Source organism: Topomyia yanbarensis, chromosome 2 (genome assembly GCF_030247195.1).
Source record: "Topomyia yanbarensis strain Yona2022 chromosome 2, ASM3024719v1, whole genome shotgun sequence".
Lineage (NCBI taxonomy): Eukaryota > Metazoa > Arthropoda > Insecta > Diptera > Culicidae > Topomyia > Topomyia yanbarensis.
In genome coordinates, this window is record NC_080671.1 from 119028618 (window position 1) to 120182050 (window position 1153433).

Here is a 1153433-nt window from a genome sequence, read left to right on the forward strand (position 1 = left end):
AAAGTGGCGCAATCAGTGTTCGACGACTGTCTGGCAAATAAAATATCACACGCGCTCATGAATAAATTACAATTTAAACACCGCGAACGCATTGTTAATACCAGAGACATTGCGTATACTGTAAAATTACCCATTTCTTGCGCACCCGCACTCCGCGCCAATTCATTTATTTGCCTACCGTTTCCAGAATATATAACCGAACGGATCAGGTGAATTCAGTGCACGAGTGAGTGAAAAGTAAACGAGCAAACAGTAACCAAATCAGAAATTCATCGACAAAATTTATACATTTCAGCAAGCAAGTGGAACAAATTCCATTATAAATTTCAATCCGCCTAACAAATACCTAGTTGAGATTTTTTTATCATTACACCTCGAGAAGTTTGTTAATATTTGTTCGCTGACCATAGCTTGTTACCCTTCAACGGCATACCGTACTATGACCGAAGCCAAATTATCAAATGAACCCACCGTTAAATCAGATAAAAAAGTGAACAAATATGAAAACCTCCTGCGTCCAGTTAACACTTTTCTTAACGATTTTTTCTCACGCGGACCTTTGCACGGCATTTCTAACTTGGGGAAATCGCTACTTCATCTGGGAGAAAAGTTTGTTCAATACCGAATAGTTCGATCGGAACATCTATTAAATAATGTAAATCCCAACACAAAATTTTAGATTGATGTGGATAAGCCTGATCACCGTCTCGTTATACTTTTGCGCCACGTTGAGTCTTGAGTCGTGGGAGCGTTTTCAAACCAAGAGTACGGTGGTAACAATCGAAAAAGACCACTACTATTGGAACATTTCGATGCCCAGCCTAACAATATGTCCGATGAATAGAATAGAACAGGATGCGTTCGACCATTTTTGTCTGTAAGTATTTTTTGGTTGGCTGTCGGCTAGTTATTATCAGATAATTTCTTCATTATTTTATTGACTATCTATCAATGTGGACTGAATCGAGCACACACAGTTTTATGTATTTGTTTTTACGAAAGTTCCTTTCAAATGTCTGTCACAAGTAGACGTAATGCGTTACAGAATACAGAATGCCTAATACAATACCAACCAAGTAGTGAAGGATTATCTAAAAATCACACGTAGTTCATATTGTAATTATTATAAAAATCAATTTGAAATTGGGTTATCTCGCAGCTCGCCGTCTTCAGGATTTATATCTACTTTGGTTTCAAAAAATAGGGTAATTCGTGATTTTTTTTAACATCATTGTTATATTTTTTTGATACTATTTTACATGTATTTGTAGTAATTTTAATGTTGCAAAAGCTTGCAAACTGACAGCTGTTGCCACGGATCAACTTATTTTGAACCTCATCCAGAATGGCTTATCTGCAATGGGAAAACTAATATGTTTTCGCTAGTACATCCCTGGATGCCCTTGCTGAACGAAACATTTTACAAAATACAGTTAAGACTCTCTCGAGGAATGATAGAGGATCATATGGTCGGTGTTAAGTGACAAAATATTGATTTCGAGAAAAACGAGTTTAAAGTTTGAATCGCAGCATCATTCACATTATGATTGGAAAATAATTTTTGCAACAACTCTTGTCTATTGTTACATATTTTAATTCTGGTAAAAGTCGAATATAGCTGACGAAATTCTTTAAGCAGAGCTATCATTATCTCATTTTTTGATATTTTGCGACTTAGTCCGATCTGACTTAACACCAACCATATTTGGGGGAAAATTCGTTTTACACGACCAATCAAATCTCTACCGTTACAGAGTTAATACACGTTTTCAGCAATAGACTTGTTTGTCTTTAAATACTTCTAACTTAAAACATATTCTTTGTCTCAAACTCTATTAGTTTCAATGGAAAGCTGAGAAAATGTCACATTAAATGGCGTGCTAATATCTAACTGTTAATGAGTTTATGTAACATTGTAGAAGTAAAGTATCTAAGTGTTGGCGTTTTTATCGAGTTTTTGTCCATTTCTCGAATACTCCAATATCAACTTTTCAATGCTTCGAATTGTTCGTCTGAAGAACTGCATAATTTGTCCTTTCGCGTCATACATTTATCTCTTCTTGTTTCAATGTGTTAAAGTTATTGAAATTGAATATTTTTATCTTATTTTCCCTTATACTAGCTTTAAATAAAAAGATACGAACTTATCATATTTTTTGTTTCCACTGGAAAGCTACGAAAATTTTGCATAGAAAAATATACTAATATCCTTCAATTAAGTAAATTTAGTATACTTTGTGGCAATAGTAAATAACAAACATCACCATTAATATTATCGAAATGCTGCATCTCAGCCAGTTCTACAATTCTTTCTTAGTGACCATATCACTGTTTTTTTCGTTTCGATGCAATCAATTTTTGTTAATTAGTAATTAAACAAATTACAAAAAACGCTCATTTTGAAATACTGTATTGGTAAAACGTCACTTAGCACACTTAACTGAATGATAATTGCGATTAATTTTCTAAGAATTTTTTTCAGCTTTCCAATTAAACCTTGGCAATAAGAATGTAATGCATAGGTTTTAGGTTAGTGTCTTTTAAGCCGACTACAGAAAAAGTTTCTTAATGGAATTTCAACGAAATGCGAAAAGATACATATATCATGTTGCAGAGCAAATTGCAGTCGTCTTGAAACTCAATGAGAAATCAGTAGTTACTGGCTCAAATGGCACGTTCCCCATGTTGATCGGAGATTTGTGCCTTGCCATGGTTTGTCTTTTCGTCATTTTTTTGTTTCGATTAAAAAAATATTCTAAATGTTTTGTACTGACACTCCTTGAGCGAATCAAATATATGAATCAAAAATTCATTACAATAGATGAAATCTGCCAAGATAATTGGTGAAAGAAAGACAAAATTTAGCTTAAATATTACACTAAAACATCAAAAAATTGTTCGTTCCAAAAACTAGAGAATGGTTCAAGGTGTTGTCTTTTAATTTGTGGCTGCGCTTGTTTATGAACTCTGATCACAAGCATTGATTTCTTATTTCGAAAATTAATCAAAACTTGTCGATTTCCTACACAGCAGAAACAGCATTAACCACAAGGATGAACAAAAGGAAATATATAATTTCATCGAGTCATTGGCGAACTCTACCTACATAAATTTTGAAGACATCAAAGGTTCTCCGAATATTGATGTAAGTAGCTTTGATGTAAGTAGCTCGGTGAGATGATAGACAGAAATCTGTTAAGTTGTTTGAAAAGCATCTCCACAATATTGTACGTCATCCTACGATATCATACCATTCTTCATCATATGCTACTAACCGTTCACACCCATTTCTTCCCCAGCGAATACTATCAATGTTACGAATCGAACCTAAAGATTACATGCGACTGATAGCCAATCTAACGAAAGATCTAACCAGGCGGGATCATCCGGAATTTCGCGTGCGCAGTCAGAACAATATGGAGTACATCCGTACGTTGCAAACGCTAACCGAGTTCGGTATTTGCTATACAACCAACAGCTTTATATCTCCCAATTTAACAACAAGGTACTGTGTTGAATCTAATCTCGATCCCTTACGGCATGACTATATTATAGGATAGAAAGGGGTGAGGCAGCCAGCGGGGTGAGGTAGAAAATTGCTTATCATTTGTGCAACCTTTGATCAAATCACACGCCCTTTTTAATCTAAGGCGATTAGTTTGGTTTGCCATAAATGTCAAAAATTGAGAGTAAATAACGGCATTATTAGGTTAAAAAAGCGAACTCTATGTTGGAATATTTTCATGATCCATTTCGGTTTCGCTGGCATAATTCCTAGCTTGCAAATTAATGGCTCTCTTTGTGGGAAAACAAGATAGGACAAAATCTACACTAACTTTGTATTCTGTATATTTTATAGAACCACACCAATAGATGAGGGTGAAAGGTGCTGCTTCCTATTTAAGCCCATTTATTCAGCTGTCTGCGAAATGATTGGGTTATGAGCCTATTTCAACCTTTTCAAACTATCACCCTACTCAAGCCGATGGTTAGAGAAGTGGCTGACATCAAATGCTTGAATAGGTTAGCTTGAGAGGCTTGATTCGAGTTTCTGATATGCTAAAACACGACTATTTCACCACTTTCAAGCCATGTTGAACATTAGGTACTGGTTTTTAGGAATGAAACAAATATATTAATAGCAATTTAGATAGGCATCCCTCCGATTGAAGGCCGATTTATTAACGAAATAGTGCGACATAGGAACAATATAGGCTCATTACCCTAACAATACTAAACAATCACTTTAATCGAAACGGAGTGGTTTTCATTTTTTATTTGCTCAAAGTAATCACAATGTAGTGTCATTTGAAAAAATTGAAAATGCTTTTTTTTTAGTTTTTTGGCTATTAATAATGAAAGGTGAATATTCAGGCCCCCTTTTGGACGGCAGTGAATTGATACACTTGGAAGCAGCTTACGCAACAGAAACAATCGAACTACAATTTTTAAAAACTAAATTTTACATAATATATTAAAATTTCTTTTCTATCTCAATGCATTTCTGATATTCATCTAAATCTTTTGGAAAACGTACGAATTAGTTTGTACACAAGTTGAGTATACAATGTATTCTAACGCTTAACTAATGTCAAATCCAGAGCAAGATCTAGTAAAGAAAAAAAAAATTGCCTGCTTGAATGGATTTTTCAGTGAGTTAAGGTTTTTTTTTTCTTATTTGAATTTAAGGGCTAATATTAATATAATAACAATTCCCCTAATTGTAAACCACTAAAGCACTCTTCTGTAATACACACAATATAAAACTTTATCATTTTTGCGATACACTTTGGATGGCTGCAGAGTGCAAAGTAAAGTATAACATATTGTAACCCGCCAGGGTAACAATTTAGCACTGGGTGGAAATATACCCTTTCGTGCGTACTATCTCCGTAGAGTGTATTGTTTACGAAAATTTATGCTCACCACTGTTTCGATAGCGTTCACTTTTTCTTGTAAATTTTTATATATTTTCGCGTTTGTGAACGGTTATGTGCGTACAGATAGGTGTAGAAAATTTTGTTTAACATTTATGTATAAGTAACATAGGGTTAGATAGGCTCCAATTCTCCGATTGCTACAAGAAAGAGGTGTATGGATTATGCTGCCGACTGACAGCTTCGAGCGGTAGTGCGGTTTCGTGTTTTGTTTTGGTCGTACAGAAGGCGTCCATCGTAAAAAGTTAGAAAGCGACGGACCACAGCCAGGAACAGACGTTCCAGATTTATTCCTTTTTTTCGGGACAGTGTCACGCCACCGTAACAAAAGTTCAGTGCGCGCGTGTGACGGCAAGTGAAATCCGTCAGTGTATCGGTGTGTCCGGGCATACGAAAAAATCCTGGTGTAGGGTCGCCGAGAGGGGAAGCTAATCGCTAAAGAGCTACTCGCTTCCCCGGCTAAATAAAAAGCACCCAAGTGACACCAGTGCCGTTCTCACTGTGGAGGATCAGTCGAACGAGCCAAGCTATCCTCCACAGTTAATTGCCAAGGAGAACGAAGCAGGGCGGACAAAGGTTCCCCCTGGGAAGTTTACTGCGGTAACTTCCGGAATCGTTTACGGCAAGTAGACGATCCGGCGATTCGTCGCCAACGTCGCTAGGGAGGTTCCAACAAAGGAGCTAAACGCACCTCTAGGGCTGGGAAAACCGAGGCATTTTGAGAAACCGGTATTTTCGGTAATGAAAATGAAAAAACCGGTAAAAACCGGAAATCAAAAAAAAATTAAAATTTAATTTAATTTACAAAGCAGTCGCATTTAACTTGGTTCGATGCCAATTCATACTTTATTAACAAAGTAATCGCTCAACAGACGTTACTTGAGAACCCCTGATGTGATTCGGTAGCTTGTTTCTGCATCGCAGCATAAAAAGTGTGCATGTCATGTTGTCTAACTCGCTTATTTTACCAAAAAGCATAGCAGGTTAGCTAAATGCAGTAGACGTTCAGAGATTTGACAAACCATTACTTCGAAAACAGACCTAAAATTGCTGTTTTCTCCTTATACAAATGCTTCAACATATACTGAAAATAGTGTTCAAAAAATGTTTGAGCCAAGCTCCAGCGCATCAAAAACGTTTTAGATTTGTTATAGGTCAGGTTAATCTCTGTCTGTTTGTCGCCAGTATTCAAAATACTCATTATAACAGTACTACTTCGTATATGAAACCGCTTAAGCATCAATTCCACCTCGTCTTGAAAACCAGCGTTTATTTGCTTCCTTTTCCAATTGAGCATGAGCAGGATGACCGTACAACTCGTAATTGCTAATTCTTAATTGAACAAAACAAGCGAAATTGCTAATGGAACCTTGGAGTAGCTATGCATCCTCAATCGACAGTTCTGTACGTTATAATGCCAATGGCGATGTCTGCCGCATCCTTACAGCCATCTGGGAGGAACGAAATGTTAGCGTAACAAATGTTGTTATGGAGACCTTGTGTACCTCTGCATCTCCACGTTTGCCACGGGTAGGAATTTTGTCAGTGGGGTGGGGTAAATAATTGTACAAGTCTAATGGCGTTTTCGTTTTTTCTTGGTGCTACACCGGTGTAGTGCAAAGAAAGAGATAGACTGATTACACCCAAGTTTGAATGAGTGTAGCACCGACTACACCGGTGTAGTGCACTGTCAAAAACGAATATGCCATAAGCAACTTGGAGAAGTGTTATCATGTGTTTATCGCTCTGGGCAGCAAGCTACCGAGAATTTATAACAGATTCTCAGATTGTTAAAAATGCAACTTCAAGTCCGGACAACTGATTGTCGAGAGTGTTGTTTAGTTGATTCAAGCGACATGTGACTGCTTAATATGCTAATATCTGTGTAATTGAAGATTTCGAAATTTAAATAATTTTCATCGTATTATTATAACTATGAGTTGATTTCTCTCTCCACAAACGATTGAATATGACGCAGATTGTTATGCAATTAACATTCGCGCGCGTAATAGCATTATTACTATTAGCAAGAATGATCGAACAAAGGAAACTGATTCACTAATTTAATACAGCCATGTGCTGAAGTTCGATCGAGCTGCATTCCACTGCTTATACAAAAACAATGAAGTATCCCAAAGCAGGCGATCTCACTTCTAACACTAGTAGGTGAAAATATTTTTAAAGTATTTCGAAAGCTCTATTATAAAAAACAATGAAAAATTATTTAAATAGTTTTTGCTTACAAAAATACCGAAAATACCTGTTTTTCATTGTTGCAAAACCGTAGAGTGTATTGTTTACGAAAATTTATTTGTAAACTTTTTTTTTTCTTGTGAAACGAAAATCCGAAATTCTGTAGAAGAACCTAGGCCGCCCTGAAAAGAAGGGTTCGCCGGGCAAACAAGAACCCGAGTAGTGGGCAAACCCTTACTTACAATATGTAATATTGGATATAGAATCAGACTTTTTTCCTTCTGCTTTGGTCTTGCTCATGTTGCATATCAATTAGCAACTACTAACCTCAACTATGGAAAAGCGGTTTTCGTTGCCCTGACGGAAGGACTTTGGTTGGAGACATAATTCAAACATCCTAAGGTTAATATGTCTATAATCAAACAAATGATCCCAAGGTTAATATGTCTATAATCAAACTATAAAAAATATATTAAAAAAAAACAAATTAATCACTATGCTATATTTCTCCTTGTGGAGAACAATTTTGGTAACTTTTTTTTCTCCATTAAGAAGAAAATTGTTTAAACCCATCTTTTCGCGTGAAGGGCACAAAACCTAACTGTTAGTTATGAAATTTACATTTCGACTTCGTCTCATCAGAATCCGACACTAACTGAGTGACAGGACTAAGCTAATGCAGGATGGACGCTAGCTCCAAATAATGGAAACACTATTTCTAGAGAAAATTTTCAATAGCACGTAAGTAACATTGTGAGCCTCTCTTTGTATACTTTCTCTTTCGTTTATTACGACGTCATTGCAACACTTTGCACTAATTTTCCAGTACATATCGAAAGCCGACGGCTTTTACTAGAATATTAGGCAAAGAGTAGAGTAGTAAATGTTGAAATGGCCTAGTAATAAACAGAAGAGAAAGACCCCAAAGAGAATCTCTCATTGTTACTTACGTCCTATTCGAAATTTTCGCTAGATTTGTGTTTCTGAGCAAACCGTTAGTCCTGCGTGATGTTCCGCAGATGTCCCTGTCACTAAGTTAGTGTTGGATTCTGATGAGACGAATTCGAGAAACACAAATTCTGTAACTAATTTAGGTATAGGTTTTGTGCTTTTCACGCGCAAAGATGGTTTTCTCCTTAATGGAGTTTAGCTTATTTTAGAACTAGAAGTAGAGCGGAAACAATCACATCCCCAGCAGATGGTTTTGATTTATTATTACGAACAGTTTCGTTTCGTGCTTTGAAACTGCTGTACGCTGCCGCTCTCTTTGTTGCTTCTTTCAAAACCCGATTAGAACTGTGTTTTGAATACCAACACATAAATTAGACTCGATAGATTGGTGAAGATATTTTCAGATAACGACCTAAGGACACGTTCGTTTGTAGTTCAGTTTTAGATTTATAATTTTGACAGTTCTGTAACATAAAACTTAAATTTTTAAAACTTTTCTATCCCAACATACTCTCCCCAGCTTGAGCGGGTTTTCTTTTTTGTTAAAAATTCATGCCACGTTATGTCTTAAGCGTTACAGGACTCAAAATTATTTTATCTAGTCTGAGTATCATTGCTGATAGGTTGTTTTTCACAAAGTTGCTGATTGTAATCGATTAATGCCAAAAGATGGTTGATTAATTTCAATAATAGATTAGTTTAGAAGTAAACGCAAAGATCACGGTGTTGTACTTGGTTTTAGAGTTTTGTTAAATATTGTATTTTTTTTATTTTGGGAGCAGGAGAGTTGGCTATAGCGTATTTTACTGAAGATTAGTCTCCAGCCCGTCCAGTTGATATTTTTGACAGATTGAGATTCATTCAAAGATTTGTGTTGCACGCTCTCGAAAGGGGAATTTGAATTTTTTACTATTTTCTAATCCAAAAGTTCTATGATTTCACAACGAGATTACGAATCAACAATCTTCAATATCGCAGAAATTCAAAAGAGTCAAGAAAGTGTACATGGACCTTGAAGAGTTAATTGTCTTTCATTTGAGAGAAATAATTTCTATTTTATCATTAAAGTTACAAATAAATTAGGGTATATTACCATCAAACTTCCGATATTTGCGAAAAAGAATAAAAAATAGGATTAACTTGCGCTTTGTGCTCATTTTTATTCTAAATATTAGGAATTAGGAACACTACTTGCAAATATCGTCCTGGAGAAAATGTTCATAGTTTTAAAGTGCTAGCATATTTCATCGATAAAAGACGTTACGATTTTCAAATGCAGTTTTATTTCTAAGTACAAGAAAAAAAGTACTATCGAGGAATTTTAGTGGTTTTGGTATGGACAACACCAATCTAACTGAAAAATTCCATTTTCCTAGCATTAAATATCACATTTTTCAAATTTAAATGAATCATCTTGCTTTACAATTTTTGAGTTAGAGTAAAAAATTTTGCGCTCAATCAATCAATTTAAACAATGGCAAACCAACGCAGTCACTTCAGGCCATTCAGTACATTGGCATAAATTGAACACCAGCTCCATACCCGCTAGCCAGAGAACCCGTGCCGATATATAGTTTTCCCAAATTGCTTACCTAACCACAACTCGTTCAATTTTCATTATCCACATTTTCGATGGCGACCCGAACAAACTCCTACCGACCCACCTTTTGATTGAACCGGCCAACGTTATTATCATATCATCATCATCATACTCAACGTGACCGCTCATGGCACAATCAATCGCAAAATTGCTACCCGGACGAAATCCACTGTTATCGATACATTGATACCCGGGAAAATCGGCAATGGTCATCCGCAAACCGATACTGAAACAAACCGCATCACCAAAATATCGTCGTTGCGTTGGCCAAAACCGAACAAACCCGCAGTCAACTGCTGAAAGGACAGCCACCGGACGAGAACTACTTCTACCGGAATCATAAAATACACGATGTTCGTTTCGGGAACCTATTCGACGGTGACATCACGTACAGTTTTATTGGTTTCGATGGACCGGTTTCGGTAATTACAAATACATATCAAATAACAACGCATTTCCTACGCCTACCGCACTGTATGCGTATTTTATTTGGTACATTAAAGTTATTTTATGCACAATCGCACGCAAAATGCAATGTCTCTTTTAAGGACCACAAATCATGTTCAATTAGCTCTCTCTCTCCTGCACAGTAATGATGACTACTCCAATTATGATCAAACTTTTTATCAGAACCTTAGAAAATAATTAGTGAATGTGAACCGAAACAAGTAAACTTACCAAGTGAACCATCAAGTGGATAAAGTCCATTCCATAAAACATTTCAATTTCCTTATTTTTCCCATATATTGCTTCCGGCGATAAGTGCTTCAATACACAATATATGAAACATTTCATGCAATGCACCATAATTTAAAAATACACCAATTTTCATCTATGCCATTTTTCTTTCACTACATCGTCCCTAACTGCTGTCACCGGAGCACTTCTGGTCAGGTGTTTTATCACAGTCCGTACGACACGATGAACATTGCCCGGATCCTGCCAGCCAGCGTAGAAGCGTACGAGTTTGAAGCGTACTCCATCGAAATCGTTACAACGGAAGACTTTCGGGAGTGAGTAAACACATTTCATTCCAGCATTGACCTGACGCAGCTAAAGGTACCATGATGAATGTTCTGCCCACTCGAGTTGGTTCTAATGGCGCTAATTGGAGTGTCATTTCGATTCATTCAACTATGTGTCAGTGCCCGGCGTTTATGTTGCTATTGCTGATGTACCTACTTACACCTCGAAAATGCTGCTGATGTGGCACTTATGATGCAGCAAATACTAAAGTACTACAACATTTCCACTTCTCTGCTCTGTACATTCTGTTATATACGAAGAAGGCAGATTTTTTATTATTACTGTTGAACATGTTTCTTATTCAATGGGAATGATTGCATGCGCCATTGAAAACGGCTATCATCATCAAACGATACTAATGATCGTGATATTTAAGCACGAAATCGTCCTTCTAGAGCAACGTAACAGAGCAAAATTGATATATTGTAGTTATTCTTGTATTTTTTCTATATATTGGATATCATCGGCAAGGATTAGGTATCATCCTTAAATACATAGTATTTTTTTAATTAGATTTTAACACTGTTCAACAAAAAACAACTCGATTGTGCTGTGATCGCATATTCTCATAAAAATCGACACTGACGTAGAGTAGACGGGTCTCAGTGGCGGATCCAGGGGGAGGGACCCTGGGGGTCCGGCCCCCCTCCAAAATTTTTTAACTTGTTGAGAAATTTTGAATAAGTTTCAATTTTATATTAGTTTCCAACTTAAAATCATTTCAAACAAAATTTGACCACCTAAACTGATTTTTCTTAAATGATGTTTTTAAGCATAACACAGAAAAAAATATTTTGTAATTTTAAATTTATTTTCATGCACATATTTGGAGCATGAATATAAATGTAAAATTAAGTTCAACCACAAATTCACACGACTTGTCGTGCTTTCTTCAATGAATGTTATTGTAATTTTACACGTTGATTGAAAATTACAGTTTCATTAAACGGAATACCAATGCACTTTAATGTATTTTTAATACAATAGTGCTGTAAAATAAATGACATGCAATATTACACGAATAAATGTGTAAAATCATATGCTTTTTGATGCTCAAATTGAGTGCATTGATTTTAACTTAATTTTAAATCAAATTTTTGATTCAATCTTCGTATGTTTACATTCGTAGTGATCTACATGTCGTTTAAATTTCATTATTTTTTGGTGTGAACGTATTATACAATGTTCATTCCAAAATCAAAATCTCGAAATTTTTTTCTGGATCCGCTCCTCCCTAAAACAAAAATAGCTACATTTCTACGTTAGGCCCTATGATCTGCGCAGTAAGTCCAATTTATTGCTATATTAATTAAAATATAGTTCCCACTTAATATTTTGTTGAAAGCATGGAAATAAAAATGATATTACACATTTTTCAATGATGCTCGAATTCTGGCTTCTTCGCTCACCCAGGGCAGAATGCCTCCAGTTTCAGTGTAATATGCCCACAACAAATGGATAGTATGCCTCACACAGAGGGGAAACAACTTGACAGCTCCTATACAAATCGTTGAAACCACTTTTTTGGTTTGTGGGTCTAAAATGGCTTATGAATCTTTTTTCTAAAATTTCTAAAAAAAGCCTAAACTTGTTAACAGTAAAAATTTTCTCGTCAGATTTTTTTTACATTCGATAATTCATTTTTGAAGTCTTTTTGGGGGTGTGGTATTGTGTTGTTATAAAAATAATGCATCCGTGCTCCGATCAATTTTTTGGAATCATCGGTATACAAACCAGTAGCGCGCATACTAATTAGTGTATACCTTCATTTTGTTTTAAGATATTATGGTAGTAATATTTGTATTGCAATGTAAATATAGCACACAATGATACTTAACTGTTTTACTTCCTCTCCGATAAAAAACGAGCTGTCATAGCTTCCGCCTCTTTTTTATTGGTTGCAATGCTTATAGAAAAATACTGGGAACTTACATCGAAATGGTTCTTTTGAAACATTTGCGTATATTGTTGTTTGTCGAAATATTAAAAAATATCAATCTAACATATTACGTTGATTACACGAAATTATACTGTTATCAGTCTTTTTGAAGTAGAATACTTCTAACGTTTCGATATGGGGGGTCCCTTTTAAAAAAATTCTGCTGAAATATTTTTCCAGTTTTCAAATGCGAATAACTTCAACGGAAGTTATCGAAATCGCTATATTTTTGCACCACCTGATCGGAAATATGTGCACTATATTGTATTTGATCCTGTAAAATGCACGTCTATTATAGATAACGAAAATAATGTATTTTGTAAAGGTGGTAATAATCTGCGCTGATTGGTCCGTACAATTCAACCAAGCAGTGAGCGTTGCTAGAACCAGCGATGCCAACCTTCCAGTTTAAACTGGATTCTTTCAGTTTTTTTACAACATCCAGTTAAACAGATAATCTGCAAAATCTTCCAGTTTTTTGAAATTTGAGCCAGTTTTATCCAGTTTTTTTAAATATATTTTTTTTTCTCGCAAATTGTAACTTGATTCATTTTCATAGAATTTTCAAGCAAGCGATGGGATGATGCCGAGTTACCCAGAATAAGAATTTAATCCATCGTTATCAGAACTCTTTTTATACCACTTTTGAGTGAAACGGTCCGGGAATGTACATTTTGGTTCGATTTCAAATGAATTTTACTCAAACGTTAAGGTGGCAGTACATTCCCCATAAAATCCCCCCCCCCCCCCATTTTCCCACCGACTAAATCGGCTGGAGTCGGTACAATCGGCCGACTATGCAATCGATTAATAGCTCGATTGTTACACCGACTCTTATGGGACTTTAACATGAGCGTCTGCCGACGCAACAAACGATTAAATATGACCGACGAAATCTGTTCAAATCGGTCTATTTCAACTAATTAAATCGGCCGATTAGGTACCCCAAAGAAAATCCTCCTGATTTTCACACCGACTAAATCGGTTCGCGTCGGTACAATCGGCCGACTATGCCACCAATTAATCGGTCGACTGTTGCACCGACTCTTATGAGGGTTTAACATGGACGTCTGCTGACGCGACACCCAATTAAGTACGACCGACGAAATCTGCTGAAATCTGTCTACATAAACCAATCAAATCGATCGATTAGTTGGTAGTTTAAAACTGGAACCAGATTTACACAGATTAAATCTGGCGATTTATATGGTGACGAAAATTGTTCACAGACGAAATCCAACTTAGTCGGTCGACCCCGAAACACCCGATTTCGTCGGTCGACTGGGAAATTTATGAACTGTCAATTTTTCTATGGGGTAGTAGTTTAAAACAGGAACAAGTGTTATACCGATTAAATCTGGCGATTAATATGTGGACGAATATTGTTTACCGACTAAACCCAATTTAGTCGGGTAATTTATCGGTCGACCCCGAAACACCCGATTTCGTCGGTCGACTGGGAAATTTCACAACTGTCAAATTTTCTATGGGGTTGTGCCAAATACTTTGATGAACATCCCCAAAGTTGAAATAAACCGATTTAAACAGATTTCGTCGGTCATACTTAATCGTTTGTCGCGTCGGCAGCCGCCCACGTTAAAGTCCCATAAGAGTCGGTGCAACAATCGAGCGATTAATCGATTGCATAGTCGTCCGATTCTACCGACTCCAGCCGATTTAGTCGGTGGGAAAATCGGGAGGATTTTTTATGGGGATTTGTTGAATTCTCAGCTAGTTGGTATAGTGGTATCGTACGAAAATTTTAAGCGCATCCTCATGTTTGGCAAATGGTTTTAAATTTAGGATTTTGTGGATGTGTAGATTGAACCCTCAAGACAGTAAAATTTGATTGTAACTATTACAATTACAATCAAATTCGAATGTTTAAATATTTTTTTTTAATTTGGACAACAATGTCAAAAAACCGACTCAAATTTTCAGTAAAAGGTATGGAACATACGTGTTTACTTAACAATCGTTCGTTGAATCGTTGACTTAAACATTACAAGGTTAAAGTAGGATTTTTTCGAGCATCCAGTTTTTTCCAGTTTTTTTAAAGAAAGGTTCGTTTTTTTGAAAAAAAAAATGTTGGGAACGCTGGCTAGAACCGCCTCTTTGTTATCCAATGAACTTCGCCAGGTATAAAAACGGCACATAAGAGAAAATTTCTAGAGAAAATTTTAAATAGGACGTAAGTACAGTGGCGTAGCCAGAAATTTGGTTTGGAGGGGGTTTTGATGAAAATCGCAAATTTTTTGAAAAAATGCTAAAATTTAATATGAGTTTGATAAATTATTGGAAACTCAAAAACATAAGTAGTCTAACAGATGTCATTCCAGTCTACAAACAAGAAGGATCAACATGGAACAGTTTTCAAACCTCTATAGATTATTTTCTTGTATAATATGTCAATGAAGTCAAAAATTGCGATCTTTTAAAGTGGGATAAATGATCTAAAAATTTTCAACGTTCAAGATCACCTAATATAATAATCCTTGATTTTGAAGGTTTGACAACTTCAGGAAGTTATCAACATAAAACAGCGCCTGCTTTGATATAGAAATTTTAGTGATTAACTCTCATAGAGGTAATTATGGTGAATTAATTTTTCAAAAATATTAAGAGACATGGTGCCTTCAGCAAAGTTTTTGATAATGTCATTTCAAACAATTTTGTTGAAAATATGAAGGCTACATGAATTCAACATATAGGGATTTAAATGGACTGGGCCTGCTATATTTCTTCTAAGCGAAGAAAAATTTAGGTGAAAACTATTTTTTTCTGCGCTACGGATAAAATTGTTTGAAACAATCATTGCGAGTTGAGAACACAAAACCTATAACTAAATTATGGATGGATGGATCTGAAATTTGCGTTTCGACTTCATCTCATCAGAATCCGACACTAACTTGGTGGGCGGACTAAGCTTGCGCCGAATTGATGCTAGCTCCTGAAAATGGAATCACTGTTTGTGTTTTTAAATCCTTTTAATATCTGGGAATTATTTGTTTTATATCCAATTCCCTTATTTTTTTGTAAGCTTCAAAGACACCTTGAACGCAATGTGAATTTATTATTTAATTACCGCAGAAGAGATTTATCAAATACAGTAATTTCAGAATAGCTTGTTGTAAAGGTTTTCTACTACTATATTTCGGTACTCTGAATATGTGGGATATATATGTCTTTGACAAAGTTGTTTGAAATAGCACTTTCGAAAACTTTGCTGGAGACATTAAGTCTCGACCCAAATTTGGTTGAAGAGTAATTCTTGTCTATAATTACTTCTAGGAGGATTAACAGTAAAAATTATTCTATCAGCAGATGAACAGTTTTACGTTTTGAAATTCTTCAATGTTACTTAACATCGAAATTTGGCAGTTTCGAATGAATGTGATCGTGACCGTTAAAAATTTATCGAGCATTAATTTTACTTTTCTTTATTAGTCAACCTCACAACTTGCAGTACTAGAACGTAGTACACAAAATTTTAGTACGCCATTCATTGCATCCTGCTAAGAGGCTATTCATATAGTTGATAATACAACAAAAATCCAATGCTCATAAAACCGATCCTGACCTGCTAGAGACAAAATTACATCAGCTTTCAACTAGTTTCTGAAATGTTATTCTTGTAGTTAACCATATTGAATTGTTGTCTAAACTCTACACAATCTAAAAAAGTACATTTTCAGCAAATGTTGAAATGTATGTAAGTTTTCGGTAAACAACCTATTCAAATTTAGATTCCCATTCGAAAAATTGTCTCTAATCCATATTTTGAAGCATCTTTCCAAAAATTCCAGTCATCTCATAATAATTCAGACAGTTATTTTATTTTACATTGAAGTAATTTGACAACTATGGGATTTTGGCTAAGAGATAAGTTACAAGATCCCCTTCCCATATTTTTCCAAAAGTTCTCATGACGCTTTAAACACAGTTCTCAATGTAATGATCAGAGAATATTTTTCCAAAAATATTTTGTGGAATATTAAATTAAATTCGTCAGCATCAATTTTTTTTCAATCCAATTAATTTTGGTTTGGGGGGGGGGGGGGGGTTTTAACCCCCAAACCCCCCCCCCTGGCTACGCCACTGCGTAAGTAACATTGAGAGCCTCTCTTTGTTTACTTTCTCTTTCGTTTATTACGACGCCATTACAACACTTTGTACTAATTTTCCAGTACATATCGAAAGCCGACGGTTTTTACTACAATATTATGCAACGAGTAGAGTAGTAAATGTTGAAATGGCCGAGTAATGAACAGAAGAGAAAGACCCCAAAGAGAATCTCATATTGTTACTTACGTCCTATTTTAAATTTTCTCTAGATTTGTCAATTTGCTTTCTGACCTCGTAATAGCTGCTACGTTTTGTGTCAGCTCAAACTCTTCGGTTGGAATATATCAGCACACATCGCAGAAAAAGTAGAACGTTCTTTTTTCGGAGTTCAATACGAGGATTGCAAGTGCGCGCGTGCGAAGGGGTGATTGAGTGCGAGAGACCCCGCTCTCTTGCTCTTTAAATTATGCGTGGCGGGCTCAGATAAATTCATCATTTGCTTAATTTTCTTTTGCCAAACGGTAGTACGATTGACGATGACGATTTTAATAGCATTGGTTGTTGTGTTGTGTGAAGAAGATGATGTTGGCTTATTGGATACTGATATAATATGTTTCTGCCGTTTATTTCATGCTCGGGGCAAACTGGGACAACTTTTTACATATCATCTATGTACATGCTGCTATAAACACAGTTGTATTGTGTAACTGCTGCATGTATGACGGGATTTGTACATCCACATAAGGACCGGTTTATTTTATGTTCAGCTGAATGATTTTACTCATTTCGCAGTTCAACTAGTGAAATGCTCCATTAAAGTAATGTCCTGGCACCAGGGATACCAGATTCACAGACATGTCGGAATTTTACAGACTTTTGATAGCCTCCTACAGACGTAGTTAGAAATATACAGACTTTTAAAAGAGTAATAGTGTTTAGCAAAATTGTACTAGAATATCTGTATTCGACTACGAGTGATTCCTTCATTAATAGTATTCTAATTCCAATCAATTTTTAAATTAATATTCTAGTGTAACTAGAATTTACACAACCATCTGGAGACATTCACAGACATTTTAATTATTCTTCTACAGACATTTCATAAAAACTTGTGGCATCGCTGCCTGGCACTACGTTCGTTGTTGATTATTATCATACGTGGCAATTGCAGGGTTATTGCGAAAACTTCACGCTAAGAAACCTGCTTGGTGAAGGTTTGAACGTATTATGTATAGGGCATTCGCCTTAACTCTCTAATGCTGACATTCCACGCGCAAATGCCCTTCTGCTGGATCTTAACTGTAGAGTAAGTACAATTTACAATGAGTCCAAAAACTATTTGTTATCCGATTTAGCTCTTAATTTACTTTAATTTACATGCCATACTTTAAAGTTGTCTATTTCTAAAAATATTCAGCAAGACGAATGCATTTTGATCCCACTATGCATATGTGTAATGAAATATTCAATAATCAGGGCCGGTGGGTAATGTGGGTAGTAAAGGTAGTACCATCCACTTTAAAATAATCGAGTTGGTAATTACCCACTCGAAACTTTGAAACAAACCTAACATTTGAATTTTGCCACGCATGTGTCTCGGGTGCACGTTTAAAATTTTCGAGGTATGACCAAGATTCCATTTGCACAAACGCGTCTCAAGTGATTTATGTGAATGTAATGCAAGCGTATGTAGTGGTAGATGAGGTAAAATACACCCCTAAGAAAATATAATCATAACTCAGCTATAGACCAATCAATTGGGAGAATTTAATTAATGATATCATTTAGCCAACATTTTGCTCTGAAATCACAATCGCTTTGCAAAATATTCAGAAACATGAAAAATATTCAATTTTTCAAAATTATTATAAATAGCACTTTGAAAAATGGGCAGGGCAAAACGCACCTGTGCTGAGGTAAAATGCACAACAACAACGGGGTACAATACATCATAACAAGTATCGAAATAGCTGGTTTTTAATGCAGAAGATAGCAAAAATTGCAGCATTCGAATTAACAGCCTAAGTGTATTCTACTTCACTTCGGTTATGTCTCTGACATTACCTACCCATCTTTTTACTTTTTGATTTCTTGTTTGACTGTTTCAGCTAAAAATTGCTAATTCAACTAACTGTTCTGTTGAATTTGAAGCTGACAACACGTCATTCTCGCACTGAGAAGGGATAATCATTCATTTTTAGTCCAAAAACATTCATATGCACGGATATCAGTGTCGAAACAAGAGTTGGGAGGTTTATCAGGATGAAGGAGCACTTAGACTCGTAGATCCACATGTGGTGACTTGGTGCCATTCGACACAAGACTACCGGGCCTGAGCTGCTACACTGAACTGAAAGGGGAACCGAACGAAATTGACAAGCACGTTTCGTCTAATGGCTGTTCATGTCTTTAGCGGTGCATTAAAACGATGTCATCGGAAGCGCATCTGCATCATTCAAGCCGGGGACATGGAATGCTACCAGCGGACGAATACACGAAATGCAAGGAGACTGGGCATTCGACGCAGTTTTTGTTTGACACGAATGCTTCCAGAAGCACCTGCATCGGTTTGGACATGCTTCCTCATCGTTTAGCTCGGAGGGCATGAACATGCAAAAGACACTGGAGCACGTGGTCGTCGAATACCCTAGGTTCGAAGAAGGCTGTCAACAAAGTGGTTACGTGTTACTCTCCGAGCTGCAGAGGAAGTGATTAAGGAATCAACAAAGCAGTGCCGTTGGCTAGAAAGCCGCCGTGAAACCACAAATCGGGTTTCAGGAGAAATACCGCTGCCGGGAAACTCTCCGTCGCATTGGTGTAGCCTGGGTCCACCGTGGGGACCAGTTAAGTAGTACGCGACGTAACACCTGGTTCGGGTCATCGGGGTACTGGTGAATCGGACGTCAGGCTTCACTGGAATCGACACCCTATCGGGTATCTTGTAAGTAGGCTGTATTGTGGAAGGGGGTTAGATTTACCGCCGTGGTCTATCCGACTATATCGTTACAAAAGTGGAAGCTAATTGGCTCAAGAAACAAACAACAATACCGAGAGAAACCCCTGTGCGAGGGAACTTTTAATCGGAGTAAGGTGGTTAACTGCAGGATTATATCCGAGTAGATCTAGAAAAAACTGGGAGCTGAATGGCTCAAGGAAGCGGGTATTGATGTCAGGAGAAATTCCTCCGTAGGGAAACTCTCAGTCGGAGTAAGGTGAGTTCACCTCCGAAACAAGAGCTAAACGAGAGCTAAAATGGGGACGTAATGGATGGAGACAAGAAGCAGTAGATGAGTCAAGTGTTAAATCAAAGCTCAAAGGTAGCGCCATTTCATGGATCCAGTGAGGCTCCGAGATAGAGCAGAATAAAAATGTGCAACGAAAGTAGCGACGATGTAGCTCCGTGGGGAAGAAGGGCGAAAAAAGAGTAAGGAGTGCAACGTAAGGCGACATGGCATTCTCATGGAACATAGAAAAACTTTCACGGTTTTGATAAGAGACCACTCATACTTTTCGTAATCGAACAAACTCCAACATCCAAGAGTCAAACCAATTTTAAAAACTGCTTTTCATTGGGCAATTTACAGTTAAAAATCATAAAAAATTGCTGAAATAGATTTTTTATGTACCTAATTGCATGAAAAACTAAAAAAAATAAATTTGTTATGGAATTTGCGTTTCCTATACTAATTTAGTTAACGGACTAGACTAGCGCCGGAATGACACTAGCTCCAAAAACTGAGACACAACTTGTGTTCCTGTACAAACCCTTAATCAAACGTGTGTTCCGCAAGAAAAGAAGCCCATTTTAAGCTGATGAGAACTAATGAAATTGGAAACATTTGGTTTTGCTTAGCGCGCCAATGCAAGATGCACTATCCTTAGTGGAGATCAATTTTGGTAAAAACTATTTTTTTCTTTATTCAGGAGAGAAAATTGTTTAAAACCATCTATGCGCGGAAAGAGCACAAAACCTAAACAAATGGTGCAAATAATCAGAGCGTTGCACAAAAAAAATTAACAAAACTATTTTAAACTTTATAGCGAACATTACGGTTATTGCACCAACTTCTAAAATCTGTTTGTTGTTGCCTAAACTGCATGATGAAAATACTTTAACCCTCTAGTTCCCAACACCGCCTCTTTTTTTTTTTTTTTTTTTCATAAAACGTTTATTTGACACGGCGTTTGCAAAAGCTTTTTTACGCCGGGGTTTTTTTACATAACATGTTACAAAGGTTCTTAAGACTATCACGTTATAAAAAAAAATCACTTTCTAATGCTAACACTGAGGATAATCATCATTTTGAATGTTTTTAATTATACTCTATTTTCTTGAATTTCATTGTAAACCTATTGATAGTTTTTCTGTAATCTTTGTTTATTTTTTTCTTTATTTATATCGTTTTATCTAACTTAACTAACTGCGAAGAAATCTAAATTGTTTGTGGGTAGCAAGGGAAAAAAAACTAGAAACATTGTGGAGATAATTATATTTGAATATTTATTGTTTTCAGGAAATGATAAATATGGCTCATGTATGTAAGATCTCGTAAAGCGAGGATATCACGAACAGGTACATAGGGTGGTTTTCTTCTGGCTCGTAAGGAGTCTATTAATTGGGATCTGGCTTCACGATATTCAGTGCAAGACCAAACAACATGTTCAATGTCTTCGTAACCCTCTCCGCAAGTACATTGATTATCTCCTGCGATCCCAATACGGCGGAGATGCGCATTCAACGTATAATGGTTGGACATGAGTCTAGACATCACACGAATGAAGTTTCGACTTACATCCAACCCTTTGAACCATGCCTTCGTTGATACTTTAGGGATAATTGAGTGCAACCACCGTCCCAGATCTCCATTGTCCCATGATGTTTGCCAACTAGTAAGCGTCCTCTGACGAGAAGTGCTATAAAATTCATTGAAGGCAATAGGTCTTTCATAGATGTCACCGTCCAGCGCCCCTATTTTGGCTAAATTATCCGCTCTCTCATTACCCGGTATGGAGCAATGAGCGGGAATCCACACTAAGGTAATTTTATAAGATTTATTTGTTAATTTGGTTAAGTATTCTCGTATCTTCTTCAAAAAGAACGGAGCGTGATTATCAAGCTTTAATGAGCGTAGTGCCTTAATTGTGCTGAGGCTATCTGTGAGGATGAAATAATGGCTCGGAAGTAAAGTATCAATGATTTCCAGACTATAGTGAACTGCTGCTAGTTCGGCTGTATAAACGGAGGCAGGTTCTGCAAGCTTGAAAGAGATCGAGGTGTTATTGTTGAAAATACCGAAGCCAGTGGCCTCATTGATTCGTGACCCATCAGTGTAGAACATTTTATGGCAGTCAATGTGTTGGTATTTACTTATGAATATTTTAGGGATCTCCAGAGAGCGCTGGTGATCCGGGATTCCACGAATTTCCTCTTGCATGGACGTGTCGAAAAATAAAGTGGAATCGGGAGTATCTAGTATATTAACACATGTCAGAACATAACTAGAAGGCGTTATTTCTTGTGACATGTGATTGAAGTACACTGTCATGAATCTGGTTTGGGATTGAAGCTCGACAAGTCTTTCGAAATTTTCAATTACAAGTGGATTCATAACCTCACATCGTATAAGTAAACGAGAGGAGAGATCCCAGAATCGATCTTTTAAGGGAAGAACTCCCGCTAGAACTTCAAGACTCATCGTATGTGTCGATTGCATGGAACCTAAGGCGATTCGTATACAACGATACTGTATTCGTTCCAATTTAATAATGTGAGTGTTTGCAGCTGAACGGAAACAGAAGCACCCATATTCCATTACTGAAAGTATCGTTGTTTGATACAATCTTATCACGTCACTTGGATGAGCACCCCACCAAGATCCGGTTATTGTTCGGAGAAAATTTATCCTTTGTTGGCACTTCTTTATCAGATACCTAATGTGGCCTCCCCATGTACCTTTAGAATCGAACCAAATTCCGAGATATTTAAAGGTCATGACTTGGGCTATCGTTCTACCAACCAACTGAAGCTGAAGCTGAGCTGGATCACGCTTCCTTGAAAAAACAACCAACTCTGTTTTCTCCGTAGAGAAATCGATGCCTAACTTCAAAGCCCAACTTGATAAATTATCCAAACTATCTTGCAGTGGTTGTTGTAAATTTATGGCTTTTGGTCCTGTAACAGAAACCACACCATCATCTGCAAGTTGCCTTAGAGTGCATGGGCTGACAATACAATTATCAATGTCATTCACGTAAAAATTGTAGAGAAGGGGGCTTAAACAAGAACCTTGTGGGAGACCCATGTAACTTATTCTGAATGTTGCCAAATCGCCATATGAAAAATGCATGTGCTTTTCTGACAATAAGTTGTATAAATAATTATTTAATATTGGTGAAAGACCACATTGATGTAGTTTCTCTGAGAGAACATCAATGGAAACAGAGTCGAATGCTCCTTTTATGTCTAAGAACACAGACGCCATTTGTTCTTTGTTTGCGTAAGCTAGTTGGATTTCTGACGAAAGTAGCGCCAGACAATCATTCGTTCCCTTTCCCCTCCGAAAACCAAACTGGGTATCTGATAGCAAGCCGTTTGCCTCAACCCAATTGTCGAGACGTCGCAGGATAATTTTTTCCAACAATTTCCTGATGCAGGATAGCATTGCAATCGGTCGATACGAGTTATGATCGGAGGCTGGTTTTCCCGGTTTTGGAATGGCGATAACTCTCACTTGTCTCCAGTCGTGCGGGACTATGTTCTGCTCAAGAAGCTTATTGAATAAATTCAACAAGCGTCTTTTTGCTAGGTCAGGCAGATTCTTCACCAAGTTGAATTTAATTCTGTCTGGACCCGGAGCATTATTGTTGCATGAGAGGAGTGCAATTGAAAATTCCATCATTGTCAAAGGCGAATCTATGGAATCGTTACTTGTGGGAGCATCGCGAATGATTTTCTGCGCAGGAGCAGAATCTGGACAAACTTTCTTGGCAAAATTAAATATCCAGCGATTCGAAAAATCTTCGCTTTCATTAGTTACGTTTCGATTCCTCATTCTTCTGGCTGTGTTCCAAAGAGTACTCATTGATGTTTCTCTTGACAAGCCATCAACGAAACGTCTCCAATAACTAGACTTTTTGGCACGACGGAGACTGTCAAATTTGTTTTGTAAAATCGAATAATTTTCAAAGTTTGCACGTGTACACCCTTTCCGTTTCATAATTTCTTTGTAAGCAACTTGTTTAGCTTCATATGCATCCGAGCACTCTTTGTCCCACCAGGGATTAGGAGGCCGGCTGTTCATTATCATGCCAGGATTGCATTTCGTTTGGGTTTGTTCTGCTGCTTCAATAATCAAACCCGCTAGAAATTCATATTCTTCGGTAGGTGGTAGCTCTTCCGTCGAAACAAGAGAAGTGGAAATTAAAGATTGGTATTTTTTCCAATCAATATTTCGTGTCAAGTCATAAGGTATATTGATTGAATTCGTGAGGCCTAATTCACTGTTAATTGAAATAACGACTGGCAAATGATCGCTACCGTGAGGATCAGGTACAACCTTCCACGTGCAATCTAACCGAAGTGATGTCGAGCATAGAGATAGATCTAATGCACTTGGTCGTGCGGGTGGTCTGGGAATGCGTGTTGCTTCGCCTGTATTTAAAACTGTCATATTGAGCTCGTCACAAACATTGTATATCAAAGAGGATCGATTATCATTGAAGAGGGAACCCCACAATACTCCGTGCGAGTTGAAGTCTCCCAGTATCAGCCGCGGAGCAGCCATGGATTCCACTACCTCAAAAATCTGACGTTGTCCAATTTGAGCTTTGGGAGGTATATATATAGAAGCGATAGACATGTCTTTGCCTTTAATATTCGTTTGGACAGCTACAGCCTCAATGCCCGCAAACAAGGGGATGTTAGTTCTCTAGAAAGGATAGCACTTTTTAATTCCTAGAAGCACTCCTCCATATGGGGTGTCTCGGTCTAGGCGAATAATGTTGAAATCATTCAAGTTGAAATTAATGTTTGAGGTAAGCCATGTTTCACATAAAGCAAAAGCATCGCATTTCAAATTATGCAGCAAAATTTTTAAGGAGTCAATTTTAGGTATGATACTTCTGCAATTCCACTGTAAAACAGTGATGGAATCTTTCATTGGAGGAGGTGAATTATCCATTGAAAGATACAATCGTTGCAAGGATGGGCCATTGAGCAATCAGCTGCTCTAAAAATGTTCTAATTGTTGGGAGGAACGCTGAAAGTATACTTTTTAGTGGTTCAGAAATATTGAATGCTTTGAAAATCCAATCAACAATTTCAGAAAATTTCAATAAACCTATCCCCGGTTGAGGCTCGGAGGAAGTTGAAGTTTTATTATTTCCAGTAATGGTGTTCTGTTTGGATTGTACATTACCAAAACCGGGAGGGACTGGCTTCGGTATTGCATCGGAATTCTTTAGCTTTGGCCGCAATTTATTTGTTGGAGGAGAAATTTTAAGGCCCTTGCTTGGCAGTTTGGGGAAAGAGGATTGTTTTCTTTTCCTGGATCCTCTAGGTAAAACAAATGATGTACCTTCGGACGCTTCGTCAGAGTCAGACTCTTTCGGCAATAGAATAGCGTATCTGTTTTCTGGGACCGTGGGTTCAGGAGTAGCATTTTTCAGTATTTCTGCATAAGAGCACTTAGATCTCTCCTTCAAGGATCGTTTAATTTTCTCCTCCCGCATTTTATATATGGGACATGCAAGGAGCTCGTGTGAAGTTTCTCCGCAATGTAAACATTTTTCTAAGTTTTTATTGCATGTATCCTCTTGATGAGGCCCCCCACATTTGCCACACCGTACCTTATTGGAACAGTAAGTGGCTGTGTGGCCAAGCTGTTTACAATTGAGGCAATTCATCACACGAGGGATGAAAAGGCGAACGGGGAGACGAATTTTATTAATGAGAACATGGCTAGGCAAAGCAGACCCAGCGAAAGTTACACGAAATGAATAGGATGGTCGGTAAACTTTTTTCTCTTCTTCAATTGATACTGAGTACAATTGCTTAACATCGAGTATTTTTACTTTATTAAGCAGGGTGTTCTTGAAACAACCAACACCATGCTTAAGTATATCCTCTGCAGTGAGGCTGGGTTCGGAGATGACTCCATCGCATTCTATATCGCGCGAAAGTATATAAACTTTATATTCACGCGTGAAGAGTTCGCAGGCTACTATCTCGTTAGCTTGTCTAATGTTATCAATGCTAACTCGAAGTTTATCTTTATTTACTTTCACGATCTCTGTTACAGCAGAAAATCGTGAAGTCAGATCCCGTGCAATTTGCACAAGGTTTAATGGCTTTCCTTTCCGCCTGAAGAAAACCTGCCAAGGTCCAGAAGACCCTTGGGGGTATAATTTTATTCTAGGGGGAGTTGAGGGAGGGGGATCAGAAGAATTTTGCTCTTGTGAAATGGAGGATTCCATCTCACTATCCTCCATCTCGCCTACCATACACAGTAAGTAAATTAAATACTAACACTAGCAAAATTATATTAAAATCTACCTGTCCTTCGAAGAGTTGCAGATTCTCGCTGTCTCCCTCTGTCACGCTCGGGTTGAACACAGCGCAACCACCACTACCAAGATGGAGCCGCTATTTACCTGTGGGTCCAGGGGTATTTCCTTACTATGCAGCGTGGCTAGGTACACAAATACACAAAAGCCCGTTTCTGCACTAGCACAGATGAATAAGTGATGATGAAGCGAGACGCTTCACCAACAAGATGCAGCTCTGTCTCACTTAGCGCCGACTGTATGCAGCGTAACCACTACCACCACCAAGGTGGGGCCGCCGCTTACCTGTGGGTCCAGAGGTATTCCCCTGCTACGCAGCGTGGCTAGGTACACAAATACTCAAAATCCCGTATCTGCACTAATACGGATGAATGAATGATGATGAAGCGAGCCGCTTCACCAACCAGATACAGCTCTGTCTCACTCCGTCGCAAGCGCCGGTTGTATGCAGCGCAACCACTACTACCACCAAGGTGGGGCGCCGCTTACCCGAGACTTCGTTGCCTTCGCACCAACACTCGCTTATCGCGTGGTACCACCACCAAACGACCGCTCTCGCAGCCAACAATCCTGCCTGTCTCCGCACCAACACGGCATCAAATACTGACACGGTACACAAACTTCTAGCCTATTCACGGCTTGTACAGCCTTGGTTGCTACAACCAATCAGCAAACACAACCTTTCAAGGCGAAGGCTAAAACTGTTATGACAACACCGCCTCTAGGCGGTCTCTATAAAAATCTAAATAAAACTACTAAAACATGATTGTATGTTGTCATCCGCACTAGCATTTCTTCCCAACGCTCACACCCTTCATACACACACTTTATTTTAATATTCGTAGCTTTCTGTCAAAGGCATTTGAAGCTCAAAGTTGAATATTCAAGGAAAACGTGGAAAAAAAACTATTTTGTGTTTAGTGGTAATCTTCATTAAACAAATTTTAACTGTTTTTGGAAATTTCAATAACTAAAAAAAATATTTTTGAGTAGCCTGTTACTAGCATTTCACTGTAGATGTAGATGGTTTAGTGGAATAATTCGGAAGTTTACGTTTTTTGGTAAAATACTTTGCCCGCCTAGAGGCGGTGTTGGGCACCTGAGCGAAATTTTTTTTTCAGTCTTTAGTGATTACTTATCGTACAGAAACTAGTATTATGTGCAATTTTAGTTGAAAAAACTTATGTTTTAAAAACTTTGGCTGAATGTTGGAGTTAGAATATGGATATTCTTATCATTTAATAATATTTAGGGGAGTCTGGGGCTAGGTGGCAGAATCTTTTTTCTCCTTTTGTTTTAGACATATGGCGCTGTCTCTAGTTCTGCACTTCAAGTACTGTTTAATCCATTCTCCAATGTGTTTATGTTGCATTAAATTCTGTTTCTGTGTGATATTGAGTTTTCGAGCGTATTAGAGTGAAGAGCCTACTTGAGTCGTATTAGTAAGGCTTTCATTAATTACTCGGAATACAATTGATGCAATACGTATGAATTGGCACCAATATCTTTGCTTTCTTCTTATGAACCATTATGATATCAAAAATCGCCATTTGAACCAATACGTTGAACAAAGATGGCTAACGCCGCTCTAACCAACGGTTTTACATGGTTATGACAAAAATATGCTCATTATCCTAGGTAACGTTTTTAAATTGTAGCATTTTTGTTATTTAGGGCGAGTTCAAAGCTATTCCACGAATAACTAGATTTTTCGATAGCGCGCGAAAAGAACTTTTTTGACCGTATATGTATATATACGAAACCACAAGTTAAATTTGTTTTTTTGTTTGTTTACTTCAGAATTTCACCTGAAAAATTTCGAAAATTTAGCTTTTGAATACAAATTGTGCGTCGAAATTAAAATGCAGGAGCATTGAGGCTGAAAAATAGTAACAAGTATCATTGATTTGCAGTTTTATTCAAAAAACATCTCACGCGATCCATACTTTATCATCAAAAGTGGCCAGGTGGCATCATTGTGCGTATAGTCGAAAATTGGCGAGATTTCCGCGTCACATATTTAAAATGCTGTAATGTAGACAACAGCCTGCTCTTTCATGCAACGCATTTACTTTTACACGATCTTCTTAAATTAAAAACCTGTTTTAATCCACCTAGAGGTGCAATTATGCCTTTCTCATATCTCCAAACTATGATTTAATAGCTGGTTCGTACAATATAACATTATGGAAATGTCTTTCATTCTTATTACACTTGGTAAGTATATATAAGAGCACCTTTTTGCATTCATCGCGGTATCGGTTTGAATCGGAGTTTTCTGTGTGATCGCACTCCACAACCCGTAACTCCGGAGCCGGAAGTCGGATAGAGATGGAATTAAATATCAGTTTCCAGGGACGCAACACCTTTCATTTGAGACTAAGTTGACCAAATCGGTCTAGCCATTTTCGAGAAACGAATATAACCGTTATTCTGAATTTGGATGCTTCCGGATCCGTCGATGATGGCCAGTGTGGCCAAAGAGACTTTGAATGACTGTTGGTGATCTAGATCTACAAATTCAACAGTTGTGTTTACATTTTGGAAAAAAATTCACCTTCTTACATTCATCGCAGAATTCGTTAGAATCGGGATTTGCTGCATGATCGTACATATCACCCTGTAATTCAGGAACCAGAACTCGGATCCACACAAAATTCAACAGCAGCTGATGGACCTTTCATTTAAAATCATGTTTGTCAAAATCGGTTCAGAAAATTCCGAGAAACCGATGTGGACAAATCAACAAATTTTGTTTTGTAAACTCGTAATCCGGAACAAGATGTCGGTTGAAAATGAAATTCAATAGCAACCTATGGGAACATTATACCTTTCATTTGAATCTTAGTTTGTAAAAATCGGTTCAGCCATCTCCGAGTAACCGATGTGGACATTTTGTTAACAAATCCGCACATACACACACATACATACATACATACATACATACATACATACATACATACATACATATATACATACATACATACATACATACATACATACATACATACATACATACATACATACATACATACATACATACATACATACATACATACATACATACATACATACATACATACATACATACATACATACATACATACATACATACATACATACATACATACATACATACATACATACATACATACATACATACATACATACATACATACATACATACATACATACATACATACATACATACATACATACATACATACATACATACATACATACATACATACATACATACATACATACATACATACATACATACATACATACATACATACATACATACATACATACATACATACATACATACATACATACATACATACATACATACATACATACATACATACATACATACATACATACATACATACATACATACATCCATACATCCATACATACATACATACATACATACATACATACATACATACATACATACATACATACATACATACATACATACATACATACATACATACATACATACATACATACATACATACATACATACATACATACATACATACATACATACATACATACATACATACATACATACATACATACATACATACATACATACATACACACATATATACACACAGATATTTTGCGATCTCGGCGAACTGAGTCGAATGTTATATGAGACTCGGCCCTCCGGGCCTCGGTTAGAAAGTCGGTTTTTGGAGCAATTGCATAACCTTTCTATATGAGAAAGGCAAAAGAATAGTATTTAATTAGCTTAATCAGCATGAGTCAATGTTATCTTCATGTGATTATATTTTGAAATGTTGGTGGAATGGGTTTAAAAGTGGAGGGAATGGGGGGTTAGTAGAGTGGGAGTGGAGGATGCGTCAGAAATCCTTCATCTTATTTTGGTATACGAGGTGGATGAAGGAAATGCGGGCGTGAGGGTGGTCCAAGGGGACGGTAGTGATGAAGGAGGGAGATGTAAGGGCAAGGCGGGGGGGGGGGGGCGGAGGGGCTCTGATGCAATACTCAGCTGCATATTTTGCCTACCATTTGAGACTTGGTTTGAGAAAATCGGTTCAGTCATCACCGAAGAACCGATGTGACTTTATTTGTGGAATATGCCCGGAATTCCGGACTTCCGGAATCGTCGATAGTGGACAATATATTCAAAGAATGTTTGATTGGCAATCAGTGATCTAGATCTGCGATTAGAGGTAATTTGGTAACCATTTCAATAGTTTTTAGCCTCTGAGGTATTACGATTGTACCGATTTATATGGGAAATTCCAGTGTATCCTTACTAACACCCCTGTAACTCCGGAAGCAAGAGTCAGAACCGAATGAAATTTAGCAGCAGTCAGTGGTACTACTGTATCTTTCATTTGAAATCAAGTTTGTTAAAATCGGTAGAGAATTCGTTGGGGAATGGGTATGACATTAGCTTAGGAACTTGGAGGGTTCCCCGGGGGCGTCATGAACCGTCATAGGTGGCCAATGTGGTCAAAGCTGCTTTGATTGATCATTAGTGATCCAGACCCGCAAACTAGAGTAATGTTACATCAATTTTAATATGTTTACATCATTTGAACATCATGGTGGTATCAGTTTATATGGGAATTTGCTGTGTGACCGCACTCTTCAACCCGTAACTCCGGAACCGGAAGTCGGAGCAACTAAAAATTCAATAGCAGCTTATGGGAGCGTTATACCTTTCAGATGAAACTAAGTTTGCGAAAATCGGTTCAGCCATCTCTGAGAAAATTGTGTGAGTTTAAATGACACACACACATACACACACACACATACATACACACACAGACATTTGCCGATCTCGACGAACTGAATCGAATGGTGTATGACCCTCGGCCCTCCGGGCCTCGGTTAAAAAGTCGATTTTTACAGTGATTGCATAGCCTTTCTTTATATGAGAAAGGCAAAACATAAAACATGATAAGTGAAACCATCGCCAGCAGACCCTGGACTCCCCTACTATAAATTAGATGTCAATAATTAAACAACCAAAGCACTAGATAAATACTCCTTACAGTTTAGGTATTTTGCGTTCTGATGGAGTCCAAAATATAAGAAACCATCTGTATTCGCTTATGTTGAAGTAACTAGAAGAAAAAAAAGTTTTTGTTTTTTATTCGCCCAGGTGCCCAACTTATTTTAAGGCCTTAATGAAAAACCCATTACTTACAAGAATTTCCAACATTATTTTCGTTTTTCTCATCACGAGGCCCACCTCCAAAAGTTTTTTCAAGCCAAAAAAAAATTTGGGCATTAGAGGGTTAAGCGCGTCAATGCACTTCGTAGCTGTAGGAAACGCTTTAGCGCAGAAGAGTGCAATGAAGAAGTATGCGCTGTGATCGCGACAGATCGTTATACATCGTTTTCTTCGTGCGTATGGCTTCCGGCGAAACAGGGTCTGATCTCACTGCACTACACTACACTACACGAACTATTTGACGGGATTAACACTAATTACACGATACACGGATGGAAATGGTTTTGGAGTCGTGATGTTTCGAAACGTATGAACAAACACGATTTTAACCCTTTCATACCCAACTTTTTCCTAATGCATGTAGGGTTTCAAAACTATTTTTTCTTGAAAACGGGTGGCTGAAGAAACTCGAAAAAAACTTTTTTCATAAAGGTAGGTGTTTCTCTTGCAGTGCTAGAAGCTGCGAAATTTTTACCTTCCAATGCTCACTCCAATTCTCCTAGAATATTCACAATAGTCCAATGACTTGGAAAACGCAGCTAAAAATAGTCTTAATGGGTAAGTTTTATCCGTTTTCACTAATATTGCATCATAACGAAGTTATATAAAAAATTCATTTTCCGTCGTCAACGTAAACTGTCCCTGGCAGCACTGTTCCATCGGAATTCAATCAGACTAATTGCAATAACTTCAGTTCTAGAGCTGATCCTTGTAACTGTTAATACTTAAATGAAAGCCAATAGTCACATTTATTAGCCTTACTTGTTTTTGTGAGCAAATCTTGCCTCAACCAAAAGTTATCGCTGTTTAAAAACGTTGTTGTCTACAAACAACATGGGCATGAATGGGTTAAGATTCTTAAAAAAATCGCAGTTGCTGTCTTTGCCTTTATTCACTACTTTTTGATGGTACTAATCAATCCATCTAGACTCTCGCCATCAATATGTATGTTTTCTATTATTATTTGAAGTACATTGGATAAATACTTTATTTCTAATGGTTTGGCTCATAAATTAAAAAAAAGTGATATAAGCGTTGCAATTGGGTGCCAACATGAGAATCAATGCACACAGTCTTCCTTTTTTATCCATCACCACTCTACAAACCCATTGCATTATGGTAGAAAACGAAAAACAAAGAGTGACTACTGGCAGTATTAGTTCATGAATTTCCAAGTTAAAACAAATGACGCTAAGAGCAATGTTCAAAGGATACTCTAATGCATTTTTACATCGTTTTCAAGCCACTCTAGACATAGCACTCATTACTGAAATGCATTTTAGTTTGCCATAACCGCCGAACTCGAATAGCAGCATCGTAATCAACTAGATTGAATGAATCTTTTTGAGCGCCATTTGAAAAGCTCATCCAATTTGGGCGCGATTTTGCACGCGTAGCTAACGCAAAAAACCACATTCATGCTATGCTCACGAACCAAATAGTTTTGAACAAACATTTATCTTGATCTATCTATTTTAATCATTTTCACGAAAAGTAGGTTGCCATCACTACGAAAATTATTCGTTTTCATGACTCAGCTTACATTGAAAGATTTTGTTGTTTTGATCCAATTTAAAAAAAATGAGAACAAAAACTTTGAGAGTAACTTCTAATATTTTTTGTTGTATTCATCTAGTGATACTACCGTTTTCCAACGTGGGTGCCGCTTTCCATTCGAGTCCAACCTGACTCACTACAAAATCTACACGAAAGGAACTTGCCGGCAGGAGTGTCGCTTAAAGCTGGCCTACGAACAATGCGGATGTATCCCGCACTTCTATCCCAACAACAGTAAATATTCCGAGAAATCAAATTGCAGGGAAGCGCATGGTTCTTTGCTCACGCATCAGGCACCATGCGACTCCATCGGTCCCTTTATCATTTTAACTCAAAAAATAATACCTCACCCTAGTCAAACATCCGAAGCCGGTGTGCGATTACAAGACGCTGCAGAGCTGCTTTGTTCCACGGAAGAAACTTTTTCTAGAGTTCCGCGCCCAGCACAGTACCGGCGAATCAGTTGAATGTTTCTGCGAGCAAAACTGCGTCGATTCGAAAGTCATCATCGAAAAGACCCAGGTTAGTGAACGTAATTCCGGCCGGAACGTATAGAACAGATAGGATCATTTTGCTGCTGGTTTTTTATGCAATCTGTTATCGCAATTAGTTTTGATAGGGATTTATTCTATACTGTTGCTTGCGGGCGATACGGGGACCGGAAATGCTTGTTAGTCTTTTATTTTGTAAGAACAAGCCTCATTATTATATTTTGCTACTCACCGCTTATGTTTGTTTGATAGGATTTTGAAATTTGTTAGAATTATAACTTATAAGAAGAATGTCCTTGAAGTTTCTGCATTATTCATCAATTGAGACGGGTTTTCGTTTTAAATTCGAGAAATGTTGAATACTCAAAATTTCAAACATGGACAAATAGAAAAAAATACTTTATAAGTTTCAAAACACATGTTAATGGTCTGTTAATAAATCCATTAACAATTAAATTACTTCATTCAATTACTAATCATATAAATCCGAGATGCAATAATTCCAATGTACTAATAAATGACTCAATATTAGCTCCCGTATTATTCTCTTTCCGCTTCGCTCTACAGGTACTCAAAGGTACGCGGAAACTGCTTGGAAGCAACGGAGGACTAGTCATTATGAAGCGATATCCGCTTATCCGATTCAGCCGACAGGTTTTGTTTACCTTTACCGATTTGTTGGGTATGTATTCACTACAAGTGGCATGGCAAACTGGTGCAAAAATCCATATACAATCTCCTACATTCCGGTCCCTAACCACAAGCCCCTGCATTCTACTTGCAAAGTATTTTCACCGTCAAAGTTCACCATTTACTAGTGCGTCGTTAGCATTTCTGCACCCTCATTATGCGTTTAATAGTTACCACAAACAAATAAACGACGGCAGGAACTAATGACCGTTTACCATTCGTTCCTCATTACATGCGCTAACCTTGAACCCAGTCCTTGCCATCGGCAACCCATTTACCGTTTGCTGGAACTGTTTTCTTGGTTTGAACACAGTGCATGTTATCGTACTTTCTTTGCAGTTTCCATCGGTGGCACGGCTGGATTTTTCCTAGGTTTCAGCGTGTTAGGGATGGTGGAAATTATCTACTTTTTCACACTACGGCTGCTCTGGTACATACTAGGCCATCGTTAGTAGAGCCACAGCCCAAGGCAAAATGTGGCATATGGTTATCTGATGTCCTTCGGTACCGCCTACGCTGTCAACGATTGTTCGCACCAGCAGATTCCATTTCGAATAAAGACCCAGTTATAACAATCTATTCTTTTACACATTAGTAAGGAATGTGCTACATTTGCACTATATAGATTTGGAGCTATTTTCGAAGGTAGGTTAGATTGTAGTGACTGAATTATTGTAAATTGTAACGAAAATAAAAAAAACCTGTTTTAATTCAACTAGTGGTGCAATTGTGTCTTTCTCATTCCTCCAAACTATGACTATTAATCAATATAATTATTTTTTAATTTAATTTATTATACATATCTTCGGCTGACTCCCGTTCAGACGTTAAAAAAACCTTAGTGCTATATGTTCATTATACCTAACTTAAAACTCTTTTTAGATACATTAAAATCAAAAATACCAATTGTTTCGTTAAACTTAACACAACACATGTCGATCGGGTTACTCTGTCCATATGCAGTTCTATGCCGGGGGATGCAAAGAAGAGGCGGGTTCCGGAATCGGCGCTGCGGAGCATAAAAGTTTACTTTCTGGAGTAGATGAGGGCAATCGATGTTTCCAGTGATAACGTCAAATACTAAAAGCCTCTGTAGTAAAACCCGTCGCTGTTCAAGAGTCTGCATGTTCAACAGCTTGCACCGGTCGGAGTAAAGAGGCAAACGTACTGGGTCGCGCCATTGCAGATTTCTAAGAGCAAATCGTATAGGAAACGTTTTTACACTCGCTCGATTCGATCACGTTGTGTTGCGTTGTGTGGCACCCAAACTTGGACAGCATATTCCAGGGTACTGCGTATCAGCGAGCAGTACAACGTTTTGAGCACATACGGATCACTGAAATCTGAAACGTTTCTTCGTAAGAAACCTAGAGTCGCAAAAGCTTTGGCAGCTATTGTGGAAATATGGTCGCTGAATTTCAGTTTGCAGTCAAATAAAACGCCTAGGTCTTTAATTGACAACACTTTTTCTAGGTTACAGCCATCTACTTTATAGTCGAAACGAGAAATTAAGCGGCATCGACTAAAGCTAATCACTTTGCACTTGTTTATGTTCAAATCCATTCCGTTGAGTTTACACCAATCTTGAACTAAGTCGATGTCAGCTTGAAGAACTACGTAGTCTAAAGGAGATTTTATTTTTCGGAAAATCTTCAGGTCGTCGGCATAAAACAGCTTTTCAGACTGTATCCGCTCGCAGAGGTCGTTTATGAATAAGATGAATATAAGAGGCCCGAGATGGCTGCCTTGCGGGACCGCAGACGGTAATTCGAAAACAGTCGAGGTAAGGTTTGCAAATTTCACATAAGCTGATCTATTGTCTAGGTAGAACTTCAGCCAATTAGTTAGCCAGATGGGAAAGCCAAGCCTATCCAGCTTATCAATGGCAATATTATGCGGAACTTTATCGAAAGCTTTTGGAAAGTCCAAATATACCGCGTCTACTTGGTGTCGTTCTTCCACAGCAGGGTACAAGACACTGGTATAAACCAATAGGTTTGAAAGAGTCGAGCGTTTCTTGACAAAGCCATGCTGGAAATCAGAGATGACAGGTTTAGCGGCAGCATAAATTTTTTTCATGTACAAGTTTCTCCAAAACTTTCGCTACGCAGCAGAGAATAGAAATAGGTCTGTAGTTTTCCACACGCTGTGCGCTTCCCGTTTTGTGAATCGGGGTTATCGCTGCAGTTTTCCATGCGCGAGGAAACCGACCTTCGGTAAGAGACTGTTTGAAGATAATGGGGAGGGGAGCCACAAGAGAATCTGCACATCTTTTAATTAGTTTCGGAGGTCAACGATCGGGGCCGGCGCCCTTAGCGGGATCAACGTTACTCAGTGCTGTACGTATATCGCGCTCAAGTAGAGGTGAATTCGATATTGTAATCAATGTAGAAATCAGCAAAAAGATTTGCTGAATCAAGCGGCTGTCGAGCTGTGACACCTTTGTACGTGACGTTCACGGGCTCTCTGTCAGGTAGTCCTTAATAAAGGTCGAAAAAGACGAAGGATCGCACTGAAGGTTATGCGGGATGCAGTTGATGTATTCCTGGAAGGTATTCGCCAAGGCTGTCTCGTACCGATGCTCCGCTTGATGAAGTAGCGCTTTGTTGTAGTGCGATTTCGCCGCTGTTGTGCTATCTTATGACAAACGCCATTTTGGGGTGAACTGAGTTAGATATGCCATGTTACTAAATTTTAAAATCTCCATAAAGTCGCGTTTTCAGAATTTTGAAATTCTGCTGGGTTACTGAGATATAGCGAAACACGATTATGACAAGCGCCAATTTCTCGAGTGATCGAGTTGTGCTATCTTATGACAAAGAAAAAAGAGACAACATTCTTAGTTGTTGGCTTGCTATAAGCCGAAAAGCTTATAGCAAGCCAACAGATGTCTCTGATGACATAGGTAATTCCTATGCAGATCAACCATAAGCATTAGCTAGTTCTTGTCACTGGAGCAAAACTTTTCCTACCATAGTTTTTTTCTGGAAATGGTTGGCTTATATATTCAAGATTATTGAACAAATTTCCTTTTGAGATTTCCACTTGTTTTGGAAAGTATACCGAAATGTAGTGATGGATTATGCAAGAAGAATATTTGTTACGTCTAGTCACCTGTCAACAATAACATTGTTTGATAGACATTGTCTCTAAATTGTCAATAAAACCAACTTTTGTTTATTGTTTTTCCTGAATAAAGGAGGAAAATTCGGAAAACTTTGTGTTCCAACACTATCATTTTGCAACCTGATATTGCTGCTATCGCATGGAAAAGTATAATATTGGACATAGTGATCTATAACGCATAATTTTACGAATCAGTTATAATTCATTTTTATATGAAATCTTCTGTGCATATTTGTGACACGTCATACATATTTTATCATGAATACACACTTATGACACGTATGCGAGCGACTTTGGTTTACATTTTAAGCAAAAACTGTAAGTGTAGTCAACCGATCTTCACACAAATCGAGAGATTACTTCAGAAAAGATAGAAGTATCGAATGTCTTCTCCGAAAAGCTTTAAACATTAAAAATAGTTTTTCTCGAAAAGTGCTAAATGGCGCTTGTCATAAGATAGCACAACAGCGACGATTTGTTGCGAAAATACCGCTGTCGTTTTTTACGGAGAATGTTTCGAAGATGGCGAATCTCGAAATATGGAAATGTCTCTTACATTCTTAGTACACTCACATAATGGCTCGCCAGCTACGAACCTGATGAGCACACTTGGTGACACACTTGAAACAAAAAAAATCTTAGTTAGCCTAATCTGCATTAGTTCAATATTGTTTTCCTGCTAAATAATTTTGACATGCGGGGGTGGGTGTGTGAAGAGGGTGAAAAACCCACGAACGAAGTACTGCCCAGCTTAATTTGATATGCCTTGTAATATAGTGGTGGTATAAAGATGATGTGGTTGAGTGGGTTGGGGGGGGGGGGTGTAATGTGTAATGTAATGTGTAATGTAATGTGTAATGTAATGTGTAATGTAATGGGGATGGATGGTGTGGTGGTCTGAGTGGGATGTAATCGACACAAAATTCAATAGCAGCCGATGCGAAGGTTGAACCTTACATTTGAGACTAAGTTAGGGCGAATCAGTCACGCCATCTCTGAAAAAATGAGTGACATTTTTGCCACATACACACATACATACGCACACACATAAACAAACACATACAGACTTTTTCCAACCGAACGAACTGAGTTGAGTAGGATATGACACGCGGCCATCATGGCCAGGATTAGGTAACCCATTTTCAGTGTGATTGCATAACCTTTCTATATTAGAAAGGAAAAAACCTGTTTTTTTATCCACCTAGTGGTGCAATTGGGCCTTTCGCATTCCTCCAAACTATGGCTCCATGGCTGGTTATGTTCAATATAATTGTGGAAATGTTAATTACATTCTTAGTACACTTTGCATCTATACACAATGGCTTGCTAGCCACAAACTTGATGAGCCTCATGTCGGCGTTGAAACACTGTAATCTTTAGTTAGCTTAATCAACATTAGTTCAATGTTGTCTTCCTGCCAATTAGTTTTGACATCGGGGTGTGTATGCGAGGGGGGTGAATAACCCACAACCGAACCACCCCCGGAGTATTTTAGTATGTCTAGCGATATCGGTGGTATAAAGATGGGGGTTGAGAGAAGGAGGGGTATGATATATGGGGAGGTTGTCTAAAGGGAGTGTAACGAGAGGTGATTTGAGGGGGTGATCATGGGGGGTTAACCCCTCTTCGTACACCGCTAGCTACGTCTCTGTTAAAACCCAGAAACCCTACCATAGTCGAAAAAAAGTTAGGCTGACGATTTACAGAGTGATTGCATAACCCTTCTATAAGAAAAAGGAAAAACTTTGCCAAAATCCACAAAAAATCAATATTCGTCAAAAAAAATTTCGAGATAACATCAAATCTCGACGTTTCGTGTATTGTAAACTCATTTGTCTTCAAAATACCAATTAGATATTAAAATTTAACTTTTCTTTACATTATTCAGTTCCTGCTTCTATGGACTCAGGAAGCGTCTTAGGTAGCAAAGGGGCTTTGGTTTGTCATTAGTGACCTAGACTGGCAAATTCAAGTAATTTTGTCCCCATTTTAATAAATATCATCTTGAAATCATATTGGTACCAGTTTATATGGAAAATTGCTGTGTGATCGCACTCTTCAACTCGTAACTGCGGACCACCAATGTCTCACAGCCAATGATATCGTTAGCAATAGCCTCTTCACGGTGGAGTATCGCGTCTACATTCCTTCTCGCGATGTGGAGATTGACGGTGTGGTAAGTGATGCGGGTCTAACTGTCGATGATCTGATGAATGATGGCCGCTTTAAGAACCCTAACCTTCAATCAGTTAGGATTTTTGAGTGCAAGCAATTGCACTCAAAGTCCATCGAAGTGATCTACTATCCACCAGACTCGTTTCGCGTGACCTTCGCCGGATCTGCACTTCCGAGCTACACTGAAGTAGGAAAAGCTCATCTACCTGTGCATCTGTTTGTACCGCGAGTCATGAATTGTTCCAATTGCAAGCAGCTAGGTCATACAGCCACCTAATGTAGCAACAAGCAACGGTGCGGCAAATGTGGGGAACGCCATACGGATGATACTTGCAGTAGGCCCGCTGAGAAGTGTGTTTACTGTGGGGAGAATCCGCATGCCAACGTACAAACTTCGCGCGGATAAACTGAAGCGATTTTCCGAAGATCGCTCTAGACGCTCTTACGCAGAAATGCTTAAAAGAGCTGTTCTACTTACCTCCGAAAACCCATACGCTCTCTTGCCAACTGATGATAACACCTCCAACGACCTTTGCGAGGAGCATTCTTTGGCTCCACTTGGAAACACCAGGAAAAGACCTAATCCAAACTCACCCGAACTTCCACGTAAGGGTCTTAGGATGTCCCAAACAAGGGTACAGAATAAAAATAATTCATCAACTGGAATACCTTCTGGTTTTGGGAAATTGAGATACAACCAGGATTTCCCAGAACTCCCCGGGGCACCAAAAATCCCAAGTGCTCCCATTTTACAGTCAGAAACTCAACCTAAAACGGGATTCCTTATATTTTCTGACATTGTGGACTGGATATTCACAGCTTTCAACATTACCGATCCTCTGAAAAGCTTGCTGATTGCTATTCTACCAACAGTAAGAGCATTTTTAAAACAGTTGACTGAACAATGGCCCCTCCTTGTAGCGATGGTATCCTTCGATAGCTAACTTATTAAACGGAATCACGGATCTGATCACTGTTTTACAGTGGAACTGCAGAAGTACCCTAGTAACAATTGTGGTTTTATGATAGTTTTATAGCCACTGATAAAACTTAGATTGCACTTGTAGCGTACTATAAAATTTCAATTGTTACTTGGGTATTATCCCCAAAATTGATTCATTAAAACACCTGCTAAATTACAATCATTGTGATCCATTTTCCCTATATGAAACATATCATACTTCTAATATAAACCTCAACTCCCATGATTTTAACATCTTCCGATCGAGAAGACGCATATGGAGGGGTACTTTTAGGGATCAAAAAGTGCTACTCCTTCAATCGAATCAACCTCCCTTCGACGCTAGGCATTGAAGTTGTCGTTTGTCAAACAACGATCAAAGGCAAAGATCTTTGCATTGCTTCTATTTACTTTCCTCCTAGGGCCATGATGGGATACCGTGACTGAACACCTTACCTCGCCCCGCCTGCTTCTTGGAGACTTTAACTTTCACGGTACAGGGTGGGGCTGTCTGTACGACGTTAATCGATCCTCGACAATTCAAGACCTTTGTGAACACTTAAATATGGCAATTCCAATACAGGGGAAATGTCACGGATTCCTAGACCACGTATTACGTTTACTCCCTTTCATACACCTAACGAGCAGCGAGATATTTGTTTCACACAGAACACGGACTCTCGCGCTTGTCCGTGCCTTTTAGTATTTATTCGCTTCTGTCAAAGTATAGCAATTTTATGTGTTAGTACGTCGATCAGTTTTCATTCCCTTTTTGTAATTATACACACTGAAACTTTCGTTATTACTTTATCTACTACAGTGTGGACTGGCGATCGGAAGTGGAAAATAAAAGGCTTCGACAAGGACCTTTTTTTGGAGAACCTCGCGCTGACAGCGTCACTCTAAATCCGAGTGCCGATGAGCTGTCGGAAACAGTAGCGAGGGCATGTGATGTAACAATGCCGAGGAAAATGGAGCCGAGGAACTAGCGGTGTCCGGCACTTTGGTGAAACGAAAGACTCAGTATCCTCCGTCCTCCCAGAAGACGTGTTAAGAGAACAAAATCTGAGGCAGTCAGATAAGAGTGTAAGATGACATTCCTGACGGCCAGTGCGCGAAATAGTGAAAACTGAAAATTATCGTGAAGGGTCTTTTCCCGCAGAACAACCTAACCGCATGGCTGCCTACACCCTACGTTGATGCACACGGTGGAAACACTGGTGACGATCGAGCTTCCAACGACGAGCTCCTGATAGAGGCAATAGGGCTGAAAGCGAATAAAGCTCCCGGACCGGATATATCCCCAATGTGGCACTGAAGACAGCGATCCCAGTGATTCCGGACATGTTCAGGATAGTCCTACAGGAATGCTTGGACGATGGCTACATACCGGATAGATGGAAGACCCAAAAGCTGGTGTTGCTACCAAAACCAGGGAAACCACCAGTTTCTGGAAAGGGTCTTCCTCAACAGGCTGACGACCTACGCTGAAAGTGGACTATCGCAGAAGCAGTTCGGGTCCCGGAAAGCGACATCGACGGTGGACGCCATCCACACAATCATCGCGTGAGAAGGGGTAATCACTACTGCGCCGTGGTAACGAACGTTAGACGTGAAGAACGCGTTAAACAGTGCTAGCTGGGAAGCTATCGCCGTAGCGCGGAGTGTTAACACTAGAACTGCCCAGGGAAGTTAAGGTTGTCGGCTTTACAGATGATCTAGTCCTGACGATAACCGGCGAGACCCTTGAGGAGGTGGAGATATTGACGGCAGAGACAATAGGCATCGTAGAAATCTGGATGGCTGACGTCAAGTTGCAGCTGGCGCACCACAGGACTGAGGTAATCCTGCTCAGCAACTGTAAAAAAATCCGGTGTGTCGATATCAGCGTCGGGGGACAATCCAGCCCATCGATGTGTGCGCCGAAGCACCTGGGTATGATGGTTGTCGATCGGTTAAATTACAACAGCCATGTATGTGAGAAGGCTGTGAGGACAACTAACGCATTGGCAAGGATCATGCCGAATCACGGAGAAGCAAGAGGCGTCTACTGGCGGGTGTCTCATCCTCAATACTGAATGTCGCGAGTGCGTACAGAACGATATCGCCGGAGACGGTATGCGTAATTGCCTGGATGATTCCCATCTGCATCACTCTGGCTGAGGACGTGGAATGCCAATGAGGTATATATAGGTCTGACAGAACACACAGTTTGCTAGTGTTGGCAACCAAAAATATGTAAACAATCCAGAAGTACAACGGGTCGACGTCATAGCGTTCACACGATTCAATGGGAGCGTAACGAATGGTTTGACGAAAGCAAGTCGATTTATTCTGTGAACACTCACACCACTCATGTAATATTCATCTTACAAATACCAAAGTGCCATTTTCGCCATACCTGTATACAGTGAAGCCAATTTTCATCAAAATTAGCACTCATCACCAAATCAAAACTGATAGTAATCCATGGTTTCGATGCACGAATATGTATACAGACGGAAACCTTCCATGGTAACCTATTTTCAAGTTGCAAACAAATCAGCATCGTTGAAATGCGTAACCAAGTTCGCTTGTTTGCATTCCCTCCATTCATTCATTCCGCGTGATCATTTTTCAATCTGAGTATGCATCACTATGTTCGATTCTTATCCATTCAGAAGTGAGGCACGAGATGCATAATATTTTTCGAATTCAATCGAAGTGATTGAGACAGTTTTGGCGCTCTAATGCATAAGAAGGGCATTTGAAACCTATAGTTACGGGCCTTTATGGTACTAGAGCCTCGGATAGTACTATTGATGCCAAAACATCTTCGTTTGCATGCCCAAAAATATTGCAACGAATGCTATTTGAATGATTCATCAAGCATCGAAAGTTATCGATTGCGATGAGAAAGTATCCATATTGGCCCGATCTTCACTCAATGCTGAGTTGCCTCTGACAACACGCAGTACAGCTTTTATTGATGAATGAAAAGTTCTATTTGGCGCGTTATGTATTTGGATTTGATCGCCTACTACAAATAGTATGGCCTGATAAGCAAGGACAATTGGTTCAGTATACAACATTCAACGTTGATATGCATCATTTTAGATCAACAATATTTTCATCAATCACCATCACTGCCTGTATATATCACATTGGTGGAATGCTACCAGCGGAGACATGCACGTAATGCAAAGAGACGTGTCCGAGCGGACTCGTTGGCTAAGTGGCAGCAAGAGTGGGACAGCGTGGAGAAAGGAAGGGGGACCCCTTCCCCCACGACTCGTCCTGGGCGGTGTGACTATGTAGGAATAATGGCGAGGTGCACTTCCATTTGACTTAGTTTTTGTCCGGGTACGGATGCTTCCGGAAGTACCTGAATCGGTTTGGGCAAGCTTCGCCCGGAGTGCGTAAACGTGCAAGAGATACGTGGTCTTCGAATACACTAGGCTCGAAGAAGTTTGGGGGGTATGTCTGGTGTGACAGCAGACAATATAATATATGCCACAACGAGCATATCTACGATGTTGTCAACGGAGTGGTTACGAATATACTCTTCGAGCTGCAAAGATTGTGGCGCAGGGACCAGCAATGTAGCGCCGTCAGCTAGAACCAAAAATCTGGTTTTGCGAGAGGTTCCGCCGCCGGAGAACTCCGTCGGTGTAGACTAGGTTTACCGCCGGAGACCAGTTGAGTATTACGCGGCGTAGCCCCGGGTTTGGGTCGCCAGAACGCCAGTGAACCGGACGTCAGGCTTCACTGGAATCGCCGGACTGACATCGACACCCTACCGAGTAGCTCGTGAGTAGACTGAACCGCCAGAGATTAGAGCGAGTAGATCGCGTCGAATAGCTAGCAGTGGGTCGTTGGGGCGCCAGTGAACGGGAAGCTACGTTCTACCCGGAATCGGTACACAGAGCTCAGCACCAACTGGCTGGCCCGTTCAGTAGGCTAGGTCCACCGCCGCGGACTAGAAAGAAAAGATCGGGACGAAGCGGGGAGCTAAATGACTCACGGAAACGGACATCGGTATCAGGAGGAATCTACCGCCGGGGTATTATCGGTAGGGTAGATTAGTCGCCGTGATGGTGGAGGAACGCTATGTGGGAAGCTGAGCTGCAAGCAACCGGGCGGGTCATAGGTGGTGGATAATGCTTAGTCGCGATAGCAACTATAATTGTGATTTGCTACCCGAACTAGTAGCGGGGGCTGACTGCGGGTGTGGTAGGACGAGGTAGTGGGCCCTACACGTTCTAGGCCTAAATACCACATGTCCTAAAGCAGTCCTGACAAGGCGAGCCAGCGCCGCCTTTAAATAAGCGCTTAGTCCAAATCTCTCTCCTCCTGCGATCCTTCCGCGTTACTGCAAGGTTGGCGCAGGCCTAGCTAGCCACCCATCAAAATAGCATGCTCAGGAAGTTCAACAAGAAATATCGGATGGATAAAATTGACACAGACGTACGCAACGGAAACGGACAAGAGACTGGAAACTTGGGACATGGAACTGCAGGTCGCTTAACTTTATCGGGAGCACTCGCATAGTTGCCGATATAGTGAAAGACCGCAAGTTCGACATTGTGGCGCTGCAAGAGGTGTGTTGGAAGGGGTCTACGGTGCGGGTTTTCGCGGGAACCACACCATCTACCAGAGCTGCGGCAATACACACGAGCCGGGAACAGCTTTTATGGTGGTGGGGAGATGCAAAAGTGTGTGATCGGTGGCCGGTCAACGACAGAATATGCAGGTTGAGGATCAAGGGCCGTTTCTTCAACATCAGCATAATTAACGTGCACGTGCACCCACCTCGGAAGTAGCGATGACGACAAGAACGAATTCTACGCGCAGCTGGAGCATTAATACGATCGCTGCCCAAGACATGATGTCGAGATTGTCATCGGCGACCTTAATGCTCAGGTTGGCCAGGAGGTGAAATCCAGACCGGTAATTGGAAGGTTCAGCGCCCACCAGCAGACGAACGAGAACGGCCTAAGACTAATCGATTTCACCACCTCCAAGAACATGGCCATAAGGAGCACCTTCTTCCAGCACCGCCTCCTGCACCGACACACTTGGAGATCACCGCAGCAAACAGAGACGCAAATTGATCATGTTCTGATTGATGGACGGCACTTCTCGGACATTATCGACGTAAGGACCTTTCGGTACGCTAACATCGACTCGGACCACTATCTGGTGATGGTTAAACTGCGTCCAAAACTATCCGTAGTGAACAGTGTAAGATACCAGCGCCCGCCGCGGTATAACCTGGACCGACTGAGGGAAACCAACGTCGCGACAACGTACGCGCAGCATCTTGAAGCAGCGCTGCCACCGGAGGAGGAGCTCATCGATGCTCCGCTTGAGGACTGCTGGACCAGAACTAAAACAGCCATAAGCAGCACTGCGGAGAGCGTCCTGGGATACGTACAGAGGAGTCGACGGAACGATAGGTTCGAAGGCGAGTGCCAAGAGATATTGGACGAGAAGAATGCAGCACGCGCAGCGATGTTGCTTCAAGCCACTCGTCAGAACGTGGAGTCACATTGACGGAAGCGAAAACAGCAGACTCGTTTTCTTCAGGACAAAAGGCGCCTCCTGGAAGAGTCTGAGAGAGAGGAGATGGAGCTGCTGTATCGCTCTCAGGAAACGCGGGCGTTCTTCAAGAAGCTGAATGACTCTCGCAACGGTTTTGTGCCACGGGCCGAAATGTGTAGAAACAAGGAAGGTGGCATCTTGACGGACGAACGTGAGGTGGTCGAAAGGTGGAGGCAGTACTAAAATGAACATCTGAATGGTGCGCACGCGGACAATCGGGCGTTCGAGGAGGACGATTATGTCAGTGTCGCAGCCGACGGGGATGTACCGGCGCCCACTATGAATGAGGTTAACGAAGCTATTCAACAGCTCAAGAACAACAAGGCAGCTGGTAAGGATGGTATAGGAGCGGAACTCTTCAAAGTGAGTCCGGAGAAACTGACGGAAAGCATGCACCGAATAATCGAAAGAATCTGGGACAGAGAACAGCTACCGGAGGAGTAGAAGGAAGGGGTCATCACCCTGATATACAAGAAAGGCGACAAATTGGACTGTGAAAACTACAGAGCGATCACAGTGACAAATGCCGCTTGCAAAGTGCTATCCCAGATTCTGTTCCGGCGCCTATCACCGTTGGTAAATGGATTTGTAGGGAGTTATCAGTCCGGTTTCATCAACGGCAGATCAACAAACGACCAAATCTTTACTATATGGCAAATCCTCCAAAAATGCCGTGAATACCAGGTCCCGACACATCACCTGTTCATCGACTTTAAAGCCGCATATGACACGGTGGACCGTGTAGAGCTATGGAAAATGATGGACGAGAACGGCTTCCCTGGGAAGCCGACAAGACTGATTAAGGCTACGATGGATGATGTAAGGAGTTGTGTCAAAATTTCGGGCGGCCTCTCGGGTCCGCTTGAAACACGCAGGGGACGAAGACAAGGCGATGGGTTGTCCTGCCTGCTGTTCAATGTAGCGCTGAAAGGTGTAATGCGAAACAAGGAGACGGTAGCAGATCTGTATACCCGACTGAAGTGCGAAGCAGCACGAGTAGGACTGAAGATAAATGTGTCTAAGACGAAGTACATGCTGGCTGGCCGAACCGATCGCGATAGGGAACGCTTGGGCAGTAGTATTACGATCGACGGCGACGAGTTCGAGGTGGTTGACGAGTTCATCTATCTAGGCTCATTGGTGACTGCAGACAATAACACCAGCCGGGAGATCAGAAGGCGTATTATCTCTGGAAGTCGTGCTCACTATGGGCTCCACAAAACTTTGAGATCCAGGAAGCTTCACCACCGCACGAAATGCGCCATGTACAACACACTGATTAGACCGGTGGTTCTCTACGGGCAAGAAAGGTGGACAATGCTCGAGGAGGATCTGCAAGCACTCGAAGTCTTCGAAAGAAGGGTGCTGAGAACGATCTTCGGTGGTGTGCAGGAGGATGGCGTGTGGAGGAGAAGGATGAACTAGAACTTGTGCGACTCTATGGTGAGCCAAGTATCCGGAAAGTAGCTCAAGCTGGAAGGGTACGGTGAGTGGGGCATGTTGTGAGGATGCCGGACAACAACCCCACCAAGTTGGTTTTCACCACCAACCCGGCAGGAACAAGACGGAGAGGGGCGCAGCGTTCCCGATGGCTGGACCAAGTGGAGCAGAACCTGGCGAGTATCGGGCACCTGAGAGGTTGGAGAAAAGCAGCAACTAGACCGAGTGACGTGGCGGAATATTGTGGAACAGATTAAATCATGTTAATATGATGTATAATCAGAAAATATAATAATATAGATTAGTAGGGAGGTTCACCGCCGGATAATATCCAATTAGATCTCGATTATGCTGGCTCCTGGAATTGGGTAGCGGTGTCGGGAGATATTCCTCCGTCGGAGAACTCTCAGTTGGAGTAGCTGAGTTTACCGCCAGGGACTATCCGAGTAGATTGTGATAAGCATATGAGCTGAATGACTTACGGAACCAGGAGATACACGGCTCATGGAATCAGCATCTAAACGCCTCTTCGGGACGAGAGCTAAATGGCGACGTAATATATGGAGACAAGAAGCAAGAGAAGAGTCGAGTGTTAAATCAAAGCTCAAAGGTCGAGCCATTTCATGGACCATGTGAGGCTCCGAGATAGAGTCGAAGAAAGAGTTGTGACGAAAGCGCAATGGTTTATATGGTGCACCGTGCACCGCTAGTTTACCCGTGTTTGGATTTTGAAAAGCGTACCCAGCGAAATACCAAGCTGTAAAGTAGTCTATTATTTCAGATGTTTCTTACCGTATCTTAGCATTCTGAAAACTTAATGATTGTTAACCAGTGTTCAAAAATCTTTTTAAAAACTTCTTGTCGGGGAACAGCATTTTAAAAGCTCAACAGCAGTAAAAATGCACTTTCATGGCAGTGCAGTAATGCCACCGCATATTTGGCCAAAAGTGGTTTTTAAAACTATTTAAATGATTATTACGTATTCGTTAAGATTATCCATTCCTGTTACCTCGGCGCTGGGTTTAGTACTGAATTAGCAGAAAGAAACTTACTTGGGATTTCCTAGCAAATAAAGCTATAAAAGTTACATTAATAAGGAATTTTGGGGTGAGACCAACTTATCAAGTCAAAGATTTCTTATGAGGGTATACGTGGAAAGTGAAAAAAATATTCCAAATTGCTAATGGTATGAAAAGCGCTCGTTGGATTTAGTTCAGTTCAAAAACCCTCTATCCTACTCCAAAGTACCTCACATGAGCTTGAATGGAGTACATGGAAACCACGCTCATTAATTTTCATTTACTCTGAAACTATTCCCTTTTAACAAGATCCACAGTTGGCAGTTACAGTAATGAACTGTTCTGGATACTGTCGCATTCGAGATGCAGATGTGGAATTAATGAGTGAAATGTGCACCTTTTTTTATAAGTCGTGAGCTAGAAAATTCTCATGCATGAAAATCTCCGAAATTTAGTTAGTGTTTCTCAAGAATGGTGTGATAACATAACGCGGAACGTAATTACGACGTATTCGAAAAGAAAGTTTCTTCTTTTTCGACTTGTAGCAGCCATTCCAATTTATTCTGCTTTTTCAATATTTTTCAGGCCGTCTCTATAGAATGTGATAAATCACACCGCGTAGGTAGCCAAACTCAACTTAACTATAATATGTATATCAATAGTTAACCTCTAGATTTTGTATTTGTTATATTCCCATTGAAACATTTTTATACTAAATCAGAGCACAATGCGTTCACAACATGGAGAAATATTTTGTTCTGCCGCCAAGCAAATATTTTAGGGCAACTAGTTCTTTCCATCGTCCTTGAAATGTGTCTGGAATAAATCCCGTTGCGATGCTGACTAAAACCTGCCCTTCGATAGCACACGTTATCCAGTGTCTTAAAAAAACGTTTGCACTATTGACTTCCATACATTGAGCTTCAATTGCAATAAGTTTATCAGTTCATAAAATGTTACACAAACGTGAAATTGTCATTTAATTAGCATTTTGTTCTCCTCTTCAATGCCGTAAACTTGATGATAATCATTTTTGGGAGTTTTTTGTTGGGTTTTGTAAATAAAAACATCTTTTTTGTGTTAACGTATGGATTTTTCTAACAAATGAAGCATTCTACCCCTTGGTTAAGTTCTGCTACTAGAATCAGGCTGCACTCACTCACTGTTAGCGGATTTCTCTAATCAGATCTCATCACGGCCTGCTGCTATGCACTAAATATAATGCGCCGTTTTATCACGTGCAAGAGTGGACTGTGCTGTATTCGTCTCAATTACAAAATAGCTAAACTAGCTTCTATATTTTTCTGTTTCCAATTTGTTGGAACTAACAAAAACAACTACTATCAAATTATAAATAAAGTTAGACCACCATAACTATAATGTCCATAATAAGTTGTAGTTATACGTGGATGCTTCACCTAATGTGCATTTCAATGTAAATGTCTGTTTTACTTCTTTTTATTTTCTGCGTTACTTTTTGTTGTATCTCCATTTCCTCATGTTTTACGAGTTGTCCACGTCGTCCGGATCGACCATTTCAAAGTCTTTGCCAGTGGATGATCGTTGAGAACCTTCAGACTCACTTTCAGAGCTACAAAGATATGAATTCAATAATTATTTTGTTTCATTTTTCTTAAAGACTTGTGTAAGAACTGATGAAATTGGTGTTTTATACAATATGACATCATCTACAGGTTTATATCTCAGAGACATTTCCTTTATTCATGCCATTTTGGCTTGACACTGAAACTGGGTCAAGTTTCTCCGTGGTAAAACCTGACTGTTTCACCTCAAGCAAAAAAGGCTCCTAAAACGATTTTGTTAATGATACAACAGATCTCCCAACGCTGAGATTCATGCGAATTAATAATTTAGTCCGAATATGCGTAATGCGATATTTACAAAATAAGCTAGCAAGAAATCTGTCTAGATAGAACATTCGATAAAATATTTCTTCTCCCACTTCCACCAACATGGCCGAGTAAAATGTTGATATCCAGACTAGGTTAACTACAAACTAGTTTAACTGCTTTGACGTTACATCAAGCCGAACAGAGAGCAAATCACAGACGTGTTGTTCCTGCTTGTTTCGTGATAAATTATGTCATACAGCAGTTTTTGAAATTTGTCTGCTAGAAGACCTTTGGAACAAAATTATATTATTATTAGTGAACTATATCTTTTGAATTTCGATTGTTTAACAAATACACTGTATATCCAAAACCAACATAATGGCCACTTACTTTTTCTCCTCTTCTCCGTGATCCTCGTCCTGTGCATCACTAACATTTGCCGTTTCATCCACCTCTTTCGTCGATTCTTTCTTCTCTTTTCCTCGGTACCGCAGCTGGCTTTCCTCCGACGACTGCTTCTTTTCAACATCATGTTCCCCAATTTCATCAATTTTTGGCGGAACGTTGGCTCCAACACCTACATCGTCTTCCGCATCACTATCCTTGTCGCGCTTCCGTTTTTTATTTTTCTTATTCTTGTCTTTGTCCACAATACTCTCCCTGTATTCATGCTAAAACAGAAAAATATCGGTTTGAAATGAAGGATTCAACCGGCTTTGGTAAATGCAGAACTCACATCATACAGTGGCCAGAAAGACGCGAAAAATCCCACATCCTCGGTCAAGTTCGGTAGCAACCAGAAATGATGCTTGCCCCCAGTTACAATCCATACGAGACAGAAGATTACAAATCGCAACACAGCCAGACCAAGAATAAACACCAGGAATCCGGCGGCCGCTATACTGAGATAGTAAACGCCCTTTCGCAGAAGCGGGGGCCATAGCGGGAATAAACATATTACAATTGCTCCGACAACCAAAAGAGCGCCAAAGATCCAGTAGTGCATCGGAATGGGATCGTACAGCCAGACGTATGCTTCATGGCCGTCAACAAAAAGTTGCTCCGGGTGCATCTCCAACCGGATTTTGCGTTTGCGTTTCTCTTTTTCTGCCGCTGCTTTATCCGCTTTTGCGCCACCCTCCGCATGACTGCTTTCACCACCATCGGTTGCTTTTTCATCCTTGCTTTTTTCTTTATCCTTTTCCGAGGGTTTTTTGATTTTTCCTCTTAGTTCCTGCTCACTGACCGCTACTTTTTTGGCGCGATGGAAAAACTTGTGATGTAACATTCCATCCATAAAATCAATCACCGCCTGTCGGTGGGGAAACAGGCAGTTATCGCCCTGGGCAAATTTGGATGCTAACAAAGCATCTACCGCTCGACCCGAGGAAAAATATTCCACGTTGTGGTTTAGAAATTTGGTTTTTTTCGTGGGTACGTTCGATTTGAGCCATTTTGCCACTTTGTACTCCTCCTTCGTGGCTTTCTCTTGCTCTTGGTCGGCACCGTTGGGACCAGTGTATTCCTAAAATAAAAGGATAATCATTTAATAAAGTTTAAAAGAAAACCCGGATCCTAATCTTGATAAAACCTACTACGTGTTCCTAATTTGAACCACGTCGCTAAATTTTAATCATGTGATAAGCTATTTAAAAAAAACTGCAATCTGGCAACCATGCGTTTCAGCAACCCTCCCTTCTATCGCTTCTATCAGACGAAGCCTTTCCTGATAGACCGAACGATATCCCGTCGCGTTACGTCAAAAGCAAAATAACATATTGGTAAGAGCGGAAAACTCCACCCGATGTTGTAACAGAAAGCACCAAACAAAATAATGGCTAAAATGCTTTTTGGGACTTGATTAACAAAACCCGAAGAAACGAGAAATCAACAAAACATAAATCTAGAGCTAAAACATCTGTGCAAACACCACACACATATTACAACTGCAACTTTCTCCGTATCCATGACCAAGGCAGGCTGATTTTTTCGCATCGACGTGGTAGCGAAAGGTAAGCTGAATGTTATGGTCAAATTTACATTCCATAATGCGAAATGGTTATAATGACACAGTTTGTTCAATTACTTACATCTTTACGTTTCTTGGATCGCCGCTTTTCAGCCATCAGGGGAGTTTTTTACTTAATTTCCAGCTATATTTCTTGTTATGTGCTCGTCGCAAAAATACTACGCGTAAACGGTTGGAAAGTAATGACAGTGGGATGGAAAATGATTATCTGCTCTCGAAAGCTTTCTCATCAAATCAACACTCAACAATTTGACAACTCCTCATTAACGAAGATCACAAAAAGAAACGTCGAAATAAAAACGATGAACAATTCGACATCTAAAAAATACACACGAAAAATGTCTGATGCGGGTTAAATACTTTTCATTTCGAACCGGTTGGTAAATACGACCGTCCGTCCGAAAAGAAATATATATTACAGAACCACCCCGATTTTTTGACATTACAAATGTCTTACTCCACTATCTGGGACTGGGTGTCATTCTAAATTTTGAAAAATCTCGTATGTAACGAAACTATGTAAAGTTTGCACGGTTGTAACTTCGCAAATAGTTTTCGATTTCCACCAATCGATTCGGAAACACCTGACTTGAATAATATTCCTAATAAGTTTGAAGTGCTATATAAGTATACTATAAGGTGAATTGTAAAAATTCACGAGAACGGAAGAATTGTGCATACATGAAGCAGTTATTCTGAGCAGAGCCCATCAATACAGAGCATTTAAGAGGTCAATCAAGCAAGGAAAAGATATGTGTGCGGATTTTTTTGCCCTATCATTCAGTGTTCATGGTTAACGGGTAGTGTACGGACTATATTGCGAATTTTATTCCCAAATAGACTCACAGCAAAATAATTATTATTTTGGGGGGTAGTGTGGCTATACCAAATTCGCGAAGAAGTGCAACAAGGGGAGGGTACCCGGATAGAATTTTACAATAGCATTTACCCTACAAACAATCATAAAACAATAAATATTATAGTTATTACTGTTTCAACATTGATCGATGCCAAGTGCTCACAGTAGATTTAGAATAAAATTTCATGTAACAATAAATTTCATTGTTCAGGAATAAAACTGATACAGTGCATTCACATTAAATTTTACTGTTTTCGAGAAAAAAATGTTTGGAGAAAAATTGATTTTTAATGTTAAGATACATAACCACCTCCCTTTTTCATTGTGAAAGTCTATTTTACATTAAAATATAGTGTAAAAACGTTAAAGTTTATTGTTTTTGTATTGTAACATAACATTAAAACTTACTGTAAATTATTGTAAAATTACTGTCCTGTCACAGTAAAAATCATGGTTTGGTTACTGTACATTTCTATTCGGGTAGGGTCAGAAGTTGTGCGACGTAACATTAAGTTTAATTTTTTTTTGACGAGCATCATCCAATTGATTAGATGAAACGATTTAATGTTCCTCCATTCCTAAGAGAAATAAATTAAACTTCGATGCGCTAGCAAAAAAATGAAACGATTTTGTATGCGGATTTAATTTGCTACATAAGTTAGCTAATCTTGCTAACTAGTATACTTAAATTAGTAGCTGAATTAAATTGTCTCTTCGAATTCAATCAAAAAAATTGGTAATTTAGTCGAACGCAAGCTTCTTAGAATTATTGGTAGATGGAGGATTGTGAACTGAGAGAACTTCTCTTCGAGCTCTATGACATATAAAATTCAAAACAAAACTATCAACACTATATTTGTCATGAAATGGGCTTATTTTGTACGCAATTTGCTGTTATAATGAAAATGTTTATAAGAACCGTCAAACATTTGGTATGAAATTTAACATCGTTTTCAAGTGCACTTTTCATGTTAAAAAGTAAATCAAATGTTTTCCATTCGAATTTCACATGAAAATCTATTAAAACGCAGTTCACGTGATATTTCAAATTATATACATACTTCTTTCGCATGAATACGATATGTTTACCATAGAATTTTGGTTGCAATGCTGTTGAGTCGCATAGTATGAACTTTCCACATAACATTCATGTGAAAAACATGTAGTGCATATCCATACGTAAAACAATTGATTTTGCCGATTCTTCTACCACAAAGAACAGACATCCATGATCGAACAAAAATATTTAAAAAAACGTGTGCAAACATATGAATTATGATGCCACAGGTACAGATTCATCTAGAATGGTACAGATTTTTTAGGTATTTTTGGTATAGATTCTGTACGGTAGAGATTACAGATTTTTGTAAAAAAGTACAGATTGGTACAGAATTTTTTTAACGTGATAACTGCGTAAAATAATTAAACACTGCAGCTGGCAAATATTACGATAGGCCGCTGACAAAATTACGGCGAGAAGGTGAGCTGGAGCTGTCGACATTAGAATGCGATATATGAGGAATTCGTTTGCAGCAAATCAAATGGTCCTTGCCGTAGTAAAAGCAGACAGTCCGCGCAGATCTGCTCGGCTTTCATTCAGACAGCATTCCTTTGATTTGCTACAAGCAGGTTTCTCGCATATCGCATCTTAATGTCAATTTCAGCTTGTCAGTCCGTATTGAAATATGTACATCAAAAGATATTTTTTTCAAATAACCTTGTTATTGTTTTGGTATAGATTTTTCAATATGAAAGTACAAATTGAAAAGATTTTTCAACTCTTGGTACACGGATATGAAAAACTACCAAAAGTTGAGCTCTTTTGACTCAATCTCGAGGTATCGTGGAATAAGGTAAAATTAGGTAAACCGTGTTGAAGTTAGTTTCCCTTTAACCACGGCAAAAACCACAACTCATTGACAGGTTTTTTATACTCAACCTTGAGTTAAATATGCCTAAATTTAAGCTAAATCTACCTAATTTTGAGTATACCTCAAACAACTCAAAAGCACCTTATTACATGGAAGGCCTCGACTGAGTCTAATCTCTCTCTCTTGGTTTTTGACAACACTAATAAATGCGAAAGCGACGCAAGACTCAAAACTACCTAAATGTAAATTAAAAGAACTTATTCTGCGGGTTGTTTTTTTCCGTGTACAGATTTAATTCCCACTGAGACGTCCAAAAAATTGTTTCAAAATCGTTCAACACGGGTCCAATGATGGACGTTTGTTGAACGGTTATTTGGACGATGTCAAAATTGGTCCAACGAATGTCCTTCATTGGACGATTTTGAAACCAACCGTTCTTAGAGGGTTGTGACAATACTGGCCCAGTAAAGTTCAGCCGATTCTAGTTAGAATCGGTTGTGTCACTGGAGCCGGAATACGAACTGGAACCAGCCAGAATTCCAGCTCATTTCCGGCTGAGCTTAACTGGGGGGGTTCATCTCCCTCTGCTAAAGTGAATCGGTTACAGTTGTATCCTACCCCTCTGTGTCATAGTTTCTCGTCATTTTCCCACTTTCAAAGAGAATAGGGAAAGAGACGAATAGTGTGAAGCCAAAAATACCTTATTGAGCAGACCAATCGTGCAATGTAAATAAACATTACTCATGCCTGAGTTGGAGGAGATAAGTATTGTAAATCTATCAAAAAAGAAATTTGAATTTTCGTCAGAATTTAGTGCAATCGTGATTGTAAGGTGCATTCTAGAGTCTATGTATGAGTAAAAACAAGCTTTAGAATTATTTCATCTCTTTGTTTCAAAATGCACATCGTTTGATAAATAAATCCAACGATCGACAAAAGGTTTGTTTTCAAAATATAATAGGAGTCATTTAAAGTGCTGCCTTTGGAAACGGTTGCCAAATTCTAGTGTTGAAATCATCGTAAAGGGAGTGTTGCCGTTTTGACTGATTTTCACTCTGCGTCTCTTTCACTATTCTCTTTGCCCACTTTATCTTATTGACAGTTGACCTGTTCGCTGTCTCTTGTTCTTCCAGTAACGTCAACATTCTCACTCAAAAGGAAACTGTTTTACGCACACCGCGTTTTGCATGTCTGATTAAATTTGCTGGTGTTATTCAACGTTGCATTTTCTGCACACAGGTTTATTTAATAACCCAGGATGCCTCCGAAAAAGCCTGCGGCTGGACCGTCAAAAAAGGCGGAAACCAAGAAGAAGGAAAAAATCATTGAGGTAAAAAGTTTGCAGAGAAACTATCTTTGCTATCCCGCACCATGTTGCAATTTTGAAGCTGCTCTAAAAAATTGGTATGTTCATAAAAATCGTTTGTTTCCACAGGATAAAACTTTCGGTTTGAAGAACAAAAAGGGAGCTAAACAGCAGAAGTTTATATCGCAAGTAGAGAAACAGGTCAAAAGCGGTGGACAGCATAATTTAACTCAGAATCCAAATGCAAAGAAGGAGGAGAAGGAGAAAAAGTTAAAGGAACAGAAGGAGTTGGCTGCACTTTTCAAGCCGGTCCCATCGCAGAAAATCGAGAAAGGCGTTGATCCTAAGTCGATTCTTTGTGCATTCTTTAAACAGGGTACTTGTACCAAAGGCGACAAATGTAAATTTTCCCATGATTTGTCCATAGAGCGGAAGGCGGAGAAACGATCAATCCACGTAGATATGCGCGATTCCGAGAACGATACGATCGAAAACTGGACCGAGGAAAAACTGGCCGAAGTGGTGGCCAAGAAACACGCAAAGGAAAAGAACATGCCAACGACTACTATTGTAAGTGCGAAAAGATTGTACCGTTGGTACAAATTGATACCTATTAATTGAATGTTTCAGATCTGCAAGTATTTTTTGGATGCGGTTGAACGTACGCTGTACGGCTGGTTCTGGGAATGTCCCAACGGCGAGAAGTGCATATATCGCCATGCATTGCCTCCTGGTTATGTGTTGAAAAAGGACAAGAAGAAAATGGAAGCAGATAAGGAGGAAATTTCACTGGTTGATTTGATCGAAACGGAACGTGCTGCTCTTGGAGCGAACCAAACTCGGGTCACGCTTGAAACATTCCTTGCCTGGAAGAAGCGTAAACTACAGGAGAAGAAGCAACGCGAGATTGATGATGAGGAACGTAAAAGAAAGGACTTTAAGGCTGGTCGCCAGAACGGACTCTCCGGCCGGGAAATGTTTAGCTTCAATCCCGAGTTAGTTGATTTTGGAATGGACGAGGGTGAAGATGCGATCGAATGTTACGGTAGAAATGAAGAGGATGACGATGCTACCGAATATAAGGAGCTAGATTTAAATATGCTTTCATTGTCGATTAAGGAGGTAAAAATAACGCGTATTGTCTGTTTGCTATTTTGATTTACGAAAAAATCATTTATAGGTGGATAATACTGGTACCGTGGCTGATACGGATCGTTGGGAAAAGATGAACAAGAGCAAATCTGCGGCTACAAACGGCGAGGTAGAGGATGGTGCAGCGGCAGCAATTGGTGGATCAGCAGATGCGGCTCCTATAAATGAGAATCTATTCCTCGAAGAGGATCTCGAAGGAATCGATGACGAGCTAAGCGACGATGACGAAGACGACGACGATAACGACGATAGCCGGCAAAGTGGAAAATCGTGATACAAATTTTTGGAGAAAAATCAATGAAACATTAGTCGATCGTTACATTGTAAGGCGATGCTATAAACAATGGATGCCCTTGAGTTGTGTAAAGGCTAATATTCTAGTATGAGTGTTCGGAATGCATCCCACAATTAAACGTAAACAGTTAAATGGTGGTTTTCTCTGTCTTTGAAAGTTCCAAGCAGATTTGTTTTGTGCATTTCACTTTTAGTTGTTCGATCAGTCCAGAGTTTACATTTATTTTTATGCTGGTTTTGGTACACTATCTTTTATCTACTTTTACAGCGATTGAATACAGAACAATGAGTCTAGCTATGTACGGTATGCAAGCTAGGCTCGATGGCGGATCCTAGACATGTTATAAATCATTTACATTTGGAACTCAGATCAGATGTTGCTTCAAATTGTTCTCAACTCCTATTCGATAGTTTTCACGACGACACCCGCGTTACAGTTTGGTAAGGCCAAACTGGTGTCGAAGGGGGTCAATTTTGGTTGTCTGACCTATTCTTGATAGTCACATTGTTAGCGGCTAAAAATCCGGTAGACAATCTCGAATGATTATTAAAATAGAATCTTCATATGCGATGGTGGAACTAAATTCATTATCGTTTCAGATTGTAGTATACTGCAAAATACCCTGCCCTTTGGTTCAGTGTGGGGGCATTGACCGGATTGGGCGAGGTATTGATATGACATAATGGACGTTTGGCATAATTCTTATAGAGTTCTAGGCAAACCATTTCACACACACACACACACCACTTGAGTGGTTTGTTTTCCTATGTAAAACTGTCAGCCAATTTAATAATTTGAAATAGCTCGCATAAAGTATTTATAATGGTGCTGAAATGCTCTTTGTCGCTGTAAAAGTACAATGCCGGTTGGTCAGGTTCCATCATGAAACTAATCCGACTGAAAAGTTATTTTCGATTTGTTTTTCTCCACCTATGATAGGTGGAGGGAAACAAATCGTCGAACACACTAATACAGTTACAGATTGTCAAGTAGTCTATTGAGAGGTAGGGACATTTGGCATAATACCTATTGGGTGTTAAGGCATAATGGACGTTAGGCATAATGGGCATTTGGCATAATTCTTATTGGGGAGTGAATTCAAAATTATAATCAACTTTTGTCATATATACGATGTTTTATTCCGTAATTTGAAATCAATAAAAAAAAAATATTTTTCATGTGTGAATCACGCAATCTATAAGTATTTAGATAGATCACCACAAAAAAACGACTAAAGATGAAAATGGATGAAAAGGGTCCTGTGAACTACGTGGTGTAAATACAGCAAGTAAGACTTCCGTTATTCGATAATTCGAATAAAGAGTGGGTGTTATTCCGAACAGTCACATTAGGTGAGGTGACACTCTTTCTCGCGCGATCACCGAAGTCACCTAAGGTGAGACGAGTCACTCACATGACTTTCTGTCACGCTATTCTGGTGTGTCACCGCATTCTGTTAGTCGTTTTAGGTGACAGCAAAGTGAAGAAAAAAAATGAGGGATGACGATGGTAAAAATAAACATTAAATACGGAATCGTTGTCCGATTAATTTTTGATTAACTGGTATTCGTCGTATTTGTTAGTTTTTCAAGCAATTGCATAATATATTACAACTAGTGTTAATGTAAAAAATTAATACGGAAAAACTGACTAATAAGTTTGGATTTATAAAAACCATTGGTATCATTATCAAAAGGCGGCATGAATTTTTAAAAAGTTAAACAAGCTTATTGTGTATTACGACGGATTGATTTTTAAAACGAATGCGGTTCGATCGAATCCGACTCGTGTCGTATTGAGAATGCAAATCACATTCGTTCGAAAAGTAATGCAGAATAAGCTTAATAATAATGTTATGACTAATCTACTTTACCATGAAGTTCTTTAAAATGCATGAAACGTTGAGATTTGATGCAATCTCGAAAATCTTTTTTTTTTTCGAAAATCGACTTTTTTGACTTTGGCACATTTTTGCCTTTCTCAAATAGAAAGGTTATGCAATCGCTCTAAAAAATTGTCAACCTAAATTTTTTTGGCTTGTATGCTGCCGTTCTACGCCCAATTGTCCCATATTGCAAAACTGGCAATTGAGAAAAACGCGATTGAAGATGAAAATTGTATTAGCCATCTGGAGGGACACGGTGTAACAAATAAAGCTTTATTGTCCAAAATTACGTTCATGGCAATCGTTTACATTATAATCAGTCCAGTTTTTTATTATAGAGATTCAATTAACGTTAGTTTTTAAGAAAAATGTTAAGTGGGACTGTTATGCCGAGAAATCGAGCGGAAACCGGAAAGTTCTACGCATATCAGTCCCATAACGATCTATGTAAATGATGCTCATAACTCATTTTTTTACAAAAGTGTATGTCGTGAGTTTTTCTGTTACTCGGGAGATTTGTTGCTTTATCAAAATTGGACATAGGGTAAAGTACCTATTTTTACACTATTTAGAAGGGTACCTCACAAGATCATTAATTACTCTGCCTACACTCGATGGAGTGCATTAATTTGGCATTCACAACCTTGCTTCGTTCTTAAGAACCAATCTAATAACACAAATGGCCTAAAAACGATGAAATGCTAGTGTTTGATCGCAACTAAAGTTCCAGTCGAGTGCTCCAATTGTCGCCCTACCATTTGATCCAGTTTGTTGAACAAAGATAGCAAACGCTGCACTAACCAATGGCTTCAAATGGGTAGCGTAATAATAGAAACATTGCGAAAATAGGCTCATTATCCTAGATGCGTTCGCCATGTTATGCAAGCGACGATAGTAATGAAGAGCTTTACAGGATTGTTCTCACTGCTGTGATTAATATTGCCACTGCCATTTTTAATGATCCTGTATTTTTCCATCAATTTTTTCAGTGCCCGACATCTAGCGTAATGTACTTCTTAACTAAACGCTACTTAATTATTTTTTTATTGCGCACTTTTTTGGGATTTTTGTTAGTGGGACAATTATGCGTAGAATATCAACAATGGGACAAACAGACTTGGTATTTTTTCACGAAGTCTTCGAACAAACTTTATGATTTGGATGTGTTTTCTGAAAATATACATCAAAAAGGACTGTTTGGTTAAAAAAAGTGAAAATGACCAAAAAGCAACATGGGACAATTATGTGTAGAACGGCAGTATGGGTCTAGGTAGGAGTATGCAGTAAGGGATTGCTACTTTAAAATTATAACTAGTTTAAAATTTCTTAACGGATCTTCCTCCTTGATTCGCCGCTGGTTTCAAGCGATGTTTCAGTGTCGACACATAGTGTCTCAAATTCGTGGCTGTCAATTCTTTGTATGTACTATGTGCAAATCGTACTGAATATGTAATATACATTTCCACCATTGTATTAAACATAATGAGCCATGGAATCGTAGTTTGGACAAATAAGAAGGCACAATTGCACCACTAGGTGGATTAAAACAGGTTTTTTTTATGAGACCGAAAACAGTTCATGTAGAACCGTATAATAATGCCCTATTTTCATCAATTGTGAATAAAGAACCGCTCTAATCTAGGTCTTGATCTGTGATTGTGGGCGATTGCTAATTTAAAGCAATTAGTTTTGAATTAGATCATACATTAAAATTTAGATCAACATTTGGGGTCATTATTTTAGCCATTTATTATACGTTGGCGCATAGTTTGGTTTAACTTTTTCATAGCAATTATTTTTATTAGATAAGGTAAATGTTCCTAAGTTGATGTTTTTGTGACTAGGTGTCTTCAACTGAGTTACATGTCATGGGCCAAGTGACATATACCATTCGTTTCAGTTCGTCGAGTTCGGCAAATGTCTGTGCGTGTGTATGTATGTATGTATGTGTGTATGTGCTTCTGTGTGTGTATGTGACCAAAAATGTCACTCATTTTTCTCAGAGATGGCTTAACCGATTTTGATAAACTTAGTCTCAAATGAAAGGTACAACGTTCCCATAGGCTGCTATTTCTAATAGATCCGACTTCTGGTTCCGGAATTACATGGTGATGAGTACGATCACGCTGAAAATGTCGATTTGAATAAATTCTGCAATGAATGTATAAAGGTGAAAATTTTTCCAAAATGTGACCACAACTGCTTCGATTTGTAGTATTAGATCACTAACAACCATTCAAAGTCTCTTTGGCCACCATCATCGATTCTGGAAGCCCCGGCGGAAGTTTCTAAATTTAGAATAACAGTCACGTCGGTTTCTCGGAGATGGCTAGACCGATTCAACCAAACTTAGTCTCAAATGAAAAATGTTGCGCCCCTGTAAATGGCTATGTAATTTCATCCCGATCCGACTTCCCGTTCCGGAGTTACAGGTTATGGCGTGCGATCACATAGCAAATTCCGATTCAAACCGATACTCCGATTAAAGCAAAAAAGGTAAAAATTGCGCTAAAATGTCTCACAAACAACTTAAATTTACAGTTCTAGGTCACCGACGGCCAACCAAACTTTCGTTGACTACATTGACCACCATAGACGGTTCCGGAAGTGCCCGGAAAAAGCGGCCATCTTCCAAAATTTACGAACTCACATCAGTTTTCTGGAAATGGTTAAGCCGATTTTCACAAACTTAGTCCCAAATGATAGCTATAATATACCCACAGATGTTTATGAAATTTCGTACGGATCGCTTATATGGTTCCGGAAATATAGACTAAACCGTCCGGTCACATATGAAATTCCAATATAAGCAGAAACTCAAAAAAAATCAATGGGACCCCATGGAATTTCAGAAATCGAATTCGTATTTTTGATGCCAAACATCTTTAAAATGCATGAGTCGTCGAGTTATCTCGAAAATTTTTTTTGAAAAGAATCGACTTTTTGACTTTGCCGATTTCGCACCTTCTTGCCTTTCTCGTATAAGGAAAGGCTATGCAATCACTCCAAAAATCGATTTTCAAACCGAGGCCCGGAGGGCCGAGTGTCATTTCCTATTCGATTCAGTTCGTTGAGATCGCAAAATGTCTGTGTGCGTATGTATGTGTGTGTCAAATAATGTCACTCAATTCTCTCAAAGATGGCTGAGCCGATTTGCACAAACTCAGTTTCAAATGAACGGTATAACGCTCCCATAAGACGTTATTGAATTTTTAGTAGATCGGACTTCCGGTTCCGGAGTTACGGGTTGAAGAGTGTGGTCACACAGCAAATTCCCATATAAACTATAACCCTATGATGTCCGAATAATGTAATACATATTCAAATACGTTCAACATTACTTGGATTTGCGGGTCTAGATCACTAATGACCAATTGAAGTAGTTTGGACCACATTGGTCACCTATGACGGATCTTGATGCCCCCTGGGAACTCGCCAAGTTCCCGAGCTAATGTCACACCTATTTCCCAGCAAACTCTTAACCAATGTTTATAAATTTGATTTAAAATATGTAATACTCCCATTGACTGCTATTAAGTTTCATTCAGTTCTGACTTTTGGTTCCGGGGTTACAGGTTGGTAATTGGGATCACATAGGAATTTCTCATATAAACCGGTACAATTGTAATACGACGGCGCCGGTGGTTGAATGGTAAGCGTGACCGCCACTCATTCCAGTTGGCCTGGGTTCAATTCCAGCCGTGGTCGTTGAGATTTTTCTGAAGTGAAAAAATCTGTGGTCACGTCTTCCTTCGGAAGGGAAGTAAAGCCGTTGGTCCCCGTTCCATGGAATTGGTGGATCGATATCTAGTCCAGGTAGTGGAATCACCTCGCTGGCGTCGGTATTCAACTTCTATACTCTACTAACAAAAATATACTCCTCCCGTGATACTTGTGGAGTGCGCAGTAGTATATACGGCCTCTAGCAAAAGCAAGTATCGGACTAACCCTTTCTTCCCTTGTCTTCCGCGATCTACGTTCGGGCCTGGCCGGCGCCGGTATTGATCAATAAACACTTTAGGATTACCAGGAGTTGCACAGTTGCGCTACTCCCAAGCATAATTATCTACTGATTCCCTGTGCAACTTCAGCTAGTCCAGATCGATAACGGAGTAGCAGGATGGTCGCACAAGCTCAAGCTCAAACCAGTACAATTGTAATACATCATAGGTTTAAAATTAATAGAAATAAACATCAATTTACTTCGATTCGTAGGCCTAGATCACTGATGGTGAATCAAAAATTATTGGAATGTATTGTCCACTATCGATAATTCCGGAAGTCCCGGGGTTCCAGGCAAATTCCAGATCTAAAGCCACTTCGGTGATGACAACCAAATTTCACTAACCTAGTCTCAAATGGAAGGTATAATATGAAGTTCGGTTTTGAACCCTCCACCTCCTATCTCTCAACCCTCTCTCACTCCCCACCCTCTCAGACCAACCTCCCACATACATTCCCTTCATCCACCCCGTATACTACAATAAGATAGATGATTCCCGATGCATCCTCCCTCTCCCACTAATTATATCCCTTCCCTTCTCCACCATGAAGACAACATTGAACTCACGCTGATTAAATAAATATTAGATTTTTGTTTGTTTCAAGTCTGTCAGTATCGATATGTTGCTTATCAGGTTCGTGACATTAAATAATAGTTTGGATAAATGAGAAAGGCACAATTGCACCACTCCACAGTGGCTCAAAATAGCGTTTTGAGGTACTTAATTCATTGGAGTCAAAACTGTTCATATTAGCGATTTCACATATTCTACAAAGTTTGTGGGTGTAAAAAGCGCCATCTTTTGGCAATTTTACTTTTGAAAAAAGTTGATCATAGTAGGCTATAAAAAATTTAACTTTTGAGCCAAAAGAGATAGCGCTTAGCAGTCTTCGACAAAGTTGTAAAGGAGAGTATTTTAATAAATTTTGCAGAAGACATGTTGTCTCTGTCACTCATAGTAATTGAGTTATGAGATGTTTTCTATGATGAGCTCCTGCAATTCTTATTTTTGCTTATAACTTTTTACATTTCTTACAAAAGAAATGTATAGGATTCGCTCAAACTTTGAAAACTTTTTCCGAGGCCCGGAGGGCCGAGTTTCATATACCAATCGACTCAGCTCGACAAATTGAGACAATGTCTGTATGTGTGTGTGTGTGTATGTGTGTATGTATGTATGTACAAAATGTCATGTAATTATCTCAGCAATGGATGAACCGATCTTAATGAAACTAGTTTCAAATGAAAGGCCTAACGCTCCCATTTGACACTATTATTTTTGTTTTTTGATATGTTGCTTACTTTCTGAGATATGGGTAATTTTGTCAAAACAGGGCTGGTTTGAAGCGAATAACTTTCGAACAAAGCAATTATATCGCACAAACTAAACAGAAACGAAAAGCTTATGAAAATACCTTTCCAACAAGCTATAGATTGTCAAAATCCGTTCACAAGCGGCGGAGATATTAAACATTTTGTGTTTTTATTCCTCGCTTATCAATTTTCACCAACTAAAAACGAGGTCGTTACGTACAGAGTATTTCTTTACTGGTGTTTTAGGGGTAAAACTAAACCGATTTTGAATATCAGGGTATGAAAACACATCTACGTGAGTCAAGGAATTCCGAAAATATTTTGTGAATTTACTCAACGATAAATTAACTGTTTCTGGAAAATTAATATGTAAGTTTACTACAACGATAAAGAGCGAATTTTTTCCAAAGTTAAGGTGTTTTTCCTTTGCACTACGCATTTCGATGAATCGCGAGTTTGAATTTTGATGGTATATGAATACGCAGATCATCATATAACTCTCCTAGAAATTTATAATAACTTTTTCATATAATTCATATTTATATTACACTCATTACAGTGGTCGCAACGGTACCAAAACGTGCGTTCAATTAATGGTGCTCTAGGAGTTGATTTTAGCGATTTGGTGTGTTAGGAACATTTTTTCAGAATGTAAGCCCTCTTCTTTTGATGTATATTGAATTGTGAATAATCCACCTAAAAGTGAGATAGACAATTTATTTCCACTAACTTTCGATATAGAGTCATAATGTCAATGACAAACATATAGAAAATTCTACTACGAGAAAACTTGCTAAACATGCAAACTCTCTAAAATGTAATGGTGTTGGGATAAAGCGCGTTGTTTGTGGGAGGCACACAAAAATCATTTTTTCATTATAACTTTTTACTTTTCTTACAAAAGCAAAGTATAGGATTCGCTCAAACTTTGAAAACTTTTTCCGAGGCCCGGAGGCCCATGTTTCATATACCAATCGACTCAGCTCGACAAATTGAGACAATGTCTGTATGTGTGTGTATGTGTGTATGTATGTATGTACAAAATGTCATGTAATTATCTCAGCAATGGCTGAACCGATCTTAATGAAACTAGTTTCAAATGAAGGGCCTAACGTTGCCATTTGACACTATTACTTTTGATTTTCGATATGTTGTTTATTTTCTGAGATATAGGTCATTTTGTCAAAACATTGCAGGTTTTTAGTAAATAACTTTCAAACAAAGCAACGCTGTCCCACTGCACATAATTAGAGACCTTGTAAAAATACGTTTCTATCAAGCTTTATATTGTCAAAATCCGTTCACGAGCGACTGGTGTTTTAGGGGCAAAACTAAACCGATTTAGAACATCGGGGTATGAAAACACATCTACGTGATTCAAGGAACTCGATTATGAAAGCATTTTGTGAATTACCTATATAATAATTGAACTATTTCTCAAAAATCAATATGTAAGTTTACTTCAAAAACAAAATAATGCATTCATAGTGATTTTTTTCTAGAGTTCATGTATTTATCCCTTGGATTAGGCGTTGCGTTCAATCGTGAAGTAAATATTGGATGGTATATAATTATACAGTTCATCAAGTAATTCACCTAGTAGTGAGATAAGACTTCTCATACAATTATACTCGTTGCATCACCGAAAGAAACTGTATTTTTGAATCCCAAAACTCTAGCAAAAATTTAACTCTTTGCAAAATTTAGATTATTTTGGTTATGGCGCAAAAATTACTACTTAGATTATTTATAATAAGGATGTAAGGAATCAATATATCGCATAATATACCTATAAAAATAAGGTCTGGCATGGCCTCACATGCCCTCCCCATCTCTATCTCACTCTCTCTTTCTCTCCCTCTCTCTCTTTCTTCATGTTGGTGGCAACTTTCACGACTCACATCTATCTTGCTATTTCTCTATCCATTTCTAAGTTGTGTGATTAGATTCTCTGCTAATCTTTATTAATATTCAAGCTGATTTCATGTGTGTGATGTAATTGTGAAGGTTTGAGAAAACCAAACTATGTTTTGTCTGTTACCCTATTATTTTCTTTGCATTTTAGTGTAAAAGAGACTCGCGGAAACAATACAATAATAATACATCCTACATGTCAAATAAAATATTTGTAGTCCGAGAAAATTTGCAAAATATTTGCCTTATGGGAAAACTATAACTATTTTCAAGGTGAAATTGGTATTTCAAAACGTTGCACTATGGGTAGACAGGTGACCATCGAAAACTACATCAACTCAAATTTAATACAGTTCTATTCAAAGCTTGTATAAACACTATAATAAAAGAAATTCATGGCTACCTCAGAAAAATATATGACTTAACTGGGAGGTGGGACATTCCACGTGCGATATTTCAACTCTTCGTATCGCTATTGAATTTTTAATAAAACATATGCTAAAATATGTCATGTGAAAACTAAGAACACCTTTTTGTGATTTTATTATTGAAAATGTACATACATTATATTGGTATGAACTTTCATGAAAAATAACGGATCAAAGCCCAAAAATATCCACGAATTAGATCCGGGAAAAGAAGTCTCCCAAAGTCCCCACTCTCAATGGGGGATGCAAGTACAAGGTGTCTTCTAACTTATCGTCGTCCATATCTGCTCTATACTGAGTACACTTCAATTGAAGTTTCAATGGAAGTCACAATTATTAGTGAGGCATTGGATAATTCAGCACACGTTTCGTTCGAGTTTTCCATATTGTACAAGTAAATTAACGAGGATTACAATCAGAGTTTATGCATTGGACAGATAGTTGATCTGACTACATTTTTGCCATCCTGACAGTTTTAACCATTTCTTTTTCACAGTAATGGATTGTCCAGGGCTTATTTATCCATATTTCCTGAACGAGAATTCAGAACGAAACAATATGCCAACTATAAGGATGACTGGAAAGAGACTGTATTCTAATCAACTGAATGCTCGCCTTTTATGCTATCGACATAGCCTAGACACTTCACACTATTTATTTTAATTCAAATGAAAACTTTGAAATATCTACTTGCCTCTTTTACGAATCGCATTCTCCGTCTTTTACTCTCTGTTCAAAGGGCTTTCGTGAGATTTTGTCTACTTTCCGAATCTGTAATAAGTTTTGATGTAGGCGTTCATTTGATAAAGTTATGACATATTTGTCGAATGAAGATTCGTCAAATCGTTGTAAACGTCACGAAAGAATGTGTCATGTGACCTTGTCTTACTTTACTATATTCAATTGCGCGTTAAATTACTGGACCAGCAAATTCTATTCTGCACAATATTTTTTCGGGAATATATGACCAAAAAGTAAACTTTGAATTCCAAAGCAAATTGAACGTTCCAGGTTCCTGATAACTAATTAAGATCTATCAATAATGTTGAAACACTAAATAATCTTAAAACGACGCCGTCAAGTCAAGGAGTGTGAAAACGAAAAGACTAAAACAAAAAAAGGATAGAAGTCCTAGAAATTTTGTTCATTAGCGTTCATTTAATCTACTTTATTCGTTTCATCATTTGGATTCACTCTGATCAGTTTATTCATTTCGTGCATTTTAGTCATATCATTCATTTCACTTATTTTATTCAATGTTTTCATTCAATGCATTCTATTCATTTTCCCAGTTCATACATTTTGTTTAAAATGAAGAACATTTTATTAACCTGACTATTTTTTTCAGTTTTATTCATTTCATCCAAATAATTCTTTTGACACAATTTATTTTTTCTATTAATGTATACAACAACTTACAACATCGATTAATTCATCATTTCAATCAATGCATTTTGTCAATTCACTTCATCTTGTTTATTTGGTTCGTTTGTTTCATTTATTCATTTAATTTATTTTTTATTCATTTTATTTTCTTTGTTCATTCCATTCATTTTATTATTTTGAACCCTTAAATTAAATTGATTCATTTAATTCATTTGATTCATTTGCTTCACTTGATTCATTTGATTAATTTGATTAATTTTATTCGTTTGATTCATTTGATTCATTTGATTTATTCGATTCATTTGATTCATTTAATTCATTTTGTTCATATCTTTAATTTTATTCATTTCAGGTTCAGTCGATCCATTTATTTATTTCATTCAATTTGTTAGTTTGAGTCAATTCATTCTATTAATCTTATACTTATTTCTAAATATAGTATAAATTTTCATTAATTAAGCTAATATAATTTGATTCGTGTATTTTATAATTTTGATTTACTACTTCGCATGAGTTCTGTAAACTAATGAATGATCCAACAGTGATATGTGTAAGAAATGTCTCATCTCACTGCTAGGTGGATTAAATCGGTTTTTGTTTATGATTTTTCGCGTTAACAATGTTCGCAGGTATTTTTTATCATTACAAAACACACAACTTTTTCGAAGATACTAAATAGCTGTGAATGCTGTGTAAAGACTTATGGCTGATTTTGATTTTATTTTAGCCTGTTTGTGAACCCGTGTAACTTTACTATCGGCAAAAATTGTAATTATACTATCAATTATTCTAAAAGGACTGAGTTTCACCTACAAAACGAAGTTAAAATCGTTTGTCCATAGTCACCCGTTCAGAAGTTATACCCTGTCGAAAGTTTTATGTCTGGCCGTTTTGAATTCTCACGTATGGCTCATTGAACGAGTAGGCGCTGGTGTTCAAAGACGCTTTCGCTTGTTTTTCTGAGTGGTACGCACTCTGTGTACTAGCGCGTTGCCGGAAGGTTCACACCGATTTTCTACCGGGTGATGTAAAATTTCATATCCGTCCGAATTATCGTGTGAATGTTAGCTTCAGGATAAAGAAGAAGATGCATAAAATTCCTGCATTCACCACGATATGAAATATTCGAAAATAATCAGCCGGTTAATGCAGAAATTATATGGAAAATGTATATATTTTACTTATTCTTCCATATCCTGAAACTAAAATTCATCCGATTAATCGAACCGAGATAAAATTGTACATCACCCATTAGAAAATCATTCAATATCGGTGTGAACCTTCTGGCAAACGCGCTAGTACACAGAGTGAGCGCCACTCAGAAAAACAAGCGAAAGCGTCTTTGAACACCAGCGCCTACTCGTTCAATGAGCCATACGTGAGAATTCAAAACGGCCAGACATAAAACTTTCGACAGGGTATAACTTCTGAACGGGTGACTATGGACAAACGATTTTAACCTTGTTTTGTAGGTGAAACTCAGTCCTATTAGAATAATTGATAGTATAATTACAGTTTTTGCCGATAGTAAAGTTACATGGGTTCAAAAACAGGCTAAAATAAAATCAAAATCAGCCATAAGTTTTTACACAGCATTCACAGCTATTTAGTATCTTCGAAAAAGTTGTGTTTTGTAATGATAAAAAATACCTGCAAACATTGTTAACGCGAAAAATCATAAACAAAAAAGTTATAAGCAAAAATAAGAATTGAAGGAGCTCATCATAGAAAACATCTCATAACTCAATTACTATGAGTGACAGAGACAACATGTCTTCTGCAAAATTTATTAAAATACTCTCCTTTACAACTTTGTCGAAGACTGCTAAGCGCTATCTCTTTTGGCTCAAAAGTTAAATTTTTTATAGCCTACTATGATCAACTTTTTTCAAAAGTAAAATTGCCAAAAGATGGCGCTTTTTACACCCACAAACTTTGTAGAATATGTGAAATCGCTAATATGAACAGTTTTGACTCCAATGAATTAAGTACCTCAAAACGCTGTGTTGACCCACTGTGCACTCGGTGGAGTAAAACAGGTTTTCTTAAGGGGGTACTACCATTTCTTGAAGCATTTTTTTATTCAACATTTTAAAAATATTTTTCTTTTGCAACCTTGTGTAATGGTTAAGTTGGACTAACTTATTTAAGGGTACTATTTATTTATATGTTTGACGAGCGATATATCTATGAGGTGGTAGGGGTTCCTTAAAAGCAGTTTTTGGTTGTTTCTCTCAACAATGAATTTATATAATTTAGTTTTGTCCTTGAAAGATTCATTTTAAAAAGCATTAATTCGTTGAAATATTCGTTTTGATCCAAATATTGGGATCACTACAAATAACTGCATTCACGGAAATTAGTGCCTGAAACTTTAAAGAATAGACCGAAGCAACTAATACTTAGATACATATCGCCCGTTTAAATATATAGATAAATAGACTCATAATGCTATATGTCACTGTGTTAGGTTCGTTAGTTTGTGGATATACCTTATTAAGAAACTATACCTGACCCAAATAATCATTTAATGACATTCCGAGGTGAAAAAAATACATATTAGCTACGTATCCTCCGCCGTCGGATGCGGCATCTCACCCGCAGTTTTGATGCGGCATCTCTCCAAATTGTATGGGAGAGATGCCGTACGACATTTTTCTCTGCAATTATGGATGAAAGTGCTCATAATCAGAACGCCTTCTAAAAGGTCCCAGCTATTCAACCGATACATGATTTACCAAATAAATCGAACAATTAAAAAAAAACAAATTTTAATGCAGCATGGAAAAATTTTCGGCCTTCCATGATGCAACTGGACGCACATAATCATTAATAAAAGTTTCGTGAATTTATAATAAGAATTATTTTACATATCCAGTGTTGTAATTCTCCGAAAGACAAACTCACAATATCATGTTACCGTATAAAAGTGATCTTATATACGAGATGTAGAAAGTAGGGCATCGCAAATTTTTTTTTTTAATCTCGAAAGCCCCCTCTCTCATATTGTTACAAATGTCAAAGTAAGCTCAGATGCCAAATTTCACATCATTTGGACAATTCTAGACTCCCGCCCACTTCGCTTGATTTTTTTTTGAAATTGGTGCTATGGGAAAATATGAGAGAAAAATACATTAAAAGCTATAACTTTTAAAGTAGTAATCAGAAAGTTACAATTTATACCTCTTTTTAAAGGAAATAACTTTTGTATTTGAATGGATGTACCTTTGTTTCTAGAAAAATACGGGAAAGTGGGGTACTGGATCATTTTGTCCCCAAAATCCCCTATTTTGAATAATTTTTCTGCTCCGTGATGCAAACTATACATATTTCGCAGTTTTTCTAAAAAAAATCTCAGAAATCGAACGGAACCTTTTTGGCCTTTGTCCGAATACGAGAAGTTGGGGTTATATGGCCTTTTGTCATTCATATTAAGTTGTATCATTTTCTCGTGCATATATTTCTATTATTCTTCAATCAATTTTCATAAAATGTAACTTGTTGAACGTGGAAAATTCTTAGGAATACATTAAAAATAGATTCGTTAGTGGTAAAATTCAGAAACATCGAATTTTTTGACATTAACTCTACAAATCACATTTTTTCTATTAAATGTCCTAATACCTCAACTTCCCCTATTTTCCCAGGAATGAAACGTTTCTCATGTGATCCCTAAGCGTATGTTACACTAGAAGTAGTAAATTAAATAAGATTTGTTTTTGTTAAATAGAGTTAATATGTGCGATTTTATGATAAAAATGTGAAATCAAGACTATATGTCAGGGACCATCCATAAATGACGTAGCATTATAAGGGGGAGGGGGGAGTTTTGTATTTTGTGATGATGTGAGACGACAGGGAGGGTAGGGGGTCATGTCATGCTACGTAGCTTTTTTAAGGGGAATAGGGGTTGACCTGATGTCACGACAATCTTACCCGTTTCATCTAACATCGTTTTTGATTTTTTTTTAATTTTTTACGGGGACAACGAGGGGGGTGAGGGTTACCGTTAAGCTACGTAATTATCAGGGGGGGTATATAGAATTTTGTGACGAAATGCTACTATGGGGGAGGGGGGTGTTAAAAATCACTCAAAAAATGCTACGTCATTTATGGATCATCCCTCAGATAATTTGATATTTCTGAATTTCACCACTAACGAATCTATTTTTATTTTGTTCCTAAGGGTTTTCACGTTCAACAAGATACAATTTATTAAAATTGAGTGAAGAATAATAGAGATATATGCACGAGAAAATGATAAAATTTATTATGAATGACAAAAGGCCATATAACCCGAACTTCTCGTATTCGGACAAAGATCAAAAAATGTTACGTTCGATTTTTGAGATTTTTTCACATTAGAAAAACTGCAAAATAGGTATAGTTTGCATCACGGAGCAGAACTTTTTTTTAAAAGATAGGGGATTTTATGGCCAAAATGACCCAGTACCCCACTTTCCCGTATTTTTCTAGAAACAAACGTATATGCATTCAAATACAAAGGTTATTTCTTTGAAAAAGAGGTATAAATTGTAACTTTCTGATTGCTACTTCAAAAGTTATAGCTTTTAATGTATTTTTCTCTCATATTTTCCCTTAGTACCAATTTCCAAAACATTTCAAGCGAAGTGGGCGGGAGTCTAGAATTGTCCAAATGATGTGAAATTTGGTATCTGAGCTTACTTTGACATTTGTCACAATATGAGAGTAGGGTGGGGGGATCTTTCGAGATTTAAAAAAAAAATTGCAATGCCCTAATAGAAAGTGCGGCATCTCTCCCGAAATTACCCTATATCACTAATTCGGGAAATACGCATATTTTTAAGGTTTACTATCCAAAACACAAAGCCGAATGAAGCCAATACAAAATTAACGTTTAATAACATGCTGTGAACGTTAAAATGAAATAGAAGTAACAAAATAGTTAACCCTATTCGGTTTGTTTGAGTATGTTTCGAATAACGTGATGGTGTACGGATAACTTTTTGCATTGCTTTAGAAGTTTATACAATTTTTATTGTATTGTGAGTACAACGTTCATTGCCTGGCGCATTGTTATAAAAAATAGTTTGCCGTACTATAACATATATTGTTCTGAATTTTTAAATTTTTATTCAACTAGCGTCCGCACCTCGGCAGCGATGCGCTGGGCATGTCATTGAAATACCATGAACAAAAATCGTTGATTGTACATAATTTATGGAACATTCGGATACATTTAAATACACATACCCCAGTAGCAATATATTTTCACAGTTTTTTTTCATATTTTATTTCCATATACTATAGTCTTCTCGCAATAGCTAAAGTTACATATAAATTGGTACGATACTCTTCTATATTCCACAATCTTGTTTTCGGTCTTCAATTCGTCATCACAAAACTACAAGTTACCTTTTTGCTCGTCCGAAATATTTGTTCGAATACTCGCCATTTTCGTTATCTTTCATCTTGGATCAATTTTCAGCACATTAAATGGAAATTACACGACTGTTATGGGCTTACTTGACTATCGTCCTACTGCTACTGATTAGAGTTCATGCTTCTAGTGGTTTAGGATTGATTTTTTTTAGAAAAAAAAATAGAAAAAAATAATAGAAAGAAGCAGTAAAGTTTGCGTTCCAGTTTCTGCTAATCTGAAGGGGAAGTCTGACTTAAGCCTTGCTACTGTTATCATTCGTGAACTTAGGATACTTTTCATGACATTCTAGATGGACTTTTCTAACTTGCTTTATACATGCTGTGCCTTCGCCTCTGGAATTCTATTTAATATTCATCTTAATCTACGTGTTCTATTCACTACGCTTCAATGAGTAGTTCTATTGTAATCAAATTTTTGTTACTGCGTTATCTTGCTATTTTTTCAAAACGGGTCTAGAATTACTTGACGACGGCATTATAATTACTTTCGGGTTTCCGTTGCTTTAGCTAAAGCTTTCGATTCAAAATCTGCGTTTATGCATACCATTTCTTAGTTTTTATTTTTGTTTTGTGTGTATGTGGTTTGCTTATTTAATTACCTATGCGATTCGACTTCTAGTTCGATTAACCTTAATTTTGCGCGCGAATGGAAGGATGGAAGTGAATGCTATTAGCACTGGTTCAAAGTAAAGACATTATGGCTGATGCGTTTTCCATGACCTGTACAAAATAATACCAATTCGGTGAATCAGACCGAAACATAGTCGAATATTTAAAACCGATGGGCCGGGTGTTTTGGGGAATTACTGTGTTTCTCGGTAGTTGTTCTGTAGATATTTGCTAGATAGACTAGACAGTTATGGGAGCGAGTACGGAATTGACTTCCATAGAAATTGAAGCTGACGTACGTTCTGTTAGTTCTGTTTTCATTTATAAAACTGTCAAGTGTAATTTATCGAGGCTTATTTTTTGTCATGTTTCAGGAACTGTACCACAACGACCACATCTCGAGCTATCGATTCAGTAGATGTTCCTGCTTGTGGCATATGCATCGGATTTACTGTATAGTATTTCACCTAAGATAGGAATTGACACAATATTTTATACAGATTCTCAATACATTTGTAACCGCTGCAATGATTAACTTGATGAAAGCCAGCCATGTTAACGAATGAAGCTAGTGAGAGATTTTTTTTGCAATTATTTTCAAATAAATATTTGGGCCGATGTTTGTCTTGCAATAAAACTATTGTCGGATTGATTTAATTTCGTAAACTGTATAGTCTGCATTTTATAAACTGTGAGAAGACTTGCAATCGAAATATTGATACAGGGGAAGATGGGGTAAAACGCACCCCCTAAGGAAATATGATCATAACTTAGTTATACAACAGTATCAGGAATCAGTAGCGTCTGGCTCAAATGGCACGTTCCCCATATTGATCGGAGATTTGTGCCTTGCCAAGAATCGTCTTTTCATCATTTTCCTGATGGGAAGGATTGGGGAAGTGGTAAGGTTAGGGGTAAGGAAAACAACGACACAGAACAATTAAAACAGAGCATTCTGCACCCCCGGAGTGATGCTGAACGATCTGCAGGTGTTACAACAGCAGGAATAAAACTTCCAACCCCCGGAGGGATTTAGAACCTCTACCCAAACAGTGAGCGGATATATCAACACCCCCGAGGGGATATTGAGATAACAGAACGACAACACCCCCGAAGAGATATTGTCATTCAAATACGGCTAAAAAAACTATAGCTCTTTACCACACTGGGTTAGGAACAAAAGCATATCCTTAAATTTCAGCTCTCTGTACATAGGTTCATCTATGTATGGAGAACCAAAAAACCGGATGCGCAATTGCATTAATACAGGGCAATTGCATATCAAATGATATGATGTTCCGTAATCGGATTCACAAAGATCACATGAATAATACTCAGCGCGCTGAATAGTAGCCATGTGATAATTGAGTTCGCAATGTCCAGTCAGTGCCCTGACCAGAATACTGCAGTTGTGCTTGGAAAAATGCAACACATTTTTTGACATTTTCGGACTCACATCCGGCAGAAAAGACTTTGTTTGAACGCAAGTTTGCAAGCTACGCCAATGTTTGGCATGTTCGAATGCAGCCCAAGAGCGAATCTTGTGCTTTATCCAACTTATTGACGGTGGTAGAACTGGTTCTGGACCAACGAAATCAGTCGCAGCACCAGCTCTAGCCAATTCGTCCGCCCATTCATTTCCAGTAATACCGGAATGACCGGGTACCCATAGAAGGTAGATAGCATTTGAAATGCTAAGTTCTTCGATTTGAGTTCGACATGCGATTATTAATTTCGATCTCGAATCTGCCGAACTAAGTGCTTTCAGGGCAGCCTGACTGTCAGAGCAAAAATAGATTCTTTTACCGCAAATTCCCTGTTGAAGTGCGGATTGTACGCCACACAGAATCGCAAAGATTTCTGCTTGGAATACGGTACAGTATCTACCAAGCGAATGAGATTGGTTTAATCTCATCCCATGACAATAGACACCAGCATCGGCTCGGCTCTCCAACAAAGAACCGTCCGTATAACAAACTACGTATTATTCAAGTTGTCGCTCCATCCAGCCAGACAGCCATTCCTCACGAAGAGGAATTCTCACATTGAAAGTTTTAGAAGGAAAACTACATGTGAGTATAAGGTCACTGGGAGCAAGTGTATATTCATCCCAAGTAACCATTTGGGGCCACAGTCTTGTGTGGCTAGTTACACCACCTTGAGGACATCCGCAGACACTCAGTTTCCTCATCTCTACTTGTCTTAACGATGAGCACAGATGTCGGTTGCTAAGCGTTGCGTGTATCCAGTTCGTGATATATGAAGGTACTCCATGATCTCGTGCTGTTTCCAAAATGGATTCGAAAGACACGTTGTCAAAAGCACCTTCAATATCGAGAAAAACTCCTAAACTTGATTGCTTATGTGAAAAAGCTTTATCAACGTTGTAGACAACATTGTGTAACAAGGTGGTAATAGACTTCCCCCGCTGATATGCATGTTGCATTGCATGCAGCGGGTGCTCGCCCAAGCTACCATGACGAATGTAGTGGTCGATTAAACGTTCCACTGATTTGAGAAGGAAGGAGGTCAGACTGATCGGTCTAAAGCTCTTTGCCTCCTCATAAGTGACGCGGCCACCTTTGCGAATGAATTTGACTGTTATTTCCATAACTGACATACTTCAAACCCACCGGATGCCACGCGGCCTCTAGGCTGGTTTTGTCCGGAGAAAGATAATAGAGTTATCAACCTCCTGGTGGACCACCCCCTAAGGAAATATGATCATAACTTAGTTATACAACAGTAATTATGATAATTTAATTAATGATAATGTTTAACCAACATTTTCCTCTGTAATTACAACCATAACACTTTGCGGAATATTCAAAAACATGAAAAATATTCAATATTTCAAGATCATTAAAAATTACTCTTTGAAAAATAAGCGAGGCAAAACGCAACTGTGCGGGGTAAAATCACCACAAGCACAACAACGGGGCAGAACGCATGGTGAACAAGTTTTGTTTTCTGTCCAGATTTCACTAAAGCGTGGCATTAAATTGCCTTGGATTGTGGAATTATTAGGTTTTCAGAAAGATTTTTCCGTTTTTGATTAAAAAATCAGCAAGATCAAAGAAGAGAGGATTTAGTACCCGATGGAGCAAAGATGTAATTTTAGCAAAATGTGAATTTTTTAGTAGATTTTTCATATATAATGAAACAGAATAACGAACAATGGTAAAAATAGTACTAGAATGCACTGATATAATAGTAAAACAGCTTTCATATCAGCCGGAAATCCTTATTATACGAGCACGTTATTATTATTTGTTTATAAGAAATATTGATATACGGTTATCAAACTTTGACAGCGTATATTTACTATGGCGGACTTCCGGCTGGTGTTACCCATTTCTAGAACTTTTAAGCAATTTTCGATATAAGCAAGGGGTACATTTTGGCCAGGGGGTGCGTTTTACCCCATCTTCCCCTAGTTAGGATTTGTATTTCGATAGTCGATTGAGTCACATGTTAATTTCAATTATCCAATTCCATTGTTCCTTTTACATGGAAAAACTCAAATATGCAGTGTTGCGTATTTTCCATCACTGGCTCGTTTATTCTGCTTAGATTTCTTAGAATTTTCTGGCATATACTCATAGGCGGCTCCAGCCCGATGGCAATGGCTTAATATAATAAAAGTTCTCCGTTGAATTTATTTAACGATCCTGCTCTAGGAAACCTATTTTTTGCAAACAACTAATGGCATTTTCAGTTTTGACATTGTACGATGTTACACTAAGTTAAACTAGCGTGTAAACTTGAATTAATCACTTATTTGCCCTTTCAGAATTTCCGCGGGCTCCCAGCTATTTACTCTACACCTGTGTATCACCACGTGAAAACTAGAATTATACCTCAATCAAAGCAGTTCTTGGAACAAAGTAAGCGAATGTTTTCAGTGGTACTTCAGAGTCTTACAGTATCGGAACGTGGTGTAAACTGGTATACACATAATTATCCCATGTATATAGAGACTGCCATAGAATAGAGGTTTGCAACCTTTTTCGTTCAATATACTCCTTTCCGAATATTGATCTCCATATTGTTCCTCTTTTTGAAAATTGCTTACCACCATTACCCAGTCAGAAAACACCAAATGATTTTCAATAGGATGAACGCTATATTATTTCATTCAGAAACCTGCCCCTGAACACTCTCAACCAGCATCTTAATTCTTGACACCAGTCTTCCCATGAACATCGACAAGTTTGCACCCGTGTACAAAATTTCGTGCACGCGCTCAACCTCAAACATACTTTGCCTTTGTGTACAGGTTCGCATCGAACACCGAACCCAAGCGAACGATGTGCAAACTTAGGTTTAAACACCGTGTACGTACACCGTGTGCGTACATAAGAAAGGCACACACAAAACAGAATGAGTCAATGCTAGTGATGATGGGTGAGAGAAAGAGAAAACTAGTATCAAGAACGTGTGTACGAACACCGCGTACGTACTGGGGTTCGGTTGTGCAGACGAACATGTGCTCGTGTTTTGGTACGCATTAGCGCGTTCGAGTTTGCACACGAAATGATGGCGTAGGAGGAGACAGAACTAGATCGAGCATGGTGTTCGATGTTCATTTGGGAAGACTGCTTGACACACTGAAATAATATATAAAGACAAGATACTGACGGGAATACTATGATAACATGCTCGATAACCCTTCTATTGAATACTTTACGGTGACGTCACAAATGAACTGAATGTTCATTTTTGAAAGTTCGCTTGTACTGTTTATATGAACTTAGAAAAATTCTTTACGATTTGCTTCGAGCGAATATAGTCGTCCACACATTTTTCTAAGTCCATGTAAACAGTACAATCGAACTGTCAAGAAAAGTGAGGTTAGTTGTTTCAGTAAAGAACCTAATAGTATAATTCACCCCTAAAGGTGAATTCACTCCCATAGTTGAAAACCTTTCAGCCTTAAGGTTCAAAGAACTTTCGGTGAGTGTCTACGAGAATTGAACGCTTGATAGTATATGCTGGAAAAATGTGTTCAGCTTTGCCACTGGATTATCCATATAAAACCTTTTCAAACCATCACGATTCAAATCATGCAAAATAGCTGCTGGAAAATCTATCGGCTTAGTTGAATGGTGCTTTTGAAAAAGTGGCTGTGATTTTTTGCCACACTACCACAACGTGCTGGGGTACGCAACACAACTGCGCAATGAAAAAAATACAGCCACTTTTTCAAAAGCACCATTCAGCCAAGCCGATAGTTTTTCCAGCAGCTATTTAGCATGATATGATGATGATGCATGCATGATGATCTAATAAATCGACTGATTTTCTTCTTTTAGAGTTTTGAAAAGGTTTTATATGGATAATCCGGTGGCAAAGCTGAACACATTTTTTCCTACGCATACTACCAAACGCTCAATTCTAACACATGCTCAAAAAAGGTAACTTGAGCCTTAAGCACTATTTACACCTATCCGATTCGTTTCCGTGCTGGTTCAGTACCGTGCACGGACACCAATATTCTTTCATATACATCAAATGCGAGCATTCACACTGGTCCGGTACGATGCCGTCGACTGGAAGAGGAAAGGTGGCTGAGATTTTCAACCACATTAAGCTGCCGAAACTCTCAACGAAATATCACGTGTGGCAGGCCATCTGTTACTGTGGCTTCAAGAGCGACATTTACGTCTTAAGCGAGACCATCAACAATGTACAATGTGCCTGGAAAAATGTCTGTTGTCTTTTCTCAAACATCGCAATTGTTCCGTTCGTTTTTGGTCGGATTTGGCATCGAACCATTACGGAAAAAAGGCTATGGAATGATACGTCGCGAACAACATCCAGGTTACGCTCAGGACATGAACCCTCCCTTCGTGATAAAAAGACTGATATCGATCGGACTGCCACAGAAAAAGAAAAGAATTTTAACAGCCGATTACTGGATCTCAATTTCACGGAGGAGCAAGAGATTTTCGACTTGCTTGAAGTCTCTGATGAAAGTCGGTCAACACAATAAACCTCTTCTGTTTCATTTGCAAACAACAGCAGCTTGCGTATCAGATACAAACTCCTGCCGATTTTTCAGGCTTGAATTGATTAATTTCTGATGCTGAGTAGAATGAAAATACAGACAAACACCGAAAACTTGTTCTCGTCACTCTTTCGAAAGGTCCGAAGTAATAACTCACCACCCTTGTCGGAATCGTACCTGAACGGATTACGTCTCTTTAGCCTCGCCATTCCACGTATAGTTTCCATCCTACAAGAAGTCATCAAAAAACTCACAACCATCGCTTCAAAAGGTGCTGGACGCTGGTCCGGACAGATAACCTCCTCTCTTCTTCGAAAATTGCGCTGCGTCCATTGCCTCTCCCATTGCTAGCTTTAACCGATCATTCAACGACTGTGTCTTTCCGAGTGCATTAAGGGGTTAGGGATCATTCATAAATTACGTAACGCAAAAATTGCCCAAGATGGACCCCCCTCCACCCATGTAAAAAATTGTCACAAATTTCTCCATCCACCTATCCCCTATTACGTAACAAATTCCTAGAGATTTTTTTTTCTTCGGTGAAAACATGTTACGTAACGATCTAGCTGACTCCACCTCTCCCTATGTCACAACTTGTCAACCCCCCCCCCCTTCCCCCCTAAAAGCGTTTCGTAATTTATCAATGGACCCTTATATACAAAGTTGTGGCGAAAAATTCAGCTAAGTTAGTGCTTTTTTTAAAAGTGTTTTATGTAAATTTTATTTGAAAAAGCGAAAGACTGTTCGTTGGTAGGACTATCGAAGATATAAAAAAACAAATTTTATATAAAAAAATATTCCAGGTTATCGGAATTATGGCCAATCCCCTGAATCATGTTTTGGGCAGAGGTTTGCGGTGAACGCTCTCCCAGCCGAACAGCTCAACTGAAATCCAAAAACATGTTGACCAAAAATTGAGTTTTGTTGTGTTCAAAATTTTAAACAAAAATTCACTGCAAAGAATCGAAAATCTTTTGATGAAAAATGATCCGTTCAAGCACACGATGTAAATACAAACAATTCAAAAATTTGGTGTCCACTTCATTCATAGAAGAACCAGTGCGCTGCAAACAGCTGTAATTTAAAATCTAGTGCTCCGATCTGAATGAAATTTCGCACAGATATTTTCAAAAGTATATACTTTCAGAATATTCAATAATTTTTTTTTGATTTTCTGAGTTCCAACTTTGTATATAACCCCTTAAAAATCGCTGCAATAAGTCGGCACTAACTACCGCCAAGGTTTTTTCGATGCTGGGATTTATTCGTAGGAACACCCAATCCTTCGTAGACGTGCACTGATTTAAAACGCTTTACCGCTTAATCGTTCGTAGCACCTCGGATTACGCTGCTCAAGTATGCACAGTACCAGAGCGTTCATATTAACCAAAAGTGTGTAAAAGTGCTACGCTCTTCGTCTGCACCTTGGTCAGATCTACAGACACTTTCTACACAGACACAGAAGTGTCAAAAATTGCAGCCAAACGAGCATGAGGGTTTTGAAAGGGGAAGTACAAGAGGAAGCCTATGCAAAGCTTATGGGAGCTTCCGTGATGCCAGTTTACATTCATGGTTGCTAGTTTTACTGTTTTTCTCAGCCCCCTGTCAAGGACGACGTCTCTGTACAGCCAGCATCACTGCCATGAAAGGCAAAACATTGATTTTGAACCGAATGATTAGAAGCTGTATTTAGTTACAAAATGTCGATTTTCTGAATGATATGATATTAAATCATCCCACAAGATGCAAAACGTCGTGTGGAATGCTTGAATATCGAGCATAGTGCCGAACATAATTCTTTGTTTGGGGCTTTATAGCTATAACGCCCCATATATGTCGGTCGCTGTCAAACTCCATATGATGGTATAGGGTTGCCAGGAGGCTGCTTTATATCACAGACGTGCGGAGAGAAAAACCAGCCCCCTGGCAACCCTATACCATCATATGGAGTTTGACAGCGACCGACATATATGGGGCGTTATAGCTATAAAGCCCCAAACAAAGAATTATGTTCGGCACTATGCTCGATATTCAAGCATTCCACACGACGTTTTGCATCTTGTGGGATGATTTAATATCATATCATTCAGAAAATCGACATTTTGTAACTAAATACAGCTTCTAATCATTCGGTTCAAAATCAATGTTTTGCCTTTCATGGCAGTGATGCTGGCTGTACAGAGACGTCGTCCTTGACAGGGGGCTGATATAAAGCGTCTGTAGTCAGATCCTGTTCATCTTCCCCTCCTACAACAATCGATACAGGCTTATTCATTTGCCAACACTGGAGATCAGGAGAGTTGTCTCAGCGTTTTGCTATCGACTGTGCTGAACTGATTAAAAAACTTCGATTGTACTCCCTGCTGAGACAGACCCGACATGCGTAACTTTTTCGACTATACCAACCCATCGTATTCAATATGGACGAAACAACCCACTGGATGCATGTTGCCGATTATTTAACGAAGTTTACGATAAATTCGATTTTAATGTGCCTTAAAGTGTCTAGATTTAGAATTAGTATATGAGTGTACGGTGTAAACTATCGAAGACTAAGAAATAAATAAACAAACCCGAGCTTAACTCAATAGAAAAATATTGGACAATCGTCAAGCGAAGCCTCACGAAGACGCAAAAAACAGTTCTCAGCGAGCTGCACTTTAAAGCAAATTGGCGTTCTACGGCGAGGAAAGTGACCAGACTGTGCAAAACTTGATGGAGGGATTCAATCCACAGACCTGACAATTCGCATTCGCTAAAAAGAAGGCTTGAGTGAATATTTTTTTTTGTTATTTTGCATTGAATTGAATTTCAAAATTGAAATTTCAAAAGAAACAACTTGATTTTTAATAAAAAGTTTGACCGATTTAGACACATTCTTGTTTGACCAATTTTTGATCGAAACACCGCTGTTCATGTGTGCATTATGTATTTTAGCTCGAAAAACCTAGTCAGTGCCCCAATGGAGAAATATTCACATCGCCAATGGAGTTGAAAATTAATAGAAAATGATTGAGCTCCAACCGCCGTAAGTTCATATATTTTGACAGCGGTTGGGATTGGATCCTGATTCAGTTTCGTTTCGAGCGGTCGTGATATTAGCGAAGTGCAACTAGGGCAGTCTGCGTAAGCTAAGCTAAGCTAAGTGTCACCACAGAGAACAGACATATAAGCTAGAACAAAATTTCCTGACAAACCTTTGTAAACATTTAAATTAAAATACGTTGAAAATCACCATCACACAAACTTTGCATGCAATAATCAACATTGTATCCAAGTTTGCACGCAACGCCCTTATAGAGTTTGCTGATCGATCTTAGCGCCGGCTAGTGGCAAGTTGTTACTTGCTGGTATAATTTCAAAACCAGTTTTATTTCTTATACATATTGAAAATTTCACTTGTATGTCAGTTGCCAGTTGTATCGCTGCTCGTATTGATGTGCTCCTTTTTCATTGAAACGTTGTACTTTAACGGACAGTGCGGTAAAACGGAGACTGAGCATTGGCATGAATAAATATTGTGCTTTTCACCGAAGATTAGCATGCGACGGAATCAATTCAAAATAGCAAAAAAATTGAAAATATACCCTGTTAGATCCATGCGCCCATTTTAGAACAATCATCAAGCAATATATAGGCCCTGTTGGTCAGGAATTGGACGGTCATGAATTAACAGTTCATGGATTTATTCACCGCTTCACCACCACCGAAAATTGGAAATTATTTGTTACTATTTTTTGGTACCCATTTAATTTATTGTTTAGTGTGCCTTTTTGATTCCTAACTCGATTCCTTTGCATCCTACTAAGTTTTGCCTTGGTTCAAGACCAATAGTCGCTCAAACACTTCATATAAAAATCAATTCAAATTATATTTTTGTAGCATTGCGGAATTGAAGAGGTTAAATCTTAAAAATGGCGGTTTCACAATCTTGTCGCTATGTTGTTTTTTCGCTATTTTTGCTAATTGCCAGTGATAACCACAATAGAGTGCTGATAATCAACTCTATTTGGCATTTCTGAACGGTTTCCGGAGGGGTTAAGGTTCAACAGAGAAAGCTTAAAAATCGGCCATCTTTGGAACTGAAAAAAGCAGTTTTTATTGCTAACCTTTGCACAATCTTCATGAAAATTCTGGATGAACATTGACAATTGATTCACGCTAAACTTCCTGAATTCGCGGTTGCGGCAGCGGGCGATTCAAATTGGGGTATAATTCGGATAAAATTGCTGAGAAAGTGACGTCATGACAGTAGACACATTTAACAGTAGTAAGCACATTTTTATCATTTATAGCTTAGCGGTGTTCACAACTCCCCTACATTGAAAAATATTCACATTTTATCTAAAAAATATGATGGTTTTAAAAACGTTATAGTTTTTTTGCAAACAACCTAACTGAATCCTTTTCTTTAATTTTAGGATGAATCTAGGACCGCAAACCAATTTTATTAACTATTTGGAGTCAATTGAAATGTATTACATTTTTCCGCCCATTGCTCGGTTTAAATTTGTCATATTTGGGATTGGCTCGAAAATTGTACCCCAATTTAATGCATTTTAGTCGCGTATTTCGTCGAAAAATCAGAGTATTATCACGATCGAAAGGCTTCCCCTTTATCGCAAATGATAGCTCTATGTGTGCCACAGAAGGCAAGTGCAACGTCAAAAACAAAAACACCACCAGTGTGCGTATGATCAGCATTACTTATATCTACACCCAATGAGATGATCATAACAAAATGTAATCAAAATCCTATCTTTCGTTTTTTATTTGTGTAGAATGTAGACGTTTTAACTTAAAGGTCCTTCGTCTATCTTTCGATGATGTTCTGCTATATATTTCGTTAACTACTAAAAGTACCTATATCATAACACAAAAATATCATTTACGTTTTACTTGGTATTCGAGTCTTCAACCTGATAGTACTCAACAGTATCTATCACTCTTCAGATTCTCCATTAACACAATTGAAAGATGCAACACAGCGCCGAAAAAATAGGTCTCCTCGCAGATTATAATACTCATTCAGCGGTCATAAATACATGCGATAAACTGTAAAAATTTTATTCATGTGTTCACAAAGGATCTAGTATAAAATAGTTTGCGTTGGTTTTTTGTTTGCTTTGATTTTGGATTACTTTGTCTTTCATAAAAATACATATAAAATACATGTAAAATTGCATCTAGCTTTCCGATTCTTCGCCACACATAGACTAACTTTATTCGACTGGTTCTACTGTTTCCTCTATCTCTCTCTCTCTCTCTGCTTTTCGATGCACATCACGAAAATTGGCCTCACAAGACGGCGGAACCGTACCAGCTGTTGCTGTTGCTGCTGCTTACTTAACATGACACTATCGCCAGCATTGGCATAGGATGAACAGTACACAAAACACGCAAACACCAAACGTCCACGGTCCAGGGGAATCACGACAGAATGGCAACACTCCGCCGCACGTTGCCTTGCTGGTGAATGTTATCGATGGAGGACCACTTTTTCATACCGTTTTTCAGCGCTTCCGCGGTCGCTTTGTCCTGCATAACCCGGGACATGGCCTCCAGCTTTTGGGCCCGTTCTTTCGACAGGGGCTCCGTGGGGAATGAAAGTTCGTTAGCCTCAGCCAGCGTTCGCAGATCGAAGTAGTACTTAGCATATACTGAAGACGGTACGTTGATGTTGAATTGGAGCAGCTCGAGAAATTGCCGTTCCAGTTCGTTCATATCTTCGACCGTGATGTCTTTCAGGATCTGGCAATAGTCCACGTTCCATACAGCCTGATCGTCCCACACCTTTGACGCGAGCAGGATGGCTCCAAGAACTATTCGTTTCCAGTTGCATGGTGCAATGTCAAGCTCGGCGTACGTCAGTAGTCTTTCCAGGTATATCAGGGTGATGATGGCACATTCTGCTGTCAGTTGGGCGGCGTTGAACAGCGTTCGGACAAATTTGTAGATTTGCCGATGCTCCGGGTTGTGCAGGTCGTAGTCGTCCGGCACCGGATCTCGAGTCAGCGGGTGAAGTTTCTCGTCAAAGATATCTATCCTTCGCTCACTGTTGCGAGTTTTGATGTGATAGTAAATTGCCAGTGAAACACATTTCACTGTATTTTTGAGGTTCGGTTGTGATACGGTTGAATCATCCAAGTAAATGGTCGAGCACGAACTACTTTTCTTCAGTACGGTTCCACCCTGAGGAGCTATCTGGTGCTGAGACCTTTTCCTGGTCATTCCATTCTCTAAACTCTGCTTGGATCGTTCCAGGAACATTGTCCCCGCGGAGGGGTCAACCGACGGATCGTGCTCCCCATCGTCACCTTCTCGCTCCGAGATGTGCTGCAAGTTGTTTGTCGAAAGTTCCCCTTCGGGTAAATGCTCCTCGAACACAGGCGCTTCCTTAGTTTTCCGCGTTGGTGGAGGACTCGAATACGAGCAGCAAGAATTTTTGTTACCCATTCCCGTGTAGTCTATAGCGCACAACACATCAAACCGAACTAGCCTACAGCATGCTAAAGAGATAATCTTCGCAAAAGTTTATTCGCTTCTATCTCGCTTTACTGCCTTATCAACGTTTCTTGTAAACAGCTTATCTCCGATTACTTATCTTGGCATTCTTTCGTTCCCGTGCTAAATCTGATAAAATCTCGTTGTGCCTACTGGTGACTAATATCCCAATACCTATATTTCGTTCGTAACCAAATCTCTTGTTTTATTTTGTAAAATATATGACTAGTAGTTTTGTCTGGGTATTATGTCTAAAATTCATATCCTATCTTTGCCTTTATTTTTGCTGCCTTCTAACCTTAACCGGTAAAATTTGGCACTGGATTCGTATGACCTAGATGTGTTAAACAGTTGTTACCAAATAGCACCCTGGGCACAAACATTAACTTTGACTTAACTGGGATAAGAAACGTTCTTGCGTTTAAGTGGCACCAAAATCCCTAATACAATTCACGGTTGTGCGTTCTGTGATTTGAATTCTACGACTGGGTCTGGTTCTGAAGCAATTTGCAGCGTAGGGATATTCCTATGCGTTTGTCGTTTGTGTAGCTTCCTTTTATGATACAATTGTACTGGGTAAGGCTCTACGAACAATGGAGAATCCACGCAAGAACTCTGTAAGTAGAAAAAAAAAATAAAATCAGTTCATATGTATGTTCCTGGCAAGAAATAGGTATTGACTATGATAAAGTTGAATAAGTTCAATTTGTAATTGCGATGGAATAAAATTTTGAAAATATTTTACATATTGATATAACACAAAAATAAATTGGTGGGACTGGTATAGCGTAGTTGGTAAATCGATTTGATTGTACGCGGCTCACCTGGGTTCGATTCCCAATCTTGTACATTGAGGTTTTTCCAAAAGAGATTTCTCAAACCCGAATAGAAGCGAGCGACCCTAAGGTTAAAACCTCTATAATTAAAAAACAATAAATAAATCGCATTTTGCGGTTGATCAAGAAATTTCTCCTGTTTGTTATACACTCAAGTCGCTTGTTACGCGATATTCTTCCCGTAGTTTTTCGAATCTTGAATTTTGAAGTTATAGACATTTTTATGGCCAGAAAAACAAATCAACGCGAAGCCTCTGTGTGGAAATAGGGGAAAGTGAGGCAATATGAGCACCCTAAGGTAGAAGGCAAATATATCTGCAGCAAAACATACAAATAATGCCAAATTTCCCTCTATTGGTAGAATAGAACATATTCTTCACATGCAGTAATTAAACGTACCGAAGAAAATTTAAAATCTTTGAAAATAATCGTTGTTTGTAATGATCGATTTTTGGCTTGGTAAAAACTTTGTGGGGCAATATGAGCAATCTTAAAGGGCAATATGATCATGTCGCAAAAGATTATATTTTATGACAAAATTTAAAATTGATTTCATTTATAAATAATAAGAATCTTATTTTCTATTGATTTACTGACATTTAGTTGCCAATGAAATTCATCTTATAGTTTTTTAACAGGAATTCGGAACTATTAGATACAAATTTTTGTTTTAATATTATCTTTGTGAGTAATTTTTTTCGAGCAAATATTATTATTCATCGTTCGCAGTAACTTCTGGTATAAAACGTTTACATAGGAATAGCTTTTCGGGATTTAATGCATAAGCTCTATTATTTGTTGTAGACCAGTAAGAAGCGTAGCACCGATTTTTGAATGCCGTATATTTATTAGCTTCAAAACTAGAAAAGTATAGGTATAAGTTTTCATATTAGTAGTAATTAAATTAAATTTTACATACTTTTCAGTGGCCTCACTGTTCCTACGGTCTAGTAAATGAGGTGTTTAAAATTTTAACTAAGAAAATTATCTGTGATAAAAAAACCAAATTAGTTTAAGTTTAGATATTTTAAAGTTATGTAGAAAAGAGGGTAAGGAGTGGTTGAGAATATCAGAAATTAACTTTATTCAAATTTAATAATACAGAAACGCGTAGATGCGTGCGCATCATCGGGTAGTCACTTGAAAACTGATTTTTTATTCGCTTTCTCCGGGGGGGTGCACCAATCGCCCCACAGTTATGTTTTACAGAATATAATGGTTTTAGCAGCAAAATGGTTAGCACGTTTCTGTCGTTTCACTAGCTCCCTTTGACGTTTGCTCAAGTTCCTAACCTATAGATTGGCGAGCTGATTGTTATCGGTGATCAGGGTTGCCGGATCCTCAGATGCGTTTACATCCTCCCCCGGGTGCATCTTGCTATTAGCCGAGACTGCACTCTCCATGCCCACGTCCAACACCGCCAACTTTGATGCTGATCGTCGTAGAATACCTCTCGGAGTTCGAAGGACAGCCTGGCGAACCTTCCCTTCATTGTCGCCCATTACCTCAATCACGCGTCCGCGCAGCCACCCGTTGCGTTTTCCCTCGTCGACAATCAAGACCAGGTCGCCAATTTTAACAGCTCGCGTTTCGCTAAACCACTTAGGTTGCCTCCGAATAACTGGCAAGTATTCTTTAATCCAGCGTTTCCAAAACACATTCAGCTGCTCTTGAATTCGCTCCCAGGACGCGCGTAGGGATTTTGGCTGGCAGTTTGTAGCAACTAGCGGCTGCTTAACTCCACTGGAACAGCCTATCAGGAAATGATTTGGTGTAAGCGCTTCCGATTCCTCTGAGTCAAGCGGCAAGTATGTCAGGGGTCTCGTATTCACCAAACACTCTACCTCCGTTACCAAAGTAAGCAGTCCTTCGTCGTCAAGCTTGCCGTCCGCAGACGCATCTCCCATAGCAGCTTTAACAGAGCGTACTAAACGCTCCCACGCTCCACCCATGTGCGGGGCTCCAGGTGGAATAAAGGTCCATTTGGTCGATGTGTTTGTAAATGTGGCCGACAGTCCTTGGTTAATCTGCTCTCGAAGAATTCTATCGGCTCCTTGAAAATTGGTCCCATTGTCTGTGAAAAACTCAATCGGTGATCCACGACGAAAAACGAATCTTCTGATGCACGATATACATGATGCGGTAGACATGCTATAAGCGATCTTCAAGTGGATAGCGCGGACAGTTAGGCAAGTGAATAAAGCAATCCATCGTTTGACACTTGACCTTCCAATCTTCACCAGAAGTGGACCAAAATAGTCTATTCATACATAGGTGAACGGGCGAACGTGATTAGCTAAACGCGCCGAGGGTAACGGAGCCATATGGGGGATTCTCGGTTGTGCTTTAAGAATTTTACAATATTGGCACGCCTGTGACACCTTCCGTACTAAAGTTCGAAGTCTTGGGATTATATAACACTGTCGCATTTCGTTGAAAACCGTTTCCATGTTAGCGTGGCGATAATAACAGTGATACCAATCAGTTAAGAGTGTCGTCACCTTATGTTCCCTCGGCAGTAAAATAGGAAAACGCGTATCGAACGGTAAATATGTCGCCTTTCGTTCCCGGCTACTGTGTCTCAACAAGCCCTTGTCGTCTAGCATCGGCATGAATTGGTACAGTACGTTCTCCTTCTCTAGCGACTTTCTTTGATCTATAGGTAGACTTCTGTTATTCCGCAACGTTATTACCTCATCTTTATACGTTTCGAACTGTATTTGTTTCAGGATGGCTTCTCGCGCGGCTTGAAGGCCCGGACAGTTTTCGGTGATTCTGCCGAATATTATTTAGAAATCGAAGCACGTAGGCCATCGTGCGATGCATCCTTACCCATCGGGAGAAACGTTGGTAGGACATGAGAGGTTCAGTTACTACGTGATGGAACACCGACGGGCGCATCTCTTCACTTGTGGCGACCGTAAGTTTTATTGTACAAGGCCACTCGTCCTCCTGGAGATGTAACAAGTTCGATCTTCCAAGCCACTTGCTCTCTTCGTTAAAGTACGGGCCACTTGGTTGCTTCATCAGCCGGGTTTGACTTAGAAGGGACCCACCTCCACTCATCAACGCTCGTCGATTCAAGGATCTCTCCTACCCGGTGTGCCACAATCGGTCGATAGTTACGTGGATCCGCTTGTATCCACGATAGTGTGGTGATTGAATCCGTCCACAACGTTCGTTTGACTATAGGAACACTGAGAGAATCTTGCACAAACTTCATCAACCGCACTCCTAGCACACAGCCTAGCAATTCTAGTCGCGGGACCGACATGGGTTTAATGGGGGCAACCTAGTGCGCATTGCGGATTTCCATTGTTGTCCATCGTCCACAGGTATACAGCACAAGCGTATGCGGTTTCACTAGCATCAGCGAACATATGTAGTTGTGCATTGGTATATGTTTCCACAGATGCTTCGTGAAAATAATATCTTGGGATTCGCACGGTAGAAATAAATTCGATCATTTTAACCCACCTGCTCCAGAATTCAAAGGCATCATCATCCACTTTGTCATCCCAATCTGCTCCAGAACGCCACAGACTTTGCATAAGCACCTTGCCGTGGATCAAGAATGGTGCCAACAGTCCCAGCGGATCGAACATCGTCATAACGCAACGCAATATCTGTCGCTTCGTCGGTCGATTATTGCTGTGTATTAACATCTGTACTTCTTCACTCATTTGTGTAGAAAAATGGAGCTCGTCCGGCAGTGGAGTCCACAACATCCCAAGGACTCTTTCGGTTCGTTCGTTGTCTCGTATATTGAGGGTTTTGTAACTCCCCGAATTTGCCTCTCCTAGATAGTCGAGTACTTGATCGCTGTTTGAACGCCACCCACGAAGTGTGAATCCGCCATTGCGGTGGACAAGCCGAATCTCCTCAGCTACCTGTTTAGCTTCTTCATCACTCCCAAAGCTATCCAGGTAATAATCGATGTAGTGGCTGTCGATGATTCCTCGCTCTGCTCTTGGGTACAGTTTGGAGTGTTCTTCCACGTTCAAGTTTTTAATGAAATGAGCAGATGCCGGAGAACAGGTGGCACCGAATGTTGCTACGTCCATCATATAAACATCAGGCTTCAGAAAGGGATCATCACGCCAGAGGAATCGCTGCGAGTGTTTGTCGGCCTGCCGATTGCATACCTGATGGAACATCTCTTGAATGTCCGCGCTCACAGCTACTTTATACTGCCGAAAACGAAGGAGTATACCTGGGAGAGATGCCAGTTGATCCGGGCCCTTCAGCAAAACGCTATTCAATGACACGCCATCGACTTTGACGGCAGCGTCCCAAATAACTCGTAATTTTCCTGTTTTTTTTGGCGTTGAAAACCACCCCCAAAGGTAAATACCAGATTCTTTCCGGATCATCCTGCGCCAACTCTTCCGTTGTTACGAGATGCGCATATCCCTTATCCTTGTAGTCTCGAATTTGGCGGTGCAGATTTTCTTTCAGATCCGGGTTTCGATACATTCGACGTTCGAGGCATTTCAAACGAGAAAAGGCCATAGGATAGCTATCTGGAAGCGTAATGTTGTCTTGTTTCCACAACATACCGGTTTCGAACCGGTTTCCTACACGTAGATTCTAAAAGTTGTTGGACTCGTTGATCTTTCACCGACATTACAATGGTAGCCGGAGTTATGGTCTCTTGCTCTGCCGCGAAGAATTGCTTCATTACATCGTGTAGTTCGCTGTTAGTCGTACAGTTACAGGCGTGTAAATTATACGCTTTTGAAAACACGTCACTCTGTCGACCGTACACACACCAACCAAGTCTAGTCTTAACTGCGGTTGGGCCCGATCCGTCGCCTTCTCTCACCTTCAACGGCAAGGCTAGTCGTAAATTGTCGATCCCGATCAGCAGCTTGGGTGAAACGTTCTCATAACTCTGGAGCGGAATCTGCTTCAGATGTTCAAACCGCTTCGCGGCTTCCTCCTTGTGAAAATTCTGATTTGGTAGGTTAAGATTGTTTACGGTCCGAGCGTCCTCTATTTTATAACGTCTACCTTGTGCTACACCTGAAATTTCGAAAGATACACTTTGCGAATTTTTTTCCTGTCTTGATGTATTTCCTGTCCAATGTAGGCAGAGAGGTTGAACGCTGCCGTGGATACCAAGCTTGGCGGCCACATCTTCATCTAAAAGTGTAAGCGATGACCCCTCATCCAAAAAGGCAAATATATCGAGCGTACCGGATTTCCCGTAGATGGTCATTGGTATAATTCTAAACAGGAGGCTGGATTCGAGATATCGATGGGTGTGGTTCTCTACTATCCCCGTTGTTGATATGGTCTCGACTTTCCTAACAGAGTGTAGGAGAGGATGGTGACGGTATTGGCATCCGTCAATGTTACACCAACTACTGCTACGACAAGATCGTCGTCCATGTCCGAACAGGCAATTTTGACAAAGGCCTAGTTCCCGAACTTTATACCATCTTTCGTTCATGTCGAGATCCTTGAAGTCGTTGCAGTCGCGTAGACGATGACCAGGTTTGCTGCACATGAGGCAATCATGTTGTTCCATGTTTTCCGGAACGAACAGGCTTTCATTGGTACTAGGCAAGTGGGCATTAGACCACCCTCTGAGATTCAGTCGTTCCTTGACAATTGCCCTTTTGTCCGGTTCAAAAAGCACAACGCTCGATGCGTCTTGAACGACGCCGTTCATGTAGTCACAAAATGTTTTTAGATTAACGTTCGACATCCCTCGTTTGTACCCAGCCCACATTAATTTCTGATCTGCCGGGAGTTTGCCGATTAATTCTTGAAGTAACATGGGATTCGAGAGATGTGCATGTTCATCGGCTGCTTCGATATGATCGCATAGTGCTTGTATCGCCATACCGTACTCTATTAGGCTCTCTAGCCGGTCCGCCCTCGGAGCTGAAAATGATCGTACTTTCAATAACAGCGAGTTGATCAGTACCTCTGGTCGCCCAAAACGTATACGTAAGGTTTCGATGATGTGTGGGACCGCCCCTGGTAGCACTAGTCGGCTACGGACAGTATCAAGAGCGTGGCCTTAGACATCGTTGTAGTCGAATCAGGTTCTCGCCATGCGTATACCCGCAAGCTTCTGTCGTATAGTTATAATTAGAGATGAAAATCGGCCATTCCGACGGGTCTCCCGAGAAGCTGGGTAAGTCTCGGGCCAAAGATTGTCGAGCCGGCATTTACTGCTGAGTAGGTCCAACGTTCGTTGGAGGAAATTGGTTTGAAGTACAGTTCGATTGTGATGAATGGTCCGTATGATTCGTCCCGGAAAGGGATCGACACTGTTCCGGTATATCTTCCACAACGCGCGCATGACCTTTGCGCTGCTGCTGGAAAGCATTACTGTTATTCGCGTTCGTACGCGCTTTAGGAACGGCCCCCAATGATTTCATCTGTGACTGAGGGTTCAGTTTGTTCACTGCTTCCGTGTGATGTTCTTTGGCGGGCGTGAATTCAGTCAATTGCATCCCGGACAGAAAAAGCATACATTCGTTCAAGCGCTGCGCGACATCAATCAACATATCTTGGGTTGGAGCCGGGTTTTTTTGCCCGTGATTCATCGACGAATCATGATGAACAATCCCGGTAATGGGCCTTTTAGACTGAGGAGCTACTGATATTTTCGGCACTCCTCCAACTGCCCCTTCTTCTGAATTCGCGCCTTCTACCCATGCCCTAACTCGCTCCAGGCTAGCGCGATAACTTACGCGGCTTTGCTGGTTTCGTGACTCTTCCACTATCATCGAATCTAACAACTGTTTTTTCTCATTTAGGAATTTTTGTTGGAGGTCCAGTTCCAGTTTCTTTTTTTCCAATTCTTGCCGTTCTTGCAGTCGATTCATTGCGTTGGTAAGCTGGGACACACGAGAAGAGACACAGCTCTTTTGGTAGTTAGCTGTGACACATTTTGAACATGTCCACGCTCGTTCGCTTATTGAATCGTTTACAAGCTCATACAAGATTTGCGTGGTGCTCATTTTGCCCCATGCTGTAGAGCTATTTTCGCAGATTTTTTGTGGAAACTATAAAGTCTTGTAAAATTATTTTTATGCTTGGAATAGTTAGAAAGTCGTTAACTATTACAGAGATGTATGAATGTTTCAATTACCGCACACATACGTCATGCGAATGTTTATTTCATTTAGCTCGAATCTTATAACATTTTCAGTTCTTTGACATCCCGTCAGATTTTTGTATTTTTTGTGATTTAAGATTTGTTTTGTGTTTCAATTGAAGTATTAATCATCTAATGGTGATTGGCGGAGCATTCGTGCAAACAAAAAAATCGAAAATTTTTCATAGATTCTTGGAAAACAGGTGTGCTCAACTCACCCCACATGGCGATATTGCCTCACTTTCCCCTATACTAAGCCAAACAAATACAGTTAACTTTCTCTATGTCGATATTGAAGGGACCATCGTCATAGGGAGAGATTGACATATAGAACACAACGATTTTCTTTGAGACAACTTTTCCTTCAGGACATCCTAATGCATACCGGGAAATTAATATAGATGCTCGTATTGGGTGGAGTAGGGTAGTAGACGACGAGGTAACGTGCACGCGCAGTGCAAAATATCAGGTTTGCTGTTTGAGGAGGAATCCCTTATTTGCGGTTTATCATTCTGCCCCACATCTAATTGAAATTGTTTTGACCACGAAAGTATGATTTCCGTGCTACAGATGGTTGGATTTTGAATATTTTTATAGCAGTCAAAATTTTGAATCCAACAATGCATAATTTCTAGAAAACCTCGATATATGCAGATTAAGATGAATCTATTTTACAAAGTCTCGTAGGAAAACATATTGATTATCCACTTTACCCCAAATCTTGTTTTTACTGACCCTACATGCAGAATATTGATATAGGACTTAGCGCCCTGATCGCCAATTTTTATTTCATTATGTATATGGTTTGTGATGACCTGAGAGCAAAAAACCCATCGACATACAGAAAGAATAATGCAGGCAAATATAAAGTTTGGTACATCGAGATAGGGAGATATCAAGATAGAGAATATCGAAATAGAGAGAGTTAACTGTACTATGCATATAGTGACACCTGGCGGCGAAAATGCGAGCTAGTGGGTTTTCTCCGTGTAAATTGTCGAAAAATCCCATACAAACTTCAGGCTCGTTGGTCCGGTAGCTAGACTTGTCCGATTTGCTTCAAATTTGGTACAAATACTCCTGGTGGGACTAACAATCGACTTAGGGGTGGGCCGATAGGGGTCATTTTTTCTTGTCACTCTAATGCCCATACAAACTTTGGTTTCAAGCTGTAAATCCCCCTTCTAATTTTCTTTAAATAGCTTCACCATAGGTTTTCAGAGTTTCTATTTTTCTCCGGCTCTATTTTGCTTTCGTCCTAGCTGATTACTTTGATCAACTCACAACACTAACCTATCACATAGAATATCCAACGAATATTTTTCTAAATTAGTTAAAAAATTGCGTTTCGACTTCGTTTCATCATAATCCGCCACCAACTTACTGACAGAACTAAGCTAGCGCTGAATTGACACTAGTTCCAGAAATAGACAATGACTATTTGTCTATCTGAACAAAGCCCTAGTCCTACGCTATGTACGACGCTAGCTTAGTTTTGTCATTAAGTTAGTGTCAGATTCTGATGAGTCAAAACGCAGATTTTATAAATAATTTAGTTATAGTTTTCTGCTCTTCAGTGTTTATCTAAATTTTTCTACATCAAGGAGAAATATAGCACAGAAAATTGTTGTATTAGTAAATTCCCTCTCGGAATGAGTCCTGCACACTGGGTATCAGGCTATAATGCGACACGTGGTGTCATTTTTGTAATGGAGGAATTCCACGAAAATCCGTCCGAAAATCTTTAAAATCATGACCGACCATCTTAGATTCCAATAAAACTTTACACGTTTCACCGTCATGCAAGACTAAATATTTTCCACAGGTAATAAGATTATTTTGACTCAAGAACAACTTTTCAAAAGGGCGCAAACGTTTCTACGTGTATGAATTTCAATTTTTTTTTGTTCGATTACTGTATTTTATACAGCAAAACTATCTGAGAACGAGTTACAGGGAATGAATACTTCTGTCTGAAAAAAATATACACTAAAAAAAAATGTGTCATTTTTCAAAAAAACAAAAATTTATGATAAAAATTTAAATTGCGAAAAAAACCATTTTTTTAATTTTTTTATATTTTGTTACCAAAAACCTAAAGAGAAAAGAAACATTTTGAATGTGATTGCATGATGGAGAAAAAATCGGTAAAAAAGTTTTCCTAACAATAACTTCGTACATGTTTTTAAATTTCATACTAATAGACATACAAAATTGTAATTCTATTACAGAATATAATTCTAAGCACCATTTAAAATCAAAATGCATTTAACAAAAATATTCCAAAATGCGATAGTTTTCGAGATATTTGAAATTTTGCTCCTTCAAAAACAATTAATTCCTGTAATTATGCTCTTTTTAAAAGTTGCCCTATCAAAAAATGTCAAAAATTTAATGTTTATCGTTTTAAAGACGTAAAAGCAACTTTTTAGTGTATTTGGATCCTGGAGAAGCTTTCAATAAAAAAAGTTTTCCTAACAACAACTTTTGACATTTTTTTATAATTCTTACTATTTGCAGTCAAAAATACAATTTTCTTTTTGAATATGATTCTAAACGCCATTTTAAATCGAAATGCTCTTAACAAAAATTTTCTAAAATGTGGTAGTTCTCGAGATATTTTAACTTTTGTTTTAACAACACAATTATTTTGTTTTATTACGACCTTTTCATAAGTTAGTCTCGCGTTTCTCCACCAACAATAATAGGTTTTTCAAAAGGCCCGTAAACTTTCCTGCAACTTTCTCTTTGACATCAAGGCGATATTGTGAAACATTTTAAAGTTACATGAAAACAACCAACATATGATTCAGCTATATAGTTTAATCAACAGACCGTATGGTTGAAATATATTTTGGTTGCTTTAATGTAACTTTCAAATGGTTTACAATATCGCCTTGATGTCAAAGAGAAAGTTGCACGAAAGTTTACAGGCCTTTTGAAAAACCTATTATTGTTGATGGAGAAACGCGACTAACTTATGAAAAGGTCGTAATAAAACAAAATAATTGCGTTGTTAAAACAAAAGTTAAAATATCTCGAGAACTACTACATTTTAGAAATTTTTGTTAAGAGCATTTCGATTTAAAATGGCGTTTAGAATCATATTCAAAAAGAAAATTGTATTTTTGACTGCAAACAGCAAGAATTATAAAAAAATGTCAAAAGTTGTAGTTAGGAAAACTTTTTTATTGAAAGCTTCTCCATGATCCAAATACACTAAAAAGGTTGCTATAAAAAATATAAAAAATTTAAAAAAATGGTTTTTTTCGCAATTTAAATTTTTATTATAAATTTTTGTTTTTTTTTGAAAAATGACGCAACATTTTTTTTAGTGTATATTTTTTTCAGACAGAAGTATTCATTCCCTGTAACTCGTTCTCAGATAGTTTTGCTGTATAAAATACAGTAATCGAACAAAAAAATTTCGAAATTCATACACGTAGAAACGTTTACGCCCTTTTGAAAAATTACACTTGTATCAAAATATTCCAATTGCCAGAGAATATCATGGAGATTCATACAGCGAACACACCTGCAAAGTTTCGTTCGAATCGACGATGGTCATATTTTGCGGTCGGCCGGTTTCTCATGGAATCCTTCAATGGTGAACCGAAATAATTCATATAATTCCAACTGTGCGGTGTGTACCTACGGGGTTATAACTTCTTAATCTTTCTGCACGTGTCGTAGGGTTGTGTCGCGAATTGTGTAACCATGCCAAATGGGTCGAGCCAGGAACACATTCCACGCGTATCTATTCGTGGTGGAAAATAATGTCAGGAACAGGCAAACACACTGCGCCGTTGGTTTCGCTAGGTCCGGGAAGCAATGGTAAAGATATCGCCCATTCCCGAATTACTCCAACTAATCACACACAGACTGATCGAGTGACGGTGCGTTCGTGCAGCGAATAAGAGACGTGAGAGGTGCTCTCTCCACTGGCAGTTTTGGTTCGGTGCATCACGATGGAAGTAAAAATACGGTTGGCTTTTACGTGCATTGTTGACTGTGCTATACATACTATGTGGCGTGGCTGGCGCCACCTACCATAACGAAGCCATTGAGAGATTGAACAGCGCTGATAGAACGAGACATATAAACGTGATTATAGGCACCGAGAAGTAAGTACTTGTGGGAAAATATTAAGAACCATGAATCCAATTCAATATGAGATTCAAAGAAAATTTCTGCGCTATAGTAGGTCTGTTCGGTGTTCCGTTTGATACTAATGTAATGGTATTAATAACTTACATTGGGTTCATGATATTAAAAAAATTGCAAAATATGGAGCCTGGCGGCTTATTCTGTTCGGTTTCAAATTTGTATTTTAATTCTGGTGTGAAACATTTCTTTCTTGTCGAAACTAACTTGCATTCACGCAAATATCACTTAAGTTCGTGACCGAGTTGGTGCCTGTATCAAGTAGATGCGACATAAGAAAATACAAATCTGTGGATAAAAACCACTGATCGACGTAACATGAATGACGTCAACGAGTATCTGCCTGTTTAATGTGTATGCAGAGGCGTGCAAACGAGCGGGTGATGAAAGAAACTTTCAAAAGGTTATACTGCAAGCAGAATCGGCAAGACGTTCGGATGTAGGTTAATTAAATAATACAATTTATAAATCGCGACACCTTTTAGAAAACGTGCACCGCTTACCAAGGTGTAGAAAGCAATTAACGGCCTTGTGCACTGCAGCTCGAAGATAAAACCGCCACAGTCAATATTAATTTTCAATGGTTCAAAAGAAAGCCTACCTATCTGCTCCAAACGGGAAAAGTTTTCTTGCAGTCGCACAGTGGTCCCAAATTGAAAAAAGACGGTCATAACTATTTTCTGGCTCCCAGTTACGTTTTTGTGCTTCGGTGTCTTCAGAAAAGTTTCATAAAATTTGTTTGCGTATATTTTGAGATAGGCACCTTAATTCTCATTAAGGTGGTATAACAAGTTTTGAGTATCTTTTTTTTATTAAATAATCAAAAAAAATTTTTTCTTCTTTTAACTTATACAGTAATTCATTTGGAGTAACTTTGCTGAAGAAATTGTTTATCGATATATTTTTCAATGCAAGATATAACTGTGTGATTAAAATTGTACTCTAAAATCAAGTTTTTTAAGTTTTCTTCACAGGATCAGATTTAATCACTTAGGTATGTTCTAGAAAGTTTTAGATATCATCAAAACACACAACTTTTGTGAACACACCAATGGTCTTTGGCGTAAAATTTAGGATATAAAAACATATTTCAGTTAAAAAATAGGGTTTTTCTGCATCATTTTGTGTTTGAACCGGCAACTTCCGGCAGCCAATTTTTGGATATGTTTTACAATATAGTACAACCTTGCATTTGAAAAAAAAACTGGAATCCTATCTTGAAAGATTTGTATCTGAGCTCAATCAACATTCACACGAAAAACGCATTGTCTTCTATCTCGCCATCTTAGATTAATCCCTGAAACAGAGAAAACGCGTACACTAAGTCGATAGCATGCAAATCAATGCATACCCCCAGCACCATGTCGACAAATAGCTTAAATTTCAATGGTTTTTTCTTTTGATTATGTATTCCTGTTAAAAATTGGTAAAAAATACACGAATGTTTGAAAGTTTCATAAGGAACATTATATTATTAGTACCGCAAATTATTCTACACAGCAGAAATAATAAGTCAATTACTCTCATAATCGTCACTGCACTCCACTTCATCTATCGATAAATCTGGTTCGTTACTGATCTCCAACGCAGTTTCTTTCAATAACTCCTTTGCTTCAGCAGGTAACGCTTTTATTTTTTTTTGAAGACGCTTTACGCATGCTAGAAATAAGGGGGTCGGACGAAACTAGCAATCTAAAAAAAACGTCTTCCATTGTTTTGGACCTGCTACATTTTCGGCTAAAATCTCGACGGAACTTCTTGATATATTTGTTGCAAGCCTCCTGGGCCTCTTCAGACATTTGTCCTATCGGCAACAAGGAAGACTCTATGATTTGGGCTCCATGTATCAAGATTTTGTGTACACTAGTGGGCATGTAGTACCATGGATAAAGTTCGACAAATCTTCGTGCAGTTTCCAGAGCATACGCCTCAAACTTCACAATGTGTATATCCAAACCACATGCAATTACCCGCAGAATCACATAAAACCTGTCGATTAAATTCCGGTCTATTCCCGTGATGGATGCAGAAACTTGAGCGTTTTCGAAAAATCGGCGCGCTGTGTTACCGTCATTTGTGCTTCCATACCCCTGCTTTGGTATATCTACTAGAAGTCCCAATTGCTGCTTAAAATGAAATTGAATTTCCTTTTTGCGTTTCTCCATTCTAGCTTTTTCGTCCTTGCAGCGACATTGCCATTTCTTGACATCTAGTCTATAAGAAATATGCAATAAGCACTCAAAGAACCGAATCCAGGCATGTAACGACGAAATTCCAAATTCTAAGTTTTCGGAGACTACTGGCTTTTTCAACATTTGATCAATTCGATTAAACTGACTAGAAGTTGAACCGCAGAGAAAACAACGTTGAGAAGAATTTGTGTTAGTCAATGAATTACAAACCTTGCCGTCTATCATTGTTAATGAAATTTTAAATGAAACGTTTATTCGTTTGCCATTTACAATCGTTTGAAAAGGCATCAATTTTTTCTCTTGATCTTTTATATCATCGACTTCTGTTCTTGTTGCTTCAGCTGTTTCATGCAAAAATTGTAATCTTATCGGCCTGCAGAATCGAGGAGATGAAGGGCTAGGATTTTTCCACAGTACTGTGTTCTTGCTAACAGATTTATCTGCGTAAATGAGCTGCAAAGGCACCAAGCTAGTGACAAACATGTTGGCATCAGTTTTAGATCCGTCATCGTCAGAAAATTTTTGTTTAAATGTACTTTGTCCAGAAGTACCATCACAACCCCATTTGCAGAGTAATTCAAGATTATTTACGCTATCTGATTGGAGACATTCGATAAAATTTACTCGCACTAACAACAAGCGTTCGACTGTATGATCCAGTAATGGTTGTAATTTAACTTCGGCGCTCGACTCATTGACAATAATTCCCGAAGGTGAAGGATAACATTTTTTTTAGCTTCTAGGACTTGTTTATAAGGTGGATACAAAACACAATTTTTTCCAAGACTGACAGATCGTATGCTATTGTACTGGTTACCAGAAAGAGTTGATTCAGGCTTCTGTTTGAGGTATTCTTTGTACTTAAGGACTTTTGATGGGCTCCCGGTTGCAATATCTTTTATCAAATTGGCTGCATCCACCTTATTTTCGGCTCTTAGACTCATTTGCGCGGCATAACATAACTCTTCAGAATCGTAATGTTTCCGAAGACTTTCAGTCCGTCTCCGCTTAGTTCGATCACTCAATTCTTGGAAAGAAGATCCTGATAAGGGACGACCAGTACTCCCTGCCGAAGACATTGCGCAGGAGTCGTTAGTGCGCAAGTCGTCGTCGTTGGCGACACTGTCACTAGTAAAAACAACTTCTGATTTGAGCCATTCAGCATTTTGATTAAAGAAATCGCGTTCCGTTCTGTGACTATCATTCCACTTCTTTTTAAGATCAGAAATTAAAATTCGTAGATTTTTTTACACTCTGCGGATAATGTGTATGGAATGCCGTCGAGCTGTTCGGAAAGCGAACGCTCGATAACCACAAAACAGCTATCAGTACCTTTACCGATACATTTTTTAATGAGCTGGAAAAATTCTTTCCGAGTGAAAAGATCTCGTTGTCTGCTACCATGCTTAGCATCTGAAAATAAAGTTACCGGTATCTATCTTGTCGAGAAAAACTGATGTATGTTAAACAAAGCAAAAAAATTCACAACATTATCCTTATAATAACAATCACTGTACCATGAGCATTTTTGAATGTGTTTACACATTACAAACAAAAATATCTCTCATTTTCCAATTGGTGGCTAGTTTTCAGATATGTTTTACATATTATAATTTTGTATGAGAAACCGAAAACCGGGCTAATGCATCAATTCATGTCAAACTTAATATGATTCGACAATTAAAAAAAAACTGTTAATTGTCAATCAATATGATATACGTTTCGTATTTCATTCATACAATATATGAAAGTACTCACATTCGCTGGAATAATCCATATTAATTCCGGTAGAAAAAAACAAAATCCTTTCGGTAAACTTTTTCTATTTTTTCGCAACGCGCTCACGTTTCGACCTGTTCGACGTTTGTGACTCTGGCAGGGTTGCGGGATGGCATGCACATATGTCATATTTATATTACACTGAGAAATAAATATATGCAGAGTTAGCGTTCCTTTTATTGACGTCTCTTTTATTCTGCTGTGATTTTTATGCATCTTCTAGAATATACTTTTAGTAAGCATTCAATAAGAGGATAGACCGAATATGCACAATGCTTAAAATTTACAGCATAAGAAACGAAAAGCAGATAGAAAAGTATGCTATCGTTGAATGAAAAAGTTCTGCGTGTAAGTTAGCATGCTGGTGCCAGTATTCCACATGCTAGCAGCACCGTGTAAACCCTTTCCTAATACTAAAAAAATATGGAGTAGCAGAATTTTATATTGACAATAAGTGGTGGCTGATAAATCCAAGATGACGAGATAGAAGACAATGCGTTTTTCGTGTGACTGTTGATTGAGCTCAGATACAAATCTTTCAAGATAGGACTCCAGTTTTTTTTTCAAATGCAAGGTTGTACTATATTGTAAAACATATCCAAAAATTGGCTACCGGAAGTTGCCGGTTCAAACACAAAATGATGCAGAAAAACCCTATTTTTTAACTGAAATATGTTTTTATATCCTAAATTTTACGCCAAAGACCATTGGTGTGTTCACAAAAGTTGTGTGTTTTGATGATATCTAAAACTTTCTAGAACATACCTAAGTGATTAAATCTGATCCTGTGAAGAAAACTTAAAAAACTTGATTTTAGAGTACAATTTTAATCACACAGTTATATCTTGCATTGAAAAATATATCGATAAACAATTTCTTCAGCAAAGTTACTCCAAATGAATTACTATATAAGTTAAAAGAAGAAAATTTTTTTTTTGATTATTTAATAAAAAAAAGATACTCAAAACTTGTTATACCACCTTAATGAGAATTAAGGTGCCTATCTCAAAATATGCGCAAACAAATTTTATGAAACTTTTCTGAAGACACCGAAGCACAAAAACGTAACTGGGAGCCAGAAAATAGTTATGACCGTCTTTTTTCAATTTGGGACCACTGTGAGTCGCCCAGATGAATCCGTGCACAAAAAAAACAAAATGAAATTGGCGCAAATCGTCGACACGCTTCGACAAACTGTTCCCCTTTGCTTTCTATTATAACGCTATCAGTTATCCGTCGAATTGAATTGCCATGGTATATCATCTTGCCTTATATACCGGCTTATACTCATGCATAGTTAATGTTCTGTTACTGGTCTGCTTTGTAGGAGATCTGATGAACGATTATCCACGCTGCGTAACATCAAAGCCGGTAATCGAGTGGCTTTATTTGCAGCAAAACTGCTCTCACTGTACCTATACTATCGGAGATCGGAGCTAAAGGCCAGCTGCATTTTACTGTCAGGTGAAATGGGGTTAAGGTTGATAATGAATGAAATTGCTTGCAAATTAACTCAGTGAGTCGAATTTCTTCAATTCTCACGAAATGTGTTCACATTTGTAAACATTTTTTCGATTGGTAGCGTTTCCATTGTACTTTAATTGAAAAAAACCTGTTTTAATTCACCTAGTACAATTCGTAGTTGCTACCTTGTGATTGATCAAATCAAGCGAAATTGCACAGAGAATCAACGAATGGGGCCTGGGAGTAGCTATCCATTCTCAATGTGCATACTATACTTTGAAATGCCAATAACGGCGATGGCCACGTCCTTACAGTCATCGGGGAAGGAAAGGAATGTTAGTGTAACCAACGTTGTTATGGATGAGGTGGAGTTATACAAATCTGGATGAGTCATTCTACGCGAAGTTATCAAAAAAACGCTGCAAACTTGAAATCGACCGTCACGGATTTGAACCAAACTTGGAGGAATCGTTCATCTAGGGCCAATACATAAAAACGCAAATTTTTGTGTCAATTGAACCACCCCTCGGGTCGTGGGACCACCACCCGTTTTGATAAATAGCCAAAACCCTTGATTTTTGTTTGACCATATCTCCGGTTCTATTTACTCTAGAAGTAAACCGCAAGATGGCTTTAGAAGAAAATTATTCAAGAATTCGAGGGAAAATATTAATTTTTGACAGCAGTGCTGCCAACTATGCGATTTTTTCAGCTAAATATCAAAAGCTAATTTTTCTCTCAATACATATATTTTAATTTTGAAAATTCTAATGCCATCGCACAGTGGCTGGAGGCTGGCCAAAAACCTCAAAAATTTATTTTTGAATTATTGATATTTTATATTTTTCCATGATTTCATGTGTTGAATGATGTAATTTAAAAATTTTATGATTATTGGATAAGAACACGATTTTTAACATGAGTTTAAACGTAGAAAAGTCCGGACTTTTTAATGATTTTCATTTCCGAAACCACCATTGCTCTGTTCACTTCAAATGCATGTTGCTCTTTTGATTTTGGTCCGATTTTAGCACAACTAGTTTCATTGTGTAGAAGAACGAAAGAGCTTGGTTAGTGAATAAAATACGTCTGGTAAATTTGTTTGGAACTATGACTATTTAGTTTGAATATGTTTGAGGTGGTCAGATCAAAAATACTTTTTTCACTAATGTATTCTGTACAAATTTCGGAATTATTTCGGAACGGTCACATGGCCTCGTTCTGCGCCTAGGTGCGCAAAAAGATTTAAGGAGATTTTGAAGCTTTGTTGCTGATATGAAGGCGCATGGTGTTTTGTGTAAAATAGTTGGACAATCTACAGCAAACCATCACGTTATACAATGGATTGAAAGTAGTGTTCTTCATTTTTTTGATATTGCTGACATTGGTGAACAGTAACGGAAAATGTATCATAAAAACGGGATCATAATTATAAGAAAAGTTCAATGACATTGTATGGAAAAATGCATTTTATATTTTACGACTTTTGACATCAAAAATGAGCTCAGCACCTCAAATTAGGTAACATTTGAGGTTTGGCCGACTTTTGTTAGAAGACCCGCCACTGTGCATCGTGTTCCTCAGACATTCTTACATAACAAACACTTATAATCTCTATGTAATTTGCGCGCATCCTGAGATACACCGTTTTGAAGGGAAAGACTCTCATTTTCTCATATAAAAATCGATTTTTATTGGTCAAAATTGAGAAAATCTTCAAACGGTCATAAAAATCGACCCTGATCTGCTAGAAGCATACCAGAAACGTGTATGTCAGGATCCGCTTAAATTATATTGAGATTAATAGGTGTTTTTTATGTAAGAATGTCTGAGGAACACGATGGCATTAGAATTTTCAAAATTAAAATATATGTAGCGAGAAATATTCTTTTTTTTAATATTTAACTGAAAAAATTGCATAGTTGGCAGCACTGCCGCCAAAAATTAATATTTTTTCTTGACTCTTTGAATAATTTTCTTCAAAAGCCATCTTACAGTTTGATTCTAGAGTAAATAGAACCGAAAATATGATAAAAAGAAAATCAAGGGTTTTGGCAATTTGTCAAAACGGGGGGGGGGGTGCTCTCATGACCCGAGGGTGGTTCAAGTGACACAACAATTTGGGTTTTTATATATTAGCCCTAGATGAACAATTCCTCCAAATTTGGTTCAAATCCGTGAAGGTCGATTACACGTGCCTTGATCACGCGTGGAATGACCCGGATTCATCTTGATAAGTATGCAACTCTCAGATCTATGCAGCTCTCAGAAGTTGGTATTGCTCTGGGCAGCCGACTACCGAGAATTCATGATAGATTTACCGTTTATTGAATTAATCTGGACAGGCTCGATTTGTAAAAAAGCAACTTCAGCTCCGGACTGTTGAGAGTCGGGAGTGTTGCTTATGTTTAACTTAATCAAATGGTATGTGAACGATTTTATTATTACTTGTTTCCGGCGGAATACGACATTCCAAAAACAATACAATATAATGAAAGGTCTCCAGACATTTGTCAAAATAGATATGCTAATATCCATGTTATTGAATATTTGATATTTATATAGCAAATAGAATGGAAATTATATATTGGTTTCGTTCACCGCGAACAATTGAAAAAGGTGCCGATTGTTATGTTATAGAGAGCGTTGTAAAGCTAATTCAAGCGCATTTTAAACGGCATAAAATAAACACTCCCGAAATACTTGAAGCAAACGGAATACCTGACATGATGGGATGGGAAAGGAAGGTGCAAAAAGATAGGGAAATGGAAAATGACAACACAAAATAATAGACAGCCTGGATTCCTCACTTCCGATAGAACATTGAAACCCTTCTAATAAAGCCTATAGCTCTGTATCACACTGGGTTAGGAGCAATAGCATATCCTTGAGTTTTAACACCCTGTACATAGGTTCATCCATGTATGGAGGACCAGTTTATTAAGATAATGAAGTATTATTTAATGAGCGAATTTACAATTTATACACTTCCTTAACCCTCCGGAAGTCGCGCAAATGGCCCACTGAACAAGCAGCCGCTGGTGCGCTAAGACGATTTCGCTAGATTTTCAGAGCAGCGTGCACTCAGTGCACTAGCGAAACTTCCGGAAGGTTAATAAAGCTTTAGCTCACTGGAAAGTGTCACAGTTAAAAGAGATGCACTGTTACTTAAAATGTATTGAACTCTAATTTGAAAAGAAGAGGAGGTTTTATGCCTTCTGGAGATTGAGCTCAAAATGGCCACTCCAGTGGGCTGTTCCCTGCTCCGCATAAAAAAAACTAAATAATAATCACAAGTATTTGACGGCTTTCTTAGTCTTAATAATCTAGGTAAACGATTTAGTTTAAGGTTGCCCGACGTTTCGGCCGTTTTTTGTAGCCTTTTTCAAGGGAAACTCTAACCTTGTCCCTTGAAAAAGGCCACCAAAAACGGCCGAAACGTCGGGCAATCTAAAACTAAATCGTTTGCCTAGATTATTAAGACTGAGAAAGCCGTCAAATACTTGTGAATATTCCGTAACCAGTCGACAAACACCCAATCATAACCTAAATAATAATAATAATAAATCCGAATACGCAATTGCATTACATAGTTACATAGCAAATGATAAGAAGTTCTGTAATTGGATATTGTCAATAATACTCAGTACGCTGAATACTAGCCGTGTAATAATTAAGATTGCAATGTCCAGTCAGTGCCCTGACCAGAATACTGCAATTTTGCATGGAAAATACAACAAATTGTTTGGCATTTTCGGACTCACATCAAGTAGAAAAGTTTTTGTTTGAACAAAAGTTTGCAAGCTACGCCAATGGTTGGCACGTTTGGATGCAACCCAAGAGCAAATCTTGTGTTTTATCCAACTTATCGACAGTGGTAAAAATGGATCTGGACCAATTCCTCTACCAATTCCTTTCCAGTAATACCGGAATGACCGTGTACCCATAAAAAATAGGTTGCATTTGAAATGCTAAATTCTTCGATTGAATTGCGATTACTAATTTCGATCTCGAATCTGCCGAACCAAAGGCTTTTAGGGCAGACAGTCAGAGCAAAAATAAATTATTTCATCGCAAATCCTTTGTTGAAGTACCGATTCTTCGCCACACAGAATCGCGAAGGGTTCTGCTTAAAACACGGTACAGTATGTACCAAGCGAATGGGACTGGTCTAATCTTATTTCACGGCACCAGCACCGGCTCGGCCTTCTTACAAAAAAACTGTTAGTGTAACAAATGACGTACTCTTCAAGTTGTCGGTCCATGCTCGCGAGGAGAAATTCTCACATTAAAAGTTTTAAAAGGAAAACTACATGTGAGTGTAACCCATGCAACCATTTGGGGCCACAGTCTTGAGTGGCTAGTTGCACGATCTATTCGGTTACTGTTCCAGATCTCAATAACCTTAAAACGGCATACATAAGAAAATGCTCTTTGTCTCAGAATGCGTCTAGAGCAGCAATAGGAATTGTCGTGAACGCACCAGTTACAATTCTACGAGTAAATGTCCAAGACTCAGAACTACCTGAAAAGAACTCAGGGGCAGCCGTCAGTGATGGTTCCATACAGCCTGAAAAGTGTGTGTGTTGAGCATTACATATTCGTCAGACAAGTATTTATCATTAGCATATATAATTGAAGTGGTACGAGTCTTTCGATTTCAAAAAATAACTCATTTAATCTACTAGTTTCGTTGAGACTTGAAAGATTTGTGCAGAGGCTTTTCCAACCACTTCGCTCAGAAGATCGGATGGGCTTTTCTGTATACTACAAGAGCTAACTTAAATGCCTCTGACACATCCCTGCGCCTGTGATTTCAAGCTCTTCTACATAACTTTTGTCCACGACCTCATCTAAGTCACTTGGAGATTCAACCCATGAAACCTAGTCGTTAAACTCTCTTTGTAGTCCCAGTTCGTAGTATTTGACGATATCTAGAAAGACGTTTAAATGATCAAAGACGATATACGTATGGTTAGATAACTACCGTTCGAGCTCGTTTGGTACGAGCCAGTTTGCCAACTCATGCGTAATACCGTCAGAGCATAGTTATATCTAACACCTCTTCTCTCTGAGGTCGTGAAAATGTCAGGGGATTTCCTACATTTGTACTCTTCAAGTATTCCGGCTTTTGCATCATTGCCGATTATGGAAACACGACATTGATGGCAACTCGTCATTGTGCTATCTTAAGTCAAACGTCATTTTGAGGTGATCCAAGTTAGGTATGGCATGTTACTTGATTTAGAAATCATTAGAAAGTGGTAATTTCAGAATTTTGAAAATCTAGGTTATAGTGAAATACGGTTGCGACAAGTGCCGAATCCCCGATTGAACGGATTGTGCCATGAATCTTGTCACATGAAAGTTATAAATCTTTCTCCGAGAGTCAAGTTTTGTTCTCGGAAGGGCACCCCGTCAGAATTAGTAACTACAATTGCAGAAGTGACGATAAATGTTACTCACTAGAACACTTCTTAAGTGTCAACAGCAACGTGCCATGATTCTAATTGTGATATTGAGTCTACGGTTTAGATGTGCAGGCGTAGGGACTACAAAATCACGTGGGAATTAGCGTTTATATTATTCGCGTGTGTTCTTGAATGATCGCGCAAATCGTGAGTATTTAATCTTAAATTTTAGTATGCGGTTCAAATGTTAGAAAGAGAATTTCCTCATATCACTAGCGCTCCCGGTCATAACACCATGGAACGTGTTACTTAGTGGATACGAGCTGTCATTTCCTTTGATTGGTCCAACTGAAGGCATGGACCTAGGTTGCTAGGACCGAGGGTAGGCACTTCCGCACGGACCGATTCATTGATGGTTAAAACTACGTTTATAAGATTATAAGTGCAGAAACGTTCACTTAATCAAATTCATTGAATGAAAATTGATCATCTTCAGTCGCAATTATTTTCAATATTCAGTGACGTAACTGAAAACATCAAACGAACAAACTGCCCATTCACCCAAGCAGGTTTTCATTCGTCCCCGATTATTACATGAAGCGAACGTGCGACAACGAATCAAACGCATCAAAGTACGTCCTGACACAATGAAAGCGATGATAATTATTATTTTATATGCTTTTCTAGCATTTGAGAACATTTATTGTACGATATTCAACTGAAAGGATAACATGGATTTTTGAATGAATATTTTTTCTATTCACCACGAGTTTAGGTTCATTTTCAGCCGTCAACAGAGAGCTTCGACTATTTTTAACTCTACATAGGAGTATTATCATGTTTAGGAGATCGCGGGCGTGGATGATCGCGAACAGCTCAAGCGTTTGTATGTTAACGTGTTGGTCGCGTGTGCTAGCGTTACGCCTGATTTTTGACAAACTGGTCCGCGAGGATTGGGCAATTCTTCAGATCTTTGATGATTTGATGATTCAGAGGCGACGCGTGGTTCCACCGTTAACCTGTTCAATATATCACGAGGGCCCTCAAAATGTCATGAAATAAGCAACTGATCAGAAACGTCACTAATTCAATTCCATGAGACGTTTCTGATCATATGATGCTTAATTTACCGTAGAACAAGAGCAAAAAATATATTACATCTTTCAAATGGGATAGCAATTGGAATTTTCCAAATGCAATTAATTAAATCCAGAGAACTTTTTTTCCTCGCAAAGTATCATAGGAAAACTGCATTCAATATCTAGCACTCATGATTAGAACATCTCCTGATTTGAGTTTGTCTATTTTACACTTTCAGTAGACATATTTTCAGCATGTAAATGCAAACAACAAACAGTTTCTTTCAAGCAAAAGTAGATGGTTCATTATTATCGTTGAGCCAACCAAATACATACGCGCTTACAAGTATGTCCTTCCCAAGGGGAGAAATATTTTGTTAGGCTACCCAAGAAAACAAGCGTGTGAACGTATGACGCAATGTGTTTGAAAATTATAGAGTACTTGACAATCTGTAACTGTATTAGTGTGTTTAACGATTTGTTTTCCTCCACCTGTCATAATTTCTGATAGCTGGAGGAAAACAAATCGAAAAAAAGCTTTTCGGTCAGATTATTTGCATGGTGGATCGAACCCAACCAGTATTGAAGTCTCCGGAATAAGTTTCACAGTGACACAGAGCATTTAAACACCATTATAAATACTTTAGGCAAGTGATTTCAAACGTTTAAATTGACCGACAGGTTTACATATGCTGGAGGAAAACAAACTCCAAAGTAGTGTGAGTGAAATCATTTGTATAAAACTCTATAAAGCGCTCTAGTTTTGCACATAGCTCCAACGCCCAACAATGCACGCTGGTTCAATATTTAATTTGAACCGGTGCAAAAGGGAATAGAAAAAGCAGTCGTCCTTGACCTGTCACCCTGTTATTCCAGCCATCGCTCATCAAGCTGGTTCCATCCAGAGCATGCGGTGTGAGTAAAAGATGCGTGCAAGTTTTTGGTTGAACCGGTCATGGGAAAGCAGAAAATTTCTGAATTCTACTCGCTGGAGACGTCGAGTTGGCTTATCGTTCGGATCAAATTGTCAAACTTCGAGGTTCGGAGATTATTACTTTAATTTAAAATAGTTATCGTGCTACTGTCATAATGGATTTCGGGCCATCCGATTTTGGAAACCTGTTCAACCTGTACCGACGCGTCGCCTCTGTATGATTTTATGGCATTGTTATAATTACCACTAAAAGTTTAAGTGTGGGTTAGTAGAAGAATTTTCGTCCATAGTAGATTTGTTCAATCCGATAGACCTTATGAGTTTGATTGTTTTTGTTATAGATAATGGACGTTTTGTTTTTCCCACAGCAAGCCACCGCATCATCAGTCCAATGTTCTCACTGTAGTTCAAACCAGTAAGACTGATCAACCTTATGACTCACCGCCAAATAGGCAGCAGGAGCGCATTTTGCTACCAAAAACACGGGTTCCCAACCATTCTTCAAACAGAAGCATGCAATGACACGCTGTATGGTCAGCACTAACACTCATCTTTCTTAGCTTCTATTCGCCACCCGGAGCACGCGCCTTGAGAACTGCAACGATTATCTGGTATTTTGTCATCTTAGGGAGTACTGGCATGGGGCACTCCAAGTTGTTAAGAGTACCAAACCAGAACTCATCGCCAAACCCAGGAAATTTCGAATTGAAACTCTTTTAGTATACATTTATTTTAAACAAGTTGAGCATCTTTGGGGTACGTCATGAGTTAGTAAATATATTCGTCTCAAGATTTCACGCTCGGGTGATGTTAATTGTTGGGGCCTAATTAAATCATCATTTGTTTGTGAAAAAGATCGCAAAACTGACATCAGTGAGAGCACGAGAAATGTGATCTACGTAATTAAAGTAATAAAACGCACTCTGTCAGTCTGAGACAACAAAAGCCGACTAGTGCTTAGTTGTTTGTTTTTGCTTCTATGGAACGTCGTGGAGCGAACACTTCGCACTGCATTAAGAACATCGAAGGTAGATCACAGGTAGACATTGTATACACTGATCTTAAAGATACTTTCGATCGTGTAAACCACTTTCTTCTGGGAAAGATGGAGTGGCTGAGTGCTTCATCAAATTTTATAGGGGAGCTTAAATCATATATCAAAGATCGTTTTCTATCTGCGAAATTGCGAAGAAACCAGTCATAAACTTTTCAAGTTGTAACCCGTCAGGGTAACAATTTAGCACTGGGTGGAAATATACCTATTTGTGCGTACTCTCTCCGTAGAGTGTATTGTTATTGCAACAAACCTCACCGCTGGTTATTATGCTCGTTCATGTTTTTGATGTAAATTTCGTTTAAATAATAGTCCATGAACGTTGTTATTAGTCCAGATAGGTGTAGTAATTTTTGTTGTGTATTTGTAAATAAATAGCATAGGGTTTAGTTAGGTTACCGCTCTCCTTTCGCTGCAAAAGTGGTCTGACTATGCTGTGCTATAGCGATGACAGCTATGCGGTGGTACGTTTTTTTGGTGCTGGTTTTGGTGTTTGTTTTGGGTCGAATGAGGAAGGCGGCCATCGAGTTTTTTTAGAAAGTGACGAACCACGGCGATATACAGACGTCTGCCAGATTACGTTTTTTTGTTTTCGGGACAGTTTCCCGCCACGATAGCAAGTGTAGCGAAGTGCGCGAGTGCGACGGTAAAATCACCCGTCGAGATTGCCGGCCTGTGGTTCGGGCACAGTGAAAACTACGGTGTCGGTTCGCCAACAGGGGTAAGCTAACAGCAAAGGAGTTCTTTCGCTACCCCGGCTAATTCACAAGGAACCGAACATCGACCGTTCTCGCTATAGAGGATAAGTCGAACGAGCCAAGCTCTCCTCTATAGCTAATAGCCAAGGAGAACGAAGCAGGGCGGACAAAGGTTCCCCCTGGGAAGTTTACTGCGGTAACTTCCGGGATCGTTTACGGCGAGTAGACGATCCGGCGATTCGTCGCCAACGTCGCTAGGGAGGTTCCAACAAAGGAGCCAAGCTCACCTCCCTAGCTAAACGCCAAGGACCGCTGCCGGAGCAGCCATCTGGGAACCCTCTTTTATATGTATAAGTTAGCTGTAGTTTTTTTTTTTTTAGTTTCATTATATAAAACAAAATAATATTGAAATGTGTAACCCCCTAGTTTTAAGAAATTCAAAATGTAAAACAATGAAAAAATGGCACCTTTAAGCTAACGCATACGTGCCTTATCAAATAAACAAATTGAAAAAAAAAAAAAAAGCCATCTGGGATACCAGTAGACAGACCAGGCCGTTGTTGTCCCGGCCGTACGGAGAAACCCGCCCGCCAGTCCGCCAGCAGTTTCAAACGAAGCAGCGTAGTATGCAGTGAAGGGGATCGGTGGAATAAAAATTGGTAAATTTAGTTTATTTGTTTGTTTACTTTTTTTCTTGTGAAACGAAAATCCGAAATTCTGTAGAAGCACCTAGGCCGCCCTGAAAAGAAGGGTTCGCCGGGCAAACAAGAACCCGAGTAGTGGGCAAACCCCTACTTACATTTGGCGCACAGCGCAAAACACACTGAAAAAAATATTTTCCTATTTTGGAAAATATTTTTTTCTTCGGGAGTGTGGGGTGCTTCTACTAAATCTAGGATTTTCGTAGAACAGTGGTGAGGTTTCTTCCGCAATATTGTTCCGCGGTCGTATTATTTATTTATTTACATTTGTTGGCGTATTTTTTCGATTTTTTGTTTTTTCCTTTTTATTTTTGTCCGAATTTGTGGATTGCGTTGTTTGTGTTTGGTCTGCCGGACGAGTAGTTTGAAGGTTGTTGTCATTTATTCGGTTGCGGTGGCCAATTGCCTTGAATTCTCAATCCGATTTAAGACATTTTTGGAGCAGCTTGATTTCCTGAAATTTTAAGGGAATCGTTAGTGGGCGAAAAATTGAAATTAATACTGTGTCAGTACTTACATGCTTTGTGTCTTGGTGATTTCTTCCAATATAGCGCAAGTTATGATGGCGTTGGAGAAATTCAACCAAGCGTGTGTGTTCATGCGCGTCGATCATTTACATTTCGATGAGCTGGATTTTGAGTTGCTATCTCGAAGCATTTTTATCTCTCCTGATTCGGATCTTTCGGGTGTCCAGCGGCAGCGGCGTCTTCGGGGAATTTTGTCGCATGAGCGGTCGTCTCGGAGGGAATTAGTTCGCAATTTCCGGGGTGACGTGGGTGAAGAAAAGGAGATCTGCCTTGGTAAATTACTAACAATCAAGGAAGATCTCCAGTACCGGTGCCCAAACAAGGAGATTTACCGAACACGGTTGCTTCATTTGGGGTCTAGGCTCCAGGTTATCCGAAATTATGCGGCAGGGGAGGTCAACCAAGAAATTTCGGGGTTGCTGGAGGAAGTTCTAGCAGTTTATTCCAGTCATTTCAGTGACGAACAGGCAGCACTTCCTTCCGACAACCAAGAAGGGGAGGATGGAGAAATTTTGGGAGATTTGCTGAGTACAGACGTACCCGCAATTCCACAGGGATCCAATCCTTCCGATAACGATGGATCTCTTTCCAAACAGCTCGTAGGAGACGATCTGTTGCGTGTCTTGTGCGAGATGAGGGACGAGATTCGACAATTGCGACAGCAATCCGACGATAATAGAGCCCTAGCGTCTCAGGGGTCTGATGCTTTTTCAAAAGCTACTGAAACGCTAATGGGTGGGATTGCTTCACTGACAACCATTTCGTCAGTTTTAAGAAAGACGGTTCAAGAAGTTGTCTCACTTCGTGAATCCGTCAGTGAACTTCGGGCACTAGTACATCAGAAGGAAAGTGCTCCTGAGATGGATCTGCAGACCGATCTGGAAGATTTGCGTTTGATGGACGTACACGATTCATTTGATGAACCAGAGATTCCTCGCCCAACACTGGCGCCCAGTCCCGACCAATTTGTGTTGAAGCGAGGATTCTCGGGTCAACAAAATATATGTCCATCACTTCCAATCGAGAAACCGAAACAGAATACCGGATTCACACCCCCTTACCAAACTCAGAACCAGCCTTACGTTCCTGAATTGACCGAACAGCTGGCGGGACCATCATATCCGAACTTTTCGATATCCACCAATGCGGGAAACGGATCGATGGTGGCCCCCAGGAATTACTCGCGAAACCCGCAACGCGTCGCTGATTGGAAGATTCGGAAGTATGCTGGAACTGATGAAGGAACTGGACTTAATGAGTTTTTGGACACCGTAGCAAATTACGCTGCGTGTGAACAAATGTGCGAAGATGAACTTTTCAATTCTGCGATGCATTTGTTCACTGGCAATGCTTTGACCTGGTATCAGGCTATGCGTGCGCAAAACCGGTTGTTTAACTGGAACCATCTTGTTTGCGAGCTCAAGGTAAATTTCGTACATCCTGAACTTGATGCTACGCTCAAAATGAAGGCTCTCCAGCGCCGGCAGATGCGTAACGAATCTTTCCAGGAATACTTCCTGGAAATGGAAAAAATATTTCGTGCTATGACGGTTCCAATGGCACCGAGCGAAAAACTCGACGTGCTCAAGCGGAACCTGAAAGCCGATTATAAACAAATGCTGATTCTCAGGCCAGTGAACACGCTTTCAGAATTGATGAGTCTTGGTAAATCGATCGACGCCTCCAAGACGCCGATTTATCAGAAAGTTTTCGGTTCTTCTCGGGAAGTTGCTGCTTATTCTGATAATCCACCACAAAACAAACAAAATAATCAAAACCAAAAGGGAGGTGGACAGAATAACGGCAACGCAAAATCCAAAACGTTTTGGAGCAAGAATGCCAAACCGGCAGGTCTTGATTCAAACAAGCCTCCTGACAACCAGAAAAAGAAACAGCAAGGGAATCAGGATGGCAAGAATCTCGAGGGAAACAATCAAAAACCAATCGAACCACCGCAGAAACCTATAATGTGTCTGGAGTATTTGGTGGAAAAGCATCGTCCTCCCGTGCTCGGCGTCTGCTACAATTGTGGAGACAAAGGACACGAACATGAGGGATGTCGGAAACCAAAGCGGGTCTTCTGCATCGTGTGTGCGTTTAAAGGTTTTGATGTTTCTCGTTGCCCTTACTGCCTAAAAAACGGGATCAGAACCAACTGAAGTCGCAGTTGGCAGTAAAGCAGCGCTCCAAAGAACAACTAACCATCCATCCCCAGATTTACGACAGTTTTCGACCGGCTTGTGATGAGGACTATGATAATTCGTTGTCTGTCGAAACCATCGTCCTTGACGACCCGTTCGACAACCGTCCATTTGCAATTGTCGCAGTGTACGGCAAATCCTTCAAAGCCTTGCTCGACAGTGGTAGTAACGCCACGATTATGACTAAAAAGCTATACCGAAAGTTTTCGAAAAGTCCCTTGAAAAGGTTGGAACGACCATTCGAACTACGTTCTGCCAATGGTCAATCCTTACCAATCATTGGACAAGCGTATCTCCCGTATACTTTTCAAAATTTGACAAAGGTCCTATGCACTCTTGTAGTAGAGCATCTGACCGTCAACTCCATTCTAGGTATGGACTTTTGGCGCGCCTTTGGGATTTCTCCTGAGATACAAAACTGTGCTCTGTTGAACTCAGGTCAGGAATCGGAAGACGACGAAGAAGATGAAGTACCGCGTGAGTCGATACTCACTTCGGAACAGTTAGCGCGCGTAGAAGAAGTAAAGAAGTGTTTCCAGGCAGTAGAGCACGGAAAGCTAAGCCCAACCTCATTCACAGAGCACAGGATTGTCATCAAAGATGAATTCCAAGGTGCGGCACCCGTTTGCCGATATCCTTATCACATGAGCCCAAAGAAACTGTCTAAGGTCTGGGAAGAAGTTGACCGATGGCGGTCTATGGGAATTATCGAGGAGTCTGATTCGGATTGGTCGCTTAATATTGTGGCGGTCACGAAACCAGACGACTCAATTCGCCTTTGTCTAGACGCTAGGCCTCTCAATGAGCGTACTGTACGAGATGCATACCCTCTGCCCCACCCTGGGCGAATATTGGGCGGCTTACCCAAGGCGAAGTACCTGTCTACCATAGACTTGAAGGAGGCCTTTCTCCAGGTACCCCTGGCTAAGGATAGTCGCAAATATACCGCTTTCAGTGTTCCCGGCAGGGGTATGTTCCAATTTACCCGTCTACCATTTGGTCTCGTCAACAGCCCCGCTACTCTGGCGCGACTGATGGACCAGGTTCTAGGACGAGGTAAATGGGAACCTTACGTTTTCGTCTACCTAGATGACATCATCGTGGTAAGCGAAACGTTCGAGCATCACATACAGTTGCTCAAAGCAGTGGCCGATTGTCTAGCAAGAGCCAATCTAACCATCAATTTGGAAAAATCCCGTTTTGGAGTCCCCGAACTAAAGTTTCTTGGTTATTTGTTGAATCGGGACGGACTCAAGGTCAATCCTGACAAAATTCAGCCGATTCTCGACTACGAGAGACCGGTTACCGTGACGAAACTTCGTCGTTTCCTCGGGATGTGCGGTTATTACCGCCGTTTCATTGATCGGTTCAGTGAGGTCACTGCTCCCTTGACCGATCTGCTCAAAACGAAAACCAAGAGCTTAGTTTGGAACTCCGAGGCAGAACTCGCGTTCCTTAAAATTAAGGAACTTCTAGTCACTCCTCCAGTTTTAGTCCCACCAGACTTCTCCAAAGAATTCATTCTTCAGACAGACGCTAGTGACGTAGCAGTCGCTGCTGTTCTGGTGCAGGAGTATCCCGAGGGTGAGAAAGTAGTTGCTTACTTTTCGCACAAACTGACCACTCCCCAAAGGAACTATCATGCAACTGAAAAGGAAGGTCTGGCGGTGATAATGGCGGTTGAACACTTTCGAGGTTACTTGGAAGGTTATCATTTTCGACTGGTCACTGATTCGTCAGCGATTACATGGATACTGAAGACTAAATGGAAAACCAGTTCACGTTTGAGTCGTTGGAGTTTAGAATTGCAACTCTACGACATGTCTATTGAGCACCGGAAAGGCAAGGACAATGTCGTTCCAGATGCGTTATCCCGGGCCGTAGCAGCCGTTTCCGCTTTGTCCACCTCAGACTGGTACTGTTCCATGAAGTCCAAAGTTATCCAAAATCCTGACGACTATGCCGACTTCAAAGTAGAAAATGATCAACTTTTGAAGTATGTCAACTCAAAAGTTGTTCCGTGCGACTCGCGGTTCAGTTGGAAACTCGTCCCAGCACCCGAGTTCCGTCAAGATTTGATCCAACGTACCCACGAAAATTTGCTTCACGTGGGATACGATAAAACGATCCACGAAGTGCAGTTGCGATATTACTGGCCTCGTATGGGATCGGAAGTACGAAAGTTTATTCGAGAATGCGGGACGTGCAAGGAAATCAAAGCTCCTTTCGTCCCAGTCCAGCCCGAAATGGGTCAGTCGCGTGCGACTAATGCACCATGGCGAATGGTTTCTGTGGACTATATTGGTCCTCTTCCAAAAAGCAAACGTGGCAATCAACACTTGCTTGTCGTCCTCGACGTCTTCAGCAAGTACGTCATGTTAACCCCCGTTCGCAAAATCGCTAGTACATCACTCTGTACGATACTACGCGAACAGTGGTGCAATCGCCATGGTAGCCCGGAAATTCTGCTAAGCGACAATGCCTCCACTTTCACCTCGAAGGAGTTCAGTCAATTCATAAAAGAAACCAACGTCAAACATTGGCTGAACTCCCGCTATCATTCGCAGGCTAACCCAGTGGAGCGAACAAATCGCTCGATAAACACCGCAATCCGGGCATATGCTCGAACCGAGCAGCGCAACTGGGATGTACACATCACCGATGTGGAGCGCATCCTAAATACTACCGTTCATTCCTCCACTGGGTTTAGTCCTCATTTCATTATACACGGGTGTGAAATGGCATCTGCCGATGACTTCAGCAGGATTTCCGGTGAGGGTGACCTAGAAACAAGACACCAACAGATTGACAAAATCCGGGAGATTGTGGTCAAAAATTTGGAAAAGGCAAGCGAGGGCATTCGACATCAGTACAACTTGCGTCATCGAAAGTTCTCCAAACCTTTTGAAACGGGACAAATGGTGTACCGTCGAAACATGAAGTTGTCGAATGCACTCGAGTCTTACAATGCTAAACTTGGACCACAATACTTACCGGCAAAAATTGTCTCAAAAAAGGGTGTATCCTCCTACGAGCTGGAGGATTTAGCAGGTAAAAATCTCGGAGTTTGGCCAGCAAATCTCCTTAAACCAGCATGAAAACTTTTCCGTGCCGTCTGTGGACTGACGGTATGCTTTTATATGGATTACTCACTTGGGAGTTTTCCAAAAGCAGCCGCCAGTTCCCGACGGCAACAAAACGGGCTTTGGTCCGAATAAAAAAACAATAAACATTTCTCCGTCTTCTCTATTTTTATTGTGGAAGACCAACTCTGCCGCGAGAAGGTTCTTCAACACCTTCTTGCAATTTTTCAGAGCTACACTCACGCAGTGTGGTAAACAAACACTCGCACGAAATATATGCTCCGGCCCCGGTGACGACTACGGTAGGGTGGAATACTCCACTAAAAACACTAATCTTATACCGTGCCGCTCTCCCGGGCACCGGGCGCATCTACATACACTACCCGCCGTGTTCGGCAAATAAAAACAAAAAAATTCTTTTGCGCCCCACTCGCGCAGTGAGGTAACCAAATTATCCACTAATTTGCTTTGCTCCGGCGGTCGAGACGGTTACGGTAAAGAAAACTTTCTCACCAAACCAGTACCAGTGTTTGGCAGAAACAAAACGAACCTATTGTACCGTCTTTTCACCGCCGGATGCATACATATCATTCTTCTGCCGTGTTCGGCAACATAAAATTTTTCAAAAACCCCTTTCTGTGGGGAACACTCGCACCTACGGGTGCACTAAATCATATAAAATCTCCTTGTTTGGAGCACAATCTCACAAGAAAATCACTACTCCCTTTTCCAACAGGGACACAACACTCGCGGAAATGGGTTTCCTGCGCGACTGCTACTCCGGAGCCGACCGTAAACGAAAAAAAAACCGCGAATAAAAACAGTTTGCTAACCGATTTCGCGAACTGTTTTGTTTTTATTTACGATTTTGATGATTCATTCATCATATCGAATGGATCATCGATTTGACACTTTCCCCGATGTTCGCATCAATGCTCTGCATCATGCAGGTGTAGCCCGATTTGGATCAGAGTAGTGTGAGTGGAAGAGCGAATGGGGTAAAAAGCGCCTCGCGTCTTCGATTTCGAATCGAATAAAATTTTATTTCGCATAATTTTGGGTTTGTGGTTAAACCTGGGGTGGTTCGTTTGATTCCAGCGGGAATCTTTTTGATCTGTTTAAATTATGCGAAAGACATTCTTTGGTCCCTCTCAAACGTTTCTTTTTTTTTTTTTTCTTTGTTTTGAGGCGAAAAGGGACGAATATACAAACTTTTTGTCCGGAATGTCTGTGAGTGGGAGAAATGATGACGTGTTAAGCGGTATTGTATGAGTGAATTTATGAGTGCGGAATCGAACAGAGTGAATGAATGCATGTGTGAATGATAAGATAAAATTGTTTTGGGGTTAATTCGAAGTGCTTATCGGAATGTGAATGATCGAGTAGGCCAGTGATTGAGGATGAATGAATGGGATAATTGTATGAATGTATTTGGATAGAAACCCCAACACAAGCGTGTAGTACTGGTACCGTAAGAACACGAGGCATTTCTGAACAGTCGATGATAAAACGAACAATGTAATGCCGACAACCGTTCCCCTGCAAGTTGGAACATTGAAAATTGTCAATGCCACTTGCAGAATTTTGGGAATTTCGAGTTGTTACCAGTCTTGTTTTCAGATTGGATTTAGGGTTCAACCCATAGCCGAGTAATGACGATGGCTGATAGCCTCTCGCTTCGCGTATGCTGTCAGTATTATCAGACCAAACACAGGCAAACTTTTCACCAATGAGGACCGCCGGTCGATTAGTTTTTTTTGACATGAATTATTGATAAATTGCGGAAGAAATAATTAGGTGTAGTTAGTTTTTCTTTGTTTATTTATTTATTTATTCATTGCGTATTATTATTGTATCGGTGTTAGGTGTTAGGTTAGAAAAAAAATTGTTGCCAATTTTTTTCCACCCGGTGTGGGCGAGATTGTAACCCGTCAGGGTAACAATTTAGCACTGGGTGGAAATATACCTATTTGTGCGTACTCTCTCCGTAGAGTGTATTGTTATTGCAACATAACTCACCGCTGGTTATTATGCTCGTTCATGTTTTTGATGTAAATTTCGTTTAAATAATAGTCCATGAACGTTGTTATTAGTCCAGATAGGTGTAGTAATTTTTGTTGTGTATTTGTAAATAAATAGCATAGGGTTTAGTTAGGTTACCGCTCTCCTTTCGCTGCAAAAGTGGTCTGACTATGCTGTGCTATAGCGATGACAGCTATGCGGTGGTACGTTTTTTTGGTGCTGGTTTTGGTGTTTGTTTTGGGTCGAATGAGGAAGGCGGCCATCGAGTTTTTTTAGAAAGTGACGAACCACGGCGATATACAGACGTCTGCCAGATTACGTTTTTTTGTTTTCGGGACAGTTTCCCGCCACGATAGCAAGTGTAGCGAAGTGCGCGAGTGCGACGGTAAAATCACCCGTCGAGATTGCCGGCCTGTGGTTCGGGCACAGTGAAAACTACGGTGTCGGTTCGCCAACAGGGGTAAGCTAACAGCAAAGGAGTTCTTTCGCTACCCCGGCTAATTCACAAGGAACCGAACATCGACCGTTCTCGCTATAGAGGATAAGTCGAACGAGCCAAGCTCTCCTCTATAGCTAATAGCCAAGGAGAACGAAGCAGGGCGGACAAAGGTTCCCCCTGGGAAGTTTACTGCGGTAACTTCCGGGATCGTTTACGGCGAGTAGACGATCCGGCGATTCGTCGCCAACGTCGCTAGGGAGGTTCCAACAAAGGAGCCAAGCTCACCTCCCTAGCTAAACGCCAAGGACCGCTGCCGGAGCAGCCATCTGGGATACCAGTAGACAGACCAGGCCGTTGTTGTCCCGGCCGTACGGAGAAACCCGCCCGCCAGTCCGCCAGCAGTTTCAAACGAAGCAGCGTAGTATGCAGTGAAGGGGATCGGTGGAATAAAAATTGGTAAATTTAGTTTATTTGTTTGTTTACTTTTTTTTCTTGTGAAACGAAAATCCGAAATTCTGTAGAAGCACCTAGGCCGCCCTGAAAAGAAGGGTTCGCCGGGCAAACAAGAACCCGAGTAGTGGGCAAACCCCTACTTACAAAGTGTATCTCAAGGAAACAATCGCAGACTGCTGCTTTTTTCTTTATTCTTCAATGGCGTTTGCTATGTTATATTCGCAGTGCGCAAATTTAAATACGCTGATGATCTCAAACTATTTGTCATTGTGCGGTCAATAGATGACTGTATTGAACTTCAGCGACATCTAGATGCTTTCTGTAATTGGTGTAATCGCAACTTTCTGGCACTCAGCGTGTCCAAATGCTCTCTAATATCCTTCACACCCAACAAAAATCCAATACTCTGTAACCATAACATCGCCAGGGAATCGATAGAGAGAGTGTCATTCGTCAGAGAGTTTTGTTCACTTCTGGATGCGCAATTGACATCCAGCAACTATTACTCTCATCTTACAGCACAGGCAAATAAAAAGCTCGGTTTTATTATTACAATCGCCAAAGGAATTTACTAATCCATGGTGTTTGCGGCGCTGTGGTCTGTCCTGGAAACAGCATCATTAATTTGGTATCCCTATACGAGCTTTTTGAGTAGCAGAATTGAATTGCTCTTAGAATTTTGCTGTCTCGTAACCTAGCAGAGCTTACATTAAGCTTAGCCACCTTACATCGATCGCTGTCGTCTGCTCGATGTAGAAACTCTGGCAAAAGGCGGAATGCATTCAAAGCGCTATGTGTTGGGAAAATATTGACTGGCCAAATCGATACCCCAGATATTCTCTCACAAATCAATACCAAAATGCCCCCCCCCAGAAACTATAACGAGTATGGTCAGAACGAACCCATAAGGGCGATAATAATGTGTATGTCCATTTTAATTTTTCTGTTTCTAGTTACGTTTTCATACGTACACTTAGGAGATTGACGTAGTTTATAAGATTAAGTTAAAATATTTTTGGGGAATATTTTTGTTATGCCCCTTCCCGTAGTGGGAAGGATGTGGAGATGCAGAGGATTCCTCGGTCTCTAGCAGCGACATGTATCGGACTAACATTCCTTCCTTCCCCAGAAGATCTGCATTCGAAGGTGGCCGGCGTCGGTATTGATCAACATGCAGGGATCAATATAGATTGCACAATGTGGCTCACCGTGTTATTCCCAACCATGTTGTTCCAATGAACATTTTGCAATCCCAATTGGTTCTGGTCAATAATGGAGTAACAACCACGGGCGATCTCTTAAGCTTATGCTTATACTTATTAAGTTCAAATATTTTTGTAATTTTCTTTATATGCTATATACAACGTAATTTTGTTAAACGTTAATGTGAGATCATTGTAATTGAGCGAAAAAGTGTAGACCAACACGGGTCAGATGCAAAATAAAAATAAGATATAATTAAATTAAGTAAAGTAATTAATATCGCAATTTGTGCAATTGGCCTTTTTTTCTGTTAAAACTTCGAATTTTGTGCTTGAGTCATAAGTCAAAATGTGCCGATCGTCAACGATTGAGTCAATCTCACCAGTACTGTTAAACTTGAACAATTAAAAACCTGAAGCTTCTATTATCTACAGTGCATGAGAGAGAAAACACTATTTTAAGTGCGGTATCCCTAATTGCTTTGCCTTCACCCGTTTGCATTTAATTGATCTAGATGGCTGAAAATGACGACAAACCGCGTCGATGATTAGCACATGACCGCATGGCATTTTAGACAATGGTTTATTGGCTGCTGTTATCCAAACTTTATTTCAGTTTCCTGTCCGCTATCATAACCGGTGAAATATTGTACAACTTAGGATACGGTCGTTGACCTACCGGAAATAATTTTAGAAACTATTGCTCATCAAATATTGGAAACAATGAAAAATCGTGAAATTGCATCATGCCAAATGGGTTCACGTCGCTTTGGACAACCGAGCAAGGCTAGTAAAATCGCAATAATATGTCACCAATAAAGTTTATTTCCCCATTCGGCTCCAACTCATTGCTTTATCGCATACCGAAACAGTCAACTCGGTATCTTGTAGCAGCAGTTGTAATAATGTGCGAAATTGGTTTTTGTATGTGACGTGGACAAGGTTGATTGTTCGAAAGTTGGTTTTAGCGTCATCGGTTGGACGATTGATAACGGTAAAATTGGCGAACTGTGGCAAAAATGATCAATGGCATTTTGGGCGCCATTCAACGTTACACGATATATTTATATGGCAAATATAAATAATAAGCATGAAAAGTGATTGTACTAATAGTAATTTGATTTGTAATAACTTTTTCTGGACTTTGTGAATAATAACAACAAATAAAGAAAACCGACTTATGCCTTGAATATTTAATTAAGTCTTTGTTTTGAAGATTTTCAAGAGTACGCCAACTTGAAGGCAAACATAGATCTATCGAATTTGAATTTAAAGTAAAGTAGAGTAGCATTCTACCGAAAGTTCCAATCTCTAGAAATAATTAATCCGTACAACAGAAGTTATTGCTACTAGTTTGATAGGATTCCACTGAAGCAGTGCTGCCACGACTAGTTTCAATAAGCGGCGAAAAATGAAATTTTGATACTTCAATATTTTGCAATAATATTGAAAACAGATTATATTTATTAATTTAGACTGTTTTTACTATTTTTCCATGCATTTTGACTGTTGTACATACATTAGGAAGGTAAAAGATGAGCAGCTTCTATGACTGTGAGGGAAGCATCGATGTTGATCAAAACAGGTTTTTCATGTTTGTAGACCATAACAGTGCCAAAGAAAAATAATTATAGAACCTTATATACTTTTTTTGAGGTCGCTTGCCGTGCATTGAAGAATGCCTAAAACTCTGAACTAGGCCCCGTCGATTCCAGTCCGTCATCTGTCCATCTCGTCCTGTCGTATCTGGGGCTTCCAGGTTACATGCATTCACCAGACGAGACTAGCTTATGTCAGCTTAATTGTGCACTGGTTTCGTAGAATCGAGACGATCATCGAAATGATAGATCCTACGAGTGAATGCACTTGGCCCAGTCCCCTGTCGAGCATTTCTATATTTGCGTGTGTGAATGTTTACGTGTGTATGGGAAGTGTTGGGTGTTACCTGTAAATAATATGTTAATACAAATAATATATAATATGTTAAAATTAGACATGTGTAATATGCTACTTGCGGTTTGTTGTTGCCCTTTTTTGTTGAATGAACTCGGAGAAGTCATCAGAGGAATGTGGTGCATGAGACCGAAAATAAATAAAATGAAATGAAATAAAAAATGAAATAAAAAGAAGAGTTAGTATTGTGATTGAGTATTAATTGAACAACACACATGTAGCATGCAATAAAACTACTTGGAATCGTCCAAATGCCAGAATATGATATACATTTTCCATTAATGACAATTGCACTCCGCCAGAAGTTTCTCATGCTATACTGACCAGTAATGGATGATTGACGTGCGTCGGTAAATTAATCGTACCTTCATTTATCCAATTTGATTGAATCGAATCGAATGTACCAATTGAACACCAGTAAAAAGTGACCAACGAATCCCAAGAAGGATTACCCAATATTCTATGATATAAGTCAGTTTTGCATCCATTCCCTGACCCGTATGTCACAAATACTCAGACGAACACATACACAGATAGACATACGACTATCACATAACAATTGTAAACTAGTACTAAAAATTTTCATCGCCCACAGAAAAACCGGTCGATTTGAATTATGAAAAATGCGCCACCTCACCGAGCGTGGCGCTTGTGAAGCGATTTTGACACATAACCCTAATGCATCACTTCGTTACCGCAAGCACCCGAAAACCAAGATGAAGGGAAAGAAAGGCGAGAGCATTCGTCACTTTTGAATGTATTAGTTTTATACACGTCAAATTGAACATGGCGTCCGCGACCCATAAAATTAATAAACATAATGATCCGAACAAGCATCCTGATTCTTTTGTGCACGATGAAAAGAGAGAAAAGGCTGAACTTCACTACAGATCTTCCAATTCGAACACTTCGTGATACTTTTTTATCTCGAAACTACCGATAAAAATAATTGACTAAACCGAATGAAAACATTTGGCCACAGAAAAGCCCACCACGTTATTTGTTTATGTTTTTCTTCTTCATATTCGTTTGTTGTATCGAAGAAAATGACAGAAATGTTAAATGTACTTCTGTCGAAGTGTCCAAGGCAAGAATTGTTCAAAATCATCTCGTAGTGTCCTGCACGATGTCGGTCGGTGAGCAGATACATTTTAAGATATTGCCAATTTAACTGGTTCGGTGTAACGAAACTACCCGGATGTATGCGATAAATTCGAATTTGTCGGTCCCCGGAAATTACGGAGAATTTCAACGTTGGCGGGGTGCAGGAGCTATGAAACTAAAGATACGATGAGACCATATTCAATCTAGATATATTTAATGATCAGTCGCAACCCAACAAGCAATAAAACAGCAAGTCGTGGGATTATTATGAATGATAATAACTACATATTTAGGTTGCGTCAGGATGCAGTACCGTAGAAGACCAACACATCGAGCATAGTTTGCACATCAAAGATTGTACAACATGTACTCGTATGCAGAATCATCGTGGCGAACCATCAGTTTAGAATTTTATAAAATTAAATTCTCCCATAGCCTACATAGTGACTTTTCATTTACGGAAAACTAAAAATGAAATCGTTGATGCGAATTGATTTTGATATTGGCAAGGAAATTTTAGGGGTTGTGTTTTTGCGATCTTGATCCAATGACCTCGATAGCACCCAACTTTAAAAATAGCCTACATAGTCTTGTTTTTATAGTGAAAGTAAACGCCTGTTTGAAAAGTAAAATAAAGAGTTCCTGATGTCTCCGGGATTCCAAAAGAGCGACGGCAAAGAAGAGTAAATAGAGACAAAAATCAATCATACGACCAATTAACGATAAAAATTGATTTCTTCACACGAAAAGAAAAACAATGGTTGAGTTGGGTTTTAAAAATGTAGACGTAGCCCTGCATTCTTTAAATTTGTCAATTGTAATTACTGTGCTATGGAAATTGAAATACGTGACATAGACGATTTTTCTATTTCGCTCTTCAAATTTAACAACTGCAACAATGCTCCTACCTTTCATCTACTATCTTGCAGTTGACAAGCGGTATGGGCATTGTTGTCAGGACTTCGGTCGAAAAAAAATTATTTCCCGTGGTTGACAGAATCACCTTTTGTACAATGTGTTCAACAGAAGTCCCTAGTATAATGTGGGCGATGATTTTTTTTAGAATTTTCTTCGAGCTGTTACGTCTGTTTGTCTGTGGTTAAACTGTTATTTTTTTTTTTAATGCGCCTGTGCACGTTGACGAGGTCGACCGATAAATCGGCGCACAATGACTCCCACTGCGAGCCGTGCTCGCAAAAGCTGCCGTTAAGCTGTTGAGCAATGTCTGCCAACACAGCCCACAGAACAAGTCAATCCACGGCGAGTATGAAAGAACACAAAACATAAAAAAGGCCCATAAGCCCTCTCGGTCTCCTCGATGCACCACTACCGAGGCGTAATGCAATAACCATCTTAAAGCAGTTGTCTGCCACCCGTCAACCTAGGAGAGGGAATAATTATAACTAGAAATCATGATGGTGTAAAGAGACCGAGTCGAGACCCTAAAAATAAAAATAAACAAAATAAAAAATAAAAATGTAAAAAATAATGTAAAAAAAATAAAAACTTATCTTAGATATGTGAAAAATAAAATAACTAAGAAAGATTTTTTTTTACTTTGATGTGGTCCAACTGGAGTTGTAGAGCTTAATTGTCGAAAGGGCAATCTGTTAGAATCACTCACTACAATTGCAGACAAAACGGGAAATGTCACTCACTAAAACACTGCATGAGGACGATAGCAGCATGCCTTGATTCTGCTTGTGATATTGAGTATACGATTCAGATGCGAAGGGCTAGCGCTGGAACATTCACTTAAGGGATTACATCGCAGTAGAATTTTCAAAAAAATCGAATTTATAAATATTCAAATTTTCAATTCTGCCGCAACGCCTCTTATGTATATTCCGAGCGTACTAAAAGTTTTAACCGCGTTTTTCTCGAAACCACATTTTTTGAGCTGGCCGTAAATGCAACTCGCACAAATGATTTTTGATCGGTTTGAAATTTTTACAGTATATTCAGAATAGATTTCTCCGTTGGCGTACGTTTTATTTTTTATCATTTAATTTTTTTTAATCAGAAATTTTGCGACGATTTTTACAACATTTTCAGCGTTTTTGCACTGAAAAGAGTAGGATTTCGCGAAAATCAAAATATCGAAAAAAAATCCACGTATGTCGATTGCTATTATTATAAGGAATCAGAAAAATTTTAGTTTTAAGCTCTAGAGCAAAAATTACGGGGTACAGGTTTCCGGCTGTGGACCCTTTCCAAAAAGACGTGTTCACGGGAACACAAGCGAACGATGTTCAAACATCCGTGTACGTACACCGAGTGCGTACACGATAACAATTAACGCAAAACAAAAAGAGTCAACGCTAGTGATGATGAGAGTGAGAAAGAGAAAACTGCTGCCACGACCTATGTGTACGCACACCGTGTACGTACATGGGGTTTGGTTGTGCAGGCGAACATGTGCAAGTGTTTTGGTACGGAATAGTGTTTAATATTAATAACCGGTTTCTCCTTCCGATTCTTGCCCGAATGCTCGGTATTCTCGGCCGAAGCAGCAGCCATCGCCCTGCCCCTGGCCCAAAAACCCGAGGACTCAGTAATCACCATATTCACCGACTCCCTCTCGGTGCTTTGCGCACTCGAGGGCACTGGCGGGCTTCCCGGGGCTTCCTCCACAATATAAAGGAACTCCCCGCCAAATGGGAAGACCGCCAGAACTGGAGTGAACAGAAAACCTTCTCCAGGTTGCATACTGGGCACACCAAAATATCCCATGCGCACGAGATGTCCAACGTCCCCCGCCAACCTACTCTGCATGTGGAACTAGGAAACCCGTTGAGCATATACTGCTCAATTGTATTGAATACAGACCAGACTTGATCTCCCGCTGTCCATCCGAGATGCTCTCTCTCTCTCTAACGACCCGGTCAGAGAGGAATTCATCTTATGTTTTGTCAAGAACGCCGGCCTCCTTGACAGCATCTAATGCAAAACTAGTCAGCGAACACGCAACACCGTCAACCATCAACGTTGGCACCTATAATCGCGGGCCCCTCGCCACACTCGGATCAGGTGATTGGAGGGTTCTCTGCGGCCCCCAAGACTCCCACAACAAGGTAACACTCAAACAAGAACCACGGAACATCCAGTCACCTAACCATCCTCCACCGCAGGCCCCTCACCACACCCAGACCGCGTGGTGGGAGGGTTCACCGCGCCCACCCCCTTAAAAAGGACCCAATCCACTTAACCCAAAAAACGGGTGAGACACAGAAAAAGAAGCTATTATATAACAAGAAATGAAATGTAATCTAACTAGCTTCTAAGTATCTACTGTAATTAACACCATGCGGGCGAATGACCACCCGGTTAAAACCCTCAATAAACGAATTACAATTACAGGAACAGGACTTGCTCGGCAAGAAACCAACTCTTGACCAAATTCGCCCACTGGTCATCGTTTATCGCTTGGGCTTTTATACTACGAAGAACAGCGATAAGCACACCACCACCCAAGATCTTATTTCTGTTCAGGGCATTGTGCGCGGTCACAACGAAAGACGCCGGATTCCGAATCAATATCTGACGCTGATTTTGAAGGTAAATAGCGAAATAATTTTAATATTTCCGCTGCAGTTTAGGCTTTTGGCCTTTTATCGACAGCATACTCGCTAAAATTGCACAGTGGTCTATAATGCAAATTTGCTGGGTATTTCAAACTTTTTACAATTGCACTGAAAACAGTATTCGCGAGTAAAGTTCAATACTGTTGGCATCTTTTATCTTATTTATTAATAGTTGATTGATCCGATTCAGACCTAGGAGACGAATAGGAAAAAGGCAGAAAAGGTTTCAATTTGTTCAAAATTTGTTTAGTATAGTTAACGACGATTCAAGCGCATTGACGGAAGAATATTTTATAGTAAACAAACTACGCGACATCACATTTCTTGAGACAAACATTCGCAAAATTTTGTCCTCTCGAGATCCACTAAGACATAGGCTGCAGTTCTATCAACCCACTAAAACTGTTTTGAGAATTCTCGATTGGTAGCTTTGGTCTACACGCTCATAAAACACAGTCTCCACACTATCTAGTATGTTGGTGTTTAGCATTTGAGCAGGTTAGTTTCAAAATGTACCACACCTAAAACATTGTTACCACCCCGACTATTCCCTCATCGTCGATAATAGTCACACCTTTATTTATTACATACCTCTCATAAATACCAAAATTTTTTATTGTTTCTTCGGTAAACACATCTGTCACGTTCCAAATTCCCTTTCATAACGTCATACAAGTTTATACATTTTTATACCCTTCCACCGTAACCACGTTACATTCTTTATGAATGGTCCCTTATTTACAATTTCATTTTTCATCTCGCATACCCATAGCTATGCGTTGTTTTGTTTGAATTCCCGGTGCCGTTTTCAGCACGTCAACATAGCGTACTTCTATCGCTTTGACCGCGTCCCCGGGGCCACGAGGTCTAGATTATAATTGTATCTGCTCGCGATTATTGTGATTGATTGGCGTCATCCTCATCGCACCGGCTAAGGAAAACAGACACTCGGATGGCTTTGGAAGAGTGCTGATTTTGTGCATACCGTGCAACCCGACCTTTTCTAGGTATTCTATAGATGCAAAAAGTTTCTTTACTGGATGGCTAGTAGCGCTTTACGATACTGAGTGCCGTCGGAAGCTAAAACAAAATAAGTAGCCGGTAAAAATAATTATGTCAGAATAGTTACTCTGATTTGGGGTCACCGAGCTAAAACGTAGATGTCATAAGTCATCGAATGAACATTGATGAGGAACAGATAATAGTAGATGACTGTATTAGTTATGAAATCGTCGTCTACGCCAAGAATACCAAAACCGATATAAGTATCTTGCCAGTTGCTTTCGCAAAGAACCGTTTGCATTAATTTAGTTGATTTTTGATGCCAGCTCGACGACGAAAAAGTGTGCGTCACACAATAACCGCCATGGAACGAAGGACAATTTATCAGTAAATGTGGTCTTAGCACTCTTTTAGCATATTGGAATAGATCATAATCACTGGCGTTAATGATGGAGATTACAGTTAGCAAATTTTATAAAGAAGCAGAAACAGAAACTGGCAAAGAAATAATAACCGGTGGAATATGCAGATTTTCGCACTCCAATTTCGATTCCAGAGCCAATTATCAAGTATAGTTACGTATTATGTTACGTACATTTATGATTTTGCATCAACATTACTGCCCATAATCGCAAGTAGTTCCATGTTCTATGAGATTTCCTATCTACAAGATACTGACTTGCGATTATATGTAGATTACTGCTCAAGTGCTCATTAATAACAATAATTATGTTATCGGTTGAGTCTAACTTAATTGTCTTAAATTTTCGGGAATCAAATATAAACGAAATAAACTTGACTACTAACCATAATTCTTGTTATATTATATAGTCCCCGGCAAACACTAATTTGGCACGGTTGAGTAATAAAACGGCTTACACAGACATAGTGTACACCTGTAGTGTTATTGTGTCGCCCGATCAAAATCGATACCATACGCAATAATTTGGCTTCGTGCTTTGGAAACCGGAATAGTGACCGATTAAATTGCCTGTCATGTGATGGAGTTCTCAATAATTTGATGGCTTTCGTCGGAAAATAGACCTTAACATTTGTCTAAACCTAATGAATATAAGAAATTTAACTCACCGTTCTACGATAACTTCAATACGTGCCACACACCAATCAGAAAATAGCCGCTCACTTACACCCTATCCGTAAGTTTGATTAGTAATGTTTGCTTTCTGACTTATTCAGCTGCACCGCGAGAGACCTTCGCGGAAACCAACTTTTTTCATCACCTAATTCGTCGCTCTTGCAAAGGCAATTTTAACTTCCATAATCAGCATCATAATAATCATTAAGGCTTCATCACACTGAATGCTGTTGCACGCTTCTACACTTTCCTTCGCTTAATCTAGGCTAATTCCACGAGATCCTCCACCATTTAATCGAAAATTGATTTTGCAACACAAACCACTTCTGCCTGCGCGGCTGCCCTATGGAGAATCTGTTGCACAAAACGAGTAGGAGGTTAGATATTAATGAATTTTACGGTTGTCTCGGGGTAGACGTTGGTCGCGTGATAATGTGAAAGATAGCAAATTGAATGTAGCTTATGATGTTGACCATGAATATTCATTTACTACATTTTTTCCATGACCGAAACGCTTACCAACACGGATATTCTTATCACTACTAACTTTTGACTACACAATGTATAATTTTAACTATTAATCCCGAAACAAACAATACCGCAGATTAAAACGTCATTCAATCCGAAAAAATGCAATTTAAAAACACAACAGAAACCCCAGCATTCTTCCAGCTAAATGAAGAGCCGCTTTTTGCACATAATATTGGCCACCTCCATAAAACTAGCCTGTGGGCCACCAGCGAAAGAAATCTCCCCAATTTCCAGCTTCTTATTTTCTTTCGCTATTTCTTCCGGGCTGACACACGGCATTTATTCGAATTTTTCACCTTTCCCAGCTCAGTATAAAACACCAGTTTGCAAAGCTTCGTCCCTCTTTCTTCAATAAATGTAATTACACTCCTTTTTCCAAATTGCACAAAACGATTGAGGATTTTTCTTTAACACTAGCAGTATTCGACCGCTGATGAAGCTTTGTTGTTCCAAAAATCAAGACATTTTGCTCAACTTGAGTGCTGTTCCAAAAAAACCTATCCAGTCGCCAGTACTTTTACCCGTGAACTGAAAGCTGAACATTCGATGCATGTGTGCAGGGTTGTGTGCGGAAACGTTTTGACGTGAGTCTATAGAGGGGTGCACTGATATGGTGTAGAGGTTACCTGAGAAGGTTACATTTCAAAGCAATTTCTTGCATACTTATCAATACAGCGAAACTGATAGTTCGGTTTCTCATTTCGTTCAGTTCAGACACTAGAAATCGCTCCGCTGCTATTTGCAAAGGCAAAAATTGATTCCTTCTACCTAGTGTGTAAAACGTGAACAAACAATGAGTGACAATACAAAGCAAGAGTATGTCCCGTTGTGGACAAACTGTGTTGCTGTAGACTTCTCGAAATGTCCGGTAACGCCACCAATTCGTGAAGTGGAGCAATTGTTGAATTGAAAGTGAACATGAAGCTCAACGTAGCAGAAGTTGCTGCGCTGCAATTCCATCATTTACGTCATGTGGTACTGATTATGTTCAAAAACATTAGTCAAGCAGAATCATTCGCTTCCCAGAACAACATGAAACACGTCGTCGAATGTAATGACATTTTATGCAGTATCACAACGTATATAGATGTTGACAGTATTGAAATAAAGATACATGACCTGGCACCACGTACTCATTCCTCCGTTATCAAAAAAAAACGGAGGGTGCATAGTGTTACGGAAGATACTTGGAGAAACTTTTTCCCAGGACTACACAACGGTGTTCGTGTGGTGAGAATGCGTCCCACAAAAACTATTCCCTCTTATTTGACTTTCACATGCACATTACCTCAAGGTGTTGAATATTCTCAACGAACACTAATCACGTACCCAGGGCAGATTCTTACATGTCAATATTGTGATCAGCCGCTACACCACGGGATACTTTGCGCGGAGACTGCTAAGGAAATTCCACGCGATACGACCAAAACCGGTATACAGATGTTGTATGTTAAACCAAACCGGTTGGTAAACCAACGACTACGGACCGGGCATTCACTAACCCCAACTCGACAACGATCGAACCCAGTACCACTAAACCAACTGCCATTACCAACATCGAAGTAACAACGATTACAGCAAATGTTTCCAAACCAACACCACCAATAAGGAATCAAATACCGATGATGAAGGATTTACAATAGCGACCCATAAGCACAAACAACAAATAAGAACATCCGACCCTGAGCAACATTAATGCAGTGCCGATGACGACATGGACATAAACGAAAACACGAGAGAAGACGGATCGAATGACGCCCAAGGTACGGCAGACGGCGCACCTTATGTTTCACCACCAAAGAAGAGGATCTCAACACGCAGCAGCAAGATGCGGCAACAAAACCCGACGAACAGACTGTACCGATATTTTTTTTTCTGTTTTTACATATTGTAAAAACACGGAAGATCCACGGCTCAGTTGTGCTAGATCATTGAGCCGCGTCAAATATAATTAAAAAAAACAGCGAAACTGACATGTGAGCAAGGCGATAATCACTTGCGATCTAGGGGCAGATCACTCTAGAAATGTATAACAAATTTGCCTGAAATTAGAAAAAAATGCATTTAATTTCCATTTTTGCATCAACTTTGCACTTCCTCGCAGAAAAGTTTGTTTAACAAACGTCCTACGCTGATTCACTTTGTTCGACATTTTGTTGAATGCAGGGCTAGTTTTTTTGTAGGGTTTTGACGTCTTACACGCAACGCAAAATATATTGCACGCATGCATTACAAGCTAGGGGCAGATCACTTGTGATGCATTTTTAAAAATTAGCGAAATTAAATGAATTTATTTCCATCAAAATAGAAATTCATAATGTATTTTGCGTTGCGTGCAATGTTTTTGCGTTGCGTGCAATGTTGTTTGCGTTGCGTGTAAGACGTCAAAACCATACAGAAAAACTAACCCTACGTTTAACAAATCGTCGAATAAAGTGGATCAGCGTAGGACGTTTGTTAAACAAACTTTTCTGCGGGGCAGTGCAAAGCTGATGCAAAAATGGAAATTAAATGCATTTTTTTTAATTTGATGCAAAATTTGTTATACATTCTTAAAGTGGTCTGCCCCTAGATTACAAGTGGCCCCTAGCTTGCGATCCATAAAAAAATATTATGCATTTTTTCTAATTTTATTCAAATTTGTTATACATTCCAAGAGTGCCCAAGGATCTGCCTCTAGGATACAACTAGTTTGATGCAATGGTTGGAATATGGTACACATTTATAAGCAGATGTATATTAAAAAATCAAACATTTCTTTAGAACGAATTTAAGTTGCGTGTAGCAAGAAACTAGCTCTACCTCCAACAAAACATTGAACGAAGTGGATCAGTGTAAGGCGTTTGTTGAACAGACTTGTCTGAGAGGGAGTGTAAAGTTGATGCAATGTTAAGCGAGTAAAAACCAGGACAGTCCAAAGGGGACTACCTCCCTCCATCACTTCTTAATTGATTGTGCCTTCTCCCCAAGTTTTCGGCAGCTATAAAGTTCTAGGTTTTCGCAGACACTGATTCGGCAGCAATACAGCTCTGGGGTCTAACATGCATAGCTCAGCCAAAAAATCTTTCATGAGAATTCGATAACCGAGCTCTTTTTCGGATTTAAACACACGCAGTTTTTGCTTCATAGTCATCATCGGAGGTTGCATGATGTTGCTGGGAAAATCGGCAATTATGAATTTAACGGATGATACGAAATATTTTGAAAACATCTGTGCAGGACAGGCGGGGAGTTATCAGTACACAACACACGCCATTGAAGTAAAGCAGATACATAAACGGCCCCAAGTAGCTTTCCTACGCTATTCCTGATTTAAAAATTAGTACCTGCCAATCTCCAATGGCAATCATTATATCTCGATCTGAGAGCTAGGATCGCTGCAAAAATTACCGTTGATCACAAATTTCTCCATTTTATCGATTGATATATGAAAAACTCCGAATAGTTTGGTGTAAATAGTATCAGTTTGAGCACGACCTTCCATGCTCGCTGTTATGTAAGATGCTAAACTCAGCAGGATGTCGCTGTTCAGCGTCCAGACAAGAAACCATGTTAATCGTGGATTAGGTACTGTTTGCATTGACCCTGAAGTTGTTCCATAATCACGGGCTAGAGAGAGAACTTAATGAAGTTATTCCACGATAGTTGTTGATGTTTCGTCATTTCCCTTCTCATGGAATAAAAAAAGTTCGCAGATTTCCAGTAAGACGAGAAAATGCTACTAGAAAGAGAATTCCAGCAGAAGCAAACTCACCAAATCCTCGATTTGTCTTATCAGAGGCCCCAAAAGGAATTCTTTGGGTCCCGGGTTAAAAGAAGCTCTGGTAATCATTGTTTCATCGCTATTGATAGCAGCCAGAGTTTGGTTCACAACTGGCATCATTTCGATTTGTTCGGCTGCCAAATTTCCTTGCAAAAGGACTACAGGTCATTTATATGCTATGTACATACGAACGCCTCGTGTTATTTCCACGAGAGAGAAGAAAGAGAAGAAAGTTGAGACATTAAAAAAGACATCGAATGGTACAACTAAGGGATTCGAGTGTGTATAACTTTGTCGTATTCCTTGCAGTTATGGTTGCGATCGGTCGTAACTGCGGTCCGAATCAGAGGAAATAAAGCGAAAATTCAATAAAGAATATGCTAGGCTTACAGAAGAAAAACCAGGACAAATCAAGCACTCTGACGTTTATCAATTTTTTTGGTTTTTTTTCAAGCATTTTTCATTGGCAAAATATCCTGTGTTTGCAGACGTGAATTTTAGTTAAGTGCCCTGCAGTAACTACTTGTGCGAGGTTATACCGACGGTTTAACTAAATACATATATGCATTCGGTTTGACGGAAAGGCCGTTATACACAAGCTTAGTCCAGGTAAAGGAAAGATAAAAGTGGGATTTAACCTGAACCCGATTGGTAATGGACTACTAGAATAACCTCCTCATTGCCATTCATCAGATTCAATATGATGGCATTTTTGTATTTAAAATACCGTTATAACAGATTTCTAATGTTACAAATACCGAATTGAAACATGTTCAGTTGATGTTTGATTTATTTTTGTTAACGTGGCTTCAAAATTTTCTTTCGTCAAGCAAAAATGTTCAGTTTGAAATCAGTTTTTGTGTCAATAAAAGACAAGCGAAAAACTAGTTAACGCACAGAAATCCACTCGATATACGGACAGAGCTTCACAGTAAGTCCAGTCGGAAAATAAGTCGGAATTTTAGCTGGTTCTAGTCAGTGACACAGTCGTTTTTAACAAGCCGGATACTAACTAGAACCAGCAAGAATTTCGGCTGAACTTACTAGGTACATGCAGTTCATCAAAATATTGGTAGCATTGGATCTCATCGCGTTATAATAAAAAATTCTTTTTCGTGCTACAAACTCATATATTTAAAAAAAACTAACAACTTCTCCCTTCGCGTCTTTTTTATGCACATCGGAAATTCCATCAGTAGAAATGAGCGTTAATAGAAAACGTTGTTGTTGTAGTACGTGCTTCTTGAGAGAAAATAATGCAGGAACGAGTCCTTCCAATTCCTCCTGATACTTGCAGTCCATGCTCACTTTGAACAAGAGATCAGTTTCGATATTGGTATCGTTGATAAATATTCGCTTTCCTCATATGATAAGACATTTGTTGATCGTATTGGAGCAAATATTTTGATAGCTTATGTAAATAAATTCTTTTGTTTCAGTTTGCACACATATTGTAATATATTTATTTCGTTATTTGAATTAAAGCAGCAACATTTATTTAACCACATTCGAACCGTTCGAGTCCAGCGTTTTGCCACAGACCAACAGACATAACACTTAAAAACAAAGATTCGCCCGTTTTAGCGGTCATTTTAAATATATTTGTAGTTGGGACTGTGGCCACATTTGAAATTATGGCGCCACTGTCATATAAACCAGCATACGGGGGATAGACCACTAGTGAAAAATTGCTCCCAAACCTGAGGGGTAACCTACCAGTAAATGAGTGTTTGGGACCGTGAATAAAAGGTGGAGCTAGTGTTCTGGGAAAATTGTCGGACCGATGTTTTTTGAGGGAATTCCCTCATAGTGTTATGTCTGTTAGTCTGCGGTTTAGCTTCATGATTGATCTGCTGTTGGTTGTAAGAGTGAGTTGATTTCTTATTTTGTAAATAGAAGCTGTTTTTTCTCTAATAAACGAATAAACCAGTTCTGGGAGCTAAATTGGGTCATTAAGCTACATATAGATTTCCATTCCATGCGATAAATTTGAGGTCCAATATACATAACATTATTTCAAAAAAAAATTCGCTGTAATAAGTAAAAACGTTTTTTTTGTTTTTTAATAAATCTTATGTAAACATAGACAATTATTCGTAGGAAAACTGCCATTGTTTACATCTGGCCTATCAAGACAACACCCAAAATGAAAAAAAAAACTATATGCATTGGATGGTGTTTATGTCAAATGAAAATAACCCTGCGAAAAAACCGGGAAAACATGTATTCATTTATTCTGACGGGGCATCATTTGTTGTGAAATTCGATATGTCAAATGCTTCTGATAGTGTCAAATCAAGACTGTCAACATATTTTTTTATTTTAAATTTAAATTTTATTTTCACGTTTCCTGAGTTGGAAAAAAACATTGTTGGGATCACGAAAATGAGCTTTTTCGATGTGACGTAGGATTGCATACGTAGGATTGCATAAGTAGGATTTTATTTTTTAAGCGCGTAATTTTTTGAATAAACAATTTTATGTCGATTTTTAACACATTCTTAGCGTTTCTCAACTGGGAAGTATGCTATTTCGCAAAAAAAAACAATATTTCGAAAAAAACATTCCGCGCGTCGCTTGCTATCGTTCTAAGGAATCGAAAATAACTTTGGTTTTTGGCTCTAGATCCAAAATTACTGGAGATAGATTTCCGGCCGTGGCTTCCTTTCAAAAAAACTACACAGAAACTTTCTTGTGCTGGAAGGACTTGAAAACATTATTTTTATCCATTATAATTAGTATCATAAATCCCATTTTCAATGATTTCGATTGATCTCTTCATTGCGTCAAATTTCTCAATGTTGACGTTTGACAGATAGGCCCTTTTCAAATGATTGGCTAGAATTCGTCTTGTTGCAGTGAGTAACCTACAGCAAATTCGAAAACCCCTCTGATAACGTCAAATGACAATTGCCTATTTACGTCATTCCCTAAGAGTCGATCTCCTTCCATGTTTACATTGGAATGTGAATTTTAGCAGATTATTGTAAAATTTCAATATTTTTTTAAAAATATGTAAGAAATGGACATCTTCCTTCTATTACTTTCTCTTTGATTGTTCTTAAGGTGAATCTTTCCAGCGAGCCGTAGTCCATGCTGTGGTTACTGTATCGGACATTGCACTTTTCTTCATGAACGGTGTGTACGTGAGTTTTGTTTTCCAAAGGCTCAGCTTGAGCAAAGTATTTTGAGAGCATCTGCAAAATATATTCTAGACGCTGCTGCATTTGCCGGTGAAGCAAAACTTGATACATTTCACTTGTAAGTCAAAGATCATATTGCGAGCTAAATTTTTAAATTCAAAATATCGATGCCATTGTAGGAGGCCGGAAGTGATATTGATTTTGTTCATTTGGATGTTTGACCGAGATACGCTAGTTTATACGTAAGGTAGGTGCTTGATTTTCTTGACCAGAACTATGCCCTGGTTTGTTAGATTTGGTAGAGTCTTTATTGCAGATCAAATATATGAATCGTTCCGGTCAGACAATCCCATTCAATAGACATTATCAAGATTGTAATTCTAGGAGAACTCTTGAGAAACTGTTATTTATTCAGGTCATTAGAAGGATTGTCAGTTCTGGATTGAAGTTCATTTGTTCCATCGTTCTTGCAAAGAAGTTGTACTCCATACTATTGAAGACATGATCGAAATTAAATGCTGCTAACATTGCGTTTCCGCGCTTGTTCAAGCTCGCAAAAGCGGTCCAATATAGGGCGATAGCTTCAAAAATGATTCGCTTTCCATTACAGCATTTTTAATTTATAGATAGCACCAGTGCACAGCGCTCCGATATATGAATTTAGCAGGCATTGCTTTTTGCTAAAACGGAATAACTTACTTTTTTACAATATGTTGAGGAAAGTTGTAGTTGTCAATGTCTTTTCGTTTTAAAGCTAGGGTGGTTCTAGTTTTAGCGAGAAAGAAATTTTTTAACAGATCTGAATTTGGAATTCCAATTTCCGATACGACAGAGACATAAATTCATTAAAAAAGTTAGTCTTAGACCCAAGCGGGGATTGCACAACAGATGGCGAGATGCTGAATTGCTGGTTTATACTGCGCGTATGAGCCGTTCCGGGAAAGTTCAAATCGTTTCATAGGTTTCTCGGCCTGAATGTCGCATTATTGCCGCTTTTATTTAACTGATTTTGGCTGCAACCCCAATCTCTGTCAGTTCATAAATTTTGAGGTTAGAACCTACTCAGATTCGTTTCAAGAAAAAAACGGCATTACACATTGGGACATGATATCTCTAATGTATATTTTTGTTAATGTTGTTTGACTCTTTACTTTAATAAGATTTCTCTGGTAGATTTGATTATTTTTTATGAGCGCTATGTTCTACCTGACCCGCAGCCAAACTGCACGGATGGACGAGTCAAAGTTGTTTTTGGGGATTCTCATTTTCCACATAATTATACTTAGATAAAAACTCTCTATATCTTTAAAACTAAGGATTTATTTATTTTTTCATCATTGTATTTACAGATTGTGTATGCTAATAGAAGAATATAAATAGGTAGATTGAAACGTACACATGTTTGTGCCTAGAATTTGATAAAGAGCGAAATGTAGATTATAACAAAATTTTATTGTACTTGTTTTACGAAATCATGTTTTGTTACCTGTTTAGTCTTTGAAGTGAAAAGATTTATATATTATTTTCCTGCTTAGCAACATTTCTTCGAGTTATCTACAAAATGATTCTGCTTTCTTTGTTTCAGCACGCAGGAATGGCAGTAGTGCCATCGTGAAGAGGATCCAGACTCGTTACTGTTATAGCAAGGTTAGTCTCTTATTTTTTTCTCGCTACGATTTGTTGGTTGTATAAACATGCTTATTTCACACCAAACATTATTTATAACTCTACTGCCGCTAGATAGATTCTAGTTATGCGATAAATACCTTGTGCTGTAAACTGTTCTAACTCGATCCGTGGTTGGTGTACTATGATTCTCTTTACACTCATTTCTTTGATCTCGGGCGTTCTAGCGTTATATGTGTATATAATAATAGATGATCCTGTTTTTCAGTTTACCAGAGGGTGCATACACATTCACAATAGCTTTTCTTTATGTCAAAGCTATTTACAAGGATCACAAACAATAGCGGATACATACATACATTCATTCTGCAGCCAACGTGTTGCAATGTGTGTTCTTGCTTAAGAGATTTTTTTTTCTCCAGGGCTTCCTACGCTACGAGACAAACAGATAAATTATTCATGACATGTGCTCAAGTAACTTTCTTTAATTGTTTATTCCTATCACTGCGTTTTCATTATAGCTTTGAGTAGTTTTGCTCCAAGTATATATACTAGCTCTAGAATAAGTCAATAAACGTCCCTAATCATGTTACTTAGAAACTACGTTGATAAAGCTATGATCCCAAATTCTGCTGAAAACGGTACCTTACTATTAAATCGAACCACCATTGTCCTTCTGTTGGCTGTTTTTCTAGCCAGAATTGAACGCAATCTGATTCGTCAACAGCCAAAAAGCATTTTAATCAAGATTTCGCAATTCTTGGCATAGCCTAGGTTGAGCGCAATGGGGAAACTTAAAAGAGTGGTCCCTGAATCAGACATGTTTGAAGAATGGTGATAAAGAAGTTCTAAACACATGTTAGGAAAACAGAAGCATTTGAAATCATATTCGTACACGGCTGACATTGACATTGACGTCGTTTGAGTGTGCCATATCATCCGAAAGGGAATGCGTTATTACGTCCGGGACAATATGATGCACAAGGAGTGCGAATTCAGATCTTCTGACGCATTTTTTGTCTAATTATAATCGCCCAGCCGTTGTGATGTACCTCTTAATGAATATTATGATACGCTGCCGGTTTTAGCACAGAGGATAGACATATAAGCTAGAACAAACTTTCCCGAAAAACCTGTGTAAACATTTAAATGAAAATGCGTTGAAAATCACCCTCGCATACAGGTTCGCATGCGTATGTCACCATTGTATCCAAGTTTGCACACAAGCCCCGTATATCGGTTACTGACCGATCGAAGCGCCGGCCAGTGGCAAGTTGCTACTTGCTGTTTTCATTTCAAAGCGACAGTTTTATTTCTTAAAGATGAAAATTTTACTGGTATGTCAGTTCTCAGTGGTTTTAGTGCGAATTTTGTTACAACGTCAGCAAAACCCGGTGCAGTGATTTATATTCTTCGTCTTGGAATTAAGAATTAATGCACCACTGAGTTTCTAGAGCCTCTTATTAATATCGTCGATAGCACAAAAGATGTATCACGAACACTTATGAGTTTGAGAAAAAGATAAGCATGTCGTACAACGTTGGAACGTACGTTACGTCATTGTTGTTTATCGGATTGCTTCTTAAATCCTTCGGAAAATTTTCTGATTATATGTTGTCAGTATATGCCTGAGTATGGAGGAATAGGTATTCTTCAGATATACTGGTCCAATCAATCAAACATAAAGATGCACGATAGGGTTTCAAAAACGCCATGTTTTGGCAGGATGATTGGAAACAGTCATCTTTCCATTCAAACATTTTTCAACGTCACAAAATGCTTAGTGTGGAAGCTTTCCGTGACTTCACTTTTTGTCGGTTTCGACAGCACTAGGTGCTAAGTCACTTTTCGCTTATCCGGGTTTGCCGCTTTCTCTGATTCTCAAATGCCAAAACAACCTAACTCCTGAGGTAGCAAAGATTTAATTCGTCGGAAAATTTTAAATCTGCTCATAATATTCGAATCTACGCTTTCTAAACTTTCTTTCTTTATCGTCTCGCTCTTGCTTGAGTACTATGGCTCTTAATATTAAAAATACTTCATATTTCCAGTCCCTTGTTAATGGAATGTCGTGGAATGTCGATAAAACAGAAAAAGACGAAAAGAAGTTTAATTTAGTTGGACCTGAAGGCTGCCAGATGTATTTTTGACATTCTTGACACTTTCAGGTTGGCTCTATGATGATTTCGAACGCATTTAACATAGTATGTCTCTGAGCTTCAGTCATCCAAACACGGAATCGTCTATGTAACGCCGGCCGAAAACTCGAAATTGCGCTGCTGCTTGGCGGTTGGAAATCCAAGCTCATAGAGTTTCTCCAATAAGCCGTCGGCAACCCAAATCCATAACAAAGGTGACAGAACGCCACCCTGAGGACAACCGCAAATACTCAACTTCCGTGACGAGCAAAGAATGCGAATACTAATCATTGCGTTTATCCAACCCGAGATACATGTGGATACCGATGCATCACCGCGTGTCGCATCCAGAATAGACTGGAAGGACAAATTGTCAAAAGCACCCTCAATATCTAGGAATACACCCAAGCTAGATTACTTGAGCGAGAAGGCCTTTTCAATGTTGTAAACAACACTGTGTAGCAGAGTGATCATGGATTTTCCACATTAATATGCATGTTGCATTTTGTGCAGCGAATATTCAACTAAACGAACGTTCCTGATGTGATGATCGATTATCCGTTCCAAAACTAAGTACTTAAGCTTTTTTATTTATTAACAGATTAAGGCCGAAGTGGCCTGTGCCGTATACAAAAGATTCCTCCATTCCACTCGGTCCATGGCCGCGCGTCGCCAGCCACGCAGTCTGCGAAGGGTCCGCAAATCGTCTTCCACCTGGTCGATCCATCGTGCTCGCTGCGCGCCACGTCTTCTTGTACCGGTCGGATTGCAATTGAGAACCGTTTTCACCGGGCTATTGTCCGACATTCTGGCTACGTGCCCGGCCCACCGTAGTCGTCCGATTTTCGCGGTATGACAGATGGGCGGCTTCCCCAACAGCTGATGCAACTCGTGGTTCATTCGCCGTCTCCAGGTGCCGTCTTCCATCTGCACTCCACCGTAGATGGTACGCAGCACTTTCCGTTCGAAGACACCAAGTGCGCGTTGGTCCTCCACGAGCATGGTCCAAGGTCTCGTGCCCGTAGAGAACTACCGGTCTAATCAGCGTCTTGTAGATGGTCAACTTCGTACGACGGCGAATTCTGTTCGACCGAAGTGTCTTGCGGAGGCCAAAGTAAGCACGATTTCCTGCCACGATGCGTCTACGAATCTCTCTGCTGGTATCATTGTCGGCAGTCACCAGTGAGCCCAAGTACACGAACTCTTCAACCACCTCGATTTCGTCGCCACCGATGCAAACTCGAAGCGGGCGGTTCTCATTCTCTTCTCGTGAACCTCTTCCTATCATGTACTTTGTCTTCGACGTGTTGATGGCAAGTCCGACGCGCTTGGCTTCTCTTTTCAGTCTGATGTAGGCTTCCTCCATCTTCTCAAAGTTTCGTGCAATAATATCAACGTCATCGGCGAAGCCAAGTAGCTGAACGGACTTTGTGAAAATCGTACCACTCGTGTCGATCCCTGCTCTTCTTATTACACCTTCCAGCGCGATGTTGAATAACAGACACGAGAGACCATCACCTTGCCGTAACCCTCTGCGTGATTCGAAGGGACTCGAGAGCGTCCCTGAGACACGTACTACGCACATCACCCGATCCATCGTCGCCTTCACTAATCGCGTCAGTTTGTCCGGGAATCCGTACTCGTGCATAATCTGCCATAGCTGAGCTCGATCGATAGTGTCGTATGCGGCTTTGAAGTCGATGAACAAATGATGTGTGGGCACATTGTACTCGCGGCATTTCTGCAGTACTTGACGAAGAGCGAACACCTGGTCCGTGGTAGATCGTTCGCTCATGAAACCCGCCTGGTACTGCCCCACGAATTCTCTTGCAATTGGTGATAGTCGACGGCATAGTATTTGGGAGAGTACCTTGTAGGCGGCGTTCAGCAGGGTGATTGCTCGGTAATTACAGCAATCCAGCTTGTCGCCCTTTTTGTAGATAGGACACACGACACCTTCCATCCACTCCTCCGGTAAAATCTCCTCCTCCCAAATCTTGGTAATCACCCAGTGCAGTGCTTTAGCCAGTGGCTCGCCACCGTGTTTTAGTAGCTCGCTTGGTATTTGGTCAACCCCAGCGGCTTTATTGTTGTTGAGCCGGCTAATCTCCTCCTGGATTTCTTGGAGATCCGGAGCCGGTAGTGTAATGTCTTCCGCGCGTGCTCCCAGGTGCGTTACCGTGCCATCCTCGTCGTCTGCTGCATCGCCGTTCAGGTGTTCTTCGTAGTGCTGCCGCCACCTCTGGATCACCTCACACTGGTCCGTGAGAAGATTCCCGTTTGTATCTCATGTCGGCCTGTGGTACGTGGCCCCTGCGCGAGCGGTTCTACTTCTCGTAGAATTTCCGTGTGTCTTTAGCGCGGTACAGCTGCTCCATCGCTTCGCGATCTCGGTCTTCCTGCTGGCGCTTTTTGGTCCGGAAAACCGAGTTCTGCCTGTTCCGTGCCTGTTTATATCGCGCCTCGTTCGCCCTCGTGCGGTGTTGCGGTGTTTTGAGCGCAAGCATACTGCAACCAGGTGGTGGTCCGAATCTATATTCGCACTGCGATAAGTGCGGACGTTTGTGATGTCCGAGAAGAATCTACCGTCGATTAGAACGTGGTCGATTTGATTTTTTGTTACTTAGTCCGGTGATCTCCAGGTGACTTTGTGGATATCTTTGCGAGGGAAAAAGGTGCTTCGGATTACCATTCCACGGGAGGCTGCGAAGTTCGCACATCGTTGGCCGTTGTCATTTGATACGGAATGCAGGCTGTTAGGCCCGATCACCGGTCTGTACATTGCCTCCCTTCCTACCTGTGCGTTCATGTCGCCGATGACAATTTTCACGTCTCGCAGAGGGCAACCGTCGTATGTCTGCTCCAGCTGCATGTAGAACGCTTCTTTCTCGTCGTCGGGTCTCCCTTCGTGTGGGCAGTGCACGTTGATGATGCTGTAGTTGAAGAAACGGCCTTTGATCCTCAACTTGCACATCCTTGCGTTGATCGGCTGCCACCCGATCACACGTTGGCGCATCTTGCCCAGCACTATGAAGCCGGTTCCCAGCTCGTTGGTTGTACCACAGCTCTGGTAGAAGGTAGCCGCTCGATGCCCGCTTTTCCACACCTTCTGTCCCGTCCAGCAAAGTTCCTGCAGCGCCACGATATCGAAGTTGCGGGGGTGTAGCTCGTCGTAGATTATCCTGTCACATCCTGCGAAGCCGAGCGATCTGCAGTTCCATGTTCCGAGTTTCCAATCGTGCTGTTCTTAAGCTGTTAGGTCTAAAACTCTTGGCTTCTTCATAGCTTGAGCGCCTCCCTTTGAGAAAAAAATTTCTAGTTATTTCTAGCCATGCCTTCGGGATATACCCGGTAACAAGACTGGAAAACATAATCTTTTTAAAGAAATATTTGAGATTATCGAATCTCTTTTGCAGCAGATCGGGAAAGATTCCATTTTTTCCAAGCGATTTGTATGGAGCTCATGAGAAACTCTTTCAAAGTAAAGCGTTATGTCTAACACCTCCTCTCTTTACTTAGCTTAGCTTAGGTAGACTGATCGTAGTGATTGACCGAATGAGTGAAAACGATCTTCGCAATAGTAATCGCCTACCCAGACATATGTCACTGAATGACATTCAACCGTCTAACTCGCTCGATTTTTGCAATCTATTTCGCTAGCATTTCAGCAGTGTTTTTTCCAACAAGATTTTCACTACCCGGCAGATCTCTGAGGCTGCCAGTAATGTTCCTCTACGTTCTGTAATGGCTTTCATCCAATTATTACGACTGCTACAATTAGCTCAGCATGCTCCAACTAAAGCCTTCATCAATTGCTGGACCAGATGGAATCCCATTTGTTGTGTTGAATAACTGTGCAAATATTTTGCTGGTTCGTTTGCCAATGCTGTTCAATGTATCTTTTCAGTCAGGAACTATTGCGGATTTATGGAAGAAATCATATATCTTCCCAGGTTTCAAAAAGGAGATAAAAGCGTTGTTTCGAACTATCGCGGGATAGCTTCATTATGTGTAGTATCGAAGCTGTTCGAAAAGATAGTGCTTGATTTTATCGCCCATAACTGCTCCGATTATATAGCGGAGTCTTAACACGGCTTCATGCTTAAAAGATCAACTTCTACTAACTTATTATTCTACACATCTTTCATAATCAATTGCATTTTTGAAACTTAACAGGCTTGGATTTAGTAGCTCTTTACTGAATTGGTTTCACTCATACCTTTCTGGACGTGAAATAGCTGTGAGAATTGGAGACTGCACGACCTCTCCATTCCCTGCTAACTCTGAAGTACTTCAGGGCAGCCATCTTGGTCCGCTTTTATTTTTACTCTACCTGAATTACTTAAATTTTTCGATAAAGTGTATGAAGCTATCATTTGCAGACGACTTTAAACTTTTCCACCTCATCAAAACTCTTACCGATGTTGAATTTCTGCAATCCCAATTGGACATCTTCATAAACTGGTGTAGAGTCAACAGGATGGAGTTGAATATCTCTAAATGCTCAATTATCTCTTTCTCCCGCAAACAATCCACAGTCAAATTTGATTATAATATTTCGCGGACTGTTCTACAACGTGTATCCTCCATCAAGGACTTATGTATACGCTCGAGTATGTAGTTGTTTTTCTACGCTCGAGTATGCAGTTGTTGTTTGGTCACCCTACTACCAAAATGATATTCAACGCATCGAAGCTGCCCAACGTAAATTTGTCCGCTTCGCGCATCGTCGCCTTCCATGGCGAGATCCGCTAAATCTTCCAAGCTACCAAGATCGCTGTAAACTCATCGATCTTGAACTTCTGTCTGTTCGTCGGGATGTTTCCAAAGCAACTTTTATTGCCGGACTACTACAATCACGAATCGATTGTTCTGACCCCCTACAGAAGCTGAATTTCGACATTTATCGTCGTAGCCTTCGATCCCATCTATTCTTTCGTCTCCCCTATGCCAGAACAAATTACGGCTATAATGAGCCATTCGCTAGTATGTGTCGTCTATTCAAAAGATGTTATGATGTCTTTGACTTTCAACTTTCCCGCGACTTTACCAAGCGATTGTTTGTTTTTTCCTTGTCTAGCTAGCTTTTGTCGTAGTGTTAGTTATTAGTTACGAAAATTTTAATGTTAGTGTTAGTCGTAGAAATAAGTTGTTAAATGTACAATTTAGATGTTTCTAATCTGTTGGTACAAAAGATGAGGAGGTTTTATGCCTTCTGGAGAATGTGTTTGAATAAAACCTAATTCCAGCGAGCTCTTCCCTGCTCCAAATAAAATAAAATAAGAATAAAAAATTAAATAAAAAATAAAATAAAAAATAATATTTATCGAAGGTAAAAAAATGAAATAGTCGCGAAAAAATTAATCGAGGGTAGTAAACAAACCGAAGATAAAACAGAAAACCGAAGCTTTACTTTGTATGGCGGATACATTAACAGTTCCATGCGCGCATCGTTTGTTCCCCTTCCCTGTCAGCATACAATCCACAGATTAAAGCAACACCTACCCGAATCGAAGCTGGGCCAGATTCCAACCCAAACCGCTGTCAAAATGTATGAATTGACTATGATTGGGGCTAGAGCTCGGCCCTGCCCTGGGTTCAATCCAAAACGGTATAAGGTGGTTCGTACGTCTGTTAGCACAGTGGGGAGGTAAGGGATAGGGGTTTTGTAGCAGAGGTGAATGGCGACATAGTTCGGCATCATGTTGCACAATAATACAGCTTTGCCTACCAGGTTCGCCAAATTGTAGAAGAAGTCGTTAAATTAATCCTTTAAAAACTACTAAACTTTGGTGTAGTTCAATACAATATAAAAAATATTCCCAAAAAATGAGGTGTACCTATTAATGGGGGACAGATTGAATAATAATTATTACAATAATAAATAAAATTTCTTGTAGACATGGTACAACGACTTTGTTTCTACTTACTTGGAGTAAGTGGTGTAGCCAGAAATTCGGTTTTGTGGGGGATTGACAATCAATGATTTTTCGAAAATATTAGAATTTCATGTATCTTTGTTAAAATATTAAGACTACAAACAAGAAGAATCAATTTAGGACAGCTGTCAAATCTCCTAAGTCTTACAAAAATATGAAAATGTTTCAAATTAAGGCTCTAGACAAAATTTTTGAAAAAATGATGAGATCAAATCCATCATATAAAGTTAACAAATATGAAAACTTTGGGTGATACAAAAGTACTTCCTATTCTGTTGCCAAATAAAAAGTCAGTAGAAGCATCTAGTTATCGACTAGTTACTTTCCTCTCTTCTCTTAGTAAATTATTTGAAAAACTAGTCCTAATTAGAATGATGTCACGAATTAATGAGAATTCTATTTTTCTGCATGAGTAGGTTGGATTTCGTATTTGACATTCAACTACTCATCAGCTTGTTAGAGTAACTAACATTGTAAAGGCAAATAACTCAAAATGCTATTACATTGGAGTTGCTCTTCTAGGTATTTAATAGGTTTTCAACCGTGTTTGGCGCTATCTGATATGCTACCCGTTAGAGCAGGCGTCCCGCAAGATCCAGATCAATGTAAATAATTCGGTACGATTTACGATAAGAATCTTATTTTCAAGGATCACCTTGACCAAATACAAATAAAATACATAAAATATTTATACCCTCTTTCGTCTTAAGTCCTAGTACACTTTTCGTCTTAAGTCCTAGTACACACATTTTAGCACGTTAAAAATTATATCGAAACACAGAAGGTTGTCTAATTTCACCAGCGAAGCGGCTGGACGGTACGCCACTTTGGAAGAGCTCTTTTCGGCGATAAATACACGAATGCATGCGGCAATCGGTTTATTGTATCCAAATACGGTTCTATGGAATCTGTGTTGAAGCAGGGTTCCAATTCGCAGTGATCGGTTTGGTGTACAGAAATTTACTTTCGAACGTATCCCTGGAGTATCAAGCTTCCCGTTGATTAGATTTGCGATAATCACTGCCTGTTGCATTTTTCGGCGACTTTGTAACGTGTCAAGTCCCAGGAATTGACACTTATCAGGATAACTGGGTCTCGCCATGGCATGCTTCTTAGTGTCATGCGAACGAGATGTTTCTGCACGTTCAATTCTAATGCATCACGAAACTTGATGTGGAAACCAGATCACTGAGGTGTTTAAAAAATTGAGCGGACGAGTGAACAATCCAGTGGCTTCGTTCAATGCGGATCCTTGAAGTCTTTAGCAATTTTTAAAATAAAACCCAATTGATATGAATCTTTTGAGATGATCACCGAGCGTTGCGAATCGAACGTCAGCTTCGCATTCAACTCCCATTCAACGCAATTCAACTTCAATTGTCAAAACGATGCCGCTAATGCTGTAATCGAACTTAACAGGCCATGGAATTCGATGAAACGTTATCACTTGGAATTTTGCATCGTTAATGACAGGTTCAACCAGTTTCGAAAAGCAATGCGATATCTTTAAAAAATATTGCTAACAGCAAGGGTCCTAAGTTACTGCCTTGCGGAACACCTGATTTATTTAACCCTCCGAAAGTCGCGCAAATGGCTCACTGAACGAACACCCGCAGCTGCTCTAAAACGATTTCGCTAGATTTTCAGAGCAGCGTGCACTCAGTGCACTAGCGCGACTGCCGGAAGGTTAAGAACTGCGATGATTTGCTGTCATCCAACATTGTAAAATAATCTACCTACAACAATATTATTAATACTTATGTGCGTCCAGTTGCACCGCGGATTCGTTTTCAGTACCACGTTTAAATTTCATTTTTGGGGAGTGCGATTTTTTTGGGAAATCTGTTAAATAGTTGGGACTTTTTAGAAGCCATTCTGATCACAATTACGGTCATCTATAATTGCAGAGGAAAGTGTCGTGTGGCATTTCTCCTCGACAAATAGGATACATGCCGTATCAAAACAGCGAGGGTGCGATTGAGGGTGCGAAGCTAATTTTTTTTGACGTCAGAATATCATTAAACGATCCTATGCGTCAGGTATAAGTTCTTAATATCAGAAACCATGACATAGGGTTTATGCGTCTATTTCCCTATATACTTAAACTGGTGATATGTATTTAAGTATTGGTTACTTCGGGCTATTCTTTCAGACCCTTACTTTCTTGAACGCATTAATTTGTATAGATGTCAATTTTAGAATGAAAACAAAAACTTCAGGGAATAAATGATTTTTTCTTCAAAATTTCAACTTTCGAAAATAAACCTAAGTGAATGGAGAAAACTTAAAGACCCCTACAAACACATACAGGTCGGACTCGATTATCCGGGGATTTCAAAAAAATCTCACCCCGGATAATCGAATCAAACTTTTTTTGCGTTATTTTATGAATTTAAGCTTCATTCGTGAAGAAATTGGAAATAAAATGGTCAGGATAAATATTATGGTAAATGTAAATGTACCTATGTTGGCCCTAGTCGATTTATCAGACTTTCAGGGTGTGACTTGTATTTTCAGTTGGTTTTCATTTATTATTCATATTGGTAACGAGTTAACGGTATGTATCAGTTGTAAGAATTCTAAGATAAACTTTTTAATAAGGTGTGTCTTTTGCAATACAGGTCAAACTCGATTACACGGGGCTTTGATTTTGCAAGGTAATTGATTCGATTACTCGAATACCAGAAAAATAAAGTTAGTAATTAAACTGGGGGTCGTCTGTTTCTTGGCTCCAGTTTAATTTACGTGGTGGTGTTACATATCATAGCTAACATGTCTTTTAACCCTCATTCTAGTTAGAAGAGTGCGTGTTGCGCCCCCACAAAAAGATCCTTGTCATTGTAACAATATTTAGTTGATCAATGTTGTACGGGAATGTCAGGTAAAAACTACGCGTGTAGTTTTTCCAAACTCTCCCACTCATACTTATCACTAGCGAAGGACTACAGGGTACGTCGAGGGGAACGTCACTTCAGAATGATTGTTTTATTCCGTTCAGTTTTACACGAATTCGTACTTTTTCCGGTAATTTTAGAAAATTTTGACAATTTTCTAACAAATCGAGCATTGTTAAGAAAAATCGAAGAATTTACAAAAAATCTATCCAATCTCAAGCAAATTTTGCTCGAATTTCGACGATTTTGATGGAACTGGTAACTGTATACTCAATGTTTGAATCTTTCAATAATTCTGGCAACAACATTTATTTTTTTGTTTTGATTTGGTCATGCAGTTATGCTGCTGGAAATGTTTTGCTTTGGTTTCATCGAGCACTGAAGCTGTCAAAACGTGAATTTCGAGCATTTCATTTTGTTTTTCATGACACATTTCAAACCATCTTCAGTCATTTGAAACTATTTTTTGGCAATGTTGAAAATGCGAATCTATTTCGAACTAACTAATGTAAATCTTTATCAATCCGTTCAGAAATATAAATTTTATGTTCATTTCATCAACAAATCAAGGAGTGTTGTTCCCCTCGGGGTACGTAGATGATGGGTTCCCGGCCACCTCAGCGAGAAGTACTACTGGCGCCCTCTCTACATAGCCTATCATCCATCTTTGCTTGAGCTACCCAAGAATTGAAATCACCTCCAGTGACGGCCGGGTCTCTTGTCAGAATCTCGTTAACCATTTCTAGACCAACGTTTTTCTACCGCGTATGGGGTCCCTTAGAACTGTTGGTGTCAAGAAACACGAAAAACCTGGTTTAATAAAGCGAGGTGCTTCTTTTGCAGTGCTAGAAGCTGCTCAATATTTACCTTCCGATCTAGTCCTATTGCATGAAAAAGGTAATTGAGGGAAATCTAAATTAGAAAGTTTTAGCAGTTTTCAGCAATATTGCCAGGCTAAGAAAATATTCCAAAATTTCATTTTAACCATTAACAGAAACTGTCCCTGGCAGCACTGCTTCAGCGGAACCTAATCAGATTAATTGTAATAACTTCTGTTCTACTGATAATATTTATAGCTTTTAATGCTCTTTATTAGCCTTACTTGTCGTTGTGTAAACCAAAAGTTATAGTCATTTAGAAACGTGGTTGCTTACCAACAAGAGGGCACGAGGGGGTTAAAGATGCCATTGGAATTCCGAGTAGGAATCAATTGTTGAAGGGGATAATAGGAGAAGAGCAATATTGTGTCAAAGTCCACTGGAACTCAGAGCTGGATATTTACACCGGATTTCAATGAAAATAGGACCATGATTCTATCAGTGTCTGGAATAAATCATAATCTTCAGCGGAATTCTATCTTGAGAAGGATTCCATCAGACATTTAAGAAGCTTTTCTCTAGAATCCTGCATCAAAATCCAGAGATAAAACCGTAGAAATACGGATAAAAATTCAATCGAAAATCTGAAATAGATTCCATTGGGATGCTAAGAAAACTTGGATCAGAATCCTGGAAAGTATCCAAACAGAATCCTGAGAAGCATGTCATCATTATCCCAAGAGATAGCCAGAAACCAACTAAGCAATGACATTTTATGTGGCCTGCAGTAACTGATATGTGTATCACGAGAAAAATGTACTTTTAGCGTAAAATTAAAAAGTTGCATATTTGGCAATACTGGCGTTAAAAACTTTTATTTTTTTTTGGATTCCTTAAACAAATCTTTCAAAAAATTATCTCGCTGATTGATTATAATGCAAACAGTACCAGAGATATAATCCAAAGTAAAACAATTTTTTAAACAATTTGTTAAAATTAAGAGTGTTTCCATGGACTGAGGGGCTGTTCAAACGAAACAACAAATTAGGTTATGATATATTGGCTCTAAATGAACATTATCTTCAAAAATGGTTCCAATCCATGAAGGTCGATTCCAAGTTTTGGTTTGTTTAGGTTAATTTGCGCGGAATAACTCTTATATAAGCTATTTTTGAGGTAGGTTAAAATTTGAGAGGAGGTTAATTCTAGACCTCCCAATTGCCCGAAAAAATGTTCTATTGACTGCAATAATCGAATTAGCACTATAATAAGACATCATAGTTGAAATCGAGTCCCCGGATAATCGAATCCCCGGATAATCGAGTCCGACCTGTAGATATATATCGCATGTACAAATATATAGAAAATAGTACTCTCTGTAAAGTTACTCCACATTAAACATCACACAAGATTGCGAAAGAACAATATTTCTGTTTCTAAAAATGCGAGTACCTCCTTAAGAAAAGTGGAAGTGTTAACCGATATATAAGCGTTTTCTGATTTCATGAAACTATGCTGAAGACAACTAATCACGGAAACATCAAGTAGAGTCAGAAAATACTTGTTTTCGCCATTTTTGGGTTTGGGATCGCAGTGCGGCATCTCACCAAAATGGACCTTTTCTTAAAATATTCGTGGAAATTTGATGAATTATTTTTTCATTATAAAAACAATTTGAGTGTATTTGCACTGCCGCAATTGATGAACATGATTAAATCATGTATTGTTTGGTTTACTTTGATGCAGGATGCATGATTTTTGGATCTTGCCCCACACTCAACTTTCTTCACATGTTTCATACCCATCCATCTCCGCAAATTTTCATCGTAGTATATGGTCATTTATCATCTTCTGTGCGGAATCATGTATTTGACATCGAAGACAGATGCGGATAGAGAGTGGGGGAGAGGCAGGGAATCCTGTGGTTCCGGACACCCTTCGAAGTATTCAACTGGTTGACAAATTTAAAATTAGTTTTAAATTTATGTTCTTGTATTGTTTGGCGCCATTTGTCAGAAAGCCTTAACTGTGTTCTTCGTCATCTTTTTTAAAGTGCACATTTCGTGCCAACTTTAAGGCAACAAAAAACTTTCCCCTGGAGGAGATCGTACCGCAGCATTGGTTCAACTTCTACATCACAACATAGGCCTCGTTGTTCATTCGTTCATTTTCCCTTGCTACGCTGACTGCGCTCTTGAACAAGTGAATTTTTAAAATAGAAGTTTTCTCCTTCACAATGAAAATACTGTGAGGACTGTTGTATTCAAACCCATACCTATGGTTTTGAAGATATCGAGAATGTTATAATAATTCAAGAAAATATCCATCTTCAAGACTTCTATCAACATCTGTTTGTAGTTTTTGAATCGAGGTACTGCTGTGATTGAAAGATAGTAATCATGGGTGCTAAAATAATAACGCAAACTAGTTTGGATACACCATTTAGCATTAAACTTTATTCTCCTATATTTGTATTCTTTTTCTTAATCCGTCAATAAATTATAAAAACAACCTAAAACAAAAACTCAACTAGATGTTTTATCACGACTACTATTACTTGCCTTGCTAACACTTTGTGCAGATTTTCGTTACCACTTTCGGAAAGTTGATAGTTGTTAAGAATTAATGATTTTGCTCGGGTAGTTTTAGTTTTGATCCCGAGGAAAAGCTTTTACAATAACTATGTTAGTTCGGATTGGATTGCTATAGAGATAAATAACGTGCACTGACTGGATCAAGCTAATTTGGTTACGAAAATGAGAAAATAACGGTAACAGGACTTCTTAACAAGATAGAAGAGTAACTACGATTAATGAAGGCTGATTTTTGTATAAAAAGTTGAGATAGAATTTTATGAAAATAGATAACTGGAGGGGATTGAATAGTATAAAGGTGTACCTTCTGCTCCATTCTAGTAACCCGCGCAGCAGCACGCATTAATTTCTTATCTTACAAAGCACATATTTGTCGTCCTTTCTGTCATATGAATAGAATCTATTTATCAACGATTAATAGGGCGGATCTGGATATAGTTAATTTTTTCTTACTTCTTTCGTTTAGGTGTATGTGTATATAAAGAGGCTTCTTCTTCCTTAGTTCAACTCGAGTATAGGAGGTTTGTTGAGAAATCGGACTGCTCCGTATAATGATCGCTTTGCTTTGTGTCATTTCATCGTTACAATTCTCATAATCGGATCAAGCTTGCATTGAGGATTTGGTCGGCAGCGTTGAACTTAGTAAAATGTGGGTTACGCCCAGTTGAATTTGAAGTAAAGCTAAGTTAAATTGTTTGAAATATTCGCTTATTTGGGTTGATTTGAAGAAGGTACGGTAGATTTTCGTCTTTTTGGGGCTAAGAGCAATGAGTGACCTATTCTGTTTTTTACTAATTGGGTGTATTCATATACATAACCCGCATCGCGAATAGTGGTTCGTCGTGGAAGATAATTTTGTTTTATTCACGTCGTGTAACCCTCCGTTAATCGCGTGAATGGGTCCTCAAATGAGTAACCGCTGATGCTCAAAGAAGTTTTCACTAGTGTTTCTACAGATGTTGTACTAAATACAATGTCATGAGAGTTGGAAGGTTAATACATATGTTTTCGTTGTTCAAGTCTTTTATTCATAAAAGTTCAGCAAATTAAACCATTGGACGAGAAGAAAGGGCCTGGTTGAAACATTTTTCCATATCGGGACTGTTTTGTGGCTAATATTGGTGGAAGATTATTTTATCGTAAAACGGGGTATCTTTAATTATATGAGACTTGTTTAGAAAATGTTCGATAAGACGGTTAACTTCTACCAGTCGCGATTGTATTATCATTCAATATATTTTTAAAACAAAAAATCAATTCCGCACAACTTATTTCCATCTTTTCGAGCAGTTCAAGCAGTTCAGTTTTCCTGTTTCATTTAGGAGTGTAAGAAGCTCTGAATAGGATACTTATTTTCAAAATTTCAGATTTATTAACGTAAATGAATGTTCTGCTACTTTATGAATATCGTGAACATATAAGTTATAAGTTTAAAGTGGTGTGAGTCAAATTAAGATAGAGTTTATTTCTATTTCTATAAATTTTTGTTTTTTCAGATTCTGATACGTACCGAATCTGATCTTTGTTGTGCATGAAGTCTGGGCACAAATTTTGGAAAAATACTAAATTTTAGCTAACTCGAGTTTCGTATAAATTAAACGTAGTCTTCAAATATCTAAAATTTGTTTTGAAGACCTGGATTACTCTCAGCACGGAGTAATCTGGGTGATACAAAATTTAGCCAGCTTCTTTCTTTTGCTCGTCCTATTCAAATTAGGTCAAATTATTCTTGGGCAGGTTTGACGAAAAAGATACCTATAAATAATCTCTACGCACTTAGAAAAACTGAAAATTAAAAATAAATAAATAATATTGCGACGTATTTGTCTATTTCTGAATAAAATTTTACATGTTTTGACATGTAAAAAAATATTTTGTTTCTTTTGATGTAAAACTCTGCTGAAGAACCTGGAAAATTGCGAGCGACACATTTTTTTACTTGCTCTTGAATGTAAACTCAAGTGAATTGTTCTTTTATGTTACATGCGAGATGTAAATATTTTAAGTGTAAAGCATTGGACCAGGGCATTTTACTAATGGATTATGCTTGGTTGTTAACAAATGTAACTCGGCTAACCGAAAATTCGGTAATTGAGTCCATTCAAATGCTTAATTTCTAGCATAGAGAATCCGTCAAATTTATTAAATTTGATTCTCTGAGCTTTCAACATGTTAAATTCCAGAAAATTACAGGTGATGAAAATTCGGTAAATTTGGTCGTCCGTCAGCGAAAAAACTTTGATATATTGTGTTGCCAGCTATTCTCAAACAGTGGTTTAAGAATCAGCGAAACTTTCTTGTAACTTCCTTTGTAATTTTTCATATTGTCTGCTTAAATCTGGACAAATTCCCGGAAAACTGGAGCAGACAAAAATTACTTTGTATATCTGGAAGACGCTTAAAAATCTGGAAGAATTCAGATTAATCTGCAAGGTTGGCCCACATATGTTATATATGTCATATATGTCTGTTATCGTGAAATAAAATAAGTTGACAGGTTTTTATGCGTTCACAGAACTTATTGATTCTCGATTCTGCATAGCGCGATTTTTTGGTCGAAAATCCAGTACCTACAATAAAGTACGAGTAATTTCTCCACAACAAGTGCACTATCTCCCGAATGAAAAAAGATGTGAGAACTTAACGATCCAAAGAATGGTAGAGAAATTATACTGAGTTAGCAGGGGAAATATAGCATAGTTAAAAAATCAGGTAATTTCTCATAAATTTCGACTTCGGACAGCAGCCAGCTCTTATAAATGCGCATATTTCTTCTACAATAACCATCTCATTGAATTTTATATAATCATGGATATTGACAATTGTATGCATAAAATTCGACATTTTCTAACGTAAATAACTTTGAAGGTAAAAGTGGTAATGAATTTCATACATATTTGATAGTACTTGAAAAACAAATCAAAAATGAGTAAAGGGTTTCTGTCCTAACAACTATTCATGTAAAGTTGAAATTTATGAAAAATTTACTTTAAAGAGGCACCCTAAGACAAACCAGGAAACTCGCTGTAAAATCAAATTTGTTAAGTAAATTTGACATATTCAACAAAGCCACTTATTGGACCGGGCACAATTTTGACTTTTTCTGAACATTGTAACAAAAAATCCCATACATATTTAGCATACTTCAAAACACAAGGCTGCGTACCTTATTTTTTATGAACAGTTTTTTTGATAATAAAAAACATTTTTGTGCCGGTCTACTACTCATTAGAGCATTGCAAAAAAACAAACTTTTTAATTCTAAAACTTCCCTCCCCCTTTATATTATGAAAAATATCTAAGTCTACCCCCGCCCACTTCGATTGAAGTTTCTACCATATTTTTATAATCCGTCTATTTGACACGGCTCATAGTGATAGGAGACCTTCTTTCACGGGGGTGAAACATTTGTCTGCTGGTGTACTGCGTCAGAGGGGTTATATAACTCTCTCTTGTTTCTCACGTCCAGGTCATCATCGTTGAAGCTGTATTGGTGCCCGCGATCAGAAGTTCTTCCCTGCTGCTTGCACTAACGGTTGACTAGTAGGGTGGGACAAAAAATAGATTCCAGCTCCGTGCAACTTTTTGGGTATCATTTGGGTCCTAGAACATCTGTGCAAATTCTTAGCTTGATCTCTGACACTACATTTTTGCGCCCACTGTTTAAAGTTTACATGGGATTTTGTATGGGAAAATTAACTTTCACAAAATAATTCCTCCAGGAGTCGTCCATTGCTTCCTAAAAATAAACCGTTATGTGGCTTTTGTAGGTAATTTAACAAAGAAACAAAGTCTCGAAAACTACGAAACGATCTGACGCTTGAGAAAAAAGTTATTTAGCTGAAACCAATTACTCTGACGATTGATAAAATATTCATTTTTCTAGCACCACTGTTGTTGGTTGTCCAATTATATGCAATTTTCTCTTAATGTGTCTAAATCATTTATCTATACTTTTTGGCCACTTCGCAAGAGTTTTAAGGGATTCTTTTGTACATAATAAGAGAAAATTAAAGATTTTGTATATAATTCGACCGTCAGCAGCAGTGATGCTATGAAAAGTAAAATTTTCATTAATCTTCAGGGCAGCAATCGGTTTTTTCTTAATAACTTTTTCCACAAGCATCAGATCGTTTCGTGGTCTTCTAGACTTTATTTCCTTGACAAATTTACCCATACGAAATCCCATATAAACTTAAAACCGTTGGCGCAAAAATATAGTTTCACCGATCGAACTAAAAATTTGCAGAGTTGTTCTGGGAGCTAAATGGGACCCAAAAAGTTACTCGGAACGAAATTTAATTTTTTTCATATAACCATGTCCCACTGCAAAAAATGTGTGATTTGCAGCGTAGGGCAGAAATGTCACTAAATATAGCGGATTTTTGAGAAAGAAAAATCTCCAAACCCCAACTTTCGGTATTTTCCAAGGAAAGAGTATATCTTTTTTCAAATACTAAGACTGTTTGGTGGCGTGTGTCCTGTCGCCTTGTATGCCAACAGCTTAAGAGTATCCTCGAGGTAGAAGTTATAAGTTAAAAGAGGTGTGGATTGAAATAAGTAAGAGTTTGTTTTTTCCATCCAAGTAACAGGCTCGCATCGAAAAATTTTTGTTCGTAAGATTTTGGATGAAATTTGGGCTCAAATCTGGGAAAAAATACGAAATTACTTTCAGGTAACTTGAGTTTCGTATGAATTATGCTCAATCTTCAAATATATAAAATGTGTTTTCAAGACCTGGATAACATTCAGAGTTAAGTAATCTGCAAAATAAAACATTTCCTAGGAAAACTATTCTCTTAGAACCCTGAAATACTAAGACTGTTTCCTTTAAAAAATGGATAAACCTGAGTTTTTCGAGTGCTGCTTCAAAAGTTATAGCATGTATTTCCCCTCATGTTTTTCCATGGTGCCAATGTCAAAAAATTTAATCGAAGTGGGCGGGGTACTAAAATTGACCAAATGATGTGGAATTTGGCATCTGAGCTTACTATGATATATGTCACAATATAAAGGGGGGCCGGGGACTTTTAAAATTGAAAAGTGTTTTTTTTTGCAATGCCCTGCTACAAGGTTTCTCGAAAATTCTTTGAAAGAATATGCTATCTTAAATCGTTCTGGAATTATTTTTGTATTTCAGAAAACCCTAGAGACGATAGAGGATCACCCTAATTTTGTTTACACGAAAATGAAGTACACGTATTGTAGAGAAATTATTCCGAAGTCCCTTGCGCTTTACAAGTGGTGGATTTTCAAACGAGATAATCGATTTGTGGCCCATAATGTAGTGGGATAGAATCGCCAATTTCTAGCGTTTTATCATGGAAGTTTGGTACCGTAAAATGGGGGAACATTGATCATTTTTTCAAAAGTTTTTCGAATAACTATCTTCAATTCAAGTAGATATAACTATATGCATTTTTAAAACAAGTACCGGTACCCATAGATTGAATATGTTCAAATCGTTGGGTATTTTATTTCGTTTTACTATAAAAATAAAATTAATTTGTTGTAAATTTTCATTCGTTCGGGGTAACATTGATCAGCAAAATATGTGTATCGAAATGAATAATGTATAAGCGCGAAAGTTTACTCAGATTTCTGGACACAATTTCAAAAAATGTTGAATTTATTTAAGTATTTGAAAATACATAATAGAGTATCATCTAAAGTGAAAATATGACAACGAAATTCCAGAGATGCTTCTATTTCGTAAGAATTTTATTGCAAAAGTTCTGCTCCAGCTCAATATATGTGAAATATTAAACCATCGTGTTTGGGTCGGGTTTCGGATTTTCAATTTTAGAGTTCCCGGGTTCGAGTATTTAAAATTTGTAACTTTCGGGTTCGGGTCGGGTCTTTAAAATTTGAAACTCCAGGGTTCGAGTTAGTGCTAATCAAACCCAACTATTTCTTTATTTGGTTTGATTTTAAACATAAGAAAATTGGCATGACATTTTCGGTGTCGCAATAATTTCGTGTTCGCCCTTTAGAAACAATAAATTCAGTACAAAATGCCAGTATCATCTTGTGCATTCTGAAATCTGCAGATATATAGCTTAAGATGTAAGGATCAACATTGCCGAAGACTGCAAATTGATCCGATTTCGCAGTAAAAAGATATTTTCATGTGTTGCCTCTCTTTCTCGCACATGCTTAGAATAGAAAATTTCAAAAAAAAAAATTACTGGTCTTCAAAGTTAAATAACTTTTTAGGGGAATCTCTAATCAATATGCGATCTTCAACAAAGCTGTTCGTTATAAAATAGCTACGCGACCGTAAGTTTTGAGGTATGCAGAGTTACAGTGAAATTTTTTATTGGAATGTAAGTTTTTATTTCCGAGTGTCCATATATATTATTATAGAAATTTGAAACTTCTTGTTGGTGAACTAGAGCTATCGGAAAAAGCTCATATTTTGCATATGATTACCATTACCATTGTTCCGAAAAAAGTTAAAATTGTCGCCGGTCTAATATCCATACTAGTAAAGTTTCTGATCGCTGAACGCAGCTTTTTAACCCACTGTATGCTACCAGAAAGGTGCTTGTTTCGTGGCGTAAAGTTACAGTTACGAACGTTCTAAATTGTCGTCATATCATTTCACACATCGAACACAGTAACATCAATATAATCGATGAAACCTATTTTTCGGTTCACTGCCGTCAAAAGTAAGTAAAGCAAACAGCAAAAGAATAATAACATCCTTTTCAAGCTCATTGTTTCAAAACACCAACCTAAAAAAATGTTAAAATTTCGAAATGACAAATTGGCAAGCAATTTGTGGCTGTGGTGAAATGAGCGCACTTTTCGTCATATTGTGTCGTATCGTTGACAATATACAAACTAAAGTGTCTTCGAAAGTGAATTTTCTTTTTTTTTTTTTTAAATTTTCATTAAAGCTAGTGTATTTTTTTCTCTTAACTTTGCTATCATGGCCTCTACGAAAATTATGAAGACTATAAACATCCATTTTTAAATAGTACCTTTTTCTGAATCCTTTTTTTCTAAGAGCTTAAAAGGTCTGGAAAGGTAAGTATTTCTACGCAGCACAATTGAGGCGAATGAAATTGCTCTTGGAATATTTTAACTGCGTTGACGATTTCATCACACAGAGCATAATTGGCAACATGAAAGTTGCAAAGCCGATTATACATCCAATTTCTTCAATTTGAAAATGATTTTTTTGTAACTATGCTAGCACAATATTACAATAGAACTCGAACCTTTCATACTCGACGGGGCTTCCCTTTCTAATATTAGTTGATCCGGGTGACAACCTGTTCGCCAATTTTAGATGCCTTGAAACCCGTTGTTCGGATGCGGATACCGTTCCCTTCCGGCAACCCACCCGCAAATAATAATTTTTCCTCCTTTGAAGCACCACATAATCTTCTTACAACGCCTTCGTGAAGGTGCCTGGTAACAACGAGAAGAATTATAAAGAATTCAAACGATGCAACTTGGGCGTAGTTCTGAATAAAAAAGGTACAGCTTCGCTCGGGTTTGTCAATCCAATTAAATAGCGATCCCACGGTTGGGGTTGGGCGTGGAAAGAAATAACCGCCGATTCGTTCGGAAGCTTACTAGCACGGAACGGTGGTGTGAAGGTGTAATTCAGTTGCGACAGATAGCTCACTCATTTACCCGTATCGAGAGGAAACACTATGCAAGGCGCATCCGATATTGTAGAATACTGTTTCGTTCATCTGAGAAATTAAAACGCATCTGTTAGCTGCTAGATCATTCAGATTTAATCCGTTGTGTGTTTCAGTATATGTCAATATTTTTTTTTTCGATTATACTACTTAGCTTGGTTCTTTGCTTTTTATGCATTTTACTTATTCTCGAAAAAGATTGGAAAGCAAAAGTTTTTTTTTTCTATTTTCATATAAATATATGATTGTATATAGAGAGACTTGTTCAGTTTTGTCTGTACATCAGTATCTTTTCATTCGTGAATCGTGGAAGAAATTGATCCCGACCGAAATCAAGTCGCTAATGTTGTGTACAAATTAGCTACAGTTTCTTCATTATCTGGAAAATAGACTTCGTACAGAGTGGATTTATTATAAGTCAATGCTCGCGTGCTTCTCGTTCTTTAATATGTATGTATATGTGTATGTGTTCTATCTGAATGGTACTGTATGTATAGAAATTGTAAATACTTGCTCAGTTTTGCTCTCCATCATCTTTTTCATGCTGTTAGACTGTCGGTAAGATTGGTTTCCCTAATGACATTAATCGTTTTATATGTGTTTGTGGGGCTTTAGTACTTTTTCTATGATGATTACCGCTAATTTAGGACTACTCTATATTTTTTGTTTGCTATTACTTCACTATAGTGAACAGTGTACTCCTCGCACTGTCTTTTGATTCTCTTGCGCACAAAAATACCATCAAAAGTTCTACTTGTTGTGGTTGTTTATTTTATCTTCCTCTCTCTCTCTTTTTTTCTCTCTCTCGCTATAGTTTATTTTGTTTGTTTGTGTTTGCTTGTTTCCATAGAAAAGTGTGTATGTATGCGTGTATTGTTCACGATTGTAGCAGAATACCGTAGAAAACAATCTATTCATTGCCGGCCTCCGGGGCCACTGGGGCAGCATCTGCATCGTGAATTTCTTCCGTCGTTTGCTCCTCGGCATTGGCTGCAGCTTCCGCAGCAGCAGCAGCACGTGCTTCCGCATCTGGAAATGAAGTAAATGTGATTTAGTTGCAATATTCAAAGTCACTTTGTGTCAATGATTAATTATTTTTTCGATTTAAATTTGTTTAATAGGAGTGAGTGTAGCGTAGTTGGAAATTCTATTGTTTCGTACGCAGCTCTCCTGAGTTCGATTTTCAACCGCACAATTCGTCGACATTAGATGCAAATTTTGTAAATCGCCTAATCAACGTTATGGGAAATTTTCTAGAATTACCGACAGGGAACCCACATACAGTTACCCTAATGTTTTAAAGTTTAATTAAATCCATCGTACATTTAACGATAAATTCCCAGGTGCACGTCATGCAAAAATAATACTCTTGCGAAAGGCAGTCTCAAACTCAATTTTTTGATAAATCTGCCTGATCCAATGAGTCAATAATTGAATTTTTAAAACTGGTTTCTGTAACAGAGCATTGATTCACGAGACTGGAGATAAGTATCATTTATTGCATTCATTAACCGGGATAGCCATTAGGATTAGGATAGGATTCGATCACAATTCGTATTGGTCGATTGAAATGCTATTCTACTACGCCTAGACAATTTGGTTAAGGTAAACGGCTTGTTATCAAAAGATAATTTGCGTTTCGCATGGGGAAGATTATCTTGCACTGCTTTCAGCAAAAAACCAATTAGAATACGTTGTAAAGAGCACAATAAAGAGAGCACAATTGTTGTGTCGGATAGAGTTCAATTTCGAAACAAATATAGGTATATTATACATTACCTTTTCTCATGGCCATTTGACAAGTTCATGAAGCTTTCACATGGGTTTTCCATGTTTTTAAGTTTTTAAGAGATTCTTATGCTGAAGGGGGGCCTCAGTGGGAAAACCGAATTCTACGAAGCATATTCTGTTCTTCCGATTTTTATTTTGGTTGCTCAATTATGCGCCTTGATGTTTGAAAAATAAAACGTTTATTTGAAGTTGTAGTTCTTCGAAACATATTTTAGCTCGAGGTTCTTCCGTAACCAATCTTTCTTACAAAATTTTATCGTTTCAGGTGCTAAAGATGTGTTTTAGTATCTCGTTTCGTGGAAAAATCTGAAAAAAACGCATCAGCGCACATCAAACTTTTAAATCTAACTCTTTGTAGTTTTCGAGAAAATTTGTCCATTTTAAAGCAATGAAAAGTATCCTCATCATACTTTCGGGGCTCATGTTATTAAAGATTGAATATTTTATGAATTATTTTTTTTTTATTTCGATTATAGAGGTTTTAACATTAAGGTGATTTGCCTTTTCGCGTTAGAAAAATCTCGGGAATAGCGGGACTCGAACCCAGGTGCGCTGCGTACAAGGCAATCGATTAACCAACTACGATACACCCACCCCTTTATGAATTAATTATATGGGATAACTTGCAATTCTTGAATCAAACAAGATAGCGATAATGTGATGTAGTAAACCCACCATCAGTGCAGTTCAGTAATAGTTTGTTTACCTTTTGTAATAAAATTTTTAACATTATTAGTTTGTATATTAGGTGGATTATTTGGTCATTTAATTAATAATGTTTCTTTTTTTATAAATAAATCTTTGTATTTTTATAATTTTAGAAGATTTTTTGGAAGAATACGATTTATACCAATAATTTATACTTTTGGGTTAGTAAAAAAAAATTCTTAATATATTCAGGAATTTCAAAATAACAATGTTCACGCCCGAATGCAGATCTTCTGGGAAAGTGTTAGTCCGATACATGTCGCTGCAAGATACCGCATCTCCAGGAAGAGGAGTTGTTAGTAAGTGTACCTATAGCAGTAGCCGAGAATTTGGGAAATTTATCATTTGTCTTATTAAAACGATTGGCGAAATAAGCAACTTGACCTCCGGATATCCGACTATGAGGAGCATTGCTTATATTTAAGAAATCGGTAACGTTCACGTTTCTATCACGCGACGAATTTTTCTATCGTGTCGGTTAGGGTGTCCTAAAATGACATCATGTTAAAAATGTCATCGGGCTCACTTCCTAAATGAAAGGTTAGGGTATTTGGAGCACTTTCTTCTTCGGAGTGAATTTGCTAAAATGCTCCCTACTGGTGAGGAATATTGATTTTTTGAACAATGGGCCGATTTTGCGTAAAATTTCAAATGCATGCCTCTTGAAGTGCTCCTGAACGACCTTAGATTTTTTTTCAGTATTTTTTTATTTTTTGAAGGTCCTAATGGAGAAGTTTGGATAGTTAGTTTGCACAAATTTTGAATTGTAGAGCCATTAAAACTTAGTAAAAAGTAAAATTTTTGATGTTTTTCAGTAGATTTTCTTCGAAACTGGGTATCTACAAAATTTTAAAAGTATAGAAAACACTTTATACAGTTGAGCCGAATACAGGGGCCTAATTTTGCAGAAGAAAGTGTATAGCTACGGCCAATGGGGTATGAGTTATTTAAGTTTTTGTTAAATAACCTTTTGACATTTTATGATATTCATAAAAAATAACACTGTTCTACAAAATAAAACAACTTAAAAGTGCTTAGTCCGCATAATATTTTTCGGAAAATAGAAGGAAATGATGAAAAATGGCGTTTTTCGCTTGTCTCTATTACATCAGAATCGGTTTTTATGAGCATTTGATGATTTTTTTAAATTATTTTGTATACTAATAGCCACCTAGCGGGTTTGAAAATCACTAAAATCAAACAAATATGTCGAGTTAATGGCAAGTTATGGCGTATATTTGAAGGCTGAATTGATTGGCGTATTCACATTTTGTAAATAAGGTCTTATTTCCCTGTTAGGAACTTTAATGTGGAGAAAAATGCAGAAGAGTGAGGTGAGTGTTGAAAAACTGATATTTACTGTTTAGTTCACATAATTCCGAAATAGTCAAATTTGGGGCAAATATCCTCGAAAAAGTTTTACAACAGAATACAGCGCATCTTCTGACACAATTATTTTGTTGAAGATGCCTCCTAGAAGTAATTATGGAGAATTAACTCTTCAAAAAATAATTGGAGACTTGGCGTCATTAGCAAAGTTATCATTATTTTTATAATTTAAGTTCTAAAAAAAATCTAAGACAGTTCAGGACCACTTCAACTCGCATAAATTTGAAATTTTATCCAAAATCGGCCCATTTTTCAAAAAATCAATATTCGCCACCAGTAGCAAGCGTTTTAGCAAATTCACTCCGAAGAAGAAAGTGATGCTAATACCCTAACCTTTCATTTAAGAAGTGAGCCTGATGACTATTTTAACATGATGTCATTTTGGGACACCCTAGTGTCGGTGCTGATTTTATTCGGCGATCGCTTGAATGAAATTTGGAATCTTATACAAGAGTTATTTGGGAGCGTCTTAATTTTTGGCGTCAGGTACTATTCTTGTAGATAGTATCGATTCTAAGCAAACACCTCCGCGTGCGATTTATTTATTGTTATGATCACTATTGGTTATGCCAAGTAAGTACTAAAGAAGAATGAAAATATGACATAGTTGACAGTTCTACAGTTCTGAGGGAAGATATAGAATACAGTTAATTCTACAGAAGTCAAACCAGCAAAAGGTAAAGCAACAAAAAATCTCGAATAGAAAAATAACAAAAGTGGAAAAGAGCTGATCCTAGCTAAACTAAACAATATCGACCGTTTTCGCGGCAGGGGTATTGTTCAATCTGAACCTATATGCAAAATATTGGGGTGATACTGTGTGTGGTTAAACTACTCGTCGCTATCAACTACAGATCTAGATTACTTTTTTTCACTCGGTATCGCCAACCTTAACAGGCCAGAAATATATATCATTGTCATTCCTATTCATATGGCACTTACGAATAAACGCACGCTCTTATCGGTCGCTTTAGTTTCGATAAAGTAGACACATTTTTATCAAGGAACATCCTCCGGGAACCGGAATCAGCCAAGGTAGTGGACAGGTCTGGAAAAGAGGTAGGAACGGACGACGGACGTGACCTTACTATTACCATACCGAACATTGGTGCCGTGACCAGGATTGGTGGTCACAGGAGTTAACCTCGAAATCTCCTCTTACTTCGTCCATGTGGAGGGCTGAGCCATAACCTCACAATCGTCGGGTACAATAATTTTACAAGGCCTACTAAAGACAGGCACCAGGTGAGTGTCTGTCCATTCTTAACACTTATTTCATTCGGTGCTGCGTGAGATATTTTTGATTATAGATTGATTTCCCAACAAGCGCGCGGAGTGCAGTTCGGCATGGCATCCGACAAGAAGTTGAAGCAGAAGGAGTTAAAACGTCGAAACGTAATGGATTCGGTGGATCGCATTGCGGAGTTTTCGGACAACTATGATCCAGAAAGGGACGTAGGCGAACTGCCGTTGCGACTGGAACGGTTGGAAAAATATTTCGAGCTGTTCGAGACGATTCAAACTGAATACGAGGTATTGGATGATACGGATCAGTTCTTGAAGGCAAATTTACGAACAAGGGCCAGGTTCGAGGAACTTTACTTTCGGGTGAAAGCAAACTTGATAACGAAGATGCCACAAGCCGCTATGGTCCAAGTACCGATTCCAAGCGACCAAGCACCGGTCATTGCTAATACCGGTTTATCGAATATTAAGTTGCCCACGATTAAACTGCCAGAATTCAGTGGAGACTTTAATGATTGGCTAACATTCCACGACACGTTTTTGGCACTTATACACTCATCTACCGAGCTGACGACAGTCCAAAAATTTCATTATCTTAGGGCTTCACTAAAAGGAGAAGCAGCGCGACTGACGGAAACACTTACCATCACGACCGCAAACTATGCTGTTGTTTGGCAGACATTATTGGATCGTTATTCTAACAAATACCTTTTGAAGAAAAAACACATACAAGCGCTGCTAGACTATCCAAAGATTAAGAAGCAGTCATCCTCGGCTCTGCATGCAATAGTCGACGAGTTTCAACGCCATACTCAAATTCTGGAACAACTACAGGAGCCTGTTGAGCATTGGAGTTCTTTATTGGTTGAAGTTCTCACAGCGCGACTAGACGATTTGACACTAACAGCTTGGGAGGAAATCGCTGCAAAAGAAGAACATCCGACATTCGCGAAGTTAGTCGATTTTTTGCACGAGAGGACTCGAGTACTTGAATCAGTTTCCGTAAACAATAATCATCGGAGCTCACAACATTCCGATCCTGTTTCTCAGTCGTCAATGAAGAGACCAACACCTAAGATGGTCAGTCACGCCGCTATAGAGAAGACACAGTACCGCGGATGTCCTGCTTGTAATCAGCGTCATTTATTAACCAGCTGTTCCGTGTTCCATGGCATGCCGCTTAAGGAGCGCTTAGAACTGGTGAACAACAAAGCATTATGCAGTAATTGCCTACGAAATGACCATTTTGTTCGAGGCTGCAAATCGAAATTCACATGTAAAACGTGTGCCAAGCGCCACCATTCAATGCTTCACCCTGGGTTTGGAAATCTAGAGCAATCGGGGTCCGGAAGGCAATCTTGCTCTTCATTAGAAACTCCCTCCACGTCAGGAACAAATCGCATTTCTTCACTGGTTAGCAACTGCGGCGTGCAATCCAACTCACACGTTGGATCTATTTTTAAGCAGACGAACGTTTTTTTGTCAACTGTAAGTCTGAAGGTCAGTGATTCGCAGGGGAGGGAGCAACCAGCTCGAGCTCTGCTGGACTCATGCTCGCAAGCAAACATAATAAGCGAACGACTGTGTAAACGATTACGGCTAAAACGGCACAACATTTACGTGGACATATGTGGAATTGGCCACAGTGTCAAAACGGCTAAACACTCAGTATCAGCTCGGATTCAATCGCGGTGCGGCAGCACCAGTAAGCTCGTTCACTTCATAGTATTGGAAAATGTAACGACGGATCTTCCCGCAGAAACGATTTCTGTAGAAGATTGGAATATTTCTTGTAACCTAGAATTGGCCGATCCCAATTTCAATATTTCCGGAGAAATTGACTTAGTTATTGGAGCGGAACATTACTTTTCATTCATTCGAAATGGACGCATCCGGCTGTCAGAAAATCTGCCGGTATTGGTGGAAAGTGATTTCGGATGGTTGGTAACTGGGTTAGCGGATGTCGACAAACAAGGAGCACGTATGGCGTGCAACACCATTACATTGGAAGCTCTAGATGCGAAGCTAGAACGTTTCTGGCTGATCGAGGAAACCTTTGCAACTACTTGGACAGTAGAGGAACAACAGTGCGAGAAATTTTATTCTACGACCACCACACGGAGTTCAGATGGAAGATATGTAGTGAGGCTACCTAAACGATCGAGTTTCGAAAATCTTTTAGGTGATTCAAAACCAGTCGCCATTCGACGTTTCCATTGTCTAGAAGCAAAATTGCAGAAAGATCCACCACTTCGCGTGCAGTACAATAGTTTCATGGCCGAGTACCTTCAATTGGGCCACATGCATCCGATACCTTATCAAGGAAAAAACGAGGCCATAGCATTCTATCTTCCTCATCACCCGGTTATAAAAAAGGAAAGCACTACAACGAAGATTCGCGTGGTTTTCGATGGATCAGCGAAAACGACCAGCGGGCATTCTTTAAATGATCTTCTACAGGTAGGCCCTATTTTGCAAGACGAGTTGATCAGCATCGTTCTTCGATTTCGTTTGTTTCACGTGGCAATAGTGGCGGATATAGAAAAGATGTACCGCCAAATACTGGTACATCCAGACGACCAGCCCTTGCAGCGCATTTTTTGGCGATTTGATCCGTCTGAAGAACTCACTGAATATCAATTAAGCACCGTTACGTATGGATTAGCTCCGTCATCGTTTTTAGCGATACGCACGCTCTATAGCTTAGCAGATGACTACGAACGAGATTTCCCTGCAGCTGCAGTAGCCATAAAAAAGGGGTTCTATGTCGATGACTTTCTGCATGGGGCGCCGTCTGTAGAATCTGCAATCCAGTTGCGCGATGAAATGTGTGAATTACTACATAAAGGTGGATTTCGACTGCGCAAGTGGTGCTCCAATTTCAAGGAAGTCTTACAAGATATACCTCCAGAGTTGCGCACTACTCAAAGCGAGCTCCAACTCGATCCAGATGAATCCATAAAGACGCTCGGCATTCTATGGGAGCCAGCACTTGATGTCTTCAGACTCGTGGTAAACGTGAAGCAGACCGGCGAGGGACCAACAACCAAGCGGAACATTTTGTCTACAATTGCACAGTTGTATGATCCGTTAGGGATAATTTCTCCAGTCACCATCACCGCGAAAATTTTAATGCAGCAGTTATGGCTACTCCCCCTAGGATGGGATGAAGAAGTCCCATCGAATCTAAAACTGAAATGGGAACAGTACACCTCGCAACTATCAAGTTTATCGGCATTCAGCATAAATCGGTTTGTCCTCACACCCCACCATACAAATGTGGAGCTGCACATTTTTGCTGATGCCTCTGAGGTAGCTTATGGCGCGTGTGTGTACGTGCGATCCTGGACAACGGGTGGAGCTGTCACAGTTACCTTGCTGGTCGCCAAGGCGCGCGTGGCGCCTTTACAAAGAATAACCATTCCCCGGCTGGAGCTGTGCGCGGCCGTAGTAGCCGCTCGTTTGTTCGACAAGGTGAATAGAAGCTTGGAAACAAAATTCGACGAAGTGGTTTTCTGGTCGGACTCTACGATTGTTTTGCGATGGCTGCAGACGTCTCCTCACCTTTGGAAAGCTTATGTAGCCAATCGGATTTCAGAAGTCCAAACACTAACCCATGGTTGCAAATGGCTTCATGTGGCAGGAGTCGATAATCCTGCAGATCTATTGTCACGGGGAATGACTCCAAATGAACTGGTAAAGTGTGAAAAGTGGAAATTCGGACCCATATGGATGCTACACGCAAGGCAAGGATGGTCTGAGCAACCCACACAATTTGAGCAACCTCTTGGTTTCGAAACAGAACGCCGGCATATTGTACTTTCAACAAATATTAACTCGCAGTCTCACTTATTCACTCGTTTTTCTACCTTTCGCCTACTTGTACATGTTGTTGGATACCTCCGACGTTTTGCTCAAAACAGTCGATTGAGAGACGAGCATAAAGGTGAGCGGATCCAGGAACCCATTCTCACGATCGACGAAATAGAAGCAGCTAAGAAAACATTAGTGAAGTTAGTGCAATCTGAATGCTTTCCAGAGGAGATTAAATGTTTGCGGAAAGGAAATCGTGTTACTAAACAATCCCGGCTACAATTACTTAGTCCATATTTGGATTCGGAGGGACTAATACGAGTTGGTGGCCGGTTGTCAAACTCACGAGAGTCATTCGGGCGAAAGTATCCCATGGTTATTCCAGGGTTTCATCCCTTCACAAGGCTGATAATCAAGCATCATCATGAAACTTTGTTCCACAGTGGAATTAACGTTACATTGTCGATAGTTCGGGACGAGTTTTGGCCACTCAGCGGCAGAAGGGCCGTACGAAGTGCTACTCGATCATGCTACAACTGCTTTCGAGCGAATCCAAAACCAATCGAGCAACCAATAGGTCAGTTGCCAATCGCAAGGGTTTCATCCAGTGAAGCGTTTGCTTGTACGGGTGTGGATTATTGTGGGCCCGTCTACCTAAAACCGTTATCACGAAGAGCTGCTCCAATAAAAGCATATATTGCAATATTCGTATGTCTAGCATCGAAGGCGGTCCATATAGAGCTAGTAGGGGATCTATCTACATCGGCATTTATTTCCGCTCTGCGACGTTTCATGGCTCGGCGCGGAAAACCGCAACACATTTATTCCGATAATGGTCGGAATTTTGTCGGTGCCGCAAATGAGTTGCACAGACTTTATCAAATTCTGCACACTGATACTAGTAAAAATCATATAATCACCTTTCTAGCCGATAAGGGCATCCAATGGCACTTCATTCCCCCGCGGGCTCCCAACTTCGGAGGACTTTGGGAGGCCGCAGTCAAGGTAGCGAAACGTCATCTTATCCGACAGTTGGGGCGATCTTCTATGAACCACGAGGATTTAACAACAGTTCTTGCACAAATTGAGGGATGCATGAACTCACGCCCATTGACTGCCTTAAATGATGATCCAAATGATCTGCAAGCTTTAACTCCAGCGCACCTTGCCATAACCCGAAGCTTGCAATCTTTGCCAGATTTTGATTACCGCTCCGTCCATGAAAACCGTTTGAATCGTTATCAGCGCATCCAAGAAAGGGTCCAGAGTTTTTGGAGTCGATGGAGGACGGAATATTTAAATGAATTAAACCAGCAGTATAAACGCAATCCGATTAAAGTTGATATTAAGGTCGGAAATATTGTGGTTCTCAAAGACGAGCAACTACCTCCGATTCACTGGTCACTCGCGAGAGTGATAAGCATTCATCCTGGAAAAGACGAAACAACCAGAGTAGTAACTCTACGTACTTCAACCGGAATCCTCCAACGCGCCACCAACAAGATTTGTATTTTGCCTTGGGATATCGACGTGGAGTCAACAGCTGAAAGAACAACTGATTGCAATGGCAATTCCGGCGCAGTTGCAGTATAGTTCCGGATGGATTTAAAAATTCAAGGCATTGAAAAGGCCTTTTTCAGGTAATTGGCATTCCAATATTTAAATGTACTCAAAAAGTGCTACCGGTCTTATATTTTTCATAATCTCAACGAACGTCATCGGATGGTACTATGAATCGTTTAATCATCATCAACCTGGACCTGAAGAGATGATGTCGGAGATGCCGGTCAAGCAGCATGATGAAAATTTTATAGTTTAAGATAGAAATAAGTTATTTGAACTCGAGATGTATAGTAAGCATTAAGGATAAATATTTCTAGGTGGCCGGTTATGTTCAATCTGAACCTATATGCAAAATATTGGGGTGATACTGTGTGTGGTTAAACTACTCGTCGCTATCAACTACAGATCTAGATTACTTTTTTTCACTCGGTATCGCCAACCTTAACAGGCCAGAAATATATATCATTGTCATTCCTATTCATATGGCACTTACGAATAAACGCACGCTCTTATCGGTCGCTTTAGTTTCGATAAAGTAGACACATTTTTATCAAGGAACATCCTCCGGGAACCGGAATCAGCCAAGGTAGTGGACAGGTCTGGAAAAGAGGTAGGAACGGACGACGGACGTGACCTTACTATTACCATACCGAACAGGTATGAATTTTTTTTTCATGCTGATATAAGTGAGGAAAATCGATAAGTGCCCTTCGATCCCTCTCACGAATTCTCAATGCTGAACCTTCATACATGACTGAAGTCATCACTCCACTCAGACAAGACCATGCGTCCTTCGAACGCACAGCTAATGCCCCGTGATTAAATTTTCCCTAGTTGGTCAAACAAGCACCAAACATACATAGAAATTAGTCTGTTTAGTCCAAAGCATCTCCCAGCGGATACGTCCTCCCTTACAACGCTATCAAAAAAAACGAACATTTAAAATTGCATGCGACAAAATATGTGCAGCTTTGAAAATAATAAAACAAAAAGGACTATTTAATTGCATAAAACAAGAGTGGAAAAAATAATTACATAATCAAAGTGACTCTCTGCACTGTTGACGAATCACCCAACAAAAATAGATGATAAGGCAAGCGAATAGTTGCTGTGTTTGGACAGTTTACACACTGATGGAATCAGCACAAGTCATCCTATTTCCAACAGTGAACGTATCTGTAGGACGAAGATGAAGTTCGAATCTTAGGATTTCACTCAACCACCAATGCTCGTTTGATTTCGGCAAGATCGATCGAGGATGGACCAGATATTTAAGCAATGATCCGTTATTTATAAACAAGGAAACAACAGAACTGTGATGATGCGCTGTACTGCCCATAAAAGCTTCCCATATGGATTTTTGTCGAACATGAGATATCTGTTGGATTGTATTCTGCATCACCACTGAATCACTATGCACGAATAACATTACCAGATTTGTTTAGAAAATATCGAAAAAATACCAAAACTTGGTTGTCCTATCCATAAGGCTCAATGAAAATGTAAATCTTAAACAGCGTTTTTCTCGGCTTGCTGTTTTTCAATAAGGGACTCTTATACTTTTATGGGCAGTGTACGTCCTTATTGGAAATTAATTTATCGTTCAGAGAACCCGAAATGTTGTCTTTCGCCATTTTTGTACAACATCCGGAAGAGCCCAAACACATTGTATTATAATCACCATCAGCGCATCAGAAAAACTGAACCTGGGACATGCCCATAACTTCAATGCCACGTTCTCCGAAGAAATAAATATCCATTCCCGTAGAGATTCGTTAACCAGAGGAAGGGCTAAGCCCATAATACCCTAATCTGCTAGAGACAAACCAAAAAAATAGTTTTTCGCCATTTTCATTTACTTCACTGCGATGAAGACGTCAAATGTAGTGCGAATTATGTACGAATTATGTCGAGGTTATAAGTGTTTCTCATGTAAAATTATAGTAGGAGCACGATAACGTTAGGATTTTCAACATTAAAATATAGGGGAACTCGGAGCTATTAAGACAATGGGGGTAATTCGGGTGTACCCCATCAGGCATAAATACGTTGGGCATAAGGACGTTTGGCATATGTACGTTAGGCATAATGGACGTTAGGCATAAATACGTTAGGCATAATGGACGTTTGGCATAATATACGTTACGCATAATGGACGTTAGGCATAATGGACGATTGGCATAATGGACGTTAGGGATAAATTACCGAGAAAGTACTCTGGAAGCTGATCAAACTCGATCAACATTTTATTCTACCATATATACTTGAATAACTCAAATAAAAGAAGAAGACCGAATGCGTGGTATGCAGAAACTCAGCTTGCGTTATTTTTATTTTTAATTTTCCCTTTTTGGCAGCAATATAATTTTTTCCCGTTGCCAAAACTGGAACCGTGCCAACAATGGAATCTTACCTTAAAAGCTTTTATTTTCAATTGGTGACATCACAAACGTTACAAGAACATTAATTAAAATATAGTAAATATGACTCCTATGTTTGGAAATAAAGTCAAAAGTGATATCCACTATTATACCAAAATATGTATTGAGCATTTTTTTAAAAAAATTATTATGAACAAAAACAATGTTGCCAAAAACGGAACTTTTTTGTTGCCAAAAATGAAGCATGCCAAAAACGGAACGTGCCAAAAACGTAATCTTGCTGTACTCCGAACGAACTGTCTTTCGCTTTTTCAAATAAAAAAATCACGAACTTAGCTCATTTTATCGCCACTACTTTGTATATAAGCCCTTAAGGTATGAATAACACACATCAACTTAGATTAGCTCTTACATACTTGTATGGTGCAGTTGTCCAAGAAGAAAATATGTGCTCTTGAAGAACAGCTCATGAAAGAAAGAATGATGCAATTTATTATTTATTCAACGAATATAAGAATATTGCTGCTTCAATATTGATTATCTTCTATATTATTAAGTTCAATGATTGTATTCTTGAGGCCATCAAAATAGAACTACGAATATTGTCTGATACGAGAGAGAGAGAGAGAGAGAGAGAGAGAGAGAGAGAGAGAGTTTATTTGTGTACCGTGACGAGGTACCGAAACCAAAATGGTATCGTCACAATCGTAAAATCTGTAGCCTTAGGCTGATGCTGTACAAAACAGTGCAAGCTTCCATAGGCTCCAACACACTGTTTGTTCATTATTGAACTTTTTTTTAATATTTGAATGCAACTGTATTGGTTATACATATAATAGGCTTGAAATGTGCTTGTACCAAACTGTTGGCTTAAATCAATGGATACTTTCTTCATCTCGTCCATGGAAAAAAATATAAAAAACCTACAGTTGCAAGGGATAAATATGTCGTATGGTATTTTTCATTTTGGAGTCTCGTTAAACCCGAAAAACAAGTGTGGGATTGATATCTCTACAATAATGAAAGCCTTGCGATTACTTTTATATTTTTGTGAATTATGCTTATCGTCCATTATGCCTAACGAATATTATACCAATCGTTCATTATGCCTAACCTCCATTATGCCTAATGTACTTATGCCTAATGTATGTATGCCCAACGTATTTATGCCTAACGTATTTATGCCAAACGTCACGCACCCGGGTAATTCGGACCCCCTCGATTTCTCAGAAAATAGCAATACTTTCTGACTGTCGTACATATTGGTGGAACCGCTATTCTGAAACATTAATTTTGAAAGCTGAATTTGATTCTTTGTTCTTTGTAGAAAGGAGATGCAACGTGTTTCGTTTTTTTGCCGTTCTCAAAACATAAATCATTATAATGGAAAAAACAGTGATTAAAGCAACACATAAAAGTGAACAAATATAAGATAAGTGTTTTGGAAAGCTTGAGGCTCCTATTTTATGGAATGATTTTTGTTTGGGTGAAAACACAAATATTTTCGAGACGCTCACCACATTTGTGCGAAATGAGCGAACGGGGCTATTCGGATCCCCTATTCCGTGAACCACCGTTTAGCGGCTAGCGGCTGCGCACGCCATTGCACACGCCACAGCAAAGAAAATACGTGGACCGCCAATCGACAGCTGTGGCATACCAGATTAAATATTTGTAAAGCAATTCATTTTTTTTTTGTTTCTTAAGGAGTGTATCTAATAAATATTTCATAGGTAAACATAATTCCATTGTAAAAAAAATTAAAGAAAAATTACGGTCTGAATTGCCCTGTAGGGAGGTCCGAATTACCCCTACATTGTAAAAGGATGGAAAAACGTTGAGGTTTGCAAATCGACGCCTAGCGCTGCCATTGAGTGGTGCCAATGAACCTTTTATGGCATTAAAATGTAGTTCAGGTTTCAACCTAACAGTTAAGACCTTTTACCGGTAAATTTTCTCACATCTATCAACCTAAAAGGGCGATTTGCTTAAGTAGGTCCGAATAGCCCCGGGTTCCCCTATGAATTTTGAGAAAGACGTCAATTTTTAACTGAAAAACTCGCATAGTTTGCAGCACAGCCGCTAAAAATTAATATTTTTGTAGACTCCTCGAACATTTTTTTTTTTCAAAAAAACTTGCCGTTTGATTCTAGCACATATTACCAAAACAAACGGATGAATAATTCCTCCAAAATTAGTTCAAGTCTGTGAAGATCGATTACACGTGATACTACGTGGACAGTTTAGGGGAAGGTAGGGGGTACAGAAAAATCCACGCTTGTCCATGGAGAGGGTGGTGGGGATATAAGAATTGTCCACGTGGACTTTTGATTTTTTTCCTTTTTTAGAAAGTAGAACCAATTTGCATCATCATCGGCATAAGCGTTTGCTATTTTCCTTCCATTTTTCACAATAGTAGGCAACACCTAAATTGCATATACAGTTCTGTGACTGACCTCACACAATTTTGGTCTCATAAACATTTGATCCAATTTTCTGTAATTGTGGCGATTCCCATTATTTCATTAAATTTCATAATTTGTTGCACGACCTAATTCAAGAATTCATATATTACTTCTATTTCACGTTATCATGATGATTGCAAAAATGTGTCTTTCAGACACAATTTTTTTTAAAAATTTTTTTAAAACTGGTTTTGTTCAAAAATGCGATATTTTCACAAAAGTCACAAAAAATCTACAATTCTGTGAATATGGTTTAAACGGAATATATGTGTTCAGGATGACATTCAACTTCAAAGTAGTTCATTCGATACATTGGAAAATCCATAATTTGTTTGAATTCAAAACTGCTTTATGAAATTACCGGACAAAAAAAGGAAAAGTTCTCGTGGTCATCGAGGGTATGGGGGTAGGGGTACAGAGATGATAGAGAGCAGCTTAACACCAAATTTTCGAAAATTCATCATGAAAATGAAAAAAAAATACAGAAGAACGCAAACGAAAGAGATAAGGTATAAAAAGGAAAAGGAAGAACGTAGATTGAAAAAGATAAAAAAAATATAATTTAATACACAATAAAACATGACAAAGATATGAACTCATTATAATGGAAAAATGTTTTTTATGCATTAAATTCACTTCAAAGTCGTCCAGAATCGTATGAAGTAGTCAACGTGATCTATTTTGTCCACTAATCAAGCAAACATGTAAATCCAGTCCATGCCAATAGACTTTGAACCATAATTTTGTTGTTATGGTATGTAGGGGAGAGTGGGTAGACTTGATCCTACCTTTTTAATGAAATAAATGTTTTGACTGAAAAAATCGTTATTTTGCAGACAAATCGAATTGTAAGAGCTGCGAATAATGTGTAAATCCAAATACAACGTCCGTTCAGTAATATGAGCACTTTTCAAAACCATGTTAAAATAAAGCCTTTGTAAAAATGTGTGGTAATTTGATCTCCTGGTTACTAGGGCTAAACAAACAGCATACTACGACTAATAGACACGAATGTTAAGCTAACTTCTAGACCTAACAAAATAACTAATAAGACTATTTTTTAGATGCTCGACAAACTTTAACCCCGATAGAAAGTCAAGCCAGATATTTGCGGTAAATCGGTGCGGTTTGGCTGACTTTTCCAACGTTCATTAACTTATATCATAATTAGTTCGCGAAAAAAATATTTTAGTTGCACTAATTCTGTCAGGTACTTTATGTAAGTGAGTTTTTTCTATTCCTATACATTTCGGTAGTGCTTTTGTGAGAGTTAATGATAGGGATCAAGAGTACCTAGTGTTATAAAGATGTATCTTTGATCTTTTATTGTATGAGGTGAGCGAAATTTTTTTTTGGTAAAGGTTGTGTAACTCTTCATTCGAATAACGTATTTTTCTAGACAAAGTTCCTTATAAAGTTATTGTAGTTGAAAATGTTCATAACTCGACGAACTCATACTTGTTCACAATAATTGAATAAAGATCTTTAAGAAGAATTTTAACCCATATTCTCAAAAATGTAATGCGATTTCTCCAAAGCAAATGTAATACATTTGATTTTTTTTTTAAACATCATAAATGACCGAATATGTCATTACCTTTTTATATTGTGATAACTTTTTGTGTTTAGGTTATAAGATATGGCCAACGAATCAAATATCACCAAGGATCAAGTGTTCTCACTCTCCCCTACTGGTTTATGGAAATGTTATCCATGTGCGTACTTATCAACCCGTATCTCCTAAACATGAATTCAGATAGGTACAAACTTCATGTATAGCCTATAAAAATATTACAATTTCCATTAAACTTAAAATATTGTAAACACCGACTAAGACATCTCCGTAGTAATAATAGTGTCAACAAATGGAGCACTACTAGGATCAACGAAGGAACATTTTATGCCATAACTGGAGCAAAAAAAAAACTATAAAATATTTCGACCATATGTTCAATTGTGAATTGTGCTTTCGTATGTTAACTAGTTGCGATGAAGGCGTAAAGACGTAGTGCAAATTCGTTCAAAACCAGAGTGATCCTTCGTTTATCTAACGCAAATCTCGAATTTAGTATTTTTCATAGTCTTTGATTCAACCTACCTCTCTGAGCCTGCTCCTTCCAGATCTTCTTATTCTCCGCCAGACAGGTGATCCATGGTTTCTTGATTTCAAACCGATCCGGTTTCGCACCATTTTTGACGTCCGGCTTCGATTTCGGCTTATCGCCCGCGTCTCCACCGCCACCACTACCACTGCCAGCACCGCCACTGCCGCCTCCTCCGCTAGTGCTTATTGCTTCATTGCTTGTATTATTGTGGCTACCAGTGCTGCTGCTGTTGTTATTGTTATTGTTGTTGTTGTTATTATTATTTGGTACACTTAGAGTATTGTTTGCTTTAATGCTAGTATTATTGTTATTGTTATTTTTGCTATTACTACTATTCATTGCGATTGGTGCTATAGGTGCTAAGACTATCTCTAACATATCGGCACACACAGCCATACTGGGCTCTACGATAAATTCGATAAAACCGATCTGTGATTCCGCCACCAGCGTGTTGTTACGATCGCACAGTGGGCTGAAGGGGAGCCCGAGTTCCTGCTCGAGATCGCCCTGCCGGAAGAACTCCTCGAGCAGTAGCATCGTCCACTTGTGATGGATGTCCCAGCGTTTGGCCGGATGAGAAATATCACAACAGTGCAGGACCAGCGAGAGCGCCTTGGATTTGTCCACCTGCGGCTCGGCCAGCGTTAGCAGGTTTCGCATATTCTTCAGCTGCTGAAAGTGGAACGACATATCGGTCGCGAGCACCATATCGATAATCAGCGACCGCAACTCGCGATACTCCTCTTTCGAGAGATTCTGCAGCACGTTGCAGTCGTCCTCTTTCAGCACCCGGAACGCCGCACTGATGTGATGGTTCTCCAACACGGCACGGTCATTATACAGCATCGCTGTGTCCGAACCAGACATCACGTGGAAATTGTTGGTCGTCCCCGTGTGCTCGTAGTCATGTATTAAGGCCGCTAGCAGCGTGGCAAAGATCTCCAGATCGGTCAACCAGTGCATCATCCCCGTCTGGCAGAGGATGTGGTGTACGGTTTGTGCAACATCGGCCGCATGCAGATTGTTGTGGTACGGGTTGCGGAAGCGGCAGTAGCCCTCTTCGATGCGCGATAGGAACGTTTCCAGCATGGCCGGCGGTATTTTGAACTTGTGGATTGAGCCGTACCGGTTCAGCAGATCGTAACCGAGGTACTTGACCGGCTGGCAGTTGCCGGCTTCGGCCAAGGCGAACACGTCAAACGACCAGTCGTCCAGACACTGCGGGAGGGAGAGTGAAAGAAGAATAAAAACTATGTTAATTTATCTTTTATAGTGTATATCATTTTATATATGAAAAATAGTATCATACAAATAAATAATACTGATGCGTTTTTAGATCAGAACCGCTCTAGGTTCGTTCGAAACTGTCATTTTTGTTTGCATCGCACATATTCATACAGATCCAAATGATCTACCACTGTATCCTGATACGCTGGGGAAGGTCTCGCAGTGCGATTCAAACAAATCTTCTATGAACACGTTAAATTATTTACGCAATCGTTTTCAATTGGTGGATGAATAAACGAACAGTATGACGTTGATTCCTGAACAGAACAGGGATACTAGGTATATTTTTCAAATGCCGTCACATTTTACAAAAAAAAATGTCTTCTTTTGTCTTCAACGACAAGGATTCAGAATCGGTTGTTCATTTTGAGCCAAAATTCTGCCAAAAATCAGCCGGATTAAAAAAAAATGTTTTCACAACAGTACAAATGTCTTCTTAATGAACACATGTCTTTACATCTGGCATCACCGGTAGGTGTGTAAACATTTGTTGTCATTTCAATCTTAGTTGTGAAGTATGAAAAATCGGCAACCGAAAACGTAATCATCCACATCACCAAGTAGCCCAAACTACACTTGGTTCAACGTGTTTTTGGTTCGATTTTCGTTTCTTCATTTTCTACTGAAAAATGTTAACATCTCTTAAATCCAGAAAATTGCTTCAGTCTTTCTTTCTATATTCTCTGTAAAAGTTTTAACTGTGACACTCTCGAAATCAATCATACTCCAGAGTAGGGCCACTTTGGAAATAATTATCTAAATTTTACACAAAAGTCAGAAAAATCCGACAAATCGTTCACAGCCTTAGAAATATGGAATGCTTCAGATTCCTCAAACGGTCACCCGACAAAAGTTTGAAAAGTTACACTATATTGTTCCGTCCAGTGGGATTGATATTCAAAATCATTGCTCACCGGAGCAAGGAGTCCTTGAAACAGGCAACCCCGTGCTTCTGTAGATCCACGTAAGACTAACTCAAATCGATGACCGCACCGACGATCTCAATTGTGTGGGCGGGTATGTAGACACGGTAGTCCTTCATAAAAGATTTATCGCCAGTCACGTGAATTGATTGATTTGGACATAATAGCACAATTCAGAGCATATTTGTTCGCACTTTCGAGATATCTGTCACGGGAGGTATAAAAAATGAAAGAGAATTCAGAGGATAGTAAAGTAAAATGTGGTCAGTTATCTTCACTTGATGTGTGACTCGATGCTGCCGACTTTCTTTGAATTACGTGTAAAAACTTTTGTCAATAATAGATCATAAAAGCATTTTAGTTTTGCTAGCATGTGAATGAAGATAGGTGGGACATGACCGGAATGTCGTAATTCAAATTGTCTCCTCAATATACTTGTCTTTATAAACAGATATAGCACATCGAAAAAAGTTCCGACGCAAATTTTGAGCTCAGTCGGTAAAAGCATTACCACCTCAAAAAAAGTCTATACATTGCAGCTCATTCAGACATAATTCAATAAACATTTTCACTCGTGGAAAAACACCAATGAACCTTGGAATATTCAAAAATCGAATTCGGATTTTCTTTGTTGGATGTCTTATAATGTCATGAATGGTTGAAATCTGATGTAATCTCTAAACAAGCCTTCCTATGACAATGAAACTTTTTAGTTGAGATGTGACTTGAGTTTGGGAATGCAGCTAGTTATTTTTTGTCTTATAAATGCATGTAACGTTAAGATATGGAGGCAATTCAAAATATTATTTTTTTTAATTCTCAGTTTAAAAATTAAGAGTATCAGAGAGGCAAACTTAAAAAAAAACGAACGATACAATATCCGATATTTATTACATGCATAAAAATGAAATTAAAAGCTGGCTTTCCAAACCCTATGCTTTTCCATGTCCTATAAAGGCTATCCTCAAACAATTTCTTTTTCGAGATAACACTAGATCGCAGACTAACAGACATAACACTATGAAGAAATTCCGCCAACTACATTGATTCGTCAATTTCCCCAGAACACTAGCTCCACCTTTTATGGACGGTCGCAACCACTCTTTTGTAAAAGGGTTATCCCACAGGCTTGGGAACAGTGGTTCATCCTCCGTTTACTTGCGCATAGATCAGTGGTGCCTTAATCGCATATGCGGCCACAGACCCAACTAAAACTATATTTAAAATAACCGTTCAAGCGGGCAAATAATTGTTTTCGAGTGTTATGTCTGTTAGTCTGTGACTAGATGTTGACGTTTCACGACATTTTGCATCAAAATTGCGATTTCGGTGTTTGAATATTCAGGCCCTTGGTGTTTTTAACGGGTGAAAACCGTTGCATTTTGGCCGTTAAGCGCGACTCCTGATTGAGCTTCAATTTTACATATACAAACTTTCTAAAACACGAACGAACTTCTTTCGAATCTTTTGAAAATCCGGATTTAGGTATTTTTACAAGTTTCTAACCATCGGATGTAAATGTAACGGAACAAATATTTAAATAAAATAAATATACTTAATTTGTATTATGTAATAAACCAAAAATGTATTTCTCGAACAACATTGCTTTAATTTTCTCAATTTGATATTCGTCTCCTGGCAATCAATGATTAATTACAAACAGAATTTAACATACATATACACGTTCTATCTGTCTCTACCCCTGACTGTAGCTGTTTATGTTTAGCTTCAACGATACCATAGATTTACACGCTGAGCTTTGTCTAATACTCGGACCAAGACAATGTGGTTTTCTGAAAGCAAAGTTCTAGATACAGTTTTCACATAGGGCTTCCCGAAAATTTCCACAACGCAATCTGCAGAAGATTCCTCGGTAAGACTGGATTCATACAATTTCTTCCTGCGACGAGTGTGTTTTTCTGCTACCAGCGATTCTACTACCTTCGATCCCGTTCCCTTTTTCACCGAGAGCGTCATTGTGTAGGGTCAGAATATCAGACGAGTAAAAAGACTGTCTTCGTAAGGAGATCATCCATCCCCCTTTCTGCTGATACAAATTTAATTTGACGATACTATTCGCTCGAATGTGCCTGCTAGATTTTTCCCAAGTTTTCTGTAGTGAAAAAAAAATTCGTGTTCAATTGCTGTAGATTGTTTCAAACAAACCGCGTCTTTCTTTCGTGAGAATGAGATCAGATTTACACGCATCCGGTTTTTTTCTATACCAATCAACAAAACCTGGATGCTGATATTGGAGAAATCTTCAAATTTCAATTGTAGAGATCATCCGCGAAGGACAGTCGTGAAGTCTTCAACATTCAACATCATTGAAGTACAGCAGAAACATTAGAAGTGCCAGTTGCCTTCCTTGGGGCATTTATTGATGTTAAAGTAAATGTGGGTGCCTGACAATCTCTATCCCTCGATCCGTGAGGTATCTACAAAAATATTGAATCCAAATACCTGCATTTCAAAGATTGTTTTATCATGGTTCAATTTATCAAAAGCGGCAGATTGGTTGGTGTAAATAACAGCAAAATAATCGCGATCTTCCATACTCTCTATTATGTAAGATATTGTAGGATGTTATACACAGATGGTTAGTTGCTGTCAAATGTTCTGCCGCGAAGCCAGGTTGATCTTCACTACAATATTGCTGGCAGAGAGCCAGTTACAGTTGGGTAAAGCCATGTCAAATCATACGCAAAATTTTCTTACCGATTTTGAAGTAAATTTGATTGCATAGGGAACAGGGTTTCGTCAGAACTGGATCAAAATTTTCCAAACGGGCCACTCAAAATATGTGAAATTACAATTTCAATTGAAAACTAATTTTTCAAAAAAATATGGCAAAATCTAATCCTGATAGATATCTCGTAAAACAAATTCTCACAAGTTTCCTATCTCATGCCTCCACGCGAGTCTAAGTCTATTGATGACATTTGGTCCTTAGACCGGCGACGACTGGGTGCTATCAGCCTTCTGCCGATAGTAGCAGAATGAGAGGGTGCGAACAGATCTAGTCGATGAAACATTGCCGTAAAAATGAATAGTTGATCGGAAATTAGCCCCAATACGACTAATCTGACTAGTTTCATCGATGATAGAGAAGAAGTAACAAATTCCGTCTAAATACTGTTTCAATAAATAGTGATCCGGCCCATTACGCAGATAGGATTAGCTTACCTAGGCAATACTCCCACGGTCGGCTGTGTGGAGTTCAAATTGCTTTTGTTTAGGAAACATAGGATACTCTCGGTAGCCGGCTGCCCAGAGTTTAAAAAGAACCAAAAACTAAACAAAATCTTTTCTTTTTCGAGTCATCGTGCACTCGAAGACTAACTAAACAACTACCTAATAAAATATGCTTTATAGGTCGCATCGCTTGCTTGGAGCGAATCATAGGCCTGATACCCTTCCAAACTACCAACTCCGCGACACCTATGGAAGAGTCTGATGAATCGTCGTCCTTCCGTTAAGTAGGTGAAGCATCAACACTTCCTGTCTACCTTATCCTTTATCCTTCCCCGTGAACGATGAAGATGGGGGCGGTCGGCAATGAAGGTTATCATGCTGTTGAGGGTTTAATGTGGCTCGGATTGGTATGAATTCCTACTTGCCATTTTCTAAGCAACTCTTATTAGATAATCAGCAGTCAAACATGATGAATTCAATGTGCAATCCGCCAAAATCATCGTCACAACGCAACGCAACGCAACCGGATTGAATGAGTAAACAGCTCGCTTGCGTTGTTGCGAACCTGCATGGACCACTATGGCTGTTGCAGCTTTGATCGTATTATCAAACGATAATTAATGGAAGCGCGCCAAGCAAGTGCGGTAAACATTTATTCAGCCTATAATTTTGAATTCAATGCGATGAGATATACATATTGATACGTCAATCGATTGCAATTAATGTAGGCTACAATTAACTCAAGATATTTTTTTAAAATTGATTGAATTTTTTTAAAGAAATCATAGAAATTCGGAGAAGTTTAATTAAAATTTTGCGTATAGCCAATATCTTCGAATTCAACTAAACGACATATTTTCAATTAATTTCAAAAACGTTTTTCCATAAATGGTGCCCCAAATTCGGTTACCTATTTCTGCGTTAATTTACCGAAACAATTAACACTTCCGAGTTGGCTGAAGGTTTAAGCAGATTCGAATTCCTCTAGTAGATTTAGAAATCACCATTTGTAATAGTTATGGGACAAATTGAAGGTAGAAGGAAGCATCTTTTACATTTTTTAGGATAAATGAATTGCGTAATCTATGTGTGGTGCAATTTTGCGTGATAATCTCACTTGGAATCAGCATAGAAACAACATTCAGTTTGCAACTGAAGTTGAATTTAAATCTAAAATAACTGAATGAATGCGCTGCACCGAGCGAATGAATGTCGAACCAAAACAAATAAAACATACCTTTCAGTACGGCGGGCTTGAATTGTATGTCGGTCCAAGAATTTCTGGGCTCTGAACACGTCATAGCAACAATTTAGCACTGGCTGGAAAATTACTCACATTAATTTTCGTGTGCAATGTTTTGGCATACCATAATGCTCACTACTGTTCTGATTCGTGCACATTCAGCAGTCGATTTTGTTTGTGTAAAATGTTGTGTTGCCGGTTAACTGAAAATAATCCGAAAGCATCAGCCACTCTCGCTGTGAAAGATAAGCTTTCTCGTAAGAACTTTTGCATTGGCCACGCGAATTCAACTAATAATCATGTTTATGCTTGCGCCATTGATCGATCAAATGCGTCTCGTGCTGGAAGATAATCAATTAGTTTTGGAATTTGCGTTTCGACTTTGTCTCACCCGAATCTGACACTAACTTAGAGCCGGACTAAGTTAGCGCCCGATTGACCCTAGCTCCGAAAACGAAGATGCTGTTTGTGTTGCTAGGCAAGCCCCTTGTCAAGCGTGATTTCCCGAAGGAAAATTTGTTCTGCTTAAACTGATGAGATATACTGAAATCGAAGCTTGCTTTTGGTTAAGCAAACCAATAGAATATGCATTACGCTATTTTCTTCTTGAGTAGGAAAAATTTGGGTAAAAATCAATTGTTCTCCACTAAGGAGAAAATTGGGTAAACCACGAGCAAAAGCCCTGATTCTAAGGTAGTGTCAGATTCTGATGAGACGAAGCCGAAACGAAAATTCCACGACAAATTTAGTTATAGGTTTTGTATACTTCACTCGGTTTTTACCCATATTTGTACCATTAGGGAGAAATGTATATAGATAATCAATATTCATTATAAGAAATGATAAAAATTCCCCACCTCTGGACTAGATTAAAAAAAACGACTTCATGAATTAATGAAGGTGACCGTTTTCCTCGTAATTTGACATACTTTCTGATATTTTTGCATTAGAACCATATGTTGTCAATATATATTTCATTCTGAGATAATAATTTTAGTTTTACACCACAACAAAATATTACCATACTTATTTAGTTTCAAACTGTATCATTGTATCTTTCTAGCCGTAGAATCTCAACCAAGAATGCCCATCGACGAAGCACAGCAGAAAACTCAGCAGCAGCAGCAAACTCAGCAGACCCAATCGCAGCTATACCCGACTGACCACCCGAAGGCGCCATCGAAGCCCCGCTTGAACGAAGACGAAGAAGAGGACGAAGATGACGAGGACGACGATGACGATGATGACGACGGAGCGGGGACGGGTGGCGATCCTACCGATGGGGCCCGCAGTTACTCCAGTACGCAGGTGGCCTCGACCGGCGGTGGGTTCTTCGAGGAAGATGAAGAGGACGAGGAGGACGAAATCGAGGAACACTCCGAACTGCGGCAATTGTTTGCGCCGATAAGTGAGTATTTGCAGTTGCAGCAGTCGGTTGGCTTCCGGAAGGCACTGATTAGCTCTTTTATCATACTTGCAGTTGATGCACAAGCGCAGAGCGAAGACGAGGAAGACGGGGACTACATTCCGGATGAGGAGGTGAAAAAGACTATTATGGTAGGGAGCGACTTTCAGGCGGCAATACCGGAAGGTCTGTGTCGGTATGATGACGCGTTGCCTTACGAGAACGAGGACAAGTTGCTCTGGAATCCGACGGTGCTGAATGAGGATCTAATAGAAGAATACCTGCTTAAGATAGCGAACGGGGCCAGTAGTAATACGGGGAATCCTCAGACAAATAGCGTTTTTTCGATACCGCTTGGAAAACATTTGCGGGATGATGAACAGGGACTCTATCTGCTACAGCAATGTGGACACAACATTGACGAGGCTCTAAGGAGGAAGCGAATACACGCTGTTCCGGTGGCTGAGCAACAGATGAGCATTTGGTCGGAGGAAGAGTGTCGGAATTTTGAAAACGGATTGCGGATTCATGGGAAGGATTTTCATATGATTCAACAATCGAAGGTAAATATGCGTAATGATACCAAACCACCACTTCGTTTCTAACAGAAAATTTCGATTAGGTTCGCACCCGATCCGTGGGAGAATTGGTGCAATTTTATTACCTATGGAAAAAAACCGAACGACACGACCTGTTCGCTAGCAAAACGCGGCTGGAAAAGAAAAAGTACAATCTCCATCCAGGATTAACGGATCACATGGATCGCTTCCTGGAGGAGCAGGAGAATAGCACCGGATTTGGTGATAGGAGTTCGTCACCGGGCTTCAACAGTCTGTACAGTGGTACGTCGGAAGCGAAACGTAGCCGACTAATGGATTCGAAGGGTGAGTATGACGGTGGCAGCTATTAATTTTGTCGAATGCTTTCCGCTGTGAATTGGTATAGGGAACATCACGGCATACCTACGCACAATTTCGTTTTTTTTTTCTCTCTCGAATGCACTCATAGGAAGAGGAGAAGCACTTAATTATACACCATATCCATTATCATTAATTCTGAGATCATAGCACATCATAGCGTACCAGAGAAGGTTGGTCCCTTGGTAGTATGGATGGATTAATAACTGCCTCAATATTGGGCTCCGAAGACGCTAGAAATGTACTTTAAACATACTATTCTTCAAATTTAAAAAACGACTATACTTTGGTTCAATAGTCGTTTGTCAATTATAGTTATAGTCGCCGCCAACACAGAATAGGGATGAACCTTCGTCACTGAGTGTTATCGTACATACTATGTTCTAACCTTATGTGTGTGTGTGCTTATGTGTTTATGATTCCGTCCGTTTGAAAACTGTGTTCCCTCTTTTTTCTCCTATACCATGCGTTCAATCAAAAACAAATTTAAAAATACAATCAGCAAGCACAGGATCATCAAAGAGGTCTTCGTCAGCGCTGTGACTTTCCGCTCTCCCCGGCACTCCGGCAGAGGGATAAATTTAGTATTTACAACAGCTTCTAGATAAACACCATGCACAGCAGACATTTGCGCAAAGGGTATGAAAACTAGTGCTACTTACGACATAAGAAAGTGTACAGCTTGCACACTTCACTGCACAGGACAGGGTTTGGCCTTCGTCGGGGAAGGTAATTGGAAAAAATGCAAACTCTTTTATTGCTTCGCTGATTGCAAATAGCAATCTTTTTGCAAGAGAAATCTATTTAACTTATTTTGTTAGCATTGACTCAGTTTTATTGACATGTTTATAAGAGCTGAAGAGTATTCGTAAATGTAGGTGGGCCATAAATCGATTTGAATTTTGTGGGATCAACGGAAATCTTTTTTTGGTATTCGGAAAAAATGACCATATTTTCATTTATTCGTATTACTATCGTTTTTCCTAAATGGCGAAGTCGCAACAAGCAAAAGTAATTGTATTGTAAATTATAAATGTTACATCAAAATTGTCCAAATTATCTCCGTATCATGAACAATACAAAATAACTAAAACTCCAATTGCTTTTTTATTGATCGAACATATCCGATGGCTTGACAATTCCAACCGTAAAATAAAGATGTATTTAATTTTTTATTGAGATATTTTTGTCGCAGGAAAATTTGAGAAATTCTAGAATGTTTTCACTGTTCAATTACTCGATTGTTTACGTAGTATCAGAACCGATCGAGTTGAGGTTTTTCAGTGCAACTGTAATCCTTTATTTTAACCTATCATTCGTAAGGGAAAATAAATTTATAATGGCCATCCTATTCCATTCCGCATTGTAATAAAGATTGGTGAGTGATGTTAGAGACATAATCGCAATGCAGTAGAATACACTTTAAACGGCAACAGAGCTTGGAATCAGCTTTTTTTTTTATTTGATTATTTCTTTTATATCCAAAAACCGTTCATTGTAATGCCATGGGACACTACTTGGGGGGGGGGGGGGGGAAGGGGAGGAGTTGCTTCTCTAATCTTCCGGTCATCACATCGCATGCTTTGGTATTGTTAGTATGAATAACAAACATGAAGATGTGACACAAGGCGCCAACAGCGCACTAAAATCTTGTCAATCCTATTTTTCATTGGATTGTCTGCTCTAAATATATCACCAGGGGACCATTCATAAATGATGTTGGATATTGACAATAGGGGAAGAGCGTCACGTAACGAGATAAAAACTAAAAATGAATTTTAGACGTATCAGCGGATCAGGGATAAAAAACGAACAACATTGCTTATGAATGGCCCCCACACAAAGAATATTCCATAACGAATATCACGTAACATCGGTGACAGAGCATTGGGATCAAGGCCAAGTCCCCCCTGGGTCGTGCAAAACTGAGAAGCAACATCAATTTAGGCACAGATAGCAAACGTCCATTTATTTTCATTTTGTTTTGTTTTGTCTTTTCATTTGTTTCTCCTGCTATGATGCCTAAATCGATCGAGCGTGACGGCCAAGGAAACGGAAAGCCAGTGGCCCGAACAGACCAGGAACAGGAGGGAGGACTACGAACAAGGGAACGGACAACAGAGGAGAAATCGTTTACCTATTATAACTACGATGCTAATCACAATTATTTTGCTTTTCTTGTTTCGTTTCAGCAAACCAAAATCTATACGGACTAGCACATACGAACAGTTAGGCTTTGTAGGTTCTCATCTTGACATAGTCTAGATGGGCGGATGAACGTCTGCCAGGGGGTGGGCTGAGAAATGACAATGACACTGTACGAGAGGGCGCTGGGCCTGTGGCCTTCGACTGGCATGGTCCATTCTCATTGATTCGGAAGTCTTCTTGGCTGGTTGGTAGATATGTGCTCCTACTTGCAAGTTGATCAATTCGCTTGGGTGGGGGACATGTGGATCCTACTAGTTGTCGACTCTTTTGATCGTGAGTATGAGGCTAGTTCAGGAAAGGAGTGCAGGACTGGCACCTAAGAGATAGTTGATTATTCAGAACTTGTTCTTATGATTATTAAACTCGATCAAGCACACCGGCTCTCAGAAATGATAAGCAACCCTTTCGGGTCGGTGTGGTCTGTTCGAATCGAACCAGGCGGACATTCGTTTCGAGCAAACTTTATGTGGATAAATATTGCTTACGCCTTTATTGGCAGAGATTCTTTTTAACGAAATCCTAAAATACCTTCACTGGTATAGCTACTCAGGATAATAATAATAGAAAAAGTAAGGGTTTGCCTGGTCCATAATGTAATGAATATGTATATTGACTAGAACAGGGATAATCGAGTTATGTTATAAGATAGAGAAGAAGCAGCACAGTTGTAGGAAAAGTATTCGCGAGTAAGGACTAATAATACTGTTAGTATGTTTACCGTTTCAATTAATAGTCGATTGATCCGCTTCGGACCTAGGAGACAAAAAGGAGATTAGGAAGAGACAGAAGCGGATTCAATGCGAAATTTGCCAATATGACGTTGACCTCAAGGCGATGGTAGGATGATTTTCCATAGGATGACAGACTAGATGACACGACGTTACACGCTCTAAACATGCGCCAAATAGTTTGTATGTATGTATGAATGTAAGCTCGTATGTATGCCTGTATGCATGGATGTGTATAGGACCAATGTATCCCTGAGCAATATGGAAGGACACCTCTGAGCCGCCAAAACGCTCATGGGAAGCCATGTGCGCGGTCGTAGGTGTGACCATAAAGCACTGCACACACTGTCAAGTGCAACGGATAGACGATAGGTGTACAGTTAATGCACATAGGTTGCAGAAATAGGCTGTTGAGACAGCCCGATTGCACACTGATAAATAACAATAACAATAACAATAACAATAACAATAACAATAACAATAACAATAACAATAACAATAACAATAACAATAACAATAACAATAACAATAACAATAACAATAACAATAACAATAACAATAACAATAACAATAACAATAACAATAACAATAACAATAACAATAACAATAACAATAACAATAACAATAACAATAACAATAACAATAACAATAACAATAACAATAACAATAACAATAACAATAACAATAACAATAACAATAACAATAACAATAACAATAACAATAACAATAACAATAACAATAACAATAACAATAACAATAACAATAACAATAACAATAACAATAACAATAACAATAACAATAACAATAACAATAACAATAACAATAACAATAACAATAACAATAACAATAACAATAACAATAACAATAACAATAACAATAACAATAACAATAACAATAACAATAACAATAACAATAACAATAACAATAACAATAACAATAACAATAACAATAACAATAACAATAACAATAACAATAACAATAACAATAACAATAACAATAACAATAACAATAACAATAACAATAACAATAACAATAACAATAACAATAACAATAACAATAACAATAACAATAACAATAACAATAACAATAACAATAACAATAACAATAACAATAACAATAACAATAACAATAACAATAACAATAACAATAACAATAACAATAACAATAACAATAACAATAACAATAACAATAACAATAACAATAACAATAACAATAACAATAACAATAACAATAACAATAACAATAACAATAACAATAACAATAACAATAACAATAACAATAACAATAACAATAACAATAACAATAACAATAACAATAACAATAACAATAACAATAACAATAACAATAACAATAACAATAACAATAACAATAACAATAACAATAACAATAACAATAACAATAACAATAACAATAACAATAACAATAACAATAACAATAACAATAACAATAACAATAACAATAACAATAACAATAACAATAACAATAACAATAACAATAACAATAACAATAACAATAACAATAACAATAACAATAACAATAACAATAACAATAACAATAACAATAACAATAACAATAACAATAACAATAACAATAACAATAACAATAACAATAACAATAACAATAACAATAACAATAACAATAACAATAACAATAACAATAACAATAACAATAACAATAACAATAACAATAACAATAACAATAACAATAACAATAACAATAACAATAACAATAACAATAACAATAACAATAACAATAACAATAACAATAACAATAAAAACCGTTCATTGTAATGCCATGGGACACTACTTACTAACAACGCGGCTCTAAAATTTCCTCCTAGTTACTAAGTGACGTGACTGTGAGAATATGGCCCAAAATATTTATTCGCCGGTCGAATAGTGAACGACCATTTTTGCGTATTTTTTCGTTGTTCATAGTAGTCGTTCATAGGGTGATGGGCCCATTTTCGCCATATTCTATTATCTATTATTTCTTGCCATTTGAAGCCGTTGAGAGCAGTGTCTGCCATCTTTGTTCAGCGCATTGAGTCAAATGGTAGCGCAACAATAAGGGCACTCGAATCGAATTAGTGAGGCACCCTGCTTAGTATGGCGAAAATAGGTACTTTACCCTACTAAAGAATTAGTGTGGTGAGCCTATTGAAACCTTTTAGACTACGTACTAGTTTGAACCACTTTTAAGAGAAGTTTTATTTTCTATCTGCAAGTGTACATGAAGTAACAACGGTAATTGACACCACAGTATTTGCATTGAGAACGATCGTTAAATAGTGAAAACTGTGCGAGTTTATCGTAAGAATATGGCACGCATTCGGCGCTTACAAACAAGACAATCCGTAATTTCGTGAAGAATTTCTTTGAGTACGGGTCTGTAGCAACCCCCCTCCCCCCAACTTCTATTTTCAACAACACGGGGCACCTTACCACACCGCAGCCGCTACAATCAAGTTCTTGCAGAGCAAAATCCAAAGACGCGTTGTCTTTAAAATTGGTGATTTCGAATGGCCTCCTTGTTATCTGGATTTAACGGTACCAGACTTTTTTCCCGTGGGGTTACTTGACAAGTAAAGTTTATTCTAGCAAACCTAAGACGAACTCAAAGCTAATATACGAGCTGAAATTGAAAGTAGCTGCGATTAAGCCCGAAATGCAGTCCAAATGCCCGCAAAAGAGCTGCTTTTTGTGTATCATTTAATCGGGGTGGTCATTTAATCGACGTTGTATTCTAAATCTGGTTTGTAATAAATGGCATAAAATATCCTAAAAAACTTGTTTACTTGTGAAAATCGGGTGAAAATGGCGAAGTTGTTCAATGTTTAAATAGAATACATCCAGCTGGCGCACCCTGCATAAAGCTGTTATAACGCATACATGCATTAAGGATCCAATTTTTTGCTTAAGGGGGGCGTCTAGTGTAAAGTGCTCAAAACGAAAGTTATTTCGTTTTACGATTTGCAAGGTAACAATGGATCTTTTGTGTAATGTTAAGATCTATTTATACATTTATCGTTCAGGAAAAAAAATATTTTCAGTCATACAAAGCCACACATACGAGCGTTCGAAGAGTGGACGTCTAACCATTTCCACGTCGAGGAGGAAAATTGTCTGTAACAGGAAATTCAATAAGATTTGTTAAGCTTAGACTTGTAGTCCATCGTTGAACCAAAATTAGAAAAAAAAAGTTTGCGTTTCGGAAAATGGCTTCACAAAAACCGAAAAACCTCATATTTTGCTGTAAAATTCGCTCACTTTTGTTCAAATAATAGCGAGAAAAAAAAATTTGATCAGTTTTCTGTGCGTCATCGACAGGATACACATATTGTGCATTCTCATAAAAAATCAAGTCAATTCATTGATTAGTTATCGTGTTCGCCAATTTGAATAACGCGGTTTCGAGAAAAAACGCAATTGACGACGGAAAAAAATATTTTCATATATCTTCGTTATGTTGCAATATTATTGAGAACTGATAAAACTTATCGATTTAGACTGTCTTTGGCTACGTTTTTCGCACAATTGGACTATTGTAAATATTCTAGGAGAATTGTATTGAACATTGGAAGGTCAAAATTGAGCAGCTTCTAGCACTGCAAGGGAAGCACCTATTTTTTGAAAAAAGCCTTTTAGTGTTTCTTGATTCCACCGTTTTCAAGGAAAAATAGTTTTGAAACCCTACATGCACTAAAAAAAAGTTTGGCATGAAAGGGTTAGAGGGTGTTCCACATCAAATTGCATCACGAAATAAAACGCTGTGGAAAATGACCCATTGGGTATTTTCTCTTGAAAATTTAGGTAGAAGTAGTTTAGAGTGTATTACTTACACTCAATTTTTATCGCGGTCAGTTTTCGAAAATTGTTGCCGATTGATTCCACCGTTTTCAAGGAAAAATAGTTTTGAAACCCTACATGCACTAAAAAAAAGTTTGGCATGAAAGGGTTAGAGGGTGTTCCACATCAAATTGCATCACGAAATAAAACGCTGTGGAAAATGACCCATTGGGTATTTTCTCTTGAAAATTTAGGTAGAAGTAGTTTAGAGTGTATTACTTACACTCAATTTTTATCGCGGTCAGTTTTCGAAAATTGTTGCCGATTGACTAACACTTTTTCTGGGTTACCACAAAACCAATAAAATTATAATTTCTACGCAGAATTCTTCTTCGGAAAATTTTTAACAAGGCTTAATTTTTTCAGCGCGCTGGGGGTCCGGACCCCCTCTGAAATTTTTCTACTAGTTGAAAAATTTCAAATTAGTTTCAATTTTATATTAGTTTCAAACCCAAAATCATTCTAAACCAAACTTGACCAACCAACCTGATATTCATTCAATAAGGTTATTACTTATTACGAATTGTACAATGTTCATTTAAAAATCGAATTTTCTGATCCCTCCCGAAATTTTTTTCTGGATCCTGTTCAGTCCACGTCCGTTTCCTGTTCAGTTCACGTCCGTTTCTGTGGATAATGATTAATTTGTAATTGTATTTAAAAACTATTTTGAATTTGCAATGGCGCAAAAAAGTGCAAAACGAAACGATAGTTGCTGATGCACATGGTGAAAGAACAACAAATTAACAAACACACAACTTTTCACTGTAATTATAAACGGTTTGACCTAGATATTGTACATTCGCGAGCATTTACCCCTTGCGGCTACCCGCACTTCAACAATTCCGCTTTTTTTTCTCAGCTCTAAGCCAAACCAATAACAAAATAAATCCTTTTTATCGACTCTTTCGCCAAATTTACACGATGATAGAGCAAGCAATCAAATTCCACTACTCACCTTCAACACCTTGACCACCTCGGGTGGGAACTGCATCAGGGCCGTACTGGAGATGCGCCGGTAGATGCGGTCGACGAAAATGCCCGCCCGGATGGCATGAGCCACCGAACGAAACTTGGGCTTTTCGTCCGTCCGTTTCCGGGTCGTGGCAAGCTGCCGGGTAAAGGTGGAAGCCAACCATTCCCGTACCTCCGGTGGAACGGCATCCGGTTGCACCTCGGACAGTTCATCGTCTTCGTCAGCCAGGCGCCTGTTGTTGGCGGTGGAATTTGTTGGTTCCACGGATTCGTAGTTTGCAAACAACAATCGTGTTGAACGAACGCGAGGGTGGGGAAAGAGAAGAGATGGAAAAAAGTTTGAATTAGTAAAACTTTCCCCGTAGATAAGTTGCTGGAGGATGAAGGGAACTGGGAAACTAAACTAAAATTAATTGGAGCGAATTGTGAACAGAACTCGGTGGAGGTTAGTTTAAAATAAGAATTAGAGCAGCGCAATATTGCCGAGGAGTGACTTTGCTTGATAATTGAAACAAGTCGCATTCCAACTACACGCGCTACTTGCAAAGCGTAGAGGTTAGTCGCTTATCGTGTGTTTGTCTAAGTTCATTCGCAAATGGCTGAACTTTTACCTGCTATCGTGGTTGATTTATAGAACAGGAAAGGGTGAGGATGATTTAAACGCTTTGTCTGGTGGAAAGCTATTATTTGTTAGTGGTTAATTTTTCGAAGTGCGATCGTAAAAATGGATTGTATGAGATTACTGAAGAGTGGAGGGGTAAACAGGATTATTGGCGAACGTTTGTTAAATAGCACTGAAAAGTATAATGCAACAGAAAAAGGAAGGAAAATAACGATTCCAGAAGTAGTTTACCTTGCGTGCTACAGTGCAATTTTTCTTGACGTGAATCTACAAAAGCGACCGGGGTGTTATTTTGGCGCATTTCAAGTTTACGTTTGCTCTCTTTGTTCTAGCCATTAGGTGCTTTACAGAATTATTTATCGCATCTACTTACTACGGAAATTGTTGGCTATCTAGTAATGTATGAGATTTATGAGATTTATATTCGTTACGTAAATTGTTTGCTTTTAGTAATGTGTACGATTATTTTGAGTACTGTTTTGGGTTTTTATTAATACGGTTTGTTCGTATTAATAAAAACCCAAAAAAATCAATTAGGTGGCTTTTTACTCATAAAATAGTGGAATTTTTCGTGATAAATTGCAATTTTTATTTTTAATGAGTAAAACTTGAAATAAATCGGTCAAGTAGTTTTTGAATAGCAATTAACACCGTAAAGCATGTTTTTCAGAGACGTCCTACCAAAAGCTTTGTTATCGAGTCGCTTGTCGATATTTTTGCATAAAAAAGTTACAGAATGTTATTGAAATGATACATTACAAGGTACAAAAGTTTTGATCGATTCGCTTTACCCAAATTTTCAAAATACGCAAAAAAGGTGTTCTCGTTAAGTTGATATCCTTACTCATCCTAAGTTCTAAAATTAAAATTTTTAATTTTATGTTATAGAACTGTCAAAATTATGAATCTTAAAATGAACCACTTCAGAACGCATCATTAGGTCGTTACTAGACTTGAAATATTTTTCAACTGCTATGTTGAACATCACGCCGCTGAATATACCCTACGAAATTTGATTGATATATACTACTAATGTTAGCAAATCTGTAATAAAAATTAAAACCAAGCGGTGCTTTATCTTGGTCAGATGGCATTACTTTTGGGTTGACTACCAAGAATCGCTACAGATTAGCTTAGCAACTTTTTGAAACAAACTGAAACTACTCTAACATAACTTCTCGACAAACATATGATTACGGCCTAAAAGCCAACTGTCAAAATCCACTTTGAATGGAAATTCCGGACAAACCGTTACACGCCAATCACAGATGTTGGTAGTAAATAAAAGAGAAAAGTTTTCTCTTTCATAGACTGTTGTGAACTGTGTTCGACAAGTAACGGTTTGTCTGGAATTTCCATTCAAAGTGGATTTTGACAGTTGGCTTTTAGGCCGTAATCATATGTTTGTCGAGACTTGATCAACTCGCCCACCAACAACTGCCAACTAACATCCGTTTTTCAGTTCCAGTTCAGTTCCCCGTGCATTTGAAATATGAAAACTATGTTGTGTCAATACCCTACCTACAAACCGAAAATATTTTGCCAAGACAATTTCACCCAACACACACAGAAGCAGAAAAATAAATTATTTTATCCCAACGCAACTCACTCATGTCGCTCCCTGCACTGTTGAACTCAATTCACATCCACCTTACACACCCACTTTACAAATCATCATGTATATTGGAAACGGACACCACTGCTCAAAATTCATAGATTCTACTAGGGATTTTCGACAGTGGTGGCAATAACTCGCACATAGTCAAACCGTAGAAAACTTGTATTCGTTACCTTACTGTGTGCAAAGTTTATTGTGCGCACTGTGTACCGTTGAAAACCGGAAGATGATTTTGATGGATTTTAAAAAGATATTAGCATTTCTGACCAATAACACCGAAAGTGACATAGGGCCTATCACACTATATGCGGTTGTGGGAATTCGAACTCAGGTGAGCTGCGTACATTGTAATGGACTTGCCAGCTGCGCTATTCCCTCTCCATATGATATAATCTGACCTTCACAGTTGTAAGACGTTGTTTGAGGGTGAAGAGTGCCCCCGTCAATAATGAGGAATGATGGAGTTGGGTTGGGTAAACGTCAACACTACAATGTTGGCAATTCATTCTTAATCTAGGAAAAATATTTGGCAATATGCCAATAAAATTCATTATGTTAAGAGTCCATCCGTAAATGACGTAGTATTATATGAGGAAGGTAGGAGTTTTGTATTTTGTGATGATATGTGACGACAGGGGAATAGGGCGTCATGTCATGCTACGTAGCTTTTTTTAAGGGGGAATGGGAGTTGATCTGATGTCACGAAAATCTTATCCTTTTCATCTAACTGCTAAGAACCACTTGTTAATGCATTACTTGCTAATAAAGAGAGAAACCAAATTTCAATTCGTAAGCGTTTCCTTATATATGATTTCAAAATCAAAGTTTGTGCAAATTATATGATTCCTGTACTGCAAAATTCTTGAGAATGCGTGCTGTTAAAACCGAAGTTTTTTCTTTTTGAATTCTCGAACAATACATACTAAGCTTTAGGGGGAAGGGATATCGCCAAGCTACGTCATTGCCGCGGGGGGGGGGGGGGTATTTAGATGTTTGTGTTTGTGACGAAATGCTATGATGGGGGAGGGGGATGTTAAAAATCACTCAAAAAATGCTACGTCATTTATGAATGTAGTCTAATAGAGGTACAGTTTCATTGATTCGTACAATGTTGTTCTCAATTTCTTACTCTTCCTGATATGATGCAGCTGGAAGAAGTCAATTGCCAGCTTTAAAAAAGCCACAATCATAATTCTACATTTACAGATGACAATATTGAATATTGCAGCCATTAAAATCAATCGATATTATATCGAATCGAAGTGCGCTATTCGAGGTTCTTTCCTTTTAGATATTCGCATTTTTCACTGCAGGAATAGAAAGTTTCTTTGAAATAGTGTCTCTTCATGCACAAATTGTTGGTGAGGTAGATTTTTGTTATATATTCTGACAGAAGTTTTGTGCTTTATAGTGAATGGTTCTGAGAGGCGAAGATAGCAAACAAGTACATTATAAGTAATGTTAATATTTTCATATTCAACGAAGTAGTATCTGAAAGACGGCGTCGGTAGTTAAGTGACATGTCGAGGGTTTTATGATAGAGTCGCCTCTCTGGTGTCAATGATAGGCACTCAGTGCAGAAAGAATCAGAAGGAAAAAAACTAAATAATAAAATTAGCCTTTTCACCCTTCGAAAGTATAAATGTTCAATACCTTCATTGTTACGTAAACAAATAAACATAGCAAAATATCGAAACTACTTGAACCTATTAATATGAGCAGCGCAATTCATTTCAATAATTCACTACCACAACTTTTAGGAGTTCATTCATAATCAGCCACAAGAGTAAAGCCATGTCAAGTGATCCTCGAATTTTTCGCAAAATCACCGACCTTCATGAGGTATATTTTATTGTATAGGAATTATGGTGAATAGCTTATGGTATAAATATTTCGTTAAAATTCTTAAACTTTATTGAATGATAAAATTGAAAATTTTATATCTCAAAAACTACTGAAGATAATTCAATGAATTTTTGCACACTTATGGAATGATATTTGCACTATCTTATAAAAATATAAAAATAAATTACTTTATAATTGCGTGAATAACGGTACTTTGCATCTATTTAAAATTTTCAATTGTATGTTTTCTTGTGTTCTTCACGCTAAAAAATTTCAAAACGTATGTTAAGTTATGCGGCAATCTTTCACCTTCAATAATCTGTATTGATAATTTTTCATTTTTGTTCCTATCGAGAGCTATGGAGGATTTTGTAACAGTGCGCTGTTTCAACGCACGGCCCACTCTGATGCAGCCTGCGAGAACGTTCATATTGGCAACGTCGCACGTCACTACGTCAGAAAGCGCATCGTGTGGGAAGTGCGCATCGCATGACTAATGTGGTTTTCGTTTGAAGCGAAACTGAGTCAGTTCCTAACCCCAACTGCTGTCAAAATGTATGAACTGACAGCAGTTGGGGTTAGAACCTGACTCAGTTTCAGGTTCAAGCAAAATCGCCATAAAAGAAATCATATCTCTCGATTGGCGCAAAAGGGCAAACTTTTCAATACGAATTATCGAAGGTGATTTTTTTCCGGATATTTTGAGATGCGTTAAATTTTTTTGACTGAAGTGCACAACAAAAATTATAGTTGTTTAATATATTTTTTATTATTATAATTTAACGCTACTAACAATTAACATCTTTAAAAAAAATTTGTTAGTCAAAATACATCTACGTTATATCCAAATTCTTTTTTAGTCTACAACATTACTATATGAAAGTGGTAAATCTTATGCCAACAGCATTTTATTTCACGTTTTTATTTTCACCGAGTGAACAACGATGTGTCTTTTGAAAAAAGTTTACATAAAATCTGTTGTTCAATCGCATCGATGTTGGGTTTTTTTTATCACTATTGCTTCTGTTAATTCTGTTGATTGGTGGTTCTCCAAGTTCTAATAAGATATTATTTGTTTTTGTCGAATTTCAATTAATCATATACAACGATTTTTATTTCAAAATCATCGTTACAGTTTTCCGCATGTACCTGTTGAGTCATCGAATATTCCAGTTCCATTACTTTGGCAAACACTATAAGAAGAAAAATTAAACGTGTAAATTTTCCTATATTTTAAACGCGTTATAGAGGAACCCATTACTATAAACACGGGATGTAAAATTGAAAATTTAAGGAAAATTGTGTTTTGTTCCATATTTATTTTCGTTGTATTTTTTGCGCCCATTACAACATATGCTACACATGTGTTGACCAATATAATTTTTAAATTTATCACTCCACATGGATGCCATAAAAACAAGATACGACGAACATATTTATGAATTTTTTTTAACGGAATACATCATTCGTGTGATCGACCCATATTTATAACATGAATCAATCGAATGTTTTTTTTAGCAAATATTGTATATCTTGAGATAATATAGCATTTCGTCGAGTTGTCTCTATATGGGAAACACCCAAGTGCGATCGAAACAAAAACAAACGTCAAAACGTTTTCTCACTCGCACTGATGCAAATTAAATGAGCGCGTAATTTAACGCACGACCCGATGACGCATGGCTGAAAAGTCGCTATGTGGATTTAAGAAAAGATTCACAATATACCGTGCTACCTCTTAGACAGAACCAACTGAACATAAAACGTGGTGAAGTATATCAATTTGCGAAAAATATGCCAACGCAGATTAAAACGCCCACTGCTCAACTTTGCTCATCGGCTGGCAACAACCGAGCGCGCTTGTCCGAGGTATTGAGTGACAGAAAATTAAATAACTCTTGAACAATATAATAACGCTAAAGAGCATGCAAATTACTCTGAAAACATCACTTTCGATTATCCATAAAGAAAAGCTTGTCTTTTTGCTTTAATCTCAGAGATTCCAATTTTGAACATGAGATACGCTCCTTCAAAGCGATGCGCATTAGGACGTTGCGACGTGCGGCGTTGCCAATATGTACGTTCTCGCGGGTTGCATCAAAGTGGGCCGTGCGTTGAAACAGCGCACAGTTACAAAATTCTCTATAACTTTCGATAGGAACAAAAATGAAAAATTATCAATACAGATTATTGAAGGTGAAAAATTTTGTGAAGAACACAAGAAAAAATACAATTGAAAATTTTAAATAGATGCAAAGTACCGTTATTTACACAATTATAAAGCAAAAACATTTTTATAAGATAGTGCAAATATCATTCCATAAGTGTGCAAAAATTCATTGAATTATCTTCAGTAGTTTTTGAGATATAAACTTTTCAATTTCATCATGCAATAAAGTTTAAGAGTTAATATCTTAAAGAAAAACGCTTTTAATCCACCTAATAGTGTGATGAGACATTTCTTATAACTCTTATCACTCTCTTCGGATATTATATCGTTTAGAACTTGATGCTTCGCGATGTTTTTGATAACACATACTACATGGGATAGTGGCAGGACTCAGAGAATCACTCAAATCAGCATAGGACAACATCAGTGCTAGAAATCTCAAACCAATTCAATGGGAAGGCGAAAAAATGGCCCATAAAATAGACATACCAACGAATTATTGCTAATGCTCTGTTAATAAAATATCTAAATTCCTCAATCAATGCATTGTGGTGGGAAAACTGATTTTTCTAATGGGGTTATGTATATTGTACTGAGCCAAAAAAAATCGAATTTTTTTTGAATCGATTTGAAGTTTATACTTTGCTCAAATTTCCAACGCGACTGAGAATTAAGAAATCAACGGTTTTTCTTGAAAACACCCACCATTCAAAGAAAATCAACAGTGCATATTTCCAGAGTTGGTTTTATTTCCTATTTAAGAACTATTGTGTTTTTACATCCTAGATTGCATGATTCAGTGATCGAAACCCAAAACTTCATGAAGTATTTGAAATTATTAAATTAAAATTTGTGTTTGCTATTGAAATTGACAAAATGATTGTATATATATAGTATTTAGTCCCTTTGCCGATTGTTTGCTTTTTCGGTCCCACCTATCAGCATTGAAGTATCGCCCTTACGTTTTTTAACAATACCAATTTTACAATTGGTGGGGGTTTGGTGAAAATCGATCTTAATGTCTAGACGGCATAATTCCGAAACCGTAATTTTTGAAGTTTTAAAATTATGCAGAATTAATTTTTCAGAAAATAGTAACAGAGCAAAAAGTACCAAAGTCCAAACAAATCAATTTTTGTCAAACGTTATTTTTTCGAGTTTACATCAAATCTCAATGTTTCATGCATTATAATGTCATTTGGCATCAAAAATACAAATTTGATTTTGAAAATTTTTCATTTCAGTTTATATGGGAATTTGCTGTGTGATTGCACTCTTCAACTCGTAACTCCGGAAGTCCAATCAATAAAAAATTCAATAGCAACCGATGGGAAGATTGTACCTTTCATTTGAGACTAACTTTGTGCAAATCGATCCAGCAATCTCTAATTAACAGAGGTCACATTTTTTTCCACATACACACATACACACACATACATACATACACACACAGACATTTCCGATCTCGACGAACTGAGTCGATTAGCATATGACACTCGGCCCTCCCGGTCGGGATTAGATCGACAAATTTTAGAGTGAATGAGAAAGGCAAAAACATTTTTAGCAAATGTTGAAATTTATGCATTTTTTGGTGAGCAGTTCTATGTTTCATAGACATTAAACCAATTTTAACTTCGCTTCCTATTAAATAAAGACCCTTATTACAGTACATCTCTACAAAAACGAGATCAATTTGAAAATAAATCTGAGGATTACGATTGATTACAGAACTCTGGAATTTTCTATTGGAATGTTTTCAGGCAGAAATTTGATATTGATGCTATTAGACAACTGTGAAATCAAGACCAAGGGATCAGTTACATATCAGGACCCCATTCCGACAATTTATCAAAAGTCCTCATGATGTTTACAACAACAGGTTATCAATCTACGGATCAGATAATTGTTATTGTAATATTGAATTAAATCAGTCTGCATCAATAAATTTTCAACTTCAATCCAATTTTTTGTGTGTGGTGGGGGGGGGGAGTTGTATGGTGTTAAACCCGAAAACCTTCTCTTGGCTACGCCGTTTCTTGGAGTTATTTATTTCGCTTTTCATTTTCCGATATGTTTCAGATCGATCCGATGGTTATAAGTTAGAAAAATTGCAGTCAGAAGGTTCGCACAAATGAACATTGTTGTACTGATAAGTTATCAAGTTCCTTCCAGACAACTTGGAAGTGTTCGGTGATTATTTCTAGCGGTTGTAGATAGTAAAATGAAATACAAAATTCGTTTTATCGAAATAATGTTTGGCTTATTTCAATGGATTATTACTATATTGAACAATAAATAGGCGACAAAGAGTAATCAACAAACAACAAGCCATAACTTTTAAAGTATTCAAAATAGATATTTGAAGTTTTCAGTAAAGTTATTATTAAAGTAAGAGCTACAAATTTGCTGAAGGCATCATTTCGATATAAGCACTTGTAAAAAAATGTGTGAAAATATCTCACTTATTGGGGGATTAATCAGCAAAAGCACAATACCAAAAGAAAGGGCATATTGCCTCCATTATATTCTCCGAAAATACTATTGACCTAAAATAAGCCGTTTTGGCGTTAATAATAGATTACATGTTTTTGGTCATATTTCTGGCAATGGGAAATGATAGAAATCTTTCGTCCGCATTTAATATTAAATATCTCTTTTGATAATAGTCCGATTTCAACAATCTATAGCTTGTTCGAAAGGTATTCGTTTAAGCTGTCTAAAAACATATAAATTGTTAATCTATATTGTCAATTCCGGCAGATAATTTAAAAAAACTGCCAAAAACGCCATTTTTACGCATTCAAACATTCATATCTTAAAAACTAAACATCAGAATCAAAAACAAATTAATAGCGTTCATACTGTTTTTTAGTTCTTTCATTTAAAATTGGTTTGGATAAGATCGGTTCAGCCATTGCTGAGAAACACGAATGAGAATTTGTCCGTTACATACACACACACACAGACACACACACACACACAGACATTGTCACAAATCGTCGAGCTGAGTCGATTGGTATATAAGACTCGGCCCTCCGGGCCTCGGAAAAAATCTTGAAAGTTTGAGCGAATTCTATACATTTCTTTTATAAGAAATGTAAAAAAGGAATTGTAACGAAGTATTTATACCAAAAGCTAATCACCATAATCCCTATACAATAAATTATACCTTATGAAGGTCGGTGATTTTGCGAAAAATTCGAGGATCACTTGACATGCCTTTACTCACAAACAGAAATGCAATCATTTACCAACGAAGCTCATCAAAAACGAATAGCAAATGCTATATCACTAAGACTGCAATATTATACAAAATGTAAACTCAAACATAAAACAGTCGAAATAGGAAACACATCGAATGAACGTTGCCGTAAGGCACAAATCCTCGACGGAAAACGTTCCATTTGAGCCAGTATATTCTGATTCTGACGACTTAAAATATTTTTGAAAAGCGGAGTGTTGTACAAAAATAACATAATTGGTACTGTACCAGACTACGACGGCATAGTGGAAAATGCGTAATCTGGTCGCGAAAGTATCGTGAGATCTCAAGAAGTCCAGGAGTCAGTTTTAGAGGTTTTCATGTTGATTTGTTCATTCACAATCCCTGATGTGATGAAGAAATGAAAATTTGCCACATGCGCGGATCGCTTACATAACAAGGATTCTACCGAATTTCGACATCTTCTTCCACTTTCTGTACAGCTTCCTTGTGTGAATGTTACCATCTTGTTGGTTGTCACTACTGCTTGGTGCCTTTCGAACTTTCTATACGTGTTGTAGAAAACATTTCATTGTTTTTGCTCAAAATGAACTGAAACTTGAATTGAAAGATTGGATTGACGTTTGAATTGGTGCCTCGTTTCCTATCGCTACCATCACTCCGCTTGATTTTCTGATGCTCTTAAAACGTCACATGTGTTAAGGAGCCAGTGCGCGAATACGAGCAACTGACCCATTACTACCCACACGCTAAAGAATTATAAATAATTGAGTGCTATTATTTTTTGGAACATAGCCTTCAGCCCTAAAAGCCCGGGGCCCCTGGCCCTGGCCCAGTGTGCCCATGCGTAAAGACGGTACTGAGTAGAGCAAGACATTTTTAATGTCAAAATTTCATTGTCCCAAAGATGATTTTTGTTTTCAAGAATTGTCCTCAACTTTGACTTAATAATCTAACTTTAAAAATTTTATTTATCAAGTTTAGCCAATATTCTATTTTATTTGTTTTATTCATTTAAGCTATTTTATCTGTTCATTCATTTCATTTCAATAAATTCTATACTTTTTTATTTTATTCATTTGATTCATTTTATTCGTTTTTTAATGATTCATTTCATTGGTGTTTATTAATTTTATTTATTTTATGGAGCCTTTCAAATGCCAATTTTTATGCATTCGAATAATGTAATATGAAACAAAGACAATAACATATTTATCCTAACACTAAAGAAATAATTTATTCGTCATTGTTTGAAAGAAATTTTCACTCTTTTCTGTTGATGCCTCGTATCAGCCGGCGTACGCCTTCAGTCATGGCCTTGGCTAGCTGATTACACTAATTTTTAATCCGAGCAACGTGGCACTGGTGACTACTACCTTAATCTTCATTATCACCTGGGAATAATTTGTTGGATTCAGCTCTGTTAGGATGAGCTGTACTACACTGCCGTTGAATCATTGTCACACGTCCTTGCTACAATAGCAACTGGGTAGATCTATAGTCAAAACGTAACTAGACCATCATGGGATTTAATTAAGGGTAAAATCTGTTAACACTTTCAAATTCGTAGTCTTATCCGCACAAAAATACCTATTTGCTTGCCACAGGAACATATCGCCTGCCAAACCATGATTCTTTTTCGTGACAACAAACTTGAATCGATCAGGAAAATTGTCGCGAGCAGGAATCTTGTGAAATTTGAACTTTATCAGCACTTGGTCGTAGAGCATGCGGGATCGCATTTTGACCGCTGTTTGGTGTTTGGGACTTCTGTTGGGTTGTTTTTTCTCGGTTGCATTTTTGGGGATGCATTCTTCAACAGTACAGCGTTTAGTTTTCAGTTTTTTATTAGAGATTTTGGGATCAGATCGGAATAACCTTGGGTGTTCGGAAAGCGCAGATGATCATAAACGGTTCCACTCCAACACTTCAATTGCACTTTGCGGGCTGTTATGAAAGATTCCTTCTACTTTTTAACCCTCTAGTGCCCAAATTTTTATTTGGCTTGAAAAAACTTTTGTAGGTGGGTTTCGTGATGAGAAAAACGAAAATAATGTTGATAATTCATGTAAGCAGTGGATTTTTCATTAAAGCCTTAAAATAAGTAGGCCACCTAGAGGCGGTGTTGGGAACCTGGGTGAATAAAAAAACAAAAACTTTTTTTTCTTCCAGTTACTTCAACATAAGCGAATTCAGATGGTTTATATTTAGGACTTCATCAGAACGCAAATTGCCCCAGCTAAGGAGTATTCCTCTAGTGCTTTGGTTGTTTAATTATTGACTTCTAATTTATAGTAGGGGAGACCAGTGTCTGCTGGCGATGGTTTCACTTATCATGTTTTATTTTTTAATTTAAGAAGATCGTTTAAAAGAGAATTTTCGAGATTCTTCAGGTGAAATTCCGAAGTAAACAAACAAAAAAGAACAAATTTTGTTTGTGGTTACGTATATTGTAGGGTAAAGTACCTATTTTCACCATATTAAGCAAGGTGCCTCAATAATTCGTTAATTTCTCGCCCGACAATCAATGGAATGCGTGAAAATTGACATCAACAGCTTTGCTTCGTTGTTAAGAATCAATATAATAACACAAATGCGCTGGAAACAGTATAATTCTTGTGTTTGAGCGCAACGAAAACTCGATTCGAGGTTTGTTGCGCTACCATTTGACTCAATGCGTTGAACAAAGATGGCAAACACTGCTCTAACCAACGGCTTCAAATGGGTAGGGTGATAATAGACACATTTCGCTAATGCGCTCATCACCCTATATACGGCCACGGAAAGTTCTTTTCGCGCGCTATCGAAAAATCTAGTCATTCGTGGAATAGCTTTGAACTAGCTCTAAATCACAAAAATACTGAATTTCACCTAGCCTATTTTCGCCCTAACCATGTGAAACCAGCGATTAGAGCAGCGTTAGCCATCTTTGTTCAACGCATTGGAAAGCAAAGATACTGGTGCCAATTCATACGCATTGCATCAATTGTATTCCTAGTAATTAATGAAATGGTGAGGTACCCTTCCTAATACGCCTAAAATGGGCTCTTCACTCTAATATGTTCGAAAACTTAACGCTGAACGTGAACGAAACAGAATGTAATGCAACATAAGTACATGGGAGAATGTATTACACAGTACTTGAAGTGCAGGACTATAAACAGAGCCATATGTTTATTACAAAAGGAGAAAAAGATTCCGCCAACTTATCCCAGACTCCCCTAAATATAATTAAATGATAAGGACATCCATATTCTAACAGCAGCATTCACCCAAAGATTTTAAAACATGCTTCTTTTCAGCTAAAATTGCCCATAAAGCTAGTTTCGTTACGATAAGTAATCATAAAAGACTGAAAAAATTTTCGCCCAGGTGCCCAACACCGCCTTTAGGCGGGCAAAGTGTTTTACAAAAAAAGCTAAACTTCCGAATTATTCCACTAAACCACTTCACATCTACAGTAAAATACTACTAACAGGCTACTCAAAAATATTATTTTTAGTTATTAATATTTCCAAAAATAGTTAAAATTTGTTTAATGAAAATTACCACTAAACACAAAATAGTTTTTTTACACGTTTTCATCGAATTTTCAACTTTGAGCTTCAATTGCCTTTAACAGAAAGCTATGATTATTCAAACAATGTGTGTGTATATGAAAGGTGTGAGCGTTGGGAAGAAATAGTAGTGCGGATCATGTTTTAGTAGTTTTATTTAGATTTTTAAAGAGACCGCCTAGAGGCGGTGTTGGGAACTAGAGGGTTAATCACTCGACTGACAGTTCTCTTAGAATAATCCAGTAGTTTTTTCTCATGCTCACTCGACAATGGACGAAACAATTTCATTGATCGCAAGCATAGGAACTTGACTTTTGAACTGTTCATTCGCCATTTACATGAAAGTTTTCTTCTGTTTGCTTAGGAGCAACCTGGTGTAGTGAACACACCTGCGTCAAAGTTGCAACAACAATCGAAGGAGAATCAGTTTCTTTTTTGTTCTATCCCTTCCCAGCATGGATGGCTGTTCTCGAATGGCTCGTAGTTTGCATCAAACAATTGAGATTTTTTTCTTGCTTTTTGTTTTTCTCATATAGAAAGGATATGCAATCATTCTGAAAATCACCAACATAAGGTCTATGGATACTAACAGGGGCCTAGCTATGGGTGTATGGAGAGGGGTTACATCCCCCTCCTCCTCACTGGTCACTAACCCTTTAAATTCCCCTTAGATCACCCCTCATTGCACCCCCATCAGACCATCACCCCATCTATCGTACCCCCTCTCTTAACCCCATAATCATTATACCACCGCTATATCACAAGGCATACCAAATTAAGCTGAGAAGTGGTTCGTTCGTTGGTTTTCCCCCTCCTCACACACCCACCCGCATGACAAAATTGGTTAGCAGAGAGACAACATTGAACTGATGCTGCTTAGGTTAATTAAGTATCTTAAGTTCGTGGCTGGCGAGCCATTGTGTGTAGGTGAAAAGTGTACTAAGAATGTACTAGACATTTCCACAATTAAAACTAACATAACCAGCCATGAAATCATAGCTTGGAGAAATGAGAAAGGCACAATTGCACCACTAGGTGGATTAAAACAGGTTTTTATGTATGTGCATGATTCTATTTTGATATCATTTCCCCACAATAGGGGAGACCGGGGCTAGTTGGCAGTGTTTTCAGTTTTCGTTTTTTACCGCTTTGATTTTGGTAGATCTTGTAAAATAGAACACGTTGCATGAAAGGGTGGACTGTTGGCAACATCTCTGAATTTTATTAAATTGTTTGATGCGTTGTCTTCATTTCTAGAGACAAAAATATGTGACGCGGAAAAGCCGCCAACTTACCCCAGCATCGGGGTGTGTTGGCGGTATGTATGGGGTAAGTTGGCGGACTGCCAGAAAATAAGCAATCCAATGAAAATACAATTACATAAGTGGTCCATATGAAATGTGCCGATTGTCATTTCAATAAAACTGTATAGTATTCGACACTTTTCATTATATTTAAGTCTCAATGCCCCGTTATTTTGACTTCGACGCGTACTCCATATTCAAAAGCAAATTTTCGAAATTCTTCAGGCGATTAGCTAAAATAATTGTCCCTGCATTGACGGGAGACACAAGAAAAAGTTTCTCTTACTGTGGAGTGAATTTCAGAAATAAAAGTATATGGTGACTATTTTCGCACTATAAATAGTACCGCCAACTTGCCCCGTGTGCGTTACCGCCAACTTACCCCAACCGCATATTTTATAAAAAAGGATTTAAAAAATTGCTTTTGGGTATGAATAGGTATAAAATCTATACAATCGCTGAAAGCTTCTTTCACGTACTATCGAAAAATATAATCGTTCGGGGAATAGATAGAAAACCACCTTAAATAACACAAAATGTTTAAAATTAAGAAAATTTACAAAGTATGCTCAAAAACACAATATCGCCCACAGCTTCTAAAAAAACATAATGTTTCGCAACATAAACACATTGGATAGCGCTTTATGTCTAATAGAAACGGAGAAAAGGTGGTTCCGCCAACTTACCCCAACAGCCAACTAGCCCCGGGCTCCCCTACAATATATATTTTGATAATCATTTATCGTTTATTGTATATCCGAAAACTGTGGACAAGGCTGCTATCTATTAGTAGGTTGATATCACTATTATCCTCTAGTCCTGTTTGCTTCTCTCTCTAGTAGTCAAAAACGACGCGCGCGTGAAGTTGATAGTTTGTCCGTGATGCAAAGTAAGGTTTTTAGCTACAGTTAGGGTAAACAGGTCTAATTCGCCCCCCTTAAGGAAAAATAGCTATATTTCACCATTCGACGCTATGATCTTCTCACTAACGACTCTAATTTATTGTTATATTAGTTAGAAATTAGTACGCGTTTCATTTTTTATTAAAAACATCCTGATACAAGTACTATTAAACATTTTTCAAAGATGCCTAAATTCTAGTTTTTTCTTTCACCCAGGCCAAAATGCCCCGGTGAAAGTGTAATATGCCCCACAACAAGAGGACGGTATGCCCCACAGCAATCCGTGAGTATGCCCTACAACAATGGGTGGGGCGTTTTGGCCGGTGATGAGCTGTTGTGAATACATGAATAATTCTACACACACATAGTTTTAAGCCAAGCTAAAAACTAAGATAGTAACTATAATATTCTAGTAAGCTACTTGAAATAGTTCTATCGAATCTGACTGTTTCTAATTGGTTGTAATGCTATTGGAAAAAGTGGAAGCTTACATAAAAGTAGCTCTTTTGAAACTTTTGTGTATATTGTTGTTTTGCAACATATTAAAAATACCAAACTAACTTAGTACGTTGATTTCTTGAAACGATACTGTTATCAGTCATTTTTACTTTTTAGACAATTCAGCAATCCTGGGAATCGAAGAGGGGCATTTAGCCCCGGTGGGGCGTATTATACCCTTTTACCCTAATGCTTATAAAGGTCTTTGTCTTTAATCCTGGTTTGACAAGCTACAAGTTCAATGCCCGATGTCGAGGGGAAATCGATTCGATTGGAAGAACACCATTTTTATTTATTCCCAAAAGTGCTCCTCTGAAGGAGTCTTCTCGATCCAAGCGAATAATATTGAAATCGTTGAAGTCGTGGTCGATTTCTGAAGTAAGTCAGAACCCGTATTTCAAATTATTTATTAAAATTTTAAAGGGATCGATGTTCGAGATAATGCTTCTGCGATTCCACTGTAGAACAGTGATTAGATCCGTGACCACGTTCGATCAATTAGTCATCGAAGGATACAATCGCTGAAAGGAGGGGCCGTTTTGCAGTCAAAAATGTTTTTACTGTGGGGAGAAAGCTTATCAAGGTGCTTTTGAGGGGATCAGAAATATTTTAAGCTGTAAAAATACGGTCCACCAAGGGGTGAGTCGCTTAGCATAAATCGAATTGTGCTCACAAACAAACAGCGTGGAAGCTTGTGCCGCAATGTGCCATGGTGTTCAGTAATCCGCGCAATCCAAACTCGGATCGGACATTACTCCGGCACATTCAAACCGATTTGATGGTACATATACTTTATACTCCTTCGTAAAAAGCCCATAGCCAGCAATATCATTTATCTGATTTAAAGTATTTACTACCAATCCAAGCTAATCAGGGCGAATTTTCGATATGTCTGTCCTCGTTCCGTCAGAGCTCGATGAAATCTGCAGTAGATTCAACCAGTTTTTGTCTTTGGCCCAAAAGAAAATCGCGAAGGGTCTAGTGACCGAACTTGGGTATACCTTCAGCAGGGGAGCCGGTTTTACTTCGACATCCATCTCGCTTTGAGGCGAACCATTGTCAGGGGAAGTAATTTTTGTGCGGGCCTATTGCCGAGTACACGTTAATAGGAGAACCAAGAAGGGGGGACGTAGGGTAATAGCGGTTAATGAGTTAATCCAACATTCGCCAATGAAAAAGTTACGCCATGACAGAAGCAATATTTAAGAGTAGTTAGCATATTTTTATAATTTATAGCTTAGCGGGTATTGATGGTGTTCACAATTCCCCATGGTTTACAACTCCTCACCGTTGCCTACATGTGAGCTACATATTCCAAGCTGTTCTACATATTCCAAAAAAATCTAAAAATGGCAAAACAATTTTTGCCTTTCTCAATAGAAAGGTATTGCAATTGCTCTGAAAACCGACTTTTTAACGGAGGCCCGGAGGGCCGAGTGACATATACCATTCGATTCAGTTCGTCGAGTTCGGCAAATGTCTGTGTGTGTATGTATGTGTGTGTATGTGCGTCTGTGTGTGTGTACGCGAACACAATCTCACTCACTTTTCTCAGAGATGGATGAACCGATTTTTACAAACTTAGTCCCAAATGAAAGGTGCAACGTTCCCATAGGCTGCTATTGAATTTCTAATGGATCCGACTTCTGGTTCCGGAATTACAGGGTGATGAGTACGATCACGCAGAAAATGTCGATTTTAAGAAATTCTGCAATGAATGTATAATGGTGAAAATTTTTCCAAAATGTGACCACAACTGCTTCGATTTGTAGTACTAGGTCATTAACAGCCATTCAAAGTCTCTTTGGTCACATTGGCCACCATCATCGGTTCCGGAAGCCCCGGCGGAAGTATCCAAATTCAGACTAACAGTCACATCGGTTTCTCGGAGGTGGCTAGACCGAATCAACCAAACTTAGTCTCAAATGAAAGATGTTGCTTCCCCGTAAATGGCTATTAAATTTTATCCCCAACCGACTTCCGGTTCCGGAGTTACGGGTTGTGGCGTGCGATCACATAGCAAATTGTGATTCAAACCGATACCCCGATGGAAGCAAAAAAGGTAAAAATTTCGCTAAAATGTCTCTCAAATAACTTAACTTTGCAGTTCTAGGTCACCGACGGCCAAACAAACTTTCGTTGACTACATTGACCACCATAGACGGTTCCGGAAGTGCCCGGGAAAAGCGGCCATCTTTCAAAATTTACGAACTCACATCAGTTTCCCTGAAATGGTTGGGCCGATTTTCACAAACTTAGTCCCAAATGATAGCTATATTATTCCCACAGATGTCTATAAAATTTCGTACGGATCGCTTATATGGGTCCGGAAATATAGACTAAATCGTCCGGTCACATATGAAATTCCCATATAAGCCGGAACTCAAATTTTTTCCAAAGGGGGGACCCCATGAAATTTCAGAAATCGAATTCGTATTTTTGATGCCAAACATCTTTAAAATGCATGAAACGTTGAGATTTTATGTTATCTCGAAAAAATTTTTTTTTATAAAAATCGACTTTTTGGGACTGCCGATTTCGCACCTTTTTGCCTTTCTCAATAGAAAGGTATTGCAATTGCTCTGAAAACCGACTTTTTAACGGAGGCCCGGAGGGCCGAGTGACATATACCATTCGATTCAGTTCGTCGAGTTCGACAAATGTCTGTGTGTGTATGTATGTGTGTGTGTGTGTGTATGTGCGTCTGTGTGTGTACGCGAACACAATCTCACTCACTTTTCTCAGAGATGGATGAACCGATTTTTACAAACTTAGTTCCAAATGAAAAGTGCAACGTTTCCATAGGTTGCTATTGAATTTCTAATGGATCCGACTTCCGGTTCCGGAATTACAGGGTGATGAGTACGATCGCGCAGAAAATGTCGATTTTAAGAAATTCTGCAATGAATGTATAATGGTGAAAATTTTTCCAAAATGTGACCACAACTGCTTCGATTTGTAGTACTAGGTCATTAACAGCCATTCAAAGTCTCTTTGGTTACATTGGCCACCATCATCGGTTCCGGAAGCCCCGGCGGAAGTATCCAAATTCAGACTAACAGTCACATCGGTTTCTCGGAGGTGGCTAGACCGAATCAACCAAACTTAGTCTCAAATGAAAGATGTTGCGTCCCCGTAAATGGTTATTAAATTTTATCCCCAACCGACTTCCGGTTCCGGAGTTACGGGTTGTGGCGTGCGATCACATAGCAAATTGTGATTCAAACCGATACCCCGATGGAAGCAAAAAAGGTAAAAATTTCGCTAAAATGTCTCTCAAATAACTTAACTTCGCAGTTCTAGGTCACCGACGGCCAAACAAACTTTCGTTGACTACATTGACCACCATAGACGGTTCCGGAAGTGCCCGGGAAAAGCGGCCATCTTTCAAAATTTACGAACTCACATCAGTTTCCCTGAAATGGTTGGGCCGATTTTCACAAACTTAGTCCCAAATGATAGCTATATTATCCCCACAGATGTCTATAAAATTTCGTACGGATCGCTTATATGGGTCCGGAAATATAGACTAAATCGTCCGGTCACATATGAAATTCCCATATAAGCCGGAACTCAAATTTTTTTTCCAAAGGGGGGACCCCATGAAATTTCAGAAATCGAATTCGTATTTTTGATGCCAAACATCTTTAAAATGCATGAAACGTCGAGATTTTATGTTATCTCGAAAAAAATTTTTTTTATAAAAATCGACTTTTTGGGACTTTGCCGATTTCGCACCTTTTTTCAGTTCAATATTACCGTGGCTGTTTTTTCTTTTTCAAAATTTTAGAACTCGAATAATGATTTATTTTCCTGTATATAGTTGTCATGTGATGTATAATAATAAAATGTAATATATGCATTTAAAAGTTTTTAATGAATATAAACAACGCACACATTCTCGTGATTCATGATTGAGAAAGGCACAATTGCACCGCTAGGTGGATTAAAATAGGTTTTTTGTGTAATTTTTCGGGTTTCCATCTTCGAACTAACATTACGCGTTTACACCTTTAGGCTTCCCTTTTAATATGATAGTTTTGATCTTCAATTTCGATTTAATTAAAATGAAGAGTTAGGGCAATTCATTTATTTTCGCTCTATTCCTTTTTTCACTTGACCCATTTGAAGTCGATTGTAATAGAAGTGTTTGTTATCTTTGTCTCTCTCAGTGGGTCAAATGATAGAGTGAAATTTGGGACAATGGATTTTTTTGGGCTTAAACGTGAGTATTACAAAATTTTCTTTCCATTTTCGTTAGTATACTGACACAAATTTATACGAATTCTATCACCGATTAATTAACGTTTCAGTACGACATACTCTCTGATGGAGCCGAAATAGATTCATTACCCTATAATTATAGCACTTCGTCCTAATAGGCCACCAGCTTCGCCTTTCCGAATCAATTGCGCAAAGTAGTATGAATGTTCGAGCACATAAAAAGTTCAATAAAGTTTATCGCACTTTGATGTGCTCTTCGATGGTCATTCTCTATTCTCCTTAATTAGTTGGCACTGGGAAAGTTTATTTATTATTTTTGTTTCCTTGGCTTCTGATGTCACATCGCATCGTTCGAGGGCGCACACGTCTGTATGTTGTTTTATCATTTCCTCCCAACGAGTGAACGGTTTTAATGGAAAGGATTGCAATGAACGTGACGAGCGAGGAATACTCATCTTCATCATCATAATCATCAACGGAAGTAGGAGCTACCATCTAGGCAATCTTTAGACCAGTTGTTTTCAACCTTTTTCGTTTCATGTATCCCTTTCTGAAAATTGCTTACCACCATTACCCTGTCGAAAATGAAAACAATGATTTTCAATTATATGACCACCACGCTTTTTCAATTAGTTACCTATTCCTGAAAAACAGCCAGTCTGTTTAAATTTACCCTTCCCTCCTACAATAGTTTACTTTACGCCTGGGGGTGAATACACCCCCGGTTGTAAACCACTGCTTTTGACAGTATAGGAAATGGCCACCGAATTACCGCGTTATCTCTCGATCGATTGAACAACGATGGTGTTTGATGTGCGTTTAATTGTGTTTGTTTTACGCGACCGAAAGGTACGCTGAAAACTACCGGATGCGTGCGTTTTTCCAATCAACCAAATCGTGTAATAATTTCCGGTTCATCAAAAATTTAATTATTCCAACATTTAGTGAACGAGTTGAGGTTAATTTTTTAGTGTAGGCTTCATTACAGTTATTGAACACGCGCGTATGTGTAGAATTTTGATTGATTTTATGATAATTATGGTATTTTGTCCATTTTTGCTTTATTGGAACGGATGCCGATTTGTGTCGTTCTAATTACTCGACTTAAAAGCGATGGAATACGTATAAATGTGTAGTAATATTCTCGCTTCGTGCATGATCAATGGTTAAACAATGAACGCGTTGTACAAATTGCGCTGTTCTATTCACCGGTTTCGAATGGGGAAACAATTATAATAGGAGGATTTTATAGTTATTATATTCATAGTTGGAGATATCGAATGTGAAAGCAGTCTCAACAACCTGTAACGTATTGTTCAGTTTCAATGCAGTAATGTAACAGCTATATGTCTACCTAAATTTAATTTGAGTATTCAAAGCGAAACTTTTATGGCAATTTCTTAAAAATATTTTCTCGACTAAATTATGATAAAATATGTTGTATTCGGTGACAAGTCGCTCAAGTGCACTGTCGCTCAAGTGCACTGTCGCTCAAGTGCACTCGCTCAAGTGCACTGAATGCACGCTGCTCTGAAAATCTAGCGAAATCGCATTGACGCACCAGCGACTGCTCGTTCAGTGGGCCGTTTGACTTCCGGAGGGTTACGTAAAATACTAGCCTTAGAAGGGAATCCAGATGACCCTCGTACGACCTCCGAACGCTGGGCCTGGTCGACTAAGCTGGTCGCTGGCTGGTAGCGTGACAGCGCTGGAATGCACGGGGGCTTCCGTAGTACGGAATTATATCCCGAGAGACAGACTGAGCAATTAGTGTTGTACGGATGTAACTTTTGTAAATATTTACTTCTGATGTGACGGGATTCTCAATAAAAATCATTTGTTTTTGCTTAATTTTAATACATTTTCAACCAAAGAACGAAGTATAATTAAGCATTCAATCTCATATACAGTTGCTTATACGAACGTTACGAATATACATGTTAGCGGTAGAAATATGACGGCAATGCATTGTGGATTAGAAAGCAGAGTTCGCAAGTTTCTATGACAGAACTTAATAACAGCAAATAACACCAACTGATTACCCTTGTTATAACATCTTGAAACATTCACGTCCCTATCCGTTGTATACCATCGGTATGTGCTGCACTGTCACACGAAGACACCGGAAGGAATTTCAAATTCAAAATTATTCCACCGCCCCCGGGAAGCTCTATCACGACGACGCTAATAAATATGAACCCGCAGTCGCCTTTCAATGAGCGTCATCGTTTTTTCCCCCACGGCTTATCTCGTCGAACATTCTGCTGAATTCCGCCCGTTTGATGTCGCTTCAGTGATATCGCACTATACCGGCTTCTTTTTTACCAACATCCCGCACCAGGGTGGTGCTAGTGGCAACCTGAGCTTGGGATTACGAAGGGACTGTGTTTAGAAGACTATCATAAAGTGGTCATATCCTACAGTATTGGAGCGCCACCACATACATGGAGACTAGAGATGGTCGGGTTCGGGTTTTTAGACCCGAAACCCGGACCCGACCCGAACCCGACGGGTTTCGGGTAAGGTTCGGGTTCTATAAATTGAAGCTTTTCGGGTTCGGGTCGGGTTCCGGGTTTTCAAAATTGAAATTCTCGGGCTCGGGTCGGGTCCGGGTTTTTAAAATTTTGAACTTTCGGGCTCGGGTCGGGTTCGGGTTTTTCAAATTAGAAAATTTCGGGGTCGGGTCGGGTTCGGGTTTTTAACAAAACAACCCAACCATTTCTTGACGCTGTCTATACACAAAACCCAGTTTTTTTTATACTTCGTGATACGAATGGAAGACACATATAACCGTACCAAATGGTAGCACCTTTAAATCGCTAGAATTCGTCGTATTTTCTGGTGCCCAAATATATTATTTTTTCATTCTTGTATAAAGTTCTGTCTCTTCAGATTCGCAAACTGACTGAATTATTTTATGTTTTAAAAGTTTCAAAAGAACATTCATGAGAGAGTATTCAACAATACGTGTTTCACATCTAAAATTTCTTTGCGATTTATTTTTCATGATAATTAGTAATAAATCAAGTCAACAGGAATTTATCGGAAAATATTGGTTCAACTTTCTGTTTTAAAATATTAATTTCGACAGGTACTTTAAAACCGATACGTAGGCCGCGGTCAGGGTAAACGCGTAAAACTCAGCTAAAGCGTACAGCAAATAGTATCTAAAGTAAAGCGAGTAGAAATCTACGGGAAGTAGAAACAATAAAAACCAATCTATTGATCGGCTCCTGATTCCTCGTTTTGACAGTCGCAAGAAATCGAACAGTGGGTGTGGCGAGTGCACTTAATGGTAGTACTTTTTTGCTACATATTGAATAATAATTGGCCATTAACCCTACAACGGTTTCGTGACTTTTTCTCTAAGTAAACGGTTTTGTGGGATACATTCGTACCCCAGAACTAAAATCGCTCTAATATGCCTAATCTTTATTAAATTTTATAATTAAATTGGATAGTTTTATTCTAAAACATACAATTTTACACAAGTTTTTCGCTTACTATGTAACGATGTTTTTCTTTTAAAACAAGATATAATAATGTTTTCGGAATTATGTAAACATGACAAAACATTAACGTAAACGGTTTTGTGGGGTACATTTGTACCCCAAAGAAACTTTAAGCGGATACTGGTAAGTTGGTCAAATGCAACAAATAGGTTGTACCTGCTTTAGTGAAAGTTTAGTAACAATCAAATTGATTTATGATAAAGATTGCTTGCAATTACCATAGCTAATTTAATACATGTGATAAATCATACAAAACTGCCTTGCAGGAATGGTTTTTGATACAAACTCAGAACTTTTGGTTAAGTACGACGGGCAAGGTTGTTTGAAACTGTTACCATTAAGTTGTTTGTTTCCCCATGAGTTAGCGACCGATTTATTCTACTTTCCGGTTAAGATATCGACGATTTGTAAGTTTCTCATAACATTACAAATTCGACGTTCAATAATAGCAATTTTTTTCTTTTAAAAATAATAGCAAATAAAAATTGGGATTCTATTGGCCAGTGATTCGTTTTGCCATAGGCAGATTTAACTCAACACGTATGGTGCTACTTCAGCTTCGAGTGATTCTACTATTCTAAAATGACCCTAGGGTGCCTAAAATTAAAAATCTTCGAGATCTTTGGTGGATTCTCCATTTTAGCAAATTAGGTTCGGATCGGGTTTCTCAAATTAAAAATTTTCGGGTCGGGTCGGGTTCGGGTTTTCAAATTTTAAAATTCTCGGGGTCGGGTCGGGTTCGGGTTTTACAAAATTTTCATTCTCGGGTACGGGTCGGGTCCGGGTTTTCTAATTTTGAAAATTTCGGGCTCGGGTCGGATGCGGGTTTTTCAAATTTTATACTTTCGGGCTCGGGTCGGGTTCGGGTTTTTCAATTTTCAAGCTCTCGGGTTCGGGTCGGGTTCGGGTTCAAAAAAATTGAAACCCGACCATCTCTAATGGAGACCCTGTCTGGTATTTCAATAGGAAACCCATTTCTCACGGTACGCGAAAGCTCAACTTGACAGATCGGATTCAAAGTTCACTGTTCGCTTATCGCTGGAGGTTGGTTTATGGTGCACACACATCACAGACAAATTGGATTCTCGGAAGGACATGTAGGCTCGCGATTTTTTTATCCGCTCAAATGGTAACAAAGTGGTTCTTTGCCACAACATGCATGATTTGGTTGTCGGTGTGTTGAAATATTTTTTTTTGCGGATTCTATTGGGCTCAATTGCTTCTTCTATGACTAAAAGCATTCAACGTATTTCGCCGGGCTCCTCGAGGGAATTTGAGGACTGTGCCAATTGATCATTCTGGTTTGTTGGCCCATTTTTACTGTACCCTGTTGAAGACGTTGGCTAGAGCTGTGTTTGAAATATTTATTTAACACATTGGCTCAAATTGTGATAATATGAGAGTTAATTACTATTAAGATATAATACGTTTCGCAGTTAAGTCATTTTTAAGTGGGAATTTTTAAGTCAGGGGAATACACTGATACTAATTTTTACGCTTTCCATCTTCTCAAAAGGATGAAAATAGGAACATCACCTTACACATTTTTGTTCCATTGTTTCTTCAGTTTATGCTAGATGTGTCATGTCTCCAGGCCGAATCGTACCCAACAGAGCACCGCTAACGAAGTACAACTTTGTATCTTTCTCTTTGCTTGCAGAGCTGTTGAAACCTCAGATTACGAAGGAACTTTGTGACTTATACTGGATAAGACGATTTACAATCGCACGAATCCAAAGTGTAGTCCGCTAAGCTAAGCTGTATTTAAAAAAGATTTACTTATATATTTGGATATAGAACTAAGTAGATATGCTAGTTCTGACCTCACATGAGGTAATGCACCGGTGTCTTTAATATACTATATTATTTTCTAGGAAGAATAGGGTGCAACCATTTTTGCGTTTAGTAAGTCATAAATTGCGTTTCGATTTCCTCTCATCGTATGGTGCTAAGTTAATGCCAGATACCGATGAAATTAAGCTGAAAGGCCATCCATGACTTATTAATATACAGAAGCCCTATTTTCACAGTCACGTCACTTAGTGACTAGAAGAAAATTTTCCTCTAGTCACTAGGTGACGTGACTATGAGAATAGGGCCCCAGATATAGTTCTTTTCATGCGCAAATGTTGTTTTACACCGGTTTACCCTGGGGTGTAATATATCAATGGCTTGTTAGCCGATGATTAGGTTTCGATTTCGCTGTGTTTCATCGACAAATCAGAACGTATGTGCCCCCGAGACCCCACCCTGCACAAGTTGTTTGCTTCGTGAACCTAAGCTGTGTTACACTTTTGGATTTAGTGTCTATCTGAGGGGCCATTCATATACCACGTGGATCAAAAAAGCTTAATTTTTGACCCTCTCCTCTCCCTACGTGGACAAGCGTGGACAATTTATGTATCCCTACCTCCTCCCCATAATGTCCACGTGGACTTTCCCGACGTTTTTGTGAATTAATATTATAAAGAGGGTTCCTAATTTCAGGTATTCGTATTGTGTTAGACTGTTTTGATACTGGCTGTAACCTGAAGAATCGAATTAAAACATAGTTCAAACTTTGTGAAAATTACAAACATTAAAAATGTATGCTTGAATGACTTTTAGGCCACTTTTTTGCATTCATCACCATAACAAAAAATTTAACTATGAACTTTTGGTTCGTGTAAAATCAACATGATTTAAAATTCTAAAATAGTTTTTGAGAACGATGTAGAAGATTGAATAAAGTGTTTCTGGGAGCTTCATTTTACTCGGTGTAGATTTACACTGATTTTATGGCATGCACATGCGATGCTGTTAGGAGCTCTTCAAGTGTTGTTTTACGAGATCATTAAGAAAAAAAATATAAGTATGAGTCCTCGTGGACTATTTCTATACCCCTCTCTCCATGGACAAGCGTGGACTTTTTCGTACCCCTTACCCTCCCCCAAATTGTCCACGTGTTATATGGATGGCCCCTGATGATGATGAAATCTTAACACAATCCATGATCTTATTAACCATTCCAGTACATATGAGAAGAGTAAGCGCCGATCAGTAAGGATCCTTACAATTAGCGTCAACGATATTTATTTTTCTAATTGGTGTCAAAGTTACCCGAAACGAACATTCAAAAAGCGATAGCTTTTTAAGTTTTTCACTTTGAAGTTTAAAATTTCTTGATTTTTGCTCTTTGATGTAGAGCAACGATTTTCTATTGATAAAATTTTTTAGACATTCCTGAAGGGCGGTACAAAAAACCTGTTTTTTTTCAAGTTTGCATCAAATCTCGACGTTTCATGCACCTTAAAGACATTTGACATCAAAAATAAAAACTCTATTTTTAAATTTTCCCATAGTTCATATGGGACATTTCTGTGTGGCCGCACTTTTAAACCCCTAACTCCAGAAGCGGAATTCCGATCGCCACAAAATTCAATAGCAGCCGATGGAAAGGTTGTACCTTTCATTTGAGACTAATAGCAAGTTTCCGTCTTCGGCAAAGTAAGCAGTTTAATAGTCCAAACAATGTTCTAGAACATTTATATCATGGAAAAAATCTAGAAGAAAACTTATGATGAAAAAACTGTTTTTAAGGGGCCTTTTACAAATAATGTCCCATATCTCAAAAATCACAAAAGATAGAGATTAAAGTCTCCAGGTAATATGTTTGTAACGAGTTTTTGTACAACTTTGCCGAAGTAAGTATTTGTCTATCTGAATTATTGAAGAAAATAAATTTCGTAACTCACTATTAGGGGCATTAACCATCAATCCGATAAGACAAAAAGAAAAGGAGTTCTATTTCAAGAAACTTTCTCAAATACACCATATTGCTAAAGTCAACCTTTTTGACGCAATCTAAAAAACCCCCTTTTTTGCTCTTTGGGACCACTGTGCTCCGGGCCGGGATTACGTTGACGATTTTCAGAGTGATTGCATAACCTTTCAATATGAGAAAGATAAAAAGTAAAAGGCGTTGGCGGATCATGTTGACCCGGATTTAAAACTAAGTTATAAGAAATGTTTTTCAGTGAAATCTAAATGTTTTTGTACCTTAATTGTTTGCTAGCGTTTCAATTATCATTTACTGTTCTGTATTTCTGATTTGAAATCCTCTGGCTAGTAGAAATCGGTGCCAACGTATATTTTGTTGGGTCTCAATAATGCTGTAAAAGCTACAATGTGATCAATCAATCAAACTGATCCTCAAAAGAAGGATTCCATGTCCGGTCGACCGCAAAATATTACCATTGTCGATTCGAACGAAACTTTGCAGTTGTGTTCGGTTTATGAATCTCCATGATTTTCTCTGCCAATTGCAATATTTTGATACAAGAGCAATTTGTCAAAAGGGCGTAAACGTTTCTACGTGCATTAATTTAAAATATTTTTTTGTTCGATTGCTGTATTTTATATAGCAAAACTATTTGAGAACGAGTTACAGGGAATGAATACTTCTGTACGAAAAAAATATCCCCTAAAAAAATTTGTCATTTATTACAATAAAAAAAATTGTGTTAAAAATTTTAATTGCAAAAAAAAAACATTTTTTTAAATTTTTATATTTTGTCAACAAAAACCTAAAGCGAAAAGAGACATTTTGAATATGATTGCATGATGGAGAACTTATCGGTTAAAAAGGTTTTCCAGCAATAACTTTATACATGTTTTAAATGTCATGCTAATTGACATACAAAATTAATTTTAAGGCACCACCTCATCACGAAAATTGAGAATAAAGCGAAAAATATCTGGCAACATTTTATTGTTGCATCAATTGTGTCGCATTGCATGCTATACGTTGTGCGACTAATTTACCTATTGTCTGAATATGGAGCGCCATTGGAATATTATTCATTCCCGTTTTGCGGCCAACACTAAGATTCGACAAACTGCATGTTTCACACAGTTTTACATAATGCATATCATGTTATTCGTCAATTGTTTCGATGTAACATATGAGCACAGGCTATGTTTGAATTTTGAACGTCCACTAACTAGAATGTGTTAATCGAATTGAGTTGGGCGTGTTTCTTGTTTGCGATTGATGAAACACATGATAAGGATCAGATAATTTGATAATTAGCGTATCTGATGGAAACCAAATTTTCGAAATAGATCTTCATAATTTTAACTATCACCTTTGCTAAAGCAATTATGATGCTATTGAAAATCAATTCGTCAATTGCATATAACACAGAACATTTCGTTATTTTCAATTCAAAATAGAAATTTACTGGAATATTCCCCAATGTATATGATACGATACCATATTCATATTTATATGAGCGAATAGTTTCAAGAACATTGTTGATAGGTTTTAATTCAACGATTGTATTATCCCCACAAAGTTTCCCATACGATTTTGGATTTTTTCGATGCACTATTTTCAAAAATACACCACTAAGACATAACTGAACGGACAACGCTCTAATTAGCCTAGAAAGATTCGTAATCGTCTAATTTAGGAGGTAAGCTATTTTGGTTGTGCAAAACGTTCGATTATTTTGAGAATTTTGAAGACATTTGAAAATCGCAATTTTTTCTAAGTCCCAATAAGGTGGTCCCTTAAATCGAAATGTATTTAACAAAAATCTTCCAACATGCGATAGTTGTCGAGATATTTGGAATTTTGCTCCAACAAAACCTGTTTTAATCCACCTAGTGGTGCAATTGTGCATATCTCATTTGTCCAAACTACGTAATACGATTCTAAAATAGAAGGGTTAAATTGATTGCAGAAATATAATAATTCTGTCAACCAGGGCCGTCTTAACACCATTCGGGGCCCCTGGGCACTATTGAACGAAGGGGCCTCTATAGTTCAACAGACGTAAACAGATTAAGAGCTACATTCGATGAATCTGATTAAATGTCACATCACATTCAGCATATCATATTTTGTTTCAGGGGTTCCAAAATGGGACATTTTGTAATGGCAGTTGGTTAGAACAATTGACGGTGAGAAGTATGTGTGACGTTTCATTTAATAGCATCTGTATATATGACAGCGCAGTTGGCAGTTTATGGGTAGAATTCACAATAGTAATTTGATCTCCTTAGTTCCATTGCGTTGTTTGAGGATAAAGAGTTTCTTTGCCAAAAAGGTGGAATAATGGAGTAGGGCAAAATGACCGCAAATTCACCATTAATTCTGTGCCTAGGTCAGCAAAGAATTCTTCGTGGTTCATGATGTGTTTAACATCTTTTATTTGCACTATTACATGATATCTGTCAATCTTCATTCATAGATGGACGAACATTACTAGCACAGAAGTCTATCGATGAAGTATAACACTTTCTGTCATATTAAATGCGGACAAATACGGGAACAATTTTTAATTGTTTGATTTTGGTAGGTTCATACTGTCATGAGATGTTATCATAATACTATCCACGAGAAAATTGCACCACAAGTCCTTCTCCGAACGACGCAGAATAACCAAAGTGTGGTGAAATAGTGTGTAACGTGTAGTATTCATATAATGTATTCTTGGTGCAATTTATTTATATAGTTTGGTAAATTTGGTGAGATTTATTTCTATAAATTTACATAGGTGGGAAATTTAGCCAAGCAAACGTAAGAAAATTCCGCTCACACATCGCAAGAACTCGAAATTGCTCCATCACACATCTAGGAACGACTCGAGGCAGTAAAGATTTGGAGAGTGTCTGATATTTACAGCCAGAGATAAATTTTATATCGCCGAAAAAGACAAACAAACAATGACTCAACATTAGGGTGACCATATCAGACGAATAAAAAACCAGGACATTCGAAAGGGTACTGCTTCGCCCCGTTACCGTTCAATCGACATTGCCTTTTCCGCATGTTTTCGGCTGCTAAAAAGTTATAGGGTCTGGCAGGCAGAGCTTCGACAGTAAAAAAGTTCTGGGAGTCTGGGAGGAAGAGCTCTTCCAGGAAGTCTATCATCGGAATTCGATCACCAAGAACTTTTTCGGATTTACACACAGGCAGTTCTTGCTACACCACCATCAACAAACGTTTCATGCTGAGATGGTCTGTGCACGACCGGCGAGGAGTTTTCAGAACAAAAAACACGACATTGACGTAAATCAGAAACATCAGCGATCCCAACTAGCTATCCTGCGCTATGCCTGGTAATCTCCAATGACAATCATTATCTCTCGATTTGAGATCTGCAAAACCTACCGTTGTTACCAGAAATTTCTTTGCTTAATCGATTGTTATATGAAAACCGGCGGATAGCTTGGTGTAAATAATATCAGTTTGAAAAAATCGACATCCCTGCGTGAACTTGAAAGAAAACAAAATTCAATTCATGCCCGTCGCGATGAATGAAATGTTTGGTTCGTTTCCCTCGTATCCCGACACAGCGCATTCAGGTTTGGACATGTTCGGTTTCAGAAGCAAACTGAATTTTGTTTCCATTCGACCTATGAGAGGGATTATTGAGCAAAAGTGCCCCAGATATAGATTATGCAGTTCACTTATGCTCGAAAATGTACAAATATGCCAGCTTCTGCCTTCAAGCTGTCCACATAAAAACAAATAAATGCTTTGGTTGGTGAAGGAATTTATATTTCCTCTGCACTCAAGCATTCCATTCTGCATGAAGTTTCAGTCAGTTGGGAAGTTAATGAATGAGGGAGGCGATGAATCTGAATTTTGGTTTCAGTAAATACACGCAGAAATAAGTAACTGATTTTGAAATTTCGCAGCGTACTCCCTGTTATGTAGGATGCTAAATTCGGCGGTTAGTCGCTGTTCAGCGTCCAGGCGTCAAGGCATGTTAATCATCCATTAGCTATTCCATTTATTTGACACGTCTCAATGCATTACCTGTGCCGTGGATCTTTTAATATTATCAATGTGTAAATAAAAATAAATAAATCGAATTTTATTGTATATCCATCGGATCTTGTGTACGCGATTTATTACTTTGCGTAAAGATCTTATTTCTTGTTGAAGATCTATTTACTTCATTGCCGCTTGTTGCTAGTAGATCACTTAGTCCGCTTTCACTCGGTTTATCGTTTTTGTTCATGCTATCCTCGTTGTTAATGTTGTATGGGCTTTCACGATTACCTGCTTTGAGTTGTTTGTGGGGCCTATGGGTCACGATCGCTTATCCATGTTCTTTTTTATTTACTTTATTATCGGTGGTGCTGGCAGTTGATTGGGAAGTAGTAGGCGCATCACAATGATCGTTTACGTTGTGCGTAGGTTCTGTTGTTCCAGTATTCGTTGGTGCCTGAGCTGCAACTCCGGTGGTTTGTGATTTAGTTGATGTTGATGAAGGGCTGCGTGATGGGTATGCTTTCAGTTGATATTGCTTCGTTAGAGGTTTGTGTAAACGGTTTCTCGTAGTGTGTCTTCTTGTGTAACAGCGCAGGGCTCGCAGGGGTTTGTCCTTCATCGATATTGACGAGGTACCGTAAACTGGGGTGACTTTGATCACTCGAAACTTTTTTCGAAGATCGCTTATTAAACCAGAATAGTCTACCGAATCATTTTAGTTTGAAATGATTTTTACTCTAAACTTATGAAATACTGGTTTGTTATACTTTTTGAGTATTTTGTTCGGTTTTTGGGTACAAAAACTACAAAAAAACCGAAATTTGACTTTACCTTATTTTTACGAAGCTTCATAAACTGTCTATTTTTTATGAAACAAATAAATCTTAGATTTGAGCAAGAGTAATAAATTACAAGCGAGATTTTATTTTCCTTTAGAGTGGGATGTACCAAATTTACTTGTAAGAGTTTGTTTATTTTAAATACAATTTTTTTGTGAAACTAGTTGGCAATTATTTCAATTTTTTTTAAGCTAAAACTCGCAACTTTTTTCATTGTTCAATATTCCAACGTGTTAAAATGGATGAAACATTTTGTACATTGATAAAGCACTGAAATAAAACAATTTTAGCAGTTTTAAAGGTTTTCAGAATCTTTTATTCTAGTTAGACACAAATTTTACGAATTTTGGTTACTCGAATTTTACAGTACATTGAATACTTTGTATAATACCAATTAACATCTATTTAACAATGAGTATCTTTCCAGAATTAGTTTAAGCAAACATTAGAATAAAAAACATTGACATCAATAACTTAATGTGGGTGAACATGCAGGTTATCAAAGTCACCCCGGAATACGAAAACGGACATCAACTTGAAATCATTTTTGGAAAAACAGCTGTAAGCGGACAATTTTAGATAAAACCATCCAATCTTATTCTCCTTACATCAGTACATGGTTTAAAAATATTAAACTTGAAAAAATGTGTTGCGTCTAAAAATATGCAATGATTACTTCGAAAAGTGATCAATGTCACCCCGGTTTACGGTACTCTTGGGAGATTAAAAAAACCATAAGGCACAAATCCCCGACTATGTACGGGGAACGTGCCATTTGAGCCAATATATTCCAATTCCTGATTCCTGACCATCGGAAGGAACAATCGGGAGATTCGACTGTATTAAGTTTTGTTTGTCGCATTCCGATTGAGGATGTGTATACGTTGCAGTTATGGTTGCGGTCGGTCGTAACTGCGATCTGGAGCATAGTGAAAAGCGAAGACTGAATAAATATAAATATATTAGGCCTTACAGGAGAAAAACCAGGACAAATCAAGCATTTTCCTCGACTTCCCAGGACACCAGGGCGGTCAATGCAAAACCAGGACATGTCCTGGGAAACCAGGACGTATGGTCACCCTACTCAAAATTGACCAGGATTTTGTTGGTCTGACAAGCAAAATAGAGTTGCGGCAAACAAAGTCAGATTTATGTCACAACCGAGATCATGAATCAGGGCAGGGAACTTACCGCAAAGGGTGACTTCAATAAACGTCGACCACATCTTCTAGACAAGGCTGTGGTTCTTAGGTGTTTTGGGCTGATTTGACATTGTGCCGTTATGAACAATCAGTTTTAGAAAGATCAAGATAAATTTTGTGCTTAAAATTCGAAATTGTTTTTAAATATTTAAATTTTCCTTTTCTTGATTTAGATAACGATTTAATTTCCACGGTTTCTACGTAGTGCAGTGCGTAGTGGTTAACAACCTAAATAAATATCTAAAATAGTAGAAGTAGACATCGTAAAAACTACATAAATACCACTCAGTTTGAAACGTTTTATTTCCGACTGCGCTAATTGAAATCAGAGGTGGGTTCGTTTGTCTGTTCCGTTTGACCATGCATCATAATAGGGCTGAAATAACACTATGACAATCTACGAAAACCAAGTAACAATAAGCCAATAAAATTCAGCTTTTAAAAATATAACTGAATTTCAAAGAAATTGATCATTAATTTATAAATAACGGGGCTTGCAAAAGTATTATTTTTAAAATATTGAACGTTACGTGAGCAGTACCACATTCCTGATGTGATGAAACTGTACACAATGTAGTTGCGGAAAAGCCACATTTTGTTTTTTAATAAACATCACTCTTTGCTAACAGAAGGCTTCGAGATCAATCAATATTGCGATTGCGAATCTCCTTCAGATAATTTGGAATTGGGATGTTGCATTTTCATGACTCGCGTTTTTTGCTGCAAGATAAGGAATAACGATTCTATTGTTGGTTGAGTGTCTGTCACCGTGACTCATAATTCATCTCAGTGTTTGGAATCAATACGGTTTAACCAAAACTGAAATCAGCAACTCCAGAGTGTTCTGCTTGTGATCGGTATAATTATCAAAGAATACTCATCAAACATATTTTTCGAATCAAATAAAGTGTGTCGCACTATTCCGTTGAAGTTTTCAGGGCGCGCAAGCAGCGCAGACAGCTAGTTTGATTTTATGCCATGAAACACATATAAAAACATTTCAAAACTATATCCCACGCTGTTACTTACTGTAATTTTTTGTTATTTGACTACTAACGAGGCCAATTTTATAAAATAGCTTACTACGAAAATTGCATTCTGTTATAATGTTGTTATTGCATTCTGATCGGGTATCCTCATCACGGGACCCCTAAAATCCAGTGGTTCCTAGCCCGGGCCCAGTGTGTCCGTGCGTAAAGACGGTACTGCTGTCAACACTGGAAATATACCACCAATACCTACGTTTCAATCATAAATATCACGAAATTTGTTCATTGTAAAGACTTGTAGTCTTCGATAGAAATTTTCTGAATGATTTTCTGAATCATATGGATTTAGCTGGGAAGTTATATTATATTAATGGAAACACGGTTCTTTCACTTAGTTTAGAACAGAGCCTAAAAAATTGACACTCCCGCGTGAACTTGAAAGAGGAACGAAATTCAATTCATGCCAGCTGCGATGAATGAAATGTTGCATTAAGCGTTCACACATGTTGTGTGAACTGTTTGGATTTAATGTCTGACTGACACCAATTTGGTGTTAGTTTGGATATATCGTCTAACTGACAGCAAGTTGGTGTCAGTTACTGACGACTGGAATACGAAACATTCAAATCCAACTTCAAAGTTAGGTTTTGTGCCCTTATGCGCAAATTGGTACATCCAATAATTTCCTTTGGGGAAAAATAAAGGTTGCATAAGGATTCGCTATTACTTTCTTCGGTAATTATCTTTCCAACGGTGTATACACCGTTTGATTTTGTTTCACTACCAATTCACTATGGCTCATGGAAAAAGAACCATGGAACCCGGGTACTTTACCTACTCATCAAGACACCGAGAGAAGCTCTCTTTGTTTTGCAGACGTTGTGTATATGGAGTAAAGTGCCTATTTCCACCTTATTAAGGGGAGTACCTCACTAATTCATTAATTACTCGGCCTACAATTGATGGAATGCGTATAAATTACCATCAACAGCTTTGCTTCGTTGTTAAGAACCAATCCAATAACACGAATGTCATGAAAACGATGAAGTGCTCGTGTTTAAGCGCAACAAAAACTCGAATCGAGTGCCCCAATTGTCGCCCTAGCATTTGACCGAATTCGTTGAACAAAGATGGCAGACGCTGCTCCAACCAACGGCTTCAAATAAGTAGGGTAATAATAGGAGTATGGCGAAAATAGACTCATTACCCTAGTATGTAGGTACAGCGTGTTTTATTACTTGCAACTAATCTTAATTAAAACTTTCTGCGCAAAGTTTGCTAAGAGAGTGGGACGTGGTAATCTTCATTAGAAGAACATAGTGTGCATACTTCACAGTTGAATTTATATTGCAACGCGCCGACTATATTAATCGGGGAGACTACTCACGGTGTGAAAATTACCCATGTTTACTGTGATAATACTCCAAACAAAATAAGTTTGCTTGAAGCTGCCGCATCAGCTCTAGCTGCTGTTTTAATGGATAGGTACATGCAAATGTTTTCGGTTGAATTTTTATTAGATGAATGTAAAATATACTTTCAGATAAAAGAAGAAAATTGAAAGGAAAACAATACTAATCAAAGCCTTGTTACTGAATACATCACGAAACGAAACGTGACCTATTTCGATAAATTTCGCAGTCGGGAGCGAAGTCGGTAAATAAACTTATACTCAGGGTTCGATTCCCAACCCCGCACTTAGGGTTAGAAATTTTTCTAAAGAGATTTTTCTAAACCAAAAAAAAGGCGAATCACGATAAGGTTAAAACCTCTATAATCAAAGTCTCAAAAAATCGTAACCAATTTTCAGCATCCAGGACAATGGATGGGGCTCAAACAAATGACGATAAAAAGATAAGACCCTGTGTCTCACATCGAAGCCACCCGACCTAATATATTTACGAGGTGTGCAGATACCTCACGACAGTTGGATTGAGGCTTTTCTTTGCTTCAGTTCAATATTCACAAAGATAAAAGCTATTTCTAATGACGTTTTTTATTGGAAAACTCCGGGCCGGTTTTTGGGCTCTGGTGTTGTATTTTCTAGCAGAAGAACATGCCACTGGATGTGTTTCATTCCCACTTGTATTAGAAAGTACAACACCAGTGCAATCCACTGCCCTGGTTTTTGTAAATGAAAAACGGCATTAGACACACCCCGAAGACGAGTGAAATGAAAAGCTCGACACGGAATTAAAATGAATAAAACATTTATTGAAAAATGGCAACATGCTATGTTGGTGAATCGGGATCAGATGGAATTGGATCTACCTAGGTGTACACCTACTTTATGAATGATGGGAACAACAACAGTGTATGCATACTAAGAAATCCTAAGGGAAATTTCCTTTCCTGTGAGCTCATGGGGAGCGGTGTTCCTAACAACACACGACTCAAAAAAGTGATATATGTGTTATAGTAAGAGTTTTCCTCGACTCTTGTATTTTTGGATACGTTCTTCTAACAGTGGCTATGCTCGTACAATTACTTGGCCACATGTAGTGAAGTATGAAATTCCCGGTCCACAAAGGGACTCGATTGAATAGGTGAAAAGGGAAACTTTCGATATGGGTGAACGAAGCTGACGAAGGTCGCAAGGGAGGGTTTATGGAGTGACACACATTTATTTGATGAATATCAGCAGATGTTCGTTACTGTACCAACGATTTTAGAAGGAAGACGAAAAATCGTGAAACTTATCATTATCATACTCATGATCGAATTGTTAGCTTATTATCGTAGTTTACATGATCGCATTAAAATTGGAATAAAAACTGAACCAAATAAATAAAAGGGGCTTGTGTGAATGAAACATCTTACTTGTATATTGAACATTGAACAAAGTTTGTCCAAATGTTTTAAACAATATAAATGTGCTGAATCAATAATGGTACAGATTTAGAAGAAAATCTGTATTCCCGGTACAGATGCAAAACTGGCAACCCTGCTGCTGGGAATGTACTAAGCATCCTGTGCAGTGGAATTAAGTGCTACCGGCTTGTTGATATTGTGTACTTTTTCTGCTCGCAGTGTGCAAAGTTCGTTGGAAATTGCACAAATGCACACATTCGCTAACGATTCGGTCATTTCCAAACACATCCGTTTCGGTGTTGGCTGTTTGGCGTGAGGAAATTCGTTTTGTGGCTTAGTGCTGTCAGCGGAAAATCGTGTTATAGAAAAAAGCTTCTGTTTGTTGGGTGTTAGTTTTGCATTCCAGTTTGCCGTGTTCCAGGTGAACTAGTTTCATCGTTAGCTAGATTTTTTTGCGTTGATATTATAATGGTGATGGCAGAAACTTTGCTTCAGGCAGTTATGGAGACTCGTCCATCGGTACACAAGCTTGTTAAGTAAAAACGACATCGGAATGGCAAAGTCAATCAATTTTGTGAAAAACGATGAAACTATATTTTCATTAGGGATAATCTGTTGTAGCGATGGTATCGAGAAAAAACGTTGGTCTCATTGTTTGTTCGATCCACGACCAGGAGCGTACTTTGTGCTAAATTATTCGTTTTCTATATCCTAAGAACTGAAGTCTATCGGTCAAATCGTCCTAGCTGTTGCCAGTGGCGGATCCAGGAGGAGGGTCTTGGGGGTCCAGATCCTCCCGAATTTTTTTAACTTCTTGAGAAATTTTGAAATAGTTTCTATTTTAAATTCATTCTAAGCTCAAAATCATTCCAAACCAGATTCGATTACCAAAACTGATTTTTATTAAATGAGGGTATTACATATTACGTATTGCACAATGAACATTTCAAATTCGAAATTTTGGACTCCCTCCGAATTTTTTTTTCTGGATCCACTCCTGGCTGTTGCTTCCATTATTATATAAAAGTACACGATATGTTAGTTGCATTAACTCCTTCAAGTCCATGTTGTTTATAAACTACAACGTTTTTGTGATCAAATCGTGCCTAAACTAAAAATTGAGCACTAATAGTTAGAAGTATTATGCGTGGAATTGTAGTTATTGTCATTAGTCGCTTGCATTCCACCGTTCTACCAGGGATAGTTTCAGTTAATAGTGAAAAATAAAATTTTGGTATATCTTCGTTGGCTTGAAATATTATTGAAAGCTGCTAAAACCTGTCAATATAGACTGTCTTCGGCTATCTTTTTCATTCAATTTGATAATTTGTGAATATTCTAAGAGAATTGTATTAATCATAGTAAGGTAAACATTCAGCAGCTTCTAGCACAGCGAGAGAATCATCTATCTTGATAAAAAATTCGTGTTGATCCCAGCAGTTTTCGAGATAATGGGAGCTCTACCCGATCAAAATGAAATAACAAGATTATCACACATATTCTTGTTTACGACGAATGCAAGATTCGTTCGAAAGCGATTCGAACGAATAGTAAGCCCATTTGATTTTGCTGTCGTAAACGGGAATACAAACCACTTTCGAACGAATCTCGCATTCGTCGTAAACAAGAATAAGGGTGTATAACACAAAAAAATTTTCGTAACATATTGTGTTACAAATTTGGTCTCGTTAGTAGTTAAAATAACAGAAAATTATAACAAGTAACAACGCGAGATATAGTTTTGAAATCTTTTTGTTATGTGTTTCTAGGGTCCGTAGCAAGTGCGGTAATTACCGCAACCGCGCGGTATTTACCGCAGACAGTTTTTCTCGCGGATGCGGTGCGGGAAATGAGCTTTTACCGCGCGGTATTACCACAACCGCACTTAAAAAAATGATAAAGTCTGCAGTTTGCATTAAATAAGTGAATTAAAACTTTGACTTTTACCATTTAGGAACGACGCAAATTATTACCTTACAATAGGGAAACATAATAAACATTTAATTGGTCCAATTTCCATAGACTTGACAATGATTTGAAAAGAAATCCGAATATAATCTGTATTGTATCTGTAACCTATCGTTACTTGATTTTTTACAATTTCTTTATTCTAATATGATAAAACAATCTGTTACTAAGAAATAAAATCTATAAGCTGTGTCCAATATAATTTGGCATCATTATTTTACGACATATTTTGAACACGTTGAAAAATTTACAAGCGAAACTTTTCAAATATATAAAATGCACAATCCAATCATTGAAAAACAATTGAATTGTACTGTCAAATCCAATTTAAAAATGCATCATTTCTCCCGATTCCTCTTGGCAATCGTGAAATTATGAATCGTTTACGATGACATTTTCTTAACTGTGAATTTTGATTAATTTGGAGAACTTAAATTTGGAGAACTCAAAAACAACTCAACTAATGAAATTATCATCATCAAAACAAACGAATTTGGAGGTATCAGCAGTAAGGGAGACAAATGTTTGAAAAGCGTTTAAAATAAGGAGGGGTCCAAATTAGACTGATAACCTTATCATTCGTTCTTTAACATCGTATTTCTACCTCTTTTGGTTTCTGTGTAAATTCGCAATGAATTTTCCTGCAGTTCGTTTTTAAGACTCCTTCTATATAAGTTTTTTTTCGCATACGTCCATTGTTCATCCAACTGGCAATATTTTCTACCAAATTAACAACTAATATTTTTCAGTTAGGGGTATTTTGTAACTTTTTGATATTAAAGCTTTCGAAGTTAGTGTAGGGTATTTCGATTTTTTTTGTGTTTCTCAAAGCCTCCCTTCATATTGTGACAAGTGCCAAAGCTAGGCCAGATACCAAATTTTGCACAGGACAATTTTTGACCCCTACCAACTTCAATTGAATTTTTTCCCATTAATATTATGGAAAAATATTAGAAAAAATACATAAAAAGGTAGAACTTTCGAACTAGCTATTAGAAATTTACAACTCATACAATTTTAAGGGAGCAATCTTAGTATTTGAATAAGAATACATCCATTTCTTGAAAAATACGAAGTAAGTGTTTTGACGTATTTTGTTCCTAAAATCCCCTATTTGTAAAAACATTTCTGCTGTATGCTGTAAATCATACATCTTTTGCAGTTTTTCAAATGTCCTTCAACAACTCTGTACCGGTTGAGATGGGATGGATACCTGTTATGTTATGTGTAGAACGATTTCTGATAATTGAACTAAAAGTTTTCCTATTAATTGCTGCGGAAGAACGTTTTTGTGTGTATAATGATGAAATACAGCTACATTTCATAGGATTTCAGTGCTATGCTAATCTTTACCTTGTTTCGAACGTATTTATCTTAAGATGTACTGCATTTTATTATTAAAACTTGCAAAGTTGACATTTTATAATAAATAATACATTCTGAGGAGTCCGTCAAAGTTAAAGTTCGTATAAATAGGTAATAATAATAATAGAAATAAATTAATAATTTTTAAACACACCTTTCAAAAATACAGAATTTTACCGCATTACCGCGCGGTGTGGTGCGGTAAATGCAGCGCGGTTGCGGTAAGCGGTGCGGTTTTATTATTTTTTTGCGGTTGCGGTGCGGACTATCGATTTACCGCCCATATCCCAAGCGCGACGAACCCTATGTGTTTCTGATCGGGTATATACGCTAGAAAAAAAGTTGGATAGCATAAACATGCTGCAACGCGCCCCTAAAAAGAAAATAGAATCGAGTTATACCACGAAACTGAAAATATAAACTGGTAATGATTACCCGATCAAAAGTAAACGCCACAATTATAACGAAATGCATATATCGTAACCAATACAGATTAAATGGGGTTTTGTAACTAGTTAGTTGAAGGTATAGTTTATGCACTGTATCACCATCCTCGTTGTAAAATGTGAGCCATTCTGTTATCGGATGCTTTATGACTATGGCATCCAATAGCATTTGATTCATATTTCATACTCCACTGGAAATAGGACCGATCCCAAGCTGCCGGGAAAGAATCTTCGGAATCGGACGAAGTAGGAGAAGAATCAAGAGACGGACCTTTCGGAACACGAAATGCACCTGATGCCAACTTCAGAAGGTTGATGTTATGTTTTTAAAATAAAGCTGTTTGATGTATGATTCTATGCAATGCATTTTATGCAATTGGCTCAAGTCAAGGCCGTTCTTGGTTGCTCGGAGCCTCTGAAATTATTGGCAGGTAACTATGTCAATACCGGGTTGTTGCCCAGCTGGTTTCGTTTGAAAAAGATAAATTCGATTCTTTGATATCTAATGGGAGTTCTAATAAATAAAAAAATGAGGCTTTGCATATAATGTGTTTCTAGTGTTGTAGCTTTGCACACGTCAGTCCCTTTTTCAATTCGTGCACATAAATATCGAAACTAAATTATACTAATAATTTTGAAAATAAACACTTTTGTCATTTAATGCTATATTTCGCCAAACGAAGAAAATTAAGTTTAGAAAGTTTTTCTTTCTATCTTGCAAAAATTAAATTCAAAGTGGTTTCGCTAGAGCGTTTCGATTGCAAATTATTATTATTCAAATGATTCATCAGATAGTTCTCTCTTGGGAATAGGAATCATAAGTGATTGATTGTAAATATTTAGCACGTGCCGTGCCTGTAGCGATTCAAAGCAATGTAGTATTACTTTTGCGCTGACATTACCGATTCCATCCAATTTTCGGAAAATATAAATATCCTTCAATTCAAGCCTACTATAGAAAAAGGCTTTAACTGAAGTTGAATTCAACACTGATTACAACAATAACTTCTTGAATCATGGTGTATTTGGCGTAAAGATAGCCACAGCCTTGCACACATATGCACAAACATTCGGTTGGAATGTGCTCTCAGAATTGTTTTGCATTTATGTACATTATTCATGGGGTAATAAAGAAATATCAGATACAGCTCTACTGACTGGCGCCAAGACGGAATGTAAAATATTATGACTTCAATCCTTCTTCGGCATGGCAAATGAAATATTAAGAGAATTGTATTAATCATAGTAAGGTAAACATTCAGCAGCTTCTAGCACAGCGAGAGAATCATCTATCTTGATAAAAAATTCGTGTTGATCCCAGCAGTTTTCGAGATAATGGGAGCTCTACCCGATCAAAATGAAATAACAAGATTATCACACATATTCTTGTTTACGACGAATGCAAGATTCGTTCGAAAGCGATTCGAACGAATAGTAAGCCCATTTGATTTTGCTGTCGTAAACGGGAATACAAACCACTTTCGAACGAATCTCGCATTCGTCGTAAACAAGAATAAGGGTGTATAACACAAAAAATTTTTCGTAACATATTGTGTTACAAATTTGGTCTCGTTAGTAGTTAAAATAACAGAAAAGCATGAATAGGCAGATAGGGGAACACGGGGAGACTTGACCAGGTTTTCAGCTAAAACTGCATAAATCTCTAAAAAAGCCTTCAATCCCCCAAAAATCATTCAGATATAATGCACAAAGTTATTGCGCGTCTTCATGATTTTTTGCAGAATTTTTAATTTATTTTTTGAAAAGTTACAAAAGTTTTTTCTGTGATCGTTTTTTCTGGTCAAGTCCCCCCGTTGCGGGGAGACTTGACCAAGGCGTGGGGAGGCTTGACCAAGAGAATTTTGAAAAATCATAACAAAAAATAATGACATAAAACATACTGTAATTATTTTTTTCCCTATTGTCGAGATCCTTAGGTAGCAGTAAAAAATATAAAAGAGTTGCATTTGAAAAATTTAGATTTTTTTAAATGCATTTCTTTTTAAGGATTAACTGTACTGTTTGCATTGCATGTTCACACGTCACGAAATCAATCCTACTATTGCTAACTTTGCTTACAAATTTTAAAATATAAATACTTATGTTTGGGGTGGGATTTTTTTATGGCGTGATTAACATTAACAGTAGATACCAAAGCATAATAAATGTTAGGAATTTTGTATTCTTCTTCAGCTGATCGCCACTTGGTCAAGTCTCCCCATAAAATCTTGGTCAAGTCTCCCCAACATTAGTTATTGCGTTCAATTTCATGCGAATTCTAGTAATAACTATTCCAATGTTCCAGTTTATGTAAGATCATTTCACTGCTTCACAAGGATTAAGATGGTATATTAGTCCTTTAATAGTAATTAGTAGTCGAGTAGATATGTCCATACAAAGTTTGATAAAAAATTACATCATTTAATGCAAATTTATTAATCACGTAATATTTTCTGCAAGGAAAGGATTTTTTACTCCAAACTTTCAAAATTACCTTAAGGGATCGAAACAAGTATAAAAATATTTTTGAAAAAAAATTAAGAATCAAATAGAAGACGCCATAGCCGAAAATAGAATTTTGCGCTTGGTCAAGTTTCCCCATGTTCCCCTACTGTGTTTTTTGTATTTCAAATCAGATGTATGGCATGCGGAAGGTACAATAATAAATTCCATCCACTGTACGGTGAAAGAAATCCAACCAAAAAGGTTCTTAATTAGAAGCCGCTGGAAAAGTATGAAAAATGTATACTAAAAGATGGGGAATATTTTAAAAAACAAAACGCAATCAGTTTTATTCGCCGCACACACTGTGGTCGAAGTTATAGAAGTTTGAAAATCTGCTACATTACCGGGATTTTTATTAAATCAGAGGTCCAATTCAGGAACGTCAGAAAAAGGGACAATGATTTATACACCAAAAGTTGCGGAATATTCTATCAATCAAAACGGGCTCAAACCGACATTGATAATTCAAATGTCTCGCTAGATATCGTCACATATCGTAATACCAAATCTACTGGAACCTCTACGAACAGGGCTTGGCGACTGCTTTGCATGAATCTTTTCCAAATAGCGAGTTTTCAATTTTCATGTGATTTGGATGAGGTCGTGTCTAAAACAACACAGAAAAAAATATTCAGTGATTTTAATTTTATTTTCATGCACACATCTGGAGCATGAATATAAATATTAAATTAAGTTCAATCACAAACTTGTCGCGCTTTCTTCAACGAATTTTATTATAATTTTACACGATGATTGAAAATAACAGTTTCATTGAACGGTATACCAATGCACTTTAACCCTTTGTAAGGGCCAGAGTTTGGGACTATTAATAAATGTTATATTAATAGAAACACGATTCTCTCGCTTAGTTTAGAGTATATTTACATTTATTTCGTAATAAAAACTGTTTTGAAAATATACTGCTACCGCCCGTTGGTGTTTTTCCAACGAGATTGGTGCATATATAAAGACACATCGAGCTGGATCAGAAATTCAAATAGAAATTAAGGTGGCTTACTGGTTTTTACCTGATTAACACTGAATCTAGAAATCAGCTCTAGTGCTAAATCCTATTTCTGTTTTCAAATTAGTTGAATTTAACACCAAATTCCTAAAAATAACAAGCGATTTAGTTAAAATTCAGCTTTTATTTTTCTAATTAAGTTTTCGTTTTTAAGAGAAGGTTTTAGTTAAATAAAATCCAGGACTCAATCCAAAGATTTCAGCATGAAAAAACACTTTTTTAGATTTTTTTAAAACTTAGCGTGAAGCGAATTGATTAAAACTTTTTTACATCACAGTGAATTATTTAAATAACAAATATCGACAAACGACTCGCTGACGCAGCTTTTTGTAGAACGCCTCTGGAAAAACATAATTTGCGGTATTACCTGCCATTCAAAAACTACTCAACCGATTTCTTTCAAACTATGCATAAACATTCTATTAAAAACATACCTTATTCCTATGTAGAGTTTTTAAGATAAATTTTCAATTAGGGTTTTTTACTCATTTAATTTTTTTTCGCTTCGCGAAAAATTCCGCCTTTTCATTAGTAAACACCCCCTTTAATCGAAAAATTATCTCAAAAACTCAATATAGGAGTTAGATATTTTTTACATAGAATGTGTATGGAACGTTTGAAATAAATCGGTTGAGTAGTTTTTGAATGGCAGGTAACACCGCAAATCATGTTTTTTTCCAGAGACAAAAAGCTTCGTCACCGAGTTGCTTGTTGATAGTTTTGCCTAGAAAAATTACAGTATGTTATTGAAAAAATACACTATAATGTACAAAAGTTTTGATCAATTTTACCCCCCTCTCTTAAAGAAAATTTCGTTAAACCGGAAGTCGCCATTTTGGATTTAAAAATGGTGCTAAACATTGTCCTTCGACACCCTCGTCAAAACCATTTCGAAAATACCCATATTTATTGTATTCTAAAGGACTTCAACTGAATCAAATTAATGTCGAAATATAAGTCTAAAAAGCAAGAATTTTATTTTTTTAAATCAGTAGAAAAAACGCTGAATTTAACCAAAACTGTCGTAAATTAAAAAAATTGACATTCTAAATTTAACTACCAAGAATTTTAAATTTAAAAACAGAATGGCTTAAATTCAAAACTGACATTTGTTGAAATCAACTGAGGAAAAAACTAGATTGAACAAAACAACCTCCCTAAAATTAGCATATTTTCAGGAATTCAACTAAATAACTAGATAATTTTGATGCCAACAAGTTTTGAATTTAGAGTATATATTAGTTGAAATAACAGAAAATAGCACTAAATTCAGCACAAAATTTAGTTGAGAAGATGGATAATGTTTCTCCGCTAAAAGTGACAGCATCAATTTCTCGCCAAATCAGCAGAGAAAACAGAAATTCCAACTAGCATTTTAGCTCTTTTCAGGAAGATCGAGAACAACTAATCAAAATCAGCAAATTGAGAATTTCCTTAGTTGTCCTAAATAATAACTAATTCCATTCAGTAAATCAACTAAGGTTTTCGCATTTGAACCGAATTTTGGTTCTCCCTGTGGATTCTGAGGATAAGTTGAACAATGAGACAACAGATTACAGACGTTCATTTATTCATTTTATTTTTTTCTTTGCAATTTTTACCACTTATAAACCAAATTTTAGAATTAAAAATAGTTATTTTTACAGATTTGCATCACTAACTTACAGGGTCTAGCGTATTTTTTTTTTTCAAAATCGAGCTAATTTTATTATCCAGAAGGAAATCACCACCAATCTGACACTTTTCACTGCATCTCAATAAAAAGTAATAAAAAGAGTTTCCAGACTCCTAATAAGTAGATTTCATAAAATTGGAGCACTACTAACTTCATATTTCTACGTTTTGAACGAAACGAAAAGGCAATATAGTTGCCACTGCCTTATAAAGGGTTAATGTATTTTTAATCCAATATTTCTGTAAAATAAATGACACGAACAAAAGTGTAAAATTATATGCTTTCAATTGTGACTTTGTTGGCTCAGAACCAGTTTTACCACAGTCGATTAGTTCGACAAAGAAGAAGATTTGTTCTTGGGCTGTATCCGAACATGCCAAACATTGGCATAGTTTGCCAACTTGCGTCCAATGAAAAACTTTTCTACCGGATGTGAGTCCGAAATTATAAAATAATTTATTGCATTTTTTCAAACATAACTGCAGTATTCAAGTGAGGCCACGGATTGTACATTGATCACATGGCTAGTATTCAGCGTGCTGAGTATTATCCGTGTGATCTTTGTGAATCTGATTACGGAACTTCATTTCAATTGATATGTAACTGCTGTGCAGTAATGCCATTGCCTAACCAGATTTTTGGTCTCCATACATGGATGATACTATGTACAGGGAGCTAAAATTCAAGATAAGTTATTGTTTCTAACTTGTCATCAGTCTATGATACGAACACTGAAGATCATACGTCGTTGTCGAAATAGTAGCATCTGTTTTGAGAGTGAAGTGTTAGTGCCTTTCATTAAAATATGCATAGTGAAATTAAAAGGAAGACATCTGTTTTAAGTGATGGTGAGGTGAGGTCATTTTACTAAGACTTCCAAAAACAGTTGCTTGTAACTGGCTGTACTCAATGGTGTTGTGTTGTGATTGTAATATGTTGTCACTTTCCATTTCTCTACCCTTTTTCTTTCACCTCCGTTTCCCTTTCCATCATGGAAATAATGAGATGACATGGCAAGTTACAAATTCCACTCGAAAACCAGCTTATGTTGAGATATGATGCTGTGTAAATTTTGACAGCGCTGCAGAAACACACTCGTAAAAAATAGCGGGTGCCCCACAACCGGGGACACTTCCCTGCCTATACAATATGTTGTACAAGATATGCCATCATAAGCGATTCTTCCTAGGACTGGGAAATAAATCATCTCGGTTTGAAGCAATTTATACAAGAGCAATTGTGGTCTACGTTCTCAAATTAAATTAATTGAAAACTCAAATCCTTTATAACACCGTATTCTACTTCCAACGATGAGTCACAGGAACAAGCGAAATAATATCTGAACCACGAGAAACTACACGTGCGTCAATAGCCACTTCGTGGCATGTTGCAATATAGTTTACGCCGTTGTTTTAGTTGCCACTGTCGTCGTTATTATCACCATCATCATCATCATCATCATCAACATTGTGTACTATGTATATTGAAATGAGTTAACGGTGCCTGTATACCACATACTATATTATATTTCGACATCGGTATAATGGAGCTTTGCGTTATGCGTGCGTGTTCAGGTTGTATGCTCTAACATAATGCAATATGTTTTACCGGGGAATGGTAAATGTACGTATTTTAATGCAAGTATACAACAATTTTAAAAAGAATGTCACAATTTTACGTAAATTCCTTGAATACAGTCGATGCAGTGAAACGATTTGAATCATTAGATTCACGAATCACGCGTGTTGCAGTTAGTTGTCCTACTTAAGGAAATATTTCAAGTAGTTTTTTGAAGATTCACAAAGTATAAATATAGAAGATGGTGGCGTGAAAATGTAAATCAAGTTAAACAAAATCAAACACAGTTTAATCTTCAAATAATATAAACAAAATACTACATCGTAGTTAAACAATATGAACGCTTCGAACTTGTTCAAAGATAGTTTTTTGTCGATGCATTAGGATATCTAAAACTTTCAGAATGGGTAAATGACGTGCTATGGCTCCAACCAAATATTTAATATCATAACTCTCCGAGATCTCGATCGAAGCAGTTCGTTTTCTGGTGCTGTGCATAAAGTGAACAAGAATATATATTGTCAGTGAAGGTCAACTATTGTTTGAGGCAGTCTTTGTTCGCCGGTGCCCAGGCTGGTGAAGTGAATACCAGAATTGCCGGACACGCCGCTATATAAGCTAAGTATTATTTTTCTTTCTTTCGTTTCCCTTTCCCCGATCGGTCTACTTTTCCCTTTCCCCTGAATACAAGTTTCATCTCTCGTTTACACCACGTGCTATCCTCGTGCCTAAATGGCCGAGGGCGAAGGAACATTGGATGGGAATGATATTCCCATGGATTTACCGGATAAACCCGATATTACTCCCTCCCCTGATTCCCCCAGCCCTCCCCGTATTAAAACATACCCAGCCAGTTCAAATGGACCCTGGGTGGTGTATTTCCGGCCCAACACGAAATCGCCCAATATTCTAGAAATATCACGGGAGCTGACTGCTAACTACCCGGCCGTAGCTCAGATAACACGTGTTCGAGCTAATAAGATACGCGTTTTAGTAAATGACCTCGATCAGGCAAACCAGATTGCTCGCAGCGAGCGTTTTACGAAACAATTCAGAGTGTATGTGCCTTGTAGGGCAGTGGAGATCGATGGAATAGTCGCCGAACCGGGTCTAAAGTGCGAAGACCTGTTGAAGTACGGGGTTGGCTGCTTTAAGGACCCTTCACTTCAAAAGGTGAAGATTCTGGAATGCAAGCAATTGTATTCCGCAAAAACAGAAAATGATAAGACAACTTATTCTCCGTCAGACTCGATTCGGGTGACTTTCTCCGGGTCTGCTCTTCCCAACTATGTCCTCCTGGATAGGGTTTGCTTACCCGTTCGCCTGTTTGTACCGCGGGTAATGAACTGCAGCAATTGCAAGCAACTGGGCCACACAGCCACTTATTGTGGCAATAAAAAACGGTGCGGCAAATGCGAGGGAGAGCATGAGGATGACGCTTGCGGTGGAGAAACTGAGAAGTGTATTTACTGCGGGGGCCCTCCGCATGCTCTTAAGTCATGCCCGGCGTACAAGCAGCGCGGGGATAAAATTAAGCGCTCCCTTAAGGATCGCTCGAGGCACTCTTATGCAGAAATGCTAAAGAATGCTTCGCCATCTGTCCTGTCCGAAAATTCCTTTGCTCTTTTGGCTGGCGTTGAGCAAGAATCTGACGACCCACAAGAGGGAACATCATTGGTTAACCCAGGAGAATCCAGGAAGAGGAGAAATCTAGCCTCCCCTACATTGCCTCGTAAGGGTGCCAAGGTGTCGTCCACTCAGAGTGCGCCATCTACAACCAATAAATCCAACGGAAGTGATGCACAAAAGCCGAAGCAATTTGCTCCAGGACTTGGAAATATTAATTCTAACAAGGAGTACCCACCACTTCCAGGGACACCAAAAACCCCAAGTGTCCCCTTTTTTCAAACAGATACTCAGTCCAGTAGCGGACTAATGAAATTTTCTGACATAGTGGACTTAATTTTCACAGCTTTCAATGTTACTGATCCTCTTAAAAGCCTTCTGATACGTTTTCTCCCTATAGTGCAAACATTTTTGAAGCAGTTGACTACTAAATGGCCCCTCCTTGCAGCGATCGTATCCTTCGATGGCTAAGTCATCGAACGAGGTCACCGATTCGATCACTGTTCTACAGTGGAACAGCAGAAGTATCCTCCCGAAAATCGATTTCTTTAAATTTTTACTAAATAGTTTAAAATGTGATGCTTTTGCATTATGTGAAACTTGGTTAACTTCCGATATAAATCTCAACTTCCACGACTTTAATATAATTCGTCTGGATCGAGAAAACCCCTATGGAGGAGTACTTTTGGGGATCAAAAAGTGCTATTCTTTCAACCGAATTAACCTCCCTTCAACACCAGGCATTGAAATTGTCGCTTGTCAAGTTTTAATCAAAGGTAAAGACCTTTGCATTGCTTCCATCTACATTCCTCCTAGAGCCTCGGTAGGGAACCGAACGCTTTGTAATATCACGGAATCCTTACCGGCACCGCGGCTAGTTCTGGGAGACTTTAACTCGCACGGTACGGTATGGGGTTGTCTTCATGATGATAATAGATCAACATTAATCCAAGATCTTTGCGACAATTTCAACATGACCATCTTAAACACGGGAGAAATGACGCGGATTCCTACACCACCAGCACGCGCAAGCGCGTTGGATTTATCACTTTGCTCGGCATCGCTACAGTTAGATTGCATGTGGTAGGTGATCCCTGATCCCCACGGTAGCGATCATTTGCCTATCGTGATTTCAATTGCTAACGGTTCAAGACCATCGAAAACAATCAATGCCTCGTATGACCTCACACGGAACATCGATTGGAAGAGTTACGCGACCGCGATATCCGTTAAAATCGAATCCACTCAAGAACTTCCTCCGGAGGAAGAGTACAGGTTTTTGGCTGGCTTGATTTCGACAGTGCGAATCAAGCTCAGACTAAACCAGTACCGAGCGCGAATACCCATGGACGGTCTCCCACACTGTGGTGGGATAAAGAGTGCTCAGAGCTGTACGCGGAGAAGTCCACTGCATATAAGGCCTTCCGGGAAGACGGGTTACCCGCTAGCTATCAACAGTACGCGTCGCTAGAAAGGCGAATGAAGAGTTTAATGAAAGCCAAAAAACGCAGTTATTGGCGCCGGTTCGTCGACGGGTTAACGAGAGAAACAGCGATGAGCACTCTTTGGGGTACGGCTCGACGTATGCGTAACCGTAATAGTACCAACGAGAACGTGGAATATTCAAACCGTTGGATATTCGCTTTCGCCAAGAAGATCTGTCCGGACTCTGTCCCGGTACAGAAAACGTGCCGCGCCGCGTCTCCTCCCGATACCGCGAACGAAACACCGTTTTCGATGGTGGAGTTTTCACTTGCTCTCTTATCATGCAACAATAACGCCCCAGGGTTAGACAGAATCAAATTCAACTTGCTGAAGAATCTGCCTGACACTGCAAAAAGGCGCTTGTTGAATCTATTTAACAAGTTTCTTGAGGGTAACATTGTCCCTCATGACTGGAGGCAAGTGAAGGTCATCGCCATTCAAAAACCAGGAAAACCAGTCTCCGACCACAACTCGTATCGGCCGATTGCAATGCTGTCCTGTATTCGGAAGTTGTTCGAGAAAATGATCTTGTTTCGCCTCGACAATTGGGTTGAAGCAAATGGCTTACTGTCAGATACACAATTTGGCTTCCGCAAAGGCAAAGGGACGAACGATTGCCTTGCGTTGCTTTCTACAGAAATCCAAATGGCCTATGCTAACAAAGAGCAGATGGCATCAGTCTTCTTGGATATTAAGGGGGCTTTTGACTCAGTTTCTATCAACATTCTGTCAGAGAAGCTGCACCAGCATGGTCTTTCACCAATTTTAAATAACTTTTTGCTAAACCTGTTGTCTGAAAAGCACATGCACTTTTCGCATGGCGATTTAACAACATCGCGATTTAGCTACATGGGTCTTCCCCAGGGCTCATGTCTAAGTCCCCTGCTCTACAATTTTTACGTGAATGACATTGACGATTGTCTTGCCAATTCATGCACGCTAAGGCAACTTGCAGACGACGGGGTGGTCTCTGTTACAGGGCCCAAAGCTGCCGACTTGCAAGGACCATTACAAAATACCTTGGACAATTTGTCTGCTTGGGCTCTTCAGCTGGGTATTGAGTTCTCCACGGAGAAAACTGAGTTGGTTGTTTTTTCTAGGAAGCGTGGGCCGGCGCAACTCCAGCTTCTATTAATGGGTGCAACGATCAACCAGGTTTTCACATTTAAATATCTCGGGGTCTGGTTCGACTCTAAAGGTACCTGGGGATGTCACATTAGGTATCTGAAACAGAAATGCCAACAAAGGATCAATTTTCTCCGAACAATAACTGGAACATGGTGGGGTGCTCACCCAGGAGACCTGATCAGGTTGTACAAAACAACGATATTGTCGGTGATGGAGTACGGGTGTTTCTGTTTCCGCTCCGCTGCGAACATACACTTCATCAAACTGGAGAGAATCCAGTATCGTTGCTTGCGCATTGCCTTGGGTTGCATGCATTCGACCCATACGATGAGTCTCGAAGTGCTGGCGGGCGTTCTTCCGGTAAAAAATCGATTTTGGGAACTCTCATATCGATTGCTAATCCGATGCGACATTCTGAACCCGTTGGTGATTGAAAACTTCGAGAGGCTCGTCGAGCTTAATTCTCAAACCCGATTTATGTCCTTGTACTTCGACTACATGGCACAGAGCATTAATCCTTCTACGTATACTCCCAACCGTGTTCGTTTCCTAGATACTTCTGATTCTACTGTATTCTTCGACACATCCATGACGGAAGAGATTCGTGGAATCCCGGACCATATACGGCCTCAAGTGATCCCCAATATATTTTATAATAAATTCCGAGAAGTCGACTGTGACAAAATGTTCTACACTGACGGATCAAATCTCGATGGGTCCACTGGCTTCGGTATCTTCAACAATACTATCACCGCTTCATTCAAGCTCAATGATCCTGCTTCAGTTTACGTCGCAGAGTTAGCTGCAATTCAGTACACCCTTGGGATCATCGACACTCTGCCCACAGATCACTACTTCATCATTTCGGACAGCCTCAGCTCTATCGAGGCTCTTCGTGCGGTGAAGCCTAAAAAGCAATTCCCGTATTTTCTGGGGAAGATACAGGAGTCCTTGTGTACGTTATCTGAAAAATCTTATCAGATTACCTTTGTTTGGGTCCCCTCTCATTGTTCTATCCCGGGCAATGAAAAGGCCGACTCATTAGCAAAGGTGGGCGCATTAAATGGTGACATATACGAAAGACCAATCTGCTTCAACGAATTTTTTAGTATTTGTCGTCAGAGGACACTCAACAGTTGGCAAACCTCGTGGAGCAATGGTGAACTTGGACGATGGCTACATTCCATTATCCCAAAGGTATCAACGAAGCCTTGGTTCAGGGGGATGGATGTTGGTCGGGATTTTATTCGTGTAATGTCCCGACTTATGTCCAACCACTATACCTTAGATGCACATTTGCGGCGTATTGGGCTTGCGGAGAGTAGTCTGTGCGCTTGTGACGAGGGCTATCATGACATCGAGCACGTTGTCTGGGTATGCGTCGGGTATTTGGACGCCAGGTCTCAGTTAAAGGATTCCCTTCGGGCCCGAGGTAGTCCACCCAATGTCCCAGTCCGAGATATGCTGGCAAATCGTGATTTCCCCTATATGTCCCTTATTTATACTTTCATAAAAACGATAAATATCCCAATTTAGCCCCTCTTTTTTATTTCTCGTTTTTAGAAGTTTCCTCTTGCCGTGTGGAACCGATAAGCTTCAGACTGCCACTATGTAACCGCTGTCGCCCTTATCACTACGGAATCTGAAGCGAGAGCGACTCGAGGTCCGAAGGATTCCCTTTGAAGGATTCCCCGCGGGTCCGAAGAATACCATCCGCCAATCCGACCTACTAGACTGAGGCGCAAATTTGTTTCGCTGATCTCCCGTTTGCCCGAAACTTGCAAGTTTTGCTCTTCTCTACCGGTCACCATCTACGCCTTCTCTCCCCTGTCCTTGATACAACTACTTCTACACCGATTTTGGAAATGACCAAGCATAAGTATCCGATAAAAAATCAAATTTGTATTCCGTATTCCTAGTTTTAAGATAGTTGTAATTTCTACTCTTTGTTAAAACTATTGTCCCCCATCTTGTAAATAGAATTGTATCCCTAGTTTTAAAACATCTGTGAAATTTTTCATAAATATTTGTTCCCCCTTTTGTGTACCAAACTATATTGTTAGTTTTAAGATAACTGTAAATATTTCCTAAAAAACTATTACTATTGAATTCCTTGTTTTAAAATTTTTCATAAAAAAAAATCTTTTGCCCCCTCTCTTATATATAGAATTTTTTTTTCTAGTCTTAAGATAGCTGTAAATTTTTTCTCTTTTATAAAAAAAATATTTCAACATTGTAACCTCCTAGTTTTAAGATATTCAAAATGTAAAAACAAAAGAATTCGGCACCGCCAAGCTAACGCATTTGTGCCTATCAAATAAACGAAATGAATAAAAAAAAATATTTAATAGAACGGTTTGTTTATTTTATTTAATGCTTTGTTTATTTTAACTAAATCTGTCAAGCAATAAACATGTATTGTAGTTAATATGGCAGAGAAGTTTTTTTTCCAGCTTGAATATAATATGGCCAGGGACTGTATCCAAACCAGAAAATGGTATCCTTACCCTAGACGTATAGCTAGTCGAAAAAACCAGCTATAGTTTGATTGTTGTTGAGAATACATCAGAGCGATCGTATTGAATAGACAGACGGGGTTTATTTCGAATTATTTGCCTATTGTTTAATGCTCACAGGTAATATGATAAAACGAGAGATTCATTTCAAAGATATTGCAGATTTGCGGATTGCGTGTAGCAGGGACATAATCCTTCGCTGGTACCAGGTTTTTGACGTTATGCTTATTGGAATATTGTTCCTTATCCATAATGTATGTACTATGAATGTACTCCAGATAAGTTTAACTACACACCAAAAAAATCTGAATTTTATCAATTGACGTAATTGCAAACATGACACAATTCAACAAACCGTAATTTACGAAATGACGGAACATTACCGTGTTCAATTCAATTTTACATGAAACATATACTTTACATGCGCAATGACATAAAATTATACTTCCTACCATTCAGAACAAACACTGTATGTGGAGTAAAATTACATGATTTACGAAATTAAACGTCATGTAAAATTAAAATCAAACGTAAAACTAAGTCATTTTTGATGCTCGTATATGTCAGGGTCAGGAGACGTAAATTTACACTATTTTTTCTAGCTGTGTATATCATAGGCAGTATTTGTATGAAGATGCATTTGTATTTGTTCTCATCAGTGTCGTAGACAGAAATTCGGTTTGGTGGAAATTGACGAATAGTAGAATTTGCCCTATTTGACCTCATTCTGCTCTACATTTAAATACCAATCAACTAAGTCCGACGAATTGAGTCAATATATGTGTGTGCGTTTATGTGCAATGTATTCCACTCGTCAGTAATTGACACCAACTTGCTGCCTGTTAGAAAAAAATAAAATTTGCATACTCACAGGCGTTTGGCGCTAATGGCAAAAGACAATTCGATTCTTTATGCTCGTCAGCGACCCAGAGCCTCTGTGCATGGCTAAACGAGACATCATTCGGTATCAGCCAGTTGCAAGGCGTTAACACACGTTGGGTGAACTGTTAGGATTAAATGTATAACTGGTGCTAATTTGATGTGAGTTTAGATATATCGTCTAACTGACATCAAGGTGGTGTCAGTTACTGATGAGGGGTACACGAAACATTAAAATCTAACTTTTTAAACTTGGTCGTGTGCCCTTAGGGGCAAATTAGTTAATATTTTTTTTTTTGGAAAAAATAAAAGTATTAAATCTCAAAATCATATGAATAGAATGTACATTTCCTCTCGAATGAAAAAGCGAAGGCTTGGTACGTGCCATCAACTTCTGAACAAGTTTATGGCCAATCTCACAACTGTTTTTTCAGTTCTGCCTATTGAAATCATATTCTTACACATTTTCCACTCTTCTTTAGTTTGGCTGGGCAAAAAGAACCGCACAAATTTTTAATCAAAGTAGTAAATCAATAAATACAGTAACAGCAAGGAGCATTTCGTGTAAGCCTCATCCTTCAAAACTGTTTACTCTTTTCAATTGAGTTCATTGTGTAGGATAGGACAAAGACACAAACAGTCCGATATTTTGTAGTCCTTTTTGCAATTGTCAGAGACTCAACCACATACTGGTAAAAAAGAATATTCCGAAGCGATATACCGAAAGAAAAACGAAAGAATGCAAGGATAGCGAAAAAATCCACCATGGGGGAGTCGACTCAATTTTTCTTTACGGCACCTAAGCTTCCGACATTTCCCATGTGTTATCACTCCTGCCAAAATCCTCAACCAAAACGCTCGCATCAATTGAGCCTTGGAGCAATGTTGGACGAATTTCGATTTGCGTTGCCCCAAGAGATGTCTGATGTGGATGAAGATGGGGAAATATCACAGCCCACCGTCAACGATTTGCGGTTTCACATGCGAGAAATATTTTCGGTTGAAAACAACAGTTACACAATCAAAGGGTTTCATCTATTCGTTTTTGCTATTCGCAGATGGCTGAAACGAATTTTTCGTTGCTATTTGAATGAATAAACACAATCCGGGCGAAACAAACGTCGTTCGAATTCGATTTTTCGGATCACTCACACTCAAAATGTGGTGCGTAAACACATTCACACCTCTACCTGTTCTCATATTGGTACCGGATCAAAAAGTTGACTAAATCCACGGCCACCGCCCGGCAATGCTCGTGACAGTAGGTCTGCATGTTCCGATAACACCGTTGGTTGCACTTTCGGTCTTTTGTATTCTTCTTAACTTTTTTGGCCCAACAACCTTGCGACATACTCTTTCAAAATGGAGAAATTCACTTAAAACTTTTTGTTGTAGTGTCCATTTGGATAAAACTGTTGCGAGCCGCTTAACGCTTCCATCACGATTGGACGAAGATTGACAACTAACGGACACCAATCGGTTCAGTGACCATGAGCCGGACACCTCTCCCATGGGTACAAGGTGGCTCCATCCGGTCGATGTCGAAACACCTTTTCTTCCAGCTTTAACGGGCCGCAATTATTATCCCTTCGCCGGTGTTATTTTTCCGTGCCTTCAATTAAATTCTGCCACGCGTTGGGTGACCGGCACAGCGCTAAGGTCACTCGTCATCGTTTGCAAGACCTGCTGTAAGGGTCGGTATGAACCGGAATGGCCTAGCAGTTGCTTGTCACAAAACACAAACACACACGCACCAAGCGACCTACCGAAGAAGGACTGTCTTTTGGTGGCTTTTCATGATGACGACATGAATTTATTATTTGTTTTGCTAGAAGTGTGCACCCACCACAGTAGTGACCCGATATCTATCAAGCGGGACAGTTATGGGAACCGCTGAAGCATGATTGGTTTCTGTTATGTATTGATTGTTTAGTATAATTAGATTTTCATTTTGGCGTTGAATGTTGGTCTACCAAGGAGTTTAATTAGTGTTATTTATGGTGATGGGCAGGATGTTGAATTTACTCCACAATAATGACGTTCACAATTTCTAACCAATAACTCAATATTAAAGCGTAACTGTGGTAGAGTAATGAGCCTATTCTGATCCTATTAAGGAGATATGATCCAGAAGATCGATAAATAGAACAATGCTTTTAATTTAATAAACTGTTATCACTAAGAAAAATCTGCATATTTGACATACACATCAAAATAGTACTCTGAAGAAACATATGCCCCTAGAAAACTCATACGAATTGCAGTATTCGTAACGTCAAATTCTGTGAGTTAATCAGAGCTACAATTGGCCAGTAGTCCTTATTGTACCATATCCCTTACAATGCATAATTTAAATTGAACTATTAAAATGAATTAGAAACTAAATGAATAAGGTACATTAATAGAAATAATTTAAATTAATTAAAAATTATATGAATAGAGTAACGCACAAATACTATAAAAACTAATTAAAAGTTTTAATTTAGTGATCTGAAGAACACTGAAAAAATAAATAAAATCAAATATATGAACAATTAAATTGAATAAATTTAAGCAATAAAAACCAAAATAAAACATCAAGACAAAATAATATTCTGAATAAATCTACGCACAAAACGAATACAACAAATATCATGATCAACATGAAAAATGGTGGAAATGAATTAAATGAATGAAAATTAAATACAAACAGGGAGATGAATAAATTTTAAAGCTCAATTAAGTACTGAAATAAATAAAATAAAAAAAAATATGCAGAAAATGAAACCAATTAATTTTTAAATTGAATAATGAAAGCTAAAATGTAAAAATTGAATAAACTGAACAATCTGAAAAATAAATTGAGTGAAATTGATAAAATGAACAAAGAAATTAATAAAATTAATGATATTTAACCAATCATGTACTTCATGTATGAATAAAATCAAACTTGCAAACCTAATAAAATGCATATAGTGAAGAAACGAAAAAAAAAGTTTTTTAATAAAATTTAAATAATGGATAAAACAAAGTAAATCAATAAAATGGATCAGATAGGGACATAGTGTCAAAACATTAGAAATGTTCATGAAAACCGTTTTATTTGAAGGTTGGTTAGCAAGCATCTGAAGAAGTGGCTATATAAAGTTTCAATTAACACTCGGAATACCAAAGGGGTAAAAAGTTACACGGACTACCAAGGGGGTCTAAAAAAATGGGAACGCTTACTTTCACCGGTCATATCTCAGCCGTTACATAATCGATTTTAAATCTGTCTTCACCAATAGCAAGATTTGTCTTTTGTGAATACGTCTAATTAAAAAAAAATAGAAGAATAGAGTTGTCTACCGTAAGTTACAGTAAAAAGAGTATAACAAAGTCAGTGAGAAAAAAATGGGAACGCTTCTTTGACTTGCCATATCTTAGCTGTTTGCTCACCAATTTTATTTCTTTCTTCACCATTGGATAGGTAAATCTTTTATAAACACAATGAACAAAGAATGATGGAAAACAAATTTTTATATCTGAAGTAATTGTAAAAACAGTAATTTAGAGTCAGTACAGACGAAATGAGTTTTTCTGTTCAAACATTCGTATCACGACCGTTTGTCAACCAATTTCAACTTTCCTTACACCAATGCAATCCTTAGAGCTTCTAGACTTGTAATATATGCAATAAATAGTAGATTTTCAAAAATTACTATACTTTTCGAGTTTTTAGGAAATAAGATTTTTACAATGTACGTGGCATACGGTTGATTGAAATTCTTTGCGACATGTTAGTTTTACGGTTTGAAAATTACCTGTTTACTCAATAGTTCTACATATTATACATGGATATTATTATATCAAAATGTTTACACAAACGTGGAGAAACACAATATTGTATGTAAGTTACTAAATAATAGAGTGTGTAAGGGCGATTCAGTAAATACGAAGAAGTTCAGAATTTTAAAATATTCGTCATATAACTTTAAATTTGAAGCGATGACCTATGCATTTTAATACACCAGTCGATTGTAATTGATGGCGGCTACAATTGCTGAAAAAACATATTTTTATATTTTCTCAAAAAATAGCCAAAAGTACGTAGAAGTACAGCAATTTCATTTAGTTGGCAAATAACGTCGAATTCTAAGTGATGGCCTATACCTTTTTATATACCAATCGATTGTAATTGATTTTGGCTACAATTTCTGAAAGAACATATTTTTATATTTTCTCAAAAAATAGCCAAAAATACGTATTAGCACAGAAATTTCATTTAGTGGGTAAATAACGTCGAATTCTAAGGGATGATTTATACTTTTTTATACGCCAATCGATTGTAATTGATGGCGGCTACAATTTCTGAAAGAACACATTTTTTTATTTTCTCAAAAAATAGACAAAATAGGTACAAGTACGGAAATTTGATGTAGTTGGCAAATAAGGTCAAATTCAAAGTGATGACCTACACTTTTATATATACCAATCGATTGTAATTGATTTCGGCTACAATTGTTGCAAGATAAACTTTTTATATTTTCTTAAAAACGACAAAAATACGTAGAAGTACAGAAATTTGATTTGATTGACAAATAACTGCAAATTAAAAGGGATTACCTACACTATTTATACACCAATCTATTGTAATTGATGGCGGCTACAATTTCTGAAAGTACAATTGTTTATATTTTCTCAAAAATTAGCCAAAATACGCAGAAGTACGGAAATTTTATTTATTTATTTGGATAAAACATAAAAATTGTTTTCTCACAAATTGTAGCCGCCATCAATTACAATCGATTGGTGTATAAAACAGTATAAATCATCCCTTAGAATTCGACGTTATTTACCCACTAAATGAAATTTCTGTGCTTATACGTATTTTTGGCTATTTTATGAGAAAATACAAAAATTTGTTCTTTTAGAAATTGTAGCCAAAATCAATTACAATAGATTGGTGTATAAATTGTATAGGTGATAGCTTTGAATACTTGAAGTTATTTGTCAACTAAATGAAATTACTGTAGTTGTACGTACTTTTGTCTATTTTTTGAGAAAATATAAAAATCGTTCTTCCAGAAATTGTAACCAAAATCTATTATAATCGATTGGTATATAAAAAGGGATAGTTCATCACTTTGAATTTGACGTTATTTGCCAACTAAATGAAATTTCCGTACTTCTACGTAATTTTGGCTATTTTTTGAGAAAATATAAAAATGTGTTTTTCAGAAATTGTAGCCGCTATCAATTACAATAGGTTGGTGTATAAAAAAGTGTAGGCCATCCCTTTGAATTTGCAGTTATGTGCCAAACAGACGAAATTTCTGTACTTCTACGTATTTTTGTCGTTTTTTTAGGAAAATATGAAAAGTTTATCTTGCAACAATTGTAGCCGAAATCAATTACAATCGATTGGTATATATAAAAGTGTAGGCCATCACTTTGAATTTGACCTTATTTGCCAACTACATCAAATTTCCGTACTTCTACGTATTTTGTCTATTTTTTGAGAAAATATAAAAATGTGTTCTTTCAAAAAATTGTAGCCGCCATAAATTACAATCGATTGGTGTATAAAAAGTATAAATCCACCCTTAGAATTTGACGTTATTTACCCACTAAATGAAATTTCTGTACTTGTACGTATTTTTGGCTATTTTTTGAGAAAATATAAAAATATGTTCTTTCAGAAATTGTAGCCAAAATCAGTTACAATCGATTGGTGTATAAATTGCATAGGTGATAGCTTTGAATACTTGAAGTTATTTGTCAACTAAATGAAATTACTGTAGTTCTACGTACTTTTGTCTATTTTTTGAGAAAATATTAAAAATTTTCTTCTAGAAATTGTAACCAAAATCAATTACAATCGATTAGTATATAAAAAGGTATAGGCCATCGCTTTGAATTCGACGTTATTTGCCAACTAAATGAAATTTCTGTACTTCTACGTACTTTTGGCTATTTTTTGAGAAAATATAAAAATGTGGTTTTTCAGAAATTGTAGCCGCCATAAATTACTACCGATTGGTGTATTAAAATGTATAGGTCATCGCTTCAAATTTAAAGTTATATGACGTATATTTTAAAATTCTGAACTTCTTCGTATTTACTGAATCGTCCTAACACACTCTATTATTTAGTAACTTACATACAATATTGTGTTTCTCCACGTTTGTGCAAACATTTTGGTATAATAATATCTATGTACAATATGTAGAACTATTGAGTAAACAGGTAATTTTCAAACCGTAAAACTAACATGTCGCAAAGAATTCCAATCAACCGTATGCCCCGTACATTGTAAAAATCCTATCTCCTAAAAACTCGAAAAGTATAGTAATTTTTGAAAATCTACTTTATATTGCATATATTACAAGTCTAGAAGCTCTATCGATTGCATTGGTGTAAGGAAAACTGAAATTGGTTGACAAACGGTCGTGATACGATTGTTTGAACAGGAAAACTCATTTCGTCTGTACTGACTCTCAATTACTGTTTTTACAATTTCTTCGGTTATACAAATTTGTTTTCCATCATTCTTTATTCACTGATTTTATAAAAGATTTACCTATCCAATGGTGAAGAGAGAAATAACATTGGTGAGCAAACAGCTAAGATATGGCAAGTCAAAGAAGCGTTCCCATTTTTTTCTCACTGACTTTGTTATACTCTTTTTACTGTAACTTACGGTAGACAACTCTATTCTTCTATTTTTTAATTAGACGTGTTCACAAAAGACATACCTTTCTATTGGTGAAGACAGATTTAAAATCGATTATGTAACGGCTGCGATATGACCGGTCAAAGTAAGCGTTCCCATTTTTTTACCCCCTTGGTATTCCGAGTGTTAATTCCATTTTGCAGTTGGTAAGCTATGTTAACCCCTCCCCACCTCGTACCTCTCCCCCATGTAACAACATGCTTCATACATCCTTAACAGATATAAGAGATAGAAATAAACTTATATAACAAAAATTATGTATTTTCTTATGCCAAACAAAATCTTAGAACTTTTTGAAATTCTAAAGAATCACCCAGAAAAGTTATGTTGAAAAAAAGTGATTTTCAGGATTGTATCATAGAAAACTCCACAAATGTGTATTAAAATTAAAAGATAGATACATAGTCTCTTCAGCAAAGTTGTTTCTTATTATATTCTCTACAACTTTGCTGAATACAGTTTCTTTTTTTATTATTTTCATAAATGACCAAACAAAAGTTTGCTGCTCAGCTTTAAGGGGATTAATCACCAAAATAATACTTTAATAAGATGGGGAGTATTTTATAGACAAACTTTGCTGAAGACACTATAGCTCGAAAATCGTTTTTTTTCGTGGTCAAAACAATTTCGATCACGTTTTTGCCTATTTGGAAACACTGTGCCACGGTTTGTTCAATACCGTGTACGATAAGAAATATGGTTGTCGCTAATACAGCCAATAATAACTATTTTCTTTATTTGTTGTCTCTTTCTTTAAAAACATTTATTAGTTCCAATTTAATCAGTCAGGTTTCTCATCTTGCTCTGTTTAGAATCCAAAAATCGCTCTTCTGCTATAACAGAGTGTGTAATCAAATTTACACGTGCGACACTTTGTCTATTTGTAAAAGCAAAATTTTGATCCTTCTGCCTAGTGTGTGAAACGTGAACAATGAGTGGCAATGCAAAGCTTGTTTATTCCCCGATGCCGTCAAACTGTGTTACTGTTGACTTTTGTTATGTTTGGTATGTGCATCAATTCGTGAAGTGAAATTGCAATTACATCTTCTAAATCATGTAGTATTGATTATGTTTAAAAGCATTAGTCAAACAGAAATATTTGCTTCGCTGAATAACTTTAAACACGTTGTCTAGTATAATGACATTTTATACAGTATCCCCGCATATATAGGTTATGACACTATTGAAGTAAAGCTACTTGACCTGGCACTGCGCATTATGCGAGAATTATTATCAAACAACTCATGTCAAAGTACAGAGAAGTGGATACCGTTCATGAAGATACTTGAAGAGAACTTCTCAGGTCTTTGTAATGGCGGTCGTGTGGTGAGAATGCGTCCGACAAAACCTATCCTTCCCCTACCTGACCATCCAATGCAAATCAGTTCAAGGTGTTACATATACCCAGCGAACATTGGTCATGCACCCAGGGCAGATCCCTACGTGTCAATTCTGTGATCAACCGCTGCACCACGGAAAACCTTGCGCAAAGACCAGTAAGGAAACACTATCTGTTACTATCAAGACCGTTACGCAGTCAATGTATGCTAAACTACAACCGGTTGATAAATCAACAACTGCGGACCGGGCACTATCTATCACTAACTCAACGAAGGTTGGATCCAGTACCACTATACCAACTGCCATTACCAAGTGCGTAGTAACAATGAATTCACTAAATGCCTTCAAACCAACAATCAACACCACCAATAAAGAATCAAATGCCGATACGTATGCACAAGAAGCAAATAAGAACATCCGAACATGTACCGATGATGACATGGACGTGAACGAAAACGCTCGAAAAGGCGTGTCGAATGACGCCCAAGTGGCAGCAGGCAATGCAGCTAATATTTCACCGCCAAGGTTCTCAGCATGTAGCAGCAAGTTCCGTCAACAAGACCAGATGGACGGGCATTTTGAAAGCTAATTTTTATTTTCACATATTGTAAAAAATCTAAAACACCAAAGGGTCATTTATCCTAGCCCATTGAGACGTGTTAATCAAACAAATTAAAAAAATTCAGATTATATGAATTCATTCCGTGTATGTATGTGACAATTAAATTTGAAGTATCTTATTTTCTCAATAAATACATAGCTGTTGCAATCGCATCAGGAGCCTTTCAAACACTAGAAAAAATAATTATTCTCTATTCAGTACCGTCTATCAGCTCTATCTAAATATTTATGTTTACGGTTAATCTTACAAAGTGAGTCTTTAATGTCTGGTTTACTGAAATATTCGGATTGCGAAATTAATTATTTTTCAAATCGAATGAATGAGGTTTTCTTTCAGTCTTATAATTAAGTTCAACCAAGTTTCAGAGTTACAATTTAGTTTAGTAGAGCAATTTAGTTGTCAATTGCAATCTTTCCCTATATTTGACCCCTTCATGCCCATGTTGTTTATAGACAACATTTTTAAATAGCTATATCTTTTGGCTCATACAAAATATGCTCACAAAAACAAGTAGCGCTAATAGCTGGGATTATTATCATTTAGGCACTAGCAGTTCTAAATAGTATCCATAGAACCGAAGTTTTTTGTAATCAGTCTTATTGGATTCCATTGGAGCAGTGCTGCTGGCTGTTGAAAAATTTAGTCTATGCCTGTATTGATATCAAATAAATTTGTTGTGATTTACCTTACGATGACCGTTTTAAATCGTTTGGTGTTATATTATCAGTAATCCACTTTTAAAAATGAAAATTATGTCAAATGGTCATTATGTCGAATGATTTTTTGCCAAATGGTCATTGTGCCCAATGACATTATGCTAAATAATATAGAAATGAATGTCCTTTTCAGCGGATTTAACAGGTCTAAAGACAAATGTTTTGGGTTTGCTGAATCTTTTGGTTTTAAGATAGTTGTTGAATGACTGTTGCAATATTACTGTTAAAATTTTAATAGTGAGCTCATGATTTTTGCAGAGATTCATTGGCAGAGAGCAATATCTTAAACTTCATATATCAGAATAGAAAATTATTTCTAGAGGTTGAAATGATAACTGTAGATTAGTTTTGTTTCCTGAAATTGCAAAATATAATTAAAGATGCTCCTTTATTTGAAAATTGCTTTCAACTACCAGGTTTTCGTTAAAAGTACCCGACCAGGAGAAAATAACTGCATACTATTTACTGATATCATCCCAAAACCTGGTATTAATTCATTATAAATATAAATCAGGTATTGAAGAAACATTCTTCAATACCTGCCTAATACCTCAATAAGATATAATACTTTATTTTAGTATTATTTATGTATTGCAATGATTTTTATAAATACCAAAACAATACCTTATTGAATACCTCCATACAGTGAATTGTGTTATTGGAATGTTGAAGAGATTTTGTTATTATTCAGGTATTATAATAACTCGTTTCATTATCAACAAGTTATTCGTAGTACATGACTCACTTATTATTTCAGGTATTTTACCTCTTATGCAAGGCTCCTCAATACTTTATTGTGGTGTTCAAGTATTGGGTACAGTGTACCTGAATTTGCTACTCTGAAGTTATTTTCTTCTGCTCGGGTAATAGACATTACAAATAACCTAAAATTAAATATTTTCGAAAAATTTACGATTTACGCAAACAATTCGTATATTTCGCGAGAGTTGATTTTATGAAGCTTGTTTGTAGCAGATTTATGGAAAAAACCGATCAGTGATATGAATTTTTCGTGCAATGTTTCTAGTTTTCACCGTTCATTTTGCGATAAATTTTCATATACTTCATCAAACAATTCGTTTGACTAAACAAACCGATTCGTTAAAAGCTTACGAAAATCGTTTCGTGGTTTTTATGAAATTGGACATACCAATGTTAATACCAATTCATCTCAAAATTTTCCTACTAATATTACTCTCTCATTATTAAATGAAAGAATATTTTAATTTTTGGTTAATGTCGTTTGGTGTCGGTTTTACCCATACTTTCCCTGCAATCATGACAGGATCCTTGGTGAATAGCTTGGCTAGAAGATTTAGCAGCTCTGTATGGGTCGATAGCTTTAGAGTTTGTTTGTGAAAAGAAATACCAAAATTTTCCAAAAATTATAAGTCTGGCAAGTGATTCGTGGAAGTGGTACAATGAGCACACCTTTCACTTGCAAATCAAAATGATCTTGTCCTGAAAGCCCGTAACAAGTGTTTAATAGGCACCGTGTCATAACGTCCGAATGGTGGTGCGTCATAACGTCCGGGACATTATGACGCATTAGGCTGCGTTATAACATCTGAAAACGGATGTGCGTTATAACGTCCCTGACGTTATGACGCACATTAATTTTCGGATCTTATGTCGCAGTTGACATCCGGGACATTGAGACACACATTAATTTTCGGATTATATGACGCACCCCTTGTGCGCCACAATGTCCCAGACGCTATGGCGCACCCTTTTTGTGACCTTATGATCCGGGACGTTATGACGCAGTGCCTCTGCCTCATAGTATCCGAAGCATTGGATGTGTCATATAAACCTGGACTTTATGATGCAATACCTCTGCGTCATAATATCCCAATCTCTGGGCGCACCATAAGATCCCGGACATTATAACGCAGCAACTCTTTCGGGCGTTATGACACAGGTATGATTTCGGATCTTTTGACGTATTATTGGTTTCGGATGTTATGACGCACCCTTGTACGTCATAATTTCCCGGACGTTATGACGCACCACCCTTCGGAGGATATGACTTCGGACGAAATGACACAGTGCCCGTTTAGTGGAATATAAACATTCGAATCTGTACAAGTACAGATTATTAGTGATGTTGACATGGTAGATAACGTACGAATCAAAACTGACTGAGAAAACCGATAGTACATTATCCGGAATAACTCATTGTTTTCCGAATAATGGACCAATCTTGTCTAATTACTGCAAAAGCATATCGAGCATAATTCAGGTCCAGTTAATTATTGCTGAATTATGCTGCAAGCTGGCGCTGCTATCGTTATGCTAATGTCGATGGTACGCCGAAACCATACATCAATTTATATCTCGATACTACACCATAGGCGGGCGCGCTGATCCGGCTCATAAGAGCAAAATTGATTTTCAAATTACCAGGAGCTTTATGATATGAGACACCTAGTCTGTGGCGCATTAACATTTCACCAGGTGCTGGGCTATAAATAGTCTACTGTCAACAGTGTGGCCTAATATGTACGTGACACTTTCCATTACCTTGCGTATCGATGGGGTTTTTGGTATTGATTATTGCTGCCAGGCGTTCATACTACCGACGATTAATGGATTTATTGTTTATATTGTGTGTATGGGATGTATCCACACCAGCAAAATATCATTTCGGGTTGTTCAAATAGTCAAATGGTGCGTACTGTACATAGCACGAGCTTTGGAACATTTGATTGACCTTGTCATCTAGCTAGGACGTCGGCTACATACACGCAACGCAAGTGCATGAGGATGTGGTTTTGGAGGGGAAAGCTGCGGGGGTCAACCGATAGCTAAAAATAAATACGCTGATGATTATTTGTGTCTCAGTGGTACGCACACAGGCAGATATTTTTATCGAAGCAAATCAAAAATGATTTTTCACAGCAGAAAGTATCAAACATCCCGAAATCAGTTAAACTAGTTTGATTCGGGCTTCTTTAGAGAAGAAAGAAGAAGAAGTAGGGTGAGGAGCCTATTTTCACCATACTAAGCAAGGTGCCTCACTAATTCGTTAATTTCTCGCCCTACAATCAATGGAATACGTAAAAATTGACATCAACAGCTTTGCTTCGTTGTTAAGAACCAATATAATAACAAAAATGCACTTAAAACAGTGAAATTCTCGTGTTTGAGCGCAACGAAAACTCGAATCAAGTGCTCCTATTGTTGCGCTACCATTTGACTCAATGCGTTGAACAATGATAGCAGACACTGCTCTAACTAGGGTTCGTCGCGGTGCGGATGTGGGCGGTAAATGGATTGTCCGCACCGCAACCGCAAAAAAATAATAAAACCGCACCGCTTACCGCAACCGCACTTTATTTACCGCACCGCACCGCGCGGTAATGCGGTAAATGCGGTAAAAAATTTAATTTTTAAAAATAGAGTTAAAAAATTGTTCATTTGTGTAACCATATATAATAAAATGTTATACTTATTCACACGAAATTTAGCTTTAAGAGACTCCTCAGAATGTAATGTTTATGAAAAAATCAACTTTTGCATTTTCTATTAATAAAATTCCCTTTCATTTTAAGGCAAACATTATATATTCAAAAACGTTCTACCGTACAAGACCCATCTACCGATCAATTAACAGCGATTTCTACTTCCAACGCTCTTTAAAAAACAATGCTAAAAGGCATTCCAATTCGATCTTCGTTTTCAACTAGAATATTTAATCAACTATCAAGAAAAAATACACAAATTTGTAAATGAATTGGGAGACAGTGCAAAATAGCCGAAAAGCCCAACAATTCTAGAGTGCCATTCACCGATCACTACAAGTAATAGATATCCATTTGCCGAAAATTCTAGGTTTATAATTTTTTATTACCGACAAATTAGCTCCAATCATGTGTTGCAGACTTTGTTCATTCGGTTTGTGTATAATTCACTTAGAAATATTGTCCTTACACAGTTTTATTAACAGTTGGCTTTGAGTTAAGAGAAAAAAGCGGTAAACTGGCAACGGATTTAATGCAGCATTCAAATATAATTATTTGGAAAAATACGAAAAGATGAATAATGAAAATACTATTTCCATATTTCACTTTATTGATAATTTCTAAATTCCGTGCAATATTCGAGTCAAAACAATTTCGTCGTCAAATTGATCGGTAAATGGAGGCCTAGCGGTGGATGGGCTCTGCACGGTACTGCAGTAATAGGAAAACTTTTATTTTAGCAACCCTTCAGTTAATTGAAAAAAAGTGGAATAAAATGTAATAAGAAATTAAGTTGCATATTTTTTTCTTTCAATTTTCATATTTTCAATGTTTTTGACATACGAAAATGAAATGGATGATTTTTGCATTTACGTAGTAAAAACCACCTTTCAGTCTTAAAGGAATTTAACAAAAAAAATAAAGTCGAAATACCAGTACTTCTATATAGTAGCGCATATATTCCAATACAGTGAAATAAAAACATATTGTATTTCATCAATAAGAACGACGCCATATTTGACAAAAAAATTGCTCTGTACATTACATCTAATCAGGAGTCCGGTCTCAACCGGTACAGAATTATTGAACATTAGAAAAACTGCAACAAATGTATGATTTGTAGCATACAACAGAAATGATTTTTAAAAATAGGGGATTTTACGGACAAAATATCCCAAAACTCCAACTTCCGCGTTTTTCAAGAAACAGATGTTTTCTCATTCAAAAACTAAGATTACTCCCTTTAAAAATATATGAAGTGTAATTTTCTAAAGGCTAGTTCGAATATTCTAGCATTTAATGTATTTTCCTCTAATATTTTCCCAAAGAGCCAATGGCAAAAACTTCAATTGAAATGAACGGGAGTCAAACTATGTGGTATTTGGCAAAAAGAGCTTCAAAAAAGTTACAAAATAGTCTTAACTGAAAAATATTAGGACTTAATTTGGTAGAAAATTATAGTAAATTTGAATGGAAATACGCAAAAAAAGCTATTTAACATACTTTTTGAGAAAGAGTCCAATAAAATTGACTGCAGAAAAATTCACATTGAAATACGATGTTGGTGAACGAATGATAGAATAATCAAACTAATTGGGACCCCTCCTTATTTTGGACGCTTTCATACATTTGTATCCTTTACTGCCAATTACTCCAAATTCGTTTGGTTTGATGAAGATAATTATATTCTTTGGGTTGTGTTCAAGTCCCAGCATAATTAGTTCATCTCCAATTCCTTTAAATTAGTCAAAATTCACAGTTGATTGAATTGAAAAATTGATATCGAAAGCGATTCATAATTCCACGATTTCCAACAGAAATCAGAAGAAGTGGTGCACTTTTAAATTGGATTTAAGAGTAAAAATTTATTGTTTTTAAATTTAATAATTTTGTCTCTATTTGGATCTTGCATTTTATGTATTTGAAATGGTTAGTTTGTGAAGTTTTTCTTAGAAGTATAAAATAACTAGTCCAAAATATGTCGTAAAAATAATAGCGTCAAAATATTTCGGACACAGCTAGATTTTCTTTCGTAATAGCAGTCTGTTTATCAATTTAGAATAATCAAAATTATCACTTCATCAATTTTTTTTTTGCGGTGCGGTTGCGGTAAAACCGCGCGGTAAAAGCTCTTTCCTGCACCGCATCTGCGGGAAAAAGTGTCTCACCGCACCGCAGATTTTGCGGTGCGGGTGCGGTAAATACCACGCGGTTGCGGTAATTACCGCAACCGCGACGAACCCTAGCTCTAACCAATGGCTTCAAATGGGTAGGGTGATAATAGAAACATGGCGCAAATGGGCTCATCACCCTATGTTAACAAAATAAATGCTTGTCGAAAAATAATACAGTAATATTTATTCGTTGTAAAATTGACAACCAAAACAAATTATAATTTTCATCTATGAGATGTTTCAAAACAATTAGAAGTTTTCAATAAACAACACATCTCCTATGCAGTTGATAAATCGTCTCAAACACTGAGATGCAACTTCAGGATACTTGAAAATTTGACGGTTATTTCTTGTCTCACATCGCTGTATGTACTGCTCTTTGTCACAATCAAGTCTGGAATGGAGCCAAAACTATAATAATGGTGTTGAGCTTTTGAAACTGTACAGCGTAGTGTTTTACGCTTCATACATCGCCCGTAGTGAGATCCTGTCCGACTTCCTAGCTATGAAAACCGGTGTCAGCTGATTCAACTGGTGCTTCTGTATGTCCAAAGCAATATAGCAAGAGCATCGCTGACGCTCTACGAGGTTTTATATATGCACCAGCAGTTTTGAAACAAATCAAAATAAATGTCGTGCCTCGAGCATTACGTAACAACATTATGTTGCGATCACCATTCCGATGCACTAATTGTAGTATGCATGGAGCCATCACTGGTCTACAAAGACTTTTTAACTAGGTTGCTTCAGCTTTCGATTTCAACGTGTCTCGACCATCTCTGCGACTGTGATTTTACAGATTTTTTAATGGATATGTTACCAACGTTTGATCTAATTGTACATCGAGACCAATAAATTGAGAAATCAAATTTTGCAGTGACGAACACATTGATTGGATTATTTACTGTTATGATGATTTGAATTAATTGGTTTCGTTCCCTGGGGATAGCAGATACCATTTGAAATGTTAGACGAATGAATCATTTTCTAGAAATCAATTAATTTTTCCATCTCAAAACCTTTTTTTTGGATATATAGAAAAAGAAAACCTAATAAATGTATTTGAATCTATTTTACATTACCAATTTATTTCCCTTATTTGGAAATTTTCATAAATAGCGCAAAATCCAACAATATCGTAGCTCTGGTGCGACTTTTCTCATTTTATGATAGCACTCTGAATGGTATGCTATTTTCGTTTCAGTCAACATATTTTCGGGGTACATATCCCCAATTAATATCGCAGGTTTACAGCACCTTACGTCTAGTCGAAAAAATTTATGCTCAAGTGTAAGTGTTGGTTCTACCAGAACTGCTATAAAAAGAAATGTCTGGACGGATTTTTTTCGGTAACAGTTATAATTCCAATTATAACTGCCATAAAAGACTCTCTATAGATTATTGCATGCTGAAAATAAATTATTTTATGAACGTTTTATATGGATTCGGTAAGCCAGTTGCTACTAGTTTGGCGTGGATAACGCATAGATTGGTATCGTTGAACAGATAAACCATACATGCAACACAGCTGAGCTCTGCTCTGGATCGGTTGTGAAGTCCTGAGCTCACTGAACGAGCAGCCGATGGTGCTCAAAGACGCTTTCGTTTGATTTTCAGAACGGCATGCAATCAGTGTGCTAGCGCGTCTACAGGAAGATTATCACTGAACTTCATAAACGTGCGCAGCCTTTGTCATAGGTGGGGGGGTCAAACTAATGATTTGAATATTTAACTATGGATTGAACTCATTTTTGAGGAAGTTGACTACAAAGACAAACGTTAGTTAGGAAACTGAAAGACATATGAGGAATTCACCAAGATTCGTCCGAAAACCTGAAAAATCAAGACCGACTATCTTCGATTCAAATGAAACTTTACACATTTCATCAGCACGGAAGATTAAACCTTTTACACTATTAATCAAATCTTTTTAACTCAAGAGCAATTTTTTAAAATGGCTCAGAAATTGTTTGCATGCAGCTTTTTTCAAATATAAATTTCTTCGATTACTGTATTTTGTACAACAAAACTATCCGAGAAAGAGGTACAAATAATTAATACTTCTGGACAAAACAATTATGTAAGAAATGTTAATAAATTAAACTACAAACAAACAATTTTCTTTTTCTTTTTGATTTCGAATATGGAGGTTTAAACCTTAGGGTCATTTGCCTCTTTTTCGGGTTAGAGAAATCTCTTTAGAAAAATTTCTTAGCCTATGCGCGGGGTTAGGAATCGCACTCAGGTGAGTTGCGTACAAGGCAATCGATTTAGCAATTACGCTATGTCCACCCAAGCATTGAAAACTCCTCCAGTGACTGCCGGGTCTCTTATCACAATCTTATTAATCCTTTCTTGACCAACTTGTTTCTGCCACCAATAGGGTTCCAAAATTATTTTTTCTTTGAACTGTTGGCGTCATGAAACACGAAAAACCTGGAGTAATAATGATAGGTACTTCTTTCGCACACGGAAACGCTCCCGATCGCATAGCAACTAATATATTAGTCGAATTTCTGAAATCGATTGGTTGAAATTTGGTACAGCTAAACGATTGTTGATTTTTCTAAACTTTCATTTTTGTTTTTGAATGAACAAAACAGTTGCTGAAACAACTAAATCATCTAGTTGAAAATGTGATGCTGTCAGTTAGCAAAGACACACACCATCCGAATCAGCTCATCAAATAGCTGTAACAACTAATATAATTGTCGATTTCAAGATTGGTGCGAGTTGAATCTGAAAACCGAGATGGTTGTTTCAGTCAATTGTAATATTGGAATAATTCCCAACCAGTTGTAACAACTAATATAATTGTTGATTTCAAGATTGGTGCGTGTTGAAACTAAAAACCAAGATGGTTGTTTCAATCAATTGTATTATTGAAAAATATCCCAACCAGTTGTAACAGCTAACGATTTTGTTAATTAAAAGGAGGATTTGTTACCCAGTAATAAAAAGCCAAATTATCTTCAAAGAAATTTATTGCTATCATATCAATGGCTTGATTTATCCAAACGCGTTGTATCACTAGGAAATATAAATATTAACACTGTTCAGCGCCAATACGTTTACATTAATTCTATTTTATAAAAAAAATATATAGCATTGACTTTCTATACGAATTATGGTTCCATGTTCCACTAGATTCTCTATTTGCATGGAACAATTATTTATGCAATGATAGAATATACAGATCAATTTACTGATGGAGACTAATGTCCTATTCTAATGTCTAACATTTGTTAACATGTGAGAAAACTTCAAAAAAATCGGAGATGTCTGACATGAAGGTTATAGCTAGCGTAATACTATCGCTTTGTGATTATTTTACTGTGTTGTAATGAGAAAATAAATTCTTCATATGTCTTAGCCGGTGTTGTTCGAAGAAATGTATGATCTTGATATTGCAATCGGTACACAACTTGCTATAGTCTGGAAAATAAAACAATAAGTTAAAAAACATATTTGTAGATAGATTATTGGTAATAACTATAAATGTCATATTAGACAATACGTTTACGATTAGGATTCATACCTTGTTGTCGCTGAAAAATATAATGTATCAGTTGATTTTTTTACGTTTTGACAAAAATACCTAAAGTCAGCATGTTAACGCAATTATTTTCGTCGATAGTACATATCAGAAATATTCAACAGTACCGCAATTCATTGATGGTCGCAATATGTTCGAAATAATATGTGTGATCGCAGAAAGCGAACTTGGCCTGGCAAGTTAGCGGGAGTTCTTATTCAATTGCTTGCTCTAAGCAGAGTATATTCCGCTAAAATTCAGCAATATCAGATGTAACATTGAATAACTTATAAAAGAGTTATGCAAAATGTAGACCAAGTTACACTTTGGATGTTTGGAATGGAAAGATTATAACAGATTTGTTCGTGTTGTTCTCTTGACTGTGAAGCAACAGAGAAGCAAATACAGGAACAACTTTCTTTAAATTAATCTGCAAATCTCCAATCACGTGACCAAAAAATGATGCGAATAAAGTTGTTACGAAACCGTCATCATTTAGTTTCGAAGATTTGGGATATTCTGAAATCAAAATTTATGATGTATATTTGCACTGAGAAATTAAAAAAATTGTTCGAATACCGTCCAACAAGAATTCAACATTTGACACTTTTTCGTATGTGTTATCTTTGAAGGAAGTTATTTATCGTATGCCTAAAATATAAATATAAATATTCTGCAGAGACCCACTTGCAATATTACCATTTGACAAATAACCACTTACCAGTCGTATTATTATGTCCACGCTATGCTTTAAACTATTTAGTGGTACGCAATGCCAATAATAACGGAATATTTTAATATTCGTACACATCATATTTACATTACATACATTTACACAAGAAAATATAAAAAGTAAACAATTTTACAGAGATGCCAGGTATTTCTTGAAATCTGCGCCATCATTTGTGATAATTTGTGCCTCAGAAAAACGTAAACTATGTCTCAAAGCAAGAAGAAGCGATCTTTTTTAGCTTTGCACGAGAGTACAAAATTGCGAAATCTGTGGTAGTCTGTGCATTACAACAGAAGACTGGAAATCTGTGCAGTTTTAAAAATCTGTTCAGCACTTCAAAAACCTGTGAAACACAGAATAATCTGTGCCGCTGGCATCCCTGCAATTGAATTGCTTCAAATTTACACTGATAAATCAAAATGCCCATTAAATGCGCAGAAAAGTACTTATTTTCAATACAAGTGGAATAACCCTCTTAGGGATAAACCACCCACCAAAGTACTGCCGGAATTCTGCCTGGTTTTGTTTACTATTCCGGCTCCAGTGATAAATCCGCTTCTAATTAGAATCGGTTGTGTCATTGGAGCCAGAATACTAACTAGAACCAGTCAGCATTCCGGCTCATTTCCCGGTTGAACTTACTGGGCACCATTTCGGTTGAACTTAGTCCAGTTAAGCTCAGCCGGAAATGAACCGGAATTCTGGCTGGTTCTAGTTCGTATTCCGGTTCGTGACACAACCGATTCTAGTTAGAATCGGTTGTGTCACTGGAGCCCGTATACGAACTGGAACCAGCCAGAATTCCAATTCCTTTCCGGTTGAACTTTACTGGGATACTGCGTTAGGTTGACAAGGAGGAACAGTAGAAAATGAAATGCAATGTACACGCTCAGCAGTGATGCCAAGTACAATGATTAATATATGTTTCACAGATTCAGCGATGCCAGATTTACAGACATGTCTGTATTTTACAGACTTTTGATGTCTCCTACAGACGTAGCCAGAGATCTACGGACTTTTAAAAGGGTAATAGTGTTTATTAAAATTGCACTAGAATAACTGTTTTCGAATACGAGTGATTCCTTCACAATAGAATTCTACTTTCAATCTATTTTTAAAGTAAAATTTTAATGAAACTAGGATTTACACAACCATCTACAGATTTTTACAGACATTTTAGTTATTCTTCTACAGACATTTCAAAAAAACATGTGGCATCGCTGCACAGATTGTTAAAACTGCAAAGAGTTTTCTGTTAAAACTGCAAACAGTTTTCTGTTTTAATCCACAGATTTGCTTAGTTTTCTGTTTTAATCCACAGATTTGCTTAGTTTTTTGTTATAATGCATAGTTATATAGCACAGATTTCTCAATTTTTGACCTCGCGCTCAATTTTGGGCTCGAGGAAAAACAAAAAAAGTCGCCACTTTTTGTTTTGAAACAAAGTTTACGACAAACATATGATTGTTGCTTAAAAGCCAACTGTCAAAATTCTCGTTGAAAGGAAATTCCAAACAAGCCGATACTGGCTAAACACAGTTCATAGCAGTTAATGAAAGAGAAAACTTTTTTCTTTTGTTTACTAACAACATCTGTGATCGGTGAGTAACGGTTTGTACAGAATTTCTTTTTAAAAAGTATTTTGACAGTTGGCTTTTAAGCCGTAATCATATGTTTGTCGAGATTTGTACGTTTTCTTTAAAACAGATTTTTAAATAGTCTAGACTGCTGCGCACAGATTTCAAGAAATATGACCCGGCATCCCTGTCGCACCGGTTAAAGCAGAGATGATGCTTATCTGGAGATGCGCGAAGACTGAAGCCAAAAGTTTCCCTGTCAAAAAAAATGCGGACGAACATGGTCAGGCGATTTAAAAAGTTTGACGTTTAACTCAACTCGCCTGTGCTAATTGCCCCTAGGAACAAATGCAATTTGCGAATGCGATTTAAAGGCAATTCCAATACTTAGACAAATTTTCTGGCGGCTGAAATGGACTTGGTTGTTTTTTGCGTTTTTCAAACATGGCGGTTCATGTTTGGTTTAAGCTTAAAATTGTTTTTTGACCAATTGGTGTGTTCTCACTTGTATTTTGTTTGTCTAGTGCACTTCATTTAGCCAACGAATGTAGAAAATTGTGGAATCGTGTGTAAGTATAGTAGAACAAGATCTCTGACATAAAGTCTTAATGAACGTCAGATTGTGACAAGTTTTGGTGTGCAATACCCATTTAACCTTTGATTCTTCCTATAAGTTGGTGGTGATTACCTAGATTACTGGTAAGTATATGTGAGTAGATAGTGAATCCGAAAATAAGTATTATGTTTAATTTTCATATTAGGCAATTAAGGGCGATTAAATGGCGCGTTCCGTGGGCGATTTGGGAGCGATTTAAGGGCGGGTTGGGCGGCAAAAAAATGACGGCGGCAAATCGCCCAAATGTTGCATTTGAAATAGCCCCCTAATTGCCAGCAATTTGCTGGCAAATTGAAGGGCAATTAGCGCATCCGAGTTGGCAAATAGCCCCCCGTTAGCCAGCAACTTGCCCTTTTTGACTGGGTTCACTCGAACCCAAAACAACGGTTCCAAACGAGCAATGTCTACAAATATGGCGGACTTAGAAAGTAATGCGTGGGGAGTATTGAGATTGAAATAAAAAGAAATGCATATCATTATGTTTACGTAAGTAGAGTGTAAACTTTATATATAAACATACTGAATAACTTTTAGGATACAAATAAAATACGAGTAAATGTAAACACATTAGAAATTACGTATACCTATAGGCATTGATCGACTGTCTATAGTCCCTCATTTTATATAGTTAGGAGATGCAAAATCTGAAAATTATAAATTTATCAACTATTGTTCATTTTGAATGGTACCAGCAAAGTAGACAATCGTGCGGCATTACCTATCAACTGTATTCTCGATATATCCTTTCTAGTACAATGAGAAACGTGTAGACTTAAATGACTTAAGCATCTTAAACTTAAATGAATGTGTTTCCAAGTTGCATGATTGAGTATTTTGCGGAATATTTAAAAAAAGGAATTCGTCAATGCATTCATTGAATTCTACATGATGACGACACGAATGAACTCATGATGAATGAAGTTCATGTTTGACAATTCTCGGTGGTTTGTTTACTTTGTCAATTGCGTGAGTGCGAGTGCAACGGATGCTCATCTGTTACATTCGAACTTACATAACTCCCATGTAAACAAACCACCGAGAATTGTCAAACGAAGTTCATCCGGCTCATTTTGCTGGGTGTTGTCGGTAGGTGTAAAACCTAATTGAAATTGCAAGTCACTTGCTGTTTACATAAAATTCCTCGTCGCCAAAACTAGCAGACAAAATAATTTGGTAAGCCGTGTAGCCAGATTTACTATTTTTCTCTCCGCGTGTCTTTATATTTAAAACATCGTCTCTGGTCAAAAGCTAAACAAGTGAGGAAAGTGCATTGCCCTGAAAAGAAGAATAACATTATCAGCTATTTTTCTCAATAAAACTGTTCCTCTGATATCAGAGAAAATTTTAATTACATTGGGCGACCGTTTGTTGAATCAATTTCAGAAACGCATTAAAAGTTGCGAAAGCAAAAACCGCAGAGGAAAATTTTGGAAACAATCGAAAATCTCCGATAAGAGCCACTCAATCTAAAACATTTGCTGCGGGAAAACGAGGAGTTAGATATCGAACCGGAAATGCCTCTGCACATAGTTCAAATCAATTTGATTCGTAGTTTGGAGTGCATGCGTGAAAACCGAATGCGTGAACTACCGAATCTGTAGTTCGGTTCGTCCTTCGGTTGTGAAAAAAATTGGAAAATATAACGGTTATACACAGACAACATATGACAAACTTCTTACCGAAGTGAGCCTTTGCGAGGCAATGCTACGGGAGAATATTTAGGCGTTTGTCGACAGAACCCGGGCAGAGATCGTGCAATGGTGGGACAAATGTTTTAAATTTGACGGAGAGGCGATCGCGACAAGGCTGGACGTAGTGTTTCAATCCGTATCAGTATCCTATGAACACTGAGAATTTCTTTGAACAAAACACCCCAAATCGCTCTTCCCTAATGCCTGAACGCGGAGCAGCCTTATCAACGACGGATCTTGCAGGTGGAACTCGCGCAATCACCCGACATGATCGACGAAACAACGGTACTGCTATGCTCAGTTCCACAAATACAGCATTCGGCACTCAGTCCAAAATAACACATCGCGCACCATCTACTTCTAGCACAATGATAGCGACCACCATTCGATCTCCGGCGGCGAACATCAATTCTAGTGGAAACAAGCTCATGCTAGTATCGAAGAACTGCCCAATTATATTCTAGGCCTCGATTTTGAATCGGTACCTATTCGTACAACGATCACACGTTGCCATCTGAATATTTGGATGTTGATAATTGTGTTCGCCTTCTACCCAAAGGGATAATGCTTAATATCCTAAACGACATAAAATTCTTTCGGTATGTATTGAAAAAATGTTATAAAGTTTTGGGATGCCGCAATAGGAATCAAAAGAGAAAGTAAACAGTCTTTCATTTGCATTTAAGCCTTTTTCACATGTTTGCCTAGATTTATTAGACTTTTCGACACAGATCTTTCATTAGGGCCTAAGTCGCAATGTACTCAAATGGAGAAAAATCAGTTTCAATATTCGGCGATGCTTTTCTAACTGTAGTTTTTATTGTAGGTATAAATTACTTTATGGCCATGTTTTTCCGGAAGCATCTTTGGTTAAACCTTATGACAATATAACAAAGAATTTAATTCCTATGTGCTTTTAGTGGGTAGAAACTAAAAAAATGAAAGGTTGAGATTACCTTTAATTCAAAACATGCACATTTATTGGAGAATAAGTAAATTCTTACACCAACATTCATGTCCAAGGAATCGATTTATCATTCATACAGTGGGAGAAGGATGTAAATTTCTCCAATCCATCTCACGATATTACGTTAGGTTACCCATGTTACTTTCTTTTATTAAATAACACTGATAGTGTTCTTTACACTATTCTTCAATTTTATTAGATTCAAATGTATTCAACTTTGAAACGCGCGTTAAATTTTGATCTATTCACTATCATGTTTCGGTGTGATGAAAACAATAAACCATTGGGAAGGTGCTATGTCAGTTTCAATTGAACCCATATTTGTAATCAGTATATGCGGTATACATAATTGCACTACAGCTGTGATAATTTAATGGATAGTTGGTAAAATCACACTGACATCACTATACGCTTAAAAAAATGTGATACCTCCAGGTAGTCATAAAGACTTGGTTGTAAATTCCGTTTCGAACGTGACTTATGTCAACGAACATCGCAGCTTATATTTGGCAGATAGGATAACAATGTAGTATCTTACTGTTACAATGAAATCTTCTTGGCTGGGGCTTTATTATTCAGTGATTACCTCATGAGCCCCTTATCAGAATCTTGGAGAGTACTACCAATAGTTGTTATAAGCATATTTGTCCCATGTTCTATGGGATTCCCTATATACATGGGACAAATATGCATAGAACGGCAGTATAGCACGAAGGAATTTCATGAGAATGTATCTTAGTGATGGTGATAGCCAGATCGACCGAATAATGCTTAAGATTTGTTCTAGTCGGATCACTCATTTTACATTGCCATATTGGATCTCCATTATTTTCGGACTTCTTTCTAACCATGGGATCATGACGAATTTTCAAAAAACATTACATATCTTGTTTGGATGGATGATTTGTAAAAACACATGAAACATACACACCTGGTTCCAGAAGATTTGCTCACGTTCGAACATCAGTCGAATCATGCAATTTGTTGTCTACCTGATGTATTATATAAAAATACTTCCATAAATTCACATATATATCACTAAATTAGTTAGGCACTTCTAAGTATTATAACTGGTTTATTAATCTAAACATCAAAATCAAGCTCTTTTATGTTAGCCTCAAAAATTTTACAAAATGAACATAGCGAGAAAACTGACGTATCCTTTTCAACTAAAGAAATGGTTAAATAAAATTTGCAAATTTTTGTTTCCTTTTTGCTGTCTTTATTTTCTGAAAACTGACAGCTTTCAAAAACAACTAATTTTTTCAGCCAATTGATGATGCGAAAATCAACAGGACAGTTAGTTGAATTAACAATTTTTAGTTGAAACAGTCAAGACAAAAATCAAAAATTGCAATATTCATTTTTTGTGATTGCGGGGTTTTCCGTGCAGTGCTAGAAGCTACTCAAAATTCACTTTCTGATCTAGTCCAATTGCATGAAAAAGGTAGTTGAAGGCAGTTTAAATTAGAAAAATTTATCCGTTTTCAATAATATTGCCAGGCTACGAAAATATTCCAAAATTTCATTTTTACCATTAACAGAAATTATCCCTGACAGCACTGCATCAGCGGAGATAAAATGCCAATCTGATTTTTTTTACCAAATTTTTTAAATTCTGATTCTAAAAATTTACAAAAATGCTTCCTCTTATTTGGTGGAGTGCTCTTTGTGGTAGATTTCGGAAGCTCTTGAATGCAATTTGTCTTTCTCTTAGGATCTCGAGCAAAAATTTTGAAAAAAGTTAATGTTTTCATTAATTGCCACGTGTTGGAATAAAGAGAGATGAATTCTGCACAAAAGAAATGAAAACCCGAGAATTATGATCACAATGGCCAAACCTCTAAATGTGCAGTACAAACAGATTTCAAAAAATGTTTGTCTGGTGTTTGGAAGGTACCATGTGTCGTTGAAGCGGTGCCGGAAACTGCGTCACGACTTCATGAAGGCTTTCAAAGCTAATCCAGGACTTTCGGGCATGGATGTGGGAAGTTTTCTTCAAGTATAGGGCTATCAAGCAATCAAACTGGACCGTAAATCAAAACATAACGTCTAAAATCGCGGGTCTGAAAGTTGTATGATATGAATCTGAACAAATTCAATAAATGCATCTAAAAGGATGATAAAAAGTGTGGCAAATATGAATTTAAACAGCTTCCGGAATGGAAGCTTTAAATTACCAAAGATCACAGAGATGTTCCCAAGAAGTACAAAATTTTTGTTGCAGACAAGTTTGCCGGAAAAAGTGCATGATCTGGCAGTAAATTTACAGTTATGGCCGTAAGACTTCGAGTTATACAATTGCTCAAAAGGCGTCCAGTGGTTAATTAGGTCTCACTGGGACTCTCTCAAGTTTTTGTCAGATTCAGCGAATAACCACTATAGTAAGAATGCGACAGTAGCTTGATAAAATCAGGGGTACATAACGTCGGATGTTTACATTACGAATTATCTGGAATTGAAAAACGATCAATTTTATAGATTTCAAAAAAATCATTTTGCAAAAAACGTGACGATTATTTTGGGCTGAAAATCACGATAATTTTTTTCGAGGAATGTGAAAATGTTTAACCGTTCGTCCAACAAAAAATACCTTTAACAGGCCGACGAGGGTACTTGGGTACCCACAAATTAGAATTATTATAACTTTTCTTTTTTGAACCTATTTGGACACTTTTAGATGTTTTGGATTCAAGAGCTCGTCCACTTTATGATTCTGTGAAATTGAACCGGATGAATGGATCTGGTTCTTGGTAATCCGGATTTTCCGGAGTAATGTTCCAGTACTAGGGTATGATTTGTAAATTTTAATTATGTCCTAGCAATATGAGTATCAAAACTCTTCAAATTGTCTCAGAAGTCTGTCATTCATTGTTACGGAACCATATGGCAATTTGACCTCGGAATGGTCACTTACGGCCCCACGGGAACCTGATCCGGAATGTCGGTTCCGGGGTTAAAGCACCTAATGGTGCCAAAACCACGAGATACAGCCTACTGAAACAATTCCAATAATTTTGATACCCATATTGCCAGTATTCCATTGAAATTCACAAATAGTATCCCAACACTGGAACATGCTTCCGGAAATCCGGGTTTCCGAAAACCGAATGAAGTAACCCGATTCATTTTTAACAAGTCTAAAAGTGGATGAATTCTTGAATCCAAAACACCCAAAATTGTCGAAGTCGGTTGGAAATTGCCTTAGTTATTGGCATTTCAGTTTTGTGGGTACCCGGGTACCCGGGTACCCTCGTCGGTCTGTTACGTTGTAAAAAAAATCAGGAGCCCCTCCTCATTCCTCCCCAGACTATATCAACAATATTATTAACCCAAAAACTTGACTTAGTGAAGTTCTAAGATGTCACAAAGTTTCCATTTCTAGCTATAGATAAAACATTGGAATTTCATTAATTGAAACCTGAAAAGGTACCCGGGTACCGCGTCGAACACTGTTGTGGGTGGGATTTCAGACGGGACTATAGGTTTCGATTCCCTTACCTTCAGTTGTTCTGGTCCTTCTGCTCTACAAGGCTAGTCATAGCACAGCATCTCCAGCCGTCATGAGATTCCTGATAATGGACTTGCTTAACGCACTTTATCTATTTTGGCGCACAAGCGCCAGTTGGAATTAAAAACCGTTTTCTTCACTCGAGCAACGTAAACGATCGAGATTGCCGAGATACAACACCAAAATGCAATAACGGAATGGAGAGATAAAATAAAGCACTACTTTCCTTGATCACTATGTCCGGAAGAAGCTTTGGTCTTTTTTAACTGTCACTCGTACGTAACGAACTTGGCAAGAAGTATAAAAGCGGTACCAACAAAGAGGCATAACGTATAGGGTTGCCACGTTAAATAGTACAGGACGTATTCAATTTCGTTCACTTATAACAAACACGGTAAATGTTAGTTTTAAAGTCTTATTAAAATGTGATGATAATAAAATACAGAAATACTTTGGTTGCCCTTTTTTGAAAAAAAAGTTTCTAGATTTACGAAATAAATGAAACAAATTTAATTTTAATAACAAAATAAAATAACTGTTTTACAATCGAACCAATCTACCAGAAATCAAACTGATAATGAAAGCTTAACATAACTGAAAGTTTTCAAGCTGTTAGCCCCCCCTAATGGAAAAAGCTGCGCACGAGCATCAAAAATGACACAGTTTTAAGTTTGATTTTAATTTTACATGTCGATGGATTTTGCGAGTCACGTAATTGTACTCCACATATGGCGTTTGTTTAAAATGTTGAAGGGTGTAATTTTATGGTACTGCGTATGTAAAGTACATCTTTCATGTAAAACTAAACAGAACACGGTTATATTTCGTCATTTTGTCAATTACGGTTTGTTGATTGTGGCAAGTTTGGAATTACGTCAACGATAAACTTCAGATTGTTTTGATGTGTAGAATCCTGCACCAAAATTCAAAGAAAACCGCAGAAATGCGGATAAGGATTCAATCGAAATTCTGAAATAGATTCTATTGGAATGCTAAGAAAACTTCGATCAGAATCCTGAAAAGTATCCAAACAGAATCCTGAGAAGCAGGTCAGCATTATTCAAAGGGAGTGCTAGAAACCCCCCGAGCAAAGTAGATATAATGATATTTTATGTGTTAAAAAGGCCTACAGTAACAGATTATATCGAACGAAAAAATGCACTTTTAATTAAAAATTGAAAGGTTGCATATGTGGCAATACTGCCGCTAAAAACTAGTTTTTTCTAGATTCCTTGAACATATCCTTCAAAAATCATCTCGCTGATTGATTCTAGTGCAAACAGTCCCAGATATATAATCCGAAGAAAATCAATTTTTTAAACAATTTATTATAATTAAGAGTGTTCCCATGGACCGAGGGGTAGCTCAAACGGCACAATAATTTAGGTAATTATATATTGACTCTAGATGAACGATTTCTTCAAAACTGTTTCCAATCCGTGAAGGTCAATTCCAAGTTTTGTTTTTTTTGTCACTTTGCATGGAATAACCCATATATAAGCCAACATTCGAGAGGTTAACCCTGGACCCCCCCATTCCCCGAAAAAAAATTCTATTGACTGAAATGATCGAATTAGCACTACAATCAGACATTGTAGTTGAAATTTACATTTTTTTTCGAAACATTCGGATAATCGAGTCCGACCTGTACTTTGTATAGGATTTGTATACTTTCTTACGCACGAACCGAACACACCGAATATTTGTTTATTTGTAAACCTTTTCGCTCCGTTTGCTTGGAACGCTTTTCGTGACTAGTGTCATCGTCGGCTGGAATCAGACTTAATTTTTTGTAATATATTTATTGGTTACCGTGGCATCGTTTAAAGATTTTTACTATAGGAATTTTTAAACCAGCTTGAAAGAAATGGAGCAATAAGTTCAACAAATATTGAAACTAACTTACTGCAAACTATTTACAAAGATAATTTTCTTATTTACCAAACCGACTATGAAATCATCCGAACGCTTTCAGCAAAGCAAAACCTTTTCACACTGCAAATTCACGTTCCTTTCAGTAGCATTATAATGGGAAAAGTTACAACACCCGTGAATTAGGTGAAGTGAAGATACAATGCCAAACTTTGGAGTCAATGCAGTGGAGCTAAATTGAATTGCAGTGAGCTGGGGTGTACTTTTGGTTTGTTGCATTTCGAAATGATTGTTGAATCATTTCCGAGTAATACACTGTGGTCAAACTTACGAGTAATTGTTTGACTTTTGAGCTGCGAATTGTACGGGAGAACTTGAGTGTCCGCACAGCAGCAATTTAGGCAAGACACCGCGCTTTTACAATTAAAAATGTAATTAAATGTATACATGAGACAGGGATTCCATGAGAAACCGGCCGACCACAAAATATGACCATCGTCGATTCGAACGAAACTTTGAAGTTGTGTTCGGTTTATGAATCTGCATGATTTTCTCTGACAATTGCAATATTTTGATACAAGAGCAATTTTTCAAAAGGGCTTTAACATTTCTACGTGCATTATTTCAATTTTGTTTTGTTCGATTTGTATTTTATACAGCAATGCTTTCTGAGAACGAGTTACAGGGGATAAAAAGTTACAGGGGATACTGTGAAAAAAATGTTGTGTCATTTTGCATAAAAACAAAAATTTTTGTTAAAAATTTAAATTGCAAGAAAATCTTTTTCTAATTTTTTACAGTCAGTCAACAAAAACTTAAAGAGAAAAGAATCATTTTAAATGTGGTTGTATGATGGAGAATTTATCGGTAAAAAAAGTTTTTCTAACAATAACTTTATACATGTTTTACATTTCTTATAAAAGAAATGTATAGAATTCGCTCAAACTTTCAAGATTTTTTCCGAGGCCCGGAGGGCCGAGTCTTATATACCAATCGACTCAGCTCGACGATTTGGGACAATGTCTGTGTAACGGACAAATTCTCATTCGTGTTTCTCAGCAATGGCTGAACCGATCTTATCCAAACCAATTTTAAATGAAAGAACTAAAAAACAGTATGAACGCTATTAATTTGTTTTTGATTCTGATGTTTAGTTTTTAAGATATGAATGTTTGAATGCGTAAAAATGGCGCTTTTTGCAGTTTTTTTAAATTATCTGCCGGAATTGATAATACAGATTACCAATTTATATGTTTTAGACAGCTTTAACGAATACCTTTCGAACAATCTATAGATTGTTGAAATCGGACTATTATCAAAAGAGATATTTAACATTAAATGCGGACGAAAGATTTTTATCATTTCCCATTGCCAGAAATATGACCAAAAACATCTAATCTATTATTAACGCCAAAACGGCTTATTTTAGGTCAATTGTATCTTCGGAGAATTTAGTGGAGGTAATATGCTAATTAATCCCCCTATGAGTGAGATATTTTCACAAATTTTCTTGGAAGTGATTATATCGAAATGATGCCTTCAGCAAATTTGTAGCTCTTACTTTTGCGAATAACTTTACTGAAGACTTCAAATATCTATTTTGAATACTTTAAAAGTTATGGCTTGTTGTTTGTGGATTACCTTTTGTCGCCTATTTATTGTTCAATATATTAATAATCCATTGAAATAAGCCAAACATTATTTCGGTAAATCGAATTTTGTATTTCATTTTTCTATCTACAACCGCTAGAGATAATCACCGAACATTTCCAAGTTGTCTGGAAGGAACTTGATAACTTATCAGTGCAAAAATATTCATTTGTGCGAACCTTCTGACTGCAATTTTTCTAACTTATGACCATCGGATCGATCTGAAACCTTTCGGAAAATGAAAAGCGAAATAAATAACTCCAAGCAACGGCGTAGCCAAGAGAAGGTTTTGGGGTTTAACACCATACAGCCCCCCCACCACACCAAAAAAAAACCTGTTTTAATCCACCTAGCGGTGCAATTGTACCTTTCTCATTTCTCTAAACTATGGCACGGAGGCTTTTTATGTTCAACATAATCGTGGAAATGTCCATTACATTCTTAGTACACTTTGCACTTATACACAATGGCATGGCAGCCACGAACTTGATGAGCTACGTGTCGACGGTGAAACACTTGAAACAAAAAAATATCATACTCCATTAGCCTAATCAGCATTAGATCAATGTTATCTGCTTGTTAACTCATTTTGTCATGCGGGGGTGGGTATGTGAAGAGGGCGTCCCATGAACGAACGACTCCCCAGCTTAAATTGGTATGCTTTGTGATATAGTGGTGGTTTAAAGATGATGGGGTTGAAAGGGAGGGGTATGAGGGCTGGATGGGGTGGTGGTCTGAGGGGTGATTTAAGGAGATTTTCAAAGGAGGGGAGTAAACAGTAGAGTGGGGGGGGGGGTGTAACCCCTCTCCGTAAACCATCAACTACGCCCCTGTTAAAATCCAGAAACCCTATGCGAGTCAAAAAAAAAATTGGCCGGGATTAGGTTGACGTTTTTCAGAGTGATTGCATAACCTTTCTATATGAGAAAGGCAAAAATGTGCCAAAATCCAAAAAAGTGAATCGTCGTCAAATTTTTTTTCGAGTTTGCATCAAATCTCGACGTTTCATGCACCTTGAACACATTTAGTATCAAAAATAAAAATTCTATTTTTAATTTTTCCTATAGTTTATATGAGAAATTTCTGTGTGGCCGAACTCTGAAACCCGTAATTCCGGAACCAGAATTCCGATCGATCCAAAATTCAATAGCAGCCGATGGGAAGGTTGCACCTTTCATTTGAAACTAAGTTTGGGCAAATCGGTCCAGCCATCTCTGAGAAAAATGAGTGACATTATTTGACACATACGCACATACATACACACACATACACACACATACACACACATACACACACATACACACACATACATACACACATACACACATACACACACATACAGACTTTTTCCGATCTCGACGAACTGAGTCGAATGGGATATAACACTCGGCCCTCTGGGCCGGGATTAGGTTGACGTTTTTCAGAGTGATTGCATAACCTTTCTATATGAGAAAGGCAAAAATATTGGATTGGAGTTGAAAATTTATTGATGCTGACTGATTTAATTCAATATTACAATAACAATTATCTGATCCGTAGATTGATAACCTGTTGTTGTAAACATCATGAGGACTTTTGATAAATTGTCGGAATGGGGTCCTGATATGTAACTGATCTATTGGTCTTGATTTCACAGTTGTCTAATAGCATCAATATCAAATTCCTGCCTGAAAACATTCCAATAGAAAATTCCAGAGTTCTGTAATCAATCATAATCCTCAGATTTATTTTCAAATTTTCAGCTTTTTTCCTACACAATATTACGAAAGCTTATTAAACAATTTTTCCTAATAAGTTTGTGAAAATTATAAACTATTTGAAATTTTTTAATAGTTTTATTTTTTATTCAACCGTGATTTTTTAATAAATAGTGACCATCGCTTCACAACGTAGTCTACTTTTCATGGCTTGCGGTGAGCACGATCTCTCGAATTGCTGAACTGAAAATTATGGAATAGAAATTAATTTTTAGTATTCTTTACAGACCCGCTGGTGCCCTAAGACGATTTCGCTAGATTTTTAGAGCACTGTGCACTAGACTGCCCAGAAAAATTATGAATTTTTGAAAACTTTCTAGTCCCACCAGGAGTACTTGTACCGAATTTGAAGCAAATCGGACAAGTCTAACTACCGGACCAACGTGCCTGAAGTTTATATTGGATTTTTCAACAATTTACATGAAGAAAACTCACTAGCTCGTATTTTCGCCGCTAGGGGGCACTGTATACATCGTATTATCACTGTAAGTGAAAATAAGAAAGATATTTTAATTATCTACAACTTAGTCGAAGACTGCTAGTAAATCCGGTTATGTTAAAAGAAGTTATTAAACTTTTAACGAAGTGATGTCTGAGTCAGTTTTGCATGGGGCCTAGCAGTACATGGTTGTGTATCAGTACTCGAGTCCCGCGAACTATATATTTTTGTGAAATAATGGTTAGATTTAGCCGAATAGTATGTTTACAAGAATTATAGTAAATAATACGAGTTATGTTTTGGTTAGAAAATTTTAGTTCCACCTGTGACCGCATAGAGGGCGCCACTACTAACTTTTCATAGAAGAGAGATAGAGTATCAAGATGTTCAGAAGAAATACTGAAAAATGCCTGTTCTATAACTTTGTAGAAGACACCAAATTTCTATCTCTCTCCGTTGAAAAGTTAGTGTTGGCGCCCTCTATGCGGTAACAGGTGGAACTAAAATTTTCTAATCAAAGCATGACTCGTATTATTTACTATAATTCTTCTGAACATACCATTGAGCTAAACCTAACGATTATTTCACAAAAATGTTCGTGTGAATCGAGTACTGATACACAACCATGCACTATTAGGCCCCATGCAAAACTGACTCAGACATCACTTCGTTAAAAGTTTAATAACTTCTTTTAACAAAGTCGGATTTACTTGCAGTCTTGGACTAAGTTGTAGACAATTCAATTATCCTTCTTATTTTCACTTACAGTGATAATACGATACATACAGTGCCACCTAGCGGCGAAAATGCGTGCTGGTGGGTTTTCTCCATGTAAATTATTGAAAATTCCCATACAAACTTCAGGCCCGTTGGTCCGGTAGTTAGACTTGTCCGATTTGCTTCAAATTTGGTGCAAGTAGTCCTGGTGGGACTAGAAATCGACGCAGAGGTGGGCCGATAGGGGTCATTTTTTTCCTGTCACCCTACTGTGCACCCAGTGCATTAACGCAAGTGACGGAAGGTTATCGAAAAGTTTCGTTAAAATGAAAATTCCAGTAATGATGATGATTTTCCCAAACGGTTCGTTTTCGAGAGGTTTTTATTTGTTCTTTGGCATTAGGATTAGCGATAATAATTTAAATCAAGGATACTACTGGGAAGTCACCTTTAGAAAAAGTCGATGTCTAAGTAAAATTTGGAACTATGCACGCATGCACTTCAGAGATAGCGTGCTATCAGGAGCTGCGATTTCATTTCAACGCTTTTTTGTGAAAAGGGCGATACTTACAAATGTAAACATAAGGCTTTTTTCATACATGTGAATGAGGGCTTTGAAACGCAACAAATTAACCTAAAAATTTTGATTCTACGATATTGCTTTCTTAAACTACAGCAAAAAATACAACGGGCGAAACCATATTTTTGTTTGTTTATTTAAAGTTTCGCCCTCCATGCTCCATGCAAACAAACAAGGCGATACTTTTTTTGCTAGCAGTTTAGAGGCGAAACTGTTATTTTCGTATTTTTTAGGATTATCAAACTGATACCAGCTGTAAATAGTAACAATGATCTCTATTGAAAAAACCCGGACGAAATCGGTGGTGTAGAACGGTAGTTATTGTAAAAAAACGTAAGGGCGATACTTCAATGCTGATAGATGGGACCGAAAAAGTAAACAATCGCCAAAGGGGCGATACTATCATTTTGTTAATTTCAATAGCAAAAACAAATTTTAATTTAATAATTTCAAATACTTTATGATTGAAGTTTTGGGTTTCGATCACTGAATCATGCAATCTAGGATGCAAAAAAATACAATAGTTCTTAAATAGGAAATAAATAGTTCTTAAATAGGAAAGTCTGGAAATATACACTGTTGATTTTCTTTGAATGGTATCACTGCTAGTATCGCCCTTTTCAAGAAAAAGCGTTGATTTCTTAGTTCTCAGTCGCGTTGGAAATTTGAGTAAAATATAAACTTCAAATCGATTAAAAAAAATTCGTTTTTTGTTTCAGTACAATATATAACCCCTTTAGGAAAATTCAGTTTTCCCACCACAATATAGATATTTTATTAACAGAGCATTAGCAATATTTCGTTTGTATGTCTATTTTATGGGCCATTTTTTCGCTTTCCCATTGATTTGGTTTGAGATTTCTAGCACTGATGTTGTCCTATGCTGATTTGAGCGATTCTCTGAGTCCTGCCACTATCCCATGTAGTATGTGTTATCAAAAACATCGCGAAGCATCAAGTTTTAAATGCTCTCAAACGATATAATATCCGAAGAGTGATAAGAGTTATAAGAAATGCCTCATCACACTGTTAGGTGGATAAAACACGTTTTTAAATTTCATACTTATTGTCATACAATACTGAAATTTTATTACAGAATGTAATTCTAAGTATCATTTTGAATCAAAATATATTTAACAAAAATCTTCCAAAATGCGATACTTTTCGAAATATTTGGAATTTTGTTCCAACAAAAACAGTTAGTTCGAGTGTTTATGTCCTTTTTAAAAGTTATTGGGTTTACCCCATTATAAAATGTCAAAAATCTAATGTTTATCGTTTTAAAGACGTAAAATAAACTTTTTCAGTGTATTTAGATCATGGAGAATCTTTCATTAAAAAGTTTTCCTAACAGCAACTTTTGACATGTTTTCATAATTCATACTACTTGCAGTCAAAAATACAATTTCCTTTTAGAATATGATTCTAAACGCCATTATAAATCAAAATGCTCATAACAAAAATCTTCTGAAATGTTATTCTTGAGATATTTTAAATTTAACAACACATAATCACTCGAACTAACTGTTTTTGTTGGAACAAAATTCCAAATATCTCGAAAACTATTGCATTTTGGAAGATTTCTGTTGAATACATTTTGATTTACAATGATGCATAGAATTATATACTGTAATAAAATTTCAGTTTTGTATGTCAATTAGTATGAAATTTAAAAACATGTTTAAAGTTGTTAGAAAAACTTTTTTAACGTTAAGTTCTCCATTATACATTCACATTCAAAATGTTTCTTTTTCTTTAGGTTTTTGTTGACAAAATATTAAAAATTAGAAAAAATGAGCTTTTTGCAATTTAAATTTTTAACACAAATTTTTGTTTTTGTAAAAAGTGACAATCATTTTTTTCAGTGAAAAGTGAACAATAGTTTTTTTCATACAGAAATATTAATTCGCTATAACTCTATTGCTGTACAAAATACATTATTCGAACAATTTTTTTTGAAATAATGCACGTATTGCTCGTGAGTCAAAATAATCTTACTGTGTGTATAAATATTTAGTCTTCCATGCCGGTGAAACGTGTTTTATAGAAAAACAAGCGAAAGCGTCTTTGAACACCAGCGCCTACTCGTTTAGTGAGCCATTCGCGCGACTTGAAGAGGGTCGTACATAAAGCTTTCAACAGTATATAACTTCTGAACGGGTAATTAAGTACAAACGGTTTTACCATCATTTTGTATGTTAAACCTTGTACTATCGGTATAATTGATACTATAAACACAATTTTTGCCTATATATCCCTTGTTTTTGGCGTGAGTTTTTGTTTTTTCCTTTTTTCAAGTATTTTTATGATCGTGTCCACAGGAAAATTTGCCGATAGCGAAGTAACACGGGTTCGAAAACAGACTAGAATAAAATCAAAATCTGCCATAAGTCTTTCCACAGTATTCGCAGGAATTTGGTCTCTTCTAAAAAAATTGTGTGTTTCGTAATGATAAAAAATTCCTTCGAACATTATTAACGCGAAAAATCAGAAACAACAAAGTTTTAAGTAAAACTAAGAATTGAAGCAGCTCATCATAGAAAACATCTCATAACTCAATTTCTGTCAGTGACAGAGATATTCTGTCAAAATTTAAAAGCCACTGTGCATGGGTGTGTTACAGATCATGCATAAATTCGAAATCTATATCAGCCTATCGCGAATAACTTAGGAGGGTACTGTGCCATTTTACTTTGATTTTAAAATGTTCATTGCACAATATTTAATTCGTAATAACCTCATTTAAATAAAAACAGTTTTGGTGGTCGAATGCGGTTTGGAATGATTTTGAGTTTAGAACGTATTTAAAATCGAAACTATTTCAAAATTTCTCAAAAAGTTAAAAATTTTCGGGAGGGTTTTTTTTGTTTAAAGAAAAGTTCTGATTAAAGTTGGTATCATTACAAAATTAACTGATTGGTTACGTGAGCATTTCCACGCAGCAAGATTTTTGCCCATTTTTAGGTGATCAAAGGCAATTTTGTTTGAGATTTTTTACCGTAAAAAATAATGTATCGTGGCAACAAATCTTCAGCCAGCCTCGATACTGCTGGCTCGGAACAATACGTCTTGAGCACCTTCCTTTGGAATCGACATTAAATTTATTCATTTCATTTTTCTTTGCTTCGAATTTCTGATAGATATTGTAACTTTACTTTTGCTCTTGGTTTTTCACCCTAGTTATGACTGTTGGATGTAAACAAATGGACCCTATTAGAAAACCAGAAAAAATGATTTATTTAAATGAAAGCGAGTCTGTAATGTGCTATTACTTACAGAGATAGTCTACTATGTATTGAATGGACGCCTATGAATTTATAAAGAGTGTATAGTGTATATTTAACTCCAGCTAAAGATTTTAATTATAAACTCTATTTATAGTGTGTCTTTCTGCCTGAAGCTTAAGTGTAACCTATTTATTGAAACTGTATTTTCCAAGCTGCAATACGAATGACGCAGTCCTTGTCTAAGGGTAGTGAGAATAATCTCGCAAGGCAGGTCTAAGAACCCATGCTGGTCTCAATCAGCATGGGTTCTCAGATAAAGTCGGAGCTCTCTATGCAAAGAATTGTATGCGAAACTGTCAGAAATGGAAGATTAATTTCTGTGACGAAGTGTAGTAACAAAACTTTGCTTGTACAAATGAAGTTGGAAGAATGGCTGATTTATATTTGTTCTAATAATGCTATCATTGACACTTTCATGCGATCGAATGAAGCTGGAAACATTTTAATTAACAGTAATATTTAAAAAAAAAAATTGATCAAAACTGCATAATCATTTCGTTAAAGATCCGGATGTGCTCCAACATATCTACCATATGTTTACTATGTATAGAGCGAAAGCTAAACGACGACGGTGACCTTTCCCATACGAGTGTCCTCGGCATTTCACTTCCGCTATGCTGCACTCACTGTCTTTGGCTCGGTCCACTTCCCACCAAGGGCTCGGTTTGTTGGCATAACGAATGAAAAATGTATATTTTATAAGTTTAGCCCGTCGCGCTCGTCTACTTTTTGCCCTTTCGGGTCCGTGTCACAGTGTTCCGGTTGAATTACAATTCTCCGAACGAAACGAACTGTTTCGCATCGTGTCTCCCTGGTGGGGCAGGAAGTGTATAGGACTTCCTCTTGGCAAGTGGTACGAAATGCTCACTCGTTCTGTAGTAAGCTCCAGCCGTTCGAAGCGTTCCGTTGTCCGTGCGGTGGAAGAGAGAATTCTGTTCAGATCGTTTATTTGAGTTCACATTTCGACAGCAGGAGGTGAAGACCCTCTTCACTTCATCCCCGGGCGAAATGTAATTTATTCGATTTTTTTCATCACTTTTGTACGGTAAATGGCCGGTGCTGATAGGGCCAAGGAGAAGCAATATTATGAATATTGTACTTGCTGTGAAAGAAACACGAAGATCACGCCTTTGATCTATTTTTTCCTATTTCAGTTTGAAGAAAAGCAGTCACATAGGTGAATGCTACAAAAAAATAAGTCCCTGTAATGCAGGTGAGTTACTGTTCTAAGAGGTTTTGATCATTTAAAGATATGTACATTATTCATTACATGAATTTTGGGGCAGCATAGCAGCTCTCCAACAGTATTTCTCAGATAAATTTGTCGAGAAATATGAAATTGAAAAAGTTCAACATACTTATTTTCGAATAAAAACCTCAAAAGCAGTAAAATTTTAACATCCCATATATCCTTTGATTGGATGATCAACAATTGGTCGACTTATATTTGACGCATTTTTAAATCGTGCAGTTAGAAAACTTATACACCCCTCATTTTGTACACACGCAGAGTGGCCGATTTCCATAAAAACCTGGCCGAAAAAGGTTTTGATTGACCTGTAAAGGTACAAAATGCAAAAATTGCTCATTTTCGCTCGTAGTATCCAATCATATGTTCCACCACTATATTTGTTTTGCTTTGTATGATCAAGCGTCATAGTTTTCCGATAACGTTTAGGCATGGTATTCGTAATCGTATTCGTTATTTGGAACCTTTGGCGATCACTTCTGTTAACCTCGGTGTTTTTCAATATGAACGACCAAAATTATTTGCGTCTTTTGCGTTTCACTATTGATAACTATATTTGAATATGTTTATGAATTTCGATAAAATTTTCAGTACTAATTACACAACTCTTCCTGATCAAAATGCAGTATTGTACTGTAAAAGTACGAGGCCAAATTTAAACTGAAAATCTTATAATCCGTCTCCGTCTCCTCAAAGATTACTCAAAAACGGGCAAATTCGGGCAAGATTTGTATGATATTCCAAATGGAGAATCCTTCGAGGAACACAAATTGCCTTGAAACATAGTGTGCATATGTGAACAAAAAAGTATTACAATAATTTAGCACAAACGTGTGTCTGCTACAAAAGCGTGACAGTTGTTGACAATTTCTATAAACAAACAAAATAATATCTTTTGACATCAATACATATAAATAAAGTATATACCGTCAGCATAAGTTTCCATTCCAAAATTCGAAACTGGTACTTTTATCAAAATCCAGCTATGCTTGAATAATACTGTATTTCAAGCGCTCGATAAAAAATGTGAACAAAACGACGGTTTAAACAGTTTGGGTGTGCTAACACCTCAAATATGGGAATATTGGAGCATTTCACTTAAAATAGTATGCGGCAGCATCGTCTGTAGAACAATATATGTACTAGAACCCAAAGTACTACCATGCAATTTTGGATTTTTGGCCTTGATTTGGATTTTTAACTTTTGAGAAATCCGCCATTGTGCAATGTTTTAATTAGTTTAAGTTTTATTGTATCGATTTTTTTTTATTATGTTCGCCAAAATCAACACTAAAAGAAACAGAAGATATGAAAATTGAAAGACGGATAAGTATTCTAGAGCATCAGGTATCAGCTAAAAACTTTGAACGGAAAATTAGAGTTAGGCCTACGCCACTGGCTCAGCCAGAAATCGGTTTAATTTTTATGAATATCGTATATTTGTTTGAAAGTTTGATAAATTATTGATATTTCAATATAAAGCTAGTCTAACAGATGTCATTCCAGTCTTCCAACAAGAAGAATCAATATGGAACAGCTTTCAAACCTCTAGAGATCATTTTCTTTTATAATATGTCACTTTTAAAGATGTTCGGGTGTTCGAAAAAAAAGTTTTCTAAACGCCAAGATAATAATTTTGAAACCGTCAACTTTAAAGGTTTAGCAACTTCGAAGGAAACTTTCAACATAAAGAGGAGCATATTTTGACATAATAGTTTAAGTGATTCATTCTCTTAGAAGGAATTATGGAGAATTATCGCTTCAAAAATATTCAGTGATTTTGTTGAAAATATGAAGGCTACATGAATGCAGCATATCGAGATATAAACCGATATTTAAGAAAAATTTTTGAAGACAGTTCTTTTAAAGTAACTGTTTATTGTAAGCTTCAGAGACTTATACCTTGAAATGAATGTATCATTTAATGGTTAGGGTAATTTCGGGAGAGATGCCGCACTCTCTGTATCTCGTATATGGGGTCACTTTTTTACGGTAATATGATATTGTGAGATTGTCTTTCGAAGAATTACAACACTGGAGATGTAAAATAATCCTCACGAAAATTTTATTAATGATTATGTGCGTCCAGTTGCATCACGAAGCGTCGAAAACTTTTCAGTATCACATTAAAATTTCGTTTTTTTTAAATTGTTCAATTTTTATGTGGTAAATCATGTATCGATTGAATAGCTGGGACCTTTTAGAAGGCATTCTATCCCCTACAATTGAGATAGGTGCCGTATCAAAATTGCAGGTGAGATGCCGCACATGATGGCGGAGGATGCATAGCTAAAAAGTATTTTTTCACATCGGAATGTCATTAAATGAACATTTTGGTTAGGTATAGGTTCTTAATAAGGTGTATCCACAAACTAACGGACCTAACACAGTGACATATAGAATTATGAGTCTATATAATTCGGTTTACTCTTTAAAGTTTCAGGCACTAATTTTCGTGAATGAATTGATTTGTAGTGATGTCAATATTGGGATAAAAACGAAAATTTCGAGGAATTAACGCTTTTTTTCAAAATGAATCTCTCAAGATCAAACCTAAGTTATATAAATTCATTGTTGGGAGAAACAGCCAAAAACTGCTTTTAAAGAACCCCTACTGACACACACACACACACACATATATATATATATATATATATATATATATATATATATATATATATATATATATATATATATATATATATATATATATATATATATATATATATATATATATATATATATATATATATATATATATATATATATATATATATATATATATATATATATATATATATATATATATCGCTCGTACAAACATATAGATAAATAGTACCTTTAATTAAGTTACTTAAACTTAACCGTTACACAAGGTTGCGAAAGAAAAATATTTTTAAAATGTTGAAGAAAAAATGTTTCTAGAAATGGTAGCACCCCCTTAAGATAAGTGTAGGTGCTAGCCGATTTATGGGTATAATCAAACTTCAAGAAACTCAGCTGAACACCCAATCACAAAAAATATCAGCTAAAAAATACTTTTGTTCACCATTTTTCAGTGTGTGACCACGGAGCGGCGTCTGACCCGCACATGCGACATCTCTCCCGCAATGACCTTTTTTTTTTTTAAAAAAAAATGCTCTTGAAAATTTGATGATTTTTTTTCATGGCAAAAACCATTTCACAGTATTTTAGAAGCTTGTCGCAATTGATAAAAATGATTTCATCGAATATTGAATAGTTTACTTTGATGCAAGATCGATTTTTAGAAATGTGCGGCATCTCTCCCCAATTTACCCTATAATTAGCAGAAAAAAATTGGCTTATACTTCACATGAAGAGTTGCTGCTTTTAGATTCTTTGCGGCTAGCCAGGGTTAGGAAATTGTCAAAATATGTGCTAAATTGTGACCCTAAAGGCTAGCTAATTGCCTTATGAAAATACTGACTGTTTCAAAGTTGCACATTAAAATTACAACAAGTAGAAATCATATTTTGATAATAGCATCAAATTGAAATCTTATTTTGCAATCAGATTTAGATTTTTTAAATTTGACATCAAATTTTGATTTCATTTTGCTATCCTTCTTTCTTAGAAAAATTTTCTATTATTCATATTTTTTTAACGCATTAGGTAATAAAAAACAAGAAAGTGATCCAAAACGTTATAGAACAATCGCTTTGACTATCTGATTCAGGTGCATGTTCCTGCTTCTCATAAAGTCCATCCCCAGGTCAATTAAAATCTCCGGGTCAACATGTCTCCAGAGGTGGCAACCCTACAGCTATAGACCAATGGAACACTGACAACAACAAACTGACGCTGGAAAAAGAACCTTGCCAAATCCTCGCTTAGAAACGACTACGTGAACATTATTCCACTACTGATAGTATCAAGCTGTGTACGTATGCGTTCATTCAACATCAAGTTATCAGTGCCGTGTCGATCATATTGTAATTTAATTAGGGGAAAGTGGTCGGTTGTCGGCACCCCTATGTAACTTTTGACAGAAAGCAGATATGGTCATACTGACAAATTTTATTTGTGTGTTATATTCGCACGTTATTTTTGTGTCGTAGGTGAAACAAACAGTTTCGCATGTTCTGTTCTATAACCAAAATATTTTTTGAACAAGTTTAAATCTACTCAAAAGGTTTTTTTGAACAAAGTTTTTTTTTGAACAAGAAGTAAATCGATCGAAAAAATATACGCGAAAAATATATGACGAAGTGAATTTATTCTATAATGTGATTCAACATTGATTGGCAACGAAATGTTCGCCACCATTTTTTTTTGGTTCAGTTTTGAAAAAGGTTACTAAAATCGGTTGTAGGCACCCAAACATGGTCGGTTGTTGGCATCCCATTTTTTGTGGAAAATTATGAACTCTCTTTAACCCAATCAATATGAGCATTTTCGGAACGGGCTTGACGAGTAAATGCTAGAGATTGATTTTTGACACTATTTTGAAAACCAAGATGGCGACATCCGGTTTAGCGGAATTATCTATATCCCAATCAATATGGATATTTTCGACACGGTTTTCAATGAGTCGATGTCAAAAATCGATGTCTGATGCTATTTTGAAATCCAAGATGGCGACATCTCTATTCTAAAAGCACCTAGATTTCAGATTTGTCTATAGTACAAAATACGTCATATCAATTATGACGGATTTTTTACTATAGCATCGACTTGTTGGATTTTTGTATGGTGACGAATATCAATTTTGGTTACGGAAACATCCTACTATTACAACCTTTGCAAATGAGAAATACCTTACGGTTTCATATGATAACGCACCAAGGATAAGCCACTATTTTGAATTTTGAAGTCTCCGCAATTTTTATTTTTAGAATGACGGCGAACATCAATTTTTGAGCCCTATAGATCATCTCGAAACCCAACATTACCCAAGTAAGCATTTTAGTTGGATTTCAGATGCTTCTTGCAGCATATTTGCATTTTCATGCATAACTATTGTAAACTTGCTTTCAATAAACTATTTAAAAACTTCTTGTTATTAATCAGCATTTTGAAGGAAGAAAAGCCGTAAAAAATATTTTCATGACTCAGCAATAATGGAGTGGTCTATTTTGCCATAAGTGGTTTTAAAAAAAACACTTTCCCCGCCTATTGGTTACTGGGGTAACATATTGACTTTTAATAAAAAATCTAATTCAACTCTGTGTGGTAGTTGGTTGGTCACTTTGTAAATATGAATGCGATCCGCCATTGCGTTAGTGGTACGTACTATGCGTACCAGCTTTTCACATACACACTTAGTGCTTCTGATGAGGAAAGATGTTAAAAATAAAGTAAAGTAAAGTAAATTTTATTTTCTCTTTGAATTTTGGTGATTTTTATTCATATTGGGCCATTTTTACTAAATTTTGTTAGGGTGCCGCAAACCGACCAATGCACGGTGTGTTTGATAGAACAATTTTATTCGAATAAATCGGCATTGCTAAAACTTCAACATGTGATAGAATGGGCTTTTCCCTTTCATTTTAAAGTAGAATTAAAATATTCTGTCGGGGGCTCCAGAACAACTTTTTATTTTAAAGGTATTTTGTTTGAAAACTTGGGTTTTTCAATGAAACTGGTTCACATTATTACCACTAGGTAGTACTTTAGACATTCAAATATTACCAAAAGTGAGAATCTGATGCACAATTTCATTGTTTACAACTTTGTAGAAAACTACATCGCGATCTAAAATTGCCAGAGAAAGTTTTTTTTAATTTTTATCAAAGTTTCTAGATTCGCACGGGGCCTATTGTTTAAGAAGCTTTATTCCAAAATCATTTTTATTTGTAAAAAAATGGATTGCCTTATTTTAACAGTGTTCTCAGAAGAACCTGAATGCTAGGAAAGTCCCATCTTTAAGCGTAAAAAGCATTCCAGATTCCACCATTTTATGCGCACCAATGATATTTTAGGAGCATGGAGATATAGAGAAGAGTAGATAAAATTTGAACGAAATAAAGATTCTTTTGAAAGATGCTGGGTAATGTAGCAGAATGAAACAGTTTTTTCTGTCACAGATATATTTGTTTCCTCTTTTTTTCTTCACTCATTATCGAGTATGCTTGATGTAATCTTGAATCAACCTTGTTGCTCGTTACCATCTTGTGGGATATATGGGATATATGGCCCAAAATTTTAACTTTATATTTGATCAAACTCGATTAGATATTCAGTCATTTGATTTGATGATTGAGAATCCTGATTGACAGTTTCATGAAGGATAGAAAAATAATTCGATGAGATTTATGTTCAAGTTTGTTAACTTTTGGGAATCGCTGTATATTGAACAGAAATCGCAATAGTAAATGAGAAATAAAGGTTTTGTCTATTGTACGAAGATAGCGATCTCAATATAAAAGTAGATATAGAAAGTATCACCTTTATCCGAAAGACGTGTTGCTGTTAATGTCTTCAGATTCTGAACTGAGCTGGCAACTCTGTCTTCTTGATATGTTGTCTTAGCTCTTATCCCATATTATGAGGGAAATCTTCAATAAACAGACTTGTATTACTTTGAGAATTTATTGAATGTATGGTCCAGCCTGATATTTTCTTGTTCGTTTTCTGTTGTGATCCGTGTTTAACGAGTAACGACTTTGGAATTTCTTCTTAAAGGAAATTATGAAACTTGGTTTTGTTCTTTTTTCTAAGATTATGTGAAGTGTGTTCGATTCGGAAATAAAATTCAAGCAAAAATCTGCATCTATAAATTCTGATGAAATGAATTTACCCCAAAAGATAACAAATATGGATCCAAAACTCGAAGAGCTTTTTTATTTTTCAATCATCTTTCTTTTAATGTTGATAAAGCGAAACAGGATTCTTAACCCAAAATTGCAAATAAAATCCATCGTTTATTACAATGACTCGAACATTCAAATATAGAGCTTTGAATTTAAGCCAATTGTATTCTACCAGGCAGGATAGGATCAGGAAGAAGGGTCATTCTAGTTTACATTAGCTATCCCCTAGAGCGAGAAAAGAAATGAAAAAGGCATGATAAAATTCGTTACTACATTAATCAACAAGATGTAAGATTATCGAATAAATTTGGTCAACACCTTTACACACCTCCTTGTTCATAAAGTGTCATTTTCGCCCAAGACCCGGAGAAATTTGAAAATACATTTTTTATGCTGAGAATGGGACTTTGTATACATTGAAATTTATCTAAATTTACTGTTCATTTAAACCCAACATTTTTTGTAAGTCCTTGATAATCGACTTCTTAATCGATGGGCCCCGCGCACGCCTAAAAATTTAATATCGATTTATAGCATTCTACGAAGTTGTAGACAATGGTATTGTTCATCAGATTCTCTCTTTTAGTATTTTTTGAATGTCTATAGTACCAATTAGTATCAAAAATGCGATTTAATTTCACTAAAAAACTTAAGTTTTCAATCAAAAAACTTTAAAATAAAAAATTGTTCTAGACCCCCCGACAAAATATTTTCATTTTACTTTCAAATTAAAGGAAAAAGTCCATTCTTTCATATCCCGAAGTTTTACAGATGCCGAATTTTTTTGAATTAAGTTGTTCGACAAAGACACCGTGAAATGGCATAAAATAATCATGTCACTGAATTGTCAGTAACATTTTTCATATTGACGGAATAAATTAAATTCCTTCACCATTGGTTATTAGCTAAGGCTTCTAGCTTTCCAATGGTATGCTTATGTGCCTATATTATGGAATTGGAGAAATGTTATGACCCAAGGAGAAAAGGGTCCGACAACCGACCAAATTCCCTTACTTGTTGATTTTTCGCATCAGGTTGAGCCCCCCCACCCGGGCTGTGCTACTGACAAGAATGCATCAATTCCATCATTTTCATTCCTCGTTCACAAAAGAAGCGACACCTAGAAATTGCTAACCCATTATATCCTAGCGTATGAAATTTCATACGCAGAACTATCCATCGTTTAACGCGTATTTACTGGAGAATTTTGAAATCTAATTGCTTTAATATTGCACTAATGGGATCATTACACCTCATACTTATTGTGAAACAAGACAGCTGCCAATTTTTGTAATTAAATTTATATTATTGAACCGTGTATAGTTGAGAAAAATGGCGGCTGAAAAGTAAACAATACATTTAAATGAATTTTATTGTTAGAATTAATGCTAATAATTCCGCTATGTGACAAAACGTTATCACAGGTGTAAAAGAAGCGTTGTCTATCAAAACATTCGAAGAAATATGCGAAACGACTTAAAATTTGTTGTTTGTATTGAAACGTACGACATTCTCAAAACCATTTTAAGCGGTGATTTTGTGTTTCCCATAATCTTTGATAGACTTTTTGAAGAAATTGAGGATATCACTGCATTTAGCTCACCTTTTTGAAACCCCTGGGTTATAATGGGTTAAAAACACAATGAAGGATGGTAAGATAGCTTCAGATGCTGCTGGAATTACCGATTTTTAGAACAAATAGTAGCTTATTTGGCCAGGTTAATCAGCATGTATGTATTACCATGAAGAAATTTTGCGAACTTCTCAGGGGCCCCGGCTGTCATTCTAGATATTATTAAGATTTATCATCAGTATTTATAGTCAAGAGAGTACCATTAAAACTTTGTTGGAACTGCTGCATATTTACCTTTTAAGTTATGCCAATTCCGAGCTGGACATGACCAACGAGACTCTTTGCATTTAGATAATCTTTACGTGCTAAATCGACTAGAATGGTAACATTAAGCAACTCGGAATTGGCACTGTCTCGAAACAATAACAATCAAATATAATTATCAGCACACTTGATTATATACAATTGAAACCTGCGGAATATTCAACAAAAATTCAACAACTATTGCAATTACACTTCTAACTCTTCAGTCGCACATTAAACTATCCCACAGTCTGTATATTGCGCTACAGTGCCAAATTCAATGTGACGCCGTTATTCTCCCCTTTTCGCCCTTCACCGTGTACAGATTGGAAAATATGTTTCCTTTTCAGTTGGCATTTGTTCACCTTCGGTTCACCGCAAACGTAAAATGAACCTATTTCCTGTTTTCCTGTGCTCAATTGAAAGTTAGCAGCTGTATCTGTGCTGAGCGCTGTGTCGTCGTTATGTTTGCCGAGAAGGCACTCGGTTCAACCTGTACAATTTCCTGTTGGGAGCGTAATACATTTCCAATAGACGGCACACAAAGGCTACAACGCGGATGTACTAGCAGATCCACAGAAACTAGGACGGCAATTGTTTGGTCTGAACCGTTCCTTTGTTGCTGTTTGTATACAGGTCACAATGGATTATGTTGTTTTCCATGTAACTTTCTAGCGTACTTGAGTGCAGATGTGGGGAAAATCTGTTTTACAATTGTAATTTACTGGTCCGAAAGCTAGCTAGCCACTCAAAATGCTACTGTGCTCTATTTCTACTGAAACATTACGTTTATCGAATTTATTCGACCGTTACTCTAAATACAGCTGGTCTGACGTGAACGTGGAATTCGTGTGTTTGTATCGATTATTTAAGTGCATGGGAAATAGCCAACCCATTTCTATAACTTTAATAGCATACAACCGCAACGGAAGCAGAGTGTGTTCTCCCCTCTTTCATAGGGGTGATATGTACACCAATGCAACAACATCAAGGTCCTGTCCTGAACCGGCTGGCGAAGACTGAACAGCAAGAGATGCCAGATCAATTCTAAAATTAACATTCTAAAATACAGAGCGACACCCATGTTCACTAAATTCAGCGAGCGATACTGCCGGGCAAATATTTTGCTAGGATACAGATAGTATATGTAATTTTCAGAACATCGACAGACCTAACGACGGATGCGTGCTCGTGGTAGGACGCTGGTGGTTTCAGGTCTTGTGCGAATGGAATCGCATCGTATTTGGAGCGATGAATGGAGCTAAAATTGAAAAAAAAAGAGTTGAAAAGATATAGAAAATATATGGAATGTTAAATCACTGAAATGGGACTGGCTCTTCTATCAACTGCATCGACGGAGCTGGGAATAGGGGTTACCCGAATGACCAACTATTTATGTTGGTCGGTGGTCATACTAGACACTGGCGGGAGGGGAACAGAACATCAACTGGTGACTAACTACTGTTTTTGGGATTGAGATTATTTTAAAATATGTTATTCAAGTATATCATTTCGAAGGACACATATAACCCGTTTTTATGTGATTTTTTGGGTGACATGGCATTTTAGTTTACAAAAATAATAAGTATTGATACATTTAGTGGCAACATTTATTTTTATAATGATACTGTAAAGTTTAAAGATTTCCTTGAAGTTTCATATTTTTTATACTGCAATACTGTAGGATTATTTTAAAGTGATTTGGTGTAGTTTGTGGAATAACTTTGAGGGTCATAATGTATTTGAGATTCATTGTAAGCTCATTGATTTTCGGAAGAATTTAGTAAACCTGTAGGATTTGCAGGACTTTCCATGGTTCCACAGGATATTTTTGAATATTCAGAGATGATTTAAGTTTTTCTCACGGCCCCAGGATTTTCTTGAAGCTCTAAATATTTCTAAAGCTCACAGAACTTACTGAGTTTAATAGAATATGCCTAAAGTTCCTGACCAACCTGCATTTAAAAGAAATTATCTGAGTTCATAAAAACTGTCTGAAATTTATTGAATTTTCCTGGATTTGTGTGACTTTTTTGAACTCGTTGAATCACCTTCTTTCACTATTTTGTTTAAGCTGTTTTATTTGATACGAATAGCTGAACTGAGCCGTCCTTTCTATTCATTCAATGCATAAATATAATGATGCCTTGTTAAATTTTATGGACGTGATTTGTAATTTCGTGTAGAGAGACTCGGATGGGATCCATTTGCAGGATTGCCAGCTTCTATTTCAGGATGAATCAGTCCGTTTCAAATCGAGCTGTCATCGCTGTTGACGTTGTTGGGGTTAATTGTTGGATATTTTCGCTTGTCTGTCGGTCTTTCGGGTTATTTGTGCTGTAGTGCTATTTATTGGGTTTATAGGAGCTGGGTACAATCTCTGTTCAGCAGGTAATTTCTGTCAAATAAAATTCCCAAATCACGGATAAAATTCACTTATAGGGTGTATTTGTAAAGCCTTAGCATTGTTGAGCGCCCAAAACTTAACACTCTACTTTTATAGACGTTGACCTGCATACCATTGCACAGTGGTCCAGAAAGCGAAATTAGCGGGAAACAATGATTACATTTTTATCTTTCGATTTAGAGATTTTGTGTTTTAAAAATATTTATTGTGCGTGACGAATTGCGTCTTTTGGCTGATACTATTTTAGGGTGTTCCTTAAAATATCAAAGTTGTAGACATCACTTCCAATTCTAGTTGGGATAGAATGATACATCCTTCTGCAATATTCTAGAGTAATCAATTCTTAGCAACTTTGTTAATGATGATAACATTTTATCTCAAACCGTTTTCATTTTATAGTGAGTTTCATATCATAACTTTACATGAACAATACTGTTATATGAAGGTCAAATTTATTTGTTGGTTGAGGTTAGTAGATTGATATTTCTATCTACTAAAACCGTTTCTGCAAAAATACGCACTCTCTTCCTCGAGTGTCAATGACATTTCACTCTTGGAACGCATTTACATCTTCCACTTGGGTATTTTTCACAACATTTTGGCACATTTTTTTTCTAAGAACCGCTCACCACTCAGCTTTCGCAACTTTAGGTTGCTACCAGAACGAGCTCTTCCGTTGAAAAGATATTCAGAACTTTCTGTAAATTCAGCTAAGATCTTCGACAACTTTCGAAAAATGATTCCGGTTTTCGCCCACTACTCTCCTTTTAAGTAAAAAAATCATTTTAAGTAAAAATCCTACGAAACGCGAGTAAATACGCCTTTTTCTACCAATGTTTTTGAAAATTCGTGTCAGTTTAATTGTGACTTGTTTGAAGATAAGAAGTTAATCAAAACAAACTTTAATGACAGCTTGTTGGTCACAAAGCCAAACAATTAATATATATCTATGCACCAAATCAAATTTTAGTGTAGGTCAGGGATATACATCTGTACATCTTTGTATATATATATGTAATATAAATCTGTATATATTTGTAATATAAATCTGTAGATCGGTACATATCTGTAATTGAAAAAGCTTGTCAATGTGTGTAGATTTTGGAAAATCTTGACAATAACTGGAGGCAAATTATAGGTCAGGTCATTGGTGATAAAGTGCGACACCCTAACAAATAGGCCTACAATATGGCCATTAGAGTGGCCCAAGGTTGTATGAAAAAAGTGCAAAGTTTGGAATTTCAAACCTTACCCCCCAAAATGATAGTTTGGGTCCCCAACAAGCTTTCCTGAAAATTTCAGCTCATTTGGTTCACTGCAAGGGGTTCCGCAAACTGCTCAAAGTTTGTATGGAAAAAAGAGACCAAATGTATGGAGAAATGCATCAGTTTCACATTTTCAGCTCCAGGTGGCGCCGTAATCGATGAAAGTCTTTCGTGTGAAAAAATAAGAATCTTCATGTAACAATGAATGGACTCGTGAAAACCGGAGGTCAATCTGATGACAGCAGACAAAGTTATAAGCGCGCAAAGTTGAGGGTGTCATGTGCTGCAGTTGGGGTGGCTCTGTCGAAAGTGCAAAAAAAAACCTTTGCTTATGAACGCACGAATTACATGAGGTAGAAACACTCGATTACATGGATTACAACATTTAAAAACTCAAAATGCGGGCTATTTGGAAGAGTGGTATCTTCGGCAAACTAGACAAGTATGTCAAGGGCTTTCCGGTAAAAACATGAATAATTCAGAATTCTCTCACTAGGTGGCGCTAGGGCGACTGAAAATGCCCTATACTTTTTTTAAATAATGCTATAGCTCGTGATCGGGAACACTTGGCTGACCGTAGTCTTCTGCAAAGTAGATCATAAGGTCAAGGGCTTTTCGACAGAAAACAGTTGAATTCAAAATTCTTCCTCTGGGCGGAGTTAGAGTGCCTGGAAAATTCTAACGCTCTTTAATTTTATATTAGGCCATATCTCGTGATGGGAATCATTTAATGGGGCGGTGTGTTCGGCGCAGTAGTACAATTTCTAATGGTGAACATAATTCTCGTACTAATCGACAATTTTTTTTCTTTTTGGCTTATTCTCTCTCAAGTGAAAAGATCAGGTGGAGATGTAGAGTGGTTTATTTATTTATTTGTGGAGATGTAGAGTGGAATACTTTTATTAAATTCAAATCCGCGTGGTCAGCGCTGGACCAGTCGTTTCACGAAAATATGGTAGACGCCAGCATTGTAGCAGAGCTTGGCGATGAAAAAAACGAAATAATAGTATTTTTAAAAGAGCAGTCAGTGATCAAGCAGCAGCGAAATGACTACAAAGAATTGCTTGATATCGCTTTAGCATTCTTTAGCGACAAAAAAATTTCTCTACCTGAAGCGCACAGCCGTGCCAGATGGATGGCAAAAGCAATTTATTGCCTAAAAATATGACTCTTTAGAGATCAATTTAAAATGAATGATTGTATCCCACTTATATGTTTGTTTATTTTGCGTGTTTATATTTTTTCGTGGTTTAACGCCCCTTACTCCCCATCAGCGGCTCGAAATGATATTAACTTGGGCAAGAACTTACTTAGTTTAAAAGATGTTTATTCGGATCATACAAACAATATATACCAAACGGCTGTCTCGCGGTTAGCGAAACATTTGTTTTATTTAAGTGAAGAACTAGTAACAATGGCACTTTACGATCCAGAAGTATCTATCGAAGAGAAGCGTAAAATGGCATCAAATTTAAAATTACGTAAAAATGAGGACACACGTAAGATAAAATTGGATATTTCTTCTATAGATGAGTTGAAGTCATACGAGTTGTCAAGCTGCGTTTCTCAAAACTCAATGAATTTTTTCGAAATTACCCGAATATCCGCGAATTTCCTTCAAGAAGATCCGAAAAAATGGAATCAATTAGCAGATTTTTTAGAAGGCAGGAAAAAATTAAAGCATTACTAGTAGTGAACGATTGCGCGGAACGAGGTATTAACGTGATCCAGGAGTATTATGGAAAATTGACGAAAAATGAAGATCAACTGCAATTTCTTCTGCAAGTAGTGCAGCAGCATAGACAGACTTTTCCGGAGACCACACGAAATAAAATCAAGGAAGGTTTTGTAGCACAATAAAATTAATAAATGTAAAATAGATGTGTTTTTTTTTTAAATTCTGGTGACAATTTTGAAATGTTTAGAAAAAAACCACTCTACATCTCCACCTGATCTTTTCACTTGAGAGAGAATAAGCCAAAAAGAAAAAAATTGTCGATTAGTACGAGAATTATGTTCACCATTAGAAATTGTACTACTGCGCCGAACACACCGCCCCATTAAATGATTCCCATCACGAGATATGGCCTAATATAAAATGAAAGAGTGTTAGAATTTTCCAGGCACTCTAACTCCGCCCAGAGGAAGAATTTTGAATTAAACTGTTTTCTGTCGAAAAGCCCTTGACCTTATGATCTACTTTGCAGAAGACTACGGTCAGCCAAGTGTTCCCGATCACGAGCTATAGCATTATTTAAAAAAAGTATAGGGCATTTTAAGTCGCCCTAGCGCCACCTAGTGAGAGAATTCTGAATTATTCATGTTTTTACCGGAAAGCCCTTGACATACTTGTCCAGTTTGCCGCAGATACCACTCTTCCAAATAGCCCGCATTTTGAGTTAATAGAAGTTGTAATCCATGTAATCGAGTGTTTCTACCTCGTGTAATTCGTGCGTTCATAAGCAAAGGTTTTTTTTGCACTTTCGACAGAGCCACCCCAACTGCAGCACATGACACCTTCAACTTTGCGCGCTTATAACTTTGTCTGCTGTCATCAGATTGACCTCCGGTTTTCACGAGTCCATTCATTGTTACATGAAGATTCTTATTTTTTCACACGAAAGACTTTCATCGATTACGGTGCCACCTGGAGCTGAAAATGTGAAACTGATGCATTTTTCCATACATTTGGTCTCTTTTTTCCATACAAATTTTGAGCAGTTTGCGGAACCCCTTGCAGTGAATCAAATGAGCTGAAATTTTCAGGAAAGCTTGTTGGGGACCCAAACTTTCATTTTGGAGGGTAAGGTTTTGATTTCGAGATTTATGCCATTTTGGGCCAGTCTAATGGCCATTATCCTATCTGCATTATGAAAAGCCTGTAAATGTATGTGAACCTTGAAAAGTCGGCAAGAATTCACAGAATCTGCGTAAAACAATTTCGTTAACATTAACGCCGTAGGATAATATGCAAAAATAATTTTACTCAAGTTTGATTTATTTTAGAAAGACAAAAATGCGTTCTCAATTTTTTTAATAGATTGTAGACAAAAGTACAACCTTTCAAATGCAATCAAAATTATTCATTTTTGTTTGCCCCCTTTTGAGGTATCGACATTTGAAATGGGTGTATTTTTCAATGTAAATTTTATATAACTATTAAACCAGACAAGATAAAATTGTTCTTCCTTCAGCAAAAGTGGCCCCTAATAAGGCTCTAAAAGTACACAGGAGAACACTTTTGTGAGAAAAATCACGCTAAAAACCAAACTGTACGGAGTAAATTACTTTTTTGAAAGACTATAAAATGAAAACGGTTTGAGATAAAAAGTTAGCATCTTCAACAAAGTTGCTAAGAATTGATTACTCTAGAACAGTGATTCTCAACCTGGGATCCGCGGAACCCTAGGTGCCCGTGAAGTTCGCGAAGAAAAATATATTTTTTGAGTGCATATTGAAATTTCATATTTTGTTTCCTAACAAACTGAAAATAACATATTGATAGCATACAAAATCGATGTTTAACCGTAGGGGTCCGCTGCAACCCAGGATGATTTCTAAGGGGTCCGTGGTAAGAAAAAGGTTGAGAACCGCTGAACTAGAATATTGCAGAAGGGCGTATCATTCTATCTTAACTAGAATTTGAAATGATGTCTACAACTTGGACATTTTAAGGACAAACATAAAATCGTTTCAACCACAAGATGCAGTTTGTCACGCACGATAAATGTTTCTAAAACACCAAATCTCTAAATCCAAAGATGAAAGTGTAATCAATTGTTTCTCGTTAAATTCGCTTCCGAGATCACTGTGCACTGTTAATATTGACTATATATTCATGGAACAAGCAGAGCCGATTTCTGAGGCAATCGACCAAAAGATTTGTGTGGGGGCAAAATTCGTTGATGAAGGAGGGAAACATAAGTGGTCCCAAGTGGCTTCCTTGAGGGGCGCCGTTTGGCGTTTTAAATAAGGTTGGGCATGTGGTATCCGGTTACCCATGGAGCAAATCCCAGTTTCATAATACCGATATTTGGGGTACATCATAGTGACAAGAAAGAAAAGACTCCCATCGGGCCACCCCCGAGTCGATTCCTTGTCCCACCAGAAGAGTTTGATCGGACAAGTCTAGACAACGTGTTTGATGTTTGTATGAATTCACCGTCAGGTGGCACGGTGTGCATCAGTTTATCACTGCAAGTGAATGTAAGAAAGATAACTTTATTGTCCATCACTTTGTCGAAGACTATAAATTAACCCAACTTCATTGGGAGGCGTTGTTGAACATTCAATGAGGTGATGCTTAAGCCAGTTTTTCATGGAGCCTTACAGCACATAGTAGAGAATGAGTAGTTAATTCCCAAGAAACATAGTATCTATTGGTTCTAAGTCAATTGACCGAAAACCATTTGGCCGAATGCCGTTTGACCTTATGTCGTTTGGCCGAATGAGGTCATTTAGCCGAATGCTATTTTGCCTAATGCCGTTTGACCGAATATCATTGGCTGAATATCGTTTGGTCGAATGCCAGTTGGCCGAAAGCAAATTGGCCCAAAGCAGTTTAATCGAATGACATGTTATAGATTTTTCTTGTTTTCTTTAATATATACATAGCACTGTTTTACTGAATGAATTGTAGCGCTGGGCTCAAAACTCTATCGATATCTGGTGGAAAAAATACAATAATTTCACAAATCGGTTAAAAAAAATGGTTTGGTAAAATTTGAGCACTTTATAAATGGATTCATGTTTTATTTTTTGTTGATAAAATTAAATTAATTTTCGCGCCAGTAGTGAGCTAAGGCCTCTAGTTTTCCATTGTAAACATATGTGATAACTTGGTCAATTGTTATAGCTGAAATACGAAAAAGTGACAAACTAATCGGTTAAATTCCCTTATAGCACTATGTTTTATTTAAAAGCAGTTCTTGTTGTATGGAAAGAAAATACAATTAGAAACAAATAGCGAAATGTACTGTTTAATTGGAAAGATAATACAATATTTGTCCGCTTGGTACAGCGACGTTTGTCGGAGCAGTATTAAAGGTGTAAATGATATTCGGCCAAATGGCATTCAGCCTAGCAGAATTCAGGCAAAAGACCGGATACCGTCTTTATTCATACCGTCATCGGTCTAGTAAAGTAGTGCTACATCCAAGCTGCGTCGTAACGTCCAAAAACGGATGTGTGTCATAATGTCCGAGCTTTATGACGCATATTTAATTGCGAATATTATGATGCACCCCTTGTGAGTCATAATGTCCCGGACGTTATGACGCACATTCGATTTCGGATTTTAAGTCGCACCTACTTTTGAGCCATGGACACTGTGACGCACCTATAGTTTGCGTCATAATGTGCGTAATAAAGTCCAGGACATTGTATAGCACAAGAGTGCGTCATAAGGTCTGAAAATAAATGTAGGTCTTGAAATCCTCAATCATCCTAGTGTCACAATGTCTGAGTAGTCCTGCGTCATAATGTTCGGGATCTTATGATGCACACTGGGACAAAATGACGCATCAGGCTGCATGATAACATCCGACAGCGGATGTGCGACATATGGTCCCGGACTTTGTGATGCACATTTGATTTCGGATCTTATGACGTACCCCTTGTGCGTCGTAATGTTCCGAGTGTTATGATGTATGCTCGTTTTCGGATCTGATGTCGCAGTCGATTTCGTGGACATTGGGACGCACTTATCGTTTCGAATATTATGACGCATAAGAACTGCGTCATAATGTTCCAATGCTGTATGAACCTAGGAACCTATGACGCAGTACCTATGCGTCAAAATATCCGTAACATGTGTCATAGTATACCGGACTTTATGACGCAATTCCTCTGCGTTATAAAATCTCTATATCAGTGTGCGCCATAATATCCTGGACATTACGACGCTCACTGTTTTGGGACGTTACGATGCAGTACCTGTGCGTCATAATATCCGACGCTATGAATGCGTCACGGAGTCCAAGATATCCATTGGGACATACAATCCGAAAACGACAGTGCGTCATAACGTTTGGGATATTATGACGCACAACAGTTGTGTCATAACATCCGAAAACGGATGTGCGTTACCTAATAACTAATAACGGACTCCATGGTGCACATTTATTTTCGGATTTTATGACGCACCCACTTTTGGGCCATATGACCTAAGACTTTATAAGGCAGTGCCTATGAGTCATAATATCTGAAACTATGAGTGCGTCATATCAGTTAAACCATGTTATAATAATTAGCAACCAGAAAAATGTCATCAAGATAGCGTTAAAACACGTTTTAAAGCGTAGTGTGAACGTAATATATAGTATATAGTAATCCAATAATCGAGAAATTTAGATTTTTATCTTCCATGGTTTAGGTTTTAACGACTGTCTTCAAGAGAATACCGAAACATAGGAAGAAGAGATCAAACAGTTGGGATATTGATTATAGTTCAGGAAACTTCGATAAATTTATGTTAACATATTCAAGCAACTGCTGGAATTTGTCAAAGAACCACCCGTAAGGTCTTTGTATAACTTTGCCATAGTTGCGACTGCGGATTTGATGGTAAGAATGGCACGACGAAGCGAGAGTAAACGTAGAATGAAACTTTTCAATTGCCAAATTTATTACACCTCGCGACTTTAGTTATTGGCTTCAACTTCACTCCGCACCTTGCGATAATATTATAAATTAATTTAAACCGTTTTTTAACATAGTCTACGTTCATATACTTGCACTAGGATATTGACAAATCAAACGTAATAAATTGGAATTTCTACTTTGAGGATTGAAAATTGGTTTTTAGAAAAAGGTGCCATTAGTCATTCGCGGAGTAGATATGCAAAGCAAATAAAAAACTGGGGAAGAATAGCAAAGGATGGAAACCATTCGGTACTGGTGAAGTGTTGAGAAAGAGTTAGTGGACTAAAGAAAAACAGACTGCTTAATATTTGTTCGATCAAGCAAAAGTTGTGTTTAGAGCAGAGACCTGGCCCACACCGGTGCACGTAGTTTTCGCCTCTGAATGATGGTTTTTCCGAGCGGTGGTCCCGTAGGGCCACTGTGGGTGGGCGGGGCCGATGTGGTGACGCCCCGCCGGGGTTCCTTACTGTCGACATTGCTGACGTAGTTATTATCTCCTACAGCACCGACGTTGTTACTGTTAGCTTTACCACCACCACCACCACTGCCATCGTTTCCAGCATTATCACCACCGCCACCACCACCATCGTCTTGACTGGTAGTTTTTTTTTTCGATTCGAACGAACCCACCACGGTTGATGTCGGTCCGGCAGTCGTAGTGGTTGATTTTTTTTTACAATTTTTAATCCAAAGTCGATTTTTATGGGGAACGCGGATTAAAAATTGCAATTAGCAGTAACAGCGACGGTTAGCGTTGTTGATTTTGGATTGTTTGGTATTGGTTTGCAAGATTTATACAATTTGGTCAGAGTTGAACGAAAAGAAAAGAAAGAGTTTTCTTATTGCTATGGGTTCGGTGTCTTGTTCTGTTATCTTATCATTACTAATGGATGGTGATGAAAAATGGTTTGTGTGGAAATCGTTCCTTCGACGGATTTGGTCGGAATTTATGATCGAACTCTTGGAAAGGGATTAGCTACCCATTATGTTGTTACAAAAAATGGCCGAAGATTGCCGATTTAAAAACTTTAATTAATTTCTGGAATAAATTTCGCTGTGTGGAGAATTCTAGCTGATGTGATAGCTTATCATTATTTTAATTTAATATATCTCAGAACATGATTTTATTTAATATCCCTACCACTCATTGACAATGCGTACAATTAATGTACGAAAACAATTATTCGAAAATACCTGCCCCAATAATTATCACGGCAGGTTATTTAAAAAGCCATTTCAAACATTAAATTATTCCCAGCATTTTTTAATGACGGCCCGGTGAGAAATTAATAATTTACTGCAGATTAAAATGGACATAAATTAACAGTAATCACGTCTTTATACTCTGTATTTAATACTTTAATTTAAATTTGTGACATTCAGAAGTATGGAAAATTAAAAATAAACATACAGTTCATGTACTGCTACAATTTACGGTTTATAGCTAACATGACGTTATCAGAAGAAAATGCTAAAGCTATCATTCCCCTTATAATAAAATCCTTAGATGTGGGGATCAGGCCAGCAACAGTTTGTCTGTGTTCGACTTGTCCTAGAAGCTATCTTTGAAACTGGGAGCTACGGTACAATAGTTAATTCGATGAATTGCTGTTGAAATTGCTTTCATCAAAATTGCTCTAACGAGTAAGTGGAGGGCAATCAGGAGTTACTATAAATGGTAGAATGGGAGAAATCCATTTAGTTAGTGGAGTGTTTGCTGAGCAAATAAATTGAGTCTGATCGATTGGTGGTCGCTGAGGACAACTAAATGGACACGGTAGAGCTTCACTCAACATCGCGGATATTAAAATTAATTTGCAGTGTCGCGCTCTGATAGAACTTTTGACATCGACGGCATTTTAAAATTCTGAACATTTGTGGAAACAAACTTCACGGAATTATTTACTTCCCGCTCAATCTACTTCATCCAATAACTTCCGGAATTTCCGAACTTTGTGAGAAACAGAAATGGCACGACTTAAAAAATTAAACCTACTCAAAAACGTGCGAAAAAATATTCACGCGAGAACTGTAAAACGTACATCAATAATGTATTCTAGGATGTTTTATTATGATCCAAGACCTTCATTTGGATGGTATAGTTAAAATGATTAATCCCCATTGAAGTGAGGTATTTGCCATAATTTTTTTTTCAATTTGAAAAACATGATGAAGTCTTCAGCAATGTTAAATAACTTGTTTTTGCGAACAACTTTATTGAAGACCAAAAATCTCTAATAATAGTGCATTTGAAGTTATTGATCGTTGTTTGTGAATGACCCCTTAAACATGTTTTTCCAACATAACTTCTTAAATTTCGTAGATAAAGCTTCAGCACCTTCCAGAAAGTTGTTTGTCTTATCAGGATACATATCTTTCCAGAAGTGATCATCGGTCAATCTCTGACGACTCAGAAGGTATTGGGCAATTTTTGGTAAAATTAGCAAAAGTTCTAAAAGTAATAACTTTTAAAGGGTAAAAAACGGGCAGTCACCTTTAGTTGCAATTACAAATGCTACATCAAAATTATTAAACTCATTAGAGTTCACTTGTCTCTTGTTTTCTCCTCTCGAAAATACTCGAGATAACAAACAATATGCGTGAATAAAAATTGTTTATTTTGACGATTCGCGATAGCGAATTCCACAACTTTTCCAAAGACGTTGGCACATTTTCTCTTCAAAAAAATTGTTTGTTTGAAAATCTCTCTTATAAGAGGATTGATCACGAAAATCATAGCGGCAAAGAACAAACGTTGCTATTTTTGGTGAGTAGTCCGAGGACACTATTGACGTAAACTAAGCTGTTTTCAAGTTAACAACCAATTACCATTCAAAGCACTTTATTTTTCAATAATTGCCAAATTATATTACGCGAGATAATCCATTGTTGTAATATAGAAAGTTGTCCATTTTGATAATTTATATCATTTTACAGAACATACTAAACTTGTCAGATCGACGATTAAAAAGTTATATTAATCACATCCACATCATCCACAAACAACCAGTAATAATGTTGAAGATGTCAAGGATGAAGGCTTTATGTCTTCGGCAAAGTTCTTGGCAAAGCTTGATCTACAACATTGCCGAAGACATAATTATAATATTTGCACTTGCAAGAAAATTGGTAAATATATCTCACTTTTAGGGAGATTAATCATTAAAATAATAACATCATATGAAAGGGCTTATAATATCTACAAATTCCTCCGAAGATGTCGTTGACCCAAATTTAACGATTTGGGCGTAATTAATAAATCGCACGATTTTGGCAAAATAAACTGGTTGTGCGGTGGTTCATTGGTAAGTGTGACTGCATTTTACACCTGTGGGTGTGGGTTCAATCCCACTCGAAGTCATCGAGATTTTCTGAGGTGGTCATATCTTCCATCGGAGCTCGGGCTGTCGCGTCCAGTAGAAGGTTCATATCAGTTTATTTTCTTTCGCCAGTCAAAACCAGTTTCTAGGCCATGTGGCTTCCAGCGGGTTGAACTATATCAGCTGAATATAGAGTCACTGGGTTCATTCTGCCATGTCGTAAGAAGTGACTGAACACAGGAGTTCCCAAGTCAAGGTGTTTATCCGTGCAGACTGAATGGCTGACGCGACCACACTATTCTAGGTGGACACGGTTGTCATGGTTCTTATCTTTTGCCGTGTCAAGGGAATCTCTAACACAGTGGAAATCGTGAGATTCAAAAGCCGGTTGTGTCCCTATTACCATTTCTGGGCTTGCTACAAGCCAGCATGTTGTTTTTTTATTTCGATTATAGAGGTTTTAACCTTAAGGTCATCCACCCCTTTGGGTTAGAAAAATCTCTTATGAAAAATTTCTAACCCTATGTGCGGGGTCGGGACTCGAACCCAGGTGCGCTGCATACAAGGCAATCGATTTACCAACTACGCTACGCCCACCCCCAAGCCAACATTTTTGGTATCTTATATGTAGTTGCTGTACAATTGTTGCTGTTGATCAAATGTGTAGTGCTGTGATCGAGTATGGTTAGCTTAGCACAAATTAAACTTCTGCATAAACGTACAATAACTATGAATCTATCCTATCTTGTGCAGAAAGGAAAAGCTTCTATAGCTTTGGTCCAAGAACCGCATTCCTATAAAGGAAACTTCTATGCTTGAAAACTACTTAACCCAATCTTCGTAGCTTTCCACAAAAATGGTATGATAAATCCACATGAAATGCCTCGTGCATGTATACTTGCGAATAGTGCTATTGACGCATGTTTTATATCCGACCTCACAACTCGTGATGTTTGTGCTGTCGCAGTGAATGTGACTGTTGATAACATAAAGAAGAAATACGTCTATTGTTCGGCCTATTTGCCGCATAATGAACAATCACCTTTTGATGATTTCAAAAGGGTTGTATCATACTGTGGAAATGGGTTTTCCTTCACTACATAATTTGGGGCAGCTCAGATATCAATTTTAGTGCCACCGAATTGATGGAATACTTAAGCAGTACAAATCTGCACGTACTGAATGCAGGAAATCGCCCAAAATTCGCACGAGCTGGCAGAGAAGAGGTGTTAGATATAACTTTCTGCTCTGACAGTATTACGCATGAATTGGCAAACTGGTTCGTACCAAATGAGCTCGAAGCGTCGTTATCTGATCATAAGTGCATCGTCTTTGATCATTTAAATGTCGCGCTAGATATTGTCATATATCGTAATCCCAAATCTACGAACTGGGACCAGTTCGAATAAGGCTTGGCGGCTAGGTTTTAGGGGTACCTTCCGACGATTGAATCTTCAAGTGACTTGGATGATGTTGTAGATACCACCAACTCACTCATAATAGCAGCATCCCAAGAGGCTTGCCTACTTCGAGTTATGCGTGCTTCTAGAGGAACACCTCGGTTTAATACCGAACTTTTTCGAGTCAAAAAGTTATGTAGAAGAGCTTGGAATCGTAGACGCAGGGACGGGTCGGAGCCCTTTAAATTGGCTCGCAAAGCATACAGAATTACCCTTCGATCCTCTGAGCGAAGTGGTCTTTTTGACACACACTTTCCAGGCTGTACGGAGCCTTCACCGACGACTGCTCCTGAGTTCTTTTCAGATAGTTCTGATTATTGGACGTTTGCTCGTTGATTGAAAGCTTTGCTCCGTATAAGTCTGCGGGAAAAGGGTGAATCATTCCAGTTCTATTACAAATAGGATACAATCACTTCAAGCACATTTTGAATAAAGTTCTTACTTGTAGTCATGCAACATGATACATTCCATTAGCGTGGTGGGAAATAACTGTAAAATTCATTCCCAAAGGTGGCCGCGTCACTTGTGAAGAGGCAAAGAGTTTCAGACCGATCAGTCTGACCTCGTTTCTTCTCAAATCAGCGGTACGTTTAGTGGTTTATTACATTCGGAATATTAGCTTGGGCGAGCACTCGCTGCATACAACGCAATATGCATATAGGCGGAGGAAGTCTACTGCCACCCTGTTGCACAATGTTGTGTACAACATTGAAAAAGCTCTTTCACAACAGTAAGCAAGTTAAGAATTTTTTCTCGATATTGAAGATGCTTTTGACAACATGTCTTTCGAATTCATTTTTGGATTCGAAAGAGCACTAGGTCATGGAGTACCTTCACACATCACGAACTGGATACACGCAATGCTTAGCAACCGACGTCTGTGCTCATCGTTAAGACAAGGTGGTGTGCATTCAGCACTTCTATGGAACCTTGTCGCCGACGGCTTGCTGAGGAATCTTTATGAGTTTGTATCGTATTGTAGCAGAAATGGGCTTCCGCTCATTATGGGCAGTGATGCAAATGTTTATCACACCATTTGGGACAGCTTAGACATCGATCTGAGAGGATCTGAACTGATGGAGCACATAGGTAGTACAAATCTCCATATTCTGAAGGTGGGTAACCGACCAACTTTTGCGATGTCTGGGAGAGAGGAGGTGTTAGACATAATGCGGTGTTCTGAAAGAATTTCGCATGAGCGGGGAAATTGGCAGGTTCCAAATGAAACTGAACCGTCTTTATCCTATCATAAATATAAGTTTTTTGATGGCACCCTCAATGTGGTAACATATCGTAATTCTAAATCTACAAACCTCTATTTGGAAAACTTGACGACTAAATTTCATGGATGACGTCGTGGATACGACAAACTCATTCATAGTAGCGTCCTACGAAGAAGCTTGTCCACTTCGTACTGTTAAATCGACTAGGGGAACCCCGTGGTGGAGGGCTCAGTTTGAAAGAATGAAGAAGGATATAAGAAGAGCTTGGATCTGCAGAGTGGGCTCGCTAGCAGAACCTTGGATTAATATATCTAGTCTGAAAACACATTCCATAAAGACGACCGGGAATCCATCGTAGACGTCTCATTCTACAGTGCGTTACTGATGGATACCGAGAAACGGTGAGTCAGTGAGCATTATACACATAGCGACCACCAGGCGATCCACTTCAGCATTGGTCGACGGAATTGTCCTGTAACGCGGAGAGCGAGGAGAACTTCGACAGGGACTTTTTTGTAGAAGCACATCGTACTGACAGCCTTGATCCAATGCTGAATGCCGATAAGCTGTTGGAAAACGTAGCGAGAGCGTGTGCTGTAACAATACCGAGGAAGATAGAACCGTGGAACTGCCAACGTCTGGTATATTAGTGGAACGAAAGGCTTAGCATCTGCCAAAAGAGAAACGGCACGTGTGAAGAATTACACTGGTCGACAGCCATTTTGGTGAAGGGTTGTGATAGTAGTTTTTAGGGTAAATCGGGTGCGCTGAGTTCCAAAATCACCATAGTTTTTACCGCCGAGCTCCTGTTTTTGAGATTTCTCCATTAATTTGTATTTCTTACTAGTCAGAGTTAAATTTTTTTCTAAATTTTTCGAATTTACAAACTGTATCAAATCTGTTATAAAAAGGAGCTACAAACACCTGACAAATATTTGGAAATCTGGAAAGGCATATTGAATACTATAAAATTCGAAAAAACCATGCCTAAAAAGAAATGCCACATTTTTACGAAAATTTGACATTTCGCCAAATTCTAAATGCTGCCATTTCAAAAATTAATCAATTCTAATCAATTAACCTAATTGAAGAAAATCTTCAAAATCAACTCTTTTTGGTATTACTACAGCCGCGACAAAAGCTTTGGAAAATCTATTGAAAATAAATGTCTTTTAATAGATTTCGGTGCTCTGGATATAAATTAAAAGTCAAAGTAGTTTTATGATCACATTTTAACATAACCTAAAAATATTTTATTTTGTAAAAATTATACCAGGTTCCTGCTAGGCGGCTATTTTTTCCTAACCAACCTTTGTTAAAATCAAAACAACCCCATGCAATAGCATGGGCGACATGGGCCTAGAAGCGGCTAGGCTCATCATAAGTGGACTACTGTCGAAGTCTACATAGCGGATGACAGGAATGACACCCCCCTGAGTTATACAAAAACACGTGCTTGAAGAATTAGCAAGAGACAGAAATTTTTGCACCTCACTTCATTACGATCGAAGGCGTTTGACAGTTCAGCTCTATAGTTCTTTGTGTTTCATTTGTGATACCGTTTTTAGTTTGTTGCCTGCATATTGCTTTGGATGTGCATTCAAGAAGTAAATACGAACAGGTATTTATACATTGTATTTATTCAGTACTTTATGCCTAGCACACCGGAACAGAATAGATGCAATGAGAAATATGGCGTCTTCACGGAGACAGTGTAAGAATGATCCAAATCATGGGATACTGGTCGATAGTGTTTCAAGCAAAAATATATGTCATTCTAGAATGCACTCACGTATGTCTGAAAAGATAATAACGGTACGCAAATATCTGCATTTTTGTAGATAGTCGGGCTGCGCTCGACGCATTAAGGGCCCCCTTATGTCGTTCAAAACTAGTATATTCCCATTCTTGCACACCGACAATTGGCGGAGAAAAACCATGTTCATTTATACTGGGTTCCAGCACATAGTGGCGTTGCAGGGAACGAAAAAGCCGATGAGCTAGCAAGAAGCGGGTCTTCCACTAATTTTATCGGTTCAGAACCATTCTGTGGAGTCCCTCAAAATGGAACTGAAAAAGTGGGGTTCTGAAAAGTTACTTCCAGAACAAAGTGCTGGCCAACGAGACGAACATGGAGCCGAGGTCGATTAGAGTAATGGTGGGAGTATCTCAGTGTTGGAGTTGGAGAAAATTGGAGTATTTGATTCCTAAATTTGGAATTTCCTATAGGACTAAGAAGTTCGTAGGGGATGCCTGGTATGATGGTTGACAATATCGAAAAGATGTGCTACGACGAGCATATCTGGGATGCTGTCATCAAAGTAGTTACGCGTATACTCTCTGAGCTGCAGAGAAAATGGCCAACAAAGTGCACAGAAAGTGGGACCAACACAGTAGCGCCACCGGCTAGAAAGCTTCCGCGAAACCACAAATTGGGTCTTGAGAGAAATTCCAACACCGGGGAACTCTCCGCAGGTGTAGATTGTCCACCGCCGAGGAACAGTTGAGTAGTGCGCGAGGTAGCACTGGAGTCGCTGGATCGACTTCGATATCCTTCCGGGCGCGAATAGATCGCGTTGGGTCGTTGGGGGTGTCAGTGAACCGGAAGCTACGCTCCACCCGGAGCCACTGGACAGACCTCAGCACGTACTGGCTGGCCCGTTGCGTGTCCTTGGTCAATCGCCGGTGACTAGATCGAGTAGATCGGGACGAAGCGGGGAGCTAAATGGTTCACGGAAATGAACATCGGTAAAGGGACAAAACTATCGCCGCACAGAGGAGTAACTGGGATCAAATCTTGGTCAAAATTATTTGTTGGTGCTATTGCCTTTATTATGCCTTAAAATGAACAAAAAATAGACAATAACTAGCTTTTGGAACAACTACCAGTGCAGAGTTCAATTTCCTATATTCCTTCGAATACTAGTTCGAGGTGATCTTTGTGAATACATTTGTTTTTCCAGTTGCACAAACAGTTGATCAGTGGAAAGGGCAAAAAAATGGGACGGCTGTGCATATTTTCATAGATATATATTTTGAAAAACATAGTATTTGGCCCTACAGCCTTTCGGTGTACCTCAAATTACTAAAATTTACAATATTTTCAAATTACTTGGAATTTGCGGAACGGACAAGATCGGAAGAGTTCGAATGTTTTTCGGATAGCTAGAATCTGGTTTTGTAATACTGCTTCAGCATCTTTGCCGGATCTCGCCGAAAAATGTAACTTTTTTATCATTAAAGTTTGGAATAAAATGTTTGAAAAACGTATTTTTTAAAGTTGGTGCAATGCACAGCAACACTACCATTTTCAGTAGGTTTTAGCCCAAAGTTATACCAATAGCTGTCTTCAACTATGTTTGCAATAATGTTGTCTTACTTAATACAGTCATCATCACTAGAAAGCAATATTGCTGGATATATAATTAAAATGATTGAAAAACCCCTTAAAATATCACCATTTTACATCCATGTAAAAATATTTAACATGGATGTAAAATGAGTTTTTGACATACTCCTAATTTTGCTACGTTATTCAGCAGGCTTCTAGGTATGTAAAAAATATAACGAAATAGAAATTCGAAAAAAAATTAAAGGGTTGTGTACAAGACACGACCGCAGCCACATTGAAAATGCAGCATTTTTGGTGTGGCTTTCGCATAGTGGTAACCCTTCAGTGTGCTGAGTAACTTTCATGTGATCTTTGTGCATCACTACGGAACCCCACACCATACATCTGTCCAGCAGTAGTGCAATTGAGATTTTTGGTCGTCCTTACATAGACGGCACCCTGTTTGGACGACTGAAACCCAGAGACATACTAAAGTTTCTTGCCCAATGTGGTAAAGAGCTTTGGGCTTACTCGTAGGCGATTTGAGCTATTCGTGAGTTTAACTTATCTGCTGTTTGATTTTGTGCTGTTATTTTTCCCAACGTTTCCATTTTACTTCCTCCCTCTTCCTTCTCCTTTCCTTCCGCTTAGGAAATGATGAGAAGACATGGCAAGGTAAAAATACCCGGCTATAAACGAGGAACGTGCCATTTGAGCGAATATATTCTGATTCCTGATCAGAGTAAAAAAATATACAAATAATCATCATACCTCTTTAAAATTAAGAGATATCCAGTTAGTTTGTTCAGCAAAAATGTGGTTTTGGAGCATCTACAAACTTCCAAAACAAAAATGTCAAAAATCTAGTAAAAAGTTATTGCAAAAAAGCTCTTTTTAAGGTGGTATCTCGATATGTACTTTTATTTCACCGAATAACTTTGTTCGCTTAAAAGCATCTTCGACAACGTTTGTCAAAATAAGTTCGTTCTCAAGCTTTTCATAGACTCCGAACTATTTAAACAATAAATGAGTAAGTTTTTGTTCTGAGTAGAGCCCCTTTTAAATCAAACTTTTTCAACATTATTTTAATTACTTAAAAAATTAAGAAACCTTTCCGAAGACATCGAAATGTCACAACCAATAGCTTCGTTGTAAAAATTAATGTCCAGTCCCACTGTGCATGGGCACATAAATATAGTTTTCCTAGTCAAGCACGGTAATTCTGGGATCCGAATCAAGCCCAAAGAGTTATTTGGAGGAGGAATTTTAGCCCCCATCCTGTTTATCAATCGCTCACAGCTTGCAGTAGATCGCGGCGGTCAAAACAGTGATAGAATTACTGTAACTTCCGGACAAAAGCCGAGCTATCAACTAACGACACCCACGCATTCCAGTGATTGCCGGACAGTTTAGTGCGTATTAAACATTCAATAAATGGACCACACGTTGGGATCAATTCATTTTGTCGTCCTACAAGGTTGGTGAATGATATATTCATCATTGCGACTAATTGAAAAGGTCACGACAGAAAACGCCAATCGATTTTAGTGTGCTTAATTGGCCTGGGATGGCGAAGCGTATTTGGTACGGATTACTATATCCAAACCTCTTCAATCTGGAAAAGATTTTGAAATCATTGAAAATATTCTTCAAACCGATGATGATTTGAAGGTAAGTCGCGCAAAAGCATTGCCTTCTACAAGCTACCGAACGTCTCCATTGTAATACGACCAGGTGGTGGAGTCCCGCGGTCGTTTTACTCAGTTCCTTCGTACATTTGAACTGCCCGACATCTGCATCTATAAACATTTAACGGAAACCAACGAATAGGTAACTTAATCTTCCAATCAAATTCCAAGAGCTGAAAATCAGTTGAAACCATTTAAGCTTGAAACGACTATCGTGTGAAACGAGCGATCATAAAAACCACTCGTAGCGAAGGAACGATTTCCATATTGGCCGATTGTAAAATGATCTTTTATGATGAACGGAATGATGTCGATGATATTTTCCGTTCGTGTTATACTATCGGAATGAAGTATGATGGTGAGTGATGATAGTTTGAGTTATATTTTTTTTCGTTGCAACGACAGCAGTCGGAGCATTTCGCTCCACTCTGCTGCCACGATACTGAAAACTTTAACTAGAACAGGAGAAATGTGAAACTGTGGACAGTACTTACTTTGTCTCGTCGATAAAAACTGCTTCGAGTACGCGTGCGGCGTAATGAAGGTTTTTCTGCAGGAGCTCTGCGGATATTTCACCGCGCTGCAGTTGCCGCAGAAGACAGCGTAGTCTGGAAATGGTGGAGAAAAAAGGGGTGGAAACATTATTTGCCATCGGATACCACTGTGGTCGACGTTGGGTTATTCAGACAGTAATTACTGATCCAGAATAATGGCTATCGCGGTAGCTGTACTGACTCGTACTTTTAGTATTCAGGTTACTATTTAAATTATTTACAATCTAAATAAAGCCCTGTTACTGATACCTGAGACATGATAAAATACGATTTCTAAATTCTACATTGTTCGCTGTGTTGCAGCTTAGTCGGATGATAAATTTGCTACCAATGCTCATTTGAAAGCATTAGTAAATGTTTGATTTCATGACACTCTATTTTGCCTCCATGCCGTTATTCCGATAGCGAAAAGTTTCCAATGCATGCAAAATAAACCACCGGAATGTGTGTGTTCAACGAAATCATTTATGGTGGCTTCCATTTTCCTATATCCAGTTGCAATTTCAATGAAATTATTTTGGTTTAAATTGTGGTTTCGCATATTCAGAGTAAATCATATGTTGAGCAGTTCGAGGGATTCGCATGCGAAAGTACTACCAAAATTTAATTATGTATTTCGTGCAGCTTTTATCATTTGAAATTAACAGACATAGCTACAGACATATTCGGTGGAAATTTAATCTTGATGATTTCGAGCAGTTTCTGTATTTGCGCTATATTTTCGTTAGCATAACCACAACTTCGAAAGGTCTTGGGAATGGAATATTTAATTGAATTTTAGTTTTAATGGGGTAGAAAATACTGGCCTGAATTTAATTGAGAACTTTAATAACGATTTCGGTGTGTGGAGCCGAGGAAAGTTTTTTCAACTGAATATTCTGGTGTGACAGCCCTCTGAATTCGTAGCATTCTGTCAGGACTAAAACCATGCCTGCCAAATCAATTGTTCGGTCTGCTGCAATGATCTACCATCAAAATAAATAAGCTGAACTGGCAGATCACTAAGGATATTCTACCTTTATCAGAAGCTTACCTTAGTGCGGCTTTATCACATGCATCTGGTGTATCGACCGCCGGCAGATTATCGGTGGCCAAGTCAACAGTGTCCATATCATCCCCGGTAGCGGGATCGGCACGCGACAGATTCGCGACGGCGACGGCACTGGACGGTGGTGGCGACCCGGATCCGGACCCGGCCATCGGTTGCATACTTTCGAGCTCCCGACTGAGCTGCTGGTTGACGTACGCGAGTTCACTTTCCGATAGTGGCTGCTGCTGCTGCTTTGGATCGTCCCCTTCTGGCTGTTGCTGCTGGTTCTGATAGTCGAGTGCTTCAAAGTCGAGTGGCTCTTGCTGGCTCTGCTGCAGCATATACGTATTCTTTTTACTGTTGGTGCGTCTTACAATCGTCAGTCCTCCTTGTTCTGTAAGAGAAGAAGAGAAGGAAAAGTTTTTTAGTTTAAGACGTTCAACTGATGAACGGAGTAAATAAATTCATTTGAATCGCTTTTGGTTCTAGTTTTGCGACGGCGACTCGCAAAGTTATCAACAAGTTTCAACGTAGGAATACGCCTTCAGTTGACTCAATTTATGATACTGTACTATAGTAAAAATACGATAGAAATATTTATAGATTGCCTTGCATCTTCGTATCTTTTGTTGAATAAGAAGGAAGTGTTTTCATAGACAGAGAATTGTGATATATCGATAAAACTTATTTCTACCGCAAGTAGGTTTGTACTATTTTATTTTTATTTTTGTTTCAAATCCAACTTTAATCTGCAAATACTGGCATGGGAGTAGTACAGTGTTAAACTGCTACAGATTGCTGAAATTGGATTATTAGCAGAAGAAATGTTTAACATTAAATGCGAACGAAGGACTTTTTGCTGCTTTCCGATGTCTAGAAATAAAACTGGACCTTTCAAATATTAACGCCATACCCGCGCATTTTAGGTCAACAGCATCTTTGTAGAATTTAATAGATGCAATATGCCCTTTTTCGCGATACTGTGTTATCAAATTAACCCCTCTTCAAGATAGAGAAATATTTTCATTATTTTCTTTTAAGGAAGTATATTGAGAAGGTGTCTTCAGCCAATTGGTAACTCTTGCTTCTGGGAACAATTGATTTCAATTTTGAATACTTTAAAACTAATAGCAGGTTGTTTGTGGATGACTCTTCAGCGCTTTTGGTTCATTATGTATTCCTAGATATTGAGGGTACTTTTGACAATGTGTGCTTACAGTCTATTCTGGAAGCGACGCGCGGTCATGGGATACCTGCATGTATCTCGGGTTGGATAAACGCAATGCTTAGTAACCGCATTCTTTGCTCGTCATTGCGACAGGCTGAGATACGGAAGTTGAGTATTTGCGGTTGTCCACAAGGTGGCGTTCTGCCACCTTTGTTATGGAGCTTGATAGCCGACGGCTTCTTGAAGAAACGCAATGAGCTTGGATTTCCAACCTACGGGTTTGCTAACGATTACAGTCGAACAGTGGTGTTGACAAGTTAAATTATCAGTTAACCCAAACAAAACTTCAATGGGTATTTTCACAAAGAAGCGAATAACAACCGGGGTTCTTTGATTCTCAGCTTATCAAACCTAAATACATCTATTGGATTTAGACGACAATTGCACGTCCAATACTGTCATACGGATGCCTTGTGTAGTGGCAGAAGGGAGAGGTGATGACAGTCCAGTCAAAGCTAAATCATGTGCAAAGAATGGCGCTCATGGCGTTGACTGGTGCTTTCATCACGACTCCGACTGCTGCTCTTGAGGTACTTCTAAATATCAAACCATTACACATACACCTCAAATAAGAAGCACTATCATGTGCATACAGACTGCAGGCTACTGGGCTTCGGAACAGTAACCATGTTGATCTTGTTACCAGTCATACACGATTGTGGTCACAAATGATTACATGGGGTGAAGATATTCTTGCTCCCAGCGATATTACACTCACATGTAGTTTTCCCTACAGGACATTCCATGTGAAGATTCCCTCTCGAGAGGAGTGGTTGTCTGGCTATATGGAAAGACAACAACAAACGAAAGTGGTTTGTTACACTAACGGTTCTCTGGTGGAGGGACGTGCTGGTGCTGGTGTCTACTGTCGTGAAATGAGATTGGAACAATCTCACTCACTAGGTAGGTACTGTACTGTATTCCAAGCAGAAATCTTTGCGATTATGTGCGGGGTACAATCGGCCCTTCAACTGAGTTTGTCCGTCAATGTTATAAACTTCTGCTCCGATAGTCAGGCTGCAATCAAGGCCCTTAGCTCAGACAAATTCCGGTCCAAGCTAGTGATCGCGTGCCGAACCCAAATCGAAGCATTGTCAACACTATCTACCTTGTCTGGGTGCCCGGACATTGCGGTATTACTAGAAATGAATGGGCTGAAATGAATTGGCCAGGGCAGGTTCAGCGATTGACTTCGTTGGTCCTGAGCCCGCACTGCCAATTTCGACAAGTTGGATAAGGGAAAAAATACGGTCCTGGGCTTCGTCCGAGCACCGCAATTATTGGAGAAATCTACAAATATGTCGCCAAACAAAGGCGTTTCTAAAACAACCATGCCCAGTGGTTTCGAAAAATCTCCTACATTTTTCGAAGCTCCAGTGCATGGTTGACCAGGGCTTTTACCGGCCACTGCAAACTCAATTATCACATGGCAACTATTCAGCGCGCTGAGTCTTTTTCATGTGATCTTTGTGAATCCGACTACGGAACCTCATATCATCTAATATGCAACTGTCCAGCGGTAGCGCAATCGCGAATTCGAGTTTTCAGCCGTCCTTATATAGACGAAACTATGTTTGGACGACTGAAACTCAGAGACATACTAAAGTTTCTTATCCAATGTGGTAAAGAACTTTAGGCTTATTCGCAGGCAAGTTGAACTACTTGTGAGTTTAACTTACCTGTTGTTTATTTTTGTTTTGTGCTGTTATTTTTCCCACCCTTCCAATTCTACTTCTCCACACCTCCTTGTCCTTTCCTTCCGCTCAGGAAATGATGAAAACACACGGCAAGGCACAAATATTCGACTACATACGGGGAACGTGCCATTAAAGCCAATATATTCTGATTCCTGAAACACTTTATACATCTTCAGACAGCTTATACAAATACCTTTCGAACAAACTGTAGTTTGTTGAAATCGGACTATTAGCGAAGAAGATATTTAACATTCAATACGGACGACGGATTCTTGCCGTATCTAGAAATAAGACCAAAAACATGAAACTAACTATTACCGCCAAAGCGGCTAAGTTGAGGTCAATAGCGTCTTCGGAGAAGTTATCGAATTTAATATGCTCTTTTTTTGACATTATGTTTTCACTGATTAATCTCCCTATAAGTGAGATATTTTCATTAATTTTCTCTTAAGTGATTATATTGAGATGATGTCTTCTGCAAATTTATAGCTCTTATCTTTGCGGACAACTTTACTAAAGACACCAAGTGTCTGTCTTGTATGCTTTAAATGTTATGGCATGTTTATTATCGTTCTATATAGTAATGATCCGTTTTAATATAGCAGCCGAATTTTATTTCGATGAAACGGAAAAGGATGATATCAGGACATATTTTGTACTTCATTTTCTACCTACCACTGCTTGGATAATGCACCAAACAATTTCAAGTTGTCTGATTGTGTCTTGAGAACCTATCAATATGCAATCTTTCATTTGTCAGTACATTCTGACAGCTAATTTTCTAACTTATGACCCTACGAAAACCGCTGAAAACAAATTATAAAATTTTTTTAGATCCAAGGACTTTGAATTTTTTGAAAAAATGATTCGAAAATCGAAAATTTTACTGAAATGTCCTACGATTGAAAAAAAATCCCATCGAACTCGGTTTGGAAGCAGAACAAATAAAAAGATTGCGGGGATCTACGGTTTCAACTAAATCATCGTTAAGAAATTTTTGAAAAAAAAATGGAACGGGACTTCACAGTTTAAAACCAAAGTTTTGTGAATTTTTTGAAAAATAGCATCTTTCAGGTGAAAATGTGCGTTCTTGATCGAATTTTTCCAACGAACTGGGCTTGAGAGTAGAACAAATAAAGAGATGGCGAGGATTTACGGTTCCAACTAAATCACCGTGGAGAAAGGTTTGAAAAAAATCGGAACGGGACATACTAGATTAAAACCAAAGTTTTGAGAAATTTTTGAAAAATAGCATCTTTCAGGTGAAAATGTACATTTTTGATCGAATTTTTCCAACGAACTGGGCTTGGGAGCAGAACAAATAAAAAGATGGCGGGGATCTACGGTTCCAACAAAATTATCGTAAAGAAATTTTTGAAAAAAATTGGAACGGGACTTCACAGTTTAAAACCAAAGTTTTGTGAAATTTAGGAAAATAACATCTTTTAGGTGAAAATGAACATTTTTGGTCGAAATTTTCCAACGAACTAGGCTTGGGAGCAAAACAAATAAAAAGATGGCGGGGATTTGGCGTTCCAACTAAATTATTGTAAATAATGTTTTGAATAAAATTGGAACGAGACTTCACAGTTTAAAGCCAAAGTTTTGTGAAATTTAAAAAAAATCACATCTTTTAAGTGAAAATGGACATTTTTGATCGAATTTTCCTAACGAACTGGTCTTAGGAGCAGAACAAATAAAAATCGCGCGAATGGTGGGTTAATGTTCGAGACCGCCTGTGGAAGTTTAAAGGTGCTACGTTTACTTAAGTACCGGGGTGTTTTCATGTTGTCGAAATCGTGGGTGTAATTATGTGTGGATTATTGCAATTGCATGGTCGCGATTGTGACCAGGTTTGTGTTATCGCAAAGGCCACGAGCGTTTGTACCTATGTCAATATAGATAGCGTATAGTAGGTATATATTAATAAAAGGAATCATAACATGCCGAATAAAGGAAAAATGATACAAAGAGCTTGATTAAAAGTGTATGGAAAAGCAAACTAATTGATGTACAAAAGAAACAGACTAGTAGGATAGAAAAAACACATGTAACATGCGATCAAACTCATCTAAAAGCAGCAAATGTTGTATATTTACCATTAACGACAATTGCATTCTGTTAGACTTTCATCATGCTGTGCTTGCCGGGAATGGATGATTCACGTGCGTCGGTAAATTCATTGTACCCTAATTTATCCAATCCCACCTTCCCGATTGAATAGAACCAAATGCGCAAATTGAACACCGGAAGTATTATACGCCAGTTCCGCATCCATTCCCTGACCCAAGTGTCACAAATACTCAGACGAACACATACACAAATAGACATACGACTAGTACACTATTTTTACCATTTTTTTGTTAACCATTTTTGTTAACGATTGAGTCAAGTTATCAACAGTTTTTACGGCATTTAATTAGCAAGGGACTGGAAGGTGAAGTATATTTTTCAATATTTAGAGCCATAGTACTCAAGGGAGAGCAAGGTGTTGAAGGGAGAAAGTTTAGAAAAGCGTGGAAGGATCATATATGCAAGCTTAGAGCTTACCGGCGACTTAACTTGTTGTCTGCTATCGTAGGAGTCAGGGTTTTTTGGCATTAGAAATGCGAATCACCTGAGTCTACGACATGTCCGGACAAGCGTAAAGTAACTTGTTACTTCATGCTGTCGGAACCGTCTAATTAAATGCCGTAAAAACTGTTGACAATTGTACACTAGTACGAAAAACTACGATTATTACAAAATGACAAATGATAGGTTTCTACTTATATATTTATGTAATTGATTTAATTATCAAATTAATTTAATTAGTCTATGCACGATGACGAAGTCGACCGATAAATTGACACACAATGACTCCCACTGTGAGCCCCGTCCACGAATATCGCCATCAAATTGTGGAACAAAGTTTGCAAACACAGCACACAGCAAAAGTCAATCCACGTCGACCTGCCAATCGGCCACGTCACCTCGCACAGACTAGTGGTTGAGCGTTGGTATGAGGAGGTGCAGAGTATGAAAGAACATAGAACATCAAAATAATCAAAGCATAAGCCCTCTCGGTCTCCTCGATGCACCACTATCGAGGCGTAATGCAATAACCATCTTAAAGCAATTGTCTGTCAGAGGTTCTGTAGCAATGATGCACGCAATATGCTTGATGATGTTTGCAATACCGTCAAACCCCACAACCTTGGGGAGGGAAGTTCAGTTCGTTGGAAAATTCGATTAAAATGTACATTTTCACCTGAAAGATGCAACTTTTCAAAAAATTCACAAAACTTTGGTTTTAAACTGTGAAGTTCCGTTCTAATTTTTTTTCAAAAATTGGAGCCCTAAATCCCCGCCATCTTATTTGTTCTGCTCCCTAGCCCAGTTCGATGGGATTTTTTTTTCAATCGGAGGACATTACAGTAAAATTGTCCTTGGATCTAAAAAAAATTATTATTTGATTTCAGCGGTTTTCGTTTGTTTTGAGACTAGATGCTGACGTTTCATGCCATTTTTAGACATATTTCGACAATTTTTTCGATTTTTTCTTATATTATTGGATTGGATTGGATTTCTTATATTATGAAAACAATATTCAAACGTCGCACCCCCTTAATGATGTCCGATTTAACTAAAACTTGCATAGATTACTTTTTCGATGTAATAAGCATTTTCTGTAAGACTTTATGCGAAAATTTAAGATGGCCATTTTCATTGATATCTTGCCTCTTGAACACCCTAGTTATCCATACAAATTTTGGTTTTAAACTGTGAAGCCCCGTTCCTATTTTTTTCAAAAAATTTCTCACCAGGGATTTTATAGGACCCAAAACTTTCGCCATTTTTTTTCGTTCTCCTCCCCGATCGTGTGTTGAACAGTATTATTTTGACACTTATAAATGGTAGAAACAATGTAGAGAAGACAATTGAAGCCGCTTTTAATTCTGTATTAATCACTCAATAATGACGAAGATCGATCGACCATATTGAGAGTTTTAGCCAAAAATGTAAACAAAAGTCGAACTCACACGTGTCATAAGTGTGTATTGATGACAAAATATGTATGATGTATCATAATCGTGCATAGGAAATTTTCTATACAATTAAAGGATCAATTATTACCTGTTATTCATATCTTTGGCTTTATTTGATCTGTAAACAATTGATGCATTTTAAAGGAAATTAGTCAGAGAATCTAGAAAAAGTATTGATTTGTGGATACAGTGTTGCCAAATATGCTATATTTCCAGTTTAAAACATAAACTGCATTTTTCTCACTATACGTGTATTTTAATTTTTGAAATGTTTATGCCATTGTGTTTCTCGGATATTTTTACACAGAGAAACTTCCAAAACATCATGTTAGCTTGAGCCAATCCCAAAACACAGTCATTTAACCAAAAAACATACAATTTCTCAGCACCTTTTTCACTGTATCTCAGTAACCTAGGAGAAATTTAAAATTCTGAAAACGCCACTTTGTAGAAATTTTTAAGACAGGTGATGTTGCATATCTAACCCGGTTGTGTGTGTGTATATACAATCTATTTCCCATTGACCGGCAGTATTTTTATAGAAGAAACTTGTCTGCATCTATTTATTGATATATATATATTTGTATTATACATAGATGTTCACATGTTTAGCCCTGAAAATGAAAGGCCATAGCTCTACTGTACATGCAACGACCCATTTCAAGAATGCCTATTCCTACACGTACATTATGAGGCCGCCTTCATATACAGTAAGCCCCGCGCGGATACATCCACGTATCAATTGAATATTTGCAATATATTCTCACTTCCAGAATGAAAAATATTTTTGATTCTGGCACGTATTTACAAAACGGTATTTTCCTGGTATACTTTGGGAAAGTATACAAGCATTGAAAAATGACATGAAACGATCTCACCAGCTCTGGATAAATAAATTCATGTGATTTCTGTGAAGAATTTTCCTCCATCCGTGAAATCGTTGCATCAGCTACTCAGGTCCAGATGGCTCCCGCATCCCGCATGCTTCACATACTTCAATGGCAAAGTTGTGACGATAAATCTCCAGGCAAAATCACACTTTTCTCGCGTTATTTTAAACTACTAACACGTAACTCAACATAAAAACGACCTACTAAACGATTGACCTCATTTTCCTGTTGAATATACTGTATATCACCGGAAACTTTGAAAAATATTGAATGTTAACAACACGTCCGGGCGATTCGCCAGTGCTGCCACTTCTCCCTGTGACATATCTATCCCAGTTTACTCCAAAATGGCATTTGTCATAAGATAGCACTTTGCTGTTGTGTTAGCATTTTCAAGCATACATGAACAGTTTGAAGAAAATTAGCAGGTTTGTATCAATTACAATTTCGCTGAAATCTATGCAAAGTTTTTATTATTATCCTACCCATTTGATGCCGTTGGTTAGAGTAGCGTCTGCCATCTTTTACAATGCATTGAGTCAAATGGTAGAGCCAGGGCCGGCGGATAGCGTGGGTAGTATGGGTAGTACTACCCACTCGAAAATAAAAAAAAAAATTTTGAAATTTTCATAAATTTGAAATCTGCCACATATGTATCTCGGGCACAGATTTGAAAATATCGATGCACAACAACTTCATTTACACAAGCACACTGCAACTGATTTAATGTAAATGTAATGCAAGCGTGTGTATTGCGAAAAATCATTCTATTACCCTCATCCTATGCTTACTACCCACTCGTGCTAAAAGTGTAACGCCGGCCCTGGGTAGAGCAACAAAAGTGGCACTCCATTCGGGTTTTGGTTGCGCATTTCTAGTTTTCATTGCATTTGTGTTATTAGCTCGGTTTCTAACAACGAAGTAAAGCTGATACCAATTTGTACTCGTTCTATCGAATTGCTTTCTTTAATAGGATGAAAATAGGAATTTCACCCTATATTTCCACTGTTTGTCGATGAAAAGGTGCTAGCTACCATATTCAATCTTAGCTAGTCATGGAGAACTCGTTGTTTGCCCAGAACCCAACCAAAAGTGCAAGACGAAGTTCGTTGCAGAAAAAAAAAGTTGCAATTCATTTTTCTTCTTTTCCAGCAGCTGTTCCGAAGCTGAATAGACTACAGACTTGGTCCAGCAACAAAAAAAACTAACATCATTCTTCGTTCAACCTGGCGGATATGAGATCATCGCTTTGCGTAGTCATGTTCATAATTCCCGGGAACTTCAACTTTCCCTATTGCCCTTGCGGATTCATTATGAAAGTACATTATGGATACCCACATACCACAAGTTACTTAACGTACGCGAGAAGACCAAACTGTGCACGATGCAAGTTTTACGTGGTGCCCAGGTGCATGTACTGTAGTAAATAGTGACTCATATCCGTTAGCGACCCACTAGTAAGAGACTGGCTACGTTATCATGTGACGTATATATTGTGAATACGTCAAATTTCCGTTCTGTTGGATACATCTTCTTCTTGTTGTCCAGACTTCAAGACAGGTTTGATATTTACCAGCATATGATGCGAACAATCATTGGCGGATCCAGGAGGAGGGTTCTGGGGGTCCGGACCCCCTCCGAAAATTTTTAACTTCTAAATAAATTTAAAAAAAGTTTCTATTTTAAATTCGTTTTAAATTCCAAATCATTCCAAACCAGATTCGGCCACTAAAACTGATTTTAATTAAATGAGGGTTTTACATATTACGTATTGTACAATGAACATTTGAAAATTAAAATTTCGGACCCCCTCCGAAATTTTTTTCTGGATCCGCTCCTGCGAACAATATTAGTTTTTGGTCTCAAACCGTTAAATACACCCCGAACAGAAACTACACATCGAACACGAATCTAATTCAATCTTGCAAAAAACTAGAGACTATTCAAATACTAGGCAGTATATTTATGGAGGAATGAGTTTTAAAAAAAGGACATTTTGTGACGTATATGGGAGGGAAATAAACTGAAATCTGGGGGGGGAGTAAATTGATTGCCTTTTACGCAGCTGACCTGGGTTCGATTTCCCCACATAGGTTTAGAGATTTTTCTAAAGAGATTTTTCTAACCTGAAAAAGAGGCGAGTGACCCTAAGGTTACAACCCCAATAATTGAAATGAAAAAAAATCTGAAACCGGACAATAACTCTATAAAGAGAACTAATCGTTGCAATTAATGATTGTAACGATTTCTGACAAAAAATGCTCGTCATAGTTTCTAATGTTCCTATGTTTAAGAGTCTGAGCATTTCTTTTCTGCTAAACCAGAAGAGGTGCTTCAAAATCATTTTCTGAGTTTTGTTCTAAATTCATTGAAGCGATTTTTTCCTAGTAGCACAATAATTTGCCCAAATTAGCTTTGCATATAGTATTGCCGGTCAAAATATTTGTTTATAAATTAATAGTTTATTTTTTAGACAGAAACTAGAATTAAAAGGATTGTATAAACATTATTATTAGTTAGTTATATCAAAACATCCTTTCTCACCTTTAACTGAAACTGTCCTTGGCAGACTGCTTCAACGGAATCCAATCAATTCAATTGCAATAACTTCTGTTCTACTGATAATACTTATTTAAACAAATCAGTATTATCTGAAAACATGGTTTCTAGGCAGCAAACTTAATGCTTAATCGAACAGTCATCATTAATTGAAAATTAATTTAAATTTAAAAACGTTCAAGAATATATTGTTTCACGGTGAAATTGTTAAGAAAATTGTGATTGTTCGAATGGGGGATAAATCAACACAGCAGCGCAAATTGTAGCGACAGCTCAAAGCTAGAAAACAATTAAATTTAGTATAATTACCCTCGTACATAGCTAACCATTTACATTTGTATTCCCTACGCAAGTTGACCCCGTTTCTGTCAATTTGTCCGAATGAGGCCTCTTCAATTATCTAGAGGAAAGTATTGGAGGTTAGACGCCAGTACTTAACGGTTCTCGAACTGTCCCTCTTACCGTTCGATATCCTATACCGAACTAATACGCTCAGCGAGAATAGTTTTATTATTTAATTAGGTTTATTTAATAATTCACACACTTTCAATAAAATTAAAAAGAATTTCGCAAAATGTAAACCGCATTCTTCCACGTGCGGTAATAGTATACTCCCTTCTGACGTTTCTTCCGTCAGGGTTGGCTGTCGACCTGCCGTCATGGGTTCGACCGTATCGGCCAAGGTGTAGATCGACCAGTCAGTCTCGTGTTGCCAGAACAATGATAATTAAAAAAAATACGATTATAGTCAAGCCTAAAAACATTATTTAGTGCCCGTCGAATCTCTTGTATACAACTAGCTATCGCGCGTAGCGACCTTGTTTCTGCGGGAAACATTCGTTGGCCCGTCAGCGGCATCGTTAGGATCATTCAACAATCAGTTATCATCGATAGAGCTGTCTTGGCGCTTGTGATCATTTGTTCTTTCTTACCTCGTATAGATATATATACGATCATAAACTCGCCGTCATTGGCATTTACTTCCTCGCAGATGCAACTGGCTTTTGGTTTGGGGGTGCTGACTGCTGGACTCTGTTTTTGTAGTGATGCGTAACACTGGGCATGTTCTTCGCAAGATGTAGCGACTTATTATTGTTCTGGTATGTGTCCTTGATGGTTGCGTAGCGTGGTTTGTGTAATTTGGGTTCGGTTTGGTTTGATCGGTCATAGCAACGTTAAGAAATTCAATTAGGTTCACCTAATAATATTTAATGTATTTTCTAAGCAATGAAGAAATTATTCACTTTTGCAACTAGGAGATAATATTGGATCGAAATGGATCGCAACCAGCATTCCACTTTGTGAGAGAAACGTTACATCATGCATTCTAGGAATTCGCGTTAGTCTGTACTCTAAATGATGTATGTATGTTTTCGAACTATTTAATTTAAATGTGTTAGAATGAATACCAGTCAAATCAATATTCGCAAAAAATATTCAATTCAAATATTATTCGCCATGCTCGTTTAATCCTGCTCTAATGCATCAACCGATTTCGGTTCGACTGATTTTGGAATCCAATCAAGTAAAGAATGCATGAATGTCTGTTTGATATCAGAGTTCATCCATTTTCTTCATTTTCAATTCATTGTTGCTGACTAAGTATTCATTCGGTTGGAGTCAACTGATACTGTAGCTAATCGAACATTTCAATCTAGTGTCAATAGTTTAAACATAAGTTAAGAATCCACCTCCATAGCTCGAACAGTCCTTGTTTCAACTAAACGAAGGCTATCTGGCAATGTATTATAATAGGTTCTTTTATGGATGAATTGTTTGCGAGTAAGATTATCAAACGATTAAACCACAAACCTGTCAGAATAAGCTACCTACACCAAACCACAGCAAGGTACCCGATCGGAACGACATAACAGAAAGCTATCAAATTGATATCTCGTGTTGATATTTATTACTCACTGTGTTATTTTTGTGATATCCCAATCAGCAAGGCAAGCAAACTTAAATCAAGATTATATCTTCTAGTGATATCATTGAACTGCTAATATGATTTTAATGTACGCATATAACGATGATGTTATAATATATTACATATTCTTTCACAATTATCATTGAACGCTAACTGTAAACTATAAAGCGGGCTAATGACCAGTTGGTGAAAGACCCAATAAATAAATCAATCAATCAACTGTGAATGATTGTTATATTACACAAATGACTGTCTATTTGCTAATACAAATTTTCGAAGTTTTTATAGATTTCCTTATAATTGTGTTTTCCACATGGATATTCAAAGTTCCACGATTTTGAGAATAGATAAGTTTTAGATGCAAATGGTCGGAAAACTTGAAAGTAAGGTGTTTAACTTACTTGGTTGCATTTTGATTAAGAGATTGCCTATTTTCTGAGACACTCGTCTGACACGCAATTTCGAATATATGGCATATGATTTCAATGTTGAAGCCTTTATTCAAAAAGTTTTAGAATCGTAAAGTTATCAACAAGCTATTCTAAAGATTATAATTTTCATATAAAACTTATTTTAAAGAAAATGCAGGAAGTATCAAGCACTCCAGATGAAATAAAGAAACGCGGATTCAACTAAAAAAGCATTTTTTAAACTATTTGTTATGGTTTAGTCAAATGATTATATAAATAATTTTCTTTTAATTAATTTTGCATATTGCGAAAACGAATTTTCAGAACTTAAAAAACTGTTTGTTTGTTGTATCTTTTCATTCCACCTAAGACAGTTTGACATTTACAATGAACTGACAATTACTTTGAATGCGCATATGTACTAATGTTTCCATTGTATTCGATGGTGCTGCGACCTGTTCAAATTGTTGAAAGATTAATATTTGTGAGTATGCTGCATAAAACTATCAATATTTCCAAATGGCCCAGAAATCATTGAATATATACATATCCCAGCTGGTATTATTGTTTGCTGTTACAATTTAAATATGTGTTTTACATGGTGCTTGAAATAGCTAAAAACTTTAATGTAAAAATAATGCAAAAATATTCCTCCTTAAAACTAAATAAAACTTAGAAAAGAAAATGTATTTTAGAAAACATGAAATATTCCAAAATTTGTCACACTGAAGAATCCTGAACAATTTCTCGAATTCTGTGATTATCTGTTATAATATTTGTAGTTGATAGATTGAACTATTGTAAAAAAAATGTATTTCTGCGAATATATTAGATATGAGATAATTGTACTGGTTTGTTTAATCTTTCCCATTTAAAAAATGCCAATAACAAAACCCCGAAAGTGACTTTACTTGAAATTCTCAAAATGCAAGCCTCAAAACTTTGGTATTTGTTTCTTTGAATCTATTCGGAATCATAAGTAACATTTGTCGTATTCTCCGTAAAATAATGTAGGTAAATTATCCGCTCAATGTTACCACATCGCATCGACATTATTTCTAAAAATCGTGTAAATCATGTTAACGTACAAGAGAAGCACCGAAGCGCACTATTCAGAATCTAAAAATAGCCCCACTTTCCTAATCTGAAAAGATATTATAAAGCTATTCAGTCTATCGTAATATAGGCAGCTGTAGTAGTGAGCAAAACTGTATGAAAACAAAGCCTATTATACAAGGAAAATAAACAGTCCTTAGGCTTTGGCAAAGTTCAATGTGTGCGTTCTGGAAACATCTTCTGCATCTATAATCGTTTTGCCCTTGACGAATCCATAGAATATTATGGTAACATTAAACATCGATCGAAAGCAACGTCGTTGGTTCATGCAGGAAACATCCTCATAAAACTCAGAATACCCAGGTTCAAATCGCTATATCCACAAATAACAATCAGCGTGTCATATTCATAAAAACAATCAGCCAGCCAGCATGTATGCAATCATTTGACAAAACTATAAAAAGCTTTTGCTACATGAAGCTTTTTGCTTCCAAACGAAAAACGCCTTAATGTATGTTATATTTTTCTATTCTATTCTATTTTTAGACCTGCACGCTAAATTCGTTAGTGCTATACAATAGGTAATAAAAGCTATATTGGCCGTGGGGGAACCTAACAAAATTTGTTATAATTCTGATAGGAGCCTATCACAGGTTGTCATATTTTTGATATATACTAGAAGAATTTCTGTTATGTTTTCTGTTATTTTACCAACTAACGAGACCAAAGTTATAACACAACTTGTTATCATAACAATGTAACTCAGTCTGTAATAATTTTGTTATTTCTTTCTGATCGGGATACTAAACCATTTTTCCCCCACAAAATAGCATAAAAAGTGTCCTACATTTCAGTCATATCCTTCACGGGACACTACACTAGCAGCAATCACCGGATGGAAAACGAATGCAGAAACGCTATAAGCGCGTACGGAGTATAAAACTTTATCACCAATTAATTAGCAAAGTATCATCCGACAAGCGACGACTGCACTGTACAGACAACGAAGAACAATGGCTTCCATTATTGCAAATGCGGTCGTCCATTGGACGTAAGGCATATGAGCCCCCGCGACATAATTGATCGTTAACCTTCTGCTGATGAGCCCCTGCCGGTTGGCTATCAATGCGAAGCCGTGCGAGGCCTACTTCTACCGCCCAACGACTTCTTCTCACGGGTCATATCAAATGGTTAGTTTCATGGATATAGTAAACTGTTCATCGATGCACATTGCTGGAGTATCGGTTAGGGGGGTGGACCCCAGAGATAATAAAAAAAAAGTCAGTTATGGTGATTCCATTGGGTATTGCTCCTTGTTGGTCTATAAACGGTACAATTTATGCGTCACTTTTGCCACTCTCGTTATCTAGTCATCGGAAGTACATGTGATAGTGCGTGTGTCGTAAGGGTGGATCAGTAGAAGCACTGGTGCACCGAAACGATTCCGTCGCACATAGCCGAGATGACAAGCAATTTGCGCTGTTTTCAAGTGATGAAAGTCATTCAACACATCGCGCATCGCATGTTAGTAGAGTGCATTCATGCAGATTTGAAGCAACACTTTAATTACATGCAATGACACAGGTTAGCTGAGTGGATGTGGTTTTGTTTTGGGATTAATTGTCGACCAAAAGCCAATGGTTTCGATCTGCTATTTCTGGCACTGTCGCCGAAAACAAACTGACTACGTTTTCCCTTGCGGTGAGTGGCTTGTACCAAATTAAATTCCAAAGCCTCGAACAATATTGTCAAACAGAATTCCTGAACCACGACCATGTTTATCGTCTCGAATAAAAGCTGTAGTACCACGAGCAGCGGGCGAGCGTAGGACGAGAACAACGCACCACTCATTTGTCGATGCTCGTTTGCCGCCTTTCTCTCTCTCCCCATCACCCCGACATAACCCCAGCAAAATGCATCAGTGTGCTATTTCAGTCCCGGGGTCGTCTCTGAATACAACATTGTAAAATGACTTGTTTATGGCAGCCTCACGAACAGTACCGGTTGCCCACGGTGGCTGTCTGTGGTTTTCAGCATGTCGGTACTACCGACCAAAGTTCGCTTATCTAATTATGAAATGTTTCGTTCTACGAGTGCACTACAGGTTACGTTGAATTACACCGTAAACAAGAGCGAGGTATAGTGAAGAGTCTTTTTTTATTGTAGACTTTTAAAAAGCGGTACAACAAGTACATTTCAGGTGGATTTTTGCTAGTCGGTGGAGATACTTTGTGATTTTCCATTGTTAGAAGGAACATTAGCAATTGCATAATTTCTGTGAAACAGTAGTTTAATTGCACAATTCAGCAAATCGCTTCCGTAGCCTAGAAAACCATAAAAAACAAAGATCCTGTATGAGCTGATTAAAGTATTGGTTGTGACATAAAGTTGGTTTAATACATATTGGTAATTCTGTCAGCATACTCTTAACTGCGCACTCAATAATACGGATGTTATTAAGAAGCGGGGTAAGCGTTTCAGCTTCAGCCCGGCACGTAGCCAGAGGGGGGGCTAGGGGGCTAAAGCCCCTCCCGAATTTTTTCAAAAATGAATTTTGAAAACCGGCAACTTTTAACAAAATTTGATGCTCATTTGGCATGAACAAATTATTGATAAAAAGTTGAAGAAGGCTATTTAGAAACAACCAAAGGCAATGGTCATGAAATTCAGTGTGCTTTATGCTTTTTCTCGAGCCAGTGTGAAGCGAACGACAAAAATAGTAACTTTTATAAGGTGTACCTTGTCTGAAGAATAAAAGAAACTGTTACTATAATTGTTGCTGTAGTAATCTGCCGAGATCAGTGAGTAGCAGCAGCAACAAGTGGTGTTCCAGCCAAATACGATGATTATAAAATTATTGATGATTCGCATAGGACAGAACAGGTGTAAATGGAGGTTAGACTTCCAAAAGCCGCCTTTATCGAGTTCTACCATGTCAGGCATTTACCGCTCAACAAATTAGCCCAGACGAAACCATTCATTTCGAACCACTTAAAACACATGGTTGTGTGTGACAATGATATAAATATGATCCTCCCATATAAGGACGATGAGAAAATCAATGTTCCGCTACAAGATCGGATACCGCTTATTCGCAGATTAATGTCATTTTTGGGAGAAACGGAATCCATTCGGAAGGGCAATTATTGAGGGCGAGAAGCAAGGATGAAATCAGATATTCGCGAACATAAAGGCAGCAACTACGATGATGACACGCAAATGTTCAATAGCGAGATAGAAGTGAACATTCCCCCTCCCAAAACATAGTTGGCGAGGAAAAAAATATTGCCTCGCCTCGTAAACAGGTTTCCACGTGCAATGGCTAAGCACTTGCGCGAGATCTGCCGGACAACCATTTAAACTCGTTATATTATTTCTATTGTTTACATAAGGAAATATATAAAAGACCCACGACCCCGTTTGTTATTTTTAAATGATAAGTTTTTGAATTGCACAAATTTAGAATTTCTGTATTAGGTAAGTGCACACTGTGAACTTTGTACTTTGTACTGTGCTACACAAAAAATATTTCAATTTGTCTGAGAACTATTCATCCGAGAAGGCAGTTTTTTTTTCGCGTCATTTTAACGTAATAGGGGTTACCGGAGCTGGTTGGCCGAAGGGGCAGGTTAACCGAGTGCCTTTTATGAAAAGGCTGCTATGCTCAGTAGCGACATCTATAGTGATTTTTTGTGGGGTATTAGGTCACCAATGTACCGACGTAATTTCAAGTGTTTTGGTGCTGTCGTTTGTACAGGAGCACGTTTATTCTTTTTTCGGCGCTGGTGAGTAAATTTCTGTTTCTGAAAAATAATATGCGTAACGCGAATCAATTTACATCCGATTTCCAATATCTTTGTACTGCTGAAAGGGTATTAAAAACCCAACAAAATGGTATAACGGTTACCAGTGTAACCTTATATTTGTTTGTATAAATCGTGATTGTTCTCAAAAATATATATTGGGGAAGGTTGGCCGAGTTCTGTGCGGGGCTGGTTGGCCGAGTTGTAAATTTAGTGTAGAGTAATGTGCACTTTGATATTTGTGAAATGCCAACCTTTTTCAAAGCAAAATTTGATATTATGCTAATATTGATGATCATAAGGAAAAATATACACGAGAAATAAGTAATAAAAATAATTTAAAATGATTACCAAATAGAAATAAGAGACTAGAATCACTAAAAGTCGGAAATTGTTTATAAAAAACTACAAGGGGCAGCCCTATGGGGTTGCACGAACTGTAGACGTAGGACTATTCTACTTAATGTAAAATATTTATTTTCTTAGTACTTAGTGTGTGGGAAAAAAACACCCGGACCGGTGAAGAAAAATCAAATTTTAGACAAATTAATCACATCTCATGTATAGACCAAGCTTTCTAGTTGCTCTTAAACAGATCCTAAAAGTTCAAACACCCATGGATAACCCCAAGTTTGTAGATGTGTTTCGATGCCGCAGGATTGAAAAATGGTTAATATTACGTCATGAAAATACAATCCTTCCGTGACAATTTTTTTGCCTGCAAAATGCCCTGTGTGTATGCAAAGCTCATGATTTGTTGAGATATTTGCATTGATCGGAAAATGCTTTCCAACGCTGCGCATTGCATACATACAGGACATTTTGCCGGTCACCAGAAGCCGTTCATTTTACCACCGCCACTTGTTCATTTTACCCACTCGCTATAAACATGTCTTATTTTTTTGTTTAAAAATCAAGAATCATGTTTGAAAAAATGTTTGTATGACGAAGTATTTTTACCAGATATGTACAAAACATGTCTAACAAGAAACATATAAGGTGATTGTAATATCTCATTCACTTATTAGTTAGAAAATAATGACTTTGCTTAACGTGTTCAGTTCCCCTACCTACCAATACATTCGCCCCAAACATTGAACCCAAGCGCACAATGCAAAATGAGTCAACGCTGATGATGATGGGTAGAGCGAAAGAGACAACTAGTACCACCACGACACTATTAGTGCATTTCACCAAAATTCCACGCGGCCTTTCCCGATTGAAAGGAACGGCCGCGCTTAGCCCATCTGTCATATCAGCATTTTGCATAGCGAAGGGCTGAATGATAACACATTTTGTTCCAAAAAACAGCCCTGCGTTATGCAACACTTTGTGCAGGTTGATTATACCAGTTGCAAGTGGGGCCAAATTCACCAAGTTCCGTAAAATTCCTTTTAAATTACAGGATTGATAAAATTGCTTAGATGAGCTAAACTAATTAATCGAATCCTGTTTTAAAAACTGTCCTTGCGTTTAAACCAAAAATGGGAAGCTTATTACTACAACTACATTACTTAATTTCAAGCGCCAATAGCAAATACATGTGCTAGTTAAACCAAAAATTTACTGGCAACATTACAGCGGCATTTAGAAAGCAGTTGGAGCGGTCGCCTGTTGGACGACACAGGGTAGCGTCCCTCCACAGCCAGTGTAACGGACTTCTAACTCAGCTACATTGGCTGTAAAAAACACAGCGCAGTGATCTGCTTCGCCAGCCGTTCAACAGGGAACTGAGCGTGTCTGGCCAAGTCCGTTCTTTAAATAGTCGATGATGACGTCATTCATAGAAGCGTAGCGCGCTAGGTACACCAATCTGTCGTACAGGGTTTGGGAAGCGTTATCTTCTGTGTGTTAATCGCGATATTTTGACAAGGTAGTATATTATTGAATTTTTTAATGCTATGATATCAAAAATCTTTGGGTTTATCTATTGGAATCTATTCTTAGAAGTATTTCGGGGCGATTTGTGCAAAAAATTTGAAAATTTATCGTGAGATGGCTGAATTATATGCGTTTAAAATTGGACCACTTTTCGTTACATACCATTTTCGTAGAATTTGCAGAGTGCACCCCCATATCGAAAACAAAGACGTAGTCCTACGTCAAAATCAACCAATCGAAATCGATTCAAGATCACTCTTCGATCTTTTCTATTCACTCAACACGAGTGCTTTCGGAATTGCGCTCTGATCTTCTCATTTCGTCTTCGTTATCCGTACAGCTTTGATGCGTTAGGTGCAACAATTTTAATTGAAACTTTTTCCCAAATAGTTTTATTATTGAGCAGATTAGTGTTCACATATTTATTTAACGAAATGACAAGAAGTTTTGCAATTTTTTCACAGGAAACGGATAATTTGCTGTAATTTAAAAACAGATAACTCTAAAACAAAGCAAATTCGGTAAGTGCGATGTGCTCTCTTCCATGTGTCGGAAGCAAGTGATGCTGAAATTATTAAGCTCACCTATGTTTATAGTTTCTAGTTATTTTGGTCGTGTCATCAATGTTGTATTTACCATATTTTACGTAAATTAGAAGCATTCACTAATCAGTGCTAAGCAATTTTCCTTCGATTAGTGAACAAGTTCTGAGCAGTTTCGTTCAGTAGATTAAATTCTGGGTAGGGGTGAGCGTAGCGTACTTGGTAAATCGATTGCCTTGTACGCAGCGCATCTGGGTTCGAGTCCCGACCCCGCACATAGGGTTAGAAATGTTTTATAAGAGATTTTTCTACCCCGAAGAGGCGAATGACCTTAAGATTAAAACCTCTATATTCAAAATAAAAAAAAATTTGGGTAGTTTCCATTAGTAGATTAAATCATTGAAATATATATTTTACATTGTTCAAAATCCCATGAATTCCGAAATAAAACCTTCAATTGTTCAAATATAATATTTACTTAATCTAGGTAGTCTTCTCAAGTTCTAACGGTTTTGCAAGATTGCTGAAAGTTAATAGAGCTATTCTTATTCTTGCTTTGTAGTGAAATCAGTAGTTTTTTGCACTCACTTTACATTTTGACTTTTACTATAGTTTCAGGGATCTAGGAAAATCAGTCTACAATATTTTTAATTCGTAAGTCCAATTATATAAAAAGTACCTAAAAAGAATCTACTTAAATAGATAAATAGATAGTTATTCTCAGTTGCCTGATAATATTGCCGAAGATAGCCTTTAACCCATTCCCCACGAGAGTCAAATGAAACAACAGGTGTTTTTCTATGGATTGTTATGATTACGACATGTTTAGTATCATTTAAATTGACAATTTCATAAAGTTGAGCTAACGCAAACTTCGGATGAAGTCACAGAACTAGTAATAGTAGCAAGATGAAATAGATGATGAAAATAGGAGTTGAACCTATTTTCCGCATCTGCAAATCCCCTGCCTTATAGAAGATTTTAAGCAAATTTCGACATTCACTTTGTTCGGACATTCTTTGCAACGGTAAACTTGGATTTCACACTGATATATTCCTATCCATGGAGAGAACCTTGAGGTTGGTTTCGTTCTCCTGATTGGAAAATGCGGGTAAAGTTTCGTGAGACGGGCTTTTGGATATTTTTCTACTCATTCCAATTTAGCGTCTTCTACATCTTGTAAACGTGTAGTCTAGAATGCGTAGTATTTTCAAGCAGCCCTAAATACTTTGAACTCTTGAATATTCATTTTTGTAACTAGAGAAATTTCTAACTTGGAATTGTTTTCGCTAAGAACTTTTCATAATTACGTTCAGTTTCCAGTAAATATCTCAAGTCATCAGAATTAATACATTTATGCAATAATTTTAAGCTCCTCCCGAAACAAAATCCTAGCTACGGGCCTGGCTTCAGCTTCGTAACCCTTGTCGATATTTTTGCATAAAAAATATAGAATGTTATTGAAATGATACACTATAATGTACAAAAGTTTTGATCAATTCGCTTCAGGCAAAATTCTAAAAATTCTCACAAAAAATGTTTTTTTTTCACACTGAATCGTTGTTTAGATCCACGGAATATACTTGGTTTTGAGTCCCCAAGATTTCCGGAAATGTGGTCTAAATTGGCCGAAGGCCATGTAAGGTTTCTTAATTTGAAATCGATGTGAGCTGACCAATTTAGTTTTGAGTCAAGAATTGCCCCAACTTGATCTGCGACGACAATTTCAGAGTCATAAAACTGCAACGAACGAGCACCGGTTGTAATCCTTCGTTGCGTGAAAAGCACCATTGATGGTTTATTTGGATTAACTGATGAACCAACATGAAGACACCTTTGCTCAACAACGAAACCGTTTGACGGAAACCCAAGCTCATTAAGTTTCCTCAACAAGCCATCGGCGACAAGATCCCATAGCAGGTTCGTACGGTGACTATCGAAGCAATCGGTCGATCTTTCCAGTCCGTGCAGTGTATAGCGATAAAAAATAGTGCTAATCCGCGTTCAAGGTTATCTTGTGCATTCTCCTCGTTTTAGAGGTTTTAGACTTCTTTCTTCTTTTGTGTGTTAATCGTTAGTCGACCAGCAGAGCAGTAGCAGTGTTTGGTTTCGCGAGATGCCTGGATACCGTTATCCAAGATGAATAACGATATTATTCTAAATCGCCCTTTCTTGGTTCTCCAACTAACGTGCACTGGGCAATAACGGGTGTTCAACAAAAAATGAAAAAAAAATTCGACGAGTTCAGTATTTTTTTTATTAAAAACATAATGTTTATTCTTCAAAAAAAAACGTCAATGAATATTGGAGGGTCCCTGGTCAGCCATACGACGCAACTTAGTCGCGATGCTCTCAGAAGAGCGCTGAACGGCACCGACGTCCATCTTCCGGATACAATTCCGGATCCTGGTGGTCAACTGCTTTGTACCCTTGGCCCTACAATTATTTTTGTACACCAGGGCACTGAGGGAGCCGAAAAAATCCTCAATGGGATGGCACTGGGGTAAGTTGGTCAGGTTCCTTTCTTTCGGCAAGTACGGTATCTTTTTCAGCTCAAGATACTCCAGCGTCTTCTTGGCGTAATGGGAAGACGCTTTGTCCGGCCAGAAGACGTACTTCCTATCCGCATGATGCTCCTTTAAGGTACACTTGTAGATTGATGACCAGACTGCTCGGCTTGAACAACGGCTTTGAAATCCCTCTGTCCGATATGGCGATGTATAGCATGTACTTTTTTCAAATTCATGGTTAAACTTATATTTTACTTCGATAGGTGTTGCCATCTTGTCGCTGGAAAAGTAGCTGTCATTTCCTGGAATGTGGGTCTTCGAGAGCAAAAAGTAACTTTCGTCGTCCAGCACGAACGACGTCCCGCGGTAGTTCTTTGTCATCCATCGCCACTGCGATTTCACGATCGCTATTTGCTCGTCCGTGTACTCGGGGGACCGAGTCTTCTTCCGACAGATGATGTCCTCCATCTTGAGGGTTCGGTGAATCAATGGGAGTATGGGAGCCGTGATATTTTCTGCCATTCCGTCCTTGTTGTCGATCAGCTTTTTCAACGTTTCCTTCTTTTTCTTCGTCATTATCTTCGCCGGACAGCCGCTACCGGTCTTCCGCTCCACGCCAGAATCCGGTAAACTGTACGCACGTGCTCGTTTTCGTCTCGAAAGTGTTCTACCGTGAATTTTTTTCCTCGATGACCATGCGTTTCGTAAAACCGTACAACACGCTCACGGAGTGTGTTTCTATGTCATCTTCGATTGAACTGACAGCACCTGAGCGAAAAGAAACATGCCACTCATTTCTAGGGAGTCCAGAGAGCAAATCTCTTGGAGAGAAAAAAATTACGCTTTTTACTTTAATTACAGAAAGGTATTGAAATCATTCTTATTTTTTAAAGGGCGAACACGAAATTATTGCGACACCGAAAATGTCATGCCAATTTTCTTATAATGTTTAAAATCAAACCAAAATTTTAGGGTAGTTTTATACATATATTTACTTCAAAAATCAAAAGAAAAGTTAATCGATGGAGCCTTGAGTGTAAAATTGAACGCATTTTCGCTTGATGCCCTTCATCAAAGTCTTTACAGTGTCATCCGGTACCAGTTTCTCAGTTTTTTTTTCCATTTTCTTAACATGTCCTTCTCGTCTTTGACTGTCTTCTTGCTCTTCCAAAGTTCCCGCATCATCATTGCCCAGTAATGCTCCACCGGGCGCAGCTCCGGACAGTTTGGCGGATTCATGTCTTTTGGAACAAAATGGACAGAATTGGCCTCACCCATTCCAGGACACTTTTAGAATAGTGGCATGATGTCAAATCTGGCCAAAATAGCGGAGCTTCGTCGTGCTGCTACAAGAACGGCAAAAGGCGCTTCTCGAGGCACTCAGATTTGTAGATCTCGCCATTTACTGTGCCCTTTGTCACGAAAGGCTCACTCCTCAGTCCGCAAGAGCAGATGGCCTGCCAAATGAGATATTTGGAGGTGAACTTCGACATTTTCTTCTTCTTAAATTTGTCGTCCACATAGAACTTGCTCTTGCCGGTGAAAAACTCCAACCCCGGAATTTGCTTAAAATCGGCTTTTATACGTTTCGTCGTCCATCACACAGCAGCCATATTTTGTCAGCATCTTCTCGTAGAGCTTCCGTGCCCGAGTTTTAGCCGTCGATTGTTGCCGCTCATCGCGGTTTGGGAAGTTCTGTACCTTGTATGTATGTAGTCCAGCTCTCTTCTTTGCATTCTGAACGTAGCTCTGCGACATGCCGATCTTTTTATACAAATCACGGCTTGAGACGTTGGGATTTGCTTTAATCATCCGCTTCACCTTTCCCTCCGTCTTTTTGTTCTCCGGCTCCGGTTTTCTTCCAGCTCCTTTGCCGTGGTCCAACGTGAACCGCTCCTGGAACCGCTTCAACACTCTGGAGACGGTTGAATGGTGAATGTTCAACATTTTTCCCAACTGCCGGTGCGACAGGTCAGGAAATTCCAGGTGTTTGGAAAGAATTTGTTCTCTCGACTCGCGTTGGTTCACCTCCATTTTCCTTGAATCGAAAAACACGACTTGGAGTTTGACAGCATGTAAACAATACACATCAATGAGAAAGTGTGCAAAATTTGGTTGATTTTTACCCAATGGTAAAAAAGTTATGCCCTGTTGAATATAATAATGCAATAATTTCGTGTTCGCCCTTTATTGAACCCCCCGTGCAAAAATGAGTTCCCGTGACAATGGTTCGTCTCAAGGTGAGATGGAAGTCGAAACAAAATCGGTTCCCCGGCTTAAGGTATATCCAAGCTCGACTTCCGGGCCCTTCGTGACCTTTTCCCGGGCCAAAGACAAAAAGTTCTTGAATCTTTTGCAGATTTCTCAAGCTCTGACGGAGCGATATTGGACCAGTTCTGAAAGAGCGATATTCGCCCTGATAAGCTTCGGGCGGTGGTAAATAGTTTAATTTAGTTTCGAGTTTAAATTGTGCGGATCGGCTGACACAAGGAGGGGCTGTTTTAAAGACCCCATGCTGCAGTCATTGGAGATACTGAAGTGCAAACGTTTGCATTCAGCATCAGTCGCAGCTGACGGAAATAGGACATAGTTCAACTCGGACTCTTATCGGGTGACCTTTGTCGGGTCTGCCATACCCAACTACCTCCTCTTTGACAAACGGAGTCAACCTGTTCTCTAGTGACGAATGCGAATCTGATGACCTCCAGGTGGGAACATCTTCAGCTGCGCCTAGAAGCAATAGAAAAGGGAAGAAGCCTCTCCTAAACTTCGTTGTAAAGGCCAGAAGGTATTTCTTCAAGGTCTTCAAGGTCCTCCAAAAATAACAGCTTGAGGAAGTACTGATGCAAAACCAAAGCAAATAGCTCCTCGTCTCAGAAACCTGAGCTCAGAAATGGAGTTCCCAGCACTTTCTGGGACATCTAGAAACCCCAAGTGTTCTCATATCTCAGTCAGAGAAAGATTTCAGCACTGGCCTTATAGAATCACTGACATTTTGGGTCGTATTTTCACAACTTTAAACGTTTCTGACTCTCTTAAAAGCATCCTGATAAGCTTTCTTCCCACAGTAGAAACATTCTTGGTGCAGTTGACAGCAAAATGGTCCCCTCTTTCCGCGATTGTATTCTTCCATCGATGGTTAATTGATAGACTGAGGTCACGGATCTGATCACTGTTCTACAGGGGAATTGCATAACATTGAAATGCGAAGCATTTGCATTATGTGAAACATGGTTTACTCCCGAAATTGATCTCAACTTTCACGATTTTAATATTATCCGCTTGAATCGAGAAGACTCTTACCTCGACACCAGGTATTGAAGCTGTCGCTTGCCAAACAAGAATTAAAGGTATTTCTTCCCACTACATCTCCCCTAGAGCCTCAGTTGGCCATCGGCGGGTTTGCGATATAGCGGAACTCCTCTCGCACCGAGGCTAATTTTATGTAATTTTAATTCCCACGGTACGACATGGGGTTGCCTTCATGATGATAATCGATTTTCCTCACTCCATGAGCTTTGCGACACCTTCAATATTACCATTTTAAACACGAATGCAATGACACGGATTCCTGCCCTTCCAACGTGTCCGAGAGCCTTACGGTGTTTACAGAGTGGCCGCGAGAAGCTGAGCTGGGGTTGGTACTGACAATAGAGTGCGAGATGCGAGAAAGCGGCCTTAGACTTGTCCCTCTGCTCGACATCGCAGCGGTTAGATTGGCTGTGGAAGGTAATACCTGATCCCCACGGTAGCGACCATCTGCCAATCGTTATTACTATTGCTAACGGCTCAAGACCACCAAATACAATCAATGTTTCGTATAACCTCACACGAAACATTGATTGGAAGAGCTATGCGTCCGCGAGATTCAGAAAAGTAGAGTACGGCTTCCTGGTTGGCTTGATACTTGATATCGCGATTGAAACTCAAACTAAATGCGTACCGGATGCGAAATCTCGCGGGCGTCCTCCCAATCCATGGTAAGACAAAGAGTGATCAGATGTGTACGCGGAGAAGGCCGTCGCGTATAAGACCCTCCGGGATGACGGGCTACCCGTTATCTATCGATAGTATACGACGTTAGAAATGTGAATAAAGAGTTTGATGAAAGCCAAGAAATGTAGCTACTGGCGCCGGTTCGTTGACGGGCTAACGAGAGAAACATCGATGAGCACTTTTTAGGGCACGGCCCGGCGCTTACGAAGCCGAGAGCGTAGAATTTTCAAACCGTTGGTTATTCGATTTCTCCAAGAAGGTTTGTCCGAATTCCGCCTTGGCATAGAAATACCACACTGCGTTCCCTCACGATAACGCGAACGAAACACCGTTTTTGATGGTGGAGTTCTCATTGGCCATCTTATAGTAAAACAAGAAGGGCCACACAGAATCGCACTTGTTGAAGAATCCGCCAGTCTCTACCAAAAGACACTGAAGGTCATCGCCATCCAAAACCAGGAAAACTAGCCTCCATTCACAACTTATATCGACCGATTGCAACCCTGTCCTGTGTCTGAAAGTTGTTCAAGAAAATGATCTTGTTTCGCCTTAACAATTGAATTGAAGCATATGGCTTACTGTCAGATACACAATTTGGCTTTCGCAAAGGAAAGAGGACGACCGATTGTGTTGTGTTGCTCTCAACAGAAATTCAAATGCTAGCAAAAAGCAAATGGCATCAGTTTTCTTGGATATTAAGCAGGATTTCAATACAGTTTCTAATAAAATTCTTTCTGACATGCTGCACCAGCATGGTCTTTTGCCGACTCCAACAACTTTTTCTTAAATTTGTTGTTTGGAAAACACATGCATTTTTCGCATTGTGATCTATCGACATCATGAATTAGCTACAAGGGCCTTCCCAAGGGTTTATGTTTGAGTCCTCTTCTCTACAACTTGTACTGATACCTGGGGATGTCACATTAGGTATCTGAAATAGAGGGTCTAGAATTATATGTCCAGACCCTACGAGAGGGGGGGGGGGGTCAGGGGGGGGGGCAACTACCCTGAGGCCCGGGTCTGTTTTGGGGGCCCGCATTTTTAACTGAATAAAATTTATTTTAATTTAATTGTTGAAGCTTATTGTTCCTGTCGACACTGCAAATATATTATATAACTACGTTCCAATCGTTCTAATGGTTTTCTGAAGTACGTGAACGTAACCCAATTAGATTCATTTAACAGTGCAATTGAACCATTCTGGTTTCATTTATCGCAAGTGTTTGTCAAAATGTACAGTATGAAGTTGTATACAATTTATCATATTCTTAGCTAACTGTTTCTAATAAAAGTTGGATATTTGCGGAATAGGGTGGACGAGAAGATGACGAAAATCAATGAATGAAGCCATTTTGAAAACCAAGATGGCGAATTCCAGTTAAGACATCTCTATAACCTAAAATATTTTCGAAAAAGGATAATCATAGAATAGATATAGGTATATTGATTTGTGATGCGGATGATATGATTATAGAAAACTTTTCTCAACCAAAAGACGCCATATTGGCCTTCAAAAGGGCATCGCTCATCTACTCGTCAAACCCGCTTAAAATACCCTCATAGTTTATACAGATATTGTTAGAAATAGTTCCAAGGTACCATTTCTATCATCTACTCGTCAAGCCCGTTTCAAAAATTTCCAAATTGTTAGGGTTATCGAGATTATTGTTCAATCGGAAGTCTCCATTCTGGATTTCAAAAAGGTACCAAATATCCATTTTCATCATGTACTTGTCAAGCCCGTTTCGGAAATACCCATATTGTTAGGGTTATCGATAATGTTGCTCAACCAACGAATTTTAATATAAATGTGAAACGAACTATTTTTACGATTTAAATCCCAAAAAACGAAATAATTCAATTTATGAACCCTTGGCTTGGTTCGTAAATGGAGGTTCCAGTATACACATTCGATGCAGAAAAATATGGGAAATTAACTAGATACTTATTCTACCCATTAGTTTCCACCAAAAGTTGAAACTCTTTCTCTCACAACTCTCTGTCTCAGTCTTTCTAACAGCAGACTTCGCTGTTGGATCTCAGTCATCGCATTCGGAATGTTTTCTCTCCGAATGTCAGTGCAAATGTAACAACTGATTCCAAAACCGATTTTACCATGTTCAGAAACCAATAAAGAAAATTCGTTCAGGTCATAGTGACAACTGCAATAGCTGCATCCAGTGCCTCAAAATCAACAACATGTACCAACAACAAGAAACAAGGCAGCATCAGTAGTGCGAAATGTCACATTCAGTTGCCTATTTCTGATTAATTTGCTGAATTCAATATTCAGTTTCAATGCTTCCCTCATTCATTCACTTCCAAACTGACTGAAATTTTATGCAGAATTCAATGGTTTAGAGGAAAGGAGGAGGAAATATAAATTCAAACCAAACCAAAGCATTCATTTGTTTTTATGTGGACAGTTTGAAGGCAGAAGTTCTTTTACATTTTCGAGCATAACTGAACTGCATAATCTATGTCTGGTGCACTTTTGCTTGATGATCTCAGAGCTAACATAGAAACAAGATTCAGTTTGCTCCTGAAACCGAATATATGCGAACATGAATGTGTTGTACCGAAAAAGCGAAGGACGAGGGAAACAAACAAACCTTCGATTCATTGTGGCGGGCATGAATTGAGTTTTGTTTCTCTTTCAAGCTCACGAAGGGATGTCAATTTTTCTAAGCTCGGATTCTGTGCAGCATTAACGATGGTAGCATTAACGTGCGTCAAGGGAGCATGAACGATGACAATATGGAATGTATGGCAATGCCGCAAAAAAGGTTTCCAATTGCAATGGCATATCGGACGCAAGTCATTCTAATGACCAGCCACAAATATTCCTTTATTATTTGTATTTTTTCCATCTATTACTTATTTTAAAATACTGACGACTCTGTTAAGCTAACGCATTGAATCGTGTTAAATAAACAATTTTCATAAAAAATAGTTCAATTGAAACGGTTGCATCCGTATAGTTTCTCTAATCGATATTGAAATAAGAAGTCATATATGGTAGGGCCCTTCAGTACTTCAAACCCCGGGGCCCGGCGCGGATCTGGGCGGCCCTGTATATATCAAACTAAGACATGTCGCTTTGCTTGCATGAAGCGAATGCTAGACCGTATACCTTTCTAAATATCCAACTCCGCGGCACCTATGGAAGAGTCTGATGAATCGTCGTCCTTCCGGTAGGTGAAACATCAATAGTTGCCGTCTACCTTATCCTTTAAGCTAAATTTACATCTTTCCGATTCGATTCCGTGATGGTTCTGTACCGTGCACGGACGCCAATATTATTTCATACAATTCAAATGCGAGCATTCACACTTGTCTTGGACGGCGCCGTTCCGACAAGTGTGAATGCTCTCATTTCATTTTTATGAAAGAATCTTGGTGTCCGTGCACGGAACTGAACCGGCACTGAATCGGATCGGATAGGTGTAAATAGTGCTTTATCCTGTCCTGGGCGTGAACGATGGAGAGTGGGAACAACCGGCTATGGTAGCTATCATGTTGCTGAGGTTTCAGTATGGATTTGTATTAACTTACCATTCCCTAAACAACTTATGTTAGATAATCAGCAGTGAAGCATGATATAATCTGGCTACAATCCGCCAAAATTATCGTAACAACGTAACGTAACCCAAATCTAGCAATTGCAATATGGTTCGCATTATAATGGGGTGCTTATGAAATGGTTATTTCAATCTTTTGCTGCAATAGTACATTATTACCTGTCGGGTTAGCTGAAAGTGTCACATCCTTCTGTCATAATACTAACCTAAACTGCGATAAAACTATTTGCCGCACATCAGCAGCAACGCTACACTACGACGGCATGCACGGCTCGGTCAGACTAAATACCATCTACTAAATAAGCACTTCTTAAACTTTAAACTTAATCATCGGGCACTTACTTGCAATTTGTCCATTACGTGAGCAGCAGTCCCCCCCTAGGGATGTCCCGGACGACACCGTTGTCGTCGGATGGCAATGGTGATGATGGTGGTGATGATGATGAAGATGTGGATGCTGATGGCAACTGGCGGAGCCTGACGGAGGCCTCGGCTGTTGCTGTTGTGGCTGCACCGGCAGGTGCGACTGTTCCAGTTGCCGTGGCGGCTGTGTCCCTGTGGCAAACGATGATGATGATGCTGATGATGACGAAGCGCAAGCACCGTAGTTTGTGGGACCAGGACACGTGGCTTCGTAGCACGCAGATTGCTCGCGTGGGGCCACGGTTAGATCATCTTTGGTAAATTTGTTCTCTGGCGAGCTTGCCACTGCAAAGATAGCGGAAGGAAGAGCGGAAGAAAAACAATATTGATGAAAAACAAACCGGAAAAATGTGGGAGAACGTTGCTGGCAGGGAGGTGATGTGTCGCAGAGTTGAAAGAGGAAGCTTTTTTGCTTATAAATGGTTTTTTAGAAATGACTGAAACAATGAAGTGCATTTCAGTGCACGGCTGGTGATAAATTGGGTTTGTCATACTCGGTGAAAATTTAACTGATATCTACCTCAAATTGGTTTGAATTTGTATATTTTGGGCATTTAATATCAAATTTGTTTCGATAACAAACGTTTCAATAAATCGTTTCAAACTAAGCAATTAGTGTTATGCAAATACGTTATACATTACAAACATACCTTTTCATACTATTGAGCTTGGAGTGAATGGTAAATAAGTAATATGCTCTTTATTTGGGTTTTAGTCCTTATTAAATATACATTATAAAAATCTTGAAAGTTTGAGCGAATTCTATACATTTCTTTTATAAGAAATGTAAAAAGCGGTTTTATTCATGATTACATAATAGAACGCATTTATTCACATCAGCTTTGGTCTCTTCCTAATAATTTGGATATAAAATTATGTCAAATTCGAAACATAATCTTAGGGAATTTTTTCAAGAATGTGCTGTATTATTTTGAATTAGTGTTAACTATTGAATTGATTAGGTTCCATTCTATAAACCATGAACAAGCTTGACTTTCAAATGTACTTCATTAACAATGTATTGTTGAAATATCATTGCATATTGTTCATGGGAGAATCGGTTATGTTATTTTGAGCTTTGACCAGGGTTTTTAAATTCTACTGTGCGAATGGTTGGACGATAAATTTAATGTCTTGCGTACGTACTTACTCCATGTTATCAAAATTTCATCTATTCTATTAATATACTTAAACTGCAACTTGAAATAATCTATAAACGCACTATGCTAAGCTAAATCAGAAACTGATACAAACATGCATAATCGTCTTAACTTGAAACGAATTTTATAAAGTATAATTAATTGCTGCAATATACAAATATTTAAATGAAAAACCTACCTCCAAGAAGCAAACTACGTCTTAAACGAAATCACCTGTATCGAGGTCAACTATACTACGAATCATTTAGCGAATAAAAAAAATCCACGAATTCTTTCACCATTCACGCATAGCTTAAGTACCATCCATCCATCCACTCTGCATTTCATAGATCCGAATGAACAGACTTGACGAGACCTTAATTGAAATTCTTATCTCATACTGAGTCTATTAATTTTCCTCCAGCCAACCGGCAGACCGAGTTGTACGGCAAAATGATAACTCAACTGGGCAAGTTGAAGGGTGGAAATTATGGCTGGCTGGCTGGAATGGACGTAGGAACGGTGCGCTCCGGTCACCGGATAAAAGCTGATGGGTGGCGCCGGCATCATGTCCCATTTGCAATGCTAATGAGTCTGTTTTGTGTTGTGATGAGCCTCTGTGGGTAACGCCACGGATAGTAATTTCGGGTTCGTGTTCGGGGCTGATAGTTTTCCTTCTAAAATTCATGAAATTTTATTCATAGCCGATTTGCTGGAGCTGAACTGTAGGTGGGAATTTCGTGTGCGATAGCAAATGGTATTTTTCAGTTTGCCTGGTTTCGTATAATGAGAGCACGTCGAGAAAGGATTGGGAATTAATTAGCTTCATCACTGCTTGGCTGGTGGGGTAGGTCTGTGTCGGTCGATCAGACACGAACAGGATAAAGATAGAGAATTTAGTGTAGAACGGTTCTTTCTACAAGTCGAGGAATCATAATTGTGTTTGTGTGTATGTTTTAGCATGCATTTTCCTCTGGATTATATGATAATGGAGGTGGTTCTTGCTGTGGTTCGAAACAACAAACTTCAACCTCTCGGTTGAGAATATTTGTAACAAGGTGTAGTCTGGATTGTTGCGTCTATTATTCCCTTGTTATTGATAGGTTGAAAGGGCTGGATTGCAGATTACAATCAGAATATAATGAAACCCCGAAATTTCGCATTATATCAAGAAACGGACATATGAGAGATCACTCTAAAGTTATAGCTTTTAATTTATTTATCCCCAATATTTTCTCACAGAGCAGTGGCAAAGAAAAAAAAATCCTCAATCGAAAAGGGCAGAGTCAGAAATTGTACAAATGTTATGAAATCTGGTGATTGGGCTTACGTGTATGACAATAATAGGGGAGTTTTTGAGAATAAAATATACTATGCCGTACTAGTCTAAATAGATATTAAAAAGGGGTTTATGAAATGTATTAAATGATTTGCAGTTTTTTCCTGGAAAATCGGCACGAGATCGTAAAAACCTGCCTTAGCGAAACTTTTCTCTCTTTCTCTCGTGCCAAATTATGACAAAAGTTTCGGCAAAAGGTTAGAATTAGATCAATACGTATTTCACAATTCATACACCGTTTAAGCAAAACCAGAGATGATAGTCTAACCCAATGGTCATTTCGATGAGCTATTTCGCCAAATTGGTCATTTTAGATAATTTCGATTTACCTTCGTGATCATACGAATTGAGAAAACAATACTAAATCTACCACCTTTTCCACCCACTGTTCGAGCCGAAGGAGCCCCCCAAAAAGGTAAGCTAAAATTGTGACTTCAAGAAGCATCGCTCCTAAGATCCAATGAAATCTAAAACCTATTTTTGTCGTTTTATCAGTGCAAGAATCGAAATCCCGAAAACGCTCAATCATTTGTATTTCAAACTACAAGTTTATTGAAACTAGAGAACTGTAACTTATCGGGGGTTATTCATTTGCAAAGCCTGTCGCAATAGAAGGTGAAATTCAGGTAAGACGATAGAATTCAGATAAGGTTGTGAACAACAGTGTGAGAAATCGAAAAATTAACAAGTGGAATATAGGAACTTAAAACGGATGAGAAAATGATCCGCTCTATTGACTCTCTTGGATTCGCACCAAGCATTCTTAGCGACATCGAAGCTTACGTTTCACCCTATGCTACAATGCAGCTCTGGATACAGCACTGTATCTGACCATGGGTATTGCTGGGTATTGAAACCACTCAAATTATCAATTCGAACGCTTGATTTCCTCAGAAGTAGTATCTTTAAAATAGTAATCGGTTTTGGCTTTGTTTCATCAGAATCCTACACTAACTTAGTGTCAGGACTAACACTGCATTGATGCTAGCTGCAAAAACGGATACACAATTTGTGTGCTTGAGTAAACCTCTAGTCAAGCTTCATATCCCACAATAAAAGGAATTATTTAAAGTTGATGAGAGCTGGTTAAGGGGTTATATACCTTTTTATTTTTCAAAAAGTCGATATTTTTTGTTACTTTATCTGAAAGTACAACTCCTTGAGAATGTTTTCCCAAATTTTTTATAGAGATCCGAGAAATAGAATGAAAGTTATTTCCAAGCGCACTACGATTACCAAGAGCAGTGGTAATTTCAAATTTTTAACTTGATTGTCTTGAAATTTCGTTTCTCTAAAAATGGATTTTCCGTGATCACAATTGCCTAAAAACTAGACAACCGATTTTTTTCAATTTTTTTTCGAATTGATCGTAATAAATTTTTCGTACCTCGTACCTTAATGATTCCTTTTTTTTGGAATATTTTTTTGTTTTCAGATAAGAATTTTTAAGCTAAAAACAGTGATTTTTTTGGAAAAACGAGCCCGAATGCAGCAAAAAAATATCATTGATTCAACTAATCGTTAAGGTACGAGGAATACTCATTTACTAATGTACCGTAAACCGGGGTGACTTTGATCACTTTTCGAATTCAATGTTTATTATTTTTCAACGAAAAATATATTTTTCAAATAATTTTTTTTAAAATATGTACTGGTCTATGTACCCCAAATTCCGAAAGTTGATTCTGAAGTTTTCCGCTGAAAACCATTTTTTAAATTTAAATTTCTATATAAAGTCTGCTTTTGAATTCTGGGGTGACTGATCAACTAGATATATGGTCATTTGAATGACTAGGCAAAAAATACTCATATCTGCGTCTGCCTGAGTCGATTCATTGACCCACCAGGAATGTCTGCTCCAAATTTTAGCAAAATCGGTTTAGTCTAGATAACGGATCTATATCCTTAAAACTTATGAGATTTTTCGACAGTCGTGTTGTTAATCTATTCAAATCATTCGCACAATTTGCCGCACAGTCTAAATTAGGTTGAACGAATCATTTCATTTATAGTGTTGGATAAATTAGCATAATTGAATCTAATCAATTTTAAACCACCAAATAAGATTTATTTAAAAGAAATTCAATAATCAACAATGATATGAAGAAGTTAAGCATCGAAGTATTCTACGAACGAATTCACTTTTCGTGATTTGCGACATTTCTGATCTTCGCTCCTAACTTCGCTTTAGATGCTGGTCTCTTTCGCGTTGCCTTTTGTTTAACAGTCATGTTTACTTTTTTCGTATCCGGTTCTATCTTTATAGACTTCAATATTGCTGCTTCACTTTCCTTCTCCACATTCGGTTCCATTTTGATCACCATTCCATCATTCTCATTCCTATTCAATTTCCTTTCCAAAAGCTGCTGAGCCTGATCCTCTGACACGCTCGCTCCCGGTTGTATATCCACCAATCGTCTCCTTTTTGGAAAAGACCGCTCCGATCTTTTTCCAAATCGCTCATCCTTCAGTAACTGAATCAGCTGTTCTGAAAATGAGTTTTCACTTGTCACTCTCCGTACCCGCTGATCACCAGGAATCCGCTTCAACACTTCCTGCCTGCTCAATGGAAAAATACCTGTGGCCTTAAAACCAGCAATCATGTTCCGCTCGTTTTTTGATTCAATTGCTTGGAGAGTTTTTTTCAAAAGTCGCGGGAACCAATGTTTTGGAATGCAACCCGTGTATTGTTTTTTCCACTGTTCCAACGTAGTTTTCCATGCCTTTTTGAAAGGCCGAAAATAAGCCACATCTAGAAGCTGGCACAGATGGGTTGCATTGGGCGGTAAAAACGCAATTCGAATGTTGTTTTCTAGACAACTTATAACCATACGATATGACAAGTGAGATGCCACATTATCGACAATAATTACTCTCGGTTTGTCATTATGTAGTTGCTTACAATACCGCAAAGCAATGGTTTCATACCAATCTTCAACAACCGTGGTATCGAACCAATCTGAAAATAAAACCAGAACGTTAGAAAATGTAAACTCACTTGTCCGTAACTAATTATTAACCAGAACTAGTTCGATTGTACCGGCACCCTTTCGGAGCTCCAGCAGTCCACTCCGGATACAGATGCACAGCTCCGTATACAACGTAGGGTGGAAGTACTTTTCCACTGGCAGTACCAGCAAACATAACTGAGTAGGAAGTTTTTGAATGGTCTAATACATTTTCGACGTGCTTTTGACCTCTTCTGACGATAACCTTTTTAAATTCCGGATCATCTGCACAGTTCGTCTCATCATAATTTATTATGTTTTCAGGTGGAACGTTATCCAGTTTTTGCCAGATTGTCAAAATATTGGTTTACAATCTCATAATTCACTTTGGCCCGACTTCGCTTGATGTTCTCGGTCCATCGAGTAGTCAGTGATTTTGATCTTTTCATGAATAGAACGAGCCAATCCTTACCGGGTGAGTTGTCCGGAAACCGTGTTGTCATTTGGTTACTATCCAGATAAGATTTGACCAGCTGTGCGATGTTGGCCGGTGCTAATGGAAACCCCCATTCCCCCACGAGCTCGATAGCGTCTCTTAGTTCGGCTTCTTGAGTTTCACCAAGGACAGTTTGGCCACCTATATTTTTGATGTGTAACCCGTGGAATTTTTGTATAGAGTCCCGTACGGAATTCCGAAAACTTTTGACGCTTCGCGAAGTGAATAGCAGTTTTTTCGCACTGATTTTATAGCGGCAGACACTGTTTCCGGTGTATATGCAGTGTAGGTTCTTGTACCTAAACTTTTTATATATTTTCTCGGCATTTTAACAACAGAAAACTTTTCAAAAGTGCAAAAACTGATGTAGGTTATAAAACAGCAGAAAAGATAAACAGAATTTTCAATATGGCTGATTTATGTTTGCTCTATGTAATGTAGGTCTGGGCGCTCTCAACAGAAAAGGTTGTCATGTTAGGATGAAAGCTGCGAGGGGGAAACATTTTGAACTAGTTACACAAAATGTTATTTATAACATCAGTAAACTAAATGACAATAAATTTAATGTATCAGATTGTTGAGAAAAATAGTAACAAAATTGAAATTTGCTACAGTCACAAGTATGCATGATTTTTTTGTTCTATAAACTTAGAAACTTTATGACACATTATAAAGTTGAGCAAAACTAGTATTTTTGTCTTTTTGATTTTTAACTATAATAAACGGACAATCTTCTAAAAACGTATTGTAAGCTGTTATTTCGTAAGTTTAGAGTAGAATGCATATGAAAGATAAATGATCGTAGGACTATTAAAGATAAGTAAAGTGATCTATAAAAAAAAGTTCGATTGATCAAAGTCACCCCGGTGATCAAAGTGACACCGGTTTACGGTAATTTTTTAAGTTTTGGGATTTTAGTTAATCCATTGGTCTTCAATCGTGATCACCGCAAACCTCTTAAATAAAAAATGGTTTCGGGAAAATAGCTACAACTCTGACAATTATCAATACATTTTTATAAACTTATGCTTGTTTACTTCGCTGTAAAATGTACTACTAAAATACTATAAGATTGATGTAATAATATTTTATTTATGTAAATTCAAACTTTTTTGACATTTTTCGCACAAAAAGGTAAGTAACCCCTTAATTAGCTTAATTAGCATTAACTCAATTATCAATACATTTTTATAAACTTATGCTTGTTTACTTCGCTGTAAAATGTACTACTAAAATACTATAAGATTGATGTAATAATATTTTATTTACGTAAATTCAAACTTTTTTGACATTTTTCGCACAAAAAGGTAAGTAACCCCTTAATTAGCTTAATTAGCATTAACTCAATGTTGTCTTTCGGCTAACTTTTTTTTCCACCCGATTTTTCCTTCTTTTGAACAAGAGCTGTTGATTAGAATTGTAATGTTGATTCTATACCTATTATTTCAATTTAGATCCTTACCCTAGTAGCAATTAAAGATTTATGACAGTTTTATTTTAGTCACCCCTAAAACTTAGAGTGCATGCAACAAGTCATACTATAAAACCCCACATGTTACTTAGGTACTTTGTGTCAAGTTTCATCGAATTAAATCACTTAAGGCATACAGGTCATGTATGGAATTACTTAATATATCCACCTTCCTATCCTGCTTACACAGTGAGCCTCGCGGAACATAGACTCAAATGCAGAGAGCATGGCAATTATCAATGTGTAGCAGTTACAACACTTATCAGTACGAGCAACGCATGTTTTGTCATATTTATTGGATTGCTTTTAGTTAATTAAATAATGTACATATATTGCCCTTCATTTAAGGGGTTTCAACTTTAGGATTATTCGTCTCTGTTTTCGGATTGGAAAAATCTATTTAGAAAAATCTCGAACCCTAGGTGCGGCGTTGGGAATCGAACCCAGGTGAGCTGCGGAGAAGGTAACATGGTGCTACAAAAGAAAGAAAAAAATTGATGTACTTTTGAAGTTATCTGTTAAAGGTTGTAGGTCTGGTAAAATACAATGCAAAACTACATTTGATTATTTTAATATACCCTCAATTTTTTATTTATAGCAAACAAACTATTTTTCAGTACCTTCGGCGCTAACATTTTTTATGCGTAGTAGTTTCCAATCAATTTTCAATTTTTCTAGTGTACTGTAAAGTGAAATATTATGCAATTTTGGGACAACAATATGAAAAAACCGTTATTTTCCGATTTTCTCTTGAAAAATAGAAAAACTCAAAATTTTTATAATAAAGTGTCCTTGTTCCAATGAACATTTACAGAGAAAATTTAATTTTGCATCATCTGTTGAAAAATGACGGTTATTATTTTTTTTCTTCAAATTAGGAACTTGCTCCCATGAACTTACGGGGACGACCTCATATGAAATATTCGAAAAAACGATTTTTGCTCTATTACATATACGCTCAAATGTATGTGCGCGAATTTTGAAGTTAAAATTCGAAAAAATAACGGAATTTATAATTTTTGAATCTTATAGTGCGCGACAATCCTTCATTTGTCATTTGAGCTCTGTCACTTTAGAAATAAGCCATTGAAGAAACATAGGTAGTTTCGACAAGTTTCTATATAGTAGGGGAGAGTGAGTATACTTGATCCTTGGGGATATTTGATTCCCTGGCCATATCTCATAATCTATACGCTTAAAGTTATCACAATATAAAAATAAAATGAAATATTTGCTCGTTTATGATGTTTAAAAAACAAATTAGATGTATTAAATTTGAAGATCTTTTTACAAATTTTTTGAACGGTTGTATTAGATCGTCGAACTAATTATTTATGAGTATTTTCATGTACGATTACTTCCTAAGGGCTTTTGTCTAGAAAAACACGTTTTTGAATAAAAAGTTTCACAACGCATACAAGAAAATTTAAATTTTGTTCACCTTATACAACAGGTATCTTTGATCCCTGTAACTCTGGGTATTCTTGATCCCAATTATTAGTTCTCTCAAACACTTTCGAAATGTATAGAAATAGAAAAAACATCATTTTTATAAAGTGCCTTGCACTATTAATTGATATAAAATGTTTTTTTTTCGTGAACAAATCATACTATAAGTTATTGCAGGTTGGAAAAGCCAGTTAAACAGCATTGGTTTACCGCAAATACTTGTCTTGACTTTCTACTGTGGTTAAAGTTTGTCGTGGATCTAAAAAGGTAATTAAGGTTAATAATTAATTTGTCACGATAGGTGGTTAGCTGAACTTTCGTGTCTATAGGTCATAGTGTGCTTTGTTTCTTTAGCCCCAGTAGGCGAGGGATCAAGTTACCACATGTTTTTACATGATTTTCAAAACTGTTCATATTACTGACAGAACATAGTATTCGGATTTACACATTATTCATAGCTCTTACAATTCGAATTGACTACAAGATGGCGAATTTTGCAATTGAAATTTTTGTTTCATTGAAAAGTTTTATGTATAAAACAAAAGTGGGATCAAGCGTACCCACTCTCCCCTAATAGCTGTGAGAAGACCTGCTACACAGCAAATGTCGGTCAGCGGGAGCTATGGAGGAAAACACGAAGTCGGAGAAAATCGGGATATCGTAGTCTAGAGAAATTTCACCACCGATTATCTTTCCGTCAGAGTGGCTAATAGCTAAATTGCTGGGGAACTTTCAGCACCAGTTATAAATAGAGCAAGAGCACAATACCTACTGAGGTAGTACTGAACAATTTTCCCGGATAGATGAGTATTGCGGGATACAAGAGGTCTAGGTTTATTCGGCAGGATTATCCAGCCCGACACAACCCCAAGCCAGCAGTAGCGGTGTCTGTTGAAGGTTCCATCTCGATAACAGACTTTTACTCAATTTATTGAGCTGAGTCGACTGATAGACAAGACTCTGCCCCCTCATAATTTTTTTATAAGAAACGTAACAAAAATCAAAACTTTCCTCTTGAGAATTTTCTGGGTATGGGCCTGTATTTTAGGAGCTTAGTCTCGCTCCGACTCGTTATTTAATTATCCCAACTGATGTCGAGATAACACAGCTTTCGTAAGAAAATCTTGCAAGAAAAAATAGTAACCACAAATTAAAAAAATTGCTGCAATAACGCAGCACTACTGCAATCTCTAAATTAAACGTTGGTTTTATTTAGCAAACAATCCACAAACAAGCATGTCGCAGCAAAAGCTATACTTTCATTTCTCTATTCGAACATTGCAATGAAGTATGGCTAATTGTATCCTTCCAATCTTCAGTACAATTCATCTACAATATTTACAACAGTCCAATTCCACGGTAAACGCAGTTGAAGATAGCCTAACTTTATAGGTTTAAATAGTTTTTAATAATACAAGATAAAGAAATTATATCATAATCTCATTTTTCGGCATTAACGGAAGCTGTCGCTGGCAGCACTGCTCCAGTGGAATCCAATCAGACTAACTGCAATAACTACAGTTCAACTGATAATGCTCATAACTGCTGGCGCTCAAATGAACACAGTATTGGTCACATTTTCTAACCTTGTTTGAGTTTGTCATTTGCTTTGTTGACTAAAACAAAAGTTATAGCGCTTTACAAATGTTGCTATTTATAAAAAAGAAGTATTTTGTAGAATGGGAGTACATTGTTCGAATTGTTTATGTCAGATCAGAATATATAATTGAACGGCTGACGTCCAAAAGGGACTAACCCACATTTTGCCTTTTTTATAGGAAATGGAAAAAAAAGTTCTGTAACTTCCAAATTAACATTGGTTTTATTGTTAAAATGCATTATTTTATTAGTAGTCCATTGACTCATGTTGTCTACAAATAATAAGATCAGTACATGTACTACTTATCAATTCACGAGTTTTTTTGTAATTTGGAAGGGGGGTGTAATCCCGGCGGTACATAACGTCCAAAAGGGGGTTACACCACGTATATGGCACCCCTATCCCTTTTGTAATGAACTGACATAAGTCAACATCTCAGCGGGCACACAAATTATGGGCCCCACTGACAGTTCAAATTGCTCTGCTTGTTTTGCTTGAAGCTCGATTTTCACTAGTCAGATACCGTACGGCATGACTCGATTTTTAGAAATTTGTTGAAAACCGCAACTATTGGATAGCTAATTGAAGGAATGTGTTGTTTTTGGCATGTCTGTGAATAACAGAAACTTTACACCATGATGCACGAATAAATTAAACAAACTCGACTATCACAAAATTGTGTCGAAAGGAATTGATTCTGTTTATTATGGATCGACCCTAACGCGACGTTTTAGATGTTAACATAAAAATCATGGCGGCGTAGCAGATACCTGGGTTACACACCCTTACAGAGTTCTGTTTTATAAGTAAAATATTCTTACTTGCCTTCGGGCTTCCAACCGATATTCAAAATCAAAAGAACGCGGAATTGACTTCATAATATTTCCACGTGTTTTCGTTATTGAATCTACTGTTTTCAAGTATTCACAAACGGAGTACAAAAAAATTTGGCTAGCTTTTTTGATGGTATCGTTGAATAAACATTCCATAAAATTTCCTCTTATCAGAGAAAAGAATTTTTTTACATATTCGTGTTTCGTATGTGACATATACATAAACATACCAACGTACCAGAACATTGAATCCACCATCTTCACCGAGCTGCCTAATTTTCTGCACATCCATATGTATAGATGTCATCAGTATCCGGTCCTCTTTTGTATTATGTAAATATATATATTTTTCAAGGGTATCCAAGGATGTCTACGAATGAGCTCGTCCGTAATCGACGGGGTGCCTGAAACCGTGGGAAACGTTTATGGTATAAATTTGCAATTACCGGAACCCCGCAGCTTGACAATGATGTTGATGCTGAATATTCAGTTGACACGCGTAGTGACTAGTGTTGGCACCCGGGTTCGATTATATTTACGCTGCGAGTGTTCATTGTTATGGTATCAAAAACGAAAATGAGCTTTTCTTGGATGCTATTTGGTTCGCTTCAAACACATCTCACCACCATTATTTACATAGATAGCCGTATCAATCTATCGCTATTAATCACAAGAATTGGTTCGGTGCCAACCAATCTAATCTCAAAATCTTGAAATAGTTCTCAACCGACACGAACACGCACCCACACTCATATCTTGTGGTATCAATTGTTCGACATATTTACATCAATGCTTTAAGCTTTACTAACTGGGCCATCTTGAGGGATCAGAATGTTCAAGGAAAACTTGTCTCGTCTATCAGCAAGTGGTATCTGCTCAGGCCAGTATGGATGTGGAGTGGGTATCGGTTTCGGTTCCTATGTGTTTGAAAAAGGTTGTTATTTTCGTCTCAACAACTTTCCTGCTACGAACTATTCAGTAGAAGCCTTTTTGTTGTGTTTCTCGGTAGCGGTTGTATTTGATGGAAAAAGGTACCTTTATACTAGCTACCTTTTATATGTGCAACAGATGCGGTAAAGGTAGAGGACGGAAAGTTCAACTACAATGAAGCTGACTTTCGGTGCTGTGCACAATGCATTGTGAGAAGCTGTATTGTTCGAAAAAGCGTTTAATTTTTTACAATCTGAAGACGTAAGATGCAATGGATTATTAGATTTATACAATAGCTTTTGTTTATGTTTCAAATGCTGGGTATAAAAGAGGGCATGTAGTACACAGGATTAGCGATTGCGGAAATAGACACACGTCATTCAAATTTCTGTTAAAATGAAGCGCACGTTTTAGTTTAAATAATATATAATATAGATTTAGCTTCAATAGTTGATGTGCGCACTTTTAAAGTATAAAGCGTTATTATTTCTGTAGTCTTTTCTGCTTTACACTACCCTCAGAGATGCGTCATACACATGGGTGATTTAAACATGTTAGTAAAGGGGGGTAGACGAGTGTCTCCGGTTGTGCGACGGCCCCAACTGTAGTCCACCCGCCGTTTTGACGTGTGATTTCTTCTAGTGCCATGAAACTTTCCACAGAGTCATATCTAGAACACAGTGTCAATAAATCATCCGAAAAGTGATTTTTCAAATATTTGTGATCGTAAAATCACCGAAACAAGATGATTAAAAAAGATTGGTGGGTAATGTCTGTGACATAACCGGTCTTTTTTGCGACTACAATTGCGCCTGTTAATTCAAATCTAATTACATTCAACGGAATCACGTTTGAATGGAAAATTTTCAAATTTTTCTTTATGATAATTATGGTAGATCGAAAAGAACCTTTGATGTTAGCGTTGGTTTTGATAGGTGATTCGCTGGATTCGAAGATCGTTGGATGGTGCTGGGTGACTGAAAAATTAAACCACAAGATCAATCAAACAAAGTATCTTTCGTGTGTGCAAAGTTTAATCTATCCCAGCTGAGTGAAGAGCGCTCAATAAAACTTTACACACAGCTACGAAACGGGTCCATATGTTGTTCGTTCAAAACCCAAGCAACGAATGATAGAAAACGAACACGCGGGACCTATATTTAAAGTCTCTAAGTCTTCGATTAGGTCTCTTAGGTGTCTTTTATTAACAACTCTGCCTGAATAGACAGGATAATTTCATTTTTTTCACGTCGCTTTCGAAATAGTTTCTGAAGATCAGGTTTTACGTTATTTATTTAAATCAGGCATACTTAAAAATCCAATACAAAATTGATACGCATTTATCCGACTGATTAGAACAAACATGGTGTAATTCCGTTCAGTACAATGAAAGTTACTATCATTCAAAATCCCTACCCGTTACTTCTTCCGAAATTTTGAAATGGGGCCCCAATATTGAAAGAAAAGTCGTCGTTTAGTAATTTTGGGATGCTGAGGTCATTTATAATGTCAAAAGTTCATTTTTCCATGCAGTGTTTTCGAACCTATCTTATGATTTACAAAAAAATACTCCCCCTTTAAGTCCTTCTGTGTAACGAGGCGCAGAACGAGACCTCGATATTCGAAAAGTAGAAATAACTTCCCATAGAATGTATAATATTCGGCCCCTTGCGATTATCCATGCAACCTACGCCCACGATCTCGCAAACATGATAACACCCCGGTGATAAGGTGAACGTCTCAGCACTCAAAATTACAAATGTTATCTCAAGCGTCAACCTACAAACTCCCGCGCTCGCGTGATCATGAATCGGGCACGTTCGGTAGTCTATCCACAGTACCAACAGTCTAGGTCCATGCCAATTAAAAAAAAACAAAAATTAAAAAATTAAGAAAGAATAACTCATATCCACTAGACAACACGTTTCAAGGCAACATAACCGGGAACTCGAGTGATACGCAAAATCCCACTTTGTTCTATCATCTGAGTCGTATCCCAAAAATTAAGTATTAGATTAACGGTGCGCGAACGATCACCCAAGAACACACACGAATATGCGAAAGGCAAACGGTTATAAAATAGAACTCATACACGCGAAGTTACATACACGTTAGCACATGCGACATACAAACGCGCACGCGATTAAACACGTTAACGTATTAATGCTCGAGTCCTCCGCGATCGCGACGTCTACACCCGTACATATCTGAACCGAACAATGAATATCACATTCAGAATCACGGCCCACTGCAATTGGCTTTAAGCAGTGTTTTAGTGGGCGAAACAGCCGCAGTCTCGTTTGCAATTGTAGTGTGTGATTCTGACGGGGATTCTGACCTTCCGAGAACTAGTAGGACAACTTTCGAAAATGGTACTATTTCATGAAATGTTATACATGTATGCCTAGCTGTTAGCGACCAGTAAAACGTACGAGCAGTAGATATAAGAAAACTGTTCCCGATCAGAATAAAATAACAAGATTATAACAGAACACAATTTCTATAACAAATTGTGTTATAAATTTGGTCTCGTTAGTAGTTAAAATAACAGAAATTTATAACAAGTAACAATGCAAGATATAATTTTGAAATATTTCTGTTATGCGTTTCTGATCGGGTTAGGACCTAGATTAGCGTTACTCATTTGATAAGGTTCAGTGTAATGTCTGGACAGAAAACTGTACTGCGCACTAAAAGTACATTATGAAACCGTAAATCGATATGTGATATAGTTCACAAAACAAGATACCGTAAATTAGTCACAGTCATTAGTGTCCTTCTTCATATTGTGACGTTATTCCGAGTAAAAAAAAACGAGCAAAAAAAAAACAAAAAATAACAGATCGGGATGAGGCGAAGAGAAATTACGAATATACATATCACGTGTCTCCACGTGTCAGATTGGAAAGTAAGCTCTAGAATAAAATATTAAGATAACGTACAAATAAATCACAAAAATCGTGACTTAGATCCTAAAATCAACACTACACTTGATAATAATATCAATATTCACGATACGTGAATAAAACTTAGGCAATTCGTGCATAAGATCCTGCAATCATGCACATAAATCACGCTACCCAGACAGGAAAATGCGATAGTAAACTCATGAATATAATTTCAGGTAACATGATGAGAAATCACAAAAATCGCGAATAAGCTCCTGCAATCATGCACGATGCACATCAGCTGTGTATTCTCCAATGATGAACAAGGACCATAACAAAAACTAGGGAACAATTACAGTAACATTACCAAACATTCGAATGGAACGCTATGTATGTATTTTCGGTGCGAACTAGGAACCACAAACAGTTTCATGAATACTAGGTTTATTATTCATAATCTCGGAAACTTGGTCACGGTTTTCGTGAATCGGCCAGTTCAAGAAATTTTGAAATTTTATTCATGAATTTATGAACGGATTTTTTTTTCGTGTAGGTAGTCCGATTTGTTTCAAATTTGGAGCTCCTAGCGGGACTACGAATCGAATCAAGGATGGGCCGATGGGGGTCAATTCTTTGTAGATCTCACGTTTTATTTTTTTAGTCAGGCTTCCTAAATTGTCAAAAATAAAATTAATTGGCATTGTATCTAATATTTAAAGTCATTCTTCTTATGTAATGTGCTCTCAAATATAAGGGGAACATGAAGATTGTTTTCCAAGATTGTCTTTTAGACACTAGAGAAAACATACTATTATACTTATCTCGCACTCAATAAACTCAACACATTGTGAAAAAATGCTAAAGATTATTATAATTTAAAAAAAAATCAAAAACTTTGTGGGAGCGAAACTTTTTTTGGGGAAATTTTTACTGGATAGGGTGGCTCATATCCTCCGCACTTATTTCTGGAGCCGCCAATGTTCCGAGAAATTTTCTTGCTGTGTGCCAATAACACACAGAAAGCTAATTCAAGTTTGTTCAACCTAATGACTTGTGAACGAGCATTTCCATTAGCCTTTCCACACTTGAATTAATCTAAAGTGAGGAAATCTTGAGTTTCTAAACTGCTACTGTGCATGGCGTAGTTAGGGGAAAGCATGCTGTTCTGGACATTGTGGGAAAGTGTATAACTAAAAAATGCATAAAAAAACAATAAAAATTTTCAATTGTATCTTTTTTAGAAGATTTCAATTGTTTCCGGAGAACACTGTTATTATCAGGTACCCGAGATTTTAAATAGGTCAGTAAGACATTTTACTTTTCGTGAGCTCGCTTGAGGATATTTATTTTTGACAGTACCTTGAAAATCCGAGGGAAAAGTTTCGATTACTAGTCGATTTGATTTTATTTTATTTTGGAAAATGGACCATACAATTACACATTTCGCTAATAAGCTCCTCATCCCGCAAAAATACTGAACAGTAAAAAGTTACATATATTCAGGGTATGTGTCAATTTCGGCTCTGTTCGTAAGTAGAGTAATACGGTTGAAATCATGTGTCTGCACTAATATTGGGTCACATACCGCAATGCCGGCTGATTTGGTTGGTAAGCAGGTTGAATTGAACAAGTATGATTTTCGAAATCGATTGAATTCGATTCACCACTATACCCTGGACTCGGAGCAGTTCCTGCATTCGGACTTATCCCCGAACCATTCAATTTACCCAAGCCAGGTTCTGGTCTAAACAAAACCAAACTTAGCGCTTGGATGTATTCAATGGGCTGGATCTGGAACCTTAGTTTAACCTTGTGAAAACGAAAACACCTCCAATCTCTTTTCCACAATCATGCGACATACACATTTTTGCTTGATTAATATTTTATAAGTGTATGTTGCAAAAAAATCAGGAGGATAGCAATTATGGACGAAAATAATCTAATGTAATTAAACTTTAAGGCGTCCATCTTTGTCTAACTTCCTCTAAATGTTTGCAACTTTACTCTACTCTACAGGCTGTATTTAGGAGCTTCAAAGAGCTGTAGGTCGAGTAGGCCTTCCCTTGTTTCCCTAGAGAGCATATAATGGTGGTCGTGGTTCCTTCCGGTATGCATTAAATTAGTTCCAATTGCGTACCAACATTTCATTTGCAAGAGGCAACCAGCGCAAGTAAAATGAGGTATTTTATTCTACATCGTAATACTTTCTGTTTGATGTTTTGAAAGGTTTAATGAGTAACTTTGAAGAGGATTATAACTAAATTTGATGTGTGGCGTGTAATGTTTTCTTGGCATCGGACGATAGCTTGCCAGGTTCAGCATATTTGCGAAATGAAAACACATAATTTGACTAATAATGCCGGCAGCAAGGAATTCTGCTCAAGAGCTAAATACCGCTTTAAATTGGGTAATTCCTTTTCGGTTTAGTTTATAATGGGACAGTAAATGATGGTTTCACCTCATAGCGCTAAAACTCTGTGAACTGAACGATCAATCTAGAAGTTAAGATAATGAGCCCATTTTTCTAGTCTCTTTCTATTATTACCCTATCCGTTTGAAGCCGTTGGTTTGAGCAGCGTCTGAGCGTAACGACTCAAACAGAAGTACACTCGAGTTTTTTTTACGCGGTATTTTTACGCGGATTTTGAAATTTACGCGGACTGTATCCCCCGCGTAAAAAAATCTGAGTGTATTTCTCATATAATTTTTTAATTATAGGGGTTCTTGGGAACAAAGCAAAGATGCTGATTCCAATTTGATTGCATTCCATCGGTTATTGGCCGTATAATTAATTGAATAAGGCGACCCTCTCCATAATATGGCCAAAACAGACTCTTTATCGTTAGTAATATGTTATCACACAGTAAATTAATATACGAAACACAAACTGACTTTGATTGGTTTAATTTGCAGACATATGTAAATGTTTTCTATAAGCCTATTTACAAAAATCACAGAAATTGTTCACAATAGTTATTGTGTTGCTGGTTCTGTCCGAGCCAGTGCAAAACGATGGACAGAAAACAGTTGCTTTTATCTTCTGTGCTTTGTATAAAAAACAAAGGCAACCGTTACTTTTATTCTTGTCGTGGTGATCTATCGAAAAGACTGAGACTCAGCAACAAATACGATGGCCATCCGGTCTTTTCGCATAAAACCTAGTATTCGTGATGTTGACCATTTGTTGAAGGTGAAAATGGAGCATAGGCTTACGGAAGTCGCCTTTATCCAGTTCGAACATTTAGTGCTGATAACGACGAACAAGTTGACTTAGGCGAAAAGATTCTTTTCGCATAGCAAATGAAAACACGTACTTCAGTGTGACGACACCAAAATCAAGATAGCCATATATATGGACGATGGGAAAATCGACATCAAATTACATAATCTACCACCATTTACCTGCAAAGGGCCACTAAAAGCTTCATGTCGTATTTCGAAGAATACCATTCATTGCGGAGAATACATTGAGGAACTATTTGCAAGACTGACTCACTCCCTTACCCTGCAGTGCAAAACACAATGCGGTAGCACCAATACACAGAACAATCTTTGCATACATCAAGAATAAAGTAGTATGTGTCAGTTATGTTAACAGACGGTGTATTACGGACAACCCATATCAGAAACCAACTACGGAAAGAAATTCCAATACGCAGTCTCCAATATTTTTACCTGAACAATAAACGGTTGTCAAATTCTTGGTTGCTGTTCAGGCAATAATAACAACTGCAAAAGCTGCGTCAAGCACTTCAAACTAAACAAGCAATACCACTAGTGAACAAGCTCCCACCAGGGATGGAGAGTTCATACTCGTGACCCACAAGGGCAAGAAGTTGGAAAGAGTATCTGATCGCGAGTTGGCGAGGAGACGAATATTTCTCTGCAGTGAAAAAACTCGCAATGCACACTGGACTAGAAAGGGAAATTAACAAGACACGCAATTTTTGGAAATGCTGTTTTCAGCGAAATTTCTTGGTTTTACCTGCGCATTCTTTGGAGGATGTAAATTAGTTGTATTTTTTACAGCATAGCTGGCGCTGGGACGCTAAATTTCTTATTTCGGATTTTGAAGATTTGGAGTCTTCAGTAAAATTTTAGAACCCATTCCTAACTAAGCTCTTATCATTACCTGAGCAATCATGTGAAGAAGAGCTGTTCAAAATTTCAAAACGATTGTTTCATTCATGTATAGAGCAAACTTTCTAGTTTTATTTTGTCATTATTGTAACTTTCCTAACTGCCATTAAAAAATTAAGAATCCCATATAAATTTTTGTCGAAAATGAGTCATCTGTTGGATTGTATTCTGTATCACCACTGAATCACAATGTAGAAATAAAATATCCAGGTTTCTTTTAAAAAAAACAAAAAGTACCAAAACATGTTTGTCCCATTCATAAGGTTCAATGAAAATGTAAATTTTGAACAGCGTTTCTCTCGGCTTGCTGTTTTTCATTATGGGACTCTGGCGAATGCAGTGCTCTTAATTATATATCGAAGCAATAAATATACAAGAATCGAAAATAGTTTTGTATATGGACTTGGATGCGTTTTTGCGACGGATTTTTTGAGTGACAGTGGCTTTGAAGTATATATTAGTAGAATCAAAGTAGGATAGACACGTGGAATCAATTAACGCAAATAATAAGCCTTCGTTGCGCTTTCCATCGATTCGCGTAACTTTATTGCTAAGAAAGTTTTCGTCGAAAACTGCGCAATGAAAGCACAGTTTGCTATCATGCACGCATGCAACCGCAAACAAATTAGGTATACACATTCGCCTCAAACATTGAACCCAAGAGAACGGTGTACAGTTGTACAATCCTCGCATCAAACAGCTGTGTAAGTACATCGTACCCGTTCACGAATGGAAGATACGCATATGGGTGAATTAAAAACGTTTGCAACCTAACCATTTTTCGTTACACTCCATTTTTGTTGAATTTGCAAAGTGAACCACCATATCTAAAAAAAGACGTAGTCCTACGTCAAAAAAACCTTAGTATTATATAGAAAATATTTTCGTTTCTTTAAAAATGCAGTAAGCTGGAGTTTTGGGATACTTGTCCCTAAAACCTCCATTTTTAATATTTCTGCTCTATGCCTCAAATGATACTATTTTGTAGTTTCTGTGAAATAAAATGAAAAAATCGCAGAAATCATACGCTTGCAACCTTAATCAGAATACGAGAAGTGTAGTTTCCATGACCTTTTGCTACTAAAACCAAATTTTCTGATTTTCTGATGCATATATCTCTATTGATCTTCATTTGGCACCTTGTTGAACGTAGAAGACCCTCAGAAACAAAGTAGAAGTATATCGCTAAGATTCAGATACATTAGATTTTTGACATTAAGTCTATCAGATCCAGCTCAAATTATTGTCGCCTTTATTTGCAACCTGAAGGGTGCTTACAGAGTGGCAGCGATAAGCTGAGCAGGTGCTGGGACTGACAGTAGGATGCGAGATGGGAGAAACTTGCTTACAGCATATCAGATGGAACCTGTCAGAGTAAAAGTAGGCAGTTGGCGCATATCCGCTCGGCTTTCACTCTGACATCTTTTTGGTTTGCAGCAAGCATCTCGTCTAAATTCTAATGCCGACACTCAATAAGCAGCCAAAGGCCACAGAGTGGCCGGCAGAGTGGCGGCGAGAAGCTGAGGGGGAACTGCTAATGTCAATAGGATGCGAGAAACCTGCTTGCAGCAAATCAAATGGAGCATGTCAGAGTAAACGTAGGCATTCCGAGAAGACTCACTCGGTTTTCACTCATTTACTTTACTTTAATTTACTGGAAGCAGTTTTCTCGCATATAGCATTCTAATATGTGCTTCGGTTCAAGCTCAGTCAGTACCAGCTCCGCTTCAGGTTCTCGTCATCACTCAGCGGCCTAACTCGCCTAACGTTTACCTACTGTTTACTGGGATGCATCGCAGGGTTAAATTATTTTATCCTGCTGTAAAAAATCTGTACCAATCTGTACTGTTTTACAAAATCTGTAACCTGTAGCGTAAAATATCCGTACCTAAGGGGCGGGCATGGCGTAGTTGGTAAATCGATTACATTGTACGTAGCTCTCCTGGGTTCGATTCCCAACTCTGCAAATATTGTTAGATATTTTTCTAAAAGAGATTTCTCTAACCTGAAAAGAATGACCCTAAGGTTAAAACCTCTATTTAAAAAAATTGTATTAGAAACATTTCAAAAATCTGTACTTCCCCGATGAAATGAAACTGCTACGATGTCTTAGTATTTCTTACACGAGGAGTACATAATTAAATAATTAATTTATCATAAATAAAAAAAATAAAAATACAAAGGAAGAGCTTTGAGAATTGAATGAATGTTTTTATGCAATGCCCTAATATATACCTTGAGTCGTGCATGGCTGCAGAGCCGTAGCGTGGTCTTCTGGTGCCCTTGGCAAAGAATCGTTTTGCGCCCCTTTGATGTTTACTTTGGCTTTCTTTTTTGTCTTGCGATCAACAGTCGAATGTGTATATTTACACAGCATACGTATCCCGACTTTATTTACTTACTAAAGCAGATCAACATTTCACATTTTTGCTTTGCTATCCTCTGGCTCATCTTTCCATTTCTTAAATCTCCAATAATTTTTGTCTCTTCCTTCGTTTTCTTAAAGTTATCAATTTACGTCGGGCTCTAGGCCCGTGCATAAATGAACTCTCCTGAAAAAGAACCCAGCTGGTGGTAAAAAGAATGTCGAACAAGATTCGTCATCAAAAACTCCTACTTTTCATTAAAAATCATTGATCTCAGTCTGATTTTCTTTCCAACCCCATAAGAATTCTAAAAAAATCGAAAGAATGCGTCAGTTCTTTAGCCGTAAGACACACCTCGTAAGTTCGCCGAGATAAGCGCAGAATTGTGATACCCTTTCTAAAGCAAGCAAATGACATTACAGTCGACAAGTATTTTATGAAGGACTACTGAGTTTACACGCCTGTCCACAAAGTTTAAATCGACGGTGTGGTCATATATTCGAGTTCGTCATGCGTGGATCCAATGAACCAAACGGTTGATCATGATTTCAGTGTCCCAGTGGCATCCCGGCAACCGGACGCTGGGGGACTGCATGGCTGATGGTAGAATGGAAATCAAAATACTAAAAACTTTATAAAAATAAAGTGTAAATAGGCTAATATTTTTTTCTTAATTTTCCATTCCACTAGGTGGGATAGTATAAAATATTTGAAAACGATCTTTACATACTAGATACAAGCGAAAGCGTTTTTTGCATCATTTTTCCTATATTTTCCGAAAACAATATGCGCTCGCAGCACACGCAAGTTGTTTTTTTTTTATCAAATACTATATTTATAATTAAATTTTGTCCGACCTCCTCTAACGACCGCTTTAATGGTAGTCAAATGATCAGTCACCAAAATAACTCTGCATAAGGTCGTGAGAATTAAACCGTAGAAAAATGTCATGTTTGCATTTCTTCCATCTAATCAGAATAGAAGCTTTAAAGTTAGGACACCGTACTCTGCAAATTGAATTTGTCAGCACATGTGCTGAATACACAATCCGTGAAAAAAAGATGTCACAAGTCAATAAGCTTACACGCGTGAACTGTGCTTCGTTGTGTTATCGGTAGGTACATATTTGCCAATTTTGTGAATCCATTTAATGCTACTCGCTTCGATACAACGGAGTAGCGGACCGGAAAAAAATCTTTTCGAATTTGATGCTAATTCAATTTGGTTACCTAATGGAATAGAGCAACTGTGCCCTGATGGAAAACCCCTCGAGCTTGGATTGCTTGTGAGATGGAAGAACGTTGACATTGCGGTGGTGGCAGCGGTGAGAATTTGTTTAGTAGACGACCAGTAGCGGTATGGTGAAATCATGCAAATTACTGCTGAAAGCTTTTATGTATAATTGAGATCAGTTTGATCGTGAATTTTGCGATTGTGTCGTTTTATGTATATCAATATCGTTATGGCGTTGATCTAATGGCCTTTATGGTGGTTCTTTGGCGGTTGAATGGCAACAGAAAATGGAACTGATTTGCACTGGAGGGTCCTTCATCCACCCTGGAGGGTCGTACGCTATCGATACGGAAACATACTGCATAGTCGTGGGAAATTGAAGTGTAAATCCGACATGTTCGCAGTAAAACATGAAATATAGTATAAGTTTAACAACCTATAAAGCTAATTGGAAATCCGCTTGACCTGTATGTTATTGTGAAATATAATGAAGGCGAGCGGTTCCAGTGGAGTTATTTTAGATGTTTTTTCAAGAGAAGATTCTGCTTCAAAAAGATATAAACCCGTATGCTCCAGAGTGGAAGATACTTCAAGATAGTACTATATTTAGCAAAAGACTCGAATTCCATTTAAAAGTCACATAAAACTATTCGATTAAAAAACAACATGAGTGTGCTAAGACCTCATATTGATTTTCTGTAAGTAGAAAAAAGATTCCATTCGTCGCTAGTTTTTTATAAGCATTTAGGGTTGCCAACTTTCCGAGTTTGAGCCGGAAACTCCGGTTTTCGGGGGCGATCTCCATGTTTCCGGGTTTTACATAATTTTCTTTCGGGCGGAGAGTATACAAACTTCAGCGATAATTGGTTTAAGGGTATTTTATTTCAAACCGCCAACTAAGTTTGATGGAAGTGCCCTCATCATTTGGGCTCCCCTCATATCTAATACTTTCCGATCGGAGGAAACAGTCCTTTGTCTGTGACACAGGAACTATGAATTTATTGCGTTTGCACTTAACTCAAGAACTGTATTTTAAGAATGGATTAGAGTGTCAAATTGCACTGGTCTCCCCATACTTTGCCACAGGATCAACCATAGAAGTAATTTATATTTCGTTGCCCGCTTCATATTTGTCAGATTCAGAAATCTAAACAAATTCGCCTTTACTACTGCAGTTTTGAAATAAGCATGGGCTATGGTGATTAATAAATATAGAGGTTGAAAATGGAAAAGGTACGTGTTGGTTTGTAATTTTATCCTGAATTGTTTACAGTTTGATCTATCCTCCTCAAGGCTGATTGGATTGACGGTATTGCAAACATCTTCACGTAATGTTACATGTATCAGTATTAATAAGCTTAGTACATCAATCATCAACAATACTAGTTTATTCCTAAATTTCAATGTAAAGTGTCAACTAAGAAAATAGTTATTTATACTCTATTGAATATAAGAGCAGCTATTCATATCTAACTCTAACAGAGAGATGATTTAAGATGTTGGTTGCAATACATCTCGATAGTGATGTATCGAGGAGACCGAGAGGGTTCTTTGTTATGTTGCATGCCTTTTCCTAGTATCACCTGCTATCAAAGCTCAGCCATTCTAATAATTGAATGATATTCGGAATACTTATGTTATTTTTTCATGTACTATATGTTTTTGTCTTGCTCATCCCTCATTAAAATTTGTTTTCCCGTTCTACACATGATATTCATAATATCTAATGTCTTTCTCTAACATATTGTAGTATACGAATCGAACGCCCATCTGATCTTTATTGAATGAATGTCTAAGTCTAAAGCACGCGGTGATATGCAACCGACCACACGTAGGCGAAATTTCAATCGCGCTGGTATACACGACATATAAAAGTCGAAACGATAAAAGAAACGCGCTCAATAGCATACAAACGTTCGTGTCTTTTGCGATAGTAAAAAACGGTAGCAAACGCAACCATTCACGCATACTTACGCCCACGATCTCACAATCATAGAAAAGTTCAGGCGATTAAGAATAGAATTGTTTTGTTTGATTAAGTAGAATTGTTTTATAATTGAAATTTTGTTTACTGACTTAAACTATGATTGAGAGTCTTAAAATTGATATGTCAAAATATGGAAAGCAACAATAATATATAAATGTTCAAATTTTCAATTCTTCTGCAACGCCTCTTATGTGTAACTTGAGCATACTAAAAATTGTAACCGCAGTTTTTTTTTCAGAAACCACTTTTTTGGGCTGCCCAAAAATGTAATTCTAATTATATTTCTAATGATTGTGATGAAATTATTTGAAGACATTATTTTTTGTGCATCATAATTAGTATTATAAATCCCATTTTAAAGGATCTTGATTTATCTCTTCATTGCGTCAAGAAACATTTCATTCGAGAGCTTCCACTCTAAAATACGGATCCGATAACAAGTTTCAGAACGTCCTAGTAGGAGACTCTAGTGTGATGGGGAACTCCCTTAGTTCATCTGAATCGTACACTCAAAATTAAGCAATATTAAGAATATCCAAACAGCTACTCGGTATAAACGAATTCAAACACGCGAAGTTATACACACGCTAGCATACGCGACATAAAAATAGCTCACGAAAAATACGTTGACATAGAAACGTTTGTTTTCTTCGCGATAATATAAAATGCACGTGAACATGCAATCGGGATAAAAAATCCGCCCACGATCTCGCAAATATATAAACACTCCGGTGATCATATGAATAAATTAACGCTTACGAATATATCAATGCGGTTTCAATTGCGATTGTACTAACGCCCGTTCCCACGCAAACCCTCGCGATCAAACGTTATATCGTTACCATACAATTGCTCGAGTTCTGCGCGATAATACAACCCTAGTCACAAAAGTAAACATGCTGGCTACATCACTGGGAATTCTTTTGATATAGGGGAAATCACTCTCTATTATTATCTGAACCACACACTGAAAATTAAGTATCAAATTCACGGTTCGCGCAAACGTAAAGATATAAAGTTATTCTTATCTTTGGATTACACTAAATTGGCCAGTTATGCCCTATCCAATAATCTCGACACAACATTTTTTTCAGTGTATATTTTTTTCGTACATAAATATTTATTCCCTGAAACTCGTTCTCAGACATTTTTGCTGTATAAAGTACAATAATTGAACAAAAAAATTTGTCAAAAAAATGCACGCAGAAATGTTTACGCCCTTTTAAAAATTACTCCTTAGTCAAAATAATCTTACTGATCGAGGAAAATTTTTAGTCTTCCATGCCGGTGATACGTGTAAAGTTTCATAGGAATCTAAGACGGTCGGTCACGATTTTAAATATTTTCGGACGGATCTTCGTGGAATTCCTCACCTGTTTCTCATATATTGTTGACTCGATTCTCACAATCTTAGTCTTGAATGAAAGATATGGTATTCTCTTTAATTACTACTTAATTTCAACGGAACGAAGTATTGGTTCCTGAGTAAAATGTTTTTCTTTCATTTTTGTTATAGTAAGGTTTAAAAGCTTCAAAAGACTAGCCTGTAGTGTATTGGCACTGTTTGGGACTCACGACTCACGTTCGTGCCTAACCACTAAAAACAGTCCTGAGTAACATGTGTGTATGCCTATGTGTATGTGTGTGACCAACAATCGCACATTGGTTACTCGGAGAAGAGCGAAACGATTTTCTCAATAGTCTCAAATGAAAGGCAGAGGTTGCCATTGAATTTTATTCTTATCCGACATCCGGTTCCGGAATTACTGGTTGAGAAGTGCGGCCATGCAGTAAATCTCCATATACACTGATACCACTATGATAGATAAACGATGCAAAACTTATTAAAATATTTTTTTACTTTTAACGACAATCAGTTAGCTAGAGATTAGTGAGTAGGGAAAGTTATAGAAAAACTAAGAGATTATTGAGTAGGGAAAGTTATGAAAATTTATAACCATAGTACTCAAGTAAAATGAGTATTAAATTACTTAAGTTTATTTGCAGGCCAGCAGTCGCTTTGATTATATTGGCCACCTAGGACGGTCTTGATGCCCTGGAAAACTATCCAATACTTCAGTTTGTTGCTATTGAATTTCATCCCGAACTGACTTTCGGTTCCGGAGTTACAGGTTGGTTAGTGCGATAATATAGGAATCTCCCATACACCTCTTTCCATCATAATACTTACTTTTTGCTTCTCATAAAGGAAGGCTTTGTCATCACTTTGAAAACCGTCAATCTGATCTAAGCCATTTTTTTATTCGAATAGCTATTCTGAACTTTAACAGGGTTGTGTGCTCCAGAGGGTTACTCTCTCCACATATCGTACCACCATCCCCTCACCAGCTCTCTCATCAAACCCATAACTCTCTCGTTCCCATTGTCTTCACCCACCAGGCATATTAAAATAAGTTGGGTGGTGGTGGCTATGATTTGTGGGTTTTTCCTCCGCTTTACATACACCTCCGTATGTCAAAATAAGTTATCAAGTAGACACCATTGAATTAATGCTGATTTAGCTAATTAAGATTGATATTTTTTTGTTTCAAGTGTTTCAGCGTCGACACGCGAACGCTTATCAAGTTCGTGGATGGTGAGCAATTATTGTATGTAGGCGTTCTTAGCCTGTAATAGACATTTCCACAATTAAATTGAGCATAGAAATCATACTATGGAGAAATGATAAAGGTACAATTGCACCATCAGGTGGTTAAAACAGGTTTTGTATTATGAATTATAAAAATAACCACCTAGTTGTATTGAAAATTAAGCGAAATAGAAAAGTGGAGTAGGTGGCTATTTAAGCTTTGCATTGCGTTCTCAAATTAAGCATTTTGTTAATCTAGAATACTCAAAACGATCATCAAAACAGTTGCGGTCAAGATAACCTAATTTCGAAACCGTCCACTTTTGGGATGTAGTATTGCCGAAGAAGTTTAATAACGCAATACAGAGCACCTTTTGTTAAATAAATTGTGGTGATTAGTCTCGTTAGAAGCAATAATGGAGAATCAACTCTTGAAAACATATCATTTAGGGTATTGATGTCTTCTGTAAAGTTAGTGAGAATAATATTAGAAACAATTTTGTTGAAGACATGAGAGCTCTATGGTGAGATTATTAAACATTGCATCAACAATATATTTTTACTTAAATACCGGGCGATATGTAGGGTAATGACTCACTGGTTAGCCTCTTTTGATCTATTGGGAAAGGTGCTGAATCTTTTCGTTTGGCATTTGGCGTACAATCGATGAAATGTGACTATATGGTCGGTGTTAAATCAGACCAGACTAAGTTGCACAATTTTGAAAAATGTGATAATGATATAGAATTTCTTCTACTACATTAGACTTTTACCAGATTTGAAATATGTGACATTAAGCAAGAATTATGGTAAAAATTAATTTCAAAGTAACAGATGCTGCGATGCAAACTTTAAACTCGTTTTTCTTGAAATCAATACAATGACACTTAGTTCGGTCTGGCTTAACACCGACCATATGGGAATCACTTAGTTTCTACGAAACAATATAGAGTAAAGCCATGTCAAGTGATCCTCGAATTTTTCGCAATATCACCGATTTTCATGAGGTATATTTTATTGTATAGGGATTATGGTGAATAGCTTTTGGTATAAATATTTCGTTAAAACTCCCTTTTTTCTTTGAGATTTTAACCCTTAAACTTTCTTGTATAATAAAATTGTAAATTTTATATCTCAAAAACTACTGAAGATAATTGAATGAATTTTTGTACACTTATAGAATGATATTAACACTATCTCACAAAAATATATCTATTGTAGAATTGAGTAAATAACGGTACTTTGCATCTATTTAAAAATTTCAATCGCATTTTTTCTTGTGTTCTTCACGCTAAAAATTTTCAGCAAGTATATCAAATTACGCAGCAATCCTTCACCTTCAAAAATCTGTATTGATAATTTTTCATTTTTGTTCCTATCGAAAGTTATGGATGATTTTGTAACGGTGTGTTCCTTCAACGCATGACCCAGTTTGATGCAGCCCGCGAACACTTACATATTGGCGACGCCGCACGTCGCCACGTCCTAATGCGCATCGCTTTGGAAAAGCCTATCTCATGTCCAAAATTGCCATCTCTGATATTAGAGTAAAAAGACAAGCTTTTCTTTACGGATTATTGAGGGTAAATGTTTTTCGAGTGATTTGCATACTTTTTAGCGTTATTATCTTTTTTGCGAGTTATTGAGCAGTGGACATGTTTGAACCTGCATGGACACGATTTTTTGCAAAGTGAAATATTTCACCACTTTTTTGTTAGCTGGTTCTGTCTGAGTGGTAGCACGGTATGTTTGCTCGCATTGTTGTTTATAATGTCGTTTTAGATTGAGCACCTAGACACTAACCCGGGTTAGTTGCTTCAAACAAACGTTTTTAATGGAACTGAGTTGGGTTCTCGCAAAACAGCGGTGGTGTGAGCGAACCCGAAATATTTTTCAGGTTGGAACCCACCTCGGTTTTCAGTTCAGTGACCATTCATAAATTACGTAACTCAAAAATTGCCCAAAATTGACTCTGCCTCCCCCCATGTAACAAATTGTCACAAATTTCTCCGCTCCCCCTCTCCTACTACGTAACAAATTCCTACAAATTTTTTTCTTCTTCGGTGAAAACATGTTACGTAACGATCTAACTAACTCCCCCTATGTCACAACATGTCACAACTTGATGTACCCCCTCCCCCTAAAAGCGTTACGTAATTCATGAATGGTCCCTCAGTGGCGCATAACCTAGGTTCAAAACTGGCATCAAACAAACGCTTTGACAGCAGTTAGGTCCGAAACTGAGTTAGTTTCTGCCTCAAGCAAAAACGACATAAGTAAGATTATTCAGTAAACAAAAACATGTGAAGTAAAATACTGTTGTCATAAGTTGTTCCACTTTCCTGTATAATGTTGTAGACAAATAATGAATTTGAATAAAACATAGACGTACTTTGACTTACAAAAGTGTCTTTGAAGATAGCAATAACATAAACTCATTACATAAGTTAAGTTTCGGTTATTTGCGATACAGTTTAATTGTGAGTAACGATAAATTATAATAAGAAAGTATTTATTAAACTACTATGATTTTTGTTGTGCACTTCGGTCAAAAAAATATAAAATGATCTCAAAATATCCGGAAAACATTCATCTTCGTTAATCCCTATAGAAAAGTTTGTACTTTTGCAGCAATCGAGAGATGTAGCTTCTGTTAGTCATGCGATGCACACTTCCAACGCGATGCGCATTAGAACGTCGCGACGTACGGCGTTGCCAATATGTAAGTGTTCACGGGTTGCATTAAAGTGGGCCATGCGTTGAAGGAACACACCGTTACAAAATCATCCATAACTTTCGATAGGAACAAAAATGAAAAATTATCAATACAGATTATTGAAGGTGAAGGATTGCTGCGTAATTTGACATACTTGCTGAAAATTTTTAGCGTGAAGAACACAAGAAAAAATGTAATTCAAATTTTTAAATAGATGCAAAGTACCGTTATTTACTCAATTCTACAATAGATATATTTTTGTGAGATAGTGTTAATATCATTCTATAAGTGTACAAAAATTCATTCAATTATCTTCAGTAGTTTTTGAGATATAAAATTTACAATTTTATTATACAAGAAAGTTTAAGGGTTAATATCTCAAAGAAAAAAGGGAGTTTTAACGAAATATTTATACCAAAAGCTATTCACCATAATCCCTATGCAATAAAATATACCTCATGAAAATCGGTGATTTTGCGAAAAATTCGAGGATCACTTGACATGGCTTTACTCTATAATAACAAAAGTTCCCAGAAAATTGTCAAATAGTCGTATTTCAAACGTGCACTCTAATTTTCATGCTCTATTTCAGTCAGTGCGTTAAGTTAACCAATAATTGGAATGGGATGTAAATGGGTGCAAACACCTTCTTCGTAAGATAGGAAACCTCTCAAAACAAAAACCATTTTAATTGCAGCCATGCTCCTTTGTTTCAGAATAGAAAGAAGCCGTCGATCGGTGCCGGTTTATCAGGCCAACGGACGGCAGATTCACTCAGTGCATTGCTGTAAGGTAGTACGTATGTAGGTAAGTAGTAATGAACTCGTACTGCCGAAACGAAGAGCTATTTACTGCGCACATGCGCACCACCATTTCTCCGCTTTTGCAGTGAATTTCGTGTCGTCTGCATCAGCTGCTGTTACTGGATGGCGGTGTCGTAATAGACGGCTTCGCTTCGACGCTTCGACGAGAGAGAGACCGTTTGCTGTGTCATTTTATTTATCTCTATGGAAAGTGTTCTCTTGTCAGTTTGTTTCAAAACTAAGAATAGTGCTCTTTTTTGTGCGTTTGCTGGTGATTTTCTGCAGATTCCTTACTCGCGCTTGATATTAGGACACGGTGGATTATAAGTACCGAAGCTAAAAGATTGTTCGATGGCGTTGTGTAATACTTCGTGCAGAAGAAGCTTATTACAAGTACTAACTGACTGATAGCGCACAGTCTGCTTAATCTGGGCTGCTTTAATCCGGTAAGTGATGAGAGAGATTTTTTTTCGCATTCTGTACAAGCATCTCGGCCACTTGGAATAGAAATGATGTTAGGATGATGCTGTGTGCAAACAGCAGTCCTCGCCTGGTTCAAGTGCTACCTATTTTCCACAGCAGTTTGGTGCAACATTGGGGCAGCGCTGCTGATATCAGAACGATGGAAACGAAAGCACGGAAGCTATTTAGGACGAACGGTTCCGGTCTCAAATTCAATTTATTTTCTTCTGATTTGTAAACGATTCCCATGGGTTTACGTGAGGGGATTTCCGATAGGAACTATTTGAGTTGAACAATGGTGCGATGGTTGAGGAAGGTTTTTACGGAATGATTATCTCTTGAATTAAATCCAATCCTACCCAGAAGTTCTATCTGGATGAAGGTTGGGGTACAATGCGACACACGTACAATCGCCTGTTAACATTAAAGAAAACGAATAAATCATACCTATCTACAGTCTGCTGACAACCAAAACCCGAGGCAGTGCTCCTGGCTAGAATAATGTAATGGTGCTATTGATGTTTTTATGGCTTAATATGATCGAAAAAAAGATAATAACTTTCCCTGGGAATAATTCGGTATCTATCCCCTTACAAATGCAAAAGTTGATTTTCTATACCACACCGAATGCTTACAATTTCAAGGTGTTCTGTGGGAATACATTTGTCTACCCAGTAGAGTAGTTGTCAGTGGAAAAGAGAAGCGTGGAAAGAGATTGAAGATACATTTGGCCCTACTGTATTACAATGAGACTCAAGTTAGTAAAAATAGCAACATTTTAAAATCGCTTGGATTTTCTGAATTGAGCAAGATTGGTTGCTTTTGACTATTATATTGATAGCTAGCATATTGTAGTGTAGTGCTGCCAACATTTCCGGATGTTTCCGCATAATTTAACATTTTGATAATTTAAATTTAACCCTAGAACGTTGCACTGGGGTAAAATATACCCCACGCCTTCTTTGGAGCCGTGTGAAGACGAGAATTCGGCATTTACTGACCTGGGACCCTAAACATAATTCAATTTAGAGATCCTAGTAAGAGTAGGAAAAGGTGGTATAGCCAGTTTGCTAATAACCGTCGTGGAAGCTAGTGTCAAAGTTGGCGTGGGGTACATTTATACCCCAGTGTACGGTTACCGTTAGTGTTTCGTTAGGTTTCCTGCTGTCAGTGGAAATGTGATTCGTGACAATACCAGTTTAAATACTGGTTGTTTTACTACGTAAGTAACAATTAGCATTATATAATCGTTTTCAATCATTTATTTTATTAATTTAATTTAATTTTGAAGTAGAAAAAAATCGTTCTTATTTTTGCTGATTTTTATTGTTTTATTGTTTATTTTTAATAGTTTTTCAAAATAATGACTCGCAAGTATAATTTGTGCATAGTATCTGCTGTAACAGTAACGTTGCCTGTTACAAATGTATTACTGATCAGAAATATTTTTTCATTTCAATTCACCCCCCCCCCCTTTGTGGCATTTTCCAAAACCGGTTTTTTAAACTTTCACTCTTTTTAATAATTTCACTTTTTCAAAAATTTCGAAATTCCATTTTATACTGTTTCTAGACCATTCTTTCAACTTATAGAACCATTTAATTTTTTTCAAATCAGTAGAAAATTCGCAAAGTTATAGTAATTTTTGTGAAAAAAGTCAATTTTTTCATTTTTTTTTGTATAAACTAATTTATGTATCATTGATTCAATAAATTCCGTACTTTCACTCACACATCTGTTTTCGCAATGAAAAAACGAAAAAAATGATGTATTATACATTTCTTTTGTTTGCATTTTTACCTGTGAAAGTTGCGATCAAACGCGTGGGGTACATTTGTACACCAGTGCAACGTTCTAGGGTGGAAAACGTAAGTGCAACGTTCTAGGGTTAAAACAGATTGTAATCAGAAATGTGTTTTTGCCTTTCTCAATAGAAAGGTATTGCAATTGCTCTGAAAACCGACTTTTTAACGGAGGCCCGGAGGGCCGAGTGACATATACCATTCGATTCAGTTCGTCGAGTTCGGCAAATGTCTGTGTGTGTATGTATGTGTGTGTGTATGTGCGTCTGTGTGTGTGTACGCGAACACAATCTCACTCACTTTTCTCAGAGATGGATGAACCGATTTTTACAAACTTAGTCCCAAATGAAAGGTGCAACGTTCCCATAGGCTGCTATTGAATTTCTAATGGATCCGACTTCCGGTTCCGGAATTACAGGGTGATGAGTACGATCACGCAGAAAACGTCGATTTTAAGAAATTCTGCAATGAATGTATAAAGGTGAATTTTTTTCCAAAATATGACCACAACCGCTTCGATTTGTAGTATTAGGTCACTAACATCCATTCAAAGTCTATTTGGCCACATTGGCCACCATCATCGGTTCCGGAAGCCCCGGCGGAAGTATCCAAATTCAGAGTAACAGTCACATCGGTTTCTCGGAGATGGCTAGACCGATTCGACTAAACTTGACCTCAAATGAAAGGTATTGCGTCCCCGTAAATGGCTATTTAATTTCATCCCGATCCGACTTCCGGTTCCGGAGTTACAGGTTGTGGCGTGCGATCACATAGCAAATTGTGATTCAAACCGATACTCCGATGAAAGCAAAAAAGGTAAAAATTTCGCTAAAATGTCTCTCAAACAACTTAAATTTGCTGTTCTAGGTCACCGACGGCCAACCAAACTTTCGTTGACTACATTGACCACCATAGACGGTTCCGGAAGTGCCCGGGAAAAGCGGCCATCTTTCATAACTAGCAAACTCATATCAGTTTCTCGGAAATGGTTGGGCCGATTTTCACAAACTTAGTCCCAAATGATAGCTATATTATCCCCACAGATGTCTGTAAAATTCGCACGGATCGCTTGTATGGTTCCGGAAATATAGACTGAACGGTCCGGTCACACATGAAATTCCCATATAAGCCGGAACTCAAAATTTTTTTCAAAATGATTTTCAGAAATCGAATTTGTATTTTTGATGCCAAACATCTTTAAAATGCATGAAACGTCGAGATTTTATGTTATCTCGAAAAATTTTTTTTTATGAAAATCGACTTTTTGGGACTTTGCCGATTTTGCACCTTTTTTGCCTTTCTCATATAGAAAGGTTATGCAATCACTCTGAAAAACGTCAACCTAATCCCGGCCCGGAGGGCCGAGTGTCATATCCCATTCGACTCAGTTCGTCGAGATCGGAAAAAGTCTGTATGTGTGTGTGTATGTATGTATGTGTGTGTGTATGTGTGTGTATGTGTGTGTGTATGTGTGTGTGTATGTGTGTGTGTATGTATGTGCGTATGTGTCAAATAATGTCACTCATTTTTCTCAGAGATGGCTGGACCGATTTGCCCAAACTTAGTCTCAAATGAAAGGTGCAACCTTCCCATCGGCTGCTATTGAATTTTGGATCGATCGGAATTCTGGTTCCGGAATTACGGGTTTCAGAGTGCGGCCACACAGGAATTTCGCATAAAAACTATAGGAAAAATTAAAAATAGAATTTTTATTTTTGATGCTAAATGTATTCAAGGTGCATAAAACGTCGAGATTTGATGCAAACACGAAAAAAATTTGACGAAGATTCACGTTTTTGGATTTTGCACATTTTTGCCTTTCTCATATAGAAAGGTTATGCAATCACTCTGAAAAACGTCAACCTAATCCCGGCCCGGAGGGCCGAGTGTCATATCCCATTCGACTCAGTTCGTCGAGATCGGAAAAAGTCTGTATGTGTGTGTGTATGTATGTATGTGTGTGTATGTGTGTGTGTATGTGTGTGTATGTGTGTGTGTATGTGTGTGTGTGTATGTATGTGCGTATGTGTCAAATAATGTCACTCATTTTTCTCAGAGATGGCTGGACCGATTTGCCCAAACTTAGTCTCAAATGAAAGGTGCAACCTTCCCATCGGCTGCTATTGAATTTTGGATCGATCGGAATTCTGGTTCCGGAATTACGGGTTTCAGAGTGCGGCCACACAGGAATTTCGCATAAAAACTATAGGAAAAATTAAAAATAGAATTTTTATTTTTGATGCTAAATGTATTCAAGGTGCATAAAACGTCGAGATTTGATGCAAACACGAAAAAAATTTGACGAAGATTCACGTTTTTGGATTTTGCACATTTTTGCCTTTCTCATATAGAAAGGTTATGCAATCACTCTGAAAAACGTCAACCTAATCCCGGCCAAAAATTTTTTTTTCGACTCGTTTAGGGTTTCTGGATTTTAACAGGGGCGTAGTTGATGGTTTACGGAGAGGGGTTACACCCCCCCCCTCTACTGTTCGCGCTCCTCCTTTAAAAATCTCCTTAAATCACCCCTCAGACCACCATCCCATCCAGTCCTCATACCCCTCCCTTTCAACCCCATCATCTTTAAAACACCACTGTATCACACTGCCCATGATCGCATATCAGTCCCATAATGATAGCATATCCCATAGAAAACGGGACAACTAAGCGATCATGGGTAGCACAAAGCATACCAATTTAAGCTGGGGAGTCGTTCGTTCATGGGACTTTCGCCCTCTTCACATACCCAGCCCCGCATGACAAAATGAGTTAGCAAGCAGATAACATTGATCTAATGCTGATTAGGCTAATGGAGTATGATATTGTTTTGTTTCAAGTGTTTCACCGTCGACACGTAGCTCATCAAGTTCGTGGCTGGCATGCCATTGTGTATAAGTGCAAAGTGTACTAAGAATGTAATGGACATTTCCACAATTATGTTGAACATGAAAAGCCTCCGTGCCATAGTTTAGAGAAATGAGAAAGGCACAATTGCACCGCTAGGTGGATTAAAACAGGTTTTTTTTTCAGTTCAATATTACCGTGGCTATTTTTTCTTTTTCAAAATTTTAGAACTCGAATAATGATTTATTTTCCTGTATATAGTTGTCATGTGATGTATAGTAATAAAATGTAATATATGCATTTAAAAGTTTTTAATGAATATAAACAACGCACACATTCTCGTGATTCATGATTGAGAAAGGCACAATTGCACCGCTAGGTGGATTAAAATAGGTTTTTAAAAGTTGGTTCAATACACAGCAGCATTATTATTTTAAGTTAATTATCAGATGCGGTTAGTTAAATGGTTGTGATCAATTACGTTTGGTATAACATTATCTCATTTAAGTTAGTGTCAAATTCTGAAGAGACGTAGTCGAAACGCAAATTCCATAACTAATTTAGTTATAGGTTTTGTACTATTCACGCGCAAATATGGCTTTAAACAGTTGTTTTTAATGGAGAAAAAATCTTTAATTTGCGGTTGATGTTGATTTTTCTACGATATCCAAATTTTTACAATACATTTTATTTTATAATGCACACTGCTAGAAAATCCAAAGCGCTTCAAAATTGAGTATAAGAATTACCATGTATAATAAAGTATAATGAAATGCGAACGCGGAGGGGATTTGAATGTGTTGTCCGTTCTGCGATTTTCCTTATTTTTTAAAATTTATTTAACACAGCTCAATACGTTAGCATAACTGAGCCGTGGATCCTTGTATGCTTGTATGTCAGGTCCTTATTGAGGCAGTTTGCTGCTGCGTGTTGATAATCGTTTATTTTGCGGTGAAGAAGCTACGATTTCCGTCGCAACTTGGGACTCATACGGTCTGCATTCTCTCGCGTTATCGTTCATGTCCGTATCGTCATCGGTGCGGCTGTCTTGCTGTTCACGGTCGGATGTTCCCATTTTTTTCCTCATTTTTACGGGTCACTGTTGTAAATCCATTTCCACCTATATTTGCTTTTTTATTGATGGTACCAACTGTTGGTTTCGATGCCCTTGGTGTAATTGTTGTTACTTCGCTATTGGTGCTATTGGTAGTGGCAGTGGTACTAAGTGCGATCGTCGTTTAACTAATATTTGTTACTGCACTGTCTGCAGCCATTGATTGTTCGTAGATACCGTTTGTGGTGTGGAATAAGATAACCGTGTGCCAGTCTAGGTCGAAGTAGATTGAATTTATTTAGCGAAAAGTTTTCCATGGGGTAGCAGGTTTTGTCGGACACATTCTCACCACGCAAACACCATTGAGAAGTCTTGGGAACAAGTTTCTCCAAATATTGCCCTTGATGGTATCCACTGCTCCACATTTTGACATTTAATAATGCCAGCATTGGTACGCGGTGCCAGATCATGTAGTCCTACTTCAATTGTGTCGTGGTCTATATATGCTGGGATGCTATAAAAGGTGAGCGCTAATTTTTGCGATACTTTCAAATTTGCGTAGCATTTTTGTACTTGACTGAAACAAACCATATTTTACCCAGTTGTGTTGTTTACATCCGCTAAGTGTTGCAATTTTCAATGTGATTCCGGTTGAGATGGAAGAAAATCAGCAAACCGTTCGCGAAGTGATTTTGTTCACCGACATGCAAAACCTTGCGTTTTCGCATCGCGTTTTGGGAAATGTGATGGATATACAGCATTCGACTGTTCCAAAAGTCCTTCAAAGGCTCCAGGAATCGATGTCAGCGGACCACAAGTCAAGAGATAAACGCAATGCAGAAACTGCGTAAAAAAACGACAGAGCTCATTTCAAGCGGATTTCGAACATTTCGACGCGGGACTTGACCAAAAAACTTGAAGTTTCGCAGCAGAAAAAGCGGAAGAAGCTGTCAAAATTCGCTTCTATATATCATAGAGCATGGTAAATGTAGTGAACCATTCGTGATCAAACAAAACAATTACAAAATCGATCATAAACCATTGTTTTGGGGTCAATCTGTCCTGAGCTGCGTTCGATCGAAACCGATTGGGCCATGATAAAACTCGAGAGCTGGTGAGGGAAAATGATGAGTAAGTGAAAAAAAAACACTGAGACAAACGGACCGGAAACGACTATACAGGCTCTGATGGAAGGCGTCAATCGAGCATTTTACTGAAGACTACATATTAAGAAGACTGATAAATCTTTCCTTCCCCCATACAAACGAGAAGCTACAGAGGTTACAGCGCCTCTATTGGAGGAAGGTAGGAAGGTTAATGTAAAAATGTATATGTGTGTGTGCATACCAAGTACCTTTACCCGCAAGTGGCGTGGCTGTTACTGTCTCCAGATTCAGGACAGAGTTGCCAGTCTTCTAGATATGCCGTCTTCGATTTTTCGACTCAAACTCATTCTAAAGATTAACCAAAATATGTAAGCTGAAATCAATACATATTCTGAACTAATGATTTCATTAATTTCGTTAACTATAGCCGATTTATGTATCAATCCAAAGTGTCGCAATAATTTGAAACCCCTTGAAAAAACGTTCTTCTGAACATAGTCAGTACCGAATGGCGTAGATGGTGTAATTGCGTGGTGATAAATTCTGCGATGTAAACCTTGACATATTCATCTTCAGCAATTGTTCCACTTAACGAATAGTTTTATGGGATATTTAGAATAGTTAACAGAACATTTTACCCGCTTCGGGGTATATTGTTACTTTGGACAGTCACTCATTAGTGTACACGTATCTCACTGTTGGTAAAAGCAATGATATGGTGCTTTTGTAAGTAAACGTAGTTACGCGCAAGACAATTTAATTTTTTGCTCGTTATAGCTACGGAATGATTTTTTTTGGCAAGATGAGTCTACTGGTAATACTTCGATTTCAACAATCAATAGCTTCACAATCTGTTTCCAACGACAACGGTCCCAATACTCAGTATGCTTCTTGCTTCTTCCCGAGCCAGCGTGAAGCGATCGACTAAAGCAGTTACTTTTCTCGTGTGAACAGTGTCTGGGGATCAAATGCAAGGTACTTCGGGCTTTATAATGTGCAAATTGACTTTCGACATTTTCATGAAAAAAAAACGATAATTCGTGATGTGGAACATTTTTTGATGATGAAGATTATGCTTCGGCTTACGGAAGTCGTCTTTATCCAGTTCGACCATCTCAGGCATTCAATGCTGATAACGTCCTACAAATTGGCCCAAGCGAAAAGATTCATTTTGTCCAACAACCCAAAATGCGTTGATGTGTATGACAACGCTAAAATCAATTTTGAAGTTTGAAAACGACACGAGCTATCTCCATCCGTGCGTCTATCCGCGCGAACCGTAGTCGAGTGAGTGCATTGCCGAACGATGCTGAATTTTTTTGTTCATCAATATGACACCTCACACTCATACATTGAAATCTTGTTATCCCGATCCGAGCATCCGGTTCCATGAACAGTTCTCGAGCATCTAATTATTTCTCTAGCTCGATCTACCGAAATTCGTGGATCGTCTAACGGTGAGATAACATAGTTCTCATAAGTCTCCTACCTCACACCTCCACATGAGTTTAAGTCTATTGATGACTAGGTGCTATAAGCCTTCTGTTGATAGTAGCAGAATGAGTGAGTGCGAACGGATCTGGGCGTGTAAACAGTACCGTAAAAATAAATAGTTGCTCGGAGATCAGTCCCAATACGACTTTAATCTGACTAGTATCGATATTCACGGGACAATAGGTTCAACACGTCTGTGTTTAAGAATCTATTTTCAAGTTCCGTTGCTAACAAGCGGTGCGTTAGTTTATCAGTACCTAATATTTCAATTCTATGGTTGTTATTATCGCCATATACGCGTAATCTGATGTGAAAAATAGGAAATACGTCCATATTACGTGTTTATCATTTGGTGGTTTCCAACCCAAAAAATATATAGTAGAGTTGAATTAAAGAAATTTGTCGAACTACTGTTACAAAAAATAGTGATCCGGTCAATTACGCAGATAAGATTAGCTCCACTAGGCAATATTCCCACGACTGTTTTGAGTTTAAATTGCCTATGTTTAGAAAACATATTACTCTCGGTTGCCAGCTGTCTAGAGTTTAAAAGAAACTCAAAAGCTAAACAAGAGTAATCGTGTATTAGAAGACCAACAACTCCAACTCCACGACACCTATGGAAGAGTCTGATGGGTTATTGTCCTTCCGTTAACGCACCAACGCTTCTCCTGTACTCTATTCTTCTTTCCTTCGCAGTGAACGAGGGAGATGGAGCCGGCCGTCATTGCTGGCTATTATCTTATTGAGTTTTTAGCATGGGTAGGATTGGTATGAACTCATACTTACCATTTGCTAAGTATTCGATAATCAGCAGTGAAACATGATGCAGTATGCAATCCGCCAACATCATCGTCACAACGCAACGCTCAATCTATCTATATTTTGAACATTGATCTGAACCTAATGCGATGATCACACGCATACATAAGTAAGTCGCCACAATTCGAGTCTAGGCCGTCTTTCGCTTTTATTACCCGCTCATTGTAGTTCCTGTGATTCGGTATGATTTTTCACGCATACACGCTTGTATCTAGCAAAGTGAGTCCGGAAAGATTCGCATTTCATGTACACATTCAACGTATTAGTGTCCGTTCGCTGCTGATTCATATCATAGCCGTATACTTCTAGTTCAGAGTAATATAGAAGAGACATAGGGTGATGAGCCAAATATTGCTATGTTTCTATTATCACCCTACCCATTTGAAGCCGTTGGTTAGAGCAGTGTCTGCCATCTTTGTTCAACGCATTGAGTCAAATGGTAGTGCAACAATAGGGGCACTCGATTCGTGTTTTCGTTGAGCTCAAACACGAGAATTTCACTATTTTTAGCGCATGTGTGTTATTATCTTGGTTCTATACAACGAAGCAAAGCTGTTGATGCCAATTAGTATGCATTCCATTGTTTGTAGACCGAGTAATTAATGAATCAGTGAGGCACCCTCCTTAGTATGGTGAAAATAGGCACTTTACCCTACTTTTAGGGGTTGGGGGACGCTGTATGACAAAGTATAACGCCGCGGTCGTTGACTTTTAATTTTGATCAATACGAGCGAGTTTTCATGTAGGGGAATACCTTTTTAAGGTGAAAATGCAGGTTAGGCCTGTGGAAGTTATCGTACGGGAAAATGTACTTTTGCATATAAAATATTTAAAATAATCCATAAAGAATTGTAAAACGATCCATAAAAAAGTTGTCCATGTTCCATAAAACAAAACTGAAAATCCATAAAACAGTTTGAATGATCCATAAAAAAGGGTGATTTGATCCATAGATTATGTAAAATTGAACCATAAAATGGTCGCAAAAGAGCACTAAAATAGTAATAAAAGAGCAATTAAAATCAACCAATGCCCCATAAAAATATTGGAAATGTTCCATAAAATGATACATTTTGCGCCATAAATTAACTGACATTGATCCATAGAATATTAACAATGTATATTAAAACACGTCAATATGTTCCATAATATCGACAAAAATGTTCCACGGTATTACAAAATGGAGCAATAAAATGTCAGAAAAAGTTGCATAAATTTGATGAAAATGTTTGCTAAATAATTTTTCTTGGTCCATAGAAGATGTACAAATGAACATTAGAAATGATTCGTATATCGAACGTTAAATTATGGTTCTTGGATATTTACAAAACGATCCATAAGAAAAGAAAATGTGCACTAGAAAAAATAAATTGAATGAATTCATGCGAAATTTTATGGTAAACTGAAAAAATAAGTTGTGCTTAATAATTCTCATAACAGTGACAGTGTTTTAACAAGTGAGCTTATACTGGGAGCTTGTGTGATGCGGCTTGGCCGCATATCCGAGGCCAAGGATCCGAAGCGGCGCAAAGCCGCTGAGGTTCCGTTGGACGAGGCATTGATTAACCCGTAGTTGGAATTACAAGCAAACCTGTGGTCCTCTCGTTTGCCCGGTTTACTTAAACATAGGGGCCATAGCTAGTTAAAAGCCGACTGAGCGGCAGCGAAGTCGGACAGTGCACTAGAAAGCGATGTGGCGTAGCCACATTAGTCAGTTTTCATGGATAAAGTGTCCGTTTTCGCTTCATATAGTTATTCAGATAGTATTTGCGACTCATGCCAGCCTGTATCAGTGGTCTAATAACTCTCAGCGCTCTAATATCATAAATACCCTGACGTTTAAAGAGTTGCCATAATGATTTCAGGTTAGCTAAGGTCAGTTAGCTGACTAGTGGGATACGGAAGCTGAAGTTTAACTATAATGTATGCATTGTTTGTTGTACTTTGACATTACAACCAAATGTAATAAACTTTATTATTAGTTCGAATAGCAAAAATTTCGCATGAATTCATTAAATTTAATTTTTCTGGTGCATAAGCACATATTAATGGATCGTTTTACATTTTCTTTTCCTATGGATCGTTTTGTAAATATCCATGAACCATAATTTAACGTTCGATATATGAATCATTTCTAATGTTCATTTGTACATCTTCTATGGACTAAGAAAAATTATTTAGGAAACATTTTTATCAAATTTATGGAACTTTTTCTGACATTTTATTGCTCCTTTTTGTAATACCGTGGAACATTTTTGTCGATATTATGGAACGTATCGACGTGTTTTAATGTACATTGTTAATATTCTATGGATCAATGTCAGTTAATTTATGGCGCAAAATGTATCATTTTATGAAACATTTCCAATATTTTTATGGGGCATTGGTTGATTTTAATTGCTTTTTTATTACTATTTTATTGCTCTTTTGCGACCATTTTATGGTTCAATTTTGCATAATCTATGGATCAAATCACCCCTTTTTATGGATCATTCACACTGTTTTATGGATTTTCAGTTTTGTTTTATGGAACATGGACAACTTTTTTATGGATCGTTTTTGTTGTTTTAGCGGCGCAAACTTAGGGCTGCCTTATCGTACCTTCAGTATCATCATCTCCACAATGCAGTATTGATCTCACTTAACACCTTAGTGCATTCTGAACGATTTCTTTTGTAAAACAACTAAAACACGTGCTTGAAAGTGACAACGTTGGAATAGAGATTCCAGTGTATATTGACATTGGCTATATAGAGGTAAGGCTGTATGACCTATCACTGCGTATCCCTTCTGAGCTAATTGCAAAATGTATGCCGCAATACGGAGAAGTAGGATCCGTTGCACTTGATACTTGGAAAAACTTTTTCCCGGGTATTCCTAACAGTGTTCCTGTGATGAGAATGTGAATCGAAATTCTCGCCAGCTTGACTAAAAAACTCAAGACTCACGTAACTACTATTAATCAAACTACACTATGCACCCACGAGGGGCAAACTCCCACGTGCAATAAGTATAATAAACAGACAGCGCGTCATGGACAACATTACGAGACAGATGCAGAGTAGAATGCATCTCAACCGATTGCCAACTCATCAACGGAAAACCAGCCCAAAGCAGAGTTTTCAATACCAATACCTAAACCACAAACGGTGGCCAAATTTGTGGTAGCTATCCAGGCCATAATGACTACCGCAAAGGAACCATCCAACACTCTAAAAGCAACTGAATGCTATATTGGCGAGGAAGTTAATTACAATGACGACGGATTTACACCGATCACCCATAAGTATAAGAAGCAGGGAAGAACATCTGATGGCGGGTACCAAGCCAGCTTTTAGATGATGACCTTGACATGAAAAACACGAGAGAATTGAATGATCCCCATGACGCAGTAGGCGAGCAGACGAACGTTTCCCCGTCGCGAAAGAAGGTATCCGCTGCAATAGATAGTTGCGCTCTCGATATCCAAAAGATTATCAATAACATTTGTTTTTAATTTACATATTTTAAATATTGTAAACCAATCAAAGATCCATGGCTCCGTTAGCCTTCCGTTATGAGCTGTGTTAAATATACGAATTGAATTAAAAAAAGTACAAATTAGTGCATGACAGTTTTGTGAACAGACGGTTTATTACGGAATACTCTGCCAAAAAATCGCTGAAATTAGCTCATCTTCGGAAATAACTTCCAACACATAGTTTCCAAGTGATCTTTTAAATCTTTCCTAAAGTAAAAGGAAATCTTTTTAATATAGTTGCATCATAAAGAAGCAATCAGTATAAAAGTGGTTTAACCCTCAAAAAGGCAAGCTAAAATTGTGACTTCAAGAAGCATCGTTCGTAAGACCCTATGATAACAAAAACCTCTTTTATGTTGTTTTATCAGTGAGAGAATCGAAAGCCCGATAACGAAACTAGAGAACTGTAACTTGCCGGGCCTCTGAGACCCCTTGCCTTTTGAGGGTTTAATAGTAACTTCAAACATTTTTTAAAATTTCGTATCACTTGGCAGATAAAAGGTACAAAAAACAAAGTTTTCTGAGCGGTTTATTATTATTAACCCTCTTAAGACAGATATTTTCCGATTAATTCCACTATATGTCGTAGTGGAATTAAACGGAAATCAGCCCAACAATTGCACGAGCTGGCAGAGAAGAGGTGTTGGATATAACTCTCTGCTCTGACAGTATCACGCATGAGTTGGCAAACTGGCTCGTACCGAAAGAGTTCGAACCGTCGTTATCTGATCATAAGTACATCGTCTTTGATCATTTAAACGTTTCGCTAGATATCGTCACATATCGTAATCTCAAATCTACGAACTGGGACCTCCACGAAGAGGGCTTGGCGACTAGGTTTCATGGGTATCTTCCGACTATAGAATCTCCAAGTGACTTGCATGAGATCGTGGATAAAACAAGCTCACTCATAGTAGCAGCATACCAAGAGGCTTGTCCGCTTCGAGTTCTGTATGTGGAATATCGAACTTGCTCGACTCAAAAGGTTATGTGGAAGAGCTTGGAATCGCAGACGCAGGGACGGGTCGGAGGTGTTTAAGTTGACTCGCAATGTCCTTCGATTCTCTGAGCGAAGTGGTTGAAAAAGCCTCTGCACAAATGTCTCGGCTCAAGGAGACTAGTAGATTAAATAAGTTACTGGGCATTGGAATGGCTGTCTGACCTAAAGACTTCAACAGGGAATTCGCGGTAAAAGAATCTAGTTTTGCTCTGACAGCCAGGCTGCCCTGAAAGAACTTAGTCCGGCAGTTTCGAGATCGAAATTAGTAATCGCATGTCGAACTCAAATCGAAGAACTTAGCATTTCAAACGCTATCTTCCTTCTATGGGTCATTCCGTTATTACTGGAAATGCATGGGTGGACGAATTGGATAGAGCCGGCGCTGCAACTGACTTCGTTGGTCCAGAGCCAGTTCTACCACTGTCGATAAGTTGGATAAACAAAGACTTTTTTGCAGGATATGAGTCTGAAAATATCAAAGAATTTGTTGCATTTTTCCCAGCACAATTGCAGTATTCTAGTCAGGGCACTTACTGGAATTGCAAACTCAAATATCACATGCTTACCATTCAGCGCGCTGAGTATTATTCATGTGATCTTTGTGAATTACGGATCATCATTTCATTTGGTATGCACCGGCCAAAGGCACAAACCCACATGCTATCCCTGGACTATTATGAAGTCCCAGAAAGAACACATGATTATCGCATTGGCTATACAGTGACCGTACCACTGCTTCGAAAACGAGATCACATACAATCGCCGCTGCTACCCAACACATTTGATCTATTTAAGTTTCTCTCTGGATACCAAGCCCTGGGTTTTTATAATCGTCTGATGTTTGCTTTTAGTTCATTACCCATTGTACTTCGGTGGGTGACAGAGCTAATGGAGACTGTCGATTTTTGGTCTCTTGCCCAGTTAACAGAGATATTACGGGAGTAAACCCGTCGTTCACACTAAACAATTAATTCATTTTTTTGGTTTTGGCGCAAGTGTCAATAGCTTATTTAAGACTTTTTGGTGGTATCCGACGAGAAAACAGATCTAAATGGTGAGTTAAATGGAAGCAGCTATACGAAAAAAATGTTCCCACAGGCAGGACTCGAACCCGCAACCTATGTGAGTCCGGCCCAATGCACATCATCGTCAATCCTGCCTCTGGGGGGAACATAATTGTTCTCGTTTGATTCACCATTTCGATTTATTTTACCCGTTGGATACCACCAAAAAGACCTGAATTTCATTGTTTATAAACAACAGAAGAGATTTATTGTATACAGGCAGTAATATTAGAATAAAACTCTCGAAAATTTTACTAATTGTATCAAGTCTCGAACTAAATATGTTTGAAAAACAAATTCTCCATGACTACCGCAAGCAGGATATAATGCGATTTTTTTTTATTAGAATATGCACTGCTTAACGTTGTAAATTTTTTCGAAGATGCTAAATCTATAAAGTTGACGGTTTTGAAATGATGTAATCTTTACCTCAAATAATATTTTCATTGATAATATAACAAACATCAAATGCTCATAAAAATCGTTCCTGGCCTGCTAGAGACAAACTGAAACGCCATTTTTTCATAATTTTCCTTCTACTTTCCGAAAGTGTTATTTTAGTTATTAACCATTTTAAGTTTTAGTTTCAACAGGGGAGTTTAAACGGTTGTTCAGTCATTTGGAAATCTCATGGTTATGATTAGTTTCAGTACGCCGGAATCAGTTTCTTTTGGAGATTTAAATTTTTTCTCATGCAGGTTTTTTATATGATACTGATATGATTTGGCAACGATTGGATCCCGTTTACGAGACCCCATTCCCACTATTTTGCAAAAGTCTCCGTCATGCTTAATCAATTCATTGAGAATTGATGAGATAATTAATATTAGACAATTCAACTAAATTAGTCAGAATTAATAAATTTTTTTCTTCAATCCATTAATGTTGGTTTGGAGGCGGTTTTAGCCCTCAAAACCCTCCCTTGGCTAAGCCCCTGCTGACCACTGATAATCCTTCCTGGATCGCACATGATACGCGTGGCCTAAGAGACCACCTTACTTTCTGAACTGCCAAACCGGAGCAGTACCAATCCACATTGAAAAATGTCTACATGAGGCTCGAAACTGGGCTTGTAAATTAATTGATAGAAGACAGATTTCTTTTCTTTCGGGCTTTTTCCCTAGTACAAGTACTTTAGGTTTAGTCTTAAAACGAGGCGAAACAAATAATCCTGTAATAACGATTTAAACGCATTACATACTTGCAGTGTCATCGCAAAACTAGTGCTCCGCAAACTCCAACAAAACGCTAATCCACGAACATCGACCACACTGTGAAATTGAGACTGCCGGCTCAGTGCAAAATATACGTTTACACAATTGATGGGAAGAGAAAAAAAATATTTGCATTTCACTTAAAGCAACGTTCTCGTAATCAATCGAGAAAACGGAATGAAAAATTATCCACCGCCGCTACTGATGCACCGACACCGGACGGTTCGAAGCCGGATAATCCTGCTGTTTGCAATATTATCAACCGTTTTTCACGGTGGCTCTAGCTCGGACGTCGTCCGGGACTGGTGGCAGGATACGGTGTTCTATCAGATCTACCCCCGGTCGTTCATGGACAGCGACGGCGACGGCATTGGGGATCTGCGGGGAATCACGGCAAAGCTATCGCACCTGGCGGATGCTGGCATCGGGGCGACTTGGCTATCGCCCATCTTTCTATCTCCGATGGTTGACTTTGGGTACGACATTGCCGATTATACCCGGATTCAACCGGAGTACGGCACGATGGCAGATTTCGAAGCGATGGTGGCGGAAGCGAATCGATTGGGGATTAAGATAGTGCTCGATTTTGTGCCCAATCACAGCAGTGACCAGTGCGAATGGTTCCAACGGTCCGCTGCCCGGGATCCGCTGTACGAGAATTTCTACGTGTGGCACGACGGCAAGGAAAGTGAGGATGGAGGTGAACCAGCTCCACCGAATAACTGGGTAATCCAAGTGCCGACGATGTTAATTAGATTTATCTGATGCATCAATTTTAGCAATCAGTTTTCTACGGCTCAGCGTGGACGTTTCACCCGGGGCGGGGTCAATATTATTTGCATCAATTTACCAAAGAGCAACCGGACTTGAACTTCCGCAATCCGGCGGTGGTGGAGCGGATGAATGATGTAATGCGCTACTGGTTGGCCAAAGGTGTGGCCGGATTTCGGATTGATGCCGTCAATCATCTGTATGAGGTGGAAGACTTCCGGGATGAACCGGAGACGGGAACGGATCGGGATCCGCTGTCGTATGGATTTACTCATCATTACTACACGAAGGATATGGTGAGTTAGAATGCAGTTACTTTCATACCATGAGATATAGATATTTCAAACTAATCATCTTGTGTAACCGAATTAAAACAATTTAGCTAAATTTGTGAAAGTCTTTAAGAAACTCCACTATGATATATTTCCCATGGAGAAAAATTTGTGGGAAAATCTGATTTTTCTCCACTAAGGAGAAAATTGGGTAAAACCGCATTTGCGCGCATTGAGTACAAAACCTATAACTCAATTATTTATGGAATTTACGTTACGGCTTCGTCTCATCAGAAACCGGCACTAACTTAGTGACAGTTCTTTTTAGGGGGAAACATAGCATAATGCATCTTGCATTGGCTAACAATGTTTCGATTTCACTAGCTTAAAATAAAGTTTTTTTTTCTTATGGTACATCACGCTTCACTAGGGGTTTGTACAGGAACACAAGTTTTGTCTCCGTTTTTATAAGCTAATACCAATCGGAAGTAGCTTTGTCCTGTCACTAAGTTAGTGTCGGATTCTGATGAGACGAAGTCGAAACGCAAAATTCAGAACTAATTTAAGAAAGGTGAAAAAGCTTGAAAACCTAATGAATCTGAAAAAATCTGGATGAATCGGAAAGAAAATGGAAAAACTGAAAAAGGGTGAACAAAGCAGGAGAATAGAGATAAATGTTAAAAAAGTAAATCATGGTGAAAGTACGTCAAAGAATGTAATAGAATCCGTAGGAATATGAGCACTTTTGCACATTCTTAGGCATCTGAAAATTTAAAAAAGAATTTAAAGAAATCCGAAAAAACTGGAAGAACTCGGAAGAATTTCATATTCCCTGACAAAATTACTGAATAAACTGCATATAAACTAAAAGCGTTCAACAGAACATTAAAGAATAAAAACTGCATCTAATAGTTAATTGGAAGCATCTGAAAGAATCTAAAAATATCTTAAATAATTTGAAAGATTATGAAAGAATCTGAATCTGAGTAAATCTGAAAGAATCTAAAGAATTCTGGAAGATTTTGAATAATTGGAAGGTTTTGGAAATTCTTCAAAGCTCAGGAAAACTCAGAATACCTGGAAAGATTCGGATACGCATCGAATATACTAAAATTTTTCTAAAGATTCGGAAAAAATTTTGAAACAATTCCGAAAGAAGAGGGAATGTGGAAAGATTCTGAAAGATAACACTGGCATACTTTGAAAAAGAACACTGAAATACTTAAAAATAATCGTAAAGATATAACAAGCTAAATAGTTTGGATTGGCAAACAGTGAATGATTTGGAACGATTTGAAAGAACTGGGAAAATTATCGGAGATTCGGCCACAATACTCGAAAATCTTCAGAAAGTCTTGGATAAACTCGGAAATACTCAGAAAGATTAAGAACGATTCAGAAAAATTTGAAAATGGTTGAAATAACTCCGGGAAAGTTGGAGTAGCACAAAAAAGTGGAAACACTCGAAAATTCACGGAAAAAATTTGGATAGATTCGGAAGTATTCTGAAAGACTGGAAAATATCTGTAAAGACACTGTAAGTTTCGATACTATTCGCAATAGCTTGGGAATAATCGAGTTATTCGGAATACGTCGAATATTGGAAAGGTTCGAAATATTCTGTAAAATGTAGAATAAATTCGTGAAGACTTGAGATGACTAAGCAAAGCTCGGAACGATTCTGCTAGTGTTAATAGGACTTTAATAAACTCGAAAAATTCGTGAAGTCCTTAAAACAGAAAAACTCGGAATTCTCGAAAAGCCTCGTATGTATTCGGTATAACACGTAACAATTCGAAACGCAGCGATCCAAAAGACTCGGACATATTGGAAAAGCATCGGAATACCACCGACATACTCTGATACGGGACGACACGAAAATGTTCGGAATTGCTGGGATAAGTCCGAAAAACTCAGAATAGCCTAGAAAGACTCAGGTATTGACGGAAAGAATAGATATATTTGGAATGAATCGGCAAGATTAGAAACCTTGAGCGTTTGGAAAGACTAGAAAATACCCGTAAAAACTCGGTAAGTTTCGATAAGATTCACGATAACTGGCAGATACTAGAAAAATATCGGTAAGACATGGAAAGGCTTGTAGGGTTTCAGGAAGATTTGAAAAGATTTGGGTGGACTCGGAATTACTCAGAAAGATAAAGAATAGCTCGGAAAACTTCGAAAAGACTCAAGAGTTTGAGGAAAGAAAGGACTATAGACTCGGTATGTTTCAATTGGTAAGAATCCGAGATCCTCGTCAAGACTCCGAATGTCTCGAAATATTTCCGAAAAATTTGGAAAGGCTCAGAGTGATTCGGAATGGTGTTTGCTTTGTAAAGAAGAAATTGGATATACTCTTAGGGTCGATTTTTTCACCCTTGCTTAACTTTTAAACCTGGTTCACCAGTACGTTTAAACCTGGCTTTAGCGCTAAGCGAGGGTGAAGTAATCGGCCCTTAGTGATACGGAATGCCTTGGCAAGACTCATAGATTCATATAGGCCATATAGTCTAGCCTGAATAACTCGGAATTGTCGAAAAGCCTTGGATACATTCGAAGTAACTGAAACGATCTGATGAATTCTTTTATCTGAAACTAAAATTAAAAATAATCGTGGAGAATCGAAATGGACATGGCAAAATTGCAAGAAATTTGAAAGGAACTGAAAGAAATTGAGCAAATATAAAAGAAAGTTAATATAATAGAAGCAGAATCTAAACAATTTCATACATAATTAAAGCATCCTAAAACACCTGAAACATTTTGAAAGAATTCGATAGGATATAAATAGAAATTATAGGAATAAATTTGAAAAAAAAACTGAAACTTGAAATAATCAGCAAAAATTGGAAATAATTTAGATGAATTCCAAATTATTTAAATTTTTTTGAAAGATGCTAAAAAAATTAAAAATAATCCAAGAGCGTAAAGAAAGCTGAAAAATCAAAAAAAAAATCTAAATATATGTAAAAGAAGATAGAGAAATCAGAACCAATTTGAGAAAAAACTGAGAAAGTTTGAATGTCTCAGAACGAAAAATTATGAAACAGAATGTGAAAGGATCTGTAAAAGTCTGAACAAAAACTTGAATGAATGTAAAAGAATTTAAAAGAATTTGATTTAATAATTAAAAAATAACAGAAAAAATAGAAAAGAATCTGAAAGAAACGCCAAGGATCTTACAATATCTTGAAGAATCTGTAAATATCTGGACGAAACCGAAGGAATCTGAAAAAATCTAAAATAATGTGAAAGTAACTGAAAGTTGAAATAATTGAACGAATCTGAAGGATTATGAAATAATCTGCAAGGGTGTGAGGAATTTTAATTAATCTTAAAGAATCTGGAAGAATCTGAAAAAAATATTAAAGAATCTGAGAAAATTGAAGCAAACTGAAAAGAATTGCTAAAATCTGAAAGTACCTGAAAAAAATCGGAAGGAATCCGAAAGAATGCGAAGGAAGGGCGAAAGGAGAGACTCTGAAAGACATAATATTACTTTAAAAGACTACGGAAAATCAGAGAAATTTAAAATTCGGAGAAATTAGGATGAGTCGGGAAAACTCGAGGAGATTCGAAATAACTCGAAAATCATTGGATACTCGAGAAGAGCAGGGTAAATTAGAAAAAAAATCAGAATAACTCGGATAATAATTGAAATTTCTTGAAAAACTTGGAAGGTTTCAGAACGATTCCGAAACAATGGAAAAGATTTAGCAAGAGGAAAGATTTGGAAAGTTTCGGAGCAATTTTGATTAACTCGCGAAGAGTTGGGAAGACTCAGAAAGATTTGAATAAACATGTCAAAGTTCGGAACAACTCGACAATACAATTCAGAAAACAGAATTCGAAAGGATTCAGAAAGACAGAATTCGAAAGGAAACAGAAGAACTCGGATTAACACGGTAAAAACTAAATGATGCTACAATTCTAAGAATCACTTGAAAAACAACAAACAATCCAGAAGGTTCGAAAATATTCGAAAAGTCCGGGATAGACTCGGAATGATTCAGAAGCATAGAATTTCGCCAGAATATTCAGAAAGTGTTGAAAAGATCTTTAATGGCTTTAATAATTCGGAAAGATTCGAAAATTATCGGAAAGACTGAGAAAGACTCGTGAAAACTCGGTAAGCATCGGCAAGACTGGGTATACTTGGAATGTTTCGAAAACATTCGGACAGACTTAAGAAGCCTTGGAAGTCTTTGAAATTACTGGGATACACTTTGAAAGATTCGGAACAACTTCGAAAAGAGCGAATAATCATTTAACAACGTGCGATAAAACATACGATCCGTACCGGAATTATAGAATTCTTGCGTGACTCGGCTTTTGACAGTCGCTTATTAGATTTGTTCCTAAATTTTGACAATGCTGGGAGCATGCAAAGTTCTCGGTAAACAGGTGTAATAAGCCGGAGCACTTATTTGTGGAACAGGTCCAGAGATTGAGTTGGCTTGGATGTTGCTTTGAGATTGTTGTTGAGATTGAGTTGGATTGCATGTGCTTTGGGTGAAACGATTTGGGGTGATCTACTAGGCTCATGGAGTTTTGTAGGAGAAAACTACGTTTTCCTGTCGCCATCAATATTTTCCACTGTCCTGGTAACTACAAACATTTGTTTTATTATTTATATACATGTTACGCCGCATACGCCATTACTTCATAGAGGGTACTTGGAATAACTTAGGGAGACTTATAATAAGTCGGATCCATTTGGATAATTCGAAAAAGGCAGTTCCGAAAAAGTTTCGGAATTATTTGAAATAACTCGCAAAAACTCGGAAACTGTCGGTAAGGCTCAAAAATACTCCGAAATACTTGGAAGAACGTGGAAATGCGCTGAGTGACATGTAAGGAGTAAGAAAAATTCGTAAAACTCGGGATGACGATCAATGATTCAAAAAAATTTAAGAAATAACCAAAATAATCGTAAATAATTTAAAAGAGTCGAAAAAGCCAAATTTTTTCATTGATAAATTTAGTTATACATGAAGGAAAAATTTCTATCATTATTGAAAGATTTTCGCAAGCGCAAATTAGCCGACCTTACAGAGTCGGAAATAGATTTAAATGTAAAATAATAGAAGACTCTCAAAAAAAGCTGTAGACACCTATGTTTCCTTGTGTGCATAAATGCTTTTTTTTATCCTTGCAGAAATTTGCAAATAAACTAATGTGAAAGAAACTGAAAGTTGAAATAATTTGAACGAATATGAAGGATTATGAAATAATCTGCAAGAGTGTGATGGAATTTTAATTAATCTTAAAGAATCTAGAAGTATCTGAAAAAAATATTAAAGAATCTGAGAAAATTGAAGCAATCTGAAAAGAATTGCTAAAATCTGAAAAAAAATCGGAAGGAATCCGAAAGAATGTGAAAGAAGGGCGGAAGGAGAGACTCTGAAAGACATAACATTACTTTAAAAGACTACGGAAAAATAAACTAAAACGTTTTCAAAAGGCATTCAGTGTTGGATATCGATGGTCAAAAAAGTTGACCACAGGACATTACACAGAATAATCCATCTCGATGCAAATAAATTTCATCTGTTAATCTTTATTCAGCTGTGAGTTTCATGATTTTACTGAGCACTACAATCTAGTCAAACACGTTCTTTGAAAATTTTCAACTAAACCTTTTTTATATTTTCCGTGCATATGATCAAAGTAAATGATAGTGGTTTCATGAACGTATAGGCTCAGTTTTTAGTTATGGTCGTGTCCAATCAAATCACAACTCACTAATTCAGCACTTGTGAAATTTACATCCAATCCAATCGATATTCCACTTCAAACCAACGATCATTTCCTCCGCAGCCTGAGGTGTACGACATGGTGTACCAATGGCGTACCCTACTGGATGACTGGAAGCTCACGCACGGTGGTCCGACCCGGATCATGATGACCGAAGCTTACGCCAATATTACATTCACTATGAGGTACTATCGATCAACCGGCGATGGCGTCCGTAGTGGATCGCACATGCCTTTCAACTTTTTGCTCATCACCGATCTAAATGATGCATCCAGCGCGCAAGATTTCGTCTTCACGATCAACAAGTGGCTGACCTATATGCCACGCGATCAAACCGCTAACTGGGTTATTGGGAATCACGATCAACCGCGGGTTGGATCGAGGTACGGAAAGGAACGGATCGATGCGATCAATACGCTACTGATGACACTACCGGGAATTGCGGTTACGTACTATGGAGAAGAGATTGGTATGGTGGATTATAAGGATATGCCAAGGGGGCATTCACAGGACCCGGTGGCGATGAGCACCAGCAAGGAACTTTATATTGACTTTTCACGTGATCCAGAGCGAACTCCTTTCCAGTGGGACGATGGCACCAATGCTGGTTTTTCAACGGCGAACAAGACATGGCTGCCAGTGAACCCAAACTATGAATGGTTGAATTTGAAGAATCAAAAGGCTGCGGATAAAAGTCACTACAAAGTGTATCAGCAGTTGGTGAAAGTCAGGCAGCACGAAACATTTAGGCAGGGAACAATACGACTGGTACCTTATAACGATCAAATAGTGACATTCGTCAGGTAGGTTGATTTTAAACTTTTACTACTTGTTCATGACCTGATGCTAAATAATTGCTTGGATTAGGGAGCTTCGCAATCACGACACATTCGCTGTGATAGTTAATCTAGGCCCTCAGAAGCAAGTGGTGGATTTGACACTGTTTCCACGGCTTTCGGACCAACTGACAGTAGTCGTGACATCATCCACTTCCGATCTTAAAACCGGGTAAGCCGTCCCAGTGGGACGTGTGTATAATTAAAATAGATATCACCTGTCCAATTAATGCCTCCTGCCTCCTGAGTGTGCTACCGTCGAGTATTTGTTTGCAGTCCTTGCTTGTAGTGTACGCATTTGCCCGTCGAATGAGTCGAGTCCAGTTGAAGTCGCTAGCGTTAAATGGGACTTAGGCTTAAAATGATTAGTTTCACTGTCGCTCAGTGCCAATTATACAGCTCATCAGGGAGCTGCTGCATCGGGGTGTGCGGTCTGTTTCTGGGTTTACGATTGAAAATATTGATTACAGTCTCTGGTCATATTATTATGTACTTAACAATGAAATAGAATTTTCCGTGTTTTATTGCACTATTTCTCAAGAAAATTTTTATTTTTTCAAGTTATGTTAATATTCAATGCAGTTTTTTTTAAATTCTCCACATACACATTTAGCTTACAGCAGTGTAAAGCTCATTAAGCAAATTGGGCATAATCAAACACTGCGCAGTCTTCTAATCTTGTAATCAACAAATGAGATAAAAATATGTAAGCCCCGAAATTGTTCAAAATAAGTTCTTTGTTTTATCCATTTATTGTATATTTACAATAAAGTTTGTTTTATTTTTTTTGGCTAAGACTGTCAAGTTATAAATGTGTAATAAAGTTAAAATGGCGGAAAAGTATTTATGCCATATTAAGCATTAGGATACGGCCAGGGACTGTAAATGAATCAATTCTACAAAATATCTTATCGCAGGAGAGTTTGTATTGTTTTGATTTTACTGGTAAGTGATTGGAGTGACGAAATTTGGTTTTGAGTCATTTGCTATTTTGTGTTATCATTGCACAGTGATTCTGAATATAAATTTAGTCGAAATTGACTATAACTAAACAACTTAGCCTTATTGTGTCTTTGGAAGACTTTTTTTTGCTTCCCCCTTATTTTTGTTCCAACAATAGTAAAACAATCATTCTAGATAGAACTATACGACCTTCAGTAGAACGACTAATTTTAGAAAAGTTTTCTAAAGACATGTAAGTTCTATCTGTTATACTTTCCATTTTAAAACCATATTAAAATCTAGCTTTAGAGTGTTTCCTAGAAAATTGGTTTTGTTGGTATAGCTTTTACGGTATTAGTTTAAAACAACTTCAGGCAATTTTCAAATTGTTTAAGGTCAGATAAATTGTTTCCAACTGTATGACTAACTATTATCGTTGAAAATTTGGGCACTTTCTCAAAAATAGGTCAGGTCATTATTTAAGGTATAATCGAGGAAAAATTAACAATGACGATATTTTTACAAATATCACAAAATTTGCTTCAAAAATATTTTTTTTTGTGAAAACTTAATTGAAAATTTATTTTCATGAATTGCCCTTTTGATAATTTGTTTAAGGCGGTGGTTTCATTGGGTGATTCAACATGTTTTTTTCGATTTTAATTTATTGCAAACAACTAAGTAGTCTTCTTTTTATTATGTACAGAATTCCAAATATTTTAGGCATGAAATTTAAAATGTTCTTTGATTTGGTGGCATTGTAAAGGAACATGTATCCGCCGGGTGATGCTAATCGACCTGACATTGTTTGTTTTTTAGTGTTTATTTGACCAACTATGGACCTAATCCACTGGTTATTAAATGCGCGTGGGGAATACGCATGGTCTTGTCTGAGTTACTGATGACTTTTGAATTATGTATGAGGATTGAGAATTAATAATTCACAAGAAGAATTCAAAACCAGTTACCAATTTTCGGCAGTCATATCAGCACGAAGAACAAATGTATTATTGTCATATTCATTTAATTATTTTAGTCCATTAAATCATCAATCAGTTATAATAATTGTTCTCATTGTATTGAATACTTTCATATACATTGGAGTAGTACCTGTTATTGATTGTAATAATAAACATATTTCTTTATGCATATAAAAATATTATAGTTTGATTATAAACGTGGAAGTGGACAAAAACAGGGGTTTCTGCTTTTTTCTTGCATTTGCTTCATCTTATGGGCACATTGTTGTTTTAAATAAAATTAGTTTCTTATTGTCTCCAATCTTGTACTTGTAGATAGCATAAAAATCCGTGTGCATATCATCGGTTGTATATCCGACTTACCAAATTAGTCGTTTCAGATGGTTCAGTAGTGCTTATTTTATACCGGTTGAAATGTGCTTCAGGTTGCATAACAACGCTCGCGAATAATAAAAATATAAGAATCGACACCTTATTCAAACTTTCGCGGATAAATAAACCAATACATAATTGTCATTTTATTTCTTATAATAATACCAAATTTTATACACGATAAACTATACTTGTATTTTGGTATCTCAAATTACTTAGATTTTAACATAGCTGTTTCGACAAATGTCTTGAGACAGTAACAGACACAGGTTTTCATTATATTGTATTGTTCTAGGAATGTCGTGCTTCGTCGCGATAATGAAACAAGAAATAATGAAATCGTTCACCTGCCATTTGCTTCAATTAGACATAGGCAACACTCTCGACTGTCGGTTGTCCGGAGTTTGTAGCTTATACTAAGTTGCTTTTTGTTTAACCGAGCATTTCCAAATTAATTCAACAAACGATAAATCTATCATAAATTCTCGGCAGCTGGCTACCCAGAGCAATAAACACATGATGATACTTCTGAGAGTTGCATAGATCGTATCACTTATCAAGGTGAATCCAGATTTGCGCAACTCTTCACCCCATCCTACTAACAAAAACTCTTACCGTGATAATGGTTATGCGGATGTATACACGGTATCCATAATGTTTGTTACACTAACATTCTTTTCCTTCCTCGATGATTGTAAGGACGTCTCGCTCGATATCATAATATATCATAATCCCAAATCTACGAACTGGGACCTCTCCAAAAAGGGCTTGGCGACCAGGTTTCAGGGGTATCTTCCGACGATTGAATCTTCACGTGACTTTGATGAGGTCATGGATAAAACATACTCACTCATAGTACCAGCATACCAAGAGGCTTGCTCGCTCCGAGTTATGTGTGCTTCTAGAGCAACACCTTGGTGGAATACCGACCTTGTTCGACACAAAAAGTTATGTAGAAGAACTTGGAATCGCAATCGCAGGGACGGGTCGGAGGCCTTTAAGTTGGCTCACAAAGCATACAGAAATGCCCTTCGATCCTCTGAGCGAAGTGGTTGGAAAAGCCTCTGCACAAATGTCTCAAGTCTCAAAGAGACTAGCAGATTAAATAAGTTCCTTTCGAAATCGACATACTTTCTTGTCAATTCGATTAGAACTGCTAGAACTGAACACTCGTCCGACGAAGATTTAGTACTCAACTATCCTTTTGACACAAACTTTCCAGGCTGTACGGAGCCATCACTGCCGACTGCCCCTGAGTACTTTTAAGATAGTTCTAATTCTTGGGCATTTGCTCGTAGAATTGTGACAACCGAATCGATCAAATGGGCGATTGAAAGTTTTGCTCCGTATAAATCTCCGGGAAATGATGGAATCATTCCAGTTCTACTACAAAGAGGATATGAACACTTCAAGCATATTGATAAAAAGGTTCTTACTTGTAGTCTTGCGACAGTATACATTCCATTAGCGTGGCGGGAAATAACTGTTAAATTCATTCCCAATGGTGTCCGCGTCGCTTATGAGGAGGCAAAGAGCTTTAGGAGTTTTTCTTGGTATTGAATCTGCTTTTGATAGTGTCTTTCGAATACATTTTGGAAGTAGCGTAAGGTCATGGAATACCTTCATATATCACGAACTGAATACACGCAATGCTTAGCAACCGACATCTGTGCTCATCGTTAAGACAAGTTGAGCTAAGGAAACTGAGTGTCTGCGGATATCCTCAAGCTGGTGTGCTGTCACCACTTCTATGGAACCTTGTCGCTGATGGCTTGTTTGAGGAAACTTAATGAGCTTTGGTTTCCGACGTATGGTTTCGCCGATGATTATCATATAATGATTAACATACTTTTTGTTTGATGCAACAATCCGTATGTGTTATTGAGCAATGGTGTCTTCATGTTGAACTATCCAAATAAAACATTAATCACCTTTTCACGCGAAGAAGGATTACAACCGTCCGAGCTCGTCCATTGTAGTTCTTTGGCTCTGAAATTATTATCGCTGATCAAGTTAAGTACGTTGGGGTAATTCTTGACTCAAAACTTAATTGGACAGCTCACATCGATTTCAGGATCAAGAAAGCTCAAACCCAAGTACATTCAGTCGATCTACACAACAACTGTTAGAGCAATACTGGCATACGGGCGCCTTGTTTGGTGGCAGAAGAGAGAAGTCACGTCAATCCAACCAAAGTTCATTTACTTCAAAAATCAAAAGAAAAGCCTTGAGTGTAAAGTGAACACATTTTCGCTTGATGCCCTCCATCAAAGTCTACAGTGTCATCCGGTACCAGTTTCTCAGTTTTTTTTTTTCATTTTCTTAACATGTACTTCTCGTCTTTGACTGTCTTCTTGCTCTTCCGAAGTTCCTGATTCATCATTGCCCAGTACTGCTCCACCGGGCGCAGCTCCGGACAGTTTGGCGGATTCATGTCCTTTGAAACAAAATGGACAGAATTGGCCTCATACCACTCCAGGACACTTTTAGAATAGTGGCATGATGCTAAATCTGGCCAAAATAGCGTCGTGCTGCTGCAAGAACGGTTAAAGGCGCTTCTCGAGGCACTCAGATTTGTAGATCTCGCCATTTACTGTGCCCTTTGTCACGAAAGGCTCACTCCTCAGTCCGCAAGAGCAGATGGCCAGCCAAATGAGATATTCGGAAGCGAACTTCGACATTTTCTGCTTCTTATATTTGCCGTCCACATAGAACTTGCTCTTGCCGGTGAAAAACTCCAACCCCGGAATTAAAATCGGCTTTTATATACGTTTCGTCGTCCATCACACAGCAGCCATATTTTGTCAGCATCTTCTCGTAGAGCTTCCGTGCCCGAGTTTTACTCGTCGATTGTTGCCGCTCATCGCGGTTTGGGAAGTTCTGTACCTTATATGTATGTAGTCCAGCTCTCTTCTTTGCATTCTGGACGTAGCTTTGCGACATGCCGATCTTTTTAGCCAAATCACGGCTTGAGACGTTGGGATTTGCTTTAATCATCCGCTTCACCTTTCCCTCCGTCTTTTTGTTCTCCGGTCCTGGTTTTCTTCCAGCTCCTTTGCCGTGGTCCAACGTCAACCGCTCCTGGAACCGCTTCAACACTCTGGAGACGGTTGAATGGTGAATGTTCAACATTTTTCCCCACTGCCGGTGCGACAGGTCAGGAAATTCCAGGTGTTTGGAAAGAATTTGTTCTCTCGACTCGCGTTGGTTCACCTCCTTTCTCGTTGAATCGAAAAACACGACTTCGAGTTTGACACCATGTAAACAATACACATCAATGAGAAAGTGTGCAAAATTTGGTTGATTTTTACCCAATGGTAAAAAAGTTATGCCCTGTTGAATGTGTCGCGATAATTTCGTGTTCGCCCTTTATTGTTGTGAAATGAGATTAAACCCGTATTATTCGCTTAGTAGATACTGTATCTTATTCGTCGGTCACGATTTTAAAGATTATTGGATGGGTCTTCGAGGAATTCTTCTTGTTTGTTCTATCTAAAAATATATAATTTGTTACTATGTAAAAAGCGCTTTTAAAATAGCATTGAAAGAAATGCGTACTGAAAAAAGTAATTTTGTGCATTCCAAGTGAAAATCAGGAATGTCTAATTAGAATGGTTCTAAAAAAGCTTTGCTAATCTGCAGGTTCTGTTCACAGTGTTTCAAGATCGTCTTATAATCGATTCCCTAATAGCTACAAATAAAAGAAATGCAAAAAAACAATTTTAGGAAACGACCAAATCGATTCGATAGTTCGATAGACAAACATTTAGAGGAAGGTCTGGCCTCTTTGTTCGCACTGTTTAATTAGTAACATAAAAAAATGTCAAAAGTATTTTTGCATTATTCGAAGCATTATTAGGCCCAATGAAGTCATTCAAGGTAATGACGGTTCCGTACCATAGTTATAGGCCGAATGTGAGGGCTAAACGATTGTTCGAATTTTTTTGTTGATATCCGACCAAATTTTCCTGTGTGATAATGGATGACAAAACTTACGTCGTAGAAGACTTCAACCAGCTTCAGGGCATGTTTGTCTATACTGCCATGCAACGACATGAATGATAGAAAAGTCAACAAGTCTGAATGATAGAAAAGTCTGAATTTCCCAAGAAATATTTGGTTTGGCAGGCCATCTGGAACAGTAGATGAACTAGTAAAAACTTCATACCAACAGAAAGGTACCCCAGAAGATCTACCAGGAAGATTGTTTACAGAACGATTTTTATGCCGTCACAATGCGCTCTTTCTGTTCTGGTTAGATTTGACCTCCTCTCACTACGTCATTGATTTTGTCATGTTTACAAGCTAATAATGTGTACCGTAAACCAGGATGACATTGATCACTTTTCAAAGTAATCATTACATATTTTTGGACGCAACAAATTTTTTTCAAGTTTAATATTTTTAAACCATGTACTGATGTACGGAGAACAAGATTGGATGGTTTTACCTAAAATTGTCCGCTTACAGCTATTTTTTCAAAAATGATTTCAAGTTGAAGTTCGTTTTCGTGTTCCGGGGTGACTTTGATAACCTGCATGTTCACCCACATTAAGTTATTGATGTCAATGTTTGTCATTTAAAAGTTTGTTTAAACTAATTCTGGAAAGATACTCATTGTTAAATAGATGTTAATTGGTATTATACAAAGTATTTCAATGTACTGTATAATTCGAGTAACCAAAATTCGTATAATTTGTGTCCAACTAGAATAAAAGCTTCTGAAAACCTTTAAAACTGCTAAAATTGTTTTGTTTCAGTGTTTGATTAATGTACAAAAAGTTTCATCCATTTAAACACGTTGGAATATTGAACAATAAAAAATGATGCGAATTTTGGCTTAAAATAATTTGAAATAATTGCCAACTAGTTTCACCAAAAAATGTATTTAAAATAATCAAACTCTTAAAATTAAATTTAGCATATCCCAAGCTAAAGGAAAATAAAAACTCGCTTGTAATTTATTACTCTTGCTGAAATCTGAGATTTATTTGTTTTATAAAAAATAGACACATTACGAAGCTTCGTAAAAATAAGGTAAGGTCAAATTTTGGTTTTTTGTAGTTTTTGTACCCAAAAACCGAACAATTTACTCAAAAAGTATAACAAATCAGTATTTTGAAAGTTTAGAGTAAAAATCTTTTCAAATTAAAATGATTTGGAAGACTATTCTGGTTTAATAAGCGATCTACGAAAAAAGTTTCGATTGATCAAAGTCACCTCGATTTACGGTACATTGCACCGAAAGAGCCAAATCGCCGAACTGTCCGAATCTACTATCATGCAAAATCGGGCTCTCGTGATGAAAGAGCAATGCCAACAGCAGTTAACAACCAAAGAAAAATACCAAAATTTTTTGAACAAAGCACCTAAATTAGTTATCTTTGATTCTCGTTTGGAGTGCACCTAATACTTTTCCTAGCATGATTTTTTTTCGAAGCTATTTTTTTTCGAAACTATTTTTGAAAGCGCTTTTTGCATATCAATATATTACATATTTTTACATAGAACAGACATACGTCCATATCTGTGAGAAATATCTCATTTTTTGGTTGAATATTTCAAGAAATCTATGTGGTTTAGATGTCCGGATTTTGTCGCGAGCAAGACTTATTTGAAAAAAAATGGCTATGCTGCTGCAGCGGAACATACTAAAAGTATTGTGAAATATATAGAAACATTGATGATGTGTTCAGCTGATTTGATTCTTTATGTACTAAAACTGTGAAATCGATGAGTTCTATCACAACTCTTGGGAATTCGTTATAAATGTACCGCATCAAAAGCGTCATTTTTGTCGAGAACCTAATTAATACAAACGTCGACTTTATGTACGTCAGCTTTTGGGGTCAATAATCTCTCAAGCGATAAGTTGTCTTTACTCCAATTGAGATTCTGAACAATGTGGGAGTCATACCTAAGCTATACGAAAGAAGTTTAATTCGCTTACAATTGAAGTGTGTATTACAAAAATATGTTACATTTAGTAGTGTAGTCCTACGTCAACAGTTCCTGCAACCCCATAGGGCTGTCCATTGTAGTGCTTTGTGTAAAAGTCTGCTTCGATACGATAATAGCTTAGTAGTCGGTGTATTAAAAAAAACTATGCCAAAGGTTGCGTTAGTACTGAGTGTGAAGTACAAAAGCTATATGAAAAAAACTTGTTTCACGAATTGACCTAAAGCTTGCTTTTGGAACTCACTAATGCTTACTTTTGGACTTCTTGTGGAATGGAAAGTATGAAAGGTAAAGCTTGCCTGTCATTAGCAAGATTGTTTAAAATTTATTGTTTAACAAATTCATTGAAAGTAATCAAGCTCCATTTTGAACGATTGAACAGTTCAATTTTAGATCTTGCTGCAATCAGGACTACCCTAGCTGCTATTTACACGATAGGAAGGGCCGTGTAAAGTATAACCACAGATAACAGACGTTTAGGCTCGATTTGAATCGTGTGTAAATACCCGCTACTGAAATTCCGAATAAATTAGACGTCTGAAACACGTTTGGCAAACGTTTGCAGATGGCGCAGTGATCGATACAATGCAGTTAGAGTGCGGCTGTCAAACACGTGTAGCAAACAGTTGCGCAGATGGCAATAGTGAAACACGGATTTCCAACGTTTATTAATTCGAAAGTTTACACAGGTTTTTGAAGAAATTTTGTTCTAGACTAAACGTCTGTTATCTGTGGTATAACTTTACTAAATATATTGTAAGGCTAGGTTTTTTAGTTATAATAAAATGTTTAAATTCCTGCTAAATTCACATTTTAGGTCACTAAGCGTTGTTTTTTGGACTAGCTTAGGAATTGTTTTTGAAAATTTTATCTTAACCGGATCTGTATTGAACCAAAACATCAGAAGAAAAATGTTGAGTAGCTCATAGCACATCAAAGAAAACTCTTGTTTTGATTGAAACAAGTCGTTTGCTTATCTGGAACCCAACAATAAGTTTGGAATCTGATTTACTCTACCACCAATTTAAGCGTGGAAAGGTCAAATAACATTACTAAGGTTTCAATTTGTGGGCGTATGATCGTGATAAAACTGTTTTTGGTGTACATTCGTCGTTGACCATTTCTCTGCCGACAGTTATTTCCCTTTCTTTTAAGGACGAAAAAACCATTTCGATGTTATATAGAATTTCCCATTTATTTTGATGAAAACACCAACAATTGATAATTTTTTTGCTTTTCCACAGCGATACGGTGCACAGTGATAGCATTTTGGTTGGACCTTACGATTCACTGGTTCTGCGAGAAAGGTACGTCAAATAAAAAAAGAAGGAAAAGCAGGAGACGGAGCTTTTGTCAATTATTTCTGTCGGAATCATTTTCCTTCCACAAAGAAACAGAAAATGTACCCTTACATATTTGATGAGAAATTTTCGAGGATTGGTATGCTCATGAAAATTTTATATGCCTACAATGCATCGTTGATTGTATTCTGTAAGAGATTGTTGATTGAAATATGACTTGTTTTAATTAAAAAACTGGTTTAAATTGTGTAGACAATCAATTTTGGACTCACACTCGCAGTAAATAAATTTTGTGGACTCATGATGAAAACTCACCTGAAAATAAAAGGAAAATAGAAATATGTTAGGTTCAGTGAATGTAACAGTTAATATTTAAATGCATAATTGATTAACACCATTTGTTTTAATAGTCAATTTTCGATTGATTATGAGCAAAATGATTCCATTTAAATGTAAAACCTGTTGCTTGTTTTAGTAAGACAGATACCAAATAACAAAACTGGTACCGCCTGCAAGCATTTTACTGATTACCTGCCAGTTAAAGGCAATTTTTAATAAATAAATTTAAGTAATTTTTTCTTCATAGATTTAAAAAGTGTGAAATTCTCATAAAAGCGAATAAGTTCATCTCTGATGGACAGCATAATTAATCACAAGAATTCAGAATAATCGGTAAAAGGATCCGGCACGGTACAGCTTTCCTTCGTACAATTCTCAGCTGAAGTGATTTCTCATGTTTTCCTTCCTATTTTCTTCCCATTCCGTTATATTCATTCGCAGCCCGGCCACCCAGTCTCGATTACCATTCGGCGTTCCCTTTCCGCTCCCTGCCGCCGTAATGCAATCGACAAAGGACACGCTCATAATTGCTTCAATAATGATTGCACTGGCAGCCGGCTGTTACCATTTCTATCACCGGGGAGGCATCGGCGATGGAACGACGACGTCACACGCCCTCAGCAGCCGTAGCGAGTGGGAAGGCGGCAGAAAGTTTGCCTTCGTCAGTCGGTGAAAGTTGAAAAGTAGGATATCACCCACTCGGTACTAGGTTGGTAGGTAGGTAGGTAGGTAAGCGAAATAGGGCGCAGTTCCTGGATCGAGCGGTTTCGCGGAAGTGTCTGTACAATAAAAACAGGATGAGGTTGCACGTGGCGTTCTGGATGAGCACCTGAAGTAGACTGTTTATGGCCCGGTACTAAAGCAGATTGCGGCCTTGGTGCTGTAATCGTGAACCGTGTTTCCAGTTTTTTAAACAATGTACAATTTATTCATACTTGGAATTTGAAGTGGGTTGAACGATTATATTTTTCTTAGGTGCCTTTTGTCTCAAGTTCGTCTGTTTTAGTTTGATGTACTTTTGAATGTGAATATATGCTTAAAAGAAATAAATACTAAAACCTGTTTTAATATATCTAGACGAGTGATTGTGCCTTTCTCATTCGTGGAAATTAAGATTTCACGGCTTGTATTAAACATAGCATAGTTTTGGAAATGCTCATTATATTGTCTTTACACAACACGATTTTGTTTCGGGAGGGGCTCAAAACCATTATTGCATAAATCTATTGATTCTGATGAATAGAGATAGTTATTACAAACTGAACGAAATTTCAAAAAGTTCTTAATGAAAACAATTCCAACTCTTAGACAATAAAATAATCCTAAACATATGTTATTTGTTACAAAAAATGCCAAAGGACATAGACGAATTATTGATTTTGAATTGGATATTTATTTTTTTTTTTTTCAATTTACTCTAGTTACAACCAGAGCTGTAGCGTGGTCTTATGGCGGAATCTCAGTGCCCCTTTGGAGTTAGCTTCGGCTTTGTTTTTCAGTTTCGAACCGTAATTTATTGTGTACTTGGAAATGACACACTTATCCTGACTTATTTTAAAACTTATCTTCATTTAGTTCATAATGCAAACCATGATGTCCATGTCACTTCGATAAGACAAAGCCCCGTTTGTATCGGTACGATTCAGCTTGCTGTTCCCCCACAAAAGAAGTTTTGCTGATTTGATAAGACAACTTTGGTTGAAATTCGTGGGAAATGTCATTCTTTGCAGACCCCCAGACTTATTATTTCCTCCCACAATATGCACAGAGAGCGAAATACACCGATGAAAATTTGAGCAAAATTAACACATCAGTCAGAGAAATTTTAAATATTTTTATTTTAAAACTATTTCTTTTATAAAAAATATTTCTGAGAAATTTTTCCGAAAGCGTCGTGGAATATCACAGCCAGTTAGAGAGCACCAACAGAACGACAAACTTTTGTGCAATTTAAAAAATAGGTTCACGGTAGATTTGTCTGTAAAATCAATCAAAGTCAGATGGTTGAAGGCGACGGACGAAGTATTTTTCCGAGAGACTGTACGTGTACATTTGTCTACTAAGTGTTCCTATATCTCTCTTAATTTCTGTCTCTTTCTTCGTTTTCTTTAAATTTCTACTTTAGCTCGCGCACAAATGAATTCTTCTATAAAAGACCTAGCTGATGGTGAAATAAATGTCGAAAAAAATTCGTTATCGCAGACATCGGCTTTCCCTTCAAAATCATACACATTGAACTCGATCGGACCACATCTGATTTTCTCACGGATGAAATATAATTCGCCAAGCAATCTACAGAATTCTAAAAAAAACTAACACAGAAATTTTCAGCCGAAACAGATATCTCGAAAGTTCGTCCAGATAACCTCAGGATTGTGATATGCTTTCTAAAGCAAGCAAATGACAGCTAAACACAAAAGAAGAGAAAAAATACTGAAACCTGGTCGAGGTGGAGAATGTACAGGATAACGTTGGCAGGGGATTAAAGATATTCTTTTTAACGTTACCCAGCACGAACTGGAAAGATCGACTAATCGGTCCGAAAGTCACCGAACAAGTGAGGGATGAAGTTGACAATAATTTTTGCCACTTTTTTGTTCATTTGCAATTGATTTTTTTTGTTATACTACTCAAACAGGTTCATTATTCATTCTTCTATCCAATTTATATTTGATAACAATGCTATTTATTGTGAATGATTCTGAATGAGATTTACAAGGCTCTTCTGAAACTTTTTTTTCTTTTCCTCTAAATATAAATTGCCTACTAAAATTTGTATATGTGGAGAAACGGTTAAACTTCTATTTTCGTGATCTGGCATCTTGCTACAATTACTAATTCTGTTGTATCACTCTAGCACAATTTTATGGCACTTCCTACTTAAATAAAACTATTGCGGCCAAACAGATCAGAGTCCCAGTCAGAAAGGATTCTTGGTGGTCAATAGGATCGTAAAACTAGCCCTACAATTGTCCGTCTTCAGTCTACTTTCTACTTCTGCCGCAGTCAGACGTACAATCGAGCCAAGTGAACAACAGGCCTCTCGATCTAGTGTGCATTGTCTCGAGAACAAAGGAAATATCGGATTATTCTTGTCATCATGAGTAAAGTTGACGAAAAAGCTCTACTCCAACCCAACGCTGCGGTCGTTGACTTTAAATTTTGCTTAAAACGACCGAGTTTTAGTGAAGTGGAATACCTTCTGAAGGTGAAAATGCAACTTAGGCTTGCGGAAGTCTTGTTCCTTCAGTATCATCATCTTCGCAATGTAGTGTTAATATCATTCAGCACGTTAGCACAAGCCGAGCGTTTCGTTTTGAAGAACAATTTAAAACACGTGGTTGAAAGTGACAACACGTTGGAATTAAGCTTCCCGTATGCATCGAGAATGGTTATGTGGATGTAAGGTTATATGACCTATCACCTCGTACCCTTCCTGAGCCAATTGCAAAATGCATGTCGCAATACGGAGAAGTAGAAGCCAGTTAAACCTGAAACTTGGAGAAACTTCTTCCCGGGTACTCCTAACGGCGTTTTTGTAGTGAGGATGCGGGTTGAAAGGCCTATACCGTCCTACTTGGCAATAAAACTCAATACTCACGGAACTACAATTATGCAAACTACGCTATGCACCCATGAGGGGCAAACTCCTACGTGCAAGTATTGTAATCAGACAGCTCATCATGGACAAACTTGCGCGGAAGATGCAGAGGAAAATGCATCTCAACCGATTGCCAACTCATCTACGGCAAACCAACCTAAAACAGAGTTTTCAATACCAATGCCTGAACCACAAACGGTGGCCAAATTTGTGGCAGCTGTTCAGACCATAATGACAACCGCAAAAGAATCATCTAGCACCCCAAAAGCTACTGTAAGCAACATCGGCAACGAATGCAGTAACAATGACGACGGATTTACACTGATCAACAATAAGTGCAAGAAGCAAGGGAGAACATTTGATCCCGGACACCAAGCCAGCTTCGACCGGGACGTGAAAAACAAGAGAGAATTAAATGACCCCCCTGACGCTGTTTGCCAACAGACCTCGCGAAAAAAGGCCTCCGCTCGCAATAAAAAGTTGCGCGCACGAGATCCAATTAATTAATTCTTGTTTGAATTTTTATTTTTACATGTATTGTAAACGTATAAAAGATCCACGGCTCCGTTAAGCTACCACTATGAGCCGTGTCAAATAAAAAAAAATTGTCCGTCTTGAGGCCTTTAGAAACAGAAGGTCAATTTTCGTTACGGAATGTAGTACCAAGGCTTTGCTTTTTTGCATTAGAGACTACTGTACTTTAACGTATTGAGCAAAATTGTCAGACAAGCGAAAACAACATTTATTTATATATTTACTAGCTGACCCGGCAGACGTTGTCCTGCTTATAAGTATTCACTGGAAAATACAACGAAAGCAAAAATAGCAATGCTTGTCGATAAAATATCTATTAATTTCTATTCCAGTGAGGTGGCTCCAATTGTAAAACATATTACGAAAAGTCCTATAACATACGTTATGATCATCAATGCTTATATTTCTGCTTCTCTCTATAAACAGCAACAATGCTGATGCTTTATCAATATCTGAACATGACCATTTTATTTTCATTTTCAAAGTTGAATCGGAATTTGAATCCGTTTGAATCATGGGAATTCGTTGAAACAAAGCATCGCTGCATTCACATTGCTGCATTCCTTTGTGAATAGTGCCTTTATACACGTTGTTCATCAACTCTTTCGTCGCTCTTTCTTTTAAATGCATGAAAGCAAGGTAACAAAAAAAAACACATTCACGGAAAAACTGTAAACCCAATAACAATCAAATGACATTTTATTACGGAACTACATATAATGACAAACTATGCAAACCCTAAACTAAAAATATCCCAATTGCACAAATAGGCAAATGAAGAAATTGTTAATATTTTGTGTTCCTGCTAAAAAACCTTTCACAGAAAACAACGCAAAAATCAAAGAAATCCATTATGTCATTCTTGAGCAAAGCTATGGCAGACGGAATCCATTTTCATTTTTATGTATAGATTTATCCAGCAAAAGGTGCATATATGAGAAAAACACAATTGCACTGATAGGTGGATAAGGAAAATTTCTATATTTTATTTTTATGCCAAAGAACCTTCCACAGAAAATAACCAACAAAATAATGCAAAAAGCAACGAAGTCCGTCATGCCGTTTTTGAATTATGCGATGACACAAAGAAACTATTTCATTTTTATATATAGAAGATATCCAGCTAAAGGTGCATTTATCAGAGAAGCATAATTGCATCAGTGCAAGGAATTTTTAGGAAAATTTAAATATTTTTTTTTTATGCCTTTCACAGAAAATAACCAACAAAATAAGGCGAAAATCAACAAAATCGGTCATGCCGTTCTTGAGTAATGCGATGACACACGGAAACCATTTCGTTTTTATATATAGAGATTTATTGAAATCCTTGTACTGCTTCAACATTTTTCATGAAATTGATAGTTTTTTTTTATCACTGAACTTACGAATTAAAATTATAGCAGACTGATTTTTCTGGTTCAGAAGATCCTCTATGTGTATTCGAAAGTACACTACTGATTTCTCTACAAAGCAAGAATAAGAACTTTGTACAATCTTGCAAAACCATTGGGGCTGGGTAAGATTACCTAGATATAGAACCTAGAATCATAGATTTGAGCAAATAAAGCATCTAAAATGCCTAAAATATTTCATAACAAAAATATTTATTTCGGAATTCATGGACTTTTGGGCAGTGCTAATTAAATATTTCAATGATTTAATATACTAAAGGAAACTGCCCAGAATTTGATCTATTAAAGAAAACTGCCCAGATATTGTTCACCAATTGAAAGAAAATCACTCAACACTGGTTACCAGGCAATGTAAATGTGTTCGGATAATTTGCTACTGCGACAATAAAAATTCACATTTTCACACGAAAAGTTGTTGGCACTCACACAATTTATCGAGATAAACACAACGTGTTATTTTTCCGGATAAATAAAACCGCCAGAGAATAAGCGAATGAGTTTATCACGATATCCTTTTTGCGCTCGCTGCCTTGCTGTCGCTATTCACAAATACGAAAAAAACAAGTCCATCGTACTTCTTTGCCGTTTTTCTTTGAAATTAAGTGTATATTTTTACGCTTTTATTGATTTTCACGGAATTAAAACATTATCACCTTCTCCGATGAAAAGGAAAAAACCAAATAAATTTTATCCGGAAAATTATTCTCACGCTATTTGTGGAGACGGAGAATTTTGCGACTCATCTTATCTCGGAAAAGATGGACATCGGATAAGCTTCTTCTCGCGTGAATGAGAGAGAATTACAATGCCTGCTGGTTACTGGTTTTAATTTCCGTTAAATTTGTTAAATGTATCATTGATGACACAACCAAAATAACCAAAAACCGTGAATATGGATAGGCTTAATAATTTCAGCATCACTCGCATCCGACACATGGAAGAGAATACATTGCACTTACTGCCCCTTTACCGTAGAGTAAGGTACGTATAAAACTACTATTTTATGATGATTTCGGTTATACTTGCTAAGTCAACACGTCTTGTTTTTTGGATAAAAATAATTCGCTCTAATTTTTGTCCACAATTACCATAAATAGAGGAAAAAAAGTTCGGCAATCTGAAAAAGGCTGTAATGTCGGCTTGAGTAGGGGCCATGCATAAATGACGTAGCATTTTGAAGGGTAGGAGGGTATACCAAATTTGTGACGAAGTGTGACGAGGGGGAGGGTAGGGTCAGAAGTTGCGCGACGTAGCATTTAGTTTAATTGTTTTTAACGCTCTTCAAAACCCATTGATTAGAGCAAACAATTTAATGTTCCTCAATTTCTAAGAGAAATTTAAATCCACACAAGTTACTTTTCACGCGAATTTTCCGTAAGTTTTTCGATTAGCAGAATTGTATGCTAGCAAAAAACAATACAATCCGTCAAACATTTGAAATAAATGCAAAACAAATTTAATTTTTTTTTAATTCCCGGTGGAGGGGGGGCTTGGAAGTTGCTACATTATTTACAAAGGGGAGGATAGACTTTTGTAAACAAATGCTACGAGGGGGAAGGAAGGAGTCGAAAATCCCCGAAAAAAGCTCATTTGTGCGCGGCCCCTTACAGGTTTGCTTTACCTCGATTTGGAAAACAGTTTCAATAAAAGCACCTAATGCATCAAAGTCCTACGAGTAGTGAAGACGTAAGGGTCTTTCGAAAACGAGAGGTTCAGAGCGCAATTCCGAAAGCACTCGAGTTGTGCTTATAAAAACTATTGAAGAGGTGTTCTTGAATCGATTTCAATTGATTAGGGTTTTCCCTCTTTTTTCTCCGTGATTTTTGATCATCTCTCTCATTTTAATAATAGAAAAAAAGATTACCACATACTGAAAACATGAAACATATTGCCTTTTGGATCCAACCAGTTACAACATTTTAGTCGCTCTCTGTGATTGCCCATTGATGCCTGTTCGCTATATCGTCACGTAGTTTTAGACTTTAATTACTAACCATAGGAAGCGACTAAAATGCTGTTGCTGGTTGCAATATTAAGTTCATTAGGAGTGTTTGAGTAATATGAGATTTATTAGCAATTGACATCCGCTGGAAAGAATGGAAAGAAAGAACAAAATATCGACAGTTAGTCCTACTGATACTATGTACGTTTCTGCCTATCAGCAAATTTAATATACGAATATATTCAATTCATGGGTAAATGAACTGGAATTTCGAAAACACCGCTGTTTACCACTTTTTGCCTTGTTTGCTTTTACACGGTCTCCGTAATAAAGTTTGTTACACTAACATTTCTTTCCATCCCCGATGACGGTAAGGACGCCGTTTTTGGCATTTCAAAGTATAGCACTCTCGAAATGTGGATAGCTACTCCCAGACCCCATTCGTTGATTCTCTGTGTCATTTCGCTTGTTCTGGTCACTCACGATGTAGCAACTGCACGGTCATCATGCTCAGTGTTCCATAAAAACTCTATTTTTTATTATATAATTCGTTAATTTGATTCGGTTCAATGCGTCTTTTATTTATTTCCATGATATAAACGATGAAAATGATAATACGAGTTTTAATAATTTTCCAGCAGATCTCGTGCGAGTGACTGGTCATTGCGCGTGGGGACCTGTTTACTAGACGGTCGTTTATTTCTATCCCGTACACTTTCGTGTCATCGTAGTGGTTACTATCTTCATGTTGGCGAGCAATTGATTTCTTCTTTGTTTCTTGTTTTGACAGGTAACGAGGGTAATCTTTCTCAATGATAGTGCTGACTGTTGATTTTGAGGTGCTTTCTCATCGTCCTTTTATGAGAGGATTTTAATTATAGCTCTGTCACACATAAGCATGTGCCAGATATTGTTATGCAAAATGGCTGATTTCTCCTGGGCCAATTTGTTCAGCGCTATCAGCACTGAATTTCTGACATGGTAGAATGTAAGCCTAACCTCCATTTTCACCTTCGGTAAATGTTTCATTTACTCAATCTTATGTGAAAAAACCGGAAGTTAAAGACTATTGAGTATTTAGCTGGAGCACCATTTCTTGCTTCTGCAATTCACTCATATCGACAGATGATCACAGCTAGGGCCGGTGGATAGCGTGGATTGTATGGGTAGTACTACCCACTCGAAAATAACTGAGACAGGAAATACCCACTCGAAAGTTTGGAACAAACTAAAATCTGAAATTAACCGCATATTTGTCTTACGCATAAAATGCATGCGTCTGAAATTCTCGATGCACAATAATTTCATTTTTTATTGAAATACAAATGTGTTTTGGCTTACAATATAAATTTCTTGAAAATATGGTATAATAATCAGGATTTGTTGAAAATTTTATCTTTTTATTAATACTAAAGAGAATATATTTTAACACACAATTTGTTATTTTTAGCACAAACTATTATTTGATTAACAATTGCAACAAGGAGAAACTCTATTAGGCTTATTATAAAGAAGACAAAACATATACACAGGAGAAATTGATTTCAACATCAGAGTAGAAGATACTGTATCAGGGAAAGTGAAGAGAGGCCGGACATAAATGTTAGGGAAAAGAAGAAATTAAACTTGCAGATTTTTGGCATACGGAAGAATACTAAAGGACATCATGAACCGGATCGCCGACTGCCCTTTTTGGATCGACTGGGAACTCTGTAGCTGACAGAATATCAATCAAATGAGAAGAGATAACTAAAATTGGCCTTCCATCGCGTTAAAAAATCTGTATATGAGAGATATATAGGGAGATCGAGGATAGCTAGCACATCTCGGACTGAAACGAGGCCGAAGGGATTCGTTTAACAAAGATCTGGCGCTAGGGCACTAGGCGCACGACCAGACAACATGTTTAATGTTGCGATAATTGTCATCATAAGCGCTGAGACCGCTCTCCAAGACTCCACTACATCGGAGATGCTCATCCAACGTATAATGACTGTACATGACCTGAGAAATCTTTCGAATGAAGTCACGAGCCTTATCCATCTCCTTGAACCAAGGCTTGTTTGTGCCTTTGGGATTCCTAACCTTCCATTGTTCCACGAAATTTCGAGCGTCCTCTGATAAGAAATACTGGAAAACTCGTTGAAACTATGTGATCTTTCATGAATATCACCTTTTAATGCCTAACTGTACGCCTTTTCTCATTACCATTCTAATCTAAGTGTCCACCTTCTCATTATCAGTTATGGAGCAATGCAAAATAATTCAAACTAAGGTAATCTGTAAATAACTAAGAAATGTTTTCCCCATAAAATGCAAAGAGTGCATTCCATACTTCATCGAATGGAGAGCATCCTTGGAACTCTAACAATGTGGGCATGGTTGTTGATGGGTAAATATAAAACCATCAGATTTGTGGGGAGAATGTATGCTGCACAGTCACTTTTATGATCACCCTCACCACAACTGCCATAATAATTAGCATAGAAGCGATGCATAGCTGTCATCATCTAACGAATGCTACAGTGATATGCGCACTACAATGCTTAGCGCGAGCATCTTTCCTGCCATATGAATATGTGTGTACCAGAGCAATCATTACGTTTAAATAAAGTATTATCATTTCATCGCGAAACATCAATTGTTTAAGTGTAGATATATATGGAATGCTGTTGTCGCCGAAAAAGGAATCTTGGTTCCGTGCATTCCGATCAACGGTTGAATATAATACACAACGTAGGACCTAGCCACCAGATGAAACACTATTTTTCTTGTTAATCCTTCGACAAACCGGTGTCCATAACCACGTTTCCAACATTCATTATGTTTTTCATTTGCGTTTCTAACGTTGCGTATATTCGGAACAAATCGGGCGATCCGACATTCAAAAAGTCCTTATATGACCTTTTCATGCACAATTCTGAGCACGAAGAGAGACCGTCCACTGCTGTTTGCGCCGGATCTCGTTTCGTCTGACCTTTAATCATAATCACAGTGTCGATAATCAAGCCAGTTAAAACCTTGTATGCTTCCACTGGAGGAATTTCTCGTTTTGATTTGATTGTTTCGGATATAGTGCACGCGTAGCTGTTCCAATCGCTTATTGACGTCGAATACAATGATAGATTCAAGTAGTCATGATCATATTGAAATTGTCGCCAATATCATGCAGTAAGATAGATCGGTCATCAACGTGAAGACAACCCTATGGCATACCGTGGGAGTTGAAGTCGTCTTGAACCAAATGAGGTGCTATGTATAGGAGAACAATGTCTGCCTTTGATTCGGACTTGTCAACCGACAACTTCAATATCTGATACCGAGGATTAACTCGGCCCTAGTGAATAATGGTAAAATTGTGGAAGATCTACGTCGGAAGTTAACCAAATGTTTATTGTTAAACCTAGGAAAACCATGGGAATGAAATATAGGGACAATTGGGGTTTTTGATGTCTCATGAAGAAATTCCTGTTAGTTTCTAAGATTTCCGAGACGAGGAGCCACTTACTTCGGTACTAGCACCCATCAAAGAACACTCTCAGGCATGTACGAGGCAGCTTAGGAGAGCAAATGATTTTTCTTTTTTTGAAAATTTATTGGCACTCAATGGGATTGTCAAACTCTCGCTCTTTAGTGGAGAAGGGAGCGTAGAAATTAGTTGTGGGTTTATGTTTCTACATTGGGTAACTGTATGGACCAATTGTTCGTAATGACGGCATACCCTGAGGCACAAAAAGACGAACAGGTAGACGAGCCCCGTTCAAAAGAATAAATTTTAAAAGAGTAGATTCGGCGAAAGTCTTGACCTGAGACTGATTGAAAATAAGTGCTTATACTCCTCGATTTATGCTTATACTCCTCTCATTTACTTGCAAACCAGCATTTTCACTGACTGAAGCAGAGGGTTCTGGAAAGTACCAACGCCACATTCCGCAATTAAGATCCCTGTCGGAGACAAACCATCAATCGCTACTTCCCAGGCGGGTACGTAGACAATATACTTCTTCGTACACGGCCGAGTGTTGCTTAGCTAGTTTTCGCGATATATCGATGATTTTAAATGGGTTATATTTGGTCCGGAAGTAGAACTTCCAGGGACCTGTTGTATTAGATGAATATAATTTATATCGAAAAGTAGATTTATTCGCATTATTTTGCCATCGGATAAATATTCAAAACGACCTCCATTAAGTCAGAGAAGCTGTCTCTTGTCGGAGATACCTTCCCATTACTCAATACTATCATGCGGGCTTCAGTACCCGCGCAAAGGTTTTATTGGAGGAAACAGAAAATTAATGCAACGAAGTTTAAAAGAATAGAGTAATTGGTACTTAGCTGTGGAATATTTGTAGTATCAGTAATCCGCAAAACACATTTTCGCTCAGTGTCGGTCACACAGCTCGTTAACAAAGGGTATTTCCAAATAGCCACCAGGTATTATCAGAAAATTTTCATTTTTCCTAACATACACCATGTCTGCACTTTCGTCACTCCGAATCTTACTACCCACTCGGGAAAAAAGTGTTTCGCCGGCCCTGATCACAGCACGAATTAAAGCAACGTTTTTTCCGACGAGGTACATAATATGGAAGGAACTGATTTTGTCGCTCGCTTCGCACTGGCTCAGGCAGAAGCAGAAAGCACACGGAATATCGTGACCATGGTTTCGGGTGGTTCGAAATTGCAATTTTCTACAACCTTTTCCCATTATTTTTATTCAAACCAAACGAAAACAAACGAAATGCAAATTACAAATATTTCATTATTTCTCGAATCTGAAGTTTTGATAAACTAAAACATTGTTTTAATAAAAGATAGTGCTTCTCTCACAGTGTTCGCAGGTGTTGAGCTTCTGGCTTTCCGATGCCCATTATGGTTCACGACGTCTATTTACAATAGTCGAATAGCAGAACAAGGTAGACGAAAACCATTCTAAACTGATCAATGCACACTAATATTTCGATACTGTTTCTAGCAGCATTGCTCCAATGGAAACTATAATAATAATATCGTTAGTTTTACGGTTAATACTAATAACTCGAATGATAATAACTACCCCCCCCCCCCCCAATATCAAACCTCATTTCCACCTATAGCGTACGTACGAACAAATTTATTTTGAGTTATTTAACAAACAGTGCCGTCAGTAGACAAATTGGAACTCAACCGCATATTTTATTGAGAATCAAACGTATGCTTCGCCCCAACATACTGGATTTTCTTTCTTATCGGCCCAGCTCATGGCAATCCTCTTTCTGTATCAATATTGATTATCACTTCATCAAAGCGGCTACTATCTGCATATGTTGGTAATTGGAGTAATTTGTTGATCAATCTATCATTCTCACTGAGTGTAGGTATCGACAATGAGGCCTCTCCAAAAGATGAACTCCCTAAACATTCTTTCATTTCACAAATACAATTGAATGAGAGTTTCGAGACTGTTTGTAGCACATTTTTGTAGCACATTCTGTTTCACCTGATGGATTTTTTTTGTCGTTGGCTCATCGAACTGGATGTGCCGCATGCAAAGGCAATCTAGTCACTCCTACAGATGGAATGTTCATTATCCAAACCCAATCGGTATCATTGACTGCCGAAAAAGTTCGATTTATCATAGGTGATTGGGTGATAAGGAGGATCACCGGATGGCCACTATAAAGAGCGATGCAAAGTGACCGGGTGCATAGTTTTATCCTACGCGTCGTTCTAATCCGGTGCCGCCTATTGCATTCCAGTACAAGTGTCAGATGGAGTGGTTCATCCTATGCTGCCTATTGGCTGCAGCCAAAACCACTGCCAGAAAGGAAGCGGATGAAGAGCATGATTATGGTCTGATGCCGGACTGGTGGGAAAATGGTGTGTTCTATCAGATCTATCCGCGGTCTTTTAAAGACTCCAATAAAGACGGCGTGGGAGATATTAAGGGAATTTCGGATAAACTTAGTCACTTGGTTGATCTTGGAGTGACCGGAGTGTTGCTCGGTCCAATGTACAAATCTCCGATGAAGGACTTGGGCTACGATATTTCCGATTTTAAGGCTGTGGAACCGATCTTTGGAACGCTGGCTGATTTGGAGGCATTGATTGAGAAAGCCCAAGAATGGGGTATCAAAGTGATCATGGAGTTTGTTCCGAATCACACTAGCGATGAGCATGAATGGTTCCAGAAGGCAGTGGTTGGCTATGTGGCGTATGCAAATTTCTATGTGTGGAAGGAAGGAAAGGAAAACGGGCCTCCGAACAATTGGGTAAGTTGTGGTAAAATGAAATGTTCTGAGGTTGTATTGATTTATTGATTGATAACGCGCGCAAAGAGAAATTGAAAAATGGGAATGAAAAGGTCAGTTCTTCCAGAATAACTACAACTCTCCTACGGAGTATCTCTTTCGACAAATAGCGGGAAATGAGAACTAAAATGTTTTGACAACGTACGTAGAATCAGAACTTCTGTGCTAGTGAAATATCATCAGCTATTAGATGCTCGTATGTGAACACAAGTTGTGTTCCGTTTTTTAACGTCTATCTGGTTCCCTAAGCGGTCTACCTGATACAAATGAGACGAAATCAAAACGCAAATTGGGTTTGGAACAACTTAAGAGGAAGATGGTTCTGAAAAATGCAGGAAAATTAATTGAAAGTATCCCGGTGTAAGCGAAGTGCTACATGAATGACGATGTAGTGGTGTGGCTTTCTAATCAGAATAAAATCAAAAGTTTATAAAAGAATGTTATTTGTGTTATAAATGAGTTCTTTAGAGTAGTTAAAGGCAAGGGTGTGGTGCTTACGGCGAAAAAAACGCGTTCGTAACTATTGTTTTGGTGATACAGATATAGTTAATCTATTCAGTTAATTTTCAATATTTTCCTCGAGTTGAGTGGGAATTAGTGACCCGTGTACCCCGAAAAAATGCGGTGCGCATTATAACTTAAAAAGTCAATGTTTGTATGTTTGTGATTCGTCGACTCCCAAACGGCTTAACCGAGAGCCATAAAAGTTTATACGTGGTAGACATTTGTTATGAAGCGTGTTTATGTGCTATTGGTTGGGTTGGGGATTATCTGGTCGCCAGATGGAGCTTCGGAAAAAAATGTGTTTTACTCCTATTTCGTTGAAAGTCGCAGCGATGCGCGACGGGTATTAACTGGTAAAGTATAAAATCTCAAAATAATCCAGACCAATATTAGTTATATTGAAGACCGGAAAACAATACTTTTTTGCGGCCTCTCACCGCTATTCACTCAATTTTCAATATGTTGCAATAAAAGTTTATGAAAATATTATTCATTTGTTGAGTTATTATATGGAAATTGGATGAATGAACGAACACTTTTTGTATAACCATAACAAATTTTTAATATATGTGCTTTTACCGAATTAACCTTACCTCGTCCCCCGCTTAAAATATCAGAAAATTAATCAAGTATTTACATAAGGTTTAGGTTTGATAGTGTTTTGTTACGATGTTTTGATCGGGATGGCTTCATATTCAGCCAGAAGGCACCAAGTAAAAAGTGGGTTTGTTCCGCGCCACCAATGTTTTCTTAATTTTTTGGCGCTACATTAATCTTCTGGAGATTTTTTTTATTTATTCAGCAGCTTTAGCCTTTGTGGCGACGAAAATTGAAATACAATTTTCCTCAAACAATCTTCGGTTAGCAATTAAGCCAATTTTAATAGGTAATGTATTTGAACTGTAATATTGAATTCAAGACTTGCATCGTGTAGAATTTAACACTTCTTTTGCCAGACTTAATGACAATAATTTTCGAAGCTGACTGTCATCGAGAGGTTTCAGTCAAGCTGAACCGAAACCAAGTGAGCAAAAGAGTAAAAAGAGAGAACATTGTTCCGCAAAGGCACTCACGTAGTATGATTGACAGTATATGTTGCTGCCTCAGTGCGAGAACTTGCAGTCGAATATGAGTGCTTGCGACCGTGTAGGAAGGTTTTCTGTTTACGGTTACAGAATGCAGGGAACAGACGTCCATCTTCTGCATTCAACCTGTGTAAAAATCCCTAACGTTTTCGAAGGTATTTGGAATATCTCCACCAGGTGCGCTACTGTCGCCATGTTTTTAGTGGCTGAGTCCGATTGAATTGACAGCGGTTATACTTCTACCCGGTCAAACCACTTCGGAACCGGTTCGGACTGTTGAGTGGATTCACTATGGATGCGAGCTCAAATGCATCAACCAATGGAGTCGGAATCAGTTGTTTGCTTTGAGCCGGATTCCATACTGAATCCATTCAGAATTTCGAACCGGTTCCAGAATGGATTTGATTTGGGATAAGTTGGTGCGGCGGTGCTATTGTTTTAACATATATTAATTCAAAAGATTACACAAATTTTATTAACATATTTCTTCGATCGTGGATGTCTGTTCTTTGTTGAATGGTCACAACTATTCAATTCCAACACATGGAAGACGTAGTTCTTGTGTCGTTTCGAGCATTGCCGACGCAACATCGAAAACAATAATTTAAGACATGTCATCGAACACGAGAACGTCAAGTACACGATCTCCGTATACCTCGATGACAAAGCAAGCAATGTACGAATATCGAAGGACACTGCACTCCATTCAAACGCATATGGCACAGTATGGAGAAGTGATTTCGAGGAAAACGAATTCTGGAAGAGTTTCTTTCGTGGCATCGACAATGGAGTTTGGTTGGTGCAAATGCGTCTAAAAAGCCTATACCATCATACGTCGAGCTAGCACAAGGTACTATCCATCGTCAAAAGTCACTTTGCACATACGAAGCACAAATTGTGACGTACAAATACAGCCACCAAACTGTGCATTACGGAAAGTCATGTGCAGAGGCAGCAACGAAAAAACAAAATTGCACCCGGAAGCAAACAACATTCAGCATCCATGCCTTCAACACCATCAATAGAATATCAAATTTGCACCCAACCTGAACAACCTACCCAATAATCAACGAAATGCCAGCCAACAACAGATACATGCAGTACTGCAAAACCAATATCCAACAGTGACTACAAGACTACAACAACCAAAGAACGAATAAAATTTGCTTCAAACGGAACACATTGCTACCTTGTATGAAGTAATGACAGCGACAATAATATGGAAGAAGAGCTGAGCGACCCACAAACAGCTGCTAAAGATTCCTCGTCAAAGAAAAAATCTCACCGCGCAATGGTAAATTGAGCGCGTGACATTTAAAGGACCATCATTAGATTAATGTTTTTTTGAATATTTAAGTACTATTATAAATATATAAAAGACCCACGGCTCAGTCAAGCTAACGCAACAAGCCGTGTCAAAAAACGGAATTAAAAAAAATATATACCACTGTTTTCACATGTACGATTCACAAAATGTTATTTTGTTCTATTCTTGTAGTCTCAAATATGTCAAAAAATGATCTAAAAACAAAAAAGACAAATCGTTTCATAAATTAATTTTACAATTTGAAGAATAAAAGAAAATTTGTTAAAGAAAAACGAAGCGGCGGTATGTTTACTGAATAACTAAAAAAAGAACTATTGAAATCGGACGAATAGTTTCATGAAATATCTTATTCAGCAGCAGTTTTAGCATAAATGTAATCAATCAAGATTTTCAATGCATGTTGTTCTGGTCTTCAAAATTAGAATTTAAAAGTCAAAACATGTACATTAAAAATATTACAAATCTATTTAGTGGATACTTTGAAATTTATTCCCTAAAGACAGCTGAATTTCGGGCCTCGAGAGTAGAAGAGAGATTCTAATGAACTTATTGCTATAATGCGAGGATAGATCGTGCAGACGTGCATCAATCTTATCATCGTCCATTGTTATGCTCAACGATGTGGTGCATATTGTTTTCCATAGCAAAACTTTCCGCCATGAATAACGTTTTAAACATTTTCAGTACAGCATTACGAGTGTGGTGGATTTGCATGACAAAAACCTTCTGTAAGTCTAAGCTGCATTTGTACCGTTAATAAAGGTTCCACTTCGTTAACACTAGGGTTGATTGGGCAGAGTTTAACATAGACGGCCTCTCTATTGAACCGAAGATTGTTCAAATTTTGTTGCTGAACTTCAAATAAATAAACAGTTCGATACACACTTGAATTTTTTTTTATTATTATATTTTACTAACAATCAATATCAATTAATTCTTTTCTTCACGCGAAATTTGGTGGGTAAATTTTCCAGGAAGTGACCTATGATACCAACAGATTAAAGCTTTTGTCGGGCCTGCTCGTTGTAATTTTATTTGTGCTATTGTAGTCCCTTGCTCGTGTTTATAACGTTGTACAAAACGTTGCGGGAAGTACCTTTTCTTGAATATCCCCGCTACTAAAATTCGATGTTCGGGAATGATTAAAAATCGATCAGTCGCTAATCCGCCCAACACATCAGCGATATCATGATTGCAAACCCAATATAATTCAGTAGGTGCCAATTACATAAATACCGTTATTATTTATCAAAAGCCCTGATAACGAACAATCGGTTCGAATATATCTCTGGAAAAGAATCGATTGGTTGATCAATCAATCATTTTCGTTGTACGTGAGTGCATGTGTCATCAATGATTGCTTTCCAAAAATTACACAAAAATGTTCCATCGCACAAATACAATTCGATTATCCGTTGCTTGTATGTGAGATTCGAGGCAATTTGCGGCATTATTGTTCCGATCGATGATGACAACTAATCTTTATGACTGTGACTCACCTGTTGAATGAATGTAGGAACGAATGTGCAGATTGTTTTTGGCAATAAGCTTATCAACCCGGATGAGGGAAATGCAAATAAATTTCAATACCAAATCTAATTTATATGGAGAAAATCTACTAGCTCACATTTTTAAGAATAGGTGGCTCTGTATGCATCAACTTACTACTACAAGTGAGGATAAGAAAGTTAATTTCATTGCCTACAATTTTGTCGAAGTTTATTAATCATTACAGCTTTGTTAGGAGAAGTTATTAAAATTAAAATGAAGTTATGTCTGAGTCTGTTTTACATGGGGCTGCACGAGGTTTATTTTTTGCTAAAGAATGGTCGGGTTTAGCTAAATAGTATGCTTGGAAGGATTTTAGAGTATATATCACATCTTTTCCCTAGAACATTTTTGTTTCATTTTTCATCAAGAAAATGGCGCCCACGTTTTGTTTTCGAAGAAGAGTCATAAGTAGTATTTTTTCTCACATTCGTAACTCTGAAAAGATCCTTTCCCAATAACTCGGAAAAACTAGTACTTTCCAAACCGCCGAATATCCGATTGTGCAACCCGATAACCCTCACTCATCTCGATCGAATACTCATTGTCTAATCCCAATCGGTACCATTTGCCCAACAACCTAAAATCGTGACTGCCGTACAGTTCCGACTTATCTTGCACTTATCTTGGTAGGTAGCCTGATAAGGCAGATCGCTGGGGAACCGCTATAAAGAGTGATGCAAACTTGCCAGGTGCGTAGTCTTCTCCTGCCCGTCGTTATAATCCGTGAAAGTTGTCTCTCTCATCGCGTTCCGCGGTACAAGTGTGGAATGAAGTGGACTGCGTGTTGTTTTTTGCTGTGCGGCCTGTTGGTCGTGGCTGCAGCCAAAACCACTATCAGAGAGGAAGCGGAAGAAGAGCATGATCATGGACCGAAGCCGGATTGGTGGGAAAATGGTGTGTTCTATCAGATCTATCCGCGGTCCTTTAAAGATTCCAACAAAGATGGAGTGGGAGATATCAAGGGAATTTCGGACAATCTCGGTCACCTGGTAGATCTTGGAGTGACCGGAGTGTGGTTCAGTCCGCTGTTTAAATCACCGATGAAGGACTTTGGTTACGATATTTCGGACTTTAAGGATGTGGATCCAATTTTCGGAACGTTGGCTGATTTGGAGGCACTGATTAAGAAGGCCAAGGATTTGGGCATCAAAGTGATCTTGGACTTTGTGCCGAACCACACTAGTGATGAGCATGAATGGTTCACAAAGGCGGTAGCCGATGATGCGGTGTATAAAAATTTCTATGTGTGGAAGAATGGAAAGGGTAACGCACCCCCGAACAATTGGGTAAGTTTTGGGTGAAAAGTGATACTAGGTGGCGAGAGTTTCGGAGTTGTGATATAGTGACATGTTTGTAGGTACTTGTTGTTTTACGACCAGGATTTTTTGCATATCTGGTTAACTTCCTTTCTTTTCAGAAGAGATCGTTTCCATTTCACGATAGACAAATGAGACTAGATTTTTTATACTAGTTTCGTAGTACACCTTCTTTTCTGTAGCTTTTCTCATCGATATTATAACGTCAGAAAGAGTAGAATAAAATAGCGTTTATCACTCAATGAGTACAATTTAATATTGACAATTGTACGTTCAGCGCGCTCCCCACACTTTTGTCGTGATTAATAACATACGTCAATGTAGAGGGCCGTTTTCAAAATTTTGGAAGAAAAGCTTTGGAGCTTTGCAACGTTTATTTATTCTGTGGTACTGAATGGAATTGATCAATTTTTTTGCCATTTTGTTCAAATATGTTTAGTGATGCCACATATAAATTTGTCTTAAAGAGCCGTGAAGTCCTAAATACTGATATAATGCTGGTATTATGCCAGAAAAGGCAAAATATAGTATTACTGTGCAGAGATTGACAGCTCGTTTCTGCAGTACTAATGCTATTATATAGCACCAGCATACAAATGTCAAATTTGAAAGCCTAATATTGGCACTACTAATGCTATTAAAAAGCTTCAGTTGGCTGTCATTGTCCGCCATGATTTTAAAACCATTTCTTATGTTTCCTTTCGGTATGATGAGCAAAAACGAAAGGTTTTCAAATAAAATGTTCTATTTAAAACCGTAATTGACTCTCTTCTAATGCATTGTAATAAATATCCTTAATAGGTCTTCGTTCTCACATGATATGTTTCACGAAAATTACCTTTAGTAAGTCTCGAACTGAGGTACCTTGCCTCGTCCTTTACGGTAAGTGTGCTGCGTTTGCTCACTGGACTATATTGCATATGTTCGATTGAAATGAAATATGCCGAATATAATCTTCAAGAAGAGTTGCATATCAAATAAACCCACAGCGTTACAGTAGCATCATATCGGCTTTTTATTTGCTCTATAACGGCACTAAATGCACTTATAAAGCTTACATGTTTTAAAGATCCTTGAAACATGTACGCGTTATATCAGCATTATATACGCATATAGAGCAACCGATAATGATATATGTCGGCTGTGCAGTTATGCATTATTGATGCTAATATAGAGCTTTATTGCATTGTTAATGCTGTAATGGAGTTTCAATGCAACATTAGTGCAAATGTATAGCCAATATAGTGCAATGGCTTAATGCTTATGGTTACTTGGGCAAAGTTTTTCCGAATCTTCTGAACTTCAATAAACTGAACGAACCGGAGCCGCACAGTTAAAAAAAATGTCTTTAGCAGAAACTAATTTTCATAAAATTCTTCGAAAGCGACCCGGAAAACCGAAATTTTCCAGCATATTTCGGGCAAAGCCAGCAATACGCAGCATCAATAGAAAAAAAAATTTCTGAAATTTTAAATATAAGCTCACTGCAGAAATGTCGGTAATATCTACATATCTACGACGGACGGAGCATTTTCTCAGTTCGTTTGTGGTTGACAGTCGCCCATTTTATTTAAATGCCAGCCGCAAATCTTGAACTCTATAACCGTGACATCAGTTTACGCTAGGTGTTTGTAGGAAACGGTCGGAGCAACTATTCAGGAGACTGCATGGTATATTAATACTAGTATACAGCGGAGACAATTTTTAGGAACTGTGTTCTTGAGCGGTTAATGGATTGTTGATTACGGTGAAAATCATTGGGTTTGAATTTTCAGTCCAAGTATCGTCACGACATTCATAACAACATATTTTGGCTCAAGCGAATGAAACAAAGATGTTTTTATGATCTGTTGCTGGTAATAGTGTTAAAACATTCTTTGTATCAGTTGTCGAGAAAATCGTTAGCATCCAGTCATACATCGAGTACAGATAGGTGACCACACTTTCGCTTAACTGTCTTCTGACTCGTTTTTGAATTTCTTAAATTTTCGTAATTTTTGTCTCGAAAAATTTTCTCTGCGCCTTGCTGACAGTGATGTCAAACAAGATTCGTAATCAGAGACTCCGACTTTCAGTTCACGGTGTCTTTTTTTAACAACTTTATGCAAAAAAATTCAGCATCTCTGAAACTTCAGGATATGAAAGAATGGGCTTTCGCCTTTCATTTGAAACCAAAATCAAAATAATCCGTCGGGGGGTCTAGAGCAACTTTTTTTTTGAAGTTTTTTTTCGTGAAAATATAGATTTTACAATGGAACTAGTTCATATTTCTGCCCCTAGATGGTGCTTTAGACATTCGAACAACACTAAAAGTGAGATTCTGCTAGATTATTTAAATGTCTACAACTTTGCTTCCAACTGAAAACCGATTTGAAATTATCCCGAAAAGTAGTTTAATATTCTAACGAATTCTAAGTCTAAACTAGTTTCACAGAAGACCTAGTGGTTTGTCAATTCACAAGCACTTTTTTATTTGCCAAGTAGTTGTGTTTAGTTCAATAATGAATTCAGCGGAATTTGAGAGCTTGGAAAGTCTTACCTTTTAACTGAAAATTATAATTCCCTGATACAGGGAACCATTCATATTTTTGGGATGAGAAGTTTTAGATAAGTGTTGACCAAACTAGTATGATATTAATATTCTTTTTCATGATGGTAAGTGATTCCTCCCGCAGAAACAGCTTTTTCAATTAGGTATGCCTTCTTTTTCATTTTTTCGATTATTCTCAGGGATGACTGATAACTATTCTTACTTGAATCTCCTACTCTGTTAACATCTTCGTATAAAATTGACTTGTCCTGAACTTCAACCTTTATATTTGAACAAACTCAATGAAACTTTTAACGCACCATAGCAATATTTCGCGGATTTCATTGCAACGCTTGGTTAAAAACGCTGATTACCTGTTTTCAAAATTAACTCAATGTGACAAACAATGAACAAAAAACTTTGAGTTTTTGGATCAAGATAATTTTTTTTGGGATATATTCGAGGACTTCTATGTATATAAGGTTATTGTTGTACTCAAATCATATTTTGTTTTCAAAACATATCGCATAATCTAGGATCAATTTAGCAACGATATCTCGCATAATTGATAGGAAATGGCCGTAAAATCCAACTTCCACAATATGCTTTGCGGAGAAAATTTGAATAAATTATTTCACACTAACCACTAATTTGGACAGTTACTGCTGTGGTTTGCGTTAAATTAGAAACGGTGTGTCCCAACATTTCGTCTTGAACGGAATTATAATAGTTGAGTTAAGCGATCATAACCTAAATTATACGTCGTATGGTCCTTTCTAAAACACCCGTGTAACAAAACATAAATGTAAGCAAACCCTTGTAACTAAGCAATACCTTCCGATGAATGGTAGTCCCTTCAAACCTATCGGGAAAAATTACAAATCAAAAGCACAAATAGTTATCTGGCTCTGTCAAACATCCTAATTGTCAGAAGTTCAATTAGAATTGTCAATGTAATGAATCCCGTCTAATATTTTCATGGCACTAAACCCAATTATTTTTTTGGTAATGTAATAAGTGCGAGAAAACATATTTCCAAACCACTAGGCCTCGTGTGAAAACTATCTTAGATACAACTTTGTTAAAATCTTAAACAACTTTTCCGGATGATTTCAGATCAATTTTTAGTGGTCAACAAACTTGTAGACAATTAAATTTTCTATCAAATTCTCACTTTTAATGTTGTTCGAATGTATAAAGCACCATCTAGGGACAGACATATGAACTATCTCCAGTAGTAAAACCTATATTGATACGAAAAAATTTCAAAAAAAAAGTTGCTCTGGATCCCCCGACGGATTATTTTGATCTTAGTTTCAAATGAAAGGGGAAAGCCCATTCTTTCATATTCCGAAGTTTCAGAGATGCTGAATTTTTTTGCATAAAATTGTTCTAATAAATACACCGTGAGTTAAATAGCAAACTAATTGAACTCGATCTTTTTCGACTGTCTAATAATACTCTAAGAATTCCAAAGATATTGAAAGATATTCAGCCATGACAGATATTTCGAAAGTTAGACTAAATAAGATCAGAATTGTAATATCCTGTCTGACGTAGTCAATGAAATTATTGGCGACAAGTATTTCCCGAAGGACTACCTCGTCTACATGCGTATCTATAAAGTTGAGATCGACAGTGTGTTCTCCGATTTGAGTTCAATATGCGTGGATCTATTGAAGCACAATATATGCTGTTTCAAGGGCTCCTTGCTTCAGTGATCGAAGATTTTGAATGGCAATCACGCAGGACGGAACAAAATCGTATGTCCCTTCGAATTAGTAGCAGCTATTTGTACCGCGCGTCATGCATTTCACTAAATACAAGCTAATGGGGCAAGAGCACAGAGATTCATTAGGACAACTCTTCCGCTGAAAAGGCTTGAAAGGGCGTCATCATTAAGAAGAGTCTACTAGTGATCCAACTAGAAATTTCCAGCGCTTAAAGGAACAACAAACATCTCGTATGTCTCAATATTTCAACCAGAGATTTAACTTAGTGCAGAACTGGTTAGGTCTCGGCTAAACACCGGCTACTTTGTGTTACAGCGAAACTCCTCCAGGTACAGTGTAAACTGCAATTGTTTTACCTTCTAGATGGTAATCGATCTAGCGTCGGTTCCGATAGCACAAAGTACAAAGTTACTTTACGCTCGTCCAGGGCATGTCGCAGACTCAGGTGATTCGCATTTCAAATGCCAAAATATATTAACCCCTGCGGTAGCAGACAAAAGGTTAGTCACCGGGGAACACTAAGCTTGCTTATATGAGACTATACTCCACGCTTTTCTAAACTTTCTTTCTTCAATTCCTTGCTCTCCTTTGAGTACTATGGCTCTTAGTATTAAAAAATATTTCACACCTTCCAGTCTCTTGCTAATTTAATGTCGTTAAAACACAAAAAAAAACAAAAAAAAGTTTGCAATAATTTTCACCATTTGTTTAATTTGAGGTCCACTTATTTTACATTACGAAATAGATCAAGATTTCAACTCCTTTATTAAACACTACGCTGCTGAATACACCCTAACGAACTTGATTGATATAAAATACTAACGCATGCAAACCTGCAATAACCAATCAGTGCTTTACCTCGGTCAGATGGCGTCACGCTTGGGTTGACTACCAAGAACCGCTAGAAATTAGCTTCGCAACGTTTTGAATCATACTGAAACTGCTCTAACATTGCTCAATCTCCTCGCCAACAAAAATCTACCTACAGAATCATGTTGTCAAATGCCTCAGCAATAAAAAACCGCATAACGCATTATTCGAAATATGAAACGTGTGTGTGAATAGGCTCTTCACCCAACAACCGCTGAAAACATGTACGCTTGAGAATTTCACTCGTATCAACCCAACTCATAAACAAGCAGAAAAATAAATTTATTTGGCCCAACGCAGTGTTGATCCCAATCCAAAAAAAAACATTGAATATCAGAAACATGCACGCCTCACACTGTGTACGAGTCAACGAAGCAATCCACGCTACGTTACATAGCGGTACTTTCCGAGCCCTTGCTAGAGCGGAATGATATTTGTTGCGCTCTTCGTTTAGTTGTTTGATAAACTGTTCGTAGATTTTCAAAGACTGCACCCAATGTCGATCAGGTCGAGCTGTAGCTCAGAAGGTACCGCTATGTAACACAGTGTATTTAACTTAATGCCACCACTGCCTAAACTCTGTCTGTAGTAGAGGTAGACGCTATGGATTTTGGGCACACAGTTAAATCGTGTAAAAGCTGCACCCGTTTCCCTGCATGTACACAAACGATTGCACCGTATGAAAGATATGGCCATGATGTTGCTCGTTTAATCTTCGAGTGACGAATGATTAAAATGAATACGCGGCACCTCTATTTGTAAACTACCCGTATTTGATTGAGTTGCTTAGGCGAGAGTGTGTGCATATGCTAACGTTGCCGTAAATCCATAGCGTATATCGCTTATTGTGTCGTCTGGACAATATATAGCCAACATGTTGCTCGTTTAGCAAGTGAGCAACGACTGATACAAAACGAACACGCGAGATCGGTATAAATAACCTTCTCGTATGTGATAAAACGCTTATATGCTTCCTTTTAACGAGTCTGCCTGAAATATGCTCGAAAAATTCGCATTTTCCTCGTTGTTTTCGAAAGATTTTCTGAAAATCTTTATTTACTTTATTTATAGTAGTCGCACATTTTGCTAAATTGAATACAAAATTCCTACTTAACTCGTTGGATGGACAAATTGTGAACAAATTAAAAATTGCTGGTCGCCTCAAAAAAGTGGTTTTGTAAAAAACGCTAGTAATGTTTTTAGTAAACTCAGGGTTGTGACAGAATTGAAAATTTGAACTTTTAAACGTTATTGTCGCCTTCCATATTTTTAATTATCATTTTTATAACCCTTAAGCGTGTTTTAAGTCAATAAAAAAAATCAATTTTTTTATTCTGCGCTGGTGTATTCACTTAATGCTAACCTTTGTCTCTACTTGGCTGGCCGAATTTCGAAACGGACCCCAACATTGCACTCATAACATGATAAGTTTTGCATGGTACCAAAATTGGCGATATTTCAGATATTTTCGAAACCGCTGCCACCGGTACCGTCACCGTACGGATACGGCTTGTGCCTGTAAGATTTTGTTTAGTAAAGGTTTAACCATTTAAATACACTATTTTACAATATCTAAACTTCAACGGAGTCGTCCATCCAAAGCTTCGGACATACATCTAATGAAGCGTTTTTTTCCATTGGCAGCAATCCGTGTTCCACACTGACGCATGGACTAAACTAGCAGGAAAGACCGAATACTATCTACACCAGTTCGACAAAGGTCAACCGGATTTGAACTACAACGAACCGAAAGTGAAGCAGGAAATGACCAACATGATCGAGTTCTGGTTTGAGAAAGGGGTCGACGGTTTCCGCATCGATGCCATCAATCACGTCTACGAACACGAGGACTTCCTAGACGAACCACTGATCAACGAAAATGGTGAACTGTTCTACGAGAATATGGATCACATTTACACCGTTAATCAGGTAAGCAAATTCAAAATTATTAGATTGGACTCGGTTAACCGGTTGACATCTGCTTCCAGAACGCATCCTACGACCTAATCTACGAATGGCGAGAGCTGTTCGATACGTGGTCTGAAAAGTCCGGCAGCACCAAACTGATGATGACTGAAGCCTACGCTGACCTGGAGCACACCATGCGATGGTTCGGTAATGAGCAACGCAACGGATCTCACTTCCCGTTCAACTTCGCGATGATCAATCGCATCACGAACGGCTCGAATGCCGCCGAGTTGAAGGTGGTTATTGACGAGTGGTTGGAAAATATGCCTGAAGGAGCGAACGCTAACTGGGTTCTGGGAAATCACGATCGTCCTAGAATTGCATCGCGATTTGGCCGCGAGCGAGCTGCCAGTTTCGCAATTTTGGAGCTTACCTTGCCCGGAATAGCCGTCATCTATTATGGGGAGGAAATCGGTATGGAAGATAATCGCGATATAACCTTCGAAGAGACGCAGGATCCACAAGCTAAGAACACCAACAAAGAAATCTATCAGCTGTACACCCGGGATCCGGTTAGAACACCATTCCAGTGGGACAATACATCGTACGCGGGTTTCTCGGAAGCAACTGATAAGAAACCGTGGCTGCCGGTGCATCCGAATTATTTAACGTTGAATTTGGCCGCACAGAAAGCCGCTGACAAGAGCATCTTTAAACTATACCAACAGTTGATCAAGTTGCGACAGAAACACACCTTCACCCATGGTAACTTCAGCTCACAAGCGCTGGTGAACAATGTGTTTGCGTTCATGCGAACACTGGAGGATCACGCTTCGTACGCGGTGGTTGTCAACATGGTGTCTACTGACGTTCAGTTGAACTTGAAGAATCTGGACTCGAAAATTAATAAGGTAAAAGTGGTGGTAACCACACCGGATTCCGATTTCCAGATCGATGCCGAGATCACCGACGTGGAAAACTTAGTGCTGCAGAGTTACGACGCTGTTGTGTTTGAGGTGATCTCCTCCGGTAGTGCGGCGATTGCTGGATCGTTACTGTTGCTGCTGGTATCGGTTCTGCGGTTTTTACTGCAGTGATGTTCTGATTGATAGGATTAGGTATTTATTTTTGAAGAGAGCCGAAAGTATTAGAAATGTAACAAAGGCGTGTGGTAGGCAATAAATGATGTTAACATCGTAAACTGTGAATTGATTAGAATCTAAATTAACGCAGCCCTGATTCTACAGGAACTATTTTTTTCTCCTCCATCCGTCCGACCAATATGAACTGAACACGCAGGAGACAGCTCAATGCGACTTTTGTCACGCAATAAATTTCCGATTGATAGATGATGATAAATCTATCGTACGAGCGTTTCACACACACATTTCTGGGTTGGATGAAGTATCGCAAGAAGTACAAGCTTTATTGGCTGTTACTACAGCCGCCGTTGGGTGAGATAAGATTAATGTATAATCAATATTTTTTATTCTAATGCCATATTTTGTATGTCATATTGCTAACGATTTCCACTAAACCAATGATATGTCTAGTGAGCGACGAGCATACATCAGCATCAGTATTGTATTGCTTTGCGGCGATGGTTTTTCTCGGAAAACGGATGGTTTGCGTTCGATATGATAATTTTGTACACTGCATTGGATGATAAGGCATCCATCCGGTGCTTAATTTCTGTGGGTGGTGCTCGAAGAATGGGTTGTGTGTCATTTGGTCTGTGTTTCTTATCGGTTTAATTATTCGACGAATTAGATGATATACTAAGCAAATACTACAATTGGGACCAATTTTGGCAAATGACTCATTCCGTGTTCCAACGTGCATGTGTTGCTGCTAGCAACAGCCAGTTATTAAGAGTACATGAACGTGAATAGTATTCTCGACGGAAGGAAATAGAAACGAGCAATTGAGTTTCACACTATTCAATATTACACGACCACTTTTCGTTCTCAAAACATAAATTGAGTAAATTAACACTTTGATACCGCTGATAACTTTTTGGCGAGCTGCTTTGTGGTTGAAATCGGGATACGATAAGGGAACCCGTGGCTATCAAAACCGTCGGATAATTCAGACCCCCTTGATTTCTCAGAAAATCGTAAGACTTTCTGACTGTCCTGCATATTTGTGGAAGCGCCATTCCGAAACAATAATTCTGCAGTTTAATTTTAGAAAGGAGATACAACGTGTTTCTTTTTTTGGTCATCCACAAAATAAATCATAATAAGCGCGATTTTGCGCGAATAAAGTTACAAATAAAAATGCAAAAATTAACAGATAAGTATTTTGGAAAGCTTGGGGCTCCTATTTTATGGAACGATTTTGGTGAAAACATAGATATTTTCAAGACGCTCACCATTTTTGTGCGAATTGTGCGTAGGGAGCTCGGACTGCTATTGATATTGTCAATACTGGCGATAATTTAATACCGACCAGGATCGGTAATGTCAGAGATATTAGCAAAACAGTGTGGAGCCCTACATCGGATTAAAAACCGTCTGTTGCCAAACCCTGTATTTTGTAGGTAGCGGGAAATACGTTGTAATATGTTTAAAATACAATTTGTTGCTTCTCCCACTTTTTCACAACTCTAAACTTACAGATACATTGTTTTCCGTTCGTATCGGGTGTTTGTTCTGTTGCAAAATCCTGACCAATAGCCAAAAAAATAGTGTTGTTTTAGTTATATTTTGAAATATTGTGACAACATGGAGAGAATGTCAACATTTATTCAACAATCGTTGAAACGATGTGATATATTTTGTCAAATAGGTAGGTAGATATGGTTATATCTACACATGTCCCAGGTATTCTAAAAAATCCCTGGAGTGAAGATCTTCATGCGACAGCAGGTATCTTACTTATGGAGGATCACTATACAAAGTTGAATGAGGTATTGGATCCTATTGATGTTTAAGGTCTGAGCTTTCTGGAATACAGCACTTATGATCTATGGACGCAATAAGTGACATGGCAATGATTTTATTTTCCTCTGTATGTTCCTTGAGGTCCATGACATTATGTCAATATGGTATAAAGTTCAACCAAAACCGTCTTTGAGCACCAGTCTATGGATCTACATGCGATAACCACCTTAAAAGAATGGCAGATAAAATAAATTGATCAAAAGGAAAGTAAAGTTAATTCAGCTATTCAAGCTTGGAGAGTAGATGACGAAAATCGATGATGCGTGCCAAAATGATGTCTTCCGGTTGAGCAAAACTCTCTAATATTGTATAGTAGAGAACACAAATCGATGCTGGCGCCGTTTTAAATTCCAAGATAGCGACTTCAGGATGAGAAAAATTCTCTAAAACCGTGGGAATTTTTGCATCCGGTTTGATAAGTAGATGACGGAAATCGATGAGCGACGGCATTTTAGAGTTCAAGATGGTGACTACCTGATCAGAATGAAATAACAAAATTATAACAGAACACAATTTTTGTAACATATTGTGTTATAAATTAGGTCTCGTTATTTGTTAAAATAACACAAATTTATAACAAGTAACAATTTGAGATATAGTTTTGAAATATTTTTGTTATGTGTTTCTGATCGGGTACTCGTAGGTCACAGAAAATGTAGCTGGACCAGAAGTCGCCATTTAAGATTTTTAGCGGAATCAGCCTTCTAATGCTTGCACTCAATTCTGAAAATAATACTCTTGTTAGGAAAAAATCTGAAAATATCTAGATTGTTTGACTTATAGAGAATTGTTGGTATATTGTTATCTCATGAATAATTTTGCACAACCGCAAGTCGCCGTTATGAATTTTAAAATGATCAGATCATTTTCATTGATGAATCATTTTTTAAAAAAGCGTAAAAGTTTTTAATATGCTGAATCTCCAAAAAATCCTAGATTGCCTTATTTTACACAGAAAAAATATTGGAGAAAGAGTGCGTAAAAACTATATACAATGAAAAAATAAGTTGTGACATTCTTGACCAGGCCCGTGAGCAGAAAATTCTCAAGGGGGGGGGGGGGGTTTGCTTTTTTAACGTTTATTTTAAAAGAAACGTACAGAAACCCTCAAACTTTAAATATTTTTTCAGAGGCCTGGACCTAGTCTTGTGAACCAAACGACTCATTGAGTAAATTTTTGTTATCGAGAAGGAGTCATCTAAAAACACCGCTGCATAGTGGTCGGAAACCCCAAAAACGTGAACTTAATTCACTAGGGGCCAAACCATCGAATATATTCACATATTATCTTTGGACGAATTGTTAGTACGAATATTCCCCACAACTTGTTAAAAATATAAATTGGGCATGAATTACCACGATCAAACTAAAAAAAAAACTTTTTATACTGACGAGGTGGAAAGTTACAACTTGAACTTGTAGGACTTAAGGTTATCGATTTATAAAGCGTTTTCTATGGCAACACCCTTAAATTTAGTGTTTTTAATGTAACTTTTTCCACTGTGACTTTCCGTGCAAACCATGTTCCTAACAAATATGGATGCACCAAAACCACATAATATTGTTGAAAACTATAAGTAAAATACTGATTTGTTTCAAATTTATTGAAGATTTTTCCATTTTTTACCGTTAATTAAAAATTTTTACGAAAATATCCGAAAAATTTTTTTGTTGATTTTTATATGGAAAAAGTAAATGAACATTACAAAGTGAGCTTATCCTATTCATATGGCTCTAGAGTACCACGCATCAAGCCTTCTTATGCTTATTACGGGTAGTCTGGACATTGAAAATAGTGCCTGCTCGTCTATTTTGGTTTGCACCTTTCTCTCTTATGAGCAGTTGAAGTTGGTGTAAAAAGAAAATTCTTTAATAACTCTAAAACGAATGAGTATTTTTACAAGAGGTGTTCGCCACGCCGCTAATTTTAGGTAAAAAATTTACATGCTGTCTTCAACAATAATTTAATTTTTATATGCAGTCTTCAACAATATTATGTGGTTTTAATACCTCAACATTTGCCTGGAACATCGTTTGCACGTCACAGTGAAAAAAGTTATATAAAAAATTAAATTTAAAGGGGTTGTCTTAGAAAACCATTTTTAAATAGATAACGTTAAGTCCTACAAGTTCAAGTTGTTCAACAAAATTCTTCATTACGAGCATTTCAAAACCTTTGTCGAAAACACCAACTTTCTAACTCGTCAGTATAAAAAATTATCTTTTCTAGTTCAATCATAGTAAGCAGTGCCTAATTTTAATTTTTATCAGATTATGGGGAATATTCATACGAACAATTCCTCCAAAGACACCCTGTGAATATATTCGACGGTTTGGCCTCTAGTGAATTAAGAACACGTTTTTGACCCTTCCGACCACTGTTTACTGCCTGCTGGCTCGTGGTGGATTCGGATTGGTTTGAAGTAGTTGTTAATCCAACCGACTAAACCTAAACCTCTTCTATTTCGCAATCTCCATCCATCCGGGGCAACAGTTAAGTACTGCTTTAGTAGGGATTGTGTTCTTGCTTATTTTGTTTTTTGTTAATCGTCATATTTTTTCCATAGCTACTTTTCCTTACTTGCTGTTTAACCTTCGTGATATATCTGACCTGCTCAGATCTGCTGCAAATATCGTCACCTGTTGAGACATGAACCGATCCGGAGGTGTCGACCATAAGGATTTACATCTGTTTACAACCACCTTCGCCGGGCTTCTTATTCTACTTGGTGCTAGTCGTTCCTATTTATCTGCTAGTTGGTGCTGAGAACTTCTCGGCGGCGGTATTTCACCCTATACCGATGCCCATTTTCGCGATCCATTTCGCTGCCACTCCAACGGAATAATCATCGGCGGTAAAATTTCTTTAGACAACGAAATCCCGATTTTCTCCAACTTCGTGTTTTTCCTCCTTAGCTGCCGTTACTAGCCCGCTGACCGACATCTGCTGTCTATTCACTACTGTTGCTAATATCGAAGCTTGTCGAAACGTGAACCGATCCTTCAGAGAAGCTGGTTCTTGACAAAAATAAAAATATATGTAAACAAAAAATTTAAATTAACCTGTTCATTAAAAAAATAATTTTTTTGTCAACAAAAGCCTAAAGAGAATGAATATAATTTAAATGTAATTGCATCATGGATAAACTAGCAGTGAAAAGTTCTTCTAACTAAAACTTTGAACATGTTTTAGAAATTCACCCTAATTTACAGACAAAACTATTATAATTTTATTATAAAATATGGTTCTAGATGTCATTTCAAACAAAATGTTTTCAACTAAAATCGTTCAAAATGTGAAAGTATTCGAGATATTTGGATTTCTTCAACAATAACAATTAATTCAAGAAATTATACACTAGACTGCCCAGAAAAAATAATGAATTTTTGAAAACTCCATCGGCCCACCCCTGGGTCGATTCCTAGTACCACCAGGAGTACTTGAATCAAATTTGAAGTAAATCGGACAAGTCTAGCTACCGGACAAACGTGCCTGAAGTTTGTATGGGATTTTTCGACAATTTACACGGAGAAAACCAACTGGTTCGCATTTTCGCCACACTGTGGCACTATATACATCGCATTATCACTGTAAGTGAAAATAATTTAAATATCTACTGCTTTATCGAAGACTGCTAGTCAATCTGGCTTTGATAAAAAAAGTTATTAAACTTTTAACGGGGTGATGTATGAGTCAGTTTTGCATGGGGCCTAGCAGTGCATGGTTGTGTATCAGTAACGGAATCCCACGAACTATACATTTTTGTAAAAGTATGGTTAGATTTAGCTGAATAGTATGTTCAGATGAATTGGTCGGTGTTAAGTCAGACCGGACCAAGTCGCAAAACATCAAAAAATGAGATAATGATATCACTGGATCACACAAATGAATTTCCAATCATAATGTAAAGGATGCTGCAATTCAAACTTTAAACTCGTTTTTCTCGAAATCAATATTTTGCCACTTAGTCCGGTTTGACTTGACACCGATCAATTATAGTACATGATACGAGTTATGTTTTAATTAGCAACTTTTAGTTCCATATAAGACCGCACAGAGGGCGCCAACGCTAACTTTTCATAGGAGAGAGATAGAATGTCGGAATGTTCGGAAAAATTACTGAAAAATGCCTGTTCTACAATTTTTTAGAAGACACCTTATTTCTATCTATCTCCGTTGAAAAATTAGTGTTAGCGCGGTAACATGTGTAACTAAAATGTTCTAACCAAAACATGAATCGTATTATTCATTACGAAGGAGAATGACCCTTAGGGTTAAGTTCTCTATAATAAACAACATCTAACATCTAATATTTTTCATTAAAATTCTTCTGAACATGGTATTGAGCTAAACCTAATCATAATTTCACAAAAAAACGTTTAGTTCGTATGTATCGAGTACTGATACATAACTATACACTGCTAGGCCCCATGCAAAACTGACTCAGACACTTCCTTAAAAGTTTAATAACTTTTGACTTTGACTAGCACTCTTCGACAAAGTTATAGACAATTAAATTGTTTTTATTATTTTCACTTACAGTGCCACCTAGTGGCGATAATACGAGCTTGTGGCTTTTCTCCATGTAAATTGTTGAAAAATTACATACAAACTTCAGGCACGTTGGTCCGGTAGCTAGACAGGTCCGATTTAATCTGATGAGGCAACCTATAGAATCGTGCAAGTCGCATGGATTTTGATGTGTTATTGTCCTAAAAGGATACAAACTAATAAATGTTTTGTTTTTAATAGTTTCGGGCTTAGAAATGGAAAAAGGATTGAAAAATTAACTCACAATACTAATCTGCATCAGAAAATTCTGTAACCCACACACCCTTACAGATCCCTATTGTCCTGTGTTTTAGGGTTAGGGGTTGAGGTTTGGATGGTTTTATTGGTTGCAGCTTAAAATTTTTTTGCAGCTTAAAATGTTCACACAACTGACACGTTTTAGTTTGTTGGTCATATGTGCAGAGTGTGGTCTGTGCATAGGGGGTGTCATGTTCCATGGTCACAAAGGAAGGTGTAGGGAATTATATCTGCATTCTTAGCACCCTGACACTATTGGGGATGCCGACGAAGAAATTTCTTCATGCGTCATAAACTCCGCATTGTGACATGAATCTGCGGATTGCGCTATCAGGTGTACCATCACCAAATGACATCTATTATTTAGTTTATCGTACTGATCTCGAACTTAATTTTATCATGTTTAACGAAGCGTGTCTTGTTACTACTGTAGATAAATGGTTCACTGAACTGCACTAGTACTGCATTGCGAACATGGTGACATTGAATGAGTTTAACATCGTATATGAGAACATTCAGTTTCTCCTTTGACAAGCTTTGTTTATATGCAACAAGATTTTAAAACAGCGTTAACTTTTGATATCGACTAGAAACTGATAACTGGGTCTATGACATTTTAATTGAGTAGAGGAGAATGGGATCAAAGTGGTATGGGGGTCCAATAGGTATATGGCATTATCTTTGCTATGCTATTGTAGAGGTCGCTCGTGTTGCGTGAATTAGATACATGGTAGAGAAAATCGTTAACAACTGTCATTCCGGCTGTTACCATGGAGCAGCTGTATTAGTTACGGCGTCGTTTATGTTTTCAGGTGTTTTTCTGAGAAAATGCATTGTCCTTCGTCCTAAGTACAGTACATTTGTTTCGAAACATTATGTGCTCATGTGAGAGAAAAGTGCTCGTTATCAATGAAAGCGCGTCAGATATTTCGCCTGAGTTAACAATATAATAATTTAAGGAGTTGTTGAAGTAGATAATCTAAAAAGAAACATGATCGAAAAACAGAAGGAAAAAGACTTAAAAAAAAGGCTGCGGAGCGCAAACGTGGTCATCCCACAGCTAAGCAACCATGTGAGCCGGAATGCACAACTTCTATTCCACGCTCTGGTGACGACGAGAATACCGAAGAAGTGATTTGGAAGTATAAAACGAGACTGTTGAAATAATACAATTTTCAACGCGGTTACACAATTTTTCACATCATTTAGCAATTCCTCATTTTTTTTGCTTGAATAACGTCAATGGATTATTTGTGTTATTAGTTTTTAAATAATTTGCACTATTCATACTCTTCGAAGTTGAACCGCTGAACCGTGTCCATCGTTTTATTTAACCACGAATATAGTGTCCTATCGTATCTCCAGATTTCAACAACATCGAAAAAAGTACCTTTGCTTTATAGGATTTAGCTAGAAAAATATTTAGCCAGGCGTAAAATCATTATTGCCAGAATGTTACCAGATGTATAAACTATTTGTTGTTTAAATCAGAACAAAAACACTATCGAATGAGCTCGCCAAAAATAAAGTTGGAGTTACTATTTGCAGTACAAAATAGTCATAAAATATTTTTATTTTTGGAATTCATTCCAAAGTAAGAAAACCTTTTTCTTGTGTATCTCGTCAATGTGGAGGGGATATGTACTTCGGCCAATCGTCTGATGAATTTCGCAAATTTGCTTTTAAATATGGAGTACGTGTCGAAGTCAAAATGCTGGGGTATCGAAGCTGAAATATAATACCAAATGTTGCTCAATATACAGTTTTTTGTAAAAACACATTAAGCACGTTCTATAAGGACCCTTGATGTAATTGAATCTCCATTTGATTGCTTATTTTCTAGCGCATCCATACATATTGCTAACTTACCCCGAGGTCGGGGTAAATTGGCGGGTTTTCCGCGTCAAACATTTTTGTCTTTTTTCATGGGACATGATGGGTCAGAGACATAACCGGAGTGAAGTAGAATTTACTTTAGGCTATTAGAAAACATGAATTTTTACTGTTTTCTGAAATATTGCATTAAAGTCAGGTTGAAGGTTCTTTCTAATCGTATAAAAAATCATGCCCTTTGCAACGGTGTTAACAGAGATTATACCGTTTATCAGCCATAAAACCAAAGCCCGTCGCACGTGTCATTTAATGATTCTTACTAGGCAGAAAGCGTAACGACTACTGTTAAAATCTTATTAACAAATACGAGTAGAACGATGTTGGCCGTCATTATGGAACCCAAAAACGAGATAACTGAAGCCATTTGACAGACGAATTCAGCATTTTCTTCTATTGTCAAATGATTTTTTTCACTATCATTAAAAGCCCTTTTCAAAGTTACCATAATGGAATCCCAAGGAAATGTTTAAATATTTTGGATATCGATGTACGTTTCTAGTTATTTTGGTATTATTATTAGAAATACCGAAACAGTTAGTTTTCATACAACCTTTCACAAAATTGTAAAAATTGCACCATTCGTATTAACAATCTAAATACTATACTTCACTTCGGTTAGGTCTACAACCCATCTTTTTTATTTAATGGCACGTTAAAATCGGGTAAAATAGTAGCCGAAAATTCTCAAACGAGGAATCTGCTTAAATTCTACTTCAGAATTTTCATTCAATAAAAATGGGTTTTTTGTGGCTCTCATCTCGTTTCATAAACAGAAAAATTGTAAGCAAGAGAGGAGGTCTCCTTACATGAGAAACTATTTCACATTTCAACTATATCAGCGTATTTATTTTTGCATTTAGTCTATTGAGCATTGCAAGGGCACCTGTCAAATACTCAAAATATACGATGATTAGGGAAGTGGAGAAAATCAAATTAACTCATTATGTGAATACACGGTGTATTTATTAGAACAATTTTATGCAAAAAAATTCAGCATCTCTGTAACTTCGGAATATGAAAGAATGGGCTTTCCCCTTTCATTTGAAACCAAAATCAAAATAATCCGTCGGGGGGTCTAGAGCAACTTTTTTTTTGAAGTTTTTTTTCGTGAAAACATAGATTTTACAATGGAACTAGTTCATATTTCTGCCCCCAGATGGTGCTTTATAATTCGAACAACACTAAAAGTGAGAAATTGATAGAAAATTCAATTGTCTACAAGTTTGTCGACCACTATAAATTGATCTAAAATCATCCGGAAAAGTTGTGTAAGATTTTAACAAAGTTATATCTAAGATAGTTTCACACGAGGCCTAGTGGTTTGGAAATATGTTTTCTCGCACTTATTACATTACCAAAAAAAAAAAATAATTGGGTTTAGTGGCATGAAAATATTAGACGGGATTCATTACGTTGACAATTCTAATTGAACTTCTGAAAATAAGGATGTTTGACAGAGTCAGAGAACTATTTGTGCTTTTGGTTTGTAATTCTTCCCGATAGATTCGAAGGGACTACCATTCATCGGAAGGTATTGCTTAGTTACAAGGGTTTGCTTACATTTATGTTTTAGAAAGGACCATACGTCGTATAACTTAGGTTATGATCGCTTAAGTCAGCTATTATTATTCCTTTGAAGACGAAATTTTGGGACACACCGTTTCTAATTTAACGCAACCCACAGTAGTAACTGTCCAAATTAGTGGTTAGCGTGAAACGATTTATTCAAGTTTTCTCCGAAAAGCATATTGTGGCAGTTGTATTTTACGGCCATTTCCTATCAATTATGCGAGATATCGTTACCAAATTGATCCTAGATTATGCGATATGTATTACTTTTGAAAACAAAATATGATTTGAGTACAACAATAACCTTATATACATAGAAGTCCTCGAATATATCCCAAAAAAAATCTTGATCCAAAAACTCAAAGTTTTTTGTTCACTCTTTGTCACATTGAGTTAATTTTGAAAACGGATAATCAGCGTTTTAACCAATCGTTGCAATGAAATCCGCGAAATATTGCAATGGTGCGTTAAAAGTTTCATTGAGTTTGTTCAAATACAAATGTTGAAGTTCAGGACAAGTCAATTTTATACGAAGATGCTAACAGAGTAGGAGATTCACGTAAGAATAGTTATCAGTCTGAGTCTGAGAACAATCGAATAAATGAAAAAGAAGGCATACATAATTGAAAAAGCTGTTTCTGTGGGAGGAATCACTTACCATCATGAAAAAGAATATTAATATCATACTAGTTTGGTCAACACTTATCTAAAACTTCTCATCCCAAAAATATGAATGGTGCCCTGTATCAGGGAATTATAATTTTCAGCTAAAAGATGAGACTTTCCAAGCTCTCAAATTCCGCTGAATTCACTATTGAACTAAACACAACTATTTGGCAAATAAAAAAAGTGCTTGTGAATTGACAAACCACTAGGTCTTCTGTGAAACTAACTTAGACTTAGAATTCGTTAAAATATTAAACTACTTTTCGGGATAATTTCAAATCGGTTTTTAGTTGGTAACAAAGTTGTAGACAATTAAATAATCTATCAGATTCTTACTTTTAGTGTTGTTCGAATGTCTAAAGCACCATCTGGGGGCAGAAATATGAACTTGTTCCATTGTAAAATCTATGTTTCCACAAAAAAAAACTTCAAAAAAAAAGTTGCTCTAGACCCCCCGACGGATTATTTTGATTTTGGTTTCAAATGAAAGGGGAAAGCCCATTCTTTCATATCCTGAAGTTTTAGAGATGCTGAATTTTTTGCATAAAGTTGTTAAAAAAAGACACCGTGAATAAAGTAGTCGTCTTTAACATAACGGCTTTTTCGTGGCTTCGGCTAGAACGGCGATTTAGGTTGTTGAGTCCGCCTTGTTTTCGGTCTTCTTCGGCAGCGGAATGGCCTGGATGTTAGGCAACAATCCACCCTGAGCAGTATAGTTACGCCGGAGACCAATTTGTTCACAGACTGCTTTTCCTGCCAGCTCCATTACTTCGGCGGCGAGATATTCCATTTCGGCTGCCAACTAGACGAGTGTTCGGACTCCGACACGCTCGGCGTCAGGGTTACCAAAATTAAATCTGTATTTTTGTCCTGAAAAATCTTTTCATCTGTATTTACTCTTCGAAAAATCTGTGTCGATATCTGTATCGAATCAGTTGAGTCGTTTAACCTTTTGCTGGATTATCTATCGAAGATATTAATTCCTGTTGTTTAAATCAGTCAAGTAATGACTTTTGTAGATATATATATTGTTGTATACATTAACGGCCAATTTCTTCACTTGAATGAAAACCAGTTTTCGGCTAATTGGTTACCAGCAACCTGAAAACTGGTTTTCAGCGAAAACCAGTTTTCATGCAGTAAAAAAATTGGCCGTAAGTCGACTAATGTAGCTGTCGAATTTTCGGACAAAAAATTGAGACTTAACAAAGTCACAGAACATTACAATTAACGTTTCTGGAAGTAGACTTCAGCCAGGCGTTTGCTGGGTGCTAACCTGAGTGTACTACAAAACCAATACCTTTCAGAATGAGCGACCACTCTCAAAAGTGAAGATATATTTTAATTAGGCTGTGCACGCAGACGAAGTCGACATAAATAATGACTTACTGTGAGCCGTGTTTATCAACACAAACTGTGAAGCAATGTTTGTAAACACGGCTCACAGTAAAAGTCATTTTTAAGTCGACTTCGTCAGCGTGCACAGCCAAATATGGAGGACTAAGCCGAGAGACACAGAGGAAGTATTACTGAAACTGAAAACAATATTTCTAAAAATAGTTTTTGTAACATCATTTCTAGCCAAACATGTCAAATGGTCCTAAGTGCAAATGACAGTTTTTTTTGTTTACTTTCTTTTTCGCTAATAACTCGGCAGTTTATACGTTTGTTACTCAACTCTTAGTAGAATAAGCTAGTCTTAATCAGAGTTTTTCGATATATCCTGAAATAATATTGAAAAGTTTAAAGATGACGCCGTAATAATCGAAAGAGGAAGTAAACAAAGAGAGGCTCTCATTTGCACTTAGGACCATTTGACATGTTTGTCGAGATTTCTCAAAAATTTGTATATCTGTATATACACGCAAAAATCTGTATATCTGCACATACAGATTCTTGATCTGAAAATGGCTGAAAAATCTGTATAAATACAGATTATTCTGTATTTTTGGTAACCCTGCTCGGCGTAGTTGCCCTTTCTCAGCAGACGATGGATTCGGTTCACAGGTAATGGAGACTGGAATTTGCTTCCACCGTCAATGAGGTGGAGATTCAAACATAGTTAATTGGATGACAAAGGGGAAGTCCTAGCAACGCGCTTGATCGAATTGTGCAGACCAATCATGGCACAAGTAATAACTGCTTTCATAAAATCCATCATTTCCGTTATTTTCATTAATTGTACATTCTACAGATTTTTTAACAAAATTGTTGTACATAGTTCCAATCAGATAGCGCAAAAAACTAATTTTCAATTCCGTATAATGGCAGATATTCACGTTAAAAGATCAGGTAAAACTCAGGCCAAATATTTTGAAGCGGGCCACTTATATTGAAACATTAAAAGTGATCTATTTCATAATTATAATTACGCGATTTAGTGAGTAAAAAGATCAGTTATCGACACATCTCTGTAAAAACAACTCCAAAGAAAAATTGACAGTTGCTAAATTTTTCAGTCGGATGCTTCGATATCGACCGATTAGTTATCCGAATAAGTTGTGTTTCGTCGGTGAACAATTTTCGTCTGCATATTAATCGTCTTATTTAATCTGTGTCAAACTGGTTCTAGTTTTAAACGACAACCTAATGAATCGATTAAATTGGTTGAAATAGACCAAATTTCCATAAGAGTTAATGCTACAATCGTCGATTAATTCGGTGAGAAAATCGGAAGATTTTGTGGGGAAGTTTGCTGTGCGGACAATTATTGTGCCTAGTGTACAAGCTGGTGCTGCTGACCACGTGTCTTTTTGCATTCAACGTAATCAATGCGGCACTGTTGGAAACATTTGTATTAAACCACAGGTTTGCTTATAAAATTTTCAAATTAAAATCTAAATCTGCGTCAGTAACGAAACATTCTGTTCGGGCATGTAGTCTTGATTCTCTTGTAAACGATCTATTTATATGGCGATTAATCCACGATGTTCCATTTGTATGTGTAACATTTGCACCGAAACAAACCGACTGTTCAATATCTGCACAACCCTGCGAAACTACAGGGTTGCATCAAGTGCACCGACTCTTATCTATAATAAAATCGTTTCAAACCGCTTATCGCTGATATTTCGACTCTGTATCACCACTTGCTGGTGAATTTCGTCAGTCGATTGCGACGATGCGTCACAAAAATCGGCTGTGCTGTGTGCTGTTCGTTTTAGCAGTAGTAATTATTTTCTGTCCCAGAAAAGATGTGTCAGATGTGCAAAGTAGTTGGTGGGAAACGGCGGTCGTGTATCAAATCTATCCTCGATCTTTTTACGACGCGGATGGCGATGGAGTTGGTGACCTACGAGGAGTGATTCGAAAACTTCATTATCTAAGGGAACTCGGAGTCGATGCTATTTGGTTGAACCCGGTATTCAAATCGCCACAGGTGGACTTCGGATATGACGTTAGTGACTACTACCGGGTGGATCCGTTGTTCGGAAGTAACGATGATTTGGTGACGCTTTTCGTAGAAGCCGGAAAAGTGGGCATCAGAGTCATTTTGGATTTCGTTCCCAACCACACCAGCGCTCAGCATGAGTGGTTCGTGAAATCGGAGAAAAGGGTTGAACCGTTTACGGATTTTTACGTATGGCACGCTGGAAAAGCGAACCCGAATGGAGGTCGTCCTTTGCCTCCCAACAATTGGGTATAATAGTTGCAATTATTGTCAAAGTAATAAGGTAAGGTAATTACAACTTTTCCGAAAAAGGTTCTAAATTTGATATCGAAAGTTGTAACTACTTCTCCTTTCTAATGTTTCCTATACCTTGTTAAGTGCCTTTCCGTGTTTCAGCAATCATCCTTCTACGGATCAGCTTGGGAGTGGAGCGACCGCAGGAAAGAGTATTATCTTCATCAATATGCGGCTGGTCAGCCGGATTTGAACTACCGCCATCCGAAAGTAGTTGAAGCTTTCGATGAGCTTTTGCGTTTTTGGATGCGTAAAGGAGCTTCTGGATTTCGCGTTGATGCAGTCAATCGAATGTTTGAAGACCAATACTTTCGCAATGAACCGGTCAACGATCCGCGTGACCCGTTGAGCTACCGGTATACACATCATATTTACACCCGGGACCAGCCGGAAACCTACGAAGTGATTGCTCGGTGGCGCAACGTTTTGGATGAATATGTGAAGAACAACGGCAGAGAAGAAGTGTGAGTGTTTATCTGAATCCTATTGAAATTTCGACTAGCAAATTGGTTGCCTGTATAACGGTAAATGTTTACATCGTGTATTGATTGATTGTGTGAGAGATTATAAACCACGAAAAATCATTGGATTTTACAGAGTTCAAGAGTGTATTATCCTTTAAATAGTGAAAAATCCAAATCAAAAATGTCGTCTTAGATTTGAAATGAAAACCTCTGTATGCTGTACGGTATGTGGTTCACTCCAGCATCCAGCAATCTAACAAGATTCATTTCTCGTTTCAGAATTATGTTTACGGAAGCATACTCCAATCTGACCTCAACCATGAAATATTACCAATCACGCGATGGCACACAGCAGAGAGCTCAATTACCGATAAACTTTTCGCTAACGCAAAAGTTGAACCAGAACTCAACGGCGTATGACATCAAACGTCTAATTGATGAATGGATGGCTAAGATGCCAGCAGGAAAGGTAGCAAACTGGGTGCTTGGAAATCACGATAAACCTCGGATAGCGAGTCGATTTGGATGGGAGCGAGTTGAATCAATGGCCGCACTTACGCTTGGATTACCTGGTGTAGCGTTTATTTACTATGGTGATGAAATTGGAATGGGAGACTACCGAGATATCAGCTACGAAGATACGGTAGACCCAAAGGGTCGCAATGTTGGTCCAGAGAAATACAAACAAATATCTCGCGATCCCGCAAGAACGCCGTTTCAATGGGATGATAGCAAAAATGGAGGATTTTCGCCAGCTTCCAAAACATGGTTGCCGGTACATCCCAACTACAGGGAAATTAACTTACACAATCAGATGACTTCGGATGACAGCACTTTCAAATTCTACTTAAACTTTTTGCATCTTCGGAAAGATAAAATTTTCAAAAAGGGGAAGCTTATATCAAAAGCTTTCAATGAGAATGTGTTTGTATATGTTCGATATATTCCACGGCTTGAAGGTAGCGCGACTGCATTGTACCGTGCTGTCCTGATCAATTTATCGGCAGATCCTTTCAACGTTGATTTAGGAAAGCTACTCCAAACAGAAAACTATGCAGATGTAAAATTAGCTGGGAAAAACTCCAAGTTTACCATTGGTGACACGGTCGATCCAAGACATATTGCTATAGGGCCCTACGAAGCAATGGTTGTTGGAAACTAGTCAGACGTAATCGATTCGCGTGCTTTAGGATTAAATTGGTACTTGAAATAAGTCAATCAGTCAGGTGAACCAGTAGGATGTATATCACTCACCTATAACGCAACCTACCTCTATTCGATTACCAACACCAGCATATACGTTAGTTGTATTCAATTCCAATGACTAATATGTTACTCAAATTCGAATTTGTACACCGCTATGCGTTTACGATACATTTTAATTTTGTGGAAAGATTTCACTAGATAGCTTAGGGAAGATGTAATCATCAGTTTTGTACTACAAATAATTGTAAAGATAGTCAAATATGTACTCCAACTCATATTCGCGTGACACACACGTTTTTTTTTGAAAAATAATCGATTAAAATTTATATAATAAATATTCAGTGCGGTACTTTTGTGTTTTAATCACATTGTTCAATAATTTTGGAATGCTTCCCACTAGTGTTTATCTGTATTCAACTGAAATTTACTACCATTTATCTACAAAGTAATATATTTGGTCATTCTCGTTAGAAACCGTGCGCTTTCGAGCTTTTTCATCCAAATACTGGTGGTCTAATCCCGATCAGAAGCACATAACAGAAATATTTTAAAACTATATCTCGCATTGTTACTTGTTATAAATAATTGATATTCGAATACAAATAAACATTCTGAACCATCATTCCATCAATGAAGACCAAGGCGACAGTACGCAGTAGGTACTTATTCTATGTTCTCTTATTTAGAATAGTTTCTATAATTTACATTTTGTGATGAAAAGTTTTTGCCAATGGTGACTCAATATCAATCATAATAATGGTCATCTGGCGATTAGTTATCTTCACCAGTATATCCATATATCGAATTGCTTGTCACAAATACACTATAAAGCTGCGAAAATTTATAATTGCGTTGGGGAACGCTTTATGTACTTATAATTATTTAGTTTTGAAAAATCATATTTTGATGAGAACATTTTTAAAGTATTATAAGAAAAGGTGATAATATGCTGGCTTTTCAACATTACTAATGCAATCGTCATCGTAAAGATCGTAAATCTCTGCGTACTAGTCACACCGTGTCTTTGCCATTCAAAACTGCACAAAGGGTTCCTTGAAGCAGCCAACCTCCTGCTTCAGTAGATCTACGCCTGACAAACTCGAATCGGTGAACACGCCGTCGATTATAACTTTGTGTGTGGGCATATAGACCCAACCGTCCTAAATAAAATACTTGTCAGTAATGTCATTTATTTGCTTTAAATAGGATAGTACAATGCTGTGCTTATTTGGGCAAACTTTTCAGATATCGGTTTAAGCTGAATATTTCTTAGTCAATTGTTTCAAAATCTTTGGAATATTTACTGGATTATCTTTCATTCGAAAGTAGATCAGATAGGGTCCGACTGATTTCAATTTGTATGATTTTCAACGGAAAGTAGAAGTATTCGAAGACGAATCTTGTTCGACAAACATTTTAGCATCAGGTGGGTCTTCTCAGGAGAGTTCGAAGTGAAAACTTTAAAAGGGCGAAGTGATAGACAGAAATTACAGTAGATTTAAGAAATGGAAGGCCAATTCAGTCGATACTAAAATAAAAATGTGGTCATCTATATTTTCTCGATGTATGGCAGGATGCTACCGATAGTAAATGGCAAAAAGAGTGTATAAAAACCTACACCGAAAATATAAAATCGTAAATACAATGAAATTGATCGTACAAAACACGATTTCATTCGTCGCTTTCTGCAACGAAGTATTTTCGTGCATTGTAAATAGTAAGTTTCGTTCATTTCATGAACTGAAGAATGGCCGCTTGGTGAACGAAAGATTTCCTAAATCGAATGAAACGAAATGTTTCGTTTGTTTTAATAAAAGTTTGTGTATATAACGAACGATTTCGTTGGTCGCACAAATTCATTTCGTTTACCTTAGAGAATTTTTCGTATTTAATAGCATATTATTTTAACATTGCTCTAGTTCGGAATATGGATCGAGCTCGGTTCTTTTGGGAATCCTGGAAGAGAGTAAAACTCAAACATATTCATACAAAATCAACGAACAGTTCGCGATGGGTCAACTGTACTGCTCCGGATTCTGGGTCAACTGGCAGCGAAAGATATCCGGGAAATCTTCCTGAAACCGGCGGACAAGGATACGGTTACTAACTAGTCAGACCGAGACCGTCGTGATGATCACCATATTATACCGCTATTGAAGCTCTTTGACGTTAACAATTTGACGAATGGTGCTCATAAATATTATAAATACTTTCGTATGTAGCAGCGAACTATTCGTTTGCCTAATGAAACCGTTTCGTATTAAGCCAACGAAAGTCGTTTCGAGGTTTTAACGAAAAATTCGTAATAGATCATAAAAGTCTTTCAATAGAACTACGAATGATTCATCATATGTACAAAAAATTCGCAAATTTTATGAAAATTGTCTGTACGAAAATAATTCGTAGAGATTTACGAATATATTCTATCAATATATAACAGCAGGAGATCTTAAAAGTATTTTCGTTTTAGTCGCTAGAGCAAAAGGTTGTCGTGATGCCATTTAGACTAGTAACTAAAATGTAATGATATGCACCGTTATCAATAGCTTCTAAAAATTGTATCCACAGTATACTGGTGTTGATATAAAGTATAAGTCTGTTACCTTTGAATACCTAGCGTTAAATTATTGTACGAATATACAGCTCAAGATTAGTGGCTGGAATTGACATGAAATAAGCGACACTTAAACAATTTTATAGAAGTCGGGTTTTTTTTCGGTGTTTTATTTTACAAGTTTACAACCATCGGAAATAAATATAATGGTTGGTACAGTAATAGACATTCAAATAGATTCTACAATTTTTTCTATGATAAATGCGGGTTGAGCAGTGCTGCGAAATTTCAAAATTTCAAAGTTACCTATTTCGGCTTGTATTTACCGAAAACAACATTCAGATTCTCCGCCTCCCTCATTCATTAACTTTCCAATTGACTGAAATTTCATGCGAATGCTTGAAATTCCTTCACCAACCAAAGCATTAATTTGTTATTATGTGGATGTTTTCAAGGCAGAAGTTGGCATCTGCTATATTTTCGAGCATAAGTGAACTGCTTAATAATCCCTCTCAGAGCTAGTATAGAAGCAAAATTCAGTTTGCTTCTGAAACCGAATATGTCCGATCCTGAATGCGCTGCGCCGAGAGAACGAATGACGAGGGAAACAAACCCAAAAATTCATTCATGGCAGCGGGCATGAATTGAATTTCCTTTCCTTTTAAGTTCACGCAGGGATGTCAATTTTTTTAAGCTCTGGGGTTGAGTTCTCTAATAAATATTTTGCTCAATTAACCGATCTGCATATAGTGTTCTCCGGGAAATGCTTTGTCTGTCACCTTCAAACACCTAGCGCTAACTGATCTCACAAAGTTTCCCGATAAAATGCTCCGCCCGTCTTCAAACCCGCAATGATGATATTACAGACAAATCGGCAGTGAACTTATATTTAAAATTTCACAGTGTTTTGTTGGTGCTTCATATTGATGGCTTTGCTCGAAATAGGGTGGGAAATTCCGGCTTCCCGCGTCACTTTCGAAGGATTGATTGAGAATTAGTTTCCGCATTTTATTAAGCAATATAATAGATGCTTCGAAATTGGATGAAAATTGTTTTAAATCCTTAGAAATCGTGATAGTGGTTCATCGTATCATGACGAAAGAGGCGAACATCATGAACTATAACAAGCACTCACATGATAACTAATCATGTGTAACACTTACCGACAATTTTTGTCATGCGAGAGTCTGGTTGCCGTTATTTGGGGGCAATGTTCATATCTACTGTCTCCCCCATTAGCAGACGGTAAAGAAAACCAGTCGTCGATGGATGTTTTCTTTCACTTGTTCGTTCTCAGTCAGTTTTCAGTTTCACGTTTTCCAACAAAAATGTAAAAAAGTCAATAATTTTTTTTGTTTTCGTTTTACTACTCAAATGAGCACGAATTTGTTCTAGTTGACAATGTTTACCCCTGTATTTATTTATTTTTTAATAAAGATTTTTTCGAGTCAACCGCTTTTGCAACAGATTCGCTGCACTTGTGGTACCGTAAACCGGGGTGACATTGATCACTTTTCGAAGTAATCATTACATATTTTTAGACGCAACACATTTTTTTCAAGTTTCATATTTTTAAACCATGTACTGATGTATGGAGAACAAGATTAGGTTGTTTTACCTAAAATTGTCCGCTTACAGCTATATTTTCAAAAATAATTTCAAGTTGAAGCTCGTGTTCATATTCCGGGGTGACTTTGATAACCTGCATGTTATCACCAGGCACATTAAGTCGTTGATGTCAATGTTTTTCATTCAAATGCTTGTTTAAACTAATTCTGGAAAGATACTCATTAAAAAATAGATATTAATTGGTATTATAAAAAGTATTTTAATGTACTGTACAATTCGAGTAACCAAAATTCGTATAATTTGTGTCGAACTAGAATAAAATGTTCTGAAAACCTTTAAAACTGCTAAAATGGTTTTATTTCAGTGCTTTATCAATGTACAAAAAGTTTCACCTGTTTTAACACGTTGGAATATTGAACAATAAAAAATGTGCGAATCTTAGCTTAAACTAATTTTAAATAATTGCCAACTAGTTTCACACAAAAAAAAAATTTAAAATAAACAAACTCTTGAAACTAAATTTGCCACATCCCAATCTAAAGGAAAATAAAAACTCGCTTGTAATTTATTACTCTTGCTCAAATATGAGATTTATTTGTTTTATAAAAAATAGACACTTTATGAAGCTTCGTAAAAATAAGGGAAAGTCAAATTTCGGTGTTTCGTAGATTTTGGACCCCAAAACCGAACAATGTACTCAAAAAGTATATCAAATCAGTATTTTAAAAGTATAGAGTAAAAATCATTTCAAATTAAAATGATTCGGTAGACTATTCTGGTTTAATAAGCGATCTACGAAAAAAGTTTCGAGTGATCAAAGTTAGCCCGATGATCAAAGTCACCCCGGTTTACGGTACAACATGCTGACGTGAAAAAGTGGCAGCTACGTTGTCGTAAAATTTTCAACATGCTTATTATTTTCGTTTGCCGTTTGTCCGAAGAAGCATAAAAAATTCGGAGATATAAGAATAATCATTCGAGGAAAGCATCACGTGAATTAATAAATGAAAATATTTTCAGAGAATTAATGGCTGCTTTAAATCCTATAATTTCCAATTTGAGGAGTGATCGAGTCAACAATACTTTAGAATATTTACAAGAAGTATAAGTCTTCCCAACTTCCAAATTTGTAGAAAAACTAATAACTGTGTTTTAGTTTTACCCTGTGCCTCATAACAATTGATTATGCTAATCGTTCCAAGTTGAAAAAAAAAAATACTTTAAGGCATGCATTCGTGAGTTAAAAAAAAACAAAGAAAAAAATGGGTGTGTGAAAAACAATACAACTAGTTTTCCAGTTCAAACGTGATGAACCTGAATTCGAAAAAGACCTCAAATAAACGACTTGTCAGCCATGTAGAAGCTGAATCAGCTACAACCTCAATCAATAACGATAGTAATAAACTTTTTGCAAATATTTTATTGAAAGCTAAAAAACCACGAGCAAGACCGTTTTTTAGATCGTCCTTCTTTTTGTGGGACTTCAATTACCAAGCACAACTGCCTCATATGGTCCCAGCGTTAGTCCCGCCGTGCTGACAACAGCTCCGACATTGTAGCTGGACTGTTTACTAGCCAGTTTGACAGTGGCAACTTCACTCGCAAACTCATACAGATGGTGTACATATATCTTCTGTGAGTACCCGGACAGGTTTATGAGTACAACATTGTATGGGTCGAGATATCGGTTGTCATTCTCATGAATGTACCGCACGAAGCCAAATACTTCGTCGTTGAAAGCACGCGACTCGAATGCACCATGTGTGAAGACACGTTCTTTGCGCAGTTTAATGGCTGCCACGTAGTACTTGTAAGTGCTAGTTGCTGCCTCCTGTTGCTGGCGAAGATTATTTCCCGCGTACTGTGGATGTATTGGAAGCCATGTCTTTGCAGCACTCGAGAAACCGGCATTGTACCCGTTATCCCATTGGAATGGCGTTCGCTGAGGATCTCTTGAAGCCCACTTATAGTTATTCGGTCCAAGATTGCATCCCTGAGGATCTCGGGTATCTTCGAAGGACATATCACGGAAGTCTTCCATACCGATTTCCTCACCGTTGTAGACAACGGCAGCTCCAGGCAGTGTCATCAACATAAGTGCCATCCCATCGATTCGATCGCGTCCATAACGACTAGCAAAACGGGGTTTGTCATGGTTGCCCAATACCCAGTTGGTGATTTTACCGCTCGGCATGTTTCCCAACCATCGATCGATGATGTACTTGAAGTCGTATGCATTCGACCAATCGTGCAGATCTTCAATCATAGCGAAATTGAACGGGAAATGGGCTCTCGGCCGTCCATCATCAGATTGGTAAAACTTCATAGTCATGGTTAAGTTGGCGTACGCCTCCGTCATCATGATACTGTGAATAATCAAACCGTTAGCAATAGTTATTGTTCCCCATCAACATTGTACCTACACAGTCTCTAGTCCATTTGCGGCCACGTAGTCATCTATGAGTTTTCGCCAACGTCCCACCACCTCGTATGTTTCCGGCAAATCTTTCGTATAAATGTGATGAGTGTAACCATAGCTGAAAGGATCGTCCGGATTGTTGATGGGTTCATCGCGCAAATCTTCAACCTCGAACATATGATTGACAGCATCAACTCGGAATCCTGATGCACCTTTTGCCATCCAGAAGCGCAGAATGTCGTCAAACTCTTTGATCACTGCTTCGTTTCGGTAGTTAAGATCCGGCTGACCAACGGCAAACTGGTGCAGATAGTACTGCTGACGGATGTCACTCCATTGCCAAGCCGAGCCGTAGAATAAGGATTGCTGTGCGGGTATGACTCGTTAGTATGATTCATGCGATGAAATAACTTTAAAACTCACCCAGTTATTCGGAACCAATGGACGGTCATTTCCGTTCGGTCTTCCGCTGTGCCAAATATAATAATCCGTGTATGGCTCAATCCTTTGCTCGGACTTGATGAACCATTCGTGTTGATTGCTGGTGTGATTCGGTACAAAATCAAGAATGATTTTGATTCCTAATTTCTTCGCCTCCGCGAATAATTCTTCGAGATCTGCGTTCGTTCCGAACAGAGGATCAACCGAGAGGAAATCGCTCACGTCGTAACCATAGTCCTCTTGTGGCGATGAGAAGATCGGACTAAGCCACGTTGCATCCAGTCCGCTGTCCTTCAAATACTGTAGCTTTGCGGTAACCCCTCTGACGTCACCGACTCCATCGCCATTTGAATCGTAGAAAGATCGGGGATAGATTTGATAAAATACGGTGGTCTCCCACCAGTCCTTCTGCTGGGCGGTAACACCTACCAGCAGGTAGCCTAGAGCTGCCAACAAAGGCAACACCACTTTACAGTTGACCATTTCACCAGTGCACAACTTACTGCTCAGTCCTCGACCCTTGTATAGGCTCTTTATATAAGCAATCGGGTTAATTATCAAGGCGGTCACATTCGGTGGAAAGCAGTAAGTCAGGCGAATAGCGCGTGAGTTTCAACTAAGGACTGTTCTAAGGTTAGCATATCTACTGATAGGAATATATCTCGGGATGCCAATAAAGATAGTCGTCCCTCTGCTGATCCGAATAATAGCTTGAGCTGCAAGGGGGCTGGCAATAATAAATAAGTAAACGCGCAGTACTGATTGCAGCACGGGTCGACTTGATTTACAAAAGTTTATGGTATAACGACAATGGGTACTAACCTGATCTTTGTTGGTGGCAGAAAGATTAATCTGGGTATTTGATTAATGATACAATTGATTACTAATGGTATAATTGCCCAAATTTTAATTTTACCCACAAATGTGGGTGTAACACTAAATCATGAAAAAATAGGACCCAGCGAATGAGTAAGCCGCTAAGACGAAATATGTTCCGTGGAATCGAAAAACCTTTGATTTTGGCTCTAGGTAACAAAATACGGTAGGCAGATTTCCAGCGCAGAGCCTTTCCAAAATAAACCTGTTTTAATGCACCGAGTGCAGTAATGCAGTTGAGCCTTTCTCTCTTATCCTAACTGAACCGAGGAGTTTTATTATTTCACTTATTAGACAATGTCTTGAGTTGTTATTTCATTTACTACGAACCGTATACGTGAAGTAGTTAGCTGATTCCATGAAATTTGTGATTTCATACTACTATCGTGTTGGTTAAGTTGAAAGAATTAAGTTGTTCCAACACCCTTCGACATGAAAAAATACAAAACAGCTTGCTTTACCAGCAAATGAATTATTTTTATATGCTGAAGTAGCAAACTGATTATAACATAGTTCATGCGACAATTCAATAAGGATAAAACTGAAGCCAAAGAGGACGATATTGAGCCAGAATCACAAAACCTTGCAATTTAGAAACAAACTTGCTAATTTTTGCGGCATTTAAATAGAAAGAGTGCGGTCACACATCATTTCCCATATGAATAGGAATTCATATGGGAAATTATGTGTGACCGCACTCTTAAACTCGTAACTCCGGAAGCAGAACTCTAATCCAAATGCAATTCAATAGCAGCCTTTCATTTAAGTATAATATTTGACATACTTGACATATGTACATACAAACCACACCACAAATCGGGTTTCGGAGAAATTCCGCCGCCGGGGAACTCTCCGACGGTGTAGACTGGGTCCACCGCCAGGAACCAGTTGAGTAGTACGCGACGTAGCACCAGTTTCGAGTCGTCAGGGTGCCAGCGAACCGGACATCAGGATTCACCGGAATCGCCAGACCGTCCTCGACACCCTAACGGGTAGCTCGGAGTACGCTAGATCCACCGCCGGGGATTAGACCGAGTAGACCGCGTCGAATAGTCGTAGGGGCGCCAGTGAGCCGGAAGCTACGCTCCACCCGGAATCGCTGGATGGACCTCGGCACCTACTGGCTGGCCTGTTGAGTAGGCTAGGTCCATCGCCGGGAACTAGATCGAATAGACGGAGTGAGGAGATAAATGGCTCACAGAAACATAAATCAGTATCAGGAGCAATCTACCGCCGGGGAGTTCACGGTAGGGTAGATTCGCAGCTGTGGACTATCCGACAGAATCAGGAAAAGGGAAGCTCACGAAACAAACACCGGTAACGAAAGAAATTCCGTTCTCGGGGAACTCTCAGTCGGAATAGGATAATATCCGAGTTGATCTCGATAAAGCTGGGAGCTAAATGGTAAAAAAAAGCGGGTATAGATGTCGGTGGAAACTCCTCCGTTAGGAAACTATCGGGCGGAGTAGGGTGAGTTCACCGTTGGGGACTATCAAAGTAGATAAGGCCGGGAGCTGAATGATTCACGGGGACGAGAGCTAAACGGCGACGTTATAGATGGGCACAAGAAGTACGAGAAGAATCGAGAGATAAAGCTCAAAGGTCGAGCCATTCCATGAACTAAGTGAGGCTCCGAGATGGAGCAGAATAAAGAAGTGCGACGAAAGTACAACGATCCCCTCCCCCCACGAAGTAATACCTTGATGAAGTTCCGTGGGGAAAAGGGCGTGAAAAATAAGGATTGTTTAAGTGGTTAGGCACGAAGGTGAGTCGTGAGTCCCACACAGTGCCAATACACTACACGTCAGGCTTTTGAAGCTATTTAAATCTTACTATAACCCACCCCCCCCCTGGGGCGGGCAGCCATGATCTTTTAAACGCGAGATAGTGCTAAGCAAGTCAAATCTGCTACAAGGAGCTGTGCAGAGACGTAGATGCTAACCCCTGGGACAATGCTTGCCGTGTCGTTATGGCCAGCATCAAGGGACCAATGACGCCAGTCGAAATGTGCGCCAACAAATTGAAAATTATTGTGGAGGGTTTTTCCCGAACCCCGACCTGAAAGAAATGCCTGCACGATGGCTACTTCCCGGATAGAAAGAAGATGCATCGCTACTGCGTCGTGGTAACGATAGATGTAAAGAACGCCTTCAACAGTGCCAGCAGGGGGGGGGGGGGGGGTTATCGCCGTAGCACTGTACAGAATGTGGGTTCCGGACTATCTGTGCAAGGTTCTGAAAAGTTACTTCCAGAAGCGAGTACTGGTCTACGAAACACCGTCATTTCGTGTGCAAACTCGAACGCGCTAATGCGTACCAAAACACGAACACATGTTCGTCGACACAACCGAACCTCATGTACGTACGCGGTGTTCGTACACACAGGTTCTTGATACTAGTTTTCTCTTTCTCTCATCCATCATCACTAGCATTGACTCATTATGTTTTGTGTGCAGCGTTGCCAATGTTCCAGATTTATCTGGAATCTTCCAGATTTTTCCCAACTGAGCAGAAATTTGTTCAAGCCAGACATTTTGCCAGATTTGAAGGCACAAATCCCCGACTACATACGGGGAACGTGCCATTTAAGCCAATATATTCTGATACATACAAATTTTGGAAATCTAGTTTACATTCGATTAATACACGTTCTGTGGAGACCAAAATGTATGCCAAATTTCGATGACTTTGAGGTCACAGTGAAGTGACAGATTTTGCCAGATATTTTTATTTTAACTGCCAGATATTACTCTAAAAATAGTGGCAACCCTGTTGTATGTGCCTTTCTTATGTACGCACACGGTGTACGTACACGATGTTTAAACCTAAGTTTGCACATCGTTCGCTTGGGTTCGGTGTTCGATCCGAACCTGTGCACAAAGGTAAAGCATTTTTGAGGTTGAACGCGTGCACGAAATTTTGCACACGGGTGCAAACTTGTCGATGTTCATGGGAAGACTGCTCTGGAACATCTGGAATGAGATGATGATGTCCTGACGATAACAGGTGGAGATGTTGACGGCAGAAACAATAGGAATTGTGGGAACCTGGATGGCTGACGTCTAGTTGCAGCTGGTTCACCACAAGACCCATAAGACAAGAGGTAGTGCTGGTCAGCAATCGAAAAAAAATCCAGCGTGTCGATTTCAGCGTCGGGGGACAATCCATCCCATCGATGCGTGCGCTCAAGAACCAGTGTGAGATGGTCGACAATCGGTTGAATTAGGGTTACCAAATTGACTGAGAGTGAAATAAGGACTCTTGAATTTTGACCGCGACTAACAAAATTTGCTCATATTTGAGTAAAATGGGATTGATTTTTAAAAAGGTGATGGACAAACCATTATTTCTACCAGCACTCAACAACATAAGAAACGTGAAAAAAATAGTTTGAAACTTTACTTCAACCAATAACATTAATCAATGCTATAACGAAGTGAACAATTAAAATGGCGAATAAAATATTTCATTCACATGAGTGCACTTAATCTAATTGATTTCAAATATACCATAGATTGAGACTACAACTAAGGACATTTGAAGTAAAATCAAGGACGCTTACTCAAATCGTCAAAATTAAGGACATGTTGTTTAAAATAAGGACGGTTGGTAACCCTAGTTAAATTACAACACCCATGTCGACTATGTATGTATGAGAAGACTGCGAGGACAACTAACGCATTGGCAAGGATCATGCCGAATAACGGAGGAGCAAGATGCAGCACGAGACGTCTCTTGGCGGGTGTCTCATCCTCAATACTGAGGTATGGCGTACCGGCATTGGCTGTTGCGCTGAACTCAAAGCGGAAATGGATGAAGTTAACAAGCACGTTTCGCCTAATGGCTGTTTGTGTCGCGAGTGCGTACAGAACGATATCGTCGGAGGCGGTATGCGTAATTGCCGGGATGATTCCCATCTGCATCACTCTGGCTGAGGACGTGGAATGTTACCAGCGGAGAAATGCACGTAATGCAAGAAGACTGATCCGAGCGGACTTGTTGGTCAACTGGCAGCAAGAGTGGGACAACGTGGAGAAAAGAAGGTGGAACCACCGAGTCATCCCAAATGTGTCTGCTTGGGTATATAGGAAGCATGGAGAAGTGAACTTCCATTTGACGCAGTTTTTGTCCGGGCATGGATGCTTCCTGAAGTATCTACATTGGTTACGACACGCTTCGTCACCGCTTTGCCCGGAGTGTGTGAACGTGCAAGAGGCACCATGTTCACTCGGTCACACGGTCTTCGAATGCCCTAAGTTCGAAGAAGTCCGAAGGGGTATGTCTGGTATAACAGTGGACAATAACGTCGTAGAGATGTGCCACGACGAGCACATCTGGGACGCTGTCAACAGATTGGTTACGAGTATACTCTCCGAGCTGCAGAGGAAGTGGCGAAGGGACCAACAAAGTAGCGCCATTGGCTAGAACGCCGCCGTGGAACCATAAATCGGGTTTCGGGAGAAATTCAGCTGCCGGGGAGCTCTCCACCGGAGTTGACTAGATCTACCGCCGGGGACTAGTTGAGTAGTACGCGATGCAGCATCGGGTCGTTGGGGCGCCAGCGATCTCGATACTAGGCTCCACCGACACCTTACCTGGTAACTCGTGAGTAGGCTTGATCCGCCGTCGGGGACTAGATCGAGTAAACTGCGTCGGGCAGCGGGTCGTCAGTGCACCGGAAGCTATGCTCCACCTGGGATCGCTGAACAGGCCTCGGCACCTACTGGCTGTCACGTTGAATGGGTTAAGTCCACTATTGCGGACTAGATTGAGTAGATCGGGACGAAGCGGTGAGCTAAATGGCTCTCCAAAACAAGTATCGGTATCGGGATAAATCCTCCGCTGATGAATTCTTATCAGGGTAAATTCTAATTGGATGAGAGCTAATTGGCTAACGGAACAGACATCGGTACCTAGAGGAATTTTGCCGCCCGGGAATTCCCAGTCGGAGTAGAGTAGTTTCACCACCGGATAATATCCGAGAAGTCCTCGATAAAGTTGGAAGCGGCTAGTGGCATCGGAAGAAATCCTTCCATCATGGATCTTTCAGTCCAAGAGTAAGGTGAATTCACTTTCGGGGACTAACCGAGTAGATAGTGATCAAGCAGGGAGCTGAATGACTCACGAAAACAGAAGCTAACTGGCTCAGGAAATCAGTTACTAAATGGCTTACTGAGACGAGAATTAAATAGCGATGTAATAGATGGAGATGAAAAGCAAGAGAAGAGTCGAAAGCAGAAAGGCTCATAGGTCGAGCTATTTCATGGATCAAGTGGTGGTCCGATATAGCTGCGGAAAGTTCACGAGCAAAAAAGAAGTACGAAGAAAGCACCACGCCCCCTCCACGAAGTAATACCTTGATGTAGTTTGTGGGGAAAAGAGTAAGGAGTGTTTTTAGTGACTAGGCACGGAAGTGAGTGGCGAGTTTCACACAGTACCAGTACACTACAAGGGGCTTTTGAAACTTTTTAAACCTTACTACAAAAATAAACACACACACTCATACAGGGAGCAGCAGAGACACAGGGACAGGAGTTAAAAGGCTTAAACCCCCCCCCCCCCTCCCCTTCTACACCGAACCTACTGCGACTTGGAGGATATGGTGGGGTCTGGGCAGCAATGGGCTTTGTTAGACATGTAAAAAGCCATAATTCCGAACGCAGCTGCGACGAAGCGGGTTTGTTGCGCTTCTGCCAAGATCCTAAGATTTTAGTAATCATAGATTAGCAATAAAGGCCCCCTATCCCAAACGAAGTGGCAACCGACACATCAGGATCGATACCAGTATTATCCTGATTGCGGCGTACTGGCCACTGCGAACTTCAACGGACAGATCACGGATCATGAATTGGACGACGATTTTGGGCTGACAGGCGTGCTGTTCTATTCCCTGAGTAAGGAAGAATGACACCGACTTGAAATGGTGAGTGCGCCAACAGAACGGCTGCCTCCTTCCCGACAAAACTTTGGCAGGTCTCCGGGTCCGTTAAAAACTCGTCACCATTTAGTTGGAGCATTCCCGATTTTACGCCAATCCGGCTCTGAACACTACTCCCCATGAAGGATAGTGTCAACCCTTGCATGACTTCCCTGCTTCATAGATAATCATGGGATCACGAAAGGCGACTATGTACAACGAGTGAACATAGCTGCCTGGAGTTGGGATCCAATAAAACATTGGAACTCACACATATGGAGCAGGCGCGACAAATCCGTTCGCCAGAGGTAGTTTGGTGAGGTCACCACCACCACCAGTAGCTGAAGTAATTCAGCAAGAACAAGAGGAGGGAAAGCAGCAGCAACAGCCACATCAGAGTGGGATGAATTATGTCCCGCAGAATCCAAAAGTAGTGGCAGCGTAGTATTTATGGAAGAGCTCCACAAATTTGTGGTGCGAGAAACAATGACCATAAGGACATTACAATATTTACGTATATACTATACATTATTTCTACGGTTAAGTTCATTAACCCTCCGGAAGTCGCGATTATGACCCACTGAACGAGCAGCCGCTGTTGCACTAAGACGATTTCGCTAGATTTTCAGAGCAGCGTGCACTCAGTGCACTAGCGCGACTGCCGGAAGGTTAAGGAGATGGTTGTCAGAATCCGAAAGGAGATATTGTCTGCCGTGAATGAGTATGACTCGGCAACGCGAAGGGCTGATGTAGCTGAGTGAGCATTGGCGTCGGCTAAGGCTACTATCTTCCCAGTCCCACTGAAGCAGGGAAACGAGAAGCAGATTGGAATGGAGAACACGCCAGTTCCCACGACTCTAAAAAGGACAAGTACCTCGCCAGGAGACGGAAGACCAGGAGGGCCCAAGAGGCAGACACTCGAAGACGCTGTTGTTGCCGACGGAAAGGACGTCACCCAACAGGAAGAAAGCTGGAGTACCGTTGTAGGTAGAATAAACACGGGAAACAGCAAAAGCAGCAGGAAGAGCAAAACGTAGAATTGAAGACAAGGAAAACTTCTGTCTCGTCAGAAGGCGCCAAAGAGAGAATCTGTGCTCGTCAAAGCCAATGACGTACGACGTATGCAGCGCTGCTCAAGAAGATCAGGCAGGACCCGGAGCTGAAGGATTTGGGGGACAACGTGGTGAGAATCAGGCCTACCTAAAAAGGCGAGATGATCTTAGAGTTGAAGAAGGATCCCACGACTAGCAGCTCGACCTTGCGGGAGACGATTACCAACGATGGGTGAAAAGGCAGAAGTTAAAACCTTAAATCTGGAGATGGTGATTGTGTGTTAGGACCTTGATGAAATCACGACGGAAGACGAGCTGAGAAGCGCACTGAAGCAGCAGTGTAACCTGGGTGAGGTGCACATGACGATCCGGATTAAGAGGGGGTACGGAGCAACTCAGACAGCGATGATTCGTTTACCGCTAACCGCTGCCGATAAGGCACTGGAAGTAGGCAAAGTTTTAGTTGGATGGGCGAGAGGGCTATTGAGAGTCGCCCCATGAGTGAATAAACAAGTGGAGAAATGTTTCAAGTGTTTGGGCTATGGACAATTGGCAGTGGCTTGCAAAGGCCCGGATAGATCCAGGATGTGCTGGAAATGCGGGGAAACAGGTCATCGTGAGAGAGATGGCACACAAAGGTTGATGTGTATGCTTTGTACTCCAGATGACGGAAAGGACCACCATACGGGTGATTTCAAATGCCCTGCTCACAATCATTCTAACGCCGCACAGCGTTATGGTGGCCTATGACACAAACTATGTGTGACGTCGCTTTGATTTCAGAGCCGTCCTCCTGATAATGGTAACTGGGTGGCGCATAGATCGGGAACAACTGCGATACAAGTTATGGGCAGGATCCCCTTTCAAGAAGCGATAGAACGGTCATATGAGGGACTCGTGATCAACAAAATCAACGGCGTCTACGTGTGCAGCTGTCCACGCTCCACCAAGGTGAACAGTAGAGCACTTCAGCGTAATGCTGGAGCAGTTAACCGAGCAGTTGATCTGTCGGAAGCCGATAGTCATTGGTGTTGACTTCAATGCCTGGGCTGGGGAGTGGGGCAGTAGAGTAACAATACAAGAGGGTGTATTCTGCAGGAAGCTCTAACGAAGTTAGATGTACGATTGTGCAATTTAAGGTTCTGTTAGCACCTTTCGGGGAGACGGGTGGAGTCTATCATCAGCGTCACATTCCGTAGACTTTCATTAACGGCGAACATGGATTGGAGAGTATACGAAACGTATACGAATAGCGACCACCAGGCGATTCGCTACCGTATCGGTGAATGGAACCCTGCTGCAGCACGGAAAAGGATGACCGGCGAGCGAAAGTGGAAGACGAAAGCCTTCAATGAAGATGTCTTCGTTGAGGCACTTTGACTGGACAGCTGGACCGGGAACGTTGATGCGTCCGATTTAACGAGAAGGATTGTAGCGGCTTGTAGCGCCATAATGTGAAACTGGAACCAAGCAGTAGACGGCTTTCTGCTTACTGGTGGAACGAAACGCTCAGAATACTGCTTGTCTCAGAACCCGCGCGAGAGCTCAGAGAGCAGGATCGAGCCAGGTAAATAAAGCGCAAGGCGGCGTTTCGGGAAGCTAGGGCCGCTTAGATCAAGCTTGGTAAGTTAGATTGTCACAAAGAGCTGTGCCGAGAAGTAGACGCCAATCCCTGGAGGGAACACGTACCAAGTCATGATGCCGAAGGTGAACGTTAACTGAAATATGTCTGTGTAAACTACAGATAACCGTTGAGGGTCTCTTCCCAAGGCACGATACATCTGCCTTGCCACCGAAACCGTACGGCGAAGAAGAAGGAGCAAACGTGGACGATCGGCAAGTGACTGTAGAAGCATCGATGCGAGTGAAAGCCTCCGATCTGGATAGAATACCAAACATGGCGCTGAATGCTTCAATCCGGGCATATATATGGCGGACATGTTCAGAATGGTGATGCGTCGCTCCCTAGAAATAAAGATACAAAAGCTGATGTGGCTGCTAAAGACAGGGATGCCATCCGGCCTCGTATGGACATGTATGTATGCTGGGTTCACTCCGAAAAACTCCGGGAAATAATCATCCGTAACAGGCTGACGAAACGTACGGAGGGCGAGCGCGGTATGTCCAAGATGTAGTTCGGATTCTACAAAGGAGGATCGACAGTGGAGGCAAATTGGACAGTGTTCGAGAGCGCTGAGAAAGCATCTCAAATCAACGCTTCTCTCGCAATCAATTGAACTGTTTGAATTCTCTCTAAGTATTGAAACAAAAAAACTTGAAACGTTAATATGTAACTATATGTAAAAATATTTCAAAACTGCAATAATCAACAAATAAAATGACACTTGCAGTCCCGCTGCAGCGCTAATTTCACCTAGCACCATGGCCTCATATGGTCCCAAGAACACCACCGTCGTGTTAACAGTATCCCCAACTAGGTGACGAGATTCCTTCCCAACGAGTTTAACCATGGCCCTTTCATCCGAAAATCGGTACAGATCTTTCACGTCTACTTCATGCGTTTGACCAGAGAAATTGATCAGCACAATGTTGTACGGATCAAAAGCACGATCCTCGTTCTCACGAATATACCGAACTAATCCGAACACGTCGTCGTTGAACGCACGAGAACTGAACTCGCCGTGAGTGAAGAGTCGGTCTTTCCGAAGCTTCAGAACATCCACATAGAATTTGTAGGTACTGTAATCTGCTTCCTGTTGCTTAAGAAGGTTGGTCCGTCTGTACAGAGGATGCATCGGAAGCCAAGTTTTGACGGCTTTCGAAAACCCAGCATTGAATGTGTCATCCCATTGGAATGGTGTCCGCTGAGGGTCTCTGGATGCCAATTTATATCTTTCCGGTCCAAGGTTGCATCCTTGAGGATCTTTGCTATCTTCGTAGGACATGTCGCGGAAATCTTCCATACCAATCTCTTCTCCATTGTAGACTACCGCAACTCCTGGTAAGGTCATCAGAAGCAAGGCCATCCCATCGATACGTTCCCGCCCGTAACGGCTGGCTATACGAGGTTTATCATGGTTACCCAGCACCCAGTTGGCAACTTTGCCACGGGGCATGTTGTCCAACCAACGATCAATGACAAATTTAAAATCAGGTGCCTTCGATTTGTCTTCCAAATTTTCTATCATGGCAAAATTAAATGGGAAATGAGCTCTCAGCTGGGTCCCGTCGTCTGATTCGTAGTATTTCATGGTCATTGTTAAATTTGCATACGCTTCCGTCATCATTATACTGAAATCGATGAAATAGTAACAAAGTGAATAAAATATATCATTTGCCGCACTTACACTGTCTCCAATCCATTCTCCTTCACGTAGTCATCGATTAGTTTACGCCAACGGGCAATCACTTCGTACGTTTCCGGAAGATCTTTCGTATAGATGTGATGCGTATAACCATAGCTATTGGGATCTTCCGGATCGTTAATCGGCTCATTACGCAAATCTTCTACCTCGAACATATGATTGATCGCATCAATGCGGAATCCTGATGCACCTTTTCCCATCCAGAAGCGCAGAATCTCATCGAATTCCTTGATCACTGCTTCGTTCCGAAAGTTCAAATCCGGCTGTCCAATGGCAAACTGGTGAAGATAATACTCTCCCCGGCGGCCACTCCACTCCCAAGCGGAACCGTAGAACACAGATTGCTAATCATAATTGAAATATTTAAAGCTTGGCTTATAGTGTGTCCAAACACAACTTACCCAATTGTTGGGAACCAATGGGCGTCCTCCTGTTGAATTTGTCAAACCCTTATGCCACACATAGTAGTCCGTATATGGATCAATTTTCTGCTCCGACTTAATGAACCACTCGTGCTGATTGCTGGAGTGATTTGGAACAAAGTCCAGAATAATTTTGATACCAAGCGACTTAGCCTTCGTAAACAATTCCTCCAAGTCGGCATTCGTCCCAAACAGTGGATCCACCGAGATGAAATCACTCACATCGTACCCAAAATCTTCCTGTGGTGATGAAAAAATTGGACTCAACCACGTGGCCTCCACGCCGGTATCTTTCAGATATTGCAGCTTGGCTGTGATTCCTTTTACATCACCGGTCCCGTCGTCACCCGTATCGAAGAACGATCGCGGATAGATCTGATAGAATACGGCCGTTTCCCACCAGTCCTTCGTAGCGTTTTCGTGGACCGAAAGTGTGCCCGTGAGGCATAGGATCGCCAGCAGCGACCAGGTCACCTGAACTGTAATCATTGCACGACACCTAGCGAACTGATAATGACGGTCGAACAATCGGCTCGTTTTATATATAGATGATTGAGCTGATGAGAAAGGTGATTGAGAAATGACATGCAATCGGCCGTGTAGTGTTTTTGGGGTTGGGAATAATTTTGCATTTTGTGAGTGTGGTTCCTGATAAGTAGGAGGTTATCTTAGTGATAGCTAATTGTTTAGTTCTACAGTAAGTGCTGTAATAATGTGGTTGTTGAAAGCTGTGAAACTCGCGCAAGAAACGCACAACACGCGACACTGAATTCTATTTCGACAGACTGTACGGCCAACTATTAGCTTAGAGGATTGTTGGCCCGGCATAATGATCCTACTGCCAATAAAAAGTTAAACAAATTTCTTCCAAAAAACACTATTTTCACATGAAAAATTTAAATTCATAACATTAATATGAAAATTTTGATGAAAAAAATGAATCATTCAAGGACACGGCAGTTTGGATACGAACAAACTAAAAATCCTGTTTTAATCCACCTAGTGGTGCAATTGTACCTTTCTCATTTATCCAAACTGATTCCTTAGTTGTTTTTACCTTTCTCATATAGAAAGGATATGCAATCACTCTGAAAACCGACTTTTTAACCGAGGCCCGGAGAGTCGAGCCTCATATACTATTCGACTCAGTTCGTCGAAATTGACAAATGTCTGTATGTGAGTGTGTGTATGTATGTGTGTATGTGTTTTGCAAACTCACTCACTTTTCTCAGAGATGGCTGAACCGAATCGCTCAAACTTGATTTCAAATGAAAGGTATAACGCTCCCATAAGCTGCTATTGAATTTTTTGTCGATCAGACTTCCGGTTCCGGAGTTACGGGTTGAAGAGTGCGGTCACCCAGCAAATTCCCATATAAAATGGTATCACCATGATGTCCAAATGGTGTAATACATATTAAAAAGGGTGCAGCATAACTCGGTTTTGTGGGTATAGATCATGGTATGATCATTCTAAGCAGCTTTGACCACATTGGCCACCTATGACGGTTCTTGATGCCCCCAGGTATTTTCCAAGTTCGTAAGTTATTGCCACACCTTTTTCAACTTGGTTACAAATGAAAGATACAATACTCCCATAGACTGTCATTGAATTCATATCTGACATTTGGTTCCGGAGTTACAGGATGGTTATTGCGGTCACATGGGAATTTCCCATATAAACCAGTACAATCGTAATACTTCAAAGATTAAAAATTCATTTCTATTTGCAAGTCTAGGTCACATCATTTCTATTTGCAAGTATATATCACTGATGGCCAATCAAAGATTCTTTGAATATATTGTCCACTATCGACAGTTCCGGAATTCTCGTATTCTGTACGTATTCCAGAATTAGTCACATCAATTATTCGGTAATGGCTGAACCAAATCTCAAAGGGACGTTTAATATGCGGTTGGTGTGTTCCATACTCCATTAACCCTCTCAGAACTTCCCCTCATACCATCTCTTCCTACATAACCCCCCCCCCCCCTCTTTCCCACCCCTTTGACCTACATTCTCTTCATTCACCATATACATTTTTAGAGAATTTTGTCCTATAGCCATATAAAGTGAATTTGGAGTAGCTGAGCTCAAATTTGATATCGAAAAGATCGGATCAATTCATCTTATAGTGATAAATTGATTTTGTCACGCATTTTATTATATAAGTTTTGCCAATAGTTGGTGATAATACGAATGAGAAATATCCTATTTCATTATCGTCAATTGGGTTCTTGTGGATTAGATTTCAACGTACTTTAGTCAACTGTAACATATTTTTACTACAAATTTTATATCAAATGATAGAATCTAACGACAGCTATCAACTCGGTATCGTTTGTTGATTTTAATCAACGATTTTATTTGGGCTAGCTTAAATGCGGTTATTTCGTGACTGTGTTTTCGATTTAGATATAACACTTATCTTTAGAAAAAGCACACCTTTTATAATCTAGCCAAATATTAAAAGACACCTTTCCACAACTTCTTCGCTACACACTTAATTTGAACTACTGAATACAGTAAAATTTTGCTGGGGCTTTGAACAGCAAACCGTTCGGTAATCAATTCAGTAAAACAATTCGGTTACCGAACTCTCCGCAATCCGTTCTCTCCAAACGTAAAAAAATACTGGTCAGTCAGCAGTTTCCTCTGAAAATGATGACTTGACAGATGATTTGCTCTACCTGTTTTTAAATTTTTGATGAGGTTCGGTAATGTTGGTACAATTTGGTTGAGCAATTAGTCAGTATTTTACTGGATAATGTTTATGTGCCGAAAATTACAGAAGTGCTTATAAATTCAGTGAAAAATATTGCGGGTTTCAACAAATTATTCGAAAAATTGCTGAAAATTGCTAAAAAATGAAAACTTTACCGCAATTTCTTTAAACAATTTGCTGACAGCTCCGTGAAAATATCACTTTATTGTTCAAGTCGTCAACAGATATTACTCTCCGCAATACAGATCTATCTTTGTCACACAGTCCATAGCGAACTAGTCCCACCGTTTGATCACATTGTTTCTTCAAATTGATGTTCTTTGTGTGTTTCAAACAACTCGAATAATTAAAAATCATTCGATTTTATTCTGTTTGCTTCCATTTCTGGACAGCCAGTTTATAAAAGAAGCAAATGAGTGATTTTAAATCTTCCATTCTTTTCTGATCTAATACACTAATGATAACACTATTTGTGTTTTGTATGGAATTGTCACCTTCAGATTCGTCCAAATCTGAAAAAATCAGATCCGTCAAGATATCGAAAATATATTTTTTAGCTAATTATCAGCTAATAATTATTGCTGAAATAATACTATTAATGTTTGAAGTACGATTCGAAACAGCATCATCTTGAATATAACCAAACATGCTTACCATCAAGGAGTTTTTATTCTCAGGTGATACAATCCTCAAAAACGCCGATTAGCCATGTTGGTTTTAGAAACGACAGCTAACAACATTGTTTACTATTTCTCTCCATATATTTGCTTATATTTCAGGCGGTAAACAAAGTTGTTCGCTGTCATTTTTCTTCCCCGCAGTATGCTGCACGCTTACCTCACTCCTCACCTAGTTACTGCCAAAGTCGAATCACCTTATAACTCAAACCACTGATTCTTGACTGATTTTTACAAACTTGGTTTCAAATGGTAAATACAATACACCCATTGACTGAATTGAATTTCATTCGGATCTACGTTTTGATTCCGGAGATACTTCGGTTACATAGGAATTTAAACCGGAACAATGTACCGGGCATATTCCAGAACTAAAGTCACATCGGATTCGGTGATGACTGAACCCATTTTCATCAACTAGGCCTCTCTCATATCCTCTTTTACAGTTATAATCCCTTTCCCCTCCCACTCCAAGGACGTCATCGTTGACATGGTTCGTGGCAGTCGTGCCACGAACATGTGCAAAGTGTAATAAGAACGTAATAGACATTCTCAAAATTATATTGAATATAACTTGCTATTGAACAAATGAGAAAGGCACAATTACACCTGTCGAGCTCAGGATCGCTTCACGGTACATATATGCATACGTTTCAAGTTGGCTGAAAGCCTTCATGTATCAACCAGTAAATTGCTCAAGGGAGCACTATATTGAGAGTGGGCGAACTACCCAAAAATAACAAAAGGCCTCATGATAGCCGTAATTACTCATCGACGCTCGTGTCGTGAAAGATGTTTCGCTACTCCCAAGCATAATTATCTACTTATTCTCTGTGCAACTTCAGCTAGTCCAGATCGATAACGGAGTAGCAGCCAGGGGTGGTCGCACAAGCTCAAGCTCAAGCTCATGGTGTTACCAGTTTATATAAGAATTTTATGTCTGATCACACTCTTCAATCCGAAAACTCCGGAACCGGACGTCGGATCAACTAAAAATTCAATAGTAGCTTATGGGAACGTTATTTGAAACTAATTGTGCAAATCGGTTCAGTCATCTCTGAGAAAATTGTGTGAGTTTAAATGACACACACATACATACACACAGACATTTTCCGATCTCGACGAACTGAGTCGAATGATATGTGATACTTGGCTCTCCGGGCCTCGTTTAAAACGTCGATTTTTACAGTGATTGCATAGCCTTTCTTTATATGAGAAAGGCAAAAAGTGTAGAGATCGGTTGAAAACTTTTTCGATAATCGTAGTTACCGCAAAGACGTTTTTGGGAAAACATGATTTCGAGATAATCGCGTTTATAGTTTCAAGTATAATCCACGCCTCCATGAGGGAGCAAGATGAAAGATAAGAGCCTGAGCTTTAGGATAGATGAATAAAAAACCTAATTTTCGGCCGACCTCAACGTATGTAGTTCCTTAATCTAAAAACTATCATCTGCACGACATCTGGTATGTTTTGTTAGTCCATCCTGTACGTAAGTCGATCTACGTTCATGATTTCAGGAGGTTATTCACGATTTTTGTGATTGCTCTTCACGTCACCGTGCTATTTCATTCATGAGTTTTACTATCGGATTTTTCTGTCGGACAAACGGGATTTGTGTTCATGATTTCGGGATTTTAGTTGCGATTTTGGTAATTTCTATTCACGTTATCGTCATATTTTAGTTACGAGTAGAGATTAATTATGTAGATGACGACTGGTATGCGATGTTGGAGATTTTGAAGTTTACAGTCTCAGTCTTTGAAAAAAAACAAGGGTTTTTTTACTACCCGACGTTTCGGCCTTTTGGTTATGGCCTTTCTCAAGGGAAACTATAATTTTTATTAGAGAGAAAAACATTATATTTTTTTTCGAGAGTTGTCCTACTGGAGCTGTAGAGTTAGGTTTTTGGAAGGCTTCCCCGTCAGAATCATACACTACAGTTGCAGACGAGACAGGCAATGGCGCCCACTAAAACACTGCGGCCCATTGCAGCGGGCCGTGATTCTGAATGTGATATTCATTGTACGGTTCAGATATGTGCGGCCGTAGGTACTTCGCGATCGCGTGTATCATCGCGAAGGGCTCGAGAATTTATACGTTAATGTTTTCGATCGCGTGTGCATATGTACGTCGCGTGTACTGATATGTACGTGAAGAAATTCTATTTTATAACCGTGTGGCTTTCGCATATTCGCGTATGTTCTTGGCTGATTGCGCGCGGACCGTGAATCTTATACTTAATTTTTGGTGAATGAAAGAAGAAGAAAGCGAGATATCATCCATATCATCAGATTTCCCGGTGATGTTGTCATGGAAGGTATTGTCTAGTGGATATGAGCTTTTTTTTTAATAATCCTTGGGATGCTAGGACGGATGGTATTGAATTGCAGGAATTGAATCAGCGATTTCTCAGTCTCTAGTTAGGTACGTTCACCACTTCGCCATCGAGGAACTGTGATGATGTCATCACAGATTCCCAATTCTTACTACATTAAAATGGTATGGTATAATATTGTGAACCTACTGAAGTTAATGTTTTTCGCCAAAAAGTGAATGTTTCTATGTTTTTAAATAATCTTTCGCCGATGTCCAATAGAGCCGTAGCGTGCATTCGGCGAGGTTGGCCCCCGCCAAGGGCACCATTCTTATGGAGGGCACTAAAAACTTTATCTGCTTTATAAAATAAGTGAAGTTAAGTCATAAAATAAGTCAGGATAAGAGTATCATTTCTATGACACCAAAAAAATTATTGTTCGAAAGTCGAACTGAAAAAGAAAGCCAAAATAGACAGCAAAGAGGCACATAACTGAGACTCTGCCAAAGGCGCCAGAAGACTACGCTACGGTTCTGTTAGTCCAGAATAAACAACGAACAAGACAAAGACTTCAAATTTCAACAAAAGACCAAAAAAATTTCCACACTTTTTCTGCAAGTTTTCTCAGTCATAGAAACAAGGAGGGGGAACGGAAATATGGTCATGTGTAATAAAGCAGGCCACCTCATTAAAACTGTAGCAAAGATCGTAGAGTAAACTAAATCATTTCTCATCGAGAAAATAACCCCATGCCGTACCATGAAAATTGAAGTCCACCACTGTGCAAGGTATTAGTAGAAGTCTTTCTTGCTTACATACAAAGAAAAAAAATAAGTTCAGTACTAAAAATGTTTGAATCATTGGTTGTCTCACCGGGACTGGAGAACTCGTCGTTAAGCCCGGAGGCCTTGCTTCCAAAAACCGTCAACTATATGGAGAGGTGGCAACCCTACCCTGTCCTATCCTACCACCCGGCACTATCACTATACAGAGAAGATGCGGATCAGAGCTGAGGAGTAGTAGCAAATCAAACATTACCCGCAAATATTAGGATTCTATGGCTTCCAAAACCGTTTCATTCCTTCCTTTGATTTGTGGTACAGAAAGGAAAAATCAATATCTACATTAAACCAACGATAACTGCTGCTGGTGATACGGGTTTATTGTTTTCCTCTGTTATCAGACCGAACTGACCCCGAGAGTGTAGCTTCCGAAGCTTTGTTGTGCGGCCATGTGTCTCAACGATACATGGTTTCCCTATAGGAACTGTAAAAGCTGCGTCAATATTTTCCTACATTTTCCCAGTCCTATCTCAAGTCAAACAGCGATCAATCAATTCTAAGCCATGTAAGCCGACATTGAATACGGAAGACAGATTGCTCCAAAATAATTGCATTTGGATGAAAAATCAGTTTTTGAGTGAAAAATTGTCTGATATAGAGCGGACTATTTAACTGGGTATTTTTAAAGATTAATTAAATTAAGATACCTGCGGATTTTTGTAGAAGATCTGGGCTACGGCTAAAATCATCTTACCTGTAAATATAGAGAAAATAAATTTTAAGTATTTTAAATATGGTTTGTAATATTTTGTATAAAAAAACTAAAACTTTTCAAATTTGAAATAAATATTGATGGCGTCGCTGTCGGCGCATATTGGTAATAATCTATTTTTGTAATACAGTACAATAATAACATTGCTACTACACAGGTGCCCCATCTATCTACTCACCGATAACGTACGAGTACCCGTCCAGCGTGAGCACACACTTCCGTGTGGCAGGGCCGACTGGATATCTCATCGATCGGGTCAGTATATTTTTACCGGCCATCATTCTGCTGCTGAGTGGATCCGAGTTGCACTTGTGCACCGCATCCTTACAGCAGGGAACACAATCCGCACAGTCCCCGTAGCACTCGTGGCACCGAGCCAGGCCCCGTCCCCCACGGTGAACTATTTTCAACGCAGACGGCGAAGGTACGGAGCCGGCTGCCTGAGTTAACTCCTCGTCGCTGGAACTTGATTCGGCCATCTTTTGGTTTGAGCTGAAATTCGGCTCACCTTTCGGTTTCGTTGATAGATTGCTTTACCCAGAGATTGTCACATAACTTTCACTCTTTCCGGAATCCCTTTTAATTGCTTTGGGGACAAAGACATTCCATTAAAATTCCCACACTCATAACTTTTCTTCGGTTACTGACTATCAAAAGTTTTTCCACCCGGTCTTGTTTTAATTAACCTTGGACGTTCGTCAATAAAGTTTATTGAAGTGCTTTATTAATTGACACATTCCTCCCCTAGGAAAGACAAAGAAGCACAGTGAAAATGGATTTTCTCGATTTTTATTCGCCAGCACGTTTGGTTGGTCGTCGTCACGTCTTGCGGATGTACCGGATTAAGAAACTTTGACAAAGCAGGCTGTGCATTCCGGTGCAACAGCACATCATTCACGATTGCAAGAGTGACATCGTTTCTAGTTGTAGTTGTTTCCTCAACGTGCTCGAATCAATTTTTGCGCTCCCAAAGGTATGTTCGCTGTGCAGAGCTCACATTTTTTGATGACACTGACTTTCCTGTTAGCCGTAGAACATCGGAGAAGCTTGAAATGTGATATTCAAATCGTTATTTCCGGATGTAAACCTTTGTTGGATTATTTGCGTGGATTCAGATGACAGACTACGCGATTGCTTATCCAATGTTGTAAATTCACTCACTGCAGACAACTTGATTGGGCAGCTTTAATGCACTCAACATCGCTCGTCGCTCAGATATGCGTGGTTACCGTAATTCCCCACACAGCTCAACCGCATTAGGATGGTTACATCCCTACCGCGCGTAAATAGAACCGTAACCCGGACAGCTTCGGCAAATATTTGGTAACGATTTAAACGTCGATTGCGTTGACTTGGCTCGAACGTAGAACGTAGTAGCCGGCGGTCGATTGCACCTGATGATAATGCAGCAGAACACTACGATTTCAGCTTCGACTTGAGATGCACTTCACTAATTGTAGTAAAATAAAACTAATAAAATAGCTGCCATTTCGGTGGAGCGAGAATGTCTCGGAGTATCTTTGGTACTAGAACACGGTTCGCATTACTAGAATAGAGTTCAATTTCGCTTTACGACTTTGCGGATATGCTTGCAAAAGATCTATAACGTTTCACCAATAGAGCAGGGGGATCCTAGATTACTAAGGCAAATTGTTTTGATGACTAAATGAATATTTGAATATTATATGTTATGTGCCAAATTTTGAAATAATATTAGTAAAGTTGTCGCCTTGTGTTCTAACAGCCAATAATTTAAATATAAGAGTACTTATCACATATACTCAACTTCATCGTAGTTGAAGCCAGGTTGGAAAGGAATTATAGTATATAGTTACTATGATTTATTTGCCGCAAAAGTTTTACTGTATCAATTTTGTTGGCTATTTTTTATCGGCGTATTTAAGATTAACAGAAACGAAAGTTATGAAATTAGGGGACGGATAGATATTGTAGAGCGAATCAGTTATAAACGTAGAACGGAAAACAAGAGCTAAGATTTTCTTTCAGAAGGGACTTATTGCTTAAATGTATTAATTCTGATGACGTATGAAAGTTACTAAAAATCAATGAAATTTTACAAATTTCTTGGTGACAACAATTACCAAACTAAGACAATAGAATCTAAAAAAAAACAAAAATTAAGTTCTCTGTTACGTGAAACGTTATGGTACATCAACGAATTATTGATTTTGATTTTTATTATTCATTTAACCGAACATGACATTTTCTGACAGTTCCAGAAACGTGAGGTATTCTACACTACACGTTTACAAGGTGTAGGAGACGCAAAATCGGACTGAGTAGAAAAATATTAAGAGAATATTCGAACGAAGAGAATGTCGAAATTTGCTCTAAATCTTTTGATTAGGCAAGCGATTTGTGGATACGGAGAAACGGTTCTACTTACATTTTCTCGATCTGGTGTCTTGCCACTAGTAAACGTTCTGTAACATCATGCCAACTCAACTATATGATATTTTCATTTTAAATGAAACAACTTTCAAGACTGGTCCTAGCCTACCGGATCATAAAGTAGGTGATGTGGTCAGGTATGGGAAAAATACATTCAAAATTAACTCCCCTGCATTCATCTTCTGATACATCTCATGCTACCAATCGCTGTGTTTGTCTCACGAAGTAAACGCCAGGAAGTATACACTGAGCTTGTCGCAAAGCTCATTCGCGAAAGCATCCATGCAGCACTCAATTTACTCCCGTTCATTCTAAGTCGGAGAGCCTCTCATTCTTTCAATATTTTCTAAGAATGATGTTTCGATGTGAGTGAATCAGATTGGAATATTATTGCGGGCCACTCGATGAGTCTAATCTTGATTCAATCATCATCTTCAATCATTGAATCGTTCAATTGGTTTTCTATCTTTTGTAGAGGTAATGCATGAAAAGATTTTTGGTTAGAAGTGAGTAAAGCCATGTCAAGTGATCCTCGAATTTTTCGCAAAATCGCCGATCTTCATGAGGTATATTTTATTGTATAGGGATTATGGTGAATAGCTTTTGGTATAAATATTTCGTTAAAATTCCTTTTTTTCTTTAAGATATTAACCCTTAAACTTTATTGCATGATAAAATTGAAAATTTTATATCTCAAAAACTACTGAAGATAATTCAACGAATTTTTGCACACTTATGGAATGATATTTGTACTATCTTATAAAAATATTTTTACTTTATAATTGTGTGAATAACGGTATTTTGCATCTATTTAAAGTTTCCAATTGTATTTTTTCTTGTGTTCTTCACGCTAAAAAATTTCAAAACTTATGTCAAGTTATGCGGCAATCTTTCACCTTTAATAATCTGTATTGATAATTTTTCATTTTTGTTCCTATCGAGAGTTATGGAGGATTTTGTAACAGTGCGCTGTTTCAACGCACGGCCCACTTTGATACAGCCCGCGAGAACGTTCATATTGGCAACGTCGCACGTCACTACGTCAGAAAGTGCATCGTGTGGGAAGTGCGCATCGCATGACTAAAAGAAACCATATCTCTCGATTAGCGCAAAAGGGCAAACTTTTCAATACGAATTATCGAAGGTGATTTTTTCCGGATATTTTGAGATGCGTTAAATTCTTTTGACTGAACAAAAATTATAGTTGTTTAATATATTTTTTATTATTATAATTTAACGCTACTAACAATTAACATCTTTAAAAACACTTTTGTTAGTCAAAATACATCTACGTTATATCCAAATTCTTTTTTAGGCTACAACATTAATATATGAAAGTGGAAAATCTTATGTCAACAGCATTTTATTTCACGTTTTTACATTTCTTATATTATTTTCACCTTTTAACAACGATGCGTCTTTTGAAAAAAGTTTATCTAAAATCTGTTGTTCAATCGCATTGATGTTGGGGTTCTATTGCTTCTGTCAATCCTGTTAAATGGTGGTTCTTCAAGTTCTTGTAAGATATTATTTATTTTTGTCGAATTTCAATTAATCATCAACGATCTTTATTTCAAAATCATCGTTACAGTTTTCCGCATGTACCGGTTTAGTCATCGAATATTCCAGTTCAATTACTTTGGCAAACACTATAAGAAGAAAAATTAAACGTGTAAATTTTCCTATATTTTAAACGCGTTATAGAGGAACCCATTACTATAAACATGGGATGTAAAATTGAAAATTTAAGGAAAATTGTGTTTTGTTCATGTCCATATTTTCGTTGTATTTTTTGCGCCCATTACGACATATGCTACACATGTGTTGACCAAAATAATTTTTAAATTTTTCACTCCACATGGATGCCACAAAAACAAGATATGACCAACATATTTATGAAATTTTTTTAACGCAATACATCATTCGTGTGATCGACCCATATTTATAACATAAATCAATCGAATGTTTTGAGCAAATATTGTCTATCTTGAGATAATATAGCACTTCGTCGAGTTGTCTCTATATAGGTAACACCTAAGTGCGATCGAAACAAAAACGAACGTCAAAACGTTTTCTAACTCGCACTGATGCAAATTAAATGAGCGCGTAATTTAACGCGCGACCCGATGGCGCATGGCTGAAAAGTCGCTATGTGGATTTAAGAAAAGATTCACAATATACCGTGCTACCTCTCAGACAGAATCAACTGAAAATAAAACGTGGTGAAGTATGGCAATTTGCGAAAAAATATGCCAACGCAGGTTAAAACATGCCCACTACTTAACTTTGCTCATCGGCTGGCAACATCCGAGCGCACTTGTCCGAGGTATTGAGTGACAGAAAATTAAATAACTCTTGAACAATATAATAACGCTAAAGAGCATGCAGATTACTCAGAAAACATCACTTTCAATTATCCATAAAGAAAAGCTTGTCTTTTTGCTTTAATCCCGAGATGCCAATTTTGAACATGAGATACGCTCCTTCAAAGCGATGCGCATTAGGACGTTGCGACGTGCGGCGTTGCCAATATGTACGTTCTCGCGGGTTGCATCAAAGTGGGACGTGCGTTGAAAGAGCGCACTGTTACAAAATCCTCCATAACTCCTGATAGGAACAAAAATGAAAAATTATCAATACAGATTATTGAAGGTGAAAGATTTTTGCATAATTTGGCATAAGTTTTGAGCATTTTTAGCGTGAAGAACACAAGAAAAAATACAATTGAAAATTTTAAATAGATGCAAAGTACCGTTATTCACACAATTATAAAGCAAAAACATTTTTATAAGATAGTGCAAATATCATTCCATAAGTGTGCAAAAATTCATTGAATTATATTTAGTAGTTTTTGAGATATAAAATTTTCAATTTTATCATGAAATAAAGTTTAAGGGTTAATATCTTAAAGAAAAAAAGGAATTGTAACGAAATATTTATGCCAAAAGCTAATAACCATAATCCCTATACAATAAAATATACCTCATGAAGATCGGTGATTTTGCGAAAAATTCGAGGATCACTTGACATGGCTTTACTCAAGTGCAAAGGTAAAATAGCTCAAGAGGGAGGATTTTTAATTTTTACATACGCAACTTTACCGATTATCGGCTAGCGTTGCCAACTTCATTTTTTTAATCATGTTAAAGTGTTTTTACCATGTGTGTATTTATTAATCTATCTGTCTTTTGTACAGTTAAAATATTATCGTTACAGTTGAAAACTGGAAAATCCAACCAGCGACAATTTGTTTTCGCTTGTTCATTGCTAATTCACGACGTCGGGAGTAGTGTGTATTCTAGCGCAACATTATATGAAAAATGCGCCCTACTTTCGACGTGACTCCATTGTTCAAAACCAGAGAAAATACAATTGTGGTAACCACAATATTGAACAATAGTTTTGGATATTTTTTTATTTAATTCGTTTATTTGACACGGCTCAATGCGTTAGCTTAGAGGAGCCATGCTTCTTTTATATATTTACACAAAGTAAAAATTAAAAATAACAATAAATTTTATTTTTAACCTGTAAGATCCCGTGCGCGCAACTTGGTATGCGAGCAGAGATTTCTTCACGCGTCGGGAACATGTTCCTTCTTTCGCCAACTTCGGGGTCTGCTTCGTTGTTGTTTACGTCCGTATCATCATCCTGATTACTGGCATGATACTCGCAATCAGATGTTCTTCCTGGCTTCTTGCCCTTGCGGGTCACGAAAGTGAACACTCCATCCTTGGTGGTAGCTTCTTCAGTGGTGGCATTAGTTGTAGCATTTGACGCAGCTTTATCAGTTGTCATCATTGCCTGAACAGCAGCCACAAATTTGGCAACCGTTTGTGGTTCAGGTAAAGATATTGGTGCCTGTGTGTTGGTATATCTTTCTGGAGATGAGCTTTCCTCAACTGTTTCTGGGCAGGGTTGTCCGTAATGTGCCGCTTGTTCACAAAACTGGCACGTATTAGTTTGTCCTTGATATGTACAAAGAGTTCGCTGGGTAATTGTATCACCCCCTTCTGTGTTGTACTGCAGGGTAAGGTAGTAGGGAATGGGTTGGTCTACCCGCATTCTCACCACAAAGACACCATTTGAAATACTTGGGAAGTAGTTTCTCCATGTGTCCTCCGCAATAGATTCCACTACTCCGAAATTCGACATGAATCTTTTAATTGCCACTTTGCAAGTAAGTGGAGATAAATCATGTAATTTAACTTCAATATTCCCATTATCCATGTATATAGGGCTCTTGATTTCAGCGTTGTCACAAACAAGCACGTGTTTTAAGTTGTTCTGCGAAATGAATCTTTTCGCCTGGGCGAATTTTTTGAAGGTTATTAACACCGCGTGTCTGACGTGCTCAAGCTGTATGCAGGTAACTTCCGATAATCGAAGCTGCATTTTCACCTTCAGCAGATGTTCCACGTCACGAATACTTGGTCTTACGCGAAAAGACCTGAAGTCAATGGCCACTGTGTTAGGCCGAATAATCACGTTTTGTTGATGAGACTCAGTCATCTTGATAGATCACGCAAGAATAAAAATAACGGTATACTTTGTTGTTCAGACAATGCACACAAGTAACTGTTTTTTTAGTTCGCTTTGCACTGGCTCGGTCAGAAGCAGGAGCACACTGAGTAACGTGACCGATGTCTTTGATGGTTGAAAATAGACTGTTAATAGTTTTGGATATCTTGACGTACATGAAATTCAAGGTTAAAACATCCAAAAATTGTGTACGTTGCGTTTTAACGACCAAAGGGTAAATTTAAAAAAATAAATGCATCAAAACATTTAAAATCATCCCAACGGAACACCTATAAGTACTATTTAATCCTATAGTCCGTGGTATTAACATAAACAACGCTTTTGTTTAATCCTAGTCAAACCAGTTTTAAATGAAACAACCTATAATGAGACGCGATCGGTTGTTTTATTTGATCCTAAATTCTGATTGAAACCGCAAACCAGCTCAAATTCTGGATGGGCTTTCCTGGAATGAAACTATCTTTTTCGGCAACTACCGATAGAACCAACCCCATATAGGGTGTTTATATGCAAATTAAAGAGTTTAAGCAGAAAGTCGAAAGATGTCATATTAAAATCCTAGAGGGAAAATATCTTTCGAAATTATATTTTTGGTACGGGTTTAGCGAGTAGTTGCCAGCAATAGACATCTGACGTCAATAAAAATACAAAATTTGTTGAGAAAATTTTTTTGTGCCCCCACCATATATATATTTTTTAAAAGGCCTTGGAGTAGATGCCGGAAATTACTGATTATTTAATTAGTAATTAGTAATAGTCTGATAAGACTTTGAACAATCTAATAAGTCAAAAAGCTTGCGATTCGATTATTTATCGAATTATTATTTAAGGGATAATATATTTCCGTGTTAACAACATCGTTATTTTGACTGAATTTTCGAAAGCGGAACGAAAAGTTTTTCTTCCATATTTTAAAATTTACAATAAATAAAATTATCTAGCACTCGCTTCTTTTAATTGTTGCCGAAAATAAAAAACTAGCTATGCATTTACCAAATTTAGCATTTCCGATAAAGCACAAAAATGAAACGTCAATTTTTGGACAGCCATGAGAATGCACGTTTTGTAATATTGCCATGACTGAGAAACAGTTTGTTTCTGATTCAGCCAGCGGTTCTAATTGCACTATGTCTCGCTGAGTCTATCTAGCAAATTAAAGTTTAGGAAAAAATACTACATGGATGTCGCTATATTTATTGTATCCCAAAACAACGTTAAAAAGATTATTTCAAAACCCACTTGTCAAGCTCGTTCCAAAAACAAAGAAAATTAAAAGGGCTTTGATATCCGGCATTATTCCGACGAGTTAGTTATGAAAAAAATTGTCAACATACGTATTCTTGGAGTCAATTTCTATCGCTTTCCGATTGCGACGCTACTATCTCAAATAATTCCCAAAAACGACGTCGAGTGCTCGCCTGTGAAGCAACGATTATTATAGAAGTCATATGTGACAGAAATAGTATTTAAATTGTGTTATATTTTCATGTAATTCCCCGGCTTATAATCACCAAAAGGCTTCCGAGCCGAACAAGAAGCGTACAGAAAAATCAAATTCATATAGCTCTACGTAAACGATATATACAGCTCCTCATGCTTATTATTGGAATTATATGCAAGCAACCCTCTGAATGAGGACCATGAGTGAGCGAATTTTGATTCATTCGGAATTAAATTCCTGTCTGTTCGCTGACGTTCGGTTCGTTTCTAGAATTTCTTTAACCTCTCACTCACATAGTGCGTTCGCTGACCGTTCGGATTGCACATACATGGTGGTGGAGAGACGATTCATCGTATTGCATTCTCTCATGGTTCGTTGCTCCATGCGCACGATGCTGATTGTGTGCGGCTGAACCAACGATGAACGGCTATCAGACGCAATCAAACGAATGAGTGAATTTTCCCATGCCTGGATGTGGTCATTAGGCACTCGTAGTATGTTCGGATTCCAGCAAGGAAGGATTGTTAGAAATCGTTAAGACCTCGGCATAAGCCCTGAAATAATCCTGTACAGTAAATATCAGGGGGACAGAAGATCAGAAAGTAATACCAAGGCGTTACTTTGCATTTTTACACTCACGACTTCTGTATAGTTTAACACAATAGAACAACTATTCATTTATTTCTTTAAAAATTCAAATTATTTTACAGATTCTAAATTTTTGATGAAATTGATATTTTTTTATCACTCAATTCACGAATTGAAAGTATCGCAGACTAAGTTTTCTAGTTCAGAGGAATTGCTAGATCCTTGATATAATGGCAAAATTCAGGCCAGCAAAGTAAAAGTGGTAAACTTCAACTTAACGCTTTTTTTAATCAAGATTTCAAAAAATCTGCAAACCCTTAATTTGAAAGATGTTAGGTGTATAACATAAGCCGCAGTGTTTGATGTTGTCATTTGCTCTTCAGTTCATGAAAAAAATCCGTTCATGAATTCATGAAAATAAGATCATTTCACGATTTACGAAAACTGTGATAAAGTTCCTGAAATTATGAATAATAAACCTCGTATTCATGAAACTATTTGCGTTTCCAAAATATTAGTTGCAGAATATACCTATGGCGTTACATTCTTATGTTTGGTTGGGTTATTATTGCTGCTCTCTAGACATGTTTAGTTTTTGTTATGATTCTTCTTCATAATTTGGGAATACGCAGCCGATAGTCAAAGGATTATTATTTTATTATTTATTATTTCAGAAGCATATTCGCGATTTTTGTGGATTCTCATCACGTCACCGTGCCATTTTATTCATGATCTTATTATCGGATTTTTCTGTCAGACTAGCGGGATTTTTGTTCATGATATCATGATCTTAGTCGCGATTATCGCAATTTTCGTTCACGTTATGGTGATATTCGTGATGTTCACGATTTTAGGGTCTAGGTCACGATATTTGATATTTGAATAGCGAGTAATGTGATTTATGTTCACGATTTCAGGAACTTGCCATGGTTTTCGTAATATCTATTCACGTTGTCGTGCCATTTTAGTCACGAGTAGAGATTTATGTTTATTCATATTCATGATTTCAGGATCTTAGTCACGATATTTGAGATTTTTAACACGAATTGTGTGATTTCAGGATCCTAGTCACGATTTTCGTATTTTCTGTTCACGTTATCGTGATAGTTTAGTGTGTAGCTTACTTTCGAATTTGACACGTGGTGTCATGTTCATGAAATCAACAGTTTTATCATGGTATTCGTAATTTTTTTCGCCTTTTCGTGATCTATTATTTTTGGTTATTGTCGGTTTTTTTTAGTCGAAGTTTCGTAACAATCTGAACTGGATCGCAAAAGTGTGACTGATTCACGATATCTGGTTTTGTGAACTGTATTACGAACACGATTTGTGGTACTCAGTGCAGTTTTCGTTTTCTGTTCGGGCTTCACACAAAATCTTATCAAATAAATAACGATCGCTAGCAGCTAAACATTTCATGACAAAGTGCATGGAACAAAAATAATTTCACGAAATTCCAAATATTGCGAAAGAGTTTACGTAAAAATTTCATTACCATGAAACCGAAAATGAATATATTTGAAGTATCACAAGCATGCCAAATGGATTGTAAATCATGTACTAGAAACCATAAATCAGTTCACGATTACACGAATAATATTTCATGATTTTGTGAACTATTTCACGAGCACGGACATTGGATCGTAATTAAAATATTAGAAATAAAAAATTAGCGCACATGGATTGAATGGATTCATGTATGGTATTCCGAGTTTCGTGAAATAGTTCACGAGAAAATACCCACAACGTTTTGATTTTGTGAACTACTGTTCCTAAATCAATGAATAACATCATGAGTCAACTGTTTTATGAACGATATTCATAAACTTGTGAACTAGTTCACGTACAGAAAATCGATTTCTTAATGACATGTCGGAAACCGTGACTGAAGTTCACAAAACAAATACGTATTTCCACTTTTAAAAGCATTATGCGAGCATTAGGGAAAATGAGCATAATTATGAAGCACGTGATTTTCGATCATGGTTCAGTTTTCGTAACGTAAAAAAGTGATTGTTCCAGAATTCATGGCACTTTATTTATGCTTTCGGGAACAATTTTTTTCCGTGTTGTGAAAATGGCATCGAAGCAATAAGAGCAACGGAGCACAGAAGAGAAACATTTACATCGTAACCGGAACCATCAACCATTTTTTTTAAGCAACACATTTGTTCCGTTCTGTTTTTTTTAAGCAACACATTTGTTCCGTTCTGTTCAGGTCGGATTGGGCATCTTGGCATCACAAAAAAAGATATGAAATGGTATGCCGCGAACAGCGTCCAGGTGATGCTCAAGAACAGGAACCTTTCTAAAACGCCAGAGCTCCACCTGAGAGAAAAATATTGGGCAATCGTCAAGCGTACTGTACGTGCCAAGCTTTAGGTCTCAAAAATGATTTAACAAAAAAATTTAATGCAATGATAGTATCTTAATGTTCAAATTTTATTCTACCGGAACACCTCTTATGTCAACCCAAAGCAGGTTTTTAGGAACGTGTCCAATGGAAAATAGAAAGAGAAAGAATGATCGGAACGGTGGCAATTCATCTTTTATTGGACACATTGAGAACACTCAAGCAGGAATTGAACCTGCGATCTCCCAGTTTCTAGTTGAGTGCGTTAACCACTCCGCCATCAAGAAACTGAGATAGCGGAGTGGTTAACGCACAACAGTATCGCGATCACCACCACAGCCCCCATATCTACCAACGGACCCATCTACTCCCAATGCCTCTTATAAGCAAATCGCTACCGCCTCTTCTCAGGCAGAGCTTACTATTTATCTATTTTAGCTCCAGTGGATCAAGAGACTAGGAGATCGCAGGTTCGATTCCTGCTTGAAGACATACCTTTTCTAAGTGTGCCCAATAAAAAGTGAATTGTCGCCGTTTCGGTCATTCTTTTTCTGTCTATTTACCGTTAGAAACGTTTCTAAAATAAATTTGGATTACATATTTTGAATTTTTGATGGCTGATTCAGATACGTTGTGTTATTTAAGTGATTTTTTAGTATTTTTTTATATTAAACACATTCACAAAGTAGGGAGATTTTTACCTTTATTTCGATAAAGTAACTCTTAAGTTACATCTTAGTGGAGAATAACAGGTCAGTTGCTTTATGCGTGTATAAGTATAAACGTTTTAAAAAATATGTGTACGGGTGGGGCAAAACGGACAATCTGGATTATTTTATTAATTCCTCCTCATATGAATGTCTCGCGTGTAGAAACGAAATTCTAGCAGTTAAGCGTGGAGAACCATCCAGTTGGCCGAAGTCTGACATGCAGTAGACTGCAGGATGCACGTTAATGTGACCGAGGCCAAATACTCAATTCCTAGAACATGGAAAAGATAGACGACTTTGTGCAAGTCCCATACTCTGGATATGTATAATCCAGGAGCTGATGTTGCCAATAACGCATTTAATATATAACTTTCCAGTTTTGTATAAGTGATTATGAGTGATCATTGGAACTGATTGCATAGCTCTCTATATGACAACGGTAAAAACTTCAACTTCAAGGTGCTTCAACTTCAACTCCAAATCGAACCCCAAAACGTTATTTTCCGCCTCGAATTGAATATAAATATTATGAAGAACCATAATCTATTCAAAAGATCCTTTAGAAACAGTAAATTTTAATATTTTGTGTTGTGATCATCTTTTCTGAAACATGTCCGTTTCACCCGCAATCTGGAAAAAGTGCAGAAATTTCTTCGTTTTCTAATTCTTTTAAAAATGATACTTATTGATTTTTGTAAAATAATCCCTCTGGGCACTCGAAAGCCAACATATGGAGCTACAACATAGAGTATTACATGTTGACAAAAACATGGTCTTACTATGTTATATTTCCGTATCTCCTTAATATGTCCGTCTTACCCCCAGTTCCCCTATGGTTTTTTAACCAATTTGGACGCTTTGAGATGTTTTGGAAACAGAAACTCGTCCACCTTTTGATTCTGTGAAGCGTTATGCTTCACATGCATGCATCTGGTTCTTGGTAAACCCAATTTTTTGAAGTAATATTCCAGTACTGTGGTATGATTTGTAAATTTCAATAGTATCCTAGCAATATAAGTATCAAAATGCTTCAAATTAGCAACTTGGCTTTGGAACGGCTACTCACATCCCCACGGAACCTGCTCCGGAATATTTGTTCCGAAATCAAATGACCAAATGGTTCCAAAACTATGAGATGCTATGCTGATTGCTGATGTAATCCATTCAAATTCACAAATAGTATCTCAGCACTGGAGCATGTTTCCGGAAATCCAGATTCCCGGAAATCGAATGAATTCATACGATTATTTTTTTACAAGCCGAAAAATGGATGAATTCCTGACCCCAAAACATCTAAAAGTGCACAAATCTGTTAATAATGCTATTCTTAGTGATGCTCTAAGAATCTCACCAAATATCCACTTCCAGTTTGGGTAACAACAATGAAATTTCATGGATTGAAATCTAAAAAGGTACCCGGGTACCCTATCGCATACATAGCGGTTAAATAAAGTAAACCATTAAAACGAATTCGATGAATTTGAGAATCATTGCTTCAGATAGTTCTGAAATGTTCGCGAATGTTTCATTATTTGAAAGATGGCTAATTAGTATACAATACTAAGTGTTTCTTTTCTGTTTTCACCTTTTTGTTTCTTCTTGTACGCATAATTTGAGATTATCTTATGCTTCTACTTCATTGATGGACCTTGACTGGAAGGTTTAATATGTTAAGGAATTCAAAGATGTCTTTTTGGTCACAGATTTCGGGAAAAATCTTTATTGCACGTCAAATGGCCTATGGGAAGCATTGTTACACACAGGTGACAAATCTTTTGTAACATGCATTTGTTTGTTTGAATTGATAATAATATATGACACTCATAAAGAGATTTATAAACATGACAGAATAACTCGTAGTTTAAAAAAAAATATAGTAAACTGAAACAATGTCACATGTGCTTTCAAGCCAGAAGTAAATAGAAAGAAGTGGGATTTGCAGGCTATGCTTACGACTATTTTATTGTCGACAGCACAAAAGCCGTGTATTCAGTAGATAACAATACAGTCTCTTTCCAGTCATGCTTACAGCTTGCTAATTGTTTTCTTTCGGAATTCTTCTTCCGGAGATACATAACAATGAGTCATTTACAAACCAGTACCTTGAAAAAGAAATGGCTATTGAAAGTATCTCTGGACATACTGCTTTTAAGACATCAACATTCTTATAATTCAAGTTTTAACTTGAAATATAAATTAGTCACATAGATTACGAAAAATCATTTATAAGAAATGTAAATATCATGCTGTTGGTGCATACTTGATTAAACGAAAACTTGTTAAATTAGTATTTATAAGAAAATCCTGTTTAATTAATTTTAGTACAACCCTATCAGTCAATTGATAATTGATAGCACAGGAAACGGTAGGAAATGATACACTAAAGCAGGAAATCATACTCGTTAACTCTCTCGTTATATATCTCAATTTTGTTATTCTCACATATTGTGTAATTTTCTGCTTTGCTTTGTATATAAGGATTGCGCAAGAGCAAATCAATTAGTCATTATAAATTTATCACTCGAGGACGGACCTCAATAAACTTGTGTTTTACCTAATACACGTTGTTTCGGAAAAATAACGTCGTTTTTGGTTAAAATTATCCGCTCGTTGACATAGTGTCGTTTGATGATCCGTGGAAATCTCAAAATCCTGGTTCACTCGTCTTAGCAGCAAGTTCCGGAATTACACATTGGTGCCGAAACCCGGGAATTTCGGCTGCTGAATCGTCATTGCACTGCTTAAAAGGTCAGCGTGGGATCACTATCGATCAATCATCATCGTCTCGTTGGATTGAATTTGGATGCCCACGACGAGCCACACATTTGACCGCTAGCCGGATTTACGGAATCCAGAGATCAAAGGAACATTTCGGAGGATTTTCGGGTCAAGAGTACGAGCGGACACGTGGTAGTAGGTCAGCCAAGCGAGCACAGGTAAAGCCACTCCAGCAAATCAGGTGAGTGACCATCTTTATTATTCGAATAAAAATGGATGTCGTTTATACTACCGTTAAGAGGGAAACCCACTCGAAAAATGAAAAGTGATACGAAGAAGATTAAAAAACTTATGGTGCGTCGGAAAAATATAATTGGGTCCGCGAAGCTTTTAAAAGAATTCGGCAACTATCGCCAATCCAAAAGTTTCAATACTTGAAAGCAGTCTTGAAGGGAGATGCTCTCCGCTTAATACAATCGTTGGCGGTAACATCTGCAAACTATACGATTGCGTGGGATCTTCTGCAAAAGATATACGACAATCGGAATCTGCTCGTAAAGCAACATCTGTCAGCACTCCTCTCCACCCCTTCAATCAAGCGAGAATCTTCGTCAACACTCTCGAATTTGGCTGACACATTTGAAAAACATCTCGGTTTGCTAAATAAACTAGAAGAACCGAAAGACCACTGGAATTCTCTTCTAGTTGCACTGATCACTAGCAGACTCGATCCTGTATCTCAGAAGGAGTGGGAAAATCAATTGGCTGAAGATATCCGCCCTGCGTACACTGACGTGGTAAACTTTATACAAAAACGCTCCCGAATCCTCCAGTCTTTAACACTCTCCCAGTCGTCGATCGCAAGTGGTAAGACAGAACCAAAACCATCTCGAGTAAATATTTCATCTCACCACACTACTACTGATGAAAATTCGAAGGCATGTGTAGTATGCCACAAGGAAAATCATGGATTGGCTAATTGCGATGATTTCCTGAAACGTTCCCCGCAAATTCGCTTCAATCTTGTTAAAAAACATGGTTTATGTTTGAACTGCTTGAAACCATCACATCATTTGAAAGATTGTCCGTCTGGTTCCTGTCGAACATGCAACAAACGACACCACACTCTATTGCATTTGAATGCTTCAACAGCATTAACTGTTCAAGTAAACAAACCATCAAATTCGAATACCCTTGCGCCACCCCGACAATCCTCACAATCGGCCTCGGTCTTCGAGTCGCTGTCGGCGGATGAAATGTGCATTGCCGATCAATCGCACGTCCATCGGGATATGGAATCGTCGTCGGGAGGCCAAGACAAATCGTTATCGTTCGCTCTTTCGTCGTCGGGTATACCGTCAGGGTCGGCTCAAAGTTCCACACAAGTAACAAGCTACCCAGTCGCTTCACCATTCGATCTTGGTACGAAGACAAACACCACAGTCTTCATGCTCACAGCCTACATCAGGGTTTGTGATATTGATGGAACAAAAATTCTCGCACGCGCTCTATTAGACTCAGCATCCGAGTGCAATTTCGTAACAGAGAATCTCGCTCAAAAGCTTCGCCTCAAATGAGATCGCTCTGATATCGCTGTGTTTGGGATTGGAAACAGCGAACAGCACGTAACACAGGCAGTCTCGATCAATGTGTCATCTCGAGTGGGTCCTTTTTATGCAGCCATCGATTTTCTCATACTGCCCAATTTGACACGAATTCTTCCTTCGACAAAAGTGGACATTTCGAAATGGGTAATTCCTAATCACCTCCCATTAGCAGACCCTAAATTCCAAATCGCTCACCACATCGATTTGATCATCGGAATTCAATGGTTCTTCTCACTGCTAGAGAATGAACAAATTTCGCTCGGGCCGCAGCTACCAATATTACGCAAAACTGTATTTGGGTACGCTGTCGCTGGTGATCATTCTCAGCAAGATCACATTCGCACCGCCGTCTGAAATACTGCCATGACTCTCGCCAAACTTTCGGCAGCAGTAAAGAATTTTTGGGAGGTTGAAAGCTTTGAGGGAGGCAAATGCCTCTCGTTGGAAGAACAATATTGCGAGAATCATTTTTTGAGAACCCACTCAAGAGCCCCTGACGGTCGGTACGTGGTTCGGTTACCGATTCGTGAGGAAATGTTGTCGGAACTGGGAGAGTCGTTACCGGTCGCCCTTCGTAGATTTCATGCAATTGAGAGGAAGTTTTTGGTCAACAAACAACTACATTCGGACTATGGCCAATTTATGGCCGAGTACAAGTCGCTTGGACACATGGAAGCTGTCACACCAGACCCTTCACTACCTAACTTCTATCGTCCTCATCACGCAAACTTACGACCGGACAGCACAACTACTAAGACACGCGTCGTATTTGATGGCTCAAGTAAAACGACGAGTAAATTATCCTTGAACGATCTTTGCTACATCGGCCCCACAGTTCAACCTCCACTGATAGCCACAATTCTCAACTTTCGTTTGCCTCAATACTTCATAACTGCTGACATCGAAAAGATGTACAGGCAAATTGCTGTACATCAAGGTGACCGTGCGCTGCAGCAAATTCTGTGGAGAATTAAACCAACCGATCCTGTGGGTACATATCAGCTTACTACTGTGACCTATGGCACAGCTTGTGCACCGTATCTCGCCACTCGTGTCCTTAACCAATTAGCTGAAGATGATGGAGAAAGGTTTCCACTAGCAGCTCGTGTCGTAAAACGGGCATTCTATGTCGACGATTGTTTAGCTGGAGACGACAATAAGGAAAAACTAATCGCAACCTGTAAACAACTTACTGAATTATTAAACTCGGGGGGCTTTGTTTTAAGAAAGTGGAATTCGAACGATCCTCATGTCTTATCGTGCATACCGGAATCTCTGCGGAATCAGCAGGAGAATCTCGAAATTGATAAATCTTGTTCAGTTAAAACTCTCGGGCTGCTATGGCATCCGCAAGTTCGCAAGCATCTGAACCCATCACTAAACGAATTGTGCTATCGGAGATGTCTCGTCTTTTCGATCCGATGGGTCTCGTCGGAGCCGTCATTGTCGCTGTTAAAATATTTTTGCAATCGCTTTGGCTGAACTCGTTCAGCTGGGACACAGAACTTCCTCAGGGGTTCCAAAATTGGTGGAAAGTATTCAGGGAGGAAATGCGGGTACTGACCACTTTAAAAATTGAACGCCGTGTCCTCATTGCTAAAATTAAATTCATGGAACTGCATTGTTTTTCGGATGCATCTGACAAAGCGTACGGATGCTGCATTTACGCTAAATCGGTTGATTCTAATGGAAACGTGGCAGTTAATTTGGTCATGTCAAAGTCGGAAGTATGCCCCATCTCAAAGCAATCAACCCCTCGCCTTGAACTTTGTGGTGCAGTATTAGCTGCTCAGCTCGCAGATACCGTGAAGAACTCAACTGAACTAAATTGTTCTGTTACTTTTTGGACTGATTCCAGCATTGTTCTGCACTGGTTAGCTACGTCATCATCAGCTTGGAAAGTATTTGTGTCGAATCGTGTAGCTGAGATTCATCGTCTCACTCGTGGGAATGTTTGGCGGCACGTCCCTACTGAGATGAATCCAGCCGATCGAATCTCTCGCGGAGTGCTTCCATCTCAAATTATCAACGATATTCCGTGGTGGCATGGTCCCCCCTATTTACCCCAATCCCAAGAGCACTGGCCCAAAAATATTGTAAATCTCTCCCCGAGTCATTTGGAGGCTCGAGAAATCGAAAATCGAGGCACTGTTTCTCTCGTGACCTTTGCAACGAAAACTCGCTTGGATTCGCAGATTCACTCGAAATTGTCGTTCAACAATAAAATTAGAAGGTCCATTCACGCCAAATGAGTTAGACGACTCGTTGAGACTGCTCGTGAGGCAAGCGCAACAAAGCTGCTTTGATTCAGAGATTCGTTTTCTTAAACAAAATAATGCACTTGTTCGGAAGGAGTTCACATTTAAGTCTCATCTAAAAAAATTAAAGGGTTGTGTACAGGACACGACCACGGTGACATTAAAAATGTAGCTTTTTTCAAGAGCGTGCAAATGAATTTTATCTATCACACATATCGACTCACGTTCTTGTTCACTCGCCTGTTTTCATATGTTACAATTTGCTATATACCCTCCCCATCAAAACATAATTTATTGAAGGTCTTTTAACGGTAATCTATTAATTAATCAAGTATCTCACTAGGTGATTGGCATTATTTGGCTGATCCATCTAGTAAAAATAGGCTGGTCTGTCCAGAAAATATATTCAAAAGAAAAGTTCCATATTGAGAGCTGCGATGAGGAAGCTCACGCCCGCCAACGGAAATATACAGATTCTCCATGAAATATGAAATTTCATTTTCAATTTTAATTTTCAATAATGTACTAATGAACTTAAGTAAACAATCTTAAGTTTAAGTATTTCTTGATCGATTAGTGGTGGAAAAAATGAAATTATTTGATAAATTACATTGTTATGCAACGTTCGCACTACAAATTAAAACGGGTTTTTATGCTATCTTGGTGACATTTTTCTTGTTGCGAATTATTAAAACGTGTTATAACTCTGTAGTGTAAACATTGTATTATTTAACCAATTCTGCAGCGTTTTATGTTATATAGGTGTTTTATGTGGTAATAGGACAGACATAATTATATCTTCAGTACAGTGATTTGTTTCATAATTTAAAACAGATTTAAAATTTAAATTAGTATACCCAACCAGTCTATTTGTTGTATAGTTTAAAAAGCAATTAGAATTGTGTTTTAAAAACATAGGGTAGGACAGATATTCTGACTGGATAAACTAGGAAAACAATTTTAAGTCCAGTAACGCTTAAGACATGGCTTGAATTTGAATCGAAAAAGAACACCAGCTTCAACTGCTGCTGAGACGGTAAGTTCTGTTTTAAAATTTTCCGTTGTGTGCAGTACGAAACAGAAGTGTTTGAAATTATAAAACAAAAAGTTCTGCTGGGAATGTGATTGTTTCCGATGCAATTACACTCAGATTTTTCACGCAGGGGATACAGGCCGTGTAAATGAAAACCGCGTAAATTTAAAAAAAAAACGCGTTAATGAAAACCGCGTAAATTTCAAAATCCGCGTAAAGAAAGCTGAGTGTACTCTCCTATATAAAATACTACGCTGCTGAACAGTGCAATAACTACAGAAGCACGTTGTCAGATGCCTTACTGATAAAAAACATATAACCGAAATATGAAACATGAAAACCAATAGGCTCTTTACCCTACGCAGCTACAAAGCGCCGTAAACATGGATTAACAAGTTACAACGCACACGCGTGCATAAAAATAAATATATTTTTTTCAGACGCAACACTCTTAAGCAGCACACACCGTATTGAATTAAATCCAAACCACCCCTCCCACCCACTTTGCAAATCATTCTGTGACACCGTGCTGGTAGCCGAAAAATCCGCACACGGCCACCGCTGCCGAAAATACATAGTGTCTACCGCTTATTGTAGTGCCCAGACGCTGTAGCCATGATCTTACCCGTTCGACATAAGAACAAAAACTGATTCAAACGGGTACGCGTCACCTCTATTTATAAACTAACCGTATATGGTTTAGTCACTTAGGTGCGAGTGTGTGCAAATGCCAACGTTACCGAAAATCGATAGCGCTTATTGCATCGCCCGGAGACGATGTTGCTCGTATGGGATAAGAGCAACAACTGATTTAAACGGACATGCGTTGCTTCTATTTATGACTTTTCGTGTTTCATTGAGCAACTAAGCTGCCCTCTTTTGACGGCTGTGTCTGAGAAATCTGCCTCACGAATGGTATTTTTCCCGTTTTTCGTGAACTTTTTAATTTTACCAATTTCCAAAAGTCTACTTTTATTGGGGAGATATTAAATTATTACCAATATTTAAGTTAGGTGTTTCTGAATCGGTTGGTGTATGAATGATTAAAATCCATCTAGTAATATCGGAGTTATAAGCGTGCAAACCTTACATAGTTTCGTTACATGGGAGATAGTTTAGATTTTAGAATGACACCTAGCCCCAGATAGTAGAGTAAGACATTTTTAATGTCAAAAATCGTGCGTGTTCCAATTTTTCACACTAAGTTTTGGATTAAACATGACGGTTGCTCTCATTTCCAAAAGTTTAATACGAATATGAACTACATGAAAGTTGTATTACCTCACTACTAGAAGGATCATATGATGAACTATCTCTTCATATACTATCAAACATAAAACTCACGGTTGATCGCAATGCCTAATGAAAGAGTTGGTTTAGTTTTGCCAGTTAAGCAACTCATTTTTCGCTATTGTAATTGAGGTATAAAACATACAAAAAGTTTAATATCTTCGCCGCTCTTGAACTGATTTCCATCATTTCGTCCATCATTTTGAATTTGATATTATTTTAAAAAATGTTGTTGTAAATTTTGAACATGTAATCAAATACATGTGAAATGTCATTGATATGGTTCATCATTATCTGATCAAATAAAAATCGAGAAAAAGGACTATTTTCTTGGGTGGAAATTCGACTGGCTTCCTTGAAACCACCTTATGATGGAGACGAAAGGTTGTTTGTTCAACATCGTTTTACAAACGAGACGCAACGAGAGAATGAGTGGCATTTTACGACGTAATTTCAAAAACTCGCAAAGCATAACACAATCCCGGTTACCATTCCATGGTAATCCCCCATTAGATGAACGCACACAGCGTAGAAAACAACCCAACAGAGCGCGGACAAAATATTAGATCACGCTCACGTTTATCCGCTCTGTTTCCAAAATTGCACCCAATTCGGTTAACGATGTGACACGTTGCCACTCGTAATCCATTGAGATTAAAAATAGGTACACTGCAGCGCAAGAATAGAAGAACTCAAATAGCATGTCCTCCGAAGTTAGTGGTTTACAACGCTGTCATCAATCAATCAATCACACCTGTCGAAATGTGTCGCTGGGCTTTTTGAGCCCAGCAAACAGAGGACAATTTGGTAATTCGCGTGATGTTGAATTGTACACAGGGTTAATGCTGCCTAATTCTCTTTTGAATGAGTTTCTGTACTAGAAGTAAAATGTCGATTAAAGTGCTTTTGATTGTGAGAGGAACAATAAATAAAGTTGTATGGGTCATGTACTAATAAGACGAATAAAGGATCATCTACCCTATGTATGCGTGAGAAATGTGTGGGAATATGATTGTAAATCGAGGGTGGCACGAGTAAAGCTCACGAATTTACACCAGTCAAATGTGTAGATTGTTGAAAATTCGATGATCCGTGTGGTTATGATTTATTGGACGTTATTGAATTTGATTCTAACAAATATCATTAGCTGCTGATAAGTACGCTGATTGCCGCAGGCCGCAGGCCGGTGTCACATGCACAGCGATTATCAATTCTGTTACGACTTCAACGTTTCTTTATCGATGTCATGCGTGGCTGCAGAGAGAACACTGAATAGGATAATATGCCTATTTTCGCCGCATTGGTTCAAATGGTAGTGCAATAATTACAGCATTTGATTCTAGTTTTTTTGCACTCAAACAGAAGTATTTCACCATTCTCAGCCCATTTTGTTAATTATATTGCTTCTCAGGAACGAAGAGAAGATGCTGATTTACAATTTACATGCATTACAGTGATTGTAGGGCGCATAATAAAGGAAATAGTGCGGTACCTTCTTCAGTAGGACCAAAGTATTTTTTTTACCCTAACTGATCACAAACCACAAGAGTTCATTATTACGGATCTGTTTTTTTTGGTGGTGAAAATTCGCTGTAAAACTTTTTGGCGAATTCGGCAAGGCTAATGAGGATAAAATTATTAAGAACATGAAGGTACCTTGTGAACAAAAAGAAATCGTGAAAAGTGATCCACAAACAAAAACTTTGTGAAATTAATCAAAACTTTTGAAATGAATCTCCATACCTCTGGTTTCATTTTACTGACACGTACAAGCAGTTGCTCCTTGCTACATTGTTAAAGCCAGTATATATAAGGGGAAAAGGTTCGATATAATAAGGTGTTTACTGTAAGCAAATTTTATGCTGGGCAGAATCAGTGAAAGAGGCTGAACCCACGTGTGTATCGCTCGAAACCCGTAGCAGCTTCACCAAGCGAACTTCTTCATTTGATTGCTTGTTTATGGAGATATGTACCAGCTGAAGATTGTACTTCACGAGGCAACAGCGAGCTGAATATTTCACGGATGGCTGATATCAAGCAAGAAACATGATTCAGAATGTATAATTGTGACGAAGATGATTTTATTAGATGAATTGTTTTCATAGAGCATCGTCAAACAATAAACTCATAGCTACATCACAGCCAAAAACACCCACACACAATAACAAATGAAAAACTTTATCGTTGCTTTTACTCTAAGAATGTTTTCAAGCCACCAGTTAATTGCAAAAGTTGAAATTGAAGCCGAACTTTTGGAACACGCTGCCATATTCCAGTTCTTGTCTTAGACTGACGTCGCTGTCTGCTATTCAAACACGAGTTACATCCCAAGTAGGGGTTGAAACTTTATTCAACAGGTGGAAAGGATAATACTATTTACTCTGTTTCTCTTTCAAAGCTACTGAAATCGCTTCTAAGATTGATAAAAGTATCCGACACTCAATCTATGATGTTATCGGAATTGAATAACATTTCAACAGCTCTTAAATGAACGATTGTGGAAAACGATCCATTATCTCCCTCCGTCATCGGTGTTGAGTCGAAGTCCTTTTGTAATCATATAACTGATTCGTTTTGCGCATCGCCGAAGTTCAAAGTTCCTTGTTATCACCTAAATCGAAGACTAAAACTGACACTGCTTTCGTCAGGATCAAACAAAAACATTTTCCCGTTCAGTTTGATTCGATTTTTTTGTTCAACAAATTCGTCTTAGCACTCCGAGCGCCTCCGACCGCTCACCCAAACTGACAAATGATTCCGGGTCCTGACGCGAGTTGGGTTCGGCTATAAATATGCATTAACCTTTCGCATCTTCTTGTTAGCTTGACTGCTTGATGTTTGCCCATTTACAGGTATTATTCAGCCGGAGGAAGGTTTCTTGTTGTGTTGCCTGTGAAAAGTATCTCAGAAAGTAAATCTTTCCATTTTTGAATTCCAGACTAGAGATTTGATTACGCCGGAAGAGGTTAGCGTCAACATTCGAACAATAAGCAAGCTGCGGGAATTCGCCAACTGATGTTGATTGACTTGATTGATAATGCGAAAGGGAATTTGTTATTTGCTTGTGCAGTAGAGTAAATATTTTTCGTCCACTAGAATAAATGATATGAAAATTTATTTACAGCAAATATTTTCCGGAAAAGGTCATTTAACTATTACTCGTAGCTAGTAAAAGCTAGATGAGTGGCATTTCTTTTCAGATTTAAGTTGCATAATCATAGCTTTTGATACGAATATATTAATTACATAGGCGGCTCCAGCCCGTTGCCAAACGGGGAGGGATTGTCGACCATCTGAAACTTTTTTTCGAGATATGGTATGGCCCGACGTAAGCGCAATCGAAACAGTATTGAAAAAAGAGTGAAATATTCAATCCGTTGAATAATCGATTTCGCCAAGAAAGAGATGTCCGAGTTTTATCCAAGCACAGAAGACCAGGTCTCCTCATAATATCGCGGACCAATCACCGTTTTCTTTAATAGAGATCTCAGTAGTGTATTAATGAAGCCCCAGGGTTTGACAGCATAAAATTCAAACTGTTGAAGAGTCCACCTTTTTCTCAATAAGTTTGTCAAAGGTAACAGTCTCCCTCAGAAATGGAGATCACAAAAACAGCAAAGAAAAACTAGCCTCCGACCACAACTCGTATCGGCCGATAGCAATGCTGTGTTGTCTCCGGAAATATTTCGAGAAAATGATTCTGTTTCTCCTCGAGCAAATGGCAATAACAGTAACCCGTCGCATTATGAACGCGTGTACTTATATAAATCTTTTTTAAAGTATCGTTATTCTAATTGTTTACTTTATTAGAATTGTGTGTTTGGAGATCTTGTTGCCATAATACGATAACTAGGGCATTGCAAAATACCACTTATTGTTTAATTTCCAAATGTGAAAATAATATCAGATGCCAAATTTAACATCATTTGGACATTTTTGACCCTCGCCCATTTTAATGAAGTTTTTATCATTGCTACTGTGTACTGTGACGAGACCGGACTTAAGTTCAAATATGAATGTGCTCGAAATTGTTACTATTATTTTTCTAGTTTTGGTCTAGCTGTCAATGACTTTTTTGCGAGATTTTTGGTTATTTGCACGAATAATGAATTTTCGACAGCTTTTTGAAGGGCATGGCTTCCGTATTTTTGCATAAATAAATAATAGGAACTTTATCTGATTATTTTCGTTTTGAGAAGTGTCATTTACCAGTTGATCAGTTATTTTCGTCCGCGTCCCTTACCGACTATTTTTATAAGGTTATTCAACAGTAGTGCTATCTTTGAACATGAACCCCCTTTGTAATGCCACTAATTTTCCCGATCGTATTCGACTAAAATAGTAGTCTTCATTTGATAATTTTCAAAATTGCAAGATATGTGCGTATGAAACTTTAAATGTTTGTTGATTTGATGGCATTGTAAAGGACCATGTATCTGCCGGGTGATGCCAATCGAGATACATTTCTTTGTACTGAACAAATTATGTTCTTTGTTTGTTCAGTATTTATTTTATCAGCTAGGGAACTAATCACATAGCATTTTATATGCCAGGGTAATACGCATGGTATTGTCTGAGTGAAATAATGGCTATCGGTTCTTGTAAGGGAGTAGCGAATTCACAATGTGTAAGAAGGGTCGAAAACCAGTTACCTATTTGCGGAGGTCATATCTGCAGGAAAGGCAAGTGCTTTATTGTCATATTCATTGGTTTTAGTCCAACAAATCATGACCATTATATAAATTATTCTCACTGCGCTGAGAACTTTCTTATACTTTTGAGTAGTACATACACTTTCTTATTAAGGGCCATGTTAACAATATTTCATCAAGAGCGTAATAATATTATTGCATGATTATTGTCATGACAGACGACAAAACCAGGAGTTTCAGTAAATTAATTTCTTCTTAATGTTATTGTTTCAAATTTTGTTCTAGTAATTATCATAAAACACTTACTTTAGTTTTCCTTTTTTACCGTTCAAAATGCTCCTCAGTTAGCATAACAACACGCAGAAATAATGATAACATAGAAGTAGGCATCTGATTGAATCGTTTGTTGAAAGAAATCAATTTTTATTCCATTTTAGATAAATAAACCAATGTTCATACACTATAAATAATACTAATGTGATTAAAGAAATAATGCATAAAAATGGTTCACGTGCCGTTTAATTCGATTAATCATAAACAACACCTGCGACAGCCGGCTGTCCAGAGTTTAAGTTGCATTTTTTACAATCCGATCATTTTCGAATTGATTTAACAAACGATAAATCTATCACAAAACTTCGGCAGCTGGCAACCCAGAGCAAGAATCACATGATAACTCTGCTCAGAGTTGCATAGATCGAAACACTTATCAAGCTGAATCCAGAGATGTGTAAACTCTACCCTCTCCTACTAACAAAAACTACTTTTGGTTGCGAAAGTAGAGAGGCAGATGCATACTCGGTCTCCATATCAACGTTTGCTACACTAACATTCCCGTTCTTCCCCGATGACTGTAAGAATCGTGGCAGGCACCGTTATTGGCATTTCGAGGTATAGAACATTTGAAACGTGCACATCGAGGATGGATTGCTACTCCCAAATTCCATTCGTTGATTCCCTGGGCAATTTCGCTTGATCTGGTCAATCACGGAGTAGCAACTACGAATTGTACGGTCATCTTGCTCATGCTATATTACTTCACTGAAACTATTCATTTGATTAAGAGAGTGTATACCTTTTGCGAGAAACAATTGAGTAATGTTTGAGTTATTGAAAGATTCGTAGCAATGATTCTATTACATCAAAGCAATTGTTTTTAATAGTACATTTTTAGTTAAAAACCTATTTTAATCCACCTAGCGGTGCAATTGTGCCTTTCTCAATCATGAATCACGAGAATGTGTGCGTTGTTTATATTCATTAAAAACTTTTAAATGCATATATTACATTTTATTATTATACATCACATGACAACTATATACAGAAAAATAAATCATTATTCGAGTTCTAAAATTTTGAAAAAGAAAAAACAGCCACGGTAATATTGAACTGAAAAAACCTGTTTTAATCCACCTAGCGGTGCAATTGTGCCTTTCTCATTTCTCTAAACTATGGCACGGATGCTTTTTATGTTCAACATAATTGTGGAAATGTCCATTACATTCTTAGTACACTTTGCACTTATACACAATGGCATGCCAGCCACGAACTTGATGAGCTACGTGTCGACGGTGAAACACTTGAAACAAAAAAATATCATACTCCATTAGCCTAATCAGCATTAGATCAATGTTATCTGCTTGCTAACTTATTTTGTCATGCGGGGATGGGTATGTGAGGAGGGCGAAAGTCCCATGAACGAACGACTCCCCAGCTTAAATTGGTATGCTTTGTAATATAGTGGTGGTTTAAAGATGATGGGGTTGAAAGGGAGGGGTATGAGGTGGTGGTCTGAGGGGTGATTTAAGGAGATTTTTAAAGGAGGGGAGTGAACAGTAGAGGGGGGGGTGTAACCCCTCTCCGTAAACCATCAACTACGCCCCTGTTAAAATCCAGAAACCTTATGCGAGTCGAAAAAAAAATTTGGCCGGGATTAGGTTGACGTTTTTCAGAGTGATTGCATAACCTTTCTATATGAGAAAGGCAAAAATGTGCAAAATCCAAAAAAGTGAATCTTCGTCAATTTTTTTTCGTGTTTGCATCAAATCTCGACGTTTTATGCACCTTGAATACATTTAGCATCAAAAATAAAAATTCTATTTTTAATTTTTCCTATAGTTTTTATGCGAAATTTCTGTGTGGCCGCACTCTGAAACCCGTAATTCCGGAACCAGAATTCCGATCGATCCAAAATTCAATAGCAGCCGATGGGAAGGTTGCACCTTTCATTTGAGACTAAGTTTGGGCAAATCGGTCCAGCCATCTCTGAGAAAAATGAGTGATATTATTTGACACATACGCACATACATACACACACACACATACACACACATACACACATACACACACACATACAGACTTTTTCCGATCTCGACGAACTGAGTCGAATGGGATATGACACTCGGCCCTCCGGGCCGGGATTAGGTTGACGTTTTTCAGAGTGATTGCATAACCTTTCTATATGAGAAAGGCAAAAATGTGCAAAATCCAAAAACGTGAATCTTCGTCAAATTTTTTTCGTGTTTGCATCAAATCTCGACGTTTTATGCACCTTGAATACATTTAGCATCAAAAATAAAAATTCTATTTTTAATTTTTCCTATAGTTTTATGCGAAATTTCTGTGTGGCCGCACTCTGAAACCCGTAATTCCGGAACCAGAATTCCGATCGATCCAAAATTCAATAGCAGCCGATGGGAAGGTTGCACCTTTCATTTGAGACTAAGTTTGGGCAAATCGGTCCAGCCATCTCTGAGAAAAATGAGTGACATTATTTGACACATACGCACATACATACACACACATACACACACATACACACACATACATACACACATACACACACATACAGACTTTTTCCGATCTCGACGAACTGAGTCGAATGGGATATGACACTCGGCCCTCCGGGCCGGGATTAAGTTGACATTTTTCAGAATGATTGCCTAACCTTTCTATATGAGAAAGGCAAAAATAGTGATAAAACTCTTAAACCCCAAAAACTTCCATCAATATTGATCTCTCGTATCTCTACGACAAGCTGAATGTTTTTTTCTGGTTGCGGGAACATTTGTCCCAAAAAATTGATGTTTTGAGCTCAAAAAATTGCATTAAAAATTCTTATCCACAAGATAAAAATGTATTTGTACAAAAGGAATCATTAAGGTACGAGAAAAATTATTTTAAAACAATTTTAAAAAATACAGAAAACCGGTTGGGTAAATTTTCGGCAATCGTGATTACGGAACAGCAACTTAATAAATGAAACACCATTTGGAGAAAATCGAGTTGAGAATTTCAAGTTAACACTGCTCTTTGTAGGCGAGGCCAATTTGTCAATGAAAACGCATGATAATTACTGTTATTAATTTTGAATACTCACTTTATAGCTAGAATAATGATAAAAATACTTGCAAAACTTTCAAATAACATTTAGAGGATGATCTACGAGCCGAGTGGAAATAGTGGTTTCATAGATGGTGAAAGTATTCAGATTGTTTAGAATTCACTAAATAATTCAACTTATGGAAATATGTCATTGAGTGTTTCTGGAACTACTCATTATAACTTACCAAAAACTGGCAAATTTAGTAAACACAGCTGAATCCATACTTACTTTATTCTAGTCATTTTTTAACATTGTTTTGAACAGAATTGTTATTGTATGAATTTATCCTAAGGATAAGCGTTTTAACTCAAAAAATCAATTACTACGCTACTCTAAACATAATATTTGAAACATTACAAATAAAACATTAATTAGTCGCAGATTTGTGAATGTTTTCTTTCATATCGAGCAATCCAAAAACAAATTCTTCGTTCCAAAATTATTGAAACACATCTTATTTGACCCGTTTAAACCAAATAATCATTTTTGAGCCATAAATTCATTCGTTTCAATCGTACCATTATTAGTAATCAAAAAATTATTTGCCTCCGTAAAGACAAAATACATATTTTGAGCCACCCTAATAAGTAGTAATGTTAATTTCAAACATACTTAAATATCCAAAAATGTTATTCGGGGCACAAACATTTCTATTAAAAAATGTGTACCTTAACGACAAAATATTTTTTTTGGGCAACCCCAAAATGTAAAAAAGGTTTTTTAAAATATGGTTTTGACCCTCCATGCCCATGTTTTTTTTATAAACAGAATCTGGTGTCGACAAGATTTGTTTACAAAAAAATAGTGAGACTGATAACAGGGCCTATTGCCTTTCATTTGAGCCTCAACATTTATTATTAGTATTTTCAGTAGAACTGAGTTACTGCAATTAGTCTGATTGGAATCTGTTAGAGCAGTGCTGCCAGTGACAGTTTCAATTTACCTTGAAATGTTAAATTTTGGTATATCTTCATCGTCTTTAAAACATTTTTTCGTACTGTCAAAACCTATCAACTTAGACTGTCTTTGACTTTCATTTTCATGCATTTAGACTTTTGGAAACATGCGTAGAGCATTGGAAATTAAAAATTGAGCAGCTTCGGGTACTGCGAGAGAAGCGTCTATCTTAATCAAAACACAATTTTCGAGTTTCTAGGCTCCAGCAGTGTTAAGAAAAATAGTTTCGGTATCGGCCAGAAAAAAAATTGGCCATGAAAAGGGTAATATCAAAAACTATTCAGCGCACAAAAAATTCCAAACGAAAATTCTAAGATCAGTTTCGACAATATAAACATGTTTGAGACACCTTACTGAATAGGGAATGTTTATTTGTTATATGTCATGTCAAAAATGAATTCTGCGTACAAAATTACACAATGACTATTGGAACTACGAAGTTCTGACTTAGACAAACCCATCTTTTGTTATAAGGCAAGGCTGTGTATTGTCGCAAAATATGAGGGAAAATCGAAAGGTATATCGTATTTTCAACCCCCCAAAATAAGATTTCGTCAAGTTAAGAGTTGGAGAGGTTTTGAGAAAAAAATCAGTCTACTTCCTCATCTCGTACAGATCAGAAGTCAAAAAGAGCACCGCTTGCGAAGGGCATTCAAACAAAAAATACCAGAGGAAAGTGGTCGGTTGCCGGCTCAGAAAGCGGATATGGTCATACTCAGGCATCGCATTTATCGCTCATATGAGTAAATGCGTCCGGATAATTTGCTACTGCGACAATAGAAACACACATTTTCACACGAAAAGTTATTGGCACTTACACAACTTCTCCGGATAAATACAACGTGTCATTTCTCCGGATAAATAAAACCGCCGGAGAATGAGCGAATGAGTTTATCACGGTACCCTTTTTGCGTTCGCTGCCTTGCTATAGTTATTCCAAAACAGGAAAAAACAAGTTTGTCGTACTTCATTGCCGCTTTTATTTGAAATTAAGTGTATATTTTGACGCTTTCATTGATTTTCACGAAATTAAAATATCATCACCTTCTTCGGTGAGAAGGAAAAAATCAAATAAATTTTATCCGGAAAATTATTCTCACGCTACTTGTGGTGACGGAGAATTTTGCAACTCATTATATGTCGGAAAAATTGAACATTGGATAAGCCTTTTCTCGCGTGAGTGAGAGAGAATTACAATGCCTGGTCATACTATTATATCTTATTTGTGTGTTATATTCGCACGTTATTTTTGTGCCGATAGCTGAAGCAAACAGTTTCGTATGTTCTGTTCTACAACCAAAATATTTTCCAAACAAGTTAAAATCTACTCAAAAGTTTTTTTTAACATTTGCTTAGTGTTATAGAAAGAAGTAAATCGATCGAAAATATATGCGCATTGAATATTTACGAAGTGAATTTATACTATATTGTGATGCAACATTGAATGGCGACGAAATATTCGCCACAATTTTTTTGGTTCAATTTTGAAATAGGTTACTAAAATTGGTTGTCAACATCTCATTTTTTGTGGCAAATTCTGAATTTTCTATAACACAATCAATATGAGTATTTTCGGAACGGGCTTGACGAGTAGATGCCAGAGATTGATTTTTGACACCATTTTGAATACCAAGATGGCGACCTCAGGTTTAGCGGAATTCTATATATCCCAATTACTATGGATATTTTCGATACGGTTTTTATGAGTCGATGCCAAAAATCGATGTCTGATGCCATTTTGAAATCCAAAATGGCCACATCTCTATTCTAAAGATACCCAGATTGAAGGTTTTCAGATTTGTCTATAGTAAAAAACCGTCATATCTATCTATTTACTATAGCTTCGACATGTTGAATTTTTGTATGGTGACGAATATCAATTTTGTATATGGAGACATCCCACCATTACAACCTTTGCAAATGAGAAATATCTACATTGAATTTTGAATTCTCCGCCATCTTTGTTTTTAGAATCACGGCAAATTTTTGAGCTCTACAGATTAACCAAACATTGTACAAGTAACCACCAAGTATGTACTAGTATATGCAGTAAAGTAGCATTTTGTTTGGATTTCATATGGTTCTTGCAACATATTAGCATTTTTATGCAACTATTGTAAACTTGCTTTCAATAAACTATTCAAAAACTTCTTGTCAATAATCAGCATTTTGAAGGAAGAAAAGCCGTTAAAACTATTTTCATGGCACAGCAATAATGGAGCGGTCTATTGTACCAAATGCAGTTTTTAAAAAGCACTTTCCATGCCTATTGGTTACTTGGCTAACATATTGACTTTTAATAAATAATCTAATTCAACTCTGTGTGGTATAAGTTGGTGCATGCCCGTTTTAGACCTGCAATGCGCGAGTTGGAACAGTTGTTTTTTTTTTATTTACGTGACTTTAAAAAAAAAAATCATTCGTCACGTATTTCAACGTTGGAACAGTTGAAAATGGAACTTGTTCTTACAGAAGTTTCACACGTCCAGCTAAATCGTACGAGACAAGTAGTGCTAAGAACGTTCAACTTCTTAGCCGAGACAGAAAGCTTGGTAGTGAATAACAACATGCAACATGACGTCGACTATGAAAACGTCAAAACCAAGATTCCCGTGTATATGGACCTCGATCTGACGGAACTTTGCCTACACGATCTCGCACTTCGTACTAGCGCGAATTATATTAAAAGATTCATACCGAAGTATGGAAAAGTGGAATCCGTCACAAACGACATTTGGACATTTATCATTTATCCCTGGCATTCACAACGGTGTTCGGGTAGTGCGAATGCGGTAGAACCAACCTATACTATCTTTTACACTATGGTACCACTAAACAGTGTTCGACATCTGCTGATACATCACCAAATAGCCAACCAAAAACAGAAGCCGGACGAACAATATTCCACGGTAAGCGAATAGTTAACGTACCTAGGGATGCAATACCCAAGAAAGAAGACGGCTGTACCAAAGTCACTCGAAAACACAAAATGCACCGAACAAGTAACAGCGAAAATCAAAGCTCTAGTGACGACGACATGGACACAAGTACAAGCGATGGAGAAGGCAGATGGAATGATCAGCAAGCAACAGGATCAAGCTGATCATTGATCAAAAAGAAAAAAAATAACCCAAGAAGCGGAAACTTTCATCAAAGTCGAAGAACACCAATACGAGCAGTGACAAAATTTTGGAAAACTGCCTCTTTATCCAAGTTCTCTAAAACCTCAGAATCTGGTTTAGAATAAACCGTTATTGTAAGAAAATATGACGCATTTATTGAAGTTTGAAGTTGCAGTTGTCAGGCTAGACTCTTTTCCGGAATGGTCATTGAAATAGCATCCTTATCCATTTTGCTACTGTTCTTCAGTTTAGCTTTGATAATACTCCGATGCATGTGGGGTATCATTGAGCGAAATTCAGGGTAGTTTTAGGGTTCATCGCTTTCTTAATGATATCGGCGTCATTTTCGCGATACCAGACTGTTGTGTATTCTTATTGTTATGGAAACTCGCTAATCGACCTAATGAATGGAAATACACGTTTTTGAAGACATTCGTTGATGTATTCATATTGTTGGTTGTGATAAAAAAGGGAGTCTTCGGACCACAGCTGCATTTCCCCTGCCAGATCACCAGGTTACCGGCAAATTTGTCCGTAAAATCAAATTCTGCAAAACATCTTCGTGATCTCTCGCAATAGTAAACTCTTGCCGCCAAAGCTGCTTGTATTCAAATTTCACAGAAATTTTCTTTTAATATATTTTCGACTGTTACGGTGATAATTTTTTATTTAAAGATCGGCGGTTCAGTTAAAATAAATCAAGCGCTATCTTTATTCTCTTTCTCCAACGTTTCGCTCCATATTGGACCTTTTGCAAGAAATGGACAATTTTTTGTATTGTTTGTTTGTTCGTGCTACACAACATAACTGTCATAATATCACATATCTGTACGGCTTCTGAAGCCATTCGTCGCAAATAAACGTTTAAATCAGACACGTTGAAAATTATATCTCAACAAAATGGAATATGTTTACTGAAGTTTAGTGAAATATTTACCGAGTTTCAGTCTCTTGTCCTGCATAAATATAGTTTGCTGCGATTTCAGCTGTTGAGATCTCGCCAAAAGTTGCCAAAAGTTGCCAAAAGCTAATATTTGACAGAAAAAAAATTAGGTCTGTACAATTTGGAAGGTAGAAATTTGCATTAATACCGAAAAAAATAATTTCAATATATGACACCAGGGCTACGCTCTGGTGCAGCCATAACTGGTACTATGAAAAGTTCAAGTGTCCATTGCGCTAGCGTTCTTAACTGTTTGGATATTTTCGTTCTAGCGAAGGAATGTTTGGGAATACTTTGCCTCTAGTCAAGAACATTATTTTATCGCGTAAGTTAATAAGTCGGCTGCAATTTTTTTGGTTAGAAAATCCCAAATGGGTGTAACTTACGCGACAATTAATTGGATCGCCATGCCGTTAGGTGCTCTAAACCATCAGACTAATTTTGGATCGAGATATTATTTGTTTGTATCATCACATCATTCACAGCGCGCCGAAACAGAGCTCCTAGAGTGTATTCTACTACACTCTGGTTGTGCATCTGACAATACCCACCTACCTTTCCCGTGACAAAAATAATAGGACCGTTATTTTTCGAAATTTTATTAGTGATACAAGTGCTTGTAGAGTTATTTGTTTTTATCATATGTGCGGAGTCCCCTAAATTCCGCGATCCCTGGCCCTAGCTTATTGTGCCTATGCGTAAAGACTCAAATACTCATCTGCGCAGCGTCGACACCTAGCCAATATGGTTCGGCGTAATTGAGCGCTTTCTCACGAACCCATGCTGCTATGGAATCATAGTTTTAATATCTGGGCAAGGCACAATTACACCACTAGGTATATTACAACAGTTTTGTTATGTGTGTTAGTTTTAGAAATCTTATTAAACTATATGTCTAAATATCCTTAAGAAAATCTCAAAATTATTTTTCTTGGTCATTAGAAAGAAATGACCCCCCTCGTTATAGAATAACATAAAATTGTAATTTAGAACGAAAAAAAATGTCGGCATATTTCATCTAACACAAAGATGACAAATAAACAGACAAAATACAAAGTAATCAAATCAGAGCCGTCTTAAGACCACTCGGGGTCCCTGGGCACAACTGAGTTGAGGGGCTCCTATAATTGAACAGGCATATACTGCTGTAGAGTACGATGATCAAAAAATGATCCCCACCCGAGCAACACCAGTTGTTGACTAGCAGTTTCAGCAACATAATTCGTTACATAAAGGTATATGGCAACCATTATTGCGCTGGTTTAGTAACCCAAAAAGCGCACGTGTAAAAGCCGTTGCTTATGCAACTAATCGCTGTCGTTGCTTGTTACAAGTGCTGCTTGGGCAGTATCAGGGAGCCATTTATGCCACCTTGAGATATATTTTATATTTTTCAAATTTAAGCCAAATCATTCAACCATGTGAAAGTATCACTATATATCCAAAACTAGAGATGGCCTTGTAAATGTCCAGGTGCCGTCGAAAAACAGAAGATGATTTTGATAGATCTTAAAAAGATGTAGCATTTCTGACCAATCCTACCGAAAGTGACAAAGAGCATAAAATACTATATGCGGTTATGGGAGTTCGAGCTCAGGTGAGTAAGGAGAGTTAAACGTCAATTTTACAATATCGACGATTCATTCAATCATTGTCCTGAGCCAATAAAATTCAACTTGTTAAAAGATGACGACTACGTGATTTACAAAAGTTACATTGATTCGTACAAAGTTGTTCTCAATTGGAAAAAGTGAATTCCCTATTTTAAAAAAATTCACTCTTTTTTCAACTACATTTACAGATGATAATATTGAAATCAATCGATATAATGTCGAATCTAAGTGCACGATGCGAGGTTCATTCTTTTTAGATATTCGTATCTTTCGCTGCAGGATTCTTTGAAATAGTGTCTCTTCATACATAAATTACCGGTGAGGTAGATTTTTGTTATATATTTTAACAGAAGTTTTGTGCTTTCTTTTATAGTGAACGGTTCGGAGAAACGAAGATAGCAAACAAATACGTATTTTCACATTCAACGAATTAGTATCTCATAGACGGTGCCGCGGTAGTTAAGTGACAAGTCTAGGGTTTTGATGGTAGAGTCGCCTCTCTGATGTCGGTGATAAGCACTCAGTGCAGAAGGAGACAGAAAGAAAAAAAAATAATAACAATAATTAGTCTTTTCAACTTTCGAAATTACTCGAACCTATTAATATGAACAACACAATTCATTTCAACAATTCACTACCACAACTATTAGCAGTTCATTCATAATCAGCCACAAACAGAAATGCAACCATCTACCAACGAAGCTCATCAAATACGAAAAGCAAATGCTATATCACTTTGATTACAAAATTATACAAAATGTAAACCCAAACATAATTGAATAAAAATTTAAGTTACAAAAAATTCATTTCAATACCAGTAATGTAAAACACTCGAAATAGGAAACACAACGAATGCACGTGGCCGTGAGACACACATTTTCGACTACTGATTCCTGATTCTGACGGCCTAAAATATTTTTGATAAGGCGGGGTGTCGTACAAGAATAACATAATTGATTCTGTACCAGACTACGACGGCATAGTGGAAAATGCCTGATCTGGCCGCGAAAGTATCGTGCAATCTCAAGAAGTCCAGGAGGAGAATTAAACTGGATTCCTAGTTTTAATATAGCTGCAAAAAAAAATTTAAACAGGCTATTGTAACCCACTGTTGTATATAGCATTGAATGTCTAGTTATAACCCATTATTGCCCAACCTACTATATATAGTAGGTGCTAAGAAGAACTCCTATTACTAAAACAATAACGCAGACCAGGCATTATCAATGAGTTAATATTGTTCATATACTCTTGCAGAATACGTTTAGAGAAGTTAGAGTGGTTAAACTGTTGTTTATGTTTTGTGTTCAATCAATTTTTCCTTAAGGGGTTACACATTTTTGTCAGGATGAAAAAATCGAATTTTTGCAAATTAGATATTCTGAAACTACATACGCTGAGGAAAATTTTCTCGAAATTTCATTAAGATCGGAGTACTACATCTTGAGTTACAGCTATTTAAAGACCGCAACCCATCGACCACTAGTAGGCGGCGCGTAGTGTTTGATACGCTAGACCGTTGACTCGCTGCACCGACAGTAAAACTCGATTATCTCGGAGTTGTATTTTGTTGAAAAGTTCATTTGCGGTGATCACGATATCTCAAGAACCAATTAATCGATCAATCTGAAATTTTCACTAGTTGCTCCTTATTATATCAGCTACCTCATGTACAGAAATAATTATACTGGAATAACCACATCATTTTTTTCCGATCGGAAAACTCAATTTGTGATGCGCGTGAAAAATAAGTTGGGCAATAATGGGTTAAGATAGCTGTAAAAATTTTCCTCTTTTATAAAAAAATATTTCAACATTGTAACCTCCAAGTTTTAAGATACCCAAAATGTAAAAACAAACGAGTTTGGCACCGCCAAGCTAACGCATTTGTGCCTATCAAACAAACGAACTGAAAAAAAAAATAAAAATCCAGGAGTCATTTTTAGAGGTTTTCATGAAGATTTGTTAATTCACAATCCCTGATGTGATAAAGAAATTAAAATTTTCCACATGCGCGGATCGCTTGCCAAACAAGGACTGTGTACCGAATTTCGACATCTTCTTCTTCCACTTTCTGTACAGCTTCCTTGTGCAAATTTTTCCACCTTGTTGCCGCTTCTGGTGCCTTTCGAATTTTATATACCGTAAACCGGGATGCCTTTGACCACTCGAAACTTTTCTCGTAGATTGCTTATTTGACCAGAATAGTCTACCGAATCCTTAAAATTTGAAATTAGTTTTGCTCTAAAACTTATAAAATACTGATTTGTTATATTTTTTAAATATATTGTTCGGTTTTTGGGTACAAAAACCACAAAAACCCGAAATTTTACTTTACCTTATTTTACGAAGCTTTGTATACTGTCTATTTTTTATAAAACAAATAAAGTTTATATTTTAACAAGAGTAATAAATTCTAAGTGAGTTTTAATTTTTCTTTAGAGTGGGGTGCTCCAAATTTATTTTTAATAGTTCGCTTATTTTGAAAACAATTTTTTGTAAATCTACTTGGAAATAATTTCAGATTATCTCCAGCTAAAATTCGCAATATTTTTGTATGTTCAATACTCCGTAGCGCTAAGATGGATGAAACTCTTTGTACATTGATAAACTACTGAAGTAAAACAAGTGGAGCAGATGAAAATGTTTTCAGATTTATTTTATTCTAGTTGGGCTCAAATTTTACGAATTTTGGTAACTCGAATTTTACGGTAGATTGGAATACTTTGTACCATACCAATTAACATCTATTTTTAAAATTTAGTAATTGAATATCTTTTCAGAATTAGTCTAAACAAACATTTGAATGAAAAATATTGACAGCAAGAATTTAATGTGGGTAAACATGCAGGTTATCAAAGTCACCCCGGAATACGAAAGCGGACTTGAAATTTAAATCAGCGAACAAACAATTTGAGGTAAAACCATCAAATCTTCTTCACCATAAATCAGTACATGCACACTTAAAAATATTTACATCAAGCATGATGCACATAAAAGGAGCGTCACAATTCGCTTGAATTTACATTCAAGAACATGCAAAAATTCTCCATCTCCATTCAACCGAGTTCTACATAAAAAGATACACAATATTTTATTTCACATGTCAAAACATGTAAAATTACAGTATTAGACAGCAAAATACGTCGCAATGTTGTTTACGTCAAATGTAATTTTCATTATTTCTAAGTGTGTGGTTTGAAAATATTAAACTTGAAAAAAATGGGCAGCGTCGAAAAATATGTAACGATCACTTCGAAAAGTGATCAATGTCACCCCGGTTTACGGTACGTATTGTAGAAAACATTTCTTTGGAGCGAATAAAGGCGTTATAATCTAGGTTCATTAGCCAGGGCAGGACTAAATGCCTCTGTCCCATCCCATGAGCTAAGGACCAAAGGAGTGACATTAACCTTTTTGATTTGGCACTCTCAACGATTTACCAAATCCCCATCAAATTGAAACGGTCGGTATGGTTGTTCACCTTTCTTCCTTATTCAAGGTTCAAAATGATTCGTTGATTAAATTCTTCATTAAATGAATAATTTGATTGCCGTATAATTTTGAATCATCTTCATTCTGTACGCTGCACAGTTGACCTGGTCGTTTTAATGATTGTGTCACATACCATATGTGCCATAAACATTAATACTGACAAGAAAAATTGTACGTGAAAGTCTGCAATTTTCCAAGATTCCCACATATATTGGCTGTGTATGTGTAGACTAGACTAAATCAGCATTGTAGAAGATAATTCAAAAATGTTTTTGCTCAACATGATTTGAAACTTGAATCAAAATGTTGGATTGACGTTTGAATTGGTCCAATGCCATCTGATAATGTAGTGCCTCGTTCCCCATCGCTACCATCACTCCGGTTGATTGTCTGATGCTCTCTAAAATCACATGGGATAAGGTGCAATGTGTGAATTCGAGCAACTGATCCATTTTTTCCCCGCAAGCTAAAGAGTTATAAACAATTAAGTGCTACTATTTTTTGGAACTATGATTCTATATTCATCCTAAGTTGGGGGCCCCTAAAAGCCCGGGGCCCCTGGCCCTGGCCCAGTGTGCCCATGCGTAAAGACGGTACTGAATCAAATCGAATCAGTGTACGTTGTATCAGCTAAATATTTAAACCTGGTGGAGATAATTACGTTCCTGTGAACATCGTAAAATAAAAAAAATATTCCTTCATTCTTTGTCAGACGAAAAGCTCTGAAAAGGGTCTATTGTTGATTGATTTTCGTAATACTACCGAGGTGCGTCACCAACGGGTAAAAAAAACATTTCCTAAACGGAGAGATGAATAAGATCTAATGAGAAAACGAGGAAAATTCAACCTTTTTCGTTTTTCTTATCTACTTTTATCATTGTTTTAAATGATGAAAGGGTTTTTTTTCCTAAATATTTAGCATCGTTCCGATACTTTGCTAATGCGTACCAGGGACCTGACCCAATTTCTATGCCAGCAGGATTCAGCTCAGGGTGATTAGTACAGTCGGTAAGAAGCCATTTGCTATCTCTGAGAATTATTCGAGGTAAGTCAATACATTTTCTGCTATCTTTCGTAATCACACAACGGCATCGACCGAAAGAAAACGGTATCTCCCTTATAGATTTAAGCAGGTTTGAAGCGAATCTGAATCTAAAATTCCCAAACAAATAAAGATAAAGGAAAGCTACAATGATCATTTCCATGATATTTTATCAAAGAAGGTGAATAAATCTGTGCAATTCCGAACTGACGATCGATTGGGTTAAATTCTAAATCCCTTAGACAAGCCTTGCCAATTGAAACTTTATTAAATTATTTATTAGCAATGTTCAATGCTTGAAAGCAAATTCGCAAATAAACCCGGTAGATACGACAGGGTTGAAAGCAAATCACGGTTTCCTTCGACACGTCAGATTATTTATACACATCTTGTCTCAGTTCATACTACGTACCGGCTTCCCTCTGACTGAACATGCAGGGGCTTACTTTTATGGAACCATCAAACGCTAAAAGCAAACACGTTCCACACCGATTGCTAGAATATTTACAAGTTGTGCAAAATAAGTATCAGCCCATTCCCGGCGGAACCCAGACTGTCATAGTTCGTTACCATCCATTTCCTTCCCCAAAACGAACAACGACCAGCCATGGCATGTTCAAATCTTTTCCACTCAAAGTCTTTCCCTGTCCTCTTGCAGCTTCAAGGGAATCAAGACAACATCGTCATGACTTGACACGAGTGCCGGTAGCATAATTGCGATTTCGTGGAATTAATGGACTGGTTCTGTGCAACAGGAGCATCCCTCTACAATTAGTTTGTATGTCCAGAGCTGAAGTAAACTTCCGGTGGAGACAACAACCAGAGGGAGATGTAGCATGAAATAATCCAAGGCTCGAAACGACAACGTCTCAAGTTTCAAAGTAAAACAGGAAGGATTTTTACCGTTTACCTTCAGCTTTCGGGGATCTGTGCGCTGCTGCTAGACCGGGCAAGTACCGTTTCTATTTGCCGGTCGTTGTGCCAGTTCATCTCTTAATTAATTAATTAATTATTCGAAGCAAATTGGTTCAGTGCCTAGAAATGCAAAATCGGCGTTGTTCGCCGGACATGAATTTTCGTTGAGCTGATGATGATGATGATGATGGTTGTGTTTTCAGGCCAAAGTTGTTATCCATCTGAGAATGGTTGGGCGCAACAACTGAACGTAATGACATTTTAATCGGGAAATACCTGAGTAATTACTAGCAATTATGGTGGAATGCTTTAGTTGACGGTCTTGCTGGTACCTTGAAATAGAATGGATGATTACCATTTGAACAGAAATAGCAATGGGGAGTAGATCTATAACTGAACTAAATAGGTCATAACGTCTCTTTAGATGTCATGAACGATCTTTGCAATGATGGCTAACTTTAGTGATGTACAATCTGACAATATCATTTTCGTACACCGCTATGCGGAATGCTTATATGAATTTTGACAGTAAAAAATTAGTTTACGAGACATTTTATTTGTGTAGAAATAGTTTTCTAGAGAGCATAGATACAATAATTATCTTTGTACTACAAATGCTCATTTTTTTAAAAATAATCATGATTCTAAAATATACACTTAATCTCATATTCGTACAATTCACATATATTTTTTAAAAATCAATTGAACTTTCTATAATAAATATTCAATGTGGTAGCTTTTGTTTGTAATTGCAGTTTTCAATCGTATTGGAATGCTGACCACTAGTTTTTGTGTGTATTCAACTTAAATTTTATCCCTTTCTTCTAAATAGTAGTTTCTAAGATCATTCTCATTATAATCCGGATAGTTTTGCACTTTTTATCCAAATACTCCCATTTATTTTTCCAATCAGTTAATAAACGGTATAAGAGGTGTGGCAAATGATGTTTTCCGTAGCTATTTGAGCAACAGACAGCAATTTGTCAAAATAAAAGATGCCTGTAGCTCACGTCGTCAAATAAATGTTGGAGTACCCCAGGGTAGTAATGTTGGACCTTTGCTTTTTCTTCTCTACGTAAACGACCTAGGTAACCTTAAATTGAAAGGCATTCCGAGAATGTTCGCTGACGACACCGCACTTTTCTACCCGTGTGAAAATGTTGGATCCATTGTTAGCTGCATAGAACACGATTTAGAGCTGTTAATGCACTTCTTCAATGTAAACCGGCTGTCACTAAACATAGCGAAAACCAAATATATGGTTTTTCACTCACCAAGAAAAAAAATTATGGACCACTCTAGCCCTATCTACAATTGCAAACCTCTGGAAAGAGTTAACAATTTTAAATACTTGGGAATATATCTCGATGCCACTTTGTGTTGGGATAGCCAAATTAAACATATTGCTCGTAAGGTATCAACATTATCCGGTGCATTGAGAAGGGTTAGTTGTTTCGTTCCCAGGAAAGTTTTGCTTAACTTTTACTATGCCTGTATTCACTCGCAGTTACAGTATCTGATCTCCGTATGGGGACATGCTTGCAAGTCTTAGCTGAAAACGCTTCAAGTCATACAAAATAGATGCCTCAAGACAATTTTCAAGCTTCCTACTTTATATTCAACAGTTAGACTTTTCTCTAACACAGCTCACAGAATTCTGCCACTATTGGCACTACGCGATATGCAAACGATTACCTTCGTTCATAAAGCTCTCACTCAGCCAGCATTCCATCATAATCTCTCCTTTTCGACTGGTAACCGATTACATAATACTAGGCAAGCGAATGCATTACTCCGTTCACGAACTTCTACAAGCTTTGGACAAAGACGAATCATGTACTATGGTCCCACCATATATAACGCTCTACCAGCTGATCTTAAGCAAATAACAAATACTAACACATTCAATACACGACTTAAGACATTTTTAAAAACAAAAATAACAGAGTACATTTTATAAAAATATCATCCTATCATTAGAACATATTTAATTAATCTTAACTTTAGTAATAGTTTAATTTCATAATAATTAGTTTAACTGTCACTATAACGTATAAATATCTTGTTGTGTATCTTTAATGTTAAATTGAGCCCCTTAAAAGGAATCATAAATTCCACTGGGTGCTCATTAGATAGAAATTAGCGATTTTACCTTTCATTCAATATAAATAATGTATTATCTCAGCTTAGTATTTTGTTTTATGTATTTGTATTAACTTTTATTTTTGTATTATTAGCTGAGATATTTGTAAGTGTCCGTCACCAGGGAGCTCTCAGTGCGAGCTTTTTGGTGCGGGGGTGAGTGGAGGGTTACTTACAAAAGTAAAAAAAAAAAAAAAAAAAAAAACGGGGTCCGCAGTGGACAATCCATAACATTTAAACAATTATTAATTTACCCCAAACGATTTTTGCACGCCTTATGCTTTAGGTTCTCCTCCTGATCGAATTTCCAATATCCACCATTTCTTAGTAAAAGTACCATTTTACGGAAGCTTTGCTTTAAAATTTATTATAATATATTGATATTAAAATACACATTCTGATCCATCATTCCATCAATGAAAACCAAATTTCTAGCACTTCTAGTGGACATATAATACCCCATACAATAACTTCACCGTCCCTGCGCTTAGCTACTGTTATAAGGCTTTTACATCCAGGTCTGTGTTCGATTTTCTCCACTCGAAACAACAGCCATTTGATTGCTTCCTGCGAACTTTTTACGCGTGAATATCGCGTATATATACCTACATGAGACATTGAAATAGATGGCGTCATTACAGACTCAAATTTGACTGTCAATGACTTAATAAAGTGAGAGGGTGGGTCGTTTCAAAGATACAAAAATAAACGAAGAAAACTACAAGGGGCAGCCCTATGGGGTTGCACGAACTGTAGACGTAGGACTATACTATTTAATGTAAAATATTTATTTTCTTAGTACTTAGTGTGAGGGAAAAAACACCCGGACCGGTGAAGAAAAATCAAATTTTAGACAATATAATCACATCTCATGTATAGAACAAGCTTTCTAGTTGCTCTCAAATAGATTCTAAAAGTTCAAACACCCATGGATAACCCCAAGTTTGTAGATGTGTTTCGATGCCACAGGATTGTAAAATGGTTAATATTACGTCATGAAAATTCAATTCTTCCGTGACAATTTTTTTGCCTGCAAAATGCCCTGTGTGTATGCAAAGCTCATGATTTGTTGGGATATTAGCATTGATCGGAAAATGATTTCCTACGTTGCGCATTGCATACATTCAGCACATTTTGCAGGTCACCAGAAGCTGTTCATTTTACCACCGCCACATGTTCATTTTACCCACTCGCTATAAACATGTCTCATTTTTGGACATGTTTAGAAATCAAGAATCATGTTTAAAAAAATGTGTTTATGACGAAGTATTTTTACCAGATATGTACAAAACATGTCTAACAAGAAACATAAGGTGATTGTAATATCTCATTCACTTATTAAATTAGAAAATAATGACTTTGCTTAATGTGTTCATTTTACCGCCAGTTCCCCTACCTACCAACACATTCGCACAAAACATTGAACCCAAGCGTACAATGCAAAATGAGTCAACGCTGATGATGATGGCTAGAGCGAAAGAGACAACTAGTACCACCACGACACTATTAGCGCGTTTCACCAAAATTCCACGCGGCCTTTCCCGATTGAAAGAAACGGCCGCGCTAGCCCATCTGTCATAATATCGTGATTTTGCATAGCGAAGGGCTGAATGATTTTGTTCCAAAAAACAGCCCTGCGTTATGCAACACTTTGTGCAGATTGATTATACCAGTTGCAAGTGGGGCCAAATTCACCAAGTTCCGTAAAATTCCTTTTAAATTACAGAATTGATAAAATTGCTTAGATGAGCTAAACTAATTAATCAAATCCTGTTTTAAAAACTGTCCTTGCGTTTAAACCAAAATGGGAAGCTTATTACTACCACTATATTACTTAATTTCAAGCGCAAATAGCAAATACATGTGCTAGTTAAATCAAAAATTTACTGGCAACATTACAGCGGCATTTGGGAAGCAGTTGGAGCGGTCGCCTGTTGGACGACACAGGGTAGCGTCCCTCCACAGCCAGTGTAACGGACTTCTAGCTCAGCTACACTGGCTGTAAAAAACACAGCGCAGTGATCTGCTTCGCCAGCCGTTCAACAGGGAACTGAGCGTGTCTGACCAAGTCCGTTCTTTAAATAGTCGATGATGACGTCATTCATAGAAGCGTTGCGCGCTAGGTACACCAATCCGTCGTACAGGGCTTGGGAAGCGCTATCTTCTGTGTGTTAATGCGCGATATTTTGACAAGGTTGTATATTATTTAATTTTTTAATGCTATGATATCAAAAATCTTTGGGTTTATCTATTGGAATCTATTCTTAGAAGTATTTCGGGGCGATTTGCGCAAAAAAATTGAAAATTTATCGTGAGATGGCTGAATTATATGCGTTTAAAATTGGACCACTTTTCGTTACATACCATTTTTGTAGAATTTGCAGAGTGCACCCCCATATCGAAAACAAAGACGTAGTCCTACGTCAAAAAATGCTTGATTACAAACAATTGCATTCAGTATCACTCGAAAGAAGTAAGAGTTTCATCGCCTGTCAGATCCGTTTCGAGCGATTTTCGCTGGGTCTGCGTTATCTATGCTATTATCGATAAGATCAGTCTCCCTGTTCGCATTGCTGTTTCACGTGTCATGAATCGACTTTATTGCTAATAGCTTCGCCACGCAGCTTTCTACTGTTTTCAATAAGGCACGACGTAATAAATCTGAGGGGCTACATGCGGATGATGTATTCAATAAAAAAACTGAGCAGTGTATGCATTGTGGTGAAACACTACATGAGCTTTCGCTTTGTTCCGTCTACAATTGTGCGTGAACAAAAAGAACAAACACAAAGCCTATGTCGAAATGCTTGAAAAAACTATCCTATCAGAAAATTTGTTTGCTATTTTGTTTTTCCAAGAATCTTACAATTGCAATGGTACGACGTACGTACCAAGAAGTCAAGCTATTGGAGAAGCTTCGTTAATGGCTTGTCTAGAGAAACATCTATGAACCCTCTTGGAAAATAGACTGTGTTACTAATGAAAGTGAAGAATTCTCGAATTTTTTATTTTACAATTCTCTCGCAAGTAACGACCCTATAAATATTCCCTTAGCAATGATGAAATTTTTAATTGTACTCCTGTCACCCATTCCTAACATTTAACAAGTTTCTTACCCTGAATATGTTTCCGCGTGACTGGAGTCAGGTGAAAGTTATCGCCAAACCTGGAGAAGCTACCTCCTACCAAAACTTGCATCGTCCGATTGAAAGGTTATTGTTGGAGAAAATCATCCTAAGATGTCTCAACAATTGGGTTGGCTGAACGGCTTATTATCAGATACTCAGTTTGGCTTTCGGAGGACAAAGCGAACGAACGATTATCTGGTACTTTCGTCAGAAATTCAGCAGATAAGCAAAAAACAAACAAATGGCGTTTGTATTCTTAGACATAAAATAAGCATTTGAGTCAGTTTCTATTGACGTTCTCTCGTAGAAACTTCATCAATGTGGGCTTTTTACAAATTATTTTCAGAAAAACTTATTTGGCTACTGGCCTCCCACAAAGCTTTTTAGGCCCTCTCCTCTACAACTATTACGTGAACGACGTTGACAATAGTATTGTTAACCAGGCATTGTAATTCTCTCTCACTCACGCGAGAAGAAGCTTATCCGATGTCCAACTTTTCCGAGATAAGATGAGTCGCAAATTTATCTGTCTCCACAAATGGCGTAAGAAATAATTTTCCGGATAAAATTTATTTGATTTTTTCCTTCTCACCGGAGAAGGTGATAATATTTTAATTTAGTGGAAATCAATAAAAGCTTCAAAATATACATTTAATTTCAAAGAAAGGCAGCAAAGAAGTACGATAGACTTGTTCTTTCGTGTTTTGGAATAGTTACAGCAAGGCAGCGAGCGCAAAAAGGATACCGTGATAAACTCATTCGCTCATTCTCCGGCGGTTTTATTTATCCGGAGAAATAACACGTTGAATTTATCCGGAGAAGTTGAGTGAGTGCCAATAACTTTTCGTGTGAAAATGTGAGATTTTATTGTCGAAGTAGCAAATTATCTGGACGCATTTACTCATATGAGCGATAAATGCAATGCCTGTTGTTAACCCATGCACTCTAAGGCAACTTGCCGATGATGGCGTGGTTTCTGTTACAGTACCTAAAGCTATACAGGGTGTTTGGTTCATGAGTAAGAATCTCTCGAGGAGTAATTTACTGTCATATTTGGAGCAAAAAATCGTTCTACACATACTATCAAATCTCAACCGTTACAGAGTTATTGAACTTTTTGTGTAAAAAATTGTTTATCTTAAAACACCTCTAACTCAAAAAGTATACCTCGTATTTTAAATCTTTTAGTGCCATTGGAAAGGTAAGAAAATTTTCTATTGAATAATGTTCTCATATCTTCTAGATAATTAGCTTTAATTACCTTTTAGTTGTAAAGTAGTTAAAAGTTAGCGTTTTTGATGAGGTTTTTGTTAATTTTCTCAAAATAATGAATTATGATTATAGCAATATATATTATCCAAATGTTGGGTTTGAGGACGATTGATAATTTGTTCTTGAACATAATATTCCTATCTTTTCTCGTTTCCTTGTAATTTGACTTCTAAACTTTTCCTGTAATTGACTTGCAAGTGCTTAAAAGACTCTAATCTAAAAAATATGCTTTATATCGCTATTATCAGGGCTTCATTGAAAAGCTGAGAAAATTTCCTTTCACTGTATGTACAGATATCTTTTAGTTAAGTGTACTACATGATTTTTTACTAGTAAAATAAGTTAAAATTTGCGTTTTTTTTTTGTGATTTTTGTAATTATTCTAATTATTATTTAACTAAATTTATCGTCACTATTGTTCATTTGGTGCCCCTTAATATTATCTACAACTTGTTATTTGACACTTTATTCCTATCGCTTTCCATTTCACTGCAATTTAATAGTAAACACAGCATGACCTCATCACAAATGCAGTGGGTTCGAAATCGTTGTTTTTGCATATGAAACGAGAAGATAAAAATGATTTTGCTTCGAAACTAAAAGAGATAATTGAATGGAGTCAAAAAAAGAATTGTAGAACTTGCTGAGATGCATTATTTCTATGATAATAATGGTGAAGTTTATTATTTACTATCTTAAGAAAATTACGAAGATGATAATAATAACACTAACTTTAAACTAATTAACTTCTAAAAGAATACTAAATTCACTTAACTGAAAGGTATTAATACATTTTTCTCTGCAAAATTTTCCTGGCTTTCGAATAAAAATAAGAAAAGGTACAATAAGTGCCATACTTTTTCAATAAGAGCTAGTATTAGTGAATATGAAATTTCCAAGTTCAATAACCCAAACACACGAAAACAAGACGAGATAAGTGTATCATGTCAAAGAACAAATTATTCAACTTTTCAAGACTAACAATTTTAATTATTAAAATAGTGATGTTAACTATTAAAATTTTCGCGAAGTGAACGAAAAATCAATCAAAATTGTTAAATTTCAAATAAATTACTGTGAAAAGATTACTTAACCTCATTAGCTGAAACATTTGAGGACATTTTTCAGTGGAAAATTTTCTCACCTATCCAATGGATCTAAAAAATTTGAAATACATAGTATATTTTTTGAGTTAGAGCTATTTTAAGACAACTAAGTTTTTACCACAAAAACTTCAATAACTTAGTAACGGTTGAGATTTCATGGTATGTGTAGAACGATTTTTTTTCTCCAAATATGACAGTCAATCATCCCTCGAGAGGCTCTTAACCATGAACCAAACACCCTGTATATTTACAAAGATCACTGTTAAATAGCTTAGATGATCTATCATTTTGCGTTTTGAAGCTAGGCATCGATGTCAGTTGGAGTTTTGAAACAGCAATTCTCACTACAGTACCAACTAAGGCATGGTTTAAAGGCTAGGATGTAAGCCGGGAATTCTTTTGTGTGATGTCTAGGTTCATGTAATCATTGTGCTTACGGAGAGGGTTACAACGACATTGAGCATGTTGTTCGGTCGTGAACTCACCAGATCCTAATTAGTAGATTCATTACAAGTCTATGAAAGGCCAATTCATATTCCTGTTCGAGACACCCAGGCTTACCGCGATCCTCTTTACATGGAACTAATCCATCTTTTTTTAAACAGTATCCATCAATGTTCGATTATTTTTATCTTCGCATGCTCTCATCCCATACTAACCATAAACCAATAATATTTTTCTAGAATTCAGCGAACAACCGAAAATAATGTACATAAATACATATTTTAAAACATAAGATCACAATGAAATAAAAAAGCTAAGAAAAAAGTCGAGGATGGTAATTATCATTAACACATTGATAGACACAATACTATGTTGATTATACGTTAGCCTTAAATTTTTTTTATGCAAAACACTATGTAAAAATGGCAACTCCGGCGTGAAAATCATTCCCAAATACTGTGTGAAATCAACTTATTAGAAAAATAATGATAATAATATGCTTGTGATGAAATATGGTTAGCATGGTAAACAATAATATAGTGCATGAATTTCTCAAATTTATATGAATATACTCAATATAAGGAGATTAGTTAATATGATGGACATGATTTAATGTACTAAAAGAAAACCAATGATAACGACAATAAAAATTTAACCGACTGAAAATAAAAGTCGCAAGGACAGAACAGGCTTCGTAAAACCTGCTTAAAATATATTAGAATATAAAAACCGGATATAAACTTCAAGCATAAAAATCGGACTGGGGCTTTCCGTTGTCAGATAAAAAACCTTTAGTGTAAAAACCAGAAACATACATATCCGATTCTTGCCAAGTTATTTTTTTACAGACTTTTAATCTTGAACACCACGTTGTGCGGATGCTCCTGCGAATGATTTATTTATTTTTAACAGGTTTTTAAACTGGAGGTTCTTGCCGAGTTTTAAGGGTGAACATTTTGTAAGCGATTCTTATGCTGAAAGTTCTCTGTCCGATTTTTGAAGTTTATTTCCGAATTTTATATTCTAATATATTTGAAACGGATTATACGAAGCATGTTCTGTGCTTGCGACTTTTATTTTCGGTCGGTCATTTGAGCGACCGAAAATAAAAGTCGCAAGGATAGAACATACTTCGCAAAATCCGTTTCAAACATATTAAAATATAAAAATCGGGAATAAACTTCAATCATAAAAATCGGATAGAAATTCTTCAGCGTAAGAATCGCTTAACAAGTTTCCACCCATAAAACTCGGCAAGGATGAACCGTCAGTATAAAAATCGTTTTAAAATAAATAAATCGCTCGTAGGAGCATCCGTATATCTTGATGTTCAAGATTAAAAGTCGGCTAAAAAAAGCTACTTTGTAAGAATCAGATATATTTCTTTCCGGTTCTTTTACTGAAGATTTTGTTATTCGACTGTTACAAAGAAATGTCCCAGTCCGATTTTTATGCTTGAAGTTTATTTCCGATTTTTATATTCTAATATATTTGAAACGAGTTTTACGAAGCATGTTCAGTCCTTGCGACTTTTATTTTCGGTCGCTCATTTGTTCTTCGGTTTTCGATCCATCTCGCGATAATGTCATGTCATCATTTCAATCAGACAAGACCATGCGTATTGCCTACGCACATTAAATGCACAAATTCCTAGTTGGTCAAACTTAATAAATAAAGAAATGAGTTTGCTCAGTCTCTGCTCAAGTGGCATTACCCGGCGGATAAGTGTACTTATGAAAAAATATGTGAGAGTAATAAAATGAAGGTTACTGCTAATTTGTTGGAACGAAAGTAGCTGACTGGTATGCCGCCGTATGAATACGACCATCGACAAAATTTTGAACAAAAACTGGCTCTAAAGTTCGTTGGACTTCTACATCAGTACATTGCTTAATAACTTCCAGGCCATCTGGCCTGGGCAATTGAAGTAGAATAAATCACCACGAATTCTTCACGACACAACGCAATTTTTTTTAACATTTTACATCACACAGCCAGCATTGAGTGACATCGACCAGCCAACATGGCACTGAAGTGACGTTTCAACGATGAAAATCGAACAAAAATAAAACCAATAACCTAAACAAAATGGCAAACGATTTCAAGTTGTGCTGTCTGTCTACGACTTTAGATTTTATATTGATGTTTCCTACAAACCAAATACATACCACCGCCCTTATCCCGAAGCTCTTAGTGTGCTGGCAACTATGTTGAAAATCTCCAACGTCGATGAAAAGTCAAAAGTTGGTCGTTCCAGTAACTACCCCCTGGAGCATAGCTGGTAAAGTTTTAACCTTCGATTGTGGTGAACTTGAACATTTGATTCTGCTGCTGGTGGTGATCGAATTCAGACTGTTGGGAAAAAGCCGAAATGCGCTGTCCAAGTATAACAACGAGCATGTGGCACCAATAACCATCAATCGTGAGGTCCTTACGATGTACAGAAAGCATGAACGAAAAATTCCATGCCTCGAAAGAGATTCGTTAGACCAAGTAAGAATCTTTGCTTTCGACATTGTTTGCTTGGAAGTGGTTAGTTGAGCTACGAAATAAATCGAAATGAGTAGTACGTGACAAAATCAGTATCGAACTTAAAGAGAAATGCTATTCGATCTAGTACTTCACACAATGGTAACAAAGAACGGGTTATTGCGACGAGTAGTTAAATAATTAATTAATTTTTAATCCGCTTCTATTGTTTCAATTTAACAGACATTATACTTATACTTTTCCAAACAATTTATCAAAATATATGACATTCTCGAACAAATACCATTATGAAAATAATAGCCCGCTTAGAAAGTCACTAATAACGTTTCGTAAAACCAACCAGCCAACATGGTGTGCTAGTGTGTAGTGAAAAGAAGAGCTCTGATTTCTGTGACCGATGATCGGCGAATGGCATGGAATGGTTGATCAACTCACTTTATCCGTTGCAACATTTCTGCTGTTACATACCGAGAAAAAGCATAACAACTTTATTTTTGGTTTTCCTTGGCCTTCTGTACTATAAGCTGGGTTCTTTGACAAAGATATATGGATTGATATAAATTGAAACTAATAGCGGTAAATTTGAAACAACGTATTAGGATGACAGAATGATAAATTGTAGATTATGGTTGTAAACCGATAAAGAAAAAATATTGAGCTGGGATGAGTGGTCTTAGGATGTTTTTTTGTGTGCAACGTGTGATAAAATCAATTATTCTCGATCAAGCGACCAACTGGCACAATACTGAATTATGAAATTGTACGAAAAAATCCACGCTTGTCCATGGAGAGAACGGATGGGATATGAAAATTGTCCACGAGGACTCTTCACCTGTTTTCTTTATTAGAATGTATTGGCATACATGCTTGCTTATGTTCCTTCAATAGCGTCCATATAGCGTTTCATACTATTGGAACTAATTTTGAAGGAAAATAATATTTTGGTATAACGCACAGGCCGGATTTCTGTATAACGAACACAGCGTTGGTAATTGGCACCACACAATCTGTAGTAGTTTTTGGATTTATTAGTTTTTTAAATGACCCAATTCAAGAAATCATGTTACTTTTATTTTGAGTTATTATGATATTCACAAGAAAATGTCTTCTAGGTACAAAGTACTGGTACGAACTTTTGTCGTGTTTGTTGAAAAATGCGATAGTTTCACAGAAGTGTAAAAAATTATAAAATTAATTTACCAGGTGTAAGCGATTTTTATTCTACACAAAAGAATATATGACTTTGAGATGACATCCAACATCAAAGTGGTCTAATAAATCGAAAAAATACATATATTTTTATTATTTTACCAGAAAAACATGGGAAAGGTCCTCGTAGACGTAGATTTTTAGGTCTACGTATATCAATGGCCCCTTAACGATTGCCTATTTTTCAGTTGGGCGCCACTTTGACGTTTGGATAGTTGTTGTCCTTGGGAACGACTTGAATGTTGTTGGAGATGTACAATTCCTGAACAATTTTCCGATGGTGACAGGAAGCTAGATCTGGCTGGAAGAGCACGGAAGAACTATGTTTTTACCAAAAAGTCAACTAAAGTTTTTACAAGCAGTCCTTGATATGGAAATATCTTGATTGACAGTGCCAGGTATGCAGCCCATATGTGTAAATATTCTGCCAAACCAGGTATTTTTTCGGAAATGTTGACAACTGGTTTCTCTCTAAACATATCTGGAACCTTTCTTTTCCGCTAGCCGTGTAAAATTCTTCACCTAGAAGTTGCTTGAAAATTACCTTGTCATATCGATTGGATGTCTTCTCACTGGAGAAGGTGATAATTTTTTAGGTAGGTGGAAATAAACAAAGGTGGAAAAATTCGCATTCCAGTGCTCAGAAAACCGACAACAACGTAGAATAGACTTATTTTGTCATGTTTTTGATGAGTGCCAGCAAGGCAGCGAGCACGAGTGCACTATTTCGCCGTATAAATAAATCCGCCGGAGAATGACCTAATGAGTTTATCACGGTATAAGCTCATTAGCTCATTCTCCGGCAGGTTTATTTATCCGGCGAAATAGTGCGTTTTATTTATCCCGAGTAGTGGTTTGAGTACTAATAACATTCCATGTGAAAATATGAGTTTGATTGTCGAAGTAGTGAATTTGCCGGACTCATTAACTCATATGAGTGATAAATGCAATGCCTACCAGTATCGTATTGGTCTCGAAACCAGGAAGAAAAATCCGCGCTTTCAATAGAAGGCTTACACGCACTTTCAACAGTTGTTAAACCATGTGATTGGAGTTATGTGTAGTGTTAATAGCGTTGAACAAATGTGTGATTTGCAGTGAAAGCGTCGTAAAATTGAAAATAAAAGTAGAAAAGTGAGTTAATTACAGAAAGTAGCTGCTTTCGCTTTTACGAGGTATTTATGAAGGTAATTGTAATGGTTGCATTGGAAATCTGAATAGCTTACGTGTGCAACTAATGACACCAACTAGTATGAGTGATTACGGGAATATCACTGTGCATAAAAAGCTCGAATGTCACTGCCGACAATTTTAGATTTCAATACAGTAAGTCACATTGGAAGAATTTCGAGCAGCAACTTGATGAATGAGCAAACGCGTTGAGGAGTTTCCAATTTTTCTTTAGAGTTCTTTATCTTCTTTACACTTAACATCAATTTTTTGACAGTTCACTAGTACTGTTTGCATGGACTTGGAACAATTTTGTCGAAGATTCAGTTCGTTCGAAACAAATCGTACAGAACTTGTCCAAGTAAACAGTACTAAGGAACTGTTAAAGATGTACATAAGTGTTCATTTATGACGTCGCACAGAGAAGTAACTAGAATAAATTCCTGGTCAACAACCAAAATGTTTTTTTTTTATTTTTTGTTTCGTTATATTTTTTTACATATCTCAAAGCCTACTGTTAATGTGGCAAAATTAGGAGTATGTCAAAAATTGTTAAAGAATTTTTGCACGGATGAAAAATGGTGATATTTTAAGGGTTTTTTTTACCATTTTCATTGTACATCCAGCAATATCGCTTTCTAAAGGGCGAAAACGAAATTATTGCGGCACCGAAAATGTCATGCCAATTTTCTTATAATGTTTAAAATCTAACCAAAATTTTAGGGTAGTTTTATACATATATTTACTTCAAAAATCAAAAGAAAAGTTAATCGATGGAGCCTTGAGTGTAAAATTGAACGCATTTTCGCTTGATGCCCTCCATCAAAGTCTTTACAGTGTCATCCGGTACCAGTTTCTCATGGACAGAATTGGCCTCATACCACTCCAGGACATTTTTAGAATAGTGGCATGATGCCAGATCTGGCCAAAATAGCGGAGCTGCGTCGTGCTGCTGCAACAACGGCAAAAGGCGCTTCTCGAGGCACTCAGATTTGTAGATCTCGCCATTTACTGTGCCCTTTGTCACGAAAGGCTCACTCCTCAGTCCGCAAGAGCAGATGGCCTGCCAAATGAGATATATGGAGGCGAACTTCGACATTTTCTTCTTCTTAAATTTGTCGTCCACATAGAACTTGCTCTTGCCGGTGAAAAACTCCAACCCCGGAATTCGCTTAAAATCGGCTTTTATATACGTTTCGTCGTCCATCACGCAGCAGCCATATTTTGTCAGCATCTTCTCGTAGAGCTTCCATGCCCGAGCTTTAGCCGTCGATTGTTGCCGCTCATCGCGGTTTGGGAAGTTCTGTACCTTGTATGTATGTAGTCCAGCTCTCTTCTTTGCATTCTGGACGTAGCTCTGCGACATGCCGATGTTTTTGTTCTCCGGTCCCGGTTTTCTTCCAGCTCCTTTGCCGTGGTCCAACGTCAATCGCTCCTGGAACCGCTTCAACACTCTGGAGACGGTTGAATGGTGAATGTTCAACATTTTTCCCAACTGCCGGTGCGACAGGTCAGGAAATTCCAGGTGTTTGGAAAGAATTTGTTCTCTCGACTCGCGTTGGTTCACCTCCATTTTCGTTGAATCGAAAAACACGACTTCGAGTTTGACAGCATGTAAACAATACACATCAATGAGAAAGTGTGCAAAATTTGGTTGATTTTTACCCAATGGTAAAAAAGTTATGCCCTGTTGAATGTGTCGCAATAATTTCGTGTGCGCCCTTTAGTGTTGATGACCGTATTAAATAAAACAATATTATTGCAAACGTAGTTAAACAAAACCATTTGTATAACCCCAGCCCAAAACCAACTGAAAATAGTATTGTCGCTGTGCATTACACCAACTTAAAAAAATACGTTTTCTAGACATTTTATTTCAAACTTCAATAATAAAGAAGTTACATTATACGGCGAGATCCGGCAAAGTTGCTGAAGCAACTTTCCGGATCTGCCCCATTCGAACTCTTCCGATCTTGTCCGATCCACAAATTCCACGTGATTCGAAAATATTGAATTTTTAGTAATTTGAGGTACACCGAAATGCTGTAGGGCCAAATACTATGTTTTTCAAAATGTATCTCTTTGGAAATATGCACAGGTGTCCCTTTTCTTCCCCTTTTTCCACTGGTCAACTGTTTGTGCAAATGGAAAAACAAATGCATTCACAAAGATCTCCTCGAGATTATTAGCATTTGAAAGGATATAGAAAATTGACCTCTACACTGGTAGGTGTATAGATGCCAAATTATTCCAAAAACTATTTATTGTTTATTTTTAATCGTATTAAGGCATAATAACAGAAATAGCAGCAGTAAATAATTTTGGCCAGGATTCGACCCCAGTTATTCCTCTGTGCGTCGCCGTAAAGTATTAAATTGCATGATTTTAGGTTCGTTTCCAAAACTAATATGTAACAGCAGAGATGGGACATTGCGTAATGACGCACTCAAAGAATAAAAATCACAGTTCAATGAGCTTGTTTGCAGGAACTTGTGGCTCGAACCCAGTTTCTGATAAGTTTGTATTTATTTTGATTATAGAAGTTTTATCCTTTCACTTTAGAGGAGCTGGAAATGGAACACATGTGAGCTGCGTATAAGGATTTACCAATTACCCGCCCCTTTTTCTGAATAGTGAGTGGCCGTGGAAGTGATGTTAAATAGTTTCATGCAATGTTCCATTGCCCAAACTCAGTAGCGTAATTTTTTTTTCTTTTTACCTACAGCTTCCATGGAAAGTGGATTGCTATGGAAGTTAACTTATTGATTACAGCAAACGTTTAACCAATCTTAACGAGATAAATTGTTATTCATTGAATTTTCTGGTTTTATTGATGAGGGGTTATGTGTTGTGTTTCCTCTTTTCGTTATAGATTAAATTGCCACAATTGACATCAGACTGGTTGTTGTTCGTACAAGCTAGCCACTTAGGCTGTCCTAGTATCTAAGTAAAGGAGAATCTATAAATAGACTTATTTTTAATTAATGTTATAACCGGTAATCTGTCGCTTGTAATATAATTTGATGTCGTATAAATCATGCTTATTTAACTGATCAAATAACGAATAATTATTATATTCTAGCAAAGTCTAACTAGGTCCGAATTGCTTCAGGTCTGCCAACATAGTAGCCGATATAATGAATTGTTTCACTGCGTTCGTAATTATCCGTTATATTCGTTTTATCATTCTGGTTTTCACGATTCATTATCTGCTTTTCGAAAACTATAATGACACTATATTACTGTGTTATATTCTTTATATTCGTTGTCTACATTGAATTTGATCGGTATTAAGTCAGACCGGACTAAGTGACATCGTGTTGATATCGAGAAAAACGAGTTTAAAGTTTCAATCGCAGCATCCTTTACATTGTAATTCGAAATTTATTTTTGACATAATTCATGCTAATTGTAACATATTACAATTCTGGCAAAAGTCGCATGTAGCTAAAGAAATTCTTTATCCAGTGCTATCAGTATCTCACTTTTTTGATTTTATGACTTAGTCCGGTCTGTCTTAACACCGACCGTTTGTAGTAGGGTAGACGAGTCCTTATTCATCTCATTAGTCAGGATGTCACACAATTTCGATTGTAACTCTGCTTACGTGATTGGATTGCGCTTAAATAGGTGTCAGCGTCCTTGCTTCGTTTCTAAGAAGCAGTAAATTGAAATATCTGGGATAGAAAATCTAAAATACAGTAGGATTCGGTTTTTGGCATGCTCCGTTTTTGGCAACAACACACTTCCGTTTTGGCAACAAATGGGTTCCGGTTTTGGCAACATTAATTTTGTTCATAGTAAATCTTTTGAAAAATACTCAATAATCATTTTGTTATAATAATGGATCTTATATAATTAATGTTCTTGTGACATTTGTGATGTCACAAATTGAAAATAAAAGCTTTTAAGGTAAGGTTCCATTTTTGGCACGGTTCCAGTTTTGGCAACTGAAAAAAAAATTGTTGCCAAAAACGGAATCCTGTCATCCTAAGATACACCCGGGACTTCACAGTATTTCACCAGATCATGACATATTATCCATGGATACGTGAACTGGCTCATGATTCTTAGTACAAAAGTGACCTGCGTGCCCGTGAATTAGTTTATAAAATAATAATATATTATACGTGAAGTGCTTAATGATGCATAATATAATAGTCATGACTGACCATTCGGGCTAGAGAAATAGTTCACATAATCATGAAATATTATTCATGGATTTGTGAACTGGTTCATGATTTCTAGTACATGATTCACTATCTGTCTTGCAGGCTTGTGATATTTAGAAGATATCTCTAATAATTTTCAATTTCATGCAACTATACTATATGGTCATGCACGTGAACTTTTTAACAAAATTTAGAGTACTACTCGTGGAATCATTTTTGTTCCACGGATTTTTTCTTGAAATATCATATAGTTATCTCCAGCTGCTATCGACCAGTAATAGGTGCGAGCAACAGATATGACAAAATTATTATTAGGATTTTGAACTTCGTTATTCATTTGATAAGGTTCAGTGTGATGCCTGGACTGAAAATGAAAACTGCGTTGAGAACTAAAAATACATTATAGAAACAAAAATCGTCTTTGGGATATAGTTCACAGAACAATATACCGCGAATCAGTCAGTCACGATAAGGCGAAGAAAAATTATGAATATCGTGATAGATCTGTAAAATTCGAAAATAAGCTCAAGAATGAAATAGCACGATAACGTGAATAAAAATACAAAAATCGTAGCTAAGATCCTGTAAGCATGAACATAAATCACGCTACTCTAACAGCAAAATCCGATTGTAAACTCATTATTTCAATATCACGGTAACGTTAAGAGATATTATGAAATGCATGACTAAGCTCCTGAAGCTAACTGTTGTTTAACTGTCGGCTCCTTCACGTGATACATTGGCTAGTTTTTGGAGACACAAATAATTTTGTGAATAGGAGGTTTATTATTCATAGTTTCAGGAAGTTGGTCACAGTTTCCGTAATCGTTCACTTTACGAAATCATGATTTGTTTCGACAAACTGATAAGGGACGGATTTTTTTAGGTGCATATATTATTTATTACATTGCATTATTAATCATTATTCGTACTTCAAAGAATATTTGTTTCGTTATATAATCATCTACTTCCATTCAGCGAAGGCATTGGTTACGAATAGCAAACTGGAGAAGTATTCCGATAACCGTTAGCGTTAGGTACACACCAAAAAAATATGAATTTTATCGTTGACGTAATGACAAGCATGACAGAATTTAACAAACCGTAATTCACGAAATGACGAAATATAACCGCGCTCCGTTTAATTTTACATGAAACCTATACATTACAAGCGCAGTGACATACAATTACACTTACTGCCATTCAGAACAAACGCTATTTGTGGAAATTACGTGATTTACGACATTCAACGACATGTAAAATTACAATCAAACTTAAAAGTCAGTCATTTTTGATGCTCGTATATGTCCGGGTCAGGAGACGTAAATTTACACTATTTTTTCTAGGTGTGTATATGTGCACTATGCCAAGGAATTCAAACACCGTTATTCTCGTTAGTCGCTTTGGACGTCAAATACACCCAGTTTTTTTTGCACGGTATTTTTACGAGGTTTTTTTACGCGGATTTTCCAATTAACGCGTTTTTTTGCGCGGATTTTCCAATTAACGCGGTTTTTGCAAAAATATTCTAAGTCCTTTTGATTTCAAAAGACTTAGAATATTTAATGCAAAGAACTTAGAAGAATTTTGGCAGTTTTTATTTTGCGCGGATTTCGCAATTAACACGGTTTTCGCAAAATATATTCTAAGTCCTTTTGAATGCAAAAGACTTAGAAGATTTTCGGAAAGATGGAAGAGACAGGTCTGCAAGACTCCTTATGGCCCACACCCCAACAATATGGGTATTTTCGGAATGGTTTTGAAGAGTAGGTGCCAGAAATTGACGCCATTTTGAAATCCAAGATGGCGACTTCCGGTTTAGCGAAATTCGCTATAACCCAATCAATATGGGTATTTGCATTTAAAAGGACTTAGACATTTTTTCCGGAAAAAAAGTTTAAGTCTTTTGCATTCAAAAGGACTTAGAATATTTTTGCAAAAACCGCATTAATTGCGAAATCCGTGCAAAAAAACTTCCAAAAATATTCTAAGTCTGAGAGTTTTTTTACGCGGATTTTCGAATTACCGCGATTTTTTACGCGCATTTTCCAATTAACGCGTTTTTTTACGCGAATTTTCCAATTAACGCGGTTTGTACGCGGTTTTTTACGCGGTATGTATCCCCCGGGTAAAAAAAACCTGTGTGTACCGCAATTCTTGTTCCGACAGTGAGGATTGTGGCGATCGAAAAGACCTTCAGTGATAGTGAGGAGATTTCTTTGCGGCGTGTTTTTTTTCACTGCCATAATCGAGTTTTTCGAGATTTCAAAGTTAGACCACCCATGCGAGAAAGTGGAGCGTTTGTTGGAAGATACAATGTGTTTCAAGTAAGCTGATGTTATTTCCATTCAGTTTCACCATGTACATGATAGGAATCATCTTAGCCGATTCATTTATTTCCGTTAACAAAATGCGTCACTATATTAAGAGTGAGAATGTTAGGGCCAAGTTCCCTGTGTATTGTGAAGATAACGCAATCGTGGTACGACTACATGGTGTGTCTCCGTATATACTCGATATCATTATTCATCAGTTCATATCGCAATACGGGGAAATTCTTTCTATTAGAGATAATACATGGAGGAACCACGGCTAAATCTTTCGCGATTCGATAGCAGACCTTTATACCTATAATTTAAGACTTGTTTGAAAATAATCCACCGAGGGTCGACGAACATTTTTATTTTTTCAATTCAATTAGGGTGACTAACTATTGCCAAAAACAGAAAGGGCCAAATTAACTCTTCTAAAGCTTCAATCATGCCATATGTATTCGATAACATCTAAAATGGTTTCAATTTGAGTGTTTTACTACAAGACATATTATACATTAACATTAATAAATAAATCTAATAAATCGTGAATGTTATACAGGTTATAGCATAACTGAAGTTATCACTTCTTATTCGAAAAAGTTATTGATCATGCACAACTCCATAAATGTCTCAATAACTACCTTTGAATAAGATGGTAAATTCCACAAATGGAAAATTTTTGTAAGATAGAGAGAAATCGTTTTTATTTGACACCCAAAATGCCTACACTGGTCAAGTTACGGTTGAGATATTGAACAATTAAAAAAATGTGACAAATTTCCATGGTTTGAAAGCATTTACTAAAAATGCTATATCTCAGCCCCCAGACCGAATTTTCACAATATTTATTCACGAAAACTTTTGTAGTAATTTCCAATACATGTCTGGTTTAATTAGAAAAAAATATTGATATTTGTTTTGTGTGAATTTTCTTCAAAATTGACAAAAAAATATTGTTTTCGCTTTGTTTAAACATTGATCATTGATCGCTTTGTTCTATCATTGATATTAACACTTTTTGTAAAAAACTTTAAAATGGGATTTATTCTTCAAGGTTCACAGAAAAATAAAAAAAATATTTTTAAAAAAATCGGACTTCGAAAACATGGCGAAAACCGACAATTTTACTCAAAAGTGGTCATTTTTCATAAATCGCATTTGCAAAACCTCACAAAAGTATTTAAAATATGCTTGTCTTTCATTATAGGGCTGAGCACCATGACTTTTTGAACATCGATTTTTTTGGGACAACCTAATATAGTATATTTCATAAATCATGATATTTACATTTTAACTTAAAAAAATTGTTCTGGAACCCTCGGTGGATTATTTTAGCGAAGCTTATTTTTTGCCATAATATTGTTCTATTATACACACCGTGCGAACTTTTTCCCTGGCGTTAATAATGGTGTTCAAGCTCTTAGAATGCTACTGAGGCACCCTAATCCTTCCTATTCACAATTTTTTGTTCAACTACCAACATATGTTGAACCATCAACTAATGCTGAATTATCGATAACTACAGCAAACATAACTGGAACAACAAGCAGCTCTGTTAAGCTCACGCATCGAACGATGTCGAATAAAAATTATAAAAGCTCTTGTCCTCACCTATTGGGGCTCCCATTCACGGAAATGGCTTGCATTGCGAATAACTTATATGAGATTCTTATTGGATAAAGTTTCTAGAATACTTCCGTGATATGTACGTGTAGGCGATGTTGCTTGTCGGCCATCCAATTCAGGTGCTGCTATAATAGGTGGTAGTACCGTATCGTATATCTTATCACATATGTATAAACTCAAAAAGGTAAGAAAATAGGGATACAAAAAGAATCAAAATCACGTGATTTTTTAAACTATTTGGTTCAATTCTGTAGAGCCAGAATGAATTATTTAAATTTCTTTTCCTTGTATGCATTATTTTTATAAACTTCTGTTCGTAACGGAAATACACATATCCTCGGAATCCTAACGAGTCGCCAAGCCGGGAGTGATATATTTCGTTTGATTGCAAAACTGGGGGAGGTAGCTGAGAAGCAACTCACAGATAGAGAAATGAAGTTTTCCTTCACTGCATGGTACTGCTGCTGGGCAAAACGGTAATTGTAATGAAAATGGTTTATCCGGGGCAGTGTGAATACCACGACTACAGCGGCAGAGAATGAAAACGCCTTTAGGAAGACGCAGAGTTGTGGACGCGCAACTGATCAAAGCGGAAATGCTTCCTAGTCGTTCGGTAATAATGTACGTTGTACCAAATTTATAATAAAATAAAGTGGGTCGTTCGTGGTGGCGATAGACACTGTCAAAATGCTATATTTCTACGTAAGAAGAAAGACTCCTTTCTTCTTCACTGAGGAGAAAATAAAAAAAATCACTACTACGCGAAAGATACAAATCCTATAACTAAATTTGTTATGAGATTTGCGTTTCGACTTCGTCTCATCAGAACCCGACACTAACTTAGTGCCAAGACTCTTTATCTTGCGGGACATCACACTTGACTAAGAGTTTGCACAGGAACTCAAATGTTATCTCCAGTTCTCGAACTAGTGTCGATCCGGCGCTAGCTTATTCCGGGCACTAAGTTAGTATCAGATTCTGATGCGACGAAATCGAGAAGCAAATTCCATAACTAATTAAGAATAATATTATGCTTTAGGCCTATACTTTGAATCCACATTTTAGAAATATTTATCAGTTTAAAAATTATTTTCACAAAATATGAAATTTTTTTATCGTGTTTATGATTGCCAAGCTCGCATTGGTAGAATGGTTGCTGGTATTGTTACAGCAAGACGTCAGAAGGGTTTGGCTTCCTGTTATAATGATAAATGCTTTGTGGTTGGTCGAATGCTAGTTGATCCGTGCCACGAATTTCTCCACGATTCACACATACTCAGCTAGTACCACTGAACTGGAACCGAGAGCTCATGTGTGACGGAACGTTCAGCGGGAAAGTGTACACGCAGGGATTACTCATCATCAATCGACCATCAATCGAAAAGTAATCGAATACCAGATTCAATTCCGATCGTAATAGGGCGATAATTCGATTCCCTCCGGTGTGATGTTAGTATCTTTTTATTGCGTTCTCGCATGATTGTAGCTGTGTGATTCTTTTATGTTACCAAAATTTTATTAGATGCTCGGAGATGACCATTTAGGTTTTGCTCATTGGCTTGTAGGGGAGTGGAAGACAATCATCTGGGGCTCGGTTCAATTAGTAATTGTTTCAATGGGTATTTTGGAATTGCGTTCACACGCAAACGCTATTATCTTTAGAATATTCAGTGCGTGTGTATCAATAACTACAGTGAAGCCCTGTTTTTAACAACCCCTTGGTGTTATTCAGTTTGACAAAATCGGACATATTTTTTCTTTCTTTTTAATGAACCGAAGTCGTTGAAATATTTCTCTTTAATCAAAATAAAAATTTAATCAAAATAGGCTATATCACTTCCCTTTCTTATTATTTAGTATAAATTTCCGTTAACATGGTCTTCCAATGTTAAATTTATTAAGGAATATTTATTATGTTTTTTTTGCATTTTTAAAAGGATCTTCCCCTGGATTCCGCGAAAAATCAAACAACATTTGAGATTTTTTGTGGAAAAACAAAAAGACATACGAACTTCTATCGATAATTGGAAAATGATTTATTTTTTTCGAAAGTTAAAAATGGCGGATCCTGTAGGCCCCTGCGCCCAAAACATCGTATTTCTTCACCAAGTGCAGGGCCTCTCGCAGTTAACCGAAATTTGAAATTGATAAATTTTATTTAAAAAAAATAAAATAACCTATGACTTATACCTAATTACAATAAATTTTGATGAAAAATAAACCAATTTCATAGATGTTAAAGAAAAAAGTGAATTTTGCATCTCTTTATTTTACTGTGCATTCGCTTACAAATAATTAATTTTTCATGTCAATGTTAGGTATAAGGCAGACAAAAAAGTATATACTTTCAATCATTTTTTGAATAAATGAAATCAGATCAATAGAACAAGACCTACTCTTGGCGTTAGCAAAAAAATATGGTTTCGAGAAAACGCCATTGGGAAGCCGCCATTTTGAATTTTCGAAAGAATAAATCATTTTCTAATTATCGATAAATAACGAATAAAACGTAAAAAGCAGAAGTTCGTATGTCTTCTTAATTTTCCACAAAAAAAATTTCATTTCCGCCGAATCCAGGAGAAGGTCTCCTTAAGGCAAGAAAAATGTACTCAAGAAAGAATTTACTGTATAAGTCTTTGCATAACTGAGCTGGACATCGAAGCTGTTACATGGCTCATCTAAAGGGCGAACACGAAATTATTGCTACACATTCAACAGGGCATAACTTTTTTACCATTGGGTAAAAATCAACCAAATTTTGCACACTTTCTCGTTGATGTGTATTGTTTACATGCTGTCAAACTCGAAGTCGTGTTTTTCGATTCAACGAAAAATGAGGTGAACCAACGCGAGTCGAGAGAACAAATTCTTTTCAAACACCTGGAATTTCCTGACCTGTCGCACCGGCAGTTGGGAAAAATGTTGAAGATTCACCGTTCAACCGTCTCCAGAGTGTTGAAGCGGTTCCATGAGCGGTTGACGTTGGACCACGGCAAAGGAGCTGGAAGAAAACTGGGACCGGAGAACAAAAAGACGGAGGGAAAGATGAAGCGGATGATTAAAGCAAATCCCAACGTCTCAAGCTGTGATTTGGATAAAAAGATCGGCATGTCGCAGAGAAGCGTCCAGAATGCAAAGAAGAGAGCTGGACTACATACATACAAGGTAAAGAACTTCCCAAACCGCGATGAGCGGCAACAATCGACGGCTAAAACTCGGGCACGGAAGCTCTATGAGAAGATGCTGACAAAATATGGCTGCTGTGTGATGGACGACGAAACGTATATAAAAGCCGATTTTAAGCAAATTCCGGGGTTGGAGTTTTTCACCGGCAAGAGCAAGTTCTATGTGGACAACAAATTTAAGAAGAAGAAAATGTCGAAGTTCGCCTCCAAATATCTCATTTGGCAGGCCATCTGCTCTTGCGGACTGAGGAGTGAGCCTTTCGTGACAAAGGGCACAGTAAATGGCGAGATCTACAAATCTGAGTGCCTCGAGAAGCGCCTTTTGCCGTTCTTGCAGCAGCACGACGAAGCTCCGCTATTTTGGCCAGATTTGGCTTCATGCCACTATTCTAAAAGTGTCCTGGAGTGGTATGAGGCCAATTCTGTCCATTTTGTTCCAAAGGACATGAATCCGCCAAACCGTCCGGAGCTGCGCCCGGTGGAGCAGTACTGGGCAATGATGAACCGGAACTTCGGAAGAGCAAGAAGACAGTCAACGACGAGAAGGACATGTTAAGAAAATGAAAAAAAACTGTGAAACTGGTATCGGATGACACTGTGAAGACTTTGATGGAAGGCATCAAGCGAATATGCGTTCAATTTTACACTCAAGGCTCCATCGATTAACTTTTCTTTTGATTTTTGAAGTAAATATATGTATAAAACTACCCAAAAATTTTGGTTTGATTTTAAACATTATAAGAAAATTGGCTTGACATTTTCGGTGTCGCAATAATTTCGTGTTCGCCCTTTATATTCATTTATTGGTATGAACCGTTCTTTAATGATTATTTTATGACAAAAGACCACTATAAATTAATATGTGTCCACATTCATTTTTTTTAACAGCCAATCACAATAGCTTAGTAGGGATGCTCCAATCCACAATGACTGTTTTATTTACATTGAAATCGGGACACGCAGTGAACCAGAGTAATTGGGTATACAGTTTGTGTTCACAGATATTGTACCATTTATGAACAAAATGGTTTTATTCAATTTTCTCCTTGAAGAGTAATTTTAATAACTAAATATTAATAAACTACAATTTCGAAAATAGCTCACCCCTATTCCGCGTGTTACCGAATCAAAATAACCGTAAATCAATCGTCCCCAGTGTTTCTTACCGAAAAATAGGTGTCATATCTTATCGGAGATAACCCAAGAATCGAATGGCACTCTCAGTGATGGCCTAGCACAATGCATCACAGGTTTCATCAGTTTCATCCGTTCATCGTAGGCGAAAAGATGCGATTTCTAGCTGCGCTTGCAGTACTTTGGGCCACTGCCAGTGCTGCCATTCGGGATCCGGAACCAAAGGATTGGTATCAGCATGCCACTTTCTATCAGATCTATCCTCGTTCTTTCAAGGACAGCAACGGAGATGGAATCGGGGATCTGCCCGGAATAACATCGAAATTGAAGTACCTGGCCGACATCGGAATCGATGCTACCTGGTTGAGTCCTCCGTTCCCTTCACCCAACATGGACTTTGGTTACGATGTGTCAGACTTCAACGACATCCAGCCGGATTATGGTACGCTGAAAGATTTTGAGGATATGATCAAGGAAGCTCACAGTAATGGGATCAAAGTGATGTTGGATTTCATTCCGAACCACTCGAGCGACGAACACGAATGGTTTAGGAAATCGGTTACCCGGGACCCTGACTATGACGAGTTTTACACGTGGCACCCGGGAAAAATTGAAAACGGAGTACGATCGCCGCCGAACAATTGGATTTCCGTTTTCGGAGGACCGGCATGGACGTTTCACGAAGATCGGTTGGAGTATTATTTGCACCAGTTCAGCAGAAAGCAGCCGGATTTGAACTACCGCAATCCGAAGGTGCTGGAAGAAATGACCAAAATGTTGTTCTTCTGGCTCGAGAAAGGAGTCGATGGATTCCGGCTGGATGCTATCAATCATTTGTTCGAAGATGCAGAGCTTCGTGACGAACCCCTGTCCGGGGAGGGGGAACCGGGTGAATACAAGTATCTGAATCATATCTACACCAAAGACATCGAGAATGTGTATGAAGTTGTGTACGGCTGGCGTGACAAAATGGATCAGTACTCGAAGGAAAATGGTCGGACAATCATTCTCATGACGGAGGCATACTCCACCATCGAGGGAACGATGCTGTATTATGAGAGTGCCAATCGAACACGCAAAGGAGCTCACATGCCGTTCAATTTTCAGCTGATTCATGATTTCGAGAGAAAACAGAATGCGGCAGGGTTGAAAGGGGCGATCGATTTTTGGATGAACAATATGCCTGCCAGGCATACACCGAGCTGGGTCATTGGTTCGCACGATCATTCCCGGGTAGCTTCCCGGCTGGGCGAAGAGCGAGTAGATCAGACGATTACCCTGATTCATATGCTGCCGGGAACCAGTATCACGTATTATGTGAGTAGAAAAATTTTGCGGTGTACAGAATTGTGAACTATGGTCGCTATTTGGTTTAAGGGATCCTGGTAGAGTGTGTGTAATGATAGCTATCTTGTTTGGGTGCGTATTGGAAGAATGTACCAGATTTCGTCTTCTCTCACCATCAGATCAAGCAGAATTTTTTCAACCAGTGTACTGACAGGGTTCCTATTATTGCTCACACACTATTCGAGGGACTCTAGCGATGGTAATATTGAAGCTTCATCAATATTCGTGTTATGTTATATAACATGTGTGTATCTAAAAATAATATTCCACGAAAGCGTAGCTTTCATCTGACATCTTGCCAAAATGATATTCGATGTCTTTAAACATATACGCAAAACTGTAAGGGCCTAGAAAATTACTGGCGTAGTGCTCATGACGTAGATAGTGGCTTTTTTGTTACACTCACCGAAAAATATTCCTTCAAAGTTGTCAGGGACCTCTGGACCTAATTCGGATACATTCATATTGTGCGCTTTAGTTATTCACCGATAAACAGTAGTCTTCTGTTTCTTATTATACCGGCATAGAGCTCAGTTTTCTTAGATTCTTCGTGTTTTTATTTTCTTTTCTATTTTCCCTGCACTATCAAAACGGTTTTTCCAGTGATATTTGTTTTTCTTCCGAAAAATAATCGCTTTATTAAACCTAATTACATCTTTAGAGAAGTTTTCGTAGTTTATCAGCCCCTTCTTTTTTGTTAAAACACCAATTGGGGTGGTTCTCATTTTACCAAGACCAAAAAAATACCTTTTGAACCATTCTAGCTAGAGCCAAACTACCTTCAGCGAAATTGTAGAACAACAAATTTTGGATAAGTTTGCTGAAGACATGTGAGCTTTATCTGTGATACTTTTCATTTCACAACAAATTTAAAATCGAAGGTTGGGGTGTTTCTTGGTGTTTCTTTTTTATTGTAATAACTTTTGCGGCATTGTTTCAAAACTGAAGTAGTCTTCAGGAAATTTTTAGATTGTTTTAAGGCGGATTATTTGTTTCATGGCACCACATATCTAACTATCTTCGTTATAAAAATTTTGAGAACTTTTTTCACCAAAAATGGGTTTTTTGGAATAACAATACCACTCATTGGGGCAAATAAAAGATAATTCTTTTTCAACTATTAATTGGGTCATTAGGATATTTTGAAGGAGAACAGTTTGTCTCAGTATACCGAACCCAGGACCGTCTTAAGACAACTCGGGGGCCCTGAGCACTAATAATATAAGGGGCCCCTATAATTGAACAGCTTCAAACTGGTGTAGAGTAGGATGATGAAAGGCTACCCTGATTTTTTTTACAAATTTGAGCGAAGTACATATCGAAATTATTAAAAAATATAAGTGGGTAATGCTTGTGACATAACCGGAGTGTCGGGACTACACTTCGGGCTGTTAATTCAACTTTGATGATACTTAATTGATCATCCTACTAGTCATCTTCCCACCCGGTACTGATATGCCTGATTTTATCCAATTGGCTCTTGCTACTAGCACGAAACTAGACAAACTAGAGATGATTGTCCACCGAAACGGCCGCTTCCCATAAATTATATGTATTCTCTCTCGGTGTTGATATGCAGTCTCCAAAAAAAAAGAACCAAGCCGACAGATTTGAATAGCAGCTTCGACTGCAATCACAATTCATTCTGTTCAAGATTTGCGGCTCGATGCATAAAATTAACGGGAACCAATCACGAATGAGCTTTGGTTGAATATTTTAAAAGCGGTTTTTTCGTTGTGTATGTTGCTTTCCAAACATCGGAATTAAAGACACGTAACACGGACTGATCCAAACTAATTGAATCATAATCTACTAACCGTGCGAAGCTCAGATATATTTTCATCTCGCTATTGTAGAGCCCTTCGAGGAGATGCTCACTTCGCTATTTGGAGCTTAATAGGCATGATAATTGAAAGAAATTTGTAGCGGACCTACATTTAAATTTTTTCATCATTTTATTATTCGGTTGGGGCACCATATTGACGATTTTAATCTGGAAATTGTCACTGTTCCCGAGCCGTTTTTTCGACTTTCGAGTCTTTTCAGAATACAGTTTTTTCGTCATTAAAGAATGTCATGCATACATCAAAATTAAATACAACATTGTTAAACATATTTTCTATAAAATGGCTAAGAAATTGCGAACACATTTTACGGGAGGCGTCTGGTGTGGTGGGCAAAAAAAATTTATTTCTTTTTATCCGTTTTATTGTTAGTATTGAACCTCTTAAATAGTCTCACGCAATCTCAGTGGCCACGCTGAACTTTTTTTTGTTTTAAACAGCCATGCATTCCTCGCGCGTATTTACTATAACACACACAGATTTCAATCTATCGGCAATAATTTTCGAAAAACTGGCAGCGGTAAAAGTACAGTATAAAAACACATTCTGAACTACTTCTACACAAATGTTCAAAAGAGAATTCCCAATAGGTCATTTTCTTCAGCGTTTCTTTTTTGTGATGCTATTTGATGTGGGACACCCTTTAATAGCGTTTTTCTCGTTTTTCATATCGCGAACGCGATAACTCAAAAACTAATCGACGAATTGACTTGATTTTTTTGAGAATGCACAATATGTATGATGAACCACAGAAAATTATATAATTTTTTTTCTCTATTTTGAAGAAAAGTGAGCGAGTTTTACTGCAAAATATGGAATTTTTCGGTGTTCATAAAGCCATATTTCGAAACTCGGATTTTTTCTATTTTTTTGTTCGAGTAACTACAAGTCTAAGATTTATAAATCTTATTGAATTTCCTGTGCCAGACAATTTTATCAAGAGGTATCGTGTTCATCGCGGCGCTCCTCGACGTGGAACTGGTTGGACCTCTACTCTTGAAATACTCGTATCTGTGGCTCTGCGTGACTGAAAATGTTTTTTTTTCGTGCACAATGAATGTATAAATAGATCTTTATACTACACAAAACATCCATTGTTGCCTTGCCTTCATAATCGTTAAAAAATTACTTTTGGTTTGAGCACTTTACACCAGACGCCCCGTTTAAGTAATAATAACAATTCTATTCAACAAATTGGTACTTCAAACTTGGCGCGGTTAGTTGAGTGGTCAGTCTGGGCTTCATATGCTGGAGTCGCCTTCCTGGTATCGGTGATAAACATTAAGTACGGAAAGAGACCGACGTAAAATAAATTTTAATTGGAACAATAATTAGCATTTTCACAATTCGAAACTACAAATTTTCAATACCCTAATTGCTAGGTCAAGTTTGTTTAAAAATGCTTTCATAACAAAATATCGAAATTACCCGAACTTATAAATATGAGCGGTACCTGTTATTTCAAACTATCGGAACAGAAAACCCATCTAGTGCACGTCGCCGTGACGCATAAGATGCCTTTGTGTTCATTATTTGTCCGTAAACTGAGATTTTGAATTTAGTCAAGCAAAAGCCGAGACTTACAATTACTTTTTTTATTTCGGCTGCTTGTGTTAACCATACTTTGCATGGACACACCACACAATACTGTTCAATGTTAAAAAAATATTTAAAAAAAATTGACTCCTATAATCAAATTTAGAGTGAAGATAGAGTCGACTTTCAATTACACTTTCATAAGAGCTTCATTTTTTGGGATATTGGGAACGTTGACCCTAATAAAGACCTAAAACTTTTTTAAGTGGGCGTAGTATAGTAGAAAAATAACATGGTTGGTTATGTATTAATCCGGCCGAGAAAATATCGAGCCTTCGTGAGACATTAAGAAAATGATAAAGAAATGAATACTTGTCACATCATCGGTTCGCTTGCCAAATAAGGATTTTTTAACGACTATCGACACATTCTTTCATTTTTGTACAGTTTCCTTGCGCAAATCTTTTGCAATGTGCGACTCCGAGTAGCTGGCGATATATTGTTATCCACACGTTGAATTAATATAAACAATTTAATGCGACTATGTTTTGGAATATAGTCTTTAGAAATATTTTATTCTCATGCTAAGTTCGGGGCACCCAAAATTCCGAGGCCCCTGGCTCTGACCCAGTGTGCCCATGCGTAAAGACGGTACTGACCGAGCCTCTAGCTTCTGTCGTTAGAAAATTATATATATATATATATATATATGTATATATATATATATATATATATATATATATATATATATATATATATATATATATATATATATATATATATATATATATATATATATATATATATATATATATATATATATATATATATATATATATATATATATATATATATATATATATATATATATATATATATATATATATATATATATATATATATATATATATATATATATATATATATATATATATAGGGGTAAACCCGACTCTGTTACCTAAAATCGGAAGCACTACGCAAACTAATATCAGTGTCGTCGTGTAGAGCATCGAAAGTAATCGTAATGGTGGCATGACAGCATTTTATTAGTCTACATTGAGATGCTCAAATGACAACAAATGTGTTTTTACAGCTTTTGATTTGATTTTTGTGCTTAATTGATCACAGGATATTTCTGATTGTTAAAGTGATCGCATAAAAAGGTAAGTGGATTTAGATTCTTTGATTAAAGATCTTCAAAGTGCATGGATCCCGGGCCCCGTGGTGGTAGAGGAACGCTATGTGGGAAGCTGAGCTGCAAGCAACCGGGCGGATCATAGGTGGTGGATAATGCTTACTCGCGATAGCAACTAGTTGTGATTCGCAACCCGAACCAGTAGCGGGGGCTGACTGCGGGTGTGGTAGGACGAGGTAGTGAGCCCTACACGTTCTAGGCCTAAACACCACATGCCCTAAAGCAGCTCTGACAAGGCGAGCCAGCGCCGTCTTTAAATAAATAAGCGCTTAGCCCAAATCTCTCTCCTCCCGTGCTCCTTCAGCGTTACTGCAAGGTTGGCGCAGGCCTAGCCAGCGGCCCATAAAAATAGCATGGTGGCCGGTCAGCGACAGAATTGCAGGTTGAGGATCAAGGGCCGGTTGTTCAACATCAGAATAATTAACGTGCATAGTCCCCACCTCGGAAGTAGCGATGACGACAAGGACGAATTCTATGCGCAGCTGGAGCGTGAATACGATCGCTACCTGTCAAGATCGTCATCGGCGACTTTAATGCTCAGGTTGACCAGGAGGTGGAACACAGACCGGTGATTGGGAGGTTCAGCGCCCACCAGCAGACGAACGAGAACGGCCTAAGACTAATCGATTTCGCCACCTCCAAGAACATGGCCATAAGGAGCACCTTCTTCCAGCACCGCCTCCTGCACCGATACACCTGGAGATCACCGCAACAAACAGAGACGCAAATTGATCATGTTGTAATTGATGGACGGCACTTCTCGGACATTATCGACGTAAGGATCTATCGGGGCGCTAACATCGACTCGGACCACTATCTGGTGATGGTTAAACTGCGTCCAAAACTATCCGTAGTGAACAGGGTAAGATACCGGCGCCCGCCGTGGTATAACCTGGACTGACTGAGGGAAACCAACGTTGCGACAACGTACGCGCAGCATCTTGAAGCAGCGCTGCCACCGGAGAAGGAGCTAATCGATGCTCCCCTTGAGGACTGCTGGACCAGGACTAAAGCAGCCATAAGCAGTACTGCGGAGAGCGTCCTGTGATACGTACAGAGGAGTCGACGGAATGATTGGTTGGATAGCGAGTGTCAAGAGATATTGGACGAGATGTTGCTTCAAGCCACTCGTCAGAACGTGGAGTCATATCGACGGAAGCGAAAACAGCAGACTCGTCTTTTTCAGGACAAAAAGCGCCGCCTGGAAGAATCTGAGAGAGAGGAGATGGAGCTGCTGTATCGCTCTCAGGACGTTCTTAAAGAAGCTGAAAGACTCTCGCAAGGGTTTTGTGCCGCGGGCCGAAATGTGTAGAGAAAAGGAAGGTGGCATCTTGACGGACGAACGGATGAGGTGGTCGAAAGGTGGAGGCAGTACTACAATGAACATCTGAATGGTGCGCAGGCGGACAATCGGGTGTTCGAGGAGGACGATTATGTCAGTGTCGCAGCCGACGGGGATGTACCGGCGCACACCATGAATGAGGTTAACGAGGCTATTCAACAGCTCAAGAACAACAAGGCAGCTGGTAAGGATGGTCTAGGAGCGGAGCTCTTTAAGGCGGGTCCGGAGAAACTGACGGAATGCATGCACCGAATAATCGAAATAATCTGGGACAGGGAACAGCTGCTGGAGGAGTGGAAGGGAGGGGTCATCACCCCGATATACTAGAAAGGCGACAAATTGGACTGTGAAAACTACAGAGCGATCACAGTGACAAATACCGCTTACAAAGTGCTATCCCAGATTCTGTTCCGGCGCTTATCACCGCTGGTAAATGGATTTGTCGGGAGTTTTCCGGCCGGTTTCATCAACGGCAGATCAACAAACGACCAAATCTTTACTATACGGCAAATCCTCCAAAAATGTCGTGAATACCAGGTCCCGACACATCACCTGTTCATCGACTTTAAAGCCTCATATGACACGGTGGACAGTGTAGAGCTATGGAAAATGATGGACGAGAACGGCTTCCTTGGGAAGCTGACAAGACTGATTAAGACTACGATGGATGGTGTAAGGTGTTGTGTCGAAATTTCGGGCGGCTTCTCGGGTCCGTTTGAAACACGCAGGGGACTAAGACAAGGCGATGGGTTGTCCTGCCTGCTGTTCAATATAGCGCTGGAAGTTGTAATGCGAAGAGCGGGGTTCAACATGCGGGGCACGATTTTCACGAGGTCCGGGCAGTTCGTGTGCTTCGCTGACGACGTGGACATAATCGGTAGAAACAAGGAGACGGTAGCAGATCTGTATACCCGACTGAAGCGCGAAGCAGCACGAGTAGGACTGAAGATAAATGTGTCTAAGACGAAGTACCGAAGAACCGATCGCGATAGGTAGCGCTCGGGCAGAAGTATTACGATCGACGGCGACGAGTTCGAGGTGGTTGACGAGTTCAAGTTCATCTATCTAGGCTCATTGGTGACTGCGGACAATAACACCAGCCGGGAGATCAGAAGGCGTATTATCTCTAGAAGTCGTGCTTACTATGGGCTCCACAAAACTTTGAGATCCAGGAAGCTTCACTACCGCACGAAATGCTCGATGTACAACACACTGATTTGACCGGTGGTTCTCTACGGGACCGAAACGTAGACAATGCCCGAGGAGGTTCTGCAAGCACTCGAAGTCTTTGAAAGAAGGGTGCTGAGAACGATCTTCGGTGGTGTGCAGGAGGATGGCGTGTGGAGGAGAAGGATGAACCACGAACTTGCGCGACCCTATGGTGAGCCAAGCATCCGGAAAGTAGCTCAAGCTGGAAGGGTACGGTGGGCGGGGCATGTTGTGAGGATGCCGGACAACAACCGCACCAAGTTGGTTTTCACCTCCAGGTACAAGACGGAGAGGAGCGCAGCGTTCCCGGTGGCTGGACCAAGTGGAGCAGAACCTGGCGAGTATCGGGCAACTGAGAGGTTGGAGACAAGCAGCAACTGACCGAGTGACGTGGCGAAATATTGTGGAACAGATTAAATCATGTTAATATGATGTATAATCAGGAAATAAAAATAATAAAGTGAATGGATGAATTTGGCTCTATTTTTTAATAATTTTAGTTTTAATGGCTTCGTAATGAAAAATGACGCGGCGGGGCAAATCCAACTTCTAAATAGCGGGGTAAATCCTATTTCAATCGCTTTTTTTTACTATGAAATAAGATAAATACCCTACTTCGACTAAAAATAAACTATTTTTTGAGTAAATGTTGCAAAATATAGGAAAATACGTATTTGCTATTTTTTGGTGATCTATACTACAAAGCATGCTATTTCATATGACAGCAACGGTATTTAATTTAGGGTTTATTTGTCACCGCAAAATTGTTATGTATTCTGTTTGTTGATTTTTCTCGGTGAAATAAAAAACGATACCAGTTTTCTTCGTCGTTACGTAACGTTTCGGCCTACTATGCTTCAGCCATCGTCGGACGCATGAATTCACTCCAAACACACTCCATTCATACAAAACTTCTGCCGACTCAAGTTATGAATGTTAAGTGCCCTATTCGAAGATTATATTTTTCATATAAGATTTTCCATAAGCTTGAAACGAAAAAAGTTTGGTAGTTGTTGTTTTTAAGCAAATTATGCGCCCTAGAATAATCTTCAAGTTGTCCAAATGATACTTTTGTGTAAAATGAATACTACAAAATTATAGAAATAAAACTGTTTTAAGCAACACCCTATAGCTGACATTTGAATTTATCGTGCAATAGAAAGTATAAAAGCTAGAGCTTGCATGTCTTCAGCAAATTTGTCTAAAATGTGTTACTTACAACTTCATCGAAGACTGTTAAGCTTCAATTTTGAATATTCCTAAATTAGAACCACCCTAGCTTCTGTTTAAACAAAAAGAAGGGTCTTGCAAAGTACAACAACATATTGTAAGGCTAAGTCATTTAAATTTAGCAAAAAGTTAAAATTCCTGCTAAACTCACAGTCTGGACCACTGTGCAATGGTTCGGATAGCACAACATGATCTTCAGCATTAACGTATGGCATCTATGAATCTATCCTACCTTTTGTAGGAAGAAAAAGCTTCCATAGCCATGATACAAGAACCATTTTTCCATAAAGAAGAAAAATGGCAAATGGAAATCCACGTGAAATGCCTCGTGCATGCACACATCCAAATTGTGCAATCTAACCTAACAACTCGCGATATTTGTGCTGTCACGGTAAATTACGTCTATTGTCATTAAATTAGCTGTTTTTCCAAAGGGTTGAATCATCATATGGCTGAAATGGGCTTCAGAACATAATTTGGTGCAGCTCGGATATCAATTTGAGAGCCAGTGAATTAATGAGACACTTAAGTAACATATATCTGCTTATGTTGAATGTAGGAAAACACCCAACATTTGAACGATCATTCAATAGGTGTTAGATGTTACTTACGGCTCCGACAGTATTACGCATGAGTTGGTAAATTGGCAAATCATTTTTGATCAGTTAGACGCATCGTTTGACATCATAACATACCTTAATCCCACGTAATCTACTTGTAATCTAGGAACTGGCACCCATACGAAAAAGCATTGAAACCTAGCCGCCAAACCAGGGTATTTTTCAATGATCAAATTTTCAAGGGACTTAGATGCGGTCGCGGAACGAACTCATTTTATAGTAGCAGTGTACTAAGAGTCCGCTACCAGTTATGTGTGCTTCTACAGAAAACCCTTGGTGGAATGCCGAACTCACTTTTATGTAAAAGAGCTTGGAATCGCCGATGCGGATATGAATCGGAGGCATATAAGTTGGCTCGCAAAGTTTACAGAAATGTCCTCCGGTCATTGGAGCGAAGTGGTTAAAAAAACCTTCTGCCTCATGTTTCCACAAGGTTACTTGATTGAATAAGCTACTTTCGAATTCGAAAAACTATTATATATTATATTTTAAAATATTTTTCAAATAAATAACTTCAGTTGTTATAACTCAGTTATGCCCTTCTGATCGGGTACCTCCATGATCAACTATATTTGCTAGTTGCAAAAAAACTGAAAACACTTTTCAAATTTCTGAAAGTTCACGTGGATTACTCACAACTGTAAAAAATGCAAAAAAGTCATTTTCGGAAATAAAAATGTAGGCCATCATATGATTTAGTGGATTTTTGTTTTATTTTGTAATCTTCTTCCCTTCTAGTCTCAAAAATACCAAAGAAGCTAGTTACTCTGTTTTTGAGCCAGTGATTTTAGAAGAATACAAATTCGAGCATGTCCTACGCGATGCAGATGCCTGGTAACTTCTTCATTCACAAAGTAATCAACACACCAAACCAATTTGATGGATAAGCCGTTAAATTAGCATACAAGCGAAAGAAAAATCAATCAACTCATTTCAAAAGGTTCCCTGCTGATCAATCAATGAAACGCATGCATTATGCATGCGATTTCATAATCCACTCAATTACTCATTCCAAATCCCTGTCTCACCGGTGTGCTTCCAGGGCGAGGAAGTCGGCATGTTGGACTACAAGGAAGCGCAACTGTATGACGGTAGGGACCCGAACCGAACGCCAATGCAGTGGGATGGTACGACCAGCGCCGGTTTCAGCACCAACCAAAGCACCTGGCTGAAAGTGCATCCCCAGTACGCGACTCGCAACGTCGAGCTGCAGCAGAAAGCCGTGAGAAGCACGTTCCATCACTACCGGAACATGACCGAGCTGCGCCGGCATCAAACACTGAGGGATGGCGATTTTCTGCATCGAACCGTCGGAACCAAGGTGTACGCTCTGTTGCGTGAGCTTCGCGGACAGGATTCTTTCCTAGCCGTGTTTAATATGGCTGGAGAGCAGGATACGGTGGATTTGGGGGATTTTGTGAATCTTCCCCAGCAGCTGACGGTTGAGGTGGCGCAGACCCAGTCCGCTCATAAGAAAGGGTGAGCTGCGGAGGTGGATTTTCACTGGGGATTTTGCAAAATAAAAGTTTTGTTTTGTTCTTTTTCAGGGATGTTGTGAACATCGGTAGCCTGAGCCTGGGACCGTACGACTCGGTTGTGCTGAGAGCGGACATGGGGTCAACTGCTGCAACGATTCAGCTTTCAATTGGAATCTTGTTGGCTGCTTTTGCGCGATATTTTATGCAATGGTCGTCATTGTTGTGATAAATCTGAACGAATAAAATGATTTAATGTCGAAATTATGGTTTCAATTTTCAATATTGCATTCAGTACGTGCATGCAATAAACGGGACGTCGAAACAAGTGATTGATGAAACTCCACGTGTAGGAAACCTGATTCCCATGCAGCAAAGCATACATAAAAATACCACCTGGTGACACATCAACGTACAACAATTCAGTTTTTTACACCGATTAACATTGTAATTACCATGTTTCAGCTATTTCACTTCACACCACTCAACAACTCTGGCTAGCAATTGGCTACCAAATTGACGGGCTGATATGACATTTCCGTTCGTTTCGACAATCTGCCACGCGGCCAATCACCAAGTGAAAATGGCACGCGATTCTCGCCTGGCCAAATAAGCGTGGCGAGTGAAGTAGTAGGATAAATGGAATCTTTCGCGTGACAGACGTTGCAACATGAAAACAACAACCTGGAGCGTTGTGAAGTTGTTGAAACTAATTAATGGATTTAGTAGGTGGAACAACAAATAGAACAAATTTACCAGAATTACTACTTAATGATACTTCAAAATATTAGCCGTATAATAAGGGGATCACTAATTACTTGTATATTTAAACAATTGTCAGTTTCAATTTTGTGTAACCATCTCGAACACATTCAAATGTAAATACTTTCTCGGCCTTGATAAATAGCAGTTTGGTAAATCAACGAGAAATTTTCTCATCGATTTTCAAGCCAATTAACAAAAACAACTTCCAACAACTTTCGTTCGAGTACACATATGGAACGGGAAGTGTTATGCGCGTTTAGAGCAAACTTTTCGAAATATCGATGTTTCTCCAAACTGTAAAAAAACTCATGTGTATTTAATGTTTTGCAAACTGATTGAACTTTTCTCAAAGCATCGACTTTTGCCCGTTAAAGAACGAACAAGAAACAAGCCGGGCCAATTACGATTTTTCTTCATTTTGCCTAAAGCGCAATAAGTTTCGGAGGAATGGATTTTTTCCCGCATCTCTAATTAATTCCGATCTTTTTGCCGCCACAAAACACACTATTTCGAAATTTACAGGAATACACTTGAAAGAGGAAGTGCGAAAAAATTGATAAATTTCTGTCAGTATGATAAGGCTACAGCCAGTGGCAAGCAGGCTCGTCGAGGGGGGAGGGAGGGTATTTCTCTCTGGGCCCGGAGTTGTGGAGGAGCACCGGATTTTGAACAGAAGGAATGATTTTTTGACAAATTTATTTCAATAACAATTTATTTTAAAATACAATTAGACTTTTAATATTGGTATGACTTAATTAGGATATCTTCCATTTACAAATTGCAGTGTTGCAAAAAATATATGACTCTCTTTAATTAGAAGACCAAATGTTTCATGATATAAACAATGTTGGTTATTTTGTTAAATATAATGAGACTTTTTTATTTTGTAAGAATTTCGTAAATGGAATAAAAATGTTTTATTCTACAAGCATGTGTTTTTGATTGAATAAATTATTATGATATCGTAAGTGGTTTTATGGCCGATAACAAAATGGAGGTGTTGCTACTTATAAGGCCAAACTATGGTCAAAGATGTGGTCCTGGCATACCAGAAATAAAATTTATATCATAAAGTTATGTCATAAACTTTTTACTACATGAAAGGATAAAAGAAAGAAAACTTTGGGACTTGGAATTTCTGCTAGGAATACCGAAATATCGGTACACGTACATTAGAGATGGTCGGGTTTGAGTTTTTGGACCCGAAACCCGGATCCGACCCGGTCGGGTTCGGGTTCTGTAAATTTCAGCTTCTTGTGGTTCGGATCGAGTTTTTGAAAATTTGAACTTTCGGGTTCGGGTTTTTCAAATTACAAATTATCGGGGTCGGGTTGGGTTCGGTTTTTGAACAAAACAACCCAACCATTTCATGGCACTGTTTGCATCTATACACAAAACGCAGTCTTTTTTGTAGTAGTGAATTATACTTCGTGATAGGAATGGATGACACATATAGCCGTACCACATGTTAGCACCTCTGAATCGCTAGAATTCGTCGTATTTTGTGGTGCTCAAATATTGTATTTTTTCATTCTTGCATAAAATTCCGTCTCTTCAGATTCGCAAACTATCTGAATCATTTAATTTTTTAAACCAACATTCATGAAAGATCATTCAACAATACGTGTTTCACATCTAAAATCTCTTTGCGTATTATTTTTCATGATAATTAGTAATAAACCAAGTCCACAGGAATTTATCGGAAAATATCGGTGCAACTTTCTATAATGGAATATAAATTTCGACAGGTACTTTAAAAACGATACTTACGCCGCGGCGACTTTTCTCTACGTAAACGGTTTTGTGGGGTACATTCGTACCCCAGAACTAAAATCGCTCTAATATGCCTAATTTTTATTAAATTTATAATTAAATTGGATTATTTTATTCCAAAGCATTCGTAAAGTAACCTGTTTAAAAATATTGTGTTTTGACGATTTAATTATGTATTATTTCGTTTTGTATAGAACAAGTCTTTAAAATACGTCAAAATTCCCTTTTTTCTTCATATTACTATAACTCCGGTAGTTTCAAATCGATTTTGACCATTTATACGACGTTGTAAAGATAATTAAATTTCCTTTTGAACGATTTTTTTCAAAAACCGGTTAAAAAGTGTATTTATTCCTATGCTTTTTTGAAAACCGAACACCAATACAAACGTTAAAATACAGCAATATGCAGTAACGGAGATGAAACAGGAAGGCGTCGAAGGAACAGGTAGAGCCGGTGCATTGCACGTGTATATAAAGTAAGTATGTTCAAGAGCCTGGGCTGCAGAAGACAACGAATCGAATGATGCGTCTTGCATACTATATACAAATCATATTCACGAATATGTTTTGCCTCTTTCATCCGCAAAATAAAAAATTACGATACCGATCTAAACGCATTTTCTAGTTACTTTGCTATAGTGCTTTGTTATATCAAATAACAGATACTATTATTCGGCAGAGTTGGAACCTATACAATTTTACACAAGTTTCTCGCTTACTGATATTTTGCTTTTAAAAAAGATATAATAAATTTTTTGAATTATGTACACATGATAAAACACTAACGCAAACGGTTTTGTGGGGTACATTTGTACCCCAAACAAACTTTAAGCGAGCACTGTTAAGTTGGTCAAATGAAACAAATAGGTTGTACCTGCTTTAACGGAAGTTTAATAATCAAATTGGTTTATGATAAAGATTTCTTGCAATTAAAATGAACTGTACCGGAAAAATAAGAATTTGAACTCACAAATTTGGTGGTACTTTGGTGTCATTATGGCGGCTCAAATTTAAAAAAGGGCGCATTATTTTTTTTAAATACAGATAGTTTAGGCCTAGTTTATTTTCTAGAGATTTTCTTTGTTCCATCAGACCTAAACCTAGCTTCACTTCCGCCAGGTTTCGTTGTTCATGAAACTCATATGGTGATGGTATAATTGCACCACTATCAAATCAGTAGTACATATATGAAACAAGCACTTTCTGTCAGATTGTTCCAGGGCAGAGCTGTTACCTGATCCGGATTCCTTCACGAAAATACATGAATTTCCACGAACTTAAGGAATTGATCGCAAAAATTTTGTGTGTTCTGTTGAATCCATTAACGGATTTTTAAAAGTTTGGAGTCGTTCCGAGGGCTCCATTGGAGAAGCATCTCTACTGGCGCGCTTACCGTATAATCTGAAGCATAAAATAACTTAGATACCCCATCATAGATCGTCCTAACGCAAATGATGGGACATCAAGAACATGTCAGACAAACTTGATTGATACCCTTCGATAAAGGTTTCACCGTACCAACAAGTAACGTAGGTGACGTCATGTAAACTGTCGAATACGAATTGCCAATTGCCATAGCTTAATTTATTAAATGTAATAAATTATACGGAACTGCCTACCAGGAATGGTTTCTGGTAAAAAATTAGAAATTTTGGGTAAATACGACGGGCAAGATTGTTGGAAATTGTGACCATTAAGCCTTCTGTTTCCCCATGAGTTAGCCGCCGATTCGACTTAATTTTCGGTTAAGATATCGACGATTTTTAAGTTTCTCAGAACGTTACAAATTTGACGTTCAATAATACTAAATATAAATGCGGATTCTACTCGGCAGTGATTTGTTTTGCCATATGTAGATATAACTCAATGCGTATGGTGCTACTTCAGATTCAAGTGATTCTACTATTCTTAAATGAGTCTAGGGTCCAGCTGATTTTCCGTATTAGCACGTTGGATTGGGATCGGGCTTCTCAAATTTTAAATTTTCGGGTTCGGGTCGGATTCGGGTTTTAAAATTTTAAAATTCTCAGGTCGGGTCGGGTTTTCAATCTCGGGTACGGGTCGGGTTTGGGTTTTTAAGTTTTAAATTGTTCGGGCTCGGGTCGGGTTCGGGTTTTTCAAATTTTATAATTTCGGGCTCGGGTCGGGTTCGGGTTTTTCAAATTTTATAATTTCGGGCTCGGGTCGGGTTCGGGTTTTTCAAATTTTATAATTTCGGGCTCGGGTCGGGTTCGGGTTTTTCAAATTTTATAATTTCGGGCTCGGGTCGGGTTCGGGTTTTTAAATTTTCATGCTCTATGGTTCGGGTCGGGTTCGGGTTCGAAAAAATTGAAACCCGACCATCTCTAACGTACATCTAAAATATTACAACATACGGATTCTCATATGGTAACCCTGAAAAGGACATTCAATGATAGTGAATGAATTCATTTGGCAACAGAGGAAAATTCGACGTACATATACCGTTATTTAGGTATTTCCATAGAAAATCGTTATTTATAGTAGTTGTACATTTTATCGAATTTTATACAGTATACTTACACATATTTCCTATCAGATAGTGCAAAAATATAGTGAATTTGTTCACTACAAGGGAAGTTATTCCCATTTCAAAACTGTGAAAATACCTCAGCGGAAATGTTTTAAAACCGTTCCCTCCTATTAAAACATAGGAAGTATTCCACTTTCTAAAACGAATTTAGCGTATAGTGGAAAAACATACAAAACATCTTATTTTTGTAATTGCGTATTAAATAAAAAACGGAAATTTAAACTCTCATTATCTCATGGACTATTTAAAAAAAATGTTTTTGGGTTCCTTGCTATCGAAAAATTAATTCGTATTTTACTACACAATTCAATACTTTGCAGTCTCTGGAAGGGTTCCAAAAAACAGTGGTTTAGGTAGAATCTTTAGTCCAATTACGATTTCTCATATTTTCAGTACGATATGTGTCTATTCTATTTCTACTTATTTTAATCTGTCGTAGCTGCTAAATAAATCACAAAAATCTATTGAAGAGAAGAAGAAAACTCAGCAACCTTTTTTAGAGTGCTCAAACTTGGTCAACCAGGACTCGGAAAATGAATTCTGAATAACTCCACAAATCAAGAAAGAACATGAAAATCCACGAAGAAATCGATCCATGGCAATTATTCATGTTCAATCGGAAAATGTTGTAGGAATACGAGAACCCGAAAGTTTTTTCATCTTTATCTAATTTTGTCAATTTCAATAAATGTTCAATTTTCTTGCCATTTCGTCGCAGTAATTCTATATTTTTCATAAAGTCTAGAGTTTCTATTGTTACCATTTTTTCTCCTTTTCTATCGTTTCATATTTGATTTCTTTTATTTTTTTACAATTTCATCGAGGTTTTTTATTCTTTCAATTTTATTCGTTTCTTCTTATCTTACGTTTTTATAAAAATTGGAACCTCCATTTATGAATCAAGCCGTGGGTTCGAAAATTGATTTGGTTCCTAAAAGAAGTGTTCGTTATTTGGGATTTAGCTCATAAAAAAAATTCGTTATTTGGGATTTAGTTCGTAAAAAAGTTCTCCCAACACACTAAAGATCGGCCCAATCGAAGAATATTGGTCCATTGTCAAGCGGAACCTGACGGACACCCCAAAACTGGTTGAGTAAACTGGCTGTAGCGAACAAAGTGGACGAGGTGGCTTTACAGAATTTGATGGCTGTAGTTAAAAGACACTTCACTGACAGCTTTGCATTTTATTCTAATTTAACGAACGGAAAAAAATTATATTATATATAATATTTTATAAAAACAAGACTGATGTTTGACCAAATTTTGAGCATAGACGGCGCCGGTGGTTGATTGGTAAGCGTGACCGCAACTTAGCCCAGTGGATCAGGGTTTAATCCCAGCTGAGATCCTTGAGATTTTCTGAGGTAAAAACTTTATGTCACATCGATAGGCATTCATTGCGGGCAGAGACCGCGCAAAATTAACAAAAAATGACCGTAACATCCTTTGAAATGAAAAAAAAAATCGAAATAACGGCTCTAAGTATATTCTAATATAGTTCTCCACAAAAGTTTCCATGCACTATACATAATAGCAGAGAACTATTTTTTCCAAGAGATATCGAGCTTAACCGTTTCTGTGTTCGAAAAATCTTCAATGATGGAGGGGGCCCTTATGCTGGACCGCTCCAACACGGGGTTCGAAATTTCGCTCTACAGCACTGTTAAGAAACTTTCGGCGACGATAAAAAAAATATGACGGCAAACAGCAAACATGATCATTTCTTTCCTGTAAGACAAATGATATATTTGAGCTGGGCATTACGAAACACTGGACGTCAGAACAAATATCCACCTCCGTCAAATGTTTTTCTTTGCCGTCGTCACGAAATTGAAGCATTCATTTAATTAATGAAATTGGGAGAGATGCCAAAGACCCATAAAAACCGTCATAGGAAGCAGAAGAGCAAAAGTAAAATCTCATCCCGAGCCAAAGAAATAATCCTCTATTTATGTTCTTCCGCGAATCCCTTGGCATGAGGCTCCCGCAGAAAGATGCGGATAGAATTGAATAAATTATCCTGCGCATTATCGGCGATTTCCGAAAAGTTTTGTTTGTTCGACAGTTCTTTCTTATAGCAAACAGGGAAAAAAAGTAAAACGGCTGACCTAGTACATACAAAGCTGTCGGTATGGTTTTGATGTTGACATCTCGAACGCTGAAGGTTAACCGATTTATAACGTGCTTTGTTACTAGAAGTATGGAAGGTCAACGGTTTACAAAGTATCTTCACTGGACTACTGTAGAAGCCCATTTCTTCTCGTCCCTCGTCAGGTATATCCAAGAGCTACATTGCCCTGGTAGACAGGTATACAAAAAACTCTAACCGTTTGTTAATGTGAGGAAATATACAGGATGCATCCATCATAAGAGAATGTTGCATTATTATATGATATAACGAAAAGTGATGGAAAACTTCGAACTCCGTGGGGACCCAGCTTTAAGTAACGCATCACCTGTTAGTGCTGTAGACAAGCAAAAAACGTCAAATAGTGAGCTGAAATACTGAAGATATCAGAGAAAGAAAAAAATATCGCCACATGATAGGGTATTGAACCTAGTTTGGCACTGTTTGTATTATCATCCTACTCATTTGACACCGCGCCATTTAGCCGGATGCCATTTGATCGAATGCGATTTGGCTGAGTGCCATTTGGCCGAATGCAGTTGGGTGCTGTAATGTAGATTTACTATCGATTAAAATGATAAAGCACCATATCACATGGACTCATGGTTTTGCAAATAAGACGTATTGTAATGTCAATTGGAATGGTACAAGGGCATTTGAAGGATAGAAATAGATATTGTGTGACGTTTCACATTTTCATTTACATGGTGTAACTCACAGTTATCAGTTAACCGACAGAATTAAAAAGTGGTAATCTGACTTTCATAATTGCAATATGTTGTTTGAGGATGAATAGAGTCTTGGTCAAGAAGAAGGCACGAGCGGGCTATCCGTCTTCCAGAAGAATGCTGTCTAGACCAGCCAGTTTATTCGTATTCCGTGATGTACTTAAGTTTGTTTTCGTATTACAGCACGCAGATGTTTGTCATGTCTTGAATACATTTAGTAGCTTTTTGATTATACAACCAATGTTATTATTCATTGTATCAATGCTGTGGCTAGACGGTTCAGTTCAATTTGAAATCGTTCGTTTGAGCAAGCCAAATTCCGAATTTTGGAAAAATTGCTAAAAAAATCAGCCTCATCGAAGCTATTTGAGCCTATTGTGAGTGGTAGTATTTTAGACCGTTCAAAAAACTACATATCGTTAGATTAGCATAGATTCATGGCAGGGAAATGAGTTACAACAAATTTTCTGAGTTTCACGTCCAGGTGTGTTGTTAGCACGGAGGACAATGCACAGATTGACGTCAACTAAAATGATCTAAAAACAGCATTTGATATAAGTGATCATACAAGACTTCTGTGCAAGCTGTATTTTCTCAACATTTCTAAACAATTTGTGTCTTGATTAGATTCACATCTAGCTGGAAAAATTCTTCGAGTTAAATTATATAATAGCATATCTTCACAATTCATTAATAAGTCTGGTGTTCCACAAGGAGTAATTTGGAACCTTTGCCATTTGTACTGTTTTTCAACGTTATCGCGTTACGACCTACCAATACTACCGATACAACGAGCACTGGAATGCACCAGAGCTTCGGTCGGAAGGTAATTTTTTTTTAAAACTCAATACTGATTCAGCAAAGATTCCATCGAACATTGTTTGGATTCAACGAAGAGTGGAAGAGTGAATTGAAAATGGCTCAACATTTGTCGATAGGACGGAAATGTGGAATATAAGATTTTATGGTCACCGCAACATATTTATTTCATGGATTTGTTGATTTTTCTCGGTGGAAATGAAAACTCACCGAGACAAGAAAATGTGGAATGTTTGTAAAGTTCTATTCCAGCCTAAAATGGTCCGGGCATATCAGTATCAGGCCTTCGCCATACACCTAAAAAAGCAGAAGCTTCTTTGTGGACTGTGTCAGTTGACGGTCCCAGATATAATAAAGAGTTGAATAATAAACAAACTTTCGTTTTGCTTGAAAGAACTCTGAGACAGCTGTCCAAAAAAACCCCTAGAATTGAAAATTTTTTCCACATCCGCACTTCGCTTGCCAGTTAATTTTGAAAGGTCTTTCTTCTTCTTCCGGAGTAGGCGAGGCCTCTTTCGAGACAGTTTTGTTTTTTCCGACAGTTTTTTTTTCTCTACAACATTTTGCAGCAGTTTCAGAAGTTTTATTAGTTGGACCACTTTCGACGAATTATCAGTGGTGGAACACGGAGTGCTATAGGATGGATAGCTAGTTAAGCGTTCCCGGATCGATTTTGACGTTATTGTACTGCTCGCTAAGAAGGAAGCTTCTACGTACGGGTGTGAAGTGCGAGCGAAACGTTCGCCCGACCTATTGCTGCTGGTTGCGTTCGGAAGTGATCTCAGCGGTCATCGTACAGGAGACGAGAGAGGCTTTTGAGCGGATGCGAAGTGCTGATGCCTGGTACGGACACCGCCGGGCCACTGCTGGATGGTGGTAAGCTGTTCGCTTCATCGGTCATCGTAGAATGAGAGCAAAATCAACCGATAGATCCCAGCTGTGGCTGCAATATACATCGCGGCTAGTGGAGTAACGCTAGCAAGTTCCTGCAGCAAAAATGACACTTTACCGACGTCCGAATATATTGCGTTGTCTTCATCATCGTCATCAGATGCGAAAGATCAATCCACAACCAACGCGGACAGGGCCACAATGCAGTGTGATGTATCTGCAATTACCGGTGAGATCTTTTATTCCTTCTAAGTATTTTATTACTTTTTATTGTCACTATCTGAAGTATATCCATAAGGATCATTATGTGATTTTTATTTATCTCAATATTTGGGCATCAGGGCATCATACAAACCATGTCATGGATTAGGGTACGTGAATGGCCTGTCTCTAGTCAAAAAATAACAATGTCTGAACTTACTTCCTAATTCTTCGATATTCTGTAGGTATTGTTAATATTCTTATCTGAAACGGAACGGTAAGTTTGAGAGCGAGTACAGGCGCTTTAACCTAGACTAATTAGCCAGGGCAAGGTGTAAATACCTTTGGCCCATCCCACAGGACCAAAGGAGCGACATTAACCTTCTTAGCCAAGTCACTCCCAACGATTTCTTTATTCTATTCCCTTTAAACTGAAACGGTCGGTACGGTTGTCCTCGTTTCTTCGTCCTTCAAGATTCAAAACAATTCGTTAATTAAATTATTCACTAAATGAATAATTTTATTGCCGTCTAATTTTGAAACATCTTCAAGCTCAACTCTGCACAGTAGGCCTGGCCGTTTTAATATTTGCGACATATGAAAATATGCTTCAAATATTAATATTGACAAGAAAAACACTACAGACTAACTGCAGTGTTTTCCAGGATGCTTTTCAATACTGGCTGTGTAAGGGTTAGAATAGAATAGAAAAGAAAGCTCTTTGTTCTTCTTCTTTCCACCCAGCTTCCTTGTGTGAGTTTTAACAACCAATTACTGCTTGTAGCTTTTGTTTATACGTTAGAGATGGTCGGGTTTCAATTTTTTCGAACCCGAACCGAACCCGAGAGCTTGAAAATTGAAAACCCTGAACCCGACCCGAGCCCGAAATTATAAAATTTGAAAAACCCGAACCCGACCCGAGCTCGAAAATTTTAAAATTGAAAAACCCGGACCCGACCCGACCCGGAGAATTTTTAAATTTGAAAACCCGACCCGAAAATTTAAAATTTGAGAAACCCGATCCGATCAAAGATCTCAAAGATTTCTAATTTTAGGCACCCGAGCTGGACCCAAGGCTCATCTAAGAGTAGTAGAATCATTCGAATCACCATGCGCATTGAGTTATATCTGTCTATGGCAAAACGAATCACTGGCGAGTAGAATTCGCATTTATATTGACTATTATTGAACATCGAATTTGTAATGTTCTGAGAATCTTATAAATCGTCGATATCTTAATCGGAAATCAGGATAAATCGGTGGCTAACTCAAGGGGAAACAAAAAGCTTAATGGTGACAGTTTCAAACAACCTTGCCCGTCGCACTTAACCAAAATTTCTAATTCTTTATCAAAAACCATTCTTGAAAAGGCAGATTTGTATAATTTATTACTGGTTGGTACGGTCAAACTTGTGTCGAAGGGTGTCAATCAAGATTCTCTGACGCGTCTTTTATGTCACATCATTAGCGTTAGGACTATCTATGATGCTTCAGATTATATACGCGCCAGTAGAGATGCTTCGACATCTCCAACGGAGCTTTCGGAACGACTCCAAACTTTAAAAAAAAACCCTTAAATGGCTTCAACAGAACACACAATTTGCGATTAATTCCTCAAGAGCGTGGAAATTCATATATTTTCATGAAGAAATCCGGATCATGCAACGGCCCAGCCCGGGGACAATCTGACAATCTGTAAGTTCAATATATGGGAATTTGTCTTTGTATTCAATGGTTGAAAAGCATCTCGTGGATCGCAACTATGCCAAGAATATACAAATCGTGCTGCCTTGAAATTTAATTATCATTTTAATTCATGTTTCTATTTATAATATACATAGTTAAAACAATTATAATTCAATATGTAGCAAAAAGTACTACTATCTAGGGGCAGATCACTTGTGATGCATTTTTAAAAATCAGCGAAATTAAATGCATTTATTTCCATCAAAATAGAGATTCATAATGTATTTTGGGTTGCGTGCAATGTTTTTGCGTTGCCTGCAATGTGGTTTGCGTTGCGTGTAAGACGTCAAAACCCTACAGAAAAACTAGCCCTACATTTAACAAAACGTCGAACAAAGTGGATCAGCGTAGCACGTTTGTTAAACAAACTTTTCTGCGAGGGAGTGCCAAGCTGATGCAAAAATGGAAATTAAATGCATTTTTTCTAATTTGATGCAAATTTGTTATACATTCTTAGAGTGATCTGCCCCTAGACTACTATTCAGTATACTCGCGACACCCACTTTTCGATTTCTCGCGACTGTCAAAACGACCAATCAGGAGCGGATCAATAGATAGTTTTTTATTGTCTCTACTTCCCTTAGATTTTCACTCGCTATGCTGTAGATACGATTTGCTGTAGGCGTTAGCCGAGTTTCACGTGTTTACTCTAACCGCGGCCAGTTTTAAAGTACCTATCGAAATTTATAATAGAAAGTTGAACCAATATTTTCCGAGAAATTTCTGTGGACTTGGTTTGTTACTAATTATCATGAAAAATAAATTGCAAAAACATTTTAGATTTGAAACGTATTGTTGAATACTCTAAAATGAATGTTCGTTTAAAAAATAAAATAATTCAAGTAGCTTGCGAATCTGAAGAGACGGAATTTTATACCAGAATGAAAAAATACAATATTTGAGCACCAGAAAACAATGACGAATTCTAGCGATTCAAATGTGCTAATATTTAGTACGGTTATATGTGTCATCAATTCGTATCAAGAAGTATAATACACTACTACAAAAAGAGACTGGGTTTTGTGTACAGACGACAACTGCATCAAGAAATGATTGGGTTGTTTTGTTCAAAACCCGAACCCGACCCGACCCCCATCCTTTCTAATTTGAAAAACCCGAACCCGAGATTTCCAAATTTGAAAACCCGGAACCCGACCCGAACCCGACAAGCTTAAATTTATAGAACCCGAACCCGACCCGAAACCCGTGAAAAATTCGAATCGATGACCACATCGTCGATCTCTACATTGTGAGCGGACATGTAGATGCGAAATTGCGATTTAGATAGACTTGTTGTCAGTAACGTCACTTGCTTGCTTGAGACAGAATATCTCAAATCTAAGCTTATCTGGGCGAATTCCTAAATATCACGATCACGGTTTTTCTCTGATCGGGAAGAATATCAGCTACGATTTTACCGAATTCAATGTGCATGATTTTAAACGGAAAATCGAAGTCTGCGATGACGAATTTTGATCGACATCCATGGGATGGGTGATGTTTGGAACATTACCGAAATGTTGGGATGGCAAAAGGCTGGTAATTTAAATCCAGCCAATCAAGTCACACAGCTTCTAAAAAGTGTCTCCTCAGTATACTAGTCTTGATATACAGTCTCCTGAATAGATGCTCCCTCGATCACTCTCGAACACCTAGCGTCAACTGAATTCACGAATATACATTTCAGGATTTGCAGCAAGAATATGAAATGGGCAACAATCAACCACGAGCGAGTTTCCGCTGAATCACTAGGAATTTGGGTTTTTCAGTATATTCACAAAATTGCAACAATCGGAAGTAAAGAAATCTTTTGGTGAAGGTGCAAATCGCCTACTCAGTCAACCGATCTAGACGTGGAGTTTCCCGAAACAATTATCTATCCGTAGCCTTCAAAAACCTAGTGTCAACTGGTTTCACAAAGTCTCCGTCCGTCAGTTTCAAACACCTGACTTCGAATGATATTATAGTTCGGTTATTTAAAATTTCACAGCATTTTAATGTTCTGTTGATTCTTCATGCGGATGGCATTACCGAAAATAGGTTAGTTAATGTCGTTTTTCCGCTTGTCTTTTGAAAATTTTTCTGAAAATTAATTTCCTCATTTTAATAAAAGTCATACAGGGTGCGCCGTATGGATGTATCCTATTTCAACATTGAACGCCTCCGCTATTGTCCAGCCGATTTTGACAGATAAACACAATTCTGAAACTTTGTTTAGTGCCATTTTAGCTATGAGTCGATTTACACCGAAAGAACGCGCTGAAATCGTAGCGATATACATTGAAAGCGATCTTTCAATAGTGAAAAAAAATAATAACGAACGAAGTTCATTTCACCCTTTCCGGCGGAGTAAATAAACCAAATTGTCGAATTTGGGAGACACAGAACTCACACGTTATATATAAAAAAACACTGCAAGACCAGAAAGTAACTGTTTGGGCCGGAGTTTGCTCCAAGATAATCATCGGTCCTTATTTTTTTCAAAGAGGGAGAGACCATCGACGGCGCACGCTACCATTTGATTTTGGCGCACTTTGTCTACCCACAAATGCAGAAAAAAGGTCTGAACAACTTCTATTTTCAACAAGCCGGCCCACCTTGCCACACCGCAGCCGCTACAATCAAGTTCTTGCAGAGCAAATTTTCAGGACACGTTGTCTCAAAAAATGGTAATTTGGAATGGCCTCCCCGTTCTCCGGATTTAACGGTACCAGACTTTTTTTCTGTGGGGTTACTTGAACAGTAAAGTTTACTCTAGCAAACCTAAGAACCTTGTCGAACTCAAAGCTAATATGCGAGCTGAAATTGCTGCGATTAAGCTCGAAATGCTGTCCAATGTCATGCAAAATGCCCGCAAAAAAGCTGTTTTTTGTGTATCAAATGGTGGTGGTCATTTAATCGGCGTTGTATTCTAAACCTGGTTTATAATAAATGGCATAAAATATCCTAAAAAACTTGTTTACTTGTGAAAATCGGCTGAAAAATGGCGGAGTTGTTCAATGTAGAAAAAGGATACATCGAATAACCAAAGAAAACACCAAAGGGGCGCACAACTGAGAGTCTGTCAAGGGCGCCATAAGGCCGAGTTACAGCCCTGCACATCGGTAGTAATAAAATGTGTCGAATTGATAACAATTGTGGTCGTATGAAAACAATAAGTTAATGAAAACAAAATAAAACGAGTCCGATTTTTGAGAAAATAGTCACTCTGGATAGTTTATGGACTAGTACGAGTATTTCTCACTAGACGAGAAAACAATGGATGCAGCAAGCACATGACATGACAGCCACGGTGGTCTATCTGCTTACTCGTTCAACCAAACGAAACAGCCACTCATCCAAATGTCTAATACTCTCACGTGTAACGAAATCGACGTGAAAGGACCACAAGGCTACGCATACTTCATGAAAGCTAACTACTAAGCTTCAATTTTCCCGTACCACCAAGCACAATAAGCTCCAATCAGAAACGAACGCAACTACAACAACAGCTGCTTTCGTTCCGGAGCAAGTCCAACACGCTAGCTATGTAGGGTAGGTATTAGGGTGGCACGAGGATGTATGAAAAAATTGAATACCGCAGAACCAAGTTAGAAAAATTCGTAATTCTTCAACGAACTCCTACGCCAAATCTGAATCAAATCTGTTGGAGCATGTTTTAGCACAAATGATTCTAAGTTTGTATGGAGTTTACTATGAGAAAATCATACATTTTCATTAAATTCATAAATTGTCGCCTGGTGCCCCTGAAAAATATATTGTATGCTACATTCTATAGATTCAGTCAAGTAGAACAACTTCTTCTAAAGACAGTTCATAGCTATGACAACTGGTTCATGAGTTATTGCAAAATTAAACGTTTGATGCCCTGAAAGTTATGAAAACAGTGCTGCCTCTGGCTACCCGGCGAGCTGAACCTTCAATCAAGTGAACCTTGACGTATTTGTTGTGGTCACCAGTTAAACCGTTGGTGTAAAGCAGAAATATAGTCCAGATGGTATCATCCGAAACATGTGATCTAAAGGACTTGGGATCGAATTGTAACAGAATTATTTTAATGTATTTTTTTTTTTGCGTACAATAATATACGTTGAGCAAATTAAAATTAAAACGAGACTGAAGCGGGAATGATTCCCGTTATTTTGAGGCTCAGCTGATGTTCACCACATCCCTGTGTAATTGGAACTAGAACTGCAATAGAGTACCCCGTAAACTGAGGGTAGGTCAATTGAGTAAACCGGGCAGTATCTGTCACTATACGCCAGCAAAAGTGTCTCCGGCCATGAAGCAATATTTGATTTTAACCAAAACTTTTGAACGAATCATCCCTTAATATTGGAGTAGCATCGTGAATATAATGTTAGAACATAACTTTGTTAAAATGAAATAACACGTCAGAAATAATGTTATGATCTCCCTTATTACTTTATTTGAAACTAACATTTCTACATAATAACGTTCTTGCTTTACAGGCAGCAAAAAAATAAAACATTAAAAAATTAAGAACCGAACTCATGTCCTTCAGATTGTCTATTTATGACGCTCGCATCTGAACTATAAAACCACCTATGTTGATTGCTGCCTAATTCGGTTTATGGTTAGCATATCACGGTTAACATGATTGAAGTATCAACCAGAGTACCCAGATAAATTCAATTTGCACCAACGATGTAAACACTTTCGCATTGTATAAAGAATAACTTTTGAACCAGAAGCAGCCTATTACACTCTTCGGGGAAGTTGTACACGGTACTCGTATCTACCGGAATTATTTATCCAAAAATTTTATCCATGTTAAATCACATACAAACTTTAAACCATTTGTGCTAAAATATAGTGCAACCTATCAAATCAACATTTTGCATGGTTGAATGAGGTCGTATAGCGAATAGTTTTAGATCGGTTCTACTGAATTCTAAAATTTGTGCCACCCTAGTAGGTATAGGTACCGACCGTCACCACCACACCTGGCTCGGTTCCGTGTCCCTCACTACTGCGGAACAATTTCCATCATCCTATGCCCCATATACGATTCATCGGAATGATGGGGCAAAATATGTGTCGGCGTTCCCATTTGTTAGCAGTATGTACAGTATACAGAAACATCTTTATTCACCATCAACAACTGCCATTGTCGGCGGTAATGTCGTTTATTATAGGTTAGCTGTTCTAGCCCCTGAAACCGTCTCGATCGCGTTGAGCGCGAAACCGTTGTCGTCGTCGTCGTCGCGCGAAGTGTCATGTAGAGTGTAGTGAATATAGTCTTCATGAATTTATGTTGGGTTTCAGGACTATTTTCACCATATTCCTTTTATGTCCTTCCCGTTTGAATTCGTTGGTTCGAGTAGTGTCTGCTACATTTGTTCAAATTTCAAATTGTTATTCCAATCAAACCGCTTTCAAGCCAATTTAGTTTTTGTTAACTATTTGTTAGGAACGAAGCAAAAAAATTTATACCAACTTAAATAAATTTTATCGACTTCAAGTTTTTAACGAAATTGACTGGCATCAAAATCGTCAAATCACCCTATATGTAGATGTATGCGAAATTCGCCTTTTACATTTTCGTGGTTGGATTTCCACCATCCAGCCTTCAGCTCAAGTTTGAGTTGGATGAAAACATTGGTGTGCTGACCCATGAAAGCCCTCTGAGAAAAATGGAATTTGTATAGGACGTTGAATGAGCGAACAACCATCCCGGGCAATCGTCTGTGTTGGTCCCAATTGCGCTCCGGTAGAAAATTATCAAAACGTTTTGTTTCGGTGAAATGCTATGTGATTTGAGCGGAGCAATTATTATGTTGTTTGTTTCAACTCATAGAAGGAAGACACCGTCTTTGAATTGGATGAAAATCGTGCCACGTTTAGTGCAATATCGAAAGAAAACAACGTATAACGAAGACAAATGAACGTTTCATTCGTGGAGAAACGGGATAGAACCGATATAAATCCATATGATGGATCCGGGATCGATAGCTAAACGGCGAATATCGCACAACGCAAAAGGGTTGAACTATTTGCTTTCGAGGCGATGCTCCATTAACATGATTAATGATATCCTCGGCAGGACATTTGCCAACAATCGTAAGAAATATGGGTCATCTCAGGCTTAAATTGCTACAAGGATACAGTTGATTGTTTGATATTTCCGTGTTGCGTTCGTAGGCAGTTGGTATGGGAAACGGCGACAGTCATTATATATAATTAGGTGGGGAGACACGTGGCCAAGAATAAAGTGATGTGTTAGTTAGATCGTTGCCAACTGTCCGATAGTTCCTTCAAACAATACTCGAGGAAAATTGATTTAATGAAAAACACAGCTGGTGTTATTCATTAAATCATTTATTTAGAACGACTGTAGATGTCAGCTTGAAAGAGTAGTGAGTGTCTGAAATAAATTATACATCAAGCAATCTTAACATGTGATCCTTCCCACGAAATTGTGTGAGAATTTTTTAGTTGTGGTAGGACATTTTTGGTATCACATATGGTATGAAAAACACCTGCTTTGTGATTACTGGCCGAGATTTTTATGATCAGACTGAAACTGATGGCATCGTGATCATTAGAGTGGCTCGCGGTTGTATGGGAAAACTTCAAAACGATTTAAACTAGCGGGCACAGCACTTTTTCAGTTTTTTTATTGGTCCCCAATGCCTTTGCAAAATTTGGTAGCGATTGGTTGCTTCCCGGGTTTGCGCATTGCGTTCAAAGTTTGCATGGGATTTCAATTATTTTACATTTACGTTTATAAAGATCACTATTACACGCAATATGAAAAACCAGTTTTATAAAACTATAGTTCAAACCTTGGTTAACAACTTTGTCGAAGACGGTAACTAACCATGAGTTTTCAAAAAATAGTTATAACGTTTTTGCATCTTGTGGTTCCATCCAAATCCAGAAATTTATTATTTTTTTCCAACACTGCCAGTGCACCATTGACATCGACATTTAAAACTTAAAAAAAATGAGAATGTATTTATCACAGAAACTTAGTACTTTTGAATGAAATGTTCAGAATGAATTGTTGAATAACACAGACGTAATAAGAAAATGAAAAGAAGAGGTGGGGGGCTTGTGTACTCCCCAGTCCCCTTTATTAGCTTGTTTTGTGTAAGACAATGAATCATTACGTCCTTGTAAATGTGAACGACTGAACTTTCTTTTATTTTGATAGCCCCAAATAAAAATCATACTACATTCATTGCTGTGGGAAGTAACATTTACAACGTTTAGGATTTACACCTAAAAACTTATGAGTTGCTTTTGATGCGGCTAAATTTAACTCAGTTCTGGAAAGTCTTTGGTTCTAACCTTAATATTTCAGTTTTTCTAACATCACCACTGTTTTGCGTGAGCCCAACTCAATTTCATCTGAAATGTTTGATTGAAGTAACTATCCTGGTTTCGTTCCTAGATTCTCAAACGAAAACGTCAATAGAATCATTTTCGAGACTTCAAGGAATCAATGGGTATGAATTCTGACTGAATGGCTAATAAATGGGGTTTTCAAATATGTAAAACCTATAAACCGTTGTACCATTTTAAATGAGATAACAGCAGAGCCCTTAAATGGTAGTACTCAAATACGTAAGATGATTTTTTTCGGCGGCATGAACCTGAAGATGTACTCCTTATGTTCTAATAAACTATCTAAAAAGAGGACGGGGGAGCACACAACCCCCCTTCTTTTTTTATTTTCTGACCATGTCTATGTTATTCAGCAATTCATTCTGAACATTTCATTCAAAGGTACCAAGTCTCTGCGATAACTATATTCTCATTTATTTAAGTTTAAAGTATCGGTATCGGTGGTGCACTGACAGTGTTGGAAGAAATAACTAATTTCTACGTTTGGATTGAACCTGAAGTTTTAAAATCGTTATAGCTATTTTTTGAAAACTCGTAGCTAGTTACAGTCTTTGACAAAGTTGTTAACCAAGGTTTGGACTATAGTTTTATAAATCTGGTTTTTCATATTGAGTGAAATAGCGATCTTTATTAATATAAGCGCAAAATAATTGATTTTCCCGTATAAAATCCCATACAAACTTTGGACGCAATGCGCAAACCCGGGAAGCAACCGATCGCTTCCAAATTTTGCACATGCATTTGGGACCACTAAAGGAACTGAAAAAGTGTTGTTCTGAAAAATGTCATATTCGAGCCACTCTAGTGATCATGCATTAACGTCAACTGCAGTTTACCTTCTCATTTCGTTCAGACCAGAAGCAGGTGGAATTGTGTCTTTCTCTATTACGCACACTGTGATTCAATAACTGATCTTTGATTGGCTATCAGTACTCTAGCCCTGAAAATCGAAGTAATTTGACGTCCATTTCAATAGAATTTAGTCTTCAAGATAATGACAGATAATGATACGAGACAGTGCGGGCACGGCCGAAATGGTGGCTCCGGTGACGAATGAAGAACTACTCGCAGTGGCTAAATCCCTAGCAATGAACAAAGCTCCAGGGCCGGATGGAGTTCCAAACAGCGCTCTCAAGGCAGCGATCATAGCGAACCCGAACATGTTCAGGCTAGCTATGCAGAGATGCCTTGACGAGTGCCGTTTCCCCGATAGATGGAAAAGGCAGAAATTGGTGCTGTTGCCGAAGCCCGGGAAGCCGCCAGGCGACCCATCGGCGTACAGACCAATCTGTCTGATCGACACAACTGGCAAACTGCTTGAGAGGATTATCCTCAACAGGCTAACCCCGTACGCAGAAGGTACGGACGGCCTGTCAAGCAACCAGTTTGGCTTTCGGAAGGGTAAGTCCACAGTGGATGCTCTCAACTCAGTGATAAAGACTGCTGAGATAGCGATCCAACGAAAAAGGCGAGGCATTCGATAATGTGCGTTAGTGACACTGGACGTGAGGAACGCATTCAACAGCGCAAGCTGGGATGCCATCGTGCTCTCGTTACACCGGCTTAGCCTACCGGTGGGTCTGTACCGGATCCTGGAAAGCTACTTCCAGAACCGCGTTCTGCTATACGAGACCGATGCCGGTTAGAAAAGGGTTCCGATCACCGCCGGAGTCCCGCAGGACTCGATCCTAGGATCGGTGCTATAGAACCTCATGTATGACGGGGTTCTGAGACTGAAGTTCCCTCCTGGGGTCAAGATAATCTTGGAGGTCTACGGGGAGTCAATTCCTGAGGTAGAACTAACCGCAGAACACGTGATCAGCACGGTGGAGGAATGGATGAGCGCGAGAGGCCTGGAGCTCACTCATCATAAGACGGAGGTAGTTATCGTCAACAACCGCAAGTCGGCACAACATGCAGTTATCCATGAGCCTGCCTAGTTCTAGTTTTCCGTTCTAAGTTTATAACTGATTCGCTCTAGAATACCTATCCGTCTTTCAATTTCATAGCTTTCGTTTCTCTTAGTCTCAAATTTGCCGAAAATAGCCAACAAAATCGATACAGTAGAACCTTGCGGCAATTAAAACATAGTAACATATAAACTAGTTGGTAAAAAAGTAGATAAAAATTCGATTTCTGCTAGCTGAGCTGTGTCATTAATTGCTATCAGCCATCCGTGTGTGCGGAACGAAAAAATAAATAAGTAGTTCAATCACAATAGGATCGGTGCGACACCGATAGCTTGGTGTCGATTGAATGCATACGTCACGGCTTGATGCTAGCAGAAAGGGAGAAGAATGATCGCATGGTCGTTCTAGGCGAGGATTTGTGAAGAATTTTTTGCCGGTGTCGGCGGTAAAACATGATGATGAGTTATGTTCTACCATAGACCATGCAGTAGACTTGGGTGCAACGCCCAACTCCTACTCTGCAGAAGGCAAAGAATTCTTCACATTGCCTTTCGATCATATCCATATGAGCCTGCCTAGTTCTAGTTTTCCGTTCTAAGTTTATAACTGATTCGCTCTAGAATACCTATCCGTCTTTCAATTTCATTGCTTTCGTTTCTCTTAGTCTCAAATTTGCCGAAAATAGCCAACAAAATCGATACAGTAGAACCTTGCGGCAATTAAAACATAGTAACAGTTATCCATGTGGGAGAAGTCGCGATCACTTCACAGCGAAGTCTGAAGTCTCTCGGAGTCATTATAGACGACAAGCTGACCTTCGGCAGCCATGTCGATTATACATGCAAAAGAGCGTCGACTGCTGTTGCGGCTCTATCGAGAATGATGACCAACAGCTCAAAGGTGTGCGCCAGTAGACGTAGGTTACTGGCAGGCGTTGCCGTATCTATCCTCAGGGACAGCGGCCCGTCATGGTCAAGAGCACTGAGGGTAACCAGTTACCTACAGAAACTGGAGAGCATCTACCGCGTGATGTGCCTCAGAGTGATATCTGCCTACCGCACGGTATCACACGATGCATCCTGCGTGATAGCGAGCATGATGCCAGTCGGGCTGGTCATTCGGGAAGATGAGGAGTGCTTTGAGCTACGTGGAAATAGGGGAGCCCGCGAGCGCACCAGGGTGACCTCGGTCGCCAGATGGCAGCGTGAGTGGGACAACTCCTCGAAAGGTAGGTGGACCCACCGGCTAATACCTAGCATATCGAGCTGGGTGGGAAGACCCCATGGGGAAGTTCACTTCCACCTGACACAATTCCTGTCAGGCCATGGCTGTTTCCGTCAGTACCTCCACAGGTTCGGGCACGCGGAGGTCCCAGTCTGCTCGGACTGCCCAGGTGTAGACGAAACTGCCGAACACATACTGTTCGTATGTCATCGGTTCGACGTCGAAAGAGCAATGCTTGACGTCTGTGGCTGGGACACAACCCCTGATACCCCTATTCAGCGGATGTGTCAATCGGTGGAGAAGTGGAACGTAGTCTCGGCTGCTACCACCCAGATTGCCAGTAGGCTACAGGTGATTTGGCGAACCGAGTAACAGACGACGGGCACGGCTAACTAGTGATTGGTTAGTTGGAGCGAAAAAGGCCGAGCGCAAAAAAGGGAGTGAATGGTCTGCTCATGCTGAGGCAGGTTTGGCGCAGCGACTGGCAACCGCGTAAGGGTAAACCCAGCCACCCAGAAGCAAGGCAGAAGAGCGAGTGTATAGGCGTATAAGTGGACTGCCTCATGCCAAGATGGGAGGGTCGCAGCGTAGTATGTTGGGACTTAGCTATCGATGCCTCGTGGCGTGGCAGAGGAGTGAAAGGGTGAGCATCCAAGTCAGTCTCACACGGTATGTTAAGGGTGAGCACAAAAGTCAGCCTCACATGGTATGGTAGAGGCCAGCACAAAAGTAAGCCTAGCAAGGCATGAAAAAGGTGAGCACACAAGTCAGCCTCGCATGGTATGTCAGAAGTGGGGCCTGAGAAAAATGTCCCACATGGGATGCCAGGGGGAGTGACAGAGGTATAATAGAGTGGCACGATCGAGAGTGAACCATGTGATAGGATGAGCACCCAAGTCAGCCTCACATGGTATGGGCGAGGCGAGCACAAAAGTAAGCCTAGCAAGGAACGAAAAAGGTGAGCACAAAAGTTAGCCTCATGTGAAGTGGTTGAGAGTGAATCAAGGTGCGATAGAGAGAGCACCCAAGTAAGCCTCATACAGGACGTATGAACGCGTGAGCGAGAGTGAATGAGCACATTAAGTACAGCCATCCCCACAGAAGTAATACCGAGAGGTAGTTCCTGGGGGGAACGATGGCGGAGCCCAATGGAGTTTAGTCGGTATTAATGGCAGCGTCACCATTCGAGCCCGACACGTCCCCAGTACACCCCGTGCGGTAGCTTGGACACCTACCAATAGCACGTGTACTGGGCTAGGACGTAAATGTCTTCTCCATTGTAAAAAAAAAACACATACATCCTTGATGCAGTTTTTGTTCGGATGCTGATGCTTTCGGAAGTACCGATGCGGTTTGGACATGCTTCTTCCTTCTTTGTCCGGAGTGTGTGAACGTGCAAGAAACACCGGAACACGTAGTCTTCGAAGGCCCTAGGTTCGAAAAAGTTCGAAGGGGGTATGCCCGACATGAAAGTTGACAAAACCGTCGAAGAGATGTGTCACGATGAGCATATGTGGGATGCGGCTAACAGAGTAGTGGCAGGTATTCGCTCCGAGCTCCAGAGGAAGTGGCGAAGGGATCAAAAAGGGCGCGTTGCCGACTAGAAAGCCACCGTGAAACAACATATCGGATTCGGGAAAAGCTCCGCCGACGGGGAACTCTTCGTCAGAGTAGACTAGATCCACCGCCGGGGACCAGTTGAGTAGTACGCGACTTAGCACCGGGTTCGGGACCACTGGGCGCCAGCGAACCGGACGCCTGCCTCCACCAGAATCGGCACCCTACCGGGTATCTCATGAGTAGGTTTGATATACCGCCGGCAACTGGATCGAGTAGATTACGGCGAACAGCCAACAGCGGTTTGTTGGGCGCCAGTCAACCGGCAGTTACGCCCAACGCCCGTTGGGTTAAACTAGATTCACCGCCGGGGACTAGATTGATTAGATCGGGACGAAGCGGGGAGTTAAATGGCTCACGAAAACAAGTATCGGAATCAGGAGAAATACCGCCGCCGGAGAACTCTCAGTCGGAGTAGGGTGAGTATCCAAGCCGATCGTGATAAGGTTGGGAGCTGAAAGACTCACGGAAACAGGAGCTAAATAGTTCATAAAATCATCAGCTAGGCTCACTGAGACGAGAGTTAAGTGGCGGAAGGAAACCAAGCGAAGAGTCGAGAGCTAGAAGGCTCAAAGGTCGAACAATTTGATAGATTAAGTGAGGATCCAATAAAGCTGCAGAAAACTCGTAAGCAAAAGCAAAAGGTGCGACGAAAGCACAATAAGCTCCCCCACACGAAGTAATATCTTGACGTGGTTTCGTGGGGAAGACAGGCGAAAAAAGACTAAGGAGTGTTTTTAGTGGTTAGGCTTAACTTTCGTGTGTCCCACTCAGTGTACACTACAGGTCAGGCTTTAGTAGCTTTTTAACACATACACAGCCATTTCCCAATCTCGAATCGAATCTGAATCGAATGCTGTATGACTCTCGGACCTCCGCGCCTCGGTTTGTAAGACGATTTTAGGAGTGATTGCATATCCTTTCATTATATGAAAACGGCAAAATATCGTACACGAAAAAAAAGATACCCAAAATCGTGGATCGAATTCTTGAACAATCACGTTTTTACGAAAACAGGACGATGAACCAAAATCATGTATTCTATAATTATGTTCATTAAATATGAGATAGTTGTTTTGGTTTTGTGAACTTCAGTCACGGCTTCCGATAGGTCATTACCAAATCGCTCTTTTGTACGTGAACTGGTTTACAAATGTTTGAACCTTATTTATAAAACCAAAGTTTGACTCATTCGATTCATAGATTTAGGAACATTATTCGGAGTCTGACTATAAGACGTAAACTGATTCATAATGTATTACATTTTGATCATGATCTGGTTTTCGTAGTTGTGAATTAGTTCACAACAGCATGGGTCATGATTTCTATTATATTAGTCACATCTCACCATTCGTTCTCATGAAATAGTCCACCAAATTATAAAATTTTATTCATGAATACGTATACTGATTCAGGATTCCTAGTATAATAGTCACGATCATTCGTACGATCATTGGTACATGATTCAGAAGATATCGCATGCTAGTAATATTTAGAAAACAACCCTAATAATTTGCAATTTCATGCAACGCTATACATGACCATGAAACTTTCACGTGAATTATTTTACGACATTTTGAATCAAATTCGTGAAATCATTTTTTTCCTGCGATTTTTCTTGAAATGTATCGTTATGACCAGCTGCTAGCGACCACTAAAGGGTCCGAGAAGCAGTTATGGGCTGTTTTAAACCCAAGAGGACCAAACGCCATACTACCCAAGTAACAATTGAAGTTTTATAGCACGCTACAAGTGCAATCTAAGTTTTATGAGTAGCTATAAACCTACTATAAAACTTAAATTGTTACTAGGGTAGTGACTACAATATCAAAAATCGTGATACGGATCCTGAAATCATGAACAAAGAGGGCTCTCCTCGTGACTAAAATATCACGATAACGTGAATAGAAATAACGAAAATCGTGACTTTAATCCTGATATCATGAACATACAGCACGCTACGCTACCAGAAGAAACCCGATAGTAAACTCATCAATAAAATATCCCGACAACGTGATGAGAAATCTCGAAAATCGCGACTAAGCTCCTGAAATCATGAACTTCGTTTAACTGTAGGCTCTTTTAGTTAACATAGTTTATACAAACTAGTGTATCTCCAAGTTATGAATAATAGTCATAACAAAAACTGTACATTTTTTCTTTCTTTTTAAAGGTGTTAAACGGGTATTAAAGTGGGGTCCTGGCTGCCATGATCCCTAACGCGCGCCTCAGGTAGAAACCTTTCCATGGAATTATGCACGTTCCCAGAATGCTTCGCGTTGCGGTGTAGAGACATCGCAGACGAATCGTTAGTTATCAAACAACCACAGAAAACGGTGAAAAACGAAATTTTGGTCAAAATTGTTAAAATCACATTTCAGTCCGCAATATTTGAATCGCCATTGTCATTTTTTTTTTTAATTTGATACATATTAACTCAAATTCTTGTTTATAAATCACCATTTATCTCAAAACCGTGTACAATCTCATTTGAAAACGGCCCAATTTAAAGACTCCGTCTTTAGACCTCTCTAAAGAGCACCTTTTTAATTGGAGGAATGAAGTAGAAAATCTACAAATTATTTGTATTAACTATTTTTAGTGAAGCCTTAAAGTGGAAAAAAGGAGCTGAATATCGATCTCAAATTTTGAGATCGTACCATTACGTCAAATTCAAAGCTTTTTACCCGTTCTTAGGTGATTTCTCCAATAAAATTAGTTTACTTTAGAGTCTTATTATAAGTTGTGTGTTTCAGATCGATCCTGAGGCAGCAGACTGTATGCAGTATTGGGATTCAACGTGTACCTAACCTTAGGCAGAAAGTCACCAGTGGTACTTTTTTTTCGTCTTGAAAAAAATTGTGAATGAAATATAAGCTTTTTGAATCCTAAAACTGTGCTTTGGATGTTTTTTAATTGGCCCACCAAAATGCAAATTTTGCTTACTTTTTAATCTGTTGAATGAGAACCCCTCTTAAAAGAACAGAAATCTCCACAGAACCGGACAGGGATGACGCACTACCATTTGACAGTGCTGGAGTCGCACTTTTAGCCCGGATGGGTAGTAAAATAGGCATACGGTGAGAGTTTATTACTAGAGATTCGCTGCATTTTTGAAATATACACGGTCGCATTTCAATAACATAAAATCTCTTGCATTTGTAGAAATGAAATTGTGGTACAACGGGGATTTAAGGCGTGCATATTGTATAAGCGATACACATTCGTGACAGATTTTCAACTTTAGGTTCGCTCCGCTTATAGCGAGTAATACTACCCATACTACCCACGTCATGCACTGGTTCTGCCAATTCTGAGCTAATACGTTCAACAAAGATTCCAGAGGTTTCTCTAACCAACAGCTTAAAATTGGTAGGCTTATAACGGAAACAAATCGAAAATAGGCGCATTACAGCACCTATGAACCAATGTGCAGGAAGGGAAAGTTTCCATAGCCTTGGTTCAAGAACCGTATTTGCATAAAGGAAACTTCTATGTTGGAAAGTTACTTAACCCCTTCTTCATAGATTTCAACATAAAATGATTGACAAATCCACGTGAAATGCCTTGTGCATGTGTACTTGTGAATAGTACTACTGACGCTTGTCTTATATCCGACCTTGCAGCTCGTGATATTTGTGCTGTCGTCTATTGTTCATCATATTTGCCGAATACTGGATCATTCGCCTCTGATGATTTCAAAAAAGTTATAACCTATGGTAGCAGGAATGGGTTGTCACTCCTAATTGGCGCAGATGCAAATACCCACCACATAATTGGGCCTGCCATTTGCACGATCTGACCGAGAAAAGGTGTTAGGTATCACTCTCTGCTCTGACTATATTACGCGTGAGTTAGCAAACAGGCTCGTACCCAATGTGATCAAACCGTTGTTATGTGATTATAAGTACATCGTCTTTGATCATTTAAACGTTCAGATGTAGCACCCTCACAGTAGAACTCTGTACAATAGGTGGAAGCACAAAATAGATTTATTTGCGTAGACTTTGCTAGAATGTAAATTCCCATTTGGGGCAGGGGAATAGAGAAAATTGTGACAATTTGTTTTTTGGGGGGGGGGGTCAATGTAGGAAAATTTTTGCGTTACCTAATTTATGAATGGTCCCATATCGAATGCAAGCAAGGTTAGAGAAAGGTCACTTTTCGATTGCACTCAGGAATGACCTGTTAAAAGATTTTCTCGGGTATCTCCTTTCAATCCCAACTAACTTTTTCATCCCCACTTTCAGTGGGTTTGGTTTAAGGTATGGTATTGTTTGGTTATCTCCGGATAACGAACAAAGCTGCAACAAATTGAAACAAAAATTATAGCCCTCACCAGAATAGGTATTCTTTTACATTCCATAGAAACTCTAAGAAATGTTTGAAGAGTTCTGATATTTTGATGACGCTAAATTTCCATAATCCTTGTTGGCAGTCAGTCGATTACAGAGAAAATTCAGCCGTTTTCTGGCGAAAATGGGTTATAAACTAAACTACGGGTTCCAAAAAGACACAACGAAAGTTTATAAACTAAAATCGGTTTAAGCCGAATTTGAAAGACAATATCTATTTGGGGGCGTTGTCGTTCTGTTATATTAATATCCCCTCGCGGGTGTTGATATCCATATCTGCTCTATGAGAAGTGTCTTTTATTCCCTTGTGAGTGAAGTTTCGTATGGTTCCTTATTTCTGATACGACTATAGGATGTTGGATTTATTTTCACTCTATTCCTATTATTACCCTAGCATTTTGAAAACGTTTGTTAGAGTAGATCTTTGTTTGATGCATTGCGCATTTTACTATTTTGAAGGCACTTTTGTTACCATACTAATTCCGAGGAACGAAGCAAAGATATTGATTGCCATCAACTGTTGCCCTATTAATTAACGTTGCGAGTTAAAATCTGCTCATAAAGCTTTGAATACTTGACACTCTACCACGTTCTTACTTCACCTCTAAAAGCTATGTATTTTCTCTCTAATGACGTCTATCCCACAATTTCAAATAATCCCACATAAGTAATTCTACGTACATCATTCTCCTGCCAAACTACTCACATTGAAAGCCATCGGTTATCTGGCATATCAGGAATTCAAATTACATTAATAATTGAACAGTCCTCCAGAGCGAATATCGATACCAACATTTTGCGACACGAAGCTCCCCAAGCCATCAGGCACTAGAGAGCTGTCAGTTGCAATTTACGCGCGATGCACTTCTGCTGAATCCACATTGGCCTGACCTACACCACTGCCTGCTAACAGCAGCAAAGTACTCTACCGATATGAAATAGGTACCAGAATCAAAACCTGAACCGGGCGGCGGCGTGGTAGTGGCGTCAGCTGGCTCCGAATCGATCCAACCCATTCTAGCTTGTCGGTGAGCGGTGTTGTTGGCACACGGCAAAGAACGGACCGAGCTCAGAACTAACGACACATTTATCCCATTCATCCAAACACAGTTCGGCTGCTGATGGTTTGGGAATTGGCCAATTTTTGAACGGGAAAGCAAAAGTCAAAGGCTACTACAGCCGTAGTTTCGCTTCGTCGTTGCCCTTATTGTGATGACGCCTGGCACTGTTACAATGTTTATTTCGCGACGATCAGTGTAAAATAGAAACTGGTTTTTTACCACTGCGTCAACAATGTTTGTGTGTAATTGGCCATTGCCAAGCTGTCAGCGATTCTTTACTACATGTGGCGTGTCATCAGAAGGACGATTTTGAGCCAGCTATTCGGACTGACGCTGTAAGCACATGCACTTGAGAGCTAGTCAGAAAAATTTCGATTAATGTACAATATCTTGGCGAGAATATGTAATGCTTGTGAATCGAGCGCAAAAAATCACGACTGCTCCACATGACCTGCTCAAATGGGTAACAGCAATAAATAATCCAATCGCAGCTCTGGCTATTATTAACATCTCAACACCTCTTGCCAAATCTTCACAAAATAAACATTAATTGAGCGAACACTTGCTACGGGGAAGCTTGCGTCAGCAATAAATCTTTCAGACAGTGATTCAAATTACCTGAACGGAAGAATTTGGAACGAATGTTTTGATGTAGATTCATGTTCAAAATGTAATTCTACATGTACCGAGAGATGCTAACTCCAAGCATTAGCCAATTATTCGATACAGGTTTGTCATCACAAGTGCAAGTTTATACCTATACGGCACAGGGTGTTATTGTACGCCATTTTCGTGCTAAAAATTGACAACCACTTCAAACCATTCATTTTAGAAGAACGGCTTGACAGGAGAATTTCCTGCTTTCATAAATGAACTTCTACCAGTATATACGGTTCAAAGATTAACTCGGCTACACGGGAATTACATAACCTATTTTTTAAACGAATTTAGATGGAGACCTAGTGTTGATTTCACTAGTATTTAGCTTAATGACTAAAGCATATATACCGTTAAGAGTGCATTCATGAATACAGAAACTTTGTCGAAAAAGCTGTCCTACTAAAATCACCAGCTCAGAAGCTATTAATTTTGAGCACGAATGCAACGTTTTAAAACACTGGGTAACGGTTTATAGAACTTCCATCTGAAAAGTTAAAATGAACCATGAAGTATTTTCATAATTAATGCTCTGTTGTATCCTTTCCACCCCGCTTGGTGTAGGGGCGTAATTTGCAGGTTTATCCCCAGCACCGTGATAATCGTTCAGTCTTCTTTCTCTCTACTCCCCGAGTAGAAAAAGTTCCATTAAAATCCGTTTAATATATTTAATATGTTACTCGGTGTTGGCTGCGGTTCTATGCATAATTGTTTCTTATGTACAAAGAAACCCACAGAACATGGGACATTTATGCGTATTGTGGAAGTTGCTCAAGTATAACAATATTTTACTTGTACTACACAATTCCTCTTTTAGGAAAATTTCTCACCAGTCTATGGAACTGTGCCTCTCACGTCCAAACACTTGCTGGAGGAACGCTGCTCCAAGTCACAGTCCATCAGAAAATCAAAGACCAAAGTAGATCAAAAAATTGGGAACAATCTTTAAAAACTGTACACATTCGTTCTGTGACTCTCGGACCGATTGGTTGATCTTTCCCAGGCCGCTGTCAAGGAAGGCGTCTCGTACCGCCAATATCCCTGCCATGAATATAAAACTATAATTTTAATCAAACCATCAAATGCTGTATTTGGATACGAAGGGGCCATAACGCCCCTTATTTGTAGGTCGCTGTCAAACGTCATATGTGTTGGTATAGGATTGTAAGGGGAATGATCTTTTCAGTTCGTGTAGTGAAACGTTAAAAAGAATACTGCTAATCCGCTGCTAAGGTTATCTTGAGCACTCTCTACCTTGTCGAGGTTTCAATATTTTTTCCCTTCTTTTTTATTTCTGAGCGTTTGCCGTTTCCGGCCATTGAGCAGTGAAGCAGTGTTTTTTTAGTAAGCCGTCTGTATATCGTTATATACACAAGTTAAATATTGATATAATAATACTACAATACTCATTCTTGTCTGTAATACCAGCTTGCACTGGGCAATAGACCCGTGCAAAAAAGACTTCCTCTGTAAGTGGCTCATCTCAAGGCGAGATGGATGTCGAAAGAAAATCGGCTCCCCGACTCATGGTTTATCCACGCTCGCCCACCGGGCCTTACGTGATCTTCTTCCGGGCTAAAGACAAAAAGTGCTTGAATTTACTGAGTATTTCGCAAGCTCTGACGGAACGATATTCGGCCGTCACAGAAACATCGAAAATTCGCCTTGATAAGCTTCAAGTGTATAGGGTATACGTACCATCAAATAGGGTTGAAGGTGCCGGGGTAGTCTCCTATCCTAGTTTAAATTGCGCGGTTCTGCTGAAACATGGGACTGGCTGTTCTAAAGACCTCATGCTCCAGCCAGTGAAGGTATTGGAGTGCAAACATTTACATTCAGCATCAGTCGAAGATGACGGGAAGAGGACATACGTCAACTCATGCTCTTATCGTGTGGCCTTCTCCGGGTTCTGCTATATATAACTACCGCCTCTTTGATAAGGTTCGTCTACATGTTTGCCTTTTTGTGCCGGTCATGAACTGCATAAATTGCAAACAACTGGGACAACTCCCATTGTAGCAATAAGGTTCGTTGTGGAAAATGCAGTGGGAATCATGTGGATGATTTCTGTGGAAGAGATATTAAAAATTTGTCTCTACTGTGGGGGAAACTCCCATGATCTCCTGACATGTCCCGCATACAAACAGGGCGAGGAGAAACTTAAGTGTTCCCTTCAGGGTCGTTCTTTTGCAAGAAGGCTAAAGATAGCTTCGCCAATGGACCCTACGTAAATCTATACTAACTTGTCTAATAACAAAAACTTCAGGGACGTATATTGTAAATCGCTTTACTGTGCGTTGGTCCGCTCAATGTTAGAATATTGTTCGGCTGTTTGGAATCCGTACTACCAGAACGGGATTGACAGAATCAAGGCTGTCCAACGCAGGTTCATACGCTTCGCCCGTCGTCATCTCCCATGGCGAAACAGATTTCAGCTGCCGCGCTATAAAAACCGTTGCCAGCTAATACACCTCGATACACTCAGCATTCGGAGGGACTGCCCTCGAGCCCTGTCCGTCTCGGACTTACTCTCTGCCAGAGTGGATTGCCCTACAATCCTCGGACGTCTGGATCTTCAAGCCCGCCTTCGAGCTCTACGTAATAACTCCCTTCTGCGAGTTCCGTTCAGGAGAACCAACTATGGTTGCCAGAGCACTGTTATCGGACTCCAACGAATTTTTAACAGTGTGGCGACGGCCTTTGACTGCAACCGGACGCGGAATGCGATAAAAGCGAAAATGTTGTCAATTTCAAAATGTAATTTGTTTAAGCAACCACCATTGGGGCCAAGGGGCCTGTTGGTGAAGGTAATAAACATAAACTAAACTAAAAAAAGGCGACTGTGATGAGCCCCAGGACGGAACATCTTCTGCTGTACCTAGAAGAATAGAGAAAACGGAGAAACATCTTCTCTCCCAAGCTTCGTTGTAAAGACGAAAAGGTGTCTCATCAAGGTCCTCCGAAAATAACTACTCGAGGAAGTACTGGTGCAAAACCAAAGCAGGTAGCTCCCAGTCTCAAAAACATGAGCTCAGAAAAGAAGTTTCCAGCACTTCCAGGGACATCCAAAGCCCCAAGTGTTCCCTTATCTCAACGAGAGAAATAAACTAGCGCCGGTTTAATAAATTTCTTGGATATTGTGGAGCAAATTTGGCAGCTTTAAACATTTCTGATCCTCTTAAAAGCATTCGACCCAAGTAGCAAGTTACGTTTTATAGCACAAGTGCAATCTATGTTTTAAGAGAGACTTCAAAAGTAGCATCAAATGTCCATTGTTACTTGAGTAATAAGCTTTCTGCCCGACTTAAAAATATTCTTGGAGGAGCTATTCTGCCGCGGTATTCGACAACATCGAATATGCTTAAAAAATTTCTCCGGAGGAAGAGTACAGCTTTTGGGCTGGCTTGATTCCTTACAACGAATCAAGCCAGTACCCGGGAACATACAAAAACGTTTTTCCAATCCGTGGTGGAACAAAGAGTACTCAGACGTGTACGTGGAGAAGGCAGCCGCGTATAAGACCTTTCGGGGACGACGAGTTATCCGCTAGCTATCAATAATACGCGACGTTAGAAACACGAATGAAGAGTTTGATGAAAGCCCAGAAACGTAGTTACTGGCGCCAGTTCGTTGACGGACTAACGAGAAAAACATCGATAAGCACTCATTGGGGCACGGCACGATGTACGCGAACCCGAAACAGTACTGACGAGAGCGTGGAATATTGAAACCGTTGGATATTCGATTTCGCCAAGAAGATTTGTCCGGACTCCGTCCTGGCGTAAAAGCCCTATCGCGTCACGTCTCCGTCCGATACTGCGAACGAAATACCATTTTCGTGGGTTGAGTTCTCACTTGCTTTCTTATCATGTAACAATAAAGCCCCAGGTCCAGACAGAATCAAATTCAACTTGTTGAAGAATCTGCCAGATTCTGCCAAGAGACGCTTGTTGAGTTTATTTAGGGTAACATTGTCCCTCACGACTGGAGGCAAGTGAAGGTCATCTAAAATCCAAAAACCCGCAATACCAGTCTCCGACCACAACTCGTATCGACCGATTGCAATGGTGTCCTGTATCCGGAAGTTATCCGACAAATGCACAGTGGTTTTTTTTGCCAAAAACACGCGATTAATTATTTACACAAAAACGGTCAAATTTAGATCAATAATGTCTTCTGAAAGTTTTATCAGTATTTTAAGACCTTTCTTCTGGTTTAGTACATTAAGTGATTAATCTCCCTAAAAGTGAGATATTTTTCTTATTTTTTTGAAAATATATAGATAATGAGATAATATGTCCTGCAATGTTGTAGAGCTACTTTTTGCGAACAACTTTGCTTAAGAGTCCGAAACTGTATATTCAATACTTGTGAAGTTATAGTGCCTTGTTTGTGGATGACCCCTTAAAATCATTTTTTTTAATATAACTTTTTTGGTATCGTACCAATGAATTTGGAATGTTCTACAAAGTTATTTGCGTCAATACCACCTGCAACTCTTTAGAAGAATGTTTTGTTCTAGCTCTTCTATCTTCGAAGTTATTTAGCTATTTTTGAAAAAATAGTGCTATTTCCAATAGCAATAACTTTTGAACGGGCAACCAGCTATAGTTACAAACATTAGTACAACAAATGAACTACAAAATCCAATTTATTTCATTTGTCTACTGTTGTCTCCGGTGCTGTTATGGACGGTTTAGGAAGTGCTTTCCGCTGCTTAGTATGCATTTTTCATTAAGTGGAATTCTGTTCCTCGCTGGATTCTCTTTTTACGCATGCGTGTGCAGAAAAGAAATTGAGAAAGAGAGAGAGAGAACAAGAGAGAGAAAAAAAGAGAGAGAAAAAGAGAGAGATTGGAGAGAGAAAAAGAGAGAGATTGGATATTAAGAGGGGTTTTGGTTCAGTTTCTATCAACATTCTTTCTGAGTAGTTGCATCAACAATTTCGAACAAGTTTTTGCTGAATTTGTTGTCGGAAAGCACATGTACTTCTCGCATGGCGAGTCGTCAATATCGATATTTAGCTACATGGGTCTACCCCAGGGCTCATGCCTAAGCCCTCTTCTATGCAATTTTTATTGTATCGATTTTGTTGGCTATTTTCGGCAATTTTTATGTCAATGACGTCGATGAATGTCTTGACAGTTCCTGCACGCTAAGGCAGCTTGCAGACGACTGTGTGGTTTTTGTTACGGCACCTAAAGCCGTCGAACTACTAGGACCATTACAGAATACCTTGGACGATTTCTACTTGGGCTAGTAAGCTGGGCATTGAATTATCCACGGAGAAAACTAAACTAACCATATTTTCCAGGCAGCGTCAACTACAGCTCGCATTAATGGGTCAAACTATCGCTCAGGTCTTCACAGCAAAATATCTAGGGGTCTGATTCGACGCGAAAGGTACATGGGGATGCCGCAAGAGGCATCCTTTCGCACCGCGGCGAATACATATTTCATCAAACTCAAAAGAATACAGTATTGTTGTTTGTGCATCACCTTAGAGTCTCTAAGTCTTATCGGGCGTTCTCCTGCTAAAAAATCGATTTTGGGAATTCTCATATCGATTGCTCATTCGATGCGCTATCTAACCCGTTTTACATCCCTGTACTTTGATTACATGGCGCAGAACATTAATCTTTCTTCTTATCATCCCAACCGTGCTCATTTCTTAAACACTTCTAAATCTGCTGTTTTCTTCGACACATTGATGAAGGTTGAGATTCGTGGAATACCGGACCACATACGCCCGCATGTGATCCCTAACATTTTTACAATAAATTCCAAAAGGTCGACTGTTGCGAGATGTTCTATACTGACGGATCGAACCTCGAAGGGTCCACTAGTTTAGGTATTTTCAATAAAAAGTTCCACGCATTCTACAAACTCAGTCACTCTGCTTCCGTTTATGCCGCGGAACTAGCTGCTATTCAGTATACCGTTGGAGTCATTGACACATTACCCGCAGACCATTACTTCATCGTCTCGGATAGCCTCAATTCCATTGACGCTATTCGCTCGATGAAATATGAAAACTCTTAGGGGAAAATACGGGAGCTACTGAGAGCTTTATCTGACAAATATTACCAGATTACCTTGGTGTGGATCCCTTCTCATTGCCCGGACTCCTTAGCTAAGGTGGGTGTTCGAGAAGGTGACCTTTATGAAAGACTAATTTGCTTTAACGAATTTTTCAGTATTACTCATCAGAGAACCCTCGAAAGTTGGCAAACTTCGTGGATCTATGGTGAACTAGGAAGGTGGCTACATTCGATAGCCCAGATGGTATCGACGAAACCTTGCTTCCAAGGGATAGATGTGGGTCGTGACTTCAATCGTTTGATGTCCCGACTTATGGCGAACCATTACACGCTGGATGCACATCTCCGGCGTATTGGGCTCGTGGATAGTGGTATCTGTGCTTGTGGCGACGGCTATCACGATATCGAGAACATTGTCTGGGCGTGCACCGAGTATGGTTCCGCCAGGAATATTGTTCTGCTGTTTGGAATCCGTACTACCAGAGCGGCGTTGACAGAATCGAGGCTAGGGTTCCTAGGCCCGACCCTTTTTGACGAGAACCGGTACCAGGGTACTGAAGCACGCAGTACTGGTAGTACCAGTAATCGAGTTTTTTTTTTAATATTTGCGAAACGCGTTAAAGTGAAATTGAATGCTCAAACTGATGGTCTTATTCTCAAATGATCGATTTATTCTAATCAAAAAAGCATTTTTATTGTTTGTGATTGCGTTGGAATGATATGTCCCATTTCGGCAGAAGATATTTTTTGTATGTGGCACCATTTTTTATTTCGAGATCCCCTTTGAAATCAGCTAGAACTGCTAAGCGGTACCGACTTTAAAAGATGGTAAATGCAAGAAACTCTATTAGCAATTAGCAGCGAAAACGGCAGTAAAACCAATCGGGTTGCTCGCATTTCCTCTCGGCATTATCGCTTTGCCATAAATTGGTTTAGACCTCAATGCGGTTTGCCTGCTACTCTCTTATGCATACCAAGGCTCCTTACTTTCCTGCGGTTAGATGTACGTACCAACACTGGAGATGATTCATCTCATTCGATTGACGACCTTCATTTTGATTTTAACCGTTGCAACTTTGACGAAATCTCCGCACTGATTGCCACTGTGTTGTAGTGAGCAGTCGCGCTGTTTTATGGCAAAGTATATGACATACTCCGCCAAAAGGTTCCACTGAAACGAATCAAACAGGGGGGGGGGGGGGGTGGATTTCAAATTTCTATGGTGGAACGCTGAGATTCGCCGTTTGCGTAATGCCCTGCGAAAACAACGCAAGCGTTATTTCCGCCATAAATCCGACGAAAACAAAGTTACTCTTCGACGGATAGAACTGCAATACGAAACTGCCTGGAATTCTGCTTTTCGCGAGTATTTGAATCATGTGCAAAATAGCCTTCGCGATCACCCTGCAACACTTTGGAAATTCGTTTGCAGCAGAAAACGATCTGTACTACTCCCGCTGACGTTTTCCTTGGAAACGCAAGCGCGCAATCTCCAGCTGATGCCGTAAATTTGTTTGCTGATTTCTTTCGCGGAGTGTTTAGAAGCGACTATAACGTCCCTTCGGAAAAGTATTTGGAAACATTACCATCGTACAACATACACCTACCCGATCATCTCTCGTCCCAATTTATAAAAAGCTGCGCCCACGTGCTGTCTCTTCCAGTGTGCATCATTTTCAATCGCTCTCTCGTTGAAGACATTTTTCCTATCGTCTGGAAAGAAGCTACAATCGTTCCCATCCATAAGGCTGGAAATATTCACAACGTCTAAAATTACAGAGGTTTCTCATCATTAAACTGTCTCTTCAAAGTTCAGTGCGTGTTGAGTGCCGGTCGTGAGCAGACGTGCGTCATAAGCATCTCTTTGATTCAGTGTTGAGTTGGTACTTAAAATTCTATTTTCGTGGGATTGATATACTACTGGTGTTCTGAAGAAAAACTAAAGTTTTCTGATGTGTGTTGTGTTAGTGGGCGAAATAATATGTGTTCTGCGTGCGTTTTTCTTACACCAAAGCGCGAATGAACAGCCACAGCATCGTGAGAAATGTTTCGCATCGTGATTTAGCAGAGACGGCTGTCTCGGCTTGACACAGTAGGAATATGGTGGTTGTATATCTGTGGTAGTGATTGAATCCGTCCGATCTCCAGTGTTTTTCATATGCGGCTGGTTTTGAAGAGGTCATGATGTTGCCAGAATGCCGTAAGTGTCTGTGTGTTAAGGATGGAATATGCCCCATGGATGGGAGCTTCAACCAATTATTCAATCATTGTGACCGGCAAATATGGTGAGCGAGTTCTGATTATCATTCTTTATGTAATCTAAGCTTACAAATTTAATATATTCATTCCTTTTATTTGATTTTGATTCGATTACACTATTGTCCTGCTTCTAAATCTTTCCCAAAAGTTTTGCCTTATGTGCGATGAAAGGAGGTTTTAACATTCACGGAGCGGCGCCGGCACAACATTCGATTAGAGTAGGCATGGCTTTTCTATTTGTATTACTGTTTCTTTGAAAAAGATGTGTGGTGTGTGTAATAGAAAAGCAGCTACCGTCTACCGATCAACTATCCACACTAAATATTTACAGCGGTACGATTATGTCAGTATAGATGTCTACAACCCACATCGTGCAGAGTTCTATGCATAATTTGTTTCACCCACACAGCTTGGAATTTTTCTTTTGTCGTTTTGTAAACTACCACTTACCAAGTGTTTAATCAATTCAGATTTCTGACAGATCATCAACAACCATAGAGACAAAATCAAACTAAAGGAGCTTGGCTTGTTTTCGTCAACTTGTTTTGGCAATGAAAAATATTTTAGCGATTTTAGCACTATTTCCTTTTTGACGGGAAGAGAAGGGATTATTGCCCAAATTTCGAGCACCAAATAAGCAGACTCGTTGAACAGTCGGAAAAGTAAGGTTAAGCAATTTCATGTATTATTATATTCTTCCTCCAATGGGTGTTATTCGATTATGTTCTCATTCCAACACCGCGGTAGCAGGTCAGTTCTTTTTGTTTGGTTGCAGGTAGTGTTATAGTGAGAAGGAGCAGTGAAACATCCGCCCTTCTTCTTCTTCTTTTTTTTGAAGCTGTACGACTACACTTGCAAAATGACGAGATAGGGGAGCTTGGCGCTAGTTATGGCGGTGTTCTCAAATTTTACTTTTTTACCGTGGACCGTTTTTGAAGACAATCAAGTGGAAAGTCAAGTCCTAACAGAACGAGAGAAAACCTTTAGAATAAAATAGTATATTACTTGACACTTGCTATTGTATTTCAGTCTCAATCTCCCGGCATTTTGGCTTCGACAACACCTTTCGACAGGTTGTATCAAAATCTATCGAGCTAGAGTTTTGATCCTGGATACACACATTTAATATGTTATATTTATTAGCTTTATGTACAGTCCAATGCTATGTGAAGTAGTGCTATTGAAAATCGGTGCATTGCTAATTTATATTTGCTCCATAAATCCATTTTCAGGATCTGACGTATTTATTCTTTGAGGAATGATAAAATACTTATTCATAAGCTTATTACACATATATTCTAAAAACTTTATTTGTACCTCTATAAATAGCCTCGTCTGATACGGGAGCGTTCGATACACCATTATTTTCAGCATTTCTTTTATGTTAAATTGCATCGCATGGGCTACAACATTTGATTGTTATTTAATATTTCCTTGAAAATTTCATTTTAATATGCAGTGAAGGCCCGCTTTTGTTAGCATGGCATGAAAATTTTTTGGAACTATTTTGTTAGCCTCACTTGAAAATCCGTCTGATGGTTGCTAGTAGACACAACTAACAATATTTGAATAAATCTTTGATTGAGCAAATCTATTTTATGTTATAGATGTGAAACATGCAAAATAAAATTGTAATTTGAATTGGACGACCCTATTATAGGTAATGAGCCAAGGTTTTCAATGTCTACACTTCATCAGCCGTAAATACACCTGGAGACTGATAAAAACGGGTCTTTACTGTACTGGTATCATTTATTTCCAGCAACACATGGATTGTCTCTATCATCACAATATTATCCCTTTGATTTTATTACTCATTATATGCACTATATTGTTTTATATTGCTCATTAACATAATTAAATTCGTGGTATACGTAATATTAATTGCATGTTGTTATATGATATTCATTATGAATCATAATTTTCATTATATACATTATCGTGATAACATGTAATGCTATAACCACACTATATAACAATTGAATACTGGGAGGGGATGGGAGCAATAGGGTATCATACAAATTGAGGACTGGACGAGGGAACGTGGATAGCCAGCCCAAGTCACTTGAAGGAAACTCGTTTTCTTCAGAAGGTCTTATATGAGTTTGACGCACCCTTCTCAAAACAAACCATCAGGTGGGTAAAGCATGTATAGCGAAATTGTTTACCTTTTGACTGGAATATTATTGTTGGAAGGGACTCTTTTCCTCTTTTTTCCCATACGGGGTGTGCGTAAGTGTCTCTGCTTACGAGCCCGCCCAACCCTTTTTGATTTCCCTTTAGTAATAGCAATAATGTGAAGGTTTCACGATAAACTATTTCGGGGCTACTGTAAGTCTACCCGCATTCACTGGAAAAACCTTGAGCTGATGGTGGCTTCAAATCACATCACATCACATCACATTAAACTGTCTCTTCAAAGTTCTCGAAAAGCTGTTCTACAACGTCACGTATGCAGCTGCATCCCACAATATTTCGGAGTATCAACACGGGTTTATCACGAAACGATCAACAACTTCCAACCTGATAGCTTACACTTCTAAGATGTTTCCCGCCATCGAGAAGCGTCATCAGGTGGACGCAATTTACATCTATTTTTCAAAAGCTTTCGACAAAGTACCGCACAACATAGCAATCCTGAAATTAAATCGTTTGGGATTTCCCACCTGGCTGACTAACTGGTTGCAGTCGTATCTTTCCGATCGCTCGGCATTCGTGAGTACAAAAACCACGCGCTCAAGCACATTCAGAACACCCACAGGTGTCCCGCAAGGCAGTCATCTGGGCCCGCTTATATTTATTTTGTTTATTAACGATATCTGTAGTTGGATCAAGTCTGGGAAATTGCTATACGCGGACGATCTCAAAATCTTCTGAACTATCGCTTCTGCACTTGACGCCATAGTGCTTCAAGAAGATATCTGTACTATTCAAGAATGGTGCACGCTTAATGGAATGGAAGTTAACGTTCACACCAAAAAATAATGAAATTTAAACGACATGTAAATCAATACGAATGTAAACATACAACGATTTAATCAAAAATTTGATTGAAAATTACGGTAAAATCAATTGGAGCATCAAACAGCATACAATTTTACACTTTCGTTCGTGTAGTATTACATGTCATTCATTTTACAGCAGTATTCGAATAAAAATACATAAGAAGCGCATTGGTTTTCCATTTAAAGAAACTGTAATTTTCAATCCTCGTGTAAAATTATAACAAAATTCGTTGAAGAAAGCACGACAAGTCGTGTGTGTTTCTGGTGGAACTTAATTTTACATTTATATTCATGCTCCAAATATGTGCATGAAAATAAACTTAAAATTAAAAAATATTTTTTTCTGTGTTAATAAATGCAAAGTAATTAGTTTCGGACGCTTGCTTACTCCAGCACGTTATGAGTACAGCCTAAAAGGAAGAACAATTAAAAGTGTCGACTCGATCCGTGACTTGGGAGTGCTCTTCGATAGGAAGTTGAGCTTTTCCGACCATATCACCGTGACAACTGCTGGGCTTCTTAAAGCGAAATACGGCGGACTTCGATGATTTCTACGCACTAAAAGCACTTTACTGTGCCCTGATCAGAAGTGTTCTGAAGTATGATGTGCAAGTGTGGGCATCATACCATTCCGCTCAAATTGACCGACTAGAACGTATACAAAGATGTTTTGTGCGATTCGCTTTCAGGAAACATCCATGGGATGATCCAGTTGTGTTGCCTCCTTATGCCGATAGATGTATGCTACTCGGTCTGCAGACTCTGGCGACTCGCCGTATCATACTGCAAAGAGTTTTTGTTTTAGACTTGCTGTCAAGGTAATATCGACAGTACCGATGTTCTCTTGGGCGTTAATTCGTGTTCTTCGTAACCCCACTCTGTTGTGGATCCCTAGACACCGTACTTCATATGGACAAAATAATCCACTGGAAAGATGTTGCCGCAGATTTAACGAAGCTTCTTCAGCGTATGATTTTAACGTTTCCAAGCATAGACATAAGTTATTAATAAGAAATATATAGTTTTAAAATGTGTCTGTACGGTGTATACCGAAGATAAGAAATAAGAAATAAATTTCCTGTGAACTATGGAGTTTTGCTAGCTCCTGTCTTTTCCAATCACCAAAAAAATATAAAGCACACTATTTGAAGCAGTTCACCAACTCCAAAATTCTTAGTTAACAAATCGGTGTTCGTTCTTTCATAGATAAAGGTTTAAGAGCAAACTAAATACAGGCGTCACTTAGGCCAGTCTTATTACGCTCCATCCAGTGAATAAAGGGAATAAATCAGAATGTCTACTATCAATTTTTACGTCACTTATGTCGAATGTGGATACTCTTAAATGTAACACAAGATCGTTCAAATTTTATTTCAAACAAATAGTGTAAGAAGTAAAATATACCATTCCGTACAACGGGAGTTAGTAATTCTTTTCTGGCATTCAGCGCCTCAATCCCTCACAAAGGCGTACGCTGACTGATTTATCTGGAAGATAATTATCATAATTAAAAACCACCTTGCAGACCGATATATTGTAATGGGTTCCTATAGGGTTGCACACATTTTTCATAAAAATATTTGTTTGGTCCCGAAAATAACGGTGCTGGCTTTTGTTCTGTGCCGGTATCACAACCCTAATCGAGGCCGTTCGACGCCGGTTCATACGCTTTGCACTCCGACATATTCCAAAAATTGGCAAAACAGATTTCAACTGCCGAGCTACGAAAACGGTCGTCAGTTAATACAGCCCGACACTGTAGGCATCCGGAGGGACTGTTCGTCTCGGACTTACTGTTTGCCAGGGTGGATTGCCCTACAATTCTAGGACACCTAGATCTTCAAGTCCGCGTTCGAGCTCTACGCAATAACTCTCTTCTCCGAGTTTCGTTCAAGAGAACCAACTATGGGCGCCAGAGTGCCGTTACCGGACTTCAGCGTACTTGTAAGAGAGTGGCGACCGCTTTTGATTTCAATCTGACGAGGAATTCGATAAACGCTAAAATATTCTGGAATGTAATTTAGTTTGCGGTCAAGGAGTTTGTTGGTGAAGCAATAACAAATAACCAAATATGGGGAGGAATCGTTTTAGTAGTAACAACATTTATATATTTATTGAATGAAATTTGAAGAATTTATTTCATGAGCTATTCTTCGAGGCAAATATTTCCTCCTTGCATGTATGACGCTATCCATCGTTTAATGCGTATCTACTGCAGAATTTCGATATCTAACTGCTTTATTATTGCACTAATGGGAACATTACACCTCGTATTTTTTGTGAAACAAGACAATTGTTGATCTTTCTCATTTTATTTACTTTTCGGAACCGTGTACAGTTGGAACAAATGGCGGCTGAAACGTAAACAATATATTAAATTGAATTTTATTGTTCGACTGAGTCCTAATAGTCCCATCATATGACAAAACGTTACCACAGCTGTAATAGAAGTGTTGTCCATCAGAGAAACCCAAGAAGTATGTGAAACAACTTATTTTTTGTTGTTTTCATTTGAGCGCACTAAATTTTTGACATGAGATATATTAATTTTCGAAACCATTTCAAGCGGTGATTTTGTGTTTCCCATAATCTTTGATACAATTTTTGATAAAATTAAGGATAATCACTTCATTTGGCTCACTTCAGAAAACTTTGGGTTATAATGGGTTAATACACTGACGCTACGCTACGAAATATCGAAAGCTGCGAATGGCTTCAGATGCTTCGTGGAAGTGAGATATTGAAGAGATAAATACTGAAGCAATAATCTTAGCTTCTTTTCGCATTCGAGCGTTCACTTGCATGTATAACAATGGGATACAATTTCATTTTTTCTGAAATGTGTTTTGCGATCTCTGCAGCCGGTGGCAATTTTTCATCACCACATAAGTTTATGAAATGGCGAGTTTTTCAATTTTTTTCTCCAGCATATTCTGGTGTGATTTACAATGGGTATATTGCACATGTCCGTAAATTCTACAAGTTGTAGTACGTTATTCGCAAATTTGTTTATTTATTTTTTCCTTAGCTTATTAAGCGTCAAAAAATGCGAACCACTTCACAACATTCTGATTTCATTCATAGTAAATTTAAACTGGTTGAGTGAGAAACTATGTTTATTGACCAGATGGTTGAAATCGTATTGAGGTTGGATTTAAACGATAATAGGAAGCAGACTCGACTCAGACTATATTTACCAAACGTCATTAATAAATTGAACTGGTTTATAAGAGTAAACAAATGAAAATGTATAATCTAGATACCAACAGAAAACAAAAACATGTGCACAACTTCGTAAAATTTTAAACACTCTCAAAAAAATAACTAATCAATTGTATCGGGTCCGCGCACCTCCCGTAAACAAAACAAGCTTCCGATCAACTTAGGTATCCATACAACTTGTACTTCTCGTTCATTGGAACATGTTTTTCCGACTCAAAGTAAAAATGGATGACCAAATCGACTGACGTGTTATTGCTTAGCAGATTTCCCATATTTTTGTGTAAACAAACACTCCCGAGAATCATTTAAAAATCGCCACAGTTTAATGTTCATTGACACCGTCATTGACCGACCAGCCGCAGTGTTATTTACACGGCTGTGGCTGGTGGGGCTGGGGGTGGAGAAAATCAACTTTCCATTTCGTTAAACCACCACCACCATCACCGACCGCGTAACGACCGGCCCGGGAAAGAGGGACTAAATTGGGAAACTTGTGGCGAATGTGATGGAAATAGATACATAGCAAAAAGACGACAGCAGCAACATCGAAAATAGCTTCATTGAAATCTAACGAGTAGATATGGGGGAACGGTGACGTAGCATGGTTGTGGATCGATCGCAGAAAACAAACAAAAATTATGTTTACCGGTTAAACATCTGCCATCATCATGGGGGTAATTTGGATTGAAGGTTACCTTTTTATTTTCGCGTAGCGGAAAGCTATGACGTAGAGGCGATAAAGAAGGATAGATTTGTAATTTGCGGTTTTCTCCGTGTTAGAGCTATGAGTGATTGAAATAAATGTCAGTTTATTTAGTTGATCTATATTCGGTTCGATTTTGTGTAAAATGTGACGAATCTTCCAACAACTAGGTAATTGAGTTATTTGGAGTCAGTTATCCAATTGTGCTGATATATTGCACTTAGACTAATAATCGATAACTACACAATCCGGAAGCTTTCTCTTGTTGTGAGCTACTGTTAAGAGTTGTTCATTGGGTGCTAGAACAAAAAGTAAAATTATCAATTTCGTTTCTGTTGAATTTTACTCTCTTCTACATATTTTCGACCGAAATATCGACTGGAAAAGTTCCATGATCGATGACATTTTTCCTGACGTATCAAATAGAAAAAAAAATCGTTTTCATTATGATCCTGATCCTAACCTTGTTTATCTATTTGTTTCTGCTACATTGGTTCACATCTCCGGCAAATCACCGATGCTTAAGTTGAAAAGTTTATGAAACCAACACTGCGCTCGCTTGGAACTAACTCAACAGCACATAAGTAACATTTCAAGTGCACTGCACAGCTGGCGAATCACTTAATTCGTTCATTCATCCGTTCTACATTCTCTTTACACCCATGTCAGCTCCGAGCTAGCAAAACAAACAGGATCGTTGTTCCTGGCAGATATATGTACATACTTGTGCTTTTATACGATGGCAAGTCCATTCCAACCATAGACGACGCATGGCAAGGAGCAAGAATTTAAAAGGGGGCGCAATTTTACGATAAAACTCCTCAGGCAATCGACCGCACATTTACTTCTTGGCTTCCAACGCGTGCGTCGTTGAAAGAATTGAGGGTGGCAAAGCCTCGGAGCTTAAAGAGTTTCGTTAAGGAAGAGAATTAACGAAGCACTTTTCACCCAACTGGTATAGTCTTCACGAGTGAAACATAATGAAATAGAATGCTCATAACAGTGAAGGGAAAAAAAGTCGGAAAAAGAACGGAAGCTCAGTCAGTTGCGAATTCACCACAAACAATTTAATGTGTTTCTGCGGTCGGAACGGACCGGATTTTCCATATGTAAGCTCCACCCCCCAGCCGGAGGGAATTTGTATTCGTTGGTTGGTGAATGTTCGAAATGAGGACGGAAATGAGTTTTGGTAAAGCTTCTGGTGTTAATGGTGCTCGTCGTCGTCCCCCTCCTCATTCTCTTTGTTCATTGTAGGAAACGTTGTTGTAGTTCATTGTAGGAAACCCATAACCAAAAACGTGCCCCTGTCTACACCCCACTGGACATGTGTAATGCAAACTAATAATGGTTGCGTTTACTGTCTGCTGTTGACTGTAACGTTGGATCTGTCAGTGACATCTCTTTGATCAGACACAATAAAAACGCCGGGGTCTGCCGCTGTTGAAATGCGACAATCACCGTTGGACATGACCTTGGTTTTACAAAACCACAAAGGACGAACACAGTAAGTGCGTGTCTGAGCTGCAGACGGGTTTGTTATCTGTACTGGAGAAAAGTGAACTAACCCTTTGGCCATAGGAGGACGTGCGCAAGTACCAGTTGTGAATTGTCGTTTAAATCGTGCATAATTCTTAAATGCTTGTATTGTTTCTACAATAATAGTACACAATTTTGAGCAAATTTAAACAATTTAGAAACTATTAAGAGCTTAATATCAGAATACTGAAAATGTTTGAGTGGTTGCAGACAGGGCTGTAGAGAGAAATTACGGGCCCCAGGGGTCCAGCATAAGGGCCCCCTCTATCATTGTAGATTTTTCTATCACAGAAACTGTTAAGCTCGAAATCTGTTGGCAAAAATAATTATCTGCTACTATGTATTTTATGGAGAACTATAGGAGAATACACATAGTGCTGTTAATTCCAACGACTTTTTTATTTCAAAGAGTGTTACGGTCAATTTTTTTTCGTTTATTTTCCGTCGGTCTCTGCCCGCACTGTGTGCCTATAGCCGACACCAGAAAAGTGACTCCAAAACTAGATATCGGTTTATCAACACATGGACCGGGATCAACAACTCTTCTTCCCTTGCGAAGAAAGACGTGAAACAGAGTTTTCACTTCAGAACATCTCAACGACCTCGGCAAGTATTAAAGCCTGACACACTGGACTGAGCGGCGGTCACGCTCACGGTCAACCACCGGCGTCGTCTATGATTAAAATATGGTCAAACAACAATGATTTTTTTGTAAGTTCAAATTGCATAAAATACAGGCAAATATTCAGCTAAGCTTGCGGTTGAGCGTCTGTTTATTAGTGCCACCTCGTCCACAGCCAGTTTACTTGAACAGTTTTGGGTCTTATTCAGGCTCCGCTTGACGATGGACCAATAGTCCTCGGTTGAGCCGAGTGCTAGTGTGTTGGGAGGGTTCCTGTCCTTGGGCGCCACCAGAACCTTATTGGCGTTACAATCGAGGAAAAACTAATAAATAGATAAAATGAAACAAAACAAGAAAGCTACAAAATAATACTCAAAATAATGGAAAAAGATTAATAATACGCAAATAATCCTACCTAACTAATAGGAAAAAAAACCAAAGCGGAGAAACAACAGAAAATGGAAAAAACTAAGACCCCATTAAAAAGAAATTAAAGTATGTAACTTTTTGAAGAAATAGCAAAACAAAAATGATTGAATAATTGAAACAATCAAATTAAACGAAGGAAATGAAAAAAAGAAAATTAGACAAATATTGAAGAAATAGAAAAATATTGAAAAATAGGCAAATCAATAAAAAACGGGTAAGTTTAACATCATGAACATGGAAACAGTAAAAATGGCAAAAGAAAGAAAAATAAATACAACAAAAAATATAAAAACAAAACTACAATAAACAAATATAGAAATGAACGAAATAGAGTTAAACGAAAAAATCAAAGTTATACAAAATGTTTGAAATATAAAAATAGGTATAAAATTAAAAAAATGGAAAGCAAGAAAACAACAAAAAAGGAAAATATTAAAAATGTTTCAAAATAGAAGAAATGATAATGTACAAGAATGGAATAATAAGATCAAAATAAAATGACTACGAAAAATCCGAAAATGGACAAGTTATTTTTAAAGAACTGATAGAAATGAAAATAAATGAGAACAATTGGACGAAACAGATTGAAGAAAAAATAGAAAACAGGAACAAGTGGAAATAGCCCAAAAACAGACAATAGTGAAATCGTAGAAAACATGTAAAATCAAAATTGTTTTAATCGGTAAAAATGAAAATCTTAGAAGAAATTAAAAAAAAACTGAAATATTATCACAAAGAAAAACAAGAGAAAATTAAAAAAATGGGCTAAAAATGAATAAATCTATATAAAGTAAAAGTGAGAAAAATTTAAAATTTGATGAAATAGAAAACCGAAAACATTCAAAAAATAAAGATCAAAATAAAATAATAGGAAAATATTCAAATAAAAGAAGTAACAAAATAGAAAACATGAAATTCAAAATTGTTTAAATGGGTAAAAAAGGAAAATACTAAAGGTAATGGAACATACCAATAAACAAAAATGGAAGAATATTGAAAAAATTCCATTCCAAAGAAAAGCGTATATTTCAAAACTGATAAAGAGAAAACAGAAAAATTTCACAACACAATACAAATTAAAACGAAAGAAATAGAAAAAAAATTTATTGAGCAAATGAGGGAAATCTAAAATAAAAAAATCGGATAGAGAACTACTAAAATAAATTTATTGGAAGATATGAAAAAATAAAAAAGAAATAATAGATAATAAAAGCTTAGTTAGTTAAATAAATAAATTTAATGAAATCAGTTAAACAAACAAATACAAAAGAAACGAATAAAACGATGGATAAAACGGAAAAAACGTGAAAAGATGGAACAAATTTAAAAATTGGAACAAATACAAAAAGTTGGACAAGAATGGTTAAAAAAGGAAAATATGGAACAAAATATACAAAAAGGGTATAATTAGATTGAATGAAAAAAATAGAAAGCATACAAAACCTGAAATGGAAAAATAAACAAACAAAGCAGATATGAAACAAGAAAAAAAATGGAAAAAAAATTATTTAAATCGAGAAAGTTAGTTAAAGATGACAAAAACTTTCGGGTTTGCGTATTGAAATAAAAAATTTCCAGTGAATGCGAAAAATTACTAAGCATTGTTTTCTTCGTGGATTTTCATGTTCTTTCTTGATTTGTGGAGTTATTAAGAATTCGTCTAACAAATCCTATTTGAACAGGTGAGCGTTCTAAAAGATGGTTGCTGAGTTTTTTTTAAATGGATTCTTTTCTGATTCATTTAGCAGCCACGACGGATTGAAATAAGGAGAAATAGAAGTCGCAAATCGTCCCGGAAACATAAAAATTCGCAATTGGAAAGGATTAGAATCCTTTTTTTTTTTTGAAACCCTTCAAGAGATTGAAAGTTTTAAAATAAATTATTAAATTACGAATCAAAATCTATTTCGAGAGCACAGAACTTTCAACTTTACCTAGCTCAATTTTTTAAATAGTTAGTCGAAAGCAATGAAATAATTGTTGTACAGTATGCAATAGAAAATAAAATTTCAGTTTTTAATACACAATTTACAAAAAAAATCTTATTTATTTTTGCCCAAAGCGCATTCAAATCGTTTTTGAGTTCAATGCTTCAAAGTTTTTTTTCATGCAGCAGAAACTTAATAATGTTATGTACGCTTAACTTTATGATAGAACTTGGCGAAAACTAAATCATACCAATATTTAAACTCTAATTGAATTTTCCAATAAATTGTTATTGAAATAACATTTAACAGAATCATTCCATCTGTTCGAAGTCCAGGCCCCCTTCACAACTTCGGGCCGGGGGGAAATACACCGTCCCCCTCCCCTCTCGGCGGCCTTGGTTGCAGAATACCTGCGGCGTAGCCAAGGGGGGTTTTGGGGGTTAAAATCCTTTCCAAACAAAATTAATTGGATTGATGAAAAAATATAGCTGCTAACTAAATTGATTGAATTTGAAACAAAGATGTATGATCAATTCGCAACGTATTGATTCTTTTATGCATCATGGTGGCTTTTGGGCAATTATGGGAATGGGATCTTCTAACTGATCTCGCAGTCGGGATCCCATTTTTGTCAGATCATTTCAATATCATTTGAAATACCTGCATAAGAAGACTCCAATCGAAATTGATTCCGGAGTTCTAACTATCTAATAATCATAACCGAAAGATTTCGAATCATCGAAGAGCTCACTTTGATGGGATGTACCGAAATATATGGATTAGAGACAATTTTTCGAATAGGAACCGAAGTTGGAATAGGTTAAATAGCTATGAAACATATAACTGCTCACCGAAAAATTGCATAAATTGACAAATTGCGTTTTTCATTTGTCTCTACCAGGTCAGGAGCAATTTTTAAGAGCAATTGTTTTTTTTGTATTATCAAAAATATGAAAAACTTTTTTTTTATTTCGACTATGTTAGTCACATTTTCTTTTTTACATTTTAACGACATTCAATTAGCTAGAAACAGAGTTAAAAATATTCAAATTCATTGAATGAAAATTGATCATATTCAGCCGCATTCATTTTCAATATTCAGTGACGCAGCTGAAAGCGTCAAACGAACAAACCGTCCATTCATCCATGCACATTTTCATTCGTCTACGATTATTACACGAAGCGACCGTGCAGCAACGAATCAAACGCATCAGAGTAGGCACTGGCAAAATGAAAGCGATGATGATTGTTGTTTTATATGCTTTACCGGCATTTGAAAACATTTTTCTTGATAATTAGTGAAATGAATATATTGTACGATATTCAACTGAATGAATAACATGGATATTTGAATGAATATTTTTTCTATTCACCGCGAGTCGCATCAGGTTCATTTTCAGCCGTCAATAAAGAGCTTCGATTATTTGTAACTCTGGCTAGAAATTACTGGGTAGGGAAAGTTATGAAAATTAGAGCCATAGTACTCAAGTGAGAGCAAGGATATGAAATATACAGATCGGAAAACTAAAAGTTGGAGGTTCATTAGAACAGGCTTAATATCTTACGGGCTTAACTTTTGTTTTCTGCTGATGACGGTCGAGCTTAGGCAGCATAACTACGAATCACTCAAGTTCACCAGCGTGTCCCTTGGCATAGACAGACTTGTCCATCAACATTGGAGGTTTAGTAACTTCGAAAAATTTTGACGAGTCGACGCCAAATATCGATATCTGAGGCCATGTTGAATACCAAGATGGCGACTTCCGGTCTAACGGAATGCTCTATAACCCAATCAGTATGCATATTTTCAGACCGGGTTTTAAAATGTCCACAAACATCGATATCTGGTGTCTACTCATCAAACTCGTTCCAAAAATATCCATAGTGATTGGATTTTAGAGAATTTCATTGAACCGGAAGTCGCCATTTTGATTTTGAAAATGGCCTCAGGCATCGATATTTGGCATCTACTCATCAAGCTTACGTAGTACGAATATTACGTATATAAAAAATATATAAATATAAATATATCGCGTCAGCTATACCTAAGGTGGCAGCCCCACCAGCGCGATTAGCGCGACCCCGGTAGGGTAGCCTACCGAACCCTCCCACTTACCACGAAAAGTGAAGAAGAAAAGAAAAACGAACGATACTTTCGGCAACCGACCCGACGGCTACGAAATAAGGACAATGATTGGAAACTCGGAACATGGAATGTCAGGCCTTTGAATGAACCCGGACGAGTGAGTTTTTTGGCTTGCGAACTGCAGACGGTTGGAGTGAGCGTGGCTGCGATTCAGGAGGTGCGGTGGCCTAGAACTGGAGAACGTGAATTCAGGGCGGTGAATCCCATCGCCAACACTTCCTTCAAATACAACATCTGCTATAGCGGCGGAGAAAAGGTAGAACATGGAGTCGGTTTCATAGTGATCGGCAAACAAATTAAGCGTGTTATAAGGTGGAAACCGGTTAGCGAGCGAATCTGTGTATTGAGGGTACGGGGCAAATTCTTCAACTACAGCTTGATCAACATCTATGCACCGACAAACGATAAACCCGATGACGTGAAGGACGCGTTTTACGAGTGTATGACGTGAAAATTGTTATCGGGGACGCCAACGCTCAGATCGGTAGAGCGGAGTTTTTCCGTCCAATCATTGGTAAGGAGAGCCTTAACTCTGTAACCAATGACAACGGCCTGAGACTAGTGACCTTCGCTGCAGCTAGAAGGATGGCCATCAGTAGCACTTACTTTGCACGTAAAGACATCCGTAAGCACACCTGGATGCTCCCAAAACTTGCAATCAAACAGACCATGTTCTGGTAGACGGCCGACACTTCTCGGATGTTACAGATGTAAGATTCGAGCACGGTTATCAACCGTAGCGAACTCAAGAACTCAACGACCGTTACGTTTCAATAGCCAGCGCTTCTCAGCAGAAGGTGTGTGACGGACGAGTACCGCCAGAAGCTTGATGAGCGGATAAGGGGAATCAACGTAGACGACAATCTCAACAAGTCAATCCACGGAGCGGTGAGCACAGCAGCGCGAGAAGTAATAGGTACTGCTCAGAGACGACCCAGAAACGGTTGGTTCGACGAGGAGTGCCAGAGAGTGACGGGTAAGTAAAATGCTGCCAGAAGCCGGATGTTAGTGTCTGGTACCCAGCAGAACAGAGAGCGGTACAAGGAAGCAAGGGGAGCCGAAAAAAGAATTCACCGCAGAAAGAAAAAGCAGTATGAGGAGAACGTCATTACTGAGGCGCAAAACAGTACGGAACAAAATGATAATTTTATGAAACTGTCAATGAATGGCGTACGGAGAAAAACAGCGCCGTCTCCCGTCATGTGCAATGACCGTGTAGGTAACTTGCTGACAGATAAAACTATGGTAGCAGCCAGGTGGAGAGAGCACTTCGAGACATTATTGAATGGAGAGAATGTTAGCGCGTCAACGAACAGAATAAGGATAAGTGACGATGGACAAGCTGTGGAGCCTCCGACGCTAGAAGAGGTGAAAAAGGTAATCAAAGAGCTGAAGAACTGTAAGGCTGCTGGAAAGGACGAGCTCCCGGCCGAACTTTTCAAGCACGGTAGTGAGCAGCTGCACGAAATACTTCACCGTACTCTTTTGAAGGTATGGGAAGAAGAAGAACTACGTGCTGACTGGCTAGAGGGCCTCATTTGTCCCTCATTCAAAAAGGGACACAGACTGGAGTGCGCCAATTATCGAGGAATATCGCTTCTCAATTCGGCGTACAAAATTATGTCACGTAGTCTGTTCAACAGATTGAGGCGGTTGGAGAAGTCTTTCGTCGGCGAATACCAAGGTGGTTTTCGTGAAGGCCGATCAACAACGAATCAAATGTTTACCCTGCGACAGATCCTAGATAAATTCCGGGAATACAACTTGCAGACACACCATCTGCTTACTGATTTCAAAGCGGCGTACGATTCAGTGAAAAGAAACGAGTTATGGCAGTTAATGGTAGAACATGGTTTTCCGACGAAACTGATTAAGCTGATTCGTGCAACGCTGGATGGATCGAAATCAAGTGTTCGGGTTGCGGATGAGATTTCGACGTCCTTCGTAACCTTAGACAGATTGAAGCAGTGTGATTCGCTGTCAAACTTGCTGTTCAACATTGCTCTTGAAGGTGCCATCAGGAGAGCAGGCGTGCAAAGGAACGGTACCATCGTCACTCGGTCGCATATGCTCCTAGGATTTGCGGACGATATTGATATCATTGGAATCGACCGTCGAGCCGTGGAAGAGGCATTCGTGCCTTTTAAAAGGGAGACAGCAAGAATTGGTCTCACAATCAACACCAGCAAGACGAAGTACATGATAGCTGGAAGAATACGTGGGTGGTGATAAATTTGAAGTAGTGGATGAATTTGTGTACCTTGGAATTCTAGTGACGTGCGATAATGATGTTACCCGCGAGGTGAAAAGGCGTCTTGCTGCTGCAAATAGGGCTTTTTGCGGACTTCGTAGCCAACTGTCTCGTAGTTTGCAGACGAAGACAAAATTCGTGTTGTACAAGACATTGATAGTTCCGGTTGCCTTGTACGGCCATGAAACGTGGACGTTAAAGGAAGTCGATCGTAGAGCGTTCGGTGTCTTCGAACGTAAGGTGCTGCGAACAATACTCGGCGGTAAAGAAGAAAATGGCATCTGGCGGCGTCGCATGGATCACGAGTTATACCAAGTATATGAAGTAGTGTATATTGCCAAGCTAATAAAAAACGGCAGGCTGCGGTGGGCTGGTCATGTGGCACGAATGCCGGAAGAACGACAGGCGAAGATAATATTCAGTAGAGAACCGGGAAGAGGCCGACGACTCCGTGGCAGGCAGCGTACACGATGGCTGTTTGCAGTGGAAAAGGACCTAAAAGCACTCAATGTCCAGGGTGACTGGAAGATATTGGCCCAGGACTGGGACCAATGGAGGAGAATTCTTCACTCGGCGTAGATTCAACGAAGTGAATTGTTGTCCATCAAGTATCAAGTAAGTGAAAAAGCCAGGCTATTCACTGTTTTATACTGTGACTGTATTGTGTTGCCATTTTTCATTCTTTTCCTTTCATCTCTCTTTCCCTTCCCATCAGAAAAGTGACGACACGACACAGCGAGACACAAATCTCCGAAAACATGGGGCATGTGCCAATCGAGCCAAAATGTTTTGATTTGTGAAATCATGTAAATTTTTGAGCGTTATCATACTATGAATTAATTACTTGTCTAATTCTCATTACTTTAAAGAGTTAAAGAGCGATATAAGCTATTACCTTATAATAAAAATGGTCTACGGAAATAAGCCTTTCTCTTATAAGAAAGACGAAATTACTTCATCTTCTGACGTATCAATTAGTGTCCTTAATTACTAGCCGCTTCAACAATGAACACAAAGGTATCAAAATCTACTTTTTCGTTTCAATTAACACACCACTGCTAGAAGCGTTTCGGCCGTGCCGTTTAAAACGGGACAGAATAATTATAGTGATACTTTTGTTTCATCAGTATATACGTCGCAAATATTTCTTTTAAATACGTGATTATAGTATGTTCAATGGAAATATTACTCTACCGAAAAATCCTTTTAAAAAAGCCTAATTGGTGTGAAGCTTATTATACTATAATATAAGCATATGCACTCTACGGTGAAGCGAAAATTGTTGAAACGGGTAAAGTGCGTTTGGGAATATGGTGAAAGGGGCTCAACACTTCATTATACCGTTATAGCACGTAAATTATAAAGAAATGTCGTTCTTTGATTATCGCAGATAAAACTCATAGCTATAATGAGTTCGCCTATGATATTGAATGGAATATAATTAGGTACTCGAATCTGTAGCTCATCACATCGCATCAACCAACCTGTATCTGCAAACATGTTGACGAAATTCGACCTTTCAAAAGAGCGTGTTCTGGTTCGCATCACGATGTTTCCAAACATTCAGCCATCATTCGCCCATGGATTGGGAATTGAATGCCGCGAGCAACGCACAAACAGCAAAGTAACTGCCGCATATCTTAACTATCCAGGTCTGAAATCAGCGACTAAAACATGCCGAAAGTGTCTCGACGCTCGATACCAGAAATCCAAGAGCATAGTGTAAGGTAAACAAATTAGTGCCACTACCTTGTCGAATTAATAACAGTAACGAGCCGTGTGAGAGAGAGAAGAAAAGAGAAAGATTTCATTCAATTGATTGTTGGACCTTCTGATATTTTGAAGCATAACATGGTCGAAAAATTTTAATTGCTCTCTACCTGACTGACATACCGATGAGATTGATGCTCGAGGTCCCACCAGACTTTGTGCGCCCCAGAGCTGAATACATATTTTATGCTTCTCAGTCAACAGCCAACGGGCGTGGAATTAAAACCCGATACACTCTTTTGTCTAACGATAGGCGGCATAGACCGGGCACACCTTGCAGCGTTAGCAGCATGATTCTTACACACGACTGACTTTTCAACAAACGTGTGCTGATTATTATGCCAGTCATAATTAGGTCCCTCCTTCTGGCGATGCAACTTTTCGTTTTGGTATCACAAAAAAAATAAAAACAACAGCCACAGCAAGTGCTAATGACTACGTTTACCAAATTGATTGATCAGATCACTGTACTTCGGTAAATGTCGGTGGAAGCATAAATGCTGTCAGCCCTGTGCACATGGCAACATCTACCAGTCACCGCGAGTAACTTCTCAGTTAAAATCGCAGCCTCCATCATTTGCTGGCGCCCGGCCTGTGATGAAAGTGGTAAATCTTTGAATGGTACCGCGGGTAATATGTGTACGTTTATTTTGGCAGCTACTTTAAAAGGGTCTCAATTAACGTAGCTCCGTCCGGTCCAATTTGGGAGAAAAAAGTTGAAGTCGTTTTCGGCAAAGCAAAGACTTATTATTATCACCTGATGGTATCGGGTCTTTTTGGTGAATTGAGCGGACACGATTATACTGTCGGTCAGTGTTTGAACTGTACGGATGCCGTTCGAATTTATGGTTTTGTACTCATTTGTATTTAGGGTGACGGGTTTACATAAAATGTGGTTCGACGGCTGATCATAAACAAGAAGTATTCAAAAATATGATGCGAATCAACGTAATACATTTTACATGTTACATTTCACGCATTTCAATGAACGTGAAAACGTTTCTTCTCAGATTTCACCTCACTGGTATCTAGTTTAATAATTTACCACAAGCAAAGAAGGAGCGTTGTGAATTCAGCCCAAGGTCAGGGTCAGAGTGAACGCGCGACAGACTGATCTAATCTGCTTGTAATCAGGGCGAATTTCCTCAATTTGCGCAATCACGGGTTATTTGGACGTTTGTGCCTTAGCTTGCCTTTTCAGCATTATTCTTATGGTATAACAAAGGGAGAAAAAATATTTTCTTACCGACTTTTTCGGCGAAAACTTTTCAAGCGATTGTCACGACGAAATTTGATGCTAGTTTTACGCTCACTAGCAGCTCCTTGTAGAAGTTTCTTTTTAGTGAAAATTGATATTAGTAGTTTTTATACTACCTATAAATTGCAACATATAAGTTAATTTATTTCTTTTAGCTCCAAAATAAAGACAATCCATTTTCGCCAATTTAACCAACGTGTATATGGGTCATTTGACATCAGATTTAAAATCAAAATTTTAATGCCTTTAACATTTTTTTCTTGCATTTTTAGCTAACAATAATTGACACGTATTTTTTGTTTGATTTTTTTTTTCAAATTATAAGTTTTCGAACTTTGGAAGTTTATAAAATTAAACATTTCTCAATCACTGATAACTCGGAAACTACTCGATGTATTAAAAAAAAGAATTAAATGAAATAGTTGTGTTTTTGCATGACATCGGAAAAATTCACGAAAAAAAAATTTTTGGTAAGGATATCCAAATACTTTGCAATATATTACAATTATAACATTAAAAAGCGCAATTTTACACTAAACGACCAGTATTAGGCTTATTATAATTGAAATATCACGTAAAGTACTTTGAAATTAAGTCGGAAATTTTTACACAGCCTCCTTAATATCATTATAAATATTTCTAAAAAAAAATTAAAAAAATATTTGGTCCCACTTGAAAAAAAACAATTAATTTGTTTCTAGCATTTGCAGAATATATAACTTAAATAACAAAACCAAACATAACAAACTTTGTTTCGACAAGCTCATGCGAAAACGCAATATGATTCTTAATATCTAAAGAAAAAAAGTGCGAAAAAACTGGTCCAACTTACAAAACAAAATTTAACAGTGCTGCGAAATTTCAATATCAGTTACCTATTTCTGCTTGCATTTACCGAAACCAACATTCAGATTCACCACCTCCGTCATTCCTTAACTTTCTAACTGACTGATATTTCATGTACAATCGAATGCTTGTGTGCAGAGGAAATATACATTCCTTCACCAACTATTCGTTATAATGTTGATAGTTTGAAGGCTGAAGTTAGCATTTTCTACATTTTTGAGCTTACGTGAACTGCGTAATCTATATCTGGTACACTTTTATTTAAATCTGTTTATTTGGGAGCAGGGAAATGCCCGCTGGAGCTGATTTTTTTTAACTCTTTCTCCAGCAGGCATGAAACCTCCTCATCTTTTATATCTTATAACTACAATTGAAACTAACAGCATAATCTTAATAACTAGGAACTAGCACTAGACTACAGCTAACAGGATAATGAGCTTAGAAAGGATTTCTTGACGTTACGGGACAAATGGAAGTCGAAGACATTGGAATAGCGATTGAAAAGACGACACATACTGACGAAAGGTGCGTTATAACCATAATTTGTTCTGGCTACCGGAATGCGAAAGAAAGGATGGGTTCGAAGACTGCGACAACGAATGCCGATGTCCAAAAGTTGTAGAAGTTTGGAGCAATCGATTTGAGATTGCAGAAGATCGGCAATGAAAACGGCCTGCGAAACTTCCCGGCGTACAGACAGAAGATCGAGGTCAATAAGCTTACAGCGATCTATGTACCTCGGTAGGTTCAGAGGGACCCCCTCCGTGGGAGTCGACGAAGTGCGAAACGAACAAATTTACGCTGAATAGCTTCAATTCGTTGGATATCATTTTGGTAGTAAGGTGCCCAGAATACATTGCCGTATTCGAGTCTAGAACGAACCAAAGCACAATAGAGTGCTTTTAAACAATGTATGTTGGTAAAGTTTTTAGTGACTCTGAAAACGAATCCCAACAGCTTAGAGGCCTTAGAAATAGTGTACTCAATGTGGTGCTTGAAGTTTAGTAAATCTTTAACAGATGATTGCCGTTTGAGAACGATTTGTGAGATATTGTAGTCGAAATTGACTTTCAAGTGTTTTCGAGTAAAAGATATAACCGAACACTTGGAGGCCCAATGGAGTTTAGTCGGTATTAATGGCTGGTCACCATTCGAGTCCGACACGCCCCCAGTGCACCCCGTGTGGTAGATTGGACCCTACCGTTAGCACGTGTACTGGGCTAGGGCATAAAGGTCTTCTCCATTGTAAAAAAAAAAAAAAAAAAAAAAACATCATCCTATTGGCATAGCACCAATTGGTGAACACATCCAACTGGCACTGCAAGAATTCTGAGTCTTTGGCATTCCTGATAAGCTGAAATAGTTTGAAGTCGCAGATCAGCACATCAGCAGATGGTTTAGGTCGTTTAAATAGAGCAAAAATATGAAAGGTCCGAGATGACTGCCCTGAGGAACTCCCGAGCTGGCAGTAAATGGTGATGTCGTACAGTCTTCAATTTTTACTGCCTTTTCACGTTCGGTTAGGTACGAGTAAAGCCAATCCAGAAAGGAGCCATTAAATCCAAGGCTACTTAATTTGGAAACAGTTATATGGTGATTAATTTTGTCAAACGCTGCGGAGAAGTCGGTGTAAATGGCATCTACCTGTAGTCTTGATTGTAAACAGATGAAGGATGTGTAAGATACTAAGTTTGTAGTAGTTGACCGTTTAGGCTTAAAGCCATTTTGGGTATATGTAGCTTGAGCAGTTATGAGTGATAAAACCAAGCACGATCAGTTCCAATAGCTTAGATACTGCACATAATGTAGCTATTCCTCAACAGTTCGAAATAACGCTTTTGTTCCCTTTTTTGAACACTGGGAAAATGTATGATTTTTTCCATTATGAAATCTTCTTGACGACAGAGAGCTATTGAACACCATTGATAACGGAAGCAGGAGACTATCTGAGCATTTTTTTTTAGTATGTCAGATGGAATTCCATCGGGTCCTGGACGACGATGACTTCAGCTTAGAAAAAGCTCTGCTGACTGTAGCGGGTGTAATAATAGGGTGAGGACCAATTGGAGAATGTAGAGGAACGACATTAGCAGCTTCGGAGATTGGATCATTGGATCATTGGACGCTACTGAAATGTTGGCGGAATAAATTACATATTTCGGGCGGAGTTGATGCTTCAACCCCGTCGAGTGACATATGAGATGGTAAACCAACTTCCTTCCTCTGTTCGTTGACGTGATCCCAGAAGCTTTTAGGGTTGGTGCTAAGCTTGTTCTGTATACGTTGATTGTAGGAATGGTAAAGAGCATTATTCAATCCTTTATAGCGGTTATTGAGGTAAAAGCAATGCGATCGAAGGTGGAGTGAGCGTCGCTTCGTTAGTTTTTTTTAAAGCGGAACGTTCAGCGCATTTGTAGTGTTTCAAAGTAGTGTTGGACCACGGTGGGTAGATTGGTTCACGGTGTAGTTTCTTTGGTATGAATTGATCAATAGCATATGATACAACGTGCGTCCAAGACAAAGCAGCAGAGTTGCACTCACTATTCAATAACAGAGAAATCCAGTCCATGCTCGAAAAAAATTGATTCATAGCTGCGAAATTTCCATTTTTGAAGTCGTAGTACACAGTTTCAGCGGTGTTTTTAAAACCACAGGTGAGCAATTGTCAATAGTTATTTGAAGCGGAGGATGATGGCGACAAGTTTTTACAAGTGTAACTGGGGCAACATCTACTTTTGCTTAATAATCCCTCTCAGAGCTAAAAAAAATTCCGTTTGATTCTGGAACCGAACTTATCCAAATCTGAATGTGCGGTGTCGGGAGAACGAATGACGAGAGAAACGAACCAAACATTTAATTCATCGCGGCGGGCATGAATTGAATTTCGTTTCTCTTTCAAGTTCACGCAGGGATGTCAATTTGTTTAAGCTCTGAAATTTAATTATAAAAATTGCAGAATAAATAAGTTTTTATTTATTATTTTTTTAAATACATCGAATTATTTTCCGAGTTAATCTGGCTTTATAAAGGTACAAATACCTCTTTCACTGTTCTCCGATCGACTCATATGATACCAATGCATAGTGTTCCAGAATAAAAATTTAGCAGGAATTTTAACTTTCTAAAATTACACAACTTAGCCATATTAGGGTAATTAACCTATTTTAAGCCGTGAAAAACATGTTCCCAAAACGTAACTTTTTTGAAAAGGAAAAAATGACCAGGAAAGGTGTTTTTTATGCAAATAGGTTTGACCAACGACCGCACGGTACGGTATTATAATAATAATTATATGATTTGGAAGAAAGTTGAATGCGGCTGGCGAAAGTTAGTATTTCTTATGTGAAAAAGTCCAGCGAATCAATTGAAGACTGTTAGAAAATTCTCACGAAAGATGTCTACTAGTTTTTTGTTTTTTCGGAATTTAAATTTAAAGTTTATGCTGGCCCTATACTACCCATGACGCCTATTTGTCCCGTTTTCTATGGCATTTCCTATCCTATTTCTTTGGGACTGACTTGCGATCAGTATATATCGCTGAAAGACTAAATGTGTTCAATCACAACAGGTTCTTTTTATGTGATTGTCCACATTTGGTGATCATCTTTGGAATTATGTGAAGGAATTTCAGGAATTGATTCTCGACGCAGACTTGAATGATAAACTGACGATTTATTACCAGAACGTCCGAGCCCTACGCACAAAAATCGATGAAGTTTTCCTAGCAATCTCTTCCTCCCATTATGACATAATTGTTCGCACCGAGACTTGGTTAGATGATAGAATTAATTCTCGTCAGTTTTTTGGCGATACATATGCTGTTTATAGAAACGATCGCAATAAATCACGCGAAGGGGGCGTACTCATCGCCGTATCTACTGCATTGAGTAGTTTCATTGATCCAACACCTGTTGACGTTTCGCTTGAACAGCTGTTCGTTAAACTGAAGCTACATGATCGTTTTGTCAGCAGCGGTGTAATTTATTTACCACCAGATCGTCAGGGTGATCTAGTCTGCGCAAACAACCATATCCGATCAATTGATGCTGTTTTTTCTTGCCTTGGAAGTACATGGTTTAAAAATGTTAAACTTGCAAAAAAATGTGGTGCGTCGAAAAATATGTAATGATTACTTCCAAAAGTGATTAATGTCACCCTGGTTTACGGTACCTAGAAACTTCTTCAAAGAAACCCGATCCATTGGTTCAGGAATCATTGTATTTTGATCGTGAAAACGGCGTTTTGAAATACTGTGCACTAGCTGGATTACAATAGGTTTTTTCATATGTTTTCCACATATCGAATTATTTCCTAGTTATCAGTGATTGAAATATGTTCAATTTTATACACTTCAAAAGTTCAGAGATCATAACTCGAAAAAATACTATATGCAGCCAAAACAAAAATTCTTGTTAAATATTTTTAGCTGAATAGTATTAGTAAAAATTTGGAATGATTCTAAATTTTAGTTTTAAATCCCGTGCGTTGCATGAAAGGTATCGTCGATGACGAAACTGTTTTTCGTGAATGCAATAAAATCCATTCTTTAACCAATTATTTTATATAGTACTAATATTTTTTGAAACAGTGAATTTCTTTTCAATTAAATTCTGGCAAAATCGATTTTATTTCGATGTGCTCACCCCTATTTAGCATTAGAATAATTATTTAATTTGATGAAATAAACGTAAATAATTGTTATAATTGTGAATATTATTCGCATATATTTCGATTACGAGAAACTAATTCAAATAAAAACTAAATGAATGTAAATAATTTTTACGCTAGATCTCGAACAGCCGGTCGAAATCTAGTACAGCAATCTAACAAGCTCGAAGGCTAAGAAATGCCGCTGTTTAGTCGAAACAACTTCAAAAAGTTTCGAAACAAGACACTCGAATTGAGATGCGGAATATAACCCCTGCTTATCTCATTGCATTAGATTGTTTGTTATTTGCTCACTAAACTTAGGAAAAGTATTGACAAAATCTTTGTGAATCTTTGCTTTTAGCTCAAGGGACCAATCTTAAATTACGTGACACTATCTATTAGGGAGCAGGGGGTTATATGACAAAATGTGATATGTTGTGACATATGGGAGAGTGGGAATCAGCCAGAACGTCACGTTACATGTTTTTACTGAAATTTTTTTTAGGGAAATTGTGGCGGTGGTAAGCTAATTTCGTCCGCGTCCCTTATCATTATTTTTATAAAGTGATTCATCACCAGTGCTAGCTTTGAAAATGAACCACCCTTGTTAAGCAACTAATTTTTTCCAATCTTTTTTTAATGCAAATAATTAAGCAATTTTCATTTCGTTATATTCTGAGTTGCACATATTTTGTCGCATGTAATTGTAAATGTTTTTTGATTTGATGGCATTGCACAGCGAATTTAGCAAGAATTTTAACTTTTTGCTAAAATTAAATGACTTAGCCTTACAATATGTTTGGCAAAGTTGTTGTACTTTGTAAGGCCCTTCTTTTTGTTTAAACCGAGGCTAGGGTGGTTCTAAATTTAGCAATATTTAAAATAGAACTTTTTAACGGTTTGAGATAGAGCTTTACTGTCTTCGATGAAGTTGTAGAGCAACATATTTCAGACAAATTTGCTGTAGACATGCAAGCTTTAGCTTTTATACTTTCCATTGCACAAGAAATTCAAATCTAAGCTTTAGGGTGTTCCTTAAAAAAACGGTTTTATTTCTATAACTTTTGAAATTTTTATTTTACGCTAAAGTACCCTTTAGACAACTAGACTACTTAGCTTTCTTCGTTTTAAAGTTATATGAACATTTATATAAAAAATATAACTTTTTCAAATAGAATTATCTTCGATTCGGGCAGTGGACATTAAATACTGTTGCTTTCATATGAAATAGCATGCTTTGTAGTATTGATTACCAAAAAATGGCAAATGCGATATTTTTTTTATATCTTGCAATATTTGTTCACAAAATAGTTTATTTTTAGTAAAAAGTATATATATATATATATAACTTTCGAACGAGTGGAGCTAGAGGTTCAATATATTAAGACAAATTGTTCTCCTTCAAAATATGAAAAACCAAAACTGCAAAAGTTAAACAAAGAAAACCATTTTTTAAGAAACACCCTAAATTTTTTTGGTAAATTTCTTCTAAAATGAAGTACACAACGTAGAGTTTCAGTGTCTTCGACAAAGATTTTTTTAAATTTTATTTTCTTCAATTTTCTGGAAGACAGCGAAACTCTATCTCCAACCATTAAAAAGTTAATTCGCTGATTCTAAAAAAATTATAACCACCCTACCCACTATTTAAAATAATAGAAAAGTATTGTAAAGTGCAATATTTTATCATGAAAACGAAACTACTTTTTTATATTGCTCACCGCGAAAGTAATTCAAACATATTACAAAGAGTCAATTCTTGAACAACCAAATTTTTAATATAACTTTTTCAGTTTTCATTTTTTTCCAATCTATCCTTCAGATGTTTTGCAGAGTTTTTGAAGACGAACATTTTCTTCTAGTACATCAAAACTCTAGCTTTTGTTGTTCAGAAGATATGAGCACTTAATATTTCAAAAATAGATTCTTTTTAATCAATTTTATGAAATTTAAAAAAATATCGTATTCGCCATTTTTTGTCCAATTATAACTCTAATCATGACTTTATTTATAGTTCAAAGAGAATTATCTTTTATTTGTCCCAAATGAGTGATATTGTTATTCAAAACAACCCCTTTTTTGGCGAAAAACTTTTCAACGGAAATAGTTAGATATATGGTGCCTCGAAACAAATCATTCGCCTTGAAACAATCTTAAAGTTGTCTGAAGATTACTTCAGTTTTAAATGAATACAGCAAGAGTTATTGGAATAAAACTGTATTTCTAAGAAACCGACTTTAAATTTGTTGTAAAATAAAAAGTATGTCAAATAGAGCTTACATATCTTCAGCAAACTTTGCCAAAATTTGTCGTTCTAAAACTTCGCTGAAGGTCGTTTGGCTCTAGCTACAATGATTAAAAAGTTAATTTTTTGATCTTGGTAAAATTAGAGCCACCCTAACTGTTGTTTCAACAAAAAGAGGGGGCTCATAAACTACGGAAACTTCTCCAAAGACTTAACAAGGCTAAGTTGTTTAATTTTAGTAAAATCTCAAAATTCCTGCTAAATTTGCATTCTGGGCCACTGTGCATTGTAAGGGATCACGTATCCGCCGGTTGATGCCAATTGAGCTGTCATTTCTTTAGACTGAGCAAACTAATTTATTTGTTTGTTTAGTGTTTATTTGACCAACTAGAAAATGAATCAACTGGGTCTTTAATGCGCGTGGAGAATACGCATGGTCTTGTCTGAGTGAAGGATGACTTTTGAATTATGTATGAGAGGTTTAAGAATTCACAATTCGCAAGAACAATTTAAGATCAATTACCAATTTGCGTCAATCATTTCAGCACGAGGAACAAATATTTTACTGTCATATTTGATGGTTTACTTTTAGTTTATTATATGGACAGTCAATTATACTGAGCTAAGAATAAGTACGTACTATTTGGGGGGAGTTTGATTCGTGCATGATATTAATATCGTTTGGGAACGTAGCATCGATATTTTTTTTTGTTTCGCGTCTTTATTGTAATATCGCAACGTTAACTCGAACGAGGTGGAAAATTTCAAATTACGGGATCTCAATATGCTTGTGCTAATACCTATAAAGGACCATTTTTAAATTCTGCCACGCTATTAGGGGGAAGAACTATTCAAGTAAACAATAAGCATTAAAACGTAGCCTAATATCTGGTTTAGATCCACATATAAAGCTATCTTAAAGAGCCGTGAAGCCCTAAATACTGATATAATGCTGGTATTCTGCCAGAAAAGGCGAAATATAGTGCTATTACTGTGCAGAGATTGACAGCTCGCTTCTGTAGTACTAATGCTTTTATATAGCACCATGTCAATGTCAATGTCAAATTTGAATGCCTAATATTGGCACTACTAATGCTATTAAAAAGCTTCAGTTACTGTCATTGTCCGCCATGGTTTCAAAACCATTTCTTTCTTTTCCTTTCGGTATGATGAGCAAAAAGGAAATTTTTTAAGTTAATATGTTCTGTTTAAAACCGAAATTGACTCTCTTCTAATGCATTGTAATGAATACGCGAGGTACCTTGCCTCGTCCTTCACGGTAAGTGCGCTGCATTTGCTCCCTGGACTACATTGCATATGTTCGATTGAAATGAAATATGCCGAATATAATCTTCAAGAAGAGTTGTATAACAAATAAACCCACAGCATTACAATAGCATTATATCGGCCTTTTATTTGCTCTATAATGACACTAATTGCACTTGTAAAGCTTACATACTTAAAAGATCCTTGAAGCATGTACGCGTTATATCAGCTTTATATACGCATATAGAGCGAGCGATAATGCTAAATGTCGGCTGTGCAGTTATGCATTATTGGTACAAATATAGAGCTTTATTGCATTGTTAATGCTGTAATGGAGTTTCAATGCAACATTAATACAAATGTATAGCCAATATAGTGCAATGGCTTAATGCTTATGGTTACTTGGGTATGAAAAATAGTGACATAAATGGGATGGGGAGTAGACCGGCAATTTTTTTGAACTTTTTTCGGAACACTCCTAAATCAATTGGTAATTAGCTGTACAAACCAACTGTCAAATATGAGATTTTTCCTATAGCTCTAGCTAACTCACAAGAGTTTAGAAGTTTATATGGTGAAATATATGGAAAATCAGAAATTAAAAATCAAATTCCAATAAAAAATTCCACCGTAATTCTGCATACCTCGAAACTTACGATGGCATAGCTTATTTTATAACGAACAGCTTTGTTGAAGAATGCATATTGATTGGAGGTTCCCCGACAAAGTTATTTAATTTTGAAGACAAACGGAATTTTTTGAAATTTCCTCTTCTAATCATGTGCGAGAAAGAGAGGCAACGCATAATTTTATATGAGAATATCTTTTTACTGCAAAATAGGATCAATTGGCAGTCTTCAGCAATGTTACACCTTAAGCTATATATTTACAGATTTTGGGATGCACAAGATGATACTGTCATTTTTTACTGAATTTATTGTTTCTATTGCCAATTTTTCATATATTTCCACATACAAACTTGAAAACTCTTGTGAGTAAACTAGAGTTATCGGAAGAAGCTCATATTTGATAAATGGTATGTGAAGCCAATTACCGTTTGATTTAACAGTGTTCCGAAAAAAGTCAAAATTGTTGCCTGTCTAATGGGGAGCACTAAGAAAAACTGAAATCATTTGGTTCGTATTAGACCAAGGCGATAAAGAGCGTGGTAATATGAGATAGAGATGGTCGGGTTTCAACTTTTTCGAACCCGAACCTGACCCGAACCCGAAAGCTTGAAAATTGAAAAACCCGAACCCGACCCGAGCCCGAAATTATAATATTTATAAAACCCGAACCCGAGCCCGAAAATTTTAAAATAGAAAAACCCGGACCCGACCCGTACCCGAGAATGAAAATTTTGTACAACCCGAACCCGACCCGACCCCGAGAACTTTAAAATTTGAAAACCCGAACCCGAAAATTTAAAATTTGAGGAACCCGTTCCGAACCCAACTTGCTAATACGGAGAGTCAACCAAAGATAACGAAGATTTTGGGCACCCGAGCTGGACTCTAGGCTCATCTAAGAATAGTAGAATCACTCGAATCTGAAGTAGCACCATACGCGTTGAGTTATATCTGTCTACGGCAAAACGAATCACTGACGAGTAGAATCCGCATTTATATTTACCATTATTGAACGTTGAATTTGTAATGTTCTGAGAAACTTATAAATCGTCGAAATTTTAACCGGAAATTAGGATAAATCGGCGGCTTACTCATGGGGAAACAAAAAGCTTAATGGTGACAGTTTCAAACAACCTTGCCCGTCATACTTAACCAAAATTTCTAATTTTTTATCAAAAACCATTCTTGCAAGGCAATTTTGTATAATTTATTACATGTTCTAAATTAAGCTATGACAATTGGCAATTCGTATTCGACAGTTTACATGACGTAACCCACGTTACTGGTTGGTACGGTCAAACTTATGTCGAAGGGTGTCAAACAAGATTCTCTGACACGTTCTTTATGTCACATCATTAACGTTAAGGCGATCTATGATGGTGTATGATGGGCACTTCGACATCTCCAATGGACTTTTCGGAACGACTCCAAACTTTTAAAAATTCGTCAATGGCTTCAACAGAACTCACAAGATTTTTGCGATCAATGCCTTAAGAACCTGGAAATTCATGTATTTTCATGAAGGATTCCGGATCATGCAACGGCCCAGCCCGGGGACAATCTGACGGAAAGTGCTTGTTTCATATATGAACCACTGATTTGATAGTGGCGTTAATATACCATCATCATATAAGTGTCATGAACAACGAAACCTGGCGGAAGGTTTTTTAAATTAAATCTACAATGTATTCTGTTTAGGTCTGATGGAACTAAGACAATCTCTAGAAAATTAATTTTGCTTAAACTATCTGCTTTTAAAAAAATAAATGACGATGTGCCTATTTTAAATTTGAGCCGTCATAATGCCACCAAAGTACCACCAAATTTGTGAGTATATATATAGGCATTTTCAAATCGTCCTCGGGCTGCAACGGCCTTTGTAGTCAATGGTTAAAAAGCATCTCGTAGATCACAACTATGTCAAGCATACACCAATCGTGCTGCACTGAAATTTATTTATCATTTTAATTCATGTTTATGTCGATAATAAAAAGTTGAACCAATATTTTCGATAAATTCTTGTTGAGTTGGTTTATTACTAATTATCATCAAAAATTAATCGCAAAAGTATTTTAGATTTGAAACACGTATTGATGCATGCTCTCTCATGAATGTTCGTTTAAAAATTAATCTATTCAGGCAGTTTGCGAATCTGAAGAGAGGGAATTTATATACAAGAATGAAAAAATACAATATTTGAGCACCAGCAAATACGACGGATTCTAGCGATTCATAGGTGCTAGCATTTAGTACAGTTATATTTAATTCGTTTAATTCACTACTACAAAAAGGGGCGGGGTTTTGTGTACAAACGAAAACAGCGTCAAGAAATGGTTGGGTTGTTTTGTTCAAAACCCGAACTCGACCCGACCCCGATAATTCTTAATTTAAAAAACCCGAACCCGACCCGAGCCCGAAAGTTCAAAATTTTCAAAACCCGGACCCAACCCGAACCCAACCCGAACCCGATAATTTCAAATTTGAAAACCCGGAGCCCGACCCGAACCCGAGAAGCTTAAATTTATAGAACCCGACCCGAAACCCGTCGGGTTCGGGTCGGGTCCGGGTTTGGGGTCCAAAAACCCGAACCTGACCATCTCTAACTATGAGAGAAAGCTACTTAGTATTCAGCAATCTTTGCGTGACATAATTTATGGTTCACAATACCACTTTTAAACTCATTGTTTATGGTCCAATTATCCATTTTATATTGTCGACAACACTTCCGAAAGCCGGCTGTCCGGAGCTCAAGTTGGCGATTAAACAGACTCTCGATATACGGTTTTTTTCTTAGGGGAAACTTTGCCACTACGACCACTATTCAGGTTATCTTTTGTCGATAAACGGTTACCCAGAGTTTAAACGCCATTTACGTGTCCTACAGTCAAAAAACTATTCAACTTTTTAATTCACGAAAATATATTCGCTTGCTTGAGGCGAATCCTGATTAACAACCCACCCACTACCCAATTCGTGGTACTTATGGGAGTGTCACTGAGTCGGGGCCATCCGTTCAGTAAGTACCACATCAACACTTCCTTTCTCGTATCCCATGTTACGGTAAAGATGGTCGTGGCCCGCAATGGTGATCCTCAGGCAAAATTCTCGCTTGGACTGAATCATTTGTTATTCCCAAATAATGCTCCTCAAGTAGTCTAGCTGGAAAAGAGAGTCATCAGTCTACAATCTACGAAGTACACCGTGGTTACGCAACGCAACGCAACGCAACGCAAAAAAATCAGGGAATTTGCTACGTACTTGGGGGATGGTCCCCTAGATGCTGTGATAATATGTCAATCCTATGATAGTTTTCATCTATATTTTGAACGTTTGGTCCAGAGTACATTTTCCATGATGTATTTCTACTATTATGATCTGCAAAATACACCTTCGGAGAATCGATAAAACTTACGATTTTCTCATAGTCAACTTCTCCAAAAATCATACTTTGCACCCTAATATTGGAGAAAATCAAGGTAATCGTTCTGATACTACAAATGTGGATATGATGCGAAACTTTTTACTTCATTCCCACTACTGTTTTCTGTTCTAGAGGATAACCACGTTCGTCCCACTGATTAAATTGAAATCTTCACCAACGATATTTATTTTCTCCTTCGAAATAATTCCCTGTACCCAATCTTCAAACGCTACCAAGAAATTGCGGTCGCTTCCTCTGGGTCAATAAAAAGTTTTATCTCATCAAAGTGCGAGGGAAGTCTAGCAATGAACAAAAATAAAACCTCATGGTATTGCTCTAATTTCTTCGTAGCTAATCAACTCACTCATTTCGTCTTTTATGCTGTTGTAGATACACCACGCTGTGTAATTTTTCACAAATGCTCAATTTATGTTCACCCGCGCCTGGTAATTTGGGCATTTACTTTCTTCGAACTTGCAGTTTTTCACTGGATGATTGTCACTCAAAATTGACATCTTAACTGCCTGAATTGCGTTTCCACTGACTTAAAGAATTTCAATTTCTTTTTTTTTCTATCAAATTTCAAAAATCATTCCTATAAGACAGGGTTTGTTTAATTTCCATTTATATTAACATTTGCCGACATCTCAGCTAACGGGCTAAGTCGGTCTATTAAATACTGATGAGAAGAATTGTAAACACTGAGGCCGGCATTTTAAAACTTGGGGTTGTGCTCTATGTGCATAAATTTGGTTTTATCCCATTTACTCTTAGGAAGAAACGGCATAATCTGTAATTCACACATTATTTTCTCAAAACAACTACTATTACACTAGCCAGAATTTGAAGTAACCGGGAGAAATATTAATTTAGCAACATCAAACTGTGAAGAAATTATATACCAACAACAAAAAACTTTCTAAATAGCAATGGTCTAATAAAACAATTATAATAAATTTTTAATTTAAGTTCGATTTGTGTGATCTAAATCATATGTGATGCATAAATTCTATAATATAATACCACTATTCATAAGTAAACAGAATGAATTCATAACGATTCAGACGTATAATATTATTTAAGATTTCGCATTTTTTGGGAAGAAAACAATTATTTTTTATAAATAAATCAATTTTGCTTTTTGTTTTGCCCCCGCCAACTACTAGTAGCACACCGTTTACATATTCATCCGCTACCATCACCCACGGATAACCTAACCAAATCGAAGGTTACCGGAGCCAGGTCATCGCCTGGCTTCGATCGGAGTAACCAGTGGCGTTGCCGCAGCATCCACCCTAATCCGAACTCTAGCTGATCTTGTTTTCCGTTGCCTGTGTGTTTACGGTCTGCTGTACGCTGATTCATATCGCTCAAACGGGTCCCTCCCCTCGAGGGTTCGACAGGTACCCACCCCTTGGGACAGAACCACATTTAACCTACTCGTTGTGAATCGATCGGTTGCTTGATACTTTTCGTTCAACTCCGTCGCTCCGGTTTGCCTAAAGATCACTCCGTTTTCTCGCTCCACTGATTGGGACCACTCTCTTTCGAAACCGAAAGCAGAAGAAAAAAAATTAAAGCGGCACTAATAGCATCAACACCACATTCACTAAACACAAATCGCACAGCTGGGGAGGTCGAGACGGTGGACCTCAGATGACAACCCAGTCGACGCTCACCTTCATCAATATTTACGCGGTTGCTTTTTTTGATTAATTTGGATCAGTAGTCACCAATGGTAAACCACACCGTAAACTTCCACTTGCTCAGAAAAAATTACTCGGACTCTTTTTTTCAAAATACACACACATCACTTTAAGACGCCAAAAACACTTGAACCAGAATGATCAATGAATCGATCGATACTCTGCTTCGCAATCGATCGGCGCACATTTAGAAGCAGTCGAAAAACTCGATTCGTACAGAGGCGTTGGTTAGTAGAGTGATTTCGACCGAATGGATACCCTCTCAACTTCACTTTAAATTAATGGGAGCTAATTTTTCGAAATAGCTTTTTCATTGACACCGGCCGCTCATTTCTTCCTTTTTCGTTAGAAGCTTTACACCGTTGTTTGGTTGCCGGCACAATTTTTTTATGTTTTAATTTGTATGCTTAACTTGTTTCCTCTGTTTACAAACACTTTCGATTTTTCAATTAGCACCGCCCGAAGCAACTGACCACACCAACTACTAACCGCCGTATGGTTAACGTTGGTCTCTGTTTTTCCCTGATCGATCCTGATGAGCAGGTTCGCTTAATTATGCCTGCCAGTGGTGACAAGCCCAAGTGGGTAGGGAAAACTCGTCGTCATCGATGTATGACGTTAATAACACGAGCTACTATCGCGGTCGGACAACACAATCTAATCTTGTTTTTCCTGACAATATCCGTCAACAGTACACACGTTGTGATAAGAATCTCTCATCGGGTCACACTTCATGCGTGATTCCAATCGCACGCTGGTCCTTGTCCGACTGGAAAAAAACGCGACAACGAACGAAACGAATGTCCGAAATTCGTTGTATTTTACAAACCCAAAATCATCTGACCTCTACTCGACTGGACCTATCCAGGAACGCACGGATCCTAGGGAACCAAGCGATAGCGCGCGCGAGCTCGGTGCCCTCTACGAACGAACTGTGGCAGCCGAAATTACGCTGCCAGCGAACCGACCGCCGAGATACTGAACCAAGACTGAGACTGAATTTTACACGATTGAAATGAATTATCGAATTCAGCCGCCGGTGGCAAACTCGGGCTCCGACTCCGACTCCGGCACCAGCCGACGCGCGCTGCCTTTGCTGTCAGATTCAACTAGGTAGGTATGTACCTACTTCTCTAGTGAACTACTTCTCGCCGTCTCGCTCGCCGGTACGTTACGGTACGGCACGGCGGTGTGGTGCGGTACAGCATGGTCTGGAGGAGCAGCAAAGTATTTTGTTGTCGTTTTTCGCAACAACCGTTTTGCCAGAGTCAGCTGGTCATGGTTCGCTCGGTCGTTGCCATCTTCGTTTTCGTCGCCGTCGTCGTCTAGTTGGGCTATCTCAGTACCAAAGGATCTCTCTCTCACTATTTGGTCTCTTCCAATGTCCTTGCGGGATAAAAAGTGTATCAGATAGTAGGCCAATGTTTGTTTTGTCCTATGGTTTCGCTTGGTGTTGGAAAAATGAGAAGAGAGGGAGTCTACTGACAGCGAGGGGAAAAGCATTCTCTCACGGCGCAGCTGAACATGTGCGATGTCTGAAGCGGTAGGTGGGTGATGTTGTTTAGGAGAAAAAGCACAGATGAAAATGTTTCTTCAAATGTGCAAGGTTTTTGTAATATGTTTAGGAAGCGATTCAAAAAAATTTTAATTAAAAACATAACCTGTTTTAACCGGGTTTACCCCTCAAATACGTCAGGCCTACGGACGATATACATGCGTATATTTAGCATAATATGGACGTTGGGTGTACATTATCATGTATCACTTAAAGATACATATTTTTCGGCAATGATGGCCTCGGGTGGGTGATTGTTTGAACTTCTTTTGATAATATAAAATTACTTAGGAAGCTGATCAAACTCGATCAACATTTTATTCTGTTGTACATACTTACTCAAATAAAAGACGCACACCGAATGCTTGGCATGCGGAAAATCAGATAACGTTCATTTCTCAACGTACAGCCAATAAATTGCCCATAACTATACACTCTTGGTTAAAACCCATCTCCTTTCTATTAAGTATTAAGGTATGAATAACGCACATTAGCCTAGATTTGTTGTTACATACATGCATGGTGCGATTGTCCAAGAAGAAAATATATGACTTAAAGAACAGCTCATGAAAGAAAGAATGATGCGTTTAATTATTCATTGAACGAATATACGAGTTGATAATGTTGATCCTGTCCATGACACTGCAAAGTTTCAAAACCTAATTTTTGTTAATTATTTTGCTTTATTTTTCAATATTCGCTATCTAAGCTGTTCATTTAAATGAGAAAAGCTTTCAGCTCCTCCACGAAAAAAATAGAAAAAAGATTTTTCACCTGTAAGGGATAAATAACTCGTTTGTAATTTTTCTTTTGGCAGGTTGAAATTAAACGTCCAGTGTCCATTGTGCCTAACATATATTATGCCATTCCTCTATTATGCCTAACGTATTTATGCCTATCGTACTTATTAGTTGTGGAATTACGTACTTATTAGTTAGTCGTCTCATTATATCTCTACACTAACTTAGACACAGGACTAAGCGCCGGATTGACGCTGACGTGGGTTGCGTGGATGACCGGAATTGCTTGTTCGCGTTTGTGACTAGGGTTGTATTATCGGGTGCGCTCGGGCGTTTGTATGTTTACGGGTTTGGCGGATTTGTGTGTGTGGCGAGGATACATTACTATGCTATATTTCACCCTAAGGAAGAAAATTTGGTAAAAGCCAAAATTTCTCACTAGGGTGAAAATTTGTTGGTAAATGTGTGTTTTAGTTTTAAGGGATTTGCGTCAAGCCGGCGCTAATCTATTCCGACAATAAGTTAGTGTCGGTTTCTGATGAGGCGAAGCCGAAACGCAACAGAGTATGAGGATACATTAGTTTGTATAACCGTGTAACCAAATGTATATTCATGTAGGCTTTTGAATGTTCGCGCGAACCGCGACTTTGAGCGTACACTTCACATTTAGAACACCCAAAATCCGACGGGTACGTTTCTATTACTTTTGGGTAAGATTTTTTGTCTTTTTGGTAAAAGACCATGCGATTGCGGATTGTGGTATTAAACCAATATTACCACAAAGGTAATAAACGGTGGAATGACGAATTTCGGTAGCTGTGCATGTATGTGCATCACACAATCAATCAATTTTTCAATATGCGTCCACCTTGGCTCTGTTCGTATGTAGAATAATTCGGTCGATTTCTGTAATAGTACTAGTATCGATTCTAACCAACCGGAATCATGGTGGATTTCTACCGGAATTCAGCCGAAATTACGGATTTTTTTTACTGGGTAAGTTGGATAGTAAAACAAAAATGTTAAAATCGTTGCGATGCTTTGTACCGGTTGTGATCTAGACCCAGACCCCGAATCCGGGATAGACCACGGACCAGGACCAGTTCTCCGATCCGAACCAGTTTTCGGATCAAGACCACTTCCCGAAACAGGACCAGTTCGTGGATCCGGACCAGTTACTAGATCAGGACCAGTTATTGGATCCGGACCAGTTCCAGTTCCAGTTACTGGATCCGGACCAGTTCCCCTTTACCAAGTCCGGGCCTATACCAGGCCCAGGATTGATGCTTAGATCCAAACAAGCGTCAGGATCCGAATCCTTGGTTAGGATACGAAGTTGATCTACAAATACGAAATGTGTTGTGTAGAGAAAATCGAAACCCGTCTTTATCCACATTGTGTCGCTTCGCTTGATGCGCAATACGACGCACTTCTAGGAAATCCGACGCGCTAATATTTGTTGTGTAGGAATTGATGCAACATGAGTGCGACACAGAGAGGATTTAAATTCAATTTTTTAAACGAAAACGAACCAAGCCTGCTAGGACCAAAAGTAGAGATCGTAGGTGTAGGTGAGCACGAATGAGGCGATAGCATGATAGCGTGCGTTAGCAAATTTGTATTACCGTGAAAGGTACAAGCGTTTCTACGTTAACGTGTTTGATAGCATGGACGTTTTTATGTGGCGTGTGTATAACTTCGTATGTTTGAATTCGTTCGTATAACCGCGTAATACTGTGCATATTAGTTTGGGCTTTCATACATTTTGGCAAGTCGTTATGCTGATATTTAATTTTGAGTGTGTGACTGAAATGCAATAAGAAAGGAAACTCACAGAAGTCTTCACCTATGGGACTAAGATTTATTGTCTAGTGTAAATAACTACCCTAAAATGTAGTAGCATCCGGACAAATACAGCTCATGATCGCGCGACAGCGGGCATTTGTATGTTGATAGTTGAGACAGCGTTCATAAATTCATACGTTTTTGTGATTGTGAGACCGTGAGCGTAGGAATACGTAAATGATCGTGTCTTCGACCGGTTTTTTTTTATTATAGCAAAAGGCGAAAGCAACATTCTGTTAGAGATCACTTCATATTGATATATTCACCTATAATTACGTTGAATAGAATGTGAATGACAATTTTTCTATCTATTGGTATTAATTGTTGATAATTCAAAGCGATATCAAATAACTTGCCCTTTGACTTTTGGTCTTTTCCTTTTAGACCGATTTTCTCCAGGTGAAACATTTTCTAAATGTTTTCAGAGCTACGGTTTACGAAAGTCACATCGCTGGACAAACCTCAGCACGCATTGGCTGACCCGTTGAGTGGGCTAGGTCCACCACCTGAGACTACATCGAGTAGACACACCACGAAGCGGGGAGCTACATGGTTCACGAAATAGACATCGGTACCGGGAGGAATTCCGTATCCAGGAAACTCTATCAGAGTAGGGTAGTTTCACCGCCGGAGACTACCTGAGTGGATCGCTGAGAGCTAAACGGCTCACTGAGCTAAGTGGGAGCCTTCGGAGGGTTTTTACTGGTTAGGCACGAAAGTGAGTCTCGCACAGTGCAAATACACTATATGCCAGGTTTTTATGCTTTTCAATCTTCCTATAAAATCACATACAAGCAAATACGCATATGCATTTACTGAATCGAGTTGTGATATTTGGTTAGAAAGCTAATTTTGAGTGAATGCACAGCCATACAAAGGGGAAAGGAAAATTGTTTTTTCATAAGAGCTGCAAGGTGTGAATTGACAACGTAACGTTCGATTCGGAAGAAAATAAGTTGGAGTTGTTGATGATCTGGAATAGCTTCACATGGGAACAAGTCGACAATTGGAATATTTCTATTTTATGGACAGCCACAAATGCATGTCTCTTTATGCTGGATGTTTAGGAAATTAGTATTCCTTACATTAACAGTCTTCAGTATCTTTCGAAAAACGGCACAACAAAATTATAATAAGGTTACTGTGTGCTAATTCACCTTAGCACCTCTATTCATCCCACCTATTTCAACACATTAGTTAAAGCAGTGTCTGCTAGTTCTATTCAGCGTATTAGCTTAAATATGTCTAAGTAATGACAACTAACACAAATAACGGATCAATTCATGTTTTTTATTTCTTTATTATTTTTATTTATTACGTTTTCGAAACCAGTATGACGCAAGATTCGAAAGCAAAACTTTTTTTAAAATTTGCTCCATGTTTTTACTTTTTTTATTTTTTTGCCAGTGCACAATTTTTTTTAATTTCGGCAAACTTTTCGATTTTTGAACTATTTCTTACGAATGAGTCGGAAAACGCTATGACATTTTTTCAATAATTTCATTTTATTCGTCTGTTTTCTTTTTTCATTTCTGAATTTTATTTAAAATTTTCCTTACTTTGTAATATATTCACTTCTCTGTTCTATTAACTTATCAAATTTTTATCATTTTTAGCAAGATTTCTACATTCAGTATGGCATATTTTCTAGGGTAAGGTGGGCCAAATCCGACCGTTGGGTAAACCCGACCCCCCTCTGTTACCAAAAATCAGAAGCACTACGCGAACTAATATCAATGTTGTCGTGTAGAGCATCGAAAATAATTATAATGGTGGTATTACAGCATTTTATTAGTCTACATTGAGATGCTCATACGACAAAACATGTGTTTTTACAACTTTTGATTTGACTTTTGTGCTTCATTTACTACAGGATATTTCTGATTGTTAAAGTGATTACATAATAAATGTAAATGGATTTAAATTCTTTGATTTAAGTCCTACAAAGTGCATAGATGAATTTAGTTCAACCTTTTTCATATATTTTTTAATTGCATCGTAATGAAAAATGACGCGGTGGGGTAAATCCGACCGCTTTTTTGCGAAGAATATTTTTATTTATCAAATTGAAATATATTTTTATTGTTATTATTTATTATTTTTAAGCAAAATGGTTCATAATTACAAACGAAAGACACAAAAACGTGATGATTATAGTATTCGTCGAGCAGTTGCTCCGATGCAAATGAGAATATCATTACGTGCTACTGCTCGTGATTTTAGCATTCCAAGATTGATATTGAGCTCCATTTTCTTCATGTTACAATTCAATAACACAACATTCATTGATTTATCATTTAAAAACCATAAAATTTGAGTAATATCTGCACTAAATCAACCAAAAACATAGGGGGTCGGGTTTACCTCACCATTTTTGAAAACAGCAAAAATTAACATTTTTGTAAAAAACTTGTATATCAAGATATTCAGAAGATCCAAATAAAATGCTATATACAGCAAGTTGCCCAGGAGTCTAGCCTTTAATTTGGTATATAAAACGACTTGATTCGATGTAAAATGAGCATTTTACAGCCAAAACCATTTACTAGGTCGGATTTGCCCCACCTTACCCTATTCTTTAATATTTTAATATTGCAACCTTTTATTTGTCCCTTTTCCCTATTTAGTGTTTCCAATTTGTCCATTTGCTCCATATTTCTTATATGTCATATTTTTATATGTCAATTATTTCCTTTTTTCAAAATTTTCCTTTCTCGCATTTTGCCGTTTTTTCAAGTTTCCTGTTTTTTTGCTTGCCGTTTTTGCGGTAAAGGGCGAACACGAAATTATTGCGACACATTCAACAGGGCATAACTTTTTTATCATTGGGTTATAATTTTGCACACTTTCTCATTGTTTAAAAGTGTCATGTTTTTCGATTCAACGAAAATGGAGGTGAACCAACGCGAGTCGAGAGAACAAATTCTTTCCAAACACCTGGAATTTCCTGATCTGTCGCACCGGCAGTTGGGAAAAATGTTGAACATTCACCATTCAACCGTCTCCAGAGTGTTGAAGCGGTTCCAGGAGCGGTTGACGTTGGACCACGGCAAAGGAGCTGGAAGAAAACCGGGACCGGAGAACAAAAAGACGGAGGGAAAGGTGAAGCGGATGATTAAAGCAAATCCCAACGTCTCAAGCCGTGATTTGGCTAAAAAGATCGGCATATCGCAGAGCTACGTCCAGAATGCAAAGAAGAGAGCTAGACTACATACATACAAGGTACAGAACTTCCCAAACCGCGATGAGCGGCAACAATCGACGGCTAAAACTCGGGCACGGAAGCTCTACGAGAAGATGCTGACAAAATATGGCTACTGTGTGATGGACGACGAAACGTATATAAAAGCCGATTTTAAGCAAATTCCGGGGTTGGAGTTTTTCACCGGCAAGAGCAAGTTCTATGCGGACGACAAATTTAAGAAGAAGAAAATGTCGAAGTTCGCCTCCAAATATCTCATTTGGCAGGCCATCTGCTCTTGCGGACTGAGGAGTGAGCCTTTCGTGACAAAGGGCACAGTAAATGGCGAGATCTACAAATCTGAGTGCCTCGAGAAGCGCCTTTTGCCGTTCTTGCAGCAGCACGACGAAGCTCCGCTATTTTGGCCAGATTTGGCATCATTCCACTATTCTAAAAGTGTCCTGGAGTGGTATGAGGCCAATTCTGTCCATTTTGTTCCAAAGAACATGAATCCGCCAAACTGTCCGGAGCTGCGCCCGGTGGAGCAGTACTGGGAAATGATGAAGCGGGAACTTCGGAAGAGCAAGAAGACAGTCAAAGACGAGAAGGACATGTTAAGAAACTGGGAAAAAAACTGAGAAACTGGTACCGGATGACACTGTAAAGACTTTGATGGAGGGCATCAAGCGAAAATGCGTTCAATTTTATACTCGATCGATTATCTTTTTTTCGATTAAAACTACCCTAAAATTTTGGTTCGATTTTAAACATTATAAGAAAATTGGCATGACAATTTCCGTGTCGCAATAATTTCGTGTTCGCCCTTTATTTTTATTGGTTTCTATTTTTCTGTTTGGTAGATTTTTATCTTTATTGTTTACAATTTTCTGTATTTGTCAAGTGTCCCTTTTGTTCATTAAACTTTTCTATTTTTAACCTATTTTAGCCTTTTGTTCTATTGTCGATTGTATTTTTTCATTTGTTTTTGTAGTTTGCAGTGTTTTAAAATTTTGTGTTTTTTCAACTATTTAGTGTTTTTAGTTTTGTCCGTTTGTTCCATTTATTGTTTGATTCGCAACTTCCATTTTTCTTCATTTTTGTCTCTCCATAATTCTAATATTCCGTTTTTATCTATTCATGTTCTCTTTACTGTTTATATTTTAACATTTTTCTGAATTTTCCGTTCCGTCCACATTTTTTGTCCGTGTCAATATTATTTTTATTAAATTCTCTATTTCTAAACATTCTATCATTTTTCCCAAATTTTCAATTTATTTCAATATTTTTATTTTCTTAATTTTTTCCGGTGTTTGTTCATTGTTTTTTCACCATTAAATTGTTATTTTTTTTTCTATCAACTTTTTGAAAAATATGTAAAACGAAAAAAATATAACAATAAATTACTGTCTTTTGGATCTTGTTGATGCAGTTTGCTGCTGCGTGTTGATATCTTTTTATTGGCGGTGAAAATTAGCTGTGTTGTCCATCGCAACATTGAGGTCAATACCTTCTCTCAGATTGTCGCTCGCATGCATGTCATTGGTACTGCTTGGATCTGTTTGGGCAATATTCCTGAATTTAAGCAGCACACTATGTCTAACATGATGAAATTGCAAAGTGTAAACATCTGGCAGCTTGAGTTCCATCTGCACTCTTAGTAATTCTTCAACATTTCGTACATGTGGCCATTCACAACGTTTCGTAAAATCAATAGAAACTCCATTCGCTTGCAGGGCGGGTACTTTCTACCATGAATCGACACTCATTATTATTTCACACAGTAGATAGGAGCAACGGTATTTTCTTATACTGCTTGTGCAGTGAATAGCAAAAAAGCGTTAAATAAAATGGATTGCTTCATTGATAGTTATAGTGCCAGGTTTTAAGCTACAGCGAAATGGTTTGGGTGAGATGAGAAAGTAGACTGATAGAATATTATATTGTTCATATACGATAATAACAACTTACAATTTGTTTTGTAGATAAAAGTGTTCTATCTCTTATAATAAGAAGGATAATCCAACTTGTTTGCATTCGTTCATATTCTAGTTGAACCTTGTTTTTATTATTGTTTTTTAATTAATCATTAAATCATCTTGGTGTCATACATATTTTTCGATGCTGGGTCATTAGGCCGAAGGCCGTTAGGCCGAAGGTCATTTGGCCGAAGGGCATTAGGCCGAATGGTCATTAGGCAGAATGGACATTAGGCCGAATGGTCATTAGGCCGAATGACCATTAGGCCGAATGGTCATTCATCCGAATGCAAAAGGCTGAACGGCCATTAGAACAAATAAACCAAAGAGTGATAGATGAAGTGTTTGGAACGGAAAAGAATGATCAGTTTTCAATGAAGGGTGATTTATTTGAATTTTTTTTAACTTAAAATTATAAAGTTTAGCATATTTACACCTCATTTCTCGCTACTGATTTATTGACTGCATGGAATAAAAAATAAAATGGTCGCCTAATGTGGCTACACCACATCGTTTCAATCCGGGTGATGTCCGACATCGCTACCGCTCCGTCGGACTTAAACTAATTGATAGCCCATATGTTTGAATAATCCGGGCAAACGAGTAGATCACAAGTTCGCTTGCGAGGGGCCGCCGCTTCCGACGGCGGGTCGGCGGCCACCTCGTCCGGCAGATTCTCAGCAGCTTTACGCTGCTTCGGATCCTTGGCCTCGGTTATGCGGCAAAGCCGCATCACACAGGCTTCGCTGCATGCGGTAGAAAGTTCAAAAGTAAATAAATAAATATGCGTGTTTCTGGTGAAATATTTGACCCGACAGTGTTTTTGTTCATGCCTTCTAAAAAAAATTGCAACTTAGTGGCATGTACAATGACAACTTCTAGAATAAGTTATCCGCTTTAACTGCCGTAATCGAATTAAAGAGATTGAACTTTAGTAAAAGTTGTATACAATGTTTTATGAATGTGAATTGACATCTAGGTCAACTTCGGTAATTCTACTAGCTGGATAGAAATCGTGGAATGCACAGGATATAATTTGAAAGAACAGCTCATATTAAAAAGAAGGATAAAACATCAGTGATTTAAATTAATTGAGTTAAGGAAATAATTAGAGATTTTGAGAGAGAATGTAGAACAAAATAGAAAAGTAAGAGATAGTGGAAGAGGGTGAGACAAAATGGTAGAGAAGGAATATGAAAGAAGAAAATTGGATTGTTTCCATTCCACAAGACTTTATAAAGCATTATTGATTGATAGAACAGATTATTTTAATTACAGACAGATTTTATGTGCTTAGCATCCTTCTGCCTAATGGCCGGACATTGTTGCCGACGTAATGTAAAAAATAAATTATTATAGCGCCTAACGTGGCTACCCCGCATCGCTTCAATCCATGTGCTCGGACCTCAAATGAAAAAAAAAAATATATTTATGATATCCAGACAATGGAAGCAATACGAGATTCGTTCAACCGAGATACGAAAATTTAGCTCATACCGAGAAGCTCCGAAAGCTGTACGGGATATGTTCCGGATCCCTTTTTTTCGGATCCCTTTCCCTCCTCTCTATTAAGCACCCGACCTAAAGTCCATTCGGCCCAATGATCATTCGGCCTAAGGACTATTCGGCCTAATGACCATTCGGCCTAATGACCATTCGGCCTAATGACCATTCGGCCTAATGACCATTCGGCCTAATGACCATTCGGCCTAATGACCATTCGGCCTAATGACCATTCGGCCTAATGACCATTCGGCCTAATGACCATTCGGCCTAATGACCATTCGGCCTAATGTCCATTCGGCCGAATGACCTTCGGCCTTACGGCCTTCGGCCTAATGGCCGGACACCATATTTTTCAAACTGCAGCTTGGTTAACAGTCTACTGTCTAAAGTCATGTCATCTTTCTTTAATTAGTTTTATTTTACTTGTTTGCGAAGAGCGTAAATTGTGTTTTTCTTCTCCATCCCCTTCGTTTAATCAGTTGTTAAATATCGAGGGATTGCTCAATTTCCTCTTTCCTCTAGTTAAACACAAAGGTAGCCCATTTCAAACTACATTCCATTTAATTGTGATTAGATGATTAGATTGCAGCTGATTTGTTAGTTCTGTACTAGTACAATGCCACTTCATGGGCCCACGAACACAATCTCAATATTTGTACATCTATCTATCTTTCTGACTTCTCATGATCAATTCATTGTGGGATAGAAAGCAACGAACGAACAGAAGCAGCTAAATTAAATAAAAGGAGAAATTAATTTATTTAACTTACGTGCAAACTTGGCAGTAGCAAGCACATTAGGAACAATAAAATGTCTGATAGCTAAGGTTAAGCCAGCACGCATCACCGATGATACTTTGAATTCAATGGAGCAGCACGATAGCCAACCGCCTAATCGACTTTTAATAACGGAATAATTATGACCTAGTTAATGTACCTATATCTGATTAATGTTGGCGCTCTTACGTTGATCGAAATCAAGCAACTGCTCGACAAGAGCATTATTAAATGAACCAGCTCGAAACCTCGAATGAACTTCAGCTGCAATGTCCAAAAGCAATATCAGACTGATAATGGCATGCATGTAGGGTAGGTATAGGTAGGTACGATGCCAACCATTTGTTGCTTCCCTGCACAACGTGTTTAGCGAGAACGGCAAAAGAGCCAAACTGTAGAAGAGATTGGTCGCGAGAGTTCGCCACAAAGTATAGTCTTTTTAATTTCTCTTGCTCGCTGACAACGCTCTGAATTGCGTATGTTGAGATTGGATTTCAGGGAGCGAATGAAATTTCAAGTAACTACAAACTGATGATCAGTTTGGGTATGCTTCCAACGTATAACACTACATATCAACAGCTTGGAATAAGACCAGGCAATCATCCAACAACAGTGGCAAGTTCACAGTAAAAATCGATAAATCAGCGTCCACAGTAGACTCCACTTGTGCCAGTAACGAGAAGGATGTGAACGTAAGGGTACTCATCTGTTACATCTGGCTCGGTGGGCTGGACCTAGATGTACATTCAGGCCTTCCCTCCACCGGTAAGCAAGATGGGCGGCCCGACGGAACAATCAATGAGAGATGCTGTTTACACAAGGGCGCTTGGAAAGTTTTTGCTCAAGTTGCGAAAACTATTGCGGCATTCTATTGAGTTGTCGACATTTTCTTTCTTCGTCTTGATAGGGTAGAATGGTATAAAATTCTCTACAAATTCAGAATTATTTGAAGCCAAATATTGATCGGTATCATATTGCGAAACAGCTTCCAACACAAACGCTCCAAAAGAAACGTTTTGATATTTGTTTTCAACCGTTTGATTTTATCATTACATCTTCATAGAACTAGTCAGATTGGATAGTACTACAGTTACTGAATCAAATGTATATATGAGCAGTAACTAGCAATTGAACTGGGAACGTTTGCCCCCGATAATTGGAAAAAAAAATGTTGGAAAAATGTTCATTAACACTTGAATTAACATTTTTCTAGAAGAACAAATGCTTTTATAATATAAATTAAATTTTAGGAGAAAAATGCTGAAATATAGCCCAGCCATTTTTCGTAAAAAGAGTGCATTACAACCTTTTACCCTACTGCAGGACTTACCCAAGATTAAAGATATAAAACTTTTTGGCTCTGCTAAGAGAGCACAGCTCTGGACGTTTTGTAAGGACCTGTTATAATCGCACTGACAATGGGTAGTAGGGTGTCCCAAAATGACATCATGTTAAAAAAGTCATCGGGCTCACTTCTTAAATGAAAGGTTAGGGTATTGGGACCACTTTCTTCTTCGGAGTGAGTTTGCTAAAACGCTTCCTACAGGTGGCGACTTTTGATTTTTTGAAAAATGGGCCGATTTTGGATAAAATTTCAAATTTATGCCTGTTGAAGTGGTCCTGAACTGTCTTAGATATTTTTTCAGCATTTTTTATTATTTTGGTGTTCCAAACGGAGAAGTTTGGTTAGTTAGTTAGTACAAATTTTGAATTATAAGAGCGGCAGAGCCATTAAAACTTAGTAAAAAGTGAAATTTTTGGTGTTTTTCAGTATTTTTTCTTCAAAACTGGGTATATACAAAATTTTAAAAGTACAGAAAACACTTTATATAGTTGAGCCGAATTTAGGGGCGTAATTTTTCTGAAGAAAGTGTATAGCTACGGCCAATGGGGTATAAGTTATTAACGTTTTTGTTAAATAACCTTTTGATATTTTATGATATTCATAAAAAAATAACACTGTTCTACAAAATAAAACAACTTAAGTGGGCCTAGTCCGCATATTATTTTTCGGAAAATAGAAGGAAAATGATGAAAAATGGCGTTTTCGCTTGTCTCTAGTACATCAGAATCGGTTTTTATGAGCACTTGACGATTTTTTTTTAAAATGTTTTCTATACTAATAACCACCTAGCGGGTTTGAAAATCACTAAAATTAAACAAATATGTCAAGTTAATGGCAAGTTATGGCGTATATTTGAAGGCTGAATTGATTAACGTACTTACATTTTGTATATAAAGTCTTATTTTCATGTTAGGAACTTTGAAGTGGAGAAAAATGCAGTAGAGTAAGGTGAGTGTTGAAAAACTGATATTTACTATTTAGATCACGTAATTCCGAAATAGTCAAATTTGGGGGAAATATCCTCGAAAAAGTTTTACAACAGAATACAGCGCATCTTCTGACACAATCGTTTTGTTGAAGATGCCTCCTAGAAGTAATTATGGAGAATTAACTCTTCAAAAAAAAATTAGAGACTTGGCGTCATTAGCAAAGTTATTATTTTTATAATTCAAGTTACAAAAAAAAATCATCAGATGCTCATTAAACCTCGTCCTGACATACTAAAGACGTACAGAAAAAGTCATTTTTCATATTTTTCCTTCTATTTTTCGAAAAACAATGTGTGGTCAAAGCACATTTGAACTGATTTACTTTTTGGAACAGCATTATTTTTGATAAATTGCTAAAAATATCAAAGGTTATCTAACAAAAACTTAAATAACTCATACCCCATTAGCCATAACTATACACTTTCTTCAGCAAAATTACGCCCCTGAATTCGGCTCAACTATATAAAGTGTTTTCTGTACTTTTAAAATTTTGTAGATACCCAGTTTTGAAAAAAAAAATACTGAAAAACACTAAAAATTTCACTTTTTACTAAGTTTTAATGGATCTGCCGCTCTTATAATTCAAAATTTGTGCAAACTAACTAACCAATCTTCTCCGTTTGGATCACCAAAATAATAAAAAATGCTGAAAAAAAATCTAAGACAGTTCAGGACCACTTCAACAGGCATAAATTTGAAATTTTATCCAAAATCGGCCCATTTTTCAAAAAATCAAAAGTCGCCACCAGTAGGAAGCGTTTTAGCAAACTCACTCCGAAGAAGAAAGTGGTCCCAATTAGAGGTGTGCGCCGATGCATTTTTAATCGGCGGCGGCGTAAGCGACATATTTGGCCGGCGGCGGCGGCGTTGGCGGCGTCACGCCGTTGGACCCTATTGGCGGCGGCGCGCCGGCGTGTGTCGGCGTGACGCATATTGACGCCTATGCAACTAAAATAATTCTTGGCAGTACAATTCCTTTCCAAAAATTTCGGTTTCTATTGTAACAGACTTCGCAGCACATACAAACAGAAGCTTGAAAAAAATTCTAAAAAAATCATCGCCCACGATGTACTACCGACATCTGTTGAATACATTGCACAAAATGTAATTCTCGCAACCATATCAAATAATTTCTTTCAACTGAAGCTCCAATAGTGCCCACCCTGCTTGCCAAATGCAAGATAATAAATGAAAGCTGGAACTATTTTTACAATTGTAAAATTTGTAGAACGAAATAGAAAAATTGTCGGTGTCGCATACTACGACTTCGCATAAAATAATTGCAATGGACAAATTTGAAGAATGCAGAGTTACGACTGTATTTCAATGACCCATAATAATTATTTATTGTTCTGTATTGGGGAAATTAAGCAACGGTAAAACAGTTTTTGTTTTGTTTGAGGAAATTAATTTTTGTTGTCGTTTCATTGTTTCATTGTCGCTCTTTAAGAATTCCGCAGATATCAGGTACCATAACACGAGGCGTTATTAATGGCATTACTGCGCAGAAATGTCACTTTATATGATCGTGTAAGGACACCTTTCGATGTAGACACATTACTTCATTTTCCATTTTACTTCTTGTAAGTACAAAATCACCGGGATGGTAAGGCATACGTAGGGTTCGTTACGGTTGCGGTAATCACCGCAACCGCGCGGGAGACACTTTTTCCCGCGGATACGGTGCGGGAAATGAGCTTTTACTGCGCGCTATTGCCGCAACCGCACTTCAAAAAATAATTCATAAAGTCTGCAGTCTGCAATAAAATATGAATTTATTTTGAGAAGGACGCAACTAGATTTATTTTCTGAACGATTGCTTAGCAATGTCATTATTAGGAAAATTCCTCTGTCAGAACGTTCGAATTTTACTTATTACTCTACAATAGAGAAACATAATGTACATTTAATTGCTCTAATTTCCATAGACTTGACAATGATTTGAAAAGAAATCCGAATATAATCTGTATTCGACCTATTGCTACTTGATTTTTTACATTTTGGTTATTCGAATATGATATAACATACTGTTACTAAGAAATAAAATCTATAAGCTGTGTCCAATATAATTTGGCACCTTTATTTTTACGACATATTTTGAAAACTAATTATTTTATACTTCAAACTAAAAATTTACAGACGAACCTTTTCAAATACATAAAACGCACAATCCAATCATTAAAAAACAATTTAATTGTACTGTCAAATCCAATTACAAATGCCTCATTTCTCCCGTTTCCTCTTGGCAATTGTGGAATTATGGATCGTTTTCGATGGCATTTTCTCAACTGTGAATTTTGATTAATTTGGAGAACTTAAAGATGAAGTAATAATACAACCCACAGAATGTAATTATCATCATCAAACCAAAAAAAAATGGTGGAATTTTTTTTCGCGTGCGTCCATTGTTCGTCCAACTGGGAATGTTTTCTACCAAATTAACAAATAATATTTTTTAGTTACGAGTATTTTGTAACCTTTTAAAAGTAAAGCTTTCGAAGTTAGTGTAGAGCATTGCGATTTTTTTGTGTTTCTCAAAGCCTCCCTTCATATTGTGACAAGTGTCAAAGTTAGCCCAGATGCCAAATTTTGCATAGTTTGGAAAGTTTTTGCCTTGATTGAAAATTTAACTCGAAATCTCAGCGTAGGGCTTACGTATTTTTTACATGTGTATGCAAAGTTTGAAAGAAATCGGTTAAGTACTTTTTGAATGGCAGGTACCACCGCAAATCATGTTTTTGTTACAAAAAGCTTCGTCACCGAGTCGTTTGTCGATATTTTTGCATGGAAAAATTACAGCATGTTATTGAAATGATACACTATAATGTACAAAAGTTTCTATCAATTAGCTTCATGCAACGGTTTTCGTAAATTCTTGTCATTTTATCGTGATAATTTAGTCTTGAGCTTACCCTCAGATGTTTAACACAGAGTCACCTGCCTTATAGTTTTCTTAATTATTTCACGGACATAAATTGTGGCTAGGTGATGTATTTTTGGTACTCAGCGCAGTTTCATTTAATTCCGAACATTACACTGCATCTTAACAAAAGAATAAAAGGGTTACAGGTCAGTTTCCTTCAATCTAATACTCGCGCATATGAGACTGGTTGCAAGCAGTTGTACACAATAGCTCACATAGACATTTTAAAACCAAACTGCAGAGCGAATAATCCATGAATAATAGTCTGAGTTCCTTGTAATTGTTTACGTAAGTATATTAAGATAATGTGGAAGTTAATTACTTCATGAACTATATCGTGAACAGTTTCACGAGCTCGACTGGTGAATCGTGTCTAGCATATTAGGAATCATGAATCGGTTAAAAAATGGATGAATAATACACTGCGTTTCAGTAAAATTGATAATGTGCTAAGATTAAGATCAGGCACATAATCGTAAATTTCATAAAATATATCTTGAAAGTGGCAGTGTCTTTTTTGAATTTGTGAACCATTCTACGCGCACGAATGGTGAATTGTAACTTATATGCTCGCAATCATAACCAGTTGACGAAGCAAGAATGGATCCATGCATTATATTCCGAGTGTCGTGTAATGATTTTTGGGAAAATAGCAAGACTTTGTTAATTTTGTGATGTAATTCACAACCACTAATACCAAATAAAGATCAATATGTGATAAATCATGAATCAGTTAACGTCGTATATTTGGACCATACACAATGTTCCTAGATTTGTGGATAAAATTATGAGTCAACGATTTTCGAGTTCGCGAATTATCGGCGTGAGAAAAAGGCGTCGGCGGCGCGCCGCCGGTCTACCCTTCGGCGTCGGCGTTTGTTAAAATTTACCGGCGGCAGCGGCGTGGCGCGGCGGCGCACAGGTCTAGTCCCAATACCCTAACCTTTCATTTAAGAAGTGAGCCCGATGACTTTTTTAACATGATGTCATTTTGGGACACCCTAATGGGTAGGTTTAGTTCCGGGAGAAAACTTTTGCAAACTTTTATCTAATCCTTTTGTTGCTTGGTAGGTTCTAGTGAAATTTGTAAAAAAGCTTTGCAGTTTTCTCTAGCCTTTGTCGATCCAGAGAAATTTGTTGAACTTATTCCGCTTTAAATCTTTCATATACATTTTTCTTGTTGTTATTTTGTTCAGATTGCGATGAATTTAGTCTACGACAGGATCCGCCAACTGGATTCTTTTTCCGAACGAAAGAACTTCTTATTAAATTTTACTCCTGTTGAAAGTAACACAAAACTGTTGCCAATATGTTGGTTTAGCATTGGTCTTCATTTGATTTGATTAAAAATTGATTCTATATGAACCAATTTCACATTAATTGTTTCAAATTCTCACATTTGATTAGATTTGGTTTTATAGAAGAATCGAATCTATATTTGATGTTGTTTTAGAAGCGCTTTTGGACACGAAATCTTATTTCCCATCACCTGATTTATGTGATCTGGATAAAAAAAAACATAAGTCGCAGAATAACATTAAATTTGTTGTTTATATCCCGCAGAAAGGATAAAAGTAAGTAAGGACATTTGATGGCATTTTGAAAACCTAGATGGCGGTTCCTGGTTACCCCAAAACAGTGAATTATCAATATGGGTATCATTTGAAGAGGGTGGTCTGCAGAAGTCGAAAATTGATGATTGACTCCATTTTGAAAAGGAGAATGACGGTTACAACACAACAGTGACAACCATCATCAAAATGGTTGTCAATTGAAAGGGAGTGGTCAGTGGAAGGCCGACGTTGCTTATTGATACCATTTTGAAAACTAAGAATGCAACATCTGGTTAGACAGGTGCGCCGCCGCCGATAATTTTTAACATTCGCCGACGCTGAACGATAGACCGGCAACGATTGGTCGATTTTTTTTCCAGCGCTGATTATGTATGTATTCTTTCGAGTTTCTCTTATATCAGTCCGTCGAGATCGGTAAATGTTCAAAAGCACTCTGAGCAGAAAAAAAGTACGAAAACCAACAACTCAGAGAACGGGTTTGGTCAGCCACTCGACCCGCTAAAACCATTACTCTTGCACGGAACCTGATTCCTCCCCGGCACTACCTAACGGCATTATTTCGGGTAGAAGTTTTTTAAGTGCACAGAAGACACTCTAATTCAACTATTTACTAGTTAGTTACTTCAGTAAGGTTACAGCACTCCGCCTTGATACACTACCCGTTTTCGACCATCCACACAACGTGGGAATTCCTGTATGAAAGTAGAAAACGTACTGAGCCCTACGGCTTCCTTGTGCCATTCAGCACCGCAACTTCTTGAGCCCTTTGGCTTCCTGTTCAGTGCATTTTAGCACCGCAACTCTAAGCCCTTTGGTTCCCTTCTCGTATCATTAACCTTCCGGCAGTCGCGCTAGTGCACGCTACTCTGAAAATCTAGCGAAATCGTTTTAGCGCACCAGTGGTTGCTGCTGTTCAGTGGGCAATTCGCGCGACTTCCGCAACGTTAAGAACCACGTTCTCGATGAGCCATTCAGCTCCCGAAGTGTTCGCGAACTACTCAGTCTAGGCCCCGGCGGTAAAGCTTACGCCGACGGACACTTCCCCGGTGAAAAAGGTTTCCCGATACCGGTTCTTCTTTGGTTTTCGGCATGTTTTTTCTCGGGCCAACCGATAGGGTGCAGTGGTCGGTTCGGCGATTCAGGGTGGATCGCGGTGTCCGGTTCGTCGGTCCTGCGCGTCGCTTGGAACCTTGGATATTTGAAGACCACATGCTCCCGTGTTTCCGCGATGTGCTCACACTCCGGGCACATTGGCGACGTTGCGTAGCCGAACCGATGAAGTTACTTGCTGTGGCCCGACAAGAGCTATGTCAGGTGAAAGTCCGTCCTCTCCGTGCTTTCTATTGACCCATGCCGACAGGTTTGGAATGAACCGGCAGGTTGACTTCCCTTTCTTCGTATTGTCCCATTCCTGCCACCTCATCATTGAATCGATTCTCACAGTTTTCTTCGCCTTTCTGGTGTTTCTGCGATTGTAGCACTCGATAGGGTGATACAGATGGAGATCATCCCGGCGATAATACACACTGCATGTACTGTTCTGTTAGCGCTCGCGACTAGTACGGCCGGAACGTCCTGTTCAGCTTTCCGGACCCGCTTTGTTTTCAGTGCACCTCCCCCCCCCCCCCAGGCGGGAGCCCAAAACGCAGTATCGATTACAAAACAGTGGATAGCAGACGTCTCTTACTGCTTGTCGGACCGCCGACGTTTGACTTGATCCTTGCTATTACGTTCGTTTCCTTCGCCAACTTTTCGCAGGCATAGTCAACGTGGTTGTTGAAGCGCAACCAGTCGTCGATTGTCACTTCCAATTGCTTCAGTGCACGCTTCGATGCAATCACGTGCCCTCCGACGTCGATTTGCATCTGCTGATCCGCTTTGCAATTGCTGACCAACAGCACCTCATTCTTATGGTGAACTATTTGTAGCTTTACCCCGTTCATCCAGTTCTCGATCGCGTCTATTATCTCCGGAACAGAAACCTCCACTTCTTACAGTGTCTTACCTATCACCGTTAGTGACACGTCGTCCGCAAAATACACGATTATCACTTTCCTGGGCAATCGCAATGTTAAGAACCCATTGTGCATCCCGTTCTAAAGAGTTGGACCGAGAATGGATCCCTGAAGAACTTCCGCTGTCACTCGCATTGACTTCTGTCCTTCATTCGTCTCGTACAACAGTTCTCTGCTCTGGAAGTAGCCCTTCCGGATCCGGCATAGAAAGCAGGAACACTCATTCTTTGTAGCGCTGCAGAGATGGTTCCCCAGCTGGCACTGTTAAGTGCATACTTCACATCTATCGCGCTCTCGAGCACTGTCCAAATTGCATCCACTGCCGATGTTTCTTTACGGAATCCTGGACAGTCCGTGCTCGCCTTTCGTGCATTTCGCAGCCTGTTAAGAATGATCCTTTCCAGGAGTTTTCCGAGTGTATGCAGCAAACCTATACGCCTATACGAGGTCGGATCGACCGTTGGCTTCCCTGACAGTTTCCGCAGCATGCCTCAACGAACAGGCCTTTGTTGAGAGGTTTCGGTTTCCAGCTTCTGCAAGATATACACTCTTGTGTTGATTACTCAACCGGTCCTCTCCACGGCCCAGGCGTTGAAGTCATCACCAATGACTATCGGCTTTCGGCTGATCAACTGTTCGATTAACTGCTCCAGCATTGGGCTGAACTGCTCTACTGTCCATCTTAGAGGAATGTAACAGCTGCACACGAAGACGCCGATCATTTTGGCGATCACGAAGCCTTCGTATGAGCGTTGTACCACTTCTTTAATGGGTATCCGCCAATACCTTGTATTGCGCAGTTGCCGATCTATTCGCCACCCAAGAGGAACATGATACGGCTCTGCAATAAAAGCGACGTCACACATTGTTTCTTTAGTATACTCCCACAACAGTTGCTGCGCAGTGTCACAGTGATTCAGCTATTTCTGTGTTATCTCCATTACCGTTGATCTGCAGTCGCCGTCTGATGATCGTTTCTGTCCACTGCAGTGGGTGCAAAGCTTTCACTTCGGCCTTTGCGTGCAGTCTCTCGCCCAAACGCTTGAAATATTTCTCCGCTTGTTTTTTTACTCGGCTCTCATTAGGCATCTCGACCATTCGACAGTAACTTTGCCTACCTGCAGCGCCTTGGCATCGGCGGTTACCGGTAAAAGAATCATCGCTGTCGGAGTTCTTCCGTATCCCTACTTTAACCGAATCGTTATGTGCATCTTGCTCAGGTTGCACTACTGCTTCAGTGTACCTCTCAGCTCGTCCTCCGTCGTGATCTCATCCAGGTCCTTGACATTAATCACCGTCTATGGATTTAATGATTCTGCCTTTTCACTCTGTGATTTGGAAACAATCTTCTGCATAGTCGAGCTGTTAATCCTGGTATCCTCCTTCAACTTGAAGGACCTTTTTGAGTACGCCTGGTTCTTATCACGTTTTCCTTCAAACCCATCAGCGCCGGATCCTTTCCGACCTTCTTGAACAGCGCTGCATACTTCGTCGCGTTATTGGACTTGAAGAGCACGGTTCCTTCATTTTTCGTCTTCTGACGAACAGGAGGTTTTCCTTCCCTCTCCTGCTCCACCTCTCTCTTTCTTCCGCTTTTGCTGTTTCCCGTGTTTCTTCTTCCGACCTGCAACGGTACTCCATCTTTCTTCAGGTTGATTGTCGTGCTTCCCTTCGGCAGTAAGAGCGCGCCTTAAAGACATTATTTCTCGCGTCCACAAACTTGTGGAGCTCCTCCACCAAGTACTTCGTCACTACTTTCGGCTTCTGTGGGGTATTGCTTACACTGCTCTGTTCTGGCTGCTGTTATTGCTGCTTCTCCTCCTCCAGCTCTTTGCTGAATAACTTCAGCTGCTGCTGGTGGTGGTGACATCATCAATCCGAACGTATTTACCGCATCTTTCTTTGGTTACTGAAATCGTAGAATCTTAGCAGAAGCGGCACAGGCTCGTTTCGTCGGAGATACTTTTGGAATAAAAGTTTATTTTAGAGATTTGGCAGAGCCCAATGTGGTCTCCCAAGACTCCCAACTCGCAGTAGGACCAAGAGAGGTTGGTCGTTGAGCCCCTAAGCTCCTGCATCTACTGCCTCCCTCCCCCAGGACCCGGTGTATGTATGTATGTATGTATGTATGAGTGTGTATGTGTCAAATAATCTCACTCATTTTTATCAGAGATGGCTGGGAAGATTTCAAGAATATTACATTCAAATAAAAGGTGTAACATCGCCATATTGCAGATATTGAATGTTATTTGAATCGAGGTCTGTTTCTGGAGTTACGGGTTGAATATTGGTCACACATCAAATTCCCATAGAAACTGGTATAGCCTTGCTATCTAAATGACGCAAAAATTAAGAAAATGTTTTCTAAATTGCAGGGATTTGTAATCCTAGCTCACTAACGCTCAATTAAAGCCTCTTTGATGACTTTGGCCACATACGATGGAACTGATAGCTTCGAGGAAGCGACAAAGTCCCTGCGTGAAATACACATCTCTTTTTCCAGGATGGCTGACTAGATTTTCACAAGCTTATTCTCTTAGAAGCTATATTATCCGTATTGACTTCTGTTGAATTTCATATGGATCGGAGTTCCGGTTCCGGAGTAACGATTCAGAAAGTGGGGTTACACATGAAATTGCTTGAAGTCTTTCTAATATTTCTCATATATCACTTCTAAAATCGATTTTTGTAGCGAGGTCTGGAGATTCAGTTCGTCGAGATCGGAAAATGATTGTGTGTATGTTTATGCTGTGCTATATTTCATAAGCTGCTATTGAGATTTTGGTAAATCGGGTTCCGGAAGACTGCGATCACACAGAAAACTCCCATGTAATGAACTTTAGTTATGTAATGTAATGAACTTTATACAATGAACTTTATACAAACTTTATGTAATGAACTTTATACAATCAAACGGAAGATATTGATATCCATTCTGGGGTGTTGATATTTCCCTTTTATGTTAATAAGTATTATTTTTCAATCAGCGGAAATAAATATATTTCTATTAACTCTTTGTTTTTTGCTCTAATTACCCCCATCCTCAAACTCCCCTCTTCTAATTCACCCCTCCAGCAAAATAATGTGATTACATTGTACGGCAAAGTACAAATCTCCGCAAAACATGGAGACATGACTTAAGAGAATTTAAAAAGTCAGGAAGAATTATTGGATTGTATTATTTATTGCAAGACTGTTATGGCTTATTTCCAGTAAACAATACGAAAAAATAAGTCGCTACTTTCAGGAAATGAAAGGTATTAGGGTTTATTCTCTTGTAACTGTAGCTAGCAAAGTTTATCTACCTTATAACCAGCCACACAATGGCACACTAAAATGTATTGTTATTTTTTTAATAGAAGCGTTTACGAATTTTGGATATTATTTTGATTAAATTTTCGGAGCTACCCATATCTCAATGACTTTGGAAACCTGAAAACCTGGTCAAGTCTCCCCATGTTCAACTAACTATAAGAATGCAATAAATATCACGAGCGGGTAGTGTTCTGAGTGAGTATAGTCCTGAACCGCTAATCCTAAATTATCCATTTAGAAGACGCCTAATGTCTCAAAACCAGCAGTCGCTTGTAGTCACAGACGATTTCACTTGAGTTTTTAACGGTTGTGAACCCACTTAGTGTTGTGTATAATGTAAGATGAACAAAAATTGATTTGCCTACTAACAAAAAAATCTGCACAATTCTAAATTATTATTCAATATCATAAGTCGTGTACTTACACTCTCCATGGATATAATGACAATCGAGTTCAAACCTTACCTGGAATAGAAAAACAAAAGAAATCAATTAGAGTCGTGACGGTTTAAAAACGGTTCCCAAAACCTAACAATGCTGTGCTAATTGTTTCACACCCCCTACTTGGAAGTTCAAAAAACCACAAACATTACTCATCTCAGTAGATTATTTATACTTTTGTTTTTCAAAACTGAGCAAGTCTCACTAAATAATTCCCGGAAAAAAGTTTCTGCGATGAAGAGCGAAAAACATCTACCGATCTAGATTCACAAACTAAACCTAAAATATTGGTTCCTATTCAATGAATGCACCGGGATCTAGATAATTCCGGTATTGCAACAAGCAATATTGCAACCCAGTTGGCGGACACACACATATATCACTAGACCAATGCAATGGGTTAAACTCGTGGGATGCCTGCCAGGCGGAAGTTCAGTGAAGGAAATAATTCACCCGCGTAATTCACCATCACCGAAGCGAACAATTTGTACGCTTTATTATGATCATACAGAGCAATTTTGGCAACTATTTTTTCCACTACTAACCCAGTTTTCGGAGGGCTTCTAAATTTTCCACGCAATGCAACTCTGCGAGATCGCCTTCGGTGGTTTGTTTGTGATGTTTATGATAGAGGTGGCATGCAGTTCGGCGCCATTGGTCGGTTAAATAGAGTGGCGCTTTTTTCAGTTTGAAGTGAAAAAACCTGTTTTAATCCACCTAGCGGTGCAATTGTGCCTTTCTCATTTCTCTAAACTATGGCACGGAGGCTTTTTATGTTCAACATAATTGTGGAAATGTCCATTACATTCTTAGTACACTTTGCACTTATACACAATGTCATGCCAGCCACGAACTTGATGAGCTACGTGTCGACGGTGAAACACTTGAAACAAAAAAATATCATACTCCATTAGCCTAATCAGCATTAGATCAATGTTATCTGCTTGCTAACTCATTTTGTCATGCGGGGCTGGGTATGTGAAGAGGGCGAAAGTCCCATGAACGAACGACTCCCCAGCTTAAATTATTATGCTTTGTGATACAGTGGTGGTTTAAAGATGACGGGGTTGAAAGGGAGGGGTATGAGGGCTGGATGGGGTGGTGGTCTGAGGGGTGATTTAAGGAGATTTTTAAAGGAGGGGCGCGAACAGTAGAGGGGGGGGGGTGTAACTCCTCTCCGTAAACCATCAACTACGCCTCTGTTAAAATCCAGAAACCCTAAACGAGTCGAAAAAAAATTAGGGATTAGGTTGACGTTTTTCAGAGTGATTGCATAACCTTTCTATATGAGAAAGGCAAAAATGTGCCAAAATCCAAAAAAGTGAATCGTAGTCAAATTTTTTTTTCGAGTTTGCATCAAATCTCGACGTTTCATGCACCTTGAACACATTTAGCATCAAAAATAAAAATTCTATTTTTAATTTTTCCTATAGTTTATATGAGAAATTTCTGTGTGGCCGTACTCTGAAACCCGTAATTCCGGAACCAGAATTCCGATCGATCCAAAATTCAATAGCAGCCGATGGGAAGGTTGCACCTTTCATTTGAGACTAAGTTTGGGCAAATCGGTCCAGCCATCTCTGAGAAAAATGAGTGACATTATTTGACACATACGCACATACATACACACACACACATACACACACACACATACACACACACATACATACATACACACACATACAGACTTTTTCCGATCTCGACGAACTGAGTCGAATGGGATATGACACCCGGCCCTCCGGGCCGGGATTAGGTTGACGTTTTTCAGAGTGATTGCATAACCTTTCTATATGAGAAAGGCAAAAATATGCTTTTTGTTTCCGGCGTGGCGTAGCTTGAGTTTTACTCCTTCTTCAACTAAGGTCGGAACAGATAGGAAAGACACTAAATAAAATAGTATCTCGACCTTTTGACGTTTTATTCCGGGCAAACTGCCAAAATATATCAAATCGGTACAGTGTTTCGGTAACCATGAAACGAATGGGTGTTTGGGTGGTGTGTAGTCTCTGCTTTCATGCCGAGGAGTTGAAACTGTTTCACTGACTTTAATTTTTATTGCGGGGAAGTTTTTCCCATAATTTATCCATACCCTGTCAAACATTATATTTCTTTAGCGAAAATTTCTCTTGGTTTTGTTTTCATAGTCTAATTCAGTTTCAAGAGCAGCATATCATAAATTTCACACGCACAAATTGTTTCAATGATGAATAGGTAAATCTGTTGAACGGAAACAAAAATGTTTATTACAGAAGCTCAAGGAAACTTAAACTAGGAGGAGATGGAAATTATAGTACAAAGGCAACGAATGGTGAAATACCAAAGCGTTCAAATTGTTCAATTCGAGATATTTGAAGGTGAATAAAAGACCGGCTTACTAGGTATTAGTGACTCCAAATCGAGATAAACAAAACTTCAAGGCTACTATAAGAGCACTTCGTTTATACTTACATTGCTGGCAAAGCTCGATTCTACGATAGTAGGCAATGAAACGTATGTCGATGATAATTTATGGCTTAACTGAGAAAGCCTCAAAAAGCGGTAGTTTTTTTCGCTACTCTTAAACAAGCTTTATGAATATAAATCAATGTACGCCATGCCCGGGGTTGGAATACTATTGATTGATTTTCATGAAGATTCTGCCGACGGTGTGCAATGAAATTTTTCTTTCTCTTTTTCCAAAATGACCGCTTTCCAAGGCTTTCTCAGTAAAATCTTAACCAACTAAATCAATCTCCAGGATAATCGCACAGCAATTATGAATTTATCCCGCCTTCTGCTGGAACAAATAGCTTCCATAGCTTTGGTTCAATAACCAAAGCTATGGAAGTTATTTCTTCCAGTACATTGAGAAGTTACTTCGTTGTCTACACCAAGATCGGTATAACGAATTCACGTAAAATGCCTCGTGTATTTGTAAATATTACTATGGAGACATGCTTTATATCTGAGATCTCAACAACACTTTCCGATGACTTCAAAAAAGATTTATCATACTATAATCGAAATGGGCTTCCACTCATGATCGTCAGTGACGCAAATGCCCATCACATCATTTGGGGTAGCTCGGGTATCAATTAGAAGGGCTAGGAATTGACGGAATACTTAAACAGTACGGATCTGGACGCACTGAACATGCGAAATCGACTTTGCACGGTCTGGAACAGAAGAGGTGGTAGATCTAACTTTCTGCTCCGACAAGATTTCGCATGAGTTAGCAAATAGACTTGTTCCGAACGAGCTCGAACGATCGTTATTTGATCGCAGATACATCTTCTTTGATTATTTGAACGTCACACATGCTAATCCCGATGTACTCGGATTTCTACACAGAAAGATTTGTGATTAGATTTCTTGACTTTCTAATTATTGAATCTCCAGGTGATTTGGATATGACAAATTCACCAATAGAGGTAGCCTACGAAGCGTCTTGTGCAATTCGATTTGCATGTAGAAATATAGAATTTTCTAGATTCTGAAAACTGTTTATGTAGAAACGTTTGAAATCGTAAAAGCTGAGACGATTCGGAGGTATTTAAATCGGCTCGTAAAGTCTTCAGGACAATTCCGAGCGAAGCAGTTGGGAAAGACCATGTTCAAATGTCTCTAGTCTCATTAACAGATTAAAATAGGTGCGACTTTCGAAATCCAACGACTGACATCAGTGCCATAAAAACAACAAATAGTGCACACTCTTCAAATAAGGATGAAATACTCAACTGTCTTACCTACGTCAACATCTAAACCATTCTCTGCAATTTCTGCATTGCCATCATGACGACTGAACAGCCGAAAAAGGTGGTATCCAGCCATTACACCGAAGGCCGTTAGGCCCACGATCATTTGGCAGAATGGACATTAGGCTAAAAATGCACATTAGGCTGAAGACCAAGAAACCAAATGTTCAATAGAGAGAGAGAGAGAGAGAGAGAGAGAGAGAGATAAATTAAACCTAAGCTTATCCTAGGAAGCTTTCTAAACTTCTCGGTTGAAGGTAAATTTTCATATTTATGAGTTTGTCTACGCTGTGCCAATTACTAAACGTGCCAAGTTAAAACGTATTATGATCAAAAATTGGTCAGCCTCAACTTTTTGATTTTTTTAAATTTTCACTTTGAAAAACCTGCACATATTTCATTTTAAATATGTGTGTGTGGCATCATGCCTCACATTTGATGTTGACATTATTGCTCTTCAGTTGTGAAAATGGAGTCGAAGCAAGAAGAGGAAACGGAGCAAAATTTTTGATCGAGCATCGCGAAAATATAAACTACGCGCACTCCATGTTGGCGGAATTTTTGAATGCGGCCAAATTAAGTGTCACCAATATAATAAAAGTGCTCGGAGAACATTTGTTGGCATCCAGGAAGACTAGATCGAGGGAAAATCGAAAGCTGGAGGCCGTAAAATGACGAAAAGAATGCTCAGCTGTTTCAAGCTTGCTTGTCCCAACCTCTCCGTCCGAGATGTTGCAAGTAAGCTGGGAGAGTGTTCTACAACCGTGCCTCGAGCTAAAACACGTGGCAGATTGTCGATTTACAACGAGGTGGTGACTACAAATTGTGACGATGAGCAAAACAAGTCGGCAAGAAAACGATCCCGGAAGCTATACATAATGATACTGGCAAAGTTTGATTACGTGGTACAAGATGACGAAACCTACGTCAAGGCAGACTTCCTGGACAGGAATATTACACGTCGGCTGGAATAGGAAAGTGGCAGCAGTACTCAAACACAATAACTTGTCGAAGTTCGACAAAAATCTCTTTCCTCAAGTAATGCAATTGTCCCGTTCCGTTATTGTCACATATTTCAAATCTGGTAAAAATAAAATACAGTAGAAGAAATTCTGTATTGAGTGCTATAATTATCTCATTTTTCAAGACTTTGCGACTTAGTCCGGTCTGACTTAACACCGACCTGTTGATAGCTAGATGCATTTCAAGGCAAACTGAAGTTTTGCGGCGAGGAAAGTGACCAAGGAGGCTGTGTAAAGCTGGATGAAAGGAGTTAAACGTAAGGGCAGGCAAATTGCGTTCGCTAAAAAGGAAGCTTGAGTGAATATTTTTTTCTTTATTCTGTATGAATTCAACTTACTTAGTTAATAAAAACTTTGACCGAATTACCCACAGTCTTGTTTGATGAATTTATCACCGTTATACCCTTTAGTGCGAATTTGAATTTCCGGTCCATCGCGACCGCCTGCGCTGTATCGTCCCTATCCCCCCTCGTTGTAACAAAACTGCTGTGGTTGAGGTTTCCCCAAGCAATCAGAAGTCGCATAAAGTTGCATGGAGTACATCGTACAAAGAACTGTTTAAAATCATTATCGTATATCTGTATGGGTCATGTATATATTTTGTCGCATATAATGGTATTACATGAACTTATAGCGATTAATATCACAGAATCGCATAACCATGCAGATGAATGCATGTTATGTATGCTGAAACTCGTCAGAATTCCTCAAACTGATCAATATACGTGAGATCCAACAGTTTCCTTTATCACACTGTATTGTGTAGGTAATACGTCGTACAAACTGATAGTTTATAACAATAAAAAAAATCGCTTGATGTCGGATTATATGTTGCATCATTGTAGCAATGTGTAAATAAATTCAACCATTCCGAATGTCGGATTATATGTTGCATCATTGTAGCAATGTGTAAATAAATTCAACCATTCCGAATGTTTTCACATGTGTGATTATTTCAATAATAAACGATTTTTAAAAGCTCGAAAAAGTGGGACATACAGTCGATTACTGCAGCGATATAGGAAAAATGGAAACTTGTGAATAATGTAACAATTGAAAACCTCGAAATTGATGGAAAGCAGAATACATTCCACTTTCCACTGAAAAATTCAGTGCGAAAGTTACTTAAAGTATCTACGAACATTGAATTACCAGCCATTGTTAATGAACATCGGGTTACAATTCAAAATAGCAGCCATACTACTTATTTATATTCAATATTGCATGATTATTTACAAGGCAAATATTTGGAACTGACAGGACGAATCTAGCTGCTGACATTTGGTATAGTCCACGGAGTTCCACATCATTCAAACAGCAGTGAAATCTATTGTAGGAATCCTCAACTCCTACTTGAATTGGGTCGACTATTAACATTAACGGTTCATCAGGTCACAAAAGTAGTAATAAAAAGTTTTAGCGAATTCTCTTCACACGAGGTACACGAGTTTCCTATAACTCCCCCTATGGCCATAGGAATATATTATGGAACGAGCAAACCCAAAAGTGCTATTGAATTTCTAAATCCATTTGTAGATGAGCTACTACCTATTTTAGAGCATGGGTTAGTGATTAATGGTAATCATGTTGCAGTCAGAATACGTTGTTTTATTTGTGACTGTCCTGCTCGTTCTTTCATCAAAGGTGTGATAAATTTTAATGGTAAACATGGTTGTCTAGAATCCACGACAAAAGGTATAAACGATCATATCGCTAGTACAGTGGTATATCCGCGAATCAGTAGTATAAGCTTTACGAATTTCGTTTGTTTTCTATGTCGGACACTTCTTGCTTTGGTAGGTCTTCTGCGGCTTGCAGGCTTTTATATTTTCTACCCACTATAATCAGATGTTTCTTTGTAGCACCCTTCCGCTTTTTACTTGTCCAGCTTTTCATTGGAAGAAAGTTTCGGTCACATCAAAAATCCGTCACGAACTCACGAAACCGGAACAGCAAAAACACGTAGTCCTCCCCCTGGATCTGCCACTGTTAGATTTTCTTGAAAATTGAAGCAACAATTTTTCAGGCCTGATTTGGCCTCTTTGACATATAAATGCAGAGTTGCCATTGTGTCAGAAATATCTGCACAGATATACTTTTATAAGTTCATTAGATAGAAAGGAAAAATCCTTTTACTACGTCAGATGTATAAATAATGTAATTTCTAAAGCACAACTTACCAAATACACGAGTTAGTTCAGTTAATGTCGTGCCCTATCGAGAGAATATATTGATTTCAGCAAATTTTGTGAGAAAACATTGCGTATACCGCGTTTAAGATACCACATGCAGATATTTCATAGTTTTAAAGTTTATGTAAATCAGAATATTAAGCACCCAATTTCGCCAGATAATTTAGTCTTGATTTTGCAATATTCAGTCTAAAAAGAGTTGGTAATCACAGCATAGTTGGTATGTAAGTAATGTATCTGCCTGTAAAAAATTTCAAATTAACTCGCGATATGAGATACAATGAAATTGGAATTAAGCGATATATCGTGACCAAACATATGCATATGGGTCATTCCACGCGAAGTGATTAAAAAAAGATGCAAACTTGAAATCGACCTTCACGGATTTGAACAAAATTTGGAGGAATTGTTCATCTAGGGCCAATATATAAAAACCCAAATTTTTGTGTCAATTGAACCACCCCTCGGGTCATGGGAGCACCCCCCGTTTTGGAAAATTGCCAAAACTCTTGATTTTCTTTTGATCATATCTCCGGTTCTATTTACTCTAGAATCAAACCGCAAGATGGCTTTTGAAGAAAATTGTTCAAGGAGTCTAGAAAAAATATTATTTTTTGCCGACAGTGCTGCCAACTATGCAATTTTTTCAGTTGAATATTAAAAGTTAATTTTTCTCTCAATAGATATATTTTAATTTTGAAAATTTTAATGCCATCGCGTTCCTCAGACATTTTTACATAAAAAACACTTATCATCCCAATATAATATGAGCGCATCCTGAGATATACCGTTTTGAAGGGAAAAACTCCGATTTTCTCATATAAATATCCATTTTTATTGACCAAAATTGAGAAAATCTTCAAGCGGTCATAAAAATCGACCCTGATCTGCTAGAAGCAAACCAAATACGTAGTTTTTCATCATTTCTCGTCTACTTCACGAAAAATTATGTTTGATCTCAGAATACTCAAGTTGGTCTTTTAGTGTTGTGCGCTTGCGATTTTATATGGGAAATTGCGGTTTTTTCTCTTCAAAACGGTGTATCTCAGGATGCGCTCATATTATATTGGGATGATAAGTGTTTTTTATGTAAAAATGTCTGAGGAACGCGATGGAATTAAAATTTTCAAAATTAAGATATACGTATTGAGAGAAAAATCAACTTTTGATATTTAACTGAAAAAATCGTATAGTTGGCATCACTGCCGGCAAAAAATAATATTTTTTCTAGATCCCTTGAACAATTTTCTTCAAAAGCCATCTTGTGGTTTGATTCTAGAGTAAATAGAACCGGATATATGATCAAAAGAAAATCAAGGGTTTTGGCAATTTGCCAAAACGGGGGGTGCTCCCATGACCCGAGGGGTGGTTCAATTGTCACAAAAATTTGGGTTTTTATATATTGGCTCTAGATTAACAATTCCTCCAAATTTTGTTCAAATCCGTCGAGGTCGATTACACGTGCCTTGATCACTTCGCATGGAATGACCCATATATAAGCAATATTTTCCTCATACAAGGTAGCGAATTATATCACGTAATGACATCCGCAAGTATATTACGGTTATACGAAATAATTTGGTTAAATATATGATGAAAGAAGAATGTCATCGCCAAAAATCGACATTTCCGATAAGTAGGAGATACATCAGAGAAGAGAGTGCCGCTTGACGACTAAGAAGTTCAAGGTTTGAGTCTGGATGGAAGACTAATATGTCAGATATAAGAGGAACATATACAAAAATAATGTGTGCACAGTTTCCAAGGTAATGACAAGAACACCACGCCATGGATATCAATATTGGTTTTGGAACATCGAAAAACATCGTAATTATAACTGACACACATCGTATATATTGCTAAAGTAATTCGTTTATAATGTTCCTTTGTATCGCAAATATGAGATTTTAAAGTCGCAATGAGTATTTGAATTACTCGACATGTAGTACATAATTCGCATAAACTTATTTTTTACATCTCATATGGTAGAACTTTTTTTCATAATGCATATATATCGCCTCCAATTTTGCACGCATATGGCGCATTTGAAGCACCTTGTGCGATTTAATGTTCACGCATTAATGTACGCACAATGCGATCATAGATTGTGACATAAGTGTAAAATGGTTGTCTGGGTCGCCTTAGTACCAGGAAACTTAATCAAGTGTTACGACGTGTTAAGAACGCGGTCACACTCACTTTTTCCACGTGTTCGGATTTTTTTTGTCGCTTTTCAATAATAAAAATTGTTTACTTTTTATCCTTCTTTTTATCATAAATTGTTTCTTCGATTTATACATAATTTAAAACTTTATACCCACCAAGCCCTATTAGATAGTTAACAACTTTATTATTTCGGAATGTCACGAAGTCTTAAAAACAATAATTTATTGAATGTATGTACACTTACTGAACCGTCGCTTTCTACACTACTCTAGATCTTACGACGAAACCGGTACAATGTGGATATGCCGTGTAACTGAGATCAATGATTCGAAGCGGCGCCGAACCGCTGAGGGTCCTTCGGGCGAGGTGGCCGCTTACCTGCCGCCGGAAGCTGCGGCAAAAGAATAATCCACTCGTTTACCCGGCACGTTTTATCAGAAGATTTTGTCTGCGTCTTCTTTGATTCTGATATTCGGCGAGCTTTTAGATGCTAAATTCATTTAACTGCATTACTTTCTTAGCATTCGTCTCTTGATTGTTTTCTTGCTAGCTATTATCATTCGCGGTAAATCACGATTCTCATTATGCTATATGTCTCTTTGATGGAGAAAAATTTAAGTAAAAACTTTTTTTGTCCACTAAGGATAAAATTGATTTAAACTGTTTTGGCGTGTTTCGAGTTTCTCTCATCAGAATCCGACAGCTAGTGAGGGATTGACGCTTTAGCTGAGACACAAATTGTGTTTTCGGTCGCTAAGTTAGTGTAGAATTTTGATGAGAGGAACCCGAAATGCCTTTCCAATAACTAAATCATGATTCCCGCGATTCGAGGCAACGCATACGGATGTCAAAACCAAAATGCTTATGAACTATTTCGGTGTACGGTCTTTTGTATATACAGCTTAAAAAGACATGAAGTCTTCAACTAATTATGTCGGCACACCGTGAGTAATGGGAACTAATCAGGGCCACCTACGAAACATCCCCAAAAATAATTTATCCTGTTATTTTTCGTTAATTGTAAATATTTTGACATTTAGTGCAAGATTATTGTAATTATATAAATTATATAAATATTCCGTTAAATACAACAGGATATGTACATAATTGTTCAACTTGTACCTTGTAGGACGATAGTTCGAAAGCTGAGCCTTGTAACTGGCCAGCCTAACGAGCTTCCGAGGTAGGTAAGTGGGTGGTTTATGCGCCACTCTCAGTTGAGAGCTGCCCGGCCTAGTGAGACCCCTCGGGAGAAGGTTCTGGTTTTCCTCTCTTTAGGAAGGAAGCAAGTTAGCTGGAATCACAGTCCGTCCGCGTCGATGATCCGCGTGCTATACGAGCCAAAGATAATCCGAAACGGCTAATGCGAATTTATTCCGAAACGAAGATTACACTCGCGGGTTGTTATCATCACTGGCAAAGTCCAAACCGCCAATTCGATCAACCAGAGTTCGACTAGAGAGTGATTCCGGATGGTATCGGGGCCAACCTCCCCAGTAAAAAAAAACAAAACAACCAAAAAACTAACACGACACGATTTAACTAGAACTGAAAAACTTCACCAAGACGACAATCAGTACATTTACCCTACGGGATGCATTTTTCTGCTATATCGCAAACAGCACATTTTCGCTACATCAATACATTTATTTATACAATCCTCCTTCAGTTTCTCATTCCGATATTCGTTTCAACCTAGCTAGGCAGTTTTCCCTTCCCTTCAATCATCCTCTCTCCTATCTAGTGCGACGCAATACTACCCATTGTGCGTCCTCTCGAGGTGTGCTTTGTTCAGTGCTGTGCTAATTGAACGGCAATCTATATGGGCGAGCCACGGATGGCAAAACTGGACGGTAGGGTACGGCCGTCTATGGTGACCCCATGCGCATGGACATCACAAACATAAAAACACTCTACTCACGACCTAGGTTTTACGTGACGATGTTGGACGGGAGACGGCGATTCCTTCTACTGCTGCTGCTGCTGATGCGACGTGCGATCACTCCTGATCGCGCCTAGTGTACGACGATAATCTTCACCGCCGATTCGTGGACTGCTGGCGGGGTAGTGCCGCCGAATCTTCCGGTCGTCACCGGAAAATGTACTGGGTGTGCTAGTACTGTGTTTCGGTAGTCGAATGGTCCTGCCAAGGCGCGGTTTGACGGATGCTGCCTTCTTCCGGCCACGTGTACCACCGGGACCAACCTTGAGACGAATCGTGGGGTCAAGAGTGGTTACCAATGAGGAGATGTGATGCTTTGGACGTTCGACGGCTGCCACGAACCTGTGAAATAGATTGCCGTTGCACGGGAACAAATAAGCACAAGCACATTTTTTTGGTAACCAAAACTACGGGTTTACCTTAAAATCTTCTTCGGCGCGCACACAAGAATCGCCAAGCTAATTGGGTTGCACTATCAATTGCTATTCTGTTAGGGAAGGGAAACTGATTATTGAACTTGGTGAAACTTTTAAGGCCGAATTTAATTACCACGCTGAACACATCACGGCGCGAACAAATGACGAACCACTCTTCCACTGATTAGTTCAAAGTGGTTTATTGGGCTTTGAGAATCCTCAGATTAACCGCGGTTTGAAGGTCTTCGTTAGCGGATCTGACGTATTTCCCACGAAGTGGACAATAGCGACATTCTCGAATTCGCATTAACAGTCCCGAGTTTCCCCAGCTGCATAACAGCATCTCATTTCTACGGGTGGCTTCAAGTGTGCCAGCCTGTCGCTTGCCAGCCATCAGAGTGAAACAGACTCTTCACCGAAGGATGCAAGGGTTCGTGAACTCTTGATAAGGTCGATAGCCTCTTTCGGTAGCCAAATTACACTCCCATCGGTAGCGACACTAGGCAAAGCAAACTACAAATTGGCGCGTGCGAAGAACGGTGGTAACTCAAGTGGATTATAGCAAGTCTATTTTAAAGAAGTCTCTCTCGCGCTACCGTAGCAGCTCGATTTTATGAACGCGGTAAACATGAATAACGAAAATTAAATATTAATAATATTAAACGAAACTAAATTAAATTATAATTACACATTTACATATTTACAATAATGTACTCGTTACATCATTCCCTACTAAATTTACGAAAATTTGATTGGAAAGAATATACCAATCAAATTTTCGTAGGCCACATCAAGTCGCATTCAAAAATCATGTTCAACTTTTGGGGTCATATATGGTCATCACCAACGAAGTTGGCTCATTCTCTATTTACAGCACCTTATCCATCACAGATAAGGCCTGCCACTGACTATCATCGACATTCGTCTCCAGTCTCCAGCAAAAGTTGGACTAATAACATCTGAAATATAACTTTAGGCCAAATCGATTGTGTAGCTATAACGTGTAAAGTGCTTGACAAAAGAAATAAATCTCACAAAAAAAAGTTAATTAACGCCCTTTCTCGATGACTGTTGAAACCGTTCGCACTGCGCATTCATACCTCCCATTCAAACCCACATTCAAACAAATACAAAAATTTAGCTTCAACTCAAAGGTGTCGACAAACCTTGAGCAAGCTCACAGAAATAATGACCGGAATATTATCTTCTACACCAGGACGTACCGATTCGCGAAGACAATACTCTCGAAATATTTCACCTACGCGAAACACTGGGACTAGTGAGTCCAGTTTGTAACCCTGCCCCAGCATGCAGCGAGATTATAGGGTACAAACTTTCCTCACAAAATAAACCTGTTCCACACCGCAATTCACCACACAGAGAAGCATCTCTGCAATTAATGTGAATTACGACCTCGAAACGAAAAACTATCTTAAAAGAATTTTTAAACACCAGAACTTGTCCGATAACAAAATTCTTCAAGAAAAATATTCACACGAAAACAAACTCATTCACGCACCCCTCACATACAATGCGCATCAGAATCCATCTACGTTACGAATTCCGACACGCGAGTTGTACCGGTCTACCTAGCATACAAGTTCAACAGCATCTTTAGAAGAAACGTCAAATAGAAAAAAGTGTAAAGTGTGGATGGAAGTGAATCGTGTGTGCGATGTTGTTCCGACGGAAAACTCGATCGGAATCGCGAGAAAAAATTGATCCAGGGAAAAAAAGCATCGTGTCCGAGAAGGAAATGGTGGACCGACCACTGCGGAAAAACGAATAGTACAATCAGGTATGCGTTCCAAATCAGGTGTAAAGGTTGTTTCTTTTTTTCAGGTTAGGACCGACCGTGCCTGGGGGGAGATCGATACATACTCTGCTAGCGTGGAAGGAACGGATGTGTAAGGAAGGAAGGAACTGGCTGAGGAAATTATGCAATTTGGATGAAGGATAAGGGATGGAAATTTGATGAAGGACGGGACTGGCTAAGGAAAATATACGATTGGAATGATGGAAAATCTAAGGATAAATTGATGACAGGAATACTATGAAGATCATGAAAAAAAGAAGTTGGATGAAAGAGAAACTAAGTTGCGATTGAAAAAAAAACTACATGGATGTGAACAGGAGTGGATATTTCAATATATGGCAAGAGGAAGGATTTGAGCATATGTGACAGCAGGACAGGATATTTCGGTGTATGGAAGTGGAAGTGGATAGGATATGTAAACACCAGGATGTAAAAAGGAGATTGTTGATGTATGGGAACCAGGAAGGAAAGGATGCGGTATAGGATACGATGGAAAATGAACGAGAAAAGGTTTGGCTACTTAATTCCGAGCTATGTACCTCCGAATGGAGCGACCACAGATTACGATGAGCAAGAAAACACCGTTAAGGGTAACTAGCATCTTAGGACAATCTTGAAGAACTCGTACAGGAACGTCTCAGGACAGACCTGTTCTTGTAGATACCAAGATTGACCTTAATTAGCTAAAGTTGTTTACCAGCTACGAATATGCTTCCACGAAGACCATTATTAAAAGGTTTGATTAGGCTTGAAATATGTCTCTGTGGGGCAAGGTTGGTTTCCAGATCGTAACGTTCGAGTTTTCAATTAAACTCTATAATGTCATGTATAGAGAGTTCGACAATTCACAAAACTAAACAATCTGATCTCTGCGCTGAAATCCTTACACCTTTCGAAAGGCGAAGCAATCGTTACATTTGCCGAATGTGTGTTCATTATCCTGTCAAATTTGTACTTCTGTCACAATGTATACAATAATTGTCGCTTCTAAGTACCTATCTACAAACACTTCCGAGTGCTTAGCGTAGATTGATACATCAGAGACAAATAATGATAACTCTCGACAAACATATGATTACGGCCTAAAAGCCAACAGTCAAAATACACTTTGAATGGAAATTTCAGACAAACCGTTACTAGTCGAACACAGTTCACAACAGTTTATGAAAAAGAAAACTTTTCTCTTTCATTTACTACCAACATCTGTGATTGGCGTGTAACGGTTTATCCGGAATTTCCATTCAAAGTGGATTTTGACAGTTGGCTTTTAGACCGTAATCATATGTTTGTCGAGAACTGTACCGACGCGAATTGTTTTTACCTACACTGCGTCATTCCACTGATGTGTGCGAAATTTGACTCCCGTTATTCACGAATAGATTACTTGCAAACGATTGCATTTTGATTCTGGTTAAATTTTATCTCTAGTGTAAATAATTTTTTTATCTAAGGTTCTGCGTAGTACCGAAAATATCGGTAGTATTTTTTTTAAAATATAGATTATAATTATTTTAACCTTGAGGTCATTCGCCTCTATTTTTGCGTTAGAAAAATTTCTTTAGGAAACTCTCTAACCCTATATGCGGGGTTGGGAATCGAACATGAACATTAGGAAAAACGGCAACCGGCAACACTCATCATCGAAACTAAATGTTACCCATATACCAAACGATTTGGAACTTTGTCGATTTTTATCGAGCCCTGAAGAAAGCTATAAACACGAGCCGAAACAAACAGGGAAATAATCGACTCAATTCGTAACTATAATTACACTGCCGAAAATCACTCATAGTCAGCAAAAAATAAAAAAAATCATTACATTGCTTAAAAATTGACTAAGTTCTTCATACAACGGCACCAAATTGAGCATGTAACATTTTCGAACAAAGATATTGAAATTTTTCAAACTGGCAGAAGCGTTAATGAAGTGTACCTGGATATAGTTTGAAAGTAAACAATGTTGTGATTTTTTGTGAATTTTTCACCTGAATTTTATTAATTTGAATTAATTGAAATAACACATCGAACCAAATAACGACACAAAAGAGGAAATGTAGTCCTCTTTGGTAGAATTGTGCTTTTCGAATCAGATCTGCGTGCTTCTCATACCATCGCCGCCTGCAGCAGATTCGGTAATGTTGGAAAGAGTCTGAATAGGGGAGTGTCGTGCAAGTTGGGTGCTCTTTGTACGAAACAAATGATTTCTTTATAATTATAGCAACCGTCTGGAAGGAAGTAAACTGTACATTCAAAATTGATTGAGTAAAAATTAAAAGTGATTAGTTAAAAACATACTGTTGATATCGTATATTTCGTTTATTTTTGTTCCAGAATTTTTGAAAATCTTTTAAGTTACTTGTCACTTTTTAGCTGAAGTCAATTCCATCTATAATATATGTAAATTTATTAAAAACATAACACGAGAAATTAGGATTCTTACGAAAATACGCGCAAAAAGCACTTATATTGGATCAAAAACAGTCGTAGGTGGTGTGACCTAAACGACTTTGGTTAGTCATTACTAAAGACCTACAAATTTCAGTAACATAGCGCTAATTTTAGTAATTTTTGCATCACTAGGGTAGTATCAGTTATGAAGATTTACTATGTAACTGCACTCGTCATTCTGAAACCGGACCTCCAAGCGTTGTTGGAAGTATGCCATTGCTCTGGTCAAAACAGCACGACAGAATTGTGTTTCTTTAAAAAGGCAACAAGCGTTTTGACTTACATTCCGTTATATAAATATAGGTCATTACGCGCGAAGTGATCAAAGATAGATGGAAACTTGAGATCGACCTGCGCAGATTTGAAACAAGTTTGGGGCAATTATTCATCTAGGGATTGGCTCTGGAAATCTAAATTTTTGTGTCAATTGAATCACTCTTCGGTCCATGAGAGCAGGGGGGCCGTTTTGACAAATTGCCAAAAACTGCCAAAAATCTGCGGTTCTTATTACTCTTAAAATCAAACCGTAGAATATTTTTAAAAGAAAATTGTTCAAGGAATCAAGAAAAAATATAATTTTTTCTAGCAATGCTTCGAGCTATGCTATTTTTCCAGGTAAAAATTAAAAGTTTCAAGGCAATACATATATTTTAGTTTTGAAAATTTTAATTTCATCATGTTCCTCAGACATTTTTTACTTAAGAAACACTTTTAAACTCAATATAATTTGAGCCAATCCCGAAATACACTGTTTTGGAGGAAAAACTAGCATTTTACCATATAAAATTCTATTTTTAGCGACCAATATTAAGGAAAACTTCAAATGGTCTTAAAACTGACCCTGATCTGCTAGAGGCAAAACTGTAGTTTCTCGTCATTTCTTTTGAACTTCACGATAAATTATGCGTGAACTCAGAATACTAAATCTGCATGTTTGTCGTTGTGCGATTGCGATTTTATACGTTAATATGGTTTTTATTTGCTTCAAAACGTTATATCTCCGGATAAGTTCAAATTATATTGAGATTTTAGGTGCTTTTTTATGAAAAAATATCTGAGGAACATGATGGAATTAAACTTTTCAAAATTAAAAATATATGAATTCCGAAAAAAATGATCTTTTATTTTTTAACTGCAAAAATCGCGTAGTTGGCAGCACTGAAGCTAAAAACTAATGTTTTTATAGACTCCTTGAAAGATATAATTAAAACAAAATCAAAGGTTACACCAATTTGTCAAAATGGGGAGTCTGAGAGGTGGTTCAATTGGCACAAAAATTTGGATTTTGTTATATTGGTTTTAGGTGAATATTTCCCCCAAAATTGGTTCAAATCCGTAAAGGTCGATTTCACGTGTCTTGATCACTTCGTGCGGAATGACCCATCTATTAATTCCAGTTATAAAGAAAATTTCGCTTTTAAGCCTACATGCATAAATCGCTTGCCAATCCAATTTTTTTGATGCTATGACAAGTTCTTCAGCCTTAACTTATCTTGAACCTTTCTTTTCCGGTAGGGACCACGGCTAGAGCTCTTGGTTTGGAAGTTGCTTGAAATCCACCTTCAAATTCATCGTCTATTACGATGTAAATTGGCCAACAATGTTGTGTACAGCTTACGGGATCTTAACGACTGAATAGAAAATGACAAAAACAAAATATAGAATGCGTTCCGTACCTACAAAATGAGGAGAGTTAAATATTTTCAAATGTACGAAAAAAATATAAACCGAATTAACATCGACCAATTTTCAATCGTTCCACTCTTTATTTTTTTGAAGAGGATCAGAAATATTGAAAAATGTTACATGCCATTTCGATCGTTTCTCAAAGGAGCGCTTAAGTTTTTCTACACGATGTTTATACGCAAGACAGAACAAAAGGTCATACGGAGTCCATCCGCAGTAAGGCACTATTTAGTTTTTTACTCGGATAGATCATTACACATTAGTTTTTTACTCGGATAGATCATTACACGTTTATTATTGCAAGTATACAGGGGCGGATCCATAATTTTTTTAAGAAGCGGGCCTGAAATTTCGATTTTGAAATGAGCATCGTACAATACATAATACGTAATAGCCTCATGACCTGAATAGGGACCATTCATAAATTACGTAACGCAAAAATTGCCCAAAATCGACTCCCCCTCCCGCCATGTAACAAATTGTCACAATTTTATCTATCCCCCCTCCTCTATCACGTAACAAATTCTTCAAATTTATTTTTTCCTTCAGTAGAAACATGTTACGTAACGTTCTATATTACTCCCCCTCCCCCATATGTCACAACATGTTACATTTTGTCATACCCCCTCCCTCCCCTAAAAGCGTTACGTAATTTATGAATGGCCCCATATCAATGAATAATTAGTTTGAAAATGTTTTGCAGTTGGAAACTAACTTAAAATTGAAACTAACAAAAACAAAAGAAAACATGTTAAATATTTTCGGGGAAAGGAGTCTGGACCCCCAGGACATTCCGGTTAGATCCGCCCCTGCAACTCTTGGTGGCTGTATAGCCCAGTTGTATGAATTTGAGGTAGCGGTACATTGAAAAGAACAGGTAGACTAACTCTGTCCAGACGGACATAGTTAAGACGAGTAGATTCAGCGAAGAACATTCAAAGTGAGTCTCATAGAGAATATTATGTAGTCTTGATTACCACGATGTTTGCTTTCTGCAATTGTTCGCAAATCCAAAACATTAACGTTTTGAAGTGAGGGTTCCTAGAAGTAGCGAACCCCACACTTCAGCAGTTCTCCATAGTTCAGTTCCGACTGGGTGACAACACCGTCGATCTCAACTATCGGAGCGGGTACGTAGAAGCGATGGCCTCGTGTGAAATAGTCGCAGCATGTCTGGTCCAGGTCATTTACTGTAATACGTAAGCAATTACGTCCAGATTGTTCAAAATATGTTAGCAATGGTACCGACCTATTCAGATATTTTTTTGGATTTCACATGCATGGAAAATCCAGCACATTCATCAGGCAATCAGACCTTTTAAATTCAATTTATTAAAAGAACGTACGCACTATTTAATCTCAAAAACATGTCGCTCGAGAAACGTTACCTATACAGTTACTATACAATAATAAATTGCTGGAGAACAATTTTTCGATGATAAAAAACACTGAATACACAAGTTGTGACTTGTTCAAAACATCAAAACTTTGCCTTGAAATGCAAAATCATAAAAAAAGTTTCTTTAAATTTAATTTTTTGTCAGCGAAAGTCAACAGAGAATAGAAATGTTTCTAATGTCATCGCATCTTAAAAAAAATTATGAGTGAACATATTTTCATGATAGCATCTTTAAACATGTTTTGAAATTTCATATAATTTGACAATCAAAATTGTAAATCTATACTATAAAAATGAAAGTGTTGTTAGGCTAACTGAGCATCACGCATCAGTCACGGATCAACTCCAAACTTTGCATATGTGCTCTGGAGATCTCTGGGAAGGTTATAGACATGATTTTGTTACCATTATTTATTTATTAACAGATTAAGGCCGAAGTGGCCTGTACCGTATACAAAAGATTCCTCCATTCCACTCGGTCCATGGCCGCGCGTCGCCAGCCACGCAGTCTGCGAAGGGTCCGCAAATCGTCTTCCACCTGGTCGATCCATCGTGCTCGCTGCGCGCCACGTCTTCTTGTACCGGTCGGATTGCAATTGAGAACCGTTTTCACCGGGCTATTGTCCGACATTCTGGCTACGTGCCCGGCCCACCGTAGTCGTCCGATTTTCGCGGTATGACTCCCTCAACAGCTGATGCAACTCATGGTTCATTCGCCATCTCCATGTGCCGTCTTCCATCTGCACTCCACCGTAGATGGTACGCAGCACTTTCCGTTCGAAGACACCAAGTGCGCGTTGGTCCTCCACGAGCATGGTCCAGGTCTCGTGCCCGTAGAGAACTACCGGTCTAATCAGCGTCTTGTAGATGGTCAACTTCGTACGACGGCGAACTCTGTTCGACCGAAGTGTCTTGCGGAGGCCAAAGTAAGCACGATTTCCTGCCACGATGCGTCTACGGATCTCTCTGCTGGTATCATTGTCGGCGGTCACCAGTGAGCCCAAGTACACGAACTCTTCAACCACCTCGATTTCGTCGCCACCGATGCAAACTCGAAGCGGGCGGTTCTCATTCCCTTCTCGTGAACCTCTTCCTATCATGTACTTTGTCTTCGACGTGTTGATGGCAAGTCCGACGCGCTTGGCTTCTCTTTTCAGTCTGATGTAGGCTTCCTCCATCTTCTCAAAGTTTCGTGCAATAATATCAACGTCATCGGCGAAGCCAAGTAGCTGAACGGACTTTGTGAAAATCGTACCACTCGTGTCGATCCCTGCTCTTCTTATTACACCTTCCAACGCGATGTTGAATAACAGACACGAGAGACCATCACCTTGCCGTAACCCTCTGCGTGATTCGAAGGGACTCGAGAGCGTCCCTGAGACACGTACTACGCACATCACCCGATCCATCGTCGCCTTCACTAATCGCGTCAGTTTGTCCGGGAATCCGTACTCGTGCATAATCTGCCATAGCTGATCTCGATCGATAGTGTCGTATGCGGCTTTGAAGTCGATGAACAAATGATGTGTGGGCACATTGTACTCGCGGCATTTCTGCAGTACTTGACGAAGAGCGAACACCTGGTCCGTGGTAGATCGTTCGCTCATGAAACCCGCCTGGTACTGCCCCACGAACTCTCTTGCAATTGGTGATAGTCGACGGCATAGTATTTGGGAGAGTACCTTGTAGGCGGCGTTCAGCAGGGTGATTGCTCGGTAATTACAGCAATCCAGCTTGTCGCCCTTTTTGTAGATAGGACACACGACACCTTCCATCCACTCCTCCGGTAAAATCTCCTCCTCCCAAATCTTGGTAATCACCCAGTGTTTTAGTAGCTCGCTTAGTATTTGGTCAACCCCAGCGGCTTTATTATTTTTGAGCCGGCTGATCTCCTCCTGGATTTCTTGGAGATCCGGAGCCGGTAGTGTAATGTCTTCCGCGCGTGCTCCCAGGTGCGTTACCGTGCCATCCTCGTCGTCTGCTGCATCGCCGTTCAGGTGTTCTTCGTAGTGCTGCCGCCACCTCTGGATCACCTCACACTGGTCCGTGAGAAGATTCCCGTTTGTATCTCTGCACATGTCGGCCTGTGGTACGTGGTCCCTGCGCGAGCGGTTCAACTTCTCGTAGAATTTCCGTGTGTCTTTAGCGCGGTACAGCTGCTCCATCGCTTCGCGATCTCGGTCTTCCTGCTGGCGCTTTTTGGTCCGGAAAACCGAGTTCTGCCTGTTCCGTGCCTGTTTATATCGCGCCTCGTTCGCCCTCGTGCGGTGTTGCAGCATTCTCGCTCATGCTGCATTCTTCTCTTCGACTAACTGCTCGCATTCGCCGTCTTCGGTCCGGGCCCACCGTACCTAGTGCAGTGGCTGCGGTGCTACCTATGGCGGATCGGATATCTCTCCAGCCATCTTCAAGGGCAACTGCGCCTAGCTGCTCTTCCGTTGGTAGTGCCACTTCCAGCTGCTGCGCGTATTCTTGAGCCACTCTGCCATCTTGTAGCCGCTCGATGTTTAGCCGCGGCGTTCGGCTTCGACGAGAGCTATGCACTGTCGAAAGTTTTGAGCGTAAGCATACTGCAACCAGGTGGTGGTCCGAATCTATATTCGCACTGCGATAAGTGCGGACGTTTGTGATGTCCGAGAAGAATCTACCGTCGATTAGAACGTGGTCGATTTGATTTTTTGTTACTTGGTCCGGTGATCTCCAGGTGACTTTGTGGATATCTTTGCGAGGGAAGAAGGTGCTTCGGATTACCATTCCACGGGAGGCTGCGAAGTTCACGCATCGTTGGCCGTTGTCATTTGATACGGAATGCAGGCTGTTAGGCCCGCTCACCGGTCTGTACATTGCCTCCCTTCCTACCTGTGCGTTCATGTCGCCGATGACAATTGTCACGTCTCGCAGAGGGCAACCGTCTGCTCCAGCTGCATGTAGAATGCTTCTTTCTCGTCGTCGCGTCTCCCTTCGTGTGGGCAGTGCACGTTGATGATACTGTAGTTGAAGAAACGGCCTTTGATCCTCAACTTGCACATCCTTGCGTTGATCGGCTGCCACCCGATCACACGTTGGCGCATATTGCCCAGCACTATGAAGCCGGTTCCCAGCTCGTTGGTTGTACCACAGCTCCGGTAGAAGGTAGCCGCTCGATGCCCGCTTTTCCACAACTTCTGTCCCGTCCAGCAAAGTTCCTGCAGCGCCACGATATCGATTTTGTTACCATATACATCCATTTAGTATATAGGTTGTTTGGTTTATCCTTTCCTTCCGCGAAAGGGATGTTCACGGGGTATTTTTTTTTGTTTTTGGTAGGGTGAGGAGCAAGCGAGGGGGCTGAGCATAACTCTTACGTTCCCAAACCCCATTATAATATAAAATTTCAAAATAATGGTACTCAGCCGCGTTCTAACCAAATTTGATGCGGTTTTTTAAAAACGATCACAAAATTTGTCTAGTTTTAGAAACCAAGACCACCTTTCTGGAAATGACCGTAGTTCTGGATATATCTTTGGTAGTACTGGAGTTACCCCCCCCCCCCCCCCTTTCCGTAAAACGAAGAACATTCATACCGGTTTTCAAACCCGTCTTGCGACACATAAAACTTTGTGATTTTGTAAAACAAATGCATTGGAAACCATTCTGAGGGTTTTTGGTTGAAATGGCCACACCCCCAGACAGTTTTCAACCGATTATAAAACCCGTCTTGCTGTATGACAAACTTCATGATTTTGCAAAAGAAGTTCACTGGAGGACATTTTGAAGGTTTTTTGATCGATTTGGCCACACCCCAGGATATTCCGGGAAACTGGTTCCTGCGGCAAAGAGGGCGCCTTTCAACCGGTTATAAAACCCATCTTCCGGCATGCCAAACTTCATTTTGAGCGTTTTTTGGTCGAATTGGACGCAGGGTATTCCTGAAACCTCAAAATGTCCTTTAGTGCACACGTTTTGCAACATCACGAAGTTTGTATTTCCAGAAGATGGAGTTTTATAACCGAAAAATGTCCTTTTTGACGGAGGAGCCAGGTTCTCGGAATACCCTGGGATTTGGTCAATTCGACCAGAAACCCTCAAATCGTCGTCCACTGTACTTGTTTTGCAAAATCATGAAGTTTGACATACGGTAAGACGGGTTGTATAACCGGTTGAAAAGTGTCCTCTTTTCCGGAGAAGCCAGATTCCCGGGGTACCCAGGGATGTGGCCAAATTTGACATGCCGCAAGATGGATCTTATAAATGGTTGCAAAGTGTCCTCTTTTCCAGAGAAACCAGGTTCCCGGAGTAACCTAGGATGTGGCTTTTCGACCAAAAACCCTCAGAATGGTTTCTAATGCATTTGTTTTACAAAATCATAAAGTTTTGTGTTGCAAGACGGGTGTGAAAACCGATATGAATGTTCTTTGTTTTTCGGAAAGCGTGGTAACCGCAGTACTCACAACAAAATATCTAGAACTACGGTCATCCCGGAAAGGTGGTCTTGGTCGCATCAAGTTTGGTTGGAACACGACTGAGTACCATTACTTTGAATTTTATATTTTTAATGAAATCGGGGTTTGGGGACATAAGAGTTACGGTGGATGAGAGAGTGCTTACGGTTACTAGAAAATAGAGAAAACCATCATCAATCTGGGTATCATTAGAAAGCAGGTTGTCATTACACATCGCAAAATTAACGATTAACGCCGTTTTGAAATTCAAGATGGCGACTTCCGGCTACCACAAAGCTGTGAAATCCTTCAACGTGGGCGTCATTTGAAAGGGGGAGATCAGTAGACAACAAAAATAAATAATTTACGCCGTTTTGAAATCCAAGATGGCGTCTTCCGCTTACCACAAAACAGTGAAAATTATTATCATTATGGGTGCCATTTGAAAGGAGGTGATCGGTAGACAACGAAAATGAATGATTAACACCGTTTGAAAATCCAAGATGGCGACTTCCGAGTACCAGAAAATATACAGAACCATCATCATTAAGGGGTATCATATGAATGGAGGTGGTCAGTAGATAACGGAAATGGATGATTAACGCCGTTTTGAAATCCAAGATGGTGAGTTCCGTGGTAGCGGGCAGGGTAGCGAAAACCGTCATCACTATGGGTGTCATCTGAAACAGGTTGGTCAGTAGACACTAGAACTTGATGATTAACGTCATTTTGAAATTCAATATGGCTCCTTCCGTTTACCTCAAAACAGTGAAAACCATCATCAATACGAGTGTTATTTGGAATGGGGTGACTAGTATATATCGGATATGATTGATTAACACCGTTTGGAAATCCAAGATGGCGAGTACCACTGAGTTGTGAAAACCATCATCAGTGTGATTGTTATTTGAAAGAGGTTGGTTAGCAGGCACCAGAAACTGACGATCAACGCTGTTTTAAAATCCAAGATGGCTTCTTCCGGTTACCACAAAACAGTGAAAACCATCGTCAATATAGGTGTCATAAAAAACAGGTGGTCAGTAGAAAGAAGTATTGACATATATTGAAATATGTAATTTAATAATTGGATACATAACTGTATACGACTCAAGAAAAAAAGGAAAGCCGTGGCACTGCATTCCACAACGATGTTTGATCGTTCTAAGAAACCGGTATTTTCATTTTCAAAGATAGCTGCTTTTCCAGGCTTTCTTATTGAAAGTCCTTGTAACTGTGAAAATAACCAAAACGATAATAATCAGTGTAATCATTATCTGCAACATCAACATCGAGTTTAATATTTGCTCGGTCTCAGATGGTAAAACTAAAACTTCATCTGAATATTTTGAATTAATTTTGCTTATTTAAACCATTCGTGATTTTTTTTGATTTTCTTTTGATTTTATAAAGGAATTTTCGAACGAAATCTATTGTTTTATTTATTTCTCTTTCATTAAGGCGTAACAAAGCATGACGGGTAAAAGCTAGTATCTTTTATAACAGGAATGCTGATAATAAAAGACTCTGGAAGTCGAAAAGTTGCTTTAAAATATTTTAAATTTTTAAAATTGAGTTGCAACAAAAACTATTAATTCATAAAATTACGTCTTTTTTACATTTCATAAGCCGTCTAAATTAACGCAAATGAAATTATATATAATAAGTTGAGCAGCTCTTGTAAAGTCAGTTTAACAACCTTAAGGAACGACGTTTCACAATTTTCGTAAATTTTCTTTGGAATTAATAAAAAAAAGTCTACATTTTTACAAGAATAGTCCAAAACACAAATATTATATATTGAAATTGCTTTAAAATTCAAAACTGAAATAAAAAAAATTGTTGTCGTTATTTTATGCGATATGACTGGAGAATTAAATGTCTCCAAAGAACAAATAACTCTATAGCTCCCCTACCTACATGGGGAGGAAGATAATTTGAAATAATAATAAATAAATGCTGCACTCCCTGTCACAATCTGTACAACGCAAATTATTCAATTACATTATAAATTATTGCCGTTAAAAGTAAATAACAAGGCTGCACGAGAATGATCAGTGGCCAAGCTTGGTTTACTGTAATATGACCCAACGAAAAAAAGTCCCCTCCCCCCCCCCCCCTACTATACGCCACAACCGAGGAACGAAAGTTACCCTTCCCGTAAAACCGGATCCGGTCGTAATTCCACGCTTCAGAAAGCCATCGCGTCACTTCCTAAGATCTAGCCAGCATCGCAAGTATGTGATAACAAATCATAATAAACTCACTCACCATAAATATGATAGATGGGATCGTTGTGGCTGCTGGGTGCTAGTACAATTTTTTGCGACTGCTGACGACCGGCCAGGTGCTTCTGAGCGGCCAGCAGAATGGCGGCCGGTGTTCTGTTACCAGTACTATCTTCGCCATCGCCGCTACCGGGCCGGAGGCGTCGTCCCGTTCGCTCCGTTTCGTCGCTGCTGCACTCACCATCGTCCAGTTTAATTTTTTTGTCCATTTTGTTAATCGTAGCTGATGGTACTGCTGTGGAGGGGTTTTTCGAAACACAAGGATAACGTTGCCACTACTCTTCGGAGCACATACCTAGCTTTATTTGTTTTCACGGTTTACAGCACTTGCAACAAACATAAAAATATAAATTACCCGGAGCGGAATACGTGTGTCCTGCAAATTTGTTTTTATATTTTATTACCCAGTGGGAGTTCCCGGCGCAATGGCTGAAATCACAAGTTGTGCTTTAATTGTATCGGTCAATGAATGTTTCTATTTTCATAGTTGCCATTTTTGCTGAATATACTTACAATTTAATTACTCAACGACTCTACATACACGCCCAACAACTGTAACAGTCGGTATTAGCAAGTCATGAATATTTATGTTTAATTCCTTTTCATACACAGTTTCCACGATAATCTCTATTGTTAGAAAATATGCTGGGCAGAACGTGCATAGTTAGTCTCGGCTTTGCATAGTGGAGAAAATTAGTTTTACGGTACCCGAAAATGTTCATGGTATATATTAAGCATAAGCATAAGCATAAGAGATCGCCCGTAGTTGCTACTCCGTTATTGACCAGAACCAAATTAGGTTGCAAAATGTTCATTGGAACAACATGCTTGGGAATAACATGATGAGCCACATTGTACAATCTATTCTGATCCCTGCATGCTGATCAATACCGACGCCGGCCACGTCCGAATGCAGTTCTTCTGGGAAAGGAATGAATGTTAGTCCGATACATGTTGCTACTAGAGACCGAAGAATCCTCTGCATCTCCACATGTATCACGGGATGGGGAGAGTTGTTAGTAAGTGTGCCAATAGCGTTATCATGTAATAATTGCTCTGGGCAGCCGGCTGCCGAGAATTTAGGAAATTTATCATTTGTTGTAGTAATACGATTAGCAAAATAAGCACCTTGAACTCCGGATAGCCGGCTATAAGGAGCACTGCTTATATTTTTTAATAATATTCAATCACACAACGAATTTTTTCGTGGTTTCTATCGTGTCGGTGCTGATTTTACCCGGCGATCGTTTGAATAAAATGAGGAATCTTATACAGAAGGTTCATCAGAATCTTCCACAGGTATCGCGGAATTGGCGGTTTGGAAGGGAACAGGGTCTAGGATTCGCTCCAAGCAAGCGATGCGACCTGTATAGCATAGTTTATTAGGTAGTAGTTCAGTCAGTTTTCGAGAACACGATCGCTCGAACAATAAGATCTACCGAGAGTATCCTATGTTTTCTTAACAAAAGCAATTTCACATCCACACAGCCGATCGTGGGAACATTGCCCAGAAAAGCCAATCCTATCTGTGTAATGGGCCGGATCACCATTCATTGCGACATTATTTAGACTAATTTCGCTATACCTTCTCTACGATATATTTTTTGGGTTGCAAACTACCGAGTGATAAAACGTTATACAGACAGAGAGTTATGATAGCTCTAGATGTTATAAGTCAACGAAAGTATTTCCTATTTCTAATATCGGATTGTTTGTGAAATACACGTATACGAACGATTATATCGAACATTGAAGGGAAATACAGAGGATCGTTAACCTGATGCACGGGCCTGCTACCAATAACGGAACTTGAAATTAGATTCATTAAAACAGACGCGGCGGATCTTCAGTACGTATTGACCCGCGGTCATCGACACTAGTCAAATTAAAGTCTTATTGGCGCTGGTTTCCGAACAACTTTTACGGTATTGTTGTCTCGGCCATATCGCATACTCTCATTCTGCTACTATCGGCAGAAGGCTGATAGCTCCCAGTCGTCGCCGGTCCAAGGACCAAACGTCATCAATAGACTCAGACTCGCGTGGAGGCATGCGATAGAATAGAAAACTAAGCAATGAAAATGACAGCAAAACACTTATTCTTCGTGCTGACATTACTCAAGGTAATTGCCAACCGGTCCCCGATCCCTCTCGCGAATTGTCAATGCTCAAACCTTATACATGATTGAAGTCATCATTCCACTCAAATAAGGCAATGTGTTTTCCCAAAGCACATTGAATGCTCTGTGAATCAGTTCCCCCGTTGGTAAAACAAACCCTAAAGAAACATAAAAATTAGTTTGCTCAGTCCAAAGAAAAGTTTGCCGACCGACAGATACGTGTTCCCTTACAGCGCCATCACATCAACGAACACCCAAAATCTACATGCGACAAAATATCTGCAATCCCGAATATAAAAAACTCAAAACCTCTACTCATTTGCAATAAAATAATACAGTAAAAAAAACACAGTTGAATATCCAAGGCGGCTCATTTTTAAAGATAGCACCGCCGATGAAACACCCAATAAAATAGGTGACAAGGGACGCGGACGAAAACAGCTGAGTACCGACCGGCTGGTTTGCCACCTATTTTTCGGGCGAAGAATTTTGGGGCGACACCTGGTAGCCGCTAGTTGCCGGTGAAACGACAATTATTTCAATAAGCCAACTTTTCTTAATGCTGTATTTTTTAACTTTTCGGATCGAATTTTTTTTCTCTGAAAAGCCATTTTTCACTATTTTTAGAATGTACACTATGTTTCTAGATGCTTTCTGTACACTTTTATTGTCCTTGCATCGGGAATCGACGGCCCGTAATGCGAGGAAAAGATATTTTTTCATTTGCCGGAATTCAATTTTCACAAACTGTCACCACTCGCGTCTGTCGAAAATATGCCGAAAAATGCTTTTATAAACCACTTCACTCTGTATAATTGTTAAATTGCACCGTTATTAACACTTTTGACAACCAGGAGACAGTAAACTGTGCCAAATATGATGAAAATTAACCGACTCGAAGGGAGCTCTACGAGAGTCAACCGCTCGCGACGAAGATATACACTCGACCTCCCGAAAATGTTCATGGTATATATTGTTGATAAATTATTTTAATCAAGCTCCACGAAAGAAAAGTTTGCAAATATTTTTAAATATTTAAATAATCGTGTTGTTTCTGGAATATAAATAAACATACAAGTATTTCAGATAAACATTTCTCAAAAACTAATTTTTTTCGTGCGCTCACAATTTTAATGTCACTGTATTTCCATCATAGAACAAAGTTCCGCTATAAAAAATTGAAAAGCCTTGACAATCGACGCAGTTGATTACAAGTATCCTATTTCGGACATTCTGCCGATTGCATATATGCTCAAAGCGAGACTGCGTTTATTATATGTTTCCTTGTTTACCTTCTATCCAATTAGAGTTCTGCCCATGCCAGTTCTTTAATTTCTCTTGAGACCAGTTTTCTCAGCCAAGGAGTGCCCTAACGCAGACAAGCCATTAGTGCTAGACCAATCCACGTACGCGTAACACAACAAATAAACCAAACAAGTTAATTAAATGTCATTATTTCCATCACTCAAGCCCGAAAAAAGTGCCAACGGAAAAATGTCACACGAATCCTCAACCACATGATGGAGAACAATTCCCAGAATCCATTTTTTCTGCTGAATAAGTAATAGGACAGTTTTCATCTTTCTGATTTCTTGATGAAAATTTGTCGTCGGCCCGAGTACTTACACGTTTTGAATGATACCCGTCGCAGTGTCCCGACGCTGAAGGCAGGACAACCGGCATGGGTGGTACCAAAGAGGCACAGACTTGTTTAGTGGCGTCGTTCGTCGGTCGCTCGAGGTCCCAGTCAGTGCTGGTAATTTTTTGCTGAAGCTGCTGTTGTGCGTTGATGTATGTACATCGTTTTCTTTCTGCAAACTTGCCCTTATGTGACCAAGACACTCCGCCTCCAATGTGGCTGCGAGCGAGCGTAATTCAGAGGCAGCGTCGTAGTTAGCAAAAAAAGCATCGAGCTAAATAATTGAGCAGTTTGCCTAAATAGGAATGAATTATATTAAAGTTGCAGCCGCATTTATTAGCTGAGAGGTTACATGCAACGAGCTTGTTTGCTGGTTCAGATTTAAGCATTATAATTTTGTGTAACAAGTTTCATTACCACCTTGTTATAATTCGGTAATTTGACACGGCTTATGGCAGTAGCTCAACAGACCTGTGGGCTTTTTATATATTAAACATACTACAAAATAGTAATAAAATAAATACAAATATTTTACTATGTTTTAATTTGCCGAAAATAGCCAACAAAATCGATACAGTAAACACAAATATTGTTGAGTATTTGTCGGAACTTATTCTCTAATGAAAGGTGCAATTTTCCCATCGGCCGCTATTATTGATTGGAATTCCGATTTTGGAGTTACGGGTTAAAAAGTACTGCCGCACAGCAAATCCCCATATAAACTGGTACCATCATGATATCAAAATGATGCAAAAGCCTATTAAAATTGGTGCAAAAATATTTTTATTTGCCAGTCTAGAATAATGACTAATCAAAATCGCTTTGACCATATCGGCCACCTACGACGGTTTTTGATTCCATATAAGCAGGAACTAAAAAATGCTCAAAGGGGGGAGTAAAGAAAAATTTCAAAATCGAATTTGTATTTTTGATGACAAATATTTTTAAAATGCATGAAACGTCAAAATTTGATGTAATCTCGAAAAAAAGATGGGTGGGTAATGTCAGAGACATAACCGGAGTGAAGTAGAATACACTTTAGGCTGTTAATACGAATGCTACAGTTTTGACTATCTTCTGATCGGTTGTATTAAAACCAGTTATTTCGTTACCTCTCGTGAGACTTTGACCCGGAGATTTTCACTGATCTCGGGGGGTGGTGGATTTTGAGTGGAACGAGACAGAAATTGGAATCAAAGCGATTGCTAGGCATTTTAGAGCACTTTAATCGCTTTTAATTACTACGTTAAAGTAAAGCTGTAATTTTTTGACGGTTGAGAACGGTTTTATCGGTTTAATGTGGTGTAGTATTTCACTTCCCCGACTAAGTGCCAAGAATACAAAAGCACCACCTACTCTCACTGTGGAGGCCGAACGAGCATTGCTCTCCTCCACAACTAACAGGAGAAGGAGAGCAAAGGAGGCAGAGCTGCGACATCACACTATGTGGTGTCGGTTATTCGTCACCAACAAATTTTAATTTCGCAACAAAGGGGCAAAACTCACCTCCCTAGCCCAGTTAAGGATCGCTGCTGGAGTAGCAACAACACCGCAAGAACTCGTTTGGTGTTGACCTAGTCAGTTGGATTAGAACAAATCTGCCAGACCCTAGTGCAGCTGGTGATAAGCACTACTAAGAGGGAAATGAATTGGTAAAATTGCAGTAAAATAACTTTTTTACACCATTTTGAGCGACCTAGTGGAATCCAACATTTTAATTGTAGCACATAGCGAAATATTACTTTCCTTAACCCTCCGGAAGTCGCGCATATGGCTTACCGAACGAGCAGCCGCTGGTCCCCTAAGACGATTTCGCTAGATTTTCAGAGCAGCGTGCACTCAGTGCACTAGCGCGACTTCCGGAAGGTTAATTTGTAGAAAATTTTATTTGTTTTTCATTTTCTTTGCTTTGTGAAAGAAATTAGCAATATTTGGTGAACTCTTCGCCACCTTGAAACGAAGGGTTAGTCGGGAAAAATAAATCTGAACCAGAGTAATAGTTAATTTAGACTTTTTAAATATTTTGTAAGGAATCAATTAATTCCAAAAAAAATTGAACCTATGCTTCTTCCCACCAAACCCGGAGAAATTGATGTAAAACCCGGAGACCCGGAGATCGCTCCCGAAAACCGGAGTAGGCAAGCCTACTAGTAATCGACAAAACTGTCATGTATCGTTTAGAGTTCCTACATGAAAGGTCTGGTCAAGAGAAAATTGACAGCCATAGCTTCAAGAAATGTGGCTCGAAAAAGTTGAACTAAACTTGAAATTATTGAAGCGTAATAATCTTAGAAATATATGTTCCGGTTTTATTGAACAGTTGACATTTATTTAATATTTTGTAAAGATAGAACGATATTTGACAAAATATCGCGGAATATGCTAAATTCAGAGTAAAAGACGTATAACAACATCATTTCACATACTGCATTTTCGACGAAAAATCTTTGAAATGTGATAGTAAATCGTTTTATTCTCGAACAACGAAAATGAAATGGTTTATTAAACAATGTGTTTGAAAAATGTTGTTTTTTTTCGATTTACTTTTCATGAGGTCAACTGAAGTACAAAGTTAGTCAATACCACTGTACTTTCTACTTGAAATGTTTATATAAGATGCTCATGTGAATACAAAAAACTTCTGCTCGTTTGAATATGTCAAACTCATCTTGTCTAGACTTTTACTAGAGTACATTAGTGTTCTTTTATGAGAGACAAGTTACGTAATGATGTGTAACTCATTATACGGATGGAGCTACTGCTCCGACGTAATTTAGTTTAAATTATTTGCCAAAAATTTTCACCGAAATCGTTCTAGTTGTCATGTCGGTTTGTCGGTGATTTACCCCAGCACAAGTACGTTTTGTCCTGACCATTTTCCAAAGTGTAATATATATTGATTTTGAAACATTGTATATCTTACATGTTTTTGAACATTTTGCAAAGCGTTATGATTGCGATTACAGGGGAAAATGTTGGTTGAATGATATTTATTCAATTCTCCTAATTAATTTTCTAGAGCTAAGCTATTATCCTATTTCCTTAGTCGCGTTTGCCCCATCTTTTCGTAATTAATAATATGCTCAATCCTTAACCAAGCAGGTTTCTTAGAGTGGAATTTTCTCAAAAACCCTGCAATTGTCACGTATGATAATCGACAACGAATGCAGTACTAGGACATTACTTTTAATGGAGCCTTTTACTTGTTGAGCCGCGATATATGCAGACAAAATAAATAAAATGCACCTTGCGTCATCTAGCTGCACTTAAACTAAACTTAAACATTGATGATTCGTAAAACTTTTTCCCAGTTTGCCTCCGGAACGCGCACCGTGGTGAATTTATCTGTACACGCACCTGACGCTACACATAATTTAAAGAGTAAGAAAGCACGGTTCTCTCGCACCAAAAGAAAGAGTTTTCTGCTTTTCCTGTGGTGTGCCATCAATTCATCATTGTATCTTCCGTGTGTATTACCTACCACCTACCACCGAAGAATGCGAGCTGACATGAAACGCAGCAGCTGCTACGCTTTCAACGTCAGAACACAAACTAACGATTGTTTTCTTATGTTCCCATTTTATACCTGTTGCTGTCCACTAACAACGCTCGCTGCTTGATCGAATTGGATCAGATAATTACTGCTTTCATAAAATCCATTATTTCCGTTATTTTTGGTAATTGTACATCCTACGGAATTTTATACAAAATTGTTGTACATATTTCCAATCAGATAGCGGAATAATCTTAATTTTTCTTTCGGTACAACGGCAGATATTCACGCTCAAAAACTCGGGTAAAGTTCCGGCAGAAAATTTTGAAACGGGCCCCTATATTGAAACGTTAGAAGTATTCTACTTCAAAAGTAAAAAAAACATTACAAAGTGAGCATACTCTATTCATAGGGTTCTAGAGTGCCATGCATCAAAACTTCTTACCTTCATTATGCGTAGTCTGGACATTGACAATAGTGCCTACTCGTCCATTTTGTTTTGCACCTTTCTCTCTTATACGCAGTTGAACTTGGTGTAAAAAAATTTAATATTCTTCAATAACCCTAAAACGAATAAGTATTTTTACGAGAGGTGTGCGCCGCGTCGCCGATTTCAGGTAAAAAATTTACATGCAGTCTTCAATAATAATCAAATTTTTACATGCAGTCTTCAACAATATTATGTGGTTTTAATACCTCAATATTTGTCTGGAACATCGTTTGCACGAAAAGTCACAGTGAAAAAAGTTATATTAAAAAAACTTAATTTAAGAGGGTTGCCATAGAAAACGTTTTGTAAATCGATTACCTTAAGTCCTACAAGCTCAAGTTGTTCCACAAAATTCTTCATTATGAGCATTTCTAAAACTTTGTCGAAGAACCAACTTTCTACCTCGTCAGTATAAAAAGTTAATTTTTCTAGTTGAATCATAGTATGCCATGCATCAATTTATTTTTATCAGATTGTGGGGAATATTCATATGAACGATTCCTCCAAAGAAACTCTGTGAATATAGTCGATAGTTTGGCCTCTAGTGAATTAAGTTCACGTTTTTGGCATTTCCGACCACTGAGCGCTGCCTGCTGGTTTGTGGTGGATTCGGATTGGTTTGTAGTAGTTGTTAAGCCAACCGGATAAACCTAAACCTCTTGTATCTCGCAATCCTCATCCATCAGGGGTAACCGTTAAGTATTGCTTTAGTAGGGATTGTGTTCTTGCTTATTTTGTTTTGTGTTAATCGTCATGTTTTTATTTATAGCTACTTTCGCGATATATCTGACCTGCTCATGTCTGCTGCAAATATCGTCACCTGTTCAGAAATGAACTGATCTGGAGGTGTCGACCATAAGGATTTACATCTGTTTACTACCACTTTCGCCGGGCTTCTTATCCTTCTTGGTGCTAGTCGTTCCTATTTATCTGTTGGTTGGTGCTGAGAACTTCTCGACGGCTGTATTACACCCTATACTGATGCCCATTTTCGCGATCCATTTCACTGCCACTCCAACGGAATAATCATCAGTGGTAAAATTTCTCTAGGCAACGATATCCCGATTTTCTCCAACTTCGTGTTTTTCCTCCTTGGCTGCCGTTGCTAGCCCGCCGACCGACATCTGCTGTCTACTCACTACTGTTGCTAATATCGAAGCTTGCCGAAACGTGAACCGATCCTTCAGAGAAGCCGTACAACTGGGCATACAAAACTTATTAACTTCCTGTTCAGAGATGAAATTATACAGCAAGTCGTGTCATTCGAGTTCGGTCACTCTAGAAACAAGTCGTTGAAAAAACCAAGGCAGAAACCTCGCGAAGATGGGTGGAAAGGGATGTAAGTTATGTTGGTCGGCATCTCTGGGCCGGTTTACGTTTCGGCATGTTTCGATATTAGCACTAGTTGTGAGTAGATCAGCAACACAGCAAAGGTCGGTCAGCGAGCTAGCAACGGGATCTAAGGAAAAAGTATGATGTCAATGAAAATCGAGATATCGTTATCTGCTGAAATTTTACAGCCGATGATCTTGTCGTCGGAGTGACTGACAGCTAAATGCTTTGCGAAAATGATCAACGGTATCAGCAGAAATACCGCCGCAGAGAAATTCTCAGCAGCAGCTAGCAAATAAATGGCAACGAGTAGCACCAAGAAGGATAAGAAACCCTGTGAAGGTGGTTTTAAAGAGATGGAAATCGTTAATGGTCGACACCTCCAGATCGGTTTGTGTCTCAATAGGTGACAATATTTGCAGCAGACCTGAGCAGGTCAGATATATCGAGAAGGTTGGATAGCAAGCAAGAAAAAGCATCAATGGACAAAACATGAACGATTAACACAAAATAAAAAGAGCATGAGTACAATACCCACTGAAGTAGTGCCTAAACGGAAAAAAGTCCGTTAATAAATTCATGAAAAAATGATCGCTATTTGGTGAACAGAAAGATTTAGGAAAACCGCGACCAAGTTTCTGAAATTATGAATAATAAACCTAGTATTGTAACTGTTTATGTTACAAATGCAAAATGTAACGAGTGTCTGTGTTTGGGGAAAACCAATAAAAATTAGAAGAGAATTTTAGTGAAAAGTAGAAAATATGTGATAGACAAGATATTTTAGAACCCTGTTGGGCGAGTTTCTTTGGCTGTGGGGTGTAGGAAAATGTAGAAGAATTTGGTTGTCGGAGTTAGTAAAAAGGTGGAATACGAAAAGGAAGCGGAAAAGATGGAAAGTGGGACAGAGATAGGCAGGTGATGTGTTGGCGATGGGCTAGAAGCTCTCTTGAGTTTTGACTGTAGGAGTGAACAGATCGCATTCCCCTATTAATCGAAAGTGATAACAAAGTTTTGGACGGTTTGGAAAGTCCCGATGACGGTGTTAATAACTGTTTCGCCCTGACTGGTTTATCCAGTACGGCTAACCGTAAAGGAGTCATCCGACAGGCTGTTGTCGCGGGTCCGTGCTGCCGAGTGCAGTCCTTCATTCCGCCCGCTAATTATCAAGGACGACCGCGTGGCCCGTGGGCCAGATTAAGATCGCCATAACCTGAACGTCGAAGCAGAGAACGAAAGCCCGAGACGACAACGCTGAGAATCCATCGTTTCCCCGCTACTTTCCGACAACCTATCGCCACCACGCCGATCAAAGAAGCAGCAGGAAAGGGTTTGAAGAAATTAGAAGTGGATAAAATTTTGTAAAGAGTGAGTAAATTATATACCATCTTGTTAAAATCGTAGTAGGTTTCCTCCCTGAACTCAGATCCGAAATTCCCCCACAACGTAGTACGACCCTGGGACCCGAGGACCAAAAGAGGACTTGCGTGCCCACCCCGGAATGCGTATACCAGGTGTTGGGGTTTTGAACCAGTTCCCCTCAGGAGCTGGTTAATATCATCCTCGGGGGCTGAGAGCAGCCGCGTCCCAAAACGGCAACAGTATCCATTACACTATTTGTGTTTCCACAAAACTAGTTTGCCCCGACTAAATACATGTCGTTACATTCGAATGTTTGGCTGGTTAACTATTGTTCGCTGGACACGTTTAGATTTTGTTATGAGTCTTGTTCATAATTTGGGAATACACAGCCGACAGTCAAGCGATTTTGATGATTTCAGGAGCTAATCCCCGATTTTTGTGATTTCTTAGCACGTTACCGTGCTATTTTATTCCTGAATTTACTATCCGATTTTAAGTCAGAGTAACCGGATCTATGTTCATGATTTCAGGATCATAGTCGCGATTTTCGTAATTTCTATTCACGTTATCGTGATATTTCAGTCATGAGTAAAGCGATTCATGTTCATAATTTCAGGATCCTAGTCACTATTTTGAATATTTCAATCACGAGTAATGTGATTTATGTCCATGTTTGCAGGAACTTCGTCATGGTTTTCATAATTTCTGTTCATGTTGTCGTGATATATTAGTCACGAGTAGGGATTCATGTTTAGTAATGTTCATGATTTGAGGATCTTAGTGATGATTTTTAATATTTTTGTCACGAGTTGTGCGATTTTTTTAAATTTCTGATCATCTGATCGTGATATTTTACTTTCTAATTTGACACGTGGAGTAATGTGATAGCTGATAGCAGTTTCATAGTGGTATTCGTAATTTCCCTTCGTCTTATCCCGATCTGTTATTTTTTGGTTACTATCGGTTTTTTACTCGGAGTAACGTGACAAGGTGAACTGGATCATAAAAGTGTAACTAGTTCGCGCTATTTTGTTCTGTAAACTGTATCTCGAACACGATTTGTAACGCTCAGCACAGTTTTCGTTTGCTATCCAGACATCACACTGAATCGTATCAAATGAATAACGATGTTCGAGGTCCTAATAGTTTTTTTTTGCATCTACAGCTCGTACCCATTCTTGGTCGCTAGCATAATAAAAATAATAAACAATTAATACTAAGAGCCTATCCGATCCTGTACGCGCGACTTGCCATTGCGCGCGGAGATCCGTTTTCGTATCGGCGAAATATTTGCATCTACGTCAACTGTATCTCATGAAAAAAGTGCACGGAACAAGAATAATTCCACGACCAATTTTGTGAAATTAGTTCATATGAAAATTTCATTACCATGTTCCATGAAATTGAATTTGATTAGGGATATCTTCACGCAAAATAGATCGTGAAACATGTATTAGAAACCATGAACCAGTTCACGAGTACATGGATAATATGTAATGAATTTGGGAACCATTTCACGAGCACGGATATTGGATCATGACTGATATATTAGGAATCACGTCCCTGTTTACGATTACATGAATACTATTTGGTGGCTTTGTGAACTGTTTCACAAGCACGTATGGTAACTTGTGACTATTATACTAGAAAAACCTGTTTTAATCCACCTAGAGGTGCAATTGTGCCTTTCTCATTTCTCCAAACTATGATTTAATAGCTGGTTCGTACAATATAACATTATGGAAATGTCTTTCATTCTTATTACACTTGGTAAGTATATATAAGAGCACCTTTTTGCATTCATCGCGGTATCGGTTTGAATCGGAGTTTTCTATGTGATCGCACTCCACAACCCGTAACTCCGGAGCCGGAAGTCGGATGGAGGTGGAATTTAATATCAGTTTCCAGGGACGCAACACCTTTCGTTTGAGACTAAGTTGACCAAATCGGTCTAGCCATTTTCGAGAAACCAATATAACCGTTATTCTGAATTTGGATGCTTCCGGATCCGTCGATGATGGCCAGTGTGGCCAAAGAGACTTTGAATGACTGTTGGTGACCTAGATCTACAAATTCAACAGTTGTGTTTACATTTTGGAAAAAAATGACCTTCTTACATTCACGTAACTCCGGAACCGGAAGTCGGATCAACTAAAAATTCAATAGCAGCTTATGGGAGCGTTATACCTTTCAGATGAAACTAAGTTTGCGAAAATCGGTTCAGCCATCTCTGAGAAAATTGTGTGAGTTTAAATGACACACACATACACACACATACATACACACACAGACATTTGCCGATCTCGACGAACTGAATCGAATGGTGTATGACACTCGGCCCTCCGGGCCTCGGTTAAAAAGTCGATTTTTACAGTGATTGCATAGCCTTTCTTTATATGAGAAAGGCAAAAAATGAACCAGTTCCCGACATGAACAAAATTTTATAATTTGGTGATTTATTTCACGGGTACGCATGGTCAGTCGTGACTATTATACTAGGATTCATGAACGAGTTCACGAATACAAATGATACGAAGCAATCTCTGCAGTACAGGTTTGAGTCTGTCGCAGAGATTTTATTAGTTATTTATTTATTTCTTATCTTCGCTATACACCGTACAGAAGCCTTTTAAAGCTATATATTTCTTATAAGTAACTTATATCTTTGCTTGGAAATGTTAAAATAAAACACTGTAAAAGTTTCGTTAAAACTTGTCATTCATGAATTAGTTCACTAGGATTGAATGGATTCATGATTAAAATTCCGAGTTTCATGAAATAGATCACGAGAAAATATCTACTATCTATGAATAACATCATGAGTTAACTGAGATTAATGATCATAAAGTTGTGAACTAAGCCTGTTCTGCATAAATTTTAACCCCTAAAGGCGCAAAGCAATTTTTTTCCAATTTTCTGAAAATTGTCTCACAGCTTTAATTCGTTCCTCTGATAATTTTAAGATGGTTTTCGCAATGTTGTTTTAAAACAACATTGCGCATTTAAGGGTTAAGACTGATGAACGCATTTCAATAAGATCATAACCCAGATAGTCGGAACAACAGAATCAGAGTTGTGAACTAGTTCACGTACAGAAAATTGATTTGGTAATGACAAGAAAACCGTGACTGAATTTCACAAAACAAAAACAAATATTTCCACAAAAAAGCGTTATGAGGGCGTTACTGAAGCGAAATTGAAAATAATTATAAAACACAAACAATTATTTTGTTCATAGTCCTGTTTTCGTAACGTAAAAACGTGAATATTCCAGAATCCATGGTACTTTATTCACGATTTTGGGAACAATGTTTTTTCGGTGTAACGGTGGCTCCGGTGGATGAGGATGGCAAGATACAAGAAGTTTAAGTTTAGTCGGTAGGATTAACTACTTCAAACCAATCAGACACTACCACTAACCAATTCCATTCCTTCTCGATAATAGACATTGACCTAATTTGTTGAGCTGAGTCGACTGGTAAACAATACTCGGACTTACAGGTCTCAAAAAAATTCTTTAAAGTTTAACCTTCCTTTTATAAGAAACGTAGAAAAATCAAAACCCTCCCCATGGGCATTTTCTGCGCACGGGCCTGGTATGGAATTCAAAGTTATTTGCTAAATAAGTGAAATTTCTGATGTTTTACGTATTTCAGCTAATTTCCAACGATATTTTCTATATGAGGCAAAACATATAGGTCATTTACACATCTATCTTTTATAACTCTAATAACAATAGACCACAAAAATGTACCATTTTGTCCTATTTTTTGGGATGGTTAACATCTCCCTACCACGATCATCTTAAATTGCTTTTACCTGCAGATGAACTAAGATGTCCTCTACAAACATCGATTCAAATATGTCGCAAGGACAGAACATGCTTCGTATAACCCGTTTCAAATATATTAGAATATAAAAATCGGAAACAAGCTTCAAGCGTAAGACAAAGATCCTTCAGCATAAAAATCGCTTTAAAAATGTTCACCCATAAACTCGGCAATGATGAACCTCAATCGGTTAAAAATAAATAAATCGTTCGCAGGAGCCACCGTATATCGTCATGTTCAAGATTAAAAATCGGTTAACAAAATCTACTTTGTAAAAATCGGATATATTTTTTCCGATTTTTATTTATCCGACTCTTACAAAGGAAAGTCCCAGTTCGAGTTTTATGCTTGAAGTTTATATCCGTTTATTATATTGTAATATGTTTGTGGCGGTTTTCACGAAGCATGTTCTGTCCTTGCGACTTTTATTTTCGGTTGTCAATCGACCGATCCCGAATATAGCATAATCGACCGATGTTTTTAATAGTTATGCCCGAAAGCAAAACTATATTCAGAACTCCCCTCCGTCCCTTACTTTCAATTCTAGGTATGAGGCAGCCATGAAAAGTATTTCTGCCCTCCGTTGGAGGTGCATTTAAACGTTATTACAATAAATCAAGCTTTAGTATCTGTGTATTTAACTCACAAATTAAACTCTGCGGTACGGCAACAAAATAGTCGGTGAAGTATGATCTGGCTCATTCCCAGTTTTACGACATTTTGCATTACGCCTCCGGAAAAGCCACAATAAACGCACATGTCACTTTGAATTGCAAGTAATCCGGTTTCGGTTCGATTTACAAACGATTCACCTCAGTCCAACCACAAAAAGTATATGTAAACACGAAACAATCCATTTTGTAATCCGATTACTGCTGGTTGGCTGGGAATATGAAGGGTTGCTTTTGGCGACACTATTAGTGAAATAATGTCAACTTCAATTAAAAAGAATTGCAGCTTTAAATTTCATTATATTCCAGAACCATTCCGGAATCCAGTTAATGCACACATATATTTGAATTGCTGCATTTCAGTAATTTTACCCAAATTTGAGATTGAAAAAATAAAATGAAATAGTATCAATCTTTCGACACTGGCGCTAGGTCACTGAGTGCACCACGTTTAGAAACTCTAGCTGAATCATCTTTGAGCGCTAGCGGGTGCTTGTTCCGACTTCCGAAGGGTTGATGTAGCTGTTCAATGAAATAGCACGACCATACAGATAAACGAGTTTGATATATAGGTTTAATCAACCAACGAGTAAATTACTCCACTAGAAATCATTTCTACGATTTTCTAATAAGTGTTAATATTCGAACAAAGCTTCCCATCCCACGTCGATTCATTTTCTAACATTGTAAAATCCACAACTCAAATCTCAGCTCTTTGCACCCCTCCCAACAAACTCCAACTCGAAGATTTTATCTTAAATCTTTTATCCACCCACCGACCTACTTCGCAGTTAATTGCAGTTCAAGCGTACCGTAAGCCACATTCTTCGCCGCACCGTTCCACTTGCGAAAGCTTTGCCGGTCACCGAAGAACCAAGACACCACACTCAATAGATCACATTTTTTTCCTCCTGCAGCGTACTATTCTGGGCACTGATCCACTCACAGCCACCACATACTGCCGTTCGGGCGCGCACCAACGGAGCTTTGATATTTTCCGTAATTTATGATTTAATATTTCACCGGTCCGACCGATTGGGGGTATGTCGCACAGAACTCCTCCTACACTTGCTGCGTTAGACCCGCCGCCGCTGCTGCGGGTTCTGCTGGTCGTTTGCTTACGCTTACGCTATTTGCTTGGAGTAGCCTCAGGGTCGCCTCTCAGAAGCCGGTCACGAGACCCATTGAGCTACTTTTGCTTCAAACATTATATTCTGTATTTTATGTATTTCTTCTGGGGCCCGCGTGCTATTCACACACTTGCATTCGCCATCGCGACCACTAGACCTATTATGCTTTTCACTTTCCGGCGCACTTGCAGCGAATTTACATATGTTGACTAGAACAACGCCTCAGAAACACGTCGTTTCTGCTTGAAGTCTGGTATAATTAAACCAGCAACAAAGTAATTATATTTTTATCCACCATACATACTATGAACAATTGCTCGTACGATAACTTTATGCTGGTTTGCACGTTCTTCGTACTTTTCTATTTGTCACGAAACCACACTTCGCTTCGGGTGGATTGGAATAGTTGCAACAGTTTAAACGATCAAACTAAAATAGTTCACCGATCAATCTTGAGCAGCAATTGAATTTCTGGGTGGCACAAAACACAAAACACAAACGAGATCACCACCCGATGCGATGCGTCGAAATCAGCAGTCAAAACAAACGCAACATAATTGAGGGTATACGCGTAGACTCAGATCCGTCGCACACGATGCCCTTTGAAGTTCAAAGTCGCACTAAAACGGCACACCGACAACAATACAACCGCCAACGGTAATCACATTAATAATAACGATGTGATCGCACGTTCGGTATCGAAATGATTGCGGTCCGCGCAGTAAAACGAACTCTGCACGAGATCGATCGAGGTAAAAATCGAAACTGAAATAAAAAAATAAAACGCTAACGTAATCATACTTGTGTGATCGAGGGTTCTCGTGCCGCCGCCCGTGCCATTCGTTCCCAGCAGACGAATGGCTTTGGATGCTGTGAGTTGCGAGAGCAGCCCCGAGTAGCAACCCAACGGTGTCGAAATCCGAATAAGTGACACATATACAATCTGCAGTGATATTTATGTTGAATCCTTATTTGGGGTTTTTGATTTTCCTTAAGTTTTTTAATAGGTTCGGGGGCTTTTTGGCGATAATGAGCCGGGGTATCAGGTATAACTAAGCTGACCAACTGTGGGCTAAGAAAAATCCGTACACATTTCATTTCAAAATTTAGAACACAGAGCTTGATTTCTAAGACTGTTTAGTGTTTCTCTTGTTTACTATATTTTACTACAGGCAATGGAATTTTTAACAATGATTTTAGGGGTTGGCATAGCGTAGTTGGTAAATCGATTGGTTCGATTCCCAATTCCGCACACAAGGTTACAGTTTTTTCAAAAGAGATTTTTCTACCACGAAAAAAGATGCAAATGACCCTAATGTTAAAACCTCTATAATCGAAATATTTTCTGGATTCAATGTAAGTGATGAAGCACAGAAATTCTATGCCAGAGTTGCCTGTTGTAGTGTCCTGATCAGTTTCCTCCATGTACATTTGTTATTTAATTTACAGTTATAATTTGTGGAACCAAACTAGATTTAGTTTACCATCTAAGTCTAGTTCGACCATTCCGAGACATCGTTTCGTTCTTCGCATTATGTTTTTAAAAAATCCAGAAAAAATACCTTCTTTTTAACATTCTTCATGTTAAGTTCACAACGAACTGAAATTTCTTGTCATGCAGGAAGGTTCTTTGAAATTATATGGGTTTCTGTAGAAAATTAGATATTCCGATCGAAATGAACTTACGAAATTATAACAGACTGTTGCTCAGCACATTGGATTTAAAATAATTAGGTTTCGAATTTAAATATCCACGACCATCATATCCCGGGATTATGAATTTTGATTAGAATCTTAGTACAGAGATCAAAGACCCGAAACGTGCACAGATTTTTTTTTTCAAATTCAGATTTTGGAATAAAAAGGATGTATTCTATACTTCAAATTCACAAAAACAGCTGTTCGTAAGAACAGAGCTCTATACAAATCGACAAATTAAATATAAAATGCTTATGCGTTTCGAATTCATCTCATCAGTACATGCACGGTTGGATCTACTTTCTTACTTCGTTCCAACTGAGAACTCTGGCTTTTGATTTGAAGTTGCACACAGTTTTTACAGTTTTGCAGTTGCCGTTATTGCCTGAACAAGTGTCACAAAGTTGGCAACCATTTGGGGATCAGGCAACGGAATTGAAGACTGTGTATTGGTATTAATTGTCAGAGATGAGTTTCCTTAACGACTGCTGTTACGGTTTATGATAATGAGCCGTTTCATCATAGAATATGGAGATAGGAATCTGTCATTGATAACTGCAAAGCATTATTTGTAAAATAATACTGTCGTGTTTTGTATTGTCGGATCAGGTAGGAAGGACGCAATCTTACCGCGTAATTACCATTGAAATAATCTAGGCATAATTAGTTTTTTCATGTATCCTTTGTAACGATTCCACTTTTCTGTACAGCGATTCTTTTAAACACCGTATCACAAGTTCGAGGTGCCGTATCGGGCAGTTGAATCTTGATTTTATCCATAAACACGAGGATATTGAATTTTATTATAGTACTTCACGATCGACGACATGTTGTAGATTGTTCTGCAAAATGATTTTGTTTGCCTGGCGCAATCTATCGAATATTATCATTATTGAATGCCTGATATGATGGTATCTGATAGAGGTGACTTTCGCAAGGCTAGGCTATGACATCTGTAACTAAATATTCCAAAAACTCGGGCTAATACGGAAAGACTTGAAGTCCCTTCTTTGACCAGAGTTTCACTTTTGTTTTTAATATTCACATATCTCGACACTAAACGATCACTTCGGCAAGAATTAAAATATTACAGCGATTGTTGTTCAAATTGGCACTTCCCGACAGATTTTACAATACAGTAATTCCTCCAAGATTCACCCAAAAATCTTTAAAATCGCGAACGACCATCTTCGATACAGTTGAAACATTAGACGTTTTAGCAGCATGGGTTCTGAGCATTTTGCACGCAAAGCAAAGCATTTTAATTCAAGCGCAATACTTTCAAAGGGCCTAATTTTTTTTGCAGGCATCGTTTAAAAAAATGTGTTTCGAGATCTGTATTTTGCACAGCAAAACACTCCGAGAAAAAATTGTAGGGAATAATCTCTTCTTCGCAAAAAACAAATGCTGTATAAAAAGTTGTGAATTTATCAAAAAATTAAAAAATTTTATTATAAACTAAAACTACAAAAAAAACTCATGTTTTAAAAAGTTTTATTTTTTGGTAACGAAAGTCTGAAGAGAATGAAAATATATTTAATGTGATTGCATCGCGGAGAAGTAATTGGTAAAAATGTTTTTCTTGCAACTGCTTTAAATATGTTCCTAAGTTTCATACTAACTGGCAGACAAAAACATAATTTTATTACAGAATACGATTCTCATAGGTATTTTAAATTTTGTTATCTTTCTTTCTATTTCGAGAGTTTTCCTACTGAAGCTGTAGAGCTGAGTTCACAGAAGGGCTCCCTATCAGAATCACTCATCACTGCTTCAGTCCAATTGTGATTGTGATATCGACTGTACGGTTCAGTTGTGCAGTGGAATGAACTTGACGATCGCGTTGGAATGAGCGTTTATTTGTGTGCGCTTGAGACCGCGTTAATCGGATTAGAAGTGCTGTAGGGGTTACTAAATCATTGGGGTCGTTTTTGTGTTTATGAAATCTTGGGCGTAGTTGTACATGGATGATCGCGATTGTATGTTCGTCTTTGTGTATCCTCGCGAAGGGCTCGAGCGTTTGGATGTTATTCTGTTCGATTGCGTGGGCGTTTGTTTGTCGCGTAGATGTTTGTGTGCCGCGTGTGCTAGTGTGTCACTTCGCATTTAAAACCGGGTGTCCAGTTGATAAATGCGTGTGTTCTTGGATGATCGCACGGACCGTTAATGTAAAATTTATTTTTCAGTTTATGGTTCAGATGCTAGAAGAGAGTGAGTTCTCTGTCACTATCAACTCTATCACTAGAGTTCCCGGTCATGTCGCCATGCAACGTATTGTCGAGTAGATATTAGCGTCATTTTTCTGATTAGTCCAGCTGAGGGCATGGACCTAGGTGGCTAGGACCGAGAGGAAGAATTTCCGGACATAACCAATTCATGATCGCGCGAACACAAGCGTATGTAGGCTCATTCTTCAGACCGCGTTTGTAAATTTATAAGTGCTAGAAAGTTCCCTTAGTCACCGGAGTGTTATCCTGTTTGTAAGATCGGCCGAAACCTGTTTTTTTTCGATTGATCGACTATAGAATGTTTGTTTAGCGTTTTTTTTTAAAGAATCTTGTATTTAGATTTAAGCGACCGAAAATTAAAGTCGCAAGGATAGAACATGCTTTGTAAAACCCACTTCAACTATCTTAAAATGTTAAAATCGAATATAAACATCAAGCATAAAAATAGGACAGAGATCCTTCAGCATGAGAATCACTTAGAAAAGTCTCACTCGAAAATATTTGCAAGAAACCTCAAGCATAATTGGCTTGTGGCTAAATCCGTATAACGTTACATTCAAGATTGAAAGTCGGATGAAGAAGATTCCTTTGTAAGAACCCAATATATTTATAACGGATTTTATACCGGTTTTTTTTAATCGACTATTACATGGAAGAGCTTCTTTTAGCTTCCGATTTTAACCTTCTAATATATTTAAAGCGGGTTTTATGAAGCATGTTCTGTTCTTACGATATTTATTTTCGGTCACTCATTTAGTCCACAGCCAAAAATTTCAGCTCGTTTTTTATAATACATCTAATAATAGTCATAGTTACCCTAATCAAAATCAGAATAATCATGTGATGCCAAAGCCACTTTTATCCTGCTTGTTACTCATTTTAGAAGTTGTTTCACATTTATCGAAGTTAGATAATTTTTCACCCAAAATTTACTAAATACCTTCCCAAAATTTACTAAAAATTTACCCAAAATTTACTAAATACTTCATTCGGTGAAAAGTACAAATGAGTAATATGCACAAAAACATCGCACCGCAATCAAAACTCTCACAAATTGCAATCCCAATTCTTTCGGCCGGTTGTTGATTCGCAGCAAGAAACGCAATCGACTTAGCTCAGCTTGTGTTACTATGTTTTAATTGCCGCAAGGTTCTACTGTATCGATTTTGTTGGCTATTTTCGGCAAATTTGAGACTAAGAGAAACGAAAGCAATGAAATTGAAAGACGGATAGGTATTCTAGAGCGAATCAGTTATAAACTTAGAACGGAAAACTAGAACTAGGCAGGCTCATATGGATATGATCGAAAGGCAATGTGAAGAATTCTTTGCCTTCTGCAGAGTAGGAGTTGGGCGTTGCACCCAAGTCTACTGCATGGTCTATGGTAGAACATAACTCATCATCATGTTTTACCGCCGACACCGGCAAAAAATTCTTCACAAATCCTCGCCTAGAACGACCATGTGATCATTCTTCTCCCTTTCTGCTAGCATCAAGCCGTGACGTATGCATTCAATCGACACCAAGCTATCAGTGTCGCACCGATCCTATTGTGATTGAACTACTTATTGATTTTTTCGTTCCGCACACACGGATGGCTGATAGCAATTAATGACACAGCTCAGCTAGCAGAAATCGAATTTTTTTATCTACTTTTTTACCAACAAGATTATCTGTGGTTCAACCTTTCAAATGAAATTAAAGGAAAACGTGTACATAGATTAGTAAATGGAAAATTTTTGAGAGTTCTAGAATCCACTGCATATTTTAATTGTATTATATCTCAGAACTACAGAATACAATCGAACTGCAGTGGTAATAATTTGGTTCCGAAAAAGATTAAAAATAGAAATTGTATAATTCGGATCATATTGAGATACCTTCATAGGAGCAAATTGAGTTGAACCAAATGTGTACATCGAGCACTATATTTTTCATAACGGAAATTAATCGGGTAAATTGCGTTTCGACTTAGATAGAACGACTTGGCGGCTGTTAGACACTGATTTTCAAAATATCACCCAACTTGGGAGAACGACTTAAACAACTAGTCGAGGCGGATAGCGAGACACATAAAAGTTAAATTTTTTCTTTTATGTTAGAAAAAATCGCAAAGTTTGCTTAGTTCCACAGCTTATGAGAAAATTTACAAAAATCAAGTTTTTAGCACTCTTCTTGTTCACCGGTTTCCATTTACTAACAAAAATTGCATTTCTGGAACCTGGGAAACTAGTTTGCAACATTATTTAGTCTGTTTCCATTTGTGGAAGATTTTTCGTTATCCCGGGAGTACTTCCACTTCCACTGAAGTTGGAAATTCCGTACAAATTCCGGACAAATCCGTACAAGTATTTTTTCCGGACACACGACCAAAAATCCGTACTGTCCTCCCAAATTCCGTACGGTTGGTCAGCTTAGGTATAACTTTGATATATAGATTATAACTAATTAATTCATATATAGAATTTAAGCCATTAAAGATGGTAGGATTGGGCGACTCGTGGGTCACGATGGTGAATCTGTGACGAGGACACCCCAGTTCATGTTACAGACAAAATGTATGCCACTAGAAGGGCTGGTAGTGTTAATAAAGTGTAAGAAGACACCAATTTAGGAAAAACATTATACATTCACATTAAACGTCAAAAACAGTTAAATGAAGCTCTGGAGTAGCTGGCGCGACCCGGATCGGTTCTTGGAAAACTTATTTAAGTTTTGTTCAGGCTTCACTATGATCAGATCGGTGAATGATGAGTGTTACTGCAGACGAGACGGGAAATGTCGCCCATTTAAACACTACTTCAGAGATTATCTAGATTTTAGAATTAAAAACGCTTTTAATCCACCTAACAGTGTGATGATACATTTCTTACAACTCTTATCGCTTTCTTCGGGTATTATATCGATGGAGAACATTTAGAACTTGATGCTTCGCGATTTTTATGATAACACATACTACATGGGATAGTGGCAATACTCAGAGAACCGCTCAAATTAGCATAGGACAATATCAGTGCAAGAAATCTCAAATGCTAAACCAATTTAATACAAAAGCGGAAAAATGGGCGTAACAGACATACAAACGAATTATTGCTAATGCTCCGTTAAGAACATATCTAAATTCTGCAATCAATGCATTGTATAGGGAAAACTGAATTTTTCTAAAGGGGTTATATCTTTTTTCCTTTTTTATTTCGACTATGTTAGTCACATTTTCTTTTTTACGTTTTAACGACATTCAATTAGCTAGAGATTACTGGGTAGGGAAAGTTATGAAACTTAGAGCAATAGTACTCAAGTGAGAGCAAGGATATGAAGTAAACAGATCGGAAAGCTAGAAGTGGCAGGGTCATTAGAACAGGCTTAATATCGTGCGGGCTTAATTTTTGCCTTCTGATAATGAGGGTCGAGCTTAGGCAGAATAACTACGAATCACCCGAGTTCACTATCATGTGTCCTGATAAAGGTATACGTATCTATCTTTACCGTGACAACCGGCAACGCAATAAAACATAATTTCAGTTAATTCCGAATTGTTTGGTGTTAACCAGACGGAAATCCGGTTATAAAAAAACAAAGTTATTAGCGTTCAAAATAGTGACGCAAAAACGTGACATCGTTTGAGTTTAGATTTTAGAATGACACCCTGCCCCAGATAGTGCAGTAAGACATTTTCAATGTCAAAAATTTGAAATTGATACACGTAGAAACGTCTACGCCCTTTTTCAAAAATTGCGCTTGTATCAAAATAATCTTATCGACTGTGGAAAATGTTTAGTCTTCCATGTCGGTTAAACCTGTAAAGTTTCATCGGAATCTAAGATGGTTGCGATTATAGAGATTTTCTTCGTGGAATTCCGCTTATACATTACCAACAGTGAAAATATAATGTTGAAAAAAATTTGGTTTGAAATTACTACATTGTACTAGGATCCATCATTGAGAAAGTGTGACCACCAATATGAATTCAGTTGACATAACTCTACGAGAAAATGCCCAAGAATTAGAAAAACCTGAAAAGAATTCAGAATGTGCGAAGAGTCTGTCAAAAAGAATTTTATTTAGTGTACTTTATCATCGTCAGACAAGTATCCACATAACTTCTTGAGTCTAGAAAATTCACCATTCCACCAAGGAGTTTCTCTAGTAACACTCTCGAAGCGAGCAAGCCTCTTGTATGCTGCTACTATGAGTGAGTTTGTTCGATCTACGACCGCATCTAAGTCCCTTGGAACAAGAAGACGGGGCCGCACAGCGAGCACGTTGGATCGACCAGATAGAGGACGACCTGCGGACCCTTCGAAGACTGCGAGGCTGGCGACAAGCAGCAATGGACCGAGTGGAGTGGAGACAGCTTCTGCATACAGCAAGGGACAACAAGGCTCTAACCTGAACGGTAATACAGGTGTGACTCGATTATCCGGGGATTCGATTATCCGGGGAAAATGATTCGATTATCCGGGTGCTTTAAAAAATATCAAATTTCAACTATAATGTCTTATTATGGTGCTAATTCGATTATTGCAGTCAATAGAACATTTTTTCGGGAAATTGGGGGTCTAGAATTAACCTCCTCTCAAATTTTAACCTACCTCAAAAATAGCTTATATACGAGTTATTCCGCGCAAATTAACCTAAACAAACCAAAACTTGCAATCGACCTTCATGGATTGAAACCAGTTTTGAAGAAATTGTTCATTTAGAACCAATATAACCTAAATTGTTGTGTCGTTTGCACAGCCCCTCAGTCCATGGGAATACCCTTAATTTTAACAAATTGATTAAAAAATTGTTTTTCTTCGGATTATATCTCTGGTACTGTTTGCATTAGAATCAATCAGCGAGATAACTTTTTGAAAGATTTGTTTAAAGAATCCAAAAAAAATAAATAAACGTTTTTAGCGCCAGTATTGCCAAATATGCAAGTTTTTAATTTTACACTAAAAGTACATTTTTCTCGTAATATACATATCAGTTACTGCAGGCCACATAAAATGTCATTATACCTACATTGCTTAGTTGGTTTCTGGCTATCTCTTGGGAAAATGATGACATGCTTCTCAGGGTTCTGTTTGGATACTTTCCAGGATTCTGACCGAGGTTTTCTTAGCATCCCAATGGAATCCATTTCAGATTTTCGATTGAATTTTTATCCGCATTTCTACGGTTTTTTCTCTGAATTTTAATGCAGGATTCTAGAGAAAAGCTTTTTAAATGTCTGATGGAATCCTTCTCGAGATAGAATTCCGCTGAAGATTATGATTTATTCCAGATACTGATAGAATCATGGTCCTATTTTCATTGAAATCCGGTGTAAATAACCTGCTCTGAGTTCTAGTGGACTTTGACACAATATTGCCCTTCTCCTATTGTCCCCTTGATTCCTGCTCAGAATTCCAATGGCATTTTTAACCCCCTCATGCCTTCTTGTAGGTAAACAACTACGTTTCTAAATGACTATAACTTTTGGTTTACACAACGACAAGTAAGGCTAATAAAATTGACTAAGACCTTTCATTTGACCATTAAAAACTATAAATATTATCAGTAGAACAGAAGTTATTACAATTAATCTGATTAGGTTCCGCTGAATCAGTGCTGCCAGGGATAGTTTCTTTTAATGGTAAAAATGAAAGTGTCGGTTGTCACGGTAAAGATAGACACGTCTACCTTTATCAGGACACATGTTAGTGAACTCTGGTGATTCGTAGTTATACTGCCTAAGCTCGACCCTCATTAACAGAAGACAAAGATTCCGATCTGTTTACTTCACATCCTTGCTCTCACTTGAGTACTATAGCTCTAATTTTCATAACTTTCCCTACCCAGTAATCTCTAGCTAATTGAATGTCGTTAAAATGTAAAAACAAACAAAATGTGACTAACATATTAAAAAAAAGTAAAAAAGTTAAAATGAAATTTTGGAATATTTTCATAGTCTGGCAATATTGTTGAAAACTGCTATAACTTTGTAATTTAGATTTCCCTCAATTACCTTTTTCATGCAATAGGACTAGATCGGAAAGTGAATATTCAGCAGCTTCTTGCACTGCAAAAGAAGCACCTCTCTTTATTAAACCAGGTTTTTCGTGTTTCTTGATACCAACAGTTCTAAAAAAAATAGTTTTGGGACCCTATACGCGGTAGAAAAACGTTGGTCTAGAAATGGTTTACGAGATTCTGACAAGAGACCCGGCCGTCACTGGAGGTGATTTCAATTCTTGGGTAGCTCAAGCAAAGATGGATGATAGGCTATGTAAAGAGGGCCCCAGCAGTACTTCTCGCTGAGGCGACCAGGAACCCGTCATCTACGTACCCTGTAGTCCTTCGCTAGTGATAAGTATGAGTGGGCGAGTTTGGGAAGACTACATGCGTAGTTATTACCTTGGTCAACTAAATGATGCTACAAGAACAAGGATCTTTTTGTGGGGGCGCAACACGCACTCTTCTAACTAGAATGAGGGTTAAAAGACATGTTAGCTATGATATGTAACACCACCACGTAAATTAAACTGGAGCCAAGAAACAGGCGACCCCCAGTGTACCTACTAACTTTATTTTTTCTGGGATTCGAGTAATCGAATCATTTGCCTTGGAAAATCGAAGCCCCGTATAATCGAGTTTGACCTGTATTGCAAAAGACACACCTTATTAAAAAGTTTATCTTAGAATTCTTACACAAATAGCTATAAACAACTGATTCATACCGTTAACTCGTTACAAATATGAATCATAAATGAAAACCAACTGAAAATACAAGTCACACCCTGAAAGTCTGAAAAATCAACTAGGGCCAAAATAGGTACATTTACATTTACCATAATAGGAAAATTTATCCTGACCATTTTATTTCCAATTTCTCCACGAATGAAGCTTAAATTCATAACATGAGATCAATTCAGTTTGTGATCGAGTCGGGTGTTCCCCAGGCAAGTCATCTAGGCCCGCTACTGTTTATATTATTCGTAAACGATTTGTGCTTCACTATACAGTCCCCTAAGTACATGTTCGCGGATGATCTGAATTCATCGTGTCATTTTTTCGGCAGTCGATTGATGTGCCATCGAAGCCGATATAGATTCGCTGCTAAATTGGTGTACACTAAACGGGATGGAAGTAAACGTACAAAAGCGTAATGTGATCTCGTTCTGTCGTAACAGGTACTTAACAACGTTTGAATGTCGACAAGCATTATCAACCGTGTAAACACAGTTAAGGATCTAGGCATTCTTCTCGATAGCAAATGGAGTTTCGCGCAGCACATTGCAATGTCTACAGCCAAAGCTAGTTCATCAAAAGATACACGCAACAATTCAACGATGTTTACTGCCTAAAATCGCTCTTCTGCGCACTTGGTCGTAGCATTCTCGAGTACGGTATACTTGTGTGGGCACCCTATCAAGCTGTACAAATCAACCGCGTCGAACGAATTCAGCGTCACTTTGTTCGTTACGATCTGCGGGTACTACCTTGGACTGATCCTATTCGTCTACCGCCCTATGACTCTTGCTAGTCGGAGGATAATGCTGCAACGGCTCTTCGTGTTTGATCTTCTGGGAAACAATATAGATAGCCCGGAGTTGCTGAGCCAGCTCCGATTCAACGTACCACCTAGACCCACCAGACGAACTGATTTCTTTCGGTTACCGATGTATCGTACTCTATTTTCTCAAAACAATCCGTTCAATATAAGTTGTAAGTAATTTTAATTATGTAGCTGACAAGTATGATTTTAACATTACTAAGACTACCTTTAAACATAGAATTAATATTAATTAAGAAACTGTCTGTACGAGTAACTCGAAGACCAGTATTAATAAATAATAAAATAACTAACGCAAAAAAAGTTTGATTCAAATATCCGGGTGATTCGATTATCCGGGGTAAGATTTTTTTGAAATCCCTGGGTAATCGAGTCCGACCTGTATTCTAATTCCCGATATGTAACACTTATGATCAAATAGCAACGATTCGAACTCATTCGGACAAGCCAGCTTGCCAACTCATGCGCTATACTGTCAGAGCAGAGAGTTACATCTAACACTTCTTTTCTGCCAGACCGTGCAAATGTCCTCTATCAAGAATATGTAGATTTGTACTGTTAAGTATTCCTTCAATTCAGTACTTCTCAAATTGGTATCAAAGCCAAATTTTGTGGTGGACCTTTGCATCACTTCCGATTATGAGAGGAAACCTAATTCTGCAACAGTATGATACAACTCTTTTGAAATCATCGGAAGGTTTATTATGCGGAAAACATTTTCCGAAAACTACACGTATTTCTTGTTAATGTTATCAACAGTCATATTGACTGACAGCACAAATGAGAGGAGTTGTGAGTTCGGATATAAGACATGCGACATCAACAGTACTATTCGCAAGTACACATGCATGGGGCCCTTCATGTGGATTTTTTATGCCATTTTGTTGAAAACTACGCGGATGGGGTTAAGCAGTTTTCCAACATAGAAATTTTATTTCCAGAAATACGTTTCTTGAAGTAAAGTAATGGAAACTTTTCATTTTTGCACAACTAATAGATTCATAGTTGCTGCACGTTTATGCTGAAGTTCAATTTGTGCTACTCTAATCATTGCCGATCAGAGTATTGCACAATGCACATTTCATTATCACCACTTATTGTACAGCAATTAGAAGATACCAAACATGTCGGTTTCCCGTAGCAATTAAGGTTTTATGGCACTCTCGAAGCTCTTCCTAAGACTTAGCACTTGTAATGTGCTATAAAACTAGAAATGCTACTTGGGTTATAATCGCTTAAAACGAACCCAGAAATGAGTATTGGGGACATGGCCATCATTTGAATCCCACGATTTGCAAAGAAACAAAAGTCCACCGTGTCAGAGATTCGCTTAACACAGCAAGGGCAAGACCCATGATACTCTGTGCGCGACTGGCACAAATCGGTTTCGCCAGCTATTCAGTACTCGACACAAAGATACAGCTTCATTTAGGAACTAATTCAGAAAATATTCCCAAGCACATGGTCTTGAAACTTTCACATGAAATATTTCTCAAAATTTCGAATATTGTTCTTGGAAGAATTTTGATTCATGAACTATTTCGTAAAACAAAACATAGTCGTGTCCAGCTGCTAGCAACCAGTCATAAACAAAAGCAGTAGATATACTAAAACCTCCATTTACGAGCTCTTTTGGTACGTAATATTCGATTTACGTGGCATTTTTAATTGGCTAATACGTTCCAATAAACGAACTCTTTTTTACAAACTAAGTCCATAAAAAAAATTGAGTACGTACAGTAAGGAATGAGTTTGTGATTTTCCGCATAAGGGACCATTCATAAATTACGTAACGCTTTTAGGGGGGGGGGGGGGAGGGGGTACATCAAGTTGTGACATGTTGTGACATAGGGGGGAGGGGGAGTTAGCTAGATCGTTACGCAACATGTTTTCACCGAAGAAAAAAAATTTTTTCTAGGAATTTGTTACGTAACAGGGGAGGGGGGGATGAAGAAATTTGTGACAATTTGTTACATGGGGGGAGGGGGGAGTCAATTTTGGGCAATTTTTGCGTTACGTAATTTATGAAAGGTCCCTTAATGAACCTTCCGAACCTTTTGAAATTCAAGATGGCGACCTCTGGTTTAGATGTAGATATTTTCAGAATGAGATTAACGAGTAGATGAAGAATCGATATCGGAAGCGATTTTGAAAACCAAAAAGACGATTTCCGACAATACCCATTTTGTTTAGTTATGGAGTATAGGGACCATTCATAAATTACGTAACGCAAAAATTGCCCAAAATTGATTCCCCCTCCCCCCATGTAACAAATTGTCACAAATTTCTACATCCCCCCCTCCCCTGTTACGTAACAAATTCCCAGAAAATTTTTTTTTTCTTCGGTGAAAACATGTTACGTAATGATCTAGCTAACTCCCCTTCCCCCTATGTCACAACATGTCACAACTTGTTGTACCCCCTCTCCCCTAAAAGCATTACGTAATTTATGAATGGTCCCATACTCTCTATAACTACAACAAAATGGGTATTGTCGGAATGGATTTGACGAGTCGATGGCGGGAATCGATGTCTGAAGCCCTTTTGAAATTCAAGATGCTGACTGGGTTGGCCTTCAAAATTCCACCAATCATAGACTTTCGTCATCTAGATTCCCTTCACTTCACGAGTCGTTTAACTCGTTTTATCTTCATTTTGTGCAGTGACAACGCTTGTAGATCGTTCGAATTATGTTCAGAGACGTTCTTGGTTGACCTGTGACATTAGTTGAGCTTTATACTATATTGAACTTGATGTCAGGAATTTCAAGGAGTATACAGAAAAAATCATCGACCAGTTACTTATTAAGCTTGTAGATTTTATGTTCTGTATTTCAGAGAGTTTTTGGATTACAATAGACATAGATTGGATTCCATGTGTCATTCAATTTTGCATCATGACTCTCTATGAGTATGCATCACCTTCATGGTAACGCTTATAGATCTTGAGGCCTTCACTCCAGGAATCTCTTGGAATACCTGATACATAAGTAAATATTACTGTGCCTATCTAACTTTTTGATAAGAAAACAAACGGCAAAAATACATAAATCGTGTTCAGAACAGCTCACAAAACAAGATACTGCGAACCCGTTATACGTCCTGGATCCAGCTTATATTTTTACGTTACTCCACATAAGAAATCCGATAATAAACTCATGAATAATGTATCACGATAACATGAATAAAAATGACGAAAATCGCCTCTAAGATCCTGAAATCTTGAACATAAATCACACTACCACACAAATCCGATAGGAAACACATGTATGAAATATTACGTTAACGTTTCGATATTACGAAAATCGAGATTGAGCTCCTTCTTGAACATCGTTTAACTGTCGGCTCTTTTAGTTTATATAGTTTATACAAACTAGTGTATCCATAAATTATAAACAAGAATCATAACAAAAACCAAAATATTTGTATATAACACCATGTATATTTTGGACGAGAACTAGTTTTTTGAAAACACAATACTAATTCTTGAATACGAGGTTTACAATTCGTGATTTCAAAAACTCAGTTAAAATTTTCGTAAACCATGTTTTTCCATGTAAGAAGATTGCAGTTAGATTTCCAACGATTTTCTTTTAACGACAAGATAATTTCTTATGTTTAAAGGTTGGTTCATTGGTGCCTTATCACGCCAGGATATGCGTCACTTAACGCACCACCAGGCAGCTCAGACTGTTTTGTTTGGAACTTTTTGCAAGCAGCAGCTGCTGCTGTTTCTGTTTCCCTACTACATTCTACACACGGTGACGATGATCTATGTGATCCGATTCCGTACCGACTGCGTTAATTGCACATGTGACCAAAGGCAGTGCAAAAGGGGTGGGCTATGGATATTAAATGATCCATACGTAGAAAATCATTACAATTCTGGCGGCTAGTTGTATGTTGTTATTTATGAGCGTGAGATGCTGGAAAAATTCCGACGGTTTAATTTGGAGGTTACATTACAGAAACTTTGTTGCTTAATAATATATATATGTTTCGAGTGCGAGTTGTATTCAATAACTAAATGGTGTCCACTTAACTGTACTAAAGATCGATCGAAGCTGCGAAACGTGACTTTTTCATTTGGTATTTTCTTTTCAAATTTGCGGTGAAATTAGTTCAATGTGCATTGTTCACAAAATGTAAGTTTCAATAACAGTGGTATAACCGTTACTACAGTTGAATGGGTGCCGAATCTTTTCTTGTGATGCAATTCGATTCCGTACACTCCTTAGAATAGTATTTTAATCAATCTGATGCAGAGATCCGCAAATGAAAAAAAAAAACAATTCCCAAATCAAAAATATATGAAAAATTTGTACTATGCCAAATTTACTTTTCAATTATTATACATTTTGCAAAGAAAACTTTCGTTTTGATAAAAACGAGTTGTACAAATCAATCGATTCGAGCTTTGCTTGCAATGTTTTTGGGTAGTAGCACCGGGATATGTGTCGATATTTATGAAGAAACTACGATTTACTGGAATGTTTCAATTCATTCGTTCTAAGGGCCGATTTCTTCACCCTCGCTTAGCGTTTAAGCCAGGTATAAACGTACTGGTGAACCTGGTTTAAAAGTTAAGCGAGGGTGAAGAAATCGGCCTTAAGTGACTTAATAGTTCCAAAAATATTTAATTGTGTTGGGTTCAAGGTGGCCTCGGAGTCTGGGGAACTAGTACATAAGACTTCTTTGATAACTGGTTGTTGGGGTAACCGTTTAACACCATCCCTAATGCTCAGCATCCCCTAACATGTGCTCTTCAAAATCATTTTCTGTACACGTCATGGAACAAACCGTTATCTGTATTTTATTGCATTTTTTCTTATACATATATTAATTTCTAGGTTCCCCAAACAAACATTAAGCTGTTGAATATCGTAATTTTTTATTAATATCCGTAAATGCAGCCACGAAACATCGGTTATGTCCCAGATATTACCCCAACCCCAAACATGAGAATCCAATCTGAATAGTGGTCGAATTGCTAAAGTTGAGAAAGTGTTAAACATAGAGTTATTCGCCTCCTTTTTTTGGTTAGAAGCTTTTTAACCTTATACCCGGATCGGGAATCAAACCCACATGAGATTCGTACAAGACCATCGACTTACCAACTATGCTTTGTTCGGCCCGGCTGCTATTATCTCATTCATTTGCACCACCCGTGTGCTTAAATCACTTCTGTTAGAAGAAAACCATCCCTCCGACCATCCAATCGGTACAAATATATCGCCCGGCGCCGATTGAGACCATATTGAAGATCAGTCCAGGTCATTAATTTTCCTAGTGACAGTCCCAGCATCACTTGTCTGCTTCGACTCCAACCGGTAAGCCTAGCAGCCTACACATATAAGTCGTCGCAGCGACGAAAAAAAAACATGACCGAACGAATCACGTGCGATCAGTCTACATTCAAGCGAAAGGCATCGCGCCGCACTGTTTGCCGTGCGTCGTCATTCCCCTTTGCCGTTGTTAGTTGAAGAGATCAAGTGCACCGATTGTCGCGATCGGCTACGGATGGTGTATGTTTCAGGTGAAGATTGATGGCGCGAAAGAATGGCGAGGAAAGGAGGATTTATCAATACTTAGTCTGTCAGTCAGCAAAACACCGAAAAGGCAACTTCGACATCGGTAAAGGCGCTCACGCGACACGCACATTAATGTTTTCCTCGCGAGATTGGCGACCGAGCTTGTTTTAGTCGGTGGAGACTTTTTGCTTGCTTCAAATGCACCAGGGACTTGAAGTTGCTGCGATGCTGCGTACGGAAAAGGGATTGGGGCGGAGAATGGCGTTCGGACTAATGATTCAATCTTTCAAGCCTATACCTTGTACGGTTGTTGGGATCAGGGATGTAGATAGTTGGATGCTGTCCATTGCACGTTTCATTTGTGGACATTTATCTGGATGACGGTGGTGTTCATCCCTGACCCCTGTTCAGCACGGCATTCTACTGGTTTTAGTTCATGTCGCCTTTTGAATTATACTGTTTTCTTTGAGCACTTATTGAATGCGACATTTCGTCTCACCTGCGATGGTAATTAGATGCAGTGTCTTGATAAAGCAAGAACAGCCATGAATTGCCGTGAAGCTAAATGAGGACTTTTAGCCAAAATATCGCCCAGTCCCATTCCCGGCGATGACTATCTCCCGAGCGATCAGTCACACACATACCGATCATGTTACCACCTTCGGACACGCACTTTTTGCACGTGTTAACAAGCGTTCGGAACATTGCCAATTGGACCCACAGGTGTTACCGCAGTCAGCGTGTTTAAGATAAATTAGACGCGATAGCCAAGCCGTGCTGGTCCGAAATGATTAATATGTATACGGTTTTAAAGTGATCGATGTCATCTGGTTTGGTGAATATTTTGACACCGTCTCGGTGCTGCCGATGGACTGAAATCTATTGGGAAAGACGTCAGGTGGTAGTGTGATCCATTACCAAGGGCGGTTCCAGGATTTGTGGATAGGAGGTTGTCTTGTTGATTGATGTTACAATGTTTAAACGTTCAACAAATTATCCAATGAACACATATCCTAATTGAGTATTTCATTACATTATTAGAGTTTTGAAAATGCAGGCATTCGATGAACAAATAATTCAACTATAAATTAGATACTCTCTCTTATGAAAATCTCTTGGTCTCATTAAATGCTGTTAAAGGTGATCTCTCTTGTGTGCAAATATTTTTTTTGTCGGTCGATTTTTGACGTAAGACTACGTCGTTGTTTTCTATGTGGGGGTGCACTTTGTAAATTCTACAAAAATGGTACACCCGCCTGAAACGCGAAGCAGCAAAGGTCGGACTGGTGGTAAATGCGTCCAAAACAAAGTATATGCTGGTAGGCGGAACCGAAAACGACAGGATCCGGCTAGGAAATAGCGTTACGATCGACGGACATACCTTCGAGGTAGTGGAGGATTTTCTCTACCTAGGATCCTTATTAACGGATGACAATAACGTGAGCCGTGAAATCCGAAAGGGCATCATCAGTGGAAGTCGGGCCTACTATGGGCTCCAGAAGAAACTGCGGTCAAGAAAGATTCACCCCCGCATCAAATTCATCATGTACAAAACGCTTATAAGACCGGTGGTTATCTACAGGCACGAGACTTGGACCATGCTCGAGGAGGACCTGTAAGCGCTAGGAGTTTTTGAGCGACGGGTGCTAAGGACGATCTTCGGCGGTGTGCAGGAGAACGGTGTGTAGCGGCGAAGGATGAACCACGAGCACTCTATGGCCAACACAGTATCCAAAAGGTAGCCAAAGCTGGAAGAATACGGTGGGCAGGGCATATTGCAAGAATGCCGGACAACAATCCTGCAAAGATGGTGTTCGCTAATGATCCGGTTGGTACAAGATGGGCGGACCAGGTGGAACGTGATTTGGCAAGTGTTGGGCGTAACCGACGTTGGAGAGCTGCAGCTACAAATCGAGTATTGTGGAGGAAAATTGTTGATTCAGTGTTATCATGAAATTGATGTTGAACTAAATAAAATAATGAATATATAGATATTCCATTTCCCTCGAATGTATTGGCACAGCGCCTAAGCAACACTACTTATCGACCTCTACGCTCCGCTCCATAGCCTCATACGCGAGAATACCTCAACACTAAAACACTAATCACAAATTTAGAATGAAACACGCCGGAGGTTCTCTGTATATAAATAATTCGCTCTAGAATATTTATCCGTCTTTTGATTTCACAAATTGACTCAATTTATCACGAATAATATATAATGTATAAAAATATCATTACGACTATCAAACCATAGTTAGAAGTATAATTGGTTAAATAACGCCCCCGCAACTCGCATCCTCATATGGAAGAGGCTGCCCAGTGCCAACACCTACGTGTATGATATTCGGCTACCAGGGACTTGAAAACAGTCTTCAAAGCTTAAGCGGCTTCTATAAGAAAGGTAAAACGTACCTCCGTAACAAATATTTTAAAAAATGAATACTATTTTCACACATTGCGTATACGTGATGTATACTTCTTCTTTTTAGTTAACATCCAGAACCTCTTCAGTGTCGCAATCATTCGCTTAACTTGCGGTGGCCGGACTTATCTCACAACACGTTTCGATATAATCGTTTACATATGTCATCCAGCTTGTATCATTAGTGGCTTAATTCGATTTACATATCTCATCGCAGGCACAATTAGTGGTTCCCCCGTGCAGTTAAGTCCGCTCACACGCATATTCAGTAAGACCGATTCCATATCAATAAGCTACCGAAAGCTGCTGGATCCGAAGAAACAGCAAACAGGTTCCTGCTGTGAAGGCTGCGTGAGCTAAATGTGGCCTGACTGCATCTCATCACGATGTACCAGGGTTCAAGTTAGAAGCACTCACCGGTAGCAGCATAGCAATGATCCGACCGGAGTTTGACCCTTGCAGCAACAACAAAAAAAAACTTACCAATCCCCGGTAGCCTTACGGTTTGCGATCTAGAATGCCGAAGCCGGCTGCGCACTGCACGCACTACTCTGGTGGCTGTTTTGGAGAGGCACAGCAGCGAACTGGTGCAAGTCGGGGCCCAAGTCTATATGCAGTAACGTGGTATGCGCTTTTGGCTCCTCATTAGCTTGATGAAGATCTTTGGTTGCAATGTTGTAACGATTAGTTTAAGTATTTGATCTGGTTGCGTGTTGCGACATGGTAAATTATTGCTTTGAGAATGAGCTAAAGTTTGAACATTATTGAAGCTTGGAATTAGTGTCGCAATGCTGCTGCAATTCTAGAATTGGTATTGAGGTAATGACAATTTTTAACTGTAATTTCTAACGTTAAAACAAATCTCTACAGTAGATCCTGAAGACAATTGCACCACACTTCCCATAAAGAATGCATTCTTTTTTTACCGTACCTGGAAAGAAAGGGAGAAGAGAAAATTTGCATTTAGTGGGATAAAACGATAGCTTTGAACATAAAGAGCTTTTGGATGCCAAAAGTGCTAAGCACCTTGCGGAGACTAGTAGAAACCATTTGTTTAAAAAGCTTCAACTGGACAGAAATTACCACCCCAACTCTAAGCTTTGTTCAAACGGAACAGCTAGAAAAGCTGCTGCACAGCTTTAAGAGCAGAAAAGCTCTCCGATTAATCGATTATGTTTCCAGCGGAGCGGAAAGCTTTGAATGTGTGAATATCTGTCGCAAGGTTACATGCAACAGATGGTTTTTGTACGCGCTTTCATTATTTGTGCAGAAACGTGCTATTACCATCCAAGCGGTTGTGGTTGGGAATTGATATCGATATGTTGTTTGATGCTGACTTTTTCAACCGGAATATCAAATTCAACCCCTTATAAGGTCCGCCATTTTAGACTATTCATAAATGTTAAGTTTTTTTTTTTAATTTCGAAGCAGTTCACTCGCTTTTTAATAGATAAAATTTGATGCAGGCCCGTAGCCACGATTTTGTTTCGGGAGGGGATTTAAAAAAAATATTGCATGAATCTTTTATTTCTGATGACTTGAGATAGTCACTAGAAACTGAATGGAATGTTGAAAAATCCCAAATGAAAATAATTCCAAATCTAAGAAAATAGAAACTAATAATCCTAAAATGTGTTCTTTGTCACATAATAAGCTGTAGTACATCGACGAATTATTGATGTTGATAGGGTTCGTCACGGTGCGGATGCGGGCGGTAAATGGATAGTCCGCACCGCAACCGCAAAAAAAATAATAAAGCTGCACCGCTAACTGCAACCATACACAAATTTATGTATTTTTTAAAATTGTGTTGAATAAATATTCATTTAATTTGTATAACCTTATATAATAAAATGTTATTCTTATTGACACGAAAATTAACTTTCACGGACTCCTCAGAATGTAACATTTATGAAAAATTGAAACTTCTGTAATTTTTATTAATAAAATGCCGTACATTTTGAGACAAATACTTTCGAAACAAGCTAAAACATTGTCATTCCTCTAAATATTAGCATAGCGCTAAAGTCCTATGAAATGTAGCTGCTTTTCATCATCATACATACAAAAACGTTCTTACGCAGCAATTAGGAAAACTTTTAATGTAATTATCGTTCAGTTTATTGAACAAATGGAATAATGAAGTTGTACATTTTTTTCCTTTAATTTTCACATTTTCAATGACTTTGACACATGAAAATGAAATGAACGTTTTTTTTTTCGCATTTATGTAATAAACATCACCTTTAATTCTTAAAGGACTTCCACCAAAAAATTAAAGGAAAATAACCAGTACTTAAATAACAGTAATGATCGTACTGAAAGAACAGTAGCTTTACGTGGAGAATTCTATGAGATGGCTCTAACAATGACACTGATAGAAACGAATTATTACTGAAAATCACCAAAAATACGCAGAGTCAAAATAACTTTAATCATGCCATATGTATTCGATAACATATCAAATAGTTTCAATTTGAATGTTTTATTACAAGACTTACCATACATTCACATTAATAAATAAATCTAATCAATCGTAAATGTTACATAGGTTATAGCATCATTGGTGTTATCACTTCTTATTCGAAAAAGTTGTTGATCATGCACAATTCCATAAATCCAGCACAAATCCAAGGCACAAATCCCCGACTACATACGGGGAACGTGCCATTTAAGCCAATATATTCTGATTCCTGAAAGTTTTATGGTTTGAAAGCATTTACTAAAAACTCTATATCTCAGCTCCTCGACCGAATCTTCACAATATTTGCTCACGAAAATTTTTGCAATGAATAGTACTTTGCAAAACATGCCTTTAGTATATTGAAAAAAAAAAAAATTATTGACATTCGTTTTGTGTGGATTTTCTTCAAAATTAACCAAAAATATATTTTTTTCGCCATGATTAAGAGGTTCTATAATTAATATAAGGGCTTTTTGTAAAAAAAACGTTTAAATGGGATTTATTCTCCAAGGTCTACAGAAAAATATTTTAAAAATAATTGGGCTTTGAAAAAGTTGTGAAAACCACTTATATACGACAATTTTGCTCAAAAATGCCCATTTTTCATTAATCGCATTTGCGGAACCTCTAGATGATTTTTTAGAAACTTGATTTGTACTACAAAAGCGCTTGAAATATGCTTATCTTTCAATATAGGGTTGAGCACCATGACTTTTCGAACATCTATTTTTTTGGGACAGCCTAGTGCTGTAGTCATTCTTTCAACGCTTTTTGGTAGTCCATTCTAATTAGTCTGTTTTGAGGAGAAACTCACTACGGAAGCCCCCGAGCGCTCCGACGCAGTCGTGCTACCAGCCAGCGACCAGCTTAGTCGTCCCGGCCCTGCGTTCGGAGGTCGTGAGGGGGTCTTCCCAACTCCCTTCTCAGGCGAGTATTATGCTTTAAATGACGATCCGCTTCCTGAAAACCTTCTGGTTTCCAGCTTGCCATCGGGTACATCACGTCCTTGCAATTTGTCGGGACGCTTTGCACATGGCGTCGATGGTTTGCGGTTGTATTACCAAAACGTCAGAGGGCTCAGGACGAAAATCGAGGACTTGTACTTGGCTGCTCTTGACGGCGACTACGATATTTTCGTTCTAACGGAAACTTGGCTTGATGACCGTATTACATCGATGCAGCTCTTCGGGGATTCTTACGCGGTTTATCGTGCGAATCGAGGTGCTCGTAACAGTATCCATGGTCGCGGCGGTGGAGTTTTAATTGCTGTTTCTTCCGCACTTGCCTCCTGTGAGTTTGGTGTGGATAGTTCATCAAGCATTGAAGCAGTTTGGACGAAGATTACTACGCAAACGAAGAACTACTTTATTGGAGCTGTTTACATTCCTCCAGAAAAACGACTTGATTGTTCTATTACGCAGTTTCACCTAGACTCCATAGAGCGCGCTTCTTCTCAGGCTACAAACGATGTGATGATAGTTCTTGGCGATTTCAACCAACCAGGACTCATGTGGGTTTCTTCTGGGCGTGGGTACGCTTACCCTAACCCGTTATCCTCGACAACAAATCCTGCCAGCCGCTTACTTCTGGAAGGGATGGCTTTTCACGGACTAAGTCAAGTAAGCACGGTTTCCAACCATCAATCTCGTTTTCTTGACCTTGTCTTCGTCAATGAGAATGCTTTGTTTATTTGTTTATTTGTTGTACCGTCACCAACAGACCCCTTGGCCCCAATGGTGGTTACTTAAACTAATTACATTTCAGAATACGAATTATTTTAGTTTTTATCGAATTCCTTGTCAGGTTGAAGTCAAACGCCGTCGCCACACTGTTAAACACACGCTGGAGTCCGGTAACAGCGCCCTGACGCCCATAGTTAGTTCTCCTGAATGGGACTCGCAGAAGAGAGTTATTGCGCAGAGCTCGAACGCGAGCTTGAAGATCGAGGCGTCCGAGGATTGTAGGGCAATCCACCCTGGCAGACAGTAAGTCCGAGACGAACAGGGCTCGAGAGCAGTCCCTCCGGATGCTTAGAGTATCGAGCTGTATTAACTGACAACGGTTTTCGTAGCTCGGCAGCTGAAATCTGTTTTGCCAAGGAAGATGTCGGAGTGCAAAGCGTATGAACCGGCGTTGGACGGCCTCGATTCTGTCGACACCGTTCTGGTAGTAAGGGTTCCAAACAGCAGAACAATATTCCAGTGTTGAGCGAACCAGCGCACAATAGAGAGATTTTAAACAGTATACGTCCTTAAAGTTTTTCGCTATTCGGAAGATGAACCCAAGCTGTCTTGAAGCCTTATCCACAATGGATGATGTATGTGGTTTGAACGTTAGTGCCGAATCCATGATGACTCCGAGATCCTTGACGTTAGAGTGTCTTGGAATACTCGAGTCGAAGAGATGGTAGTTAAACTGAATCGGATGGCGTTTCCGCGTGAACGTAACGATTGAGCATTTGCTCGGGTTTAAAACCATTCTGTTTAGATCACACCACGTACTAAAGCTGTCCAATTCCCTCTGAAGAAGCTCGGCATCGGTTTTATCTCGTATTTGTTGAAAAATTTTCATGTCGTCGGCAAAAGAAAGGCGGGGTCCTTGTAATTTGATGTTGACGTCATTAAAGTAGAGGAGGAATATCACTGGACCGAGATGGCTTCCTTGTGGGATGCCGGATGTAGCGAAGAATGGTGTAGATAGACAGTCCTTAATGCTGATTTGAAGTTGCCTTCTATCGAGGTAGGAACGAAACCAGCGCAGAAGTTGTCCATGAATACCGAGTTTGTCCAGCTTCGCTATTGCGATATCATGATTGATTTTGTCGAAGGCCGCAGATAGATCTATGTAAATAGCATCGGTTTGCAATCCGTCAGCGAATCCATCCATTGCATATGTTGTGAACGAGAGCAGGTTAGTCGTTGTCGATCGTTTAGGCATAAATCCGTGTTGATCGTCTGCAATGTAGTGTTTGCAGTGAAAGAAAAGAGGGTCTAAGACAACCAGCTCGAATAGTTTTGATACTGCACTTAAACACGAGATTCCTCGATAATTGTCAATGTTCGATTTGTTTCCTTTTTTGTGAACTGGAAACATGTGCGCTGCTTTCCAGCAGGAAGGGAATGTTCCAGTATTGAGTGATAGCACAAAGACTCGCCGAAGTGGTTCAAGAAGCCCGCTGATGCACTTTTTGACAAAAATCGAAGGAACGCCATCTGGACCCGGGGAACTAGATGCTTTCAGCTTGGAATTTGCTGCAAGAATGGCAGCATTATCGACACAAATTCGGTTGATGGTTCGTCCTAGAGAAGGAGTTAGATTTGAAGCGGCAGCGACTTGTTGTGGGGAAAGGTTCTCGTCGGAAAAAACGCTTGAAAATTTGTCGGAAAATAATTGGCAAATTTCCTTAGTGTCGGTGCCTAAAACTCCATTTAATGACATACAAGATGGTAACCCGGATTCTTTTCGCTGCTCGTTCACATATTTCCAAAACGACTTGGGCTTGGATTTCAGTTGACGTTCGACGTTTCGCTGATATCTAAAAAAGGCACGTCTGCTTTGCTGTTTGTATTCGTGGTTGAGTTGAAAGTAGTGGTTTCGTAATGCAAGTGTCTTATGCTTCGAGAACTTTTTAAATGCGGCTCGTTTGGCAGTTTTTAATCGTCTAAGCACTGTTGATTGCCAGGGAGGGTGTTGATTTGTGCTGACTGTTCGTTTTGGCACATGACGGTCGATTAGGTAGTTAAGAATATTAGAAAACGTCATCGCTGCTTCGTTCGCGTCATCATTGTTAAGATTTTCGTCCCAGTTTATATCCAACAGCGTGCTAACGATGCTGTCGTAGTCAGCGTTTTTAAAATCGTAGACGATAGAGCTTGAGACGTCTTCAAAACTCACTCCTAGGTTACCAGCGAGTACAAGATGTAGTGGGGGATGATGGCGCACATGCTGAACTAAAGGTGTCGGAGCAGCGCAGCAGTACGGAGCGTAGTCCCGGGCACTTACAAAGCAGAGGTCCAATGTACGTCCGTTCTCGTTGATGATATTATTAATTTGCCGAAGAGTTGCGCTACTGTAGTTGTCCAAGATACAACTGGCATTGTTGATAAGCACAGATTTTTCGATATCCAATCGTAGAAATCCATTACTTGCTGGGCACCAGGTCAAGCCAGGTAAGTTAAAGTCGCCCAGTATAACAATATCATCAGATGGGGCAGCGATCGAGGTGATGAAAGAAACGGAGGAAAGATGTACATCGATCAGGCTGTAATCACGAATTCGGTCAGGTGGAAAATACACGACACACAGGAAGAGATTGCGATCGGCAAGTTTAACTGATATCCACACTTGCTCGGAGCTCTCCCACCGCTCATCGTTGATCACTCGGGCTTTTATACCATGGCGAACGGCGATGAGTACACCACCACCTGATGTCTTGCGGCTGTTGAGGGCATTGCGATCACCTGAGTGTTCTGTGAGTGAAGCTTCCAGTGTGATCGTGCCTTTGGATAACTATCATCCCGCTTTAGAAATATCCATTTCCACCATTAGTTCACCACTATATGAAGAAGCTTTAGCTGTGAATCGTCGTAATTTTTGCAAAACTGATCTAGTTGCTCTACGCCGCTTACTGTTGCTGATTGACTAGAGTGTACTACTTGATCAAGTGGATGTAGATGTTGCAGTTGATCTCTATAATCGGTTACTCCTTGACTGTGTTGAAAAATCTGTTCCAAATTATCAACCTCCCAGGAAGCCTCCCTGGTCGAACGCAATGCTTCGGAATCTGAAACGCATCCGTGCCAAAGCTCTACGTGCGTACACAAATCGACGATGCCCTATTCTCAAGCGCTTTTTCGCAATAGCCAGTAATGAGTACCGCTGTTATAATAAATTGTTGTACAAAGGATATGTGAACCGCATCCAACAAAACTTACGACGAAATCCGAAGGGCTTCTGGACTTTTGTTAATACGAAGAGGAAGGAAACGGGTCTTCCGTCTAGGATGGTTTACAATGGCGAAGTAGCGACTACGACGGCGACAAAGTGTTCCCTATTTGCCAGTTAACTAATTCTCACATTTAGTGTTTTTCGAATGTCTAAAGCACCATTTAGGGACAGAAATATGAACTAGCTCGAGTAGTAAAACCAATATAGTTACTTCATAAAAAAAGTTGCTCTGGACCCCCCGACGGATTATTTTGATCTTAGTTTCAAATGAAAGGGGAAAGTCCATTCTTTCATATTCCAAAGTTTCAGAGATGCTGAATTTTTTTGCATAAAGTTGTTCTAATAAAGACACCGTGCAGTTACTTCTCGAGTGTCTTCACTACTGATGCGCCAACTGCCGTCGAGCTCGACAACGCGTCCCATGATGTTCCCGTTGGTGCGGTGGATATGGATGTATTCACCATTTCAGAACAATCGGTTCTCTCTGCAGTACAAAAAACGGAATCGTCGTATGCTCCAGGACTAAGTGCAATGCCTTCAGCTGTTCTGAAAAAAATGTTCGGATATTTTAGCGATCCCACTGACGCACCTTTTCAATGTGTCATTTCAGCAGCAAAAATTCCCCGATGATTGGAAGTGTTCAGTCATGTTTCCGGTACACAAGAAAGATGACAAAGGCAACATCGAGAATTACCGGGGAATCACTTCGCTGAGAGTCGAGTCAAAAAATTTCGATACGCTTATCAACGAGGTGCTGTTCTCTGCTAGTAAACATTACATATGCACTTGTTAGCACGGATTCTTTCCCGGTCGATCGGTGGAGACGAACCTGGTCTCCTTCACATCCTTTTGTACGGAACAAATGTTCAAACAACTGCAGGTGGACACGATCTACACAGATCTTAAGGCTGCTTTCGACACTGTTAACCATGAGATACTGCTAACGAAGCTTGATAAACTTGGATGCACTGCCCGATTCTGCCGTTGGCTTCGATCATACCTTGTTCACCGTAAAGTCGCTGTTCAAATTGGTGACAATGAATCTGAGTCCTTTTCCAACCATTCTGGAGTTCCTCAAGGTAGTACACTTGGTCCGCTACTGTTTCCACTGTTAGTCAATGATGTGGCTTTCGTCTTAATGCGTGGAGGGAAACTGTTCTTCGCCGACGACTTGAAAATATTTCTAATTATAAGGAAAGAAGCCGATTGCCGTGAGCTACAGTATCTCGTTGATACCTTTTATAGTTGGTGTAAAAGAAACATGATGGATCTTAGTGTTGCTAAATGCTTTGTTATCAGCTCTCGTCGAACGAGGAACATGTTTACTTTCAACTACAACATCGCTGGAACTCAGCTGCAGCGCGTTGATCATGTAAAAGATTTGGGCGTCATCCTTGATGAAAGGCTAACGTACACCCATCACTTCTCAGCGATCATTGACAAAGCTAATCGTCTACTAGGTTTTATGTTCAAAATATCCAACAAATTCCGGGACCCTTTGTGCTTCAAAGCGTTGTATTGTAAGCTGGTGCGCTCACAGTTGGAATTCGCAAACGTCGTCTGGTGCCCTTGACCATGCAACTTGGAGCCAAAGACTTGAAGCCGTCCAGCGCAGATTCAAAACATTACTCTTCAACCAGGTAGAAGCTCCAGTTTTATCAAATCACGATCTCATATTTGCCTCGCTCGATTTTGATATAAACCTTACTCCTAGCATAGTACAATATCGCGATTATACGTCCATCGATATTCCGGGACTGACGAGTGCTTTTTATTCTGTCGATTGGACCAATTTTTATAGAGAAAGTGACTCAGATGACCTGTTGAATTTTTTCAATTCCGTGATGAAAAAAATTCATGACGACTACGTGCCCATTCGTACTTTTTACCCTACTCCAAAGAAAAATCCGTGGTTCACAGAATCCATTCGCAGAGTAATGATCGATCGTGATATTGCATACAAAAAATGGAAAACGACTAATGATTTGAATGATCATAATGTGTACAAACGTCTACGTAACCTTGTTAACAAGCATGTACGTAGAGCTAATGAATTGTACTTTGAAAATCATTTCGCCACTATTACATCGACTAGCGAGATGTGGAAAAAACTTAAAAATATTGGGGTTGGGCAGAAAAATTCCAAAACGTTACATAACTTTCCAGTAGAAGATATTAACCATTCATTCGCCAATAATTTTTCTAATTGTGATAACAGTATCGATTCTCCCAATGTAGATCCTCCACAGAATCCGTTCTACTTTGGCAATATAAGTGAACTGGATGTCGTCTCGGCCATGTTCCATGTACATTCCAATGCTGTTGGACTTGACGAATTACCAATAAATTTTTTGAAAGCCGTTGCTCCATTGATTGTTAAACCAATTTCACACCTTTTTAACGTTATGGTATACACCAGTAAATTTCCATCAGCTTGGAAACAATCTAAGATAATTCCCATAGAAAAGAAGAAAAACCTTAACAGCATTGAAAACCTTCGACCTATTAGCATTCTATGTGCTTTGTCGAAAGTTTTCGAAAGAATTCTGAAGGCACAAATTTGTAACCATGTTCAACTCAATAAATTCTTAACTCCATTTCAATCAGGTTACCGCCCCAAACACAGTACGAAAACTGCAATGCTTAAAATTCTCGACGACATAGGCATCGTTATCGATAACGGCCGACCAGTAGTTTTAATACTTTTAGATTATTCCAAAGCATTCGATACAATATCTCATAGAATAATGTGCTCCAAACTTCTCACGCATTTCAGTTTTTCCGTTCATGCAACAAACTTCATCGAATCCTATTTGAGCGGACGAGTACAAACAGTTTTTTTTCCAATGGATCATTTTCAACTTTCCTTCCCATAAAATCCGGGGTCCCTCAAGGATCCATACTAGGCCCCATACTATTTTCACTCTATATTAATGATCTCCCCAACATAGTCAAGCACTGTCGTATTCACCTGTTTGCCGATGATGTCCAACTATGTTTCGACTGTGCAGACCATTCTGCTGGTGAAGTTTCAAATTTGATTAATAGTGATCTCAGCAGAATTTCGCAATGGTCATCAAGAAATAAGTTGGCCATAAATGTTAATAAAACTTATGCACTGTTTATTAACACCCACCATAACCGAGAATACCAACAACCTACGTTGATACTCAACAACATCCCTGTTGTATTCGTTGATAATGCTGTCAGCTTGGGTATTACAATCCAGTCCAATTTAGATTGGGACAAGCACATATTGGGACAGTGTGGAAAAATTTATGCCTGTCTCCGAACAGTACGTACCACTACCTCATTTCTTAATTTAAGCATGAAGATTAAATTGTTTAAAAGCTTGATTCTACCCCATTTCATATCCTGCGACTTTCTGTTAACAGAAGCTTCTGCGCATTCCCTATCGAGACTGCGAGTTGCCTTAAACGCTTGCGTGCGATTTGTCTTCAACCTCAACAGATATTCCCGCGTCTCCCACTTACATCGTCGGTTGATCGGTTGTCCGTTTGATAAGTTCGCAGAAACGAGATGCTGTCAGTTTATTTTTAAGCTTACGACCGTAAAAGAACCGGGTTATCTCATCGACAAATTGCAGCCTCTCAGAAGCTCGAGAACCAGAAAATTCACGATTCCCCGTCATCGTACTTCTAAATATGGAAGCTCCTTTTTGTTAGAGGTGTGTCATACTGGAATCATTTGCCTAATTATATAGCTTTTGAACAATCTGCAGCTACTTTTAAGAGAAAATGTATTGAGCACTATAATTCAATTTAATTTAATTTAATTTAATTAATTAGCTATATTCCAAATCTGATATTTTAAAAAACTTGACTTTTGATTGTATTCTTAATTTTTTTGTTGCGCACGTTCTACAGACAAGCATACACATTGTAACATTTAGAAAGACATTTGTCTTAAGTTGCATAATATTGATAAATAAATAATAATAATAATAAATATGCGTTACGTCAGTTGCTTTGGAATGATCCGCTGAACTTGCCGCCATACGAAGACCGTTGTCGATTACTAGGACTGCACACTTTAGAAGATCGTAGATACGCGTCGCAAGCCACCTTCGTATCTAAGCTTCTTCTCGTCGAATATGATGTTCCCGATCTCCTATCACAAATTAACCTCTACGCACCATCCCGTGTCCTTCGTCCTCGAACACTGCTGCAGACTGAAATGCGTAACACTAACTACGCTGCCAACAACTTGATACTAGCAATGGTCCGTCGCTTCAACGATTTTACCGACATCTTCGACTTCGTCATTAGTTCTGCACAGTTTAGAAATCGTTTGTTATCACTTTAGGTTTATTATTTGTAATTTAGTTCATTAAGACTCATTGTCAGATGGGCGTAAATTGTTAAATACAAATACAAACCTGCTAGATATCGTCACATAAGAGTAAATTTTGAGTAACCTAATCTGGTAGCATACAGAAATTGGAACTGCTTTGATCATAAATTTTCCAAAACTTTTGCCTTTTTAAAATCGGCAACCATTGCACACCTAATTAGCTCTTGGCCATCTGATCAGAGCAGAACCAACGCTATCACATTATGTTACCTAAAGTTTACTCCAATTTTTCGATACTACTGGGTCAATCAATCAGCATGATCTGCCAAAGAACGTATCATGTATGTTAAAGCGTGTACGGAACATGTTCCTGTAATGATTGTGCTAGAAGAGCAGTATCATCATGTGAATGTTTTAACTTAATGGATTAAGAATGACACTGATAAAAACAATTTATTACTGATAGTTGCCAAAAATAGAATAGGTAAAAATAACTCTTCTAATGTTTCAGGCATGCCTTGTTTATTAGTTACAATTGAAAAAGTTTCAATTTGATTACGTTATTATAATTTATCATTTAATGATAAATATTTTCATTTTCGGTGGTTTACTCATTTTCGCTTCATAGCTGGGGCAACGCAACGATTATATACTGTTTGTACAGTGAATGCGCAACAAAGTGGTAGATAGAGTTAATTTCTGGCTTCTCTTTCAGCCATTATGTGATTTTTCTTAGAAGATTATTTTTTACTATGTATACTGTATTATTTCCGATTCAGATGGCCTTTCTTCGATAAACCAAAAATTCCATTGGCATAACTCTGCGACCAAAGCCAATTCTTTATTGTGGTCCGTGAAGCCAAAAATCATATCCCGCTGCTGACGATTCCATTCTATTGCGCACCAAATCATTCTATCCGGTAATAAGCTAACTGAATATTGCTTAACGGTTGCCGGGATTGATAAAATTGCGGAGCAACGATATCTGAAAAGATTGTGAATTATTATTCATAGGTTTCGTGTTTAAAATTGATTGGTTTTCCGTGCAGTTGAACAACTTGTTGACAAAAACACCTGCAAGCGAATTTCTTTCCTGATTTAATCAGCGATACGATTTTCGCGCCGATGCACAGATGACTGCGTCAAAAATATATTTACTTACTTACTTTTATCGAAAAATACAAATATTGGCTGCTTCCCGAGCACAACCTACACTGCTAATTATTAATGGGGTTTGTTAAGCTATTTGTAGATATTTTTATATACCATAATATAGAAACCTCGTTTGCACGTAAAGAGCACAACACTCATAACCAAACTATTTAGGGAGATGCATTTTGGGTTCCTTTCCTGAGAAGCAAGCAGCAATTGTTGTCAAGATTGTTTGTTTGTTTCATTTCATTTTAAAGATACGGTAAAAATGCCCTTTCCCTTCACATAATATGATTAGACTGTTCGGCGGAAAAACCAACTTGGGTGTGCTGTGATCGCATGTATTCTTCGATCGCATGTATTCTTCGCATGTTTCTTCTGGCGGTTGTATAATAGCCGTAAAGGACAAAATCTAAATTCTACACTAAGTAACAGCATATATTAATATACCGGCTCTTCCACGCCAAGATTTAACTTCCAAAGCTTTGGTTTAAAAATCGTTTAAAAAACTGGAGCTGTTGAATTGCACAAAAAGCTTTTTATGTTGCAAGCGATCTGTAGATGTGTTAAAATAGGTTTTTTTTATTAAATCTGGAACCGTCTACCGACAAATCTACATTTACGAATACCTCCAAAAGTGACTTTTTCACTGATAGAATATATTCGTAAATAGCTAGGAACTAGTTTCGTACAGAAAATTTTCATGAAATATTCGAATTTTTTGTACATATAATGAGTTGAGTTTTTCGTGAAAACCACGAAACGACTTTCGTTGGCTTATCACGAAATGGCTTCATTAGGCAAACGAATTGTTCGCTGGTATATACGAAAGTCTTTATAATATTTACGAGCACCATTCGTCAAACCGTCACCGTCAAAGGAGCTTCAATAGAGGTAGAATATGGAGTCATTGTCGCTCTACGTCAGATAATTGTTGATCATCACGACGGTCTCGGTCTGACTATTTAGTAGCCGTATCCGCGTCTGCCGGATTCAGGAAGATTTCATGAACCTCTTTCGCTTCCATTTGATCCAGGAGCAGTACGGATTCAGTTGAGCCATCGCGAACTGCTCGTTGGTTTTGTATGAATAAGTTTGAGTTTTTCTCTGCAGGGGCGATGTCAAAATAATACGAAAAATTCTCTTAGATGAACGAAATGAATTCGTGCGAACAACGAGATTGTCCGTAATATACACACATTTATTAAAATAAACAAAACATTTCGTTTCATTCACGAAAAATAATGTCGCTTTCAACGACGTCATTCGTGCAATGTACACTAAATAAGTAAAATTTACGAAAACCTTCCTTCATCAAGCGGCCATTTCTACCTACCACAATAAAATCGATTTTGCCGGATCTATTCCTTTAATTAAAAAAATCGGTGTTGTCAAATATCGATCCCAAAAGATCGAATGAAAAAATAAGACGATAATAAATACGAAAACTTTTCTAAGGTGAGCGAAAAGAATTCTTGCGACCAACGAAATCGTTCGTAATAATATAAATGTTTATTAAAATAAACGAAACATTTCGTTTCATTCACGAAAAATGATGTTGTTATCAACGATAACATTCGTGCACTGTACACTAAATATGTTAAATTTACGAGAACTTTCGTGCATCAAGCGGCCATTTCTTCACACCACAATCTTTCTAGTCCTCAACAATGATGAGCAGGTTGAAATAGAATCGAATTCGCCAGATCGATCCCTTTAATTAAAAAAAATCGGTACTGTCAAACATCGATCCTAAAAGATCGAATGCGGTCAACGAAATGGTTTGTAGTATACATAAACGTTTATTAAAATAAACGAAACATTTCGTTTCATTCATGAAAAATAATGTCGTTATCAACGATTACATTCGTGCAATGTAAACTAAGTAAGTAAAATTTACGAACACTTTCGTTGATTAACCGGCCCTTTCTTCGTACCACGATAAAATCGATTTGGCCACATCGCTTTCTTTGAATTAAAAAAATCGATGTTAGCAAACATCGATCATAAAAGATCGACTGAAAACAATAATAGGCTAATAAATACGAAAACCTTTCTAAGGTAAACGAAATAAATTCGTGCGAGCAATGAAATCGTTCGTAATATACATAAACGTTTATTAAAATAAACGAAACATTTCGTTTCATTCACGAAAAATAATGTCATTATCAACGATAACATTCGTGCAACGTAAACTAAATAAGTAAAATTTACGAAAGCATTCGTTCATCACCTGGTCATTTCTTCGTACCACAATAATATCAATTTGGCCACATCGATTTTTTTAAAATAAAAAAAAATCGATGTTGTCAAACATCGATCCCAAAAGATAAACAACAACAACAATTTGCGAATTTATATTATCAGTGTTGAGGTCTCATGAAGGCCTGACACTAACTTTATGACACTTTTGCTTTCCTAAACAGTGATAAAACTCTGAACATTCCAAAACTTCACTTTGTGAGAAAATGTAGGAGCATCGGAAGCTAAAACTTCGTAAAATCACACTCCTGGTCCTTTCTTCAAAATCATCCAGTGCAGTACTCTCCGTCACTCGATCGAATTTGCACCGCTCATATGTTAGTCGGTATTTGCTAGTATTACTGTTCTCCCATCCATTCTTCTTTTGGATCACCGAGGGATCCCCTGTCGTAGTGTTTATTATATTTGTTGCGCATAATAATCATGTCGTTTGCAATTGATATTTAACCCAATTATGGGAACGTGTCTGATAGAGAAAGTTGAGACTTGTCATTAACATTTCGCAGTGAATTTTTTCACAGTCATTTGGGATATCTTTTATACATTTGTACGCTTTCTTTGTTCTGCAAACTTTGAAAATGATTATTGAAGTGTTAATAAGAAGCATTGCTCCCGATGGCCAGCTGTTTGAAGTTCAAATTGTTCGTTTCGATTTCTCGGAAATTGATCGCGAGCGACTTCGTACATATTGCTAAGATCATATTGTCTATAGATGAATAGACCTCTATCATATTCCACGCGGCTTTATCCTTTCATTACGCCCCACGGAAGAATAATTTTTAAAATGCCTATTTGAATGGATTCATATTTCTACTGGAGGTCGCACACTTGAAAACTTCGATCTAAAATGAAAATACAAAGCGCGTGAGTACTTAGCAAAATCACAATATCTACCAAGATATATCCTGATTCATCTCCCTACCTACTAACACCAATCCTATCATGTGACACTTGTGGATGATGCAGAGAATTCCTCGGTCATAATAGTCACAAGTGTTGGACTAACATTCCTTCCCATCCCAAAATTGACCTGCATGGGCGTGGCCATCTACGTTATTGATCATACTATAATCTTAGTCTTTTAGGTTGCACGTTGAGTATGATGAACTACTCCCAAGTATCATACAATTGGTTCAATATGCAATTTCAACATGCTTTGATCAATCACGGGCGGTCAACTAAGCTAAGCTAAGCTAACCTAATTTGAAGAGTTTTTGTATTATCAGTTATAAAAACCTGTTTTGATTCACTTAGTGAAATATGTCTTTCTTCTTTATATAATAGCTGGTTATGTTAAATAAAATTGTGGAAATGTCTATGACATTCTTATTTCATTTCGCACATACTCACAAGGACTGCCACTTAGAACAAAAAATATAATATTTAAGTAAACAAATTAGCATGAGTTAAGTAAGTAAGAGTATTTAGGAATGTAGTGGGGAGGATTATAAGTGTAAAAGACATTCCAGCGTTAGGGGACAACGTTTGCACGCATCATGCAACTGTTAACAGCTCGATGGCTGGCTTGTCATTGATATATCTGATGATAGAAAACTGGAGAATTTCGTGAAATTGTATCTTTTATTAGCGAATTCTAAGAAATGCGTATACTCAGGATAACATTTTGAATTTAACGTGCTGTAAAACATTAAAAAACCTGTTTTAATCCACCTAGCAGTGCAATTGTGCCTTTCTCAATCATGAACACGAGAATTTTTTAGTTGCTTATATTTATTAAAAGCTTTCAAATGTATACATTACAATTTTATTATACATGACTCGACAACTATATACAGGAAAAGAAATCATTATTCGAGTTCTAAAATTTTGCAAAAGTAAAACCAGCTACGGTAATATTGAATTGAAAAACGGAGCGAAATCGGATAAGTCCCAAAATGTCGATTCAAAAAAAAAAATTCTAGATAAAATAAAATCTCGACGTTTCATGCATTTTAAAGATGTTTGGCATCAGAAATACGAATTCGATTTCTGAAATTTCATGGGGTCCTCCCTTTGAAAAAAAATTTGAGTTTCGGATTACAGTAGGATTCCGTTTTTGGCAACAATTTTATTTTTTTCATTTGCCAAAACCGGAACTGAGCCAAAAATGGAACCTTAGTTTTAAAGTTTGGATTTTCAATCTATGACTTCGAAAAGGTTTCAAGGATTTTTAATCATGTGCGAAATGGAATGAGATGAAAGAAAAAATAAGAAAATTCAATTTTATTCATGTTTTTATCAAATTTAGTCGTCGCACAGTGATCACTTTCCATACAAAAGTCGGACAAAATATTTGGTATTAATTTTTTTTATTATTTTTTACCTCAAATTTTTGGAACCTAGGGTGGTTTAAAAATTCAACATTCATGAATATAAAGTGCACTGTATCTTAAAATTCATTTCCAAAAAAATTGGTTCAGTAAATTTTTAGCAGAATACACATTTTTTCAATTATTGATAATGCTAAGAGACTTTTATAAATTATATTGCGAACCCTGAATAATCAAAAACTACCATCCGTCACCTTCAGACATATCATGAAAAATCACCTTTTTTATATCTCGGGACAGAAAGGGGCAAAACAAGACATTTATTTTCGAAAAGGACACTAACTTTCAAGAGTCATGAACTACAAGCGATCTTTCCGAACTGTTTCGAAAAAAGTACAGCCACTTTAAACATTAATGCACGATTCATTATTTGTTCTTCAGAAAGAGTGAGTGAGAAGATAGCCTTGTACCGACTAAATCGAATGGTAAATATAAGCTCAGCGAATAACCTTACTAATGAAGTCAGTTCGACCCTAATCGGAATCTTAACTAAAACGATATATTCATTTGAATATCATAGGTTTGAACAAAGTTTGTTAGAGAATTGATCATCAATTTCCCCCTTGGAGTTCTGTAAAAAAACTATCTTTTGTCCTCAAGACTTAATATTTTGGGAAGACTATATTCAATTTATTTACAAACAGAGAAAAATCATGAAGAACCCAAAATAAATTTTTGAGGTTTTGTACGGCTAGGCGATACTATGCGCCGTCCAGTAGAATTCTCACAATCTTCGCGCACTTCTCGAGTGCACTGTCCCTCATGACGGAGGTGTAACATATCCTTTAATTCGAATCGCTTTTCTTCGGCCCACTGAACTTCAAAACTCAAACAATTCACTGCATGGTAGTGTTGATTTCACTTCTGGGGCTGTTATCTCTTCTTTCTGAAAATTAATGAACAATTTGGTTAAAAACACAGCTCTTTGAAAAAATAAATAAATTTATCAACTCTCCATAGCTAACCAATCGTTTGTCTTTGATATTGAATTGATAGATTGAAAATCAAATTGCAACGCTTGAAGATATTTAAGTTTCAAGTAAACCATTTTTGTTGTAAAAATCACTTGCAACTGTCCAATCAAAAGGGATTGAAATATCAGTGCTACGGTAAAAATATGTTCCAATGAATGTTCTTAAAATCTCTAGAACAATGCATTTGCGAGAAATTAACACATCAAAAGATAATATAAACTACCCGATTTTTCAAGAGCCACGCTACCTAAAATCTTAAAAATAAATCATAACAAATCAACCATTATAGATAGCCTTGTTTATTCAGCAAACTAGCTTGAATTTATTTGTGTTAGTATATTGTAGGGCATTGCGCAGGTAAACTTCACACATTTAAACAGTCGATACTTTGAACACCCTAACCACAAGGACCACCCTAATTCCATTCATTTGAAAAAATCGGCAAAAAAATAACAAATTTGCCAAAGACATCATAAAGCTGAAAAAAATTATTTGGTAGCTATTAGTTTTGTATTCTCAAATACGGCTTTGGAACGCACTATAATCAGCTTTCGATATGTACTGAAAATATAGTGCCACGTTTTGTAGTGAGGTCGAATTAATCGAAAGAGGCTCGTAATGTTACTAAGGTTCGATTGAAAGCGCATTTCTCTATACTTGACTCTTAAAATCTCAGCCTCTGGGTCTTACTATAAAGTTCTTCATTGAGTTCGTCAGACACTAGTTACACTGTAACCAGTTATATTATACCTAAATAATACATTTCAATACTTGTATTCATTAAATACGACATGTATAGTGTAAAATATAGTTAACCCTTAAATGCCTAAAGCTGTTTTAAAATAACATTGCGAAAATCATCTCAAAATTATCACAGTAATGTATTGAAACTATGAGACAATTTAAAAAAAATTGAAAAAAGTATGATTGAGGGATAATATGACTCCCATGTGTGGAAATAAAGCCAAATGTGATGCCAATTGATTCAACGAAATATCTATTGCACATTTTTAAAAGACCTATTATGTACAACAAGAATGTTGCTAAAAACGGAGCCCGCTTGTTGCCAAAATCGGAGTGTGCCAAATTGGGAGCATTCCAAAATCGGAACGTGCCAAAAACGGAATCTCACTGTATGTGGGAATTTCATATGTTGCCGGACGGTTCAGTCTATATTTTCGGAACCATATAAGCGATACGTGCGAAATTTTATAGACATCTGTGGGGATAATATAGCTATTATTGGGACTAAGTTTGCGAAAATCGACCCAACCATTTCCGGGAAATTGATGTGAGTTCGTTTTGAAAGATGGCCGCTTTTCCCGGGCACTTCCGGAACCGTCCATGGTGGCCAATGTAGCCAACGAAGGTTTGATTGGCCGTCGGTGAACTAGAACTGCAAATTCAAGTAGTTTGAGAGACGTTTCAGCGAAATTTTTACCTTCTTTGCTTTCATCGGAGTATCGGTTTGAATCACAATTTGCTATGTGATCGCACGCCACAACCTGTAACTCTAGAACCGGAAGTCGGATGCAATTTAATAGCCATTTACGGGGGCGAAACACCTTTCATTTGAGACTAAGTTTGGTTGAATCGGTCTAGCTATCTCCGATGTGACTGTTATTCTGAATTTGGATACTTCCGTCGGGGCTTCCAGAACCGATGATGGTTGCCAATGTGGCCAAAGAGACTTTGAATGGATGTTAGTGACCTAATACTACAAATCGAAGCAGTTGTGGTCATATTTTGGAAAATTTTTCACCTTTATACATTCATTGCAGAATTTATTAAAATCATTTTCTGCGTGATCGTGCTCACCACCCTGTGATTTCGGAACCGGAAGTCGGATCCATCAGAAACTCAATAGCAGCCTATGGGAACGTTGCACCTTTCATTTGAGACTAAGTTTGTCAAAATCGGTTCAGCCAGCTCTGAGAAAAATGAGTGACATTTTTGGTCACATACACACACAGACGCACATACACACATACATACATACACACATACATACACACGCACATACATTTGCCACATTACTTCCCCGAAGTAATGCCGTAAGGTAGTGCCGGGGAGGAATCAGGTTCTGGGTAGGGTTGTGGTACCGGTAATACCGGTACCGAAAATCCCGGGAATACCGACCCATTTTTAATACCGTAATACCGGTACTGAACTAAAGCCAGTACCGGTATTTTCGGTACCATACAATTTTTATGGAAAACTAGCCAATACCCATCGTGCGTTGCTGCGACTTTCAACGAAATAGGAGGAAACACAATTTGTTCCGAAGCGCCATCTGGCGGGCAGATAATCCCCAACCAATAGCACACAAAACACGCTCCATAACAAATGCCTACTATGAATTAAGTTTTACTGTAATCGGTTAAGCCGTTTGGGAGTCCATAAATCATATACATCCAAACTTTGACTTTTATATATATAGATAGATAGATAGATAGATGGACTCTCTAGGGGGACCTGTTTCAAAATATCAGTCTGCAAGATGACTTTTAATTATATTAATTACCTTCTAGATAAATCATTGAGCTAACACCTTTGTGGGGGAATGAGATGGGACCATCATCATAATAATTCTAGAAGTTAAACATTACGGAAAATTAAATTTTAACGATCTTGCCCTAAATTTCTAAATATTCACGTCTAGCGTAGGAGACATAAAAATTTGCTATGATTTTTTTATTAGCTACAAACGACAAACGATTGGTTTCCATTATTCATTGTGTGGCGCGTAATAAGACTATGGTCTAAGTTATGTCTGTATTTGGTTTGCTCATAAACCTTCATCGATAAAAGAACGAACAGTGATTTAGTAGCTTGGACTTGGTGAACTGCTTCAAATGGGGCGATTTGTAGTTATTGGTGATTGGAAAATTCTGCAACACTCCATAGTTTACAGGAAAGCAAGGAGCGTTGGTATGCATTAGAGAATAGTATGTAAACGACATAAAGGTAAACCAATTTACAGAAAAGCAAGAGGGGAAATGCAAGCAACTTGCTCGGATTGACTGCCATTCTCGCTTTGATTTACTGTTGTTAATAGGGTTTCTTACATGTACCATCTTTTGAAGTCGACGAAAGTCGCACCGCTTAGCAGTTATTGAATTCAAAGTGGCCTAGATTTCGAAATGAAAGAAGGTGCCGCATACAAAAAATATCTTCTGCTGAAATCAGTCATGTCATTCCGAAGCAATCAAAAACAACAAACATGTTTTTTTGATCATCACAAATCAATCATATGAGAATAAGGTCATCAGTTTTAGAATTCAATTTCACTTTGAAGCTTTTTTCGAATTTAAAAAAAAAATATTCGAGTACCGGTACTTTACCGGTACTACCGGTACTGAGGGCTTTCATTTTCATGGGGTAAGCGATATAAGTGCGTGGAATGTGTCAAAAGGAAATGTTAGGGTGGTCTAGTTGGTGAAGATGGCTTCAGTCATCACCGGATAATCGGTTTGACTATAATTCTGAAATATGCCCGCTGCCCGGGATTTCCGGAAATGTCGATAGTGGACAATATATTCAAAGAATCTTAAATTGGCCATCAGTGATTTAGACTAGAGATGGTTGGGTTCGGGTTTTTGGGCCCGAAACCCGGAATTTAAACTTCACGGGTTTGGGTCGGGTTCCGGGTTTTCAAATTTGAAGTTCTCGGGTACGGGTCGGGCCCGGGTTTTTGAAATTTTGAAATAATTTGATGTCTATTTTAATAAATTTTTAACCTTTGAAATATTACGATTGTATCGGTTTCTATGGGAAATTACTATGTATCCGCAGTAACCAACCTGTAAACCCGGAACCAAAAGTCAGATATGAATGAAACTCAGTAGCAGTCCATGGGATAATAGTATCTTTCATTTGAAATAAAGTTTGAGAAAATTGCACAAGAATTCGTTGAGAAAAAGGCGTGACATTAAGTTAGGAACTTGGAAGGTACTCTGGGGCATCAAGAATCCTCATAGGTGGCCAATACGGTCGGAGCTACATTGAAGGATCATTAGTGATCTAGACCAGCAAATCCATGTAATGTTGGACCCTTTATAATGTGTATTTGGACATGACGGTGGTATCAGTGTATATGGTAATTTACTGTGACCGTACCTTCAAACCTGTAACTCCGGAATCGGAAGTTCAATCGACAAAAAATAAATGACAGCTTATGGGAGCGTTATACCGTTCATTTGAAACTATTTAGTTCTGCCATATTTGGGAAAAGTGAGTGAGATTAGAAAATCCATATACACGCACATACACATACACACATATGCACACCTTTGTCGATCTCGACGAACTGAGTCCAATAATTTCAATGATACCTGTTGAATGTCTTGAATTTATTATGCTTGTGCTTAAAAGTCGCTTCAACATTATTTCTATATCATCAACGGCGCGTCTAATTTTAATCTTAGCAAAAACACCAGTGTAATTGCACTCTTGATATTGTCCCCAGACCAAGCAGTTCAAGATCGCAATAGGTGCCAGATAGCAACACAAATCCAGAACTAGATATTTTTAACTTGATTCAAATTATGCCATGGACGTAATAAATCCTCATTGTCCAACTAAAACCTCGAGGAGTTTGAGTGATCTATCCGTTGAACCTCGAACAATTCCAGGAAAAAAATATACTACAATGCATTACAGATTTTTGTTACTATATGCAGTTGTGAAGCTATCTCAATATATTTTGCATCTCTTCGGGTTCATACTGTATTTAGGTAAAAAACCCCAACATTGCTAATCTACTAAGTATTGTACATGGTATAGGTGTAAATTAAAAGATACCCAACGGATTTTAGTTGAACATCAAACACTCCGAATAATGCCCGAGACTGTCACCACCTGTCATGTAGAAATCGTTTACCGAACCGCCCACTTCAAAACCCCAAAACCCCGACTGTGGAGCCAGCTCGTTTGTATGACCTTCCGCTTTCTGGCAACGGATGGCTCCCACACACACACAGCGAACTCCACCATCGAAAATGGTCGATGAAAGGCGAAACAAAGCTGCACAATGTACAATCAAAAACCGCCAACCATTCTGCACCAGAAGTAGGTAGGAGGTACCGGTTACCAACAGCTCGATGCTGCGGTTAACTGCAAGCCGATCGTACCACTTTCTGCCGCCCACTCGAACCAATTCGAATTTTTCTGCACCTATATTGACCTTGCTTTTACCCACGCTGCTGCGCTCGTTGTTTGACGCGTTCAAGTCTGACAATGTGCGGAAAACTGCACATTCCAAGAGTGCCATCGGTCGTCGTCGTCGTCATCGTCGAATCGGTAGCTATTTGCATAAAACATGCATACATATAATGAAAACGTTGTCGTCGGTGGGCTTGGATGGTGGGGTGCGTTCGACCGGTATGATGCACAGTGGGTAGGTCTTCGAACAAAAGTCGGACAGAACCTCCAATGTTGCCTAAACTGGCTTAAAAGCTCAAGCTAGTTTAGGGGGTTAAGTTTTTTTTTTAAATAGCCCGCCTCTTACCCCCACACCAAAAAGCTCACAAACGGAGCCCCCTGGTAGTGGACACATCAGTTCTCAGCGTACAAAAAAAGGTCAGCACAACAAAACAAAGTTACGAATCGCGGAAACGCTGAGAACAAAAAAAAAAAAATACGAGACCGACAAAACACAAAATTTGACAAGAAGCTACGGCGAGTACCCAGCGGAAAAGAACCCCTTTAAGGGTCCCATCGTAGCTTTGCAGGAAGCTCATAATTAATGTTAAAAGTAAAAAAATGAGGTCCATTTTCCATATAGCGTAATTGAGGCAGTGAAGGAATGAGACTGACGAGTGCTCAGTTTGTTTGAGAACAAATTTCTACGTTCAATTCTCGACGGCACCGTATAAAATGAATAAATAGGCTGACGCATGAACTACGACAAGCGCTAAAAAGTAACAAAAATGCAGATATTGGAAGGCAGATAAAAACGGAAGGCTACAATGGGCTGTACATGTAGCGCGAATGCCATAAAAAACCAACGAAAGCAATGTTCAGCTCAGAACAATGACGGCCTAAAATCGTAGAACCTTTCTTATGAGTATGATCTGATTTTAAAAGTAGATTTTAGAACGCTTGTCAAAAATCTTTTCTGATCCCTTCCTCTTATGTAATGGTGTCAAAAAGTACCTAATATTTATTTTTTTTTTGAAGCAGTAAAATGACTTAGACATGTGCGCTGTTCTGCAAAATGTTTATTAAGGTTTCATCTATAAAATAAAAATTTTCGAGTGTAAGGTGTCAAAAATGGCGTCCAAAATGGCGGCTTTCTCGGAACAAGATTTTTTGAATTTGCGGGCATTCTCGTTTTTGAACCACTCAACCAATCAACTTCGGGTTTTTTCCGCCTAACAGAAGACAACATTCTCGGGCGTTGAAACCTATAAAATCGCAATATTTTGATCATTACGGATTTTTTACAGCCGGCTAAAGTGGAAAAATCATACGAAAAAACGATACTTTTTTCAAGTGGCCTCCATTTTTTTCTATATCAAGTTTTTTTACGTTTTTTAGGTTGGAGTGCCTCTACGGAATGTAATCTTCAGGAAGGTTTTGGTTTGCTGCTTGTAGACGACCTGTATTGTGCCCGCAGATGAGGTCGGTTATTAAAACACCTTATGCTGGAGCCGCCATTTTGGACGCCATTTTTGACACCTTACACTCGAAAATTTTTATTTTATAGAAAAAACCCTAATAAATATTTTGCAGAATATCGCACATGTCTAAGTCATTTTACATCATTATCAATCATTAGGTACTTCTTGCACAATTATATAGGAGGACCCCCTTATGGAAACGAAAGGGAAAAACAAGATCTTGCAATTCGAATGGTACAGATTAGTACCCATTGAATGTATAAATAATATGCGAACAATCCGAACAGTTTCAACAGATTGTACAAAATACATTTGCAAAAAAAAACTTATTTGTTATTAGAACAAAAATGATATAACAAAGTTTGACCTGTGGTGGCAAATTTGGCAAATATATTCAAATGATAGACTTAGCTCGTTTATGTAACTAGTTGTACTCAAACCGGATAAAAATTGAAAGAAACCTGTATTTCAAATGAACATAAAAATTTTGAATTCTGAATCGAAAATTATTTAAATTTGCTTGACACGTTTAAATTGTTGTTATAAGTTGTATTTTCATGTCCAGAATACATTATTCACTAATTAAAAATATAATATTCAATAAATAAGTAGCATAACAATTTGAGAGAACTTCAATAATTTAAACATTTTTTTCTAGTTTTGTTCGGTCTGCCACCACTGTGTCACGGCGCTGCGACGGCGTGGCTCGGTGGGCCAAGGTACGTGAGAAGCATAACGGAAACAGATGGTATTTCATTGAGAATTCAAAGGATGTCGGATAAGGACTGTGACTGCAATAGCTGCATGTGTGAAGAGACGGAATTGAGCGTGTAAAGCGTTTGTGCTTGGCAGTTTGTTTGAGTATCCCAGAGCAGCGAAACAAATGTAAAGGGACTGTTAAAACAATTTACGTTGTACCGCCACAGATAAAATTAACTATTATTACAGTTCATTTGCGTCGGCTCCGCGGGTTACAGAAATTAAAACAAACGGCCAAGCACAAGCTTTGTACAATCCATTCCAGTCTGTTAAATTCTGCGCGTCTATCGCTATCAAATGTAGAAGTCGAATTGTTTGGCAGTATGCATGAAATTTGAATTCTCAATCCTTAACTTGATCTTTTGAATAGACTAATCTTGAAAATATCATTAACTCTCCAAAAGTCGCGCAATGCACTGAGTGTACAATTTTCTGGAATTTAGGTGAAATCGTCTTGCAACTTTATTTATTTATTTATTTATTTATTTATTTATTTATTTATTTATTTATTTATTTATTTATTTATTTATTTATTTATTTATTTATTTATTTATTTATTTATTTATTTATTTATTTATTTATTTATTTATTTTCGTCAAGCATATGTAGACTACACAGAATGGTATTACAATATTTGCTTATATACTGTACATTATTTGTACGATTAAGTTCAAATTTAATTTGTTTTCTGGACATGGAAAGGTCGATTATTGCACAATTTTCATTATAATGACGCATCATTCGATTAATGGGGCTATTTTGGCATAGTTTGTCCTAAAAGATTGTTCTTGGAATAAATTATAAGTTCTTAGTTGACGGCTAGGTACATAAAATTTTATTTGCGAATGTAATAATACGGATTGTACACGTTGAGAAATAATGTCGTTGATAAAGCAAAGCATGGCAAATTCACGGCGTTCTTCGAGTGTTTGTATGTTAATGAGCATGCAACGTGCTTTATACGATGGAAGAGAAAATGTCGTCCAGTTTAGTTTACGAAGTGCGTACAAAAGAAATTGGTTTTTAGTGTATGGGTTCCATACTACGCTGCAATATTCCAAATCGGCCTGACATATGTATTGTAAAATGATTTTATTGTGTAGGGGTCTTCAAAATTATAGCTAAAGCGTTTAATAAAGCCCACCATACTATTTGCTCCTAATTTGGTTTCCTAAGTGTATGTCTATAGGAATATTTGAAGTTTTTCTGCTGAAGGTTATTGTGTTACATTTCTTTACGTTAAGTTGGAGTAGACTTTTGCTACACCATGTGTGGAATAGGTTGATTTCGCTTTGGAATACTTCAGCGTCTTTAAGGTGAAGCGATGCCAAAATCACAACAAAGGTTCGGTTATGTTTGGCTATGTTCGGGTTACGTTCAGCATCTGTGTGCGGCTAGAACGTACTATACTGATAGGAGATGGCACGCACACAAGCGTATCGTTCAGCAATCAGCTGACTGATTTTTGTACCACGTGTTTGATTTGTTTTGAAAAATGAAAAGGTACAAATTTCCCAAACGAATCGAAATTCCATGAAGAGAATCTATTCATCTGCATGTGCTAACATGTTTACATACAGTGATACAATTTCTAAGCAATCTGAGATAAGATATTTGAGTTACAATTCGTTGTATCTTCCGTAATTTCTGTCTCTGCCTTCGTATTCTTTAAGTTTTCATTTTGCGCCGGGCTTTAGGCCCGGGCATAAATAAGGTCTCATGAAAAGACCTAGATTTTAAACTTCTTTCGGATCAAAAATAATCCACTAAGTATTGTAAAGATTGTGAAAGAACAATCGCAGACATATTCAACAGTGACAGATATCCCGAAAGGTCGTCCAGATAAGCTCAGAATTGTGATATTCTGTCTGAAGCAAGCAAATAACATTAGTGGCGACAAGGCTTGTATGAAAGACAACCGCGTCTAAATGTCCGCTTAGAAAGCTGAGATTCGAAATTGTGCGTAAATCTGCTGAAGCACGGAGTTGCCTGTTTCAAGGTTCCTTTGCTTCAACGAAGATTTTAGAATGGAAATCGCACTGGATGGAAAAACATTGTGTGTCCCTTCAATCGTTACGTTAGATTACGTCCTCTTCGACAAGAATCGTCTGCCTGTTCGGCTGTTGTACCGAGAATCATGAGGATGACTCTTGCATTAAGAATGCTGAAAAATAGATATGTCTATTATGAGAGAGCCCATATGATCTGGGATCCTAGGAATTCAAAGCGTTCCCTTTGAAGACGATAAAAGCACTTTTGCACTAAAATGAGCTACGTCACTTACCGTTTACCGTAATTCGGCCAGCAGAGCAGCGGCAGTGTTTCTTATATTGTTAGCTGCCTGGAAACTGTTATAAAAGATAAGTACCACTATTATATTACGTTCCTCATACTTGAAGCTCCTACAAACGTGCATTGGGTAACAGGCCCGTGCAAAAATGACTGTCCCTGACAATGGTATGCTTCAAAATGCCAAAGACAAAAAGTGTTTGAATTTATTGCAGATTTCTTGAGTTCTGATGGAACAATATTCAACCGTGACAGAAATATCGAAAATTCGCGTTGAGTGTGCCGGTAAACAGTGCGAAGCCGGTAAATGATATTGCTTTCTACGGGCCCTTTACGAAGTACAGTACAGTAAATGTAAGTTAATCGAGTGGAAATTTGTCGTCTCCAATTCGAATTTTAATTGTACGGATCTGCTGACACATGGGGTTGGTTGCTCTAAAGACCCCGGGCTTCAACCAGTGAAGATACTGGAATGCAAACGTTTGCATTCAGCATCAGTCGCTGATAGAAAGATGACATCTGTCAACTCAGATTCTAAGTTTCGCTGTAAAGGCCAGAAAGTGTCCCTTCAAGGTCCTCCAAAAATAACAGCTCGAGGAAGTACTAGTGGAAAACCGAAGCAAGCAGCTCCAGGTCTAAGCAAAGGAGTACCCAGCACTTCCTGGCCCAATAAATTTCTGTGATATTGTGCACCGAATTTTTACAGCTTTAAATATGTATGACCCTTTTAAAAGCAACCTGACAAGCGCTCTCCCCACAGTAAAAACATTCTTGATGCAGTTGGCTGCAAAATGGTCCCTCCTTCCAGCGATTGTATCCTTCGATGGCTAATGCATCGAACAAGATCACGAATTTGATCACAGTTCTACAGTGAAATTACAGAAGTATTATACCGTAAATCGATTCTTTTAAGATTTCGAAAATTTACTTGAATTGAAATACATTTTCATTATGCGAAACATGGCTTACTTCAGAAGAAGACCTCAATTTTTACGATTTCAATCTTATTTGGTTGGATCGAGAAGACTCTTACGAAGGACCACATTTGGGGATCAAAAAGTGCAATTCTTTCATTCGAATAGACCTTTCCTCGACACCAGGCTCTGAACCCATCGTGAGATAAAGAGTGCCGCCGTGTATAAGACCATCCGAGACGACGAGCTACCCGAGCAAACGAAAAGCCCATAATACCCCCATGCTCATGGGGTTTGACATGGGTGTTTGAAATGGGTTCAACCCATGAAAACACCATCACAATGGGTTATTGAGACCATTTTATGGTGTCTTGATGGTTGTGAATTTTGGCACGGACCATGTTTAAGGCCTTTTCAAGGGGCTATGTGGTATTTGAACCCATGAGTATTTGCTCGGGTACCTGTTAGCTATCGACAGTATGCGACATTAGAAACGCGAATGAAGAGTTTTATGAAAGCCAAGAAACGTAGTTACTGGCGCCGGTTCGTTGACGGGTCAACAAGAGAAACAAAGATGAGCACTCTTTGGGGTACGGCCCGGTGCTTACAAAACCGAAACAGTACTAACGAGAGCGTGGAATATTCAAACCGTTGGATATTCAATTTCGCCAAAAAGGTTTGTCAGGATTCAGGGCACAGACGGTCTACCCCGCTGCGTCCCATCACGAAACCGCAAATGAAACATAGTTTTCGATTGTGGAGCTCTCACCCGGTCTCTTATCATGAAACAGTGAAGCCCCAGGATCAGACAGAATCAAGTTCAACTTGTTAAATAATCTGCCAGACCTTACCATAAGAAGCTTGATGAATTCATTTTATAAATTTCTTGAGGGTAACAAGTGAAGGTCATCGCCATCCAAAAACCATGAAAACCAGCCTCCGACCACAGTTCGTATCGACCGATTGTAACGCTGTCCAGTATCCGAAAGTTAGAGAAAAATGATCTTGTTTCGCATCGACAATTGGATCGAAGCAAATGGCTCTCTGTCAGATACACAATTTGGCTTTCACAAAGGCAAAGAGACGAACGATTGTCTTGCGTTGCCCTCAACAGAAATTCAAATGGCCTATGCTAGCAAAGAGCAGATGGCATTGCAAAGCTTCTAGTCAGAAAAATGCATGCATTTTTCGCATGGCGATCTATCAACATCACGAATTAGCTACATGTGTCTTCCCCAGAGCTCATGTCTAACTCATCTTCTTTACAACTTTTACGTTAATGACATAGATGAGTGTCTTGATAATTCCTGTACGCTTATGGAGTACGGGTGTTTCTATTCCCGCTCCTCTGCAAACTTTATCGAACCGGAGAGGATCTAGTATTGTTGTTTGCATATTGCTTTGGGTTGCATGCACTCGATTCATACGATGAGTTTCGAAGTGTTGGTGGGTTTTCTACCGCTCAAAAATCGATTTTGGGATCTCTTCTATTGTTTACTCATTCGATGCGATATCTTGAACCCGTTAGAAATTGAAAATTTCGTAAGGCATGTTGAGCTTCATTCTCATACCCGATTTATGTCACTGTACTTCGACTCCATGACACAGAACATCAATCCTGTATCGTATAATTCCGACCGCGCCCTCCTCCTTGATACTTCTGATTCAACTGAATTCATCGACACATCCATGAAAGAAGGAATTTGTGGTATTCTTGATAACATACGCCCGCAAGATCTTTTATAATCAATTCCGAGAGGTCAACCGTGACAAAATGCTATACCCTGAGGGACCAAATCTTGATGGATCCACTGGCTTCGGTATCTTCGACGAAAATATCATCGTTGCCTTCAAGTTCAATGAACCAGCTTCAGTTTACATCGCAGGATTGGCTGCTATTCAGTATACTCTTGAGACCATCAACACTTTGCCAACGAATCACTACTTTAATTTCGGACGGCCTTAGCTCTATTAAGGCTCTCCGACCGATGAAGCCTAAGAAGCACCCTCCGTATTTCCTGTGGAAAACACGTTAGCTCCTGAGTAGAGCTTCCATTTCCCGACGGTTTTCAGCTTCTTGGGATTCGGGAAATGAATAATAAAACATAAGAAAAATAAAAAGGTGTATGATTTTCTTAAAAAAAGAATAAATTGATAAGTTTTCAAACCCATTTGATTGCATGTATATCTGTCCTAAAAGCAGTTGTCAGAAAAAGGCGATTTGGTGTCCTACACATCATTCAATCATTTGATAACTCGTCAATAAGTTTACGCAACATAAACTTCTTTTGATTTTCCTTGGCTATATGTATAACCTAAATTTTGGTAATCACGGATGCGATTGGGACGATATATTAAACGCAGCTGCTGGAGTTACTGTCCAAAATTGTAATTCGTTGTTCTGATACGATGGAATGTGACCAATTTAATGCAAAGCACCTTCTTTGGTAATCTTTAATGAAAAGATTGAGCTGCTTCAGGGTAGTGTTCAGTTACTTCCGATCGAATGAGAAAATGTGATATATGGAATCCATTTCTGTCGCAATAGGATCAGCATCATTTCAAATTAGATGTGAATCAAAATCAAGCAGATAATGGACGAACTGTGAAGCGATGGATGGAGCCTACCATCGATTTCCTGTTACGGGCGAGTATCTGGATTGCTTGATCTTATCCCTTCAAAAATCCTTCCTGTATCCTTGAAAGCGACATTCAAATAGATTGGATGCGCACGATATTGGACAGCTACAGCGTTATGTCTTTCTTTTCATACTTCCAAAAATTTACAGATATTACAGTTACGGTATAACAAATTAGACGAAACATGCATTCAATGAACCGCTTTATTTTAAATGGCGTTTGTGTTAAGTTTCGAAAAAAAAACATTCATCGATTTTTTAAGAAATTATCGCCATTTCAATTACTAATTTGATTGCATTCATTCAAGATCTTTCATTCAAGATCTAACTATTAAAATAAACTTTTAAAAGAACTGTTTAAAAATCTGACCAATCGGCTCATCGGTTGCAGAGATATCGTGCGCATCACTAACGCTACTGTAAGGAAATGCTTCGGTACAACGGCCGGCAAATTAATCCATTAATATCCATATCTAAAAAACATATCAGCGAGCCTAAAAATACATAGATCTGCAAATCAGTTGGAAAAGCACAATCTGCATTCACTGCTCATTCCAAATGTTTGGCGATAAAGATATTCCCTATAGAATTTCTTTCGCAGAACCTAAGCCTTTTGAAATAAATTAAAAATCTTTTTTCCCGGGATTCCCGAATCCCAGAAATGATAAAACACAATTTACCGGGAATCGGGAATCCCGGGAAATCAAAAAATCCCGGGATTCCCGGGAAATAAATTCCCGGGATGGAAGCTCTACTCCTGAGTGATAAATCTGAAAAATCTTACCAAATTACCTTCTAAACTATGTACAATAAAGCTAAGAAGGTTTGGTGTGTTGCACTCTGGAGCTCTATGAATGGGGTAAGCTTACTTTATCATGTTGTTTTACCTTTTCGATACAAAAATCAATATATTTTTTTTTGGTCCAATATAGAAATCCTTGGTTTGATATCCAATTACAAGTATTATTTACACTTATATCTGAATATTTCAGATTTTATAAACGTGGGAGCAAAAATGTGAAGTTTTTAATATCATTGGAGATCCCAAACTAATATATACTCAAATAGATATGTCATAATGAATTTAATGCTTACAAAAGGATGTCATACGATTAATTACTAAATTTTACGGAAAAAATTGAAAAACATTTTTTTGCTGATTTTTGTATGGAAAAACTCAAAAAAAAATATGATAAAGTAAGCTTACCCTATTCATAGGGTTCTAGAGTGCCACGCACCAAATCTTCTTAGTTTTATTGTACATTAGGGTGGGGCATTGTTATATGGAAAAACGTAATGATAGCCACATCAACCGAGCACAGCACTTTTTTGGTACTTTTTGGGGTCCCAAACAACTGTGCAAAATTTGGGGTCGATTGGTGTTGACCCGGCGTGGCGCATTGCGTTTGAAATTTGTATGGAGATTAGTATGGGAAAACCTACATTTTTGCATTTTTAATTCTACAGACTACAATTCTTCTTGTAGAATGTCAACAAATAGATAGTAGTATTGTCCAGGATATGCTGAACAACTTTGCCGAAGGATGTATGGTGTTAGAATGTCTCTAAGCCAAGTTATAGCTGTTCAAAGTTCGATACATCGAATTAAATGCCAAAAATCATTTTTATTACCAACACTGCGGGTGTACCAATGGTATTTCATATAGCATTCCAAAATAACATTATTTATTTTAGATTTACCACATTGGTATGTTTGGATGAATTATTCAAAAGCCTTAGCTCAATTTCATGAGGTAGTTGAGCAATAGGGCGTAGTGAGGGGTGATGGGGGGGGGACTTTAATATGTAGAAATTCGAACTGAAATGTTGTCGAGTTGGAATGTTCAGATGAATTATTTCAAAACATTTACACATGGTCCTACGCATAACAGTAACGTTGAAATAAAATATACTGTATCCTTTTGCCTTGACTTTTATCAATAGAAGTTACGTTACAGACTGTATCAATTGATGTCGAGTTGATATGTCAGAGGATTGCATTGATTATATTTCAGTTTCATACGCACTATGATTTGATGGGATGCTCATTTCGATGCTGTTCGATCACCTGAAGCAAAAATTGATGTAGGGATCTGGTGGATTTCATGTTAAAATCCAGAAATTAGCTTCACGCCTCGTAATCGAACAGCATAGAAATGAGCATACTATCAAATCATGCGTATTATACCGAAATATAATCCTCTGACATATCAACTCGACCTCATTTGATTCAGTCTGTAACATAACTTCTATTGACAAAAGTCAAGGCAAATGGATACAGTATGTTTTGTTTCATCGCCACCATTATGCGTAGGACAATGTGTAAATGTTTTGAAATAATTCATCTGAACATTCCAACTCGACAACATTTCAGTTCGAATTTCTACATATTAAAGTCGCCCCCCCCCCACCCCCCATTACGCCCTATTGCTCAACTACCTCATGAAATTGAGCTAAGGTTTTTGAATAATTCATCCAAACATACCAATGTGGTAAATCTAAAATAAATAATGTTATTTTGGAATGCTATATGAAATTCCATTGGTACACCCGAAGTGTTGGCAATAAAAATGATTTTTGGCATTAAATTCGATGTATTGAACTTTGAACAGCTATAGCTCGGTTTAGAGACATTCTAACACCATACATCCTTCGGCAAAGTTGTTCAGCAGATCCTGGACTACACTTCTATCTATTTGTTGGCATACTACAGGAAGAATTGTAGTGTGTAGAATTAAAAATGCAAAAATGTAAGTTTTCCCATACTAATCTCCATACAAATTTCAAACGCAACGCGCTACGCCGGGTCAACACCAATCGACCCCAAATTTTGCACAGTTGTTTGGGACCCCAAAAGGAACCAAAAAAGTGCTGTTCTGAAAAAACGATCATTTTGCCCCACCCTATTGTACATAGTTTAGACAGTGAAAAAAGTGCCGGTTCGTGCGTTTCGGTTTGCACCTTTCTTTCTTATACGTAGTTTTTTTTATTCATTTCGTTTATTTGATAGGCACAAATGCGTTAGCTTGGCGGTGCCCTTATACGTAGTTGAAGTTGGTGTAAAAAAATGTAAAATTCTTCAATAACTTTGAAACGAATGAGTATTTTTATATACAGTCTTCGACAATATTATGTAGGTTTGATACCTACACATTTGTTTTGGGGTCATCCATAAATGACGTAGAATTTTTTGAGTAATTTTTAACACCCCCCTCCCCCATCGTAGCATTTCGTCACAAACCTCTGAATACCCCCTGGTAATTACGTAGCTTGACGGTAACTCTCCCCCTGTACCCGTCATTTTTTTTTAATAAAGAACTATGTTAGTTATTCCCCTTTAAAAAACTACGTTGCCTGACATGACCCGTACCCCCCCGTCGTCACACATCATCACATCATAAAAGTTATATTAAAAAAAAACTAGATTTCAGGGGGTTGCCATAGAAAACGCCTTATAAATCGATAACCTTTAGTCCTACAAGCTCAAGTTTTTCAACAAAATTCTTCAGTATAAAAAGTTAATTTTTTAGTTCGATCATAGTAAACCATGCCTAATTTCAATTGTTACCAGATTGTGGGGAATATACGAACAATTCCTCCAAAGACACCCTTTGAATATATTCGTACATTTGTACATTTAATTGAAAAATTATCCCAAAAACTCAACGTAGGGGTTTGGTATTTTTGACGTAGAATGTGTATGCAAAGTTTGAAATAAATCGGTCAAGTAGTTTTTGAATGGCAGTTAACACCGCAAATCGTGTTTTTCCAGACACGTTCCACAAAAAACTTCGCCACCGAATCGCTTGTAAATATTTTTGCATGAAAAAATTACAGAATGTCATTGAAATGATGTAGTATAATTTACAAAAGTTTTGATCAATTCGCTTCACGCATCTTTCTAAAAAAACTTTTTTAACTCTGAAACCCTTAACCATCCTCCCCCCTCCTAAATAAAATAATTCTGCAAAATATGAATTATTTTCAAAAATTTCTGAGGGAATATAAGCATTATGGTTTCTTATTCCATAATATTAAATGTGTAATAATGTGTGAAATTAAACGATTGAAGCCCTGTATACTTCTTCGCGAATTTAGTTAACACTTTGGTAATGCCTCTTAATCAGGGTCGCTGGTTACATTTCAATAAGTCACCAAACGTCAACAATTCCGGTAATGTTAAAAAATCTCGTCGCGACGGAAGAGCCCCAGCTACCACATTCACTACTCATGCTTCGGCTCTTCTAAAATACAACAAAACACTGACAATCCCGCATACACTGAGCAATCCAAGCGCGTTGAAGGCAAGTGTAGGGCAAAAATCCCATTTACATGTCAAAGAAGGCGAAACCAGACTGGGTTGACACTGTGTATGCATACCATGTGTGACAGCTTTCGGCACATCGACGTACGTCTACTGGGTGGCTGCTGGAAATGAGAAAGAGCAAAAAAGGCAGGACGAACGAATTGAAATTTCTATTTGCCTTCTTTCATATGGGATTCAGTGTTTGACTGCCATTGCCCGTGTGCAGAGAAAACTGTTAAAGCTGAACTGGAAACCCTGTAGGATAGCAACGTTGGCTGAACTTTTCAACTTTTATAGATAGGGGATGGGGTTTGATAGACTCGTATGAACCTCAGGCACAATTTGTAAAGTGAAAATAATCTCATTGTATGTGTTGAGGCTGGGGAAAAGTGCTTACATAGTAACGACTTCCAATCAGAAATTAGTCGAGAAAATTGCTGCTATTGTGATGTGCAAGTCTTTTGTGCTCTTATCAATGCGTTCTAATGACAATCGGAGGCATTCATCAACCGATATGGTTTTAAATACAGAAGCATAGACGAGTTTCGAATAGTAGTATTTTCGTATTCTTTTGTTCCATCATTGAATGTCGGTTTTGATGATTCTAAAGTGGATGTTTGGTAGCAAGAAGCTCGCTCTACACTCAGCCGACCAGACTTAGATACACAATGACATGGATTTAGAGCATCCTTTTCCGGAAAGATGAACAAACTCTTAAAAACTGCCCGTCGGAAAACAATTCTAAAACTTTTTCTGTGATATATGAAGCCAAATGTGATTTTGACCCTCCATCCTGTTGACCTAGTTTGCGTGTCATCCTTTTGTTCATATGGCATATCGGTCAACTGTCAGAGGCTGTACCGGAACCTTGTTGCATTATTAAAAACCTATGAATAAAGTAGGCCAAAACGTTTTCCTTTCGTAACGTAAAAGTTTTCACCTACTTCTGAACAAAACTGTGGCAGATATTTAATAATAATCGAACGGAAGGCTGCCGGAAACCGATGGTGTTCTAATAGGCACAACTGTTTTCATATGGGAAAGTTTATCCCCAACCCATCGCTTAGCAGAGCAATGGATTGGGATTATGAAAGCTACCTTTTCGAACATATGTTTACATGGGTGTAAAATTCTAGTGAGAACATCTTTGCTTTCTCGAGTCGACCGATCTAGGTAACCTGTTAAAGTGGTTATGTTTTCTGACTTATTTCGTATACTGTGTATGTCGTGGTACCTGATACATAGAGTCCGGCAGTTTGTACCTAAGAATAAGTTATTTTGGATTTATTTAGTAAAAATATTTTTCATTGCAGTTTTAAAATAATAATGTTATTATTATTATTAATTAGTAAAAATAAACTTCATGATAAATTTATGAACTTGAATATCTTTAAACAGGTAAGAGCTTGAATTTGATTAAATATTTTAGTAGCTCTTAAGAATGATATAGCACGTTTTCCTTTTCTGTGTTGAGCGCCAATATTTTAGGAAGTGAACCTCTGGTGCCGCAGCTTCTCCTAACTTGATCTAGGTCTTAGTATTCAATTGGCATGCTCTGTATTGACCTGTACGCCGCAATATACGCACACAGGTCAGGGATTATTGTTAATCAAATATGCGTGAGTGATCCGTGTGTGTCCTATTGCAACTCGTACATATCTGGCAAACGGAAGCAGAAGTGGTTGTTGTGTATTACTGCTCCAGCCCAATTTTGTCGTCTTTCGAGCCACCTGTATTTATATTTGTCAGGAGTACTGTATCGACTGGCGAAGAGCTCTTTGCACTTTGGTAGCACTGGCAGCTCCAGGCAGGGACGTAGAGCACTATTCAGACAGAAGGTGGTTTTATTGCACTCTTATAATGTGTTCGAATTTAGAAGTAAACTGGACCCTTAAATGCGCAATGTTGTTTTAAAACAACATTGCGAAAACTATCTCCAAATTAGCGTATTAAAGCTGTGAGATAATTTTTAAAAATTTTGAAAAAATTGGTTTGCACCTTTAAGCTAACTGTCAATAAAATTCCAACTGAAAATCATGCAATTTTAACAGATTCGTTAAACTAAAAAAGTTTTTTAATGAAATATTGCATTGAGTTTTATTTATTAGAGCTTTTTTATGCTATCTTAGATTATAATAATAGCATGGCCAATTTAAATCTATTTTTGGATTTTTATAGAAAGAATTATTTAAAAAAAACACCAAACATTATGCATAAAATATAAATTTCACATCAATACTTATAGAAAAGCATCGTAAATGGTCATATTGGCAGTCAAGCTTCCTCAATGATGAATTCATAATACACCCAAAAAATTGACATTTTCAGCAAAACATTTTTTCAACTTTATATTGTCACTGATGGTAGTTTATTAAAATTATTTAGTGAAAAACTATGAAGTTACTCAATTAAAACCCCTTTTATTTTGGGCCTAAACAGCCTCCGGTTGGCGTAGTCATATTCGTAAAATATTGGCAATTTCAACGTTTTTAATCAATATGTATACAGCAGTCCACTGATTCCTTGCTAATGCAACCATTACAAATACAGTGAAGACCCGTTTTTATCAGCCCCTTGGTGAATTTTAGGCTGATAAAATCGGGACATTGAAAATATTCTTCTTTTGTCCCTAGATATAGCCTCATAACCTAATTATTTAGCTTAAACAAAAAAAAAAGAATTTTTGCATATTTCGGATCTCTAAGATAAGAAAAATATGCTCAAGAAAGTATTTACTCGAATTCAATTTGGTTCGTCTGCTAGAGCCCATCAAACTACCAACTATCAATTTTCAAAAGGTTGATAAAATCGGGGGCAGATAAAATCGGGTCTTCACTGTAGTATATTTAATAAAATGACATAAAAGCATTTTATCCTTTACACGCGGATTAAACGGAACGCAGTTGTTGACGTTAGACCCGACTCCAACAGAGCACCGACGTTAACTGATTATTACAAATAAACCTAACATAAAAAAAACTTTAAATAAATAAAATTCAATGCAAAAGACAATAAATACAACCTTTGTTGATATATTTTTTCGAAATAAAATATTGTTAATTGAATGAAGCTGTATAAATTTATTTATTAAAAATATTTTCATGTGACTTGTGCCAGTCGTTCCGGTTGGAATTTTAATGCAAAAAGCAACTTAAACAATGTCTATATTGTATGTTTACTAAAGGGTTTTTCTGGCAGTGTAGCTTGATTTATGTTCATGATTTCGGGATCTTAGTCACAGTTTTCATAATATATATTCATGTTATCGTGATATTTTATTCACAAGATTCGTATCGGATTTTTTTAGCAGAATAGTTTGATTTGTATTTATGATTCTACGATTTTTGTAATTTCTATTTACGTTATCGTGATATTTTGGTCACAAATAGAGTGTTTTGTGTTTGTTTGCGACTGTCCTACTTTCTACTCGTTCCATTCCACGCTTGGAGCTGTGTGGTGTATTGATGGCGGCTCACACACCAAAAAAATCTGAATTTTATCGTTGACGTAATTGCAAACATGACACAATTCAACAAACCGTAATTTACGAAATGACAGAACATTACCATTTAATTTTACATGAAACATATACTTTACATGCGTAATGACTTAAAATTACACTTCCTACCATTCAGAACAAACGCTGTATGTGGAGTAAAATTACATGATTTACGAAATTAAACGTCATGTAAAATTGAAATCAAACGTAAAACTAAGTCATTTTTGATGCTCGTATATGTCATAGTCAGGAGACGTAAATTTACACTATTTTTTCTAGGTGTGCAGCTTTCGGAGAAGATTTCTAAGGCGATCAAGATGTTTCTGGACGGACTCTACCTGCGTTCTCCAATGGCTAAAGGCAGTACCCACGACGTGGACTACATTCGTTGCTAATCGCGTGGCAAAAATTCAAGGAATCACCGAGACGCATATTTGGCAGCACGTTCCAGGAACACAAAATCCGGCCGACTTAATTTCGCGCGGATTAACTCCAGAGCAGATCCAGCACAGAGAGCTGTGGTGGGAGGGCCATGGTTTCAGACAGGGCCAACGCTACCAACAATGACGAGCGTTGAGGACGTAGAAGGGGAGATGCGCCGCTCAGTTCCATGTGCGAAACAGCAGGAGTATTTCGGACCTGGTACGTTAGCAAGTTCTCCAACTTTCAAAATTTGATGAGAAGTACAGCGTACTCGCTACGATTGAAAAATATCCTCAAGCGGACTGAGGCTAGCAGCAGATGGAAAGGAGTTCTACAGGCAGCAGAATTGAAGGAGGCAGAGCACACGTTAATGGGACGCATTCAGCAGGAAACGTTCACGAAGGAGTGGAAGGCGCTTTCGAACCATGAAGCGGTATCAAGAAGTTCACCGCTGCGCTGGTTTCACCCACAGTTGTCTGGAGACAATCTGATCAGAGTTGAAGGGCGATTGGGCCACTCACGCGAAATTGAAGATACCAAGCATCCAATAGTTCTTCCAGCAACACATCTTCTAACATGAATGCTACTAGAGCATTTTCATAAGAAATAACTTCATGCAGGATCGCAGCTTCTGCTTGGCACCGTAAGGCTTCAGTATTGGCCACTGTGAGGCCGCAGTGTAGCTCGGCAAATAGTTCATCGGTGCCAACGTTGTTCCAGAGCAAAACCAAGACCTGTTCAGCAGTTCATGGGTGAGCTGCCCGCAGTGCGTGTAACAGCATCAAGGCCATTCTCAAGTACGGGAGTCGATTATTTCGGCCCGGTACATATACGCCCAGGTCTCCGTCGTACGGCAGTGAAGGCTTATGTAGCAGTATTCGTCTGTATGTGCACGAAAGCCGTTCATCTTGAGCTGGTAACAGATTTGTCGGTTTCTGCAGGCGTTACGCAAGAAGAGGCAAGTATTCCGAACTTTAAGTTCTGATAACGGGACAAACTTCGTTGGAGCTCGGAACTAACTGAAACAAATGGCTGAATTGTTACACAGCAAAGAGCACAACGAGAAGATAGCGAAGGAATGCACAAAGGAGGGAATCCATTGGCATTTTAATCCCCCCAGTGCTTCCCATTTCGGAGGCCTTTGGGAAGCGGCAGTAAAATCAACCAAATATCATTTGTTGCGTGTCCTCGGTGACCATGTTGTTTCGTTTGAAGATATGAACACTCTTCTGATTTAGGTGGAGGGCTGTGTTAACTCTATACCGCTAACTGCGATGTCCGACGATCCGAATGATCTGAAACCTTTGACTCCAGGACATTTTTTGATTTGAGACTCCACGCAACAACTGCCTGCTCCAGACTTCACGGCTGTTCCGATAAATCGGTTGAAGCAGTGGCAAACAATACAACAAAAACTACAGCAATTCTGGAAACGATGCCCGATCAGAATTATAACAGAATGCAATTTTCGTAACACATTGTGTTATAAATAAGGTCTCGTTAGTAGTTAAAACAACAGAAATTTATAACAAGTAACAAAGCAAGATATAGTTTTGTAATATTTTTGTTATGTATTTCTGATCGGGTGGCGGTTGGAATATTTAACCCAGCCGCAGGGCAGAGTGAAGCGTTGTCAACGACCGATTCCAATCTCTGTGGGCCAATTGGTGATAATCCACGACGACAACCCACCCCCCATCCGCTGGAAAATAAGTATTCAGAAGGTCCACTCTGGAGAAGAGTTGTCAGAGTAGTGACACTCAAGACCGCACCAGGAATAATTGAAAGGCCCGTTGAAAAAATTTGTATCATGCCATCATCAGACCAGCAAGACTCCCAGTTGTACATGAGTCGATTCGTTCACCTGGTGCGCGAGAGGTTTCTTTTCTTTACAGAAATTTCAGAAACTTCAGGATGGGCGAGGATGTTTGCGACTGTCCTACTTTGTACCCGTTCTATCGACGTTCCCCTCGACAGTGAAATTGTTTGCTGCAAGGTGATCAGCGGTTGGAGTACTTGTGTGCGTGTGTTCGAGAGACGACATGATGACAAACGCACACGGTGACTGGTGGACTGTCATCTGTTTATCCGAAAAGACAACAAGGATGCAAGCGAGTTACAGTGCAGAATCCAAGAGCTGATGACCTTTTGCCAGTGGGAGACATCGGAGAGTCGATTCCGGAGCGACGTCGACTGATTTGCCGGTATCCTGCAGCAGTGGCGGAGAGAAGAACGTCGGCCATCAATCATTGCACCCGTAAAAGGCGTACTGGTCTGTCGCCATGGAAATTGTTGTGGCATATTTTAAAGTGCTGTGTTGTGATTTTCAATAAATGTAATTTAATTAAGTTTAATTAATAAATGTTTAAAATGTAGTGTTGTTATTAAATAAACGTGTTTATTTATGGAATCGGAGCCCTGAACCGCCGGCCAACAATTGCCGTATAAGTCCGCCAAGCAGAGTTAAAAATAATCGAAGCTCTTTTTTGACGGTTGAAAATGAACTTGATGCGACTCGCGGTGAATAGAAAAAATATTCATTCAAATATCCACATTATTCATTCAGTTGAATATCGTACAATATATTCATTTAACTAATTATCTAGGAAAATGTTTTCAAATGGCGGAAAAGCATACGAAACAACAATCATCATCACTTACATTGTTCCAGGGCCTACTTTGATGCGTTTGATTCGTTGCTGCACGGTTGCTTCGTGTAATAATCGGAGACGAATGAAAATGTGCATGGATGAATGGGCGGTTTGTTCGTTTGACGTTTTCAGCTGCGTCACTGAATATTGAAAATGAATGTGGCTGAATATGATCAATTTTCATTCAATGAATTTGAATATTTTTAACTCTGCCGCCAAGCACCGTCCACCGAACAATCATCCGGAACCGAATACAGTCCACCCAACAACGAAGGAAGAAAAGGGTTATATCCAGATCCCAAACAGTGTTCATGACTTCAGGATCACGATTTTCGATATTTTTGTCGCGAGGAGTGTGATTTATGTTCATGATTGCAGGATTTTATACTACTTAATGTAAAATATTTATTTTCTTAGTACATTTAGAGTAATCATAAATCAAAAATATTTCTTACGTATAGTTTAAGCACTACCAATCAACATCGGATGTTACATATTGAACCAAACCTTCTTGGTTATCAGTTCATTTCATTTGTAGTAGGTGATCGAATCCGATAAAACTTATTTGAGAAGATCTGAAGAAAGAAGACAGAAAACCGTGACCGTACTAATATCTGGAATTAATCTTTATAATATAAGATCAGCTTTTAAAAATTGTAAAAAACTTTTGGATTGTGTGTGGTAAAAAACCCAACCCGGTGAAGACAAATCAAATTTTAGACAATATAATCACTAGACCGGCAACATTTTTGACTTTTTTTCGGAACACTGCTTGATCAAACGGTAATTGGCTTCACATAGCATTTATCAAATATGAGCTTTTTTCCGAAAACTCTAGTTCACTTACAAGAGCTTAGAAGTTTATATGTGAAAATATATGAAAAATAGGCAATAGAAACAATAAATTCAGTACAAAATGCCAGGGTTATCTTGTGCATCTCAAAATCTGCAGATATATAGCTTAAGGTATAAGGATCAACATTGCCGAAGACTGAAAATTGATCCAATTGTGCAGTAAAAAGATATTGTCATATAAATTTATGCTTTCCTCTCTTTCTCGCACATGCTTAGAATAGGAATTTTCCAAAAAATCGGTTGGTCTTCAAAGTTAAATAACTTTATCGGGGAATCTCTAATCAATATGCAATCTTCAATAAAATAAAAATAAGCTACGCGACCATAAGTTTTGAGGTATGCAGAGTTACTGTGGATTTTTTATTGGATTTCAAGTGTTTATTTCAGAGTTTCCATATATTACCACAGAAAGTTGAAACCTCTTGTGGGTAAACTAGAGCTATCGGAAAAAAGCTCATATTTAGCATATGATCTGTGAATCCAATTACTGTTTGAATTAGCAGTGTTCCGAAAAAAAGTGAAAACTTTTGCCGGTCTAATAATTTCATGTATAGACCAAGCTCGCTAGTTATAGTTTGCCATTATTGTAACATTCCTTAAGTACACATACAAATATAGCGAATGCAGCTATCTTAATCATATATCGAAACTATAAATATACAAGAATCTAAAACAATTTTATATATGGAGTTCGATACGTTTTTACAACGGTTTTTCGAGTGGCAGTATATTCATTCATAAATAGGCTTTGTAGTATGTACCTATTAGCAGAATCAAAATGGGATAGGCTGAGTGGAAATGAATCCAGTGAAGTGGAAATGAATCAATGAATTGATCAAACGGAAATAATAAACTTACGCTGTGCTTTCCATCGATCCGCGTAAATTTGTTGCTAAGAAAGTTTTCGTCTTTGCGCAACGAAAGCACAGATTGCCAACATGCAGTTTACGCATGCAACCGCTAACAAACAGGGATGCCACAATGAAATCTGTATTTCGGTCAAAAATATCTTTTTATCATCTGTAATAACTGAAACAGGAAAAATCTGTGATAAATTTCCGAAAAATAAAAATATTTCAAAAAATCTGTGAAATTTTCATCAAAATGCCAAAAATCTGCTATCTGTGAAAAAGAATTTGTGATCAAAAATTGTGGAAAAAACTGTGACATTACAGAAAAATCTGTGAATATGATAACCCTACTAACAAATTAAATATACCTACCTACACATTCGCCTCAAACATTAAACCCAAACGCATAACGAGTCAACGCTTATGCTGATGGGTAGAGCGAAAGAGACAACTAGTACAACGACACTATGTTAACCGTGCTGGCAAATGGAGCTCGAATGTACAAGCAATTTTGAATACGAATAATTGTGTTCGAGATTGTACATAAAAGATTGCCGGAAACGAGCACAACAGAAAAGAAAGCATAGTGTTTGAACGGACAAGCTCAGTCGCGTGTTTGAACGGAACTGGGTAGCGTACCTCAACAGCCAGTGTAACGGAATTCTAACTCAGCTACACTAACTGTGAAAACACACAGGAGTGCAGTGATCTGCTCCGCCTGCCGTTCAACAGGCAACTGAGCTTGTTTGGCCAAATCCGTTCTTTAAGTAGTCGATGATGACGTCATTCATAGAAGCGTAGCGCGCCAGGTTGGGGCGGGTCTTGGGAAACGCTATCTTCTGAGTGTAAATGCGCGATATTTTGATTAGGTTGTACATTATTTAAATTTTTAATGCCATGATATCAATAATCTTTGGTTTTATCTATTGGAATCTTTTCTTAGAAGTATTTCGGGGCGATATGCGCAAAAAAATGAAAATTTATCGCGAGATGGCTGAATTATGTGCGTTTAAAATTGGACCACTTTTCGTTACATGCCATTTTTTGTAGAATTTGCTAAGTGCACCCCCATATCGAAAACAAAGACGTAGTACCACGTCAAAAAATCACGGTCGCTGGTCTAACTAAATAAAGTAAGCCTATAATTGTGCTTCACAGGATAATTGCTCGAAATGCGATTACCTGAAAGCAGTGTCACAAACACATTTTTTTAGAATCTTTCAAAAGGCAAGGGAAATTGATAAACTTGCAAAAGTAGATCGACTGTTACACATAATTCGTTCTTGTTTAACTGTCTGTCTGTTTAGTGGCTACACTAACACTGCCTAGAAGAGCAACGGTGACTATATTAAATACGCATTTCAGACGCGCGCAATTTGATAATCTATTTCAAGCGCAACAATCCACTCTATCGTTCGAAGAAACTACTGGAGTTTCACCAAAAAAAGTCATAAGACGACCATTTCCGTTGCATCCTATTAGTTAACCATTCCAATCTGAAAGCAACAATGTCACCGACAATGAATCTTGTCCCTCCCAACCACCATCCCACGCTATTCTCGGTAAGCGGATTAAGTGGAACCGGTCCACAAAGCGACCGACAAAGATGTAGGACGTAGGTGTGGGTAATAACAATGACGGTAATGTAATGCAGATTAAACGTTTCACTTACAGTTTAACTAGCGCTCCGGTAGTGTATCTCTACCAGCCAATTGCATCGTCGGCTGAATTCGCCGAAGGATCCTACAGGCACGATAAGTGATGCTGACAGGATGATTGCCACAGGGATTTAAAATTGCACAAAACCCTCCCCTTTCGATGGCGACCGATCGATCGATGTGGGTATCGATTTGCTATGTCCCCGTTTTGCCACAGACCACTATCGGGTCGGGGAGAATGGTAGGGTGAGTGTGCAAATCATGGTGCGGTAGACATTGTAAGTATGTTCGTACGGGTGATGGGTTGCGGCCCCATTTCCATCTACAGCCTGACAAGTGATTGCATTTGCATAATGCGAGTACACATAATTATAAAATCGAGTATGCTGAGGAAACAGATTGTGGTTTTGTTACTTGTGGTTTGTGGGATGTGATCATTGGCATACGCTCTTCTTGCAACACTGGTTCAAAGTTTGAAATTAGGCTATTACCGAAATTGGCAAATATTGTTATATTCGTGGTTTTCGTTAGAAGTTGTCAAGTCTTTTCACTGAACTGTTCTTATAAATAGATTTAAACTAATTTGGTGAATAAATGATCAATTCTTGAGCAAGTCTGACTCCAGAAATGAACACATAAAATGCGTATGGATGAATTTTTGTGTCAAATTGATTATTACTATTACACAATTACTATTGTGTACAAAATGATGAGTGCTTTTTAAGCATATTTTTCAACAGTAGCATCCCTAAAAGAGTTAGAAAATTGTACAATTTAACCCTCCGGAAGTCGCGCTTATGGCTCACTGAACGAGCAGCCGCTGGTGCCTTAAAATGATTTCGCTAGATTTTCAGAGCAGCGTGCACTCAGTGCACTAGCGCGACTACCGGAAGGTTAACTATTGTTCTATATGACAACAACAGGCCAGAAATGGATTTTTTTAAAGATAAGGTAATTATATTCAAACTGAAAAATTTCCCGGTCTCACCTGAATGTAAATATGAATCCAACTCACCTGAAAGAAAACAAAAATAGCATGCATTAGAACAGAATGATTTCGATGTACACAAATGAAGTAATTTTTCAACAAAGTGCATCCAAGTACTGATCCAACTAGTCACGACCGCAAAAATGATTTCTCACAGCATCTTGCAATCGTATCTCATTAACTATGAATAAGCTTTAATCCTATTATCCGCGCAGAAGCTCCGTTGCTGTTTCCACCCCTTTTTTGTTTATGTTGGTCATTATGGAAAACTTTTACTCATTTGTCACTGCATCTTTATTTTCACCCTCAGCATCATCATCATCATCATCATCATCTGTATAATTATCATCATCATCTACCCGGCACTTGGTGAATTGTAGTGCCATCAATCTAGACTACTGCGGTTGCGGAAATAAACTTGCTACTGGATAAAAACTATTTGCTAAGCTTAGGATTTCATGAGGACTCGGGTTATATACAGTGAGGACCCCTTTTTATCAGTTTCATGGGATATTTTAGGTTGATAAAATGGAGGCTTTGACAAAATCGGCACATCTTTTTTTCTTTCTTTATAATAACCGAAGCTGTAAAAATTTCAATTCTTCTTCAGTCCCTAAACGTAGCCTCATAACCTTTTCATATTTAATATTCTTCCACGGAAGTCTTCCAGTGTCAAATTTAACTTAAAATCTAATTTTCATTTTTACAATTTTTGTATCCTTAGGATAATAAAAATATGCTCAAGAAAGAATTTCTTCGAATTTGACTTGGTTCGTCTGCTAGTGCCCATCAAACAGATTTTCATGTGAGGCTGACAAAATCGGGTCTTCGCTGTATTGACAGGGTGCATCGTATCTTGAAGTAGAAAAATGCTGATCAGTCTACTCCGACTGAGTGTTCCTCGACGAAGGAATTTCTCTCGATGCTGATACCCGCTTCCTTGAGCTATTTAGCTCCCAGCTTTATCGAGATCTACTCTGATATTATCCGGCGGTGAACTACCCTACTCCGACTGAGAGTTCCTTGGCAGCGAAATTTCTCATGGTACCGGTGTTTGTTTTGTGAACCAATTAGGTCCCATCGTTATCACGATTTAGTCGGATAATCCACAGCGGCGAATCTACCCTACTGTGAATTCCCCGGTGGTAGATTTCTACCTGATACCGATGTTCGTTTCTGTGAGCCATTTAGCTTCCCGCTTCATCCCGATCTACTCGATCTAGTCCCAAGCGGTGGACCTAGCCTACGCCGGACCAGCCTATAGGTGCTGAGGTCTGTTCAGCGATTCCGGATGGAACGTGGCTTCCGCTTCACTGGCGCCCCAACGACCCACTGTTAACAGTTCGACGCGGTCTACTCACTCTAATCCCCGGCAGTGGATTAAGCCAATCCGAAAGCCGGCAATTCCGGTGAACCCTGATGTGTGATTCACTGGTGCCCCTGGAGATCCGAACCAGATGCTACGTCGTGTACGACTCAACTGGTTTCCGGCGGTGGATCTAGTCTACACCGACGGAGAGTTCCCCAGCGGCGGAATTTCTCCCGAAACCCGATTTGTGGTTCCCCGGCGGCTTTTTCCGATTCGCCACTTTCTCTGCAGCTCGGATAGTATACTTGTAACCACTCTGTTGACAGTATCACAGGTATATTTGAAGCGGCCTATCTTTTCGACTATATTGTCGACTGCAACGTCGGACATACCCCTTCGAACTTCTTCGAACCTAGGGCATTCGAAAACCACGTGTTCCGGTGTCTCTTTAACGTCCACGTCCAAACCGATGCAGGTACTTACGGAAGCATCCGTGCCCGGACAAAAACTGCGTCGCACCTCGCCATACTTCCTACGCATACACACTAGAGTGACAGAAAAAAAATGACCCCCATCGGCCCACCCCTGAGTCGATTCCTAGTCCCACCAGGAGTGTCTGCTCCAAATTTGAGCCAAATCGAACAAGTCTAGCTACCGGACCAACGTGCTTGAAGTTTGTATGGGATTTTTCGACAATTTACATGGAGAAAACCCTCTTGCTCACATTTTCGCCGCTAGGTGGCACTGTATACATCAGATTATCACCAAAAGTGAAACTTAAAAAGATAATTTTATTATCTACAACTTTGTTGAAGACTGCAAAGCGATCCAACTCTAACAGGAAAAGTTATTAAACTTTTAACGAAGTGATGTCTGAGTCAGTTTTGCATGGGGCCTAGCAGTGCATGATAGTGTATCAGTACTAGGTTCTAACAAACTAAACATTTTTATGGAATAATGGTTAGATTTAGCTGAATAGTATGTTCGGAAAAATTGTAGTACATAATACGAGTTATGTTTTGGGTAGAAAATGCGGTCAGATGTGGAACTACACCTAGCGGCGAAAATGTGAACAAGAGGGTTTTCTCCATGTAAATTGTCGAAAAATCCCATACAAACTTCAAGCACGTTGGTCCGGTAGCTAAACTTGTCCGATTTGCTTTAAATTTGGAGCAAGTACTCCTGATGGGACTAGGAATCGACTCAGGGGTGGGCCGATTGAGTTTTCAAAAATTCATTATTTTTCTGGGCAGTCTAATACACACCGACATATTTGGGATGAATCGGCGGGTCCACCTTCCTTTCTCCGCGTTGTCCCAGTCTTGCTGCCATTTAGCCAACGAGTCCGCTCTAACCAGTCTCCTTGCATTTTGTATATTCCTCCGCTGGTAGAATTCCACGTCCTTAGCCAGAGAGATGCAGATGGGAATTATCCCGGCTCGTGACACGAACCAAGTCATTCAACGAAACGTGCTTGTCAACTTGAGTTCAGCGCAGCAGTAAAGGCCGGTACGACATACCTCAGTATTGACGATTAGACACCCGCCAGGATTCGCCTCTTGCTGCATCTCGCTCCTCCGATATTCATCATGATTTAACTACGTTAGTTGTCTTCGCAGCCTTCTCACACACATAGTCGACTAGGCTGTTGTAATTTAACCGATCATAGACTATCATACCCAGGAGCCTTAGCGCACGCATCGATGAGATTGAGTATCCGCCGACGCTAACCAGCACTACCTACGTCTTATGATGAGCCAGCTGAAACTAAGTCAGCCATCCAGGTTTCCACGATGCCTATTGTCTCTGTCGTCAACATCTCCACTTCCTCCAGGGTCTCGCCGGTTATCGTCAGGACAACAGCATCTGCCAAATCGACGATTTGGACTCCCCCTGGCCAGTTGCAGTGTTAACATACCGTGGTACTTTATATTCCAGAACGTTGGGCCATGTATGGAGCCCTGAGGTACTCCAGCCGTTACCCTAATCGACCTCTGCCCCATGTTCGTTTCGTAGACCAGAACTCGGTTCTGGAAGTAACTTTTCTGAATCTTGCACAGATAGTCCGGAGACCGCATTTTGTGCAGCGCTACGACACCCAACTGGCACTGTTGAACGAGTTCTTCACGTCTATCATTACCACAACGCAGTAGCGATTAGCGCTTCTCTTTTGCCTCGAGGCTTTCTCTGCACTCGCGATGTCTGTACGGATGGCATCCACCACGTCGATATCCCTTTCCGGAACCTGAACTGCCTCTGCCAAAGTTCGTGCTTACTTTTAGCGTAGGTTGTCAACTTGTTAAGAATTACCCTTTCCATAAGCTTACCAAAAGTATCCATCAGGCATATAGGCTGATACGATGCAGGATCTCCTGGTGGCTTCGCTGGTTTTGGCAGCAACACCAGCTTCTAGATTTTCCATCTGTCCGGGAAGTAGCCATCGTCCAGAGATTTCTGAAGAACTATCCCGAACAAGTCTGGAAATGCCAGGATCACGGTCTTCAGAGCCACGTTGGGGACATCGTCCAGACCGGAAACATTCTTCGCTTTCAGCCCTTTTGCCACTATAAGAAGCTCGTCGCTGGAGACTCGATTGGCACCAGCATTTCAACCGTCTGCATCGACGTACGGTGTAGGTAGCCATGCGGTTGGATCGTGCTTCGAAAAAAACCCTCCACGATAATTTTCAATTCGTCAGCCCCCTTTTCAGCTGGCGTAATTGGACCCTTGATCTAAGCATCACGACACGGCAAGCATTGCCCCAGGGGTTAGCGTCTACTTCTCTGCACAGCTCCTTGTAGCAGGTGGACTTGCTTAGCGCTATATCACGTTTTAAAGCGGCCCTGCCCGCCGGAATGTTACCTTACACTCTTCTCTGACTGCCTCAGATCTTGCTCTTTGATCGCGTCTTCTGGCTTTTAGGCAGGCAGCCCGGAGGATGCTGAGCCTTTCGTTCCACCAATTCACCGGGCGCTGCCAATTCCTCGGTTTCAGTTCCTCGGCATTGATACGTCACATGCCTTCGCTAATGTTTCTGACAGCTTATCGGCCGTCGGAATTGAAACGAGGCTGTCAGCATGCAGTGCATGCAAGTCCTTGTCGAAGTCCTTTATTTTCCACTTCCGCTCGTTAGTCCTCACTCGCTGCGTTACAATGCAATTCCGCCGACCAATGGTGTAGTGGATCACCTGGTGGTCGCTCTGTGCGTGCTGCTCACTAACTTGCCAATTCCTGTTATCTGAATTCCCGGCCGTCTTTACTAGCGGAACTTTCGTTGCACAGCCTTACATCCAGCTTCGCCAGACTATAAACGCTTGCGTTGGTCATCCTGCTACCCCGCTCCACGGCACAAGCGTTAAAAACTTAACTCCTATAACAACCGTCGTTCATCCGTCTAACGAGTCGGTTAGTACGTCCAGCATCCGATTGAACTGCTCTGGTGTCCACCGTGGGGAAGCATAGCAGCAAGTTTTTCGCTTACTTTGTGCAGTCTCTAGCAATGTGTCCCTTCTCGCCACATTTTCTGCACAGATCAGATATGTCCGGGTCTCTATAGTTTCTTGCCTGATGCCCGAAATCTCTAGAGTGGCTCTAGGGATCAATCGTACCGATCACACCGACCATCGGACCATCTTACCGGTCGACATAAGATGGTTGGCTACGGTTGACAACGACCGTTTCAATGTGTGCCACTGCACGCCTTCCTCAACTTGATTATCATCTGCTCTTTCTCCAGGTAATATTGCTCTATTAGCGTAATCCTCACTTAGTCTTGCGTTGAGATATCGTTCAGATTCCTGCACTCGAACTTCCTGAACTATAGCTCTCACGTTCGCCTCTCCTACCACCACTTCTGCCACGAGTTCCCTATACATCGAGCTCTTGATCAATGGATCTTTCATCAGCTCGACCAGCTCCTCGTCTTTCTGGGTGCGCCTGGTTCTAACTACGTTCTTCCCCAGCTCATTCAGCTTGGGATCCACTCTCACTCTTTTAAGGAGCGCAGCGTACGCCACGCCGCCGTCGTTTGTTTTGACGACTAGAGCGTCTCGCCTGTACCTCTCCTTGCGCGGCCTAAGGTCTTCTTTCTTCTTTTCATCGTTTTCTTTCTGTTTTTTACTCCTCTCTTCTACGGTTTCCAATCTTCGATACTCACTCTCCATTTGTCGGTTGTCCTTCTTGGCTTGTTTGGTTAGTACTTCTTCTCTGGTGTTTCCCTTACTCTTTTCACAGATCGGTTACCCTTCGGCGTCTCATAGGCTTCTGCTTTCGCTTTCATCGTGATCTGCAGTGTCTTTTCGGCGTTTTTAGCTCTCTCCAGTACCGCCATCTGTGCGCATTCGGCGGCTGCTACGCCGGATGTGATGCTAATCACTAGATCCCTGATTTGTCCATGCACGTCGCCCTTGCTTTTCACGAATTCGAAGAGCTCTTCCATTTTTTGCCTCAGCTTCGTCAGTTTAGGCAACCAAGATTGCTAGTCTTCTTGGGTAATGCTTGGTTTCGGCGTACGCACCAGAAACCCTAGCTTTCCTTGGCGTTTTATTGGTTTGTCGCCGCTCCTTGACTGCGATCGCTGCTGTTGCTATTGCGGTTTCATTTGCTGTTGCATTTGTAGGTTCTGCTGGGTCGGCAAGCTCGCTAGACCTCCTTTGGCGAACGGGTTCACCACACTTGCTCCATTAGTTTTTTTTATTTTTGTTTTCTTCCATGATTTTTTGGGTCCCAACTCCAAGCCGCTATCTACGCATGTAGTAAGTAGTCACCTCTATATGATCCCATTGTTACCTTTGACAGCAGTCGGTCCTTCATGAGGTACCGTGTTCAGAGCCAGATCAACGCTAATCAGGAAAGTTCAGCTGAGCCTACTTCCACCGGATAAGATGCCGGATTTCGAACATACTTGGAGACCCACCAAACGGGAGGCAGCCAGTACTATTAGCCCACTCGCCGTTTCGTGGAAGTATCTCCGTCCATACTAGGGTAGTGGCCGTGCATCAATTTCGAGGAAATCCTCTATCGCATCCGCGTTCTGTCGCCGGTATGTCGTAATTAGGATATTACTGGTATCTTAATCTTAATGTGCCGGTTGGTACTCCAGTTGGGTTACAGTGCAATATGCTAAAGCCATGGATAAAACCTCAACGGAAGCCTAACATTACATTGCCTTGCCCCACCATATCCTATCAAGGCTCCCCAACTCGCAATAGGTCCGGGGGGGATCGTTAAGCCCCTAAACTCTTGTCCTCCTGTCCCTATTGCCCCCATCGGGAAATTTCTGTTTGTGTGTATGTATGTGTGAGTGTCAATAATCGCATAAATTTTTCATAGAGATGGCTGACATTTCCATAGTCTGTTATTGGTTTTTTTTTTTGAATCGGAGTTCTGGTTCCGGTGTTACGGGTTGTAGAGTGCACCCACACATGGAATTACCCTATATACCCGTTTTACTCTAGTATCTGTATATTTTTCAAATTAATGGGATTTGTGATTATGGGTCACTGACGCCCAATTGAACCCTCTTTGATGACTTTGGCCACCTACGATGGAACCGGAAGCTTCGAAGAAGTGATAGTATCCCTGAATTAAGGGAAAGGGGGTAAAGGTTTCAGCGTTAAAAAACACTTTTTTTTAAATTTATCAAAACTTATGTATATTATAGTGAATTATTTCAACAATATTCTGTAATTTTTCTATGCAAAAATATCGACAAACGACTCGGTGACTAACCTTTTTGTAGAATGTTACGGTATGTCCCGCTGACCCCTTCCAACTCCACGGTCGACCACCTGTCGGTGAAGGACAATTTTGATGTAGTGAGGACCATTTGAAATGGAAGGATAGGAAAAGGGAAGAAGGACCGTTTGAAATGGAAGGATAGAAAAAAAGGAAAAAAGGATCGTTTGAAATGGTAGGATAGAAAAAGATAGACGTCATGCACAGATGAGAGGAAGATATAAGAAAAAATATAGATGAAATTTGTTAGTTAGTAGTTGAAAATATAGACCATTGAATTCGTGAACATCACAAGCAAAAATTTAAATCCCGTAAGTAGAACCTACGTCGGAGAGGAATTCTTTTAATCCTTACCCTGAATTATATTCCTTAACAGGTGATAGTAGCACAAGAATACTGTCGGTCAGAACGGACGGTGTCGGATTGTTCAAGTTAAGGTTAGGACAAACGTGGCGTGAATTTGTTCGCCCTGAAAATTAACATTTTGATCCAAATTGTAGCTTTAAACGGAATAGTATTCCACCTGCACAATTGTTGGGAAGAAAAAGGATTACGTATTGAACCGATGTAAGTAGCGTATAAGTTTCCTAGGGCATTTCATTAATAAAGCTCCACAGCTTTTAGCTGATTCATGCTGAAAAGCCGTTTATTCAATCCACCCAACAATCTAAAAGATCGTCCAAGATAACCACGAAGCAATGCCGAATTGTACAGGAAGTGCCCCCACCGTGGAAACACACTGTAACCAGTGTAATGAACCTGACACGGATCGGATGGTAAGCTGTTGTCACTGCGATTCGTGGTGGCATTTTTCCTGTGTGGGTGTGAACGACAGCATTGATGCGACAGACCGACCGTTTACATGCCCAAACTGTCAGAGACCGTCGGCACAGATTCCGGTGATTGATGCACCCGGAAGCAAGGCTAACAGCAAAGCAGGAACGAGCACTTCAACCTGTAGTGCTGGAGCAATAAGGGCTCGCCTACAGCTCGAGAGACTTGAGGCCCAGAAGGCTTTGGCGATGAAGCGTATAGAGTTGGAGCGCCGGGAGCACGAGCGGAAGATGGAGCAAGAGAAGCAGAAAAAGGAAGCAGAGTTTGAGCGGAGGCAATTGCAGCTAGAGCAGGCGGTAATGAACGAGTCATTCCGTTTGAGAGAGGTGATTGACCTAGGTGGGGAAGGCGATGAAGACAACCGGAGTGTCGCCTCAGTGCAGAGTTCCTTCAGCAAGGTACAGCAGTGGAAGGCCGCCCATTCGACGTTGGTTGTCCCGACGGAGAAGGCTCCAGCTATTGGTACGAGTAACGCGACGACCGCAACTGGAATACAAGCTAGGCAGGACGGCATGCAGCAACCAACTAGCATTAACGAGGGTATTCTAGAAGCAGCGTTGGCAGGTATTTCGTTAGGGCAGTCAGGGTTGGAGCCAACGTTAGGGGGTATTATCGGTCGAGCCGAAAGCACAACAGCGCCAATAGTTGGTAGCGGTCAGGCTAACATTTTCTCGGTTACCTCCGCGCTCGCCGGGCCTAGCAAAGGCATCGCAAATGTAATCCCCAAGCAGCATGCTTTCCAAAACTATCCCTTTCCTCTCACCCAGCCTCCTCCAGCAGGCAATTCGTTTGTCATTCCGCGAGTTGGTAATCCGAATTTTGCAATCGCCGCGCAATCGACCGCAGTGAATAGAGATAGTGCAGGCCCAATTAGAGGTCCAGTGACAGTGGAAGAATTACTGGGAGGAGAGTATTCCCAGTCGTACGCCGGCCATCCGTTACCGTCTGTGATCCCCACTGAGCAAAGGTTTTCGAGAAGGCAGACGGTGCCACCAGGAATCCAATTGGGACCGCAGGAGCAACCACGGTTTGCGGAGTTCCAGGCTGGTGCGCAGCAACCTCCGTTGCATGACGAGCAGGCGTATTGGGGACCGACACCACGACAATTGGCGGCAAGACACGTGATGAACAAGGAGTTGCCAATCTTTTCTGGTAATCCGGAGGACTGGCCGCTATTCATTAGCTCGTACGTTAACTCTACTCAGACGTGTGGGTTTTCGAACGAGGAAAATTTGGCGAGGTTGCAACGGTGTTTGAAGGGGCACGCACTTGAATCGGTGCGGAGTCGACTGTTGCTACCGGCGAGCGTCCCAAATGTTTTAGCTACGCTGGAGACACTTTATGGTAGACCGGAATTGTTGATCCATGCGTTGTTGCAGAGGATCCGAGGGGTACCTGCGCCAAAACAGGAAAGACTAGATACGCTAATCGGTTTCGGTATGGCGGTGCAGAATTTTTGTGATCATCTGGAAGCCGGGAGGCATGAAGCGCATCTCAACAATCCGATGCTACTGTTCGAGTTGGTAGAGAAGCTTCCAGCACATATGAAACTGGACTGGTCGCTATACAAGCAGCGCTGCGGGGAAGTGAACCTGCGTTCTTTCTCGCAGTATATGCAGACGCTCGTGCGAGCGGCATCCGACGTGACCGTGAACTACGATCCTAGGCCGCAACCTGTACAGCAGCCGCGAATAGGAAAGGACAAAAACTTCTGCGGAACTCACTCAATGGAGGATTCTTCTTTGATGGCGACGAACAAAGAAGCATCTGGCGTTACGATGCGCCCATCAAGCCCAGCGTGTTTCATTTGCAAAAACCCGGGGCATCGGGTAAAAGACTGCTCAGAGTTCGACAAGAAAACGGTCGATGAACGCTGGGAGACAATACAGAAACTCGGCTTGTGTCGGCTCTGTCTTGGAGCACACGGAAGGCGCCCCTGCAAGAATCGCAAGCAATGCGATATCGACGGGTGTCAACGGCGTCACCACCCTTTGCTGCACTCCAAACGGGACACAAATGAAGCCCAGCAGGCCAGGGAAAACGGAAAGACGCCAGGAAATGGCTGTAAGAAGTTTGGGAACGACGGAAATTCGGCGAAGAATGGGTCCAGGCAAGTATCGAATGAAGCTAAGCCAAGTAGTTCCAAAGCTGTCACCAACCATCATTCCGCTGGGAAGACTACGCTTTTTCGTATTATTCCAGTGACTTTGTATGGGAACAATCGATCTGTGTCCGTGTATGCTTTCTTGGACGACGGCTCGGAGAGAACGCTGATTGACGAAGAGTTGGTAAAGGACCTTGGGGTTGTAGGAGATCCGCAACCATTGTGCTTGCAGTGGACGGCGAACGTGAAGAGGTCAGAAGCTAATTCTCAACGGGTCGCATTGGAAATAGCAGGACGGTCAGGGGCATCCAAACATTCTTTGTCGGACGTGCGCACCGTAAGCAAGCTGGACTTACCACGACAATCCTTGCGGTACGCGGAACTCGCAGAAACCTTTCCGTACCTAAAGGGCCTACCGATCGATGATTACGATCAAGCGGTACCGCGCATCCTCATCGGAAACGACAACGCTCACGTTACATCGACACTCAAGCTACGAGATGGCCGACCGGGAGAGCCGATAGCAGCAAAATCACGTTTGGGATGGACGGTCTACGGATCCAACCAGGACAAGTCAGGGGATATCGTTCATAGTTTCCACATATGCGAGTGCCAGGAGGCCGAGCAGACCCTACATGAGCTCGTGGAGAAGTTTTTCTCAGTCGAGAGTCTGGGTATAATGGAAGTCGCCCATCCTGAGTCTGCGGAAACTCAACGAGCAAATCGGATCCTGATGGAAACTACTAAGCGGGTCGGACAGCGATTCGAAACTGGGCTTCTCTGGAAGTACGATAGCTTCGAGTTCCCGGACAGCTACCAGATGGCGGTTCGACGACTGCAGTGTTTGGAAAGGCGTATGCAGAGGGATTTACTCATCGGCGAAAGTGTGAGGAGACAGCTTTCTGAGTATCAAGCGAAAGGGTACATACACAAAGCGACCCGGAAGGAGCTCGATGATTCAGATCCACGGCGTACGTGGTACTTACCTTTAGGAGTGGTCATCAATCCCAAGAAGCCGTCCAAGGTTCGTATCTTCTGCGATGCAGCGGCCAAAGTGGATGGAGTCGCACTCAACACGATGCTGTTGAAAGGGCCGGATCTGCTAAATACGTTGCTCAATGTTCTATACGGTTTCCGGGAGAAACGGGTCGCTCTGTGCGCGGATCTGAAGGAGATGTTTCACCAGATTTGGATTCGACGAGAAGATCGACATGCGCAACGACTGCTTTGGCGAGATGATCCTACACAAGCCCCCGATGTGTATTTGATGGACGTCGCAACGTTTGGTGCAACGTGTTCACCGTGTTCGGCACAATTCGTGAAGAATTTGAACGCTAAGGAGCATTCAAGACAGTATCCAGTTGCAGCCGACGCAATTATCCGGAAGCACTACGTGGATGACTACTTGGACAGCGCTGACGACGTTGACGAAGCGGTGAAGCTGGCACATGAAGTCAAACTGGTCCACTCTCTCGGCGGATTTCATCTGCGGAACTGGCTTTCAAATTCCACCGAGGTTCTCGCACGGGTCGGGGAGAGAGACCCAGTCACAGAAAAGTGTCTCCAGCTGGACAAGAACAGTTCAACCGAACGCGTGCTCGGGATGTACTGGAAGCCGGTCGACGATGTCTTCACGTTTACAACGACGCTAGCGGTGGGTGCGGAGCATCCAACTAAGCGCCAGGCACTGCGAGTAGTGATGAGCCCGTTCGATCCGGCAGGATTGTTGTGTTTTTTCCTCATACACGGCAAGGTACTAATCCAGGAGCTGTGGAGGGCGAAGACGACATGGGATCAACTAATTCCGGAGGAGTTACTTGGGAAGTGGATGCGGTGGACGAGTTTGTTCAAACATCTGGACCAGATTAGCATTCCGCGTTGCTACTTTCCGCAACGTTCGGTGAAAGATATCTTGTCGCTGCAACTGCATATCTACGTGGATGCTAGCGAAGAAGCTTATGCGTGTGTCGCTTACTTTCGGGCGGTATTTCCGGATGGGATTTCTGTTGCGTTAGTCGGTGGGAAATCCAAGGTGGCTCCACTGAAGGCACACTCCATCCCACGGTTGGAGTTGATGGCAGCGGTAATCGGAGTTCGCTTGATGAAGACCATCCTCACTGGGCACTCGCTCGTAGTCGAGAAGACAGTGTTATGGTGTGACTCTAAGACGGTGCTGGCTTGGATAAATTCAGATCATCGAAGATATCGCCAGTTCGTAGCTTGCCGAGTAGGTGAGATTTTGTCCAAGTCGGAGGCGAAGCAATGGCGTTGGATATCATCGAGAAAGAACGTCGCCGACGATGCGACAAAGTGGGGAAAAGGGTCGTGTTTGTCCTCAGGCGGCCGTTGGTTCCGTGGTGACAACGATTTATATTTGCCAGAAGATCAATGGACCGTAGATGCAGATTCAGTCGGCGCGACGACCGACGAAGAGCTGAGGTCGTGTTTGGTGCACAAGGAGGTTATCGTACCGCCACAACTTGTGAGGTGGGAGCGATTCTCGAAACTGACGCATTTGTATCGATCGGTAGCACATGTTCATCGCTACGTACAAAATCTACGGCGAACGGTAAAACGAGAGACTCGACTGGACGGACCACTCACTCAAGAGGAATTAGCAACAGCCGAAACCACAATCTTTCGTTGGGTGCAGTGTGAGCAGTATCCGGACGAGGTGGCGACTTTGTCAGTAATGCGGGACAAGCAGCCAGGACAACAGGCGCGGCTAGAGAAAACCAGCAAAATATACAAACTGTCTCCGTACTTGGACGAAGCAGGTGTTATTCGTTCTGATGGAAGGATATCTGCTGCGACCGTCGCCGCGTTTGACACTAAGTTTCCAGTAATATTGCCGAAAGCCCATCCAGTGACTAGACTGCTGGTTGAATGGTACCACCAACGATTTCTTCACGCCAATGGCGAGACTGTCGTGAACGAAGTGAGACAGCGTTTCCACATATCGCAACTGCGCCCGTTCGTGCGTAAGGTGGCTAAAGAGTGCGCCTTGTGTAAAGTCAAGAAGCCAAGTCTGGCGACACCCCGAATGGCTCCACTCCCGGCGGCCAGGTTGCAGGCGTACGTACGTCCATTTTCCTACGTAGGCGTCGACTATTTCGGGCCGATCGGCGTGCGGGTGAACCGAAGTATTGCAAAACGATGGGTAGCTCTGTTCACGTGTATGACCACACGAGCAATCCATCTCGAAGTCGCTCACACACTTTCAACGGAATCTTGCAAGATGGCGATCAGGCGTTTCATCGGACGCAGAGGAGCACCTGTGGAGATCCGCAGCGACAGGGGCACAAATTTCGTGGGATCGAGCAACGAACTTAAGCAGGAGATGGGCAAAATCGAGCGCCAGCTTGCCGAAACGTTCACCAACGCGAACACGAAATGGGTGTTTAACCCACCTGGATCACCTCACATGGGTGGCGCCTGGGAGCGTCTAGTGCGGTCGGTGAAAACCGCTCTTGCTGCAATGGAGTCTTCTCGAACGCCGAACGAAGAAACGCTGGCAACGTTGCTAGTGGAAGCTGAGAGTGTGGTCAATTCGAGACCGCTAACATATATTCCTCTGGAGACGGCGCAACAGGAGGCTCTAACACCGAACCACTTTCTTCTAATGAGCTCGAGCGGCGTAACGCAGACTCCGAAGACGCTTACGGATCCAAGACAAGCCTGCAGGAGCGACTGGAATCTATGCCGTACAATGGTAGATCAGTTTTGGCGCCGGTGGGTGCGGGAATATCTTCCTACCATCGCACGTCGTACCAAGTGGTTTGAGGAGACAAAACCGATCGAGGTAGGAGATTCGGTGATCATCGTGGAGGAGAAGATACGCAACGGATGGATTCGAGGACGTGTAGCCAAGGTCGTGGTGGGCCGAGATGGGCGAGTTCGCGATGCCGTGGTGCAGACTCCCGACGGAATGGTGCATCGACCTGTAGCAAAGCTGGCGCGGATCGACATAGAAAAGGTGGGGCTTCAGCCGGGAACAGCAGAAGGTAAAGCTGAACCGGAGATAGCTAACCAGCCTTACGGGTCGGGGAGTGTTACGGTATGTCCCGCTGACCCCTTCCAACTCCACGGTCGACCACCTGTCGGTGAAGGACAATTTTGATGTAGTGAGGACCATTTGAAATGGAAGGATAGGAAAAGGGAAGAAGGACCGTTTGAAATGGAAGGATAGAAAAAAAGGAAAAAAGGATCGTTTGAAATGGTAGGATAGAAAAAGATAGACGTCATGCACAGATGAGAGGAAGATATAAGAAAAAATATAGATGAAATTTGTTAGTTAGTAGTTGAAAATATAGACCATTGAATTCGTGAACATCACAAGCAAAAATTTAAATCCCGTAAGTAGAACCTACGTCGGAGAGGAATTCTTTTAATCCTTACCCTGAATTATATTCCTTAACAGGTGATAGTAGCACAAGAATACTGTCGGTCAGAACGGACGGTGTCGGATTGTTCAAGTTAAGGTTAGGACAAACGTGGCGTGAATTTGTTCGCCCTGAAAATTAACATTTTGATCCAAATTGTAGCTTTAAACGGAATAGTATTCCACCTGCACAATTGTTGGGAAGAAAAAGGATTACGTATTGAACCGATGTAAGTAGCGTATAAGTTTCCTAGGGCATTTCATTAATAAAGCTCCACAGCTTTTAGCTGATTCATGCTGAAAAGCCGTTTATTCAATCCACCCAACAGTAGAACGTCTCTGAAAAAAACATGATTTGCGGTGTTACCTGCCATTCCAAAACTACTTAACCGCTTGGTTGGGAGGTGCTTACTCATAAAAAGGCGGAATTTTTCGTGAAAAATGGTAATTTTTATTTAAAATGAGTAAAAAACCTTTAATTGAAAATTTATCTCAAATACTCAACGTAGGGGTTAGGTATTTTTAACATCGAATGTGTATGCAAAGTTTGAAAGAAATCGGTAAAGTAGTTTTGAATTGTAGGTAATCATGTTTTTCCAGAGACTTTTTACAAAATGCTTCGTCACCGAGTCGCTTGTCAATTTTTTTGCATAAAAAAGTTACAGCATGTTATTGAAATGATATACTATTACGTATAAAAGTTTTTATCAATTCGCTTCACGCAAAATTATAAAAAAATTCGCATAAAAAGGGTTTTTTCACGCTGAAAACCTTTACCCCCCCCCCTTTAATAAACATCTTTTTCTTCGGATTGGCGCACTTGATTATCAAAAACTTTCTTTCGAATGAAAGCTATAGTGTCTTATTAAAGGTTATAGAATTTCATTCGAATCGGAGTACTGGTTCCGAAGTTATGAGTGCAAGAATGTGGTTTCACATACCCTGAAGTTTTTTGCCGAAATTGTGAGTTTTGTGTTTTAAATCACTGTACCTTGAGATTGGCTCAAGTTACATTGCGGTTCTGGAGATTTTTTCTTTGTAAAAATGTCAAAGAAATATAATGGCATAAAAATTCGAAAAAAAGTGCATGTATTGTGCGAAAAGTGCAGTTTTAATTTAGAGCTAGAAATATTAAAAAAATTGGAAACACTGTAACCAAAAATTTCTATTTATTCTCAATATTTTGAGCAATATTCTTTAAAATGCATATCACTAATTGTTTCTAGACACAATCAGGCAGTTAAGTTAGTAATTGATGCTCTATTTGTTTCGAAAATTTTCTATGTGCAATTATGATACGGCACAGCTATTTTGTCATCAATACACACTTATGACACGTATATTATTACGTGTATTATTTATATTTTGAGCGAAAACTCTCGCTATAGCCAACAATCTTCGTAATAATTGAGAGATTAATACAGAAACTACTATTTATAGGAGGAGAAGAATGAAGCGCGAGCGGTCACGCTGCAGCATGGAACCCTACAAAATATGGCAAGATACAAACAGAAGCGGAGGCAGCAGACACGCCTCTTCCGGGAGAAAAAACGCCGCCTGGAAGAAGCGGAGTGCGAGGAGATGCTGTGTCGTTCCCAAGATACACGGAAGTTCTACCAGAAGCTCAACGCATCCCGCAAATGCTTCGTGCCGCAAGCCGAAATATGTAGGAATAAGGACGGGAGCCTGCTGACGGACAACCGTGAGGTGACACTTCGACGAGCGCCTGAACGGCGAGGAGAATGTTGGTACAGATGACCAAGGCAACGGAGGATTTGACTGCGTCAGTGCAGTTGAGGACGGGAATGAACCAACTCCCACGTTGAGGGAAGTTAAGGATGCCATCCAACAGCTCAAGAACAACAAAGCAGCTGGCAAAGATGCTATCGCAGCAGAACTCATCAATTGGGCCCGGAAAAGTTGGCCACTTATATGCACCGGTTAGTAGTCAGGATCCGAGAAACCGAACAGCTACCGGAGGAGTGGAAAGAAGGGGTAATCTGCTTCATTCACAAGAAAGGCGACCATTTGGAGTGTGAGAACTTCCGAGCGATCACCATTTTGAATGTCGCCTACAAAGTGCTATCCCAGATCATCTTCCGTCGGCTATCACCTAAAGTAAATGAGTTCGTGGGAAGTTATCAAGCCGGCTTCATCGATGGCCGGTCGACAACGGACCAGATCTTCACCGTACGGCAAATCCTCCAGAAATGCCGTGAATACCAGGTCCCAAAGCATCACCTGTTCACCGACTTCAAGGCGGCATACGACAGTATCGACCGCGTAGAGCTATGGAAATAATGGACAAAAACAGCTTTCCCGGAAAGCTGAGCGGCTGATCAAAGCAACGATGGACAGTGTACAAAACAGCGTAAGGATTTCGGGTGAACTTTCCAATCCATTCGAATCTCGACGGGGACTGAGACAAGGTGATGGACTCTCGTGTCTACTATTCAACATCGCTCTGGAAGGTGTGATGCGACGAGCCGGGCTCAACAGGCGAGGCACGAAATCCGGCCAATTTGTATGCTTCGCGGACGACATGGACATTATCGCCCGAACATTTGGAACGGTGGCAGACCTGTACACCCACCTGAAACGCGAAGCAGCGAAGGTTGGACTGGTGGTAAATGCGACCAAAACAAAGTGTATGCTAGTAGGCGGAACCGAAAACGACAGGATCCTTCTAGGAAACAGCGTTACGATAGACGGGGATACCTTCGAGGTAGTGGAGGATTTTGTCTACCTAGGATCCTTATTAACGGCTGACAATAACGTGAGCCGTGAAATCCGAAGACACATCATCAGTGGAAGTCGGGCCTACTATGGGCTCCAGAAGAAACTGCGGTCAAGAAATATTCATCCCCGCACCAAATGCACCATGTACAAAACGCTTATAAGACCGGTGGTTCTCTACGGGCACGAGACTTGGACCATGCTCGAGGAGGACCTGCAAGCACTAGGAGTTTTCGAGCGACGGGTGCTAAGGGCGATCTTCGGCGGTATGCAGAAGTACGGTGTGTGGCGGCGAAGGATGAACCACGAGCTCGCTGCACTCTATGGCGAAACCAGTATCCAAAAGGTGACCAAAGCTGGAAGGATACGGTGGGCAGGGCATGTTGTAAGAATGCCGGACAACAATTCTGCAAATATGGCGATCGCTAATGATCCGGTTGGTATAAGAAGACGAGGAGCGCAGAGAGCACGATGGGCGGACCAGGTGGAACGTGATTTGGCGAGTGTTGGACGTAACCGACGTTGGAGAGCTGCAGCTACAAATCGAGTATTGTGGAGGCAAATTGTTGAATCAGTGTTATCATGAAATTGATGTTGAACTAAATAAATGAATGAACTATTTATAGGTTTCAAGTTATTAAATTGTTGTCATGCAAAATAAATGGTTTCACCTGGAACATTTGGTTCAACGTTATCAACACGAAATGTCTGACATGATAGAACTCGATAAAGGCGACTTCCGTGAGCCTAATATCGATTTTTACCTTTAGCGAGTGTGCATTATCACCCGAAGTAAATAGCTATAGTATTTGGCCGGAGCATTACTTCTTGCTTCTGCGACTCACTCATCTCGACAAATTGAAGTAATAATTTCGTCTATTGAGCACGAGTATGAGCATGAGCATGATGACCGTATAATTCGTAGTTGCTGCTCCGTGATTGAGTAGAACAAGAGAAATTGCACACAGAATCAACGAATGGGGCCTGGGAGTACCTGTCCATTCTCAGTGTGCACTAGAGTGACAAGAAAAAAACGACCCTTATCGGCCCACCCCTGAGTCGACTTCTAGTCCCACAAGGAATATTTGCTCTAAATTTGAAGCAAATCGGACAAGTCTAGCTACCGGACCAACGTGCCTGAAGTTTGTATGGGATTTTCCGATAATTTACATAGAGAAAACCCACTAGCTCGCATTTTCGCCGCTAGGTGGCACTATATACATCGTATTATCACTGTAAGTGAAAATAAGAGAGATAATTTAATAGTCTACAACTTTGTCGAAGACTGCTAGTCAATCCGGCTTTGTTGGAAGAAGTTATTAAACTTTTAACGAAGTGATGTCTGAGTCAGTTTTGCATGGGGCCTAGCAGTGCATGGTTATGTATCAGTACTCGATTCTCACGAACCAAACAAGTTCCAAAATGGAATAATGGTTAGGTTGAGCTCAATAGCCTGTCCAGAAGAATTATAGTAAATAATATGAATGATGTTTCGGTTAGAACATTTTAGATCCACCTGTGACCGCATAGAGGGCGCCAACGCTAACTTTTCAACGGAAAGAGATAGAAATTTGGTGTCTTCTACAAAGTTGTAGAACAGGCATTTTTTAGTAATTCTTCCGAACATTTTAATATTCTATCTCACTTCTATCAAAAGTTAGTGTTGGCGCCCTCTATGCAATCACAGGTGGAATGTTCTAATCAAAAGATATGTGATATGTGTCATGTACTACAATTCTTCTGAACATACTATTCAGCTAAATCTAACCCTTATTTCACAGAAATGTATAGTTCGTGGAAATTGAGTACTAATACACAACCATGCACTGCTAGGCCCCATGCAAAACTGACTCAGACATCACTTCGTTAAAAGTTTAATAACTTCTTTCAACAAAACCGGATTGACTAGCAGCCTTCGACAAAGTTGTACACAATTAAATTATCTTTCTTATTTTCACTTACAGTGATAATACGATGCATATAGTGCCACCTAGCGGCGAAAATGCGAGCTAGTGGGTTTTCTCCATGTAAATTATCGAAAAATCTCATACAAACTTCAGGCGCGTTTGTCCGGTAGCTAGACTTGTCCGATTTGCTTCAAATTTGGAGCAAATACTCCTGGTGGGATTTAGTTTTTAAAAATTCATTATTTTTCTGAGCAGTCTAGTGTGCACGTTTCGAGAGTTCTATACTTTGAAATGCCAATAACGGTGCCGGCCAGGTCCTTGCAGCTATCAAGGAAGGAAAAGAATGTTAGTATAACAAACTTTGTTAAGGAGACCGTGTATACCTCTGCAATTCCACGTTTTCCACGGGGAGGAGTTTTTGTTAATAGGGCGGAGTACAGTGTTACACAACTTTGGATTCACCTTGATAAGTGATACGATCTATGCAACTCTCAGAAGTGTTATCATGTGTGTATCGCTCTGGGCAGCTGGCTGCCGAAAATTTATGATAGATTTATTTTAAAATGCTCGGTTTGCAGAAAAAATAGCTTAACATAAGCAACGAGCTCCGAATAGCCAACGGTAGGGAGTGCTGCCTTTGTTTAATTGAATTAAAGTGCATATAAACAATTGTATTAGTCCTTGTTTCTTTATTTTGACGAAATACAACGATTCAATATAATTACCTTTATTGTCTGTATTATCTCGAAAGATATTTTTCGAAATAAATGTCCTAATGTCTATGTAATTGAAGATTTCGTATTACAAGTATTATTTATCAAGTATCAACAATTCAATTATCTATTGATTTCTTACTCCGTGAACGTTTGGATAATGTGCCGATTATTATATTATTATTATTGGCGCGCGTTGCTATACTAACTGAAGCACATTTTAACCAGTATAACGATTTAGATTTAGAAACAAAATTTTCTAAAACGAATTACTAGAACAAGACTGGAGACAATAAGAACGAAAAGAAACTAATTTAATTTAAAAGAACATTGTGCCCATAAAATGGAGTAAATGCAAAAAACAAAGAAGGGACTCCTGGTTTTGTCCACTTTCCCGTCAATAATCAAGATATAATATTTTCATGTTCTTGAAGAAATATGTTTAACATGACAATCGATAATATTGTGCATGTACTACTCCAAAGTATACGAAAGTATTCAATACAATGAGGCCAATTATTATAATTCGTTGATGATGTAATAAACGAAAATAGACCAATGAATATGACAATAATACATTTACTCTTCGAGCTGATACGATTGTCGCAAATTTGCAACTGGTTTTCGATTCTTCTCACGAATTGTCATTTCTCAATCCTCATACATGATTAAACAGTCATCATTACACTCAGACAAGACCATGCGTATTCCCTACACACACTAAATACGCCGTGAATTATTTAATCAACTTGAGAACTATCTCAAGTTGGTTAAATAAACACTAAACAAATAAATAAATTAGTTTGCTCAGTTCAAAGAAATGTCAGCTCGATTGGCATCACCCAGCACGTATTTCCTAACAATGCCATCAAATCAAAGAACGTTTAAAATTACACGCGACAAAATATGTGCAATTCTGAATATAATACAATGAAGCCTTAGACTTAGTTTTTCTTCCTCTTGTGGCTGCGTGCCCGGTAAAGAATACGCGAGCCATAACTGGAAACTGACAGGATTGTCGCTTGATTGAATCACTGTAATTTCAACTATGGGGCATTCCATGGAAAATTTGTTACCCAAATTTTTTTCCAAATCAATTTTCCTTTTCCGGTTTAGTATTCAAAACTATGTGACACGTATTTTTTCATTTCAATAAAGTACGCGGAATCCTCGAAATATTTTGTCACCCATTCCAAAAATATTGGTGCTATATTCAGAAATATTTGGTAAAAGTATGAAACGTTTCATTTTATTCACGAAAAATAGATTCGTTATCGACGATACTTTCGAGCAAAGTACGCCAAATAATATGTTAAACTTTCGTTCATCGTCCAGACAATTTTTCAGTTCGTGAAATGAATAAAACCTTCTACTTACAATGTACGAAATTTCGAGAATTTGATGTAAGAAAGGGCTCACCACACAGCTAAGTGAAACAAAAGCGATTTTTCTTAGGTCTAGAAAAATAATAAACAATTTTATCTAATCAATAGCAAAGCAAAGATATTCCACAAACTTCCTTCTCTAACTTCGACAATACGTATCCAACCCAGTTAGAACGAATGGTTGATACCGTATTTCATACAATATTCAATTGACATCATTACAACGAAATCATCCATTCGACCCTTTTCAATTTTCGCAAAAGCGTAACCCTTTTCTCGGGTTTTTTTTCCCAGTATCAATCGTGTTAACTAAATGAAATATACATAATGGTTTTTCATTTTCATTTCTCGGTTCGCTATCTATCTTCATCCAACCTACCACCACGGTATCATTTCAAATCAAACATATTCGATTACGGATGCCTTCGACGCGCTGAACTCCTTGGGCTATAGGATCATGTGACTGTCGAAAATACAAATTTATCGTGTTGTCTGTGCGGGAAATATACCCAACAGACTATACACATCCACCCTACCAGCGAGGAGTGGAAATCGAATAAAACGGAAAACCCGATGAGCTCGGTGAACATTTTCCATTCATTCACCTCCGGCACTGCGAAATGCTCATCGTCTGACTGACGTACAGCGATGCGGAGATAAACAATCCAACTTGTGAATGGTAGAGATCCTCGAATGTATATAGGTCTACGTACAGAAAACATACAAATATCGACCGCATACATAATTTGAGTAGGTGCGTGCACGCTTCCGTCAGTTCCGTTTTCAGTTAACCACCAGAATTTCGCCGGATTGAAAATCAACGCTTTTACTGATGATAGTGGTATCTCCAGGCTGATTATTATTTAATCCTTTGGTATTTTGATATCGTTGGTCACATTTACATTCATTGATAAGGGAAAATCAGCTGGTGACGTGGAAGCTTGGGCTAATATGATGATCTGGTAAAGAGATTATTTCGTAACCACTAGTTGTTTACTTGTTAGGTTGAAAATTGCTGCTCGGAACATTAATTATACATTTAATACATTCCCTTCTCATCTGCAAGTGAAAACTAATGACTGCATCAAATTCTCTGCGGAAAGAAGCTCTAAATAATGTCATTTCAATGTCGAACATATCGGGCTATGCGTGTAATTGATGTCGACAAAGGAAATGTAAAAGAAATGCACACTGGGGTCCGGAGGAAAGCCTACTTACCAACTCTTAGCGGCGGTTTTATATAAACTTAATCCACTTCAAAAGTTTTCACCCACCCCAGAAAACCCTAGCGGAGGAAACAGAAGACATTCCGTTCCCTAGTAAACGACAGACGAAATTAAATTCCAACTAGCTTCCATTGTGTGATGAGCTAAACTGTCATGGATTTGCGGCGGAAGATTGGAAGAGATCCACGAAATCCGGTCGCGTCCTCTTTCTGTTTTACATGGTTTTGTCACTGCTGGGATGGGCGGGTAGCTAACCCCCCGCGACCGACCATCGTTTTGATGATGATGTCCGATGAATGCGTTTGAATGTGATTCGGATGAGGATGTTCCTTGCGGCACATCTTTGTTGATAAAGTTGTCGCCCTAATATCATTTCAGCTTTGAACGTCTTTATTATGTCGTTCGCCCTAATGATATTTTACTAGAACTTTATCTCAATCGTCTGGCTTCAAGTTGTAGCATTCTACGTATAGTAGAGACGGGCGACATAGACACTTTGAATTACACTTGTAGTGTTGCAATATTTAAAATGGATGAAATTTTAATATTCCTCAAGTAAAATAATTAATGAAGTAGGTACAGTACACCGGTGAGCAGACTTCCCATGAACATCGACAAGTTTGTACCTGTGTACAAAATTTCGTGTACGCGTTCAACTTCAAACATGCTTCGTCTCAATGTACAAGTTCGCTTCGAATATCGAACACATGCGAACGATGTATAAACTCTAGTTCAAACATCCGTGTACGTACACCAGGTGCGTACACGAGAACGATTCGCACAAGGCAAAAACAGTTAACACTAGCGATGATGAGGGTGAGAAAGAGAAAACTGGTGCCACGAACCAATGTGTACGCACACCGTGTACGTGCATGGGGTTCGATTGTGCAGACGAACATATGTACGTGTTTCGGTACGAAGTAGCGTGTTCTAGTTCGTACACGAAGTGTGGGTTTAATATGAGCACAGCACCAAAGCGAACATTGTGTACGATGTTCATTTGGGAACACTGCCGGTGAGAAACAATATACATTCTTTTTTTCGAGAGTTTTCCTGCTGAATCTGTAGAGTTAGGGTCTCTGAATCACTCACTACAATTGCAAACGAGACGGGAAATGTCACCCACTGAAACACTGCATGTATCATCGCAAGGGGGGCTCGAGTGTTTGTGCGTTAACGTGTTCGATAGCGTGGGCATTTGTATGTCGCGTGTGCTAGTTAGCGTGTATAAATCCCATTTTATAACCGTGGGTTCAATCACATATTCGCATGTGTTCTTGGATGACCGTGCGCGGACCATGAATCTGAAACTTAATTTTCGATGTACGGTTCAGATGACAGAAGGGAGTGAGTTCTTTCATATCAATAGAGTTCCCGGTTATGTCGCCATGGAACGTGTTGTCTAGTGGATATGAGCGTCATTTTTTATTGGTCCAACTGACGGCATGGACCTAGGCTGCTAGGGCCGAATAGGGATTTCCGGGCGTAACCGATTCATGATCGCGCTAATACTGGCATTTGTAGGTTCACTCTTGAGACGGCATTTCTAAAATTTATAAGTGCTAAAACGTTCAGTCAACGGGGTATTTGTGAAATCGCGGACGTAGGTGTACGTGGATGGTCGCGAAGGGCTCGAGTGTTTATATGTTGTCGTGTTTGTCGCACGCGCTAGCGTATATGTAACTTCGCGTTCATAAATTCGATTTTATAATCATGTGGCCATTCGTATATTCATGTATATGCTTGAGTGATCGCGTGCGAATCGTGAATCTGATACTTAATTTCTAGTGTATGGTACAGATTCTAGAAGCTAGTCAGTTTCTCCATATTCATATCCTCAACAACGATAATCAGATATGACTACTGTCCTGTGCAGTGCATGTGCTTCGAAATTATCATCAGCGAGTGATCGTGTGCGAGTAAAATCGAAAGCGGAATCAAACAGCAACTTGACAACTTGATAACTTTTCAGAATCACGCAGTGCAATTGCGAAGTGAGAGTGAACGGTCCTCATTAGACCGATCGGGCACCAAGTTGCGATTGTTACAGAGCAGGAAATTCACGGCAAGCCTGACCCAGTTTCTTTTGGTGTTAAGAATGTCCCAATGGTGTTAAGGAAGCCCCAGAAATTACGGTCAGATGTGTTTCCCGTGAATTAGCTGTTAGATTGCTCAGTAAAGTGATAACAAATCAGTCTGAGAAGCGTAACGCCGACATTCAGAAAGCTCTAAAACCCTGAGTACAGATTGCTGGTTTTATTGACGACATCACTGCGGATAACTTCGTGGAAAAGCTAGTTCAGTAAAACAATTTTTCTGGGTCTGTCGATCTAACTGTGATACGAATGCAACGTGTCAACTTATGTTGGATGCGATCTCTGAAAGTGTAAACGTGTTCCGCTGTTATTGGTGCTCGGAGTACGGTTATAAAACTGACAACTGCAAGAAGTACCCATGTTGTCCGATTTACACCGAAGGGCACGAGCATAAAGAGTGCGTTTCAGATCCAAAAATGCATTAATTGTCAGAAAAAAAGTCTTCTTTCTGATGGACACAATTCACAATAATAATCCAGCAGTTATGATCATAGGACATTAAAAAATCGCCACAGCTTGATTCAAAAAATTCACAAAGAAAAAAAATCAAGAAAGTGGCGCAAGTCGGTAGAGATTTGATTGCAGAATACATAAATTGAATAACAAAACAATGGGTGTGTAATGTCGAAGACATAATCACAATTAAGTAGAAAACACTTAAGTTTTTCCGTTTTAACTTGTGCCAAAAATAGTCACTAAAATTGGAGCATTGATTGGAGTACGGCACCTTGCGCAATAGGGCCAAAATAGCCACTTCACCCTACCTACAAACTGCCAAAACGATTTTGACGTAAGAATTACCAACCTAACGCACACAAAAGCATAAAAATAAATTATTTTTTCCAAACGCTAACTCACAAGCAGCACACACATGTCACATTCCGCAGTGTATTGAACTCAATTCAAAACCACTCTACCCGTCCACTTCGCAAATCATCGTGTGTACGTGACTCCAGCCATAGCATAGCATTTCACAAAGCCAGCAATCATACGAGTGCAAATTTGACATCAGCCATTCACCGCTTATTGTACCGTCCGGACATTACAGTCATGATATTGCTCGTTTGGCAAGCGAGCGACGAATGATTCAAACGTACCTCTATGTGTGACTTCACGTATTTGATTGAGTTCCATCCCCCATATTGACGGTCCCACCCCCCCATATAGACGGCTCTGGCTAACCAACAAGCTATCTGCGTTTGAAAGGAAACTGCACTCATGCGCATATTTTCAATCAGATTTTCACGTTTCAAAAATCTGGTAATCGTTTGGCGAAAATTTTCAAAGTTCCGTATTAAAACGTTAATAGTTTAAAAAAAATCAAAAAATCCTGTTAGCTTATATGGAAAAGCTATTTTTATTAATTAAAACAAAAATCCAAGCATTTGTGCAGTTATCTGTGATTGACAAAGACTCAATTTCATACACTTCAAAAATTCAAAAAATCAATCGAAATATTATATTGAAAAACCAAAAAAAAACCTCATTGAAGAAAACAAAACTACTGTTCGATCCGAAAATTTTTCGAAGAAATTCACAATTGGATTATACAACTGGCGTGGAGTGGCTTCTATGATTGTTTTCGAAGATGCAATTTAAAATATTCAGACAGAGAGACAAACTATCCTATTTACATCATACACAATTGAATGCAACAATTGAAATTTCAATTTTAATTGCGCTTTCAACTAAGTTTTTGTCGAAATATTATAGTTTCTATTCAAGATCTGATTCCCTATGTCCGAAGAGAAATACTACGCCCCAACCCCGTTCTCGGCGGCCCTGGCTCTAATGGGAACGTCAATAATTTGTGAGCAAACAGTAATCAATCAGCAAATCAGTTCGAAGCCAATTGGCGCAAAGTAAATGATGATATGCAAACCGAGATGGAAAGAGTGAAGCAGAAAGTCCGAGAGTTCGCATTATTTTATTTAGAAAAAATTCAATTTTAATTTTAATTCAATGCAGGTAATATTTTAGACCAATTTTATGTTTACTGTCAACCGTTGCAGCTTTAATACTACGACCAGACTTCAAGGTTCGCATTCGGTTGCGTTACATTCAAAGGAACATCCCACAAATCTACGTTTTCTTTTCCAGAGTAATTTGAGACTCACCAAACGCTGGACATTGGCTATGTCTTATAAACCATCTCGAAAATAGACGATCAATAATATGATGAATCAAATTGCTACGTGAATATCGAAAAAATACCTGCTGTAACGTCTTAGCAGCTTATTGTTGAAATGTTTTTTATCCAAAACATCAAACACGATAGGAAAACTTTTCCACTTCAACCTTGATATGGTATTCCGATCGGGATACGTTCCAAAATTCAATCACCAATAACCTTCGTCTGCCATTGAAGTAACATCATTCGGGACACGAAAAAAAAATGAAAGTCATGTTTCATAGAAATCATACCATTAGCCTGAAATCAATAAATTTCCTTACAGCATACGGACGCCGCCTGTTTCAATCGAACCCTGACACGTGTCCTAATTTTCCTCACGCATTCAGGTGGGCTATAATGGAGCCAATTGTTTACTCGCCCAGAAGGGTACTCAAATCTACAATACATCGTTGGGGGCTTTCAGTTGGTGAGTATGCTTCATTCAAATCATGATTACAGTGGAGTTTTTTTTGTTTGAGTAATATTGTTATTTGGAAGTGTGCCATGGGAATTTCTGGCATTTTGAAAACGTCATTTTTACATTTTATACTTCGATTGGTCTACGTGGGATCGAAAAGTGTTACTTAATAAGTTATGTAATTTGCGTTTCTATTTTGTCTCATCAGAATTCGACACTAACTTAGTGCCAGGACAAATCTAGGGCCGGATTGATGGTACCACCAAAATAGAGACACTATTTGTGTTCCTGAGCAAACCTCTAGTCAAACTAGTCGCTGGAAAAGGAGATCAGTTTAAGGGGATGAGAACTAGTGAAATCGAAAAATTTGTCTTCTATCAAAAGACAGAAGAGTGTTTATTTTGATTAAAACAACCTGTCTTGAGTTTTTCAATAGTCTGTTCCATTTCCCGCATTCAGAGCAAAACTTTTTTCATTTGCCACTCGATCAAAGATGCAATAATTGTGTGGAATTCGCGGTGCTCTCTGGGCAATTTTAACGAAATCGCTTTCTTGCAAAGAGTGATTGAATTGATCCGTCACACTCCGGTCGGAATGCTCTAGGAAGAAGTAGAATGAAATAACTCGTTCTATTACAGCTCGATTGTTAGGATAGTTGGAGAGAAGCGAACCGTAATTCTGCTTTCTGCAGGTTAAACTGAGTACTTAATCGAATCTTACACATCACTATTTAAGTTAGTGAATTGGACAAGGATACATCTGTAATTTACGCATTCATGTCAATAGAGGCACAAACTAAAGAATCACTTCCACTGGTTTGTTTTGGGAAACACCACCCAGTATCTCAAAACGAGTTGCGCTTGTGGCATTAATTAAATTTGAAATGAACGTTTCTTCAACGAAATTCCATTCAATATTAGTAACTAGACAAATTTTAAGAATTCGTACTTTATTTTACACCAACTGGCCGCTGCAAAGCAATTCGGTCTGAACGATGGAAATTTCTTCCGAGAACCAGCCTTTAATTAGTGAAAGAGAAATTTTCGACGGAGTATCGTAAGGATGGGGAGGGGTTGGGTGGACAGTTACGTTCAATTTACTTGATTATTTCTGCGTCTCTACGCGGAAGCAAAAGTCTGTTGATAGTTGATTTGGCGTTCGTACTCAATAGTGCTGTGCTTGGTAGATCTGGTTAGTTCATCGTCGCAGTTTCAAGAAATGTTTTTAAGGATGTGTACCAACAGCGAAAACGTTTCAAATAGATATAAAAGTTCGCGTATAAGTTGTTTCGGTGTTTTCTTCTCCAAAACTTAACGTTGTGCCATTGAAATCTTTTTTTATATATTTTAGATATAAGAGCTCTGTTTTTTTATATTTCAGACTGTCTTGGAAACAAGGTTATTACATCGAACATTGGTTTGGCGGATATTGGGATGGCGGGGATTTTCACTTGCCTCCGATCATAAAAGACAATATTACCCTCAATGAACTTATTGACTAAATGCAAAAAAAAAATCTCTTCGCACAGTTAGGCAGATTCTTCAATGAGTTTCATTTTATTCTATCTAAAATTTGGTGTTTTTGTTGAATGACGAGAGAGAGAGAGAGAGAGAAAGTGAGAAATATTTATTCTCGCTGGCATGATTCCGAACAGATCTTCTTAGCGAGAGCGAATATTCAGTGCTCATCGATGTTTCTCTCGTTAACCCGTCAACGAACCGGCGCCAATTATAGCTTTATTGGCTTTCTTCAAACTCTTCATTATCCATTCTAAATAACGTCGCGTGCTTTTTTAAGTCGTCGTTCAGGAGACTCGTAAACGCAGCGAACTTTTTTGTGTGCTCGTTCCAGCATTTTTAGTCCTACCATGGCACAGTGGTCCAGAATGCAAATTTAGCAGGAATTTTGAAATTTTACTAAAACTAAACAACTTAGCCTTATTAAGTCTTTGGAGAAGTTTTCGTAGTTTATGAGACCCCTCTTTATGTTAAAACAACAGTTAGGGTGGTTCTAATTTTACCAAGATCAAAAAATTAACTTTTAAATTATTCTAGATAGAGCCAAACGACCATCAGCGAAGTTGTAGAACGACAAATTTTGGAAACTTTGCTGAAGACATGTAAGCTCTATCTGTCATACTTTTTATTTTACAATAAATTTAAAGTCGGAGCTTAGGGTGTTTATTCGAAATACAGTTTTATTCCAATAACTTTTGCTGTATTCATTTAAAACTGAAGTAGTCTTCAGACAACTTTGAGATTGTTTCAAGGCGAATAATTAGTTTCATGGCGCCATACATCTAGCTATTTCCGTTGAAAAGTTATGAGCACTTTTTCGCCAAAAATGGGGTTGTTTGGAAATAACAATATCAATCATTTGGGGCAAATAAAAGATAATTTTTTTTTGAACTATAAATAAAGCCATGATTAGAGTTATAACTGAGCAAAAAATGGCGAATCCGAAATTTTTAAAATTTCATAAAATTGATTTTAAAAAGTCTATTTTTGAAATATCAAGTGCTTTTATCCTCTGAACAATAAAAGCTATAGTTTTGATGTATTAGAAGAAAAAACTCTGAAAAACATCTGAAGGATACGTTGGAAAAAAAGAAAACTGAAAAAGTTCTATTAAAAATTTGATTTTTTATGAATTGTCTCTTTGTAATATGTTTAAATTACTTTCACGGTGAACAATATAAAATATGTAGTTTCGTTTTCATGATAAAATATTGCAGTTTGCAATACTTTTTTATTACTTTAAATAGTGGGTAGGGTGATTCTAAGTTTTTTTAAATCAGAAAATTAAATTTTTAATGGTTCGAGATAGAGTTTCGTTGTCTTCCAGAAAATTGATGAAAATGAAATTTTAAATAACTTTGTCGAAGACACTGAAACTTTATATCTTGTACTTTCAATTTACAAGAAATTTACTAAAAAAATTTGTTTCTTAAAAAATGGTTTTCTTTGTATACCTTTTGCAGTTTTGATTTTTCATTAAGATCACTTTAGAAATACTTTCAGATATTTTGAAGGAGAACAATTTGTCTTAATATATTGAACCTCTAACTTTGCTCGTTAGAAAGTTATATATACTTTTTACTAAAAATAACTATTTTTGAGTAAATACTGCAAGATATAAAAAAATATCGCATTTGCCATTTTTTAGTGATCTATACTACAAAGCATGCTATTTCTTATGAAAGCAACGGTATTTATTGTTCTGTACCCGAATTGAAAAAGTTTTGATTTGAAAAAGTTATATGTTTTATATAAAATTTCTCATAGCTTTGAAACGAAAAAAGTTAAGTAGTTAGCGTTTTAAAACAAATTATCCGCCCAAAAATAATCTTCAAGTTGTCCAAAGGGTACTTTAGCGTATAATAAAAACTTCAAAAATTATAGAAATAAAACCGTTTTTTTTAAAGAACACCCTAAAGCTTACATTTGAATTTCTCGTGCAATGGAAAATATAAAAGCTAGAGCTTGCATGTCTTCAGCTAATTTGTCTAAAATGCGTTGCTCTACAACTTCATCGAAGATAGTAAAGTTCTATCTCAAATCGTTAAAAAGTTCTATCGTAAATATAGCTAAATTTAGAACCACCCTAGCATCGGTTTAAACAAAAAGAAGGGCCTTGCAACGTACAACAACTTTGCCAAACATATTGTAAGGTTAAGTCATTTAATTTAAGAAAAAAGTTAAAATTTCTGATAAATTCGCATTCTGGACCACTGTGCATGGGGTGGGAGACCGTCCGCGTGTATTTGCGTAGGCCACTCTGGCCGGGTGCGGTGTCGAAAATTAAGTCGTTGAGGGCGTTCTCGAGTGGATATCGCGGTCACGTAAATCTTCCAATAAATTGAATGTTTCTGATAGTCTAACGGTCCGAGGAAGGTAGATAGAAGTAATGCAGAGGTCTTTCAATTTGAATTTGACAATGTCGAAGGGAGGTTATCTAAAGAATAGCACTTTTTAACATTGTACAGATTTTCTCTATCCAGACGAACATTTCTAAAATCATGGAAAATTAGTTCTATATCGGAAGTTAGCCAAGTTTTGGATAATGCTATTGCATCACATCTTAAACTGTTTAGTAACATTTCGAAACAAACAATTTTCGGGAGAATTCTTAACTACTTTTCCGTTGTAGAGCAGTGATCGAATCGGTGACCTCGTTTGATGACTTAGCCGTCGAAGGATACCATCGCTGCAAGGAAGGGCGATTTAGCGCTCAACTGATTTAAATGTGTTCTCTCTATAAAAAGAAAAGTTAAGAGGATCAGTAAAAAAGCTGTGAAAATTACACAGAACAAAATATTTTGTAATTTTAAGTTCATTTTCATGCACATATTTGGAGCATGAATATAAATGTAAAATTAAGTTCCACCACAAACACACACGAGTTGTCGTGCTTTCGTCAACGAATTTTATTATAATTTTACACGTGAATTGAAAATTACAGTTTCTTTAAACGGAAAAACAATGCGCTTCTTATTTATTTTTACACGAATACTGCTGTAAAATGAATGACATGTAATATTACACGAATGAAAGTGTAAAATTGTATGCTGTTTGATGCTCCAATTGATTTTAACTTAATTTTCAATCAAATTTTTGATTCAATCGTTGTATGTTTACATTCGTATTGATTTACATGTCGTTCAAATTTCATTATTTTTTGGTGTGTATGTCTAAATCAGCGGAAATTAATTCAACAATGTCAGCCAATTTCATTGGTCCAGTACCTCTGACCCAATTCTAAAAATAAAAGTTGTAGGATCATTATTCGGTTTTGTCTACACGGAAAAATTTCCAAAATCGTGAAAAAATTGCTATGAATCCTGGAACAATCATGTTTTTACGTTACGAAAATAGGACTATGAACAAAAATCATGTGTTTTATAGTTATGTTCAATTTCCCATCAGTAACGCCCGAATAACGCTTAATTTAGTGGAACTGTTTGTTTTTGTTTTGTGGCACGGTTTCCGCCAAGCAATTTCTAATCCGATTTTCAGTACGCGTACTAGTTCACAAGTTTATGTCATAAAACCAAAGGTTGGCCCATGATGATTTTCATAGATATAGGAGCCTTAGCTCACAAAATCAAAATATTCTGGATATGTTCTCGTGAACTATTTCACGAAATTCAAAATTTTATTCATGAATCCATTCAATACTCGTGAACTGATTCGTGATCTTTATTATATTAGGTACGATCCAATATCAGTGCCTGTGAAATAGTTCACAAAATCATCAAATATTATTCATGTATTCGTGACCTGGTTCATGGCTCCTAATATATGTCACGATCCAATATCCGTACTCGTGAAATAGTTCACGAAATCATGAAATATAATTATTGCATTCGTGAATTGGTTCGTGATACCTACTATAAGTCACAACTCACGATAATTTTTGTGAAATAGTTCACGAAATCATAAAATATTATTCATGTATTCGTGAACTGGTTCATGATGCCTAGTACATGATTTACAATCTATTTTGTGCGCTGGTGATATTTAGAAGATATCACTAATCATTTACAATTTCATGCAACATGATAATGATACATAAATTTTCCCATGAACTATTTCACAAACTTTGGAGAATTATTCGTGGAATCATTTTAATTCCATGCATTATTTTATGAAATGGCCAGCTGCTAGCGATCATAGTAATAGACACGAGCATTAGATATAAAAAACTATTAGACCCTCGAACATCCTTATTCGTTTGATAAGGTTAATGGTGCTGTCTGGATAGAAAACGAAAACTGCGCTGAGAAAAATAGTATGTGATATAATTCACAGAACAAGATATCGCGAATCAGTCATATTTTTATGATCCAGTTCATATTGTCACGTTATTCCCAATAAACAAACCGATAGTAACCAAAATGCGATGGATCAAAATTAGGCGAAGAGAATTTACGGATACTATGGTAAAACTGCTGATATCATGAACATTAGTCATATTACTCTTAGTAACAAATTTGGAAGTAAGTTTTAAACAGTGTTTCAAAAATCACTCCAATCAGCATGCGTTGAAAAAAGCATAGTTTGCAAATCATTTGAATCCATGATTTCATTACTCATGGTTTTTGGCTCCTGAGGTGAGGAGTGAAAACCGTGAAGGTGTGAAAACGGGTTACTAGATTATAATGGCAGCATACAATTTAAAAGCCCGAGCTCAATTTAGATTTACAATTTTCGTTTTATCAAACACAAAAGAAAAACAGAACCTTGATACAGTTCATGGCGACAGCTTCTTTTTCGATAGACCTCGAAGGTCAGCACTCAATGATTAGCGTACACGGCAACACGGCTCTAACAATAATAAATAGTACACCTGTTTTGCATCCTTCCACAATGCATATGAACTTTCAGATTTCATCACTCCAGCAGAAATATTTTTACACCGGATTTGAGATATGTTTCTTCGTGATTATTGTTATAATAATATATTCGTTAAAGAAAATTAAAATGAAAGCAAATGACTTGCTTCAATATATACATACTTCTGGAATAATCTTAATAATAATCTTGAAGACCAAAGTGTGTTTTAGTTTTTAGGGATTTGCGTCAAGCCGGCGCTAATCTATTCCAACAACAAGTTAGTGTCGGTTTCTGATGAGGCGAAGTCGAAACGCAACAGAGTATGACTTGAAGACCTGCTAGCAAAGTTTGAAATCAAATTCGGTCTATAAGAGGCGACAGAACAAAAATCACAAACCGGAGTGGACAGGAGGAGCCAAAATCAGGAGTGAAAACCTAAGAGTCAACACCTACTTGGTTTGCTTTGATTTTTTCACTCACTCCCAGAAACGTGCATAACAATGATTGGTTTCCACCGCTCCTTTGGAAACAGGCTCCTTGGTGTAAAATGTGTGGTTTATTTGAAACAGTGGTTTTAAAATAAAACATTACGATAACATGAACGGAAATTACGAAAATCATGATTAAGATCCTGAAATTATGAATATGAATTACTCTATTTATGACTAAAATATTACGATAACATTAACAGCAGATACAAAAATCGTGACTTAGATCCTTAGATCATGAACATGGATCACTCTACTCATAACTAAAATATCACAATAACGTGAATAGAAAATCGCGTCTAATACTATGTTCACACTACAGAGTTAAAACATGTTATAATAATTAGCAACAAAAAAAATGTCATCGAGATAGCGTTAAAAAACTCGTAGTGTGAACGTAGCATAAGATCCTCAAATCATGAAAAAGTCTGACAGAAAATGCGATAGTAAACTCATGAATAAGATAGCATAATAACGGGATGAGAAATCACAAGAATCGCGAGTAGGCTCTTGAAAACATGAACATCATTCGACTATCGGCTGTATATTCCCAAATCATGAACTAGAATCACAACAAAAACTAAACATGCCCAGGAAACAACAACAGTACCCTAACCAAACATTCTAATGTACGCCATGTATATATTCGGGGCGAACTAGTTTTTTGAAAACACAAATAGTTTCATGAATTCGATATTTATTATTCATAATTTCAGGAACTTGGTCATGTTTTTCATAAAATGTTCAGTTCACGAAATCATGATCTTTCGTTCATGAATTTCTGGCTGGTTTTTTTCGTGTACGATTCCATGGCTGGTTATGTTCAATATAATGGTGGAAATGTCCATTACATATTCAGTACGTTTTGCACATACATACAATGGATCGACAGCCACGAACTTGAGAAGCTATGTGTCGTAGCTGAAACACCTGAACCCAGTAGCGGATCCAGGAATAGGATTCGGGAGGTCCAGACCCCGCCAAAAAGTTGCAACTTAGTTATAGTTGTAGTTTTCAAACTCAAAATCATGTCAAATCAAATTTTTCACTGGTTTTACAGACCTTCTAGGGTAGTTTATTTAGGAGGAACTAGGAAATATTTCTCGGGGGGGGGGGGGGGGGCGGGGGTGTTACCTAATTGATGAGGGAAGGTAGGTTTAGGGAAGGATGGTGTGCGATGGGGGGATAGACCGGGATTAGGTTGACGATGTTCAGATTGAATGTATTACCTTTCTATATGAGAAAGGCAAAAAAGTAAGGTGAACTTATAAATATGGGACATCACTTTTTTCACTTAAAAACTACCATAACAAACGAACAAAACGCACCAGGGCTTCTAAATTTCGAGAAACATCGTTGAATAAGCTTTAAATCAAACGCTAAAAAATGGTGTAGTTTGTTTGAATAGAAAAAGTTATTCTGACAAATTATGGTGAACGTATGAATGTGGGACACACTGTATTTTCCCATGAAACCCATGTCAAAAATTTCAAGCAAAGTGGGTGGAGTTCTAAAATTGTCCAAATGATATGAAATTTGGCATCTGAGTTTACTTTGCTATTTGTCACAATATGAGGCCTTTGAGATTTCAGAAATGAGTGTTTTTGTGATGAAAATGAGTGGGGGGTGATGAAAGGTGGAGGTGTTACGGTAAGTGGGGGGATACTAAAGACTGAGACTTGTTTTGAGCAAATCGGTTCGGTCATCTCCGAGTAACCGATGCGCAATTGTTGGTCACACACAAACATACACACATACGAATACACACGTTTTCCAAACTCAGCGAAATGAGTCGAATGGTATAAGAGTGTCGGCCAACAATTTTAAGCCATTTGTAACTCATTTTAATTATTTTTGCATCATTTTTACATATGTTGATTACCGGTTTATATGGAAATATGTGGCCGCATATTTCAACCCGCAATACAGGAACCAGAACTCCGATCCAAAGCAAATTTAATAGCATTCAATAGGAATGTTCTAGCTTTCATTTGAGTCTGATTTTGCAAAAATTAAGTCAGACATTTCTGAGAAGCAGATGTGAATTCAACTCAGGAACATAACCACTTTCCCGAAGCTTCCGGTTCTGCCGAAGTTGTCCAATGTGGTCAACGTGGGTTTGATTGGGCATCAGTGAACTGGAACTATAAATCACATCGAACACATTTTATGAAATTTTACATCTTTTAGATACCATGCTGATTCCGATTTATATGGGACTTTCATGCGTGACCCAACTCTTCAACCTGTAACTCCGGAACCGGAAGTCGGAATTAAATGAAATTCAATAGCAGCATATGGGAACGTTGTACCTTTCATTTGAGTTTGAAAAAAACGGTTCAGCCATTCCTGAGTAACCGATGTGCTTATACTTAGTTGCGTTTCGGCTTCGCCTTAGTTCAGTTACATAGAATATTTTACGGGTACCGGCATTCGTAGCTATCTATTTGAATGCGACCAAGCTGCTGCTGCTCTGGTATACTGAGTAAACATTTAGGGGAATAATGGTTAAAACCAACACCTAAAGCTAAACACTTTTTCTGGGTTACGGGTAAAAAACCAATAAAATTATAATTTCTACGCCGAATTCATTGCGAGTAATTACCGCAACCGCGACGAACCCTAACCCTCACCCATATTTGAATCGTTGCTAAAAAGACTTACTTATGTTTCTATTCTACCAAAAGTCCGAATTGCGTACGCCTAGTTAGTTACGAATTTAATTACGCGACAATTGATTTTATCGACATTCCATGAGAATAGTAGCGCTGATATTTTTTGTAGTTTTCTTTGCTAGTATGATTATAAATCTCGGAGACCCTGGCCCTAGCCCAGTGTGCCCGAAGACGGTACTGCTTATACGTTAGCAGGTTAGCGAGATAGTTATCGTAACTCACCTTTGGTATGTCAAAGTTCATACATAAAATCGTTTACCTGAAAATAGAGAAGTAGAGAATTAGTAAGATAAAAACGATATTGATTGTAGGGTGAAGTGCCTATTTTCACCATACTAAGCAAGGTGCCTCACTAATTTGTTAATTTCTCGTCCTACAACCAATGGAATGCGTAAAAATTGACATCAATAGCTTTGCTTCGTTGTAAAGAAGCAATATAATAACATAAATACGCTGAAAAAAGTAAAATTCTTGAGTTTGAGCGCAACGAAAACTCGAACCGAGTACCCCTATTGTTGCGCTACCATTTGACTCAATGCGTTGAACAAAGATGGCAGACACTGCTCTAACCAACCGCTTCAAATGGGTAGGGTGATAATAGAAACATGGGGCAAATGGGCTCATCACCCTATATTGTAATCATATGGACACTAGGGTGGGACAAAAATTAGATTCCTGCTCCGCGGCACTTTTTGGATACCTTTTGGTTCTTAGAACAGCTGTGTAAGTTCTTAGCTTGAACTATATGTTTGCGCCCACTATTTAAAGTTTACATTTATGGGATTTCGCATGGGGAAATTGACTTTTAGCTAATTTTATCCACTAAGCGACTGGACGACTCATTTAACTAGAAAAATTCTTCCACAGTGGAGAATGTTCAAATGCACGATGGAATCTTTGCTGAAGTAGTATTGTATTATGTAACGCTCTATTTGGAATCAGATAATTTACTTCCGAGCAAAGCTTTGAACCATTCAGCTTACCGTTAATCAGTTTTTTTTGTATTTTTCGTCTTCCTTACAACCTGTCGATCCCAGCAGTAGACACCTATCCGGCTATGGTGGCAAGTTAACTGCCACACCAATCCACGAAAAGATTCAGTAAACCTTGTAGGCGCCAGCAATCCTCTACAGAACGAACAACAAGGTATAGCTTGAAGTCGGCAGCATAAACTAGTCTGCAGTCGGCTCCCAGAAGCAATGCGATGTTGTTGAAAAATAGCACAAACAGCAGAGGTCTCAAGTTACTCTTTTGTGGAACATGAAGATTTACTGTTATCTAATTTTACTCGAAGAATTTTGCCGGAAAGATTTGAATCCAACCACGATGCAAATTGTGAAGAAATACCAAGACGAAACAGTTTACACAAAAGTATTCTCAATTTTATCAAATGCTGCTTTCAGGTCAGTGTAGTTGACGTCCATCTGTGCTTTGGCCTCCATGCTAGCGACCTACTTGGACTTGAAATTCAACAAATTTGTTGTCAATGAGCGACTCTTGGAAGAATTATTTGGTAAAAGTCGAGTTTTCCATATGCAATCCCATGTAATCTTTAAACTATGGGGGCAAAAATAAAGTTTCACCGATCGAGCTTAGATTTTGCACAGTTATTCTAGGACACAAATGAAACCCAAAAAAATGCTCGGAGGATTTTTTTGTTCATATAACCGTATCCCACTCTCATGGATACGCAGTTAATTATTACAGGCATCCTATTTGTAAAGAATATTAACTTTTCATCTCTACATGTCGAGTGACTTTTATTACTCACAGAAAAAAAAAACAAGTGGAACTAGACACAAATGAACGTGTTCCAGTACCGGTTGCTTACAATACCATTCACACACGCTGCATTCACATCAAAGACCAGGCAGGTTTTACCGAGCGGCAAAGATTTACCTCCAACATGCGACCCAATGCACGACAAGAATGAAGGCGCAGCTGCCTGGTTCAAGTATCTGAAGGCTACCTCGTGAATAGCTGACGGGGGAATACCGCGTGGTTCACGCTTGCAGACGTGTCAGATCTGTTCTGTTTGAAGTTTGCACTGGAAGCTACCGTGTGAACATAAACCAGAGTATGAAGCAGCGTGTAATATACCTATCTAAAGGACACAAGGATATACGCGTTAATTTTGTACTGTGAGTGTAGATTACTGCCGCTTTAATGTTGCATTTGACTTTAACCTTCCAGCAGTCGTGCTATTGCACCACTTACAGGAACTCTAATGAAACCGTCTTTGAGCATCAACGTCTGCATACAGGCTTAGGGCAGGCACCAACTAACTCGACTTCCGAAGGGCTAAAATTATTACATTTTGTATCAAGCGAAAGCTTGTACAGCAAAACAATCCCATTTCGGAAAACCAGCTAGGAAGCGATAAAAATAAACTTGGATGCAGTTTTGTGGGAATGCTTCTACTGCTTGCGCTCATAAAACGGAGAACAACAACGTGCGAAAGAAAAGGTTGACATTTTTTATATTACTTTCGAGATAGGAATAATAAAGGTAAAATTGTTTCTGACTTTAATTTGCATAATTTGCGACGGCACTTGTGAAGAAGGTTGAACCCATTTGCAGTAATTGAAAGATTAATGGATGCCGGCAGTAGGGATACATTTATTAAAGTTGTAAGGTTGAGACGAAGATATTTGAATTGAATGTTGAATTTTGTCCCTTTATGTCGAATACTCCCAAAAACATTGGTTTTCAGTTTCTCTGCTGATGAGCTGAATTATCCAATTTTGTATTTGCCCATGAGACTAATGGATTCAACAAGTTGGCAAACTTCTAATGAAGTTTGGGAAAGTTGGTAAACCCACATATAAGACGATACGAGAAGGACTCACAAGTCCTCGCCCATACCGATGATGGAAGAGTGGAAAGTTCATTTTCCTTGTTGAGCGTGTACTGACATGTAGTAGACGGATGAGAAATGTAACCCAGGCACAGAACCCATTTCAATTTGGCAGGTGGTACCGCATGTAATATGGTCCAGTGGAAGACCATGCGCTAGTCCTAATCAAGATTAATAATTACGGCAACCCTTTTCAAGCTGAAAATTGATGCCGGCAACTAAGTTGACAAATCTGTCGCAGGTGGCGACTGTGAAGTATGTACGGTCAGGGATGTACCGTTTCAAGTTTTCTTTCTCCGTTTATTGGATTCCAATATCGTGCGTGCCGGTATTGTCATTTAAACGTTAGAAACTATGCTTTTCCCATCATGTAACATGTGTCGATGTAAGTAACATCAAGAAAAAGTGAACATACTACTCGCAAGTTCATCCATTGAATCGTACCAAAGCCTCATTAATCTTATTGAATTATAATATTCTCGTATCTAAATCCCTGAACCACAGTCCCACACTTACCTATCGTGTAAGTATGTCCATCTATCTGGAACGTGGCGCTTTTGCACTTCTTGAACACCTTCATACCGGCACTTTGGGAGGAAAATGCAAATCCACCGCCCGCGGCACTGGTCGACCCAGCCCGGGTTGTACTCCTCGTGCTACGTCCCGGTGGCATTGGCTTTCCGGCCGGAGATGCGTTGTTGAGCCGTGATGGCAAAACCGCTGGCTGTTGGTGGTTGCCAGCCACGTTACCCACAGCAGCTACCACCGACGGACTAGCACCCGAAGTTTTACCACTGAAACCACCCACAGAAAACGATGCGAACGATGAGGTAACGGCTGCTGATGATGCTGAGTCCAAAGCCGCTGACGCTGTCGATGATGGGTTATCGCTTTTCATTGATTGATTGGTTTGGTTTGCCATTTTTTGTCTCTAATGGTGTTTCCACTTTACCGCCGTGTTTTTTTTCCGCAGCGTAGTATGATTAAAAAGCTTTCCCTCAATATTTACTTGTGCACAAGTTTTCGTTCGATGTTTTCAGTCAGCTTCCTATCCACTCGATTGATGCGGTTTTTGGGATTCACCTTATCTCGATTGAAAGTTTGTCTTATTCGTCCCTTCTAGCACTTTTTCGCTCACTTTTTATACAGATTTCATTTCACACAATTCCGTATTCAAGTTTTATGGCAGATCATATTTCACTTTCACTGAGCATTACGCTATGATTGCAAACGATTATGATACATAGATCATCCTCTTTTCATACGAGGGAACCACTTTTTCGCAAGATTCTAGAAAATATTTTATTTGTTCAATGGATGCATCTCCGGATGAGGCAGTTTGACGCGAAACGGAATGGAAGCGATTAATAATTATTCACGTGGGTACAGATTATCTAGTGTTGATTTTGTTCAGTGTATATGTTATTGTTGATATTGTTGGTAATTGATCTTATCTTAAAACTGAGATAATGTTTAAAAGTGGCATAAAATCTAAGGATCAATCGCCTGTGCGTCTTTCAGATTAAACAGTGATACACCTGAGAAGCCTGTTTTTCGATTTAATTTAGTTTAAATTGTTCGCTATGCTATATTTCTCCTTGCGGAGAAATTTTTTTGTGAAATCTATTTTTTCTCCACTACACAGTGGTCAAAATGAGCAATTTCATGCCTTTAATTTTTTTGTGGCTAAACTATACGATTTTGAGTTTTGGAAATTTTAGAAAATTTTTTGGAATTATTAAGGCGGATTTTTTGAAATAGACGGTCATATTCCAAAATGAAGTGTAAAGGCATTTTTGAAATGTAACTTTTTACTGAAAGGAGATAGACAGTTTGAATTTTAAGCAAAGTTGTAGACAATGTTATTTTAAGTAATTTAACTGAAGATACTAACTCTCTATCTATAGCCGTTTCGTTGTTATGAGAAGTTTTCGTAAGCACCCTTTAAAAATCAGTTTTTTAGAAATAAGTTTTTTTGTATTTATTTCTCTACAACAATGTTCTATGCAATGTTTCAGATATTATAAATTACCACAACTTTGTTGAACATTTCAAGACGGTCCGATGCTTATATAAAGAGTTAGAGATGTTTCTTTGATAAAAATTATTATATTTCTGAGCCAGTTTTCTAAAAAAGTTGCAAAAATATGCAGATGATATTGTATTATCTTGAAAGTACTACCAATCTACTACAAAGTCATGAAGGAATGGTGAGTATCCGTTGGTATCCAAGAATGATGCGTAAGAATGAAACGGCGAGTATTTGAGTTCTAACGGCGTTTATATTCTATTCAATCTTAAATAATGGGAAAGTAGCAAAGGTCTACAAGAGAATGTTGATGATCTAGTTATCTTCTCCTCTTTCGATGAACTGTTGTCTGCGTCATCATGTAACTTTTTATTTGGATCATCCTCGGTTTTACTCGAAAACTGGAACAACTTACGTTTATCAATTTTGACGACAAATTAAATCGCTAACTAAAAAACGGCTACACGGAAAAAAATTGTTCCCAAAATCGTGAATAATGTGCCATGAATTCTGGAACAATCACGTTTTTACGTTACGGAAACAGGACCATAACCAAAAATCATGGCTTTTATAATTATGTTCAAATTCCCTTCAGTAACGCCCGCATAACGCTTTCATTTATGGAAATATTTTATTTTGTTTTGTGAACTTCAGTCACGGTTTCCGCCAAGACCTAGTTCACAACTTTATGAATATTATTCATAAAACCAAAGGTTGACTCATGTTTTTTTCATAGTTATACGAACAATAGTTCATAACATCGAAATATTCTGGTTATTTTTTCGTGAACTATTTCACGAAATTCGGAATTTTATTCATGACCCCATTCAATTCTCGTGAACTAATTCATGATCCTTAATATATTAGTTCCAATCCAATATCCGTGCTCGTGAAATGGTTCACAAAATCATCAAATATTAAAGGGCGAACACGAAATTATTGCGACACCGAAAATGTCATGCCAATTTTCTTATAATGTTTAAAATCAAACCAAAATTTTAGGGTAGTTTTATATATTTATTTACTTCAAAAATCAAAAGAAAAGTTAATCGATGGAGCCTTGAGTGTAAAATTGAACGCATTTTCGCGTGATGCCCTCCATCATAGTCTTTACAGTGTCGTCCGGTACCAGTTTCTCAGTTTTTTTCCATTTTCTTAACATGTCCTTCTCGTCTTTGACTGTCTTCTTGCTCTTCCGAAGTTCCCGCTTCATCATTGCCCAGTACTGCTCCACCGGGCGCAGCTCCGGACAGTTTGGCGGATTCATGTCCTTTGGAACAAAATGGACAGAATTGGCCTCATACCACTCCAGGACACTTTTAGAATAGTGGCATGATGCCAAATCTGGCCAAAATAGCGGAGCTTCGTCATCCTGCTGCAATAACGGCAAAAGACGCTTCTCGAGGCACTCAGATTTATAGATCTCGCCATTTACTGTGCCCTTTGCCACGAAAGGCTCACTCCTCAGTCCGCAAGAGCAGATGGCCTGCCAAATGAGATATTTGGAGGCGAATTTCGACATTTTCTTCTTCTTAAATTTGTCGTCCACATAGAACTTGCTCTTGCCGGTGAAAAACTCCAACCCCGGAATTTGCTTAATATCGGCTTTTATATACGTTTCGTCGTCCATCACACAGCAGCCATATTTTGTCAGCATCTTCTCGTAGAGCTTCCGTGCCCGAGTTTTAGTCGTCGATTGTTGCCGCTCATCGCGGTTTGGGAAGTTCTGTACCTTGTATGTATGTAGTCCAGCTCTCTTCTTTGCATTCTGGACGTAGCTCTGCGACATGCCGAACTTTTTAGCCAAATCACGGCTTGAGACGTTGGGATTTGCTTTAATCATCCGCTTCACCTTTCCCTCCGTCTTTTTGTTCTCCGGTCCTGGTTTTCTTCCAGCTCCTTTGCCGTGGTCCAACGTCAACCGCTCCTGGAACCGCTTCAACACTCTGGAGACGGTTGAATGGTGAATGTTCAACATTTTTCCCAACTGCCGGTGCGACAGGTCAGGAAATTCCAGGTGTTTGGAAAGAATTTGTTCTCTCGACTCGCGTTGGTCCACCTACATTTTCGTTGAATCGAAAAACACGACCTCGAGTTTGACAGCATGTAAACAATACACATCAATGAGAAAGTGTGCAAAATTTGGTTGATTTTTACCCAATGGTAAAAAAGTTATGCCCTGTTGAATGTGTCGCAATAATTTCGTGTTCGCCCTTAATTCATGCATTCGTAAACTGGTTCCTGATTCCTAATATATTAGTTACGATTCAATATCCGTGCTCGTAAAATAGTTCACGACATCATGAAACATTATTCATGTATTCGTGAACCAGTTCATGATACCTAGTATAAGTCACAACTTACCATTCGTTTTCGTGAAATAGTTCACGAAATCATAAAATATTCATGTAATCGTGATTTGGTTCATGATTCCTAACATACTAGTCACGATACAATATCCGTACTCGTGAAGTAGTTCACGAAATCATGAAGTATTATTCATGTATTCGTGAACTGGTTCATGATTTCTACTATGTTAGTTACGATCCAATATCCGTGCTCGTGAAAAAGTTCACGAAATCATAAATTATTATTCATGTTTTCGTGAACTGGTTCATGATTCCTAGTGCATGATTTACGAACTATCTAGTATCTATTTGCGTGCTTGTGATATTTAGAAGATATCCCCAATCTTTTACAATTTCATGCAACATGGTAATGGAATTTTTACGTGAACTCTATCACAAAAGTTGGAGTATTATTCGTGCAATCATTTTTGTTCCATACACTTTTTAATGAAATACTCAGCTGCTAGCGACCAGTAATAGGTACGAGCAGTAGATATAAAAAAATATTAGAACCTCGAACATCGTTACTCATTTGATATGGTTCATTGCGATGTCCGGACAGAAAACGAAAACTGCACTGGGAACCTCAAATAGTGTGCGTGATATAGTTCACAAAACCAGCTATCGCGAATAAGTCTTATTTTAATGATCCAGTTCATATTGTCACGTTATTCTGAGTAAAAAAAACATTATTAACAAAAAATTATTATCACGATGAGGCGAAGAGAATTTACGAATACCATGATAAAACCGCTGATATCATGAACATTAGTTACATTACTCTTTGAAAGTAAGCTCTAAAATAAAATATCATTATAACATAAACAGAAATTACGAAAATCGTGACTAAGATCCTGAAATCATGAATACAAGTCACTCAACTAGTGACAAAAATATCTGAACTCATGAACAAGGATCATTCTACTTATGACTAAAATATCACGATAACGTGAATGAAAATTACAAACATCGTGACTAAGATCTTGAAATCATGAACTTTGATCCCGCTAACGTCATGAGAATTCACAAGAATCGTGAATAAGCTCTTGAAATCATGAACAACGTTTGACTGTCGACTGTGTATTCCCAAATCATGAACAAGAATCACATCAAAAACTAAACAACAACAGTAACCCAACCAAACATTCTAATGTAACACCATGTATATATTCCGGGCGAATTGGTTTTTAGAAAACACAAATAGTTTCATGAATACGAGGTTTACTATTCATAATTTCAGGAACTTTGTCACGGTTTTCATAAATCGTCCAGTTCATGAAATCGTGACCTTGAATGAATTTATGAACGGATTTTTTCCGTGTACATGAAAATGCTTGAAAAATTGAAAGCATACTGGAATGTCTAACATAAATTTTATTGTCAGTAATATATAGACCAAATAGAATAGAAGCATCCAATGAACAATGAATATATAAGTTGTTTTATTTCAATTTTGCACTTATACAATATTACAAAATACCAAGCAAATATTCATGTAAAAATCGATGAGTGGGTGATAGATTAGGTTCATTCGGTGAAAATTGCCTTTAATAGATTTTGATGATACACAAAGCATTAGTCAATTTGCATATAATAATGCAACATTTGAACTTAACTTCTCTAATTTTCGTGGCAAAATATTGAGAATAATTGAGAGTGAATCTCTGGAGGAGATTTTAAGAAAATCGGTGTGCATCATAACTCACAATCTACTGGACCAATTGTTTCAAAATTTTGTACAGTTCTTCTTCGCACAATTTCCAATGGAACTACGAGCACTTTTTTGTTAAATTATGGTTTTACTTTTACAATAACTCATTAATTTATTATAATATCTAAAATAATTTTGAATTCAATACATATAAAATGGTTGAATATAATTGAAGCCAGGTAGCGCTGAAGAAAAAACTCAAATGCTCGCCGTTTCATTCTTTTATAACATTCTTGGATACTAACAGATACTAACCACTCCTTTCGGATTTTGTAATAGATTGTTGGTACTTTTAAGATAACATTATTTCATTTGCATATTTTTGCAACTTTTTTAGAAAATTTGTTAAGAAATATGACAAACTGTTCAGCCGGGCTAAACGGACTAGCCAGTGGGATGAGTATAAAAAGTCTCTTTCGGCATATGACCTAGAAACTAGGAAATCGCGAAGAAAGAGTTGGAGGTTGATGTGCAAGCGGATTGAACAAACTCCCGTCGTTGCAAGACTGCAAAAAACTCTCAAAAGATCATACAAACGGGTTAGGTAGTGTGAAGAAGGACGACGGAACTTTCACCATTGATTCCCAAGAAACACTTAGCATCATGATGGAGAAACATTTTCCTGGTTCGTTTCCAATTAATAATATACATACACAGAATCAAATTGAAGCCATATGAAGCTAGTACCGAAGCTCACGAAATAGTCAATGCTATAATTACAGACGCAAAGATGGAATGGGCGATCGACTCCTTTGAACCATTCAAATCGCCGGGGATGGACGGAATACTGCCAATAATGCTACAGAAAACAACATTCCATACCTGACGAAAATGTTTAGGGCAAGCCTAATACTAAACTATATACCTACAAGCTGGAGACAAACAAGGGTAATATTTATACCAAAATCGGGGAAGGGCGATACATCACTTCCAAAATCTTTTAGGCCAATCAGCCCAACCTCCATACTTCTAAAAATAATGGAGAAAATGATTGACTTACACATTAAAGCAGAGTACTTGAAAGACTCCCCACTGAGCGAATTTCAATTCGCATATCAAAGCAACAAATCAACAATAGATGAATTACACATGTTGATTGGAAAACTAGAGAATTCTATTGAAACAAAAGAAATCTCACTTGGAGCTTTTTTATACATAGAAGGAGCTTTCGACAATGCATCTCTTGGTTCAATGCGGAATGCTATGAGAAAACATGGGTTTGACATTTACACAATAAATTGGATCAACTCAGTGCTTACAAACCGTGAAATAACTAGCACGCTTGGAAACACGTCACTGACTATGAAAATAAATAAGGGATTTCCTCAAGGCGGAGTTCTATCACCCTTATTGTGGTCATTAGTTGTAGACGAGCTATTGAAATCATTAACTGATATGCGATACGACGTGATTGGGTTTGCAGATGATGTTGTAATCCTCGTGAGGGGAAAATGTGATTATGTTATCTCAAATAGATTGCAATCTGCACTGAACTTCACTTCGAAGTGGTGTAAAACATAACAATCATAATCCTTTAATCATTTACTCGAAAAAGGAAATATTCCATATCAATACTTTTGCTCAAAGAAACAGTAATTGAAATGTCCTCTGAGGTAAAGTATCTGGGATTGATACTCGATAAAAAAGTAAACTGGAATGCGCACATTGAGCAGGTTATAAGCAAAGCAACTAGTGCTCTTTGGGTGTGCAGTAGAACAATTGGTAAAAAATGGGGTCTCAGACCAAGGATGGTTCACTGGTTATACTCTACAATAGTCAAACCAAGAATAACATATGCCTCGCTAGTTTGGTGGCCTAAAACAAAAGAGACATCAACTCAAAAAAAGCTAGCTAAACTTCAAAGGCTTGCTTGTGGAGCGATAACCGGTGCCATGCGAAGTACTCCATCAAAAGCATTAGATTCAATATCCGCTACATCAGGTGATGCAATTTGAGGCGGAAAAAGCGCATTGAAAATAAGTCGTCATAAACAATTATTATCTGGAAATTTAACAGGACATCTTGCGGTTCTGAAAGATTTTCCTATAAATAACCTCGTCATTGCAAATGAAGACTGGTTGCATGCGATGCCGAATTTTGAAACTACTTATAAAATTCTGGAGCCTGAACGGTCAACCTGGGAACAAAGTGGCTCTAGACTCCGCCCAGGCTCAGTAATTTTCTTCACAGATGGGTCAAAAATGAACCATTTGACAGGGTCTGATATTACAGGACCAGGAATAAACGCTAGTATCTCCAGGGGATACTGGCCGACAGTGTTTCAAGCATAAATATATGCCATTCTAGAATGCACTTACGTATGTCTAAAGAGAAATTACCGGTATGCCAATATCTGCATTTTCTCAGATAGTCAGGCTGCGCTCAACGCATTAACGCGGCTCTTATATGTCGCTCAAAACTAGTATGGGAGTGTATTCTTGCACTCTGACAATTGGCAGTCAAAAATCGTGTTTATTTATACTGGGTTCCAGGGCATTGTGGAGTTGCACGGAAAAAGCCGATGAGCTAGCAAGAAGAGCGTCTTCCACTAATTTTATCGGCCAGAACCATTCTGTGGAGTCTCATCGAGTGCCCTCAAAATGGAATTGAAAAAATGGGGGAAATCACAGCTATAAAGAACAATTGGAGTACCACACCTGGACTACGAGAATCAAAGAAATTTATCTCGCCCAACGAGAAAAAAAAACCTGGAGTTGCTTAGACTAAACAAAAAAGAGCTAAGCACCATGACAGGACTACTTACTGGACAGGGTCCGATACATGCCGCGTCTGCGGATTTGAAAGTGAAACATCAGAGCATCCTTTCTGCGAATGCAGTGCATTGATAGAACACAGACTAAGAGTCCTCGGTAAAGGAACATTGGAGCCTTTTAATATTTGAACTGCAAATACACTTCATACGAAGTGGAGTGCCTAACTGGGAAGAGTGTGTATCTCAATAACGACAATCACTCATCAATAGTGATTTGTCATAGTAGATAGTACACTTAGATTAAGGAAAGGGCATACCACAATAGATCTAAATACTAGGCGCAGTGGTTCGTCTCCAACAAAAAAAGAAAAAAGAAATATGACATTTTTAATCAAAGAAATAGCTCTAACTCTTTCTATAAACGTCGTATCGTCTTAAAATATTCAACAAAGTTATGGGTTTTTACAATATCTAAAACATTGTGAAGAACATTATTGTAGATAAATGAATACGACGAAAGCTATTTTAAGAAAACTGATTTTTAAGGGGTTCATTGGAAAACCTCTCATAACAACGAAACGGCTGTAGCTATAGAGTTTGTATCTTCAGTTAAATTACTTAAAATAACATTGTCTGCAACTTTACTGAAGACTCAAAGTGTCTATCTCCTTTCAGTAAAAAGTTACACTTCATTTTGGAACATGGTCGTCTACTTCTGAAAATCTGTCTTAAAAACTCCAAAAAATTGTCCTAAGTAACCGAAACTCAAAACCTTATGGCCGCGAAATAATTAAAGGCATGAAATTGCTTATTTTGACCACTGTGCACTAAGTAGAAAATTCTTTAAACCCATCTTTGCGCGTGAAGAGCGCAAAACCTATAACAAAATTGGTAATAGAATCTGCGTTTCGACTTCGTCTCATCGGAATTCGACACTAACTTAGTGACGCGACTGAGCTAGCGTCGAATTGACGCTAGCTCCAAAAAACGAAAACACTATTTGTATTTGTGAACAAACCTCTAGTCCTGCGCGAAGTCCGGCAAGAAAAGGAGCTCTGATTAAGCTGATTGAAAATTACTGAAATCGAAACTTGGTTTGTCTTTCTTGCGGAACATCACGCAGGACTAGGAGTTTACTCAGAAACACAAATAGTGTTTTCGTTTTTTGGAGGAGTATTGACGCTAGCTCAGCCCTGTCGTTACTAAATTAGTGTCGGATTCTGATAAAAGGAAGTCGAAACGAAAACTCTGTAACTAATTTAAATTTTTGATCCATCAAACGACGCCATCGCCACGATTTTTTCCCAAGATTTGCCCTATTGGGTGCGCAATATTAGATACCGAAATGACCGCAATCAGTCGTAAAATATCCATATGCATCCGAAAATTGTTGGATTCTTCACAAATCATTGAGTTTATATATTTTGATATGCCGCATGTGTTTCAACGTCTCCTAACAAATTGTATCTCGTTTGTTTTGAACAAACTGCTTTCAATGGACACGATACTCAGTGTGCTTACTTCTACAGTGTGAGCCAGCGCGAAGCAAACGATAAAAATTGTTATTTTTATCTTGCGTGCCTTGTCTGAAGAACTGAAAAAAAAACTTTTACTTTCATCCTTACTCCGGTGAACTGTCGAGATGAGTGAGTCGCAGAAGCAAGAAGTGGTGCTCCCGCCAAATACTGTGGCTATTGCAGTGCATAGCATTCGTGATGTGGAATATTTTCTGAATGTGAAAATGGAAATTAGGCTTACTAAGGTCACTTATATCGAGTTCTACCATGTCAGGTATTTATGGCTAATAACATTCAACAAAATGATCCAGGCGAAACCATTAGTTTTACGTAACACTTTAAAACACGTGGTTGTATACAGATTTCTAACGTAATGATCTAGCGCGCCTGTGGTGGAGCCATCAAAATCGACACAAAATCGATAATTGAAAAAATAGGTAATAAAAAATAATATCCTACGTACGTCGCGGGAGAAATCATTTTCGAATATTACTGTGAAAATTTCAAAATGGTCAAAAATCATTTGAGTTTCTCGTTTACGGCCAGCTAAAAAAGTGGCTTCCAGTACACTCGCGATATACATAAGAGGCGTTGCGGCAGAACTGAAAAATGTATTGTTTTCGCCTTCCATGTTTTGGGATATCATTTCTAACATCATAAAGCACATTTTAACCTTTTTTTTAAGGCCCACTGTTTTGAAAATATACTGCTACCGCCTGTTAGAAAGCGTCAGTCTTTGTAATGTTTGATGTTTTTTAACGAGATTGGTGCAAATATTAAGGCATATCGAGCTGGATCAGAAATTCCAAAAGAAACTAAGGTAGGTTACTGTTTTTACCTGATTAACAGTAAATAACCCCTTGATTCTGAGGATAAGTTAAAAAATGAGACCACAGATTACAGACGTTCATTTATTCATTTTATTTTTTCTTTGGAATTTTTACCACTCATAAATCAAATTTTCGGATTTTGTTTTTCGGTTTGTTTTTACAAATTTGTATCGCCAACTTATAGGGTCTAGAGTATTTTTTTAAATCGAGCTAATTTTATTGTCTACAATTTTTTTTAAATAGTTTCGAAAGAAAAATACTCGCTTCAGCAAAGTTCTAAAGGAGCTCAATGCAAATACATTCCCTGTTTTGACGTGAGTCTTTGTTTTATCCTTTCTTAAAGATTTTTATGAATGTGTCCACTGGAAAACAGACACATTCTCTGTTATCAACATGCCCTCTCCATAGCTTCTATACACTGCCACTGGCGGCGACTGAGTTAGGTAGGGACCGAACAGTGATAATAAATATCTCAAGCCTTGAGCGCAGTCCACTGGACCTAAAAATAGATTACGAGAGAGATTTGGCCCGATCGATGAGAGGGAGAGGTGACGATCTGCTTATAGGAGACATTGCGGGTCGATAGGTCAATTGCGTGGAATTGGAGGCTGCCAGTGGCGGATCCAGGGGGAGGGTCCTGGGGGTCCGGACCCCCTCCGAAATTGTTTTATTTGTTGAGAAATTTTAAATGAGCTTAAATTTTATATTATTTTCATAATCATTCCAAAAAAATTGACCAGCAAAACTGATATCCATTAAATAAGATTATTACATATTACAAATTGTGCAATCTTAATTTTAAAATCGAAATCCGGACCCCTTCCGAAATTTTTTTCTGGATCCGCCCCTGGAGGCTGCAGCTGTGATCACGTTACTGTTAGGAATATGTGATGACATCATCACAGTTCCTCGATGGCGGAGTGCTTAACGCACTAGAGACTACTAGAGACTGGGAGATCGCAGGTTCAATTCCTGCTTGAGGACATATCTTTTCTCGGTGTTTCCAATAAAATGGTGAATTTTCACCGTTTCTTCATTCTCACCGTTCTGGTCTGTTATCCAGTGGACACAGTCATAAAAATCCTCAACGCAAATATTTTTTTTGAAAACATTAACTCTGTTAAAGTATGGTTTTTAGTGTTTTGGATTCTGCTCATCGGTAACTAACACTTAATTAGATAAGATAAGTTAGGGTTAGACTTACCTAACAAGCATTACGTTGGTTTTAGTTACTGGCGAGGAGAATCCGAAACACTAAAATGCCATACTTTATGTATGGTCTTGTATGCACAAAAAAAATTGGTCGCATCCAAAATTTTTCCCGATTTGTAATAGAAAATTATAGAAATAGGCAACTTTGCGAATGACACTTTTTCCGTATCATTTGTATTCATTGAGCTTCACGTTTTTCGAGTGAAAATAACTAATTTTTCACAGTCGAACGAATCTTCCGTCTGTCGAAGGTAAGCAAATGTAGCTACTGGCGACAAGTATTTTGTGAACGCCAACCCCGTTTACATGCCTGCTAACAAAGTTGAGATCGACGGTGCGGTCACTGTTACTAAGTTGCTATTTACTAAAGCACGGCGTTTGCTGATGCCAGGACTCCTTGTTCCAGTGAGCGACGCTTTGAATGGCATTGACACTGGACGGAACAAAACTGTGGGTCGCTTCAAACTCCTATCGCCTATGACCTTTGGCGGAACCACTTTGCGTTTAATTACGCCTTCTTAGGCAACGATCATCTGACTGTTCGGTTTTTATGAACCGCGCGTCATGCATTACAGCATTGCACTATATATAAGCAAATTGGACATTGTAGCAATGACGCTCGGTGTGACAATTGCACAGAGAATCATAAGGATGACTTGTGCATTGGAAATGCTGAAAAATGTGCTTATTATGGGGAGAATCCACATGATCTATTACCATTTCCCGCGTATAAGCATCGAGCATAAACAAGACATGAGAAGCGTCACTTAAATGACACTCTAAACACTTTTTTGCACAAATACTATATAGAGCTACGTCACCCACCACGACAAATCATTATGTTTTCTAGGCTCAGGATCCTCATCTTTTCATGCTCTTAAAACTACAGGCAGGCGAAATTCCTTATAAAGGTTAGAACATTTCTCTTAATAGCCCCCCTAATACTACAGCTCGAGGAAGCGCTACCGTGCTTCTGGGAACACCACAAATCCCATATATTGTTTCAAGCAGAGATTCGACTTAGTGCAGAGCTGGTTGGTCATAGTTTGGGCACCGGCAGTTTGGTGATATTGTAGTAGTCCTCCCGGTACCAAGGACAATTCAATTCTCACGGTATGGTATGGCGATAATTGATTTAGCTTACTCCACGATGTCTACAGCTTTCTGTCCCACGTGAGATTCTTTGAAACTGAGAAAAAGAACTCAAACACTTTTGTTATTTATTCTTTCATCAGTTTGACATTTGATAACAACACCATTTACTTGATCAAATCTGAATGGGAATGACAGTGCCCCAGACATAGTCTTCTGGTGCTTTTGGTGGAGTCTCTGTTTTACGTCCATTTGGTGATTGTATTGACTTTCTTTTTCAGTGCGTCTTTCGAATAAAAATTTACTGTGTACCTAGAAATGGCACACTAAACCTGATTTAGTTGTATGACTTATCCGCATTATTTTGTAGCACGGATCATAACTTCAGCACCCCCTAATGTTCGCGCCATTGCACGGTGGTCTGAATTCACAATTTAGGAAAACACAAATGTTTGTGGCTAAACCTTATATTTTAGAAGTACGATGTCTTCAGGAGTAATAATCAGTATCGAATAGGCCATCTCCAGATGTAGATGGTATTAGGGTGGCTCTTATTTTTAGGGTGTTTTAAAAATTATTCTCTGAATGTGAGAAGATAAAACATTGCAGACTTCAGCAATATTGTAGAGGGACTTGTACCAAGCAACTTTTTCGAAGACATCATAGTATTTTAGTTTATAGCTATTTTCATTGAAAAACTTAGGGTGTTCCTAACAACAGTTTTTTTGTTGTAACTTTTTTATTTTTTATTTCTCATAAATGGTGTCTTCAGACAACTTTCAAAGCTCATCGAGATAATTTTTTTCATTATAGAAGAACTTAAAGTTATAAGCAATATTGAATAAAAATAGGTCTTTTTAAAATATTTATATATATAAAATTGGGGCAAACGAAAATAATTTCTTCTTCTTGCATTTCAAAGAGAATAGTTTCAGGCATGTTTAGAAAAAAATTGCGAAGGTGGTATTTCTGAAAAAAATTAAATCGAGTTTGAAAATTATGATTTTACTACTGAAAAATGCCTCATGTAGTGTCAAAATTTCTCAAATGGGCCTTCCAAATTAGGTGATGTCGTAATTTCGATGGAAGATCCAATTCCAATTGCATTGCAAAACAAAATCCAGATGGGTTCCGCGAAATTTTTTTTTTTTTGATAATAATATCACAGGTTAACAGACAGTGTTACACTATGAGGAAATTCCTTCAAAAAATATCGATCCGCGAATTTCACTAGAACACCAGCTCCACCTATTATACACGGTCTCAACCATTCATTTGTAAAAGCATTATCCTTCAGACTCAGGAACTAGTGGTCTATCCCCCGTAAACTTGCGCATATATCAGTGGAGCCTTAGTCTCAAATGCGGCCACAGTCCCAACAAAAATATATTTAAAATTACCGTAAAAGCGGGCGCAAAATTGTTTTCGAGTGTTATGTCTGTTAGTCTGTGATAATATTGATATTTGAAGTTTTTAGCCCATTTATTTTTAAAATGATACTACGGGCGACTTAATTGACCGATTTTAACGAACTAATCAGCAATAAAATTGTCATAGATTGTTCGTGATGTTTTCCTTTCTGAAAAATTTATATTGTGTATATTTTTTAAACAATCGTTTATAAAAAATGCAATAAATCTTTTTCGTTCAAAAAAAATCACATATACTTAGTACCTAACAACACGCATTCGGGAAAAAATAAGGGGCACCATTTGTTACTACATTATTCTAAATTAACTGTGGTGACGAACGTAGCGTAGTTGGTAACTCGATTGCCTTGTACGCAGCCCAAAAACTAAAAAAATAATATTTTTGTTTTCGCAGAACCCATCTGGTTTGGTTTTGCAATGGCACATGCTACCAAAAAAATTGGAGCTTCCATCGAAATTATGATATCACCTAGTTTGGATGGCCCTTTTGAGGAATTTTGACTCTGCATGAGGCATTTTTCAGAAGTAAAATCATAATTTTCAAACCCGATTTTTTTTAGAAATATCACATTTGCATTTTTTTTCTAAACATGCCTGAAAGTATTCTCTTTGAAATGCAAAAAGAAGAAATTATTTTAGTTTGCCCCAATTTTATGTATAAATATTTTGCAAAGACTTATTTTTTATTCAATATTGCTCAAAACTTCGGTTCTAAAAGCGATTTTTGAGTTCTTCTGTAATGAAAAAATTATCTCGATGAGTTTTAAAATTATTCTGAAGACACCATTTATGGGAAATAAAAAATAAAAAGGTTGCAGCAAAAAAACTGGTTTTTGTTAGGAACACCCTAAGCTGCACAATTAAAATAGCTATAAAATAAAATCCTTTGCAGATACAACTATGATGTCTTCGACAAAGTTGCTTGGCACAAGTTTTTCTATGATGTTGCTGAAGACTGGAGATATAATCCTCACATGCAGCGAATAATTTTTGAAACACCCTAAAAATAAGACCCACCTTAACACCATCTACATGTGAAGATGGCCTATTCGATACTGATTATTAGTCCTGAAGATATCGTAGCTCTAAAATATAAGGTTTAGCCACAAACACTTTTGTCTTCCTAAATTGTGAATTCGGACCACTGTGCATTGGTGGTAGCCAATCCAATCAAACGCACGCTATAATCAACTTCCCCACATATGGGCGGCTTAAGGTAAAAGTCACGAGAGTAGAACATGCTTCGTAAAACCCCCATGATGATAGGAAACCCCCTAGAAAATGGGACAAATATGCGATTATGGGTAGACTAAGATTCTTCAACATAAACATCGTTTAAAAATTTGTCGTCCGAGCTCCAGAATAAAATTATAAATCTACAGTTTAAAACCCGGTTAAAACTAAACCATTCCATTACAGAAATATCAGTCTTCGGTTCATTCCAGACTGAAAGAAGGTTAAATTAAACTACTTTCAAAGAACAGGTAATTTTTTCGGGTTTTAAATAGAATATTTTTTATCGACTCTTACAGCGAAGAGCCCCAGTCCGATTTTATGTTTGAAATGTTTTTTTTCTGATTCTTACATTCTAACACTTGAAACTGGTTTTACGAAGCATGTTCACTTCTTGCAACTTGAATTTTTGATCGCTTTAATATGGGCAATGAACAAACGGCGCCGGTGGTTGAGTGGTAAGCGTGACCGCCACTCATTCCAGTTGGCCTGGGTTCAATTCCAGCCGAGGTCGTTGAGATTTTTCTGAGGTGAAAAAATCTGTGATCACGTCATCCTTCGGAAAGGAAGTAAAGCCGTTGGTCCCCCAGTCCATGAAATTGGTGGATCGATATCTAGTCCAGGTAGTGGAATAACCTCTCTGGCGTCGGTAAAGAAGAAGTATATCCAACTTCTATACTCTACTAACAAAAATATCTTCCTCCCGTGATACTTGTGGAGTACGCAGTAGTATATACGGCCTCTAGCAAAAGCAAGTATCGGACTAACAATTCCTCCCCTTTCCTTCTGCGATCTACGTTCGGGCCTGGCCGGCGTCGGTATTGATCAGAAACACTTTAGGATTACCAGGAATTGCACATTGAAAGATGTTTCGCTTATCCCAAGAATAATTATCTACTGACTCCCTGTGCAACTTCAGCTAGCCCCGATCGATAACGGAGTAGCAGCCAGGGGTGGTCGCATAAGCTCAAACTCAAGCTCAATCTTTAATATGGGCAATGAACAAATCGAAGTTCGACTACAAGATTTGGCACCTCTAACATAAACAGTGGCCATTAACCCCTTCATGCTATTGTTGGTTTATATACAAAACCGTTTAGCAGTACTGCCAGGGACACTTCTTATCTTTATTTTTCAAATATCGTTGAAAACTGATAAAATATATCGATTTAGATTATTTTCGACTATATCTTCCACGCAATGGAGTATTGTAAATAGCTTAAAAGACTTGTATTGAGCATCGAAAGGTAAAAACTGAGCAGCTTCTAGCGTAGCAAGAGAAACACCTATCTTGATCATAAGTTTTTCGTATTACTTTACCTAAACAGTTTTAAGGATAAATAGTTTAAAAACCCTATAACTGATAGAAAAAAGTTGGACAGGAAAGGGTTAATAGATGCATGTCACATTTGGGAGAAAAGGAATCCGTTGTGAAAGACACAGTATATCAAATGGAGTTTTGTGGTGGACCAACCCATTTAATCTTACATGTTCTTGCAATGCAAAACAAAATTCGATGGTACCATTACACAAAAAACTCTTTGAACATATCAAGGACGTGCCATTTCTCTAGAAAGACGGTTCATTATGCACTATCCTGCTCAGAAAGCACTGAAAAAATATCATCTACGGAAATAAATTCCAACACAGTCTCTTATGCCATTACTAGAATCACAAACGGTAGCCAATTTTATGGCAGCTATTCAGGTAATATTGACAACTACAAAAGTTGCATGAAGTACCTCAAGATCAACAACCAGCACTATTACAAGAAGCAAGGAGGATCATCTGATCACGAACATAAAGGCAGCAACCACGATAATGACACGAAAATATACAATAGCGGGATGAAAATGAACAACCCCCAAGACGCAATTGGTGAAAAAAAAAATATTTCTCGGCTATGGAAACAGGTGCCCATGCACAATGGCACGTGATCTGTCGGACAACGAATTTAACTAAAAGGTTTAATTGTTTTTATAGATTACATCCAGTATAATTAAGCTGACGAACTCCGGTCAAAAAATGTACCTAAGCATGGTGAGTGATTACGCTTCGTCGCTAAATAATGTACGGATTTTCTCGTCAGAGTTGGTCAGCTTATGTTAAATATATAAGACCCATGGCATCGTTAAACTATACCATTTAACCTAGTCAAATGAACGAAATACAAACACAACAAAAGATAAAAAAAATGTGATACAAGATTAAGCACTTTATAACAATGAGCACTTTTTTGATATTGTTTTATTTTCAAAATTCGGATATAATACCAGATATCTAACTATTTTTATTTCATCAATTTTATATTTATTTTACTTAATACAAATATCATCATCTTTTTGTTGAAAATAAGATTTGAATCTTAAGCCATGTGCTGTTTGTGGTCTTTTTCAATACAACTGAGTTAAAAGATACATGATAGAATAGAACCACACCTCTAATTCAACCACATTGAGCCCTATCCTCCTACTGGGCTAACTGTGAAAGATATTACCCATGTGACGAATACCGTTGTCAAGTAAGGATGTTTATATATTTTCAAAGAAAATCAATAAAAAATCGTTTAGAAATCTGAAGGGTCGGGCATAGATATTGCTATATCTGGAAAGTTGAACGTAATAGATTTATATAATAAAAGACAAATAACAAATCAAAATATAAACTTCTCATTTCAAGGAAAGTCAACGTTACACTTTCCAAGAGTGAATTGAAGTAATGCATTCTTGTGGATACGTTTGAAAAAGTTCAGCTACCAAAAGCTTCCCCTGAGTGACTGTTGTGAAAGTTCTGCTATCATTCAGCCCAACTTTTCATGCTAATGCCACATGTATTTTCCCGACACTAAATTTCACTCTAAACATTATTTCGCAGTCCCGAAAGATCTCCATAAATCCTCTCCAAACACAAGTTGCATGCGAAATTACGTATGTAAATTTTAATACTCCACTCACCCCGATGAGGTTCACATGGAAACAGTCAACGTTGACTGACCTTCGGATTACTTGAGCAAAACTCGTGTACAATATCATTCTCCAGCTGCTAGCTCAGAACAGAAGCGCCTTGGCCGCTACAGCTGATGGTGTACACTGTGCACTGTCGGTCGGTATTTTCTACTCTGCTGCTGAGCCCGTGCTGTAAATATATGACAAACAAAGATGAGTGGTCCTTGTGGGGAGGAAAATTCACCCTCGTTTCACCGAAAACTTCTGTGCATCACAGGCAGCAAGAAAAGCAGTGCCGTTTCCATGATCATACAATTAATGATTCAAATGCTTGTTTTTCACGTTACCTTCGCGGAGGAAACAAGTTTCAATATTTTTTTCAGTAGGTTATAAATACAAAACATTCTGAAAATCGTGACAAGTTCGGTGTAATGAACAAAACTTCCGAACCGTTGTCGAAATCGAACCCACTAACCCGGTAACTCGTCATACGCTCTGCACTACTAGAAAAACCCACCGTTAGTGTAGAGTGGTGAATGTGGAAAGAAGAGAAAAGAAGATGCAAATATTTACTGAGAAGTTTACTTTTCTGCATTTCACTGCCGGGGAAACGTAGGTAACCATTGCCATTGATAAGTTCTGAGTGTAGGTAGAACGAAGTGAGCAGTTTGTCAGCATTACACGTTCCTGTTGGGATTTCTTACCCAGTCTGGAAAGAGCTCCTTGTTTTGTTCTCTTTCTACTAAAACAACTAGGTATTATAAAGCTTTATATTTAATTCAACCCATTATAACAGGTCTAGAGAAATAAACAGAACCGAAAGAAAATGGCGCGTTTCTAACCTCCTTATTCCAAATTCTGTTTATTTTTTTAATACATTGTTTGTAATCAGGCACGTGATATCATCTTTATTCAATGGAACACAGGCAGGACCGTCTTACTCTGGGCACTATTAAACTAAGGGCCCCCTATCATTGAACAGGTGTAAACAGATGTAATAAATTGTTATCTATTTTATTGTAAGCCTCGTCCAATTTTGATCCAAGTAGGCCTACAGTTAAGTGTTTATGGGAGAAATCATAAAAATTTAGGAAGCAAAAACTTTGCTATAGGTTCCACCACCAGCTGACATTATGCACGCAAGATGATCTTGATCCAAAAATTTATTGGAATCGACTTTGTCAACCGAGGATTCCCAAAAAAAAAAATCAAAATCCCGGACACCATAAGGTAGAAGCTACAGCGACTAAAATGGTAAAACATGATATCACAGAGAAGATTCGTGTTTCAATCCAAGATTTCCAAACAGAGACATATTGTAATGGCAATTGGGAAGATGTTGCGTTTGAAGGCTTGAAATAAAATATATTGAATGGCATTGCTCTTATTAGCATATGCATAATGTAAGAATAATCTGACAAACTTAACCTTCATAGTTGCGTAACGTTGCTTGAGGATGAAGAGTGCCTTGGCTTAGGAGGAATGATAAAGTAGGGTGGATGGCCGTCCACCATTTAGTCGTTGTCTAGACCTTCGTATTCCGAGATGTGTTTAATACTACGTCCACACTACGGGTTAAAGCGTGTTTTAACGCTATCTTGATGACATTTTTCTTGTTGATAATTATTATAACGTGTCTCTATAGTGTGAACATAGTATAACATTGTTTTACAAACTAAGTGCGAAGTTTCTTATATCTTAACCCTCTGCTGCACAATCCCGTCGTTTGGCGGTGTTAAGGATAATAGTTGTAAAATAAACAATATACGGTTTTCTTGTTGTGATCTCCACTAAAATCTTCACAACATTCCCATTTATTATACAAATACAATGTTTGCTTATTGAAATCATATAAAATGATCTTTGCGCTAAAAGTTGGAAATTTAAGAGAAATTACAAAAAAACTGTTTTGAAATTGAGAAATTGAACTTCTTGAAGTTTTCAAAAAATTGTAAATAATTTAGCAGGACTACGTTCCTAATGTAATGAAATTTGGCAGAGTCGAACTTCGGAAAAAGCCTTATTTTCTTCCTATGAATGTTCGCCGAATATTTCCACATTTGAAATCAATAGATATAATGTTGATTCTAGGCGCGAATATCGATTTGAGGTTCACTCATGTTCTATCCTCGCTGTAGGAATAGAAATAACAACGGTTAGCAATATTTTTTTTAATTGTATTTTTTGTGCGAATTTCCGGTTAAGATAGTTTTTCTGTTAGGGAATTCAATTAATGTTTTGTACACTAATATATAATGACCGGCTCTGGAGAACGTCAAAAACTACTATGGGGTTGCACGAACTGTAGACGTAGGACTATACTACTTAATGTAAAATATTTATTTTGTACTAAACATTTAGAGTAATAATAAATCAAATATGTTTCTTACGTATGGTTTAAGCATAACCAATCAACTTCAAATGTTACATATTGAACCACACGTTGTTGATTATCAGGTCATTTCATTTGTAGTAAGTGATCGAATCCGATTAAACTTACTTGAGAAGATCTGAAGACAAAAGACAGAAAACCATGACCGAAATAATATCTGGAACTAAATGTTTATAGCACAAGATCAGCTTTTAAAAATTCTAAAAACTTTTCGATTGTGTGTGCAAAAAAACTCGGATCGGTGAAGAAAAATCAATTTTTAGACAACATAATCACATTTCATGTATATACCGAGTTTTCTAGTTATATTTTGCATTATTGTAACTTTCCTAAAATGCGCATACAAATGTAGCGAATGCAGAATGTCTTAATCGTATACCGAAACTATAAATATACAAGAATCGAAAACAATTTCTTGTACTTAGATGCGTTTTTGCAACGGTTTTTCGAGTGGCAGTGTATTCATTTATAGATAGGCTTTGTAGTATTGTACCTATTAGCAGAATCAAAATAGGATAGACTGAGTGGAAATGAATCACGTGAAGTGGAAATGAATCAATGAATTGATCGAACGTAAATAATAAACTTTCGTTGTGCTTTCCCTCGATCTGCGTAAATTTTTTGCTAAGAAAGTTTTCGTCTTTGCGCCACGAAGGCACAGTTTGCTATCATGCAGTTTACGCATGCAACCCCTAACAAACAGGGATGCCACTATGAAATCTGTGTTTCGGTCCATCTGTGGTAACTGAAACAGGAGAAAAATCTGTGATAAATTTCCGAAAAAATCACAATATTTCCGAAAATCTGTGAAATTTTCATCGAAATGCCAAAATTTTGCCATCTGTAAAAAAGAATCTGTGATCAAAAATTGTGAAAAAATCTGAATGACATTTCAGAAAAATCTGGGGATATGGTAACCCTGCTACCAAATTAGATATACCTACATTCGCCTCAAACATTGAACCCAAACGCACAAAGCAAAATGAGTCAACACTGACGATGACGGGTAGAGCAAAAGAGACAACTAGTACCACGACACTATGTTAACCGTGTTTGCAAATGGAGCTCGAATGTACAAGCGATTTTGTGTACGAATAATTGTGTTCGAGATTGTACATAAAATTGTGCTGGAAACGAGCACAACGCAAAAGAAAGCATAGTGTTTGAACGGACAAGCTCAGTCGCGTGTAGTACAGCAATGGGTAGCGTACCTCCACAGCCAGTGTAACGGACTCCTAGCTCAGCTACCCTGGCTGTGGGAACACACAGCGCAGTGATATGCTCTCCGCCTGCCGTTCATCAGGCAACTGAGCTTGTCCGGTCAAATTCGTTCTTTAAATAGTCGATGATGGCGTCATTAATAGAAGCCTAGCACGCTAAGTTCACAAATCTGTCGTACCGGACCTGGGAAGCGCTGTCTTCTGTGTGTAAATGCGCGATATTTTGACTAGGTTGTACATTATTTAATTATCAATGATATCAAAAATCGTTGGGTTTATCTATTAGAATCTATTCTTAGAAATATTTTGGGGCGATATGTGCAAAAAATTTGAAAATTTATCGTGAGATGTCTGAATTATATGCATTCAAAATTGGCCCGCTTTTCGTTACATACCATTTTTGTAGAATTTGCAAAGTGCACCCTGCATCCCCATATCGAAAACGAAGACGTAATCCTACGTCAAAAAAAATTAATAGTGCATTTTAAAAAATAATAACCATCGCCCTATTCACAATTTATAAAAGGGATCGGTGGTTAACTAGTAAGCCTGACTGCTGGTCACCCCAGTGTGTCTACGCTTAATCCCAGTCGATGTCACTGGAATTTTCTAGGATAAAAAATCAAGGCTTCCTTCGTTGGGGAAATGGCTAACGTTTTGACTTAGCGTGGATCGTTGGACTTCAAATTGAGCCTCTGTTACTTACTACAACTGTCATAATAATTGGCATAGAAGCGATGCATAGCTGCCATCATCTGACGAACGCTTCAGTCAAAGAGTATCAGGAGAGAGACGAATAGTGTGAAGCTAAAAAGGTAGAGTCAATTCGTGATTGTAAGATGCATGCTAGGGTACATTTATCAATGAAAGCTTGTTTCCGAATCAAAATAAAGCAAGTGTTGCCGCTTTTGCCGATTTTCACTATTCGCTTCTCTCCTTATGCTCTCTGGTTCCAGTCATATGCACCCTGCAATGCTTGGCGCGAGTATATGTGCTGCCAGATAAATTTGTGTGTTTAAGAAACAATCATTATGTTTATATGCAGTAAAATATTCATCGCAAAACAGTCTATATTTCGAATGTGTATTTAAATGGAATGTTGCTGCCGTCGAAAAAGAATTCTTGGTACCGTGTATTCCGGTCAAAAATCGAATCGAATACACAACGTGAGGTCTTGTTACCAGACGAAACATTATTTTACCATGTCAATCGATCGTCGACGACCCGGCGCCAATATCCACGTTTTTTTAGCTTTGATCAAGTTTTTCATTTCCGTTTCTAACGTTGTGTACATTCGGGCGATCCGACATTCAAAAAATCGTCATAGGATATTTCTTGCATACAACTATGAGCACTCTCTGTCCCACCACGGAGTGGAAAACCGTTCGTGAATGCTCGCGCCGGATACTCGTTTTGTCTGACCTTTAATTGCAGTGTCGAGATTCAAGCCGGTCAAAATCTTGCGCTCTTCCTCGAGAAATTTCTTGTTTTGATTCTATCGTTATCATCAAGAAGACTACCCCATCACATACCGTAGGAGTTGAAGTCTTTTAGAACCAGCTTAGATGCGAGTAGGATTTTGAAGGGTGTCCAACATCATATTGCATCACGAGCAAAACGCTGTAGAAAATAACCCATTGGGTATTTTCTCTTGAAAATGTGGGTGGAAGTAGTTCAGAGTGAATTGTTTACTCTGTATTTTTATCGTTACCGGTTTTCGATAGTTGGAAAAAATGGTCGCTCGAAAAGCAACGTCGCGAATTGATTTTGCGCAAGTATTTCTAAACTCTCTCTTCGGGACATCGGAAAACAACTCGTGACTACCGGGATTGTATACAGAAGCGTCTGCTTACTCTTTTGAAGCAACGCGAGGGCCCTACGATCTTCTGGCCGGATCTAGCTTCGTGCCACTATTCAAATGTTGTCCTGGAGGGATATGAGGCTAACAGGGTCACTTTCGTACGCACTGGAACTAAGGCCCATCGAAAAATATTGGGCAATTACGAAGCAGGTACTACAGAAGCATCCCAAGGAGGTCAAATCTGAGCTAGACATGAAGAAAAAGTGGTTTTCCGTACAGAAGAAGCTCCAGCCATATGTTGTACAGAACCTAATGAGTGGAGTTAAGCATAAGGTGCGAGCGTTCGGTTATAATATTGAAGTTGAATGAAATAAATATGCCAAAAATTTACTAATAGGTTATATTTCATTGTCTGAAAGTTTGAAAAGGATCGGTCCACTAGGTAATTTTCTACAGCGTCTTTTTACATTTCTTATAAAAGAAATGTATAGAATTCGCTCAAACTTTCAAGATTTTTTCCGAGGCCCGGAGGGCCGAGTCTTATATACCAATCGACTCAGCTCGACGATTTGGGACAATGTCTGTGTGTGTGTGTGTGTGTATGTAACGGACAAATTCTCATTCGTGTTTCTCAGCAATGGCTGAACCGATCTTATCCAAACCAATTTTAAATGAAATAACTAAAAACCAGTATGAACGCTATTAATTTGTTTTTGATTCTGATGTTTAGTTTCCAAGATATAAATGTTTGAATGCGTAAAAATGGCGTTTTTTGCAGTTTTTTTAAATTATCTGCCGAAATTGACAATATAGATTAACAATTTATATGTTTTTAGACAGCTTTAACGAATACCTTTCGAACAAGCTATAGATTTTTGAAATCGGACTATTATCAAAAGAGATATTTAATATTAAATGCGGACGAAAGATTTTCATCATTTCCCATTGCCAGAAATATGACCAAAAACATGTAATCTATTATTAACGCCAAAAGGGCTTATTTTAGGTCAATAGTATCTTCGGAGAATTTAATGGAGGAAATATGCCCTTTCTTTTGGTATTATGCTTTTGCTGATTGATCCCCCTATGAGTGAGATATTTTCACAAATTTTCTTGGAAGTGATTATATCGAAATGATGCCTTCTACATATTTGTAGCTCTTACTTTTGCGAATAACTTTACTGAAGCCTTCAAATATCTATTTTGAATACTTTAAAAGTTATGGCTTGTTGTTTGTGGATTACTCTTTGTCGCCTATTTATTGTTCAATATAGAAATAATCCATTGAAATAAGCCAAACATTATTTCGACAAATCGAATTTTGTATTTCATTTTGAAACATATCGGAAAATGAAAAGCGAAATAAATAACTCCAAGCAATGGCGTAGCCCAGAGAAGGTTTTGGGGTTTAACACCATACAACGCTCACCATCCCCCCCCCCACCACACCCAAAAAAAATATTGGATTGAAGTTGAAAATTTATTGATGCAGACTGATTTAATTCAATATTACAATAACAATTATCTGATCCGTATATTGATAACCTGTTGTTGTAAACATCATGAGGATTTTTGATAAATTGTCGAAATGGGGTCCTGATATGTAACTGATCTTGATTTCACAGTTGTCTAATAGCATCAATATCAAATTCCTGCCTGAAAACATTCCAATAGAAAATTACAGAGTTCTGCAATCAACCATAGTCCTCAGATTTATTTTCAAATTGATCTCGTTTTCGTAGAGATGTACTGTAATAAGGGTCTTTATTAAATAGGAAGAGAAGTTAAAATTGATTTAATGTCTATGAAACATAGAACTGCTCACCAAAAAAATGCATAACTTTCAACATTTGCTAAAAATGTTCTTGCCTTTCTCATTCACTCTAAAATTCGTCAATCTAATCCCGACCCGGAGGGCCGAGTGTCATATGCCAATCGACTGAGTTCGTCGAGATCGGAAAATGTCTGTGTGTGTATGTATGTGTGTATGTAGAAAAAATGTGACCTCTGTTTCTCAGAGATGGCTGGACCGATTTGCACAAAGTTAGTCTCAAATGAAAGGTACAACCTTCCCATCGGCTGCTATTGAATTTTTTATTGATTGGACTTCTGGTTCCGGAGTTTCGAGTTGAAAAGTGCAATCACACAGCAAATTCCCATATAAACTGAAATGAAAAATTTTCAAAATCAAATTTGTATTTTTGATGCCAAATGACTTTAAAATGCATGAAACATTGAGATGTTTGACAAAAATTGACTTTTTTTGGACTTTGGAACATTTTTGTCTTTCTCATATAGAAAGGTTATGCAATCACTCTAAAAATCGTCAATCATACCGGCCCGGAGGGAGTATGCAGTGAGGGGTTGCTACTTTAAAATCAAAACTAGTTTAAAATTTCTTAACAAGTTGAAAATTTTCGGCCGGATCTGGACCTTCCGGACCTTTCTCCATGATCCGCCGCTGGTTTCAAGCGATGTTTCAGTATCACATAGTATCTCAAGATCGTGGCTGTCGATCCATTGTATGTATGTGCAAATCGTACCGAACATGTAATATTCATTTCCACCATTGTATTGAACATAACCAGCCATGGAATCGTAGTCTGGACAAATGAGACAAGCACAATTGCACCACTAGGTGGATTAAGACAGGTTTTTTTGGGAATGCGTCGAGTTGAGACGAAAACGTAATATGATTAATAACGAGGATAACACTCTACGAATGTAGAGAGAAATTTATGAAAAATGACGATTTCCATTCGATACTAGCAGGTTCTGATCGATTTTGATGAGCATTTGATTTTTGTTGTATGACCAATTATATGTATAGGTCAAATGTTTAAAATCAGTAATTTAAGGTCAAGATAGCATCATTTTGAAACCGCCAACTTCGGAGGTTTAGTATCTTCGATGAGTTTTACAAACGTTAAACAGCGCATCATTTGATAAAATAATTTTGACGGTATATCGTCAAGGAAGAATTTATGGTGATTTTTCTCAGGTTAATATTCATGACTACAATAAAGTCTCAACAAATTCGCTAGACACGAACTCTGTTACTATTTTCTGAAAAATTAATTCTGCATAATTTTAAAACTTCAAAAATTACGGTTTCGGAATTATGCCGTTTGGACAGTATGATCGATTTTCACCAAACCCCCACCAAACCGAATTTCTGGCTACGCCGCTGACTTCAAGTAAGTAGAAACAAAGTCGTTCTACACTCGTTCACAAAAAACTTCTTCGAATGCTGAATATCTATTATAATACATTGAAACCCTGATTTTATCAGCCAAATATGAACATATGTTTGATGGGCTCTAGCAGACGAACAAGACTGAATTCGAGTAAATCCTTTCTTGAGCATGTTTTCCTTATCATGAAGATGGAAATATGCAAACATAAAAAGTTCATCATAATCAGAAATAGTTATCAGACTACATCAAGGGCCGGGAAGAATATTTTAACAGCTTTAGTTTATTATAAAGAAAAAAAAAATTGCCCGCTTTAGTCAATGTCCCCATTTTGTCAGCCTAAAATACGCCATGAGACTGAAAAAATTGGTCTTTATTGTATGTATTATTCACTGTGTTTCACATTAATAGGTACATTTCATTTTTGGGGATTTTTTATTGTATCGAACTACAACAATTTTTAGGTAATTTTCAAGGGTTTTTTTTTAAACTTCTTCCAAAATTTGGCGAACCTATTCCAATTCGTATACCAATTAATTGGTATACTTAAGGGTTAATATGTTGCAGATAGAGAAAATACTGAAATTTTCTGCTTTTTTCTTACACAATATTACGAAAGATTATTAAACAATTTTTCTTAACCCATTATATCCTAGCGTATGAAATTTCATACGCAGAACTATCCATCGGTTTACGCGTATTTACTACAGAATTTTGGCATCTAACTGCTTTATTATTGTACTAATGGGATCATTACACCTCATATTTCATTGTGAAACAAGACAACTGCCATTTTTTATAATTTTGTTTACATTTTTGAACCATGTATAGTCGAGGCAAATGGCGGCTGAAAAATAAGCAATACATTTAATTGAATTTTTTTGTTGGAATTCGTGCTAATAATTCCATTATGTGACAAAACGTTCCTACAGGTGTAAAAGAAGTGTTGTCTATCAGAAAATCCGAAGAAATATGTCAAACAACTTAAAATTTGTTGTTTTTATTTAAGCGTACCAATTTTTTTGCACGAGATATTTTCATTCTCAAAACCATTTTAAGCGGTGATTTTATTTTTCCCATAATCCTTGATACATTTTTTGGTGGAATTGAAGATATCACTGCATTTGGCTAACTTTTTGAAACCCCTGGGTTATAATGGGTTAATAAGTTTGTGAAAATTATAAACTATTTGAAATTTTTTTAATAATTTTATTTTTTATTTAACCGTGATTTTTTAATAAATAGTGACCATCGCTTCACAACGTAGTCTATTTTTCATGGCTTGCGGTTAGCACGATCTCTCGAATTGCTGAACTGAAAATTATGGAATAGAAATTAATTTTTGGTATTCTTTACTTTACTCGCCGCGCAGATAGCTTTGAATTAGACCCGCTGGTGCCCTAAGACGATTTCGCTAGATTTTCAGAGCACTGTGCACCCAGTGCATTAACGCAAGTGACGGAAGGTTATCGAAAAGTTTCGTGAAAATGAAAATTCCAGTAATGATGATGATTTTCCCAAACGGTTCGTTTTCGAGAGGTTTTTATTTGTTCTTTGGCATTAGGATTAGCGATAATAATTCAAATCAAGGATACTACTGGGAAGTCACCTTTAGAAAAAGTCGATGTCGAAGTAAAATTTGGAACTATGCACGCATGCACTTCAGAGATAGCGTGATATCCGGAGCTGCGATTTCATTTCAACCCTTTTTTGTGAAAATGGCGATACTTACAAATGTAAACATAAGGCTTTTTTCATACATGCGAATGAGGGCTTTGAAACGCAACCAATTAACCTAAAATTTTGATTCTACGATATTGCTTTCTTAAACTACAGCAAAAAATACAACGGGCGAAACTGTATTTTTGTTTGTTTATTTAAAGTTTCGCCCTCCACGCTCCATGCAAACAAACAGGGCGATACTTTTTTTGCTAGCAGTTTATAAGCGAAACTGTCATTTTAGTATTTTTTTAGGATTATCAAGCTGATACCAGCTGTAAATAGTAACAATGATCGCTATTGAAAAAAACCCGGACGAAATCGGTGGTGTAGAACGGTAGTTATTGTAAAAAAACGTAAGAACGATACTTCAATGCTGATAGGTGGGACCGAAAAAGTAAACAATCGCCAAAGGGGCGATACCATTCGTTGTTCGACTTGCGCTCGGATAAGACGTGTGCTAGTGCTTTTGCAGTTGCCTTCCCCGGCTCAGTTTTTATTGTGTCCAGTGCTCAGTGCAGTGTCAAAGCCAGTTGTGATTGCTAGGCCTTTGTTTCGAAAACAAAGTGTGTCGTGCTGGTATTGTCAGCCAGTCCCAGCAAAGGTCATCGGCATCGAAAAGATAAGTACCTGTTTCCCTTCTACTATTATTTTCTGTTTTGCCCTTGATACATTCCGTTACTGCTCTTTTTATCGTTCTTTGCGCGAAGTGCTGATCTCGCGCTAAAATGTCCCTCGACGGTCAGCCCACCGATGATAATATGGATGATGAAACATCCCCTGATAAGCCTCCTACCAAACCCCCTCGCCTAAAAGCATACCCAGAGAACTCGACTGGGCCATTTGTGGTTTACTTCCGGACCACCAATAAATCATTTGATATTTTGAAAATATCACGTGATCTGACAGAGCATTACTCGGCCGTGACCCAGATTACAAAGGTTCGCGCGAATAAGTTAAAAATTGTTGTTAGCGACCTCGCACAGGCAAACGGGATTGCTTCCTGTACCCGCTTTACGCAGCATTATAGGGTGTATGTACCGTGTGTAGATGTAGAGGTCGACGGGGTCATAACCGAGGCGAGTTTGACATGCGAGGACGTGCTGAAGTATGGGGCTGGCTGTTTTAAAAACCCCCTATTAAAGCCGGTGAAAATATTAGACTGCAAGAAATTGCACACGCTCGCTGGAGATAAAGAATCCTATATACCATCAGCCTCGCTTCGGGTGACTTTCGCCGGATCGTCTCTTCCAAATTATGTCCTTCTGGATAGGGTTCGCCTGCCTGTACGCCTGTTTGTACCGCGGGTAATGAACTGCAGCAACTGCAAACAGTTGGGCCACACAGCCACCTTTTGTGGCAATAAAAAACGATGTGGCAAGTGCGGTGGAGAGCATGAGGATGACTCTTGTGACAAAGACACTGAAAAGTGTGTTTACTGCGGGGGCCCTCCGCATGCTCTTAAATCATGCCCTGCGTACAAACAGCGCGGGGATAAAATTAAGCGCTCCCTCAAGGAACGCTCGAAGCGCTCTTATGCAGAAATGTTAAAGAATGCTTCGCCATCTGTCCTTTCCGAAAACTCCTTTGCTCTTTTGGCTCCTGTTGAGCAAGAATCTGATAATCCACAAGAGGGAACATCTTTTGTTAACCCGGGGGAGTCCAGGAAGCGGAGAAATCCTACCTCCCCTAGACTGCCCCGTAAGGGTCCCAAGGTGTCCTCCTCTGAGAGTGCGCCAACCACATCTAATAAATCCAACGGAAGTGCTGCACTAATGCCGAAGCAATCTGCTCCTGGATTTGGAAATTTTAATTCAAACAAGGAGTACCCACCACTTCCAGGGACACCAGAAACCCCAAGTGTCCCTCTTTTTCAAACAGACACTCAGTCCAGTAATGGACTAATGAAATTTTCTGACATCGTGGACTTAATTTTCACAGCTTTCAATGTTACCGATCCTCTTAAAAGCCTTCTGATACGTTTTCTCCCTATAGTGCAAACATTTTTGAAGCAGTTGACTACTAAATGGCCCCTCCTTGCAGCGATCGTATCCTTCGATGGCTAAGTCATCGAACGAGGTCACTGATTCGATCACTGTTCTACAGTGGAACAGCAGAAGTATCCTCCCGAAAATTGATTCCTTTAAATTTTTACTAAATAGTTTAAAATGTGATGTTTTCGCATTATGTGAAACTTGGTTAACTTCCGATATAAATCTCAACTTCCACGACTTTAATATAATTCGTCTGGATCGAGAAAACCCCTATGGAGGAGTACTTTTGGGGATTAAAAAGTGCTATTCTTTCAACCGAATTAACCTCCCTTCGACACCAGGCATTGAAGTTGTCGCTTGTGAAATAAGGATCAAAAGCAAATACCTTAGCATTGCTTCCATCTACATTCCCCCTAGAGCGTCGGTAGGGAACCGAACGCTTTATAATATCACGGAATTCCTACCGGCACCGCGGCTTGTTCTAGGAGACTTTAACTCGCACGGTACGGTATGGGGTGGTCTTCACGATGATAACAGATCAACATTAATCCAAGATCTTTGCGACAATTTCAACATGACCATCTTAAACACGGGAGAAATGACACGGATTCCTACACCACCAACACGCGCAAGCGCGTTGGATTTATCTCTATGCTCGACTTCGCTACAGTTAGATTGCACGTGGAAGGTGATCCCTGATCCCCACGGTAGCGACCATTTGCCTATCGTAATTTCAATTGCCAACGGTTCAAGACCATCAGAAACAATCAATGTCTCATATGACCTCACACGGAACATTGATTGGAAGAGTTACGCGACCGCGATATCCGCTAAAATCGAATCCATTCAAGAACTTCCTCCGGAGGAAGAGTACAGGTTTTTGGCTGGCTTGATTCTCGACAGTGCGAATCAAGATCAGACTAAACCAGTACCGGGCGCGAACACCCACGGACGATCTCCCACCCTGTGGTGGGACAAAGAGTGCTCAGAACTGTACGCGGAAAAGTCCACTGCGTATAAAACCTTTCGGGACGACGGGTTACCCGATAGCTATCGACAGTACGCGTCGCTAGAAAAGCGAATGAAGTGTTTGATGAAAGCCAAGAAACGCAGTTATTGGCGCCGGTTCGTCGACGGGTTAACGAGAGAAACAGCGATGAGCACTCTTTGGGGTACGGCTCGACGTATGCGTAACCGAAATAGTATTAACGAGAACGTGGAATATTCAAACCGCTGGATATTCGCCTTCGCCAAGAAGATCTGTCCAGACTCTGTCCCGGTACAGAAAACATACCACGCCGCGTCTCCTCACGATACCGCGAACGAAACACCTTTTTCGATGGTGGAGTTCTCACTTGCCCTCTTATCGTGCAACAATAACGCCCCGGGGTTAGACAGAATCAAATTCAACTTGTTGAAGAATCTGCCTGATTCTGCTAAAAGGCGTTTGCTGAATTTATTTAACAAGTTCCTTGAGGGTAACATTGTTCCTCACGACTGGAGGCAAGTGAAGGTCATCGCCATCGCAAAACCGGGAAAACCAGCCTCCGACCACAATTCGTACCGACCGATTGCAATGCTTTCCTGTATCCGGAAGTTGTTCGAGAAAATGATCTTGTTTCGCCTCGACAATTGGGTCGAAGCAAATGGCTTACTGTCAGATACACAATTTGGCTTCCGCAAAGGCAAAGGGACGAACGATTGCCTTGCGTTGCTTTCTACAGAAATCCAAATGGCCTATGCTAACAAAGAGCAGATGGCATCAGTCTTCTTGGATATTAAGGGGGCTTTTGACTCAGTTTCTATCAATGTTCTTTCAGAGAAGCTGCATCAGCATGGTCTTTCGCCGATTTTAAATAACTTTTTGCTAAACCTGTTGTCTGAGAAGCATATGCATTTTTCGCATGGCGACTTAACAACATCGCGATTTAGCTACATGGGTCTTCCCCAGGGCTCATGTCTAAGTCCCCTACTCTACAATTTTTACGTGAATGACATTGACGATTGTCTTGCCAATTCATGCACGCTAAGGCAACTTGCAGACGACGGGGTGGTCTCTGTTACAGGGCCCAAAGCTGCCGATTTGCAAGAACCATTACAAGATACTTTGGACAATTTGTCTGCTTGGGCTCTTCAGCTGGGTATCGAGTTCTCCACGGAGAAAACTGAGCTGGTCGTCTTTTCTAGGAAGCGTGAGCCGGCGCAACTCCAGCTTCTACTCATGGGTGTAACGATCAATCAGGTCTTCACATTTAAATATCTCGGGGTCTGGTTCGACTCGAAAGGTACCTGGGGATGTCACATTAGGTATCTGAAACAAAAATGCCAACAAAGGATCAATTTTCTCCGGACAATAATTGGAACATGGTGGGGTGCCCACCCAGGAGACCTAATTAGGTTGTATCAAACAACGATACTGTCGGTAATGGAATACGGATGCTTCTGCTTTCGCTCCGCCGCGAACATACATTTCATCAAACTCGAAAGAATTCAGTATCGTTGTTTGCGTATCGCCTTAGGGTGCATGCAGTCGACCCATACGATGAGTCTCGAAGTGCTGTCGGGCGTTCTCCCGTTGAAAAATCGATTTTGGGAACTCTCATATCGATTGCTCATTCGATGCGATATCTTGAACCCGTTGGTGATTGAAAACTTCGAAAGACTCGTCGAGCTTAATTCTCAAACCCGTTTTATGTCCTTGTACTTCGACTACATGGCACAGAGCATCAATCCTTCTTCGTATAATCCCAACCATGCCCGTTTTCTAGATACTTCTGATTCTACTGTATTCTTCGACACATCCATGAAGGAAGAGATTCGTCGAATACCGGACCATATACTCCCACAAGTGATCCCCAATATATTTTATAATAAATTCCGTGAAGTCGACTGTGACAAAATGTTCTACACTGACGGATCGAATCTCGATGGGTCCACTGGCTTCGGTATCTTCAATAATACTATCACCGCTTCATTCAAGCTCAATGATCCCGCTTCAGTTTACGTCGCAGAATTAGCTGCTATTCAGTACACCCTTGGGATCATCGACACTCTGCCCACAGATCACTACTTCATCATCTCGGACAGCCTCAGCTCTATCGAGGCTCTTCGTGCGATGAAGCCCAAAAAACAATTCCCGTATTTTCTGGGGAAGATACGGGAGTCCTTTTAAACGTTATCTGAAAAATCTTACCAGATTACCTTTGTTTGGGTCCCCTCTCATTGCTCTATCCCGGGCAATGAAAAGGCCGATTCATTAGCAAAGGTGGGCGCATTAAATGGTGACATATATGAAAGACCAATCTGCTTCAACGAATTTTTTAGTATTTGTCGTCAGAGGACACTCAACAGTTGGCAAACCTCATGGAGCAATGGTGAACTTGGACGATGGCTACATTCCATTATCCCGAAGGTATCAACGAAGCCTTGGTTCAGGGGGATGGATGTGGGTCGGGATTTTATTCGTGTAATGTCCCGGCTCATGTCTAACCACTACACGTTGCATGCACATTTGCGGCGTATTGGGCTTGCGGAGAGTAGTCTGTGCGCTTGTGACGAGGGTTATCACGACATCGACCACGTTGTCTGGGTTTGTGCCGAGTATTGTGACGCCAGGTCTCTGTTAAAGGATTCCCTTCGGGCCCGAGGTAGACCACCCAATGTCCCAGTCCGGGATATGCTAGCAAATCGCGATCTCCCCTATATGTCCCTTATTTACAATTTCATTAAAACGATAAATATCCCAATTTAGCCCCTCTCTTTTATTTCTTGTTTTTAGAAATTTCTTCTTGCTTGTGGAACCGATCAGCTGCAGAGTGCCACTATGTAACCGCCGTCGCCTTTACCACTACGCCTGCATAGAAGGAAACTGAAGCGAGAGCGACTTGATGTCCGATGACTTTTTAAGGATTCCCCGCGGGTCCGAATAATACCATCCGCCAACCCGGTACTCGACGACTTACTAGACTGAGGCGCAAATTTGTTTCGCTGATCTCCCGTTCGAGCGATAGTTGCAAGTTTTGCTCTTCTTTCCCTGTCACCATATACGTCTTCTCTCCCCTGTCCTCGATACACCTGCTGCTACACTGATGTGGAAATAGGCCCCCCTCTGAAATATCTTGACTAAGCATAAGTCTTCGTTAAAAAATCAAATTTGATTTCTGTATTCCTAGTTTTAAGATAGCTGTAATTTTTACTCTTTATTGAAACTCTTGTCCTTCATCTTGTAAATAGAATTGTATCCCTAGTTTTAAGATATCTGTGAAATTTCTCATAAATATTTGTTCCACCTTTTGTTAGTTTTAAGATAACTGTAAAATATTTCGTAAAATACTATTACTCCCCCTCTTGTATATCAAACTGAATCCCTTGTTTTAAAATTTTTCATAAAAAAAATCTTTTGGCCCTCTCTTGTATATTGAATCTTATTTCTAGTCTTAAGATAGCTGTAAACTTTTTTTTTTCTTGTATAAAAAAAATATTTCAACATTGTAACCTCCTAGTTTTAAGATATCCAAAATGTAAAAACAAAAGAATTTGGCACCGCCAAGCTAACGCATTTGTGCCTATCAAATAAACGAATTGAATAAAAAAAAAAGGGGCGATACCATCATTTTGTAAATTTCAATAGCAAAAACAAATTTTAATTTAATAATTTCAAATACTTTATGAAGTTTTGGGTTTCGATCACTGAATCATGCAATCTAGGATGTAAAAAACACAATAGTTCTTAAATAGGAAATAAAAGTCTGGAAATATTCACTGTTGATTTTCTTTGAATGGTGTCACTGCTAGTATCGCCCTTTTCAAGAAAAAGCGTTGATTTCTTAGTTCTCAGTCGCGTTGGTGATTTGAGTAAAGTATAAACTTCAAATCGATTAAAAAAATGCGATTTTTTTGGCTCAGTACAATATATAACCCCTTTAGGAAAATTCAGTTTTCCCACCACAATTTAGATATTTTATTAACAGAGCATTAACAATAATTCGTAGCTATGTCTATTTTATGGGCCATTTTTTCGCTTCCCATTGATTTGATTTGAGATTTCTAGCACTGATGTTGTCCTATGCTGATTTGAGCGATTCTCTGAGTCCTGCCACTTTCCCATGTAGTATGTGTTATCAAAAACATCGCGAAGCATCAAGTTCTAAATGTTCTCAAACGATATAATATCCGAAGAGAGTGATAAGAGTTATAAGAAATGTCTCATCACACTGTTAGGTGGATTAAAAGCGTTTTTAGTGATGCTATTTGTTGTGAGATACCCTTTAGTACCCTCTGAAAGGCTTCGGTGAGATGTTTATGGAAACAATTGCCTTTGATTCAGACTTGAAAGGGTTAACTTCAATATCTGTTACCGTGGAAAGGTTAATTTCATTAACCTTCCTGCAGTCGCGCTAGTGCACTTAGTGCACGCTGCTCGTTCAGTGCGCCATAAGCGCGACTTCCGGAGAGTTTGATCCCCGAAAATACTCATCCATATTGTTTCTCGGTTCTGGTGAATAATGTTGACATTGTGGGAGTTAAGATTTACATCGGAAGTAAACCAGGTTTTACACAATACAAATGTATCACTCTGTAAATTGTTTATGAATTGTTTCGAAGAATTGATTATACTTCTGCGAACGGTGATCAAATCTGTGATTTCGCTCGACGAATTAGCCATCGAAGGATATGATCGCTCATGGAGGGTCATTTAGTGGAAAACTGCTTCAAAAGTGCTGTCACTGTTGAAAGTTTGTGATATCCCGTCCACGACATCAGAGAATTCTATCCGTCCAGTACTAGGTTGAATCTGGATGCAATGTAGAGATAGTGGGGGTTTTTGATGTCCCATGCGGAAATTCCTGTTAGTTTTCAAAATGTTCGAGAACAGGAGCCACTTACTTCGATTTTGTAGTTCATACGCGGGATATGTCGAGGGATCGTGCAGAGTCTTCCCACAGTAGGAAGACTTTTCAGCATTGCTATTGCAAGAATCATTTTCATGATTCTCTCCGCATTTCCCACACCGTGCCTTATTTCTACAATGCGAAGCTGCACGGTGAATTTTTTTCAACTATGGCAGTTCAGGCCCCGCCTCACAAAGACGAACAGATAGAAAAACCCGGTTCAAAAGAACAACGTTTGGAGGAGCAGAGCCGACGAAAGGCTCGAAATGAGAAAAAAAATTTCTTATACTCCCCAATTTTTGCTGAACGTAATTGCATGCAATCCAAAATTTTCACTGACTAAAGCAAAGGGTTCTTGAAGGAGTCAACCCCTTGCTTCAGCTAATATTCTCAATAAAGGGCTCTGCTATAGTTTTGTTATTGCATTCTGGTCGGAAAGATACTTCTTCGTAAAAAGGAATACGTCTTATCTTTGGTCCGGAAGTAGGGCACCATCCCTGGGTTGTATTAGATGAATATAATTTGTATCGAAAAGGAGATTTAGCGGCATTATTTTTGCCATCCGAGGCAATAGTCAAATCGACCTCCATTGAGCCTGAGAGGATGTCAGTCGTCGGACATGCCTTCACATTAGCCAACACTATTTTTTTTTGTTAGGGGAAACTTAGCTACTGCGACCACTATTCAGGTTATCTTTTGTGACTTAGCATAGCCAACACTATCATGCGGGCTTCACTGCCGGTTGAAGAAGGTTGTATCGGAGAGAACCGGAGAGGAGTAAAAAAATAACAGAAAAGGGAAATAGCTGTGGAACATTTGTAGTGTCAGTCATCAACAAACACATTTTCGCTAAGCCGTTGGTCATACAACTCGTTAACAATATCAACCAGCTGTTATCCGGAAAATTTTACTTTTACTTACATACGCGATGTCTAAACGTTCGTCACTGCGATTAGAAATCACTCCGTGAATAATATCACAAACCCGTGCAAAAAACTGAATCTTTTCGGTCTAAAACGGTTATGACGATGTCATTTCGTTTATAATTAAAGTGTGTATATTGCGAAAATGCAATATATTTCTAGTAGTTCATACACACCAAAAAATATGAATTTTATCATTGACGTAATTGCAAACATGACACTATTTAACCCATTCATGCCCATGCTGTTTGTGGACAACAACGTTTTTAAACAGCTATAACTTTTGATTGAGGCGATATTTGCGCAAAAAAGCAAGTAAGGCTCATTAATGTGATTATTGCCATTAATTTGAGTATTGACAGGATCAGCTCTAGAACTGAAGTTATTGCAATTAGTCTGATTGGATTCCGAAGGAGCAGTGCTGCCAGGGACAGTTTGCGTTGACGACAGAAAATGATTTTTACATATATCTTCGTTATTGTGCAATATTATTGAAAACTGATAAAACTTACCAATTTAGACTGTAGTTGGCTACGTTTTCCACGTAATTGGACCATTGTAATTATTCTAGGAGAATGGTATGGTTGTTTTGAACTTGAAAGAAAAACACATCTCAAATCATGCCCTACTATGTTCAATTCGCAGTTTTTTTCTTTTCATCATTCATTCAAACAGCCGAGCTGCTCAATCATTTTCCATTCATTTTCGATTTCATTGACCCTGTGAATATCTCTGTACTGGTATATTGACTAGGTTTTTTCAGCAAAAGTACTCTGAACATACCTGTTACTGTTCATGTAAGCTTGAAAACCCAAAATATGTCAACATTTAACCTAGACTGGCTTCTACAGAGCAGATGACAACTTTGGTTGGTGAATGAAAAAGCATCAATTTGAAATGAAGACGTACGGTTTGGTTATGAAAATCCCATCAACTTGAAAGTGAATGATTAAGGGAGGCTTTGAATTTGAATCATGGTTGGGTTTGATTGAGCTGAAAGTTGGCATTTGAAAATGAAAATTTGCACCACTGATGGAGCATTACAAGGTAAAAATTGACCAGCTTCTAACAATGCCATGGAAGCACCTATCTTTATGAAAATAGGCTTTTCGTGTTTCTTGACCCCACCGTTTCCAAGGAAAAATAGTTTTAAAACCCTAAATGCACTAGAAAAAAGTTGAGCATGAAAGGGTTAACAAACCGTAATTCACGAAATGACGAAACTTTACCGTGTTTCGTTTAATTTTACATGAAACATATTCTTTACATGCGCAATGACATAAAATTACACTTACCTATTGCCATTCAGAACAAACGCCATATGTAGAGTAAAATTACATGATTTACGAAATTAAATGTCATGTAAACTTAAAATCAAACTTAAAACCGAAGACTACATACCAAGAAGACTGGCAATCGTGCGTATGTATAGACCAGAATCTGGAGACAACAACAGCAACGCCATTTGCGGGTAAAGGTGGTACTTCCCATAGTTATGCACCCACATATACATTTTTACATTAAGCTTCCTACCTTCCTCGAATAGAGGCGCTGTAACATCTATCGCTTCTCGTTTGTGTGGGGGAAGAAAAGAGATATTCTTAATATGTAGTCTTCGGTATAACTAAATCATTTTTGATGCTCGTATATGTCAGGGTTAGGAAACGTAAATTCACACGATTTTTTCTAGGTGTGTGGATTTCCTCCCTACACGCCACCGAAAAAATACCTAAAAATGAGTACTTTTGACTCAATCTCGGGGTATCATGCAGGTAGATAAAATTAGGTAAATCGTGTTGAAGGTAGTTTCCATTTAACTACGGCAAAATCATAACTCAACCTTGAGTTTGAGTATACCCCAAACAACTCAAAAGTACCTTACTGCACGGAAGACCTCGACTGAGTCGAATCTCTCGTTTTGTTTTTGACAACACTAATAAATGCGAAAGCGACGCACAACTCAAAAGTACCTAAATTAGGGTTGCCACCTCTGGAGAGGCTTTGACCCGGACATTTTCACTGACCTGGGGGGGTGGTGGATTTTGAGTGGAACTAGATGGAAAGCGATTGCTCGGCATTTTAGAGTACTTTAATCGCTATTTATTACTACGTTAAAGTAAAGCTGTAAATTTCAACGTTTCAGAACGGTTTTATCGGTTTAATCTGGTGTAGCATTTCACTTTCGCGACTGAGTGTTAAGAATACAAAAGCACCAGCTACTCTCGCTGTGCAGGATAAGTCGAACGAGAAATGCTCTCCAACGGAAAAAGGAGAGCAAATGAGGCAGGGCTGCGGCATCACATGGGAAGTCATATGTGGTGTCGGTTATTCATCACCAGAGGTCGCAACAAAGGGGCAAAACATACCTCCCTAGCCAACAGTTAAGGGTCGCTGCAGGAGTAGCAAGAACACCAGAAGAACTCGTTTGATGTTCAGCTAGTCAGTTGGATTAGAACAAAGCTGCCGTAGCTTGGTGTAACAGTGAAGTAATTTGGTAAAATTGCAGCAAAATAACTTTTTACGCCATTTTGAGCGACTTAGTGGGATGCAACATTTCAATTGTAACATATAGCGAAATATTACTTTTCTTAATTGATAGTAAATTTGATTTGTTTTTCATTTTCATTGCTTTGTGAAAGAAGTCAGCAATATTCGGTGAACTCATCTTTGCCACCTTAAAATCACAAAATAAATCTGAACCAGAGTAATAATTAACTTAGACTTTTTAAATATTTTGTAAAGAATCAGTTAATTCCATAAAAAATTAAATTATGCTTCTTCCCACCAAACCCGGAGAAATTGATGTAAAATCCGGAGGCCCGGAGATTGCTCCCGAAAACCGCAGTCTCCGGGTCAAACCCGGAGGGGTGGCAACCCTAACCTAAATTTAAGTTAAAAGAACTTATTCTGTAGGTTGTTTTATGGTTGCGTGTATACTTATCTGACTACCCGCTCGGGCTAAAAGTGTTATACCGGCTGTGTTGACAGCAAAGCTTGTTGTCTGCTTTAGCGGTAAGAGGCAGGAAAATGCATCCCCCTTAATTTTTAAATCAAAAGTATCTACCCGTTTGTAGTTCTAAAATTATAGAAACAAAAACTGGTAGCTTGATAAGCTCATCTCTAGAATATCTTTCCTGATCTAACCTAGTTTAGTCTGGTCTCTACACATACGCAGCTAGTACAGAGAATGAACTTTTTAATAAATTTAATCAAAATAATTTCTCACATTTTTAAAAACTACCTTTTAAAACACACCTCCATACTACAAATTACTTCAGACATCACGATCAACATCGTAATGGATAAGTTCTGGAGAAAATTCAAAATAGGACGTAAGTAACATGTTTGTTTACTTTCTCTTTCGATTATTGCAAATTCACTATAACAATCTGCACTAATTTTCCAGTACATGTCGAAAGCTGATGGTTTTACTAGAACATTATGAAAAGAGTTGAGTAGTAAAAATTGAAACGACGGAATAATGAACAGAAGAGAAAGACCCCACAGAAAATCTCTCATTGCTACTTGCGTCTTATTCTAAATTTGCTGCAGAATTGCAGTTCTGTATGTGTAGTCGGAAGTACGTACTTTTACAAATACTACTCTTTCGACAACCGTTTCTCTCGCTTGCATTTTAGGAACATCTTTTTCCTATAACCCATTTGTATTTAGCCATTTCCTTCCCATGCTCATTTGGGTCTTGGTGAGACAGAATATTTTTGGAAATTTTATTTGAAATAGGCCAAAATTGCATGCAAGAGAATACTTGTACACAAGTGTGTAAATATTTATTGATATAGAAGAATTTCGGGCCAACTCGAACAAATGTTGGCAGCACCCTCTCAGATTTTAATGAAACTTTCTGTACATGAAGACTTTGTCACTAAAAGCCACTTTGCATACTTTGTTTTTCCAAAAATGATCTAGACTGTCTTTTGAAAAGGGCCAAACTTTTTTACCAATTTTTTTAAAGTGGTTATCGTCTAATAATGACAAGTCCTACAAAAAAATGTTGTAGGAGCGATTTTCACAAAATTAGTCAAATTTTTGAATAAAAATATTGAAAAAATTCTTCATTGACTACACTGAAAAAAAATCGATTTTAAAAATTTAAATTCGATTTACAAAAAAAACTATTTTTGATTCGGATAAAATTCAAGTTGGGCACTTTCAAGGAAAAAAGTTATTTGAAAAAAAAATTCCTTGTCCAAACTGAATTGACATTTTTTCAGTGTATTTTTATCGAAAATTAAACCAATGAAAGTCATAATCATCTCAGAATACATTTTCCCAGCTGCTAGTTACCTGATACATGCTAAAAGTATCCGTAACGAATTTGGTATATATTCATAACAAACTTGAATGAAGACTGGAAGATTGGAAGACTGGAAGACTTGAAGACTGCAGTTCATTTGATCCTCTCAAAACTGATAAATTTCTAAAATTTACTTTTTGTCTGATGGAGCAGCAGCACAATACAAAATTAAGAAAAACTTCGCAAGTTTGTGTAGATTCCAGTTAAAGTATGAGTGAAGCGCATAATGGCATTTTGTTTCAGCATACCATGGAAAAGGAACCTGTGATGCTATTGGTGGCACTCTCAAGCGAATGGCAAAAAGAGCCAGTCTTGCTCGCGACTATGGAAATACCATAACAACTCCCCGAGAGTTAAATAACTGGGCAGTTGAACAAACTGATAAAAATATCACAAAATTTTCTGCAACATATTCACTGAACAGTACAACAAAATGTCAGAAGAACTCGAAGAGCTGTATAATAACTCCACAACAATATCTGGAACTCAAAAATTCCACAGTTTTGTGTCTATTCCTGGTGGACGAAAAGGTATTCTAATTCAGAAGATGAACCAAAAATATTTTCCTTGTATAAAAATAATACAAAATAGCATACATGAAGATAGTATTAAGACAAATTTTATATATAAAAATAAATAAATAATTATGTAAAGTGCAATACATAATGTTGTGGTGGTTATTTCTTTCTCTAATCCTTCCTCCTTTCTTGTTTAGTAAATAAAGCAGTAATAATGGAATATTCGTTAAATGACATAAACTCTTTTTAATGGGATTCTTGATTAAGGGGATGCATACCTTTTAATGATAAAAATGTCAAGAAAGTTTGAATTTACGTAAATGAATAAAGCAATTATTTCATTACATCAAACTTATAATATTTTAGCAGTACATGTTTCAGTGAAATAAACAAGCAAAAGTTTAGAAAAAAATGGGTGGGCGTAGCGTATTGGTAAATCGATTGCCTTGTACGCAGCGCACCTGGGTTCGAGTCCCGACCCCAAACATAGGTTTAGAAATTTTTCATAAGAGATTTTTCTAACCCGAAGAGGCGAATGACCTTAAGGTTAAAACCTCTATAATCAAAATAATAAAGTTTATGAAAATAAATTGATAATTGGCGGAGTTATGGCTTTTTCCCCGAAACCCGTTTTTATTGAAGAGGTTTGCGGTGATCACAATTGAAGACCAATAGATCATCTAAAATCCCAAAACTCAAAAAAATTCATTAGTATATGAGTATTCCTCGTACTTTAACGATTAGTTAAATAAAAAATATTTATTTCCTGCATTCGAGAACGTTTTTAGTAAAAAAAAACGCTGTTTTAAGCTCTAAAAATTGCATTAAAAATTATTATCCAAGAAACAAAAATTTATGAATAAAAAAGAATAAGGTACGAAAAAAAATAATTACGAACAATTGAAAAACAAATTACGAAAATTGATTAAGTAGTTTTTCGGCAATCGTGATCACAGAAAACCCATTTCTAGTAAAACGACATTTCTAGATAATCGAGTTTAAAATTTCAAATTACCACTGCTCTTGGCAGACGAAGCGCGTTTGGAAGCGCTGTAACTTTCGATCTATTTGTCGGATCTCTATAAAAATTTGAGAAAACATTCGCAAGGAGTTGTACTTTCAGATAAAGTAATAAAAAATTCGATTTTATGAAAAATGGAAAAGTAGTTAACCCCCCCCCCCCTGCTTTGTTGCTAAATTAGACAACATCTTCTCACAAACCATGTTTTATTGGAGTCTGAGATGATTATGGTTTAGTTTTCGATAAAAATACACTAAAGAAAAAAAAAGTTTGGACAAGGAACAGTTTTTTTCAAATAACTTTTTTTCCTCAAAAGTGCCCTACTTGAATTTTTGAAGGTAGGTAGGGAAATAATTACCTATCTTGGAACAAAATTTTATCGAAATCAAAAATGGTTTTTTTTTGTAAATCGACTTTAAATTTTTTAAATCGATTTTTTTTCAGTGTAGTAGTCAATGAAGAATTTTTTCAATATTTTTATTCAAAAATTTGACTAATTTTGTGAAAATCACTCCTACATTTTTTTGTAGGATTTGTCATTTTTAGACAATAGCCATTTGAAAAAAAAAAATGGTAAAAAAAAGTTTGGCCCTTTTCAAAAGACAGTCTACATCATTTTTGGAAAAACAAAGTATGCAAAGTGGCTTTTTGTGACAAAGTCTTTATGTACAGAAAGTTTCATTAAAATCTGAGAGGGTGCTGCCAACTGTGAATACGATTTAGCGCGAAATTCGTCTATGATGCATTTTGTTACAGTGAGCGCCGTGTACGAAAAATGATCAAAACTTACGAAAAACGTGAACTTAAAATATATATGTAGCTGAATTCATGCACATCAAATCCTCCCGCAGTGGGATTGTCTTTTGTGATGCTGTCAATTTCTTGCCACAAGCTCACCTATCACGCGCTTATTATTGCTCAATCGTTTCCTTGTTTTGCTGCTCGTTATTTCAAAACATGTCAAAACATTGCCGAAAACCCCCTGCCAGAGCTAAAAATATTCAAATTCATTGAATGAAAATTGATCATATTCAGCCGCATTCATTTTCAATATTCAGTGACGCAGCTGAAAACGTCAAACGAAGAAACCGCCCATTCATCCATGCAGATTTTCATTCGTCTCCGATTATTACACGAAGCGCCCGTGCAGCAACGAATCAAACACACCAAAGTAGGCCCTGGCACAATGTAAGCAATGATGATTGTTGTTTCATATGCTTTACCGGCATTTGAAAACATTTTCCTAGATAAATAGCTAAATGAATATATTGTACGATATTCAACTGAATGAATAACGTGGATATTTGAAAGAATATTTTATCTATTCACCGCGAGTCGCATCAGGTTCATTTTCAGCCGTCAACAAAGAGCTTCGATTGGAACCGATAAGCTTCAGACTGCCACTATGTAACCGCCGTCGCCCTTATCACTACGGAATCTGAAGCGAGACCGACTCGAGGTCCGAAGGATTCCCTTTGAAGGATTCCCCGCGGGTCCGAAGAATACCACCCGCCAATCCGACCTACTAGACTGAGGCGCAAATTTGTTTCGCTGATCTCCCGTTTGCCCGAAAGTTGCAAGTTTTGCTCTTCTCTACCGGTCACCATCTACGCCTTCTCTCCCCTGTCCTTGATACAACTACTTCTACACCGATTTTGGAAATGACCAAGCATAAGTATCCGATAAAAAATCAAATTTGTATTCCGTATTCCTAGTTTTAAGATAGTTGTAATTTCTATTCTTTGTTAAAACTATTGTCCCCCATCTTGTAAATAGAATTGTATCCCTAGTTTTAAAACATCTGTGAAATTTTTCATAAATATTTGTTCCCCCTTTTGTGTACCAAACTATATTGTTAGTTTTAAGATAACTGTAAATATTTCCTAAAAAACTATTACTATTGAATTCCTTGTTTTAAAATTTTTCATAAAAAAAAAATCTTTTGCCCCCTCTCTTATATATAGAATTTTTTTTCTAGTCTTAAGATAGCTGTAAATTTTTTCTCTTTTATAAAAAAAATATTTCAACATTGTAACCTCCTAGTTTTAAGATATTCAAAATGTAAAAACAAAAGAATTCGGCACCGCCAAGCTAACGCATTTGTGCCTATCAAATAAACGAAATGAATAAAAAAAAAGAGCTTCGATTATTTTTAACTCTGCCCCCTGCATCAGATCAACCCAGGAACCCCCATAAGGAAGAGGTTTTCGTATAAAGAACGACTGGACTTATCAAGCAGTAGGGTTCGTCGCGGTTGCGGTAATTACCGCAACCGCGCGGTATTTACCGCACCCGCACCGCAAAATCTGCGGTGCGGTGAGACACTTTTTCCCGCAGATGCGGTGCGGGAAAGAGCTTTTACCGCGCGGTATTACCGCAACCGCACCGTAAAAAAATGATAAAGTGATAATTTTGATTATTCTAAATTGATAAACAGACTGCTATAACGAAAGAACATCTAGCTGTGTCCGAAAGTAAAACTTCACAAACTAACCATTTCAAATACATAAAATGCAAGATCCAAATAGAGACAAAATTATTAGATCATTTAAAAACAATAAATTTTTACTCCTAAATCCAATTTAAAAGTGCATCGCTTCTCCCGATTCCTGTTAGAAATCGTGGAATTATGAATCGTTTTCGATATCAATATCAATGACTAATTTAAAGGAATTAGAGATGAACTAATAAACTAATAATAAACTAATAAAACTATGCTGGGACTTAAACACAACCCAAAGAATATAATTATCTTCATCAAACCAAACGAATTTGGAGTAATTTGCATTAAAGGATACAAATGTATGAAAGCGTCCAAAATAAGTAGGGGTCCAAATTAGGATGATTATTCTATCATTCGTTCATCAACATCGTATTTCTATCTTCTTTGATTGTTGTGTAAATTAAATGTTAATTTTTCTGCAGTCAATTTTATTGGACTCTTTCTCAAAAAGTAGGCTACATCACTTTTTTTTCGCGTACTTTCATTCAAATTTACTATAATTTTCTACCAAATTAAGTCCTAATAATTTTCAGTTACGACTATTTTGTAGCTTGTTTGAAGCTTTTTTGCCAAATACCAAATAGTTTGACTCCTGTTCATTACAATTGAAGTTTTTGCCATTGGCTCTTTGGGAAAATATTAGAGAAAAATACATTGAATGCTAGAACTTTCGTACTAGCCTTTAGAAAATTACATACATTTTAAAAGGGAGCAATCTTAGTTTTTGAATGAGAATACAACTGTTTCTTGAAGAATGCGGAAGTTAGAGTTTTGGGATATTTTGTCCGTAAAACCCCCTATTTTTAAAAAAAATCATTTCTGCTGTATGCTACAAATCATACATTTTTTGCAGTTTTTTCTAATGTTCAATAATAATGTACCGATTGAGATCGGACTCCTGATTAGATGTAATGTATAGAGTAGTTTTTTTTGTCAAATATGGCGTCGTTCTTATTGATGAAATACAATATGTTTTTATTTCACTGTATTGGAATATATGCGCTACTATATAGAAGTACTGGTATTTCGACTTTAATTTTTTTTTGTGAAATTCCTTTAAGAATGAAAGGTGGTTTACTACGTAAATGCGAAAATCATCCGTTTCATTTTCATATGTTAAAAACATTCGAAATATGAAAATTTAAAGAAAAAAATTCAATTAACTGAGGGGTTGCTAAAATAAAAGTTTTCCTATTACTGCAGTAGAACGTTTTTGAATGTATATTGTTTAAAATGTACGGAATTTTATTAATAGAACATGCAAAAGTTGATTTTTTTCATAAACATTTCATTCTGAGGAGTCTCTTAAAGTTAAATTTCGTGTGAATAAGAATTACATTTTATTGTATAAGGTTACACAAATGTACAATTTTTCAACACTATTTTTAAAAATATGAAAATTTTACCGCATTTACCGCATTACCGCGCGGTGCGGTGCGGTAAATAAAGTGCGGTTGCGGTAAGCGGTGCGGTTTTGATATTTTTTTGCGGTTGCGGTGCGGATAATCCATTTACCGCCCACATCCGCACCGCGACGAACCCTATCAAGCAGTATGTTTCTATTGGTGAATGGCACTGACAGCTTTATTACAATTCAAAAGACAGGTTTTGTGTTGTTGGTGTGCAACTATCAGGAATCAGAATAAATTGGGATTTATTAGCAGATTCCGTAGTACTCATGATTTCCCCTAGTGAACAGTTTGTTTGGAGCATTGGCACGTAGCAAATTGATATCGAAATTGAATTGAAACGCAGCTGAATGGATACAATTATCTGTGTTCGTTTTACTAACGGTTGTTGAGATAGGTAGTGACATTATGAAATATCGTCTCCGATAAGTAAGTAGAAGGGATCGCAGTCATAATTTTTTGCTGTACAAATATTAGGAAAACTCCAAAGTATCTCTAAATAAGGTCCTACTATGTGTCAAAATTAATGGTGGTAGTGAAAAGAGACAGTCTATAAAACGTGATATTGATGACGTAGACGCTACCGAGCAGCAAAGAAACTACACTCGTATGTGTAGTTTCTTTGCTGCTCGGTAGCGTCAACGCCATCAATATCACGTTTTGTAGACTGTCTCTTTTCACTCTTTTCACAGAGGCAATCAAGCATCTCTTTAATTTTTCCATAACATCCAACACTTTATCAAAGTAATTTTTAAAGTCTCCAACGAACATAGCAAAAATTAATGAATGGAATTGGAAAAATGAACTCAAAAAAATCTCCCCAGAGACAGAACTCGAACTTGATAACTTTTGGACTCAGGCCAAATGAGCTACATTTTCTGGATGTAAAACTAAAATACATTTTTATGTGAATAATGTCGCCGATCCTGAAGTGCCAAGCTCAAAATAATAATTTTATACGCGTTTTTCCCCACACCATCTGCATTTGAATATCCTTGAATATCACACCCAGGGATGACCAAAAAAATGTTTACATCCAACACTGTTCTGGTTTGCAATTTCGTTATCGACACGGTATGAAATTGTAAAAACCGCTAATCAATTGAATGACAATATGAGCAATTCGAACGTCTAAAACCAAGTGGCTGTGAAAAGCCGTAAATTTGCCACTTTTCTTGCCAATTTTACTGCTCGTAAATTAAATTAGATCGCTTGATGGGTAACATACTTTCTTCCATTGTATTCCCGCATATTCGCCCGATCATGCCACAATCAAAGAAAAACCGAAAAGGAGCCAAACAAAAGCATGTCCCAAAAAAGCGCCAGTCTGGTGAAAATTAAAATATATTTGAATTCCGCCTCCTGTTAATGGAAAACCACTCAACAACGTTTTTTGGGCCCGCAATTTGCTCTTGAATTACGCTGCACCCCGCCTCGGCTGTGCGTCCCGACCCGGCGGCCACAAAGAAGCCCTCCATCTCCGCCATCGTCTTCCAGTGTCAAAATCTCTGTAGGAGTCCAATTTAGTCCAGTCTTCCGGCCTGGCAGCTGCTGTTGTGTACTGGAAAGCTGAATAGCGCCAATGCTTTTCCCTGCCTCTTCCACCATTTCATTCCGGCCGGGCACGTGAACCAACCAACCAACGACCACAAAGCCATCGCTTATTGTTTCCGACTGTTCCCGGGTGTGGGCTGTCATCCTGCCTGATGAATTACTCGTGCTTACGGTTTCGTCTCTATGGCCAGATACGAACCGTAAATATTCCGGAGGACTTTTCATCTTCCGAGCAGCTGTGTGCTGGGTTGGCTGTTCGGCATCATTAGGCTCGTCATCAGTCAGAGGCGCCGGGGATGGCGACGCCATTTCAAGGTTTGCTGCTTCCACCGCACAGCATACGGTTGGAGTGTATTTATAGGGTTTTGAACAATACCTAAACGGTAGCACACGCACTGCTGACCGCAATATTGAAATTTTGTAGTGGCTGCACGTGCACGGCTACGTGAATGGCTTAGCTGGATTAACACCTACTACTGATAAATTGATAATACATACTACATGTGCCGGATCATGTGGGGAACATTTTCATTGCCTGATTATGTTCTCAAAAAGTAAACCTTGATGTTGTAAGCCCCAGTGGTTGTTCTAGGTTGAAGATACTGAAGTGGAACCTAAAACCAATGTTGCTTCAGAATCTTCATCGCGACGAAGCACGGTGAATATGAATCACCTGCATTCGTCCAACATCGTTCTTCGCTGTTATATTCAACTTGCTGTTGATATTCATCCACGAATGAATCCGACTGCCAATCCGTGTTTACCCGAATGCCTTATCCATACGTTCTTGCCTTGCTACTCATCGAACGACCGAATGAACTGCACGAGGAAGCTATGAAGCGAATGACGAATAAACGAATCAGCAAACCATTCCTCACCATAGCGATGATCGCTTACAACTATTGGCGAAGATGACTTCAATTTTATCTTCGCAGAATGATGGCTCGCGAAGAAATATATTTTTATTCTGATGCGTTGTACTTTTCGGAACAAGCCAATGCGCTACTGGTTCTTCAGTACAAAACTATGGGTTAAATTAACAGCCGAATCAAGGCAATATTTGTTAAATATAGTGCAATCTTAATAGAAGCCTTGTGTGTCAAGTATTCAAAGGAGATTGAACCCAAGTTTGGTGATAAAACTCGGCATAAGCAAAACAAAATTCTTTTGGATGAAGTTTTGATTTTAATCTGCTCATGGTGTTATATCACAATAATTTAACCTATTGCGCATGTTTTGCTAGTATCACGACGAATTCGCTTAATGAGCACGGTTGTTTAAAAATAAATTAGCTGTAGAATGAACAGTGTGTTGTGGGTGTAATATGGACAATACAAATATTACTTCTTGTTCCCCCATCGGGAAAGACTTGGCATAAAAAACGTGCTGTAATTATTTTACTCCATATTGTCGAGATCCTTAGATACCAACAAAAAATATAAAATTGTTGAATTTCGATTTTTTAATGCATTCCCTTCTAGGGATTAGCTATAATGATTACATTGCATGTGCACATCTCACGAATTCAACCATGACTGCTAACTTTGTTAACTAGTGCTATAAAGTTAGATTGATGTTTAAGGTGAGATTTTTTGTGACGTGGTTAACATTAACAGTAGGTACCACAGTTTGATAAAAAAAATACATCATTTAACGCAAATTTATTAGTTAGGGGTCATACACTAATTACGTAAGGACATATGGGGGGAGTGGGTGTTTCAAAATATCTTACCAATTCTCACCTGGGGAGGGAAGGTTTGTCCTTTCTTAAGTAATATCATAAAACATGCATGAAAAATGAAATCGATAAGAAAAATATTCTTCTCGTAAAAAAAGAAACTATTTCTTATTTGTGCCATGAACATTTTATATATCAAACAAAATGAGCACATACTGTACATCATGGTCATGGAAACGCAGACCTCAAATTGAAGTGTTTTGCAGCGACAAAATATGATTGTTAAATTAGTTATGGAATTTATTGTTGCCAACGTAAGGGGCGGCTTAATTGTCGATGGATTTGGAGCAGTTACAGAAATTTCTTGACTCTTGGTGGTACATTGTTCTGATCGGGAACTGGAGTCACAATCTGCTTTACGAGTTAAGAAGTGTTGAGACCATTCGTGTTGTTAGACCAACATCCTTCTTTTCAAACTTTCGCTTCAAACCCGCAAGGTATATGAAAAATTTTCTGTCATGTGATTGTCAAAGAACTTGTTGGCTGTATAGTTCCAGAGTGTGAACTGTATTTTACTTCAAGAAAATTCGAAGATAGCTATGTCGGAACTATGCGTACGATAAGCGTTATAGTTGAAACTCCGAACAAATTCACACCAGAAGAGGTTATAAATTCTTTTGAGTTCTACATCACAAAAAATAGATTCAAATGAAGTGGAATATAGCGAAGCAAATTATGTGGAACAAATCGGAGTTTTTAAATATCTCTTAAAATTTATTCTGAAATTTCTACTGGGCGAGATTAGGATGCAAATGAAATTTCTACAGATGATTATACACACACTTAGAAAAAATCGTATAAATTTACGTCTCCTGATCCTGACATATACGAGCATCAAAAATTACTTAGTTTTACGTTTGATTTTAATTTTACATGACATTGAATTTCGTAAATCATGTAATTTTACTCCACATATGGCGTTTGTTCTGTATGACAGTAAGTGTAATTTTATGTCATTGCGCATGGAAAATATGTTTCATGTAAAATTAAATGGAACACGGTGATGTTTAATATTTAGTCATTTCGTGAATTACGGTTTGTTAAATTGTGTCATGTTTGCAATTACGTCAATGATAAAATTTATAATTTTTTGGTGTGTAGTTAAATTTTGTCCTGAGTTCTCTTTTAATAATTCAATAAGTATCGTGTTCGCTATCGAATAATTTAATGAATTAACAATATGATTTAAAATTACACAAAGTAAGATAAAATCTTATGTAGGGGGAGAGGGAGTTCACCAAAATCATACGAACTCTCATCTGGGGGGAGGGCGAGGTTGAATAGTTCTAAAAAAGCCTTACGTAATTAGTGTACGGCGGCCCCGAGCAGAATATTTTCTATGATTAAAGTATTTTCCATTTCAAACATTTATAATTACCTTAAGGGATCGAAACAAGCATAAAAATATTTTAAAAAAATTAAAAACCAAAGAGAATACGTTATAGCCAAATGTAGAATCTTACACTTAGTCAAGTCTTCCCATGTTCCCCTACTCTATCGTCAGAGCAATTAAATTTTCGTACATTTTCGAAATATGCTAGAAGTACCAAGTTCCAATCAATTTTACATTTAAATTTCGCCCACTTAAAATAAACAACTTGATCAAATTTAGTAACGCAAGCTTCAAGATAATCAACACATTTCTGATCAAAATAAGTCGTTTAAAAAAAAGCATATCGCGGAACTCATTTTCACGCTAGACATTTTGAATTTATTTATGAAACTGTTATGAACACTTTTTCATTAAAAATATTTCTGTTTAATATTCCAGTAGTACTGATTATGGCAAGCAAAGCTTATTTCCGTTCAACTTCATAGTATGTCATGACTTGTAGAACACTTGAGCGATATTGGAAAATATTGATATTTTTAACGTCCATTTCTCATATTCTCCACAAAAGAAATTTTGAATCGAAGAAAAATTTTGCCTTTAAAAATCTGGCCTAGAGGATTGATATGTCTTGACATATTGATTCCCTAGACTCTAGTTTGTTCCGTGAAAAAAATATGAACACTTTTTATATAGGATTTTGAATGAGTATTGCAACATATAAAAAAATTGTTTTGGCATTTTCAGGCCATTTTTTTTCTAAAAAGTCGTATATTCTTTATGGAAAAAACAGGTTTCACTTTCAGGCACTTTATTCGAAGATGACGAAGTTCTTATAACTTTCAAATGAAAATAGTTTAGTGGTTGGTGTCCTTAAACATCTCATGCGCTCTAAAATATTTTTAATATGTCCAGAGATTACATTTATGTTAAATAATAATTACTAAATTTATCTAAAAACGGTTTTAAAGTGTCACAGCACTGTAGAATAAAAAAAGTCGATTTTCAATTTATTAGTCAAAAATGGCTTTAGAATGTTAAAAATCATGTCCCAAAACATGGAAGACGCAAACAATACATAAATATTCAGATTTTCCATTCTACCGCAATGCCTCTTATGTATATCTCGTGTGTACTAAAACTTTAACCGTGTTTTTCTCGAAGCCGCAAATGTAACTCGAACAAATGATTTTTGAACGCTTGGAAATTTTCACAGTATATTCAAAATTGATTTCTCCAGCGACGTACGTAGGATTTTTTTTTATTGCTTAGCTTTTTTAATTAATTTTGTGTCCATTTTCGTGACATATTTGGCGTGCTCTATAGTGGTGTAGCCCCTTAATAGAATATATCCCAATTTTATTTCTTGATGTCATGTCAAGTAAGATATACATATTCAGCATTTTTTTCTGTAATGCTTTGTTGTACAACTTTATTGAAAACATGCTAAATTTTGCTGAAATTAAAACCATATTAGCTGCTATTTAAGCTAAAGAATAGTCTTTCATGGTACAAAAACTTATGTTTACAAGCAACAATTGAAGTTTTATAGCACGCTACAAGTGCAATTTAAATGTTATGAGTGGCTATAAAAGCACGATAAAACCTCAATTGATACTAGGGTATAAGACTAACCAGTTCAGTTTTGGCAAAAAGTTTAATATTTGCTAAGTTTGGTTGAAATCGGAATGCATCGATTTGTCAAAAACTTGTGGCTTGATTATACTTCTATAGATATAGAAATTATATTATATAAGAGTATTTCGTCTTACAGTTGCTATTTGTGCCAAATGGTCCTAAGAAAATCATTAAACGTAGATTCAAGGAAACTATCACCCAGTGTTGATTTCATCATTAGAAAAAAAGTTATTTGAAGTACCAATAGTCTACTATGTAGATTCATAATTGTGTTGATTCGGTTTTCGCCCGCGAGACATCCGCAGATTTACATATGTAATTGATTTGTTTTGCTTTGCTTACGCAGCTTCCCGTTTCAAATCTGATAAAAAAACATCAGCAAATAATCATTATGTAATACTAATTGTTGTTTATAGCAAAAGTCATCCTATTCCGAACATAGCAAGCATTTCTGCACCACTTCAGTCATGAAGCTCTGACCCTTCCATCAATGAACAAGAAATTTGTTTTTCTTGGTCGCAATGCAGGAGGAATGAAGAACGAAGAATCCTTAGCGAAGAATGGCTAGTGGCGATTATCACCTAAGCCATTCGTGTGCCGATCCGAACGATGCGTGAAGATGAACATTGCATGAATGGCTAAATTCAACAAACAACGATGCGAACAAGCAGCGAACAGCAGTCATCAGATTCGGATTTTTTGTTTGTTTGTATTATTCATTTTCGATGATTCTGTGCTTTCGTGTGACGAACGGCGCAGCGTTATTCGAGGCATGGGTGAATAACACGACGAATATCGCATCGATGAAGAACGAATGAACTAGTTCGGCGAAGAATATTTGCAACATTGCCTAAAACACCTTTTTACTAGAATTCCTAGTACCGACCCTTTTTGTCGAGAACCGGTTGCACGGGAATAAAGGCCTTAGTACCGGTAATAACGGTAAAATATCGGTACTCGAACTTTTTTTTCAAAATGAACGAGAAACGCTTAAAAATGTTCAAAAATTAGCGACCTAGTGCAACAGTATGGCATGCCTCCTCCTACAGCAGAAAAACAATGTCGACGTTAAGCTATACAATTTGTGTTCTGGCACCAGAGGTCAGAAAATAAACGTTTCCGAGTTAAAAGAGAAACGAAATTTAATTCATGCCCGCCGCGCAAGATGAAAATTTTCGTCTTTTATGCAGCGCAGTGATTCGGATAGCAAACTGAATTTTATTTCTATACTAGGATTATCGAGCCAACATGCACCAAACATATATTACGTAATTCATTTATGCTTCGAAATGTAAAATATATCAATTTTTGCCTTTAATTTGTCCACATATAGCAAATGAAATGCTTTGGTTTGTGAATGAATTTATGTTTTATCATGCATTCGATTCTGTGTGCAATTTCTGTAAGTTTAGAAGTGAATGAATGAGGGTTTCGGTAAATCCAAGAAGAAATAGGCAACTGAGTTTGAGATTGTGCAATCCACGAATTCATGTCACAATATGACAAAGTGTTCTCCATTAAAATGACGCTTGGAGGTATTTCTGTCTTGGCATTCCCAACGGTATTGGAATTGTAAGAATGCAGTTAAAATGTCCTATTTCTTCCTTTGTGACCTTAGAACATGGCATCCCCTATGCACAGACCACACGGTGCACATATGACCCTCAAACTGTCACGTGTCAGTAACGGGTGTTCAATAACAAATGAGAATTATTTCAATACCTTTCTGTAATTAAAGTAAAGAGCGTAATTTTTTTCTCATCAAGAAAATTGCTCTCTGAACTCCTTAGAAATGGGTGGCATGTTTCTTTTCGCTCGGGTGCTGTCGGTTCAATCGAACATGGCGTCGAAACAGCAAACACTCCACGAGCGTATTGTACGGTTTTACGAAACGCATGGTCATCATTGAAAAAAGTTTATGGTAAACCACTTTCGAGACGAAAACGTGCCCGTGAGTACAGTTTACCGGATCCTGGCATCCCTGAGCGTAAATCGAAAGGCCGCTAGCGGCCGTCTGGCAAACATAATAGCAAAGAAGAAGAAGAAGAAGAAGGAAGCGTTGAAAAGGCTGTTCGACAACGAGGACGGAAAGAGTTTGCGTGACGCCGGCCGAAAATATCACTGCCCCCATACTATGATTCACCGAACCCTCAACATGGAATACATCATCTATCGGGAGAAGACTCGCTCCCTCGAGTACACGGACCAGCCGATAGCGATCGTGAAATCGCAGTGCCGCAGTGAAAAATAAGTTATGCTGTACATCGCCATATCGAACAGAGAGATTTTAAAGCCGTGGTTCAAGCCGAGCTGTTTAGCCATCAATCAACAAGTGTACCGGGAGTGTCTTCTGTCGTTTTTAAAGGAGCTTCATGCGGACGAAAGACGAAAGAACCAACTTGTCCCAGTGCCGTCCCATTGAGGATTTTTTCGGCTTCCTCAGTGCCCTAGTGTACAAAAAATATGGGCGGGCCAAGTATACGAAGCAGTTGACCACCAGGATCCGAAATTGTATCCGGAAGATGGACGTAAGTGCCGTCCAGCGCTCTTGTGAGAGCATCGCGACTAAGTTGCGTCGTACGGATGACCAGGGTCCCTGCTCCAATATTCATTGACGTATTTTTGAAGAAACAAACATTATGTTTTTAATAAAAAATACCGAATTCGTTGAATTTTTGACGTAGGATTACGTCTGTGTTTTCGATATGGGGGTGCACTTTGCAAATTCTACAAAAATGGTATGTAATGGAAAGTTGTCCAATTTTGAACGCATATTATTCAGCCATCTGACGATAAATTATCAAATTTGTTGCACATATCGCCCCGAAATACTTTTAAGAATAGATTCCAATAGATAAACCCCAAGATTTTTGATATCATGGCATTAAAAATTTAAAGAATGTGCAACCTAGTCAAAATATCGCGCATTTACGAACGGAAATCCGGCCCGACAGATTTGTGTACCTAGCGCACTACGCTTCTATGAATGACGTCATCATCGAATATTTAAAGAACGGAATTGGTCGGACAAGCTCAGTAGCCTGTTGAACGGCAGGCGGAGCAGATTACTGTTTTCACAGCCAGTGTAGCTGAGTTATAAGTCCGTTACACTTGCTGTGGAGGTACGCTGCCCACTGCCGTCCAACACGCGATTGAGCTTGTCCGCTCAAACACTAAGCTTTTGTGTTGTGCTCGTTTCCAGCACACTTTTATGTACAATCTCGAACACAATTATTCGTACACAATATCGCTTGTACATTCGAGCTCCCTTTGCAAACACAGTTAACATAGTGTCGTGGTATTAGTTGTCTCTTTCGCTCTACACATCATCATCATCAGCGTTGACTCATTTTGCTTTGTGCGATTGGGTTCAATGTTTGAGGCGAATGTGTAGGTAGGTATAGGGAGACCCGGGGCTATTAAGACAGCGGGGGTAATTCGGACCCCCTCGAATCCTCAGAAAATAGCAAGACTTTCTGACTATCGTTCATATTCGTGAAACCGCTCGCGGTGTATCTGGTAGAACAATATTTATACAAAAAAAAATCAGTATCGCCAAAGTCTAATCGGAAGCTTAGATACTCCGCTTTCATCTAAGATTAAATTTGAAATGTTCTATCGGGAACATTTCAAATTTAATCTTAGATGAAAGCGGAATATCTAAGCTTCCGATTAGTGAGTACTTTGGTGATACTGAACAACTTTTTTACAATTTTTTTTAACATTTTGATGATTATTTTTGAAGACTGCGTTTCAATGAATAGCTCTCAGAAGATATCTCACTTTTAGGGAGATGAATCTTCAGACATTCAGTATCAGTAAGAGCGACTTGTTACGTTAATAAATACAATCGAAGACACCAATGGCCAACATTTAGCCAATTTCGTGTTAATTCACATTTCAAATCTGAATAATATTTTTACTCGGTACATTTTTGGTTTCTGGTAGAACAATATTACCACAAACAAATCAATATCACTGATCTAGGAAACTAACTTTTTTCATCTTTTATGGACAATTGGCACTAGAATTTTTGTTTGTTTATGAAGTATTTGTATTCGTCAAATTCAATTAGTTATGTGTATATTCCTGTGGTTTTATATATAAATGCAGAGAACTTTTTTCACAAAAGAATATCCCTTTGATTGAGAAGTAATTTTTCTGAATATTGACTTCAATGATTGTTAGTACACATGCTATAAGAACATTGTCATAATATCTGCTTCCTACTTCTTAATATCTGCTTTCAACTTCAATGGTAAGCAAGATAAAACTATTTTTGTGAATTACCCTTCCGAAATTGGTTGAAAATTTGAAAACTTTCTCTTTGGATTTGCGATCAATACACTAAAATATTATTATATTTTACCTTAAAAATACCACTACATAAAAAACGTTTCAATTTTTCGCATCTATCGACAGATGAGATTTTTGGCCAACAGGGTTATAAACCAATTATAGGTAATACGGTTTAGAAATTCTTTAAATTCGCGAAACAATACTCTTTTAATTATATTTTATGTTATTAGAGTTTTTTTGTGCTCGGGATTCTTTTTCGACCCTTTTCTCATTCAACATTATATAATTTTCGGATTTCTTAGATCATTTTACCATTATTTGATGTATTTAGATCTTTTGTTTCGTCGATTAATCAAATCGAAATATTTGATAAAGTGCAGTTAAAATTTCAATTTTTCCATATCTATCTATCTATCTATCTATCTATCTATATCTATCTATCTATTATACATATAAAAGTCAATGTTTGTATGTATATGATTTATGGACTCCCAAACGGCTTAACCGATTGCCGTAAAAATTTATACACAGTAGGCATTTGTCATGGAGCGTGTTTGTGTGCTATTGATTGGGGATTATCTGCCGGCCAGATAGCGCTTCGGAACAAGTTGTGTTTTTTCCTCCTATTTCGTTGAAAGCCCGAGCAAATACTCATGGGTTCAAACACCACACAGCCCCTTGAAAAGACCATTAACATGGTCCGTGCCGACTTTCACAACCTTTAAAACACCATTAAATGGTCTCAATAACCCATAAAAATACCAACGCATGGTTTTTCTATGGGATCTACCGGACCATGACGATGGTGTTTTTGTGGGTTGAACCCATTTCAAACACCCATGTCCAACCCCATGAGTATGGGGGTATTATGGCCTTTACGTTTGCTCGGGAGTCGCAGCAACGCGCGATGGGTATTCCTATAATAGAATTGCTACTTTGAACAAATACACAATCCCTAAAAACATATAACACCCTGCTGTCTGCAAACATTTTCTCGCTGACTACAAAACAGAACATGAAATGATTTTGCGGAAAATATATTTTTTTACTAATGTGGACTACTGATCTTATGTGTTTCTAAAGCGAGAATCTTTCGATCGTGTTTAAACTTGTAATTTTCAACGAAACTAAAAACGAAAACAAATCTAATTGAAATAAAATCTTTTAATCCATAGAATCCATAACACAATGATAGAATTTTGAGTATATCATCAGGAACCCCGATCAAAAATATATTTCGAAGAACAATAAATTGATGCTTTGTTTTGCGACTTTCAAGATACCCAATTACCAACGTGAAACTGGCAAAATGGTGTCGTTAAAGTTTTCATTAACGTTACAAGTCCATTCGTCTGGCAGTGTGTGTTCACTGATTAAACCTCCTAAAAGGGAGATGTTAAAAATTCTAGACCCCCCCCCATAGAACATTTCAAAGTTATGCTGAGATGAAAGAGGAGCATCTAAGCTTGGAGAAGAGCGTCTAACGTGTAGTGGTTGGACATGAGCCGAGACATCACACGAATGATATCCCGACCGACATCCATTCCTCTGAACCAAGGTTTCGTTGATACCTTCGGGATGATAGATTGTAGCCACCATCCTAACTCTTCATTGCTCCAAGATATCTGGTAACTTACTAGCGTTCTGTGGCGAGTGATGGTGAAAAATTCATTGAAGCAGATTGATTTTTCGTAGATGTCACCTTCTTAAGCGCCCGCATTAGTTAAAAAGTCCGCTTCTTCATTACCTGAGATGGAGCAATGCGAGGGGTCCGAAACTAAGGTAATCTTGTACTTGTACGACCTTACAGATAAAACATGAAAACGCTCCCAGATTTTCCCCAGAAAATATGGAATGTGCTAAGAACAGTTTAATGTCCACGTTATGGTCCACTGCCAGGAGACTTCGTAGTTATAATCTTTCTGATATACCAAATTCTGAATATTCTAAAGATTGGATTGATCAATTTGCTTCAAAGGTTTGTCCCGATTTCGTGCCTAAGAATTCTCAAACATTTTCGCAAACATCTTCCAAACCTTTTCCTCATCTGGGTCCTCCTCTTTCACTAGAGGAAATAAATTTTGCTTTGAATTCCTGTAAAAATACTTCCCCTGGTTTAGATAAAATAAAAGTTATTGTTCTATCTAACTTACCTGATATAGGAAAACTTCATTTATTAAATTTATTTAACCATTTCATATCACAAAAAAATTTCCATATGAGTGGCGCAAAATCAAGGTTGTAAGCATTCTAAAACCAGGCAAGAATCCATCATTAGTTGATAGTAGACGTCCCATTATTTTAATATGATGTATACGCAAATTATTGGAAAGAGCTATTCTCACTCGATTAGAAATATGGGCAGAACGGGAGAACAAATTATCTAATTCCCAATATGGTTTCAGAAAAGGAAGAAGTACTAAAGATTGCACAGCTCTTCTGTCATCTCAAATTCAATTATGTTTCAATCAGAAACAAGATATTTCAGGGGCTTATGATTCAGTATTGATTAATATACTTTCCCAAAAAATGTTTCAATTAAGAATTCCTGATATACTTGTTAATTTTATATACAACCTTTTTACATTTCTTATAATAGAAATGTATAGAATTCGCTCAAACTTTCAAGATTTTTTCCGAGGCCCGGAGGGCCGAGTCTTATATACCAATCGACTCAGCTCGACGATTTGGGACAATGTCTGTGTGTGTGTGTGTGTGTGTGTGTGTGTGTGTGTGTGTGTGTGTGTCTGTGTGTGTGTGTGTGTATGTAACGGACAAATTCTCATTCGTGTTTCTCAGCAATGGCTGAACCGATCTTATCCAAACCAATTTTAAATGAAAGAACTAAAAAACAGTATGAACGCTATTAATTTGTTTTTGATTCTGATGTTTAGTTTCCAAGATATAAATGTTTGAATGCGTAAAAATGGCGTTTTTTGCAGTTTTTTTGAATTATCTGCCGAAATTGACAATATAGATTAACAATTTATATGTGTTTAGACAGCTTTAACGAATACCTTTCGAACAAGCTATAGATTGTTGAAATCGGACTATTATCGAAAGAGATATTTAACATTAAATGCGGACGAAAGATTTTTATCATTTCCCATTGCCAGAAATATGACCAAAAACATGTAATCTATTATTAACGCCAAAACGGCTTATTTTAGGTCAATAGTATTTTCGGAGAATTTAATGGAGGAAATATGCCCTTTCTTTTGGTATTGTGCTTTTGCTGATTAATCCCCCTATGAGTGAGATATTTTCACAAATTTTCTTGGAAGTGATTATATCGAAATGATGCCTTCTACAAATTTGTAGCTCTTACTTTTGCGAATAACTTTACTGAAGACTTCAAATATCTATTTTGAATACTTTAAAAGTTATGGCTTGTTGTTTATGGATTACTCTTTGTCGCCTATTTATTGCTCAATATAGAAATAATCCATTGAAATAAGCCAAAAATTATTTCGACAAATCGAATTTTGTATTTTATTTTTCTATCTCCAACCGCTAGAAATAATCACCGCACCGAACACTTCCAAGTTGTCTGGAAGGAACTTGATAACTTATCAGTGCAAAAATGTTCATTTGTGCGAACCTTCTGACTGCAATTTTTCTAACTAATGACCATCGGATCGATCTGAAACATATCGGAAAATGAAAAGCCAAATAAATAACTCCAAGCAACGGCGTAGCCCAGAGAAGGTTTTGGGGTTTAACACCATACAAAGTTTTACAAACGTTAAACAGCGCATCATTTGATAAAATAATTTTGACGGTATATCGTCCAAGAAGTATTTATGGTGATTTTTCTCAGGTTAATATTCATGACTACAATAAAGTCTCAACAAATTCGCTAGACACGAACTCTGTTACTATTTTCTGAAAAATTAATTCTGCATAATTTTAAAACTTCAAAAATTACAGTTTCGGAATTATGCCGTTTGGACAGTATGATCGATTTTCACCAAACCCCCACCAAACCGAATTTCTGGCTACGCCGCTGACTTCAAGTAAGTAGAAACAAAGTCGTTCTACACTCGTTCACAAGAAACTTCTTCGAATGCTGAATATCTATTATAATACATTGAAACTCTGATTTTATCAGCCAAATATGAACATATGTTTGATGGGCTCTAGCAGACGAACAAGACTGAATTCGAGTAAATCCTTTCTTGAGCATGTTTTCCTTATCATGAAGATGGAAATATGCAAAAATAAAAAGTTCATCATAATCAGAAATAGTTATCAGACTACATCAAGGGACGGGATGAATATTTTAACAGCTTCAGTTTATTATAAAGAAAAAATAATTGCCCGATTTAGTCAATGTCCCCATTTTGTCAGCCTAAAATACACCATGAGACTGATAAAAATGGGTCTTTATTGTATGTATTATTCACTGTGTTTCACATTAATAGGTACATTTCATTTTTGGGGATTTTTTATTGTATCGAACTACAACAATTTTTAGGTAATTTTCAAGGGGTTTTTTATAGACTTCTTCCAAAATTTGGCGAACCTATTCCAATTCGTATACCAATTAATTGGTATACTTAAGGGTTAATATGTTGCAGATAGAGAAAATACTGAAATTTTCAGCTTTTTTCTTACACAATATTACGAAAGATTATTAAACAATTTTTCTTAATAAGTTTGTGAAAATTATAAACTATTTGAAATTTTTTAATAGTATAATTTTTTTATTTAACCGTGATTTTTTAATAAATAGTGACCATCGCTTCACAACGTAGTCTATTTTTCATGGCTTGCGGTGAGCACGATCTCTCGAATAGCTGAACTGAAAATTATGGAATAGAAATAAATTTTTAGTATTCTTTACTTTACTCGCCGCGCAGATAGCTCTGAATTAGACCCGCTGGTGCCCTAAGACGATTTCGCTAGATTTTCAGTGCACTGTGCACACAGTGCATTAACGCAAGTGACGGAAGGTTATCGAAAAGTTTCGTGAAAATGAAAATTCCAGTAATGATGATGATTTCCCCAAACGGTTCGTTTTCGAGAGGTTTTTATTTGTTCTTTGGCATTAGGATTAGCGATAATAATTCAAATCAAGGATACTACTGGGAAGTCACCTTTAGAAAAACTCGATGTCGAAGTAAAATTTGGAACTATGCACGCATGCACTTCAGAGATGGCGTGATATCCGGAGCTGCGATTTCATTTCAACCCTTTTTTGTGAAAATGGCGATACTTACAAATAAGGCTTTTTTCATACATGCGAATGAGGGCTTTGAAACGCAACCAATTAACCTAAAAATTTTGATTCTACGATATTGCTTTCTTAAACTACAGCAAAAAATACAACGGGCGAAACTGTATTTTTGTTTGTTTATTTAAAGTTTCGCCCTCCACGCTCCATGCAAACAAACAGGGCGATACTTTTTTTGCTAGCAGTTTAGAAGCGAAACTGTCATTTTCGTATTTTTTAGGATTATCAAGCTGATATCAGCTGTAAATAGTAACAATGATCGCTATTGAAAAAAACCCGGACGAAATCGGTGGTGTAGAACTGTTGTTATTGTAAAAAACGCTTTTAATCCACCTAACAGTGTGATGAGACATTTCTTATAACTCTTATCACTCTCTTCGGATATTATATCGTTTGAGAACATTTAGAACTTGATGCTTCGCGATGTTTTTGATAACACATACTACATGGGATAGTGGCAGGACTCAGAGAATCGCTCAAATCAACATAGGACAACATCAGTGCTAGAAATCTCAAACCAAATCAATGGGAAAGCGAAAAAATGGCCCATAAAATAGACATACAAATTATTGCTAATGCTCTGTTAATAAAATATCTAAATTCCTCAATCAATGCATTGTGGTGGGAAAACTGAATTTTCCTAAAGGGGTTATGTATATTGTACTGAGCCAAAAAATCGATTTTTTTTGAATCGAAATGAAGTTTATACTTTACTCAAATTTCCAACGCGACTGAGACCTAAAAATCAACGCTTTTTCTGGAAAAAAACGCGATACTAGCAGTGACACCATTCAAAGAAAATCAACAGTGAATATTTCCAGACTTGGTTTTATTTCCTATTTAAGAACTATTGTGTTTTTTACATCCTAGATTGCATGATTCAGTGATCGAAACCCAAAACTTCATGAAGTATTTGAAATTATTAAATTAAAATTTGTGTTTGCTATTGAAATTTACAAAATGATAGTATCGCCCCTTTGACGATTGTTTACTTTTTCGGTCCCACCTATCAGCATTGAAGTATCGCCCTTACGTTTTTTTACAATACCAATTTTACAATTGGTGGGGGTTTGGTGAAAATCGATCTTACTGTCCAAACGGCATAATTCAGAAACCGTAATTTTTGAAGTTTTAAAATTATGCAGAATTAATATTTCAGAAAATAGTAACAGAGTTCGTGTTTTTAGCGAATTTGTTGAGACTTTATTGTAGTCATGAATATTAACCTGAGAAAATTCACCATAAATACTTCTTGGACGATATACCGCCAAAATTATTTTATCAAATGATGCGCTGTTTAACGTTTGTAAAACTCATCGAAGATACTAAACCTCCGAAATTGGCGGTTTCAAAATGATGTTAACTTGACCTTAAATTACTGTTTTTGAACATTTGACCTATACATATAATTGGTCATACAACAAAAATTAAATTCTCATCAAAATCGATCAGGACTTGCTAGAGTCGAATGGAAATCGTCATTTCTCATAAATTTTTCTCTACATTCGGAAAGTATTATCCTCGATATTAATCATATTACGTTTTCGTCTCAACTCGACGCATTCCCAAAATAAAAACCTGTTCTAATCCACCTAGTGGTGCATTTGTGCTTTTCTCATTTGTCCAGACTACGATTCCATGGCGGGTTATGTTCAATACAATGGTGGAAATGAATATTACATGTTCAGTACGATTTGCACATACATACAATGGATCGACAGCCACGACCTTGAGATACTATGTGATACTGAAACATCGCTTGACCGCCGCTGGTTTCAAGCGATGTTTCAGTATCACATAGTAAGATCCGGGAGGTCCGGGTCCTGCCGAAAATTTTCAACTTGTTAAGAAATTTTAAACTAGTTTTAATTTTAAAGTAGCAACCACTCACTGCATACTCCCTCCGGGCCGGCATGATTGACGATTTTTAGAGTGATTGCATAACCTTTCTATATGAGAAAGGCAAAAATGTACCAAAGTCCAAAAAAATCAATTTTTGTCAAGCATTATTTTTTTCGAGTTTACATCAAATCTCGATGTTTCATGCATTATAAAGTCATTTGGCATCAAAAATACAAATTTGATTTTGAAAATTTTTCATTTCAGTTTATATGGGAATTGGCTGTGTGATTGCACTCTTCAACTCGTAACTCCGGAACCGGAAGTCCAATCAATAAAAAATCAATTGCAGCCGATGGGAAGGATTTACCTTTCATTTGAGACTAACTTTGTGCAAATCGATCCAGCCATCTCTGATTAACAGAGGTCACATTTTTTCCACATACACACATACATACACACAGACATTTTCCGATCTCGACGAACTGAGTCGATTGGCATATGACACTCGGCCCTCCCGGTCGGGATTAGATTGACGAATTTTAGAGTGAATGAGAAAGGCAAAAACATTTTTAGCAAATGTTGAAAGTTATGCATTTTTTTGGTGCGCAGTTCTATGTTTCATAGACATAAATAAATTTTAACTTCGCTTCCTATTAAATAAAGACTCTTATCACAGTACATATCTACAAAAACGAGCTCAATTTGAAAAGAAATCTGAGGATTATGATTGATAACAGAACTCTGGAATTTTCTATTGGAATGTTTTCAGGTAGGATTTTGATATTGATGCAATTAGACAACTGTGAAATCAAGACCAATAGATCAGTTACATATCAGGACCCATTCCGACAATTTATCAAAAGTCCTCATGATGTTTAGAACAACAGGATATCAATGTACGGATCAGATAATTGTTATTGTAATGTTGAATTAAATCAGTCAGCATCAATAAATTTTCAACTTCAATCCATTTTTTGTGTGGGAGGGGGGGGGGGGGAGTTGCATGGTGTTAAACCCCAAAACCTTCTCTTGGCTACGCCGTTGCTTGGAGTTATTTATTTCGCTTTCATTTTCCTATATATTTCAAATCGATCCGATGGTTATAAGTTAGAAAAATTGCAGTCAGAAGGTTCGTACAAATGAACATTTTTGCACTGATAAGTTATCAAGTTCCTTCCAGACAACTTGGAAGTGTTCGGTGATTATTTCTAGCGGTTGTAGATAGTAAAATGAAATACAAAATTCGTTTTATCGAAATAATGTTTGGCTTATTTCAATGGATTATTACTATATTGAACCATAAATAGGCGACAAAGAATAATCCACAAACAACAAGCCATAACTTTTAAAGTATTCAAAATAGATATTTGAAGTCTTCAGTAAAGTTATTCGCAAAAGTAAGAGCTACAAATTTGCTGAAGGCATCATTTCGATATAGTCACTTCCAAGAAAATTTGTGAAAATATCTCACTCATAGGGGGATTAATTAGCAAAAGCACAATACCAAAAGAAAGGGCATATTACCTCCATTAAATTCTCCGAAGATACAATTGACCTAAAATAAGCCGTTTTGGCGTTAATAATAGATTACATGTTTTTGGTCATATTTCTGGCAATGGGAAATGATAAAAATCTTTCGTCCGCATTTAATGTTAAATATCTCTTTCGATAATAGTCCGATTTCAACAATCTATAGCTTGTTCGAAAGGTATTCGTTAAAGCTGTCTAAAAACATATAAATTGTTAATCTATATTGTCAATTTCGGCAGATAATTTCAAAAAACTGCAAAAAACGCCATTTTTACGCATTCAAACATTCATATCTTGGAAACTAAACATCAGAATCAAAAACAAATTAATAGCGTTCATACTGTTTTTTAGTTCTTTCATTTAAAATTGGTTTGGATAAGATCGGTTCAGCCATTGCTGAGAAACACGAATGAGAATTTGTCCGTTACATACACACACACACACACACACACACACACACACACACAGACATTGTCCCAAATCGTCGAGCTGAGTCGATTGGTATATAAGACTCGGCCCTCCGGGCCTCGGAAAAAATCTTGAAAGTTTGAGCGAATTCTATACATTTCTTTTATAAGAAATGTAAAAACGTAAGGACGATACTTCAATGCTGATAGGTGGGACCGAAAAAGTAAACAATCGCCAAAGGGTAAAGTATAAACTTTAAATCGATTAAAAAAAATGCGATTTTTTTGGCTCAGTACAATATATAACCCCTTTAGGAAAATTCAGTTTTCCCACCACAATTTAGATATTTTATTAACAGAGCATTAACAATAATTCGTAGCTTTGTCTATTTTATGGGCCATTTTTTCGCTTCCCATTGATTTGATTTGAGATTTCTAGCACTGATGTTGTCCTATGCTGATTTGAGCGATTCTCTGAGTCCTGCCACTTTCCCATGTAGTATGTGTTATCAAAAACATCGCGAAGCATCAAATTCTAAATGTTCTCAAACGATATAATATCCGAAGAGAGTGATAGGAGTTATAAGAAATGTCTCATCACACTGTTAGGTGGATTAAAAGCGTTTTTCTTTTAAAATTATGTATTTTTATTTGAATGATTCAATCAAATTATCCCGCCATAGTCATTTTGGTATACCTCAAGGATCTTGGATCTTGTTTAAATCCATTTTTATACAATATTTACACTAGTGACATTATTCAAATTATTCCCAATGGCTGTAACTTTTATCAATCTGCTAGATAGATACGTTATTCAAAATTCCTTAGCCTGTCTTAAATAGATTAGAAAATTGGTCTCCAGAGAATGGATTCACTTTTTCGATTTCTAAAACTCAATATATAATCATTACACGTAAAAGATCAATTTGGGATTTTCATCTTTATCTTAATAATCAGGAAGATAATGAATATAAATATTTAGATATTTGGTTTGATAGTAAACTTACTTGAAAAAACATAGGGTAAGGTGGGGCAAATCCGACCGTTGGGTAAACCCGACCCCCCTCTGTAATCGAAAATCGGAAGCACTACCAGAACTAATATCAATGTTGTCGTGTAGAGCATCGAAAATAATCATAAGGGACCGTTCATAAATTACGTAACGCGCTTAGGAGGGGAGGGGGTACGAGAAGCTGTGACATGTTGTGACATATGGGGGAGGGGGAGTAAGCTAGATCGTTACGTAACATGTTTTTGCTGAACAAAAAAATTTGACTTATATTTCTGATTGTTAAAGTGATAGTATAAAAAATGTAAGTGGATTTAAATTCTTTGATTTAAGTCCTACAAAGTGCATAGTGGAGTAATTCCGACCGCTTTTTTTGCTAAGAAAATGTTTATTTATCAATTTGAAAAATATTTTTATTACCATTATTTATTATTTTTTTGCGCAATGGTTCATAATTACAAACGAAAAACAAAAAAACGTGATGAATATAGTATTCGTCGAGCAATTGCTGCTCGTGATTTTGACATTCCAAGATTGACATTGAATTCCATTTTCTTCATGTTACAATTGAATAACATAACATTCATCTATTTATCATTGAACAACCATAAAATTTGGGTAATATCTGTACTAGATCAACCAAAAACATAGGCGGTCGGGTTTACCCCACCATTTTTTAAAACAGGAAAAATGAACTTTTCCGTACAACACTTGTATCTCCAAATTTTCTAAAAATACGAATAAAATGCTATATATAGAAAGCTGCCCAGAAGTCTAACCTTTAATTTGGTATATAAAACGGCTTAATCCGATGTAAAATGATCATTTTACAGCCAAAACCGTTTACTAGGTCGGATTTGCCCCACCTTACCCTATTGATTGCCTTACAACAACTTGTAACAGAAGAATTAATTTTCTATGAAATATCACTGGCACGTGGTGGGGTGCTTCTCATTCAGATTTAATAATACTATATAAAACAACTATTTCTTTAGTTTACATATTATACTTTTGGATCAGCTGCAAATTCTCATCTTTTAAAATTGGAGAAAATTCAAAATCGCTGTTTAAGAATATGTTTGGGTTTAATGTAATCCACACATGCTAAATCTGTTGAAGTTATCTCTTCTGTTCTTCCTCTAAAACTCAGATATCATGAACTTAATTGCTGGTTTTTAACCAAATGTTTTTCTACTACTCATCCAATAGTTCATATTCTTGATTCATTATTTGAAATCAATCCTTCAAGTAGTATTTTAATCCCTTACATATCATGTATCACAGAAGAAATAGTTAAATCTCCTACCCATGTTTACAGTTCTTTCAATTTTAATGTTCATTGTACGAAACACATAATAGATACTTCTTTAATTACTCAGCTAAACAATATTCCTTCACATCGTCTGTTATAGTTTGCCAAACAAATTTTTCATCAAAAATTTGTTATTATTGATGATAAATATTTCTTTTTTACTGATTGATCGATGATTGATGAAAAGTCAGGTTTTGGTATTTATAACAATGAAATCACAGATTTATTCTTTGTATGCTCAATAATAAGAAATTTAGAACCACAATCTTATTATATTTGATCTGACAGTCTAAGATATTTATTAGCTTTGGATTTTCCAAATACGAATAACAAAACTCATCATTTGGTATGGTTCGAGATGTAATAAATAAACTGAGCACAGAAGGTTTCTCAATTACTTTTATTTGGGTAACAGCTCATTGTGAAATCTACGGAAATGAACAAGCAGATAGGTTGGAGAAATTAGGTGTTTTTTTATGAACGGGGTATTCAAAGTAATGAGCATTTTCCTTTGATACGTCGAAAAATCAACTCACATTTCTGCGATTCGAGTGAAATGGGACGTTTAGGTCACTCTATTTTACCAAATATTAGTCGTAAACCTTAGTTTTATAAACTAAAAGTAGGAGGATTATTTATACAAACTTTTTCTCATATAATGTCAAATCATTATTTATGTAGAAGTCACCTATATCGCTTTAATATTATTGAAACAAATCTATGCAAATGTTCAGAATCTTATGAAGATATTGATCACATAATTTTACATTGTCCTCGATATTCGGAAACAAGACATCATTTTCTTTCATCAGGTGTGAGACCTATTTTCCATTCAAAAAGAGATGTATTGATTAATAGAGACATAGTTATTCTATTCTATTCTATTCTAACCCTTATACAGCCAGTATTGAAAAGCATCCTGGAAAACACCGCAGTTATTCTTTAGTGTTTTTCTTGTCAAAATTAATATTTGAAGCATATTTTAAGATGTCGCAAATATTAAAACGGCCAGGCCTACTGTGCAGAGTTGGGTTTGAAGATGTTTCAATATTCTACGGTAATTGAATTATTCATTTAATAAATAATTCAACCAACGAATCGTTTTTAAACTTGAATGAGGAAGAAACGAGGACAACCGTACCGACCGTTTCAGTTTATAGGGCGTTAGAATGAAACGTTGGGAGTGACTTTGCTTCTTCTTCTTCTTCTTCCAATTCTGTTTATTTTCCGTCGGCCTATTTCCGCTAGGAGGCCAAACACCGACGCCAGAGAGGTGACACTCCCACTATCTGGATTGGATATCGACCCATCAACTCATGGACCGGGGACCAACGGCTTTACTTCCCTTCCGAAGGAAGGCGTGAGCTCAGATTTTTCTCACCTCTGAAAAATCTCAACAACCTCGACTGGGATTGATCCCAGACCAACTGGGGTGGGTGGCGGTCACGCTAACCACCCAACCATCGGCGCCATCGAGTGACTTTGCTAAGAAGATTAATGTCACTCCTTTGGTCATTTGGGATGGGACATAGGTATTTGCACCTAGCCCTGGCTCATTAAGCCTAGGTTAAAGCGCTTTTACTCGCTCTCCGCCAAACTAATGCTGACTTCGGTTTTAGAAACGAGTCGGTCTAGGCTCGCTCTTATATTAACAAGAGCCATACAAAAATGTTAGTTCAGAACGAACTCCGATCCAAAAATGAAATCAGCATTAGCATGCACCTGTGCTTTAAACATTCATTTCATAATGAAAGAATGTCGTTTTTTTTTTTGTTTTGCCGAATTTGTAGATGCTTTCATCAATAGCAGTTTACCCGAAGACTCGTCGGGCTAATGAAATTGACGGCAGCAGCTTCCGCGACCAGTTTCTGACACACTTCATCAAAGGTAGCACTCTGCTTTGAAAGCCGTTCGGGACCTGTTCCCAGTCATCATGTCGTGCAAATCGTTTGCCCACAGCACCGTGATGTTACTCCGTGCATGAACAACCTAGGATATGGGGACGACCCCAAAAAACTATCTCATGAAAGCACGATTTCACCGATGTGCAAATTATCATACTACTGAATCTAAACCGATGACATCGAACTGAAGTGTGTTGATTGTCATGAGAATCATCGTGCTAAATTCTGGCCTCTGACGAAGATTCTTAAGTAATTTTTTACGTTTCAACGACATTCAATTAGCTAGAGATTACTGGGTAGGGAAAGTTATGAAACTTAGAGCCATAATTCATAATTTTCCCTACCCAGTAATCTCTAGCTAATTGAATGTCGTTAAAACGCAAAAAAGAAAATGTGACTAACATAGTCGAAATAAAAAAAGGAAAAAAGAAAAGGAAACTGATGGGAATCCATCGGCAGCGGTGGGTAGCCGCTGTAGACACAGCCATTACCTTACACAATGTAGCAAACTCGCCACGACTGTAAGAACAGTGACAATAGTCTAATAAAAATCTATCCCGGTATTCAAAAGGCATACAGAAATGAACAGCAGCAATCATCATTAAGATTGATGGTGATCTTGCGTGGCTTAATTTTTGCCGGTTGTCACGGTAAAGATAGATACGTCTACCTTTATCAGGACACATGATAGTGAACTCGGGTGATTCGTAGTTATTCTGCCTAAGCTCGACCCTCATTATCAGAAGGCAAAAATTAAGCCCGCACGATATTAAGCCTGTTCTAATGACCCTGCCACTTCTAGTTTTCCGATCTGTTTACTTCACATCCTTGCTCTCACTTGAGTACTATGGCTCTAAGTTTCATAACTTTCCCTACCCAGTAATCTCTAGCTAATTGAATGTCGTTAAAACGTAAAAAAGAAAATATGACTAACATAGTCGAAATAAAAAAAGGAAAAAAAATCTTAAGTAAAAAAACACAAAACCTGTACCTCTACTGGTCTCGTCTGGGGATGTAGATGGTGGGTCTCTTATTATCACATCTACTAACAACATAAAGTGTGATGCGCAGGGACGAAAACTTCTATGTTCTTATTATTGAGGGATTGCTATAGATAGTCCACACGAAAGGGCCGTTGTTGCAATTGATCAATTTGACAGTTTAGTTCCGGAGCAGTCGAGAGTCACTGCAGATGAGTTAGTAACTTCGGTTAAATGTTAATGTTCAACTGGTGCTGGGAGCTTAGCTGCTTTCCTTTAGTGTGTAAGTAAGCAAAGTATATCTCAGTAGTGAAATCGGGGATACATAGATCCTACTGTTCCCAAAAGTTATCGGCTAATCTTGTGCCCTCTCCAAGTTGTTTGAGAAATAAATTCAAAGCTGAAGATATTGTTTCGAGAATGAGTTTGTTGGATTTCCCGGGGAATAGATCAGGTTCAGCGGAGGAAGATCAACCATCCAGCAACTGATTATAGTGTTACCTACCGATTAACACGGCTCTAGCGGTAGAATCAACTCTTTTACTGGCTCTCGGACATAATGATAAAGAGAAGACACAAGAAAATGAAACCCGAAGTCTCGGGAGCCGTCGATGAAGGTCAACGTGTTCCACCACGGATTAGAGACAACGTTGCCACACGTCAGAATTCATCTTTCCACACAGATTTAGATCACACATCTAAGGCCAAGCGTGGTACAAAGGGTACATGAAAATTTGGGCGAAACATTAATGGCCACCAGTAGCTCAGACATGAATCCCCAATACAATACAGAAGAAAACCTAGAAAATCTAGATAATGCAAGATATCAATGTTTTTACTACCCATCACGGCACCGAAGCAGGAGTTCAGTAGATCAATTCATGATTCCAACCACCCGATACCACATGGCATCTAAGCTGACTCTGATAGGAGAAAGACAACTATTTTTAATATTCTAATGAAGTTTTCAATGAAATAAATATTCAAAATCACTTGAAAAGCAATCTCAAAGAAAGGATTTAACCAGAACGAGCTCACCAGAAACAATGGTGGGTTCCAAATGTTATAGCTTTTTCCCGTGCTTCACTCCACCATCCTGATTCCTGAAACCGTTCCATTCCTGTAACGGAGCATCTGCGGTATTTTACTCCTCGTTTCTTCAGATCTTCCCGAAAGTTGTTTCCATTTTTTTCAGGAGTCAGCACTTCAATATTTCCAAAATTTAAATGTTCTCTATTAATCAAGAAAGCAAATTCTGAGTAATAGAGACATAGTTATCCTCAAAATTATATTTGAATTCCTTTTAAAATCAAATATCAAACATTGATTCTTCATACATTCTTATGTCTTTACATGTACGCAATGGATAACCGACGATGACCGAATCAAGATGAAGCACAGCTCTGTTATTGTTTAAATTTAACTGAGTGAGCTAAAATAGATTAATATCTTATTATATATACATATTTTTGAATAGATGAGTAGGTATTTTATGCCTGTTGAGAAGAGATTTTATGACATTTCACTCAAAGGGGCTTTTCCTAACTTCTAAAAAAATTTAAAGTAATAATAATCCGTCTTTTAGATATCCGTTGCGTTAAAAAAACACAAAATCGAACCACACCGTAAAAGAAATCTACATCGACAATCATCGCCAAATAACAGGAACAATGTGAAATATCTTCGGTCCACGCCAGAGCGCTGTTACCGGACTCTAGCGTGTGTTTAACAGTGTGGCGACGGCTTTTGACTTCAACCTGACAAAGAATTTGATAAAATCTAAAATAATGAATATTCTAAAACGTAACTAGTTTAAGTAACCACCATTGGGACCAAGGGGTCTGTTGGTGACGGTACAACAAATAAACAATATCAACAAGTAAGCTCAACACAACAGCCCCCGCAGGACCAATCTATCGATGAAAGGAATTCACCACAGTTAATTACACTCAGGGAAGCAATACCTAAAATTTGCGATGCACCAAACGTTAACCAAAATTTGAAAATAATCATTGTAGCGGTACAACCAATTATTGCTAAACCTTGGCAACAAATTATTCTTAAGATACCTTTTTTAGAAATGATTATTTCTCCATAACAACTAAAATGAATTATAATTAAGACACTCCGGCTCCATAAAGCTACCTCAGTGAGCCGTGCCAAATAAACGAAATGAAAAAAACCGTCAATTTTTATAATAACAAAAAACGTTTTTAAGATTTTACAATAACAAAAAACACAGTCAGCGCACCAAAATTACTTTAAAAAATCTTATTTGATTCGCAATGATAATTGTTTTTAGTCGCCTTAATGAATAGTAAATTTTATTTTACATATTTTCCCTTTGCCTATTAATGCTGGAATGTGTCTTTAGGAGATAGTTTCAAATGAATATGAATATAACTTATTTTTGGACACCTTATTAAGCCAATTAGATATTGTTTGGTTCTCAACCAAGAGGTGCTAATAGAGTCACAATAGGCTATACTACCATAATAGACACATTACCCTGTTAAATTTTTTATTTTCAATTTACCATTGTCCGGTAGCTCAAAATGAGAACGTTCCATAAAAAAGCTTTGCTAGGTTTTTAGGGGCAAAATTGAGCCGATTTTAGATAACGTACTATGAAAGTACATCTAATATCTTCATTATAAAAAGAACAATAATTGTTAGCATTCCGAGATCGTGTAAAATTCTAAGTGTTTCCTCGAGTATTCCTGTTAAATTCAAGTAGTTGGTATGCTAAACTAGTGAAAACTAGCACCAAAACTGTTTATTTCTTTACGCGTGCCAAAACATGGAATCGTTTTCATTTGAAGAAGCTAGTAAAACAAATGTAAGTTTGGTTTTCATAGCAAAACTTCCACATTATCCTGCCTGCTGTTACACGATGAACGCCTGCTCCGAAGGCTGTTAAAGACTTCTGTATCTCGGCAGGCACCGTATCAGTGTTATTCACACAATCTGGGACGTGGTAGGGCCTTGGTACGTGACTAAGCTGTCCGTTTACTGGATGGGTAACGTAATGCTTTCTTCAACCCCCGAGGCACCACCTAACTGACGGACTTCTGCTCTCTCGTGATGTGGACAGATGGTATGAAAGAATCAACCTAGTCAACTGAGTGATATTTTGAATGGATCTCATATAAAGAATTTTCAACGTGGTATTTATCGTTCCATTACATTCACATAAATGTAAACGATTAAAGACAAGTTATTTAATTTAAACTCGCCGATTTTAAAATAGTATCACAAACAACAACAAAAATTATGGAACGCAGAACACGTCTTGAAGTAATAACAGCGCCTGTTCTTATGTGAAAACGCTTTTAATCCACCTAACAGTGTGATGAGACATTTCTTATAACTCCTATCACTCTCTTCGGATATTATATCGTTTGAGAACATTTAGAATTTGATGCTTCGCGATGTTTTTGATAACACATACTACATGGGAAAGTGGCAGGACTCAGAGAATCGCTCAAATCAGCATAGGACAACATCAGTGCTAGAAATCTCAAATCAAATCAATGGGAAGCGAAAAAATGGCCCATAAAATAGACAAAGCTACGAATTATTGTTAATGCTCTGTTAATAAAATATCTAAATTGTGGTGGGAAAACTGAATTTTCCTAAAGGGGTTATATATTGTACTGAGCCAAAAAAATCGCATTTTTTTTAATCGATTTAAAGTTTATACTTTACCCTTTGGCGATTGTTTACTTTTTCGGTCCCACCTATCAGCATTGAAGTATCGTCCTTACGTTTTTACATTTCTTATAAAAGAAATGTATAGAATTCGCTCAAACTTTCAAGATTTTTTCCGAGGCCCGGAGGGCCGAGTCTTATATACCAATCGACTCAGCTCGACGATTTGGGACAATGTCTGTGTGTGTGTGTGTGTGTGTGTGTGTGTGTGTGTGTATGTAACGGACAAATTCTCATTCGTGTTTCTCAGCAATGGCTGAACCGATCTTATCCAAACCAATTTTAAATGAAAGAACTAAAAAACAGTATGAACGCTATTAATTTGTTTTTGATTCTGATGTTTAGTTTCCAAGATATGAATGTTTGAATGCGTAAAAATGGCGTTTTTTGCAGTTTTTTGAAATTATCTGCCGAAATTGACAATATAGATTAACAATTTATATGTTTTTAGACAGCTTTAACGAATACCTTTCGAACAAGCTATAGATTGTTGAAATCGGACTATTATCGAAAGAGATATTTAACATTAAATGCGGACGAAAGATTTTTATCATTTCCCATTGCCAGAAATATGACCAAAAACATGTAATCTATTATTAACGCCAAAACGGCTTATTTTAGGTCAATTGTATCTTCGGAGAATTTAATGGAGGTAATATGCCCTTTCTTTTGGTATTGTGCTTTTGCTAATTAATCCCCCTATGAGTGAGATATTTTCACAAATTTTCTTGGAAGTGACTATATCGAAATGATGCCTTCAGCAAATTTGTAGCTCTTACTTTTGCGAATAACTTTACTGAAGACTTCAAATATCTATTTTGAATACTTTAAAAGTTATGGCTTGTTGTTTGTGGATTATTCTTTGTCGCCTATTTATGGTTCAATATAGTAATAATCCATTGAAATAAGCCAAACATTATTTCGATAAAACGAATTTTGTATTTCATTTTACTATCTACAACCGCTAGAAATAATCACCGAACACTTCCAAGTTGTCTGGAAGGAACTTGATAACTTATCAGTGCAAAAATGTTCATTTGTACGAACCTTCTGACTGCAATTTTTCTAACTTATAACCATCGGATCGATTTGAAATATATAGGAAAATGAAAGCGAAATAAATAACTCCAAGCAACGGCGTAGCCAAGAGAAGGTTTTGGGGTTTAACACCATGCAACTCCCCCCCCCCCCTCCCACACAAAAAATGGATTGAAGTTGAAAATTTATTGATGCTGACTGATTTAATTCAACATTACAATAACAATTATCTGATCCGTACATTGATATCCTGTTGTTCTAAACATCATGAGGACTTTTGATAAATTGTCGGAATGGGTCCTGATATGTAACTGATCTATTGGTCTTGATTTCACAGTTGTCTAATTGCATCAATATCAAAATCCTACCTGAAAACATTCCAATAGAAAATTCCAGAGTTCTGTTATCAATCATAATCCTCAGATTTCTTTTCAAATTGAGCTCGTTTTTGTAGATATGTACTGTGATAAGAGTCTTTATTTAATAGGAAGCGAAGTTAAAATTTATTTATGTCTATGAAACATAGAACTGCGCACCAAAAAAATGCATAACTTTCAACATTTGCTAAAAATGTTTTTGCCTTTCTCATTCACTCTAAAATTCGTCAATCTAATCCCGACCGGGAGGGCCGAGTGTCATATGCCAATCGACTCAGTTCGTCGAGATCGGAAAATGTCTGTGTGTATGTATGTGTGTATGTGGAAAAAATGTGACCTCTGTTAATCAGAGATGGCTGGATCGATTTGCACAAAGTTAGTCTCAAATGAAAGGTAAATCCTTCCCATCGGCTGCAATTGATTTTTTATTGATTGGACTTCCGGTTCCGGAGTTACGAGTTGAAGAGTGCAATCACACAGCCAATTCCCATATAAACTGAAATGAAAAATTTTCAAAATCAAATTTGTATTTTTGATGCCAAATGACTTTATAATGCATGAAACATCGAGATTTGATGTAAACTCGAAAAAAATAATGCTTGACAAAAATTGATTTTTTTGGACTTTGGTACATTTTTGCCTTTCTCATATAGAAAGGTTATGCAATCACTCTAAAAATCGTCAATCATGCCGGCCCGGAGGGAGTATGCAGTGAGTGGTTGCTACTTTAAAATTAAAACTAGTTTAAAATTTCTTAACAAGTTGAAAATTTTCGGCAGGACCCGGACCTCCCGGATCTTACTATGTGATACTGAAACATCGCTTGAAACCAGCGGCGGTCAAGCGATGTTTCAGTATCACATAGTATCTCAAGGTCGTGGCTGTCGATCCATTGTATGTATGTGCAAATCGTACTGAACATGTAATATTCATTTCCACCATTGTATTGAACATAACCCGCCATGGAATCGTAGTCTGGACAAATGAGAAAAGCACAAATGCACCACTAGGTGGATTAGAACAGGTTTTTATTTTGGGAATGCGTCGAGTTGAGACGAAAACGTAATATGATTAATATCGAGGATAATACTTTCCGAATGTAGAGAAAAATTTATGAGAAATGACGATTTCCATTCGACTCTAGCAAGTCCTGATCGATTTTGATGAGAATTTAATTTTTGTTGTATGACCAATTATATGTATAGGTCAAATGTTCAAAAACAGTAATTTAAGGTCAAGTTAACATCATTTTGAAACCGCCAATTTCGGAGGTTTAGTATCTTCGATGAGTTTTACAAACGTTAAACAGCGCATCATTTGATAAAATAATTTTGGCGGTATATCGTCCAAGAAGTATTTATGGTGAATTTTCTCAGGTTAATATTCATGACTACAATAAAGTCTCAACAAATTCGCTAAAAACACGAACTCTGTTACTATTTTCTGAAATATTAATTCTGCATAATTTTAAAACTTCAAAAATTACGGTTTCTGAATTATGCCGTTTGGACAGTAAGATCGATTTTCACCAAACCCCCACCAATTGTAAAATTGGTATTGTAAAAAAACGTAAGGGCGATACTTCAATGCTGATAGGTGGGACCGAAAAAGTAAACAATCGTCAAAGGGGCGATACTATCATTTTGTAAATTTCAATAGCAAACACAAATTTTAATTTAATAATTTCAAATACTTCATGAAGTTTTGGGTTTCGATCACTGAATCATGCAATCTAGGATGTAAAAAACACAATAGTTCTTAAATAGGAAATAAAACCAAGTCTGGAAATATTCACTGTTGATTTTCTTTGAATGGTGTCACTGCTAGTATCGCGTTTTTTTCCAGAAAAAGCGTTGATTTTTAGGTCTCAGTCGCGTTGGAAATTTGAGTAAAGTATAAACTTCATTTCGATTCAAAAAAAATCGATTTTTTGGCTCAGTACAATATACATAACCCCTTTAGGAAAATTCAGTTTTCCCACCACAATGCATTGATTGAGGAATTTAGATATTTTATTAACAGAGCATTAGCAATAATTTGTATGTCTATTTTATGGGCCATTTTTTCGCTTTCCCATTGATTTGGTTTGAGATTTCTAGCACTGATGTTGTCCTATGTTGATTTGAGCGATTCTCTGAGTCCTGCCACTATCCCATGTAGTATGTGTTATCAAAAACATCGCGAAGCATCAAGTTCTAAATGTTCTCAAACGATATAATATCCGAAGAGAGTGATAAGAGTTATAAGAAATGTCTCATCACACTGTTAGGTGGATTAAAAGCGTTTTTTACAATAACAACAGTTCTACACCACCGATTTCGTCCGGGTTTTTTTCAATAGCGATCATTGTTACTATTTACAGCTGATATCAGCTTGATAATCCTAAAAAATACGAAAATGACAGTTTCGCTTCTAAACTGCTAGCAAAAAAAGTATCGCCCTGTTTGTTTGCATGGAGCGTGGAGGGCGAAACTTTAAATAAACAAACAAAAATACAGTTTCGCCCGTTGTATTTTTTGCTGTAGTTTAAGAAAGCAATATCGTAGAATCAAAATTTTTAGGTTAATTGGTTGCGTTTCAAAGCCCTCATTCGCATGTATGAAAAAAGCCTTATTTGTAAGTATCGCCATTTTCACAAAAAAGGGTTGAAATGAAATCGCAGCTCCGGATATCACGCCATCTCTGAAGTGCATGCGTGCATAGTTCCAAATTTTACTTCGACATCGAGTTTTTCTAAAGGTGACTTCCCAGTAGTATCCTTGATTTGAATTATTATCGCTAATCCTAATGCCAAAGAACAAATAAAAACCTCTCGAAAACGAACCGTTTGGGGAAATCATCATCATTACTGGAATTTTCATTTTCACGAAACTTTTCGATAACCTTCCGTCACTTGCGTTAATGCACTGTGTGCACAGTGCACTGAAAATCTAGCGAAATCGTCTTAGGGCACCAGCGGGTCTAATTCAGAGCTATCTGCGCGGCGAGTAAAGTAAAGAATACTAAAAATTTATTTCTATTCCATAATTTTCAGTTCAGCTATTCGAGAGATCGTGCTCACCGCAAGCCATGAAAAATAGACTACGTTGTGAAGCGATGGTCACTATTTATTAAAAAATCACGGTTAAATAAAAAAATTATACTATTAAAAAATTTCAAATAGTTTATAATTTTCACAAACTTATTAAGAAAAATTGTTTAATAATCTTTCGTAATATTGTGTAAGAAAAAAGCTGAAAATTTCAGTATTTTCTCTATCTGCAACATATTAACCCTTAAGTATACCAATTAATTGGTATACGAATTGGAATAGGTTCGCCAAATTTTGGAAGAAGTCTATAAAATAACCCCTTGAAAGCTACCTAAAAATTGTTGTAGTTCGATACAATAAAAAATCCCCAAAAATGAAATGTACCTATTAATGTGAAACACAGTGAATAATACATACAATAAAGACCCATTTTTATCAGTCTCATGGTGTATTTTAGGCTGACAAAATGGGGACATTGACTAAATCGGGCAATTATTTTTTCTTTATAATAAACTGAAGCTGTTAAAATATTCAAACCGTCCCTTGATGTAGTCTGATAACTATTTCTGATTATGATGAACTTTTTATTTTTGCATATTTCCATCTTCATGATAAGGAAAACATGCTCAAGAAAGGATTTACTCGAATTCAGTCTTGTTCGTCTGCTAGAGCCCATCAAACATATGTTCATATTTGGCTGATAAAATCAGGGTTTCAATGTATTATAATAGATATTCAGCATTCGAAGAAGTTTCTTGTGAACGAGTGTAGAACGACTTTGTTTCTACTTACTTGAAGTCAGCGGCGTAGCCAGAAATTCGGTTTGGTGGGGGTTTGGTGAAAATCGATCATACTGTCCAAACGGCATAATTCCGAAACTGTAATTTTTGAAGTTTTAAAATTATGCAGAATTAATTTTTCAGAAAATAGTAACAGAGTTCGTGTCTAGCGAATTTGTTGAGACTTTATTGTAGTCATGAATATTAACCTGAGAAAAATCACCATAAATACTTCTTGGACGATATACCGTCAAAATTATTTTATCAAATGATGCGCTGTTTAACGTTTGTAAAACTCATCGAAGATACTAAACCTCCGAAGTTGGCGGTTTCAAAATGATGCTATCTTGACCTTAAATTACTGATTTTAAACATTTGACCTATACATATAATTGGTCATACAACAAAAATCAAATGCTCATCAAAATCGATCAGAACCTGCTAGAATCGAATGGAAATCGTTATTTTTCATAAATTTCTCTCTACATTCGGAAAGTGTTATCCTCGTTATTCATCATATTACGTTTTCGTCTCAACTCGACGCATTCCCAAAAAAACCTGTCTTAATCCACCTAGTGGTGCAATTGTGCTTGTCTCATTTGTCCAGACTACGATTCCATGGCTGGTTATGTTCAATACAATGGTGGAAATGAATATTACATGTTCAGTACGATTTGCACATACATACAATGGATCGACAGCCACGATCTTGAGATACTATGTGATACTGAAACGTCGCTTGAAACCAGGGGCGGATCATGGAGAAAGGTCCGGGAGCTCCAGATCCTGCCGAAAATTTTCAACTTGTTAAGAAATTTTAAACTAGTTTTAATTTTAAAGTAGCTACCCCTCACTGTATACTCCCTCCGGGCCGGTATGATTGACGAGTTTTAGAGTGATTGCATAACCTTTCTATATGAGAAAGACAAAAATGTACCAAAGTCCAAAAAAAGTCAAAATACAAATTTGATTTTGAAAATTTTTCATTTCAGTTTATATGGGAATTTGCTGTGTGGTTGCACTCTTCAACTCGTAGCTCCGGAACCGGAAGTCCAATCAATAAAAAATTCAATAGCAGCCGATGGGAAGGTTGTACCTTTCATTTGAGACTAACTAACTTGAGGCTAAATCGGTCCAGCCATCTCTGAGAAACAGAGGTCACATTTTTTCCATATACACACATACATACACACACAGACATTTTCCGATCTCGACGAACTCAGTCGATTGGCATATGACACTCGGCCCTCCGGGTCGGGATTAGATTGACGAATTTTAGAGTGAATGAGAAAGGCAAAAACATTTTTGGCAAATGTTGAAAGTTATGCATTTTTTTGGTGAGCAGTTCTATGTTTCATAGACATTAAATCAATTTTATCTTCTCTTCCTATTAAATAAAGACTCTTATTACAGTACATCTCTACAAAAACGAGATCAATTTGAAAATAAATCTGAGGACTATGATTGATTACAGAACTCTGTAATTTTCTATTGGAATGTTTTCAGGCAGGAATTTGATATTGATGCTATTAGACAACTGTGAAATCAAGACCAATAGATCAGGTACATATCAGGACCCCATTCCGACAATTTATCAAAAGTCCTCACGATGTTTACAACAACAGGTTATCAATCTACGGATAAGATAATTGTTATTGTAATATGGAATTAAATCAGTCTGCATCAATAAATTTTCAACTTCAATCCAATATTTTTTTGGGTGTGGTGGGGGGGGGGGGGGGTTGTATGGTGTTAAACCCCAAAACCTTCTCTGGGCTACGCCGTTGCTTGGAGTTATTTATTTGGCTTTTCATTTTCCGATATGTTTCAGATCGATCCGATGGTCATTAGTTAGAAAAATTGCAGTCAGAAGGTTCGCACAAATGAACATTTTTGCACTGATAAGTTATCAAGTTCCTTCCAGACAACTTGGAAGTGTTCGGTGCGGTGATTATTTCTAGCGGTTGGAGATAGAAAAATAAAATACAAAATTCGATTTGTCGAAATAATTTTTGGCTTATTTCAATGGATTATTTCTATATTGAGCAATAAATAGGCGACAAAGAGTAATCCATAAACAACAAGCCATAACTTTTAAAGTATTCAAAATAGATATTTGAAGTCTTCAGTAAAGTTATTCGCAAAAGTAAGAGCTACAAATTTGTAGAAGGCATCATTTCGATATAATCACTTCCAAGAAAATTTGTGAAAATATCTCACTCATAGGGGGATTAATCAGCAAAAGCACAATACCAAAAGAAAGGGCATATTTCCTCCATTAAATTCTCCGAAGATACTATTGACCTAAAATAAGCCGTTTTGGCGTTAATAATAGATTACATGTTTTTGGTCATATTTCTGGCAATGGGAAATGATAAAAATCTTTCGTCCGCATTTAATGTTAAATATCTCTTTCGATAATAGTCCGATTTCAACAATCTATAGCTTGTTCGAAAGGTATTCGTTAAAGCTGTCTAAAAACATATAAATTGTTAATTTATATTGTCAATTTCGGTAGATAATTCAAAAAAACTGCAAAAAACGCCATTTTTACGCATTTAAACATTCATATCTTGGAAACTAAACATCAGAATCAAAAACAAATTAATAGCGTTCATACTGTTTTTTAGTTCTTTCATTTAAAATTGGTTTGGATAAGATCGGTTCAGCCATTGCTGAGAAACACGAATGAGAATTTGTCCGTTACATACACACACACACACAGACACACACACACACACAGACATTGTCCCAAATCGTCGAGCTGAGTCGATTGGTATATAAGACTCGGCCCTCCGGGCCTCGGAAAAAATCTTGAAAGTTTGAGCGAATTCTATACATTTCTTTTATAAGAAATGTAAAAAGGTAAAAAAATGTCTACGTCATTAACTGCGAGATGTGCCTTAGTAGTGATGAGATGTATCTACATTGTACATATAAGCAAAACAATTGAATTCTATACAAATTAGTATAAGAGCAAATTTTTCCTTGTCAACAACCTCCGAATTAAGAAACAACAAACCTCGATAGTGGACCGCATTATTTCGTAATCATCCAATTGGATGTGGTTGTTTTTCTGACGAAAGAAATTCAAACATTTACATCCCAACTAGTACACACTGGAATGACGCCTAAAGCTTTGCATTACCCATAACTCAAAGCTTTCTCCTCTTGCCAGCTATACCTACAATAGGCAACGAAGCTGGTATTCTAGTGAATGGCATTATCAGACCAACCGTTTCCGCCGAAAGATTTTCCCAAGAGTTTCGTTCTGCCGGCGAAAGGCCCTGCATTGCCCTTATTGGAAGGGTAAATATTTACATATCATCTATCGTGCACCGGAAGCATCCCGCCAGCTGTACCACCCGTGGAGGCTAAATCGACGTTCGAATCGCGATGGGATACGAAACCTAAGACGAAAAACAAACTTCCCGTCCGTCAAATTTCGACGCAGGAACGAACGCTAAAATGCTTTTACCCGGCTGCCTCAAGTTTCAAGCTGAGCGAGGTCTCCTGCACCGACAGATGTTCGTTTTCTCCACCAGGTTTACTCGAGGAGATAAGTTGGGTTGGGGTAAGGGTTGGGAGCCTCTTTTAGCAGCCAATTCGTTAAATCCATCATCATCTGTGTGCTACTTTAGCTGATGCACTACACGCACTCCTGTCATCCCGGAGACAGGGAAATCCTTGTCACGTGTTTGCTCACTAATATTGTTTCTTTTTAGCATGTATAGATTGGAAGCGATTCAAGCACCGATTAGGTCTTCAAAGTAAATTGGTTTTCTGAGATTGCATGAAATCTTCCATTAGCGGGTGTTCTACTTTTTTCTTCCAGCGAGCTTTCTAAAACATTTAGGTTCTCGTTTCTTAATGTTGTGGAGTTTAATATATTTGTATTATCAATCATGAAGGTTTTTGTTGAATATTTCCAAAAATTTAATGAGTTTACCCAATTTGTTTCACTCAATAAATATAATCAATTTAACAGCAAGATTATATGAATAATAGTTGGTTAAATGATAAGAATGCTGTGTAAATAAATGACTAAGCATTTTTATATGCAATTACCTCCTTATAGACGAAAGTTCAGTCACTCAATCGTTGAAGATAGAAAAATATCAGGCGTGTATGTCCAACAATAACTGGACCAAAATTATCCAAACTGATCTTTAATGTAAAGCCTAACACCTGGATATAACGGTAATAATTTATTTTAGTTTGATCTTTGATTTCCAAGATATGGATGAAAGGTGTTAAAGTAAAAATTTGGTCAAACAAGAATACTACACGCATTAAATTTTTTACTGAAAAGATAAATTTGTTTTTCTTTTTGAGGTTCAATTACTACAGGATAATACAAAAAATCATTAGCTATGCTTCAGGCTGAACCATATGGTCTCCCAGACTTTTTCCCATTGCCGTACAGAAAGGACCTTCTGCAAACATGTCGATCCGAGAGTAGGACTTAGAAAATGAGTTTTCCCACTGTTAACAATCTTCTAGACATCATTAGTTCCACTCCATAAAACTTACAGTGCCACAGACCCGGTGTCCACCTTTTCATGACCACATTTTCCACATCTTAGAACCGAAGCATCACGTTAATTTATTATTCAGCTTCCATTCTTATTTTTTTGCCCCATTCATTGGATCGTTTTCTTAAAATGCTCCAGTGGTGGTCTATCGAAACATTCCCACAGTAAGCTTTTCCATCATCAACAGACGCTTTGTGGAATGAAGCCCGTGTCGATGCGAATGATAGCGGCATAGTGTCACGTACATTGCTCTCCCACAGCTAACCGTGGTCCGAGTGGATGGAGGATATTCTTCGACTTTCTGGTTTGCTTTCCTTCAACGTTTGATAGCGTGATTGTGGTGGAATGTTTTATTCGAACAAATTGCTCTCTAATAAAATATGCGGGTACTCCGACAATATATTTTTGATTCTATTTTCGGAACGATGAATGAAATGGTTTACAACCATATTTTCTCCGACTGGTGGTCGCATATAATATTCAGCCTTTGATCTTTAGAAACCAACAACGTTATGCAACCTGAACATCTCTAATGGCATCTTGAAAATAATCTATCAATTGCAAGCAGAACGGGACCAACAGATGAGCAGCAGAATGTACTTGATTGAAAAATATCATCCATCGTATGGTTCATGGCCCGAGACAACGCACGCACGGTGCACTGGCTCACAGGCTGCAGTGTCTTTTGAAGCCAACAAAATGGCTTCACAGCCTACACCCGCTTGACACCCACGCTGCCGCATTAAGGCATACATCGGTGAAGGCTAAAACTGCCGCCATACGGCTTGGGCTTGGAAATGATTTAGCATTATTTGGCTGTCTCGCCGATGCGGGAGGCTAGAAAATTGAATCCCGCTATTTATTAGCCTCTTACAAGACTTGACAAATGGGTCAGAGGCAAGAGAGATCATGCTAACACATATGCTTCAGCAAGCTCGAAGTCTGAATATCAAGAAGACTGGCAACTCTGTCTTTTTCAAATACACCATTGAGCTCGGTTAATTGTTTTTCCAACAACTATTGTGCATGATTTGAATCGTGTCAATCTAATGAATCGACTGATATTCTTTTTTTTTTATTCAAATCGTTTATTTGATAAGGCACGTTGCGTTAGCTTAAAGGTGCCAATTTTGTTTTGTTTTACATTTTAAATTGCTTAAAACTAGGGGATTACATATTGATTTTTTTAAAATGAAACTAATGCGATTTTATAGCTATCTTATATATCTACACAAGGGGATAATATTGTTTTCGTAAGATTAGGGGGGTCATTTAGTTTTTGTGGCAATATGGTTTGACATTTTTATCAGTGAGATTATTGGAGCAAATAATGTTTAATTAAGGGGGACAATTTTTTACGACTAACTTAAAACTAGGCATAACTAGAGGGCATGATTGAATTTTGTAAAGATTCGTAATTATAGTTATTTTTGTGGGTAGTAGAGTTGGGCAATTTCAACGAGATTATATAATATAATAGTTAAAACTAGAAGAGACAAGAAGAGCTAAATGCTTCGTGATGATATTGGGTGGGGGGGGGGGGGTAGGGGTGTTACTTCTGGGTATAAGAGTCAGGGGAGGGGGGGGGGGTAGACAAAGATGGCAGGGAGAGAAAATTATTTCAGTTTCAGGCATCGTGAGATCAACGGATGGATTACAAACTCGGGTGGCCTTCATCAGGGGAATCATGTACTGGGACGCCGGGTGGTCCTCCTCAAGATGGCAGGGGTTTTTCCAGACGATTTCGTAGTACGGCTCAGATGTGGATCGGCTACATTTCGAGTTAAGCGTGTTATGTTCGTGCCGTAGGTCCCGTGTTTGTTGGCTCATTCGATACAGATGGTTTGATACAGGTGGAAGAGCGTTCTGAGAATGATAAGGAGATAACAAGGGGCAGTTAGACTTGTATATTGATGGTTTTCACAAAGGTGTATATAAGGGACATATAGAGAACATCGCGGCTTGCCAGCACATCTCGAACCGGGACGTTGGTTAGTCTTCCTCGGGCCCGCAGGGTATCCATTAGCCGAGACCTAGCGGAACTGTACTCGGTGCACGCCCAGACAATGTGCTCGATGTCGTGATAGCCGTCGCCACAAGCGCAGATACCACTATCCACGAGCCCAATACGCCGGAGATGTGCATCCAGCGTGTAATGGTTTGCCATGAGTCGGGACATCACACGAATGAAGTCACGACCCACATCCATCCCCTTGAACCAAGGTTTCGTCGATACCTTAGGGATTATCGAATGTAGCCACCTTCCCAGCTCTCCACTGCTCCACGAAGTTTGCCAACTTTCGAGGGTTCTCTGATGAGTAATACTGAAAAATTCGCTGAAGCAAATTGGTCTTTCGTAAACGTCTCCTTCTAAGGCACCTACCTTAGCTAAGGAGTCTGCCTTCTCATTGCCCGGAATGGAGCAATGAGAAGGGACCCATACCAAGGTAATCTGGAAAGAGTTGTCAGATAAAGCACTCAGTAGCTCCCGTATTTTCCCCAAAAAATACGAGGAGTGCTTGCCTTGTTTCATCGAGCGAATAGCGTCAATGGAACTGAGGCTATCCGAAACGATGAAGTAATGGTCTGCGGGTAATGTTTCAATGACTCCAAGGGTATACTGAATGGCAGCTAGTTCTGCGGCGTAAACTGAAGCAGGGTCACTGAGTTTGTAGGAGGCGGTGAACTTTTGATTGAAAATACCGAAGCCAGTGGATCCTTCGAGGTTTGATCCGTCAGTATAAAACATCTTAGAACAGTCGACTTCTCGGAATTTATTATAAAAAATGTTTGGAACCACTTGTGGGCGTATGTGGTCCGGAATTCCACTAATCTCGTCTTTCATGGATGTGTCGAAAAAAACAGTAGATTCAGAAGTATTTATGAAATGCACACGGTTGGGATTGTAAGAAGAAGGGTTAATATTCTGCGCCATGTAGTCAAAGTACAGGGACATGAAACGGGTCTGAGAATTGAGCTCAACAAGCCTTTCGAAATTTTCAATCACGACCGGGTTCAAGATATCGCATCGAATGAGCAATCGATATGAGAGTTCCCAAAATCGATTTTTCAACGGGAGAACGCCCGACAGCACTTCGAGACTCATCGTATGGGTCGACTGCATGCACCCTAAGGCGATACGCAAACAACGATACTGAATTCTTTCGAGTTTGATGAAATGTATGTTCGCGGCGGAGCGAAAGCAGAAGCATCCGTATTCCATTACCGACAGTATCGTTGTTTGATACAACCTAATTAGGTCTCCTGGGTGGGCACCCCACCATGTTCCGGTTATTGTACGAAGAAAGTTGATCCTTTGTTGGCATTTCTGTTTCAGATACCGAATATGGCATCCCCAAGTACCTTTCGAGTCGAACCAGACCCCAAGATATTTTACTGTGAAGACCTGAGCGATAGTTTGACCCATTAATAGAAGCTGTAGTTGTGCTGGTTCACGCTTCCTTGAAAATACAACTAGCTCAGTTTTCTCCGTGGAGAATTCGATACCCAGCTTAATAGCCCAAGCAGACAAATTGTCCAGGGTATTCTGTAATGGTCCTTGTAGATCGACAGCTTTGGGTCCCGTAACAGACACCACGCCATCGTCTGCAAGTTGCCTTAACGTGCAGGAATTGTCAAGACATTCATCAATGTCGTTGACATAGAAATTGTATAAAAGGGGGCTTAGACATGAGCCCTGGGGAAGGCCCATGTAGCTAAATCGTGATGTCGATAAGTCACCATGCGAAAAATGCATGTGCTTTTCCGACAACAAGTTTAGTAAAAAGTTGTTTAAAGTCGCCGAAAGACCATGCTGGTGCAGCTTCTCTGAAAGAATGTTGATCGAAACTGAATCAAAAGCCCCCCTAATATCTAGGAACACTGATGCCATCTGCTCTTTGCTAGCATAGGCCATTTGAATTTCAGTTGAGAGCAACGCAAGACAATCGTTCGTCCCTTTGCCTTTGCGAAAGCCAAATTGTGTATCTGACAGTAAGCCATTTGCTTCGACCCAATTGTCGAGGCGGGATAGGATCATTTTCTCGAACAACTTCCGGATACAGGATAGCATTGCGATCGGACGGTACGAATTGTGGTCGGAGGCTGGTTTTCCTGGTTTTTGGATGGCGATGACCTTCACTTGTCTCCAATCGAGTGGGACAATGTTAGCCTCGAGAAACTTATTAAATAAGTTCAACAAGCGTCTCTTGGCAGAGTCAGGCAGATTCTTCAACAAGTTGAATTTGATTCTGTCTGGCCCCGGAGCTTTATTGTTACACGACAAGAGAGCAAGTGAGAACTCCACCATCGAAAAAGGTGTTTCGTTCGTGCTATCGTGAGGAGACGCGGCGCGGTAAATCTTCTGTGCTGGGGCGGAATCCGGACAAACCTTCTTGGCGAAATCAAATATCCAACGGTTTGAATATTCCACGCTCTCATTAGTACTGTTTCGGTTTCGCAAACGCCGGGCCGTGCCCCAAAGAGTGCTCATCGATGTTTCTCTCGTTAATCCGTCGACGAACCGGCGCCAATAATCGCGTTTTTTGGCTTTCATCAAACTCTTCATTCGCTTGTCTAACGTCGCGTACTGTCGAAAACTGGCGGGTAACCCGTCGTTCCGGAAGGTCTTAAACGCGGCGGCCTTCTCTGCGTACACGTCTGAGCACTCTTTATCCCACCAGGGATTGGGAGAACGTTTTTGTATGTTCGCGCCGGGTACTGGCCTAGTCTGAGCTTGATTCGCGCTGTCGAGAATCAAGCCAGCCAAAAAGCTGTACTCTTCCTCCGGAGGAAGTTCTTGGGTAGATTCGATGTTGTCGGATATCGCGGCAGCATAGCTCTTCCAATCGATATTTCGTGTGAGGTCATACGAAATATTGATTGATTTCAATGGCCTTGAACCGTTATTGATTGAGACTACAATCGGCAGATGGTCGCTGCCGTGGGGATCAGGAATTACCTTCCACGTGCAATTTAACCGCAGCGATGTTGAGCAAAGGGACAAGTCTAAGGCGCTCGGGCGCGCTGGAGGAGCAGGAATCCGTGTCATTTCACCCGTGTTTAAAATTGTCAAATTGAAGTTATCGCAAAGATCCTGAATTAAGGAAGACCGGTTATCATCATAGAGGCAACCCCATGCTGTACCGTGAGAGTTAAAGTCTCCTAAAACTAGTCGCGGTGCTGGCAGGGATTCTAAGATGTCTTGTAGCCGTCGGTGCCCAACCGCGGTGTTGGGGGGAATATATATGGAAGCTATGCAAAGGCTTTTGCCTTTGGTTGTTACTTGACAAGCGACAACTTCAATACCTGTTAACGAGGGAAGGTTTATTCTGTAGAAGGAATAGCACTTTTTGATCCCCAAAAGCACTCCTCCATAGGGGGTGTCTCGATCCAGGCGAATAATATTAAAGTCGTGGAAGTTGAGTTCTATGTCGGAAGTTAACCAAGTTTCACATAATGCAAATGCATCGCAACTCAAATTATTTATTAAAATTTTGAAGGAATCGATTTTCGGGATGATACTTCTGCAATTCCACTGTAGAACAGTGATCAAATCCGTGACCTCGTTCGATGAGTTAGCCATCGAAGGATACAATCGCTGAGAGGAGGGGCCATTTAGCAGTCAACTGCTTCAAAAATGTTCTCACTGTAGGGAGAAAAGCTAACATAAGACTTTTAATAGGATCAGTAATATTGAAAGTTTTTATTATCCAGTCCACTATGTCCGAGAGTTTTATAATTCCAGTGCTGTGATTACTCTCGAACTGAAACAAAGGAACACTTGGGATTTGTGATGTTCCTGGAAGTGCTGGGAACTCCTTCTCTGAGCTTAATCCTCCGAGACCAGGAGCTAATTGCTTCGGTTTGGTTGCAACACTTCCAATAGATGTGACTTTCGGAGCCCCCTCAAGGGACACCTTCTGGCCTTTACAAGGAACTTTACGAGAGGAAGTGTTCCTCCTCTTCCTATAAATTCTAGGCACCCTAGTAGATGTTCCCTCTTGTGGGTTACCAGCCTCGCCCTCGTCAGGAGGCAAGTGAGTATAGATGTTTGCTGAGGATGGTGGCGTAGCATTCTTTAACATTTCTGCGAAAGAATGTTTGGATCGTCCCGCAAGGGAACGTTTCAGTTTATCCCCGCGTAGTTTGTACGCGGGACATGCCGAGATATCATGCAGACTCTCCGCACAGTAAGGACACTTTTCGGCTTGCCTACTGCACGAATCATCTAGATGATTCTCCCCGCATTTTCCACAGCGGGCCTTGTTGCTACAATGGGTGGCTGTGTGACCCAGTTGTTTACACTTTGTGCAACTCATGACCCGCGGCACAAACAGACGCACAGGCAGACGAACCTTGTGCAAGAGGACGAAATTTGGCAAAGCGGTACCAGCGAAGGTCACCCGATAAGAGTTTGATTGGGGGTACGTTTTTGAACCATCCCCCGCAACTACTACTGAGTGCAAACGTTTGCACTCAAGTATTTTAACTGGCTGAAGTAAGCGGTCTCTGAATCGGCCAACCCCGTACTTCAGCAGATCCTCGCACGTCAAACTCTCATCGGTTACGACGCCTTCGGATTGTACTCTTACAGCCGGAATATACACGTTATAATCCCGCGTAAAGTGCTCACAGCAAGCAATATCGTTTGCCTGCTTTGAGTTGGCTAGCAACACCCTTATCTTGTCCGAGCGGACCTTTGAAATTTCGGTCACAGCCGAGAACCGTTCCGTCAGGTCTCTAGAAATCTGAAGAAGATTCAGTGATTTAGTCTTGGGCCGAAAGAAGACCACAAATGGACCAGTTGAGAGTTCTGGATAGCATTTGGGCCGGGGGGGAGCCTTAGAAGTTGAACCCGATTCAACTTCCATTTGACCATCCGGAGAGGGAACCATAGAAAACGTCAACGCACGGGGTCAGCGCCCGCGCAGACGGAAGAAAGCAATAAATGTGTTACAAAAGACAAAAACCACTTAGCTTTAAACTGGTGTCCAACGACGAACCGATCCAGCTTATACAGCTGGCTATTGTTTAATCCTCACACGCGAACAAAAGACTGAGGACCGAACCGAACTGGCAAAATAACCTTGAATGCGGATTAAAACTATTCTTTATCGCCTCACACAGCACTACGGACTAGAAAAAACAACCTCTGTCTCGATGGAGAGCTCGAAAACGAATGACTCTGTGTCTGATATTCTTCTTTTAGAGTTTATTGAAGGTTTTATACGGATAAACCGGTGGCAAAGCTATACACAATTTTGCCAAAGCATTCTTTTTTTCTTACTGAAGCAAACGTTTTATTTTCTTTCTGATGGTCAAAAAGTGACTTGAGGTTTAAGCAAAGCTAGTCAAGCCGCTGTCAAGATTATCCCGAGTGGTCTGCACCTCTTCGAGGTCTTGAATTTTTTTTCTTCCTTTATGTGCGCGCTTTAACGGTTATTCGACCAACACACAGCACGTTGTGTCACAGCTGCTTGAATACCGTTATAATATGTTCCCCTTTCTTGGTTCCCATACTAACGTACACTGGACAATAAACCCGTGCAAAAATGATCTTCCCTGATAATGGTTCGCCTCAAGGTGTGATGGATGTCAATGTTCGCTCAAGGTATATCCAAGCTCAAGCACAGGGCCCTTTGTGATGGCTAAGAGCCGTTTACGAAGGATGTCAAAGATATGTACCAGCAAATCGGGTTGAAGTCTGTGGGGTCATCTCTGATTCGAGCTTGGATTGCGAGGATCTGCTGGAACATGGGGTTAGATGTTTTAAAAATTTAAGCCAAAAATGCTCGTTGTGAGTAGTGCAGTAGGAATCATGTAGATTATTCTTATTTTGGGGGTGTTGAAAAGTGTTTCGACTGTGTGGGGAATCCACATGATCTCCCGACATATCCCGCGAGAAGAAACTAAAGCATCCCCTCCAGGTATGCTCTACACCACCGGTCGAATACCAGTACCAGGCTCGTGCGCAGAAATGCTCATGGAAAGGGTTTTGATTTTTCTACGTTTCTTATAAAAGAAAGGGTAAACTTTGATGACTTTTTATGAGACCTGGAAGGCCGAGTATTGTGTATCAATCGACTCAGCTCAACAAATTGGGTAATTGTCTACTATCGAGAAGGAATGGAATTGGTTAGCGGTAGTGTCTGATTGGTTTGAAGTAGTTAATCCTACCGACTAAACAACCTCCTGTATCTTGCCATCCTCATCCATCCGGCGCCACCGTTAAGCCGTGTAAACATTGTTCCTAAAATCGTGAATTAAGTACAATGAATTCTGTGATATTCACGTTTTTACGCTACCAAAACAAAACTATGAACAAAAATCATGTATTTTATAATTATGTTCAATTTCGCTTTAGTGACGCCCTCATAACGCGGAAATAGTGTAAATATTTGTTTTTGTTTCGTGAAATTCAGTCACGGTTTCCTTGTCATTACCATATCGATTTTCTGTACGTGGACTAGTTCACAACTTTATGATCATTAAACTCATTGATGTTATTCATAGATTTAGGCACATTAGTTCGCAAAATCAAAACATTGCGGATATTTTCTCGTGATCCATTTCACGAAACTCGGAATTTTATTCATGAACCCATTCAATCCTCGTGAACTAATTCGTGATGCCTAATATATTAGTCAAGGCTTACCATTCGTGCTCCTGAAACAGTTCACATTATCATGAAATATTTTTCATGTGTTCGAGAACTCGTTCATGATTCCTGGTATAATAGTCACGACTGACCATGCGTACCCGTGCAATAAATCACAAAATTATAAAATGTTATTCATGTCGTGAACTAGTTCATTTTATCTAGTATAATAGTCACAAGTTACCATTCGTGCTTGTGAAATAGCTCACAAATCCATCAAATATTATTCATGTAATCTTAAACAGGTTCATGATTCCTAATTGAGTTCTACAAGATGACGACACGAATGAACTCATGATGAATGAAGTTCATGTTTGACAATTCTCGGTGGTTTGTTTACTTCGTCAGTTGCGTGAGTGCGAGTGCAACGGGTGCTCATCTGTTACATTCGAACTCACGTAACTTCCATGTAAACAAACCACCGAGAATTGTCAAACGAAGTTCATCCAGCTCATTTTGTGGGGTTATGTCGGTTGGTGTAAAACCTAGTATATTGCTCACGATACAATATCTGTGCTCGTGAAATGGTTCCCAAGTTCATTACATATTACTCATGTATTCGTGAACTGGTTCATGATTTCTAGTATAATGAAATTTTCACGTGAACTAATTTCACAAAATTTGGAGTATTAGTCGTGGAATCATTCGTGTTCCGTGCACTTTTCATGAAATATCCTGCAGCAAGCGACCAAGAATAGATACAAGCTGTAGATACAAAAAAAAATATTAGGACCTCGAACATCATTATTCATTTGATACGGTTGAGTGTGATGCCTGGATAGAAAGCGAAAACTGCCACAAATTGTGTTCGTGATATAGTTTACAGAACAAGATACCGCGAACCAGTCACACTTTTATGATCCAGTTCACTTTATCGCGTTACAACGAGTAAAAACCGATAGTAACCGAAAAGACGAAAAGAAATTCCGAATACCACGATGAAACTGCTGATATCATGTCACATTACTCCACGTGTCACATTTGAAAGAAAGCTATAGAATAAAATATCACGATAAGATAAACAGAAATTACAAAAATCGTGACTAAGTTCCTGAAATTATAATCATAAATCACACAACTCGTGACAAAAATAGCAAAAATTGTCACTAAGATCCTGAAATCATGAACATGAATAAAAATGAATCCCTACTCGTGACTAAAATATTACGACAACACGAACAGAAATTATGAAAACCATGACAAAGTTCCTGCAGTCATGGACATAAATCACATTACTCGTTAATGAAATATCCAAAATCGTGACTAGGATCCTGAAATTATGAGCATGAATCACTTTACTCATGACTGAAATCTCACGATAAAGTGAATAGAAATTACGAAAATCGCGACAAAGATCATGAAATCATGAACATAGATCCCGCTACCATGGCATAAAAATCGGATAGTAAACTCATGAATAAAATAGCACGGTAAGGTCATACGAAATCACAAAAATCGGGAATTAACTCCGGAAATCATCAAAATCGCTTGACTGTCGAATGTGTATTCTTAAATTATGAACAAGACTCATAACAAAATCTGAACATGTCCAGCGAACAACAGTAACAGTCGATCTAGTTTTGTGGAAACACAAATTGTTTCGTGGATACGAGGTTTATTACTCATAATTTCAGGAACTTGGTCACGGTTTTCGTAAATCGTTCAGTTCACGAAATAGCGGTTTTTTCATGGATTTACGATCGGATTTTTTCCGTGTAGGCACTACTTCAGTGGGGACTGTACTCATGCTCTTTTTATTTTGTGTTAATCGTTCATGTTTTTTCCATTGATGCTTTTTCTTGTTTGCTATCCAACCTTCTCGGTATATCTGACCTGCTCAGATCTGCTGCAAATGTCGTCATCTGTTGAGACATGAGCCGATCCAGAGATGTCGACCATAATGATTTACATCTCTTTACAACTACCTTCGCAGGGTTTCTTATCCTTCTTGGCGTTAGTCGTTCTTATTTATGTGCTAGCTGCTGCTGAGAATTTTTCGGCGGCGGTATTCCTCCCGATGACCATTTTCGCGGGCCATTTAGCTGTCAGTCACTCCGATGGAGAGATCATCGGCAATAAATAATAATAACGATATCTTGATTTTCTCTGACATCATACTTTTTCCTTAGATCACTTTGCTAGTCTGTTGACCAACCTTTGCTGTGAAGCTGATCTACTCACAACTAGTGCTAATATCAAAACATGCCGAAACATGAACCGATCCAGAGATGCCGACCAACATAACGTACACCCCTTACCAGCCACCTTCGCGAGGTTTCTTCCTTGGTTTTTTCAACGACTTGTTTCTAGAGTGACCGAACTATAATGGCACGGCTCGCTATATAATTTCATCCCTGAACAGGAAATTTATAATATTTTGAAAGTAATTCAAAACCCCAATGGGAGGGGTTTGAACCCCTAAAACCCTCCCCTTGCGCACGGGCCTGATCAGTACTACCTTGTTTAGTGACGAACCCCAGGAGGGATCATTGCCTAGAAGCAATAGAAAAAGACAGAACATTTCCTCACAGTAAAAACATTCTTGATGCAGTTGACTTCAAAATGGCCCCTTCTTTCAGCGATCGTATACTTCGATGGCTAATTCATCGAACGACGTCACGGATTTAATCACTGCTCTACAGTGAAATTGCAGAAGCATTATCCCTAAAATCGATTTTTTTAAATTTTGCTAGATAATTTGAAATGCGATGCATTTGCATTATGCGAAACGTGGCTTACTTTAGAACTAGATGTTTACTTTCACGATTTCAATATTTTTCACTTGGATCGAAATGATTCTTACGGAGAGGTACTTTTTGGAATCAAAAAGTGTCATTCTTTCAATCGACCTCCCCTCGATTCTAGGCGTTAATGTAGTCGCTTGCCAAACTAGATTTAAAGCCCTTTGCATTTTTTCTCTAGAGCCTCAGTTAGCCACCGACGGCTTGGCGATATTGCCGAGCTTCCCCCGCACCGAGGCTATTTTGACGGTAATCGAGCTACCTCATTCCACGAGCTTTGTGATAACATCATTTGAACACGGGTGAAATGACACGGATTCCTGCTACCCCAGCGCGCCCAAACGCTTCAGACTGCGGTTAGATTTCGGTTAGATTGCATATGGAAGGCAATCCCTGATCCTCACGGTAGCGACTATTTGCCAATCGAAATAACTATTGCTAATGGTACAAGGCCACCGCGTACAATAAATGTTTCGTTTGACCTCACACGAAATATTGATTGGAACAGCTACAAATCCGCGATATCCGCAAAAACCGAGTCCACACAAGAGCTCAACCTGCTAGCTATCGACATCGAGTTTGATGAATGTCAAAAAACGTAGCTACTGGCGCCGGTTCGTCGACGGACTAACTAGAGAAACATCGATGAACACTCTTTGGCGCACGGCTCGGCGTATGCGAATCCGAAACAATATTAACCGCCCCGACACAGCAGATCTACCTCGCCATGTCCCCCTACGATACCGCGAAAGAAATACTTTTCTCGATGGTGGAGTTCTCACTTGCTCTCTTATCAGGTAACAATAAAGCTCCAGGGCCAAACAGAATCAACTTCAACTTGTTGAAGAATCTGCGAGGCTCTGCCAAAAGAGACGCTTGTTGAATTTATTTAATGAGTTTCTTGAGGGTAACATTTCCCCACATGATTGGAGACAAGTTAGTGTCATCGCCATTCGAAAGTCAGGAAAACCAACCTCCGACCACAACTCGTATCGACCGATTGCAATGCTGTCCAGTATTAGAAAGTTGTTCGTGAAAATGATCCTTTTCCGCATCGACAATTGGGTCGAAGCAACTTACTGTTAGATACACAATTTAGCTTTCGCAAAGGCAAAGGGACGAACGATTGTCTTGCGTTGCTCTCAATCGAAATTCAAATGGCCTATGCTAGAGCTAGAGCTGATGGCATCAGTTTTCTTGGATATTAAGGGGGCATTTGACTCAGTTTCTACTCAACGTTCTGTCAGAGTATTATCTGAAAAGCACATGCAAGGCTATTTAACAACAACGCGATTCAGCTACATGCGTCTTTCTCACGGCTCATGTCTAAAACCACTACTCTACAATTTTTACGTGAATGACATTGACGATTGTCGTGCCAATTCATGCATGCTAAGGCAACTTAAAGGCGACGGGGTGGTCTCTGTTACAGGGCCCAAGGCTGGCGATTTGCAAGGACTATTGCAAGATACTTCGGACAATTTGTCTGCTTGGGCTCTTCAACTGGGTATCGAGTCCTCCACGGTGAAAATCGAGCTGATCGTCTTTTCTAGGAAGAAAGAGCCGGCGAAACTCCAGCTTCTATTATTAAGTGTAACGATCAAACAGGTCTTCACAGTAAAATATCTCTGGGTCTAGTTCGACTCTAAAGGTACCTGGGGATGTCACATTAGGTTTCTGAAACAGAAATACCAACAAAACATCAACTTTCTCCGTGCAATAACCGGAACATGGTGGGATGCCCACCTAGGAGACCTGATCAGGTTGTACCAAACAACGATATTGGCGGTGAGTTTCTGTATTCGCTCCGCTGCGAACATACAATTTATCAAACTAGAGCGAATCCAACATTGTTGTCGCGTATTGCTTTGGGTAACATGCACTCGATGAGTATAGAAGTGATGGCGGGCGTCCTTCCGCAGAAAAATCGATTTTGGGATTTGCCATATCGATGCGATATCTTGTACCCGTCAGTAATTACGAGAGGTTTGTCGAGCTCAATTCTCAAATATTATGATTTATGTCCTTGTACTTCGATTATATTTTTTGGTTAATAATTAAAAATAACAAAAAAAACTTGCTCACAGAAACTCTCAAAGGGTAGGAGAGGCATTGTCGTGCTCTGTGGCATTCAATAACTCTGGTCCTTTCGTTATTAATAATAAACAGGATGTCAGATGCCGAAATTAATTTTCTCTCTTTTTTTATAAAAATGTGAAGCAATTTTCATATTTATCGCGAAAAAATTGTTATTTTCATATGGTTGTCCCAAAACCGCAGTCTTTTCAACAAAAGAGCAAAACATAGCAAAAAATGGTAGCGTAGCTAATATTCTTATGCTGAAAGTCCAAAAAAAAGTTTTTTTGTGTTATAATTCAAGATTTTGAGTGTATATTGAATTGATTAAACTTGATTTTGGGCTATCTTTGACCAGACCGACAACCTTTACTAGATCACTCGAAAAGTACGTTCGCTTTCTTTATTTTGTAGCACCGTGTTTAGATAAACAACTTTATCAAAGACACCAACTCTCTAACACTCACCGTTAACATGTTAGATTCGATCGCCATCTATGCGGTAAAGTAAGATACTAAATTTCGATCTCAGATGAAGGCTTAGATATGTTTAATAAACTTTGTCAAATAACTCAAATCTCTAGAGCGCAACTTCAAAAAGATATTATATTTGTCGTGCTAGATCGCATTTCTGGCCCAATGCACAGTGGAACGAGCCCGGACTTAAGTCCATATATGAAGGTTATGCGATATTCTCACTAGTATTTTTCTCGTATCAGCTGAGCCATTAGAGACATTTTCGCGAGATTTTAGGTGATTTGAATGCAAAATGAATTTTTGACAGCTTTTTGAAGGGCATAACTCAAGTGTCTTTTGCATTATTTGACCATAGGAACTATATACGGTTATTCTCGTTTTTCAAAAAAAAACGGTTGATTTTATGAATTGCATTACTTCACGAAAATTATCCGTGTGATAAAATTACATCATAAAATCGCCAAAAATAAGTCACTAGTTGGTTTAGTTAGTGTTTAGATAACTGTTTATCATGAATTTTTTATTGAATTCGAACTTCTAATGCAATACCAACAACGACGCCCGTGAATGCCCGCGATCACACTATGCTCATTCGAAAGCTTTTCATTTTCTCTTTAAAATGAGCCTATGCTAGTTTTGCGAAAACTTGCGATAAGCAGTCAAAATTTGAAAAAACTGTGAATGGAAACGCATGATATTTAATTTGAATATTCACTTTAGGACTAGAATAATGACACTAATTTATGCACAACTTTCAAATAGCATTTAGAGCATGATCTGCAAGGGTTTTACTAGTGATCAAGAGTAAGGAGCCGAGTGGGAAGTATGGTTTTTAAGTGGTAAAGGAACTATTTTTGCTAACTTACGCAGTAACTGTCAAATTGAGTGAACACAGTTGAGCTCTAGTCATTTGGTGGGACTATTTTTTCCGAGTTTACATAGCACTGATATAGCTTAAGGGTATGCGATATTATCCAAATAAGACCATTTTTAAATGAACCACATACGTGAAAAAAGGATTTTGGATTTATTTTAATTTAAGGTATAAAATAAGCAATCTAAGCAACTTAAAACACACCTGCGAAAACAAAATCGTTAACCATCTTGTTGATTAGTGAATGTAAATGAATATTCCACTAAGACGCTCAAAATGTTTGTTTTGAAAATGAAAAAAATGAAGTTTTCATGCCAAGTAACCCACTAATGAATTAAACGTTCCAAAATTAGACAATCACATCTTATTTGGTCCTTAAAAATAATATAGTCATTTCTAAACCCCCATAATGAGATGTCAATCAATTTGTTTCAATACGGAAAATAAATTTCAAAATTAAAATTGAAAGAAATCTTTATAAAAGACAAAATATTTACTTTTGAGCTACTCTAATAAGTAGTAAAGTTAATTTCTATTTTCTATAACCAACATAGGAATTCAGCTTACAAAAATGTCTTAAAAAAATTTGAACCTTCACAACAAAATAATTATTTTTGAGCTACCCTAATGTATAATAATTTTTTTTTTTTGCAAATGTTAATATCAAAAACGATTTAGCACACGAAAATTAATATACACACATTTTAAGAACGATTTGGAAAAAAAAATATTTTTGAGACACCCTAATGAATAGTAAATGTTCATTTTTGAAATGTTTTAATATCGAAAACGAATTCAGCGTACCAAAATTACATAAAAACGTCCGATACGGAAACGTTTGGACTTTAGTCCACCTTTTGTTCTAAGTCGTACCACTGTGCAATGTGCAATGGAAGCTGCCACTGGAACGTGGTAGGTAGCGTTTGGCAGTAGTTCGTTCAAGGTTCCTGCCAATGCTATCCGGAAGTAGAATATAAACTGAATAGCTGCTGACCAAGCACTCATAAATTCTTGTTCTCAGTTGCTCCATAGCAAACATGAAAACTTAACAGGACATTGTTGAAATTATAGGCGTTTAAAACATGACCAAAGTGCACTCCCACTTCGATAACATAGACGTAATTCTATACACCCAAAACAAAAATCTCTTGCAATAATTGCAAGCGACAATCACTTGCAAATAATGTTAGCATCGCTTGCAATTTTGCAGTGAAAGCCGCTGGCAATTGTTGCAAGCAGATAAAACCACTTCATCTCTCTCTATACGTACATACTTTTCTTCAACACACTGTCAAAGGATTACCACCACATTCACGTGCCTATGCTGGTTGGTATAGCAACGTATGGCGAGTTTTTATTTTCCGTCTACTTTTTATTCATTCCTCACCAACATCATCAAACGCAGTTTTGTGGTTTATTCATTACACACGAGACGGCATCAAATGGCGGATGTGACGATTGTACGAGTTTTAACGTCCTGTTCTTACGTGTAAGGACAGGTCAGTACTTATAGTTAGAGCTATGATGCGCAAGAGCCTGAGTTCAAATCTGGGTGGGTGTTTTACTTTTTTCATTAATCGTAAAATCATCCAAGTGTTTATATATGACTTTTATCCACTTATTACTATCTGGTAGTATGGTTGGGTGGATAAAGTATTGCTTAGCGATCTGTTTGTGCGGGGTTCATGTTTCAATGCCAACAGTCTTTTTTTATAAAGCATATTGGTCACCAATACACATACATCGCTAATACATAGGCAAAATTCGTTTTTTCTGTTTCTTGCATTGCATGCAAGGAAGCTTCTTGCAATTTTCGCACATTACCAGAACGCTTGCAATTTTTGCTCGTATTTATTGCATTAATGTAAGCGAATCTTACCGGGTACGTTTTGGGTGTACTAAGGGGAAACTGGAACTTGGTCGAATAAATTCATTACGACCTTCTATTTTTAGCAGTAACACTTCGTTATCGAATAACTCATTGATAATTATTCACACCAGATTAGTTTGCCCTAAATTTGATCCCACCGAAAAGAATAAAATATTCTCGGATAAGGAGCTAACGAAGCATTCATTCACATTACCAATTCGAATGGACGATCTTCCATAGCATAGTTTGGAAGCATAGTTGGGTTGCCATTTGAACTTGAGATCGGAAAAGCACGTTGCTCTCATCTGTCTATAGCTCGAGCGACGATAAATACATATATATTGATTTTTCCAGCTAGGGCCCGGGTCGATAACGCAGTGATGAATGGGTTTCAATAAGTTTCCGGTTCCCTTTTTCATCGTTTGACGACAGAATTCGTTTTCATTTCCGTATTCTCGCTTACTCGACCTTCTGCTTATTCAGCCGTTGAAGATGGGTTCGATTTCTCCAGCCTTCATTATTTGGGTGTGTCATTTCGTTGGTAGGATCTGTTATCGTATTACCACATACTCACCCGCGCCTAAATGTTGAATGCATTTATGTGGAATTAATCTTATATGTATTTTAAATTACCAGATTCTTTCAAATGATACAAAAAGTGAAGTTTTATCAAACAAACGTTTGATCTCTTATGTTCCTTGAACATTGTGAAGTTTAGATGAAATTTATATTATTGCTTCCTGTATTTTTGAATTCTTATTAACTTAAGGGGTTATTTACAAAGTTGTGGCGAAAAAGTCAGAAACACTGTTCGTTGGTAGCACTATCGAAGATAGAATAAACAAGTTTAATTAAAAAAGGTTGTCGGAGTTATGGCCCATGTTGATAAAAACATTGATTTTTGTGGTTTTCAAAATTTTAAACAAAAATTCATTGCAAAGAATCGAACATTTTTTGATGAAAAAGGAACCGTTCAAGTACATGAGAATGTAAATACAAACAATTCAAATAAAAAATTTTTGAAGATCAGATGAATAGTTTTTGAGATATCACGTTCACCGCAACAGTACTTTTTAAAAAACTTCATTCCGAGATAATTGCGTTTAAAGTTTTGTGTCCACTTCATTCGTAAAAGAACCGCTGCAAACGGCTGTAATTTGAAATATAGTGCTCCGATCTGGATGAGATTTTGCACCCATATTTTCCAACGTATGTACTTTCAGAATATTCAATACAATTTTTTTCGATTTTTTTGGTTCCAACTTTGTGTATAACCCCTTAACTGTTTCATTATTTCATTAGTGTAGGATAGGGTTACAAACCGTCCTTATTTTATAGAACATACCTGAATAATACTTGTACTTGAGTTTTCGATTGTGGAAGGGGGAGGGAGGGCTTAGAACTCCAAATTCGACTACTAGATGTGCTGCTACAGAATTAATAAAGAGTCAACTGCAAAAGGGATTTAACATTTGATTGAACGTGTCCTTTTTGATCTCAGACAATTTGGAAACCCTAGGATAGAATTCTGATGAGTCTAAAGTCGGAATTCCAAAACGAATTCATAGGTGTATTCTTTCCATTTAGTGTTGCCACTTTCTGATCCAGTCCCGAGTTGAAAGATCCCAATTTTCTTTTTTCTCTGAAAGTTCATCCAGAGAATAGTTCCCTCCAAATTAATTTCTGATGGATATTACACTCGGGTGAATTTTTCGAAAGTGCTTTGCCAATGTTCGCATAGTCACACCCTTTTCACTTAACCGAAACCTTCGCTTCCACTCTTTTATAAATGCGCTATAAAACGAAGAATCGTAACCGAACAAAAAACTAAACAATCGAAATATGACTGTTAAACGCACAGAATGCTGTGATAAGCACATCAATAGTGCTTATTTCCAAGGTTCAAGCCCGTTGACAAACGGTTTACTCGGACGAAAGCCGCTTTTCATTTGGTATTTACTAAATTTCACAGTATAAAGCCATATTAATTGTTCCACGAAATACAGTTTGCGGTAGAGGATCTAAGTAAGTATTATCGAAAGAGGTCTGAAATTGTAATACGCAAGAACTTGAATTAATGAAAATCAGTGACTTGACTGCTGGAAAAGATATTTCCAGAAAGATAATATAAACAACAAACATAACGAAAGAAAGTTATCTTTTCTGGATTGCATTATCGAGAATGGAATGTATTGTTCAGTTTGTGTATTCTTGAACAATAAATATTAGCTTTTAATGATAGCTTTTTACATTTCTTATAAAAGAAATGTATAGAATTCGCTCAAACTTTCAAGATTTTTTCCGAGGCCCGGAGGGCCGAGTCTTATATACCAATCGACTCAGCTCGACGATTTGGGACAATGTCTGTGTGTGTGTGTGTGTGTGTGTGTGTCTGTGTGTGTGTGTGTATGTAACGGACAAATTCTCATTCGTGTTTCTCAGCAATGGCTGAACCGATCTTATCCAAACCAATTTTAAATGAAAGAACTAAAAAACAGTATGAACGCTATTAATTTGTTTTTGATTCTGATGTTTAGTTTCCAAGATATGAATGTTTGAATGCGTAAAAATGGCGTTTTTTGCAGTTTTTTTGAATTATCTGCCGAAATTGACAATATAGATTAACAATTTATATGTTTTTAGACAGCTTTAACGAATACCTTTCGAACTAGCTATAGATTGTTGAAATCGGACTATTATCAAAAGAGATATTTAACATTAAATGCGGACGAAAGATTTTTATCATTTCCCATTGCCAGAAATATGACCAAAAACATGTAATCTATTATTAACGCCAAAACGGCTTATTTTAGGTCAATAGTATCTTCGGAGAATTTAATGGAGGCAATATGCCCTTTCTTTTGGTATTGTGCTTTTGCTGATTAATCCCCCTATGAGTGAGATATTTTCACAAATTTTTTTGGAAGTTATTATATCGAAATGATGCCTTCAGCAAATTTGTAGCTCTTACTTTTGCGAATAACGTTACTGAAGACTTCAAATATCTATTTTGAATACTTTAAAAGTTATGGCTTGTTGTTTGTTGATTACTCTTTGTCGCTTATTTATTGTTCAATATAGTAATAATCCATTGAAATAAGCCAAACATTATTTCGATAAAACGAATTTTGTATTTCATTTTACTATCTACAACCGCTAGAAATAATCACCGAACACTTCCAAGTTATCTGGAAGGAACTTGATAACTTATCAGTACAAAAATGTTCATTTGTGCGAACTTTCTGACTGCAATTTTTCTAACTTATAACCATCGGATCGATCTGAAACATATCGGAAAATGAGAAGCGAAATAAATAACTCCAAGCAACGGCGTAGCCAAGAGAAGGTTTTGGGGTTTAACACCATACAACCCCCCCCCCCCCCCCCACAACACCCAAAAAAAAATTGGATTGAAGTTGAAAATTTATTGATGCAGACTGATTTAATTCAATATTACAATAACAATTATCTGATCCGTAGATTGATAACCTGTTGTTGTAAACATCATGAGGACTTTTGATAAATTGTCGGAATGGGGTCCTGATATGTAACTGATCTCTTGGTCTTGATTTCACAGTTGTCTATTAGCATCAATATCAAATTCCTGTCTAAAAACATTCCAATAGAAAATTCCAGAGTTCTGTAATCAATCATAATCCTCAGATTTATTTTCAAATTGATCTCGTTTTTGTAGAGATGTACTGTAATAAGGGTCTTTATTTAATAGGAAGCGAAGTTAAAATTGATTTAATTCTATGAAACATAGAACTGCTCAACAAAAAATGCATAAATTTCAACAATTGCTTAAAATGTTTTTGCCTTTCTCATTCACCGGAGGACCGAGTGTCATATGCTAATCGACTCAGTTCGTCGAGATCGGAAAATGTCTGTGTGTATGTATGTCTGTATGTATGTGTGTGTATGTGTGTGTATGTGTGTATGTGGAAAAAATGTGACCTCTGTTAATCAGAGATGGCTGGATTGATTTGCACAAAGTTAGTCTCAAATGAAAGGTACAATCTTCCCATCGGCTGCTATTGAATTTTTTATTGATTGGACTTCCGGTTCCGGAGTTACGAGTTGAAGAGTGCAATCACACAACAAATTCCCATATAAACTGAAATGAAAAATTTTCAAAATCAAATTTGTATTTTTGATGCCAAATGACATTATAATGCATGAAACATTGAGATTTGATGTAAACTCGAAAAAATAACGTTTGACAAAAATTGATTTTTTTGGACTTTGGTACTTATTTGCTCTGTTACTATTTTCTGAAAAATTAATTCTGCATAATTTTAAAACTTCAAAAATTACGGTTTCGGAATTATGCCGTTTAGACATTAAGATCGATTTTCACCAAACCCCCACCAATTGTAAAATTGGTATTGTAAAAAAAAACGTAAGGGCGATACTTCAATGCTGATAGGTGGGACCGAAAAAGTAAACAATCGCCAAAGGGACTATATACTATATATACAATCATTTTGTCAATTTCAATAGCAAACACAAATTTTAATTTAATAATTTCAAATACTTCATGAAGTTTTGGGTTTCGATCACTGAATCATGCAATCTAGGATGTAAAAAACACAATAGTTCTAAATTGGAAATAAAACCAAGTCTGGAAATATGCACTGTTGATTTTCTTTGAATGCACTATGAGTCACAAGGGCGATTTTTCGGTACAAAAATCAATAACTCCCAAACCGTTCATTTTAGAGAAATTATGCTGAGAGAATATTTCTGGGGATTAAATTCGCTTTCTTTTAAAGTAAAATGTAGCTAGGGTGGTCCTCTCAAACATTCTTTTCGAAAAATTATTTTTCGAACAAAATGGTATAGCAAGGTACTTACTTCAGCAAAGTTGTAGAAAAATGTTTTTCAGTTAACATTTTCAAATGAATTAAAGTTATAGCACTATCGGTTTTTATGTTATAATTATTTTTATTCTTTAACTTAGGGTGTTTCTGAAAAAGTCAGTTTTTTAACTATAACTTTTTAAATAGTTAGTCTATCTTCATACTCTCTATGAAGCAATTTTAGTACTTTTCATTGCGCATATTTCTGCTGAAGAATGTGAATCGATATCATTTTTCGTTATCGAGTTACGATCATTTTTTTTTAAATAAAAATGATAGTTTTCAATGTCCTCTAACTCAGAAGGTTGCAAAAACTAGCAGCTAAATTTGTACTCTTTTGAAAGTGCATCAAAAATACTATAAAATATTTCAAAATCAAAGTCAGCATTTTTGCCCTTCGATGTCAAATATAAACAACAACACCACGAGTCGTGACAGTTTAATTGGTATCAATCTCATTCATGAATCGAATCGCAGTAGCCGACGACTGCTTTGATCAACGCGTGTAGTGCTTTGTATTATTAGTGCTGTTAAAATGGATAAAATAAAGTTGTTCGATCTCTGGAAAGTGGCCAAAGGTGAAAATAAAAATAAAATAAAAGTTGTGTTTGAGGAAATAATGAGATAATTTGATGTGGGACAAAATTAAAAAAAAATAAGTTCACTCAGAATGCGAAAGCTGTAACAATTAAAACATGTAAAAGGTTTGATCAATTTTGGAAAGACAGTAATCGAATTGAGACGAAAGTGCTCGATAAAAATTCGAAATATTTTGAGAAGCCGTTAACAGTTCCTACAAAAGATTCAAACTGCACTTCCTCCCAAACCAGCATTCACAGAAATTCGTCGCTTACTTAGAACAGAATGAAGGGTAATCCTTAATTCATTTGCTTTTTAAGGCAAAATGCGCTACATTTTATATTATGTCAACACTTCCATTACCAACAAGTTTCATGAGCGAACAAGGAGCTGAGGCTCGGAACGATCGACTGAGTCACGGTAGAAATTGTTCAAGAGTCGCGAACATGGAAGATGTTTTCTTTAGAGCAATGGACTCGTCTAATCCGGTTCTTGCAGTTAGAAGATCCCGATACAGTAAACGCACTGAAATAAGTTCAATATTAAATGAGTTAGCACTTTGAGAAAAGAGACACGATTCAGATAACTATAACGACGACGATGCTGATGATGTTGATGATTGTGATTATAATAATTATGAGGATGACGATGATAATAAAGTAGTTACGTAGAATAGTAAAATAAATATCTGTCTGAGCCTAACGTTTTCAATATTTGTGTACATATATTTGACAAGCTCAAAAAATCATTTAACAACTCGACTTTTTGATCTAGTAAAGCAGGTTCTAAATGGCAATGACCAGACCCTTAAAAACAGCCGTATGCTGATGTCATTTAATCATAATGTTGATGTCAACATTTTTCGCTGAATGACAAAAAAGCAAAAGTTGATTTTGAGATATTTTACAGTATTTTTGATGCACTTTCGAAAGAGTACAAATTTAGCTGCTAGTTTTTGCAACCTTCTGAGTTAGAGGTCATTGAAAACTATCATTTTTATTTAAAAAAATGATCGTAATTCGATAACGAAAAATGATATCGATTCACATTCTTCAGCAGAAATATGCGCAATGAAAAGTACTAAAATTGCTTCAGAGAGTATGAAGATAGACTAACTATTTAAAAAGTTATAGTTAAAAAACTGACTTTTTCAGAAACACTAAAATGACACCCTAAGATAAAGAAGAAAAATAATTATAACATGAAAACCGATAATGCTATAATGCTATAACTTTGATGCATTTGAAAATGTTACTTGAAAAACATTTTTCTACAACTTTGCTGAAGTAAGTACCTTGCTACACCATTTAGTTCTAAGCATAATTTTTCGAAAATAATGTTTGAGAGCACCACCCTAGCTACATTTTGCTTTAAAAGTAAGAAAATTTAATTTCCAAAAATATTCTCTCAGACATAATTTCTCTAACATGAACGGTTTGGAAGTTATTGATTTTTGTACCGAAAAACCGCCCTTGTGACCCATAGTGGAATGGTGGGTTTTTTAAAGAAAAAGCGTTGATTTCTTAATTCTCAGTCGCGTTGGAAATTTGAGTAAAGTATAAACTTCAAATCGATTAAAAAGAAATCGATTTTTTTTGGCTCAGTACAATATACATAACCCCTTTAGAAAAATCAGTTTTCCCACCACAATGCATTGATTGAGGAATTTAGATATTTTATTAACAGAGCATTAGCAATAATTCGTTTGTATGTCTATTTTATGGGCCATTTTTTCGCCTTCCCATTGATTTGGTTTGAGATTTCTAGCACTGATGTTGTCCTATGCTGATTTGAGTGATTCTCTGAGTCCTGCCACTATCCCATGTAGTATGTGTTATCAAAAACATCGCGAAGCATCAAGTTCTAAATGTTCTCAAACGATATAATATCCGAAGAGAGTGATAAGAGTTATAAGAAATGTCTCATCACACTGTTAGGTGGATTAAAAGCGTTTTTGTACTTCAAAGCAACATCAATTCACACAAATCTACAAATATGGTTTGGCACAATCATTTCAGCACCACTCGCTTTCGACACATGGAAGAGAACACCTCATGTCATTGTGACGCTTTCTACTCGTTTGCGAAAGATACTTGCTTTTAAATGTCGCTGTCCTTAAATTCATGAAATGTGCACAACTTTACAGTCGGTTTGGTTGCTCTATAATTTGAGAAATAGTTTCAATTAAAGTTGATGCATCTAATGCACCAGAGCCGTACGAACTGCGATAACGTAAGCTGCTTTCGAGGAATTCCACGAAGATCCGTCCGAAAATCTTTAAAATCGTGACCGACCATCTTAGATTCCGATGAAACTTTACATGTTTCATCGTCATGGAAGACTAAATATTTTCCACAGGTAATAAGATTATTTTGACTCAAGAGCAACTTTTCAAAAGGGCGTAAACGTTTCTACGTGTATGAATTTTAATTTTTTTTTTGTTCGGTTATTGTATTTTATACAGCAAAACTATCTGAGAACAAGTTACAGGGAATGAATACTTCTGGCCGAAAAAAATATACACTGAAAAAAATGTTGTGTCATTTTTCATAAAATAAAAATTTATAATAAAAATTTAAATTGCGAAAAAACCCATTTTTTATTTTTTTTATATTTTGGAAATAAAAACCTAAAGAGAAAAAAAACATTTTGAATGTGATTGCATGATGGAGAAAAAATTGCTAAAAAAGTTTTTCTAACAATAACTTTGTACATGTTTTTAAATTTCATACTAATTGACATACAAAATTGTAATTCTATTACAGAATATAATTCTAAGCACCATTTAAAATCAAAATGCATTTAACAAAAATCCTCTAAAATGCGACAGTTTTCGAGATATTTGAAATTTTGCTCCTTCAAAAACAATTAATTCGTGTAATTATGCTTTTTAAAAGTTATTCGCGTTACTCCATCATAAAATGTCAAAATTTTAATGTTTATCGTTTTAAAGACGTAAAAGCAACTTTTTTAGTGTATTTGGATCACGGAGAAGTTTTCAATAAAAAAGTTTTCCTAACAACAACTTTTAACATATTTTTATAATTTATACTATTTGCAGTCAAAAATACAATTTTCTTTTTGAATATGATTCGGCCAGAAGTATTCATTCCCTGTAACTTGTTCTCAGATAGTTTTGCTGTATAAAATACAGTAATCGAACAAAAAAAACTGAAATTTATACACGTAGAAACGTTTACGCCCTTTTGAAACATTAGTCTTTTATTAAAATATTCCAATTGCCAGAGAATATCATGGAGATTCATACAGCGAACACACCTGCAAAGTTTCGTTCGTTCGTAAATGTACTTTTATTTGAACCAGAATGAGAGGATCGGACCGAAATTTTAACAGTTCTCCTATCGAATGCATGGAAAATATGAAAGCGGCGCTTTGGGGTCGATTTCCAGTAATTGGTGATTTTTCCTCTCTTTTCTTTTTGACATCTGATCATCTCTCTCTCCATAACGAATATCCCAAAAGAACGAATACTTTGTTACGTGTTCGGTACTGGAAAGTAATGGCTGCTTTCCAAGGCCTCATTCTACTCAGTGACTACAAAACGCGTGTGGACAAAGCGGCTGCCACAAGCTAACATCAAAATGCAACCAGTCGCAACACTTTAGTCGCTCACCGGGATTGCCTATTGATGCCTCTCTGCTGCTTCATTGCGCCGTGTGTATATTTCCACGAACATCCATTGTTAATTATATACAGCGGCTAACAAGCTGTTAACAAAGCAACATTCAGTTCTGCGTGTGAGCATATCTTAAAAAAGAATGATTGAACCTACGTGCTTGATTGAAAATAATTAATACAATTGAGCGAAATCACATATGATATTACTTGGACCACATAACATCGAAAAATCAAAAGCAAATAGCACTTTTATATACACATTGCACCAGCGCACCGATTTTTATAGTGAATTTTTCATATTCACGTTAGAACACTTAAAGCAAATGGCGCAATTTTCGATAGCACTTAACGGTTCAAATATGGGGATAACAATCTGTGAAACCATTATGGCCACCTCCTCGTTGTGGCTGATTCGTAGACAAAAACAATGAATAAGAAAGCGTCGTTGACGCGTTCTCTTTGTGACAAATTTGTTTATATTACCATTTTGTTAACTATTTAACAAGTACTTTGTTATTTATATTATATATAATACTTATTGCAAACAAACAATGACAGCTACTATCCATTATAGTGTTGAGTAACGTTGAGCTAACAGTTTAACTCAAATTAGTTATTCATACAGAAAAATATCTAATAAATTCAATAAAAATAGAACCATTTTGCTCTTTTAGTTCTTTGAGCTACCTATTGCTTAATAATCAAATTTTCGGCTTTAACCAACGTATGAACTAAAAATTCTTTGGAACCGATTCAAAATTATAATGCTTCAAGTGATTTTTGAGCATTTTTTATGATATTAAAAGATATTGAAAATCTATATTAATATGCAGTGCAAGTTATAATTATCTTTTACTTGAAATTTTTAATGGTCGGTTTACAAACACCTTTCCTGTGCATAGGAATGCATCCAGTACCTCCAGACCAACAGCCAACACCACCAGCGGAAAAGCATACGATTAAGAAAACGAATATACACTCATAATTCTCAATCACTAAAAGCAGCCAAAAACATCCAGTCGTGCTTCAGCGATGATGGTATAGACCAGTGTTGTTCAACCGGGGGTGAATTCACCCCCAGGGGTACGTCAGATTATGAATTATTTCGGGTAAATTTCGACTTATTATCCTAATATTCTAATCGAATTATTGTCTCTATATTATAGAGTCAATAATTCGATGGAAACATTAGGATAACAAGTTTAAATTTACTTGAAATAATTCATAATCTGACGTAATTCACGTGAATTCACCCCCGGTTGAAAAACATTGGTATAGAATAAACGATAAAGAAGAAAATGCGAGACTAAATGACCCGCTATTTTAATTACCAATGCAGAAGTACATCAAAACACTGGTCACAGTGGTTAATGCACCCAACAAAGGAAAAAGTACAATACAAAACTTCGTATAATATACCAAATGAACACGATTTAATATTCGTTTCAATTTTTGTTCGTGACTACGACAAACAATTCAATATAGGGACTCTTTTCAAAATTTCGGAAGAAACTGAAGGTAGAGATTTCAAAAGTTAGTAACTTTCATTGTACTGAACGGAATTACACAATGTTGACGTTAATCAGTCAGAAAAATATTCATGAGTACATTCTGTTAGATTTCTAAGTATGTAAAACTTACATAAATGCAGAAAAAATTATTTTCAGAAATCAATTATTATCTGTGCCATAATTGGCCAATACTATTGGACCCGTATACGCCAGTATTTCATTGCATTGCACAGTGGTCCAGAATGCAAATTTAGCAGCAATTTTAACTTTTTGCCTTACAATATGTTTGGCAAAGTTGTTGTACTTTGCAAGGCCCTTCTTTTTGTTTAAACCGATGCTAGGGTGGTTCTAAATTTATAAATATTTACAATAGAACTTTTTAACGGTTTGAAAGAGAGCTTTACTATCTTCGATGAAGTTGTAGAGCAACACATTTTAGACAAATTTGCTAAAGACATGCAAGCTCTAGCTTTTATATTTTCCATTGAACGAGAAATTCAAATGTAAGCTTTAGGGTGTTCCTTAAAAAACGGTTTTATTTCTATAACTTTTGAAGTTTTTATTTTACGCTAAAGTACCCTTTGGACAACTTAGAGATTATTTTAGGGCGCATAATTTGCTTTTTTAGTTTTAAAGTTATAAGAACCTTTATATAAAAAATATAACTTTTTTAAATAGAATTATCTTTGATTCGGGCACTCAACATTGAATACTGTTACTTTCATATGAAATAGCATGCTTTGCAGTATAGTTCACCAAAAAATGGCGAATACGATATTTTTTTATATCTTGCAATATTTACTCAAAAACTTGTTTATTTTTAGTAAAAAGTAGGGTAAGGTGGGGCAAATCCGACCGTTGGGTAAACCCGACCCCCCTCTGTTACCGAAAATCAGGAGCACTACGCGAACCAACATCAATGTTGTCGTGTAGAGCATCGAAAATAATCATAATGGTGGTATGACAGCATTTTATTAGTCTACATTAAGATGCTCATACGACAAAAAGTGTGTTTTTACAATTTTTGATTTGACTTTTGTGCATCATTGACTACAGGATATTTCGGATTCTTAAAGTTATTACATTATTAATGTAAGTAGATTTAAATTCTTTGATTTAAGTCCTACAAAGTGCATAGATGAATTTAGTTCAACCTTTTTCATATATTTTTTAATTGCATCGTAATGAAAAATGGCGCGGTGGGGCAAATCCGACCTCAAAATATTGGGGTAAATCCGACCGCTTTTTTGCTAAAAAAAAAGTTTATTTGTCAAATTGAAATATATTTTTATTGATAGTATTTATATTTTTTCTGAAAAATGGTTCATAATTACAAACGAAAGACACAAAAACGTGATGATTATAGTATTCGTCAAGCAATTGCTCCGATGCAAATGGGAATATCATTACGTGCTACTGCTCGTGATTTTAGCGTTCCAAAATTGATATTGAACTCCATTTTCTTCATGTTACAATTCAATAACACAACATTCATTGATTTATCATTGAAAAACCATTAAATTTGAGTAATATCTAAATCAACCAAAAACATAGGGGGTCGGGTTTACCCCACTATTTTTGAAAACAGCAAAAATGAACATTTTTGTAAAACGCTTGTATCTCAAGATATTCCGAAAATCCAAATAAAATGCTATATACAGAAAGTTGCCCAGGAATCTAACCTTTAATTTGGTATATAAAACGACTTGATCCGATGTAAAATGAGCATTTTACAGCCAAAAAAAATTACTAGGTCGGATTTGCCCCACCTTACCCTATATATAACTTTCTAACGAGCGAAGCTAGAGGTTCAATATATTAAGACAAATTGTTCTCCTTCAAAATATATGAAAGTATTACTAAAGTGATTTTAATGAAAAATCAAAACTGCAAAAGTTATACAAAGAAAACAATTTTTTAAGAAGCACCCTAATTTTTTTTGGTAAATTTCTTGTAAAATGAAAAGTATACGACATAGAGTTTCAGTGTCTTTGACAAAGTTTTTCAAAATTTCATTAATTCAATTTTGTAGAAGACAGTGAAACTCTATCGCGAACCATTAAAAAGTTACTTTTCTGATTTTAAAAAAATTAGAACCACCCTACCCACTATTTAAAATAATAGAAAAGTATTGTAAAGTTCAATATTTTATCATGAAAACGAAACTACATTTTTTATATTGATCACCGTGAAAGTAATTTAAACATATTACAAAGAGTCAATTCATGAAAAACCAAATTTTAATATAACTTTTTCAGTTTTCATTTTTTTACAACCTATCCTTCAGATGTTTTTCAGAATTTTTGAAGACGAACATTTTCTTCTAATACATCAAAACTCTAGCTTTTATTGTTCAGAAGTTATAAGCAATTAATATTTCAAAAATAGATTTTTTTTAAATCAATTTAATGAAATTTAAAAAAATATCGTATTCGCCATTTTTTGCTCAATTATAACTCTAATCATGACCATATTTATAGTTCAAAAAGAATTACTTTTTATTTGCCCCAAATGAGTGATATTGTTATTCAAAAAAACCCAATTTTTGGCGAAAAAATGCTCATTACTTTTCAACGCAAATAGCTAGATAAATAATGCCATGAAACAAATTATTCGCCTTGAAGCAATCTTAAAGTTGTCTGATGACTACTTCAGTTTTTAATGAATACAGCAAAAGTTATTGGAATAAAACTGTATTTAGAAGAAATACCCTAAGCTCCGACTTTGAATTTATTGTATAATAAAGAGTATGATAGATAGAGCAAACTTTTCCAAAATTTGTCGTTCTACAACTTCGCTGAAGGTCGTTAGGCTCTAGCTAGAATGATTAAAAAGTTATTTTTTTAATCTTGGTAAAATTAGAACCACCCTAACTGTTGTTTCAACAAAAAGAGGGGGCTCATAAACTACGAAAACTTCTCCAAAGACTTAATAAGGCTAAGTTGTTTAGTTTTAGTAAAATCTCAAAATTCCTGCCAAATTTGCATTCTGGACCACTGTGCATTGTTATTGCGGCAATAAACCATGCAGGGAATGTAAGACATGGCATGTTTGAAAATTTCATCATTCGTTTACCCATCGTCGACAGCAGCAGTAGCAGCAGAACAGGAGCAGCATGATCCACCGAAGGGAAGTTACCGCAGCCCTGAATAAGCATTGATACCGGTCAGAAATCGTGAGCTTTCGAGACATTCGTCGCTTGTATATGCCGTTTTCAATGGTAGTGCACCGGTGTAGTGGAGTTCACTGGTTTTGCACTTTGGAGCAGAAGTGTGGAATGGAACATACGGTAAGCTGACCAACTCTGACGAAAAAATCCGTACACTGTGCGGACTATTTGCCTGAGCGTGGTGAACGATTTCGCTTCGTTGCGGTATGGTGTACGGATTTTTTCGTCAGAGTTGGTCAGCTTACACATACCCAGTTTATTGCACTTCTGTACGAAAGTGCAAAACCAGTGCGCGGTCCTGTCCAGGTACACATTAGTCGTAAGGTCCAAGAGAGGACTGAGCAACTGATCAGAAACCTTCCATTCCCTTATAAAAACCAGTGAGGCCCTACTTGTTTGTTTTTATTTGTTTTAAAAACACAGTGCGAGTGAATTTTACCGAAAGATATCCAATTTAAGGTTTTAAGAACTTGTCAAAATGATTACCTCTGTCCTTTTCAAGACAACTCTATATTTCTAATATGAATAAAAACTGAAATTTTCGTTTACCTGGAAAAACTTCCTTCAAAACTGTTTTTTTCGGTTCTCTTCTTATCCAAATGTGAGGAATTACAATAGGATCGACTACGGTGACTGCGTTCGCTATCTCTAATATACTAGGAAAAGCAATACGAAAATCTTGAAATGCGTATCTCACAAGCTTTATGTTTTATTGTCAAGTTTTCATTTTTAAATGTGGAATTCCAAATATTTTCAAGCTAAACGCTCCTAACGTTTCTAAAAAGGGGCCCCGCTTCAAAATTTTTTATCGAAATTTCAGGCGCTTTTTTGAACGTAACACTGCATGAAAAAACAATGAACAGTTACTAAAAATAACAGAAGTAATGGATTTTGTGAAAGAAGTTATTATCTGTGCCATGATTGGTCCGTACAATTCAACAAACGGACTAAGCGAGCCAAACTAGTTTTCGTTCGAAGCTTCACCTCTTTGACGATGGAATTAAACTGTTTTATTTTGATGGTTGGCCATTTTGCGTTGAATGTAAACTGAACCGTGCACAGAACACACTGTTTGCAAGGCGTAGTGTGCAAGGGCCGCAATCGTTGATTTACTTTTTGTTCGATTGTTAGCGCCTTTGGTTTCGATGGGTTAAACTCATTCATGGATTCAACTCGTGCTGGATAAACCTCACATACACTCGCTGTGTCTAGACGCGGTAACGGAGAAAAATCTCGCTCGTTTCGTGCTGGTCTCCAGTTTCTTGTCGGCCAAATCCATGGTTTGCTGAGAAAGGGCCACTACGTCGAGCATGTCTGTGCTGGAGTACCCGTCTACCTGGTAGCAGTGATGGAAGTTCTTGCCGCCGAAATATTGAAGCTGGTTGAAAACGCTACCCGTAATGACAAAAAGACCTAGTGAACCTTCTGGCCGAAGCTACGAAAACACCGCCATCTTCTTGGTCACTATTTTCTTTGCATTTGCTTTTCTCTAATTAATGTATGTTTTGAGGATACGCTATTTTTTATTTTAACTAAAAAGTCTATCGTCTAATGGTCTGTACAGTTGAAAGGTGAAACAGCACAATACAAGAAATAAACCTTACGCTTTGTTGACCACTTCTAAAGACGGTTTTCATATTCCTCAACTTTTATTTCCGGACCAAGCATCGTTATTCTTACTAACTCACGCGGAGAGATCCTTATCCAATACCGCACTTCTCCCTCTCCACAAACAGCGTGAGGATTTTTTTCCGATTCAATATAACTAATCACTTCTCTCACCAGAAAATGGGATAGCATGTTTTTTTTAATTTCATTGAAATATTTAAAATTGTAAAATTGTCTATTCCATCTGCATGAAAACAGAAAGAAAAGTAGAAGAGACATTAGACCGGCAACAGTTTTGATGTTTTTCGGAACACTGCTAATTCGAATTGTAATTGGTAATAAATCATATGCAAAATATGAGCTTTTTCCGATAGCTCTAGTTCACCCACAAGAGGTTTCAAGTTTCTATAGTAATATATATGGAAACTTGAAAAAAAAATCAAAATTCCAATAAAATATTTCACAGTAACTCTGGGTACCCAAAAATTTACGGTTGCGTAGTTTATTTTATAACGAATAGCTTTGTTGAAGATCGCATATTGATTGGAGGTTCCCCCAAAAAGTTATTTAACTTTGAAGACCAACCAATTTTTAAAAAAATTTCCTATTCTAAGCATGTGCGAGAAAGAGAGGCAACACATAACTTTATATGAGAATATCTTTTTACTGCAAAATCGGATCGATTTACAGTCTTCGGCAATGTTGATCCTTACACCTTAAGTTATATATCTGCTGATTTTGGGATGCACAAGATGATACTGGTATTATGTATTGAATTTATTATTTCCATTGCTTATTTTTCATATATTTTCACATACAAACTTGAAAACTCTTGTGAGTGAATTAGAGTTTTCGAAAAAAGCTCATATTTGACAACTGGTATTTGAAGCCGATTTCCGTTTGATTTAACAGTGTTCCGAAAAAAAGTCAAAATTGTTGCTGGTCTAATAGACATGATCCGTCAGATTTGCGATGAGCGCCAACAAGACAGCGAGCACAAATGTGAAGGCAGGATAAACTCATTAGCTTATTCTCTTGCGTATTTATTTATCCGGAAATATTGTACATTTTATTTATTCTCTAAATCGGTGATAATAATTTTTTGTGAAAATGCGAGTTTTTCTATCGATGTAATAAATTATGTTCATACTCTGACAATTACGTTGTAAAGCTTGTGACTCTTACATTTATGGCGTTTTAAGTTATTTCACAATGTGCCATTACATTTTGTAGAAAATGGAGTATTTCACTTTTCTAATTATTCCTAGAAAAGATCAAAACTGAGGGTTGCTATAAATCGTAACATTGATTAATTCGGTCAGCTGAACAGTACACAGAGAAAAATATTTTGTTATTTTAAATTTATTTTCATGCACATATTTGGAGCATGAATATAAATGTAAAATTAAGTTCCGCCATAAATACCCACAACTTGTCGTGCTTTCTTTATCGAATTTTATTATAATTTTACACGTTGATTGCAAATTACAGTTTCATTAAACGGGACACAAATGCACTTTAATGTATTTTTAATCCTATATTGCTGTAAAATAAATGACATGTAATATTACACGAATGAAAGTGTTGAATCATATGGTTTTTGATTCTCCCATTGAGTGTATTGTATTGAGTTACATGTCGTTTAAATTTCACTATTTTTTGGGGTGTATACTCCGCACGATGTGAATTTGAGAAAACCATAATAACATGGTCTCTGTGACAACGTCACAACCATTTTTAGATATAATGAACCTAACAAAGAATGAAGTTTCGGTGGAAGGAGAAAAAACTTTCAAGGTTTTTTCCCGAGTCCACTTCAATACCTGCTTATTTTTAGACTGCTGCACAATTATCTTTTCCAACCCACAAGCAGCTCCCGGTGGATAGCCGAATTACATCACCAATGTCTCTCAGCAGCAAGCTACCACTACTTGCTTGCCGGTAAAAAGTTTCCAACAATGGAAAATTAAAAACTCATTATATATTTACGAGCACACAAGGAACCATCTCACCGAAAACAATCGAAACTTTCAGATGAAGCAATTTCCAAAATCAACACACATCACAAGTTTGTCTTCATTTTTTGACACTTTGTGCACATTTTGTCGTCCTGAGTGCCTCTCGGTTTCAATAGAGCTTCGTTAGTAACAGAGCGGCTTTTCCACAAGTTAACACAAGCAACCAACCACCCTCGTTGCTCCCTCCTTCAAAAATGCTGGACCGACAGACATGTACAATGTATGTGGCAAATGCGGTACACAAAGTTTTCCCCTTTCCGCCTGAGTGACTGGAAAAGCTTAAGCGTTCACACTTCGTGATGCTGCATTTCACAACCAGGGCCGGAACGTCAATAAATTGGGCTGACAAAAAAAAACTCTCCAGCTCGGAGAGAATTTAAAAACTTTCCGATATTCCTCCGCAAACCACTCCATTCTGAAGCGATAATTTAAAGCGAGCTTAACAGAATCGAGAACGAACGAGGTGCAATGAAACTGTGTGTTCTCGTGACCTCATCCCAACCCAACCCTACACGTCTGTGTATGTGGGCGCCATCCGTTGAACCATGCAGCTTCGTTTGGTCAAAAAAAAGTTGAAAAAGATTTCCCTTCAGTACTTATAGTGATAAAAAGCTTCCCTTGCTTCGTGGCTTCGGACTGCTGCAGCTTGCACAAGTATCTCGACTCACTCCCGGATGACGCTAATTGGATTGGGCACTACAGTTTGTCTTGCTGTTGTTTCTTTTGTAAGAAAATCCTTGGGGATGTGTTTGTGGGAACTAGTTTTTTGTAACTGTAATGAGGTGAAAGAATTCAAAATCATTTATTTCTCACCGGATGACCTGGCACAAAACGGTACCAGGAAAATCGTACGATAAATTAATTTAGAGAAGTTTTCTGGAGGAAAAAGTGTACATCTTGAACCTTGAAAATGCGGGAATTTAAAAAATAAGGGGAAGAATTACAAATGTTGTCTTAGGGAATATCGAGTAACTGTTACGAGCTGTTATGATAAAGATGTATTACATTTCGCCAAAAAACGTTGCACATAGTCCGTTTCATAAAACTGTATTGGAGTGAAAGCAGAAACATGATCTGATAAGTATGAGTTTTTATTAAAAATGGATCCCTTTCGACTACGCAATATCATGATCAATATCGATTTACTAATTTTTACTAATTGTAATTTTTGAAAATGGTGATTCTTCTAGTAAGTCATGGATTTACATTTCGACTCCATAACTAGTGATTTCATACGTGGAACGTGGAATTTGAGTAAACATATTCTGAGCCGTGACCAAGCACATAGATACACTGAAAATATAAATTCGTAAATATAACAAAATTGATCGAGCAATGCACGAGTTCATACATTGCATGAATTTTATTGTTGATAATGAAATTATTTTTCGTGAATGAAACGAAATGTTTCGTGTTTATTTTAGTAAATGTTGGTCGCACGAATTCGTTTTCTTTCATCTTAGAAAAGTTTTCGTATTTATAACCATATTATTTTGACATTGCACTTGCAGAATACAGATCGAGCTCGGTTTCTTTGCAAATTATCCCGGAAGAGAGAAAAACTCAAAGTTATTCATACAAAACCAACGAGCATCGTGAAAATGACTAGACACAACTTCCAAATATGTACGTGAATTTATTCCCGAGCACAGAAATTAGATAGTGAATTGTATACTAGAAATCAAGAACTAGTTCACGAAGAAAAGAGGCATTCATGAATAATATTCTAAGATTTGTAAAACTGGCCATGTGAAAATACTGGAATCACACATAAAATTGCACATTATGCATGAAAATTAATTATTGTAGCATTTAGACAAGGTTTATGGTGTTGTAGCATATTTTATGTGTTTCGTGACCAATATAGAATGAATTAGGAACCAGTTCATGTGATCCATGAATAATATTATGAATCTTGTGAAATAGTTCACAAGAAAATATATAGACTGCTTTAATTTTGTGAACTAATTCACAATTACAAAACTCAAATCATGATCAAAATGTAATGAACAGGCTTCATTTTGCTCCTCTTTGCAACGAAGAGATGAGAAAAATTTTACCCCCTATAACATGAGTTTTATTTTTTTGCGCATTTTTTGCCAAGTAACTAATGGCGTTTTTGTTTTTACCTTATGCTACAGCGGTGCAGTGCAAAAAAAGAGACAGACTGATTACACCCAAGCTTGAATGAGTGTAGCATCGATTACACCGGTGTAGTTCACTGTCAAAAACGGAAACGACATAAGAGAGCAGAGAGAAACCACATTCTCGCATTGTTGAATCCTCTTGCTAGTGACAGAGCAAGGCTTTATTAGATGCTCTGTTGTTACCTCATCATAGTCTGGTGGAGCAACGGAGATAAATTGCTCAGTTGGCAGATGAGAGTAAAATAGTTTCCTCTTTACCCCCAAAGGAACCAAATTAAGTTCACTTCAAATCAGTGTTCGATTATTTCACTCGGCTTTCAAGATAAGTATTAATCCATGTTTTACCTTCTAGGAATAGTAAAGATGTTTGAATTGGGCAGCTCCCAGTTCAAAATCGCAGAATAATATTGAAGGGGAAAAATTTCAAAGCGATCAAAAACCATTTCCGGCATTTCCGGCCAACTCAAAAAGTGGGTTCGAGAAAAACGCGGTTGAAGTTTTAAGTAACCTTGAGGATTACATACTCTCCGCAACATTCCCTTTTTATACAAACGTCAAAAATACTCAGCAAGTTTTCAGCTGAAGAATGATGACTTTTTCAGTAATTTGATCATTGAATTTGACGAAAGCCGGGTGGTGTCCGGTGGGCTAAATCTTTTTGCACTATTTCAGCCAAGAATAGAACCTCCCATCCGACTAACAACATGCTAGGAGTTCCTAGGTCTAGGTATTGCTCCGTACCGAAGACTTAAGGAGTTCCTAGGTCGAGGTATTGCCACAAACTAACAGACATAACACTATGAGGGAATTCCCTTAAAAAATATCGAACAATTTTTCACTAGTCATCTATCCCCCATATGCTTGTTCATATGTCAGTGGCGCCACCATTTCAAAAGCGGTCACAGTCCCAACTACAAACATATTTAAAGTGACCGTTAAAGTGGGCGAAGCACTATTTTCGAGTGTTATGTCTGTTAGTCTGTGGTATTGCTCCGTACCGAAGACTTAACCTGGACGGACCTTAAGGTTTTACATCATAGCCTTTATCCATTCTGTATTTAGTGAATCACTGACTTATAGTCTCCTTTTCTGATTCGCTATTCTCGATTGTGTATCAACGTTTTAAGTTTCTTCTGGCGGTTGTATAATAGCCGAAAAGGACGAAATCTAATTCTACACTAAGTAACAGCATATTTTAATATATTGGCTCTTCCACGCCAAGGTTTAACTTCCAAAGCTTTGGCTTAAAAACCGTTTTTTTTTTTTAAAGTAAACTTACATGTAGGAAATTTATTGAATTAGCCTAAGATGGAGCTGTCGATCTGCACATTCGCACATATGTCGCAAGCGATCTGTAGATGTGTTAAATTAGGTTTTTTTATTAAATCTGTAACTGTCTACCGACAAATCTACATTTACGAATACCTCCAAAAGTGACTACTTGAGGTTTTATGAAGGCCTGACACTAGTTTTATGATACTTTTGCTTTCCTAAACAGTGATAAAAATCTCAACATTCCAGAACTTCACTTTGTCAGAAAATGTAGGGCCATCGGAAGCTAAAACTTCGTTAAATCGCACTCCTGGTCCTTTCTTCAAAATCATCCAGTCGTCACTCGTTCGAATTTGCACCGGTTATATGGTAGTCGGTATTTGCTAGTATTGCTGTTTTCCCATCCATTCTTCTTCTGGATAACCGAGGGATCTCCTGTCGTAGTGTTTATCATACTTGTTACGCATAATAAACATGTCGTTTGCAATTGGTATTTAACCCAATTATGGGAACGTGTCTGATAGGGAGAGTGGAGATACCAACTTGTCATTAACATTTCGCAGTGAATTTTTTCACATTCATTTGTGATATCTTTAATACATTTGTACGCTTTCTTTGTACTGCAAACTTTGAACATGATTATTGAAGTGTTAATAAGAAGCATTACTCCCGATGGCCGGCTGTTCGGAGTTCAAATTGTTCGTTTCGAATTCTCGGAAATTGATCGCGAGCGACTACGTACATATTGTTAAGATCATATTGTCTATAGATGAATAGACCTCTATCATATTCCACGCGGCTTTTTCCTTTCATTACCAAGAATTTTGATACGCATATTGCTAGTATTTCATTGAAGTTCAGAAATAGTATCCCAGCACTGGAACCTGTTTCCGGAAATCCGGATTCCCGGGAACCGAATGAAGTAACCCGATTCATTTTTACCAAGCCTATAAGTGGATGAGTTCCTGAATCCAAAACACCCAAAAGTGTCGAAATCGGTTGGAAATTACCTTAGTTATTGACATTTCAGTTTTGTGGGTATCAGGGTACCCACGTTGGCCTGTTACGTAGTACAAAAATTCAGGAGTCCCTCCTCTCTCCTCCCCTTACTATATCAACAATATTATTCACCCAAAAGCTTGACTTAGTGAAGTTTTAAGATGTCACACAATTTCAATTTCCAGCTATGGATAAATCATGGGAATTTCATCACTTGAAACCTAAAAAGGTACCCGGGTACCGCGTTGGACACATAACTCAATCTGCAGTGCCCACCAAAATCTGCAACTAACGGGCCTTTCAATAGACACAAACCTTGAGAGTTTGTGCCGGTCACAAAAGTTGAGACCGCCCGTGCTTTCGAAATACCTAGAGAAGCATGTTGTCAGATGAGTCACTAAGGTGCTTCCTATTGACGGCTCTGCCTTAAAAATGTTGTCTCATATCCCTTTTTTCGTAAACCTTTCAATTTAAATGATTTTCAATAGTTTTCTTTTACGGCACAGATGTTAAATTATTACCAATGTTTAAGTTAGTTTCTGAATCGACTGGTGTATAAATGGATTAAAATCCATTTAGTAATAGCGGAGTTGTAAGCGTGCAAACCTTGCGTAGTTTTGTTGCATAGGAGATATTTTTGATTTTAGATTGACACGTAGGCCAAGATTGTGAGATAGGACATTCTTGTGCAAAATATGAATAATAGCTTGAACAATAGAGCGCATAATTTACGACCAGTATCTGGTGGTGTAAAAGATTCCTTCAAGACCGTCCAGCATGAGCGGTTTCAGGCATGAGAGAAACATGCAGCTTTACATACAGCAATTGTCGGATGAGGGTGTTGTCGACCATTGCACAGTGGTCCAGCAAGCGAAATTAGCGGGAAACAATTGTTAACGCATTCATCTTTAGGTTTAGAGATTTGGTGTCTTAGAAACATTTATTGTGCGTGACAAACTGCATCTTTTGGCTGAAACGGTTTTAGGGTGGCCCTTAAAATGTGAAAGTTGTGGACATTATTTCAAATTATAGTTCAGAGAGAATGATACTTTCTTCTGCAATATTGTAGAACAATCAATTCTGAGCAACTTTGTTGAAGATACTAACTTTGAATCTCAAACCGTTTTCATTTTATAGTGAGTTCCATATCATAACATAGGGTGTCTCTCAAAAAAGCAGTTTTCTCCGTACAGTTTTTTAATATGATTTTTCTCACAAAAGTACCCTTCAGTGTACTTTTAGAGCATAATTAGAGGCAACTTTTGCTGAAGAAAGAAAAATTTTATCTTGTCTGGTTCAAAAGTTATACTTAATTTTCAATTAAAAATACGCCCTTTTCAAATGTCGATATCTCAAAAGGGGGCAAACGAAAATTGATGATTTTGATTGCATTTGAAAGGCTGTGCTTTTGCCTAGAATATATTGAAAAATTGGAGAACGCTTTTTTGTCTTTCTCAAATAAATCAATTTTAAGTAAAAGTATTTTTGCGTATAATCCTACAGCGCTCACATTAAAAAATATTTGTTTTACGCTGATTCTGTGAATTCTTGTCAAGACTTTTCAAGGATCACATACATTTGCAGGCTTTTCATATTGCAAATAGGATGATGACCCTATTTTGGGCTCACTCGTTAGGGTGGCGCACTCTATCATTAATTACTCGACCTATGTACAATAGTTGAAATGCATATAAATTATGATCAATGCGTTAGGGTCAATATATTTGCTTTATTCCTGAGAACCAGTATATTAAATAACTTGTATACGAGTGCAACAGAAACTAGAATCGCTTTCCTCTTACTTCCACCCTACCATACCACCAACAAACATAATGGAGCTATCGAAAATGCAAATATATACTGAAGTTTTTAGGCGGTTTTTTATGCCTATGTGTACAGTATGTAAAATAATTAAAGACATCCTCGTTCTTTTCTATTTAATCCCATTACCACTACTAGACTGCCACACTTTATTACGACGACTAACTTATTCAGTTTTTTATTTGTTGGCTGTGAAACGGTAAATCAAAAATGTTAAATGAATGCTCATCGTACAATACAACAAACCTTTCCTGTGACCAAAACTACTGAAACGATAAAGGGGTGTCTTCAATTTTTTACATACTGTATATAGGAATTGTTGCATTCGCGCAATTCTCTGTTTTTATCTTCGTCGATGAATCTTTGATCATTTGATGATTTAAAAACCACAATAAGCGCGTCTTTTAAAGATTACTGCTAGTGTGTGAAATCGTTACCAAACATCTTAGCTGCAATGAGTCGAACTCTCATCAGTTCCCCATTTGATAATCAAAATCATGCTTTGTTTATGGGTTTCAGTATTGCACTTGATGTACTCAATTAAGCGCTTTGCAGAGTGGTCTACCAAATCTACGAGAGTCGTTTTAAAGTACTTGAATGATTCTCTTATTTCATTTAAAAATATTATAAACTATGTTGAATAATTTGTTGCGTTTATATAACAGAAGGATATCAGATTTTTTTTACTTGAACAATACTGTTATATGAAGGTCAATTTTGTTTTTTGGTTTGAGGTTAGTAGATTGCAGATCTTGATACTGCTACCTGCTAAAACCGTTCCAGCAAATGAACGAAATCGATTGTAAATTTGTGTAGTTTTTGGGAAATCTTGGCAATAATTGGAAGGAAATTATAGGTCAAGTCATTGGTGATTGGTAGTCTTTACCCTATCTGCATTATGAAAAGCCTGCAAATGTATGTGATCCTTGAAAAAACTTTATAAGAATTCATAGAATCAGCGTAAAACAAATATTTTTTAATATGAGCGCTGTAGGATTATACGCAAAAATGCTTTTACTTAAATTTGATTTATTTGAGAAAGACAAAAAAGCGTTCTCCATTTTTTTAAAATATTGTAGGCAAAAACGCAGCCTTTCAAATGCAATCAAAATTATCAATTTTCGTTTGCCCCCTTTTGAGATATCGACATTTGAAAAGGGCGTATTTTTAAGTGAAAATTAAGTATAACTTTTGAACCAGATACGATAAAATTTTTCTTTCTTCAGCAAAAGTTGCCTCTAATCATGCTCTAAAAGTACACTGAAGGATACTTTTGTGAGAAAAATCATATTAAAAAAACTGTACGGAGAAAACTGCTTTTTTGAGAGACACCCTATGTTATGATATGGAACTCACTATAAAATGAAAACGGTTTGAGATTCAAAGTTAGTATCTTCAACAAAGTTGCTCAGAATTGATTGTTCTATAATATTGCAGAAGAAAGTATCATTCTCTCTGAACTATAATTTGAAATAATGTCCACAACTTTCACATTTTAAGGGCCACCCTAAAACCGTTTCAGCCAAAAGATGCAGTTTGTCACGCACAATAAATTTTTCTAAGACACCAAATCTCTAAACCTAAAGATGAATGCGTTAATAATTGTTTCCCGCTAATCTCGCTTCCTGGACCACTGTGCATTGTATCCGAACTTGACGACGACGAACGAATCGAAGCTCAGCTAAAAAGAGATAATCTAAACATCGTGTGGCAACAGGTCCATAAAGCGGTCAGTACAATAGCCGCAGAAGTGTTGAGTAACACACGGGTGAACCAGCGGAAAGGCAGGTTTGATGCAGAGTACCGAAAAGTAACGGACGATAAAAACCAAGCTAGAAGTCGAATGCTTGCAGCACCTGCACATCGGAAGAACAGGAAGCGATATGCTGAGTTGAGGGCAGCCGAGAAAAACTATATAAGTAGCGTGGATACGAAGAAAAGATGCTCGCTAAGCTACAGAATACTTTTGTCAGGAGCGACGCGAAGAAACATGATTAACAACATGGGGAGGAATATCACCGATTATGACAATGGTACAGGAGTAGCTGACAGATGGAATAAGAATTTTGAGTTGCTATTGATCGGACAAACGAGTAGAGAAGACACAAGCAGAATAATGGGCAGGATGTGGATCGGAACGGTAAAGCAATTAGAAAGAGCGGACTTTTAAATATCGGAAGTGACCAGTCCCACGAAGCAATGCACTGCGTGATCGGAATGAAACGGGTAACAGATAAAATGCCTTCGAACTATTTGAATGACTTTGTATGCCCAGGGTAACAACCTCGAGTGTAGTAATTATCGAAACATAACGATCCTCCAAATCGTATATAAGATATTCTTTCGTATCCTGTTTAGCATACTGCGCCCTTTGGATGAATCCTGCATCAACGGATTTCGAAAAGGACGATCGACAACGAATTATATGTTTACTCTCTGCAATAATTCTATACTTATTTCAGCAATACAACTTGCAGTCTACTTTCTACTTCTGCCGCAGTCAGTCGTACAATCGAGCCAAGTGAACAACAGGCCTCTCGATCTAGTGTGCATTGTCTCGAGAACAAAGGAAATATCGGATTATTCTTGTCATCATGAGTAAAGTTGACGAAAAAGCTCTACTTCGACCCAACGCTGCGGTCGTTGACTTTAAATGTTGTTTAAAACGACCGAGTTTTAGTGAAGTGGAATACCTTCTGAAGGTAAAAATGCAACTTAGGCTTGCGGAAGTCTTGTCCCTTCAGTATCATCATCTTCGCAATGTAGTGTTAATATCATTCAACACGTTAGCACAAGCCGAGCGTTTCGTTTTGAAGAACAACTTTAAACACGTGGTTGAAAGTGACAACGTTGGAATTAAGATTCCCGTATACATTGAGAATGATTATATAGATGTAAGGTTATAGGACCTATCACCTCGTACCCCTCCTGAGCCAATTGCAAAATGCATGTCGCAATACGGAGAAGTAGAATCCGTTACACCTGATACTTGGAGAAACTTCTTCCCGGGTACTCCTAACGGCGTTTTTGTAGTGAGGATGCGGGTTGAAAGGCCTATACCCTCCTACTTGGCAATAAAACTCAATACTCACGGAACTACAATTATGCAAACTACGCTATGCACCCATGAGGGGCAAACTCCTACGTGCAAGTATTGTAATCAGACAGCTCATCATGGACAACCTTGCGCGGAAGATGCAGAGGAAAATGCATCTCAACCGATTGCCAACTCATCTACGGCAAACCAACCTAAAACAGAGTTTTCAATACCAATGCCTGAACCACAAACGGTGGCCAAATTTGTGGCAGCTGATCAGGCCATTGTGGCATGTGTATCACACATGTCATCGACCCGCGGTCATTCCCAGTAAAATGCACACGTTGCGTCTTGCTGAGCTTACAGAAATATTACCTTCCCACTGTTACCGGGCTAAACTGTTGCTAAGCTGCATGTAGCGCGTCAGCGTTGATCGTGCGGTCTCTTTCTAATATATCCTCTCTCACGATCAACGTAGCGATCAATGATTGGCTCACAAATACATAAAGACTTCAGGTACCTCCAAATTGCATAGGCTAGGATAAGTTATATCTCCGAATAAATAATGCTGCCATTCTTGCAGCAAATGCCAAACTGAAAGCATCTTGTTCCCCAGGTCCAGATGGTGTTCCCTCGATTTTTGTCTAAAAGTGCATCAGCGGGCTTCTTGAACCACTTCGGCGAGTCTTCGAGCTATCACTCACTACTGGTACATTCCCTTCCTGCTGGAAAGCAGCGCACATGTTTCCAGTTCATAAAAAAGGAAACAAATCGAACATTGACAATTATCGGGGAATCTCGTGTTTAAGTGCTGTATCAAAACTGTTCGAGCTGGTTGTGTTAGATCCTATTTTCTTTCACTGCAAACACTACATTGCAGATTCATGCCTAAACGTTCGACAACGACAAACCTGCTCTCGTTCGCAACATATGTAATGGATGGATTCGCTGACGGATTGCAAACCGATGCTATTTATATGGATCTATCTGCGGCCTTCGACAAAATCAACCATGATATCGCAATAGCGAAGCTGGACAAACTCGGCATTCATGGACAACTTCTGCGCTGGTTTCGTTCCTACCTCGATGGAAGGCAACTCCAAATCAGCATTAAGGACTGTCTATCTGCACCATTCTTCGCTACATCCGGCATACCACAAGGAAGCCATCTCGGTCCAGTAATATTCCTCCTCTACTTTAATGACGTCAATTTCACATTACAAGGACCCCGCCTTTCTTTCGCCGACGACATGAAAATTTTTCAACAAATAGGGGATAAAACCGATGCCGAGCTTCTTCAGAGGGATCTGGACAGCTTTAGCACGTGGTGTGATCAAAACAGAATGGTTTTAAACCCGAGCAAATGCTCAATCGTTACGTTCACGCGGAAACGCCAACCGACTCAGTTTAACTACCATTTCTTCGGCTCGAGCATTCCAAGACACTCTCACATCAAAGATCTCGGAGTCATCATGGATTCGGCATTAACATTCAAACCACATACGTCATACATCGTGGATAAGGCATCACGACAGCTTGGGTTCATCTTCCGAATAGCGAAAAACTTCAGGGACGTATATTGTCTTAAACCGCTTTACTGCGCGTTGGTCCGCTCAACGTTAGAATATTGTTCAGCTGTTTGGAATCCGTACTACCAGAACGGGATTTACAGAATCGAGGCTGTCCAACGCAGGTTCATACGCTTCGCCCTTCGTCATCTCCCATGGCGAAACAGATTTCAGCTGCCGAGCTATGAAAACCGTTGCCAGCTTATACACCTCGATACACTCAGCATTCGGAGGGACTGCTCTCGAGCCCTGTTCGTCTCGGACTTACTCTCTGCCAGAGTGGATTGCCCTACAATCCTCGGACGTCTGGATCTTCAAGCCCGCGTTCGAGCTCTACGTAATAACTCCCTTCTGCGAGTTCCGTTCAGGAGAACCAACTATGGTTGCCAGAGCGCTGTAACCGGACTCCAACGAATTTTTAACAGTGTGGCGACGGCCTTCGACTTCAACCGGACGCGGAATGCTATAAAAGCGAAAATGTTGTCAATTTTAAAATGTAATTAGTTTAAGCAACCACCATTGGGGCCAAGGGGCTTGTTGGTGAAGGTAATAAACATAGTCAACTTTGAACACTGCAAGAGCACGCATCGTGCTGTTTAGTTAATATCACCCCCATATAAGAAGAGAGGTCCACATGGCGACCAGTGACAACCTTCTCCGTTTTGAGGATGACGAACAAAAAAGTTTACGAATGCTTTTGTGTTGTTGGGTGCGATCATAACATTCCAATTTGTAGCCTAATTTGACAATGTGTCTAGCAAATTGTAGAAACAGTTAAATAGGAGTGATTGAAGCAGTCTCTAAGTCTGATTGATTAGTGATTGGTGATTGGACGTTAAACGCAACATCGAACAATTTTGAATACTAACAATAAAAATGGGCAATAAGAAATCCAGCCCGAAAATAGAAGCAAACGGTGACAAAGACATAACCGTGATACAAAATCAAGAAGTACATTCAGAATTCCATGAAAGTCATGAGATTAAGTTGATATTGATAATAATACTAGTGTCAATACAATTATTGTTTGCGTTGTACAAATACGCGAAAAAAAGACTACTGAAACAAGCTTTCAATAAAGCGAGAAAATCTTTGAATAATCTCGCGGATGTGTAATGAATTCGTGTGCAGCGTTAAGAGTATACGAAGACAGCAGCGAAGTGAAACGAGAGCTGAAGCATACCGTGCTGCCGAAGTTGGAGCTGAAATATACCATGCCACCGGAGTGAGAACGAACACCGAAGATTGCTAACACGTCGAAAAGAATGAAGTTTAAAATTTAGCAGCTCTAGAAGCAACCGCGGAAAAGATGAATATTATTAATGTCAATAATATGTAAGTTGATTTATCTATAATTTTCTTCACCCAAGCACCTTTACCTAATGAATGACCCATACAATAAATTAAAACAAATTCATGATGACCTAAAAGCAAAAGTAAATGTCAGGTTTTCACAAAGAATATTGTCCAAAAAAGTAAGCTTAGCAGATGGTCTTATGCAGAAAAATTATACGAAACATCAAAAAATCCTGAAAATAAATTAATTTTCGAAAAGGCACTTAAGATATATAAAGATACTAAACTGTTAGTTCAACAAAAAAGGATCTCGCAAATTGTTTCATTTAAAGCAGTAGTAACCGGTATCATTTTTACAAAAAGGCTAACCCCCAAAATGACGTCACTAATGGACATAATTAAGACTGTTTCCACGCTCATACCCGAGTTCGATGGCAGCAGTGACAAGTTAAACGGAATAATCGCTGCCATTAAGGCTTTAGAGACAATATTAAATGATGCTAATAGAGCGACTGCCATCCAAGTAATATTATCAAAACTTTCAGGAAAAGCTCGATCGGCCGTGGGTGAAAATCCACAGCAAATTCAAGACATTATCGATGGGCTGAAAGCAAGATGCTCGACATCCAACCCACCTGAAGTATTTCTCGCAAAATTAGCCAACGAAAGACAAACTGCGGAATTAGCTAAATTCACGGAGCAAGTTGAAAAGCTCACTTTGCAACTTGAAAATGCTTACGTTGCAGAAAACGTTCCGATTGCCACTGCATCTAGGCTAGCTGTTAGAGCCGGTACAAACGCATTGGCAAACGGACTTAAAAATAGGGAATCACAATTAATAATTGAAGCCGGTAAATTCGAAACCCTTGCCGACGCGATAAGCAAGGCCAATGAAAATGAAAAAACTCAAGCGACTAATACAGTTTTATATTACAAAAATCCCTCTAACATAAACACCAGAGGCAACTACCGTGGGCGCTATAACCGAGGTAATGCACCTCGCGGCGGGAATACATACCACGGACGTAATCACGGTAACCAGAATAATTACAATTCATCTCGAGGTAGAGGTGGATATCGTAACGGATATGGGAACCGAAACCATTTTCGAGGCGGAAATTTTCATCCGCATAATCGTGTCTTCTACGCTCAGTCGGAAAACATGCAGGCCCCCCAACCCCTGGACGTTGGGGGTATGACGGGAACCACAATTGGCCCAACGCAAACATTCCAACAGTCCAATCAGCAATTATCTCTACAAAACCCACAAGTAGCGCTAGCCAATATTGCAAGACGCTAAAATGTTACAATATAAGTACATCTTGTACGAATTTTATAAATATCAAACTATCTGTCTGCAATCAAGTGTGCACCCTTTTGATGGACACAGGAGCAGACATTTCAATACTAAAATCAAACATTGTGAATTCGTGTGAAATGGTTAATGTTAATGAGAACTGTTCACTCTCAGGTATTACCCAACAAAAATTACAAACTCTTGGAACAATTACTACAGATATCATTTGCCCAAATAATACTCTAATCCAACATAAATTTCAAATAATTAACGAGGACTTCCCAATCCCCACCGATGGAATTCTAGGACGGGATTTCCTTACTAAATTCCACTGCAGTATTAATTATGATTCTTGGCTACTCACAGCAATACATGAAAACACCGAAATTGAATTTACCATACAAGATAACTTACTTGGGGTGGACGTAATACCACCCAGATGCGAAGTTTTGAGAATTATCGACTCTGGGTTGCTTCGAGGAAATTACTTCATGGATTCGGCAGAAATTCTTCCAGGTGTTTTTAATGCGAAAGCTATAGTAAACTCTAGAAATCATTTAATAAAAATAATCAATACAAACCCTGAAATGATCAAAATTAGCAAAACCTTCAACAGAACATACGAACCACTGGAAAATTTTGAAATTTTTACTTTTAACAAGACTGATACACAGAATAGACACGAACGGCTTTTAACCGAACTGATACTGGATGGAGTTCCAAATGAAGCTAAACAAAGCCTAACGAATTTATGCTCAGAGTTTAGTGACATATTTGCGCTCCAAGATGACAGCCTAACGTGCAATAATTTTTATAAGCAAGATATATTGCTAAGTGACCAAACGCCAGTCTACACTAAAAATTACCGTATTCCCGAGGTCCACCGTAAAGAAATAGATGGACAGGTGAACAAATTACTAAAAGACAACATTATTCGCCCGTCTGTATCACCCTACAATTCCCCAATCTTGCTTGTGCCTAAAAAGTCTAACGAAGGCACGAATAAAAATTGGAGGCTTGTAGTCGATTTCAGACGATTAAACAAAACTATCGTTGCCGACAAATTTCCGCTCCCCAGAATCGACGACATTCTCGACCAACTGGGTAGAGCTAAGTATTTTACGACACTAGATTTAATGTCTGGTTTTCATCAGATTGAATTAAAGGATTCTTCAAAAAAATATACTGCTTTCTCCACCACAAACGGTCATTACGAATTCAATAGACTCCCATTTGGACTCAACATTTCACCGACCAGCTTCCAACGGATGATGACCATAGCTTTGAGCGGTCTTCCTCCGGAATGCGCTTTCCTTTATATCCGATATTATTATCGTTGGGTGTTCAATAAAACATCACCTTTTGAATCTCGGAAGAGTCTTTCAAAAACTCCGAGAATTTAACTTGAAATTGAACCCGTCGAAGTGTATGTTTTTCCGTGGTGATGTAACCTATCTTGGTCATCACATATCTAGTAAGGGAATTCAGCCCGATAAGTCAAAATATTCAACAATATTGAATTACCCTGAACCACAAAATGCGGACGAAGTGAGACGATTTACTGCTTTCTGTAATTATTACCGAAGATTTATTCCATATTTTTCCGAATTTACTGCTCCCTTAAACAAACTTTTAAAGAAAGCCTTTCTTAGAAAGGTATTAAATTTGAATGGGACGCTAACTGCAAAGGGGCATTTGAACATCTAAAACAAAAATTATTATCACCCACAATTTTACAATTCCCAAATTACAATGAAAAATTTATTCTGAGCACTGATGCATCCAAAATCGGTTGTGGTGCTGTCTTATCTCAAATGTACAATGACATAGAGTTACCCATAGCTTTTGCTAGTAAAACATTTACAAAAGGTGAGAGTAACAAATCTACTATTGAACAAGAGTTGACAGCTATTCATTGGGCAATCAACTACTTTAGAACATATCTGTACGGGAGACGTTTTACGGTGAAAACAGACCACCGCCCTCTTGTCTACCTATTTCCAATGAAAAATCCTAATTCAAAACTGACCAGAATGAGGTTAGATTTAGAAGAATACACCTTTGACGTTGAACACATAAGCGGAAAAGAGAATGTTGGCGCCGACGCTCTTTCTCGCATTATGGTCGACTCCGAGGAACTTAAAAATCTTTCCATCTTGCCAATTCAAACAAGGTCCATGACAAAGCTACAATATAAACAAAATGATAATGACACACAAACCAATTCATTCGCTGATGAGACTGATCACCTCAAAGCTTATGAATCGGTGAATAACCTTGACGCATTTAACATGCCGAAAGTAACATTTGAATTTAACAACAATGCCTTAAAATTACGAATTTTGACAAAAACACTGAAAAGAATTCTTGCACAAGAGCAATTATTTTATAAAAGTGAAAACATTAATTTACAAAGATGTCTGCAGACATTAGATGAAATGGCCGCCAAAATAAATTTTAAAATGCTAGCATTGAAAAACGATGATATAATATTTACTATGATTCCTCAACAATCATTTAAAGAAGCATGCAGCAAAATCCTGAAAAATTTACCAATTATCATCTACCAACCAGCACAAATTATGAACGATGAGGAAATTATACATAAAATAATCTCTGAAAACCATGACACGCCTACGGGAGGTCACACCGGTACTAGCAGATTATTCAACCGATTAAGGTCGAAATATTACTGGCATGACATGAAACAAACCATAGCAAATTTTATTAAACTATGTGTGAAGTGTAGCCAAAATAAACATAAAGTGAAAACAAATGAGAAATTTGTAGAGACGACAACTCCAATCAAATGTTTTGATCTTATATCAATCGACACGATTGGACCATTCACCAAATCTAGGAATGGAAATAGATACGCATTAACAGTTCAATGCGACCTATCGGAATATATCATTGCAACTCCGTTACCCGACAAACAATCAAATACATTAGCTGAAGCCCTGGTAGAAAATTGTATGCTCATATACGGATGTCCTAATACGATTAAATCCGATTTGGGAACCGAATATAAAAATGAAATTTTCGAAAACATCTGCAAAATGTTGCAAATCCAACAAAAATTCTCAACAAGTTATCATCCGGAAACAATAGGAGGCCTGGAAAGAAACCATCGATGCTTAAATGAATATTTGAGAAGTTTCATTAATGATGAGCATGACGATTGGGATTCATGGCTTAACTACTACACCTTCAGCTATAATACCACACCTCATACAGTCCATACGTATAGTCCTTTCGAGTTAGTATTTGGAAAACTTGCTAACATACCAACTCAATTTACAAATGCTTCCTCAATAGATCCAATTTACAATTACGAATCCTACATGAATGAACTAAAATATAAGCTGCAATGTACGGCTGAAAAAACAAAAACTCTTCTTGAAAAAGCTAAAGCAATAAGAATACAGAATCAAAAACCAATTTCAAATCCAATACACGTATCGATAGGTGATAAAATTTTGTTAAAAAAGGAAAAAAAGACGAAAATTGGACCCAGTATATGATGGGCCATTCGAAGTTATAGAAATAATACACCCCAACGTGAGAATCAAAAATATTGTTAACCAAAACGAAAAAATAGTTCATAAAAATCGAGTAATCTTGTATGATACTTAATGAATGATAGTACCATGTAAAATCATTCCTCCTAAAAGGAGAGAGGAGCGTAGCACGTAAGAAAGTGAAATTTACCGAAATAATATGATTATATATAATGATTATAATTACCACATTTTGTGAGAGGTATTTGAAGTCAGAATCTAAAATGATCTTCAATCATTTTTCCCCTAAAGAGTGGTGGTGTGGCATGTGTATCACACATGTCATCGACCCGCAGTCATTCCCAGTAAAATGCACACGTTGCGTCTTGCTGAGCTTACAGAAATATTACCTTCCCACTGTTACCGGGCTAAACTGTTGCTAAGCTGCATGTAGCGTGTCAGCGTTGATCGTGCGGTCTCTTTCTAATATATCCTCTCTCACGATCAACGTAGCGATCAATGATTGGCTCACAAATACATGAAGACTTCAGGTACCTCCAAATTGCATAGGCTAGGATAAGTTATATCTCCGAATAAATATAGTCAACTTTGAACACTGCAAGAGCACGCATCGTGCTGTTTAGTTAATATCACCCCCATATAAGAAGAGAGGTCCACACCATAATGACAACCGCAAAAGAATCATCCAGCACCCCAAAAGCAACTGTAAGCAACATCGGCAACGAATGCAGTAACAATGACGACGGATTTACACTGATCAACAATAAGTGCAAGAAGCAAGGGAGAACATCTGATCTCGGACACCAAGCCAGCTTCGACCGGGACGTGAAAAACAAGAGAGAATTAATTGACCCCCCTGACGCTGTTTGCCAACAGACCTCGCGAAAAAAGGTCTCCGCTCGCAATAAAAAGTTGCGCGCACGAGATCCAATTAATTAATTCTTGTTTTTATTTTTATTTTTACATGTATTGTAAACGTATAAAAGATCTACGGCTACCGCTATGAGCCATGTCAAATGAACGAATTTAAAAAAAAAATACAACTTGCAGACTCATCATCTGTTTATAGATTTCAAAGCGGCGTACGATTCAGTGAAACGAAATGAACTGTAGCAGCTCATGCTTGTGTGTGGCTTTTGGGCAAAACTGATGGAGCCAGTGGCGTAGTCAGAAATTTGGTTTGGAGGGGGTTTTGATGAAAATCGCAAATTTTTTGAAAAAATGCTAAAATTTAATATGAGTTTGATAAATTATTGAAAACTCAAAAACATAAGTAGTCTAACAGATGTCATTCCAGTCTACAAACAAGAAGGATCAACATGGAACAGTTTTCAAACCTCTATAGATTATTTTCTTGTATAATATGTCAATGAAGTAAAAAATTGCGATCTTTTAAAGTGGGATCAATGATCTAAAAAATTTTCAACGTTCAAGATCACCTAATATAATAATCTTTGACTTTGAAGGTTTGACAACTTCGGGAAGTTATCAACATAAAGCAGCGCCTGCTTTGATATTGAAATTTTAGTGATTAACTCTCATAGAGGTAATTATGGTGAATTAATTTTTCAAAAATATTAAGAGACATGGTGCCTTCAGCAAAGTTTTTGATAATGTCATTTCGAACAATTTTGTTGAAAATATGAAGGCTACATAAATTCAACATATAGGGATTTAAATGGACTGGGCCTGCTATATTTCTTCTTAGTGAAGAAAAATTTAGGTGAAAACTATTTTTTTCTGTGCTACGGATAAAATTTTTTGAAACAATCATTGCGAGTTGAGAACACAAAACCTATAACTAAATTATGGATGGATGGAACTGAAACTTGCGTTTCGACTTCATCTCATCAGAATCCGACACTAACTTGGTGGGCGGACTAAGCTTGCGCCGAATTGATGCTAGCTCCTGAAAATGGAATCACTCTTTGTGTTTTTGAGTCCTTCTAATATCTGGGAATTATTTGTTTTAAATCCAGTTCCCTTATTTTTTTTGTAAGCTTCAAAGGCACCTTGAACGCAATGTGAATTTATTATTTAATTACCGCAGAAGAGATTTATCAAATACAGTAATTTCAGAATAGCTTGTTGTAAAGGTTTTCTACTACTATATTTCGATACTCTGAATATGTGGGATATTTATGTCTTTGACAAAGTGGTTTGAAATAGCACTTTCGAAAACTTTGCTGGAGACATTAAGTCTCGACTCAAATTTGCTTGAAGAGTAATTCTTCTCTATAATTACTTCTAGGAGGATTAACCGTCAAAATTATTCTATCAGCAGATGAACAGTTTTACGTTTTGAAATTCTTCAATGTTACTTAACATCGAAATTTGGCAGTTTCGAATGAATGTGATCGTGACCGTTAAAAATTTATGGAGCATTAATTTTACTTTTCTTCATTAGTCAACCTCACAACTTGCAGTACTAGTACGTAGCACACAAAATTTTAGTACGCCATTCATTGCATCCTGCTAAGAGGCTATTCATATAGTTGATAATACAACAAAAATCCAATGCTCATAAAACCGATCCTGACCTGCTAGAGACAAAATTACATCAGCTTTCAACTAGTTTCTGAAATGTTATTCTTGTTGTTAACCATATTGAATTGTTGTCTAAACTCTACACAATCTAAAAAAATACATTTTCAGCAAATGTTGAAATGTATGTAAGTTTTCGGAAAACAAGCTTATGTTTTATATGCAATCAACCTATTCAAATTTAGATTCCCATTCGAAAAATTGTCTCTAATCCATATTTTGAAGCATCTTTCCAAAAATGAGCTCATAATAATTCAGACAGTTATTTTATTTTACATTGAAGTAATTTGACAACTATGGGATTTTGGCTAAGAGATAAGTTACAAGATCCCCTTCCCACAATTTTCCAAAAGTTCTCATGACGCTTTAAACACAGTTCTCAATGTAGTGATCAGAGAATATTTTTCCAAAAATATTTTGTGGAATATTAAATTAAATTCGTCAGCATCAATTTTTTTTCAATCCAATTAATTTTGGTTTGGGGGGGGGGGTTTAAACCCCAAACCCCCCCCCCCCCCCTGGCTACGCCACTGGATGGAGCTGATTCGTATGACGATGGATGGGCTAAATTAAAGCAAGAAAATAACTACAAGCTACTTAAATGTGCCACTAGATAGATTGTAACAGGGTGATGTACACACAAAAAATAATGAAATTTAAACGACATGTAAATCAATACGAATGTAAACATACAAAGATTGAATCAAAACTTTGATTGAAAATTACGTTGAAATCAATGTACTCAATTAGAGCATCAAAAAGCATACAATTTTACACTTTCATTCGTGTAATATTACTTGTCATTCATTTTACAGCAATATGCGTGTAAAAATACATTGAAGTGCATTGGTTTTCCGTTTGAAGAAACTGTAATTTTTAATCCACTTGTAGAATTATAATAAAATTCATTGAAGAAAGCACGACAAGTCGTGTGGATTTTGGTTGGAACTCAATTTTACATTTATTTTCATGCTCCAAATAAGTGCATGAAAATAAACTTAAAATTACAAAATATCTATCTAGTGACATGCTAGCCGCGAAAACTTTCTCTGGATTACGTCAGCTAAAGTCCCGTAGTCTATCCGATCCGGTCCGTCGGACGATTGAACGACTTTATTGGTTTGACTTTGGTGCACAAGACTGATTCCACTGAAACGAGAACTAGTCTCGAAATGAACCATTAGGTCTCTGTCATTCTGAAATATGTCACTAGAAATGATTGATGAAGGACTGTGTTTTTTATAAATAATTCAAGTTGCCACGATATTCTTTTCAAACTACACGCCAAGTTTAGAGAGAATAAATGCAGTCTATATGAGACAGGCCGTTAATCAAAAATATTGATTTTATCTGCCCCCTGGAGAGCAGTTGCATTAGATATTGCATTGTATACAAAGTTGTGGGAACCGTGAGTGAATACGAAAACTGTACTAATTTGAAACAAAATGAATGAAATACGGTTTATTTGAACATACTTTGTATTGGTAAAAATTGACTAAATCCCATAGTTATGGATAGAAGCAACATAAACAGTAAACCACAATCACTAACACTATCCAATCCTAGAATGTTTAAAAAACACTTCCGCAGCTTCCATTCTTCGTTTCGCAACTTGACATTCTACCGCTACCAGTTTCGAGCACCGGTGAACATATGCATCCACACCCGGACAACTCGATACGGATGAAACATACAAAGTGCCACAGTTAATTCAATATCCGTAAATTTGCACTTTTATTCTGTCTTCCATCCAGCTGCACAGATGATGTCTGCTTTCGTACCTTGCTTGCCTTGACACTGACCTGGAAAAAATTACTTCACTTCGCCAGCGAAATTAACCAGTATGTTACTGCCAACCTGATGGGCAATCTATTTTTATCCATCATAATCCCCACACTTCACCGACATCGTCCAACCCACGCGAGCTGTTACACAAGGGAGAAAATAAAATAAAAACAGAAACCTGGTGAGCTTTCGGACAGGTAAAACATTTCTCCGGTCCGGAAATATATGAGCTTAATTAGATGGCTAACGTTTGGTCTGCGAATTTGTTGCACCACATGTTCCCGTAATCGAAAAACAAGGCTTCATAGAATACACGATTAACACTGCTGATGATGGGAAAACTGAGCTAATTTTCAGACCTCCCACTTGCTATGGCCTGCTGGTAACATCTGTTTCACGATTACTGGCACGGACTGACATCCTATTAAATCCATTTACACCACTCACTGAGAAAAATGCTAGCCGTAATAAAAGTCCTGCATGGCAAATCTGTTACAAATAACCGAGCGCACCCACCATCAGAGACCACCCACCGGTTTAACCGCACGATCCGAGATTTCAATCTCTTACTGTTAAATACTGCCAGTTGGTATCGGACCAACAACGGTGGTCTCGGCTGACCGATTTGTACCGAACAACAGGAAAACACAAGCGACCGAAAGACCCAACTAGCAGTCCCGTCTGGAGCACGTGTTTCCTGAAACAGGACTGAACTTCAAACTTGGCAAACGATTTCGGCTGTGTGGCTGACAGCAGCAAAGCGATTTACTCTCGCCAAAGTATTCCACAACAAACCCCGACGCCACCACCATCACCCTGCCTCTTCCCATTGGGCTTGCAAGACCACGTTATCAAACCGATACAAACGCAGCGAAGCCAGCAAACGGGAGCAACGAGCGCCTGGTTGACGGTGGTCGCGAGCGAACAAAAAGCTACGAACCACCATCCACAGGACGCACACGCCACCGACCGCCCGGCACGGGGATCGATTTGCATTGTTGGCGGGGGGAGTGGAAACCTACAAAACAGAAGCTTTCCCAACGCTCACCATGGTGACCGAAGTGCTCTGTGCTCTTGGCATTGGTACTGAGAGTTACGCGAGAGCATTGATTTTGTTGGTATCAGGATGAGAAATGTGGTTAGGGGATGGTCACAGATTGCGACGCGTAGATTTTATGATCTGCGAGTACAAACATACTTCATTTAGTAACAACAAATGTGCTGGGATCCAATTGGGACAAACAAAGTTGATTGATTGCACTATTCCATATGTAATTTCCAATGTTGCGAGAGCGAGTTGATTTGTGTGCATTGAGGTGGTAGATTTTTCTGTGATGTTGGACTTGTATGCATTGTCGGTCCTAAAATAAGTCAAGAAAATTTATTAAAAAATTGAGTGCTTGAGTTCCCCAAATATATTTGCTTATTATGAAAATTGTTTGAATGTTAGAATTCGAGCACATGACACAAGATTTCAAAAAAGCATCAACAAAATAAAAAAAATAAAAAATTGACAAGTATTTAAAGAATCTGCGAATGTTCAACATTTCCGTAGTAAAATGAAATCGAAAAATAATCTAAATTTTTTCAGTGGAAATAAATTTTTATACCAAATCGTCGATTTTCATCCAATTGTTGGATTATTATTGTTTGACTGTAAATTTCCCAAAGACTTCCAATATTTAAATTAGTTTCATACTTGCATACTTCAACATAAGTTCGATTTCGATTTCGATTTCGAATTTCGATTTCGAATTTCGAATTTCGATTTCGAATTTCGATTTCGAATTTCGATTTCGAATTTCGATTTCGAATTTCGATTTCGAATTTCGATTTCGAATTTCGATTTCGAATTTCGATTTCGAATTTCGATTTCGAATTTCGATTTCGAATTTCGATTTCGAATTTCGATTTCGAATTTCGATTTCGAATTTCGATTTCGAATTTCGATTTCGAATTTCGATTTCGAATTTCGATTTCGAATTTCGATTTCGAATTTCGATTTCGAATTTCGATTTCGAATTTCGATTTCGAATTTCGATTTCGAATTTCGATTTCGAATTTCGATTTCGAATTTCGATTTCGAATTTCGAATTTCGAATTTCGAATTTCGAATTTCGATTTCGAATTTCGAATTTCGAATTTTGAATTTCGATTTCGAATTTCGATTTCGAATTTCGATTTCGATTTCGATTTCGATTTCGATTTCGATTTCGATTTCGATTTCGATTTCGATTTCGATTTCGATTTCGATTTCGATTTCGATTTCGATTTCGATTTCGATTTCGATTTCGATTTCGATTTCGAATTTCGAATTTCGAATTTCGAATTTCGAATTTCGAATTTCGAATTTCGATTTCGAATTTCGATTTCGAATTTCGATTTCGAATTTCGATTTCGAATTTCGATTTCGAAATTCGATTTCGAAATTCGATTTCGATTTCGAATTTCGAATGTCGATTTCGAATTTCGATTTCGATTTCGAATTTCGATTTCGAATTTCGAATTTCGATTTCGAATTTCGATTTCGAATTTCGATTTCGAATTTCGATTTCGAATTTCGATTTCGAATTTCGATTTCGAATTTCGATTTCAAATTTCGATTTCGAATTTCGATTTCGATTTCGAATTTCGATTTCGAATTTCGAATTTCGAATTTCGAATTTCGAATTTCGAATTTCGAATTTCGTTTTCGAATTTCGATTTCGAATTTCGATTTCGAATTTCGATTTCGAATTTCGATTTCGAATTTCGATTTCGATTTCGATTTCGAATTTCGATTTCGAATTTCGATTTCGAATTTCGATTTCGAATTTCGATTTCGAATTTCGATTTCGAATTTCGATTTCGAATTTCGATTTCGAATTTCGATTTCGAATTTCGATTTCGAATTTCGAATTTCGATTTCGAATTTCGAATTTCGAATTTCGATTTCGAATTTCGATTTCGAATTTCGATTTCGAATTTCGATTTCGAATTTCGAATTTCGAATTTCGATTTCGAATTTCGATTTCGAATTTCGATTTCGAATTTCGATTTCGAATTTCGATTTCGAATTTCGATTTCGAATTTCGATTTCGAAACTCGAAACTTCCACTTTCAAGATATATGTGCCTGAAATTTACGATTATGTACCTAATTCTAATCTTTGCACGTAATCAACTGGATTCACTGGAACGCAGTGTATTATGCATTGATTTTTTAACCGATTCTTAATTCCTAATATGCTACACACGATTCACCAGTCGAGCTCGTGAAACTGTTCATGATGTAATTCATGAAGTAATTAATTTTCCACGTAATCTTATTATACTTACGTAAACAATTACAAGGAACTCAGACTATTATTCATGGATTATTCGCTCTGCTAGCAACCAGTCTCATAGGCACGAGCATTAGATACAAAGACATTACTAGGACCTGTAACCCTGTTATTCCTTTGTTAAAATTCAGAGAAATGTTCGGAATTAAATGAAACTGCGCTGAGCAAAATACATTACCTAGCCACAATTCATGTCCGTGAAATAATTTAGAAAACTATAAGACGCATGACTCTGTGTAAAAAATCCAACGGTAAGCTCAAGACTAAAATATCACGATAACACGACGAGAATTTACGAAAATCGTTGCACGTCGTTAAATTCTTGACTGTTTTAGTCAATAAAGTTAATACAAATCAATGTTTCATCGAGTTATGAATTAGAATCATAAAAATATTAAACATATTCAGACACAACCACCTACTAAACATTTGAGTATAATGTTATCTTTTTTTTGCGTGAACTAGTTTTATGAAAACACAAAAATTATTTTCAATACGAGGTTTATTTATAATTGATTGAATCGTGACCTATTTTAATTTTTTTTTCTCGAAGAATAGTTGAGAAAAGTGATCTTGACTTTTCGCGACGATGGTGCACAGATGTGGCGATGCAGAGGGTAAGATTTCTAGTCTCATAAATTATTCATCGTGTGATCTAGCCCCACTCAAGAAAGATTTTCAGTGTCAGTTGCACCAGCCCGGTATCACAGACAAATAAGACGTAACACGAGATGAATTTTCATCACTCGTAGAAAAAACGGTCGATTTCAATTACAAATCGGTGGCGTTGGTGAAGAGATTTTGACACATAGCTAAATGCATTACTTAATTTCCGCGCCCACCCGAAAACGTTACGGTCTTTTTAATCTCATGCAAACCAAAACAAACAATATGGGCCGGAAATATAAAATTCATTCTTGTCGAAGTGCCAAAGGTGGGAGTTGTTCACAACCATTTCTTAAGTTACAACACAATGCCGATCGCACAGTGGCACGACTTAGAACAAAAGGTGGACTAAAGTCCAAACTTTACCCTGTCGGTTCATATAGGACGTTTTTATGTAATTTTGGTACGCTGAATTCGTTTAAGATATTAAAAAATTTCAAAAATGAACATTTACTATTCATTAGGGTGTCTCAATTTTTTTTTCTAAATCATTCTTAAAATTTGTGTATGTTAATTTTCGTGTGCTAAATCGTTTTTGATATTAACATTTGCAAAAAAAATCATTATACATTAGGGTGGCTAAAAAATAATTATTTTGTTGCGAAGGTTCAAAAAAATTTTAAAGACATTTTTGTGCGCTGAATTCCTATGTTGGTTGTAGAAAATAGAAATTAACTTTACTACTTATTAAAGTGGCTCAAAAGTAAATATTTTGTCTTTTTTTTATTTCCTTCAATTGTAATTTTGGAATTTATTTTCCGTATTGAAACGAATTGATTCTCAATATGTGGCTTTAGAAATGACTATATTATTTTTAAGGATCAAATAAGATGTGATCGACTAATTTTGGAACGTTTAATTCATTAGTGGGTATGCTTGGTATGAAAACTACATTTTTTTCATTTTCAAAACAAACATTTTGAGTGTCTTAGTGGAATATTTATTTATATTCACCAATCAACAAGATGATTAAAGATTTTGTTTTCGCTGGTGTGTTTTAAGTTGCTTAGATTGCTTATTTCATACCTTAAATTAAAATAAATCCAAAATCCTTTTTTCGCGTATATGGTTCATTTAAAAATGGTCTTATTTTATTAGGATAATATCGCATACCCTTAAGCTATATCAGCGCTATGCAAACTCGGAAAAAATAGTCTCACCAAATGACTAGAACTTAACTGTGTTCACTCAATTTGACAGTTATTGCGTAAGTTAGCAAAAATAGTTCATGAAACATTTTATGACACATTTCAGATGGTTGAAAATATTTACTGAATTTTAAACATTCTTAATTCCTTTACCACTTAAAAACCATACTTCCCATTCGGCTCCTTACTCTTGATCACTAGTAAAACCCTTGTAGATCATGCTCTAAATGATATTTGAAAGTTGTGCATAAATTAGTGTCATTATTCTAGTCATAAAGTGAATATTCAAATTAAATATCAGTAATTACCATGCGTCTCCATTCACAGTTTTTTTTTTTTTCAAATTTTGACTGCTTATCGCAAGTTTTCGCAAAACTAGCATAGGCTGATTTTAAAGAGAAAATGAAAAGCTTTCGAATGAGCATAGTGTGATCGCGGGCATTCACGGGCGTCGTTGTTGTTATCGCTTTAGAAGTTCGAATTCAATAAAAAAAATCATGACAAACAGTTAGCTAAACACTAACTTAACCAACTAGTGACTTATTTTTGGCGATTTTACGATGTAATTTTATCACACGGATAATTTTGGTGAAATAATACAATTCATAAAATCAACCGTTTCTTTGAAAAACGAGAATAACCGTATGTAGTTCCTATGGTCAAATAATGCAAAAAACACTTGAGTTATGCCCTTCAAAAAGCTGTCAAAAATTCATTTTGCATTCAAATCACCTAAAATCTCGCGAAAATGTCTGTCATGGCTCAGCTGATATGAGAAATACTAGTGAGAATATCGCATAACCTTCATAGGGTTACTGCGCCCTAATTCATCTTAGCACCCCTATTCATCCCACCCATTTGAACACATTATTTAGAGCAGTGTCTGCTATCTCTATTCAACGCATTATTTCAAATGGTAGGATGAATAAGGGTGCGTTGTACTCGACTTTTCGCTTCGCTCTAATGCGAGTATTTCACTTTTTTCAAGGCAGATTTTTTATTGATCTGCTTCTTATGACCGAAGCAAAGATGTTGGCTCCTATTTAAGCGCAATCCAAGAATTGTAAGCCGAGTTTTCAGCGAAATAGTGTGACATCGTGACTAATGAGATGAATAAGGGCACGTTAACCCTATATTGACTTAAGTCCGGGCTCGTCCCACTGTGGATCAGTGAGTAAGCACATAACAGGATGTTAATGATTTAATTGATTCGGTGTATCGAATGTATGCAATGGATTAGAATTTGTTGGTCTCCGGAACTGCTGGAGAAATCAGCGGGGTGCAGGTGCTACGAAAACTAGAGATACGCTCAGACCATTTTCAATCAGACTTGTTAAGTGATTTGTTTCAACCTAACAGGAGCTAACACTAGGGGCAGGTAGATCACTCTAAGAATGTATAACAAATTTGCATCAAATTAGAAAAAATGCATTTAATTTCCATTTTTGCATCAGCTTGGCACTCCCTCGCAGAAAAGTTTGTTTAACAAACGTCCTACGCTGATCCACTTTGTTCGACGTTTTGTTAAATATAGGGCTAGTTTTTGTGTAGGGTTTTGACGTCTTACACGCAACGCAAATCACATTGCATGCAACGCAAAAACATTGCACGCAACGCAAAATACATTATGAATTTCTATTTTGATGGAAATAAATGCATTTAATTTCGCTGATTTTTAAAAATGCATCGCTAGTGATCTGCCCCTAGAGCTAACACGTCAAGTCGTGGAATGATTATGATTGATAGTAACTGTATATTTAGGTTTCGTCAGTGTGTAGATCTGTATGATTCCAGCACATCGAGCATACTTTGCACTCAAGATAGAAGCAGCCAGGGAATCGTATTCCTTATCATCGTGGGGATTTTGTACTTACAAGAAGTAAAAGTAAATACCAGCCTGGAAAATGAAGTAATGTGTCTACCTTGAAAGGTGTCCTTACACGATCATTAAAAGTTAACTTTCTCAAACAAAACATAAACTGTTTTACCATTGCTTAATTTCCCAGATATAGAACAATAAATAATTATTATGAGTCATTGAAATACAGTCGTTACTCTGCATTGTTCAAATTTGTCCATTGCAATCGTTATTTCATGCGAAGTCGTAGTATGCGACATCGACAATTTTTCTATTTCGTTCTTCAAATTTTACAACTGTAAAAATAGTTCCACCTTTCATTTATTATCTTGCATTTGGCAAGCAGGGTGGGCACTATTGGAGCTTCAGTTGAAAAAAAATTGATATGGTTGCGAGAATTACATTTTGTGCAATGTGTTCAATAGATGTCGCTAGTACATCGTGGGCGATGATTTTTTTAGATTTTCTTTAAGTTGTAACGTTTGTTTGTATGTGCTGTGAAGTCTGTTATAATAAAAACCGAAATTTTGGGAAAGGAATTGTACTGTCAAGAATTTTTTTTAGTTGCATAAGCGTCAATATTCGTCACGCCGACACACGCCGGCGCGCCGCCGCCGATAGTGTCCAACGGCGTGACGCCGCCGCCGCCGGCCAAAAATGTCGCTTACGCCGCCGCCGATTAAAAATGCATCGGCGCACACCTCTATTTCGAATTTCGATTTCGAGTTTCGATTTCGAATTTCGATTTCGAATTTCGATTTCGAATTTCGATTTCGAATTTCGAATTTCGAATTTCGAATTTCGAATTTCGTTTTCGAATTTCGATTTCGAATTTCGACGAATTTCGATTTCGAATTTCGATTTCGAATTTCGATTTCGAATTTCGATTTCGAATTTCGATTTCGAATTTCGATTTCGAATTTCGATTTCGAATTACGATTTCGAATTTCGATTTCGAATTTCGATTTCGAATTTCGATTTCGAATTTCGATTTCGAATTTCGATTTCGAATTTCGATTTCGAATTTCGATTTCGAATTTCGATTTCGAATTTCGATTTCGAATTTCGATTTCGAATTTCGATTTCGAATTTCGATTTCGAATTTCGATTTCGAATTTCGATTTCGAATTTCGATTTCGATTTCGAATTTCGATTTCGAATTTCGATTTCGAATTTCGATTTCGAATTTCGATTTCGAATTTCGATTTCGAATTTCGATTTCGAATTTCGATTTCGAATTTCGATTTCGAATTTCGATTTCGAATTTCGATTTCGAATTTCGAATTTCGATTTTGAATTTCGATTTTGAATTTCGATTTCGAATTTCGATTTCGAATTTCGATTTCGAATTTCGAATTTCGATTTCGATTTCGATTTCGATTTCGATTTCGAATTTCGATTTCGAATTTCGAATTTCGATTTCGAATTTCGATTTCGAATTTCGATTTCGAATTTCGATTTCGAATTTCGATTTCGAATTTCGATTTCGAATTTCGATTTCGAATTTCGATTTCGAATTTCGATTTCGAATTTCGATTTCGAATTTCGATTTCGAATTTCGATTTCGAATTTCGATTTCGAATTTCGATTTCGAATTTCGATTTCGAATTTCGATTTCGAATTTCGATTTCGAATTTCGATTTCGAATTTCGATTTCGAATTTCGATTTCGAATTTCGATTTCGAATTTCGATTGGATTTGGATTTATTCACGGTTTGGATTGGACGTGAGTTTCGATGATTTGATATTTCAAATATTGTAAAATTGGAAATTGAATGCCTGAATTTGAATTTTTGAAATATTTTTCCAAAAGTTAAACGTAAAGCTTGGTTTTATAGACCTAATGTTGGAAGATTATTTATTCAAACATTTTCTCGTATAATATCAAATCACTATGCATGTAGAAGCCTTTTTTGCCGCGTTTGTATAATCGATTCTAATTGTCAATTGCTAGAGTCCTACAGTGGTGTAGCCAGAAATTTGATTTGGGGGGGGGGGTTGACGAACAAGTTTGATTTTTAGAAAATGCTAAAATTTAATAAGATTTTCATCAATTATTGAAAATTCAGAAACACAAGATGCCATTTTAGTCATCAAAAAAGAAGCACCAATATGGAACAGTGTTCAAACCTCTATAGATTATTTTCTTGTACAATATGTCAATGAAGTCAAAGAATGTAAACCTATAAAGTGGGTCAAATTTTCGAAAACTTTCTCAACTGTCAAGATCACATAATTTTCCGAATCATCCACTTTGAAAGTTTAACAACTTCGAAGAAGTTTCCCAACATAAAACAGCGCATCTTTTGATATGCAAATTCTAGTGATAAATTCTCCTATAAATAATTGTGGAAAATTAACTCTTCAAAAATGGTAAGTGACTTGATGCTTTCAGCAAAGTCGTTGATAATATCATTTTAAACAATTTTGTTGCAAATATGAAGGCTACATGAATGCAGCATATCGAGATATAAAACAATATTTAGGAAAAAATTAAAGCCAGTTCTCTTCAATACAACTTTTTTAAAAGCTTCAGAGACTCATACCTTGAATGCAATGTGAATTTTATTGTTTGTAAACCGCAGAAGAGATTTATAAAAAAAAGTAATATCAGAATAACTTGTTTAAAATGTTTGCTTTTACATATAGTTTACTATATTTTGATACTCTGAATATATAAAGTATTCGTGTCTTCAACAAAGTTGTGTGAACTAGCATTTTTGAAAGCTTTCCTAAAGACATTAAGTTTCGAGCTAAATTTTCTTGAAGATTGGTATTCAGGTATTTGAATATCAAGACAACAACGCTAGCACCATTTGAATTTTATATACATGTGGATAGCGAAACTTAGCTCTGTTATGGTTTTATTTAACCGAGTGAGCTAGATTAGTTTAAGAATTTATTGTATTTATATATTTTGAAAAGAAAAGTAGGTTCTTATGCCTTTTTGAGAAGAGATTACAAAAGTAAATTTCACTCAAAGGGGCTATTCCCTACTTCTTAAAAAAATTCCAAGTTATAATAAATAAGTTATATATGAATTTTTGAATCCTAGTACCCCAAAAATTGAGATTTCTAGAATAAGGATTTAAAATTAAATGAAAATTTGGATTTCGCTGATTTAAATTTCATAGACACGGCATTCGTAGAATTGAATTTCGAAAATTTGAGCAACAAAAATTCCAATTTCGTAGATTTAGATTTCGAAGTAAGAGATTTCGAAAAGATTAGTGCTTCTAACATTTGAATTTCGAAGATTTTGATATTAACACTCGGAATACCAAGGGGGTAAAAAGTTACGCGGACTACCAAGGGGATCTAAAAAAATGGGAACGCTTACTTTGACCGGTCATATCTCAGCCGTTACTTAATCGATTTTAAATCTGTCTTCACCAATAGAAAGATATGTCTTTTGTGAATACGTCGAATTGAAAAAATAGAAGAATAGAGTTGTCTACCATAAGTTACAGTAAAAAGAGTATAACAAAGTCAGTGAGAAAAAAATGGGAACGCTTCTTTGACTTGCCATATCTTAGCTGTTTGCTCACCAATTTTAATTCTTTCTTCACCATTGGATAGGTAAATCTTTTTTAAAAACAGTGAACAAAGAATGATGGAAATCAAATTTGTATATCTGAAGTAATTGTAAAAACAGTAATTGAGAGTCAGTACAGACGAAATGACTTTTTCTGTTCAAACAATCGTATCACGACCGTTTGTCAACCAATTTCAATTTTCCTTACACCAATGCAATCCTTAGAGCTTCTAGACTTGTAATATATGCAATAAATAGTAGATTTTCAAAAATAACTATACTTTTTCGAGTTTTTAGGAGATAGGATTTTTACAATGTACGTGGCATACGGTTGATTGAAATTCTTTGCGACTTGTTAGATTTACGGTTTGAAAATTACCTGTTTACTCAATAGTTCTACATATTATACATGGATATTATTATATCAAAATGATTGCACGAACGTGGAGAAACACATTATTGTATGTAAGTTACTAAATAATAGAGTGTGTTAGGACGATTCAGTAAATACGAAGAAGTTCAGAATTTTAAAATATTCGTCATATAACTTTAAATTTGAAGCGATGACCTATACATTTTAATACACCAGTCGATTGTAATTGATGGCGGCTACAATTTCTGAAAAACACATTTTTATATTTTCTCAAAAAATAGCCAAAAGTACGTAGAAATACAGAAATTCCATTTAGTTGGCAAACAACGTCGAGTTCAAAGTGAAGGCCTATACCTTTTTATATACCAATCGATTATAATTGATTTTGGTTACAATTTCTGGAAGAACGATTTTTATATTTTCTCAAAAATAGACAAAAGTACGTAGAACTAAAGTAATTTCATTTAGTTGACAAATAACTTCAAGTACTCAAAGCTATCATCTATGCAATTTATACACCAATCGATTGTAATTGATTTTGGCTACAATTTCTGAAAGAACATATTTTCATATTTTCTAAAAAAAATAGCCAAAAATACGTACAAGTACATAAATTTCATTTAGTGGGTAAATAACGTCGAATTTTGAGGGATGATTTATACTTTTTTATACACGAATCGATTGTAATTAATGGTGACTACAATTTCTGAGAGAACACATTTTTATATTTTCTCAAAAAATAGACAAAATACGTAGAAGTACGGAAATTTGATTTAGTTGGAAAGTAAGGTCAAATTCAAAGTGATGACTACACTTTTATATATATACCAATCGATTGTAATTGATTTCGGCTACAATTGTTGCAAGATAAACTTTTTATATTTTCTTAAAAAAACGACAAAAATACGTAGAAGTACATAAATTTCGTTTGATTGTCAAATAACTGCAAATTAAAAGGGATGACCTACACTATTTATACACCAATCTATTGTAATTGATGGCGGCTACAATTTCTGATAGAACAATTGTTTATATTTTCTCAAAAATTAGCCAAAATACGTAGAAGTACGGAAATTTTGTAGTTATGTGCCAATCAGATGAAATTTCTGTACTTCTACGTATTTTTGTCGTTTTTTGGGTAAATATAAAAAGTTTATCATGCAACAATTGTAGCCGAAATCAATTACAATCGATTGGTATGTATAAAAGTGTAGGCCATCACTTTGAATTTGACCTTATTTGCCAACTACATCAAATTTCCGTACTTCTACGTATTTTGTCTATTTTTTGAGAAAATATAAAAATGTGTTTTTTCAAAAATTGTAGCCGCCATCAATTACAATCGATTGGTATTGGTATGAAAAAGTATAAATCATCCCTTAGAATTCGTAGTTATATGTCCACTAAATGAAATTTCTGTACTTGTACGTATTTTTGGCTATTTTTTGAGAATATATAAAAAATTGTTCTTTAAGAAATTGTAGCCAAAATCAATTACAATCGATTGGTGTATAAATTGCATAGATGATAGCTTTGAATACTTGAAGTTATTTGTCAACTAAATGAAATTACTGTAGTTCTACGTACTTTTGTCTATTTTTGAGAAAATATAAAAATCGTTCTTCCAGAAATTGTAACCAAAATCAATTATAATCGATTGGTATATAAAAAGGTATAGGCCTTCACTTTGAACTCGACGTTGTTTGCCAACTAAATGGAATTTCTGTACTTCTACGTACTTTTGGCTATTTTTTGAGAAAATATAAAAATGTGTTTTTCAGAAATTGTAGCCGCCATCAATTACAATCGACTGGTGTATTAAAATGTATAGGTCATCGCTTCAAATTTAAAGTTATATGACGAATATTTTAAAATTCTGAACTTCTTCGTATTTACTGAATCGTCCTAACACACTCTATTATTTAGTAACTTACATACAATAATGTGTTTCTCCACGTTCGTGCAATCATTTTGATATAATAATATCCATGTATAATATGTAGAACTATTGAGTAAACAGGTAATTTTCAAACCGTAAATCTAACAAGTCGCAAAGAATTTCAATCAACCGTATGCCACGTACATTGTAAAAATCCTATCTCCTAAAAACTCGAAAAAGTATAGTAATTTTTGAAAATCTACTATTTATTGCATATATTACAAGTCTAGAAGCTCTAAGGATTGCATTGGTGTAAGGAAAATTGAAATTGGTTGACAAACGGTCGTGATACGATTGTTTGAACAGAAAAAGTCATTTCGTCTGTACTGACTCTCAATTACTGTTTTTACAATTACTTCAGATACACAAATTTGATTTCCATCATTCTTTGTTCACTGTTTTTATAAAAGATTTACCTATCTAATGGTGAAGAAAGAATTAAAATTAGTGAGCAAACAGCTAAGATATGGCAAGTCAAAGAAGCGTTCCCATTTTTTTTCTCACTGACTTTGTTATACTCTTTTTACTGTAACTTACGGTAGACAACTCTATTGTTCTATTTTTTCAATTCGACGTGTTCACAAAAGACATACCTTTATATTGGTGAAGACAGATTTAAAATCGATTATGTAACAGCTGAGATATGACCGGTCAAAGTAAGCGTTCCCATTTTTTTTACCCCCTTGTTATTCCGAGTGTTAAAGGTTCTTTTTTTGAAAAATTCAGAATTCGATGTTTTTCAAAGATGTAGAGTGGGATTTCGAGTGTTTGAATGGAATATGTCCTATAAAGACGGCAGTATATATTTTATTTGCTGGCGTACCGCTAACTTATCCCGAGGTCGGTGTAAGTCGGCGGGACTTCCACGTCAAATATTTATATCTACAAAAATGAGGACACTTTGCTAAGATTCTCAGATGTAGCATTATAATTCAAGGTACTCTATTTTGCACGATTCACCATGATGAAAGAAAGAAAAATAAAAATTAAAAACACCGCCAACTAGCCCCGGTCTATCCGACGGTAGCTTGCGGTGTCGCCTGATGAAGAGCAATGCTGCTGCTGACAGACGAATCGTACAAAATCGGCAAAGATTAACTTTTCTTACGTGTGGCTTCACTAATTTGGTTTAAACATACAGTAGAGTGTCTTAAAAGACAGGGCAAATGTAAGGATCAAACTCATGCAGGCAGTACAAATTGGAAACGACCAACGAGCCGCAAGGAGTGTGTCATCTGTACAGAGAGTAGAATGGGGAAGGAGAGCAGAGAAAATCAAGTTTTAATTACATTATGCTGTGACGATGGAAACTTTTTATAGTCAGCGAAAAGAGCCCACTCAAATGAAGCAAGCATAGTTGCTATCGAAGTTACAAATTTGTTTCAACTCCAGACGTACAGAAATAAAAAAAAATGGAAATATGGGGACGCACGGTGCCTGGTACAGGTCTCTACGTCGTTGGCGGGAACGCATGATTCTTCACATATTTTAAATCTATCTTTGTTCAATGAAAACGTGATTTATGAAACTATTACCTATCATATAATAACTACCCGACACATGAATTCCAAATAAATTAAATGTATGAACACTGTATGTGTCCCAACTGTTCGATGAATGACAATTAATAAAAATAATCGTCTGCCAAACAATCCGTTTTACGGTAAGCTTCCTTTTCAAAATGGGTTTAAAATTAATTAGATTAATTCCACTCTAGCGTGAATTTAATGCGATAATTTCATTTGCTTGATTACGCTTCTTTTAAAACCGTTTTCAACAGCTCAAACACCATCGTTGAAATCAAGTGATGGAGGGTTGATGCCGGAAACCATTCAATTAACAACCCAATCTGAGACTAATTCTCCTATAAAATCAAACGACTTGTAAACAACCCTCATCACTATAGACCAGTCAAGGAACAGCCTCTCAGGAAAGCGGAGAAGTAATCAGCAATTACTCAAAATGATAGAAAAAGCTGTCGCTCATATTGCTTACCATTTCGAAGGATTACGTCCAATGTGTTCTGGCTTACCTAAAAAGAGAGAGAGAGAGAGAGAGAGAGAGAGAGAGAGAGAGAAAGATGAAAGACACAGTAAGCTATCGTTCATTGACTGCAAGAACCAAATAAATTCTATAACTCTTTGCTGTTATCGTTCACAACATGGAAAATGTATCTAGTCAATGAGGAACCAGAGCGTGTCAGTGTCTCCAGTGGTTCTGAGGGACAAACTTCGTCGTTGTGGCGTAGTTTATGTAGAGTCGTAAAAATTAGGCCAAAAACTTGTTTATTTTATATTTATATTGGTTTGCTGTTTTCATTTTAGAACACGTCTTATGTAAATTGCTTCAGCAACCGGGACTTGAATCGACAACCTGTAGCCATTTGCTCACTTGGTACATCTCTTTATTAACTGGGCCATACCGACACACTTCATCTGAGTGCTATCTATCACAAGCAAACTAAGTTGCGGCTGATAATTTACCAGGAAGACACATGCAAAATTAAATGATCAGGCATAAAGGAATGTTTACGTCAATTGAAACATTAATGTTTTTTGGTGTGTAATATAAAAAAAACCGTGAATATGAATAATGAACTATGAAACTTTTTATGGAAGCGTAGTCCAACAATATACTAATTGAAATACTGAAATCTGCTGCATTTTTGTACGAGGCGATAAGAAATCCACGTAATAGACAATATACAAAGAGCATTACTTACTTTCTGCCATCCGCAAAATTCCGACTGACAGAAATAAAAAAGCGAAAAATATATATCCATCCGGTGTATATCGATATGGAAGAATGACGATTATCAGACACTATTATGGCCAGCTTCCGTGTAACTGCGCAAAAGAAATCAATGACCAAATAACGATCGGCAGATTCCTTACCAACGTCACTCGGATGGAAGCCCAGCCCCAATACATGTAGGTAGGCTGTCTCACACCCGCGGAGCAAAGTCCATCAATTTCCAATATTTGGATCCTCCCTGCGGCAACAATTCCATCACCGCAATCTCCCGTCAGTCGATGTTGGACGCTGTCGGTAATTGGCTTGACAGTCGATGGATTCCGCTATCCTGTATCAGCCAGCACTCCACCAGTGTTGGTTATGATGATGACGAGGATGATGATGATGATGATGGCACATATCAAACATTAGTTGACACCACCCTTCGGGAGGTTGGTCCGCTCCGGTCGAACTGGAAGGACTGGAGAACCGATGTTATAGGACTGAGTACGTAGACTATCGGAGAAGGACTCGGAAAAATACACAACAGAACCAATCACAACTGTTTCAGCCGCATGATGTAAATATTTTGAATGTACACTAAAAATGGATAATAACAAAAATGAGGGAGATTGATGACGTTGCTTATGCGAATACTCAAGAACACCTCAGCTAACGTTTCTCGAAGATATATGTTATTTACTCATTGTTTTAATGAGTTTCACATTTAGTGTGTATTGAATCTTTCGGAAGTGGCCATACTTCCCCATGAAAACGATTTATCCACAGGTCGTTGGTAATAGAGCACCGAATATGTACTTTCCAATTACAATTTTTACACATCGTTGGGTTATGCTATAACCATTCGTAAAGCTATTACCGGTACGGATCAACCTCGAGCGTTGCGAACTTCGTAAAACCGTGTTCTGTGCCACCCAATGACAATACATTTTTGCAGTGGTCAAAATATTGCACCCCCATGACCACATAAAAATGGGAAGACATCTGCATGTAGCTGAATGTGTGTTGATGTTTGTTTGTTTACTAAATTTCTCCCGAAAAACAGGGTGTAGCATTCTTTATTGCAAGGTTAGATGTACTCTTCGTTGGAAGACCTTTAAATAAAAAATATAAATAGTGAATAAGATATTTATTTTGTCAGAAAAAAAACTATCCACTCCTAATCAAGGCAAATATTTGATTACCGAACTCAGGCACGTAGCCAGAGCCACCTCCGAATTTTTTCAAAAATATATTTTTAAGGACGTGTTTTTCGGTGACTTTATACATAATTTGCAGCTCATTTGGTTTGATCAAATTCTTGAGAAAAAAGTGAAGAAGGCTATTTCCAACCACCAAAGACAATAGTCACGAAATTCAGTGCTTTATGCTTTTGTTCGAGCCAGTGCGAAGCGAACGACTAAAACAGTTACTCTTATATTGTGTGCTTAACCTGAATACCAAAGAAACTGTTACTATAATCCATGCTGTAGTAATCTATCGAGATGAGTGAGTAGCAGAAGCAAGAAGTGGTGCTCCGTCCAAATACGGTCAGGGATATAATGCACCTCCGAGCAAATAAAGAGAAGAAAAAAAGGCTTTTTGGACTTTTTATGCGAACCACCGCTCTTCTCTTTCACAATAAATCTCTTCACTCCGATGTGTGTTGCTCCCATACGTGCATTCTACTCCATGGCTGCACACCTCAATGAGTAGAAATAAAGAGGCTCTTTAGTGTGTAGCTTGGTCTCACGCGCACGGAAGCAGAGAAGGCAGCCAAAATTATTAAACGGTCTTCCGATCAATCTTCATCTGAACTGTAGTTTAATTCGCCTTCCTACCTGCTTGCCAGTGTGGGGAGGCACAAAAAAGTGTGCGCTTTGTGCGAAATTGTGCAGCTCTTGTTGCACAGATCCTTCTCTTTTTCGTTTTCAAGTTTCTCTTTGTGTGGTCGTTCTGCATATCGCAGTGTTTTTGTGCTGCTCTATTTTTCTTCGGTGTATTTCGTTCTTTGTGCACATTGAGTGAGCAAATAAAAAGCCTGAATTCGGTGATACGCAAATGGACCGAGCATTCAAAATGTGGATCATTTCCTGAATATGAAAATGGAGGTTAGACTTTCGTAAGCCGCTTTTATCGAGTACTACCATGTCAGGCATTAAGCGCTCATAGCGTTCAGCAAATTCTGTAATCTTCTATATGGACGAAAATGAATGTTTCGCTACAAGATCGGACACCGGTTACTTGAAGATTCATGTCATATTTGGGAAAAATGAAATTCATTTCGAAGGGCACGTGTAGAACCTACTTCACGGTATTTCAAATACTGTTTATGTGCGATAATATCGTTACACAGAGAATTCTTTACACATATCAAGGTCAAATTAATCCGTGCTAGTTCTGCGAAAAACGACACATCACGGTCTTACAAACCGCTAAATATAAAAAATTGCAAAATTTGTGGCAGCTGGACAGGTAATATTAACAACTGCAAAATCTACGTTAAGTGCCTCAAAATATACAACCAGTACGATCATTGAGGAAGTTGACACTGGTAAGGGCAAGAAGCAAGGAAGAAATCAGATATTCGCGAACATAAAGGCGGCAACTACGATGATGACACGGAAATGTACAATAGACACATTCCGCGGGCTTGTACACCAGAAGGACGTTTTTGTTTTGTCTTATTATGGTATCACAATATATTTTCCTCGATTCGGTAGTGTTTAAACCATTGAAAAGTTATGCAATCCAACTATTAGCATTTCGACAAATAGTTGAAAAATATATAGAAAAGTAAGTTGAATTTCACGGAAAATGGCTTCTGAATTATTGACTTTTAAGAAAAGTTCTATTTCATGAAACTATTATTGAAATTTTTATCTGTTTAAAAGAATTTGTTCGTTATTGAGTGTAAAACAGTAAAAACTAGAAAGATTTTTTCTTGGTTTTACCACTAATACTTTTTGAACTAATAGAAGTTTTGATTGTTTCTGCGTTGTAACGTCACGAAAAATGCCCATTTTTTAATTTTATTAAAAAACTAAAATTTTGCTCAAATTTCTATTCCGGATTCTCTTTGTATTCAAAAATACTTTTCTAAAAAGCCTACAATTGCTTTTATTGGATATGCGGAACTAAAGTTAGAACAGGGTACACTTTGCGTTGTAACGTCACGCAATTCAACTTTTATCGGACGCTTGAATGATTTATAAGATATAGTGTCAAATTTTCCTACGTATGGTTGATTTAAACGCTTTCAAGTTGTTTCATAAACAGGAAATTATACTGGCGTGATATTCATAAATTCAAAATGTATATCCTTAAGTGCTTAAGGGGTTATATACCATCGACACATTCTTTCTTGACGTTACAACGATTTGACCAACCTTCATTCTATAAATCTCTTATAACTTTTTCAAATGAACTCCTTCATCAAACGTAATTATAGATTCAGAAAATAAACGAAATTTTATGTAAGATTTGATCTACAACACTTGAATGCACTAGAGAAGGTATTTTAATAAACGATTGAGCAACGTCACATTATATTTCATTTAAAAGTCCACCCACGCTGTACTCTCCTCGGCGCCGTTCATATGGCACGTTCCGATGCAATTACGCTAACAGCTACGTAGTCCAGGACATGCGATGGAATTTTTGAACTTTGTTCTCGAGTTAGTATTTAGCCATGAATAATAATGCGTTCCCTGAATATATCTTTCCTCACAGTAATCAACCATTCCACACTTCGCCATCATCGGCGAAACACCCGTTATAAGGTTGTCTGCAACCTCTGTTATAGTCGCACGTGTCGTCAGTTAGTAACTAACCAATTCTTCCGTTTCAAGCCGAAATACATCGTCGAAGTAACATAATCGAAATGCCTGACGTATTAAATCCAATATAGCCAGGTATCTACCCGAATTTACGGGAGGTTGCAAAAACATAATTGGGTCTACAGAGACCTATCTGGGTGACCGCACTAAATCGCTTTGGCTGATCTCAAATGAGCTCAAAAAAGATAGATGAGGGAGTGTTTATTGGTGTTTGCAGACATTTAAAATTCCGTCGAATTGACGATTGGATGTAACACATTCTTTAGTAACATCACGGCGATATGACGTGTTCTTTTTCTCTGAATCTTTGTAACTATAATGTATACAATATTTCAGAGTTTCGACAAATAGTTTAGCATTGTCGATTGTCTGGCGTTTAAATTGTGCTCGCTTTGTCATTTAAATCCACTTGCTTAAGCCCAACAATACAAATATCATGCTAAAAACTCTGATCGGCAACCTGATTCTTTACCAAATTAAAGAAAGCTGTACTGCCAATTTATTTTTGTTTGTGAAATATGTGATAAAAGATGCCATTTTGGCTCCGTTAAACTACCATATTGAGCCGAGTCAAATAAATAAATGTGTCTAATAGCTAAAATTTATCCACAACAAGATATGAAATAAAAATTTTCTTAGTTTGATCAATTATTTCTGCTACAATCAAAAAATAAACTGTATCGTGATTTTTCAACAACCCCATATTGTTATTCGAGTTAATTATCATTAAATCATGGCTAAATGTGATAAATATTTAAAATTTTACTCAAAACAATAGCACCAGCGTAACTTATAGAGTTTTAGAAAAGTTGAAGATTTTCGTGACGTTACAACGCAATGAGATATCATTTTTCTGAGAAAGGAGCGTTGTAACGTCACGAAAGTTAAAAGATGCTTTATAAGAAGCAAAACAATTAAAAATATATTTAATGGCACCTAGTTATTCGTATGCTATTTAGAAATACGTTATAGAAGATTTGTTCTTGATAAAAATCTTATAGAGCAGATATTTTGACATTTTTATAAATACGTTGAAAGTTCTAATTTGTGACGCGTTGTAACGTCACGTTACATTATCGATCATAAAACAATCCTCTTCCAGTATATTCAGTTTATGTTTATTAAATCTTTAGTGAAATTTTGTCTGCTTTCCGAATCTGCGATAAGTTTTGATGCAGGCGTTCATTTGATAAAGTTATAACATATTTATGGAATGAAAAAACGTCAAATCATTGTAACGTCACGAAAGAATGTGTCAATAACGTAATAGCAATGACCAATACACCTCCCGTCCCCCCAAGACGCAGTTGGCGAGTAAAAAATATTTCCTCGCCTCGTAAACAGGTGTCCCAGGTGCAATGGCTAAACGATTGCGCGAGATCTACCGGATAACCATTAAAACTCGTTTTATTATTTTTATTGTTTACATAATGGAAACATAAAGGGCGAACACGAAATTTTTGCGACACCGAAAATGTCATGCCAATTTTCTTATAATGTTTAAAATCAAACCAAAATTTTAGGGTAGTTTTATACATATATTTACTTCAAAAATCAAAAGAAAAGTTAGTCGATAGAGCCTTGAGTGTAAAATTGAACGCATTTTCGCTTGATGCCCTCCTTCTGTCCTTCTCGTCTTTGACTGTCTTCTTGCTCTTCCGAAGTTCCCGCTTCATCATTGCCTAGTACTGCTCCACCGGGCGCAGCTCCGGACAGTTTGGCGGATTCATGTCCTTTGGAACAGAATGGACAGAATTGGCCTCATACCACTCCAGGACACTTTTGGAATAGTGGTATGATGCCAAATCTGGCCAAAATAGCGGAGCTTCGTCGTGCTGCTGCAAGAACGGCAAAAGGCGCTTCTCGAGGCACTCAGATTTATAGATCTCGTCATTTACTGTGCCCTTTGTCACGAAAGGCTCACTCCTCAGTCCGCAAGAGCAGATGGCCTGCCAAATGAGATATTTGGAGGCGAACTTCGACATTTTCTTCTTCTTAAATTTTTCGTCCACATAGAACTTGCTCTTGCCGGTGAAAAACTCCAACCCCGGAATTTGCTTAAAATCGGCTTTTATATACGTTTCGTCGTTCATCACACAGCAGCCATATTTGGTCAGCATCTTCTCGTAGAGCTTCCGTGCCCGAGTTTTAGCCGTCGATTGTTGCAGCTCATCGCGGTTTGGGAAGTTCTGTACCTTGTATGTATGTAGTCCAGCTCTCTTCTTTGCATTCTGGACGTAGCTCTGCGACATGCCGAACTTTTTAGCTAAATCACGGCTTGAGACGTTAGGATTTGCTTTAATCATCCGCTTCACCTTTCCCTCCGTCTTTTTGTTCTCCGGTCCCGGTTTTCTTCCAGCTCCTTTGCCGTGGTCCAACGTCAATCGCTCCTGGAACCGCTTCAACACTCTGGAGACAGTTGAAAGGTGAATGTTCAACATTTTTCCAACTGCCGGTGCGACAGGTCAGGAAATTCCAGGTGTTTGGAAAGAATTTGTTCTCTCGACTCGCGTTGGTTCACCTCCATTTTCGTTGTATCGAAAAACACGACTTCGAGTTTGACAGCATGTAAACAATACACATCAATGAGAAAGTGTGCAAAATTTGGTTGATTTTTGCCCAATGGTAAAAAAGTTATGCCCTGTTGAATGTGTCGTAATAATTTTGTGTTCGCCCTTTATAAAATACTCACGACTTCGTTTGTCATTTAAATGATAAGTTTTTGAACTGTACACAAACATTTTATTTCTATATTAGTTCAGTGCTCACTGTGCATTCTGTACTTTTAGTATAAACACCAGGCATTACATTTAATATACTAGAGATGGGCCATTCGTTCGCGAACGGTTCAAGTGAACTGGTTCTTCGAAGAGAATGAGCGAACGGAAGTTCTTTTTAAAAGAACGGTAGTTCTCAATTCTCTTCAAAGCGAATGAACTGAACCTGACCTAAAGCCGTTTGGCGAATTTCTCGGACCGATTTTTAGGCGAACGAATGAAAATGAACCGACTTGCCGTCCCACAAACCGCTCTCTGTGCTCTCCCAGAATGGAACCGGCGAAGAACGACTCATCACATTCTCTATTTCTCTAGTTATATATCATGAAGAAATCGCTACCCTTGATGAACTTGTTAAGCATACAGGGGTATAATAGTTTGGGCAGCATCTGTTTGGTTCCTCTCCAAGAATCGAATGTTTTGAGAGACATTCGCTAGATACAAGTAAATTATCAGCTGAACGGAAGAACGGTTCATCTGAACTAGTTCTTTTTACAGAACTGTTCAGTCGGGAATGGTTCTTCGAAGTGAACTGTTTCGCCCATCTCTACAAGATACAGCCGAGAAGGCAGTTTTTGTTTCTCGTCCTTTCAACGCAATATCATTTTAACCCTTTCATGCCCAACTTGTTTCTCTCGGTTTCAAAACAAACTACATAAAAAAACGTAAAGATAGGTGCTTCTCTCGCAGTGCTAGAAGCTGCTTAATTTTTTACCTTCCAATTTCCGGCGTCAACGTACAGTGTTCCTGGCAGCACTGATCCATCGAAATCCAATCAGACTAATTGCAATAACATCAGTTCTAGAGCTGGCATTTGAAAGTATTAATACTCAAATGAAAGGCAATAGTCACATTTATTAGCCTTACTTGTTTTTGTGAACAAATTTTGCCTTAATCAAAAGTTATAGCTGTTTAAAAACGTTGTTGTCCACAAACGACATGGGCATGAATGGGTTAATGACACTTCATTTCATTTTTACGAGTAATTCGTTCCGTACTAATTCACTGCAAATCCGCAAAACCGTGATATCTTTGACAAACGCGCAAAAGAAAAATTCGTTTAGAAGTGGACAGGACAAAAAATGGTAAAACATAAAACATACATTGCTCTTAGGTTAAGTTTACATACACATAATGTTGCAACCAGCAATAGCATTTTAGTCATTTTTTATGGTTTCTAATCAATATTCATGTAAGTTTGAAAATGACGTGACAATACAGCGACTAGAAACTAATGGGCAATCTCGAAGTGCGACTAAAATGTTGTGACTGGTTGAATCTTTTAGCTAATAAGTTAGGATAAATGCTTCGATTGCATGTCTTCGCTATGTGACAGCCTTTCGTTCTGTTTTTGCTCGTCATGGAATAAAATGAGAGAAATAATCTTATATCATAGAGAAAAGAGGGGAAGAAGGAATAAACCAATCGAAATCGACTCAAAAGCACCTCTTTTATCTTTTCTATACTCTCAACATGAGTGCTTTCGGAGTTGGGCTCTGATCTTCCCATTTCGGTTTGAATACAACGACATTTTTGTCTTCGTTATCCGTACAAATTTGATGCGTTTGGTGCAACAATTTTAATTCAGAAAAAGTTGCAAAACAAACCTGTAATCAGACAAACATTAGAACTTTCTTCAAGAAGTCATACATCTCTTCCAATCTTGATGATGATTGTAAAAGAATCAAGAGACAATTATTTTGGTTTAAAAGCACACCAAATACTGAGCAGATTAGTGTCAACATATTTTTTAAACGAATTGACAAAAGCGTTGCAAAAGTTTCACATGAAAAGAATAATTTGCTGTAATTTAAAAAAAGACAACCCCAAAAGAAACCCTCTTCGGCAAAGGAGGAGTAAGTGCGATGTGTTTTCTTCAATATGTCTCAAGCAAGTGATGCTGAAAGTATTAAAGTTTTATGCATACACTTTACATTTTGAATTTTACCATAGTTTCAGGGATCTAAGATTTTTTTCTGAACTAGAAAAATCAGTCTACGATATCTTTTAATTCGTCAGTCCAACGATATAAAAAGTATCAATTTTAGAAAAAATACGACCTGTGAAAGAATCTACCTAAATAGATAAATAAATAGTTATTCTCAGTTATCTGATAATATTGTCGAAAATAGTCTTTAACCCATTCCCCACGAGAGTCAAACGAAAAAAATTGTGTTTCAGGATTTTTATAATTACGACATGATCACTATCATTTAAAATTTCATAAAGTTGAGCAAATGCAAACATCGGGTGAAGTCACGGAATTAGTAATAGTAGCGAGACGTCTGATGATGGAATTGAACCAATTTTCCGCATATACAAACCGCCTGCTCAATTAGAAGAGTAAAGCAAATTTCGACATTCACTTTATTCGGACATTCCTTACAACGGTAAAATTGGTTTTCACAGATATATTCTTATCCAGGGAGTGTAACCCGTCAGGGTAACAATTTAGCACTGGGTGGAAATATACCATTTTTTGGGTGTCGGCGGTAAAACATGATGATGAGTTATGTTCTATCATACACCATGCGGTAGACTTGGGTGGAACGCCCAACTCCTACTATGCAGAAGGCAAAAAATTCTTCACATTTCCTTTCGATCATGCCCATATGAGCCTGCCTAGTTCTAGTTTTCCGTTCTAAGTTTATAACTGATTCGCTCTAGAATACCTATCCGTCTTTCAATTTCATTGCTTTCGTTTCTCTTAGTCTCAAATTTGCCGAAAATAGCCAACAAAATCGATACAATATTCATTTTTGTAACTAGAGAAAATTGTAACTTGTTAATAGTAATAAGCAAATTCAATTCGTTGATGTACTATAGCCTTTCTTATAACAGATAACATATTTTTTTGATTTTTAGTGTCTGTTTTCACTAAGAACTTCATTTATGCAAAAAAATTTAAGCCCCTCCCGAAGCTAAATCCTGGCTACCGGCCTGACCGAACTGTACAACTTCACCCCTGCTTAACGTTTGAACTGGGTTTGCCGGTGCGTCAAATCTAGCTTTAATTTTCTGCGAGAGTAAAGAAATTGGTCCTAAATCATCATAGTAGATGGAATTACTAATTTTTAAATTACTTTGCAAAACCATGAATTTCAATGCAATAATTGGACTAATCGGTTGTCCAGCAGTTCATTTTTACTAATTGCTTACGCTGATAAGCAATGCCCAGCGGGGGTCTAAACCAAAGGTTTTTCAATTAGTAACGTCTCAGTAACTTTGCTCGGGACAAAAACTAAACGACGAAAATAATAAAAGAAAGGGGCCACAAGAAGATCGGAGCGAATGCTGCCTCACTCTGGACAGATAGGGGAATGTAGCCTACAGAGAGTTGCGAAAGTTGTGTTGTGCAGAAACGTTTCTGAGACAAGCTTTATTTTTCCGATGTATTACCATGCCCATTAAGCTTTGGAGACCATTATCACCCTATTCCAATTTGAATATGTAAATTAAAGCAGTATCTGATTCTGCGAGTACCGTAGGCACTCAAATGGAAATTTCATTTCACCGTAACGAAACAAAAAAAATTAAAGCTTCCAGTGACATCCTCTGTACTAAAAATAAAAAAAAAAATAAATTATTCCATATATTATATATTTTATAATGTTTTGAAATTAGGCTGCATTGACGTAAAAAAAAATAAAAATATAACTGTTTTTGAGCAGAAAATATCGTTAAACGCAATACTGTTTTCTTCAAGAGTTGTAATATGCAATAACAAGAGTACTATGCTATATTTCACCCTAAGGAGGAAAATTTGGTAAAAACCAAAATTTCTCACTAGGGTGAAAATTTGTTGGTAAAAACCAGTCTTTGTACAGGAGGGCACAAATCCTTATTTCATACTATGTTGCGTTTCGGCTTCGCCTCTTCAGAAACCGACACTAACGTATTGTCGGAATAGATTAGAATTTTCCTCCTTAGGGTGAAATATAGCATAGTGCTTTCGCATAGGCCTGCTAAGCCAAGACAAGTTTCGGCTTCACTTGTGTCTCATCGGCATAAACAGAACTTCTGCTCGAACGGGACATCACGTTTGATCAGTCGTTTGATTGAAACACATAGTGTGTTTTAGTTTTAAGGGATTTGCGTCAAGCCGGCGCTAATCTATTCCGACAATACGTTAGTGTCGGTTTCTGAAGAGGCGAAGCCGAAACGCAACATAGTATGAATAACAAGAGTGTTTGATTTTCAAAATAATGTCTAGTCTTATACTTTTCAATCTAATCTGGATAAAGAAAATTATGAATTTAAGTAACCTGCCATCTGTTTGCTGCTAGACAAAACTTTTATGTCCTAGCCTAAAGCTCTTTCGGCTACAGATTTATAGCCCGAGAGATTGATTACGATTAGGCACTGGATAATTCTCACGAAATTCTTCTCTCACCAGCTTTCTCATTGCATCAGCCGGATAGGAAAGTTCACCACCCACCGTATTTGAACTTTGCCGAATTTATTGTATTCGAATTCGATTTCATGTAGATGTATCAAAATTTGAGCCAATGTATAGAGTAGCATTCACCATTGAAGTCTGACCCCTTAAAAACACATTAATGAAGAATATCAATGGATTTTCATGTCAGATTTTTAAACAAAACAATGGAAGCTTCTATTTTAAAAAAAAATCATTTTAATTTGAAAACACAAGAGTTTTTAATCAAAATTGTACGTATTTTGCAACCAAATAAACAAATAGTATAGAAAACATGTAAATAGAATTATAAATTCCAATAAATATTCCCATCAAAAACACTGAGCCAATATTTCATTTGCCGCATTGTATGTACAATGTACCAACCAAACACACCAAAAAAATTAACAAATCACTATGCGCCCCTTTTTATTTGGCGTTATTAATAATCCATTCATCAAACTATGATTATTTAATAGCATCGGAATGACTGCGGCCGGAATAAACGATTCACAGGCGAGAAGTTCGCTTCGAAACACAAACACACTGATTCGACGAGAAGGTGGCGTATCGCGTATCCCTTCCAACACCGACCGTGCCGCGGCGTTGCTAGGGTGGAACAAAAGGATGCCCTCGATGAACAACCAATCACTGCAATCAATGTGGCAGTGTACATAGGTTGTTGCCAGCACCGTAAATCACCGTCGGCAGTGTGCTTATGGACGGGATGGTAGTGTGATTTAATGGGCTGTACGTACAATTGCCGCTGGCTCGCTGCTCTGCTCTGTTACGGTTCGTGCATCGTGAAATGATTTACGGGGTGAATAGAAATATATATTGATTTGATGAAGGCGGTCATAAATTGTACCGCTCCATCGCCCCGCACGGAACTGGATTACGACTGGTGATGCAGGTTTTGGGATTTTATTGTTTTTCCTTATCTGATGCGCAGCCTGTGATCTGCTGATGGTGAAAGGAATAGTGCTGTTAATAGCGTAATGTGCTTCTGATTGATTTTGTTTTGATGGCCGCATTGGAGGCGGTCGGAGGAGTCGTTAACTGAACGAGATGTAGTTATTGAACTTTAATGGCGCATCCTGTTCTGATTGGAATGTAAAAAGCGGAAATGCTTTTAGCTTCTACTTAATATTGTGTTGTTTACTCAACTCACTTCATCATTCTGAAACAGCCAGTTCCATTGTTCACATCCGGCAACGATGGATTTTCGATGCGGTATTCACAGAGAAGGAAAACATCAATAAATAACGATTCTAGCGAAAAGTTTTACATACAATATTCAAAAACTAAACTCGGACATTGAGAAAATATACCTCATACATTGGAAATGTTTTACCAGCCTATGAGCGACTAGCCTATGAGATGTACCGTAATTCAAAAAAGTTTCCTCGTCGTTGGAATAGAACTGGGATATCCGAATTTGATTCCATCCCGAATAGTATAGTATCTTACCTTAACGTTACTAGAAATCGTTTTTGTTACTGTTAAGAATTTTATTTATCATTTTTGGATTTCTGACGATACACTGAAAGAGTCGTTCAAAAATGTTTTTTTTAAGAAATATTTTTCGAGCACTGATTCAATGATTTTTGTGACAATGATTGAAATTTAGATCTCCTCTCCTATGGGGAATTGGGTGAGTAACTACTTGTGAGATTAACAGCACGTTAATCTCACAAGTAGGTCAACTCGCCTGCGAGTAAGCCTAAAGCTCATTACCACATTGGATAAGAAACTTTTGTATGTCTCTGAGTTTCAGTCGTCCAAACATGGTATCGTCTATGAAAGAACGGTCGAAAACTCGAAATCGCAATCGCTCTACTACAGTTACATATCAGATGATATGAGGTTCCATAGTCGGATTCACAAAGGTCACATAAAAAAGACTCGGCGCGCTGAATAGTTGTCATGTGATAATGGAGTTTGCAGTGGCCGGCTAAAGCCCTGGTCAGCATGCCGCAGTGGAGCTTCGAAAAATGTAGAAGATTTTTCGAAATCACTGGTCACGGTTGTTCTAGAAACGCCTTTGTTTGACGACACGTTTGTAGATTTTTCCAATAATTACGGTGCTCGGACGAAACCCAGGACCGTATTTTTTCCCTTATCCAACTCAGTTCTGTTTCAGACGTGGAAGTATCAACACGTTTTCAAGAGCGCGCTCCTAAAAGAAGATTAACGTCGGGATTCACACGTGGTGTGAATCACCAACCTATTCGGAAAAAACAAGCAGTAAGGGATACTAATCAGTGATGGAAACCAGAAAGAACACGTTGAAATTGTGCTTTGAAAAGACCAGAAGGAATCCGATACATCTTGAGGTTTCACGGTTTGTAGCTAAAACGTTGAAAATTTCGGCAACAGGCATTCATTCAATCTACAAGGATGAAAACGACCGAAGTTTTATGTGAAATTTATGGATGAGATTTCCTTCAATTAGTTCTACGTTGGAATGGATAAGCCGTGTCGGTTCCAGTTTGCGGACGGAGAAGATACTATTGTGAAATTTGAGATAGCAAGTCGACAATTCCGGTACATACGTATCTTCAAGCCACCAGAAACAGAAGATAAAGAAATCGCCATTGTGAAGAGTCGCTTTGAAAAAATACGGCAACATGTGCGAGAGCGTTACCCGACAGAATTCGATTTGCCGGTCTACAGCGTAGTGCGAGGCGTGCACATGGAAGTAGAGAAAGAAATACCAGCAAATCTGTTCATTGGACACTTCCGAGCAATATTATACTACGAAGGCCTGAAAAACAATGTTTCTTCTGTAAAATAGAAGGTCATCAGAAAACAAACTGTCCAAAGCTCGCCAGTCTCAGAGCAGCCGAGACTGGTGAAGAGCTTCTATACAGCCACGTCGCCGCCAATAGCAACTGATAACAAAATAAATTACCCAACACCTGCAAGCTTCATGACGATTCTTCCAGTTAAGCAGCGAAATATTAAAACGATCACCGACACAAACAGCGGTGCGATGGACACATCCTGGGCAAGAAGCGAGAACAACACGGAGGAGATCTCGACACAGAAAGCAAAGACGAACAGTAAAACAACCAAAACGCAAAAGAAGGATGAGGACAGTGGCAACCGAGAAACTGCAACTACAACGAACGCGAACATCACTCGCGATCAACGGTTGAGGGCCAAGGTTCTAAACGAATCAACGCTAGCACCAGCAGACACTGAAGACAACGGTGAAGTCATGAAATCAAATAAGCGACCCACTGGAATATCGTTGGATAATGAAACTTCAGATGTAGAGGTAGGAAACACTAGAGGAAGGGTAAGAAAGAAGAAACCAACAGATAAATCGGAAACACCTCTAGAAGCGATCGCCACTCGTTCGCGTTCTAGATCACAACCCAGATAAATGATATGAGCATTTCCTTTTTGTTAACCTTTCTTGAATTTCTCTGTGTACTCTTTCTATTCCTGTCTCTTAGATATCAGCTGATAACAATTCCCATCCTCTCTCTGATTTCCATTTCTAACAATTGAGATAGATAGTATATCGCGATATATAGGTATTGGTGAACTTACTCTTCAATATCTCAAATAATTTCTCTCTTCATTATATGATAATCGGATGCCACTGATTAGAAACATTGCTACTGTTAACCTAAAACTCGCAGCTGAAAAAGTCGCTCTTGAAGGAACTTGAAATTTTAAAATTTCAATTTCTTACCCTCACACACCGCACTTGTTAATATAAGCATAGATGGGAAAGGTACAGCAGTTTTAGTTCAAAATAGCATCGATTTCCGAGATCCTTTGCTGAATGTGAACGGTCCAATAATATCTATTGTTATAGACGGAATAAATTTTATAAATATTTACGCCCATTCTGGATCCAAATATCGAAAAGAGAGAGAGTTTCTTTTTACAGAGGAGGTGATGTTACATTTGAAAAGAGATCTGAAGAATGTCGTTCTAGGTGATTTCAATTGTATCCTTCATCCCAGCGACTCGAACGGATCAACAAAAAATTTTAGCAATGGTTTGAAGCTATTGATTGACTCCATGAAATTAATAGACATTGAATATAAAATCAAAAGTAAAAACCTATTTTAATCCACCTAGCGGTGCAATTGTGCCTTTCTCAATCATGAATCACGAGAATGTGTGCGTTGTTTATATTCATTAAAAGCTTTTAAATGCATATATTACATTTTATTATTATACATCACATGACAACTATATACAGGAATTTCATATGTGACCGGACAATTTAGTCTATACTTCCGGACCCATATAAGCGATCCGTACGAAATTTTATAGACATCTGTGGGGATAGTATAGCTATCATTTGGGACTAAGTTTGTGAAAATCGGCCTAACCATTTCCGGGAAACTGATGCGAGTTCTTAAATTTTGAAAGATGGCCGCTTTTCCCGGGTACTTCCGGAACCGTCTATGGTGGTCAATGTAGTCAACGAAAGTTTGGTTGGTCGTCAGTGACCTAGAACAGCAAATTGAAGTTGTTTGAGAGACATTTTAGCGAAATTTTTACCTTTTTTGCTTTCATCGGAGTATCGGTTTGAATCACAATTTGCTATGTGATCGCACGCCACAACCTGTAACTCCGGAACCGGAAGTCGGATCGGGATGAAATTAAATAGCCATTTACGGGGACGCAATACCTTTCATTTGAGGCCAAGTTTAGTCGAATCGGTCTAGCCATCTCCGAGAAACCGATGTGACTGTTATTCTGAATTTAGATACTTCCGCCGGGGCTTCCGGAACCGATGATGGTGGCCAATGCGGCCAAATAGACTTTGAATGGATGTTAGTGACCCAATACTACCAATCGAAGCAGTTGTGGTCATATTTTGGAAAAAATTTCACCATTATACATTCATTGCAGAATTTATTAAAATCGACATTTTCTGCGTGTTCGTACTCATCACCCTGTAATTCCGGAACCGGAAGTCGGATCCATTAGAAATTCAATAGCAGCCTATGGGAACGTTGCACCTTTCATTTGAGACTAAGTTTGTCAAAATCGGTTCAGCAATCTCTTAGAAAAATGAGTGACATTTTTGGTCACATACACACACACATACACACACACAAACATACATACACACATACATACACACACAGACATTTGCCGAACTCGACGAACTGAATCGAATGGTATATGTCACTCGGCCCTCCGGGCCTCCGTTAAAAAGTCGGTTTTCAGAGCAATTGCAATACCTTTCTATTGAGAAAGGCAAAACACATCCTTCACTTTTTATCGTGGAGGATCCATGTCAGGATTGGATCGACTATATGATCCAACTGAATTTTTGAACTTGGTCAGAAATATTGCAACCATAGCAGTAGCTTTCTCTGACCACCATGCGGTTATAGTGAAATACAATGTACCAGAAGGAATAAAAAATTCTGTTATAGGAAGAGGATTCTGGAAAATGAACTGTGCGCTTATAAATAACCAAGATATCAGAGAAAAAGTATTGTCATTACATACAGCATTAAAATCTCGAAATTCCTTTAGAAATTTAAATTCCTGGTGGAACAATGATTTTAAAAATAATATACGGCGATTGTTTAAATCTGAAAATTTTCTCATCAGCCAGGAATACAATAGAGCAAAAAATTTCTTATATGTCTGTCTAAAAGAAATAATTCCCATGCTAAACGCAAATATCGATATCCCAGATGAAATGGCTTTAATCAAATCAAAAATAATGGAACTGGAACAGCAGAGAGTAAACGCATTTAAATACAAACTAAAAGCAAACACATTAAGTGCAGATGAAAAACTATTATTATATCAATTAACAACCTTTATGAAAAGAAATGATCACACTAAAATAATGAAACTAGATGTAGATGGCGAAATTACTTCGGATTCCAACAAATTAAAAAAAGTGATAACTGAGTATTTTTCAAATAACTTCAAGAAAACTTCTAATATAGATAATAATTTCGAAAATGTTTTGAAATTCGTTACAAAGACACTGGATGATGAAGACCAACGTAATTTAATTAATTTAATTAACCCAATAGAAATGTGCGAGCTAGATTTTGCAATCAGGAATGCGTCCAAAAAAAGGTCTGGACAAGATGGTATATCTTATGAATTTTATTCCACGTATTTTGATATGATCAAAGATGAGATGCTAGAATTATTTAATTCATATTATTTACAAGGTGAGTATCCTCCCACTCGGTTTACCGAGGGCATAATAACTCTTATACAAAAAAGGAAATCAATACGATATAACCAACAAACGACCAATCAGCATGCTAAACGCGGACCATAAGATATTCACAAAAATTCTGTGGAATCGAATACGCCCACTGCTGAGTAAATTAATAGGGCCTGGCCAATCAGCATGTTTAGAGGACAGGTCGTGTGTAGAAAATCTGAAAACGCTAAGGAATATTCTCATAAAATCAAATCAATCAGAACAACTGAAAGGTTTGATTCTAAGCATCGATATGGAAAAAGCATTCGACTGAGTAGACCACGAATTTTTATGGGCTATTCTGAACAAATTTATAGATAGTTTGAAACGGCTCTATATGAACGCAACATCAAAAATACTATTTAATGAATTTTAACCTCAACAGTGAAAATTTCAAGCTCTGTGAGACAAGGATGCCCATTGAGTATGGCTTTATTTGTTCTTTATATTGAACCTTTAATAAGGATGATATAAAATAATATAAAAGAATGCCTATTGAACAATTCTTTTGTAAAAATAATTGCTTACGCAGATGATTTTACAATCCTGATAAGAAATAATCACGAATTTGATACAACGCTCGAAATTGTTAGTTCCTTCAGCATTTACTCAAAAATTAAAATCAACTTTCAAAAATCGTTATTTATGAGACTTAATAATTACATATCAGGGCCGCATTTCATAAAAGAAGTGGATCATATTAAGATATTAGGCGCATATTTCTATCAAAGCTTCAAGAACACTGTGAAAATTAATTACGACAACATAATCAAGAATATAAAAATATCTATTGCACAGCACAATCGCAGAAACCTAGATCTATTTCAGAAATCCTGGATCTTGAACACCTACATCTTATCAAAAATTTGGCATATGGCTCAAATTTACCCAATAAACAACTTGCAAATTGCTACTATACGAAAAATATGCGGTAAATTCTTAAGACGAGAACACTTTTATTTTGTTAAACAATGCGAATTATACCTTCCCGTACTGAAAGGAGGTCTATCTCTTTTCGAAGTTGAATTCAAGTCCAAATCCTTATTCATAAAAAAATTTATTGTGTGATAGAACCGGAAAACCATCCCCCGATGCATTTTAACTTCAACAAATTAACTGTAATACAATTTCTCGGAATTGTCGTGACTGGATTAAAACAGCGCTAGAGTATCGAAATTAATTACACTTTAATTCAAGTAAATTACTTTATGAATCGCTATTAAATAGTCTGAACACAAAAATAAGCATTGAATCAGAATTGTCACAGCTTTCTTCGGAAAACATTCATGTAAACATTAATCAAAACTTTTTATCCTCTAAGGCGAAATCAACAATGTTCGGTGTGTTGAGAGACATAATTCCTAGTAGAAACAAAATGTACAGACACCACATTAGAAGCGTGGATTCCCCGAATGGCGAGCATTGCAATAGTACAGATACATTGTTGCATAAAATAAAACATTGTAATAATTCAAAGGACATTTGGAAATGGCTTAATGATTTTTTGATTGTCAAATCAAAACTTAAAATTAAAGATGCAGAAGATCTTCTCTTTTGTCAAATTAATATAAAAAATTCTAAGTAAAAAGCCGGTTTGTGGTTAACAGTAGAGACAATGGTATATAACTTGCAAAATAATGGCAATGGTACTGTTTCGGAGATGAAGGACCGAGTTCGTCAAGAACGTTGGAATAACCGGCAGCTTTTCTTGAAGCATTTTCAGAACTATCTCAGTTTTAGGTAGGAAATAAGTAAATTTCACTCCACTGTCAGCGAATAATGTATAGTTGAATATTATAGAAAAGAGGATAAATAAATAGGGAAAGATGTAGAGTAAGCTAGAGAATGTAAATTTGTAGGAGAAATAAACAGCACATGTTGGGAAAAAAACAACTTGTCGAAATTGGCAGGGCGGGCTCAGGACCAACGAAGTCAATCGCTGAACCTGCCCTGGCCAATTCGTCAGCCCATTCATTTCCAGTAATACCAGAATGTCCGGGCACCCAGACAAGTCGTCGCTGTTGTGCTATCTTATGACAAGCGCCATTTAGCACATTTCGAGAAAAACGATTTTTAAAGTTTGAGATTGAATATCTTGAAACTTATAAATGGTATAAACATTCCAAAGAAGACAATTAATGCTTCTATCTATTCTTCATCAATCTCTCAAATATTACGAAGATCGCTTGACTATGTTGCGAGTTTTTACTATGAATGTAAACAAAAGTCGCACTCACACGTGTCATAGGCGTGTATTGATGACAAAATTTGTATGACGTGTCATAATCGCGCATGAAAAATTTTCCATAGAAAAAAATCATCAATTTTTAACTTTTATTCATATCTTTGCGTTCATATGGGCTATAAACAATCGGTGAAATGTATTTTGAAGGAAATGAGTCAGGGCATCTAGAAAAAAATAGTTATTTTTAGTTACAGTGTTGCCAAATATCCTTTATTTCCAATTTAAAACTAAAACTGTGTTTTAGTTTTAAATTGTAACTCGTGTAATTTTCTTTTGAAAATGTTTATGTCATTGTGTTCCTCAGACATTTTCACTCATAAAAACATCTAAAACTTCAATATAACTTGAGCAAATCCCTAGATACAGTGATTTTAAGCAAAAAACTCACAATTTCTCATGACGTTTCTCGCAATATCTAAGTAACCAAGTAGAATTTCAAAATTCTGAAACGCCACTTTGTAGAGATTTTTCAAACAAGTAATGTGGCATATCTAACTCAGTTTACCCCAAAATGGCGTTTGTCATAAGATAGCACAACAGCGACGAAGTGTTGACAATGCTGAGGTCTTCGATTTGGGTTCGGCACGCGATCATTAGTTTGTCTGAGTGATTTGTCTAAGCTAAGGGCCTTGATTGCAGCCTGACTATCGGAGCAGAAGTTTATAACTTTGCCGAACAATATCAGTTGAAGGGCCGATTGTACCCCGCAATACCTCTCCCCTCTGCCACCACACAAGACATCCGTATGACAGTATTGGACGTACAATTGTCGGGTAAATCCAATAGATGTAATTAGGTCTTTCCAAAAGTTCGTCTGCACTGCCCGAAAGGTATGCACGCTTTCTTGACTCTGAACGCAATGCGAGCAGACAAATTCAGTTTGGAATCCAATATGACACCAACGTATTTGACTTGATCTGCACACCGTAGCTCAGAATCAAAGAACTGTAAGGGACGAACCCCGGTTGTTATTCGCTGCTTCGTGAAAAGAGCCATTGAAGTTTTGCGTGATTAACCGATAATTTAACTTGTCGACACCACTGTTCGACAGCACTTAATGCTTGTTGCATTTAGTCAAAGATTGTTTTGATGCAAAATCCAGTAATTAGTATTTGGTAATCGTCAACAAACCCGTAGGTTGGAAATCCAAGCTCATTGAGTTTCTTTAACAAGCCATCGGCAACCAAGTTCCATAACAAAGGTGACAGAACGCCACCCTGAGGACAACCGCAAATACTCAACTTCCGTATCTGAGCCTGTCGCAGTGACGAGTAAAGAATGCGGCTACTAAGCATTGCGTTTATCGAACCCGAGATACATGACCGCGCGTCGCTTCCAGAATAGACTGGAAGGACACATTTTCAAAAGCATCCTCAATATCTAGGAATACACCCAAGCTAGATTGCTTGAGCGAGAAGGCTTTCTCAATGTTGTAAACAACATCGTGAAGCAGAGTGATCGTGGATTTCCCGCACTGATATGCATGTTGCATTTTGTGCAGTGGATATTCAACTAAACTAACGTTCCTGATGTGATGATCGATTATCCGTTCCAAAGCGCTCAAAAGAAAAGAACTTAAGCTGATAGGTCTAAAACTCTTGGCTTCTTCATAGCTTGAGCACCCCCTTTGACAGTAAATCTAACAGTTATTCCATACCATGCTTTCGGGATATACCCGGTAGTAAGACTGGAAAGTATAATCTTTTTTAAGACATGTTTGAGAATATCAAATCTCTTTTGCAGAAGCACGGGAAGTATTCCATCTTTTCCGCGTGATTTGTATGGACCAAAGCTGTCAACTGCCCACTTGACCGATTCAGTACTAACGCCCACGAGTCCGAATCACCAGGATGAAATCTGTGAACATTGTTCAGCTTCGGATCGATACAACCTGGAAAGTGTGCGTGGAAGAGACAATTAAAAACATCTTTTTCGTCCGGCACATAAACACATGTGTATAATTGTAACGCATAATATAGTGGAATTGAAGCGGAATCATTCCTAAACATTCAAGTCATTACAACTATCTCAAAACTGACAGGAACAGACAAAAATTACAGTAATTGGTTAAAGAAAATCGGTCGATTCGGTCGACTTGGTTTTCCGCAAAACACTTTTAACTTTACTGCCCATCAGCTATCATCGTTTTCTTTGCCACCTACCAGCACAGACTATCACAGTTCGATGCATTCCAACGACGATTACGGCACGAGAAACGACGAAAGGAAACGTAAGAGACGAAGTGTTCATCATAATCTTCCGTTATCGTCTAAAACTTTGTCATTCCCTATTCAAAGGGAAGGACCGACTGCTGGAACGCATATTGAAGGGAAGCACAGATGAGTAGACCCTGGCTTGTGTACGACGACTGCGAAAGAGCAATGCTGCAGCTGACCGACGAATCGGGCAAAGTGGACAAAGATTAACTTTTCTTACGTGTGGCTAAACTAATTTGGTCTAAACATACAGTTCAGTGTCCTGGAGGATAAGGGCAAATGTAAGGATCAAACTCATGCAGGCAGTACAAATTTGAAACGACCAACGAGCCCCAAGAAAAGTGGCATCTGTACAGCGTGTAGCATGGGGAAAGAGAGGAAAGAAAATCAAGTTTTAATTACATTATACTGAGACGTTAGAGACTTTTTACAGTCAAGCAGAAGAGCCCACTCTAATGAAGCTAGCATAGTTTCGATCGAAGTTATTTGCTTCAATTTCAGTCGAATAGGTGTGAAAAAGATGATTTGGGGACGCATGGTGCCTGGTGCAGCTCTCTTCGCAGTTAGCGGGAACGCATGATTCTATCTTTGTTTTTTGAAGTCGAGGTTTACGAAACAATAACCAATCATCGAATAGTTATCCGACACATCAGCGTATAACCCACAGTGGTAAAAGCTGCAACTATCAACTATCCGACAAATGAATACGAAAATTATTATATTCATGCAAATCCCAGCAAAACAGTACTTATGTGTCAGTACTGTTCGAATAACGGCAAATAATAAAAAACTCGTTTGCCAAACAATCCATGTTCCAGCATGCTTCCTTTCCGTAATGTGCTTAAATTCAATTAGACCAAAGTACTTCCACTCTAACGTATTGTTAAAGCGATAATTTCATCTACTTTATTATGTTTCCTTTGGTACCGTTTTCAACAGTTTAACACCCTCGTTGAAATCAAGTGATGAAGGGTTGATGCTGAAAACCATCAAATTAACAACCCAATTTGAGACTAATTCTCCTATAAAATCAAACGACTTTTAAACAACCCTCATCACTATAGACCAGTCAAGGTACAGCTTCTCGGGGAAGCGGAGAAGTATTCAGCAATTACTCAAACTGGTAGAACTAGCTGTCGTTCATGTTGCTTACCGCTTCGAATGATTACGTCCAATGTTTTCTAGGCTTACCTAAAAAGAGAAAGAATGATAAAAGACACAGTTAGCAATCGTTCACTGACTGCAAGGACCAAATAAATTTTGGGCCTATTCGCTGCTATCATGGATCAGCATGGAACATGTATATTGTCAATGAGGGACCACAGTGTGTCAGCAGATCCTGATGCTGTGAGAAACAAAATTACTTCTTCGTTGTTGCACAGTTTATGGAAAGTCCTAAAAATTAGTTCGAAAACTTTTCTTGTTTATTTTATTTTTATATTTGTTTGCTGTTTTCATTTTGGACACGTCCTGCACGTCCTATGCAAATTGCTTTATTCAAAGTTTGTCACACTGGGCAGCCTAAAGTGATTTTTTTTGTTTTTATTGCAATTAAGAACTTTGTTAGTTAGGAGATTTCACCGGCTCAATAGTAGTTGAAAAATTATTGGAGAAATTCTTTTCAAATGCTTTTTTGATTAATCAATCAGCGTAGCTTGCCTTCGAACCATAGTTATCATAAATGAGAAACGCTCAATTTTACCACTACGGGGATTAAAACAGGTTTTGTGCTACGGATACAGAACTGTCTTAAAGGAGACTACTGTGACAATAAGGCACCGTACGGTAAATGCAGAGAGTCGTATACGGAATGTGGCTGTTTTAAATCCTACTGGAAATGTTGCTGCTAGATTCCACATGCATCTCTAGGTACTATATCCAGGCACGTAGCCAGAGGGGGGGCTAGGGGGCTAAAGCCCCCCCCGAAAATTTTCAAAAATAAATTTAAGAAACAACCTGTTTTTCGGTGACTCTTAAACAAAATGTATCTTGTTTGGTTTCAACAAACTAATGCGAGAATTGTGAGGAAGATTGCTATTTCGAACCACCGAAGACAGCGGTCAGGATATCTACTCAGTATGCTGAGTGTGATAAAACAGTTCCCTTCATGTTGTGTGACTCGTCGGAAGAACAAAAGAAACTGTTACTTTAATTCTTGCTGTGGGGATCTGTCGAATGATTGAGTCACAGAAGCAAGAAGTAGTGCTCCAGCCAAATACGGAGGCTATTGACTTCCGGTCTTTTCGCATAAGATCAATCTTATGCGAAAAGACCTGAAGTCAATAGCCTCCGTATTTGGCTGGAGCAACATTCATGATGTGAAATATTTGCTGAAGGTGAATATGGAGGTTATGCTTACGAACATCGCCTTTAACGAGTTTAACCATGTCAGGCGTTCAGTGCTAATGCCATTTAACAAATTAGCTCAGCGAAACCAGTCATTTTGCATAACAACTTGAAACATGTGGTTGATCCTCATATATATGGACGATGAGAAAATCATTGCTCGGCTACAAGATCTGATACCACTTACTTGCACCGTGGCTATTAAAAGATTCCTGTCACATTTGAAAAAAAAAATGGTATTTATTATAAAGGACACATCTAGGAAGTAATTCCCTATATATTAAATGGTGTTTTTGTGGTGAAAATCTAGGTGAACAGACATATTTCCTCCAACCTGACCCTGCACGTAAAAACTGAATGCGATAGTATTATTTTACACATTATATCTTTGCATATACATAGTCTCCAAAACCATTTCCTGAAAAACAAACATTTGCCAAATTTTGGCTGCTGTTCGGTTAATATTGACGGCAAAAACTGCGTCTAGTATCTCAAAATCAATGGTCGGCACCATCATTGAGGAAGTCGACACTCGTGACCCGTCAGAAATTCGCGAACATGGACATGGCAGTAACCACTATGATGATAAGGAAGTGTACGAGATAGAAATGAACAACCACCGCGACACTGTTGGTTAGGAAAAATATTTCCCAGCCTAGTAAATAGTTCTCCACACGCAATCGTTAGTTGTTCGCACGAGATCTGTAGGACAACCATTTACGTTTTATCACTTTCATTGTTCACATCATGGAAATATATTGAACACACAAGGCTTCATTTAGCTAATGCATTGAACCGAATAAAATAAACGAAATATATAATAAAATGCAGAAGTTTTATAGAAAAGTGAGCTCAAAAACTCCCAAAATGAGAACTTTATCGCTAGTGGTTGTGTCTAACAAAACTCAGATATCATGTTATATATTAGCCAGAATAAAGTTAGTTAAAGCATAAGCAAATTTAATTTCTGTCATAGGTTAGTGCACTGTACACTTAGTAGAAACATCAGGCATCTCACTCAAGCGTGCTAGACAAAAACATTTCCGTTAGTTGATGACAATATAGTCGAGAAGACAGTTTTTGTTTTCGCGTCATTTTAATGCAATAGTAAAGTATTTCGGTTGACACTCAATTTCATTTTATGCGGAGAATGCGTTCCGTATTTAAACATTATTAGTCCGCAAAGTAGTGATATTTTAAACAATCGAACAATAAGCAAGAAAAACGCCAAAAAATAAACAAGCCAAAAAGTGGTAAAATAGTGGTTTTTCTGAGGTGTTCATCAACCCACGCATTGTATACCGTCGTATATTACTAATGTTGTTGACATACAGAAACGTACATAGTAGCGGTAGGACTATCTGTTGTAATTTTATCCTTACTTTTCAACGGATGTCAATTGATGCTAAACCACATATTAGTCAATCAATCATAATAAACTTAATGTTGTAAGTAGTAGCATTTCTGTTTCTTTCGATGGTTTCCAATTAATGTCCATGTAAGTCTAAAAACGACGTGACGATAAAGTGAACAAACATCAGTAGCCTATCACGGAGAGCGACTAAAATGTTGTAACTAGTTGAGTCTATAGTCAATAAGTTGGGATTAATGTTTCGATTTCATGTTTTCGTTTTATTTGTGTTCGTTATGAAATAAAATGAGAGAGATGAGCAGAGATCACGAAGAAAAAGAGAGAAAAAATAATAAATAAATTGAAATCGACCCAAGAGCAGCTGTTCTATATTTTCTGGGCACTCAACTACAGAACAACAGAAATCATCAAAGAAAGTTGGCCTTACACCTACGTTACTCTTCGGCAGAGGTGAAGTAAGTGCGATGTATACCCGTCCATGTGTCGGAATAAAAAGATGCTGAAATTATTGAGCTTGTTCATATTTATAATATCTAGTTCTTTTTTCCAATCTAAAGTTTTATTTGAAACGGCTCAATGCGTTAGCACAATTGAGCCGTGGGTTAATAAGTAAAAATTAAAAAAAAATTTAAGAATGTCGGTCTGCCAGATCTTGTTGACGCAGTTTGCTGCTGCGTGTTGAGATCTTTTTCCTTGGTGGTGAGGCCGCTTGGGGGTCATTCAGTCTGCCTTCTCTCGCGTTATCGTTCCCGTCCATGTCGTCATCGGTACTGCTTTCTTGCTGTTCACGATCAGAGGTTCTTATTTGTTTCTTGTTCTTATGGGTCGCTGTTGTATATCCGTCTTCATCGGTATTTGCTTCTTTATTGGCGATGCTAGTTGTTGGTTTGGGAGCGGTTGTCGTGGTCGTTGTACCTGCATTGTTGGGTAATTGGATCGTTGTTTTAGGTTTATCTGAAGGTATCGGTGGCTGCTAGTTAGAGTTGGCTGTAGTAGATGAGTTTTGACTAGTTGCTTTGGCGCATGTTTTTCCGTAGTAGGCTGTATAGTTACAGAATTGGCATGTTGGGGTCTGCCCGGAATATGTGATTAGCGTTGTTTGCTTATAGGTCACGCCATCCTTCGGTGATTTGCAGTCGATAGTCATGTAAGAAGGTATTGGTTTAGTCACTCGCATTCTCACAATACGAACGCCGTTGGGAATGCCGGTGAAAAAAAAATTTCTAGGTATCATTCGTAATAGATTCTACTTCTCCATTTGCGACATGATTCGTTTGATGAAATCTTCCTTCGTGTGCGGGGCCAAATCATGGATACGCACGTTCACCATGTCGTTTTCCATATGCACGGGGATCTTGATTCTGGTGTTATTAAATTCGACTTCGTGTTGCATGTTGTTCTTTGCAATGAAGTTTTCGGCCTGTGCTAAGCTTCTAAACGTGATCAAAACACAGTTTTTTACGTGATGTAGCTGAATGTAGGTAACTTCAGCGAGATTAAGCTCCATTTTCACTTTAACTAATTGTTCCACTTCCTGAACTGTTCGTGTTATCCCGTAGCACAGACAATTTTGCTTCATTTGGCAAACTCATTTCACTCCGCAGCCAGGAGCAACGATACAATTTGTATGTGCACTGATATAGAACAATAGCTAGCTTGATTCACTGGTGCCTATAGCCTGCTAAAGCGTAGCGATTTTTTTTGCTTCTGCTTTTTGCGACGTCAGAAGATAGACATTCTAGTTCTTTTGGTAATACATTTAACAAATTTCACGTACCGTCAAGTCACCAGTTACCGTGCATTTAGGTGGATTTGACGTGACTTCCAACTCTGTTTTTTATCAAAATGAAAACCGCTCTCATAGTCACCGTAAAAATACCTATCTAAATACGTCACAATTTAGAAATAATATAAAACTATTAGCAACAAAACGAGAATAAGTAGTTTGTTTGGCACCAGTGCACGCTATATGATCAACTTACCATGTATTTAAAATTTTGATTCAACTTTAGTTGGAATGTTTCAATAAAACGATGAAACGAGAGGATTTGGGATCTGGATCTCTCCGATAGATTCAGGGAGCTAGTTCTTTAAATTTCGTGATTTCGAAACAGCACGGTGAACGAAACATGCACGGCGACTGGCGACTTGAAGGAAAATTAGAAGATATTAGTAATCAGTGTTTTCGTTCGATTTGTAGACAATTTTCTTTAATAAATTAAATTGTGGGCAGTTTCCTTCAGTTTATTTAATCATTTAAGGCCCCCGTCGGGCTTCTTTTTCTTCTTATCTGCAGATTTGAGGATATCAATATAATACGCGTATACGATACTCATATGAATGTATGCGTGCACGCAAATGAAATGAATGATTTCTTCAACCCGCTTTTTCTCTCGCTTTTCCCATAAAACTACCCAAGTATAGTATACCAATGGATTCGTAAGAATCTGAGAAAACTAATGGTAGCAAGTAAAACTAGATCTGAAAAACTTTATAACAGCGTTTTTCAATTTTCCCGTCGTACGCATTATATCGTCGCTTGTTCTGCGCAGTAGAAAAGCACAGGGTTTGTGCTAAATTAGTACTACCCGAAAGCTTGGTGTAGGGGCTAATTATAAATCATGTCACACTTGTATTGAGGGAGGGACAATGATAAAATTCAACATTTTGTGAAATTTGGTGGAAAAATGTAACCTGAAACATACACAATGTATTTCTACCGAAGAAAAAAATATTGGACATCTTATTCGTGACTTATTTACCAAGGAAATAACCAATGTCCCTGATAAGTGGGAGGGGGCAAATGAAATGAAAATTTTGCGTTACATCATTGATAGTTGCCCTGTTTGCATTTTAGAACTCACAGATAAAGCTTCGTTTGTGGAGAAATCTACTAAAAAGCTTCGATTGCCGATTTCTTTCCAATTGATACTATAAATTTATAAAAAAAAATATTAAATTACTCATACTAGCTACAAGAAGCGCCAAAATATTGCACCCTTATAATAAATCATGATAAAAGAATGATTTCGTTTCGAAAACTATCAGAATCTTTTGAGCTTTATGACTTTATGCTATGAATATATGCTAGCAATCAGTTTGCTCAAATCAATCTAATGATTATTCACCTCTGGCACATGGGCGGATTTTTCCTAAAATCCTATAGCGCGTTGCCTGTTTTTCATGGGTATTTTTTGCCCAAATTTTTGCACGGTTTTCAAAATACCACGTTTTTTAACATAACGATTCCTTTCAAGTAATAGTTGATAGACCAAAAAGTATTGAATCCACGAATATGAGGTTTGGTTTTTTGAACTATGCGAAATATGGTTATATTCAAAATCGTAAAAAAAAATCTAGTGCCAAATTTCGGTACGTTACTTGAACAGTTATTTCAACGGATATCTAAGTGAAATTCCAACGTTTAGAGCTGAAGAACTACTTCTACTAACACAAAGCGTCTATCTAGGTCGAGACTCGACAGAACAGACTAGCTATTGGAACCAGTGATTTTCCTATTTCTTACCTCCTGATCAGGGTATATATTATTGCCATCTTATTATCATATTATATAGACAAAATGTTAATGAACCTGATTTATACCGCAAGTTGGACACCGACCAGTAAGTATGCACACCGACCAAGAAAGATCTTTGAAATTAGTAAGATTAGTTATACGGTAGAATAGAATTTTGATCTAAATATTTTCATATTACATAGAACAAGTTGTGTGTCATGAACAGTCCATTACAACTATATCGTTGAGTTTCAATACTTCACTATCAAAAGCAATACCTTGGCACTAACATAATTTTACAATGCGATTGCAGGGTTAGTATTGCGACCCTACTTATCACTAAGAGTTCCTTCTGGCTGGGGCTCGAGCATACGCCGAGTGACTTCTAAGGTCATCTAAGTCTTTAGCCATTGAACCGCCAGACTAAGGCATTTACAATTACGTACATGTTGTTTTGGGGTTTTTAAAACACAAACAAGCATTCAATTAAATTGAACTTTCGAAAGAAATGTCGAAATTACTTGTTGTTAGTTTTTTGTCCAAAAACATTTGAAAAGTTAGTTGGGAAAAGTTAGTTGGGATCTAGTGTCATATACCATTCAAGTAGTACAAACTTTCTCGGTTGTGGTCCATTAGGAGGTAGATAACAGTCTATTATCTCTCTCTGGACTAAATCAGCCTGGATGCCGTTTCGCTGGAGTCCTGCTCTCACGTCGTGGAAGGTAGCAGAAATAGGAGTCCCAAGTTAACCTCTAGCTGAAAACCAAAAGGCTGGAAAGACTAAAATAAGTCAGTAAACGGAGCATAATTGACCTTTCCATCGCTGTGTCAACCGAAGCTCTAACATAATGGATGATTGTATGATTTTGTTGGTTATTTTCGGCAAATTTGAGACTAAGAGAACGAAAGCAATGAAATTGAAAGACGGATAGGTATTCTAGAGTTAATCAGAACGGAAAACTAGGACTAAGCAGGCTCATATGGACATGATCGAAAGGAAATGTGCAGAATCCTTTGCCTTTTGCTAAGTAAGAGTTTGGCGTTATAATCATATTAAAACGTCGGCGGTAAAGCATGATGATGAGTTATGTTCTATCAATGACCATGCGGTAGACTTGGGTACAACGCCCAACTCCTACTTAGCGGAAGGCATAGGTTTCTTCACATTTCCTTTCGATCATGTCCATGTCCATGCTTTCGTTTCTCTTAGCCTTAAATTTGCCGAAAATAACCAACAAAATCGATACAGTAGAACCTTGCGGCAATTAAAACAACAATTAGCCATGCCCCTAATTAACACAACTAGGAGAGCATTATCCAACGTTTTCGATAGCTTCTAGTTGTTGTGGACTGTATTTTCATGAAGGATGCTATTATGTTGAAAATTTAGCAAACCCCGTTTTCATTGCATTTAAAAAAAATGCATGACCACTCCTTGTGAAATACCTAGTGCATTCATTTTGCGTATAGTGCACAGGTCTTATATTTGACATAACAACTTAAGATATTTTTGCTATCAATCTGGTTGTTGACAGCATAGACAAGAAATACGTCTATTGTTCGGTAAATTTGCTACATATTACATCGCGTTTTGATGATTTTAAAAAGGTTGTGTCATATTGTGGTAGAAATTGTTTTGTACTCATAACGGGCAGTGCTACAAATTCTCATAATAACATTTGGGACAGCTCTAACAGTATTACTCATCAATTGACTAACGAGTTAATGCCAAACGAGCACAAATATTCATTATATTATAAAACCTCAGCACTTGGAAACACATTATTTTTTTGCGATAAATGAGTCTTATTTGATTAGTTAGACCTTTCATCAGATGTCGAAGTGTGTCGTAGTCCCGGGTCTACAGGAACCTTGGTGAGGAAGACTTGGTGAGCCATAAAACGTATTTTCCAACATTTGATTTTTGACTTGGATAATGGCGTCGAATTACATATTTTTTGTCATGATACGAAGGAAGCTGACCCTCTTTGATTTATGCGTGTGTCTCAAAGCCTACTTTTATAGATTGTGAAACTATAACAAACCAGCATTTGAGCTCATTTTAGCATGTTTCAATTTCTGTGTATGATTAGCACTCTCCATGCATGTCAGAAAACTTGTTTCCGTAATTCGAAATTCCATTTTTCAAATTGTGTATCAGATATATTTTGCCAAGCAGGCGTACCCCTCGTTTACCATCCGGCTGAAGCCTCCTATTGAAACTAATACCTTTGCTTGGTTGAACTCTCAATGTGTGAAATGTGGCCGAAAAGATGATAATCCGCGGAATGTACCAAAACTTCAACCAATCGAAGTATTATGGGAAGCTGCTTCAGCAGCACAATTAAAATCAAGGATATGCAGAGTAGATCTCAATGTCGCCTAGACCATGATGGAAGCATTAAAGGAAGTTTAGGTACACTTGAGAAAGATAGACCATAAGCTGTCCTACTTTTTTTTAAATAACTACTAGATATAAAACTTATTTGTTATAAAGAAAACCTGCCCTGGGTTTTAGTTTAGTCCAGCTACTTCTGACTCACCCGTTATTTTGTCAAAAATTCGAAGTTATAATCTTGCAATATCATGCAAGATCAAAGCAAAATCGCAGACCAAAAATGCCTTGTCGGACAATACGTGTACAGTTATAGTGATGATTGGAACATTTTGCTGTTGCATTGACGTTCTCTTCAGAGATATTCAGATACTGTCTGAGATATACTGTGAGTCAAGCCGTCAACTGCGAAAATAATGCTCTTCCAATGTAAAATCGAAAGCGGTTTTTCAAAACCTTGCTTGTGAAATTATTGAAAAAAAATCTCTTCTCGAATTGCCACGCGATGGAAGAAACAATCGTATGTCCGTGATCCGTAGAAAATAAGCTCAAAAAAGCACAAAGTCGAACCTAAAAGCCGAGCCATTGGAACTGGTTACTGATGTATGAGGCTCCGCCTGGTCATCATGGTTTGCTGGTGCAAGAAGAAGAGTGCCGTTTGTATCAAGGACATGGAGGATTCTAAACAAATATTGCTCGAATGACGAAATAACCGGTCAATATGCTATAACTAATTTGAAAAACCTGTTTTAATCAACCTAGTGGTGCAATCGTTCCTTTCTCATATACCCAAGCTACGATTCCATAACTGGATATGCTCAATAAGTCTGCTACATTCTTATTACGCTTAGTACCTATATGTATTTCGCTTTTGGCATGTAAAATACAGATTCGATTTTTGAAATTTCTGGTATTGTATCCTACATTTGAAACCAAGTTTGTAAAAATCAGTAAGCGTTTGCGGAAAAATAGGTGTTACATAAACTTAAGAACTTGGCATTGGTCATTAGTGATCTAGACCCGCAAATACAAAGAATGTTGCACCCATTTTAGTAATCATTACAGTACCTATTTATATGGAAATTTACTGTGGGATCGCACTCTTCAACCTGTATCTCCGAAAGCGGAAGTCCGTTCAGTAAAAAAATTAACAGCAGCTTGTGGGAGCGCTATACCGTTCGTTTGAAACAAAGTTTTTCCATATCGGTTCAGCCATGTCTTCCTCCTCATACTCACACAAACACACACAATGTATTAGCGACAGTCCGAAGTTACACGGGTCAAGCAACGTGCTAGCAAAAGCAACGGATGAGGGGAAATAAGAACGTGCCATCGTTGGACAAATGAGAATTCGGTGTCTAGCTTCTTTGCCAGGAACTATCACGTTGATCGCGACAAAGCAATGAGCTCACTGGCTCTAAGTTTCGGATCGATGTGGAACTTCAATGGCTCAACAAATGCAAGAGCCCGCGGGCTAAGAAAAGAGCAGGTACAAGAACACAATCCTTCCCTAAGTAATATCTACAGAAGGTGTAGATTTAGTCTGTTGATGTAATAGGGAAAGAACAGTAGGGGAGACTGAGGAGACTTGATCCACTTTTTTATTTTTCAGTCCAACTCCGTGGAATGATAACAAACTATGTATTTTTTATAGTTTTTTATTGTTTCTAGGGATGACTAATAATCATAAAAAAAATAAATGGAAATATTATACTGGACATGAGCTATGAGCATTTCTGGAAAACAACAACAAAAATGGAAAATTCTTAGATTAGTGGAGACTCGATCCCTAATTTGGGGACACTTGATTCCTTTATGAAAACGTGTTTAAAAGAGCATGTAGGGTAATAAGCCTATTTTTGCCCTGTTTCTACTATCATCCTACCCATCCGAAGCCTTTGGTTAGAGCAGCGTCTGCCATCTTTGCTCAACGCATTGACTCAAATGGTATTGCGATAATGGGGGTACTCGATTAGAGATTTTGCTGCGTTCAAACAGAAGATTTTCACCATTCTCAAGACAATTTTGTTATTATATTGGCTCTTAATAAAAGGAGAATGACCTTAACGTTAAAACCTCTATAATCGAAATAAAAAATGGACCTTAATAACAAATCAAAGAAGCTGAAATAATAAAATTATTGTAGTAATAATGTGGTACCCTTCTTAATAGGGCAAAAACGGGTACATTACCCCATTCAATTTTATAAATGGATTGTAGTATTGATTAAATGGTTATGATTAGATATTGTTATTTTTGTTACTACATATTACGCATCTCTCACCTGATTTTTTTACGAATTCCTCAAATCTCCGTGCAGATATTTGAAAGCTGTCTTTATTATGGTTGAGGAACGTCTAATGTGGGATGAATGGTTGCTACGTATACTGTAGTAAACAATTACAGTTATGTTTCTTTACGATGAAGCGTTCATTTTTGACATTTTTTATGACAACAATGACTTCAATTGTTCTGGTGTGAATTTGGTTATTTTCAGTGGTGTGTATGAAGTATGGCGAAGGGGATCAAATCTCCACGAATTTGAAAGGATCAAGTGAACCCCTAGCATCTATTTCAGCAAACTTTAGTAAAAATATAGTTGAACAAAAGAATCAGCTCAATCATAACGTATTCATATAATTGGCATTCTCCTGTAATTCTGTATGCAAAAGTAGAGTATGTAGTGGGTGATTTTATCAATTTTATAAAAGTTTGAAAATTTGAAAAATAAATCTTCTTCAGTTCTTCTGAGACTTTTTTTTTAAATCGGTAAAAATTCGGTTACACAAAAGTCCAATTTCTTTTTTCTGTGTTAATGAAATTTATGTTTAGATAAAACTACGCAACTTTATAGTATATTCGATTAATGTATTCTGATCCGCCTTTGAGGTGCAATGATGGGATCAAGTCTCCCCGGGGATCAAGTCTCCTCAGTCTCCCCTATGAATCCGACAGTACCACGTACCAAGTCGTTTAAAGTTTCCCACTCGAGAGTAACAAACACAGATATTTTCTGATCTCGACGATCGTTCTCGTAGGTTATATGGTATACGGTACTCGGCCCTCCGAGACTTGACTGGAAAGTCGATATGAAGTGATTGGAAAGCCTTTCTCTATATCAGAATGGCAAAGAGGGGAGACATAATGCTGCACAAAAGTAATGAGACCCGAACAAGTTGTGTGTAAGAATCACAGAGGATATGAAAATTTCCGGAATCAAATTCAGGACGGCTTTCAAAGCAAATCTAGGACATTTCGGCGTGAATGTAACCACCAAACGAAGCTCCCTCTCGCAGGTTGATGGGATTGACGGTATTGTAAACATCATCAAGCCACAATAGATTCAATAGAGTTATCTAAATATAAGGACCTTCGCTCTTTTTTTTTTATTTGCACCAAGTTCTACTACTAGAGGTTAGTTCTCATGTTAATAATCCACCAAACATTATGACTACTGAAGATTTGATTTATATAAGAAGCCCGCTTCAAGATGTTGATTACAATACGCCTCGATAGTGGTGTGTCGAGGAGGCCGGGAGGGCTGATATGAGCCTTTTTTCTGTTCTATACCTTTCCTCTATTTACCAGCTCATAACCAACAATCAACCAGTAACAAATAGATAATTGAGAAAGGATGTGCTATGTGTGGTGATTGGCTATTCAAGTATTAGTAGTGTTTGAAGTACTAATGTATGTCTCATGTGATGATCATAACTTCAGCTGTATCTTGTATCTATCTAATCTATTACGTCTCTCATATATTGTCTTTTATTTCTTCTTTTCGAGTCCTATACTTATACACCCGCCTTCAGCTGGGTCAACAAAGATGGTGATAGTGAACGTCTTAACACTCACACATTCTCAAACGCGGTCTCAGCGGGAACCTACAAAAATGCCATCGTGCACGCGATTACGAATCGGTCAAGTCCGAAAGTCTATCCTTGATCCTAGAAGCCTAGGTCCATGCCTTCAGCTGGACCAATTAAGAAAATACGCCCATACCTATTAGACAACACGTCTCATGGCGACATAACCGGAACCCTATCGATATAAACGATCCCACTCTCTGCCAGAATTCTAACCGCGCACCGAAAATTTAATATCAGACTCACGGTTCGCACAACCATTCAAGAACACACGTTTCAAAATCACGTCAGCGCACAAACGTTAGAGCCCCTCGCGATTTTCCAAGCAACCTACGCCCACGAACTCGCAAACATGATTACACCCCGGCGATAAGGTGAAAATCTCAGCACTCATAAACTTAGTAACACGATCTCAAGCGTCAACCTACAAACTCCCGCGCTCGCGCCATCATGAATCGGGATCGTCCGTAAGACTCTATCCTCGGTACCAACAATCTAGGTCCTTGTTAATTAATAAAAATAATAATAAAATTGAAAAATAACTCCCATATCCACTAGACAAAACGTTCCATGGCGACATGACCGGAAACTCTAGTGATATGGGGTAACTCTCTCCCTGTCAGAATGTGATCCGTACACCGAAAGCTAAAGATTCGGTCCGCGAATATATGAATGGCCGCAGGGTTTCAAAATCGAATTTATACACGCGAAGTGACATACACGCGAGCACACGCGACAAACACGTCAACATACGAACGCTTAAGCCCTTCGCGATCATCTACGCACACCTATGCCCGCGATCGCGTAAACTTGATAACACTTCGGCAATTGTGTGAACATTTTAGTACATACGAAGTTACAAACGCGGTCTCAAACGCGAACCCACAAACGCGCGCGATCATAAATCGGTCACGTGAGAAAATCTTTAGCCTTCATTCTAGCAATTTAGGTCCATACATTCAGTTGCACCAATAAAAAAAAATAAAGCTCATATCCACCAGACCACGCGTTCTACGGCGACATGAATGGGAATTCTAATGATATGTAAGAACCCACTTTCTTCTGGAATCTGAACCGTACACAAAAAATTAAGTATCAGATTCACGGTCCGCGCGCGATCATTCTAGAACACACGCGAATATGCGAAAGGCACACGGTTATGAAATAGAATTTATGCACGCGAAGTTACACGTTAGCACACGCGACATACAAACGCACACGCGATCGAGCACATTAACGTACAAATATTCGAGCCCTTCGCGATGATACACGCGATTCCGAGTCCCTACTCCCGCACATGCCTGAACCGTACAAAGAATATCACATTCAGAATCACGGCCCGCTACAATTGGCCTATTGCAGTGTTTTATTGGGCGACATTGCCTGTCTCGTCTGCAAATTGTAGTATGTGATTCTGACGGGGAGTCCTTCCGAGAACCTAGCTCTACAGCTCCAGTAGGACAACTCTCGAATGTAACCACCAAACGAAGCTAGTCGCAGTATAGTTCGAAATATACGCCGGAAGATTTCTTCGAAAATTGGGTTTCTAAGCTACAACTGGACTGTAAAATAAAACATTACGGCTAAAACGCGAGTTAGCAAGCTATACGACAAAATTCAATAAGTTTGAATTCAAACCGCTACAAGATGGGTTGTCTTGTCTTTGTCTTTGTCTTGTCTTTGTCTTGTCTTTGTCTTGTCTTTGTCTTGTCTTTGTCTTGTCTTTGTCTTGTCTTTGTCTTGTCTTTGTCTTGTCTTTGTCTTGTCTTTGTCTTGTCTTTGTCTTGTCTTTGTCTTGTCTTTGTCTTGTCTTTGTCTTGTCTTTGTCTTGTCTTTGTCTTGTCTTTGTCTTGTCTTTGTCTTGTCTTTGTCTTGTCTTTGTCTTGTCTTTGTCTTGTCTTTGTCTTGTCTTTGTCTTGTCTTTGTCTTGTCTTTGTCTTGTCTTTGTCTTGTCTTTGTCTTGTCTTTGTCTTGTCTTTGTCTTGTCTTTGTCTTGTCTTTGTCTTGTCTTTGTCTTGTCTTTGTCTTGTCTTTGTCTTGTCTTTGTCTTGTCTTTGTCTTGTCTTTGTCTTGTCTTTGTCTTGTCTTTGTCTTGTCTTTGTCTTGTCTTTGTCTTGTCTTTGTCTTGTCTTTGTCTTGTCTTTGTCTTGTCTTTGTCTTGTCTTTGTCTTGTCTTTGTCTTGTCTTTGTCTTGTCTTTGTCTTGTCTTTGTCTTGTCTTTGTCTTGTCTTTGTCTTGTCTTTGTCTTGTCTTTGTCTTGTCTTTGTCTTGTCTTTGTCTTGTCTTTGTCTTGTCTTTGTCTTGTCTTTGTCTTGTCTTTGTCTTGTCTTTGTCTTGTCTTTGTCTTGTCTTTGTCTTGTCTTTGTCTTGTCTTTGTCTTGTCTTTGTCTTGTCTTTGTCTTGTCTTTGTCTTGTCTTTGTCTTGTCTTTGTCTTGTCTTTGTCTTGTCTTTGTCTTGTCTTTGTCTTGTCTTTGTCTTGTCTTTGTCTTGTCTTTGTCTTGTCTTTGTCTTGTCTTTGTCTTGTCTTTGTCTTGTCTTTGTCTTGTCTTTGTCTTGTCTTTGTCTTGTCTTTGTCTTGTCTTTGTCTTGTCTTTGTCTTGTCTTTGTCTTGTCTTTGTCTTGTCTTTGTCTTGTCTTTGTCTTGTCTTTGTCTTGTCTTTGTCTTGTCTTTGTCTTGTCTTTGTCTTGTCTTTGTCTTGTCTTTGTCTTGTCTTTGTCTTGTCTTTGTCTTGTCTTTGTCTTGTCTTTGTCTTGTCTTTGTCTTGTCTTTGTCTTGTCTTTGTCTTGTCTTTGTCTTGTCTTTGTCTTGTCTTTGTCTTGTCTTTGTCTTGTCTTTGTCTTGTCTTTGTCTTGTCTTTGTCTTGTCTTTGTCTTGTCTTTGTCTTGTCTTTGTCTTGTCTTTGTCTTGTCTTTGTCTTGTCTTTGTCTTGTCTTTGTCTTGTCTTTGTCTTGTCTTTGTCTTGTCTTTGTCTTGTCTTTGTCTTGTCTTTGTCTTGTCTTTGTCTTGTCTTTGTCTTGTCTTTGTCTTGTCTTTGTCTTGTCTTTGTCTTGTCTTTGTCTTGTCTTTGTCTTGTCTTTGTCTTGTCTTTGTCTTGTCTTTGTCTTGTCTTTGTCTTGTCTTTGTCTTGTCTTTGTCTTGTCTTTGTCTTGTCTTTGTCTTGTCTTTGTCTTGTCTTTGTCTTGTCTTTGTCTTGTCTTTGTCTTGTCTTTGTCTTGTCTTTGTCTTGTCTTTGTCTTGTCTTTGTCTTGTCTTTGTCTTGTCTTTGTCTTGTCTTTGTCTTGTCTTTGTCTTGTCTTTGTCTTGTCTTTGTCTTGTCTTTGTCTTGTCTTTGTCTTGTCTTTGTCTTGTCTTTGTCTTGTCTTTGTCTTGTCTTTGTCTTGTCTTTGTCTTGTCTTTGTCTTGTCTTTGTCTTGTCTTTGTCTTGTCTTTGTCTTGTCTTTGTCTTGTCTTTGTCTTGTCTTTGTCTTGTCTTTGTCTTGTCTTTGTCTTGTCTTTGTCTTGTCTTTGTCTTGTCTTTGTCTTGTCTTTGTCTTGTCTTTGTCTTGTCTTTGTCTTGTCTTTGTCTTGTCTTTGTCTTGTCTTTGTCTTGTCTTTGTCTTGTCTTTGTCTTGTCTTTGTCTTGTCTTTGTCTTGTCTTTGTCTTGTCTTTGTCTTGTCTTTGTCTTGTCTTTGTCTTGTCTTTGTCTTGTCTTTGTCTTGTCTTTGTCTTGTCTTTGTCTTGTCTTTGTCTTGTCTTTGTCTTGTCTTTGTCTTGTCTTTGTCTTGTCTTTGTCTTGTCTTTGTCTTGTCTTTGTCTTGTCTTTGTCTTGTCTTTGTCTTGTCTTTGTCTTGTCTTTGTCTTGTCTTTGTCTTGTCTTTGTCTTGTCTTTGTCTTGTCTTTGTCTTGTCTTTGTCTTGTCTTTGTCTTGTCTTTGTCTTGTCTTTGTCTTGTCTTTGTCTTGTCTTTGTCTTGTCTTTGTCTTGTCTTTGTCTTGTCTTTGTCTTGTCTTTGTCTTGTCTTTGTCTTGTCTTTGTCTTGTCTTTGTCTTGTCTTTGTCTTGTCTTTGTCTTGTCTTTGTCTTGTCTTTGTCTTGTCTTTGTCTTGTCTTTGTCTTGTCTTTGTCTTGTCTTTGTCTTGTCTTTGTCTTGTCTTTGTCTTGTCTTTGTCTTGTCTTTGTCTTGTCTTTGTCTTGTCTTTGTCTTGTCTTTGTCTTGTCTTTGTCTTGTCTTTGTCTTGTCTTTGTCTTGTCTTTGTCTTGTCTTTGTCTTGTCTTTGTCTTGTCTTTGTCTTGTCTTTGTCTTGTCTTTGTCTTGTCTTTGTCTTGTCTTTGTCTTGTCTTTGTCTTGTCTTTGTCTTGTCTTTGTCTTGTCTTTGTCTTGTCTTTGTCTTGTCTTTGTCTTGTCTTTGTCTTGTCTTTGTCTTGTCTTTGTCTTGTCTTTGTCTTGTCTTTGTCTTGTCTTTGTCTTGTCTTTGTCTTGTCTTTGTCTTGTCTTTGTCTTGTCTTTGTCTTGTCTTTGTCTTGTCTTTGTCTTGTCTTTGTCTTGTCTTTGTCTTGTCTTTGTCTTGTCTTTGTCTTGTCTTTGTCTTGTCTTTGTCTTGTCTTTGTCTTGTCTTTGTCTTGTCTTTGTCTTGTCTTTGTCTTGTCTTTGTCTTGTCTTTGTCTTGTCTTTGTCTTGTCTTTGTCTTGTCTTTGTCTTGTCTTTGTCTTGTCTTTGTCTTGTCTTTGTCTTGTCTTTGTCTTGTCTTTGTCTTGTCTTTGTCTTGTCTTTGTCTTGTCTTTGTCTTGTCTTTGTCTTGTCTTTGTCTTGTCTTTGTCTTGTCTTTGTCTTGTCTTTGTCTTGTCTTTGTCTTGTCTTTGTCTTGTCTTTGTCTTGTCTTTGTCTTGTCTTTGTCTTGTCTTTGTCTTGTCTTTGTCTTGTCTTTGTCTTGTCTTTGTCTTGTCTTTGTCTTGTCTTTGTCTTGTCTTTGTCTTGTCTTTGTCTTGTCTTTGTCTTGTCTTTGTCTTGTCTTTGTCTTGTCTTTGTCTTGTCTTTGTCTTGTCTTTGTCTTGTCTTTGTCTTGTCTTTGTCTTGTCTTTGTCTTGTCTTTGTCTTGTCTTTGTCTTGTCTTTGTCTTGTCTTTGTCTTGTCTTTGTCTTGTCTTTGTCTTGTCTTTGTCTTGTCTTTGTCTTGTCTTTGTCTTGTCTTTGTCTTGTCTTTGTCTTGTCTTTGTCTTGTCTTTGTCTTGTCTTTGTCTTGTCTTTGTCTTGTCTTTGTCTTGTCTTTGTCTTGTCTTTGTCTTGTCTTTGTCTTGTCTTTGTCTTGTCTTTGTCTTGTCTTTGTCTTGTCTTTGTCTTGTCTTTGTCTTGTCTTTGTCTTGTCTTTGTCTTGTCTTTGTCTTGTCTTTGTCTTGTCTTTGTCTTGTCTTTGTCTTGTCTTTGTCTTGTCTTTGTCTTGTCTTTGTCTTGTCTTTGTCTTGTCTTTGTCTTGTCTTTGTCTTGTCTTTGTCTTGTCTTTGTCTTGTCTTTGTCTTGTCTTTGTCTTGTCTTTGTCTTGTCTTTGTCTTGTCTTTGTCTTGTCTTTGTCTTGTCTTTGTCTTGTCTTTGTCTTGTCTTTGTCTTGTCTTTGTCTTGTCTTTGTCTTGTCTTTGTCTTGTCTTTGTCTTGTCTTTGTCTTGTCTTTGTCTTGTCTTTGTCTTGTCTTTGTCTTGTCTTTGTCTTGTCTTTGTCTTGTCTTTGTCTTGTCTTTGTCTTGTCTTTGTCTTGTCTTTGTCTTGTCTTTGTCTTGTCTTTGTCTTGTCTTTGTCTTGTCTTTGTCTTGTCTTTGTCTTGTCTTTGTCTTGTCTTTGTCTTGTCTTTGTCTTGTCTTTGTCTTGTCTTTGTCTTGTCTTTGTCTTGTCTTTGTCTTGTCTTTGTCTTGTCTTTGTCTTGTCTTTGTCTTGTCTTTGTCTTGTCTTTGTCTTGTCTTTGTCTTGTCTTTGTCTTGTCTTTGTCTTGTCTTTGTCTTGTCTTTGTCTTGTCTTTGTCTTGTCTTTGTCTTGTCTTTGTCTTGTCTTTGTCTTGTCTTTGTCTTGTCTTTGTCTTGTCTTTGTCTTGTCTTTGTCTTGTCTTTGTCTTGTCTTTGTCTTGTCTTTGTCTTGTCTTTGTCTTGTCTTTGTCTTGTCTTTGTCTTGTCTTTGTCTTGTCTTTGTCTTGTCTTTGTCTTGTCTTTGTCTTGTCTTTGTCTTGTCTTTGTCTTGTCTTTGTCTTGTCTTTGTCTTGTCTTTGTCTTGTCTTTGTCTTGTCTTTGTCTTGTCTTTGTCTTGTCTTTGTCTTGTCTTTGTCTTGTCTTTGTCTTGTCTTTGTCTTGTCTTTGTCTTGTCTTTGTCTTGTCTTTGTCTTGTCTTTGTCTTGTCTTTGTCTTGTCTTTGTCTTGTCTTTGTCTTGTCTTTGTCTTGTCTTTGTCTTGTCTTTGTCTTGTCTTTGTCTTGTCTTTGTCTTGTCTTTGTCTTGTCTTTGTCTTGTCTTTGTCTTGTCTTTGTCTTGTCTTTGTCTTGTCTTTGTCTTGTCTTTGTCTTGTCTTTGTCTTGTCTTTGTCTTGTCTTTGTCTTGTCTTTGTCTTGTCTTTGTCTTGTCTTTGTCTTGTCTTTGTCTTGTCTTTGTCTTGTCTTTGTCTTGTCTTTGTCTTGTCTTTGTCTTGTCTTTGTCTTGTCTTTGTCTTGTCTTTGTCTTGTCTTTGTCTTGTCTTTGTCTTGTCTTTGTCTTGTCTTTGTCTTGTCTTTGTCTTGTCTTTGTCTTGTCTTTGTCTTGTCTTTGTCTTGTCTTTGTCTTGTCTTTGTCTTGTCTTTGTCTTGTCTTTGTCTTGTCTTTGTCTTGTCTTTGTCTTGTCTTTGTCTTGTCTTTGTCTTGTCTTTGTCTTGTCTTTGTCTTGTCTTTGTCTTGTCTTTGTCTTGTCTTTGTCTTGTCTTTGTCTTGTCTTTGTCTTGTCTTTGTCTTGTCTTTGTCTTGTCTTTGTCTTGTCTTTGTCTTGTCTTTGTCTTGTCTTTGTCTTGTCTTTGTCTTGTCTTTGTCTTGTCTTTGTCTTGTCTTTGTCTTGTCTTTGTCTTGTCTTTGTCTTGTCTTTGTCTTGTCTTTGTCTTGTCTTTGTCTTGTCTTTGTCTTGTCTTTGTCTTGTCTTTGTCTTGTCTTTGTCTTGTCTTTGTCTTGTCTTTGTCTTGTCTTTGTCTTGTCTTTGTCTTGTCTTTGTCTTGTCTTTGTCTTGTCTTTGTCTTGTCTTTGTCTTGTCTTTGTCTTGTCTTTGTCTTGTCTTTGTCTTGTCTTTGTCTTGTCTTTGTCTTGTCTTTGTCTTGTCTTTGTCTTGTCTTTGTCTTGTCTTTGTCTTGTCTTTGTCTTGTCTTTGTCTTGTCTTTGTCTTGTCTTTGTCTTGTCTTTGTCTTGTCTTTGTCTTGTCTTTGTCTTGTCTTTGTCTTGTCTTTGTCTTGTCTTTGTCTTGTCTTTGTCTTGTCTTTGTCTTGTCTTTGTCTTGTCTTTGTCTTGTCTTTGTCTTGTCTTTGTCTTGTCTTTGTCTTGTCTTTGTCTTGTCTTTGTCTTGTCTTTGTCTTGTCTTTGTCTTGTCTTTGTCTTGTCTTTGTCTTGTCTTTGTCTTGTCTTTGTCTTGTCTTTGTCTTGTCTTTGTCTTGTCTTTGTCTTGTCTTTGTCTTGTCTTTGTCTTGTCTTTGTCTTGTCTTTGTCTTGTCTTTGTCTTGTCTTTGTCTTGTCTTTGTCTTGTCTTTGTCTTGTCTTTGTCTTGTCTTTGTCTTGTCTTTGTCTTGTCTTTGTCTTGTCTTTGTCTTGTCTTTGTCTTGTCTTTGTCTTGTCTTTGTCTTGTCTTTGTCTTGTCTTTGTCTTGTCTTTGTCTTGTCTTTGTCTTGTCTTTGTCTTGTCTTTGTCTTGTCTTTGTCTTGTCTTTGTCTTGTCTTTGTCTTGTCTTTGTCTTGTCTTTGTCTTGTCTTTGTCTTGTCTTTGTCTTGTCTTTGTCTTGTCTTTGTCTTGTCTTTGTCTTGTCTTTGTCTTGTCTTTGTCTTGTCTTTGTCTTGTCTTTGTCTTGTCTTTGTCTTGTCTTTGTCTTGTCTTTGTCTTGTCTTTGTCTTGTCTTTGTCTTGTCTTTGTCTTGTCTTTGTCTTGTCTTTGTCTTGTCTTTGTCTTGTCTTTGTCTTGTCTTTGTCTTGTCTTTGTCTTGTCTTTGTCTTGTCTTTGTCTTGTCTTTGTCTTGTCTTTGTCTTGTCTTTGTCTTGTCTTTGTCTTGTCTTTGTCTTGTCTTTGTCTTGTCTTTGTCTTGTCTTTGTCTTGTCTTTGTCTTGTCTTTGTCTTGTCTTTGTCTTGTCTTTGTCTTGTCTTTGTCTTGTCTTTGTCTTGTCTTTGTCTTGTCTTTGTCTTGTCTTTGTCTTGTCTTTGTCTTGTCTTTGTCTTGTCTTTGTCTTGTCTTTGTCTTGTCTTTGTCTTGTCTTTGTCTTGTCTTTGTCTTGTCTTTGTCTTGTCTTTGTCTTGTCTTTGTCTTGTCTTTGTCTTGTCTTTGTCTTGTCTTTGTCTTGTCTTTGTCTTGTCTTTGTCTTGTCTTTGTCTTGTCTTTGTCTTGTCTTTGTCTTGTCTTTGTCTTGTCTTTGTCTTGTCTTTGTCTTGTCTTTGTCTTGTCTTTGTCTTGTCTTTGTCTTGTCTTTGTCTTGTCTTTGTCTTGTCTTTGTCTTGTCTTTGTCTTGTCTTTGTCTTGTCTTTGTCTTGTCTTTGTCTTGTCTTTGTCTTGTCTTTGTCTTGTCTTTGTCTTGTCTTTGTCTTGTCTTTGTCTTGTCTTTGTCTTGTCTTTGTCTTGTCTTTGTCTTGTCTTTGTCTTGTCTTTGTCTTGTCTTTGTCTTGTCTTTGTCTTGTCTTTGTCTTGTCTTTGTCTTGTCTTTGTCTTGTCTTTGTCTTGTCTTTGTCTTGTCTTTGTCTTGTCTTTGTCTTGTCTTTGTCTTGTCTTTGTCTTGTCTTTGTCTTGTCTTTGTCTTGTCTTTGTCTTGTCTTTGTCTTGTCTTTGTCTTGTCTTTGTCTTGTCTTTGTCTTGTCTTTGTCTTGTCTTTGTCTTGTCTTTGTCTTGTCTTTGTCTTGTCTTTGTCTTGTCTTTGTCTTGTCTTTGTCTTGTCTTTGTCTTGTCTTTGTCTTGTCTTTGTCTTGTCTTTGTCTTGTCTTTGTCTTGTCTTTGTCTTGTCTTTGTCTTGTCTTTGTCTTGTCTTTGTCTTGTCTTTGTCTTGTCTTTGTCTTGTCTTTGTCTTGTCTTTGTCTTGTCTTTGTCTTGTCTTTGTCTTGTCTTTGTCTTGTCTTTGTCTTGTCTTTGTCTTGTCTTTGTCTTGTCTTTGTCTTGTCTTTGTCTTGTCTTTGTCTTGTCTTTGTCTTGTCTTTGTCTTGTCTTTGTCTTGTCTTTGTCTTGTCTTTGTCTTGTCTTTGTCTTGTCTTTGTCTTGTCTTTGTCTTGTCTTTGTCTTGTCTTTGTCTTGTCTTTGTCTTGTCTTTGTCTTGTCTTTGTCTTGTCTTTGTCTTGTCTTTGTCTTGTCTTTGTCTTGTCTTTGTCTTGTCTTTGTCTTGTCTTTGTCTTGTCTTTGTCTTGTCTTTGTCTTGTCTTTGTCTTGTCTTTGTCTTGTCTTTGTCTTGTCTTTGTCTTGTCTTTGTCTTGTCTTTGTCTTGTCTTTGTCTTGTCTTTGTCTTGTCTTTGTCTTGTCTTTGTCTTGTCTTTGTCTTGTCTTTGTCTTGTCTTTGTCTTGTCTTTGTCTTGTCTTTGTCTTGTCTTTGTCTTGTCTTTGTCTTGTCTTTGTCTTGTCTTTGTCTTGTCTTTGTCTTGTCTTTGTCTTGTCTTTGTCTTGTCTTTGTCTTGTCTTTGTCTTGTCTTTGTCTTGTCTTTGTCTTGTCTTTGTCTTGTCTTTGTCTTGTCTTTGTCTTGTCTTTGTCTTGTCTTTGTCTTGTCTTTGTCTTGTCTTTGTCTTGTCTTTGTCTTGTCTTTGTCTTGTCTTTGTCTTGTCTTTGTCTTGTCTTTGTCTTGTCTTTGTCTTGTCTTTGTCTTGTCTTTGTCTTGTCTTTGTCTTGTCTTTGTCTTGTCTTTGTCTTGTCTTTGTCTTGTCTTTGACTTGTCATGGAAATTTCTTTCAAACACATGCACATGGTGATATATTTCTCTCCTTGCAGTACAGGGTAACAGAATCATTCTGCAAGGTTTCGTAAACAAAAATATTTCTTTCTATAAAAATCAATTTGATCGTCCTCCCAATTTTTTTCCAACCCACCAATTTTCACTACTGATCACGGAAATTACTTGAAAACACATGGCAATAAAATTTTCTTCTTCTGATAGATGCAGGATAGGCAAACAAAATCATCCTGCAAGGTTTCGTAAACAAAAATATTTCTTTCTATAAAAATCAATTTGATCGTCCTCCCAATTTTTTTCCAACCCACCAATTTCCACTACTGATCACGGAAATTACTTGAAAACACATGGCAATAAAATTTTCTTCTTCTGTTGGATGCAGGATAGGGAAACAGAATCATTCTGCAAGGTTTCGTAAACAAAAATATTTCTTTCTGTAAAAATCAATTTGATCGTCCTCCCAATTTTTTCCAACCCACCAATTTCCACTACTGATCACGGAAATTACTTGAAAACACATGGCAATAAAATTTTCTTCTTCTGATGGATGCAGTATAGACAAACAAAATCATCCTGCAAGGTTTCGTAAACAAAAATATTTCTTTCTATAAAAATCAATTTGATCGTCCTCCCAATTTTTTTCCAACCCACCAATTTCCACTACTGATCACGGAAATTACTTGAAAACACATGGCAATAAAATTTTCTTCTTCTGATGGATGCAGGGTAGGCAAACAAAATCATCCTGCAAGGTTTCGTAAACAAAAATATTTCTTTCTATAAAAATCAATTTGATCGTCCTCCCAATTTTTTTCCAACCCACCAATTTCCACTACTGATCACGGAAATTACTTGAAAACACATGGCAATAAAATTTTCTTCTTCTGCTGGATGCAGGATAGGGAAACAGAATCATTCTGCAAGGTTTCGTAAACAAAATTATTTCTTTCTATAAAAATCAATTTGATCGTCCTCCCAATTTTTTTCCAACCCACCAATTTCCACTGATCACGGAAATTACTTGAAAACACATGGCAATGAAAAATTTCCTCTTTTTATGGATGCAGGATAGGCAAACAAAATCATCCGGCAAGGTTTCGTAAACAAAAATATTTCTTTCTATAAAAATCAATTTTACCGTCCTCCCATTTTTTTCTAATCCACCAATTTCCACTAATGATCATGGAAATTACTTGAAAACACATGACGATACATTTTTTAATTTTGGATTGATGCGGGATAGTGAAACAGAATCATTCTGTAAGGTTTTCTAAGGAAAAATAATTCTTACAATAAAAATCTATTTGATAGTCCTCCCAAATTTTTTCCCACCTTCCTATTTTGGGATATTGAAATAAAAAAGTGTGTGCTCACTAGCGCCGCCTTGAGGGTGATATCCAATTTAATCATCACATCATTAAATAGTCCTTGCCCCAGTAACAATTTAGGCTTTATGGTGGTTTTATAGCCACTCATACAACTTAGATTGCACTTGCAGCGTGCTATAAAACTATAATTGTGACTTAGATTACATTACAGCAAACATCATTTTCCTAAATTAATAAACTTTACCTAACATGAATTGGAAGTTTTAGTCTCCCTAGCGCCGCCTGATGGGCGAATTCTGTAATTATCTTTTCGCCGTCAGGTAGCACTCGACTCGCTGATGGATATTGCCGAAGACATCACACTTCTAAATAATGTTCTCGAGATTCAGAAATTGAAAAATAATACATGCTCACTAGTGCCGCCTGGTCTATCTCTTACATTAGTTTTGTCCATAATCGCGTAGCTCTTAACCTTCTCTAAATTTTTTTCCGAGAACACCTTCTCCTCTAAGTTATTAGACGTTTGTGACATACTGAATTCCACAGTGTGCTGAAAGCTGGTACGCTCACGTTAAACTTATTCAATGATAGTTGCGTTTACGAGAGGTTAGATTTATTTACTCTATTGTGTATCACCCCTGGCGCTGCAGTTATTAATTAATTGGATATCCAATTTCTCTAAATTGTAGGTCTAAGCAAACACAAAACAACTTTACCAAATAAAGTATGGTGCTAAATGTTAACTCAGATGAAATATTCGAAATCTCATAAGCTAAGTGATTCCTATTAGGTGGGTACCGCTAATACGAGTCCACGTAGTAGGAATCAGCGTAGTAGGAGACCCGACTGTATCAAAATTCAGTATGTAGACAACCTTGGAGAACTTTTTTATCATTTGTGGAATTATAAAAAATCCATATTGGAAATTGTAAAACAAAACGATGAAAAATTAATCGCGCAATTCAGAAAAAATATTATTCCTCGAAGAGCTCAAAATTAACCAAGTTAGTACATTTTTTTTCTGTAAGCAGTGCTACCGCCAGTTTCTGGACGTAGTCCTGGTAGCACAATCTTCCTGACCAATATAACTACTAAAGCATTTTCTGTTGATTTGAAAGTGATCGATTTGGATTTCAGATCCTTTGTCAGGTGATCTGCAGGGAGCCATGTGGGTATTTTTAAAACTACGTGACAGATTTGTGTATTCCAACGTTGGAATATTCAAACAAATCCATTCAGTCAATCCTTTAGACGTAATCAGCAAGAATGGTTTTATGGTAGTTCGAACTACGCATATCATTTACAATACACGACTAATCGTATCTTTTCTATAAATTGTTATAAGTCAATGGAAGTGTACAAGTAAATTGATTAGAAAGAGCCAAATAAAAGTTTTTCAAAAATTCAACGGAAAAAATGAAATTGATCTAATTATTATTTCCTTATTTCAAAGAACTTTAACATTCAATAAAGCGATAAAATATTATCAAGTGATTCATTTTCAATCGTCCTGGTCGGGACTATTGATTGATTCATAAATGAAATACGATACGGCTGTTATAAAATATACTTCCTGAAAAACTCAAATTTTCATGGCGTTATAACGCTATGGAAACAAAAAAAAAGTTGTTGCTTTCAGCGTGGATACCTACTCTCGAATCTCAATAAAACAAAAGAAAAAGAAATATTATCAAAACAAATATATTATTTTGGTTTACAATCTCGCAAAATGCGTCAAATGGGATCCCAAAAATTCGTTCGTTGGTATTTGTGGAATGTCAAAAATATTTGCTTCAACTGTTATAAATTTCATCAGGTTTTCATCAATGCTGTGTGGAAATCGGTTTCTGAGAAATAAAACCAATCTTACAAAAAATTGTGACATGTGATAATTGATGTAACTTCCAAATAATTTTCAATTTGGCAAGCCTCCATTATTGTTTGGAATAAAGCAAAAGATGTTTTTAAATATATGTTATCAATTCAACACAAAACCGTTGGTTTCAAACGATCATCAGTTTCAAAATCATCAAATATCAACATGCAAATTCGACATAGAAAATGTTTCCATTATTTGGCGTATAAAGATAAAATAGCATCGCGGTTTGTTTCAGTCTCGTAAAATAATAAAATATCATAGATCTCCCAAGAGAATCGAAAATCATCAAGTTTCAATGAAGAAATTTATTTGAAATTAATTTCAACTATTTCTACATTCAGAATTAATCAAAAACAGTTGTGCTAAAAGCTTTCGATATTTCGAGCTTTCGTAGCACGCCATCTGCATCAACCCAAGGATAACTTTTAGTACACTTGTTTTTCTTTTCGTATCTTTCCACGCTGTTTCGCGTGCGACGGTACACTGCGTATCGCGAGGAAAATTGAAAAACGCTGTTATGAAGTTTTCCAAAACGATTTTTGCTTTGTACCATCAGATTCCTTGGTTTCTAACGAATCCGTACATATGCAACACTTGGGTAGTTTTGTAGGAAATATCGAAGAAACAGCAGGTTAAAAATATTGCTCCACTTTTGCGCACCTATACATACAAATTTTACTTTAGTTGTGTCTGTGCGGGTGGAAAAACTGCTTCTAGTAAAATGGAAATTTTTCAATGAAAAGCGGAAAATATGGAAAATCGGAGAAAATCACGTCCTAGAAAAATTGTTTAGCTATGTTGTATTGGAAAAATCAAAATTTTAAACACATGATTGCAAAAACTGTGTGCTTTTTCAACCGGAAAAAGCACACAGTTTTCCGAGTTGGGAAATTTTGAATTTTCCATTTCGGCCAATTCATAGTAAAAACAATTATCTAGGTCGTGATTTTTTTCTTTTTTCCATATTTTGTTATTTTCTTTGAAAATAAAATAAAAAACCGCAAAAAAACACGAAAAATGGCGGATTGCCCGACGGGGGCCTTAAATTTATATTTTGATCCTATTGATCACCAAAAATCCTTCTTAACTGGGGCTCTAATGTACCAGACCAAGGCTAGTCTTGAAAATAGTTTCATTTAAATAGAACTGGTAATACTCGCAGAACGCAAGACAAAGAAAATAGAAGTTGAACCATCTCTGGGCATCTACAAATCGCTCGCTAAATCAGAAGATTTTGTGCGAATTTCGACATTCTCTTCGTTCGAACATTTTATGGATATTTTTCTACTCATTTCGGTTTAGCATCTTCTACGCCTTTTAAAGGTGTAGCTTGGAACACCTAGTGTTTTCCAGAACCGTCAAGCATTGTCATATTCGGTTAGCGCATAAACACTGTGAACTCTAGAATATACTTTGTTGTAACGAGAGTAAGTACTATAACCTTTCTTGTGACAATGAACATATTTTTAGGATTGTCTTAGATTTGAAATTCATTTCATTATGAGCTTTTCAAAATTTAATTTAGTTTCTAGTGACTATATCAAATTGTCAGAATTAAAAGCTTTATGCAATTTTTTTAAGCCCCTCCCGAAACAAAATCCTGGCTACGGGCCTGACTATATCTAAACTATGATCCCATTCTCGCTCGAGCTATATATTTGCAATCCGACACGGTTTTATATACAAATGATCCAACTACATAAATTCAGTATAGTTCACTTCATTCATCACACACTCGTTACCAAGTCGGCTTCAAATCGATTAAATTTGTACAAATTTAGAAAAGTTGGATTTCAATGACTCGTATTCCACTCTTCAGTAACTGGCACCAAATTGGTCCAGTACCAACTACGCCTATGCACAGTTGTTGGCAAAAAAATGCAATTTCCAATTTGTCAATATATTTGCAAAGATTACAAGATTCGTGTGATAGTACAGAAGAAACATGATAGTACAGAAGTTTGAGCACTATACTATATTTCTCCGCTAAGGAGACAAATTTAGGTATAAACTGTTTTTTCTCCATTAAGAAGAAAATAGTTTAAAACCATCTTTGCGCGTAAAGAGCACAACCTCTATAAACCGAGTAAGACGAATTTCGCGCTAAATTGTATTCATAGTTGGCAGCACCCTCTCAGATTTTAATGAAACTTTCTGTACATAAAGACTTTGTCACAAAAAGCCATTTTGCATACTTTGTTTTTCCATATTTGATCTAGACTGTCATTTGAAAAGGGTCAAACTTTTTGACCAATTTTTTTCAAAGAACTATAGTCTAAAAGTTGCAGGAATGATTTTCACAAAAATTGTCAAATTTTTGAATAAAAATATTGAAAAAATTCTTTATCGACTTCTACACTGAAAAAAAAATTCAAGTCGATTTGCAAAAAACCCATCTTTGATTTGGCTGAAATTATGCTCCAATATAGGTAATTATGTTCCCTACCTACCGTCAAAAATTCAAGTTTGGGCACTTTCAAGGAAAAAAAGTTTTTAAAAAAAACTTTTCTTTGTCCAAACTGAATTTTTTTTTCACTGTATTTTTATTAACGGTCCATATCCCAGAGACCAGAACCCAGAATCCCGAGGAGAGAACCTAGACTTCAGATTCCATAGCACAGAGTCCACAGTCCCTAGGAGAGAGACACCAGAATACAGAGTCGCGAGTCCTTAACCCAAAAATGCTGAGGCGAGTCTTGAGTGCAGAATCCAGAGCTCAGTGTCGAGTATGCAGAGTTCAGAGCCCAGAGTTCAGAGTTCAGATGCTTGAGCCCAGAGTCCAAAACCTAGAGTCCAGAGCCCAGAGACCAGAAACCAGAGTCGAGTGCTCATATCCCAAAATACTGAGCCCAGAGTCCTTAGCACAAAATCAAGAGCCCAGGGCCCCACCCAAAATAGTGAGACCAGAGTTTAGAGTCCAGATTCCAGAGCTCAGAGTCCTGAATCCATAGTTCAGATTCGATAATCCAGAGTTTAAATTCCATAACCCAGCGACCAGACTCCAGAGTCCCGAGAAGAGAGCCCAAAGTCCGGAGTCCAAAATCCAGAGACCCCAATTACAGAGTGAATAGTCCAGAGTTCAGAGTCTAGAGTTCAGAGTCCAGAATCAACAGTTCAGAGTCCAAAGTCCAGAATCAAGACCCAGAGCCCATAACTCAGAGAGCACAGTCTATAGTCCAGAGTCTATGGTACAGAATCTCGAAGCGAGAGTTCAAAATCCGGAGTTAAGAATGCAGATTCCAGAGTTCAGGGTGCAGAGAACAGAGTCGAGAATCCTGGATCCAGCGTCCAGAGCCCAGAGTCCTCAACCCAAATTACTATGGCCAAAGCACTGAGATCAGAATTCAGAGCCCGAAGTACTTAACCCAAAATACTGAGGCAAGAGTTCCGACTCCAGAGCACAGAGCCCAGAACCCAGAGGCCAGAATACAAGGTCCATAACACAGAATCCCGAAGCGAGAGTCCAGAATCCAGCGTGAAGAGTGCAGAGTCCAGAGTTCACAGTCTAGTATCTAGACTGACTGGACATTTTCCAAATGATTTTGGTACTGAAAGCTGCGATCCTGGCATATCCGGACATGGTCAGGATAGTGATGCAGAAGTGCCTAAATGAAGGCAACTTCCCCGAAATGTGGAAGGTCCAGAAGCTGGTGTTGCTGCCGAAGCCAGGGAAGCTACCTGGCGATCCGACCTCGTACAGGCCCATATGCCTGCTGGATACACTCGGAAAACTCCTTGAAAGGATCATTCTTAACAGGTTGACGAAATTCACGGAAGGTGAGCGCGGACTGTCCGAGATGCAGTTCGGTTTCCGCAAAGGAGCATCGACAGTGGATGCAATCCGGATAGTGCTCGAGAGTGCTGAGAAGTCATCTGAACAGAAGCGAAGAGGAGATCGATACTGCGCTGTGGTCACGATAGATGTGAAGAACGCGTTCAACAGTGCCAGCTGGGAAGCCATCGCTGCAGCGCTGCATAGAATGAGGGTTCCCGACTATCAATGCCAGATCCTGAAGAGCTACTTTCAGAGCAGAGTGCTGCTGTACGAGACGAGCGAAAGACAGCAGTCATTTCGTGTCACAGCGGGCGTTCCTCAGGGCTCCATTCTCGGTTCAACCCTTTGGAACGGGATGTACGATGGGGTCTTAACGCTGCAGCTGCCTAGGAAAGTGAAAATCGTAGGTTTTGCGGACGACGTGTCACTAACGGTGATGGGTGAGACACTCGAAGAAGTGGAGGTGTCGGTGATGGAGACAATAGACGCGATCGAGAGCTGGATGAACGGGGTCAAGCTGCAAATAGCTCACCACAAGACGGAGGTGTTGCTGGTCAGCAACTACAGATCGGTTCAACGGATGCAGATCGACGTCGGAGGGCACGTGATTGCATCGAAGCGTGCATTGAAGCAATTGGGAGTTATAATCGACGACCGGTTGAGCTTCAACAACCACGTTGACTACGCCTGTGAAAAGTCGGCGAAGGCAACGAAGGCAATAGCGAGAATCATGCCAAACGTCGGCGGTCCGAAAAGCAGCACGAGACGCCTACTATCTACTGTTTCGTCATCGATACTCCGATATGGGGTTCCTGCCTAGAGTGCTGCGCTGAAAACCAAGCGGAACCGTGAAAAGCTAAACAGGACATTCCGACTGATGGCCGCACGAGTCGCGAGTGCCTACAAAACAATATCGTCGGAGGCAGTATGCGTTATCGCCGGGATGACCCCCATCTGCATTACCCTGGCGGAGGACGTGGAATGCTATCAGCGGAGAAATGCACGTAACGCTAGGAGACTGGTTCGAGCGGACTTGTTGGCTACATGGCAACAGGAGTGGGACAACGCGGAGAAAGGAAGGTGGACACACCGACTCATCCCAAATGTATCGGCCTGGGTACATAGGAAGCATGCAAAGGTGAACTTCCATTTGACGCAGTTTTTGTTCGGGCACGGATGCTTCCGGAAGTACTTGCATCGGTTTGGACATGCTTCGTCACCCCTTTGCCCGGAGTGTGCGACTGTGCAGGAGACACCGGACCACGTGGTCTTCGAATGCCCCCGTAGGGGTATACCTGGTATGACCGTGGACAATATCGTCGAAGAGATGTGCCGTGACGAACATACCTGGGACGCTGTCAACAGAGTGGTCTCGAGCAGAAATTCCGCCGCTGGGGAACTCTCCAACTGTGTAGACTAGGTCCACCGCCGGGGACCAGTTGAGTAGTACGTGACGTAGCACCGAGTTGGGTCGTCGGGGCGCCTGGGAACCAGACGTCAAGCTTCACCGGAATCGCTGAACCGACCTCGACATCCTACCGGGTAGCCCATGAATAGGCTAGATCTACCGCCGGGGATTAGACCGAGTAGACCGCGTCGCAGAGCTAGCAGTGGGTCGTTGGGGCGCTGGTGAACCGGAAGTTACGCTCCACCCGGAATCACCGGATAGACCTCAGCACCTACTGTATGGCCCGTTGAGTAGGCTAGATCCACCGCCGGGGGATCGAGTAGATTGGGACGACGCGGAGAGCTAAATGACTCACAAAAACGAACATCGGTATCAGGAGAAATCTACCGCTCAGTTGCAGGAGAATAGGCTAGATCCATTGTTGGGGACTAGACTGAGTAGTTCGCGAACAAGTGAGGGCGGGAGCGGAATGGGAAAGTAGAGCGAAACGGAACGAGAGGAAGCCAAAGGGCTCAAGAAATTGTGGTGCTAAAACAAAAGAAGAATCGGTATCGGGAGAGCCTCCTTCGCCGGGGAACTCTCCGTCGGCGTAAGCTAGATCCACCGCCGGGGACTAGACTGAGTAGTCCGCGACGAAATACCACCAGTCGCAGGTCGTCGGGGCATCTGCGAACCGAACGCCCTGCTCCACCGGAATCGCCGAACTGACCTCGACATCTGGTTGGTTGGCTCGGTTTCGGGAGAACTTCTTTCGCCGGGGAATTCTCCGCCGGAGTAGACTAGGTCCATCGTCGGGGACTAGACCGAGTAGTTCGCGAACAAGTTTGTTGCTCAACGAGTAAACGGCGCTGAATGGTGGGAGAAGGGAGTTGCGGTGCTAACTGGCACAAGGGAGCCGAAGGACTCGGTGAATTAGACAGTCTGAAGTTTGCCGCCCAGGTTGTACTCGTAGGGGAGGAGTACTAAGCCTCGACTCACAGCCAGCTTTCCGACTTCCATGCAGAACTTGCCAGTCTGTGTGGATGGTAGAGAATTGGTGGTGTGTAGAGGAGTGGGGCTGTAACCCTGCGAAAGAAACGAACTAGTAAGTAGTTGAATTAGAGTGTGTGCTATGCACATAAAAACCCCTCCCCGAAGTAATGCCGTATGGTAGTGCCGGGGAGGAATCAGGTTCTGGGCAAGAGCAGTCGTTTTTAGCGGGTCGGGTGATGGCAGCCCAAACTCGTTCCCTGAGACATTGGGGTTTTGTACATTTTCCCTCAGGTCTAGGGTTTTACTGAAAAGTTTTTTACTGCTCTCTAAAAAAAATAACTAGGCGTGATATAATCGAAACATTACTGTACTGTTATTTGGTAAAATGAGTATTGGTGCAGTGCAGGTAAGGTTCAGGTAACCAGAGTAATATGTCAAACGAATACCAAATTCGTTACTGATGCTTTTTACATGTATCAGGCAACTAGCAGTTGGGAAATTGGATTCTGAGATGATTATGACTTTCACTGGTTTAGTTTTGATAAAAATACACTGAAAAAAAAATAGTTTGGACAAGCAAAAGTTTTTTTTTTTTTCAAATAACTTTTTTTCCTTGAAAGGGCACTGAGTTTTTGACGGTAGGTAGGGAACACAGTTACCTATCTTGGAACAAAATTTCATCCAAATCAAAGATGGGGATTTTTTGTAAAACGACTTTAAATTTTTTAAATAATTTTTTTAGTGTGAAAGTCGATGAAGAATTTTTTCAATATTTCTATTTAAAAATTTGACTAATTTTGTGAAAATTACTCATACAACATTTTTTGTAGGATTTGTCGTTTTTAAACTATAGCCCTTTGAAAAAAATTAGTGAAAAAAGTCTGACCCTTTTCAAAAGACAGTCTCGATCACTTCCGAAAAAAAACAAAATATGCAAAGTGGCTTTTTGTGACAAAGTTCTCCGGTACAGAAAGTTTCATTAAAATCTGAGAGGGTTCTGCCAACATTTGTTCGAGTTGGCGCGAAATTCGTCACCTGCTTCGTAAACATGGCAGTTCATGTATGATTCTTCGTTTATGAACAGAAGAACAAACGTGTGATTTCGTTTGTTTGCCATCGTATTTGTTTGTAGCGTGTTCGGTAGAAACATGCCGTCTAGTAGAGCTATACTAGATCTCGGAGAGGTCAGCCAAAGCGTAGCCGAAGGAAGTATTTTCCATACGAGACCAGGCTGGTTGTTATCTCCAAATACTAAATGAAATGCTTGTGGTTCTAGAGAATTGGCTTAGACTGTGGCTGTTAATGTTCACCTACAGTTCTTCTAAACCGTTATTGTGAAAATTATTTTGTTTGGACGCTAGCCGATTAGAAACAGCGATAAGCACTCCACCGCCCCTTTTCCCCAGCAATGGTTGGATCACGATTACGATAGACCGTATATCTAGGACCGAAAAGCGACAGCGAGTTGATGTCGTCGTTCATCTATGTTTCTGTCAGGACAATGACATTGTGTTCTGTGTTAGACACGAACAACTCGTCGATCTTTGTGTGTAATCCTTCTACGTTCTGGCAGTATATTCTAAGCTGAAACGGGAATTCGTTTGAGGGGGTGTAGAATCAACGATAGCTTCGGGGGACATATACCCATTTTGACTTTTCCTGAAAAAACAGGGGAAGTCCCGTCTCGACGGTTTATTAAGCCGGTAGGCTGTAATGGCTATTGAGCACGAAGAAATCGACGAGTTTCCTATAAACGGCGCATTCGAAACTATACCCGATCAGAAACACATAACAGAAATATATCAAAACTATATCTCGCATTGTTACTTTGTTACTAAATTTCTGTTATTTTAACAGTTATGTGTCCAACAAAAAACACCTTTAACAGGCCGACGAGGGTACCCGGGTACCCACAAATTGAAATGCACATAACTATGGCTTCCTTTAACCGATTTGGACACTTTTAGATATTTTGGATTCAGGAACTAGTCCACTTTTTGATTCTGTACAATAGAACTGGAATAATTAATTCGGTTTTTGGTAATCCGGATTTTCCGGAGTAATGTTCCAGTACTAAGATATGATTTGTAAATTTTAATAATGTACTAGCAATATGAGTATCAAAACTCTTCAAATTGTCTCGGAAGTCTGTTTTTTATTGTTACGGGACCCTATGGCAATTTGGAAAATGGATTTGGAATGTAATGGCCACTCACGGCCCCACGGGTACCTGCTCCGGAATGTCCGTTCCGGGGTTAAATCACCAAATGGTTCCAAAACCACGAGATAAAGCCTACTGATGCAATTCTAAGAATTCATTTTTACCAAATCCAAAAGTGGATGAGTTCCTGAATCCAAAACGGCCAAAAGCATCGAAATCGGTTGGATATTACCTTAGTTACGGGCATTTTAGTTTCGTGGGTACCCGGGTACCCACGTCAGCCTGTTACGTAGTAAAAAAATTCAGGAGCCCCTCCTCACTACCACTCTTACTATATCAACAATATTATTAACCCAAAAGCTTGACTTAGTGAAGTTCTAAGATGTCACAAAGTTTCAATTTCCAGCTATGGATAAAACATAGGAATTTAATTAATTGAAACTTTAAAAGGTACCCGGGTACCGCGTCGGATACACAACGGTTAACTACTAACGAGACCTAATTTATAAAGCAATATGTTACAAAAATTGTGTTCTGTTATAATCTTGTTATTTCATTCTGATTGGGTAAGCACCGTGGTTTGTGTCCAAATAATTTCCACTGAATTCTAAAGTTTATGCCACCCTAGCATATATATGCTGATAGGTTTTCTGCGATATTTGCTACTATCTAATTTAATTTATTATGTTAGAAAATACATGTTAAATAAATAATAAATATTAAGTAAATAAATTCAAAATGAATTCAAAGATTTGATCGAGTATTAATTCGACACAATTCTTCAAAATAGGAATTACCGTATACTAGGCTCCCATAAAGGATGGGATATAATAAAATAAGTAAATATGTTCCTTGACATAATAAAATAAGTAAATGAGTTCCTTGAATTATATTCTTTCAGATTCTCAATGGTCAAACACCCAACAACGGCGTCCCGTCGCTACACGTGGCCTGTAGAGGGTCGCTGATGTCATCAACGCACCCTGGGCAGAGCAGACCAGCCAATACGCTACGATCGGCAACCAACGTTTTCTTCTTTAGTTGTGGCCGGAATTTGTGGCATCTGAACCATGTCGAACGAATCTACGGAACGACTTTGGCACCGGTTTCGTTCGATTGAAGGCGATCGCACCAGGGTGGCCAGATAGAATTTCTAATATAGGTAGGGTCTCTAAAAGTTTTTCGGTAGTTATCGGTAGGCCGGGTTGTTGTCCCAAAAACGTAGTGTTGACATAGAATTGTAAAATAGTGAAAACACAGATCTCAGACCAAATCCAACCCAAATAATGAATGTTGAGTAGGATGTGTCCAAAATCAATAAAAATCGGTAGTTCGGTAGGAATCGTAAGTAAGTAAGTAAGTAAGAATCGGTAGGAATAACAAAATATCGGTAGTTTTACCTTGGTCGTCTGTGAATCGGTAGGGAAGACCAAAATCGGTAGGACTACCGATAAATCGGTAGGTCTGGCCACCCTGGATCGCACACAGAAGTAGAAGCAGCTTCCGTCGTCATCTGCAGAATGCAGAAACCAGCAATACTTGAAAAGCCATGAATAACAAAATATGCACATTTTCATTTTGTGATTGGCCATGCGCATGGAACCGAAAACAGAACCGCTGCCCCTAAGTTTCAAAGCGAGCCTTTCGAAATCGACCGGCTGATTGTTCACAGCAGGTCGAGCAAAAGCACAAAGAAACACACGAGGCACGAAAATCCCAGACGCCCCGTGTCGTGATCACAAAAGCATGAAAGAGATAGATAATGGGAAAGGGGAAGGCAAAGAAAGGAGACTGGGCCTAAGTAGATGAACAAAGCATGTGTTTGGATTGAAAATAAAATGTGTATAAATCTTTTGTTAAATTTTATTTGAAAGCCGTACAAATATATCTCAGAATAAACCTTTCTCCGTTTCAGATACACCCAGAATGCCTTACGTGAAATAGTCCCGTCTTAGTTTATGTCCTCGGTTTGCGTTTAATTATTTTGTTTATAGTTTGCTGGTATACTGGGGAAGTTGACTCCGAAATCAACCAGGACAAATCCCAATCCTTCCGGGTTAGTCTGAGGTGGGAGTACTATGCCAGTGCACAGTGATCCAGAATGCGAATTTAGCTTTTCACTAAAATTAAATGACTTAGCCTTACAACATGTTTGGCAAAGTTGTTATACTTTACAAGGCCTTTCTTCTTGTTTAAACCGATGCTAGGGTGGTTCTAAATTCAGCAATATTTTAAATAGAACTTTTTAACGGTTTGAGATAGAGCTTTACTGTCTTCGATGAAGTTGTAGAGCAACACATTCTAGACAAATTTGTTGAAGACATGCAAGCTCTAGATTTTATATTTTCCATTGCACGAGAAATTCAAATGTAAACTTTAGGGTGTTCCTTAAAAAAACGGTTTTATTTCTATATTTTTTAAGTTTTTATTTTACGCTAAAGTACCCTTTGGACAACTTGAAGATTATTTTAGGGCGCATAATTTGCTTTAAAGCACCAACTACTTAACTTTTTTCGTTTTAAAGTTATAAGAACTTTTATATAAAAATATAAGTTTTTCAAATAGAATTATCTTCGATTCGGGCACTTAACATTAAATACTGTTGCTTTCATATGAAATAGCATGCTTTGTAGTATAGATCACCAAAAATATCAAATACGATATCTTGCAATATTTACTCAAAAAATAGTTTATTTTTAGTAAAAATTATATATAACTTTCTAACGAGCGAAGCTAGAGGTTCAACATATTAAGACAAATTGTTCTCCTTCAAAATATCTGAAAGTATTTCAAAAGTGATCTTATTGAAAAATCAAAACTGCAAAATTATACAAAGAAAACCATTTTTTAAGAAATACCCCAAATTTTTTGGTAAATTTCTTGTGAAATGAAAAGTACACGACATAGAGTTTCAATGTCTTCGACAAAGTTTTTTAAAATTTCATTTTCTTCATTTTTGTGGAAGACGGCGAAACTCTATCTCGAACTATTAAAAATTAAATTTCCTGATTTTAAAAAATTTAGAACCATCCTACCCACTATTTAAAATAATAGAAAAGTATTGTAAAGTGCAATATTTTATCATGAAAACGAAGCTACATTTTTTATATTGTTCACCGTGAAAGTAATTTAAACATATTACAAAGAGTCAATTTATGAAAAACCAAATTTTTAATATAACTTTTTCAGTTTTCATTTTTTTACAACCTATCCTTCAGATGTTTTCAGAGTTTTTGAAGACGAACATTTTCTTCTAATACATCAAAACTCTAGCTTTTATTGTTCAGAAGACATAAGCACTTTTTTAAATCAATTTTATGAAATTTTAAAAAAATATCATATTCGCCATTTTTTGCTCAATTATAACTGTAATCATGACCTTATTTATAGTTCAAAAAGAATTATCTTTTATTTGCCCCAAATGAGCAATATTGTTATTTCAAACAACCCAAAAAAAAATAGCTAGATATATGGTGTCATGAAACAAATTATTCGCCTTGAAACAATCTTAAAGGTGTCTGATGACTACTTCAGTTTTAAATGAATACAGCACCCAGCATGGCACACTGCCGAGCTGAGACGGTTAAAAGCGACTAAAAGAGCCACTCTGAAGAAGTACTCCAAGTTTGGGGGCTACGTGCTGCGACAACACTACGTTCATGTTAACCAAGTCTATAAAAAGACATGGAAGCGTTGCCATGTCGATTACTTGCGAAACGTGCAACGTAAGTTGAAGTCCGAACCTAAAACATTATGGAAGCATGTAAACGAGCAAAGAAAGGAATCCGGGTTGCCTTCAACGATGAGCTATGGAGGACGTATGAGCTCTAGTTTACAGGAAATTTGCCAACTATTCTCTGAAAAGTTTGCGAGTGTTTTCTCCAACGAGAAACTGACACCGACCCAGGTTCCACGCGCGGCTCTCAATGTACCTCAATCATACCAGTCTTTGAACTCTATCAATATCGACAATAATATGGTACAACTGGCGATTGGCAAAATGAAGGCTTCAACCTCGGCAGGCTCTGCCGGTCTAATTGAACCTCTTTGTCATCTGATTCAACTGTCGCTAACAACCGGAGTAAATCCTCCTTCATGTTTCCAGTTCACAAAAAAGGTGATAAAAAGGTAGTTGACAACTACCGTGGTATTACAACGCTAAGCGCAGTTCCTAAGCTGTTTGAAATGACTGTTGAAACCCATCTCAAGCCACTGCAAACAGTATATCTCCGAGACTTAGCATGGATTTATGCCGAAACGTTCAACATCTACGAATCTTCCGTCGTTCACAACATATGCGACAGATGCCATGTCGGACGGCCTTCAAACTGACGTTATCTACACGGACCTTTCAGCTGCTTTTGACAAGATTAATCACGCTATTGCAGTGGCAAAGTTGGATAGACTTGGCTTTGGTACTAATATTCTCCGTTGGATGCAATCGTATCTCAGTGATCGTCGTCTAGCAGTCAAGATAGGTGATTGTGTATCCGAAGAGTTCTTCGCTTCATCTGGTATTCCGCAAGGCAGCCATCTCGGTCTATTGATTTTTCTTCTGTATTTCAACGACGTCAACTTTTGTTTAGAAGGACCACGGTTGTCTTTCGCCGACGACCTCAAGTTATACCATAGAATCCGGAATACTGATGATGCAGCTTTCCTTCAACGCCAGCTGGTAACCTTTGCGGAATGGTGCGAGATCAACCGAATGACCATAAACCCCAAGAAATGTACGGTCATTACGTTCCCGAGGAAAAAACGCCAGTTCGATTCGATTACTGTCTAGCTGAATCCACGATTGACAGAGCGAATAGTGTCAAAGATCTTGGAGTTTTTCTCGATGAACAACTGACGTTTAAACAGCATATCAGCTATATTGTCGCAAAGGCATCACGCAAACCCTTGGTGACGGACATTGCATTTAAATGTACGGACATCCTGATTACGGTTTAGGTCTTCAGGTTGCCGGCTACCTCGCTTCTCTTCCCGTATTAGGGATAAATAGAACCTCCCATGGAAGGACTCAGATCAGGCAAACCTTCATATGTTGGGTGGTCTCTCGATTAGAGACTGGCGCTCAAATCACTCACTTAACTACGGGCACGGTTCGGCCGGCCAGTTACAAGGTATAGAGTATACTATTGCTAACAACTTCGCTGAAGACGCAAAGTCTTTATCTTTAATGCAATACATTATTGTTCATTGTTTGTAGGTGACACTTAAAAGCCAATAAAATATTACGTTATATCACTTGGTACTACGTTTTCAGTGATTAATTATCCGGGAAGCGGTTCAATAGAACTTTTCTTCAACAAATTAAATGAGCTGAGGTTTTCAGTAAAGTTGTGTAGATTGCTTAAGCGAAAATTTTTAATAAATGCTGCACTAAGTCTCTATTTCAAATATTTTTGAAGGTATAGCTCGTTATATACAAATAGCCACTAAAATCCATTTTTTCACATATGTTTTCTAATATCCTTCCTATGAGTTTAAAATGTTGAATGAAGTTGTTCAAATCGTCAAATTTTCATAAACGCATACGTTTTCTTATCTGGAATATTATCAAAGATATTGGACATTTTTTTGAAAAAAAAAAAACAATATTTTTTCCAACTATAATATAACTCTACTAGCGACACCGAGAAACAACTGAATTTCATTGAGTTTTACTGTCTTTTAAATACAGTATTTATATAGCACTTCTGATTCGATCTGGATCTGGCAGTCCGTTTGTTTTAGGTAAAGATGTTAGCAAAAATAATCTCTTCAACATTGCCGATGTTTTTCATACTTCTAAATCAAACTTTGCAATAATGACGGACAACCGTGAGGTGATCGAAAGGTGAAAGCAGAACTTCGACGAACACCTGAACGACGAGGAGAATGTAGGTACAGATGACCAAGGCAACGGAGGATTTGACTACGTCAGTGCAGTTGAGGAAGGGAATGAACCAACTCCCACGTTGAGGGAAGTTAAGGATGCCATCCAACATCTCAAGAACAATAAAGCAGCTGGCAAAGATGGTATCGCAGCAGAACTCATCAAATTGGGCCTGGAAAAGTTGGCCACTTGTCTGCACCGGTTAGTAGTCAGGATCTGGGAAACTGAACAGCTACCGTAGGAGTAGAAAGAAGGGGTTATCTGCCCCATTCACAAGAAAGGCGACCATTTGGAGTGTGAGAACTTCCGAGCGATTACCATTTTGAATGCCGCCTACAAAGTGCTATCCCAGATCATCTTCCGTCGTCTATCACCTAAAGTAAATGAGTTCGTGGGAAGTTATCAAGAAATGCCGTGAATACCAAGTCTCAACGCATCACCTGTTCATCGACTTCAAGGCGGCATACGACAGTATCGACTGCATAGAGCTATGGAAAATTATGGACGAAAACAGCTTTCCCGGGAAACTGACGCGACTGATCAAAGCAACGATGGACGGTGTTCAATACAGCGTAAGGATTTCGGGTGAACTTTCCAGTCCATTCGAATCTCGACGGGCACTGAGACAAGGTGATGGACTCTCGTGTCTACTATTCAACATCGCTCTGGAAGGTGTGATGCGACGAGCTGGGCTCAACAGGCGGGGCACGAAATCCGGCCAATTTGTATGCTTCGCGGACGACATGGACATTATCGCCCGAATATTTGGAACGGTGGCAGACCTGTACACCCACCTGAAACGCGAAGCAGCGAAGGTTGGACTGGTGGTAAATGCGACCAAAATAAAGTATATGCTGGTAGGCGTAACCGAAAAGGACAGGATCCGGCTAGGAAACAGTGTTACGATCGACGGGGATACCTTCGAGGTAGTGGAGAATTTTGTCTACCTAGGATCCTTATTAACGGCTGACAATAATGTGAGCCGTGAAATCCGAAGACGCATCATCAGTGGAAGACGGGGCTACTATGGGCTCCAGAAGAAACTGCGGTCAAGAAAGATTCACCCCCGCACCAAATGCACCATGTACAAAACGCTTATGAGACCGGTGGTTCTCTACGGGCACGAGACTTGGACCATACTCGAGGAGGACCTGCAAGCGCTAGGAGTTTTCGAGCGACGGGTGCTAAGGACGATCTTCGGCAGTGTGCGGGAGTACGGTGTGTGGCGGCGAAGGATGAACCACGAGCTCGCTGCACTCTATGACCAACCCAATATCCAAAAGGTGGCCAAAGCTGGAGGGATACGGTGGGCAGGGCATGTTACAAGAATGCCGGACAACAATTCTGCAAAGATGGTGTTCGCTAATGATCCGGTAGGTAAAAGAAGGCGAGAAGCGCAGAGACCACGATGGGCGGACCAGGTGGAACGTTATTGGGCGAGTGTTGGGCGTAACCGACGTTGGAGAGCTGCAGCTACAAATCGAGTATTGTGGAGGCAAATTGTTGATTCAGTGTTATCAGGAAATTGATGTTGACCTAAATAAATAAATAAATGAATGAATAATCTCACTTCGAGGGGAATTAATCGCTTCAGCTATATCATCTAAATGAAGGTCTTCGATCATCCTAAAATATTACAAAAGACATCATTGGAGTGCACTTTGCCGTTCTTTTTAGCAAAAAATTGTGAAACGATTGTCTAAAAAACCTGTTTTAATCCACCTAGCGGTGCAATTGTGCCTTTCTCATTTCTCTAAACTATGGCACGGAGGCTTTTTATGTTCAACATAATTGTGGAAATGTCCATTACATTCTTAGTACACTTTGCACTTATACACAATGGCATGCCAGCCACGAACTTGATGAGCTACGTGTCGACGGTGAAACACTTGAAACAAAAAAATATCATACTCCATTAGCCTAATCAGCATTAGATCAATGTTATCTGCTTGCTAACTCATTTTGTCATGCGGGGATGGGTATGTGAGGAGGGCGAAAGTCCCATGAACGTAGGGACGTTGCGATATTTTCGATACTAGTACGGAATCGATACTTCTGTTTCCGATGCTCGATTTTTTGGTATCGATACTTCAATCACGATACTTTACTGATATCGATACAATCTTCACGATATCGAAAAGAATCGAAAGAACCAGTAGTTGGAAGCAGTGGTGCAAATTCTCATTTTCAAATGCCAGCTTTCAGCTCAATCAAACCCAACCATGATTCAAATTCAAAGCCTCCCTTAATCATTCACTTTCAAGTTGGCGGGATTTTCATAACCAAACCATACGTCTTCATTTCAAATTGATGCTTTTTCATTCATCAACCAAAGCTGTCATCTGCTCTGTAGAGGCCAGTTTAGGTTAAATTCTGGCATATTTTGCGTTTTCGAGCTTACATGACCAGTAAGAAGTATGTTCAGAGTAGTTTTGCTTGAAAAACTTAGTCAATATCCCAGAACAGAGATATTCACAGGGTCAATGAAATCGAAAATGAATGGAAAATGATTGAGCAGCTCGGCTGTTTGAATAAATGATGCAAACGAAAAACAGCGAATTGAACATAGTAGGGCATGATTTGAGATTTGTTCTTTATTCAAGTTCAAAACAACCTGGTGAAAATTTGCAGCTCTGGTTGGAAGCATTCGATTCGGAATTATGAACGAGTTTGGAATTATTTCCGAGTGAAATGTGATTACCTATTCAGGCTAAACCATTGCGGAATCGGTTGTTACATTTGAGTTGCTACAATAATTGGAGCACCAATCGCATTTGATGAAAAAATTGATTTCGAACATTGCCCATTATTTGACAGTCCATGAGACTTTCTGATCAGCCAAATTATTTATTGTTTATCTTTTCTGACATTCGACGTCTGACATAATCGTCGACTGGATTCAACATCAAACGAATCAGATCAATAAAATATATTTGTCGAATGGGTTTTTCTGTTCGCAGGAGCAGATCAAAACGTTAACTGACAAAACCCACTACTGAATTTCCAAACAACGGTTTGCAGATTACCTAATTCAGGGAATTAAGCTACTGTAAAAGCACAGACTAACAGACATAACACTGGAAAACAATGCTTCGTCCGCTTTAACGGTCATTTTAAATATATTTGTAGTTGGGACTGTGCCCACATTTGAAATTATGGCGCCACTGACCTATGAACAAGCAGATGGGGGATAGACCACTAGTGAAAAATTGTTCCCAAACCTGAGGGGTAACCCATCAGCAAATGAGTCTTTGGCAAATGAGTGGAGCTAGTGTTCTGGGAAAATTGCCGGATCGATGTTTTTGTGGGAATTCCCTCATAGTGTTATGTCTGTTAGTCTGTGGTAAAAGTGCGGAATCGAATGGCGATACTTTCAAGTATCGATACTACGACTACGATTATATCGAAAGTATCAGTACTTGCATTCGATACCAGTATCGATTCTAAGTATCGATGTATTTTAATATCGAAACGTCCCTACATGAACGAACGACTCCCCAGCTTAAATTGGTATGCTTTGTAATATAGTGGTGGTTTAAAGATGATGGGGTTGAAAGGGAGGGGTATGAGGTGGTGGTCTGAGGGATGATTTAAGGAGATTTTTAAAGGAGGGGAGTGAACAGTAGAGGGGAGGTGTAACCCCTCTCCGTAAACCATCAACTACGCCCCTGTTAAAATCCAGAAACCTTATGCGAGTCGAAAAAAAAATTTGGCCGGGATTAGGTTGACGTTTTCCAGAGTGATTGCATAACCTTTCTATATGAGAAAGGCAAAAATGTGCAAAATCCAAAAAAGTGAATCTTCGTCAAATTTTTTTCGTGTTTGCATCAAATCTCGACGTTTTATGCACCTTGAATAGATTTAGCATCAAAAATAAAAATTCTATTTTTAATTTTTCCTATAGTTTTTATGAGAAATTTCTGTGTGGCCGCACTCTGAAACCCGTAATTCCGGAACCAGAATTCCGATCGATCCAAAATTCAATAGCAGCCGATGGGAAGGTTGCACCTTTCATTTGAGACTAAGTTTGGGCAAATCGGTCCAGCCATCTCTGAGAAAAATGAGTGACATTATTTGACACATACGCACATACATACACACACACACACATACACACACATACATACACACATACACACACACATACAGACTTTTTCCGATCTCGACGAACTGAGTCGGATGGGATATGGCACTCGGCCCTCCGGGCCGGGATTAGGTTGACGTTTTTCAGAGTGATTGCATAACCTTTCTATATGAGAAAGGCAAAAATATGCAAAATCCAAAAAAGTGAATCTTCGTCAAATTTTTTTCGTGTTTGCATCAAATCTCGACGTTTTATGCACCTTGAATAGATTTAGCATCAAAAATAAAAATTCTATTTTTAATTTTTCCTATAGTTTTTATGAGAAATTTCTGTGTGGCCGCACTCTGAAACCCGTAATTCCGGAACCAGAATTCCGATCGATCCAAAATTCAATAGCAGCCGATGGGAAGGTTGCACCTTTCATTTGAGACTAAGTTTGGGCAAATCGGTCCAGCCATCTCTGAGAAAAATGAGTGACATTATTTGACACATACGCACATACATACACACACACACATACACACACACATACACACACACATACATACACACATACACACACACATACAGACTTTTTCCGATCTCGACGAACTGAGTCGAATGGGATATGGCACTCGGCCCTCCGGGCCAGGATTAGGTTGACGTTTTCCAGAGTGATTGCATAACCTTTCTATATGAGAAAGGCAAAAAAGTTCCATAAGTCAAGTAATGATGCATGTTCGCAGCTCAGAGAGTAGGTGTAGGGAGTTAGAGATTTTTCCAAAAGAGATTTCTCTAATCCGAAAGTAGGCGAATGACCCTAAGGTTAAAACCTCTATTATCAAAATAAAAAAATGCATGTGCCTTAGGCAGTATTTTTCGTACATACGCCAAATATATTTTAAGAGAAAATATTGTTTTGATTCGAGTAAAATAATCGCGCCTGGCCTGCAGTAGTGCCCATGTGAGACGATGTAAAATGTATGGCAGACCGAAATAAAGAATAGTAGGTATGTATCATCAAATCAGTCATTTCCATGCAACCCTTTTAACTACATGATTAGTGTAATGACCAGCTACTTGGAAACTTCCGACTTCTCAAATTAATGGATGTGACCGGAATAGTAGCATTAACCCATTCATGCCCATGTTGTTTGTGGACAACAACGTTTTTAAACAGCTATAACTTTTGATTAAGGCAAGATTTGCTCACCAAAACAAGTAAGGCTAATAAATGTGACTATTGGCTTTCATTTGAGTATTAACGTTTACAATGATCAGCTCTAGAACTGAAGTTATTGCAATTATTCTGATTGAACTCCGATGGAGCAGTGCTGCCAGGGACCGTTTACGTTGACGACGGAAAATAAATTTTTCATATAACTTCGTTATGTTGCAATATTAGTGAAAACTGATAAAACTTATCAATTTAGACTATTTTTGGCTACGTTTTCCACGCATTTGGACTATTGTAAATATTCTAGGAGAATTGTAGTGAGCATTGGAAGGTAAAAATTGAGCAGCTTCTAGCACTGCAAGGAAAGCACCTACCTTTATGAAAAAAGGTTTTTCAAGTTGCTTGACCCCATCGTTTTAAAGAAAAAATAGTTTTGAAACCCTACATGCACTAGAAAAAAGTTGGGCATGAAAGGGTTAATGGAAGAGAATAATATCAATAATAGAACCTCGTATCAGCATGATACCCATCTACTCAACGCCAGAAAATAAAAAAAAAATGCTTCCACATTTTGAAAATAATATCTTTTGACAACCTTTTCCTGGTTTCATCTGCTTGTGCACCGGACCATATCAAAGTACAACTGCTCAACCGAGATGAACGGTTTAGGTTCTAGTGTGTCCCTTGCATTACCTACCATCCTATGAAATGATTGCTCTGCGCCTCTCTATGTTCAAATGGGTCGTTCCGGAAACAAACTTTTCCCGGCCTTCTACATTTAGAACCGTTCGATGTAGGTTTTATTTAGACTTTTATATCGACGCGTCTACCATGGCCCAAACACACACACACATACACAACCAGCAGCATTAGCTCCCCGATAGGTGTCCCGTCTGTACCTAGACTGGAAGGACGAGCTATCCAGGCATGGTTCAACGAATCTTCCTGGGTATAAATGGTGGATAATTTGAAGCGTGTAATCGTCCGATGAAGTGATTGAGAAGATTAAAGGGGATCATTCCACTTAGCAGAATACTGCCCTATTAAAATTATCTCTCACTTTTTATGATAAGATGTTGATCGGAAATTATTAAGAGCTTAAAAGCAATGTGAGCTTTCATCTTACTGAGCCTCTTTTCAGTTTCTTATAATAAAACTGGTGTAGCTCCCAAATAGTTTTGTTCGGAGGACAATTTGAAAAACATTACCGTATATTCTGTTTGTTTCCCATTAAAGAAAAATTAACATTAGCCTTAGGTAATGATGCTGACACATTCACTGGGCTATTAACATTAAGTATCGCTACCTTCATTTGTGTTTTTATGTTAGGACGTTTTTAAGTACATAGGGAGTCGAAATTATGTCGCTTTCAAATGGATCCAAGATTAGTTCTTGGTGGAAAAGCTCGTCATCGCTTGATGTGACGTTTTAATATTTTTTTCGCCAGGCCCGACAAAGGTTAAAAATATAATGCAGTGTTAATTTTTTCAGAGTGAAGCACATTTCCAGATTACATAAATAAATTATTATTATTATTAAACTAAAAAACTCAGATCGTTTGAATTGGGAAACTGAGTTGTTGAGTTCAAATTCAATTACTTTTACCAATGGGAAAGTACAATATTTTTAATGACCATTCCTAATTAAACTTGGTTATATAGTGATTCAAATCGCAAACCATGAAAATGAGTTAAAAGCCATATTAAAATAATCTTAATTTGAATGCTTTCAATTATTGTTTCTCTTGCGATAAGAACTGTAATTATATTGTGGTAATAGCCCACAAGGTAGAAAGCGACAAACAGGTTGGAGTTTTGTAGATTTCTTCGTATGTGTTATATCTAATTACAGTCAGGTCTCATACTGCACGGAACCCTTCTTGTTGGTATATCTTATTGCTAGAGTACTAATTGCTTCGTAATAAGAAATCTGACGATTTATGGCATTCATTGTCAGAAATTTCGTTGGCGCAAACCGTCGATTTTATATGTATCTTTGATAGATTATTGGAAGTAAGAAGCAAAAACAGTCTACACCCAGGAAAAAAACCTCTGCATTAAATGATCGATCATTTTTGCAGAAGACACTTGCATATTCTCGATTCAGAGCCCTTTGAATTTTTGAAATTCTGTTTAATATTCTAACTTGGTCAACATCATCAAACATGTACTAGTGGGTAACTAGACACGGATTACAAAACGCAGTTTCTCATTCGATGCCACCTTGCCACCAGATGTTAAAATGGTATAGCAGCCTTTCAAAAAGCAAATTCTAATGTATTTTTCTTGGTATTTTCCTAGTTTCGATTCCTCAATTTACTAATCTTTATTGACCGTTAATGTTGACGACCGGCTACGACACGCTTCTGTTTCAGTTGGTCGCAAACTTCCTTTCATCATATACCATCGCCATAATTATTGCCATAATTATCACCAGATACTGCCACCAGTAGCAATTGTTTCACGCCGGACAACAGCTGACGATTTAAACCATGCGAGAGCGATTTTGGCCTTCAAGCGAGCAGGTTTTTGAGCGAAACCAAAGATTCACGAGCGGCTGATGGCAGATTTACCACCAAAACGTGCCTCCCCATGTGCTCCGTTCCAGACAGTCGACAGGTGGATTACTGTGGACCGTTTTGTGCCCTGTACCCGCACCGCACACCGCCAACCAGTGAAGTGTTTTGTAGGGATTTAAGTTTGTCTGATGACGAAAGCAGTTGTACATTAGGCTGTCCCAAAAAAAACCGATGTTCGAAAAGTCATGGTGCTCAACCCTATAATGAAAGATAAGCATATTTTAAGCACTTTTGTAGAACAAATCAAGTTTCTAAAAAATCATCTAGAGGTTCCGTAAATGCGATTTATGAAAAATGGTCATTTTTGAGCAAAGTTGTCGTATATAAGTGGTTTTCGCAACTTTTTCAAAGCTCAATTATTTTTAATATATTTTTTTCATTTTTCTGTGGACCTTAGAGAATAAATCCCATTTAAAAGTTTTTTACAAAAAGTCCTTATATTAATTATAGAACCTGTTAATCATGGCGAAAAAAATTTTTTTTGGTTAATTTTGAAGAAAATCCACACAAAACGAATGTCAATAATTTTTTTTCAATAAACCAAAGGTATGTTTTGGATAGTACTGTTCATTGCAAAAATTTTCGTGAACGAATGTTGTAAAAATTCGGTCGAGGGGCTGAGATATAGCATTTTCAGTAAATGCTTTCAAACCATGAAACTTTGCTACATTTTTTTAATTGTTCAATATCTCAACCGTAACTTGACCAGTGTAGGCATATTGGGTGTCAAATAAAAAGGATTTTCTCAATCTTACAAACCATTTTCATATGTGGAATCTACCATCTTAGTTAGTTATTGAGATGATTTTTGAGAAACTTGATTTGTTCTAAAAAAGTGCTTAAAATATGCTTATATTTCATTATAGAGTTGAGCACCATGACTTTTCGAACATCAATTTTTTGGGACAGCCTATTGTTAATTAATATTTATATACTGTAGTCTACATTTGATTGACGAAATAAATAAATAAATAAATTGTACATCTCGAATTAGTAACAGAACGATCAAACAACATGGATGTTCTCTAAAGCGGTGCGGAAAGCCGTAACTAATCATGTGCAACAACGCCAAAACTTTGTCGGTTCCTAAACGCGAGCTAGATGATCTCCGTCGTCTATTCCTAGATCAGCAGGTTTCGGTGGCATCGTAGAACAAGATACAACCAGTGAGGAGGGGTGCACGACGTTATGCATACATACGTTGCCTAACGGACAATAGACGTAATTTACAAACAAAAAAAATCCAAAATTTATCCGGGTTTTTCGGGTTAGAAAATCCTATGTTATGCTATACCATCCTCTCGTACAGCTTTAACAAGTGACTAAAATTTCAACAAAAATGTGCAAGACATTTAAACCTTAACCCTAATATGCTTCTCCCATAGGTTGATGGGTTTTACGGCATTGCAAACATCCTCAAGCATATTTTATGCACTTGTGCTAAAGAACCTCTGACAGACAATTGCGTGAGATGGCTATTGCATTACGCCTCGATAGTGGTACATCGAGGGGGCTTATGGGCCTTTTTATGTTTTGTGGTTTTTATATTCTGCACCAGCCCTAACTAATGACTGTGCAACGACAGGCGGGTCAAAGTGTATTGACTGTTGCTGTGGATCGTGTCTGCAAACATTGTTCCACAGCTTAATGGTGGTGTTGGTGGACACGGCTCGCAGTGGAGGTCATTATGTGTCGATTTATCGGTCGGCCGCATCATCGTGCACAGATCAATTAAAGAAATGGGAAAGTGAAAACCTGTTAATGTTAGAGTAGTAATTATTGTAGTTTTTAGTATTACTGTACAATTGTTATGTGCTAATCGTATGTCTGTCTGTATATGTGTTCGTTTGAGAATTTGTGGCAGCTGGATCAGGGAATGGATGAAGAACTGGCGTATGTGATGGAATAGTGGGTAATTCGTTCTAGAATTCGTTGATTACTTTTTTTAGGTGGTCAATTCGTGCATTCGATTCGATTCATTCAGGAAGACCGGATTGGATAAATTTAGATACGATTAATTTATTGACGCACGTGAATCATCCATTCCCGGTCAGCATATCATGATAACATTCTAACAGAATGCAATTGTCGTTAATGATAAATATGCAATGAATCATTTGCTGGCGTTTAAACGTGTTCGAGTAGTCTGATTGCTTGTTACATGTGTTCTTTTCTTCTACTTCATTAGTCTTTTTTGTTGTACTTCTATTACATGAGTATGGACTAATGTATTCCATTCTTCCATTTTTTCTCTCCCTTATATCTTTTTCCTCTACTCGATACGTTATTTTTCCTTGTATTACTATATCTTAAATTAGATTCATACTACCACTCACTAACACAATCAATTCCATATTCTCTCATATACACTCACAATCTCTCCCATTCCAAACGTACAAACGCTCGCGATCTTCGTAATAATACAAACCAGACCACAAACGCGAACATGCAATAGCAATCATCCACACATACCTTTGTCCGTGATCTCGCTAACATTAAAATACCCCGATAATTAAGCGAACGTTTTAGCACCTATAAATTTACAAACGCTGTCTCAAGTATTAACCCACCGATCGCACGATCATGAATCACACACCTCTGGAAGTCTCCACACTCGGTCTAAACAGTCTAGAATCATGTCTTTATTTGGACCATTCGAAAAAATGACGATCGAAGTCACTAGACAACATGATCGGGAACTCTAGTGTTATGGGGAACTCTTTTCTAGTATCTGAATCGTACACTGAAAATTAAGCATCGGATTCACGGTCAGTGCGGTCATTCATGAACACGCGAATATGCGAATGGCCACACGGTCATAAAATCGAATTTTTCCACGCGAAACTATATACACGCTAGCAGACGCGACAAACACGTTAACATACAAACGCTCGAGACCTTTGCGATCACCCACACACACCTTCGCTCGCGATCTCACAAACAGTATAACACCTCGGTGACTAAGTAAACGTTTTAGCACATATAAATTTACAAATGCGGTCTCGGCCTATAAACATCCGTGTTCGCGATCATGAATCGATTACGTCCGGAAGTCCCTACTCTCGGCCCTAGCAGCCTAGGTTCATGTCTTCAGTTGGTTCAATAAAAAAATGATGCACATATTCACCAGACAACAAGTTCCATGGCGACAACAAAGTCGCCTAAACTCTAGTCATGTGGAAGAACTCACTCTCTTCTAGCATCTGAACCGTACAATCAAAAAATAAGTCTCAGATTCACGGTCGGCGCGATCATTTTAGAACACGCGAATATGCGAATGGCCACATGGTTATAAAATCGAATTTATTCAAGCGAAGTTACATACACGCTAGTACACGCGACATACAAACGCCTACGCAATCAAACATGTTAACACACAAACGCTCGAGCACTTCACGATGATACACGCGATCGTGAAGTAGCTACGCCCACACATATCAGAACCGTACAATGAATATCACATTCAGAATTACGGCCCGCTGCAATTGGCCTTAAGCAGTGTTCTAGTGGGCAACATTTCCCATCTCGTCTGCAATTGTCGTGAGTGATTCTGACGGAGAACCTAGGCCGAGACCCTAGATAAACAGCTTTAGTAGGATAACTTTCGAAGAAAAAAAGGTTTTGTAGGTTATGCTTACTTCAACAGAACAGTTTTGATTGAAACACATTGCAAGGCTAGTGTTACCGATGGGTCATTCCGCGCCAAGTGGTGAAGGCACGTTTAATCGACCTTCACGGATTTATACTAATTTCAGAGGAATTATTCATCTAGCGCCAATATATTCAAATTCATATTTTTGCGTCAATGAATCATCCCCCGTGTCATTGAAGCATTATCAAAATCCATGATTTTCTTTTGATTATATTCCCGGTTTCTCAGTTCAAAAATTAAAGTTAATTTTGAAAATTCTAATGCCATCGTGTTCCTCAGATACATTTACATAAAAAAATACTTAAAACCTCAATATAATTTGAACCTATTCCGAGATACATATTTCGAAGAAAAAACTCCCATTTTACCAAATAGAATTGCAAGTTTGTAGAGTAATTTTAGGAAAATCATCACATGGTAGGAAAAAGTCGATAAAGACAGAAATTCTGGTTCACACTGCCAAGAAACGAAACGATTTTTTGAAAGCTCAATTGGCCCACACTTGAGAACGAGTCCAGCTACCAGACCAACGTGTTCGAAATTTGTATGGGGTTTTTCGACAATTTCTATGGAAAAAGCGCATTAATGCACTTAGACTGACTGACTCAGACATCACTTCATTTAAAAATTCATAACTTGTCCTGAAGAAGTTGGATTGATCTGCAGCCTTTGACAAAGTTATCGACAAAATTATTTTTTCTTATTTTCACTTGCAGTAATAAACCAATGCATACAGTGCCACCTAGCGGTAATAATGCAAGTTATTGGGTTTTCTCAACATTCATTGTCGAAAAGTCACATACAAACTTCGAACGCGTTTGTCCGGTAGCTACACTTGATTCAAAGGTGGCCCACCCAAGTAGCAATTGCAACTTGTTGAAAACTTTAAATGTTGCACAACTGCTACACAATATTTTTATTGTTAGATATATTTGAAAAGAATTTCCACGGATTTTTAAACTGATTGTGCAACTATGTAACTATAGAGCTGGCCAATAGTGTTAAGTATGCAAACATCAGTAGTTGTGAAACTAATCAGAAACTTTGCTAACTTGCACAAACAGTCTAACAAGTTGTAAATGCCTCTTTGTTTGCCATTTCACCCTAAAACAGAACTGTCCAACTACTCAGTACACGACAAATGGCACAGCTATTGTTTTCATTATTTTGCTACAATTAGGAACATGTTGCACAACATACAAACAAAGTGCGCTTTTTCCATAACATAGTTGTTACCAAGAGAGTTACAAATACTATACAGTAACAAAGCGTGCTACTTGGGCAATGGGGGTCATGCTTTTCCTGACACTCTAATGGATACTTAAGCATTTCTTGCAAACTGCAAAATTCAATAAAAATAGCAATGGTGAATTAAACGAAAGCAATTATGTGAAAAAATCCCCCCAGAAGCAAGATTCGAACCTGCAACCCTTGCGTCTCCAGTCCGATGCACAAACTCTTAAGCTATCCCTGGGCTATGATACCTACCCAGAAAGAACACATGGTTATCGCCTTGGTGACAGTGATCGTTACCCTGCCCTGAAACAGATTCAATTTTGCTTTTTACAAGAGATGTCTATTTGCTTGAGACAGACATTTTCAGGGGGTTTGAGTCCAGCATTGGGCTGAAAGCAGTATAAGGTACGGGACAGGGAGGGTGGACAATGACAGTAATAACAGTCTTAGACTGCCACGGCAACACTAAGCGGGGAACCAGGTGGTCCTTCTTGGACACGCAGGAAATCCTTCAAATGGGTCATTCTTTCAGGTCGTTTTCGGTTTCTATTTCGAGTTACGCTAGCACGGTACTGAAAAGGAAGACGATCACGTAGTTTCGCTCTGGTGCGAGTCGGCATCGCAAAAGGCAGTACAGGGTGCTTTTGAAAACGAAAAAAGAGGGTATTTGTATATTGTATCTTCAAGAAGAGATAAACGAGGCACATAGAGGGAAGATCGCGGTTTGCCTATACAGCGCGAACCGGAACATTGGGTGACCCCCTCGAACCCGAATGGAGTCCAATAACTGAGACCTGGCAACACAATATTCGTCGCACGTCCAAACAATATGCTCGATGTCATGATAATCATCCCCACAAACGCAGCGACCGCTTTCCACAAGTCCAATACGCTGGAGATGCGCATCCAACGTGTATTAATTGGACATGATCCGAGACATAACACGAAAGAAATCCCGACCTACACCCATCCCCTTAAACCACGGTTAAGCCGACACTTTCGGAATAATAAAATGTAATCAGCGAGCAAGTTCCCCCTTGCTCCACAAAGTCTGCCAACTTTCGAGTGTCCTCAGGCGGGAGATATAGAAAAATTCGTTGAAGCATATTGGTCTTTCTTAGATGTCGCCTTCTAAGGTACCTTGCTTAGCTAAGGAATCCGCCGGTATGAAGAAAAGCAACAGTTCCCATATTAAGATAATCCACCCATGTTCCGGTTATTTTACGGAGAAAGTTGATCCCTTGTTGGCCCTTCTGTTGCAAATACCTAATGTGACATCCCCAGCTACCTTAAGAGCCGAACCAGACCCCGAGTTACTTTAAAGTTGAAACTTGAGTAATAGTTTGATCCATTAATTGCAGCTGTAGTTTTCCCCGTGGTGTACCTGATACCCAGTTGGAGGGCCCAAGCAGCCAAATTAGCCAAGGTATCTTGCCATGGTTCTTGCAAATCGACGACTTTGGAACCTGTAATAGAGACCATACCGTCATTGGCAAGCTGCATTAGCGTGCAGGACAACACATTCGTCAAATTAATTCGCGTAAAAGTTAAAGGGTTAGGAGGATGCCCTGAAGAAGACCCATGTAACTAAATCGTGATGTCGATAACTCGCCATGCGAAAAATACATGTTGGCCAGAAAGTTGTTCGAAATCGGTGAAAGACCATCCCGAGCAAACGAAAAGCCCATAATACCCCCATGGTCATGAGGTTTGGCATCGGTGTTTGGAATGGGTTCAAACCATGAAAACACCATCACCATGGTCCGGTAGATCCAATATAAAATACCATATGTTGGTGTATTTATGGGTTATTGAGACCATTTTATGGTGTCTTTATGGTTGTGAATTTTGTCACGGACCATATTTAAGGTCTTTTCAAGGGGTTGTATGGTGTTTGAACCCATGAGTATTTGCTCGGGATACTGGTGCTTCTCAACAAGAATGTTGAAAGAAACTGGATCAAAAGCCTCCTTAATATCCAAGAAAACTGATGCCATTTGCTCTTTACAAGCAAAGGTCTTTTGAATTTCCGTTGACAACAACGCAAGGTAGTCGTTCGTCCCTTTGCCTCTATGGAAGCCAAATTGTGTATCTGACAGAAAGCCATTTGCTTCGACCCAATAGTCTGGTCGAAACAAGATCATTTACTCAAACAAGCTCCGGATAAAGGACAACATTCCATTGCATTCGGTACGAATTGTGATTGGAGTTTTCATGGTTTATTTATTGATTGCGATTACATTGAATTGTTTCCAATCATGTGACACAATGTTACCACCAAGAGACTTATTAAATTAATTCAACAAGCGTCTCTTGGCGGAGTCTGGCTCCGGGGCTTTATTGGTACATGATAAGAGAGCAAGTGAGAGCTTCAGCATCGAAAAAAGTGTTTTGTTCCAGTTTCGTGATAGGAAGCGGTGCGGTAGATCTTCTGGGCTGGAGCGGAATCCGGACAGACCACTGTGGCGAAATCGAGTATCCAACGGCTTGAATATTCCACGCTCTCATTATATTAGTACTGTTTCGGTTTCGCATGTGCCGGTCCCAAAGAGTACTCATCGATGTTTCTCTCGTTTATCTGTCAACAAACCGGTGCCAATAACTTCGTTACTTGGCGTTCATCAAACACTTCACTCGTGTTTCTGTCAGGTATTGTCGATAACTAGCAGAAAACCCGTCGTCCCGGAAGGCCTTAAACACACGAAAACACAAATATAAACCGTCCGGTCACGCTTAGCCATGCCGCTGTCGGAAGCATAAATCTTGTCAATAAATTGAATTTTTAACAATATATCGATGATGCAAGGGCAACTTGAAAATATTGATGCTATAGAATTCAAATGGCATTGACATCTTGATAATATTTTTATTGGCAATATTCATGTCTCTTATAGGGTCTACTATAAATGGCAGCGTTGGATCGTCCATCGAAATCGTCGATGTCCTTTGCAAGTGCACAGGAAAATCATTTTTTCCCAAAATCGTGAATAAAGTGCCATGAATTCGTTACGAAAACAGAACCATGAACAAAAATCATATGTTTTGTTATTATGTTCCATTTGCCTTCAGTAACGCTTATATAACGCTTTTATGGATTTTTTTGTTTTTCTTTGAACTTCAGTCACAGTTTCCGCCATAACATTACCAAATCGATTTTTTGAACGTGAACTAGTTCACAACTTTATAAACATTTTTCATAAAATCAAAGATTGACTCCTGATTGTATTCATAGCTAATGGAACATTATTCATTGTTCGAATGTGCGACGTGAGATGATTCATAATTTGTTACATCTTGAACATAATGTGGGTTTCATTGTTGTGAATTAGTTTCCAAAATTAAAATGTACATTTCATGACGAATTATTTTTCGATACGGAGTATTATTAATAAATCCTTTCAATCATCGTGAACTAGTTCATAATTTCCCACATATTAGTCACGTTCCGATATCCGTACACAATGTCATAAAATGTTATTTATGTACATGTGAACTGTTTCATGATTTATAGCGAATCAGTCATAACTCACCATTCGGGCTCGTGCATGTAATTTTCATGTATTTTCGAACTAGTTCATGATTCGTAGTATAATAGTCCCGGCTTACCATTCGAGCTCGTGAAATAGTTTGCAAAATCGAAAAATATTATTCATGTATACGCGAACTGATTCATGACTCCAAGCGACTGGCTATTCGTGCTCGTGAAACAGTTCACAAGACCATCAAATCTTTTTCATGGAAACGTGAACTGATGCACGATTCCCAGTATAATAGTCACGCCTGACCATGCGTGCCCGTGAAGTAGTTCACAAAATCATAGATTATCGTTCATGTGTTCGTGAATTGTATCATGATTCCTAGTATAATTTTTACAATTGACCATTCTGGCTCATGAAATCATCAAATGTTATCCATGGATTCGTGAACTGGTTCACGATTCGTAGTAGGGGAGACCAAGGAGGGTTGAACAGTTTGTTGTTTTTATCAGATAAATCAACAAAAACTGTCATTCGATGATTGCTGCTTTTTACAAATTTCTTACTTCTGTTTATGCTGTATTAAATTACGTCAGAACAAATAGTACAAATCAATAACAAAGGATTATTATATTGTAACACCGTTCTCTTTGTTTCAACTCAATTTGAATCATTTTGGATGGAGCAAACCGATTCCGCTGCTTCCATCGCGGACACTAAAAAATTGTGCGAGGCAGTAGATAACCTGAACGCAGTCGTGTCTAATCTCTCTAACCGCGTTGAGACACATTTTCCGGCTAATTCTGGTTCTGTAGCTCAAAGGGGGCTGTCTGTCAAGCGACTTCCGGGGAATCTACCCACTCCAAAAAGAAGTCGCGAGAATTACGCTAAAATTCGCGCCACTGCAGCCGCTGTCTGTGGTACTCGAGCAATTCAGCGGAAAATCAGAACAGTTGCTGATGAGCGGGAACAGTTCTGGGTCTACCTGAGCCGTCTCGATCCGAGCCATACAGTGGATGATAGCGTCGCTATGACCCCAGAATACCTTGGAATAAGCGATACACCCAAAACAATCTTGTTGGTTAAGAAGGATGCTGATCTAACAAAGCTCAATTTTGTTTCATTCCGAGTCGAGCTGAAGGACGTGGCACTCAGAGCATCTACTTGGCCAACTGGAGTGCTGGTTCGCGAATTTAACTTCGACCAGCAGAGACAGGATAGATTTCGTCAATATGTTACATCGGCCTCCGGGATGTACCGCCACTTGTACTATGGAAGCCCTCGATCCCCCCGCCACAGTCCAGCTACTGCAACCAGCGTTCACCAGTCGTCCCGGTCCTGTGTGCGGGAGTGGAAAAAGGATCTTCCAAACTTCATACTGCGGCAAGTATCCATCTATTTCGAAACCTTCTAGCACCGAAATGTTCTTCGATTCCAGCTCACCGTCAATTGCGCAAAGCTCCTATCGGTATCAGACGCCGTCTTTCATGCCAGCGACCCGCTACCGTTCGCGAGTGGTACCTAGCCCTACTGCATTGAGTACAACCCTCTGTTTCCCGTTTTCCCGGTCACCGGGACGCACACTTGCCACCAGTCCTGAGGAAGCCCTTAGTCTCCCCATCACAGTCGAGCCCTTCCAGCCAGCGACCAGCAGCCATCCCGGTCCTGTGGTGGAGTTGGGACGAGGGGTCCTCCGCAAACCTACAGCAGGCAAGTACGAAGCATCTGTGAGCTCTTTTTTGCCTCAAAACTCTTCGATTTCCAGCCTTGGACAACGACGGGACAAGCTGCTACTATACTACCAAAACGTTGGTGGTATCAATTCAACCGTTGAGGAGTATCGCCTTGCAGTCTCCGATACCAGTTTCGATATCATTGTCTTCGTCGAAACGTGGTTAAACGATGACACGCTTTCCAGTCAGGTGTTCGGTACTGGATATGAGGTTTTTCGTTGCGATCGGAACCTTAGAAATAACTGTAAATCTACTAGAGGTGGTGTATTAGTAGCAGTTCATCGCAGCTTGAAGGCACGAGTTGTTGAGAAGACTTGCTGGGATTGCCTCGAGAAAGTCTGGACGATAATCGAGTTTGGTGACCGTAAGTTGTACTTGTGTGCGTTGTACGTCCCACCCGACCGAGTCCGTGACATCGAATATGTTGACGCACACTGCAGCTCAGTTTTTGCCATCCTCGAAGACGCTAAAACGGTTGATGAGATCATCATACTAGGAGATTTCAATCTCTCCAGCATTTCGTGGAAATCTTCCCGCAATGGATTTCTTTACCCGGACTCCGATCACTCCGTTCTTCACTCAGGGGCGGCGAGGCTTCTTAACAGCTACAGCTCAGCCACGTTACTACAAATTAATCCTATTGCCAACAAGAATAACCGCCACCTTGATATTTGTTTTGTCAGCGATCAGGTTTTTGCTACATCAGTAGTGATGGCTCCCTCTCCTCTAGTGAAACCAGTAGCACATCACCCACCATGGATTGCCACGATCGATCGCACCTTGGCGCACGATTACATTGTTCTTCCGGTCCTCGTCTCATACTACTTCCACAAAGCTGATCATCGCAGTATCGCAGACCTCTTCTCCACTCTCGATTGGCTAAATATTCTGGACCCCGAAGATGTTGATACCGCAGTTCAAACATTTTCCAACGTTTTGGGTTATGTTAATGACAGACACGTCCCGAATAAAGTTCATCATCAACAAACCGGCCCTCCTTGGCAAACGAGCACGATGCGACGACTGAAGTCCATGAAGAGAGCTGCTCTGCGGAGGTTTACCAAGTATCGCACAATCTCACTTAGAAACTATTACGTCAGTCTCAACCATGCTTATAAACGAGCTAGTCAAGATTGTTTCTTTCGATATCAGCAAAACATTCAGCGTAATCTCAAGTCGCACCCAAAACGTTTCTGGAAATATGTGAATGAGCAGCGCAAGGAATCCGAATTGCCGTCATCTATGACTTTCAACGGCCGCACAGCTACCACATCCCAAGATATGTGCAGACTTTTCTCGGAGAAATTCGCGAATGTGTTCACAGATGAGGCCTTAACAGTTGATCAAATTGAACTCGCTGTTAGTCAAGTTCCGGTCGTGAGCCAAACTCTAAGCGCTATCGATGTCAATGAAACAAAATCGTCTTTCAATCCGGGACCCGATGGCTTCCTCTCAGTACTTTTGAAAAGGCACATTGACGTTTTAGCGACTCCACTTCTTCGCATCTTTAGAGCATCTATTGCCGGTGGCATTTTTCCATCCTGCTGGAAGTCCGCGATCATGTTCCCAGTCCTTAAAAAGGGTAATAAGCGAGACGTCAATAATTACCGTGGAATTACTTCATTGAGTGCTGTCTCGAAGTTGTTCGAGCTGGTGATTATGGAACCTCTTCAGGCGCACTGCAAGCAGTACCTAAGTGACGATCAACATGGCTTCACGTCTGGGCGTTCGACAACGACTAACCTGCTTTGCCTAACATTCTACATAACAGAGAATATGGAACGTCGCGCTCAAACCGATGTTATCTACACAGACCTATCTGCCACTTTTGACAAAGTGAACCATGACATAACAACAACAACAATCCCCCTTTTGTGTACCAAACTATATTGTTAGTTTTAAGATAACTGTAAATATTTCCTAAAAATTATTACTATTGAATTCCTTGTTTTAAAATTTTTTCATAAAAAAAATCTTTCGCCCCCTCTCTTGTATATAGAATCTTATTTCTAGTCTTAAGATAGCTGTAAAATTTTTCTTTTTTAAAAAAATATTTCAACATTGTAACCTCCTAGTTTTAAAATATACAAAATGTAAAAACAAAAGAATTTGGCACCGCCAAGCTAACGCATTTGTGCCTATCAAATAAACGAAATGAATAAAAAAAAAAAAATGACATAACAATCACTAAAATGGAGAGATTTGGAATTAACGGTAGTTTGTTGCAGTTATTTCGATCCTACCTTTCAGGTCGAGAAATAGTGGTTGTCATTGGAGATTGTCAGGCACCCACATTTACTTCTACGTCAGGAGTACCCCAGGGAAGTCACTTGGGACCGCTGATGTTTCTGCTTTACTTCAACGACGTCCATCTAGTTCTGAAGACTCCACGCCTGTCCTTCGCAGACGATCTCAAGATGTTTCTTCTCATCCGCTCTACTGAAGATTGTAGATTACTGCAACGACAGTTTGAAACCTTCGCTGACTTGTATAACACGAACCGTATGCGTGTAAATCCAAAGAAGTGCTCGGTGATATCGTTCTCACGAAAAAAAGACCCGGTTTGCTTTAACTACCGTCTACTGGATACTGAAATCGAACGCGTTAGTCAGGTGAAGGATCTAGGAGTGATACTAGATTCGCAACTCACGATTAAACAACATGTCTCATATACAGTTAGCAAAGCATCTCGAATGCTGGGATGCATCTTCAGGATTGCGAAAAATTTTACGGACATTTATTGTCTCAAATCGCTGTACTGCTCTTTGTCGTGGTCAATCCTGGAGTACTGCTGCGAAGTTTGGAGCCCAAACTATAATAACGGTGTTGACAGAATTGAGTCCGTGCAACGACGCTTTTTACGTTTTGCGCTTCGTAGGTTGCCGTGGAGAGATCCCATCCGTCTGCCAAGTTACGAAAGCCGGTGCCAGCTGATTAGTTTGGAACCCCTGCTTGTTCGAAGGAATACAGCAAGGGCTTCGTTGCTGATACTTTGCGAGGTCATCTGGATTGTCCAGCCATCTTGGAACAAATTAATATAAATGTCGCACCTCGAATAACGCATAACAACCTTATGCTCAGAATGCCATTTCGACGCATTAAATATAGCATGCACGGAGCCATTACTGGTCTACAACGGATCTTCAACCGAGTCGCATCAGCTTTCGACTTTAATTTGTCTCGCCCAACTCTACGTCTACGATTTTCCAGAACCATTAACGGACCCGTCAACTTCGGCTGATTCCTTCATTGCTGTTTTTTATATTTTTTCACTGTATTGTTATTATTTTTGCTGTATTATTTTGTAACGATTTGACTGTTAGCCATAAGTTTAGCATTAAGACATCATTGGGGCTTTGAATTGCCTGTTGGTGTATATATGACAAATACAAATACAAATACAAATACGAATTAGCTGCTTCATCTGATCGAAATTGTGCAAGCGATCGAACCAAATGCCAGATCCGAATATTTAGATCTGGAATTGGATATAAATAAAACGTAAAGCTGCTCGGTTGAGTTGAAGAAATCTAAATTTGCTACAAAAATTTTAAGTTATATCAGACTTAGGTCTTAAATTAGTTATGGAATTTGCGTTTCGATTTCGTCTAATAAGAATCCGACTCTAACCAAGGACCAAGCTAGCGCCGGATAATTCACTCTAAAACCGGTAACTCCAGAACCAGAATTCTGATCGACACCAAATTGAATAGCAGCCGATGGGAAAGTTGTACCTTTCACAGACTGTAGCAAAATGTGAAAGAATTAGGGATTTAGGCGTTATATTAGATTCCAAGTTAAATTTTATTGATCATTATAACACAATTATTCACAAAGCTAACAACATGCTCAGTTTTATAAAACGCTTTAGTTATCATTTTGTAGATCCGTATACAATCAAAACATTATATATTGCTTATGTTAGGTCGATATTGGAATATTGCAGCATCGTTTGGTGCCCTTTTTCAAGCACACATGAAGAAAGAATAGAATCTGTACAAAAACAATTCATATTATTTGCCCTTCGTAAACTAGGTTGGATAGCATTTCCTTTGCCATCTTATGAAGCACGCTGCATGCTTATCAATATACAAACATTGAAGGAACGTCGTGAATTTGCAATGCTTTCGTTCATTAATAATATCGTCTCGCATCGTATTGATTCAGCCGAAATTTTATCCAAATTGAACTTTTATGCACCTTCTCGACAGCTACGAAACCGAAGCATATTCTCAATAACTCCATATCGCACAAATTATGCAAAATATGGCCCTATAAATCGAATGATGGCTGTTTATAACCGCTATTGCGAATCAATTGATTTTACAATGTCCAAACTAAAACTCACACAATATTTTATACATAAAAGAAATTCTAACGCATAAGAAAATGATTCTGTAAAAGCTGAAATTGTTTTATTTATAATAAAATTACGTATATATATATTTTAGTAAATAAGAAAAATGTAAACATTACTGTAACTATACCAGTCTACATCGATTGACGAAATAAATAAATAAATAAATTTGAGACTAAGTTTGTGCATATTGGTCCAGTCATCTCTGAAAATATTTAGTGACATTTTCTACACACATACAGACATTTTCTGATCACGACGAATTAGGTCGATTTGGGATACGACATTCGGCCCTTCGGGCCGGGATTAGTTTGCCAATTATCAGAGTGCATAACCTTTTTGTATGGAAAAGGCAAATAAACTTTTATTTCACCTAATTAATCTTAGTTACTAATTACCTAGGAGAAATAGTCTAGAATTAGTGCAAGCAAGTGATAGATAATTTTCCAAGAATGTATTTCCAGGCACATCCCCATTGCAGCGTAGATACCGACGACCCACTCCTATCAAGAGGCACATTTAACGATAATGGCATATTGAGTACACAACACTCAACTGTCGAACTATTTTAATTTAACTTTGCCATCCCGGCGCCTACTGGAGTGACATAAAACCATTAAACCGAATGAGACACGGGGACTCCCAGCCCATAGAGTCCCATTGTATTATCACCGCAAAAAACTGCTCGGATAGTGCAAATAACGATCGACGCCGGCGAATACAAACTCATAGCGGATGAAAGTAAATTTTCCTTTGGAACCATTTCTAACTCTATCTGCAGACGATGAACGACCCAGTTTAGAACAGGACACCGGGTGGGGCGATACGATGGCACGGGAAAATATGTTCAAAATGGGAAAGTAAGAATTTTCATTGAAATTTTTGCGCCTGAACATCATCGAGCGCACCGTTTTGTTGGCGACCAAGATGTGCTACGACTAGCTGAACGCAAACGTCAGCAGAATGCATACAAAAACCGGTGTGGCGGCAGGCAACTGCACTGAACGACCTCAAACCGAAGGTATGACAATAAGGGCCACAGTAAATAAAATGTGGTTATTTTTTCCGGCTGCAATAAAAATATACTGATAATAGACCATACGTTTGTATCTTAGTTTGTTGCCACTCCAGACGCGAAATTGAACTCGACATCCAGCTGAGCGAAAACAGATACATATACCTACTGTTCCTTGTGGAACTATGCCAAGCAGTTCCCACACTAGAGAAAACAGCTGAACAACATGTTGTCGGAGTACATTGTTCAACAACTTTCTCCTTGTGAGAATCCTGACGTCCCCGGAAGTTGGCAAAGAAAAAAAAGGGATAAAACTTTCTCGTACCTGATTCGACAATAATCCGTACAATAGGAAACATGATGGAAGTGGGGCACGGTGTTCTATTGGCACAAAGGACAGAGCAAATTTGTGCAATTTTATAGGTTGTGAACACAAAGAAGCTTGCGGTTGAGTTTCGACGTCGTCGCAAATCAACAAGGATTGGCAGGAGTTCAAGTTGAGCGCAACAAATTGTGGTCAATCGATACCCGTTCTCATTTCCAGCGAGCTGATGATCCTCGTTATTTATTTTTGGAGCACGTTCAAGTTTTAATCAGATTCTCCCGTATATATGTAGCAAGAGGTTTTAAATTGGTCAAGTGTCATTAGCGAACGTTGGAGTAGTTCCAATTTTATTTTCAATGTCACGAAGGGTAGAAGAACTCGGACTGATAAAAACGACTTTTGTTTGTGTGAGACACTAAATAATAATTCCGTGTAGAGAAAAAAATTCAATAACGCGAACATGTCAATTGTCGATTGTACTACTTCTACGACACGATATCCTGCGTCGCTTCCGTCCTTCCAACCAAACACGAAGTGAGCTCACGCTATTCAAAAATTGATCGAAATGCCACTCTTCGTGGCATGCAGTTATACATCACTGTGCTGTTTCCCATGTTCGCGTGAGCTTTCCATTCATTTCTGTCCGAAACAATCCCATAGCGATTAAGTGGAAGCATGTCAACGTAACTTGTAATATACATAATTTATGATTAATGTGTCCGGGGCAGGAGGACGAAAAAATGTACATCGATATCGCTTCTCGTGACTGCGGGGTTAGGGTTTGCCTGTTGGAAGCGTATTTATTTCCGTGCTACCTCCGGAAGCAGCTTCGGTGCTCAATCGACTATGTAAATGCTCACTTGGAAAAATGGGGAACAAAATGTCAATCAAATCGTACAGGAATGGTAATTAGGTTGAATGTCGGTTGAGGGTTCTGATCGACTGATATTGACGTAAGGCACTAGTCTCATAATCCATTTGTTCAAGAATCGACCTTGGGGTATTATTATAATCATTGTTAGTAGTTACTGTCCAGTTCTAGTATCCAGAACTGCCAATGAAAGTTACCGCAAAATAAGGTTAAGTTCAATGATGGTATGTAGTACTACAGCTATGCATTTGCTTTGTTGTGTCGGCTCCAGCTTCAGTGCCTATCTCGGTGCTCGCTATAAGACCGTGGTTTTGGTCCTGCCGTGCGAAAAACCTACTGGCTAAATTATGGAAAACGAATAAACCATCTTGACGAGGTGGATTCAAAGTTGAACGTTTAGGTTGCCCATGGTTAGAGCTGATTGGCAGTTATAATCGAGAGCAAATGTACTCGTCAAATACAGCGCAACACGATCGATATTCTGCACCTAGAAAATTTCGTTAGGTGAAGGTAGGGTTCGTCGCGGTTGCGGTAATTACCGCAACCGCGCGGTGTTTACCGCACCCGCACCGCAAAATCTGCGGTGCGGTGAGACACTTTTTCCCGCAGATGCGGTGCGGGAAATAGCTTTTACCGCGCGGTTTTACCGCAACCGCAACGCAAAAAAAATGATAAAGTGATAATTTTGATTATTATAATTGATAATGAAAGAAAATCTAGCTGTGTCCGAAATATTTTGACGCTATTATTTTTACTACATATTTTGGACTAGTTATTTTATACTTCTAAGTAAAACTTCACAAACTAACCTTTTCAAATACATAAAATGCAAGATCCAAATAGAGACAAAATTATTAAATCATTTAAAAACAATACATGTTTACTCTTAAATCCAATCTAAAAGTGAATCACTTCTCTCGATTTCTGTTGGAAATCGTGGAATTATGAATCGTTTTCGATATCAATGATCACCCTAGTGAGAAATGTTGGTGTTTACCAAATTTTCCTCCTTAGGGTGAAATATAGCATAGTGCTTTCGCATAGCCCTGCTAAGCCAAGACAAGTCTCGGCTTCACTGTGTCTCATCGGCATAAACAGAACTTCTGCTCGGACGGGACGTCACGTTTGATCAGTCGTTCGATTGAAACACAAAGTGTGTTTTAATTTTAATGGATTTGCGTCAAGCCGGCGCTAATCTATTCCGACAAAAAGTTAGTGTCGGTTTCTGATGAGGCGAAGCCAAAACGCAACTGTGTAAGAAATAAGGATTTGTGCCCTCAAGTGCAAAGACTGGTTTTACCAACAAATTTTCACCCTAGTGAGAAATTTTGGTGTTTACCAAATTTTCCTCTTTAGGGTGAAATATAGCATAATGCTACATAACTTTTTTCGAGTACTTCCATTCAAATTTACTATAATTTTCCACCAAATTAGGTCCTAATATTTTTCAGTCGACTATTTTGTAGCTTTTTTAAAGCTTTTGTTGCCAAATACCACATAGTTTGACTCCCGTTCACTTTAATTGAAGTTTTTGCCATTGGCTCTTTGGCAAAATATTAGAGGAAAATATATTAAATGCTAGAACTTTCGAACCAGTTTTTAGAAAATTACACTTAATTCATTTTAAAGGGAGCAATCTATGTTTTAAAATGATAATACATCTGTTTCTTGAAGAATGCGGAAGTTAGAGTTTTGGGATATTTTGTCCGTAAAACCCCCTATTTTTAAAAATCATTTCTGCTGTATGCTACAAATCATACATTTTTTGCAGTTTTTCTAATGTTCAATAATTCTGTGTCGGTTGAGACCGGACTCCTGATTAGATGTAATGTATAGACAATTTTTACATTTCTTATAAAAGAAATGTATAGAATTCGCTCAAACTTTCAAGATTTTTTCCGAGGCCCGGAGGGCCGAGTCTTATATACCAATCGACTCAGCTCGACGATTTGGGACAATGTCTGTGTGTGTGTGTCTGTGTGTATGTAACGGACAAATTCTCATTCGTGTTTCTCAGTAATGGCTGAACCGATCTTATCCAAACCAATTTTAAATGAAAGAACTAAAAAAAAGTATGAACGCTATTAATTTGTTTTTGATTCTGATGTTTAGTTTCCAAGATATAAATGTTTGAATGCGTAAAAATGGCGTTTTTTGCAGTTTTTTGCCTTTCTCATATAGAAAGGTTATGCAATCACTCTGAAAAACGTCAACCTAATCCCGGCCCGGAGGGCCGAGTGTCATATCCCATTCGATTCAGTTCGTCGAGATCGGAAAAAGTCTGTATGTGTGTGTGTATGTGTGTATGTATGTGTGTGTGTATGTGTGTGTGTATGTGTGTGTGTGTGTGTATGTATGTGCGTATGTGTCAAATAATGTCACTCATTTTTCTCAGAGATGGCTGGACCGATTTGCCCAAACTTAGTCTCAAATGAAAGGTGCAACCTTCCCATCGGCTGCTATTGAATTTTGGATCGATCGGAATTCTGGTTCCGGAATTACGGGTTTCAGAGTGCGGTCACTCAGAAATTTCTCATATAAACTATAGGAAAAATTAAAAATAGAATTTTTATTTTTGATGCTAAATGTGTTCAAGGTGCATGAAACGTCGAGATTTGATGCAAACTCGAAAAAAAAATTTGACTACGATTCACTTTTTTGGATTTTGGCACATTTTTGCCTTTCTCATATAGAAAGGTTATGCAATCACTCTGAAAAACGTCAACCTAATCCCGGCCTAAATTTTTTTTCGACTCGTTTAGGGTTTCTGGATTTTAACAGGGGCGTAGTTGATGGTTTTTCGGAGAGGGGTTACACCCCCCATCTACTGTTCGCGCCCCTCCTTTAAAAATCTCCTTAAATCACCCCTCAGACCACCACCCCATCCAGCCCTCATACTCCTCCCTTTCAACCCCATCATCTTTAAACCACCACTATATCACAAAGCATACCAATTTAAGCTGGGGAGTCGTTCGTTCATGGGACTTTCGCCCTCTTCACATACCCAGCCCCGCATGACAAAATGAGTTAGCAAGCAGATAACATTGATCTAATGCTGATTAGGCTAATGGAGTATGATATTTTTTTGTTTCAAGTGTTTCACCGTCGACACGTAGCTCATCAAGTTCGTGGCTGGCATGCCATTGTGTATAAGTGCAAAGTGTACTAAGAATGTAATGGACATTTCCACGATTATGTTGAACATAAAAAGCCTCCGTGCCATAGTTTAGAGAAATGAGAAAGGCACAATTGCACCGCTAGGTGGATTAAAACAGGTTTTTGAATTATCTGCCGAAATTGACAATATAGATTAACAATATGTTTTTAGACAGCTTTAACGAATACCTTTCGAACAAGCTATAGATTGTTGAAATCGGACTATTATAAAAAGAGATATTTAACATTAAATGCGGACGAAAGATTTTTATCATTTCCTGGCTATGACCAAAAACATGTAATCTATTATTAACGCCAAAACGGCTTATTTTAGGTCAATTGTATCTTCGGAAAATTTAATGGAGGTAATATGCCCTTTCTTTTGGTATTGTGCTTTTGCTAATTAATCCCCCTATGAGTGAGATATTTTCCCAAATTTTCTTGGAAGTGATTATATCGAAATGATGCCTTCAGCAAATTTGTAGCTCTTACTTTTGCAAATAACTTTACTGAAGACTTCAAATATCTATTTTTAATACTTTAAAAGTTATGACTTGTTGTTTGTGGATTACCTTTTGTCGCCTATTTATTGTTCAATATAGTAATAATCCATTGAAATAAGCCAAACATTATTACGATAAAACGAATTTTGTATTTCATTTTTCTATCTACAACCGCTAGAAATAATCACCGAACACCTTCAAGTTGTCTGGAAGGAACTTGATAACTTATCAGTGCAAAAATGTTCATTTGTACGAACCTTCTGACTGCAATTTTTCTAACTTATAACCATCGGATCGATCTGAAACATATCGGAACATGAAAAGCGAAATAAATAATTCCAAGCAACGGCGTAGCCAAGAGAAGGTTTTGGGGTTTAACACCATACAACCCACCTCCCCCCCCCCCCCACCACACAAAAAATTGGATTGAAGTTGAAAATTTATTGATGCAGACTGATTTAATTCAATATCACAATAACAATTATCTGATCCATAGATTGATAACCTGTTGTTTTAAACATCATGAGGACTTTTGATAAATTGTCGGAATGGGGTCCTGATATGTAACTGATCTATTGGTCTTGATTTCACAGTTGTCTAATAGCATCAATATCAAATTCCTGCCTGAAAACATTTCAATAGAAAATTCCAGAGTTCTGTAATCAATCATAATCCTCAGATTTCTTTTCAAATTGAGCTCGCTTTTGTAGAGATGTACTGTAATAAAGGTCTTTATTTAATAGGAAGCGAAGTTAAAATTGATTTAATGTCTATGAAACATAGAACTGCTCACCAAAAAAATTCATAACTTTCAACATTTGCAAAAAATGTTTTTGCCTTTCTCATACACTCTAAAATTCGTCAATCTAATCCCGACCCGGAGGGCCAAGTGTTATATGCCAATCGACTCAGTTCGTCGAGATCGGAAAATGTCTGTGTGTGTATGTATGTGTGTATGTGGAAAAAATGTGACCTCTGTTTCTCAGAGATGGCTGGACCGATTTGCACAGTTGGTCTCAAATGAAAGGTACAACCTTCCCATCGGCTGCTATTGAATTTTTTATTGATTGGACTTCCGGTTCCGGAGTTACGAGTTAAAGAGTGCAACCACACAGCAAATTACCATATAAACTGAAATGAAAAATTTTCGAAATCAAATTTGTATTTTGACTTTTTTTGGACTTTGGTACATTTTTGTCTTTCTCATATAGAAAGGTTATGCAATCACACTAAAAATCGTCAATCATACCGGCCCGGAGGGAGTATGCAGTGAGGGGTAGCTCCTTTAAAATTAAAACTAGTTTAAAATTTCTTAACAAGTTGAAAATTTTCGGCAGGATCTGGGGCTCCCGGACCTTTCTCCATGATCCGCCCCTGGTTTCAAGCGACGTTTCAGTATCACATAGTATCTCAAGATCGTGGCTGTCGATCCATTGTATGTATGTGCAAATCGTACTGAACATGTAATATTCATTTCCACCATTGTATTGAACATAACCAGCCATGGAATCGTAGTCTGGACAAATAAGACAAACACAATTGCACCACTAGGTGGATTAAAACAGGTTTTTATTTTGGAAATGCGTCGAGTTGAGACGAAAACGTAATATGATTAATAACGAGGATAACGCTTTCCGAATGTAGAGAGAAATTTATGAAAAATGACGATTTCCATGCGACTCTAGCAGGTCCTGATCGATTTTGATGAGCATTTGATTTTTGTTGTATGGCCAATTATATGTATAGGTCAAATGCTCAAAAACGGTAATTTAAGGATAGCATCATTCTGAAACCGCCAATCTCGGAGGTTTAGTATTTTCGATGAGTTTTACAAACGTTAAACAGCGCTTCATTTGATAAAATAATTCTGACGGTATATCGTCCAAGAAGTATTTATGGTGAATTTTCTCAGGTTAACATTCATGACTACAATAAAGACTCAACAAATTCGCTAAAGACATGAACTCTGTTACTATTTTCTGAAAAATAATTCTGCTTAATTTTAAAACTTCAAAAATTATGGTTTCGGAATTATGCCGTTTGGACAGTAAGATCGATTTTCACCAAACCCTCACCAAACCGAATTTCTGGCTACGCCGCTGACTTCAAGTAAGTAGAAACAAAGTCGTTCTACGCTCGTTCACAAGAAACTTCTTCGAATGCTGAATATCTATTATAATAAATTGAAACCCCGATTTTATCAGCCAAATATGAACACATGTTTGATGGGCTCTAGCAGACGAACAAGACTGAATTTGAGAAAATCCTTTCTTGAGCATGTTTCCTTATCATGAAGATGGAAATATGCAAAAACAAAAAGTTCATCATAATCAGAAATAGTTATCAGACCACATCAAGGGACGGGAAGAATATTTTAACAGTTTCAGTTTATTATAAAGAAAAAAAAATTGCCCGATTTAGTCAATGTCCCTATTTTGTCAGCCTAAAATGCACCACGAGACTGATGAAAATGGGTCTTTATTGTATGTATTATTCACTGTGTTTCACATTAATAGGCACATTTCATTTTTGGGGATTTTTTATTGCTTCGAACTACAACAATTTTTAGGTAGTTTTCAAGGGACTCTAGACTTCTTCCAAAATTTGGCGAACCTATTCCAATTCGTATACCAATTAATTGGTATACTTAAAGGTTTATATGTTGCAGATAGAGAAAAAACTGAAATTTTCAGCTTTTTTTCCTACACAATATTACGAAAGCAATTTTACCTAATAAGTTTGTGAAAATTATAAACTATTTGAAATTTTTTAATAGTTTTATTTTTTATTTAACCGCGATTTTTTAATAAATAGTGACCAAATCAAGGAAGTCACCTTTAGAAAAAGTCGATGTCGAAGTAAAATTTGGAACTATGCACGCATGCACTTCAGAGATAGCGTGATATCAGAAGCTGCGATTTCATTTCAACGCTTTTTTGTGAAAAGGGCGATACTTACAATTGTAAACATAAGGCTTTTTTCATACATGCGAATGGGGGCTTTGAAACGCAACAAATTAACCTAAAAATTTGGATTCTACGATATTGCTTTCTTAAACTACAGCAAAAAATACAACGGGCGAAACTGTATTTTGTTTGTTTATTTAAAGTTTCGCCCTCCACGCTCCATGCAAACAAACAGGGCGATACTTTTTTTGCTAGCAGTTTTGAGGCGAAACTGTTTTTTTTCGTATTTTTTAGGAAAATTAAGCTGATACCAGCTGTAAATAGTAACAATGATCGCTATTGAAAAAACCCGGACGAAATCGGTGGTGTAAAACGTTAGTTATTGTAAAAAAAACGTAAGGGCGATACTTCAATGCTGATAGGTGGGACTGAAAAGGTAAACAATCGCCAAAGGGGCGATACTATCATTTTGTCAATTTCAATAGCAAAAACAAATTTTAATTTAACAATTTCAAATACTTTATAAAGTTTTGGGTTTCGATCACTGAATCATGCAATCAAGAATGTAAAAAAACACAATAGCTCCTAAATAGGAAATAAAACCAAGTCTGGAAATATTCACTGTTGATTTTCTTTGAATGGTATCACTGCTAGTATCGCCCTTTTCAAGAAAAAGCGTAGATTTCTTAGTTCTCAGTCGCGTTGGAAATTTGAGTAAAGTATAAACTTCAAAACAATAAAAAAAAATCGATTTTTTGGCTCAGTACAATATATAACCCCTTTAGGAAAATTCACCACAATGCATTGATTGAGGAATTTGTATATTTTATTAACAGAGCATTAGCAATAATTCGTTTGTATGTCTATTTTATGGGCCATTTTTCGCTTTCCCATTGCTTTGGTTTGAGATTTCTAGCACTGATGTTGTCCTATGCTGATTTGAGCGATTCTCTGAGTCCTGCCACTATCCCATGTAGTATGTGTTATCAAAAACATCGCGAAGCATCAAGCTCTAAATGTTCTCAAACGATATAATATCCGAAGAGAGTGATAAGAGTTATAAGAAATGTCTCATCACACTGTTAGGTGGATTAAAAGCGTTTTTTTCGTCAAATATGGCGTCGTTCTTATTAATGAAATACAATATGTTTTTATTTCACTGTATTGGAATATATGCGCTACTATATAGAAGTACTGGTATTTCGACTTTAATTTTTTTTTGGTGAAATTCCGTTAAGAATGAAAGGTGGTTTACTACGTAAATGCGAAAATCATCCATTTCATTTTCATATGTCAAAAACATTCAAAATATGAAAATTTAAAGAAAAAAATATGCAACTTCATTTCTTACTATATTTTTATTCCACATTTTTCAATTAACTGAATAGTTGCTAAAATAATAGTTTTCCTATTACTGCAGTTGAACGTTTTTGAATGTATAATGTTTGCCTTAAAATGCATGGAATTTTATTAATAGAAAATGCAAAAGTTGATTTTTTCATAAACATTACATTCTGAGGAGTCTCTTAAAGTTAAATTTCGTGTGAATAAGAATAACATTTTATTATATATGGTTACACAAATGTACAATTTTTCGACACCAATTTTAAAAATATAAAAATTTTACCGCATTTACCGCATTACCGCGCGGTGCGGTGCGTCAAATAAAGTGCGGTTGCGGTAAGCGGTGCGGTTTTATTATTTTTTTGCGGTTGCGGTGCGGACAATCCATTTACCGCCCACATCCGCACCGCGACGAACCCTAGGTGAAGGATAGGGTGTGTTGAGAGTAGAAGCTATACATTCCAATGGTCAAGCACTACTATTTTACTGAAAATTTTATTTTAGGTAGGCTCTCGTTTCGTTAACCGGAATTTAGTCCAGTTTCTGTGTCCTTATTGGCATTTGAATCCGTTATAGGGTCCCAGGATTATTTGGCAGCCCTTTGGGATTTATCTGGCATCTAAGTGGGGCGACGGACGAGTTCTGAAGAAATTCATAAATGTAATTAGAATTTTTGCCTTTCTCAATAGAAAGGTATTGCAATTTCTCTGAAAACCGACTTTTTAACGGAGGCCCGGAGGGCGGAGTGACATATACCATTCGATTCAGCTCGTCGAGTTCGGCAAATGTCTGTGTGTTTTTTTATAGTAAGGGTAAAAAAGCTTCAAAAGCCTGGCCTGTAATGTATTGGCACTGTGTGGGACTCACGACTCACGTTCGTGCCTAACCACTAAAAACATTCCTTACTTTTTACGCCCTTCTTCCCCACGGAACTACGTCATCGTATTACTTCGTGGGGGGCGGGGGGTTCGTTGCGCTTTCGTCGCACCTCTTTCTGCTGCTCTATCTCGGAGCCTCGCTTGGTTCATGGAGTGGCACGACCTATGAGCTTTGATTTAGCTCTCGATTCCTCTCCTGTTTCTTGTCTCCATCCATTACGTCGCCGTTTATTTCTCGTCCCTGTGGTGAGCCGTTTAGGTGCTGATTCCCTGAAGCATTCAGCTCATATTTCCGTGAGTCATTCAGCTACCGGCCTTATCACGATCCGCTTGGATAGTGCTCAACGGTGAACTCATCCTACTCCGACTGATAGTTCCCCGACGGAGGAATTTCCCCCGCACCGATACCCGCTTTCTTGAGCCATTTAGCACTACAAAAATCTTCCAGCTTTACCGCTTATCCTACTCCGATTGAGAGTTCCCCAACAACGGAATTTCTTCCTTTGCCGGTGTTTTTTTCGTGAGCCAATTAGCTCCCCTTTTCGTAACGATTCTGTCGGGTAGTCCACGGCGCCGAATCAACCCTATCGTTAATTCTCCGGCGGCAGACCGCTCCCGATACCGATGTACGTTTTTGTGAGCCATTAAGCTCCCCGCCTCGTCTACTCGGTCTAGTCCCCGGCGGTGGACCTAGCCTACTCAACGGCCAGTCAGCAGATGCTGAGGTCCAGCCAACGATTCCGGGTGGAGCGTAGCTTCCGGTTCACTGGCGTCCCAACGACCCACTTCTGACTATTCGACGCGGTCTACTCGGTCTAATCCCCGACGGTGGATCTAGCCTACTCACGAGCTACCCGGTAGAGTGTCGAGGTCGGTCCGGCGATTCCGGTGAAGCCTGACGTCCGGTTCGCTGGCGCCCCGACGACCCGAGCCCGGTGCTACATCGCGTACTACTCAACTGGTCCCCGGCGGCAGATCCAGTGTACACCGTCGGTGAGTTTCCCGGCGGCGGAATTTCTCCCGAAACCCTATTTGTGGTTCCACTGCGGCATTCTAACCAATGTCGTTACTTTTTTGGTCCCTTCGCCACTTCCTTTGCAACTCGGAGAGTATAGTCGTAACAAATCTGTTGATAGCGTCCCAGATATGCTCGTCGCGGCACATCTCTTCGACGATATTGTCCACTGTTATATCAAGCATACCCCTTCGGACTTCTTCGAATCTAGGGCATTCGAAGACCACGTGTTCCGGTGTCTCTTGCACGTTCACACACTCCGGGCAAAGGAGTGACGAATCGTGTCAAAACCGCTGTAGGTATTTCCGGAAGCATCCATGCCCGGACAAAAACTGCGTCAGATGGAAGTTCACCTCTCCATGCTTGCTATGTACCCAAGTAGACACTTTTGGGATGAGTCGGTGGCCTTCCTTTCTCCGCTTTATCCCACTCTTGCTGCCACTTAGCCAACGAGTCCACTCGAACCAGTCCTTGCATTACGTTCATTTCTCCGCTGGTAGTATTCTACGTCCTCAGCCAGACTGATGCAGATGAGAATCATCCCGGCAATTACGCATACCGCCTCCAACGATATCGTTCTGTAGGCACTCGCGACACGAACAGCCATTAGGCGAAAAGTGCTTGTCAACTTCGTCCGGTTCCGCTTTGAGTTCAGCGCAGCAGCCCAGGCCGGTACGCCATATCTCAGGATTGAGGATGAGACATTCGCCAGGAGACGTTTCGTGCTGCCTCTTGCCCCACCGTGATTCGGCATGATCCTTGCCAATGCGCTAGTTGTCCTCGCAGCCTTCTCACATACATAGTCGACATGGCAGTTGTAATTCAACCGATCGTCAACCATGACACCCAGGTGCTTCAGCGCGTGCACCGATGGAATGGATTGTTCCCCGACGCTGATGTCGACATGCTGGATTTGCTTACGGTTACTGACCAGCACTACCTCAGTCTTGTGGTGAGCCAGCTGCAACTTGACGTTAGCCATCCAGGTTTCCACGATGCCTATTGTCTCTATCGTCAGCATCTCCACCTCCTCAAGGGTCTCGCCCGTTATCGTCAGGACAACATCATCTGCAAAGCCGACTATCTCCACTCTCCTGGGCAGTTCCAGTGTTAACATTCCAGAGCGTTGGGCCGAGTATGGAGCCCTGATGTACTCCCGCCGTTACCCTAATCGATCTCTACCCCGTGTTCGTTTCGTAGACCAGTACTCGGTTCTGAAAGTAACTTTTCAGAACCTTGCATAGATAGTCCGGAACCCGCATTCTATGCAGCGCTACGGCGATGGCTCCCCAGCTAGCACTGTTGAACGCATTCTTCACGTCGATCGTTACCACGGCGCAGTAGCGATTACCCCTTCTCTTTAGCTTCAATGCTGTCTCCGCGTTCGCGATGACGATGCGGATGGCGTCCACCGTCGATATTCCTTTCCGGAACCCGAACTGTCTCTGCGATAGTCCGTTCTCACTTTCAGCGTAAGTCGTCAGCCTGTTGAGGATGACTCTTTCCAGGAGTTTACCGAGATACGATGCTGGATCTTCGGGTGGTTTCCCTGGTTTTGGCAGTAACACCAGCTTCTGGATCTTCCATCTATCCGGGAAGTAGCCATCGTCCAGGCATTTCTGTAGGACTATCCTGATCATGTCCGAAAACGCCAGGATCGCAGTCTTCAGTGCCACGTTGGGGATACCATCCGGTCCGAGAGCTTTCTTCGCTTTCAGCCCTTTTGCCACTATAAGGAGCTCTTCGTTGGAAACCCGATTGTCACCTGCATTTCCACCATCTGCATCAGCGTTCGGTGTAGGCGGCCATGCGGTTGGGTCGTGCTTCGGGAAAAGGCCCTCCACGATAATTTTCAGCTTGTCGCCGCACATTTCGACTGGCGTCATTGGACCCTTGATCCTGGCCATAACGACACGGTAAGCATTGCCCCAGGGGTTAGCGTCTACTTCTCTGCACAGCTCCTTGTAGCAGGTGGACTTGCTTAGCACTATCTCACGTTTAAAAGCGGCCCTGGCCGCCCGGAATGTTACCTTACACTCTTCTCTGACTGCCTCAGATCTTGCTCTCTGAACGCGTCTTCTGGCTTTTAGGCAAGTATCCCGGAGGATGCTTAGCCTTTCGTTCCACCAGTACGCCGGACGCCGGTAGTTCCTCGGCACCATTTTCCTCGGCATTGTTATATCGCATGCCCTAGCTGTTGTTTCATCGGCACACGGAATTGGAGTGACGCTGTCAGCACGAAGTGCTTCCACAAAAAGGTCCTTGTCGAATTCCTTCATTTTCCACTTCCGCTCGCCAGTCCTCACTCTCGGCGTCACCGTACGATTTCGTCGACCAATGGTGTAGTGGATGGCGTGGTGATCACTATGTGTGTACTGCTCATTAACTCGCCAATTCATGTCATCCATCAGCGACGCGCTACGTCGCTGATGGATTCCCGACAGTCTTTACGGAATGTGCTAGCGGAACCTTCATTGCACAGCTTTACGTCCAGCTTCGCCAGTGCTTCCAATAGGCTGTAATTTCGTGCGTTGGTCAGCCTGCTACCCCACTCCACGGTCCAAGCGTTAAAATCTCCTCCTATAACAACCGGCGTTCGCCCGACTAACGAGTCGGTTAATGCGTCCAGCATCCGGTTGTATTGCTCTGATGTCCACCGTGGAGGAGCATAACAGCTACACACGAATACACCGTTTATCCTGGCGATCACGAAACCTTCGTGTGTGCTATCCACCACTTCTTGAACAGGGAAACCGCCCATCACTTGGATTGCCGCCATCCCTGCACTATCCACCACCCAGTTACCGTTATCGGGAGGGACACGATACGGCTCTGCAATAATTGCAACGTCGCACTTCATTTCTGTTGTTGACTGTCACAACAGTTGCTGTGCAATGTCACAATGATTGCGATTGAGCTGGGTAACCTCCATCATTATTGGCCTGCCTTCGCCTTTTTGTACTCTGGGCATAAGAAGCCTCCCGTCATGTGGTCTTTTCCGCCCTCATTTGTGCAGAGCTAGCACTTCGGTTGCTTTGCGTCTCTAGCAATGTGTTCCTTCTCCCCACATTTTCTACACAGATCAGATCTGTTCGGGCTTCTACAGTTTCTTGCCTGATGGTCGAAAAACCTCTCCATTTGTTTAGTAGCTCTAGGGATCAATCGCAACGAGCACACCGACCACCCGATTTTGATCTTACCGGTCGACATAAGCTTGTTGGCTGCGGTTGGCGATAAGCGTATCACTGCTGTCTGTGTGCCACTGTACGCCTTCCTCAATCTTATTGATATCTGCTCCCTCTCCAGGTTTCCTTGCTCTATTAGCGCGCTTCTCACTTCGTCTTCCGTTGTGATCTCGTCCAGATTCCTGCACTCGACCACTGCTTCCTGAACTAATGCTCTCACATTCGCTTCTCCTCCCACCGCTTCTGCCACGAGTTCCCGGTAGGCCGAGCTCTTGATAAATGGATCTTTCTTCAGCTCGAACAGCATTTCGCCTTTCTGAGCACGCCTGGTTCTTAAAACGTTCTCCCCAACTCCTTCAACTTGGGATCCTCTCTCACCCTTTTGAGAATCACAGCGTACGTCACGCCTTCGTTTACTTTGACGACTAGAGCGTCTGCCCTCTGCTTCTGCTGGCGTGGTCGAAGGTCTTCTTTCTACTTTTTCTTCTTTTCCTCCTTTTCTTTCTGTTTTTTCCTCCTAGCTTCTGCGGTTTTTACGGTACACCATTCACTTTGCGATTGTCGGCTTTTTCGCTGTCCTTCACCGACCTTACTGGGCTTCTTCGGTTCCTCCTCCTCTCCTGGCGTTTCCCTTATTCTTTTCACAGAACGAGAATACCGGTCGCCCTTCGGTGTCTCATAGGCTTCTGCTTCTTCTATCGCTGTGGACTTCAGCGCCTTTTCGGCGTTTTCAGCTCGCTCTAGTAACGCCATATGTTCGCATTCGGCTGCTGCTACGGCGGATTTGATGGTAATCACTAGATCCTTGATCTGTCCGTGCACGTTGCCCTTACTTTTCACGCATTCGTAGGGTTCTTCAATTTTTTGCCTTCATCACTTTAGGTAACTGAGACTGCTGGTCTTCTTGGGTAACGCTTGGTTTCGGTGTGCGCACCTGAAATCCTAGCTTTCCTTGGCGTCCAGTTGGTTTGTCGCCGCTCGTGCTCTGTATGGACTCGCTAGGCTGCTGGTGTTGTGGTTGCAGTTACTGTTGCACTTGTTTGTTATGGCGAACGGGTTCACCACAGTTGCTCCGTTAGAATTTTTCTTGATTTTGTTGATTTTGTCTTCTTGCATGCTTTTTGGGTCCCAACTCCAAGCCGCTATCTACGCCCGTAATAAGTAGTCGCCTCACATGATCCCATGGTTACCTTTGCGAGCAGTGAGGTCACATGCAAGGGTTGACGCGGTCCTTCATGGGGTACCGCGTTCAGAGCCGGATCGGCGCTAGTCAGGAGCCTTCATCTGAGCCTACTTGCACCAACTAAGGTGGCGGGTTTCGAACGTACTTCGAGACCTACCAAAGTTTTACTGGGACGGGGGGCAGTCAGTACCATTAGCCCACTCGCCGTTTCGGGTAAGTGTCACCCATCCTTACTAGGGTAGTGGAATGGCGTGGCTGTCAGTTTGTTTGTCTTTGTTATAGGGTCCCGGAATTATTTCGTCGCTGTTGTGCTATCTTATGACAAACGCCATTTTGGGGTAAACTGAGTTAGATATGCCACATTACTCGTCTAAAAAATCTCTACAAAGTGGCGTTTTTAGAATTTTGACATTCTGCTTGATTACTGAGCTATAGCGAAAAACGTGCTACGAAATTTTATAATTTTTGCTTCGAATGACCGTGTCTGGATATTGGCTCAAGTTATCTTGATGTATAAGATGTTTTTATGTGTAAAACTATCTGAGGAACACAATGGCATAATCATTTTTAAAACAAAAATATACTAATTGTGAGAAAAATACAATTTAAGTTTTAAACTGGAAATATAGCATATTTGGCAACACTGTAACCAAAAATAACTATTTTTTATAGATTCCCTGACTCATTTCCTTCAAAATGCATGTCACCGATTGTCTATAGATCAAATGAAAGCAAAGATATGAATAAAAGTTAATAATTGATGATTTTTTCTATGGAAAATTTTCCATGCACGATTATGACACGCCATACAAATTTTGTCATCAATACACACCTATGACACGTGTGAGTGTGACTTTTGTTTACATTTATAGTCAAAACTCGCAACTTAGTCAACGGATCTTCGTAATATTTGAGAGATAAATACAGAATAGATAGAAGCATCGATTGTCTTCTTTGAATTGTTTATACCATTTATAAGTTTCAAGATATTCAATCTCAAACTTTAAAAATCGTTTTTCTCGAAATGTGCAAAATGGCGCTTGTCATAAGATAGCACAACAGCGACGATTTGGCAGCCCTTTGGGATTTATCTGGTATCTAAGTAGGGCGACGGACGAGTTCTGAAGAAATTCAAAAATGTAATTAGAATTTTTGCCTTTCTCAATAGAAAGGTATTGCAATTGCTCTGAAAACCGACTTTTTAACGGAGGCCCGGAGGGCCGAGTTACATATACCATTCGTTTCAGCTCGTCGAGTTCGGCAAATGTCTGTGTGTGTATTATGTGTGTGTATGTGCGTCTGTGAGTGTGTACGCGAACACAATCTCACTAACTTTTCTCAGAGATGGCTGAACCGATTTTCACAAACTTAGTCCCAAATGAAAGGTGCAACATTCTCATAGGTTGCTATTGAATTTCTAATGGATCCGACTTCCGGTTCCGGAATTACAGGGTGATGAGTACGATCACGTAGAAAATGTCAATTTTAATAAATTCTGCAATGAATGTATAATGGTGAAAATTTTTCCAAAATGTGACCACAACTGCTTCGATTTGTAGTACTAGGTCACTAACAGCCATTCAAACTCTTTTTGGTCACATTGGCCACCATCATCGGAAGCCCCGGCGGAAGTATCCAAATTCAGAATAACAGTCACATCGGTTTCTCGTTGATGGCTAGACCGAATCAACCAAACTCTGTCTCAAATGAAAGATGTTGCGTCCCCGTAAATGGCTATTAAATTTTATCCCGAACCGACTTCTGGTTCCGGAGTTACGGGTTTTGGCGTGCGATTCAATAGCAAATTGTGATTCAAACCGATACTCCGATGAAAGCAAAAACGTTTTTAATCCACCTAACAGTGTGATGAGACATTTCTTATAACTCTTATCACTCACTTCGGATATTATATCGTTTGAGAACATTTAGAACTTGATGCTTCGCGATGTTTTTGATAACACATACTACATGGGATACTGGCAGGACTCAGAGAATCGCTCAAATCAGCATAGGACAACATCAGTGCTAGAAATCTCAAACCAAATCAATGGGAAAGCGAAAAAATGGCCCATAAAATATTGAATGATTGTTAATGCTGTGTTAATAAAATATCTAAATTGTGGTGGGAAAACTGAATTTTCCTATAGGGGTTATATATTGTACTAAGCCAAAAAAATCAAAATTTTTTTTGAATCGATTTGAAGTTTATACTTTACTCAAATTTCCAACGCGACTGAGAACTAAGAAATCAACGCTTTTTCTTGAAAAGGGCGATACTAGCAGTGATACCACTCAAAGAAAATCAACAGTGAATATTTCCAGACTTGGTTTTATTTCCTATTTAAGAACTATTGTGTTTTTTTACATCCTAGATTGCATGATTCAGTGATCGAAACCCAAAACTTCATAAAGTATTTGAAATTATTAAATTAAAATTTGTTTTTGCTATTGAAATTGACAAAATGATAGTATCGCCGCTTTGGCGATTGTTTACTTTTTCGGTCCCACCTATCAGCATTGAAGTATCGCCCTTACGTTTTTTACAATAACTACCGTTCTACACAACCGATTTCGTCCGTGTTTTTTCAATAGAGATCATTGTTACTATTTACAGCTGGTATTAGCTTGATAATCTTAAAAAATACGAAAATAACAGTTTCGCCTCTAAACTGCTAGCAAAAAAAGTATCGCCCTGTTTGTTTGCATGGAGCATGGAGGGCGAAACTTTAAATAAACAAACAAAAATACAGTTTCGCCCGTTGTATTGTTTGCTGTAGTTTAAGAAAGCAATATCGTAGAATCAAAACCTTTAAGGTTAATTTGTTGCGTTTCAAAGCCCTCATTCGCATGTATGAAAAAAGCCATTTGTAAGTAACGCCCTTTTCACAAAAAAGCGTTGAAATGAAATCGCAGCTCCTGATATCACGCTATCTCTGAAGTACATGCGTGCATAGTTTCAAATTTTACTTCGACGTCGACTTTTTCTAAAGGTGACTTCCCAGTAGTATTCTTGATTTGTATTATTATCGCTAATCCTAATTCAAAAGAACAAATAAAAACCTCACGAAAACGAACCGTTTGGGAAAATCATCATCATTACTGGAATTTTCATTTTCACGAAACTTTTCGATAACCTTCCGTCACTTGCGTTAATGCACTGGGTGCACAGTAGGGTGACAGGAAATAAATGACCCCTATCGACCCACCTCTGCGTCGATTCCTAGTCCCACCAGGAGTACTTGCACCAAATTTGAAGCAAATCGGACAAGTCTAACTACCGGACCAACGGGCCTGAAGTTTGTATGGGAATTTTCAATAATTTACATGGAGAAAACCCACAAGCACGCATTTTCGCCGCTAGGTGGCACTATATGCATCGTATTATCACTGTAAGTGAAAATAAGGATAATTGAATTGTCTACAACTTAGTCGAAGACTGCAAGTAAATCCGACTTTGTTAAAAGAAGTTATTAAACTTTTAACGAAGTGATGTCTGAGTAAGTTTTGCATGGGGCCTAATAGTGCATGGTTGTGTATCAGTACTCGATTCACACGAACTAAACATTTTTGTGAAATAATCGTTAGGTTTAGCTCAATGGTATGTTTACAAGAATTATAGTAAATAATATGAGTCATGCTTTGATTAGAAAATTTTAGTTCCACCTGTTACCGCATAGAGGGCGCCAACACTAACTTTTCAACGGAGAGAGATAGAAATTTGGTGTCTTCTACAATGTTATAGAACAGGCATTTTTCAGTATTTCTTCTGAACATTTTGATACTCTATCTCTCTTCTATGAAAAGTTAGTAGTGGCGCCCTCTATGCGGTCACAGGTGGAACTAAAATTTTCTAACCAAAACATAACTCGTATTATTTACTATAGTTCTTGTAAACATATTATTCGGCTAAATCTAACCATTATTTCACAAAAATATATAGTTCGCGGGACTCGAGCACTGATACACAACCATGCACTGCTAGGCCCCATGCAAAACTGACTCAGACATCACTTCGTTAAATGTTTAATAACCTCTTTTAACATAGCCGGATTTACTAGCAGTCTTCGACTAAGTTGTAGATAATTAAAATATCTTTCTTATTTTCACTTACAGTGATAATACGATGTATACAGTAGGGTGGGGAATTGTTATATGGAAAAACGTAATCATAGCCACATCAACCGAGCACAGCACTTTTTTGGTTCCTTATGGGGTCCCAAACAACTGTGCAAAATTTGGGGTCGATTGGTGTTGACCCGGCGTAGCGCATTGCGTTTGAAATTTGTATGGAGATTAGTATGGGAAAACCTACTTTTTTGCATTTTTAATTCTACAGACTTCAATTCTTCCTTTAGTATGCAAACAAATAGATAAAAGTGTAGTCCAGGATATGCTGAACAACTTTGCCAAAGGATGTGTAGTGTTAGAATGTTTCTAAGCCAAGTTATAGCTGTTCAAAGTTCGATACATCGAATTAAATGCCAAAAATCGTTTTTATTGCCAACACTGCCGGTGTACCAATGGTATTTCATATAGCATTCCAAAATAACATTATATATTTTAGTTTTACCACATTGGTATGTTTGGATGAATTATTCAAAAGCCTCAGCTCAATTTCATGAGCGTAGGTAGTGGAGCAATAGGGCGTAGTGGGGGGTAATGGGGGGCTTTAATATGTAGAAATTCGAACTGAAATGTTGTCGAGTTGGAATGTTCAAATGAATTATTTCAAAACAATTACACAATGTCCTATGCATAATAGTAACGATGAAATAAAACATACTGTATCCCTTTGCCTTGACTTTTATCAATAGAAGTTACGTTACAGACTGAATCAACTGATGTCGAATTGATATGTCAGAGAATTGCATTGATTATATTTCAGTTTAATAGGCACTATGATTTGATGGGAGGCTCATTTCGATACTGTTCGATCACCTGAAGCAAAAATTGTTGTAGGGATCTGGTGGATTTAATGTTGAAATCCAGAAATTAGCTTCACGCTTCGTGATCGAACAGCATAGAAACGAGCATGCTATCAAATCATAATGCGTATTAAACCGAAATATAATCCTCTGACTATCAACTCGACATCAGTTAATTCAGTCTGTAACGTAACTTCTATTGATAAAAGTCAAGGCAAAGGGATACGGTATGTTTTATTTCATCGTTACTATTATGCGTAGGACATTGTGTAATTGTTTTGAAATAATTCATTTGAACATTCCAGCTCGACAACATTTCAGTTCGAATTTCTACATATTAAGGTCCCCCCTCCCATCACCCCTCACTACGCCCTATTGCTCCACTACCTACGCTCATGAAATTGAGCTGAGGCTTGTGAATAATTCATCCAAACATACCAATGTGGTAAAACTAAAATATATAATGTTATTTTGGAATGCTATATGAAATACCATTGGTACACCGGCAGTGTTGGCAATAAAAATGATTTTTGGCATTTAATTCGATGTATCGAACTTTGAACAGCTATAACTTGGCTTAGAAACATTCTAACACTACACATCCTTTGGCAAAGTTGTTCAGCATATCCTGGACTACACTTCTATCTATTTGTTTGCATACTAAAGGAAGAATTGAAGTCTGTAGAATTAAAAATGCAAAAAAGTAGGTTTTCCCATACTAATCTCCATACAAATTTCAAACGCAATGCGCTACGCCGGGTCAACACCAATCGACCCCAAATTTTGCACAGTTGTTTGGGACCCCAAAAGGAACGAAAGTAGTGCTGTGCTGAAAAAACGTTCATTTTGCCCCACCCTAGTATACAGTGCCCCCTAGCGGCGAAAATACGAGCTAGTGAGTTTTCTTCATGTAAATTGTTGAAAAATCCAATATAAACTTCAGGCACGTTGGTCCGGTAGTAAGACTTGTCCGATTTGCTTCAAATTTGGTACAAGTACTCCTGGTGGGACTAGGAATCGACTGGGCCGATTGAGTTTTCAAAAATTCATCATTTTTCTGGGCAGTCTAGTGCACAGTGCTCTAAAAATCTAGCGAAATCGTCTTAGGGCACCAGCAGGTCTGTAAAGAATACTAAAAATTAATTTCTATTCCATAATTTTCAGTTCAGCAATTCGAGAGATCGTGCTCACCGCAAGCCATGAAAAATAGACTACGTTGTGAAGCGATGGTCACTATTTATTAAAAAATCACGGTTGAATAAAAAATAAAACTATTAAAAAATTCAAATAGTTTATAATTTTCACAAACTTATTAGGAAAAATTGTTTAATAAGCTTTTGTAATATTGTGTAGGAAAAAAGCTGAAAATTTGAAAATAAATCTGAGGATTATGATTGATTACAGATCTCTGGAATTTTGTATTGGAATGTTTTCAGGCAGGAATTTGATATTGATGCTATTAGACAACTGTGAAATCAAGACCAATAGATCAGTTACGTATCAGGACCCCATTACGACAATTTATCAAAAGTCCTCATGATGTTTACAACAACAGGTTATCAATCTACGGATCAGATAATTGTTATTGTAATATTGAATTAAATCAGTCAGCATCAATAAATTTTCAACTCCAATCCAATTTTTTTTTTTGTGTGGTGGGGGGGGGGGCTGTATGGTGTTAAACTCCAAAACCTTCTCTGGGCTACGCCGTTGCTTGGAGTTATTTATTTCGCTTTTCATTTTCCGAATGGTTTCAGATCGATCCGATGGTCATAAGTTAGAAAAATTGCAGTCAGAAGGTTCGCACAAATGAACATTTTTGGACTGATAAGTTATCAAGTTCCTTCCAGACAACTTGGAAATGTTCGGTGATTATTTCTAGCGGTTGTAGATAGAAAAATGAAATACAAAATTCGATTTATCGAAATAATGTTTGGCTTATTTCAATGGATTATTACTATATTGAACAATAAATAGGCGACGAAGAGTAATCCACAAACAACAAGCCATAACTTTTAAAGTATTCAAAATAGATATTTGAAGTCTTTAGTAAAGTTATTCGCAAAAGTAAGAGCTACAAATTTGCTGAAGGCATCATTTCGATATAATCACTTCCAAGAAAATTTGTGAAGATATCTCACTCATAGGGGGATTAATTAGCAAAAGCACAATACCAAAAGAAAGGGCATATTACCTCCATTAAATTTTCCGAAGATACAATTGACCTAAAATAAGCCGTTTTGGCGTTAATAATAGATTACATGTTTTTGGTCATAGCCAGGAAATGATAAAAATCTTTCTCCGCATTTAATGTTAAATATCTCTTTTGATAATAGTACGATTTCAACAATCTATAGCTCGTTCGAAAGGTATTCGTTAAAGCTGTCTAAAAACATATAAATTGTTAATCTACATTGTCAATTTCGGCAGATAATTTAAAAAACTGCAAAAAACGCCATTTTTGCGCATTCAAACATTCATATCTTGGAAACTAAACATCAGAATCAAAAACAAATTAATAGCGTTCATACTGTTTTTTAGTTCTTTCATTTAAAATTGGTTTGGATAAGATCGGTTCAGCCATTGCTGAGAAACACGAATGAGAATTTGTCCGTTACATACACACACACACACACAGACACACACACACACACACACACACACAGACATTGTCCCAAATCGTCGAGCTGAGTCGATTGGTATATAAGACTCGGCCCTCCGGGCCTCGGAAAAAATCTTGAAAGTTTGAGCGAATTCTATACATTTCTTTTATAAGAAATGTAAAAAGGTAAAAATTTCGATAAAATGTCTCTCAAACAACTTAAAGTTGCAGTTCTAGGTCACCGATGGACAAAAAAACTTTCGTTGACTACATTGACCATCATAGACGGTTCCGGAAGTGCCCGAGAAAAGCGGCCATCTTTCATAACTAGCAAACTCATATCAGTTTCTCGGAAATGGTTGGGCCGATTTTCACAAACTTAGTCCCAAATGATAGCTACATTATCCCCACAGATGTCTATAAAATTTCGCACGGATCGCTTTTATGGTTCCGGAAATATAGACTGAACCGTCCGCTCACATATGAAATTCCCATATAAGCCGGAACTCAAAGTTTTTTTCAAAGGGGGGACCCCATGAAATTTCAGAAATCGAATTCGTATTTTTGATGCCAAACATATTTAAAATGCATGAAACGTCGAGATTTTATCTTATCACGAATTTTTTTTTTTATAAGTATCGACATTTTGGGACTTTGCCGATTTCGCACCTTTTTCAGTTCAATATTACCGTGGCTGTTTTTTCTTTTACAAAATTTTAGAACTCGAATAATGATTTCTTTTCTTGTATATTTGTCATGTCATGTATAATAATAAAATGTTATATATGCATTTGAAAGCTTTTAATGAATATAAACAACGCAAACATTCTCGTGTTCATGATTGAGAAAGGCACAATCGCACTGCTAGGTGGATTAAAACAGGTTTTTAATTTATTAAATTGTTACGAAAATTACTGATTTTTTTTTCATGAAATCAAATATATCCAGCAACGAACCATATATTGAAGATTTTTAGATTTTACTGTAGTTTTATAGATCCTGATTTATTCAAACAGCCAATTTATGATTCCCAAAATTCAAAAAATTACGTCAAAGCAGCGAAACATGGTCATTCCTCCTTATTTCAAGCCACTATATTCAAACCTTTTATGCTTATATGTGCGATTAGTGTACTTAATAATATACTAAATCCATACAGAGTTGCCAGGTTCTAGCGCTTGTGTGCTTCTAATAGCGGTAAGCTTGAAATTAGTATGTACCGCCACACGGTACTATCTTTGAGTTTAGTCCGGCCTAAGACGTTAGTACCTGTCATTGCAGAAATGGCTGCATTCTGAAACCAAACGAAAACAGTGTAAAAGGCCGCCGTGTTCCTCTTGCATACATCTCAATAATTTGAATCAACTTTTTGACATTCATTTGCATTACCATGGCCCATGTCGCACACAAACCATATGAGGGCAAGTAAGCAAGTTTTATCCCGTACGAAAAACAGGTGTAATCGAATTTTAAATGCAATTTTTTTAATATTCTTTATCGTCCTATAGCTAGAAGGTGCTACACGCTCATTTCAAAACGCCACATCGAAGAGTTATATTGCAGGTTAGCAGAAGTCGATGCATTCATTCGTTTTCGAGCTCTCCATCGAGACAGAGGTTGTTTTTTCTAGTCCGTAGTGCTGTGTGAGGCGATAAAGAATAGTTTTAATCCGCATTCAAGGTTATTTTGCCAGTTCGGTTCGGTCCTCAGTCTTTTGTTCGCGTGTGAGGATTAAACAATAGCCAGCTGTATAAGCTGGATCGGTTCGTCGTTGGACACCAGTTTAAAGCTAAGTGGTTTTTGTCTTTTGTAACACATTTATTGCTTTCTTCCGTCTGCGCGGGCGCTGACCCCGTGCGTTGACGTTTTCTATGGTTCCCTCTCCGGATGGTCAAATGGAAGTTGAATCGGGTTCAACTTCTAAGGCTCCCCCCCGGCCCAAATGCTATCCAGAACTCTCAACTGGTCCATTTGTGGTCTTCTTTCGGCCCAAGACTAAATCACTGAATCTTCTTCAGATTTCTAGAGACCTGACGGAACGGTTCTCGGCTGTGACCGAAATTTCAAAGGTCCGCTCGGACAAGATAAGGGTGTTGCTAGCCAACTCAAAGCAGGCAAACGATATTGCTTGCTGTGAGCACTTTACGCGGGATTATAACGTGTATATTCCGGCTGTAAGAGTACAATCCGAAGGCGTCGTAACCGATGAGAGTTTGACGTGCGAGGATCTGCTGAAGTACGGGGTTGGCCGATTCAGAGACCGCTTACTTCAGCCAGTTAAAATACTTGAGTGCAAACGTTTGCACTCAGTAGTAGTTGCGGGGGATGGTTCAAAAACGTACCCCCAATCAAACTCTTATCGGGTGACCTTCGCTGGTACCGCTTTGCCAAATTTCGTCCTCTTGCACAAGGTTCGTCTGCCTGTGCGTCTGTTTGTGCCGCGGGTCATGAATTGCACAAAGTGTAAACAACTGGGTCACACAGCCACCCATTGTAGCAACAAGGCCCGCTGTGGAAAATGCGGGGAGAATCATCTAGATGATTCGTGCAGTAGGCAAGCCGAAAAGTGTCCTTACTGTGCGGAGAGTCTGCATGATATCTCGGCATGTCCCGCGTACAAACTACGCGGGGATAAACTGAAACGTTCCCTTGCGGGACGATCCAAACATTCTTTCGCAGAAATGTTAAAGAATGCTACGCCACCATCCTCAGCAAACATCTATACTCACTTGCCTCCTGACGAGGGCGAGGCTGGTAACCCACAAGAGGGAACATCTACTAGCGTGCCTAGAATTTATAGGAAGAGGAGGAACATTTCCTCTCGTAAAGATCCTTGTAAAGGCCAGAAGGTGTCTCTTGAGGGGGCTCCGAAAGTCACATCTATTGGAAGTGTTGCAACCAAACCGAAGCAATTAGCTCCTGGTCTCGGAGGATTAAGCTCAGAGAAGGAGTTCCCAGCACTTCCAGGAACATCAAAAATCCCAAGTGTTCCTTTGTTTCAGTTCGAGAGTAATCACAGCACTGGAATTATAAAACTCTCGGACATAGTGGACTGGATAATAAAAACTTTCAATATTACTGATCCTATTAAAAGTCTTATGTTAGCTTTTCTCCCTACAGTGAGAACATTTTTGAAGCAGTTGACTGCTAAATGGCCCCTCCTCTCAGCGATTGTATCCTTCGATGGCTAACTCATCGAACGAGGTCACGGATTTGATCACTGTTCTACAGTGGAATTGCAGAAGTATCATTCCGAAAATCGATTCCTTCAAAATTTTAATAAATAATTTGAGCTGCGATGCATTTGCATTATGTGAAACTTGGTTAACTTCCGACATAGATCTCAACTTCCACGACTTTAATATTATTCGCCTGGATCGAGACATCCCCTATGGAGGAGTGCTTTTGGGGATCAAAAAGTGCTATTCCTTCTACAGAATTAACCTTCCCTCGATAACAGGTATTGAAGTTGTCGCTTGTCAAGTAACAACCAAAGGCAAAAGCCTTTGCATAGCTTCCATATATATTCCCCCCAACACCGCGGTTGGGCACCGACGGCTACAAGACATCTTAGAATCCCTGCCAGCACCGCGACTAGTTTTAGGAGACTTTAACTCTCACGGTACAGCATGGGGTTGCCTCTATGATGATAACCGGTCTTCCTTAATTCAGGATCTTTGCGATAACTTCAATTTGACAATTTTAAACACGGGTGAAATGACACGGATTCCTGCTCCTCCAGCGCGCCCGAGCGCCTTAGACTTGTCCCTTTGCTCAACATCGCTGCGGTTAAATTGCACGTGGAAGGTAATTCCTGATCCCCACGGCAGCGACCATCTGCCGATTGTAGTCTCAATCAATAACGGTTCAAGGCCATTGAAATCAATCAATATTTCGTATGACCTCACACGAAATATCGATTGGAAGAGCTATGCTGCCGCGATATCCGACAACATCGAATCTACCCAAGAACTTCCTCCGGAGGAAGAGTACAGCTTTTTGGCTGGCTTGATTCTCGACAGCGCGAATCAAGCTCAGACTAGGCCAGTACCCGGCGCGAACATACAAAAACGTTCTCCCAATCCCTGGTGGGATAAAGAGTGCTCAGACGTGTACGCAGAGAAGGCCGCCGCGTTTAAGACCTTCCGGAACGACGGGTTACCCGCCAGTTTTCGACAGTACGCGACGTTAGACAAGCGAATGAAGAGTTTGATGAAAGCCAAAAAACGCGATTATTGGCGCCGGTTCGTCGACGGATTAACGAGAGAAACATCGATGAGCACTCTTTGGGGCACGGCCCGGCGTTTGCGAAACCGAAACAGTACTAATGAGAGCGTGGAATATTCAAACCGTTGGATATTTGATTTCGCCAAGAAGGTTTGTCCGGATTCCGCCCCAGCACAGAAGATTTACCGCGCCGCGTCTCCTCACGATAGCACGAACGAAACACCTTTTTCGATGGTGGAGTTCTCACTTGCTCTCTTGTCGTGTAACAATAAAGCTCCGGGGCCAGACAGAATCAAATTCAACTTGTTGAAGAGTCTGCCTGACTCTGCCAAGAGACGCTTGTTGAACTTATTTAATAAGTTTCTCGAGGCTAACATTGTCCCACTCGATTGGAGACAAGTGAAGGTCATCGCTATCCAAAAACCAGGAAAACCAGCCTCCGACCACAATTCGTACCGTCCGATCGCAATGCTATCCTGTATCCGGAAGTTGTTCGAGAAAATGATCTTGTTTCGCCTCGACAATTGGGTCGAAGCAAATGGCTTACTGTCAGATACACAATTTGGCTTTCGCAAAGGCAAAGGGACGATTGTCTTGCGTTGCTCTCAACTGAAATTCAAATGGCCTATGCTAGCAAAGAGCAGATGGCATCAGTGTTCCTAGATATTAAGGGGGCTTTTGATTCAGTTTCGATCAACATTCTTTCAGAGAAGCTGCACCAGCATGGTCTTTCAGCGACTTTAAACAACTTTTTACTAAACTTGTTGTCGGAAAAGCACATGCATTTTTCGCATGGTGACTTATCGACATCACGATTTAGCTACATGGGCCTTCCCCAGGGCTCATATCTAAGCCCCCTTTTATACAATTTCTATGTCAACGACATTGATGAATGTCTTGACAATTCCTGCACGTTAAGGCAACTTGCAGACGATGGCGTGGTGTCTGTTACGGGACCCAAAGCTGTCGATCTACAAGGACCATTACAGAATACCTTGGACAATTTGTCTGCTTGGGCTATTAAGCTGGGTATCGAATTCTCCACGGAGAAAACTGAGCTAGTTGTATTTTCAAGGAAGCGTGAACCAGCACAAGTACAGCTTCTATTAATGGGTCAAACTATCGCTCAGGTCTTCACAGTAAAATATCTAGGGGTCTGGTTCGACTCGAAAGGTACTTGGGGATGCCATATTCGGTATCTGAAACAGAAATGCCAACAAAGGATCAACTTTTTTCGTACAATAACCGGAACATGGTGGGGTGCCCACCCAGGAGACCTAATTAGGTTGTATCAAACAACGATACTGTCGGTAATGGAATACGGATGCTTCTGCTTTCGCTCCGCCGCGAACATACATTTCATCAAACTCGAAAGAATTCAGTATCGTTGTTTGCGTATCGCCTTAGGGTGCATGCAGTCGACCCATACGATGAGTCTCGAAGTGCTGTCGGGCGTTCTCCCGTTGAAAAATCGATTTTGGGAACTCTCATATCGATTGCTCATTCGATGCGATATCTTGAACCCGATCGTGATTGAAAATTTCGAAAGGCTTGTTGAGCTCAATTCTCAGACCCGTTTCATGTCCCTGTACTTTGACTACATGGCGCAGAATATTAACCCTTCTTCTTACAATCCCAACCGTGTGCATTTCATAAATACTTCTGAATCTACTGTTTTCTTCGACACATCCATGAAAAACGAGATTAGTGGAATTCCGGACCACATACGCCCACAAGTGGTTCCAAACATCTTTTATAATAAATTCCGAGAAGTCGACTGTTCTAAGATGTTTTATACTGACGGATCAAACCTCGAAGGATCCACTGGCTTCGGTATTTTCAATCAAAAGTTCACCGCCTCCTACAAACTCAGTGACCCTGCTTCAGTTTACGCCGCAGAACTAGCTGCCATTCAGTATACCCTTGGAGTCATTGAAACATTACCCGCAGGCCATTACTTCATCGTTTCGGATAGCCTCAGTTCCATTGACGCTATTCGCTCGATGAAACATGGAAAGCACTTTTCGTATTTTTGGGGAAAATACGGGAGCTACTGAGTGCTTTATCTGACAACTCTTTCCAGATTACCTTGGTATGGGTCCCTTCTCATTGCTCCATTCCGGGCAATGAGAAGGCAGACTCCTTAGCTAAGGTGGGTGCCTTAGAAGGAGACGTTTACGAAAGACCAATTTGCTTCAGCGAATTTTTCAGTATTACTCATCAGAGAACCCTCGAAAGTTGGCAAACTTCGTGGAGCAGCGGAGAGCTGAGAAGGTGGCTACATTCGATAATCCCTAAGGTATCGACGAAACCTTGGTTCAAGGGGATGGATGTGGGTCGTGACTTCATTCGTGTGATGTCCCGACTCATGGCAAACCATTACACGCTGGATGCACATCTCCGGCGTATTGGGCTCGTGGATAGTGGTATCTGCGCTTGTGGCGACGGCTATCACGACATCGAGCACATTGTCTGGGCGTGCACCGAGTACAGTTCCGCTAGGTCTCGGCTAATGGATACCCTGCGGGCCCGAGGAAGACCAACCGACGTCCCGGTTCGAGATGTGCTGGCAAGCCGCGATGTTCTCTATATGTCCCTTATATACACCTTTGTGAAAACCATCAATATACAAGTCTAACTGCCCCTTGTAATTTTCCTTATCATTCTCAGAACGCTCTTCCACCTGTATCAAAGCATCTGTATCGAATGAGCCAACAAACACGGGACCTACGGCACGAACATAACACGCTTAACTCGAAATGTAGCCGATCCACATCTGAGCCGTACTACGAAATCGTCTGGAAAAACCCCTGCCATCTTGAGGAGGACCACCCGGCGTCCCAGTACATGATTCCCCTGATTAAGGCCACCCGAGTTTGTAATCCATCCGTTGATCTCACGATGCCTGAAACTGAAATAATTTTCTCTCCCTGCCATCTTTGTCTACCCTCCCTCCCCTGACTCTTATACCCAGAAGTAACAACCCTAACCCCCCCAATATCATCACGAAGCATTTAGCTCTTCTTGTCTCTTCTAGTTTTAACTATTATATTATATAATCTCGTTGAAATTGCCCAACTCTACTACCCACAAAAATAACTATAATTACGAATCTTTACAAAATTCAATCATGCCCTCTAATTATTCCTAGTTTTAAGTTAGTCGTAAAAAATTGTCCCCCTTAATTAAACATTATTTGCTCCAATAATCTCACTGATAAAAATGTCAAACCATATTGCCACAAAAACTAAATGACCCCCCTAATCTTACGAAAATAATATTATCCCCTTGTGTAGATATATAAGATAGCTATAAAATCGCATTAGTTTCATTTTAAAAAAATCAATATGTAATCCCCTAGTTTTAAGCAATTTAAAATGTAAAACAAAACAAAATTGGCACCTTTAAGCTAACGCAACGTGCCTTATCAAATAAACGATTTGAATAAAAAAGTCGATGCATTTTGAAACAAACCATCGAACGACATTTTATGATTGGATTCATAGATGAAAATTGTTTTCAAATGTTAGTTTACCTATCGCTATTAAAATGAGTGAAGTTTAATTTGCTCACATTTTTTAGTTATATTAACAAGAGTAAAAGAAAAGAATATATAATCACAATTTGTACCCTTTTCTAGTTATATCTTCTCACAAGAAACACAATAAGCAAATGGAAGTTTATTTATATTTTTACTGCTTTCGAAGGAGCTCAAAACTAAGATTGAGTAAAAAATTGTAAATGAAGCCATGCCATATAGCCTAAGTAACACTTTTAAATATGACGGCAAACAAGCTGCAACTAATATTCTCATTTTGATCGTTATTTAAATGTTATCAGAGCTTGCTTATATTGTTTCGTAATTTATACTTTTCTAGCATATCTTGAACGATTTGCATTTCCGCTGCAGTACAAATTTTGGTTTAATTCTTAATGATAGAACAGCAAAAAGTTGAATACGGAAAAATCGCCAAAATCGTGTCGGAACTTAAGGGGGGTTGTGTAAAATATTATCGGTAGGTATTTTCGATACAAAGATTGTTTGTCTTTTTAGTTAGGCGCCACATCGAAAACTTGTTTTGCGGTATACACTATAACTAAAAATCTACTGGACCAAACCTAAGACAAGACGTGACAATCGGCTTCTTGTTTTTCATTCGACATTCTTCTTTTCGCAGATTTCCACCCTGCCGAAACCTTCCGAACAGTGTTGCTATTTTTTAAAGTGAAAATGGGTTCTTGTTAATTTATTTTATGCCTGCAATATTTTGTATCCTGAATTCATTATATTAAAAATGGTTTTTCAATGTCATGGGTGTTTAGTAAGGTTTAATGAAACCATTTTCTGACAAATTTTAGATTCATTTATTCATTTTTACTCTTTTAACGATAATAATATTATTAGTCAAAAGTGATTATATTATTTTTCTATAAATACACTGCCAAACATCATTTAGCTATCCCTGCAGTAACATTGCGTACGGTGCAAAAAGTCAGAATCAACCAATCAGGAGCTGGACATTCTGACGTAAAATTGGAACAAAAACGACCCCCTCTATTGTCATGTCTTAGGACCAAACGTTGAGACATTTGCACAGTTGTTTTTCACAGCATTTCACAAGTAATTAAGGGAGCTTTTATTTTTGGTCGATTTTCGATTTTTTCGTAGCACTTTAAAATCAAAGTCCGATTATTGCTAAAACAACGATTAACATGTTATTGTAAAATAATAATATTAAGTAGTTTGCAAAAAGCTCTTGTAGCCTGGGCAATGATGTGAAGAACAAAAACTGTGCAAAATTCAAAACGATTGGTCCAAGAAATTTTGAGATATGATTTACACCGGATTTCGTCGAGATCGTGAAGATTCACTGTCTGCATCCAGTATCAGATTCAATTTGTAAATTTATAATGGTCAATTCATTATCAGACAGATCGCAGACTATAGGAAGTAAATAATTGTAATTTTTATTAATTAAAATTACTGGACTTTTGGTTTTCAGGCTTGATTGGGTAATCGTGCTGATAATTTGGATTACTTCATTTTCAGCAAAGTAGGTATTAGTAGAGAAGGTGGGTAGGATGGTATAATAAGCCCCACCAGGCTAAAATGTCAGATTTCTATTCCATGGACGACTGATACAAATATTTCAAAAGATTTATGACATTTTCGACGTTTTTTCACTCAAAAGCCATTCCGCGTAAAATTAAAATATCGAAAAATCTTGTGTACATCGCTATTGACATAAGGAATCAGAAAAACTTTAGTTTTTGGCACTAGGCTAAAAATCACGACCGTGGACCCCTTTTAAAAACGCGCATATGGTAAGTAAGCTGCAAAGCTGCCATCTTGCGATTAAATTGCTCAAAAAATTATTTTGTTTGATTCAATATTTATGTTATAAATCCCATTCAACAAGCTGTCGATTGACCTTTTTATTGAGCAATAAAAAATTCTCGAAATAAGCCTATTTTTGTGCTCTGCAGTGGTGTAACCCCTTAAGCTAAATCGAGAATTTCAAAATCGTTTTGAAAACATAAATACATAGACTAATAAATGGCATAAACAGTGAATTTTAAATTAACTTCACTGTACAGTTTTTTAACATTGCCGTGTATTGCTGGCCAGAACCACAGAGAACAGACATCCATGATCGAACAAAAATATTTAAAAAAAACATGTGTAAACATTTGAATTAATATACGATAAACACTAGCGCCGCCAAACCAACTTATCCCAACTATCGATCAAATCCATTCCGGAACCGGTTCGAAATCCTGAATGGATTCAGTATGGATTCTTCTTCAAAGAAAACAACCGATTCTGACTCTATCGGTTGATGCATTTGAACTGGAATTCATGCTGGAAATCCGAACCGGTTCCGGACTAGTTTGACTGGGTAGAGAAGTAACCGCTGTCAATTCTGTCGAACTCAGCCACAAAAAACATGACGACAGTAGCGCACCTGGTTTATATCCCAACTACCTTCGAAACCGTTAGAGATTTTACACAAGTTGAATGCTGAAGATGGACGTCTGTTCTCTGTGCCAGAACGCAGCAATGCAAATGGCAGCATCATGTTACCGGAAGAAGACAAAAATATGCAAAAAATTGTCATGCTTCTCTTGCATACATTTCGTTATTTTCAATCCTCTCTTCGGCTTTCTTCTGGATAAATATGGCTCTCTTTGCTCGCAATAAAGATGGCAATAAATAAGCCAGTTTATCAGGTAGGAAAGACAAGCACTGACGAACTACACTGATAAAATAAAGTACTAATTAATGCATTTTCAATAAAAGTGGAATAACCCATTAACTGGGTAAGAGTCCGTACCTATAAATGAATACAGATCTTGTACGTCAACCTGGGTATGTTTTACCCATTATTTTTCGTAGAATTGTTACAACAAAATGCGTAAAAATATCCATTCATGAAAATCGCGCCAGAATGAAAAATACTGCCAATAGAATTATTTCTAAATTTAAAAACATAAATTAACATTCATTTAACATCATTGTCTCCTTAACTACTTAACAAAATAAAATCGCCAACTGGATATATTTTTGATGGCTGGATCTTTTGGCTGCTCTAAAAATGCCGAACTGGCGCATATTTGCAACATCCTCAGTAGTCTAAACAGCCGTTGCTTTATGAGCGTTGCCGAAATGTTCCGTTTCCGCCACGGATTCAGATGCAGGCCGATAATTTGCGCTACGAACTAAGGTTCGCAGGTTAACTCGCTTAAAATAATTCTTAATGATTTTTCACTCATTATTAAGATAAAAATGTCAATGGACATTACCTCATCGAGTAGTAGTGAAATGGATAAAAAGCACTCATTTTTAGTAGCAGAAAATACCCATTTTTGACAGCTCGAATAATTTCCGAAAATGGGCAATTTTAATACAATGGGTAAAGTTTTTTTACCCTGTATATTTATCCGCATTACACAGAAAACTTGCATTTCCTAGCAGTAGGTAAATCTGCGCAACCTACTTCCTCCAACAAAAAACGAAAGAGAGGGAGTCCAAATTTACCCAAAAATAATGAGATATTCCCCAAAGCCGAATAAACTTCATCCCATTAATTTTGAGTAAAAAAATCATTCCTTCTCCCTTGTTTTCCGGCCGTAAAATAAGGACAGCAAATTAAAATTACCTACTGGTAGGTAATACATTTTAAGTGTGTAACTGCTATGAACTGTGTTTATTCAGTAACGGTTTGTCCGGAATTTCCTTTCAAAGAGAATTTTGACAGTTGGCTTTTAACCCGTAATCACATGTTTGTCGAGAAATAACTATCATGGCACCAATTACAACCACCACCTCTAACTCGACGAGCGCCTATTCAAACTGAATATAAACATGTATATGTATTAGGGTGGGGCAAAATGATCGTTTTTTTAGCACAGCGCTTTTTTGGTTCCTTTTGGGGTCCCAAACAACTGTGCAAAATTTGGGGTCGATTGGTGTTGACCCGGCGTAGCGCATTGCGTTTGAAATTTGTATGGAGATTAGTACGGGAAAACCTACATTTTTGCATTTTTAATTCTACAGACTACAATTCTTCCTGTAGTATACCAACAAATAGGTAGAAGTGTAGTCCAAGATATACTAAACAACTTTACCGAATAATGTATGGTGTTAGAATGTCTCTAAGCCAAGTTATAGCTGTTCAAAGTTCAATACATCGAATTAAATGCCAAAAATCATTTTTATTGCCAACACTGCGGGTGTACCAATGGAATTTCATATAGAATTCCAAAATAACATCATTTATATTAGATTTACCACATTGATATGTTTGGATGAATTATTCAAAGCCTTAGCTCAATTTCATGAGGTAGTTGTGCAATAGGGCGTAGTGAGGGGTGAGGGGGGGGGGGGACTTTAATATGTAGAAATTTGAACTGAAATGTTGTCGAGTTGGTATGTTCAGATGAATTATTTCAAAACATTTACACATTGTCCTACGCATAATAGTAACGATGAAATAAAACATTCTGTATCCATTTGCCTTGACTTTTATCAATAGAAGTTATGTTACAGACGGAATCAAATGATACAAGAAGAATTGTAGTCTGTAGAATTAAAAATGCAAAAATGAAGGTTTTCCCATACTAATCTCCATACAAATTTCAAACGCAATGCGCCACGCCGGGTCAACACCAATCGACCCCAAATTTTTCACAGTTGTTTGGGACCCCAAAAGGTACCAAAAAAGTGCTGTGCTCGGTTGATGTGGCTATGATTACGTTTTACATTTCTTATAAAAGAAATGTATAGAATTCGCTCAAACTTTCAAGATTTTTTCCGAGGCCCGGAGGGCCGAGTCTTATATACCAATCGACTCAGCTCGACGATTTGGGACAATGTCTGTGTGTGTGTGTGTCTGTGTGTGTGTGTGTATGTAACGGACAAATTCTCATTCGTGTTTCTCAGCAATGGCTGAACCGATCTTATCCATACCAATTTTAAATGAAAGAACTAAAAAACAGTATGAACGCTATTAATTTGTTTTTGATTCTGATGTTTAGTTTCCAAGATATGAATGTTTGAATGCGTAAAAATGGCGCTTTTTGCAGTTTTTTGAAATTATCTGCCGAAATTGACAATATAGATTAACAATTTATATGTTTTTAGACAGCTTTAACGAATACCTTTCGAACAAGCTATAGATTGTAGAAATCGGACTATTACCAAAAGAGACATTTAACATTAAATGCGGACGAAAGATTTTTATCATTTCCCATTGCCAGAAATATGACCAAAAACATATAATCTATTATTAACGCCAAAACGGCTTATTTTAGGTCAATAGTATCTTCGGAGAATTTAATGGAGGTAATATGGCCTTTCTTTTGGAATTGTGCTTTTGCTGATTAATCCCCCTATGAGTGAGATATTTTCACAAATTTTCTTGGAAGTGATTATATCGAAATGATGTCTTCAGCAAATTTGTAGCTCTTACTTTTGCGAATAACTTTACTAAAGACTTTAAATATCTATTTTGAATACTTTAAAAGTTATGGCTTGTTGTTTGTTGATTACTCTTTGTCGCCCAATTCAATATAGTAATAATCCATTGAAATAAGCTAAACATTATTTCGATAAAACGACTTTTGTATTTCATTTTACAATCTACAACCGCTAGAAATAATCACCGAACACTTCCAAGTTGTCTGAAAGGAACTTGATACCTTATCAGTACAAAAATGTTCATTTGTGCGAACCTTCTGACTGCAATTTTTCTAACTTATAACCATCGGATCGATCTGAAACATATCGGAAAATGAAAAGCGAAAAAAATAACTCCAAGCAACGGCGTAGCCAAGAGAAGGTTTTGGGGTTTAACACCGTACAACACCCCTCCCCCCCCCACAAGCCCCAAAAAAATATTGGATTGAAGTTGAAAATTTATTGATGCAGACTGATTTAATTCAATATTACAATAACAATTATCTGATCCGTGGATTGATAACCTGTTGTTGTTAACATCATTAGGACTTTTGATAAATTGCGTAAAGTATGCTCTTTTGTTCCCCAGCATGTACTTCTAAAATTTTATTATGCGCACATCCACTCATTGCTGAACTACCTTGTATCTGTGTGGGGCCGTGCCAGTATCTCGAATCTGAAAAAGCTACAAACGCTTCAAAACAGATGTCTCAAAATTATTTATAAAAAACCATTTATGTACCCTACTATTTTGTTATACAATAATAATGCCCATAACATTTTACCTTTGCTTGGGTTGACTAACTACCAAACAATAATATACATCCACAATGCTTTGCATAATACTATTGCTCATAATAATCTAGAATTTACAACAGGCATTCGAGTTCACAGCACTAGACAAGCCAATCATTTATTATACTCCAGAGTATCCACGAACCTTGGTCAAAGACGCATTTCTTTCATCGGACCTAAGTTATTCAACCAGCTTCCTACTGATTTAAAGCAAATAACATGTCGCACTCGTTTCCAAGCAAAATTGAAACTAATTTTAAAAAATAAAATAGGAGAATTTTTAATATAAACTTCGTTCACCACCAATCGAGCTTGTTCCTTTAGCTATAATTGGTTAACATTTTTTTTTAATAAAAACAATTGATAAATGCATTTTTTCTAGCAATAAGTAATAAATAAATTTAAATTATTATGAGCTTCCTGCAAAGCTACGATGGGACCCTTAAAAGGATTCTTTTCCGCTGGGTACTCGCCGTAGCTTCTTGTCAAATTTTGTGTTTTGTCGGTCTCGTATTGTTTTTTTTTTGTTCTCAGCGTTTCCGCGATTCGTAACTTTGTTTTGTTGTGCTGACCTTTTTTTTGTACGCTGAGAACTGATGTGTCCACTACCAGGGGGCTCCGTTTGTGAGCTTTTTGGTGTGGGGGTAAGAGGCGGGCTATTTAAAAAAAAAAAAAAAATTGTCGGAATGGGGTCCTGATATGTAACTGATCTATTGGTCTTGATTTCACAGTTGTCTAATTGCATCAATATCAAATTCCTGCCTGAAAACATTCCAATAGAAAATTCCAGAGTTCTGTAATCAATCATAATCCTCAGATTTATTTTCAAATTGATCTCGTTTTTGTAGAAATGTATTGTAATAAGGGTCTTTATTTAATAGGAAGCGAAGTTTAAATTGATTTAATGTCTATGAAACATAGAACTGCTCACCAAAAAAATGCATAACTTTCAACATTTGCCAAAAATGTTTTTGCCTTTCTCATTCACTCTAAAATTCGTCAATCTAATCCTGACCCGGAGGACCGAGTGTCATATGCCAATCGACTGAGTTCGTCGAGATCGGAAAATGTCTGTGTGTGTATGTATGTATGTGTATGTGTGCATGTGGAAAAAAATGTGACCTCTGTTTCTTAGAGATGGCTGGACCAATTTACACAAAGTTAGTCTCAAATGAAAGGTACAACCTTCCCATCGGCTGCTATTGAATTTTTTTATTGATTGGACTTCCGGTTCCGGAGTTACGAGTTGAAGAGTGCAATCACACAGCAAATTCTCATATAAACTGAAATGAAAAATTTTCAAAATCAAATTTGTATTTTTGATGCCAAATGATTTTAAAATGCATGAAACATTGAGATGTTTGACAAAAATTGACTTCTTTGGACTTTGGTACATTTTTGCCTTTCTCATATAGAAAGGTTATGCAATCACTCTAAAAATCGTCAATCATACCGGCCCGGAGGGAGTATGCAGTGAGGGGTTGCTACTTTAAAATTACAACTAGTTTAAAATTTCTTAACAAGTTGAAAATTTTCGGCAGGACCTGGACCTCCCGGATCTTTCTCCATGATCCGCCGCTGGTTTCAAGCGATGTTTCAGTATCACATGGTATCTCAAGATCGTGGCTGTCGATCCATTGTATGTTTGTGCAAATCGTACTGAACATGAAGTATTCATTTCCACCATTGTATTGAACATAACCAGCCATGGAATCGTAGTCTGGACAAATGAGACAAGCACAATTGCACCACTAGATGGATTAAAACAGGTTTTTATTTTAGGAATGCGTCGAGTTGAGACGAAAACGTAATAACGAGGATAACACTTTCCGAATGTAGAGAAAAATGACGATTTCCATTCGACTCTAGCAGGTGATCGATTTTGATGAGCATTTGATTTTTGTTGTATGACCAATTATATGTATAGGTCAAATGTTTAAAAACAGTAATTTAAGGTTAAGATAGCATCATTTTGAAACCGCCAATTTCGGGGGGTTAGTATCTTCGATGAGTTTTACAAACGTTAAACAGCGCATCATTTGATAAAATAATTTTGACGGTATATCGTCCAAGAAGTATTTATGGTGAATTTTCTCAGGTTAATATTCATGACTACAATAAAGTCTCAACAAATTCGCTAAAGACACGAACCTTGTTACTATTTTCTGGAAAATAATTCTGCATAATTTTAAAACTTCAAAAATTATGGTTTCGGAATTATGCCGTTTGGACAGTAAGATCGATTTTCACCAAACCCCCGCCAAACCGAATTTCTGGCTACGCCGCTGACTTCAAGTAAGTAGAAACAAAGTCGTTCTACACTCGTTCACAAGAAATTTCTTCGAATGCTGAATATCTATTATAATACATTGACACCCCAATTGTATCAGCCAAATATGATTTTTTTATTGCATCGAACTACAACAATTTTTAGGTAGCTTTCAAGAGGTTATTTTATAGACTTCTTCCAAAATTTGGCGAACCTATTCCAATTCGTATACCAATTAATTGGTATACTTAAGGGTTTATATGTTGCAGATAGAGAAAATACTGAAATTTTCAGCTTTTTTCCTACACAATATTACGAAAGCTTATTAAACAATTTTTCCTAATAAGTTTGTGAAAATTATAAACTATTTGAAATTTTTTAATAGTTTAATTTTTTATTTAACCGTGATTTTTTAATAAATAGTGACCATCGCTTCACAACGTAGTCTATTTTTCATGGCTTGCGGTGAGTACGATCTCTCGAATTGCTGAACTGAAAATTATGGAATAGAAAATAATTTTTAGTGTTTAACTCGCCGCGCAGATAGCTCTGAATTAGACCCGCTGGTGTCCTAAGACGGTTTCGCTAGATTTTCGGAGCACTGTGCACCCAGTGCATTAACGCAAGTGATGGAAGGCTATCGAAAAGTTTCGTGAAAATGAAAATATGTAATGATGATGATTCCCCCAAGCGGTTCGTTTTCGAGAGGTTTTTATTTGTTCTTTGGCATTAGGATTAGCGGTAATAATTCAAATCAAGGATACTACTGGGAAGTCACCTTTAGAAAAAGTCGATATCGAAGTAAAATTTGGAACTATGCACGCATTCACTTCAGAGATAACGTGATATCAGGAGATGCGATTTCATTTCAACGCTTTTTTGTGAAAAGGGCGATACTCACAAATGTACACATAAGGCTTTTTTCATACATGCGAATGATAAATAAATAACCCCTTTAGGAAAATTCAGTTTTCCCACCACAATTTAGATATTTTATTAACAGAGCATTAACAATAATTCGTTGGAATGTCTATTTTATGGGCCATTTTTTCGCTTTCCCATTGATTTGGTTTGAGATTTCTAGCACTGATGTTGTCCTATGCTGATTTGAGCGATTCTCTGAGTCCTGCCACTATCCCATGTAGTATGTGTTCTCAAAAACATCGCGAAACATCAAGTTCTAAATGTTCTCAAACGATATAATATCCGAAGAGAGTGATAAGAGTTATAAGAAATGTCTCATCACACTGTTAGGTGGATTAAAAGCGTTTTTCCATATAACAATGCCCCACCCTAATATGTATACCAATTAATTTTCTTTTGTGCATTTAATATTATGTCACAGCACGTACGTCATCGGCCAACTTTCAACTATCTAACACGTTAAAGTTCTAAGTTCAGAAACATATCGGCTACAAGTTGACAAAAATTGTACTCAAACGCTATAGAACGAGACATTTGACGAAGAAAGCTATACTACTGCACGAAAATATCGGAAAGAAAAACAATTCACCATGTTGTCTAATTTACTCATTTTATTTAACTTGAATTTGTTGTTTTTTAACATTGACGTGTAATGCAGATCAGAACGCAGCCATATAAATGACAGCATCGTTTGATTGAAGCTTACCAAATATTTTAGTCCGGTTTAAAAACTGTTCGTACGGCTTTGTGCTTACGGCTATAAAAGTCCCAAGCGCACTTTTGCCCCCACGCGCGCTTTTACCCCACCTTACTCTACTAAAAATGATGGGAATTCGATTGACTGATAAATGTAGTGTTGATTGTTAACGGATATTTACTTGAATAATGCATTTTTTGGGAAAAACTACATTTTTTCTTAGTGAACGTATAAATGCAGGAACAACTTTTTTCACGTAAACTGCCATAACAAACAAACAAAACGCATCAAAGCTTCAGAAATTTGAGAAACATGGCAAATTAGGCTTTAAAATAATCTTAGAAAATTTGGTGCAGTACTTTTGACGGAAAAAAAGTTAATCTGAGAAAATAGGATGAAAGGATAAATAAGGGACACATTTTTCGCTTAAATTGCCATAACAAACAAACAAGATGCACCAGTGTTTCCAAACTTCGAGAAAAATCGTTGATTACACTTTAAAATAAACGCTGAACATCTGGAGCAGTTTGTGTGAATAGAGAAAAAGTTAGCCAAAAAATAGTAGGGTGAACGTATAAATGTGGGACACCACTTTTTTCACGTAAACTGCCATAACAAGCGAACGAAACGCACTAGGGTTTCGAAATTTCGAGAAACATCGTTGATTAAGTTTTAAAATAAACGATGAAAAATTGGTGCAGCTTGTTTGAACGAAAAAAAAAATTTACTGAAAAAACAAGGTGGACGTATAAATGTGGGACACACTGTAGAAAGGTTACGCAATCAATCTGAAAATCGTCAACCCGAGCGGTCGTGTGTAGGTGACAAGTGTATTAAGAATGTAATAGACATTTCCACAATTATATTGAACATAATCGGTCATGAAGTCATAGTTTGAGGAAATGAGAAAGGCACAATTGCACCGCTCGGTGGATTAAAACAGGTTTTGTTCACTGAAAAATGTGCTACCAAAATACTACAACTTTGGTATAACAAAATCAATGCTTTTGCCTTTACGTAAGTTCAAACTATATTGAAATTTTTCTTGCAAAAAGGTACGTAACCCCCTATTTGTTAGTATTGAACTTCTAGCATAGTCTCGCACAATCTCGGTGGCCACGTGGACCTTCTTTTGTTTTTAATAGCCAAGTGTTCCTCGCGTGTAGTTGTACCTACACACCTAGACAAAATAGTGTAAATTTACGTCTCCTGACCCTGACATATACGAGCATCAAAAATAACTTAGTTTTACGTTTGATTTTAATTTTACATGACGTTTAATTTCGTAAATCATGTAATTTTACTCCACATACAGCGTTTGTTCTGAATGGTAGGAAGTGTAATTTTATGTCATTGCGCATGTAAAGTATATGTTACATGTAAAATTAAACGGAACATGGTAATGTTCCGTCATTTCGTAAATTACGGTTTGTTCAATTGTGTCATGTTTGTAATTACGTCAACGATAAAATTCAGATTTTTTTGGTGTGTACACCCGCAAATCGATCGTTATCCGAAACCTCATTTTTCACAACACGATATCTTAAAAGATTTTAAACAGATTGACTTGATTTTTTTTAATGAGAATGCACAATATGTGTAGCCAGTTGATGTACCACGGAAAACTTAATTATATTTTTGCTTCATTATTTTGAATAAAAATGAGCAAATTTTATTGTAAAATATGAGATTATTCGGTTTTTATGATGCCATTTTCCTAAATTTAAACTTTTTACCATTGTTTTTGGTTCATCGAAGAATTACAAGTCTAGTGTTTCAGACTATTCTATCAAGTGTTATAATGTCCGCCGTAGAGTTCATCGATGTGGAAATGGTTGGACGTCTACTTTTAGTACGCTCATATGTGTGGCTCCCTAATGAATGTATAAATAAACCTTAACCTTACACAAAGGGTTTATGTTGCCTTACCTTCAAAATCGTGAAACAAAATTACTTTCGGTTTGAGCACTTTACACCAGACGCCCCCTTAATACTTTCATTATTTGGAAAATGTATATGCTAAAATCAATGCTTTTCCGCAAGAGCTCTACCAATAAGATGAATAAGAAGCATCTACCATATACAAGAAAGGTAGACATGCATACGTTCTCGGAAGAGATTAATTATAATGTAAAGAAAGTGCTTTTATTCCATTTCAAACCTTACCCCATACTGTCGGTTCCATTTACAATAGACGCCAGAGAATGGGGCTATAGTTAATTCGTTTCGTACATCTGAGCTATGTTTCCGTTTCTTTCTTTCATCGTGCTCGTACGGATGCTAGTAATTAGTAAAATGTTAGTTCTGCCTGCTGTTCTCTAAGTATTCCATGCAGTTATTTTACAATTGTACGCCCCAGCGTTGCTCCACTGAGTTAAATGGCCCACGACTGCCATTACTAATGTTCTGCGGTGTAACTCGTGTAGTAAATGTGCAAACTTCCCACCAGTAGGTAGCCAAAAATTATTAGCAATGCGGCGCCATTTAAATAATGAAATTCTACGCACGATTTGAGTTGGTTCGCTGGTGTTCAAGCCGTTAGTGAGAATGGGTCCCCACGTGCCAGGGAAATTCACATAATTCACATTTCCATGACGTCAATTCAATTATTATGTCACTTTGTGCGGTTTCGGCAAAGGTCGATATTGGGAAGTGTTAGGAGTCTGCAGCAATTTCACTCTACGGAGAGCAATTGTGCGTGTTGGCCAGCTTCAACGATAAATGTCGTGCAGTATACCAACACCATTCCAGGCTGTAGGGAGTCTCACATTTTGATCCCTTGATAGAAGGGGCTCCAATTGTTTTAGGGTGAATTGCGAGCTCATTTGCGCGATTCTGATGACATTTGCTACTATATTGAATTGCATAGAGGTTAAAGTGGAGTGTTGGTGTAACTACCGAGGAGTCAAACTAATTTTACTTACTCACAATGCTGAAAAGGCTTCTGTACTGCTATTCTCAGGAGTCTCATGAATAGCTATAAATATAAAACGTGCTGGTAATATGGCGCTTTAGGCAAACGGAAAGGCACTGTTCTGGATTGGAAGGAAAAGACTGGTTGGGTGTTGTGCATAATTTATATCAATTAGCTTACCACATATGTTGCAGTTAGAGGTTTTGTTAACAAAAAGGGTATGAATGTTTCTTTTGAACAGAGTGTGAATGACTATTATCAAACCCTCAGTAAATATAAACAAACACATTTGAAGGAAAACTGAAAAAATATTCGATTTTAGATCTATTTGTTTAAGTACTTTGCCCGAAATCTGTGCGTATTGAATAATTGAATTTAAATGTGCGAGTTCTAGCTTCACGGTGTCTTTGTCGAACAACTTTATTCAAAAAAATTCGGCATCTGTGAAACTTCGGAATATGAAAGAATGGACTTTTCCCTTTCATTTGAAAGTAAAATTAAAATATTTTGTCGGGGGGTCTAGAACAACTTTTTATTTTAAAGTTTTTTGATTGAAAACTTAAGCTTTTTAATGAAATTAATTCGCATTTTTGCTACTAATTGGTACTATAGACATTCAAAAAATACTAAAAGTGAGAATCTGATGAACAATCCCATTGTCTACAACTTCGTAGAATGCTATAAATCGATATAAAATCACCCGAGAAAGTTATTAAAATTTAATCAGTTTTTAGGTGTGCGCGGGGCATACGGATTAAGAAGTCGATTAACAAGGACTTACAAAAAAATGTTGGGTTTAAATGAACAGTAAATTCAGATAAATTTCAATGTATACAAAGTCCCATTCTCAACAGAAAAAATATATTTTCAGATTTGTCCGGGTCTTGGGCGAAAATGACACTTTATGAGGTGTGGTAAGGTGTTGACCAAATTTATTCGATAATCTTATACTTTTTCAAGATGTTGATTAATGTAGTAACGGATTTTATCATGCCTTTTTCATTACTTTTCTCGCTCTAGGGGATAGCTAATGTAAACTAGAATGACCCTTCTTCCTGATCCTATCCTGCCTGGTAAAATACAATTGGCTTAAATTCAAAGCTTTATATTTGAATGAACTAAAGTAGACAGTTCGAGTCATAGTAATAAACGACGGATTTTATTGCAATTTTGGGTTGAGAATCCTGTTTGTCTTTATCAACATTAAAAGAAAGATGATTTAAAAAGAAAAAAAGCTCTTCGAGTTTTGAATCCATGTTTGTTATCTTTTGGGGTAGATTCATTTCATCAGAATTAATAGATGCAGATTTTTGCTTGTCCTCAAATTTTATATCCAAATCGAGCACATAATCTTAGAAAAAAGAATAAAACCATGTTTCATAATTTCTTTTAAGAAGAAATTCTGGAGTCGTTACTCGTTGTACACGGATCACAACAGAAAACGAACAGGAAAATATCAGGCTGTACCATACATTCAAGTAATAAAAGTCTGTTTATTGAAGATTTCCCTCATAATATGGGATAAGAGCAAAGACAACATATCAAGAAGACAGAGTTGCCAGTTCAGTTCAGTGTCAATCAGGATTCTCAATCGAAATCAAATCAAATGACTGAATATATAATTGAGTTTGATCAAATATAAAGTTAAAATTTAGGCCAAAAATAGATATCCCACAAGATGCTAACGAGCAAAAAGGTGGATTCAAGGTTACATCAAGCATACTCCAGAATGAGTGAAGAAAAAAATAAGAAACAAATACTGTGCAGACCCGATTTTATCAGCACCCGATGTTATCTGCCCCCGATTTTATCAGCTTTTTGACCCGATTTTATTAGCTTCATATGAAAATTGATAGTTGGTAGTTTAATGGGCTCTAGCAAACGAACCAAGTTGAATTCGAATAAATCCTTTCCTAGGCATATATTTCTTATCTTAGATATCCGAAAAATGCAAAAATAAAAATATTATTTTTTTTAAATTTTGCGCTGTCAGACCCCCTTACGGGGAACTTAAAATAAATAATCAAAAAAGGTTGCAAGGCTATATCTAAGGAACAAGGAAGAATATTTTAAGAGCTTCGGTTTATTAAAAAGACAGAAAAATATATGTCTCGATTTTATCAATGTCCCTGTTTTATCAGCTTAAAATTCACCAAGGGGCTGATAAAAACGGGTCTTTACTGTATATCTGTGACAGAAAAAAATTGTTTCATTTTGCTGCATTGCCCAGCATCTTTCAAAAGAGTACTAATTTCGTTCAAATTTTATCTACTCTTCTCTATATCTCCATGCTCCTAAAATATCATTGGTGCGCATAAAACGGTGGAATCTGGAATTATGTTTTTTTTACCCTTCAAGGTGGGACTTCGCTAGCATTCAAGTTCTTCTGAGTACATTGTTAAAATTAGGCAGTCCATTTTTTACAAATAAAAATGTTTTTGGAACAAAGCTTCTTAACCAATAGGCCCCGTGCGAATCTAGAAACTTTGATAAAAATTTAATATCTTTCTCTAGCGATTTTAAATGTAGTTTTCTACAAAATTGTACACACTGAAATTGTCCATCGGATTCTCACTTTTGGTAATATTTGAATGTCTAAAGTACTACCTAGGGGCAAAAATGTGAACCAGTTTCATTAAAAAACTTAAGTTTTCAAACAAAAAAACTTTAAAATAAAAAGTTGCTCTGGAGCCTCCGATAGAATATTTTAATTTTACTTTCAAATAAAAGGGAAAAGCGCATTCTATCACGTGCTGAAGTTTTAGCGATGCCGATTTTTTTCGAATAAAATTGTTCTACCAAACACACCGTGGCTTACTCTGATGTGTAGATAAAGTAGAATTCCAAAGTTAGTAAAATAAATGGCGTGTTAGATATCTGACAAAGACGGTGAAATGTTGACGATCAGGATGCACTAGAATTTAGGTATACTCACTTCACTCTGGAGCACTGTTATGGATCGAATCCGCGATACAAAAGCAATTGTGACGGCATCCTTCTAAGGGGTAAAAAGGGATTATGTTGTTCCTCAGATTCCTTTCTGATGACTGCGTGCGGGTCAAGATCATTGGTTCTTTTGTACCGCGAATCATGAACTGCCTCAAACCGAAACAAAGGAATCTTACGAACAATATTTATATCCACAACAAAAAATTCACACAAAAAGAAATAGTTTTACGAAGAGCCGTTATTTCTATTCCTACAACGAGGATGAAACATGAATGAACTAGCGATACGCACCCTTCGAACGGGTGTACCCCATTTGGCATTAATACGTTAGGCATACAGACATTGGGCGTACAAAAGTTAGGCATAATGGTCGTTAGCCATAAAGTCGTTAGGTATAATAACATTAGACATAACGAAAAGAGATCATTATGATAATGCACTTTTAATCAGTCACTTCATGTTGAGGTTACAAGGTGACACACGTGGATTTAAATTCAATGTAAAGCGGAATGAGCGAGTTTGCGCGCAATCTGGAAAAAGAAAATGAAAGGGGAAAACAAAAGAAACACATTTATTCGCGAGTCTCGTCACATGAAAAAGTAAGAATCCAAAACACATTTTCCCTCACTGCACATTGCTAAATAAATCTCGTCAAAGCTCATTCCATACCGACACAACGCTTTGGCCTGAGAGGCGGAACTTTGTAAACGTTGCAAAACGAAGGCCAAATCCCGTTATGTAACAAGTTCGGTTGTTTCTACTGGACAACACGATAAGCGTGCCATAGCCAATGTCCAATTGTTCAGTTCTAGTCACTTTGTTCCTGCATCTAACCAAGCATGAGTGGAAATTGAAACAGAGCAGCAGGCGGCTTCGATTTGCTGACGACAAAATGTACCTACTGCAAAAATGGTGCCATCCTTTCGAATGTACTGTCAAAGCAAGCTGGCTATCGTAGCAAAGGGCGGTGCGAGGGGTGAAAGATGGGAGGGGGTCTTTTTGGTGGACAATGTAACAAAGAATGGGCTCGATTGTCATCAGGTTCGGTCCATAATTGTAGCATCACTTGTTTTAAGGGACGGTTCTTATTCAAATGACCAAAAAATAAGAAAAATCTGGAAAATTTTTGCGGGATAATGATAAAACATAGAAGGAAACAGTTTTGGGTTTCATAAAGCTTATGTTTTCGTCTTCAAAAACCTGCAAAAAACGCCATTTTTACACCTTCAAACATTCATATTTTGTAAACTAAACATCAGAATCAAAAACCATTTAATAGCGTTCTGTCTGGGTGATAGGTTTCTTCTTTTGCATTTTTTCAAGGTTATGTGCGCGTACTAAATTTATTGTAGAAATGACCTAAGAGCGGGCAAAAACTTCAAATTTGACGTAATAGTGCGATCTCAAACATTGATACCAATTTCAGCCATTTTTTCCACTTTCACTAAAATAGTGGATTAAAAAAATGTAGATTTTATAGGCCATTACTCCAATGAAATAGGGTTTCTTTCGAGAGGTCAAAATATGAAGTCTTTAAATTAAACCGTTTTCAAATGATTGTACGCAATTTTGAAAATAAACATCAAAATCAAAAAAAATATGAATGGCGTTTCAATATGGCGAACAAAGATGTGACTTCAAGAGTATTGAACAAATATTTTCGTTTTTCACCGTTTGGTCGTTTGATAACTCACAATTAGTCTGCAATTAGGGTTCCTAGTACCGACCTTTTTGGCGAGAGCCGGTACCGCGGTACTGACGCCTTCACTACCGATAGTACCGGTAAAATACCGGTACATGAATACTGTCTTAAAAACCTGTTTTAATCCACCTAGCGGTGCAATTGTGCCTTTCTCATTTCTCTAAACTATGGCACGGAGGCTTTTTATGTTCAACATAATTGTGGAAATGTCCATTACATTCTTAGTACACTTTGCACTTATACACAATGCACAGTGGTCCAGATCGCTAATTTAGGAGGAATTTTTACTTTCTGACAAACCTGTATAATTTAGCCGTATCATGTCTTAGGATGAATTTGTGTACTTTAGAAGATGCTTCTTTTTATTGGAATAGTTATTAGGGTGGTTCTAATTTATCTAAAATACGAAAATAAACTTTTTACTGATGAAAGATAGAGCTCCACAGTCTTCCACAAAGTTGTAAAGTAACTTATTTTGAATAAATTTGTTGAACATATTAAAGCTCTATCTCTTTTAGTTTTTGTTATACAAGAAATTTAAAAAAAAAGATTAGGGTGTTCCTGAAAAAAACGTTTTTTTAGTATAACTTTCGTATCTTTTACTTTTTGTTAACACAACCTTTGAACAGCTTATTGAAAACTTCAAGCCGAGTATTTTTCTCCAAGACACCGAAGGTCTAACTTTTTTCTTTAAAAAGTTATGGACACTTTTCGTTAAAAAAATAGCCTATTTCAAGGCTCAATATCGCTGATGCGGGCACCTAAAATTGAATTCTGTTTCCACCACATGAAAGACCATACTTATTAGTATATTTGAGCAAAAATTGGCGAATACGATATTTTTTTAAAATTTGCAATTTAGATTTAAAGTTTGTAGTTTTGCAGGTTCAACGCATTAAAGCATTTACACACATATCGTTGTATTATGAAAAAAGCCACTTTCAAATATCATTCTCTCATCGCAGCAAGCTTTGCATAAGTGAAACGACTGTCAAAAAAGGTTTCTGATTTTATTCGTTTTAAATAAAACTAGTAAATATGGATATTAGTCGAAGAGAGTTGGCGAATTTGCTTATTGCTGGTAAAAAGACAGATGAACTGCTTAAGTTCATTACAAGTAGTAATCCAAATGTAAAATTGAGACTTGTTAATGTTCGAAAGAAATTTTATATTTTGTTAAAACAACCTTTGAACAGCTTTTAGAAAACTTCAATCCACGTTTTTTCATAACTCTGAAAGTCTAACTTTATACTTTCAAAAGTTATGGAAACTTTTCGCTCATAAATAGCCCTTTTTCAAATGTCATTATCTCTGATTGGGGCAAATAAAAGTAAGTTCGGATTGAACCATAGAAAAGAACATACTTTTAAGTATATTTGAGCAAAAATTGGAAAATATTATTTTTTTTAAGCATGTAATTTTAAATTTACTAACCAAAGTTTTAAATTTTATCGCATAGCGACATAAAAGAAATTGCCTAAAGCCTTTGTATTTCCTTTTCTGTTTTGCTTACATATCAACAATACAGAATGTGTTCATTAAAAATAATTTGGCTATGACAACAATTTATGATTTATATAAGGAGAATTTATTCAATGCCAATTAATTCAAAAGTAGATGCATTGCATTTTCAGGTATATCGGTGACCTTAATGCTCAGGTTGGCCAGGAGGTGGAATACAGACCGGTAATTGGAAGGTTCAGCGCCCACCAGCAGGCGAACGAGAACGGCTAAGACTAATCGATTTCGCCACCTCCAAGAACATGGCCCTAAGGAGCACCTTCTTCCAGCACCGCCTCCTGCACCGATAAACCTGGAGATCACCGCAACAAACTGAGACGCAAATTGATCATGTTCTGATTGATGGACGGCACTTCTCGGACATTATCGACGTAAGGACCTATCGAGGCGCTAACATCGATTCGGACCACTAAACTTAACTTAAACTGTTAAACTGCGTCCAAAACTATCCGTAGTGAACAGTGTAAGATACTGGCGCCCGTCGCGGTATAACCTTGACCGACTGAGAGAAGCCAACGTTGCAACAACATACGCGCAGCATCTTGAAGCAGCGCTGCCACCGGAGGAGGAGCTCATCGATGCTCCCCTTGAGGACTGCTGGACCATAAGCAGCACTGCGGAGAGCGTCCTGGGATACGTGCAGAGGAGTCGACGAAACGATTGGATGGCGAGTACCAAGAGATATTGGACGAGAAGAATGCAGCACGCGCAGCGAAGTTGCTTCAAGCCACTCGTCAGAACGTGGAGTCATATCGACGGAAGCGAAAACAGCAGACTCGTCTTTTTCAGGACAAAAAAAGCCGCCTGGAAGAGTCTGAGAGACAGGAGATGGAGCTGCTATATCGCTCTCAGGAAACGCGGTCGTTCTTCAAGAAGCTGAATGACTCGCAACGGTTTTGTGCCGCGGACCGAATTGTGTAGAGACAAGGAAGATGGCATCTTGACGGACGAACGTGAGGTGGTCGAAAGGTGGAGGCAGTACTACAATGACCATCTGAATGGTGCGCCGGCGGACAATCGGGCGTTCGAGGAAGACGATTATGTCAGTGTCGCAGCCGACGGGGATGTACCGGCCCCCTCTATGAATGAGGTTAATGAGGCTATTCAACAGCTCAAGAACAACAAGGCAGCTGGTAAGGATGGTCTAGGAGCGGAACTCTTCAAGGCGGGTCCGGCGAAACTGACGGAATGCATGCACCGAATAATCGAAAGAATCTGGGACAGGGAACAGCTACCGGAGGAGTGTAAGGAAGGGGTCATCACCCCGATGTACAAGTAAGGCGACAAATTGGACTGTGAAAACTACAGAGCGATCACAGAGACAAATGCCGCTTACAAAAAGCTATCCCAGATTCTGTTCCGGCGCCTATCACCGCTGGTAAATGGACCTGTCGGGAGTTGTCAGGCCGGTTTCATCAACGGCAGATCAACAAACGACCAAATCTTTACTATACGGCAAATCCTCCAAAAATGCCGTGAATACCAGGTCCCGACACATCACCTGTTCATCGACTTTTAAGCCGCATATGACACGGTGGACCGTGTTGAGCTATGGAAAATGATGGACGAGAGCGGCTTTCCTGGGAAGCTGACAAGACTGATTAAGGCTACGATGGATGGTGTAAGGTGTTGTGTCAAAATTTCGGGCGGCCTCACGGGTCCGTTTGAAACACGCAGGGGACTAAGACAAGGCGATGGGTTGTCCTGCCTGCTGCCTGCGCTGGAAGGTGGAATGGGAAGAGCGGGGTTCAACATGCGGGCACGATTTTCACGAGGTCCGGACAGTTCGTGTGCTTCGCTGACGACGTGGACATAATCGGTAGAAACAAGGAGACGGTAGCAGATCTGTATACCCGACTGAAGCGCGAAGCAGCACGAGTAAGACTGAAGATAAATGTGTCGAAGTACATGCTGGCAGACGGAACCGATCGCGATAGGGAACGCTTGGGCAGTAGTATTACGATCGACGGCGACAAGTCCGAGGTGGTTGACGAGTTCATCTATCTAGCCTCATTGGTGATTGCGGACAATAACACCAGCCGGGAGATCAGAAGGCGTATTATCTCTGGAAGTCGTGCTTACTATAGGCTCCACAAAACTTTGACATCCAGGAAGCTTCACCACCGCACGAAATGCGCCATGTGCAACACACTGATTAGACCGGTGGTTCTCTACGGGCACGAAACGTGGACAATGCTCGAGGAGCATCTGCAAGCACTCGAAGTCTTTGAAAGAAGGGTGCTGAGAACCATTTTCGGTGGTGTGCAGAAGGATGGCGTGTGGAGGAGAAGGATGAACCACGAACTTGCGCGAATCTATGGTGAGCCAAGTATACGGAAAGCAGCTCAAGCTGGAAGGGTACGGTGGGCGGGGCATGTTGTCAGGATGCCGGACAACAACCCCACCAAGTTGGTTTTCACCTCCAACCCGGCAGGTACAAGACGGAGAGGAGCACAGCGTTCCTGGTGGCTGAACCAAGTGGAGCAGAACCTGGCGAATATCGGGCACCTGAGAGGTTGGAGACAAGCAGCAACTGACCGAGTGATGTGGCGGAATATTGTGGAACAGATTAAATCATGAAAATATGATGTATAATCAGTAAATAATTTCTTCCGCCGTTGGTGATTGAAGTATTCCATGCCAATGGTCGAACTGCTTTGTTTGATTTCCATTAGGATTGTAAATTCTTTTGCGCCAATTCCCTCTGCCTGAAGTATATCCTTGTCTTGTATTTTATTGCTCATGTCAACTATCCAGAGGCACTGAGCTTTTTCTGTAGATTCTGTCCACACTTTTACAATATTACTTATTATTAGACATGTCAAACAAAAATTTCGTTTTACAATTCCAGCTCCAAAAATCTGTACCATTCTCTACTGCTTCACAAAATTCCTGTAAAATTCGAAAAATCTGCCTCTTTGTAGATAAATCTGTACTTGTAATACTGCCGGAGACGAGTAACAACAACTTTATTATAGTGATTTTTCGTTTACTTATATTAATTTCCTTTAATACAGCCCTATGCTAGATATATTCTTTACCAAAAGTTTTACATAGCACCCAAAATCCCGGTACTTATTTTTATTGAGTACCGTTATTTCGGTACAAAAAATGGGTAGGAATTCCCGGAATTTTCGGTACCGCTACTACCGGTACCACAACCCTATGTGCAATGCTTCTACAGGTCAATCCGTGAAATACAGTCTGCTCCTGCTGTACATATATACAGTGCAACGCGTTAGACCTGCTGTACATATATACAGTGCAACGCGAAGCATTCTGGGAACGCAAAGCATTCTGGGAACGCAAAGCATTCTGGGAACGCGCGTAATGCCATGAAAAGGTTTCTACCTGAGGCGCGTCTCAGCGGCGTGCCAATACTAGGGGGCTGCAATTTCTCTTGCTCTTGCCTTTTAGATAAATACCTGGTAATACTTTAGTTTAGCTTTCGCGACATTTTGCAAACCAATCAATACTGAAATTTCTCCAAGCCACTCATTCTCCTCACCCACCACAATCTTTAACTAACTATCTGAAGAGGCGCAGACCCTACCAAGTCTGCCCGTGTTTTAAAAATACCTATAGAAGCATACTGTCAGATTACCAAAATCTGAAATTTCAAAAGTATGAGCCAATAGAATATGAGCAGCTGCATAGCACAGTGTCTTAAAACGTCGTTTTCGTGCTCAAAATTAATAGCGTCTAAACCATTGACTTTAGAGGTATAGTTTGTTCGCAGAAGTTGTTGTTCTTATGATTGCGCATCCACAGAAGTATACCGTTCAGTGATTAATTCACTTATAAGTGATATACGAAATTTATTTTCCGAACTAATTAAGATAGAGACTTTGTGTCTTCGGCAAAGTTGTATAAAATATTACTACAAAAGAAATTACCGAAGACACCTTATATCTAGCTTTAGTAGTTTACGAGTTATGGGAAATATTATATCGAAGACCCCTTAAAATTAGTTTTTTCATGATAACTTTTTTAGACATTCTCATATCTTCTTGGAATCTTCAACAAAGTTATTTGCAGTATCAAAACAGATATTTTTGCTAAACATAGTTACTTCCTATCTGTTGAATTTAAAAAGATGTTCCAAGTTTTACGATTTTTTTGGGGTAACTTCCACCTTAAATAATTCGTTAAGGAGCAAAAAGTAGCAAACAACATCATAACATACTGAAAGTACTAGCTTTTTGCTTTTATATAGTGACCCGATTGTTAGTCGACGCGATTCTCCCCGAGTGTTATGTTCAATACAATATGCCATCGCAGTGGTATAAAATGAAATATTCAAGCGCACTGCGATAAGTAGCTTCATCTTTTCATGGTAAATTTCATAAAACATATTCATAGATGTCCAAAAAAGGAAAAGGGAACTATGACCACAATCAAGATCAAAGTACGAAACGAAGCATATCGTGCGTTCGAGAAGTGTGTCACGTGAAATCTAAACAATCAGTGGATACTGGTAAGCTTGAAAAAAAACGATGGAAATCCCACCAGAAGGTTTATTAATGTCTTTCGTGACATTTATAATGGAGCTTGATTAACGTCACCTGTTCACAATGTGGATCCTGTCGTGACTGAAGCTCGGGGATGGCTAAAAAAGTATAAAACGATTTTCAGAAGACGCCAAAGATCTTCTAGTGGAAGAACAAAGCTTTGAAGATGACGGAGAAAACGATTATTAAAAATAAATTTATTTTTCTATTTTATAATGAAAATATCGACATTATTAAACACATCCAAAACTACACTTTGATTTTTGAAAGGCAAACCATGTCCATTGCATGTTTTAGGCGAACGTGTTCTGTGCAATTTACCATAAAAATATGAAGCTGTTTGTCGCAGTACGCTTGAATATTTCATTTTATACCACTGCGAAGGCATATTGTATTGCACATAACACTCGGGGAGAATCGCGTCGACTAACAATCGGGCCACTATATGAAAGTAAAAAGCTAGTACTTTCAGTATGTTACGATGTTGTTTGCTCCTTAACGAATTATTTAAGGTGGAAGTTACCCCAAAAAATTTGGAATATCTTTTTAAATTCAACAGATAGGAAGTAACTATGTTCGGCAAAAATAGTTGTTTCGACACTGCAAATAACTTTGTGAAAGATTCCAAGAAGATACGAGAATGTCTAAAAAAGTTATCATGAAAAAACTAATTTTAAGGGGTCCTTCATATAATATGTTCCATAACTCGTAAACTACTAAAGCTAGATATATGATGTCTTCAGCAATTTCATTTATAGTCACATTGGCTACAACTTTGCCGAAGACACAAAGTCTCTATCTTAATTAGTTCGGAAAATAAATTTCGTATATCACTTATAAGTGAATTAATCACTGAACGGTATACTCCTGTGGATGCGCAATCATAAGAACAACAACTTCTCCGAACAAACTCTACCTCTAAAGTCAACGGTTTAGACGCTATTAATTTTGAGCACGAAAACGACGTTTTAAAACACTGTGCATAGGTACCCACGACCGTTGAAAAGAAAACCAAATTCCACCCGCCACCAACACATCTCAACACAACGCACACTCAAATATAAAAATAAATACACCAAGCGGCCAATATAGTAACCAGAAACATAACTAGTTCACCTATTCAAATAATTCAAAACGTAAACTCACTCACCAGCATCGCACACACATAAGAATCGTGTACAAGTATTGAAACTTGTATGCAATCAACCCCAACCAACCGAGTACATCGCAAATCATTGTGTGTACATGAGAGTGCTCAGAAAAATAATTAATTTTTGAAAATTCAATTGGCCCACTCCTGAGTCGATTCCTTGTCCCACCAGGAGTACTTGCTCCAGTTAGTGTTAGTTAGTGTTGGCATCCTCTATGCGGTCACAGGTGGAACTAAAATCACTGAGAACTTAAATACAAGTAAAGTTTTCAACTTGTGTTAGAAAATAAACACGTTTCATTATGAATGTCTTCTTGACTGTCGAGCTTCTATTATCAGGAGTTTTTTCGTGGCAAAAAACTTTATCAGCAGAGTGGAAAAACTATCTACCAATCTCAACAGACCGGAGCAAATCCTAATCATGGACAAATATTTAAAACAAAACGACTACCCAAAGTCGCTGCGAAACAGATTGATTAACAATAACAAAACACGCGCAATACCTACCACACAACTTTCCAATCCTGATGAAAACCTGAAACATACTTACCGGTCACTTCCAAACATACCGTCATTGACGCATAAAATAGCAAAAACCCTAAAAAGAGACTACCCGGATGTCTCACTAGCTTTTCGAAACATCAAAACAGTAGCAAATCTTTTCAGCAAGGTCAAAGATAGCATACCGCAGGATAATTTGAGCAATGTGATATACAGCATACCATGCCAAAACTGCCCATCATCATATGTGGGCATGACTTCTAACATGCTTAAAACAAGGATAGCTGCACACCGCTCAAACATAAAAAAGCTCAACTTACTCAGGGAAGCAGGACACACCAGTGAAGACGTCCAGATAGTCGAACTAAAACAAAAAACAGCTCTCCTCGAACACAGCATTACACATCATCATAACTTCGATGTAAACAAGGTGAAGATACTCGATCAACATAACCGAACGACAGCTCTTCCTATATTGGAAATGTGTCATATCATCAACCAGCAAAAAACTGTAAACAAACGCACAGATACCGACGGACTTAGTTGTATATATGCAGGAATTCTACAAACACTACATAATAGAAACTATAAAACTGACAACACTTACACTACCGATACTACCATACGCACGATTATAGCAAACACTCAACAACCGTCAAGTTCAGTACAGTTACCAGATCGAATATAGTGCTTTTTCCCTCGTTCTCTACCCGCGAAACAGAATCGTTTCAAACGCAGAAAAATTTAAAAAAATACAGTAGGTGCATGAATATGCGAACAATAGCAGTGAGTAGATATATCTTAGCAAATTAAACACAGAATTTTTTTTTCAATTCTTGACCAAAATAGCTATTAGATGACGCGTATACATTAGGACAGTTCATGTTTTACCACAACATTACACTTTACAAGAAAACACAAAGTTTTTGTAAGTAAAATTATTTATGTACTTCAGTAACTACCAAGAGCTATACATTTTTAGAATCCTTGATAAAGGTGGAATAAATCCATTGAAACGTTGGAAGTAAAAGCAATATTGTTGTTTTCGCTGTCTAATTTATGACTGATTAGCCGAAAAAAACTCCTGATAATAGAAGCTCGACAGTCAAGAAGACATTCATAATTACACAGGTTTTTCGGGAAAGTTTGTTCTAGTTTATATGTCTGTTCTCTATGCTAAAATTTTTTAACGAAAACATAACTCATATTATGTACATCCAGGTTTTTTTACGTGGATTTTCCAATTAACGCGGTTTTTTTTACGCGGATTTTCCAATTAACGCGGTTTTTGCAAAGTCCTTTTAAATGCAAAAGACTTAAACTTTTTTTTGAAAAAACTTTCTAAGTCCTTTTATATGCAAAGAACTTAGAAGTATTTTGGCAGTTTTTATTTTGCGCGGATTTCGCCATTAACACGATTTTTGCAAAAATTATGAATGCAAAAGACTTACAAGATTTTCGGAAAGATGGAAGAGACGGGTCTGGAAGATTCCTTAAGGCCCGCACCCCAACAATATGGGTATTTTCGGAATGGTCTTGAAGAGTAGATTCCAGAAATTGATTTTTGACGCCATTTTGAAATCAAAGATGGCGACTTCCGGTTTAGTGAAATTCGCTATAACCCAATCAATATGGGTATTTTCGGAATGGTCTTGACGAGTAGTAGACAAAGATCGATGTTTGATGCCAATTTGAATTCCAAGACGGCGATTTCCGATTTCGCGAAATTCGCTATAACCCAATCAATATTGGTATTTCTGGAAGCTGAAGTTGTAGTACAAATAGTTTTACTTTTACTTTGAATTTACTTAAATTTAAGCAATATGTTTAATTTGAATAAATTCAAACCCCTAACTCACACCACTTACGTCTCTTTCTTCTCTCTCTTCCATTCTCACCGCACTTTCCTGGATGAACACATAAAAATATTTTGCATTTTGCTTGTTTATGATTAGATCTTATATTTGAGGGTGATTTAGATGATTGCCCAAATTTTTTATGCGAGAATTTCGGTAAACCGGAAGTCGCCATCTAGAATTTAAAAATGACGGCAAACATCGACGTCTGTCTGCTACTCGTCAAAACCATTCCGAAAATACTCGTGTTGATTGATTTGAAGGGAATCTCGCGAAACCGGAAGCCGCCATTTGGTATTTGAAAATGGCGCCAAAAATTAATTTTCATGGAAAACCTTGCGGGGAAGGTGCAGTTTTATTTATTTCTGGTACCTACTCGTCAAGACCATTCCAAAAATATCCATATTGATTGGGTTATAGCGAATTTCGTTAAACCGGAAGTTGCCATCTTTGATTTCAAAATGGCGTCAAAAATCAATTTCTGGAACCTACTCTTCAAGACCATTCCGAAAATACCCATATTGTCGGGGTGCGGGCCATAAGAATCTTCCAGACCCGTCTCTTCCATATTTCCGAAAATCTTCTAAGTCTTGCATTCAAAAGGACTTGGAACATTTTTTGCAAAAACCATTCAAAAGGACTTGGAACATTTTTTGCAAAAACGGTTCAAAAGGACTTGGAACATTTTTTGCAAAAACCATTCAAAAGGACTTGGAACATTTTTTGCAAAAACCGTGTTAATTGCGAAATCCGCGCAAAAAAAAACTTCCAAAAATATTTTAAGTCTTTTGCTGAGAGCTTTTTTGCGCGGATTTTCGAATTAACGCGGTTTTTTACGCGAATTTTTCAATTAACGCGGTTTTTTTACGCGGATTTTCCAATTAACGTGGTTTTTTTACGCGGTACGTATCGTCCGCGTAAAAAAAACCTGGGTGTACTACAATTCTTCTGAACATACTATTCAACTAAATCTGGCCATTATCTCACAAAAAAGTATTGTTGGTGGGAATCGAGTATCGATACACAACCATGCACTGCTAGGCCCCATACAAAACTGACTCACACATCACTTTGTTAAAAATTTAACAACTTCTTTCAACAAAGCCGGATTGACTAGCAGTCTTCGACAAAGTTGTAGACAATTAAATTGTCTTTCTTATTTTAACTTACAGTGATAATACGATGCATACAGTGCCACATAGCGGCTAAAATATCAGTGAATTGTCGAAAAATCCTATACAAACTTCAGGCACGTTGGGCCGGTAGCTAGACATGTCCGATTTGCTTCAAATTTAAAGCAAGTACTCCTGGTGAGACTAGGAATCGGCTCAGGCATGCGCCGATAGAGGTCATTTTTTCCTGTTACTCTAGTGTACATCCCATGAAGCCTTCGAACTCGCACAGGATAGCGTACGATAAACTTTGCATACATCAGTTGAACTCTGTGCAGCTGTGCACATGTTGCTCGTTCGATTTTATGTACATAATCTTCCAGTATTTTATTGGGTCTTGTAAAGTGCTCCATATTGACGGTTTATGAATCAAAATGTCCCACTTCTCGAACTTTCCAAATTATTCCGATTTTCAAATCAAATTATTAAAATCTATTTACTCATTGCGAAGTTATAACAGTGCAAACCTTACGTGGCTTCGTCACAATCAAATTATAGAATGACACCTAATCTCAGAGAGTAGAGTAGGACATCTTCAATCTAATAATTCGTTTACTTGGTTTTTGACGTAAGTGCTAATACCTTATTAAAGACTTTTTTGTGGTATCCAACGGAGAAAGTCGATCGAAATGGTGAGTGAAGTGAAAGCTATTATGTGAAAAAAATCCCCAAGAGGCGAGATTCGAACTCACAACCTTCGAGACTCCGGCCCAATGCACTAACCCTTATGCTATCTCTGGGATATGAGGATGTGCTTGAAAGAACATATGATTATCGCACTGGTGACGAAAAACTTCAGGGACGTTTATTGTCTTAAATCGCTTTACTGTGCGTTGGTCCGCTCAACGTTAGAATATTGTTCGGCTGTTTGGAATCCGTACTACCAGAACGGGATTAACAGAATCGAGGCTGTTCAACGCAGGTCCATACGCTTCGCCCTTCGTCATCTCCCATGGCGAAATATATTTCAACTGCCGAGCTATGAAAACCGTTGCCAGCTAATACACCTCGATACACTCAGCATTCGGAGGGACTGCTCTCGAGCCTTGTTCATCTCGTACTTACTCTCTGCCAGAGTAGATTGCCCTACAATCTTCGGACGTCTGGATCTTCAAGCCCGCGTTCGAGCTCTACGTAATAACTCTCTTCTGCGAGTTCCTTTCAGGAGAACCAACTATGGTTACCAGAGCGCTGTAACCGGACTCCAGCGAATTTTTAACAGTGTGGCGACGGCCTTTGACTTCAACCGGACGCGGAATGCGATAAAAGCGAAAATGTTGGCAATTTTAAAATGTAATTAGTTTCAGAAACCACCATTGGGGCCAAAGGGCCTGTTGATGAGGGTAATAAACATAAACATTTGATTGGGTCTCTTAGGTGCTCGATATTGACGGCTCTGACTGACCAACAAGTGATCTACTACTGTTATGAGCTATTGAAAATTTGCTGCACCGCAAACCGATGATTTTAGGCGATTTCTTATACGTGTTGCGTAGTTAATTTGATGACAAAGAGGCCGACCAAGTAACGCTCGCTCGCTCGGTTGAGTTATACGGATCAAACATGACGCAGATCATTTCTGCTTTCATAAAATTCATTATTGCAGTTATTTATAGTAGGCACACATTTTATGGAATTGAAAACAAAATAGCTGCACGTATACCTGATCAGATAGCGAAAGACACTAGCAGTTTCATTCAGTACAGCGAAAGTTATACGCATTCAAAAACTGGGCTATTATTCCAGCAGAAATTTTCGAAATGAAACATCCCGGCCCCCGCCCAAGCCTCTAGCTACACGAATGGTCAAGATGAAACACCGTGCAAAGCATGCTCAAAATCACGGTCAGCTCCCAATGGCAATGGCGAATGGAGCGAGAACGAAAGAACAAGAGAGAAAGGCGATATGGGAAATCGAACAGACGTTCTAAATATGTCTGCTACTCAAGCACGGTTCGGTGCATTCCAATGAGCACACATATTGGTATGTGCTTTGATTCGATCCCAGAAGTACCGTGCAGAACCCAACACTTTGCTGTCTAGGATTATTAAATTGTCTGCTGTTGATGGGGGTTTGTATCTGCGGTGACTGTATCAAATGATGAGCAAAAGGTCATCAATGTGTGATTATTGTATCGGGAGCTATAAATAGCTACAGATAGAATTGGTTGAGTATTAATCAGAACTGTTTAGAGTTGAGAACTGTTTAGTACTACGCTGCTACCATCTACTCAACTGTTGACTAAACGTAGTTTGATAGCCGCACTCCAGCTGCATAGCAGAGATCAAAGCGTTACCTACAAACGATTGCTTAGTGCGTTTTATTCACTCGTTATGTTGGAAATGGGTGTTGCAAATGTTTCCACGGATTCCGGATAGAAGCATATACGTCTGTTAACTTCGGTGTTAGTATACTTGCATGGTCCAGCAATGGAAATACTACTTAAACATTAACATAAAACTATAGAATAATATTTCTCAATTTCAGGCATTGCATTTAAGATTAATCCCATTTATGACATTTCAATGACCATATTCTAAAGCGTTTTGACTAAATTCTTTTGAAATTTACAGATTTAGTTTGGTAAAAATCAGTGTAACACAATAATAGATTAAAGGTGACCTAATTAAATAATTTGTATAATATAATAGGAGGACGGGCATAGCATAGTTGGCAAATCGATTGCCTTGTACTCAGCTCACCACGGTTCGATTCCCAACCCCGCACATAGGGTTAGAGATTTCTACAAAAGTGAGGAGGAATTCCACGAAGATTCCAATGAAACTTTACACGTTTCACCGTCATGCAAGACTAAATATTTTTCACAGGTAATAAGATTATTTTGACTCAAGAGCAACTTTTCAAAAGGGCGTAAACGTTTCTACGTGCATGAATTTCAAAATTTTTTTGTTCGATTACTGTATTTTATACAGCAAAACTATCTGAGAACGAGTTACAGGGAATGAATACTTCCGTCTGAAAAAAATATACACTGAAAAAAATGTGTCATTTTTCAAAAAAACAAAAACTTATGATAAAAATTTAAATTGCGAAAAAAAACCATTTTTTTAAATTTTTTATATTTTGTTACCGAAAACCTAAAGAGAAAAGAAACATTTTGAATGTGATTGCATGATGGAGAAAAAATCGGTAAAAAAGTTTTCCTAACAATAACTTCGTACATGTTTTTAAATTTCATACTAATCGACATACAAAATTGTAATTCTATTACAGAATATAATTCTAAGCACCATTTAAAATCAAAATACATTTAACAAAAATCTTCCAAAATGCGATAGTTTTCGAGATATTTGAAATTTTGCTCCATCAAAAACAATTAATTCGTGTAATTATGCTCTTTTTAAAAGTTATTCGCGTTACCCCATCAAAAAATGTCAAAAATTTAATGTATTTCGTTTTAAAGACGTAAAAGCAACATTTTTAGTGTATTTGGATCCTGGAGAAGCTTTCAATAAAAAAGTTTTCCTAACAACAACTTTTGACATTTTTTTATAATTCTTACTGTTTGCAGTCAAAAATACAATTTTCTTTTTGAATATGATTCTAAACGCCATTTTAAATCGAAATGCTCTTAACAAAAAAATTCTAAAATGTAGTAGCTCTCGAGATATTTTAACTTTTTCAAAAGGCCCGTAAACTTTCCTGCAACTTTCTCTTTGACATCAAGGCGATATTGTGAAACATTTTAAAGTTACATGAAAACAACCAACATATGATTCAGCTATATAGTTTAATCAACAGACCCTATGGTTGAAATATATTTTGTTGCTTTCATGTAACTTTCAAATGGTTAAAAATATCGCCTTGATGTTAAAGAGAAAGTTGCACGAAAGTTTACGGGCCTTTTGAAAAACCTGTTATTGTTGATGGAGAAACGCGACTAACTTATGAAAAGGTCGTAATAAAACAAAATAATTGTGTTGTTAAAACAAAAGTTAAAATATCTCGAGAACTACTACATTTTAGAAAAATTTTGTTAAGAGCATTTCGATTTAAAATGGCGTTTAGAATCATATTCAAAAAGAAAATTGTATTTTTGACTTCAAATAGTAAGAATTAAAAAAAATGTCAAAAGTTGTTGTTAGGAAAACTTTTTTATTGAAAGCTTCTCCATGATCCAAATACACTAAAAATGTTGCTTTTACGTCTTTAAAACGATAAACATTAAATTTTTGACATTTTTTGATGGGGTAACGCGAATAACTTTTAAAAAGAGCATAATTACACGAATTAATTGTTTTTGAAGGAGCAAAATTTCAAATATCTCGAAAACTATCGCATTTTGGAAGATTTTTGTTAAATGCATTTTGATTTTAAATGGTGCTTAGAATTATATTCTGTAATAGAATTACAATTTTGTATGTCGATTAGTATGAAATTTAAAAACATGTACGAAGTTATTGTTAGGAAAACTTTTTTACCGATTTTTTCTCCATCATGCAATCACATTCAAAATGTTTCTTTTCTCTTTAGGTTTTTGGTAACAAAATATAAAAAATTTTAAAAAATGGGTTTTTTTCGCAATTTAAATTTTTATCATAAATTTTTGTTTTTTTGAAAAATGACACATTTTTTTCAGTGTATATTTTTTTCAGACAGAAGTATTCATTCCCTGTAACTCGTTCTCAGATAGTTTTGCTGTATAAAATACAGTAATCGAACAAAAAAAATTGAAATTCATGCACGTAGAAACGTTTACGCTCTTTTGAAAAATTACTCTTGTATCAAAATATTCCAATTGCCAGAGAATATCACGGAGATTCATACAGCGAACACACCTGCAAAGTTTCGTTCGAATCGACGATGGTCATATTTTGCGGTCGGCCGGTTTCTCATGGAATCCCTCTGCTTTCTCTAACCCGAAAAGAGGCGAATGATCCTAAGGTTAAAACCTCTATAATCAAAATAAAAAAGAAGGAAATTAAATTTACTTGGATTTATGATAAAAATCATAACGGATATTGTTTAGTGAAAATATCCAAACTCATACAACTACTAATTGATTGAGCGCCGAATCCCAAACAGTTAGCGCTTATGTACAAAATCAGTGCTCAGTGTTGGCCTACAAAGATTGCTAATTAAAATCGACAATGCAACTGTCCAGAAGTACAACAAATCCAGAAATATAAATTTCTCTACCAATTCCTCGCTCTAGACAGGCGAACACCCAAAACAAAAATCTCTTGCAATAATTGCAAGCGACAATCACTTGCAAATAATGTTAGCATCGCTTGCAATTTTGCAGTTAAAGCCGCTTGCAATTGTTGCAAGCATATAAAATCACTTCATCTCTCTCTATACGTACATACGTTTCTTCAACACACTGTCGAAGGATTACCACCACATTCACGTGCCTATGCTGGTTGGTATAGCAACGCACGGCGAGTTTTTATTTTCTGTCTACTTTTTATTCATTCCTCACCAACATCATCAAATGCAGTTTTGTGGTTTATTCATTACACACGAGACAGCATCAAATTGCGAATGTGACGATTGTACGAGTTTTAACGTGCTGTTCTCATGTGTAAGGACATATCAGTGCTTATAGTTAGCGCTATGATGCGCAAAGACGTGAGTTCAAATCTGGCTGCGTGTTTTCTTTTTTCATTAATCGTGAAATCATCCAATAGTTTATATATGATTTTTATCCACTTATTACTATCTGATAGTATGGTTGGGTGGATAAAGAATTGCTTAGCGATCTGTTTGTGCGGGGTTCATTTTTCAATGCCAACAGTCTTTTTTCTAACTCATATTGGTCACCAATACACATACATCGCTAATACATAGGCAAAATTCGCATTTTCTGTTTCTTGCATTGCATGCAAGAAAGCTTCTTGCAATTTTCGCACATTACCAGAACGCTAGCAATTTTCGCTCGTATTTATTGCATTAATGTAAGCGAATCTTACCGGGTACGTTTTGGGTGAAGCAATAGACAATCTGCCGCTTGACTTTCATGCCACTTAAGCGTTGCATCAGCGACAGGATTAGAGCAGAAATAAACTACATGTCACCGTCTGAGCCGCTGAGCTGGATCCAGGCCCTGTGCAAATTCCATCCATTTCCAATATGTTCCAGTCTGATGCACAGTGCACTTTAGAAAGCGCGCTTCTATGCTGGAAATGTATTATTTCACAAAAATAAAAACATATCCTTGTTCGTATACCCCCGCCTAGGGATTCAGTTCATCTCGAATCCAGCAACGGGTACATGAAATGCTCAGGATCAGCATCGATTTTTCCGCTTTTTACATTCGCTGGGGACGTTCCAACGAACAACGGTACCGTACTAACTGCAAAACCGGACCGCCTCGAATGAAAAAATGGATAGCCTCCACTGAAAAGAAAGTAGCACTATACTGGATTATCTCCGCTTCGTCTGACATCGGAACGGTCCAGAATTTGAAACGGCTTAGTAGGTTGTATGCATTTCCCCAACCATGCACTAGGTTTCTACCAGTCCCGATGCACTCATTCGAATCTGCTGGCTGTTGCAGAATCACGATGATAATATGTAGAAGGATTGCCTTGTTCCATGCTTCGTTACAAGACTTTGAATTATTACTTCGAGCAATGGACTGTGCAGTGAATCGTTTCCGCGCGCGCCTCTCCGATCTGGTAGGTGCAGCGGCAAAGAAGGACCTTATCGATCGCATCCGCCTCCAAAGCATACAGACAGGCATATAGGCTAGCAGTGCTGACAAATTGATTTTGTCAAGTGAGGGAGCATTTTTAGTTATTTGAAATTTGACCTGGCAGAAAAAATAATTCTCAAGGATGCTGCAAGGTTGTCGTGAAACTATAAGTGATATTACAGGGCGTCTGCTAAGTGATGGAGATTGATTCTTGGTGATGTGTTTAGTTGTGTAAGCGATGTATCTATCAATAAAACAATGGCAAAATAAGGGTTATTTGAAGCTAATTAGATAAATCTTTTAACAAATACCATTTTAGTGATTGTCCAAAACTAAATTTTCGATAATTTAACTTAATCAATAAAGTTGGGAGTAACTTATTTGGTTTCGATAAATGGTTCAATCCCCAAAAATAAATCATTTTGCGTTAATAGCACTATGTTGTAAGCAACACAGTTTTTTGTCATGTATTTCATACTGGCGTTTGACGCTTTTTCTAGCCAAAGTATAAATGAGGAAAAAGAAAACAAACTAATCAAAATTCTTTAACACTAATACACAATCTTAATCGCATTACAAAATTTTCGGCTGCAGGTTGCAGTTTATCTCACTGTCCCATTTTAAATACTCCCTAAGGGAAATGATTTGGAATCTACAAAATCTATAAATCTAAAATTAGAAATCTTTGCATGAAGTGCCAAAAAAATCAATACTATTTCCTTAAATTCGCTTATTTGATACTGAACCATGCGTGTTGTAATAAAATCTTCGCTAAAGGCCGGTGACATATCATGTCGTCTTACCTCGATTGTGTTATTGTCCAAAAAAACACAGAGATCTTGGAGCCAATGCCTTTGTTCTCAATTTACTTTCCCCTATCGGACCACCCCTGATTCGATTCCTAGTCCCACCAGGAGTACTTGCACCAAATTTGAAGCAAATCGGACAAGTCTAACTACCGGACCAAGGTACCTGAAGTTTGTATGGGATTTTTTGACAATTTACATGGAGAAAACTCACTAACTCGCATTTTGCCGCTAGAGATCACTGTATGCATCGTATTATCATTGTAAGTGAAAATAAGAAACATAATTTAATTGTCTACAACTTTCCAGAAGACTGCTAGTGAATTCGGCTTTGTTATTAAACTTTTAGCGAAGTGGTGTCTGAGTCAGTTTTTCATGGGGCGTAGCAGTACATGGTTGTGTATCAGTATTCAATTCGCACGAATTAAGCATTTTTGTGAAATACTTACTTAATACTTGATGGGCAACAATCAGTGGCGTAGTAGCGGGGGAGGGGGGGGTTTGGGGACGACAGCCCCCCCCCCCCTCCCCGAAATATTTTGGAGAATTTTGAAAAAAATCAATATGTTAAACAAAAATATGCCTAAAATTTAAAATGAAATGAAAGTTTCATTTGCAAAAGTTATCTTGTGAAAATATTTCCTTGTAGTGAAAATTGGCTGCAGACTCGACACCTACCTGACGGCACGTTGTGGAGGCTAGCTCAACCGCCGAGGGCTATAACAAGTAGATCGCGGCGAAGCGAGGAGCTGGGAGCTTATTGGTTCACGAAACGGATATCGGTACCGAGAGAAATTTCGCCACATTCTGTAGTCCTTGACTGACGGCGAACATGGACTGGAGAGTGTGAGAGAAGTATCCCCATAGCGACCACCAAGCGATTCTGCAGCACGAAGAAGGACGGGCCGCAAGCTAAAGTGGAAGACGAAAGCCTTTAACGAAAACCTCTTTGTTGAGTTACTTAGGCGAACAACGGAATCAAGTACGTTGATGCGGCAAGAAGGATTGTGACGACTTATGACGTTACAATGTCACGAAAACTAGGGCCATGCAGTAGACGGCGTGCAGATTACGGGTTAAATGAGTAGCTCAGTGCGCTACACGCTGCTTGTCTTAGATCCAGAAAACGGGCTTAGAGCGTAAGATCGGAGAGTGAGAGAGGAGCACAAGCGACGTTTCGAGAAGGTAGGGACTCTTTAAAACGGGAGATCAAGCTTAGCAAGCCAATTGCCATAAGTAGCTGTGCTGAGAAATAAACGCCAATTCCTGGGGGACGCGTACTGATTCGTCATGACGAAGACGAGGGTCTGCGACACCAGCTGAAATATACCCGGGAAAACTAAAGATAATCTTTGAGGGTCTCTTCCCGAATCACGATTCAACTACCTGGTCACCGACACCGTTCGACGAAGAAGAAGGAGGTAACATAGCCGAGTGGTAAGTGACTAACGACGAGCTCAAATAAGTGTCGATGTGACTAAAATCAAAGAAAACCCCCGGTCCGGATGGAATACCAACCGTGGCGCTGAAAGCTGCGATCCTGACGTATCCGGACATGTTCAGGATGCTACTGCTGAAGTCTTTAGATGATGGCCGAAATGAGGAAGATGCAGAAACTGATGTTGCTGCCAAAGTGTGGGAAGTCACCGAGCCATGCAACCTCGAATAGACCAATACCGCAGCATGGCATAAAAGAATGAGCCAGATCCTGAAGAGCTACTTCCGGAGTAGAGCACTGCTGTACCAGACGGGCAATAGGCAATGCGAGTCACAGCGGGCGTTCCTCAGGGCTCCGTTCTCTGTCCAACACTTTGGAATGAGATGTACGATGGGGTCTTAACACTGCGGCGTCCCAGGAAAGTGAAAATCGTTGGTTTCGTGGACGATGTGTCACTAACGGTGAGACACTTGAAGAAATGGAGGTGTCGGTGACGGAGACAATGAAACCGCGAAAAGCTGAACAGGACGCTTCGACTGCTGGTCGTACGAGTTGCGATTGTGTACCGGAGGCAGTATGCCTTGTCGCCGAGATGATCCCCATCTATATTACCCTGACGGTGGATATCAAGTGCTACAAACAATGAAAAGCCAGAAACGTGAGGAAGACGATGAGAATCGATTCGATGGTGACGTGGCAGCAGAAATGGAACAATACGGAGAAAGGATAGTGGACCTACCGGCTCATCCAAACCTGTCGGCGTGGGTCAATAGAAAGCACGGAGAGATGACCTTCCACCTGAAACAGCTCCTACCGAGCCACGGCTGCTTAAGGAGTATCTTCATTGATGTGGGTACGCAACGTCAACACTGTGCTTGGAGTGTGAGATCGTCGAGGAGACACCGGAGCGTCTTTGAATGTCCGAGGTTTGAAGTCTTTGAATGTCCGAGGAGAGTCCTTGAATGTCCGAGGTTTGGAGTGACGTGCAGGGAGCTACTTAAAACAGAAGGACCGGACATCAACCCGGATAATGTAGCCTACAGAATGACAAGCGACGTAAAGACGTGGAACACAGTAAACAGAGATATGATGTAGATCAGTGATTCTCAACAGGGACCCCTAGGGGACCCCTAGGGGGCCGCGAAGTCATTGCTGGGAGTCCGCAAAGAAAAATATATTTTCCGAGTGTATATTGAAATTTCAAATCTTGTTTCCTAACAAATTGAAAATAACATATTGATAGCATACAAAATTGATGTTTATCTGTGGGGGTCCGCAGCAACCCAGTGTGATATCTAAGGGGTCCGTGGTACGAAAAAGGTTGAGAACCGCTGATGTAGATCGTGATCGTCTTACAACGGAATGGACATCGAACAACGGTTTCGGGAGAGCAATCACCGCCAGGGAACTCTCCGCAGGAATAGGCTAGATTCACCGCCGAGGACTAGTCGAGTAGACTGCAACAGAGCAGCGAGTATGAGTCGTCGAAACGCCAGCGAACCGGACGTCACGCTCCATGTGGATTCGTCAGATCGACCACGGCACCCCACCGGTTGTTGCGATAGAAAAATAGCGAAAACCAAAGAAGAATCGATATTGAGAGAACTTTTTTCGCCAGGGAACTCTCCGTTAGCGTAAGCTAGATTCACCGCTGGGGACTAGACTGAGTAGACAGCGACGAGACACTACTAGTCGCGGGTCATCGGCGCACCAGTGCACCGGACACCCTGGTTCACCAAAATCGACGAACTGACCTCGGCACCTAGCTGATTAGCTCGATCTCGGGAGAACTTCTCTCGCCGGGGAATTCTCTGTCGGAGTAGGTCAGGTCCATCGTCGGGGACTAGACCGAGTTGTTCGCGAACAAGTCGAGGAGCTGAATGAATGATCAAGGAAGTAGTGCTAAATGGTCCAAGAAGAGAACTAAAGGGCTTAAAAGAGTTGCGGTGCTAAATGGCACCGGTTACGGAGCCAAAGGGCTCAAGAGGTTGTAGTACTGAAGAATCGGTATCGAGAGAACTTCTTTCGTCTGGGACCTCTCCGTCAGCGTACAGTCAGATTCACCGCCGGGAACGAGACCGCGTAGATCGCGAGGATACACCACCAGCCGCGCCGGAGCTCCAGCAAACCGGATGCCCTACTCTACCGGAATCGCCGAAATGACCGCAGCACCTGGCTGGTTGGCTCGCTTTCGAACTTCTCTCGCCGGGGAACTTTTCGTCGGAGTAGTCTAGATCTATCGTCGGTGACTAGACCGAGTAGTTCGCGAACCAGTCGGAAGCTCAACGAAGAAGTGATACTGAATTGCACAAGGGAACTGAAGGGCTCAGTAAATTAGACAGTGCGAAGTTTGCCGCCCAGATTGTCCTCGTAGGGGAAGAGCATTAATTCTATACCAACAGCTAGCTTTCTTACCTTGACTACCCAAACCCGTTCCCTGAGTTGTTGGTTTTGAACATTTTTTTTCCTGCTCAGAATGTTTTTGAACATTTTTTCATATATATACAAAAAAATTTCATATACCTCCCCAACCCCCCCCCCCCCCGAAAAATTTTCTTACTTCGCCACTGGCAACAATTCGTTTCGTTGAATCTACGCCGAGTGAAGAATTCTCCTTCACTGGACCCGGTCCTGGGCCAATCTCTTCCAGTCACCCTGGACATTGAGTGCTTTTAGGTCCTCTTCCACTGAAAAACAGCCATCGTGTACGCGACCTGCCACGGAGTCGTCGGCCTCTTCCCGGTTCTCTACTGAATATTATCTTCGCCTGTCGTTCTTCCGGTATTCGTGCCATATGACCAGCCCACCGCAGCCTGCCGTGTTTTATTAGCTTGACAATATCCACTCCTTCATATACTTGGTATAACTCATGATTCATGCGACGCCGCCAGATGCCATTTTCTTCTTTACCGCCGAGTATTGTTCGCAGCACCTTACGTTCGAATACACCGAACACTCTACGATCAACTTCCTTTAACGTCCACGTTTCATGGCCGTACAAGGCAACCGGAACTATCAATGTCTTGTATAACGCGAATTTTGTCTTCGTCTGCAAACTACGGGACTTCAGCTGGCTACGAAGTCCGTAAAAAGCCCTATTTGCAGCTGCAAGACGCCTTTTCACCTCGCGGGTAACACATTATCGTACGTCACTAGAGTTCCAAGCTACACAAATTCATCCACTACTTCAAATTTATCACCACCTAACACCACTTCACCACCAATATCACTATTGGACCCACGTATTCTTCCAGCTATCATGTACTTCGTCTTGCTGGTGTTGATTGTGAGACCAATTCTTGCTGTCTCCCTTTTAAAAGGCACGAATCCACGGCTCGGCGGTCGATTCCAATGATATCAATATCATCTGCAAATCCTAGGAGTATATGCGACCGAGTGACAATGGTACCGTTCCTTTGCACGCCTGCTCTCCTGAGGGCACCTTCAAGATCAATGTTGAACAGCAAGTTTGACAGCGCATCACCCAGCTTCAATCCGTCTAAGGTTACGAAGGACGTCGAAATCTCATCCGCAACCCGAACAATTGATTTCGATCCATCCAGCGTTGCACGAGTCAGCATAATCAGTTTCGTCAGAAAACCATGTGCCATAACTCGTTTCTTTTCACTGAATCGTACGCCGCTTTGAAATGAATAAACAGATGGTGTGTCTGCAAGTTGTATTCCCGGAATTTATCTAGGATCTGCCGCAGGGTAAACATTTGATCCGTTGTTGATCGGCCTTCACGAAAACCACCTTAGTATTCGCCGACGAAAGACTCCTCCAACGGCCTCAATTTGTTGAACAGAACACGTGACATAATTTTGTACGACGAATTGAGGAGCGATATTCCTCGATAATTGGCGCACTCCAGTCTGTGTCCCTTTTTGTATAGGGGACAAATGAGGCCCTCTAGCCATATGAAATAACTGTAAGATTTAGCTCTATAGTATGCTCAGAAGAATTGTAGTAAATAATACGAGTCATGTTTTGGTTAGAACATTTTAGTTCCACATTTTACCGCATAGAGGGCGCCAACACTAACTTTTCAACGGAAAGAAATAGAAATTAGGTTTCTTCCACAAAGTTGTATAACAGGCAGTTTGCAATACAGTAATGTTTAGATTATATCACTATGCGTTTTTATCAATACTCGTTTATATCACCCTCGATTATATCACGGTTTTCTCTCGATTATATCACGCTTTCTGAAAAACAGAAAAAGCACACTATATTTTGATCCAGTTAAGCCATATGTTGTGTCCTGGCACTTTTAATATTTTTTTGCAATTAATTTACTTATTTACGTGTAGGGTAATGGGCCTATTAGTGGGATTCGGACTATTTCGTTAAGGGTTTATGTATGATGAGGTCGGTCAAGAAGGCGAATTTTTAATTCTTTCATTTTAGAGTATAAATTCTTAAGAAAGTATCTTAAATTGTTATAGAGGTCTAAGCAGTAAAAGCAAAGTTGTATCACTGTTCATCTTATTCTTTTACGTGGGCGGAGGGCGTAGCGTAAAACATTAAACGTGAATAATCTCAAAATCATGTTTTACCAAAAACCACTAGGATTGTCGAAATATCTTTCGACCGATTCCAATTTTTGTTTTAAATTCTCCGTAACTCATTTGCCGTGTCCTAAAGCGGGTGCCTGGCGTACCAGATAAAAAATCGACTTCTTTTTTTTCGCTTAATTTGTTAGTTATCCGCAGGAAAATTTAACAAAATAATGGGAAAAACAAAATACGCAAGATATGCCGAGATATGCATTTTCTCTTGAATTGATGTGAATACTATTCTTTTGGAAAGACAACATCAAGAATTGGAGATGTGACTATTTTCATGAATGTTGATACAACGAGGAATGAATCGTAGTCTCTTCAAATACATTGATTTTAATAGTCAAGATATTTGCCAAAAACTTTACCGTGCCAGATTCCTTCAAGTTTAATTTTGGATAGTTCAACAATTTTTAGAAAAGGTACGGAATACGTAAAGTGAAGTTGTGTGGGGAAAAATTATCCGTTGATGTTATATCATTTAACCCAATGCGTTGAACAAAGATGGCAGACGCTGCTCTAACCAACGTGTAATAATAGAAACATTGGAAAAATAGGCTCATTACCCTAGGTAAAAATTTAGCTAAAATGTCTCTCAAACAACTTAAATTTGCAGTTCTAGGTCACCGGCGGCCAACCAAACTTTCGTTGACTACATTGACCACCACAGACGATTCCGGAAGTGGCCGGGAAAAACCGCCATCTTTCAAAATTAACGAACTCACGTCAGTTTCCCGGAAATGGTTGGGCCGATTTTCACAAACTTTGACCCAAATGATAGCTATAAAAAGAAAAATTCAAACGGGGGACCCCATGAAATTTCAGAAATCGAATTCGTATTTTGGATGCCAAACATCTTTAAAATGCATGAAACGTCGAGATTTTATGTTATCTCGAAAAAAAAAAATTATATCGACTTTTTGGGACTTTGCCGATTTCGCTTCTTTTTCAATTCAATATTACCGTGGCTGGTTTTTCTTTTGCAAAATTTTAGAACTCGAATAATGATTTCTTTTCTTCAAGTCATGTATAATATAATTGTAATGTATACATTTGAAAGTTTTTAATAAATATAAGCAACTAAAAAATTCTCGTGTTCATGATTGAGAAAGGCATAATTGCACCGCTAGGTGGATTAAAACAGGTTTTTCTTTTAATTCTATTTAAGATTCAACGAATATTATAGCTAATGAGATTTTGGAAAGGTATTTTTTTGGTGAAAGTCTAGGTCAGACAGACTTCGCATAGCGTTCTGAGGAAATAAATTCTATGAAATGAAATTAAATAAATTAAGCCATTCAGACTTTTTCATTTAATTGTTGGACTATGATTTACGTCATCAGTGAGCTGTAATCCATTGCCAAAACTTGTTGAGATAGAAATAGATAATATTATTTTGTAAATAGTAGCCTGATTGCGCATATTTGGAGGAGGTGGTCGGTTTGAGGGTTTCAACGCGAAAAACACTTTTTTGCTATTTCGTTTTAGAAATTTGGGTGAAGCGAATTGATCAAAACTTTTGTACATAATAATGTATCATTTCAGTAACATCTATAATTTTTCTATGCAAAAATATCCACAAACGACTCGGTGACTAAGCTTTTTGTAGAACTTATCTAAAAAAACACGATTTGCGGTGTTAACTGCCACTCAAAAACTACATAACCGATTTTTTTCAAACTTGGTAAACACATTCTATGTTATGGGGTTTTTGCTTATAAAATGGCGAAATTTTTCGTGAAAAACCGCTATTTTTATTTCAAATGAATAAAAGACCCTCTTAATTGAAATATTAAATAAGTTTTAAGTTATGTTAGTAGTTTTTGAATGGCAGTTAACACACCAAATCGTGTTTTTGCTGACACATTTTACAAAAAGCTTTGTCATTTTGCATAGAAAATTTACAGAATGTTATTGAAATGATACATTATAATACCGAAAAGTTTTGATCAATTTGCTTCACCCAAATTTCTAAAAAATCATAAAAATGTTTTTGCACGCTGTAACCATAATCTTAAGCTTCCTTAAAATGAAATAAAATAAAATCTGTGAACAGTGCTTTAGTGATTTTTTTTGAGTAACCAGTTTTTAGATTTAGGAGATCAAAAATAATTCAAATTTCAGTAACTACGTAAAATCACTGTTTTAGTATCGAAAACTTGACAAAAAATCGATTTTCGGCCTGACAAAACTAACAGTATTTTAGCTCCCCCCAATTGCAAAAGGCTGTGCACGCCTATGCATATAGTTCAAACTTGAAGCAGACGCTCCTGGTGGGACTAGGAATCGACTCAGGGCTGGAACGATGAGGGTCATTTTTTCTTGCCACTCTACTGTATAACTTGAGTGCTAGATATCTTTATTTACGCCTAAGCCTGACTTTCTACTGGACCAATACCAATCAACGATATAAAAGTATAGAAATGAACCAATCATGTCTAAAATGTTGTTCCCCAAAAAAAAACAAAATAACAGATCCACAACCTTTGCCATCACTCTTGCCACTGCCTGCTGGGGCGCATCCATCTCCGCCCACGCACTTATTTCGCAAGTGATTTACGACTAAATATTTCCATTAAATTTTTGATTGCTATTTAATCGAAGCCGTAAAATTCGACCTCGTTTCCGAGCGTCATTCCACGGTGCAATGCACAAAATTCGCAACATGTTTACCCCTACACAGAGCGGATCGGGTCGGGCGTTTTGGCAGCGAGCGTCTGCTCTGCCGTTGTTTGCCACGTTCCGGAAGATAGCCTCCGGTGTATCCGGCCGTAAAATAAACAATCCTACACTCCTTTAGCTGGCCCGGTCCTGGTCACCTTTTTGGGGGGGTCGGGGATGAGATCGATCCTGCGGACTTTTATTTTGATGCAGGACAGAATGCTGTGCGTTGAATCGCTTCGAACAAGATATAATTTGATCAACTGGATTGGATTACATCCCCTTACGGAAAAGGTACGAGCACGTGTTGGTTCGATATAAGGAACGGAATTGAATGGTTCTTTTCGGGTTTATCAAATTATTCAGTTTCAGGTTCTTCTTTATATAATCGTCATACCTGCTTTGATAGTGCAACCGCTCGCGTACAGTTTATCAGCTAGGGTTTGTTTACTGAAATCTTAACCTTTTCTATCTTCCACTTGACCGATGCCACGAGAGGCAAACAATCATTTCGGTAAACCTTCTACGAAAAATTTCTTGGTCCTATTGCTAGCTTGAAGGCGTCCTGTTTTTGTAGTCTGGCTTGTGGCAAAAAGGACCGGTGATTATAGCACATACATAATGCGAAGGATGTTCAGGATTTCGATATTATTTATTTACATTTATTACATACTTTTACGATCAATGTTGATGTAAACATGACTTTTATGGGCGTCATCTACCATGGTTTCTTCTTCAAACCGTGGATCGCTACAAAGGTCGGAATCTTCCCTTACGAGTGGAGAGTTTGTTGGAGTGCAGTGCAGCCCACATCGGCAAAGGTAAAACAGACGGTTCATCTAGGTTGGAAGATGGAAGTTAGGATGCCTTGTTTGTTTGATTTATGTCACATTTAATAGCTGTGCGAGGATAAAAGAAGATTTTTCTACACTCAGTCATTGTCTGTGGTAAGCGTGATAATTCATTTCATGATTTATTTGTAATCACACGGAAATTACCTCGTTCGCATCGCAACTAGTTTCTGAAACCAACTATTTGAAATTGCTAACAAAAATTGATGATTCAATTTCTGTTTTCTGTCAATTAAACATTTAAACTATCTAAATAGTTGATAATATAGTGCTGGTGGTTAGCACAGATGCACATTGATTTTAAGATTAGTCTGAGTTGCAATTTAACTGTTATGTGTCCAACAAAAAAACACTTTAACAGGCCAACGTGGGTACCCGGGTACCCACAAATTGAAATGCTCATAACTATGGCTTCCGATTTGGACACTTTTAGATGTTTTGGATTCAGGAACTCGTCCCCTTCTGTAAAATTGAACTGGATGAATCGATCTGGTTCTTGGTAATCCGTATTTTCCGAACCAATGTTCCAGTACTTGGGAATGATATGTAAATTGTAATAATGTCCTAGCAATATGAGTATCAAAACTCTTCAAATTGTCTCGGAAGTATGTTATTTATAGTTACAGGACCCTATGGCAATTTGAAAAATGGAATTGGAATGAAATGGCTCCTCACGGCCCCACGGGAACCTGCTCCGGAATGTCCGTTCCGGGGTCAAACCACCAAATGGTTAAAAAACCACGAGATACTGCCTACTGATGCAATTCCAAGAATTTTGATACCCATATTGCTAGTATTCCATTGAAGTTCACAAATAGTATCCCAGCACTAGAACCTGCTACCAGAAATCCGGATTTCCGGGAACCGAATTAGGTAAGTCGGTTCGTTTTCACTAAGTCTAAAAGTGGATGAGGTCCTGAATCCAAAACACCCAAAAGTATTAAAATCGGTTGGAAATTGCTTTAGCTATTAGCATTTCAGGTTTGTGGGTACCCCGGTACCCATGACGGCCTGTTACGTAATAAAAAAAATTCAGGAGCCCCTCCTCACTCCCCCTTACTATATCCACAATATTATCAACCCAAAAGCTTGACTTAGTGAAGTTCTAAGATGTCACAAAGCTTCAATTTCCAGCGTCGGACACATAACGGTTAATAGCTGATGTTTGGAAGTAGCACTACATCCCCGTAGCCGCACTCACAGCTCTCTTCTTGATCCCTACAATGCTGATAGCGACAGTTCTCATCGGTTTATTATCCCGAGAAGCTCAAGCGACTAGCCAGTCTGGCCCAGGGCACTACAGAGGACGGTCAAGATGCTGGCATGCGCATCTCATTTTAATATGTTATTCTTTTTTTGTATATAGTATATAGTTAAGACAAAATATAGGTTAAGTTAAAATATATAGTGGATTCCATAATATATTGTGTACATCGCTTGTGTTTGTTTTACTGCAAGCCTTTTACCTCCGCCGATTCCGATAATACCAGCCAATAATGAAAGGACATAAGATCTTTGCAAAATGTATGCAATTCCTCACACTTAGCAAAACCTAATCGATGTCGGGAGCCTAGCAACAGCAATAGCCTTATCCAGCTGCATGGGCACTGTGCCGTTTTGACATTTGAATTTGGAGGGGGTTGGTGTAAAAATACGAGACCTTAGTGTGCGTAACTTGTCAGATATCTCAATAGAGCTATCGAAGAAGGCTACGCTGATCCCTGACAGTTGAATAAAACTGAATAGAATATATCAGTAGAATTCCAAATATGGTGAGTATAATAAGAATATGTAGTCTAAAAATGGTTCCAAAGTTTTCTAGAGCGGTCAATTTTTAATACGGGGAATTCGGTCGTGGAATCAATTCCTTCCCTGACAACAATATAATTTTTAATCTATGAGAATCTAAACTTTTTTACGTTTTTAACGACATTGAATTAGCTAGAGATTACTGGGTAGGGAAAGTTATGAAACTTAGAGCCATAGCACTCAAGTGAGAGCAAGAATGTGAAGTAAACAGATCGGAAAACTACGATATTAAGCCTGTTCTAATGACCCTGCCACTTCTAGTTTTCCGATCTGTTTACTTCACATCCTTGCTCTCACTTGAGTACTATGGCTCTAAGTTTCATAACTTTCCCTACCCAGTAATCTCTAGTTATTTGAATGTCGTTAAAACGTAAAAAAGAAAATGTGACTAACATAGTCGAAATAAAAAAGGAAAAAAGAAAATCTAAACAATATATTAAAGTTCTAAGATTACATTATAGAAATAATTTTAATAGAATCTGTTCGAGTTAGCAGCCTAAAATGTATTCTATATCTACATCTGATTTTGTATCTTACATTACCCACCCATCCATTTTTCATGAAAAAAAGAGAAGGAACGCGCCTTTTTCATTATTTTCTTATTGTCACCAATGATAGTATACTAGTATGTATTAAACGCTACGCAGCAGTAGACCTCCTTTGCGAATTATTCAGAAGGTATCAGCTGAATACCAAGTTTCGTTCTACGTAGAATGTCTTATGATGCTCAACTAAACCAGAAACAATCGTAGATTTCGTTGTTCCAGAACAGCTACGGATTACTCTAGACGTTCCGGTACGGGATATTCTGGCATGTAGTGATGTTTCTAGACGTCCCTGGTTATCTCTCTTTCCTTTCTTTTGAGAAGCTCTCTGTCTCTGTGTCGAAAAACTTTAAGCTTGCTCCTATGACTCTACTGAACTTTCTTCTAAACTATTCTTCTATCTTGAGTACTATGGCTCTAAATAAGCCCTTAATATCTTCCAATACTTTGCTACTTATAATACCAATAGTCAGAACATTTTCAATAAGTTATTAAAAATGATAGCTATTTGTAGCTTTTGAAAAACTGGCTTTCAAAAATACTACTAAATCTTATAGTAACAAAAACATCCCTAATATTAGGAATCTTAATCCGCTAACTTCATAACCTGACGATAAGGATGTATTCATATTGTTTGTACATTTTCCTGAGTCAAGCACCAACACGGGTATCGCTTAAAATTCGGGAGAAAACAGGTAGCAGACGAAATGAATTCATTAAAATGAAATCCCACCCACGCTTACAGGTTTCTTGATGGGGAGCGTTAACCCAATTATAGATTGAAATGTACACAATGATGATTCTCGCACTCGAATCTGATTTTCGATCCTCAAGCGCCCTTTCGTTCCCTTAACTACTGAGCATTTAAATCTGCTGTTATGGGTGTTCGACAGCCGTAAAATAACATATTTATGTAAACACTGTGAGATAGCAAAAACTGAAGGGTTATTCACACGTCAAAATTAATACTCAAGGGCAGAGAAAATGACGCTCATGAAAATCGATCAGTACATGAAACCTGCTAGAAATCGTTAATCCAGTGTTTTAGCAAAACTGAGCAGTGGTAATTAGGGTTCGCAGTACCGACCCTTTTTGGCGAGAACCGGTACTACGGTGCTGAAGGCCTCAGTACCGGTAGTACCGGTAAAGTACCGGTATCCGAACATTTTTTAAAAATTCGAAAAAATCTTTAAAGGGAAATTGAATGCTCAAACTGATAACCTTATTCTCAGATGATTGATTTGTGCTGATCAAAAAAACATGTTTATTGTTTTTAATTGCTTCGGAATGGCATGACTTATTTCAGCAGAAAATATTTTTCTTAAGCGGCACCTTCTTTTATTTCGATGTCTAGGTTACCTTGAAATCAATAACTGCAATGCGGTGCGACTTTCGTTTACATCAACAAATGGTAAATGTAAGAAACCCTATTAACAACAGTAAATCAAAGCGAGAAGGGCAGTAAATTCGGACAGGTTGCTCGCATTTCCTCTGTTGCTTTTCTGTTAATTGGTTTCGACCTTTATATCGTTTGTCTACTAATCTCTAATGCATACTAGGCTCCTTGCTTTCCTGTAAACTATGGAGTTTTGCTGAATTTTCTGATAACCAATAATTACAAATCGCCCCATTTGAAGCAGTTCACCAAGTCTAAAATAGTTACTAAATCGCTGTTCGTTCTTTTATAGATAAAGGTTTAAGAGCAAACCAAATACAGACATGAGTTAGACCATAGTCTTATTACGCGCCACCTAGTGAATAATGGAAACCAATCAAAATGTCGCTAATAAAAAAATCATAGCAAATTTTTACATCTCTTAAGCTAGATGGGAATATTTTGAAATTTAGTACAAGATCGTTAAAATTTAATTTCGACAAAATAGTGCAGGAATTTAAACATACCGTTCAGTACAACGGAAGCTGGGGGAATGAGGTGGGGCAATCATCATAATTCTAGAAGTTAAACATTACTAACTTCTAGAATTATGATGATTGCCCCACCTCATTCCCCCACAAAGGTGTTAGCTCAACGATTTATCTAGAAGGTAATTAATATAATTAAAAGTCATCTCGCAAACGGATATTTTGAAACAGGTTCCCCTAGAGAGTCCACATATTTTTATAAAAAAAATTATATGGTACCGAAAATACCGGTACGGGCTTTTCTTCAGTACTGGTATTTCGGTTCCAAAAATGGGTCGGTATTCCCGGGATTTTCGGTACCGGTATTACCAGTACCACAACCCTAGTGGTAATTCTGATGAAAACAAGTCGTTCATAAACACAAAGTCTGTATTAACGTCTTAAAGTGATATTGCGCCTTTTTGAAAAAAAGTCCCTCCCCTAGGTCGAGGGGTTTGACGGTATTGCAAATATCATCAAGCAAGTTGCGTGCATCAGTGCTAAAGAACCTCTGATAGACAATTGTTTTAAGATGGTTATTGCGTTACGCGTCGATAGTGGTACATGGAGGAGACCGAGAAGGCTTATGGACCATTTTTATGTTTTGTGTTTTTTTTTCATTCTCTGGGCCAGCCCTAACTAACACTCAACCAGTAGCCTGTGCGCGCTGGCGTGGCCGATTGGCAGGTCGGCGTGGATTGACTTTTGCTGTGGGTCGTGTTTGCAGACATTGTTCCACAGTTTAACGGCAGTGTTAGTTGACGGGGCCACTGTGAGCCTGTGAGGGTTATTATGTATCCATTTATAGGTCGACTTCGTTATCGTGTACAGACAAATTAAAGAAATGTTAAAGTAGAACCCTATTAGCGGTTGTTTTGTAATAATTATAGTCTTTAGTACTAGTGTACAATTATTATGTGCATGTCGTATGTCTATCTGTGTATGTGTTCGTCTAAGTATTTGTGATAGCTGGGTCAGGAAATGTAAACAGAACTGGCTTATGTGATAGAAAAGTGGGTAAATCCGGTGTTCAATTTGTGAGTTCGATTATTTTCATTCGGAAAGATCAGATTGGATAATTTCAGGTACAATTAATTTACCGACACACGTGAATCATCCATTTCCTGTCAGCATAGCATGATGAAATTCTCACAGAATGTATTTGCTGTTAATTTCATTTTCATTTACACTTTGCAGCGTTTGGTGTGGTAATGAGAGCGCAAGTCAGTCCAAGGCCAATGATAGGAGGGGTAATAGCTAAATGGTCCATGCAGGCCACAAAAATGCCTTGGGAGAGGATCAGGAGTGGGTTGGGGTAGGGTTAAAGAATTGATGTATGCTTGTCGAATATGTGCACTGCAGAATGTAATGAAAAGGTGAATTAAACAGTACAACTGTTGGTTGTTCAGAAATAAAAATAATATGTTTCTCCATAAGGTTTGACATCAAGTATTTGTATTTTGTAATTATGTGATGTTAATTTATAAGTGCTGAAAAGTTCACTTTAGCACTTAAGGGACCATTTATAAATTATGTAACATGTTTTCACCGAAAAAAAATCAAGTAGTCGTACTCAAAATTTCTATGTGATATTATCACTGTACTACTGCTTCAGTAGAAAAGCCTCCGGACCACGTAAAGGTACAGTATCATGCTGAGGAACTAGCAGAATGCAATTGTTTTTAGTGGATAATAAGCATCATTTGATTCATTTAGACGCGTTAAAGTAGTTTGATTGAATATTACATATGTTCTTCTCTTTTACTTCATTGGTCTATTTTGGTATACATGAGTAGTAGAAGTAAAACAAAAACATTTTACTTCTACTACTCATGTATACCAAAATAGTACCCGTCAATTAATATACTTCTAATCAATCTCTTTGCATCTTTCTTCTTTAACCCGGCATGTTATTATTCCTTTTATTATTGTATCCTAAATCAGTTCATGCTAACACCCACCAACACAATCAATTGCTTATTCGCTCATATACGTACAAACGTACAAACACCCGTGGTCTTCGCGATAACACAAACCTGGCCACAAACGCAAATATACAATTGCAATCACCTACACATCATTAAAACACCCCGATAATTAAGTAAACATTGTAGAACCTATAAACATACAAACGCGGTCTCAAGCATTAACCCATCGGGCACGTCCGGAAGTCTCTTCCGTTGGTTCTAGCAATCTCGACTTATGCCTTCAGCTGGATCAATCAAAAAAATATCGCTCATACTCACGACAAACACGTTAATATACAAATGCTGGAGCCCTTCGCGATAATCCACACAACCTACACCCGCGATCTCGCAAACATAATATCCCGGTGATAAGGTGAACGTTTCAGCGCTTATATCAAACGCGGTCTCGAGCGTGAATCCAAAAGCCCCCGCACTCCCGGGATTATGAATCGGTCAGTTCCGATAGTCTCTATCCTTGATATCAGAAATCTAGGTTCATGCCTTCACTTCGACCAATTAAAAAAAGAACGTGTAACGGGAATTACACTAATTACTAATAATTACAGAATCCTTGAAAAAGGTGAAATACATTCACCGAAACTGTCGGACATTGAAACAACAAAACGTTTTTGCTGTTTTATAGACTAATAAGTATATACCCAGTGTCGTTAAACATTCACCTATAACAAAAAGAAGGCTCTCATATCCACTGGACAGTACGTTCCATGGCGACATGACTGGGAAGTCTAGTGATATGGACTAACTGACTCCCTGTCAGAATGTGAACCGTACACCGAAAACTAAGTATCAGTACCATCGAAGAGCACAGGCGAATGTGGGAATGGTCACACGGTTATAAAATCAAATTTATACACGCAAAGTCACATGCAGGCGACAAACACATTAACATGCGAACGCTTAAGCCCTTCGCGATCAACCACGTACACCTACGCCTGCGATTGCGCAAACTTGATAAAGCCCCGGTAATAAGGTGAACGTTTTAGTACTTGCGAAGTTTCACAGTCTCAAACGCGAATCTACAAAGGTCCTAGTAATTTAGAGGCATGCATTCAGTTGAACCAATAAAAAAATAAAGCTCATATCCACTGGACAACACCTTCCATTGCAACATGACCGGGAACTCTAGTAATATGGAAGATCTCACTTTCTTCTACCATCTGAACCGTACACCGAACATTAAGTATCATATTCACGGTCTGCGCTCGACCATTCAAAAACACATGCGAATACGCGAAAGGCACACGGTTATAAAGTAGCATTTATACTCGCGAAGTTACGTACACGTTAGCACACGCGACATACAAACGCACACGCGATCGAACACATTTACGAACAAACGCTCGAGCGCTTCGCGATGATACACGCTATCACGCAGTGTCTACGCCCGCACATATCTGAACCATACTATGAATATCACATTCGGAATCACGGCCCGCTGCAATTTGCCTTAAGCAGTATTCTAGTGGGTGATATTTCCCGTCTCGTCTACAATTGTAGTATGTGATTCTGACGGGGAACCCTTCCGAGAACCTAGCTCTACAGCTCCAGTAGGAAAACTCTCGCAAAAAAGAGATACACATTTTTTACTAGTATGCGAGCAACGTTGGTTCACATTTTAAGCAAGAAGCGTTAATATAATCAGTCGATCTTTGCATAAATCGAGTGATTACCACAGAAAACATAGAAGTGTCGATTGCCTTCTCCGAAAACATTCAAACATTTATCAATTTCAAGATATTCAATCTCAAACTTTAAAAATCGTTGTTCTCGAAAAGTGCTAAATAGCGCTACTTATTACTTTAAATTAACTTATTTTTTCAAATATTATATTGTCCAGAAAATAATCTCTTATAATATGCATAATTTGTTCATTAAATTTTATTGTTTAGCCAAAGTTTTGAAAGATCCTTTATACTAAAATAACTTGTATTGTATACCCAAAACGTACCCGGTAAGATTTGCTTACATAAAGGTTCAAAGAACTTTAGGTGAGTGTCTATTAGAATTGAATGCTTGATAGTATGTGTTTTGTAAAAAATGTGTTCAGCTTTGCCATCGGACTATCCATATCAAACCTTTTCAAAACTCTAAAAGAAGAAAATCAGTCGATTTATTAGATCATCATGATTCAAATCAAGCTAAATAGCTGCTGGAAAAACGATCGGCTTAGCTGAATGGTGCTATTGAAAAAGTGGCTGTGATTTTTTGCCACACTACCACAACGTGCTGGGATACGCAACACAACTGCGCAATGAAAAAACCACAGCCACTTTTTCAATAGCACCATTCAGCTAAGCCGATCGTTTTTCCAGCAGCTATTCAGCATGATTTGAATCATGATGATCTATTAAATCGACTGATTTTCTTCTTTTAGAGTTTTGAAAAGGTTTTATATGGATAATCCGGTGGCAAAGGAGGGATTCCATGAGAAACCGGCCGACCGCAAAATATGACCATCGTCGATTCGAACGAAACTTTTCAGGTGTGTTCGCTGCATGAATCTCCATGATATTCTCTGGCAATTGGAATATTTTGATACAAGAGTAATTTTTCAAAAGGGCGTAAACGTTTCTACGTGTATGAATTCCATTTCTTTTTTGTTCGATTACTGTATTTTATACAGCAAAACTATCTGAGAACAAGTTATAGGGAATAAATACTTCTGTCCGAAAAAAATATACACTGAAAAAAATGTTGTGTCATTTTTCAAAAAAACCAAAATTTATGATAAAAATTTAAATTGCGAAAAAACCCATCTTTTTAAATTTTTTATATTTTGTTACCAAAAACCTAAAGAGAAAAGAAATATTTTGATTGTGATTGCATGATGGAGAAAAAAATCGGTAAAAAAGTTTTCCTAACAATAACTTCGTACATGTTTTTAAATTTCATACTAATAGACATACAAAATTGTAATTCTATTACAGAATATAATTCTAAGCACCATTTAAAATCAAAATGCATTCAACAAAAATTTTCCAAAATGCGATAGTTTTCGAGATATTTGAAATTTTGCTACTTCAAAAACAATTAATTCGTGTAATTATGCTCTTTTTAAAAGTTATTCGCGTTACCCATCAAAAAATGTCAAAAATTTAATGTTTATCGTTTTAAAGACGTAAAATCAACCTTTTTAGTGTATTTGGATCATGGAGAAGCTTTCAATAAAAAAGTTTTCCTAACAACAACTTTTGACATTTTTTATAATTCTTACTATTTGCAGTCAAAAATACAATTTTCTTTTTGAATATGATTCTAAACGCCATTTTAAATCGAAATGCTCTTAACAAAAAATTTCTAAAATGTAGTAGTTCTCGAGATATTTTAACTTTTGTTTTAACAACACAATTATTTTGTTTTATTACGACCTTTTCATAAGTTAGTCGCGTTTCTCCATCAACAATAATAGGTTTTTCAAAAGGCCCCATTTGAAAGTTACATGAAAGCAACCAAAATATATTTCAACCATAGGGTCTGTTGATTAAACTAAAGTCTTGCCATATCGGTTCAAACAAGACGGTTTTATGTAATTTTGGTACGCTGAATTCGTATTTGATAGTAAAACATTTAAAAAAATAAACATTTACTATTCATTAGGGTGTCTCAAAAATATTTTTTTTTCGAAATCGTTCTTAAAATTTGTGTATATTAATTTTCGTGTGCTAAATCGGCTTTGATACCAACACTTGTAAAAAAAGTCATGCATTAGGGTGGCTCAAAAATAATTATTTTGTTGTGAAAGTTCAAAAAAACATTTAAAGAAATTTTTGTGCGCTGAATTCCTTTTTGGGTATAAAAATAGAAATTAACTTTTCTACTTAGTAGAGTGGCTCAAAAGTAAGTATTTTGTCTTTTATAATGATTTTTTCAATAGTAATTTTGGAATTTATTTTCCATATTGAAACGAATTGATTGACATCTCATTATGTGGCTTCAGAATTGGCTATTTCGTTTCTACAGATCAAATAAGATGTGTTTGACTAATATTGAAACGTTCAATTCATTAGTGGGTTACTTGATATGGAAACTAAATTTTCTTTCATTTTCAAAACAAACATTTTGAGCGTCTTAGTGGAATGTTTAATTACATTAACTAATCAACAAGATGGTTAATGATTTTTTTTCCGCCAGTGTGTTTTAAGTTACTTAGGTTGCTTATTGCTTATCTTAAATAAAAATAAATCCAAAGCCCTTTTTCGCGTATATGGTCCATTTAAAAATGGTCTAATTTTATTCAAATAATGTTGCATAACCTTAAGCTATATCAGTGCTATGCAAATTCGGATCAAAATAGTCTCACCAAATGACTAGAACTGTGTTCACTCAATTTGACAGTTATTGCGTAAGTTAGCAAGAAATAGTTCCAAAAACATTTTGACATTTTTCAGATGATTGAAAATATTTACTGATTTTTAAAAATTCCTAATACCTTTATCATCTAAAAACCACACCTCCACTCCGCTCCTTACTCTTGATCACTAGTAAAACCCTTGTAGATCATGCTGTCAATGTTATTTGAAAGTTGTGCATGTATACGTGGCATTATTCTAGTTAAAAGTGATTATTCAAATTCAATATCAGTAATAACCATGCGTCTCCATTCACAGTGTTTTAAAATTTTGACTGCTCTCACAAGTTTTCGCAAAACTAGCATTTTAAAGAGAAAATTAAAAGCTTTCGAAAGAGTATAGTGTGATTGCGGGCATTCGCGGGCGTCGTTGTTGATATCGCATTAGAAGTTCGACTTTAATAAAAAATCGTACAAACAGTTATCCAAATACTAACTAAACTTATTTTTGGCGATTTTACGATGTAATTTTATCACACGGATAAATTTGGTAAAGTAATGCAATGCATAAAATCAACCGTTTCTTTGAAAAACGGAAATAACCGTATGTATGTAGTTCCTATGGTCAAATATTGCAAAAACACTTGAGTTATGCCCTTCACGAAGCTGTCAAAAATTCATTTTACATTCAAATCACTTAAAATCTGACGAAAATGTTTCTGATGGCTCAGCTGATATCAGAGAAATACTAGTGAGAATATCGCATAATCTTCATATATGGACTTAAGTCCGGGCTCGTCCCACTGCGCAAGCGGTCAATTCTAAAACATGCCTAAAAGAAGGTAACTTGAGCCTTAATGCAATAAATACGAGCGAAATTTGCAAGCGTTCTGGTAATGTGCAAAAATTGCAAGAAGCTTCCTTGCATGTAATGCAAGAAACAGAAAATACGAATTTTGCCTATGTATTAGCGATGTATGTGTATTGGTGACTAATATGCGTTAGATAAAAAAGACAGCTGGCATTGAAAAACGAGTCCTGCACGAACAGATCACTAACCAATACTTTATCCGCACAATCATCAGATCAGATATCAGATAATTACAAGTGGATAAAAGTCATATATAAACGTTTGTATGATTTCACGATTAATGAAAAAAGTAAAGCACACACACCCAGATTCGATCTCATGCCCTTGCGCATCGTAGCAGAGACTATAAGCCCGAAACTGTTCGTGCACATAAGAACAGAGCGTTAAAACTCGTACAATCAACACATCCGCCCCATTCGATGCTGTCTCGTGTATAATGAATAAGCCACAATACTGTGTTTGATGATGTTGGTGAGGAATGAATAAAAAGCAGACGGTAAATAAAAACTCGGCGTGCGTTGCTATACCAACCAGCATAGGCACGTGAATGTGGTGGCAATCCTTTGACAGTTGTGTTAAAAAACCGTATGTAGGTATAGCGAGAGATGGTGTGTTTTTATATGCTTGCAAAAATTGCAAGCTGCTTAAACTGCAAAATTGCAAGCGATGCTAACATTATTTGCAAGTGATTGTCGCTTGCAATTATTGCAAGAGATTTTTGTTTTGGGTGTAGGGGACGGTGGCTTTAATCAAGTTGTTAAAAATCCCTTTTACTTGTAGATTGCATTTCTTGGAATTTTCCAATTTCGCATGTAAATTTTATTTCCACGTTCAACTTCTCCTCTTCCATCTGGCTACAGCACACTGATTATATCGTGCAGAAAACCGAGATTTTTCGCCAGCAAAAAAAATCTAAACTTATTTTTTTCCCCGGCTATGATCCTGCTGGCACAGCAAATACCGATCCGGGCATATCAATTGCCTGTTTATTTGCACAACGCTTCGAATCCGACGGCTTGTACGGTAATGAAATTCGAGTCGTGATCAAACATCCAGACCAGACCAGACCAGTGGAAAACCAAATATCCCCCCCCCCCCCGGAAAATGGACGGGGATATAGGAAAGAGACGAGTATAGCAGAAACAAACCGAGACTTGGATTGCTGCATTGATCCCATCTGGTTGATAATGATACCAATCGGACGATGGATGCTTTTTCGCTGACTGCGCTGATTCGGTGGAAGGATACGTAAATACTCGCACACAAATACGTGCCTATACATGTGATCAGGTTGCCAGGGATAGTGGGATTTCAATTTAGAGGGAATTGTTTTCATTTCGTTTGCTGTTCCCTATTTTTGTTTAATTTACTGTTTTTTTGTTGCGAACAGTCGAAGCGGATCGTAAATGGCAATAAGCCTAAGCGAATTAAATGTGATCAATGAATAATCATCGCAAAAACTAACAAAGTATTGTCAACCAATCATGCCATCGTAAGTTCTATTATACCCAGTGAAATGAAAATTATACCACTAGTAAAATGATACTAACCTTATTAAACAATTCAAAATGGCAAACGCTTTTCAAACTCTCAGAACCAGCAGCTTGTCCCTCGATGCGCTCAGTCCTGTAATTATAATATAGCTTGAGATGCTCACTGCCTCGATTCTCTGTGGTCTTGAACTATCTTCAAAAAGATAACAACTTACACTAATGAACGTCGTAACGATTCTGCAATTTGACCCTTTTCGCACCTATTTTTTTCTTTCAAATACTGCGCTCTCAGATGGCGCTTTGTAATATCTTCTCGCACCAATAAACACTCAAAACGAATATCTTCCTCCGGTACCTCACCAACGCACCTTAGTAGTACCCAAGTGCAATGTTTTTTTTTCACTTCTCTGCCCCAGGAAACTCACAGACTAGACGGAGGTAAAATTTTCCCGAACTGAACTCTTCCACTCACTTGGAACAACGATCGCACTTCTCTCGTAAATCAATTTCACATGCTGTTACACGAGAACGATTCAATTTGTAGATTTTATTTTATATTCCTCCTTCTCCTCGCAGCGGTAAGCTTGTTTATACGAAAAACTTGATTTTATTCTATTATTTTCCACTTTACTGCTTCTGCTGTACCTACTACTTTTGCCGAAACGATTTTACACCAACTAACTCTTGTATTTATATGTGCATACAAGCATACGATTCTGCTTCACGTCCGAATATGAAATCAGTTCACTCACTTTAAACAACTTGGAACGATTTCCATTGATTTTTCCTGTACTACTGGTCAATCTTCCGGCTGGATTGTTTCGATTTTTCCCTACAATCGCTCAGCGGATCACTTTACACATCAGCAAACCTGTGACAGTCGTAGAGAAAACCTGCCGATGAAAATTATCGTTAGTAAAACGTTGTTGCCGGAAGCGACAGTTTTCCTTCCCGTTTTTCCACAGTCAAGTAGCGGAACGCTCGTTTTTTTCTACGGTCCGTCGCACCACCATTGTATAGGTACGTACCGAATTTTTAAAGCGATTTTACTCCAGCACAGACAAAAATGAAAAATTGCAGCAACGAAAGACCGTGAAATGTGAGACTCACCATCCACCCCGCTGTCAGATAGACAGAGCGCGGTCGAAGTAGGCAGGCAGTCGGTCGGTGGTTGAATATTTCTATAACAAAGGCAGTCCGAAACATAAACAGCCACCAGCCGGAACGGACTGGATCGGGTGGTTTGGCTGGAAAACTAACCCTCATATGCGTTGGGGTATGGCGTATGGGAATTTTACATTTTATCGCTTGTATATTTAGCGGACATGATCAGGCACTTTTGGGAATCGCAAAATGGGAACTGTTTAATGAGTTAATGGGGATATTGGAGCGAGTATGGTTATTTTTAGTTGCCCCTTTGCCAGAAGCTAAACACGGGATGAGTGTTCGAAATCTTTCGATGGTATATTCGAAGTTAGTAAAAAAGGAAATGATATAAGGGAGGGTCTGTTTTACAGGATAGAAAAAATCGACACGATACCACTAAAGTATGTATGATGATATTGACGCATAGAAATGTCAAACAGGTATATGTGCGTGCTGACGAAAGTTGTGTCGTGGGGAACGCTGGTTTTTCGCATTATCTCCCATTTCACTTTCAAGAATCTTTCGAATTGGTGTGATAGTTAACAAAAAAAGCTATTGACCGATATGAGCAAATCAAGGGTTGTTCTCTTCAAAATTCTTATTCACATTAACAGGACACAAGACCTAACTTAAATTGAGTGTGATTTTTTGTGTTTCGAATTCATTTCGTCAGTAACTAGCACCAACTTGGGGCCAAGTTAGACTATGTATCTAAACTAGCAACCAAATTAGCACTAGTTATACACAATAATCCAAACAGTCAGACGACACTTGTAAACGCCTTAAGCAACTCGCTTCTCACGAATGATATCTCGAGAAGCAAAAACAGACGCACTGGTTAACCGACGAGAAAACGAAAAGGATCTCTTGACGCATTCTTTCGTGACGTTACAACGATTTGACGAATCTACATTCCATAAAATATGTTATAACTTTATCAAATGAACGCCTACATCAAAACTTATTACATATTCAGAAAGTAAAATTTCACGAAAGATTCAATCGACATAAAGTGAATAAACTGGAAGAGGGTTCTATGCTAGGGTTGTTTTATGACCAATAATGAAACGTGACGTTACAACGCGTCACAAATTAGAACCTTCAGCGCATTTCATTAAAAGTCAAAATATCTGCTCTATAAGATTTTTTATCAAGAACCAATCTTCTATGAAGTATTTCTAAATAACTTACGAATAATTAGGTGTCATTAAATATAAAGTTTATTGTTTTGTTTCTTTTTAAGCATCTTTTATCTTCGTGACGTCACAACGCTCCTTTCTCAGGAAAAGCGATATCTCACTGCGTTGTAACGTCACGAAAATCTTCAACTTTTTTATAACTCTGTAAATCACGCTGATGCTATTGTCTTGAGTGAAATTTTAAATATTCATTACATATAGCCATGTTAATGATATTTTACTCGAATAAACATATGGGGTTGTCCAAAAATCACGAAGCAGTTTATTTTTTAAATTGTGGTAGAAATAATCGATCAAACCAAGATTTTTTTCTTTCATATCTGTTATAGATAGATTTGAGCCATTTGACACATTTATTTATTTGATACGGTTCAATATGGTAGTTTAACGGAGCCGGAAAAGTAGGTTTTATAACATATTTCACAAAAGAAAATAAGCTGGCAGTATTGCTTTGTTTAATTTGGAATCAGGTTCCCGATCCGAGTTTATAGTATGATTATTTGTATTGTTAGGCTTAAACAAGTGGATTTATATGAGGAAGGGAGCACAATTTAAGCGCGACAATCGATAGGGCTCGGTACACTGAAGTATTGTATATGTTACAGTTACTTTTTACTTGGGGAGACGACTGGATGAAGATCTTATAAAAAAGTTATAGTTACAAATATTCACGGAAAAAGAACACGTCACATCAACGTGATGTTATGAAAGGATGTGTTACATCCAGTCGTTGATCCGACGGGATTTAAAATGTTTGCAAACTCCAACAAACACTCTCCATCTATCTTTTTCGTGCTCATTTGAGACCATGACCACAGCCAAAGCCTTTTTATCCGACTCTAAGCAATTGAGACGATTTAGTGTGGTCAACCAGAAAGGTCTCTGTAGCCCCAACTATTGCGTTGCAATCTCCCGTTAATTCGAATAGATAATCGTCCATAACGGATTTAATACCACAGGCAATTTCGATGATGTAGCTACTTCAACGATGTATTTCAGCACGTGCGACTACAACTGTGGTCGCGGACAACCCTTTATAACAGTCTGCTCGTCGAAGATAGCGAAGTGTGAAATGGTTGATTGCTGGGAGGAAAAAAGTATTCAGGGAACGAATTAATATTCATGCATTAATACTACCCCAAGTACAAAACTCGGAAATTCCCTCACAACCTTCCAACGCATGTCCTGGACTACGTTGCTGTTAGCGCGATTGCATCGAAACGTATCATATGACCAGCCAGCGTCGAGGAGAATACAGCGGAGGTGAACTTTAACCCTCCGGCACTTGCGCCGTTGTATTTTGTGCAACACCTTCCGAAACTCTAGCGAAATCTTTTTCCAGCACCAGCGGTTCCTCATTCGGGGAGCCGTTCGCGCGAGTGCTGGAGGGTTAATGAAATATAATGTGACGTTGTACAATCGTTCATTAAAAATATCTCGCCCAGTGCATTCGAGTTTTGTAGATCGAATCTTATATAAAAATTTGTTTATTTTCTGAATCTATAATTAGGTTTGATGAAAGATTTCATTTGAAAAAGTTATAACAGATTTATAGAATGAAGGTCAAATCGTTGTAACGTCGCGTGTGTTGATGGTATATACCCCCTTAAGCACTTGAGGGTGTACATTCTGAATTTATAAATATCACGCTAGTATAATTTCCTGTTTATGAAACAACTTGAAAGCGTTTTAATAAACCTTTCGAAGTAAACTTTAACACTATATCTGAAAAATCATTTAAGCGTTTGATAAAAGTTGATTTACGTGACGTTATTACGCAAAGTGTATCCTGTTGTAACTTTAGTTCCGCACATCCAATAAAAGAAGTTGGAGGCTTATTGGAAAAATATTTTTGAAATCAAAGAGAATCCGGAATATAAATTTGAACAAATTTGTAATTTTTTGATAAGCCGAATATTTTGAATTTTTCGTGACGTTACAACACAGAAACAATCAAAACTTATATTAGGTCAAAAAAAAAATAGTAGTCAAATATGAGTAAAAATCTTTCTAGTTTTATTATTCTACACTCAATAACGAACAAATTCCTTTAAATAGATTGAAATTTTAATAATAGTTTCATTAAATTGAACTTTTTTTAGAAGTCAATAATTCAGAAACCATTTTCCGTGAAATTCAACTTACTCCTCCATATATTTTTCAACTATTTGTAGAAATGTCAAAAATTTTATTACATAATTTTTCAATAGTTTAAACACTACCGAAACGAGAAAAAAAAAATTGTGATGGCAAAATAAGACAAAACAAAAACATCCTTCTGGTGTACAAGTCCACGGAATGTGTCTCTTGTCTTTTGCCTAGGGAACCGAATGCCTAACTTTAAGCTATATTGATTTCCTAAAGGAAAAAATTGGGATAAACCAATTTGCGCATTAAGGGCTATGGATTTGGCCTTACTTTGGTGCTTGTTACTGACGAAATAAATTCGAAACACAAAAATCAAACTCCTACATGCACTATGTGTACGGTATTATTGAAAAAAATCGTGAACTCTAAAACCGTTCATTTTAGAGAAATTAAACCTGAAAGAATGGTTTTGTGAAATAAATTGGTTTTTTTGAAGCAAAATGTAATTAGAGTGCTCTTTTATAGGAATATTCCGAGATTTTTTTTTGAAAGAAACATTTCCAAATTCGTGAATAAAGTGTCATGCATTTTGGAACAATCAGGATTTAACGTTACAAAATAGCATCGTGAACAACGATCATGTGTTTCATAATTATGTACAATTGTACTTCGTAACGCCTGCATTTGTTTTTGTTTTGAGGACATCAGTCACGGTTTCCGCTATTTCGTTACCAAATCGTTAATAGTTTCATAGTTGTTAGCAAGTTTACAAAATCAAAACAGTTGTCTCATGAGCTAGTTCATGATTCCCAATATATTAGTCACGATTCGCCATTCATTCTCGTGAAGCAGTTCGCAAAATCATAAATTACTTTTACACTTTCGTAACGCCGTTCTTGAAAAGTGATTTTTTTTAAATGGTCTTAAAATTTCCACGAGGGCAATTTCACAGAACTCAAAATACTATTCATGATCTCAAAAATTTGAAATGTTATTAAGGAGGGGGATGGGGGGTAAGTTTAAAGGTTTCGACGTGAATAAAAAACACGTTTTTGCGAGTTTTTTTAGAACTTTGCGTTAAGTAAATTTATCGAAACTTTTGAATAGTATAGTGTATCATTTCAATAACATGCTGTAATTTTTCTATGCAAAAATATCGACAAGCGGTGACGAAGTTTTTTGTACAACGTCTCTGGAAAAAACATGATTTGCGGTGTTACCTTCCATTCAAAAACTACTTAACCGAATTCTTTCAAACCTTGCATATACATTCTTTGTTAAAAATTCCTAACCCCTACGTTGAGTTTTTGATTTTTTTCATTTAAGGGAGTGTTTACTCATAACAAGGCGGAATTTTTCGCGAAAAATAGTAAGTTTTATTTAAAATGAGAAAAAAACCCTTTATTGAAAATTTATCTCAAAAACTCAACGTAGCGGTTAGGTATAGTTTACATAGAATGTGTATTCAAAGTTTAAAAGAAATCGATTAAGTAGTTTTGGAATGGCAGGTAACACCGCAAATCCTGTTTTTCCAGGGACGTTCTACAAAAAGCTTCGTTACCGAGTTGATTGTCGATATTTTTTGCATAGAAAAATTACAGCATGTTACTGAAATGGTATACTATGATGTACAAAACTTTGATCAATTTGCTTCACGCAAAGTTAAAAAAAATCGTAAAAAGTGTTTTTTACACGCTAAAACCCTTACCCCCTTAATTGATTCGTTAACTGGATCATGTTTCCTGGTAAGGGATTATGCAACAACGAAACTCCAAAGTAAGTTATACGCAGATGCGCACCGGGGAGCTAAATTGTCTGATATTACTGCAGGAGATGTTGTACTGATGGCAGTTCCTAAAAAAAGTAAAATTGACCCAACCTACTCCACAGAACGGTATACTGTCCTTTTCAGAGATGGAGCAAAAGTGGTCATACGGAGTGAACGTGGTGTTCAATACACACGAAATGTTCAAGACCTCAAACGTACCCCGATTCTGAGCAATGATATTGACGACCCGACATATCCTGAACAGGACCAGGAATTAGTTAGGAACAGTTCAGCAAGATCGGCTGAACAAACTTCAGAGGAAATCATGGCAAGACCACGGCGAAATGTAAGGAGACCGTTGAGATTCAGAGACATGTGCATGTATCACATATTTCAGTAATGTAAGTTGTTCTTCTGTTATATGTTCATTGACTGCTTCAGACTCACCATAATTTGTCTCGATGTCATAACAATAATTTTTTTGTCCTTCATCAGATCCTTGTGTAGTTGAAATAATTGCGAAGTAAAGTGCTCAACTCTGGCAGTCCTCATTTACATTTTTCATCTTATGACCAACAATGCGCATATTTGAACTGTTTACATCCAATGTAGGCTGTGGCGGAAAATATTAATATTAGTTAGGAATACAATCATAGACAATGTAAATTTCAAAAATAATTAGTTACACATTTATTCCATGTACTCAAGCAGAGCTCAAAAATAATGTAGATGTCTGAAATAAAAAATATAAGGTGAACATAAACGCAAAAATATCCAGTGTGAGAATTATACTTCATAAGTAAAATTGATCTCAGCACCTCCCATGGGGTGTAAATCACAGTAAAAAGCTGATCTATCTTCCGTTTCACTAAGCCAGTTGATTAGTAATCGTGTAGAGATCGCGAATGGCAAGTTTCCGATTATGTGCACAGGAGCCCATTTGTCCTGCCAATCCTTTTTAGAACAATCGGAAAAGCTGCTGCCATACGGTACTCAAGTATAACCTCACGTACAATATCCATTCGTAGAAAATCCTTTGAGGCCTTCGACAATAGCTCCAGGGCCGGTAAAAAAGCGCCCGTCTTTTTCCATAACTATCAAATGTCGTGGACACATTTTGATAATACATCGTGTTATGCTACCTGGACCCGGACCAACTTCAAGCACATTATTATTTTGAATGTTGCCCGCCGCACGTACTACTTTATCCGTTAATCTCTCGTCCATAAGGAAGTTCTGCGGAAGTTGGTTGATTGCTCTCAGTTTGTACGGTCGAACCAAGTCGCGTATTGTCGAAAAAGGAGAAAGCCTAGTTCAACTCTTTGCCAACAAGTTTATTGCGGTAGATGAAGACATTTTTAAGAATAATTTCTAAATCTGAAACATAAACATGAAATTTAATGCTCAATTCCCTAGAACTACTGTAAGCAGCAAAAATGCAAAAGTTTTACCCTATTGTTTTTCTGGCAATTCAACTTTCAGTGGTTCTACGAAATCATTCAAAAAAATTCTCCTGCTTCACCGACAATATCGCATAAAGATAGATGCCCAGCACCGATCCTCCTGGAACTAGTCCGGTAAATTTGCTACTTTTCCGTTGACGCTGCAATTTATCAACACGCTGTAGGTTCTTTTCCCCCACAAACACAACACTGATGATTACAAGAGTAAATACTATTAGAGTCTCGCATGATTGCACCTTCCTATGATGATTCTCAGGGATAGACCGTTCCAACATTAAATTATAGTCTTGTCAAATTTTGGTCTTGTCAAACTGCGAATGACGTGAAAACCCAAGACGATAAGGTATAGGCATACGTAAAGCGAGAGTTTTGGTTTTACAATTGGCAACATCTATATTGCGTAAATACTGCTTTACTTCCAGAAAAAAGAAGTTGTTTAAATCGAAATTAATTAAAACAATGTTTTGAATATAGAAACTAGTGCTCTCAGCCTTTTTGAGGTTCTCAAGGCGTTTGTCACCAATAATATTATTGTACACACATGCATGCACCTTATGTAGATTATCTTGAATTTGTTTTGCGCTTGTCAAATCTGCCACTCTTCTTATTCTTATCCGGACACGCTCTTCTTCACTTTGGGGCAGACCCTCGGATTGCACAGATATATTTTGCTCAGAGATGCCAGATGTGAAGACAATAAATCTAGAGCTTTTTTCATTACATCATATCTAACATAAACGTCAAATGGAAAAATCGCGTGCAAAAATATTTCCTTGCAACGTTTAAATTTATTTAACAATTAAAGCGCACAGAAGGCTAATAATTCTACTATCATCTGTGTATTTACTCATTGCAGGATCGTATAAGCATATTACATGTTTTTCGCGACGATAATAGGGAGATACTTGATAACTATTATTTTATTACATTTTGCCGATCACTTTTGCTATTATGTGGTCTTGACAACACCGTTTGTAGATTGCACATTTTACTGGGACGTTTTGAGAGACGGGCTTGTAGTTAATATATATATATTTCATGTGCTGTATTGCAACCGAGAGTGTAGATATGAGGTTTGGCATTGAAAAACATGCTAACTACAGTCGACTTGGAGAAACATCACAACGCAAAACATCACATCTACAAAATATTAGCAAAGCTTTGGTATACTATATGTGACATTTTGACTTATGATTAAATTAATATATAAAGAGTTATCGTTTTTCTCTATTATTTGTGGACGATAAAGAGTCAATGCTTAGCTTTTATTTGGCACAATAAACTCAGTTTGTTTACATTTGTTAGATATTACGTTTTGAATAAACGGTATAGAGATATCGAAGTGAGGAATTTTGCCTTTGAATATATATTGAAGACATTATTAATTATTAATTGAAAGAGAATACCTTCTACTCATATTTACAATAGAGACTGCTTATCACTACCATAGTTCGCTTATGTTCGCTTATGAAATCGGCTTGCGGAGCAACAGCTGCTATATTTGATGCGTCTTTCAGACGCGCGCAGTGTGAGATTTTATTATAAACGCGACAATAACAAATAGCAATAACATATTGGGTTTGTGTTCTCCTAAATTATATGAGCACATTGAAAAATAGAGTGTTGATCGACGAAATTTAGTTAGAAATCTTAAGGCAAGTTTAAATTTTAGTCATAATCATCGACCGATTAGGCAGATTACGAGGATCGTCAAAACAATAGAGGAGGAGGCAGATGTAGGAATACTAGCGTGCGGATTCAAAGAAATATAATAAAAAATATACTTGAGTGTAAATTAGAACATTTACCCTAATTTCCTGTGTGCTTAAATTAAACGTTGAAATAATACACGACTAACGTTACGGTAACGGGTATAACCAAAAATTTTAAATGTGAAAATACGCTTTTAATCACAGCAGGCTAATGAAAAAAAGTGAATTCATTCGAAGAATTATTGTAGTAGTAGTGCAGTAAATTCCATTAAAAAATCGATAAGCGTACGTGCAGTGATGAAAATGGAAGATTCCGACACTTACGACCTCTTCTTTTCATTTTATATGTCAACGATATATCTCTTACATTAAAAAATTATCATATATACGGATGATATGAGGCAATTTTTTGAAATTAGAAATAATAATGATTATAATGTTTTTCACAATGAAACACAAATCGTTTATACATGGTGTTGTAAATGTTGACTGGAATTAAATGTTAAGAAATGTAATCTCATAATTTTCAGCAGAAAACAAATCACGATTTCCATGTCAATTACGTTAGGTAATCAAATCGTTCTGAAAAGCGATAAAATAAAAGATCTAGGAGTTATCTCAGACAAAAAAAAATTGGATCATTACAATGTTCATAGAGCTAGCCATATGTTTAATTTTATAAAACCCTTCGGATATCACTTTCAAGATCCTTACACAATTAAAACTTTT

At 38.1% G+C, this 1153433-nt stretch overlaps 13 protein-coding genes and 1 long non-coding RNA gene across 33 annotated transcripts in view; 7 read left to right on the forward strand and 7 right to left on the reverse strand.

Annotated features, from left to right (window-relative positions):
* Positions 1-439: 439 nt before the first annotated feature.
* LOC131679694 (sodium channel protein Nach) lies at positions 440-34689 on the forward strand. The gene is made up of 10 exons (XM_058960430.1): positions 440-609; positions 680-877; positions 3034-3145; positions 3300-3505; positions 9971-10103; positions 10576-10694; positions 33136-33290; positions 33412-33578; positions 34115-34229; positions 34577-34689. Exons 1-10 carry the CDS (start codon positions 440-442, stop codon positions 34687-34689), a joined length of 1488 nt encoding a protein of 495 aa, XP_058816413.1.
* Positions 34690-49183: 14494 nt separating this feature from the next.
* Positions 49184-52658, reverse strand: LOC131679369 (translocation protein SEC62). The gene is made up of 4 exons (XM_058960080.1): positions 52485-52658; positions 51131-51919; positions 50785-51065; positions 49184-50132 (listed from the first exon to the last, which is right to left on the reverse strand). Exons 1-4 carry the CDS (start codon positions 52518-52520, stop codon positions 50045-50047), a joined length of 1194 nt encoding a protein of 397 aa, XP_058816063.1. The 5' UTR covers positions 52521-52658; the 3' UTR covers positions 49184-50044.
* Positions 52659-56281: 3623 nt separating this feature from the next.
* On the forward strand, positions 56282-58038 carry LOC131679374 (zinc finger CCCH domain-containing protein 15 homolog). The gene is made up of 4 exons (XM_058960086.1): positions 56282-56483; positions 56589-57029; positions 57090-57581; positions 57640-58038. The coding sequence occupies exons 1-4, from the start codon at positions 56412-56414 to the stop codon at positions 57883-57885; spliced, it is 1251 nt and encodes a 416-aa protein (XP_058816069.1). The 5' UTR covers positions 56282-56411; the 3' UTR covers positions 57886-58038.
* A 24860-nt stretch (positions 58039-82898) lies between these two features.
* On the reverse strand, positions 82899-134523 carry LOC131679395 (cyclin-Y-like protein 1). Of its 3 annotated transcripts, none has more exons than XM_058960111.1 (3): positions 134306-134523; positions 133472-133832; positions 82899-87998 (listed from the first exon to the last, which is right to left on the reverse strand). In XM_058960111.1, exon 3 carries the CDS (start codon positions 87333-87335, stop codon positions 86310-86312), a length of 1026 nt encoding a protein of 341 aa, XP_058816094.1. In that variant the 5' UTR covers positions 87336-87998; positions 133472-133832; positions 134306-134523; the 3' UTR covers positions 82899-86309. The 3 variants fall into 3 exon arrangements, with proteins under 3 accessions (XP_058816094.1, XP_058816093.1, XP_058816092.1); XM_058960110.1 differs by having other exon boundaries at positions 134190-134523; XM_058960109.1 differs by having other exon boundaries at positions 133472-134523.
* Positions 89512-91493, reverse strand: LOC131679695 (uncharacterized). Its single transcript, XM_058960431.1, has 2 exons — positions 91276-91493; positions 89512-90334 (listed from the first exon to the last, which is right to left on the reverse strand). The coding sequence occupies exons 1-2, from the start codon at positions 91491-91493 to the stop codon at positions 89512-89514; spliced, it is 1041 nt and encodes a 346-aa protein (XP_058816414.1).
* A 6185-nt stretch (positions 134524-140708) lies between the features above and the next one.
* On the forward strand, positions 140709-192111 carry LOC131679406 (mesoderm induction early response protein 1). 4 transcript variants are annotated; one of them, XM_058960136.1, is made up of 8 exons: positions 140709-140787; positions 140853-141033; positions 141095-141162; positions 142501-142562; positions 189754-190098; positions 190171-190658; positions 190718-190979; positions 191515-192111. In XM_058960136.1, exons 5-8 carry the CDS (start codon positions 189774-189776, stop codon positions 191553-191555), a joined length of 1116 nt encoding a protein of 371 aa, XP_058816119.1. In that variant the 5' UTR covers positions 140709-140787; positions 140853-141033; positions 141095-141162; positions 142501-142562; positions 189754-189773; the 3' UTR covers positions 191556-192111. The 4 variants fall into 4 exon arrangements, with proteins under 4 accessions (XP_058816119.1, XP_058816121.1, XP_058816120.1 ...); XM_058960137.1 differs by having other exon boundaries at positions 140741-140918; positions 140988-141033; XM_058960135.1 differs by having other exon boundaries at positions 140741-141033.
* Positions 156759-953632, reverse strand: LOC131679398 (dual specificity calcium/calmodulin-dependent 3',5'-cyclic nucleotide phosphodiesterase 1-like). 12 transcript variants are annotated; one of them, XM_058960124.1, is made up of 10 exons: positions 705948-706367; positions 689561-689903; positions 355262-355627; positions 324815-325205; positions 323722-323835; positions 312552-312800; positions 303063-303152; positions 198755-199004; positions 182036-183260; positions 156759-165611 (listed from the first exon to the last, which is right to left on the reverse strand). In XM_058960124.1, the coding sequence occupies exons 2-10, from the start codon at positions 689784-689786 to the stop codon at positions 165493-165495; spliced, it is 3030 nt and encodes a 1009-aa protein (XP_058816107.1). In that variant the 5' UTR covers positions 689787-689903; positions 705948-706367; the 3' UTR covers positions 156759-165492. The 12 variants fall into 12 exon arrangements, with proteins under 12 accessions (XP_058816107.1, XP_058816106.1, XP_058816104.1 ...); XM_058960123.1 differs by having other exon boundaries at positions 705326-706367; XM_058960121.1 differs by having other exon boundaries at positions 705298-706367.
* LOC131679400 (maltase 2-like) lies at positions 386097-421238 on the forward strand. 2 transcript variants are annotated; one of them, XM_058960130.1, is made up of 7 exons: positions 386097-386274; positions 402646-403378; positions 403432-403719; positions 409516-410255; positions 410320-410460; positions 419785-419847; positions 420622-421238. In XM_058960130.1, the coding sequence occupies exons 2-7, from the start codon at positions 402830-402832 to the stop codon at positions 420851-420853; spliced, it is 2013 nt and encodes a 670-aa protein (XP_058816113.1). In that variant the 5' UTR covers positions 386097-386274; positions 402646-402829; the 3' UTR covers positions 420854-421238. The 2 variants fall into 2 exon arrangements, with proteins under 2 accessions (XP_058816113.1, XP_058816112.1); XM_058960129.1 differs by lacking the exon at positions 386097-386274 and adding an exon at positions 386431-386716.
* On the forward strand, positions 439134-447984 carry LOC131679402 (maltase 2-like). The gene is made up of 3 exons (XM_058960132.1): positions 439134-439712; positions 446520-446804; positions 446864-447984. Exons 1-3 carry the CDS (start codon positions 439194-439196, stop codon positions 447878-447880), a joined length of 1821 nt encoding a protein of 606 aa, XP_058816115.1. The 5' UTR covers positions 439134-439193; the 3' UTR covers positions 447881-447984.
* LOC131679403 (maltase 1-like) lies at positions 461768-464338 on the forward strand. The gene is made up of 3 exons (XM_058960133.1): positions 461768-462306; positions 462454-462815; positions 463095-464338. The coding sequence occupies exons 1-3, from the start codon at positions 461788-461790 to the stop codon at positions 463975-463977; spliced, it is 1764 nt and encodes a 587-aa protein (XP_058816116.1). The 5' UTR covers positions 461768-461787; the 3' UTR covers positions 463978-464338.
* On the reverse strand, positions 469545-471639 carry LOC131679404 (maltase 2-like). Its single transcript, XM_058960134.1, has 3 exons — positions 470987-471639; positions 470568-470929; positions 469545-470510 (listed from the first exon to the last, which is right to left on the reverse strand). Exons 1-3 carry the CDS (start codon positions 471485-471487, stop codon positions 469628-469630), a joined length of 1746 nt encoding a protein of 581 aa, XP_058816117.1. The 5' UTR covers positions 471488-471639; the 3' UTR covers positions 469545-469627.
* Positions 481128-483119, reverse strand: LOC131679401 (maltase 2-like). The gene is made up of 3 exons (XM_058960131.1): positions 482576-483119; positions 482157-482518; positions 481128-482100 (listed from the first exon to the last, which is right to left on the reverse strand). Exons 1-3 carry the CDS (start codon positions 483083-483085, stop codon positions 481143-481145), a joined length of 1830 nt encoding a protein of 609 aa, XP_058816114.1. The 5' UTR covers positions 483086-483119; the 3' UTR covers positions 481128-481142.
* LOC131679397 (uncharacterized) lies at positions 779020-786646 on the forward strand. Of its 3 annotated transcripts, none has more exons than XR_009303831.1 (2): positions 779020-786303; positions 786369-786646. XR_009303831.1 is itself a non-coding variant. In XM_058960114.1 (2 exons), the coding sequence occupies exon 2, from the start codon at positions 779709-779711 to the stop codon at positions 786066-786068; it is 6360 nt and encodes a 2119-aa protein (XP_058816097.1). In that variant the 5' UTR covers positions 779020-779577; positions 779628-779708; the 3' UTR covers positions 786069-786646. The 3 variants fall into 3 exon arrangements, 2 of the variants coding, with proteins under 2 accessions (XP_058816097.1, XP_058816096.1); XM_058960114.1 differs by having other exon boundaries at positions 779020-779577; positions 779628-786646; XM_058960113.1 differs by having other exon boundaries at positions 779020-779321; positions 779387-786646.
* A 189753-nt stretch (positions 953633-1143385) lies between the features above and the next one.
* LOC131679407 (uncharacterized) overlaps positions 1143386-1153433 on the reverse strand; it is a 14421-nt gene continuing 4373 nt past the window's right edge. The window contains exons 3-4 of the long non-coding RNA XR_009303832.1: positions 1143544-1144221; positions 1143386-1143461 (exon numbers count right to left, since the gene is read on the reverse strand). This is a non-coding gene — a long non-coding RNA (uncharacterized LOC131679407). The remainder of the gene's footprint in view (positions 1143462-1143543; positions 1144222-1153433) is intronic.

What these genes read in the sequence shown, in the direction of transcription:
- LOC131679694 (XM_058960430.1), top strand. Translation starts at nt 440, where the DNA reads ATGACCGAAGCCAAATTATCAAATGAACCCACCGTTAAATCAGATAAA. An exon ending in CTACTTCATCTGGGAGAAAA is followed by an intron (nt 610 to 679) that starts GTTTGTTCAATA and finishes ACAAAATTTTAG; the next exon opens with ATTGATGTGGATAAGCCTGA. An exon ending in TACCTTTACCGATTTGTTGG is followed by an intron (nt 34,230 to 34,576) that starts GTATGTATTCAC and finishes CTTTCTTTGCAG; the next exon opens with TTTCCATCGGTGGCACGGCT.
- LOC131679369 (XM_058960080.1), bottom strand. Translation starts at nt 52,520, where the DNA reads ATGGCTGAAAAGCGGCGATCCAAGAAACGTAAAGAT. An exon ending in GATCCAAGAAACGTAAAGAT is followed by an intron (nt 51,920 to 52,484) that starts GTAAGTAATTGA and finishes CTTTTATTTTAG; the next exon opens with GAATACACTGGTCCCAACGG. An exon ending in CACGGAGAAGAGGAGAAAAA is followed by an intron (nt 50,133 to 50,784) that starts GTAAGTGGCCAT and finishes ATATCTTTGTAG; the next exon opens with CTCTGAAAGTGAGTCTGAAG.
- LOC131679374 (XM_058960086.1), top strand. Translation starts at nt 56,412, where the DNA reads ATGCCTCCGAAAAAGCCTGCGGCTGGACCGTCAAAAAAGGCGGAAACC. An exon ending in ACATGCCAACGACTACTATT is followed by an intron (nt 57,030 to 57,089) that starts GTAAGTGCGAAA and finishes TGAATGTTTCAG; the next exon opens with ATCTGCAAGTATTTTTTGGA. An exon ending in TTTCATTGTCGATTAAGGAG is followed by an intron (nt 57,582 to 57,639) that starts GTAAAAATAACG and finishes AATCATTTATAG; the next exon opens with GTGGATAATACTGGTACCGT.
- LOC131679395 (XM_058960111.1), bottom strand. Translation starts at nt 87,335, where the DNA reads ATGGGTAACAAAAATTCTTGCTGCTCGTATTCGAGTCCTCCACCAACG.
- LOC131679695 (XM_058960431.1), bottom strand. Translation starts at nt 91,493, where the DNA reads ATGTCGGTCCCGCGACTAGAATTGCTAGGCTGTGTGCTAGGAGTGCGG. An exon ending in ACGAGCGTTGATGAGTGGAG is followed by an intron (nt 90,335 to 91,275) that starts GTGGGTCCCTTC and finishes GTGCATCAGAAG; the next exon opens with ATTCGTTTTTCGTCGTGGAT.
- LOC131679406 (XM_058960136.1), top strand. Translation starts at nt 189,774, where the DNA reads ATGCCCATCGACGAAGCACAGCAGAAAACTCAGCAGCAGCAGCAAACT. An exon ending in GCAATTGTTTGCGCCGATAA is followed by an intron (nt 190,099 to 190,170) that starts GTGAGTATTTGC and finishes TCATACTTGCAG; the next exon opens with TTGATGCACAAGCGCAGAGC. An exon ending in CCGACTAATGGATTCGAAGG is followed by an intron (nt 190,980 to 191,514) that starts GTGAGTATGACG and finishes AAATACAATCAG; the next exon opens with CAAGCACAGGATCATCAAAG.
- LOC131679400 (XM_058960130.1), top strand. Translation starts at nt 402,830, where the DNA reads ATGAAAAATTATCCACCGCCGCTACTGATGCACCGACACCGGACGGTT. An exon ending in CAGCTCCACCGAATAACTGG is followed by an intron (nt 403,379 to 403,431) that starts GTAATCCAAGTG and finishes CATCAATTTTAG; the next exon opens with CAATCAGTTTTCTACGGCTC. An exon ending in CAAATAGTGACATTCGTCAG is followed by an intron (nt 410,256 to 410,319) that starts GTAGGTTGATTT and finishes TGCTTGGATTAG; the next exon opens with GGAGCTTCGCAATCACGACA.
- LOC131679402 (XM_058960132.1), top strand. Translation starts at nt 439,194, where the DNA reads ATGAAGTGGACTGCGTGTTGTTTTTTGCTGTGCGGCCTGTTGGTCGTG. An exon ending in ACGCACCCCCGAACAATTGG is followed by an intron (nt 439,713 to 446,519) that starts GTAAGTTTTGGG and finishes TTCCATTGGCAG; the next exon opens with CAATCCGTGTTCCACACTGA. An exon ending in ACATTTACACCGTTAATCAG is followed by an intron (nt 446,805 to 446,863) that starts GTAAGCAAATTC and finishes ATCTGCTTCCAG; the next exon opens with AACGCATCCTACGACCTAAT.
- LOC131679403 (XM_058960133.1), top strand. Translation starts at nt 461,788, where the DNA reads ATGCGTCACAAAAATCGGCTGTGCTGTGTGCTGTTCGTTTTAGCAGTA. An exon ending in CTTTGCCTCCCAACAATTGG is followed by an intron (nt 462,307 to 462,453) that starts GTATAATAGTTG and finishes TCCGTGTTTCAG; the next exon opens with CAATCATCCTTCTACGGATC. An exon ending in AACAACGGCAGAGAAGAAGT is followed by an intron (nt 462,816 to 463,094) that starts GTGAGTGTTTAT and finishes TTCTCGTTTCAG; the next exon opens with AATTATGTTTACGGAAGCAT.
- LOC131679404 (XM_058960134.1), bottom strand. Translation starts at nt 471,487, where the DNA reads ATGGTCAACTGTAAAGTGGTGTTGCCTTTGTTGGCAGCTCTAGGCTAC. An exon ending in CATTGGTTCCGAATAACTGG is followed by an intron (nt 470,930 to 470,986) that starts GTGAGTTTTAAA and finishes ATACCCGCACAG; the next exon opens with CAATCCTTATTCTACGGCTC. An exon ending in GCAAATGGACTAGAGACTGT is followed by an intron (nt 470,511 to 470,567) that starts GTAGGTACAATG and finishes GATTATTCACAG; the next exon opens with TATCATGATGACGGAGGCGT.
- LOC131679401 (XM_058960131.1), bottom strand. Translation starts at nt 483,085, where the DNA reads ATGATTACAGTTCAGGTGACCTGGTCGCTGCTGGCGATCCTATGCCTC. An exon ending in CATTGGTTCCCAACAATTGG is followed by an intron (nt 482,519 to 482,575) that starts GTAAGTTGTGTT and finishes AATTATGATTAG; the next exon opens with CAATCTGTGTTCTACGGTTC. An exon ending in GAGAATGGATTGGAGACAGT is followed by an intron (nt 482,101 to 482,156) that starts GTAAGTGCGGCA and finishes CATCGATTTCAG; the next exon opens with TATAATGATGACGGAAGCGT.
- LOC131679397 (XM_058960114.1), top strand. Translation starts at nt 779,709, where the DNA reads ATGCCGAATTGTACAGGAAGTGCCCCCACCGTGGAAACACACTGTAAC.
- LOC131679398 (XM_058960115.1), bottom strand. Translation starts at nt 812,260, where the DNA reads ATGGCAAACCAAACCAATCAATCAATGAAAAGCGATAACCCATCATCG. An exon ending in ACGTAATGGACAAATTGCAA is followed by an intron (nt 325,206 to 355,261) that starts GTAAGTGCCCGA and finishes CTTCTCTTACAG; the next exon opens with AACAAGGAGGACTGACGATT. An exon ending in AGGTGGTCAAGGTGTTGAAG is followed by an intron (nt 183,261 to 198,754) that starts GTGAGTAGTGGA and finishes TCCCTCCCGCAG; the next exon opens with TGTCTGGACGACTGGTCGTT.